The sequence below is a fragment of the Triturus cristatus genome, chromosome 3_2 (genome assembly GCF_964204655.1).
Source record: "Triturus cristatus chromosome 3_2, aTriCri1.1, whole genome shotgun sequence".
NCBI classification, from domain to species: domain Eukaryota; kingdom Metazoa; phylum Chordata; class Amphibia; order Caudata; family Salamandridae; genus Triturus; species Triturus cristatus.
Window position 1 is genome coordinate 733,147,436 of NC_140584.1, and position 1,056,258 is coordinate 734,203,693.

At 45.2% G+C, this 1,056,258-nt stretch overlaps 2 protein-coding genes across 6 annotated transcripts in view; both read left to right on the top strand.

Moving 5' to 3' along the window:
- Nucleotides 1-73,470: 73,470 nt before the first annotated feature.
- On the top strand, nt 73,471-845,636 carry STAT4 (signal transducer and activator of transcription 4). Its single transcript, XM_085648785.1, has 24 exons — nt 73,471-73,584; nt 79,092-79,222; nt 105,399-105,543; nt 223,837-223,935; nt 236,250-236,342; nt 236,449-236,527; nt 323,897-323,976; nt 347,521-347,672; nt 391,036-391,194; nt 425,514-425,606; nt 446,266-446,325; nt 457,129-457,149; nt 460,075-460,165; nt 469,383-469,427; nt 473,807-473,890; nt 488,134-488,232; nt 507,663-507,798; nt 565,531-565,583; nt 614,921-615,015; nt 622,403-622,539; nt 686,255-686,446; nt 688,288-688,348; nt 693,681-693,813; nt 844,774-845,636. Exons 2-24 carry the CDS (start codon nt 79,095-79,097, stop codon nt 844,798-844,800), a joined length of 2,262 nt encoding a protein of 753 aa, XP_085504911.1. The 5' UTR covers nt 73,471-73,584; nt 79,092-79,094; the 3' UTR covers nt 844,801-845,636.
- Nucleotides 845,637-1,021,515: 175,879 nt separating this feature from the next.
- Nucleotides 1,021,516-1,056,258, top strand: part of STAT1 (signal transducer and activator of transcription 1) — a 543,237-nt gene continuing 508,494 nt past the window's right edge. For 4 of the 5 annotated variants that reach the window (XR_014979978.1, XM_085648786.1, XM_085648787.1 and 1 more), the window contains exons 1-2: nt 1,021,516-1,021,639; nt 1,041,551-1,041,679. Coding sequence is in view for 4 of the 5 variants with exons in the window: in XM_085648786.1 (XP_085504912.1) it covers nt 1,041,552-1,041,679 (128 nt within the window). In the remaining variant the exon portion in view is untranslated. The remainder of the gene's footprint in view (nt 1,021,640-1,041,550; nt 1,041,680-1,056,258) is intronic. The other variant, XM_085648789.1, reaches the window with a different exon arrangement.

Consider the following 1,056,258-nt stretch of genomic DNA (forward strand, 5'->3'; position numbering starts at 1 on the left):
AATCCATGCCGCGAGTGGTTCGAGGGCGAGGCAAACAGGAGAGGAGAGAGAGAGGGCATCCCTGTCTGGTACCCCGACTCAGAGTGAATTTGTCTGACTTCTTGTTATTGACCACAACCTGCGCTTGGGGCTCAAATATAAAATAAGCACCCAATGGATGAATTCCGGGCCAAATGCCATTTTCACAAGAACTGCAAATAGGTAGGGCCATTCAATGGTGTCAAACGCCATGGTTGCGTCCAATGATACGATCATGGCGTCTTCTCGGATTGTAGCTGCTCTCCCCAGCACCCCATGTAGTCTACGCAGGTTCAGTGCAGTGTTGCGGTGCGACATAAAACCTGACTGATCAGGATGGACTAGACCTCCAATTACTTTGACCAGACGGTTTGCAAGGAGTTTGGCCAGGATTTTGGGCTCTGCGTTGACAAGGGAGATCGGTCTGTACGAGGCTTTGGGTTTACCCTCTTTGTGTATAGTGACCAATGTGGCCACTCTTTGATCCGGTGGCAGTGCCCCCAACTCCTTGCTCTCTTCGAACATGGGTTTTAGGTATGAGGCTAATTTGTCGGGTTTAAGTTTGTACAGTTCAATGGGTAGGCCATTTGGGCCTAGGGCCTTCCCGGAGTGCAGTGATCTAATAGCCAGCGCTATTTCATCATTTATTAAAGCACTGTCAAAGAAGTGCTGGTCTTCCTCCAACAGGGCTGGGCGCGCAATGTCACACAGTAGATCATGTGAATCCTCTTCCATGTACTAGTTGTATACAGGGATGTATGACGTTACAACGCATGCTATTACAACGCCTACCTTTACAACGCATTTTTTACAACGCAAACACTACTACAACGCAATACTTTACAACGGATACTGTTACAACGCCAAACATATTAAAGTACTTAAAAGTGCTTTTACAACGAAAACCATTACTACGCATACCATTACAACGCAAAATAAATATATTTTTTATTAAAAAGTTCAATAAAATCTGGCACGGGATGCAGGGAAATTAGGGGTTTTAGGGTGGGGAAGTGTATTAAAATGTGGAGCAAAACTGAACGTAAATCTACTGAAATGCTTTACCAAATTACTGCGCGAGTATTAAAATTAATACTCGAGTATTAAAATTAATACTAGAGCATTAAAATTAATACTCCTGTTTGTTACAAAAATTCCGTTTTAACACATTTAAAAATTTTACACAAATAACGACTAATCAAACAACAGTTCTTATACATTTAAATCAAGATTATATCCAAAAAAAAATAAACGGATGAAAACAGAAGACACATACACATAGTCGCCATTTTATCCATCTCAATTCTAAAACTTGTCCTACAACACTTTCTATGAAAACAATAGCAAAAGACATGTTCCAAAATGGATGCCAAAACGGAGCAAACAAATGAAAACTATACATCTGTTAATGATTTTTTAAATTATCATTTTCCACAGCAAAATAAAATATACTAAAAAACACAACGAACGCTGTTTTTAAAAAAATTAATAGTGACACTGACTAAAACTTATAAATACCAGGAAGACACCATTTTGCAATCAGTTGATTATCAACTACCAGAGAGACCAGACGTAAAAACCTGACCCTCTGACACCTAGACTGTGACCTCGACTGAGAGAACACTGCAATCCTTTGGAGAAGCATTGTTACTTTCCAACTACTAGTAAGTCACTAATATATTTTAACACCTTGTTTTGTCCTAAATCATGTCTTATTTCCATACAAAATATGCTTTAAAAATATTTTTATTAATTTATAAAATGTACTGTTTCAATTTTTTTTTCTCTGAAGAAACTTTAATATACACCAACTTAAAACATCTACTTGTTTTTCCTGAAACAGAAAGTTGTTTTTCTATCAAAAGCAAGATATCGTTTGCCTAATTTTCCTTCACCTCAACGTAATCGACTCACCTTTGCTATTGTGAAGGTAAATGATTTAATATTTTTTTTTAAATTCTTTTAATTTAAAAATATATTTTTAACATTAGCAAAAGTGTTCTATGGTATAGGGGTTAATATTATTTATTTTAAACATTCACGCTGCATCAGAAACGAAATTGTGCGATGGTGCAGGGGTAACAATTACTAATATGACTGCACTTAGGTACAGCAGTAGAGAAAGCGTTTGATGGTACAGGGGTAACTATTACTATTCTAAGTCCCGGAAGGTGCAGCAGTAGAGAAATTGAGTGATGGTGTAGGGGTATCCATTACTACTCTAAGTTCATAATGTATTGAAAGTATAGTATATTTTGGTGTACCAATTATTTTTCAATCTCAAGTGTGATGCAGCACCATGGAAAATATGATATGTTATGTAGTTACAGTGAATTAAAATATCAGATTTACAAAAATTTTGTCACATTTTTTTTTTTAACCAACGTTGTCAAAGTTGTTTTAACTTTTACATTTTTTTTTCATTTTCACAGACAAACGGTTGCAACTTTGTGGATAAAAACAGTAAAACAAATAACTCAAACCTCCAGCCAGCAGTCCAATTCCACAGCAGCAGCCAAACCAAGAAAAGAATCAGCTAAAGAAAAAGGTATTTTAAATTTACACTGTTATAAATCCAACAATGTAATAGTCATACCTATTACTATTGTAACTCCAGGAAGGTGCAGCAGTAGGAAAAGTGTTGGATGGTGTAGGGGTACAATTTACTATTCTAACTCCAGGAAGGTGCAGCAGTAGGGAAAGTGTTGGATGGTGTAGGGGTGCAATTTACTATTCTAACTCCAGGAAGGTGCAGCAGTAGGGAAAGTGTTGGATGGTGTAGGGGTACAATTTACTATTCTTACTCCAGGAAGGTGCAGCAGTAGGGAAAGTGTTGGATGGTGTAGGGGTACAATTTACTAATCTAACTCCAGGAAGGTGCACCAGTAGGGAAAGTGTTGGATGGTGTAGGGGTACAATTTACTAATCTAACTGCAGGAAGGTGCAGCAGTAGGGAAAGTGTTGGATGGTGTAGGGGTGCAATTTACTATTCTAACTCCAGGAAGGTGCAGCAGTAGGGAAAGTGTTGGATGGTGTAGGGGTACAATTTACTATTCTAACTCCAGGAAGGTGCAGCAGTAGGGAAAGTGTTGGATGGTGTAGGGGTATAATTTACTATTCTAACTCCAGGAAGGTGCAGCAGTAGGGAACGTGTTGGATGGTGTAGGGGTATAATTTACTATTCTAACTCCAGGAAGGTGCAGCAGTAGGAAAATTGTTATGTAGTAATAGTTAAATGCAATGTCATAATTTCAAAAATTTAATAAAAATTTGCATTTGTCACCAACGTTGTGAAAGTGTTTAGTTTTTTCATTTTTTTTTTTTTTTTTCCAGACAATTGTTTGCAACTTTGTTGAAAAATTGTGTTCAACACATAACTGAAAACTCCAGCCAGCAGGCCAATACCACAGCAGAAGCCTCACCAAGGAAAGAAATCCAAAAAAAACAAGGTATTTTTAAACAACACTGTTATAAAACCATCAATATGTTAGTCAAACCATTTACTTATTAATTTTAATAAGATCCCAAAATGCATAAAATATTGGTTGTAATTGGATTAACTTATTTTTCTAACTCCAGGAAGGTGCAACAGTAGGGAAAGTGTTGGATGGTGTAGGGGTACAATTTACTATTCTAACTCCAGGAAGGTGCAGCAGTAGGGAAAGTGTTGGATGGTGTAGGGGTGCAATTTACTATTCTAACTCCAGGAAGGTGCAGCAGTAGGGAAAGTGTTGGATGGTGTAGGGGTACAATTTACTATTCTAACTCCAGGAAGGTGCAGCAGTAGGGAAAGTGTTGGATGGTGTAGGGGTGCAATTTACTATTCTAACTCCAGGAAGGTGCAGCAGTAGGGAAAGTGTTGGATGGTGTAGGGGTACAATTTACTATTCTAACTCCAGGAAGGTGCAGCAGTAGGGAAAGTGTTGGATGGTGTAGGGGTGCAATTTAGTATTCTAACTCCAGGAAGGTGCAGCAGTAGGGAAAGTGTTGGATGGTGTAGGGGTACAATTTACTATTCTAACTCCAGGAAGGTGCAGCAGTAGGGAAAATGTTGGATGGTGTAGGGGTGCAATTTACTATTCTAACTCCTGGAAGGTACAGCAGTAGGGAAAGTGTTGGATGGTGTAGGGGTATAATTTACTATTCTTACTCCAGGAAGGTGCAGCAGTAGGGAAAGTGTTGGATGGTGTAGGGGTACAATTTACTATTCTAACTCCAGGAAGGTAGAGCAGTAGGGAAAGTGTTGGATGGTGTAGGGGTGCAATTTACTATTCTAACTCCAGGAAGGTGCAGCAGTAGGGAAAGTGTTGGATGGTGTAGGGGTACAATTTACTATTCTAACTCCAGGAAAGTACAGCAGTAGGGAAAGTGTTGGATGGTGTAGGGGTGAAATTTACTATTCTAACTCCAGGAAGGTGCAGCAGTAGGGAAAGTGTTGGATGGTGTAGGGGTACAATTTACTATTCTATCTCCAGAAAGGATGCAGCAGTAGGGAAAGTGTTAGATGGTGTAGGGGTAACATTAGAGGTATTGTATTTACTTTTACATCCTAATTTGTTTTTCTTCTCTTCTCTTTTCAGATAATGTCTAGTCTTGAAGCAGCTAAATACATTAAATCGAGGAAAGGAAAAAATGTATTAAACCATGGAGGATACATATATAGTAAGGAAAGAATAAGTTTTCCTAGAAATCATTGGAGGTGTGTGCAATACTACACTACCCATTGCAGTGGCAGAGCGGTTACACTTGATAATTTAGTTGTGAAAACAACAGAACATAACCACTCTGCCTCTGCAATGGAGGTAGAAATAAGAGAAACTGTTAATGAAATGAAAGCTATTGCAAGCACCTCCAATGATTCTACAGGATCCATTTTAAGAGAGGTTGCACAGCATGTCCCCAGTCATGTTGCTAGTAACATGCCTATAATTCCTAATTTGAGACGAATTATTCAAAGACAAAAGCAGGCAAGTAACATCCAATTATCTACACCACATACTTTTTCAGATATTAGAATTCCACATGATCTTTCTATTTCTTTTTCTGATGAACCTTTCCTTTTGCATGACAACCAAAACCCTCAGAAACGAATTTTAATTTTTAGTACCCCACGTAACCTTGCAAAGTTAGAAAATAGTGAAATTTGGATGATGGATGGGACGTTTAAAAGTACACCCCATCCTTTCACTCAAATTTACACCATACATGCCAAAATTAACAATAATGTAATTCCCTTAGTATATAGTTTGCTACCTGATAAGACTTCTGCAACATACTCTGAACTTTTATCAGTTATTAAAAGTAAAACATCTCAAAGTCCTAGGAAAATAATAATTGATTTTGAATTGAGCATGATCAATGTGATCAATAAAACGTACACGGATACCCAAATTCAGGGATGTTTTTTCCATTTTTCCCAGGCTTTTTGGCGTAAATTACAAAAAACATCCCTAGTTGCAGAATATTCTCGTGATAGCAAACTACAGTTTGAACTAAAAAAATTAACAGCACTTTGTTTTGTTCGTCCCGATAGTGTGGACGAGTACTACACTGCTATTATAGAATCTGTTTATTATACAAGTAATGAAGAGAAATTGGCACCCATCCTAAATTATTTCGAGGACACATGGATTGGGCACCTAAGCAGATCGGGTCGCAGGAGGAAGCCACGATTCCATGTGGAGTGGTGGAACTGCTACACGAGCTGTTTAGAGAGAGAAGCAAAAACAAACAATGCCATTGAGGGATGGCATAACTCCTTCAACCATACAATTGGCAAACCTCATCCAAATTTCTACTCTTTCTTGGAAACTTTGAAGAAGGAGCAAAGTTTTCAAGAAATGAGACTTGCCCAAACACTTGCAGGTAGTCTAAACCCACGAGTTACTGTCAAAACTAAGGAAATGTCAGAGAGACTATTGGCTATATTACAACAATTTACGTTGTGTGTGGCTCTAGACTACCTGGAAAATCTTTCTAACATTCTTTCTTTCTAAAACTAGTTATGTACTTACTTTCTTGCTTTGCTTCAAATTTAAATATCCTTTAATTACAATTGGCATACAAATATTTTTCAAACATTTTTTCAAATTTAAATGTCGGGTCTCCTAATTAATGTTTTTTTTTTCCAATCTTCATTTTTTCCTAAACAACCAATGTTTCCTAATCAACTTTTCCATATTATTCGACCAACTTTTCAAAAATCAAACGCAAGTAAATAATTTTTAGAAAATTTCCTAAGTAACTACCACCCTTAAAATCCACAAAAAATTCAACTATTCAAAATTTCATAAGTCAATCCATTTACCAAAATGCACATTGCTGCATAAAAACCATATTAATAACAATCTTTTTTCACAAAAATTATGAATACGCATTTTTTTTTTTTTTTAAATGAAGATATTAATCATTTCTAATGGTTCCGAAGTTATGAAATAAACATTTATAATAGTAACTTAAATTACTTTTACAGTTACTTTCATTTTTTAATGAACCAATACATTTTCGCGACCCGACATAGGCATACATTAATGACATGAACGTGGACATGTTTTTAAACATTTTAAACATCAATTAGTTATTCCGCAACCTCTCCTTATTCTTTTTTTACTATATATGTATGTTTTTTTAACGTTATATCTATAAATAAATGTGAAAAAGTTTCCTACCTGGACGCAGATCAGCTTCCTGCTGCTTCCTCCTCCGATGCTCTTCAAAATGGCGCCTTACGTCTACGTTCACGTCATGACGTCATTGCGTGCATCAATGTTAAAAAAGGACTATTTTATTTACTTTTTCTGTAAATAAATGTTTATAAATATAAATAAATTATGTATATGTTTTGTAATAAATGTACATTATGTTATAAAAAACAATAAAACTTAAATGTTTTTTCTATGTTTTTTCTAATAAAGAAATATTTAATAAACCTTATTTGTTTACTGTTATTTATTTATAAAACTGTTATTTAAACATGTAAAATGTTAATTATAATTTGTAAATTTACTAAATGTGTTCCTTACCTCGACTCTATTTTCTGTTTCCTTTCAAACTTGCTTTTTCTTCTCTTTTCGCTCCTTCTTTTCTTGTTCCGCGGGTTGTATATTCTTAAGCTGCCAAAATAAATGAAGGACAATTTAGCACATAGACTTCAATGCAAAAGCGTGGGAATTTTTTTAAAGTAAGTTCTATATTCTTATTTCTATTTTTTTTGTATTAATTTTATGTTAAATTCATTTTTAATAACTCTATGATTATTTTAGATATATTTTAATTTTTTAAAAACATTTTTTATATTTCATATTTTAATACTCCAAAAGTACTTTTTCTTTTTTAAAATACTTTTTTTCATTAATTTAATTTTAATTTTGTTATGTAAAAATACTCAAGTATTAATTATTCATAATACTACTCATTTTTCTTATTTTAATACTCCAAAAGTACTTTTTTTAAAAAAATACTTTTTTTCATTAATTTATTTTTAATTTTGTTGTTTATAAATACTCAAGTATTAATTTTTCATAATAATACTCATTTTTTATTATTTGTTTATGTTTTTTTTTAAGTTTAAAAAACTCTTTCAGATTTTAAAATTACTCAAGTATTAATCTTTTTTAATACTAATCATATATATTTTTTTCAAAAGAAATGCACTAATTTATACACAATAATTTTTTTTAGAATATAGTATTTAATATTATTTATTAAATATTAATTAATTATTTTTAACATACTCCAAAGGTACTTTTTATTTTTTTTTATATTTTATTATATAATTTTCATTTTTATTAAGAAAGATAAAAATACTCAAGTATTAAACTCTCATAATACTACTCATTTTTAATTTCTTTTTAAAAATACTCTTTCATATTTTAAAAGTACTCCAGTATTACTAATTAATACTCAATAATTACTCTTTCATATTTTTAAATTATAGTTTTTAATATAAATATTAAAATATTTTTTTTATTTTTTTATTAAATACTCAATAATTACTCTTTCATATTTATCTATTATAGTATTTATTATAAATAATAAAATATTAATTAATTTTTTTGCAAACATCATAAATAAAAAGATTTATAAAAAATGCGTTGTAATGGTATATGCGTTGTAAAAGTACTTACCATATAACAGCATGCGTTGTAAATGCATGCGTTGTAAAAGTTTTTTAAAAAATGCGTTGTAATGGTATATGCGTTGTAAAAGTACTTGCCATATAACAGCATGCGTTGTAAATGCATGCGTTGTAAAAGTTTTTGCGTTGTAAAAAATGCGTTGTAATAGCATTACGTTGTAACAGTTGCGTTGTAAAGGTTGTTTCCCGTATACAGTGTCTTGAAGTGGGTGGCAAAGCAATTTGCGATATCTTACGGGTTGGTAGTGGTTTTGTTGTCTGTACCTATTAGTTCTGGTACCAATCGACTCGCCCATTCCTTTCTGTCGAGCCAGGCGATTATTTTCTCTGCTTTGTCCCCCAGGTAGTATATTCTACCCAGCTTTTCCATCCCAAGACTCTTGGCCCTGTCAGTTACTAGAGCTTTATATTAATCTTGTTTGAGGTGTAGTGTAGGGATTTTCTCTTGTGTGACCTCCGCTTCTAATTCGTCCTCCAGTCTACCGATTTCTACCTCCATTAAGACAATCTCTTTCTGCCTATATTTCTTCATGCCAGCAATTAGTGACAGTGCTTGTCTCCGAATTACGGGTTTGAACACCTCCCACAGGGTCTGGGAGGAGTCTACTGAACCCTCATTTTCTTGGAAGTAGGCGTCAATAGCTGTTAATAATGCTTTTCGGATTCCTGGGTCTCAGAGATATCACGGGTTGATGGGGGCAACTCTCCCCACCCTTGCCTGGCCGAGGACTATCCGGACCCAAACCGGGGAGTGATCAGAGATTCCCCTTGCTAAGTGTTTGACCTCGTGGATGTAGGAAGCTTGCGAAGTGAGGACCGGGACATGATCAATATGGGAGAGGCTATGATGGGCCCCGGAGTGGAAAGTATGTTGGATTTTCTCTGGGTGGTATGACCTCCACCCATCAACCAGCCCTAGTGCTTCCAAAAAGTCGGGGAGCCATCTGTTAGAGGACCCAAGTTCACGTGGTGGATGTCTGTCTAAAGTGCCTGAGGCCACTGAGTTGAAGTCCCTCCCGATCACCCGGAGACCCTCTGGCAACGAGAGTAGGAGAGTGCCTAGATCCTTAAATGTAGTGTTCTGGAGGCCAGGTGAAATGTAAACTGACATAAGTGTTAGCATGTAGCCCTCCCAGGAACCTGTGACTCCTATATATTTGCCTCTGTCGTCTGTCCAGGTTGAACTCACGGCTAAAGGAAAGGAGTTTCTCACCATTATGCCTACTCCCCGTGTGCTGGTTGTGAACCCTGCATGTGCAAGCAACTTGTAGCCCCACCTGCTGAGTGCCTTACAGGACTTTGTATGTATGTATGTGTCTTGTAAAGCGCACTGCTGCCCTGAGGCGTTGTGGCGCTGTAGACCGCTGGGGAACCCGTCCTGGCTATCCATGTGAGATGGTCCCTCCAGGGTATCTCCAAGGTGAAACCAGGCATCCCCAGCGAATGTGGGGGGCTGTTGTGGAGATGAGGCAAGCTAATGCCCAGAGTTGCCGAGTGTGATCCCTGGTTAGAATAGGCACCAAAGCGAGAATTATCGAGTCCGCTGGCCCTGGTCCACGACCCTTCCACGTCGGGAATTGAACCCTGGTCCCAGGCCGTCCTCTGCTTCCGGGTCTGCTGCCTCTAACCAGTGAGCCACACCACTCCACTTTCCCACTAGGTGTGTTTCCCGAAGCATAATAACATCAGGGGCGTGTCGCTTAATGTATTGCAGTATGACACTACGTTTGACTTTATCTCTAAGCCCATTGATGTTCGAGCTCAATATTTTAGCACTTTTGTCCCATAGTGTACTCATTGGACCCAAAGTAATTTCCAAGTTTCTCTGTGTGAATGTCAGCATGTTTCGTCTATGTAACTCCGATAACGTATAACAATTGGACAGTCCCAACCCAACACCACCCCTCCCTGTCCCCTGCCCCGCTTTCCGTTGAAAGAAAAAATGCAAACAATAAAAGAAGATCCCCCATGAATGTTGCCCAAATAACTTGTTAGCTGTTAGAGGGTTTGTGGGGTGGCACCGCTTTAGGCCCCCCAGAGCCCAGCTCCAGCCCTCTCTAGGAAAGAGGCTTTATTGCATATTATTGGGCCCAGGTGCCCACCCTACTTGGTAGCCACTACCCCTCTATAAAGAGCAAATGACATACATTACGAAGAGTTGCAAAGAGTCCCAGAGTCTGTTGCCAGGCGAGAGGAGTTCATTCTCCACCGGTCGTAGAGGCAGCCGGACTCATGGATCTCGATCTCCAGAATCGCAGGCTTCTCTTGTCAGGTTTTGCTCTGCCGTCTTGGGAGCCTGAAGGACTCACCTGGGAATCCCTACAGCTACTCGTGATCACTGGCCTTGTCCTCCGCGCAACCCCTTTATCCAGCTACGCTTGCACATCCGACAGGGTCGTGAAGAACCATGATTTCCCATTTGCCATAACCTTAAGTTTTGCTGGAAAAAACATCATGTACTTGATGCCCTTGTCCCTGAGAGCCCGCTTCACCCCGTCGAAGGAGCGGCGTTCTTGTTGGACCTTGAGGGTAAAGTCTGGAAAGAACCGGATAGTTACGTTTTCGTACCTGAGATCTCCATGTAGGCGGGCCACCTGTAGTATTGCATCACGATCTCTGTAGTTGAGGATTTTAGCTATGATTGTCCTGGGAGCTGCCCCCGGTTTTGGCGGGGGGATCGGGGCCCTATGCGACCGTTCCACATTGAAGAAGGCGGAGAGTCGTTTAGGTTTAAGATGGTTCAGTATTAGATCTTTGAGGAAAAGGTCCACACTCGGTCCCTCTGCCCCTTCTGGAACCCCGACCACTCAAACGTTGTTGCGGCGGGCCCGCCCTTCCTGGTCCTCCATCTTAAGAGCCACCTGACGATGCTGGTGGTCCAATTGTTGGACTCTTTCTTTCAGTTTCCGAGTTTTGTTTTGTAGCTCTGTGACATTGACTTCTGTCTGCATTACCAATCTGACGTTTTGTTCATGTCGGCCCTGAGCAGGTTCATTTCAATGGAGACTTTATCAATCTTTGTTTCCAGTGTAGCGTCCAGCACTTGGTTTGCCGCCATTATGGAGCTTAGTGATGGTTCGGGGTCGCCTGTTGGGCCACCCGTGGCTCCATCTTCTGGCATTGGTTGCTTGGGAACTGCATATTTATCCAGTTTATTAGTTTGCACAGGTTGACCTCCCTTGGGCTTCATCGCGGCAGGAGGCCTGCTGACCGTGTATCAGGAGCACTTGATGGTAAGTAGATTTTACACTGGAGCAACGCACAAGCTTGGTGAGCCGAGTGGACTTCCGGCCGTCGCACAGCATCAACTGTAGTATAGCAGCCGCTGTCTTTTAAACTCCCCTTATATAGCAGCCACTGAGGGTGTCTGTACCTATTGAGGTATCACCAGGCCCAGTAGTATCCGGGGAGTCTCGCCGTGAGGGTATTGTCCACTCGCCTCCAGGTGCCAACTGTATCCCGGCTAGAGGGGATTCAGTACCTCCGAAGCTTCCGACGAACTACTAGAGCAGGCACAGCTCACGGCACTCCCCCTGTCCGGCAGCCATCAAATTTCCACTCAATCCCAGAGGGGCCACCTATGTGTAGTTACCATAGATAGCGCTGGGTGCCAGGCTGCTGCGGGCGCCACCCACGCCCCAATATTTGCAGCCAGGCCCCAAGGCGGTGCAACCCCAAAACTAGTTTACCACTGGTATGCGCCTAGCCGAGGAATCCGCCCAGCGGTGAAGGGGGCAAAGGTCTCTATTCAGTGTCCAGTGGCAATAAGAGCGTGAGGGCCCTGGGGCAAGGCCACATCACCTGCGAACACAGGGAGGGCCCGCCGCTCCAACAGCACATTGCCGGGAAGAGATGTCATTAGCGCCACAAGCTTGCCCCCGCTACTGTCTTGGCCTGACCAGTACGTGATTAGTTCCTGGGAGGGGGTCTTCAGCCGACTTTGACGGCGTGTACAGACCGTGAGATCTCGGTAGGTGACACCGGCTGAGGTAGTGCGCAACACCCGACACCACCGGCTTCTGTTGCAAGTCTCTGCCACTAAGGGTGTATTATGTGCTGTTGGCCACCCGGTCTCAGGTCTCTTGTGCAGTTCCCGCCCTGTGGGTGTTGGACAGGCTGTACACGCGCCTGTTCTTGCTTGCCAAATTATATGCTCCCGTTTATAGATTCATATTTTCCTCAGCTGCTGGGGGTGTATGCTTTCCGTCCAGTAAAGCATTAAAGTTCTCATGTCTACTGCATCAAAAGCCTTTTGGTGCCCATTGTGTCTCTGATGAGCTGAAAAACAAAGACGGGAGGGGGAGGGGGGAAGGGTAGGTAGGGTGCATTGAAGATGCGCCCTTCACTGCAACAATAGTAACTTAGGGATGTGGCTCAATTAACAAAGCTGACGTCTTTGGTCCTAGGGACCTGGGTTCCACCCACAGCATAGGCTCTATAAAAATATGCTGGTATTATTAAATAAATGTAACAAATATCATTATTTACAGCCTTGTGGGACTCTTGCCTGGCCACGCCCCTAGACTCCTGGGATTTTTTTATGTTTTCTTACGGAGTTTTATATATCGTGAACTTGACCCAAAGGTATCGGGTATAAGAGCACTGTACACGAGCACCAGTTGCGTTACATGAGGACGCATTCATTTTTGTTAGGCACAGGGAGATTAAGTGATTTACTCAGAATCACAGAATATTCAGCATCATTGCCAAGACTCAAACCTGGTTTCCCAGATTTACGTCGACCGCCCTACCCGTTAGGCCAACTCCTCTCCCTTATTGTTTATTAAGCGCATTGTAAAAGGCATGTTGGCTGTGAGACATTTGTAGGATCAAAACAAGCGAGGTAGGAGGGTGTGCATAGAACAGATGCCCTCCAAAGTCTCTGATGAGCAGGAAACTAAATTGGGAGGGTGGGGGAGCACATTGAACATGTGCCCTCCCTTGCAACAAGAATAACACAAGTTAGGAATGTGGCTCAATAAACAGAGCTGCCGACTTTGGTACTGGTGACCTGGGTTCGAGCCTCGGTGTAGGCTTTATAAAAAATATGCGGCTGGTAAACAATGGTTGAACCTAGACAGTTACAGGATCAGTGATCATCAAAAGAAAAAAAGCAGGGAACGCAATAAGGGGGGAGTGCATGGCCAGAAAAGAAATGCTGTGTATGTTAGCTGGGAAGCGAAATCCCTACCTGCAGCTGCTGATAGGAGAAAGTCAATTAAGAAAATAGTGCTAGCAGAATGTAATTAAAGCACACTGAGTAACAGCACACTAAAAGGTCCAGTCCTCATGGGAGGTTACAAATGCAGACAAGGCAGTACTAAGGAGGGCCTACTAAGCCTATTCATGAATCAAACGCAACTATTTAGAAAGGACAGTAACAGGAGCCAGTTTAAAATATGGGCGGGAAATGGGCAAAGCTTCTATTACATTCCTCAATCCAGAATGTCTCGAAGAGACAGCGCAATCGCTGCCTAGGCGAGACCTAAAAATTACCCAGTATTTTAGAAAGGTTATCTGGGGAGATTATACAACAACTGTCTTTCAGAAAACAGGGTCCCGGATTCATGGAAAGGGGCAATCATGCATCTCATTTACAACAAAGGGCCATATGCCAACCCGGACACCTACTGCATGATTGCTTGTCGAATTGGTATCTTGGGCAACGAAATTGAATCTAATACATGGAAATCAAACAGTTTTTCTGAACAGTATTTAGTACTTCTGACAGTTTGACAGCCCCAGCAATGCTTACGATAAATTATTCAAGGAAAAAACAGCCTTATTCACGTGCTTTGTAGATCTGACCAAAGCATTCAACCTCGTCAATAGACGTCACCAGTGGCAAAAACTTGCAGAATGGAATATCCCACCAAATCTGCTAAGAGGAATACAACTCTTGTATTCAGAAAATTGGGCCTGGGCCACCCTTGGATGGAATACTGGGTTAACATCCAGAATCCAGATAGAGGGAGACATAAAACGAGGGTGTGTCCTGGCAGATGTTGTTTAATTTATACCTAGCAGACTTGAGCCCCCAACTTGACACCTTCCACTCCTACCTGCCAAAATTAGGTCAACAATGTATAAAAGTATCATTATACACTAATGATATTGTCCTACTGTCCTACTGTCCTTTCCATGCATGCCGGTTCCACACAGTCTCAACAACACGAGTCTTAACCACGCATATGCCTTTACCATGCATGCCTTTACAACAAATTCTGCGTTAAGGCATATACGGTAAAGATATATCTGTGGTTACGACTTGACAGGTAAGTCCTACTCCCCCAGACCTCTGCCCACATCCTAAAACTACCCCCCTCCCTCTTGAAAACCAACCCCCTCCCTCGAGCCCTTAATCTTTCCTGCCTTCAGCCCTAAATACTACCCCACACTCCCCAAAGCCCTAAAAACTACCAACCCCCTGAGCCCTAAAAACTACCCTGCCCTCCACTTAGCCCTAAAAACTACTCTGACGCCCCCAAGCCCTATAAACTACCCTTCACCCCAGCTCTAAAACGTATTACAATCCCTGCCCCCCCCTTGAGCCCTAAAACTGTCTCCAAGACCCCGCCCTGACACCTAATACTCCCCCTCCTAAAAACAAACTACTCCCGCAGCCCTGAAAACTACCCCGACTCCCATCCCTGAGAACTACCCCTAACCCATACAAACTAATCCCACACCCTCAAAACCAGGACCCCAGCCTCAGCCCCACTTACCTCCCCATGTTGTGTCCTCTCCTGATCCTTCCTGCTTCCTCCAGCCAGCAGCTAGACCACACACTGCCTTAACCACACATATGCGCTGGTAAGGCATATGCGTAGTTAAGGCAAGTGTGGTAGCGCTTGCGAAGTTGGGATATGCGCGGCTCTGCCCGCGTTGTTCGGACTGTTTCCCCCCAATACTGCATGACAAACAAATTTATTATAAACCTCGCGAAAAAAAAGGTAGTTGTCTCCAGTAATAGTGGAAAAAGACTTGACATTGTGGGGAAACCCTGTGGCCAGAATTGGGAGCTATAAGTATTTAGGCATCACCTACACTTGAACACACTGAAAACAAGTGTGGCTTCACAAATCGCAGCGCTACAGACTTTAACAACAAAATTACAAAACCCCACTTGGCAGCCTCTGGTAACAGCAGTAAAAGAAAATTTCTCCCATCCCAGACATAGGCCTCAAAACCTTCCCTGGGAAATGTGTAAATTTCTTGTGGATAGCCCAAGGTAAAGTCTACCGTCTCATCTTTCTATTACCACAAAGTGCCTCAAAGGTGCAAATTAGATAGGAATTTGGCCTTACAAGAAGAGGAATCGGCACACGAGGGGGCTCTCCTCAAACACGCTTCCTCACTGAAGCAGGCAAAAAGAATTAAGATGGCTGCTATGGCAAGAAACTGCTTTAAAAACTTCTCAGAACACAATAGCTGGTTACCAAAAATTATAAAACATTTGAAAGCGGAACAGCTGTGGAACACTAACCCATTGCACCAGCTGTTTAAACTTGTGCTGAATAAACAGATTAAATGGATCTCCTGGTTGGAAGATAATGTTAGATTTAGGTTACAAAGCACGCATGGATGAGCATCAATGCCTGCAGGGCACCGAACGCACATCTTACATGAATGCCATTCTCAGAAATCATTTTAAAATTAAAGTGGGTTCAAGCCAGAATTGGTCTCTTGCCATCAATTGACGCTCTACCAAAATGGCATCCACCAATGGAGAACAAGGCCTGCAGGTGATGTCAATACCCATGGGGAGACTTACCGCATATATGTTTGGGGAACAGCCTTTACAAAGAGGTTTTTACCTCGATGTGCCTTTACCACGCATTTCTTAGCAAGCATATTTTTACCGCGAATTTGCATTTGAAACACATGCCAATACCATGCATTTAACATAAGTTGAAGGGGTGGGAGGTCTACCCTCACAAATACATTATTTTTAAATCTAAAACAATGCATGGTATTGGCATGCGCTGGAAATGCTTATTCACGGTAAAAACACGCGTGCCTAAAAAATGTGTGGCAAAGGCATTCGAAGTAATTGCCTGCGTGTTTCCGTCGTACAAACTATATGTTATGGATCTGTACTGTCTTGGCGCAAATTGTATCTTCGAAATATTTTCAATTTAAACGGCATCAGAACTTTCCATCAAGCTGTATTGTTCTGTATGAAAGGTTCTTCGCCACAAATTTGGGGTGCTTTGCTAAATTTCTCTCAAAAACAGGACCAGTTAATAAAACAGGATAAAATGGAACCTGAGGAAAATGAACTGCCCAGGGATTACACATAATCCCATCTCAAGAAGCTTCGATTGTGTAGGAAAGTCCTCACTTTTTAAACTGGCCAATATAGTGGTAATGCTGACGTATCTATCTGAGGGCCTAAGGGTGTGAATTGATTAAATCAATCCTGTCTCAATGAATTTCATGCAAATTTGCTCAAACTGCCCAACTGTTGCTGATTGGCCATATGACAAGTGAAGACTGGCCAACCCTCTTTGGCAGCAAGCCCCTTGGCTGATTTGCAGCTGTTTCGCGTATTTCTAGGCCGTTGTCCACACGGTTATTCAAGCAGCCTACGGACATTGTATCTTTTGCTTCCAAGACCACTATCACATCTCTTGAACTTGGACAATATGCGAAAAGTGCCAGTGCCTAACTGTTAGAGTAAGAACTGATGCAACGCATAGTCGCAGTTGCTGCGATTTAAGGGAGGAATGGTTTTAAATTGATTGTTAAAGCTTTACAAGTTTGGATTAGCCATGTTGATGTTTATTCTTAACTGGGAATGTTGCAGTCACACTTTATCAGCTTGTGGGCTGGAACTCTCAAATTGTCGCTGAACTGCCCTCTTGCTTCTAGCTGTGCCTGCATTTTATGCTGATCTTTCGCACTTTAGATCCTTGTTTTTTAACAAGGCACTTGAGTTTAAATCAATCTTTTAATGTACTGATAAATATTAGAGGTTTTTTATTGGTAATTGCAAGGGTTTTAATTAACCGCGTAAACAAAGATTATTTAATGATAAACATACATGGCGTGAAAAAAAAACTGCACAGATTTAAGACAATATACTGTACATTTTAAAAAGATTGATAAAGGAAAGCATGTCATTTGATCTTTAAGAGTCTGTAAAAAGATGAGCGCCGGTCTGCGTAGCCTGAAATTATGCAATTATACAGTTGGTAGTAAAAACAACCTAGTATACTTTACATAACATTTGCACAAGAAGGTAAAGTGCATTAGAGTCTGCTGCGAAACTTGGTCCTAATGGCAGGGTGAGCAGCTATCATTCCTGAAACATCCCAATGGAAAACGAAACAAAATACAAATGGGGCCCTTTCCAAACCTCTGAGGTAGAGGCCTCTCCCACTGACTATGGGTGCACAGCAGGCGCGTTCCAGCCCTTGAAGTAGTCTGTAAAAGAAGACAATGTATATTAATTGCCTTGATATTCTCCCTGAGGCCCCTTTGGCTACATCTGGCATTCAGAAAGGCGCATTTTAACCAAGATTCATCATATCTTGTTGTACATTCAGGAATTACCAACTCAGTTGAATAAAATACCTTTTCAACATAGGATAACAATTGAATCAATATTCCTCGATCACCATTTAGGCACTCTCTAATCACCTGTTTGTTAAATATGGCTCCTGGGTTACACCATATTGATAGGCCTAATAATATTGGTTTTAGTTTAATAAGATCTTCAATATAGATTAGTGCCAGTTTCCAATGACAGGCAAAGTGGGGGCAGCTTGGGGGTTGTGATAGAAGTTTCCTGCAGAAGAGACTTTCCTCTAGCTGTATACTATCGACATGAATTTAGCCCCAGGCTTCTGCGCCACACATAGCTTATGGAACATATTGTGTTTTATAAATATCTAAAAACAAGCAGCCACCGTCTTTCCGCCTATCATGGGGATCAAGTTTAAAAGTCCACCAATTGAGTGAATTTCACCCACCTGGCCGATATATTTGAATGCCACAGGCCGGCTGTCTCAAACTTGACCCCCATGTCTGGAAAACTTGTCACTGTAGATAACATATTAGAGTTGACATATACAGGACTCAATCTGCACCTCTTAGATCCACAAGGTATTAGATGTTATTTAGAGTAGTTGATATCCATATCTCAGTCCTGCATTAATCTTGAAAAACCCTGGAGTAAATATGACAGACTTATTGGCATATGGTCCACCAGTACACACCATAGACATGCAACAGCACCGGTACCTTAAGTTTGGCAATCTACAATACATCTTGTCCACAAGAGGTCAGATATTATCACAGATCATTGATGGAGAGGATATATAAATTGAGAGCTAAAATGCATCCTTGGTGGATCCTCTATCCAGGCCAAATTGCTCGGTACATTCCCCATCTGGTCTAAATCGACCCTTGCAGTTAGGCTTTGATGAAAGGTAGACAGAAAGTTAACCAGGACTGGGTCCGTGCCTTTCATGGTAGGTATCAACTGTAACTTGAACCTATTTATGCAGTCGAAATCACTTGGCAAGTCCATTAAGGCCAAGTACCATGGGCAGTGTCTAGCCACAACATATTTGCCAATCCAGCGATCAATTCAAGGTTTATACACCTGTGAACTGCACCAAGGTGCTCCCTGAACTCATATTGACAGAAACCAAGAACATTCTTATCATTTGCCCATGCTCTAATCCAGTTAATGACTACTCTCCCCAGCACCTTAGAGGTGAAACCCATAAGGGAGATTGGTTGATAACACCTCTATCAGATCAATCTCCTGTCTTAAAATAGGTACAACTATAGAAGTGGACCATGAGGCTGGAGGAGATGCGTAATTCAGTTGATTAAAAATATTTGTTAATAGCAGTGCCCAATTGCCCATGTTGTACTTGAATAGGCCGTTTGGTACCCCATCTGGGCCAGGAGCTTTTTTAGAGAGGCACTTCCTTAGGACTGTCAGTCACCACTTCAACTAAGTCAATGTCCAAGCTACTACTTGATGCTCCATCAGCCTCCTAAAAGACCTGAGTGGCCTCTCTACTACTTAGTTGATATACTCCGGTGAAATGCTGAACCCACTCGTCAGTTGTTATATGTGTACTAACTGGTGTCATTTTTCTACATTAATCTCCTAGGTGACTAATCATTAGCCAGAAAAAACTATGATCTTTCTTTTCTTTTAGCTTACATTATAAGGGCAAGGTTCCCCATTCTGATGTCATTTATCATTTTCTTTAGGGTACATTTATATTGTGCCCTACATCTCCTTATAAATTCAGTTTTCCTTGGTTTAGGACCCAGGGCTGATCTTAAATGTTGGTTTGCTAAGGAACAAGCGGAGTCAAACCCTTCAGTGTTCTGAGAATCATAACGGGGAGTTAGTTTCATAAGCAATATTTTTGTCTTCCTGCGAATCTCAGTAAAACTATCCTCCTTTCCCTCTAAGGCAAATCTGAAATGCCCAATACCTATCCTTAATGAACTTTTCCAAGAGGAGTGCTGAATATGGTTTCCCTGACAGATATTATCTTTAGGTCACATACGGATCTTAGAGCCAGGAGTAGGTACAAAGTGTACAATGGGGAGATCAAGAGACCAAGGGGCTGATTACGATTACAGTGGCGGGTACACTGCAATCTTGTGGCCATTTTCCCACCCGCCATAATAGGATGGCGGGCGGGATCGCGGTGGTCGGGAATTCTGACTGCCAGAAATCCAACGGGCTCGTAGAGCCCACCTGCAAGGTGCAGGCCCTCAGCACGTAATGCATGCCAGCGGTGCCTAGCAGGCAGCACCGGTCAGATTAGGATGTTGGTTCCACACCAGCCTTTCCATGGCGGTTTACCCGCCATGGAAAGGCTGGTGGGGACGGCCTTTGGGGGCCAGTTGCAGGCCCCCCTCGTGCAGGGGCAGTTGGTTTGTGCACTTGGGGAAATGCAAAACCTGCATTTTTTCCATTGCTGTGGGCGCTGCAGCCAGCAGCACCTGCTGCAATGGAAATATGGCACTTGCGACTGCCGTGGTGGCGGCCGCATCGTAATGCTATATGTGGGACCGCCACCTTATAAGCAGGAGATCCCCATCCCTGGCACTATGGCAGACGGACAGAAGTCCGTCCGCCATCGTAATCAGCCGCTCAGTACCAGTGTGGTTTGACAGCAATTAAATATATTTTAATACATTCAGTTGTAACATCCTGAGAAAGGGTGTAAACGATGTGCAGACAGAATATCGAGTTTAAAATATCGAGTTGCACAAATATCGAGTCAGAAATATCGTGGTTCAGAAATATCGACAGCAAGAATATCGTGGCCTAGAAAATTGACTTAAGGTAAGTCATATCGATTTTAAAAATATCGTTGTTTAATATCTTTTGCAAAAATATAGTTGTTAAAATATTGTTTTTTTAATTAGTGTTATGTATTTTAGTATATGTTTTAAATGTATGTGATGTATTTTTGTATAAGAATTGTTTGTATTTTTATTAGATTATTTGATTATTTTGTATTTATTAATATTTGTTTGAGATATTATAGTGTTAAATGTGTAAGATAACTTATTATTAATTAACTAATAATGTGTTGTTAATTAATAATAATTATTTAATTTGTAATTAATTATAGTAATTGTCTAAAAAAGTTTAGGTGTGTGTTTTGGTGTCTATAGGTGTAAAGGGTGGGAAGTAATTTATTTTTAATTAATGAATTAATAATTGGTTGTTAATGTAATTAATTATGGTAATTGTGTAATTAATTATAGGTGTGTGTCTTTGTGTTTATAGGTGTAAAGGGTGGGAAGTAATTTATTTTTTATTGATGAATTAATAGTTGGTTGTTAATTAATTATACTTAAGGCCCCCTGTTTTCTGTTTTTTTCTGTTTTATACCGACAAATACAGACAGAAACCCATGTATTTTCTAGTCTTTATTTAACTTTAAATAGGGATCAATATGGAAATTCAGTTGTTTTTAAGTGATTCTAAATGATTACCAGGCCTATAGCTGCACAGATTGAGCGGTAAAGGGAATAAAAAAGAAAGCTATTTTAGTAATGAGGTTTAAACAGCAGCAGATATGCCCATGGTTGATACAAAAATGTCCATGTTTTCATAAAAGTTTATTGATTTATCCTCTGTCGGTGTTCATATAATTGAATCCTGTCAGGTTTCAGCTATAATTCTTCACAACACCCAAAATAAATATAGATAAATGGAGCTATAATTGACAAAAAATAAATATGGATAAATACAGAGGAAAATTAAAACAAAAATACTATAAAACTTGGAGCCCTAATTAAATTTTATTAATTGGCACTTAATTATGGTAATTGTGTAATTACATTTAGGTGTGTGCTGTGGGGTTTATAGTAGTTTATTTGTTTGTTATTAACAATTATTTGTTAATTGATATCAATTAAATTAGTTAAAATGTATTATGGCAATTGTGTAATTAATTGTATGTGTGTGTTGTGTTTATGGGGTAATGAATGGGAATTAATTTATGTTTAATTAATATACAGTTGTTAACTAATGTTCATTATTTGATATTTATTTTTGGGTAATTGTCTATTTTTGTGTGTGTTGTTTTTACTTTTAAAGGTGTAAAGTGTAATTTAGGTGTGTGTTGTGGACATTATAGTGTTAAAGTGTGTGTAGTTAATGTTTATTAGTTTTCTTTAATAATATTTTTTGAAATGATTATTAATTATGTTAATTATGGAAGTAAATTTAATTTTTATAATGTTGAAGTGTGTTGGTATTGGTGTGGTGTTATAGGATAGGAAATAAAATAAATACATGTATGTATTAATTCATGTTTTTGTTTCTAAATAATTTCTAGTTTAAAATGTATATGTATATTCTTTTTAAATTTTATATAATATTTGTAGGTGTTTGTTATATGTAATATATTATGTTTTCCTTTTATATATTTAATATATTTTATTTAATTGTTTAAAATTTTATTTATTAATTGTTTAGATTTTTTTTTTAACTGTTTCATTGTGACTAGTAATTTTTGCCTCTCCAACACTTTCCCTACTGTTGCACTCATTGGAGTTGGAATAGTAATTTTTATCCCTCTGCTATCCAACACTTTCTCTACTGTTGTACACACTGGAGTGGGAATAGAACATTTTAACACTCTGCTATCCAACACTTTCCTTACTGTGGCACTCACTGGAGTGGGAATATTACATTTTACCCCTCTGGTATCCAACACTTTCCCTACTGTTGCAGTCGGCGAACTGGTAATAACATTTTTTACCCCTCAGCTATCCAACACTTTCCCTATTGTTGCACTTACTGGAGGGGGAATAGTACATTTTACCCCTCTGCTATCCAACACTTTCCTTACTGTTGCACTGACTGGAGTGGGAATAGTGGATTTTACCCCTCCGCTATCCAACACTTTACCTACTGTTGCGCTGACTGGAGTGGCAATAGTAAATTTTACCGCTCCGCTATCCAACACTTTCCCTACTGTTGCACTCACTGGAGTTGGAATAGTACATTTTACCCCTCCGCTATCCAACACCTTCCCTACTGTTGCGCTCACTGGAGTGTCAATAGTAAATTTTACCCCTCCACCATCCAACACCTTCCCTACTGTTGTGCTCACTGGAGTGGCAATAGTAAATTTTACCCCTCCGCTATCCAACACTTTCCCTACTGTTGCACTCACTGGAGTTGGAATAGTAATTTTTACCCCTCCACTATCCAACACTTTCCCTACTGTTGCAGTTACCGGAGTGGGAATAAAAATGTTCATTCCAAAGAGAGGGGACAATGGGCTTTTGGTAAGGTCCAGCATACATGCCCTAGACTGTCAAAAGGAAGAAGGGTACGAAGTTCCTTGCTGCCTTAAAACTCTTGGTCAGAGATCTAGTTATAGTTACTTGAGGCAGGTTGACCTGTCAGTTGAGTAGTGGGAGGAGAGGAATTCCTCCTTTCGGAACTAGTGCCCTCGCACACCCAGCAAGCTAGGTGTCATGCTTCATCATATGGGCCTGCTCCTCGTCGGGTCGGCGCTGCAATACCCGACGGGAACCCATAAAGGGGCTCTTTATCGTAGATCTTTTGTTCCTTGCTGTTTGGTGCCGTGGGTGTGAGGGGCCTAGTGTGTTTGGATGTAGTAGTGAGTAGGATGATTAAAACAGGCCAGAGGTCCTATGGAACCAACTTTATTCTAGCAGGGCCCCTGCCTGATTAAAAAGGGAGGGAGAGGTGACTATCTGACTATAATGGGTCACGATAAGGGCGCTCTACTCCTGGTGGGTCAACATGTTTCTCGCCTAGCTGTCTGGGATATCAGTGGCGATTTTTCAGGACCTTAATGTGAAACTTATCTACAACCAGTGGTACGGTGAGAACCTACCTACCACTTAGTGGATCAGTGGGAAATGTGCCCACGAGTTCAATGGGCAACCTGCAGGTGAGATACAAAATTTCAAAAACAAGATAGGTCTTAAATACAATTGTGAACATATACTAGTATTCTGCTCTCATACTTAGGTGAAGATCACTAGTGACTGCTCTGGTGAGCAGAAGTGCCTGTTTGATAATACACAATGTATGTGCATACCAAGTGGTGTAAATCATATCAATCATGTGACTCAAGCTAAAAATGTGGCACAAGTTAAAAACATGGTGCGGGTTAAAAACAGTGAAGAATTTGCTGAGTGTGTGTCCTCAGTTGTAACAGTAAGTCCACAGTCATAGAACTCACCTAATCGCTATTTTGTAAGTGCCTCATCAATTCCAGCGGGCTCTGGACACATTGGAGATATGTGTCTAGAAAATGTAAAAAGGGTAAGCATTTCAGTGAGGCTTGTCATAAAACCTTCCTTCAAAAGGCCTCTAAAAAGACCCTTGATACAGAGGCCAGACAGTGGTGCTGAGCATGGAGAGGTGGTGTGGCTGGTAGAGCACCCGTCCTGCTTTTGTAGAGAAATGGTCCCTATCGCGGTTCCGGTTTCCAGAAAAAACGGCCACAACTCCCACAAGTCGTCAGGGGACCCAAGCATGTATGGGTTGTCTCCCTGGAGCTATAGAGTTGTGGTCATAATTACGGAGCCGTGGTTGGATATAAAGGTACCTTTTTCTCACTTTGTAGGTACAGAGTCACTCATTAGCAGACTCGAACAAACATAGCCCCCGCCGCTTACCTCTGCTGTCGCTGATACTCGGAAGAGTCTTAGAGAGTGTTCCATTGACTCACCTGGTTCAAGCAGAAACCGAGTGGTAGACCTACCTCGCACCGCTGGACCCGGGATGGTAGTTAGCTCTGAGAACGGGTCCTTCTTATACCTGCCGGTGTTCCTGCAGGTGCGGGGCGTGAGAAGCCAAATGGTTTCAGCTGTGTACTGGGCGTGTCACAAGACGTTCAAGGACCGTCAGGAGAGATGGGGTAAAGCGTCGGCCATCTTAGAGTGTTGTGCTATTGACCAAGAGAGATGCGTGGCGGTTAGTATTCAGTCCAGGCTAATTATTTTCAAGGATAGCCACTCGATATGCATACTGCATATGTTTCTATTGTTCTGTGTGGATAGCAAGCTAGTCATACAGGATGCCGGTTCGACGTTTTCTGTGGCGTTATGAGAAGGCAGAGTGTAGTGAATTTACACGTCAGCCATCTTGGAGTGGTGCGACTGCCTATTACCAAGTGGGTTGTTTTTTTATTAAAGCAGAAATAGGTGGATTTACACGTTGGCAATCTTGGAGGGGTGCCACTGCCTATTACCAAGAGGGTTGTTTTTATTATTAAAGTGGAAATAGGTAGCAGAGTGTTAAGGGCTCGCGGTTATTTTGGGCAGGTCATGGGAGTTAATGAATTACCCGTTTTTAACAGATGAGAGTGTTTTTAATTGAAAGGAGTCAGTGAGTTTATTATTACATACTCCATTAGCCATGTGGAACAGAGAAGAGTTACCGTATGGTAGTGTGGTATGGTTCTTGTGCAATACATGAGAAAATGCTCCCTGGGTGTGACTCATATCACCACATAGTCCTAGGTGTTAGTCCCTGCCATTAGTTAGCTGTTGGCAAGGGAACCCAAGGAATCTCATCATTCAGTCCCTGCTGATAAGTATTAAGTTGGTGCACCCATCTTTGTTCAATCCTAAAAAGGGCCCCCTGTGTTGTCTGGGGGTGGGCTTCTAAGACTATCCACCGTAGACTGTCAGGGGAGTGTTTGAGATCTTTGCAATGAGAGTATAGTTTTGTGGTTGTACGTTGGCATCAAATGTTACTCTTGTGTTCTGTGATTCGAGTTTTGACCATCCTTATAGTCATGTCTATATACATCATATCACAGGGGCACCTCATCAAGTACACGCATTGAGTGGTATTACAGTTGGTGTGTTTCATGATTTTCCATGTAAAGGAGTCCGAAAGGGTTATCTCTTTTGTGGGTTTGGTCTGGGGGACATACCGCACAGGAGCCACAAGGGTAGTGGCCCTGGACTGGAGGAAGGTCCCAAAGTGATCTCTGTTTATTTGGTCTTATTGTTTTTGGTCTTGTATGTATTAGCATGTCTTTCACGTTTTTTGTTCTTTTGAAGGAAAGTCGGGGTTTGGGAATTTGTAGAGACCCTGTGTTCAGAATTCCCCAATGCTTGTTGATGACACCCTTTATCCGGTTGGAATCCGGTGTATAGGAGGTGCCATCTAAGGACGTATCGCTCTCCTCATTATACGGAAGTCCTGTCGGCGTAAATAATATCTACAAACCAAGGTTACATCAAACCTGCTATCTTTTCGCCATTTATGTGAAACATACTCACCATTTAATTAATATTTGGTGTCTGGAAAAGTCCCCTATCAAGCTGAGATCTAATCATCTCCATGGATCTTCTTCCATGCAACACATAAAAGAAAAGCTATTTACTCATTGATTGATCCATTATCAGTAGGTGGATGAATATACAATAAGGTATTCATCTATCTGAAACATTTTAACCTTCTGGAACTCCGGCAATTACCTCTTGGAGTACAGGAATTGTGGCTTTTTTCCTGACGAAGGCATCATTTACGCCGAAACGTATACAGTTGTGCCACAGCATTGTTTACTTCTCACCCTTGTGTATATATAAATTCATTTTAATGATTGTAATGATTTTACCACATGTTTCTGCATAATAAAATTGTGTTTTATTTATGGATGTACAAACTGATAATAATTAAAAACAACAATACTTTCCATATTTGTTTCATTGTTTGAGTTGTTCTGACTATTAGATATAGAATTAGTATATGTCACTATTCATGAGAATTGCCTAGGTTGTTACTTTCCAATATAGGAGGTGACGCAGGTCAGTATGTCAGTAGGCTCTTTAGGAGTGACTTCTAATAGGGCCTCTCGAGGATTGTTCCTGGCTCTTTACATTGATTGTGCCACCTGTCTTTGAGGGTACTGTCTCTTTATTAAGTTATTTGCTAAGGATTCAGCCTCCGTCTTGTAGTCACTGGTAGAACTACAGTTTCGCCTAATGCGAAGAAATTGACCAAATGGTAAATTATCTTTCAGGGCTCGTGGATGGTGGCAGCTGTATAAAAGCAAACAATTACGATCAGTTGGTTTCTTATATATGGTGGTGCTTAGCTGACCGTCAGTGAGTCTGATGTTTAGGTCCAAGAAATGTATGCTGGTGGATCAAATAGTGTGGGTGAATTTCAGGAATTCATTCTGGGTATTTATCCACTGACAAAATTCATTGCACGTGGCCATGTCTCCTTTCCATAGAATGAGTATGTCGTCTATAAACCTCTTCCACAGTCTCACATTTTCTGCATAGGGATTACTAGGGTTTAAGATGACACTCTCTTCAAATGCTGCCAAGTAAAGGCAGGCCACACTAGGGGTAAACGTACTCCCCACAGAAGTCCCCTGAGACTGGTGGAAGAGTTGGGTTTTATACTCGAAAAAGTTTTCTGTTAATGCCAAAGTGGCGCTTTCCACTATAAATGACACTGGAGTGGGAGATGTCCATGTTACCTTCTCTAGTGCTGTTTCAATGACTGTCAATGTGGCTTGTTGGGGAATGTTAGTGTAGAGTTGTTCCACATCTAGTGTTACCAATAAGTTGATTTCTTCTGTGTTTCTGGTGTCTCCTAATATGCGTTGAATATCTGTAGTATCTCGCACGTAGGAGGGAGTAGATTTCACCAGTGGCTGGAGGAAGTGATTGCAGAATTTTGAAAGAGGCTATAATATAGAGCCTCTGCCTGAGACTATGGGCCTCCCCGGAACTGGTGTTGTCCCCTTATGAATTTTAGGCAGTGTATAGAAATACGGTGTTCTCTGATTTTTTGTTGTGAGGAAATCCGCCTCATTTTTGCTGATCCAGCCGTTGGCTTCAGCTTCAAATACCATACTGGAGATTTTTGTTGTTAGTCTGGGGGTGGGGTTCACGGTGATCGGTGTATAATACCTTGTGTTGTCAAGTTGGCGTTTGCACTCAATGTCATAATCAGTGGTAGATTGAATCACTGTTGCCCCACACTTATCAGCCTGTTTGATAGTGATACTTGTATCTTCTGATAGTGACTTGGCAGCTGCCAGTTCACTTTTGGAGAGGTTATGGAAGGGAATTTGCCCTGTCTCTTGTCTGAAGTCTTTCAATACTGCCTGTTCAAAAGTCAACACCTCCACAGGAATCATACTACTATTGGGGGTGAAAGTAGAAGGGTTTTGTAGTCCTGTGTCTTGTTCAATAGGTTTTGGTCTATCCTAAAAGAAGGCTTTAAGGACGATTTTCCTGAAGAAGTTTTGTATTTCACATTGATCCTGAAATGTGTCCTTTCTAGGTGTGGGGACCTTTCTCTAGTACTGATTTTTCAGTTTCAGTGAGGGATCTGTGTGAAAGATTCACTACTAAAGTCTTCTGTCCTGAGTTTTGCTCCTCATCTCCATTGGATTGGGGGGTTGGTCTTGCCATTGTACTTGTTTCTGTGCGCCTCTTCTGCGCCCTCTTCCTCTGCCCCAGCCCCTGCCTAAAAAAAGGATGGTTACCAGTGGGGAAGAACTGTGGTTGGCCTTGCGGGTACATGGGAAATGGCCAAAAGGGGTGGGGCGGACCGTGGTAGTTAGGTGTGTTATAGTTCGGGAAGTTTGGGCGATTAGACCTTCTGGGGTTGTTGTTTCCCCAACTCCCAGTACTGGAGTCACTGCCAGAGGTGCCCCTCCTACTATTGGCATCTGTACCTTCATCTGAAGAATAGCTGTTCTTAGCTGATTTGTAATCCGCCTTCAAATATGGATACACCTTTTCTGTTCTGAATTTCTGAATATCCTTCTGCAACTTATTGACTTTTTGTTTCATTAGATAGTCTTTATTCTCTGCAATCTCGTTGTTTAGTTCAGGTAGCTTAGATTTGTACGAAGTTATCTGAATTGTGGTTTTTAATGCTCCATCTGCACTCTGGATCCTAATCAGAAGGGCATCTGCAATCCTTTTTGCGGTGTTAATAGTCAGGATGAGCCAGTCCCTAGTGCACTTCCATGCCACTTGGGACCACTCCTTCTTGAATACCGCATCTTCCAGGTAGAGCCTGGGGAAGTTATTAACTATAAGATCATTTGGGACGATGTTTGCCCGCAAATACTCAACATCATAGCCCCGTGGAGAGTTATCTTCAACCATTCTCTTTTCATCATCATTAAGGATGTCCAGTCTTCAGACTGGCTACCTGACGCTGAACTATTCTCTGTTCCTAGAATAGAAGGGGTAGTCCTAAGGATCTCTTCAGCCATCTCTTCACCAAAGCTGAGTCCTTGGTTTTGCTCCTTTGTAGTGGAGACAACCAAAAAGATTATGTATCTAGCTGGTCCAGAGGATGCTAGTAACACCTTTGGTATCCAATTCAAATTGCCCCACGGGTGACCCAGTGCATACAATTATTCCAAAGAGAAGGGACAATGGGCTTTTGGTAAGGTCCAGCGTACATGCCCTAGACTGTCAAAAGGAAGAAGAGTACGAAATCCGCCTTAAAGCCTTCTTTCAGGATAGACCAAAACCTATTGAACAAGACACAGGACTACAAAACCCTTCTACTTTCACCCCCAATAGAAGTATGATTCCTGTGGAGGTGTTGACTTTTGAACAGGCAGTATTGAAAGACCTCAGACAAGAGACAGGGCAAAATCCCTTCAATAAGCTCTCCAAAAGTGAACTGGCAGCTGCCAAGTCACTATCAGAAGATACAAGTATCACTATCAAACAGGCTGATAAGGGTGGGGCAACCGTGATTCAATCTACCACTGATTATGGCCCTGAGTGCAAACGCCAACTTGACAACACATGGTATTACACACCCATCACTGTGAACCCCACCCCCAGACTAAAAACAAAAATCTCCAGTATGGTATTTGAAGCTGAAGCCAACGGCTGGATCAGCAAAAAGGAGGCGGATTTCCTCACAACAAAAAATCCGAGAACACCGTATTTCTATACTGCCTAAAATTCATAAGGGGACCACACCAGTTCCGGGGAGGCCTATAGTCTCAGGCAGAGGCTCTATATTAGAGCCTCTTTCAAAATTCTGCGATCACTTCATCCAGCCACTGGTGAAATCTACTCCCTCCTACGTGCGAGATACTACAGATATTCTACGCATATTAGGAGACGCCAGAAACACAGATGAAATCAACTTATTGGTAACACTAGATGTGGAACAACTCTACACTAACATTCCCCAACAAGCCACATTGACAGTCATTGAAACAGCACTAGAGAAGGTAACATGGGCATCTCCCACTCCAGAGTCATTCATAGTGGAATGCCCCACTTTGGCATTAACAGAAAACTTTTTCGAGTACAAAACCCAACTCTTCCACCAGTCTCAGGGGACTTCTATGGGGAGTACCTTTGCCCCTAGTGTGACCTGCCTTTACATGGCAGCATTTGAAGAGAGTGTCATCTTATACCCTAGTAATCCCTATGCAGAAAATCTGAGACTGTGGAAGCGGTTTATAGATGACATACTCATTCTGTGGAAAGGAGACATGAGCACGTGCAATGAATTTTGACGGTGGATAAATACCCAGAATGAATTCCTGAAATTCACCCACACTATTTCATCCACCAGCATACCTTTTTTGGACCTGAACATCAGAATCACTTGCGGTCAGCTAAGCACCACCATATATAAGAAACCAACTGATCATAATAGGTTGCTTTTATACAGCAGCCACCATCTACGAGCCCTGAAAGATAATTTACCATTTGGGCAATTTCTTCGCATTAGGCGAAACTGTAGTTCTACCAGTGACAACAAGACGGAGGCCGAATCCTTAGCAAAGAACTTAATAAAGAGACAGTACCCACAAAGTCAGGTGGCACAATCAATTAAAAGAGCCACAAACAATCCTCGAGAGGCCCTATTAGAAGTCACTCCTAAAGAGCCTACTGACATACTGACCTGCGTCACCTCATATACCCCGGATTCCAAGCGGATAAATGGTATCATCAACAACATTGGGGAATTCTGAACACAGGGTCTCTACAAATTCCCAAACCCCGATTTGCCTTCAAAAGAACAAAAAACCTGAAAGACATGCTAATACATACAAGACCAAAAACAATAAGACCAAATGAACAGAGATCACTTTGGGACCTTCCGCCAATCCAGGGCCACTACACTTGTGGCTCCTGTGCGGTATGTCCCCAGATCAAACCCACAAAAGAGATAACCCTTTCGGACTCCTTTACATGGAAAATCATGAAACACACCAACTGTAATACCACTCAATGTGTGTACTTGATGATGTGCCCCTGTGATATGATGTATATAGGCATGACTATGATGATGGTCAAAACTCGAATCACAGAACACAAGAGTAACATTCGATGCCAACGTACAACCACGAAAGTATACACGCATTGCAAAGAACTCAAACACTCCCCTGACAGTCTACGGTGGATAGTCTTAGAAACCCACCCCCAGACAACACAGGGGGCCCTTTTTAGGATTGAACAAAGATGAGTACACCGACTTAATAGTGATCCGCAGGGACTGAATGATGAGATACCTTGGAGTTCCTTTGCCAACAATTAACTAATGGCAGGGACTAACACCTAGGACTATGTGGTGATATGAGTCACACCCAGGGAGCATTTTCTCAGGTATTGCACAAGAACCATGCCACACTACCATACGGTAACTCTTCTCTGTTCCACATGCCTAATGGAGTATGTAAAAATAAACTCACTGACTCCTTTCAATTAAAAACACTCTCACCTGTTAAAACGGGTAATTCATTAACTCCCATGACCTACCCCAAATAATCGCGAACCCTTAACACTCTGCTACCTATTTCCGCTTTAATAATAAAACAACCCTCTTGGTAATAGGCAGTCGCACCACTCCAAGATGGCCGACGTGTAAATCCACTACACTCTGCCTTCTCATAACGCCGCAGAAAACATCGAACCGGCATCATATATGACTAGCTTGCTATCCACACTGAACAATAGAAACTTAAGCATATCGAGTGGCTATCCTTGAAAATAATTAGCCTGTACTGAATACTAACCGCCAAGCATCTCTCTTGGTCAATAGCACAACACTCTAAGATGGCCGACGCTTTACCCCATCTCTCCCGGCGGTCCTTGAACGTCATGTGACATGCCCAGTACACAGCTGAAACCATTTGGCTTCCCACGCCCCGCACCTACAGGAACACCGGCATGTATTAGAAGGACCCGTTCTAACAGCTAACTTCCATCCCGGGTCCAGCGGTGCGGGGTAGGTCTACCACTCGGTTTCTACTTGAACCAGGTGAGTCAATGGAACACTCTTTAAGACTCCTCCGAGTATCAGCAACGTCAGAGGTAAGCGGTAGGGGCTATGTTTGTTCGAGTCTGCTAATGAGTGACTCTGTCCCTACCTAGTGAGAAAAAGGTAAATTTATAACCAACCACGGCTCTGTAATTATGACCACAACTCCATAGCTCCAGGGAGACAACCCATACATGCTTGGGTCCCCTGACGACCTGTGGGAGTTGTGCCAGTTTTTTCTGGAAACCGGAACCGCGATAGGGACCATTTCTCTACAAAAGCAGGACGGGTGCTCTACCAGCTGCACCACCCCTCCATGCTCAGCATCACTGTCTGGCCTCTGTATCATGGGGCATTTTAGAGGCCTTTTGAAGGAAGGTTTCATGACAAGCCTCACTGAAATGCTTACCCCTTTTTACATTTTCTTGACACATATCTCCAATGTGTCCAGAGCCCACTGGAATTGATGAGGCACATACTAAATAGCGATTAGGTGAGTTCTATGACTGTGGACTCACTGTTACAACTGAGCACACACACTCAGCCAATTCTTCACTATTTTTAACCAGCACCATGTTTTTAACTTGTGCCACGTTTTTAGCTTGAGTCACATGATTGATATGATTAACACCACTTGGTATGCACATACAATGTGTATGATCAAACAGGCACTTCTGCTCACCAGATCAGTCACTAGTGATCTTCACCTAAGTATGACAGCAGAATACTAGCATATGTTCACAATTGTATTTAAGACCTATCTTGTTTTTGAAATTTTGTATCTCCCATGCAGGTTGCCCGTTGAACTCACTGGCACATTTCCCGCTGATCCACTAAGTGGTAGGTAGGTTCTCATCATACCACTGGTTGTAGATAAGTTTCACATTAAGCTCCTGAAGAATCGCCACTGATCCCCCAGACATATAGGCGAGAAACATGTTGACCCACCAGGAGTAGAGCACCCTTATCGTGACCCATTATAGTCAGATAGTCGCCTCACCCCCCTTTTTAATTAGGCAGGGACCCTGCTAGAATAAAGTTGTTTCTATAGGACCCCTGACCTGTTTTAATCATCCTACTCACCACTACATCCAAACACACTAGAGCCCTCACACCCACAGTACCAAATGGCAAGGAACAAAATATCTCTGATAAAGAGCCCCCTTATGGGTGCCCGTCGGGTATTGCAGCGCCGACCCGACGAGGAGCAGGCCCATATGATGAAGCATGACACCTAGCTTGCTGGGTGTGTGAGGGCACTAGTTCCTAAAGGAGGAATTCCCATCCTCCCACTATTCAACTGACAGGTCAACCTACCTCAAGTGACTATAACTAGGTCTCTGACCAAGACTTTTAAGGCACCAAGGAACTTTGTACCCTTCTTCCTTTTGACAGAATAAAAATGTTTACCCCTCACGTATCCAACACTTTCCCTACTGTTGCACTTACTGGAGTGGGAATAGTACATTTTACCCATCTGCTATCCAACACTTTCCTTACTGTTGCACTGACTGGAGTGGGAATAGTAAATTTTATCCCTCCGCTATCCAACACCTTCCCTACTGTTGCACTCACTGGAGTGGGAATAGTACATTTACCCCTCCGCTATCCAACACTTTCCCTACTGTTGTACTCACTGGAGTTGGAACAGTCATTTTTACCCCTCCACTATCCAACACTTTACCTACTGTTAACTCACTGCAGTGGGAATAATAATTTTTACCCCTCTGCTATCCAACACTTTCCCTACTCTTGCAGTTAGCGGAGTGGGTATACAAATGTTTACCCCTCAGCTATCCAACACTTTCCCTACTGTTGCACTCACTGGAGTGGGAATAATAATTTTTACCCCTCCACTATCCAGCACTTTCCCTACTGTTGCACTGACTGTATTGTGAAATGTAAGTTTAAATATTTAAATATTTTAATTTATTATAGATTTTTGTTTTTTTATATTTTAAATCATTTCTATATATTTAATTTTTTTGTATAATTTAAAACTTTTAACATAAATTATAAATGATAGTTTATTAATTGTTTTAAAGTAAATATATATGTTTAAATAATTATATTTGTGTGTTTATCTTTTTTTAAGTTTATTTGTTATATTGTATTGAAATTTATATTAAATTTATATTATTTTGTTTAAATTAAATTTAATATAATAAATATTGTATTTTATCTTTAGATACAAATCGATATTTTATACATCTATATTATTTACTTTGATATTTTTTAGTCTATATTTTTGTGCTTACCTGTTTAACCCCTTGCATGCTCATGACGGAACCACGCCGTCATGAGCACGGGCGGCGTGTGCTCATGACGGCGTGGATCCGTCATGCTGCGGCCGTTGGCGGACGCTCCTCCCACGCGGCACTGATTCCCCGCCTGTGCGGGCGAAATAGAGAGTGGGCGGAGTCGTGACGGAACCACGCCGTCATGAGTACAGCTCGCCCGTGACTCATGACGGCGTGGTTCCGTCATGAGCATGGCGGCGCCACGCTCACCCCGCACCCCCAGAGCCACGGCGGAATTCGCGCCGCAGCGAAGGGGTTAAGTATAGGAGTCAATATTTTGTTGTCTGTTTTTTTTACTCTATTTTTTTTACATCGATATTTATTACATTGATGTTGTGTCAGTGAGCCAATCTAAACATTCAGCACAGAGTTAAAATTCCCACATAAGATTATGTTTACGTCCACAACCGTAAATAATTTTTTTTTCTTTTTTGGTTTAATAAGCTTTTTTGAGTAAATAACAATTTTAGAAAAATAGGCCTTCAATTTACACACTAACTATGATATATTAGAAAGGGAAAATAGGCAACAAAACAGAGTAGACAGCAATTTTCATATTGACAATATCATAGGGAGGGAGGAAGGGGGAAAAAGGGGAATAGAATACAAATTTACAATTGAAGATCGTGTAACAATAATACAACTACTGAAGGAATAATCAAATAATTAGAACATCTTAAATGCAATTCAATAGTGAAGAAACCTTAGTTAAATAGTTAGTTAATAGTGACCAAAATAAATCCATATTTATAAATGGTTTGCCAGAGGAGGCAAAAGCGATATCCAGTCTGTGATAGTGACAAACATTGTTCCACCAGGACTTCACGGAAAGTTTAGTTGAACATTTCCAGGTTAGTGAAATTTGCTGAAAGACTAAAGCTGACATCAAATCAAATAAACCTTTTTCTTGTAAAGATAATCCCAACAATTCTGATAAACTTCCTGTAAAAAGAATAGTATTTGATAGATGAGTATGCAAGTTAAAAATAGCTGAGATGTGCGACCAAATATTCTTCCAAAAGGAAGGTACAGCAGGACAGGAAAACAGGAGGTGTAGCAAATCAGCTAAAGGAAAATCACAGGACCAACAAGCCTTATTATCAGTGTGTGTAAGATTAGCTATGGACAAGGGAGTCAAATATAATCTATGGTAAAGAAAGAACATGGATTGAGTGGTGGATGCAGATCTAGAGATCTTCAAAGACCTACCCCATAACTTGTCCCAGAAGCAGTCCCCACACATTCCAAACACGTACCACCCCCAAAATGCCTTGCTGCAATCCTTACCCAAAATGACATTTCCCCATGTCCGTGCATGGAACGCTGATTCAGCAGACATTGCAATACTCATGAGGAATAGCAGGAGGACAACGATGACACGAGCAGACAACATGCGCAAGAACCTGGGAATGACAGACACACAAGAAGTCAGCTAAAAGATTTTTTTCCGCATACATGGTCATATACTAAACATGAACAATGTTGTCCCCATGCTAATTTAAAAGAAAGTGTCTTTGCTAAAATATGTGGAATGACATCATCACTCGAGTGACACATCAGAACATACATCTAAGTCACTTAGCATACAGTCAGCTGGACACACACATTGCAACACATGCCACCCAAGGCTACAAGCGTGCACACTCAGACCTAGTGACTCACCATTATAAGAAGAAGTTGCGTATGAGCTGACTCCGGATATCTTCCTCCTCCTCCTCCTCCTCACTTGCCTCGTGACCAAGCCCTTCATCCTCCACGGATAGATGTCCCTGCTCATCCTGCTCCAGGATGAGTGCCACTGCCTTCTCCACTGCCATGTTGTGCAGCATGCAGCACACGAGGAAGATTTTGCAGACCTTCGCTGGTGCATATGGCAGGGACCCGCCTGTCTTGTGAAGGCACCGGAATCGGCTCTTCAGGAGGCCAAACGTCCTCTCAATCACTCGCCTGGTCTGCCCGTGTGCATTGTTATACCGGTGATCTGCAGCTGATCTTGGGTTGCGGAGAGGCGTCATCAGCCATGGCATGTTGGGATAGCCAGAGTCCCCTACATGGAAACATCATGTAAATAAGTGGGTCAGGAGATGCAGTAAGAGCCAAAGATACCGCAACACACAGGACAAACAGAGTATACCCACCAACAAGACATGCTCGTTCGTTGTGCAGCCGCAGCATCATTTGTGGCACCCTGCTACGCCTCATGATGTAGGCATCGTGTGCTGACCCTGGAAAACGTGCACAGACATGGGAAACCAGCATGTTAGCAAGACACACCACAAGGGCATTTATAGAGTGGCAATGTTTACGGTTGCGATGGGCTACCTCCTGTGCCGGTGGTGGTACCAAATCCACATGTGTCCCATCAATGGGCCCAATGACATGGGGCATCCCTCCCAGGGCATTGAAATCACACTTGATACCTGTGAACTCCTCAGGAGTAGGAAAATGGATGAATTCATCAAGGTGCTCCAACATGGCTGCCAAAACATCACGCAGGACACGGCTGAACATTGTCTGTGACTTGCCACCAACATCAGCTATGGTGAATTGAAACGTACCTGTGGCAAAAAAATGTAGGGCTGCCATCACCTTCATCTTGGGGGTCAGCGCAGTAGGATACCTGTGTCGCGATTGGAGGTGTGGTGCCAGCTTGGCGGTCAAGTCCTCAATCAACTGTTGTGTGAATCTATAACGTCGGATGCAGGCACGTTCCCTCATGGCACCCAAGTCTGGCATTGGTCGGGGGACAGGCGGTGCCCTGCAGAAAATTGTATTGAATAACGAACATTGAGAGCATAACAACATCAATGTCAATGTACAGAGCACATGCTAAACTGCTACTACACATCAGCTAAATACAGAGTCTGGTCTGTGCAATACATCCAGGACACGTATGCCAGCTTGGTGATACTCCTACGAAAAGCCAGATACACCCGTTGATTGGCAAGTCTACATGACATGCCCTGAAACGAGCTGGGGGCCAGTCTGAGTGAACAGCCAGAGACATCACAAGAGTGACATACATCCACATAGCTGAATTTAAAGGATGTCATCTCATACAGACAGCTGACGGCAAGCTAGACGCACAGGTCACATGGAATGTCAAATGCACAGATCAAACACATTGCGATGAAGGGGTACACGTGAAAACAGAAAACACAGACATTGAGACGACGCAGATATGTCCTCATGTGAAAATATGATGTCCGATGCATACAGACCCTGCTTACGTGGGAATCCACATGTGGCATGGTGTGCGTAGATGTGTGCCATGCCCATCTCCACGCAGACACATGTTGGATGCAGCAACAGCAGATGTAGTTGACAGAACACTAACAGCAAGCTCATGGGAACAAATGACACACACATGACTTAGTCACATCGGGGCCCGCTGATCGTGAAATATCAGTTGTTAGTGTCCCTGTCCCTGCCATCAGGGGGCAGTTGCGGGTGGTGGTGACTGTGCAATACCAGTGATGCTGTGCTTGACACGTTTGTACTACAGGCACACATGTGCAAAGTGTGAAGGGGAAGTGTGCCACATCGTGCCCCATCACACATGACATGTGTACACAGGTCATCACACATCAATTGTGCAACTACATGAGGAGACATGTGCAATATCACTGCCTGACACACCTAGGCCCTGCACATGAAAGTCTGCAATGACAATGACTTGATGTACAGCCTTGTGCGAGTCGGAGACCTCCATTCCTTTCGTGTGAGCCTCCTATCACCAGTGTAAGCGTGTGAAATGCACCGTACACATGCTCTGAGAGCGTGTGTACGGCCCGTATCACTATAGTAGTGGTACACGCTCTCAGAGCGTGTGTACGGTCCGTATCACTATAGTAGTGGTGCAGTAGGAGTACGCGTGGTACGGACCGTACACACGCTCTCAGAGCGTGTGTACGGTCCGTACCATTATAGTAGTGGTGCCGTAGGAGTACGCGTGGTACGGACCGTACACATGTCGTGTGTACGGTCCGTATCACTATAGTAGTGGTGCCGTACGAGTACGCGCGGTACGACCGTACACACATCGTGTGTACGGTCCGTATCACTATAGTAGTGGTGCCGTAGGAGTACGCGTGGTACGGACCATACACACATGCGTACTCCTACGGCACCACTACTATAGTGATACGCACCGTACCCACGCTATGAATGTGTGAGTACGGTGCGTATCACTATTGTAGTGGTGCCGTACGTGTACGTGTGAAACGCACCGTACATGTTTTTTGGAATCAAAAATTACATAGGGGACACGTATTAGGCCCAAAATGCATGCTGGTTGTCATGGATACAGAGATTTCAGTTGCAATGTGGCCATCATGTGGGCTTGAAAAGTCAGTTGGCCCAAAAATTACAATGTTTCAAAGTGGTGTTTGCCTTGCTATGATGCTCAAAATTTGAACCATGCAAATTTGTATCATTGGTGTATGTTTAAAGGGATTGGAGGAAACATAGGATGCAAATGAGTCTGACCAATCACTCTGTACTCCTGTAAATGAAAGCCCCAGCAAGGCAGATATAAGTCAGCCAGAACCCATGAGAGGGCACTTGCCTGTACTACTTTCCTGTCGACCACACTGCTGCTGTCTGTGCTTCCTCTGGCACCATGTCGCGGACTGGGGAGAGGGCCCAGCCATTCACACTTGAGAAGAAAGAGGAATTGCTGGATGTCCTCCTCCCACAGTACCCCAGCCTGTATGGGAGACCAGGGGTGCAGGTGAGTGCTGACTCCACTACCTTTGACTGTGCACCTTTTCTGTGACTGTCACTTCTGGCATTGTGTCCAGGTGTGACAGACATGCAATGTGGTTTAGAGTGGGTCCCAGGGTGGGGTAAAGGCTTATGTCTCTCATGCAGAGCATGATGTAGTTCCTGTGTGCACTCCTCACTTGCATTGTGCTTACTGTGACATTCACTGCATAGTGCATGACACATTCAGCCTGGCAAATCCTTGGTGACATTTTAGGTGATTCGATGGTCCCCCCGGTGTGACAGGTGACTGTACCCACAGATGTGTATGAGTTGAGTGGAGCTGTGGTGAGAGTGTCCAAGTGATGTGTAAGCCCTCCTGGACATTGATGTGTGTGTAGGTTCCTTGTCATGTGGGTGAGTGTCTATGTGAAGTGTTGTACCACAGCTGCATGGAGGAGGCAACAGCTCTACCCATCTGATGTGAGAAGTAAGCTGTGCTGTGTGTCTGACTTGCTGAGCTAGCCCAACACCTGTGACACCCCACAGGTAAGTGGCACATGTGCAGAGTGAGGTTTGTATCCGCTGTTGCCAGTGGCAGGTGATTGATCTGTGCCTGTGTGTGTCTGTGTACTCTGCTGAGGTTGCGTCAGTGGCCTGGGGCATGTAACTGCTTTGAGGTGCTGTCCATCAGCCTGGTGTTGCATGTGATGCACAGTGTGTGCCATGATCAGGGAGTGTGTCGCACCCCTCCTGCCACCTGTGTACTTTCAATGCCATGTAGTGCATTGGGGCTTCCACAGAGGCCAATGTCTATATGAGAAAGATGCTATTCCTTGGCAGCATCCTATGCCCTGTTCAACATATCAAAGATGTTCAAATGTGTGTCTCTGTGACATGGAACAGGTGTAGTGATGTTGTCTCACTTTGTCATCCTCACAGGTAACTGCCTACGAGAAGGGGGGGATCTGGAAGGAGATCGTCAGGGCCGTGAGATCGGCGGGGGGTCGCAGTCAGTGCCTAGCCCAAGTCCGAAAACGATGGCAGGACATCCGGTGCTGGACCCGGCGGATCGCCTGGGTCCAGCTGGGGCTCTCACCTCCACGCTCCCACGGCGGGCGCCGACACCTGACCACCCACATGATGCGTGTCCTGGCGGTGTTCTTCCCTGACCTGGATAGGCAGTTACAGGAGAGACAGCAGCAAGGAGGGGGTAGGTACATTTCTGTTTGTTGTGTTGTGTGTCCCCAGCTTTTGGAAGTGCTCTGTAGCCTGGATACACTGCCAGGGTTAATATATGTGCAGTGCATATTCTGTTACCCACAGTCAACCGGTGCTCTTATTCGTCCCTTCCCCTCCTTGACATGTGTCCCCTGGGGTGTGTGTAATCACAATTGCACATGGTCATCTAGGCTGCCAGTTAATCCAATTGCACATTGCTTTCTGCATCATGTGGGAGGGTGGTCTGTGACATGTGTTGGTACCTTGCCTGTGCCCTGTCCTGTTCACTCTGTTGGGGGTCCATATTTGTTGGCACTGATGATGAGTCTCAACATGGGAGTGTGAGGTTTCAAATGAACACACTTGCAGCATGCATGTCAATGTTGTGGCCTCAGACATGATGTGCATGAGTGGGAGATATGCATAGTGCCAGGATGGTTGCTCATGTTACAGTCAGATCATACAAGGAGCAGTGTGCCCACTACAGTCCCCTGAGACACCCTTTCCTCGTAATCATGTGTGTCATCCAACACTGTGTCCATTCTCAGTGTGTTCAGCATATGTTTGCCTCTGTGGCATTGTTCCCTGGCCTCATTTGTATTTATCCAAAGTGTGCTACATGTGTCCACTGGACAGGGAGACCCCATTTGGCTTGTGCATACTCACACTGGGCAGTGCCTGTGTGTCTATTCACAACTATCTGTCGATGGTTGTTTGTCACAAATATGTGTTGGCAGCCTCACGAGGTGATGTGGAGTACATTTGGGAATTCTTGCAGCACATTTATGTAAACCCTGATTAAGAGGTGTCACTTCTTGATCTGTCTCAATCACATTGTCTCAGATATGGGGGATTTGTGCGGGCGAGGCCTACATGGCCAAACCATATGTCTCCTTGTGTGATAATTGGCTGGACAGACACTCAACGAGCAGTGACCCAGTGATGTTGTGCAGGGTTTAATGTTTGTACTTTGCAGCATGTGTCAATTGTTTAAATACATGATTCCTGCTCATACATTTTTTGCACCAGTGTGTGGTCCAGATGCTACGTAGTTTGGTGTTTGTGTGCTGACATGTGTGTGGACATTCTGGCTTGCCATGAGGGTGTCTCCTCAGTGCAGGTATGCCTTTTTATGACACAATTGCAGGCCCATTAGCTTATGCATTGTCCTGGGTTTGGACATGTGTGCCACTCCACATGACAGGCAGTGGGTCAGATGTGTTGCCAACTGTGTTATCAGGTAACGGATGGCCATGTGACAACTGACATAATTCAAGTTGTTAGTCAAAAGGTATTGTACCTTGGCACTCACAACACTTGTCAACAGGTCTTCATGTTTTTAATGCTTTAGTTTGATGTTTTGTTGTTAAGAACAATAATGTGCCTGCATGACAGATGTCTCCCAAGGAAGGGCACAACAAACCACCTTTACACTTTCAGTGAACACGCTGGCACATTTTAAAAGAAGGCACTGTTTTTCAGATTATACATATATATGTTCCCCCAGTGTTGTGGAATTTGGGTAAGTCCTTGGTTGTTGGTGATACCAACTTACGAGTGTCAAGTCATCAAGACCTCCGTGGGCCCATGTATATGTACTTTCTGCAACACCATTTCTTTCTAACAGTGGCTTCTTTAAAGAAGGCTACCAGCTTCTTCAATGACTGGGTAAATGTAGTTTTGCGTGCACCTCCTTGGGAGCCATCTTTTATGGAGGCACATGTGTGTTCTGTTCACAAAATGGCACATTCCAACATTCTGACCATGTCGATTGTGTAAAGTATTGTGATTCCCAAGGGACCGACATTTTTTCGTTTTGTGTTCCAAAGTACTTACAGGTCTCGGAGTGTGGGGACACCTTTGGTATTGAGGTGTGTTACTTTGACTTGAGTGCACCACTACTGTTTGTTTCAGGGTAAACAAGAGGTGGCATGACTTCATTGTATTGCTGTGCTCACCTGTTCCCAGACACTAGCTCCTCAGTGTATTTCTCATTCAAGTTTTGGGCTGGTGTGTCCTATTTTTCCTTGTGTCCAAGTGGCATGGTGGGTCTACCAACTGGGGAGTACAGGGCTTACATATGTGCGGAGTAATCTAGCTGTTACTCATGATGCATTGCCTGATATGCACTGTGACCTATTGGTTTTGTACTCATGTGTCAGATGTATACAGGTGACTGATGTTTTTCTGTATCTTCACCTTGCCCACAGCATCATCATTGGAAACCGAGGGAGACACCTGCACGGACCTGGATAAGGGACCTAACACCAGTGCCACCAGTGCTGGCGAGTCTGCGGGAGCCAGTGGCACGGAGGGCGAGGGGAGTCAGTCGGAGGACCTGTCTGGTGGCGATTCCAACTACGATGCAGACGGGTCCGAGGCTGACCTCATTGAGGGGGCGGAGGCTGCTACAACACCTGGCAGCAGCCCAACATCTGTCCCCGCCTCCTCCATTCCCATCACCGTCCTCCCAGTTGCTCCGGTCCCTTCTGTCCGTGCCGGGCCCCACCATGTCTCCTTCGGAACAGGCACCGCACCCCCTGCCCCGTCACCCCTGCTACCCTCAGTGCAGAGTCTGTGGACATACTGCGGCAGTTGCAGGTTGGGCAGGCATCGGTGCTGACTGTCCTCCATGGCCACACCACACTGCTGACACAGATGGTGTCTTTCATGGAGGGCATGTCAGCAACGATGTCTGAACAACGCAGGTTTCTGCGGTCCATGGACTCTTCCCTGACAGCAGCAGTGACTCTCCTGCAGCGCTTTGTCCCCCCCTACCCCAGCCCCCTCCACACTTTCTCTCCGATACCTGTCCCATGCACACCCAGACATTACCCAAGCACGCACCCCGCCAGACACAGGCAGCACACCACCAAGTAAGGGCAAGCGCACACCTCCTGGCACGCACACTCAGGGGGATGTAGGCACACCCGCTGGGTCTGGGGCAAAAAGACATACACACAGCCACAGTCTGAGTCCGCATGCCTCACAACCCAGTCCCTCCAAAAGCACTCCCATTGGCTCCCCTGCCAAACTGACACCCAAAGAGGTCGACATGGGTGAGCTGCCCATCACCCCCACTGTGACACAACCCCGCAAGCGGGCAAGGAAGTCCCCGGGCAGGGTAGTTGAGTCCCTCCCTGTCCACCCCCTCCCCCAAGAGCGCAGGGTAGTTGAGACCCCATCCCTCGGCCACCCCCCCTCCTTTGGCCCTGGGGTTTCTTCCGGTGCAGGGGTTACCCTGGACTCCCTGGCAGCAGTGTGCAGCATCGAGCTCACCTCCACCTTTGGCGCTGCCCCACCCCCTGTGGTGGAGACGTCCACCCCTGCACCCACCACACCTACCCTTCCCCCTCCTGTCCCTGTGGTGCCTGGTCCTTCCCCACATGATGCCCCCCCCCCCGGTCAACGAAACTGAGGGTTCCACTGTGCAGGCAAGCTAGGGGAGACGCGTGCCCATGTGTCCCCCCAAGGACTTCTATTATGGACTGGCCATTGGCCTTTGTATATATTGTGATTTCATAATTTCTTTTTTATGCTGAATAAAGCATTTTATTTTTACTTTGAACAGTATTGCAATTCAGGTACTGATGTTGGTGCTGAGGCTCCAGGAGTTGGTGTTGTGGTAATTATTTTATGTGTTATGGTTCTGAGAAATGTTCTAGTCTGATGGTCATGAGGTGGACCATGGTATCTGCATGCCATCACAAGGTCTCTGCAAATAATCATTGGTAGTGTGTGTTATTTTGGTTTGGAGACATTGTCCCAAGGAGTGTTCCTTCCTCTGTGGCACCTGACATCTTCCCTGCAAAGAGTTGCACAATTGTTGTGCTGACCTGTGTCTACATTTCATTTGTTGGTGACGGATCCCTTCAACTATGGCCATGCCTGCTCAGCAATGTCTCCGGCTGCATCGTCTGTGCCATCCTTGCTAGTCACTGTACTTGTGTATTGAGTATGTTGAAATGCCTTCATGGAGAAATTCTCCCTTTTCAGCACTATGCATGTGTGTACTCCCGGCCTAGCACACATATGGTACTTGTTCTGCAGGGTATTTGGGCACCTGACTCACAATTGTGGGCATTGTATCTGTGGGAACTCCACCCTATTCCTTCCATGAGAGACAACGTCTTGGTGGCTGGCCCAGCACCTGTACATTCCTATCAGTCCTGGGATGTGTGTGACTGTGTGTGTTCCCTTTGGCTCTCTTAGTTTAGTAGGCAGTGACATGACTATACAGTCTTGTGGCATGATCTCAGTGTGTGTATTGTTCTGCATCCGCCAGGGGTGGGTATGCATGTGTTATTTGTCCTCACACCCACATGTGGTGTGTCATGCAGTGGGGGAAAGACATCCATCCTCCTGGGAGTGGGACACTGCTGTCAGTGATGTGTTGTTATGGCACTATCATCATTGTCCAAAGTTAGGGATGCGTACATACACCCATGGAGTTGTGGTCATCTGATAATAATGTACACCCCCCATGTCTCTGTTCACTGCTGGGAGTCGTCTGCATCCACCCTATTATTGCAGGCCACTGCTGGTAGTCATTTACACCCACCCCTCACATGCCTGTCCACTGCTGGTAGTGATATGCACCCACCCCCATGTCTCTGTCCACTGCTGGGAGTCCTCTGCACCCACCCATATATGTCTGTCCACTGCTGGGAGTCCTCTGCACCCACCCCTCACATGTCTGTCCACTGCTGGAAGTGATATGCACCCACTCCTCATATTGCAGGCCACTGCTGGTAGTCATATACACCCACCCCTCACATGTCTGTCCACTGCTGGGAGTGATATGCACCCACCCCCATGTCTCTGTCCACTGCTGGGAGTCCTCTGCACCCACCCCCATGTCTCTGTCCACTGCTGGGAGTTCTCTGCACCCACCCATATATGTCTGTCCACTGCTGGTAGTCATATACACCCACCCCTCACATGTCTGTCCACTGCTGGGAGTGATATGCACCCACCCCCATGTCTCTGTCCACTGCTGGGAGTCCTCTGCACCCACCCTCATGTCTCTGTCCACTGCTGGGAGTCCTCTGCACCCACCCATATATGTCTGTCCACTGCTGGGAGTCATATACACCCACCCCTCACATGTCTGTCCACTGCTGGGAGTGATATGCACCCACCCCCATGTCTCTGTCCACTGCTGGGAGTCCTCTGCACCCACCCCCATGTCTCTGTCCACTGCTGGTAGGGATATGCACCCACCCCCATGTCTCTGTCCACTACTGGGAGTCCTCTGCACCCACCTCCATGTCTCTGTCCACTGCTGGGAGTCCTCTGCACCCACCCAAATATATCTGCCCACTGCTGGGAATCCTATGCAGCCACCCAGCCACCCACCCACCCCCTTGGTGCAGTACACTGCTGTCCTGGGCCTACACACACACCAATATAAAGGTAATATGCTGCACCAGGCCGTAGGCCAACATTCGTGGCGTGTGTACGCCTTGTATCCCAAATGTACTGGTGGCGTAGGGGTACGTGTGATACAGACCGTACCCCCGCATTCATAGGGTGTGTACGGTCCGTACCACGCGTACCCCTATGGCCCCAATCCAATAGTGATACGGCCCGTACCCACGCTATGTATGTGTGGGTGCGGTCCGTATCACTATAGTAGTGGTGCCGTAGGGGTACGCGTGGTACGGACCTACACACGCCCTCAGAGCGTGTGTATGGTCCGTACCACACGTACCCCTACGGCACCACTACAATGGTGATACGGATCGTACCACGCGTACCCCTACGGCACCACTACAATGGTGATACGGACCGTACACACGCTCTGAGAGTGTGTGCACGGTCCGTAACACGCGTACCCCTACGGCACCACTACAATAGGGATACGGACCGTACACACGCTCTGAGAGCATGTGTACGGTCCGTACCACGCGTACCCCTACGGCACCACTACTATAGTGATACGGGCCGTACACACGCTCTGACAGCGTGTGTACCGTCTGTACCATGCGTACCCCCACGGCACCACTAATATAGTGCTACGGACCATACCCACACTATGGATGTGTGAGTACGGTGCGTATCACTATTGTAGTGTTGCTGTAGGGGTACGCGTACACGTCCACTTCCGTTGTTGCGGGACGCAGGGATTGGTGGACACGCCCCCCGGAGAGACCAGACCCTGGAGGTAATGTATGTCCTCAATATTGTAGGTTTTAATTTGGGTAGGGGGTATGTTTCCTGCCCCTCACCCCCCCCTTGGTCTCACCTTCTGCGGCATGTGCGTCGGGTTCGGTGCACCAGGTCGTAGGCTAAGAGGGCTGGGATGACACGTAGGATGGGGTCCATGGATGTCCGTCGCGTACCGGGGCTTCGTTGTCGCGTCGGACTCAGTTTTCCGGCATTTTTTGGCTGCCGTAAAAAAATAGCTGTGCGGAGTGACGTAGGGACGAATCGTACTTGCTGGTCAGTAAAACGCTGCCTGACTCCGTACGGACTTCGCGTACGCGCTGTCCAGGATCAGACTCGTAGGTATTTTTTAGCCGTACGGTGTTTTGTATGAATCATACGGAAATGCTATTTCTGTACGAATCATACTTGCTGGATTGTACGGTGGATTTCCCGTGTACGAGTAGTACGGAGAATACGCTCCATACGACGAATCGTACCCGGGTTTTACAGGATTGGAATCGGCACCTTAGTAGGGAAATAGGACGATAATTCTTATAATAATAATTGACCATCTTTATAAATTAGACATATTGTAGCTTCTAAAAGGTGCCATCTGCCTTACCAGTAGTATGAAAGTATTGAAAGAGCTGTAGGAGTTTTGGAAGACTTAAAGACTGAGATAGGTCTTGGGTGGATAGATCAGATTCTAGACGTGCGAAGTCTAGGTCTACATGAGAAGGGGTGGAACATGACTAAGATAGGTGTCAATGAAAGAGGTAGGTGAAGGGGACTCTGGAGTATATAGAGTTTTATAAAATTTCATAAATTCATCTAAAATGTTCTGATCTTTTAATAGAAGTTTTCCATCCAATGAGTGAATAGACTCTACCAAAATATGTTACTTCCAAAATTTGAGATAGTTAGCCAGAAGTTTGTCACCTTTATTTCGTCCACCATAATACCGAGCACTAGTATGAAGAAGAATAGATGAATCATTATCCGTAGTTGTTCTGTTAAAGTCGAGCTTTGCACAAACAAGCTCCTGTATGGCAGAATCAGACGAAGTATAAAATTGGTGTTCTAGGCGTTTGATATCGCTAGCAAAATTTTATGCTGATTTAGTAAGTGTTTCTTTTTCCTGAAAACAAAGTCTATAATAAAGCCACTTGCAGTAGCCTTAAAAGCATCTCATATCAATGAAGGTGAAGCATCTGGAGCTGCATTTAGAGAAAAGAATTCCTCCGCGAAGGAAATGAAAGAGGAAGAAACCAGTGGATCCTGCAAAAGAGAATTATTAAACTTCTACCTAGAGGACTTTGGAGGTGAGCGGAGCAAATCAAAATCAGCAACAACCGGTACATGATCACAAATGACAATTGGTTTGATTGAGGAGGAAATAAGGTTCTGTGTCAAGGCTTTAGGAAGGAAGATGTAATCTAATCAGGTCAGGGTGCCATGTGGTGGAGAGAAAAAAGACAATTCTGTAGTATCTGGGTTACAGAGTCTCCAAGCATAAACAAGATGTGTCTGAGATATTGTGCTTTGGAATTGTTTATGAGTCTTGTGAGGGATGAAACAAACTTGGGATTGTCGATCAATAACTTGGTTACAATCATCTCCGAGTATAACAAATTTGTTATTATATTGAATACACTTTTTTGTAATATTGGGCCAGAAAGAATAATCCAGTTGAGTTGGAACATAAAAGTTAAACAATGTTAAAGATATATTGTTAATGAACAGCATAACTAATAACCATCTACCTTCCAAATCAGTTTCCTGAGATATAACAGAGCATTTCAAGCGTTTATGACATAAAATAATTACCCCAATTTTTCTTAGTGGTCGTAGGAGACACTAAGACTAAACCAACCCAATTCCGTTTGAGTTTCAAAGCCTCTGTCTCCGTCAAGTGGGTATCTTGCAAAAAAACTAAGTCAGGATTGTATGAGGCTAAATGGGATTGTATTGTCTGCAACTTTATAAGGTTAAGAAAACCTTTCACATTCCAAGATAGGTTGGGGGCTGTGGCCAGCGGTGAGTATGGGTCAGGAGAGGTGTGTGAGGGGTGGAAGACTGATAACAGTTGCAAGCCACGAGAAAAGGGTCATTCTGCCCCAGTTGCTCAGTGGAGTCCTGTTTAATGCCCCCGACCAAGCAGAAACTACCTGCGGTCCCCAACTAGACACCAGCGGCAGCTCCTCCGTTGGAGCAGAGGAGCATCGCCCCAATGGAAAGAGCTAGGAAATTCAAGCATGAAAAATAAAATAACACAAAATTGCTATCATTTTATGTTTTGTTCTTGAGGCTGTCAGACAAAATGACTGAGCGTCTGAGCCAGTAGGGTGGGGCGGAGCAATCCTGATGACAACAGCTCCCAGCTGCAGCAGGGGGAAGGAGTGGTGGGCACTGCAAGTGTACATGTGGGTTTGAAGGCTGTCCCAGCCTGGCCAAACTGACATGTGCACTTAGCAGCCTCCAACCATAGCTGCGCTGCACAGCCGGATGGAGTGTAGACACAGACTCCCAGTCCCTGTCTGAGCAGTAAATCGGCCCGCTCACTCCAATCCCTGTGCTTCTCTGTCAGGTTGTCAGTAGCACAAGAATATAAGTAACGCCACTAACCTTTCTCTTGTGATCAGCAGAGACGATGTTAGTTGATAATCCCCCCAATTCCCTTGAACGCAACCCCCAGCAGAGGATACTAAAATAGATCACCAGTAGTAAATGAAATCAGGAACTGGAAGAATAAACTTCTCTAATCCAATTGTGGTGAACTAAAAATATGGTAAGTAAAGCAACATAAATAGTTCCACGATCACACCGCCTAGAGCTCCTATTCTGCAAGCTCTAAATCCATGGTGTATACTCCTGCAATTTTATACTCTGGCATTGCGGAGTAAGTGTCAAGAAAAATAACAAGTTCCAACCACAATACGTAGCAACACACTGCACGCTTGTGCTGAAAAGGAGATTTCAGTTAAAAAATAAAGGCAAAACTACTTGAAATAAATAGCACAACCATCCGGTAATGCTTGCAGAACTTTAGTCTGCCCTCGTAATCAAAATACAGGAAGATCGGGGCAGCCAACATTACTAACGCCAAAGAACAGGCAAATGTCGCGGTGCTGAAGAAACGCTCACCGGCGCGTCTTCAGCAATTTGCAGGGTAAAGGAAGAAATGAAACACCGAGTTGTGGGAACAAAGAAAGCGCTCCGGCGTTACTTTTGTGAGTACCTCGGCTCAGACAAACAGGAAACAATAAAGGGTACAGGAAGGAAGCACACTGGCTTTCCTTCCGAAATACCTGTACCACCGACGAACTGTTCCAGGGAAATCCAAAGATCGGTTAAGTCGAGCAGGCAAAAAACGGTCCTCGGAAAGGTCAGGAAACGCTGAAAAGGCTTCACGCTGGAATCCGGCGGGGAGCACCATCCGCCATCTTGATTTTCTACCACAACGATTGTCAAGCACCTTCCTCATGCAGAGGAGGTGCTTATATACGGCCTGCCCTTCGCCTCTTTTTGACTCGTCCCATTGTCCGCAGGGAACTGTAGTTCAGAGGGCCTTTTCTTCATCTAAGCCCGGGAGCTGGCTTATAAATGTTGCGGTGTATAGCCTGTTTGACTGTCCTCAGGCAGGTGATCGCTACAGTACCCCCTCTCAAGGACTGTCGACTCGGCGGTGGTCCAGGTTTACCAGGGTGTACTACATGGAATTGTTCGACTAACTCAGGGCAATGGCGATTGTCTTCAGGTTACCAGGTTCTGTCTTCTACCCCAAACCCTTTCCAGTCCACTAGGTATTGAATCTGACCCCTTACCAGCCGGGAATCAAGGATTTCCTGTACCGCATACTCTTCCTGACCATCTATGTCTATGGGGAGAGGTCTCTCTGGTAGTCTTATGCTGGCAGGACAAGGTTGGAGTAGGGACACGTGGAAGACAGGATGGATCTGCCACGAATGAAGTTGTGATAACCTCATGGCTACAGGGTTGATAACCTCCTCGATACTGTAGGGGCCTACGTATTTTGGTTTTAGTTTATTGATACCCCTCAGATGCAGGTTTTTTGTGGAAAGCCATACCTTATCTCCCACTTGGTAATTGGGTTCATTTTTTCTTTTCTTATCTGCAAAGTGTTTTTGTGCAGATTGAGCCGTGGAAAGACTTAGTTTGGCATCTATCACCACAGCCCTGAGATGAGCATGATGTTCGTGTATGCTGGGTAATGGGGATTGGACAGGCCATTCAAATGGGAGCATGTTAGGATGATGACCATAGATACAAAAAAGAGGAGAAGAGCCTAGTGTGGCATGTGTAGCATTGTTATAGGCGAACTCTGCCATCCATAACAATGTAGACCAGTTTAGGGTGTTTTGCATGATGAAACAGCGAAGGTACTGTTCTAATGTCTGATTCAGACATTCCATTTTACCATCCATTTGCGGATGGTAGCTAGAGGAGAGTCGAGCCTCAATATTCATAGTTTTGCAGAAGGCTTTCCAAAAGCGAGAAGTGAATTGAGTACCCCGATCGGTGATCAGAACGCAAGGAATTCCATGGGCTCTGACTACGTGCTGGAGAAAAACCAAGGCTAGCTCCGAGGACGTGGGTAGACCTACTAAAGGAATAAAATGTCCCATCTTTGTTAGATGATCAACTATCATCAATACTACGGTCTTTCCTTCACAGGGGGTCATTTCCACAATGAAATTCATCGATATGGTATGCCAAGGTCATGAAGGAGTAGGCAAGGATCGGAGTAGATCCGTAGGTTTAGCATGACAGGCCTTCCCCTGTATGCATACTGAACAGTTCTTGATATATTCCTGGACGCCATTTCGTAAAACGGTCCACCAAAACGAGCGTTCCACACAAGCAATAGTCTTGTATATTCCCATGTATCCTCCCAATACTGAGTCATGAGCCCATGTCAGTACTTGTTGTTGCAGTGTCTCGTGTGGAATATACAGCGCGTGATAATGGTAGGCTAAGTCCTCTGCTTCTGAGCGGTGTTCTGGTTCTTCTTGAATTCAGGCTTGTATATCCAGGTTCGCCAGAGACACTCGCACATCCTCCAGAAAGTCCTGGGAGGTGAGTAGAGCTATGGTTTGCTTCGGAAGGTCTGCTTCAGTTAGGATAAAAGGCGGTTCTGGTTGGTTTATCGAGGTTTCATTTTCCGATTCTTTCATACGGGAAAGGGCGTCTGCTTTCCCGTTTTGTGGTCCTGGTCAGTACTTTATTACAAAGTCATAATCGGAAAAGAACGGAGTCCAACGCAATTGACGGGGTGTCAGGGCTTTCGCGGTTTTTAGGAACAGCAGGTTTCTATGGTCCGTGTAGATCTTCACAGTATGCAATGCTCCCAAAAGATAGTGTTGCCATTCTTCGCAAGCCCTCTTTATCGCCAGTAACTCCTTGTCGGAGATGGTGTAATTGACTTCACTGGGGGTGAGTTTCCTTGAGTAATATGCTACAGGGTGTAGTTGTCCATTTTCGGGATGTCGTTGGGATAACACTCCTCCCACAGCATATTGCGAGGCATCTGTTTCTGGGACAAAAGGGAGTTGCGGATCAGGATGGCGCAGGATGGGACCCTGAGTGAACTTACCTTTTAACAGTTGAAAAGACCGAGCAACCTCTTCTCCCCACACGAAAGGGACATTCTTTCGTAGTAAACTGGAGATGGGATGTATCATTTTTGATAAATCCTTGATAAATCGCCGATAGTAATTGGCAAAGCCGAGGAAGCTTTGTACTGATTTAATGTTCTGGGGGGTATTCCATTGGGTGATCGCATCGACCTTGCTCGTGTCCATCTGAAAACCCTGGGCATTAATGATATAACCTAAAAAGGCAACTTCTTGGACATGGAAAAGGCATTTCTCGAGCTTGGCATATAACGAATGCTGTTGGAGCCTATCCAAAACTGCTTTTACGTGAGCTACGTGTTCCATGAGTGTAGATGAAGAAATTAAAATATCATCAATATAGTCTACACAGAAAGTTTCCAAGTAGCCGCGCAGTTCCTCGTCCATAAAAAACTGAAAGGCCGCTGGGGCGTTGCAAAGCCCAAAAGGCATTACACTATACTCAAAGAGACCGAACTTTGTTCTGAAGGCAGTCTTCTATTCATCGCCCTTCTGAACTCGTACTAAATGATAGGCTCCTCTGAGGTCGAGCTTGGTGAAATATCGAGCACCCTTTAATTGGTCCAGAAGCACTGGTATCAATGGTAGCTGGTAGCGGTTTTTTATGGTCACCCGGTTTATGGCTCGATAGTCAACACACTTTCTCAGTTCTTCACAATCTTTCTTTGGAATGAAGAAAAGAGGGGAGGACGCTGGCGAAGAGGCGTGTCTAATGAACCCGGATACAAGATTTTCTTCGAGGTATGTCTTCAAGTATTGCGTCTCTGGTTCCGTCAAGGCATACACCCTGCTGCATGGTATGTTAGCTCCTGGCATCAACTCGATATGACAATCATACACCCGATGGGGTGGTAACTGATTTGCCTTTTGTTTGTCAAAAAGGGGTTGGTATTCCCTGTAGGTGTCAGGCAGGACTGTAGAACAGCAATAACGTTCTTGGACACAGGCCGTTGCCAGATACATAGAGGGTGTTCTTTCGCTGTCCACATGATGTTTATCCCCTTTTTTGCAATGTTCTTTGCAGTAGTCAGAAACCATGGTAACTGTGCGGGCCGCCCAACTGACCACGGGATTATGTAGTGTTAGCCAAGGCATTCCAAGGATGAGACAGAACTGTGGAGCATCGATAAGGTCAAATTGGATATACTCATGGTGATCAAGGCCAAACTTCATCAGAAGGGAAAGAGTGCGGTACGTCACAGGAGCAGAAGACAGGGCAGTCCCATCCACTGCTTTCACAAGTTCAGGGGTTTCTTTCTTTTCGCAAGCGATCCCTATCTTCAGGGCGAACTCTTGGTGGATGTAATTACCTGTTGCTCCGAAATCTAGCAGGGCACCCACCTCCAATATGTCCTTTGATGTGATCCACAGGGATACACTGACGTTCAAGTGTGCTATGGCAGGTTGCAAGGTGTTTGCAAGAACCGACGAGATCGTTGTACGTTGTTTACCCAAATCAGAGACCTCATCCAGACTCGGGCTCCTCAGTTTTTCGCCGGTTCTCCTTGTCTCATGGTTGCTTGTACCCGTGGAACGGAGGTTCTTCCTGGGAGAGGAGTTCGAGCACGGCATTCTCTAATGAAATGACCTCCTATCCCACATTACAAACACAGTTTCATCTTCCTTCGTTTGTCCTTCTCCTCAGGGGTAAGGGGACCCCGAATCCCTCCAATTTGCATAGGTTCGGGTCCTTCTATGGATTTGGGGTGTTTCTCTACTGAGCTTTTTGGTCTTGTATATAAAAATCGGGCGTCTCCTCTGTTCTTATCCCCTTTTCTTTCCTGGAGTCTGTGGTTAAGTTGAACAGTTAAATCTATTAACTCCTCGCATGTCTGTGGTAACTGAATGACCTGGGAAAGGACGTCTTTAAGTTCTCCTCGTAGTCCCTGGTAAAACAGGGTGATTCTTTTTTTGGAGGGCCAATCGGTTTCAACCACCAGTCGGTTAAACGTCATGATGTACGTCAACAGATCTTGGGACCCTTGTCGTAAGGTGAGTAGTTCCCGGTCCAAAGTCATCATGTGTGATTTTCTATCGAATAGTTTCCTCATTTCTAGTCAAAAATCCGCAAAATGGTGCAAAACGGGATCGCTCCTTTCCATCAGTGGGATGGTCCAGCTGGCTGCGTTACCACCCATGTAAGACATCATGAAAGCCTCTTAGCTGCTTCATCTTGAAACACAGCTGGTTTACATAAAAAATGAAGCCGGCATTGGTTCATGAAGGTCTCAAACTTTTTTGGATCCCCATAGAAACGTTCTGGGTGTGCCAAGGGTATGCCTGTGTTCTGTATCACATGAACTGTGGGAACAGCGTCTGTTGTCGTAGGGGGAAAAGGAGTAGCAGCAAAAAAACCACCTCCTTGAGTGACAGGGGTAAGGGGTGTGTAATATGTGCAGGAGGAGGTAAGGTAGCTGGTCTGATGTAAGAACCCTCCCCATGACCCGTGCGGGAGAGGCCTGCGACCTCTCTATGCAATGTGCCCATCTCCCTCTGTAAATTCTGGTTTTCTAAACGAGAGGTTTGAGCCTCCTGTTGTAGAGCAGTCAGGCTCTCCAACAATGAGGCTAACACCACGTTGGTATCCATCGTCCGGGCTAGGCGTAAAACTTGGGCTTGACAATCTGTCAGGTTGTCAGTAGCACAAGAATATAAGTAACGCCACTAACCTTTCTCTTGTGACCAGCAGAGACGATGGTAGTTGATAATCCCCCCAATTCCCTTGAATGCAACCCCCAGCAGAGGAAGTAATCCTGCTGCGTGAGATTGTGCCCAGGGGAAGAAGGGAAAGGGACAAAATAACAAACTTGCTGCAAGCGCTCTTGTTTCCTCAAGGTCTGGTCTAGGCAACTGTACGGCACCCGTATGGATGTGACACTGCAGAACAAGAGAAAGAAAAGCACAACAAATATATGGGAGCTCACACTAATGTCAGACAGGTTTTAACTAATAACCTCTGCACCCACTCACCAGAATCTCAGCAGCTATGATACTAAAATAGATCACCAGTAGTAAATGAAATCAGAAACTGGAAGAATGAACTTCTCTAATCCAAATGTGGTGAACTAAAAATATGGTAAGTAAAGCAACATAAATAGTTCCACGATCAAACCGCCTAGAGTTCCTATTCTGCAAGCTCTATTTGTAAAAATCCACGGTGTATACTCCTGCAATTTTATACTCTGGCATTGCGGAGTAAGTGTCAAGAAAAATAACAAGTTCCAACCACAATACGTAGCAACACACTGCATGCCTGTGCTGAAAGGGAAATTTCAGTTAAAAAATTAAGGCAAAACTACTTGAAATACTTTAGTCTGCCCAGGAAGATCGGGGCGGCCAACAGTACTAAAGCCAAAGAACAGGCAAATGTCGCGGTGCTGAAGAAACGTGCACCGGCGCGTCTTCAGCAATTTGCAGGGTAAAGGAAGAAATGAAACACAGAGTCACGGTAACAAAGAAAGCGCTCCGGCATTTCTTTTGTGAGTACCGCGGCACAGACAAACAGGAAACAATAAAGGGCACAGGAAGGAAGCGCACCGGCTTTCCTTCTGAAATACCTGTACCACCGACAAACTGTTCCAGGGAAATCCAAAGATCGGTTAAGTCGAGCAGGCAAAAAACAGTCCTCGGAAAGGTCAGGAAACGCTGAAAAGGCTTCACGCTGGAATCCGGCGGGGAGCACCATCCGCCATCTTGATTTTCTATCACAACGATTGTCAAGCACCTTCCTCATGCGGAGGAGGTGCTTATATATGGCCTGCCCTTTGCCTCTTTTTGACTCGCCCCACTGTCTGCTGGGAACTGTAGTTCAGAGGGCCTTTTCTTAATCTAAGCCCGGGAGCTGGCTTATAAATGTTGCGGAGAATAGCCTGTTTGACTGTCCTCAGGCAGGTGTTCGCTACATTCTCTCATGCTGGTAAGAATATAGCAAAAACCAAAGGAAATGATGGACGGAGTGTTGAACATTGCAAGCACTCACCCCTAGTCAACTGATCTGGGTTTAATCCATCACCGTTCTTTAGCCCACTCTGCCACCCCAGTTCAGACATGGCCATATGCAAATCAGTCTGACCCTGTGCCTCATGGGAACAGTCCAGCCCGAACTGCCAAGCCATGTCTTCCCTGGACCGGAAACAAGCTTCCTAGGACCGGTTTCTGGCATTTCAGCCGTCTTCAGCCAGGCTTGCTTGAATCCAGTGGCAAAGTGAGCAAGGGACTCACGTCTGAGCATACCCTGCCAACTTATGGCGAACAAAGCAAAAACCAAAGGAAATGATGGACAGAGTGTTGAACATTGCAAGCACTCACCCCCAGTCAACTGATCTGGGTTTAATCCATCACCGTTCTTTAGCCCACTCTGCCACCCCAGTTCAGACATGGCCATATGCAAATCAGTCTGACCCTGTGCCTCATGGGAACAGTCCAGCCCGAACTGCCAAGCCATGTCTTCCCTGGACCGGAAACAAGCTTCCTAGGACCGGTTTCTGGCATTTCAGCCGTCTTCAGCCAGGCTTGCTTGAATCCAGTGGCAAAGTGAGCAAGGAACTCACGTCTGAGCATACCCTGCCAACTTATGGCGAACAAAGCAAAAACCAAAGGAAATGATGGACGGAGTGTTGAACATTGCAAGCACTCACCCCCAGTCAACTGATCTGGGTTTAATCCATCACCGTTCTTTAGCCCACTCTGCCACCCCAGTTCAGACATGGCCATATGCAAATCAGTCTGACCCTGTGCCTCATGGGAACAGTCCAGCCCGAACTGCCAAGCCATGTCTTCCCTGGTACAGGAAGGAAGCGCACCGGCTTTCCTTCTGAAATACCTGTACCACCGACAAACTGTTCCAGGGAAATCCAAAGATCGGTTAAGTCGAGCAGGCAAAAAACGGTCCTCGGAAAGGTCAGGAAACGCTGAAAAGGCTTCACGCTGGAATCCGGCGGGGAGCACCATCTGCCATCTTGATTTTCTATCACAACGATTGTCAAGCACCTTCCTCATGCGGAGGAGGTGCTTATATATGGCCTGCCCTTTGCCTCTTTTTGACTCGCCCCACTGTCTGCTGGGAACTGTAGTTCAGAGGGCCTTTTCTTAATCTAAGCCTGGGAGCTGGTTTATAAATGTTGCGGAGAATAGCCTGTTTGACTGTCCTCAGGCAGGTGTTCGCTACATTCTCTCATGCTGGTAAGAATATAACCAGCACAAAAAAAGCTTCTGGATTGGCGCTTGGGAGTCTTGGCACCTGACTGTGCACCGCCATGGACTGCCGGGAGTTGGGACAGGAGGCTGTCAGAAGGTAAGTGATCGTTAGTTTGTATTCTCCTCCGCTGGCCAATAATGATTCAGAGCAATGCCATACAGGATTATCATCCATTTTAAAAACACATTTTTTTTTATTTTCTTTATTGCGATTTTGAGGTTCACAACACATAGTAAAACAGTTCTATTTTACAAACAATTCTGCATAAGAATCCTCACAGTCTCTGTCCAGCAACAGTTAGTCCAATTAAGGTTACCTTTGAAGTGTGTACCGAACCGGCAATATGCATGAACACTATCAGTAACAATCATACGAACTTTCAACTGAACATCCCCCTCCTACCCACCCCCATCCATTTTAAAAACACATATTTATACCTCGTCTGAAGTCGAAAGTCAAAACGTTAAAGTAATAATGTAGAAAATTTCGTCAGCCACACCACAAACAGAATTACATATTCAATTAATCTTTATGCTCAGTTATGTTTTTTAGTCACACATTTCTTGTTCGGAAAAGATGCATGCATTCTCGTTGAAAACCACTTAATAGCAGTGGCACAACCCCGTTTGCAGCCACTTATTTGAAGATTTCACCCCAGAATCAAGGCGCTTGCAAGATCTATATACATCTTTGAAGAAATAAATTAACTGTCACTGGGAAACACCCAGAGCTCAATGAATTCAAGCGAAGGCAGAGATAATTATCTTAAAACGGGCCCTTCATGCGTAAAGAGCATTCCGAACTCCTAAAATGCACAAAGGTAGTTGAAGCGGAAATCACCACACCTACTGATTATTTTTTCTTTCCTTTTTTGTGAATGGAAGGGGGTGGAGGGGGTGTGTGCCTGTGTGCCTCTGCGCGTGTGGGTTTGTGTGTGTTTGCGTGTGTGTGTCTGTCTGTCTCTGTGGTGATCAGCTCAGTCCTCATAGCATGGGTTAGTTAACCTTGTTAGAACCAGACAAACACTATCTTTGTGAAGACCGGTGCATTTTGAGGACCCTTTTCCATAGTGTGTTTCGGTATTTTCAAGTGAGTGTATCAAAAAAGTAAAGGTGCAGTTCAATTTGCCTCAGTCTGCTTTATAACCTACCCTACTATCAAAGCATTTCTAGTAATTACACACCTCATTACAGTCAGTGCTTAATTTGAGCTGGTGGCCCAGGGGGCAACGCCAATCGATGGTGGGTCCCCAAGACAGGTACGGGCCGGTTCGGACCAGTGAATTTCCATGGGCGGCATGCCCACGATAGATGATTGTCCGGTAGGCCGTGGGGTTGAGGGGGGGGGGCGCCTGGGCAGTCGCGGGGGCAGCCTGGTGAGGATAAAGGGGGAGTGCATACTACACAGTTATCTGTTTTTTCCCTCACCTGGCTGCCCACGACGACCTTGTCGCTGTGCTCGCGCCCTGGACCTTGCTGCTGCTGCGGGGGAACGCGGTGGTGAAGCTGCCTTTTTCTTTGGATTCCTCTATCGGCCTACTGGGAAGCAGTATCTATCTGTACCATGACGTGATCTAGTTTGTTGTGTCGTGGGCCCTAGGCCCACATGCTGAGCAATGATGGCACACTAACACAATAGTAGGGTACTGGCAACTGGCCACGAGCACGTGCAATCGGGCCCCTTTATTAGCCGGGTCACGTCACTCGTGACGCCGGTGATGGATGGGTGTGGGATGTGTGTGTGTCCACTCCCATAGGGGAGTGGCTACTAAATCAGTGCCTGTCAAGACACTAGAACGTGTCTCGCAGGACACAACATTCCTCCCAAATTTTAATAAAAACAAAAGTTCCCTAGTCCAACCTGCAGAGAGAAATAACAAGAAAATATACACCACAGGATCCATCAGCTTCTCGGGTCGGGCATCCCGAAGACAACAGACCAGGGTTGGTGACTCCAAAGGTAGCAGGACAATCTCGGCAGGCCTTCATCATTTAACCTGTGTGATTCAGGACACGAATGCTTGCTCGAAGATGTCCGCGGCACTCTAGTGACGTGTCTGTGGAATCATGCCCTTTGGCCCCAGCTGGCTTCCTTTCGCTGCCCTTGAGGATGGTATGTGGTGATGAACGACTGTTCATTAACTGGGTGCGTCAAGATCATGGTTGGAGTCCATGGTGAAAGTTCACGGGATTATTTCTGTATACCCGTAAGTCTCTATAAGGCTATCTTGCTGTGTCCGGTGACCTGTCGGGGGGAAACAATTTCGTTTCCAGCTCTCCCGCCTGGGGAGGCCCTTTTTCGGGCTTGCCACGGGACCGCTGATAGGCTGCAATTGGGGCTGCGTATGTGCCGGCTGGGGGCAGCGGCAAACCACCGGGGAGCCAGTAGCCAGTCTCTCGCACAAACCTCAAGGGTGTATGGATCTTGGTCAGGACATGCTCTCGCTGCCGTCTTCAGGTGCAGACCAGGTTAGCAGACAACCTCTGAGTCTTCTTGCTGTCTAAGTTGGTGCTGGTGTAGGACTCCACTCCATGTGTATTCAAGATGGTTTTGTGTGACGCACTTGATTGAGGACTGGCGTGATGGCATGGCCAGTCATGTGGTGAATCTGGACGATGGCTGGTGATGACTTGCTTTGATGATTGCAGGCTTTCAGTCTGAAGTCGATCACCTGAGGCAGGGGCGGCCAGGTGCCTCCACGTTCTCTGGGAAGCACTTGCATTTGTGTACTTGGGCTTCTTGGGCTGTCGGGACCTTGATGACGGAGGGTGATGAACACGTTGTGAAACATGAGGCATGAGACTCGGTTCGCGCAGGCTGTGCGGCTTACCCTCGGCCTCCCGCGGTGCGGTTGCCAGTTCCTTTTCGGGTTGTCCCCCTCTTCCCTTGTTATCGCTGTATCAGGACTCACTCCTGTTGTAGCTTGGGTTTCTTCATCGTACAGCCCTGCCAATCACGACTTCCCCTTCTGACCTCAATTGGTTGTCCGATCCTTGTGCTCTTGTGCGTGGGGCTTCTTGGGTCTCTTTGCTGAGAACTTACAGTCTCTCCCCTTCATTTGGAGCCTCTCAGTTCAATGAAGGGGCACTGCAGGCCATAATATTCTCTCCTCCTTGCAGTGCAGGTTAACTTCTGAAATTCTAGCTTGTAAGGGGCTGCATACACTGTTCATGCCAGGGGACATGGCCTTCATTTGTGTTTATTATTCATTCTGCTGTGGGCAGAGTGACTGCTGAGTGGGGCCCTATTCGTTGTGAATGTGTCTTATTGATTGAGGCATTGCCGGATTAAGCCCTTGACTGCCTGTCTTTCTCCTGCTTAGTGTGGCTGCGGGACTCATGCAGCTAACCTATTTGTGTGGCAGAGTTGAGGTGGCACTAGCAGTGCTCTTTTCACATTCACCTTCGATGCTTGTGCAGAGCACACGTCACCAGGCAGTCCTTCATTTTCGAATCTGTGACATGGTTACTATGTTCGGCTACAGTACCACCGATCGCCACTAGGTGGTAGTGTAACGTTTCGCATTACAGACCCCGGCAGTCTTTGCTTGAACTGCAGGCCACTGCTGACACAGAAGATGCTGGTACTGGTCCTTGTGGTGTGTTGGTGCGACCCAGCAGCTAGGTGATGCTGCAATCACTTTCCTGGTGCCACGGCCGCTTCACTGTCTCTGTGGGACAGTCTTCTCAGGCCGCAGCACTTCCCAAAACTGGCCGATGTCTCCTCACAAGGTAAGAGGGTATAGGGATGGGGTCTGTAGTTTGCACTCTTTATTTTCCGTTTTGGGTGGCAGAGTGCTGCAGCTATAGCGCGATGTGCTGCTCTTGCCCAGTAGGCACTTCTCACGCGCATCAGCTTTTCAGCAAGCCATGTTGCTCTCACGCCAGTCTTCCGGCCTCAGTGCAGTGCGGCAGTCAATAGTGTGGTGGCGCTGTGGCACTCACCGTGCCCCGTTGCAGCTAGTGGGGCAGCCTTGTCGTCAGAAGGGCCATGCGGCGGGACACCTCTTGCAAGGCCACAATACGTCTTCAGGGTAGCAGATTTGTACTAGGGCATGAAAGGTTGAAGACTGTGTTGCATTTGCTTTGTTTCAGGCTCCTCACGCTGGTAACACTGCTTTTTCCCCTCTGGTTAGGCCTCCCGCTTCCCCACTTTGTGCTCAGGGGTTGCTCTCATGCGGTTCGCGTACATGGCCGGGCCGCATCATTCGGGTCCCATTGTGGCTGCTCTAAGCATTGAGGTGCTGGGCATTTATTAGGTCTCGCTGAGCCCCAGCGCTTGCGCTGGCTCGAAGAGACATTTTGTATGTGGGCTCCAAAAAGTGCTACCAAGCCAGCCTAGAGGTACAGTGCATGTGCGCGGGCGCGCGCGCCGCGCTTACTTTCACTTTTGCGACCGCACGGCCGCTTTGATCGCGATCACGGCCAACTCGCGATCGGCCGCCAGGTTTGTTTACATTTGCTGAACCGTGCTCATCCCCTCCCCTACCCCCTCCCTTACCCCCTCCCTTCTCCGACCTACTTCCTCGTTAGTCTCATGCCTCACTATGCTGTAGCAGGCAGTGGGCGCGGCCCCAGCTGCCAGCTTTGTTTACTTTTGCAGAGCCGTGCTCAATCGCGGCACCCGCGCTTTACTTTAACATGGTTAAATGTAAAGCACCGGTGCCGCGATTGCTGCAATAGTAAAGAAATAGAAAAAAACATCTATTTCTTTACATTTGCTACAATCGCGGCACCCGCGCTTTACTTTAACTATGTTAAAAGTAAAGCGCGTGTGCCGCAATTGTAGTAAAAGTAAAGAAATTGATTTTTTTCCTATTTCATTACTTTTGTGCAATCGCGGCACCGGCGCTTTACATTTAACCATGTTTAAGGTAAAGCGCGTGTGCCGCGACATTTCATCCACCATTTTCTTTAACTTTTCTTTTTTCTTCTCCCTCAAACGAAGCCTCCTCACCAGCCACACTGCGCCCCTGCACGCACCCTGCCAATGCTTGTTCCATTTGTGCTTAGTTGCTTCGGGGGTTGGGGCCTGAAGTGTTACTGGTGTCACTTAATGCATGCTGGCAGCCCCCTACTGTGCTCTGCCGCAGGACGGGTGAGGTCGTGAAACCCACCGAACCTTGCGGGTCGCGAATACTGCACCAGTTTCGGAAGACCGGATCAGCCCACTGCACTGCATAACCAAAGCTCCAGGGCTGGCGAGCACTTTAGCCATTTTCTCTCAAATAAACATTTTACAGGTGGGTGGCTACTGCGGTCTAGGGACATAGGATGTTATTGTATTTCTTATTGAAAAATATCGTGCTACTGTCAACCAGATTGTAAAGCTTCCTATTGGTTTAATTCAGGTACAAAATTAACACAATCTGTGCGCTAATGTTTCATTTGTAGGAAATGATCCGCAACAGGGCCAGATCATGTATTCAAGATTTTCAGGAGACCATCACGAGTTGGCTGTAAACACATTAGGTCGGTATCTGTGCAGTGTGTCTCCTACATGAACAACCACATTTCCTTAAAACACTAACATTGTGTGTCAGGATGTGAACTACAAAAATATCGTAGGTGCAATATGAAGTGCCAGATATGGTGAAGCGAAGTAAAGATTTACTATTCTTATCTCCAAACCCATGGACCTTGTAGGTATGTGTTGGTATGGTACCTATAATTGAAGTTACGTGTCACAAGGATACTCTGGTTATGATGTTTTTGTTGCATATATTTAGGAGGTGTTTTCCCCACAGTACACCATACAAAGTTAGGCACTATACCCAAATTCCCTACAAGTTGCGACTATAGCACTAGAAACTGTACTTCATCCTATTCTAGGCACTGTAATTTAAATGACAAACATTAGTTATTTTATAGTGGTTACAACCACAGAAGGGTGGAAGGCTGAGGATGATGTCAAGAACCTAACATTTGGCAGAGGCGAGCACTCAGCTCACTGAGCTATCCTTTGGCCTAGCAGTCTGACATACCACATCTATTATTTTCATACCCATTCCCAGTTACACCGGCATGTTCCTTAAACATTAAAAATCTGTGTATATTCTCATGCACGGGAAAGAATAGTAATATGAAAATCTAGAAACGTAACCATTTAAAAACGTGTAAACAAAACTATAAATGCATTATTTAAAAAGTGCACAGCAGTAGAGCGCTGCTCCGCCGAAGAGTGCCTTTACTATACAAGAGGAAGTCACAACCAATTAAAATTTAGGCACAGAGCTCGTGGCACATGATCTGGTCTTTATGCTGGATCAAAATTGGAGCGGAGGCCGACCTTTTCTTTTCCTCCACAGGCCAGATCATCTTCATCAAAAACAGATCACGGCATCTCCATTAGAAGCGGCGCCAACAGCTGCCACTGAATTATACAGCACCCAACACGGCGCAAATCGCAGCTACTGGCTCGATAGAGTGCTCTGTGTAGAGCCAAGAGTAACTACTACCTTAAAACAGTTCCCAGCGCAGCGCCAGGAGCAGCCAGTGCCTTGAATCAGTCTCCAGTATAATGCAAGGACAAACCACTGTGTTGAAATAGCACACAATTTGGCGCCAGTAGCAGCCCCAGGCTCGACACAGTAGCCCCCCCAATATAGCACAGAGAGCAACCACTACTTTACAACCGCATCAAATACATGGGTATGTGCAGCCTTCTTATCAAAAAAAAGCATTGGCATAGCCAATAGGTCTCTCCTTTGGGACCTTATGAGTATTTCGCCATGCAGCACACAATCATGGGCGTACAACATATAATGTTATTTTACTTGCCGCTGGTGTACAGCCACACCCAGCCAAGGATAGGATTCCGTGCTATTTAATGAAATATAATAACGTCTCTTTAAAATTCTTTAATAAAGATGCTTTGACACGAATAGGCACATTATAGCACTCAGAGAAGTACTTATTAAAGTGTTTGTTTTGTACAACTGGAAGTGCTTTCATACGCGATAATGAAGACAAGCATAGGCATAGCCAATAGGTCTCGCCTTTGGGACCTTATAAGTGTTTAGCCATGCAACACTTGATGTTGTTGCACCAAGGAAATTGTGCTACATAACTAAATACTTATAAGGTCCCAAATGCGAGACCTATTGCCTATGGTCTGGTGAATCAGGTGCAGATCTGAATAAGGGGTGCTAGGTTTATCCCATTTGCTACATGCTTAGGCCAGGATAGCAAGAATGAGACCTGTTGGTGAACATGGTACTAAGCATAATACAGAATCGCCATTTGATCATTTTTCTATTGCAGTATTTGTCAGTTTCGTCAATTTGTCTAGGGGTGTGCACAATTTCCTAATTTGTGCAATTACACAAGAGTTCAGAAAAATTATGCCTTATCATGCAAAATGAAAACCTGGCATTTGGCACTATTTTATCGTGAAATGCATCATGGCATGCATAAAGCATTGGCATAGCCAATAGGTCTCGCTTTTGGGACCTTATGAGTGTTTAGTTATGCAGCACAATATCCTTGGTGCAGCTACATCAACTGTTGCATGGCTAAGCACTTATAAGGTCCCAAAGGCGAGACCTATTGGCTATGCCAATGCTTGTTATAAGAGTTCTTCCACTGCCGGCGTGCATGGCATCTGGGCCTCACTCACTGTCTGTGTCGCGCTAGTGTGTTAGAGCAGATTGCTTGCGGGAGGGGCAGGGGTTTTCGCTGCAGCTATGATACTCTTCTCCCCTCACTACCCCGGGTTGACCCGCCACATGGGGTGAGGAAGCGCTGCTGCTTACTGTGTCTGTGGCTGCAGGTCCGGCTCGCCTTACATGCCTCGTCCTCTTCTGCCGTCTTTCATCGCACCCAGCATCCGTGTTTTCGTGGTGGCTGGACATGTGGGGCAGTGGCTGTGGGGGGAGTCACTCCTTGGTATGGCAGCACTTTCCCTCTGCTTCTCTCGCAGGCCTAGCGTGTGCACACCGGCGACAGTAGGGGCATGCCTTACAGGCATACCGGTGCAGGGTGCCTTGTGCAACATTTCTCCTCAGGACATGACAGAGAGCCAACCGGTATACACGCGGGGTCGATCCCATCCTCGTCGCCATTGTTGTGTCGTGGGCCCTAGGCCCACATGCTGAGCAATGATGGCACACTAACACAATAGTAGGGTACTGGCAACTGGCCACGAGCACGTGCACTCGGGCCCCTTTATTAGCCGGGTCACGTCACTCGTGACGCCGGTGATGGATGGGTGTGGGGTGTGTGTGTGTCCACTCCCATAGGGGAGTGGCTACTAAAACAGTGCCTGTCAAGACACTAGAACGTGTCTCGCAGGACACAACATAGTTTTACATGCTCAGTCACTGCTGAAAAGGCCTCTCTGGAGGGCTTCAGCAGCGGCGACTGCCAAAAACGAAGAAAACCTTTCACACCCTCATCGTTTGGAGGTATCACCGGTTGCCGCCGTCGTAGACCTTGACAGAGGCGGCTGGTGCAGGAACAGAAGTGGGGAGGGTCCGGGAGGTGTGCGCGCAGCTCTACAGCTGAGTGCGGAATTGATACATGGCTTTCTCGGGGGCAGAGCAATGTTTTTGCTTGTTTGGCTGTGCTTTGGAACGCTTCATTCTTTTGTATTACTAAGAATAATTGTATGGACAATTTACTTTGAAAGGGCAGTAGGTGGTGCTATTTTATAAATATTGAAACTCTTTTCAGGCAACAGCAGATTGCCATTCTGTATCCTCGAGAGAGCCGTGAATTATTTTCTCTCGGAACGTTAGATTGGTGTCTGTCCTTTATTGAAGGGGATAGAAGCTCGGCCCAAGCATGGGCTATATTTAATGATTGTGGTGATTATCTTCACCCTGTTTAGACTGTTAATCACAACACAAACAGTGTACTTTGTTGAAGGGAACAGAAATGAGAAATTCGTTGATACCCAAAGGTCAAACTAGAGACGGTATCGAACTAAATGCACCTGACACATATGCTGGCAGCCCAGGGCTTAACTTGTGCCGGTGCTTTCTGGTGCTTAGCACCGGCACTTATCTATCAGGGTCGGGTCTACACCACGCGTCGGCACTTCCATGACAAACGAAATATAATCACCTCATTCCCTGCAGCGCACCTGACGCAGACTGTATTGTTCGCCTCATGAGTCCTCACTGCTGGCTCAGGCAGGGCTAGCTACAAATTTCTTCACTCACCGCGCAGTCACTAAAGCCACATGACGTCGAGACTGGGTCTCATGATTTAATTTGTTCAATCAACAGTCAGCTGACTGGCGCACTGAACTAGGGCCCGGGTGTGGCACGCTTTGAATTCTTCTTAATTCTTTGTTTTTTTTTTAAATAATTTTTATTAATAACAAAAAGCATTGGTTCAGGTATTACACAGAAATCAGTGGCAAGGCAGTACAAAATCAATATAATGCTTCGCAACTTATGCAAAGTCAAAGGATACATAGTACTTCTCTCACCGGATACCATAGCAGCTACTACAGTGATTACATCTTTACATGGTCAATAAACATTTGAAAACAGATGTGTGGTACATGTACTGAGTCGTACTAGTGGTGACTGCCCGGTGAGAGGGTTCCCACAGTCCCATCCAGTGTGTCCATCAATATTCGCCTCTCCCTCCTCAATTCCATTGTGGGAGAAATGCAAATATCACCCCTATATTTATTCCACTTTCCCCATTTGTGGTCCCACGTTTTGGGGCAGCCTCGCCCCCTGAACACCGATTTTTCGGCCACCATGGCATACTCAATGTCAGTTGCTCAATCCCTTACCCGTGGCAGTACGTCAGCCCCCCACTTCTGGTCAATGTTGCGTTTGGCTATGGTCCACCCCATGGTCGCCCATGATTGTTCCGTCAGTGTAAGATCTGTTGCCTCCCTAGTATTAAGGAGGCATAGTTTGGGGGAAGGTTGAATGGGTTTGCCACAAGCCCTGGTGAGTTGCCGGGTGACATCCGTCCAATATTTTTAAATGTGGGGGCAGTCCCAGATTATGTGTGTGAATGTACCAGTCTGGTTGCATTGTCCTAGACAGAGCGGGTGGCACGCTTTGAATTGTGTTTGATTCTGACGTGCGCGGCCGATGTGGTGGTGTGTGCAGCCTGGCCAGCCGCCCTGCACTGCAGTCCCCTCACTTCTGGTGCAGTCGTGAATGCAGTCTGAGTCCTGGACTGCGGTCGCAGCGCTGCTCAGATCGGACGGTGCTGGGATTTCTTGCAACTGGCTGAGTAAGTGTCTCTATTAGCAGTTTGCAAAGTAGGCCGTGCCGCCAGTCTCCGCTTTTCCAGGCCATCTGTAATGCAACTGATTCTCGTGTAAAGCGCTCCGAAACCTTCTGGTCAAGTTTGCGCTATACACTGCAAAAGAAATGAATAGAAGAAGATTGCCTAACAGACCCCAACCAACTATATAAACAGGAAGGGAAACCAACTAATGTAATAAATCATTGTCGAGTTTCGCCAACTGCTGAGTATTGGCATAACATGAAACCCCGGTTTCACACAGTGTTGTTGATAACACTTTTGGCTGGTAATCTGCAGATCCGTGACATTACCCTCCCACCAATATTTGTGGTTTTATTTTCCAATGATGCTTTCCAGTGCAGTATCTTAAAGTGCCAGTGTAATTCTTCTGAAAGCCAGTATAATCCCCAGTAGCGCAAAGTTGCACATTTGCATTCCGTGGCCGAGTGTTGCCGCACGTTAAAAGAGCTGTTCCAGGAGGCGGTTTCCCCTACAGCCTCCTAGAGTAAGAAAATCGCGACGTTCTGCTTTGCCTAAAAAAACTGCATGATTTTTGGTTGACCAAGCTGAGGTAGTTTGGGAGAGTAGGCAGCCAGATTACTAGACAAAACAAACAGTATGAGTCACTGTGGCCCGTGGTTAAGGTCCCCGACTCTTGCTCCAAAGGTTATGTGGTGGAATCCTGGTGTATCAATGTTTTGAGGTATCTTAGGTAAAATGACAGACCCTTGTTCTTTCTCTGATAAATGTTGGAAAATATTTTAAGGAGTTTTCGCAAGTTCTCTATTTATTGAAAAACGCGGGCTCGTTTGTAGTCCCCTTACTGAGGAGCGCAGAATCGAAATGTTCTCTTTTGGCTGCTCATTGATGTGTCCCTCTGCAGTAAATTACCTACTAAGAGCTATTTTCTTAAATGGGTGTGAAGCTCGCCCTTAATGGGATGTCGAAGGCACCGTCAGTTCGATATTTTGATATCTCAAGAAAGCAGGCTTCACTTATAGTTCCGATAACAGGCTCCTGTTTTTCTAGCTGCAGGCTTTGCAGGATTAGAAGTGTGCACCCTCTTCTCATGCACAAGTACCATAGTCAGTAATTTTTGCATCCAGTCCGGTGGCACTGGCCACCAGTTGGGATTAGTGGAGCCGGCGTCGTCAATGTTGTGCTGGTTTGAGCCTGTGGTCGGTTTTCTCGCCTTTATTGCAATGTCCATGTTAGTTAAGTTAAGGTCTCTGACTCTTACTCTAAAGGTCATGAGTTCAAAGCATTTTATGAACATTTCAAACTAAATGGTTACTTATCAAAGAAAACGACTTCCTCTCTTAAGAGTAATTTAGCAGATTACTGAAATCCCTAAATTGTTTCTACAACTACTACTGAAACTTAAATTGCAAGCCTGTGGAATTTTCAGAACAAAGGATTCGCTTGTTGAGGTGTTTTTGTAACGTAGAATACCCTAGACTGTTTTTAAGTCTGTAGAAAAGCATATTTTCGAACTACTTGTTTTTAGGAAAAAAAGTAGGAATAAGATTTTCATTTTGCGAGACCACCTCTGAAGGCAGGCTGGCCACCATGAATTTCTCTGGAAAAAACATGGAAAACCTTGGTTTGCCACGCCACTTATAGGTGTCAGGAAATTTTTAGAACAGAAACACATATTTCTTTATCTTGGAAAATGCAGAGTCGATTGAGGCCTGGTGGTTATTAAACAACTACGAGACCATATAGTTGATACCATTTAGAGTGATTTATGGTTAACTCCTTTACATAACAGCTCAGCAACTATTCAATGTAATTTCTTACCACTAAGAAAATCCTGCTCCACTGTCAGTCTATCAGCATTGCATATTTACACATAAAGAATCTTAGCTTTATGTGTTGTCAGTTAATTTTTTAATTCAGCGGTGGTCGAAACTTGCACTGCATGAGTCAAAGACATTTGTGAGGCGTTTTGTCATGGCCAGTTCACTGGAACTATACAATGCCGCACCTATTTTCTTATAACCATGGATTTGCCACATAATCCATCATCGCCGGCATATTCTGCAGATTTAAGTAACTAAAGAAATAGTTGTTTCTAGCTCAAACAGATCAAAAGTTACTAAATATGCAATGACATGGGTTCACGTGCAGTGGGAGGCCCTTTGCAAAGGTTTACTGGTCATGTTTTTGTTCCCTTTCCCAGTACTTATTTAGTTGTTAAACAGGTGCTAAGGAGGGGAAATCTTTGCCCAGTGTTTCCATGCGGAAAAGTACAAAATGACGAAGTAATAGTATCCCAAATTGTGCAACATTATGCATCATAATGTGCTTTTCTTGCTGCATAGTTTAGTCAGCGCTGCCGCATAATTTGGTGCCCCCCTACCACATAATTCTAGGGGCCCTGGACATAGCAGATAGTTCATAACTAGGATTAGAGTCAAACATTATTTGCCATATACCTTGTACCACTACTGGGCTTAAACAGCCGCTCCCTCAAATAAACGAACTCTCAGAGGAATGGGCCACACAGTGCAAAGAGTTATATGGGCATCACACATGGCAAGACGTTGGATACTTAGAGGAGCTATAGCACAATGGTGTGTCTTTTGCCTCTGGTGGCACAAGGTTTCACAGGACAAGGATTTGAATCCTGCCAATGCTGTCAAAGTAACCTATGGTGGTAATTTCCCATAAATCAGTATAAGATCGGGTGTGTAATTTCAGGTTAACATAAGAATGTTTATTTACTTACCAATTATCACATGGTTATGTTTAATTTTTAGGACTAATCATTGTAAATCACTGAGCATATTCTAATTTGGAACATCATCGGTAAGTGCTGACAAGTCCAACTGATGAGAAGTCTCTAAGCCATTTGTATTTATTAGTGCTATCTGATGAGGAGTGATGATCACATTTGGCCCATACACCAACTCCGTGCGACATGGGGTACGTTTTTAAAACTAAGCAGACAACACACAAGTGGTCATCCTGCTGACCTCTGCACCCAATGTTGTCTTGCAAAAAGTTGCAAAGGTTTTTAAGCAGAATTTGGGGGCTATCAGAGGGGGAATCAACATAGTCTGAGTTCATCCAAAGCCGAGTTCCTTTCCATGACATGGGATAAAAATCTCTGGGATTATTCGATTAGCGCTTTATTATAGACACTAACATCACTCCGTGCATTCGGCCCTCTCACTCTTAACTCAATCCCTTAAGGAAGGTCGACATTCACTACTGCCAGATAATCAATTTATTGTTGCCTGAGCGGTTATACTTACTAGCCCTCAAAAGAAGGGGGTAAGACACTTTTCTGTGGTGGTCAGCCAATTGTGGACCACCAGAACAGATAATTTTGGAATATCCAATGGGTCATGAATGTTTAAAACTTTAAAAATGCATTTAGTTGTGGACCTCTCTCTGGCGGTTGTAGAGCGGGTGGGTAGTCACTCTGGAATGGAGTATACAGCCTTCTATAATAATGGGTTCTTAGACATAATTCACATATATATATGTTAGAACAAGCATTATTAGGAGAAGGGTATTTACTAATGCCAGGTTGCATCAGAGTTCAGATTCATTGGGTCACGTCAGAGCCCTTGCTCAATCTGCTGTCCTACAGGGACACTTATAAGTGTCAATTCCAGAAATCTGCTCAGACCTCTCCTATGCAGAGGCCAGGTCACTCATGAACACAGAGGGCAACAGCTCTTAACTTGAGGTCTGTCAAGCACTGGGGGAGAGTGATGCTTAGTCAGCGGGGTCCACAACGCTACTTTCTAAATAGCAATGCAACCTCCTTTACTGTGGGATAGCGACACCCCACATAGGCAATAAAAAGGATAAGAAGGTGATGAGAAGAGGCTTGCAGCAGTGTTGCATGTGGCTTAACGTGAAGTAGATACAGCGGATGCACATTACTAATGACATGTATTCTATCCCCTATCAGGTTTCCATTAGGTCACATGGCTTACGCCTGTGCATGGATCCTCAGTAATTTTATATTTGTGTGGTGTGCAAGGTCAACATGCCCAGAACCAGCTTAGCAGACGGGCAACAAAAGCGAGTCTTCAGTTTCGCTGGGGAGGCAAGAGGCAATCACAGTTTGGGTGATCTACGCCAGTTCATCAAGAAGGTTGCAGGCAAGGGGCTACAGCTGCTTGCAGTCATCATTCATCACATTGCTGCAACGATTGGCAATGTTGAAAGGAGAATATTATTTGAGAACTTTAGGAGGGAAATGTCATGATTGGCTAAGAGATGTCCTGGCTTGGCCATTGTGGGGTCCCATGTCCTCCTAGGGGATAGTCAGGAGGCCGTCTGGTCTCAACGGACTAAATTAGTCAGGCATCTTAAACAACGAAAAGGTGCTTAACATCATACAGCCAAAGACAATTCCTTGTGGTTGCTCCCAGGTGAGTTGTTCTTCGCATAGATAGGGTTCAATTGTCAATCCATGGCAACAAATGGTCTGTAAAGAATTTGGTGGCATTTAATTTATGGCAACAGAATTTGAGGGGAGACCGGGTCAGTCGAGAAACCTTAATTAGTAGGTCAGGCACCTCAATGGCCGGATGAAGCAGCTTCCTAGTACTCCACGGTTAAAAACGATCCCCCATGGGTGTATCAGGGGGGACACATTGTTCCACCAGGATGAAGTCCATCCCTCAGGCAGCAGCCACGTTCTTTGTGGAGAATCTTGTGGCATTTTTTTTATCCCAACACTAATACATCGGTCTTGGGTGGGTGGAGGAGGCCTGGCTGGTCGGGGAACCAACCAGGCCTGTGGTGGGGAAGGAGTCATGTTTGGTCACAAAACAGGTGGACAACCTAGGCATCAGTAATTGAAGTGCAGGCGAATTCTGAATTAGGAAGCCTTGGGTTAAAACCAGGGCTGGGGTTGCCGTGGAGGTGGAGGGAAGGGTATGGGACTCTTGCTACAGCGATTGTCCCTAGCTTCTCACTGTACTCCATTACATGGCCTCAGGAGTATGTCGGGGGATGGCATCTGCGCCAGGGGACCAAGGTATGGCCCGGTTGCCCAGGCCCTTCCCAATGGGTGCCAGGGGGGATACCTTCTTGGGTTGGCTCTGGCACGGTATGTTGGGGTCCAGTTTTCATGCTGGCCCACGCTCCCTCTATTTTGAGGGGGCAGGTGAGTTTGCCTTGTGATATGCATTTTGTGGTATGGGGACCACGATCCCAAATCATTTGGAATAGTCAATGCCATGGTGCCTGGGGGGTGGCCATCCATGACTCTTTTTGAGGATCTGTCGCTAGGAGATCACATGTATTGGTTGCTCTAGTCAAAGGATTCTTAATGTAAATATTGTAAATGTCATGTGAAAGTTTGGATATTTGAATAATTCTGTTGATATAAATGTCGTGTTTATGTTGATTGTAATAAATAAGGCCTGAGAATAGTATGTTCTCTAACGCAGTGATGGTGTCTGCGAGTCTCTGTCTCCCTTAAGGTAATCCCCATCTGGGGGGAGGGATGATTTGGGTAATTCTTGGGCCAGTCCCCCACCTGTGCTTTCCGGTGCTGGCACCGGCACCTAATTGTCAACACCACACTTAGGGCAGTCTGCCACAAGGTGGCGCTGCTCATGGAATTTAAAGGTGAGCAGTATAACAGTTCTTTAGTAAAACAATATACATTAAAAAATTGCTCATACCTGCCTCCCCAGCCATTCCTTTAGCTTTGGGGACCTGGAATAATCTGAACTGTCTCATTTACACCGAGAGAGATGGATAGTAGTAGTTTTTGCAGTGATGACAGGGGCGATGGGTGGTGCACGCTGCAGTGGTGTCCTGGTCAGAGCCCCGGCACTTAATATTTTACAAATTAAGCACTGATCACAGTTAATGGCCGGTCCTCGTAATAATAGTTATGTTTTGTCTCTGCTTGAACCACACAAAAACAAACCTGCTGGCATTGTCAGTGCTTACATGAGCCTCTCCCACACAGGAGAACCTGGCAGGCAGGTACCGCAGAGAGTGCGAGGTCTGTAGGCTGCGGTGATGTCAGAAGAGAGAGGGATCGTATTTGCTTCCTCTTGCCTACGTATAGGAAAGTTATGAGTGGGTGTAAACATCTACACATGCACCGAGCCAATGACTGTGCATTTGACAAGAGCCGAGGAGGGAATGAAGCCAGGGCGCAAGTAGGGTCACATCTTAGCTGATTACAACAGCGATTTCAGCACACACGTTTTTCAGAAGCAAGTAAGTTTATTACTTTTAAAGTTGTCTGTTATCCGTGGACCGTCGCAGTTGCAACGCGACAAGGCACGCATCTCAATAAAGATGGAATGAGACAGGGATGGAATGAGACAGGCTGCGAGGCTGTGCCCTGATTTGCATGATTTCTTTGCTACACATCGTTTCGCTTCTGGCCGCGTTCTCGGCGCTGTCCTGCTCATTGTTTCATTCGGATATTTCAGACGGTGGTTTAGTTCGGCTGTAAATGCGCTTGCAGATTAGACCCGGATATATGCTGCGGTAACGCGTGCCGCACTCCAAGGCGGCGCACCATGACACTGAAAGTGACTTGCCCCTGAGAAAGGGTTCATTGTTCATTGCGTGGTTTTAACCCATTGTGCTCTGGTCTAAAATGTGCTTTGGCTGAGATAGTGCGCAAACTGGCCTGGTTATCAAACAGAGCGTCTTAAAACACTTGGGAAACGAAACTCCTCCTGTGGTGAGTTGAATCAGTCACCACTGACACGGCTCTAGTGCTGAGCGGCACTAAACCCCGAACAATCCAAAGAGTTATCCTGTTTGCGCAGACATAGTTATCCTTAACCTATGGTCCCAAAACAAAGCGTACAGTAAAATCAACACAGTGCAATCGTCTCTTACAGCTCCTTCTATGTTTGAAGTTGTCCATTTCTTTATTTCATATCAGCACTACCTGACGGATCCCAAACATGCTTTTATCTGGGGAGCATTTTTCATCTAAAGAAAATCTCTGGCGTGCCATTCACTCTATCCTGTGAATGAGTGCAGCCATTGCTATGCAAGTGAATGATTTCCTGAAACTGTTTTAGCTTTGTGGACCTATTGGCAACAGTAAGCAAGCATTGACAAAGCCAATAGTTCTGGCGTTGGTCGCTAGACTTTTGGCATTCTAATGTTTAGTTTGTTATGGTTTTTGCAAAACTTTATTGTTGGGGAAGCTAGCGGGCCCTCATCAATCTAAAAAAAGCATTGCATAAAAGCAGACATATTTTAGTGTCAATGCACACATTACTATACTAGTCTCTGCAAGGTAAAGGAACTACTTCTTTGTGTGTTAATGTGCTTTGTTAAAGAGCATAATATTGTCTCTCAAGTGAAGTTACCCAGTGGCTGAAGCGAACTGACCCCCAGCCTCATTCTGTATGTTGAAGAGGATGTAAGAAAAATGTAAATGACACAATAGCAGACCAATGACTGAAGAGGGCTGGCTGAAAGCCACTATAATTGAGTATTTTACAAACATAATTTTAGTAAAATCAAAAGGTGTTGGCTAACGTCGGACCTAAAAATGTGAATGGTACCAAATCAATGCTAAAGGATTATTGACTGTTGTAGTTGTATGACTTTTGCCTCAGAGCATTTTGGAGGCCAGGCTGGTGAGGTTAACATGCTCCCTTACACTCCTCTGGATAAGGTAGTTCACTGTCGATTTCATCAACTGCTCTGATGTTCTGCTATTAACTCCATCCTATGTAATAAATTGTAGTATCTGACAGACGTCATTGGTTATTGGACCCTAGTCTTGTTTCCTGTGCATACTACTATATGCTACAAGCCTTGTTAAGTCATTGCGTTGGATAGCTTGCCTCCTCATTGGATCTGGTGCTACACATCTAACCTATTTGGGGCCAATTTTAGAGTTGTCGATTAAGACCGGATTTTGATTCCACAATGTATTTTCAATGTGTGAAAGCTGCTCTTTAGAGAACAACCCATTTTGATTGCTTACAGTATGCAATCTACCAGGAAAAACATGCAAACTCGTAATAATTGGACATGTATAGGCTACCAGATTCCTTTACACTCTTTTCAAACATTTGGTTTTGGTAGACGGCTGTAAGGTTGCTCTTCCTTTTGGACCACTCCCCAGTGGGACTGTTCATAACACACACACTGATGGAACTCGGGTGACATCAGTAAGTAAAATCTGGGATTCTCCAAAATCCTAATTATGCTGTTAATAAAATAGTTTAGACTGAATAATAATGGCATGTTTGATGTAAACAACTTGAGTAAAATTGTCCTTACAAGACAGATTTGTATTATTTAACTTCAGGTAATGCTTTCAGAAACCTTTCCAACTCATCAAATTAATGAAATTGTCAATTTCAATCACAGTGATCTCCAATGCAGTGGACAGGAATGCAACACTAATTTCTTTAAGGTTAAACTAGAGCATCCAAACATAAAGTACTGAATGAATGAATGCAGTGGCGGCTCCTCCGCTATGGTGGAGGAGCGTTGCCCCACTGCTTTGAGCAGTGTAAAGGAAATGAAATATAAAATGATAATAACTTCCAGTTATTACCATTTAATGTTTCCTTCCCTTGCGGGCGGGCGGGTGGGCGGGGCTGCTCTGCTCACGGAGCAGGGCTGAAGAGGAGGGGTTTGCCCACTGCTAAGTGTGCAATGACTGTTTGGTCGACCCTCTCGGACTACCCAAACCAGTCATGAGCACTTTCCCGTTCTCCATGCAGGCTGCATTACAGCCTGCACGGAGAACAAGCCCAGGCCCCTATTCCCTGGTTGAGCGTCGAACCAGGACGCTCAGAACCAAACACTATGCTGCATTGCAGTGATGTGATTGGTCAGGGTTGCCTGGGCGTTTACCAATCACATTGCTGCATTGCAGTGATGTGATTGGTCAGGGGAGCCTGGCTTCCTGTCCCACGAGGAGAGCAGGAGCAAGGAGCAGAGACGCGGTGGCAAGACCAGCGGCATTGTAAGTGTGTAATTATTTTTGTTTTTCATTCCGCTAACTCGTGCCTGCCCTGGACCCGTCCACCACTGAATGAATGAATGAAGTAATGAAGTTTACATTTGGCCCAGCCATACATGGGCTCTACTTCATTTGTAAATCAGCATATGAAGGAATATACATTTTCTGATATTTTACTATTAGACATCAACGGCCGTCATTTCCACTGCATATCATGTTAATAGCTGACCACCCCCATTGTATTTGACTGGGAACCCTTAAACTGATATTTCCCCAGTAATTCGTAATTTTCCACAGACTTTCACACAGAGATTTCAGTTGTTTTCAGCATCCAAAATCTCCGCGTGAAATTAAAAAACTTCCAATTCACAAGGGGTCAGTAACTGCTGTGGCCGCATCCTTCGGAATTAAGAGGTCTACTTATGGGTGCCAATATACTACTACTACTGGGAGTTCACAAATGTACCTAGTACTATAGCTGGAAAACTGTACCCGCCGAAGGTTTCCAGGCATACTACTGTGACTGTCATGTCACATTTCGAGTGGGCCTTGTACATAGTGTAATAAGAAAGCCCTTCCCCTACAATCCCAGAAAATCTGGGAGCGATCCTGGGCATGTTTTGTTTCACCATGGTGAAAAAGGGTCTGATTTTAAATAGTAAATGCCTGCAAACGTACCTGCTTAAGGATGTTCACAAACATATCAGGACTTGAAACCTCCACGTGCCCCTCTTTGCATGGGATTTAATATTGCAGATTTCTCCACACTTGTGGTGGATAAATCTGTAGTGAGTAAATCCATTCACCCCTGCCAAAAATCCTGCTGTGAAATTGTGGCACGTGTGAATGAGGCATTTGCAGCTGTAAACATACATTGATCGTTGATAATAGCTTCGTGAATAGACCTTTTATTTTTTATCTTTTGATTTCTTCTTTTGATTTTTTCAATTATTCTGCTATCTAGTACTGATATTTATATTCTCTACATTAAACCTTATTTTTGATTTTTGATTTCTGTATCTTAACTGTATTGCTGAATAGTTGTCGCCTCCTGCTGTCACATTTCAGACAGGATAGATTCTGTGTTTGGCAGGGTTTACAAGGGGTACTTTTGGGGTTCCCCTGTTGTGTTATCGTAGCCTTGGTAGAGATGGGCAAGCCACTGAAATCTATAGCCAGGCTCGAACCTGAAGCCTGGCTCAGCTCGAGGTTCTGTTGGAACCTCGGGCCCATAACGAACCGAGCTTTTCTGTGGCTTCTGCCTGTCTTCCTCCTTCTGCCCAGGATGTGGTGTTTCGGCCAGAGCTGCAGACTGTGGAACTACGGAATCAGGTTTGAGTCTCTGGATTGGATCAATCTGGGCAAATCACTTAATCACCCCCTTCCTGTAAACATTGCATATGACCTAATGTAACTGGTGCTCATGTAAAGTACTCCAGTACCTTTAGGTCGAGTTTGTGCTATATTTCAAAAGCTGCAGAAAAATACACTGAGACTTAACATAAAGAAAGATAAATACCCATTTCATGGCTGGTTTGTCTAAAATGAAACCAGAAAACTTGGATAAATCTCATCTTCCCGCTTAAATTGTATGATCTGAGGCAAAAAAAAATATTTCACCAAAACTCTTTTTTCTTCATTATCGTATATGAAAGCACTTTAAAGTATGTGCGCTCAGCCTACCAGTTTTACAAAACTTTCACTTTTAATAAGTACTTCTCACTGGAGTGCTTTAATGTGCCCTATTGATGTCAAAGCTTTCATGTGTTAAAGAAATGCACTTTTTTGAATTTGGAAGAGAGTTTATCATATTTTACGTGATGTTTGTTGTATGATTTGCATAGAATTTTTTTTTCAGGACTCGGTTCTTGCACGGGCTCGAAGATCCGAGCCAGACCCTTGGTTCGGCTCTCCCTGTTAAATTGTTGGCTGGCACACCTCTAAGCCTTGGAAGGTATTATTGTCACTGTTCACTCTTCCCATTACCTTAATTCGGGTGAAGTCTGTGTATTTCCTGTAACATAATTATTGAATTTCAGGAAATCATGACATAGCACACGGTGACTAAACTTGGGAGGAAAACTCGAGGGTAAATTAAAGAAGAGTGGTATTCAGCAATCCTGGCAATTATATTAGTTTTATGCAGTTAGAATCTACTGAATGGACCCAACCTTGGGGCAAAAGGATCAAAAGTTAGCTTTTTTCGATCATTTTTTTGGTTAAAAAAAAAAAAAGACAATTCAGAGGAATCTTTGCAAATATTTTTAATCGGTTTATGGGAATAACGCAACCGGAAAAAGAAATGCAATTTTTTTGTGTGTGTGTTTCATTTATTATATCAAGAAATTGGACAAATGTTGTGCGCACCTACCGTAGTGATTACTTGTCACTTAAAAATAAGTTGGATATCAAACTTCGAAGTACTAAGTAAGTATATTTTCGTCGTCTTCATTTTAAAATATTTTCAAAGGCACTTACTTTGAATTTTTCTGCGGTTATGGGCACCCTGGCCAAAAAACTACCAATATACTTATATTCCAATTCACATAGCCAGGAAAGTAATCAACTTACTTACATTCATGGTCATAAAATGCGGTTACAACTTTACTTTTAATACCCTGTTATTGGCTTAAGAACTTGTAGCCCAATTATGTCTGATTGGTAGACGTTGTCTGGCATTTTAATGATAAGCTTCAGAGGCAATATCCTGCAAAGGTATTAGCAGCATTATTTTGTCATCAATTAACCAGTGGCTTTATCTCTGTCTTTTTAGAATATGGCTCAATGGAGTCAGGTTCAACAGTTGGACCCCAAGTTTCTGGAGCAGGTAGATCAGTTTTATGATGACAGCTTTCCCATGGATGTTCGAGACCTTCTTGCCGAATGGATAGAGAAACAAGACTGGTAAGATGGAGTTCTTTTGAGTTTAAAAGATCTTTATTAGAGAAATAAAGGTGTCATTACATAAGAAAAAAACCAAAACATAACACCAATATAGCGGGGCAAGTAAACATTTCTATGGAGATAAACATGAAATTGAAAGATAACAAATAATTGAGGCTATAGAACAAAAAGCAGTACTGGAAATAATAAACAATAAACCGGATTTTAGAGAATGCAAAGGAACAAAAAAAAGGTCAATCAGGGAGGCTTGGAAACCTCCTGCTGAGAGGGAGGCAAATGAGATGGGCGTTTAGCACAAGCGTCAAGGTACAAAGTCACAGGTTGCCAAAGATCATGCCGCTTTTTAGCCAAACTGAGAGGATGGATAAAAACGGTATCTAACCTGTGATTGTGGCATACATTATACCACCATGCTTTAAAAGAGATATTAGCAAAGTTTTTCCAATTTACAGTGATTTGCTGGAATGCAACAGCAAGCAACAAGTCAACAATCTGTACTTTAAAATCAACATCTGCCCAGCAAGAAGAGAGGCTCCCTAAAAAGACATTAACAAAGGAAAAGGGAAATGTAGTGTGGAAGATGGCATTGATCTGAGCCCATACTTGTTTCCAAAATTGTTCACCGCAGTACATAAAAAAAGCATGTGAAAAAGAGTGCCCTTAGGTGTCGAGCAGGACCAACAATGATCAGGGGTTAAAGGAAATCTCTTATTCAACATATGGGGTGAAAAAAGAAGTCTATTATAGATAAAAAAGAGGGTTTGCGTAAGGGATGCAGCCCTGGAAGATTTGCGAAGTTTGGTCCACACCCTATCCCAAAGAGAGGTGGGCCAAGAGACATCAAGATCAGACTCCCATTGCTCCTCGACCATGGATTTTGGCCTGGGGGTGAGAGTCTTGTGAAGTGAGTGGTAAATGAAGGAAGCAGTATTATGAGTGTGAAGTAAGGAGTGAAGGCGCAGAGTAGGGTTGGGAGGATCGGGTTGGATAGGGGAATTGGAAAGTTTGGTATAGGTAGACATTACTGCACTCTTAAGCGCGAGGTACTTACGGGCAAAGGTGGGGGGGAGATTGAAAGTATGGCAAAGAACGGAGAAAGATAAGAAGTCAGATCCAGAGAAGAGGTGTGATACCCAGATCAATCCTTTTTGTCTCCAGGATTTCCAATAGAAAGGCTTGTGATTAATGAGGATGCTATTATTATACCAAATAGTGGTGTTGAGAAAGTCGGCTACAGAGGAAGGAGGGCTCGGGGAAGTAGAAAGAAGAAGCTTGGTGGTAAATTTGTGGATGGGAGTGGAAGTGAGCTGGGGTTTACGGGAAAATAAAAGATACTCAGCGAAAGTAAAGGGGGACAGAGAAAGGCGCTCAACAACAAGCCATAAAGGGGAGGATTCAGCAGGGTCTCGCAGCCAAAGGGAAGCTTGTCGTAGAAGGAAAGCTTTGTGATAGATGGGAAAGTCTGGAAAATTGACCCCACCCTCTGATTTGGAGAGTCGCAATCTATACAGGGACATACGTGCTTTTTTGCCAGACCAGAGGAAGGAAGAAAGAATAGTGTTGATTTTCCTAAAAAATTTGTCTGGAATAGGGACTGGGATATTGGAAATAGTGTATAGAACTATCGGGGAAAGCATCATTTTAATCATGTCAAGGCGACCCCACCAGGAAAGATAAAGCGGGTGCCACCGGGAAGTAAGGTCAGACAATCTCTGGATGCATTTGCTAAGGCATAACGAGACAGTGTCGGGAAGGGAGGGGGTAATGTGCAAACCAAGATATTTGATGTGTGAGGTACTCCAAGTGAAGTTGGACACAGCAAAATCGGGTTTGAAAGTAAATTTTGTAAGAGGTAAAATTTCGCATTTGTCGTTATTCAACTTATAACCAGAAATTTGGGAGTATTCATGGACTTCAACTAGAAATGCAGGAATGGAGGTGGCAGGGTTAGAGACAAAGAGGAGGATGTCATCGGCATAGGCAGCAAGTTTAATATTCGTTTGAGAAAATTGGAAACCGTGCAAACTAGGATTTTGACGGAGTTTTGAGAGGAAGGGTTCTAAGGCCAGATTGAATAGGAAAGGGGAAAGGGGACAGCCCTGGCGAACTCCTCTACCTAGGGTGAAGAAAGAAGAAACCAGGCCATTAGCACAGATCGCCGCTCTGGGATTTGAATAAAGGAAAGAAACCAAGGAAATAAAGTTGGGGCCAAACCCAAACCATCTGAGGGCGGAAAAAAGAAAAGTCCACTCTACCCTGTCAAACGCTTTTTCTGCGTCCAGAGCAATTGCTGATAACGAATCCTGAAAACGTGAGGACTTGGACAGGACATTGAACAAAAGTCTAGTATTGTCTGTGATGAAACGGCCCTTAACAAATCCGGATTGTTCCGGGCCCAATAATTCGGGAAGAAAGGGGTCTAGTCTTATAGCAAGGGACTTAGCGTATATCTTATAATCAATGTTAACTAGAGAAATTGGTCTGTCATTTTTGCAATATTGGGTGTCTTTTCCCTCTTTGGGTATTATGCATATGTGGGCGTCTGAAAAAGTACCAGAGGAAGTGCCGCTAAGGACAAAAGAATCAATAAGGGAATGTAATCTGGGAAGTAATACTTTAGAAAATTGCAAATAAAATTCAACTGTAAATCCGTCCGAACCCGGGGCTTTATCCTTCTTAAGTGACTGAAGTGCAATGTGTAGTTCAGAACTGGAAATGGGCATTTCAAGAGTGGATAGGTCCACAGGAAAATTGGGGGGAGTCTGAATGCTGGAGAAGAAGGTAGCGAGGGATTGGGGATTGGGGTGAGTTTCAGATGAATAAAGCTTGGCATAAAAGCGGGAAAATTCTTCTAAAATATCAATATCCGTGTGCCTTAGAACAGAATTGTCATCAAAAACAGATTCAATATTCAATTTATGTTGCTTAACTTTTAAATAATTGGCTAAAACCTTGCCCGCTCTGTTCTTACCCCCATAAAATTTTGAGCTAGATTTCAACAGGAATAACGAAGCATCTTCAGTGGATTGTTTGTTAAATTGCACCTTAGCTTCAACAAGGTTAGTCAAACTTTCCTGCGAGTGAGAGGTATAAAAAGCGTGCTCCAATTTTTTGATTGTAAGGAGGAGATCGCAAGTACGCTTGCGAGCGATTTTACGCTTTTTAGCCACAAAATCAATGATGAAACCTCTAGCTGCAGCTTTATAAGCGTCCCAAATAACATGCTTGGGCAAATTGGGGGTATCATTGATGGCAAAAAATTCTGTGGTAAATTCAACAAAGGAGGATGTGAAAATGGGATCAAGAAGGAGAGTGTTGTTAAAGCGCCAACGCTTTGGCCCAGTGGACTTGGGTAGGACATCAATGTTGGCTAAAACAGGGGCATGATCAGAAAGTAGAATGGGGCCAATATCAGCGTGAGTGAGGGACTGAGATATATGATGGGAAAGAAAAATGTAATCAATACGGGATTGTGAATGGTGAGAAGGGGAGTAAAAGGTGAATTCTTTAGCAGTAGGATTGCACAGACGCCAAGCATCAACAAGTTTGTGCTGGGATACTGCCTGAACAAACAATTTGTGAGACTTATTAGGGACATAGGAGGCTTTGGAATGCCGATCTAAAAAGGGGTCATGAGGTAAGTTGCAATCTCCCGCCATAATGAAATTGTCATCAACGTACTCGGAAGTACGAGAAGCCATTGTGCGCCAAAATGCGGGGTCACCACCAGTAGGTGCATAAATGTTGAAAAGGGAAATGGGAATACCCTTCGAGGAAAGTTTAACATACACCCATCTACCTTCGGGATCTGACTCGGAAGACAGGAGAGATTGTGGGAGAGATTTACGAACTAGCACAGCCACACCATTCCTTTTACCATCCCCAGGAGCAGAGAAAACATCACCAACCCAACCTCTCTTAAGCTTAGCAGCTTCCACGTCAGATAAATGCGTTTCTTGCAGAAAGGCAATGTCTACATTCAACTTGGCTAAATGAGAAAGAATTTTTTGCCTCTTGATGGGAGAGTGAAGACCTTTAACGTTCCAGGATAAAATGCGTACTGACATTAAAGATTATTAAAAGAATAGTGCAGAGAAGGAATAGAACACTGAGAGAAAGCCTCGTGAAAGACAAAAAACGCAGAAGAAAGAAAGAGAGAAAAAGAGTAAAGAAAAAATAGGGTGGACGGGAACAAGAAAAGTAAGAGAAGACTGAGAGATACCATAAAGATGAAGGAAAACCAAGGTGTTACGAAGATCAATGAGCTGATAAGATGAAGTCCGGAGATAATATGAGTAAAGGTCCAGTGAAAGAGAGAAAAGAGCCTGCACAAAAAGACCAATAAAGAAACAGGATAAGAGAGGGAACGGTCAAAGGGAGAAAAAAGTAAATATAAGTCAGAGAGGAAGTGAGATGACAAGGGAGCAGAGTGTATGATGAGAAGGAAGCACGACCGAGGGAGCCAATAGAAGATGAGGAGAAAAAAGTAAAGTAAGAGAGAAGAGAAAAGAGGTCGTAAAAAAGGTATTGACACCAATAAACCTACAAAAACAAACATTCCCAAAAAGGTAAAAGGAATACTTACAAAGGATAGATCAGGGGAGATACAGTCAGGAACAGGAACAAAACAAGATGGACGTGAAGATGAGAGAAGGGAGGTAGAGCCAACTGGAGAAGGCAAGGCACTCGGGGTCGATGGGACGTCCGAGCGGAGGAACAAGGCGGAACGCAGGACAATAAGCTATGGGGAAGGAAAGATAGCAAAGTTAGGCGAGAACAGACTACAGAAACACAAAATAATCAATGGATAGAATGGAACAAGAAACAGTAACGCGAACAACAAATAATTCAATAAACAGCAACAAGTCATCAGGAGAATGCATGCGCCTGAGAACATTTGAGTTTAGAAAAAATCAACAAGCAAGCACATCTGTGATGTGATACAACTTCAGAGAAAGTCACGGTGGGTGAGAAGAGGGAAGTTCAGAGAGCTCCATATTGGTCTGGCCACAAGAATTCAGGAAACTCCGGAGTCGTGTAGGTTCTTCATACGTCGTAGTTTTATTATTATAGGTGACTTTGAATAAGCAGGGATGGAAGAGACCATACCTGGCACCAATGGAACGAAGCTCAGGTCTCATGTCCAAGAAGGCCTTACGGCGAGTTGCAGTGGCTCTGGCATAATCTTGCGCAAAAAATAAGGTGGAGCCCGACCATGTGAGACGAGGAAAGGCTCTAGCTGCGGAGAGAACTTTCAGTAGATCTATGTATTCCAGGAAATACATTATTACGCCTCTGGGCTTTGCTTGTGCAGAAGGAGAAGAAGGAACTCGGCCAAGCCTGTGGGCACGCTGAATATTTAGTGTGGTGTCCTCTGGCAAGTGCAAAAGCTTGGGGAGAAAGGACTTGAAAAAATTGATAGAGTCATTCCCTTCGCAACCTTCCACCAGGCCATAAAGGCGAAGATTGTTGCGTCTGTTTCGGTTTTCCAAGTCCTCCACCTGTTTCTGGAGAGAGGAGACTTGCGCATGTAGATGGGTAACCTTGGCAGCAGAGTCTCGAAGGGAGGACACATCACGCTCCACTGACGACACCCTTTCATCCATCATAGTCCAACTGTCAGTAAGAACCTGCAGTTTGGCGTTGGTTTCCTCCATGAAAGGACGCAGGGCCCGTATCTCATCAAGGAGTAACTCCATCGAGATAGTAGAGGAAGACTTGGGAGGCGAAGGTGGGTCTTTTTTCAGCCTCATAGGCATGATTTTCGCGGAAGGCTGTGAGGAGGAATCCATATGCGTCGTCATCTCAGTGGCGGAAAGGGACTGAGAAGCCTCCAGATGGGCCAGTTCTGTAAAGAGCTTGGAGTTCTTAATATAATTACGTTTATGGATTTTGGTGGGACACTCAGCCATCAAAGCGAGTATAAAGTACCAGGTCACTAGGAGCAACAATACAGCTGGAAGCAGAGCAGGCCTTTCGCAGGATTCCAAGAGCGCAAAAGTAAGGAGGAGGCAGATAAAAGGAATTGACGGGTAGAAATGCCAGGCCAAGGACCAAAAGATACAGGAACTTGAAAAGAGCAAAATGAGTTCTTAAAATGGCTGCCAAGCTTGAGGAGGGTAGGAAATAACCATTTAGTCACATAAGAGCCATAATTTGATAAAAGAGTCACCTGAAAAACATGCCAGAGTATGTCATCCGCGTCGTTAGCAAAGCTGGAGGATTATGCATTCATCCAGGCACCGGAGCGCCAATGCGCGGTGAAGCGCGCTCCTGAAGAGAATCTAATCATGCAAAAAACAAAATGGCGGCCGCGGCCGTTGCCGAGCCGCGACCGAAACTGCAAGGATCAGCAGCGCTAGAAACAATACCGCCTCAGCGGCTGGAATGGACTCAGGGCACTCCTGACATCTTTAAATAACGATGGCTTCCCTGCAAGGTTTGCGTCGGACACGCGAACCGCCAGTGCACTCCGTCTCGATCGGAGCCCTCACACCGGCGCTGCCATTCTCTCCGGGCGCTAGCCACGCCCCCCCGTAAGATGGAGTTCTGAACTTCTTCTTTTAAAGAGCCACCAACCACAGTCTAAACAGCTGAAGAGCATTCATTGGCATGTCTTCTGCTGCATAGACCCCTCACCAAGCTCAGGTCCCTGCTGTGTTCAAACTGCTTGTTGTACTTATTTATGAGAATCTTCATGGATGAGTCTAATTATCAGGATGTTTTAATGTAGTGAGGACTATAGGATGAAACCAATTTTGTTTTGCAGTCCACTGAAAAAGTTCTCCAGTCGTAGAACTTAACTCCTTTATTCATCCTTTCAAGATGTGTCACTTGCACACATGCATGCCGAAGAACCCAGCATAAAGACTTACAGGAAAAATAACAATTTTACTTATCTTGTGGACCAAGACCCAGGTCACAACGTGACTCATCTGTCAGGATTATCCTGCATAGTCAAATCACAGATCAGCAGACCTTCTGGTTCTGTTAGACCTCCTCTCACGGTCAAAGAGAGAAAAGATGTGTTATCCACTTTTATTCCTTCAGTGCCTTCCAAACTTCTGACCAACAGACACATTCCTCTGCTTTGTGAAATACACATTCTTCACAGTTTATAGGTGGTTTGGTGAAGAGGAAATGCCAGACTCCGGAATGTTTTCCTGTACAGACATTTTCCATTCAATTGGCTGATTCAACAGTGACATTGCTAAATAATAATGGTGCTATACATTTTGCTGATTTTAAAATTTCCTTTACTGACAAAAAAGCAAAGACTCTTCATATGGCTGGTAAGATGGTATGTCCTGCCAGGCAAGATAATCCTGAAAAATATTTAACCTGATTTGCCCACCCTCCATAATCGGATGATGGTTCAGATCTGGAAGACCACACACAATGACACATCTGAACGTTAGCTTTGCGCATACACTATCACTTATTTAAAGCATGTAAATTCAACATCAGCCGTGCGTGCCTTTTCAATATTTTAGGAACGAGATAAATGAGTTTCCTTCTGTCTCTTCATTGAAGGACTCTTTTTGACTTCGACATCATGGGATCGGGGAGGATGCCAAATACGTCCCATGGGTCTCTCTGTGAATACGGGTCGGTCTAGAGCGAAGAGAAGGCCAAGCAGATTTATGAGTCATTTTTGCATAAAAATATTATCAGGAGTACCTTTTCCATCAAAATAATAATCTTTCATTCAGGTTGAAATCCCGCGGTTATGATATATGTCCCATTAGCAGTTACAGGCTGCAGATCTGGGATTCTAATTCAAGATTCCCATTTGAGAAAAATGCATAATCCTTGGCAAATCTGTTAATTTCCATCCGCTATCCTTTCACTTCCCTTGCAGGTATGCCAAAATAAAAAATGCTAAAGAAAAATGCCTGAACACTTCACCAAGTGCTAAATAATCACACTCTAGGAAGACCAATAGGTGTTATATCAACGTGCCAACATGTACAAGCAGCATGTGTGCATACCTGCGTTTTCACCAATGCTTGTTTTTTGAGTTTTCACCTTTCAGTTTTCTGGTGTCTCACGTAGAACTGGGGACCTCTGTATGTAGACTCTCATGATATTATAAGAACGGAAGAAAGGTGTACATTCTTGTGGATTTTCTTGTCAAAGTTACTCAACAGACGGACATGTGTTGAAGGAGCATTAAACAGTTCTGTTCAGCCGACAATTCAGATCAGCAGTTTAATTTGTGTTCTGGGTTTCCATTATATGTGATTAGATGGACACTTCTAGAAATCAGAACCTCTTAACTCTGAAAGAACACAAGATGAAAAATTCATATTTGGTCCCCAAGGGAAGAAACGCACCAGTAGCCAGTGGCAGCTCCTTCACAATGGCGAGGAGCATCGCCCCACTCTCTGGCACAGAGCCAGCAAACGAAAACTAAAACAATGATCGTTTTATTTTTATTTTGCTGGCTCTGAGCCAGCTTGCACAGGGAGGGGCAGGGCATGGGGAGGAGTAGTGCTTGTGCACTCCCTAAGTACGCATGTGTTTGGCCGGCTGTCTCAGGCCGACCAAAACACACATGCGCACTTAGTTTTCTCCAGCCCAGCTTCATTCAGCAGTTAGGCTGGAGAAACCCCACAGACTACCTGACCTGAGCGCAGTGTGTTTCCTGCCGGCTCAGGCCAATCCCCGCGCTGCTCTGCAGTAAGGGGATTGGATGGGAGTCTGTTCCAGGGGCTGCTGTGTCTAGGAAGAGGCTGGCAGACGCGACGCCGGAGGCGGCCGGCGCCATCAGGTATGTTTTTAAAATGATTATTATTAACCCGTCTTACACCACCCCTGCTCGCCCTCTGCGATTTCCAGCTTATGCTGTGTGTTGCTCGACAGGCTTGTAGCAGGCTATTCTTGCAAAGTGGGGACCTGGATCATTCCTCCTCTTGTTCCTCCTGATCCAGAGCCCCTTTCCCAGAGAAGAAGACGAGGATGGAGAGGATAGTCTGCTGTTTTTGAAAACCCTGGCTACTCTGAAAGAGAACGAACAGCATGAAGCTTCTCATTGATGTGGAGCTGGAAGCCCTGCAAGACTATTATTTTCTGAAAGTCTGAAAAACCTGTACTTTGGCATCCCTCGCTGCTTAGCCCAAAATTTACAGTGGATGCGTGAAGAAATCTTTAGCATCTTTAATTCGTTCTTATAGTTTCGCTTTTTTTGATTACGCTAATGATGTGCACCTAATAGTCAGGCTGGATAGTATGATTGACCACATTAATGCAAATTCCTAAAAAGCATGATGGCTGTGGCTGAGTGGATAAAGTTGAATACATTTGAACTGAACTCTGATCAAACTGAGGAGTTAGTCGTGGGCAATAAGCTCACCAACAGGACCAACAGCAGGCGCCCTCTCCAGCGGAAACAGTGAGAAACCTGGGAGTTTCTCTTTACTCTCACCTCACTTTGCTCCCCAGATCACCACTTGCAGCAACTTGCTTTGTGGTTTTAAATCCCATGAGAAAATCCTATATCTGTAGCCATCTAATTGTATGAAAACAGCAGTGCTAGCCATCATTTTGTACTGGTTAAACTACAGAAATTCTCTCAATGTGGGACCACCTAAATATCTTTTAGCTTGATTTCTTTCTTTTTTTTCTTCTTAATTTCAGAGTATTTTCTTATTTTTTTTTTTATAAACAGATACATTAGCATTTCTGTCACGAGGTTAGCCAAACGTAGTTTGCATTGGAGTGATTACAGGTACTTGAGATATATGTTTAGCTAATTCCCTCTACATTGACTTGCTGGGGAATTAGGCAAAGGATGATAGAAAGAAAGAAGCAGGAGAGAAAGGGGTGAAAGGAGGAAACAAGAGAGGTTCTGTAGCAATGAGTCTAATTGGGTTTATATCCATGTGACAAGGCCGACACCTCATTAGTTAACCTGTGGCAGGGTTGGTAGTCCAACAAGGCCCCCCGATGCCTCTTCGGCCCATTGTGGCAACGTTTCAAATGGTTCAGAATATGAATAAGACTAACCATCAGGGAAGAATCAGTTAGTCAACATCACACAAAATTACATTGTTGACGAGTCCGGGAACAGGTGATTTTCCAATGTCTTTGCCTGACACTCTGTGCATTCTATGAGTCAATCCCCATCTATCTACTTGAAAAATAATTTTACAAAACACATTCCCTGTTAAAGATCCAAAGCAGCAATTTATCTGGAAATTCTCGATATTTATAAGACTAGTACTGGAGGAAAATCTTTTTCTATTAACACAGCCAAATCTTAGATTCACTTTCAGTTCCAGGTAAAGGAAGAAGCAAATTATACAACATTTAGGAACTTCTTAAACTATGTGTAGATCCTCAGTGTAAATAAAACTGTTACCTGACTCTCGCAGTTCATGATTTACTTTACTCCATGATTTACTTCCTCCCTGTTGTGTTTGATCTTTCCTTTATTTTCCGTCTTGATTCTTCCACCAGGGCAGGATTGTCCCACAGGGTCATTACACTTTGCAAGTCAGCTATTATTCATTCATAGTTCTGACTGAGGAGAATTTTGAAGTCACCCCTGATGATCACAAAAGCTGGTATATTTGGAATGAAACTTTACCTGGCTTCCTGGCTCATATTGAAGAATTCATGGATTACCAGTGGTGGTTGCCTACTGTGTAGTTATAGCAAAAACTGCTAAATGCATTTACACCAAATCTGGCAGGAAGCTAGATCTTGGCTTGGCACACAGATTGTGCTTTTTGTGGTTTGACGAAAACCGATCAGTACTTTTTGAGAAATTAAAGTAAAAAAAAATATGGATATCTGGACAGTTTTGTTCGAGGGACTTTCTCCAATAAAAAAAATAAAGCATTCTGATTGACCCTGGGAGTTTTTTTTCCTTGTGCCAACTCGCTCATGTGGGATTGATACTCATGCAGGAGCGAGCGCTCTGATTGACTGCCAGCAGCATGAGAAAAATGCTGCTGGCAGTCATTACAGGACTCAGGAACTTAGTACTCTGTCCTGAACATGTAAAAAATATATAATAATTATATGGCTCAAGGAGGAGGGCGCGCACCCGGTCTCTCCTTATTCAATAATTTTGGCTCTTGGAGTGGGCTCCCCTGGGCCCCTAAATGCTTGGGAGGGGCCTGTGCGCCCCCTTCCATTAATAAAACAAAATAATAAAGCAGCCCCATCTACTAATATTTTTTCATGATCCCTCTGAAGTGCTACAGGATCACTGCCATTTTTGCTGATTTATTTTGGCTGTGGCCTACGTCTGTGTCCCACCCCCCCCATGTATCTGAGGTGGTCAGGGTATCCCTATCCTCTATATATATAGCAATTTTACTTCTATTTTCTACACGAAACACAAAGCTATGTTAATTTAAGTTCACATCTGTTAGTAAATTAGATTTTTGCATATGCCAGTTAGTTATCCCACGTGTAGTGTCTAAATAAAGGTGCATTTATTGATTAGTACAATCATTCAAACAATTAGTAAATTAGAGTTATGAGGTCATTGACTTTGAAGGGGGTACAACATTTTTTGTATTCTCCCCTACTCCATCATTAGCAACCCTGGGGATTAGGGTCCCCAGGGGCTATTAAAGGCTCAGAGAGGGGGCACGTGGCCCCCCTCCCCTTAAAATATACTTTGGTCCCCGGGGGAAGAGGTCCACAGGACCAAATACATTGCGTGCCCCCACATAATAATGAATTTGGGCCCTGATGGATGGGGTCCCGGGGCCAAAAACTGCTCAGGAAGGGGGACTATGTGCCCCTTCCAATAATTATTGAATTGGCCCCCTGGGGATGTGGCCCGGGGCCAAAAATGGCTGTAGGATGGGGGCAGTGCATCCCTCCCGATAATTATTAAGTTGGGCCCCGTGGCATGGGGACCACGGGACCCAAAACGGCTCTGGAGCAGCATTTTGTTATTTGTGACTTTTAAACGCTATCCAGCGGTATTTCGGTAAAACTTTCGCTAAAAAGGAGAGCAAGGAAATGGGGCGGTAATTAGACATACAGGTGGGGTCGGCTCCAGGTTTTTTCAGAAGAGGGACCAAGGTGGTTTCTTTAAAAGCTGTAGGGACATGGCCAGATGAAAGAGAGTCATTGAGGAGGGTGAGGGCAGGATCTGGGAGAACAGAGAGGCAATTTTTTTGCATGTTAGGAGGACAGCTGTCAGTGGGGGCTCCTAATTTAACCTTGGCTATGAGCTCCTGGAAGGTCTCTATGCTAATGGTAGGAAAACTATCAATTGTACATTTGTTTTTATAAAGAGCGGGAGGAATCGTGTTGAAGTGTTTGGGGATACTAGCTTTAATGGTCGAGAATTTTGTCAATGAAATAATCATTAAGTGAGTCGCACAAAGTTTGAGTGGGGGTAGCCTTGGGGAGGACTCTGGCTGGGTTAGTCAATTCGTTCATGATAGTGAAGATTTCTTTGGAGCTTTTGTTCGAATTGAGGATGCGTGAGGAAAAGTGGGTAGCTTTGGCCGAATGAATGGCCTTGATGTATTCTTTCCGCGCTGTGACATACTAGAGCTTCATTTCTGGGGCATAGTTCGTCGCCACTGCCGCTCTAGCTGGTGTAGGGTCAATTTGTGAGACTTAAGTTCTGTAGGGAACCATCTCTGGGTGTCTACACGCCGGGCAAGTTTAACTTTCTTAAGGGGGGCATGCGTATTAATGGCTTCAAGCAGCCAGCTAGAGAGATTCGCTTCAGATATGTTGATGTCAGGGTGAGGTGATGGAGCTGTGTTAGTCAGTATGTCAAGAAATTCTTTCCTATCTAAGACATTCCCATTTCCTGGCCAGTCCACAAGCGACCGTTGGAGATTTCCTGATGGTAGTGAGAGCTAACGTAAATTTAATTAAGTAATGGTCAGACCATAAGCAGGGGGGCGTGATGGGGGCAGTTATAGTCAAGCTGTTAGTCCAGATTTGATCAAGGATGTGCCCTTTTTGATGGGTGGGCGAGGAGACCAGTTGAGTGAAGTTCAGGTTGGTGAGGAGGTCGGTCAGTTCAGTAGTGTGTGGACCTTCATGAGGGTCATTGAACCAGTAATTGAAGTCGCCCACGAGAAGTACTTTGGCGTGGTCAACGACAAGGCGATCTGATCACTCAAAGATAGGGGAAATTATGGCATATGGTGCGGGGGCCTATAGACTAGTGCACAGACAAAGGTGTCGCAGGAAGATTCCAATTTGATTACTAGGTTCTCTGACTCAGGGAGGTTAAGACAGGTCAGGGCATTGACTTTGAATTTGGCGTGTATAATTGCTGCGACCCCCCCTCCAGGTTTGCCGGGGAGGCGGTTGGCATGAATGATGTATTATATGCACACAAGTTGGTCGCACACTGCTCGTCACACCAGCAAGTTGCCCCAAAGGACTGTGGTGAATGTAGTGGCGACGGCGGGTACGCCTATGCCACGATGTGTAAAAAGAAAAAAGTATGTGTTGCATTTAGCCATCCCTGGACACGTGTTTCGAGGTAGTTGCCTCTCGTCAGCAGGGAGCAGGACAATGTAAAGGGGTGCCGAGTGGACTGCCAAAATGTAATTAAAACAGGTCAAATACCTCTCATGGCGCGCAGGTGCAGAACCAGGGCTCGTCAGCCCGATAGCTCACGGGAGCCGTAATATATGCACACAAGTTGGTCGCACACTGCTCGTCACACCAGCAAGTTGCCCCAAAGGACTGTGGTGAATGTAGTGGCGACGGCGGGTACGCCTATGCCACGATGTGTAAAAAGAAAAAAGTATGTGTTGCATTTAGCCATCCCTGGACACGTGTTTCGAGGTAGTTGCCTCTCGTCAGCAGGGAGCAGGACAATGTAAAGGGGTGCCGAGTGGACTGCCAAAATGTAATTAAAACAGGTCAAATACCTCTCATGGCGCGCAGGTGCAGAACCAGGGCTCGTCAGCCCGATAGCTCACGGGAGCCGTAATATATGCACACAAGTTGGTCGCACACTGCTCGTCACACCAGCAAGTTGCCCCAAAGGACTGTGGTGAATGTAGTGGCGACGGCGGGTACGCCTATGCCACGATGTGTAAAAAGAAAAAAGTATGTGTTGCATTTAGCCATCCCTGGACACGTGTTTCGAGGTAGTTGCCTCTCGTCAGCAGGGAGCAGGACAATGTAAAGGGGTGCCGAGTGGACTGCCAAAATGTAATTAAAACAGGTCAAATACCTCTCATGGCGCGCAGGTGCAGAACCTGGGCTCGTCAGCCCGATAGCTCACGGGAGCCGTAATATATGCACACAAGTTGGTCGCACACTGCTCGTCACACCAGCAAGTTGCCCCAAAGGACTGTGGTGAATGTAGTGGCGACGGCGGGTACGCCTATGCCACGATGTGTAAAAAGAAAAAAGTATGTGTTGCATTTAGCCATCCCTGGACACGTGTTTCGAGGTAGTCCACTCGGCACCCCTTTACATTGTCCTGCTCCCTGCTGACGAGAGGCAACTACCTCGAAACACGTGTCCAGGGATGGCTAAATGCAACACATACTGTTTTCTTTTTACACATCGTGGCATAGGCGTACCCGCCGTCGCCACTACATTCACCACAGTCCTTTGGGGCAACTTGCTGGTGTGACGAGCAGTGTGCGACCAACTTGTGTTCAAATGAATGATGTATTAGTCTGGGGGAAGCGCTGCCAGTATGTCAGGGGAGGAGTCAATTGTCAACCAGGTTTCAGTCAGTAGTAGACTATCTGGTTTGTCCGTGACTAGAAGAAGAAAGATGTATAATTGGTGCTTGACAAGGGAGCGGGTATTGAGGTAAAAGATAACTAGGGGAGGGAGGCTGGGTTGGACCAGGCTTAGTGGGGTTTGCGTGGTAGGGTTAAGTTGTCGTCGTAGTTCTGGAAATGAGCTACGTGCAGTGTAGATTTCCAACTTAGTGGTAAGACTACATATTTCGGGGGGGAGGCTGGGATGGGTGGAGTGCAGCTTATTGAGGGAATCAGAGGAGTAAATGAGGGGACGAGCATAGTGGCTGGCCCCTGGTCCCGGAAGGGCGCGGATGAGCTTGCCTTTGGCGCGCCTTTGGTGCGCCGCTGACATGCCCGCTGCGCGCTTCCGCTCTGCGTGCTGCATAAATCTCCTGTCCCCGCCCCGAGTTCCGCCCCCACTCAGCGTGATTGGCTGCAAGGAGGGGAGTGAGCGGGATTAGCTGGGGACTCGGAGCAGCCGCCCTGTGCGCCGCGTGAAATTAAAAAAATACAGGTAAATTCGTACATCAATTCACACACAATTTTTAAAAAGGCTTTAAAACAATTTTCCAGTCTTTGCAATGAGCGTGCCTGCGCAGCGTTCTAGTGGTAGCGAGTAATGCCTAAGGGAAGTTTCCCGCGCTACAGTTGCTTAAATCTCCTGTCCCCGCCCCGAGTTCCGCCCCTACTCAGCGGATCTGCAAATCTTGCCTTATGGAGGTTTTGGTGTTCGCCATAGAGAGGAGTATGTTATCCACATAAAGCGAGATCACATCCTCCCAATCCAGATCCCATCTCAGCCTCCAAATTAAAGCGTCTGTCCGGAACCACCTAGCCAGTGGCTCGATTGCCACTTCCAAAAGCAAGTTGAACAGCGAGCAACCCTGTCGGGTGCCTCTGCCCGGGTGTAATTCATATGACGTCGCTCCATTAAACCAAACCCTAGCCAACAGCTATTCATACATTAACTTTATTCATGCCATGAAGGACGGGGCAAAGCTCAGGACCGCCCATAGCTTTGGCCATTCTACACAATCATAGGCCTTCTCGAGATCTAGGGTTAGGAGTACAGCCGGCTCCTACAATTTAGGTGTGTCAGATATTCTAAGAGTCTCCTCAGATTGTGCCTTGTTGCTCTGTGCGGCATGAAACCGGATTGATTGGGTTCAATCAGCATGTCCACCACCCCTATTAGGTGGTTAGCCATGACTTTGGCCCAGTGCCGGTAATTGTAGGTGGGTGGGACACACTCACAACCATGCATTCAAACATGCACACACACCCATCCATTCACAACACTAATTACTAAATATTCAAACACACGCACCAAACATTAATTAAAAATAAAATCACACTTACTCTGCTTTGGAGATCCCAGGAGGCTTGGGATTGCTGCCTTCCCTCAATGGCCGACCCTACATTGTCATAGAGTGGGATGGGGTCAATTAGACTACTGATCCCACCCCACTCTGTGATGAAGTGTCATTGATTGACTCCCGACTCTGGGCGCTTCAGGGCTTAAAACTGAAGCACCCATGTGTGAGGCAATGGGTGACGCTACCCCTTGTCACTGAGGGGAAGGACCTCAAGGCAAGGACCTTTGCTGAGCTGAGGAGGTTACGCCCACAGGAGCTGTGACATTCCCAGCCCAGCAAAGTTCAGCTCAGGCAGCTAGGAGCTTGCACATTTAGCTCATGTCTAGCTCCTGGCTGCCTGACCTGAAAATGAATAGTGTCTGCCTGGCCGACCTTTGCTCACCCTGACAAACACTGTTTGTGAGAGGCAAAAGGTGAGGGGCATGGCCCCTCAGCCCCAATGGACAGGCTGCGGCCGCTTTGGTCATGACCTTAGTTTCAACGTTTAGGAAGTCAGCCTATATGAGGCACACTCATCCCTTGGTTTCCCCTCCTAATAAATGAGCGCTATTGTGGCATGCTCCCAGCCCCTGGGTAGTACCCTTTCTTTCATTGCCAGTGCCTCCTTAAGTGGCCCCATAAGTTTAGATATCACATATTTATAATACTCAACCCCGAATCCACGAGGACCCTGGGTTTTCCGACTATGCAATTAGGTTATCGTCTAGGAGATCTCCATTTCTGTGATCTTTGCCTCCAAGGTAAGTCTCGCCTCAGCTCCCAGTTGGTGTCCTGCTAAGTCTTTGATCCACACAGTCTTTTCAGTCTATTCAGATGGGTGGCTAATGCTTGAGCTATGCCATTCGCTGTGGTTTACAGGTCCCATCTGGTCTATACACTATGTAGGCCTGGGCGGTAAATTCCGTTCCACTTGCGGAATTTGTGGAATTTGGGTAATTTCACGTTCCGCAGAGAACGCGGAAATGCCCAAATTTCTGCGTTCCGGGGCTTCATGGAATTTTTTGCTTGTTCGCGTTCTCAAAATACATGTTCGCAAAATATTTCCCCCGAGCACGCAAACAGCGGTCACGAACAGGAAAAAAGCAACGCAATCAAGCAATTCCGCGTGTTCACGGAATTTCTGTGTGCTCGCGGAGATTTTTACTGTTTTGCGGAGCTTTGCGTAACGCAAATTCCGCCCACCCCTAACTCTATGTACCCTCCTCTGTTCTTCACCTCTGTGGGCCAACCAGGCCAGCAGTTTCCCAACCTTGTTGCCCACTTCATAAAAGTAAACCTGCTCAATCCGGAAGAATTTTCTCACCTCGTGAGTGGCCAGGACCCTATTTTTCTGCCGGAGGATGTCCATATGTCTTGCACTATCTTCGGTGGGGGTGGCTATGTAGTCTGCCTCCTCGCATACCGGTGCTCTTCCAATTCCCACAGGACTTTCTCACCTTCTTTCTGTTTTCCAGTTATATGGGCTATCAAATGACCTCTCATTATAGATTTGTATGCCTCCCACAGGGTTGTATATGTACTTTCAGTACAAAAATGTAAGCTATCGCCTTACCCATGATTCCTCTAAAGGATAATTGCATGCATTCTTCTGTTTTCTATGCGCACTCTTCTTCCTTTAAATATCTTCTTCTTTTTTAGTTATTTCTTTATATATTTGTTTTTTAAAGAAAAGCATTCATATAAACAAAGTATATATGACCCGATGTCAAAGTACGGAACAAGTTCATGTAGCATTCATCTATAAAAGAAAAAAAAATATCAACATGTGATAATATATCAATTGAATTGGTTAGTAGTCTACAAAAGAAGGGTATAAATAACAAATATTGAATTCATAAATTACAAAAGATAATTATAATGTTTAAATCCGTTGCAAAATAATGAATCCATAAATACTTACAAGGATAACAGCTCATTATTTGTAATGCAATATATCTAAATGACTAAATTCCACCAAAATATTCCCAACAAAACCTATGGTGACCTCCACTTTTCTTTTTATATAAATGCCAACTGGGGTGATTTATTCAGATAATCAGTCACAGGTTGCCAAATTCTGTCTCTTTTAATATCAAGCTGCAATGCTTTAATGTTTTGTGTATCCAATCTATGATTGTTGCAAATTGTATTCCACCAGGCTTTATATGAAATGTTATCTGCTGATTTCGAATTTGATGCAATAACTTGAATGGCTTTAGTGAACTAAACTTCTATTAATTTCGTGAAGAATCTTTGATGTTTACAATAATCATGACAGCCACCTAAAATTATGTTTGTATATGATAAAGGAATATTCAAACCAAAAATATCTAAAACTATTTGCCAAACCTGTGCCCAAAACTAATGTACTGTAGAAAAATAAACAACATATTCATAAAAGTACCAATCGACGTCTGACATGACAAACGTATGTCTTATTGAAGACCTTTCATCCTAAAAGTTGACAGAGCAGGAAATATAGCTGTTCAAGAAAAAAACCAATGTCTGAGTTGTTCTTGTGGAACTTTGGACCAAATCCTATTCCGCAATTCTAGGGACAAACCACAACCTAAACCATTTTCTAATTTTATTCCGATTTTAGATTTCTCCCTTGTGTAGGCAGTCAACATCAAAAGTTTATAAATACTTCATGACCTATTACCAACAAACATTTTGTTACTTGATCAGTGCTAAAGTGCATGTGCTCTCTCTTGTAAACTTGGTAAAATTGGTCTACACCTGTTTGCCATTATTTAAATACCTGTAAGTCCCTTGTACAGTGGTATCTCATATACCTAGGGCCTGTAAATTAAATGCTATCTGTGGGCCTGCAGCGCTGCTTGTGCCACCCACCGAAGTAGCCTTTCAAACCTATCTCAGGCCTCTGCATTGCCTGCCTGTGCAGTTTACTGCTGCAGTTACGTAGCATTTAAAGTGGTTGCCACGTCTGAAACTCCCCTTTTACTGTATATCAGTCACCCCTAAAGTAGGCCCTAGCTAGCCCTATGGGCAGGGTGCTGTGTATGTAAAAGGTAGGACATGTGCCTTTACTGTGTGGCATGTCCTGGTAGTGACAAACAGCCTATTTGGTTTCTCACTGCTGTGAGGCTGCCCTCTCATAGGTTTGCATTGGGAATTCCCTGATATGTGCTTCAGTGGTAATTTCTGATATGATAGGGGTAGCGTGGCCCTGTTTGGTATGTTTGGAATAGTAGTAATAAATCCTGATTATTGGTGAAAGCGGATTTCTTATTACTATTTTAGAAGTGGACATTTCTGTGTGCTTATCCCTCTTTGTGCCCTGCCTGGTTGTGTATTCACTGTAGACAGTCACAAGGGAGTCTGCATTTAGAGTGGTGGGAGGAGTTTTCCTTGCACCTGAAGACGCCTGGTTTGAATTTAGAGTAGCGGGAGGAGTTGCATTTGCGCCTGAATAGGGCTATGCTTGACTTTCACAATGCTGTTTCCACCCCCCTGTGGTGTGTCTGGAGCCATGGCGTGGGATTGAATGGGGCTGTTGTGCACTTCTAAAAAGTGGTTGAAGTGCCCCCATAATAAACTTCCACTGCCATCCCCACGCACTGATGAGCTCTTGGAGATGTACCTGTGCGCCACAGAGAAGTACTGAGACCTGAGAGGATTGTGGCAGCTTTCACAGCAACCCCAGAATTTAGTTTTTTATCTCTACTGATGAAGGATAATAGCCAGAAACACATAGATCTAGAGATTGAATGCACTAACCTGCAGCAACTTTGGTGAAACACTTCAACAAAAATTCAAGTAAGCATTTAAACTGAACTGCATTTACCAGGATCCTAAGGGGTGAACTGCGCTAGGAGGTGAAGCAGTGTGCTCCCATCTCCCTTCTGTTTAAAAAGGCTCCCTTGAGCCACTGAGCTGACAAGCTCTTGGAGATGCACCTGTGCACCAGGGAGAGGTACAGAGACCTGAGAGGATTGTGGCAGCTTTCTCAGGAACACCAGAATTTCGTTTTTTATCTCTACTGATGAAGGATAATATCCAGAAACACATGTGTCTAGAGATTGACAGCACTAACCTGCACCAACGTTGGTGAAACACTTCTACACAAATTCAAGTAAGCATTTAAACTGAACTGCATTTACCAGGATGCTAAGGGGTAAACTGTGCTGGGAGGTGAAGCAGTGTGCTCCCATCCCCTTCGATTTAATTTATAACTTCTTATAAATGTAACTTCCCATTGGGACCAGATAGGAAAGTAAAGTTTAGTATGCCTGAACTCAGAATGTAAAGAGGCATATTTTAGTAATGGTGATCTTTACATTCTGTGTTTGAACATATCACTTTTAGAAAGTAGGTATTTTCTTGCTTAGCCAGCCTGTGTGCCTCTGCTAAGATGTGTTTTGACTGTCTACCTTTGGAGTGACAGGCTGGGGATGTGCAGTGGCTCCAGAGAGTCTGGTGAGTCAGGGCTGGGCTAAATAGACCTGGGCTGCATTTAGAGTGGTGGGAGGAGATTTACTTGCACCTGAATGGACCTGGTCTGCTGCAGACAATGCTGTCTACGCCTCCTGCTGGGAAGCTGGGCCAGAGAGGACCAAACTGGTTTGGACTAAGCACAGACACTTTCTGCCTAAGTGGACAAAGGAATTTGGAGTATAAATATTGAGGCCCAGACCCCAGAACTTTAGAACTCTTTTGGAACCAAGTAGACTGCCAAGAAGAGATGGAGAAGCTGTGAGGCAGGACTAACACTTTGCTGTGTGCTTTGATGTGTTGACCTGCAGTGGCTGCTTCTGTCTTGGGCAGTGAAAGGACTGGACTGAACTTTCTGCAACTTACTCTTTGTGAGTTTCTCCAAGAGCTTGAGGTAGAGCTTGCCCCCTGTTCAAGAAGTCTCATGAACAGCAAAGACTTCAAGTTCATCTGTTACCAGCACCGCATCACTTTGCACCACAGCCCTGGTCTCACCAATGTCGCTGGACACCCGTCACAGAGCCGCTGCCTGCACCGCGACCTGAGGGCACCGCACGCCGCACCACTGCACTTTTCACTGCAGCCCTGACGCATGCCGACGCCGTCGCTCCCGACTTCAACCGCATGGAGTTTGATCTACAATGCGTGTAACTTCAAGGGCCCAACAACTCCTGCACCGACCTCCGGAACCGATGCCTACGGACTACTGCCCTTCGGTGCTCATTGAGGGGTCGCCAATGCCCTACAATTCTAAAGGTACTGTTTTGCGGGTCTTCCCGACACCGTAGCTGGCCAGCGACGCCACGGTCAGCCATAACTGTTTGGATTTGTTATTCACGATGCCATGATAGCCCCAGATGGAGCTATTGACCTCAAGGAACTGTATTTCAAGTCTATTTTGATTACTGAAGATTTCTGAGAACTGTGTGGTGGATTTCTTTTTATCGTTTTTGGTCTTGTTTTGGATATATACAAATATTGGATATTTTTCTAAACTGGGGTGGTGTCCTTTCGAAGTGTCTTCATTGTATTACTGTTGGTTATGTGCAAATGCTTTACACACTGCCTCTAAGATAAGCCTGACTGCTTGTGCCAAGCTACCAAGGGGGTGAGCAGGGGTTATTTTAGGAGTGTAACTCCCTTATCCTGACTAGAAGGAAGGGTCCCTACTTGGACAAAGGTGCAAACCCTTGCCAACTAGAGACCCCCATTTCTAACACAGAAGTAGTAACCTACTGACCTATTTACATTATATGCACTTTGTTATCTTCATAGTACATGGTCTTAGCAGCAGGCATTTTAACCATCTGCACTACCTTAGGACGAGTCAAAACTTCCACTAGACAAACCTTTGTTCTCTTTCCAGGGATAAGATTAATCACCAAAGTTATCTTGACATTTAATTGAAGCCTAAAAATTGCTGAAGGCCAGAAACACAGCAGCAACTGCTTTTAAAATGATAATATACTTGTAAAAATGACGCCCCCAGAGCGCAGCCACCTGCCAGCTGTCCTAACACCACATGTCCCCAGGCGTTGCCAGGCAACCCACACTGCAGCGAGGTCCCCAGCAAAACCTGGAAGCAGCTTCAACCGGCCGTTGTCCCAGCAACAACCCAGAAATGCCAAGAGGAGTGCCTGGTGTGGGGAGGTGTAAGGCGCTCCACATGTGACTGGGAAGGAGCCGAGCCCTCACCGCACTAACTACCCAGGCCCGGCAGGCCGACACCCGGTTGACTCCCACCCCTAGACCCGGTGAGAAGTTCCCCGTGTGGCAGGTGTGAGTTTGCTGGGGGCCTTGTTGAGGGTTCAGCAAGATTGTCAGCAGCTGCAGAGGGGCATGTGAGCTCATCTGCCCCCCTCCCCCATTGTGGAGTTCGGTTGGGGCACTTGGTAGTTGCCGCACTTGCTGTGTAAAAGCAGCAGGTGGCCTGATAACTTGCTGGAGCAGCATTGCCCCACAATGGTGTGCTTGGGGGTGGCTGTTGAGAGAGTGGTAATCTAGTTACTTTTCCCTCACTATCCGCATTTCTGGAAGGAGTGGTGGCTGGGTGACAGCTGCACTGCCCGAATGTGGGCAGCTGCCTCGATCTCTTGATCTCGGGGGGTGGACCGGGTGAGGTCTTACCCCTTTGCTTGGGGATTATCAAGCCCCCCTTGGCTGGCAGCAGCTGCACCACCTGATCTTTGGCAGCTGCTCCTCCCTAAAGTTTACAAATGCGGGAGACCGAGTGAGGTCTCCCACCCTCCCCACAGTGTGGGCGATGTGTATTAAAAGCACGGAAGTGCTGTGCTCTATTCATTATGATGACAGGTTGTGACCTTGTAAGGTCACGTGCATACACAAACCGTTCATGGAATGTTTGGTCAATTGTCTAGGGGCCAAGTGAGTTGTGACCTGTGCTACCTATGAGTAATCACTCAGGGCACTATATGTTATGTGTATGTACCATGATGTGTGGCAACCCATGTGTTTTTTCTTCCTGACTTACCTGCTGCATTTAGTGCCCTGATATGGATGTATGACGTTTTTGCTGCCTTCTACTGTCCAGAATAACAAGTACTATTTCAGGAACTGCAGGATATATGCTCAGTGATGGGGGTTTTGTAACATGTGCAACCTATAAGATTTTACTGTATTGCCCTAACTTTTAATGTTATGGCAAATGCCTGGATGGCAAAGTGATTTTATAATCTATGTGACATCATGACAATTGCCTAGTTGACAAAGTGATTTATGTAATTATGGTCTAATGTGTTTTATGTACAATGCAAAGGATATGTTTATATAACTTTATGTGGAGTCTCTTTGTGTGCCTAGTGTGTCACTGGTGTGTGTGTGTTGCGCAAACGCTTTACACATTGCCTTTGGGATAAGCCTGACTGCTCTTCTAAGCTACCAAGAGGGTAAGCAGGGGTTATTTTATGTGTGTAACTACCTTACCCTGACTAGAGTGGTGGGTTCTGCCTGGCTTAGGTGTATACCCCAGCCAACCAGAAACCCCAATTCTAACAAGGGGAGAGGAGTTGGCCTAACGGCTAGGGCGGTCGACCTTGAATCTGGGGAACTGGGTTCGAGTCTCGGCAATGACGCTGAACATCCTGTGATTCTGGGCAAATCACTTAATCTCCTCGTGACTAACAAAAAAAAAATGGATGTATCTTAATGTAATGCAACTGGTGCTATGTAAAGCGCCCTGATACCCAGTTCGGGTCAAGTTCGCACTATATAAAACTCTCCAAAATCAAAATAAACCCCCATTAAATTTAGGCTTTCTTTAGAAAATTTAAGAAAATCCAGGTCTTTTTATTTTTCCACACAATCCTAGACAATATACCATCCATTTTGAAAAAGAAGGGCAATCCTAATCGGTAAAATAACCAGAAAAAAGTAAAAAATGGGAAGATACATCATCTTTATTGTGTCTGAGCAACCCCACCAAGTAATACATAAAGGAATCCATCTCTCCACTAGACCATAAATTCTAGATCTTAACTCCGCTCAATTAAATTGCATAGTGCTATGGATGCAACTGGTGAACCAAATACCCTAACATTTGCTTTTATTTCCATTCTAACTTAGTCCTGCTTTTGAAAAGTTTGTTAAAAACAGAATTTGTTGAGTAGTTACCCCTCCAATTAGTTAACATTCATATTATAACCTGAAACTTCAGAAAATGTAGATAACTCCAGTAAGAAGGCTGTCAGGGATGTTAGTGCTTTAGAAATATATAATAAAATATCAGCTGTGAATTTAATCTGGTTAGTTTTAGAAGAATATCCATAGACCAAATGTTTTTTGTCCTATAGATTTTCAAGAAAGGGCTACAAAGAAAGTATAAATACCAAAGGAGATAAAGGGCAGCCTTGAAATTTTCCTCTTTTTGATAGAAAGAATGGAGGTATCACTCCATTAACAGATGTTAGAGGGGATAAATATAATAATGATATATAAGCAAGTATACTAGGACCACCATACCACACCACTCAAGTACCCTCTGCATGAAAACCCAATTGACCATACCACTCAAGTTCCCTTTGCATGACAACCCAATTGACTCGATCAAAAGCCTTTTCATAATCAAATGTTAAAACTGCAGCCCTAAAAGAATCCCATATAGCAGTGACTGTGGGATTTCCCTTGGAGGTCAAATCAAAATACTCTGTACTGAAATTTTCAAATTTGAACAGCAAAGAGTTGTTAAAATGCCATATATTGAGTTTCCACATAGTTGGTAAAATATGTTACACGAATATAGCCGGAACATGATCCGATATAAATATTCATCCAAGCTCCCCATGTACTAATGTCATAACCTGATCCATACTGTGGAGAAAAACATAAACTCCCTGCAATCAAGTTTAAATATTATCCAAGCAACCAATAGAGCCCTTTGCAAATATTTTTTTTAAAGGTTTTTGACCAAAGTTAAAACATATCTGTAATAAAGAAAATTCTATCCATAACTCGATCCATATTTTAATTACCTTCTCCCCCTATTAAACCAAATGTAGCATTCATGTCTTGTAGATAGGTGTGAAGATCTAGGCACTCCTTGTCTGTGCTGGCAGTTGCCTTTGAAACATCTTGTGAGAAGAATACTTTATGGCTTCTACTTTGTATCTGTTTCTTCTCTAACTGCCAATAGTATTGTCATAAAATCAGTGAGCTGTAGAAAATATGTTGCGTCTCTAGGCTTGACATTGAACTCGATCATACTAAACTCAACCATATGAGCTCATTGGATGTTGATTCACAATGAGCTTGAGATCCCTAACATTGTTGGACGTGAGAAAATATAATATATCAAAACCCTAAGAGCTTTTCGGGATACCATATATGCACAAATTGTTCGTTATTTTTCCTATTCCCTCAATTTTCCATGAGTTATTTCAGAGAATCTTTTTGTATAGCCATATCTTTAAACGTTTCTATATTGTCTTCAGTCGATTATTCTATGCTGTGCCTCATACAGTCTGGCATCTAGATTAGACCACTTTTCTTCCACTCTCTGTAAAATGTTGTTTGTATCAACAATAAAAGGTTTTAGGGTTTTTATTTTCCCCAGTAAGTCTTTCAAAGTTAACAGTATAGGAGACTTTGAAAGTGATTCCTTTTAGGCCATTTGGCAGGGCCTATCGTATCTATTTTAGGAGTAGCCCCGGAAGCATTGTTGATGACTGTAACCTCAGCACTTGCAGCACCTCTCTCCATCATATTATCCACAATAGTAAAGCTTTCACAAAAAGAAGAGCCATTATTTACAGTACAGTACTGCTGATGGGGAGATTGGAGTCTGCTTCACCAAACATTTTTTCTGTCAGCTAAAAAATTCCAGAGTAATTGAGTAAGTAAGGAACAGAACAACACAAAACTTAAAGGAAAAGCTTTGTTATTTGAACCTATGTGATCTACAACATTTGCACATATATCAACATTATGTGTGCATCTGTACCACTAAAAGTGTTATAAAAAGTATTATGTAATTGGTGTTGGTCAGCATGTGCCAGGTATGGGTTGATCATTTTTAAAAGAGGTTAGCTCAGGTATTTTGCTTAATTTCATATTGTATTACACCTATTGAAGATTGAATTACCATATTTTAAAATAAGTTTCCAATGCAATATAACCAACCAGCCATAACTTCACTTTCAAAAGGGATGCAGCTTCCAATAGTGAATCGAAAGCAGCAATTTTGCTACAGAATTTACTGCTTGAAGTGGACGGACAACTGGGCCGAGTAACCCAAGAAAATAATTTGGTCTTGAGGCACAGGCTGAATAGAATTCGGCTCCTTCTTAAGGTAAGATTACATTCAATGATACATAGGACACAATCACCCATTTTTGCTTCTGCTGTAATATCAAAATATAAAACATTTTTAAAAATATGTATCAAGTAATTATCAATCCCACATGATTCTGTAAACTTTTTTTTTACAATTATTTGTATTTCATTCGACAAAAAATTGAAATAAACTCATTGTTCAGATTTGCAATAAACTGATAGTCAACACAAGTGAATTAGCACCATCAGAAATATTATTTCACCACATTCTTTAGCACACATTGGCAAGGTTAATATGTTTACGTTAAATGTACTGCCACCTGAAAATAAAGGCATGCACAAATGCACACAAGGTATTTGGGCTGTGTCTCTATGCATCTTTTTCTTTTTTTATCTCTTCACTCTCTGTCCTGTGTGTGTTTCTCCAGCTTGTGCTGCCTATTTTTTTAATAAATCAAAGACAGGCTTCCACCTGTTTCTCTACATAATGTACTTTTCATGCTATCAAACCAGCAAAACAATCAAGAATGCCGCAAACTTCTCAATTGCCTCCTCAAGAGTACAAAATAGGCAAGGTACTGGCAAGGTATTATAGCCAAGAAACATTTCACAAATCTTCCCCTTGCCTCTTCTTAATCTGTTTCCTCTATAGATCTCTTAAAGAGTGCACTTCCTCATATCAATCATACAGCCTTAGTGCTATCAGTTTGGCTAGGCATGTGTCCTCTCTGCATTTCCCCCATTTGCGACCAGGACACAATGGGCCAAAAGGTCACCCCCAGTTTGCTGTTGCCACTGGCTTGGATTAACCATTCTGGCTACCAGTACCAGTTGAAATATCAATTTCATATCCGAGAGAATGATTTTATCCCACTCGTCAATTATTGTATCTAGTGTGGTTACAGTTGGTTTTGCAAGAATTGGAAACCCCACCATGCGTTTACTGATGCTTGAAATTCCTCCAATATGTTTCCAATACTAGGCATGAAAACCATATATGCAGGGCTGACTGTCCTTCCAGCATCCCATCCAACACATGTCAGTTAACTCCAGGAATATTTTATGTAGTTTCATTAAATTAAATAGTTTTTCCCAGTTTAATTAGAAACAACCCTATCATGGCTGTTAGTGGTGGTTATTTGATTATATCACAATGTTGATCTTCTATATATCTTTCCAGAACATATTCATTGATATTGGTGTTTTCTCCCTCTCTAGACATCCCTCCCACCTCTCCATAAATCTCCCTCTTCTTCTGTTGTTCTTCACTTTTTATTTTTTTAAGCTTGAGGTGCTGGTGCCATGCAGCACCACAACGTACGGGAATAAAAAAAATAGGCCACAGACATAGGAGGCACAAACATTACATAGATACATTGCACATATGGTCTATGAGCATTTGGGCATGCCTGTGTTTGCATGAGTTAGCACAGTAAAGACAATACTATTTGTTGTCCCAATACGTATACCATTTATTGTGCAGAAGACCGGTGGCACGCAAAAAGCCTAATAGAGACAAAACTCACCTTTAAATACTATAGAAATAAAAATCGGGTACCCCTCCTTCTTTTGTGCATATATAGGTTATACATTCTGTCTCAAAGGTACACAGAAGATATATTCTAAACAACCAAGAGTGGCAATAACTGTACACTTAGGCATACCACTTAAGTGGGCTGTATTACACTGTGGTAACATCCAGTGGATGCAACTGCACCTGTTGCTGTAGGGCTTCTTGTGTCAGTTTATGGTATTGCACGCTTGTTCTGCTAATAACACACTGACACCCAGTAAAACCTGATGTGCTAATGTGCTAAACCAAAGAGACGACAGATGTAGGTAACAGTGCTGTGGAATAATGGGGCAGGTGTTGAGGAGCTTCTGTTTTTCTCACCCAGGAGCATTTTGAATCATGTATCAGGGCAAGGAATCTTCTGTGAGTGTGGGTGACTTCTCTCCATACATAGTTCTTCTTAAGGTGTCTGCTTTGACAAGGCAAGCAAGTGGTTCCTCAAGGTTGATGTTGGAAGATCTGGCATATACCTACTGTCCTCACTTTTGTTTAAACCTGCATTCATGGAACGTGCCTTGCTGTAATTGTCTTAGCTTCATGTGCATTTGAAATTGGCATAATGATAAATTGCACTTTTTATATTTGAAATGCATCTGTCAACTTTATGAGGTATTCAGTAATATGTTACAATTCTTTTTGGTTAACTCATAATTTCTTATAAAAAAACCTATATCTTTTGTACACAAATACTTATATTTATATTGGAAATACATGCAGATTGGACATGGTATTTTTTTGCAGAGCGTGAGAAAAGTAGGGAATCAACATCAGACACTGGATCCATCAAATTGACCAACCAATATGAGCATAGCAAAGACACACAGGTCCCATCTGGGTTCAACGCAATCCAAAACAGCCTCTTGGATAAGTTCACCTTATTGTTCCTGTGCATCACACAGGAGCTGGAGTTTGTGAGGACAATGAAGGAAAAAAGGAGGGAGAGACAGGCCTTGTCAGGGAATATCTATCAGTCGTTACTTCAGCAACTTTTTCTTCGGAAGTCATTGCATCGCGGTAAGTACATCGGGAAGTTTTGCATTGCTGTATTTCTCACCAGGAGCCTTTCTTTCACATGTAAGTATTACTTTAGCCACCCCACTAACATGCACACACACATACATATACGTTTTAATTGTACAGTATGAGTAAGTCAGATCGAGCCAGACTCAGTGAGAGTAAGAGTGACTGCAAGTGAGTGAGTTAGAATAAATGAGTGGTAGAAATTGTGAGAATCAATGTGAGTAAGAATGAGTGAGAGTGACAAAGTGGGAACAAAAATTAGTGAGGGAAAGACTAAGTGCAACTGTTGTGTGAGTAAGAACGTATGATTGAGTCAGAGTATGATTGAGTTAGAGAGTGAATTAGTGTAAGAGTCAATTTGAGGGAGAGTGAATGTTAATGAGTGAGATTGTGTGAGTCAGAGTTATTGATAATAGGTGAGAGGATTGAGAAGTAGGGAGTGAGAGTAAGAGTGAGTTCAAGAGAGTGAGTGACAATCAATTAGTGAGTGTGATGGAGCAGGGGAAAATGTAAAATTTTTGTACCCCCTTCAAAGTTAATGACCTCATAACCTTAAAATTACAAATTGTTTGAATGAATGTACTAATCAATCAATGCACCTTTAATTAGACACTACACGCGGGAAAACTAACTGGCATATGCAAAATCTAATTTACTTACAGATGTGAAATTAAATTAACATAGGTTTGTGTTTCATGTAGAAAATAGAAGTAAAATTGCATGTATTTTATTTGTAGTTAAATATTGTGGCAAAGAATGCAGATGGTATGTAAAACGGCTTTAAATGTCGCCTATGCTAGGTAACACCTAACAGGGGTCATTAGAATGGTGGGTGGTAAACAGAAGGGCTTATTTTCTATGTCTAATTTCTGCTATGTTATTTTCACATTAGTTCCGTTCAGGCCTGCTAGGCCTCCCTGAGAAAATGGCCGCTGCCGAGAGATGTGATCACGTGTAACCAAGATGGCCTCTGCGCACGAGCAGAATGGAAGTTACAGTCACGAGTGTGGCCTATGCCTGGAGTGAGAGATGTCGAAGCCGCACTGGCCTAGGGCAAGAGTGGATGCCAAGATTCTCTGTACAAAAGCATGGGAACGGATGAAAAACTTGGACTGCAGCATTTATTAATAATAGCAGTTGTTACAAATGTTGGAAAATGACAAGTCACGAGGATATGCATGAATATGTAATTTGCAGAACCGGTTTAGGCTAGGAGGACAAGGAAGTGACCGTTACCACCCCTCCAATGGACCAATAGAAATGAATACAGCCCCTAAAAAGTTTCAATTCTGGGTATAGCAAGTTAGTGAAAGGGTATAAAATTGGTGCTTATGATGACGTTGTGCCACTTGCTTATTTTTTCTATTCAGCACGACACGCTGTCTGTTGAGACGATTTTTCTCCCAGATGCTGAAAAGACTTTGACAGATTCTGAACTTTGAACTTTGATGGGGAAAAGGAACGAGACCGTCGCGGGATTCTATCCTGGGAGGGAATACGTCCGAGGAGGTTAGAGGTACAGTCAGTCAGTTTGGGTACCTATTCTGTTATCTGCGGTTCATGCTCTGGTGAACCATTCTCATCATCACCCTAAGGCCAAGGGTAATGAGTATTTTCTGTTTCTATTTGAATCTTTTCTTGAAACACTTATGAAACTAATGATTATAATGTTGTCTAATAAATTTTACTTATTCAATTTATTCAATGAATCTAGATAAAATGTCATGTTAACTCAAACTGAGTCTGTGGTTATTAGAATTAAAGTTATGATCTATAAAAGTTAAAGGTCTAATTGTGATTGAGCTGGACTTAATCGCTTTCAAGTGATTCTTACTAATTGGTCCATCTACCCAAATTTAACGGAGTACCTTGATGTTTAATCCAGAAAATTCTAGAGTTAAATGTATATAATGTATATAGTTAATATTTAGGGGAAATTAATATTAAGGTACCCCGGGTGTCTTGCAGCTCGCCAGCTTGTCACTTATCCAGAAAACTGAGTGAATGTGTGTTTTCGGTGTTATGGGCACCACCAATGAATAAGTGGTGTGAGAGTTTTCCTGGGTTGGGTGACGTTTGTAAAGGGTTTGTTTTAGCCGCGCTGCATCAAGTGCAAGTTAGGGAAAATAAATAGGTGAGAGTGAATGTGTGAGTGTAAGTGAGGATATGGTGTTATGCTTGTGAGTCTGCTGATTGCCCTGGCATCATGAAAGTAATTTCTATCTTATAGGCACCCATGACAAAATACTAGCGCTGACAATCCTTAGCATGACAGGCACCTATGACATTATTCTGTCAGACTGGAAGTTATTCTTAGCAGAATGTTTAAATACTGGTACTGGCCTACTGGAGGTATTTAGAACAGAGGTAGTTCCCGGTATAATGGTGAAATGCTGGTACAGGCATACAAGAAGTTATTTTTAGCATATAGGGCTCGTGTGGAAATATGCTGGAGCTCGCATACTTGAGGAAATACTTGGCATGGGAGCAACCATGGCAAAATGCTAGCACTGGGACATTGGCGGGTAATTATGTGCATATGAGAGCGGGACAACCATGACTCATGAAAAAAGGCTGGCCCTGACATACTGAGTTAAGTTTTGACATAAGGGTCAACCATGGTATACGGATGGCATTAATGCCAAAGTTCTGGCTCTGGTACATTGTATATCATTTTTGGCCTACGAAGGCACCGATGACAAAATGCCGGCCCCTGCAAAAAGAACTATTGATGGACAGAATGCAGAACAATGTCATACATTCACCCCAGTACAGAGATCTGGGCCTAAATTAATCATTTTTTTGTTCACCATGCTATTTCAGTTTGGACCCAGCCATATGCAAATCAGTCTTGACCCTGTGCCCTATGGGAACAGTCCAGCCCGAACTGCCAGGCCAGGTCCTCCCTGGACTGGAAACAAGCATCCTAGGACTGGCACAATGAAGGTCGTTTTTGACATATGGAGGCCACCCTCATCATATTTTGAAAAAATTGGGTCTACTCCTCTGAGGTGTCTGGTTTCATTGGCTTGGCACACCCAAAAGGATATGAATATTTATGGAGAGTTCCTTCAGAGGCAATGGATTTTCAACAAATGTATATGAAATTTGAGCTTCAAAATTCACTATTTGATCCCATTTCTTTCAAAAGTTCCTCTGGGGCAGGATACTCCGAACCTTATTAGGAGACGTCTGACTCACTTTCTCCACACGCTTGTTACAATATAAAGCTAGTATTACATCTCATAAGGTTGAAACGTCATATTAGCACCATAATATAGGTCAAATCTAAACTAGACATGTGTACTTGTGGTGTTATATAAATTGTGCGTTATTGTGGAGCTTATTTTGATGACATCATGGTTAAGGTCATGTGGCATGACCCCCTTGGAAGATTCAGGGTCAAAGGTCATATGATGTCTCTACCAGTGATGTCATTAAGGTCAAAGGGCATGTGATGTCACTTTCACTGCCCCAGGCATTTTGGTGAATTGACATCCATGAATGACACATCTTCATACATACCTCACTTGGCCTCCAGTCATGCTCATCGTCCTTCAGTAACTCACCTTTATCTGCCTGTGCCCAGTTGTGACATCGCTAAATGTTGTGCTACCTCCAGCACCATTGAAAAACATATTTACCTATTAGTGCTTGTAACTCCCTCTCTACCCAATCTCTTCTTTCACAACTATAACGTTTAGGAGCTCAGCCTATAAACACACGCATTTACTGGGAGTATACTTTAATAGCTTATGGCCTGATTCCCAAAGGTAACTCACACTTTTTTGAGTAAATTACACTTTTGAGTAAGATTACTACTTTTAGCTATTCACAGTAGCTGAATGTAAGTTACTAATAAAAAACAGTCATAAGTCCCGCACCTTACATTGCCAACCACTGGCACCTCAGCGATCTTCCTAGAAAATAATGGAGGTACAAAACTAAAGTAAAACCTCATGTTAATATTAAATTAAATTACATACAATTGTTAAAAATATAAATAAATATAATTTTATGTTAGAAAATATAGAAATATTGTACACATTCATTTTTTAATTACAAAATATCTTAATACCCTAATTTAAATGTAAACATTTATGTAACAAGAATTTTATTAAAATATAACTAAATTAATTTTCCCTTGAGTTAGCTTTGTGAGGCAGACATCTGGGAGCAGCAGCCCATTTTCTCTTTTGCTGTCATTATAATGACATCAATGCATGTACACTTTAGTTCCAGAATCCCATATTGATAGTAAGAACCTTCTGGCCTGGTTGAAGGGGCTCCTGATGCTGGCAGCGTTATCTAATTACCAAGCATCTCAGCCTTACGTCACAAGTGTAGATATGCCAAGAGCCCGATTTGAGCACTCCCAGCACACGCAGCACTCCAGCAGTCCGTGACTACATAGTTTTTACTGAAGTTTCAGAAAACCTTAATAACTAAACCAGAGGGGTAAAGGCCAAGATAGGCAAAGTGGTTTGCCCAGGATGAACAGAAGTGAGTCCTTCTTTTCTTGGAGTTTGACCAGTGCACCTCAGGTGCAGATTCTTGTCCAGTTTTGATGGCGATGCCAGTAGTCAGTAAGACAAATGACAGAATCTACACTTCTGCTTGGAGATTTGCATCTTTCTGTTTGGTGGGAGCGTTTGTGCAGAAGAAAGATGTGGTAACTTTCAGACCTTCCCCACTGTTCAGGTCCTCTATCCTGTGTACACCCTCACGGTGCATGACAGTCTCGTCAGATATAGTGCCCAGGCCTAAAGAGATAAAGCCCTTGTCTGTGCTTATTTGAATTGAGAGACAAGAATGCAGTGGTTAAATTTAGGCTGACACTGCAGTTGTTTTACTCAGATATTATGATGTTTATAAACTGTATGCATTGATATAGTAGGGAGCTGCTAGTGCAGAGATGTCATATTTTACTTAGTAAAGGGACTACACCTCGATTTTGTAGTGTGGTGTTGGTCCGAACGTTTCATTCTCAGGAGAAAAGTGTGACCTGTACATTTAAAAGAGTCTGAACCCTCAAGCGGAATTGAAAGGTACACAGTAGAAGATTGGATAAGAGATTGAAAGTAAATCAGAGCAGGACAAAGAGAGAGGAAGGGATACCCGTTGATTGGGAAGTGCAAGAAAGTGAGAGGAAACAAGTGGGGGATCAAAGAGTAAAGAGAGTTGTAGGAGAAAAGGCAAAAAGACTACCAAGGGACAGAGAATGAGAGGGGAGTAAAAGGAGAAAGTGAAAGGGAGAACCTAGATAATTAGACAACGAAAAAGGGACAAATGAGAAAGGAGTAAGGAAAGAAGCATTTGCATCTTAATGTGGTGGAGAAAGAGACAGGGAAATAAGAGAACAGAGGAGACAAAAAATACATATGATTCTCAGAGAGAGGTGAAAAGATAGTGCAAGATTGACACAGATAAGGTACACTGATTGTGTCACCAAAAGAGAAAACATATTGTGATCTCCAGGTCACAAATTTGAATCCCAGCTCAGTAAACACAGCCTCCCATAATTCTAAGGTCAGTAACATGTGCAATAATAACACAGTCAACATAGAAAGTGTAAAATGAAGGACTATCTAAAAAAGTTACTATAATTGATGGCCATATGTGAGAGAAGGGTAGTAGAGAATCCCAGAGAATTAAATTTGGATCAAGAGACAGTGTGAGCATGAAACCTCTAAGTCAAGACACCTGCTTAACATATCTGCACAAATCTTTCCTTTGCGAACACAAAGTGGAGACAGGCAAGCTGGTACATGGATGACCAATGGCTCTCCATACGCTACAGCAAACATCTAGAACGCTGATGAGGACACTCTCGACACCAACAACAGGAACACCTACTAATAAGCCTAGAGGACTTCCAGAAGAGAATTAGATTCACAAAATGGTCAGTACTCACTGAGCAGATTCAAAACAGCTCCAAACACTCCAACAAAATCATTGCGACTGTGAAGGAATTCACATCCCGTGCTGCCACTCCATAACCGTCACCTCTTAACAGGAACTCTGCGCCCACCTCTTCCAATACTGCAACAAAAACAGCATCATCTACAACTATTTCACACTCCAACTGGACCTACCCACTCTCTGCACCCTCCATTCTGACAAAAATAACACACTGGATGCCGCCCTGACCAGCAGGCCCATCATCACCCCTCTGGAACATGCAACTAACATTTGCCCCATCCACCTAAGACGACCCCTCAATTCCCTGCTTCATCTTCACCAAAGGTCTCAACTCCATCTGCAAGTCCATCCCTCCACCCCTCGACTGCCTCACCACAGCCAACTTCCCAGGTATTCAGAAACAAGACATTCTTATCACTCGAAGGAGCCGGGTTACATGTTCTAGATCTACTCTGGAACCCCAGGCCGATTACTCTTTTTGTCAGAATGAAAGCGTGAAGGGGAGGAAAATCATTAGCCAACAATCATTACAGTTCCAATGGACAATGGATCCAAAGAATCATGGACTTCCAATTAGATCTAGTTAGTTTATTACAAAGCCAAGAACAGTTGGACATACAAGCACCTCAAGATGAGGTTGTAGAAATACATTGGAACTTATACAAAGCCAAACCTACGGGTGAAGTTAAGTCAGTGCAACATGCACAGAATAATCAGTTCAAGAATCAGGATACAGAAAATAATCGCACCAATGTCGAGATTCCTCTTCATTGGAGGTTTATGGATATAAAGCATTAGTCTGTCCCTACACTACCACTAGCGTGACATCACAACTTAGCATTTCCCAAGGCAAGATCCATAAAGCTGTCAGTGCGTGAAGTCTTCCTAAGAAGTATCTTCACATTTAGATGGGTCAAGCAGTATAAAGCTACAGAGCTCGTTCTAAGATACTCTCTCTCAAGGCGAGGCAGAAGTCCCTGGACGCTGTCCCTAACTTTGATACTTCCCTTTGCAGGTAGTATCTCAAGATGCATTGCGGCATCACACCATCCACTCAAGCCACCTCCGTGTAGGTAACTTTATATATGGCAGTGATGCTACCAGGCCTCTGGGAGATTACCTTGATTCCTAGGCTTACCCCAATGAAAAAGTACAATAGTTCTTTATGATCAGTATCAACGTTCAATGTATTCTCTCCTCCCGAAGCCTACATCCTAAAAAAATACATTATTCTAGCTAACAAGTATGAATTCTTCACCTGCAACAGAAACGTGAGAAAGAACAAATCCAGCATGCACATGAATTCACTCGTACGTCTAATGCGAGAGCTTCAAGGGGAAAGATATATTTCAGACCTAGAGAAATCGATCAACATAAGAAATAGCAGAAAGCCTCACGAAGTTACACATAAAATAAACTTCATTACTGAGCACATCTAAATTATCACGTTACCTAAGCATATCAATCGTGTGAGTACTTGTCAGTGACATGTATGAATTCTGCACATTAATGTTTCCGACTAACCACACGTAGTTGCAATGTTAATTTCTCCACATTTACATTGAAAATATCCCTAGCACATCACCTTTCGCGTTATTACAGTTCACGTTCTATGGCCTAAGTGAATACAAAAAAGGATTATATGTAGGTGCAGAAAACCCATGATTATGATGCACCCCTACAAATGAAATAAAATGTTTGCTTTAAAACACTCCTGAAGAAACCTTGAGTGGACCAGAAGACTCTGGCAAACTACCAACACATCTCAATCCTCCCATACTCTGCAAACATTCTTGAGAAATCTGTCAACAAGTGAAAGGCTGACTACCACTTCTTGGACCCCTTCCTGTCTGATTTCAGGCCTAACCACAGCACCGAGACATCCCTCATGGCCTCCTCTGATGAAATTTGCCTAATTATCGACAAGGGGGATACAACATCGCTGTTCCTCCTTGACCTCTTCGCCACCTACCACACCATCTCCTACCACATACTCATCCAATGCCTCTACGAAACTGGAATTCATGGACCGTCACTCCTTGATTCAGCTCCTTCCTCTCAGGACTCACTGAATTAGTTTGCCTCACGCCATATTCTCCCTCTGCCTTCAACCTGATCTGTGTCATTCCCCATGGCTCCTCGCATAGCCCGTGCTCTTTAATGTTTACATGCTCCCGCTCACCACCAGAATCTGAACCCACAAACTCAGCATCATCTTTCACAAATGATGTTCAGCTCATCTTCTCCCTCTCTGAAGAAACCTCCAACACCCAGACAAAATCCATCAACTACATGTCCGACGTCGCTAAATGGATGAGGACTATTGCAAAATGGATTCTGCACATTTATTACACCCCCATTTTTTGCTTTTTTTTTTTGATGAACCGATTTTGGATATTTTGCTGTAGGTGTGTCTCACTACATGTATCTCACCAACTGCCAGTGCACTCCTTTTAAAATAAAGTCGTTGTGATGATGCTATGGTAAGGGACACTTGGTTGGTTACATGTGCACACGTGTATACACACATGTGCACACATGTGTGGGCCACACATGTGAGACTACCATCACGGGCAGCCAGGTAGCCTGGTGCAGAGAGGACTCTACAGGGTTATATATTGACCTGGGGTAGGCCTTTTAATGTTAGTTGCCACTCCTTGGTGAAAGTTTTACCGTTTTGTCTGCAGTGACACTGTATTATACATATAGGAGTAATCTGCATTAGAGTGTAGTTTTGCTTCCCTTAGGCCTACAAAATCCAATGAGGTATGAAACTGGGGTTGAAAGCGTGCACTTAGTTTACATAAACACTTTATGAGTTATCCAGAATTGTCATATTTCTGTGGCTCTGCTCAGAATCAGAGCCCAGGCCTTTTGTCACCCCGCTGGGCTAAGTTAATTACATTTCTCCCCAGCAGAGGAAGCAAAGGCCGTCACACACAAGGAGCAATTAACAGTGCTTCCCTCACCTCCTGAGGAGGAAGGGGTGTGGAAGAATTTCTGCATCTGTTAATTGTAATTGTAATTGTAATGGTATTTGTAGAGCGCGATTGCTGCCCATGGGCGTCCAAGCGCTAAGCTGACCAGAAGTGACGGAGGAGGTGCTATGGTACAGTGGGTTTGTCAAACAGCCATGTTTTTAAGTTTTTGCGGAATGATAGAAGATTTGAGTTGGACCGGAGTGGGAGGGGAAGGTCGTTCCAGAGCCTGGCGGTATTCAGCGAGAACATTCTTCCCCCTGCTCTGGCTCGCTTTACTCTGGGAATGACGGCAAGGAAGGCCTCCTTTGATCGTAGGTTCCGGTTGGGATGGTAGGGGTTAACAAGATTTCTGTTGATCGCTGGGCTTGTGTTCCAGAAAGTGCGGTGCGCCAGGCACAGTGCTTTGAAGGCTATCCTCTGCCTCACTGGCAGCCAGTGGAGAATTTTTAGGGCAGGTTTAGCAGACTGAGTGCGCGGGATTTCTAGCAAGGAACGAGCTGCACAGTTCTGGACAACCTGCAGTTTTCGAAGTGTAAACTCAGGTGCCCCCATGTATAGGGCATTGTTCGAGTCAAGGCGAGACTGGATTAGCCCTTGGACCGCAACCTTTTTGGCTTCTAGTGGCAGCAGTGGAAGAACCTTCCTCAAGGTTCTTAGAAGGCCAAAGCATGTGGCAGATAGTTTAGTGGCCTGGGTGGAGAAGGAGAGTTTGCTGTCCAACCATACTCCCAGGCTCTTCACGCTTTCCTTTGGGGTGGGGGGGGGACCCAGTGCATTAGGCCACAGGGAGGTGAATGGAACTGGAGAAGGTGGGCCTAGGAGCATGAGTTCCGTCTTATCTCCATTTAATTTAAGGGAGGAGTTGGTCATCCAACCCTTTATGTCCTCTAGGCAGTGTAGCAGATCGGCAGGGGAGCACTTACTGTTCTCGGTGGCCAGCGAGACCACCAGCTGGGTGTCGTCGGCGTATGACACGATTTTGATGCCATGTGGTTCGACGACACTTGCCAGCGGCCTCATGTAGACGTTGAACAGCACAGGGCTCAGGGAAGAGCCCTGTGGTACTCCGCAGCTCAGGGGTTTGCTTGAGGATACTGTTACACCGTCGAAGATCTGAAACGACCTCCCAGACAGAAAGGATTCCAGCCACCTTAAAGCGTCACCTGAAACTCCGATGTTATGGAGACGGTCCAGCAAGGTGGAGTAGCTGACCGTATCGAATGCGGCGCTTAGATCAAGGAGGATCACTGCCACTGATCCTCCTTGGTCCAGAATCCTTCTAGTATCTTCGGTGACTGCTAACAAGGCGGTTTCTGTCCCGTGTTGAGGTCTAAAACCTGTCTGAGATGTGTGTAACAGCGAGTGATCCTCCAGGTACTGCACCAGCTGGGCATTTATGTGCTTCTCTAGCACCTTGCTCGTCCAAGGAAGGAGTGAGATGGGACGGTAACTTGACAGATCGTTTGGGTCTAGGCTCGGTTTCTTTAGCAGTGCCCGTACCATGGCCTGCTTCCAGGCAGTGGGGACAGAGCATGCAGAGATGGACGAGTTCAAGAGATCCAAGATTACAGGCAGGATGGTTTTACTTGCCTGCATCAGGATATCTGGAGGGGCAGGGTCACGGGGAGATCCCGACTTGACCGCACGGGCCACTTTGCCTAAAGTGTCGAGGTCAAGGGGGAGAAAGTGCTCGAGCGACGGCTGGCCTGGACGGGGGGGTGGTCTGAGGCGAGATGGTTTGAATGCTTCCGGGGGGGTAGCTGCAGGTGGAAAGGTGGAATAAATTTTTGAAACTTTGTTATGGAAAAAATCTGCAAGCTCGTTACATTGCTTCTGGGATTTGATAGGGGGGGGAGCCGTGGTGGCGCTAGAGCATTGTTTTATAATTTGGAAGATTTCCTTAGGTTTGGACTTCGCTTCCATTATTTTCTCTGAAAAGTAGGTAGCCTGGGCTGCTCTAATCCCTTCTTTATATACCTTGATGGCCTCTTAATTACCTGTCACACAATACCAACTCAGGCCCACTGAACAAAGGAGGAAGCCCAGACAACTGGAGCCAACATGAGTGTTTTCCATTGACGTTTAGGTGGGAAAGGCCCTGGCCGTGATCTGAGCGAGGGGTGGAGCTGATGCCCTGAGAGCAGATCTGACCAATAACTTCTGGATGACACCAACTTGAACTGTCCCACCATGCTGTGCAGGACAGTTAAGACATGGGTAGAGAGGTGATGTGGCATCCTAGGATGGGCCAGGGGGTATGGCTTCTAGAACTTTTGACCCTATTTTAGCTACTCTTGCACAAGGGAGAATAAGGACTGTTAGTGTTTTTTCGGCTGGATCCTGAGACTGCGAGAGCCATGGACATCTGGAAAGGCAAACCCCATGATGCCCAAAAGGACTCTGTCCCATTTGTCTCCCAAGGCCCAGTGAGCCTGCCCCCTTCCACCCTCGGAGGGCCAGTTGGGAAAAAGATCTGGATGTCTGCACCCAGAGACAAAGACCAGGTGGAAAGCTGGAACAGGGTGCCAGTAGAATCAACTCCCTGCAAGTTACCCCTCTTTGTAGGCAACGAGGCCTACTGAAACTGTCCCTGGTGGCTAGAGATCAACTTTAAAAAAACACCTGGTTATCCGCGGGTCTGACTGGCTTTAAAAAGCGCAGAGAAATTAGAACACAAGCAAAGCACTCTTAATCGTGCCTAGTGAGAATCCTTAAATAAGGACGGAATCCCATCACCCACCAAGGTGGCATGCTTCATCATCTGGGATTTCTCCTCTTGGCTACAACACCTAGTGTAGCCAAGGGCTTACAACCCCCTCACTATGAGGGGGGAGCTCAGGGATGTTTTCAGATACTACTCTTGTATAGGATGTACTAAAATCCAGCAGATGTAAAGTATAGTGGTACAAGAGTGATGGGCGCAGTGCAAAAAGGTGAAGTGTGTAATAAAACTAACTACCAAGAGAAAAAAGGAAGGTTAATAGTTAACTCTTGGGGTCAGGCTTAAAAACAGTGCATGTGCAGTTTGAAAATAATAACTGCATCTGTCCAAAAACAGGTCTACATGTTTCGGCCAATATGACCACAAAGGTGTCGTGGCCTTCCTCAGGACCTTGATGTTAAATGCTACTGCGTTTTTATTAACTGTATACTGTCATTCACTAGAATACTCTCACTAGTGTGAAGCACGGCCCAGTATTCAAATTAAGGAAAGTACTGGGTAACTGATGAACTCGCAAGTGGAGAGTCTAGCATACTGCTTACGAACGAGTCACTGTTATGTTCTCAGAGGGTCAGAGTAGTGAAAGTCTAATTCTTAAAGGTGTACGTAACAGCTTCTACAGAGACGTGTGATGATTAAATACATCTCGGTAGTCCAGAGCTGAATGTGAATACATAAAATACCTCAGTCCGCCGCACGCGGCATATGCTCTATTACTACAATGCGGTACAAAAGGGGGTGGTGATGGATGAAGCATCAGAACCAATCAAACACTCACACCCAGTCAACAGATCTGGGTTTGATCCATCACCGTTCTTTAGCCCACTCTGCCACCCCAGTTCAGACATGGCCATATGCAAATCAGTCTGACCCTGTGCCTCATTGGAACAGTCCAGCCCGAACTGCCAAGCCATGCCCTCCCTGGACCGGAAACAAGCTTCCTAGGACCAGTTTCTGGCATTTCAGCCGTCTTCAGCCAGGCTTACTTGAATCCAGTGGCAAAGTGAGCAAGGGACTCACGTCTGAGCATACCCTGCCAACTTATGGCGAACAAAGCGGTACAAAAGGGGGTGGTGATGGACGGAGCATCAGAACCAATCAAACACTCACACCCAGTCAACAGATCTGGGTTTGATCCATCACCGTTCTTTAGCCCACTCTGCCACCCCAGTTCAGACATGGCCATATGCAAATCAGTCTTACGCTTTATTACTGCAATGCGTCGTGAGTGTAAACACGCTTATGGTCTTAACGCTATGCTTGGAAAAACTTGACAGTATTGCTCTTTCATTGTGTGGCGATATTAAACTCTTTAGTCAAGTCTATAGCGCAACTTTCAGTTTGACACACTGATTTGCAAAAATACAAAGATCTCATACCTGTGTGGTTCACTCACCTATCCTGGGCTGGTGAAAGCTGCGACCGGAGGTAGCCAGCGGTAGGTAAGGGATGGTCTTATATACAGATTGCCATTACCGCTCTTAGTGCCAATATCGGCAACAGTACTCAGCTATCATGCAGCAAAATACATCAATAAACCACACAACACCTTGTTAGTGGAGAAAATTGCTGCAGGTTTATTTGCATAACAAATATGCCAACATGGTGGGTTATCTTACGGGCGATCCCAGGGCAGGCCAACCCTTATGCCGCCTGCCCGCCTGATGAGCCAAATTACACCTTGGCCATCGCCAATCGGTGCTTACCACTTATTGGGAGGGGCCACCCCCTTACTCACGCCCCAAAAGGTGGGCGGAGCGTTCCAGGAAGCCCCCGGTTGCTCAGACCCACAACCGCCCGTAGGACTAACGGGGCGCAGTAGTTCTTCCAGGTGACAACGCTAAGACATCCCTGGGTATCCTTGGCTTAGCACCCTTGTTGTGCTGCTGCATATAGTACCAATCGGTATCTTGCAGAGTCTGGATCGCCCTGTAACTCCTCCACAGCTCTGGGAGTGGCCACCGTCACAACCATGGCCCCCCCACCAAGGCAGATATTCCTACTTACATCCTGATGCTTCCAAGGCCTCCCCCAGGTCTAGTAAGAATAAGTCCATGTCCAACCCTGAGAGGTGCACCCCATCCACCTCCCAGCATCCCGTGGACTTAGCATGGAGTAAACCATGTCTGAGAAAGCCAAATCCCCTTTGCTCCGTGAATTTACGCATGGCACTGTTTACTTTCCTACATGATATCTCAATGGCGTCCTCAGATCGAGCTCCTTGCCAAACTGCCCATGGTGTAATTTCTGACCACCACAGTTCACATGGCCCCAGTTGATTACTCAATTGACACATGGTGTCTCTCATATCTTGGAGCAGTACTCTCCTACCCAGTGCAGTCGGGTCATTCCCTCCCAAATGTATGACCAGCATGTGAGGTGGAGCAACCCCACCCCCAAGTCTCTGCTGCAGCTTCCTCATCAGTTCGCTCCAACACATCCCTGGGTAACCCAACCACGTTATCTCAGTGGCGGAGAAGCCATGCCGCCATAAAGAGATGCTGTGTTTGAAAAACATTTATTGTAAATGAAAAACACACTGCTAGTCTACAATTGCACATCACAACACATCACTGCAACATCACGTGGCAACTCGGGCCAAAGCTGTATGTCTTTATACACATCAATGCACGTTGGGGCAGTGGGCCTGAAAGCCCTCTCGCCACACCCTCCCGGCTAAGGCCTTATATATCGCTTGTAGCATTGAGACTCCCAGCGCCCTACTTGCTTTATTCTCTCTGGTGGCTTCCCTGAAAGGAAGGCTGTGGTTGCTGCCCCGATCCTGAAGGCGTGGCTACTGAACCTCTTGCCCCCCTCTGTCTGCCCAGACAATCGTAAGCATGCCTGCATAATGTGGTCTACTTGGAACTTGGAACTTTGTAACCGGAGACCCGTCCTCGTGCACAAGGAGGTACCCCGCAAACCCCAGGCAAATAAGCCTTGACCCATAGCAAAGGACAATACCTGGCATCTCCCAACCCCTGTAACAGGACCACTCTCCCTTGCCCTGCTTGATCAGTTTTAGACTGCCTCACCACTATCCCGAGACAAGACATAGTATGAATTTTTGTACTCTGAGCTCCAGAGAAGACCCTTCATCCTCCCATGCTCCCATGATTGCACAAAATTTTTCCACACAAGTCCTGTATCGCGTCACCGTCCTTGGTGCCAGAGACCGCTCCCCCAAATCTCTCATCCGTTGCTCCACTTCAGAAGGAGCCATAAGTGTTGTGGGAAAGGGGTCATTCCTTCTCTCGCTCTTGGCCACACCTCCTGGAAACGGCGCCACTGAAAACGAGAGAGAGCGTCAACAGCCACGTTCTGCACCCCTTGAATGTGCAGAGCCCTGCAGTCAACATTGTTCTTTAGGCATGCCCTCACCAGCTCTCTCAACAAGCACAACACCAAGGGGCAGCTAGCTGACTGTGAGTTGATAGCTTGGACAACCGCTAGGTTGTCGGACCAGAACAGGACCCTCTTCCCTGCCAGCACCCCCGGCCAAAGGTGGAAAGCAATTACTATGGGGAAGAGTTCCAACACAGTGATCTTGGAAGTTATCTTTCTCTTGTGCCAAGCGTTCGGCCACCTCTCAGCACACCATTCCCTGTCCAGGATCGCACCGAACCCCTTCCTTCCGGACGCGTCAGTGAACAACGACAGCTCCGCGCTGTTGCCCCAGGGTGTGCGCCAGATGACAGACCCATTAAAGTTGTCCAAGAAGTCCGCCCACATTAGTAGATCCTCTCTCATGCCTCTGCTCAGTTTCACCATGTGGTGCTTCTTTTTTACCGAAGCCGTGGCTCTGGCTATCCTGCGCACAAAGACCCTCCCAGCAGGAATTACCCTGGCAGCAAAGTTGAATTTCCCAAGGAGGCTCTGAATGAAAGCCAGCGGAGCGAATCTGCTGTCCTAGATCCCGAACTTTGTCTGGCGGCAGCCTGGATTTGCCTAAAACCATGTTCAGTTCAATCCCTAGGAACGTAAGTACCTGCGCAGGGCCCTCGGTCTTCCCTGGAGCTAGGGGGACCCCGAGATACTTCGCGAGGGTCTGAAAATCAGAGAGTGCCGCCTTGGATTCCTGCGTGCCATCCCGCCCAATGAAAAGGAAACCATCCAAGTAGTGGGAAACCCCTGCCACCCCAAAGGTTTCCTGTAGCGCCCACTGCAAGAAGGAACTGAATGCCTCAAAGAAGGCACAGGACACCGCGTACCCCATGGGCATGCATTTGTCAAAAAATTACCAGCCATCTAGCCTAAAACCCAGCAGGTGTTGGCTGCTTGGGTGCACTGGTAGCAAGCGGAACGCCGACTCAATGTCCGCCTTTGCTAACCAGGCCCCCTTGCAGCCCTCCTGACTAGGTCCAGAGCCACATCCAGAGTACAGTATGACACTGAGCAAGCACCCTCTTGGAGCCCATGGTTGACTGAGTCCCCCTCCGGGTAGGATAGCTGATGAATATGTCTGTAGGCCCCCGGTTCCTTCTTAGGTACCAACCCCAGCGGGGAAACAACAAAGTTGTCCAGTGGTGGCTCCCTGAATGGCCCCGCTACCCTCCCCAGTTCTAGCTCCTTCCTGACTTTAGCCTGCACTACTGACGGAAGGTCCCTGGCTGACTTGAGGTTGTCCGCCTCCGTGCAAGACATGGGGCCCACATAAGGGATCACGAAACCTTCTGAGAACCCACCCAGCAATAGCGCCCCGTCTACTTTGTTGGGATACCGTCTGAGAAAGGGGAGGATGTTGCTCAAGATCACTGGTGACAGCCCTTTGCATGTGGGGGGAGCTGGCGTGCTGGGTAATGCCAGGGGATGACTACGTTTAAGAGAAATGGCAAGAGCGGTTGGGATGCTGCGGGGCGGGTCATGTGTTGGAAGGGTAGGTGTTTCTGCTTCAGTCAGTACTACCTCAACTGTCCTGTTTACCAATGTCTGAGGGTTTCTTATCCTGCTTGGACAGACATGAAGTCGAGGGGTGTCGGCCCCCGCATTTGCTGCACACATGCTGGAACTTACACTTGATCCCCCATGAGCATGCCCCACAGTTAAAGAGATTGCAAGTCCCCGGAGACACCCTCTTAAACCCCCCTCTGTGGCCCCCCTATGCGCCCCTCAAAAGGGCTGCTTGAAAGGCCTTGTGCTTGTCTGTGAGTACCCTTGACCTGTATGTGCCCCCCCTTGTGCCTTAGGCTGTATAACTGTGGTCTGCGCCCTGCGGGATCCCATATGGTCCATCCACAACTGAACCTCTTTTTGGTCCCACTCCATCTCCGGGCATACTGCCATCTTCTTCCTAAATTCGCAGTCGTAATTCAGCCACCCTGACCCCTCCCCACTTCTGTGCTTCTGTATGTATCAGTCTTTGGTATAGCACAAGCGCCTGCTCTTGCTCTGGGAATTTTTCCAGGATCACTGACTGGAAAATGGAGAAGGCAGATAACCAGCTGTCAATAGACTTCTCCGGCCATGCCTGGAACCTGATTTTCTTGTCCTCATCTTTCCCCCAACCCTCCAGGCGTCTTGGCCATGTTGGCCAAGCAGGAGCAGGGAAAAAATGTCTAGGAATTCACGCCTCCATATGAATTCTTTAACAGCAAGTGACACTTCCCAGGACAAGGAGCTGTGGCCTGACAAGAGTGGCGCGTGAGAGACCGGCTTGTGCCCTGTTAGCGACGGCGGAGACTGTACTGCCAGTGCATTAGCTGTTGCACCCGGCTGGGATGCCGTGGAAGGAGCAACTGGGGGAATGCTGTGTACGGCCTGGGTGTTGGTGGCCACTGGCCCCGCTGCCGACGAGCCCCCACCTCGACATGTTGGCTCCCACTAATCCCCGCTGCCGGTCCTACATTTGGGGCAGTCAGAGTCTGGTTAACTAGCCCAAGGACACCAACTGACCCAGCAGCTACCGCCTCTTTCCTAGTACCTTGTAAATCAGTCCCAGTCTGAATTCCTAACACGGGTGCCCCCCCGGGGGGGACAATTCTTGTACATGAGTGCTTTTCCCTTGGAGAGCCCACACATTCGCTGCCGCTGCTAACCCTCCCCCCAGATTGTTTGCAGTGGCGGCTCCAGCAGTTGCGCCCGCCCCCGCGAGACCAGATCTGACCTCTTCCATGAAGCTCCTTAAAGTGTCAGTGAGCTTACCCAAATACTCAGTAGTTGCGAAGTTCACTTGAGGCGTGCCACCGGCCAGGGGGGGGCTAGTCCTTGAGTCACAGGCAGGGGAACGGGCAGCGGGGCACTTCGGGGAGTGGCCACTGCTCGGCTCTTCGGTGGCGGCACATCCGCCGGGTAATCTTTAACTGTTGCCCTGCGAATCCGCTTGGACCGGGAAGGGCCTGCTTCTTCGCTAGGCTCCTGCTCTGTGTTTGACCCCCCACAGATGACCCCAGAGTCTTCCGGGTTGCTCGCCTTCAATAGGTCAGCAGCCCAGGCCAATCCCTTGGTCTTGGCGAGTTCGATGATGGCTGCTAGCTGTGCGTCTTGGGGAGTGCCTTGCTGTGTTTCCTCTACTTGGGACGTCAGCGTGAAAAGCGAAGGGGATCCCTGGCTATTCATCACTCCTGATCTGGCCGACTCAATCTGGAAGAAAAACAGCTGTGAGCTACAACCTAGACCATCGAGAACAGGCACTCCCTATATCCCTATATACCTATATCCTCCAGTTGTCCCTTCTGCGACACTCTGACCTGCGCCTGTACTTACTATGCGTGAATCTGAGCTAATGTGCTTGAAAGATGTTGTTCGCAGGGTACTTCAATGAATTCTGTAGTGGAGATGAAGCAGAAGTTAGGTTAGCTTGCCCCCCACACCGTTTTCTTGGACCCTGTCATTCGCCGTGCACAATTACCCCTGTTGTCCCTTATGCTCTTGCAAACCTCCCTAATGTCGCTAGCGAGTTTAATCGCAGCAGCTCACTGGGTCCTTGGTGAGATCTGTGGTGGAACAGAAGTAAAATTAAATTAATTTTCACCCCCCACACCCTGGGCTGCCCCTGCACATCTGCCTCCCATCACGGGAGGCGTGGAGGGTGGGCTGCCCCTGGCCAACTCATTTCACATAGCCTGGGCGAGGGAACTCCTCTCTCCCCCAACCCGTCATGCCCTGATTAAGGCGCAGCTTATGTTACCAGGATATCCCATACCTATGTCCTGAGCTTGTTCCCTGTCGGGGGAGTAGGGGTTAAGGGGGCGAGGTTGATCAAACGTTTGTCCAAGTCACCCTTCTGTTCTTGACCTGCTAGGGAGACAAAATTAGTTAGGAACGGGACCCTGTGTGTGTAAACCCACGGCAGGCTAAGCCCGGTACAGCGGCGTCCGTTTGAAACTCTTCCCCCCGCACTCTGTCTGCTGCGACCATCTTGTTGGCCTGCTGTTGCCCGTGCCCCAATCTGCCCTCGTGCCTTTGCTTACCACGCAACCCTACCTGAGAAAGCGGGCCGCGTGTCCCTGTAGACTGGTTGTCATGTTGTAATTCCTCGCGATCCTGTAAGACAAATAATAGGTTAAGCAGCCGCAGATCCCGTAGCCTCCTTGCTACTAGCCCCTGCATGCGGCAGCTGAGTAAAGACGCGTAGATGTTTTTTTTTTTGCTTCCCCCAAGGTCATTAGCACTGGCCTGTGCCCCACCTCCCTTGTACCTGGCACAAGAGATAAGTGCTGCCCAGAACCCACACAACGCAAGGTCACTGGACATTACAACCCGCTAGGCCCGGTGTAAAGTATCTGCCCCTGGTACAACAGCAGAAACACGCTAACAACAACGCGCAAAACACACCAAGCTACCCCCGACTGTGCCCTATCCCAGTTCAGCGTATAGCTACGACATGCCCCATGGCTGTGGTAAAAAACGCAATGAAGGACTAACATCGCGGCAGGGGTGGGGGGGCCCAAACCCTGTCTCTGTACAAGCCGCGCAGCGGTCCTCTCGCGCCACCAGACAGCTGGCACACCTAACTCATGCCCCCCCTCGAACAACCATACCCCAAGCATGCAGGATGCCCAGATAGGAGAAACAATACTCAAGAGCCCTGTTAACTGCCCGAGCTGTGCCGCGGGAGCCACCCCGCACTCCGAGGCCTGACCCACAGATGCCGCCACAGGGCACACCACTCCTCACCCCTTGGCTTCGCCAGACACACCCAGCCGCACCACGCCTGCGTCGACCTCGCGAGGCTGGAGGCACCAAACCGGGGAAGGTGCTCCAAGCTGCCGCTCCAATGGCTTGTAGTACACTTATAAATAAAGCCTGTTACAATTGAAGACCAAATAGACAACCCCCCGGGAACAAGACGAAGGGGGCCTTGGTAAATTAAGTACGCCATTGCCCCTCAAGGTAATGCCAACCTACCGCCAACACCGGGACTCGAACCGTGTCAACCACCCTGGCCGCGGAAGGCCATTGAGGTGGAGGAGTTGCCCTGCCCAGTCCGAGGGGACCCAGAGACGCATAAGGAGACGGCATGGATCTGACCGGATGGCATCGCCGGCATGCCTGTTCAAGGAGGGGGGGCGCGAACATGCAGATGATGTCGCCGCTACCCCTCCTCCCCCCACCCCCCCGAGACCCATAGCGAGCCATGCACTCCCAAGGGACAGATGTTGTTGCATATTTATATAGCGCTAACTCGACCCGAAGGTATTGGAGCGCTTTACATAGCACCGTATTTACATTACGCATTCAGTGTGTCCACATTCAGTCAGTCGGTCCGCCTGGAACTTGAGGCCCCGCTAAATTCCCTGCCCCGGAGGAAGTGGGGGGCGATGGCGACAGGCGGGTCACTACCAGCCCTGGCCCAAGGCTCGCCTCCATGCAAGTAAGGCCTGCCCGCGCCCGCTTACACGTGCAGGGCCGGCCCCTCCGACTAGAGCCCAGACATTGCCTCAGATTACAAAGACCTGCAAGTGAGGCAGTCGAGCTCCCGAAGAATCCCCCTCCCTCCCCCTACACGAGGGCATGCACGCCCGCTGCGGTGAGGCCAGCGTGACTGCCGCTTTCGGAACCACTCCAGGCCCCCGTACGCCTTTTCTGGCCCCCAGTCACCCGGAGTCAAATCCGCTAACCCCACGGAGACCAGGGCACAGATGCGAGGAGCGAGTCACCACCTCAATTCAATTGTTATCAGGGGCGAACTAACCTCGTGGTCCTCAAAGTCGATGTCAGGGCAGGAGTCGCAGGCGAGACGGGCAGCGGTCAAGAGACTGCCCAGTGGGCGGGGGATAGTATATGTACCCCTGTCCCCCTCCCACTACCGGAAATGGCCAGCCGGAAGTCCCCCTGGTCCCACGCCCAGGGAGCGTAGTCGGCAGACTCCTGTGCCTTCCTGTGGCACTAAGGCGGCCGCCCTGTTGGAGGGTCCCCTACGTGGCCCCCCGGGCAGCCTTGGCATAACCGGTGTTGGTAATTATCCTAATTTCTTGGCCCATTTTGATGACCTCACGAGTCAGGAACTGCTCGCGGGCCCGTAAAGACTACTTGCGGGCCCGTAGGCTCATGGGAGTTGTAGTTCAAGGAATACATGTTTTCGTATTCAGCAATTAACTCCCAGCGTGTGTATTTATCGATAGGACGGTAATATGTAGTGCTAACATTGATACTAGAAAGCCTGACAGATCGTGTTGTGAGGAGTCCAATCTATCTATATGGCTCGGAAGATATTGATCATTCAGAATATAGAAGCCAGACTCACTCTCAAGCCTTGACTCCACACTCCAGTGGCTTAGCTAGTCCTTTGGCCTCCTGTGGCGGTCCCTGCGTTTGCCGTTCGTGGCTGCATGGCTTACAGGGGCAGGGGCTAGTGAGATCCCACAATTACCAACCACGACGGATGTAGAGTGGGGGTGCTGGCGATTGCCGCCCCAAAACAGCAGAGAAGAGCGGGAGGAGTCTGCCGCCCCCAAAACTTGTGCTGCCCGAGGCAGACTGCCTCCCCTTGCTATGCCACTGCCACACTCACATATATAAACACCTCAAATACCTTATGTGGTTCCCCATACACAAATGTGCCCTCTTCAAACATCGCACACATACATGTAAAGCACTACACCTACAGGATTCTGCATACCTGAACAACCGCATTAGCTTCCACAAGCCCACAATACTCCTCCACTCAGCCCATCTCATGCTTGCCCATGTCCCCTGCATCCATAGAGCCAGAACTGGTGGCCGTACCTTTTCTTACATGGCTTCAAATTCCTGGAACAACCTCCCCCTACACATCAGTGCTGCCAGCTCAATCTTGGAATTTGGCAAGAAACTGAAAATCTATAGGCCACAGTGAGGGCAGCTATCCCCTTCTTATGGCAATAGGATCACCTCCCGGACGGCACGTGTGCCTTTCAAATGCACATAACATAACATGAACTTCTGTATTGTAAAGTTTTGTGCAGATTCGTCAAACAGACAAAGTTATTAGGAAAATAAACAAGCATTGGCATAGCCAATAGGTCTCGCCTTTGGGACATTATAAGTGTTTAGCCATGCAACAGTTGATGTTGCACCAAGATATTGTGCTGCATAATTAAATACTTATAAGGTCCCAAAGGCTAGACCGATTGGCTATGCCAATGCTTGTTTGCACTAGGAGGAGGTGTACCAGCTGGGTGTGAAAAACTACTGGGTATCGTTGTGCAAATGCATAGGTACAACTTTGTGACCGTTCACACCTTTCCAATGACAACCTCTGTCCACCCCCTGATATATAACTATGTTTCCTCCCCTAAATTGGCAGATTTCCAGTGATTTTAAATTCTATCAGCTGACATAAAGATCGACAGACTTGGATTCTGTAATTTGAAATAAAACATTTACAATCTCTGGACTACGTTTTCAAAGCCATTTGCACATCTTATTTGAACTCAAGTACCAAATGGCCAGTTTTAGACGTCTAAATCCCCTCTTTGGGCTCACAAAATGTGGAGGTACATTTGTGATATGATTTACTCACATATATGTATGTGGCTGCGTGGTCACTCGAGCAACACCAAAACAATTCCCATATAGGTTATATGGAAAATCTGCTGCAACTCTCGCGTTTAGTGGCAACTCTTTTTAATCCCCCTTATTTGACAAAAAAACGTTTACAATCCTGCAAGCTTCAAACATGTTCCGCATTAATTTTTTCCCCGGTTACTATTGTTGGGCCACAAACATCACAACTTTAACCACTACAGTTCTTACAGGGCACCGTGGAGGCATATCCCGATGGTGAGCATGGGCACTCAACCAGGGACGTCACATACAATAAACCAGAGGATTGAGAATGGTGAAAGAGGGATAGGTAAGAGACGTTACCTGCAAAGCGGATCTTGACGAGGTCCAAGGGGTGCAGTACCAGTGTGGACACCAAGCCCCCGCTGAGGCTGGCCAGCATATTCTCATAGCGGACATATCTGAAAAGAGAAAAGGCACTCAGTAGCCAGGATGGCGGACTTCAGCACAGACATTTCTTGTGTCTTGATCTCTAGAAAGAGGGGGGTTTAAGGCTGCACGAGGGTAAAAGCGCTTTGATCTGTAACAAAGGTGTGAGCAACTCAGAACGGGGTGACTATTTAAACGAATGCGAAACCATGATGTGTTGACGCAGCCCGGCAGATAGCATGAGATCAGCAATGAACCACTTTCTTGGAATTGTGACAGTGAAAACAGGTATATGTGGTAAAGCTTCAGACAATACGGGCATGCTGCCAGGTGTACGAGATTTTTACTGGCACCGTGGGGAGGGAGGTTACAGAGTACACATTTAGGAACATTGTGCTCTGAGACTATACACCAATGCAGCTCACAGAAGGGCGCACGTTGCATCAGTCGCCTGACTGTCTTCTTTCATTATAAAGTTAAGCAATTTAGACCGAGCCTCAAAGCAGACGGCATGTGGCACCCGTGTACAAAGGTGTGAGCAACTCGGAACTGGGTGACTATTTAAACGAAAGCGAAACCGCGTCTGCCTTTGTGGAATTTAAACAAGTGGGAGGGGTGAGGGGAGTACGGCCGAGACTGCACCTTAATTCACACGGGGCACCGTTCTTTTAAATGCCCCCACTGCAGCTGCACTTTGGAATCACCGGATGGACGATTGTCCCGACCGTTGCCTCTTGAATCTCGCCCTTCACGATGCGAGCGTGTACGCTAACCACAAAGAGGGCGCTGCCTCTCTGACTCCCCAGCCGCCAGGTCCTCGCAGGTTTACAACCCCCCAGGCTAACACGCATGCTGCACTCGGCACATCAGCACATCAGCCCGAGCGTTACCTGGGGGGTTGTTTCCTCTCCTGCGTTTGGCGGCAGCCTGCAGGTGGTTCCTCTGTCAGCTGGGAGGCTCTCGTCGCGCTCAGGGATCCCAGCGCGGCTCCTGGTAGAAGAGCTCCCACGTTACTAGGCAACGCCTCGAAGGCTCTCCTCTCTCAGCGCGGTGAAGTTGACACAAAGCCTCCGGGCAGCCCACCAGGCGCACTCACTCTCCCGGGCCAGTGGCAGTGAAATCAACACACTCACAGAGTACACATTTAGGAACATTGTGCTCTGAGACTATACACCAATGCAGCTCACAGAAGGGCGCACGTTGCATCAGTCGCCTGACTGACTTCTTTCATTATAAAGTTAAGCAATTTCGACCGAACCTCAAAGCAAGCGGCGTGTGGCACCCGTGTACAAAGGTGTGAGCAACTTGAAACGGGGTGACTATTTAAACGAAAGCGAAACCGCATCTGCCTTTGTGGAAGTTAAACAAGTGGGAGGGGTGAGGGGAGTGCGGCCGAGATCAGGGACGCGCAGCGTTTACCTTGCGGGAGCGAGCGCGATAATTGCTAACAGATGGCGCCGCTCGCTCCCGCAAGGGAATCGCCAAACGAACCCGCGTAGCAATTCAAAGCAATGTAAAGCATGCACGTTTTTGGGCAAAAAAGTGAATCGATTTCAAGAGGTCCCCTCCTACGCAAAATGGCTTGACAATGTGAAAGGGAGCACCAGCGACCAAGGGAAGAAATGAGAGAATCACTCAAAGAGTGAAGGAGAGAGTGAGAGGAAGTGGAAATAAGACCCGGAGACACAGATAGAATGAAAAAAAAAGTATTATAAAGTGCACTGATATATAATAGTGTTTTCTGGTGCTGTGAATTATCAGCCTATGTCCTTCGGAAAAAACGACAGAAACTAAAGATGCTAGATGTTGTTTTTCATTTTTTTTATTTGACTAGATCAGAAACATTACAATCATCAATCATAATTCATAAGAATGTACAATGGGAAATAAATAGTTATACATAAATAGCGAACATTAAAAGTTATACTTTCCTTCAAGACAGGGCAGATTTAGTTATCGGTAAAATGCAGGAATTAAAAAAAAACAGAAATTCATTACTCAGATTCCCTAAAAATGTGCATATAAATTAGAATAGAAACATTTTCATTTCATTTCTATTACTTCTTTCAGGTAGAGTACAGTGCAAAATAAAAAAAATACTAAGAAGATGGAAATTCATCGCTAAAAAAGCCATTATCATAATAAAGTGCATATAAATTAGATAAGATAAATTACAATGATTAATTGCAAATATTCATCCTAATCATTTTACTCAGCCATTCTTGATAAACTGAAACCCTACAGGTTCGCCACATTTTCAAAATCAGAGAGCGGGCATTAATAAAAAACAATTGCCAAGAACCTATGTCCTGATTTCGGTACATTCAGAGATTGCCCATTATTTACAAAAAAAAAAAAAAAAGTACCATGGCTGGATCTAAATCAATTGGTGCCCCCGTAGCCAAATTCAAGACAGACGCTAACTGAAACCAAAAGGGCCTTAACCTAGGGCAAGGATAAAAAAAACGTGTAGCCAGCCGCATGCTAGATGTTGTTGAGGGGTATGGTGCCCCAGAACAAGTGTTAGAACACCTAAGTGAGACAGAGAGAGATAGGGTGAAGAAAGGCCTCTAGGCATTGAGGGATGGTGGCACCCGAAATAAATTAGGAGAGAGCCTCAGAAGAGAACACTTGAATGAAAAACCCAGAGAGATGCTAAAGAAGGGCATAAGCAGTCTGGGGTTGCTTATGCTTCTGTCTCGAGGAAATTCAGGCTGGAACGTTCCTATTGGGGCACAGATATTACAGATTTGCATATGGCTGCTCCCAGTCTAGAGTAGCATAGTCAGCTAAAAAATGATGGTCTGGCATGCTGTGGCCTAGATTAATGTAAGCTTTCCACACATCATCTTTTTATTTTCTCCAGTACGGCAGGTATTTCAAGAGGTGGGTCCTGTGCACACTGTGCCATAGAAAACATGCTAAAACTAGTCTGGGCTTGTTTGTGTTCCCTCTGGAGGCGACCTGGTTTAGCAATGCGTTCTCGACTGTTCCTGTTGAAGCAAGACTAGTGTTAACTTGAATATGGCTTGGTCTCTGTGTCATTGTGGGCAAAATAATCATGCCCTGGAACTGGACTTTGTCCCAGGTTATTAACAGTGACTGAGATTAATTCAACCACAGCTCCCATCACCTTTTTGTTTTCTTAAATGGTGAACAAGCCCAGAGAGAGGATATAAAAGACAAGCAGTAGCTGTATTAGCCTTTTAATGTGTGCATTTCAAAAAGCAACACTCTGCCGCTGGTGAGACTCTTACCCTGCATGAAGATAAATGGTAGAGTCTGCTTTAGCCTGATCACAGACAATTATAGTTATGCATGACGGCCAGCGGCCGTAAGGAAAGATGAAGCGGTGCACAAACAAGCAGAGGCAGGCAAACAACAAGAAACAGCTTTAACAAAAAAAAATTGTTTCTAGCTCAAACGGATCAAAAGTTACAACAAATATGGCTACTCAGGTTTCCTTGCATCTGAAGGCTTTTTGCAAAGGTCGACTGGCCATCTTTCAGTTGCTAATTAAATAAAACTATTTACCTTGCGCTTGCTGCATCGCCAACTCGGCGATGCAGCGAGCGCAAGGTAAATAGTTTTATTTAGTTATTTACTTACTTTACTCCTGGCCCTCGTATGTCCAACTCCACTACCCCCCCACCCTGCCCCTCCCTGCCTCGCCTCACTGCCCCTCAGCACTCTCTGCGAGCCGCCACTGTGTTAATAGTCCAGTTGCCATGTGCTTTGGACTGAGTTTGTTTCTGAAAGGCCCTGGTGCAGAGCCATCAAACCAACAGCGATAGATGGCGTTATGAGGCAGCTGAATAAGTTGGTGCATTCCTCTGTAGGTAACTTGGTATGGGTAGAGTGGCACATTTGGATTTGCGTATGAAGACACAGAGTTTTTTCGGGGGACGGAGTTTAATTGTCCTTCAGGGACATAGAACTGTATTTACTTTGGACGAAACTTGAGTTGGCCAAGCCTTTGAATATACATTAAGCATCAAGAGTGGGGGGGGAGCAGAAAAAGGGTTGGTGAGGGCCACTCTCCCTTTTTAGGTCGAGCTTAGAGCAGCACATGCGCTGCTGCTCGACTTTTAGTAAGGGGCTTTTCAAAGTGCTACCCACAAGCTTTTCCTGGCATAAAGCTTGCGTGCACGTTCTCTTGCATGCCACCATCTGCCTTTCTCATCTCTTCCTCCGCATCACTGGCCTAATTACTTTCACTTTCGCGGCCACACACACGTGTGGTTCCCTCAGCATTTCATGTATGTGTATGCTTTTAGGGTTCACCGACACCACTTCACTCAAGGGTTTGTTTGTTATGTTATGTTAATGAGATTTATAAAAGCGCACGAATACCCACGAGTGTCTTGGCGCTGGGAACTCCAATCAACATGCTCTGCACCTAATACTGAAAAAGCCAGGGGGCATATTAACAAGCCAGGCGATAAAATTATCGCCGCTTTAGCAGCAGAAAACTGCCGCTAAAACGGCGATAATGGGCTTGATAATATTCCGATTGAAGCCCATGTTAGATGTCCTTCACATTTAACATGGGCTTCAATTGGAATTCCATAGAGCATATTATCAAGCCCATTATCGCCGTTTTAGCGGCAGTTTTCTGCCGCTAAAGCGGCGATAATTTTATCGCCTGGCTTGATAATATGCCCCCAAGTTTTTAATTTTTTCCTAAAACCAGTTAAAGAACTGCATTCCTAAGTTCCAGTGGAATAGAATTCCAGAGTTTAGATGTGCCGTAATGGAAACTACGGCCACCCCAATGGGCAGTACGAATTCTAGGCACCTACAGCAGTCTTTCCCCCATCGACCGAAGATGCCTGGTCGGTTGGTACCATACGAAAAGATTCTGAAGAAAAGAAGGGCCTGTATGATTCAAGGCTTTATAGACAAGACATAGTGCCTTGAATTTGATGCGCTGAAGTACAGGGAGCCAGTGCAAATTGCGGATTTCATTAGATACCGTTATATGCATAGGAATATTGAGCAATAAACGTGCGGCAGAATTTTGAATCCTTTGAAGCTTCTTTAGGCACTGTTTCTGGGCATTCAGGTATAGCCCATTGCAGTTGTCTAGTTTAGATTGAATAAGTGATGTGACTATTGTTTTCCTAGTATCCACCGGGATGTACGAAAATATCTTCCTTATTTTCTTTAGAAGAAAATATGATGCGGAGACTACGGCATTAGTCTGTTGACAGAGTGTTAATCTATTGTCGATCAGTACACCCAGATTCTTTACCTTCGCAGCTGGTTTGGGAGGTATACCCATCTCCGCCGGCCACCACAGATTGCTCCAGGTTGGCTGCATGTTGCCAAAAATCAAGACTTCCGTTTTATCGGAATTAAGTTTGAGGCAATGTGTACTCATCCATTTGTTAATAGTACTCATGCAGTTTTGAAACTGCTGAAAAGGGGAGATTTGATGTTTGTATGCAGCTACCACAATCTGGGTGTCATCGGCATATGCCGTCAGACTAAATCCGAATTCCCGGATCAATGGGGCCAGTTCAGAGACATAGATGTTAAACAAAGAGAGGCTCAACGAACTGCCCTGAGGGACCCCACAAGGCAAAATGTAAGAGGCCGAGTTGAATCCGTCAAGAGACACCGTGGATCTCCGGTCCTTTAAGAATGAGGACAGCAGTGCCAGGGCCGCTTCACCCACTCCCAGCTTCTCCAACTGATGTTCCAGAAGAGTGTGATCAACTGTATCAAAAGCGGCAGATAGATCAAGGAGCACAAGAGCAGCTGTGCCTCCTCCATCCATCACCGCTCTGATCTCTTCGGTTGCTTTAATAAGCGCTGTTTCCGTACTGTGTTCCTTACGAAAACCGAACTGGGAATGGTCCAGCAAATAATTCTCATTAATAAATTGAGACAGTTGAATGTTCATAATTGTATCCACTATCTTAGCTGGCATGGGTAGTCTGGCGATAGGTCGATAATTAATGGGGTTGGTGGCATCTAAAATAGGCTTTTTTAATAAAGGAAGGATAGACGTTTCCTTCCACTTAGTTGGAAAGATGCCAGAATCTAATATCGAGTTAAAAATTTCCGCAAGCCCAGAATTCACCAGATCTACTAATCCTTTGAGAAGTGCTGGTGAGCATGGGTCCAAAGGAGATCCTGACCTGGCTTCATTTATATGTTTTCCTACTACTTCTGCAGAGACCGGAGAAGATCTGAAAAAAGTGCAATTGTTAAGGTCTGGACCAAGCACCTGTGAAAGACAAGGGCCGGATCCATCCTTAAAGATTTTGAAGATATCCAAAACCTTGGATTTAAAAGTTGCCGCAATGTCATTACAGAATTTTTGATTGACCTTCTTTCCTGTATTATTGGAAATGGTAAGTTTATTGATAACCGAAAATAGTTCCTTTGAGGAACTATTAGCTGACTCAATCTGTTTAGTGAAATAATTACTCTTTTCTAGTATTTTTTGTAATTCATTAAGGCTGTCTTATAAGCTTGCTTTCCCGACTCACAATAGTTTATTCGCCAAAGCCGTTCCAATCGGCGACAGTTCTGTTTTTCCTTCCGAAGTGATTCAGAAAACCAAGGAGCAGATGGGGTGGTCCTATTTCCGGACATTATTTTAGTATGTACCGAGGCATTAACTGCCTCAGAAATCCAATTCGTGTAATTGGTAACAGCTATGTCCACATGGCCTTGAAATTGAGGACACGAGGCTTCTAAGTGGGTACGAAGGATTATTTTGTCCACTTTATTCCATACTTTACAGGTAGAGACGGGTGGCTTATTAATGCTAGCCTGTCCGCTCATGATGCATGGAAGACTAAACTTGATAAGTAAGTGGTCAGACCATAACAGAGGGAGGATTTCTTTCACTGTAAGCCCATGGGCTGAGGAAAAAAACACCATCCAGCATGTGACCGGCCTCATGAGTGGATGATTGCACTAGTTGGATTAGCCCTAGCGCTCCTAAGGCATCTGAAAGCATCACTGTCTCTCTATTATCAAAATCTTCCAGATGGAAGTTAAAGTCCCCAAGGATGGTAAAGTCCTTATTTAAGAAAATAGGTTCAAGCAGGGTGTCAAGATTGGTTAAAAAGGCACTTCTCGTACCTGGTGGTCGGTACAATAAGATGCCTTTGAAGGTCAATTTAGGACTAGGTACAAATGTAAATTGGAGAGCCTCATAGAAAGGAGTAGACACAGGATAGTAGGTGACTAAAAAATGTTCTCTAAAAATAATAGTCACTCCACCACCTCGTTTTAATGGCCTGTCCACTCTAATCGCTCTGAAACCCGCAGGAGTGGCAGTGATAAAATCAGGATCTGAAGCAGCATCAGCCCAAGTTTCTGTAATGAAAAGAATGTCCAAACCCAAGTTTTCTATAGTGTGAGCTATTTCGTATCTATGCTTCACCAGTGATCTAGCATTAACAAGACCACCATAAAGCAAGGATCTATCATGGAAGACATGATTCTTTGAACTCTGGGGCGATTGCAAGGCAGAGCTCTTTTGCACTTGCGGAAGTGAAAAACCGCATGCGCAGCTAGCAGTGCTAACCCCAGGACCTACCACACAACAATTTTCCCTCGTTTTGTGAAGAGAATGTAGCTCTCTAATAGAGTATCTGATGGTTTGGGAGCGCAATTGACCAAGCTTTTGGGCACCAGGTGCGGTCCAGGCGCGGACGGGAGCAGACGGGCTTGTCGCACCATCGGGGTATTTAAATAAGATATATCTGGCGGACAACTAGACAGTGTCCTCCCCGAAAGTGTATAATGGACGTGACTGTAAACTGAAGGGTCCGCCCTCCGCACAATCGGCATGTCAGCCACGGCGGACCGGGGCGGCCCTGAAGCAGAAACAAACGAGCAGAATGTGCAAAAGGCGGTAATAGCAGCGAAACAAGTAAGATTGAAACAATACAAGAACTACATTAAGCTAAAAAACATGTGCGCAATAAAAAGACAAGTTCTTTAAAAAGTTGACATCAAAACTGGCATGAGTAGAGCTGTAAAGGTGCAGGGCGCTAGCAGGGCTTATTTAAGTCCGCTGCGCGCCTGCACCATCGGGGTATTTAAATAATATATATCTGGCGGACAACTAGACAGTGTCCTCCCCGGAAGTGTATACTGGACGTGACTGGAAACTGAAGGGTCCGCGCTCCGCACAATCGGCACGTCAGCCGCGGCGGAACGGACGGCCCTTTGTTCATGCATTTTTAGCACGGAACTCAGTTCAGGGACGCTCTGCTTTGTGTGATTTGCTTTTAATGTAGGCGTAAGCTTTTTGGGACCCACTAACAGCATTAATGAAATCGAACCCTTCCCTAAAGTGTTACCTCAGACTGAGCACTTTCCATTTAGCATGGCACACAAATCATCTGCTCAGATTAAGTTCTGCCTCAATCGAAAAATCTTCTATTGAACCTTTTTCTACAACGGCATCTTCCATGGAACATCATCCGCCCTTCCGCTAGATTTATAACCCTGAAGTGTGTGAGTATCTGTCACAAGTACTCTCATCCTCCTCTAGTCCAGATTACTTGTCTAGGTAGAGCCGGAGGGCTGGTGGGGGTGGCATAGTCTTCCCAAAAGCTAAAGCACGTGTATCAAATAAATGTTTTATTAGGTTGTCTCCCGGTGTAAGCTTTGTGAAATTCTACCCATACACCCCTCAGTTACCACAGCTAGCAAGACATTACATGTGTTTTTTCTTAAATACATCATTTTCTTGTATAACCAGTAACACATTCTCATAAACTAATGCATGCAAGCAATTTGCACTAACGTGCCTACTTGTCAATTTTACTTACACCACCTGAATTATCGTAGGCTCTCTACACTCATGCTTTACCACAGCTAGCAAGACATTACATGTGTTTTTTTTTCAATACACAAAACCTTTTTGTTGCATTCGGATTTAAACATGCTCATTTGACGGGTTTTGTTTTTAGGTCTCGCTGAGGCCAGTGCATGCGCTGGCTCGGAGAGACATTTTGTAGTTGGGATTTTTAAAGTGCTACCTGTGGCCTAAAGCTTGAGTGCACGTGAGCGTGCACGCGCGCAGCCGGCAATCACTGCTGCGTGCGCACCACTCGCGTGCTTGCCACACAGCGCTCCCGTCCAAGCGATCGCGATCACTTTTGCTTTGATCGCGATCGCTATTACTTTCGTTTTCACGGCCGCGTGGCTGTTACTTTTACGGCCGCGTGGCCGAATGCTTGTTGAAAATGCTGGCCTGCCTCGGGATATCTTGTGATCTGTGATAATGGTGCTTCCCAGGCGCCGGTCTCCATTCACACCAAGGTGGGGCCTTGAGACTGTTGCATTGTGAGCCCTGCAAAAGACTCTAGCGCTCTGCGTGTAATCACACATTTGTAGCGCTAAACTGGCAACATTTTGATGAGTAAGCATTGTGACTGTGGCCATCCACTACGTAAGAAGTCACTGAAGCATTTATTCTTTTTAGTGTCTGCTGTGAATTAGTTTGTTTTGCTGTTATTGTCGACGGCCTGCTGTGCCCTCGGCGGGTGACAGCTCTCTCTGTCCCCTGGGCATACACGAGGAATGTTGACAGAGACAAACTGGAAATGCATCCCGCAGACATGTTTTCTTTGGAGAAAAGATCTCGGCTGAGTGCTCCGGTGCCCCCTCCCCGTCCGTGGGAGCTGCCCTTTCTTCCTTTGTGGACTGCACTCTCTGTGAACTTTAGCAGGGTTTTCTCAGTTGCTCTGCTTGACCCCTTTCAAACTGCTGACCTAGGGTGTGTCATAAAAAATGCGTTTTCCATCCCCCAGTTAAAATCTGCACAAAACCCCGGCATATTTTTGTTTATTTGAGTAATCCTCCCAGGGATTTTGTTATCATGTGCATACCTCAGGCATTTCACTGCATTAACATTTTCTCGTGTGGTGTCGCTGCTCCATGAATTTCAAAACTAAGAATACCATTTTTCTTTTCTCCAAGAAATGTCTTAATGTCAGCCCGCTCTTGAGTTCACAACACTCGCAGTGCACTAAACCGTCAAGGTTTTAGAAAGTGTTTTGTTGTTTTGTGACCTAAAATAAGACTCATTTAGTGCCAAGGACACAGCTGCGAATGTTGTTCGACCCACATTCATTATTTAAGTACCGTATTCAACTATCACTTAGTATGTCACTCGGGTTCGGTCCCAAAAGAAAGCCAGACCTCTTCTCTGTCTTTAACTTGACTAGATATTTCAGACTCTAGAGCTGCTTTTAAAATAAAACACACTTTTCCAACGCAATTACTTAATTTACTTGTTGGCCTCGTTAAAAAATTGAATATTCATCCCAGAAACTGGGTCTTCAATACTGAGAACTGAAATGCAAATTCCCAGAACCCTAAATGATGAAAAAGGAACTACCAAACAGTTTCGACTTTGGAACAGGTTCCAGCTGCAGACCTGCATCAGGCCGTGCTATTAAGCTCTTTTCTTGACCCCCAGTGCTGTTTATTTTTCCAATGGCAATTATTAGTTTGCACTTTTGCCCACTTTTCCGAGGCCTTTACCAAACCGCTTGTGTAAAATGTAGCAATCACATAAAATGGGGGCAACAACTTTTAGTGATGTTTGCTTCGCATGTTTTTACACAGAAGTGTATATCTACACTCATTCCTTTGCATGCTTGCCTTAATCCCTATTGTATTTCTGCACATTGGCCACACCTCATTTTCAAAGATCACAACCTCTCCTTAAAGAGTCATACCCCTGAGACCTTACAGCCTAAGCTCCTTTAGCTCATCTATCAATACTGCCAAGGATTTCAGCAGATTCACATAACTCCTAATAACTTTATTTTACCTCGTAGAAACTGCATTAAATGCATGGAATGGTGTCCTTATGAGCACAAGACTAATTCCACTGACCAACAATAACTACTGAAAAAGACACCACTAACCTTAGGCTTCGGAGCAGCATGCTTCCCCAGCTCAAAGTGCTTCAGCGCCTACCCGGGGATAGTAAGCACAATACAATACAATCGCGTGCAAAAGTGCACCGGGTGTGAATGCCATGTGCACCGGTATCTTTTTTGAGACTTCAATTTACACTGATCAGAGGGCTCCCTCCGTTAGTTTCGTAGCCAGCATTGACCGAACAGACAGGTATTTTGAGATGCTTCTTTGTGTTACTTGCCCCCTGCAGTTGTGATTGCACAAGAATCAAAACATGCGGGGCAATTTGAAGAGTGTCTAGTAGAACTTTTTCTGAATCTGAGGATCCGTGTAGGTGCTTTTCTTTATATACATTTCTGAACATATCAGGAGCCAGTTCAGGCGAATCATATTCAATTCTAAAGCAGGCTAGGGCAGGTCTGTATTTTAACCAAATGTGCTTCATATTTGGCCTGTGCAGCAACCGGCAGCTCTGTCTCCTGCCTTCCAGAAGAGCTTTGATATTTCAAAACCATAATGTGTTTATAAAGCAGGCACACCCAGATCTTGGAGGGGGAAACAGCTCTGCACAGTTTTTCATTCCATTAGTGCTGCGGTTGTTATGAAAGAAAACTTTAGGCACCTGCAGAGGCAGGAAAATGGCACAACATGTTGGGTCTCGCGCAGCCGCGAAGAGGAGGTTTATTGGCAGATGACCTATTTGTCTATTGCTTCACCATGGAAATGTTTAGCCATGTTTGGGGAGGGATGAGTGCACGTTTAGAGGTGATTATTTAGGATTAGTGTGTGTTTTTGGGTGAAACATAATCTTTTTATTTAAAAATTTTAAAAACAAAAAACGTTAACGGGTCATAGGCCACTAAGATAAGTTAATAGTTCTGTATAAACGGAAGAGGGTCCAATTCCTTAACTAGGGCTATTCCCTGATTGATGTATGGCTCTAAAACTGTGGCATTTACACATGTGTAGGTTACATTGTATTTACAAAGGCATAAAAACAGTCATATGGCTTTCAAAATAGTGTGCAGTGAAGATTAAATTTAATTTACACAGGGATTATTTTCCCACACGGTCAGCTACATTTTATGTATATATCCATAGCCTATGAGTTTGTGCTGCAGGGAAGGTACAATTGTGTAGGACAGTTGACTAAATTATGTGGCAAAACAGAATGGTTTGGAGTTATATTGTACATTTTGGGACAGTATCAATTAATTATTTTGTCATTTGTATACATGTTCACAAAGGGCAAAGACTTCACCTCATTAGTCTCAGGTAGAGATGTAAATTCAGCAAGCCACTGTAAGGTGACCTGTTAATATTTGCAAAATGCCTGCTACTACTCAGCAACTCACACTGCAGAGTTTTTAGTACATATTGCTCTTTTTGATCTGCAGCTAGTTTTTTGTTAAAATTTGCAAGTTATGGAGCAGATGGTGGTATGTGGAATGTGCAGCAAATCTACAACTATGCGAAAACGTTGCAACTGTAGAATCTCATAATTCCAGAGGTCCTGTTCACATCCATATGCAGGCTTAGGGATCTTTTTAAATTCCCAAAATTCATAACTTTATTAAATCTAGTCGATTTAAAAGACAATAATGTACGGCAGTCATACGATCTGTCTGACAGTGATTAAACCTTTAATGGTATTTTCCCATGGTATTTTGTCAGCTTTCCTGCCCAAACAGGTGTTAACAAACGACTACGACTGTCAGAAACGACAGATGTAAATGTGTGCTATTTAATAAAATGAACATTTGTCTCCTCGCACTGTGTGCGTTTTCTTAACACATGATGTGAAAGAAGCATGTTAAGGATTAAGATATAAGGCAAATATTTTTATTTAATTTAGGAAATGTTTATTTTCAACTGTAAAGTATTTTTATTTGTTTTTATTGCACATGTATTTAACTTTACAAATACTTTTTATTTGAACTTTGATATATTTCACTTTATTATGTTCTCTCGCCCTATGACCTCGTCAATCTATGAAAATTGGAGAATTTAGAGAACTTTTTTGTTGGTCTATTTAGGTGTTCTGCAAATGTTCAGAAATAAACTAATGAGATATGCGATAAATGAACTTATGAGATATGCATTTTGAATAGTCACGAGATTACATCTGAGTGATTGTCACTTTTTCATGTTATTCCCTTGACCACTCCTCTGACAAATGCTTGTGGGTGCCCACGATTATATTTTAGGCCTAAACATATGAGGACATAATTTCAAACACATGTGCGCACACTAACACATACTTGCTTACCATACAGTAAGATAAGTACAAGTATTTCACCACTTTAAGTAATAAATGAACTTAAACCAAGAAAATCCTTCACAATTCGTCCTTTATTTCTTCAAGAATGATAAGTTCATTGGACCAAAAATTGGAATTTGACCTTGGTTCTGTTCTTACTACTGTACTAGTTTATTGGGTGGAAAGAGTCTACGCTGCTCCTGTGGTCATGCATCCCTTTTCTGGTCAGGCAATGGGCTTTTGTAGTCAGAGCTCATCAAAAACACTGACTTTACTTTTGACCCGGTGGAATGAAAGAATTCAGTTTTAATACTGGTTGAATTAAATACGTTGTCAGTCGTTATTAAAAAAAAATCATGAAGGTGGATATGTATTGCTTTCTGCAAATTGGAATATGAATAGACAAATAGGGAGCCGAGTTGATGACCTCGCTTGACACAGTTGCACGAAACGCTGACTAAAGAGAAACTATGATGTCATAGGCCAGGCATCAGGTTACGCACTGTTGTGATATTAGGTATTTGCAGTTCACTTGGCACTGCCCAGTCAAATCTGTGTCATCTCTGTGTGTGGTCATGCCTAGTATTCATCACTAACCATTAATGATGTTCTATGTATTGCAGATTGTGTGATTTGTAAGTATTTATAGTACCAAAATATTCATGAAAAACAGGCCCCACAAATATGAATATGGTTAGTAAATAATTTGACAGATTAAGAAAATCGTCTGACCATAACAGAAATACAAAGGCAAAGGAATGTTTTTTTTTTGGGGGCAGTATCAGTGAAGGCTGCAATTAGACATTTTTATCTTCTAATGGACAATTCACTGGAAAATTGCCCACAACCTTGACCACAACGTTGGCCACAACGTTGAACTACATGTCAGGTTGCCTACTTTGAGTAATAGTGACGATGTTGTAAGATTCAATGACATTTAATTTTATTTATTTAGATCTCTTACCAGATCAGCAATTGCACAAAATTCCATCAATTTACACAACATTTTTCTATAAAAATATTTTTAAAATCTCATTTAGAACATGAATAAGTCAGATTAAAAAAATTGTACGATTTATAACAAACAAAGTAATTCAGTGGACATTTATAACAAGCATTGGCATAGCCAATAGGTCTCGCTTTTGGGACCTTATAAGTATTTAGTTATGCAACTGTTGCATAGTTAAACACTTATAAGGTCCCAAAAGCGAGACCTATTGGCTATGCCAATGCTTGTTTAAATTCGGATTATAATAACTTTTGTTTATTAAGTCTGCGTGCTAAGCTTTTGATGTTTGCATTTGATTCTGGTGTGCTGTTGAAAGTAAAAGGGCACTTTGTCACCTAAAATAAACTTTTGTGAAAGCGCATACAGTACATCTTGCTGTTCGCCTTGCTTTGTACTGGTAAACCTTCCAGTTTGTAGCTTTTGTCAAGATTTCGTTTTTTGCTTTCTGGCCAAAACGCGATCAATCGACGGGAGCTCTTTTAAAAAAAATAGAAAGTGGTATTGTAATGTCCTTTGTTTAGGGTTTCTTTTTTTCGTGCAATTATGGGGGGGGGGTTTATGCCAAAACGGTAAAGTTTGTTGTTGTATTCGGATTTAAACACGCTCATCCGATGGGTTTTTGTTTTTGGCACTTCCTTTGTAGTGTTGTTGCGAGGTGTCTTCAGCGGCATGGGAAGGCTCTACGTCCACAATGCTGCTCCCCCTGCCTTTAGATTTAACTATTGTAAATAGGCCTGTAATTCTTGTTTTGCTCATGCATTCATGAGCTCTGTCTCCTCCCACCAGCTCTCACTGCTGGAACTGGCTCTCTGAACGCGCACATCTCTTGGGAGGGCTAGGATTACCGTTGGCTGATTTACTGTTTTTTAGGTCGAGCCTAGAGCAGCGCGTGAGCTATTGCTCGACTTTTAGTAAGGGGCTTTTCAAAGTGCTACCCACAAGCTTTTCCTGGCATAAAGCTTGCGTGCACATTTGCGTGCAAGCCGCCATCCGCCTTTCTTATCTCTTCCTCCGCATCGCTGGCCTAATTACTTTCACTTTCGTGGCCACACACACGTGTGGTTTCCTCAGTATGTTTACAGAGAGCCCTCGCTCTCTACCTCCCCGTCTTTCTCTTCCTTATCCGCCCCCACCCTCTTCCGACTTGATTTTGCTTCTGCCTCCCTATTCCTAGCCCCCCTTCTCTTTTACATGATCGCGATCAGTTTCGCTTTCAGGGGCGGCCGCGTCACTTTTGCTTGCTCAAAAATGCAGCAGGTCAAAAAGAAAACTATTCGGCATTGTCTCAAAACTGCATCCAGTAGGTGGCAAAACAGCACCGTCAACGTATTTCCCGCAGACATATTCAGTTAAAAGGGGTTATGCAGACTTGCCCAGTGTTTGAAAATTTGTTGTATAATTGATTTATGCATCTGGCGAGATTTCAAAGATGCATAAGCATAGCTGAATAAAAACTCTTCACAGAACACAGCAGCTGACTCTTTCAAGACCTCTCCTTTCTTGCCTTAACTAAACTCGCAGTGTAACTCTTACTGAAGCACAAATTGCGGTGGTGATGCGGGCTACACACACGCTCTACGATAAATCCGCAACATTCCGCTTTATGACTGCTGCACCTGGACTAATTGAGTTAAAGCTACCTGAGCGACAGCGGGATTTCGAAAATGTAAGAACATTCAGGCACACGGTTTTTGGATAATTCGACAGAACCGTAAATCTGTTGAATTGTATGCTGCATGCATGATTTTTAAGCCTCTCTTTGCAAGTGGCTGATTGAAAATATTTTTCCTCACTTAAACCCGCCAATTGGTTAGTTTTGATGTGCAAACATTCACAGACACACAAATGCACCAATATGTGGAGGCTATTTGTACTTTGTCTCATACCCCTGTGCCATGTTTTTGTAGCACTACAAGCTTAGGGACTGCAACATGCGCAAGCACGCATTAGCACATTAAAGCCAGATCCGAGCTGCGCTGGAAGAGCGCCACACTTGTTTGAGACGCGGAGACTTCTGAAAGCTTCTCTCTCTCTCTCTCTTCCCCTCTCTCTCCCACTTTCACTCTGTCTCTACCTCTCTGCCTCTCTCTCACCACCTCTCGCTCTCTGTTTCTCTCTCTCCCCTTTCTTTCTCTGTCTCTCCCCGTTCGCTCTTTCTCCTTCTCCCCCTTTCTCTCTCCCCTCTCTCTCCCCCTCTCTCTTTCCCTCTCTTTCTACCTCTCTGCCTCTCTCTCTCCCCCTCTCTCGCCGACTCTGTTTCTCTCTCTCTCTCTCTACCTCTCTCGCCCTTTCTCTCTCGATCTCCTTCTCTTTCTCTTTCCCCCTCCTTCTCGCTCTCCCCTCTCTATCACTCTGTCTCTCTCTCTCTCTACCCCTCTCTCTCTCCCCTCTTTTCCTCTCTCTCTCTCTGTCTCCCTCTCTGTTTCTCTCCACTTCTCTCTCTCGCTCCCTCTCTCTCCGCTCTCTCCCCTCTCTCCCCGTCTCTCGCTCCTTCTCTTTCTACCTCTCTGCCTCTCTCTCTCTCCCTCTCCGCCTCTCTCCCTCTCCTCCTCTCCCTCCCGCCTCTCTTTCTCTCTCCCTCCTTGGGGTTTCAGTGGCTTTGTGGGCGCAGTACTATGGTTGATGAGCTTGGTACACAGCAAGTGGAAGTGAAATTGGACCCGAACAGCCACCTAAGACTGGCAGTGTGGCAGCCTGGGGGTCATGGGCCCTAGTGCAAGTAATGAATCTAAGCCCCCAGCTGCTATTAAAATGCTGCCATAAATGAGGTGCAGCACCCAACACACCCCTGTACCCCGGTGTCACTGCACCTTCTCCATTTTTGTCACCTTTTCCTGACCTCCTCCCCGTTCTTTCACCCTCTTCTGTTGTTTAATCCCTTCCTCTCCTTTATTGTTTCCTCAGCCGCTATTCAGTCTAAAAAGTAAACACAGCTAAGCCTCCAACAGGCACTGGGACTACAAAAACAAGCATTTGGCATAGCCAATAGGTCTCGCCTTTGGGGCCTTATAAGTATTTAGTTATGCAGCACAATATCCTTGGTGCAACAACATCAACTGTTGCATGGCTAAACACTTATAAGGTCCCAAAGGCAAGACCTATTGGCTATGCCAATGCTTGTTCTGGGTGGCATTTGGCTGAGACGTTGCCATGGTTTACTGAACTTTTGCGTTGTTGACAGCTGCAATTCAGGCTGAAAGGGGTAGACAGGTTCACTCCTGGACGAGCAAGGACCTCAAAGGTTCTGTAGGAAGTTTAGTTAGTTAGAGGTTAATAGTGGTACTAAAGAGGGAGAGGAGTTTAAAGGTTGCAGCTAAGCAGCTCTGGAGCAACTTCATTTTTACTAAGTTAGGTTGTTATGGGGGGAGGGATATCTAGAGATTAACATAGGTGATCAACCTTGTATAGTGAGGTTATAGTTTTGTTAGGCAAAGGGGCAAGTTGTTTGTAATGTGCACCTGTTTCAATAAAGCAGCCTTTTTCACACAAACCTGGTGTCAGTGGTCTGTCCGGCTCCCCCTCTTCCCCAATACTTTCCTTTCATTCAGAGTATGCGTTCTTCTCTCTTTTGTTTGTTATTGCTTTATGTTGTTCTTTTGTGTCTACTGCTTTTATTTAATAAATACCATCTTGCAGATCCGACAAATTTTCCCTGGTTCTTGAATGTGCTATGTGATCTTCATAATGGAAATCTGGCTACTATCAGCTACTCCTGATATGAAGAGCTGGCAAATTATAATGAACAGTTTCTTCCTATTTACTTTGCTATGTTTGCTGAAAACTCAATTCACTTAATTTGAACTTATAAATAAAATCATTTCATATTTTTTGTTTCTGGTTGTTTCGCAGATACATATCAGTTTGATTAAATATCCATGTTTATATACAAGTGCCAGTAGGGAACAATACCCAGGGCCATGTTGGTCATTTTGTCATCCTGGCATTTCCTCAATTGGCTGCAAATTAAGGGGACTGCTTTCAGTTAGGCTGCCATGACCCAACCATGCTCCTATGGCCCGTTCTAGTTGTGGTCTCCGGCAGTGTCGGCTAGTTTGAAAATGTGTGCCGCAGCGCATTTTGGTTTCCATTCAATAACACAAGACTTAATGTGGGTGGTAGAAGTTTCGCTGACAACGGGCATCTTCTCATTATGTATATTTCCGCTTATGAATTGTTAAAGGAAAATAAGGCAACAGTGCCAATAAGGCAGATGGTTTAAAAATAGTCAATAGTATCAGTTATTCTGTTTTTGGGCTCACCACTGACAAGCAACCACACCCTCTCTCGTCGCGCTCAGGGATCCCAGCGCGGCTCCTGGTAGAAGAGCTCCCACGTTACTAGGCAACGCCTCGAAGGCTCTCCTCTCTCAGCGCGGTGAGGTTGACACGAAGCCTCCGGGCAGCCCACCAGGCGCTCTCACTCTCCCGGGCCAGCGGCAGTGAAATCAACACACTCGCAGAGTACACATTTAGGAACATTGTGCTCTGAGACTGTACACCAATGCAGCTCACAGAAGGGCGCACGTTGCATCAGTCGCCTGACTGACTTCTTTCATTATAAAGTTAAGCAATTTCGACCGAACCTCAAAGCAGGCGGCGTGTGGCACCCGTGTACAAAGGTGTGAGCAACTTGAAACGGGGTGACTATTTAAACGAAAGCGAAACCGCATCTGCCTTTGTGGAAGTTAAACAAGTGGGAGGGGTGAGGGGAGTGCGGCCGAGAGCAGGGACGCGCAGCGTTTACCTTGCGGGAGCGAGCGCGATAATTGTTAACAGATGGCGCCACTCGCTCCTGCAAGGGAATCGCTAAACGAACACGCGTAGCAATTCAAAGCAATGCAAAGCGTGCACGTTTTTGGGCAAAAAAGTGAATCGATTTCAAGAGGTCCTCTCCTACGCAACGCATGCGCGCTGCGTAGGCGAGACCTATAAATGGCTTGACAATGTGAAAGGGAGCACCAGCGACCAAGGGAAGAAGTGAGAGAATCCCTAAAAGAGTGAAGGAGAGAGTGAGAGGAAGTGGAAATAAGACCCGGAGACACAGATAGAATGAAAAAAAAAGTATTATAAAGTGCACTGATATATAATAGTGTTTTCTGGTGCTGTGAATTATCAGCCTATGTCCTTCGGAAAAAACGACAGAAACTAAAGATGCTAGATGTTGTTTTTCATTTTTTTCATTTGACTAGATCAGAAACATTACAATCATAATTCATATGAATGTACAATGGGAAATAAATAGTTATACATAAATAGCAAACATTAAAAGTTATACTTTCCTTCAAGACAGGGCAGCTTTTGTTATAGGTAAAATGCAGGAATTAAAAAAAACCAGAAATTCATTACTCAGATTCCCTAAAAATGTGCATATAAATTAGAATAGAAACATTTCATTTCATTTCTATTACTTCTTGCAGGTAGAGTACAGTGCAAAATAAAAAAAATACTAAGAAGATGGAAATTCATCGCTAAAAAATCCATTAACATAATAAAGTGCATATAAATTAGATAAAATACATTACAATGATTAATTGCAAATATTCATCCTAATCATTTTACTCAGCCATTCTTGATAAACTGGAACCCTACAGGTTCGCCACATTTGCAAAATCAGAGAGCGGGCATTAATAAAAACAATTGCCAAGAACCTATGTCCTGATTTCGGTACATTCAGAGATTGCCCATTATTTACAAAAAAAAAAAAAAGGTCCATGGATGGATCTAAATCAATTGGTGCCCCCGTAGCCAAATTCAAGACAGACGCTAACTGAAACCAAAAGGGCCTTAACCTAGGGCAAGGATAAAAAAACGTGTAGCCAGCCGCATGCTAGATGTCGTTGAGGGGTATGGTGCCCCAGAACAAGTGTTAGAACACCTAAGTGAGACAGAGAGAGATAGGGTGAAGAAAGGCCTCTAGGCATTGAGGGATGGTGGCACCCGACATAAATTAGGAGAGAGCCGCAGAAGAGAACACTTGAAGGAAAAACCCAGAGAGATGCTAAAGAAGGGCATAAGCAGTCTGGGGTTGCTTATGTTTCTGTCTCGAGGAAATTCAGGCTGGAGCGTTCCTATTGGGGCACAGATATTACAGATTTGCATATGGCTGCTCCCAGTCTAGAGTAGCATAGTCAGCTAAAAAATGATGGCCTGGCATGCTGTGGCCTAGATTAATGTAAGCTTTCCACACATCATCTTTTTATTTTCTCCAGTACGGCAGGTATTTCAAGAGGTGGGTCCTGTGCACACGGTGCCATAGAAAACATGCTAAAACTAGTCTGGGCTTGTTTGTGTTCCCTCTGGAGGCGACCTGGCTTAGCAATGCGTTCTCGACTGTTCCTATTGAAGCAAGACTAGTGTTAATTTGAATATGGCTTGATCTCTGTGTCATTGTGGGCAAAATAATGATGCCCTGGAACTGGACTTTGTCCCAGGTTATTAACAGTGACTGAGATTAATTCAACCACAGCACCCATCACCTTTTTGTTTTCTTAAATGGTGAACAAGCCCAGAGAGAGGATATAAAAGACAAGCAGTAGCTGTATTAGCCTTTTAATGTGTGCATTTCAAAAAGCAACATTCTGCCGCTGGGGAGACTCTTACCCTGCATGAAGATAAATGGTAGAGTCTGCTTTTGCCTGATCACAGAAAATTATAGTTATGCATGACGGCCAGCGGCCGTAAAGAAAGATGAAGCGGTGCACAAACAAGCAGAGGCAGGCAAACAACAAGAAACAGCTTTAACAAAAAAAAATTGTTTCTAGCTCAAACGGATCAAAAGTTACAACAAATATGGCTACTCAGGTTTCCTTGCATCTGAAGGCTTTTTGCAAAGGTCGACTGGCCATCTTTCAGTTGCTAATTAAATAAAACTATTTACCTTGCGCTTGCTGCATCGCCAACTCGGCGATGCAGCGAGCGCAAGGTAAATAGTTTTATTTAGTAATTTACTTACTTTACTCCTGGCCCTCGTATGTCCAATTCCACTACCCCCCCACCCTGCCCCTCCCTGCCCCGCCTCACTGCCCCTCAGCACTCTCTGCGAGCCGCCACTGTGTTAATAGTCCAGTTGCCATGTGCTTTGGACTGAGTTTGTTTCCGAAAGGCCCTGGTGCAGAGCCCTCAAACCAACAGCGATAGATGGCGTTATGAGGCAGCTGAATAAGCTGATGCATTCCTCTGTAGGTAACTTGGTATGGGTAGAGTGGCACATTTGGATTTGCGTATGAAGACACAGAGTTTTTTCGGGGGGCGGAGTTTAATTGTCCTTCAGGGACATAGAACTGTATTTACTTTGGACGAAACTTGAGTTGGCCAAGCCTTTGAATATACATTAAGCATCAAGAGTGGGGGGGAGCAGAAAAAGGGTTGGTGAGGGCCACTCTCCCTTTTTAGGTCGAGCTTAGAGCAGCACATGCGCTGCTGCTCGACTTTTAGTAAGGGGCTTTTCAAAGTGCTACCCACAAGCTTTTCCTGGCATAAAGCTTGCGTGCACGTTCTCTTGCATTCCACCATCTGCCTTTCTTATCTCTTCCTCCGCATCACTGGCCTAATTACTTTCACTTTCGCGGCCACACACACGTGTGGTTCCCTCAGCATTTCATGTATGTGTATGCTTTTAGGGTTCACCGACACCACTTCATTCAAGGGTTTGTTTGTTATGTTATGTTAATGAGATTTATAAAAGCGCACGAATACCCATTAGTGTCTTGGCGCTGGGAACTCCAATCAACATACTCTGCACCTAATACTGAAAAAGCCAGGGGGCATATTAACAAGCCAGGCGATAAAATTATCGCCGCTTTAGCGGCAGAAAACTGCCGCCAAAACGGCAATAATGGGCTTGATAATATGCTCTATGGATTTCTAATTGAAACCCATGTTAGATGTCCTTCACATTTAACATGGGCTTCAATTGGAATTCCATAGAGCATATTATCAAGCCCATTATCGCCGTTTTAGCGGCAGTTTTCGGCCGCTAAAGCGGCAATAATTTTATCGCCTGGCTTGATAATATGCCCCCAAGTTTTTAATTTTTTCCTAAAACCAGTTAAAGAATTGCATTCCTAAGTTCCAGTGGAATAGAATTCCAGAGTTTAGATGTGCCGTAATGGAAACTACGGCCACCCCAATGGGCAGTACGAATTCTAGGCACCTACAGCAGTCTTTCCCCCATCGACCGAAGATGCCTGGTCGGTTTGTACCATACGAAAAGATTCTGAAGAAAAGAAGGGCCTGTATGATTCAAGGCTTTATAGACAAGACATAGTGCCTTGAATTTGATGCGCTGAAGTACAGGGAGCCAGTGCAAATTGCGGATTTCATTAGATACCGTTGTATGCATAGGAATATTGAGCTTCTTTAGGCACTGTTTCTGGGCATTCAGGTATAGCCCATTGCAGTTGTCTAGTTTAGATTGAATAAGTGATGTGACTATTGTTTTCCTAGTATCCACCGGGATGTACGAAAATATCTTCCTTATTTTCTTTAGAAGAAAATATGATGCGGAGACTACGGCATTAGTCTGTTGACAGAGTGTTAATCTATTGTCGATCAGTACACCCAGATTCTTTACTTTCGCAGTTGGTTTGGGAGGTATACCCATCTCCGCCGGCCACCACAGATTGCTCCAGGTTGGCTGCATGTTGCCAAAAATCAAGACTTCCGTTTTATCGGAATTAAGTTTGAGGCAATGTGTACTCATCCATTTGTTAATAGTACTCATGCAGTTTTGAAACTGCTGAAAAGGGGAGATTTGATGTTTGTATGCAGCTACCACAATCTGGGTGTCATCGGCATATGCCGTCAGACTAAATCCGAATTCCCGGATCAATGGGGCCAGTTCAGAGACATAGATGTTAAACAAAGAGGGCCTCAACGAACTGCCCTGAGGGACCCCACAAGGCAAAATGTAAGAGGCCGAGTTGAATCCGTCAAGAGACACCGTAGATCTCCGGTCCTTTAAGAATGAGGACAGCAGTGCCAGGGCTGCTTCACCCACTCCCAGCTTCTCCAACTGATGTTCCAGAAGAGTGTGATCAACTGTATCAAAAGCGGCAGATAGATCAAGGAGCACAAGAGCAGCTGTGCCTCCTCCATCCATCACCGCTCTGATCTCTACGGTTGCTTTAATAAGCGCTGTTTCCGTACTGTGTTCCTTACGAAAACCGAACTGGGAATGGTCCAGCAAATAATTCTCATTAATAAATTGAGACAGTTGAATGTACATAATTGTATCCACTATCTTAGCTGGCATGGGTAGTCTGGCGATAGATCGATAATTAATGGGGTTGGTGGCATCTAAAGTAGGCTTTTTTAATAAAGGAAGGATAGACGTTTCCTTCCACTTAGTTGGAAAGATGCCAGAATCTAATATCGAGTTAAAAATTTCCGCAAGCCCAGAATTCACCAGATCTACTAATCCTTTGAGAAGTGCTGGTGAGCATGGGTCCAAAGGAGATCCTGACCTGGCTTCATTTATATGTTTTCCTACTACTTCTGCAGAGACCGGAGAAAATCAGAAAAAAGTGCAATTGTTAAGGTCTGGACCAAGCACCTGTGAAAGACAAGGGCCGGATCCATCCTTAAAGATTTTGAAGATATCCAAAACCTTGGATTTAAAAGTTGCCGCAATGTCATTACAGAATTTTTGAATGACCTTCTTTCCTGTATTATTGGGAATGGTAAGTTTATTGATATCCGAAAATAGTTCCTTTGAGGAACTATTAGCTGACTCAATCTGTTTAGTGAAATAATTACTCTTTTCTAGTATTTTTTGTAATTCATTAAGGCTGTCTTATAAGCTTGCTTTCCCGACTCACAATAGTTTATTCGCCAAAGCCGTTCCAATCGGCGACAGTTCTGTTTTTCCTTCCGAAGTGATTCAGAAAACCAAGGGGCAGATGGGGTGGTCCTATTTCCGGACATTATTTTAGTAGGTACCGAGGCATTAACTGCCTCAGAAATCCAATTCGTGTAATTGGTAACAGCTGAGTCCACATGGCCTTGAAATTGAGGACACGAGGCTTCTAAGTGGGTACGAAGGATTATTTTGTCCACTTTATTCCATACTTTACAGGTAGAGACGGGTGGCTTATTAATGCTAGCCTGTCCGCTCATGATGCATGGAAGACTAAACTTGATAAGTAAGTGGTCAGACCATAACAGAGGGAGGATTTCTTTCACTGTAAGCCCATGGGCTGAGGAAAAAACACCATCCAGCGTGTGACCGGCCTCATGAGTGGATGATTGCACTAGTTGGATTAGCCCTAGCGCTCCTAAGGCATCTGAAAGCATCACCGTCTCTCTATTATCAAAATCTTCCAGATGGAAGTTAAAGTCCCCAAGGATGGTAAAGTCCTTATTTAAGAAAATAGGTTCAAGCAGGGTGTCAAGATTGGTTAAAAAGGCACTTCTCGTACCTGGTGGTCGTTACAATAAGATGCCTTTGAAGGTCAATTTAGGACTAAGTACAAATGTAAATTGGAGAGCCTCATAGAAAGGAGTAGACACAGGATAGTAGGTGGCTAAAAAATGTTCTCTAAAAATAATAGTCACTCCACTACCTCGTTTTAATGGCCTGTCCACTCTAATCGCTCTGAAACCCGCAGGAGTGGCAGTGATAAAATCAGGATCTGAAGCAGCATCGGCCCAAGTTTCTGTAATGAAAAGAATGTCCAAACCCAAGTTTTCTATAGTGTGAGCTATTTCGTATCTATGCTTCACCAGTGATCTAGCATTAACAAGACCACCATAAAGCAAGGATCTATCATGGAAGACATGATTCTTTGAACTCTGGGGCGATTGCAAGGCAGAGCTCTTTTGCACTTGTGGAAGTGAAAAACCGCATGCGCAGCTAGCAGTGCTAACCCCAGGACCTACCACACAACAATTTTCCCTCGTTTTGTGAAGAGAATGTAGCTCTCTAATAGAGTATCTGATGGTTTGGGAGCGCAATTGACCAAGCTTTTGGGCACCAGGTGCGGTCCAGGCGCGGACGGGAGCAGACGGGCTTGTCGCACCATCGGGGTATTTAAATAAGATATATCTGGCGGACAACTAGACAGTGTCCTCCCCGAAAGTGTATAATGGACGTGACTGTAAACTGAAGGGTCCGCCCTCCGCACAATCGGCATGTCAGCCACGGCGGACCGGGGCGGCCCTGAAGCAGAAACAAACGAGCAGAATGTGCAAAAGGCGGTAATAGCAGCGAAACAAGTAAGATTGAAACAATACAAGAACTACATTAAGCTAAAAAACATGTGCGCAATAAAAAGACAAGTTCTTTAAAAAGTTGACATCAAAACTGGCATGAGTAGAGCTGTAAAGGTGCAGGGCGCTAGCAGGGCTTATTTAAGTCCGCTGCGCGCCTGCACCATCGGGGTATTTAAATAATATATATCTGGCGGACAACTAGACAGTGTCCTCCCCGGAAGTGTATACTGGACGTGACTGGAAACTGAAGGGTCCGCGCTCCGCACAATCGGCACGTCAGCCGCGGCGGAACGGACGGCCCTTTGTTCATGCATTATTAGCACGGAACTCAGTTCAGGGACGCTCTGCTTTGTGTGATTTGCTTTTAATGTAGGCGTAAGCTTTTTGGGACCCACTAACAGCATTAATGAAATCGAACCCTTCCCTAAAGTGTTACCTCAGACTGAGCACTTTCCATTTAGCATGGCACACAAATCATCTGCTCAGATTAAGTTCTGCCTCAATCGAAAAATCTTCTATTGAACCTTTTTCTACAACGGCATCTTCCATGGAACATCATCCGCCCTTCCGCTAGATTTATAACCCTGAAGTGTGTGAGTATCTGTCACAAGTACTCTCATCCTCCTCTAGTCCAGATTACTTGTCTAGGTAGAGCCGGAGGGCTGGTGGGGGTGGCATAGTCTTCCCAAAAGCTAAAGCACGTGTATCAAATAAATGTTTTATTAGGTTGTCTCCCGGTGTAAGCTTTGTGAAATTCTACCCATACACCCCTCAGTTACCACAGCTAGCAAGACATTACATGTGTTTTTTCTTAAATACATCATTTTCTTGTATAACCGGTAACACATTCTCATAAACTAATGCATGCAAGCAATTTGCACTAACGTGCCTACTTGTCAATTTTACTTACACCACCTGAATTATCGTAGGCTCTCTACACTCATGCTTTACCACAGCTAGCAAGACATTACATGTGTTTTTTTTTCAATACACAAAACCTTTTTGTTGCATTCGGATTTAAACATGCTCATTTGACGGGTTTTGTTTTTAGGTCTCGCTGAGGCCAGTGCATGCGCTGGCTCGGAGAGACATTTTGTAGTTGGGATTTTTAAAGAGCTACCTGTGGCCTAAAGCTTGAGTGCACGTGAGCGTGCACGCGCGCAGCCGGCAATCACTGCTGCGTGCGCACCACTCGCGTGCTTGCCACACAGCGCTCCCGTCCAAGCGATCGCGATCACTTTTGCTTTGATCGCGATCGCTATTACTTTCGTTTTCACGGCCGCGTGGCTGTTACTTTTACGGCCGCGTGGCCGAATGCTTGTTGAAAATGCTGGCCTGCCTCGGGATATCTTGTGATCTGTGATAATGGTGCTTCCCAGGCGCCGGTCTCCATTCACACCAAGGTGGGGCCTTGAGACTGTTGCATTGTGAGCCCTGCAAAAGACTCTAGCGCTCTGCGTGTAATCACACATTTGTAGCGCTAAACTGGCAACATTTTGATGAGTAAGCATTGTGACTGTGGCCATCCACTACGTAAGAAGTCACTGAAGCATTTATTCTTTTTAGTGTCTGCTGTGAATTAGTTTGTTTTGCTGTTATTGTCGACGGCCTGCTGTGCCCTCGGCGGGTGACAGCTCTCTCTGTCCCCTGGGCATACACGAGGAATGTTGACAGAGACAAACTGGAAATGCATCCCGCAGACATGTTTTCTTTGGAGAAAAGATCTCGGCTGAGTGCTCCGGTGCCCCCTCCCCGTCCGTGGGAGCTGCCCTTTCTTCCTTTGTGGACTGCACTCTCTGTGAACTTTAGCAGGGTTTTCTCAGTTGCTCTGCTTGACCCCTTTCAAACTGCTGACCTAGGGTGTGTCATAAAAAATGCGTTTTCCATCCCCCAGTTAAAATCTGCACAAAACCCCGGCATATTTTTGTTTATTTGAGTAATCCTCCCAGGGATTTTGTTATCATGTGCATACCTCAGGCATTTCACTGCATTAACATTTTCTCGTGTGGTGTCGCTGCTCCATGAATTTCAAAACTAAGAATACCATTTTTCTTTTCTCCAAGAAATGTCTTAATGTCAGCCCGCTCTTGAGTTCACAACACTCGCAGTGCACTAAACCGTCAAGGTTTTAGAAAGTGTTTTGTTGTTTTGTGACCTAAAATAAGACTCATTTAGTGCCAAGGACACAGCTGCGAATGTTGTTCGACCCACATTCATTATTTAAGTACCGTATTCAACTATCACTTAGTATGTCACTCGGGTTCGGTCCCAAAAGAAAGCCAGACCTCTTCTCTGTCTTTAACTTGACTAGATATTTCAGACTCTAGAGCTGCTTTTAAAATAAAACACACTTTTCCAACGCAATTACTTAATTTACTTGTTGGCCTCGTTAAAAAATTGAATATTCATCCCAGAAACTGGGTCTTCAATACTGAGAACTGAAATGCAAATTCCCAGAACCCTAAATGATGAAAAAGGAACTACCAAACAGTTTCGACTTTGGAACAGGTTCCAGCTGCAGACCTGCATCAGGCCGTGCTATTAAGCTCTTTTCTTGACCCCCAGTGCTGTTTATTTTTCCAATGGCAATTATTAGTTTGCACTTTTGCCCACTTTTCCGAGGCCTTTACCAAACCGCTTGTGTAAAATGTAGCAATCACATAAAATGGGGGCAACAACTTTTAGTGATGTTTGCTTCGCATGTTTTTACACAGAAGTGTATATCTACACTCATTCCTTTGCATGCTTGCCTTAATCCCTATTGTATTTCTGCACATTGGCCACACCTCATTTTCAAAGATCACAACCTCTCCTTAAAGAGTCATACCCCTGAGACCTTACAGCCTAAGCTCCTTTAGCTCATCTATCAATACTGCCAAGGATTTCAGCAGATTCACATAACTCCTAATAACTTTATTTTACCTCGTAGAAACTGCATTAAATGCATGGAATGGTGTCCTTATGAGCACAAGACTAATTCCACTGACCAACAATAACTACTGAAAAAGACACCACTAACCTTAGGCTTCGGAGCAGCATGCTTCCCCAGCTCAAAGTGCTTCAGCGCCTACCCGGGGATAGTAAGCACAATACAATACAATCGCGTGCAAAAGTGCACCGGGTGTGAATGCCATGTGCACCGGTATCTTTTTTGAGACTTCAATTTACACTGATCAGAGGGCTCCCTCCGTTAGTTTCGTAGCCAGCATTGACCGAACAGACAGGTATTTTGAGATGCTTCTTTGTGTTACTTGCCCCCTGCAGTTGTGATTGCACAAGAATCAAAACATGCGGGGCAATTTGAAGAGTGTCTAGTAGAACTTTTTCTGAATCTGAGGATCCGTGTAGGTGCTTTTCTTTATATACATTTCTGAACATATCAGGAGCCAGTTCAGGCGAATCATATTCAATTCTAAAGCAGGCTAGGGCAGGTCTGTATTTTAACCAAATGTACTTCATATTTGGCCTCTGCAGCAACCGGCAGCTCTGTCTCCTGCCTTCCAGAAGAGCTTTGATATTTCAAAACCATAATGTGTTTATAAAGCAGGCACACCCAGATCTTGGAGGGGGAAACAGCTCTGCACAGTTTTTCATTCCATTAGTGCTGCGGTTGTTATGAAAGAAAACTTTAGGCACCTGCAGAGGCAGGAAAATGGCACAACATGTTGGGTCTCGCGCAGCCGCGAAGAGGAGGTTTATTGGCAGATGACCTATTTGTCTATTGCTTCACCATGGAAATGTTTAGCCATGTTTGGGGAGGGATGAGTGCACGTTTAGAGGTGATTATTTAGGATTAGTGTGTGTTTTTGGGTGAAACATAATCTTTTTATTTAAAAATTTTAAAAACAAAAAACGTTAACGGGTCATAGGCCACTAAGATAAGTTAATAGTTCTGTATAAACGGAAGAGGGTCCAATTCCTTAACTAGGGCTATTCCCTGATTGATGTATGGCTCTAAAACTGTGGCATTTACACATGTGTAGGTTACATTGTATTTACAAAGGCATAAAAACAGTCATATGGCTTTCAAAATAGTGTGCAGTGAAGATTAAATTTAATTTACACAGGGATTATTTTCCCACACGGTCAGCTACATTTTATGTATATATCCATAGCCTATGAGTTTGTGCTGCAGGGAAGGTACAATTGTGTAGGACAGTTGACTAAATTATGTGGCAAAACAGAATGGTTTGGAGTTATATTGTACATTTTGGGACAGTATCAATTAATTATTTTGTCATTTGTATACATGTTCACAAAGGGCAAAGACTTCACCTCATTAGTCTCAGGTAGAGATGTAAATTCAGCAAGCCACTGTAAGGTGACCTGTTAATATTTGCAAAATGCCTGCTACTACTCAGCAACTCACACTGCAGAGTTTTTAGTACATATTGCTCTTTTTGATCTGCAGCTAGTTTTTTGTTAAAATTTGCAAGTTATGGAGCAGATGGTGGTATGTGGAATGTGCAGCAAATCTACAACTATGCGAAAACGTTGCAACTGTAGAATCTCATAATTCCAGAGGTCCTGTTCACATCCATATGCAGGCTTAGGGATCTTTTTAAATTCCCAAAATTCATAACTTTATTAAATCTAGTCGATTTAAAAGACAATAATGTACGGCAGTCATACGATCTGTCTGACAGTGATTAAACCTTTAATGGTATTTTCCCATGGTATTTTGTCAGCTTTCCTGCCCAAACAGGTGTTAACAAACGACTACGACTGTCAGAAACGACAGATGTAAATGTGTGCTATTTAAAAAAATGAACATTTGTCTCCTCGCACTGTGTGCGTTTTCTTAACACATGATGTGAAAGAAGCATGTTAAGGATTAAGATATAAGGCAAATATTTTTATTTAATTTAGGAAATGTTTATTTTCAACTGTAAAGTATTTTTATTTGTTTTTATTGCACATGTATTTAACTTTACAAATACTTTTTATTTGAACTTTGATATATTTCACTTTATTATGTTCTCTCGCCCTATGACCTCGTCAATCTATGAAAATTGGAGAATTTAGAGAACTTTTTTGTTGGTCTATTTAGGTGTTCTGCAAATGTTCAGAAATAAACTAATGAGATATGCGATAAATGAACTTATGAGATATGCATTTTGAATAGTCACGAGATTACATCTGAGTGATTGTCACTTTTTCATGTTATTCCCTTGACCACTCCTCTGACAAATGCTTGTGGGTGCCCACGATTATATTTTAGGCCTAAACATATGAGGACATAATTTCAAACACATGTGCGCACACTAACACATACTTGCTTACCATACAGTAAGATAAGTACAAGTATTTCACCACTTTAAGTAATAAATGAACTTAAACCAAGAAAATCCTTCACAATTCGTCCTTTATTTCTTCAAGAATGATAAGTTCATTGGACCAAAAATTGGAATTTGACCTTGGTTCTGTTCTTACTACTGTACTAGTTTATTGGGTGGAAAGAGTCTACGCTGCTCCTGTGGTCATGCATCCCTTTTCTGGTCAGGCAATGGGCTTTTGTAGTCAGAGCTCATCAAAAACACTGACTTTACTTTTGACCCGGTGGAATGAAAGAATTCAGTTTTAATACTGGTTGAATTAAATACGTTGTCAGTCGTTATTAAAAAAAAATCATGAAGGTGGATATGTATTGCTTTCTGCAAATTGGAATATGAATAGACAAATAGGGAGCCGAGTTGATGACCTCGCTTGACACAGTTGCACGAAACGCTGACTAAAGAGAAACTATGATGTCATAGGCCAGGCATCAGGTTACGCACTGTTGTGATATTAGGTATTTGCAGTTCACTTGGCACTGCCCAGTCAAATCTGTGTCATCTCTGTGTGTGGTCATGCCTAGTATTCATCACTAACCATTAATGATGTTCTATGTATTGCAGATTGTGTGATTTGTAAGTATTTATAGTACCAAAATATTCATGAAAAACAGGCCCCACAAATATGAATATGGTTAGTAAATAATTTGACAGATTAAGAAAATCGTCTGACCATAACAGAAATACAAAGGCAAAGGAATGTTTTTTTTTTGGGGGCAGTATCAGTGAAGGCTGCAATTAGACATTTTTATCTTCTAATGGACAATTCACTGGAAAATTGCCCACAACCTTGACCACAACGTTGGCCACAACGTTGAACTACATGTCAGGTTGCCTACTTTGAGTAATAGTGACGATGTTGTAAGATTCAATGACATTTAATTTTATTTATTTAGATCTCTTACCAGATCAGCAATTGCACAAAATTCCATCAATTTACACAACATTTTTCTATAAAAATATTTTTAAAATCTCATTTAGAACATGAATAAGTCAGATTAAAAAAATTGTACGATTTATAACAAACAAAGTAATTCAGTGGACATTTATAACAAGCATTGGCATAGCCAATAGGTCTCGCTTTTGGGACCTTATAAGTATTTAGTTATGCAACTGTTGCATAGTTAAACACTTATAAGGTCCCAAAAGCGAGACCTATTGGCTATGCCAATGCTTGTTTAAATTCGGATTATAATAACTTTTGTTTATTAAGTCTGCGTGCTAAGCTTTTGATGTTTGCATTTGATTCTGGTGTGCTGTTGAAAGTAAAAGGGCACTTTGTCACCTAAAATAAACTTTTGTGAAAGCGCATACAGTACATCTTGCTGTTCGCCTTGCTTTGTACTGGTAAACCTTCCAGTTTGTAGCTTTTGTCAAGATTTCGTTTTTTGCTTTCTGGCCAAAACGCGATCAATCGACGGGAGCTCTTTTAAAAAAAATAGAAAGTGGTATTGTAATGTCCTTTGTTTAGGCTTTCTTTTTTTCGTGCAATTATGGGGGGGGGGTTTATGCCAAAACGGTAAAGTTTGTTGTTGTATTCGGATTTAAACACGCTCATCCGATGGGTTTTTGTTTTTGGCACTTCCTTTGTAGTGTTGTTGCGAGGTGTCTTCAGCGGCATGGGAAGGCTCTACGTCCACAATGCTGCTCCCCCTGCCTTTAGATTTAACTATTGTAAATAGGCCTGTAATTCTTGTTTTGCTCATGCATTCATGAGCTCTGTCTCCTCCCACCAGCTCTCACTGCTGGAACTGGCTCTCTGAACGCGCACATCTCTTGGGAGGGCTAGGATTACCGTTGGCTGATTTACTGTTTTTTAGGTCGAGCCTAGAGCAGCGCGTGAGCTATTGCTCGACTTTTAGTAAGGGGCTTTTCAAAGTGCTACCCACAAGCTTTTCCTGGCATAAAGCTTGCGTGCACATTTGCGTGCAAGCCGCCATCCGCCTTTCTTATCTCTTCCTCCGCATCGCTGGCCTAATTACTTTCACTTTCGTGGCCACACACACGTGTGGTTTCCTCAGTATGTTTACAGAGAGCCCTCGCTCTCTACCTCCCCGTCTTTCTCTTCCTTATCCGCCCCCACCCTCTTCCGACTTGATTTTGCTTCTGCCTCCCTATTCCTAGCCCCCCTTCTCTTTTACATGATCGCGATCAGTTTCGCTTTCAGGGGCGGCCGCGTCACTTTTGCTTGCTCAAAAATGCAGCAGGTCAAAAAGAAAACTATTCGGCATTGTCTCAAAACTGCATCCAGTAGGTGGCAAAACAGCACCGTCAACGTATTTCCCGCAGACATATTCAGTTAAAAGGGGTTATGCAGACTTGCCCAGTGTTTGAAAATTTGTTGTATAATTGATTTATGCATCTGGCGAGATTTCAAAGATGCATAAGCATAGCTGAATAAAAACTCTCCACAGAACACAGCAGCTGACTCTTTCAAGACCTCTCCTTTCTTGCCTTAACTAAACTCGCAGTGTAACTCTTACTGAAGCACAAATTGCGGTGGTGATGCGGGCTACACACACGCTCTACGATAAATCCGCAACATTCCGCTTTATGACTGCTGCACCTGGACTAATTGAGTTAAAGCTACCTGAGCGACAGCGGGATTTCGAAAATGTAAGAACATTCAGGCACACGGTTTTTGGATAATTCGACAGAACCGTAAATCTGTTGAATTGTATGCTGCATGCATGATTTTTAAGCCTCTCTTTGCAAGTGGCTGATTGAAAATATTTTTCCTCACTTAAACCCGCCAATTGGTTAGTTTTGATGTGCAAACATTCACAGACACACAAATGCACCAATATGTGGAGGCTATTTGTACTTTGTCTCATACCCCTGTGCCATGTTTTTGTAGCACTACAAGCTTAGGGACTGCAACATGCGCAAGCACGCATTAGCACATTAAAGCCAGATCCGAGCTGCGCTGGAAGAGCGCCACACTTGTTTGAGACGCGGAGACTTCTGGAAGCTTCTCTCTCTCTCTCTCTTCCCCTCTCTCTCCCACTTTCACTCTGTCTCTACCTCTCTGCCTCTCTCTCACCACCTCTCGCTCTCTGTTTCTCTCTCTCCCCTTTCTTTCTCTGTCTCTCCCCGTTCGCTCTTTCTCCTTCTCCCCCTTTCTCTCTCCCCTCTCTCTCCCCCTCTCTCTTTCCCTCTCTTTCTACCTCTCTGCCTCTCTCTCTCCCCCTCTCTCGCCGACTCTGTTTCTCTCTCTCTCTCTCTACCTCTCTCGCCCTTTCTCTCTCGATCTCCTTCTCTTTCTCTTTCCCCCTCCTTCTCGCTCTCCCCTCTCTATCACTCTGTCTCTCTCTCTCTCTACCCCTCTCTCTCTCCCCTCTTTTCCTCTCTCTCTCTCTGTCTCCCTCTCTGTTTCTCTCCACTTCTCTCTCTCGCTCCCTCTCTCTCCGCTCTCTCCCCTCTCTCCCCGTCTCTCGCTCCTTCTCTTTCTACCTCTCTGCCTCTCTCTCTCTCCCTCTCCGCCTCTCTCCCTCTCCTCCTCTCCCTCCCGCCTCTCTTTCTCTCTCCCTCCTTGCCTTGGGGTTTCAGTGGCTTTGTGGGCGCAGTACTATGGTTGATGAGCTTGGTACACAGCAAGTGGAAGTGAAATTGGACCCGAACAGCCACCTAAGACTGGCAGTGTGGCAGCCTGGGGGTCATGGGCCCTAGTGCAAGTAATGAATCTAAGCCCCCAGCTGCTATTAAAATGCTGCCATAAATGAGGTGCAGCACCCAACACACCCCTGTACCCCGGTGTCACTGCACCTTCTCCATTTTTGTCACCTTTTCCTGACCTCCTCCACGTTCTTTCACCCTCTTCTGTTGTTTAATCCCTTCCTCTCCTTTATTGTTTCCTCAGCCGCTATTCAGTCTAAAAAGTAAACACAGCTAAGCCTCCAACAGGCACTGGGACTACAAAAACAAGCATTTGGCATAGCCAATAGGTCTCGCCTTTGGGGCCTTATAAGTATTTAGTTATGCAGCACAATATCCTTGGTGCAACAACATCAACTGTTGCATGGCTAAACACTTATAAGGTCCCAAAGGCAAGACCTATTGGCTATGCCAATGCTTGTTCTGGGTGGCATTTGGCTGAGACGTTGCCATGGTTTACTGAACTTTTGCGTTGTTGACAGCTGCAATTCAGGCTGAAAGGGGTAGACAGGTTCACTCCTGGACGAGCAAGGACCTCAAAGGTTCTGTAGGAAGTTTAGTTAGTTAGAGGTTAATAGTGGTACTAAAGAGGGAGAGGAGTTTAAAGGTTGCAGCTAAGCAGCTCTGGAGCAACTTCATTTTTACTAAGTTAGGTTGTTATGGGGGGAGGGATATCTAGAGATTAACATAGGTGATCAGCCTTGTATAGTGAGGTTATAGTTTTGTTAGGCAAAGGGGCAAGTTGTTTGTAATGTGCACCTGTTTCAATAAAGCAGCCTTTTTCACACAAACCTGGTGTCAGTGGTCTGTCCGGCTCCCCCTCTTCCCTAATACTTTCCTTTCATTCAGAGTATGCGTTCTTCTCTCTTTTGTTTGTTATTGCTTTATGTTGTTCTTTTGTGTCTACTGCTTTTATTTAATAAATACCATCTTGCAGATCCGACAAATTTTCCCTGGTTCTTGAATGTGCTATGTGATCTTCATAATGGAAATCTGGCTACTATCAGCTACTCCTGATATGAAGAGCTGGCAAATTATAATGAACAGTTTCTTCCTATTTACTTTGCTATGTTTGCTGAAAACTCAATTCACTTAATTTGAACTTATAAATAAAATCATTTCATATTTTTTGTTTCTGGTTGTTTCGCAGATACATATCAGTTTGATTAAATATCCATGTTTATATACAAGTGCCAGTAGGGAACAATACCCAGGGCCATGTTGGTCATTTTGTCATCCTGGCATTTCCTCAATTGGCTGCAAATTAAGGGGACTGCTTTCAGTTAGGCTGCCATGACCCAACCATGCTCCTATGGCCCGTTCTAGTTGTGGTCTCCGGCAGTGTCGGCTAGTTTGAAAATGTGTGCCGCAGCGCATTTTGGTTTCCATTCAATAACACAAGACTTAATGTGGGTGGTAGAAGTTTCGCTGACAACGGGCATCTTCTCATTATGTATATTTCCGCTTATGAATTGTTAAAGGAAAATAAGGCAACAGTGCCAATAAGGCAGATGGTTTAAAAATAGTCAATAGTATCAGTTATTCTTTTTTGGGCTCACCACTGACAAGCAACCAACCTGTGGATCTGGCTTGTTTTTGCGAAGATTTTCCTTTTGGTCATTTCAGTCCAGTCATTGCTCCCTCACTGGTGATTTGAATATACTTGCCAGTAATGTTTCCTAAAGAGTCTTACAGAAGAATGGGCAGGAGACCCACTTTCAAAGAATACTATTCATGAAGATAATTTTTTGACCTTTTTATCTGTTAAAACTTATGGGCCCAGTAATAATGGGCTATTTTGTCTGTAAAGGGGCACTATCTGCAACCACCTTTTACTGAGTGTGACTACCGTCGTCCTGTTGGGCTGTGGAGGAGTGCTAGTGAAACCATTTAACTTGACAAGGATCGCCCTTTTAACTGTCTGTACCTGGGAGATGTCTACTAACCTCTACCTCATTTTTATAAATTGGTCTGTAAGTCCCCTGCAACCAGGCCCTTCCCCCGTCCATGTGGTACATAGATCGTTGCATATGTACACCTTTTTAGGTCTATAGAAGATGTGTGATGTGACGCATATGGCCATAGTCACTGGGATCCATTTTGTGATTGCTACATCCAAGTGATACTTAGAGTCACTGGAATTGTGTTGCAGGGAGGACCAAGTTATGTGACAGGGTTTACTAAATTATGCACCAAGAAAAGGCGAATTATGCAGCGTAATACTACACATTTTGTGATAGTATTACCGTAATATTATATCATTTGTATACATGTTAAGACTATGTGGGCAAATTATTGACCTCATTAGTACCTGTCTGACACCCAAATACAGCAAAAAGCAACAGAAAGATGGGCATTCAACACTTGCCAGGTGTCTTCCATTTTGCATGGGTTTATTTGCCACTGGGTGGATACATCTAGGATTCACGCTAATGTAGGCAAGACCCAATATTTTGATAGGCACGTGCCTGACAAATGGCTACACCCAAAAGCCATTGATTGTAGAGGATTATTTGAAATATGGAAAAGAGGTCCGTGCCTGTTGATCAATTGCAATAAAAAGTAATAATTCCTTAGATTCAAAGATATTTTTGTGCTTTGTAAGCCAAGTATGCCGTTTTAATTATTTATTCCAATGGTACAATCACGTAAAGGACAGTCTTCCACTTTGCATCAACATGTGTTGTCTCGTCTTTAGTAACTTTTTATCCATTTGAGCTAGAAACAGATTTTTTTAAATCAAAATCATCTGTAGATTATGCAGCAAAGTATGGATTATGTGACAACTGCCACATATTATATATAACATTTTGAGGGAAATGAGGGGCTGAGAAGGACCCATGCCTGCCTCTAAATTAACTCTACAACACCAAAAATGGAGAGGTGTCCTTATGGTAAGAGTATATGGGGGGGGAATTACCAGTCGCTATTCCACTGCTCCTAGTTGGATACTGCTGATTTATCTTTTACTGAACCTGGCTATTCCAAGAATTGGACGAGGTGGGCTCACTCACATGATGTGACATGCTTCATCATAGGCCACCTCGTCCCGACCTGGTAAGATGGTACTACCAGGGTGGACTTGACCTCGACCTGGAATATCCCGAGGGAGTTCTTAGATACTAATCTTTTTTCTGGAAAACTTTGGTCTAGTTATTCCATTAAAATACCTCAGGTTATGCCACAAAAGTATTCTTTCATTAAGGTGGTACCCTTGGCATGATTAAATAATATGCCGTAAGGTATTGGCAGGGTATGTAGGTGGATACTATGTTCCTTGGATTAAACCAACATGTTTCTGCCCTTTTAAGACCCTTCAACGGTCTTGGGCATTCATCAGGGTTGGGCCCTGACGTTGCATCTAAGTGAGGGTAAGGAATTTTGTTAGTAAAAGCAGAGGGGACCTACCTCTCTGAAAGTAAGCACCTGATTTTTATCTATCAAAATAAAAATAAGAAGGAGATATTACATCAGCTTTTGGTCTACCTGGCATGTAACTGGCATTTACATCTGGATCTTTTATTGTTCTTTTATGATTACCGCACCTCCTATTTGTGGTTTGGCATCCAAATAGTAACAGCGTTTAAAATAAAAAGCATCTATATTGCAGTAGCGGCCCGTCCCCTGTCAAAGTGGAGCGGTGGGCCAGGATGGAGGAGGGCTGTGGGGTGGCGGGGAGATCGGGGGACAAAACAAAAATAATAATAAATACAAAAACTTACCTTAACACCAATGCCGCTGTCTTCCTCTGCATCGCGCTCTTCCTCATTCTTGGCACAGGCTCCCAGAATACATTGCGGCCTATCCAGATGCTGCATGAAAGCAGCGTCGGGATTGGCCTGAGCGCTGGCAACTTGTGCTCCCAGGCAGACTGGGAGCCTGTGCCTGTCTCTCCAGCCCCAGCAACGCAGCTGGGGATGGAGAGAGCTTCACCGTGCATGAGGGGTTTGGCCGGCCTGAAGTGGCCAGCAAAACACCTCATGCGCAGTGAAAGGAGTGCCCACCCCTCCCCCACCAGCAGTGTCATTCCCTGGACCCACCCCTAAGACTCATTGCAGGTCCAGGGGATTAAAATAAAATGATAATAATACAGGTTTAAAACCCGCTTTATTTTTGGTGGTGGTGGAGCGGCTGCCACTGCTATGCTGTATATTAACACATCACCAACGTGGCACTCGTGAGATCTTTGTCCTTCAATCAAAATTCAATAAAGTTGTACACAATATTTTTTTTCAAGTGCTTATAATCCATTTAATCACGAAATTTATATTTCATTCCGGTGATGCATCGAACATTTCTTTTCCCAATGCATTTCGGCAATATGCCTTCTTCTGGGGAATATCTAAGGAATTAATATATAATGAGGCTATAAATATGGTGTCATTGGAAGAAATAAAGAAACATATATACATATAAACAGTTCGTAACGTTCCTTAAACGGTTTATATTGTTCGTCACGGGTGATTTCTTAGTGGTTGTTATACAGTGACGGTGGATGATAGCAGAAAAAGCTAAATGTATCGGGTTCGATGGTGGTGCTAAAAGGGTGAAAATGTATTAGCAAATAAAAACGAGAAGCATTCATGCGTTTGTTGTGAGCTGAGTTAAGACTGAACGGTGAATGTGTTTCTATAGTAAATAGGCGGGAAAACTCTGCTCGCTCGGTAGTTTTAAGCTCTTAATGTGGGGGCACCAGGTTGTGTGTTAGTTGTATCATGCCTCCCCGGGTATTTAAAAGTCGATGCTAGTTATCTGGATGTACTTACTTAGGTGTCTCGTGGTGTCTACTGTGTTCGGTGCGCCATCATTGTCGGGTGTCTGCCGATGTGTAAACGCTCCGTGGAGTGCCGGTGTGTTTGTGGGTTAGGGTCATGAAAATAAACATGGGACTAATTGTTAGTGCATAGATAGTGAGAACAGACTATGCCTGCTACGTGATTCTCAGTCAACACGAACAAAAACATTTATATGGGTGATATAATCAATGCAAATTAAATCAATACAAGAAAAATTGTACAATCAGAGGTAACATGTAAATTCCATGCGGTCATTCATCCCATCAGGTTTCATTGAATGTAGTGTCCGAATCCAGTGATTTTCGCGCTGTAATAAAGTTTTGTGGTTGTCTCTGCCTTCAGTTTTTACGATAATTTCCAAAATGTTAAACTTGAGTTGGCTGATTTGATGTCCAGCTTCTATGAAGTGACTTGGAACTGTTGGTTTGAGATTCCGAGTTCTAATGTTGCTTTTGTGTTCATTTATACGTGTTTTGATTTTTCTTTCGGTTTGCCCCACGTATATTTTGCCACATGGGCATTTGAGTTGATATATGATGTTGGACGTGTCGCAGGGGGCAGTTACTTTGAGTTTAATGATGTATCCTTTCATGGGATGTGTGATGGAAGAACCAGGGATGATATTGTGGCAGTTGTTGCAATTCCAGCAGGCTATGGTACCTTTGTATTGGATGTTAGGGTTTTGATCCGTGGGAGTTTTTATGATTTCACCCAAATTTTTGGCTCTGGTATATGCAAAGATCGGTTCTTGATCAAAGATTCTGTTAAAGTCTGGTTCCAATTTTAATATGGGCCAGTGCCTTTTGATGATGTGTTTAAAGCTTCTGCTCATGGTGGAATATTTAGATACTATCGTGGTACGATTGTCAGTGGGTTTTTTTGTGGGTAACAGTGCTGTGCTTCTGCTGATCTTGTTACTTTTGCTTTCTGCTTGCTGCAAAATGGTTTCTGGGTATCCTCTTGATCGGAAGCGTTTCAACATTTCATTAATGCGTGTTGTCCTTACATTAGGATCTGATACAATTCTTGTAATTCTCAGTATTTGTGTGAATGGCATGTTGTTTTTCAAAGAGTTGAGGTGAAAGCTGTCGTAGGACAGCATGTTATTTTTATCCGTTGGTTTTCTGAAAAGGTCTGTTTGGAATCCTTCATTGGTTTGTATGATTTTCATGTCCAAGAAATTGATTATGTTTGATTGTATCTCTGAAGTGAATTGAATTCTTTGATCTATTGAGTTCAGTTCATCCACAAGTTTGGAAAGAGTGGATGTCGGTCCATTCCATAGGATGAAAATGTCGTCTATGAACCTTACAAACATTTTGAGATGTGTTTGCCATTCTGGATTGGTTAGAATGTGTTTGTTTTCAAACATTCCCATGAAGATGTTCGCGTACGTGGGCGCGGCACAATTGCCCATAGAAGTACCCGTCTTCTGCAAAAACCAGTTGTTCTTCCATTTGAAATAACTGTGTTGTAGTGTAAAAAACATTAGTACCATCAAAAAGATTTGTAGATCCGAATTGTATTCACTTAGTAGGAGTGATTGTTCTACCGCTTCCAAGCCCATAAGGTGTGGGATAGATGTATATAGAGATTTCACGTCGATCGTGCACATCAGGATGGTTTCATTTTCGTTTTTCATGATTTTGTTAAATTTATTGAGAAAATCCGTAGTGTCCTTGATGTATGTTGGTAGTTTGACAACACTCGGTTGAAGATATTTGTCCAAAAATTTCCCCACTGGTTCATGGAGGCTGTTTCTGGTAGACACTATCGGCCGGAAAGGCGGTTGTTCCAAGCTTTTGTGTATTTTTGGCTCCATGTATATGGTGGGACTTTTTAGGTTCGGTTGAATTAGGTATTTTTTAACTTTGTCATTGATAGTGCCTAACTCATATGCTTTTTGGACGATGTTTTTAAGAACTTCATGAATTTGTTCTGTAGGGTTGAAATCCAATTTCATGTAGGTGTATTCATCCGATAAGTGAATTTCTACTTGTTTTTCATAGTAGCTAGTTGAAAGGATTACTAATGCTCCTCCCTTGTCGGCTTTTTGGCAGGTAATGCTTGTTCTGTTAGCTATAGATCTTAATATTCCCCATTCCTTTTGTGTAAGGTTCTTGAATTTGTGTTGTTTTTGACAATTTAGTTTTTGAAGATCTTGTTTCACTAAAGTTTCAAATGTATCCAAGCTTTTATGACTAATGGGTGCCATATAGGTGCTTTTTGTTTTTAAGCCTCTTAAGGGATCTTCTGATGTTGAGGTGGTGGGTTCCACGATATTTTCAAAATAGTTCCTCAATCGGAGTTTTCTCATCAATTTGAAGAAACTAATGTCTAGTTCCAAGCTGTTGGTATGTGATGTCGGTACAAAGGATGTACCTTTTTGTAGTATCTTTGTTTCTACATCGGATAGATGGTAATCAGAGATGTTAATAACTAGGTCGTTCTGTGACCCCCTTTCTTCTGTTTGTTCTGTTTTGCTGTCGTCGTGCGTGTTTGAGGAAGTTCTTTAGTTTTTTCTTGTTCTTTGGCTCCTCCTGGGTCTTCTCCGTCGATGGTACCTACTTCTAAAAAAGAAACCGATGTATTCGTTTCTTCTGAGACGGTTGTTGAGGTGTTTTTTGGTGGTGGGTTACTTCGCTGATTTGAGATGTCACTTTCTGATGAAGATGTGTCGGTGTTAGGGTTATATGGTTTATTTTGCCTTCGTTTGGCGTATATATCTGCAATATAGGGTGTGCAACCAAACGTATCTAATTCCCACGCTTCACGTTCAGAGAAGTGACACCCAGGAGCACGGTAATAAAACCTAAAAACAATTTTGACGACATTTTGATACAACCATTTCAGTAGTGCACGTATTAACTTACTCGATTACTCGTGAGATAAAAACACGCGCATACACACACACACACACAAACACACACACACACATACACACACGTGACAAAGACACAATTGAGAAAGTACAAGGGACACATGCTTGTTTATCCCTGTGGACCTCTACTTAATGCTTGCAGGCACTTTGCCTCATGGTCGGTTGAGGGTGGCAACTCCTATAGTCACATACTGAAACATTGTAAATTAATATTAAAGACAGGTTTTGACACAATTTAGACATATCATGATACCTGTATCCTGTTAGAATCATATGGCTGTAGTTTTGCTGAATGCCATAGAGGGGCTTCACAGGGAAGTAGGATTTATAAAAAAAAAATTACTTCATCAAGGTGTAATGTCGCTTTGATCCAACCCGTCCTGTACCAACAGCCGTCTAGTCAGCAGGTGTTATAAATTCATTAAATACGCGTGCATGAGTCATGCTCCCAATTCTCCCAGACGGCTGTTGGTATGGGACGGGTAGGATCAAAGTGGACATTTCTCCTTGTGTAAGTTTATTTATTTTTCTTTTTTAAACCCTACTTCCCCAGGAAGCCACTCTATGGCACTAAGCAAAACTACGGCCATATGATGCTAATAGGATACAGGTATGGTGATATGTCGCTCAGTGGACCAGAACCTGACTAATGGTACATATTGTTGTGATATCCATTGACAATATTGTGACAGCATAACGCAAAATGCTAATAAAAATATGTTTAAAAAAATTCAGTGGCTCCTGAAACTGATTGGGAGGGAGGAAAAAAAAGGTAAAGGAGAGGGAATGAGAGTCACCAAATGAAAGGCAGAAATCGTGAGCAAGCTCAGGAAGGAACCCCCTCTGCATTGGTAGCAAAATCAGTTTAATCAATAAGGCTTAGGATACGGTTGATCAATGAATGTGAGAAACAGTTACCCTCCTTTTCTGTTCCTGTCAAACATGGCATTAAGAACACACTTGATGCAGCAGTTCTGTTGATTCCTGTTCACGTTAATCAGTTAGTACATTTACAGGCTGTCCCTCTTTGTCAACAAGAGGTGCAAGAGAGGATTATTCCTTGAAGCCAAGGTGAACAATGAGCAACATGAAGAGCAGGAAAGGAGCACATGAGGGAGAGAGCAAGAAAACGCATGCACCTCAATGGAGTGCTAAAAGCAACAAAAAAAATCAAAACATCGTTTTTCTAAATGAGATCTGTAGAACGGTACGAGTCGTCGATTCAAAAGGAAGGTAAAGGAGCGATGTTCCAGGTGAATAACAAATACCTGAAGAGGAAGAAAAGCTATTGAAATAGAAGCAGGGTAACAAGAGTGATTGGTAAGCCAAGAATCCTGATCAAGGGGCTGACCCAAAACTCACTTTGACTTTGCATGTACTTATATGTGTACATTTTAATGTACTAGAAATAATAGGACTAAAACAAAAGACAGCTAAAGCTGTCTATAAGGGAGACGTAAAGGGTCTCTGAGAGTTTGCAGATGGTGTCTTTTGTATTTTTTCAAGAGGAATGCAAACAGACATTGAAACAACTGTGCTTTGGGCCGGGGGGTGGACACAGCACAGACATTAAAACGCTCTATATATGTGAAAAAGGCCGCATTTTTGAAGACAGGTGCACTTCACAAACATGTTCCTTGGCCTTTGCTGTACAAAACTAAACCTCGCTATACATTTGTTCAGCTACCATGCCTTCTGCCCCCACCCCTAAGGTTTCCCCTTTTTCCTTTCCTTGCAACAATTTACAAACCCCCACTCAGTCCTTAACTGTTGCACTTTAACCCTGTGACCTCACTTACCTCCCAAAACATCTACCTAACTAAGCATTTCCTGTGTCAACTTCCCCTTATTGCCTGCTCGTGGAGTAACTTGTTCCCAACCATAAACTTAACCTGTAAACATTTTAAAACTATTTTCCACATGCCACTCAGAAACGTACTTACCTGCCTCTGACTTCTCTGACCCCCCCACCTAGAGCTTCCTAGGATACCTTGTAATGTTCAATAGTATCCTAGGAAGCCCCAGTAGTAAGGTAGTGTGTCACCGTCTCTCTCTCGTCTGCCTCGAAAGGCCCGTTGCAAAACAAAGCTGAAACTCTCACATCTGCACAAGATATGTAACATCCCATTGGTAGCACTTTGTCTGCACTTATTCGACTTTCACTGAATACTGAGCCACTGAACATTCCTCAGAGTGTACCGGTAGTACAAGGTAAGCAGACTTTATGTCCTTTGCCCTCAAGGCCCCTGATCCTACCCTCTACCCCAGTCCTCTGGTTACGTCTACTGACCAATATGATCCTGATGTCTTTTCTTCCGCTATCAACCCTAATTGCTGCCCCCTTCGGCCATGACTATTGTTGCTTCCATCGAAATTGCCCCGGTTCCTTTTTGGGGCTTAACTCCTATTGGCGAGATTATCCCAAACTTGTATGCGCCTCCGGGGCTGGGCATTCCCCATGCCCCTCTGTACTTCCTTACATCCTTCGTCTTGCGTGTACTCACTGACTGTAAGTTGTCCACCCCCTGTCTTACTGAGGCCCCTTGTACCCAGCTGGACCCCTCCTTTAACCCTACGCCTAAAAAGGCAGCATCTTCCTGTTAGAGATAGTATGCCAGCCATTGCTCTACGCATGGCTGTTTGATGGTTGCACGAGTCTTTTCCCTATAGTGCCCTGTGCTCCTCTTCCCCCCATCCCCTGTTTTATGCCCCCTTCTTTATGCTGAGTCCTTTGTACTCCCTTGTGCATGATCCCTTTATTAAAATTGCCAAAGGGCCCCTGTACTCCCCCCTGGGTTCCGTCAGCGTAACCTCCCCATACCCCTCTGGCGGGTGCTTCTGAAAACAAACAAGGGGGGCGGTATACCCCCCAACCTGAATTCCCCCCTTTACTTGCTGATACCAGTCCATGTCTATCTTCTGGCTACTTTCCGCATTCCTAGCTTGCCAACTCAAGACGCCCGCCGACCCCTTCCCTATGGTCCTGGCTACCTTAGGTCTTTGACAATTCCACTTCTCCCACCTCTGCACCCTCTTTCCTCCTAAGCTCCCTGTAGTGCAACCTCAACGTCGCTACAAACTCACTTCTCCAAATCTTTCCTTTCTCCTCCCCCCTGGTTTAAGGTCCTCAGTGCTCTACCCCGTGTCTCTCTTTGTGTTTTCGTCTGGACCTTACCAGCCGCTGTCGCTCTCCCCTCGTCCTGTCGACATTTTACCCCCTCCTTTTTGTTCCCTCCCGTCCTCATTTGCATTCCAGTACCTGCCCCTGATAATTTTACCTCAGAACCACAACCATTGAAACACCAGGATTTGAACAAATAACCTTTAGTAAGAGCCAGAGACCCTAACTACTAGGCCCCAGTGACTCCTTCTGTCACCGCTGACCGTTGCGAAGCCTTACAATAACATTCCCTTTCTTGCCCTTACCTGGCGTCAAGGTCGGCGTCCACCCTGGATCGCGCCACCTAACCAGTCGTCCCTGGATTCCATCACGCTGTCCTGCGCCAGCCACTTTCTTTCTTTTCCACCTGAAATGGACTACGCAAATTGTTACTATGCCCCCTCTTTCCTTTCCCCTTCCTCCTGCAGCTAAAGTGCTCCTCCAATTTTTAATTTGTATATCTCTGGTAAAACCGCCCTTCTGATCCTGGGCTCTTGCCCAGCATCTCCTGCCGCTGTCCCCGTGTCCGCATCGATCCTTTCGAAGTTGATTTGCCACCTCAACTCCTCTGCTCGCCATTTCATTACGTCCTGCCCATCCCTCGATGTTCCGGCTGTCCGCTTCTCACATTGCCATCTCTTCCTCTCGGTCCCGTGGACTTACCCGAGACCCTTACTTCCCACGCCTGCTGTCCTGTAATTTAAACGGAAGGTCTGGCAAACCAGGGTTATTGACCCCACCCCTTTCTACACCACCCCCCTGTGCGCCATCTCACTGTCTTTCCCCCGCTGCCTACTCTCATGGGCTGTGGTCGATCCCCTTGCACCCCTCCCCCACGCCTCAGCCCCACAGTGGCCGATCCCCCCTGACCACTCACACCCCCACCCATATCCTATGGGTTTAACCCCCCGTGGCCTCAGGCGCTCCACCGCCCCATCATTGTGCCCCCACGCCCCCCCTACCAAACCTGCTCTTTATCCCTCCCTGTCTCCCAGGGACTTACCTTACCCCCTCACTTGCGAACCCACCTGTCCCCCCCAGCCTTCCTGCTCTAATGCCGGCTGTGCTCCCCCCCCTCATTGCTTCTGGGGACCCTCCTGACCCAGCTAACGCTGTGGGGCCTCTCCCCCCACCCATCAGGGATTTTTCCGGTGTCTCCCCCCCTCAGCTGAAGCTTTGGCGCCAGCAGGGTGGGGGGGTCCTCCACCAGCTGCCTTCTCTATACCCCCCAACCCGCTCCCTTCACGGAATTGAGCTAGGGACGCCGTGCGGCACCCCGCGCCCCACTACGCGGTATTTACGCATGCGGCCGCACCGCTCACCCCTCTTCACCGCCCCACATTGCCTCAGCAATTACGCTTTAATAGGCTGTACGACACACGCATGGCCACTTTGCAGAGCGGCCACACGTACTCACCGATTTGCCGGCACCTTCCTCCCCTGGAACACGGAGTGAACGGGATACGCCCTCTGGAACAGGGGGCTCCCGGATCTGGACCGCTGAGCCAAGCCGGGATATTGTAATTTATAAAGGTCGGTATAAGGATCAAAGCCAGTGGTAGAAGTAGGCGGGATCGGAACTGCACGGCGTGACCCTACTTTTTAGATTTAACCCAGTCCGTTCCCCTACGGCAGGAATGGTCCGCATCTAAAAAGTATTGCGTGATCGTTCAGCCCTGTGTGATGCACATTGAGGAAGGCCTCTCAAGTCGCCACGACCTCCTCCCCTTCCCCTCTGTGTCTGAGGCCAGGAGCCTGCCCAACAACACTGTAGGAGAAGGGTTTCACTGTAGGAACAATCAATCAGCAGCGAAAACGGTATCCTCTGGTGCCCCTGGTGCTACAGTGTGATTTACAACTCATTTCGTGACTAGCCCCCCTGCCTGCCCCCACTGTGACCAATACAATGGTCACATAGGATGCATAGGCAGCCCCACCCTTGACCTCATCTGCCCTTTATTTTGGGGCTCACCCAGACTGACAACGCCACAAGGAAGAGCACTCCAGTGTAGAATTCCTGGCAGACTGTGCCCAAACCTTGACGCTTTTAAAAATAAGCATTTGCAACGCAATAGGTCTCACATTTGCAAAATTTTAAGCTATTGGCATTGTAAATGCCAATGCCTTTTATTTGTCTGTTTTCAAAACCAACACAGATAAAAGGTTTGTCATTTACAATGCCAATAGCTTTTCCACTGTAAATGCTTGTTTATGTTTGTGAAGAGCAAACTTTGACAAACTTGTATACCGAGCGCTGTTTAGTAAATTTGCAGTTAAAAAAGCACATACAAAGAAAATCACAGTATACAAGTAAAAACAGCAAACAAAGCAAGAACTTACAATGTACAGAGAACACGAGGTGTTCCCATGCAAATTATTATGATCTCTATCCCACTGCACCGACCCTTATAAACCTACTCATGAAGCAATGTACAAAATCTGCCCTGAAAAAACAATCACAGACACGTGATCAGCGGTTATTGAACTGAACTGCTTCACTGCACTTCTATTAATTACAAATAGTTTCACATTCCCCTACTAGACCATAGAAGGCCTCGCTAGGCCTTAGAAGCCCTAGTCTCTTAGCACCAGCAGGTGGACCCATCCGGTGGCCAGTGTGGGTTAACCTTGAAGCCCTGTCCACCACAATCCATACTGAAGTTCACCTCCAGTCTTGTAGACCGGCCCACAAAGCAGCACACCCTAGATAAACAGAGACTTTGTCACTGAGGTCAAAGGACCCTTGAGGCCAGTCCTCCTCACCCAGTTGTGCCTCCATTGGCTTTGTTATAGCAGTAGTAGTGAAACTCACCAGGGATGGACAATGCAGGATATGCACGCACACCAAACCAAGGGGCATATTTACGAGGACTTTGCATCATGTTTGCACCTTGGGACATGGTAAATCCACGACGCATATCTCTAAGTCATAATTATGAAGCCACTCATAGCCACTTTTCATGGCTTTGAATAGTTTCATAAATATGGAGTAATGCGACACAGCGCAAATCGCCGCTTTGCCTTCCTCTGCACAAGGGACGCGTTGTGGTGGGTGTTCCCATGCAACTCCCATGGATTTTGATGCATTCCTAGATTTACAAGGGCTTGTAAACCTGGGAATGTATCGAAATTTTACGCCTCCCCAAGGGGGGCACAACAAGGAGAAATGTCTTTATTTTTCCCTGTTTTTTTCTCTTTCTATATGTGCAGCACACATAGAAAGAGGAAAAAGCCTCTCAGCATTGTTTTTGTGTAGGAAGGTGCCGCTTCCTGTACAAAAACAATCCTGCATGCAACAGGGTGCCTGCATTGGCTCTAGGCTTAAGAAACAGCACCAGTGCAGGGGGAAAAGACAGAAAAGAAATGGACGGTATTGGATAAATACGGTGCATTCCTGCCCTTTCCCTGTGACGTAGGGCAGCACAGCAAAACAAATTGCTGCGCTGCCCTGCGCCACCATTCCCGTATATATGCCTCTAAGTTCACAAACTTCACGGTCTCTCTGCTTCTTGCACAATCACCTTTAACATGTGCTGCCTGCTTTGGGGCCACTGCAATTATGCGACAATGGAGTACAAAATTATGTTGCAGTGTTGACTAAATTATGCAGCAAAGAAAGGCTGCAGCGTAATGCGTGGTACATTTTCGGATACTTTATTATTCTGACTATTTTACACATACTAACAGTCTCTGCAAAGCTTTTGCCTATTTAATACCAGTTTAACCCCTTCGCTGCGGCGGGAATTCCGCCGCAGCGCTGGGGGGGGTTGGGGGGCAGCGCGGTGGCGCTGTGCTCATGACGGAGCCACTCCGTCATGAGCCACGGTTGAGCTGTGCTCATGACGGAGTGGTTCCGTCATGACTCCGCCCAGTTGCATTGTCCCCCCGCACAGGCGGGGAAACAGCGCCGCGTGGGCGGAGCGGCCGCCAACGGTCGCGGCATGACGGAACCACTCCGTCATGAGCACACGGCAACCATGGCTCATGACGGAATGGCTCCGTCATGAGCAGGGGAGGGGTTAAAATACAAGTGCAGCAGTGACAATGGTGACCAGTCAACCTTTCTAAAGGGCCTTCTACTTCACAGCATCACAAGTCACGTGTTTTAATCCGTTTGAGCTGCAAACAATTTTTTTGCTAAAAACATCAGATTATGCAACGGATGATGTATTATGTGGCAAATATGGCAGAGCTATAATTATGTGTAAAACTTTTGCAAACTAGGATGTTTTGTCATTTTAGTTTGAACTTCCTCATGCAGTCTCTGTTGGGTGGTATTTCTAGACACCTACAGTGCTTGTGGAGAGACAAAAGATGAAGTTGGCTAATAGTGACTGCAGAGGATATTAGTCTGAAGGGGAGAAAATAACTGATTGAGATAATCAGAGGTCCACTACCTATTTCTGACTCAACAACTGCTTGAGTCTCATAATTTCAGAATTGATACATTTGCAAGTCTCATTGCTAACTAACTTGAGTAGTAATTTCACAAACTACTAATATAATAATTGTTTCTCTTTCATCTGATATTGCTAAAAGCATCTGCAAAACCAACAAGTCTGGGTTGTTTTAGGTGTATATATTAATTGTTGAGTGCTATTTCTAGATACAATAACAGGAAACCAGGAGGCAACTAATGCTGGCTTCATGACATATTGCGTGAAGCACATAACAAATGTAGGACTACAATTTTGCATTGACCGAGGGGCTCAGAATGATGTAATCAACAGTGCTTCGCAACATGTCAGGCCTCCTGTCATAGAATTTAAACCCAAATTTTATGTTCAGAAATGGTTAGAAAAAGGGAGGAGTACTGATGAAAGAAACTGCATTGCTCGTAGACAAATGGTGTCTGGTTCCACATCTAAGCGTATTTGGGACATTCTGTGATGGGAAACGAATCCCACATTGTAAATGTATTTTAATATCATTGACTCAAATATTAAACCTCAAATAAACGTGTATCCATTGATTGTATTAAATAACGTTATAAGCTGTAACTGGACAGTGAAATGCCAAACATACTAAAAATTGGTATGTTTTCCTATTTTTAGCCACACCTCTGACTCCGCCCACTGAACAAATCCTCTGTTATTCCCGCCCAGAGTTCCCCTACTTTTTTTCTCCCACTTCGACCACTGATCAAACCCACGACCTCGGCCACATTACACCGCCGAGCCAACCAATTAAACATTTTATGAACTCCCTGCCTACCCCAAGCTTCAACCGGCTGCTGTGTCACCTTACAAAATTGGTGACACTGCAAAAAATGTCCAGTTATAAACCCCCGCTCCCCCAACCCACAAAGGTAGCCCAAAGAGGGCTGCACCACTGCCTGGCCCAAAAACCCCGGGGGGGAGGGGAGGCAGCTACCCTGCGGTCGGCCGCCCCCCGTCCCAAAGCCCCATTGTCAAATTATTTTGGCAAACGTATTTGAGGACGTGAAGCATGATTTAGAGAATGGCATTTTTACCATTGCCAAATTAGGGTGATGAAGGACATTTTGTCCGGCACCCTGACTGACAGAGGACAGTCGTATTTAGAGATAAAAGAGGCGCAGAGCCCAGAGGTGATCTCTGCATATGTACAAAAGCTACCGCCACGCTGTCTCCTGTAAACCGTCTGAAAGTCGCGCACCGGCATTTTTTGTTATTCTGAAATCTAATGCAGGAGTTTGTTTCTCCAAAGAATATGGCCTCTTCCCCACAATCTGGGAGTTCCGAAAAAAAGGACATCAGACCTTCTGCGCTAAGTAGGGTTTGATGCCCCTACTTTCACAGCCCCTCCACCACTGGGCTATCGGAATGCGTTTTCCGACGTCAGGAGCCCGTGGGAGCACTGCGCTCAGAAAATGGACTCACAATAGACCCGGGTGGACCAAGGATTTGGTGGACAGGGTACTCCGTCACCTCTAAATCAGGCCCTAGGTGTCCACCTTTCCCCTGCAGTCCATATTTCACCCTCCCATGTTCACAGCCATAAAACAGCGACCCTAGGAAGTGTTTCTGCTAACGAAGTCAATTGTCAGGCCCCCAATCCCTGCGCCGCTCTGACATGCATGATTGAGTGTGTACCTCCTAACCTCAGGCCCCCTTGCCACTTCTGCCACACAGTACCTCTACCTCAACCCTACTGACACTCTTAAAAGTGCTACTTTGAGCAAAATCCTCATTTAAAAAAAAAAATCATAATTAATCAATGAAAAAAAGACAAATAAAGAAATGGTCACAATTACACAAAAGGGTTACTCAAGCATAAATCATAAATTTTGCTGAAATGTTTGCATAATGTGTTCGTGAGAAATGTACGACTTTCCGTGCGTGCTGTATCTATTTCCCCATCATATGTGGCTCAGCCACCCACAAACCCATGCTGCCCCTCACTTACTGGCATGCAAACTTGTCGCTGACCAACTTACAAAGTATTGCTCCTTTTAACAAAACCACAAGGTGCGATTTTTTTCATGTGCGCCAGACATATTCTTGCCTTCACCTATAACACACATATACATAGACTGACCTCTTCAAACGTCTTTATACTTGCCTAGTTAAAGTATCTGTTTAACAGTGCACGTCACTGGACAGACAAAGATGGGGGTAGGGCACAGAGTCACTAAATGTAACCACTGACTTTAGGGCTCCATGTGACAGTGAATGGTGGACAGCATACAGATGTCCATAGGGCAGACCGATCCTTGCCTCAGGTATTGTGAGTTATAGCTTAAAGACTGAACAGCCTGCACTCCAGAACCCACCTTCATGCGTCGAGAAAGTGGCAATATCAGAGAACAGGTCCTTGCTCTACAGTGTTCAATATGTGAAATTCCAGTGCACCTTTGTCTATATATTAAGGCAGCCATAAAGTCCTCACAAAGCACCTGTGTATAAAACACCAATATGTACTTGTATTGTGGCACTAGGACCTCCACAGAGCTCTACAGTACAACTTTACACCCATTTGCAATGTGCACATGTGTACCAGTACTAAGATGTAGTGGACACTCTCAGAATGCAACAGTGTCTGTAACTACATCATCTACCACTATCCGAACACTGAAATATCAAACATCTAACGTCGGCTGTCATGCAGATCTATCCCATTCATGAATTCTCCACTGAACACAACATGCTCCCTGTTTTTTAGGCCGAAGCCTACCAGACAGCCTAGCGGTCTGGTTTGCTAAACACTTCTTGTGAGAATCCTAAAAGCTTCCCTGGGAATGCATTCCACCCATTGCTTACAATTAACTTCGTGGTTTGTAACTCACAGCTGCTTGATGTCTATTTGCTTTTTTTATGTATTAGGCTGACCAGCTTGAGTTTGTCCCTTCCTTGGAGCATCAACTATTTGCTGTATTCTTCTGAATGCTCACTTTCAGTAAACCGGCCTTTAAATCTTGTTCTTTTCTTGTCACATTTGCAGTGCATTCCAAGACAGAGGTCAAATGCCAGGCTTTCTCTTCCGAGGGAGTTGGTGTTTACTTCTATTTTTCTGACTTCAAAGTGTGAGACTTTATGTGACAATATTGCCGTGAAAGGAAAAGCTTTCGTCTAACACACAACAAAAATTAAATGTCTTTAAGTTAACTGTGCTTTTATTTCGATATTTCATAATATATTGGAATTTGGAATGTACAAATGAAGCACATTTTTTTAGTTCTGAAGTGTGGTAGAAACAAATATATGAATACAATCAAAACACAACAATACACTAGATGATGACATTTTCAAGCATTATCATATGTGCACAGTAAAACTGTATGTCTGTGCAAAAGTAATGATCATTTCAATTGAAAATGTGATGTCTGTAATAGCAGTGCTCTACCATTCCATGCATACTCAACACTACGTCACTCCACACTATGCCACTCCTCTCTACACCAATCCACTGTACAACACTCTATGCTACTCAACTCTACGCCACTCTATGCCATGCCACGCCACTCCACTCTATGACACGCCTCTCTATAACACACCATGTCATTTCACTGCACAACAGTCCACAACACACCACTCCACTACATACCACTCCACACTATGACATGCCCCTCCACTTTAAGACACTCTACACCATGCTACTCTACAACACCCCTATCTGCTCCATGACATGCCCCTCCACTTCACTCTTTGCCACTTCACTCTACGCCCCTCCACCCCACTTCAATATACCCCACTCCACTGCAATCTGCCTCACTCCAGTACAATCTACCCCAATCTACTCCACTCAATCTATTCCACTCCACTCCATACTGCCCCATTCCACTCAATCTACCCTAGTCCACTCTAGTCTACCTCATACCACTCCAACCTACCCCACGCCATTCCAATCTACCCCACTCCAAACAATCTATCCCAATCTACTCCTCTCCAATCTACTCCACTCTAATCTACCCCACCCGCTCCAATATGCCCCACTCCACTTCACTACAATCTACTCCACTCCAATCTACCCACTCCACCACAATCTATCCCACTCCACTCCATCCCAATCTACCCCACTCCACCCCAATCTACACCACTCAACTCCACCCCAATCTATTCCACTTGCCTTTAATCTACCCCACTCCAATGAACCCAGTCTACCTCACTCCACTCCAATATACCCCATTACATTCTACCAGTCTTCCCCACTCCACTCTACCCCAATCTATCCACTCCTATCTACCTTACTATACCCCACTCTACTCCAGTCTACCCCACTCCACTGCAGTCTAACCCATTCCACACCAAACCTACTCCACTCAAATCTATCCCAATCTATCTCCCTCCACTTCAGTCCACCTCAGTCTACCACAATCCACTCTACCCCAGTCAACCGTAATCCATTCCACACCTATATACCCCACTCAACTCCTCCCGACCCCACTCCACCCCAATCCACTCCACCCCAATCTAACCCACTCCACTCCGATCTATTCCACTATATTCCACTCTACCCCACTCCATTCCTATCTGCTCAACTCTACCCCACTCCAGTCTCCCCACAGACTCCACCCTAGTTTATCCCACTCCAATCTATTCCACTCTACTCTAATGTACCATACTCCACCCCACTCCACTCCACCTCAATCACTCCTCTCTACCTCACTCCTATCCAGTCTGCCCTAATTTTCCCTACTCCAATCCACAGTACCCAACTCCACACCAATCTACCCCACTCCACTTCAATCTACTCCACTCTACCCCATCCACTCTATTCCAATCCATCGCAATCCACTTTACCCCAATCCACCTCACTCCATTCTACCCCAATCCACCACACTCCACTCTACAGCAAGCCACCTCACTCCACTCTATTCCACTCTGCCCCAATCTGTTCCACTCTCCCCTAACCTACCCAACTCCACTCCAATCTACCCCACTCCACATCAAAGTACCCCACCAACCAACTTTTAGCCATGCCAAATAGCAGCCACACTGGTGTACAACATGGCAAAAAAACATTGCCAAAGTCAATAGACCTCACATAGCCATGACCTTTTAGCTTTGCCAATGCTTTTTTTAACTGAGGTTGCGGCAGGGAAGGGTATTTAATGAGGTTGGGTCGGTGGGCTGTCAGGATGCCAGATATATTTTGCATACGTTGTGTTTTATGGCGGGGTAGGAACAAACCAGGCCTATGGGAGTGGGCTGCAGGACACAGGAATAATACATTTTAGGGTCAAGCCTGAGAAAGCATGCACTAGCGCATTCATCTTGCTTGCAAGACACTGTTGTTAACAAAACAAGCATTGGCATAGCCAATAGGTCTCGCCTTTGGGACCTTATAAGTGTTTAACAATGCAACAGTTAATGTTGGTGCACCAAAGATATTGTGCTTCATAACTAAATACTTATAAGGTCCCAAAAGCGAGACCTATTGGCTATGCCAATGCTTGTTTTAGGTGATCTTGGCACCTGCCATAAACTGAAGAACTTGGACTTACACATTCGTTTTTTTTCACTCAAGCTCCACAAAAACTGCTGTCAAGCCTGGACTAAAGGCACCTTCACACATGAGGCTTTACGCGTTTTCCAACCCAGGTGTGTCTAAAGTAGTTTTGCTCCCTACAAGGACACAGGGGCAGATACTGCAGGCAACTGTTTCAATGAGGTACAGCCTTCCATCTCACAAGCATCATGTACATGTTTCTCGGGGAAACACCCACGTTGACACCATTGGGCATGTTTTCCCGTTTACTACATAAACGTTAATCTCAATAAAAAGCTGTCATTTAAGAAAACTATCTTCGTCTCTCGACTTCTTTTTTAACCTTTATTTATAATTTTACCATGAACAAGTAACAAAATTTGCATTGTCAACAATGGGTCGCGTGTAGATAAGTCTCTCAACTTTTTAGCGGGTTCTGGATAATAACTTCACTTTAAAATTATATATACCTTAGAATTCTTTACAGCGTCGTAATTCATCAAGGCAAGCCTAACATCATTCCATTCCTCTCTGCGTCTCACTTACGAGAGACACTGTCTTTAACAAAAAGGGCTTAGAGCCCGCCCATTGTTTACCATCTGTTGGCTTGCGTGGCACTCTTATTTACATCCTCGTAATTCTTCAAGGAAGGCCTAACATCATTTCTGTTCCTTTCTGTGGAGCAGGGACCAAACACTGATTGATTCAACTTAATCAGTGCCCGGCCGCGGCACCCTGGTTCTGTTTAATTTTTAGTGCCCTGCAAACAGAAGGCGTGTGTGTGACTGGCAAAAACGTGCCCAGCAAGACAAACAAAATTGCAAATATGTGTTTTCTATAGATACCTTTCTTTTATTTCACCAAGTCTTCTTTTCTCACTTTGTACTCATGTTGTCTTTTGTTTTTGGTCGTGAGCACTGTTCTCGAAAGATGAGTATTTCTCTTATTGCGAAGTGACATTGCTTCTTTGTTATGTGTAATTTCTGAAATGATGCTTTAACACATAATCGTGCAGTACAACCCAGTCTACACCACTCCAATCCTGCCCACTCCAATCCACCCTACCTCACCCCAATCCACCCCACTCAATCCAATTCAATCCACCTCACTCCAATGCAAACGACTCACCCAATCCCCCATACTCCAATCCTCCCAACCCTCCCCACCCCACCCCACTCCAAAACAATCTTCCCCACGCCAATCCTAAACAATCTTCCCCACTCCAATTCAAAACAATCTGCCCCACTCCAATTCAAAACAATCTGCCCCGCTCCGATCTGTCCCATTCCAATCCAAAACAATATCCCTCACTCGATCCAAAACAATATGCCCCACTACAACCCAAAAATCTGCCCCACTCCACTGCAAAACAATCTTCCCCTCTCCAATCTGCCCGACTTTAATCTACCCTGTCCAGTCTGTCCGATTCCAATCTAAAACAAGCTGCCTACTCCAATTCGATCCACTCTAATCTGCACTAACCCAATCCAAAATAATGTACCCCACTCCAGTCCACCCCACTCCAATCCAAAACAGTCTGCCCACTCTATTCTGCCCCACTCCAATATGCCCCATTCCAATCTAAAACAATTTGCCCCACTCCAAAAAAATGTGCTCCACTCCAGCCAACCCCACTTCAATCCAAATAAATCTGCCCCACTCCAATCTGTCCCTCTCCAACCCAAAATAATTCGCCCACTCCAATAAAATCCACGCCACCCCCTGCATATATTTTTCTTGCAGCATCATTAGTGCAGATTCCCCGAGAAGGCCAAAACTGGTCTTGGGTTGTTTATGGTCTGGTTCAGAGAGGACCTGACCTGGTAGCTCAGGCTAAATTGCTCTTATTGGAGCAGTGTCAAGATTGATTTGCATATGGCTTGGTCCAAACTGAGGTGGCATGGTGGGCAAAAGAACCATTAGCTGGAATGCTACCCCGAGTCATTGCCAGTGGTTAGACTTATTGCAAGCATTTTTCTCATCACCTTTTGTTTGGCAGATAAACATGACTATCTGTGGACTTGGATACAACTGATTTATATGAGCTTTAGTGATTTGGCAACAAGCAATACCTTCAAAATCTTACATTATATGAAGGATATATTTAAAGGACTACAATTCCACAACTTCACTTATGCAACCACTGTGAGGAAATCCTATGTCTGGGTGGGATTGAAGAGCATGCATTTACCAAGCGTGCTGTCTTGCAGGCCAGTCATTAAAGGAAGTGCCAGTGTACCATCTATTCTGCTCTTCAGATAATGATTGGCTGCAAGTTTATGAGGACACAATGTTAAGTCCATGTATGTGGATGTGTGATACACTTAAGTCTATGTGTACTTTTATTGTGGTTTTTGGATGTGCAAGGTCAGAGGCACACTGTAGTAGTGATAAATAACACTATACAGGCAACAGTAGTGGATTTTGATTTAATAGCTACCGTCTGCCTTCCTTTTAATCATTTAACACTGTGAGATTCATACTGTGAATCTGATTACCACTGGTCCCATTCCAAGCTATGCTCCTTCATGTCATTGCACTCTGCCATACTTTAAAAAAACAGTGTGTTGCCTCTTGCCCTTTGTGGTTCCGCACCTTGGGCACAAATATTTGGACCCTTTGTAGTATGAGTGGTTTAGAGTCTGGCTTGAGTTAGACAATGGATTTTAACAAAAAACAACCTCCTCTTGTGCAAGCAGGACCTGATGCTGAGCAAGAACCTTCTCAGCTTACTGTGTTCATTTTTCTGAAAATGCCAATTTCTGCAACTCCTCATTTTAGTTCCCACATCATATCGGTGTGGAACTCTTCCCGTTCTGTCTCGTCCCTCAGTGACAACAAGGCTGTTCCAATTGCTTGACTCCATTGACAAGGACCTGCCATTCTCTGCTTGGCAGGGATCTACATTTGCATGTGTTTGATCTTTATGGTGTTGTGCATGAGGGTATAAACTGCAGTACAAGAGCTACCAAGTTTCTTTCTACATTTCTTTCACGCCTTATTTGAATGGTGGAAGAGACTGACGTATGACGGAACTTCATTCTCTCGGATACGTCTTTCTTCATTGGTTAAATATGGCAGCTTGCTTCCTCATGCGCACTCCTTTTGTCACCTTTGCATGGATAGTGGAGCTCCTAGATTCGTGTCTCTGCTAATGTTACTAGTAATATCATCAGTAAAGCTGAACTTGGCGGTGGTAATTAGTGGCCCACTTGCCTCTGGAGTTGTCTTCTGTGTTTGCAGGGCCTGTTCTAGCATCCCTGTGTCGTATGCTTCTCGGAGGGTAGGGTGTGCCTAAGACGGTGCTTCTTGCGTGTTTGCCTCATATCTATGTACCTTCTCTGCTGGTAATTGCCTTACAACAGCTTAGCTGAGCTCTTGGAGGCTCTCATGCACTCCTACGAGTCTAAAAACAGGCATCCTGTACACATTGATATATTAAGGTGCGAGGTGTAGGGGTTGGGTCCACCAGGCAATGCAAGATTTGGCTCTTTGATCGCAGTGCAGCCGAGTTACCATTGCTACTGAGTTACCCTCTTTTCTTTGCACAAAATTATAGGTACTCTTCCTTTCGAATTAAAGAACTACAGGTACTCCTTTCCTGACAGTACCTGGCCATTTAAACCACTCTTTGTGAAGCTACTATGTGCGTCACTGTGCATTATGTCTCATTTTGATGTATTCATGAAGGTGTCTTGGAGGTGTGTGTTTGTGCGGGCTTGTCTCAAATGCCCTGGTTATTTACAGCTCACGTCTTCTCTTTACCTATATTTTCTTTGGAAGCTGTTGTGTTTTTTCGATTCCTGTAACCGTTTCTTTGAGTTTTTCCACAGATTTGAGTAAATTCACTGTTTTGTGATTACTTATCTCTCTGTTTCTTCCATTCACTCAATCAAACAGGGGCTGGTAAAGAGCAAATAATCACCAGTTAGGGCGTAAAAAGGTGCAGGGGAGGTGGCTCCATTGTGTGCTGGGGTCATTCGAAAAGTCAGGTCTTGAGGTCCTTCCTGAACTGGGGCAGTGTAGGAGATTGTCAGATGTGGAGGGGGAGGGTGTTCCAGGCTTTGTCTGCGAGGTAGGAGAAGGACTTTCCTCCTATTCTAGTCTTGCTGATACATGGGACAGTGGTCAGAGAGAACTGGGCTGATAGAAGGGGTCTTTTTGGTGGGTGGAAGGAGAAACGGCTGTTCAGGTATGCAGGCCTGATTTTGTGAAGGGCCTTTTATGGGTGGGTGAGGAGTTTGAAGGTTACTCTACATTTGACTGAAAGCCAGTGGAGATTGCCAAGGTGGTGGGAGATGTGGCTGCGAATGGGGATGTCAAGGATCAGTCTGGCTGCGGCATTTTGGACAGTCTGGAGTTTGCGGAGGAGTTTCTTGTTGAATCCGGCATAGAAAGCGTTGCCGTAGTCCAGTCTGCTGCTGATGAGTGTGTGTGATAGTTTTTCTGGTTTTGGTTGGGATCCATCTGAAAGTCTTTCGACGCATGCTGAGGGTATTGAAGCAGGTCGAGGAGACTGCGTTGATCTGGCATTTCATTTTGAGCGATGAGTCTAGTAGGACGGAGGTTTTGTGTGTGGTCCATTGAGGTTGGGGAATTTCCGAGGGCCGAGAGCCACCAGGAGTAATTTTTTGTGGAGGGAGTGGTGCCAAGGATGAGGACTTCTGTCTTTTCTGGGTTAAGTTTCAGGCAGTTGTTATTCACCAGATGGCGACGGCTTTCATCCATTCTTGGAAGTTGTATCTGGTGATGTTGGGTTTGTTGTTGAGGAAGAGGATTAGCCGGGTGTCGTCGGCATAGGAGATGATCTAGACTAGCCTGTGGTTCCTGACGATGGTTGCCAGGGGGGGGGCAGGTAAACGTTAAAGGTGGTGGGGCTGAGGGTGGACCCCTGGGGCACTTCACAGTTGGTCTCTGTTGGTTTCGAGAGGTCGGCTGACCCGCTGAGTTCTGCCGGTGAAGAAGGAGCAGATCCAGTTGAGGGCCTTGCCGTGGATGCCGGCGTCATGGAATCTGGTGGCTAGAGTGTGGTGTCGAATGCAGCTGAGAGGTCCAGGAGGATGAGGGCTGCCATTTCACCCTGGTCAAGGAGGGAGCGGATGTCATCGGTGGGGGCGAGTAGGGCAGTCTCGGCGCTGTGGTTGCTTCGGAATCTGGATTGGGAAATGTCCAGGACATTGTTAGCTTCGATTAAGTTTGTTAACTGGGTGTTGACAGCCTTTTTGATGACCTTGGCTGTGAAGGGAGATAGGCCTGAAGTTCTTCGGTCCGTTGGGTCTGTGGAGGGTTTCTTCAGGAGGGGGTGGACTTTGGGGTGTTTCCAGTCGTCAGGGAATGTGGCGGTCTCAAAGGAGCAATTGATCATCCAACGTAGTTCGGGTGCGATGGCTGAGGCTGCTCTGTGGAAGATGTGATGTGGGCAGGGGTCTGAAGGTGTTCTGGAGTGGATGCTTTTCATGGTCTTCAAGGTGTTTTCTGTTGTGAGCAGGATCCAATGAGTAGGGTCTGTTGGGTGGCGTCGTATGAGGGGGTAGCTGGAGCGGTGAGGTGGTCTTTGTTATCGAAGTTGTCGTAGATCATCTTAATCTTGTGGCGGAAGAAGGTGCTGAGTCTGTTGCCGAGGTCTTGGGAGGGTAGGACGTCTGTTGTTTTGCTGCAGGGTTTGGCGAGTTCCTCGATAATGGTGATGAGGCTTTTTGGTGTTTTGTGCATTGGTGAGGATTCTGTCTTGGAGGGAGTTCTTCCTTGTGGATTTGATGAATTGGTGGTGTGCGGTGGTGGCTGCTTTGTAGGCTGTGCCTGTTTCCGGGGTTTTGGTTTTCCTCCATGTCTTTTCGAGTCATCTGCAGGAGTGTCTGGATTCTTGGAGTGCAGGGGTGAACCAGCTTGCTTTCTTGCTGTGTCTTGTGGTGGCTTTTATGGGGGGGGCAAGTGTGACGGTGCAGTCTGTGAACCAGTGGTGGAGATTGCGTGCTGCGTTGTTTGCCTCTGATGTAGTCGGTTGTGGGGTGCTGACGAGGGCAGAGGTGATCTGGTCTTTGGTGATTTTATTCCAGCTTCTATGGGGGAGGCAGTGGGCGTGCTTGTGTACGGTGGATTTTATGAAGGAGAAGTGGATGCAGTGGTGATCTGTCCAGAGGAGTTCCGTGGTCTGACTGTAAGAAACACTGTTTCCTTCGGTGCAGACAGTGTTTAGTGTGCATCCCGCTGTGTGCATGGGGGCAGTGACTAGTTGTTTCAGTCCTATGTTGGTGAGGTTCTCTAGGAGGGAGGCAGTGTTTGAGTCGTCATGGTTGTCCAGGTGGTAGTTTAGGTCTCCGAGCACAATATATTCTGTGGATGTGAGGGCGTGGGGTGTCATGAGGTCCTTAATGGGAGAGCAGGGGCCTGTAGATGAGGGTTCCGCCGAGAGTCATTTTGGTGTTGGTCTGGATCTGGAAGTGGGGGTGCTCCATGAGGGTCTTTGTGTTGTCTGGGTGGGTGGTCATGTGGAGGGTGTTTTTGTGGACGACAGCGATGCCTCCTCCTGGACGGATGGGGTGATCCTTGCGCAAGATCTTGCATCTGTCAGGAATGGTGGTGCGATGTCGGGTGTAGAGTTGGCGTTGGTCTAGGTTTCCGCAAGGAAGGCAACATCGGGTGAGTAGGTGTTGAGGAGGTCCCAGATTCCTATGGCAGGTTTGTGTAGGGAACGTACGTTGAGGATGATGCAGTTGAGCGGTTTGTGAGCGTTGATGTCTGGTAGATTGGGAGATGCTGCTGGGGTACGGAGGTGGGTGAAGGTATGGCGGTAGTGTAGACAGGAGTTGGGGCTGTGGGTGTTGTTTGGCATTGAGAGCTGGTAGTTGTTGTTGCGTCTGGGGTTGAGATTGTGGAGGGGTCTGGAGTTGTAGCGGTGGCAGGTCAGAAGGCCAGGGTCCCTGGTGCTGGTCGCGGTCGGGTCGCAGAGGGCGCCGATGGGCTTGCCTTTGGTGTGCCAGTGGCGCTCCGCTCAGCGGCCGCAATTAAGTAGGGATCAGGGAGGGCAGATCAGCTGGGAGATGGGACCTGGAAGCACACACTGCAGGGGGGAGGGACCACGGAGGCAGCAGCTACGGGGTAAAACGAGGGAGAAATGAAGAGAAAAGTGACAGAAGAGCAACGAAGGAAAGAGAAAGAAAGAGAAGTAAAGGAATGAGAAAAAGAGTCCACAAAAGGAAAGAGGCAAGAGAGGCAGACGCAGAGGCAGAACAGCAGAAGAGCAGAGTGCTCTCCCACTGAACCATAAGGGATGAGGCGCAGGCAGGATCCTGCAGGTGGAGGAACCATTACTTTACTGGTTGCTCAGTTCCATACCAGATGCTCATACTGTAAGATGACACTCTTCTTTATCACAAAGGGCCTATTCAGAGCTTGGCGGATGGCATACATCGTCAAGCCACAGGTTATAATGTACCGCCAATTCAGCATCCGCCATTCTTCAGATGGATCATCCCATCCACCAAATTCTAAATAAGACCCACGGCTATGTGTTAAAGGTTTTAGGGCTAGATGTACTTGTGGTATGGTTTCCACAATGTGGAATACTTCACAAATGAATGAATGGAAAGATATTTATAGAGCACACAGCTACTCCTGGAAATGTCAAGGTGCTGTAATGCATAGCAACCATAGCTGCAATGTCCCAGCACCAGGTTAATAATATTAATATTAATTCTAGTAAAAGCCATATGATTTATCACTCAACTATCCGCTTTGAAGATATCTTAGAAATTCAACCATTTTTCTCAAACATCAAGTTATGAGTTTTGTAAATTTACACATTTTTGTCTCAAACACGCACTTTTTAATTTTGCTGTACGTAAATTAGTTCACCTCAGCAGAAACTAGTTCAAGAGAGCTACCTCCAAGTAGATGGAGAGCTACCAGTAGCTCAAAAGCTACTCGTTGGAGAAGACTGATGTATAGGGTACTCCTACTATTTTTATTTATTGTATTTATTTAAATAGTTTTTTTATAGCGCAAACATGACCCTTGTGGGTATCAGAGCGCTTTACAGAATTACAGCATGCTGAGTAGTAAAAGCAGTAATGTCAGATTCACTACAGCTTCACTAATAGTCGACTATCATGGTTCCGTCATTAAAAGCAACATAATGTCATAGTTTATCCAATGCAAATACCAGACAGAGTTGAGAAGCAGGGGGGTAAAGTCGGTATTGCTCAGAAGAGCACATTAAGTAGCCAGAGATAATTAGTCATGTGGGCGAGTGATTAGATTTGACTCATGTGATCTACGGGACAAATGTGTCCATTGGGAATTCTTTGACTTCTTTCCTGACTAAAATGATCAAGGGTTTAGTTCTGATTTCAGGAGGTAAAGAGTTCCAGATTCTTGGAGCAATCCCAGAGAGGGCACGGTTGTAGGTTTTCTTCTTGTGGATGCTCTGATCTTTAAGAAGAAAGGTGCTTGAGCTCCTAGATGCTTCTGGAACCCCCAGAGAGTTCGAGGTTCTGGACCAGATAGTTAGGGGTATTGTGGTGGAGGACTTTATGGGTCATGCAGGGAATATTTAGCTGAATTCTTGCTTTGTATGGGAGCCAGTTGAGGGATTTAAGATCTTGGGTGACGTGGTTGTATCTTTTTGAGCCAGTGATGAGTCTAGCAGCAGAGTTGAGCGAGGCCCTTATGGGAGCAAGTTTGGATCTGAATAGTGCAGATAGGGTTGTACTACCATAATCCAACCTGGGAATCAGTAAGGCTTGTACAGCATGTTTGAAGTTGTTAGTAACATGTGCTCCCATATCTAGGTGGGTTGGTGCTCTGACAAGAATCCCCTACTGGATGATCTAACTCCACAATACCTGAAGGTAAGTGTTTGCAGTGCCATGTCTTGAACATCCCTCCTCGCAGAGTGTAAACAGAAACCAGCTGGGCTGAGACTCCAGCTAGTGGCCTCGCAATGAGAGCAGAGTACGCCTCTGATTTGAACACGAAAATGTGTGTGTATTTATCCAAGCTTCCATGTCGAGGCTTTTGCCAGGCTGACACTGTCTATTGTTTTGTGTGCCATGTTACCTCATGGACGAATAACAAACAACAATATTTGCACAATCTGTGTTGGGGCCTTGTTCAATGTGTGTCCAGGCCTTGTACTAAATGTTCAAGGTGTTGCGATAGTGTACTTATGAAGTGGAATTGTAAGGAATGAGGTTTCAGAGAAACTAAACCTGCACTGTCATGCAAGCAAATGTGTGTCAAAAGTCATCAGGTAGGAAAGAAGGCAACTTAAGCGTGTGCATGTAAAAATGGCAGTGTTTCTTCCCGGGCCTAACATAGCCATGTGACATCCTAAGAAAAGATTCGGGAACATGAGTCGCAAATTGCGCTCCAACTTTGTAAAGCGCTTACTACCCCCGATGAGACTTTAAATTTGACCAAATCCATTCTGTTTTTGTGAACTGGTGTGCTAATAGATCGGTTCTTAAAACCTGATTCGTAATGGGTCACAATCTGAATTGCCTGATGAATACTAATTTGGTAGGTCACAAATTGCAACCCACAATGAATCGCAGCCATCACTAGGATGGTGGCCTGCTGACGTCACCAGATAGCCTTATCTGTGATTGCTTTTAAATAACGCAATGTTTTTTTTTTGTAAATGAAAACTGTTTCCCTAATGAAAACAAGAAGAGTTTAAAGTAAATAAACTTGTACTAACATTTTTAAGGGTAGGCAGTGGTTCATGGGACCGCTGCATACTCATATATATTTTTTTTTTCAACATTCACAAAGGGGAAGGGGTACCTTGCGATCTCTTCCCATTTCCAAATGCCTTTCCACTTCCTTTAAGGGGCCCTATTACTTAAGTGCCTCAGAGGGCACAACAGGTGTTTGCGCCCGCTTTGGTATCACAAAAGGGGCTGCAGGCGCTTTTGTTGCCCCTTCTGTAATACCGATAGTGCTGGCGCAGATAAAGTGCCAGCGCTATCTACAGGGAGCGTTCCCTCATTTGCATGAGGGAATCCCTTTGCCTCTGCGCCTGGCCATACTACAGAAGGCATAGAAGCTCTCGGAAGGCTGACTGGCAGTGTGCCATCTAAAAGGTGGCGCACTGGCAGTGCGCCCCTGAAAGCCGCCCTCTGGCAGGGGTAAAGGGAGTCCTATGGACCCCATAGTTATCCCCTCGTAGGCTTGCATGGGTATCTCTAATCCCCTTTGAAAGTGCAGGCGGGCTGCCGTCTGCACTGTGAAAACATGGAGTCAGCCCATTCCATGTAATAGAGCACACTTTCCCTATTTGTGCCTGGCGCTTCTGTTTTAAGGTGTGCCGGACAGAAACAGGGAAAGTGCGCCCATTACACAATAGGGCCCCAGGAGTCTAAAGCATTAACACATTCTACAGCCGTTTATTTGGAAGGAACGCATTAAACACTCCCAATTTGTGATTCCGTAACTTGCTACAGATTCGTAGTTTAGGTTTCTTACATAAATAAAATGACTTCAATGAATCGGGTGGTTTACCAATGCACTAAGGCTTGGTACATCTGACCCCAGATTATTAACTACATCATTATTGCACGAAAAATGGTAAACACACGCAGACCTCGTGGTGAGCAACTTGGTTCTGCTTCTGTTCATTTGTGACTCGAAATCACTTTGGTATTTCTTTCCCTGCACGATGTCCTGTGGTTTGGTAGTCTAACCTGTATTATGAACTTTAAAGCCACAAATAGGTTGTCAGTTCGAGAACTGTGGCTGCTATGACTGGTGGTGGCACGGCATTGCTTTTTTTTCAGTTAACTGATGCCTCTGAGAACGAAGACATGAAACTTTGAAAACTGCAGACTCTCTATTTGTGTAGTCTGACAAGAAGATGCGGTGATTGCAATAGCTGGTGATTTCTCGATTGACAATACAGCCTTATTTAGGGTCATTTAGGCTTGCGCGTCGGTGCTTTTATCAGACTGGCCCGAGATATCTTGAAATTAACTTCACCCAATAACAAAGGTAATAGAATGTTGTGCTCAAATTTCACTGCCAGATTATATAAATATCCCACGCTACAAGCGTGGAGGAGTTGGTGCCCTTGTTTAGGTCTCGCCTAGGCAGCGCGCATGCGCTGCTCTAGGAAAGGACCTTTAGAAATTGGTCAGCTCTTTTCCAGCGCTTGTGCTGGCATCCACCTTGCGGGAGCGAGCAGCGGCGTGTCGGGGCCATTTGTTTTCAATTAGTGGCTGCGCGTGCCGCTACTTGCTCCCGCAAGCACGAGTGCTTGAAAAGAGCTTACCCTCCCCCACCCTACCTCACCTCTTCTCCAGATAGTTTTTTTTGTCCTGTCTACAAACGTTCGCTCCTGGCGGCCCCCTACACTCTGCAGGTCCGTCTCACTTAGCTTGTGCTTATGCTTTTGCCAGCTAGCTCGTTAGCAGCTTTCCTATCGCTGCTTTTAAAATCCCCGTATTTTTTTCTCGCTGCTCTTGCGGCTTCATTTCGCTCGCCCTATGTGTGCTACTTCACCTACTCCCACCCTTACCCCCCCAACACCCCAACCATTTTGTTCCAGCCATTGAGAGGACTCACAATTGGGCTGAGGCCAGCAGTGCGAACACAGGAGACACACTGCCAATATATTAACAAGCTAGCTCGTTAGCAGCTTTCCTATCGCTGCTTTTAAAATATCCGTATTTTTTTCTCTCTCCTCTTACGGCCTAATTTCGCTCGCCCCATGTCTGCTCCTTCACCTACTCCCACCCTTACCCCCCAACACCCCAACCATTTTGTTCCAGCCGTTGACAGGACTCAAAATTGGGCTAAAGCCAGCTGTGCGAACACAGGACACACACTGCCGATACATTAACAAACTAGCTCGTTTGCAGCTTTCCTATCGCTGCTTTTAAAATCCCGGTATTTTTTTCTCGCTCCTCTTGCGGCTTCATTTTGCTCGCCCCATGTCTGCTCCTTCACCTACTCCCACCCTTACCCTGCCCAACACCCCAACCGTTTTGTTCAAGCCATTGACAAGACTCACAATTGGGCTGAGGCCCGCAGTGCGAACACAGGACACACACTGCCAATACATTAACGCTAATGCTGGCAGGGCTGGCTCTTTAAAGTATTTGCTTGCAGCTTGTGGAACGCCCGGCACCAAAGCGCTTACACACATCTGACCACACCTCTTTGGCGCTACAAAAACGAACCTCATGCTTTTTGCGAGCGCGCGCATTAGCTCAGCTGTTCCAAATAATCTCTGCACTCATTACTGTGCTCGTTTATATGATACAAAACACTGCCAATACATTAACACTAATGCTGGCAGGGTTGGCAGGGCTGGCTCTTTATTAAGTATTTGCTCGCAGCTTGTGGAACGCCTGGCACCAAAGCGCTTACATACATCTGCGCACACCTCTTTGACGCTACAAAAACTAACCTGGTGCAATTTGTAGTAGCAGGCAATTCATTACTTTGTAGCACTGTTTAGAAACATACATATGTATGCTATAAAAACATTAGCATCGCCAATAAGTCTCACTTTTGGGACATTACAAGTATTTAGTTATGCAGCACAATATCCTTAAAGCAACAACATCAACTGTTGCATTGCTAAACACTTATAAAGTCCCAAAGGAGAGACCTAATGGCTATGCCAATGCTTGTTTTTATAGATCTAGCAGCCAAGCATTGGAATGCAAGCCCCCTTAATCTGACTGAGGCCTTCTTCCAGCCATCTCCGTTTCAGGAAGTTGTTTGAAAGGCACCTATTCTAATCGGCGGTGACCACAGCAATCCCATCCACAGATCCACCAGGGCACCTTTTTGAGTAGCAGTTTGAGCTCAATAAAATGACATTACATTTTCCTTTTTTTAATAAATTCATTTTGGTTTTTTCATCCTCGCGCTTCATTTTCCTATCATGTTTTTCTGAAAGCAAATAGTAACTCATTAGGTACAATTATTGTAATTTACCTTGGGATCAGTGCTTAATTTGTAAAATATTAAGTGCCGGGGCTCTGACCAGGACACCACTGCAGCGTGCACCACCCATCGCCCCTGTCATCACTGCAAAAACGACTACTATCCATCTCTCTCGGTGTAAATGAGACAGTTCAGATTATTCCGGGTCCCCAAAGCTAAAAGAATGGCGGAGGAGGCAGGTATGAGCAATTTTTTAATGTATATTGTTTTACTAAAGAACTGTTATACTGCTCACCTTTAAATTCCATGAGCAGCGCCACCTTGTGGCAGACCTAAAAGTGGTGTTGACAATTAGGTGCCGGTGCCAGCACCGGAAAGCACAGGTGGGGGACTGGCCCAAGAATTACCCAAATCATCCCTTCCCCCAAATGGGGATTACCTTAATGGAGACAGAGACTCGCAGACACCATCACTGCGTTAGAGAACATACTATTCTCAGGCCTTATTTATTACAATCAACATAAACACGACATTTATATCAACAGAATTATTCAAATATCCAAACTTTCACATGACATTTACAATATTAACATTAAGAATCCTTTGACTAGAGCAACCAATACATGTGATCTCCTAGCAACAGATCCTCAAAAAGAGTCATGGATGGCCACCCCCCAGGCACCATGGCATTCACTATTCCAAATGATTTGGGATCGTGGTCCCCATACCGCAAAATGCATATCACAAGGCAAACTCACATGCCCCCTCAAAATAGAGGGAGCTGGGGCCAGCATGAAAACTGGACCCCCAACATACCGTGCCAGAGCCAACCCAAGAAGGTATCCCCCCTGGCACCCATTGGAAAGGGCCTGGGCAACCGGGCCATACCTTGGTCCCCTGGCGCAGATGCCATCCCCCGACATACTCCTGAGGCCATGTAATGGAGTACAGTGAGAAGCTAGGGACAATCGCTGTAGCAAGAGTCCCATACCCTTCCCTCCACCTCCACGGCAACCCCAGCCCTGGTTTTAACCCAAGACTTCCTAATTCAGAATTCGCCTGCACTTCAATTACTGATGCCTAGGTTGTCCACCTGTTTTGTGACCAAACATGACTCCTTCCCCACCACAGGCCTGGTTGGTTCCCCGACCAGCCAGGCCTCCTCCACCCACCCAAGACCAATGTATCAGTGTTGGGATAAAGAAATGCCACAAGATTCTCCACAAAGAACGTGGCTGCTGCCTGAGGGATGGACTTCATCCTGGTGGAACAATGTGTCCCCCCTGATACACCCATGGGGGATCATTTTTAACCGTGGAGTACTAGGAAGCTGCTTCATCCAGCCATTGAGGCGCCTGACCTACTAATTAAGGTTTCTCGACTGACCCGGTCTCCCCTCAAATTCTGTTTCCATAAATTAAATGCCACCAAATTCTTTACAGACCATTTGTTGCCATGGATTGACAATTGAACCCTATCTATGCGAAGAACAACTCACCTGGGAGCAACCACAAGGAATTGTCTTTGGCTGTATGATGTTAAGCACCTTTTCCTTGTTTAAGATGCCTGACTAATTTAGTTCGTTGAGACCAGACGGCCTCCTGACTATCCCCTAGGAGGACATGGGACCCCACAATGGCCAAGCCCGGACATCTCTTAGCCAATCATGACATTTCCCTCCTAAAGTTCTCAAATAATATTCTCCTTTCAACATTGCCAATCGTTGCAGCAATGTGATGAATGATGACTGCAAGCGGCTGTAGCCCCTTGCCTGCAACCTTCTTGATGAACTGGCGTAGATCACCCAAGCTGTGATTGCCTCTTGCCGCCCCAGCGAAACTGAAGACTCGCTTTTGTTGCCTGTCTGCTAAGCTGGTTCTGGGCAAGTTGACCTTGCACACCACACAAATATAAAATGACTGAGGATCCATGCACTGGCGTAAGCCATGTGACCTAATGGAAACCTGATAGGGTATAGAATACATGTCATTAGTAATGTGCATCCGCTGTATCTACTTCACGTTAAGCCACATGTAACACTGCTGCAAGCCTCTTCTCATCACCTTCTTATCCTTTTTATTGCCTATGTGGGGTGTCGCTATCCCACAGTAAAGGAGGTTGCATTGGTATTTAGAAAGTAGCGTTGTGGACCCCGCTGACTAAGCATCGCTCTCCCCCAGTGCTTGATAGACCTCAAGTTAAGAGCTGTTGCCCTCTGTGTTCATGAGTGACCTGGCCTCTGCATAGGAGAGGTCTGAGCAGATTTCTGGAATTGACACTTATAAGTGTCCCTGTAGGACAGCAGATTGAGCAAGGGCTCTGACGTGACCCAATGAATCTGAACTCTGATGCAACCTGGCATTAGTAAATACCCTTCTCCTAATAATGCTTGTTCTAACATATATATATGTGAATTATGTCTAAGAACCCATTATTATAGAAGGCTGTATACTCCATTCCAGAGTGACTACCCACCCGCTCTACCACCGCCAGAGAGAGGTCCACAACTAAATGCATTTTTAAAGTTTTAAACATTCATGACCCATTGGATATTCCAAAATTATCTGTTCTGGAGGTCCACAATTAGCTGACCACCACAGAAAAGTGTCTTACCCCCTTCTTTTGAGGGCTAGTAAGTATAACCGCTCAGGCAACAATAAATTGATTATCTGGCAGTAGTGAATGTCGACCTTCCTTAAGGGATTGAGTTAAGAGTGAGAGGGCCGAATGCACGGAGTGACGTTAGTGTCTATAATAAAGCGCTAATCGAATAATCCCAGAGATTTTTATCCCATGTCATGGAAAGGAACTCGGCTTTGGATGAACTCAGGCTATGTTGATTCCCCCTCTTATAACCCCCAAATTCTGCTTAAATACCTTTGCAACATTTTGCAAGACAACATTGGGTGGAGAGGTCAGCAGGATGACCACTTGTGTGTTGTCTGCTTAGTTTTGAAAACTTACCCCATGTCGCACGGAGTTGGTGTATGGGCCAAATTTGATCATCACTCCTCATCAGATAGCACTAATAAATACAAATGGCTTAGAGACTTCTCATCAGTTGGACTTGTCAGCACTTACCGATGATGGGGCCTATGCATCAACAATGCCATTTGCGATTCCTTATTAGCGAAAAATAAGGAATCGCTAATAAGGAATAGCAAAAGGCTATGCATGTAGGAATCGCTATTCAAATAGCGATTCCTTAATATTCCTTATTACCGAATCGGTAATACCGAATCGGTAATAAGGAATACCTACCCATTCATTCCTATGGGCTTGGAGGCCCATAGGAATGAATGTAAAGCCAGTCTGTATTAGCGAATCGGTATTACCGAATCGCTAATAGCGGGAGCACTTTCAAGGGTGCCAGGGTGTCAAAAGGACACCCTGTTGCACCCCTGAAAATGATATGTGCACATATGTTGCACACACACATGCTCTAAGGGCATGTGTGTGCGCAACATGAAACTTTGAAAAATGCACAAAAGTGCATTTTTCAAAGTTTTTGCAAATTACCATGCAGTTCATCTTCATGGTAATTTGCTCCCCCTATTAGCGAAATCGCTAATTTTTTAACTTTGATGCATTGCATTTAAGGAATCTCACTTTGGGATTCCTTAAATGCAATCGCTATTTAAGGAATCGGTATTTAAGGAATCCCTATTTAAAGAATCGTTATTTAAGGATTCCTTAAATAGCGATTTCTGCTTTTGGGTTGATGCATTGGGATTGGGTATTTTTTCCTTAATACCGGGAGCTATTACCGAATCGGTATTTTACCGACTGGATTTTGGGTTGATGCATGAGGCTGGATGTTCCAAACTAGAATATGCTCAGTGATTTACAATGATTAGTCCTAAAAATTAAACATAAGCATGTGATAATTGGTAAGTAAATGAACATTCTTATGTTAACCTGAAATTACACACCCGATCTTATACTGATTTATGGGAAATTACCACCATAGGTTACTTTGACAGCATTGGCAGGATTCAAATCCTTGTCCTGTGAAAGCTTGTGCCACCAGAGGCAAAAGACACACCATTGTGCTATAGCTCCTCTAAGTATCCAACGTCTTGCCGTGTGGGATGCCCATATAACTCTTTGCATTGTGTGGCCCATTCCTCTGAGAGTTCGTTTATTTGAGGGAGCGGCTGTTTAAGCCCAGTAGTGGTACAATGTATATGGCAAATAATGTTTGACTCTAATCCTAGTTATGAACTATCTGCTATGTCCAGGGCCCCTTGAATTATGTGGTAGGGGGGCACCAAATTATGCGGCAGCGCTGACTAAACTATGCAGCAAGAAAAGCACATTATGATGCATAATGTTGCACAATTTGGGATACTATTACTTCGTCATTTTGTACTTTTCCGCATGGAAACACTGGGCAAAGATTTCCCCTCCTTAGCACCTGTTTAACAACTAAATAAATACTGGGAAAGGGAACAAAAACATGACCAGTAAACCTTTGCAAAGGGCCTCCCACTGCACGTGAACCCATGTCATTGCATATTTAGTAACTTTTGATCTTTTCGAGCTAGAAACAACTATTTCTTTAGTTACTTAAATCTGCAGATTATGCAGAAGATGATGGATTATGTGGCAAATCCATCGTTATAAGAAAATAGGTGCGGCATTGTATAGTTCCAGTGAACTGGCCATGACAAAACGCCTCACAAATGTCTTTGACTCATGCAGTGCAAGTTTCGACCATTGCTTAATTAAAAAATTAACTGACAACACATAAAGCTAAGATTCTTTATGTGTAAATATGCAATGCTGATAGATTGACAGTGGAGCAGGATTTTCTTAGTGGTAAGAAATTACATTGAATATTTGCTGAGCTGTTATGTAAAGGAGTTAACCATAAATCACTCTAAATGGTATCAACTATATGGTCTCGTAGTTGTTTAATAACCACCAGGCCTCAATCGACTCTGCATTTTCCAAGATAAAGAAATATGTGTTTCTGTTCTAAAAATTTCCTGACACCTATAAGTGGTGTGGCAAACCAAGGTTTTCCATGTTTTTTCCAGAGAAATTCATGGTGGCCAGCCTGCCTTCAGAGGTGGTCTCGCAAAATGAAAATCTTATTCCTACTTATTTTCCTAAAAACAAGTAGTTCGAAAATATGCTTTTCTACAGACTTAAAAACAGTCTAGGGTATTCTACGTTACAAAAACACCTCAACAAGCGAATCCTTTGTTCTGAAAATTCCACAGGCTTGCAATTTAAATTTCAGTTGTAGTTGTAGAAACAATTTAGGGATTTCTGTAATCTGCTAAATTACTCTTAAGAGAGGAAGTTGTTTTCTTTGATAAGTGACCATTTAGTTTGAAATGTTCATAAAATGCTTTGAACTCATGACCTTTAGAGTAAGAGTCAGAGACCTTAACTTAACTAACATGGACATTGCAATAAAGGCGAGAAAACCGACCACAGGCTCAAACCAGCACAACATTGACGACGCCGGCTCCACTAATCCCAACTGGTGGCCAGTGCCACCGGACTGGATGCAAAAATTACTGACTATGGTACTTGTGCATGAGAAGAGGGTGCACACTTCTAATCCTGCAAAGCCTGCAGCTAGAAAAACAGGAGCCTGTTATCGGTACTATAAGTGAAGCCTGCTTTCTTGAGATATCAAAATATCGAACTGACGGTGCCTTCGACATCCCATTAAGGGCGAGCTTCACACCCATTTAAGAAAATAGCTTTTAGTAGGTAATTTACTGCAGAGGGACACATCAATGAGCAGCCAAAAGAGAACATTTCGATTCTGCGATCCTCAGTAAGGGGACTACAAACGAGCCCGCGTTTTTCAATAAATAGAGAACTTGTGAAAACTCCTTAAAATATTTTCCAACCTTTATCAGGGAAAGAACAAGTGTCTGTCATTTTACCTAAGATACCTCAAAACATTGATACACCAGGATTCCACCACATAACCTTTGGAGCAAGAGTCGGGGACCTTAACCACGGGCCACAGTGACTCATACTGTTTGTTTTGTCTAGTAATCTGGCTGCCTACTCTCCCAAACTACCTCAGCTTGGTCAACCAAAAATCATGCAGTTTTTTTAGGCAAAGCAGAACGTCGCGATTTTCTTACTCTAGGAGGCTGTAGGGGAAACCGCCTCCTGGAACAGCTCTTTTAACGTGCGGCAACACTCGGCCACGGAATGCAAATGTGCAACTTTGCGCTACTGGGGATTATACTGGCTTTCAGAAGAATTACACTGGCACTTCAAGATACTGCACTGGAAAGCATCATTGGAAAATAAAACCACGAATATTGGTGGAAGGGTAATGTCACGGATCTGCAGATTACCAGCCAAAAGTGTTATCAACAACACTGTGCGAAACCGGGGTTTCATGTTATGCCAATACTCAGCAGTTGGCGAAACTCGACAATGATTTATTACATTTGTTGGTTTCCCTTCCTGTTTATATAGTTGGTTGGGGTCTGTTAGGCAATCTTCTTCTATTCATTTCTTTTGCAGTGTATAGCGCAAACTTGACCAGAAGGTTTCGGAGCGCTTTACACGAGCACTAGTTGCATTACAGATGGCCTGGAAAAGCGGAGACTGGCGGCAGTGCCTACTTTGCAAACCGTTAATAGAGACTCTTACTCAGCCAGCTGCAAGAAATCCCGCCACCGTCCGATCTGAGCAGCGCTGCGGCCGCAGTCCAGGACTCAGACTGCATTCACGACTGCACCAGAAGTGAGGGGACTGCAGTGCAGGGCGGCTGGCCAGGCTGCACACACCACCACATCGGCCGCGCACGTCAGAATCAAACACAATTCAAAGCGTGCCACCCGCTCTGTCTAGGACAATGCAACCAGACTGGTACATTCACACACATAATCTGGGACTGCCCCCACATTTAAAAATATTGGACGGATGTCACCCGGCAACTCACCAGGGCTTGTGGCAAACCCATTCAACCTTCCCCCAAACTATGCCTCCTTAATACTAGGGAGGCAACAGATCTTCCACTGACGGAACAATCATGGGCGACCATGGGGTGGACCATAGCCAAACGCAACATTGCCCAGAAGTGGGGGGCTGACGTACTGCCACGGGTAAGGGATTGGGCAACCGACATTGAGTATGCCATGGTGGCCGAAAAAACGGTGTTCAAGGGGCGAGGCTGCCCCAAAACGTGGGACCACAAATGGGGAAAGTGGAATAAATATAGGGGTGATATTTGCATTTCTCCCACAATGGAATTGAGGAGGGCGAGGCGAATATTGATGGACACACCGGATGGGACTGTGGGGACCCTCTCACCGGGCAGTCACCACTAGTACGACTCAGTACATGTACCACACATCTGTTTTCAAATGTTTATTGACCATGTAAAGATGTAATCACTGTAATAGCTGCTATGGTATCCAGGGAAAGAAGTACTATGTATCCTTTGACTCTGCATAAGTTGCGAAGCATTATATTGATTTTGTCCTGCCTTGCCACTGATTTCTGTGTAATGCCTGAACCAATGCTTTTTGTTATTAATAAAAATTATTAAAAAAAAAAAAAAAAAGAATTAAGAAGAATTCAAAGCGTGCCACACCCGGGCCCTAGTTCAGTGCGCCAGTCTGCTGACTGTTGATTGAACAAATTAAATCATGAGACCCAGTCTCGACGTCATGTGGCTTTAGTGACTGCGCGGTGAGTGAAGAAATTTGTAGCTAGCCCTGCCTGAGCCAGCAGTGAGGACTCATGAGGCGAACAATACAGTCTGCGTCAGGTGCGCTGCAGGGAATGAGGTGATTATATTTCGTTTGTCATGGAAGTGCCGACGCGTGGTGTAGACCCGGCCCTGATAGATAAGTGCCGGTGCTAAGCACCAGAAAGCACCGGCACAAGTTAAGCCCTGCTTGGGATCCAAAGAAAGATGGTCATAAATCTCACAGCGTGCTCCAGCAGCAGTTCCCCAGCAGTTCAAATCGGCCACCCGCAGTGGCACCTAGGAAACAGCTAATTAGTTCCAATCCTGAACGGCCCAGGAGTGGGTCATTTTGATTAAATAAAGAAGCCATCCAATTGGCATATAACACACCACAACTGCCACCGTGCAGTGCGGGTCACAAAATCTGCTGTGCCACCCAGGAATCTAACCACTCCATGTCTGCCCTGATCTTCCAACCACTGGATCAGTTTTAAAAATACAAGGAGCCTGGCGATTAATTGACATCGCACCATAGCAGCCACTGCAAGGTCCAAGTGACGTCATTCCCTTAGGGAAATCAAAGCAGCCTACATCGCATTACAAACAAAAGCAGGGCTGGTCGTCAGTACAATCGAGGTGGGCTAGAAAACAGACCACAACCTCATAATGAACTAGAGGAGGGCCAGTAACCAGGATGATTGACAAATTCTCTTCAGGAAGTAAATGCATTAGAAGTCCCAGACACTGGACACTAGGCCGAGAAAGACCAAAACAGGGACTGCAGTAAAGGAACCACAGGTGTCCTTTGGGTTCAAATGAACAACAATCAGCCATCCCAGGCCAATGCTGCTGGTTCATTCTGGAAACAGGTTGACAAACAATGCAGCAAGGGTGAACAGTCCTTTTATGGTCCCACATTTTACAAGATGGCGGCCAGCACAGCCCTTACATCATCTACTATAGGTGCCGAAAGTTTTACAAACGCATGAGATATGACAGACACAGTTCCATGGACCCTTGTTCTTAGTCTTCCAGAGGCAGTATTCTACCAGAACATTGTGCCACAAAAATATCATAGCAAAAATGTCTACTACCACCAAAGTCCTCTGACATCAACTACTCCCCCCCCCAGACTGAAACCCTTCATTCTCTAAGAAGCTTTAGAATAATTATTCAACATGGCTGAGCCAATGTCCTTCTGTTTAGAGTCCCAGACATGTAGCTGTCTCCACTGAAGAGTGACGTCATAATGCTGGACACCTCATTAAAGGTGTATAGAAGTTCAACATAACAAACCTATAGTGGCTGTCAAGACTCTCATGCATTCTCTTTAGTAATTGGTGCATCATCTCATCACAGATGGCACACTATTTTACCTTGCCACCAAAATAAATTATGCCAAGTACCATTGGTCGAACACTTCAGAAATTAGCTCAAGATTCTGCCCACTAAGTGATACCACATCAACCTGTGACGTTCAGGTTACCAAACTTTTAGAAAGGCCCACCACGTCTCCCCTCGGATCCCCCCTATTTCATTCAAGCACACCGTTCTGGCCTGCCCTTACCCTACCTACCCCTTCAGGCTACCCTTCAGGCTACCCTTATGCTAAGTCCTCTACCTTCCTATTCCCTTTTCTGTGATAATATATCCCCACCCATTGTAGAGAGCCTGTTTTATCCTATCCAGGATTCACCCTCTATAATTCTAAATTCATGCCAAACTCCAACAATGTGCTGAAGTAAGATGCATGTTATTGTGTGAAGGTGTGCGGTGCGGAAGCCAGTGATCACTCACCTCGGCTTGGCGGTGGCTGGCCGGGACATCGAGACTGGAGCACGTACCTCCGAGACAATACGCGTGCAACCAGGCGGACTATGGTAGCCCGATAGTGAAGTTGGATCTGGCAGCGGCGTGAGCTCACAGCCGCAGCGTAAGTGAGACACAGCGGGAACCGTAACTGCGGCTGGAGCTCCTTCCTTCACTGCGGTGCGGTAAATACGAGGGAGTGTTGCTAGGTCTCCACTCCGTACAGTGGGGCTGATTTACAAGCCCCTTGCGCCACTTTTGCGTCACTTTTCTCATGTTAAAAGTTATGCAAATTTTGCGTCACTTTTCCCATGTTAAAAGTGACGCAAAAGTGGCGCAAGGGGCTTGTAAATCAGCCCCACTGTATGCAGGGGCTGTGTGAATAGCGCGTTATGGCGGCTGTCCAGTGACACGGGAAACTGCTGGATGCAGCGTTGAAGTGCATTGCGTAGTGTAAAGAACTGCCAAGTAAGGTCAGGGAGACTCTGCATATGCGACAAAGCTTTCTTGGGGACCAGCATGAATAGCGTTGCTGGGGTTGCATAAACATTATTGTGTGGGAAGCTTATGAGGGAGTGGAGGCAGATAGTCATCAACAATGCAGTTTACACAGCAGCGAGGGAATTGGCCGCACTGCAGACAGATACTGAATTGACCTAGTGGTCGTGCTGAGCTCTGTTACCTGAAGTCTGGGTGGAACTGGGACCCACAAAGGAGGCCCGCACTGCCAACGAGAGGGGCTGGGAGTCCATGGAGACGGGCCAACCACATTCCTCCTCACTAGAGGGCACCCTCTCTACAGCCAAGTTGCCGTAGCGCGGAGAGCGAGCACCAGATGCTGTGAAATCCGTGACCCAAACTGGTCTGTGGGCTCATTGCCATTGACCTTTGTAGGTCCCCCTGATGTTTTTACCTTCCCCATTGCCGGTAGCCCTGTCTTTGACCTTTTGCCAGCTTCTAGCTCAACTCCCTTCCCCCACCTCTCTCTATGCTCCTTGGGACTTATTTTTGTTTTATCTCTTCCCTATGTAACCAATGTTATTCGATGTTTACTGATGTTATACTATGAATCCGACAGCGGAGCACTAGCAACATGGCCGACGCCTGGTGGAGCTACCTAAGTAGCTATAGAGGAAATTGGCTGTCGTTCTCCCCCTCGGCCATCACCTACCCTCCGGACTTAGCACTGTTTCTCGTCTCCCCGCTTCGTCACATTTCTTCCCACGCCGTCCAGATAAAACTGAAAAACTTTTAAAAAAATTAAAGAAAAATCTTGAAACTCTACCGTTCAGTGGAGACCTAGCAACATGGCCGACGTCTGGTGGAGCTACCCTGGTAGCTACAGAGGAGATAGGCTGTGGATCTCCCCCTCGACCTTAACCTACCCCCGGACCTGGGCACTGTTTCTCGTCTCACTGCTTATATGCTCCAAAGGACTCGTTTCTATGTTATTTACTGTTCCAGAAACCGATGTAATTATGTATCTCGTTTTTTTTCTCTGTTATGCTATGCTCTAGTAACTGATGTAACTATGTAACACTGCTCTTTTCTAACCCCATCCTCATGTAAAGCGATCTGATACCTCCGGGTCAAGCCAGCACTATATAAAACTCTTCAAATAAAAAAATTAATTGTGTGAAGTCTTGTAGGCATCTTCTTTGAGATTTTCTTTTTACCGGCTGGAGCAGAAGGTGCAAAATAAAGTGACTGATGGAATGTGACATGTATACTTGAGTTCAACAAGCTTGATGGTTCTCAGTTTAAGGCCTTTCGTTATGACTTATAGAAATGGCAAAGATATACCAGGTATTATCAGTAGGAAGGTGTCTGAAGAAGTAGTTGAAATGTACATTGGTCTGGCCATGCAGTAATGCAGGACATGGGAAGTGATTCAAAGTATAGCAACATAGACTAGATTACATCTTCTCCCTTTAATTGAACTCTTTGGGTTCCGCATGAAATTATGCAATGATCCTTAGTTCTTTGAACCTCTTCTAATGGCCTCTAAATATTTAATTTTTATCTGGACATGTGACATTTTAGTTAATCTGATCATGCACCTGGTATTTTTTTTAACTATGACTACGACTCTATTCTGATTTATCCTTTTTAATCAAGTGATTGCCTCTAGGGCTGGACTGCCCCTGCTGCCACTCTAGCAGTTCTGTGGTAAGCTTAGGGGCTGCTTTCAGAGAAGGATCGGCTTCTATAACTTATCCATGAACCACTAGCCCCATTCTTGTCGCATCCTTTCCAGTGTGAGTCTGGTTTGAGCATTATTGCCAGAGCTGATTTGGTTTTCAGTCCAGCTCTGATTGCCCCCTCAAATGGCGCATCAAATTTATTTTTCATGCTACTCAACTTTACTTTGCTAGTTCTTCTTAATCCCTTTAAAGATCTTCTGGAAGCTTTTCTTTTCCATAGTCACTTTAATTGGAAATCATATTAACTTGGCATAGATGAAAAGATCATATTTAAAATTCTATCATTTAGAATCCCTCCTTTCCTACCTTAATTTGTTAAGCTAAACTGCTAATTGCTTAAATGCGAGACCTATTGCACTGCAAATTTTTGTTAAAACAGAGTTTAACTAAAAACTGTGGCCACTCTTCAAGACAATTAATATGTGAAAGATGATGTTTATCTGTTACACAAATATGAAATATATCATTTTTATTCTGTTCGAATTATGAGTACACTATCTATAGGCTGCGATCAGAAATGTTTTGTATGATTACATATTGTATTTTTGTATGTTTTGTATGATTAGGTTATATTACAATTTACTGTAATGTATTATATTACTTTACCAGACGGCTCGTGCATCAAAAAGAATTAAAAAGGTAGAAAATGTATATAATTGGTCCTTATGTTTCTGCACTTCGTTTTTTCACTGCATTACATGGTCATTTGTTCTTCTTCGGGACATATTAACATCTTCTATTTTTCTTAAATAAAAGCGGTATTTTTTACGCCAGAAATTACCGCCTGTGATGGGATTGGGATGCGTGCTTTCCGGGGGTGCGGGGTTTGTGGGTAGGGGTACAGAGCCTTCCAAAGCAGGCTCGCTCTCCGCTACCAGCAGCAAGAGCAGGGAGGGGTTGGCGGCGACCCACATGGCGCTGTTACAGTGCAGTGAAGTGGAAAATGGGCTTCCAGGCCCCTTTGTACTGAGGTGAAGGTACAGCCCTCCTCCCTCTCCCCTCCACAGGGTTAAGCAAACTCAATCAACGTATGGATGCTGGTCTTTTACCCCAAAATGGAGATGGGTATTGGGGGTAAAAACTCAGGACTGGACCCTCCCCCATCCCCAGCACTAGCGCTCTCTCCACCTCACACCAGCTCCCTCCAGACCCCCAGCACTGGCCTCTTATACCAGCCCCCTCCGGACCCCAGCACTGGCCTCTTACACCAGCCCCCTCAGGACTGGACCCCCAGAACTAGCCTCTTACACCAGTCCCCTCCGGACCCCAGCACTGGCCTCTTACACCACCCCCCTCCCGACCCCAGCACTGGCCTCTTACACCAGCCCCCACCAGACCGGATACCAAGCGCTGGCCTCTTACACCAGTCAGCCCCTGCCTCGACTCTCCGTCGGGGGAACCCACGTTTGGTTTTCATTTTTCTTTCCTTTTGTTTTTTTGCTCTGTGAATTGTTGTCCGGGGCTTAATGGGGAGTTAAGAGGGAAAAGGTGACTACAATTGCTTCCCTGATCGTTTGAAGGAGTTGTGTAACAACAACAACAAAAACCACCTCACATCCTGCCCAAGTCCTCGACACTGGATAAAAGGAGGCAGGGGCTTCGTTGAGCGCACAGAGCTGTGGCTGAAGGCTTTGTGTGTTTAAGAGCAGGCCCTCCTGAGTGTGTGTGTACCAGAGCATCACAACCGTGGTGTTACATATAAACACACACACACCGTGCTAGCATTGTGCTTCAGACTGATGTGTATGCACACAGTGGTACATTCTGAGTTAATGCATATTATAAAGAAACTGAGGTCTGTCCTTTCTACAAAAGTAACGTCCCTCCGACCTCCACGTTTGTTTACATGCTCTAGAAAACAAGCGTGGCCGCAAAAGTGAAAGCGGCTCACGCGGCAAAATATATAGCTAGAGAACTAGTGTTTATATAAAGCGCTGCAAAAGCAGAATGAAAAAAAACCCATAGTGCCTACTGGCTAATAAAGGAGACCGTGTGACGCCGCAAGTAAACGATCGAGTCCGGATTGGCCGTCCAAGAAGGAGACAGGGCGGTTAACAAAGAAGCCTCATTCACAATCACGACCCAGCGTTTAGCATAAACGGTGATGCCAGCCAATCAAAATGATGGGCGTGGCTTCAAGTACCCTTCTGAAATGTTATCAATTACTATACGCCTCGCAGAGCGAGGAGCGCATGCGCACTCCAACGCTAGGCGAGACCTAAAAAGTCTGGGGGTAAACCCACTGGAAAAGCCATTAAGCTAGCAATGACTCAAGGAAGGTGTCTGCAAAGAATCTGCAAAGTGGCGGTAAAGGATCGGAAAGGGATCTGCAAAGGGAACTGTTTGGCATCTGGAAAGAGATCTGTCTAAAGGTCCAAGGGGAACCGCATATTTTACAATGTGAAAAGTCCATTGGGTGACACCTCCCTCAATCAAACCATCAGCGGTCCATTGTAATACACAAATCATCAAGTAACAGACTGCAGCATTGCTGGTTTGCCCAGACTGAACATGGGAACACGTCTTTCCCTCAAACACACGTAGATGGCAACTTTTGGAAACAGTTAATTCAGTTAGAGCTCTGTTTCTTCTTGCACCTTCGTCAAGGTCCTTTTCTCAGGCTCCTGTTCCCCCTATCTCTAGTACAGAAATGTATTTGTTCTAAACTAACAATGCATGTGAATACCTGCAAGTAATGTCAAGTTAGCAGAAAAATGAAATCAGCTTTATGCAGCATGGTGAAATACAGGCCTACTTTGGACACGTTTAAACATTAACTTCAATGGTGCACATTTAGAATTCATGTGCACGTTTAGACATACAGGAATATACATTCTAAGGCATTAGGCTACACACTACATGTAATATTCACTAAGTCATCATAATATTTAATGATATGACTGTGAACTCAAAGTGAGCAAGGATCAGCTTCTGGGTAACACCCTTCATCAGCCAGGCTAGCTTGTATCCAGTGGCAAAGTGAGCAAGGGACCCACGTCTGGGCATACCCTGCCAACTTAGGGCGAACAAAGCAAACACAAGGAGATGATCGACGGAACGCTGAAATGTTTCAGACACTCACCCCCAGTCACAGATCTGGGTTGACTCCATCATCATTCTTTAGCTCACTTTGCCACCTCAGTTCAGACACAGCTTTATGCAAATCCATCTTTTCCCTGTGCCTCATGGGCACAGTCAAGCCCGAACTGCCAAGTCAGGTCTTCCCTGAACCTGAAACAAGCATCCTGGGACCGGTTTCTAGGTAACACCCTTCATCAGCCAGGCTAGCTTGAATCCAGTGACAAAGTGAGCAAGGGACCCATGCCTGGGCATACCCTGCCAACTTAGGGTGAACAAAGCAAACACAAGGAGATGATCGACGGAACACTGAAACTTTTCAGACACTCACCCCCAGTCACAGATATGGGTTGAATCCATCATCATTCTTTAGCTCACTTCGCCACCTCAGTTCAGACACGGCTATATGAAAATCAGTCTTTTCCCTGTGCCTCATGGGAACAGTACAGCACGAACTGCCAAGCCAGGTCTTCCCTGAACCGGAAACAAGCATCCTGGGACTGGTTTCCGGGAACACCCTTCATCAGCCAGGCTAGCTTGAATCCAGTGGCAAAGTGAGCAACGACCCACTTCTGGACTTACCCTGCCAACTTAGGGCGAACAAAGCAAACACAAGGAGATGATCCACGTAGCGCTGAAACTTTTCAGACACTCACCCCCAGTCACAGATACAGGTTGAATTCATCATCATTCTTTAGCTCACTTTGCCACCTCAGTTCAGACCCAGCTATATGAAAATCAGTCTTGACCCTGTGCCTCATGAGAACAGTCCAGCCCGAACTGCCAAGCCAGGTCTTCCCTGAACTGGAAACAAGCATCCTGGGACCAGTTTCTGGGTAACACCCTTCATCAGCTAGGCTAGATTGTATCCAGTGGTAAAGTGAGCAAGGACCAGTATCTGGGTAACACCCTTCATCAACCAGGCTAGCTTGTATCCAGTGGCAAAGTGAGCAAGGGACCCACGTCTGGGCATACCCTGCCAACTTAGGGCGAACAAAGCAAACACAAGGAGATGATCGACGGAACGCTGAAATGTTTCAGACACTCACCCCCAGTCACAGATACAGGTTGAATCCATCATCATTCTTTAGCTCACTTTGCTACCTCAGTTCAGACCCAGCTATATGCAAATCAGTCTTGACCTTGTGCCTCATGAGAACAGTCCAGCCCGAACTGCCAAGCCAGGTCTTCCCTGAACCGGAAACAAGCATCCTGGGACCAGTTTCTGGGTAACACCCTTCATCAGCTAGGCAAGCTTGTATCCAGTGGTAAAGTGAGCAAGGACCAGTTTCTGGGTAACACCCTTCATCAGCCAGGCTAGCTTGTATCCAGTGGCAAAGTGAGCAAGGGACCCACGTTTGGGCATACCCTGCCAACTTAGGGCAAACAAGGCAAACACAAGGAGATGATCGACGGAACGCTGAAATGTTTCAGACACTCACCCCCAGTCACAGATACAGGTTGAATCCATCATCATTCTTTAGCTCACTTTGCCCCCTTGTTCAGACCCAGCTATATGCAAATCAGTCTTGACCCTGTGCCTCATGAGAACAGTCCAGCCCGAACTGCCAAGCCAGGTCTTCCCTGAACCGGAAACAAGCATTCTGGGACCAGTTTCTGGGTAACACCCTTCATCAGCTAGGCTAGCTTGTATCCAGTGGTAAAGTGAGCAAGGACCAGTTTCTGGGTAACACCCTTCATCAGCCAGGCTAGCTTGTATCCAGTGGCAAAGTGAGCAAGGGACCCACGTCTGGGCATACCCTGCCAACTTAGGGCGAACAAAGCAAACACAAGGAGATGATTGACGGAACGCTGAAATGTTTCAGACACTCACCCCCAGTCACAGATCTGGGTTGAATCCATCATCATTCTTTAGCTTACTGCGCCACCTCAGTTCAGACACGGCTTTATGCAAATCAGTCTTTTCCCTGTGCCTCATGGGAACAGTACAGCCCGAACTGCCAAGCCAGGTCTTCCCTGAACCGGAAACAAGCATCCTGGGACTGGTTTCTGGGTAACACCCTTCATCAGCCAGGCTAGCTTGAATCCAGTGGCAAAGTGAGCATGCCATCAGCCTATGGTGACTTCTGATGGGTCATTTCTGCTCATTGTGACAAGAAACCACTCATATTGGCAGCTGATTGCTCAAGGTCCTAGGGTGTTGTTCTGTGGTTACACTGGTGAAGATAGCTCTAATCTCTGGGTTCATGCCTCAGATATTGGAATAATCTATTAGGATGTAAGTAAAGCCATGATGCCACTTTCCACATGAGCCAGTATGAAAAGCACACGTTGACTTGGCAGTTTCTACATTTCTTCAGCATGTAAAACACCATTGCCAGATCATCATGCAGGACTCCAAATTGCCCACAAACGTTTAGCCTCTCGGCACATCAGAAACAAGGTTTCCCTGGTATGTTAAGCGCCACCACAATGCAAATACCCTCAGTGGCCTGGTTTGTACAACACTGCAGGGATTCATGCCAACATCCACGTTGTATTAGTTTGTAGAGCATCATTGTCATGCAAGCAGTCACAATAGACAGGCATGTACATCCTCCATCATTCACTGGAAGAGCAGAGGTTTTGTTCCTCGAGTGAATTGGGGAGGCTGGTAGAAAGCAGGCTGACCAGCCAGGCATGGGCACTGGCAATATAATGTGGCTAGCAAGGGACAGTAGGCGCCTTTAGTTCTGGATCATTGCCGCCCATCCAGTCTGAAACTAGCCTTTGTGTCTCTAACCCACGTGGGAAAAACCACAGCAGCCAGATAGCCAATCTGGCACCGTTGGTAAGTCTGCATTTGATCAGTAATTGTCAATATTTGTCTGCTCCATTGTGGACAGATATTCTGCTAGGGTTTAGTTCTTACCAAGTGACTCACAACTTTCTTTATATGTTCTCACTTATACACCCTTGCCAAGTTTCAATGCATATAACCTTCTCTCAGTCATCTTTGTGTCCATCTACCTTGTGCGCGTCCTCCCACTCTATGCTTATTACTAATCTCATATAGACTACATTACAGAGCATTTAATGACGTGCGACCCACTTTTTGGTTCTAAAGCCACCTGCTGATGAATGCTGTTTCGTAAGGTTATTTCCCATGTCCTGCAGATGTGATGAGTCAGCAGCTCAAACTCCATGCGATGTTTGTTTTACTTTCATTCGCGCAGTTAAGTACGTCAATGTCTGTGATCTAACTTAAGGGGATTTCGACTCATACCCGTTTAACAAGGAGGTTCACTGAAAATGCCCAAAATGCAAATCTCCTGTATGAAAACATGACGTTTGTCAACTAACAAAGAAACCGCGCTGCTTCATTGTGCACCACATGACATTTGCTGGTGCTGACACAAAGGAAGAGGTTTTCACCTTCAGGTGTAGAAAGCAGATTGGGAAAGCCCCTCTTTGCTGCTCTGAAGGGCTCCCTCTTTGCTGCTCTGAAGGGCTGCTAGTACCCGCAAGATGCGGCGTGCTCGTGATGCGGCAGTGGCAGCTAAGCTGCTGCCTAGCAGGGCCTCTTTTTTGATGCTGTTTCAGTTTTTGAAAAGTAATCGCCAGTTCAACACTTCAAGAAGCTGGAAATTACAAAAAAGAAATATGTTAAGGGTTAACTTTGCAATTTTGTACACTCCAGAATCGAATCATAATCTATAGTTGCTCATTATTTATCCTCCATGTGCACACACAAACAATATTGTACAGACATATGAGACTGAGCTATAACATCGCAAAAGTACAATATCGCCGCTATATGTTACTCTTTCCTTGAGGAATTATAATTTTTTTTGTCTAAACAATTGTAATCTTTGACTAAGGTTTACCAGATTTTTAGTAGCCTCTCAGGAAGCACATGTAGGAACATGTATAAAGTGAACATTGTACACGAATTTCCTAGCTTAAAAGATGTTTTTATAGAGCTATGATTTACTCCTGAAACTTTACTTTAGGTGTTTAACTACATTGAAGCCTTGTTTTTACTTTAAATATATATACGCAACTTGTGTTTTACGCTTAATACAGAATATTTTCTTTTTTAACACTCAACATAAGTGTTTTTATTAGTCAGCTCAGCGAAACCCATTTTATTAATTTAAGGAAGATGAAATAAAAAGGTGTTTCAGTTATGATGGAAAACGTTGTCCCGCCGAAAGCACATAGGTCTTTGCTCAAAGCACCATACTGGCACTTATACCAAAACTAAATAGCATGAATGTCATGTAAATTAAGTTGACTAATCCATGGAATGTTCTTTGTTTAGCCCAATTTTGGGAAAACATTTCTTTTTACTTTCAATATAGCAGCACAATTTAGGAACAGCCTCACGGCAGAATTAGCATTTAGCTACTTTTCTTGGTAATGGCAAAAACATCCTTTTCAGATTGTTTCTTTCCCTTCACTGGGGCAGATTTACAAGCCCCTTGCGCCTCATTTACGCCGCTGTTGCGTCACTTTTGTGACGCAGCGGCGGCGCAAATCCTGCGCCATGGTGCGGGCTACTTACAACGTGACGCATCTGGGAGATGCATCACGTTGTAAAGCCCTGCACCAGAAGTAGGCGTTCCTGCGTGGGGGGGGGGGGCAGTCCGTCGCAGGAACGCCTCCTAAAGGTGGCTGAGTGAAATCTACAAGATTTCACTCAGTCACTTTTAGGCCCATGCTGCGTCAAAACCCTGTGCCTGCCTGAAGCAGGCATAAGGATTGACGCAGCATTCACAAGATAGGGCCCCCCACAGCATTGCTATAGCTGCGTCGCGCTTGCGACGCAACTCCAGCAATGCGCCACTTTTACGGCACAGATGCGTCACGCATCTGTGCCATTTTTGCCCCATGGTGCGTCGCATTGTAAATGCGGCGCATCCATGGTGGCGGAGCTGTGGTGCACAATAACTGGCGCATCCCTGCTGATATGCAGGGATGCGCCAGTTATTGTAAATATGCCCCACTGTTTTTACCTCTTGTGATGGCAGCTTGCAGACCCTATTGTCTGTTGTAATGTTGTGTCTCAGGACAGCCTCCTGTTTGTTTGAATGCGGACGACGGATGTGAGAACATCAGTTTGCCTAGTTTGCATCCCCGATGTCTTCAAATCTATCGACACAGCCACTTTAAACAGCTTAAGTCATTGCCGAGTAGTATGCAACTAAACAGTGTTCAATCAGAATATTGACAGAAAAATATTGTGGGGCTAAAATATTGAGGCTTAATTATCTAGGACCAAAATACCAGGAAGGTAAGTGGATATAGGTAAGTATAACCTCACGTATATGTAGGTTAAAGATCTACATGTATCTTTAAGGCAGGTAGATGTATAGTTAATGGTAAATCCTCGCTTACCTTTTATGCATTTACGTTCGCAGTATTTTGGTCCTCAATATTTAGACCTCGAAATTTTGGCACCAGGATATTTTTGTCCTTGATATCATGACTGTTAGAAATGGAGGTCTCTAGTTGGCGGAGATAGGTACCTTGGTTCTAATAGGGCCCTTGCTTCTAGTCAGGGTAAGGGGGATACACTCCTAAAATAACCCATGCTCACGAGCAGACATGCTTATCTCTGAGGCAGTGTATAAAGCATTTGTAAACACATACAGTAATACTGTGATAACACAAAAAATGGACACCACACCAGTTTAGAAAAATAAGTAATCTTTATCTAAACCAAAACAAGACCAAACAACAAAAATCCACAATACAGTATTATAAATAAGGCTTTCAAATGGTAGAAATAGTTCAGTTCAATGCAAGTTGTAAATGCAACACTTTTCTCAAAAGTACCTTAGATGCGTCACGCAAAGCAAACAAAACGGCCACAGGGAAGGTGATGCGCCTGTTCCTTACACTCAGAGGAGGTGATGTGTCTGTTCCTTACTGCAGCGCAGGAGAGGTGATGCGTTGATTCCTTACTGCGTGGGGAGTTGAAGCGTCTCTTTCTTACTGCGGCCCCCAATGATGCAACAGTCTTGGCGCCTAGATGCGATGCGTCGATCCGGTACGATGCGTGGTCTCGTGCAGCCGCACAGCAGCTTGTGTCGGAATCGGTGCAGCGATCTCGGACTTCGGAGATTGTTACACCCGATGCGTCGTACGGTGATTTCTCGAGCCGCGGCAGGCGCTGCAACGGTTTCTACGGCGATGCGTCAGAAAACAAGTGCGGATGCAACACGCTTCTTCTGTGTTGCGTCAATTTTACAGCTCCCAGCGATAAACAGTCTCCAGAGGCCCTAAACAGCAGCAGGCACCTCTTTGCAGGTTGGAATTCCCAGCAAGGAAATTCAGGGGAGCTGGGGGTGAAGTCTTTGTGTCCCTGAGACTTCAGAAAAACAGACAAGCTCAGTTTCAAGCCCTTGGAGATCTTCCTCAAGATGACCAAGCAAACAGCAAAGTCCTTTTCTCCTTTCCTTGGCAGCAAGCAGCCACTGCATGCCAACCCCAGACAGCAAACAGCACAGGGGCAGTATTCCTCCTCAGCTTATCCGGCTCTTCTCCTTGGCAAAGTTCCTCTTGATTTCCCAGAAGTGATCTGAAAGCCTGGGTCTAGGCCCCTCTTTTTATACACCCCAATCCTTTGTTCTCTGAAGGCAGAGAGTGTCTGTACCCAGCCAGAACCAGTTCTGTGGGCACTTCTCAAGTGCACAACAACATCCGTTGTCAGTGTGAGCCCTGGGTGCAGTCACACCACGCGTGTGGGGGAGCCGTCATTGTGGAAGGCAGGCACAGCCCTATTCAGGTGAAGGTACTACTCCTCCCCCCACTCCAAATGCAGACCAGGCCAATTCAGCCTAGCCCTGACTCATCAGACGTCTGGAGCCGCTGCCCCTCTCCAGCCCCTGTCATCCAAAAGGCAGACATGCAATACACAAACCTAGCAGAGGCACACTAGATGGTTAGGCAAGACAATACCTACTTTCTAAAAGTAGTATTTTCAATCACAGAATGTAAAAATCACCCTCACTAAAAGATGCACTTTAACATTCTGAGTTCAGGCATACTAAACTTTACTTTTCAATCTTGTTCCCAGGATCAGTTATGTTTATAAGATGTTATAAACTACCCGTTCTGTACTATGGGAACAGATAGCCTTGCAATAGTGAAAAACGAAATTGGCAGTATTTCACTATCAGGACATGCCACACACATCAGGGCATGTCCTACCTTTCACATACAATGCAGCCTGCCCACTGGGTACCTTAGGCCTACCTTAGCGGTGACTAATATGTAGGAAATGGAAGGTTTAGGGACTGGTAAGTGGGTACACTTGCCAAGTCGACATGGCAGTACTAGGCTGCACACAGGCTCTGCAATTGCAGGCCAGAGTTACATTTTACAGGCTGCTTCTGTGGGTGGCACAATCAGTGCTGCAAGTCCACTAGCAGCATTTGATTTACAGACCCTGGGCACGCATAGTGCACCGTACTTGGGTCTGACAAGTAAATCAAATAGCCAATCATGGAAACACTAATCCAAAACACAATTTACAAAAGAGAGGATATGCACTTTTGCACTGATCAGCAGTGGTAAAGTGCCGAGAGTCATAAAACCACCAACAACAGGTCAGAAAAAATACAGGAGGAAGGCAAAAAATTCTGGGATGACCCTGCAAAAAGGGCCACGTCCAACAATGACATACAGCCTAATCAGATGGAGATAATGGGGCCCACCTACCCACTTGAGGCATTTATAAATATGTAGCCTCTTACAAATGAGAATGTGATCTGAGTGGGCTTTGGAGAGCCCAGCTTTCTAGCCCTTCCACTAGAACTGGCCTTGACACTGTGGCAGTCCATCACTGGTACCTGCTGCTGCATGGCACTCTACTGTGTCATGCAAATTGCATCCATGTATACCTGTGGTGTGAACTGCACTTGTGTCCCATGCTTAGGGCCAGCCTGGCCGCACTGGGCATCAGGCGTTGTTAGGCTGGGGTGCTGCCTTTTGTCACTGGAGACCTCTTTTGTAGCAGTGCAGCTGTTTTAAAAGCACTGCAGAGTTATTTGTCTATCCAACAGTTTTCAGGCAACAATAAAAGTGTCACAATAACTCTGGTGATTAATGTACCTGCTGGAGGGAGATTGGAGTTTTGTCTTGTGGCACCTTTGTCTCATCTAAGATAGTGCAGAGGATTAATATGCCTGCTGCAAAGAGCATGTACTATGCAGATCACAGAACCGTATTTTATGTGCATAGCTCAGTGGGTTACTGCTTTTGTCACAGAGATCCTTTTGTTAATATTCAGTTAATAAATTACAATAGTAATCTAGGTTAGATAGTTATGTGTTCTTGTCCCAGTGTTTCATTATCCTAATTTTCCTTAAAAGGGTTTGTCTGGGTAGAAATACATTCTTATTAGTAAAGTGAACCCAAACACTGTGTTATGTTCTGAATCCTGATTTTCTGCTTCCGCAGGCAAAGCACTCTTAAAAAAATCCTACCAGAATGGATGACATGTGAATCCTACACCTTGTAGTCCCCTTTCTTATGTAACATTTTCAATACTCTGTATGTGTTTGTGATGTAAAATGCTCAGACACCCTACACTTGTATGAGAGATGCTTCAAAGCAAGTGAATTACATGTCAGATGGGGGTATGGAGAGATGAGAGACAATGTTGAAGGGTGATAGTGAGGGAATTATTGAAGAGCGCCAATAAAGTTTAGCGTAACCTTGTGCACTGTAAAGTCATCATTTACTATACTTTAAAAACAAATACAATTGAATATATAATTAAAAATGTGTTGTAGAATGCACCATTTTTGTTATTTTGTTTCAAAATGTTCTAGGGGGGAGAACACCCTCACAACCCCTTTAGTGGTCAGGCTTGCGTGCTGAGCCTGATCGATATGCACCGAATGGGGTTGGTCTGACACAATTTGCATGGGCTGCTTTGGGTTCCTAGGCCCTGTCCGTGCTACTGCATGCGACGCTCAGTGTGCCCCACTCTCTTCAAGTTCTTCCTTCCTCTCTCTTACTGTGTATTAAAAACATAGAACTATCAACACCCATTCTACCTTCGCCTATGCCACTGATCACTGCCACAGGGGCACATTACTATGCCTTTGGTGGGATATTGGTCAGGTGGGAAGCAGCAGAGGGGCACAAGGCTGACCAGGTGACTCAGATTTCCTTGTACAGTACCTTTTTTCACTATCTCTCCCAGCAAATTTGAGTAAATTTAGCACGTGTCCCAGTTTTTAGAGAGGATCTATCGCACAAAGAGGGAGGCAGGTTACTTAGCAGCCTCAGCAGAAAGCAATTTGATTAACACAGATGCTACTAGGTGCAGATGCTGCATTGCATTACCCATAGTGCCTCACTGCCTGTGCTCTTCATGTTAGTGAGTGCTGTCAATAATTGCGTCCCTCGGTGAATGTACATTGTAGTCCTTCTTCTACGTTTGTGGAATGTCCCAGTTTTTGGGTTTCAAAAATCTGATCACCCTAAATGCTAAATGAGGGCGAATGAATATGGAATTAGGTGTTTTTAAGCAGAACAGGGAGATGTATTTTTTGTATTCTAGACCTTTATTAAGTATTAACAAATGAAATGATGTGTGTTATATATTATATGTATATTGAGCTATAGAAAGTGGACATGTGAATTACGTATATGGCATATAGATGATTAAAAACAAAATCGAATCTTGGTACACAAGCTGCATATAAATTGGAATGCAAAAATGAGTAAATGACGATTCATTGGTGAAAGATAAAGGTTGCCTGGGAACTGTTTTCTAAATACAATCATTTTTAATGACCTATATGACACGTTCAATAATTCACTCCAATGAGTTACTTTTCTGAACACACTAATGGCCAAAACCTACTTTCAGCCTTCTTACAACTTTGTTTACGTTCAAACTCATTCCAAATTCTTCTTTATTCTTCTTTCAATTGTCATCTCTCTTCGTAAATGTCGTCCTTACAGGGGTCATTACTTTCTTTTCACAGGGAAAGTATCAGTGTAACCCTATGCACATGGCGGTGGTGGTGTCCAATTGCTTAAGAGAAGAGAGAAGGGTAGTTGCTGCGGCAAGTACACCGACCCAGGTATTCCATTAATAGTTTACCATTCTTTGTCATTTTACTTAGCAGATATTTTGATGAATATTAATTAGTGCAGCGCTGTGGAGAGTGCAGAGATAGAATGTGGAAAATCAAAGGAGCAATCCATGTGTTTTTTACTCCATTGTAAATGGTGCACAAATGCACTGAAGTTTCAACATCTTTTGTTTGCTAAATTGTGTTTTGTAGACAAACATCATATTTTTATTTAGATGGGGTGCTCAACTGCCTCATGTAAGAAAACTCATTATTTCATGAATTAAAACTATGGTGACCTGCATAGGGCAGGAAGGCTCACTATTATGCCCGGATCACCGTAATGCCAGATACGAAGTCTCCATCTCTAGGAAGAGCATCAGATGCCACTAGTAGTTCCAGATGCCATATATTCCCAACGAAACAAACTCTCTGCCAGGGAGGGCCACCGTACTAAGCACGCTTAATGCACAGGCACACAAAGGAACATACAAACACAGAGTATGGCACGCTATTGTACACATACACATACTGACACACCAGTGTATGCATTTGTACACACCCCAAACCCATCCTCCCAAGTAAAGTGAGGCACTCACCTGTCTCTGCCCCTGGAGGTCACATAGACTGACACTTGAGCCTGAATGGCAGCTGCTGGGATTGTCCTCTGAGGGCCTGGGCTTACACATACAGTGTGGTGACAGTGCAGGGGTCTGAAGCATGACCAGTTCCCGTGTTGCCCTGTCATTGTTGGCTGCACTCCCAAGGGTTTGGCGGTGTGTGGCCTTGAAGCATGCATAGGCCAGGAGACAGCACCAGCCAAGCCTTTCCCTCTGAATAATATACTCTGCTACTTATTGGGGAGCTGCTGGAGAAACCAGTAGTGTGAGTAGCTCTCATAGAGCATGAAAAGCAGCACTTGTCAAAAAGTGTCACTCATTTCACCATGGAACGGTATGTACATCTGTATATGCTCAACTATATAGTTGGCGGGATCGGCAGATGAGCTCATCAGTGCTGCATTCCACTGCTTTTTAATTGCCTCTTGATAAATATTGGTTCTTCTCACCCATGGCTGTGTTGAGGCAACCTTCAAGTACCTACAGGAACATGAATGTGGAGCTCTATCTTCATTTCCCTCTGGGAAGCATCAATTCTGATTATTGCACCCCGTGTGGGCAGGGGGCCAGCTGTCTGAATTATATCACTCCTGGGATGAGTGAAACATCAGTCCCTGGCTCCTCTAAATCATCAGGAGAAGATGCTCCCCAGATTTTAAAGGAATCTTTTAGAACTCATCCTTCTTGACTTCATTGTCCATCAATGCATCTGGTGCTACTCCAAGAAATCACAGAATCAGTGCTGAAGAATTTGGTTGTTCCTCTCCCACAGTCAAAATGTAGGATCAGGAACGAGAGGAGGAGAGAGCAAACCACAGATTCCTGTTCTGTTTCTGATGTCCACATTCAAGCCCAGATTATTTTCCTCCGGAAGGGCACTGCAGAAGTGTTTGATATTCATGTAGGGTGAGAAGGCCCCCTTCCCCTCTTATCAGCAATATTGCCGACAGTGTTCTTTAATCATTGCTTTCATGAGCATATGAGGTTGATGAGAACCTCTCCTGAATCCTACACCTAGAGCTAATGCGTTTCAGCAGCCAGAACTCCCTGGTGGGGTTGATACACAATATGCATTTGGCTCTGGAAGATGAACAGGTCAGCAATGTTGGTGACATGTTTCAACAAATTCGTATGTTACCGCGACCCCCTGAATGCAAATGAACTCAGGTGTGAAGAACTGTCTGTGGCGTGAATACCTGGGCTCCCCAAATAAGGCTTCTTTGCCACGGTTTTTATCAAAACAGTACAGCCTTTCTAAAAAGGAACTGCATCCTCCTCAGTAACTGGCTTTGGATCTCTTCCTATCACACTGTGCAGGATTCTGTTCCATCACTTTAGAAGAGTCACCATAACTGATGAAGTGGAAAGCAAGGGAAGGGCCCTCTCTTAGGTCTGCTGGCCTGAACCTGGTAACACATGCAGGCATGTATGCTGTGTATTCATTGTAGAGTCTGGTCAACAACTCAAGGCTGTGTCATTGGCTGCATACACTGGAGGTGACTGCTCTGACCTTTTTCAGGAATGGAGAGTCTAGACAGATCTTTCTATAATGTGCCTGGTGGCGTTCACAGGCTTTCGGGCTTTCCTACAGTTACCATAGTTATTGCAAGGTATGATGTTCATCACAGCGTTTGAAACGTGGCTAAAGAGCAATTTAGGCCCCATCCAAAGGATTTCAGTAAGAGACCATTTAAGGACTTGAGACATGCTCAGGTTTGTAAGGATAAATCATAAGCAAGCAAAAAGATCAGGCGTTTTTCACACAGGTGACAGTATATATATCACCCGCCTCTTTCCAGCAACACACACTTCCGGAACAGTATTGTGTTATTTGCATGTCATCTAGAACACACAACTGTATATACTCAACTATATAGTTGGTTGGCATTGGCAGGGGAGTTCATCAGAGCTGCATTCCACTGCTTTTTATTTGCCTCTTAATAAATATTGTATTTTCTGACCCATGGCTGTGTTGAGGCAACCTTAAAGTACCTCCAGGACTATGAATAGGGAGCTCTAAATTCATACCCCTCTGGGAAGCATCAATTCTGATTATGGTACCCTATCCCTCAGAATATGCCAGTGTGGGGAGGGAGACGGCTCTCTGAATTATATCACTCCTGGGAGTAGTGAAACATCAGTCCCTGACTCCTCTAAATCACCAGAAGGAGATGTTCACCAGATTTTAAAGGAATCCTTTAGAACTCAGTCCTTATTAACTTCATCATCCATCAATGCATCTGGTGCTACTCCAAGAAATCACAGAATCAGTGCTGAATAATTTAGTTGTTCCACTCCCACAGGCAGAATGTAGGACCAGGCTATAGTCTTCTGTCTCCCTATTTCATACATTTTTAGGTGACTGCCGATTAATGGTCAACAATATACAACTCAATCTTCATATGAAGATGAATCATTTCAAGAGGAAGACCTTACAGATGATCATGCAGTTTTTCTTTCTAGGAAAATGATGCCAGTTCACTTGTCATTTACATTTACAGTGGTTTCCCCATTATGGAGATACATTGTAGATTAAGGTTCTGTTTTTTGCCTTAAATTCACTGAAGCTATGCCTTACTCAGGACTTGACACCATTGGTAGGAATGCTCTTAAATTATTAACTCATTCACCCTCCATCTTAGGCCAAGACGGCCAAGAACACAGAGGCATGGTGTCTATTACTTAGAAAGAATTCAATTCTCATTAATCACCAAAAGTCCCACCTTAGGGAGTTTATTAGGGTCACCTTCAGAATACACATGGGAAGAATCTTCTTTCGTGAGGCAAGTGTCTTCAGATTATGGGAACCTCTGACAGCCTCTTCAGGGTATGAGCTTTATCAGCCTACAGGCCTCCTGAATGTTTGTGGGACTTTAGGCTTACCTGCACTTGGGTCCCCGACACCTTCGTAACCTTTATCCTTGGAATCTGTCATTACCCCAAATTTAATATGTTAATCCCCAGGATTTAGTAAATCTTAAACAAATTATGCAGTGTTGGCTTCAACCCACAAATCTAACTCACTCAATGAATGCCTCTCTTATTCCCAGCTCTGGGGAATAGCCCAGTTCAAGGATGTTCTCTCCCCTCGGAGCTCCTCCATTCCTCTAATGTGAGGAGCCAGGTAGTGGCACTGCTGGCACTACTATTTCTTACAGCAGATATTCCCATGAGGAGGTAGTCGATTCACAGTAGAAGGTTGTCATCAGGACTTCTAACAAAGTAATGTGTCATACCTCATCACAAAAGTGTAGCAAGCATGCTGTGTGCCTTAAACCAAGCAAACACATTGGGTCCCTCTGCACAAGTTACATAGGAAAAACAGCCAAAATTACAGTGTAGTGGCCCTCATACCCATGTACCCTGGTTCCGTTGCACCTACTGCAACACTCATAGCTACACCCATGCCACAAGGGCTCCTGGCTATAACCTGGTTTTCCACAGTGGGAATTAGGCAGAGCATTGTTTGTTAACTTGGTCATCAAACCACATTTGAGGTGTTTGTAGCGTCTTCCCCAGCCCTGGAGCATGCACATATATTATGCCACATAGAAGATATGGTTAAGCATTCATTTATACTCTAGCAGTCACTTACACACTGCGCATAACATCATATTTCCAATAAGCACATTCCACCACCTCCCCCCATAACATGTAGTCCTGTTTAGGATCTACCCCAAAACCATGAGGGTCATAGTGCATACAACATCAATATGCTACATCTCTCCCTTTGTTCAATAAAAAGTGGCAGCCATTATTAAAAATCGCATCTTATCAATTAGTCAGTGGGGCACTCGCACTTGTCTGCCGGCTCAGGTGATCCGAGGTGATTGTGGTCCACCCTGATCGGGCAATGATGACACAGGCTCAGCTGCTGGAGCCGGACCTCTGGGCGGAGTTGCCTCAATCATGATTTCAGGAGTCAACAAGTGTTGAGGTAGGTGTTTAAAGTGTGATGTGTCCCAAGGGATGGATTTTCCAGGACGATGTGCTGTCACCAAGTGTCCCTTGCAAGCCACAATCTGCAAAGGGTCAACAGCAAAAGGAGTGTTTATTTGCTGAATTTGTCTGTGCTTTACCAATACCCAGTCTCCTTTGTCAAAGATTGTCTCCTGAGCATGGCGGCGCTGATCTGCATATGTTTTCATTTTTCTTGGCTGAGTCGCATCAGTGTCTTGAACTTTGATAGTATTCACAGGTCGATCTGGTATCCATTGAGATAGTTTTGTTCTGATGTCTCTTCCAAATAGCAAGGTGGCTGGACTCTCAGTTGTGTAGTGTGGAGTTGATCGGTAGGCCCAGAGGGCATGGCACATGGCTTGGTTCAGATCGATTATCTCCTTAGCGCTCATTGAATGACCCTCTTGAGGGTGCCCATGACTATCTACACCATTGGCTTGAGGCCAGAGAAGTTTACTCTTTTGGTGTTTGATGTTGAGTTGGACAAGACATTCTTTGAAATCCTTGTTATGAAAGGGCAGGCCATCATCAATTTGAGGATCTCGAGGATACCCCAAGTTGCAAAGATGTCATCAAGCCGTTCTATAAATTTGTCATGGCTTGTCGAAAACAGGGTTTCCACCAAAGGAAAACGTGAATATTTGTCAATGACTACCAAATGCCCAAGGAAGTCAACTGCAACTCTCTCCCAGGCATGGGCAGGAAGGTCAGACATTGTCGCTTGGTGCTGCGTCACTTTGGGGGACAAACAATTGCAAATGTGGCATACTTCAGCTCCTTATCAACTTGCTCATCTAGCTGAGGGAACCACACTTGATCTCTTAAGACTCTTTAGTGGCTACAATACCATGATGTCCTTTATGAACCAGCTTGATGCCCTGCTGCCTTAAGCTCTCAGGTATGATGATGCTTGAGCCTCCTAATATTATGCCTTCTTGGGTAACTGCTAACTCTTCCTGTCCATATTTGAACTTTAGGAGCCCAAAATCATCCGCAAGGAGCTGGGTTCTTTTTCTCCATGATTGCATCGTAATGAGTTAGTTGATGTTGGTCATGTCTTTGCCTGTGTTGATGGCAGCAATGATTTGTTTCACAGACAGAGCCACTGGTGTCACAGTCCTGGATGTCGAACTGTGACAATGTGTCGGCACTCATGAAATGTAAACTATTGGGTTTCAATCCTTCCCAGGTTTGTGCACATTCTAATAGTTGTACTCTTGCAATCTTAACCCCCACCTCTCTATGCCAGGGGGCATCTTAGACTTTGGGTTTCCGAAGATGGTGAGCAACGCCTGGTGGTCCGTGATGACAGTGAATCTTTTTCCATAGAGGAATACATGAAAATGTTTGCGGCCCACACCACAGCCATACTCTCCTTCTCCGGTTGAGAGTAGGCACGTTCTAGTTTCAGACAGGCTTCCACTAGCATAGGCCATAATGTGTCTGTGAGCATTCGAGTGACCATTGTGTTGAGGAAGAATCACCCCACCAGACTTGTATCAACTGTTATTTCAGTATGTAACTTGGAGTCGAAGTAGGCCATTTCAGGCTATTCTCAATTGCACGTTTTTCGTTCTTTGAAACTCTGATCACATTTAATACGACTGAAACGAAACATTTCTCTTTGTCAAGTCTATTAAGGGGGCACCCACTGTACCAAACTTGCAAATGTATCTAAAACAATAACTGCCCATGCCTAGAAAGGATTGCAGCATGGTAACATCCTGGGGGTAGGGGGTAAGTGGATGACAGTGCTTGCACCTTGCTGAGGTCTGGAGTCATTCCCCCATAAGAGAATATGTGCCCAAAAACCTTTAGTTTGGTTTCGTGCAACTGACACTTTGCTGCATTCAGAGTGAGACCTGCACCATTAAGTAACTGGCACTCTTAGGTAGGGGGTTTGCTGTGCTCTATCTATCTTCTCCCAAAAACAAATATGTCACCACTGGAATTGAAAACATGTGTTATAGGTTGGATTACTCTGAAAATACCAGAAATATTTCCTGATATGAAATAAATATCATGAAATATCTCAGCAGCCGATGAAACTCCAAAACTCAGTCTCTTATATCTAACCAAACCATCATGAGTCAAAAAAGTAGTAATATGCCTGCAGTTTTCCTCCAACTCGAGTTGATGGTATCCTTTAGTCAGGTCAAGACAGGAAAATACTTTGAGTCTGTTCAATTGCATGATCAGGTCTGCTATGTGTGGACCTGGGTGTCTCTTGCTCTCAATTGCTTTGTTTGGTTGGAGAATTTCAACTCAAAAGTGCACTGCTCGGCTACTGTCCTTTTTCAGTACAACTACTAAGGGCAAAAGGTGTGGGGCCTGTTAAGCGATCGATAATGTCATGTTTTAAAATTGTTTGCAACAATTTCTCTACAGCTTCTTGTAGATGAAAAGCAACTCTGTGGTGCCGCTGAGCAATATGAAGCTTCACTATCATTTTCTTGAGTTTTTCCAGGCCACAGAATAGCAACGGGAATCGGCTTGTGATCTGAGGTTGAACACAGATGTTGTAGTTGAGGGATATCGACCCCATGTCAGCAGCTGTGGCAAAAATGAGCAAGCATGCACTATACGAGGTCCCTTTGTAGAACATGAATAGTGGCCTGCACGGATGTCTTTTTGTGTCACATTGTCGCTGTGAACATCCCTTGGCTTTGTAAAGGTTTAGAGGAGGTCCAGGTATATACCTTTGTGCTGGTCAGTGAGGCAGAGCACAGGGGATAGGCTGTTAAATTTTTCCACTGGCATGATATTCATCAATGCACCACTGTCTATGATGAAGGTTATCAGGTGACCGTTCACTTTCAATGTGATTTTGAGACAGTGTCCAAGAAGTTTGTAGCTTTGTTTAGTGAGTTTTCCTTCAACTGTGATGTTCTTTACAGGCAGCGAGCCCCACATGTTCACGCAGTCCTTTGGTAGATATCATCAGCACACACAGCTCAACACACATTTATGAAATGGGTCTCATTCCCATAACCTCTTCAGACTTGTCCTAGGACTGGACATTTACCTTCATGGGGAAACGAAAATCCACATCGGAAGCATATTTTTTATTTTTTCGATGACGTTGACTTACGTGCATCTTGTTTATGCTTGTGCTGGCTTTTCATGGTCAATGCTGATTCATTGTGTGCTGTTCCTGCTTCCATGACAGCAACTTGTCGATCGGATTGTTCTTCTGCTCTCACAGCCATCAGCATTTTCTCTAGACTGTGTGTTTCTCATAACATGCGCCTTCTAAAAGAAATTCCAAAGGCAGCCATCGATGATTGGGAGCCGCATGGATTCTTCGTTGGTGAAGTTACAGTACCTGCAATTCATCAAGTCTTTCAACAAACTCATCTACTGTTTCACAACCTTTTATTGTGCTTGGTTGAAGATGTTCCTTTCATTATCAACATTCAGCATTGGATTGAACTTTGCTTCAAGCTCTTTTACCTTTTGGTACGATCTTGCATCAGTATGTGAAACTTTCTTTAGCACTTTTTCACTCCATCACCTGCAAGGTTTATTAAATATTCAATGATTCTCTTGTCATCTTTTTCCTCTAGTGCATCTACAAAGTCATCCAATGTTTTGATCCACGCAGCCCACCTGACACCCATGTGCTGCTTCTTAGAAGTGTTGAAAGGCAATGGTGGCTTCAGGAACACAGCTGCATTGTATTTGCAAGTGGTGTTCAGGCGATCATGATGCAGCATCTCTGTTGATCAATCAATCAATCAATCAATCAATCAATCAGGGGATTGTAAGCACGCTACTCACCCGTGAGGGTGTCAAAGCGCTGGGGGGATTGTGGGAGGAGGAGGGGGTTGCAGATCTGCTTAGCTGAAGAGCCAGGTCTTGAGGGTCTTTCTGAAGGTGTTCAGGGAGGGGGGGGCGCCTGATGTCTGCCGGTAGATCATTCCATGTCTTGGCTGCAATGTGGGAGAAGGATCTTCCACCTGCTCTGGCTCTGTGGATGCACGGGGTTTCGGCCAGAGCGAGGTTGGTGGATTGCAGGTTTCTTTTGGGTACATGGAAGTTGATTCTGTCGTTGAGGTATTTTGGCCCGTTGTTGTGTAGGCATTTGTAGGAGTGGGTGAGGATCTTGAAGGTGACTCTTTTCTCCACGGGGAGCCAGTGAAGTCTCGATAGGTGTTGGCTGATGTGTTCGTGCCAGGGGATGTCTAGGCCGAGTCTGGTGGCGGCGTTCTGTATTGTCTGGAGTCTGTGGAGTAGGGATTTGTTGATGCCGGCGTAGAGGGCTTTTCCATAGTCCAGTCTGTGGTGATGAGTGCTTGGGTGACTGTCATTCTTGACTATGGGGGGGATCCATTTGAAGGTCTTGCAGAGGATACGGAGTGTGTTTAAAAAGCTGGAGATGACGGCATTGACCTGTCGGTTCATGGTGAGTGATGGGTCGAGTACAATGCCAAGGATTGTGGCGTGGTCCGTGGGGGTAGGTGGGCTTCAGAGGGCGGTCGGCCACCAGGTGTTGTCCCATGCCGAGGGGGTGGTTCCGAGGACGAGGACTTCTGTCTTCTTGCTGTTGAGCTTCAGGCAGCTGTTGGTCATCCAGACTGAGACATCTTGCATTCCTTTCTGGAAGTTGAGTTTGGCATTGGTGGGGTCTTTGGTGAGAGAGAGGATGAGCTGGGTGTCATCGGCGTAGGATACGATGTTGAGGCCGTGTTGTTGGACGATGGCAGCGAGGGGGGCCATGTAGATGTTGAAGAGGGTCGGGCTCAGAGAAGAACCCTGTGGGACTCCGCAGGTGATTTTCGTGGGTTCGGAGAGGAAGGGTGGCAGTCTGATTCTTTTTGGCTTCTTTCGGTGAGGAATGATCGGATCCAGTCCAGGGCTGTTCCTTGTATGCCGGCGTTGTGTAGTCTTGCGACTAGTGTGCGGTGGGAGACAGTGTCGAAGGCTGCTGATAGGTCGAGTAGGATGAGGGCTACGGAGTGGCCTTGGTCCAGGAGGGTGCGGATGTCGTCTCTGATGGTGAGTAGGGCAGTCTCGGTGTTGTGGTTACTTCGGAATCTGGATTGGGATGGGTCGAGGATGGCGTTCTCTTCGATGAATCGTGTCAATTCCCTGTTGACTGCTGTCTCTGCAACTTTGGCTGCGAAGGGATGGAGCGAGATGGGCTGGTAGTTCTTGAGGTCAGTGGGGTCCGCTGTGGGTTTCTTCAGCAGGGGCTTGACTTCAGCACGTTTCCAGTCATCTGGGAAGGTGCCTGTTTTGAAGGTGGTGTTGTTGGTGCGTTGTAGTTTGGGTGCGATGGCTGTCGCGGCTCTGTGGTAGATGTGAGGAGGGCAGGGGTCAGTCGGGGCCCGAGTGGATGCTTTTTATGGTTGAGGCGGTGTCTTCGGTCATGATCGTTGTCCAGTTGGAGATGGTGGGATGGCTGGTGTCTCTAGGGAGCGGGGATCCGGCTGTGGCGTCTGGTGGGTGGTCGTTGAAGTCGCCGTAGAGGTTTTTGATTTTGAGGTGGAAGTAGGTTCCAAGTTTGTCACAGAGGTCTTGGGATGGGGTGATGTCTGTGGATTTGCTGCATGGGTTGGTGAATTCTTGAATGACACTGAAGAGTTCCTTGGAGTTGATCAATGGCGAGGATTTTGTCGTGGATACAATTCCTCTTGGTGGTTCTGATTTGGTTGTGGTAGTCCGTCAAGGCGTCCTTGCGTGTGGAGTAGTTTTCGGTTGTCTTGGTGTTTCTCCAATACTTCTCCAGGCGTCTGCTGGTGCACCTGGCTTCCTGGAGATCACCACGTGAGTGGTTTTGGCAGGTGTTTTGAATATGCTCTTCTGCAGGGCCTTTGATTTCTTCTGCAGCTGTTTATGGGCTGGAGCAGGGCTTTGACTCCACATGGCCCGATCGCAGACTTCATTGCATCGATTCTAGGCACATGTGGCCTGCATAAGCAGTTTGCGGTACCGTTTAATACTCTCAGGGAGAGCAGTCTTGTTTTTCACGGGCACGTATCCCCTCCTCGTTGCCAGCTGTACTGTCTATCCAGCCCTGGGGCATGCAAATAGATTACGCCACATGGAAGGTGCAGTTAAGCATTACTTTATTCTCCAGCATTCACCCTCACACTTGCTATAAACACACCCTAACAACTACCCCATATCACATAGTTCCTGTTCATGGTCTACCCCAGAACCACGAGGGTCCTAGTGCGTACAATATTAATATGCTACAGTATTGACAATGTAAGGTGGGCCAACTGACCAGAGTATGTGAGCCCTGGCAGGAATTTCTCCTGTTCCTGCACAAGGTGTCTTAGGAGTTTGGACAATGTTTATGGTCAGACAAGGAGATCTGTTTGTTAGGAGCACAAATACCGTTCTGCCTTCCTTTCTCTTCCTAATCGTGGAGGAAGAAGGGGACTTGGGAGTGGACATCAAGACCTCCCCATGACCTCCTGTTCTATTATATGCTCTCTTCTCTCACCACTAGTTCTCTGGCTATTAGTTTATATTCATAGTGAAAGAGAAAAAGTTATTCTACTGGAAATCTCACCTTTCTTCTTAGGATGCTACTCACAGTTAATATTCCCTTAATTTTCTAGGCAGAGTGGCAGTCGCGGCTGCTACCTAGAAGCAGCAGTGGGGCAGGGTGGGGGGGAAGGGACAGGAGCAGGGGCATAACACAGGCCCCCGCGGTGCAGGGGGGCCTGAGCTGCAGGAGGCCCCCGAGCTGCAGGGGGCCCCCTCAGCACTGTACTCAGGCCTGATAGCTCCGGATTAATTCCAGAGTGGGCGTAACACAGGCCCCCACAGCCCCCGTGGTGCGGGGGGGGGGCCCGAGCTGCAGAGGCCCCCCTCAGCACTGTACTCAGGCCTGACAGCTCCTCTGTGTACCTTGCACGGGGGCCCCTTCAATTTTCGTTCCGCCACTGGGCAGAAGGGGATCAGTTTTAAGAAAACAAAAAACACTTACCTCCCAGCAGGCCGGCTGGCCAGCCGTCGCTGCCTCTCCTCTGTCCTCTTCCTGGCTTCTTGGGGAAAAAAGGAAGCAGGAAGCTCCAGCGCTTCCACGCTCCCCACAGCCAATCACAACGCTGCAATGCAGGGTTGTGATTGGTCTGAGCGCCATGACACGGTGCTCAGCCAGGGGCTGGAGGGTTGGGCATGTTCTCCACGCAGGCTGTAATGCAGCCTGCATGGATAAAATGCTATGTGCCCATTACTGTTTTGGGTGGCCCGAGAGATCCAGCCAAGCACTCGTGCTCACAAAAGGAGCGCAAACCACTCCTCCCCTGCACCACAAAGACGCCGCAATGGAAATAAATAAAATGCTAATAACCGCAACTTATTATCATTTTATTTTTCCTTTTTTTACACTGCATAAAGCAGTAGAGCGAATCTCCTCCGCCTTAGCAGAGGAGCCGCCACTGCAGAGTGGCGTCAAAATGACACTTCACCCAGGGCGGCCAAAAACCGTACACCAGTCCTGGAGGTGAATCTGCCAGTCGGTAATGAACAACAGAAAGGGCGGTGGGCTGGGAGTCAGTAGAAATATTCAAGAGGCCTAGGAGCAAGAAGAGGGTCTGTACACTTGGCAGCATCCTGAGTTGATGGGTTAGGCTGACCGTTGGCAATGGATGGCATGGTGGTAGTAAAGAAACAGTGTGTAGAGTGCAGCATTTGTTTACGAATTGACATGTTGCACTCATTTGAGGACATTACCAAACTTTCCATTCAAGATGTTCTGTCGACATATCGATCTTTTTTTCACAGGGCCCATTTGAAAAATCATTGCAAAGCACTCTGGTTACAGAGAGGCTGAGAACTGTGGAGCACAAAGTGACAGCGATCAAAAACAGCGCACAGGTATGCATATTGACACAAGAGAGACGATTTTAGTGTTTGTGCTTGACAAAATGTAAATTGGCACCAGAATAAGTTGTTCTAATATATCACTACTCTTTACACAAAGATAACTGAGCAAGATGTCAAATATCTGGAAAACCTGCAAGATGAATTTGATTTCCGGTATAAAACACTACAAAGCAGAGGTACTTGTACACCTTTTTAATGACTACTACATTAGTTTTCAAAATATGAATGTAATGAAATATTGTTACTGGTTCTGCAAATTTCGTAAGGTTCTGGTAAAAAGCAACAAGTTTAGAAGTGTTTTATAGTCTCACCTACATACAACTAGTTGTCTGGCTAGAGTTATTTTCATCACACAGTCCATAGCATACAGCAAAAAACACATACATACAGAAATTAGCTTTTGTACAGCTCCTAGCAGCCATTGGCAATTGCAGTTAGTAGGCATGTGGCATTGGCTAAGAGGGTTGTCCATCAGCTTTGCTACCCACCCACAGCATTTCAGAGATGGAAACATCAGAAAAGTAGTTTCGCACTTACAGTCTTTTATTTTACCCTTCAAGCCACTGCGATCTTTCTACTTACTCCATCTTACCCTGAGCCTCCGGCTTGTCCATTGCTCCCCGGTGCTCTCCACCCCCGCCTATGTACGGCTCTTCAATGTTTGCACTTACACACTCTTTATGTTTAATTTTTACCTTACTGTTGTAAAATGTCTGCCAGTGTGTACCAATGCATGCTTGTGCATGTATCATGACATGTGCACATGCAAATATTACAGTGCACAAGGGCCCACATCAGCCATTTTGAAATTGATAAAAAAAAGGCATTATAGGCTGGCTTGTGCCCATACATTGTGACACATGCACACACATGCATTTTCACACAAAGGTGTCCATCTTGGTTGTTTTGCTTTGCTGTTACAACATGGCCAACGTCCATTTTAGAACGGTTAGTAAAAATAAACAAGCAAAGGCAATAGGTTGGCACTCATCTGTAAAGGCCCAACCCATTAGCTTTGACAATACTTGTGTACAACAATTTTGGGTGAAATATTTTGCAGATAATAGGTTTAATTGAAAAAATGAAATCCGAGTTTTGCTGTAGAAACTGTAATTTTTTTTGCAAAAACAGGTAAATTTAAGCAGAGACTCTTCTTCATGATTGCTTGAAACAATTTATAATTCCTCATTAATATGAAGGGGAAAATGCTGGATATCTATAGGAATTTGGGCTACTGTTTGGGGTGCGGGGGGGTGAAACTCTGCTCAAGCAGCAACCGCAGTACTTGTCAGGGTTAAACACATGCAAAACCTAAAGTATCCTATGCTCAACCCTCTGGTAGCTTGGCACAAAGCAGTCAGGCTTAACTTAGAGGCAATGTGTAAAGTATTTATGCAGCACTTCAAACAGTAATAAAGTGAATACAGAACACAAGAAAATTCCCACACTAATTTAGAAACATTAAGTAAAATTTCTGAAATGATTTTACACCAAAATGACAAACATCTAATAAGTAGAACCAGAGATATGCAATTCTAAAGATTTAGGTGAAAATAGTTCTTTGAAGCACATAGCACCAACTATGGTTATCTGGTTGCACTGGGACAAAGTCACAAGTTCAGGCCAACAGCAATGGAGCATGTTAGGACAACTGAACAAAGTATCTTAAATCCTGTCTGCATCACGCAGTGGTGAGTCTGATGAGTTGCAGACAACGATGAAAGGTACTGCTTCAAGGATTCATCGCACAGCGGCGGTTGCAGTGAGCCTATTGACTAGGCTTGCGATGCGAGGTCCTGCATCATCATCAAGGATGCTGCCAAAGTTTTTGTACCATTGTACGAACCTTTCCTATGAGCTCAGAGAAAAACGCTAGAAAGAAGTATGAGAAAATGTTCACAAAAAGACATTTTATTAATTATTTCACAGATAAAACTATTCAGGGTCCTGAGGAGAACCCAAAAGCAATGAGAGGTTCGAAACGCGTCGACTGCTACACTTGGGGAGTTTCACAGTTGAAATAATTCTCTATAGTAGGCATTTAAAAAAACAAACTTTGGAGGCCTATATTAACAATGTTTTATATAACCCTCAAGATGGAATATAAACAAGAGGTTAATTTTCCAAACAACTCTAATAATTGTAACCTCATTGTAATGTTAAATATCAGACTATTTCTAAGTGAGATCACTTTTAAGTTCTGTGCTATATATTTTTTGTATATGTTGTGCTGAATTATGTTTGTATGATGTTTTAATGCCCTTACATTTGAATGTAGTCTGAAAGATATGGTAAAGTGCATATGAAGTATTTGCATAATAATCAAAAAATAATTGAAAATAAAAATATGGACCAAGGTAATTCAATAACTTGATGTTCATCAAACAGCAAATTTAATAATTTCAGTTTGGGTAATTGTTAATACATAACCTTTCTAAAAGTGGCATTTTCAGAATTGTGAGTTAAAATCCCACTTTTCCATTAAAGATTGTTTTAAAATACAATTCTTTTGATAGCAAACTCAATATTTCTACCTGCTCCCAGTTGTAAGTTAGCACCTCCTAAATGTGATAAGGCAACCCAATGTTATCCTTTAGGAGAAGTAGGCCTTGCAGTAGTGAAACTTGAATGTAATGGTTTTTCACTACCAGGACATGTAAAAGTTAAAAATACATGTTCAACTTTATCACATACATTGCATCCTACCCTATGGGCTGTTTAGGGCCTACCCTAGGAGTGAGATTTATGTATTAAAAAGAAAGGTTTAGGCCTGGCAAAAGGTTTAGTTTGCCAGGTGGAAATGGCAGTTTCAACTGCACCTACAGGCTGTAATAGCAGGCCTGAGACATGTCTAAAAGGCTACCATAGTGGGTGGCACAATAAGTGCTACACTTCTACCAGTAGTTTTTAATTTACAGGCTCTGAGTACATTTAGTACCACTGTACTAAGGATTTACATGCAAAGTAAATGTGCCAATTGGGTGTAAGTCAATTTTACCATGTTTTAGAGAGTGAACACACACACTTGAGCACTGGCTAGCAGTGGTAAAGTGCACAGAGTCCTATGATCAACAAAAACAAGATCAGCAAACATGGAGGAGTAAGGCAAAACATTTTGAGGAAGACCACCCTAACGGTGACAGGTCTAACAATTTCACTCAGTGCTGCCGAGAATGATACATTTGAAGATTCTTAGTTTCCATGCAGCTCACCTGTGAAGTTAGAACTTAACAGATTGTCTTTACACTTAATAATGCCCTTGTGGAAATTTAGGTTTTTGCCTATAACATACTTATATATTAGGGAATCGCCATATCCATATAGGTCAAGATGTTCAGCAAAACCTAATAGCACCTTGCTTTTCTATTCACTTTATTGGTTTTTGTGCTTTTTGGTGTTAAACACAAGTGGAACATTTGTTGGTGTATTAATATCTTTGTGCATGTGAATCTGTCCACCACCATGAACAAACTGAGAACCTGATTTAGGGTTGGGCAGGTGGCCGGCGGTGTGTCATGGTGGCGGAGGAGATAATGTCTGGTACCCTGATGGACTACCATCCACCAAATTGTGAGATCATCGCTGACACTGTCCTTTCATAAGAGCCACTGTCATGGCAGCTTCTGTGAAGACAAGTAGAGTTTGAGTTTGGTAAGCACACACCATTTTTCAGGCAGCAACTCACTAAACATTTTAGTTTTTCATACTCCCAAAGCAACAGTTTCGTTTTTTAAAGCAACATATCAATAAGCCTGACAACCTGGTAGCTGAATCCCTCAGTCTGGGGACATTTGTTTTTTTCCATTTAGAAACACCAGGTGTTCCCTGGTGGTTCCAAACAGAAAAATAAAATGAGGCTATCCTCTCCAAATAGGACAGGCGGTCTGATGCTCTTATACCGACAGCACATATTCAGGCCTTTGTGTAAATTTCCAACAGAAGATCCAGCAGTTGGACAGCCCTCGGAAAGCTGACACCGGGGAAAGTGAGTTGAAGGTGAAATCATTTGTTATGAACTGTGTCGTTGCGGGATACCAGCAGCCCACAAGGGTACTATGCAAAAGACTTCCAGTGCCATAATGCTTAATGATACTCACTTGAGTTAAAAATGAAATGAAAGAGGGAATTTTACTAGAAACCTTGAGTGCTGGTCGTCTATACTGCAGTCACCTTATGAATAAGGGTGTGAAGCCCGAAACGCGCCAAGAGTGAATTGGCTGCGCTGTGAGTCACCGGAGACCTTTCCCTGATCTTAATTTTGCCTCCTGTGGGTGCCTCTCGCCTAGGGGCAAACTTTTTCTTCTCATTAATATGGCATTGCTGGGTCGTGAGACTGCACCACCACGGAATTCAGCGGGTCCGCTGCTGTTGGACTGTGGCAGTGTTGCGGACAAGGGGGTGATTGCCAGCACTGGGGAAAGTGAGTTTGAAGGTGAAATCATTTGTTATGAACTGTGTCGTTGCGGGATACCAGCAGCCCACGAGGGTACTATGCAAAAGACTTCCATCCCATTATGCTTAGTGATGCTCTCCTGAGTCAAAAATGAAATAAAAGAGGGAATTTTACTTGTAACCTTGAGTGCTGGTTGTCCATACTGCAGTCACCTTATGAGTAAGGACGTGAAACCCGAAACGCGTCAAGAGTGAATTGGCTGCACTGTGAGTCACCGGAGACATTTACCTGATCTTAATTTTGCCTCTTGTGGGTGCGTCCCGCCTAGGGTCAAACTTTTCCTTTATATATAAATAGTTATAGTTTGAACCTAGTTTCCATAGGAAAAGCATTTTTTGATTTGCTAATAACTTTGGCGTCGTTTGACGAATCTTCCTGAAATTCTCCAAAAAGGAAGTCTATCCAGGTTAGCTCCTAACATGAAAGTTTAGGGGTGATTCGTCAAGCGGGGGCTGAGTAAAAAGGGGATCACAAAAGTTGTTTTCTCCATGTTAATTTCCATAGGACATTTTGCGACGAACTACATCTTGAACTGCTGAACAGAATTACCCCAAATTTGGCAGAAAGGTAGAGCTTGGTTCAGAAAGCGACCTTTTTTTTAAATGGTGTAAATCCGTTCAGTAGTTTTTGAGAAATTCAAAAAATAAGAGTCAAATAATCAATTTCCCATAGGAAACTTTGTGCAGGGCTACAGCCGAAACTACTGAACGGAATTACTCCGAATTCGGCAGAAAGGTAGTGATTGGGTCAGAAAGCGACCTTTTTAAAAATGGTGTAAATACGTTCACTAGTTGCTGAGAAATTAGAAAAATTAAAGTTTCAATATCTGGGCGGAGACTAAGTCGCGTGCCCGAGCTTCACTGTGATTGGCTGCTAGCACTCCAAACCAGGAAGTGTTGGCAGCCATCTTGTGGCTCGGTAGAAGCGAGTCACCCAAAAATGGAGAAACAAAGGTATAAAACAAGAGAAGGGGCAGGGTAGAAAAACCCTGACCCACTAGGTCTGCTCAGGGTGCCCCAGGGCCCAAAAAATCATTAAAAAATAAATAAAAAAATGTGCAAAAACTTCACACTGGGGTCGCAGGTGTTCACGTTTTATTTTAATGAGGCCCTTGGGTGGTCTAGGATGCGGGGGTATTTCTTAAAAAATAATAGCAGGGGCTCGCAGGGTTGCGGGGGTCCTAAAACGGGTTTTCTCCATGGAATTTCCATACAAAACTTTATAGAAGACTACAGGTGAAACTGCTGAACAGAATTACACCAAATTTGGCAGGGAGAAAGGTGATGGTCCAGAAAGCACACTTTTGTTTAAATGGTGTAAATCCGTTCAGTAGTTTTTTAGAAATATCACATTTTACAGATATCGAAATTTGAGAATTCTGACATGTGATTGGCTGAGGGGCTGCAAGCACCAGCTTGTGGCTTATTGGCTGTGAATGGTTGAAACCAGGAAGTGTTGGCAGCCATTTTGTGATTTACTCCGTCAGCTTGCATCTCTCCTTGTAGAAGCCATCGGGTCCGCAGTTTTACCTGTGCGAGGAAACACTGGCATCTGTGTCTGTGTGAGATATGCCTTTCACGCTGCCTCTCCTCATATCACTAGGTCGCGGGTATGCCTTTTAGAAGCCCATCTGTCGGCTCGGAGCTCTGTGAGTCAGTCTGTCGGCACGACCCTCTACACTTCCCAAAGACTACCTAAACACCACTGTACTGTCGTAAACTCTAAAACACTACCTCAGCACGATCCCCTACACTACCCAAACACCAGTGCACTACCCTAAACCCTAAAATACTACCCCCAGCATGACCCCCTACACTACCCAAACACCACTGTACTACCCTAAAGCATGAAACAGTAGCAGTCCGTCGGCTTGCAGCTGTGCGTCTGCGAGCCGCCGAGTCCCTAGCTGTACATGTGCGAGTCAGTCCGTTAGGTGATAGGTGTGTTTTTGCTAGCAGGGCTGTTGGCCCGTTGGTGTCCCTTTGCGAGTTAGACCGGAGCTCTCCCTCTGCGAGCCAGCACGCTGGTGTGCATTTGGGAGCCGATGGCCCGCAGCTATCACTCTGCAAACCGATATTGGGAATATAAGGTGGCTCTAAAAAGAGCCCTTGTGTTTAATAGTTGGAGCTACATATAAGTGCGGATGCACAGCTTCAGGTTATTCAGAAAAACTCGATTTCCCTGATCTGTGAAGTGTACTCCATCACTTCTGTAGATATCAGCCATATGAAAACATATGTTGTTGTTGTAGATCGACCCCATTCTATGGTCTCTGAGGTATGCAGACACAGCTTTGTTGAGATTCTTCCTAGATTTTTCAATCTGAGGACAAAATTGGTTTGACCATTTCCACTTCTGTCTTTGGCATATATTGGAATATACAAAAACAGGGGCAAAAGCAACATCAATTGTCGAAAGGTGTCCTTCATTAGCATTTCCAAACCTACCCCAGTCAATTTGCCTAGGTCGTTTCCACCACAGTGCACAATCATGAGATCAGGGTGTTGGAGATGCAAACAGGTTTTAACCAAAGGCAACAATTGGTGCCACTTCAATCCTCTCTGTCCAAACCATTTAATGTCCACATTTTGTAAACCTTGGTTTAAGTCAATACGTCTCTGTTCTGCATACCTCTTGCACCAGAAAACATAGCTATGTCCTACGATCCACACTAGCATTTTGACGGTATGGCTGGGAGGAAAGGATAGATGTCTGTAGCTCATGCAGTCCGTTCGTAGAATAAGAGATATGTTTAAAGATGGGGAACTAGTTTTTTTTGCCATACAAAACGATACCTGATTGGGAGATGAAAAGCATTGTTTTTTAAAAGTAGGGTGCACATTTGTTTTGTGGAAAAGCATCTTTGTGATTGGTTAAGAAAAAGCAGTTTAAACGTGGAGTACATATCATAGGATAAAATTTGCTCAACTCAACCACACCTGCTACTTGCATTTGGAAGGCACTGTTCGAACACCTGCACTTGCTGTTAAATGTTCGAGAAAATGTTGCAAAAAAATATTGTTAGGTTTAAAAAAATTGATGAACTTTTAACCTGCATGTGTTGTAGAATGTTCTAGAAAGTGTGTTGATAGAATACATTGCACTTCTGACTTCTATGTGTCCTTGAATATTAAAAAAAACTGTTTATATGGAAAATTTAAAACAATAGAGAGAAGTTTTGAAACCTAAAAGAATGAAGGAAGTATTCTAATTTGTTCATTACATGTATTTATGTGTGGAGCAACAAAATTACAGACACAACAACACCAGGAAGAGGAAGAAGCAGGGAGTGGGGGGACGGGGGAGATGGGCACAATGACACAGATGCACAATTAAGTACAGCACAACTATAGACAAAACATGGCCAAAATGAAACACACCAACAAGGAGCACAAGTCACACAACCCGCCAACATCACACCACTGAACAAGCATAGAAGTGAAAACCACACTGCCTGAAAGGGAGAAGGGTGAACAAAAGCTCATATGAAGGGCCATCTCACACACAATACACCACACACACATAGGAAGCAGAGTACACCAACATCCAACACAATGTTGTCCAAACACAAACATTCGCACAATCGAACACAAGAAACAAATGCACTCGCCTGTGGCGGATAAGCGTCCAAAAGCATCAGTACGAAACAGATACATGAGAACGCATAAGTACAAACCCACATTCCGGATGGGGTAGCAATTCACGTATGGCAGGCAGACAGAGAGTCAGTGACACACACATTGGCATATAAATGAAGACACAACACATTTGAAGACAAGTGAAAATGTGGAATCTTTATAAAAAAAAGTACGTGTCAGTACAGCCAATATGCAGAGAAATGCAGCAGCATGCCTGAATAAGGAACGTAGGAAAACGTCCATGTTCACCTGGGGGTAGTCCATCACCAACACACGTCAGTGTCAGGCAGTGTTGGTTGCCTGCGCCTCGGACATGATTTGACGCCAATGCAGCCATGTCCACTGTTGTTTTGGGACATGTGACCAGATGTACAACGTGCAATGATGCGGGGGGACACGTGCAATGTGGCACATCGAGTCGTGGTTGCAGGTACCTTGTCACTCGTCCATGAACGCAAGTGCAGCTGCGTAAGCCACTATCTCTAATGAGTGATGGTTGGCCACAATATTTGACATGTCGTCGACGTAATCCATCAGCTGACAGGGACAGATGTGCTGACTCCAACCACTATAACCAATGTGCACCAAAGCAAAATCAGGAAGTGGGTCAATTTGCTCACTGCATACTACGGCACGTGCAATCTCCCAGGCCCAGTTCCCAACATGCATGCCAAACATCCATGCATGCCATAAAGGGGCATTACCATGACACTCCTGGTCGTGGGCCAACAGGGGGAGCACACACCCGTCGTAATCCATGTCAGCTACCCACTCGTTGGAGAGGCACACGTCCATGCACCACTCGGATAGGAACATTCCACATTGCAATACAGGTTGAACTTAGGTGACATCCGCAATGCGGAAGCTCGGCTGGTAAGTGGTCCGCAGTACTGCCAAAGGCAGTGCACCCAGGACATGCAGCAGACGTGCAAGATATAGGTGGACGTGAATGGAGTCGACCATGTGTTCGGGATGCTCTGCCATTGCGTCAGTGGCTCTGCTTGTAGCTGCACTGGCCTGCCATGTGCCAGTCTTGTGGATGAAATGGCACAGCTTGGTGCAATGAGCCGGGTCTGTGTGCAATGGGTGGAGGGCAGGGTTGTGGTGGGAGTACGTGTGAAGGCCATTTCACGCATGCTAACTATGACGAAGTACTTTTGAGTGTGGGATGTGTACTCTTTGTTCTCAAATCGGGCAGTGCGTACTGTGGGAGACGGATGCAAATATTATCATATCTGTCAGGGGGGGCTGGCCACTTGCAAGTTCCTTCTCGGAGCAGCGGATGTGCTAGCGCAAGATAGCTCAGACAGAGAATCTTTCATCCCTACAGTAACTTCTCCAGCTGCAATCATACAGGATGAGTACAAAGGCCTGTCATGGGTGTTGTGGGATGTCTGCGACCTCATGGGTATCCGTGTATCATGCTCATTGACTCTATGGCACCTGTGGGTGTTTCGGTGTGGCTCTTGGCTGTGTTCCCTGTCATGCTGCAGATAGTTGTCCTGCTTAACACCAGCAGAAAGAAGGTATAAAATCCCTGGTGCTAACGCGGCTTATCGCCGGAATTTGATTCGCATCGCAGTTGTTGTGAAAGTTGTTATGTGTTTTTTTTCGTGTACAGAAAAATAAACGAACTGGGCAGTGTATCCCGTCAAGATCCAGCACCTGACCTACTATTCCCAATCAATATAAATACAATGACATTTCTTCATTGATTTTGTGTGTACACTGTAAGTGCACCCATTACCACAGTGCAATTCAATACAGGATTTTAGTATTTAGAATAAATCGCAAAGGTGCACCTTGTGTCATTTTGCACGGGAATGCCTACTCTGCATTACATTATCAGCACTTTAATGCAAGTAAAGTTGAGATAAATCTAAGACACTATTCAGAAGCTGGTGCAAACTGCAGACATCACCAGTATTGCCGTGATAACTGCCCCAAAATTTAACACCATGGTGGACACCACGAAATAACAGTAATAAGAACGAGAAAGAGTCACACAGCACTTAAGTAACAACCAAAAACATTAATTATTTTTTTTTAACTTTATTTTTTCGTAAACGTATATATAAAGGATAAACTAAATTTAACAAACTGAACACAAAACAACAAGGCGGAAGACTCCTGTCAGGACCATGAATGTCGACGACACAGCCTGGAAAATAAAGCACAAAATAAGGACGTGTGTAATGTGCATATCAAAGGAGTGAGACACAGAGAAGGAAAAAAAAGCCGGAGAGAAAAAGAGAGGGAAGGAAAGAAAGGGAGTGAGAAAGGGAGAAGGGAGATAGAGAAAGAGAAGGAAAGGAAGGAAGAGAGTGAGAGAGAGAGTGAAGAGAGGGAAGTGAGAGAGAGAGACAGAGAGAGAGAGAGAGAGAGAGAGAGAGAGGGAGATATACTGCCGCCCCTGCGCATCAATGACCAAATAATTACCTGCTGCCACCGGAGTGTCTACCAGTGGGCACTCCACGTGCCCGTCAAAGCTCCGCTGCCCGGCAGATCTCACAGATGTCGCTGAGTCCTGAGTCATGAATGGCGGCGACCACATCAGCTTCTCCGCGGCCCGGCAGATGTCACACATGTCGCTGAGTCCTGAGTCATCAATGGTGGAGACCACATCAGCTTTTGGTGTCGCTAACCCTGTGCAACGCAAGTCAGCGCCACGTGGTGGTAGGCCGCTGACAGCCATACAACTTAGGGTGCGACTAACCCTGTGCAACTCAAGTCCGTGCCACGTGGTGGTAGGCCACTGACGGCCACATCAGCTTCGGGTGGCACTAACCCTGTGCAACTCAAGTCCGCGCCACGTAGTGGTAGGCGCCTGACGGCCATACAGCTCTGGGTGCGACTAACCCTCTGTGCAACTTTTCATGGACTCTTTATAATTGAGACCCGTGGAGCATCCGCCATCCAGTCACCACCGGCAATAAAGGATGTGATGTTGTCGATCCATTATATTTACGTGGTCACATGGCCTGTGACGCATGTGCCGGATGGGTGTGGTGTGTGTGCAAACCTGCTCTCAGGGAGTGGCCGTGACATGTTGACAACTAGACCACTGACCTGAACACCAACAGCGAGTACGCCTGCGACAGGTAGGTATGTGAGGGGTGTGAAAACGTGTTTTCTCAATGGATTTTCTATAGGAAACTTTAGACAAGGCTACAGGTCAAACTGCTGAACGGAATTACGCCAAATTTGTCAGGGAGAAAGGTCATGGTCCAGAAAGCGAGCTTTCTCGCATCGAGTGAAAATATAAAAGAAAGGTCTCGGGGGCAATTTAATATACTGGAGCTCTGTTTCTGCGAGATAACTCTTTCACGCTCCCTCTGCCCAACATCACCACTTCGCAGCTTCGCCGTTAGAAGCATCCGCGGCTCGCAGCTTTCTACCTTTGCGAGCTAGTACGCTACTGTGCCTGTACCTCTGCGAGCTACTACGCTGCTGTTCCTTTGGGAGAGGACGGTTCATAGTACTGCGTCTGTGAATCGAGGTGAAGGGGCCGCAGTTGTCCCTCTGCGAGCCTGGGTGTGAACTGTTCATAACTCACACTATATAAGCATTGAAAAACCATTTTGTGATTCAGCTGGCATCTGTCCGAGGCATTTCTGAAAACATATCATTGTTCTTTCTGTAAGAGATACCCCTTTCACGCTGCCTCTCCCCACATCAGCAGGTAACGCACCCTCTTCCCACATTACCAACATACCCCAACAACCTTCTTGGGCCCGGAAGTGTCCCTGTGCGGTTGGACAAACAAGAATCTTAGTCATGTATAGGTTTACATATAAAACATTTTATTTAAAGAAAACAACAACGAATAAAACTGAAGGGAGTCTGGTGCTGTGGTCGCTGCCATGAAGTTGGGGTCACTGCCATTCAGGACTCAGGACACAGTTCCACATGTGGGATTGGCTTGTGTTGAACAGGGTTAGTGGCACCACGTGTCGCCGGCTTGTGTTGAACAGGGTTAGTGGCACCACGTGTCGCCGGCCTTGCATATGGAAATATGCCTCACTGATCAAAGGGAGTCTGGTGCTGTGGTCGCTGCCAAGGACTTGGGGTAGCTGCCATTCAGGACTCAGGACACAGTTCCGCATGTGGGATCGGCTTGTGTTGAACAGGGTTAGTGGCACCATGTGTCGCGCCTTACGTTGTACAGGGTTAGTGGCACCACGTGTCGCCGGCCTTGCATATGGAAATATGCCAAACTGATCAAAGGAAGTATGGTGCTGTGGTCGCTGACACGGACTTGGGGTCACTGCCATTCAGGACTCTGGACACAGTTCCACATGTGGGATCGGCTTGTCTTGAACAGGGTTAGTGGCACCACGTGTCGCCAGCTTCTGTTGAACAGGGTTAGTGGCACCACGTGTCACGGCTTGTGTTAAATTCTGCCTCAATAAGGCCACGTGGTGATGACTTGTGGTGCAGTGAGTTAGAAGTACCTTTGGTGCGGAGCGTGTACGTACCCTGCGATGATGCATGGTCCTTTGGGGCCGTACTCGGACCAATGTCTTTTGAATTCTGCCTCAATAAGGCCACGTGGCATTGACTTGTGGTGCACTGAGTTAGTGGCACCTGAAGCACTTAGCGTGTGTGCACCCTGTGATAATGCGTCGTCTGAGCAGGCTGCACTGGGAGAAATGTCTTTTGCCTACTGAATTCTGCCCTAATAAGTCCACGTGGCGATGACTTATGGTGCAGTGAGATAGTGGCACCTGAAGCACTCAGCGTGTGCGCACCCTACGATGATGCGTGGTCCATGCGGGTCACACTGGTAGCAATGTCTTTACATGCATTGAAAGAATCTTCATAGCAGTCAAAATCTCCAAGTAATTCCATTTCAGTCCGCCAAGGTTTGAAGAGTTGCAGAAGAGCTAAATAGAAAAACTCTCTCTTATCTGGAGTATCAGAACTTAATTTCCTGTGATTAATCAAATTTCCTTTGGCATTCTTTACGAAACATCCATCAGATCCAATTACAACATATTTCTCTTCATTTATTTTTTCTGTAACATTTTTTCTAAAACTATAATGTTGCAGTATTTCATATAGACATATGTTTTCCAGGTATGGACTTCTATTTGGATAGTATGCGAGGAACAGCAATTGAGTTATCTGCAACATATTGTTTGCCCATATTTGCATTCCACATCTACAAAATTACTGGATTGTAATTATTAATGTACTTCGATTCTTCTGTTGTTTTTATATTATAAGTATTTTTGGGTGATTTTCGAGTGATAGTATGCCTCACTGCTGAAATAAAACTGTTCACTCTTCCTTGCGATGACTTATGGTGCACTGAGTTAGTAGTACCTTTGGCGCTCAGCGTGTACGTACCCTGTGATGATGCGTGGTCCGGGAGGGCCGCACTCAGACCAATGTCTTTTGTCTATTGAATTCTGCCTCAATAAGGCCACGTGGCGATGACTTATGGTGCACTGAGTTAGTAGTAACTTTGGCGCTCAGCGTGTACATACCCTGCGATGATGCGTGGTCCGGGGGGGCCACACTCGGACCAATGTCTTTTGTCTATTGAATTCTGCCTCAATTCGATTTTCCAGTGATAGTATGCCTTACTGCTGACATAAAACTGTTCACTCTTCCTTGCGATGACTCATGGTGCACTGAGTTAGTAGTACCTTTGGCGCTCAGCATGTGCGCAGCCTGCGATGATGCGTGGTCCGAGCAGGCCGCACTGGGAGCAATGTGTCTTGCTTACTGAACTGCGTCATCTGCAATCGCCACTCCATCTGAATTGTGAGCCCTGCTGTCTGCAGTGTAGATTGAAGGCAGTAGTCTATACAGACATACGTCTGCGGTTCTGTGCCGCTGGGTTCGCAGGGGGCCTGTGTCGAGGAGGCCCGTGGTCATGGCGGCAGCCACGTGGCAGGGTGAGAGCCGCTGCTCTGGCAGACGCTTTGGCTTTCCCACAAGTGAACCACGCCCAGAGACCCAGCCTATTTATTCATATTCCTACGCTGGAGTGCCGTATGTTAGACCAGCCCACTCCGCTTACGCTTCCGGGGGGGACAACACAGCTACATGACCGAGATCTTCCCCATTGCCTGAGGTAACATGGTTGCGTCCACTGTGCACAACACTACAAGTATCAGTAGTATATGTCCACACTGAGAGGTTTGTGCTTTGCATAGTGAGATCTGACCAGCACATCACCGCTACACTTGGTATTGTGTGCATTATCATTGATGGGTGAATTGCCTCCTTCACACATACTTGGTTCCCACATCTCCCAACATTCAGCTTTTGCGCCGCTGAGGGGCCACGGCATTTTGGGAAGGTCCGTTGTCCTGTTTTGTGCCGCCTCGGTGGTAGAAGGGGGTGTGGTCCGGGGGGGAGGTCCTGTGGTGGTGGCGGTGGGTGTTGGGTGTCGGAGCTGCATGATCAGTAGCTGTATCATGTGTTGGTCTTTAGATATGGCTGTGAGTTGGGTCCAATTCACGCTGTAGGTAGTCGACCTCCTTACACCAGTTAAAGGCTGATGTTAATTTCTTACTGCTAACTCAGCTTATTGCCTGCTTTTTGAATCACATTGCAGATTTAGCTGGTCATTGAAAATATGGGGAAGTGGTGTTTTAGTTTTTTGTTTCCACGGGAACGCCTACTTTGCATATCATTAGCGTTAGTTGTGGCTCTCATTTGTGGCGACTTTTTGGGCGGAAGGTATTGATGGAAAAGTGGTGAGATTTGCAGTTTTGACCAGGTTGAGAATGGGATGATAATTTAAAAACACAGAAAAAAAAGATAGGTTTAATGAACATTATAATTAGAAATTAGCATTTAAAAAACCTTTGAAATTCACTGAAAGAAACCATAGGTTTCAGGCACATTATAGTTAGAAATTAGCATTTAAAAAACTTACAAATTCACTGAATTCACTGAATATGTATATATGTATATATATATTCACTGAAAAAAACATAGGTTTCAGGGAAGTTATAGTTAGTTGGACATTTCACTCATACAAAACCATAGAAATTCCCCCGTTCTAGTTAGTTGAGATAAGTATAACTCGCGCCCCGCAATGCACTGCTGATGGCGTCACATATTACATCATCCATGGCATGGTCAGTGACATCACTGATGACATCAATGATGACATCTCAAATGACATCACTGATGACATCATCCACGTGAAAATCGGATGCACGTCATCACACCCTAATATAGCCCTTGATACACCCACTCTAAAATACAGAGTATCATTTTCGAAACCATCAACACACCAATACCAGTTATTACATATCCACTCACTAATTCCTAGCTCTACACACACATCCACTCATTTACCCATACAGTCACTCATACATACAGTCAGCCATCAATACAGCATTATCATATGCACTCACATATCTATACAGATATCTATACAGATACTCACACACCTGGTCAGTCATGTAAATAATCAATCCCACTTTCATTTACTCACCTGTACAGTTATACACACACCACCTCACTTATTTAAACATATACTGACACATACTTACACTCTAATACAATAACTAATACAAGCACACACTGATCCATACAGCCACTCTCACAATCACTCACTCTCACATATAGTCATTTACACACTCCAACACTCACATATACTGCCGTTTCACATATGCAGTTACTCACACATGTACCACTGAGGCATCCATTCACTCACCAACACACCCATACACACACTCACCCATCCATACAGCTCTTCACAGATGCACTCTTGAACCTTTACACCTAGTGAATCATCCACTCACACATTTATGGACAGTTAAACCCAACCCCACCTATCCACACAGACACTCAGGCACCCATAGAGATACTCAAACAACTAATCAATAACCCATATAGATCCTCATTTAGGTACTCACCAACCCATGGAACCGCTTACACACCAACTGACAAACTAAACTGTGTGAATGTCTGTATTAGTCACTAACACATGCATTCAGTAAGACAAAATTAATCACTCACTTATACAGTCAGTCACACACCTACTAAATCATCCGTCCTGACTCTTATACCCCCATTCATTCTTCAATACACCTTGGCATATATATAAAACATATTTACATTTTATAGAAACACATAGTCACTGGATGATGTCATCAGTGATGTCATTTGAGATGTCATCAGTGATGTCACTGGCCATGTCATGAATGATGTAATAAGTGACATCATCAGCAGTGCATTGCGGGGGTGCGAGGTATAGTTAGCTCAACTAACTATAACGGGGTAATTTCTATGGTTTTGTATGAGTGAAATGTCCAACTAACAATAACGTCCCTGAAACCTATGGTTTTTTCAGTGAATATATATATACATATATACTTATATACATATATATATATATATATATATATATATATATATACATATATATATATATATTTTGTTTGTTTATGAATGTTATATTCTTCCTTCAAATGAGGTAGAAATAAAATACTTCTCTTCTAAATAAAAGTGAAATGGTAGTAGGACTGACGCATATTGAGGGGCCACATGCTAGATTTGATATTTAGCAATTCTATCTACCTGAAAGTCAATCAACCCAATCCATTAATAAGGACCGATCACCATCTTATTAGGTTTTAAATAACTTTGGCTAGTAACAGTTGCCATTGAAGAAAAGATGCAATTCGGTCGGTACAGCCCTGGAAATGATCAATCAGGAGAATTTAGGGAACTGTCTCTAACTCCCGGATCTGAAGAAAGTCGCTTACATTGACGAGGCAAACTTTGAGCTATCTCTTATACATTTCATCAGGTGGCCACGCTCACATGTCCCAAGAAAAGGCAGACTAAAAATCAAGTAGCTTGGTACAATGAATAGCTTAGATGGGAAAAATTACATTATGAGAGACTGGAAAGAAGATGACTTAGGCCCAAGTCTTCCCAGGTTAGAGGAGCTTATAAAACAGCCCTAATCAACAGCTGAGAGAAGGATGTAGAACTTTTAATATGCTAAGGATTTAGCAATTAGCCAATTTGGCCAGGGACATTTTTAAATCCCTTCTCAGGATTTATGTGAGTCTCTTGCGAGTTACTCCGATGCGAAGATATGAAAATATATAAGGAGTTTACTCCCCAATTAGAGCCGGTACTCGAGACAGTAAATTATAACCGGCTTTCTTTGAATGCCCCAGGTCTAACAGTAAGGTTTGACCTGATCACTCAGGCAGAGTTACTTAAGACACTAATGAAAGTAAAGTCAGAGTCACTGGAGGATCCTTGTCCTATACATGTATTTACCTTTCTGTCCTCAGTACTGGTGCCAAAAGCTTAGAAGTTAGCATTTGTTCCTGCCACCCTAATGAAACCTAATGCAGATCCAACAGATTTTGCAAAGTTTCACCCTAATTCACTCCTTCCTTTCCTTAGTAATATCATGGAGAAACTTACTGTCATTAACTCTGTCAGGATCACTCTGGATGAAGGCAGACCGGTGATGCTGGTTTCATTAGACTTGCCGGCTGCTTTTCACACAGTTTCCCACTCAGTACTCACACAGAGATGTAGGACATTGGAGAGCATGCACAGGTGCTAGCCTGGTTTAGAGATTTTCTGAAAGACAAAACTCATGTTGTCTCTATCTGTGTGTACCTGGGACAGTAGTTTAGCCTCGGGAGTCATAGTTTATCCCTACGCTCTTCAATATTTATGTGGCCCCATTAGCTAAGATCGTGGTTCTCTGCAGGTTTGAAATCCTGTTGTATACTGATGATGCTCAATTATTGATTTTGATGGGGCAGGATGTCAACGCCACCAAAATTAGGTTTTCTAATTGTATGAGAAAAGTGGCTTCTTGCATGAAAGATAATTGTTTACAGCTGAAGGGAGGTAAGATGGAAATTTTACTGTTTGGCAAGGCGCAGTAACTTTGATCAGAGGACAGGTGGCCTGTAGAGCTTGGTACTAACCCCTTACCCCAAGAAAATGGTAAACAGTCTGAGCGTTTTGATGGCTGACAGTCTTTCAATGATGGACCAAGTAACCTCTATCTGTTGTATCTGCTTTAGCATCTTTTGACAGCTCAGGAGATTGTTCATATGGCGTACTCTTAGTTCAAGGAAAACTATATTTTAGGTTCCTAACTAGTGGTTTTGACTATGGAAACTCACTCCTGGTAGCTGTAAATGAGCCCTCTTGTCAAGCCTACAGGTGGTGCAAAATACAGCAGTCCGCATGGTCTATAATCTCTCCCCTGGTTCCCCCTCTGAACCATTGTTAAGAGCCTTTCACTGCCTTTCTATCACAAAGTGCAGCTTGTTTAGACTCCTTTGCCGAACTCACAGAGCTTTGTATGGAAATGGCCCAGCCTATCTGCAGTCAAGACTCTTGTTCTACCACCTGATCAGGAATTTGAGGTTTACAGACAAGGCACTGGTAACTCCCCGGCGCATTAGTACTAATCCGAATGAGGGCCGTTCTTTCTCATGTCTGATCCCTTACCATTGTAACAAGTTAACATTTCAATCCGCTCTTTTCATAATTTTGTGCTATTTAGGAAAATGCTGAAAACCTGGGTATTTTAAAGCTTTAGCAATCCCTAACTACTGGGACTGAAGCATTAGCGCCGGGATTCTCCTGAGGGAGTGAGTTGAAGCGCCATTCAAAAATCAATAACAATGAGTTGTGTGCCATTTGATGTTGTGAGAGTGGATCATGCTGGCTAGAGGGAACAGGTATGCAGTGAAGAGGGTCGGGCTCACAAAAGATTCTTTGCAAAAGTCCACAGATGAGGTCGCAGGCAACCAAGATGTATGATGCTAGGCTGACTGGCTGGGTCCTTCCAGCCAGGAAGAAGCGGATCCATTGGAGTGTGTGTAGGCATTGGATGATGATGTGGTCGACGACTGTGTCAAACACTGTGGAGAGGTCCAGGAGGATGAGGGCCGCCATGTCCCCTACATCCAGAGTCATGCGGATGTCATTTGTGGCAGCGATGAGGGCAGTCTTGTTGCTGTGGCTAGGTCTGAAACCAGACAGAGTAGTACCAAGGAGTTGATGATCACCGAGGTATTCTGTGAGGCATTTTTTTATGATTTCCTCTAAGACCTTGCCCTGGAATTGTAGCAGGGAGATAGATATGTGATTGGCAAGCATTAAAAGGCCAGCAGACAGTTTCTTCAGTAATAGGAGGACAGTTGCATGTTTCCAAGCATCTGGAAAGGTCGTGGAAGAGGTTGAGGCATTTAGAATGGGTGTGAGCATGGTGCTGATAGGTTGCAGTCCTCTGGAGTAGTCATGCCAGGGCAGAGGTCTGATGGGGACCCAGAGTAAATGGACTTCATGTTCGCACTGAGGTTGTCTGAAGGATTGGGAGAGATTGGTGCAGAGGATCTGCAATGTTGTGATTGAGTTGGAGGCGGCCAAAGGTGGGGTGAAATCCTTCACAATAGTGAAGTATTCTTTGCTTCTCTTGGTGCTGGCATCGACGTAGTCTGCCAGCCATGGTACCTTTGGTGGTTCGGATCATTTGGTGGTGGCGTCTCAGGGAGGATTTGAATGAACTGCTGTCCGCATTGTCCAGGCTCTTTCTCCATTTGCGCTCCAGTTGTGTGCAGTGGCATTTCATCAGTCTGAGTTCTTCCATATACCAACTGCCCTGGGGTCTATATCTTGTTGCATTTCTGTATGTGAGGGAGGTCGGCGCAGGAGATGATCAAATTGTTCAAAGTCTTAATGGCTTTAAGGGGGCTGTTACTGTGTTCGTGTTGGTGGGTGTTGAGAGCAGTGTTCCAGTCCTTCTCAGTGATGATGTTCCAGTTTTGGCAGGCTAGCATGGCAATGGTGTATGTGCGTTGGACCAGGACGGGGATGTAAAGCTTGATGAGGGTGTAGTCTGTTCCCGAGACTGGTTTAGGCTTATCGACTGAGATGTTTTTGAAAGTGTTGAAAATAGTGTTGAGGAGGTGTCTGGCAATAAGGGTAGGACCCTTTACTCATTTAGTGAAGCCCATGCTTCCAAGGTCTTTGATGAGGGCTTTTGAATTGAGCTTGCCGTGGTCTTCTAGGTGTAAATTAAGGTCTCTGGGTAGGATGTATTTGTTAGCATCGAAGGCGAGCGGTGCAACAACCTCCACGATCGTTTGAAGTTGGTGATTAGTTCTGGTGGTCTGTAGATGAGCGTGCAGGTTAGGATGAAGTTGGCTGTGATGTGGAGCTTGAACAACAGACGGTCCATGTTTGAGGATCACATGTCCATGGAGGTGGTGCAGCTCACAGCACTCTTGTGGATGATGGCGATTCAGCCTCAGGGCTTATGAAATTTGTTGCACCCAGCGATCTTATAGCCGGGGCGGGGTGGCTGTGATGATGTTAGGTTAGAATGCAGGGTTCTGACAAGTTTAAAGTAGGTCAGAACAAGTTAATGTCGGCTGCCAAAGGCATGCCCATCTGCGCGCTTCAGTCTCCTAGACTTGGAGATAATTGCCATGAAGGGCAGACTAATCACACAAGTATAACATACGACAGATAGGAATATTCTGTTATCTTTCAACAGTTTTCATCAGAAATCCTGTGGTGAGAAACTCCTTTTTGGACAGTTTTGCGTTTCTGGAGGAATTGCTCTAATGTGGGCGACTTTAAGATGGAATCACAGAAGCTTTGCAAGAAACTGAAAGTAAAGAACTACCCACATAGAGTAATTCATCAGGCACAACAGTGAGCCCTAAAATACAACAGGGATGCCTTCTTGGAGAATAGAGAGAAACCATACATTGACAGGACAATTTGTGTCACGACACTCAGCACAGCATCTAATCAGGTGAAATGATTGTCACAAGGAACTGGCGGATTCTCAATTCCAATGGCTTAAACTTGACAAACGCCCATGTTCTCTTTTAAAAAGAGTGCAAGTATCAGATATATGCTGGTACACATTAGACCACAATAACGTGGTTCCAGCCACGGACCCAGGATGTGGGCTCTTCGGCCACTGGTAGGCCACACGGCACGTGGATCATGTGGCGCCTGTTCCTCAATGAAGTACTCTAAATTAGAGAATGTGGGTCTGAGCTACCTTTGGATTAAAAACAAACACACAAACTGGAATTCAGATAATTTTATCTGTCTGATCCGGTGCCCATGTAATCTCATTTACATAGGAATGACGACCCGGAAAGTGAGGATCAGAATATTGAAACATAAAAGTAATGTGAGGTGCAAAAAAGCCATAACAAAACTCACAACACACTTAGCTGAAATGAACCATAACATTGAAGACATACATTGGACAGTATTAGACAAACCCACAATACCTTGAAACATCATAGATATTAAGAACTTTCTATTAAAGCTGGAACAGAGATGGAACCATCTTATGGGCAAGACTAGTGCCCCTCCCAATTAAAGACATCTTATTGGCCAGACTAGTGCCCCTCCCAATTAAATAATTAAATCCAGGGTGGAAGTCCCTTGAACTCAAAATCAGATGTAGAATTTGCAACTTTAAATCTTAATCTTTAAATATTTAATTCTGAATCTCTGCTCTGGTTTGTTGTTGTCTCGGCATGCTACAGCCCCGTCAGAATCTTTTAAAACAAATAGGGCTGCGCAATGGGGTCCGTACAGTTAAAGAAGCGGCTTTGGTTCTTTTTTCCTGCACCTTACAGTCAGACTTGGCCAGATTTGGGAGATACATGGCCGAGCTGCATCTTAGGCTTATTGAAGAAGAGGGTCCAGGCTAAACAGAAGGCCATTTTGTCTGCTAAAAAAATCAGTCTCCAGCAATTAGTTTGTGATGATGCCCTTTTTAAATGTCAACCTTAATAGATATTTCAAATTTGCAATAAGGTTGAACTGGTAATCTCTCACCTTTTTAATGTATGTAACATATTATTATTTTATTGGTCAAGATAATGCCGCACGTGAGCTCATTTTGTATGAATTTTTTAAAACAATTGTGATCTTAATTTTTTTATGTATGTAAGTCATATTGCAAATGGTTTTAAGTAACTATGCAATAAAAATAAAATTCATTCATTCATTCAGAGATGGAACCATCGGACCCGTAGCCGCGAGGTTGGTCTAAACAATGATATCCCGTGGCATCAACACAATAGCCTGTAAGGGCCTAATGCTATTTGAGTGCACTACTAGTACCATGATTAAGTGGGCATAGCTACCCTAATCCACATCTGAATATAGATTAGAAGAAGACTACATAAGTAGCCTACTGAGATGATCTAACAAGGAGGATGCCCCCAATATATAGGGTGTGAGGGTATGTCCTTGTTGTATTAATTCATTTTATTTTATCTTGTGACTCTCTTGATGATTAGAAAAAGAATTAGAGGAGGGAAGGAGTTAATCAGTGGCTCACTTCCCACTTGATCTACCATGCATAGAAAAAAATCACTTTCCACAACACTTTGTGATTTAGGGGATGTTGGGGACTTTTTGCACCTTTTTATGTCTCTCGCTCACATGAGGGATAGAGCCCCATACTCTGCTTTGGTCAGTATGTCACGAGACGCTCTGATCATGTGTCCCAGGAATAACTTCACCCGGCAGCAGACACAACATGATCCACCAGCTAAGACGCTGGCTGATCCACGGTGATTAACAGCAAGAGTCTTGGATGGGATATGAGAGGTATGAAACACAGCACTGAAGTGGGTTTGTTGGTCCTGTACGAGTGTCACCGGGGCTGTTTTAGAACATGGCAGGGATACCTGGACCACTTTTGCCAACAAAGTTAGCATTCTAGTCCAAATCCGAGCATGTGACTGTACCTATGTGCTACCTGAAGTGGGACACGGCTGACTGAAGTCAGTTGGACACAATAAAAGGAGATGTGTGCAAAGGTTTTTCCACCTACACGGTGGCAGCAAGTGGCATTATTAATTGGCGTTTCTGCCTTGAAGACATGAGTACCATGGGTATTTAATAGTGGGGATGGGTTTTTGAAGCTGTGGTCGAGCTATACTCGGCGAGTGAAAATGGATGAGAGTACAGGAGCGATTCGCATATTTTTGGGAACTTTAAGCAGAAATATGCTTGGGGCAGAGAGTTTATTGACACCCTAGAGTTTGTGGATGTGTTAATGTTTGTGTTTGTTCCATTCAAACAGAGTGTGACTACAGGTAGACGCTCTCGCTTGCACTCCTATTTCAGATATAGTCATGGTGAAACTTGGTAAGCGATACATCATGGGTCCTCACCTCTGTTTTTATTGCACTTTAGTGTGGGGTGTTGTTTACTAGTGGTGGAGGTTTGCCAATGAAGATGGGTTATCATGGTCTGGAAAAGAGACCACGTTTAAACTGTTTCGGTTACATGCAGGTGTTGTTCTGTGGGGAACAATACCAACGACCTTTATGGAAAAACACATTGTGTTGTATTTATCTGTGTTTTTCTGCCATTACAGGTAATCCATGTGTGTGTACATAGAAAGTGCCAAGTAAGGTAGTATAACTTGAATGAATATATCCTCATAACTAAATTTAGTTTTTTTAAAGGGTAATCAAGCGAATGGGTTCACCAATCCTGAGGGAGGTCGAACGACCCTGTGACGGTAATAGCTAACGGCCGAAACATGTCGACAATATGAGCAGTAAGGAGACATGTAGAGGCACTAATTACCCTCCGGGAGTCCATGAATAAAGATATTTTAGGGCATCCAGGGCTGACTTTAGTGCTGGTGGTGCCCTGTGCGACAATGTTTGTTGGCGCCCTCCCAGTGACCACCTCCACCACGAATTCTCTCACTAGCACCCTTTAACAGTGACCAAGTCTCCATAACCACACTCTCTCAGATGCATTGAATTAGTTATACAGCGCCACTCATACCAGCGTAGGGTGTCCGAGCACTTTGCATCACACGCACATTACACAGAGACAATCAATCATACGTGTGTAAATCAGTGTATAGGAAATGTTACACAAGCCAAAGGACTAAAAGTGTAGGAGTCACATGTCATCCATACTGGTAGGCAGTATAGTTTAAGAGTGCTTGGTGTGGAGAAGCACAAACTCAGAGTCGAAAAAGAAACTGTTGCAGGGATTCTGCTTATACACAGAACTATGCGTAGAACCCCAGGACCTCAGTGAATTGTGGTGTACCAGAAACTCACCTCAGAACCCAGAACCCAGTATCCGGCTAGCATAAGTGTCCCATTCGTTATCCGAGATTTAGCTCGGCGGTCCCAATGAAAAGACAACCCAGAACAAGCGACTCAGTATACTCTCAGGAATGGTGGGAATCGGAAATACCTGTTCGTATATTATTCTCACATCAGTCCACAACAATAATCAACAGAGACACGGTGTAAATAAAAAGAGTTTATTTTTATAGACCACGTGTCCTAAGATGCAGTACTTTGGCTAATACAAGCAGACAAATGATTAAAATCAAAACCATCAACATAGTTACAATACCATAGAATATAAAAGGGGTGATCATATTATAATGACAGTGGATACTACCACCTTCCCTTTACTAAGAAGCTAATATTATTATTATGCTAATAGAAGGTCTCTTAGGCTTGAATAGGGGACCCCATACCTCAAAGATCAGCTTAGTGAAATCACATCACAGGAGCATCAGGAGTCTTCTCGCAGGAAGGCTCGTCTTCGGTCTGAATAATAAACATGATGTCTGTGATATTAAATGCACCAACTTTCAGGTTTTTGCAGCTGCGCGTGTGTTATGGCTAAATAGTGGGTCGATCAACCTAGAGTGGAAAACATGCATTGTGTAATAATCCAGACTGTTTGTCACACCATGTACAGACCAAGGTCGCTGCGCAGAGCTTGGGATGGTAACAACAGATTGCTCTCGTGTGAAGCAAGTCTCGATTCAGCAGTTTGTTTAAGAAATAACTTGTAAACGCAGTGCCGTGCGCAAAAGCAGCAAGATGGCTTTCTAACCTCTAACGTGGTTATGCTAACTTAACAATGTATGTACGTATTCAGGGAGAACTCACTACATGCCCCCTTGATCGAAGCACTATTTAATAGGCAAGAAAATAGAGGACGCAGAGTTCAGTTTCGACAGAGCAGAACAAGGCGTAACCAATCCAAAGTTTCAGAATGTGCTAAAGTCTGAAACGACAAAAAAATAAACAGGGGTTTTCGTAAAAAAAATGCAAGTAAAAAAAACCTCAAAACAACCATCAGGAAGAGAAAAAAAGGAGAAAGAAAAAATAAATGCTGCGCCAGGTTGCTGTCCAGTAGCACAGGCGCAAAGGACGACAGTTCAGTTAATCCATGAATGTATAGGCAGCATACGTGGCAACTGCTGCCAACAAAAAATCGTTTGCAGGGCCACTGAAAGTCTCAGCCATCCAATCCATCAAAGAAAAGGAACATACGTGTTCTTCAACCATCGGAGCCTCTAGCACAATCAGAGGGCAACCGGAATGTTCCTCCAAATAGCTCATAGCCAAGAAGTCGTAGGCAGCCGTTGAGATGTCCCAATTACCCAGGATACCATGCGCCGCACCACAGGCCATAATCCGGACACCAGAACAGGCCAACTCGTGAGACACTAAGGGCCTCATCAGTCGATCGAAATCCGGCACCGGAGACACCAGGTTGGTCAAGCACAAATCCAGAGGCCATTCAAAGGAACAATCCAGGCAGTGAAATACAGGTTGCACGCAGGTGAAGTAGGAATACCTGAAGGATAAGCCATAAGCTAGGCTCAGAGTCGCCAATGGCAGAGTACCATAAAAGTCAAGCATCCTATCACGAAGAAGATGCAGACGGGACAGGTGCTCGTGTGGCACAGAAAGAGCAGCCATTCCGTAGTATAAAAAGTAAAAGCAGCACACCTGCCACCAGCGCCAGAAGCAGCGGAACACCTCCAAAGATGCTTGAGAAAATCGAATGAAAAAATGTCGGAATCACACCAAAAACAGTTTGGAAAGAGGTCACGAGGCCTGAGCCTACAAGTTTAAAAAAATGAGCCAGGCCGGTCGTGGACGAGGCATTGAAAATTGTTTGGATCAAAGCTCCAAAATGAAGTGGGAGGTCAGTATTCAAAAGCGCCTGTACCTCAGTGCGCGTATTAGCAACGTGAAGGACAAATGTTTCACGAGAGGAAGTCAATGGCACCTCTTTTTGGGACAATAGAGCTCTTATTCTGCTCAACTTGTTGAACTCTGCTTTCAAGGTTGGAATCGAAGGCCAGATGGAAACATCCAGCCTCCCATGCGGGGGTGGAAAGAGAACATTATTGCAGCAGACAACTTTCTGCGATACAGTGACTATGTATGGGATTCCCACTAACATCCCGCAGCAAGCTTCATTATTCAAAATTAAATAACTACCGTTTGCAAGCAGCGTGAAAGAAGGCGTAATCACAGGCACTGGGACACCTCGTAGGACGCAGGCCAAATTCGGGGCTTGTACATTGCATGCACCGTGTAATTGAATGTGCCTACATACCAAGGAATGATCTGGTGTCGTGGTACATTCCTCACCCTTCAGATAAACCTCAGTTCCGTCCCTAGTACATCTATACGTAAAGGGGAGGGACCAAACCTCATGTATGAAAGCGGTGCCCAGCTGTTCGTATCTACCCAGAGCATAATGTTTCATACAAGACGTAAACTTGAAAAGCGCGAACGGCAGAGTTATCAATCCGTGTATAAGCCACGTGGCTGAATTGATTTCCGCCACAGAGAAAGGTAACGGTTCTAATTTTTCAATATGTAACAATGAATATGTAGCATCTTTCATGGACATAAATCGCTGCTTGTCAGTAAGGTTAAAGGGAAGGAATAACAATGTAGTGTTCAGATAGTCCCAAGGGACCCTCCCTGCCCTTAACGTCTGCAATGTCCATGCAAACTGCATAACAGAACGCAACTGGTCTTGACCATGATATAATACAGACATATCATCATGCACAATATCAACAACTGACGAAACAATATTATCTAATGTATAAATTCTGGAAGAGAGAGTGCTAATGCTATTATCTATAACGGCTAAAACCTTTTCCATGTTTGCTTGGTCAATAGCTCTCAATCTGGAAGCCGCCTCAATCTGCGACAACTTCCACACTTCGTTGTAAATAGCATACGCCCACCTTTTGGTTCTGCCACCCACAGGACCTTTAACAAAATCATTCAAATCTATTTTGTCATGTAACTTTGATAAATGAACTTTGACAGAAGCCAAGGTGGAGTGTCGCAGCCAGGATTGACATAACTTTCCCACAGAGTATGTAGTTACAGTATGTGACGACTCAAACCGAGGGTCCACACGTTCCTGAATATACCCCGGTTTCAGCCCCAGAAAGCGACGTTGACAGGTGTCCGAACTGCTTTGCCAAACCAACCAACCGTCACTATTTAATTTCGAAATATTGAAAGATGTATTTGAAACTAATGATTGCAAAGCAGGAAGGGACAGATCCGTGTGGTTATCCCAATTGGGGTAAGCGCCCAGATCCGGCACAGAAGGTGACTTTAATTGTTTAGAAGTGGCCAATCCAAAACAGGTGGTTTGGAAGATGGATGAATTTAAAAACAGTATATGATTTGGTATAAGACAGGCACGATGTAGAGCCTCTGTACCCTGAACCTGCCACGGTTTGGAACCCCAAACCGACTTAAGATCAATAGTAGCCTTCCATAGATCATAACCTTTGATTGACAACTCGTCCATAAAGGACTTGGAATAAAGTAACTTTGTGTGTGTCAGTCGAACCTTTGCGGCAGACTCAGGCAGCACCTTAAAATAAAATGCTGCCGGGTTGGATACACTGAAATCGGTAAAATAAGTATACTTATCAACTGGGGTATGTGAACTTCCGAAAGAGGGAGTAGGACAGTGTTCCCATTGGGTAAAATTTACAAAATTTCTAAATGTATTCGCTTTATGCAGGAAGTGATTGCCATAATGTTGAAAACAATACTGTTCCGCATAATTAGCCGCATTTTCATATAAATCCTCAGCATCAAAAGCGGCATAATACTTCAAATCAGAAAACAGTGATTCAATGGCGTGTACATCCCAATCATCAGAACGTATGTTCTGCCTAACCACATCACCCATCGAAATACGAAATACATTAGGAACATTAATGACCTCTGTAGGCCCATGAATTTGGAATTTAACAGCATCCCACGCGATTCCATCCAAGACGGGCCAGGCAGTAATATTCACAAAAGTCTGGTCCCTCTTCATGATGTGGGACGAGGAGTGGGGGGCCAAAGTTCCATTGATAAGTCTAATTGTCGATCTTTCTTTGAGATAGTGGCCATCCACCAAACGGAAAAAAACTATCACAAATCCAATTGACATAAACAAAAAAATAGTAAAAAGCATCAACCAGATGTATGTCCAAGGGGCAATCAGGAAATGTCTCTTAAACCAGCTGAAAAAAACAGCAATGTTCGATGGGGGAGTTGAGGGCAATGAGTTAGTGTCAAAGGAGAAACGGGACTGGCCAAGTGCTGTAGATTGTAAAACAGGCGAGGGACCCCGTGTAGGATAAGCATACTCAGTCTCTTCGGGCAAACCACCAGCCGGTGGTATCAACAAGGGATCAGTAACGGATTGCATCTCGATGGCAACATCAGGCAAGGTGGTAGAAGCAAGAGTCAACAATGAATTTCTTTGCATCGTCTGGCACGAAACTGCTGGAGTCATACTAAGAAGTATCGGCCACTCGCTGAAGTTTGACATTGTCAATAGAGATGTACCTGTTTTCTTTGCGACCAGGAAGTGGAGGTAAAATGACTGTTCTTGTACCCTGCACTCCAAGCACTGGAACTGGTGCACGATAAGAGGGGCCGAACTCCTTCTTGTTCTCCACCTTCTCACGGACCAGGTCTCCAACTCGGGGTAGCCAGCCGACTACCGGAACCTGAACTTCAGCTTCAGATGTGGAGGGCAAGTGTTCCTTCGATAGAGTGTCTCTGGCTTCTTGTAGAGTCTGCAAAACAGCACAGTGATCATCTACGTCAAAGGGTGCGGTCGACGCCGCCATGTCTAGACCATCAAGGTCTGGGACAAACATTCGGATTCCGAAGAGCATCATGTACGGGGTCCGCCCACCCAGAGACCTTCTAGGGAGATTATTAAGTGCACGTTGGACGTTATACAAATGGGCTAGCCAGTTCCGGCCTGTGCCTAAAACACGTGCTGTCAATGATTGCTTTAAGTCACGGTTCATTCGTTCCACCACACTATTACCCTCAGGTCGGTAGGGGGACGAAAATTTGACTAGGACCCCCAAATTTCTCATAGCCTCCTTGTAAGCCTTAGAGGCGAACGCAGGGCCCTGATCAGAATGAAAGGTACCACACGCAAAAGTTCCCACAAAGACACGCAAATCCCTGATGACAGTCCGCGAGTCAGCTCTCCTTTGTGGCCATACCCATAGAAAACGTGTGCACGAATCCACTGCAACCAAGATGTACTTGTACGCAGTATCAGAAGAAAAAGGACCGCAGTGATCCAAATAAACACAACCAAATGGTTTATTAGATATGTACAACTGTGTTTGTGGTGGGCGCGCAACAGTAGAAGGTTTAATCTGTTGGCAAATGTCACAATCAAGAACATAAGCGCGTGCTTGTTTATATAAACCAAACCACCAGTAACGTTGTTGTAGCAGAGATATTGTAGCTGACACACCGGCGTGGGCTGACGCCAACCCCTCGTGCGCAGCTAGGATCAGTGCTGGTCTGCAGTCCGCGTTGGGAATAATTCTGTCACCAACGTCGTTAATCCTCACTAATGGGACGTTATCAGGACTTAAACGATAAACATAACGAGAAGGAAAACCCTTCGGGTAATCACTTCCCTTCTCTGTAGCAGCAATAGCTGCCAAGATGTCATCATCAATCTTACTTTTGGATCTTGTAACCGCTGCCACTAAGTATGTAGCCACTGCTGTTTTTGCTGCCTCGTCAGCTAAGCTGTTGCCGACAGCATGGACACCAAGTCTCTGGTGACCAAGAGTGTGAATAACATTCACGAGAGGGAGACATTCTTTAAAGTCTGCCACTCGAACCCAAAGCGTTTTATGCTTAATTGTGCTACCTTTCGTGTCTCGATAATCATTCTGAGACCAGAAGTGTAAATTGTCATTGTAGGACTGGACACAGTAGAAGGAGTCACTCACTATAAGAGTAGTGACTCGGGGATCAGCAAACTCAAGTGCAAGCACTAGAGCCCGAAGCTCCGCTAATTGCGCGGTACAATCACCCAATGACTGCGTATGCACTGCATCAGATTGGAATTCACCATTTACGAATGTACCTACGACAATTGCGCAAGCCGCTGAATAAGCGTGCTTCGATCCAATTGCGGGCTGCGCAGACCCGTCAGTGTATATGACACAATGGTATTCTTCGAGCGGGCGCAAAGACAGAGGTGCCGGGTGAACGAATTCATACTGCAAGAACTCTTGAGTCTGTAATGAGGCATCAAAGATGTAAGTGACATCTGGTGACGTCAGTGTTGTGGCCCATTGTATCCACCGTGGATGCAAAGCTTTAGAATTTGGTACACTTGCCTTTGTCACTGCTTCTAAGGCAGGATAGGGTGTTACAACCAGAATCTGTTTCCCATGCGACAGTGCGTGTTCTTTAAGGATCGCCATCTGCACAGCAGTCAGAACTTTTTCGACCGCGGAAAAACGTAATTCAGCAGAGGTGTACAAGTGGGATTTGTACGCAATGGGGACTGTATCACCCTCATTAAACGTCAAATACGTGAAACCCACGGCGCCTGGCACTATTCTTATTACCAGGTTAGTGCGGTTATCACGTGTCAGCAAATATTGTGAAGCAAGAAGGTCAGCCTGTAAAGACTGTAAAATTTTAGAATGTTCCAGCTGCCAGCTAGACTTCGAAAATGTGGGTTGTACCAAGGCGTAAAGCGGCTTGATACGCTGGGCATAATCAGGAATGTACGTACGGCCGAAATTCAGAAAGCCCAGCAGAGATTGTAATTTCTTTAGTGTCGTCGGTGCACTCAAGCATGCGCACTTCTCCAGAAAGTGGGGAGCTAACCCCTTCCCTTCATTATTGAGCTCGTAGCCCAAAAACAACACTGTATATTCCGCGATGTGAGACTTCGCAAAATTGAATTTGTAGCCATAGTCAGCAAAACTCACTATAATATTGTCGACTCGAGACAGATGCGGCATCAGCTCATCATCCGTGAGGTAGATATCGTCAACATAGGAGTATGCGTCGGGGTCTATTCTTTCTAAGAGAGAAACCACGCGAGCGGAAAAGACGCCAGGGCTATTTTTGTAGCCCATGGCTAATCTCGTAAACTGTTTTTGTTTGCCGCCCGAAGTAAACGCTGTCCACTGGCTACTCAGTGTGGACAGGTTGTGGCTAAAAAAGCCATTGGAAATGTCAAGTGTCGTTTTAAACCTTTTACGCACGAGACTGTCGACAAGAGCCGAGCTATGTGTATTTTGTACCGCGCAGGTCCGGCACTGGGAGTTTAGGTGCCGGTAATCCAAAACTAAACGGTACGAGCCGTCAGGCTTCGTTACAGTGAATAAAGGGTTATTCATAGGGGACACACAAGTTTCAATAACACCCTGATATTCCAATTGTTCAAGGATCGCCGCGACGTGGTGTCTAGCTTCACGACGCATGGGATATTGGGGTTGAGGCTGGGGCATAGACCGCAATGGAATCTCATGGCAGGGGGACAACCGGTCCCATCCCACCTGAGTACGATACACCGCTGGCGCAAGCGCCAGCGCCCACTCCTCAGCGTACACTTCAGCCTGATCCTTAGGCACTGTGTGCGCAAAGGACGGGAGGATTACCTCCTCCCCTCTAGGAGCTTCCAAAATGAAGGCTGGGGGCCAATCTGCCTCCGCTAGGAGGATATCATAGGTGGTGGTCAGATTATCCCAAAAGATCCCTTTTATAGTACGTTGTATGTCACCCTCAATTAATAAGACTATTTCATAAAGTCTGTCAGGGGGAGCCACTCTGGTGTCAGCTGTTTCAACAGTAACCGATATATCAGTTGCTGTCACCGCCAGAAATGGACGCAGAGCTTGACGGACTATGGTAATTTCCGCCGCGCTGTCCAGTAGCGTCAGCGCCCATGTCCGGTTCCGAAGCCGTGTCCGCACTATCTGAGGCATACCTCGCCGTCAGAGCCGCCACTTTCTTCTTCTGAAACGGGGGTCTTTGTCGAGCAAATTCGTCCTGCTTGCCTTTACCCTCAGTCTGTCGGGGTTGGTCACGCTGTTGTGGAGCACCCCGACCTTTGCCACCGCCTCCGCCACCGGACTGTGTAGCCGATGTTTCCTGTGAAGAACGAGGAGAACGCTGTTCAGAAACCTGAAATCTATCAGGAGACTTAATAGTAGCACGATCTCGCAGATCATAAGTGCATTCACTACTTGACTGTACGGGAGAGGCAGGCCGAGAGCCCTGTTTCTGCTGCTGCTTTCCCTGTTGTTTAGACCGCCAATTTTGTTTCGGAAAATTTGGCCGGTCATCCTTACCAGAAGTTTCTGCCTTACCCTGCTGCTTAAAATCGGGAGTTTTGATCACAGGCTTAACTCCTAAAGAGCTACGACCTAAATCTCGGTATGCACCAGAGATTATTTTCGCAAATTCCTGCGGCTTGTCCTCTTCAGCAACTTTCTTCAGTTCATTACGAACCTGAAAGTGCAACGCATCACCCTTAAGGTTTCCCATTATCATGGTAGCCACCAGGCCAAAATCTCCGAGGAGCCGCATCCCTAATTCTATCGCAGACTCCGCTCCATGGTTCTCTTGAACACGTTTAATAACGGAGGGCAGCTGCAACATAGACGGAGTGCCAAAGCACTGCGCGTACGTTGCAGCAAAAACCTTACCCCAGGAAACACAATCATCCATATGGGGAACTAAGTCTTTAGGCAAACTAATGGTGAGGATCCTGTGTTTCTCCACAGGAGTTGTATGCGGATAAACCGCCTCTATTTGGTCGAATTTTTCAGCAAGCCAAAAGGGGTAATCATCCCTTGTGAGGGGGCGCTTGCCCATAACAGAATTAACCATAACAGGGCTTATGACCACCGCGTGACGATCATTAGGTTGTCCCGCACCAGCAGGCGCCCCCGCCTGCACAGTGCGCGACACATACTGCACCAACGCCCTATATACTGATATAAGGGCAGTGTGTAGTACACGCAACTCAGCCACCGTCACCGTGAGGTAACGGGGGTGAGGCGTAAATCCGGCTAGTACCGGCCAAGTGGCCCCCGCAATTGATAAAGGGCCCATTCTCGGCGGTATAACCACATGGGGGAGGGCGCCATTAAACCAAATCTGATGTTGCCAAGCAGATATTGGTATTTCCTGTGTCCTATACGGCGCATAGTTAGCTGGCACGGCAGTGGCAGTGTAAGAATGAAAGGTATCGTCGTCCCCACTGACTGCCGGAATCGTCACCCAAGAGTAGAATAACTCAAAAGGATGAGCCGCATCGGCTCCCACCACAAAGATGACGTCCATGCCCGCGTCCGGCACCCCATATTGCGTCAAATGACGTTTCAGTGCCGCACGGCTATGCGCCGCAATATCAACCGACATTAGGACAAGCTACACTTCAAGTATTCAGTAGCACAAGGGTTCAATAACCTTTTTAATGATCAAGCTTGAAGGAACCTATATCAATAGAACTAGGTAGGTTTAAATCCGTCAGACTTGTTATCCGGAAACAAGAATGAGGGTGCTGTGGACTAAATGTAAGCACTACTAAGGCGTTTCAACTCATAGACCAAACGTTAGGTGCGCCATGTTGCAGGGATTCTGCTTATACACAGAACTATGCGTAGAACCCCAGCACCTCAGTGAATTGTGGTGTACCAGAAACTCACCTCAGAACCCAGAACCCAGTATCCGGCTAGCATAAGTGTCCCATTCGTTATCCGAGATTTAGCTCGGCGGTCCCAATGAAAAGACAACCCAGAACAAGCGACTCAGTATACTCTCAGGAATGGTGGGAATCGGAAATACCTGTTCGTATATTATTCTCACATCAGTCCACAACAATAATCAACAGAGACACGGTGTAAATAAAAAGAGTTTATTTTTATAGACCACGTGTCCTAAGATGCAGTACTTTGGCTAATACAAGCAGACAAATGATTAAAATCAAAACCATCAACATAGTTACAATACCATAGAATATAAAAGGGGTGATCATATTATAATGACAGTGGATACTACCACCTTCCCTTTACTAAGAAGCTAATATTATTATTATGCTAATAGAAGGTCTCTTAGGCTTGAATAGGGGACCCCATACCTCAAAGATCAGCTTAGTGAAATCACATCACAGGAGCATCAGGAGTCTTCTCGCAGGAAGGCTCGTCTTCGGTCTGAATAATAAACATGATGTCTGTGATATTAAAAGCACCAACTTTCAGGTTTTTGCAGCTGCGCGTGTGTTATGGCTAAATAGTGGGTCGATCAACCTAGAGTGGAAAACATGCATTGTGTAATAATCCAGACTGTTTGTCACACCATGTACAGACCAAGGTCGCTGCGCAGAGCTTGGGATGGTAACAACAGATTGCTCTCGTGTGAAGCAAGTCTCGATTCAGCAGTTTGTTTAAGAAATAACATGTAAACGCAGTGCCGTGCGCAAAAGCAGCAAGATGGCGTTCTAACCTCTAACGTGGTTATGCTAACTTAACAATGTATGTACGTATTCAGGGAGAACTCACTACAAAACAGCATAGTTGGGAGTTTTCTTAAATATTAAGAATCGATTTCTAGCCAAATTAACCCTTTTTGCAACATTAATCAATGTTCTAATAATGTATACTTTGCAGTGTGTATGCAGTTCTAGGATGAAAGTTAATAGCTCACTATTCTATATTAGGACTTTAAGTTATAAATTGCAAGTAACATGCTGATTTGTTTACATCATACGCACTCTGTAATCTACTTGGTACACGTTCTTTGCAGCAGGCATATTAACCCTCTGCACTAACTTCACCTAAGTCAAAACCTCAACTATACAAAATGCTGATCTCTCTCCAGGAAGATAATTAATCACACAAGTTATCTTGACATTTATGTGAGGCCTGGTAATTGCCGGGGTAAAGAAACGCTGCAGCAGGTGCTTCAAAAGCATAATAAACCTTCAAACATGGCGCCCCAGGAAGCCGGCACCCGGTGCGGTGGCACAGGTCGCACCGCCCTAAAGCCGGCCCTGAGGACATCGATGAGATAGTTTTATCATCCATCTTTTTGTTCTGCTGCATGGATCTCATAATATTCATTTGTATTATCTCCCTCAACTCCTTTGCTCCATCCCAGGCATTGGTCTGCGCAGGAATATTGTAGCAGCCCTATGATGAAGCATGCCACTATTAGTGGAGAGGGCAATTTTTTAAAAAACCTTGTGTTTTTCCTATGCGTGGTTTCTAGTCTTTCAGAATATTCACATTTCCTCCTTTTCATCTTTTTGTGGATAAACGTGATTGTATGTAGGGAGGATGGAAAAGGAGTTGTAACTCTCTCCCCTTTCATGTGTGTTACAATATCTTAACACTGCCCAGGACATCACACCTACAAAAGAGACAAGACACGTGTTGTTCAATTTCTTAAATTGTTCGACTTAAATAGGCTGCTGTTGACAGCCACTGGGAAATTCTATCCACCTGTGCTCTCAGATGTTCTTGCATCCACTACACCTAATATCTTTTAATTTCCAAAAAACTGTGGTTCTTTAAATTGATTAGTAGATCTTGTCCAATTTTAAACCAAATTACAGAATGAAGTGGTTGTAAAGGTGGAGCAATAAGAACTGAATACATATGAATACATATTCATTCTGAAATGCTCCTTTGAAAGACCACTATGGTCTACACACTCTTTTTATGTCTGCATGCCACAGGCAATGGGGAATTAAAGGATACAGGAAGCATTTAAAGTCAATAAACAGAGAAGAGCCAACAAGCAATCCAGTTGGTACACTGAGGACCTTCATGATACCAAGAGACACTGTAAACATCTAGAGAGAAAGTGGAGAGTTAGCCATGAAGCTACCGATGGTCCACGTTCAAAGCAGCCCTTGCGCAATACCACCAGCAACTAAGGAACATCAGGAAACAAGCATTTGCAATGCAATCGGTCTTACATTAGAGAAAGTTAGAGCAATTGGTGCGGTAAATAATAATGTTTTCCACTTATGTTTTTTTTGTCTGCAGTGGAGTGATTATTTAGAAAATGAGAGTTAGAGCTATTGGTGTTGTAAATGCAAACATTTTTTACTTATGTGTTGTGGAGTGGATGTATATGGTATGCAGTGGAATTATGTGGATAGTAATTATGTGGTATTTAGTGTATTGGAATTGTGCGGAGTGGGATTGTGTGTCATGGAGAGTAATTATGTGGTATGGTATTTTGTGTTGAGGAGTGTTATGTAATGGAGTTTAATTGTGTTTCGTGCTGTTGAATTTTGTGGTGTGATGTAGAATTATGTGGTGTGGGTTGTGTGTATGTGGTGTGTTATGTGATTGTGTTGTTGATGTGTATTATGTGGTTTCATGTTTAATTATATGGCATGGAATGGAAACATTCTGAGTTGATTTTGTGGAACTATGTGGCACTGAATGAAATTCTGGTGACTCGAATTATGTGGCATTGTGTGGAGCTTGTTTATATGGATTGTTGCTATGTGGTATAGATGGGTTTTATGTGAGGTGTATTTATGTGAGCGAGAGTTAGGCTGGGTGAAGAAAAAGAGTGAAGAGATACAAGAGGAGAGAGGGCGAGAGAAAAGAGAGAGGAGGAGGGGAAGTGACATGCCCGGTGCATCCTGGGAGAGGGTCTGTCCTGTACTTAGTGAAGCTCACAAGTGACAGGCCGACTTTATTTTAACTGTGTTCTAAGTCCAGTGAGGGAGATGGAAAGAAAGCGCTGCATGGATAAAATACAACACTACAGGGGATATATTGATGTACCGAAAACGTTTCTCAGACCAAGGACCGAAATGCTTTGAACCTACGCCTCAAGGGAAGACCGAACTACCTCTGATCACCTGGTTCTTAAAAACTAAGCTCCTCAAACTGGCAACTGACTGCATTTTTATCCTCTCAAAGGGTAGAGGAATGTCCACTAGAGATGCAATTCTCTAGCTCAGTCATCTCAGTTGATCATAATGCCCTATATTCTTTAGACTCCTTACGAAATCACTAAACAATTAAATAAATGTCTCGGGTACTATTAATGAAATATTTTTTTTATATCAACAAACTGCAAAAATGTTTGTAAAATTAACTTTAAATGCAGTGCTAGAATTAGCAAAGTGCATGTGAACTAATAACAAAAACTTTCTTATTTTCTAAACGAGTTTGCTTTGACTGATAGCTGTGCTGTAAACTGTGGGCTGTTATGACCCAATTTCCACGCAGCATGACTTTTTATAAAATAATAAAAATATAGCAAAGTATATGAATAACATTTCCATGAAGAACTCTGACCCGCCTTGGACAGCCCACGCTCTGCCAAATTAAGAGCACAGGAAAGAAACAAAGGTATTTTGCTGTAATTTAACCCAGGGTCAAGTTATGGGAACGAGCGCAAGCAGTTGCAAAGAAAGCTTTTACAGGAGGAAGTTATTGCACTGGCTACCGCTGGAATGCAACTGTTACCGAGGAGCTTCAGTAAGGTTTCCTTCCACAGCCGAGCGTGGGCACACAGCTGCCGTCGTTTGCTGCTGTCCTGTGTGGTGACTCCGGTGACCTCCACCATGATTGCAGCTCTGCGTAGGTGCTGTTAGCACTGGAACAGTGGCAGCCGCGTCTGAACGTACGCGCTTCAGAAAAATGCTTAAGAGGTGCTTTCCCTTAGGGCCGAAAAAAACAAACTAATAGTTTTACAAAATGATGCCCCCTCCCGCTCAGAATGTGATGAGGCCCCTACATGCAGGGTTTGGGGCTCCTAAATGATCGACCCTCCCCTACACCGCCCTGGCCACAGCTCGCAAACTGTGTGTGCGATAATAAATGGGCATTTACTCAAACTTATCTGCATGTTGTGGCTGTGCAGTTTTCAATAGGTGACTTACAATTTATTTATGTATTTATTCCACCATGTGTCGCAGAGGTGGTGTGATTGTAAAAAAAGAAGAAAAAGAAACACTTTTCCTCGTTCTTGGCCTCCTCCCAAGGAAATTCTAGCGCCCTGTGAATGGTAACCGCAGGGGAGTCGGGCAGTGAGAGGACTGCCAGCGGCGGCTCCTGCATTAGGGCGGAGGAGCGCCGCCCCACTGCTTTTTCGCAGTGCGAGGAGCAGAAAATAAAATTATATTTAAATACCATTTTATTTTCTGCTTCTCACGCTGCGAGAAAGTAGAAGGCAGAGGTATGCCTGGTTGGGGGCAGGCGAGAGGATATGCCTGGTTGGGGGCGGTTTGGGGAGGAGTGGCTTGGACCACTCTGAGTACACTGACTGTTTGGTTGGCCCCAGCAGTCATGGGCACTCTACATTTTCTCTATGTCGGCCGCATGCAGCCTACATAGAGAAAATGGCCTCCCAACAGGTGCACGGCTGGGCGCTGTCCGGGACTCCGCACCAATCACAACGCTGCTATTGCAGCGTTGTGATTGGTTTAGGGGAGGGAGCATGCCTGTTCCTGTTCAGGAGCAGGAACCTAGTCCAGGAGCCGATGCGGCGCGGCACCCGCTCAGGTAAGGTTTATTTAAATTTTACCCCCGCGGTAACTCCCCCCCTCCCGCGAGTATTGCGAGCCGCGACTGCAGGACTCACTCCACCCGAGGAACCGAAATAGAGGGAACGTGCCCTTGTACTTAGACCTGGTGCTACTGAGTTTTAGTTTTGAAGCATTTACATGACACTCTGTGGGATATGCATTGGAATCAGTCATAGAAGGGCGACTTGAAGCCTGGCAGTCGGTCTGTGCGCCTGGGCTAAAGCAGTAGTCGGATGTAGCCTGGGCTGTTTGCGCTCATGATAGAACCTTGGTGATAGTTCCCAACTGTCTAACTCGATACAATTTAAAGAAAAAAGGTGCTAATGGTGACTTTACTCACCCAAAAGTGCGTAGTGCGAGACAGCATTTGGCGAAATGTTCGAACGAAGGGAGAAGGATAACCTGAACTGTTGCTGCTGTCCATCATGTCTGGAGGCATCACAACAGTGCCAACGCGGTCACGTAGGGAAAGCGGGTAACTTGTCAGAGGCCACCGAACTGCTGACAATAGGCGCACGGGTGCAATTGTTAAGGTGAGAGCGTTGCATTTTTCAGCTGTTGAACAAAACAAAAAGGATTTTAAAAGTTGATTGAGGCAAGCGCAGTTAAATCTTTAGCGCGTTGTGGCGCATTGAAAAGAAAAGAATATTAAATGGTAAAGGGCGACATTGCGCACTTAAAAAAAAGGCAATTGTTTATTAACCTTAATATGGGGAGCCACACCTAAAAAAAGGTGCCCAGACCCAAGCAAACTCATCGCCAACCTGCCCATCACTGATCCACCTGACCACATGGAAGACCCTCACCAATGAAGAAATGGCCACCATGATGAAGCGTATCATAGAGAAATTATCCTTTGGACTTTATTTCAGGAATCATAAAAGGATGAACTGTTTATATCGAAAAACACCCAAGTCTCACTCGTTCAAACCCACATCATTCATGTAAGGGAAATATAACCATATACCCAAGGCTGACACTACGGACAACGTATTTATAAAAAAATATATCAATTTAATAATGACAATATAATAAAAAAATATACACTGGTCTTGGAGTGTATAGACCATCAATTATACGGATTTATCAAATAACATATAGAATTAATTCGAAGTAAAGTGCATATTGTGGACACAATCAAGAAAATACATTCTTGTTAAAAACAAAATACAAGTTAAAAAAGAGAGTACATTCAACAGACAGAAAGATATGTCATTAAAACTATACACATCCGTGATTACTTAATGTTTCTGGCTGATACCCGGTACTGTAACGTTGATAAGTACTCAATGGTCCCAGTCTCTTCACGGATTGTGTTTCTCTTAAAGGGTGTCGACGCGTTTCGATGGGAACTTTATAATAACATCTTTATCAAGACTGAAATTTTAACTCTCAAAAAAAGACTGGTTTTAACTGGAACGGTTTAAAAACACCTCTTATTGATAGTAGGTGGATGCAATGGCATCAAAGGGCATGAAGTTGTAGTGGAAGTTTGGGGCAGATACCTCCGTCCTCCTCACTAATGTCCGGTCAAAAATTGAAAGATATATCTTGGTAAATCCCTTTAATGGCCCGAGCCTGGATTATTGGCCTGAAGCTTGCCTGAGTCGAAGGCGCGCTGGTCACTGGCCTAATTATTGCAACCATTCTTCCTAATAGGAGCTGTTGTATATTGGTTGAGCTTGTGAATTTCCTGTTCCAACCTTGATAGTCCCTTTTCTAGTTAGGGTTTTACGGTGTGCGGGAGCGTCACGTCAATGGTCCGGTATCTTCCATGTACGAATAATGAAGATGAAGACCATCCACTCTGGGGCCCAATGGACCCCAGCCCCCATGACATCTATAACATTGGCGCATCAACAGTCAGCAGAACACGCACCGCATCCTGCACGCCTCCATCATCACTCCCAGTTTCCTAGAAGCATGAAAACATGCAGCAGTCATTGCATTTCTCAAGAAACCATCAGCAGAATCCAGCCAGCTGACAAACTTCCATCCTATTTCCCTGCTTCCCAACCCAGCAAAAGGGATTGAAAAGGCAAACAACAACAACTCACAAGCCACCTCGAGCCCCACCAACTACCGGTCAGCAAACAATCAGGCTTCAGAAAGAATCATAGCCAGAAACTGCACTCATCGCTACCACCAACAACATCAGGGGCATTCTAGAGGAAGAAGAAACAGTGGCCCTTATCCTGATTGATTTCTCCACGGCTTTCAACACGGTTTCCTACCGCACACTCATTAGAAAGCTCCACGAGACTGGCATCCAAGGACCAGCACTCAACTAGATCTTGTCCTTCCTTACGGGATGAACCCAAAGCGGCAGACTGATTCCTTTCACATCAGACTCCAAAAACCTACCATGCGGAGCCCCCAGGGATCATCTCTTAGCCCGACCATGGTCAGCATCTACATGGCACCACCCGCCAACATCATCAGATCTCAAGGCATCACCATCATCTTCAATACAGATGATGCTTAACTGATCCTCTGCCTGACAGACAAGACACCCACCACCAAGACCAACTTCACCAACTACATGTCCTTGGTAGAGAGCTGGATGAGAACCTAGTGCCTGAAACTCAACTTTGGCATTACAGAAGTTGTTGTCTTTGGTAACAGGTTCTCGCCGTGTGATGCCACTTGGTAGGCAACAGAACTAGGACCCACACCAGTGCCCACCGACCACACCAGAAATCTGGATATTGACCTGGACAATAAGGTCAACATGACCGCACAACTCAACGTAGTGAGCTCTGTCTGCTTCCAGATTCTGGGGATGCTGTGAAAAATCTTCAAGTGGCTACCACAGAAAAACAAACGAACTCTCATGCAAGCATTCTTCACAAGAAGACTTGACTATGGCAATTCACTGTATACCGTTATCTTGGAACAGCTCCTGAACAGACTACAGACAATTCAAAATGCCAATACTAGACTTGTACTCAACCTTCCTCACTGCACCCATATCTCACCTCACAGCTTCACTGGCTCCCCATCCACAAATGCAGTCAGTTCAATCTCCTTATGGACACGTACAAAGCTCTACACGACATTGGCCTTGCATACCACAAAAGTCTCACACACTTTCACAAACCAGCCAGACACTTACGCTCATCCTCACTCTGAGTAGCATATGCCCCCCATCAACTAAAGAAAAACAGGAGGTTGCTACTTCTACTACATTGCTCCCACAACATTGCATGACCTTCAGTGCTTAATTTGAGACAGTGATTTCCGGTGCTCAGCACCGGCACTCACTCATCAACACCGGCTCTTTTCCCGAGCATCAGTAAGAACACATTTACATTCATTTATGGAAGGCACAGGGAGATAAAGTGATTTGCCCAGAATCATAGGATGTTGAGCTGACCCTGAGACTCAAACCTGGTTCCCCAGCTACGAAGTCCGCAGCTCTGACTATTAAGCCACACCCTCGCCCCACTTTCATGGTTAGTTGTTGGTTTTCTTTTAGGCGGCGCTAACCGGAGAAATGGGCTGGTGCAAGCTGCCTCCTGACGAGAGCCCCAGGACTCTGACGACCACTGACGACCTCCCACAACATATTAGAGCATCCTCCACGCAACTTGAGTTCAGCAAATCGATGGAGACCTGGCTCTTTGAATACCACTGCGAGGGCCTCACATCCATAAACTTGCTCATTACCTGGATACCCTCACGGGTGATTTCAGCACTCGACAAAATGAAATAACATAGTTGCTGGAATATACGTAGTAGGGACAGGACCTGGGTTGTTGGAGAGGTTGTTAGAGTTATTTGGCAAAACTCAAAGGGGGATTAGGGTGACAGGGTTCATGTAAGGGGATGTCAGGGAGAATGAGATGCATACCAGTGAAAAGAGAAGGAGTTTGACAGCAAAAGGTTTAATGGAAATTCAATGCAATTTTTGGGGTGAAAGGGCATGCTTATCAGAAGTGGGTGTAAAAATAGAATATCAATGGACCTCCTAAAAGGCAAGTAGCATGGGCATGCACACCAGGCACAGAACCGCAAGGGCAAAGGCCTGTGCTGTAATGGCTGGAGTTGAAGGGCATGCATACTAAGGGCATTCGAGCCAATGGTGGATTGAAAGCCTACATGAATCTCTTATATAGGAGTTCAAAACAGACCAGCAGAATTTCATTTAAGAACTTTGTTCAGATGTGATTCCTATAGGTACACTTTCAATCGTATTCCACTTCAAAGTCCCCTGACGACCCAGCTCCACATATCTAGTCCCCCCTTCAAATGCCTGACTCCACCACTTGCACTTTAAAGCAACAGACAGTAGACCACATGGTAACGGAAAGCAGGTAGGAAAGAAAAAGCAGAATACGAAATAAACAAAGGTCAAGTGAAGAATGCAAACACAGAAACAGATTCTCAAAACAAGAACTGTATTAGTGTTAAGAATCACCCTGAGTACGTGCGAAAAGGTAGATACGTTGACAGAATAGTTCACACTGTGGGCTGTGGAAGGACAATGTTACCAGGCTCAATGGAGTGTGCATAGGTTGGGACAAAGGGAGTCCCAGCTCTGAAGGTAGATTGTGACATCTTTGGCATCTGGGAAGATGAGGGCTAGGGGTTTTTCCAAGTAATTCTCGGCGTACTGTCCAATCCAAAATGATGGTAACCAGTAGCTTCCCTGATGCCAGTCAGCCATACCATAATTGCATGTGGGATCCTCTTCCCGTTCACAGGTACCTGAGCAAGGACACAACGAAGAGATCAGCAACTGCACTTTGCTTGGCAACTGTGTGTGTTGGTAGGCTTCTCGCTACTTGCTCCAGTTCACTTGGTCCGCATCCCTCACTCCTTGAGTCCAGTCTCTCTATTTGCCTTGGGGCCACATTGAGAGATTTAACCCCCTTATGTGTTTCAAGGTAGACAGAATGCTCGGCAGACTCCAGGGATTGTTTTTTATGTTTTAAATAAAAGATAATACAGGTGGGACCAGCCCTGTTAGACCTGGCACCTTGGCGTGAGTTTCCCGTCCTTTTTTTTGTCGCTGTGCCTCATGTGATTTTATGGTGTTGGCCGCTCAGAGCGCTGTGCCACTGCCAACCAGTGTCGCGGTGCGAGTGCTCCCTTGTAAATTGTATATGTTGGTTGGATTCCATGATTGGATTGTTTGATTTACTATCAGACCCCAGTAAAGTGCGCCAGATACGCCAGGGCATGTAAATGCAAACACCGCTGGTGGGCTTGCAGCACGGGTTGTGCCTCCCACAGAAGCGGCCGGTAAAATACGTCTAAGGTCTGCCATCGCAGAACCTGCGTGCAGTCTGGTACTGACATGCTGACTGGCAAGTGCCCACACTTGCCGGTCCCTGAAACCTTCCCTTAGCTACATGTTAGTCACCCCTCTGGTAGGCCCACGGGCAGGGTGCGTTGTGAGCCTAAGGTAGGACAAGCCTAGATGCGTGGCATGTCCTAGTAGTGAATTACCGCCATCTTGTTGTTCACTACTGCAAGGCTACCCTGTTCTCATAGGCCAGTATGGGCGGCTTGTATTGTTACATCCTATGATCCTAACCGACCCAGGGAACATGGTAGAAGATCGAGTTTAGTATGCCTGAACTCAGAATAATAAGGTACATCTTTTCGCAAGGTTTATTTTAATATTCCGGGTTTGCAAATGCCGCTTTTAGAAAGTTGGCCTTTGCTTGCCTAAACATTTCAGCCCACCTCTGCGTGATGTGTATCTGATGTCTGGCTGGTGTGAGTGACAGGGCTGGGGGAACCCAGATGGGCAGGGCTAGGTAGCCTGGTGGTGAATAGGACGATCGACAGGTAGATGGGTGGGAGGAGTACTCCTAGGCTCTGAATAGGACAGTGCTCTGCCACCTCGATGCCGGCTCCGCCCCCTGTGGAGCGTCTGAGGACTCTGCCCTGCACTCTGAAAGAAGAAGCCTGCATCGCGTAAACAAAGTGCTCAGAAACCGGACTGAACTAGGCAAGGGCCCCCCTGGCCTGGGAGAACAAAAGATTTGCTGTATAAATGGAGGAGCTCTGCTCCTAAGAAACTAGATCCGCTTTTGACCAAGAAGAATCTCTGCCTGAGGAGGAGGCACCGGGAAAGCTGTAGGAGGAAGACTGTCCCTATCCTGGGGGATTGGCCTGCAGTGGTGACCTTGCTGCCAAAGGGGGAGAAGAGAAACTGTTGCTGAAGACTTTTGCTTTACTTTTACTTTCAAGACTTGTGCTTTTCCAAAACGATCTCCAAGGGCTTGGAACTGAGCTTGCCCCCTGAACTGAGCCCCAGGACCATTGGGCTCTACCTGATCTTCACTCGCCTGCCGCTGGACTGTGGTGTCCTTTCCCTCGCCGGAGCTGTGACCCTCGTGCCCCAGTCCCTCCCTGAGCCGTGACCAGGACTGCTTAGCCGCCCCCGCCTTGGGAAGAGCCTCGCTCGATCGGAGCCGCTCCCCCTATGCTGTGCTGGGCTGCCCCTGTCACCTCGCTCGTTGGAGGCTCGCTGTGCACCTTCACCCTCCCGCCGGAATCGGCGTTTGTGAGCATCTCCAAGCCTCGGACGGCCCGGACGTATCTGGGTGCCCGGCTGCCCCGCTTTGTTCACCCGCCACCTGCAACACCCTGCTCTTGTTGTGAGCCTGAAGATCAGACCCCCATCGTGAAGTGTGGGAGCCCCGGACGCCGCCTCGCTCTTCTGTCGAAGAGCCGCTGAAATCCCGCACCCGCCTTTGCGTCAAGAAACAAGGTACTGTACTTACAAACTCGACCGCGAGCTCGCATCGGATCCAGGGTCCGCAACGTTCTGATTTCCCTGTCATCTGCCGCGTGCTTCCTGGGCGCTGCCTCAGCACGAAGTGCGCTGAGGCCTACAGTTACCTTGTGCCCGCCTAAAGAACTTTCCGTAACAAAGAGAACTTTACCGTATTTCCAAGAATTGTGGCCCCATCAGTTTAACGTTACTGGGCCTTGTATTGAATCTGCTGAATCTACATAAAAGCTTATTTTTATACTTCCCGATTGGTGTCCGTTTGTGGTGCATACAAGGGGTTACTGTATGTGTAATTGCATTTGCTTAACCGTGTACGCCTGAGACTTAGCCTAGACTGCTCGCGCCACGCACCTAGAGGGTGAGCAGGGGTTATTCTGGGGAGTCATCCTTCGCCCTGACAAGAAGTAAAGGGTCCCTGCTTGTTGTGGGTTCACACCTGCGTCAACCAGAGCCCCCTCATTTCTAACATTGGTGGCAGCGGTGAGGATTTACGGATTTGCATTTGTGGTTTGCGTATAGTGAATCACTGATCACCACGTAGTGAGAGCAGACCAGTAACACAGCCACAAGACTAGCAGTTGTTTTTGTTTTGCCAAGAATCTCCGTTGTTAGAGCCATGCCTGGTTCACTTCCCGCCGGAAGGGCAGCTTCTATAATCTCTGGATTTGAGGACATAGATTGGGAAGAAAGCGCACTTGAGGGCTATACAAATGAAGAATTGAAAGGTTTTTGCTCCAAGTTCAGAATTGCCCAAACTGGATTGAAAAACAAGACCCAACGAGTGAAGGCGCTGAGGGCCTGGTATGAGTCAAAGGCACCAGAGAATCAGGTGGAAATGGTTCCACCAGAAAGTGTCCATGAGTTTGGCAGAGGCCTGTCACCAGAAGAGTTGGCAGACAGGGCAGCAACCCGGGCACACGAAGTAGAGATGGCAAAACTTCATGGGCAGATGGATATGGAAAAACAAAGATTAGCCATGGAAGAAAAGAAACTACAATTAGAGCATGACATGAAGCTGAGGGAGCTGGAGCTGAAAGCAAAAAGTTTGGAGCTTAATCCCTCTGGTGGCAGCACACCGCCAGTACTGGCGGAACCAAGAGTTTATATTCCCAAGGATGTAGTGAAGGAGTTCTTCAAGAATGACGACATCGGGCAGTGGTTCAGAGCCTACGAGGTAGCCATGTCTTCCCACCGGGTCCCTGAGAAAGATTGGGGAGCGGGGTTGTGGGGACGGTTCCTGAGTGAAGAGCGGGACACACTGTTAGATTTACCTGCTGATGTTCATAATTCTTATGCCCATATGAAGGAAGCATTGATGACTAGGTATGGGTTGACCCCTGAGTTATATAGACAGAGGTTTAGGGGTTGCACTAAGATTCCCAATAGTACGTATGTGGAGTATGTGACTTTCTTTTGCAGAGCGCTGGATGGTTGGGTAAAGGGTAGTAAGGTGAATGATTATCAAGGGCTTCTTGATTTAATGGCATGGGAGCACTTGTCCAGTAATTGTTTTCCTGAGCTACGCCAGCACCTGATAGATAGTAGGCTGACTAACCCGAGGAAGCTTGCTGAGGAGGCGGACCGCTGGGTCAGTACCAGGGTCCACAAGGGTACCGTGGGAGATTCCGCCAAAGGAGGGCAGGGTCGCCAGCAGAAGAGTGGGGGGGACAGGGGTAAGCAGAAGCATGTCCTAAAAGGGCCCCAAAATAGTCCCCAAGGGAACCAAGGGAAGGGTTCTCAGCCTCCCCCACCCCAGAAACCGACCGGGGCCCCGACAGGTCCTCCTGTTCAGAAGGGGCCCGTCAGATGTTACAGGTGTAACAATTTGGGGCATTTTGCCTCTGATGTAAAGTGTCCATTGTTTGGTAAACCAGCCCCCACTGGTGCTCCACCCCGGCAGGTGACTAGTGTAGCCTTGGGGGAGGAGAGGGATGTCCAAGGTGGGTGGGGTCCCGCAGAGATGTCCCTGGTCTCGCTAGGAGACCGTGAAGTGGTCCCTCCAACCCAGCTGCCTGAGAACACTAAGAAGTACAGGCAGTGGGTGACCATAAATGGCCATAGAGTGGAAGCTCTTAGAGATACAGGAGCCAGTGTGACAGCTGTCAGGTGTCACCTGGTGTCTCAAGAGCAGGTGGTCCCCAATGCATTCTACCCCGTGGTTGCCGCTGACAACACAGAGAGACACTGCAAGGTGGCTCAGGTTCCCTTTGAGTGGGGAGGGGTCTCTGGTACTCTTCAGGTAGCTGTGAGGCCCGCCATGCCTGTAGACTGTTTGTTAGGGAACGATTTGGAGAGCTCACCTTGGGCTAAGGTGGAGCGGAGTGCTCACCTGGAGATGTTGGGTATGCCGGATTGGGCGTGTGTCACCACTCGGTCCATGGCAGCCAGTAGAGGGACTCAAGAGGTCCTGGAGCCTGAGAGGGAGGCCCAGGAACCGGCCTCAGAGAGAAGGAGCAAGGGGCGCGGGGAGGCGGCCCCTGAAGTTCCCACGGTCCAGGAGGAAGCAGACCTCGAGGGGGATGCCCTGGAGCCTACAGGGGAGCAGATAGCTGAACTGGGAGACCTGCCGGAGCTGACCCATTGGCAGCAGGAAGGGGGTCCCACCAGGGAGGACTTTTGTAAGGCACAGAAGGAGTGCCCTTCTCTCGTGGGTATGCGGCAGAAGGCTGCAGACCAGGCCGCAGGTGATCAGTCAGGATCACATTTCGTTTACTGGGAGAACGACCTCCTATATACCGAGCCTAAGGTTGCTGAGCCTGGGTCAGCCCGTGCGCTGGTGGTACCCCAGGACTTCAGAGCCTTCCTACTGGGGCTGGCTCACGATATGCCATTGGCAGGGCATTTGGGGCAGGACAAGACCTTTGAAAGGCTTGTCACCCACTTTTATTGGCCTCAAATGCGCAGGAGTTCAGATACTCACTGCAGGACATGCCAGACTTGCCAGGCAAGTGGAAAGAGTGGAAGGAAGCAGAAGGCTCCACTCCAGCCATTCCCTGTGGTCGGTACCCCATTCCAGCGAGTGGGGATTGACATTGTAGGGCCACTGGACCCCAGGACAGCGATGGGCAATAGGTTCATCCTGGTCCTGGTGGACCATGCCACCCGGTACCCGGAAGCCATTCCTCTGAGGACAGTGACGGCCCCCGTGGTGGGACGGGCACTGATGGGAATTTTCTCCCGAGTGGGATTCCCTCTAGAGGTGGTGTCTGACCGAGGTACCAATTTCATGTCCAAGTACATGAAGTCTCTTTGGCAAGAGTGTGGTGTAACCTATAAGTTCACCACACCTTACCACCCCCAAGGAAACGGGTTGGTTGAGAGATTCAACCGAACCCTCAAAGGCATGATAATGGGCCTAGAAGGACCCATGAGGTGTAAGTGGGACGTCCTCTTTCCATGCCTTCTCTTCGCTTACCGTGAGGTGCCACAGAAGTCTCTGGGGTTCAGTCCCTTTGAGCTTCTGTATGGTCACCCAGTCAGAGGACCTCTAAGTCTGGTCAAGGAAGGCTGGGAGCAATCTCCCAGGAAACCTCCCCAGAATGTATATAGTTACATGCTGGCCTTCAGGAATCAGACTAGGCGATTCAGGCAACTTGCTGAGGCAAATCTGGAAGCCAGCCAGGAGGAGATGAAGCGGTGGTACGACCAGAATGCCACTCTGGTAGAGCTTCAGCCTGGACAGAAAGTATGGGTCTTGGCCCCCGTGGAGCTGTGTGCGCTCCAGGATAAGTGGACCGGTCCCTTTGAGGTGGTGGAGCGCAAGAGTCCTGTTACCTACGTGGTGGACCTGAAGTCTCCTAGGAACCCCTTCAGGGTCCTACATGTCAACCGCCTCAAGCCCCACTTGGAGAGGTCCCAAGTGGGCATGCTCTTGGCAACAGATGCTGGAATGGAAGAGGAGACAGAACCTCTTCCTGACCTCCTGTCAGCCAAGGAGCAAGATGGGTCAGTGGATGGTGTCATCCTCTCTTCCACCTGACCCCTGAGCAACAGAATGATTGTCGCCAGTTGCTGGGACAATTTTCTGACCTGTTTTCCCTGGTCCCTGGTGTCACTGATTGGTGCGTCCATGATGTGGACACTGGGGATAGTCCACCTGTGCGGCACAAGGCCTACAGGGTGACTGACAGGGTGAGGACATGCATCAAGGAGGAGGTCTCCAAGATGTTTGCACTCGGGGTAATTGAGTCTTCTAGCAGGCCTTGGGCCAGCCCCGTGGTCTTGGTCCCAAAGGCTGCAGCGCCGGGAGCCACACCCGAACTCCGGTTCTGTGTGGACTACAGAGGACTCAATTCGGTCACTAGGACCGACGCACACCCCATCCCCAGAGCTGATGAGCTCATCGATCGGCTAGGGGCTGCCAACTACCTCAGCACGTTTGATTTAACGTCTGGGTATTGGCAGATCGCCTTGACCGAGGGGGTCAAAGAGAGGTCAGCATTTTCCACCCCAGATGGGCACTACCAGTTCCGGGTTATGCCATTTGGGATGAAGAATGCCCCTGCCACCTTCCAGAGATTGGTCAACCAGGTGTTGGCTGGGCTGGATTCGTTCAGTACAGCCTACCTGGATGACATCGCAGTGTTCAGCTCCACTTGGGAGGAACACTTGCGTCACCTCTGGGAAGTGTTGATGGCGCTGCGCAAGGCAGGCCTCACGATCAAGGCGAGTAAGTGCCAGATCGGGCAGGGTTCCGTGGTGTACTTGGGACACCAAGTTGGGAGTGGCCAGGTGGCACCCCTTCAGCCCAAGATAGAAACCATCCTGAATTGGGAGGCGCCCAAAACCCAGACGGAGGTGAGAGCCTTCCTAGGTCTCACCGGGTACTACAGGAGGTTTGTCAAGGGGTATGGCAACATGGTTGCCCCCTTGACAGCGCTGACTTCGAAGAAGCAGCCCAGGAAAGTGATTTGGACTGACACCTGTCAGAAAGCTTTTGAGGCCTTGAAAACTGCTATGTGCACGGCGCCCGTGCTCTTGGCTCCCAACTTCTCCAAAGAGTTTATCGTTCAGACAGACGCTTCAGAGCATGGTGTGGGGGCTGTTCTTTCACAGATTAATGAGGAGGGCCTAGATCAACCCGTAGCCTTTCTTAGCAGGAGGTTACTTCCACGGGAACAGAGGTGGAGTGCTATTGAGCGTGAGGCATTTGCTGTGGTCTGGGCGCTGAAGAAGCTAAGACCCTACTTGTTTGGGTCTCACTTCCGGGTTCAGACGGACCACAGGCCCCTCAGATGGTTGATGCATATGAGGGGTGAGAATCCAAAGCTGTTGAGGTGGTCCATTTCCCTACAGGGTATGGATTTCACGGTGGAACATCGCCCTGGTACAGATCACGCCAATGCTGACGGTCTGTCCAGATTTTTCCGCCTTAGTGATGAGGAACTCCCTGGGGTAGGGTAGTTCTCCCCACTTTTCAGCTGGAGGGGACACGTGTTAGACCTGGCACCTTGGCGTGAGTCTCCCGTCCTTTTTTTTGTCGCTGTGCCTCATGTGATTTTATGGTGTTGGCCGCTCAGAGCGCTGTGCCACTGCCAACCAGTGTCGCGGTGCGAGTGCTCCCTTGTAAATTGTATATGTTGGTTGGATTCCATGATTGGATTGTTTGATTTACTATCAGACCCCAGTAAAGTGCGCCAGGAGCGCCAGGGCATGTAAATGCAAACACCGCTGGTGGGCTTGCAGCACGGGTTGTGCCTCCCACAGAAGCGGCCGGTAAAATACGTCTAAGGTCTGCCATCGCAGAACCTGCGTGCAGTCTGGTACTGACATGCTGACTGGCAAGTGCCCACACTTGCCGGTCCCTGAAACCTTCCCTTAGCTACATGTTAGTCACCCCTCTAGTAGGCCCACAGGCAGGGTGCGTTGTGAGCCTAAGGTAGGACATGCCTAGATGCGTGGCATGTCCTAGTAGTGAATTACCGCCATCTTGTTGTTCACTACTGCAAGGCTACCCTGTTCTCATAGGCCAGTATGGGCGGCTTGGATTGTTACATCCTATGATCCTAACCGACCCAGGGAACATGGTAGAAGATCGAGTTTAGTATGCCTGAACTCGGAATAATAAGGTACATCTTTTCGCAAGGTTTATTTTAATATTCCGGGTTTGCAAATGCCGCTTTTAGAAAGTTGGCCTTTGCTTGCCTAAACATTTCAGCCCGCCTCTGCGTGATGTGTATCTGATGTCTGGCTGGTGTGAGTGACAGGGCTGGGGGAACCCAGATGGGCAGGGCTAGGTAGCCTGGTGGTGAATAGGACGATCGACAGGTAGATGGGTGGGAGGAGTACTCCTAGGCTCTGAATAGGACAGTGCTCTGCCACCTCGATGCCGGCTCCGCCCCCTGTGGAGCGTCTGAGGACTCTGCCCTGCACTCTGAAAGAAGAAGCCTGCATCGCGTAAACAAAGTGCTCAGAAACCGGACTGAACTAGGGAAGGGCCCCCCTGGCCTGGGAGAACAAAAGATTTGCTGTATAAATGGAGGAGCCCTGCTCCTAAGAAACTAGATCCGCTTTTGACCAAGAAGAATCTCTGCCTGAGGAGGAGGCACTGGGAAAGCTGTAGGAGGAAGACTGTCCCTATCCTGGGGGATTGGCCTGCAGTGGTGACCTTGCTGCCAAAGGGGGAGAAGAGAAACTGTTGCTGAAGACTTTTGCTTTACTTTTACTTTCAAGACTTGTGCTTTTCCAAAACGATCTCCAAGGGCTTGGAACTGAGCTTGCCCCCTGAACTGAGCCCCAGGACCATTGGGCTCTACCTGATCTTCACTCGCCTGCCGCTGGACTGTGGTGTCCTTTCCCTCGCCGGAGCTGTGACCCTCGTGCCCCAGTCCCTCCCTGAACCGTGACCAGGACTGCTTAGCCGCCCCCGCCTTGGGAAGAGCCTCGCTCGATCGGAGCCGCTCCCCCTACGCTGTGCTGGGCTGCCCCTGTCACCTCGCTCGTTGGAGGCTCGCTGTGCACCTTCACCGTCCCGCCGGAATCGGCGTTTGTGAGCATCTCCAAGCCTCGGACGGCCCGGACGTATCTGCGTGCCCGGCTGCCCCGCTTTGTTCACCCGCCACCTGCAACACCGTGGTCTTGTCGTGAGCCTGAAGATCAGACCCCCATCGTGAAGTGTGGGAGCCCCGGACGCCGCCTCGCTCTTCTGTCGAAGAGCCGCTGAAATCCCGCACCCGCCTTTGCGTCAAGAAACAAGGTACTGTACTTACGAACTCGACCGCGAGCTCGCATCGGATCCAGGGTCCGCAACGTTCTGATTTCCCTGTCATCTGCCGCGTGGTTCCTGGGCGCTGCCTCAGCACGAAGTGCGCTGAGGCCTACAGTTACCTTGTGCCCGCCTAAAGAACTTTCCGTAACAAAGAGAACTTTACCGTATTTCCAAGAATTGTGGCCCCATCAGTTTAACGTTACTGGGCCTTGTATTGAATCTGCTGAATCTACATAAAAGCTTATTTTTATACTTCCTGATTGGTGTCCGTTTGTGGTGCATACAAGGGGTTACTGTATGTGTAATTGCATTTGCTTAACCGTGTACGCCTGAGACTTAGCCTAGACTGCTCGCTCCACGCACCTAGAGGGTGAGCAGGGGTTATTCTGGGGAGTCATCCTTCGCCCTGACAAGAAGTAAAGGGTCCCTGCTTGTTGTGGGTTCACACCTGCGTCAACCAGAGCCCCCTCATTTCTAACAAGCCCATACTGGCATCTGGCCACACCACCGACCCCTAGAGCCCAAAAAGTCTTTCTGGCTCCTCCTCACCAGGCAGATTGGCAGGTTTGCACCAAATCTGCCCTCCCCAGGAAGGCAGAAAAAAGGTGGGGATGGCTAGCTTCTTCTAGCAACAGACTAAATCCACCACCCCTTGAGCTGCAACAGTCTTTATGCCCCCACCCCCGGGGAGATTTACCCTAAACTTCCCTCTCTGGATTGGAAAGCAGAAAGTGTACTAGATGGCAGGGGCTGTTTAGAAAGGGAGTTTGTGCTAGCTTCTTGTGCTCCCGGGCCACTTTGGTAATATTGAAGGGAATGCAGATGCTTGCTCGACCCCTTCTGCAATATGGATAATACCACACACATCTGGCCCTGGTGTGGCCACGAAGAGGAATTTCCTCATTTGTGTATGGGCTTGGCGTCATACTAGCAAGGGAACACGTTGCCTTTGGGCCTTCGCCATATTACAAATGCAGGTGTTTCCCTTCAAAGAAATGCCAGTATGCATCCAGTGAAATATGGAGTCACAGTTTTCGTTTGCTGTCCTATCCTGTCTTACACTAATGCACTCAGTGTAGGCATAAACTCTCTGAGTTTCTGCTTGTGTTTTTTGTTGTTGTAATTGAACACACCGCCTCATCCCAGTGATCATTAGAAAAGGTTAGGAAAAGGGATGGGGTGCATATCCCCCACCACTCCCAAATGTCAACTCAATACCCACCTCCTAGTGGCAGCCAGGCTGGCACTAGCACAATTCTGGAAGCAGCAGGTCGCCCTCTCTTCTATCAGTCTGGGGTGGCAAAGCATGGAACATTTGCATGCTGGAAAAACTGACAGCAATAGTCCGTAACTGAGTAGATGGGTTTGGAAACTTTTTCAGCTGGCTTGAATCCAGTGGCATTGCGAGCACGGGACCCCCCAGCTGGGCATAACCTTCCCACTTAGGGCAACTATAGAAAGAAAAAAAGATGATGGACGGAATGCTGAAAATTGTCAAACATTCATCGCCAGTTACAGATCTGGGTTAAATCCATTGTTTTTTTTGCTCACCATGCCAACCCAGTTTGGACCCAGCCTTCTCCTACATTGCTCCCACAACATTGGATGACCTTCAGGGCTTAATTTGAGACAGTGATTTCCGGTGCTCTGCATCGGCAGCCTTGACCCTGCTCCCAAGGGGGTGAATGTGTTGCTAAGCCACTGGATTAAAGCTAGCCTGCCTGATGAGGGGTGATACCCCGAAACCGGTCCCAGGATGCTTGTTTTCCGGTTCAGGGAGGACCTTGCCTGGCAGTTCAGGCTGGACTGTTCCCATGGGGAGCAGGGTCAAGACTGATTTGCATATGGCTGGGTCCAAACTGGAGTGGCATGGTGAGTAAACAAAACAATGGATATAACCCAGATCTGTGACTGGGGTGAATGTGTGACACTGTTAAGCATTCCATTCATCATCTTTTTGTGTTGCTGTACAGTACCAGTACCAACCATGTGCATTTCTGAGACCTAGAGACCCAGGACTGTTATAGCTTGTATGGACCCCAGCATATATTCATACTCAGAAAGCTGTGCAAAAATCAAAATATTCATACTCAGAAAGCTGTGCAAAAATCAAAATATTCATACACAACCTATTTCGTCTCTCTTTCCATATTTCTGCCCGGGGTCGGCTGGCAACCTGGAAGATTAACAACCGTGTGCATTTCTGAAATCTAGAGACAAAGAAATGTGTGGATCCTCACACATTTTCTTCTCCAAAATGAGCTGCAATCATCAAAATATGCCTAAAGACACCAATTTCCTTTCTTTTTCCAAGGGGATGGCTGCCACATATTGGCTCAAGTTTAGCCAGCACCGAGGGAGCACTACCTATCCTGAGCATATCTGAAACATGAAGCTGCATAGAAATCCAAGGCTTTCATGGATTTTACCATGTAGCCTGCCCACAAAACCCTGTGCACATTAAAGAATCGGTCAAAAACAGTATTTCCATATATTTATGTGACAGAAATGTCCAGAGTCTTAGCACCTGGTTCTCCTGAATTTCTTCCAATAAAAATGGTAGCCTCATCTATGGGTGGAACCAACACATGTCATTGGAACATACCAAAGCTATAACCATGTGAAGGTCACATTGACTTCACTTGGACCAAGTCCTGTTGAACGTGTTAGGCAATGACGTAATGTTTTTATATGGAGAAGTGTGTCAATCTGGGGGGTCTGAATGTTGTCAGACCCTGCAGATTCTAGAACTTTCCCTTAGAGAAACGTGAGAAAATTCTATGATTTTCGCCAAACTGATGGTTGCAGAGCATCCTTGGTAAGGGAAAGTAGTATGGTACAATCACACCACTTCACCCTGGACTCCCCTTGCTGTTTAGTTTTCAGAAATGTCAGGGGTGGCAGGATTCCTTGGATGTAGGCTGACGCTGGGCCGAAATTCCACAGTTACCCACATTTACAAAACGGTTAAAGTTCAAAGGAAAAATCTTGATGTTTCCATGTTGCAAATTGGGGCCATTCCAGTAGAGGAGAATAGGCCCACTCACACAAGGGGGTAATATGTTTATAGGGTGAAGGGTGGGAATGCTGGAGATAGGACTTTTGGCAATCCCTGCAAAATCAGGAACTTTGCTTCACAGAAACACAACAAAATTCTGTGATTTTGGCCAACGCTTGACATGTGCCAGACACTTCGCACAAGAGAAAGAAGTCGGATCCTTGCAAGCCAGTCTCATTCTAGACTCCATACGGTGCAAAGTTTTCAGAAGTGTCTAGGGTTGATAGGTTTCCCTGGATGACGACCGACCCCGGTCGCAAAATTTGCAATTACTCACATCACCAAAATAATTGAAACTGAACTGAACAATCTAGATATTTCTAGGTTGCATTTTGGGGGCTTTCCAGTCGCAGGCGATAGAACCAACCACACAAGTTGGGTACCGGGAGAAATTTCAGAATGCTAGGTAGTAGGACTGTTATCAATTCTCAAAGATTCAAATTTGCCTCAAAGATTCAGGCTGTCACGGTCATGGAGATCTCTCAACGCGAGACAGTGTTAAGTCCAAGGAATTGCTTGCAGCTACACGCCGTACGAAGGTTGTCTATACGAAGAACTGAACCAGCAGCCAGAATAGTGACGATCCGTTAAGTCCAAGGAATTGCTTGCAGCTACACGCCGTACGAAGGTGGTCTATACGAAGAACTGAACCAGCAGCCAGAATAGTGACGATCCGTCCATTGCTTGCATACAGAATTCCATTGCGTTACTGGCATAGACATCACAAGGTGTTCTTGCAAGGTTTTGCCCCTGACAAAGGGACCACCGTCCCGAAATGCATTGGGCCTCATCACACTTTCCTTTTATGGAATCGAATGCACATGTTGCATTGAATTGATTGTAAAATTTATCGTTTGTAATATGTTTGTCTAATTTGAAATGTATGATTTAATTGTGTTACAAATACACACCTGAAAGCATAGAGTAAAAATAAGAGTAAAAATAAATACACTCTTGAACAAAACGATAAAAAACTGGTCAAATTCAATTCACCCAAATCGCTGACACATTGTCATTAAAGCTGTGCACGCTCCAGTCCAAGTCTCCTCTGGGACTTGGCCTTTCCATATTGTTATTCCATATGCCAGGCAGGCATCAAAGGAGCGCAGCCCGCTGATCAGCATACTTTGATTAACTGGATTATCATTATCACACAATGCGCAATCCATTCATCATTTCTTCAATCTCATTGACCATTTCATGTGAATTTTAAGGTTCCTTTCTTGATGCTGATTCTGATCGTACTGTAAACCAAACACTGTGTGCATTTTGGGAGACCTGAGCATTTAATTCAACAAACCTGACCAACCTCAGACTAAAATGCTACTTACTATTCTAAAGTGCCTAATTGTTTCCCAGTGGAGTCTGGCCCTCAGCACTCAGTTGGACACAACCTTTATGCAGTCTTTTCACAGCTAGGACTCATCACTATAAAAGCAACTCAATCCATCATCTGGCACAATCACCACAAATATCTGCTTAAACTTGTCTATGGTCGTACTTCTTCACCACCAATGACAAAAAAGACCCAAGAAAGATAATGGAACTACCCTAACTTCAGAGCTGTTCAGTCAAAGCTGGGGGCATTCTACAATCAACCCAAAATGGAAGGACAACAGTTCTACCACTGTCTGTCTGAAGCCTTCAAAAATGTAATCCCCTCAACACCTCTTCATGCAAGATAGATTGGCTGGATCTATCAAGGCGTTAACACCCTTAAAACACGAGAACAGAAAATAGATTCTATGAAAGACAAAGTAAAAACATAACCCTAACAAGAAGCTTCAATAAAGGGACATCCAACAATATCCAGATCTTGCATCACAAAAGACAAAAGACTCCACAAGTCTGTTGCATCTCCTCAGGAGCATATCCATCTAAGCACCTACACAAAGCCATCTCTGATTTCTATAACCCACCAAGCCTTCTGTCAGGAACCCTGACTTGCAAGCCCTCGGTGGCACACTAGCACACACTCTACATCCTCAAAGTCAAAGACCAGGAAAACTATCTCATGACTAAGTCAGTCAGCAAACTTCCCCCTTAGGGCCCCACCACTCATGCTACTGCCAATAACTGACAGAATCCTCATTCATGCCACAATTGCTCATCAATTTCAAGTAACCTATGAAGGACAGCGATACTACTGATTTGGAAGGAGAGCTGTGCAGGTATTATCACTAACAATTCATCTGTCAGCCATGTACCCCAATGATCTGAAGACCTCCTATGTCAAATCAATCCCAAAAAACAAGGCCTAGCCCCAACAGACCCTTCCAGCTTCCAACCAATGTTGGATATACAATTCTAGGGCAATGACATTGAAAAATCATCACTTACCCAGATCTCCACTTTCTTCACAGTAAACCACCTTCTGTTAGTCCATCAAACCATGCTCTGCATATAATAAGAAACTCATTCTTCTTTGATAGCTACCTGGAATTATATGAAGACCACCTGTGGCACAAATGAAGTAACTAGATTATTGCTACTGAACCCATCATGTGTCTTTCACCTACACATCACTAAACACTACTATAGAGATAGAATAATATTGGTATTCAAGGTACCATCTTGGACTGGATGTTCGTCCTGTCTCTCACAGTAATACAACATCATTTCATGTCTCCCTTTTTCTATGGGCCCTTTCCACTCCAGCTCTCACCCCCACAACGTTCTAGTTTTTCTCCACTCCTCTTGAATGCATACTCCGGCTCACAGCTAATTCCACTCAAATCTTTCCACTTAGGTGCCGATTCCGATCGGGTAAAATAATTTCCCGTACGACTCGTATCCGTATATTTTTACGTACGGATCGTACAAGTCCCGTCCCACCGGTGAAGTACGATTCCTACGTGAAAAATACATACGAATCGCTTCGGGAAAAGGTCTACGAGACGTACCCGGACAGTTTTACATACAAATCGTAAAATTGAAGTCCGAGCGCACAAGTACGATCCGTACCGCCCTTCCGAATATACAAACGTATGTAAAACGTCCCGTACGGAGCGAACTCTGTACCACTCGTATCCCGGGTAAACTTGTGCCCGGGATACGAGTCGTACAGCCCCCCCCCCGCGTATGTCCGCACGTCCCCCCGTATGTTAGCACCGTACCCCCGTATGTCAGCACCATACCCTGCCATGTCCCCACGTACCCCAGCCCCATACTTGTACGCACCGTACCCCAGCACCGTACCCAAGCCCCGTACTTGGACGCACCGTACCCCAGCACTGTACCCCAGCCCTGTACTTGGTGGCACCGTACACCAGCACCGTACTTGTACACACCGTTCGCCAGCCCCGTACTTGGATGCACCATACCCCAGCACCGTACCCCAGCCCCGTACATGGACGCACCGTACCCCAGCACCGTACCCCAGCCCCGTACTTGGACGCACCGTACCCCAGCACCGTACCCCAGCCCTGTACTTGGACGCACCGTACCCCAGCACCGTACCCCAGCCCCGTACTTGAACACACCGTACCCCAGCACCGTAACCCAGCCCCGTACTTGGACGCACCATACCCCAGCACCGTCCCCCAGCCCCGTACTTGGACGCACCGTACCCCAGCACCATACTTGTATGCACCGTACCCCAGCACTGTCCCCCAGCATCGCATATGTATGGACCTTACAACAACATTGCGTATGCGAGCACGGTACAACAACATCGCGTATGGACGCACCTTACATACGCGAAAACGACTCGTACTGAACCAGGACACTGTAAAATAGCACAAGGAGGGTCAATACGACTCGCACAACACCACAAAACACGTCTACAGTCCAAAAAACATCTAAATGACTGACCTGGCACATCCAAACAGGTAAACAAAGGCCCAAACTCACAACCACCTCTTATAACACACCCACCAAAAATTCAAACTCAGGCCCACCCACAAATGGACCAATAAAAAGGGCCCACACACACAAACCATGAGCCTTTGCAACAGACTCACTGCAGCTACAGAGCACACCCCAACAACTGCACCCATACACCTTAACATATACACCTTCACACACACTCCTTCACACAAACCCCCTCTCCATATTCCCACACACACCTTCACATTCACACCCACACACCCACAACCATCCACACCCTCACCCCACACCATGCCCACAGACAAGAATCCAAAGTTCACAAGGGAGGAGCTGGACATCCTTGTCAACGAAGTCATCAGAGTCGAGCCACAGCTCTTTGGAACATTGGTCAGACAGACCAGCATAGCCGAAAAATCACGCCTGTGGCAGAGGATCGTCGATAGGGTGAATGCTGTTGCGACCATCAGAAGGAGCAGGAATGAATGCCAAGCCAGGTGGTACGATCTGCGGCAGGAAGTCAAGCGCAAAATGAATGAGGACTACGCCCAGAGCAACATCACTGGAGATGGTCTGCCCTGCAGACCGGTACATTACCATCCCTGGGAGGAGAAGGTGATGGCCCTGCTTCCGCCGGTGGGAGTACACGGAGTCGAAGGAGTTGCAGAGACTGGTGAGTACACAAACAACTTACGTAACATGGGGGTAATGGCATCCACACCCCAACTACCCCCAAGCCCTCACCGGACACCACCACACTCAAAAACAACGCTCATACCACTAACATGTGTATGCCCCATCCACAAAGCAATGCCATGCCATGTCCCAGGCTACACGAAGCACAAGCCCAAGACTGGATGTCCGGGATGCTGGGAGGGTGGGGCTCACAAAACACATTGTTCAACTCTGAATCAGACTGCATTGCCCTCAGCCCATATGGCCCAGGTACATACCCATGCACCATGCTCAATGCACAGGGACTGGCAAAGTACTGACAAGGTAGCTGACACTTGGCCCTGCTGTAGCCAGCACAAGGCCATCCTGTGACCACTGTAAACTCAAACCCCAACACCACAAGCTCAGATATCTAGGACAGGAACTCACACTCACTGTCATGCCAGCATGCACCATGAGGGGACAGATACATCACCTGGGAGACCCACAGCCATATCACACTACACCCACCAGCAGGCCCTGTCACACACATCCCTTACACAAGCACACACCCCCGGGGCAGGCAATGGATTTACCCACTCTCACAATGGACATGTGACACAACAAGATCAATCCATAGCCAAAGAAGCATCCAAGCCAAAAATCTACATGTCAAACACTCAGGAGAACATATCAATCTGTCCCCCGCAACATACCCATCCACAAGTGAATAGTGAGGGGAATGCTAGGCACATACAACTGTGCCAACTTGAATATGTATGAAACATGGATGTCGCATGAAACAGCATTAACATTGTCTCTCTCTCACACACAGGGCAACGTCATGGATCTCCCCCCAACAATGGGGGTGAAGAATCACAGTCCCAGGCTCGGGAGGAACCTGATCCCACTGCCAGCGACGCCTCTCAACACTCCGCGGATGACCCCAACCCACCTGGACCCTCTGGTGTCCAAGCCCCTGCAGCACCTGCCTCAGGTACATCTGTGCCATCCACCACCCCCATTCCTGCCACATCCCATGTGACACCCAGGAGCCCTGCCCGCACTGAACAACTGAGCCTGTCGGACCTGACAAGGTTCGCCGGGCACCCAGGAGGAGGCAGACAACCCCGCAACTGCCATCCCTCAGGGGTCCCGTAGACCCGATGTGCCCACAACGGCAGGCCAGGCTCGTGTGGGCAGGGGTGGTGGAGTGGAGGCAGGCGGAGGCGAGAACCTGACCAGCCAGCTGAAGGGACCGGTATGTCACACATACGCAACATCATGGACGCATACCGGCGTGACACCAGGGCCATCAGCCAGGTAGTGGAGAACCTCACAGAGATTAAGAACCAGCAGGCCGAGCAACACGCCAGTCAACAACAACACCAAGGACGGATGTAGGCAAGACTGGCTGAGCTCATGGCGGTGCAAACGGACATAAGCCGTTCACTCTGTCAGATCGCCACCAGGCGAAGACCAACACCAGCCACAGGGAGGGAGGAGGAGGAGGATTCGTCCGACGGAGCGTCCCAAACATCGTCAAGGCCTGCATCTGAGGGTCCCGCGAGGAAGGTGGGTCGTCCACGGAAAAGACCGTGAGAGGCAGCGGACCATCCACATCTCCCAGGTCACCTGGCCTGGCACCTGGCCTTCATGCGCAACAGCAGCACCTCATCCACTGACATTCTCCGCCACATTGACTTGCTGGTCACAGTCTGACCAATGATGACAAACACTGTGTTCTGGACTCTGATGACTTCAAATGCAAAGGATCCCATCTTCCCCTGTGAACTTTGGATTCTAGGCACACTGTATAGCACCTATTTTCACCCACAATAGACGCCCCCCACCGAGAATAAAACTAAATTTCTTTAATTAGCTGTTGTAGTCATTTTGCATGAGTCCACAACATATGTGTGGGGAAATGTCAAACTATGCCTGAGTGTTGAACTAACTCCAGCCATCCATACCCTGGGATCTGAGTCTGGTACAGGACACACTTGGGTCACAATGTATCATCCAATACAGACATGGAGCACAATACTCACCCGTGATGGCCTCAAGCTGCTGAGGGGGAGCTTGCAATACTGTGCGGACAGACCAATTTGGAAGAGCATCATTAAGGTGTAGAGGTCATGGCTCATGTGGAGGTGCCCGGGGAGGGAGTCCCAGGTATGTGTAGCCAGGTGGGAGAACTATGTCCTGCATGCTGGAGTTCGGTGGATGTGAAGAATGTTGGCCAGGGCAAGGTTGGATGCGTGGAGTTGGCCCAACGGGGTCTTGGATGACAGACGTTCAAGGTTGGTTTGGGGTCTGGGGTTGTGGACTGCCTCCTGAGTGTGGGTGAGGAGTCTGAAGGTCATCCTGCAGCAGACAGTGATCCATTGCAGCTATCTCAGGTGGACGGTGATGTGGCTGGGGCGCGGGATGTTGAAGCTGAGGTGTGCAGATGCACCCTGGATGTGGACAAGTTTTCCGGGAGTTTGGCTGTACTTGCTCCGTAGAGCTGTAGTTGACATGGCTGGTGTCGTGGACCTGGGGGACGGTCTGTCTTGCCTTGGAGTGGATCTATCTGTGGGTCATGTGCATCATGCGGAGGGTGTTGCAGCATGAGGTACAGATACTGGTGAATTGCATGGCAATTGTGATCGACGAGTCCATGATGCACACCATCTTGTGTGCGTGGCCACTGGGTGCTGGTGCAGTGCCCTGGCGGGTGGGACACAAGGAGTTGACCCAGCTGTAAGGGGACAATCCTCAGATGATTACCTCAGTCCTGTACAAGTCCAGCCTCAGGTGGCTGATGTTCAACCATTCATCAACGGACCTCATGCCTTCTTGAAGGTTGGAACTGGCAATGGCTGTGTCTTTGGTGAGGGTGAGGAGCAGCTGGCTGTCAATGGCATACGAGATGATGATGAGGTGGTGTGCGCATGTGATGGTGGAGAGGGGGGTCATGGACACATTGAAGATTGACACGGTGAGAGATGAGCCCTGGGCCATGTGCCAGATGACGCCACTGTACTACATGCTGAAGGCTTGAGTCCCACTCCCATGGCCTTGCTGGTGAGCTACTTGGTGATTTCATCCTGGTCCATCCCCTGGATACCAGTGTTGGAGATGTGTGAGCTGACAGTGTGTGAGCACATCGTGCATAATGCTGTGGAGAGGTCAAGGGGGGTGGCCTCACCATTGTTGAGCAGGGCAAAGTTGTCGGTGTTGGTGGCAATGATGATGGTTGCAGTGGGGTGATTACTGTGGAAGACGGTCTTGTGCAGGCTGCCTGGAGCTCTTTGCGTGGAGGAAGTTTGTCAGTTGCTCGTTGACTGTCTTCCTGATGACATTTGCTGGCTAGGGAAGCACGTTGAGGTTCCTTGAGAGCCAGCGTTCCTGCCGTCCATTGTCTAAGAAGGGCCTGGGTCACTGCATGCCTCTATCTACCATGGAATGTGGCTAACTCCAAAGATACATACATGACGGGCTGGATGGGGGCTACAAGGATGGGGAATGATGTGGTTGAGATGTTGTGTGGGAAGGGGCCTGATGGAGATCCCCAGGGGATGTTGCACATGAGCCGGGTGTTGTATCTGCTGATGATGGAAGTCCAAAACCTGAGGGTGGTTGGTCACGTGTATAATAGTGCGTTCTGCCTCTGTGTGCCAAGGCTTACGTGTATGTCCATGAGCTTGCAGTGGTAGAAAGTTGCAAGGGATTGGCTCACCCTTGCAAGGGTGGGGTGTCTTTTGGATGGAGAGCTGATGTCAGTGCACTCACGATGCTGAGCTCCTTGATGTCGTGCTGTTTTCTGTCCTCGTCCCCATCTGAAGGATCTCCAATTGTCCTTGCTGATGATATGGTGATGGCTGTATGTGCCGTTTTCCAGGGTTGTAAGGCCACTGATGGTTATTTGTGTTGCAAGCTGTGTACAAGAGTCCTGCAAGACGTCTATGAGTCCAGTAGGTCTGCCTTGTCCCAGGTGGCTTAATTGTTGATGTGCCTCACAGGAAAGTCCGTCAACGTGGCTAGATTGTTGGATCAGTTGCTGATCCAGTGTGTGAGGTTTCAGGGTGTGGCGGTGGTGTTGGTTCCAGTGTCCGACACAGCATGTCTGTGTTGACTTACATCAAGCATCTTTGGGGGATTGGTAGCGGGGTGTGTGGCAGTGTGTTGCCCGTCGGAGACGTGGATGCTAATGTGGATGGACCAATGATGGATGCTGGTGTTGTTCTCATCCAGCCAGAAGTTCCTGGCCCACAGCCACATGTATCCTGTGGATGTGAGGGCGTGCGTGACGATGAACGTGTTGATGGCTTTGCGGAATTGTGGATGTAGGCATGGAGATCTGTAAATGAGTGTTACTCTGATGGTTTGCAGGGGGTTTGTGCCAAACCGGATTTGTGACCCTGAGTGCATACTTGGGAATAGATATCAATTCATCCTCCGGGATTGTTAGTGCCGTCCCTGCGGGTGCTCTTGTATCCGTCTGAGATGGCAATGAAGAAGTTGTGTGCTGAGGATGCTTTCATCCAGGTCACTGTCATGATGGTGATGTGTGGGCCTGTTGTGTTGAGGAGGTAACAGAGTCCAATGGTGTGCTGTTGGACGGAGCCGGTGTGGAGTAGGAAGGACATGACCTGGTTGGTGTGACAGGGCCTGGAAGGCGGGGCAGTGCTGTGTAGGCAGTTGGAGTTGCACACTCAGCATGCGAAGGTGTGGTGTGTGCGCTTAGGGTATGCCTGAGAGCAGGCGGTTGATTTTCGCTTGGACATTGCTTGGAGGGTGGCTGCAACCAGAGACTGTTGTGTGATGTGGGTCATGCAAGGACATGAGGGTCGTACAATGTGCACGTTGCATGCGCTGACGGTCCTGCCTTTGGCACCGCCTGGCCGCTACAGTGGCACAGACAAGCTGATGACAGCCTAATGAATGGGTGGAGGGAGGAAGGGAGGAGCATCTTGGAGGCGTGTGGGTTGCAGAATCAGGGAACTTGGTGGGCCCTTGCCGCAGGGCCCGCAGCAGCAGGCGGCATGTACTGGAAACTAGGCCAAAAGTAGCATACAAAGACAAGGATGTCAGAAAGGACAACTGCAACAGGTGCATGTAAAGGAAGGAGTATCAGGTTACTCATAGCTCATCCAGAGAAAATGGATGAACAATCACCAAAGATGACTGACACAGGATCAGGAAACAGAAGGCCGAGCTGCGCACAGGAGACACACCCTCAGCAGGCGTTGACAGCCTGTTGGTGGGAGCAACCTGCCCAAATACATACACAACCATGGACTTCATGCACAATAGTGATTATTATCCATGAAGAACTGCATGCATGTTGCCGAACTACACATACACTCATATGCACAATCTTTGACAACTATGCCTTGCTATGATGCTCAAAATTTGAACCATGCAAATTCGTGTCATTGGTGTATGTTTAAAGGGATTGGAGGAAATGTAGGATGCAAATGAGTCTGACCATTCACTCTGTACTCCTGTAAATGAAAGCCCCCAGCAAGACAGATATAAGTCAGCCAGAACCCATGAGAGGGCACTTGCCTGCACTACTTTCCTGTCGACCACACTGCTGCTGTCTGTGCTTCCTCTGGCACCATGGAGAATGAGGCCTTGCTGAATGTCCTCCTCCCACAGTACCCCAGCCTGGTTGGGAGACCAGGGGAGCAGGTGAGTGCTGACCCCACTACCTTTGACTGTGTACCTGTTTCGTGGCTGTCACTTCTGGCATTGTGTCCAGGTGTGACAGACATGCAATGAGGCTTAGAGTGGGTCCCAGAGGGGGGAAAGGCTTATGTCTGTCATGCAGAGCATCAGTAATTCCTGTGTGCACTCCTCACTTGCATTGTGCTTACTGTGACATTCACTGCATAGTGCATGACACATTCAGCCTGGCAAATCCTTGGTGGCATTTTTTGGTTATTGTCCTGAGGTGATTCAGTGGTCCCCCCGGTGTGACAGGTGACTGTACCCACAGATGTGTATGAGTTGAGGGGAGCTGTGGTGAGAGTGTCCAAGTGATGTGTAAGCCCTCCTGGACATTGATGTGTGTGAAGGTTCCTTGTCATGTGGGTGAGTGTCTATGTGAAGTGTTGCACCACAGCTGCATGGAGGAGGCAACAGCTCTACCCATCTGATGTGAGGAGTAAGCCGTGCTGTGTGTCTGACTTGCTGAGCTAGCCCGACACCTGTGACACCCCACAGGCATGTGGCACATGTGCAGAGTGAGATATGTATCCGCTGTTGCCAATGGCAGGTGATTGATCTGTGCCTGTGTGTGTCTGTGTACTCTGCTGAGGTTGCGTCAGTGGGCTGGGGCATGTAACTGCTTTGAGGTGCTGTCCATCAGCCTGGTGTTGCATGTGATGCACAGTGTGTGCCATGATCAGGGAGTGTGTCGCACCACTCCTGCCACCTGTGTAGTTTCAATGCCATGTAATGCATTGGGGCTTCCACAGAGGCCAATGTCGATATGAGTAAGATGGGATTCCTTGGCAGCATCCTATGCCCTGTTCAACATATCATCGATGTTCAAATGTGTGTCTCTGTGACATGGAGCAGGTGTAGTGATGTTGTCTCACTTTGTCATCCTCACAGGTAACTGCCTACGAGAAGGGGGGGATCTGGAAGCGGATCGTCAGGGCCGTGAGAGTGGCGGGGGGTCGCAGTCGGCACCTAGCCCAAGTCAGAAAAAGGTGACAGGACATACGGTGCTGGACCCGGCGGATCGCCTGGGTCCAGCTAGGGCTCTCACCTCCACGCCCCTACGGCGGGCGCCGACGCCTGACCACCCACATGATGCGTGTCCTGGCGGTGATCTTCCCTGACCTGGATAGGCAGTTACAGGAGGGACAGCAACAAGGAGGGGGTAGGTACCTGTCTGTTTGTTGTGTTGTGTGTCCCCAGCTTTTGGAAGTGCTCTGTAGCCTGGATACACTGCCAGGGTTTATATGTGCAGTGCATATTCTGTTCCCCAAAGTCAACCGGTGCTCTTATTCGTCCCTTCCCCTGCTTGACATGTGTCCCCTGGTCTGTGTGTAATCACAATTGCACATGGTCATCTAGCCTGCCAGTTGATCCAAGGGCACATTGCTTTCAGCATCATGTGGCAGGGTGGTCTGTGACATGTGTTGTTACCTTGCCTGTGCCCTGTCCTGTTCACTCTGTTGGGGGTCCATATTTGTTGGCACTGATGATGAGTCTCAACATGGGAGTGTGAGGTTTCAAATGAACACCCTTGCAGCATGCATGACCAATGTTGTGGCCTCAGACATGATGTGCATGAGTGGGAGATATGCATAGTGCCAGGACGGTTGCTCATGTTACAGTCAGATCATTCCAGGTACAAGGAGCAGTGTGCCCACTACAGTCCCCTGAGACACCCTTTCCTCGTAATCATGTGTGTCATCCAACACTGTGTCCATTCTCAGTGTGTTCAGTATATGTTTGCCTCTGTGGCATTGTTCCCTGGCCTCATTTGTATTTATCCAAAGTGTGCTACATGTGTCCACTGGACAGGGAGACCCCATTTGGCTTGTGCATACTCACACTGGGTGTCTATGCACAACCATCTGTCGATGGTTGTTAGTCAAAAATATGTGTTGGCAGCCTCACAAGGTGATGTGGAGTACATTTGGGAAGTCTTGCTGCACATTTTAGTAAGGCCTGATTAAAAGGTGTCACTTCTTGATCTGTCTCAATCACATTGTCTCAGGTATGGGGGATTGGTGCGGGCGAGGCCTACATGGCTAGACCTTATGTCTCCTTGCCAGGTCTGACCTGTGTGTGATAATTGGCTGGACAGAGACTCAACGTGCAGTGTCCCAGTGATGTTGTGCAGGGTTTAATGTTTGTGCTTTGCAGCATGTGTCAATTGTTTAGATACATGATTCCTGCTCATTCATTTTTTGCACCAGTGTGTGGTCCAGATGCTACGTAGTTTGGTCTTTGTGTGCTGACATCTGTGTGGCCATTCTGGCTTGCCATGGGGGTGTCTCCTCAGTGCAGGTATGGCTTTTTACAACACAATAACAGGCCCATTAGCTCATGCATTGTCCTGGGTTTGGACATGTGTGCCACTCCACATGACAGGCAGTGGGTAGGATGTGTTGGAAACTGTGTCATCAGGTAACGGATGGCCATGTGACAACTGACATGATTCAAGTTGTTAGTCACAAGGTATTGTACCTTGGCACTCACAACACTTGTCAACAGGTCTTCATGTTTTCTATGCTTTAGTTTGATGTTTTGTTGTTAAGAACAATAATGTGCCTGCATGACAGATGTCTCCCAAGGAAGTGCACACCAAACCACCTTTACACTTTCAGGGAACACACTGGCACAATTTTAAAGAAGGCACTGTTCTAATGAGACTGTTTTTCAGATTATACATATACATGTTCCCCCAGTGTTGTGGAAATTGGGTAGGTCCTTGGTTGTTGGTGATACCAACTTACGAGTGTCAAGTCATCAAGCCCTCCGTGGGCCCATGTATTTGTACTTTCTGCAACAACATTTCTTTCTAACAGTGGCTTCTTTAAAGAAGGCTGCCAGCTTCTTCAATGACTGGGTAAATGTAGTTTTGTGTGCACCTCCTTGGGAGCCATTTGTTATGAAGGCACATGTGTGTTCTGTTCACAAAATGGCACATTCCCACATTCTGACCATGTCGATTGTGTCAAGTATTGCGATTCCCAAGGGAGCAACTTTTTTTCGTTTTGTGTTCCAAAATACTTACAGGTCTCTGAGTGTGGGGACACCTTTGGTATTGAGGTGTGTTACTTTGCCTTGGGTGCACCACTACTGTTTCTTTCAGGGTAAACAAGAGGTGGCATGACTTCATTGTATTGCTGTGCTCACCTGTTCCCAGACACTAGCTCCTCAGTGTTTTCTTATTCAAGGTTTGGGCTGGTGTGTCCTATTGTTCCTTGTGTCCAAGTGCCATGGTGGGTCTACCAACTGGGGAGTACAGGTCTTACATATGTGCGGAGAAATCTAGCTGTTACTCATGATGCATTGCCTGATATGCACTGTGACCTAATGTTTTTGTACTCACTCATGTGTCAGATGTATACAGGTGACTGATGTTTTTCTGTATCTTCACCTTGCCCACAGCATCATCATTGGAAACCGAGGGAGACACCGGCACGGACCTGGATGAGGGACCCAGCACCAGTGCCACCAGTGCTGGCGAGTCTGCGGGAGCCAGTGGCACGGAGGGCGAGGGGAGTCAGTCACAGGACCTGTCTGGTGGCGAATCCAACTACGATGCAGACGGGTCCAAGGCTGACTTCATCGAGGGGGCGGAGGCTGCTACAACACCTGGCAGCAGCCCAACATCTGTCCCCGCCTCCTCCATTCCCAGCACCGCCCTCCACTTTGCTCCGGTCCCTTCTGTCCGTGCAGGGCACCACCATGTCTCCTTCGGGACAGGCACCGCACCCCCTGCCCCTGTCACCCCTACTGCCCTCAGTGCAGAGTCTGTGGACATACTGCGGCAGTTGCAGGTTGGGCAGGCATCGGTGCTGACTGTCCTCCATGGCCACACCACACTGCTAACACAGATGGTGTCGTTCATGGAGGGCATGTCAGCATCGATGTCTGAACAACACAGGTTTCTGCGGTCCATGGACTCTTCACTGACAGCAGCAGTGAGTCTCCTGCAGTGCTTCGTCCCCCCCTACCCCAGCCCCATCCACACTTCCCTCTCCCATACCTGTCCCATGCACACCCAGACATTCCCAAGCACGCACCCCACCAGACACAGGCAGTACACCACCAAGTAAGGGCAAGCGCACACCTCCTGTCACGCACACTCAGGGGGATGTAGGCACACCCACTAGGTCTGGGGCAAAAAGACATACACGCAGTCACAGTCTGAGTCCGCAGGCCTCACAACCCAGTCCCTCCAAAAGCACTCCCCTTGGCGCCCCTGCCAAACTGACACCCGAAGACCTGACCATCACCCCCCCTGTGACACCACCCCGCAAGCGGGCGAGAAGGTCCCCGAGCAGGGTAGTCAAATCCCCCCCTGTCCACCTTCTCCCCCACGAGTGCTGCACCCCATCCCTCGGCCACCCCCCCTCCGTTGGCCCTGGGGTTTCTTCTGGTGCAGGGTTTACCCTGGACGCCCTGGCAGCAGTGTGCAGGGACGTGCTAACATCCACCTTTGCTGCTGCCCCACCCCCTGCGTTGGAGACGTCCACCCCTGCACCCACCACACCTGCCCTTCCCCCTCCTGTCCCTGCGGTGCCTGGTCCTTCCCCACATGATGCCCCCCCCCCCCCGGTTGGGCCAACCTGAGGGTTCCAATGTGCAGGCAAGCTAGGGGAGACGCGTGCCCATGTGTCCCTCCCAAGGACTTCTATTGTGGACTGGCCATTGGCCTTTGTATATAGTGTCATTTAATAATATTTGTTTTTATGCTGAATAAAGCATTTTATTTTTACTTTGCACACTATTGCATTTCAGGTATTGATGTTGGTGCTGAGGCTCCAGGAGTTGGTGTTGTGGTAATGTGTTATGGTTCTAAGAAATGTTCTAGTCTGATCGTCATGAGGTGGACCATGGTATCTGCGTGCCATCACAAGGTCTCTGCAAAGAATCATTGTTAGTTTGTGTTATTTTGGTTTAGAGACATTGTCCCAAGGAGTGTTCCTTCCTCTGTGGCACCTGACATCTTCCCTGAAAAGAGTTGCACAATTGTTGTGCTGACCTGTGTCTACATTTCCTTTGTTGGTGACGGATCCCTTCAACTATGGCCATGCCTGCTCAGCAATGTCTCCGGCTGCATCGTCTGTGCCATCCTTGCTAGTCACTGTACTTGTGTATTGAGTATGTCAAAATGCCTTCATGGAGAAATTCTCCCTTTTCAGCACTGTGCATGTGTGTACTCCTGGCCTAGCACACATATGGTACTTTTTCTGCAGGGTATTTGGGCACCTGACTCACAATTGTGGGCATTGTATCTGTGGGAACTCCACCCCAGTCCTTCCATGAGAGACAACATCTTGGTGGCTGGCCCAGCACCTGAACATTCCTATCAGTCCTGGGATGTGCGTGACAGTGTGTGTTCCCTTTGGCTCTCTTAGTTTAGTAGGCAGTGACATGACTATACAGTCTTGTGGCATGATCTCAGTGTGTGTATTGTGCTGCATCCGCCAGGGGTGGGTATGCATGTGTTATTTGTCCTCACACCCACATGTGGTGTGTCATGCAGTGGGGGAGTGACATCCATCCTCCTGGGAGTGGGACGCTGCTGTCAGTGATGTGTTGTTATGGCACTATCAACATTGTCCACAGTTAGGGATGCGTACATACACCCATGGAGTTGTGGTCATCTGATAATGATGTACACCCCCCCATGTCGCTGTCCACTGCTGGGAGTCCTTTGCACCCACCCCTCACATGTCTGTCCACTGCTGGGAGTGATATGCACCCACCCCTCATATTGCAGGCCACTGCTGGGAGTCATCTGCACCCACCCCCATGTCTCTGTCCACTGCTGGGAGTCCTCTGCACCCTCCCCTCACATGTCTGTCCACTGCTGGGAGTGATATGCACCCACCCCTCATATTGCAGGCCACTGCTGGGAGTCCTCTGCACCCACCCCTCACATGTCTGTCCACTGCTGGGAGTGATATGCACCCACCCCATGTCTCTGTCCACTGCTGGGAGTCCTCTGCACCCACCTCTCACATGTCTGTCCACTGCTGGGAGTGATATGCACCCACCCCCATGTCTGTCTACTGCTGGGAGTCCTCTGTACCCACCCCTCACATGTCTGTCCACTGCTGGGAGTGATATGCACCCACCCCTCATATGTCTGTTCACTGCTGGGAGTCCTCTGCACCCACCCCTCATATGTCTGTCCACTGCTGGGAGTGATATGCACCCACCCCTCATATGTCTGTCCACTGCTGGGAGTCCTCTGTACCCACCCCTCACATGTCTGTCCACTGCTGGGAGTGATATGCACCCACCCCTCATATTGCAGGCCACTGCTGGGAGTCCTCTGCACCCACCCCTCACATGTCTGTCCACTGCTGGGAGTGATATGCACCCACCCCCATGTCTCTGTCCACTGCTGGGAGTCCTCTGCACCCACCCCTCACATGTCTGTCCACTGCTGGGAGTGATATGCACCCACCCCTCATATTGCAGGCCACTGCTGGAAGTCCTCTGCACCCACCCCTCATATGTCTGTCCACTGCTGGGAGTGATATGCACCCACCCCTCATATTGCAGGCCACTGCTGGGAGTCCTCTGCACCCACCCCTCATATGTCTGTCAACTGCTGGGAGTTATATGCACCCACCCCCATGTCTCTGTCCACTGCTGGGAGTCCTCTGCACCCACCCCTCACATGTCTGTCCACTGCTGGGAGTCCTCTGCACCCACCCCTCACATGTCTGTCCACTGCTGGGAGTGATATGCACCCACCCCTCATATTGCAGGCCACTGCTGGGAGTCCTCTGCACCCACCCCTCATATGTCTATCCACTGCTGGGAGTCCTCTGCACCCACCCCTCATATGTCTGTCTACTGCTGGGAGTGATATGCACCCACCCCTCATATTGCAGGCCACTGCTGGGAGTCCTCTGCACCCACCCCTCATATGTCTGTCCACTGCTGGGAGTGATATGCACCCACCCCCATGTCTCTGTCCACTGCTGGGAGTCCTCTGCACCCACCCCTCACATGTCTGTCCACTGCTGGGAGTCCTCTGCACCCACCTCTCACATGTCTGTCCACTGCTGGGAGTGATATGCACCCACCCCTCATATGTCTGGCCACTGCTGGGAGTCCTCTGCACCCAAACCTCACATGTCTGTCCACTGCTGGGAGTCCTCTGCACCCACCCCTCACATGTCTGTCCACTGCTGGGAGTGATATGCACCCACCCTCATGTCTCTGTCCACTGCTGGGAGTCCTCTGCACCCACCCCTCACATGTCTGTCCACTGCTGGGAGTGATATGCACACACCCCTCATATGTCTGTCCAGTGCTGGGAGTCCTCTGCACCCACCCCTCACATGTCTGTCCACTGCTGGGAGTGATATGCACCCACCCCCATGTCTCTGTCCACTGCTGGGAGTCCTCTGTACCCACCCCTCACATGTCTGTCCACCGCCGGGAGTCCTCTGCACCCACCCCTTATATGTCTGTCCACTGCTGGGAGTGATATGCACCCACCCCTCATATTGCAGGCCACTGCTGGGAGTGATATGCACCCACCCCTCATATGTCTGTCCACTGCTGGGAGTCCTCTGTACCCACCCCTCACATGTCTGTCCACTGCTGGGAGTGATATGCACCCACCCCCATGTCTCTGTCCACTGCTGGGAGTCCTCTGCACCCACCCCTCACATGTCTGTCCACTGCTGGGAATCCTATGCAGCCACCCACCAACCCCCTTGGTGCAGTACACTGCTGTCCTGGGCCTACACACACACCAATATAAAGGTAATATGCTGCACCAGGCCATAGGCCAACATTCGTGGCGTGTGTACGCCTTGTATCCCAAATGTACTGGTGCCGTAGGGGTACGTGTGATACGGACCGTACCCCCGCATTCATGGGGTGTGTACGGTCCATACCACGCGTACCCCTACGGCACAAATACGATGGTAATACGGCCCGTACCCACGCTATGTATGCGTGGGTGCGGTCCGTATCACTATAGTAGTGATGCCGTAGGGGTACGCGTGGTACAGCCCATTCACACGCCCTGAGAGCGTGTGTACGGTCCGTTCCACGCGTACCCCTACGGCACCACTACAATGGTGATACGGACCGTGCACAGGTTCTGAGGGCGTGTGTACGGTCCGTACCACGCGTACCCCTACGGCACCACTACAATGGTGATACGGACCGTACATACACTCTGAGGGCGTGTGTACGGTCCGTACCACGCGTACCCCTACGGCACTACTCCAATGGTGTTACGGACCGTACACACGCTGTGAGGGCGTGTGAACGGTCCGTACCACGCGTACCCCTACGGCCCCACTACAATGGTGATACGGACCGTACACACGCTCGGAGGGCGTAGGTGGTATGTTTCCTGCCCGTCACCCCCCCTTGGCCCCTGGGTGTTTTTCTCACCTTCTACGGCATGTGCGTCGGGTTCGGTGCACGAGGTCGTAGGATGACACGTAGGATGGGGCCCATGGCTGTCCATCGCGTACCGGGGCTCTGTTTTCGCGTCTGACTCAGTTTTCTGGCTTTTTTTGGCTGCCGTAAAAAAATAGCTGTGCGGAGTGACATAGGGACGAATCGTACTTGCTGGTCCGTAAAACGCTGCCTGACTCCGTACGGACGTCGCGTACGCGCTGTCCAGGATCGGACTCGTAGGGATTTTTTAGCCGTACGGTGTTTTGTACGAATGGTACGGAAATGGTTTTTCTGTACGAATCGTACTTGTTGGATTGTACGGTGGATTTCCCGGGTACGAGTCGTATGGAGAATACGCTCCATACGACGAATCGTACCCGGGTTTTACAGGATCGGAATCGGCACCTTAATGTACTACAACCACAGAGAAAACACCAAGATCATCATAAATCTCAGAACTGTTTTGTAATTGCTTAGACCAGTTCTTCAAAGCAGTGGATCAATGGATGTGACTCGACCATCATCAACTCAGCTCATCAAAACCAGAGGCCAGTCAGTGAAATAATTATTTATTTAGACCATGGTCTTTAAACAGTACCATAAAAACATTGTAAAATCTAATATATGATAAAAATTGTTAAAAAAACATATAATCAATGAACATACAGCAATATAAAAGGAAAGCAGTTTGATAAAAAAAGGTCTCAGACCACCCACTGGGTCTCTTACAAATTATCCGATGGCCCTTTTAAAATCAACCGTATTGCATTTAAAAATCTACCAATTGTGCATACAACATTTAAAAATCTCACATTTACTAACAAGCTTAGAGCTTGCTCCTGATTAGTGATTCCATAGGTGATAAAAATAGGTTTTAAGAATGCTTTCTGCTCACCTAGGAACCATAAGTCAGCTAATAAAATATGTGCCCCGTTACATTTTGCCTTCAACCCACATGTTCATATACCCTGCTCATCTCTCATTGCTGCTTTTATCTTCCTATCTGCATGACATGGGTTTATCCAGACCCTAAATTTTAACACAGCATTCCTAAGCTTGGGATTTGGCAAAGACTGGAAAAATTCACCAGAGGTTCTCACTTGTCGAAAATGGGCAAAGCGTTGCTTCTTTACCATCTGACTTCGAAAAGTATGGGCTACATGTATGATCGCTTGATTTTGCGAGTTCCTAATCGTGACTTTTTTCGACTTGCAATTAGGAAGTCGCAAAAAGTGATGTACTAATGTGTCTCAGGCACATTTAGCAATTCCAAATGGGGTCGCAACTGACGTAACTCATCAATATTCTTGAAGTAGGTTGCAATTTGCGACCCATTGGGATTGCTAAGCATAGAGGGATGGTGGCCTGCTTGGGACAGCAGACCACTATGCCTTTGTTTGCTTTTAAATAAAGCATAGTTTTTTTTATGTGTAGCCTCTTATCCTAGAGGAAAAATGGGATGTGTTTAAAAAATAAGAAGCATTTGCAATGTAATCGGTCTCGCCTTTGGGACCTTATATGTATTTTGCTATGCATCTACTGTTCTTTAACATGGAGAGAAAGTAAGCACCAAACTGCATGACATGCCTAGTATGGAAACACATGGAGAGAAATATTGCCTTTCAGCGGGAAATGGTATAGTCCAAAGCTCAATTTTTAATATAAAATCAGGGCCTTCGGTGGTCATATCACTGAAAATAAAAAAAATTAAAAAACATTATTGTCTGCAGGTGCTCGTGGAAGACAATTTCTATGGACTGGAATCTGGAGAATGCTAAAGTGATTCTAGTATTTTACTGACCTCTGCTGGTCATTTTCTATCAAGAAAGTTAAATAGAGGCAGTTGAAGAAGCAGAAAGCAATTTTGGTATTTTACTGACCTCTACTGGTCGTTTTCGATTAAGACAGTTAAATAGAGGCAGTTGAAAAATAAAACAAGCATTTGCAATGCCATCAGTCTCGCCTTTGGGACCTTATATGCATTTAGCTATGCAGCACATTAGCCTGGGTGCTGAAACATCTACTGTTCTTTAACATGGCATGATCCGGGAAATTGGGCCACTTTTTTAAGGAGTGCCTAATTGTGATCCCAATACGACCCTGTTGTTAGTCCACTCAGAAAACTGTGGTGAGTGAATGCACCTTATTCAGAAATGTCTGCGTATCCTGCAGGACACAAATTCCAATCCCAATAAGACAGCTCAATGGGGAATGCATATGAGACATACTGACTACAGATTCTAGGCACAAGAATAGACCTGTAGGTTAATGCACTTACTACAGAGATCTGTGTGTTAATTGTTTCTCACACTTATCTTTTCTAGTATGATAGCTCTAACCCTGCAATGCACTGATAAAAGCAGAACATTCTTTGACCAGCGATTAAAACGTGTTTGAATGTAAACAATGATTATCTAAGAAATCAACTATGTTTCTCAACTAAGGGGTCCATTACGATGGCGGGCGGATCGCAAGGGAGCCATGGACCGACCGCCGAAGTTGCGGCGATCCCGCCATGTGAAATGTCGATGATGCGCCTGCCACACTGGCAGGCGCATCCTGGCCCTTTAACATTGCAGGTGGATCTGCTGGCTGCAGATCCGCTCGCAATGTTAAAGGACTGTGCACAGCATTATCATGCACTATATGGCAGGCAGCACGTGGTGCCTACCATGTAGTGCATGGCAATGAGGGGGGTACCTATGTGCACCCCCCACCCCCCAACACCCTTGGGGCCTGCAACGGGCCCCCAACAGACGGAAACGCCCACCATGGAAATGCGAATCACCGTCTGCATCACAATATGGATGGCGGTGTCTTGCAGACACCGCCACCATATTGTGCACGTTTTCCACCCGGTCGATGGGTCGACAGGCAAAAAAGCGGCGGACGGTCTTTCCGTCCGCCGCGGACCCCCAGCGTCCTAATATGGCTGGGGGTCAATTGGGCATGGATGGCGGGCAGATCGCCCCTGCCGGGACGGCAGTGGCTTCCGCCGGCCCGGTGAGGATGATCCGCCCCCATCCTAATGGGCCCCTAGGTGTGTAGTTAGATAAATTATTTATTTTTGTTACTTATAGGAGAAAATACAACAAAATATTTACACAGTACTGTTTAGTCAGGCTTCTGGCTGGTGTTTGTTGTATGATTTAACATAGCAAATTTTGTCAGGCCCTGGCTCGGGCATTGGCTCTAAGATCCAAACCTCGTCTGTCTCTGTTAATTTGTTGCTGCGTCCACCTCTACTCTAAATGAAGCTAAAATAAATATGGCCTTTCTGAATCAGTCATGCGGAGAATCTCAAGATTTTCTAACCACGCAGTGTTTTAGGAAGAATCCTCGTATGCGATTTCTAGATCATGTCAATTTTTGTCCATTATCAATGGCATTAGAAGATGCCTTTCTGACCAACTATGAAAACCGAAACAACGGGGAAAAATAAACCATTCGTTAGAGATGCAACTCTCCTCCTACACTGCCCTGTGACTGCAGCCCCTTCAGAACTGACATTAACTTATTGGCTGATTGAAGTCCATATCTTAAAATAAAGTAATATGATTGACTTAAGAGCCTCAGCCTCCTGATCCTTGTGCCTTGCCTGTGACCTCAACTTTATTTTCCCTAGAGTTAGCTCTTTAGGGCCTGTCCTGACGAACTTCCCGAACCCCCCCCCCACTAAAACATGATGCCAACACGTGCAACTTCACACCCAAAACGGCCCCTAATCGCTTGCCCAGTTTCACATGGTTCTCCCTTAACTCAATGCGCTGCCAACATATGGGATGTGACATGCTCGTAAAAACTCTACAGAACAGTATGCTTTCATTTAAAACACTTGTACCTGAATCCTAACCCCAGCGCTCACCGATTTTTTAAACTCCCCCACTGGGTTTGGGGTCGTGGTACAGCGCCTGCACGGCCTGGTAGACCAACTGCAGGTTGTGTTTGGCCTCCATGGCAGCACTTTGGGCGTACACCGGGCAAGACGGCTCTTCACATGCGGCTCCTTCTTAGGTGCACGCCTCCTCCTATTCCCCGCTTTGCCGTCCGTTGAAGGCTCGCGTTGTTGCTAGCCCCAGGCGCGAGGATCTCTCCGCAAATGAAATTAGCAACCTAGTAAAAGCCCTATTCTGCATCACACTGAACCCACTGGCGGGGTTTCTTGGTTTTTTCCGGACACTGCTAGGGGGGTCTCTCCATCATCCAGTTCTGCGTCCGTGTTTCACTTTAAATTACAGGGGGCAGAACAATCCCACAACTAGATGACTGAGTAACTCCAGCTGGGTATCATACTCAAACACACTTATAATCAAGCTGCCTAGGCCCGCCCCACACCAACAACCACAGGGGAATAACCGTTTTCATAAATGAATACTACGAACAATGAGCCTGGGCTGCTAGCTGATCCCGCAACTCCTTGTACTTTGTCCTAGTCACTGTTACTTACTCTTTGATCATTTCTACAGGCTGTTGCTGTGTGCTGGAAACAGGCAGAAATAAAGCCTCTAAAATTCTGCAGTAACTGCCCAGGACCTATTTAGAATTAAACGTGTAATACTTTTTATGAATGCCTTTAAACACAATCAAAAACAAATCTCCAGCTTTCAGAAAACCTATCTCCTACCCCCAAAAATACTGAGAAACTGGAATACAATTTACCTCGTCTCTAGAACTTGCGGAGTATCTACACCTCAGATGAGAGTTTAGTGCAACATTCCCACCGCCCTCACAATGGTCAACAACCCAACACCCTACTCCCCAGTCACATCTTTGCAGTTTCTTGACCTCTACTTCTATGGTAACTCTTGGTCAAATCTGCCTCGCCGCTCCCCGGAGTACCACGCAACTTTACGGTTTTAAAGCATCCCCTCGTTCTTCAGAGTTGTCCAGGCAAACTCCGAAAACTTCACACCACTACACCAAGACTCACACTTCGCCACACAAACTCAGCGGCCGTCCAAAAACTGTAAATATGTATTATATAAAACAACCTCTGACATGAGTGAGTCACAGCCGACACTTTACTTACAGCCAGTGCTTTAAAATGGGCCAGTACTGTCCGGTACGGCATACCAGTACTTTTTTTTATTTTGAGAGAGAATGTACCTGCACGTCTCAAGAGAAACGCAATACTTTTAATTGGAGAGAACCGGCACTTCTCAGAAACGAGCAGGTACTCTGGTATAGAGTACCTGCACTTCTATTTTTCCACTTGAAGTACTGCGGCAAGCTCAACCTAGCCCCTCCTTACAGCCCTTAACATAGTCCCCACTTACAGAACTCTCACTCAGCACACCAAAAACCATGTACGGAAACTTCCACTGCTAACCCCCCCAGCTCCTTTTACCTTTCGCCGACGGTGCTCCTACTTGCGGTGCTGGACCCAGGCTCGGTTTCATTGCAGGCGGTGGCGGAGTTGGAGGCAGCGGCAGGGTCCATGTTCTGGGAAGCCATGATTAGATCGGAACTCACTAGAGCAGAGCAAATTCGGGTGAGCTGATCTCTGTTGTGTTTCTGTCTCTGAGATGTCTACCCCTCCTTAGCTATCGCCTTCTCTCCGATTCCGACATCTCTCTCTCCTAGTCCCATGCAGCAGGCACGTCACTTCCCCTCCTTGCCCGACTGACAGGAAGTATGGGTAGGCGTGCGGGTGAGACGCCACTAAGAAGCCGTCAAGTGACAGGAAGTTAAACTGGTAGCCATCTTTGAACACCTCATAAGACAATAATAAGGTGAGGAAAAAAGGTTCATCTTTTGTTTAACTATGTTTTTCCATCAATGCCCAGCGATGTTCTATCAGACTACTGGAGCGTTATTTGCCCACTTTTCCAACCGGAAATAAAGTTGAAATATTCCTGATTCAGAGAGGTCGGGCGGCAACTGGTTAATCATTTGTTTAAATTATGGTTTTCTATCAAAGCCCAGTGATGTTCTATCAGACTACTGGAGCGTTCCTTGCACACTTTTTCAACCAGAAATAAATGAAGTGATTTCCTGCAATGCGTGTGGGTGACAAGCACGACGGGGGGCGGGTGGAGGGGGTGGAGGGCCCGGCGAGAAGGCATTGGACTGCGGGAGAAGGGGGAGGGGAGGGTGAGAAAAGTAGACTGTGCAGTGAAGGGGCCAGTAGCCATGGAACGACACAAATGACAACATGCTCGTCATAAGGCAGGACTAACAAGGCTAGAACCAGTGGGAAGGCAGCATTTACGACCTAAGCCTATCAAAAAGATGGGCAGAGAGTGGGCGGAGCTTCCATGAAACTTCCCTGCTATAGTGTATGCTGCATGCCTTGCAAAGTGAGCAGCGCATGCGCTGCAACGCTAGGCGAGACCTAAAAAAGAGATCCCCGATAAACAACAAACCCCAAAAAAATGCATTCATACCAGTAAAGGGGCCAATAGCTATAGGCGTGCCCAACAGAGAAAAATTAGGGACATAAAACACACTTACCCAATAGCAAGTGGGACATTTTGAAAGACACACTCAAAAACAAATAGGAAAATGGAGGCGGGGACTCCCCCACTAAAGCATATACTGCCTGTCTCAACGAGACAGCGCATGCGCTGCCTAGGCGAGACCTAAAAAAAGAAAGACTTTCAGCAGAAAGCAATTCTGATATTTTACTGACCTCTACTGGTCGTTTTCTATCAAGACAGTTAAATAGAGGCAGTTGAACAAGCAGAAAACAATTCTGGTATTTTACTGACCTCTACTGGTCGTTTTCTATTAAGACAGTGAAATAGAGGCAGTTGAACAGAAAATAAAGTCCCTAAGCGGAAGCAGACAAGTCCTAGGGCTGATCTCCAGAGCCCACAAAGTACATACGCATATAAGTATATACTAAAGAATATACAAGAGGTTTCAGTTTAATTTTTTGAGAGTAGGCAACCATTCACAAACGGAAAGGGGGTTTGTGACTGGCTTACCACCTACTTGGAGTAGGGAGTAAACTGCAAATGTTTTGCAACCGCATTCCGGTTGCAAAACATTCATACATCCCCCTGCGACTTGCTATTAGGAAGGGACAAACTTGACACACCCCTTACTAATACCTACTCCCAAACCCTATTTTGTGAGTCCGTCATAGGTTAACGACTCGCAAAATAGGGGTAGTACATTTAAAAAGGCTATTTAGCGGTCTCAAATGGCCCGATACTTTGTTTGCGACCAGTTTGTACAAGTGGCCCCAAGTCCCTCAGTAATCACATCAACGGAAGTATGAACTTTGAAGTGATTGTGGACTCCAAACTGTTGCGTATATCAAAAGCGCCTATTTTGCCACGAAAACCAAATGTCCCCATCTTGGTTTTGCATACAAAGTTCAAACCTCCATCAATTTGGTTCTGACACGTCTTGATGCAGGCACTGCCTGCACCTTTGAACACCACTCTGCTATGAGGAGAATCGAAAATGCAGTCACTGAACAACTCCTGAATCTATGCATTTGTGGCCACTTCTCAGCAACTATACAAGCCCTCTAATAGTGGCCTAAGACAATTGTTTTGCTCTTTCAGGCTGTCTGCTTCACCCACCTGGCCACTCGCAATACTGTATTTACTTTCTTCTTCTAAACTGTGACAATATGCCTGAAGATGGGCGCACAGCTTCACTCAGCCTTTTCCATCACCAATTCACCCTTCAGAAAATGTGCATTGGTACCACCTTCTTTGAAGTACAGACTGCCAGGTTCTGGAACCCGCTACTGCAAGGATAAGGATCATGACCACCTAGAACCCAGAACATCATTAAAGACATAATGATGACTGATCCTAGCTCAAGTGACGTCATAGGAGACTGGTACCCTCAAGGTTCCCCTAACCATTTATCTTAAACTTCACCAATGACTTCAAGGCATACGCACAGGACTAAGAATGCCTTGTGATTTGAGCATGCCTCTAAACGTAATGCTCAATGGCTAAACATTCACATTGTGTCGATTCTGTAAGTCTGTTTCATACAAACTGTTCACCGACACCTGGATAGCCACTTACCCACCCAGCTAAATTTGCATGTATATACAATAGCTCCTCTGTCTCAAATCTCTCTAGTCCACTCCCAGACTAGGTGCAGCCACACGTGTGTTGCTACATGTTTGGCCTGCCTCTCAAGCAGGCAGTTAGTTGAATATTTGGACAGGTTTCTGCCCATTCTGTCACAGAAATGTGTGAGGAGTGCCTTGGAAACCATATTGTACCCAAGGTGAAAGTGGAATATATGGTGTATGTATCCCATACTGCCCTGGGGTGACTGTAGTGTATTGAGGGATGTTGAGCGAGAGTTGATTCCCAATGAAGTGTTAAAGGACACCCTGGAACCTGATTATCTACTATTCACAACAGAGTATTGGATAATTCTAAGATGGCAAGTATACACAGTTACAACTGTATGGTCTTACATCACTTCACTTTACTTCATTCCTATGAACAACAAGTTTTCCCCCAGACATTTGGAGGTCTTCTCCAAATCTCACACATAGTAGCAAAAGTCTTCCTTCATGGACCACTGCATAAACCTGCACTCTATTAGCCATGCACAAAAGGATTAGCCCTTGACCACTGGAAGCGAAGGAGGGCCTCGTGTTGCTTTCGGGCATTACATCCATCATGTGGATCTCAACAGCACTTTTCAGTAATATGCCCCATAGACAAACCATCCAATATGATACATGCGACAGAATACCTTCCACACACCCAACACAGCACAGATATGACACCACGTGTGAAAGACAACATTGTTGAACAAACACACAGAGGGGTCGAAGGACAGAGAAGACCATATCACACTAAGCTCTCATCAGCACTTCCCAGTGCCCACCATGATAAGCTACACCCTACGGAACATATTAGTTGCACCTCCAAGCATATATCTGGCACAGCCTAGACATGTTAGGTAGTTGCCTCTCAGGGTACCCAATAGCCACCGGACGTTAGCATGCTTTCCAAATTCTGGAACATGTATAAACAGTTGGTGAGCAAGCCTCAGCTATTTCACTTCTAAATTGTACACACACAACCCAATGAGGAAGGCAGAGCCACTAACACATAACAAGCTAAATCATTCTCCAGTTTGTCATCGAAACCTCACAATCACGTGGAAAGTCACTAGAACGTCTACATCATTATGTGGCCATATCAGCTGCAGAATGTCTAATATCATAGGCAGTAACATAGCATGCTATAACCACACTTGGAGTCCCCAAAATACCAATGTTATTTTTAAAATGTTTTGCTAGTGTTAAAATCCAAGACTGAAGCTGAGCTGAAATTGTGGTATGCTTAATCAGAATCTGAACAACACTAATTGGTTGTGCCATCTTGTGCTCAGAATTCTTGTCAATTTTGGAAGGTCAGCAGTTCCTTTCACTGTGAGCTGCCCCCCTGACTCTCGTGGTACCCCACGAGTGCATAACACCACTCGTTTTGTTCCCTGTTATACCAGAAAAATCCAATCCGCCTCCTTCAGTCATAGCGCCAATTTGCCGAATGTTATGCTGACGCACTTGCTCCATGAGGCACTTTTCGTATGTTCATCTGTCTGCTGCCACCCATGGATAACTCCCCATACCTGATTCATGACACACATTTCTGTACCACGCTTTGCTCAGGAACCTCGTCACCTTTCTGTTTTTTAGGACCCAACCCTTGACTTTACAGCTCTTGATCAAAGAAAACATTGTTCTTATTACTAAACGATATGAAATAAATATATTTAGCAATGAAGAATCGTATTCTTATTCTCGCACTTTGAAACGGATACAATCCCCCTTAGAAATACTTAACCCCAAGAAGTCTGTGTACCCCCAGATCCTGGGTTGCCTTGTTTTGCATTAGTGGATGAACGGTTTGAACCGTGCATCCAGTTTACTTCTAAATCCTTTCGTAATTGGCTTTAACCAAAACGGAAAATAAATCAATAACAATGCACTACATTGCTGATGTGAATCCATTATTATATATAAGAAATGCGCAATTTAATGAAAACCACACGATTCTTTTTATTGCAGCCATTAGCATTCGAATGCGTCGGTCAGTTTTTATTGTGGGTTTTCTGTTAGAAATGTATTAGTGCTAATCCATTGTTGGAACATGATTTGCAATTCACTTTATTTACGCCCAATGTACATTTAATGCCTGGTTTACTTTTACGTTCCAATTATATTCCTCCCTGATAATACAGGACTGCACTGTAACAAAAGTATCACGAAGATTGAACTTCAGCGGGAGATCGGACCCCGGTCCTTTTGCACTGAACGAAATTCAATGTTACCTTTTAGCCTTTTAGATATGTTGTGTAACATATTTACATTACAAGTGCTTCCACCTCATAAGTAAGTTCTAAAACAGTTTAAGCACATTCATTAATGGGAGCATTCAGTCAATATGGGAAGGAATTGTTAAGAGCAGACTGGCATTTATAGGTTGCAATGTGTTGGAAATGCTTCTTTCTGCAGGTTCACCCCAAACTTTTGCTGAATTTGTTTTGTTGGCTTTAGGACTCTGGGCATTTTACCACTGCTATCCAACAGTGTCGGCCGTCTCAGATCAGGGGTGGTGAGCGAGATGGGGGGATGGTGGTGAAAAAAAAGAAGAAAAAAACAAGTACCTCCTCGCCACTTCCTCGCCGCGTCTCTCGTCCGTTGTCCCTCCTTTTGCCGGAACAGGAAGCACACCCAGGCTCCCCTAAGCCAAAGACAACAATGAAATGCAGCATTGTAATTGGTCTGAGTGCGATTCGGTGATCAGACTGGCAGCAGGAGCCTGGGCATGTTCTCCACCCAGGCTGCAATACAGCCTGGGTGGAGAACATGCAAAGTGTGCATGCATGTTTGGCTGGCCCGAGACGGCCGGCCAAACATGCATACGCACTTACAGAGTGTGCTCACCACTCCCCTGCTCCTCTGTTATCGGAGGAGCCCCATCCCGCCCAGCAAAGCTGCCGCTGCAAGACAAAATAAAATGATAATAACACCAAGTTATTATCATTTTATTTTTCCTTTATTTCACTCCTGCAAAGCTGTGGGGCAACGCTCCTCCACCATAGCAGAGTCACCACTGCTAACCAGTACTAAAGTGCATGTGCTCTCTACTTAAATAAGGTAACATTGGCTTATCCACAATTGACATTTAATTTACTGGTAAGTCCCTTGTAATGTGCACTACCTGTGCCCAGGTCCGGTAAATTAAATGCTACTAGTGGGCCTGCAGTACTGATCGTGCCACCTACTTAAGTAGCCCTGCTAACATGTCTCAGGACTGCCAGTGCAGCCTGGAAAAATAATCTTTTGCCAGGCCCAAATCTTTCTTTCTAATATATATAAGTAACCCCTAGGGTAGGCCCTGGACAGCCCAGGGGCAGGATGCAGTGTATTTACAAAAGTAGGACATGTGCTTTTGAGTACTACATGTCCTGGTAGTGAAAATCTCCTACATTTGTTTGTCACCACTGAAAGGCCTATCGTTCCCATAGGATAATATTGTGATCACCTTTATACATTTTATAAGTGTAATTTCCAAATGGGAAGAGATTGAACCCCCAAGTTTGGTGTTTCTAGAATCACAATTTAAAATCATAACCTATGGTGAAGTCGGATTTTAAATTGCGATTCTGAAAATGTCACTTTTAGAAAGCTGCCATTTCTTTACTTAAGTCATTTGGTGCCTGCTGCCTGTCTCTGAATACATGTCTGGGGCAGGTGACAGCTGAACTTTGTGCACCCCCTCTATACAGCAATACAACATGGGAGCTTAGGTGTGACTTGATGGGCCATCCACATCCTGTTGGGATATCCTGGGCAGGATGGGAAGGAGGAGCTGGACACAGCCTCATACTTACACCTGAATAGGCTGTGAACTTTCCCCACACAAAGGAACCCTTAACCCCCTGTAGTGAGTCTGAGGCTAGGGCAGGAAGGGAGTACCTCTGTGTACTTCAAAGCCCTCCATTTCAAAAGCATCACTAGGTATATGAACTGGACTTCTGACCCTACCACTTCAGTACACTTCTAGACCTGTGCATACTTTGGAAGAAGGACTGCTGTGCTCCTGGAATAGTGCTGCTTTGCTGGACAGCTGCTGAAGGAGTGCTGCTTTGCTGGACAGCTGCTCTCGAAGAATTGCTTTTTTGCTGTGCTGACCTGCTGCGCTTTTTGTCTGGGTGAGAAGGACTGGACCCAAATCACTTGAACACAGAACCAGAGTGGCTCCAAGGGCTTGCTGGCTTGCCTCTTGATGGAAATCTCAGGGAAATAAAGGACTTCCAACTTACTTGCTACAGCACCTGGACTCTGCAAACTGTAAGTCTGCCCTGCCAAGTGATGCCAACCCAGTCCTGGACCCTTGGAAGTGGGCTTAAAGTGCTGGTCCAGCAGAATACACGCATCACCATTGATGCAAAGGACTCAGAACTGCCGCATCTCCTCTACAGCAGGCGCATGGCAGCCTTTGCGAGGATCGACTCTGAAGCATCTCGGATTGTGCATCACATGAACTCCATTCTCAACGCATCCTCGCTGTTGCGCAGCTCGGAACTGATGCATCACCTTCCTTGGTGGATCTACGACAACACATTGCCTCGCCTGCGCCCTGCGTCTCTTCTTTGAAGACCCCACAACCAAGGTACATTACAGAGGGCCACGGCTGGTCCCTGTATCTGACCCGTGCTCCTCCACTGTAGGACTGAACGTCTGGATTTGACCCGGTCTAGTGCAACCAGATAGCCCCTGTTGGTGCTTTATGCTTTTAGGCACTACATTTCAGTTAATAACTCGGGTTCTACTTATTGAGTTTTTGTCATTGTACTCTTGTTGTGTTCATTAAATTAAGTTATATTTTTCTAACCAGGTATTGTATCTTTTTGTATTGAATTGTCACTGTTTTATTGTTTGAAGTGTTGCACAAATACTTTACACATTGCCTCTTAAGGTAAGCCTGACTGCTCTGTGCCGCTAAGCTACCACAGGTTAATTTAGGTTGTGTATCTGATTTACTCTGACTAGGATTGTGGTTTCTACTTGGACAGTGTGCATACCTATGCCAACCGGAAACCCAATTTCTAACACAATGAAGCTATAAAGCATACATGCATTTTATTTCTGTTAAAATGACTTGAAAACACGATGTGCTTGTCAATAACTCTTCTTTCTGTTACAGACAACAGTGACAACAACCCCGTCCACAATGAAGTTCTTCATTTGCAGGGAATGCTCAATGCTTTAGATCACAAGAGAAAGGCAAGTAGAGAGCTTCTTTCATATATGTGTATTCTCTTACCTTTCAGCTGTCCCTGGTGCTACACAAACACCTTATTTTCTGCTTGTATCATGCCTGATGCGCTTATGAAAAAAGACGAAATGATTTGTTATCATGACAGCAGCAATTATTTATGTTGCAGAAACAGACGCCTATTCTGTGGTACACATCCGGAAGGTGTATTTCTTCTATTTATCACAAAAAGAGGTCCTCGGAGATTTAATGTCCCGGTTAAAAAATTGCTCTGCTTGAAATTCTTGAACGAATTGCTCTCAGGCACAGCACACTCCATCAGCTTTCTGCTTACTGTGCATCTACAGAGAGGAACGAACCATATGCAAGTTATTCTTGGCTCAACTCCTAGAAGAGATAGTACGGCCTGATGTGCTATGTGACATCTGCTCTGTACAGGAGCATTTACACGTCATGGAAAGTTTTAGATTTTAAACCTAACATTCGGTGGCCTCATGAGTGAAGTACAGCGCGAGTCCTACGGCACAGCAAGCTACGGGAACCATATCTGGGTATATCCATCACACTTAGGGCATCTCACTGCGAAACCCAAAAAAGTGAGGGATTTCAGACACCAGCAATTACTTGATCTATATGCCTCTACTGGCAGAGACCAACCAGATGCATTTAGGTCTTGGGCCCCCTGCCTAAAACGGCCATTTCAGCCAAGCTGCTAGGTCATGTCCCCTCAGCATGGAAAAAAAGCAGGGCCGGATTGGCCGTAACAGGCCCAGAGTGTTACCCCGGTGGGCTGCCAGGGTGGGGGCTGGTGTTGGCCCCCAGGGGCCGTTTTTGTTACCGGGGACCGGCAATATCGGCCCCCAGTAACAAAATCAGCCGTAACCGGCCCAAGCAAACAGCTCGGCCGCATCCTCCCTTCCCACCCCAGGGGGGCCGGGCGAGCAGTTTGCCAGGGCTGGTTCTGGTTCCGGCACGGCCGGACTGGCCGTAGCGGGCACCGGGCAATCCCCCGGTGCGCCGCACGGGCGGGGGCCGGTTTTGGGCCCCTGGGTGCCGTTTTTGTTACAGGGCCGTTTTTGCAGCATAGCTGCAAAATCGGCCTTGTAACAAAATCGGCCGAAAACCGGCCCTCGCAAAGAGCTCGGTGGCACCCCCAAGCCCCGGGGGCCGGCAGAGCACTTTGCCAGGGCCGGTTTTGTTTCCCAGTCCGGCCCTGGGTTCCGGTTCCCAGTCCGCCCCTGAACACAAGCAACCACAAACATGTTTTGGTCCCGTTGCTGACTACCTTAGACATTATTAGTGGCATGGAGGGTAATCTTGTGTTAAAAATGTTTCTAGTTAGCGCCCCGAAGGAAGCAATAAACAAAATGCTTTTCAACGTTTCCATATTATGCTGGCAGTCAAATTTAAATTTTGAGGTTTTCTCTATCATCAGGCATCCAACTCAATGATCCCAGCAAACATCTCAGGCACATTGTTTGCTCAAATATAGCAGACGAACAATTTGCCTTTTAAAACAAAAGGAAAAAAGAAATGGAACTGCCACTGGCAGGTTTTCTTTAAATGGCATGCAGGCTTCTTCATTAGAGGGGTCACCACCTCAACTATTAACCTGTCCCAAACAATCACTGAAGTTAGTGAATGGTTGTCAACCCCAAGAATAGGACTTCTTGAGCCAGGTCCATTGTTTTAAAAAGATCTAACTTGACCAAGACGTTCAAGAAGTTAATAAAAGATAACAATGTAAAAAGAAGATATGGGGGGTGGGTTACAAGCTCCAATGAGAAATGTCTGAAAAAAATGCTATTCTGATATACTTTAATTATCCTATTATTTACACAAGACAATTATCATACAATAATTCTTATACTCTTTAAATACTAAACGTTTAAAATTTATTCTGCACAAAACTATATCTTACAATTCGGTTTTTCTTTATTTACTAGAAAATAATGTACACTTCTAAACAGTAATAATGTAACTGACTATACTGAAGTCAATAGTAATTCTTTCCATATCTATATATAGAACTAAATAATAGAATGTGTTTCGACCTTTCTTCACTACCCCGTAACCCCCAACTACACGTACACGTACTGCAGGTTATTGCATCATTCAGCAGCAGGGTTTTCACAGACACATCCTCAGTACAGCAAATAGACCCCGAGCTCAGGAGCAGTGTGGCTCTCCTCGGTACCTAGCGTGTGATTTGTTAAGGTTAATCACCGAGTACCTTTTACTATAAAGTTCCAACTTGTTTCAATACATCACAGAATTCCCATTTTTTCCGAAAGCCTTATCAAGGTTTAAGTATAGACATAAAGATTATTATTATTATTATCTGTATTCTTCATGTTACTCAATCTAAACATTGTTGTTTGACAAAATGTAATGTAGAAATATATCGAAAGACAAAAATATAATATCACAAATATACCATTTACCATGATGTAATGTTCCTATACTTGTAATAGGAACAACCAAAATATTGTGTCAGAAATATTGTGGAAGAGAATATCGACCAGAAACAGATAGGAATATCTAAATATATTTTTTAAACAAATATCGACTTTAAAGTAATTTATTTAAAATTGTTAATTTGTTAAAAATTATGTAATGTTAAATACACAGTTGTAATCATTTATTTAATTTACAAATATTAATACTAAAACGTAACAATCAACTTCAGAATAAATAAAATCAAACAAATCCTTTAAACAATAAAAACTGAATTATAGATAATTAATTTTCAATAAAATTAAGAATAACACTTAATCTAAAAATGTATATTCAATAACTTTCCACCCTATTCCTCTACAAACCCAACAACTATAAAAATAAAACAATTACTAGCAAAAGTGTAAAAAATAAAATACAGATTATAATTTGCAAATTAAACTTAAATACATAAAAAAAGCAATTAAATGATTAAACAATTAAAAATATCAATCAATTAAATATTGTATTGTACAATAAACACATAACAAGCATTTAAATTAATCATAATTTATTAAACTTCCCAGCTTTTCACATACAAACCCAAAAATATAAATTACTAGTGTTCATTTTAAAATTTAAATTCACAAATAAAGAAATAAAAAATAATAGTTAAACAATTTACATAATTATTAATAAATCAAATAGTTAACAATAAAATAACTAACATTAAATTAAATTAAAAATAATGTAAATAAGTTCCCACCTTATTAACACAGAGATGAGAGGTTTGATTGCGTGGGCAGGCCCGATCCTGAGGGCCTCTTCGGGTAAGGGGAGACAGAAGACCAGCTTGAAGTATGGTAGCCCCCCCCCCCGGTATACCAGTGGGGCCCTATTGACTACCAGCCAACACACAGCAGCAAGTCCTGGACAATAACCTTTGGTGTCCACTGGGCATGGACACTGGGGGCCCCAGGGGCATGATTTACAGCATGGGAAGGACCTGGTGTTCGCTGGCCGGCGCATAGAGTCCGGAGATAGTGGTCATGCCAGAATAAGGATCTGGGGAGTCACTCTCTTGCTGATATTCCATGCACCTCCAGACCCCAGTTAAAAAATTCCGAACCTATAGACTGTGATCCTTGCACAGAGATGGGGCCCTCTACAACCCCCACCACCTTCTTGACTCCGCAATGGAGAAACACTGAGACAGCTAGCTAGCCCATGGCTGGATGGGCCTAGCAGGGTCTTACAGCCGGGAGTCGAGGCCACCACTAGAAGAAAGCCCTGGTGCAGTGGGGCCCTCTGTGGACCGAGAGCTCCCACGGGTGGGAGTGTCCCAGGAGGCTGAGTCTCGGGTCCGGAACGTGCCCCTAACACAGGATCCAACCAGACAACCCCCAAGGGATGGTAGCTGCGACATGGAAGGTGAGAGATAATGGTGCCCTGTGGGAGTCCAGAGGGGCTTCCACTACAATCGTCTCATGCACTTTGCAGTTTGAACCATGGGCAAGGATAAAACAGCCCGTACTCATGCCTCCAGTATAATCACTCAATACACAACTCCAAAGCACCTCACCCAATGGATTACAGACCAGTCAGGGGCGCCGGAGGCTGGTGACCCACCGGGAGAGACAGTCAAGCCCTCTCAGGCTGAGCTACTAGCAGCCATTCAGGGATCCCCGTCAGCACTGGAGCACCGAATAGAGGGAGAGTCTATCGATGTGCATCTTCTTCGAGCTGACCTGAGCAAGGTGGCTGACAAAGTCACAACTGCAGAAACTAACATCACTGATCTTGAGAGGGAAGTGAAGGTCCTACAGAAACAGATTGCACTGAGGGTCTTTCTCAGTGGAATAATAACAGGGTCCTGGTATTCCCAGAAATAGCCAAATTGCTCAATTACAGGGACAGGGACTGCATACTTTGGGAGGCCAGGGAGCAAACAGTCCCCTGCTATGGTGAAAGCACCATTGCAATATATCCGGACTCCACTATGCAAGTCCAGGAACACTGAAACACCCTTTCAGGAGTCAAACAAAAATTACATTCCCTGCAGTTGAAGTATATGTTACTATACCTGGCAAAACTGAAGGTCACATTCCAAGACAAAGCACACTTCTGCGACAACCCAGAAGAGGTCTGGGAATGGCTGGAACTGCGAAAGGTAGAAGTGCTCCTGGTAGAATTCTTTGTGCCCCGTGACGTTTGTTGGACAGGGAAAATCCAAACTGTTCTCCTTCGGGCCCCCGGAGCGTGACTTTTGGGGAAGACGGAACCATGCTCTTGAACACTATACCCTCACAGGAGAAGGATTTGAATAATGATGTGCAACAGTCTATGGACAATCTGGGGGAGAGGCTCCCATCCTTGACAGCGTTGACGGCTCCGGACTCACTGGTCGCTGTGGCAGTAGCACAGAACATTGACTGACTGCAGATCAGTGGGTTTGCTTTAGGGCTATGGGGGAAGGTGGGACCAGCAGTCAAAATAAAGTGGTCCTGACTTAGCACAGTGGGAAGGCATGAACACAATGCTACAAAAGTCGATTACCTGTGACAGCTACATGAGAGTATCCCAGATCGGGGAAGCTATATGGCAACAGATCCACTTACAGGGCTGTTGAAATGCCGGATGCCCCCTGGGCCTGTGAGACAGGTTTGGGGTAGGATCATTTGTGTGGTTCATGATTGGAGCACGGTTGGCTGGGAGCTATGTTCTCCATAGAAGTTAGCCATTCCCCGTTGCATAGGCTGAGTGATGCTGCGATTCCTGGCGCACTCTTAAGGTGAGCATTTATCATATGATGGTTAGTCTATAGCTGTCTGTGGGAGGGTTCATGGGATTGGGTTTGTTTGTTTGTTTAATTTGTTTTGGTACACAGCAGATGCCGGATTTCTTAACACAACAGAGGTGGGACACTACCTCTGTTTACGAGAAGACAATGGTGAGGGGGGACTTATGGATCTTAACCTGGACGGTCAGGGGCACTGGTACATACATAAAACACTACAGGGTTCTAACTTTCCTGAAGCAGCACAGGATCAACATAGCGTGCTTGCAGGAAAACCATCTTACTTAATCAGGTGCCCAATGCTTGGCCAAAAAATGTCACGGTCAACTCTCCCACTCATAATACTTCTCGTATGCAAGGGGCACATTAATCTGGATGGCCCTGGGGATCCTGTTCTCCCTAACTTATTCTGAGGCTGACGTAGGGGGGAGGTTTGTCTTACTACAGGACAAGGTGGATGGCCTACATTGACACTGCTAAACACCGATGGCCCAGGGTTCTTCAACGCCATGCAAGACTTGTTGGTGCAGGCCACTGTGGGCCTCCGACACTATGGCTGGGTGATTTCAATTGTTTATTAGATACAGTCCTAGATAGATCACCCAGAGGAATGGCACAAAACCTAACATGAAGGAGGCATTTAGAGGGGTGACACACAACCTTGAACTACTAAATGTGTGGAGGATGCCCCGCCTACCCATTTTGTGTATACATAACACTCACTAACCCACAACACCCACAGCCTCCTCAACAGGGTTTTTGTCTCCGGGCTCCCTTGCCCAGAAGATGTTACAATGACACACCTCGCCAGATTTTTGTCTGACCTCTCTCCAGTTAGCTGTAGGATATCATGGGGGGAGGCGAGACGTGGGCCCACAACGTGACAAATACTGGCTGACATACAGGAAGACCCAGATGGGCAGGAGGCCTTTTTGGGAGCGATCACAGGTTACATGGACACTAGCTGGGGATCCACGACACACAAGTCCACAGAGTGGGAGGCCCTTAAGGCAGTAGTGAGGGGTGCATGCATTGGCCTCACCTACGGGGCACACAAGCATTCAGAACTCCTCTGAGAAGAGGCTGAACTTGCACGGTCCCAGGCGTCAAACCTGACTCAACATAAAGTATAGGAGAGGGAATGTCGCACCCACTGCTGGATCGCAGATATATGTACCGGCTTGATAAATACACCATGCGTCAATATAGACAAAGACTACACCGGGAAGTGGACAAGTCAGGCAAATTACTGGCCTGGAGACTGTCCCTCCACTTGTGATGCATTTATAGGCACATGAGGGCCAGAGAGTTACATCTCGGGTGGAAATTGCACACACTTTCAAGAAGCACCTACAGTGCGTGTATACAACCAACCCTGCTGTAGTAGCCCAGTCATATGTTACCTTCCTTCAGGTGTTGGACATCCCTTAGCTCCCCCCTCTTGCAGTGGAAGCATTAGAGACCCGCTAGACCTAGAGAAGCTTTGGACAGTTCCGATAGAGCTCCCGCGCAGGCAATGGACTCCCTCCTGAGTTCGAGCAGACATTCTCGGCCCTGCTGACACAGAGGCTCCTGGAGCTACTCTGGGAGGCCAAAGACAAGGGAATAATGCCACCATCAACGTGGACATGAAGACACTATGTAAGACGCTTGCATTGCGCTTGATTCCCAATATGACTAGTCTAGTGTATGAAAACCAGTGTGGCTTCATCCCTGGGCGTAGCACTGGCATGAACCTCAGACGACAACCACATCATGTATGAAGTGCAGGATCTTGATGAAGGGATGACTCTGGTCCCAGCCAACCTCGAAAAAAGGATTCAACAGTGTGGACTGGAGCTACCTACTCAAGGTCCTCCAGGTCACGGGGCTTGGCCCTCAGTTCTGCGGCTGGAATTGCCTACTCTACTCTTGGCCAAGCGTGAAGGTCATGATGTGGAGAGTACACTCCGAAATGTGGACATTGGAATGCAGCACGAGGCAGGGTTGTCCTCTGTCACAACTCTGATTTGCGCTCACAATTGAGCCGTTGGCAATCTGGTCACATGAGGAGATGCGCGACCGGGGCAGACTAGTGGGAGAGGCCCGACACATCATCTGACTTTATGCTGCTGACACCCTGTTCTATTTATCCTCTCCACGGACTTCTGATCCACTCATACAACAATTGCTAGAGAGCTGTCATGGTCTTTCTGGGTTGCGCCTTAACATGAGAAAATTTAATTATTCCCAATTGCATCATTAGTAGGTGCGCCGGATGGACTGCTGGCGCCCTGGGCCTGCGCTGGGAAATAGATCATTTTAGATACTTAGGCGTCGAAGTGGCGGACTCAGTGGCCAGTCAGCTAAGCCTAAACATTGACAGGATACTCTCAGAACTTCCATCACATTCTGGAAAACCTTTTTTTATTTTATTTAAATCAGCATTGATAATTTCATTCTTACATTCATAGAACATTAGTAATTACATAAACGATACACAAAAAATAGAGCAATCAGACCCAATTAATTATTGGGGCCCATAATGCTAACCCAAATTTCTTTTTTCTTCTACCTTTAAGTTTATACAAAGCAATTTCCAAATTGTACAAAGATAGTAATTTAGCCTTCCAAATAGAAAAAGACGGTGAATCCGGACTGAGCCATTGGGAGGTGATACATAAGCGGAAGACAGCCATACATAAAAGCAGAAACCCCTTCTCAGGAGTTGAGCGCTTTCTAATATTTACCCCAAACTCATATCCAAATAACACTAATTGAGGTCTAATGTCGACCGACACTCCGAGAACTAAGTTCAGAAAACATTTAACCTCTTTCAACAAGGGGGCTAATACAGGACAATCATAGAACATATGCACCAGATCAGCTGCCCTCACGGCGCATCTAGGACAGACATCCCCCGATTAGTTCCCCATTTAGCTATCTTCGCTGGGGAATAGTATAAATCAAACATAGGCTTATAGCATTGGCTTTTGAAGCTGCCTGATAAAAGAACAGCATCAGCTAGGCTCAATACCAGCTGTAAATCAACACCTACTATCCCCACCCTTCTATCCCAGCGTTGCTCGAAATATACAAGGTCGTCCTGTTGGGTTGCAATTATAATTTTGGAAAGTTGAGAAAGCTTACATCTCCCCTTTATAGCTTCCAATATCAGATTCTTTTCCAGACTAATCTGCCCTCTTAAATTAAGTTTATCTAAAAAACTTCGAATTTCGAGATGTTTAAAAAAATCCGAACGTTGCAACCCAAACTTCTCTTGAAGTTCACAAAAAGACATCAATTGATTATTTAGGAAAAGGTCCCCAATAGTTCTAATCCCCTGAGTATTCCATCTCCGAATAGTTGAGTCACAGAAAATTAAAGGGAGTTTCCCTATTATTCCTAGAGTCATATAACGATTATATTCCTTTAAAGGAAAGTGTTTGCGATCTTTGCACCAAACTGCAGCTGCAGCCCCAAAAATCTTAAAGCGAGTTCTTTTGTAGTAACTTGGCTCGAAAAACTTAGAAAATAAATACCTGGCCTCAGGCCCCATAATGAGTTCATATATAGATGGAAAAACAGCTGGATCTTTATACGACTGAGTTCCAAAAAACAATATCCCCATATGCTGGAGCATCGCAGCCCAATAATAGTACCGAAATTGGGGGATATTCAGTCCCCCCCTTGCTCTTGGTAAATTAAGTCTTTTAAAAGCTCACCTTGTCCTCTTATATCCCCATATAAAATGAGGACACATTCTTTCTATCCTCTAAAGATTGAGTTGGGTAGCAAGAGTGGAATCGTGCGAAATAAATAAAGACATTTCGGAAAAACAACCATCTTAATAACATTGCACCTGCCGTATAAAGATAAGTGCAAATAATCCAGGTTTTCTAGCATTTTATTAGACGAAGTTAGAATTGGGTCAAAGTTTAAATTAACAATAGTTTGTACCTTCGAAGCAATTTTAATACCCAAATAGGAAACCTTAATGATGGGATGCCTAGCCATCCCATCAGGGGAGGTAAGGCTGCCCTGGTTCTGCTCGACCTATCGGCAGCCTTTGATATGGTCCATCATGACTTACTGATGGACCGTTTGTTGGCATGCGGGGTTCAAGGGAAAGCTTGGAAGCTCCTAAAATCATTCCTATCTGGGCGTTCACAAGCAGTCGCGCTGGATAAAGCTCACTCCAAATCTTTTACCCTTCCCTGCGGAGTGCCACAGGGGTCTTCGCTTAGCCCCCTACTTTTCAATGTGTGCGTCTCATCACTTGCCTCACTGATCAGCTCCTTTGGTTTTAAGCTGATATTCTACGCTGATGACACACAGATCGCCATATCGCTGCTGCCAGGCCAGGGAACTGAACTAGATAATCAATTCCACAACTGTATGGAAGCTTTGGGGAGGTGGATGACACGAAACTGCCTTAAATTAAATTCAGGCAATATGGAGGTCATCCTTTCTGGGAATGGCGCCAATTTTTGGACCCCTAATCTGTGGCCAGTAACACTGGGCACTCTTCCCACACCATCAAGGGAGGTAAAAACGTAGGCATCATGATAGATGACAAGCTCAATTTGGGAGATCAGAGCAATTCAATGTCATCTACCACCTTCCATGTGCTTAGGATGATTAAAATTCTCCCCTTTTTACCGGCTGACAGCCAGCGAACAGTGGTCACGGCGATCGTCCTGTCTAGGCTCGATTATTGTAATGGCCTCTATCTGAGCCTACAGGTACGCTTTATGAACAAACTCTAATTGCTGCAAAACTCAGCAGCAAGTTTGCTGTCAGGCACACCCAAATTTGCGTTCATCTCCAAGGAAACTAGTAAACTTCACTGGTTGCCAGTCAGGAAACGGGTGCGCTTTAAAGCCTTGTGTACAGTTTTCAAGGCTCTTCAAGGCATAGGCCCTGAGTTTCTGAAACAGAATATTCAATGGTACCGGCCTAAAAGGACCCTGCGCTCCATGGAAGCCAAGTTGGTTAGTGTACCAGTTACAAGAAAAGTCTCCTGGGGCGGAAGAGGCTTTGTCGTGCGTGCCACAAAAGCTTGGAATGATCTTCCTTTCTATCTGAGAAACAGCACACACCTCCTGACATTTAGGAAGAGTCTAAAGACCTTGCTTTTTAACCTGTAATAGCAGTTTACCATTTATTTACTCAGGGGATAATTAACCAGCGCCAGGACACCTCTGGGTAATCGCTGTGCTATATAAGTTCCCATAACATAACATCTCTAAGATGGTGCTGCTGCCCAGATGTTTATATGTGCTACAGAACTCACTATGCCCCCTCCTGGCGTAGGTTTTCAAACAATTCGATTCACTGCTGGTTTCACTATTATGGGCGACTCTCAAAATGACCTATGAAGAGGTAGGACTGGAGGCCCGAGACTTAATTTGTATTACTACGCTGCGCACCAGAGGATACTTGGGAAAAGTGCTTGTTGGCGGGGAGAGCAGAAGCCGAGCGCCTGCCTGAACTCCTCATGGAGGGAGAAGGACAACCTCTGACAGTCCCGCAGATAGTGTGAGTCACGGCATCCATCTGGCAAGGTTTTGTTCAAAAAGATTTGAAGAGGGCTTCCATTGGGAATCGCCAATATGTATAGTCAAACTTCTCCGTCAACTAATTGAGGAAGTGTCATTTCAGGATTAGAGCAACGGGGCTGCAACACACTAGGCAATCTTTACCCCGTGGAAACCTTTATATCCTTTGAGGAAGCTTGCACCACTTTCACATTAGGGGAGGGCATTTCCTGCACCATGCTGGACTGACCGAAATAGCTAGGAGCACTTGGCTCACGTTCCCGGAGGCCCCTGCAACAACACACATACCTTGGATCCTTTTAACCTGTGGGGCACGACACCACTTAATCACATTATTATACAAAGCCATGAGGACAGACAGAGGTGGTTGAGTGCCACGTTCCAGGACTGAATGGGATTGTGACCTGGGAGGACGTCTGAGGAAGGTGCACTGGTCGTGCATCAATTCCCTTACCCACTGGGTGTCTTGAAATACTCAATTCAAATGAATTGTTTTCAATTTCCTACACCAGACGCACCTTATCCCCAGAGGCCTCCATAGGATATCCGGATCTCGGTCTGACTACTGTCTGAGATGTCGAGACGAAAATGTAGGTTTCTTATACCTAGCCTGTGTATGCAGGAGGTGTATAACTATTAGGAGAAGGTGGTGGTGGTGGCCATTTCAATTGACCTCTCGCCATTCTGCTGCCTATTAGAAAATGTCTGACACCCGAAAGGGAAAACTATGGCATACAAAATTCTGTAATTGGTGCTAGTGCTTGCAAGGTCCTAGGCCGCTATCTCATGGAAAGGCACAAGAGTACACTGCTGGCACAGAGACATTAAAGACCACCGCCTCGCATTCCACGTACCTGCCAGACAACTCCGCTCCACCCAACTCACCCTAGCGTCCGTTCCCAGGATCCACAGGAACAGAACCGGAGGAAGTTGGTTCTCCCACCTCACCGCCAAGACCTGGAACACCCTGCCTCTCCACCTCAGGAAATCCACATCACTGACCCAATTCAAGAAGACCCTTAAGACCTGGTTCTTTGAATGATCCTCCACCCAGTGCGACCAGCAGCCCCTTACCCCCAGCGCCTTGAGACCCTCACAGGTGAGTAGCTGTGCTATACATGCTCCTGAGTGATTGATTGATTGGTGCGCCAAAGGCAAGCTCATCTGCGCCTGTCTGCGACCGGCCCACGCTCCGCGCCAGCCCCCCTGGTCCGGGGAGCACAGGTATTCAGATATAAATGTGTTATGATGGTCTGTTTTTAAAGAATCTTAATCTTAACATCAATACTTATTCACGTCTCTGTATCAGCCCTGATTCTCAGCCCCAGAAGCTCCACAAAGCTTGCCCAAGGTGTGGGACTACAATCCCAAAGCTTCTGTTTCACACCTTAGAGATGGCGAGAATTCAATCGGCAAAATTGGGGAATGACACATGTATTTCTACCTGGAAATGTGCCCTGATGAATGTCAGATCGCTGATGAAATATAGCACAGAGACTGCTTTATTCATAGAAGGCGAAGACATTAAGATAGCTTTCATTACGGAATCCTGGACGGACAATGCCTCTGGTCCGGACATAATCAACTCGACTCCGCCTAATTTTGTTTGCTTCACTCTGAACAGGCCAAAGGGAAGAGGGGGCGGACTTGCTGTGATCTACCACTCTTCCATTATCTCCTCGTGTAGCCCAGGAGAGGTGGAAGGCTGCGAGGCGTTAGACTTCTCCTTCTGCTTATCTCCCCATTATACCTTCCAAGGCTCACTTGTCTATAGACCACCAGGCTCCAGAGCCCACTTCATTGAGAAGCTGGGCAAAATTATGGAAACAGGGATTATGGCGTGCTCTTATACCATGTTAGGGGACTTTAATTTCCATTTGGAAACTACATCAGATCCAGACACAGCCAAATTGCTAGACTTGATGAAGTGTAGTAATTTAGAGCAACAGGTGACAGAGGCGACTCATAAGGCAGGACACATACTGGATGGCATTTTTACTAACAATCCACATTTACGAATGACGGATATTATTCCGTTACCATGGTCGGACCACAAAGCTGTGGTATTTAATCTTAATATTCCCGAGCGCCAGCTGCAAAAACCAGTTAAAAAAAGAAAACTGGAGAAAAGAGCGTGGAATAAAGTAGTGGCCGAGGATTTGCGTGACATACTTAATAAGACCATAATTACGCCGCCCGCAAACTTAGATAAGGCTACATGTTCCTACAGTTGCTTGCTAGAAACAGCAGGGAACAAGCTGGCTCCTATAAAAACGTTATTTCCCACTAGAAGGCAACCCTCTGCTCCTTGGTACACACAGGAACTCAGGGAAAATAAATTGAATTGTAAACATCTGGAGAGAAGATGGAGAACGGAGTACAAGGATAGCGATAAGGAGGAATATAAACGAGGTCTCGCCACATATAAACAGCAGATCCATCAGGCTAAGCTTCTATTTTATTCCATGAAGATCAATAGAGCTACTAACTCTGCTAGGGAATTATTTAATACAGTTACCAGTCTGGCCAATCTAGTGGCTATTACAATTACACCTAGTCAGGCGCTCTGTGAAACTCTGGCCAGTTTCTTTTATGCAAAAGTGAATACCATCTTTTCCGCTTTCACCAATGTCATTCCAAAAACCATGGCGGACCAAGCAGATAACCTGTATCTAGATAAGAAAGGGTCATTGGATAATTTTGCTCAGCTTACTACTACAGAAACTGCTAACCTCCTGATGCAGGTGAAATCTGGCTCCCCTTTGGATCCATGTCCGATAGCGATTTTAAAGTTAGCAGCAGAGCCTGTCGCTCGAGTCTTGACACCCATTTTCAATGCGATGTATAGAGAAGGCTATTACCCATTGGACTGGAAAAAAAACCTCCATTCTGCCCTTATTAAAGAAATCGAACCTCGACATTAATGAGCCTAGTAATTTCAGACCAGTATCCAGACTTCCGATACCGGCGAAAATTGTCGAGAGACATATAAATACGCAGCTTAGCCAATTTCTGGAATTCACACAAGCTCTCAACCAAACGCAGTATGGCTTTCGAGGAGGCCACAGTACTGAAGCGGCACTTTTGAAAGCCATCGAAGAGGTTCGGACTATTTTAGATCAAGGTGGCAAGGCGGCTCTGATTATGCTAGATCTCTCTGCAGCATTCGACACGGTCCATCACGATTTGTTGATGGACCGGCTGCAGGAGATTGGTATTCGGGAGGCAGCAGGGAGACTCTTAGGATCGTTCCTGTCGAACCGGAGTCAGCAGGTGGCGCTGGGGGAATTTGTATCAGACCCTTTTTCATTGCCATGTGGGGTCCCGCAGGGGTCCTCACTGAGTCCGAAATTATTTAATATATATGTATCCTCGCTGGCGTCTCTTATTCGGTCATTTGGGGTTTAGTTTGACTACGTATGCGGATGATACGCAAATTGTGGTGTCTCTTCTTCCGTCTGAGGCAAAAGGCACGGCTCACCGTTTTAAAGAGTGTATGAACGCCGTAGGGTTTTGGATGGCCCAAAACTGCCTTAAATTAAACTCTAGCAAGACGGAGGTGTTATGTTTTGGCAATGATCCCAATTTCTGGACACCGGAATGGTGGCCAGAGACCCAGGGCCCCCTCCCCACCCCGAACAGGAAGGTTAAAAACCTAGGTGTATGGGTGGACCAGAAGCTCAATTTTAAAGACCAGATAAATGCAGTGACCTCTGCCACGTCTTTTGTGCTCAGGTCCTGCAATTAAATTCTGTCATTTTTACCCACAGAATGCCGAAAAACAGTAATCCCCTCACTCACCATGTCGAGGCTGGACTACTGCAATAGTCTGTATTTTAACATTCAGGAAGGATTATTGCAGAGGTTGCAGCTCCTGCAGAATGCTGCTGCCAGACTGGTGTTGGGCATTCCAAAATACGCCCCAATAGCGAAAGAGATACGTAAACTGCACTGGCTGCCAGTTAGGAAGCGTACCCGTTCAAGGCGTTGTGTCTCGTTGATAAGGCACTTTATGGAGCAGGACAGGCCTACCTAAAAGAGCGGCTGTATTGGTACACTCCAAATAGACCATTACGTTCATCTGATGCCAAACTGGTCTATGTGCCGTTTGTAAAAAAAGCCACTTGGAGTGGCAAAAGCTTTGTAGTCAATGCAGCTAGAGCCTGGAATCAGCTTCCTCTGCATTTGAGAGGTATGTCAACCTCCTGGCTTTTCGAAAAGCCTCAAAAACTTGGTTGTTTGCGGACTAGCATGACTCTGGTCTCATTCCTTAAGGAAGTCTCACATAGCGCCAGGACACCTACGGGTAACAGAGCGCTCAATAAATGATATAACATAACATTGATTGATTGATTGATTGAAAGAATGGGCCTTAGTGGAAGAAATCCATATTAGACTGAGCAGAAGAGATGACATGTGGACAAGGATCTTGAAGTCTGTAGGAAACTAGGTGACAGGCTGCCGAAACCTGCTGAGCCTGATAGTACTTCCGATTCAGACACCAGGCGCCTGATTACGAGTCTGGTGGTCCAAGTTGGTGCGTTGGTGGTAATCCATCCACTGCTGCCCTGCGAACTGACCGCCCCATTAAGACTTGGGCGGTCGGACTGCCCTGGGACTGCTGATGCTGCCAGGGAACCGCCGTTCCCTGGAGGTTGTGTGTCAGTCAGAGGTCACAATATGCTTGGCGGGACTCCCACGGTCCCACCAAGCATATTATGAGTTTCCTCTCCACCAGCGGTGACATGAAGGTTCCTCCTCCATGTCAACCCTGACAGAGAGGAAACAAAGGGAGCCCTATAGGGCCCCCTGTGCCTCCTTTGCTTGTACATGCACAAGGGAGGCATAACATGTGGCCCTCTGTGTGCATGCACTGTGCCACTAGAATTAAGCTATCCTGCAATCAAGCTATCCTGGCTGAAGAGGGGTGAAACCCCGAAACCGGTCCCAGGAAGATTGTTTCCGGTCCAGGGAGGACCTGGCTTGGCAGTTCGGGCTAGACTGTTCCCATGAGGCTCCGGGTCAAGACTGATTTGCATATGGCCAGGTCTAAACTGGGGTGGCATGGTGAGCAAAAGAATGATGGATTTAACCCAGATCTGTTGACTGGGTGTGAATGTTTTGATTTGTTCTGCATTCCGTCCATCAATTGTGTGTCTTTTGCTTTCTCGCCCTAAGTGCGCTGGGCATGCCCAGACGTGGCATATGGCCAGGTCTAAACTGGGGTGGCATGGTGAGCAAAAGAATGATGGATTTTGACTGGGGTGAATGTTTTGATTTGTTCTGCATTCCGTCTATAAATTGTGTGTCTTTTGCTTTCTCGCCCTAAGTGCGCCAGGTATGCCCAGATGTGGGTCCCGGGCTCACTGTGCCACTGGAATCAAGCTATCCTGGCTGAAGAGCGGTGAAACCCCGAAACTGGTCCTAGGATGCTTGTTTCCGGTCCAGGGCGGACCTGGCTTGGCAGTTCGGGCTAGACTGTTCCCATGAGGCACCGGGTCAAGACTGATTTGCATATGGCCAGGTCTAAACTGGGGTGGCATGGTGAGCAAAAGAATGATGGTTTTAACCCAGATCTTTTGACTAGGGGTGAATGTTTTGATTTGTTTTGCATTCCGTCCATCAATTGTGTGTCTTTTGCTTTCTCGCCCTAAGTGCGCCGGGTATGCCCAGACGTGGGTCCCGGGCTCACTGTGCCACTGGAATCAAGCTAGCCTGGCTGAAGAGGGATAAAACCCTGAAACCGGTCCTAGGATGCTTGTTTCCGGTCCAGGGAGGACCTGGCTTGGCAGTTCGGGCTGGACTATTTCCATGAGGCACAGGGTCAAGACTGATTTGCATATGCCCAGGTCTAAACTGGGGTGGCATGGTGAGCAAAAGAATGATGGATTTAACCCAGATCTTTTGACTGGGGGTGAATGTTTTGATTTGTTCTGCGTTCCGTCTATAAACTGTGTGTCTTTTGCTTTCTCGCCCTAAGTGCGCCAGGTATGCCCAGATGTGGGTACCGGGCTCACTGTGCCACTGGAATCAAGCTATCCTGGCTGAAGAGAGGTGAAACCCCAAAACCGGTCCTAGGATGCTTTTTTCCGGTCCAGGGAGGACCTGACTTGGCAGTTCGGATGGGGACTGTTCCCATGAGGCACAGGGTCAAGACTGATTTGCATATGACCAGGTCTAAACTGGGGTGGCATGGTGAGCAAAAGAATGATGGATTTAACCCAGATCTTTTGACTGGGGGTGAATGTTTTGATTTGTTCTGCATTCCGTCCATCAATTGTGTGTCTTTTGCTTTCTCGCCCTAAGTGCGCCGGGTATGCCCAGATGTGGGTCCCGGGCTCACTGTGCCACTGGAATCAAGCTATCCTGGCTGAAGATGGGTGAAACCGGTACTAGGATGCTTGTTTCCGGTCCGGGGAGGACCTGGCTTGGCAGTTCGGGCTGGACTGTTCCCTTAAGGAACAGGGTCAAGACTGATTTGCATATGGCCAGGTCTAAACTGGGGTGGCATGGCGAGCAAAAGAATGATGGTTTTAACCCAGATCTTTTGACTGGGGGTGAATGTGTTGATTTGTTCTGCATTCTGTCCATCAATTGTGTGTCTTATGCTTTCTCGCCCTAAGTGCGCCGGGTATGCCCAGACGTGGGTCCCGGGCTCACTGTGCCACTGGAATCAAGCTATCCTGGCTGAAGAGGGATGAATCCCTGAAACCGGTCCTAGGATGCTTGTTTCCGGTCCAGGGAGGACCTGGCTTGGCAGTTCGGGCTGGACTATTCCCATGAGGCACAGGGTCAAGACTGATTTGCATATGCCGAGGTCTAAACTGGGGTGGCATGGTGAGCAATAGAATGATGGATTTAACCCAGATCTTTTGACTGCGGGTGAATGATTTGATTTGTTCTGCATTCCGTCCATCAATTGTGTGTCTTTTGCAAGAGTTCCTGCATGGCATGGACTTTTCAGTCCATGCCGTGGAGGAATCTTGTGAGGCGTTCCAATTGCGATGCCTTATTTTAAAGACACTATGGCCTTTGAAAGAGGCACCGCCTTGGGAATGCACCGCTGACCGCCCACCAGACTACAAATAACTTGTAATCTGGCGGACTGGCGGCGACGAGTCTCGGTGGTGCTAGGGAACGGCAGTGGAGTACCGCCCATCCTTGCACTGCCGAAGCTCATAATCAGGTCCTATGTCAGATGATGGGGAGGCCGACACACGAGGTGGGGGACAGAGGTGAGACTTATAACAGTGCCACAACTATGCGGAAGGTGATCATGTGGCTGGGGAACATAGAACTGAAGAGGCAGCGATAGATAACATGTTTGATGTTCATCCACGGACATATTTCCTCCTCTTTTGCCCTATTATGAATATTGATTGTTCTGAAAATCTATACACTTCTCTATGTTTGTTTATTAAAAAAGTAAAAAATAAAGGTTATAGAAAAAAAGTTCCCACCCTATTCCCCTACAAACCCAACAATCTCCTACTAAATTATAAATTACTAATTAAATTAAAAAAGTAAATTGCACATTTAAAATGACAAACTATATTTGAAAAAATTAAGAACAATTAAACTAATATTACTAGCAATTAAAATTAATATACTAATCAATATATATTAAATTAATAAAGAAACAATATTTATTACAACAATATTAAAGTAAACAATATTTAATACAATTATATTCTTTAAAACGATCTTATATACCAAAAAACACAATATGTTGTACCTCATATATTCTGTTCCACGATATTTTGGTCATCACAATATTTTTGACACAATATTTATATCATACGATATTTTTAATATGATATTTTGGTCATTCACTCTAAACCTAAGTTGTACAGAATTTGTTGTCTTTGCCACTGAATAGCACCAATAGAAGAGTGGTTTTGGTCGGTAACCACCCAGCCTAATTGCCTGAATTCAGAATATATGCCCAGTGTCTGAGGACGATTAAGCTGGAAATTCTGAAAATATTGATCCTTGATTCGATTTGTCCTTAGAAATTGTTTCCAGCTTATGTGTGATATACTTATAGAGTGTCTAAAGTGCAAGCAAAGCTTGGGATTTGGAAATCATTATCTCGTTCGGTGCAGGCTGAAGGCTATGTGTTTGGTAATACTTTTTTCCTCAATAGTCTGTGCTTTGGGCAAAGCTATCAATGGTGCAGCAAGTGAAGTGAACCAGAGCAGAGTGAGTGCGGATTTCACACCAATTATTGTTGTTTTTAGTACCTATTTATGGTAGGTAAGGCCATTTTCCTTGCTTGCATTGGAACCCATGACCCCCTTGCAAGGCTATAGGTCTGTGCAATGGTTTCAATATAGAAAAGGCCAACTGCTAGTATTCCTGGACTGTGTTCTCAGTAGGACTTAACAGGGATACTTATTTACATCTTTTTTTAATTACTTTTTCTCTGTTTGATTGAGTTTGTTGGATTTATTAATTTGATAGCGGTTGATTTCTATATTATGAGTTCCATGAAGTGGTATAAATGACATCTCAAGATTGATATAATCTTAAACACTAGCAATCCAATTCATAAATGCATTTTCAGTCATACATTTGTGGCAAACCAAAAATATCTCCATTTACACCTACCTACAATTCAGAAAAAGGTTTCCTGGTAGGTATTAATGGATTTAGTGCTGCAGATTTCTCTACCAGGAGTGCAGATATATCTGCAGAAGTAAGTCCAACTTGATGGGTGGGAAGACAATTTTACAAAGCATAATTTGCCTTTTAATTGTGTGAGTGTGCACAAACTTGTACATTTGAAGAATTTACAAATACCAATCTGACACCTTCTCACCATAGAAATGGTTGAAAAATTAATTCTATCCAAGGTGAATGTATCACTTGGTGTGTTTCAGACCGAGGCTACTGGGCCACAACCATAGTGGTAGGGATTATTTTCCCCTGGTGTCCTGGGGACCATCCTAATATGGCTCTGCAAACTGGGCCAAGTACAACATGTTCTCACTTGACTATCAGGGTGGCAAGGGCGAGCAGTCAAATGATTTTTACTGAGATAGTGTTGGGGGCAGAGACTTCAAGCTCAAACAATCAAACAACAGACTCAATAACTCACTGTCCAGCACTGTGCCAGTGTCATTAAAAAGAAAGGATTTTCATGTCATAGCAAAACAAAATACATACACCTTAATTGTGGTTCAGCTTCAGGGTTTTGCAATCCCATCCATTGGTTTTCGTTAACCTTCATGCTATCTACAGAGACCTATCCCAATTCTTAGGGTGTCCTCAATAGATTTGGTGACTTCACTGAGGTAAATGGTCTCAGGAAATTATTTTCACAGGTGAGAGTTCACTTAGCAATGGGTAACCCGTAGATTAGTTCATTCAGTTCTCGAGAAAAAGAGTTCACACCGGCAAATTTTAGCTTCCTAATTGCGGTCAAAACGCAGTATCTCAGTCTTTCAGTTTCAGGGTCCATGAGACCTGTTCAGCGGAAAGGGGGCCTGGTGCAGCATGGGATGGTGCACTCATTGAGATTGCACTACTGGCTTCTTCTTATGTGGCTCTGGACTGTGGATGGTGGTCTTGTTCCTTATTCAGGCCACTAGAAACAAATGGCACGGCAGGCATGGATAGTGGGTACTTGTCGTCTGCAGTTGTGACCTCCGGGCAGTGGGGAAGCTCCTCTGCTACGGCAGTGTCATTCGTCCTGGCAGTGGCACACCGCCCATAGATGCAGTGGCAGTCCAAGTCCCTCCGGTCATGTCACAGGGGTGCTAGACCGCATACTCTTGTTCAGGCTTGCAGTTACTTCATGCTGGTCAAGGCTTGAACCATGCAAGGAGGCAGGGTGGCCCTTCACACCTTGTTTAGGTGTCGGTTGTGCACCCAGGGTCACTCAGCCCTTCTGGATGCTCTACACACTCGGATCACAGCAGGGGTTCTCCTCCTGAATGGTTTCCCCTTCTACAGTGGGAAGCATTTTCCCACTTTCTCCAAGCAGGTAGACTGCCTTCTAGTCTCCAGTCAGATCTACAGCTTCATCAGCAAGTTGCACACATTTGAGGTGATGTGTCCTTACCTGTGGAAGACTTGGAAGCCTAACTATCATGCAGACTTGATCTCTGGTCTCACAGCAGCTTTTTGAGTACTCTGTGGAGCAGTCCCTTCCTTTGTCAAGAAGAACTTAGAACTGAAACCAAGTGGGAGTGTTTGGATTCCACTTTCACACTCCTTTTCCTGACAGAGGATTCTGATTTACTGTCTAAAGTTCTGGAACCAATTTGAGGTGATATATTTTCAATGTTATTCAGTGCAGACACAGCCTTACTACAAGGTGATAGCTCTCACAGTAGGTAGTGATGATGCTGGTTCCAAGTGGGAGTATGCCAAAACATGAGCACAATGACATGTGAAGTCTCTGCACCTGACTGTCATCAGGGAAGCACAATAGGCTATTCTCTCCCTTAACAAGCAAATCTACTGATCCACACTCAGTCCCCCACCATCCACCAGATGGCAGAGCTCAGGAAGAACTAATGAGAAATATCTTTATAGAAGACTGCCAGAATGTGTAAGAGTATTCCTGTTACTATCCTCCCTCACATCGGTGTCAGACTCTCCATCCTCTAGATTTAGGAATGCGAATAATACTGTCCACTGTCTGGTGAGCTACTGGCTGGGGAGCTACAGCCCATCCTCCATCTTGCAAGATCAATCCAGTATGGGTGGGTTTTAGACTACGTGCATTTTTTTGTGTCTTGATTTGTAATTGCCCAGTTGGTCTTTAAATACTCTCTTGTGACCTCTTTGCATGTTCAATCCCAGTAATATGCCTGGAAACATGGGATTTGTACAGGTTTTCAGGCATACTTATGAGATGTTTGTGAATTGAAAAAATTGTGAAATCTTCACTCATGATTTTACTTTTTTTTCATGAATTGGGCCCCAAATTTGATATTTTTAGACATTGTTCAGCCTTTACTTGTAGACAAACAAAAAATCTGATGGTTTCTTTTATTATGTACCGTGTACCCTATTGTAAATAGAAATATGCAGGCCCCTACTTCTGATTTTCCTACACCTCTACTCATCCAATTAACATACTGTATCTAATAAAAGAGTAGCTGAGCTACTACATATGACATTAAAACATGTACTTGGAATAATAGCGGAATTAACAATCACAAAAAGGGGAAAATATTATATTTTTGTGATTTAAGCATGCTGCTATTGTCCTACTTGAGAAACTAATTTGGAAGACAAAAAGGTTAGAAAATGTAAAAGAAGCTGTTAAAACTATCAGGGTTTTATATGTCAAAGGAAGTTGTAGAACAGAGAAGGCTTATCGTCAAAGTACTGCAGAATAGGAAGAAACTGCTGCCTTTCAAATATAACTACATACATTCTTGTCTACAAACAGGTTTTGAAAATGTATGCCCTGCAGGAGATTCTAACATTTCACCAACATTTCTTAACAAATGTTGATCTTGAAAAAATGATATATCTATGACATAGCCTTAAAAATAAGAAATAGAGAGATGGAGTAACTGTTGAAACTTGAAAAACATATTTGGTTGGTAGATATTTTTAGAATTATCAATTCATCCACACGATAATAGGCTTTTTATTCTTCCTTTCTCTAAACTGTTAATAGAATTTTTTTACTTTTTGGTCAATATCTTTAGCCTTCTCTAAAATGTAACACTCAGTCTGACTATACATCAGTGGAACATACTAAAGAGGTTAATGTGGAAACAGCAGGATACGGGCAGTGTAGATTAGAACTTGTAAGGCTGCAAAAAATAGACAGCGAGCCTGATTTAGAACTCGACGGACGAGTTACTCTGTCACAACTGTGGGGGATATTCCACCTGCTGGAATAAAAATCCCATTACATCCTATTAAATGTATATTTCGGCGGACGGGATATCCGTTACTGTTGTGGAGGAGTAACCTATCTGGAGAGTTCTAAATCAGGCCCAGAGACATTTAAGATTAGTCTTTTTATTGTTGAACATCAATGCATTTGAGAAATTAATACATTTCGATGTGGACAATCTTGGGACAGAGAGCCTTGGTTCATTTGAGGATAAATACTTGATTTGGAAAGCAATGAAAATTGGTATGAGCAGTAAATGATTTGGTGCATCTTTCAATAAAAAGAAGGAAAGGTTACAGGAACAAGACAAACTAAATCTTTGAAACAATGGGAAGATGAGCAGAAGTTTCATACAAAGGGTGATCAATATAAAAAGCAAGTAACAAAGTGTTAACAGGGTCAATACTGATTTGCATATGGCTGGGTCTGAACTGGGGTGGGGAAGTGAGCTAAAGAACGATGATGGATTCAACCCAGATCTGTGACTGGGGGTGAGTGTCTGAAATGTTTTAGCACTCCTTCCATCATCTCCTTATGTTTGCTTCATACTATGAACATTTACACCATGTTTCTGATATAAAAGACTGTTAATGAATTTGTATGAATTTTGGATTTACACTGTACATATAAATCGATCAATTTATGAATAGCTTTATTGTTTATAAAAAATGTACAATTATACCTTCAGGATAACACACAGATAATTATGTCAATACAAGCAGCACTGGCGATACCAGCTAATGATCCAGTACAGGAATCCGCTTTGCTGATCATGTACTTGCAAACTGTGCTTTGAGTCATGTAGTTTTTTTTCTGTAACTTACATGTTAGATCCCTGTCCTGTTGTGTCACATGCACTATATGCATAATTATTTCTTACAGCTTTTCCTTTTAAATTTTTCGACTTCTACAGGAAGTGCTCACCAAACTGGCACAGATAATTAACGAGGTGGATGTTTTGATGGAGGGCCTGCTAACTGAAGAGCTCAAAGACTGGAAACGGCGGCAGCAAATTGCCTGCATAGGTGGACCACTTCACACTGGACTGGATCAGTTCCAAAACTGGTATGAAGAGAAGTTCAGTTTCGTTTAGTTTACTAACAATGTGTACAATCCAGGACTTTGGATATTTCACTCTTGATGAATATTGTAGGAAGGGCCAGCATCAGACTTACTGTAGGAGAGACAATGCTAACTAGCCTGCCTATTTATTTGGCCATATGTGAAAGAAAACATACACATCTTATACACTTCTGTTGTATTTGTGTCTGAAGCAGTGTTCAACATGGGCAATCAGTCAACATACCAATTCGGAACAGATTTAAAAAGAAAGGTTCATGATACCTTAAACAATACTGAATTCTCAGTCCCAATTGGGTAATGAATATTGAGTACAGGGAATCCTTCCCTAGGCTTTTTAGTTTTATCCACGGACATTTTAAATGTTCTTTAATTTAATCAGACCAGGACCTACTAAAAGGATCACTGGGGACGAGGGGATGATGAGGTGCATTCTTTTAAAAGTCACCGGTGTCACTGCAGTTTAGTGCTCACATCTCCACAGTAAATGTTCATTCGGTTTTCAGCATTTGTTATTGTTTAGGTAACAGTACTTTTTTTAATGGTTGTATTAAAACTGTCTGACAAGCTCAGTCTGTTTTTTAACAACTAAATTGCTGGCCGCAAAGTCATACAATGAAGTAATGGTTCTGTTTTGCAAATACAGGATGGAAAACACTTATATTTTTTATATGCTTAAATGACATATCATCATCATGTAATCTTTATTTCAATCACTTAAGATCATGAAAGACATTTACAATAGAAACACTCAACCCAGCCATTGGAAGTTGGCAATCTTAATTAGATATAAAATATATAAAAAAGCGTACATTATTCTGTTAAAAAGATACTAAAATTCATATTAGTTAAAAAAAAAGCATAAAACTGATTTCCAATAAGGGTCCATACTACTAACTAGTTTAAAACCTAAGGAAGTATAATCATTAATAAGCACAATTATTCAGAATGAGTAAATGGCAAGTATATACAAATTCATGCAGCAGTGTATATTAAGTCGAGATATATAAAAGGAAAAAAGAGAACTCCAGCATGGTACAAAGAGCAAACCACCATCTATGCAATAGGGTGCTAGCAACAAAATATTAACCTGTCTGTTCCTATATCTTTTATCTTCTAGTACAACCATTGTTTTTCATGGGCTTATTCACCTTTAACATTTTATCACGAATTAGCCACATCCAACTTAGGAATTAGCAACTGCTAATACACACAGTACTTCTGTATTGGTTAATAACATTCTCATGACAATAGCTCTACTCCGAACACCCATATTTCTACTTTGTGGCTGCAACCATTTTCTCCGTGGTGCCCGATACGCTGGGCAAACAAATAAAATATGCGGATACGTCTCCTCACCATCTAAATACAGTCATTTTCTATATGCCATTTACATGTGAATGCATTTACAGGTAATTAACCTACCCGGAATTGAAAGTATAGGCGTCTGTCCCTGGGTTAGGTGATGGTATCCCAAAAATACTGTTAGAGAGGACGGGGCTTAAACTCTAAACATTTGCCTGTCAGGGAAGTGAACTCTGGGGTAAGTAGACTGTTCCTCTCCACCATGGTCCGATAAAGACCTTCCAATTCTTTTTTTGAAGGGAATTGTTGACCCTCTGGGTCATCCCACAGGTGTCGGACTCCCATACCAATCAGCTTTGTTTTAATATTTTGCAACAACTTAATTTTACATGAAGTGTCAGCCACCCATAAATGACATATCACAAAGGTCCATTTCTCGCAGACACACTTTTCATCAACCATTAACCTCAGGGCGGGACTGGGAACCAAAAGCAGCCCTGGCAATTTTGTTGGACCGGCTCCTAGGGGAGGGGGTTGGGGCAGGGATGCGGTTGTGTCAAGCATGGTTGCTTAACAAAACTGGCCCCCAGCACAGCTGCTCTTGTTACTGGGGGCCATTAGCAAAACGTACCCCCGCCACTCCAAAACCGGTCCCCACCCCTCCTGGGCAAACACCGGATGCCCGCTACGGCCATTTAGGTCCTGATTACCTTGCTGGCAACATGGATGTAATTTAGGGGTCACCAGAGGTTGCAACTGCAACCCCTGGCGCTGCTCTTGTGACCCCTGGCCTAAAAGGGGCAGAGGAGGTACCAGGAGCAGGAGCATTTGACTGCAAAAGGCTCCAGAGGCTCTGTGGCAGCATGCCTTGAAATTGTTAACGATTGCAACTTCCAACTCGTACAATTCGGCCTGATCAGCTGAAATGTAGCCCAGCAACACAGGCCCCAATTAGCAGCAACCAGGGCCTGGAGGCCTTCAGTATTGGCCAGATTTAACAGCACAGGAGAAGTTGTGTCTAAATTCAGGCCACCTTTGCTGTTCTGATATGCAACCTGCTGAGATGGCAGTCATTTTTGAAGAGTCATAATAAGTGCTTTTATTTCACATTTTATATTCATATCAGCACACTTTTAGTTTTACTGCAGCAGTATTACGTTTTTAAAGCATCCTAATTCAGGCATTTTCCCTCTGTTTTCATTCCAGATTGTGTGAGAGAGAAAGTTAATTTTCACAGACCAGCATGGCTTGAGGGAGGGCCTGCAGATTAAGTTTGATGTGTGTGTATTGAGCAGTTAGTGTCATACATCTGAGGTTTGAATTAGATATGTTGCTACAATCTTTGCATCACAGCTCAGATTGGAGATTGTCAAGCAATTAGCTAAGCAAATAAACTGAGTTGTGCATTTCTCTGCTTCATGGCCGCACTGGTGCGAATTTATTTCTCTAAACCTAAACTCTAGCCAGAATCAATCACACTGGGGCGAGGTTGCTGCAGCCAATCACAGATATGGGCTGAGCTTTCACCCTTATTGAAGTCTTCTGTTGTTGCCCAGGTAACTGGGCTGGCCTTCAATGGCTAACTTAGTGCCTCACTTGTGGTATACTGGTCAGTACCACGTGCCCAACTCTGCCTCGGGTTTCTCAAGCTACCCTTAGGCACATGTATTTCAAAATTGTATGCAGAGCTGTTTGAAGCAAAGAAGCCACATGAGGTGGTATGGATCCGGCAGTGACAGTCCACTTTCATGATTCTCCTGAAGTGAGACAAACTTCTGCTACCCTTGGTATTTTGGTGAATCTATGCCCATGGCTGGTAGACAGTTAAATAGTGTGCCTTTGGAGATACTTTCACTTATGTATAAAAAGGCGGTGTTTACCTTATATTATATGATATTTGATTCCATTGTACAATGTTGCCAATTAGTGGCTGGTTTAATTATTACATTGCTGGATTTACACAGAAACCATGTTTCAGTGGTAGTAGACATATAATATATTAGATTTAAGAGGATGAATCATTTCAAGTATGGAAAAGAGATAGATGTAATTAGCAATGAATGTTACTTTTTTAACTGGCTTTTTAACTATGTGGTATTAGCAAGAGTTACATTTACACAATGCTAGAATTTGAATGAATGAATAAATAAATTAATTTATTAACTGTTCGATTAATTACAATCATTACAGTAAAAAAAGATAAAAAACTGAATTTCCTCTCCCCCCTGCCTCCTCCTCTCCCCATCAATATCGTTGTCCTTATAATCAGCCTTTGGCCCTTAGCTCATTTGTGCAGGTTCTCAAAGTTACTTGTAATTGCATGTCAAGTAAAATGAATAAAACAAATAAATACTGGGACTTTAAAGTCTAGTTTAGTTAGTTAAACTTTATGTTTTGAATAACAAGATGGACCCCCTTAGTGCCTGGCCGGGGACCATCCTATTGACTTCAACATGTTATGAAATTTAGCATACTAGTAATGAGAAGTAGTCAGTTAGTCTGTCACAGAAGTGGTATCACCTTGCAATCCTGATTGAGTGCATGAATTTCCCCAGTCTTGCTAGGTTTCTTGTCGTTGATTCAACAAAGCACAGGGCCAGAGCCTCTCTACAGGTCCTTACTCCATTTGCCATAAGTATTGAGCTAAGAAGGTGCCAATGCTCTTATTCAGTTTGGGACAACAGCACAGGAGGTGCAGCCAGAATTCTTTGTAGAGGGAACATAGCCTGCACTCAAAGTTTTCCCCCTTGCGTGCCCATTCTGGGTTGAAATCCGTAATGAGTCTCATGTAGAGAATTATTCTGTGGACTTGTATCGTTGATGCCTCATGTTGACAGGTTTGAGCTTTTTCCAAAATGTATGATTTATCCATTGGCTCTGTGATCGACCTAGGGCGGAGGGTTTTGATGTCTTGAGCAAACGATTTCCAGAACTGTTTCTTCACCACTATCTTTCAGTCGAAAAAAGGAATTTCTGGTAGTTGTAAACCTGCTTCCTCTATCCTCAGGGTGTTTATGGCCTGGCCCAGGCTGGTATGCCATGCTGAACCTTCCACCTCGAAAACTGACCTCAGCTGGTATCTGAGTTAGTCTGCTGGTGCCCTCAGGATCCTGAGGTATAGCTTTTTCAAGTCCGCTTGGCATGACAGGGCCGGGCTCCTGAGGCCGATCTCCAGTCTCAGCCTTGAATTCCTTGCTGACCGCAGAATAAGCAGCACTGAATGATATGCTTTGGCTTGGGTTGTATTTAAGAACTTCTCCAGTGCTCCAGGAAAAGCCATATGACCGTAATAGATGGCAGGTAGCAATTTTGCTTTTAGAACGAACAGTACTGGCTCAGCTGATGGACTTAGCAGATGTTGGCTCAATTGTCTTAATTGGTGAATGAAATTGTTGGCCTTGGTGTTAAGATGTTTTCGGTGTATATTTGAGTTGGCCCTTTCTGAGAGCCAGACACCAAGGTAATTGGAGGCTTCTACTGTTCCAATTTGCAGTTTGCCCAGAAGCCAATGGGCTTGCCTTTTGTGCTGATGTTTCACAAACACCACTACTCTGGCCTTCCACTGATTTACCAGTTGATAGTTGTCCTGGTTGAAGCAAGCCCGCTCATGCAGGGCTCTCTGAAGGCCCACTCTAGCATGGTCTACTATTATTGTGTCGGCTGCGTACTGTAGTAACTCCAACCTTACCCTGCCCAGCCTTGGGGATACTAGGCTGGCGTCTTGCAGAGCAGCCCCCAGGTCTGCAGTGTAAAGGTTAAACTGGAGCGGGGGCCAGCACACAGCCCTGTTTGAGTCCGTTATCTGTCAGAATTTTTAGGTCACTGTGTTGGCGCTTGTTTTAACCCAAACCCAGGGATTTTCATATAGCGACTTTATTGCTTTTAGCATTTTGGGTGGAATCCCCCAACTGTTTGGTTTCCACCAAACCTTCTGCGGTCCACTCTATCAAAAGCTGTGCTGTAATCGATGAGCAGCAGAACAATGGGAAATCTTTTTCTTCACCACCTGTGTTGATAAGAGATCCAACGCTATAATGTTGTCCATGGTTGAGGAGTGTGACCTGAATCCTTAAGGAAATGATGCCCATTTCTTGTGCCATTGACTCCAGATCGTTCATGAGAAGACGAACGTAGGCCTTCCCTTCAAGGTCGAGCAGAGCGATGAGCCTATCGTCTGATGGCTTCTTGAAGATGGGGAGCAGTATGGATCCCATCCAGGAGTCCGGCATCCTTGCTGTTGAAAAGATGTTGTTGAAAAGCGGAGTTAAATTTGCTACCCAGAAATCCGGCGCTGTTTTGAAAACTGGTGCTGGTAATCCATTTGGCCCTGGTGCACCATCATTTCTCATTTTCGTGATGGTCCTGATAAACCCATCAGCTTTTATTGGTGTGCCTGGTAACCTGCGGTGCTCCTCTTCCTGTCTTTTCAATTCTGGGTGACCTTTATCAAGAGGGACAATCAGGTGCTGATGTTTTGTGTTGTTTATCCTGCGATGCCCCACTCCCTGATTGATCACTTCTGTAGGGCCTTTGTCAGAAAAGACATTCGAGTATTGTTGTGCTACGTGGTTTGACCAATCACACTACCTAATTTACTGGATTCTATTAGGAAAAATGGGCATAGCTATTTTCTGCATAGGAACAATGGGTATTTAACTTGTCTTATGTATGTTCCCTGAGATATATTTTCATGATTCCTGTCAGGGAATGGTAATAACTATTTTGCATATGAGGGATTATGTGTGTTAAGGGGACAGTGAATATTTTTTCCACTGTATTCTAATGGTTAATAATAAATGAAAATAGCTAAGTGTTATATGGTGATTATGAGTTTTAAATGGCTGTTACATGTTTCTATATGGGGAATGGCGTTTGCATGTATCTGGCACTGTATTTCCATGATTTCTGTAAGGAAACAGTAATTATATATTTTAAGCATTGGCTATAATAGGCGAAAGGGTGGTTGCATACATTTGCCACTATGTTGTAATGTTTCCTGTTGAGAATTTGGGAATAGCTAATTTTTACATGAGGGAGTACTGGTAGTAACTGGCTGTTCCATATCCCAGATCAGTGTTTTAATTTATTCATCTAGGAAAAAGGGGGCTATAGCGATTTTCTACATGGCAGATTATGGGTGTTAAATGGCTGTTACATATACCGAGCACTGTGTTATCATGATTCCTTTAAGGATATGATAATGGAAAGATTCTGAATAAGGTATTATGGACATTAAAGGGGTGTGGAATACCAATACCACAGCAGTCTAATCGTTCCTGTTTGTAAAATGGGAATAGCTAATTTTTACGAGGGGAATTACAGGTCGTAAATAGCTGTTCTGCACCCTGAGCACTGTGTTTTATTTATTGCTCTGGGGATAATGGGAATAGTGAATCTGTACATGGGGGATGATGGCCATTAAGTGCACATTAAACACATTTGGTACTATATGCTACTCATTTCTGTTACAGAAATGAAAGCACGTTTTTCTGTGTGGAACGTTATGAGTTTTAAATGGCCACTGAACATAGCTGGTACTTTATTATCTATAGGGGATAATTGCGTTGTGTGTCTACATATTCTTAACCCGTGCGTGGCCCAATGTGATTTCTGGATTATCGAGCGAGTGGCTGGGAGTGTTAACATGTGTCGTGGGGCTTCAAGGTTGGAACTGGTACATGGATATAAGTGGATTAAATGGCCTAAGCATTCTTTTTTTTTGTCTTTATGCTGCCAGGCAAAGGCTATGTAAAATGGGAGGGAGGCACCACATGCCATATGCATTAGGTTTGCCAAGTCTGGATGCGAGGGGTGATGCAACCCAAGCCACTTTGGACACTGTGGTGTAATCATAGGACTGGATTTTGCTTTTGAAAGTGTTGACATACTATTCCAATTTAAGAATCGGGCACATATACCATCCGTTCTCCTTGTAGAAGAACACTCAAAATCCAGTTTACACATGCATTCTATAGCTTTCAACCACAACAGAGGGGAGGGTGGAACAGAATTTAGCCAGTTTTTGCAAATCTCCCTTTTGGCGAGTAGCATCAGGTAAAATAACAGACTCCTCTGAAAGGGGTCAAGGGGTAATTTGATGGAATATCCAAGCCAAATGAGATAAGGGTGGGGCTTGCTTCAATTGTAACAGACAGAACTGCTGATGTAATAGTACTCAAGGTATCCCAAAAGACGGAGAGAAAGGGGCAGGGTACAAACATATGCACGTTATTGGCCTCAAGTCAACCGCACCTACAACAAGGGAACTTGATTTGTTTGCAAACCTCGCGATCTTCTGAGTAGTCCAATAAATCCTGTGAAGGGTGATGAAATGGATTCTCTTTAGTGTAGCAGATGTAATCATACTATATAGAAGTTTTAAGATTACTTGCCATCGGTACTGCAACTCCGTCTCCGGCATGGGTCCCTCCCAAATCTGGTGCGCAACCATAAGCTTTTTCTCCTCAGCATCAAGGAGCTAACAGTACCAGATGGACACCTCTTTTTTTATAGGCTGCGTATCCTGCATTCTCATCTCAAAGTCCTGAGATCCTCTGATGTCCTGCCTCTCAGCCGCATACCAAGAGGTCAGATGTAGATATTTGAATCTGCAGCGATTCTCCTCAGTCATCGCAACTAATACCTTCCATAGTAACAACCCTTGAATTGCCAGAAGTTGCCTCCAGAGTGTGATACCACTTAACCTGTCTAATAAGCACTCCGGAGTACCTGGGGAATCTCATACATGGGCACAATCTGAGAAATCTTTCATTCCAAAGGCCTGCCTGAATCTAAACCAAAGTTTCAGGGCCAACCTTAAAACCTTTAGTTGGACTTTTAAAAAGTATTTTGGGGCCCCAAACTTGTAAAGGAACCTAGCTATTCCCAAGTTGCTAGTCATCACATTCAACAACATGCCACAGGTCGAGGTGTACAGATAGGCCAAAAGCATCCTGTGGTTCTTAAATTGAAAAGCATTGCAGTATATTCTAAGATCAGGCAATGCTGAGCCCCCTTTTCCTAATCTCCACCTTAACTTTTTCCAAGAGAGTTCAATAGCATTGGAGGCCCGAATAAAAGTTATCTTCCCTTGAAATTTTGCTATACGTTTTTTAGGGGATGAAAGGGGGATACTGTTGAACAGATGTGTCAGCTTTGGCAGATAAACATTTTAACTAAGTTGACACACCCATATATTGTTAGAGGTAAATTCCTTCATTTAGCCAATAGTTGATCAATACTTTTTGTCGTGTGGTTCCTTTAGAAAATATACAGGATCGGCGCGTTTAGACAACATACACTGTAGGATTGGTGTCAGCCGAACTCTGATCACCCCTACCGGGAATGTTAGCCTTTCTGTATCAGCTAGCTCACAGTGCCACTATAATCTCTTTTTACCAAGGAGAGGATAGTTTCTGGCAACCTCAGAACATGACAGCCCTGATCCCTCAGGACTGTGGAAACAATCTCCTACCTTTCGCTCAGTCACTCGTGCTCACTTAGTTTGTCTCAGAGAGGTACACCGAATAAACCAAGCTGGGCGTTTTCAATAATCATTTATTGAACAGTTGTTATTCTGGTGTTGAATAGATGTACTGCAACAACCGTTAGACAGTATAAGAAATAAATGATTAACAGTACTATGAAAGTAAAAGGATGGTAGAGTCCTACCATCTTACTAAAATCATGAATACATTAAGGTATATAGAACACATGATGAAATATGCGTACTCCTACGATGCCTCCCTATCTAGATGTACCTAAGTGTACCTAGCATTGGTGTAGGTGTTAAGCAAATAATTCTTCCAAGATCTAGTCAACCTCATTACCTTAAGTGTGACTGTGGGACCCCATCCTGGTCTCGAGCTGGACACCCTGTGAGGGATGTTAGACCACTGCGAACTGGAGCGTCTGCATGCAGGAACCTCAGCGTCTCTAGTCAGTGTGTCGTCCGGAAAGTCTCGGTCTCCTCTAGCTATCTTAGCAAGATTTGATGTATATATACCCATAGGTTTCCCCAGGAGTCCTACCGTGCTTGGTTACTGTGTCGGCCTAAGGATGACGTCGGGCTTGAACTTTGTACATAGATTTTATACAGGAGATGGTAATCTTGCTGTGCTTTCAAGAACCCTCAAGCATAATCTATGAGATTTCGACCTAGGGAAAACCCGCGTCCTGAATGCAGTGTAATATCTAGGTAAAAGGAGGGGGCGTGGCTTGGTGAGCCACGATGGTGGACGCACCTTGAGAGTGCTCCCTGATCCCCCCGCCATCCGCTCGTAATCCACCCGTCCAGATGGCCATCCAGCCCTGAGAATCATCGCCGCTCCAACGCTGCATCCCTAGTTGTGCCCCTGGCTGCGAAGAAACCTGTGGGTCACCGCCACGCCGCATTCGGCCGGCCGGAGCTCACACCTAAAATGGCGGCCTCTCCGCTCTAAGCCACATCACCTGCTGCCGCCAAACTCTGCTGCCTGGTCTCCTGTCCGGGTAACTGGGAGAACGGAGGGACCCCCCTGGGGTCGGAGGGCCTGGAGGTGGGCCGCTGAATCTGGGGCACCGCCCGTGTCCTCCTCCCTGCATCGCCAGCTGTGATCCGGTGCGGGTGGCCGCGGAGGCCTTACCCTGCCCGTCGGTGCTAGGGAAGACGTACCCGGCGCGGAGCTGCCCCTCTGCCTGCACCTGCTGTGGACATCCATTGCTGCTCCCCGGCACCCCGGCGGCGCTGCCGCAATATCGACCGCCACTACGGGCGGCTGGGGTCTGACGACGGTCGGCTCCAGATTGCTGTGGAGTGGCCTGTGTGACAGAGGGCCCAGGGATCGATGGACTCAGCGACTGGTTAATCCCGGCGACGGAGGGGGTCCTGGGTCAGCTGAGGGGGCCCCCCATGCGCGCGGGCTACCTGCTGTAGTGTGAGGCCCGGCCCCGGGTGGTGCTGTTTGGCATCTGCACGCCGTGGCTCCTCATCTTCTGTGCCCCGCGGCCCTTGTTCCGGCCACCTGAGCCCTGGCTCTGCTTACTGTTGGCGTGCTTAGGCTGACTCTGGACTCCAGGTTGGGGAAGCCTGGAGGGATGGTGTTGGCAGCGTCCATCGAGCGGCGAGAGGAACCCAGTGAAGACCCTTCCGCCACCCCCTGCTCCCCAGCCCACCTTTGCGTTGCTTGGAGAGGTCCCGGGGCTACTGATGTGGCAATCCCCCAGACTGGCCTTGAAGATCCGGCCCCGCCAGCTCCACCTCCAGAGGCGGCAGTACCAGGAAGTGGGTGTTCAGCCATTTCCATCGAACAGCATGAGGAACTGAGTGATGGTCTCCCTCACCGCCCCCCTGGCCTGAATTTGCGGTACCTGGTAGGGATCGTGGTCCCATTCATACCGAGACCTGCCACAGACCTCGGATCGGCCTCCCACTGCAACATCTCAGGGTGGAGAGAGGGTCCCGGGGGGGGTGGAGCCAGCCGCAAACACCGAGCAGCGTGAGACCTAGAGGGACGCCTCCTTAACCGTCCCCCCGGCTTCTGCCCTGCTCACGCGGCATACGCTGTGGTCTTTGGGCCCCAAATGCAGAGGCTCTGCTGCTGTCTTGGAACCGGATCTTCGTGCCATTACCATCGGGGCGCAGTCTCGCCCGGTGGGTGGAACTGGCTGCACATATTGAGCGGCAGAGGGCCTCGGGTGACCTCCTCCTCCACCCCCAGTTGCCTTTCTGCTCTTGTGCTTTCCAGGGCTGTCCACCGCCCCCATGCTACGTTAACCTTTTGAGACACCTCTCGGGGCCCCCTGCCCTGTTGGGGGGGCACCATGGGCTGAGACAAACCAGCCAAGACTCCGGCCACCCAGTCCAAAATGGACCGTTTCACCACTAATGAAAATGGGCCGACCGATGGAACCGCGGACAGGGATGCCCCGCCGGCGGCGGACCTGTCTACCATCCTTCAGGCTATCCACACCTCGCAATCCTCCGTGGAGGGCGAGATCGCGGAAGTCCGGGTGGACATGACCCTCATCTGGCAAGACCTCCGAAACGCCATGGCCCGGATCAAAGAGACCGAATCCCGAATTTCCATAGTGGAGGATGACGTCCAACAACTTAAGGGGCAAGTCGCGGGTCTCCAGTCACACACCCAGGAGCTGCACCGGCTGGCCGAAGATGCAGAAAACAGATCTCGTTGCAACAACCTTCGCCTGGTGGGCTTTCCGGAGGGGGCGGAACAGGGCCGCACCGCGGACTTCATAGAGAAGTGGTTGAAATCTTGGGTCCCTGAAGGCTCCCTCTCCCAGTGGTTCGTGATCGAGCAGACTCACCGCTCCCTTGCTCCAAAGCCACCAATGGGAGCGGCAGCAGTCCAGTCATGATGCGGATTCTCAACTTTAAGGACCGCGACTCTGTCCTGGCTGAAGCCCGCAAACAGCAGCGTATCAGATATGACAATCACACGATCATGATTTTTCCGGACTACACTCGTGAGGTCCAGGGTCAGCGCCGCTCGTTTGGCGAAGTCAAGCAAAAGCTACATTCCCTTAACATTCAATATAGGCACCTCTTCCCGGCACGCCTGCGAGTGGTGTTCTCGAACAAGACCCTATTCTTTGACTCTCCTGAGGAGGCTTGGACTTGGGCTACGGAGGAGCGTTCCCTTCGGACCAACGACCGTAATCCATCGCAGGTGGTGCGGATGGTGGATCCGCCCGCCTAGAGAATCCTGCACCCCGGCCTCAGCGCAACCGCTCACATAGGTGCAGGGGACAGAGGCGAGCCCGCTCAGACTCCCCGTTGGGCCCCTCTCGGCAGCCTACACTGCCCCCTGGTGAACCTCTGGTTGTGAGGCGATCTGGCTCCTCCGGCCGGCTGAACCATGGGGATGCCTCGCCTCGCCCTTCATTGCTGGACCTCCCAGACACAGATCTTTCACATAGCCCAATGCTTCTTAGGGACCCAGCTTGAACTCGTCTCTGCCTGCCGGGCCTGGCTCCGCAGCCACAGCTGGAGGCGGCGTATCGGCTCATCATTGCTTTCACTCCCGACGGACTTGATTATGTACATCCTACTATGAGGAGGGGTCCTCCACACTTCTCCATTCCCAAGTGTTCTAGTTTGGTCTCTTGTTAATTCTTCCTTTTTTAGGGCGACAGATGCTTCTGTTCCTGAAGTATAGGGTGGAGGGTGGGGGTCGGGTTAGGGTAGGGGGACCGTTGTCCCAAGTTCTATTTTTGTTATTTGTTGCTTCTTTGTTTTGTCTCACCAGCACTCACATGACGCCCTACTCCACTCCCTGTGGGACACGATGATTCTTCTCTGTACACACAACCACGCCTCCTGGCGATCCAGCTCCTGGCCGGGCTTCCCTGTAAGACTTTACCCCGCCACTGAGACCGTCTGCCACTATGTCTGACTCACCGCTCCTGGGCGCTTCCCTGCACGTCATGTCCTGGAATGTCAATGGCCTCCTGGACCGCTTCAAGCGCATGGCGATATTGCGATACGCGCAACGCTTTGGGGCGGACATCCTTCTGTTACAGGAGACACACTTGATGGGTAATCAATCGCCCTTTTTAGCGTGATATGGGTACGACAAGGTTTGGCATTCGGGCTTCACCCGGGGTTCCCGTGGAATAGCGATCCTGGTGAAATGTTATCTTCCTTTTGTGGCGGCGCAAGTCATCCACGACATCCAGGGCACCTTTGTGGCCCAGTCTGGCACTCTGAATAGTGACCCCCTCAACCTGGTATCCCTCTACTCTCCCCCATAAATGCTGACAACGGCCCTAGCCAACTCCGCCGCCCTCATGGCTTCTCTGCCCTTGGGCTCTACTTTCCTCGGGGGCGACTTCAATGCGGTCTCCTCCCCTAACTTGGACACGACAGGTCCCTTGTCCCATAGTAGACTTGCGCATGCGAGACAGTTGACGAATTGGTCTGAATCACTGGGTCTTTGCGACGCATGACGCACTTGGCATCCATGCTCCAAGCAATTCACACATACCTCAGCAGCTCATCACACGCAGGCACGTATCAATGCGATTTTCGTTCCCTCGACCGATTGTCTCACGATCCAAGATGTTTCCATCCTCCCTCGAGGTATATCTTATCACTCCCCGGTGATACTTACTATGGGCCCCCCTCCCGTCTCAATGCATCAGACGTGGAAGTTAAACGCTTGGTTCCTTCAGGATAGGGAGTTCCGGTAGGTGGTGGGACAGGAACTCAAATATTATTTTCAGACCTATGAGGGATCTGTATCTTCACCAGGCACCCTGTGGGAGGCTAGCAATACCACGATTAGGGGAGTCGCCAAGGGCCAGCTCAAGCTCCAGCGGCAGGCGCAATTGGAGCAAATTACCTCCCAAGAGGCACAGGCTCTACGCTTTGAACAATCCTCCGCTCAGAATCCAGACGCCTCTGAAGTGAGGCTTCTTGCTCATATTCGTGCGGAGCTTCGACAGCTTTCACTAGACACGGGTAAGCTCCTCGGGCGCTCATCCGTTGTCAGGGTGTATGGCTGGGGCGACAAAAATGGCTCACTTCTCCACAGACTAGCCACCTACCCTAGGACTAACCGTATAATCCCCGAAATCATAACTCAGGAGGGATCGGTGTGCCGCTCCCCAGCGGAGATGGCCCGCGCCTTTGCCTCATACTATCACCAACCATATGCAGCTAAAACTCCAACCCTCTCTCTCTCTGGCTTGTTGGGGGTTGGGAACGGCTACCTACCTCGCCTGAACTCCATTGTGCAGGAGGACCTGGACCGCCCCATCATCCAAGAAGAAATTGGGGAGGCGATCACCCTCACCTCCTCTGGCAAGACGCCAGGCCTGCATGGCCTCCCCCAGGAATACAGTGCTCTATATCATGAAACCCTCGTTCCTTACCTTGCAAGTCTGTTCCGGGAGGCGGCTGAAAAGGTTCCCTCCCTCCAAAGATGGATATGGCCACCATAGTGGTCCTTCCCAAATCCCAGCCACCCTCGCCACGGTTTACGGACTACCATCCCATCTCCCTTATCAACACGGAACTGAAGCTGTTTGCCACGGTCCTTGCACAGCGGCTCAAACCCCACTTATCTGCGTTGGTTCACTCTGACCAATGTGGGTTCATGCCCTCACGTGGTACCCAACACTGTCTCCGGAGGCTGCATTTGGCCCTGGCTCACCGTCACTTGATTACCCCCTATCTAGCGATCCTCCTTGTAGACTTTGAGAAAGCCTTCGACTCAGTGGATGGGGGTTTCTGGCGGATGTCCTTGCCGTAATGGGCTTTGGACCTTGCTTTCGGGGTCTAGTCTGCGTTCTATATGCCCGCCCAAGGGCATGTGTCCTGGTGAATGGGGCCCTATCGGAACCCTTCTCGGTCTGCAGGGGAACGAGGCAGGGATGTCCTCTTTCCCCCCTGCTATTTGCTCTGGTGATGGAACCCTTGGCAGCCCTGATACGCTCAAGCGGACACGTGCGGGGTTGGGAGTGGCCCAACACAGAGACGGACAAGATCGCCCTTTATGCGGACGATGTCCTCATTTACTTAGCTGACCCTGCACGGTCAGGTCCTCACTGTCTCTGTACCCTGCATTCCTTTGAGCAGGTCTCTGGCCTCCGGCTGAACCCCGACAAGTCGGTCCTGGTCCCTCTCCACATGTCTAGAGAACATTTTGATTGGCAGTCCAACATACCGCTCCGCCACCAATCGTTCAAATACCTGGGGATATGGGTGACCCTACTCCCTGAACTCAGCTGGGCCCTCAATGTTATTCTCCTAGTGAAGAAGGCTAAGGCAGAACTTCAGAAGTGGCGAGCGCTGCCCCTGAACCCCATGGAGAGAGTCGCACTCTTTAAAATTATGATTCTTCCCAGGTTCCTTTACGTTCCTGCCAAATTGCAGATGGTACAGCTATACCATCTACATGCAGCCGACCTGACCCCTGCGCGCCTTCATCGAGCAGGACTTCGCCCGACCCCCGCCTGCACTAGGTGCGGCCATGAGCAGTTGACTTCTTCCATATGGTATGGGTCTGTCCACGCTTGACGCGGTTCTCGGGGTACATTGAGGAGGAACTCACCAAAATACTAGGGTGAGAAATCCCACATGATCCAAAACACACGATTCTAGGCATCACAGACAGGCTAGACGGGTCTAGAAACGAGAAATTGTTTTTTACTACGGCAATGGTGGTGGCTAAAAGAGATATAGCAGCCTCCTGGAAGTGCCCTGACCCCCCAAGCGTTGGGCGATGGCGAAACGGGGTGTACTAGTGTGCCACGCAAGAAAAAAACATGTATTAGGTACGTGGGTGTCCTAAGAAATACCGAAGGGTCTGGGGGAAGTGGTTGGGGGGAATGGTTTAGTCTCACCGGGAATGTTCAAATGTATATTGCTTTGTATCCATCCTTCGCTGTAAAATGGGTTAATCTTAACGTTGACCATATTCCTGTGTGATCATGGTGTTGTGATGAATGGCTGGTGTTTTCTGTCACATCAATAAAAATGTGTTTATCAAAAAAAATATCTAGGTAAAAGGTCAGTCCCTGTAAGCTGTGACAAGTGAAATGAAGAGAGAGAATATAGGTGAAGGGTAACGAGTTTACCGAGGTCTATATTATAGTACCTATATGGAATATAACACTGTGATCTCCCAGGTATACAGAGCGCGGAGTCAGGAGCGAGCATTGGTAAATATTTTATGGACCTGTTGATATGGGGCAGTGTATAGGTCGTGTGGGGTCCAAGACAGGGAAATAAATTCACTACAAAAGTGATAAGAGGGCTCTTTGGGTGTCAGTCCAGCCACAATGTCACGGGGAGGGTTATCTCTTTGAACTTCTCCCAGGCGAGGGGTTTCTGTGGTCTTTGGTCGGATTCTCCTTCTTGCCGGGATGCCAGAAGAGGGGAATGTGCCCCGTACCCTCAAATAGAAAATAACAGAGGTCAGAAACACTAGGTTTGGGTCGGTTGTCCACCGCCACCGTCACCCACAACTAGGGTTGTGCTTCTTCAAAAGAGGGGGTGTGTAGGTGGTGAGGAAAAGGGTCTTAGGGAGTCTTAGCTATAAGGGCTTCTCACAACCCCATCCTCCACCAGCCCACAGTGAAGTAATTAAAGAGTGGTACTTGCCTAGGGACACAGCCCTCCTGGGTCTTGGCTGTGGGAGTCTTGCCGCCCTCCTCCTCTCCGGGCCGGTTCTTCTGATGGTGGGATTTCTGCCTTCTCACCGTCGTCTTCTTCCTGCAGCAGGGGTCCTGGCCAGCCTCCACAATTGTGGTTCTCGGGCGCACCGAAGAACAAACCTCCCTTGCCCTCTGCGTCTTCCTTCCCCACTACTTGTTCCTCCTCTCGTCGGGCCATCGCTTCCTTGTGCGGGAGAACTAGACTGCCTAGTTCCTGTTCTGGGTGTCTGACCGCGGGTGCCATCTTGGAGTTCCCACCCGCGAAGGACGCGGGACTACACTGCCTTCTTTCCAAGCATGGACGTTCGGGCCATGTCTCTGATGGGTAACATGAGAAGAAGTCCACATTTCCTTGAGCCCGACCGGTGGCATGGATGGCCTGAAAAGAAAAAAGCTGTAAGGATAGGAACCATCGGAGTATCTTGGGGTTTGTGTCCTTGTGAGTGGCAAGCCAGGTGAGGGGGGCATGATCAGTAACCAAAAAGAAAGAGCGACCCAACAAATAATACTGTAGGGCCTCCATAGCCCATTTAATGGCCAGACATTCTTTTTCCATTATTGAGTAGTGGGTTTCTCGTTGGAACAACTTACAGCTGAGATATAGGATCGGCCTTAAGTCACCCTGTTGGTCAGGTTGGTACAGGACAGGACAGCCCCTAAACCATGGTCAGAGTCGTCCGTTTGTAAGACAAAGGGTTTCCCGAAATCAGGACACATCAGTATAGGGGCCTGGCATAGTAGAGTTCTAACCGGTTGTTAGGGTATCGGTGTGACAGCAAGTCAGTCAGGGGGCAGACTAGGGAGGAGAAGTCAGGAATAAAGTGTTGGTAATATCCTACCAGGCCAAGGAATGTACGTACGTTCTTTTTATTGGCTGGCTTGGGTATGTTTTGTATTGCTTCTAGTTTGGTGGGTTGTGGCCGTAGTGTCCCTGTTTGAATGGAGTATGCCAGGTATTCTATATGGTCGGTTTCCAGAGTGGTCTTTTTGGGATTGAGCGTCAGACCTGACTGGTGGACAGAAGAGAAGACACACCATAGGTGTTGTAAGTGTGTCTCCCAGTCAGTGCTGTATACGACTATATCATCCAGATAGGCCACTGCGTATCGTTGATGAGCTCGTAGAATGATATCCATCAATCTCTGGAAAGTTGTGGGGGCTCTGTGTAGTCCAACGGGCATGACCTTAAAATGGTACAGGCCGGGAGGAGTGGAGAAGGTCGTTTTCTCCCTGGCAGCTGGATGGAGAGGAATCTGCCAGTATCCCTTTGTCAGGTCGATGGTGGACATTACACGAGCCCCTCCAAGTCCCTCTATGAGCTCATCAACTCTCGGCATAGGATAACTGTCGAATTTGGAGTGAGCGTTTAGCTGGCGAAAGTCGATGCAAATCCGGAGGCTACTGTCCGGTTTGGGCACCAACACCACCGGGGAACACCAGTTGCTCTGTGAGGGTTCTATGATATCTGCCCTTAACATTGTGTCCACTTCTTGCTCTACAGCCTAGTGCCTGGTGGCTAGTATGCAGTAAGGTTTTAGCTTTCTGACAGTCCCTGCTTCTGTTTTTATATTGTGATACACTAAGGTGGTTCTCCCTGGGTTACTGGAACAGAGCCCTGGGAAATGGTCCAACAGACTATACAGCTGCTGTTTTTGGTGGCTGTTAAGAGTCTCTCCTGTGTTGGGCCATTCTACAGGCGTTGAACATGAGGGTTGGACGGATATCTCTTGGGTCTTCGTGCAGGTGATGTGGTTTACCGAAGCCACAGGGTTTCTGTTCTGAGGGGTTGGGGGCTCCTCCCATTTCTTCAACAAGTTAATGTGGTAGACCTGTCCCTGGGGTCCGGTTCTGCGTACAGCCACTCTATAGGTGACAAGGGTTACCTGACTGATAACGATGTAGGGACCTTGCCAGGTCGCTAACAGATTCATTTCCGATGACGGTAACAGTATGAGTACCCTATCTCCCACTGTCAGTTGTCTGACTTGAGTGCCTCTGTCATAATGCTTCTTCTGTTTTTGTTGGGCCTTCTCAAGGTTTTGGTGGACCTCTTCCCAGAGAGTCACAAGGTTTTTCTTTAGGGCGGTTGAGTAGGTTAACAAAGGTTACCCCTCCTCCTCCTCTTCAGTCCACTGTTCAACTGTCATGTCTACAAGAGTACGAGGTCTACGTTCGAAGACTAGCTCGAATGGACTGAACCCTGTTGATGCTTGCTCATGGGTTCGTATGGCGAACAATACTAAAGGGAGTTTACGGTCCCAATCCCTCCCTGAATCTGTGATGCATTTCCTGAATATGGTCTTTATGGTCCTGTTATAACGTTCCACCAAGCCATCCGTCTGGGGGTGGTAAACGGCTGTTCGGAGTTGGTGAATACCCAGTAAGGTACAGACTTCTTTCATCAACCGGGACATGAAGGGTGTCCCCTGGTCGGTTAAGATCCCTGATGGAAAACCATCCCTTGAAAAGAAAGAGACCATGGCTTGAGCAACATCTATGATGGTAATGCTTGTTAGGGTATCGCCTCAGGGTATCGGGTGGCATAATCCACTAAAACCAGTATATATTGGTGGCCTCCAGATGAGGGCAGAAGGGGACCTACCAAGTCCATTCCCACCCGTTTGAAAGGGACATCAATGATAGGCAAGGGGTAAAAGGGGCCTTTTTATCTGTTGAAGGGTTTACTAATTGACACCTAGGACAAGAGGCACACAACCTGGCGACTTCCCTGTAGACCCCAGGCCAATAGAATATCTCTAAAAAATAGCGAAGGGTGTGGTCCTGTCCGTAGGGTCACCTCCAACCTGGCTGTGTGCTATGTGTAAAGCCTGATCCCTGAACGGGAGGAGAACCAGTAGTTGCTCTTTCTTAGAATCAGGAGTCCCACTGACTCTATAAAGGTGTCCCTTCTTAATAAGAAAGTACGGTCCTATCTTATGGGGGTCTTCTTCGTGGGCTTGGTTCCACGCATGGGCCAGGGTGCTGTCATCGGTTGAGCCGTCCTGAAGCTACAGACCGGCCATTCGCTCTCTTCTGAGGAGGAAAGAAGACAAGTGACAGTGGGGTACAAGGATCTTGCTTAAGCCACCCGCTCCTTCCTTTTTTCCGACCTGGACTTTGGGATTTTGTGCTCACTCCGTGGGAACTTGGAGGCAGAAAAGGGCGCTTCTTGCAACCATTCTGTCTCAGGTTTTTTTTTGCACACGCTTGCCAAGTACTCATCAAATCGGGGAAGATCCGTTCCTAGTATGACCTTTTCCGGGAGAGCCGGGACTATGCCCACCTGTCGTACTTGGGCCTCCCCTTCTATTTCCATCAAGACATGGCCACGGGGTATAGACATACATCCCCATAGACACAGGATACCTGTATTTAGGCCTCGTTTTTGATGTGGCTAATGGGAACCAGCGTAGGTTTCAAATAAAAGGGATCAGGGGGGCGTTTTCCGCTCACAAAAGTGAGTGGGAGGTCCAGACTGGCAAAGCGCCCCAACAATGAGACTCTCAAGAAGAAAGTTACCAGTAGTTCCTCAGAGGAAAGAGAAGAGTGGAGGTGAATCGATAAGAGAGCCTAAAAGGACTGCATGTACATTATGTGTAAAGTGGGTAATCCTTTTGTTGGATATTAATGCCCTCACACACCCTTTCAGGTGTCATGCTTCATCATCTGGGCTGCTCCTCGTCGGGCCGGCGGTGCAATGCCTAACGGGCTCCCTAAAAGGGGCACTTTATCGGAGTTCTTTTAATCCAACAGCCGTCTGGTGAAGTGCGGGTATGTGGGCCTGATTATTGTAGATACAAAAAGTGATTTAAAACAGGGTCGAAAGTACCAGTATGGGAAATCAATTTATTCTAAAGGTCTCCTTCCCTGATTAAAAAGTGTGTGTGGCACTCGGTAGAGTGTAATGTCTCTAATTAGAGTGCATGGGATTGGTGGTCAACATGTTTCTCGCTCTGAGCTCGTGCGCTCGCGATTCGTCAAGACCTATAAAACTATCTACAATGATAAGAGGGGACTATACAAGATATTGGTCTCCTAGTCACAGTGAGTCATGTGAACAAAATTTTAAGAATACCTGTCATGGTCTGGTGCTACCTGTAAAAAAGGACGGTAGATTAAGTTGATCATGGTTGAGACATATATAGCCACAGGTAAAAGAAAAAACATATCAAACAAAAAGGCTTTCAAGGTGATTCATCTCCATCATAGTTAAAAGGGAACAGTGGTGACTGCTGGTGCTTGAGCGTCAGAAAACTGCTCCTAAACGGTGGTGTACCATCAAGGTGAACTATAGTGACTATACACCTATGTGGAAAATTTAAAAACAATAAAAGCGGCAGAAAACATCGTTGGACTCACCCTATTCAGTAGGACTGCGGACCACAACAGTGCTTGGTGGACTCAGCGTGAGGCGAAGGACCTCTAAAAGTAGGTCTAAACTAAAGGGTAATAACGAACTTAAATGATGTAGTAATCACAGCTGATACATTTGGGGACATAAGGAACAGTTAAGATCCAGACATTCACTGACTAATTAACCCCACGGACAGGCTGTGATCCGGAGGGACGTGAAATGAATATCAGGTAAAGTCTCATATGAATGAAGGCTGTGGACTAGCGTGCCTAGGGTCTCATGTGTGTCAGCGATATCCCAAGTATACGTAACAGGCGTGGTGTTCCTTGCTAGTGGACCAAGTAAATGCAGAGTTACGATTAAGGGTGGGGAGTCAACCAAACCGCCGTTGTTTCACAAGGGGTAGACAGCCTGGCGTTAGCGGGGGATCCGTAAGCTCGCGCTAACAGTAAGTAATTATTACAAGGTCTATGCAGGAAAAAGGGGTGGTTTCAGGGTTAGAAACACGAAGACACGAAAAACGTGTACTGTACTTACGTCTGCCCCGCTCACGCTCTGTCTCTGGACCTACCCGAGCCACCGAGTCTGGGAGGTGGCGACCTGGATGCTGTGTGGGGATTAAGTGCATCCGGTCACGTCACGTGAATAGGTCACATGATCGGAACCGATTCACTGTCAAGTAGCGAGAGGGTGTTTCAAAACGGGAATTGTATATCAGTAAAATATATAGATGCGCCGTGCAATCAGTCGACCTGAGGGTGTCAGAAATATATAGATATAAATTAATTTCAATCCTTATAAGGAAAGAAAGACAACAGTGTCGGCCATCTTGGATTGGGAAGCGCGGTATTTAATAAAGTTAATCTGCATTGTCACAATTGGAAGAAGGGTGAAGGCAGGATGTAAGGACAACCTCAATAGGATGTAACGACGGGTTGTGGTTGGTAACATGAACTCTGCCAAATCATAAAAAAGCAAATCATTTCAGCAAGTATTCTTTAGTCTTAAGCAGAGATGAATGTCATGATAAAGGAAGGCAAAGATTGATATATCTGCCAAGAACATGCCAAGTTAAAGCTTGAGGGCTCCCCAGGGAATATCATCATTGAGCCCAATGACATTAGAAGACAGACGGTGTATCCATCTCTGTTCCTTCTTAAAAAGACTGTGTTGGGACAAATGGGGGTTGGCTTCTAGAATCAGCCATTTGACAGAGTCTGGGGAGTGTTGTTTCTCTAGGAAATGGGCACTGATCTTGGTGTTCTGTTTATGGCACCGAAAATTGCTGCGGTGTTCAGAGATTCGCAATTTTATCGGTCTGGTCGTCATCCCTATGTAGTACAGGTTGCAGGGACATGTAAGGAGATATATGCAATTGTTAGTGTTGCAGTTTGTATGTGACCTCAATTCCCAGGTGAAAGTAGTATTGAGGGTGACAGTTTTATGTACGGATGTGAACGTACAGGCGGTACACATACCACACGGAAAGTGTCCTTTTACTGCAGGTAATTGCCAAAGTGTGCTCTGTGTGGGTTTGATTTTGGATCTAGGTCTGGTTTGTATCACCAAATCTTTAATATTTTTGGTGCGTCTGTATGCAAACCTAGGTGGTTCAAGGTTCATTTTCCCAGTATTAAGGATATTCCAATGTTTCTTTAAAACCTTAGTTACTTGATTGGTGTTAGGTGAGAAAGTTGTGACACAGGTAAGGATGTCAGAAACAGTTGTGGTGTTCTCTCTGGGTTCCAAAAGGGCTTCTCTGTTGTTATTCCTCGCCCGTTTTTTGGACTTAGTGATACTTTGCAGTGGGTATTGTCTTTCTCTTAATTTACGGGAAAGAATTTCTGCTTCACTTTTGAAAGTATCAATAGTGCTGCAGTTTCTCCTCAATCTAAGAAACTGCCCAAAAGGCATATTCTCCTTGAGAGCTCTCGGGTGATGACTGGTAAAATGCAGCAGGCTATTGCGATCAGTGCTTTTCTTGTAGAGAGTCGTAGAAAGAATACCCTCGGTCAACATGATGGTTAAATCGAGGAATGCGATCTGTGAGGGGGATGCTGTGATTGTGAAGTTAAGGTGGGGATTCAAAAGGTTGAGCCATGTATAGAATGCTTCATAGCTCCTAGAATCTCCTGACCAAAAAATCAAAATATCATCTATGAATCGTCTCCATAGTAGAATGTTGTGACGGTATGGATTCGTATCACAGAAAATATGTATCCCCTCAAACCAGGCCATGTATAAACAGGCCAGACTCGGAGCAAAGGTACTTCCCATGGAAGTACCTTGGGTCTGATGGTATAATTGGCCTTTGAACTCGAAAAAGTTTTCTGTCAGGGCTAAGGTGGCACATTCAATGATGAAGGACACTGGGGTTGGCGATTCCCAAGGTTCACCTCCAAGTACTTCCTCAATCACTTCAAGAGTTGCCCTTTGTGGAATGTTAGTATATAGGGCTTCAACATCTAGAGTGATGAGGAAGTTGATGTTGTGGGTATCCTCGGTTTGGTCCAGTAGGCGTAAAACGTCCGTCGTGTCTTGTATGTATGACGGTGTGCGTTTTACTAGAGGTTGCAGGAAATGATCGCAAAACTGCGATAAGGGTTCAAGAACTGAGTTAATGCCCGATACTATGGGGCGTCCAGGTACTGGAGTGACCCCCTTGTGAATCTTTGGTAGAACATAGAAATAGGGGGTCCTCGGTTCTTTTTGGATTAAGAAGGAAGCCTCCTTCTCACTTAACCAACCGTTGCTCTCTGCTGAGTCAACCAGACCAGTAATAGTTGTTTTTAGACGTTGAGTGGGGTTGTTCGGAATCGGGGTATAGTACTTCCTATTGCCCAATTGACACAAACACTCGTTGTCATAATCAGTAGTTGTCATTATGACAGTGGCCCCACCTTTGTCGGCCTGTTTGATAGTAATGGCCGGGTCGTCGGCCAGCGTTGTAATAGCGAGCCTCTCTGCTCTGCTGAGGTTGTTGAATTGCTTATGTGTAGGAATGGTTTTAATATCCTTAAGTACTGCCTGCTCATATGTAAGTACTTCATTTGGTATCATCCCTGAGTGGGGAGTAAAGGTTGAGGGGTTGCGTAAACCTGAGTCATTGTCCGGTATGTAGTCTTTGCCCTCAAAGAAAAATCTCAACCGGATCTTGCGGAAGAATTGATGTAATTCGCAAGTTTGGGTGAAAAGGTCTACCCTGGGGGTGGGGACAAATCCTAGTCCTTTCTGGAGGACAGTGTCCTCTGTGACTGTCAATTGTCTGGATGACAAATTGACAACTAAGTTTGTTTCCTGGTGTGACTCCTGGTTTCCACTCCCCGTTGTGGTGGTTCTTCCCATTGTACTCTTTTCTCTTGTGGGGCCGGATGCACTTAATCCCCACACAGCATCCAGGTCGCCACCTCCCAGACTCGGTGGCTCGGGTAGGTCCAGAGACAGAGCGTGAGCGGGGCAGACGTAAGTACAGTACACGTTTTTCGTGTCTTCGTGTTTCTAACCCTGAAACCACCCCTTTTTCCTGCATAGACCTTGTAATAATTACTTACTGTTAGCGCGAGCTTACGGATCCCCCGCTAACGCCAGGCTGTCTACCCCTTGTGAAACAACGGCGGTTTGGTTGACTCCCCACCCTTAATCGTAACTCTGCATTTACTTGGTCCACTAGCAAGGAACACCACGCCTGTTACGTATACTTGGGATATCGCTGACACACATGAGACCCTAGGCACGCTAGTCGACAGCCTTCATTCATATGAGACTTTACCTGATATTCATTTCACGTCCCTCCGGATCACAGCCTGTCCGTGGGGTTAATTAGTCAGTGAATGTCTGGATTTTGACTGTTCCTTATGTCCCCAAATGTATCAGCTGTGATTACTACATCATTTAAGTTCGTTATTACCCTTTAGTTTAGACCTACTTTTAGAGGTCCTTCGCCTCACGCTGAGTCCACCAAGCACTGTTGTGGTCCGCAGTCCTACTGAATAGGGTGAATCCAACGATGTTTTCTGCCGCTTTTATTGTTTTTAAATTTTCCACATAGGTGTATAGTCACTATAGTTCACCTTGATGGTACACCACCGTTTAGGAGCAGTTTCTGACGCTCAAGCACCAGCAGTCACCACTGTTCCCTTTTAACTATGATGGAGATGAATCACCTTGAAAGCCTTTTTGTTTGATATGTTTTTTCTTTTACCTGTGGCTATATATGTCTCAACCATGATCAACTTAATCTACCGTCCTTTTTTACAGGTAGCACCAGACCATGACAGGTATTCTTAAAATTTTGTTCACATGACTCACTGTGACTAGGAGACCAATATCTTGTATAGTCCCCTCTTATCATTGTAGATAGTTTTATAGGTCCTGACGAATCGCGAGCGCACGAGCTCAGAGCGAGAAACATGTTGACCACCAATCCCATGCACTCTAATTAGAGACATTACACTCTACCGAGTGCCACACACACTTTTTAATCAGGGAAGGAGACCTTTAGAATAAATTGATTTCCCATACTGGTACTTTCGACCCTGTTTTAAATCACTTTTTGTATCTACAATAATCAGGCCCACATACCCGCACTTCACCAGACGGCTGTTGGATTAAAAGAACTCCGATAAAGTGCCCCTTTTAGGGAGCCCGTTAGGCATTGCACCGCCGGCCCGACGAGGAGCAGCCCAGATGATGAAGCATGACACCTGAAAGGGTGTGTGAGGGCATTAATATCCAACAAAAGGATTACCCACTTTACACATAATGTACATGCAGTCCTTTTAGGCTCTCTTATCGATTCACCTCCACTCTTCTCTTTCCTCTGAGGAACTACTGGTAACTTTCTTCTTGAGAGTCTCATTGTTGGGGCGCTTTGCCAGTCTGGACCTCCCACTCACTTTTGTGAGCGGAAAACGCCCCCCTGATCCCTTTTATTTGAAACCTATGTTCTGCACGGCTTAAACCCCCGTGGGATTTTCTTATTGGTGGGTGAGATTTGCTCTATCCCCCGACTTATCTTATCTTTTCCTCTCCTCCCTGGGAGAGCTCTACGGTTACCCATTGTGTAACTGTTTTTTACATCCCATTCTCCTACCTACCCGTCCATCCATGGAGGGACAGGGTTTGAGCTATGGAGATGATCAAGCAGCAGAAATTCTCCGGACCCCGTCCATTCTGGGTCTCGACCACGAACTGGCCACTGGCAGCCAATCAGCTGAGTGGCAATCACTCTCAGATATGAAAAGAGAATGGGTACGCATCACACTACATGGTGCCCTTATGACAGAGTACTTCAGGGCCAACATCTCTCCTAATGGCCTCGTAGTGAAGAATTTTCCCAGAATTTTCTGGGAGGATGGGCAATTTAAAGTCGAATGGTCTCAGATATCGTGGAAGTGCACAAGGGACCTGCTCATTCTGATTGTGAACACTGCGAAGAGATTGGCAGACGAGTTACTTACACGCATCCAGACGATGGAAAGTAATCTCAAACAAAACAATCCTGGCTCCCAGTATAAATCGAAATTAACTGAGCTCAACAATGAGATAGCCGAACATAGAGAATACTTAATGAAACAGAAAGTTACAAAGCTCCAAAAAGACATCAAACGCTTTGACAAGGAAAAAGTCTACCCCTACCTTAAAGCAGACTATGTCCCGCCTAATACCAACTACTCATCAGACATTGATTCGGATTCCTCAAGGAGAGGATCCTCTACCAACAGTGACTCTAGTACTGAGAATATGAGACCTAATCAGGCTAGAGGGAAGAAAGGTAGACGTGGATATAATTACTTTCCACCAACACCCTATCAGGGACCAGCTTTCTGGCAATACCCTATGTACCCACAGGGCCCCCCTCAATTTGGCCCTCATGGTTTACCTCAATTTGCACCTCAGGGCATGAACCAGCCCTCACCTTTTTTAGGCAGAGGTTGGGGCAGAGGGCGAGGGCGAAGAAGAGAAAAGAGTACAATGGGAAGAACCACCACAACGGGGAGTGGAAACCAGGAGTCACACCAGGAAACAAACTTAGTTGTCAATTTGTCATCCAGACAATTGACAGTCACAGAGGACACTGTCCTCCAGAAAGGACTAGGATTTGTCCCCACCCCCAGGGTAGACCTTTTCACCCAAACTTGCGAATTACATCAATTCTTCCGCAAGATCCGGTTGAGATTTTTCTTTGAGGGCAAAGACTACATACCGGACAATGACTCAGGTTTACGCAACCCCTCAACCTTTACTCCCCACTCAGGGATGATACCAAATGAAGTACTTACATATGAGCAGGCAGTACTTAAGGATATTAAAACCATTCCTACACATAAGCAATTCAACAACCTCAGCAGAGCAGAGAGGCTCGCTATTACAACGCTGGCCGACGACCCGACCATTACCATCAAACAGGCCGACAAAGGTGGGGCCACTGTCATAATGACAACTACTGATTATGACAACGAGTGTTTGCGTCAATTGGGCAATAGGAAGTACTATACGCCGATTCCGAACAACCCCACTCAACGTCTAAAAACAACTATTACTGGTCTGGTTGACTCAGCAGAGAGCAACGGTTGGTTAAGTGAGAAGGAGGCTTCCTTCTTAATCCAAAAAGAACCGAGGACCCCCTATTTCTATGTTCTACCAAAGATTCACAAGGGGGTCACTCCAGTACCTGGACGCCCCATAGTATCGGGCATTAACTCAGTTCTTGAACCCTTATCGCAGTTTTGCGATCATTTCCTGCAACCTCTAGTAAAACGCACACCGTCATACATACAAGACACGACGGACGTTTTACGCCTACTGGACCAAACCGAGGATACCCACAACATCAACTTCCTCATCACTCTAGATGTTGAAGCCCTATATACTAACATTCCACAAAGGGCAACTCTTGAAGTGATTGAGGAAGTACTTGGAGGTGAACCTTGGGAATCGCCAACCCCAGTGTCCTTCATCATTGAATGTGCCACCTTAGCCCTGACAGAAAACTTTTTCGAGTTCAAAGGCCAATTATACCATCAGACCCAAGGTACTTCCATGGGAAGTACCTTTGCTCCGAGTCTGGCCTGTTTATACATGGCCTGGTTTGAGGGGATACATATTTTCTGTGATACGAATCCATACCGTCACAACATTCTACTATGGAGACGATTCATAGATGATATTTTGATTTTTTGGTCAGGAGATTCTAGGAGCTATGAAGCATTCTATACATGGCTCAACCTTTTGAATCCCCACCTTAACTTCACAATCACAGCATCCCCCTCACAGATCGCATTCCTCGATTTAACCATCATGTTGACCGAGGGTATTCTTTCTACGACTCTCTACAAGAAAAGCACTGATCGCAATAGCCTGCTGCATTTTACCAGTCATCACCCGAGAGCTCTCAAGGAGAATTTGCCTTTTGGGCAGTTTCTTAGATTGAGGAGAAACTGCAGCGCTATTGATACTTTCAAAAGTGAAGCAGAAATTCTTTCCCGTAAATTAAGAGAAAGACAATACCCACTGCAAAGTATCACTAAGTCCAAAAAACGGGCGAGGAATAACAACAGAGAAGCCCTTTTGGAACCCAGAGAGAACACCACAACTGTTTCTGACATCCTTACCTGTGTCACAACTTTCTCACCTAACACCAATCAAGTAACTAAGGTTTTAAAGAAACATTGGAATATCCTTAATACTGGGAAAATGAACCTTGAACCACCTAGGTTTGCATACAGACGCACCAAAAATATTAAAGATTTGGTGATACAAACCAGACCTAGATCCAAAATCAAACCCACACAGAGCACACTTTGGCAATTACCTGCAGTAAAAGGACACTTTCCGTGTGGTATGTGTACCGCCTGTACGTTCACATCCGTACATAAAACTGTCACCCTCAATACTACTTTCACCTGGGAATTGAGGTCACATACAAACTGCAACACTAACAATTGCATATATCTCCTTACATGTCCCTGCAACCTGTACTACATAGGGATGACGACCAGACCGATAAAATTGCGAATCTCTGAACACCGCAGCAATTTTCGGTGCCATAAACAGAACACCAAGATCAGTGCCCATTTCCTAGAGAAACAACACTCCCCAGACTCTGTCAAATGGCTGATTCTAGAAGCCAACCCCCATTTGTCCCAACACAGTCTTTTTAAGAAGGAACAGAGATGGATACACCGTCTGTCTTCTAATGTCATTGGGCTCAATGATGATATTCCCTGGGGAGCCCTCAAGCTTTAACTTGGCATGTTCTTGGCAGATATATCAATCTTTGCCTTCCTTTATCATGACATTCATCTCTGCTTAAGACTAAAGAATACTTGCTGAAATGATTTGCTTTTTTATGATTTGGCAGAGTTCATGTTACCAACCACAACCCGTCGTTACATCCTATTGAGGTTGTCCTTACATCCTGCCTTCACCCTTCTTCCAATTGTGACAATGCAGATTAACTTTATTAAATACCGCGCTTCCCAATCCAAGATGGCCGACACTGTTGTCTTTCTTTCCTTATAAGGATTGAAATTAATTTATATCTATATATTTCTGACACCCTCAGGTCGACTGATTGCACGGCGCATCTATATATTTTACTGATATACAATTCCCGTTTTGAAACACCCTCTCGCTACTTGACAGTGAATCGGTTCCGATCATGTGACCTATTCACGTGACGTGACCGGATGCACTTAATCCCCACACAGCATCCAGGTCGCCACCTCCCAGACTCGGTGGCTCGGGTAGGTCCAGAGACAGAGCGTGAGCGGGGCAGACGTAAGTACAGTACACGTTTTTCGTGTCTTCGTGTTTCTAACCCTGAAACCACCCCTTTTTCCTGCATAGACCTTGTAATAATTACTTACTGTTAGCGCGAGCTTACGGATCCCCCGCTAACGGCAGGCTGTCTACCCCTTGTGAAACAACGGCGGTTTGGTTGACTCCCCACCCTTAATCGTAACTCTGCATTTACTTGGTCCACTAGCAAGGAACACCACGCCTGTTACGTATACTTGGGATATCGCTGACACACATGAGACCCTAGGCACGCTAGTCGACAGCCTTCATTCATATGAGACTTTACCTGATATTCATTTCACGTCCCTCCGGATCACAGCCTGTCCATGGGGTTAATTAGTCAGTGAATGTCTGGATCATGACTGTTCCTTATGTCCCCAAATGTATCAGCTGTGATTACTACATCATTTAAGTTCGTTATTACCCTTTAGTTTAGACCTACTTTTAGAGGTCCTTCGCCTCACGCTGAGTCCACCAAGCACTGTTGTGGTCCGCAGTCCTACTGAATAGGGTGAGTCCAACGATGTTTTCTGCCGCTTTTATTGTTTTTAAATTTTCCACATAGGTGTATAGTCACTATAGTTCACCTTGATGGTACACCACCGTTTAGGAGCAGTTTTCTGACGCTCAAGCACCAGCAGTCACCACTGTTCCCTTTTAACTATGATGGAGATGAATCACCTTGAAAGCCTTTTTGTTTGATATGTTTTTTCTTTTACCTGTGGCTATATATGTCTCAACCATGATCAACTTAATCTACCGTCCTTTTTTACAGGTAGCACCAGACCATGACAAGTATTCTTAAAATTTTGTTCACATGACTCACTGTGACTAGGAGACCAATATCTTGTATAGTCCCCTCTTATCATTGTAGATAGTTTTATAGGTCCTGACGAATCGCGAGCGCACGAGCTCAGAGCGAGAAACATGTTGACCACCAATCCCATGCACTCTAATTAGAGACATTACACTCTACCGAGTGCCACACACACTTTTTAATCAGGGAAGGAGACCTTTAGAATAAATTGATTTCCCATACTGGTACTTTCGACCCTGTTTTAAATCACTTTTTGTATCTACAATAATCAGGCCCACATACCCGCACTTCACCAGACGGCTGTTGGATTAAAAGAACTCCGATAAAGTGCCCCTTTTAGGGAGCCCGTTAGGCATTGCACCGCCGGCCCGACGAGGAGCAGCCCAGATGATGAAGCATGACACCTGAAAGGGTGTGTGAGGGCATTAATATCCAACAAAAGGATTACCCACTTTACACATAATGTACATGCAGTCCTTTTAGGCTCTCTTATCGATTCACCTCCACTCTTCTCTTTCCTCTGAGGAACTACTGGTAACTTTCTTCTTGAGAGTCTAATGGGAACCAGCTCCGGGGATATTACCGTGTGGTGACACCCGGTGTCTAACAGGGTGTCAACAGACCGGCTGCTAAGACGGATGGTCTTCCTATATCTGGGCTCTGTTCGCCCTGTAGCAAGTACTCTCCCTAGGGTTAACCCAACCTCCATAGGTTCCACAGTCTCACTTTTCACTGGGCAGTGTCTTGCTATATGCCCCCACTCTAAACACTTTAAACACTGAGGGCCTGCAGTCGAGTGTAAAGGCTGTGTAGGTGGGTTTGTCATCCCTCTTCCTAAGCCAGCACTTCTACTCTCACTCTGTCTAATGGGTGCTTTATGGGGTGTTAGAGGTGCTCTTACATGTTGGGCCCTGGGCTAACTCTGCCACCGTTTGCACAGTTAAATAGGGGTATTGTTTTAGCCAGGACCTGGTGTTAGCAGGGAGAGCCTCTAGGTATTGTTCCAAATAAACCTTTTCTGTGACTTCCTCTATAGTGGAGAGGCTGGGTTGTAGCCATATTTCTCCCAGGTCTCTGACGCGATAATATAGGGCTCTGGGGTTGTCGTAGGCCACCCACCTCTCCTTGCGGAACTTTGCCCAGTAGTATTCTGTGTCATACCGCTGCCTTTCGAGAATGGTTTTCTTTATCTCCGGTTAGGGCATGAGGCCGGCGGGGTTAGCAGCCTGATAGGCGGCTTGCAGTTCCCCAGACAGGAGGGGGGCTATATACTGACCCCATCGCTCAGGAGGCCAGCTGGCGGTTGTGGCTACCCTCTCATAATTAACAAAAAAATAATCAGAGTCTTCCCCATCTTGGTACTTCTGAAGCACCAAGCTGGGAATGTTAGGGTGAACCCTGGCCGTGGATATAACATCTGGAGCCGTAGGATGGCTGTGTCCTGGATTTTCTGGTTGGTAGTCAACAGGGTTGCTTAGTCCTTCAGGGCAGTTTGGAAGGCTTCTCTCTCTTTCTTGGCTGCCTGGTTTTGGCGCTCGATGACTAACAGTAGGTATCTCTGTCCTTCGGCTAACTGGGTGATCATGGCTTCCATGGTGATGGGTTGGGTCATATTGGTCTTAAATGACACAATCCCACTTCTGACACCACTGTGATCTCCCAGGTGTACAGAGCACGGAGTCAGGAGCGGGGATTGGTGAATGTTTTATTGACCTATTGACCTGTTGATGTGGGGCAGTGTATAGGTCGTGTGGGGTCCAAGACAGGGGAATAAATTCACTACAAAAGTGATAAGAGGGCTCTTTGGGTGTCAGTCCACCCACGATGCCACAGGGAGGGAGTCGCACAGGGCTTGCGATGGTGGGATGTCGTTGGTGTTGGAACTTCTCCCAGGGGAGGGGGTTTCTGTGGTCTTTGGTCGGCTTCTCCTTCTGGCCGGGAATCCAGAAGAGGGGAATGTGACCCTTACCCACAAAGAGAAAATAACAGAGGTCAGAAACACTGGGTTTAGGTCAGTTTGTCCACCGCCACCATCACCCACAACTAGGGTTGTGCTTCTAAAAAAGGGGGGTGTAGGTGGCGAGGAAAAGGGTCTTAGGGAGTCTTAGCTATAAGGGCTTCTCACAGCCCCGTCCTCCACCAGCCCACAGTGAAGTAATTAAAGAGCGGTACTTGCCTAGGGCCACGGCCCTCCTATGGTCGTCGCTGTGGGAGTCTTGCCTCCCTCCTCCTCTCCGGGCCAACTGGACTCTTGAGCATTGCCACTGGGCAGTTCTTCTGATGGTGGGATTTCTGCCTTCTCGCCGTCGTCTTCTTCCTGCAGCAGGGGTCCTGTCCAGCCTCCACAATCGCGGTCCTCGGGAGCGCCGAAGAACGAACCTCTGTTGCCCTCTGCATCTTCCTCCCCCACTACTTATTCCTCCTCTCGTTGGGCCGTCGCTTCTGTGTGCGGGAGAACTAGACTGCCTAGTTCCTGCACCATCTTGGAGTTCCCGCCCGCGAAGGACGAGGGACTACAAACACCCACTCCTCTTCCAAATGGACGACCTAGTTTTAAATTCTACACGTACTACTAGGTGTTCTAGATGTTGTATGCAAATATACAAAAACATTAGTATGTTATTATGTTAAAAACATTCATTAAAATTTTGTTAAAAAAGAAAGTATTTAGAAATTGACAGAGAGGCTATTGACCTTAATATGTCCGTAAGTATAGTTCGAACTACTACAAGCATTTTGAAAGCCATATATGCGTAAAAGGAATGTCAATTCTGATATATAGTTTCAGTTTTCTGCTTTGTTTTCAAAAACTGAATTTCTTCCCAGCACACGACCGGCCAAATGAGTCAAATGTTTATGTATCCTGGCTGGTAGACGCAACATTCTCGTTGCTTGCTTCCGCAGTTGGCGGTCCCTATACCACCTCGCAGATTATGTCTATTGAGCACAGATGACCTTCCGTACTGTCCACAGCCAGTGCTGGGGCAGCTTGTGCAGCCAGTGCAAGGCCTGGGTGTCAGAGGAGGAGCCGGTGTCCATACCAACAGGAGCAGATGCTTCCTGTGGTGGCTCTAGGAATGCCGCCATCAACATGGGAATAATCTGGGGTCACTGCAAAACATGGGCAGTTATTGGGTCCAGTAAAGCGTCAATGTCCAGTCGCGCACATAATGGGAGTGTCAGACAGAGATCCAACACGCATTCTTCTCCCCAAAACAGGCATCGGAGGACAGGTAAGATGCAGTCCATCCAGACTGGTCTAAACGACAAGAACCAAGAAGCACTTAGTTACCTTAGGCGAGGTGTGCCTAGAAGTTGTACCATGCGATCACAGTATTTTCTCTCCAGCAGTACTGTTTCCATCTCTTTGGTGATTGGGACGTCCATTGTGTAGCAAAAACACGACAATCAGGATACCTGCTATTAGAAACAGGATCAGCGGTAGTCCTCCAAAAATGCTTCATAATACGGAGTGTATAAAGTTTGGAATAACCCCGACGACCGTCTGAAAGGTGCTTAACAGTCCAGAACCTAAGGGCCCGATTCACAGAACTAACTTAAGACAAAATCCTAAACTTACTACCATTTTGGTATTCACAGAATGCACTTACTGCTTTTGGTATTCACATAATGCACTTACTACTTTTGGTATTCACAGAATGGATTTACGACTACTAACTTTACGTCCGCACTCGGGCTGGAAATTCCGGCCTGGAGGCGGAGCTTCCGGGCCGAAGGCGGAGATTCCGGCCCAGAGGTGGAGATTTTGGCCATGGCTAAATCTCCGCCACTGGCCGGAATCCCCACCTCCGGCCCGGAAGCTCCGCCTCCGGCCCGGAAGCTCCGCCTCCGGGCCGGAAGCTCCGCATCCGGGCCGGAATCTCAGGACAAGTACAGGCTTTCTGTATGATGGCCCAAATTCTTTTTTGTCCGCAATTTTCTCTCTGACCAGATCCACGGCTTTAGGGAACCAGACAGGTCTTGCCGTGTCACTTTTTGCTTCTCCAGTGGAGTTCTTCTTTAGATTGACATTACTCTGGTATGCCCTGGTTTCGTTCAGGTCCTGTAAAACAGCCAAACGTTTATGGATGTCAAATGGTTTTTTATCCGCCACTGTGTCTTCACAATCAAGTTCAGGTACCCACATTCTCGTCCCAAATAGGACCTATAAGGAGCCACTCCCCCCCCCGAGAGCATCTTGGCTAATTATTTAACTTCCCTCTGGACTCCATACAGATGTTTTACCCAATTGCCACCCAAGCCTAATACTCTAGCTGTTAAAGATTGCTTTAAGTCCCAGTTTTTCCTCTCCACAACCAAATTTCCCTCGGGATGGTATGGAAAGGAGTACTGCAATGCTACACCCAGACTTCCCATAGCTTCCTTGTAAGCCCTAGAGCTAAATGCGGGGCCACGGTCAGAATGAAGTGTGCAGATTGCGTGTGCCTATAAAGACTCACAAATCTTTCATAACAGTTCGAGTGTCAGCTGAGCATTGGGGCCACACCCATAGGAACCTAGAGCAGGAATCCACTGCAACCATGATATACTTGAAAGCTCCATCAGGTTGTAAGAGGCCGCAGTGGTACAAATAAACACACGCTAGTGGCTTGTCTGATATTAGTAATGGTGTCTGCACTGGATGTGTTACTGTGGAACCTTTCATCTGCTGGCAGACGTCACATTTCAAGACGTAGTCTTTAGTCTGCCTTCTTACTCCTGGCCACCAGTAGCGTTGTCTCAATAGAGAAACCGTAGCAGAAACTCCTGCATATGCAGACTCTATACCCTCGTGTGCTGCTAGAATTAATCCTAACCTTCGATCCATATTTGGTATTACTCTATCCCCCACTCCAGGAATCTGAGCAAATGAAACATTGTTTGCATCTAATTTGTAGGAGTACTTGAGTGGAAACTTTTTCGGCACTGCTGAGTTGTTGCGTGTGCAAATAATTGCAACCATTATTTCACGTCTATTCTTGTTTTTGAACGATCGCAGCTACGGAAGCCGAGCGTACAGCCCCCTTTGTGGCCTCGTCGGCTAATGAATTCCCTTCAACGTTAATGCCATCATGTTGATGACTCAGTGTGTGAATCACGTGAGCCCTTGGTAGTTCGTTTTTCAACTCCATCACCTGTTCCCACAGCATTTTGTGCTTAATTGTGAAAACCTTTTGCATCTTTAAACCCATTCTGTCCCCAGTGATGTAGATATTCATTGTATGACAGTACACAGTAAAAGGAATCACACACATTTAGTGTGGGGAATTCTCGATCCACATTTACCAGTGCCAGTATCAGTGCATTTAGTTCTGCCAGCTGTACCATGCAGTCTCCGAGAGACTAGTTTTTGTGCAGTTCGGATGAAACTTTCCATCCTGCATCTGTCCATTAACAATAGCACACGCAGCGCTGTATTGCTGTTTACTCCCTATGGCCAGTTGCGCAGAACCATCAGTATAAATAATGTATCCATACTGATCTAGAGGCATTATTTCATTCAGTTGATGATATTCTTGTTCGTATTGCTGAAATGCTTGTGTTTTTAAGTTTGGGTTGTACCTGTATTCTACATTGGTTGCAGTGAGAGAATTAGCCCAGTGTATCCATCTTGGATGTAAGGCTTTAGTGTTGGCAACTATTCGGATCACCAGGTTGCGTACGTTTACGCGTGTCTGTAAGTGTTTTGAAGCTATTGTGTCAGCTTGTAAGGAACAAAGCGTATCTGTGTGTTCCTGTGTCCATTTTCTAACTGAAACATCAGGTTTTATTAAATCATAGAAAGGTTTTACTATTTCTGCTTAATCCAAAATGTATGTTCTGCCAAAATTCAAGAATCCCAGGATTGATTGTAAGTTTTTTAATAATTTTGGAGTTTGGAGCAGCGCACACTTTTCTAAAAAGTTAGCTGCCAGGCTTTTTCCTTCACTCGATAGCTCATATCCTAGAAAAAGGACATTAAGGTGGGCAATCTTAGATTTTTGTAAAGTTGAATTTGTAACCCTCAGAGGAGATCCCAAAATTATGGTATTCACTCTGTTCAAGTGTTTCTCCAGGTCATCGTCCGTTAGATAAATATCATCCATATAGGACAATGTTTCTTCATCCAGTTTCTGAAGTAATTCACTTACTCTGGCTGAAAACAACCTCGGGCTGCTCTTATACCCCTGGGGGAGTCAACAAAATTGCCACTGTGACCCTAGCGCTGAGAATGCTGTCACGTATCTGCTCTCAGGCGCTATATTTTGGCAAAAGAATCCATTTGAGATATCTATTGTTGTTTTGTATTTTTTCCGCACAATGTTATTCATCAAACTGTGTGCATTTTGAACAGCAAACGTCTTAGTCCAAGTTTTTGAATGTCTATAATCTAAAACTATCACCTCTCACCCCAATATTTGATAATCCAGAGTTTCGCCCTGGTGCGGACGCCCAGACCTTTCGCGCCTGGCGCTCCTCCTCTTGCAGGTCCTTGGGTCATCTTTTTGATTTTGATGGCATAATCACATTTCAGCAGCTCAAGGAACATTACGGCCTCCCGGAATCAGAGCGCATGCCGTATTTGCAAGTCAGACATTGGGCACTCCACCAACAGGTTAGACCTCAGGCGCAGCGTCTCCTGACCCCTTATGAAAAATGGCTGGTGACACGCACATCCAATAGGAAAATAATCTCTGACCTCTACAAAATGCTCTTGGACACTACCACACACACATATAACGCAGGCCGGGCTCGGTGGGAGAAGGACTTGGGCAGATCCTTAAGCCACAAAGAATGGGAAGGCATATATCATAGAGCACGGCAATCTGCCTACCACATGGGACTTACAGAGACTCTGACCAAAATTGCCACTTACTGGTATTATACACCAGAGCGCTTGCATCGCTTTGACTCTCGCCGGAGTGCGTTGTGTTGGAGGGGCTGCGGAGGAGTGGGCACCCTGGAACATGTTCTCTGGAGTTGTCCCTGTATACAACCATATTGGTCCCAAGTTTTGGACGAAATAGACCTACACTGTGAGACAGAGCTTCCGCGCTTCCCCGCGTACATTCTTCTGGGCTTGCCCAACCCGCTGACATACCCACTCAAATCCCGGAGGGGCAGGCTGATTGCCATCGCCTTGGGCGCAGCGACACAAAACATACTGGTACACTGGCGCTCAGCCCAGCTCCCAACACACTCTGGATGGCTTCAGAGACTCTGGGTGGTGTTGGGTATGGAGAAACTTACTCTCACATTAGCTGGTAGAGGATCTGACTTCCCAGAGTTATGGAGGCCCTTTCTCACCCTATTGGTATCTGAGTTTCGTGAGTTGACCTGTCCCCGCTATCTTCGGTTACTGCGCCTAGCAGACACGCAGATCCCAAACACCACTTCCCAGAATCGCCGCAAGCGGCGGCGCTGATCCCTAGATGCTGTCCTCACCTATTCAGTTGAAGTGGACGAGGGAAAGGGAGGGGGAGGTATCATTTGGGTTTGTCTAATTATCCTATGTGTTTTTTTTTTCTTTTTTTTTATTCTTCTTATTTGGACTCATTTTACGTCTATTGCCCGTAGTACTGACAAGCTCGGCAACCTAGTTGCCTCATTGGTATTGTGCCTCTGGAGTTGAGGGTGTTTTTTGTTCCATGTTTGCTTGAAATCAATAAACAGATTTAAACCATATAATCTAAAACTAAACGATATGAATTATCTGGTTTTGATACAGGAATCAAAGGGTTATACATTTGAGAGATGCAAGTTTCAATCACCCCCTGATATTCAAGATGATCTAAGATCTCCCTGACTTGTTTTTTAGCTTCTTTGTTTATAGGATACTGCCTTTGTGCAGTTGGAGTGTTTTTAGTGGAATAATGTGGTGCGTTGAATCCTCATCCCATCCAACATGGTTTTTGTATAATGCTGGAGCCTTGGCTACCGCCTACTCACGAGCATATGTATATTCTAAGTGTTTTGGAACATGGTCGGAAAATGCTGTTAAAATTACTGTTTCTCCCCTAGGGCAATCCATGACGAATACTGGCAGCCAATCTTGTTCAGCTAACAATGTCATAGCCAAACGTTAGGTTCTCCCAAAAGAGACCTCTAACTGTCCTACATTTGTCCCCCTCCATCTGGAACGTTATTTCATACAATTTATGTGGAACACTTACCCTAGTATCCAGTGTTTCCACCGTGATATAATCATTCAAGTCTGCTGTCACTAGAAATTCCATCGGGTTCTGATGAGCTATTGTTACTTCTGCCGCACTGTCTAGCATCGTCAGAGCCCATTCCCTGTTCAGTAGTCGAGGCCTCAGAATTCTGGGCATGCCTTATTTTTAGACCTACAACCTTCTTCTTTTTGAACTGTGGTTTTGGTTTGTTTTTTTCTTCTTTTTTGGAAGTATATTCTTGAGCGTTCTGCTTGTCTCTGGACTTTGTACGCTCTTCTTGTCTGTCTAACCGTCCTTCCCTCTAGGAGTTTTTCTTGGAACCCTGAAATAAACGAGAGGAACGTGTATCAGTATCCTGATACCTGTCAGGTTTCCTAATGTTATCCCTATTTATCCCTATTCCTAAGGTAATACCTCCTTTCGGAGGGCTCCTTTGGAGGAGACCTACCTCTGGACTGAGATCTGTTTTCTTTAACATTTTGTTTCTTGCTATTGTCCCACTTCTTTTTAGAAGAAGTAGGTGTCTGCTTGAAAGTCTCCTTTCCGGAGCTCCCCACGAGTTGTGGTTTTAACGCTTTCCCACCCAAACTGTCCCAGCCTAATTCTGCATACGCAGTTTCAATTATTATGGGTAGTTCCTGCTTCTGTTGTAAAGGACTGAACTCCCTTAGGCGTTGGCGGATGGCCACTGATGCTGCTTCCCCTTTAATATTTGCTAGTATTATCACTGATACCTGGGCATAGTTGCCTAGTAAGTTCATTCCTAAGTTTAGAGCAGGTTCTGCTCTGTACTCATTTTGTATTTATCTTAATACATCTGGTACTACTGCTAATGACGAAATACCATGAGTTCTGGTATATATGCAGCGTAAACTGTACCCCACAAGGTACATTCCTCTAGTTGTGGTGTGATCCCCATGGGCAAGCAGATTTTTAGTATTCTGTGTTTTTCATAAGGGCTAGTATTCCGTAATACTGCTTCTAGCTGTGTTATTTTCTGAGCTATCCAGAATAGCATTTGTTCATGTTTTGCGGACATTTTGCCCATTACTGCGTGTTACGTTTGTGGTGTAATTTCAGTTGTTGTATTTTGAAATTGAGCTGCATTTGTTGTTGCCATTGCTGGCTGACTATAGATGTCCTCATGACTTATTGCGTGATGTTTCTGTAAAGTTTTATTAATTCTTTGTGAAATATGAGTAAGTCTGGTCCTGGCGTTGTTTCAATGTCAGGATGTGGTGAATAGGTTGCTAATATTGGCCATGTCGCTCCTTCTCTTCTGAGCAGACCGAGTCCTACTCTTCTTCTTATGTGGGGTAGGGCGCCTTTAAACCAGGTTCCTGGTACATGAGCGGAACCTCTATGTCCTCAAACTGACAATATTCCGCTGGTGCATCACCTTCTGTATAGAAGTGAAATATTTTTGTTCTTGTATTTGCTGCTGGGAATGTAACCCATGAATAACATACCTCCGTTCTGTATGGTTTGTGTGCCTCAATCACGAAAGCTACTATGGCACCCCTGCTGTTACACCATATGCAAGTAGTGTCAGGGTGATTGTGTTTCTAAAATTCTCTGCATTCGGAATTGCATCTGCATTTTCTTCTTCATCTGAGAGGTGCAAATCATGCACAACTCCTCCCGTGTTATCCACGTCTTCTGTCATTGTTTATAGGAAGAAGTTTTTTCCAAGTAAACTACGATAAGGTGTTTTTGCACAATTTTAGGAAAACTGTGTCCTTCAAGCTTAATTAACCAGCAGCCAATAAATAGGATGTTTGCCTACTCAGCTGTGGCGGAATTTAGCCTGGCCACTCCAGACGTCTCTGGTATTTTGTAAATAGGGATTTCTGAGAATAGCACGACTGAACTACTCAGATTCTTCTGTTAAAAAAGTAGCCAACCAATGTTGGCAGCGCCATGTTGTGTAGTTCCTATTGAAAATATATAGGATCTGCACAGCGATCCCAGGACCACGAAGACAATCTGGCGTACTCGAGCAGACCCTATCATGGCTGATTGTGCCGTAGTGATCAACATTTCACCATTAAGTGGCATTACAGGAAGTGTGGAACACATATCAGTTTGACATGTGTGGCTATAATCTAATACGGTCATTGTGGACCATGGAAATTAAAAGGCATGATTGGATACTTAAAAACAGAGACTTACCCACAGAAAAAGAGAAAGAATCACACTACACCAATGTGGATTATTTATGACCTACGTGGTCAGAATTATCACCGGTGTTAAGGTCTACGAACCACCTTGCCTCCTTACAACCCTGAAGAAGTCATGGGTTTTACAACCCACTGATGAAACCACGTGTTGGCTGGCTTGTTGAGCAACAACATTAAAAAGTGAACAAGATAATCCCTTCATGTTTGGTGTATTTGGAATTGGGGTGAAAATTCCTAGCTTATGGTGAAGTCGGATTTTTAATCACAATTTTTAAAATGTCACTTTTAGAAAGTTGCCATTTTCCTGCTTTGGCCCTTTAGTGCCTGTAGACTGTAACCTGAGTCACATGACTGGGTGTAGCTGCCAGTTGAGCTTTGTGTATGTAATAGAGAGCTTAGGTGTGCTTGGATTGGTCATCACTGGCCAGATGGGAGGGAGACGCTGGGCACAGCCACACTTACACTTGAATAGGCTGTGTCCTGCCTCCACACAAACGGCTGCATACCCCGTGTAGTTAGTCTGGAGCAAGGACAGGGGAGGCAAGTTGTCTGAGGAATTCAAAGGGAAACCTCTAGAAGTTTCTCCCCCACTTCAAAGGCACCACTGGGTATAAATATTGGACCGCAGACACCTACACTTCAGTACACTTCTGAACCTGTAGATACTGTGCCAGGAAGGACTGTTCTGCTGGACTGCTGCTCTGAAGGAACTGCTGCCCTGATGTGCTGACCTGCTGCCCCCTTGCCTGGGTGAAGGACTGGACCTGCTTCTCTTGAACCCAAAGTGACTCCAAGGGCTAGTTGGCTAGCCTCCTTAGCTGAAGCCTCAGGGACACAAAAGGCTTCCACCCAACTTGCACCTAGACTCTGCCATCTGTGAGTTCAGGTGCAAGTTGGGTGCCAAGAGGTGCCACCCCAGTCATGGAAGTGGGCTTAAGGTGCTCTACCAGCCTCTGTGGATCCAGCAGAACTGATGCATCTCCTCTGCTGGACTGCACAACCAGAGCAGAACCAACGCATTGCTGCTGCTGCCGGTATTGGGCTAATCGCAAGGACCCGCATTGCCTCCATAGTCCCCGGAAACCAACGCATCGCCCCAAACATGCAACATATCGACTGCACAGGAACTCACAGCCCTCATCGACGCCAGCCTCAACGATGATGTAAGACTCCGCATCACAGCCCGACAGCTCGTCGGAACCAATGCATTGCCCCATCTGCTCACCACATCCTCGAAGCCCGACTTCGCATCACAACCCCTCTTCAACATGATCCTCAATGACGACAAGGGACCTTGCATCGCAGCCTCGCAGAACTAACATATCGTTTTGAATGTGTGACGCATCTTTAACGTGGATCCTGGCAACTCTCCATAACCAGGATTTAAGGTACTTTTATCAGTGTGCCTAACTGTTCCCTGCAGCTGGCCCATGCTCCTTTGTGGTCAGCCTGAACTTGTGCCTTTGTCCCGGTCACGCACGACTAGATATCCTCAGTTGGCGCTTTGTGCTTTTTGCTGCTATTTTTCCTGAAATCTTCAAAACTGAATATGTCCACTTCCATTATTTGGATTTTTCTTGTTTTGGTCGTGCTGTATTATAGTAGCGTGCACAAAGGCAAAGTAGCAGTCAAGCGGCGCACTAACAGTGTGCTACAAAAAGGTTGTGCACTGTTAGTGCACCCCCTGATGGCGACTCTAGGGAGATGATCAAGGCCATCCTATAGACTCCCCAGACATCCCCTTGCAGGCCAGCACATTCAACATAATAGGGCACACTTTCCCTGTTTGCACACGGCGCACCTGTTTGAAGGTGCGCTGTGGCGCAAACAGGGATAGTGTGCCCTATATGTAATAGAACAATGGGTGTGAACCCAGCCTACCTATTTACAATGTAGTTGAAAGCACACCTCTTTGTGCTACCTAACCACCCTGATCAAGTAATTGAGAATTGTTTTTAGAGTGTAATTCGCTGTAATTCTTTATGCGTTCACTTTGCTCCGTGTTTTTGATGAGATTGCTTGAATAAATACAACAAATACAATAATGGTGATAAGTAATCTTTAATTAAGCATTGGCAGCGCAAGTTATTTTAAATGTCCTTGTGCTGGTTGAAGTGAGCTATACAAACACTCTCACTCACTCACTCACTAATATGCATGGAAGACTGTTGTTGAAAGACTCATTGTGATCTTATGGATGGACCAGGGGAACGATCATCAAGTTAGGAAGTGTCCAAGTAAAATTGGTAAAAACAAATCACCACAGCCCAGTCACCTCTCTTGCTGAAAACTAATTGCAGGACGTTGATGTCATCTAGACCGAAGGCCTCTTGAAGTTCCAGGTAAGCTCTTAATGGTGTGCAAAATTCAATCTATGGAAATGACCCAAAACTTCAGGTTACATCAACATCTCGTGTGCCTGGTGAAGCAACATGTTCAGTCGTTGGGCTTTAACGCAAGTCACATGATGCCTGGGCCAAGAATGTTCTCAATGTATTGTTCAACCAGAGTGTAGTATACAAAATAACCAGATCATGTATTAAATCTGAACACCATGTCGCACACCTTTCTGCAGCTTTACTCTGCTGGCCGAGAGTCTGTTTCAAGTGAGGCGGCAGCTGGAAAAGTTAGAGGAGCTGCAGAACAAGATCACCTACGAAGGGGACCCCATCCCACTGCAGAGGCCCCTGCTGGAGGACCGCGCCCACTTCCTGATCTTCACCCTCTTCCGAAGGTAACCCCAGAAGGATGACTTGGTTTCCGTTTTATTATCTGCATGGCACTCAGAATTAGGGTAAAACGCCAAAGCTATTCGTTTTAGTTACCTGGTTTTTATTGCAGCACTACTGGGCCTGGTTAGGGGCTGCCCATTATTTGGTTTGGTGATATGATGCCCCGAAATACCTGATTCTGGCTTGAAATGAGGAATAGAAATACCATTTAAGTAATAATACATAATATTAGAACATGCAGATCCAGGATTACCAGGTCCATTTCTACATTTCAGACCCTAAAAACCAACTCTATCCAATACCATTACCACCTGTGCACAGTTGGAGGTACATAGAATTGGGGGAAATGCTGCAGATCAGAGGGCTGGGGTGGGAACATCCAAGGAAAGCATGAAAATTCTCCGAACAGTGGCATTAAGTTTAGGTATATTGGCGCCACGTGGAATATTTGCACACAATATCTTGATGTAACCAATTATTTGACTGTGCTAAAAGGTGGGGAGAACCACCCAACTCCCCAGGACAAACCTCAGCCTTTAAGAACAAATAACACTCCTTAGCACACGTATATCAATTTTTGTGGTAACTTAGGTACGTAATGTGTTCAGTCAGTACAAACATAAATAATGGACAAGAAATAGTTCTTCTTTCTTCTATAGCGCTTGATCCAATACATGCAAGTCTTCACAAGTTGTCCTCTACAGCCAACACGTGTTTCGTCGCAACCGGGAGGTCGTCCCGTGACTTTCTCAAGGCTGTATGATTATAAAAACACAGAAAAACCAATGTCTGTTTAGGGAAACTAACCCTTTCAAAATTCAAAAGATTATGCTACACGAGACGGTCATCGGTGCCTCATGCAAATGGTGGGAAAGAAGTGAACCACTTCCAATATGGATTAAATCATACAGAAAGTACCACTGTGTGAAAACAGTGAGTCTATGACTCAAAACCAGATGGAGAGACCTAGTCTAAGTGCGTGACGGTTCGGAATAGATTTCTGGTGTGCGTAGTCTTAGATGCTATCGTTGTGTGTGTGATTACACTAAGAGCAAAATAAAAGTAAGGATTGAGGGTATAGATAGTAATGTGTTGGGCGTGCAAATAAATAATAAGAGTGATACAGGGTGTATATGGTTGGATGGTAGTTATAAGTCTTAAAAACCTCATAAATACCTAATTGGTGTGAAGAATATATTCTGTAAGAAATAAGGGAAAATGAAGACAACATATAAGTAACCCTGAGTATTAGCTAATTAGATGTTAGTGATATACAAGCACCGGTAGTTATATTTGATTGAATACCTACTATTTATGTGGTGATAATTCCGACCCACAAAGGGTTTCTGGGGTGGTGGCATCACTGTTCAATATGTTAAATAGGTACATAAGTCTTCGTGTTAAATTGTTCCCAGAGCTGAAAGAAAAGGTAATTGATTTGTCGACTAAGTTTATTAGGGATACCTCTGAATGAGTGCACTTTGATGGACCATTTAATAGTGCTGGAAAGTGGTTATGCTTATGGCAATAGACTCAAAATAGGAATCAGCCAATATGTCATAATTTGTTTCATGCTGTAGAGAATAAAAATAATAATAATACGTAGTTGTAATATGTGCAGTATGCATTGGGCGTCTGAGTTCTTTTTTTTTTTTTCTTTTTTTTTTAGTCCTCATTCACCAACTGCAAGCAAAATTTACATTCAAGCCCCAATTCGACCTAGGCTCCCTGGGCTAATGTTTTTGCCTATGCATTAGACCAACCAGGCCAGCTTCTTTCGTACGAGGCTCGGTGTAATCATTGGACCAATGAGATCTTAAACCAACCTCAGTTCCTTGCCCCAAAGGATCAGTGGTGACCAAATGTTATTATCCTGATTGTCCAGCATACCCTGATCAAGTCTTGCTATACCCAATGCTGCGCCCAACCAACTCTCATAGGACGGTGGTCTAGGATCCTTCCATAGGTTACAGATCTCTCTACGGGCAATCAATATCAAACTAAAAAATAATCCCACTTGCTTCATAGAGAGCTGCCTCATAAGATCGTTGTCCAGCCCAAAGATTACTCGAGCTAAATTGATATGCAGTTTAGTTTCAAAAACACCTTCCATGGAACTTTCCAAATTATGCCAAAAATCCCTCACCCGTGTACAATCATAGAAGATATGCATATCATCAGCCTCAACCAAGTCACATCTAGGACACCTAGGAGGAGGGGAAGAAACAAATTTTGCTATCTTCTTGGGCGTATAATACAGCCTATTGATCACATAAAAATTGGTTTTTTTTTAGAGATGCTGGCTTAACAAACTTATATCGAATTCGGAGAGAAAGAGGATATAAATTGGCTGATAGATTTCCCAGTAACGTAGAGCTCCATACCGAATGAAGGGGAAGAAGCTCTATATCCTCAGCGTCTAATAAGCTCCTATACCACAGTCCAACCTCCTTCCTTCTTGGGTTTACGTTCTGAAGTATAGTCTCGATCTCCCAATTCCTCCAGTAAGCTCCTTCTCCGATGAAAACCAAGAACATAATTGCAAATATTTGAATCTCGACAAAGAATCCCCTATTTTGGATCTAAGAACCTCCCAAGGAAGGACTCCATCGGGCGAGATGAGATCAGACCAAATCATTATTCCAGCATTTCTAATTGGAGACGCCAAACTATCTTTCAAACATACTGGCAATCCCGGAGAGTCCCAAATTGGGGCAAAGTCAGAATAATATTTTATCCCCCATTTCTCCTTAACTTTAAGCCACACTTTGAGTGCAGATTTTAAGACCTTTAGACGGACTTTCTTAAAGAACCTGGGCGCCCCGAACTTATATAAAAAGCCAAGGCCCCCACCCTCCAAGCCAGCCATCACACTCAGGATCTTTCCCCAATTGGTACCTACAGGACTAGAGAGCAAGGAACGTATATTTTTAAACTGAAAGGCCAAAGAGTAAAAAAAAAATTCTGGAAGAGCTAAACCACCCTTTAACAATCTTCGTTTTAGCTTCTTCCAGGATAGTCTAGAATTTTTATTAGACCATATAAAACTGCCGATTTTACTTTGGATTTTTCCCAACAGTTTATCTGGGAACTCAAGAGGGATTGTACTGAATAAGTAAGTTAATTTAGGCAGTATTACCATCTTAACCAGATTCACACGTCCATATATAGTGAGAGGTAAGTTCTGCCATCTGGAAAAAAGATGATCAATTTCCCTGGCCACTCTCCTCAAGTTTATCGTTGGAACACTACCTAAATCCTGCACTATAGTTATCCCCAGGTATCTAAACTCCTTACTACTCTTTTCAAGCCTATTCTCAACGTCCCAACACATAACCTCAGTCTTGGATGAGTTGACCAGATACCCAGAGTACTGACCAAATTCCTTCAAAATAGCTTCTACCTTGGGAAGCACCTCCACTGGATTGTTGGTATAGACCATCAAATCATCCACATTTATAGTCTAAGGCTTGAAAGGGGGTGATTTGTGTATCTCGTCGCAATGTTTGTGCAAGAGGCTCGATATAGATATCGAACAATAGAGGAGAAATGGGACACCCCTGTCGAGTCCCTCTTTTTATACTAAAACTCGATGTCAAAAAACCATTTAAAAGAATAACTGCAGAGGCTCCCTCATAGCACTTAATAAGGGTTTGTATGAATATAGCACCAAAACCCATAATTTTTAATGTTTCCCATAGATAGGCCCAATTAACGCGGTCGAACGCCTTGGCTGCGTCATAAGCCGTCACAGCCAAGGGCTCTGACATTGCCAATGCCAAATCTATACTTCCAATTAACTGTAAGGTTTGCTCTTGGATAAACCTACCCGGGATGAACCCCTTTTGGTCGACATTAATCAATCGGGGAACTATCCTGACCAATCTCCCCGCCAAGATGCTGGTAAAGATCTTATAGTCCGCATTAAGCAGGGAGATTGGCCTATAGGAATCTGCCTTAAGAGGATCCTTTCCTGGCTTCATTACAAGTACTAATGTAGCCTCTTTCCATGAGGGAGGGACCCTACCTTCAAACTTGTAGATATTATTAAAAAGTTCTAGTAACCTAGGGTCTAGCTCCTCCTGAAGTACCTTATAAATTTCTCCAGGTAGAGCATCCGTCCCAGCTGCCTTATTAATCTTGATTTTCTTAATATAAAGATTAATTTCCTCTACTGTAATGGGATAATCTAACATGTTGCGCTCATCTACTTTCAATGTTGGCAAGGCCTTAGTTTTTAACCACTCTCGAATACTGCTAGGACTAGAAGATGTTTCCTCACTATAAAGATTAGAAAACACAGAGAGGAGACACATTTGCATATCTTCTTGTCTACAAGATGTTTCCCCTGTCTCATTTAAAATCAATTTATTAATATTATTTTTTACTCTGTCCGCCTTTACCTTCCATGCCAGAATAGCACCAGCCTTTTCTCCATATTCATAATTGTCCATATTATGGACCAGCCATTGGTCTTTTATTTTTTGATCTAACTTGCCTCTATATTGTGATCGGAGAAGCTCCAGATCGCTAAGGGTTTGTGCCAAGTTGTCAGCTTGACAACTCAACCTTATTCTTTCCAAATTAGATATTTCTTTTTCCAGATTTTTGAAAACTAGCGCCTCTTCTTTATTCTTGGCAAAGATCAAACTGTGTAACATACCTCGGATATGGGCCTTAAACGCATCCCATACATAGTCTAATGACGTCGAGCCCATATTATCCGAAAAAAAGTTAATAGTAGATGTTTTGACGGCAGAGATTACTTCCTGGTTAGATAGGATTGCCCTTTTTAAGGTCCACCTAGGCGTGGAGATGATCTTAAACTTATTTCCTAGGTATGAGAATGCTATAGGGGCATGGTCAGATAAAATACATGGAAGGATTACAATGTCCTCTAAATTTTCCAGCCCCAATCTATCCATAAGAATATAGTCAATCCTAGAGGAGTGATTATGTTTTTTGCTGAAAAAGGTAAAACCTGGTTCTCCCTCCTTTTTTGCCTTCCAAACATCTATCAATCCCAGCTCATGCATCATATTAGTCTTTGCCCTGCGCATACACGGGGCAGCCACATAGTGACTACAATTCGACCTATCCTGTACGAGATTGAGAAGAACATTAAAATCTCTTACGATTACGACTGGAATAGTAACAGCTACCAATTTGGACTGTACTTTGAGCAGACAGGCCGGGTCATCAACGTTGGGGCCATAATAAGATGTTATAACAATTTCAGTGCCCCTAATATCCGCTGATACCAAGATCCATCTACCAGATTCATCTGTTTGTACAGACCGTATGAAACCACCAGCTCCTACTCTAAATAGGACAGCTACTCCCTTATTTTGTGCTGTCTGCTCAGGGCAACAAAAAGAATCAACCCATCTATATTTTCCAAAAACAACCTTGCACTCGAGTTTACTCAGGTGAGTCTCTTGTAAGAGACACACTTGGGCTGAAGATTGCTCCAGGAAAGACATTATCAGCCTTTGTCTACGTGGGCGCCGTAGTCCATTGACATTCCACGAGATAAACCTTATCTCAGCGGTCATCATATCCGTCTTTCATCACCCCCTCCTTGACTTGCCATCCCCAGGAGCCCTCGTTCTTTAAAAGATAAGAAAAGATGAAAAGAAGACTTATTTTTAATTTTTTTTCCCACTGCAAATCCACCCATGCATTCCTTCTCCCCCCCACCCATCCGTGAAAACCTCTCACCCACTACTCCCTGGGGAACCCTCCCTATTCCTCTGGGCTTAAGCCCTTAGCGGGGTCACCTGGTATGTGGCTTAACCAATTATAGATTAATCAGAAAAAACAGCAAAAAATACTCATAAAAAACTATAATTTCAGCTTTATCTTATACATATATCAATCCCTCTTTTTTTTTTATTATTAATCCGAGTTTGTCCTCTCCCCTCCGCTCCTTCTACACTCTATCCGGTCAAAAATGTAATCAATAATTAGAATAAATTTCCAAATCTTTATTTCTCACTCTCGTTGCTACTCCCACCTCCTTTACCGATCTTATCTATTAGGGTATCAACTTCCTCTATTTGACTTAAATTATACATGCGGTTATTCCACATGATTCGTAAAGAAGCAGGAAATTTCAGCTGTGTCTTGGCTCCCAAGGAATTCAAGGTGATCATCCTCTCACCCAATTCCCACTGCCTTTGAGCGGTGATATGAGAAACATCGGAGCGAATAAGAAATGAAAATGAGCTGGATGAAGAAGCATACTTCACATGGCCGATTTTTAGGGCCAAAGACAATATTTTCTCCTTAATGGCGAACGTGAGAAAGATTACCAAGATCTTCCTTGGATGCTCTTTTCCAGGTTTCCGCCAGAATGGCTCACGATGGACCCTTTGGAAATCGGCCATCAAATCCAAATTTTCTCCTGGCAGATCTTTTAAGATTAGTTTTTAAAAGAGAAACTACAAAGGTCTTTATATCACTTCCTTCCATATCCTCAGGGACATTCAGAATTTTCTAATTATTTTTCCTAGAGTGATTTTCAAGGTGCTCAATATCAACCTTCAACTCTCTATATTGTTGGACCAACTTATCCAGCACTGCAGAGGAGGAGCACAAAGCCTCCTTGATCTTAGGGATTTCTGCCTGAAGAGCGTCCGTCCTAAGTGTAACTTCCTCCACTTTCTGAGCAAGTAATTCACGCGAGGCCTGAATAGCTACCTGGTTGGTCTCAGAGATTGTAAATCTCCTACCTATATCTTCGTTAAGACCTAACAGGATTTCAGCTAATGACACAGGTGCCAATGTTAATGGAGCAGGGGAACTAGTCGATTGGGGGCCCGATATGCTAGATTTTGAAGCCCTTTCTCTGCCCACTAAAGGGGCTCCATCGTCTTCTCCTCGAACAACTTCCTGAACATCCGCCAGGTCTTCTAACGCTGAGAAACTGTTTATTAACTCCACTGAAGAGTGTACTATTAACTGCTGATCTTGAGGTACGGACTCCAGCCCTTCTATGACTACGGGGGAGCTCAGGGAGGGTTGTTCAACAATGCTAGGAAGGGCAGTTATCGGAACAATAGGAACAGCCATATCAATATTCATATCGTTATTTTTATCTCGCCCCTGATCCAATACGGTAGTAGAAAGGACCTTATAGTAAGATTTCAATGAGGGCGTTATCTTCACTCCGGCGCCCCCTCGAGCCCTTTTCCTGCCTCTTCCTTTTCCCGGAGGCGTAGCAGCCACGGTCTGACTTTCCTTCCTGGAAATTGCCTTAATTTTTGTTATGGGAGGAGAGATTATAGGGGACTTGGTTGTCACAGAGACAGTACTCAAATCCTTATTGCGCAGAGTATACCTGCTGACCGCCAGCTCCAAAGTAAGTATCCCACCACTGCTACCGCCTCTGCCGCTGCCTCTGCTGCTTCTGGCACTGCTCAGACCTCCACTGGCTTGCTTCTCCATGCAGCTCACCTGATTCTGACAGCGATGATTAGTTCCAGTACCAGCTGCAAAACATGCCCCTAATTCACCAAAGGAAAGTTGGGGTCCAACCTCCGCACTCCACTCCCACTCCTGGGCCAGTACCGCCTCACTACGATTTATCAGAGGGGGAGACAAACCCAAATCAGGGCTTTCCAAGCTGCGCACAGCCCTCCTTATCCCACCTTCGATGGCACCGGCACCAGCACTTGAACTGGAGAGCCTCCTCAGCTGACAGAAGGCTGCCTGGGCCCCCGCTGGGGACCCCTCCGCCTCCACTGCCTTGCCGCTCCGATAACGCGGAACCACGGAGGCTCCGACACCACTCCCTCTGCAACGTCGCAGACCATCGAGTCGGCGCCCGGCTAGCCAGAACGCCGAGGAAGGAAAGAAAACCACAGGAAAGGTACCGTAGCTAAAAATTTATTCAGAACCGCAGAGATTTATACAAAAGAAGGCTTCAAATAAAAAAGATTAGCCATCTACAGAGTATTATTAGCGCCACACACCAGGAGCTCCGCTACGGCTGTTAGGTTCCGGCCGCCATGTTCCCCCGCCAATGAATCCGGGCGTCTGATTTCTTAGACGGAATCTATTTATGTAATTGCTTCCCTTGATAACTATTACAATAAAGTTAAAGTAGCGTGCAATATCCCTGATAACATTTGCTCTCTAAAGCGGATAATTTTTAAGGTGGGAGCGGAGCAAATGCAGTGCTTTGAGTATCCCCCTAAAATGCTCTACTTAATTCAAAATGTATTAAGCTGATTCGAAAAAGGCTGTATGTGCTAGGGTGGTGAGTTAATAGTATCAACTTTAGAAAAATAATATAATTAAAAGTATGCTGAATGAAAGCTGAATGATCCTGTAAAAATCATCACAGCACAGCAAAATCAACTGTTTCAATTTAAGTAATTAAGTTCTGGTCTTCTTATTCAAAGTATCCCTACGTTAGCGAGGACTACATCCCCGTTCTTATCTCGTCGTGTTGTAAATATTCACATCCCAGACGCCACCGCTGAGTCTGGATGCAGAGTACGCTTCCAAATCTCCGGTTGTGGTGTTTGTTTAAATACCGGAAGTAGGAGGCTAATGCTCCCGTATTCGGGAAAATGGCCATAATCAGTGAGAAAGGACTAATTATTCTCTTTGTCTTTGGTGGCCATCTTAAGATGTGTTAGAATTAATGTAAATCAATACGGTAAAGGCTAAATTAGTGTGCAAGGACAATTCAATATTTAATTCATTGTCCAAAATTATTTGATCTTTGTATGAAGTCATACTGAGTATTATTGTACTCGTTTGTACGTATTTCATAATTATAAAAAAATAGAAATATAGATTTTTTTTCTCTCTCCATTTAATTCAGTACAAAATAATTTTAGTCGACAAATCAATTACCTTTTCTTTCAGCTCTGGGAAGAATTTAACACGAAGACCTATATACCTATTTAACATATTGAACAATGATGCCACCACCCCAGAAACCCTTTGTGGGTCGGAATTATCACCACATAAATAGTAGGTATTCAATCAAATATAACTACCGGTGTTTGTACATCACTAACATCTAATTAGCTAATACGCAGGGTTACTTATATGTTGTCTTCATTTTTCCTTATTTCTTACAGAATATAGTCTTCACACCAATTAGGTATTTATGAGGTTTTTTAAGACTTATAATTACCATCCAACCATATACACCCTGTATCACTCTTATTATTTCTTTCTTTCTTTGCATGCCCAATACATTACTATCTATACCCTCAATCCTTACTTTTATTTTGCTCTTATTGTAATCACACACACAACAATAGCATCTAAGACTACGCACACCGGAAATCTATTCCGAACCGTCACGCACTTAGACTAGGTCTCTCCATCTGGTTTTGAGTCATAGACTCACCGTTTTCACACAGTGGTACTTTCTGTATGATTTTATCCGTATTGGAAGTGGTTCACTACTTTCCCACCATTTGCATGAGGCACCGATGACCGTCTCGTGTAGCATAATCTTTTGAATTTTGAAAGGGTTAGTTTCCCTAAACAGACATTGGCTTTTCTGTGTTTTTATAATCATACAGCCTTGAGAAAGTCGCGGGACGACCTCCCGGTTGCGACGAAACACGTGTTGGCTGTAGAGAACAACTTGTGAAGACTTGCATGTATTAAATCAAGCGATATAGAAGAAAGAAGAACTATTTCTTGTCCATTATTTATGTTTGTACTGACTGAACACATTACGTACCTAAGTTACCCCAAAAATCCAAGGAAAGCATGTTTGAGAATTGGGAGACCTTTATCCTCTGTGGTGCTCGAGAAGAAGGATGGGGCCAGGCTGTAATTTTACCCTAGTCCTCGACAGCCACAAATTTAATAGGTGCAGATTTGAACCTGGCAAAATCGGATTTGATGCTTCTGGACTCCATAATTTAAGGAAGCACCAGACCACTTGTAGTATGGTAATGACTCCCTAGAGATGTCATAGGTACATGAAACCTCGTGACATGTTCATTGATTTTATTACGGATATTCAACTTGCTAGATATCTGTCGAAATCCCCAGCACATTTTGCAACTAATAATGCTAGTGATGTGGCATCATCTTGCTGATTAATACTAGTGCTGCAATTTATGGTGAACACTACAATATATTTGTTTCAAAATCAATGTCTAGGCTTTTCTCAATATCTTCAGACTTGCTTACAGTAACATCTCAAAGGTAGTTTTCACTTCTGACAACCAGGGCCGGCTTTAGGGCAGTTCGGCTGTACTGGGCGCTGTCCTGTAGAGGGGGGGCGCTGTGACCTCAGGGGTGCACTGTGTCTAGCTATATCTTATAATAGGAGAGATGAAGGGCACTTTAGCAGGTGGTAGGGAGAGAATGCAAGGAGACGGACGTGGGGGCCCCAAAAGTGATTGTCACACCGGGCGCCACCAGCGCTAAAGCCGGCCCTGTTGACAACAACTGATACCTAACATCATCAGATTTGCAGAATATCACATCCCACATAAAACCTTCTATAGCATCAGCTGCACTGACCACACTTTCACCAACTGCACAACCATAGCATTGGTCATACCTTGAGAATAGTACTTGAGTGCAGGATTACACCATAAGGCTCAAAACTTTCTTTGTTATCTAGGACTTCCAGGGTCAGCACACAGCACAAGTGTAGTGCAGACATGTGGGTGCGATACCACAATATTGATTGCGAGATATTAACTTCACAATATTGTCAAGATAAGAGCAGTGCAATTGAAATAGTAAATCTACATTACCCTATGTATACCCATATTGAAGATATTGTGCAAACCAAAATCGTCTAGTCTGTCTTGTTTCAGGCCAATATTCTTCTCCAGTATTTTGACATACAGCCCACACATGCCCTACAAGATCTTTCATGAAACTCCTGTCGCTCGTGCACCAGAGAGAACTAGCAATCTTTCAAAGCCAAAAGTGGAAACTGTCCCAACATCTTTAGGGTCCTCATGTCTAGACTACTTTGTTTCCCTTACTGTTCTCAAAGGTCCTTACTGGCAAATTGAAGCAGGCATGTTTTTCTGAGCAGCACTCCAAGCAGCCAATATCAATGGTGGGAATTGTATTCAGGATTTTGGATGCTGACTATCCTAGAGAGCTTGGTAGTGCTCTGCGCCAACCAGCTTTTCTTGCATGTGTGTTTCTCTTGCAGACACTGAAATCTCATTCACAACGATCTTCTGTAGGTACATCAGCGTGTCCTTGGTCACCTTCTTTCAGCCTTTCCCACTCACCCACAGCATCCATTCAGTCTGCACCACACTCCTTATAAGCAAACACACAGACACAGTTGCTGTCTTGCTTGTTACCCCACGAGTGAGAGATTTCGTATGGCAGTTTGGGTCTGGTGCCCCCCTCCATTATCGGCACTTTGGGGGCCCACCTACAACTCCTTTCAGTGATTATCTTTGTTTCCCCTTTCTCCCTGATGAAACTGGTGGGAGTTGATCCACTATGAATGTCCATGGGTTTTACTGGATAATCTGGTGCCATCCCACTTCAGCAGTTGCAGTGTACTTTGGGTCAACTAAATATTGATGTAAATTTGGAATATGTTTACCCCAGAATCATATGTGCTAGCCTTACTGCCATTGATCCAACCTTTCAATCACTACAATGAAGTATTCACCCCTGCTTCACACTTTGTTACAGAAGGAACTCAATACTACATCATCAGTTCAACATCAATATATTAATAAGGCTCTGATCAGAAAGCCTCACTTTCTGATCAGAGGCTCAATAATGTATTGGTTTTAATCTGATGTTAGAGTGCTCTCTGCCCTCTGCGAGTAAACTTCCCAAAACTATAGCTTCCCAATACTCTTTTCCTATATGAAACAACTATGGTCCAAAGCCTGCAGCCATTTATATAGTCATCTATGGCACCACTAATGTGATGTGTAGGAACCTCCACCTTTGGGAGTTGAGATCAAGGGTTTATTAAACCCACTACTCATTACTGAATCCTGGCCCTCTCAGGGCCTCGATGTCCATTCTCGTTATCTTCTCCACAAGAGCCATCTTCTCCTCCAGGGTCCGTTGAACTCTTGTTTTCCTCTCAAACTCACCTTTCTCTCCTCCAGCTCCAGCCCCATGGAAGCCAGCTGAGAATGGAAAGGCTTCCTTGCATGCATTCTGCTGGCGGCCGGCCCTCTGCTTCTCTTCCTCTTCCATCTTCTCCTTTTGCTCGGTTTCCACCACTGAAATCCCTCCCTGGAAGGGCTGGACACCGCCCAAGCCAGAAGTGAATGTTCCCGCTCTGAACCATTCACCATATGCAGAATCTGGAAACCTCTTCCTCGCACATTTCTCTGCAGCTCATCCTTAAGCGTGAGAAGACAAAGATTACCAGATGAAACTGCAGTTTGTCGAAATTCATAAATCACAAAATAAAATCAAACTTCCCACGCTTTCCTTTGATAAGGAAGGTTATGTCTGCACTGCTAAGGCTGTTTAGTGGATGTTAGACACACTCAATGTTAAATTCTATGGCTGAATTTTATAATGATTCACAGTCCAGATGGCTGCGGTCAGCAGGTTTCTTTTTGGATGCCTGGGATCTTCTTTAAGAAAACTATGTTCGAGGGTATTTGTAACAGCACTATTAGACAACTATAGAGTTTACAAATAACTTAAAGATGTAAACCAGTTCAAAGTAATAGGACTTTACTAAGGACACTTCTTCAGGAATGTTTCAAATATGATCCAGGGTTCAGAATGGAAATAAAAGCATTAGGAAACAGTCCCTTTGTACAAGCTTCTACTAGGATGCAGCCGTGCTTTGAGATGATTAAATGAAGGGGAAGCAGAGGATCACAGAGATATAGCAAACAGGTCAGAAGAGTTGTGAGCAGTCAGATACAATGATTTGATGCACGCTGCTTTTTCTCATTTTGGACTTTATAGAAAATCGAGAACGAGTTCTCAAAGTTTTGCCAACATCCACATGCCTCAATGAGAAGTCTGCAATGCTCTGCCATCTTGGCAACCTTATTTATTATTTTCCCTAAAGACAGCACGACGAAGACATGTTTTAAAGAACAGTTTCAGATTTAAAAAAATTTGGGGAAGAACCAGCGCTGACCACGAAAGAATGAGGGCCATACATGGGATTTGGGGGGCAAGATTTCTTCACAAGTTTATAAGACATCTGCTGTACTTGAAGTCTGCGAAATAATGCTACTGAAGCGATACATGATCAGACTGTCGATAATAAGTGAAAGCTTCCACATTCCAAAATCTTTGTAGGGGAACCTCTAAGGGGTTCATTTTAGGGTTAGCTGTGGAGCATCTGCCGCTGATACTGTGTCTTCCAAACCCAAGTTTCCCATACCTCATTTAGATGTGGGTGACTGTAAAAAGCCCAAATTACACGAGATTCACATAGTCCCGACAAGAGATAACGTCCTTCACTATCTAGCTTCCTGGTGACATTAGCTTATATTCTTGTACCAATTAAAAGAGACATTGAACCTAACATCAAAACCCAAAGTGCTACAAATATCAGTAAATATCAGTAACAGTAATCATTCTAGAAATTGATTGAATGTGCAGTTTTTTTTTATTTCGTCTTGATGTAGTTATCAATAAAAAAAAAACGAAAAAACATTAAAACGTTTTTTTTACAGGCATAGACTTAAAATACTATTTCATATGTTCTCACTTTTTAACTTTTGTGATTTCAAAGTTTGCTCCATTTTGACATGGAAACCCATTACAAATCCAGTCCTTGTTCTAGATGAGTTAGTTTACTTTCTAACCAATGCAGGCACATTTCAAGCTGCCCCCGGCTTCAAAAGAGAATGAGTGACGGGAGGCTTGCACACGGTAATTGCAATAGTTGTCAGGCCAGTTGGTCAGGGCCTATTGACCTCACGGGTACTGGGCACCTCTTGTGGCAGCTAATGCCTGTTATCTATGGATATGAGGACTGAGTACCACTGCACAGGCTCACTGAAACACCAAGGACATCTTTTTGTGCTTTGGCTTTCAATGGGTGGTGAGAGCGAGCAGTCAAGGCTTACATTTGGAGAATAATGTAGGCTTAGGAACTCCAGTAACAGTAACTACAATTCTTTCTACTGCTCCCTAATGCTGTGTTCAGTAGCCTTAAACCAGGGACCATGTCAGTCTGGTCCAGGAGTCTCCAACCTTTTCTGTGATGGGAGCCATTTATGTGAATGAAGATCGTCCCGAGCTACTAATACTATTAGTGTTGTAATTGTGACTACATCAGACATGATTACTTTAGTAGCCACCAAACGCATGATGCGAGCAGTAATCACCTCAGTTCATCAAGAATGGTTGCCTACACTAATATAAAAAGGCTTTGTCGATATGGGTAATACATAAAAGCCATAGCTGCAATGCCTCAGCACCAAGGCCATCATATTACTAAATCTCCTCAACGCTGCATGATTTTTCTCTCTGATTTCAGCTTTAACTATATTTTGGCAATTCAACCATTATTGTCCAACTATCAGCTAATATGTTCTGAGAATGCATGTATTTTCATCTCAGATATACGCTTTGCGAATATGGTATACATTAATTAATTAAATGAACCAAACAAAAACTTCTAATTTATTAATTTATTTGACTGAGCCGCACACAGGTGAGAGACTTATGGGAAGCTGGAGAGCTACCAGTAGCTCACGAGCTACTTGTAGGGGAAGCCTGGTCTGGTCAAATTGTTTTTCAATACATAATAATCCACATTTGTAAAGCGCAAACAATCACCCGTAAGGGTCTCTAGGTGCTGTCGGGAAGATTAAGCAAGCTAATGCCCAGAGTCACATGGTGCTGGACTAATCTGCCGCCGGCGCCAGGGATCGAACTGTGATCCCCAGATTCCGGAGTCAGTCGTCTTGGCCGCGGCGCCACACCTCTTCCCTAGTGTACATAGTGTGCAGCTCTTCTCTATCATTCACCTTAGGTTCTTTAACAATATTTGCTTGGTCCTTATGGCTACATAAGATTAATGTAACCTGAGTCAAATTAAGAATACCTTTGGAATTCTCTCTGCTTACTCAAAGTTATAGTATATCACTTAAGCATATGTATGGAGAAATCTGGTATGTTTATAGACCAACACATTATAGGATAATTTTTAAAAAAATGATTTCCCTATCTAAAATACATTGCTGTTGCAGGACAGGTTTTGGTGATCCTATTTTTGAAATGATAAAATGTAAAATATTTAGTAGATAAATTCTGAGCAAGTACATGCATGGGTAAACTATGAGGGCTAGATTCAGAATCGAGGGTGAAATGCAGCAAAACGCATCGTGTGAATTTTGTCACCTGTGGTCAAACTGCACAGTAGTGCTCACATACGGGCATTTCATGTGCATCTTGTTCAACGTGTTAAGTGAAGAAGATGGATACAAATTAAAAATATAAAAAGAGCCCATTGTGCAGTTGGACTTTGTGTATGTTACATTTTGCTCACTGACAAGATGCAATGGTCTACCCAGTGAAAACACTTTCTGAACAACGTCATGGCATTTCAATGTAAATACATTTTCTTCACCTCTTCAAAGAACACTTCATTGGATACATTAGAAGCCCCTCACCTTTCTTTGACGTCATTGCCACCCTCCCCTCTAACATATAAATGAGGTTTGATTCTAATCTTGACCACTGACACTGTACAGCTCTCTATTGCCACAGGCTAGGTTCAAGTTCTACAAATACCAACAGGAAATCTACCAGGATAAAATGTTAGGATATACATGTAAAACACACAGTAATAACTCTGGTAAACACAGATTCCACATGTTAGGCTTTATTTTGTGAGGAGGAATTCAAGAAAAGTTAATTATGTCATCTATTAAATACTGCATGCCAGGGTAGCTGTATTACCCCGTGCTGTAATTTCATATTATAAACAGAGAAGGGGATAGGGTGTTAATGTTTTGTGGAAAGAGACAGAGGGTCCATTTATTTGGTCCATTTTCCTGCAGTCATAAGCTCTGTGTTTGCTCCTGCACTATGATTACATCACATAGAGTGGATATCAAAATAGAGAAACAAGATCATGCGCATATATTATTAATGCACAAGGACCAACCCCCTCACCTGGTATGCCAATACCCTGCCATTTATATCCTTGTTGATCATGCTTTGGCAGTCATTTAGAACCTGGTGGACAGTCAACAGATCAGCCAAGGGGTTTAACCTGTTAATTAAAAAAAAAGTCAATGGCAATATGAATACTGATACATTCATGCCTAAAAATGAAATTGCATCTTTATTGACGGACTCGCCTATTGTAAATTCCACGTCAACCCCGACTCAGAAATACAGATTACAGGTGGGGTGGCACGTAGCTAGCTGACAAATGCGCAAACAGGAAATCCCACATCGATCCCACAGATAGGCACAGAGACACCACTATTGTCCAGGGAGATTGGCCCCAATAAAGGACACATGGCCAGAGGGTAGCGCACGTTCCCAAAACACCACATAGTCAGATGCCACATGATGTTAGGAACACTTAGCCGATCAAGACACAGCACACAGAGTACATGCAGTGATCACGCACTCCCCATGCCAGATATCTGGACACGTTACCCACTGGTCGTATTGTGTCCACGCAAGGTCGAGGCCTACCTGGATTCCTCATCCAATACCTTAATGGCTCCAAAGACAGAGGTATACATTCCTTAACAAAAAAGGATCGCTGAAACATTTTCTTACATTCAATTAACTGTATTAAAGTCTATGTTAGACTAATTGTAAATAGAGACAGTCTTCGGACCCTATACCTGTGACTGTGCTCCCAGCCGCATTGTTTAATTAAATTAACTGTTCTTGTTTTGCCAAATGGCTCTTGTCTCTTGTTTTTCAAGGTATTTTCTGCAAATCCTTAGCTTGCGCCACACAGTCAGAGAACAGTCAGCCATATTTAGAGATTCCCACCTGCTGGCTGAGCTATATATGTTTTGGGGCAGCCAGAGCCACAGTACTGACCTCAAAGCAGTGTCGGCTTACCGAGTGGCAACCATGTTATAAGAACTGTCTTTGTATTAAGAAAATAAACTCTGAAAGCAGCAGCATGTTTTCTCAATAGAAATCACAAATGGCCTGATGCACAGAAAGCTTTCATGCTACATTTGGGGAGCCATTGTACATCTTTCTTGCTTGCATTCATTGGGGCTCGGGCTGGGAAAACGAATGATGGTAATCTTGCCCTCAGTAGGGAGGGACAGCCATCATTGCGACTTGACTGCCTGATCAGAGGTTTACACAAGCAGGGTCAGTGGAGGCTCCACAGGTGTAAACACTTCCAAATCTAAATAGAGCGTCCGAATGGCATATTGGGTTGGGTGGTAGCACTGCTGAGTTGTGTTGTCTCACTGTGCAAAACTGTTAAAGCCCATAGCTTTCATTTCTGCTCCTGGTGCCTTGAAGCTGCCAGCATGTGCATTGTACTGCTTATGAAAACACTAAACATTATCAGATAAACAGCAAAGCAACGTCTTTTAGAGAATAAGACATGCTGGAGGTAGTTTAGGCATGTCACGGGTAGTGGAACAGGGATGCAACCCTTTACCTTTGTATGTAACAAATACACAGATTTGCATTTATCAAAACACAAAATTTACACCCCCCCACAAACACACAGACACACACACCCACACCAGACTTTGGAAGCACCACATAAATGTTGACAACTTGGCCATTAACAATTGTCTTATTGCTGCTAGAATCCCCTTTATTTTAAAATCTATGTCTCAGGCCTCCACCTCCATAAGGAATCATTTGCAGTCAATCTGCAATCCAACCAATCCATTCTGTGTCATAATGACTAGTCCCCTTCCCAAGATGCTTTTGACGATTTGGCCTCTTTTTCTGTGAGAAGAATGAGGCCATTTATGATTGTGTCCTGTTTCTTCCGGTTTCATGCAGAATTATTACAAGCGTTCTCTCTTTTTGACACTCTTCTCACAGTTCTCCTGTTGCTTAAGGAAGAGACGGAGTTTTCTTTCTCCTTACTTACCTCCCTAGATGATGTAAGGCCAGTCAGGACTCTAAAATTGTTTCCTATGCTCATTACCCCTGTGCTCACTTTCATCTTTAAAACCTGCTTTTACTTTTCATCTTTTTATACCTGCTTTTACTTTTCATCTTTTACCTTCCAAACATCGGACTCCCCAAATGATGAATGTCCAGTCAGGACTCTAAAACCATTACCTAAAGTCATTACACCTATTTTTACTTTCAACTTCAACTTTCATCTTTTGGCATTGTCTCTAGTGGATAGAAGAAAAGGATTGTCGAGCCTCTGTAGTGAGGCCATGGGATTAACTGTGGACATTGCTAAATTAGCATAAATTAGTATATGCTTGGCCGCCATTCTGCCGCTTTGTGCAGATGACACTACATGGTTCTGTTCTCGTAAATACTCTTCTAGCGCTTTTCCACATGAGAACTGTCTGCCTTTCACACATCTAGCTGTACACCGTGCTCTTCGTCTGCACAGCGTGTTGAAGGTCGAAAAACAATGTATGCTGTTGATTCACTTTGGTCAGTCCCACGCCCATAGACATAACATGGAACACAGCTGTACTACTGAAACTCGGGAGCTTTTTAATATGGCATTACATGCATGAGGAGGCACTTGGAGAAAACCTTTCCAACAAGAAGAGCTTTGTTTTTTCTGAGATGTAATTCATTGCATCTAATCTTGGAGGTATAGGGTCCCCTTGACAAAGCCTAGAGGTCTTCTTTTATTATAATAAACTAGCTCATAGCATGGGGAGGGTGGTAAGGTGCTGTAGTTCTGTTTCCACTGTCATTAAAATATGGTTTCACCTTTTGTGCTTTATGGAATTGTAACAATGGTGATTATATTGTTCTTATGCATTTTGCTGATAGTATTGGCTTGTGTACTACATTATAGAGCACGTTAGTTAAAATAATTTTTTTAAACTATACCGTGTCTCTGTTTACTCATGTTGAGGACAAGTATGGGTGTTTGAACGAAAGCGTGTTCTTGTTTCCCACTACTCCTGGGAGGAACGAAGTCGCTTGTTCTAGGTTGTCTAATCATTGGTAGCTTCGCTGTAGTACGGAGAACGAATGAGACACTATTGCTAGTCGGATTGGGGTTCTAGGTACTAAGGTGGGTTTTTTGGTACACCACAATACACCGAGGTCCTTGTTTCCTGTGCATAGTTCTGTGTATGAGCAGGTTCCCTGCAACATGGCGCACCTAACATTTGGTCTGGTACTTATTTACTAGGCACTTTAGTAGTACTTGTGCTTGTCAATACCCTTGCTTCTGTTTTCCGGAAAACAGCTGTGACGGCATAACCTACCTATATTGATGTTTTTATAGGTTTTTCAAGCTTGATATTGTTAAAAGGTTTCATCATTCATGCTACACTTTTGCGCTGCCACGCATTAAGTTGTTATCCTTTCTTAGTCCTTATGGATGATGACGATATTGCGGCACATAGCCGCGCTCCACTCCATCGTCATTTGAACACATATGGAGTGCCTAATACGGGTATCGCACTTATTTTTGTGATTGGAGCTGATCCAGCTTACCACTTTGAGGTGTTTTACTCTTGGGTAACCTTTCCGGCAGTGAATGGAGATGATACCTTGTTCCATGTATACACACCACATCCACGTTATCTAGCAGTCACAGTAGACGAACTGCGTGTCTTGCACACCTCCTTAATCGAGGTGCATAGGGCTCTAGTACAATACATTTCCCGCAATCTCCAGGTGGGAGCACCTGGGTTTGCGGCGCTACCAGCTGGACCTTGCGGACTGACTATTAGTCCCGTCATGGTTAATTCGGTTATGGGCAAGCGTCCACAGAATAAGGATGATTTACCTTACTGGCTTGCTGAGAAATTTGACCAGCTGGAAGCAGTATTTCCAAATACCACTCCTGTGGAAAAACACAGAATCTTAACAATTAGTTTGCAGAAAGACTTAATACCAGAGGTAACCGATTGTGAAAATTGGGGTAAAGTGTTCGTGGCAGTATATGCAAATTTTTTTGGCACGCCTTCTATGACTGTGCTGCCCTCCGTGATTAAGCGTGTTCAAGATGAGCACGGCCCGGAGGCGGTGGTTGAGTTAGGAATGAGGCTAGTCGGAGTGTTTGACATAGTTGCTGATCTAATCCTTGCGAACGTCAAGGGAGATGCAGTTAACCTTCAGGTGTCTAATGCTTTGCGTCTTGTTCCAGACGAGGAGAAACCCCGCGAATTACCTAAAATTATTGCAGATGCTTATAAGACCATTGGACGCAATAGTTTGGGTATTAAGCCTTTTGCTAGAATACCAGCACAACAGCAAACTCAGGCGGCGCAGTCTACTAAAGACGACCGTCCTATTGTTCCTAAAAGAATTGGAAAAATAAAAAGCAGGGGAAGCAACAACAGAAACAAGGGTCACATGCAGCGTCATCGGTACCCGAGTCTTCTGAGCGCACTTATGATTTGCACGACCGCGCAAGACTTAGGTCTCCTGACAGGTTTCAGGTTCCTGATCGGCGTTCTCCTCGTTCTTCACAGGAAACATCGGGCTCGCAGGCCGATGGCGGGGAACGTCAGGAGCGTGGCAGAGGTCGAGTTGCCCCGCAAGGACGTGAGCAACCTCATCAGACTGATGGAAAAGGAAGCAAGACGATTTTCCTCGTCAGCGCCCACTGTTTCAGAAAAAGAAAGTTGCTGCTTTAACAACAAGATATGTCACAGAAGGTGAGAACCCGGCTCCGGAACCTAAAATGGGAAGTAACGCTGCTAGACAGCGCAGCAGAGGGTACAATAGTGCGGCAAGCACTGCGTCCATTTCTGGAGGCGACAGCAAATGAGACTTTCATCACAGTTGAAACGGCTGACACCTGAGTGGCTCCAACTGACAGATTATATGATATAGTTTTTTGATCGAAGGTGACATACAATGGGTAATTAAAGGAATTTTTTCTTCTTATGATATTTTGTTGGCAGAGGCAGATTGCCCCCCGCCTTTTTTTCTGGCCGCTCCTCAGGGGGAGGAGGTAATCCTCCCTAGTTTTTCACACAACGTCTCCAAGGAGCAAGCAGTGGCTTTTGCAGAAGAGTGGACTTTGGTGCTTGCACCGGCTCTGTACCGTATTCAGGTGGGCTGGGATAAAGACTCTCCCCCGCATGAGATACCATTGCAGTCTATGCCACAGCCACAACCCCAATATCCACTCCGGCTGGAGGCAAAATCTTGAGTTTCTGAGATTCTAGATCAATTAGAGTATCAAGGAGTGATTGAGACATGTGTGTCACCGATGAATGTAACCCACTTTTTACAGTAACCAAACCCGATGGGTCATACCGCTTAGTTTTGGATTACCGGCATTTGAACTCTCATTGCTGCACCTTTGCGGTTCAGAATACCCATAGCTCTGCTCTAGTAGACAGTCTTGTACGTAAAAAATATAAAACTACACTTGACATTTCCAACGGCTTTTTCAGTCATAATCTGTCACCCACAAGCAGTCAATGGACCGCTTTTACAGCCGGTGGAAAAGAAAAACAATTCCGGCGTTTGGGCATGGGCTATAAAAACAGCCCGGACGTATTCGCCGCCCGTGTCGTTTCATTGTTAGACGGCATAGACCCCGATGCGTACTCGTACGTTGCTGATATTTATCTCACGGATGACGAATTATGGCCGCATCTTTGTCGCATGGACCGCATCATTGTTTTACTGCGGACTATGACTATAAGTTTAACTTTGCAAAATTACATATTGCAGAGTACACCGTGTTGTTCCTAGGCTACGAGCTCAATAATGAAGGTAGAGGCTTATCGTCTCATTTCTTGGAGAAATGCGCACGTTTGCGACCTTTTACAACCCTGAAAAAATTACAGTCTTTGCTGGGATTTTTGAACTTCGGTCGAACTTACATTCCCGAATATGCCCAGCGTATCAAGCCACTGTATGTTTTGATACAAACTAACTTTTCAAAAGCCTGCTGGCTTCCGGAACATTCAACTATCCTGCAATCTATGCAGTCTGATCTCCTTGAATCTAAATACTTGTGACGCGTGATAACCACACAAACCTGGTGATACGAATAGTGCCAGGCTCAGTGGGTTTCACTTACTTGACATTTAATGAAGGTGACACAGTACCTATTGCTTACAAATCACATTTGTACACTTCGGCCGAACTGCGTTTTTCAACTGTTGAAAAAGTCTTGACAGCGGTCCAGATGGCGATCCTGAAGGAACGCGCACTGGCACGGGGGAAATCCATGTTGGTTGTGACACCATATACTGCTCTTGAAGCAGTGACAAAAGCGTACCGAACTCAAAGGCTTTGCATCCACGTTGGATACAGTGGGCTACTTCATTGAGCTCTCCTGATGTCACGTTTATCTTCGACTCCTCGCTGCAAACTCAGGAGTTTTTACAGTATGAATTTGTTCATCCTCCTCCTCTGTCAATACGCCCGCTTGAGTAGTACCCTTGTATCATTTACACTGACCGTTCAGCGCAACCGGCAACCGGATCAAAGCATTTGTATTCAGCAGCATGCGCTATTGTGGCAGGTACCATAGTGAACGGAGAGTTCAAGTCCATTGTTGTGCACACGCAGGCACTAGGTAACTGTACCGCCCAGTTAGCGGAACTGCGCGCTCTGGTTCTTGCACTAGAGTTTGCTAATCCTAATGTGACTACTTTAATTGTAAGTGACTCTTACTACTGTGTTCAGTCTTTCAATGACAACTTATTCTTTTGGTCTCAGAATGGCTATCGTGATTCTAAAGGCAGCGCAATTAAGCATAAAATGCTTTGGGTTCGAGTCACAGATCTTAAAGAACGTCTGCCTCTCACACATGTGATTCATACTCTTGGCCACCAGCCCGTAGGAGTACACATGGTCGGCAATAGTTTGGCTGATGAAGCAGCTAAAACAGCAGTAGCCACATGTTCAGTTGCAGCAGTTACAAGATCCATGAGTAAGAATGATAATGACATTTTGGCAGCGATAGCTGCTACTGAGAAGTGAGGTAATTACCCACATGGTTTCCCTTAAAAAAACTCTTATCATTTAAGTCCCGATAAAGTTCCTTATGTGAGAATTCATGACGTTGGTGACAGGTTGATTCCCAACGCGGACCGCAGACTTTCTCTAATAACAGCCGCACACGAAGGAATGGCTTCAGCCCATGCTGGCATTTCTGCGACTGTCTCTATCTTACAGCAGCATTACTGGTGATGTGCTTTATATAAAAAAAACATAATTATGTGCTTTCTTGTGACATTTGTCAGCAGATTAAACCTTCAACGGTGACACACCACCACAAACACAGCTGTGCATATCTAATAAACCTTTCAGATGTGTTTACCTAGATCACTGCGGTCCATTTTCTTCAGATACTGCCTATAAATACATCTTAGTTGCAGTTGATTCGTGCACACGTTTTCTTTGGGTATGGCCACAACGCAGTGCTGATGCACGAACTGTCATCAGGGATTTGCGTGTCTTTGTGGGAATTTTTGCATGTGGCACCTTTCAGTCAGACCAGGGTCCCGCATTCGCCTCTAAGGCGTACAAGGATGCCATGAGGTATTTGGGGGTGCAGGTCAAATTTTTGTCTCCATACAGGCCTGAGGGCACCTCAGTTGTGGAGCGAATGAACTGTGATTTAAAGCAATCCTTGACAGCTAGAGTTTTAGGTACTAGCAGGAACTGGTTCGCCCATTTGTATAGCGTACAACATGCACTAAATAATCTCCCTAGAAGACTTCTGGGTGGGCGGACCCCATATGAAATGCTCTTTGGCATGAAAATGTTTGTGCCAGACCTTGATGGTCTAGACATGGCGGTGGCTGCAGCATCCTTTGACGTAGATAATCATTCTGCTCTGTTACAGAAACTACAAGAGACTCGTGACAGTCTTGCAAAGGAACATATACCCTATGCCACTGATGCTGTGCTGCAGATTCCGGTAGTCGGCAGGGTACCCAAAGTCGGAGACCTGGTCCGAGAGAAGGTGGAGAACAAAAAAGAGTGTGGCCCCTCGTATTGTGCACTTGTCCCAGTGCTTGGCGTTAAGGGTACTCGTACAGTCATTTTACCACCACTTCCTGGTCGCAAAGACAACAGATACAGCTCAGTGGACAATGTCAAGCTACAACGTCTGGCCGATCCTCAATAGTATGATACCAGCTGCTTCCTGTCCAGCAATCTCCAGGAATCCAGTTTTGGCCACTTCAAACAACACCCAGCGTGACACTGCCGTAGAGATGGACTCTGTTACTAATCCCTTGCTAAACCCCCCGGCTTCCAGTCCAAATTAAGAAACTGAATATGCGTATCCAACTACAGAGTTATTGCCTGGTTTATAATTGGATACCCTTAACCAGTCGCGTTTTTCTTTTGACTCAAACTCCATATCATCAATAGCCCCAACCAAATTCTTTGTCAACTGGTTTAAACAGACTTATTTGGTTCCGCCTTGGACATACATCCGGTTGGTGCTCATCGCCATTTATTTGTTCATGTGAATTAGATTTGTGACTTTTTTTTCCTTCTGATCAATGGTCACTACCTATCTGAACGCTCTGCTGTAAAACTGGTTGGTGGAACTTTGGCTCCGCACTCTTCTTCTCACATCATGAAAAGAGAACAGACTTTTGTCAACATCTCGGCCTGGCCAGTTGCGGATGGAATAGTTTGGGATGCAGTGAAGTTCCAAATTCATGGCCCTACCGAGGTGGTTAATGTTCCAAATTTACTTTGTGTTTCTATGGGAGATGTAGTGAAACACAACATACGCTCTGATGATTGGGACGTACAAGCCGTACGTCTTGTTTTGTTTTGTTTTCAGATTTGAAGTATTATGCTGCATTTGATGGTGAAGATTTATATTTGAATACTGCCAATTATGCTGATTTGTTTTGCTACCAACATTATGGACATCATTATCTGCATAAAGCTAATACATTTAGAAATGTTTTTAATTACACACAGTGGGAACATTAACCGGCTCCTTTGGAAGGCAGCACAAAAACACTTTTGAAGAAATTTACTTATTTTACTGATTTCAATAAATCCAAACCAGAGTCATTCTATTGTAGATTAAATACTTCGTCCAATTCTAAAGTAATGCTCACCCACACTAAATTAGTGTATCCCAAATCCTTTATTGATAAATTGTCGGTGGGTGGCTATGAACAGTGGAAAGGTACAGTAGATCTTAAATCTGTCTAGATCCTGGCAGGTGCAGGGCATAGTAGCTTTACATCGCGCGTGCCTCATCCCAACTCAGATTCTGTTTTTAAATAATTTGATCTATCAGACTACTAGTTTAGGATTGGCTACATCAAAGCAAATGAATGCCCCTACAATTCCTGCTCTGGCTACATATCAGAACTGGAGCAGTCATACCTATTTTGCCATTGAAGATTTGCAATCGTTGTTTACAAATGATATCTTTAATATTTCTAGTCTAGATCCCCTAGGTTGGTTGGTTTGGCAGACAAGTTCAGATTCTTGCCAACTCTGTTTTCAAGACAAGGCCCCTGGATATACACAGGATAGACCTGATCCACGTTTTTCTAGCACCCATTCGGTTACAACCTATTCGGTGGGTAAGTTATGTCAGAATTGGTTACAACACTCAACACTAACATCAGAAAAACAACATTTGTCGTTGTTGTCAGGTGCCATTGACTTGACAGATTTTATAAAAGGGCCTGCTGGTCCTAGATCAAAAAGATTTATTTATGCAACTTGCAATGAAATCTGGAAGCTATCAAAATTGAAGCTGCTTCTCGTCTAAGGGAAATAGACCAGGCTAATTTAGAGAAAGTACTTGCAGTTGTTGATAATAGTATTAACACTTTCTTCCCGCATTTACACATTGGATAATATTGTTTCCCCTTTTGTTGATATTGTACATGATGAAGTGTCTGTTTTGTATCATGGTCAAAATCAATTGCGTTCAATTATGCAGCTTGTATGGACTATGCAGACTCTGAAGATGGGGAAGGTTCCATGGGATTATTTGAACGCGCCATCTTTATTTTTACCTTTTAACTTGACAGATAAACAGCAGTTTATGTCCATGAAGGATGCTACATACACTCTTTTACATATTGAAAAGTTGAACCCTTTACCATTCTCTGTGGCCGAACCTGACTCAGCTGTCTGGCTCATCCATGGGGTAATAACCCTGCTGTTTTCTTTGTTTAAATGTAGTTCATGTATGAAACATTATCCCCTAGGCCGCCTCGAACCCTTAGGTAGTGCATTCCTTTGTGAGGTGTGGTCGTTACCATTCACATACAGATGCCTACGGGATGACAAAGAGGTTTATCTTACTAGGGAATCATGTGATTCATCGCCAGATCATTCTCTTGTTTGCAAAAATATACAGTTGCATGGCGTTTGTAACCTTACGGCCCCAAATCTGGCATGTGTTTTGAAGGGAATCCAGTGCCAGCTATTACACCAACTTTTACTCTACTTGCAAACAGTAGTTATCTGCTTTTAAATAATGAGAAATGCTGCGGCATGCTTACCGGCATCCCTTACATTGTGACAGTCTCACAACGTGTGGTTTGCTGTAAAAATGTACTTTTTCCACCCCCACACGGGAGGCTCGACATCTCAATTTGGCCTTCCATTCTGACCTTGAAGGCAGAGTTCAATAAATTGAGCAGAATAAGAGCACTATTATCCGAAAAAGAAGTTGCGCTCGCATCTACCCATGAGACATTCGTCCTTCACGTGGCAAACAGCAGGACAGAGGTGCAAGCCCTTCTTAATACTGACCTCCCACTGCATTTCGGTGCCTTGATTCATACCATTTTCAATGCCTCTCATACTACAGGCTCGGCCCATTTATTTAAACTTGTGGGCTCTGGCCTTGTGACTTCTTTCCAAACTATATTTGGTGTTATACTGGCATTTATTCATTCTATTTTTTCCAGCGTCTTCGGTGGGTTGCCACTATTACTTGCCTTAGCTGCTGGAGTTCTGCTGTTGATTTGCCTGCTGGAAATGGTTGCTCCTCCTGTGGCCCTACACAGCCCAGACCGGCTGCTGATGCTTCGTAGCCATATGCTTGAATGCTACGGTACTCTGCCCCTGGCCACACTCAGCGTGGTTTATGGGTTATCCTTTCGTTTCGCATACTACACTTGTGTGCAACCAGTCTTCACCTGCTTGGAATGTTCATTTGAATGGGCATTGGATCTTTGCCTCTCCAATAAGGTATCCCCTGCACCGGATTTCGACCTGCTAATGAGTCCCTTAGTGGCCCATGAGCAAGAATTTTCCAGTGTTGGGATTATGGCCTACGCGGCTGCGCTTGGAGTTTTGGGGCAATGGGATATCTGTGCAGCGGCACAGGATTTCCTACAACGGAGTTATATCGAGCATCAAGCAAGTTGTCCAGTAATGGTGCTAGAGGCACCCATTGTTGAGGAACATGTATGTTCATTCTGTTTACATGCCTGGATGGCGTCTCTTTTTTCTGACGATTACAATGACTTCCTCTTGGAGGCTGTTGCAACTTACTGCTCATACACCTTGATGGATTAACTTGGCTGGCATCCATCATCTGCCGGATATTTTTTTATATATTTGTTGCTTTTTTACAAATTGATTTTTTTCTCCCTCAGACACTTGTGCAAAATTACAAATTAACTCTCTTTGCCTAAATTTGAATTAACATCCATATAGATGCTCTTGATTCTTGCTCGCACTTCTTGAAATCTGTATTCACCAAAGACCACTGACCGTTGGCCTGACCAGGAGAGGGTGTAGTGAGGCAATGGGATTAACTGCGGACATTGCTAAATTAGCATAAGTTAGTATATGCTTGGCCGCCATTCTGCCACTTTGTGCACACAACACTACATGGCTCTGTTCTCGTAAATACTCTGCTTGCGCTTTTTCACATGAGAACTGTCTGCCTTTCACACATTTAGCTGTACACCGCGCTCTTCGTCTGCACAGCGTGTTCAAGGTCGAAAAACAATGTATGCTATTGATTCAGTTTGGTCAGTCCCACGCCCATAGACAAAATATGCAACACAGCTGCACTACTGATACTCGGGTGCTTTTTAATATGGCATTACATGCATGTGGAGGCACTTGGAGAAAACCTTTCCAACGAAGAAGAGCTATGTTTGTCCTGAGATGTAAATCATTGCATCTAATCTTGGAGGTCTGAGGTCCCCCTGACAAAGCCTAGAGGTCTTCTATTATTATAATAAACTAGCTCATAGCACGGGGAGGGTGGTAAGGCGCTGTAGTCCTGTTTCCACTGTCTTTATAATATGGTTTCCCCTTTTGTGCTTTATGGAATTGTAACAATGCTGATTATTTTGTTCTTTTGCATTTTGCTGCTAGTATTGACTTGTGTACTGCATTATAGAGCATGTTAGTTAAAATAAACATTTTAAACTATACAGTGTCTCTGTTTACTCACGTTGTGGACAAGTTTGGGTGTTTGAACAAAAGAGTGCTCTTGTTTCCCACTACTCCTGAGAGGAACGAAATCGCTTGTTCTAGGTTGTCTAATCATTGGTAGCTTCGCTGTAGTACGGAGAACGAATGAGACACTATTGCTAGTTGGATTGGGGTTCTAGGTACTGAGGTGGGTTTTTTGGTACACCACAATACACCGAGGTCCTGGTTTCCTGCGCATAGTTCTGTATATGAGCAGAATCCCTGCAATACCCCTTTTAAAGAAGTTAGGGCAGAAGTTAACTAGAGGCTCATCTTTTGTTTGCCAGTAGTCACTAAAATTGGTGAGAAGTTATAGCTCACCAACTTTCTAAATATCCTGAAGGATGCCAATTACTAGATGCTCGCAGACTAGTTTAAGGCCTAATTTGGGCACAGATACTGCCCTTGTGGCTGCATTGAAAAATGTCAGGTAAAATTACAATTGTGTTTCGACCTGAGTCATTCTCCTTTGCAATTCTGTTATCCTGTTATCTCCAAATAAGGGTAGTAATGAAAAAATGCTATTTATTCAATGCCACTTTAAAGCTTGGTTGTTAATGCTAACATCATCTCTAGATTGAACTATGCCAATGCTTGATACCGTGGCCTTCGTAAGTCAGCTATTTGCAAGCTTCAAAGCATTGAGAACATGGGACCTTAGGTTTGATGAATTTCAGGAATTTAGATAGGTTATCTGAGGCTTGCCATAAGATGAACGAGTTGCCAGTTTCTAGAAGACTCCATTATAAGGCGCTGTGTTTTGCCCACACAGCCTATAATGAAATGTGATCCATGCTGTTTATATTTGCTTCTGAGACTGAGCGATCCCTTCAATCTGGCTCTTTCTCCAGCTGTCAGTCACCCAATTTAGAAAGGCTTGGCAGAAGTGAGGGATTCCTTCTTTTTTGCTGTTTCTGGTATTTGGAATACACTCTGTCTTGACATACAACAAAATAGTGGACCATCTTATGCTTAGGAAAGCTTTTATAATTAATCTATTTTGTTGATTACCCTCATATCTTTTGTGATATTGTGAGTCAGTATACGGCCAAGATGCCTTAGGACTTATAAGTGACAACTCAACTCAGCTCATATCTTGCATGTATAGATTATCAATACATTTAGTAGATTCTTTCTGGCATTACATTTAGGGCTGGTGGCAATTTTAGAAGACATTGAGCAGAAATGATGGACTGTGGCTGTTGTCACCTGGTTAGGGAGAGTTGGCATTTGAGGGATAGCTGAGATGTCTGGCCGCTGACCTATGGATAGACTGAGAGATAGCCAGGCAGAATGTATGACAGTATTCTACATGCGTTTAGGGTGCCTGCATTTAGAACGCTGTCTTTAGTACGAACGTGTCTTTAGGGCACATTTGTTCAGCACACAAGTTGTTTTAACGGCTTGCCTTAGGGGGTGCTGGATGTTGGAATAGCTAATTTACTATTCCAACTCCAGTCTGTGCATCAGTAGGGAAGATGTTGGACTTTAAATCCAACACCATTCCGCCAATGCGCCCCCCTAAAAGCAAGTCATTGTTAAGACTTTTGTGCTGAACGAATGCCTGCTAATGCCCCATTCATTCTATTTTTGGCACTGTGTTGGCACATTGTGATTACGGCTTTGTCTGAAAGGACGTTTCCCAGCCAAGCTATGTGAAGCCTGAACATATGACTTATGTCTACCTGAGGCATACTTCTTCTGCATAAGACAAGAACCTCCATGATCAGTTTCTCAGAGTGTATTGTCAGAAAGTGTTAGAATTTGTTTTAATGTATGTCTTGTTTGGTTTTTCTCCATGGTGGTGTCTTTGGCAGCAAAATGCTTGTAAAGCCTCATTCTGCTGTCAAACTTGGCCTGTGTCTGTCAAACGTAGCATAGGTTTGATATTGTGTATAATACGTTAGCAATGCAAAAGCATTCCAAAAAGAACACTCATTTGTGCACTACTTGTTGCAATGACAAACTGGCAACCATGTTGTCTGCTTCGTGTCTCCTCTGCCCTGTTTAAGGTTGCCCTTTTCTCTTCATTGGCTACGCTAATTGATAATATTAGTTTGGGGATTTGGGAACAACCATTATAGAAAATATAGTCATTCATCTCGCAGGACATTTTGACAAAATTCATAACAAATTATGAATTTGATAATGCATATTGCCCCTACTAGATTTAAAAAAAACATTGCTATTTTAATAGATATGACACTTTGTGCAGGGGGCTTCAGAAAAGACTTAAAGCATGGTCATTGTTATAACATATGCTAGTAGAAAGCATTAGTTCTGTTTTTGTTGGAGTGACCAATCAATTTGCAGGACATTGATGAGCAGCCTCACATTCTATGTCTCTGTAACTGGAAGAAATACTTGTATCCTTTGAATGGAAAAATATTGTTCTTTGAAAGTTATTTAGAGACAAATACCTTTGTTGCCCCTGTTTTAGACCTGATGGCTGCATGGATGTAGCTCATGCATCACATATGAGAACTACTTACTGTGGGGTGCTGACAACAGCTGTTTTATTTTCATCTAAAATAGCGCAGATTCATGGCAAATAGTTTGCGGGCAGTAATATTGCCAACTGATTGTCAATCAGTCATTCAGGATCAGAATGAATGAGAGGTGCATTAAGAATCAAACCTTTGACTTTTGAGTCAGACACCCAAAATCAAGTATATTAACCATTAAGCTCAATAGTTTGGTACCTGTACATGTATGAGACCTCAAACAAGTATATGTTTTAATGTCCCAATGAGCACACTGAAAACATATATTTGTTAAACAATCCAGCAGGAGAGGCTCTAAAGATGGAATGAAAAATATTTTTTTGAGCTCATTATCATTTCAAAGAAGGCAATTTAGAAGAACTGGCAAAAAGTGTCATTCTCTTGACATAGCTATGTGAAATATAGGTCTAATGTGTTTGTATTGAAATCTGTTTAAGTTGTCAAATCACTCATTCCCCTTTTTAAAGATCTCTCTCTCAGTAGAGTATGAATATTGTCATAACATATTTGCTGATAAGATTTGACCAATATGTGTAAACTGTTAAATGTATTGCTTTATTTTCTTGTTTTGGGTCTAAAAATGCCTCCATCCCGTTGTTAGCACTGCATCCACTGATCGTTATTTTAGCCCCCCCCCACACAGAAGTTGAGGTTTAGTTGCACCACTTATGTCTATCTGTACATCAAACACCTTTGGAACTTGTAAAAGATGGACTGGACACACTGTAAATAAACACTTGGGCAGTGAATTTGATGATTTGTTCTTGCTGGTAACACCATTTGGTTTGGTTTGGGATAAGACAAAATAGAAGCAAATCCTCTTCTCAACATTTATAAATCAGAAGCGTGAAGTAGGCTAGTCTTCCTTCTTCTGTACTTCATGGGTACTGTTTATGGAGGTATTTATGTAACGCAGTGCTTGCATAATAACAACAGTGCACTACACATAGCAATGAGAAGACATAGACGCTATGATGGGAGGGAGGAAACAATGGTTGAATTCATGTATAAGAATAACAGATGGGCAGTCCTTGGTCATGTGTACTTTGCATAACCAAATGCTGTAAACTGTTGTATCAGTTTCCCATTACCTTTTTGTGTTTGTTCGCATAATGTGCATGTACTTACTTGTGGCACTGATATAGTGTCATTTTGACACCACCTTTATACGTCTCAAATGCATGACCTCAACTTGCACTTAGTACATGTTTGAAGTGCATTCACTGTAGAATCCGAGATCTCATACATAATATGGTGTGCCTTAACAGTATTAAATGCAATAATCTTTGAAGATTTGATGAATAATCTATTCTCATATATTTACGATGTGATTAGTTTAGAAAAGATAAGGAATTTATGTAATGTGTGCGCTACTGTTTCAAGAATATTTCATATAAAATGTAGTTTAAGCCATACTTACATTAAAAGATTTACTGTATGCTACATGCAATATGTATTTATTGTACTGACAAGTTATATTAATTTCTGTTAAACGTGCACAAGCATATTAAATGTGCACCATTGGTTTAATAATTTAAACTTGCCCTCTCTAGGCCTCTTTTCCATTCTGCATAGAATACTGTTTTCGATTGCTGTTTACATGACTTTTCCCTTGCAGGTATATTCACACGCATTGTTAGTTTGAGAATAGGCACTGTATTAGCAATAGAGAGAGAGCCTGAGAAGAAGACCTTGACAAAACAACATGGAGAGCCAGAGAGTTAATTAAAGGGTCCTATTCCGCAATGTTACAACAGTGTGGAACCCATGATGATGGGAACAGATGGATGGTACTGAAGTGATTTTAGTGTGAATAACTGGAGTCTGCACTGTCTGATGCTAGTGCCATTTTTCCTTGGACTTTGAGAGGTTTACACCTCCATGCTTATTCCCTTTAATAGTTGCAGAGTGTGGCTTAGGCTAAACACTCAAATTACTCCTGACCCAACAAGACTATTGACGAAGCTTCTGCAATGCTGACACCTTCCTTTTACTTCCCATACTTTCTTGTATTTTACTATTTTTCTGCATTCCTATGAATTTTGAGATTCGTTAGACTAATGAACTATCATCTTTTGGGCTTTAACTTAGATGGTTCTAGATTTACTCATTTGTAGGAAGGGGGACCGGAAACTATTCTCTGAGCACTAGATCTTAATGTTGATCTTTTGTATTATTGTGACTGAATTTCTTGTTTAATTTAATACTGGTACGCCTCAAATTCTTTAGGAGGTTGGGTTTCCCAGTTGTTATTTTGTATCCTTGTAGCATGATGCTGATATTTGTGTACCTTAACTTGTTTTCAAATTTGTAATAAACCTTCTTAACTTTAGTCACTGATTCCTTGTCTTTATTGTGTAGCCAAATAGGTTGCACAGTTAATTGGAATTGAGTGATGCAATGTTAACTGCCATTACCTCTCAGCCGGAAAGAAAGGTCAATCGGAGGACGAATGGTAAGGGGGTTGGCCCAAAACGCTGCATCAGCACAAATTACCACAACACATTTCATACTTTTAATCATATTCCAAATTTTCTTGGGCCCTTCAAATGTAATTCTCTGAATGTTCTCATTCTTTAACATAACAATCTGTATTGCTTAGTGTACAACAGATTGATTCCTCTAGACGAATCTGCACTATAGAAAAACTTTAAATCAATTTAATATATCCCACCCATTATGTCTGTGAACCCAAGTTCAATAAGAAGTAAATTATCCTTTTAAGTTCTGGAGTTTGACCATGCAGGTGTCAAAAAGACATATTGTAACAATATGCACAGAGTTGGCCCCTTTCAACCAGGGGGTTCTTTGACTAGCCTCTTTCAGCCATTAGCGTGAAACTTTGTCTATCATATCTTGCTCAGCCCATTGAAGTATCTCTCCCTTTTATTTGGTTCTAATGTGCTAGCGCTTCATGCGCTATCACATTAAATAGAGAACATAATAGTTGTGGCAGCTGGGATTGCAATTCTCACATTCCTTCTCGAGAGACACATCATTTATCTATCAGTCCAATGAGTGACTAGTGCATTGTCCTGGGTAAGTAGAACTAAACAAGAACTACTAAATCTCTTTAATGGACATTCACCACCTAAATACATTAAGTGACCGGATCTTTCACATGGCTATGACTTTAGTTAAGGGGGATAATACCAATTCAGCTCCATACAGAAACATCGTCACGATGATGGATTACAGAACTTAGCTTGTTTTTTTCCTTAGCTCAGTACAGAGAGGACAAAGAAAACAATGCTTATATGTTAAAAATGAACAATGTTGGGTAAATAGTATTGTACAGCTTGTTTTATTTAAATCTAAATTTTCTTTCAAAACAGCTCCTTTATAGTAGAAAGGCAACCCTCCATGTCAACACAATCTCAGCGCCCGATGGTGCTCAAAACTGGAGTGCAATTCAATGCAAAACTAAGGTAAGGGAGCCCACTTTTGCTGGATGCTATGCTGCTTCTTGGAATAGACATGTGTATGTACAGTTGTATGTGGTATTGGTATAGCTTGAACCTAGCCAGCTTTGCAGGGTGAAATGCATACTTTTCCCATTTTGTGTTGCTTAACTGTTGGACTTGGTCCTTTCTGCAGGGACATCCCCAAACATAGTGCCTTCATTCCTCATATTTTACTGAACCCGATTTTGTTGGCTTTAGGACTCTGCACACTTTATCACTAGCAACCAGTGCCAAAAGGCTTGTGTTCTCTCCTAAAAACATGGTAGAATTGACTTATGCCCAATTGGTACATATAAGTTGTCCTGTAGGTCTCTAGTAAAGTGATAATGCCTGTACCCTGGGTCTGTAAATGAAATGCTACTAGTGTGCCTGCAGCAATGATTGTGCAACTCACTTAAGTAGCCCTTTAAACAGGTCTCAGGCATGCCATTGCAGCTTGTGTGTGCAGTTTTAAGCTGCCACTTCGCTCTGGCAAGATAAACCTGTTGCCAGGCTCAAACCTTCCTTTTTAATACAAATAAGTCGCCCCTAGGGTACAGACTAAGCAGCCCACAGGGCAGGGTGCAATGTATTTAATAAATAGGACATGTAAGTTTAAGTTGTACATGTCCTGGAAGTAAAACTCACTTAAATTATTTTTTCACTACTGCTAGGCTTGCCTTTCCAATTGGATAACATTGGATTTACCTCATTACATTCAATAAACTGTAACTTCCAAATGAGGCAGGTACCCAATTTATGTTTGGTGTCTTTGGAATTGTAATGAAAAACCCTCTCTTATGGTAAAGTCAGATTTTAAATTACAATTTTGAAAATGCCACTTCTAAATTCATACTGGCAAAGTGTTAAGGGAGCCTTGTAGGCAGTAACATAAACAAGTCCAGTGGCAGAAAAGCCAAAAACCCTTGGAGCAAACGAGCTGGAGCAGCTGCTCCATCGCTAGAAAACAGAATATCTGGTCCATTTATATGAAGCCCTGATGATAGTCCCAGTACTATTCGCCTGGGACTTGAAACGCGTTGGCATTTTGGGAGGCATTTAGTTAATTCTGAATGCGGCGAGAGTTGAAGGAAATTATTGGATAAAGGATTGATATACTTTTCAGATACTCTTTTGACACTGGAGTTGGAATAACACATGTGGTTCATAACATTGGATATTTTCATGTTTATTACAAAATTTTGTATATGATGTAAATTTTCCTAAAAAGTGTTTTGCATCAGATTAATGTATGAATTCATTTGCTGCTTTTGTCATGTTGCAAGCTGTTGCCAATAATTTTTTCACAGTGGCTAAGTCCATTTTTGTCTTTAAATGTATGTTAATGTGAATTGTATATACGTGTAAGTTCATGTGTGAATTTGATAAGTCTGTGTTTCTTTTTCAGTCCAAAAAATTGTTTTGATCAATTTTTAAATTAATAAGAAACAGGAATGGTCTAATAAAAATTCCATTCGGACAGATAAAAGAGTTGACTGTTCGTTACTCCATGAGTAGTAGAAGTATACGGTAGTACGAAGCCGGGTTCATCGTTTTGTGTTCTGAACTTCTAAAAAGTTGGCATTTTCCTGCCTTAGCCATTTAGTGTCTGCACCCTATCTCTGGGTCACATGACTGGGTGTAGTTGACAGTTGACAGCCACACACAATAGGAAGATTAGATGTACCTGGATGGGCCATTACTGGTAGGATGGGAAGGTGGAGATGAGCACAGCCCTACTTAAATTTGAATAGGCTGTGTCCTGACTCCACACAAAGGGCTGCATACTCCCTGTATTTAGTCTGGAGCGTGGGCAGGAATGGCAGTAAGCCTGTGGACTTCAAAGAGAAACATCTAGTACCTTCTCCTCACTTCAAGGGAAGGCCCAGGCATAAATATTGGGTCTCAGGCGGCAACTCTTCAGTACACGTCTGGACCTGTGGATACTCTATCAGGAAGAAGGATGGCTAGACTGCCACTCTGCTGGATTGCTGTTTTGAAGGACTGTTGTCCTGCAGTATTGATTGGCTTCCTGCCGCCCTCTTTTTAATCCAGGACCCCAGAGTGACTTCAGGGGCTAGTTGACTGGCCTCCTGACTCAGGGACAGAAGGCTCCAACAATCTATGAACCTAGAACCTGGACTCTGCCAGCTGTGAGCCCTGTTGTGTTAAGTGGTGCCACCCCAGCCCAGAACACTTGGAAGTGGGCCTGAACGTGCTCTGCCAGTCCATCTGTGGGCCCAGTAGAACTGATGCATCTCCTATGCTGCGAGCCACAATCCTAAGCACAACTGACGCATCGTCTTTGTTGTGAAGGTTCTCTCAGCGCAAGAACTCAGCATTTACCATTCAAACCTGCATTAGAACCACCGCCTGTGCTAAGTTTTACCAATACAAGCCCTTGCATCTTAAATCTCATGATGGCAACATAGGTTCCTGCAGTGCAGCCTCACATCTCCTCGGAACTCACGCGTTGCCTCGATTAAGCTATGTATCCTCGAAGCCGGACTTCATCTGCAGGATCCTCGACAATGATGGAGGACCTCCCATCACAACTTTGCAGCTCCTCAAAACTGATGCATCACCTCGGCTGCGTGATGCATCCTCCGTATCGCACTTCCAACTCTCCTCAATCAGGATTTCTTGTACTCTTGTTCAGCGGGCCTAACTCTGTCCCTGTAGTTGGCCAGCGCTCCATCACGGTCAGCCTGAACTTATGACTTTGTCCCAGTCCAGCACGACCAGATATACACAGTTGGTGCTTTGTGCACTATTTTCACTGAAATCTTTAAAACTGCATAGCTCCAGTTCAACGGATTGGATGTTTGTCATTTTGGTCTTGTTTTATTTATTTAAGATTAATATATTTTTATACATCTGGTGTGGGATCCTTTTGGGGTGTGTTCTTACTGTGCTACTCTTTAAAGTGCCGTACACATACTTTAGACATTGCCTCTAAGTAAAACCTGACTTTTTCTGTGGCAAGCTACCAGGGGTGAGCACAGGTTTATTTAGGGCTTGCTTGTAACTTCACCCTGACAAAATACAGACTGTCTTATGGCCCTGAACAACTTAAGGCACTTTGGCTGGTCTGCTTGGAAGGCTGGCAAACACTGCTTTAGACCCAGTGGTAAGCCCACGTATCTGTTCCTGTTGCACTTTTTCAGCTAAGTTACGTGATTTCTGGGGCCTTTATCTACTGTACCAGGGGTATGTTGGGAATTAGAGCACCACTATTTTAGATTATCTTTCTCCTCTTGTTGTCAGGTGTGCCAATTTTACTCTGCTCTGTGACCTTAATATTCATTTAGAGGAACCTAGGTGTACCTAGGGTGCCACACTTACAGAGGATTGGAATGTGTTAGACTTGGCTCTCTGTATTTCAACCCCCACTCACGAGGCTGGCTACCTCTTGGATCTTATTTTGTCCAACATTGAGGATCTCCTCGCTGCGGCATCTATATTGCTTCCTTGGTCAGACCACCTGGCAGTACCATTTACTATCAGGACGCGGTCACTGCTGTTATATTCCATAAAAGTACCCCAATATAGGCTTGGGTAACATCCCATCCTTTCACCTCTATTCATCCCTACACTACATATATAACGGGCTGCTAGGACTAACCCTTTACCTAGTTATGGTACTTCTTACAGAACGTGGGGTTTTCCCTGACCAAAGAGCCTCATACATTATGCAGGAGGATCCTTGGATTCTTGGAATCACAGCAGGGCTACCATCTCCTGCATAACAACAATGTATAAGGTTCATTCCCGATGACATTCTTAGACCGACAGTGGCACAGCAAGGTAAAACCCATGGGGATACCTCCGGGTATATAAACATCACATCTTGCTGAGATAGAGGGAGGAGATCAGGACTTTCATGCCGACACACTGACACAAGACACTGAAGCCCCTGCATACAGATACTCCAGCTTGCATTAGTCTGACATCCCTTGCGGGGTGTGCAACCCGAAACCAGGACGGGGTCCCACAGTTTCTCACTTCAGGTAATGGGGGTTGACTCTATCCTAGAGGGATTCTTGGCTTAATACCTACATACATGCTAGGTACACTCAGGTACATCAAGTTAGGGTTGCATCGTAGGAGTACGCATTTTATTATCATGTATTTTATGCACTTACCTGTATTCATGGTTATAGCAAAATGGCAGAACTCTACCACCCTTTTGCTTTCCTAGTATTTCCAATCATCTATATCTGTTACTGTCTAATGATTGTTTCAGCACACCTCTTTTACACTAGAATAACGAGTGTTCAATAAATACTGATTGAAAACGGCCCTACTGTTTATTCTGTGTATCTCTCTGAGACTAAGCGAACACAAGTGACTGAGTGAAAAGTAGTACGCTGTTTCCACGGTCCTGAGAGATCAGGGTTGTTATGTTCGATAGTTTCCACAAACTATTTTCTCCTTGGTAAGAGGAGTTTCTAGTGGCACTTAGAGCTAGCCGGTATACAGGCTAACATACTCAGTGGGGGTGCTCAGAATAAGTCTGGCACCAATCTTACAGTGTATGTTGTCTAAACACGCAGATCCTGTATATGATTTATAATTTTATTTATTTATTTATTTATTTATTTCTGGTATTTGTAGAGCGCAGCATTCATCCCAAGGGATATCAAGGCGCTAAAAAAGAAAAGGCTGCTGAGGTTTATGCAGGAGGGGTTAGTATTTGGGAAAGAGGTGTGTTTTGAGTTTTTTTCGGAATGAAAGAAGGTTTACGGTATGTCTCAGATCAATCGGTAGTTCATTCCATCGTTTGGCCGCCAGGTGGGAGAAGGCCCGTCCTCCTGTCCTTGTTCTATAGATGCGCTTAGGTTTTGCTAGGGCTGAGTTAGTGGATCGCAAGTTCCTGTTTGGAGTATAAAATTCAATTTTCCCTTGCAAGATTGTAGGGCCTGTTTTGTGGAGGGCTTTGTGCGCATGACAAAGTAGTTTGAATGTGGCACGCTGGCGCATCGGAAGCCAATGGAGTTGTTTTAGGCATGCTGATGCCGAGTCACGTTTGCCTTTGTTGCATACCAGTTTAGCAGCCTGGTTTTGCAGAACCTGTAGGCGGGAGAATAGCTGCTCTTTCATTCCTTCGAATAGAGCATTGCCATAGTCCAGGCGGCTGACTAGGAGGGCCTGGGTAATCGTACGACGACAGTCGAGTGGGATCCAGGTGAAAATCTTAGCGAGGAGTTTCAGGATTGCAAATCCCTTACCCCACAGTGTGCGCACATGATCTTTCATAGATAGTGCGTCATCCATCATAATGCCTAGATTTCTGGCGTATTGTTTCGGGGTCGGGGCTATTCCCAGTGACGGTGGCCACCATGAATCGTTCCACGATAGTTTGGCTCCTCCGAACAGCAGGATCTCAGATTTTCCGGCATTGAGCTTGAGGCAGTGGTTGCGCATCCAATCTGCCATTTCGGAGAGGCAACTGTGGAGTTTATTTTTGGTAGTTTCTGATCTTTCCGATCTTTCATCCATGGTCACCATCAGCTGCGTATCGTCGGCATATGAGCAGATGCCGATGCCCCACTTTCTTCCGATGTCGGCCAGAGATGATACGTAGGCATTGAAGAGAGTGGGGCTTAAGGAGGCCCCCTGTGGGACTCCACAGCCAATGGGACGGGGTTCCGAATGGAATTGGCCCATGTGCACTGCTTGGGTGCGGTTGCTCAGGAAGGATTCAATCCATTGCAACGCAGTGTCTTGTATTCCTTTGCTCCGAAGAATGTTCAGTAGGCATTTGTGCGACACCGTGTCGAACGCTGCCGACAGGTCTAGCAGTATTAGAGCCACCGAGCCCCCTTGGTCGGTGATGCATCTGACACTGTCCGACACTGCCAGCAGCGTCGCCTCGGTGCTGTTGTTGGATCTGAATCCGGTTTGGGTGGGGTCCAAGAGCGAGTTGTCCTCCAGATATTTGGATAACTGTGAGTTAACCATTTTTTCCAATGCTTTGGAGAGGTAGGGGAGTTGTGAAATAGGCCTATAGTTCTCAGGGTTGAGAATATCGGAACCAGCTTTCTTCAAAAGGGGGGTTACAGATGCGTGCTTCCAGCAGTCTGGAAAGGACGCGGAGGCGAGGGACTGATTGAATAATTTGGTGATGAGTGGGCATAGAGTCGGTGCAATTTCAGAGAATACAAAGTGCGGGCAGGGATCTGCGGGAGAGCCAGATTTTATTGCTCTAAGGACTGTTAACACTTCTTCTTCAGAGAGTGGTTGGAAGTTGGATAGACGAGGGGAGTTGCCCAAGTCTAGGCGATCGTTGTCATAGTCGGATGCAGATGGGCATACGTCATCACAAGGGGGGACGGGATGGGAAGGGGTGAAGGTTGAATAAATTTTATTAATTTTATCGGAGAAGAAGGTGCTAATCCGTTCGCATGCTTCTGTGGAAGGGGTGAGAGTTTGCGAGGTGCAGGATGGGTTACTGAGCTCTTTCACGATTTTAAATAACTCTTTTGCAGAGTTATGGTTTTCGTTGATTCGTTGCACAAAAAATGCCTTTTTTGCCTCTCGGATAGCAAGGATATATTGTTTCCTTTTGGCAGTATAGTTGGCTCTGGTTAGAGGGTCTTTCGCTTGTCTCCATTGATGTTCTGTTTTTTGGCATTCCCTTTTAAGACTCTTGAGGGCGGGGGTGTACCATTTTTCGTTAATGGTTGTTTTTTTTCTAACTTCTCGTAAGGGTGCTATTTTGTCCAATGTTTGGTGAATTCTGGTTTCTATCCGGATGACATTATTACCGATGGGTTCATTGTCTGGTAGGGAGACGTCTGTCTCGTAAAAATGATTTTGAAAGTTGGAGTTATTGATTAATTTCCAAGCTCTCTTAGAGATGAGGGGGGTGGATCTGGTCTTAACGGGTTTGCCAGGAAGTTCAAATGAAAATGAAAGCATGAAATGGTCGGTCCATGACAGAGGGAGAGTTTCCTTAAGGGTGGTCGATTCGATGTTCGTAAAAAAGAGATCCAGGGTGTGCCCAGCTATGTGCGTAGGGCCATCGACTAATTGTTTCAGTTGGAGGATTTCCATGTCATATTTGAGCTGTGCGACTCCAGGAGCATTAGGGTTTTCGTAGTGGACATTGAAATCTCCAATAATCAGGTAGTTTTTGTGCTTTAAGCACAAAGGGAGTACTTGATTCAGGAGTTTAGCGCTGAGTGTGATTTGTTGTCCTGGTGGATTATAGACAACTGCGCCCGCTAACATAACATAATTCTCGATGAGAATTTTAAATAGTAATAGCTCATGTTCAGGATCCGCATTAGTTGTATCCGTTAGACAAGTTAGGTGGTCCCTGAAAATTACGGCGACTCCGCCTCCTTTCTTCTTACTTTGTCTGTTTTGTGTTATTATTTTATAGTTGGGGGGGAGGGCGTTGGCTAGGTCTGGAGCACTGACATCGGATAGCCACGTTTCTGTGACAAAAACTAAATCTGGCGTTTTTGAGGATAAAATGTCCCATATGTCTAATGCATGCTTGGGTAGTGATCTGGCATTAAAATATAGACATTTCAATTCATGCTGGGGATTAGTAGGGATTATATGAGTATCCGTTGAGAGTTGACCCAAGCTGGTCCATTGACATGAACGGCATGAGATGGGTCCGTAGGATATGCCTGGGCCGGTTTGGATGCAGTTTGTTGTTTCGATAGGTTTATGCAGGGCAAGTAATTCGCTACGGTTGTAGCGAATGGTGGCTACCTCAGGTGCGCTGGAACCTACAGGGGATATGGCCCCTGGTCCCGGTCGGTCGCGGACGGGCGCAGACGGGCTTGCCTTAGGCGCGCCTTCGGCGCGCAAAAGTCGCGCCCGCTGCGCACGTCCGCTGCGCTTCCTGGCAAGACACATGCTTTATGTTGGCGGGTCAGGAGGTTGGAGGGGCGTGTCCAGCCGAGGGGGCGTGTCTCGCCTCTCCCTCGGGAATGGCGGGGATCGTTGCAGCGAGTAGCGCTGTTTGAGAAAGCCAAGTGATGCAGGTAAGTGAGATAAAAACACAGTATTACAAGTACAGGTTTTAAAAAGTGAATAGCCCTGCTCCCGGCTTTCCGCCTCAGGAGCCAATCTTTAGTGCGACGCTGTAGAGCGGCGCGCTCTATTTGTAGGTATGGCGGGGGGCGTGTCCAGCCGAGGGGGCGTGTCTCGCCTCTCCCTCGGGAATGGCGGGGATCGTTGCAGCGAGTAGCGCTGTTTGAGAAAGCCAAGTGATGCAGGTAAGTGAGATAAAAACACAGTATTACAAGTACAGGTTTTAAAAAGTGAATAGCCCTGCTCCCGGCTTTCCGCCTCAGGAGCCAATCTTTAGTGCGACGCTGTAGAGCGGCGCGCTCTATTTGTAGGTATGGCGGGGGGCGTGTCCAGCCGAGGGGGCGTGTCTCGCCTCTCCCTCGGGAATGGCGGGGATCGTTGCAGCGAGTAGCGCTGTTTGAGAAAGCCAAGTGATGCAGGTAAGTGAGATAAAAACACAGTATTACAAGTACAGGTTTTAAAAAGTGAATAGCCCTGCTCCCGGCTTTCCGCCTCAGGAGCCAATCTTTAGTGCGACGCTGTAGAGCGGCGCGCTCTATTTGTAGGTATGGCGGGGGGCGTGTCCAGCCGAGGGGGCGTGTCTCGCCTCTCCCTCGGGAATGGCGGGGATCGTTGCAGCGAGTAGCGCTGTTTGAGAAAGCCAAGTGATGCAGGTAAGTGAGATAAAAACACAGTATTACAAGTACAGGTTTTAAAAAGTGAATAGCCCTGCTCCCGGCTTTCCGCCTCAGGAGCCAATCTTTAGTGCGACGCTGTAGAGCGGCGCGCTCTATTTGTAGGTATGGCGGGGGGCGTGTCCAGCCGAGGGGGCGTGTCTCGCCTCTCCCTCGGGAATGGCGGGGATCGTTGCAGCGAGTAGCGCTGTTTGAGAAAGCCAAGTGATGCAGGTAAGTGAGATAAAAACACAGTATTACAAGTACAGGTTTTAAAAAGTGAATAGCCCTGCTCCCGGCTTTCCGCCTCAGGAGCCAATCTTTAGTGCGACGCTGTAGAGCGGCGCGCTCTATTTGTAGGTATGGCGGGGGGCGTGTCCAGCCGAGGGGGCGTGTCTCGCCTCTCCCTCGGGAATGGCGGGGATCGTTGCAGCGAGTAGCGCTGTTTGAGAAAGCCAAGTGATGCAGGTAAGTGAGATAAAAACACAGTATTACAAGTACAGGTTTTAAAAAGTGAATAGCCCTGCTCCCGGCTTTCCGCCTCAGGAGCCAATCTTTAGTGCTCTTTAGTATCTTTATAAGAACTACACAACACTGTCATTCACAGGACCTCCCAAACCAGTAACCAAGTCTAGGAGCAACACCTCGTCCATGCATTGATTTATAAAAACTTGACAGTATAATGAACATACCTTCAATTCTAGAAATACAAATATCTAGCTAATTTACCAAATGAACCACTTTTGAAACTCAGAGAGTTAGCTTGTCCCTTACTTGACTTACAGATACTTGAAATTTGTAAGACAATGTGAAACTGCGTTTATACATCCAAATGTGACTCTTCGCAGTGCTGGCAGTGAGGGAGATCCATTCGAATCCTGGATTCAGCAGCTATTATTATGGGAGATCTAGGATCCCGGTTGCCCCTCTTAAAATGTGCTGACTTTGACCCAGTGTCGACACGGAGACCTTCAGCAGCACCTGATCTTTGCTTGCTTTGTGTTCAGCACATCAGCTTGCTGAGCGTGAGGTCCCTTTTTTCCCAATGCAAGAACATCCAACACAAGGGCATCACGCAAAGTGCCAGCAACACTACCTTTGCTCCGGTCTCATTCCGCCTGGAAGCGAGCTGGACCATGATACTTTGACGCCATTGCCATGCAGATAAAGACACTCAGCTTGCCATTTCACAATACAGGAAAGATAAATTGTGATTTGGGGGCAGGGTTTTGAGTTTTCTAGCCTTCACATGTGAGAGGTGTGCATGCACTGTAAGAAGTGGAATGCGTCTGTCTACAAGAGAAATTATGCTAATAACCATTATATGGTGCCCTTATGTTCATTCACCCAGGTGCTCGTCCCAAAATTGAATTTGGTTCGTTTTTCTATAGCCCTGATGAAGTCTGCTGTTTTTGTAACAGCAACAGACGAAACACGTGTTGGCAAAGGGCAGATGATGAATTAATATTTCAACTGTTGAATCCGCATCCTCAACTTTTTAATTTCTTTAGGCCCGGAGAATCTCTTCCAGTCTTTGTTACTACCCACATTGGAAACCTTGTTAGCAACCTTGCAATAATGACAGATTGAAAATAATAGTAAGGTTCCAAACTAAGCTTTGCAGTTTACATGCAGCTCATTGATGCTAGCTCATAACTCACTGAGCTATTTTACAAGGGTTTTAACTTGTGAACTAGAGGTCACACCAGGAGTTCTGCAATAAAACCTGCATCCCACTGAGACATCTACATAAAATGCAATTCTGTGGCCTGCCTGTAACATGCTGTGCTCTGAAGCAGCCACATTAACCCTCTAAGCCAGTGCTTCCCAAACCTTTTAGAACCAAGAACCTCTTTTTAGTATGACTAACATCTGCACTCCAAATAGCTCTAATGAAGCTGGTGAGTTAAAAAAAAATGTTTATGTAATAAAGCATTTGTGGTAGTCCATTGTTATTTTTTGACAGTACAATTTCCATTTTAATGGGCAATACATTTTCACAGAAGTAGTTTTATAGATGAAACTATACTTGGAAATCGAGTTTCAGTAAATATTTATTATTTGTGCATCACCAAGTAAAGTGTCTTGAATTGTTCGGATCCTAATAAAGTCTTTGTTTCCATCACACTTCAGAATTACAAAAAAAGTGCTTCATTTTGCTTTTTTTTTAACTGCTGATTTTGTGTTCTTCATTTACAATTTGTTTGTTAGGCGAAAACACATCCTTCAGCCTTCCATTCGTACATCATGTGCCCCAGCGGACTGTCACATAATTAGCTTTATATGGCATTCGCTGACTGCAAAGTGAAAGGAGTTCGTAAACACCAGTGTTAAAAATGTAAGCAGCAGAAGACAGCCTGACAAACGTACAAGATAAATGCATAACGGCCTCTTGGGTGACCCATCAAAAAATCGGCTCTCGACCCACTCACAATTTGGGAAACACTGCTGTATGCTATTTTATGATGAGTCAAATCGCATACAGATCTCTACAGCAAGGTACTAACTATCAGAGTTTTCTTTCAGTTCTCATACCACAACATTCACTGGGGACACAAAGATCTAGCAGAGAACCTCATATGTTATTTTAAAACGCAGCCTATTTGAGATCCTTAAGTAAGCCAGATGGCATTCGCTATCACATTTGTTCTTGTTGCCAATATGTTTGTGGCCGAGTTTTTTTTTAAAATAAATGTGCACTGTCAGATTCAGCTTCTGGTGTCTCTATGCCCTTTAGGAAACCACCCACTTACCTCTCATTTGTTGGATCCGGAGTATGTTATTTCCCCATTTCTAGCACTGGCTCTTTCAGTATATTACTTCAATGTGACATATGTTTATGATATTTGTCGAATTTACAAAATAACCTTGTTCCATGCTGTGCTGCTGTGCTGTATGCTGGTATTTGTAAAGAATACGCTCAGCAATACGTTGTCTCTTTTGGGAAGAGGGGGCAGGACAGACCACTGACTCCTGGGATGTATGAAAAAGGGCGCTTTATTGAAACAGGTGCACATTACAACGTGGGCCTTTGCTTTACAACACTATAGCCTCACTATACATCTTTACTCACCCTCAATAAACGACCCCACCCCTAAATTAAGTCCTCCCTCCCAATAACATCTTCAAACTTGAATAACACACTTGCATTAGAGCTGTTCAACTGAGAGTGGGACCTCTAAATACCGTTCCCTTTTCCCACCTCAACCACCCTTTGAACCTCATTGAAATCCTATCTAATTTTTAACTTCCTATGTCGTCCAGGCGTGAACTTCCTACCTGTTCTTCTTCAGTCTGAACTGCCGCTGACTAACAAAAAACTTCTGTAAATCATGGCAACTTCTTAGCCAACTGCTAGTGCATCTGAAGTAAGCGACAACCAAACACATAGCTCCCCTTGTGCACCTGTACCAATGGAAATGACCAAACACGAGGGAACTAATAAAACTAAACAAATGTGTTAGTTTGAATCTCTAACGAAAGGGAGCCCAGCCCAGGCAATTTGGTTAGACCAGCCCCGGTTAGGGGGGGTGGGTGAGAGCAAGTGTGGTGCACTGCTGTTTTTGTTGCTAGGGCCTATATTACAGCACTGCTGCAAAACAGCAAAAACAACCCCCATCCCTCCAGCCTCCTAGGGAAATGCCCGATGCCTGGCACTGTCAGTATGGCCCTGCAGAGAGGCGGTTTGTATGGTACATGTGTCACCTCAAGGAGCATGGTGTTTTGAGTACTGTAGTGCACAATACACTGCTTTCAGCTTTGTATGCTGTTGAATGCGGAGCTGGTGAGGTTGTCATGTGTTCTTGCATTTCGGTTGCATTGTTTCACGTACACTAAAGCTGTCTGGTTAGAAAGAACTGGAAAGTTCTAGCCTTGGCAACACCACAGAGGCAAAGTCACTGGCTCGACTTTCTTGGCTGACAAAGGTATGGAATCATCTTTGATATTGCTAACTGAGTGATAACGACTTATGGGCCCGTCATTGGAGTTACGCTTCCGATTTTTATATAGAGGTTGGTGTGGATAAGTGAGCTGACAAAAATCCCCCAACGCTTCCGCATCACATCTGACATGGAAGAAGCCAACCATTTCTGTCTAAACTGCGTACAATGATATGGATGTGTCTCTACAAACTCCCAGGTTCTTGCACAAGCATTGCATTTGTTACTTTCAGGATCTCTATAGTATGTTAATCTGTATTGGTAAATGTGCAGCCCTTCCACGCCATGTCTAATGTTATGTTATGTAAAGGGCTATGCTGCTCTTTGGAGCTAATTCAGTGTGATGTAAAAACTAATAATATATCAAAATACATTTAATTTCAGGCTTTCACACATTTACATAACCAATGCGAAGAGGTAACCACCAAAGGCTGTCTTCAAACTTCAAGAGTTTACAGCTTTACGTTTCATGATAACCAGATTGTCAACCTAAGTGTCAATGGCAATATTTGTTAACTCTAGACCAGAGCAAAAGAGCCATCAGGCGGCAGATGTTGATGTTCAAAATGCTCAATGACAGAATCAAATCCTGCAGTCCCCCTCAGATGATCTGAATGGATCCTGATGAGAACAGGGAAAGTACAACACATTCGCCCCCACCTACAAGAAAGAATCGATCCACCCCAGTCTGACTAGTTAATCTCCAATTCTTCCAGTGCAGCAAGCTAGGACAATTACTTGACGCTGTGTCTTGCTACTGAGAGCATTGACTGAGCCAGGGCACTCATACCATCTTTATCAACAGGGCCGGCTTTAGCATTGGTGGTGCCTAGTCGACAATGTTTGTCCAGTGACTCGTCATTTCCTAGAGGCATTTTTCGTGCCCCTACATGAAGACCTGCAGGTGATTAAGAGAGACCTCTCTTCTGACCTACGCAAAGTCAGACGTGATCTAGATGAACTAGGGGAGAGAGTCGCTGCTTTGGAGGACAAAGAAGCTAGTCGTGATGAGGAAATCGAAGGGCTACAAAACGATGTGCTTCTTCTCCAAGATCGACAGATCAACCTCCAGGCCCAAGTCGAAGACCTAGAAAATAGGTCTAGGCTGAACAATATTCACGTCTGGGGGTTCCAACTGATGCAGAGCGCACAGATCTTGAAGAATATGTGGGAACCCTGTTCGGCTACGGGCCTCAGTGGATTCAGAGATAAAGCAAATCAGTACCACTGGGTGGTACCACCAAGACCTGCAAAAAGTTCCCCCAGCGGACATTTTGGAATGCGTACACAACTTTCAGACAAAGGAGTGTATTCTGCGTAAAGCCCGTGATGTCCATCCACTCCAATTCAGAGGGAATGCACCTCTACTGTATCAGGACTTAGTGGCTATTACACTACAGAAATATTGCAATTTTCCCCTGGTTACGGCCCACCTGATGAGCACCTGTATTTCCTACACCTGGGGTCCTCCATTTCAGATCATATTCTGCCTCAAAGGCAGGCTACACCAGATACGATCCCTCATTGAGACCTACTGATTCCTTGGCATTTAAGATTTCTCTCATGAGGATCGTCCACCTAGCCCTAGATTAAACAGTGCGACACCGACCTTGTTGAAAATTATACAAAGAGGCCTCTGGGACTAAAGCACAGGAGAGGAGGCCTATGCTAAACATGCTATCTGGAGATACCGCCAAGGTTGATGAATCTTGAAGCTGGGGACAACTAGTTCAATTACTTACCCTTTGGCGGGAGGGATTGAGGGCAGCGGCCGAGGGGTTCCTGCTATTTCAAACTGCCCAGTGGCCTCTTCCATGACGGGACACTTTCCCTCATTGAAACTGTTCTCTGGTGCTGGCGATGCCCGCTGGGACCATGATCCATATGTTGTTACCATGATCAATGGACAGATCTCATTGTTTACTGAATGTTGTATTTTTCTCCTCCTTCTAGCACGGTCAATACTAGGCTTCTCAAGTTGTCTCGCACTGGGTCATTGTACTGAACAGCAGTTTTCTGTTGCATGCCTATTATGCCAGATGATAGAGCCCTCTCAGCACCTTACCTTCAGATTTAGATTTACTGGAGCTAAAGATTATTAGCCTCAAAATCCGGGGTCTTAACAATCCCATTATAATGTCAGCTATCCTTTCTCTCCTTGAGTAATCGGGCAGCGATGTCTGTTTCCTTCAGGAGACCCATTTGGTTACTATAGATGTCCATAGAATGTAGTTCTGCTGGTTCCCGCGCCAGCTATGGTGCTCAGGTCCAGCTAAAAAATATGGGTAACCAGTCTCTCCTCATGGGGATTTCAAGGGGAAATCGTAGCCACTATTTCAGAAGTCAATGGGTGCCTCCTCGTGATTCGAAACAGGGTGGGTATCTTTCACTTTTTCCTAGTGAATGTATATGCCCCTAATGAGAAACAGAAAAGCTTCCTCACACACTCCTTGGCCTCCGTGCTCCAGATCCCTGATGCAGCTATTGTGAAGGGAGTGACATGAATTTAGTTATGGACACTGACCTGGATTGTTAAAGCCAGCACTCCGACCAGGCAGGGGCCTTCTGACCACAGGCATGCGTTGGATGGCAGAATGTGAGCTACATGACGTGTGACGTTGACGTCCAACTACCATGGACTTCAAGTATTATTCTGCTGCCCATAAGATGTGGGCACATATTGTTAATTTTTTGACAAACCCTAGACCTTATCTGTGACACCTCTATTGATCCACATGCTCCTCCTCCCAATTCTCTGATATTCCGGTTGCTTCTTTTTCCATCTCGGCACTCCCACTGGTCATTGCAGGATACTATGCTTCAATACCAGACCACGGTCAAAGGGATTCAAAAGGTGATCACGTCTTATCTCCCAGCTAACGATGCTGGGAAGACCTCCCTAGCCTCTGTTTGCGAAACCTTAAAGCTGGTAGTTAGGTGACAGTTTATCACTATCTCTGCGGCTGAGAATTGTTGGTGCTGAGACAAACGGCAAAGTCTTGAGAAAATGGTCACTGAACTAGAAGCAATATATAAGTGGACGAGGGCCCCTAGGGTGTGGAGGGAGATACAGAAAGCCCGGCTCCTGCTTAAGTGCCTTGACTTGGTTATGGCGGAATGCGCTATGGTATGCACCAAACATACATTTTACCTAAGAAGCAATCACTGCAGGCACATACTGGCCCGTCGTCTTCACAGCAAAATCCACACTGTACGACGATCCACCCCGGACTCACTATGGAGACCAGCAATGATGAGGCAATTGCTTCGGCCTTTCAACCCTTCTACGCTTCTCCCTATGCTACCATGGATGGCCCTGGTGCCTTCAGGTTTTTATCTATTTATTTTATTTTGAAGGTTTTGTATAGCGCGAACAAGACCCTTGCGGGTATCAGAGCGCTTTACAAGGTAATTGTAGGTGATGGACATAAACAAAGAAATCATATAAGGTGTACTAATACATAAGTGGAAACTATTTTGATGCAGTTACAGGATGGCAGATATATACGCGACTGTGTAACAAAACAAAAAAAAAAATCGAGTTAGTTGATAAAACATATACATAAGAATAATATAATTTACAGGCTCGCAAATATATAAGGGACTGTGAAGAGTTCAAGTGAATTCGGCCATGAGAATCGCTTTCACTTCTTTTTTTTAAAAAGCCGCAAATGGGTTTTGTCTCGTTTCTACGGGCAAGGCATTCCAAATCCTGGGAGCCATTCCTGAAAAGGTACGGTTGTAAGTTTTCTTCTTAGTAAATCGTTGAGGTTTCAGTAGAAGATTGGAGGAGCTCCTAGTGGTTCTGTTACCACCCGATAGTTCCAATTTCTCCGCTAGGTATTTCGGGGTATTGTGATGCAATGCTTTGTGTGTCATACAGGCGATTTTCAGGTGGATTCTGGCCTCAAAAGGTAGCCAGTTGAGGGCACGAAGATCAGGGCAAATGTGACAATTCCTTATAGAGCCTGTGATGAGTCTGGCGGCTGCATTGATTGAAGCTCTTAGAGGGGCCGCAGAGAGCGACACTCCCATAATCCACTCTGGGGGTTACTAGAGCTTGAACTGCCTGTCTGAAGTCATTTTGCAGGTATGAAGGGATTCATTTGTCTCAGGCTGCTCATCTGGAAATTTGCTCCTTTAGTTGCTGCGCTGATGTGTTTCTGCATATTTAGCTTACTGTCCAGAGTAATTCCTAGCGATTTTGAAGAGTCAATAATAAGAGGTTGGCCGTCGAGTGCTATTAGATGCTTCATCCTCTCGCGTATGATGGTAGTTAGGTTGGGGGGAGCCATTAGGAGAAATTCGGTTTTGAGTGTGCTGAGTTTTAAGTGGTTTTTGGCCAGCTAGGTCTGCGTTTTTTGTAGCGTTGAGTTGAGGGATTTGATGTCTTCCAGAGAGTGGAGCTTAATGTAGAGTTGAGTGTCATCCGCGTACATGTGGTAGTGGATGTTTGAGGAGTAAAGAATCTCTGTGAGTGGTTCCATAAACAGATTGAAGAGTGTCGGGGAGAGGGAAGATCCCTGGGGTACTCCTAAATAGACTGGGGTGGACTTAGATAGAGATTGATTGATCTTGAATCTTTGAGTTCTATTTTGAAGGAAGGAATTGAACCAGTTTAGAACCGTTCCCGATAGTCCCATTATGTGTTTCAAGAGGTCTAGTAAATTGTCGTGTTTGACTGTGTCAAAGGCTGAGGATAGGTCAAGTAGGATTAGTAAACAGGCTTCGTTTTAGTCTAATATTTTTTGTGCGTCATCTATTATGTGTGTCATGGCTGATTCGGTACTGTGACCTGTTCGAAAACCAGATTGGAATTGGTCGAGCAGGTTGAATTGATCTATATGGTTGCTAAGCTGCGAGTGGTTTCTAGTAGTTTGGCCAGGGTAGGGATGTTGGATATTGGACGATAGTTATTCAGGTCTGACGGGTCCGATAGGGGATACCTGACCAGCCTTGAGTATGTCTGGGATGGTTCCTTCCAGCAGGGAGGTGTTTATAATTCTGGTCCATAGAGGCACTAAACTTAGAATGAAGGCTTTTAGGTAGTTTGCTGGGAGCGGGTCTGTGAAGTGATTGGATGGATTCAGGGCCATGAGCGTATTTAGAATAGTTTCTTTGCTGTAAAAGTTGAAGGAGGCCCAGGAGGCGTTGTTTTTAAGGTCGAGTTTTGTGGAACCGCTAAACGGGGCCAAAAGCGGGATCAGTGAGGAGATCAAATGGGGGGCAGTATGGGATAATAGATCAGTGAGTAGGTCTATCTTTATGTTTTCAGTCTTTGTTGTGAAGAAGGAGGCAAATTCCTCGCAGTTGGGGAGTAAATCTGGGTTAACTTGGGGGGAATGACAGACACCCTTAGATTGAGATTTGATTATTTCAAATAGCTGCTTTATGTTACTCTGCCCCAGGCAGGAGTTCCATTTGGTGGGACGTGGGTGTTCCCACACATCGAGCCATGGATTAGGGCCCATTACCATATTTACATAGGAGTGGGTCAAAATGCTACGCCTTTCCAGGGGAGGTGTAACGAGGAGAAATATCTGTATTCTGCACCACATATAAAAAGAGGAAGTAGCCTCAAAGATTGTTTGTGTGCAGGAAGGTGTCCCTTCCTGCATAAAACGCAATCCTGCCTGCAACACAGTGGTATCTTGTTTTCATTGCGTGAAAAAATGATAAAAACAGTCCTTAAAGATTCATCTATTGTGCCAGGAGAATGGACTTGAATGACTTTATCATCTCTACTTGCTGTTTTCAGTTCCCTGCCTCCCATTAACTTTTAGTGCACTGAAGCATCCTTTGGTTGCAATAGGGCTGCACAAAAGCAATAAAATATATGTATTTTTGAGATTCAGCGGACTGTGTTTTACATATTACTCTGCAGTCACGATACACGTTGTCTACAGAGTCTGGGATATCCAGCGCAAGCTTTACACTAGGTCCACTAAATCAATACAAAATTGAGTGGTCAGCGGTCAAAAGCTAGCCAAGTTTATAGTCCACAGAACCGCCATTTATTGCAGAAGGTCAAGTATAATTTTGTGTTCATCTATATACTTCATGCTAAATTGCAGCCATGTATAAAAATGTAAAATACCTGCAAAAGACACTTTATTTCAAATACATCACTCATCTAAGACACTGAGATCACTTCAGGCAGAATATGCATATCCTCTTATAGTACAAGTTCATGATCAATAGCATCTCTATAATACAACCTTGTTAGCTCTAGTTCGGCATGCCCGGCATTTCCCACGTAAGAAAGTGTGTATTTTATAGGATGGCGTTGTCAATCAGAGTTGAAGGCAAATCTCAGAACTCAAATTATTTGAAACTGAATAGAACCCAGCTCAAACACTTTCCTGGTCGAATCCTACCTACACCTGTGTAGTACCCAAAGGGCTTCATTTAAAAAAGATATTTACATGGAACCTGACCAATGATCTACTTGTATGAGTAATATGATCATGCTTGTGGTAAAGCATTATGATACAACTTGCTCTATGGACACTGTTTGCTCAATATGCCGTAAAATGGAACACGCAAAAGTGGATGGGAGGTATATTTGCAATCTATCTAACCACTGACGATCGCTTGGGGTAGTGTCCCAACCCATCTTTCTATTGCCCACCATTCCATCTCAGTTTGAACCCTGCCTTATGAAAATCAGCCTCGAATCTGTTCCTCATGGGAACAGTCCAGCCTAAACTATTAGGCCCGGTCCTCACCAAACACAAGCAAACTAGCATCTGTTTCACACTGATAAGGGCTCATCAGCCAGGTATGCCCAGACGTAGGTCTCATGCTTACTGAAACCTAGCTAAACCTGGCTGATGAGCTCTTATCCGTACGAAATCGGTCCTAGGTTGCTTGTGTTCTGGTTCGGTGAGGACCTGGTTTGGCAGTTCAGGCTGGGATAATCCCACGAGTAGCTGGGTCAAGGCTGATTTGCATGTGGCTTGATCCAAATGCTCTCCATGCCACTGGAATCAAGCTATACTGGCTGAAGAGGGGTGAAACCCCGAAACCAGTCCTAGGATGCTTGTTTCCAGTCCAGGGAGGACCTGGCTTGGCAGTTCGGGCTGGACTGTTCCCATGACGCACTGATTTGCATATGGCTGGGTTCAAACTGGAATGGCATGGTGACCACACAAAACGATGGATTTAGGCCCAGATCTTTGTACTGGGGTGAATGTATGACATTGTTCTGCATTCTGTCCATCAATTGTTGTTTTTGCATAACCCTACAATTCATTCTGGTTCTGATAAATTGATCTCATGTTCACCTTGCTGCTCCTGACTGTCTGAAAAGACCTGATCCATTCAACACAACACAAGAGACCCCGAAACGGTTATGGAATGAAGCACACACTGAAGAATGTCCTCTGTACTCTCAAATGTAATTAACCGATTTAGCTAAATCACGTAAAAATAATTGCCAAAGTGATAATCCCACATAGACAGACCATTTCTTTTACCTCCAGAAGAGTCCGTTCATTTCCTCTAAATTGCCTAATCCCAGGCCTTATTTTTCCATGTTGTTTTGTCATTGTTTTGTCACTTGTTTCAGCTCCAAAGCATGGTTTCGAACCAGGTAGGTAATTAAGGGCGGCTTTCCATTTTCCCTCACCTACACATACCTTGGCGACGGCTTCCTTAAGCTTCCCTGCAGCGTCTCTTCTTTATATCGCTCTCAAACTAATGCTAAAAACTGAACTGGAGTTCAAATTAAGGCTATTCTTCAGTTTGTGTCTTCAAACTGTAAAGGCCGGAAATCGGTTCGATGCTTCTGAAAGTTATAAACTGTCATCCAAGTGCTGTGTACCACCAGGATGAAGCAGGACAGTGAGCAACATTTGGAACAGTGTACTCTCTTTTAATATTGCATTTGATGTCACCCGTTTTCTTCTTAATGAATGTGTATGTTATCTGTATGTTAGCCACTGTATTATCATATATCTGATGTATCAATTCACAGTCTCCTTGTAATTTCAGACTTCTGATCAAATTACCCGAACTGAATTATCAGCTAAGAGTAAAAGCAACCATTGACAAGTAAGTTCTGTGTTAACCAATGCAGCAATTAAATGCTCTGCTTTTTATATTGAATAATCAAAATTCCCTAAAAAAAGAGTTAAGAGAATATAAAGTTTATTAAAGACACGAGGTTAGTATTATGCATTAACACCTAAATACTGCCCTTTTATCAGCTACATTAACGGTAAAACCATGAAGTCCAATTATGAGAGAGATAGTCCAGAAATGACCTTGTTTACAGAGACGTGCTGAATGCTACAGTTTCTATATTCTTTATGGGATTCAACCCAAAACAAAATGGATGTTTCTTCCCATGATATCTCACCACCCATGAGATGCTTCATGCTCAATCATTTTCTGTTTATTCCTGGGGTAAGGGTGTTGATCACCTGAGTCTAAAGAAGGAATGCATTATCCTGAATAATCTCTACTACCTACAAGCCCCTTCCATTGCTGTGGTTGATAGCACATAGTCGTCACTCCGGCTGCATCCCATGTGCAGGCTACTAGCACATTAGTTGAAAGGAGTGTTGCTCTCACCAATGGCACATTATAGACCTGTGAGAAATGTGTTCTGTCCATTTAATCCCTCAGGATTTTTTGAGTATTAGACTACCTGGTTTATAGACTTCTGCCGGGTGTGAATCTCACTACCTGAGTCTCATTCACTGTAAACTCTGTGAAAATAGACTTTGACTACCAGCTGCTAGTGTCTTCCTTTTAAAACAAGTTCCGCTGCTGCATATTTGAGGTACGAAATTCTGGGCTGGTTGCACATGAGCTCGTATGCACACATGTGGGCTGAACATATGAGACAGCCATATAGCTTAACCCTGTGTCTCTGCACATGTGGCACAAGTGGCCTGTCACAGAAGGGGCCCTTCAGGGATTGCTGCTGACCTGGGCAAGCCTCATAATATGAGCGGGCATTAATAGTGTGAGTATGTGCATCTGTAGTGATTACTAAAAAGACTGTGCACATTTGGTGCTTGAGGATTTGTCATATTTCTGTGACTCAGCTTCTATTGAGATTCCAAAGCTTTGTTTACCCTGCTGATCAGGTTAATGACATGTTTTTTAAAGATAATTTATGGGGGTTAGTTCTATATTTCAATCTGGTAATTAACATTAATTGTATGTGCACGTTCATTTCAGCATGTATGTAATTATTTACCAAGATATCAACTGGTTAACTAAACAATCAGATTTGGCAAAAAGACGTGCCTGCAGGGGCGATGATGACCAGGTGGTGGGTAAGGTCGAATTTAGTAGTCTCTGTAACAAAGCATTACTTTATCCTTTTTTTACATCAATTGATCTGTCACAGATGTTACAGGTCTTAATGACTCTAATATGAGGCGTAAAATTAAAACATAGGTTTCACTTTGTAAACGCATCATCTGTGTGTCCACGAAAATGATGTCCAAGAAAATGTATTGGTTAGCAATTTATGGCTACCCTGTAAATTGTAAATTAATTATTGTATATTAGCCATTTCACACTAAGAGGGTCGATTCTAGTTTATTTTATTGTATGGAAATTGTAGTGTAAAGTGGCTTTCCTGATATAAGTGCATTAATATAATATAATAGTTCGAGCTGCTAAAACAATATTTGAGCACTAAACCGGTCGTGGACAACTTAATCTAGGAATTAATCTCAAATTTCAGTTTTACGGTGAATTTCTTATTGTTCCTACTGATTAATTGCATTTTTTTTAAAAATGTGTTAGCTTATACTTGAGTGTGTTTTTTTAACTATATATTTACAATGATTGTTATGATAATGACTCAAAAAAATTAATTATTACTACGTCTAACTAAGTGGCAAACTACACTCAATTTACACTGGTACTAAACACATTTTCAATTTCTACTTTACAAACATAATGTAAACATTACAAAACAAAGGTTAAAACTGTAAACCATATTTAATTGTAACACGTAGACAACCATCAAACGAATATTTGTCAGAGGAGCAGCATACAAACGAGTACAGATCTGGAATGTGGCTGGCAGATATAGTGTTTTTTTGGACTGTCTGTCTCATTTTGTAATTCCATTGTTTTACATTTAAATTAGCTTCTGAAAGCGAAGAATAAAAGATTAAATGCAAAATGATAGCCTACCATCTTGGAATAAAATCATGTATCTACCAGTGGGTTCTCCGCCTTCCTTAGAATGTTCACATTTGACATCAAGTTGTCACAGCTAAAGCACAATTTATTTAACAGGAATTGCCTGAAGTAATCTTGTAAAACATCTTTGTAGCAATATATGTGTCTCACGTTATTTTGTTGTAGATGCGGATCATTTACAACAATCAAACACACAGGGCCCATTTGAGAAAGCGAACTGCACTCGTAATAGAGGTGGCTGGTAACCTTGAAATTGGTGGGGTGAGCAAAGTGATCCACCGCTTCACAAAAAACTAAATTCTACAACCCTCCCTCCAAAAACGGAAAGTAATACAATTCCTTCCTCCAAAAACCCAAATAACAGTCCCTCCCCAATCCAAAAATTAAACATATTTTAATTACATGCATTACACATTTAATATATGAAAAATAAAAAAGTAGATTGTACTTACGCATGGCTATGACTCAACCTCCTCAGTGTTCTTCTTCAGTCCGTGGCAGGAAGAGGTCTCTTAATCAATCCAGACGCTGCTCTCATGCTGTTAACCAGCATGAGAGCAGCAAATTTCAAAAACACAAACCCACTGCCTGTAACTGATAATAAACAAGGCTTATCGTCTAGGATGAAAAGAGGGACAATTGCAAATTCCTGTCCCCAAAAGACAGTGTGCATGGGGAGGGGTGGAGAACAGCAAAGAACACTGGATAACTGGTGCAAATAAGGCCAAGATAATAGGGTATGTATTCCAATTTTATTTAACCTTTATTTTCCCAAGTCGCAAAATATTAAATATGCAGTTAAAAAGCATTTCATAAATACTCTAACAAACACAAGAATATGATAACAAATAATCAAATTAATGAAACCTAGGCACAACAATCACACTATGAACCCACACATGCCCACAGCAGAATCATTCTAGCTCACTCACACCCACTCATTGCTCAATGGCGGTCCACTACATCAAATACGATAATCCTCTGGGATAAATCATAAACACTGCTTCATATACATTTGAGCATAGAGAGTTGTATGAATCTTGCTTCTGGTTTAGTAGTCACTCTATAAGCTTGTTTGTCAAGATGCATCACATTGACATATTATTTTGTGGATACTTTAGATTCCTAAGAGAAAAACTACAGAAAAATATTTATGTCAACAGGAAACATTGGGATCAGTGGACTCTAGCGCGGGCCACACCTTCTTCAGGGCGCACAACAGGATGAACAGGAAGTTGAAAGTGCCTGGGGGACCTACCAAGCAAAAAGTGACCTGGATTAAGACATCTCCCCCGTGATGGGCAAAACTGCACACTGAGGCCCAAGGGGCAGAGATAAACCTCTCAAGAGATAAAAACAAGATGAAGTCATACAAGGGAGGGAGAAGATACACCTTACATCCCCAATGAGATAATGCATTCTCTCTTAAAAAGTGTGTTATATATATAAGAGAAAGGAAAAAATTGATATAAGAAAATAGAAGTGAGTGCACCTTGAACAACCGTAAACATTAACAACCTCAGAGTGATAGGTGAGATGAACACAGCTACCTATACTGATGTCAGTACCCTGCGGGACTAGATGACAAATGAGGAATGGGTCAAATTATTGAACTTGAAAAAGAAATCCAAGAGAACTGAATCTCATGCTAATTTTATGTTGGGATATTGCAAGGGAGTCACTATCCCCGTTTGCTTAAGGGTGAGAAACATACCAGGCCTATTTGTGGAAATAAGGCAATTCCTGGAGAAGTAGGCCCTTATTTTTTAACATATGTTCCAGGAAGAGGGAGTTTGTCATCTAGTCCTGCAGGGTACTGACATCAGTGGAGGCAGCTGTGTTTATCTCACCTATCACTCTGAGGGTGTTAATGTTTAAGGGTGTTCAAGGTACACTCACTTCTATTTAATTATCTCACGTTTTCTTTTTACTTTTATATATAACACACTTTTTAAGAGAGAATGCATTATGCATTGGGGATGTAAGGTGTATCGTCTCCCTCCCTTGCACAACTCCATCTCGTTGTTATCTCTTGAGAACTTTTTCCCTGCCACTTGGGCCTTAGTGTTCAGTTTTGCCCATCACTGGGAAGATGTCTTAATCCAGTTCACTTTTTGCCTAACTTTAAATATTTGAAGACAGGCACTATTCCCGTTGGCTTAAGGGTGAGAAAAATACCAGGCCTACTTGTGGAAATAAGGCAATTCCTGGAGAAGTGGGCCCTTATTTTTTAACAGATGTTCCAGGGACTGGATGATTCTCATCATTGAGACAGCCAGGGAAGTGGTTAACATACTCAACAAAGAAATACAAGAACTAGAGGACAAACTTAAACAAAATAACAATATCGATGAGAGCAAGAAACAATTGGAGAAGATCAATATTGAACTGAATTCATTTTGTGAGTACCTCCTAAAGCGATAAACGGAGAAACTTAGAAAGGATATACGTTTGTTCTCCCAAGAGAGGGCCTACCCCTATTTCACACAGAACTTTTATACCGCCAATAGTGATAACCCATCGGGACAAGCAGAATCAGGTTGGAGCAACAGGAGAATTGTCACCTTCTCCGATACCACTCCGATTCCAGGCACTTTCAACCTCCTGTTCATCCTGTTTTGCCCCCTGAAGAAGGTGTGACCCACTGGTGGGTCGTTCACCGAAACACGCGTTGGCGCTGGAGTCCACTCAGCACAATGTCTCCTGATGACATAAATATTTATCTCTACCTTTTCTCTTAGGAATCTAAAGTATCCACAAAAGAACTCAAACAAAGAAAGGTAGTGGGGGAAATCCGCCCAGAGTAGTGTACAAGTTTCTCCAATTCAAATATTCCAATAAGTGTTAATGCTTCAAGGTTACCTCACAACGACCACCCCACGCCGTAAAAATGTAGACCTAAGTCCACATATAATACAAATATTAACAATCTGCAACCTGGCGTAAAGGTAGAAGCACATATAAAGTCTAAGTCTCAATCCTTAATATTTTATACTTGCTTCATTCCAAGATCTTAAAGCATACATCCATATTTCAATCTTCTTGACACTTGTTGTCTAAGCCACAAACCATGCCAACCCGTGTTTCGCCTATACGGCTGCAAGCCATAGACTTCATCAGGGCTAGAACAAGAGCAAAGCAACTAGATTACAATATGTTACTCCAGTCTCTTGCACAGATAGTACAGTAGGTCCTTCACCCAAAGCGTCTCTGCCAATGGTGGGCATATGGTGTGATATAAAGTATAAGAGTTTCATGTGTCAGACTATATAAGGGGCATTCGGTGTGACTCATTATAAGAGAAAAAAGGAAAATAAGAATCAAATAAACTCACCACTAATGTGCATACATGCTCTTTTAGTAATACGCATTATGGAATTTCCATATAAATATATATTAGTCTGAGAAGGATAGCCAAAAGCCAGCATTACCACACCACATAGTGCTCATAACAATGCTTCATACACTTACCAAAAAAAGACTTATCATAGTAACTATACTCATAAAATTAAAGTAGGGTCACAATTATTCAAAAGAATCCTAAGAGAGTAAAAAAACAGGTTCATCAAACCATGAGCAATTAACAAAAAACTGTCCACAGTGAGAAAGAACCAATTGCGCACAGCCAAGTCAAAACTATCATATCATACATCCACATCTTTCTAATGGTACAGTCATAGGACGTCAGGCCCTCGCATGAGAGACACGCAGTACCTGGCAAACCTAAGCGTCAATAGCGATGGGGCCATCTTTAATTCCGTATAGCAGGGCTGCACTTAATGTTAAAGCAGCAGGCTAAACTTAATATACATTACAGGAAGCAAGGGGCCATTTCATGCAGTCGTAGTGTTATTTAAAAGTGAGAGCCAAATATATCTACAAACAAGGGTAAAGATAGAATACATCTAGTATATCTTGGGTTCTAGCAGTAAGCATCTCATTGGCAAGCAATACCTTATAATCCAAGTCCAATACAAGAAATCATTCCAAGCGTAAAAGGTCCGTCATTAGCAGAATCATTAATTCAGAAAGAGGTCGCAATAGACCACATATCCTGACAAAAGAACAAAGCAAGTGGTATCTAACATTAACACCACATTGTATCAGGCTGCCAATGTAGACAATTAAATCTATGGACCGATTACACAATAAATAAACACCGCAATATCCTAAATAGTATCAGTTATAAAAGCTATATCTTAATTATGAAAATCACTTAATTCGTAACGTATAAACTAAACCTAACCCTTAAAATATCCAATTTAAACTCAGTACCTTAATCCGGCATTACGATAAGAGAAAGCGTTCCTTGTATCCTCTGCGGTGTGTAGCACCGGCACCATCTCGAAATGTCTTTTTATAGCCAAATCATGTAAAAACTAAAGACGATAAAAAATAAGTCACCTAAGCCTGACGCAAAATCTATTCCGCAAGTAAATAAACATACGCCATCTTAGACGTATGCTCCAAGAGCGTGTATTCACTCTCTCTCTTGCTTCCGGATTTGCCTCTCCCCCTACTCCCTCTCTTGGTCTTCCTCGCATGTCCTCTCTCTGCCTGGTGTTGTTTTCCTTGTTTCTAATACGTATACGTTGGACCTCTCGTAAAAAACTATTACCCTTTTCTGCATTCGGTGCTCCCTCTGCTATTCCCTCATCTCCTGTTCCAGATATATTACTGGATGAGGCTGTACTGACTACACTGAGTAAAGAAGATCTACTCTTGCCATGTTGTAAGTCCTGTCTGACTAAATTGTCAATTTCTTGGCGAAGGTATAGACTCTACCGTTACAGTAGTCTATTTCATCCCGCTTTTGTTTCCGAGCTTTCTTTTCTTTAATCTCCTCCTTTTTAAGTATTTTTCTCGTTACGGTATTTTGATAATATTGAGACTTTTACGAATTAGTTGTCAGTTGCTTAGTTGATAATTTTTTTGCGACCTTTCCTCAAATTATTGTTGTTCTTGTTTCGGACATGGATATATAGTGACTAATGTTTATACGTCTAAGATGGCGCATGTTTATTTACTTACGGAATAGGTTTTGCGTCAGGCGACTTATTTTTTACCGTCTTAAGTTTTTACATGATTTGGATATAAAAAGGCATTCCAAGATGGCACCGGTGCTACACTACGCGGAGGATACAAGGAACGCTTTCTCTTATTGTAATGCCGGATTAAGGTACTGAGTTAATATTGGATATTTTAAGGGTTAGATTTAGTTTATACGTTACGAATTAAGTGATTTTCGTAATTAAGATATAGCTTTTAGAACTGATACTATTTAGGATATTACGTTTTTTATATATTGTGTAATCGGTCCATAGATTTAATTGTCTACATTGGCAGCCTGATGCAATGTGGTGTTAATGCTAGATACCGTTTGCTTTGTTCTTTTGTCGGGATATGTGGTCTATTGCGACCTCTTTCTGAATTCATGATTGTGCTAACGACGGACCTTATACGCTTAGAATGATTTCTTGTATTGGACTTAGATTTTAAGGTATTGCTCGTCAATGAGATGCTTACTGCTAGAACCCGAGATATACTAGATGTATACTATCTTTAACTTTGTTTGTAGATATATTTGGCTCTCGCTTTTAAATAACACTACGTCTGCATGAAATGGCCTCTTGCTTCCTGTAATGTATGATAAGTTTAGTCTGCTGCTTTAACATTAAGTGTAGCCCTGCTATACATAATGATAGATGGTCACATTGCTATTGACGCTTAGGTTTGCCAGGTAGTGCGTGCCTCTCATGCGAGGACCTGACGTTCTATGACTGCACCATTAGAAAGATGTGGATGTATGATATGATAATTTTGATCTGGCTGTGCGCAATTGGTTCTTTCTCACTGTGGACAGTTTTTCGTTATTTGCTCATTGTTTGATGAACCTGTTTTTTACTCTCTTAGGGTTCTTTTGGATAATTGCGACCCTACTTTAATTTTATGAGTATAGTTACTATGATAAGTCTTTTTTTGGTAAGTGTATGAAGCATTTGTTATGAGTACTGTGGTGTGGTAATGCTGAATTTTGGCTATCTTTCTCAGACTAATATATATTTATATGGCAATTCGATAATGCTTATTACTAAAAGAGCATGTATGCACATTAGTGGTGAGTTTCTTTGATTCTTATTTTCCTTTTTTCTCTTATAATGAGTCACACCGAATTAAAAAGTTGCCCCTTCTATGGTCTGACTCATGACACTCTTATACTTTATATCACACCGTAGTCCCACCATTGGCAGAGGTGCTGTGTGCCCGATTCACTGAACTAACTTAAGACAAAATCCTAAACTTACTACCATTTACTAATTTTGGTATTCACAGAAGGCGCTTACTCATTTTGGTATTCACAGAAGGCACTTACTCATCAATGAGTAAGTGCCTTCAGTGAATACCAAAATAAGTAAGTGCCTTCTGTGAATACCAAAATGGTAGTAAGTTTAGGATTTATCTTAAGTTAGTTCTGTGAATCGGGCCCTATGGGTGAAGGACTTACTGTACTATCTGTCCAAGAGACTGGAGTAACATATTGTAATCTAGTTGCTATGCTCTTTTTCTAGCCCTGATGAACTCTATGGCTTACAGCCGTATAGACAAAACACATGTTGACATGGTTTGTGGCTTGCACAACAGGTGTAAAGAAGATTGAAATCTGGATGTATGCTTTAAGATCTTGGAATAAAGCAAGAAAAAAATATTAAGGATTCAGACTTGAATTTTATATGTGCTTCTACCTTTGTGTCTTCTGCTCAGGTTTCCGATTGTTAATATCCACAAAAGAATATGTCAATGTGAGGCATCTTGACACACAAGCTTATAGTGTGACTACTAAACGAGAAGCAAGATTCATACAACTCTCTATGCTCAAATGTATATGAAGCAGTGTTTATGATTTATCCCACGGGATTATCGTATTTGATGTAGTGGACCGCCATCGAGCCATGAGTGGGTGTGAGTCAGGTAGTATGATTCTGCTGTGAGTATGTGTGGGTTTATGTTGTGATTGCTGTGCCTAGGTATTATTAATATGATTATTTGTTATCATATTCTTGTGTTTGTTATAGTATTTATGAAATGATTTTTAACTGCATAGTTTATATTTTTCAACTTGAAAAAAAAAGGGTTAAATACAATTGGAATACATACCCTACTATCTTGGCCTTATTTGCACCAGTTACTCAGTGTTCTTTGCTGTTCCTCCCCCCCATGCCCACTGTCTTTTGATCTTTGGGGACAGGAATTTGCACTAGTACCTCTTTTCATCCTAGACGATAAGCGTATTTATCATCAGTTACAGGCAGTGGGTTTGTGTTTTTGAAAATGGCAGTTTTCCCCTGTTTCCCCTGCCTAAGCATCAGTTCAGGGGCCCCCTCCTGTGTGATTGTTCAGCATGAGAGGAGCGCCATGATTGGATGGAGCGGGTTGCACCAACGCTCCTTTAGGCCCTGGAGGCCTATGCTTGCTCTCCCGCCAGTCTTCTAAGACAGGTGAGTGGAAAGCTGTAAACTGCACATGTCAATTTGGCCGGCATAAGACAGCTGGCCAAACTGACATGCATACTTTGCATTGTCGGCCAGTCCTCCATACTGCTAATTGGAAGCAGAGGACACAGCCCAATTTCTCCTGGCTCAGGAGCAGGCCAGCGGCTGCTGCGGGAAGTGCTAAGTGTTTAAAATAAAATGGCAATGAAATAATTTCACTGCCATCTTATTTGTTTTACACAGCGCGACTATCAGCGGATGGGGAGTGGTCACTGCTCCCCTGCCATAGGAAGAAACCGCAGCTGACTCGTAAAGGTACTTTATGAATACACACAGCAGAATTTATGCAAGCTATTCAAATTAGATACATTGCACTATTAAATCCTTTTACTCGCAATCTTGTAATATTCTGTGAAATAATACACGAGCAAGGGGTGGTAATATTGTGTGTCATAAATCCCACGTTAGTGATCGTTTCAAGGCACGTTATGCCTTGAGAGTTTTTGAATCCCACAAAAACTTGCGGTGATTCATAAACTTCCCTCCAATACTTTCCCACCCTGCAAATGGTACGAGCTTTTCTTATGCAAGGACTGCAGTAAATTCTATTCCAAGATTGCAAGGGGAACAGAGTATCCCAAATGTGTTTTCTCATGGAAATATATTTTCAACGTAGAGAGGAGAAACATAAAAAATGTGCAATTGCATAGAGAAGCTGGAATTCCCCAAGGGGAACTGTACTAGACGACAGTTCCGCGATACGTGAATACCACCTTCATAAAATGTTCTTTGGCTTTCCCAGGAGTATGCCTAAAAAGCTGTAACGTGCTGCTTTACAGGCCTTGTTCTTAAAATGTTGGAGTATGTGAACCTCTGCATAGGATTACCTCTATAATCTACAGGTATTGTTTATGAATCAAGCCCAAACTTATCTCAGTTGTAAACTAATGCAATACTTTATCAAAGCACAAAGATCGAAAGTCTAAGCACATGCATTTAATTTCTTTAACCCTCACCCCTTACCTACTTTTTTGTATCTATGTGCTGTGAGCATACGCATTGAAATATTGTGCATATGTGAAATTGGTTTAAATCTGGGTCAAACGTAGTTGTGTTAATACTGATGAAAAACACTTGCGCTATGGCGTTGATGTGCATTAATTGAGTTCTTAATGTTCTTGATTTCTTATTTCAGGGATACATCATTAAACCTCAGGTAAGAAGAATGTTATCACCCAAACCCAGAAATCGCCTCAAATCTCATCTATTCCCCTTTCTATTCCTCATTGCATCAAAACTGTTGACATACACACTGTTGCAACATGCTAGCCTTTTATCCTGTGTAATTAATTGTTTCTATCAGTTGTGCTATTCCAGCAAACTAAATATTCGAGCTCCTGAATCGACAATCTAAATTATATTTGTATACTAATCAAAACATATTAAATGTAATGCCATCATGCAATAGAGCAAAGTTGTGACTCGGAAAAAATGATTACTCATATAAATATACTACGGTAAGGAAATTCACGTTGCCAGTCTGAAATACTTAAAAACATATACAGTCATTCAAGTAAACATGTCACAGCAAATCCTTCAGCAACACTGGTGTAGATCTTTGAGTTTAAGATTTTGACAATAGTTTATTAGACGCTATGGAAAAGAGGGCCAATCTACTTGCTACCTGGGCTTGACACATATGCTCCAGTACTCGTCTGTATTGTGTACACATGCTTAGATGCACAGAGTGTAATATGCAATTTATTACGATTGTTGTGTGTGGAGTGGGCCTAGACTGCTATTTATTACCATAGTTGAGTGTGACGGGAAGCTTTCTCCTCCCTTAACACTGGCAATAAATAACAGATTACCCCTGCAGATCTGTATATATGTTTTATTCCATGCTGTTTGTTCATGTGTACTAGTTAGATAAAAGATATTTAACCAGAAATGGGTTATAAAGTGATTTTAAATGTCCATGCAGTGGACTTCTGATCATTAGTAAAGTTTTTGTCCTGTACAAAGGCATCGTAACATGTAATCATGCAATCTGTGCGGTAGTAATCAGTATTCTCTCATGCCAGTTATGGTTCATGGTGTTCGCAAATTATGGTTTCGTAGGGGACCATAACTGGCACATTTTAAGGGGGTGGGGGCAGGTTTTGATTTGCCATCGTAATATCAATGTTATTGTGTTTTTTGTGAAATTTATTTTTTCACTCAGATATTTTCATTGAATGTCTGAGGTTTTAACCTGGGTTCCAGGTCCTGGATCCAACCACCCAAATGCCCCTGCGTTTGTAAACAGGGCCTGTGATTAGCCCAGGGGTCTCCGGACCTTTCTATGATAGGAGCTACTTATGTTTAATAAAAATCATGGAGAGCTACTAATATTATTAGTGTGGTAATAGTGATCAAATCAGACAAGATTATATTAGTGGACACCCCATGCAAGATGGTCTGCAATGAGCGCCTCAGCGCATCAGGCAAAGTTGCCAGTAGTAATGCAAAATTTGCTTTATCAATTTGGAATGTCTCTACATGGCTAATACATGACAGCCATAGTTGAAATGTCCCTGGGACCAAGGTAATATCTCTCCCCAGTGCAACACTCAAGTATTAGCTTTAGATATATTTTGGAAACTGAACCATTTTTCTGCAAACATTAGCTCATGAGTTCTGCAAATATGCACATTAGTGTCTCAAATACACATTTTTAATTTTAGGATTAATATAATAATTCAACTAAACAAAAGCTAATTTATTAGGCTGGGCCGCACACAGGAGATCTGCTATAGGTAGCTGGTGAGCTACCCGTACCTCACAAGCTAATTGTTGAAGAAGCCTGCCTTAGGCCTTCCCTGTGCCTACCCTTACCTTGCATCTCAGTAACTGTATGCCTGGCTATAGGAAGAGTTCCTGAACCCATCCACAAGCCTGATGACATATTCTCCTTTTCCTTTAATTTGTAAATTCACTAAAACTCTCTAATTGAGGAAAATAGTGCCCACTTCTGGAATGAAAATGATGGCTGTGTTATCTTGATTATTTACGATTTTGTGAGTTTTCCATCCACTTAATTCATTCTCTCCAGTTTGTAGCAATGTTCCCCTATCACCAAGTACCTTTGAATGCCCACCCTTGTGGGCTATAACTAGCCATCTTGTCTCCTCTTTTCTCTGTAAAATTGTTTTTTTAAGGCAAGAAACCCGTTGGTTTGGACAAATTCATAAATTGCAAGATGTCAGGAATTAAAAATATAAATCAAGCCATTTACAAGCTAATCATATTTCATAAAAAACTAAAATGTGGTTGACAGAACATCGCTAGCATCAAACTCACGACATTAACTGCCAAAATATCTCAACATTTTTATTCTTCGATGCCCGACTAAAATCATTTTCGAATACTTATAAACTCAAAAATTACTGAACAGTTTTATGCCCAATGACTAAAAGATTTTTCACCTGCCCAAATCTTTATGAAATTTGTCAACTTTCCAATTTTTGGGTACCACAGTTATAGGCAAACAACAATATGCAGTCTTCAATGAAAAGTGTGACTGAAACACAACTATAGAGTTGCAATTTCCAAATCTGTAATATAGTTATAAAGTATATATGCAGAGTAAGCCTATTTTTTACAATTGTTAAGTGTGGAAAGGGGGCATGTCTTACCAGAGGTGAAGCTTCAAGTGGGTCATGATGCCCATCTCCTCACTCAACAACAGTAATAAAAAGAAGACCTGTCAACAACCAATAAATAGAGGCATTATCACAAATGTTCTCTAAAATGGTGAACATAACATTTACAATAAATAGCAAAATTGTTATATCCCAGAATATGAACTTGATAGTCAGAAGTCAGGCAATTATAAAGCGAGGTCTTTTGGCTAAATTTTATGGATGGACATCAGCATACCTAACTACAATTCAAAACTATCATGAGTACCACCACCTGTGACTAAGAGACTGAATATATATGCACCCCTTTTGCCACCAATGCATGCAAAAAGATGGTGGAAAACTCATCCCCTTCATAGATCCAATTCAATTTCTGGCATGGTAAACACCCCTCTGACAAAAGAGGCCTCCAAGAAATTTGAATCATCGTGCTCTAACTGCTTATAACTTTCTTGCAGTCGTAGATTTTTCCTCTGTGGAACACACATAAAAGTGATGAACATGGAAGAGTCTGCAAATGGGAGCCTTTCAGCAGAGTTCCAACATCTGGTATGTAGGTACACATGGTATATGTTTTACAAATTAGCTTATTGCTCGAATACAGGCGCAATAATATTCTTTGGTTCAGATTATTCAACAAGAGCTGTTGTAATGTAGAGAATCATAACAAGGTGAAGCGACTTGTGGACAGTTAGGAGTAATCAGACACCCACTCTTAATAAAATGCCCCAAACCAGAAAGGTTTTCTTAGAGAGATATACTCTTTTCCAAGATTTCTTGAAAGAGCAGTAAAACAAATATAAACCTTTTCGACAATCGAGAATAAAAGGTGATCCCTCTTAAGCATCTCTTAGATTAACATAATAGATGAAAATTATTGACTGAAATTGCCAATTCTATTTAGTAGTCTACTATGTGTCCCTTAACTTCTGAAAACTAATCTGACTTACAACTGTGATATTGCTAACAATTTGTGAGCTTTATGAAGTAAAAAACCTGAAATGTTTACTTAAAATATGCTGGTTTAGCGAAAATGTTACAGGTAGGTTTCAATGGCAACTTACCCTTTACGGAAGCAGAGGGACCGGCAATGTGTAAAAGAAGGGCTGGGATACCCCTGCAGGCTTTACAATGTGTGACTGCATCACCCCTTCCCAAGAGGAGGACTCAGGCAGTGCACTGATGTGATTGCTCCTTCATAGTTGCACACTTAATCTGCTCTGGTGTCCATGTCTGTAATATGGAGCTGGCACAAGGGCAAAGGTGTTCGGTTATTTGCATGGAATATAGTCCATATGCAAACAAGGAACCTCCCCCTTGAGATTGCGCTGGTGCAATTAATTTTGCAGATGGGGCCATGCAACAACTGAAGCCCCTTCTATACTCCAAGGCACTTACTCCCAATTTGCCCCAGGGCACAAGTTCCAAAGAGAGAGCAGAAAGTGATTGAGTTAGCCTTTCGCTTCAAAGAGGATTTAAGTACTAATTGTTGCTCTTGCGGAAGAAAACATTTACAATATTGCAATGGAAATGGTTACTGATTGCACTACATATTTATCAATATGATTATACTTTTGTGAGTGCCTCTACAGAGTTTACCTCACTAGAATAACTGTCTTTGTATACGAATGATGTTTTTGTCAAATTACAGTATTGCTTATAGATAGGAATATCGCCCACCCTATGGCACGTTACACCAGATTCCAAGAAAAGCTTACACAATGATCAATCTGTAAAAATGTTATTAACATGTTGGACTATATTGATGTAAAAGTATGTGAAACAAAACATAAACAGTGGTAGTTACATATGAGGGTTTGATAGGTAGATGTAGTACATTGGAACATTTATACTAATTCAATTCATAGTTACCAACAACTGTGGTATTAAAGGAAATAAGTTGCAGTCAAGACTACACTCTTAAGTCAATGTGCCAAAGATGAGTAATATTCATAGACAGATATCATAGTTTGCAAGATGTGGTGAAAGAACCATAAAAACAAACCTGATCCTAAATGGAAAACTAGAATGAAACACACATTAAAATAAAGCATGTAATCCATGTATGATCCCTGTGTTGATGCACCGTCTGTTGCACTCCTGCCCTTGCAATGTAATTGTAATACATTTTAACAAAAATGGATTAGGGGTAATCTATGTTGTAGTCCAAAAACAGTCTCTTGTAATGAATTTTCTTATTTCAAAAATTATATTGTTTTTATGCAATGCAAGTTTTCTTAAATATTTTTATTTTATTTACAATCGAGAATTATTCAGTTGTAGTTTTGCCACTCAGAAAATGCTGGTTTAGATTACATTACTTTTCACACTGTTATGTATCTCATTTCTATCAAAGCCATGCCAATACCAACAAATGTTTGTGACATCTGTCACTTTCTCAAGTCTAAAGTTAAACAAACTAAAAAGGCAAAATGTCAATATTAAAACAATACTTTATTGATTCTTGAATTTGAAGGTTTCAAATTTTGTTACTTAACTCATTGTCACTTGATCTTCCAACAACCCCAATCTGTAATGGCTCTACAACTGCATATGCATGTTGATGCAACCTACTCCTCAAAGCATTAGACTTTCAATAAGTATATAAATATAAACATAATTGTCATCGTCCACATTAGTCTAAAATACCATCTAGCAATTCACCACAGTTTGTATGCTGATTCTCATTCCCGATCTTCAAAACAAACAACTTACTTTCCTTCGGTAAATCTGTGAGAAACATAGGTTAGTTATAGATTCCTTACCTAAGAATTACCCCCAGGCGTCAGACTGGATCCAGAAAGTTTTTCATCAGCAGTACCCCTGAGCGTCAGAAGGTGGCGTTGGTCGACTCCGCGTCCATCGTCAGCGTCGTGGTCACCGGGATGACATCTCGGTAGCTACATTTACGCCGCCCTCGTGCGCTGACGTCAGTTCTGTACATGACTTTCCACGCAAGAAGCACAGAGCCATGCAAGACCCTGACCACTGGTGCACAAAACTAGGGCCCTGAAAGGATGTCCTTAACCCTAGAAGTCAGGTCGCAGAACGGGGAGGAGGGGTGGGGCAGTAAGGAATCTATAACTAACCTATGTTTCTTACAGATACATCATTACCAAAGGTAAGTAACTTGTTCATCTGAAAGAAACAGTTAGTTATAGATTCCTTACCTTAGAATAGATACCCCAGCAACACCAACCCCGGTGGTGGGTCTTCGAACTAAGTTCACACCAGAAAGTCCTGGAGAACAGAATGGCCAATGAAGCCATCTCTCCGGACTTGGCTGTCCAGGCAGTAGTGTTTAGTGAACGTGTGCAATGATGCCCATGTAGCTGCCTGACAGATGTCTTTTAGGGGGATTCCGTCCCAAAGCAGTGGTAGCTGCCTTTGCCCTGGTGGAATGGGCACGCAGCCCCACTGGAGGTTCCTTCTTTGCCAAAGAGTAGCAGACTTTGATGCACATAACGACCCACCTGGAGATGTTTTGTTTGTGCATGGCCCGACCTTTCTTAGCGCCCACGTAACCGACAAAAAGCTGGTCATCCACCCAGAATTGTTTGGTGCGATCCAAGTAGAAGGAAAGCGCACGTTTTGGATCCAGGCGGTGGAGCCTCTCTTTCTCTTTTGAAGGGTGCGGAGGCAGAAAGAATGTGGGCAAAGTGATGGTTTGGCCAGCGTGGAAAGAAGTAACCACCTTGGGAAGGAAGGAAGGTCTAGTTCTCAGGACGACCTTGTCCGGATGGATAGCCAGAAAGGGAAGCTTGGAAGAAAGAGCTTGTAGCTCACTCAACCTTCGTGCAGAGGTGATGGCCACTAGAAAGGCAATTTTCAAAGTGAGAAGCCTGAGAGGACAGTTATGTAGCGGCTCCAAGGGAGCGCACATGAGTTAAGTAAGAACCAAGTTCAAGTCCACTGAGGCATTACGAAGGTAACAGGAGGAATAAGATGAGTAATGCCCTTAAGGAATCTATTTACAACAGGGGACTTAAAAAGAGAACACTGATCAGGGAGCCTAAGGAAGGCTGAAATGGCCTTTAGAGCCCTTTAGAGTGACCCCAGCAGGGCCCTGCTGTGCCCAAGAATGGAGGAACAAGCGAACTTCAGAAAGAGGGGCGGCAAGGGGATCTACAGCCTTTGCTGTGCACCATGCCACAAATTTGTTCCATCTGCAGGCGTATACCGTCTTAGTGGAGGGAAGCCTGGCTGCCAAGATAACATTGCAGACTTTGGGAGGCAGGTCAAAAGATGTCAACTGCCGCCGCTCAATCTCCACGCAAGGAGGTGGAGGCTGGACAGGTTTGGGTGGAGGACCATCCCCTGCTGTTGCGACAGAAGATCCTCCCGAACAGGCAGTCTGATCGGAGGATCGATGGCCATGTTCGGCAGCTTGGGATTCCAGACTCTTCGTGCCCAACCGTAGCCACAAGAATGACTTGGGCCCGGTCGTGCTTGATCTTTTTCAGCACTCTAGGCAGAAGTGGTATAGGCGGAAAGGCGTATAGAAGACCGTAACTCCACTCACGACGAAAAGCATTGCGAGTGCCACCTTTGAAATTCCAATGAGTAGAACTGCTGACATTGTGCATTCTCTTCAGTGGCAAATAGATCTAACTAAGGCTCTCCCCACTGCTGAAAGAGACCTTGCACCACCTCCGAGTGAAGACGCCATTCGTGATCCATCATGCACCTGAGGTTGAGTTCGTCCTCCTTGGCATTCAGAGAACCTGCCAGGTGTTGAACCACCATGGATGAATATATACGTTTACAATGCGGATTTTACACTGCAATACAATCACAGCACAGTCGTTACAACGACCGCGTTGTTACCACGCAATACCATTACTACGCAAGTCATTACATTGACTTGCAGTAGACGGCACCGTAACATTAGAAATGTATAATTTACTATTCCAACTCCAGCCTACGTAACAGTAGGGAAGGTGTTGGAACAGTAAACTATACTATTCCTTATGTTAGAGCACCATCTACTGCAAGTCAATGTAATGACTTGCGTAGTAATGGCACTGTGTGGTAACAACGCGGTCGTTGTAACCACCGTGTTGTGATTGTTTGCGGAGTAAAATATGCAATGTAAAGGTTGTTTCCCACCAGGGATATGCCCTGATGTTCCAGCCATGTCCAGCAGCGGAGGGTCTCCTGACATAGGGTCCACAACCCCACCCTACCTTGTTTGTTGCAGTACCACATTGCAGTGGTGTTGTCTGTGAACACCTGCACTACTCTTCCCCGGACAGAGAGAAGGAATGCCTTGAGTGCAAGATGAATTGCCCGAAGCTCCAAAAGGTTGATGTGGAGCCCGGACTCAGCCGGAGACCAGAGGCATCTGATCTCCGCCTCCCCCATGTGGCTGCCTCATCCCAGGAGTGATGCATCGGTCACCACTGTGAACTCTGGTTGAGGATGGGAGAGGGATCTGCCTTCGACCCAATCCTGGTTCGTAAGCCACCACTGCACTTGGTGTGCAGTACCCTCCAAGATCTGGACACAATCGGACAGATTCCCTTGATGTCGGACACACTGGAACTTCAGGTCCCACTGCAGAGCCCGCATATGCCATCTGGCATGATCCCCCAGAAGGATGCAGGTGGCCATCAGACCCAGCAGCCTGAGGGTCATCCTGACCAAAACCCAGGATAGAGGCTGAAAGATTGGAATCATAGCCCGCATTCGCTGTTTGGGAGGATAAACCCTAAACTGTGTAGTGTCCAGAACCGCTCCGATAAAAAGGAGCTTCTGAGAAGGGGTCAGGTGTGACTTTGGCACGTTGATGGAGAACGCCAGCGAATGCAGGAGGTCGGCCGTAGTCTGGAGGTGGGAGACGACAGCCTGAAGCGAGCCTGCCTTCAACAGCCAGTCATCGAGATAGGGGAAGACTGGAACCCCTGGTCTGCACAGGTCAGCTGCGACCACCGCCATCACTTCTGTGAACACCTGAGGGGCGCTGGTAAGGCCAAAGGGAAGCATGCTAAACTGAAAATGCTTGAGGCCTACCGTGAACCATAGGTAATGCCTGTGGGCCGGCAGGACGGGGAAGTGGAAATAGACGTCCTGCAAGTCCAACGCTACCATTCAGTCTCCAGGGTCAAGGGAAGACAATACCTGAGCGAGTGTCAACATTTTGAACTTCTCCTTCCGGAGGAAGCGGTTGACGTTCCTGAGATCCAAGATAGGATGCTGACCTTTGTCCTTCTTGGCCACCAGAAAGTAGTGGGAATAGCAACCACGACCTACTTCAGGGGCAGGATTGCGCTCGATGGCTCCCTTGGCCAAGAGTGCCAAAACTTCCTGTTGGAGAAGGGCCAGGTGATCCTCCGTCATGCGATGGTACTGAGGTGGAATGGATGGAGGGGTAGTCTCGAAGGGGAGGGAGTAGCCCTTTCAGACTATTTGCAAAACCCACCTGTCCGATGTGATGGTGCACCAATGGGGGAGGTGATGGCAGCTCCTCCCGCCCACTGGCATTTTGTGGCCCTGAAAGGTCAGACGGGGAGGGTTTGGAGGCTGCTGCTGAGGGGCTGTGGTGGATTGGCCTGCCCGCTAGCCCCCAGAACCACAGCGGTGGTCCCCACATCCCCGGCTGCGCTGGGGCTGAACAGCTTGTGCGGGCCTGTGGCTCTGGGCAGGACATAGCTGGGCACCCCTTACGTAGCCACGTAAGGGGCGAAAGGCAGACTGCGCAGGACGGGTGATGGAGAGGCCCAAGGACCTGGCCGTAGCCCGAGAGTCCTTAAAGCGCTCTAGCGCGTAGTCTGCCTTGTCGCCATCAAAGGGCATGTCCATAAGGGTGGATTGGACATCCCTGGAAAAAACAGTTGAACGCAAGCAGGCGTAGCGTCGAAGGGTTACTGACGTGGAAATCGTCCTGCCAAGTGCGTCGGCGGTTTTCAGCCCACAAAGGATGGTAAACTTCTCTGCATCTCTCCTTTCAGCAACCGCTCAAGAGTGCACCGCCCGGGCCTCTTCCAGGAATAGGTGACGTTACAACGCATGCCATTACATTGCATGCCGTTGCAACGCAAACTTTTACTCCGACTTTCTGTCGGGGGGCGCTGTAAGTTGGAAAAGATTAATTTTCTATTCCAACTCCAGTGAGTGCAACAGTAGGGAAGGTGTTGGAGTTAAATCCAACACCTTCTACCCACTGCTGCACACTTTTTGCATTGCAATGACATGTTATGTAATGGCATGCGTTGTAATAGTTTTGTTGTAAAGGCTGTCTCTCCTCCTCCGGGCACTGAGGCAGCACTTGTGCAACCGTGTCCCACACGGAGTGGGTGTAACGGCACAATAGACATACGGTGTTTACCAACCGCAGTCCCAAGCTGGAGGAAGAAAACATCTTCATCCCAAGATGATCCAGCTTTTTGGATTCCCTGTCCAGAGGAGCAGTAGGGAATGCGCCCACTGCGACAATGCTTCTTCAACTTATTTTTGTGCTTCGACTTACCTGACCCCAAGTGCGAAGACTTCGACAAAGAATGGTGTTGGCTCCGCGAGCGGTCCATCGACCTCCTCCACTACCTGGACCTCGCGCCGTGCGGAGCCGACTGCCGGGCCTCGAGTAGCTGTCGGGACCACTCCTGCAAAGACTTGAGGGTCGTGGTCGCACTCCAAGCAGTAGAGGCACAAGCGGTACGGATCCGTCACTGACATGAGTCAGTTACAGGAACCGCAAGCCTTAAAGCCGGGCATCCCGCATGCATCAGGAGTCGATGGACTCAAACAACAACAAAGTCAACAAAAGTCAAGAATAGGTTCAGTCTGGCGCGGAAAAAGAAAGAACTGACATCAGCGCGCAAGGGCGGCATCTATGTAGCTACCGCAACGTCATTCCATCGACCACGACGATGAACGCGGAGTTGACCGACGGCACTTTCTGACGCGCAAGGGGATTGCTGCCGAAAACCTTTCTGGATCCAGTCTGACGCCTGGGGGTAATACAAAGGTAAGGAATCTATAACTAACTGTTTCTTTCAGATATTACATTTAATAGTATTTGAACTTGTATTCAAATACAGTTACCATCATTTAACAATTCAGTGGTATAACTTTATAATTCCTTTCAATTTATATGGTCATTTGAATATACAAAAATAATTGTTAATCATACATCCAAAAGTCAAGAACATTAACGTTTTCTATATATGGTTCCAATAATTCTTTCACAATTCATAGCCGTCATTTTTATATTCTCAATTTATGTCTTCAATATCTCACTCCTGCTTGTTCAGTAGCTTATCACTCAGTCCTATGTCTAACCCTCACAATCACGTCATTGTATATGTAACTTGAATAGCTAATACTTAATAACTAATATTTTAGGCTCTAAAATAGCTCTAATCCAGTTAATAAAACAAAGCACCCAAAAGTAACTGAAAGGCAGCAGCGGCTGACACAGGTAAGCGCGGTTGGGCACCGGCAGTGCATAATTTGAGCCGGGGCTTTCCGGTGCTAAGCACCGGCACTTAATTGGTTTCTGGTGCTCAGCACCGGCACCTAATTGTCAACACCTTACATAGAACAGTCTACCACATGATAGCGTTGCTCATATAATTTAGAGATGAGCAGAGAACAACGGTTGTTTAGGAATACAATTCAAATTCAATATACATTAAAATGGCAAATGTCTGCCTCCCCAGCCATTCCTTTAACTTTGGGGGCCTGGAATAATCTGAACTGTCGCATTTACATGTGAGAGGGATGATTAGTAGTTGTTTTGGCAGCAATGACAAAGGCGATGGGTGGTGCAAGCTGCAGTGGCCTCCCGGTCAGAGCCCTGGCACTTAATATTTTACAAATTAAGCACTGGGCACTGGGGTGAGGCAGGATGCGGCAGGGGGAAGTCGACGAATCACAGAATAGGTATTATTCATTTAAATATACCTTTTCCATCGCCTGTCGACCTCGCCCACCTCCCATCCCGCCCCCATCCCGGCCCGCCGCCTCACCGCGTTTACCTGTGCCAGCCGCTGCTGCTTGAAAGGCGATATTCTCCTCCCTTCACAAAACACTAAATAAATGTCAGTATGCAGAGCAAGGAACATGTACTTTGAAAGGTAGGAAGCTAACTAAACTTCATCACTTGTTTTAAATATAAATATTTTTAAATGTTTTTGTGGAAAGGTCAACGGGAAAGGTAAGTTATAATTTAGTAACTGAAACAAGATAGTGGTCGTAACCCTTTTATAAAGCCTTGTGAGAGGTATGACATGTTCCTCCCGGAAAGACCTTACAAGTAGCTGTAATACTGCATTTCCAGTACTGTCACCACCCCATATAATTTCCCCAGTTAAATAATGGTACAATTTCACAGCTGGGCATGTCGTAAAAATACGGCAATAATTGGGAACCAAGTGCAGTAAATATGATTCCCATTTTAATTCCCCATCTCCATCCACAACTCAGAATACTGTTGTATTTACACAATACCCTTTGTATAAGTATTTCCACCATCCTTGTTGTCTGGGTCTATCTGCGAAATGGCGATAATGTAAAGTACTGCCCTTTCGTTTTAAAGTGGGCAACCCTATTTAAGAATTGAGACACAACAATGAAGCAGACAGACATAACTTGCACTTCGAAGATTCAGTGGCCATGTTGTACCTGTCCTGTGGTAAACAGAGAAGCATGATTTTCACTTTTTCAGTACCACATTTATAATACATTCAAATATGTGTCTTTGTCTACATTATGTGTAAAATTATTTTGTGTATTCATTTTAATTTATATTCTTCTATTCTTCTAGAAAACCAAAGAAAACAAGTCGAGTGCTGGAAAACAGGGAAATGAGGTATGAGTTTTCTCAGTTTTGCTCTCATTCTTCATGCTCTGTCAACCTTGAAATTTCTTTTCGTTGTAATTTATAGTCTACATACAGACACAAGAAGTAAACAATTAAGAAATACCTCATGACGCATACTGTGACATAATATTTATGAGACGCAGGCTTCTAAGGCAGAGTACCCGATGTTGGTGAGTAATTTTCTCAACAGCCATGTAAGATAAGGGATACTTGTATATGGACAAATTTACCTATACAATATGGCAGCTCATTATGCCCCCACCAGATCCCTCTCCTCAATGTCTAACCATCAAATAATCTATCGATCATTTGAGAGAGATTGAACACAAAAGAAAATCCTTTGGCATTCAATGACCTATGGCCTGATGCAAAAAAGTGCAGAATATACAACTGACTCTGAACTTATTTTTATGTTTTATTTTTATTTCACAAACATTCTTAGAAGCGGGTCTCTAGAGCTACACCATTCGTAGGTTTCAAAGTATCTAATAGAGAATGTCATTCGACATGTCTTGTGGGCTCCTTTTCTTGCAAGGCACAATGAAACCCACTGTGCAAATGCACATTTTTTTCTCAGTGAGGAAACATTTATCCTTGCAGAGAACATCCTTCTCTTACACTACCACCAAACGTTGTGTTGACTTGTTCCTTTTCCCACCCTGGAAGGGAGTTCTTCGAGCCATTGGTTGGAGTATCTTTACAACCAATTCCAAGGTAGAGAAGGAGAGGTCAGATCAACATCAGGTCAATGTATTTGATTGTGGGCATTCAAAAATGTACTCAGAAAACCCCACCTTGTGATGCTTACTTCCCATCCCTTGAGTTAGATTTACTACTGCTCATTTTTAGGTCTCGCTGAGTCAGCGCATGCGCTGCTTTGCGAGACATTTAGTCAGTGTGGCTTTTGGAAATGCTTCCAAAGGCTGTTGCCGGCCACCAGCTTTCGGTTACGCGCACAAGCGCGCGCGCCTCGCTCCACCTCTGCAATCAACGCAGCTGCGCGCGCATCCCTCGCGTGCTGAGCACAGAGCGCGTCATCGCGATCGTGATCACTTTGGAGAAGACAGTCAATTATTTACGCTTTAATACTTTTTTTATGCCATTTTGCATTCCTTAATACTGTGAAACTCATTTTACTGAAAATGTTCAACAAGGAGCAAAATTATTAATTTTGCGTGCAGGTCGCCTAAAACTGATGCGATGAAAGCATCGGGGTGCGTTTCTGTGGCCACACGTTACAAAAGCAGAATCCATGTGTGCTGTAAAATGGACTATTTCCCATTGATCACTTTAGACGGGCCGACCCCCTGTTTCCTAAAGCAATTTTTCTTCAGCAGAGACAGGCCTCCCTGCCGTTTAATTGGCTCTGTCAATCATATTCTATTATTAGAAATAAAATTGCCTTTGTCAGGCTGAATGTATTTCTGCAAGCGATGACTGGTGTGAATTCGATCAGTCGAACCTGTATAATGAGTCTCTCAATCCCATCGGGCTTGATATGCCTGGAACAGTTGCAGACGTGTTTTTCCTACTGCTTATCGATAATTTCACTCGAAGCCCGTCTAACTCCCCTTAGCTTATGAGACCCTTCTGGCTCGTGTAACGCATAACAATCGTCTTCTGGACACCGGTCCTTCCTTGCATGACCACTGCGCCGCTGTTCTGCAGCCCAGACTGCTGGAATTGAGATGCCATACCCCGTGTTTTCCAATTTAGTGAACGTAATGGCTTTTCTCTGTAGCTCATTGCAGGGTTTACTCCTTTACCAGCTGCCACCGAGCTGTCCCAAATGTATACATACCTCAGTTCATATGTAGGCGGGCGCACTGAATGGTAATTGTGCTAATATTCAGGAAAACAATGTACTTTATCCCTCGTGATAGACCGAAGTCAGGGTTGTCTTATTAGGTAATAGCGCATGTAGTTTTTGGTATCTATAACATCTCTATATAACCCGTTTGCCATCATCTATCATCAGCCTCTTTCCATGTTGTTTCAAAATTACAATACATATCACATCCAGGTTTTCATTTCCTTCAAACGGATGTGCACATTTTTCAAACCTGTTTTGAGGTGAAATCGAGAGGCACCATAATCTATCACAGAAAAATAGTCGCTAATGGCTTTAGATTGTTTGCGTTCACTGTTGACGGATGCCATCTTGTTTCTGTGGCTGCAGTGGTAGTGCTTTGCGGGAAAATCTGTAGCCATATGTCTGTCACTTTTTCAAGTCCCACCTGCTTGAGCATGCACTAGCGTATGCTCTCGCTTGCGAGGGATATTGTGTTTAACAAGCGACATGTAGCTTGCCCATAGCTTAGCAAATGAGTGATGGTGGGCTTCACTGTCATTATTTGCTGCCTTCTAATCTGGCAGCACGAGCCGGTTTCACTTCTCGGCTTGACTACAGAACAAGAACTGGTTGCTTCATCTGGATTATGGTCCTTCTGCTGCTTGTGCTATGATTCAGGTCCTATTTTTTATTTGTTTTCTTTCTTCTGTCCGTGTTGCTTCTTCCCTTCCCACCCCCATCTGTGCTGCTACTTCCCCTCTCTGTCTGTGCTGCTTCTTCCCCTACCCGTCTGTGCTGCTTCTTCCTCTACCCGTCTGTGCTGCTTCTTCCTCCCGCCCGTCCCTATTATATCTTTCTCTCCCACTCCCGTCTGTTACTTCTTCTGCTCTCACCCCCATCTTTGTTGCTTCTTCCTCTCCCACCTCTGTCTGTGTTGGTTTCTCCCCTTAAGGCTGTGTTGCTTATTCCCTTCCCACCCCCTGCCATTTCTGGCAGTGTTGCTTTTTCCCCATTTTTCTCAATTCGCCACCACCTCCCCCCTTAACCCCTTCCTGCCAGTTTTGCTATACCCTGCTACCCCCTCATTGTCCATCTTGCGTATTCTCCCTACCACCACCAACCGCCTTAAGAAAACAAGCATTTGCAATGCAATAGGTCTCGCATTTACTAGAGTTTGAGCTATCGGCATTGTAGATTACATGACCTTTTATTAATGTGTTGGTTTTTGATACAAATAAATAAGAGGCATTGTAATTTACATTGCCAATAGCATAAACTCTCGCAAATGCGACACAATATCCTTGGTGCAACAACATCAACTGTTGCATGGCTAAACACTTAAAAGGTCTCAAAGGCGAGACCTATTGGCTATGCCAATGCTTGTTCCAAATTTGTGGTGGAGTAGTCCATTTATGCCTAATAGGAATCCTTTGGTGAATGCCTAGCAGGCATAAATGGGATATTTTCAGCTATAAATATATGCTTACATCCGAAAATACCTCTGTGAATTAAGCCCCTAAACACTGGAATGTCCTCAGCCCAAATCTGATGTCCGAACCAAACTGCATATCCGTCTGGACAAATCCTCCTGCTAAAGTGTTGCTCTCTTCCTACATCAAGATCCCTGAAGTAGCCAAAATCAGACAAGTAGTGCCTTATACAATTCTTCAAACCAAAAATATATATAAAAACCTACATTTTAATGTGGTTTTAGCTTAAAAGAATATTGAGTTCTGTTTGAATTACCAGGAAAGAAGCAGAAGGACTTTCTACAACCTGTGCTGACTAAAGAGCAGTTACTTTAATGGAATTCCTCAGATCTTTTTTAAGAAGCAAAATATACATTTATTTAGCAGTACAAACAGTCCCTAGAAGGAATCAGACAAAATATATACAATGTAAGTGATTTACAGAGGGAATGATTGTCCTTGCTTCTCTTAATTCAAGATTGACTAGATCCTATGGAAAAATGTCACTGACAAATCAATGTATTATAGCAAATATTACTATAGTGTCATAGATGTGCTACTAGCTTTTGTACCTGACAGAGAGATGGGAAGTAAAACAGATGGAATGGAAAAAGAGACAAGTATTTTAGATCGCGGAGGGTAGCGCAGTCTTGAGCACAACTCAACGAGGTTGGGTACGGTGTAAATGTTTATGCTTTTTAGCAAACAAGAGTGGAAGGAAGGATATTAATGTAATCGCTTAGTTTAAAGAAAAGAGGGGTAAACAACATCACAGTGTATTAAAGTTCTAGCTAACTTTTAGACCATGTCGTTGTTTCTGGAAGCAGTAAATAATAGTCACCCGTTGGCTGATGGCCGAGTTGCAACGAGAATCAATAGATCAAAGTTTGTTGACGTAAAATGGCTTGCAGTTTGTGGTGACTCACTAAATGTCTTAATCATCTTTAATTCGACACTCAACCTCAGAGCTTTCTGATTTGCTCATCTGGTCTCTGAAAAGAAGACCTGAATACTTAAGTGTCATATGGTTCAAAATGGTGCCGTTAAAGTGAGTGTACATATATTATTTGGATAGCATTAATTCACATTTGCAATATTTTCCTCAGGGTCCTCATTTTGTGACTGATGAACTTCACTCTATCAGTTTCGAAACACAAGTTCAACTCTATGGATTGACCATAGATCTAGAAGTAAGTGCCCTTTAATCATCATGTGTTTGAAGGCACATATGCAACTTTTCAGAAGTACCTGAATGATGCTTTTTTGAAACAAATGAATGTATGAACATAGTGCTAAGTTTATCAATGATATTACCAATGATGCATTTCTGCATTTATTTGAAGCATGATGTTGTCACCCATATGTATAGGAAGTCAGTGTGAAGGTTCAAGTTAAATGACTGTTTAGAGTCTTGATGTATGAGAGTTTGTCTGAAAACCTGACTCATTTCACCATTTGTTTAAATCCTTCCTGTGGTAAATCAAAGCATCCCTTTACACACAACATAAGTTGGTAGCTCCACGTTTGGGAACACCCTACAATCTTCACTATTTCAAAATGAGAAGCAGAAAAGGGTGCCCTCATTCTCTGTAGTAGAAATACACCGGTACACAAAATCAGAGTCTTGAAAATCTTGTTTCCCTGAAATTAAATCTGTTGAAAAAAGAAGAAAGCGGTCAAAAAGGTAAAGACTGATGAATGCGACTGGCCGGTCTAGGATCTAAAACTATAGAAAAACTATTTAATCACAGTGACAGTCATTTAAAGTCCTCTCAGTATCACATAGGATGATTATAAGAAAAGATTTCTTTCTAACATTGACATCAATATCAATCCATTATATGCACCTCCATAGGTTTGGACGTCTTGCGATACCATGCACTGGTATGACTAGCCTTTAATATAGCACTGTCCACAAGCTCCCTCTGTAAAACTTGGATTATGTACAAAATTGCCTCTGAGAAGTAACCCAATGAAGTTCCATAAAACAAACGGAACATTATTTCAAGAAATGACAATGAAGAAGTTATCTGGGAAATACACTATGACGCAGCTATGGCAGTAATTAAGTACAACTTAATCTCTCATACAGACACCTTCAAGACATTAGTAAACCAAAAGAAGACAGACCTAGAGTCCCAACTCCAATAAGTAGGGTCTCAACACAAAAACGACCACTCCCAGTGACATACAGAGAAAACATAGAGGTGAATTAGAACAGCTATTGTTGGAAGACATCGTCCACAAATCAGGAATATTACCAAAAAGGTAACATAGCTGACAAGATTTTAGCATATAAACTCAGAAAAATCCAGACGAGCAACCACATTCACACCACCAAAGACTATAAGGGTGCCCAACACCAATATACTAAATAGATTGCAGAGCTTTCCACATCTTCTATTAAAATACTCCTACTCCCAGATCTTAAACTCCAAACTCCAAGATGATTACCTAAGAGCTTTCTCCTTCTTATCAATACTATTTAATAGGCCCAAACACTGTAGCTCTGTTCTTAGAACGTCCAACCTTCACAGGGTGGCCTCGGCATGCAAGAAAGGTCACCTGCCGAAATCTCCAACTCACTGTCTTGCCGTTAGCAGACAAAACACAGTATGCCTGATATTGGTACAAAAGAAGTGCTTTATTCATAATATTATGGCAAGCTGCCACAGACCCAATGAGTTTCGGCTCCTGCCCATGAGCCTTGATCACGGATTAGTGTTACCATCCAAACCACAGATTTATAGTAAACATGTAATTCAAGTAATGAACATAAAAAACATACTGTTATGTCCCACATAGTCTTTCTTCTGTTCTGTACATTTTATTGTTCATTGTTATAATAAAACAGTTTATCCATGTATACAGGGAGCTTGATCTATCTTTGGCAAGGAATTTAGGGCGAAATTATTGTAAGAAAATAATTATCTCAATAGAAGCAAAAAATAAATAAGTACATTCTATTGATTCATGATGCTACTTATTTAAGCACTAATATATTTCAAATTGATTTTAAGAAACATACTTTCACCAGTTTGCCTCCACTATTGCACTCTATTTTTGACCATCTTGCCCTAGTGGGCTTTTGTTCATACAACAAAAAATAGATTACATATGTACATTGTCTCTTATGTCAATAAAGCTCTAGTGGGCATCCAATCATTTATCCAAAGCACGTTACATGTGTACCATCGTCATTTTCATGGAAAAGCTTCCTAAACCTTAAATCTTTTCTATATAAAAATATAAGAGTATTGTTTAATTTGCATTACATATTTATGCATTATCTCCTATGTGAATCAAGCCCTAGTGGACATTCCATCATTCATGGAGTGTACATTGCATGTGTACCATCCTCATTTTCACAGAAAAGCTTCCTTAGCTGAAAACAAGCCATAAATCATTTCTATATAGAGAGAATTATAAGAAAAGAAAGAAATTGGGTATTCATTTCAAATTAAAAGTTAAAAAATAAAAGAAAGCCTGGAAACTGCACAATGCAGACAGATCTGTTTTTTGTTGGAAAGGAAATAGGAAACGGACAAGATATTCTACAATCTTAACATTCATGTGTCTAAATGTACGGCTAGATCTTCGCTCATGTGAAGACCCTTTGGTTTCAAAGTCTCTAAGTTGATTAAATACTCTGATTCTAGCCTACATAACATCAGACATCGGTCCACTTCTCTCTGTTGTTTAATCATTCTGTCATGATCAAAGGTCATCGGTGTCCTGTCACTTCTTTGGTTGGTCTGGAAGTGAAGCGCCGCTGGATTTTTCTGATCTTAATTTGTGATAGCCCTTAGATACTCTAAGATACGTTTTCTTACATGAAATATAGTACTGCTCACGTATCTTCATGGACAGAGACACTCTGTACAGTACACTGCAAAATCTATGTTGCACCTAATTTAGTGTCGTATTTGATATGGTTTTTCCTGGAAGGGAACACTATATGTAGTTCTGGATGGACTATATTTACAGGCCTTGCAGTTTCTAGAAGGGAAAGAACCAGAGGGTTCGGTGCCAAGCCATGTTTTAACATTCTCTGGCTGGAAGTGACTATGCACCAGCATATCTCTCATATTTCTGCTTCTTCTATATGTAATGCTTGGTGCTTCACCCACATACTCTCTAATCGTGGGTTCATTCCTTAAGACTTCCCAGTTTCTAGTTAGGATCACAGCCACTTTCTTCAATTCTTTATTAAAGGTTGTGAGCACGCAAACTTTTTTAGGGATAGTTTTGGCTTTTTTAGGGATAGTCTCGGCAAACTTCTTCCTTTCTTGTGCCTGTTTCATACAGCAATCTCTTTCTATCCTTATATTTAGTCCTGGTTATTGCTGTGTTTAGGACTTTCATAGGATAGCTTCTAGCTTTACATCTCCTCACCATCTCTTCCTGTGCTTCAGCCTTATCAGCTCCCCATAGCGGATATTCCACTTTATGTGCCCTGGGTGACTGCTAAGTGTGTGTAGGACAGTATTTCCTGCTGTTTCTTTCTTGAATAATGAGGTTACTAGTTTTTCACCTTGCACCTCTATATGTATAACTAGAAAGTCAATTGTGGCTTCACTGTGAGGGATCGTAAAGGCCAAATTTAAGTTGTTCTTATTAATGCATTCTATAAACTCACATAGGTCTTCATCTGATCCCTCTCAAATTAAAAACAAATTGTCTATGTAATGTAACCAGATATTTACACACTTGAAAAACATATCCATTTTGGGATCCATGGACACCTGTTCCTCCCACCAGCCCATCACCAGATTGGCATAGCTCGATGCAAAAGAGGTGCCCATTGCTGTCCCTTACAGCTGTCTAAACATAGAAATTCAGCAGTTACAGTTATGGTTAGCTCAAGTAACTATAACTCACGCCCCTTCCATGCAGTTTTTTTCCACAATAATTTTACTGCTAAAGTTACATTGATATTATGAATGATATTATCAAAGATGTCATGAGTGATGTAATATGTGAGGTAATTAGAAGTGCAAGGAGAGGGTTTGAGTTATAGTTACCGTAGGGCAAAAGTTATAATTACTTAAGCTAGTCATAACTATAACTGCTGAATTTCTATAGTTTTGTGCAAGTAAAATGTGACCCTAACTTTAATGTCCCTGTAACCTTTAGTTTTTTAAGAGAATTTATATGGTATTTTTAATTCCATTTCCTAACTATAACGTTCCTGTAACTTTAGTTTTTTCAGTGATTTTTTTTTTATATTAAGTAACTTTAATTATTTTAAGTTAATCCAACCACCACTGTGCATGGCCTTCAGCCATGTGCGCCGGCCTTTGGCCAACCCCTTATAAGCACCCAACCCTGTGCCGCGCACGGCCTTTACGGCCAGGCCATGCGGCCAAAACCCCATTAACCAGGGATCTCAGTGCCACGCACCGCCTTTGGGAAAAAAAGAAAAGGGAGCAGGGTATGTCACCCTAGATCTGGTGCTGGGGTCTCCCAGGTACCCTGCCAGGGCCAAAAAGTATTTTTATGTAAAATGTTGCTGCAAAATTCGCTATGGATTTGAGAATTTATTGCAAAGTTTTTTTTAAAAGCAACCGGGGTCTTCCACGTAGGTTTTAAGATTAGGCCCTCGATGAGCCAGATCCCGGGGGCATGAGGGTGTTTTATAAAACAAGGTGGGGGCACACGGGGCCCCCCTCCTAGGGCTCTTTTCAGCCCAGGGACCAACACGTCCCCTGGGCTTTATGTAAATGTGGGAGGGGGGCCGTGGGAACCCCCCTCCATTCAGCTCATTAAGCCCTGGGTACCACCATCTCCCCAGGGCTTTACAAACATTTTGGAGGGGGCCATGCAGACCCCCCTCCTGGGGCTTATGCCCCGGGGATCACTACCTCCCTGGGCTAAATTTTAAAATACGCAGGAGGGCTGCGTGGATCCCCGTGCCTATGGTGGTGGTCCCCATAGCCTATAGAAAAAAATACCGGGAGGGGGCGCCATGCCGATTTTAGTCCTGTGAACCCCATGGCCCAGCCAAGTCTACCTGGGTGCCCTGGCCCCACCCAGGGCACCCAGTGTACTTTTGGGGGACCGTGTGAAAACCTCAATGCCCCTGCGGTCCCAGCTGGCTCCCCGCCTCCTGTAGGTGCCGGCATTGATCCTTCATGCAGAGAGCTGCTAAATATACAGCTCCTTGTGTGCAGGAGTAAGGTTTCTTATGTTTCAGGCATACAGATGAAAACTACGCTCCCAGCAAGCGGGAGGAGTTTGACAGCTCCCACTTGCTGGAAGCGGAATTAGTGTTCTCTCTCACTTGGCGGGAGCTGTCACAGCTCCCGTCAAGCAAAAACAATCAGCCATCTCCCAAAACAGCCATCTCCCGAGGGTGGGCAACTCGGGAGATAGCAGGAGCCGGCTCTAGTGGTGGTGGTCCCCAGGGCCATTAATGGCTCCAGAAGGGGGACAACGTGGACGCCCCTCCTTTAATTGGCATGGGCTGGCCCCAGGGAAGTGGAGTTCCCCAGGGCCATATATCGCCTGGGAGGGGGACCGTGCAATCTCCCTTCCTGTTCTAAATATGTACCTGACCCTGCGAAGGTGGTGGTCCCCAGGGCCCCATGCGCCCCCTCCATCTTTTATGAAATACCCTCATGCACCCAGGACCTGGCCCACCCGGGGCTAAAGTGAAAACAAGTGCACGGGATATATATATTTACATCCAGCCAAAGAAGTCACTAGTTTGCGGGTCCCGTTAACAAATACCCGATTGCTCCTAAATGCATCAGGCTGTTTGTTGAATAACTGTGAAACAAAAGCACGCTAACACCTGCATTGGAGTGAGATCAGTTGGGTAAGTGGACTGTTTGAATATATAGAATATATATATATTCACTGAAAAAAAACACAGGTTTCAGGAACGTTATAGTTAGTTGAACATTTTGCTCGTACAAAACCAGTGAAATTCTGACGTTATAGTTAGTTCAGCTAACTATAACTCGTGCCCCCGCAGTGCCCTGCTGATGATGTCACATATTATATCACTCATGACATGGTCAGTGACATCAGTCAGTGACATCACTGATGACATCTCAAATGACATCACTGATGACATCATCCAGTGACTGTGTGTTTCTGTAAAGTTTAAATATGTTTAATATATATAGGCCAAGGTGTATTGAAGAATGAGTGGGTGTATGAGTGTCTGACTGGATGAGGTGCATGACTGACTCTACAAGTGAGTGATTAAATGTATCTTACTGAATGCATGGGTTAGTGACTAAACTGTGTGAATGTCTGTATCTGTCTGTCTGTTGGTGCGTAAGTGGCTGCATGGGTTTGTGAATAACTAAATGAGTGTCTATATGGGTTATTGATTGGTTGTCTGAGTATCTGTATGGGTATTGTGTGGGTGGGGGTGTGACTCTGTGCATAGAAATGTTAGTGGGTGATTCATTGGGTGTATGGATTCAAGAGTGCATCTGTGATGGACTGTATGGGTGGGTGAGTGTGTGTATGGGTGTGTTGGTGAGTGAATGGATGTCTCAGTGGTACATGTGTGAGTAACTACATATGTGAAAGGCAATATATGTAAGTGTTGGAGTATATAAATGACTATAAGTGAGAGTGAGTGATTGTGAGAGTGGCTGTATGGAGTGTGTGCTTGTATCAGTGATTGTATAAGAGCGTAAGTATTTGTTAGTATCTGTATGAGTAAGTGAGTTGGTGTGTGTATAGCTGTATAGGTGAGTAAATGGGAGTGTGATTAATTCTTTGCATGACTGACTAGGTGTGTGAGTTACTCTATGGATGAGTGGCAGTGTGTGAGTGTCTATATAGGTGTATGAGTGCATATGATAGTCCTGTACTGATGAGTGACCGAAAGTATGAGTGACTGTATGGGTGAGTGAGTGAATGGGTGTGTAGACCTAAGAATCAGTGAGTGGGTATGTAGTTATTGGTGTTGGAGTGTCTATGGTTTTGAGAATGGCAGTCTGTAATTTAGAGTGGGTGTATCAATGGTTATATTAGGGTGTAAGAAGAGGCATCAAATTATCGCATGGATGATGTCATCAGTTATGTCACTTGAGATGTCATCAGTGATGTCATCAGTGATGTCACTGACCACGACATGAGTGATGTAATATGTGACGTCATCAGCAGTGCATTGCGGGGGCGCAAGTTATAGTTAGCTGGACAAACTATAACGTCCGAATTTCACTGGTTTTGGATGAGTGAAATGTCCAACTAACTATAGCGTCCCTGAAACCTGTGGTTTTTTCAGTGAATTTCTAAGGTTTTTTAAATGCAAATTTTTAACTATCACATCTCTCAAACCTGTGGTTATTTCAGTGAATTTCTAAGGTTTTTTTAAATGCTAATTTCTAACTATAACGTCCCTGAAACCTATGGTTTTTTCAGTGAATTTCAAAGGTTTTTTAACCTGCCTACAGAGGTAGGACATGTGCAGAAAGAGGAAGAAAGGCGCAGAAAGAAGCAACAGAAATGCAGAAAGAGGCAACAGAAGTCCAGAAAGACGAAGAAAGGTGCAGAAAGAAGCAAGAGATGTGTGCAAAGAACCGACAGAGGAGCAGAAAGAGGCCTTGTTGCAAAGTCATCCTGTGCCCCCAACTTTTTGCTGATGGGTACTGGTGGTAACTGACTCTGACTAACCAAGCCTAGAGCAAGTGCTATGCTAAAAGACACTTAGAATACAGTGAAAACACCTACATACACTAGGGAATACTATGCGTTGGGGTACCTCTGTGATTGGCATGACTTCCTCTGTAAGGCCCTAGTACATAATAGGGCAGTGGGATTGAAACTACCTCTAAGTCTGAGGTGCAGAAATACGCTTCTTTAAGTAGTAGTCACATTTGCAGAGTGGTGTAGAAAGGGTGCTGGGCCTCTGACCACTGTCCAGGAATTCCGTTGCATAGGACTTAAACAAGGTCCCAAGAGGGCTTCCTCGCCCCCAAAGTCCCTCCGGAGTAAATTTGACTTCATCCCCCATCCCGTAGTCTGCCAGGAGGGGCGTTTGCAGAGTGTTGGAAAAAGTAGGGCATTTCCTCCTTAGACGTCTTAGCAATCCCACTGTGTGGGACTTACTGCAGGTAGCAAGAGGGGTAGTTGGCCACCAACGAAAACCTTGGGGACCCACTACCCCTCCTATTACCTCCAGTAAGTCCCACACAGCAGGATTGCTAAATTCTCATAGCAGGCCGCGCCCCCTTAGCCCACCACTCTGCTAACGCGCTCCCAGGTGCGCTCTTGGATGGGGATTGAAGTCTTCTTCACTGCTGGGGGTCCTTTAGGGGCCAACTAGCCTATGACTTACCTCCAGTAAGCCCCACACATTGGGATTGCTGAGAGGTGAACAAAGGCCTTGCCCCCTTTCCCCACCACTCTGCAAACGCGCCTGCTGGCACGTTTTAAGTTGGGGTATTAAGTCCCCTTCATTCCTGAGGGTCCCTGGGGGCCAACTAGTCCACCAGGTACCTCCAGTATATGCCACAGAGCTGCGTTGCAGATAGGTGGTCCGAGGTCACGCCCCCTTTCTACACCACTCTGCAAACGCAGCTCCTGGCACACTGCTGCTCGGGGGATGAAGTCCACTTGTGTCCTGAGCTCCTCAGGACACAAGAGGACCTCATTGCCCCACCACCAGTGCGCCGAGAGGCGCGTTTGCAAAGTGGCGAAAAAGGGGCGTGGCCTCAGACCACCTTTCTTCAATGCAGCTCTGTGGTGCACACTGGAGGTACCTGGTGGGCTAGTTGGCCCCCAGGTACACTCAGTAATGAAGGGGACTTAATCACCCCTACTTAGAACGCGCCAGAGGGCGCGTTTGCAGAGTGCTGCAGGGAGGGGGCGGGTCCTCCAGCAAGATGCCAGCTTTTTTTTTATTTTATTTTTTTAGAAGGGAGCTGTGTGGCTCCCCTTCTTTTACAATATTTGGGGCCCGGGGGACCCAATTCCCCAGGGCCTGACCCCTTTTAATCCATTTTAAAAAAAAGAAATCGGGAAGGAGCCCGCGTGGCCCCCCTCCCGAGGCCAATTTAGGCCCCAGGGACCCCATCCCCCGGGGCATGGCCTTTTATTTTTATTTTTTTTAAATGTATTTTTCGAAGGGGGCAACGTGGTCCCACTCCTATGGCCAATTATGGCCCCGGGGACCCCATCCCCCGGGGCCTGGCCTCACCATTGGGGACCGTGGGGGGCGCCCCAATGCCCCCACGGTCCCGCCGGCTCGCCGGCTCGCCGGCTCACCGCCTCCTGTGGGTGCCTGCATTGCTTTTGAGCAAGGGGAGCTGCTGACATGCAGCTCCCCTTGCTCAAAAGCAATCCTGCTTTGCTTCATTGAAGCGAGAGCAGGTTTTCCTGCCTGCCTGCCTGCCTGCCTCTAATCGTCCGTAATCCGTAGTTTACTATCCCCACCTTGCCCCTCCCCCTCCCCCTCCCCCGCCCCTGCCCCACGTCAGCGCCTGGCAGCACTCCCACCACGGGCCGCTACTGCTGTATACCATAAAGGCTCTTTAGGAGCATGTTGCCGCTCAAGTGCTCCTTGTACATTGGGTACCTGGAGCTTGGATAAATACGCGGCGCACCCTGCTACGAAGGAGCACCATCCCAGGATGCGTGGGCCACGCAGTCTGTTATCGAGCAGGCCAATTTCGTGGGGCAGCAACGGATTCAGCATGTCCACCGGCACACCGAGGCCCATCTGGGGGCCTTTAATGTTATAGCAGCAACATCGCGCTCTCCATTGGGAGATAAAGGACACTACAAGGTCCATAATGCTTAGGAGCATGTTGCCACTCAAGTGCTCCTTGTACGTTGGGTACCTGGAGCTTGGATAAATGCGCAGCACATCCTGCTGCGAAGGAGCACCTCCCCAGGATGCGGGCGCCACGTGGTCCGTTATCGAGCAGGCCAATTTTGTGGGGTAGCAACGGATTCAGCATGTCCACCGGCACACCGAGGCCCATCTGGGGGCCTTTAATGTTATAGCAGCAACATCGCGCGCTCCATTGGGAGATAAAGGCCACTACAAGGACCATAATGCTCTGCTAGTCGCAGCAGAGCATCCCATTCAGGGCATGCATTGGAGCATTTAAATGATGAGAGCGGTGTTGTATGCGCCTTCAATTGCCAAAGCCTCTGAAGAGAAGTGGGGACACTTCGAAACGCGTCAGGCATCCATGGCATTTTGAACTGCTTAAAGTTATTTTTGTACTGGTGGACAGTATACTATAAAAGCTCTTTAGGAGCATGTTGCCGCTCGAGTGCTCCTTGTATATTGGGTACCTGGAGCTTGGAAAAATACGCTGCTCACCCTGCCGCGAAGGAGCACCACCCCAGGATGCGGGGGCCACGCGGTCTGTTATCAAGCAGGCCGAGATACATATACAGTTTTCTCAACAATAATTTAATTGGAAATGTTGCAATGATAGTATCAATGATGTCATAAAAGGTGTAATGTTTCATGTAATATGCACTATAATTAGCAGTGCATGGCGATGCTGCGAGTTAAAGTTACCTTAGGGCACAACTATAACTGGTCAATTTCTGTGGTTTTTAGAGTTTAGCATGTTACATTGTTACTGAACATTTTGTTACATTATTACTAAAAAAGGTGACTGTTCCAAAGCCCACTCTAACTGTATGTAATGTACTGTAAACACAGTGCTTAATTTGTAAAATATTAAGTGCAGGTGCTAAACGTTTTGTAGGAGGCCACACCCACTTCCCCAGCTCCACCCACTTCTTACACTGGCTCCACCCACTTACTATCTTGGCTCCACATCCATCCTCAACTGGTACTGCTGAAGACATGCGAGGCAGACAGGCATGCATCCGAACAGGAGGCGGTGGAAGGGGCAGGTAGGTATATTATTTGGCCATTCACAAGGGATATAAATTCAATAGCCCTGGCCCTGTCAAGTAAGTGCCAATGCTTAGCACCGGAAACCACCTGCACAAATTTGAACACTGTTCAAAAATGCTGAGAGGCCTGAAGTCTTTCTTTCTACTCTAAGTATACAGCTTGCACTCTCCATAAAGCACTGACCTGTGATCTCTTGCTCAGCATTCAATTCCATTATGCTTAGCACCGGCACTTAATTGACAGGGCCGGGTCTACAGTCTGACTCTGATTCTACATGCATCTGCTGCGCTGCGCGCACGAGGCACATCGTGCCCGTCACATTTTTCAATTTAATGTACTGTACACTTGCTAGCTGTGCTACTACGTAACTCCTCAAGGATCGTGCAGCCGCATTGTGTGTTTCACATCACATCTCTAGTCCCGAGTGAGTCAGCCGTTGCCGGCGGTTAACAGTGCTGCCGTGTGGGACACTTAACCTGCCCTGAGCCGCGCCCCCAGATTGAGGAGATTCACATGATCATCATTATTCATATAACTGTTAATGGCGGCACCGCACTGTGCGCCGCGGCAGCCTTAGCCACTTGCGTGTGGTGGGCGGGCCTGTCTGCCTCGCATGTCTTCAGCAGTACCAGTTGAGGATGGATGTGGAGCCAATATAGTAAGTGGGTGGAGCCAGTGTAAGAAGTGGGTGGAGCTGGGGAAGTGGGAGTGGTCTCCTACAAAACGTTTAGCACCTGCACTTAATATTTTACAAATTAAGCACTGTTCTCATGGAGAGCTTCAAACCAGAAAAATGAAAAATGCAGTTCGCTAAATATATACAAAGTGGAAATCAAACCAAAAGGATGTTACAGAAGGTATGCTTCAGGTAGGGGCAAAAAAAAGAAGAGGAAGGAAAGTCATTGAGTAAAAAAGAAAACAAATGAGATTGACAACAATTGGCTGATACAAAACCCACTGTACATATTGGTATTGTACACAGTAAGTCTTTCGACAGTAAGCGGCGCTACAATCATGAGCAATGGGCCAACCCAAAGCCAACTCTAAGTATATATCATGTCTTGGTAACAGGTCTTGCCAACAGGCTGCTAAAGCTTTGTGTAGCCAATCATAACAAGCATTAGCAATGCCAATAGGTCTGGTTTTAAAAGAATGTTGTATAGTAATGTGAAGAATTACAAGTAGATGAAATGGGAATGGATATGTATTTGTTTGAAAGGAAAGAACTTTAGAATAATATTGGTATAGGTTAAAAGTTCAGATAACAGTTGCACTATCAACACAGACCTAAAACATCCATGTAGATTAATGACTGCTCTCGGCTCATCTGTGCTGCTGCTAGAGAAAAACACCATAAACTATCTAGTTATCGAAGAGACTTTAAGAACATTCCAATGACCTGAATTTGCCTGTGAAAGTTCAACCTCAGGCTGCTGGATAAATAAACAATCTGATCACAGCTGTGTGGAGGACAAGCACTTTCATGTGGAAGCATACAACTTCTGCCCAGTCAAAACGTACTTCTGGCTCCCAACTTGTGGGCAGAGCAAAAACCCTCTCATGCTGGTTCTCACGTAATTTTCTGGCTCCAGCTGCCCTGTCAAACCAGACCATAAGAACCAGTCATGGGCTGTATTCAACAAACATTTCTACTGTGGCACCTGGCAATTTTACCAGGGAGGGGACATGGGGGAGGCATACAGACATGCATACACCTCACTCACTCCCATTCATTCACACATGCACACACACCCATTCACAACACTCACTAACAAATACACATATTCATACATCCAGGCAAGCATGCACCAAACAAACAAAAAACACATAAAACTTACCTCAACAGCAGCTCTCCAGCATGGAAGCCTCGGAGGTCCCAAGAGGGTTGGTACTGCTGCCCCTGGTCATCCAATGAGGGAAGGCAGCAGTCCGAATCTCGTCACAGAGTGGGAAGGGGTCAGTAAGACTGCTGACCCCACCCCACTCTGGGATGAGGTGTCACTGATTGACACTCGGCCCGTGGCACTTCAGGGCTTAAAATGGAAGCGTTGAGGTCAAAGGTAATCAGTGACGTTCCCCTTCATCACGAGGCAGAGGGCCACGAGGCACTTTTGCCAGATTGAGGAGGTTACAGCCACAGGGCTGTGAAATTCTCAGCCTGGCAAAGTTCAGCTCAGGCAGCCAGGAGCCTGCAAATTTAGCACATGTCTACCTCCTGGTTCTCTGACCTGAACCAGAAAAGTGTCTGTCAGGCTAACATTTACTCAGTCTGACAGACACACACTTTTTGCCTGGGAAAAGTGAGGGGCATGGCCTTTCAGCCCATATGAACAGGCCGTTGGTGATTTCTAGGCGCAATGTGTTGTAGAGGAGTTCCAATCTTTCAGAGAAACTGAAAGTACGACCTAAAGCCTTGATCACAATATCACTACTTCATGTAGGAGAGGAAGCTATTTAAATAAAAAATAGGACATATAAGTAGCATTAAGTTATCAAAAAGCAAAATATTGATTCAAAGTGAATGGACTAGTAATTAAGGAATTTAAATTCTCTGGACCTTGAACTGAGCAACTTTTATTAGTTCTGGCACATGCATCTCAATACTCGAGCTGATGTTTCAGCAAAGTTACAAGTTTAGAGAAAGTGGCTGTTAAAATTGAAAGGCTTGCAATACGTCCCTGAAATATGTATTTTCTGCTATTCATTCTGTTCGCAATGTATAACTGCTGCCATTATTGTATCATAATGGCAGCTGTTATGTTACACTTTATTTAGAACTGGTTGGCTGTCCCCTACTCTTTTAATGCAATCGATTTATCGATGCATCCAAATCCAAGGTAAATATTTCAATCTTAAACAATCAATCATAAAATGATCTCCATTGCACACCTTAGAAGAACTCACTAAAAAGAGGACTACAATGTCAAAACCTAGTATTAACAATCAAAACGGCTGAAAAATGACTTTGAACAAAGGAATAAGCGGATCTACTGCACAGCCTAGGTTGATTGAAAAGCAACAATTACATTAACACAGACTAGACAAATATTTTTTTAAGACCGCCAATTTCATTCTATTTGTTGAGTTTTTTAAGCTCCTTCAAATTCCCTCTCAATGTATGAAATCATTTGAGGAATAATGAGACAGAAATGTGTGCATCTTACTTTGTACAGTATCACGTTTGTTTTGCCATGGTTTCATGGCACATACACTGCACTCTGTTGTACTGCAGTGGGACATAATTGGGTGTTTTGTTTCTCCCAAAGAGTTACGTGTGCCAATAAGTGGATTTTATAGCTTCACCCTGCTTCCTTTCAGTAAAATTGCACCCAGGGGAACTTTAGACCAACCATCTACTCCAGCACAAGTGCCCATTTATGAAGTCAATGCCCTAGGCAATTGTCAGACACAAGATACATGTTTGATTAGTTACACTAGTAATGGGGTGATGTTTTGAATAGTTTCCTTATGGGTTTGAAAATTATAATAAGAGTTGTTTGTGTTGGTATTAGCACATTGGGCAAATAAAATAATGCTTCACTGGGCTATGTGCTAAAAATTCATGTGTGTTTTTTTTTCCAGACAAGCTCGCTTCCTCTCGTGATTATTTCCAATGTCAGCCAGTTTCCAAGTGCATGGGCCTCCATCTTGTGGTACAACCTTTGCACCAGTGATCCACAGGTAGGCCTACGTCTCCTATAGTCATTACCATATTTGAGATCCACTGTAGATTTTTTATCTCCTATTTGTCTGAATGTTGTCCAGGTAGGCACATTTCCTCATAGCTAGAAGATTTAGAAATGTGTTATTATTTGGTTAATAGAGAGGCTCTATCATTTCTTTCAGTTTCTATATTTCATAACTCACTATGACATAGCAACAGTTGATAACAAATCTGGTTACCTACTGTTGTGATGTCATAAAGCCTTTTAGGCCAGGCTGAAAGGATTCCCTGAAAGCATGCCAACGCAGCCCCGATTGTGACTGAAAGCAGAAAGCACAGCTGCAGGAGGAAGAAGGAATGCATGGAGGGTGGTGTATACTGGTCAAAGATGCCAGGTAAGGATTTCTTTTTTTTATCTTTGGGACATGGATGCATACCAGAGGCCATGTAATGTATGAACCCACCATTACCCCTCTGCCACTACACAGTACTTTAAAGCAGGGACAGATGATTTTGGGGGCCATACATAACATAAAATTATAGATGGGTAAAAAGTGAATTACGAGAATGTTTTTCCCATTGGGGTTCTGAATGGAATCATAGACAACTAGCACTTTGCTCTCAATGTCTATTTGATGTAACTCAGAACTAGTCGGTGAAAAACAACCCTGTAATTCCCTGTTGCCCATCTATAATTCCATCTTTTGTGTTCAGACTGACCCTGTTTGTCTGGTGAAGATGTTGTACGATTTCAATTCTGGCTAAATATTGCTAAAATTCAAGCTTAGCTCACCCTTCCAATTCTGAGTTTTGTACGCATGCCTTCAGTTATATGGTTCCTATGAATTTAGTAGGACTGCATGGCAGAATAAAAAAACTTCATAATACAGAGACTGAGTCTTCTTATATCATTAGTAAATGTTGGTTCGGCTAGCTCACAGTACCGCATCTAAACTGCTAAACCTCCAAAGTTGTAGATGTTGTTGGTAACTTCTAACATGACCACTCTCATTCCCAAGGAATTTGTGCAAACAGAACTAACCCTTTCAATTGACACTTTTGCATGCCCAAGGTGTCACGAAGAAAAGACACAATAATACATTTTCAAATATTCATTGTAAAGATCTAATCCTTGTGAATAAAACATGACCTGCGATTATTAGACAGATGAAACACATCATTGTTAAAACCATTATTAGAATGATAAAAAAAAAAAAAAATTCAACCATGTTAATTGTTTCTAATGTTACTCCTATCTATCACTAATTCCACTACACTAGCGAGAGCATGTTGGGAGTACCCTTCTGCCAGACCCTGTTGGAATTATCTAAACCAATACCTTGTCGTAATGTCTTAGGAAGCCAGCCTCAGTGCATTACCTATTGCACCCCGTCTGAGTGTACGGGCCTGCACACTCCTGCTTGTGCAGCTATCTTTCTTCTTAGAATGAAGGTTGGGACCTACAGAGCTGAATCTCAGTCACAGCTCATAGCAGCTTCCATGATATCTCTGGCGTGAAGTGCCTCTTACAAAGTTCAACACGGACAGTTTAAATAATAAAAAAATGTCCTTAACTCATTCTGCTAGAGATGCAAAATAACATCTTTAGTTAGCCTGGAGAAAAAGAGTTGTCTCCTACGAGCGCACAATAAAGCAAGAACATCGCGTTCTAGCATGTGTGTTCCTGTAACTAACAGTGCAGACTACAGAGCAACAATATTTGCCAAAAATAAAGTTTCTTGTGTTAGTGAAAAACATGTTCAAATCACCATGTTACAAAGATGCCAAAACAAAAAGGGAAAAACTAAAATGGAAGCTAAATATAATCTCTATAACACCCTCCCCACGGTCGGAGAGTATGACTACATTACAAAAGCAATAGCAACAGGTTTATGTAAAAAAAATAATGCGTTTCATATAAACAATTTTACAGCACATGCAGACTCAAAGGTGATAAAGAATGCCAATAAAAAAAAATGTATACTGCAAAAAATGAGAAAGAACAAATTCTAAAAATGCCATTTAATGAGTCTAACAGGTTTCCTAAATGTAGGACGGCATCTCTGCAGACACACCGAAAGAGGTCTAAAGAGCAAGATCCAGGTGATGAAGATAGGCATCGCCAGCCCATTCATAGATGCTGATGGTGACGGTGCCAGGAGTGCAGCATCAGAAGTGTGCCCAGATGGCAGGAAACCTGAAGTTGAAGGAGCATCTGCCATTCGCGAAAGCGGCTCATACTAGGCATCTTGCAGCAAAGGAAGCAGCGTCACTTTACAACACAGCTTATGCGACCGCAAAGGATGCTCAAGCAGATTTATATCTCGAAACTGAAACAGTTGCGTAGCACTCGAATGAGCACCATAGACAGTGAAACATAGGCTGCACCCTCTGAAACCATACGGCCGGAAGGTCAGAGTCCAGTGTTCCTTCAGTAACAGTAATATCGACTCTCCAAAATACTGTATCATGTGTTCACGGCACAGAAGGACATGTGGCAGTCACTTTTCCAAAAGGCTTCGTTGTGGGACATCTATTGAGAAGCAACAAAAATAGAACTAATGCTGCAACAAGGAACAATAATACCACTGGAATGCGTCCAAAACCGCTTGAGAATAAGGAATGCAAAAAAGACGGTATAATTCCAAGCAGAGTCTGGAATGTAGTAACAAGTCCAGACCCAATCACTTTAATAAAGTGTGCCACTCCACTGAGGTTAGAAGCATTGAAATATGGTGTAGAAGGTGAACAAAATGCTGTGGCGATTGAGTTTGTAAAAGTGTTTGCACTTATGATGAGGAACGTGCTACTTGGCGATCAGAAGTTTCCTGGACAGATGCAAGAGCCACATCTTTTATAAACAATAAGGCATTCAGTCTGCTTAATCAGTCAAAGCTTAGTTCAGCTACGGAGACCTTGAGCCAGAAAGTAACTTCCTCAGTAGAATGTGTAGGAGGATATAAACATGCATACATCAAGTCACCACCGTGGAAAAAGTGACCACTTCATGGACACTTAGTTTCATCCCGCAACAACTTTGATCATTTCAAATGAAATAGCTCCCATTAGGGTAATTTCTCAGCAAACCAAAGAGTGATTCAAAGAAGTTCCACGTTCACGTAGACTAACAAACCCCCCTCTGTGCTTGTGTGTATGCATCTGTCCTGAAAAGGGAGGAACCAAGCTTTGTGTAAAAATTGTGCATCTATGTTCTCGTATCTGCCTACTTGAAAATGCCTAAGACATGATGTGAAATGAAACGTTAAAATGGAAAGAAAAATTAAACCATAAATAAGCCAGAGGGCAAATGGGATTTCAGCAACCGAAAAAGTAATCTTTCTAAATGTTCAATATTAAGCATAATGTAAGTGGCTTCCTTTTTATTCATTATTTTTTGCATGCATGCATGTCAAATTATAAGGCAAAAACAACTCAATTGCATTCTAATAGTTCCATGGCACTCTATTTGATTTTAAAACCTGCTAAGTCCAACTCAATTGCAAAATCAATCATAACTGACTCTGGCAATGTTGAAGCATGGACATTTCATTTTCTATGATATTGATTGCAGATGAAAAACATTATTCAGTGAATAAATATGAGTTGACAATGTGGTCATCCCATTATCAACAAGAAGTAAAGCTTTTTCAAAATTTTCCTGATGACTTTGTCTCAACCGTTCAGCAGCTTCTTTTTGAGAAATGTTCTAAATGTCATTGTTACTGGCATATATAAAACTTTTAGAATGAGAAGATCTGTGACCCAATTGAAAATCCTGTAAATCAGTATTATCTGAAAGGAGGGATAAGTGGTCTTTAACTGCTGACAAGGTTCCACGTTCTAACCATTGCTGGCATAACTTCCCTACACTATAGGTAGTGACGACCCCAGAGTGTTGTGATTGAATATACCGAGGGTCTGGCCTACTTGCCTTCAACCCAAGGGAAGATTTGAAAAAACAAACATTGCACCAATTGATATTAACTGGCCACAAAACCCACCCATCTGAATCAGAAAGTGAGGAACTGCACCATTTCATTAAGCTGCTCTACTGTGAAATGTGCAAACTGTTGCCAGTTACCAAACCTCGCGATAGAGGGGAATTCTTGGTGTATTTGAATGCTAAGCATTGGCAAGACATGTAGTCAGTTGCACCGTTTTGTTTAAACACAATCATTTAATGAGGGATCAGACAAGGCCCAAATAAAGCATCGTGCCTTGGACCTGCCAGTAACGTGTTCCCCAAACAGATTTCAGCTCAATATTATTTTTCCAATACACATAACCCTGTAGGGCTATGAATGAATGAATGAATTAAAGAGCATTTGTAGAGTGCACAGCAACTCAGAAAGAGTGTCCTGGCGCTGAAAAGACTCTATCAGACCCACTGCTGCCCCCTGGGGCGGGAGACCGGGAGTTAGTTACGGAAAAGCCAGGGTCTAAGCATTTTCCTGAAAACAGTTACGTCGGACACCTTCCTAGTAGGTTCCAGGCTCGGGCTCCATGCAACCGAAAGGAACGCCACCGGAGCGGGCGCGGTGTATCCTGGGGATTGATGCCAGGTTCCGTGTGGAGGACCTCAGGGTCGTGCGTGACTTTCCTTCTGAGATACTCCACCCCGTTTCCCTGCATGGCCTTCAAGAAGAGTACCAAGGCCTTAAAACTGATCCTTTTTTTTTTTTACAGGAAGCCAGTGTAAGGCCTTGAGGTGAGGAGAGATATGAGTCCTAGGCTTGAGCAAAAGGACAACTCTTGCGGCTGCATTCTGGACCACCAGTAAGCAGTTAAGCAAATATTCAGGGAGGCCCAGGTACAGGAGGGTTGACGTAGTCCAGTCTGGAAATGATAAATGCATGGACTACGGTTTTCCTATGTTCAAGAGGCAGGAGGGGGAGAAATTTTCCAAGCATCCGTAAAAGCCCAAAACAGTAGCTGCAACAAACTGGACCTGAGATCTCATCGAGAGGGTGCTGTCCATCATGATGCCCAAATTTAGAGCAGAGGGAGGAGGTGACATATCCGATGGCCACCAGAGTCTCCACTGAGCCACGGGTGGGTAGCCAAAGAAGATGACTTCAGATTTCTCAGGATTCCATTTTTACTGGTCCTTCCTCAACCATGAGAACACCTTCGATAGACAGGAGTTAATCTTTTCACCTTCATAGTCAGCTCCCTTGTCGCAGGTAAACAGGAGCTGCGTGTCATTCGCGTAAGAGATCATTTTAGCGCCGCAGGCTTCTGCCAGTGGAGCCAGGGAGGCCATATGTAGGTGGAAAAGAGTGGGACTCAGTATCGAATCCTGAGGAACTCCGACTTTCATGCCGGGGACTGGGGCCGCGAAGTGGGGGGTTCAGACTTTCTGGCATCTATCCTCCAGGAAGGAGGAGAACCACTTCAGAACGGTGCAGCCTATACCACAGTCCTGTAGCCTGTTCAGAGTGCGGTATGGTATCAAAGGCTGCAGAAAGGTCTAATAAAATCAGAATGCCTTTCCCCCCCAATCCAGCTTCTCCTTAATAAGCTCAGAAATTTTGAGTAGGGCAGTCTCTGTACTATAGTTGATTCTGAAACCTGACTGGCTCTGGTGTAGGAGATTATTTTTTTCAGCGTAATCAGAGATCACTGAATTTATATATTTCGCAAGTCCCTTGGAGAAAAATGTTAATAGTGAGATTGGTCTGTAATTTGCTGACACACTGTGGGGTCTAAAGAGGGCTTCTTAAGTAACGGGAGAATTTGTGCACTTTTCCAAATACTAGGCATGTAGCCGGTCGTAAGGAAGGAATTAAGTACCTTGTTTGCCACAGGGTTAACAGAGGTGGCCACCGAGGCCAACAGATTAGCAGGGCAGGGGTAAGAAGGGGACCCTGACTTCAGATTCTTGATGATACCCAGGGATACTACTGGATGAAGCAGAGGAAACTGTACGAGTGTCTGGCCGTCGGTAGGTTGCTCCTCCGGTGATAAATTGTCCGCGTGCTCATAGTCCACAGGGGACTCCCTAGAGAAGGAGTCCTAAATAGTCATGATTTTGTCATGAAAGAAAGACGCAAGTTGGTTTGTCCATTCAAGAGAGAGGGGTAGAGCCCTGGCAACAGGAAACTGGGCAGAGAAGGCTTTCATGATTTTAAAAATGTCCTTGCTTTTGTTGCAGGATGTCTCTATTTTAGCTTTCAGATAGCTTTTTTTGGCATCCCAGATTTTAGAGTAATGGGCTTTTTAAGGCCTGTTTGTACTAAAGTTTATTGTCCGAATTAAAGTTTTTACATCACTTCCTTTCAAGGTGTTTGCAGGCACTTTTGCTCAGTCTCAATAACTCATTAAACCAGGGGGCCTAAAGTCTGGCTTTCTTGGGGGTAGGAGTGGGCATGGGGGCAAGTGCATGAGCGCATTGCTGCACCCAGGTCTCGAGATGTAGAGCATCTCTCTCAGGTTCGTCACATAGCAGCGGAGGGTAGGTTTCCAGCGCCTCACTCAAAGTAGATGGAATGACCCGAAGGAAAGGTCTTTGAGTGTTTACCCACATTGTAACGGGGGTCTGACGGCCCCTTTCCAACCTGACCACCCTGAAACTAATAAGGTAGTGATCCGACCACACTAAAGGAAGGGGCAGATCCACCTAGAGCTCTGAATTGGAAAATATTTGGTCGAGGGTGTGGCCCTTAAAGTGTGTAGGGTGGGAGACATAAGGGAGCAGGTTAAAAACAGCAAGGGACTCGGTCAGGAAGATGACCTCGGGCTCAGTGGGTTTGCCCAAATGGATAATAAGGTCATCCTGTTTTGAAGATTAAGGGCCTAATTACGAGTATGGCAGTCCTAGGACTTTCGAACTGCCGTGGCGGTCTGACCACCACCACCCCTGCAGGTCCGGCTGCCTTATTTGGAATGTGGCAGTCGGACCTCCAGAGGACGCCGCCTCTGCCGGGATCCAGGATCCTGCGGCGGTGGTGGTATGTGAAGGGGCAGGAATATGCTGCTGGTGCTGGTGCCAGAACTGCCAAGTATTATCCGAGTTTTATTTCCATTGCCCATTTCATGGCAGTGAACCCACCATGAAAAGGGTGGTGGACATGCAAGTAAGGGGGCCTAACAGGGCCACTGGGAAAATTTGCCCTTGGAGGTGTGTGCGGGGGGGGCACTTGTTCTGCCCTCCTATTCTTGCACCTATGTTCCTGTACTGTGTGACATGCAGGACATGGTGCATGCCACACCATGCAGGAATTTGCGAAGGCACAGTCATGGTGGAGGTCTGCATGTTAGGCTCTCCTATGAGCCTAATAGACCGCCACCATAACACCAATGCCGCACCGCTGATCATGAATTCAACTCAGTATCCGGCGGGCAGCTGTACCATGGGCGTGGTGGGCGTGGTGGGCCTCCTGTGAGTGCAGCAGTCACGGTCTCACAGGAGGACCGCCAAACTCGTAATCAGCCCCTAAATGTTTTTTTTTTTATAATTTTTTTTTAATCCTCATTCACCTCAGTTGACAAACAACAGGGTGTCGTTACCGTTACTCGGTTTTAAGGAGACGTAGGCAATCAAGATGGACCAGGAGGAGACGCCCTGCCTACCGGTAAACAACAGTCCCAGAGAATGTCACTGGCCCCCTTTTTTAGAAGGGGGTGGTCTCACTCTCCTCCACTTTAGATGCAACCGAGGACTGTTTATGTTGGCCTATTAGAAGTGGATTCTGAGGAAGGGGCCCAACGCAGCCAGAGAGTTTTCAAAGAGGGCTAATCATAGGATCCAAAATTATTTTGAACGTGACAGCATAACAGCTCCAACACCTAAATTATAATCTCCCAAAACAAACTAGCGCTGAGACCAGCTTTATAAACAATGCCATAGTGCTTTCTATTTGCTCTTCTGCAATCTACCCAAATCAATCTTAGATGTTTTGAATAAAGAGGACAGCCACTTTGAATGTGTGGGGATTCCAAGCTGTGGGAACCCATCCGATTAGGTGTTCATACGGGGCAGGACCCTTGGTGGCTGTGTGACTACAGGGCTACCCTGAGTGTAGCGGTCCCACATGATGTTTACCCTCTCCTAAATTAGGATGGAGTGATTTCAATGGCGGAATGACATTATAATAAGGAGCAGCTATCTGCCCTTAACATATAATAGTGTAGGGAATTTCTTTCTTTTTTCCCTAATTTCACAGGGGGCACAAGCCCTGATGAATGTCCGTGCACCCTTTACGGGGCATTAAGGACAGAAACATGTTGGCAATAGGGTCCTAGGACCATAATAACCCTAGAAAACCCTTATCTTTATCATATTTTTAACATCAGTGCCAAACCCAAGAATAAAGGGATACTGGGGTTTGACGCCGATTTTTAATCTTTATACCCCCTGGCCAAAAAAACATCTCATCAAGTGCTCCCTGAAATATTGGTCGAGCCCACCCTGACCGTTAGACGTCGGGGTGTCCCAATGATGAAGCATGACACCACTAGGGTGTGTGAGGGAAAATAATAACAAAAGGACTTGCTTCCTTCCCCACGCCTAGGTGGTGTTATTTTCTTCAAATAGGGCATACAAACACTTGTACTGATAGCAAAAAAGCTCTTCTTTTGCCTACTGGTCCACTTTGGGAGTACCTATAGTGATATAGTGTTAAAACACGGGAGGGTGTACTCCCTCATCGAGTTCCTCTCGGTCCCTTAACCTAACTAGGGACCTTTCCTTATATAGGTTTGTGTATTGTGTGGTGCAACTTCTACCCATCTCTTACAAATTTCCCTCCTAGCTAGCAGGATTGCGTAAAAAAGAAACCCCGTAGCAGGGCCCGTTACCTCGCTAGATATGCCAAAGATGATCAGGGCAAGAGAAATTTGGATTGGGAATCCCAAAATATCAGCTATAGTTGCCCCTACTTTTCCACAATATTCTGTTATCACTGGGCATTCTTTAGATATCAGAGGCACTTTCTAAATCACACTTCTTGCAGCTAACTGGGAGTCCCTTCAATATTTTAAACAATCTTAATGGATATAAGTAGGCCCTGTGGGTAGTGAAATAGTGATTCCTCCTGAGCCAAGCAGGTTTTACAGCTGAGAACAGGATGTTAAAGGAACTTTGCCACAAGTCTTCCCATTGTTCATCTGGCATAGAGGCTCCCCACAGTTCTTCAGCTAATTTAAACTCTCCATTAATAGCTTCCTCTATGGACCAATAAAAAAAGGAAACCTCTTCCTTTCCCACCGGTCTTATCACTAGTTGCTCCTCAAGGGCATTTCCTGTGCCTATGGTTTTTTTTTAGGTTCTGGGCCCAGCTCTGCAACTGTAGATATTTAAGCCTAGACATGCTCTCCTCTAGCCTATTGTGGAGTGATGACCATGATGTAAGTGAACCGTCAGATGCCAGATCCCCCCACACCTTTAATCCCACTGTTCTAAGTGGTGTAGCTAATTTACCTTTCAGGCAATCCGGAACCCCTGAAGAATCCCACAAGGTGGCCCAACTAGAAAAGTAATTAAGATCAGTGCATTGCTTAATTCTTGCCCATGCTCGAACCACCCTCAATAGAAATTTCAACCTGATCTTTTTGAAGAACCTCTGATCTCTATATTTAAAGAGGAATCCCTCCTGTGACAGACCCACACCCTTTAGCATAGCAGAGAACATGACCCCCACCCCTGAATGATCTGGGGTTTTCAGCAGCATTCTTGAGTGCAACAACTGAAAAGCCAAGGCATAGTACTGCAAGAAAGGGGGTGCAAGACCCCCTTTCTCCCTCCTACGCCTTAGCTTCTGCCAGGCTATCCTCGTGGCCCTATAAGCCCAAACGAAGGAGTTGATTGCTTGTTGAAGCTTATCTATCGCCAGTTTTTCAAAATGTAAAGGAATAGTGTTAAAAAGAAAAGTGATTTTTGGTAGTATGACCATTTTGATCAGATTAATCCTCCCTAGAATGGTCAATGGGCCCAAGATTTCATTAATTTCTGGCATTCCCTAGAAACATTTACCAGGTTATTCCCTGAGATCTTATCTATGTCCTGAACAATCCTGACACCTAAGTACCTTATGTCACTCTTGGTCTGGTACCAGCACTCCGGTAGGTCCACGACATGATTTCTATTTTTTTCGGCATTAACTTCGTAACCGGAAACCTGCCCAAAATCCTGTGCCACCCTAATGACCTGAGGAAAAGACATCTCCAAATCAGAAGAGAGGATCAGAACGTCGTTGGCATACAGAGCTACCTTCCTCTCCCATGCCCCAAACTTGAATGGTAAAATGCCAGTCTCTTCTCTTAAACGCTGAGCAAAAGGCTCAATGTATAGGTCAAAGAGGAGTGAGGAGTGAGGAAAGGGGGCAGCCCTGCCTGGTACTCCTGGTGATCTTAAAAGGGTTGGACAGTTTGCCATTTACCAGGAGGTTCGACGAAAGGATCTCAGTATATGAGCTGAATAACTCGACAGAATTTTCCACCGAAATTACATTTTTCCATTACTGCCGAGAGATATACCCAATTAAGCCTGTCAAAGGCCTTGGTGGCGTCTAATTTCATAGCTGCAAGAGGAAGCGAAAAGGTGGAAGCCAAGTCTATTGCACCGACGAAATCATAAGTAAGATCAGCTAGTCTCCTGCCTCTCACAAAGCCCTTCTGATCGGGATGAAGGAGATCGCCCACCATTGCTTCCAGCCTGTCTGCCAGGATCCTTGCAAAGATTTTGTAATCTGCATTCAGCAGCGAGATGGGTCTATAAGACCCACAGTTTGCTGGATTTTTTCTGCTTTCAAGATCAATTAAATAGTGGCTTCTCCCCATGAATCCGGGAGCATGGCACCCTCAGATAGTATCCCGTTAAAGAGTGCTGTCAAAGTTGGGATTATTGCCTGACCCAAAAATCTGTACAATTCAGCTTGGAGCCCATTGGGCCCTGCAGCCTTTCCTCCCTTACAGGCAGATATAGCCTTCCTGACCTCTTGCTGGGAAATATCTAACTCCAGATCTTCTCGCTGAGAGGAATTTAGGGGGGTAAGCTTACTTCCACTCAACCACTCCATGGCCGTGGTTCTATCCACTACGCTATATTCTTCGTATAACTCCTGAAAGAAAGCGAAAAAGGCAGCCCCAATCTCTTTGTCTGTGGATAACACTGTAGTTCCTATCCTCGCTATCAATTTGATTTATCAAATTTCGTGTCTTAGCAGACTTGATTTTCACACCAGAAGCTTGCCAGCCCCCTCTCCATACTCAAAATGGGCAAGCTTACTGGCCTCCCATCTTTTTGTGATCCTCATCTGGATAATAGTATTCAACTGATCCTTTAGACTACATAATTTAACCAGATATTCTTGGCGCTTGGCAGGGACAGTCTCACTATTCAAACTCAGCTCAATTCCCTTCATCTCGATCTCCATATGAGCCACCACCTCTTTGTAATGTCTATTTTTATCGCACACCCTGCTTGTGACAGAGCCTCTTCAAAAAGCCTTCCATGCATCCTACACCACCGAGATCTCAGCCGAACCGATATTCATATTCAGAAAACACCCTGGTTCATGAAATAAATACTTAGTTTCAGAATCATCGAGGAGTAAAGAGCGATCAAACGTCCACACCCTTTATTGTACTTTTCCTGCCAAAAGTAAGTCCATCCATACAGCTGCATGATCTGATAAGTGGGGAGTCAAATAGCCAATTTCCTTAACCTTGCCCCTGAGGTCTTGGCTGACCAAAATGTAGTCAATCCTTGACTTATGGCCATATTTGCTGTTATAAAAAGAGACTCCTGGCTGGGAACCCGACCTTTCTCTCCAGATATCACAAGGTCCAGTCTGTGCCATTGGAGATACGTCCGAGACTTGGACAACACGTTAGCTCTTCTGCGAGGGGACTTGTACAGCTTGGGGTTAAACACTATGTTGAAATCCCCTGCCATGATAACTGGGTCTGGAAATTCCAAAAGATTTGAAAAAATTGTTTTCAGAGAGGAGGGGTCATCTTGGTTGGGGCCATAATAGTCCACCACCGTCAGCAAGAAACCTTGAATGGATAATTTAGCAATGAGCCACCTACCACATGGGTCTATCGTTGAATCTAGGATACGAGCGTTTATTTGCCTTTTGATTAAAATAGCTACACCCCTGATATTTGCACTCTGATTGGAACTAATCAGATGTTCGACCCAGTTTAAATTTTTGAAAATTCCAGACATTTCTTCTTTTAAGAGGTGGGTTTCCTGAAGGATAATGAACTGCGCAGGAGAGTCTTTTAGATACTGCAGAATTCTAGCCCTCCTGGTTTTCACTCGCAGACCATTAACGTTCCAGGGTAAAAACTGGATGTTGCTCATGGAGGTTTAAACACCAAAACCGTGGGTGTAAGTCTCCCAAAGAACTGATCCCTGACCAAACATGACAAAATCAAGCTAAAAGGCGAATGAGAATTTTTTTTGTTTTTTAAACAATGATCCCCACCCCGTGCTTCCCCCACTTCCCTCCAACCCCACCTCCCTCTAACCCCCCTTGGAGTACCCTTCCCCCATTTACCTGGACTGATAGTCCAGATTCTGCCCACGGGGCAACCTGCTTTGTCCCTACATAGTCAAGTGCTAAAACAAGACAAGAGGCTAGGACCCTAAGACCCTACCTCCAACAGCACTCTAAATGTAACCTCATAAGCTTGAGTTAATTAATAAACCAGTGTTTCTTGCTTATCTCTCTGGCATCTAATATCACAGGGAACTCAAGACCTCAGGTAGGTTTAGATCCACCCTCAAAGACCCCGGGGAACCTAATGAGAGTAATATGTATGATGCTCAGTAACAAATCTATTTTGTAACTTTGCCAAGGCTGTCCAAAAGCTCATCTGCCTCTTGCACCGATGTTATGTTATATATCTTATTGTTATGCATGACTTTCAAGTGTGCAGGGAATTTTAGCTGGGCAACGGCACCAAGTTTCCTAAATCGTCCAACTTCCTGACCAGCTCCCATTGCCTGTCCAGAGTGACTCGGGTTAGGTCAGAGCGGATTTCATAGGCAAAGTCTCTGGGTTTCAGAGACTTTTGCTTTAAGGCACCATTAAGACTCTTTTACTTCAAGGAGAAACTGAGGAAATTTATGAGAATCTTCCTAGGCTTTGTCCGATTAGGATGTTTCCTGAAGGGACCCTCTGTATGTCCTTCTTCAGGTCCTCCTCAGATTCTTCGATCGGAACTGATTCCTTAATAAGGGTTGCAATGAAGGACTTAAGATCCCCCCCTCTCCCTTCCGGAACATTCAAAAGACGCAGATTATTTCTACGCGAGTTGTTTTCTAACATCTCGAGCCTGTCCCGGAGTACCACCTCTTCTCTCTTGAGCAGTGCAATATCTGTTCTGGCGGCTCCCAAGTCTTCTCTAAATAATTCTCCCACTGAACTTTCCAACAGCACTGTCCTGGAATTTAGGAGATCGATTTTCTTCTCTAACGATTCGCAGAAAAGCCGGATCACCCCTTGGTTTGCCACGGAAACAGAAAAGCCCTTCCTAATAGCTACTGAATGGGGAAGAGAAGAGGGCCTCAAGAGACGCCACTGAGGACCCCACAATTCCATGTTCCTCAAAGACTTACCCAGCTCTGTATGTCATTATCTGCCATACTTTAACAGGCTGGGGTTTTCTCTCCCAGAGAGACACAGTTTATATCCAAAGCCTTAATTTGGGTTGTTCCAGAAGTTGCAGATACAGTTTCAGTTGAAGGTTGTGTAGGTGGAAGAGGGCTACTTGCCGTTTTCATTCTCTCCAAAAAAAAAGGGCTTAACTCCAGCTCCCCTTTCGAGCACTTCCTTAGGGTCTCCCCTTGTTTGACCACGTCCAACACTAATGGTTGCACTTTAAAGTATGACCGCAGAGAAAGCATAATCTTGACTCTCGAATCTAGAGGGTTTCTTATAACTCTGCCTGCTTTAATGCTTCTGCCCTTGACCTCGCAATACTGAAAAGAAGAACAGGTACTATCAACGACTGTACCTGAGGTGGCACTCCCCTTCCCCTGAATTACACTGACACTTATATCAGTTTTTCCATCCCGGGGCTGTTTACTGATTTTCCCTTCAGACTTCGCTTTTACCGACCCCTGCGCCCCTCCGCCTCGTTTCTTGCCTCTCCTAATACTTTTTGTTGTAGGCACTGTGTTGTTAACAAGGGTAAAGCTTGGATTGTCTTCCCCCTCCTGACCATCCAGTACCTGCTTCGATGATTTTTGCTGTGACTGTGGCTGTGTGGAGAGTAGCACTAGTTTACTGCTCTCAGGTGCATTGGCAGAGGCTGCAGTGGGATGCCCCCCTCGTGCCCCCCTACACCTGTTCTTGTTCTTGTTGTTGTTGTTGTTGTCGCGGCTGTGCGAGGCATGGAGAGAGTCCACTGTCCTCGATGCAAAAGCACGCCCGACTGCTTCTGAAGAGCAGCCCTCTTCAGTGTGGAAGAAAGTCGTCCTGTGCTGCCTCTGCCAGTATTGGCCCGGGGGAGCCCACGAGCCGCTGCTCTGCGACCCCTCCTCAGCTCCAGGGCGGCAGCAGACCAACGCTGCAAGTCGTTGAACGTGCCAACGCACATCCCCCTGAAAAAAAAGAAGCAGTCCTTGGCCCCCACGAAAGAAAAGGAAGAGGCAAGTGGAAACCGCTAAAATCTGCTGACGAGGGAAAAATGATTCGCAGGTCTCAGCCTCGCTTATACATCAGGCGCGGGACAGAGGTGCCTCCGGCGGCAAGCGGCAGCTTAGCTAGTGGCCGCCATGTTCTCCCCCTAGATCACTCTCCCTAAATGTTATGTATGTATTTATTTGGGACTACAATGTATTGTACAGGTGGGTGTTTAACATTTCAATAGGAAGTTGGAGTTTACATTTTTTTTTTCAGAAAGCCTCTTTTGGTTTATTATAAACCAATTGCTTTTACGTAGATTTCCTTATTTTTCGGGCTTCCCGGAGCGGTTCATTTAAAAAATATGTATTTTTATTTAGTTTTTTTTATGGAACTTACAGACTTTGGATTGGTTCGAGGAATTTCGATTAGATTGTTGCTAGTTTTCCATTTAAACCCTTTTTGTATTTGCTTTCTTCATTTTTCATTTTGTTGTGTTTGGTAAATTTTATATCGTAATATTTATGTTATGTTTGTTATTATTATGTGGTCTAGTTTGCATTATGTGTTGTATTTATTTAATGTTATGGATTACATTTGAATTGGTTAGTTGGCTACTATTATAAATAAATATATATATGTATATACATATATATGTATATAATATTGATGTTTTATTAGATCAATGATTAATAATTTTTCTATTTTTATGTTTTCACTGATGTAATAAAATATTTATATTATTATTAAAAAGACATATTTAGTATGTTGTATTAGACTATGTTGTAAGATTTTGAGGTTTTTGGTAGGTTAATGTTTATTTTAGGAGATTTATTTTAGGAGATAAATTTGGCTATTATTTCTAAGTATTTCACTCCTTTGCTATTTGTGAATATTTAGCTTTGTTCTTTTTGTGATGCTTCAATAAATGTGTATGGTGTAGGTTGAGTACTGCCTAGCGTGGATTGAAAAGCATTAGTGCCATCCTTCCATTGCGTTTGGTTTGACTTACTGTGCCATGGTGCTGTCATAGAGATTCCACCATGGTATATGGAATTTTGCTTGCCATCTGTACCCTGACCGATGTAGTCTGCCTACCCATGTGTCTTCAGATGGACCACGAGGGGACTACATTTGTCTTCATTTAGTTGATAGAAAGGACTTTCTGTTAGTAAGTTATAGTCGTTTACTACCTCTGTGACAGAGACATAGGCTAGTGCTATCATTGTTTTCACTTTGAAGGCGAATTGACTGTTAGTGGTACTACACTTAGGGCCTGATTTTGAGTTTGAATCCGGCTCCGCACCGCCAAACCCGTGGTCAGGCCGCCTGCCAAATTATGAGTGTTTCTCATGCTCGGGGTGTATTCTTTTTACACTCCCATGGCGCCTCAGAAAATGGGCACCGCAATGGGAACGCCAAAACAGTTCCTGCACGGCATGGACTTAAAAGTCCATGCCGTGCAGGAACTGGAGGGCATATACACAGGGGGCAGCACATCTTGTGCCCCCTTGCATGCAACTCCATGCACAGGGGACCCTTTGTTTCCTCTCCACCACAGTTTTCATGGAAGAGGAACAGCCATAAAAACCATGACAGAAAGGAAACATGCAATATGCTTGGCAGGACAGTGGCAGTCCTGCCAAGCATATTGCTGCCTCTACACTGCCACACTACTGCCAGGGAACAGCGGTTCCCTGGTGGCTGCAGTGTGGCAATGGCGGTCCAGCTTCCCTAATTTTAATAGGGTGGTTGGAAGACCTCCACCGCTGCTCCCCTGCAAGTCTGGAGGTCTGTGGCTGTAATGCAGACTGGGTGGAGAACATGCAAAGTGCTATGAATGTTTGGCCGGCCTTAGATGGCCGGCATAACATTCATGCGCACTTGGAGCAGGCAAACCGCTCCTCCCCCTGCTCCTGTGTGAGTAGCCCAGCCCCACCCCACCCGCAAAGTTACAGCAGCAGGAAAACATAAAATGATAATAATACAGAAGTATTATAATCTTATGTTTCCTTTATTTCACTTAGCGGAGGAGTCGCCACTGGTGATTAGGTAAAGTAAAATGTAAATAGTATTGTAAGGACATTATTTATTATAAATTGTTTTATTTATTATGTACTAAAAAGTATATAAAATCTGCATAAATAAAAACATGTATGTGTTGCGAATACGTATGTAAAAGAAATTGTTTCATTTTTGTAAAAATGTTTAGAAATATGAATGTTTAAAAAAATACATTACACGTATTATTTTTTTTAAAAAGTGTAATAAATGTTGTACTAAAGTAATACAAGTTTTTATTTTGGGTTTAAAAAAGTAAATTTGTGTTTAAATAAATGTAAACATATATATTAAATTGAATATGAAAAACTAAATACATTTCAATATAAAAACCATAATTTGTCATTCACTCCAGAGCAAAAAACCCGAAAAAATATATATTTAGGGGTGCCATTTTGAATACTAATGACTGTACATCTACTACTCACACTGAATATGTAACATATTAGGGTAATGGTTGTGGACACTAAAGGGGTCACGCTTACTATTACAACTCTAACATAAATCATTTTGGGGAAGGTGTTAGGCACTACTTACTCGTACTTACTGTTCCAACTCAAACGTCATTTGCGAAACATGTTGGACACTAAAGGGGTCACACTTACTAATCCAAGACCATTCTAAACTAATTTGAGGAAGGTTTTGGACACTAAAACCTTCATATTTACTATTCCAACTCCATCTAAACCAATTTGGGGAATAAGTCAGACACTAAAGGAGTAGCATTTACTAATCCCACCACAATCTAAACCAATTTGGGAAGGTGTTGGACACTAAAGAGGTCGCATCTACTATTCGCACAGCAACCTAAACCAATTTGGGGAAGGAAGGCACCAAAATCTTCGTATTTACGATTCCAACTCAATCTAAAGCAATTTAAGGAAGATGTTGGACACTAAATGGGCCACATTTAGTGATCTAACTCAAATCTAATTTGGTGAGGTGATTGGACACTAAAGGGGTCAAATTTATTATTCTCACACCAACATGAAACCATTTTGGGTAAGGCGTTAGAAACCAAGGGCCTTATTACAACTTTGGTGGTCCTCCAGCACTGCAGCCACCGCGCTGTCCGCTGGAGGACTCCCAAAGCTGTGGTGTGCCTGCCTGCTGGAATACAAGTTTAATCCTGGTCAGGCGGGCTTTACTGCGGTGGTCTCACGATGGTGTGCTGTTAGGCTCATAGGAGAGCCTAACATGCAGCCCGCTGCTGTGATAGTGCTTGCAGCATGTTATTGCATAGTGTGTCATGCATGCCACACCGTGCAGGAACTGGGGTGCAATTCTAGGGAGGCACATGCACCCACAAGCCCAGGAGCAGCACGAGGGCCCTGTTACGGCCCACTTTGTTGCCTCTCCTCCACCCTTTTCATGGTGGGCTCACTGCTATGAAAGGGGCAGTGGACAGGTAACACGTAATATGCTTGGCGGTACCACAGCAGCACCACCAGCATATTGCAGCTTCCTGACTGCTGCACGACTGCCGCAGAATCCTGGATGCCCGGCGGACACAGCGGTCCTGTGGCGGTCTGACCGCTCAACTCGAATACTTAGGGAATCAGTAGATAGATAGAGTGTCTACCAGAAAGAACCTTACTGAAAATAGTACCTCACTGGCAGTCGGACCGACATAGGACTGCTGCTACCATCAGGGATCCATGATCTCTGGCAGTCTTACACCGGTCTGAGGCCCGCAATATATTGCCGCTGTAGCACTGCCAAGCATATTACTAGTTTCCTCACTGCTACAGTTTGCATGGTTTTGAGCCTGCCATGAAAAGTGTGGTAGTGAGGAAACTAGGGGGGCCCTACAGAGCCCCCAGTTGCCTCTTGGCCAAGGTATGCATGTGGGGGGCACGTGATGTGCCCTCCTATCTGTATGCACCCCCTGTTCCAACACAGCATGGACTTCAGAGGCCATGCGGTGCTGGAACTCGCTGTGGCGGTCTCACAGTGCTGCTTTTCTAAGGCTCACATACGAGCCGTTGAAAGGCAACAGCATTGGACAGAGCCCGTAGGACCGCCCAACCTGTACTCAAATCGGAATACACCTGGCAGCCAGACTACGGGTTTGGCGGTTTTGGAGCAGGGTTTTGGCCTGGTGGCCCTCTCCAAGACTGGCAAACTCGTAATCAGACCCTAAGTATTGGTCCATAAATGCTCAGTAGACACGGCGGAGGAATTTGGTCTCTGTGTTCAACAACTAAATAAAATCTGTGACTTTAGCAGTGCTCTTGCAAAGAGAAAGGATTCAAATGCTATAGAAGGCTGAGATTCGCTTGACCCAAAAGCTCATCTTCCTTAGCACGTGTCTTGCAATGGCTGTTATTAGTGAAGAGGCAGATTTTCATTTCTACTGTTGCTTAAATTCCACCTTAGGCCTAATATGTTACATTTCATAATTGCCTTTGACCATCTTAAAGTTTAGATTCATGCCATGCTCAATTTTTATTTGCTTTTCACAATTTATAATGGCCTAAATACAATATGTAAATACCTCTATTTGCTTTTCACAATTTATAATGGCCTAATGGCCTAAATACAATATGTAAATACCTCTCCAACACACATGATAGAGGCATATTTGCTTTGTTGGAAATACATGCACCCTATTGAGCAGGGTGAGCAATGCCAAAATCGCATGGGTGAAATGAGTAGGGCCTTAAACACTGAGCAACTTCATAATTCAGAAAATCATTTAATTTCTCTTGAAGAGGAACATGTACTTGGCATTTTCAATCAGTTGGCATTAAAGGTATTTTTGCTACATCAGATCTGCTTTTGTGACAGCTGTCAATTTTCTACAGAACTTGGCATTCTTGAATAATCCTCCGGCTGCCCCACTGAGTCAGCTCCTTGAAGTTCTGAGCTGGCAGTTCTCATCCTATGTTGGCCGTGGGCTCAATGCTGATCAGCTGAACATGCTTGCGGAGAAGCTGCTAGGTAAGAAAGATTTTAAATTATTCTATGTAAAAAGGAATTGTTTAAACTAAATGCCCTCTTTGTGGTTTTGTTCTGCTCGCGTAAAACCAAACTTTATTGGACAAAACACAAGCAATGTATATAGATTGCATAATGTCCATTTCTGGACACCACATGTAAATCCTTCAGATACTTCTACGTTATTCGATTGACAGACCAAGAGAAGTGGGAGGATTTAAAGCAGTGAGGGAAGTGCGGTTGCTATAGGTCCTCTAATACCAAAGATCAAGCAAATACTTACACAAAAGTACCATAATTTGGCCCTGATTTGTATATAACAGAATTTGTTTACATTCTTTTACATAAATTGGCCAAGAAGGGGGACCTGGGAAGTGAGGGAGGGGGACTGTTAGACCTGACAACCTGGGGTGGGGGTCCACCAAATCTTTTGCCTTCACCAGTCCTGTTTCACTGAATTTGTTTTGTTGGCTTTAGGACATTGCTACCCAGTGCTAAAGTAATTGTGCTCTACCTTAAACATGGTAAAATTGGCTTACACATGATTGGCATATTTAATTTACTTATAAATCCCTACTAAAGTGTTACACTATAGGCCCAGGGATGGTAAATTAAATGCTACAAGTTGGACTACAGCCCTTATTGGCTTATTGTGCCACCCACTAAGGTAGCCCCTTAAAACATGTCAGAGGCCTGCCCTTGCACTAGGCCTGCATAGGGTTCACAGAGTTCCACTACGCAGAACTCCACAAAGTGACCAAAAACCTCTGCAGCACTGGGTGTTTGTCCCGCACTGTAAAAACGGCATGAACGGCACCATGCATAGTGCAAGAAGGCATAGATTCTTTCTGCTGCTCAAGTAGATGTTCTCCTCTGGCGGCCGCTTCCTCAACGCGAACGGAATGTTTCTCAACATAAGCAGTAGTGACCATCTGCGACCGCCTGCGTTGAGACATCTTACCAGAGGTCGTCTGGAGTAAGATTTTCCTCGCTTGCGCTCGCCAACTTAACGTTGACAAGCATGAGCAAGGAAAAAACTTAGCTCTGTAGAGTTTTTTGGAACTCCGTGCTCTACGAAGTGGAATTTCACACCCAGGCCTACCTGCCGAATCGACTTGACAAAATAAACCTTTTTACCAAGCCTAAAACTACTTTTGTAATACAAATGTCACCCCTAGGGTAGGAACTAATGGCCCATATGGCAGGGTGTGTTGTATTTAAAAAGTTGGACATGTATTTTTAAGTCTTACATATCCTGGTAGTGAAAAACTCACAAAAATTTTTTTCCACTACTGTGAGGCCTACCTCTCCCATAGGATAACATTGGCTTATCTTATTACTCTTAATAAAGGATAACTTCTTTTTGAGAGCAGGTAGAAATTTCATATTTGCTGTTTTATGCATTGTAACTGAAAATCCTCTTTAATGGTAAAGTTGGATTTTAAGTAACATTTCTGAAAATGCCACTTTTAGAAAGTCTGCATTTTCTTGTCCTAAAATGTTGGTGCCTGCAGTCTGTTTCCTGGGTTACATGACTAGGCATAGTTGGCCTTTGTGTATTCCTTCCTGACAGTATCACAAAAGGGGACTGATAGGCCATCCTGATTAGATGGGAGGGGCTGAACTGCCACCTTTCACACTTGCTCTTCAATGACACTGCCTCCCCTTAACACAACGAACTTCACACTAGCCTTTTGTGGCCCCAGACACAGCGGAATCAGGGCATGGAGGCATGAAATTCCAGACACTTCTGTGGGAGGACAATTCCTGACATTTATTCTACTTCAAAGCTGGCACTAGGTGTAAGACTAAAACCCTCAGGCCCACTGTTCGGGGCACTGCTGGACCTGTGGATACTACAGAAGAAAATCTGCCATGCTGCCAAAGGACTGCCCTGCTGCTTGAGACCTGCCCTGTTGTCTGAGAAGGACGACTGGACCTACTTCATCCCAGGCTACGTGAGTGACTCAAAGGGCTAATTAGCTGGCATCCTGTTCTTAGCTTCAGGGATACAACAAGCTCCATCAAGCACGTGAAGCTTTGATTAACCTAATTATTTGCGCTACAGCAACCGGCAACACGAGGTCTGCACTTTGTGCTACAGCATAGACAGCCCTTGGTGACCGCCAATGTGAATTTTACAGCTGGACTTTGAGAAGGTAACTTTTTCAGCAGCACTAACCTCATCTCTGTAACTGGAGCACACTCCGTCGTGGTCGGCCTGAACATTTGACTTTAAGCCGGCCTTGCACAACCAGATAACCACAAGTGACGCTTTGCGCTTTGTGCTTTGTGCTTATAGGCGCAATACTTATTTTACATCTTTGAAATCAGTGGCGTAGCTAGCCAGCGGCGGCCCCTGCATTTGCCGCCCACGGCACCTGCATTGAAAAGTGGGTGGGGGGAGGCTGGCGAGATTTGTTACAAGTTTGCCGTACCTCGACTGCCACAATTTAAAACGGGGGAGGGCGATTGCCGCCCCCTAGACGGCAGGTGTAAAGGGAAGAGGCTGCCCCCTTCAAAACTCTTGCGGCCTGGGGCAGCCCACCCCCCTACCCACCCCACTTGCTACGCCATTGTTTGAAATTACATATCCCAGATTTACCGACTAGATTTTTGTTGTTTTGGTATCAAATAATTTAATAAATAATTAAATAGATGGCCTTTGAAGGGTTTTCTGGGTCGGGCGGGTGATGTTTTGGGAACTTGCAGAAGATGATGCAATGTGATACAATGGATCTGTTTTTTCTTTTAGTTTCCTCAATAAATGTGGCGTGTGCCGTGGTGGAGTGGGGGGGGTCAAACTCTGTCTTGGGTTTTTCTTTATCTTTCATATATACTAATACATTTTTTTTTCTTTAAACTAAAAATAATAATTTAATACATTTTTCTAAAATGGTGTGGAATTTCTTTTGTGTTTTGTTTTCAGTTTATCACAGTTTCAGTGCTGCATCAATTCTAAACTCATTGCCTCTAAGTTAAGTCTGACTGCGTTTGTGCCACGCTACCAGAAGGTTAAGCACAGTTAAATTTAGTGACTGTTTGTGATTCACCCTGACAAGGATTATGCCTGTTGCTTCAGAATGGTTCACAGCCCCCTGAACCAAGAACCCAAATTCTTACCGGGATGATTTATTTACCATTTTTCATACGTGTATTAGAGCTATGATACAAAATGACTAGTTGGAATCTCCTCTTATTCACAGCCACTTACACACATACCCACATATAAATGAATGACAGAGGTACCCCTATGACCCCTTCCTGCTTAGGTATGTGGATAGCCATGAAATGGTGGAGAGGCAATTTGACAGCAATGGCTGTCTGTGAATCAATAGAGCCAATAGATCGAATTATAATGTAATTGGCAAAGCCAGGAGACACTGCTATGGTGGAACCCTTGTTTCCAATCCCTATTGATGTAGCTGCACCAATTGAAAACTAAACCCAGACCAATGGCTTACCCTTTTAAACCTAATGTTCTGCCCATCAGTTCATACTGTATGAGAAGTTTCACTTTCAGCAGGAGCTCTGATGTCTCAGGTGAAAGTGGAATCTAACCATGCTCCATATGTTTCGAACTAGCTTCCACAGCAGGAGCGGATAACAGGTAAACATCGTTGTCCTCTGGCCCAAACCAATACAGGATGCTTCAGAGATTTCTGGAGGGGAATTAACCACATTATGAGTAACCATCAACTTTCCCTAGTGGCTCACAGTGCATAATTCTGGCTGAGACTTTTGCCTTGGCCACCAAATCAGAGGCAGGCATTTTGAACCTTGTCTTTTGAGAGCAAGTACAGTTCTAATACAGACCAACCTGAGTTCATGATAAAGGGAATTGGGAAGGGTATGTGGGGGCGATAGTGGGGTTAGGCTCACTTTATTGTAGAACTATATAAAAGGGCTGGGTTAAGGGAACAAAGCTCTAAAGCCATTGAGGTCATGGGTTTATTGGCTGAATGTGGCTAGAGGATCCTCAAGTAAGTTACTAACATTTTATTCAGATTTTAGCAACAGTATTTAGACACGTAGAAGTAACACTCAAATCTAACAGGTCCCCCAACAGTAGCCAGTAATTATTTTTTCAGTTTGGATAAAGTTACAGAAGCCATTGTATATCTTGGCTTATTGTCATAATGAAAAAAATGCTGCAGCTCCTATAAAGGCGAGTAAGACAGGAACACTGTTCGGGCAAGAGAGATCTTTACCAAGTTTAAGACAATGAGCAAGGGCTCATGCAGGGAGACTCCATGAAGCAATCACCAACAAGGGGAGGTAGCAGGCCATTGCAGGGCAGAATTTCAGGTCTGTGAGGCTGCGTATGGGCCCTGGGACCACAGCCTAAAACTATGACATTGATGTGTGAAGACTCCTGGCCCAGTATCACAGGGTTAGCTAGTAAACTTGGTACTTTGTAATTGCCTCCCAGAAGATACAGAGCATATGAATCAGAAAATTTAAGCTTAAAAAGACTCATAGATGGCTGTCATGTGGGGGCAAAGGGACATATCAGTTTGGGTTCAGTGACTAGGTCCTAGAAAGTATGAAGTCCAAAATATGACGTTACAATGCAAACAATTACAACGCATGCTTTTACAACGCAGTTTTCACATCGCAACTACCATTACATCGCATGATTATACAAAACATGCCTTTACAACGCATTTAAAAAAAATGCTATTACAAAGCATTCCATTACAACGCATACCATTACAACGCATAATAATTTTAGGGCAACAGTAGGGTAAGTGTTGGATAGTGTACCTATTGCATTGCAAATGCTTGTTTGTTTATTTATCAGCTGCATGAGCTTGAACTTTTGGAGGCACACACAACATTGTAATGCTATTAAAGATGCTACACGTACATCCCACGGCAGCGGATTGACTGACAGTACACGGAGAGGAGGAGCAAGTGGCGAAGGAGGCGAAGGGAGAAGCAAGAGGTGCAGAGCTTGGCGTGGAGCTCGGAGCTGGATTGTGTTGCGAACGGCCTCCCGAAGGGCTTTTTCCCGCCTTCTACCTTTTCTCCCGGCTCCTGGCTTTTCTCGTTCTGATCGCGTCCTGTTGTGCCGGCGCTTAGGTGGGGCGGTACCGGCAGGAGCGGCCATTAACGGCCATTGACGGTGCCGCTGCCGCTGCAGTGCTGCTGGTGCGGCGCTGCGGGATTGGAGTGGAGGGACTTTAAGGGACGTGACCTGTGATACGACCATTTCAAGCGGTGGTGGAACGGCTGCTGTTGTGGTGCTAAGACGGTGGAAGAGGAGCCCTGGCCGGCGGTATTGCTGGTGCAGAGTATCAGAGGAGCCCTGGCCTGTTGCCTGCTGCTTGGTTCATTGTAACACCAAGGATATACTAAGAGCAGAGCCAAGCCTAGGAGTGGAGTGTAGTGGAGGGAGGTGTTTTACATCTACCGTCTCCGTGACCTGCTCTTATTCCTGCTCCTGTTACCGGCATCCAAGGTCTAAACAGTAAGTCGCCGAGCCGCCGAAGTCTGAAAATAAATCTGTAAACCTGTAAAATCAATGAAAAATGAGTTAAAGGGGCAAGTGCCAATAGACTTTGGCCCTGTTGAAGCAACCCTTGCCCCTTGTACTACTCCACATGCTCAGTTTACAGCCCTACCCGGAGACTGGTCTCTAATCAATTAATGAATTAGTTATTTATTTATTTAATACATATCAGTAGTACCGGTGGATTGGAAAAAATCAGTCTATCGAGATAGTGCCAATGGAAAAAAATAAACACGAGGAAAATAAATCCCCACAGTTGGAAATAAAAAGATTAAAGAGTGAGAGTATCAATCGGGATGAAACGAATAGAGATTTGTTAAAAATCTGGAAGGTTATAAAATTATCACAAGATTTGGGAACCGAAAAGAAGCAGTTACACAATTATCAACAATCACGGTCTCAAACTGTTAGTAATCATAATGGAAGGTTTATTGAGCATGCTCAAGGTGATAAAAGCCTGCAACAAAGGGAACTAAATAATCCAGATCAAAAGGATGGAGCGATGCAGGTAATATTTACGCCGGAATATAAATCTAGGGGTAACAATGATATTCTGAATCGTGGAAACATATTCAAATTGTGTAACGCAGTACCCGCATTGAAGAAAATCAAATGTACAGATATAGAATCAATTGATTTTTTCACAATTAAGAACAATAATCAAGAATCAACATTAGTAACTTGGACATCATCTACTGCCGCTAGTCTTATTATGCAAGAACATAAACTTTTTCAGGATTGGGGAATAAAAATAACAACTCGCCCTCAACCTTCCTACCCTAGCCCCTTTCATCAAAATTACAAAATTATAATCAAATAAGAACTGAGAATAATAAGAAGTACTCAATATTAAAAAACCCCATAGGAATGACCAATGGGCATCTTTTAAAATCATTAGAAGAAAAAAAAGGAGACCCACTACTTGACACTGTCATATTAGGTTGGTTAACAGCTGTTCTCCACAATGTCAGGCAGGACTGACACCTACTAACTGAAGTACCTTTAAGAGGGCCAACAATCATGAACAAAAGGGTCAGATTATGTTCTTCGAATATAAATGGGGTTCAAGCAAAGATTCAAAATAATCAACTAGATACCTTGGGTAGTTTTCAAATCATTTGTTTACAAGAGACGTGGGCTTTAGTCCCTTTTAGATTAGAAGGGTATAAAGGCTATTACTCATGAGGAGAACAAGTAACTATGGCAGACCATGTGGGGGTTTGGCCACTTTTATATCAACCGGTCTAAAAATAGAAAGTGAAATGGACGTTCAAAGTCAAAAGGATTATTTAATTGTTAAAATACGATACAAGGAACAAAATGTAACTAAAACTCTTGTAATAATTAACATATACATTCATCCTGATATTAAGACACGAAGATCAATGGCGAGCAATCTGATAATTATGATATTGCAGTTACTGGATAATGATATCCAACCAGAGCTCATTATTACTGGAGATTATAACATGAATATGCTATGGTCTTACGTTAGAGATGTTGATATACAACAGCAAAATTACTTATGGTCAATTCCAAGTTTGTCATTAACAACGGTTACGAAGGAACAAAAGAATGAAAAAATAGCCAAGACTTTTGTAAAAGAATTAGAAACTATAGGCCTCAGAGTGCTAAATGGTCGATTTCCTCAAGATTCACCACCTGCATGGACTTTCCAAGCTGGGGATCATAGGTCTAGAATAGATTACACCATAGCATCGTTGAATCTATTCCATAAAATTTTCTCTTAACAGATAGAGAGAACAGATATAAGCGACCACGACCAACAATTAATTGAGCTAAACCTAAATGGCCTAAGATTCGAAAACTATATGACACTTCCGGGATAAATAGCGACAGTAAACTATAAGAAACTTTATTGGTCAGATAGCACCAAAGATTCTATTACAAACACTGCACAGGCAATTGCTGATTTTTACTTTGAAGGAGATTACTCGAACACTGTTGAAAAATGGTCTCTCTTCACCAAGGAATTAATTACCAGTCAATCTAAAAAATATGCTAATAAAGGTCAATGGAGAAATAAACCAGCATGCTCAATGGTGACAAATTTGTTTGAAAGCCATCAATTAAAAAGAGAACGTAACAGAATCTTGAGACTGGTAAAAAAGTTTCCAGTTAATTTAGTTTATAGAGTGAAACTTAAAAGGATAAATAAAGAAGTTAGGAAAATGGTCTGGTAGAACAAAATGCAAGAAAAGCAATTGTTGTGGGCGAAAGCTCTATATGCTTGCAAAAGGAGTAATTGAAGAGACTTCTGGATTTTAGAAAACAAACTGAGTAGATCCAGTAGCAAATCTACTTCATCAACAGTGACTGAATCTGAATGGGTATCGTTTATAGATATGCATTTGAATCCTACCCCAAATATGCTTAGAATCTTACTGATAGGATTATAAATGGAATAAGAGAAGAAAAGAATAACAACTCAATAGATATAACAGAAAACCAAGTATGTAAATTAATAAAGAATCAGAGATCCAATGGTGCCCCTGGCCCTAATGGGATTCCCGCAGCATTGTATAAGAAGGAAGCTTCATACTGGTCGAGCTATTTAACACCAGTTTTTAACCACGCTCTCCAATCAAGAATAGTTCCGGATTCATGGAAGGGTTCTATTATTTCACCTATATACAAAAGTAGGGACTGGTCCCTCCCATCCAATTATAGACTAATCACGCTCCAAGATATTGAAGCTAAATTATTTCCATCGGTTCTACTTAAGGATTTAATTGATTGGGCTAGTGAAAATCATTTAATTCCAACAAACCAATCGGATTTTGTACAAAGGCAAGGTACAACAACAAATGTGATAACACTGGGAATCTTAATGGAAAAATATAAAATTAAAAAACAGCCATTATACTGTGTGGAATAGATTCTGCATTAATAAATAATGCTATTACAAATACATTTAAACATCTATTTCGACCTCCACCTAATGTATCACCTGCTCAGATAAGGCTAGAATTTGGCTTTTGTAATCAACAATATGCAAGAATGGGTCACTACATTAAGACCTGGAGACAAATTAAAACTAATATTAATAATCCAATGTGCACATTCTTGTGGAAAGAAATGGAACAAAATAAAAAACTGTCCTTCCATAAATATTTACAAAAAGTACGTGAAGATTTGTCAGTTGCTGAAATCTGGGAAATGTCCTTAACAGCACAAAGTTTTAAGAAAATAATTAATAAATCAGTTAAACATCTGTCCCTTTTAAAAGATAAAGAACTGTTTATTAAGAGATCCCATGCATGGATGTTGGTCCAGGAATATACAAGTCTTAAGGTCCAACCATACCTAGAAATACCATGGTCTGCAGAAACTAAAAACACTTTTATTAAAGCACGATTTGGCAACTTACCTGGCTTAAAACATGCAGTGCCCTGGTTGAGACCATCTAAGCCAACTATGTGCAGATTATGCAATCTATGTAATGAAAGTATTCTACATCTTGTTTGTGTATGTACAGTAATGATGGTGGAAAGAAAAAGATATTTGAAAAACTGCTTCATTCACAGAGGTGTTCGTACCTGCAGACACGCCATGGTAGTCTGTTTTAGACCAATGGATATTCAAATGATTTCCAATTTTACTAAATTTTTAATACTTGCTAAAAAGAAGTTGAATGCCTGTGAGTTGGCCACAGGAAATCTGGAAGTCTAAAATAGCTAAGGACAAAACGTAGGACTAAATTTATGATCTCATGCATAAGTTATATAAATATTAATTGATACTATTTATAATAAGTTCTGGAAAGATGACGGTCTGATGTAATGTTTATATATTGTATTTATGTCTAAGAAAACTTTTTAACTTTTATAATTCTTTAAAAAAAAATTAACTATATTTCTAATTGGTGCGTTTTCGCAGAGAATGTAGTAATTATAAGATTTTTATTAATTATGCAAATAAAATTTACCTTACCTTATTAAAGTGTCTTAGATAACTAGATAAAGTATGTTGTTTTTCTCTGGCAGCACCCCAGGTTGGAGGAGGGCAGTCACTGAACTAGATGGTTTTTAGATCTGGCTTAATAGTTTAACTGTTACCTGACCTTTTCACCTACACCAATATTACTCTACAGTTCTTTGCTTCCACTCAATTACGTATTAATTCCCATACTTCATATGCTATTTACTTTTAATGCTTCACATTACCATACAACATTCTTTTAAAGGCAGACCTGTTGGCATTGCCAATGCTTATTTTAGCATGGGTTTCCCTAAGCGCTTGTGATACCTGCACTTTTAATTCCCCTAGTCCTTGTGGTCTCATTAGTGTTGAGGCACATCATCAATAGTTTTAATGTGATAATATGTTTCTATGTGTGAGTTAAAATCGATTGCTTACATTTCCAACTTAGGGCTTGATTACGATGTGGGTCGGAAACCAAACCTCCCGACTCCTTTTGAGATTCAGTTTCAACCGACTCGCGGTCGGCGGTCCTGACTGACTGATAATGATGCTTCCGAACACCGTTCGGAAGGACTCTCATTGACTTCAATGGGAGCCTGTGTTCCGACTGAAATCACAGGCTGCTATTGGGAAAATGGGTGTCTGCAGAAAACCTTGCACCCTGTGGCAGGCACCCCATGGTGCCTGCCACAGGGTGCAAGGTTTTCACCCAAAGTCAGTTTCCGACAGCCTTTTCGTGCCAGACAGACCGAGTCAGAAAGGCTGTCGGAATCCGACATCGGTATTCGGTCAGTCGGAAATGCGGTCTGTAGAGCTGTACGAATCAGCTCAGACCGACTCGGACTCTCTGAATGCCGGTTGGAACCGATTCGGAATGACCGAAGGGTTCCCCTGCATCGTAATCGGTCGGTCTGAATTGTTTCCGACCGAGTCGGGCAGATGGTTTCCGAGATGGTCTAGAAGATTCTGAAGATTCCGACCCGACCGACATCATAATCAGGTCCTTAGTTCTAGTTGTGATTTATTGTGATGTAATCAAGTACCCAACAGTTCCTGCTCACCAGAACCTTAAGTCAGAAGGGCTAAAAGGAACCATAGAGACTTCTGCGGAATTCAAAACTTAATGAACGGGGAGGGGGATAGAGGTTAGCTTCTTGCAATCCTATTATTTTCGTATACACAATCTCCCAACTCTCCCCTGCTCGTTCTTCATTTACAGCCCACACCACCAGGAGCAGACTGGGAACCCAAAGCTGCCCTGGCAATGTTGACAGACCAGCCCTCATGCTGCTTTTGTTACTGGGGCTGATATAGCAGCCTCACTGCAAAACCGGCCCCCAGTATTGAAAACAGCCCTCAGCGCTGCTAACTCAGCCCCCCATCCTTCCAACCTCCCAGGTAGATGCCCAATGCCCGCTACGGCCCGTCTGGCCCTGCCCACCACATGGGGTAGGAAAGAGAGAAGGTAGGGCACACTTTGGTCTCTATGTGTGACAGAATGTGAGGCTCTATGTATGTGGCAGTTTCTATTATATATTTATTTATTTATTTATTTTATGCAATTTTTAAAGCGCGCAACTACCCGTAAGGGTGTCTCGGCGCTATCGATTGCAGAACTCACTTCTTGCGATGAGGGGGAATTAGGCAGAGAACAGCCATGTTTTAAGGCTCTTTCTGAACTTGAGCAGCGTAGGGGCCGTTTTGATGTGGAGTGGTAGTGTATTCCACAGCTTGGCAGTAGCGATAATAAAACATTTATCTCCCCAGCTGGCCTTTCTTGTCCGTGGGACTTTCAACAAGTAGGCTGAGGACGATCGTAAGGTCCTAGGTTGTTCCGCTGGGCAGAGGGCTTTTTTTAGGAACTGTGGTCCGGGGTTATTCAGAGTTTTGTAGGCTATACACAGAGCCTTAAATTTGATTCGGCTCCTAATAGGGAGCCAGTGTAGCTCTTTGATATAAGGAGACGTAGGGGTGAATTTGGGGATGTGTAGTATGGTTCTGGCCGCGGCGTTTTGCACCGTCTGGAGTTTATTGAGTACCCTTTCCTGAGCGTTCAGAAAAAGGGAGTTACAATAATCGGTTCTTGAGAACACTAAGGTGCTGATAAGTGTTTTGGCCGCGGACTGTGGTAAGTAAGGGAGTAGTTTTTTTATTTTTTTTAGGGTATAGAAGGCAGATGATACCACAGCGTTGGCATGATGGAGGAAAGTCAACTTATTGTCAAAAATGACTCCCAAATTGCGGACCTTGACTACCGGTTGGGGGGGGGAACCCAACTGAGATGGCCACCACTGAGGGGACCATGCCGGCTGCAAGCTCCCGAATGTCATCACCTCAGTTTTGTCAGAGTTTAGTTTGAGGCAATTTGATGACATCCAGGAGCTTATCGCCTTCATTCCCTCTTGGAAGTTGGCTGCGACAGATGTTCCATTATTGTGCACCGATAATACTAGTTGAGTATCATCGGCGTACGTTGTAAGGGCAATTCCATGCGATTTTATCACCCTCGCCAAGTCCGATACATAGATATTAAAAAGCGTCGGGCTTAGCGAGGAGCCTTGTGGGACTCCGCATGGGAGGGAGAAGGTCTGGGAGGTGAAATTACCCATCTTGACTGTCTGAGGGCGGTTGGCCAAGAATGAAGCAATAAGATCTTTGGCCTTGCCTCTTATTCCTAAAGCCGAGACACGGTCGATCAGAGTGACATGATCGACCGTGTCAAATGCAGCGGAAAGGTCCAGAAGTATTAGGACCGCCGCTCCACCCCTGTCCATCGTTGCTCTGATTTCATCTGCAGCTTTAAGCAATGCTGTCTCCGTTCCGTGTCCCTGTCTGAAGCCAAACTGGGTGTCATCAAGTAGATCGTTGTCATTGATGAATTTCGAAAGCTGGATGTTCATTGTTTTTTCGAAAATCTTGGCTGGGAAGGGGAGACAGGCAATAGGTCTATAACTAGCGGGGAGAAGAGGGTCCAGAGTTGGCTTTTTTAGAAGAGGCTTAATAATAGCCTCCTTCCAAACCGATGGATAGATGCCTGTTGAAAACATAGCATTACAGATAGTAGACAACACGGGAGAAATCGCTTCTGGGATGAGATTCAGGACAGCAGGGGGACATGGGTCGAGGGGGGATCCAGATTTGGTGCTGGCTACCAGATGTTGAATGTGTTCCTGATTGATGGTGTCGAAAGATGAAAAGATGGGAGGAGTATTGCTGGGAAGTGCCACAGGGGAGGGGGAAGGGGAGGAATGAGAGAAGGTGAGGAAAATGGAACTAACCTTCTCCTCAAAGAAGCTGGCCAGAGCGTCCGATAGAGACTGAGAGCCTTCTAGGCGCGCGGCGGGGGGATTGGACAAGGTTGTAACCACCTGAAATAGTTCTCCTACCGAGTTTTTCGCCTGGTTGATTTGTGACGTATAGTAGCGACTTTTTTCAGAAACTATGAGTCTTTTGTAGTTGGAAAGGGCGTTTTTATAGGTCATTTTGTCTGCAGGGCTGTAGTGGCGGCGCCACTGCCTTTCAAGGTTCCTGCAATACTGTCTCTGGATCCTAAGGGGCTCTGTAAACCACTGAGCTGATGGTATTTTCCTGTTGCGGTGGGAAATTTTGATCGGGGCTAGTTTGTTACAGGCCGTGTTTAGGTTTGTCAAGTAATTAAAAGACGCTATAGTAGGGTCCTGTTCGTTAGGGATATGACCTTCCTGCAACAACTCTGTTAAGTGAGCTAGATTGATGTTTTTCCAATCTCTGTAAGAAAATTGAGAGGAGGTTGTAGTAGGAGGTTTGGTAGGATTAATTTCACCAGAGAAACAGATCGCTGCATGGTCTGTCCAGATCAGGGGGATTACTTGGGTAACGGTTATAAAGGGACTGTTGGTGAATAGACCATCTAGTGTGTGGCCTGCTTGGTGCGTGGGAGATTTTATCAATTGCAGCAGGCCGGCAGCTGCTAAGTCTGTAGTTAGCCGCGTGGTATCGTGGTCGTTGAAGGCTTCTAAGTGAAAATTAAAATCACCTAGTATGGTGAAGTGAGGGGAGCCTGCAGCTGCTTCAATCATATTGCCTATGTTGGCTAGAAACTTGGATCTTGACCCAGGAGGGCGATAGATTAGCATGCCCTTAAACGATGACTTGGCCGAGAGGCCTAGTGTGAAAAAGAAAGCCTCGTATTCAGGGCAATTAGATTGCGTCGTTGTGAGCTTAAACTCGTTTTTATAGATTATTGCTATGCCTCCACCTTTTTTATTCTTAGTCCTGTCTAGTCTGCATACATTGTAGTTGATAGGGGTGGCAGCTCTGAAGTCTGGGCCGGAGGCTTCATCCCCCCATGTCTCTGTAATGAATAAGAGATCCAGTTTATGCGTGTCAATCAAGTCGGCAATTTCTAGCTTGTGTTTGGGGAGGGATCTGGCATTTATTAGCGCTGCTTGAACCAGTAGTGGGACAGTTGTAGCGGGTTTGAGGGTTTCCTTTCTGCATATAGGACATTGGTATGGGCCTAGAATGGGATTGGTATACCCTAGATGTGGTAGAGCATGAGGAAAGTCAGCTACGTGCCTGAGGTCAAGTAGTTCGGCAGAGGTGTAGGTGATTCTCACTGAATTGGTAGCTGATCGTGGGACTGGAGCAGCAGGGGAGGTAGCCCTTGGCCCGTCCTCGGCGCGGACGAGCGCAGACGAGCTTGCCTTATGCGCGCCTTCGTCGCGCATTCGTCGCGCCCGCTGCGCTCGTCCGCTGCGCTTCCTGTGGGGACACATGATTTATGGCACAGAGGGTCCAGGGGGGCGTGATGGGGCGTGGCTACGGAGGTGGGCGTGTCCTAGCAACCGGCCAATCACGCCGCTTCTGCAGGGAAGTTGACCCTACGTCAGCAAACACTCTGCTGAGGAGGAGGGATTCAAATACGGCGCAGATTAAAACAATTCAGTACAGTTTTTTAAAGTAAAGTAGTATTAAAATGGGCTCTCAGTGCCCTGCTCCCGGCTGTGCCTCAAGAGCTGTGAATAGTGCAATCAAACGCGGCGCTCGTGATCAGCGCGGGTTATGTCCGAGGGGGCGTGGCTACGGAGGTGGGCGTGTCCTAGCAACCGGCCAATCACGCCGCTTCTGCAGGGAAGTTGACCCTACGTCAGCAAACACTCTGCTGGGGAGGAGGGATTCAAATACGGCGCAGATTAAAACAATTCAGTACAGTTTTTTAAAGTAAAGTAGTATTAAAATGGGCTCTCAGTGCCCTGCTCCCGGCTGTGCCTCAAGAGCTGTGAATAGTGCAATGTTCTTTGTTTGTGGCAATCTCTATGGCTCTGAGTAGCATGCTGCTAGGTCTCTGGTTTGAGCTTCCCCAGCACCTACCTTTAGTCTGTAAAGTAAGAGTTTGTGCAGTGGCATAGCCAGTGTGTCATGGTTCCTATTGCAAGGAAAGGGAATGCCCCCCCCCCTGCTCACTGTTTGAAGTCTGAAATACAGCAATATTCAGGGTTCAGTGGGCCACTCAGGCCTCTGGGCTCCAGTGCCACTTTACCCTTTGCATCAATGGAAGCTATGCCCCTGAGCTTGTGACTTTTGGACTACATTTTCAGGTAAGTGGGGGGACTATTTAACTGAACACAGAACCAAACTTACATCAGGGAGAAGAAAGACAGTGCTCAAGCCATTCTCAGAAAGAGAAAGCGGTCAGCAAATATAGCCTCTTTAAGGCTCTCATCAGAACTATAGCGAATCCAAATTAGTCAAAGAAAAATTCCCATGAATGTGTAGACTCATAGGTAAAGGCAGACTCCAATAAAATAATTAATATTTATATAAGACATTTATCAGGGTACAGTTTCCATCTATTAACAGATCCACATTGCTCCTTTATCTTGGCTTACACCATGCACTGATATCCCAATATTGTCAGTCTTTCAGAGCTCTCCTGTTGTGTGTCTATTCTAATCTGTCCTATGCACAGCTATCCCATCACTATTACAAGAGAGTTCACACAATGTGTCAGACCTGAGCCCTAAATTGCTATCCCGATGTGTGGGGACAATCCGCGGTTAGATTTGCACCTTGCACTATCCTCCTAAAAATCAGACATCCTAAGTCCTCGAAACATGCAACTCTATCTTACCATGACATGCACCGCTATCACTGTAATGAGGTATTTGCAGAGCTCCTACAATGAACTTCTATTAGTAGGTACACTAGTGTACTGGGGTTCCACTAAGTTCTCATAATGTCAAACTGTGTACACTGAAATCCCAGTACTGAGACTGAGGCAACTTTTGTCCCCAGTGGTGTAGTCTGGTTGTCACGGGGTAGCCTACCTTTAGAAAACATTCAGTACAACAAGGGACCACTACATCACAAGCACTACAATATTTTTTTCTCTACAACGCTGTAAATTACAATGAGATAAGTAACAAAGCATTACATTTACAATGCAATTAAGAGTTTAAAGGATGTGTGGTTTCTTTTGTGGTTGGCGGTGTTTAGAGGTGTTTTCATGGTTAGGGGCACTAAGGGGCTTTTAGGGATCAGGGATGGTAGTGGTAAGGGGTAGTGCAGGTTTTTATGGCTTAGAGATGGCTATGGTAATGAAACTACAACATAACAAATAAAATGAATACTTCTTTAAAAAATATATATGTATAAATATATATATGTGTATGTGTGCTCATGTGTATATAAATATATTGTAAAAATGGCGGTATAGGAGATTTGCCACCAGTAAAAATGATACGTAATAAATAAATGTATACACACATAGACATATACACACACACACGTCTATACATATATATTATATATATATATTTATACTGATATATTCATATATATCTGTGTTCGTGTATTTGAATAAATGCGCTGTGTGTGTTTTAATGTGTTGTGGTATGCTCTATAGTTGTAAAAGTCACAGAAGTTAAAGTGTATTCGCTTTAGTGGGAGGTGTTGTATGTGTATTGCGTGGTATTTGGTAGGGTGGTAAGTGGCTTGCAATATTCATGGGCCCTAATACAAGCAAGAACAAAATGATCTCCAGGATCAGTATTAAAACAAAAATTACAATTTGGGTACGGTGGGCCTCTGTATCACTGTACATGTTGTACTAATGATAGCTTTGCCCTTGCTTATGGGTGTCCAGGTTGCCCATTCTACCTTCCTTTTCTTCTTTCCTCCCTATCTCCATCCGCCTCTCATATCCTTTCTTCCTTTTACACTCTCCTACACTTCTCCATTATCTGTCTCTTTCTTCCCCGTTCCGTCTGTCACTGTCCCTTATCGTATTCCTCCTTTGTTCCCGACATGCTTATTTCTACTTTCGTTCTTTATCTAGACCTTACCTCTTACCATGGTTTCTATTTCACTTTGATGTTTAACTATTCCTACACTGTTCACGTTTTCCTTTAGTGCTCTTGCTTTATTTGATCCCTTTCTTCTACTCCATTTCTCCCTTACCATCTTCTCCTTCTGTAACTGCATCCAAACATTAAGCCAGGCCCCAGGCAACCACTCTGTTTGAAACATTCTGATAGGGCAGTCTCTAAAATACCTGTAGCTGGTTCAGGGCCGAATGGGTCTCCTCCCACCTCTCCACCCATGGTGCTGCTGCAGCCACTGCATCACAGGCAGCTATGCACGTTATTAACCTACACATAGGAGATATTGTTTTCTTTCCATTTTCCTTATTTTTGCTTATCCTGCTTTCATCAATTTCCCCTTGTTTCTTCATTCATATATTTTCATTCCTTTGCTCCAGCTCTATCAATTTCTGTTTTACGTCTCCTGTGTTATTATCCTTGTTCTATATACTGTATTTGCATTTGCATCTCAGCCTTTGTGTGTCTTAAGTGTTTTTATTTTTATGTTTTCACCTTTTCTGTCCCTCTTTACTAGCTCTGCCCATCTCCTGCACTTACTTTAGTCTCTTCTTCTTCTCCCCTTTTCTTTAGGTCTGTTGTGCTTCTCTTGCACTTCACTCTTTCTCAGTCTTTTGCTTGCTGTTTTCTTATTTACATTTTTCTATCCTTTCTTCTTCTACCCCTTTTTTTAGATCTCGTTTCTAGACGGCGTGCATGCGCTGACTCGAACCGAGACATGCTGTATCTCCTTCTGAACGTACAGCCGTCCAATAGCTTCTCATTTGCTGGCACCATTCTTGTTCCATTTTTCATTCTCCCTATTTGCAAGGGCATACATATGTCATACCTCTTCCTGTATATAGCCCTCCCCAAGCACACGCAGTGGACCTTGCAGGGCAATGTTTTGAGACTCCTTTTTCATTTTTTTTAATGGGTTACCAGTCGTGTGGTTAGGAGCAAACTATTACAGCAGCATTTGATACCAGATCTTCATCCTTGAGGGTCAGTGGTGCGCACCTCTTGTTAACTCTATGGGGTCCATTGGGATAACGGGTGGATCGCCACCGTCCATATGACGGCGGCGATCCGCCCGCCAAAAATCTCCACCCGCTGTAAATTTCCCCCCGCCACATTACCATGGCGGGGGAGACCCCGGCGGACGGGAAGACCGTCTGCCGGTTTTCCGCCGGTAGGCAATCTGCCCGGGCGGAAAAGCAGTTTATATGGTGGCAGTGTCTGGTAGACACCGCCATCCATATTACTATGCAGGCGGGGTCCTGCCGCCACGGAAAGCCAGGCGGTTTCTGCCATTGGGGGCCTGTAGCAGGCCCCCAGGGATTCTGGGGTGTGGGGGGTGCAAATGGGGGGTACCATAGGTACCCCCCTGCAGTTCCATGCACAACATGGCAGGCACCGCGCAGTGCCTGCCACGTTGTGCATGGAAGTGTACGACATTCTTGACATTGTGGCGGGCAGTGCTGAGAGCACCGTCTGCCGCAATGTCAAGTATGCAGGATGCGCCCATCAGTGTGGCGGGCGCATCCTAATGCCACCAACGGGACTCCCGCACCGATGGAGGCCGGTCCCATTCCCCGAGAGGATGGCGGGCGGACAAAGTCCACCCGCCATCCTAATGACCCCCTATATTGGGTGGCTACAAAAAGTCCAAAACATTTTATGGGCAATCATAGGAGACTAGACGTAACATGCCATTGCAAGGATGTCACTGTTGGTCTTTGTAACAGCCACAGCACATATTGTCAAGATGCCTTGCCAGACATATTAAGACCCTGATTACAAATGTGGTGGTCTTCCTGCCAGCTGCGCCTCTCCACTTTGTTGGTAATTGTTCGCAAATAGAAATACACCATATTTATCATGGTCTGTGAAACTGTGGATGAAAAGGGCTTCTTCCTGCTTTATATCAGGTTACATATAGATAGATAACTTAGTAGCAGTCATGGTTGTAGAGGAGTCTCTTGGTGCTGATTTTTTATTCTTTATTATTACCTAATAAAGTGTAGATTGTATTATATAGTAATTGTATTTATATAGCGCTTACTACCCCTGATGAAAAGCATGTGTTGTCACGCTGCTTTGTGATCAGTAATGACAGTATTGTTCAAATTTGGTAAAAGCACTTACATAATGAGTTCAGCACATATGAAGTCCTGGATCATGACCAACATAACAATAAAGGTCATATTTTCTCTGCTTGGGATGGCGCGTGAAAAGTAGCTGAAAGGTAACGTTGAAGTACTCAGCAGATAAAACAAAAATCTCATTTGTTCGATGCCTTGCATGCGATGCTGGTAGGTTTTATATGGGACAGGGGAAGAAGGCAAGGAGCACTTTGCAAGTTGCAGCGGCCGGTAGATAAGGGGGTTTGAGAGCACTAACCTTTGAACACTACTATTTGGCGGTGCAGATACTGTGGCCCACGAGCTAGCTGGCAGGAAGGTAGACAGTCAAAGTGGGCAGGATGCCGGCGCCAGAACGCAGGTAATGATAGGAGAAGAGTACTCCCAAGGGCGGGGATTTCTCGAGAGGAAAACAATCTAGTCTGAACAGCTTGTGAAAGTTATCGGAAGGGCTAATGCCTTATGATGTGGCTGATGAAATATGTTCAGACAATAAGGATAAGCCTTATAGTGCAATTCCGGTAACTCACCGGGAGGGAAGGCCTGACGATGTGGTGAGGCCGGTGTAAATACCATAGGGGATCGGTTCTGGGATGGGGCGATTGGGGGGGTTTATCTCAGCTGCAAGACGAGTGTGAGTTACCTCTGGGGCATTTCTTGGCTCACCGTAAGTTAGTAGAGGTGCTGGGCCACCTATGGAATATCACTGACACTGAACCAGAACAACACCCACTAGCGCACTCTCTACACATTTTGGGGAGCGGCAACCGACTGATCACCTGGTTTGCAAAAGCTCAAGCGCACGTGACTATTGACCCTCTGCTGGTGACACATAGAAGCTGGGAGAGGAACATACGTTGGGATTTGTCACCCAAAGAGTGAAAAAAGGCCATGCAATATCCACGTAAATGACCCTGTAACACCAAATTTCAATACATCCAGCACAATATATTGCATAGGGCTTATCTTACATCTGCAATACTACACAAAGGGGTCGATTCCGATCCTGTATTTTTTTTTCCCGTACGACTTGTATCCGTAATTTTTCCCGTACGAATCATACAAGTCCCGTCCCACCCGTGAAGTACGATTTGTACGGGAAAAATACATACGGATCGGCCCGATCCATACGAATTAGATGGGGAAAAGTTGTACGAGACGGACCCGGACACTCTTCTGTACGAATCAAAAAAATACAGTCCGGCCGTACAAGTACGATCCGGATCGGCTTTCCGATTTAGGATTCGTACGGAAAACGTCCTGTACACGGGGAATGACTTTACCCGCTACAAAGCAAACTTTGTACGACTCGTATCCCGGGAAAAGTAGTTCCCGGGGTGCGAGTCGTACAGGCCCCCCCATGCATATGTACGCACCTCACAACAACATCGTGTATGTACGCACCTCACAACAACATTGCGTATGTACACACCTTACAACCACATCATCGCATATGTACGGTGCGTAACCCAACATCGCGTATGTATGCACCTCACAACCACATCATCGCGTATGTACGGTGCATACCCCAACATCGCGTATGTATGCACCCCACAACAACATCATCGCGTATGTACGGTGCGTACCCCAACATCGCGTATGTACGCACCTCACAACAACATTATCGCGTATGTACGGTGCGTACCCCAACATCGCGTATGTACGCACCCCACAACAACATCATCGCGTATGTACACACCTAACAACAACATCATCGTGTATGTACGGTGCGTACCCCAACATCGCGTATGTACGCACCTCACAACAACATCGCATATGTATGCACCGTACATAGGCAATGTAAAACAGCACAAGGAGGGTCTATTCGACTCGCACAACACCACAAAACAGGTCTACAGTGCACAAAACATGGAAATGACTGACCTGGCCACATCCAAACAGGCAAACAGAGGGGCAAACTCACAACCACCCCTCATAACACACCCACCAAAAATTCAAACTGAGACCCACCCACAAATGGACCAATAAAAAGGGCCCACACACACAAACCATGAGCCTTTGCAACAGACTCACTGCAGCTAGAGAGCACACACCAACAGCTGCACCCATCCACTTTAACATATACACCTTCACACAACTTCCTTCACACATACCCCCTCTTCACATTCCGACCCACACCTTCACATTCAGACCCACACACCCACAACCATCCACACCCTCACCCCACACCATGCCACAGACAAGAATCCAAAGTTCTCAAGGGAGAAGCTGGAGATCCTTGTCAATGAAGTCATCAGAGTCGAGCCACAGCTGTTTGGAACATTGGTCAGACAGACCAATATAGCCGAAAAATCACGCCTGTGCCAGAGGAGCGTCGATAGGGTGAATGCTGTTGCACCCATCAGAAGGACCTGGACTGAATGCCAAGCCAGGTGGTACGATCTGCGGAGGGCGGTCAAGCGAAAAATGAATGACGACTACACCCAGAGCAACATCACTGGAGGTGGTGGGCCCCGCAGACCAGTGCATTTCCATCCCTGGGAGGAGAAGGTGATGGCCCTGCTTCCGCCGGTGGGAGTACATGGACTTCAAGGACTCCCAGAGCCTGGTGAGTACACAAACAACTTACGTAACATGGGGGTAATGGCATCCACACCCCAACTACACAAATTGCACGCAACTTCCCCCAAACCCTCACCGGCCAGAACCACAGTCAAAAACAACGCTAATGCCAATAACATGTGTATGTTCTATTGAGAAAGCAAGGCCATGCTATGTCCCATGCTACACGAAGCATCAACCCAAGAATGGATGTCTGGTATGCTGGGAGGGTGGGTGTCACAAAACACATTTTTGAACTCCAAATCAGACACAATTGCCCTCATCCCATATGGCCCAGGTACATACCCATCCACCATGCGCAATGCACAGGGATTGGGAAAGTACTGACAAGATAGCTGACACTTGGCCCGGGTGTAGGCAGCACAAGGCCCTCCAGTGACCAGTGCAAACACAAACACCAAGACAACAAGGTCAGATATCTAGCACAGGAATTCACACTCACTGTCATGGCAGCATGCTCCATGGGGGGACAGCTACATCACCTGGGAGCCCCAGTGCCAAATCACACTACACCCACCAGCAGGCCCTGTCACACACACCCCTTACACAAGCAGACACCCCCAGGACAGGCAATGGATTTACCCACTGTCACAATGGACATGTAACACAACAACACCAATACATAGCCGAAGAAGCATCCAAGCCAAAACTCTACATGTCAAAGACTCAGGAGAACATATCAATCTGTCCCCCGCAACATACCCATCCACAAGTGAACATTGAGGAGAATGCTAGGCACATACAACTACCTGGAGGAACAGTGCCAACTTGAATGTGTATGAAACATGGATGTTGCATGAAACAGCATTAACATTGTCTGTCTCTCACACACAGGGCAACGTGATGAATCTCCCCCCAACAATGGGGGTGAAGAATCACAGTCCCAGGCTCGGGAGGAACCTGATCCCACCGGCAGCGACGCCTCTCAACACTCCACGGATGACCCCGACCACCTGGACCCTCTGCTGTCCAAGCCCCTGCAGCACCTGGTTCAGGAACATCTGTGCCAAACACCACCCCCATTCCTGCCACATCCCAGGAGACACAAGGAGCCCTGCCCGCAGTGAACAACTGAGCCAGTCTGACCAGGAGGGACAAGGTGCGCCGGGCACCCAGGAGGAGGCAGACAACACCGCCACTGCCATCCCTCAGGGGTCCCGTAGACCCGATGTGCCCACAACGGCAGCCCAGGCTCGTGTGGGCAGTGGTGGTGGGAGTGGAGGCAGGCGGAGGGGAGAACCTGACCAGCCAGCAAAAGGGACCGGTATGCCACACATAGACAACATCATGGACGCATACCGGCGTGACACCAGGGAGTTCAGCAAGGTAGTGGTGACCCTCACAGAGATGAAGAACCAGCAGGCCGAGCAACACGCCAGTCAACAAGAACACCAAGGACGGATGGAGGCAAGACTGGTTGAGCTCCTGGCGGTGCAAAGGGACATAAGCCATTCACTCCGTCGGATCGCCGACAACATGGGCAACCCTCCCTGTGCCACCAGGCGAAGACCACCACCAGCCACAGGAAGGGAGGAGGAGGAGGATTCGTCCGACGGAGTGTCCCAAGCAGCGTCAAGGCCTGCATCTGAGAGTCCCCGGAGGAAGGTGGGTCGTCCACGGAAAAGACCGTGAGAGGCAGCAGACCATCCACATCTCCCAGGTCACCTGGCGTGGCACCTGGCCTCCATGTGCGACAGCATCACCTCATTGACTGACATCATCTGCCAAATGGACTTGCTGGTCACAGTCTGACCAATGATGCCAAACACTGTGGCCTGGACTCTGATGACTTCAAATGCCAAGGATCCCATCTCCCCCTGTGAACTTTGGATTCTATGGTCCCTGTATTGCACCTTATTCTGTGCACAAATCACGCCCCAGACCTATAATAAAAAATTTTATAATTGTAATTTTATGTTGCAGTCATTTAGCAGTCCACAACATACATGTGGGGATATGTCAACGTATGCCTGAGTGTGGAACTATCTCCAGCCATCCATACACTTGGATCTGAGTCCGGTCGAGGACACACATGGGTCACAATGTATCACCAAATACAGACATGGAGCCCAATACTCACCCGTGATGGCCTCAAGCTGCTGAGGGGGGGCTTGCAATACTGCTCAGACAGACCAATTTGGCAGAGTATCATGAAGGTGTAGAGGTCATGGGTCATGTTGAGGTGCCCGGGGAGGGAGTCCCAGGTCTGTTTGGCGAGGTGGGAGAACTATCTCCTGCATGCAGTTTTTCTGTGGATGTGATGAATGGTGGCCAGGGCAAGGTGGGCTGCACGGAGTTGGGCCAACGGGATGTTGGATGACAGACGTCCAAGGTTGGGTTTGGGTCTGGGGTTGTGGACTGCCTCCTGAGTGTGGTTGAGGAGTCTGAAGGTGATCCTGCAGCAGACAGTGAACCATTGTAGCTATCTCCGGTGGACGGTGATGTGGCTGGGGCGGGGGATGTTGAAGATAAGGTGTGCGGATGCACCCTGGATGTGGACAATTTCTCCTGCAGTTTTGCTGTTGTTCCTCCATAGAGGGCGGTGCTATAGTTGACCCGGCTGGTGTTGTGGACCTGGGGGACGGTCTGTCTTGCCTTGGAGTGGATCTATCTGTGGATCATTTGCAGCATGCGGAGGGTGTTGCAGCATGAGGTACAGATGGTGTTGAGTTGCATGGTAATTGTGAGCGATGAGTCCATGATGAACACCAGCTTGCGTGCGTGACCACTGGGTGCTAGTGCTGTGCCCAGGCCAGTGGGACACAAGGAGTTGACCCAGCCATAAGGGGACAATCCTCACATGATGACCTCAGTCCTGTCCAAGTCCAGCCTCAGGTGGCTGATGTTCAGCCATTCGTCAATGGATCTCATGCGTTCTTGAACGTTGGATCTGGCAATGGCTGGGTCTTTGGTGAGGTTGAGGAGCAGCTGGGTGTCAATGGCATACGAGATGAAGATGTGGTTGTGTGCGCATGTGATGGTGGAGAGGGGTGTCATGGAGACATTGAAGATCGTCACGCTGAGAGATTAGCCCTGGGGCATGGGCCACATGACACCAGTATACTACATGCTGCAGGGTGGAGGCCGACTCCCTGGGCCTTGCTGGTGAGCTACTTGTTGATTTAATCCTGGGCCCTCCTCTGGATACCAGTGTAGGAGATGTGTGAGCTGACAGTGTGGTAGCACATAGTGTAGAATGCCGTTGAGAGGTCAAGGGGGGTGGTCTCACCATTGTTGAGCAGGGCAAAGTTGTTGTTGCTGGTGGCAATGATGACGGTTGCAGTGGTGTGATTACTGTGGAAGATGTTCTGGTGCCGGTTGCCTGGAGCTGTTTGCGTGGAGGAAGTTTGTCAGTTGCTCGTTGAGTGTCTTCCTGATGACATTTGCTGGGTAGGGAAGCAGGGTGATGTTCCAGGAGATCCTGCAGTACTGCCGTCCGTTGTTGAAGAAGGGCCTGGGTCTCTGCATGCCTCCAGCTCCCATGGAATTTGGTAAACTCAAAGGAGACATTCATGACGTGCTGGACGTGGGCTTCAAGGATGGGGAATGATGTGGTTGAGATGTTGTGTGGGAAAGGGCCTGATGGAGAGCCAGAGTGCATGGTGCACATGAGCCAGGTGGTGTATTTGCTGCTGACGGGAGTCCAGAACCTGAGGGGGGTTTATCCCGCAGATAATAGTGCTGTCTGCCTCTGTGTGCCAAGGCTGTCGTGTATGTCCATGAGCTTGCAGTGGTAGAAAGTTGCAAGGGATTTGATGTGCCAAGCAAGGGTGGGGTGTCTTTTGGATGGAGAGCTGCTGTCAGTTCACTCACAATGCTGATAAGCTCCTTGATGTCGTGTGTTTTGGTGCCTCGGCCCTATCTGAAGGATCTCCACTTGTCCTTGCTGATGATATGGTGATGGCTGTGTGTGGCGTTTTTCAGGGCTGTAAGTAACTGATGGTTCTTTGTGTTGCAAGGTTTGCACAAGAGTCCGGCTAGATCTGTATGAGTCCAGTAGGTCTGCCTTGTCCCAGGTGGCTTAACTGTTGTTGTGCTTCACAGGAAAGTCCGTCAATGTGGCAAGATTGTTGGATCAGTTGCTGATCCAGTGTGTGAGGTTGCAGGGTGTGGCGGGGGTGTTGGTCCCACACAGCTTGTCTGTGGTGACTTATATCAAGCATCTTTGGGGGATCGGTAGCGGGGTGTGGGGCAGTGTGTTGCTTGTCGGAGAATTGGATGCAAATGTTGATGGACCAATGATGGATGGTGGTGTGGTTCGCCTACAGCAAGAAGTTACTGGCTCCCATCCACATGTAGCCTGTGGAGGTGAGGGCGTGCGTGCAGATGTACGTGTTGATGGCTTTGCAGAATTGTGGATGTAGGCCTGGAGATCTGTAGATGAGTGTTACTCTGAGGGTTGCCGGTGCGAAACCGGATTTGTGACTCTGAGGGTGTACTTGTGAATAAATTGCAATTCATCCTCCGGGATTATTGGTGCCGTCCCTGCGGGTGATCTTGTATCCATCAGAGATGGCAATGAAGAAGTTGTGTGCAGAGGATGCTTTTATCCAGGTTACTGTCATGAAGGTGATGTGTGGGGCTGTTGTGTTGAGGAGGTAACAGAGTCCAATGGCGTGCTGGTGGACGGAGCGGGTGTGGAGTAGAAGGTAGGGGTGGGCGAAATTTGCGGAAGCGACTTTCGCAAATTATCGCGAAAATGTTAATAATCTCCGCAAACAAGCGGAAATATCGCGAAGATGCGGAAGTTTTTTTCCGGCATGTTCGCGAGATTTTCTGCATGGTTGCGGGTCGCCAACTTACCCATGTGGTTGCTTGCGGGCGCGGCCATCTTGTTTTCAGTTGTCTCGTGGTGCATGATCGCGAGAAAAAAGACGTGATCGCGCGACGCATGACGTCACTGCGGACGCGAACTGTCGCGAGACAGCGCAAATGGCTAAAACAATACAACATCTCATGGAGAACGCGACCGGATTGGGAAAACTTGTTGGCGAACGCGGGGATTCAGGTAAGGCGATCGCACGCGCGTGAGAATGTATTATTTTACAGCGCGAGCAAGAACCAAATTATCGCAAAGCTGCGGAATGCGGAAATTTTGACATTTCCGCGCTCTCCGCGGAACGCGGAAATGCCAAATTATCGCAAATTCCGCGAACGGAACGGAAATTTTGCCCAGGCCTAGTAGAAGGCACATGACCTGATTTTTCTGACAGGGTCTGGTAGGCGGGGCAGCGCTGTGTGGGCAGTTGCATACTCAGCATGCGAAGGTGTCGTGTGTGCGCTTAGGGGTTGCCTGATAGCAGGCGGTTGATTGTCTGGTGGACATTGCTTGGAGGGTGGCTGCAGCATGAGCCTGTTTTGTGACGTGGGTCATGCAAGGACCAGAGGGTCGTGCACTGTGCACGTTGCAGGCGCAGACGGTCCTGACTTTGGCACGGCGTTGGCGCAACAGTGGCTCAGACAAGCTGCTGGCTGCATTAAGAATGGGTGGAGGGGGGAAGGGAGGAGCATTTTGGAGGCATGTGGGTTGCAGAATCAGGGCACTCGGTGGGGCGGTGCCGCAGGTGAGGCAGCAGCAGGCGGAAGGGGTGAGAAACTAGGCAAAAAGTAGCACACAAAGACAAGGACGTCAGAAAGGCACAGTGCAACAGGTGTATGTAAAGGAAGGAGTGTCAGGTTACTCATGGGTCACTCCGAGAAAATGGATGAACAATCACCAAAAATGACGGCCACAGGCTCAAGCAACAAAATGCGGAGCTGCGCACAGGAGACACACCGTCAGCAGGCGTTGACGTCCCGTTGTGGGGAGCAACCTGCACAAATACATACACAACCAGGTACTTCATGCACAATAGAGATTATTAGCCATGAAGAACTGCATGCATGTTGCCGAAGTACACATACACTCATATGCTCAATCTTTGACAATTATGCTATAGATGACGCATGCAAACTGGCAAGAGATCTGCAGTGACAGAGATGAGGCACTTTGGATTGTGCTGAACACCTTTATTACACAAACTCACACAAAGGGAAATGCATCCATATGAACAGACTCACAGGTCAGTTGACAGAACATGTGGGACATACGCTGGACCCCCCCTTCACAACACGGATGTTGTAAATCCCAATGAACTGGCACACAAGTTAAGGAGATGAGCCAAACACATCCTGCTACACACGGAGAGGCTGCAATTCACCATAGAGCCTGTTGTTGTGATGTCCCACACTATGTCCACCCGTAGGATCCGCAATGTTTCAGAGGCAAGGTTTACGCACATTGATGCCTTCATCAGACTTCACACTCCACTATATATGACTGTCAAGAAGGGTGACTAGCATGTCATGGGAGTGATGCTACATGTTATATGCTCCATGGTGAGAAGACATGTATGCATAGTACCACAACATGCACAGAAGCAGTCCCCACACATTCCCAACCCGTACCACCACCAAAAAGCCTTGCTGCAATCCTTACCCAAACTGACATTTTCACATGTCCGTGCATGGAATGCTGATTCAGCACACGTTGCAATCCTCATGAGGAATAGCAGGAGGACAAAGATGACACGAGCAGACAACAGGCGCAAAAACCTGGGCATGACAGACACACAAGAAGTCACCTACAACAAATCTCGCCGCACACATGGTCAGTTACGAAACATGAACAATGTTGGACACATGCAAATTTCAAAGAAAGTCTCTCTGCAAAACTGTGTGGCATGACATCATCACTCGAGTGACACATCAGTACACACATCAAAGTCACTTTGCATTCAGTCAGCTGGACACACACATTGCAACACATGCCACTCAATGCTACAAGCTTGCACACTTATACCCAGTGACTCACCATTATGAGAAGAAGTTGCGCATGAGCTGACTCCGGATATCATCCTCCTTCTCCTCATCACTTGCCTCGTGACCAAGCCCTGGATCCTCCAAGGGTGGATGTTGCTGCTCATCAGGATCAAGGATGAGTGGCACTGCCTTCTCAACAGCCATGTTGTGCAGCATGCAGCACACAATGAAGATTTTGCAGACCTTCTCTGGTGCATATGGGAGGAACCCGCCTGTCTTGTCAAGGCACCGGAATCGGCTCTTCAGGAGGCCAAACGTCCTCTCAATCACTCGCCTGGTCTGCCCGTATGCATTGTTGTACCGGTGATCTGCAGCTGTTCTTGGGTTGCAGAGAGGTGTCATTAGCCATGACATGTTGGGATATCCAGAGTCCCCTACATGGAAACATCATGTAAATAAGTGTGTCAGGAGATGCCGTAAGAGCCAAAGATACCGCAACACACAGGACAAACAGAGTATAACCACCAACAAGACATGCTCGTTCGTTGTGCAGCCGCAGCATCATTTGTGGCACCCTACTATGCCTCATGATGTAGGCATCGTGTGCTGATCCTGGAAAACGTGCACAGACATGGGAAATTAGCATGTTAGCAAGACACACCACAAGGGCATTTATTGAGTGGTAATGTTTACGGTTGCGATAGGCTTGCTCCTGTGCCTGTGGTGGTACCAAAGCCACATGTGTCCCATCAATGGACTCAATGACATGGGGCATCCCTCCCAGGGCATAGAAATCACCCTTGACATCTGTCAACTCCTCAGGAGTAGGAAATTTGATGAATTCATCAAGGTGCTCCAACATGGCTGCCAAAACATCACGCAGGACACGGCTGATCATTGTCTGTGACATCCCACCAACATCAGCTATGGTCAATTGAAACGTACCTGTGGCAAAAAGTGTAGGGCTGTCATCACCTTCATCTTGGGGGTCAGTGCAGTAGGATACCTGTGTCGCGGTTGGAGGTGTGGTGCCAGCTTGTCGGTCAAGTCCTCAATCAACTGTCGAGTGAATCTGTAATGTCGGATGCAGGCACATTCCCTCATGGCAGCCAAGTCTGGCATTGGTCTTGGGACAGGCGGTGCCCTGCAGGACATTGTTAGGAATAATGAAGATCAATGTCAATGAACATAGCACATGCTAAACATCAGGTAACTATGGAGTCTGGTGTGTGCAATACATCCAGAACACATATGCCAGCTTGCTGGCACTCCTACGAAGAGCCAGATACACCTGTTGATTGTCAAGTCTACATGACATGCCCTGAAATGAGCTGGGTGCAAGTCTGAGTGAACAGCCAGAGATATCACCGGAGTGACACACATCCACATAGCTGCATTGGAAGGATGTCATCTCATCCAGACAGTTGACTGCAAGGCACACGCACAGGTCACATGGAAAGTCAAATGTACATATGAAACACATTGCGATGAAGGGGTACACGCGACAACAAAAAAACGCAGCCACTGAGACGACGCAGACATGTATGCCTGGGAAAATATGATGTCCGATGCACACAGACCCTACAGCCGTGGGAATCCACATGTGGCATGGTGTGCGTAGATGTGTGCCATGCCCATCTCCACACAGACTCATGTTCGATACACCAACAGCAGATGCAGTTGACGGAACACTAACAGCAAGCTCATGGGAACACATGACACACACCTGACATAGTCAAATAAGGGCACGCTGATCGTGACATGTCATTTGATAGAGTGTCCCTGTCCCTGGCATCAGGAGACAGGTGCGGGTGTTGATGACTGTGCCATCCCACTGCTGCTGTGCATGACACAGTTGGACTACAGACACACATGTAGCAAGTGGCAAGGTGATGTGTGCCACATAGTGCCCCATCACACATGACGTGTACACAGGTCATCACACATCAATTGTGCAACTAGATGAGATGACCTGTGCAATATCACTGGCTGACACACCTAGGGCCTGCACATGAAAGTATGCAATGACATGTACTTGATGGACATCCTTGTGCGACTCGTAGCCCTCCATTCCTGGTGTGTGTACGCATCGTATCACTGGTCTACTGGTGCCGTAGGGGTACGTGTAAAACGCACCGTACCCACTCATTCATTGCGTGTGTACGGTCCGTATCACTGTTCTACTGGTGCCGTAGGGCTACGTGTGAAACGCACAGTACCCACGCATTCATTGCGTGTGTACGGTCCGTATCACTATTCTACTGGTGTCGTAGGGGTACGTGTGAAACGCACCGTACCCACGCATTCATTGCGTGTGTAAGCATCGTATCACTATTCTACTGGTGCCGTAGGGGTACGTGTGAAACGCACCGTACCCACGCATTCATTGCGTGTGTAAGCATCGTATCACTATTCTACTGGTGCCGTAGGGGTACGTGTGAAACGCACCGTACCCAAGCATTCATTGCGTGTGTACGGTCCGTATCACTGTTCTACTGGTGCCGTAGGGGTACGTGTGAAACGCACCGTACCCACGCATTCATTGCGTGTGTACGGTCCGTATCACTATTCTACAGGTGCCGTAGGGGTACGTGTGAAACACACCGTACCCACGCATTCATTGCATATGTACACATCGTATCACTGTTCTACTGGTGCCGTAGGGGTACGTGTAAAACGCACCGTACCCACTCATTCATTGCGTGTGTACGGTCCGTATCACTGTTCTACTGGTGCCGTAGGGCTACGTGTGAAACGCACAGTACCCACGCATTCATTGCGTGTGTACGGTCCATATCACTGTTCTACTGGTGCCGTAGGGGTATGTGTGAAACGCACCGTACCCACGCATCCATTGCGTGTGTACGGTCCGTATCACTGTTCTACTGGTGCCGTAGGGGTACGTGTGAAACGCACCATTCCCACGCATTCATTGCGTGTTTACGCATCATATCACTGTTCTACTGGTGCCGTAGGGGTACATGTGCAACGCACTGTACATGTCCACTTCCGTTGTTGCGGTACGCAGGGGTTGCTGGACACGGCCCCCCAAGTGACCAGACCCTGGTGGTAATGTATGGGCTCCATATTATAGGTTTTGATTTGGATATGGGGCATGTTTCCTGCCCCTCACCCCCACCCTGGCCCCTGGGTGTTGTTCTCACCTTCTGCGGCGTGTGCGTTGGGTCCGGTGCACCAGGTCGTAGGCTAAGAGGACCGGGATGACATGTACAATGGGGTTCATGGCATGTACGTCGCGTACCGGGGCTCCGTTGCGTAACGGTTCGCGTAGGACTCTGCTTTTCCGGCTGTGTTTGGCTCCCGTAAGAAAAGAGCCGTACGGAGTGACGTAGGGACGAATCGTACTTGTTGGGCCGGAAACCGCTGCTTAAATACGTCCGGACGTCGCGTACAAGCTGTTCCGGATCAGAATCGTTGTTTTTTTTTTACCCGTACGGTCTTATGTACGATTCGTACGGAAAAAGGCTTTCTGTACGAATCGTACTTCCTAGGTTGTAAGAAAAGTTTACCGGGTACGAGTTGTACGGAGAAAATGCTCCGTACAACGATTCGTACAGCCTTTTTCCAGGATCGGAATCGACCCCTATATTTTTGTAAACGACATTCAACACTTCGATATTTTTGCAACCGATATTACTTACCTGACAATCGATATTCTTGTCCACGATATTTTTGCTATCGATATTTCTTTCCCACGATATTTTTACGTTGATATTTATGTATATCGAAATTTCTACATCGATATTCTAGCTCTGTACCTTAATTACACAGCACTCTGCCCTATGGGCTACCTAAGGCCCACCTTAGGGGTGACTTATATGTAATGAAAGAGGAGTGTAAGGCTAGGCAAGGTGTTTTAAATGCCAAGTCGACATGGCAGTGTGACACTGCATTCAGGCTGCAATGGCAGGCCTGGGATATGCTTTAGAGGGCCACTTGAGTGGGTGGCACAATAAGTGCTTCAGGTCCACTGGTAGCATTTAATTCCCAGGCCATGGGTTTATGTTCTACCACTCTACAAGTCAATGTTAATACGTTAATGTTAGATACGGTCAATGTTAAATACGGTTAGCATTTTATGTTTTGACCTAAGGTGTTTGCATGTACTGTAATAATATTAATGCTGCTACATAATAGATATTTTTTTTTATAGCAGAATATCGATGACATTGTTGACTAGGACTGAGCACTTTCCTAATATTATGGCTGCGATGAGTAAACTAAGATGGTACTTTCAGATAGACTGTGTTATTAAGACTAGTATTGAATATTTCTGTATGGGATAGAATGATTTTTTCATCGATAAATACTGTAGGATTTGGTTTTTTATAACTGCATTTAGTCCCTTTAAATGGGTTTTGATGCTGCTAGGGAGATAAAGACGAGTTCAGTTTACTTGATTTTATATTTGGTGCAGGGAGATAAGCTTATTAAACTGATTTTGAGATTATTTTACTTGACATGAACTTGCTCGCTGGATGAATGTGTATGAATTATTTGTATTACCTACTTCATTTGCTCAAATAAAAAAAAACAAGCATTAGGAATGCAATTGGTCTCTCATTTCTCTGAGTTAGAACTATTGGCGATATTTTTTACCTATGTGTTATGGAGTGTATGTAGTGGTGTGTAGCGGAATTATGTGGGTTGGATTGTATTAGTTAGTTGGGTTATTGTGTGGCGTGGAATTGTGTGGCGTGGAGTGGATTTGTGTAATGGAATTAATGGCATGGAGTGCTGTGGAATTATGTGGGTAATAATTATGCGGTATTGAGTGTACTGGAATTATGTGGAGTGGGATTGTGTGTCAAGGAGTGCAATTATATGGAATGGTATTTTGTATCGTTAAGTGGTATGTAGTGAAGTTTAATTATGTGGTGTGCTGTTGAATTTTGTGGCATGATATGGAATTGTGTCGCGTGGTGTATTTAATTGCGTTGTTGAGTTGTATTGTGTGATTTGGTGTTGAATTATATGGTGCGGATTGGAAATGTGTGAAGTTAAATTGTGTGGCATGGAACTGTGCAGCTAGGTTTACCTCTTTGGTGAAGAAAAATAAAAAATGTGTAGGAGCTAAGCTCCAGATCTGTATGTTTGGGTGTTACAAAAAAGAAGAAATAGAGTTAGATTATTGACATTGTAAATATAAATGTTTCTTACCTATTTGTTATGAAGTGGAGTGGATGTATGTGGTGGGTAGTGGATTTATGTGGGTTGGATTGGAATTGTTAGTTGTGGCATTATGTGGTGTGGAATTGTGTGCTGTGGAGTGGATTTGTGTAGTGGAATTATGTGGCATGGTGGGCAGTTGTATTATGTGGTTAGTAAGTATGTGTTTTTATGTGTATTGAAATTATGTCATGGAGTGTAATTATGTGGAATGGTATTTTGTATGTGTAGTGTTATGTAATGGAGTTTAATTCTGTAGTGTGCTGTTGAATTTTGAAGTATGCAGTTAAATTATGTGTTGTGAATTGGATATATGTGGTGTGCAGTGGAATTGTGTTGCTGAGTGGAATTGTGTTGCTTGGTGTTGAATTATGTGATGTGGAATGGATTTGTGTGGAGTTGAATAGTGTGGCATGGAACAGTGTGGCGTTCAGTGAAATGATGTTGAGTGGAATTATGTGGCAGGGGGGTGTATTTATACAGATTGTTGTTATGTGGCATAGAGTGGATTTATGTGGGGTGTATTTATGTGGTATTGAGTAGCGTTTAATTAGCTGGAGTTGAATTATGTGGTGTTGATTGGTATTATGTGGAGTGAAATTATGCTGCATGGTGTGGAATTGTGTGGCGCTGAATTGTGTATTATGGAGTTGTGTGACATTGTGTTGAATTATGTGTAGTTGAATGCTTCTAGGGACACAATTAGCCTATTTGTTAATTTTGGGGTTTCAAAACAGGGTCTTAAGCTGTCTGTTCAGACACTAAACCAATGGTTTATGTCCACTATTAGTCTAGCCTATAGGGAGTCTGGTGAGCCCCCTGGAGCAATGGTGGAAGGTAATTCTACGAAATGGATGTCCACTTTGTGGGCTTTAGCACAAGGGGCATCCTTGGTGGACACCTTCGGGTATAATGCGATTTACAAATACCATCCTATCCTATCCTATATCTGTTGTAAATTCACTTGGGCGGTCTCTTCCACATTTGCGAAACACTACAGAGTGTTATAGGAGACACATTTCCTTAATATCTTTGGATCAAAGTTTTGTAGTCTATGCTGAATAGTGACAAACTGATTTACAAATAAATCTTTTTGGCTTGCATACCTGTTGTCCTGGTCCTGTATTGCTTTCTATATTTCACTGAGTAATTGGCAAAGGCAGCACAATGAGGTGATATTTCATTATCTTACCGGTAAATGCATTACTCAGAGTGCTTACTTTGCCTGAATTAATTACACCTCTTCTCCTGCCCTTTCGAACCAAGCCTACTATATAGCTAAGGCTTGAGTCAAAAGAAAAGAGGAGGTGATGAGTGTGAGAGGAACTTAAGTATATTACTTTTTTGTTGACGGAGTGTGACTCTGCGGCTCGATGTCTCTTAATGAGTAATTAATTCGGGCAAAGGAAGCAGTCTGTGTAATGCATTTACCAGTAAGTAAATGAAACATTTGCATTGTGCTGGATGGGTCTGGGCGCACAGGACCCAATTGAAAATTGAAAGGCAAGCACTGTCCATGCACAACCGCATTAAGTTTGAACTTTCAGGAATAGAATATTATGATGGTGAATGTGTCCAGATCATTTTAAAATCCCCTTCGGTGTAGACATAAGGTGCAAAAGGGACAATAGTCAGTGGTATATCAGGAAAAAAAGGTAAGTGTGTAGTGGGATATACAACAAGGAGGAAGAACACACTTGTCAGCCTGTGCAAGGACTTGGAGAAAATAAATAACAAATGTCACGTTGAGAGGACGAATAGAAAAAGACCCACACAAGCAGTACTTAATTTTGGGAAATTACACTTATTTTTCTGCATCAGACATTTACCACGAGCAAGAGAAAAAAATACATAAAAGTGAAATGACGGACGTATAGAAAGATGGAAAAAAACGGCACAAAGGAAGAAAGCAGGGACCAACAAGAGTGAGAAAAAAAGGACAGGTAGTGTCTGGTAGTGGATTAAAGAGGCATGAGGTGTATTTAAGACTATGCAGCCTTGGTATTTGGTGCAATGACATTTTGTTGTACTGACTACGGGTTCCTTAGCATCACTTCGAAATAGTAAACCTTGTGCGTATGCCATAAATTAGAGAAGCAAATACATGTTATTTACACTCTTTGCCAAATTGCCTCTCACACGCAAAAAAAACCAGAGGACGTTGTAGGCATGATAAGGCAAGCATGCACTGTCACTGTATAGAAACAAAGAACCTAGATTACAATGTACACCTAATCACACAGAGGAAAGAGACAATGTAATTATGACTTTGTTCAATATGAAAAACACTGCTGTCCTTTTTAAGGAGGAAAGAAAAACAAATATAATTCCGACTGTTGCTTTCTGTTGGTGTGGCAAAATATGGCATTGTGATTATTTTTCACATCTCCGGCAGTCAGGGCGAAACCATCAAGGTGTTAAAGACTGAAGCCAGAGGGGTTGAAGAAAATGGAGGGAGCACTAAGAATGAAGTCACACTCTGTCGGATATAGTCTTTTCAGTATCTTTATTCTTCTTTTGTAAAACAGATGACAGGACAACAGCCAACGCGTTTCGTTCCTTTCAAAGAACTTCATCAGGGCGAAATATTATATGCAAAAGGATCCAAATGTATAAACGGCATCTAGTAGTAGGCAGTCCCACAGTAAGGATGAAGTAATGGTAGACTCCGGCCAAAGTAATCCCAAAAGACTTCCTTGTAGCGGCGGCAAGTTTGCCCGGCAGTTGAATGGCGCTTGAGAAGTTTGTGAAAGCCATAATAAGTCCATTTGTCAACATCCTGGTGCTGTGCAACAGCGGATGCCCGATCCCTTTTTTATGGGGGAGGAGAGTGCGATTGAGAGTGCAGCCCAAGTGTTACACAAAAACTGTAAGATTTTGTGCATGATACCACCGTAAATATACCACCACTGCCTGAGTCCACTGCCCTGGCAGCTCTGAGGTCTTTGGAGGGAGAATACGAGCAACTATACATCAAAACACTTTAAAGATGCCCTTGATGCGCAATGAAAAGTGATAAAGCATTAGATAAATAGACACACTCAAGTGTCTTAGAGGCAAAAGAAAGGGAGGGACATAGAAAGACTGCTAGAGAAATAAAACCAGATAAAAAGACCAGATGAAATGACAAAAAGGAAGAGTAAAAAACATAGAAGACGTAGAGAAATACAGGTTGAGACGGGAACATTACAGCAAACACTTGAGGGAAGTGCTCCTTTACATAGAAGTGCAACTGTGAGCCCCAAAGAGCATACATTAAATTAAATTTGTGAGCGGCTCCTATTTGAAGAAGTGCCTTTCTTTTAGCAACACGGCGTCCGTTCTCTGTTTTCTAATATAATTGCAACCTTCTTTCGACTGATGTCCAATTCCAGGATCAAGCCAGCAGGTGGCAGAAGATGCAAGCATGTGATTCTTCTGTTGTTGATTATCGTGGTAACGTTTGTAGCTGAGCATTTAGCGAGAACACTTTTAGGGGCCGATTCCGATCGGGGTCGGAAAGCACTCCAACCAAGCCGGATCCGGAGTGTTTTCCGACCGGGCCGGAGTCCTGCATTCTGACCGAGCGAGTACGATGCGGCCGTATGCTGCCGGACTCGGTTCAGTCGGACTCACATAGAAGTCAATGGGAGTCGGTCGTATGACGCGTACATGGGCTCCCATTGACTGATTGGGTATGTCGCGGACAAGTGCGCCCCCTACAGTGGGTACGCGTCGGTGCCATCCGCACCGTACATGCCTGTGTTGGGGTGACCCATGGGTTTCCCCCTGTGTCCGAGTCGTAGGGCTGCGGGTGACAGGGGGTCCGACGTGGACCCCCAAAGGCAACCACCCGGACAATTTGCGAGCCGGACACTCCGACTCGCACAGGCTGTCCGACGCTTGCATCGTACTGCCTCGTCGTGAATCGCATCCATTGCACGCCACGGTTAGCTTACGACCAAGACGTACGGAGCGGTTCGGACCCGGAAACGACTCGGTCGGTGAATTTCATGCAGCTCGCATCGTACTTGCTCGCTCGTACAGCTGTACGAGTCGGCCGGAAAACACGCATACGGCTCGTAGTTTTTTCGTCCGGATCACTTTCGGTGCCCTTCCGACCCGGATCGGAATCGGCCCCTGAATGTTGAATTTTCAAGTAGCCGTACACAAGATCTGTACTTGCCATATAAACAGCAATGAACTAAGATACAGTGCAGCATGCCGTGCTGATATACAGAAGGAAACAAAAGCGGGCGGCCGCTATATTTAAAATGAAAGCAACGCATTAACTAGATAGGGAACATGGCCCAAGAAAAAAGATAGCGACGGTAGCGACGTGCAGGGGCACGGAAGACACTAGGTCATACATATACCAATTTCCCCCTTTCACTCAGTCAATGCCTCCTTTTACAACGCAACCTCCTTTCTTCGGTCAACCGCCTTTTTTAGGAGCAGGCCGCGGACGAAACAGAGGCAGAAGGAGAGGACAGCCGCAGGTACATTGGGAGATGGATCCACAACAACCCAATACCCGCAGCAGGAAAGGGCAACCACTACCAGGGACGAGCTCGGATACAATGTTTTCTAATATAATTGCAACCTTCTTTCGACTGATGTCCAATTCCAGGATCAAGCCAGCAGGTGGCAAAAGATGCAAGCATGTGATTCTTCTGTTGTTGATTATCGTGGTAACGTTTGTAGCTGAGCATTTAGCGAGAACACTTTTAGGGGCCGATTCCGATCGGGGTCGGAAAGCACTCCAACCAAGCCGGATCCGGAGTGTTTTCCGACCGGGCCGGAGTCCTGCAGTCTGACCGAGCGAGTACGATGCGGCCGTATGCTGCCGGACCCGGTTCAGTCGGACTCACATAGAAGTCAATGGGAGTCGGTCGTATGACGCGTACATGGGCTCCCATTGACTGATTGGGTATGTCGCAGACAAGTGCGCCCCCTACAGTGGGTACGCGTCTGTGCCATCCGCACCGTACATGCCTGTGTTGGGGTGACCCATGGTTTCCCCCTGTGTCCGAGTCGTAGGGCTGCGGGTGACAGGGGGTCCGACGTGGACCCCCAAAGGCAACCACCCGGACGATTTGCGAGCCGGACACTCCGACTCGCACAGGCTGTCCGACGCTTGCATCGTACTGCCTCGGTCGTGAATCGCATCCATTGCACGCCACGGTTAGCTTACGACCAAGACGTACGGAGCGGTTCGGACCCGGAAACGACTCGGTCGGTGAATTTCAAGCAGCTCGCATCGTACTTGCTCGCTCGTACAGCTGTACGAGTCGGCTGGAAAACACGCATACGGCTCGTAGTTTTTTCGTCCGGATCACTTTCGGTGCCCTTCCGACCCGGATCGGAATCGGCCCCTGAATGTTGAATTTTCAAGTAGCCGTACACAAGATCTGTACTTGCCATATAAACAGCAATGAACTAAGATACAGTGCAGCATGCCGTGCTGATATACAGAAGGAAACAAAAGCGGGCGGCCGCTATATTTAAAATGAAGGCAACGCATTAACTAGATAGGGAACATGGCCCAAGAAAAAAGATAGCGACGGTAGCGACGTGCAGGGGCACGGAAGACACTAGGTCATACATATACCAATTTCCCCCTTTCACTCAGTCAATGCCTCCTTTTACAACGCAACCTCCTTTCTTCGGTCAACCGCCTTTTTTAGGAGCAGGCCGCGGACGAAACAGAGGCAGAAGGAGAGGACAGCCGCAGGTACTTTGGGAGATGGATCCACAACCACCCAATACCCGCAGCAGGAAAGGGCAACCACTACCAGGGACGAGCTCGGATACAACGAGCTAGTTGTAAACTTGAGCACAAGAACCCTTACACCCAATGAACAACTGGTCCTCAACAAAGGCCTGGGCTATGTTCCGACCAATGTTGGAGACTTATTCCAACTACGATGTGAAATGGCCAAATTTTTCAGAAAAATCCGTCTACATTTCTTCTTTAAAGATAAGGAACTGACGGCCTCTCCAGAGGATTTTTCTGAAAAAAATACGGGCCTCAAAACACGTCCACTTTTAACCCTCCAGCCCATCTGACACCTGACCGAGTTAAAGTGTTCGAACAAGCAGTGATTCATGATATCAATTCTATCAGCACTAAAAAAGACAAAGTCTATCACAATCTTTCTCAGAATGAGAAACAAGCTTTAACGGCTCTAGCAAATGATGAGACTATAACTATAAAACCCGCCGACAAAGGCGGAGCAATCTTTATTCTGGACACTGAGGCATACCGCACTGAGTGTTTGAGACAACGCAATGACCGGACAGCATACAGACCACTCTCTGAAGATCCGACCCCCAGATTAACAAGAGAGATACAAACTCTTGTAGATGATGCCAAAGCTGCAGGTTGGATTACTGGAACCTCTTTCCACTTTTGTTAATTTTTTTCTAAAACCTCTAGTTAAGGAAATGCCCAGCTACCTTCAAGACACAAAGGATGTCATCCGATTACTTCCTGATATCAGTTATGATACAGAGACAGACCTCTTGGTTAGCTTCGATGTGGAATCTTTATATACCTCCATCCCACAAATGGAAACTTTAGAAGCCATCGAGAGTCTTCTAGATGTGAGAAATTTGGACACTATTACACCGGTCCATTTCATAATGGAATTCAAAAGGATGGCCATGATGGAGAACTTCTTTCAATTCGAGGAGACTATATATCTACAAGTCTCGGGTACATCTATGGGCAGCATTTTTGCGCCGAGTCTGGCCAACCTGTATGTCCACCTCTTCGAGCAGAACAATGTGCTTACTCAGACCAACCCATTCAGAGACCAAATAAAAAATTTGGAAAAGATACATTGATGACATTCTGGTTGTCTGGCAGGGACCTGTAGCCTCTCTGCTAGATTTTCATGCTTGGCTCAATACAAAGAACGAATTTTTACGCTTTACAGTTGACAAAAACCGCCTGCCTTTTCTAGACATAGCGATATGTCCGTATAAGGGCAAACTTGGCAGTGAACTATACAAGAAACCCCTATCTAAGAACTCTCTCCTCAGTTTCAACAGTCATCACCCTCGATCTCTTCGAGAGAATCTACCCGTAGGACAGTTCCTGCGTATTCGCAGAAACTGTTCCAACGTAACCACCTTCAACCAGTATGCAGAGGAACTCTCTAATCAACTGAGAGACAGACAATACCCCAAACGCCTGGTGAGACAGGCTTGGAAAAGAGCCTCAAATAATAACCGGGGAGCCCTTTTGGAACCCCCGGTGCCGAAGCCTCCGTTGTCCAGAATGACCTTTGTAAATACATTCAGTACGTGGTCGAACCAGGTACAAAAAACGGTGCGAAAACACTGGTGGATATTGAATGTAGGGAATGAGGTTATTCCACCACCTTTATTCTCCTTTAAAAGGGGCACCAACCTCAAAGATAGCCTCGTACATACTAGACCCAGAACAAAATCTTCCATCACTACTAATACCCTATGGGATTTACCGCCAAGACAAGGCCATTTTCCATGCGGCCAGTGTTCAGCATGTCCACAGACCCAGCCCACTAAAACAGTTGATATAGGTACAGACACACCCTGGATTTTAAAAAAACATACCAACTGCAACACTGAAAGAGTCATCTATCTGATTACCTGTCCTTGTTCTTTGCGTTATGTAGGCATGACTACACGCAAGATCAAGACACGTATTAACGAACATAAAAGCACAATTAGGCGGAATAAAGAGGCTACCAAACTAACCAACCATTTTCTGTCACTCAGACACAAACCAGAAGACTTGAGGTGGTTAGTCTTAGAACAACCTTTTATTCCCACACACGTGACCGATATTAAAAAACTCTTGTTCATTAAAGAACAGAAGTGGGTGTTTAAATTCAAGAGTGACCAACTGGGCTTGAATGATGATATCCCGTGGTCATCTCTCTAAACAACAGGATCTAGGCACCATATCCGTATGCAGAAAGACTCTATTTGGTTCCCTCAAGAAATAATCGGACGTGGGTGGATTGCCCAAATGAGTTCCTCACCCACATATCTGATTTAGCACCCTAGCCAGGCTAGTTAGCCTTTAGGCGTGAACCAGTAGGGCACTTTTATATTTACATGTCCGGGTCTCATCTTTATGATTCTGCAAATTAGGAACATAATAATTGTTTTTTTATATATACACCCACATGACTCTAACACATTCGATCTTGTGTTACTTTTCCAGTGGTGTTACAAGCTGTTCTCCTTTAATCGGCAAGGCCGTTCAATACGGTATCTACGCATGAGTTTGCGTTTGGTACTACAAATCCCAGCATTCCTTTGACACACGACATCGCATGCTGTATTTTGTACACTGCCGCGTTCCGTAGCGGTTAACACAGAAGTACGCCTGTATACAGAAGAGATATATGGACACTCCTCCTTTCCGTCAGATACCTCCCCGTCCAGCTCAGTTGTCAGAGCGGGGTACCGACGGAGAGGTAAGGGTTTCTTCCATTAGCTCCTTAACTTCTGTCACTTGCGATCACTCCACGCTGCGTTAACGATGTCAGGAAATTCCTTCGGGTTTCCCTACACACGAGTTAGACTTAGTTTGGTTTTGTTGTAATCATGGCAACTTGCACGTAGCATTGTAATCGCTGTTTGGTGCTCTTATAGCATACCAGACGCTCTCGTGTGTGACTGGACGTAGATGAGAGCTAGCCGATTCCTTTCGAACTCTCACTAACTGTTGATTTTCAAACCTTTTAATATCGGACCCTAGTACCCCAACATTGTACATAAGATATCAACACGGGCCATTCTCTCTTTTTGCTCGCAATATCACACACTGCAGCGCCTATAGAGTGATATTCCCGGTGTTTTTAAATATAGACTCTGCCTTGTTTTTACACCATGTAGTCAAGTACTTTCGTTGGTAAATTCCTGTATCCCCTGTGGATTAAAACCGCTATGTCCACTGGGGTAATACTGTTGTTTGGAATTTCCATTTGTAGAGCGGTGCCTCATGTCCTGAGCGGATCCCAGGTGAGGCGAGGTGCGTACCCGCAGTTTTCCGGGTAAGTGCACATACTGATTGTTGAATTAACTATCGCTATGTAATACACTTATAAGTATTGATATGATCTCGTTAAAACAAAATAATTATTTTTAAACATTGTTCTGGGATTAACACTGATATTGCACAAGATCAAGTGAGGTTTTCCCACCATCGTTTTTGTCTGACTCTTTGTTTGGTTTTGACCAGGTTTCTTTTACCAAGTATTACCTGTAACAGTTCAACCGGGACACACAGGACCAATCAGGTTGTATTAGTTACCAACCTAGTTATCACTGGATTTGTTTATTATTCTTTACACATTCATTGCAGTAGCGTCAACATGGTCCTGATGAGAGCTTGGACTCTTATGTCCAGAAGCCGAAACATGTAGACCGACATCCTGACAGTTATTTGCTAAGCTGTCGATGCACTGTTTTTAGAGTGGCACCAAGACAGCACCAGAATAAAATTTATAGTGTCTTGTTAGCCATTTTTAACTGCACTGTTCTTACTACTTTTTGCACTGCAACCATCACCCCACCGACTGCAATGTCGTTTGCATTCACGCCTGGGACTACCGTGGAACCACCACAATCATTATAGTGGTTGGTATTTATGGTACTGTCCATAGTTCCCAGATGATGAAAAACCACCTTTGGTGGGTGATGGGAACTTGACCCTTTTGGGAGGCTTCACACGACTACTTTGGTTTTCTTCACTTCTTTTGTCACATCGGTGTTATTTTTCACATTGAACATTAGACCCACAGTATTGTTTGTATATTATTACTAGGTCATACATGCCAAGATTTCAGAATAGCAAAGTGGCAGATTTTTTAGAAAAAATCGGGAGAATGGGGCCTTCAATCGGGTTACTGTCACGTATGGGCTTTGGAAGTGTGCTGCTGCAGGATCGGACATTTGTAACACAAATGCACGTCTTTTTCTTACCTTTCAAAAGCATGGAGCACAATGGCAGGCAGAGAGAGGGTGATGCAAGTGTTGTGCACTGGCCTGGCAGGTTGCTGGCAGTGCATATCCCCCCCGTGTGTCAGCCCGGCTGAAACAGCTTCCCGGGCACACACACAGCCGCACCCGAGTACTTCACTGGTCTTTAAAAGACAATTTGCTTGTTAATGAGGCTTTGTTGGTTTTTCACCCCTTCTAGAGCCCCTGCATCGCCACTCTGACTATTGCTGGAAGAATTAGCACGTTACACAATACCAAGCCCTGTCAGCGGAAACCCCGAGGAATCGGGTTTCTGGATGCTTGAATCGGGAGGTGGGACACTAGCCTTGAAATCGGTAGTCTCCCGCCTGAATCGGGAGGGTTGGCATGTCTGCGCTAGGTGGCCGTGTACTGCAGGGAAGGGCAGCAGTAGAAAATAAGAAAATAAAGGCACGCACATAGGATGCATGGAGAGAGGAGTTGGCCTAACGGCTAGGGAGCTCGACCTCGAACCTGGGGAACTGGGTTCGAGTCTCGGTAATGACGCTGAACATCCTGTGATTCTGGGCAAATCACTTAATCTCCCCGTGCCTAACAAAAAATGAATGTGTGTCCTCATGTAACTTAACTGGTGCTATGTAAAGCGCTCTGATACCTGATTGGATTCGGGTCAAGTTTGCGCTATATAAAACTCTGCAAAAAAAAAAAAATATGTCCCTGCTTGCTCCCGCGGCAATACTCCATTGGAATGAACTTGCCAGAAAAGGTGGGACATGCACTCCCGAGTAGCCATTTGCAGGCTACCATTTTTAAAGAACACACACGAAAGCCAATTATGGGAAGAGTCAGCCCCCACAAAGTACAGACAACAGATCGTCTACCTGCACAAGCGCTGTTTAGACTCGACCTAAAAAGAGATGTGACACCGTTCTCACTTAGGTGATACTCCAGGTGAGCATTCTTTTGGAGGTCTGCTATTTCTAGTGAATCTTTGGTTTTACCTGAATTCAATAGAAGCTGGTACCTAGAAGAATATTATTTTTGGAGCAGCTTTCCATTGCCTAAGTAACTATTTTCCTAAGTATCTATGATCCGGACATGCACACAAGCGCATTAACATCAAACAAGTTGTGAATGTGTTATACAGTACCCATTTGAAAATGTAGAACTGTGTATTAGGACAATAGCACTTCAAAATGCAGGGACTGAGTCCATCTACACCATCCAAAACATCTGGCTCAACTCCGATCTAGCTCACAGTGCCTCACCTGTACCCCTAACCCTTCTGGGCTAGCAGGTGATTTTGGCAACCTCGAACATGACACACTGATCCCCAAGGGACTCGTGGAAACATCTTACCCCTTTTGTTGTTTACTCATGCATGCCCTTCATATACATAAGAAAGATATGAAGGAAGTTGTCAATACATTTACTGAAATAATCATAATCTTACATAGAAAGAGTGGGCTCTGATTATTTGGCATATAAAACAAAGCAAAGTAACCAGCATTGTGAACATAGTGAAAAGAATAAACAGTGCAATCATGACAGTCCAATTTCTGTATAGTTATAGATCACCTATCATTATCCCTACTCTGAAAGCAAAGTGGGAGTACCCTCTGCCCAATCAATTAGTTTAGCCCGAGTCCCCATACCTGGATGACTTAGTCTGGAGTTGGATTGGCAATCCCTCTCTGCAAGATCAGGATAGAAGACCAGTTTTAGCAGAGCTGCATGTCAAACACGGCATTTGTTCCAGGACTGTCGTGGCTAGGGTGCCCCCTCTGAACCATTACATGACAGTGCAGTGTTTATATAACAAAACTAGTGTTAGAGGTACAGCTCTGATGCAATGATGTGTCTAAATGTTAGAAGCTATCTCCGAGCGGGCAACTAAAAGCACTTGGATGTCTTCTTCTGTTCCTTAGCCTTGAACAAAGTGTATAGATTAGGCTTTCTAAAAATAAGCAGAATGTGCAGTGTTTCTTAGAACTGTATTGTGAAAATAAAATCTGTAAAAACTAATGTAGCTTAAACGAAGTCTGCTAAAATATGTAAAATATAACTATAAAATGGAGAATCAAAGTAGGTCCGAGAGGCCCTCACTAAAAATACACGCATGGCACATGCAGTGCAATCCCACCTTTAGAGCATCACCTGTTCGAAATGCTGAGGGCTTGGGAGGGAACAGTAACTGAGGCAGCACAGCTAGAGCTTCCGCTGAACCGACTGTTTCAATCAAATGAAATTGATGTTGAGGAGAAATAGCCTAACAAGAGAAAGATTACTTGCCAATGAACCTTAATAAGGAACACTGTGCATGCGTGACTGAGTTATGATTACAAGGTTCATTGCATTGAAGAAGGCATAGGATGAGTGTGCAGTGACGGGGGTGATGGTGAGGATAAAGGTAAAACCAAGAGAAAGAAGAAGTGACGAGGGACAGAGAAATGAGATCCAGTGGCTAACGTGTAACTACACTCTTCAGAAGACCTATGTCTTCACAGCTGCTTTTTCCCACTTGACCAAATTGTCTGATCCTGGACAATTATATTTCCCAGTGCTTTAGTTTTCAGATCTGGCAATTTGTGAATTTTGGAGTAGCTGGAAATGGTTCAGCACATATTGCATGCTGTGCATTTTTAAAAAACACTAAAGGGAGAGAATTTGGATAGATAAGATAAAAGTCAGGGCAAGCAGTGGAAGGGTGAAGAGGGAGTAGAAAAATGAAGGCACAGGGCAAATAGGAGTGGGAAGATTTAAGAAATACAAAATTATTAACCATCTTCACCTTGACCCTTCTGCTCCAGTCCAGCCTCATTTCTTCTGAATGTACAGTGAGACTGGGAACAATCAATCACACCAGCCACTGTCTGGATATTAGGTTGATACTACTCCAACTCTACTAACTTTTCAGAGCACCTGATCTGTCAGGAAATATCCTAAGTTTCCTGTGGGTCAGACCATATCTTTAATAGATTAGGAGGGCACACCCACCTGCTTTATCACTCTGCCAGAAGGTAATGTAAAGTGTGTTTGGTCTTTGTGATCCCAGACTCGGAAATCCTTAGGCCAGTGAATTAATTTTACATGGCCAGCCTCTTCACCTTTTTTAATTATCTTAGCTTACAGCTGTCTGTAGACAAAGTGAACTTTACTCAGATGTTTAACTTCCTTGTTACTAATAACTTAGATATTGTCCTACTTAAAAATATGTAACTGAGTCAAAATGGTGCGTGGTTAGAATGACTTCATAAAACGAACCAGCAACTTTTGGCTCATCGCCTTACCCAGTCAAGTAGTTATGCCAACCGTTTATGTTTCTGGCTGTGTCTAAACTTACTAATATAGGTTTTCAAAAGCATTGACTCGCAATGCTTTTGAAAATGCTTTAAATATGATTCTGGGCTTATTTGAGTGCTTGGTGTTCAGATGAAGCAGATCAAAATAGAGGTAAGGCAAATAAACTGGAACACAAGACTAGATGCAACTAATCAAGGTGAAAGAGAAAGAAGCAGTCAGATGGATAGGATATACATGTGTGTAAATGCAACACAATTACTTTCAAAATGGCTTATCAGTACTGTACACCACTAACAACTGTATATGTGTGTGTACGGCTGTAGGATGCTGGCTCTGTATACACTATACCACAATGACGTATGGCATTCACAGAGTCCAGGGAATCCCCAAAGGTATAGCAGAGGCTAAATTAAGTAAGCACTAACAAGTCTCTTTGTGGTAGCGTGGGCGAGCAGTTAGGCTTATCCAGGGAGTGTGTTAAGCATTTATTGTATTCACTCAATCAAGAACTAATTGCACACACTCAGAGACAGAATCCAGACCAATTAGGTAAGCATAAAAAAGGTATACTTATGTTTTATTTTAGAAGCAATCAGGACTTGGCACAGGTAAATAAAAAACACTATCAAATACAAGACTATTCAAGGAAATGCAGTTGAAAGTTGCAAATGTTACAGGCTTGTATATGCTTTGGAAACAGTTTAAATTACACAGTAATTACTTTTATATTACGTTTTAGTTACTTTTTGATTACTTTGAATAATGGGTTGGTATGCCTAGATACAACACCTTAGGATCTCACAATACAAGGTAAGTAAAACGTTTCATACATTTACTGGTTAGTTCTCTTTTCTCCATACAAACATCAGCTCAACACAGACATTTTAGGCCCACGATCTCTTAACATGAGTTCCTATGGGAGAAAAGTGCTTCAGGTAAGTTCACGACTTACGAATTGAGTTTTCGGGGTTCAGGACCAGCGGCACTGGAGCGGCCGGGTGCAGGGGCCCGCTGTTAGCCAATGGGGCAAAGGCGGCCTTTGGTTAAGGACTGCTGTTGAGCAGGCCACTCGGATGTGGTAGCAAAGCACCTGGGGTTAAGGTCAGTACTGCAGGGGCCAACGGCCAACACAGGAACTGCACCACCAGCATTGGGGCGGCAAGGTGCAGGGTGCAAAAAGGACGTCTGGGTCCTTGTGTGTTTCAATGGAGACCTTCGGTTGTGCGAAGTTGCTGCAGGCTCGGGCAGGGAGACTTCCTGAAGGCGACCACCAGCTGGAGAGGAAAGTTGGGATCTTGAGTGATGACTGGACACAGTCAGTTGGGCCACCCGAGGCCATGGGGCGTCAGGTGCAGGGGTGTCTTCTGGTGTTGGGTTTTCTTTCCAGCTCCAGTCAAGGTCGGGGCGACCCTTCTGGTTGTGGCTGCAGGCATCGTCGGGAAGCTTGAGGGAGGTCAGAGATCACCAGATCCCAGGTCAGGATCGCTGGGGAGACCTCCTTGGGTTGTTGGGCCACTTGAAATTGGGCCGTGGGCTTCTGGTGCAGAGTGGTGCAGAATCACGGAGTCGCCGGAATCTGGATTCTGAGGGTGAGTCTTTGCTTGAGCAAATCTGGTGCTTACAGCAGACAGAGGAATATATTCTCAAGGACTTATCGCCGAGTTTTCGGCACTTTATCGCAGCCAAAGTGGCGATAAATGTATCGCCCCATTCATAAGCCGGTGTTAACAGCCGATATCACTAGTTTTCCTGCAATAGCAGCCGCAAAAAACATCGCCACAGATGACACCTGCAACTAGCTCTAATGAGATGCAGAGTAGGCGTTCCCGTGCAAAAAGCCGCGACAACACCACTTCGCAACATTCTCAATGTCTAACCAGATTGGCGATAAGATCCCAAAACAGGCGATAAGGCGCGTTAGCAGCAGAGATTTAACACCTGCTCTTACCTGGTGTAAAATCGGACGACAACCTGCACCATGAAAGGGAGCCCAGCCCAGAGCCACACCTGAAGAACAACAGATGCCATAGAGCTACTGATCATGCAGCTCGGACACGCAAGAGGGCCGCGACATCCACCACCGCCCACTCTCTCTCTTTCTCTCTCTCGCTGTCCTTTGATGGGTGCATGACAGCAAGAGAGAGAAAGAGAGAAAGAAAGAAAGGGAGAGAGAGAGTGACAGGAAGAGAGGGAGAGAGAGAAAGAGAAAGAGAGAGAGAGAGAGATAAAGAAAGGGAGAAAGAAGGGGAGAGAGAGAGTGAGTGAAAGGAAGAGAGGGAGAGAGAAAGGTGAGAGAGAAAGAGAAAGAGAGAGAGAGAAAGAGAGAGTGAAAGAAAGGGAGAAAGAAAGGGAGAGAGAGTGAAAGGTAGACAGGGAGAGAGAAAGAGAGAGAAAGAGAGAGAGAAAGAAAGGGAGAAAGAAAGGGAGAGAGAGAGTGAAAGGAAGAGAGGTAGAGAGAAAGAGAGAAAGAAAGAGAAAGAGAGAGAGAATGAGAGAGAGGAAGAAAGGGAGAAAGGAAGGGAGAAAGAGAGAGACGGAGAGAGAGTGCCAACACTGCGGACCCTGGCCTTACGGCTCACCTGCTGCCACCGGTGTGTCTCCAACCACGTGCCGGTATACACTGCAGTCCACCAGGTCCCTTACTTGAAACAGAGTCCAGATTTATGAATGGCAGAGTTCACATAATTGCACACGCCATCATCGCTTACCCGCCCCTGCGCACACAGGCTGCTGCACCCTAGCCCCTCCCGCCGCCCAGCGGTGATTGCCCGCCCCTGCGCACACAGGCCTCACTGCTCACCTTCTGCCACCGGCGTGTCTCCAAGAGGGCCCACCACGTGCCGGTGCAAGTTCCAAGCCCGGGGCCCGCAACCTTGGCAGCCTCCACATCATGCAGCCCTGCCCCGCGGGCCACAAGGTTACACACTTGATTCTGGGTCTTGATTTCGAAATGGCAGAGAACATATGCACAGTGCACACGGCATCATCGCAGGTTGCACACCCGCTCAGCTCTATAAATGCCACTAACTGTGAACTGCGAGGCCAAGACACGTGGCGGTCGGCCCGCACAGCCCGCTGGCTCAGGCCTACAGTGCGGTCCAGCAGGGCACACACAAATCCTTACCAGTCCGGACCGCCAGGACGGTACATCATTGCAGGCTGCACACCCGCTCAGCACTTAAGGTGCCCCTACCTCAGTACACCGAAAGTCACCGTCCCATGGACGTAGGCCTGTGCCGGCCACAGTATATTCGGTGCCACCAGGTCTGTGCAAAGCAAATCATGGGCCCTTTATGAGTGAGTCTTGTGGTGTGGATGCCATAATGTCACCTCCGGCAGTGGGGAATGTGATGTGGTAGTGCCCTAGTCACTCATGAATAAATAATAACCACACGCCTACACCCAGATAGAGAGTGGAAATGGCGGCCAACACGTGCGCCCGACCCTTTTTATTGGCAGGGTCACATGTCCTGTGACGCATGTGCTGGATGGGTGTGGCGTGGGTGTGAACCAGCCATGAGGGAGTGGCTGTGGCATGCTGACAACTAGACCTGTAATCAGCAGATCACTACAGGAAAGACCTGGGACATGTAGAGTTGTCACCCCCCCGTGAGCGTAAGGGGAGTGGTCTGGCCTGGCATATGCCAGTCCAGTGTAGAGGTGTGAACAATGACCCCGGTGCACTGGGCGTGGTTCTGTCTTGGCCTGGACAAGGAAGTAACTAATGCGTGTGTCTCTGTTGTAGTGTCGGCGCCACCCGGACTGCAATCAGTAATGTTGCACCCTGTGACTCAAGTCCCACAATATAAGCAACATGGACGTAAGGGGGACTCACTGACCCTACATCCATCCATACTTCCACACTTGAATGATCATAGACATGACACATCTGTGTGAAAATGAATGTTTAATGCACATTCAGTGGAGTGTTGTAGCTGGAGCAGTACAGGGCCATGCAAACCCCACTTTACATTGTTGGCCCGTGGAGGACTCCTAAATGCCTTCTGTGAATACCGAAAGTCTTAAAATTAGGATTTTTCTCATTTTAGTAGTAGTATAGTTAGGACTCCTAACTTTAGGACTCCTAAATGCCTTCTGTGAATACCGAAGGTCTTAAAATAAGGATTTTTCTCAATTTAGTAGTAGTAAAGTTAGGACTCCTAACTTTAGGACTCCTAAATGCCTTCTGTGAATACCGAAAGCCTTAAAATTAGGATTTTTCTCAGTTTAGTAGTAGTATAGTTAGGACTCCTAAGTTTAGGACTCCTAAACTGAGAAAAATCCTAATTTTAAGACTTTCGGTATTCACAGAAGGCATTTAGGAGTCCTAAACGTAGGACTCCTAGCTTCTGTGAATACCGAAATGAGTAAGTGTCTTCTGTGAATACCAAAATGAGTAAGTACCTTCTGTGAATACGAAAATGGTAGTAAGTTTAGGATTTTGTCTTAAGTTAGTTCTGTGAATCGGGCCCACAGTGTTGGAAAGCCATGTGTTGTTCGTGGGGGTCCTGGGGGGCAGCCGTGATGGTGGATGCTGCCTACTGTGTGGTCGGTGCAGGGGGTGGGGTCTTATCGATGCAGCTGGGCTGCCCTGCTCCTGGAGGTGAGTTGACGTAGCTGTTAATGAACTCTTGGAGAGCGTCGGTGTCGAAGGTGTGGAGGTCCTCTTCGTCATCAGAGAAGAGAGGGTCGGTCTGCTCAGCAGGAGGTGTTGGTTTTCCCTCTGCAATGGGAAGGGGAGATGCAGTGTAACATTGTGTTCACCTGTATGTTGACGCATTGTACATGTTTACATACAGACTGCATGACAATGTACATTGTGACTGTTGGACTTGGCCCTTTTTGCAGGGTCATCCCTGAACTTTTTGCCTTCCTCCTATATTTTGTCTGACCTGTTGTTGGCTGTTTTATGACTCTGGGCACTTTACCACTGCTGATCAGTGCTAAAGTGCATATGCTCTCCCTATTGTAAACTGATGTATGAATTAGTGATTCCATGATTGGTTGGTTTGGTTTACCTGTCAGACCCTAGTACAGTGCACCAGGAGTGTCCAGGGCTGGTAATCCAAATACTGCTGGTGGGCTTGCAGCACTGGTTGTGCCACCCACAGAAGCAGCCTGTAAACGTGTGTCTAAGGCCTGCCATTGCAGAGCCTGCATGCAGTCTGGTACTGTCATGCTGACTGGGCAAGTGCACCCACTTGACAGTCCTTAAACCTTCCCTTTTCTTCATATCAGACAACCCTATGGTAGGCGCAAGGGCAGGGTGCATTGTAAGTATAAGGTAGGACATGCCCTGGTGTGTGTGTCATGTTCCATTTCTGTTTTTCACTATTGCGAAGTTACCTGTTCTCCATAGGCCAGAATGGGCAGTTTGATTATTACATCTTATAATCCTAACTGACTCAGGAAACATGGTAAAAATTTGAATTTAGTATGCCTGAACTCCGAATGATAAAATACATCTTTTAGTAAAGTTGGTTTTAATATTCTGTGTTTGAGAATACCACTTTTAGAAAGTAGGCATTTTCCTGTCTAACCATCCAAACCGCCTCTGCTAGGCTGTGTATTCCTTGTCTGGAGTTTGAATGGCAGGGGCTGGGGGATTCCAGGAGACAGGGCGAGTCAGCACAGGGCTGAATAGAGAGATCTGCATCTAGATGGGTGGGAGGAGTTGCACCTGGGACCTGAATAGGGCTGTGCCTTCCCTCCACAATGCTGGCTCCACCTCCTGTGGTGCGTCTGATGTCTCTGCTCTGCACTCTGAAAGGAAAGAAGGAGTTATGTAAACAAAGTGAGAAACCTTTGCTGAGGAGTGGAACCAGAAGAAACTGAGGAGAGACTATCCCTAAGCTGAAGCGTTGCTTGGAGGATTGGCCTGCAGTGGTTGCCTGACTGCCAAAGAAAGGAGAAAGGACTTTGTGTGCATTTTCATTCAACTTGTGAAGGATCTCAAAGGGCTTGGAAAAGAGATTGCCTACTGCTGAAGTCTCAGGGACAACAGACTTCACCCACCAGCTCCCCAAGAGTTCTCTTGAAGCGCCTGCAGTTGTGCTGGACTTTTTGAGGACTTGCGTGTCGCAAGGGGCTGGAAGCGCGACTCAAGAACAAGAAGCGTGTCACCGAACTGCCGCTTCACAACACGAAGCGCCTCGCATCGCCGGAGAAGACGATCGACGTCGCAGCAGGCGCCGCCGCATCTCCGGGAAGCGGGTCGCAGAAGAATTGTGGAGTCAATGCAGGTCCACCGAAGCGCCTCACATCGCCAGGAGAAGAGGATCGACGTCGCCGCAGACGCCGCCGCATCACTGGGTAGCGTCTCGCAGGGCCTGTCGCGGCTCATCGCAGGAGACAAGGATCGACGTTGCATCAGACGCCGTCGCATCTCCGAGCAGTGTGTCAAAGGGCCTGTCGCAGCTCATCGCCAGAGAAGAGGATCAACGTCACCACAGACGCCGCCGCATAACCGGGAAGAGTGTCGCAGGGCCTGTCGCGGCTCACATCGTTGTAGAAGCAACTCGCATCGCCAGGGGAGAGGATCGACGTCACCGCAGATGCCGCCGCATCACTGGGAAGTGTGTCGCAGGGCCTGTCGCGGCTCGCATCGTCAGGAAACATCTCGCATCACCGGAGAAGTGGATCGACGTCGCGTCAGGCGCCGCCGCATCCCCGGGAACCGTGTTGTATCAAGAAGAAAGCGCCATCTTTGTTTCTTTGCACCAGATCTTCAACGCATCACCGTCCTTGCAACACTTTAGTTGTCTTGCGTTACGCATCTTAAGGTACATTGAACTCTGAGTGTCGCATTTACCATCCTAAGAGAACTAAGCTAAATTCTACCATTTTAAACTAACCGTATTGTGGATTTTTTTCGTTTATGGCCTTGTGATAAACCTATATAAAGAATACTTATGTTTTATATAAAACTTGTGTGGTGTCCATCTGTAGTGTTGACACTTGATTACTGTATGTGTTCACAAATGCTTTACACACTGCCTCTGAGATAAGCCTGTCTGCTTGTGCCAAGCTACCAAGGGGGTGAACAGGGGTTATTTTAGGAGTGTAGCCCTTTACCCTGACTAGACGCAAGGGTCCCTATTTGTCACAGGTACCTACCTATGCAAACTAGAGACCCCCAAATCTAACAGTGACTGTTTGGGAGGAGCTGCCTATTTGATAAGGGTCAGTGGACATTTCGACAACATCACGGATGTGTGTTTGTAATTGTATTGACTCACATTTCCCTGCTATGCCAAATGTGATTGGCCAGTTTCTACAGACAAGCAGCACCAGTTGTGTCCCCTGTTCTGTTGTGGACGTGTTGCGGTTTGTACCACATTGTTGTCAATGTTGATGTGCTCTGCATGTTCTGTTTGTGTGTGCTGCATTTTGGGAGAATCAACCCTACAGCTCTGATTTTGCTGCCCCTTATCCCTTTCATGAGGTGTGCCTTTGACTTCTGTGCTTATACAGTGCTGAGATGTTGCATACTTGGGTACATTGGTCTCTTGGTGGGAGTTGGGTGTCTGGGGAATGGTTTGTCCGCAGATGTGTTGTTGACATCAGGGGTTGTTTGTGCATGTGGATGTGTCAGAGTGTGACCTGCTCCTTTACGGTTGTGGTCCACACTCAGCCACCTCAGTGTTGTTGCGTGCAACATTTCATGGTATATTGACTGCAGCAATGCTATTCATCATGTAGTGTCACTTGCATTGTCAGTGTTGCTCACAGACACGTCACATTGCTGGGTTTGACACATGTGCATGGGTTGGTTGTGAGATTGGTGGTGTGTGGGAAGGGCCCCCTTTGGGCACATAGTTGACGGGGGCCTACTTGCTGTTTCTAGGTGTGCTGCAGTGTGCCAAGGGGATCAGGGACATGCTCCAGAGTCATTGTGGGTGTGCAGTGTGCTCTACTTAATTGTGCATGTGTGCCATTGTGCCCATCTCCCCCTGTCCCCCCAGTCCCTGGTCGTTACTCACCCTGTTGCTGTTGTGTCAGGTCATGTTGAGCAGTGTCCCGTCTCCCAGCTCCTGCCACTGTCTCCCCACTGATGACTGTGGACACCATTTCCTCCATCTCATCCAGCTCCTCCTGTGGTGCTGGACTCCCACCTCCAGTGTGCATTGATGCCTTCTGGTTGTTCGCAAGTTTCTGCTTGGTTTTGTGCTTCACATCATTCCAGCGCCTCTTGACCTCTTCCATTGTCCTCCTCAGTACTCCGACTGCATTCACCTTGACTGCCATATCCCATTTTTTTTGCCAATGACACAGTGGAGGTGACGAACAGTAGTTGATGGTGTTTAATTTTTTTTTAAAACAAACTTTATTGCAAGTTTATTACGACAAGACAATATACATTACAACGATTACTGCAGGATGGGCCGTACCTGAACAAACCGCTCTCTCCAGGGCCCTTGTCAAGCCCCCCTGATCAAATTCCGGTATATCGATAGCCCTCTACCATCTCCACCATAAGACAGGGTCTTTCCTAGAACTCTCCATGTTTCTATCCCGTCCTGCACCTGCGATATCAAGGCCCCCGGGAGGAGCACCCCTCCCCCTATCCCAAAACCCCCCTGCTGCTCTGCCAGCCCTCCCCTACGGCAACAGTGTCAGGTTAGGCACGGCCTATAATCCCATCCAGAGCATCCGGGTCAACAGTGTCCTACTAGGCCTCGCTGCAAGCCTCCTCAATAAATAACAAATTAACTAAACCCCCTCTGCCCACCCCCAGCCCCTCAAACTCCCCCCCCCACTGCCAGACATGTCGCTCCCTCCGCTATCTTCCAGTATCACTGATGAGCCCCTCTGATTGGTCTACTGGTAACGTACTGCCAGGTGGCGAATGAACAGAAGTAGCCACTCAAAACCCGCTATCCCCCAACCCCACAGCCCGCTCGGGGAGGGCAGATCAGCCATGCGTGTGCCCTAGTGGATTCGTGAAGGAGATCAGTCCGGGTCAGTAACCAACGCCCTAAGCAGGTCCACCAACGCCACCCACGCCCTGGCTGCAATCAGCATTTTATCATTATCAGCTCTCTGGGCCATTTGGAGCCTGAGAGTCCCCTCGCAGCCAGCCCACTTTAGTTGATGGTGTTTAATCACCTACGTTATCAGGATCCTGTTTTCCTGCAGACTGAACCGCGTCTTCCTCTTCTTCTTGTCCTTGCCTTTCCCTGACCCCGAGGTCCCGGCCTGGGCTTCTGGGGTTCTGGTTGTCCTCTGTACTTGCTCCAGCTACCTCCATTGTGCTTCGCAGGTGTTTTGATTTTGTTTATATATTTCTTTTCTACTTTTATAGTGACTTTTCCCGCCTGACGGGTGTGAATTGCAGGCCTGGCGCAGCTTAACGCTGATTTTTTTTATCGCGGTTGGGCCCATCGCAACTTTTTTCACGTTTGGGTTTAGATTTTTATCGCCATCTCGGTGACTTTATCGCGGACATTTGACATGTTATCGGGAGACTATCACATGTTACCGCCGTGTTGTGAATAGGACGTTAACACAGAGTTATTTTCTCGCGATAGACAGCGATATGAGACATTGCGTTTCCCGATATTGGCGATGATTATCGCACGTTCTTGGGAATATATGGTTGTAGATTGGGCACAGGCAGGTAGGGCTGGGGCCAAAGCAGCTGGTGTCCGCTTCTTCTTCCTGGATCAGCACGGCTCTTCGGTCCTTCTTCTTTCTTCCTTGAATCTGAGAAGGCAAGGTTCAGGGTTGCCCCTAAGTACTAGATTTAGGGACGTTAAAGGGGTGTGCAGGTCAGGACCAAAAGTTCCCTTCCTTGGGGTGGGTACACCCCCTATTATGACACCCTCCAGTGGGAGGGGGCATGAGCCTATCCCCAATTGGCTGGGTCCCCTCATCTTCAAAATGGAGGGGACTGAGATGTGTGCTTCACCTTGCCTCCCACACCTCAGGGTTGGGGTTGATAAAGGTCGGCACACCTCTCTTCCTGGCTTGGTTTTCCTGCTGATTCTCCTGCCCAAATGGGCTTTGTTTCTGAACCGAGAGAAAGGAGGCTAGACAGGTTTCTGGACCCCTGGATAGAGACCCAGGGTTCCAGAAACCTGTCTAGTGGTGGTAAATGGCCTGCAGCCATTCATGAACCACACCTAGGTTGGTTGATTTTCAGGGGGCATCTCTGAGATGCCCACTGAGTGCATTTTACATTAAATCCAATACTAGCATCAGTGTGGGTTTAATGTGGTGTGAAGTTTGCTACTAAACTTCCCAGTTTTTAGTAAAGCCATTATGGAGCTGTGAAGTTTGTAATGACCAACTACCTGACCATATACTCTTTATGGCTTTACTACACTTACACTGTCTAAGAATGGGCTCATGCCACTGTATCCTCACCTTAGGGATTGTGCACCCTGCTAGAGGGGTGACTTACCTAGGCAGTGGGTTACAGGCATGGCACACAAGAACGTCTGCCATGTCGACTCACTTTTCTCTGCACCAAAACAAGCAGCCTCCAATGGCAGTGGGTGGGTGTTAAAGTACAGGACCTCTGAGAGTGGCACAATAGGTGCTGCAGCCCTTAAAGGCCTTCCCTGGTCACTGTGCCTTTGGTACCCATGGTTTCTTTTACAAGGGGCCGAGATGTGGCCAGAGATGTGCCAATTGTGGATACAAAGGTACAGTCTTGGGAAAGAACACAGGCCCTGGGAACCTGATTGGCAGGGACCTAAGGCACATCAAATCTGGTTGCATCAGATGTCAGGCAACATGTGGGGGGTAATCATGCCAAAAAAGGTGCACTTTCCTACAACGGCATTAACACAATCATGAATGTTGCCTGCTTGTAGAAAGCAGTGCCACATAAGACCTTACGTACATGCAAACAAATGAAATGCATGCACTCACAAATACCAGAGAATTATACTGTTTGGGAAACATGGCAATACATTCGAGTTAATAATCTGCTGTCATTTAATTCTAGGGCAGCAAGTAAGCTACAATGAGGCTCCGGTTTCCTGGGGCAGGTTTTGCAAGGTAAGCTCAATACTGTAAATGTTGCACCTCCCACTGTTCCTTGTGCGTTATGTTATGTTAATAAAATTTCTAAAGCGCAACTGTTACCCTAGGATGTCCTGGCGCTGAGCACTGCCTAAGTGGTTGCTGTGGTGAGAATGACTATCCAGTGAAATAACAGGTTTTCAACCCTTTCCTAAAGGAGAGGAGCTCAGTTGCATTTCTTAGGTGAAATGGTAATTTATTCCATTCTTTTGTGGCACATACGATAAACCTCCTACCACCCTAGCTAACTTTTTTAACTGGGGGGAACAGTCACTAGTTTAGCTTCTGTAGATGGCAGAGTTCTTCTGGGAACATAACATTTGAGCCGTTGGTTCAAGTAGTCGGGCTGGTTCCATTTAGGGCTTTAAAGACTGCGCAGAGGGCTTTAAACTGCACCCACTGTTTTACTGGGAGCCCGTGGAGATGTCTCAGTCCTTCCTTGACCGACACAAACCTGGGTGTACCCGTCAACAGCCTGGCTGCTGCATTTTGCACGATTTGGAGCCTATTCAGATGTCTCTTTTGGATGTTCGAGTAGAGGCCATTACAGTAGTCCAATCGAGACAAAATGAGCACCGTGACCACTGTCCTGAGGCTGTCTTCTGACAGAGGAAACTTTAGTTTCCTCGGAATTCTGAGGCGAAAGAAGCTTGCAGAGACAACCCCACTTATATGGTCCCCGAGAGTAAGTCTGTTGTCAACGATGACCCCCAAGTTCACTTTTATGGCAGTGACTGGGAGAGTTCCCAATTCTTCCGGCCACCAGTCAGGCGTCCAGAGGTTCAAGTTGTTTCCAAATATAATAACCTCTGTTTTTCCTGAATTGAGTTTGACATGTGCTGACATCCACCCCGAGATAGCTTCCATACAGTCGTGAGATCGTATTCCTGTTTCGCCTTCTTGGCCGCACTGGAGGGATATCACTATTTGCATGTCATCGGCATAGGATGTCAATTGAAACCCGAAAGTTCTTATCAGGGCTGCCAATGGGGACACATATACATTGAAAAGTGTCGGGCTGAGGGACGATCCCTGCGGAACTCCACAAGGAAGAGAGAAAGGGTTGGACCTATCTTTGTCCAAGTCCACCGTTTGAGTCCTGTCGGTAAGAAAGGATTTCAGGAGGTTCTCGGCATTGCCTTGTACCCCACCTTCTGATAGACGGTCCATCAAGACCTCATGATGGACCGTATCAAAGGCTACCGAGAGATCCAACATGATAAATATCATGGTGCCTCCCTGATCCAGGGCTTCTCTTATCTCCTCTGTAGATTTTATCAGGGCCAACTCTGTGCTATGGTCAGCACGGATGCCGTATTGAGTTGGATCCAGTACACTGTGGTCTGGAGTAACCTGCTAAGTTGTGTATTCACTGATTTCTCTAACATTTTAGCCGGAACAGGAAGGCGTGAGATGGGTCTATAATAATTCGGGTCCTTCGGATCAAGGTTATGTTTTTTAAGCAATGGAAGAATAGAGGCAATTTTCCATATTTTGGGGAACTGACCCGAATTAAGAATGGCATTAAACAGAAGGGTGAGGGCCTGCCCAATAATGTTCGGGATTATGTCTGGATGTGTGAAAGTGTTAGGTAGCTCCTAATAAGTTGTTTGCTCACAAATTTAAGAAAGCACTTTCAGACCTTCCTCTAGCTCCTAACCATCTCATAGACTGCAGTCTATATGCATATCATCACTTTCACTCCGCTTTTTTACCTTTTTAGGTCTCGGCTAGACAGTACTTGTGCTGTCTCTTCGAGACATGTTGTATATACTTTGTGGGCTTTAGCCTGCCCAAAGGCTGCCCATTTGCTGGACCGATTGTCGCTATCATATTCTTTCTCCCCATTTGTCCATGGCATGCATGCATCATGCCTCTTCTTGCATTTATCCCTCCCCGAGAACATGCACCAATTACTACTATCCATCCACTGCTCCCATGTTAGGAACTGTTTAGGAACTTCTTTTTTCTTTCACAGGAACACTCTTGTTTTCTGCCGCTCCGAGCTCTGTTTCTGTAAACAAGCCTGTAAATATTGTTCTTATCTCGACACATTTGCTGTGCATTCAAAGACCGAGAACGCGTCAGCCTAATTTGACATGTTTCAGGAAACAACTGAAATCTTGGCTCGTTTGCGCCACAATATTAATCTAGGCTTTGCTTAATCTGTTGTTTTTTATATTCTTCCTTTGTTGTTTATCTTGCATATGCCAGTGCCAAGACGCCCTTCGGCATTCGTTTGCGCTTTATAAATAATATCAATGTCAGACACTGTTTTCCGAGGGTGCCTTTTTGAGCGCCCAAGTTTTCAGTTGCTCCAAGCTCCATTTCTGTAAACAAGCCTGTAAATCTTGTTATCTCATCACATATGCTGTGCATTCAAAGACTGAGATCACATGTAAGATGCTGTTTTCCGAGGGTGCCTGTTTACTTTTCTTTCTCTTTATTTAAAGTGAGAGGATTTTTTTTTAATGTCCCAGTGTTAGTCAGTGTAATCCCAAGATTTTAAAAATGCTTTTTTACTTCATTCTCACTTTTTTTCAACTCATAATTTTTATTATTTTTCTTAACGACAATGTATCACATATTATCAGGCAGTACTGTACATTGTACATTTAGTAGTATTACTGCATATGTTATTGAAAGTACAACATTACAACTCCTTTCATATATTTCACTATAAAACCTTCAATGAGACAATTCCCATATTTGGGAATGCAAAAATCTGTGATTTATATTATTATTCTTAGAACTAAGAACGATTCGGAGCAGTGCACTCAACTTGGCCCCCCTCCCACCCATGAAGAGAACTTTCCCATTAACTCCTGCTGGTAGATGCTTTTCTGTGCGGTCTTTACATTACACTTGAATACAGGCCGCTGTGGGACTTAAATGAACAGTAGGGAGGGGGGGGGGGCGGAGGGGAGACCAGGAGGATTAGTAATGGATTGGGAGGGAGGAAGGGTCAAATGAGGGTAGACAAGGAAACATAAGAGAACCACAGTGACATAATTCCCGTTCATATCACTACCCATTCAAGTGTATTAACCCTTCACATATCGGTAGTGCAGACCCCCACAGCCTTAGTCAACAGAAACATTACTTTTGAATTGTTCCAATAGTTGAAACCAGTCCAGCGATATTGTTTTTTTGCAAAGCCCCCTATATTCCTCCCTTCACCTTCCAGCTGGGCCCATCGTATCACTTCCTCCCCCCAACATCCTCCCCTCGGAGATGTCCGTAAGCAGTCTTTTAGCCAGTATCAGAGAGAGGTCTGTGAACCGGCGCAACACTTTTGCTTTCCGTGGCAGGGGGATTGTCCTAGCAAGCAGGTTTCTAGCATTGTCCAATTGGGTCGTTCAGAGAGTTGTGTTAAACTATCAGTGACCTCACTCCAGTACTCTTGCAATGCCGAGCAGGACCATAACATATGTGTTGAATCGGCTCCGGGCAGGCGGCAACGAGGGCAGTTAGAGAAAGCTTGTGGGTACATTGCATTGACCTTATCTGGTGTCAAGTATGCGCTATGCAACAGGGCCAGTTGTATGAACTTGAATCGCACATTTCGGGATACCCGTTTTGGATATTCAAGGATTATTGCCCATTCCTTGACTGTGAGCGCACGATTAATATCCACCTCCCATTTTTGACGAAGGGGTGAAAGTGAAATCTCCAAATGTTCTCTAAGTCCGCTATAGAGCCATCTGACCAAATGTCTCCCGTGTCCCATTATGTGCAAAGCTTGTAATAAGTGGAATGTTGGGGGCTCGCACTGATCAACCAGCCAATACTTACGAACTAAATGTAAAATGCTTGTGTGAGTCAAAAATAGCGGATTGGGTACTCCATATGTTCGTACCATTTCTGTTTGGGGCATTAGTTGCCCATCAGTGAATAAGGAGCCCACCTTCTACCCAAGGTGCTAACCTATGCGTAGTTAATGGGCTGTGCGATGTTGGGAGGCCACATCTGGGTATGTTCGGAGCATATGGAATGGGTACTTTTGTGTACTTCAACTCGTGTTTGCAGTAATGAAGTGCTACTTGGAGCAACACAGGGATATCTTTCGGTCTTCCAGGCTCTGGAGAAATCAGTGTCTGCAGTGTTCCAATCCGCAATTGTGCGGACGTACATCCAATTTCAGATAAATTATGCCTGCCAGCCAATATGCTATCCACTGCAATTGGCTAACTATGTTGTATGCCTTGAAATCTGGGGCTCCCATACCCCCTTTTGCTGTGGGCAGCTGCAATTTGGCGAGGCTAATTGTATGACGCCCAGTCCCCCATATCAATGTTATTAATAAGGAGTTTAACATTTTAAAAACCCATGCCGGGACTATTATAGGGAGATTATAGGGAGGTAGCATCACCGTTTTCCGTTTTCCCTATTGCTATTCGCCCTGCTGTGGACAGTGGTAATTTAATCCAGAAGGCCACTTGCGATTTTAATGCATTAATGGCACGTTCGGCTCTGAGTTTCTCAGATTCAAAGCATAGGACAGTTAAAGGATGTGTATCATAAAAGAAATACGCTACGGACTTTGATGCATTCAATTGAAGTCCTGACAGTAGACCAAATTGATGCAACAGCGTCGCCACTGCAGTTAGGTCTGCCCCCAGATCTCTGAAATATAGCAACATATCGTCAGCATATAACGACACTGAGGTACTTCATTCTCACTTATTTGTAATTTTATATCCTTACTACTATCTAGCTCTCAAATAATTGTAATATCTAAAGATATCCTGGTCAACTGATATCAAATTAGTTCGATTTTTTATGCTTCCCAAACTGACAAAATCAGCTAGGGTTCATTATATCAAATATATAAGCTCACCACATGCCAAGATAGCGACCAAAACAACAGTCTAAGATATCTCTGGGCACTGCTAACAAAACTGTAGCGGGACAAACAATCACTTTCCCTTTAAAAATGGCGCTCAAACAGAACGCTGTCCAAACATCGGACGCATCAGAATACAATGATTCAACCCTTGATGGGTAAGACAGCATACCACACCCATTTCCTATTAGCCAACTGGACACTCAGCCCTCCCTTTACAAGAAATTTGTTTTAACTGCCCTATTATACGCTGCGATTTCAACACATAACTTTTCGTGGCATAATGACTGCTCACAGCGTTATATGCGCTGCGCACAGGGCCGGCTTTAGCGCTTGTGAAGCCCTGTGCGACAATGTTTGTTGGCGTCTCCCCCATGACCACCTCTGCCACAGATCCCTCACTGCCACCCTTTAACAGTGCCCCTCAAGCCTCCATAACCACTGTCTCTCAGATTCATTTAGTTTTATAGCACCACTCATACCAGTGTAAGGTGTCAGAGCACTTTACATCGCACACACATTGCATAGAGACAATCATATGTGTGTAAATCACTGTATAGGAAATGTTACATCAGACAGGACTACAAGGTGTGGGAGCCACATGTCATCCATACTGGTAGGCAATATAGTTTGAGTCCTTATTCTGGAAAAGCAAAAATCCGCAATTTAAAACGTAATACCATTGTTAGGAGTTCTCTTTAATAATATGAATTGTTTTCTACCCAAATGAACCATTTGAGCAAGATTAGGATGATGAAAGACTGGGTAAAAAAAACATATAGCTATACCATATACCTTGTGGTTTGCATGCAGATCTTGGATGACAGTTAATAGCTCAATGTTCTATATTAGGATTTTGACTTATAAACTACAAGTAACAAAAGAATCTCTCTCACAGAAGCAGTAACTTACTGACCTATTTACATTATATGCACTTTGTGATCTGCATGGTACACGTTCTTAGCAGCAAGCATTTTAACCCACTGTAGCTACCTTACCATGAGTCAAAACCTGCACAAGAGAAACATCCGGTCTCTTTCCAGGAAGACAATGAATCACCGGAGTTATCTTGACATTTTACTTGATGCCTGACAATTGCTGGAGGCCAGGAACACAGCAGCAGGTGCTTTTAAAATGAAAATGTACTTACAAAAATGACACCCCCACCCCAAGTCAGCGCCCGGTGCGATGGCACCGCCCTACTGCCGGCCCTGGCTGCGCGCAACTAATTAGCCTGCCTTAACTGCCAGATTCAGTGTGATGCCTTTATAGTATGCACTGCAACCAAAATACATAGGGCCTGATTACGACTATGGCGGTAGCCACGGTGGCGGTGTGGGCATATGTATGTATATGTATATTTGTGTGCGTTGTATTTGTTTGTTTCATTACAAGAGCCTAGCAGATAGGTAAAACTGTAAGGCCAGGCCCACTCTTGTCACTTGTCATAGTAAACAGAGCAGACCTATTACATCTGACATAGGTATACATCTCCCCAATTAATCAAACAGACTTATAACCTTTATTTGTGGCTTGTCTCCATAACCAATTCAAGCCTACTGTATGGAGCATAACCTTTCTCGAGGCATCCATCAGTCATACGGCAATAAAACTAGAAATATGAAATAATTTTGCACACAAATATAGACCCTCTACTAAGGGGACCCAGCAAGGATTTCTCATTACGGGCCAAATTGTCCTCCCACAGGGTTTGTTTAAGGGGTAGTTAACACAAAACCTGTTGCTACTATAACACCCTTCCAGCATCCATATAACATAGTGACTTTAGCACGTTATAACAACTTTAATAAGTTTTTTGCAACAAATACGTCAGGCCTTCTGCCTTTGTTGTAGCTTTTCATATTTTCACAATTAACAGATTAAACTTTTCTCAACAAACTAAACAGCCTTTAGCATTGTTTACTGGCTTATCACCTTGAGCAACTCAGGTCTACTGTATGGAGCAAACGTTTTCCAAAAAGGAAAAAAGTGCGCTGCAAGAACCCTTTTTTAACGGAACCCAAACACTGTCTGCCCTTTGAACAGCTTTTCGAGAAGAGCAACAACATGTGGGTCGAGGCTGAACCTCTCTCTTAGCGCTGCTTCATGAGCTGTTTCTGTGGTGGTCTGATGTCAAGTGACAGCTGAGGTATCAATCCAGGTCTAAAAACAAAAACAGATCAAACCTGTCTCTTCTCGATTGAGAAGGACTGTGGTGATTGATGCTCCTTATTTTAGCCAGTCAGTTTCTGGTTCCTGCGAGACAGCGGACAGTGTGGTGGAAGGCATTGCTTGAAAGGTATGTCTTTTATCAATTGTAATGGAGGTGCACTTATTTACACTACTGGTCGAAAATAAATCCTCTGAAAACTGTTGTGGCTTTTCATAAGAAGGCCTTTTTCTATTGGGCATTTACCAATTTTGATTTCCATACTCCACTGCGGACCCCAGAAAGTCTGCTTCTTTGGTCTTGGTCTATTGTTCACTTCCATCTGGCTCTAAAAAGATCAGCCAATGTTTCTAAGCTTCTTTTTGCGACACACATTAGAGCTGTTTTCTTGTCAAGGATTTCAACCCCTGTGTATGTGCAGTCAGCTTCCAGGATTGCATTATGGAATATTTGAGGAATTTGGAATCATTTCCTCATGCCTTTCTCCGATTTGGGCCAAGCAAGGATACAAGATACATCAAAATGGAATCTTAATCTCATCAGAGCGTGCTGGTGACAAAATTCAGAGTCTCACGCCAACAAAGCTAGAAATATGTTTTGGCATGACGTCAGGAGGTCTATGCATAGAGACTCAGAATGACCAACCTATTCCTTTTTTTGTGTATGCTTGCACATCTTAGCTGGTTAAAATCTCAACCTGTAGTTGAGCCCAAGATGGTGGCAAAGTACTGGTTAGTGTGAAGAACACATTGATTACTATTAGTCTCGTAATGCGGTGGGATTAAGCTGCTCTCAGTTCTGGCTGCTTGACAGTCACATTGTGTCTTTTTTTATCAAGAAGACGTTATGAAAATTGGGAGAGGTCATAAGTGTCACATCTCACAGTGTTTCAGTGGCTCAAAGCCTGACTAGATATTTCCAAGACATTCAAATAAATAAATATGGAATCTTCTTTATCCCCTGCTGTCACACACCTTCTCTCCTCATTTAATAACTGTTCCTTAATTTCCCACTCCCACTGATTCCAGTAGGTCTCGTGCCAAGATAAGCCATGAAATTAGAGTCTCATGCTTCCTGATGAATCAGACACTGCTACAATCCAGGTGCACGGTATACCGGTGGCACGCAGTCATAGACTAACTACATATTGTGAAATATTGCAAAATACTGTTTCTCTCTCATACAAATGTATGGGCCTGGATACTCTGTAATCAGTACTGCAAAATCAATGCTAGCTAAAACGAGAACTAAATCTTGTATTCAAACATCCAGATTCCAGCTCACCAGTTCTTTAATGTAATATATAGTATACTTTCTGACAATCTCTGTATTTCGGACTCTCTATGGCTGGTTGAAACTCTGTGACGTCATAGATACAAATACAAACAGACAGCTATCATATGTGCAGGAATGACCTATTGTACACTTTTCTATATGTAAAACTACTTTCTGTTTTTTGTAAAAAAGTCTGTGATCAAAACGATTCTCAATATAATAAGTTCATAAGCTGTAATATATTTAACGCACATTAATTAGTACTGCATGTTTCCTCCCCACAATAAGCAATCACATCCCATACAACTGTCAGAATAAATGCAGAGTTAGAGTTCATAATCCTTAGAAGAATGACTCAAACAATTGTGCTCAATATCAAAATCTAGATCCATGGTCCCAGGTTTGGTTTCAGAATATCCAATACGTCATTGATAACTCCATACAGTAGTGCTCAGGTTCCAGTTTGACAAAATGAGTTCTGGCTCCAGCAATTAAACATCTTGATTGCATTAGCCAGGAACACTTTGAACTGAGCAACGTAGACACCATGGTTCTGGGACACATAGGTTCTCGTGTCTTCACCTGTGCATCGTGCGGGCGAAGCAGACGTGAAGCCTCACTCTGCATGCTCGCTGACCGCCACTGCTACCAAAGACTCAAGTACACCAGAAGTTCGAAGGAGCGTGTCACTGCACATGCACAGTGTACACAAGTGAGCGTGGACTACTGATCATGACACTTCCACAGAAATCATCACACAGCACTTCCTATCTATATGCACCAACCCACTCTGACCTTCATCAAAGAATGAGTCATAGGAGTCACAAGAACAGGATTAGCCTGTGCTGCTTTTACCAGGCCCATGTAAATCAATTGAACATGCAATTTCTATTTGTCTACTCTTACTTGATTGAAGAAGAAAGCTGCTACAACTGATTGTTATGTAGGACAATACTTGATGCCACATCATTGTTTTTTAACTTCTTTTTTTAGATGAGCGGTTGCTTGTCTGTCGACGGCTCAGCAAGAATCGGATGTTCATGATTGATGTTATATGTTTGGTATTTTTTTTTAGATATTATTTTGTTGCATTTTAAATTTGATTTTCGAAGTACACGCTTTTTCTGATTTTAGGTTCTAGTTGTTGTTGCCTGTCAAGAGCATCCTATAGGCTAACTATCCAAGTAGGCTACTCTTCTGAAATCCTTCAGAAAAATTGTTTAAAAGGCCTACCCAACCACCCTCCACCCATCTATGCAAATATTCACATGAAGGCATTTGACAAATGCACTCTTAGAGACAAACATTATCCTCATTTACAACTTCCTCATCAGAGCCCAGTACAGTCACCTCTCCTTTATTTAGATACTTCTGGACATCTCTGCTGCCATTCATGCAGGTTGCCATAACATCTTGGAACAGTTTGTAGAATCTTCAATAGATATAGAGGTTTTAGTTAGTGAAACACCAGAACAAAGTGTATCCTCTGTCATAAATTTACAATCTATTCTTGACTTAGATGTTGCCCTAGATGTTGAAACAGTGAAATCCCCGTCCCCTGCCTCCCCTCGTAGGCCCAGAGCAGTCAGAGCTTGTAGAAAATCTCAGCCCAAAAGTAGCGGACCTCGTTTAAGTCGGAAAAAACCTATCCCTGCAGCAAAGAGCCTGAATAAGGAAGAAGTTAATGGGCTATATGAGAAAAAAGAGTCTGAGAATGAGCTATCTTTAAAAATAGCTAGTATAATCGATTCCAAGATCAAGTGTATTGTCACACCACTGGTGGCTAAAATTGATCTGCTTACAGCTGAGGTATCAAGACTTAGTACTCTCATAAACAAGCCAGTGGAAGAACTGGGTAGTACTTCAACCCCGGTGAAAAGTAGACCTGCACCAAACATAGTGCCCCCTAGAGGTGGAGAAAGGGCTGTAGAAACAAGGGCAACATATCCTCCTCCCTTACAATCTATCATAGACAAGAACGCCCAGATCACAGCTAATGAATGTCCCCAAATTAGATCCATTGCTCCATATAAAGAGAGAGACCAATTTCAATGTATTGTTGAGGCCTCTCCACTTGTACTAGTTCTCGCTAATGTACCTATTTTGTTGCCTGGCAAAGTGGAATCCACATCCTCACTGATTAGTAAATCGCTGCACTGGTTGACTAATAATATGAGGATGTGTCCAGGGGGTGAACAACAATTAGCAGGGGAAATTATTATGGCAAGAAGAGTACCATGGCTAGGGCTCAACCCGAAAAGATTTGTGGGAGACTGTATTGTTCTTAATTTCTCACATCCAGCTGTCCTCCCCAATGTCCTGGCCAATATATTTCCCCCTCAACGAAGATACACTGCTATTGTTCCATTAACCTTGGAATATTTTTATTGTACAAGAGGTAGTAAAACCAATGTATCAAGACCAAGGCCGAGGCGGATCCCCGACCTCAATAAAGGGGGTAGGTGTGATTCAAATAGTAACTGGAACATCAGCCTGGAAAATAGGTTTGGGGTCTTGTCAGACCTAAATGATTGCGATTGACTCGACAGGGACAAAAGATTAGAGAATAAGAATAAAAATAAGTCTGATAGCTTGGGTGCTCATATGATACAGAGTCCAGTTGTATCAAACGACATTTTTACCCCCCTATTAGAAAGGAGGGAAGCATCAAATTTAATCGAGAAACTTTCTGTGATAATTGATCTGGATAAACTGACAGACTCATGCCCTTTAAATTGTGATAATCTAGGATCTAAGGTATTATTGGCAGAGCCATTTGGTAGACCCTGTAATTACATTGACCATGAGGATAAGACTGTAGGGGGGACCCAAAGCCCACTAATAGAAAAAGTGCCTTTTAGTTCTTTAGCAGTTGAGTTAGGGTTGACCTTTCTCTCTTGGAACCTTGCAGGAATTGGCAATAAGCTACAGTCCATCGAATGGTGTAGCTTTATTGATCAGTTTGATATCATCCTATTCCAGGAATCTTGGTCATTGGCCCCAGTCTACCGGCAGGGGTTTCTTAACTTTCAAACTCCTGCTATTAAAAAATCTAAAGGCCGACCATCAGGGGGCCTAATAATTTGGATCCGCCAATCACTATGTTGTAAAATCAAACAACAGAACTTTTCATCAAATGATATCTTGGCGGTGAATATTATTTGGCCTACTGGCCAGGAACTGGCAATTTTTAACACTTACGCTAGAGGGACGGTTGGAGGATCTCTATCTGATGTTATCTCCGCCCTTGACCAACAGCTTCTAGCACTTCCATCTAAGTGGTCTATAATTGTGGGAGGAGATTTCAACACGACATTTGAGCCACTTGGATCTGAGGACCATTTTCTCACTGCTGAGGAGGACAGCAGGTGGGGTGTTCCTCAGTTGGACCTTCCCGCAGTTAAGAGATGGTCAGCAGTAGCCATCCAACTTAAAGCCCTATGTCTAGAGAGAGGACTTAGAGCAGTAAACGGGCGTACTTTGTCCGACCGCCTGGGAGCAAGCACATTCGATACTGGTAGGTCCTCTAGCCGTATAGATTACTTCTTACTGGATATTAGAGTTTGGCATAGGCTGATCGATATGATAATACTTTCCAGGGTGGAAAGCGATCATAATCCCCTTTGCATGAAATTCACAGCTCCTAATGGGCCCAGAGAAGTCAAATTGGGTAAGGAGAAATCCACTCTGGATATTGTCGTATCGAACAACATGCGCCACATTAAATGGGGCAGATTTATTGAAAAGCCAGAGAAGTTGGAGGACCTTAAAAAAGTGGCAATCGAGGAAGTGGCCAAATTAAATATCGACTCTGCAAATCAAAACTTCCCCCAAATTATGCTTGAGGCCCATACTCTCTTTTTCATTAAACTCGAAAGGTTTTTTATGAAAACCATTAAGACAGAAAAGGCTACCAAAATAAAGCTACCCGAGGCAGGATGGTACAATAAGGCTTGTAAAGTTGCCCGCCATAACCTGAGTGTAGAACTTAGATCCAGGAATATCGAAGGTGTGAGAAATGCTAGGAAGGTATATAGGCACACACAGTTAGTGGCTAAGAAACAGTGGGATGAGGAGCATTGGAACGACCTGAAACTTGCTTGTCTGGCTAAGGATCAAAAACAATTTTGGGCTATAGTCAAGTGTGATAGAGGTGGGATTGCTCCATCGCCCCAAAATAATGTTGCCAAACATCAATGGGTCGATTTCTTCAGACCACAATATGCCTCTAACCCATCTGAGAGAGAGTTCTCACTTCCCCCCACCGTTTATTATCAAACGCAGCTGTTTTCGATTAAAGATGTCAGTTTAGCACTAGATTGTGTAACTAGGGGCAGAGCTCCGGGGATGGACGGTATACCAGCAGACGTGTTTTTAACTGATAGATTAACTTGGTGTCAGTATTTTCAATGGCTAGCTAATTCTGTGGCTATGGGTGCACCTATTCCCCCTTCATGGAAAGGTGCGGAAATAATTCCGGTTTTTAAAAAGGGCGACAAATCATTGCCTAATAACTATAGACCTATTAGTCTTATAGACTCAGCTCAAAAACTCATAGGTCGATTAGTGCAAAACAAATTGCAATCATGGGTAGAAGATAATGATATTTTATCCCCGTATCAGGCTGGTTTTCGCCCTTGTACCAGCTCTGTTGACCAGGTTTTTTATTTCATAGCACTTTACTGGAGGAACGTAAAATTGACCAATGGGTCCCTCTATGCGGACTTTATAGACCTGAAATCAGCTTTCGATTTAGTGCCACGCCCAAAACTTTGGCGGGTTCTCGCTGAAGCACGGATGGCGCCGGAACTATTAACGTTACTCATCCGCTTGCATGAGAACAACTATGCACGCATTAGATGGGGGACTCAGGGGGAAGTGACTGACCCATTCCCTGTCGAGCGTGGCGTCCGACAGGGGTGTGTTTTGGCACCTACATTGTTCTCCTTGTACATTAATGGTATTGTAGATTATCTTAGTCGTTCCCCTACGGATGCCCCAGTATTGGCAGGGGCTCGCGTGCCAGTCCTCATGTTCGCGGACGACACTTTGATAGTCTCGCGAACACCAAGTGGGCTCCAGAAGGCATTAAACATGTTTGGAGATTTTTGTCAATCACGTGGCCTTGCGATAAATACCTCCAAAACTAAGTTTATGTCTTTAAACCAGCTGAAAAGTTTTAGAGGTGTAATCAATTTAAATGGCACGCCGTTGGAACAAGTTGAGGCTTTTACGTATTTAGGAATATCCCTCCAGAGCAACATGAGTTGGAAAAATCATATCGACATGACTGCCCTAAAATTTCATCAGCTGGCGGGTGCAATCGCCTCTAAACACAAATCTTCTATGACCAAGCCTATCACCCCTGTCCTAGAAATTTACAATATGAAAATCATTAGTGCTTCCTTGTATGGCTCGGAACTTTGGGGTTTTGCCAACCTGAATCAATTAAGATTGGCAGAAAACAAGTTTTTACGCTGCCTAGTTGGAGCTCCTCAAAGTACCCCGATGATTCCGCTTGCATATGAGCTAGGCAGGAAAAACATAGAGGATCTAGCGCGGTTGCGTCCACTCCTATATTGGCGACGGATCATGACAACCCCTGAATTAGTCCATTATTCTATTGCCCTGAAGGATATAATTAGGGCGGATCGCTTTCATTCTATCCCATGGCTCAAGGAAATTAGGGAATTGTTAATAAAACTGGGATTAGAACATTTATGGAATGACTTGGATGGGTCAAGTTTCCCATCTAAGTCTATTCTTAAAATTTTTTATTGGGATATGACCCTGACGTCTGTTTTTGACTCTGGTCAAAATACCAAGCTAACGGGTCGTTTTCTTGAAATTAAATCTATTCCCTTCTGCGAGGCTTATTGGGACATTATAGAAAGGGCCTCCGATAGAAAACTATATTTCCAGTTTAGAATTGGGTCCCTTCCTGTAAAAGCATTTACTCAAAGATGGTCTTCCTCTCAGGACAATAAATGTCATCATTGCAGAGACATGATTGAGGATATAGGCCATCTGTTGTTTGTATGTCCCCTGTATATTAATCCACGTCATAGGTGGTTAAAACCAGTATGTTTAAACTTGGGGACACGCAGGTATATGGAGGCACTAAGAATACTTGAATCTGATTGTACCCCCTGTTTGGCTATTGCCGTTGCAAAATTTTTAGGGTGGGCATGGATAATTCGTTCCCGCACCCTAAAATCTTTAGAAGGTGGCCAATGAATTTTTGACACAAATTATGTACGACCAATTTTATACTGAGATTTTGGTTTTTTTTTAACTGTTTTATTAATTACTAGTGATATTTTTATTCTTCTTTTACAACTTTTGTAATTCGCCAGCATTATGGTTTAATGAGCTTTTATAACATATACATTGTATTTTTATCTTGTAGTATTTATAACACTTGTTAGGATGTAACTTGCTTTTATGACATGCTGTCGAATAAAGCTTTGAAATTTGAATTTGAATCTTCAATAGGGTCAGAGTCAAATAATGGATGCCAGAAAGGAGTGCATTGTCACAATCAAGTTAGGAGAGGACTAGTGAACCTAGAGAGCAGGCACTGGTGGGAAAGAGAAGTAGGCTAATCAATCTGTTGAGTGCAGAGTGCTCTATGTGCAGGATTCACGTTTAACCACAATCAAACATAAAGATTCCTCCTGATTTTTAAACAGTTCAGGAAATGCATAATCAGTTGTGTCCCTCCAAATAAGAACAGACACAGCCTCAAGGTACCACTTCACCTAAACTGGAAGTTAGAAGTGCATGCAACAAGCGGTCAGCACCCTCTAATGGCGGGCCAATAAATACACCCCTTCAAGGAAGATAGGAGCCACACATATACATTCATGTAGTGGGTTGGAAAAGCAGAGTTTCTATAAATGACAAATCAGAGTGCAGTTGTGGAGAGTTTACTTAAAACTCAAGTTTGAGATTTATGGAACAACTAGCGCCCAAGCAACCCTGCCTTACATCAATTTCACACAGGCGTTTATACATTTGTTGGTACATTGGCTAACATGGAAAAAGCAGAATCATTTTCAAACGTGACATTACATGCAAGACCCACACAACCCCCGAATAATGTTTGGCAAATATAAGAATGAAAGGGTAGTTCCATGCAGAGAGCCTATTTTTCAGTTGTGCCGTAGAACATTGACACAAACAGTTACACAAGCCCAGAAGAAAACTACATAAGAAGTGTATTGTTCAGGGTTTTTATATACAAAAATATCCAGCTCAGGACGTTTTTTAAATTATTTGTGATAGAGTACACATGGGCTCACAGAAGATAAAGTTTACTGAGAAAGCTGGACAACATGTTAGGGTGTTTGTGATATTTGACACACTATATCTTTCACAGTAATACAAAATAGAGACATTGAATAATATGGATTCTATGCCTGCGCCTGTTAACACATTGTTCGTGCTCAATCATCCCTAGTGTTCAACCATTTGTTAAAATTTATTCTACTTCTATTGCCATTATTTTCTCTATTTTGCCTCCTCCTTTCATAATAGAATTATTTTCAGGTATATTCTTTACTATACATTTTTCGATACAGCTTTGAAGGGATGAGGGTACAAGATGCATAAATATAGAACATATCATCAGAAAGCCTATTATGATCAAAGCAATTTTTAACAGCCACCAACCCCAATTTCAAATGGAGATCCAATGTCATCCCACAATGTCCTCTCTGTTTTCTCATGTACAATTTCATGTACATTCTCTACAGCCTTATACACACATGGGATGTTATCCAGAATATAGGTACAACAGTCTGTTTTAATCATCCTACAAACTACGCCCCTTTCTGCCAAAATTATGTCTAAAATCATTCTATTTTGTAGAACCACGGTCCTCATAGCCACCATTTCTACAGCCCGGTTTTCTAAGGCTTCAGAGGTTTTGTTTATGCTTGCTTCCAATGATCTACCTAATTGCTTTATTTGTCTAGATTTAAGGGCTACTCCCAACATCAGTATTATTCCCTTCCCAGTGTCATTAACCCCTTGTGCTGCAATATCTGTTTGGTCTACTCGTCTTTTCTCTCTAGCTACAGAATCGTATTTTGTCAATGTAAATTTCTGTAAACGTCTTTTGGTTAACGCCGAATAGTAGAAAATACACATCCTATATAGCAGGAACCACCACAATCTTTGGGTAAATGCGATCTTTTGGTAAATGTATATGCGGTTTCCCCACATAAATAGTGTTGGACTTGGCCCTTTTTCCCTGAATTTTTTTTCGTTTTTGTAGTGTTAAGGTGCAGGTGCTCCCTTCACCCAAGATGGCTGCCACAGGCCCCTGCTACTGCAGAGTGGCCTGTTCTAGTAGCACGCTAGCTGCCAGGAGCTGGCTGGAACCCCACAACAATGTTGCGACACCAGCCCGCCTTTTTGTCCCATAGGTAGAGTGGGGAAGCTCCTGGAATGTGCTGGAACCTTCTAGAAGGGAGGTGTGGTTTTCTTTTGCCGCCTTGGCTAGAGGTCACCTGACCTAGGGCTACTTAAGAGAGGGAGGGAAACTTTTGTGGGGAGTTGGCCATTGGGGTGAAGCAGAGCTGGAAGAATCCACCAGGAGTGTAGGCGGTAGGGCCTAGCCAGGGACTTATGCCTCTGAGAGTGACAGGATCTAGGTGCTGCCTCTTAAGTGAGTGAGGGACCCTGTGAAACCCACTGATCTTGCCCAGTAGTAGGAGGACCCAGAGAACCTCTGCCCAGCCTGACTAGGAAGGACCTAGTCGCCTTCTCCATCCCTACCCCCCTGCAACAGAACCCCTTAAGGGCGCCAGATACGCCGTGTCGTGAGGCCCGTGGAGAAGCCCTGGGCCCCATCGCTGCCGTCGCAGCTGTGAGGAGAAGTGCGCGAGGTCGAGAACGAGTGCCCCCATCATCGCGGGAACGGACGCCTTCCAGCGCAGAGATCGAGGTAAGCCCGAAGGCTGGGATCGCCCCCGGTGCGCCCCCTGCTGGTTGGGAGCCACACCGCACCCTGGGCCCGGGTCCCCTCTCCGTGGGAGTTCCCCCTGTCATCGCGACGGAGAGACCCCGCCGAGGGATCCCTTCCTAGTACCCCCGTGTCTGCCCTGAAGCGCGGTGCCTACGAACTGCACCGGAGCAAGAGACTCGCTCCGCAAGTCCCGTGTGCTCCCTGCGGACAGCCCCGTGTTAGACACTGACTGCACCCGAGCACGAGTAGCGCTCTGTGATTCATAGGCCATATTGAAGTGTTAGGTGCTATTGATTCCGAGTAGCGCTCTGTGATTTATATGCCATATTGAAGTGTTACGTGCTATTGATTCCGAGTAGCGCTCTGTGATTCATATGCCATATTGAAGTGTTACGTGCTATTGATTCCGAGTAGCGCTCTGTGATTCATAGGCCATATTGAAGTGTTACGTGCTATTGATTCCGAGTAGCGCTCCGTTATTCATATGCCATACTGAAGTGTTACGTGCTATTGATTCCGAGTAGCGCTCTGTTATTTATATGCCCTATTGAAGTGTTAGGTGCTATTGAGTACGAGTAGCGCTCTATTATTCATATGCCCTACTGAAATGTTACGCGCTATTGATTACGAGTAGCGCTCTGTTATTCATGTTTCCTACTGCAGTGCTAGGTGCCAGAAGTTACGAGTAGCGCTCTGCTGCTCCTGTTCTACCTTGAAGTGCTAAATGTCCTTAGTTGCGAGTAGCTCTCCATGCTAGATGCCCCGTTCTGAGGTCGTCACCGGTTAGCGTGCACAACGCGACAGGAAGGTGAAGAGCACGTGTACAGCTACATGTTTGGTAGTTGTGCCCCAGGCAGTACTGTTATCTCATGAAATGCATATATGATATGAACAGCCTTTATAGCTCCTGACTGATATGTACATCGCTAGCTATTGTATTATCAGCATATGAAATGTACTGCTACCTCATGAACTGCATCTAACGTGATCTACTTGGATAAACTTGAGTATTTACATAACTCCTACAGTGTGGCGTCACTTATTGTGTGTGTTCCTCGTCGCATGTGAGGTGCGTGTTGTATGGTTGCTTTACACACAGACCTTTGGTGGCCCGACCGCTCGTGTCACGTTACCGCCCCATAGGGCCTGGAGACCCCAGGTCTTACAAATAGTATATCTGCTTCCCTATATACATTGGATACCCCAAAGAGGAGATGTTACTTATATCAAAGTACTGCTCACAATCACTGTTATATAACTTCCACCCTTCCTTCAACTATTAAACAGAGGCTCCCTGTGAGCCTCCTTCTCAGCTTTAAAGTTACCTGTAAAGGAGGAGCTGTATCATTCCAGATCAAGTCTAGAGACTTGTGATGATGTGTTGTATTTATTATTAATTGTTCCTTATCTCCTGACATTGCCCATTCCATACACCCTGATGGTATGGTTGTTTGCTTGGGATATTCTGCTAGTATTTTTATTGTGGGCGTCCTAACCTTTCTTTGCTCTGTCCTAAAGGTAAGAGTCCTAAATAGGAACCAAAAGCCATAGCATGATGTATTAAATAGTAAAGGCATATGTAGTAGATGGGAAAATCTTTTAACCTCAGACATAATTTGCATACATATCCAACAGTTTTAGACATTAAATTCTTTATGGTATGTATTCATCATTTTTACTACCAGAGTCTGTCGCATGCTGGATGACCACGAACTGCCTCCAGCTTAAAGCTAATAAGTCTGAAGTGTTGGTGGTGGGGAAGGACAAGGGGCTCTGGAGTACGCAGTGGTGGCCAGTATCCTTGGGCTGTGCCCCAACCCCTAAGTCGGCGGTGAAGAATCTAGGGATCTGGCTTGACTCCACTCTTGGATTTCAAGATCATCCTAAAAAGATTGCTGGCACCTGCTTTGGACTCCTACGGGGTCTGAGGCCTATATTAGGGTTCTTTGACCCAGCCACATGTCAGCTGATAGTCCAGGCGACTATTTTGTCGAGACTTGATATTGTCAACTCCTTATTGTTAGGTGCCAATAAGGCGGAAGTGAACCACCTTCAACGAGTCCAGAACGCAGCCGCCCGAGTTCTGCTCAGACTACCTAGAACATGTTCTGCGTCGGGCGCTCTACGCTGCCTTCACTGGCTTCCCATCTTCAAGAGGATCGAATTTAAGACACTGTGTTTAGCCTTTAAAATTTTAAAACTCTCCACCCCTGAGATCCTATTCAATTTGCTGGTCCCCTATGTCCCCACCCACCAGCTACGCATTGCTGAGCAAATCCTGGCCACTGTTCCCCGAGTGAAACACATCAGGGAGGGGGCAGGTCCTTCCGCTATCTGTCCGCTAAGTTATGGAACTCCCTCCCTGTGCTGTTTCGTCATTTAGACTGCCTGTCATCCTTCCACAAGACCATCAAAACCCACCTGTTTCCTACAGTCTAGCTCTGGCTCTCTTCGGATACTGCTATCAGGGCCAGGACGCACCTTCGCTGGGGCAGCTGTGCGCTATACAAGAGGATATAACATAACATAACATAACAGATGATCATGGTATTCCTTAATATGATGTTTGTATAAATCCAAGTCATAGTCTGTTTTTGCTCTTTTTGGTGTTCTTATAGCACACATTTCATGTATTATTACTCAGCTGAATGTAGTTCTCGTTAGCAGTATTAGAATTATTATTCCACATAATGGCCCAGAAAGCAGTTGTTTCTTCCATGCATTTCCTACCCGAGGTCCAGATGTTTCCATTATCATCTTTTGTGTCACTAGGCTTCCAGAGGTTACCTGCACTTGTGAGTCTGCAAATCCCGTAGAAATCTACAGTTGTTTGGATTTGGAAGGCAAGCAAGGTCTCAATTAATAACGTGGTTTATCACTATGTAATGCATGCAGCAAATCTGACCTTTCATCGGACTGTTCTTCAATTGTGGGCGTAGGGGATCTTTCACATCCGAGGTATGGATCCAGTTCTTGTATTCCGAACACTAAACCCCGAGTTTGTGACAAGCAGAACTTGGACAGGACCCTTTCACCTCTGCTGCAAGCAGTTAGTTCAATGAAAATATCTTCACCACAACCCACTCACCAGGTATCAGGTCATGGCCTTTATCTGTCAGGGGCTGGGGAGGGCCTCTTTCACCTTTCACTAAAGAACATGCAGTCTTTTGGTTAATTCAATACTATAGTCTCTCATTAGATATTTTTTAGTCGCACAGTGGCAGCATGTTGAGGGACACCCTGTACATACATACATCTACCATTAACAATCAGATGGGTGCAAAAATGGGCCAAAGATATTGATAAAAAACTATGCCAATGCTTACAAGGTTGCACTCGCATACACAAATTAAATCACATCACTATTATCAAATTCGCCCGTCATGAACTCTCCATTAACCCTAAGTCAGAAATACGTGATCAGGCAGGCTCTGCAACCTAGGCTTATGGAAACTGATTGCCAGGTCACAGGTGGGGTGGCATGTAGCCAGCAGACAAACGCGTGAACATCAAACTCAGGTCTATCCCCCAGATAAGCGCAGCTACACCACAATGGTCCAGGGAAATTGGCTGTAATAAAGCATGCATGGGGAGAGGAGTGCGCGCATTCCCAAAACACCATAAAGTCAAATGCCACATGGAGTTAGGGACATGCAGCCAGTAAAGACACAGCACACACAGTACACACATTGTACTGGCTCACATTGTGTCCACGCAAGACCAAGGCCCACCGACATTTGTTATCAGGGATCTTTTATTCATGACTCAACAGATAAGGCCTGCATTCTCTTACCAAGCAAGGATCGCCGGATGTACGTTGCTGACACCCAAAACTGTATAAAACTTGCTCTCATTGATTGTACTTTGAGACAATCCTCAGAACTGTTTCTGTAAACACCACTACCAGCCAAAGTGTTTAATTAACTTAGCTTGCTTTCTGCAAATATTTGAGCTATTTTGTCCTTCAGAATACCATTTCTCTTTTCTACTGCCCCAGCTGCCTTCGGGTGGTATACACAATGAAACTTCTGTTTCATGGCCAAGGCTTAGGTCACTTGTTCCATAATCTTATTAGCAAAATGTGGCCCTGTGTCCAACGACAATAACCTAGGCAACCCACACCTTGGAAACTATTTCTTTAGTAAACACTTGGCTACTGGTAGCACATCATTCCTATTCGTCGGGTATGCTTCCACTTGGCCTAAGAAAAGACAGACTACCACTAACACACACCAATAATCATTAGTCTGAGGCATTTCTAAAAACGTCCATCTGGAGATGTTCAAAAGATGCCTCGGGTGGAGCAAAATGTCCTGGAGGTGTTGATTTTCCTTTCCCTGCGTTATGCTAAATACATGTCATTCAGGTTTTATAAACACTTTCTGCTGCTTTTCTGACTTTGCCATTGTTCCCCTATTTAGAAAACAATGGGAACATAGGATATGTTTCAAAATGTGCTGGGAAATGTACAATATAAGTCATAGACTAAACAACAGCATTGTCCTCCTTTCACAGACCTCCATTTCCCTAATTTAATTTTTACATAGTCTGTATTTTATTTAATTCTGGTGACTGGCCATTTTTGACTTCTATCCCATCTTCTGTCTTACTTGCTTCCTCTATTATATTATTGTCTAGCTTTATTGTCTTTTGTATCTCTTCCATATACTGAGGTGGGCACATTTCTCCCATAAGGATATTCTCTATAATGTGATCCTTTGATTATTGTGGGGCAGAAGGTTGTACTGTAAAATATCATTCCTCTTGTAAAGCGTCTACCTGAGCACATTCTAAAGTATCCATCTTTCTTTATTTCCACACTAATTCCACATTACAATGTCTTGTAAGCTTAGTTTGAGTTTCCCTAATCAGTCGCTCTCCAGCATAATCTTCCAATTTTTTTAAAATTGGAAGTCATATTTTCTTCCTACCTTTTTGTGAAAGTCTTCCCCTAAGGTAACATAACTCGTCAAAATCCAAAGTACCATTCACTTGAAATTGCAGGGTAGGGTATAGATATATCCCTGTTTCAAAACCCTTCTTAGTCATAATTTCCCATGGCTGGGTGTCTTGAGGGGACGATGGCTGATCTTGATCAGGATTTGAATTTTTCATGCACAAGTTACCCATCTTTTCTTTTAAAACAAAGCCTTCAAGAAGGATAACTTATTGTTTCATTCACCAGGTTCAACAAATTTCATTCACCAGGTTGTGAATGTCACATTGCTTTCAACATAATTTTGATTTGTACACACCAATCATCATCCAACATTTATATTGAAGTCTTACCAGGTCTCAAAGACTGTACTTGATGTTTCCATAAAAACGTACTTTGGGTATTAACCCATGCCAGTCCTATGTGTAGGGATCATCCATCAGGGTCTTCTTGTGGCGTCAACTCTGAGAAATGAAATTCCCTTTGAAGGTGTACACTCCGAGACCAGTGCGGGGCCTCGACTTCTCCTTGCCCGTGGCTCACCAACTCCAGCTGGACTGCCCCTGTTGAATCTCAGCGGGTGCCTCCAATTGTAAAAGTAGAATTTCTATAAATGACAAACAGAGTATCAGAGTACAGTTGTGGAGTGTTTATTTAAAACTCAAGTTTGAGAGTTACGGAACAACCTGAACATTTTTAAACGTGATATTGCATACAAGGCTCAAACAACCTCTGAATAATGTTTGACAGAGTTAAGAAAGAGAGCAAGGTTAGTCCCACCCGGAGAGCCCATTTATCAGTTGTGCCAAGGAATTTTGACACAAAAAGAAGAAAACAATATAAGCCCAGAAGAAAACACAGTAAGAAATGTACAGTTCAGCCTTATCTTATACAAAGATGTCCCGCTCAAGAGGTTAGTTTAAACATTTGCATCAGAGTACACGTGGGCTCACAGAAGATAAAAGTTTACTGAGGAATCTCGAAAATATGCAATGGTGTTCATGACTGTTAGCGCATTATATCTTTCACAGTTCTACAAAGTAGAGACATTACACAATATGGATTCTAGACATCTGCACCTGCTAACACAGTGTTTGTTCTCAGTGTTACATCTCCTCTGGCCCTTCTGCCAGCTATACATATTCTCTGTGGATAGTGTATTGGGATAAACACAACCTCTGGATTCACTATCTTTTCACTGAAATGGGTTCCTCAGGCTATTATGGTCTGGCAGCCTCTTAAGAAAGTGGTTACTCCCAGGCTTAGAGGACTCAAAGGACATAATCTTAATCTTAGCCTGTTGGGTAAAGTGAGCAAGTGACACTCCCTTTGCCACTCTCAGGACCCCAAACAATGATTCTATCTGTAGACAGCAGGTATTTTAGGTGATAACTGAAGTCTCTTCTTGAAAGACTGACCACTTCTTGAAGCAACTTCAGACTCCAGATTAGTCACAGGTACTCAAGAGATGTGACTAGAAGTGAAGCATGATGGAAGAGAAAAAATGGATGCAGTAAAAAAAGAAACATTCCACCATGCCAGGTCAATCAATAGGATGAACAGCGGAGTGAAGCTTGAAGAAAGGAGGATATGAAAGAAAATCAGTGAGTCCAAAGAGCCTGCAATAGGCAAACAAGCATAGTTGCCAGTCACAATGGGTCTTGACTAAAGTGCTAAAAACAAAGCAGTGGTGCTTTAAATGGTGTCAAAAATGCAAAACTCTCCCACCAGCTAGGTGAAAGATAAAACTCTGCTTCTCCTTATTAGCTCCAAGTTTACTAGGGTGTCTCTTTAAAAAATGTTTAACTAGATGAGGAGCATGTACTGATTATACTCATTGCCAACATAATATTTCTTTCAATCCTTTCCAATCAATAAGGAATTGTAATATCCCTCTAAAAATGTGGAAGTTACAGATTTCCTGCACTTCATATTCAGCTTGTCCATCAAGCATATCAGCTGGTGGTTTTCTAGAAAAGGAATTTCCTGGCCTTTTCGTAAAAATGCCTTAATACAGAAACATTTAAAGAAGAATGCATTCTTGAAGAAGAAGGCAGCTTAAGTCTGACATTGACAGGATTTATGATCCTAGTTATGCTAAATGGGCCATACTACTTTTGACTGAGTTTTGACTTATGAATAGAAGTTGATAGATTGGCTAGGACAACCATACCTTGTCACCTAATTTGCAGCTGATTATCTAAGTTCAATGACATGAATATTTTGTCTCAATTCACAATTGCGTGGGGCTGGCGAGCCGGTCCCTTAGATGCGTGCACTTTTTCGTGAAATAATCCGTTTCTTATCTTGATTCTACTTGTTGGAAACGGCCCTTTTTGCAGGGTTATCCCCAAACTTTTTGCTTCTTCCTCCTTTATTTTTTCTGACCCGTGGTTGTTGGCAATAAGACTCTGGGCACTTTACCACTGCTGATCAGTGCTAAAGTGCATATGCTCGCTGTATAAATTGTTATATTGATTGGTTATCCATGATTGGTATATTTGTTTCACCTGTTAGCCCCTAGTAAAGTGCACTGCGTGTGCCAGGGCTGGTGATTCAAATGCTACTAGTGGGCAGCAGCACTGATTGTGCCACCCACAGGAGTAGCGTTAAAATGATGTCTTAGGCCTGCTTGCAGTGCCTATGTGCAGTCCAGGACTGCCATGTCGACCTGGCCAGTGTACCCACTGACCAGGCCTTATCCTTCCCTTTCTGTACATGTCAGGCATCCCTATGGTGGCCCTAGGTACCCCCCTGGGCTGGGTGCAGTGTATCTGAAAGGTAGGGCATGTACTGAGGTGTGTAACATGCCCTGGTAGTGAATTACAGCCATTTTCGTTCTTCACTGCTGAGAGGCTATCTTGCCCATAGGATAGAATGGGGAAGGCTGTTTACATGCCTATCTTCCCATAAGGGCAAGATATAAAATCCAAGTTTGGTATCTCTGTGTTCAGAATTTAATTATACATCTTTTTAGCAAGATGGTTTTTAAATTCACTGTGTGAGAATAGCACTTTTTAGAAAGTAGCTATTCTCCTGTTTAACCTTCCTGTGTGCCTGTGTGCTGGTTGGCTGACTGGTGTCATGTGATGGGCTAGGTGGCTCCAGGAGCCTGGATGAGTCAGCAGCAGGGTGAATAAGGAGATCTGCTTTAGATGGGTGGGAGGAGTAGTCCCTGGGTTTGAATAGGGCTGCCCCTGCCAGCACAAAGCTGGCTCCACCCCCTGCTGGCCAGGCTGAGGACTCTGCCTCTGCTGGCACAAAGAAGGCTCCACCTCCTGCTGAGCGTCTAACGACCCTGCCCCTCACTCTGAAAGGAACCAGGTGCTCCAGAGCAGAGCACACCCAGGAACCGGTTTGAACAGGGGAATCCCCCCACTGGAACAAAGAGAGACAAAGACTTGGAGGGGTATAAGAAGAGGACCCCAGGCACCTAAACTTTAGATCACTTTGGAACTAAGAAGAAACCTCTGCCAAGGAGAAAGCTGAAAAGGACTGAAGAGGAGAAGACTGCCTGCTTGCTGTTTTGCTTTGCTGCCAAGGAGAGGGGAAGGACTTTGCTGTGTCCCCTTCTTTTGATTCTGATCTCCAAGGGCCTGAGAAGAGCTGGCTCCCTGTTAAGAAGTCCCAGGAACAAAAGGACTTCACCACCAGCTCCCCTGGAACTCTGCTGAAGGAGTTCTGACCTGCCTTGGAGTGCTTGCCCAGTCTTGGGGCCTCAGGAGGTCGTTTTTGCTGTGTTTGGGAGCTGGGAAGCAGAAGTGTGAAAAAGAGCAACTTGTACCCAACGCATCATCCGATTGCGTGTCGCAAGAACGAGAGTGCGTGGAAAATTTCATTGCGGCACCATCGCAACACGCAGGGTCCCCGCATCGCCGAGGGCGTCGAGCATCGTCCCGAAGCGTGAAGATTCCTGACACTGCGAGGGTCGTCGCAGAACCAGTTTGCGAGCCGCACCACTGCCGGTGCGTGAAAGTCTCCAGTCATCGGGTGCGTCGACGCAGAGTCCCGTTCCGTGGCGCACCGAGAGTTGCGGCGCCGGAAGTCAACGCTGCGCCGCGCATCGTGCCACATCGAAGCGTGTCGCATCGAACCTGTGCATGAAGCTTCCCCCTAAGAAACCTACGCAACGAAAGCCAAAGTCATCGCATCCTCCCCCTACAGATCGGAGCTGGCGCATCCACCTCTGCTGCGTGAAGCAGGGCTGCTGCAAAGCCTCCCCAGGATCTCAGGAGTATCGCATCACCTTTGCCATCTTCCTTGTTATAGCTTTTGGGAACCTTATCGCAACTACAGGTACTGTTGGGCACGAAAGTGTCGCATTTTGTGCATTGAGAGTCGCATTGTGCAGGACACTGACTTTTACATCCTGGAGTACTTTCTGCAAGCTCTTGAACTATCTTTAAAGTAACCTTTTGAATTATATGTTGGTTTGTCTGTAGTATTTGGTCTTGTGAAGTTTTTAGTAAAGATTCCTTATTTTTCTAAAACTGGTGTGGAGTAAATCTGTGGTGTTTTCACTGTGTTACTGTGAGTGTTGGTACAAATACTTTACACATTGCCTTTGATAGCCTAGACTGCTCAGGCCAAGCTACCTAGAGGGTGAGCAGGGGTTATCTTAACAGTGTATCCCCCTTTCCCTGCCTGACTAGAAGCAAGGGTCCCTACTTGGACAGAGGTACCTACCCTGCCACCTAGAGACCCCCAGATCTAACATTGGTGGTCAGCGGTGAGGACTGAACTTGTATTTGTACTTGACCCACAGTAATTGGTGTACATCACTAGGAGTGCAGACCAATAGACAACCACATACTGTATTTTTCTATTTTTGAGTAACTCTTCAAGAGCATCATGTCTCAGGTGGCAACAAGTGAGAGGGCAGAATTGGAGTTTTCCATTGAGGATCTGTATTCGTACGAAGTTGAGGAGCTCAAGCAATTCTGCAAAGACCTTGGTTGCCCTGTGAAAAGCGGATCTAGAAAGGATGTGCTACAAAGATTCTTGAAGGCCTGTTGGGAGGCCCAAGGGGAAGATGATGCAGATGAAGAGAATGGTTTTGTTCCCCCAGATCTGCCCGTGATCGGACCAGTCTCAAGGGCTGGCAGCTCCCATTCCAGTAGGAGTCTCACTCCAGAGGAGTTGGAGGAAAATCAAAGGGTTAGAGATCATGAGTTCGAAGTCATGAGGCTTGAGTTGAAGCTGATGGAAATAGAAACCCAGAACAAAGTAGAAGAGAGCAAGAAGATGTATGCCTTGGAAGAATTGAAATTGACCTTGGCACATGAATTAAGAATGAGGGAGCTTGATATGGAGCTCGAGAGGCTTGAGGCCATGAGTGTCTCAGCTGAAGAAGAATGGTTAGCTCAAGAAGTGAGCTTTGCTGAGTTGGAGGTGGAGTCCAGCTCAGATGGTGGCAGCAAGATTGTAATATCCAGTGCTGAGGGAGAGGTACAAACACCCAGAGATGTGGCGCCTACCTTGAGGGAGGGGGTTGACATACACCAGGGGGTTCAGGTTTATGATGTAGTTCCAGTGGAGTGCAGTGTCCCTGAAGTAGATTGGGGAACTGGCACAGGGGACCATATTCCTAGTGGTGGGAGGGACACTCTACTGACCCTAGATGAGAGGTACAGGGAGAGGGGTTCCCCCATGGTAGAAACCTTGGTGTGTGAGTGTGAAGACCGCCCAGAAGAGTGTGAGTTGTGTGACAGAGACAGTCAGGTACTGTCTTGCCAATCTCAGGAGAGTGGTGTGGGGTACTTGTGTGAGGCACTGGAGGGTGAGGCAAACGGTAGCTTGGTTAACAACTGTGGGGGGCTGTGTGATTCATTTGTTGGAGAGCATATTTTAAGTCCCTGTTTTCCAGAGCTATGCCAACACCCGGTGGAGTGTGAGTTCTCTGGTTCCAGAGAGCTTGGGTTGGAGGCAGACCTTTGGTTGGATGTCAAAAGGTCTGGAGAGGCATTGGGGAGTGATCCCAAAAGGAGTGGCCGGATATCTTCCAGACCTGTGAGGTGGAAGAGGTTCAGTGTAGCCCAGTTAGGTCCCAGTGTAGTGGGAGGGGTGTAGGGGCTCATGTCCTGTCTCAGTGGAGAAGGGGTGAGTGTGGGACTGTGGGTCCCAAGGTGCCCGAAACCCAGTCTCAGGGCCTGGTGGGTTCCTTAAGGGAACACCAGGTTGGGGGCCTAGACAGTGCTAGTAGGCCATTTGAGGAGGATCTCCTAGTGTCAGGAGAACCTGGAGCCTCTGTAAACAGAGCTCCAGTGGTTCTGGTGTCTGGCGGTACCGCTCCAGTTGGGAGGGTGCAGAAGTCCAGACTGAGGGGTAAGGGGGGTATGTGTTCCCCAGTGGGAGAACCAGTGGGTCAGGGACCAGCCAGAAGGGCTGAGTCCCCTAGGAGTGACCATGGTGACACTCCTTCTGTCCTGGGGGAGCTTCGCGCACTGACAGGTGGACAGGGCCCGGGAGATCTGCGCCAGGCAGACTGTCACGAGACACATGAGTCATGTGTCACCCTCGGGGAGATACTGTGTGAGTCCCCAGAAGTCCTGGCATGCCAGGCAGGTGTGCAACCGCAGGGTTTAGTCCCTGGGTTGGGAGGCCAGGTTCAGGATCTGCCTGACCTGGAGGGAAGGACATCTGTAAGCTGTGTCCTGACCGGTTTGGCTTCCAGGGGTACCACTCCAGTGGGGAGGGTGCAGCACTCTGGAAGGGGGTGCAGAGGGAGGGAGTCCTCGCCTCTGACCCCGGTTCACCTGGAGGGTTTAGACCCTAGGTTGGAGGTCCAGGTCCGGGGTGTCCCCCCTGACCTGGAATCCCAGTTGCAGGATAGAACCCCTGAACTGGAGGGCGAATGGTGCAGGACACCTGCCACAGGTGCTCTGACTATTCTAGAAGGGGGTACCGCTCCAGGTGGGAGGGTACAGAGCCCCAAGGAAGAGGAGGACCGGGTATGGAACAGCCCACCCCAGCCTCCTGTCCAGCCACCGGATACAGGCCCGGGGCTGGTGGGTCAGTGCCAGGTTGTCAGACCCGACCTGACGGGAAAGGAAGTGGACAAAGGGTGCCGAGCACCTGGGGCTGCTGCCCCCCACCTTCTGACGCCACAGGGGTTTGAGGGCCCTGAGAGGAATAAGGCCTGGGTCTCATCCCTGACCACTGTCAGTGGTCACTGCGGCTTGCTGTCTGTCTGTTGGGACACACCTGTGAGCAAGTTAAGGCTAGGTGCTGCACAGGTGGTGTCCACAGGTGAAGAGAAGGGTTCCACATGGGTTGGCTTGGTGGACCCTGGGAGTATGGATGGAGAGATCCAACCGGGTTCAGGAAGGCGTAGAACAGGAATAGTGCCCTGCTGTTTGGGCCAGTTTCCGTGTTCTATCGCCCTAAGCAGGGAATTCCATCGAGGTATCGCTTGGTCTACCCAGGCTTTAGGCTGGAAGGGGGTTGTGTTGGAAACGGCCCTTTTTGCAGGGTTATCCCCAAACTTTTTGCTTCTTCCTCCTTTATTTTTTCTGACCCGTGGTTGTTGGCAATAAGACTCTGGGCACTTTACCACTGCTGATCAGTGCTAAAGTGCATATGCTCGCTGTATAAATTGTTACATTGATTGGTTATCCATGATTGGTATATTTGTTTCACCTGTTAGCCCCTAGTAAAGTGCACTGCGTGTGCCAGGGCTGGTGATTCAAATGCTACTAGTGGGCTGCAGCACTGATTCTGCCACCCACAGGAGTAGCGCTAAAATGATGTCTTAGGCCTGCTTGCAGTGCCTATGTGCAGTCCAGGACTGCCATGTCGACCTGGCCAGTGTACCCACTGACCAGGCCTTATCCTTCCCTTTCTGTACATGTCAGCCATCCCTATGGTGGCCCTAGGTACCCCCTGGGCTGGGTGCAGTGTATCTGAAAGGTAGGGCATGTACTGAGGTGTGTAACATGCCCTGGTAGTGAATTACAGCCATTTTCGTTTTTCACTGCTGAGAGGATATCTTGCCCATAGGATAGAATGGGGAAGGCTGTTTACATGCCTATCTTCCCATAAGGGCAAGATAGAAAATACAAGTTTGGTATCTCTGTGTTCAGAATTTAATTATACATCTTTTTAGCAAGATGGTTTTTAAATTCACTGTGTGAGAATAGCACTTTTTAGAAAGTAGCTATTCTCCTGTTTAACCTTCCTGTGTACCTGTGTGCTGGTTGGCTGACTGGTGTCATGTGATGGGCTAGGTGGCTCCAGGAGCCTGGATGAGTCAGCAGCAGGGTGAATAGGGAGATCTGCTTTAGATGGGTGGGAGGAGTAGTCCCTGGGTTTGAATAGGGCTGCCCCTGCCAGCACAAAGCTGGCTCCACCCCCTGCTGGCCAGGCTGAGGACTCTGCCTCTGCTGGCACAAAGAAGGCTCCACCTCCTGCTGAGCGTCTAACGACCCTGCCCCTCACTCTGAAAGGAACCAGGTGCTCCAGAGCAGAGCACACCCAGGAACCGGTTTGAACAGGGGAATCCCCCCACTGGAACAAAGAGAGACAAAGACTTGGAGGGGTATAAGAAGAGGACCCCAGGCACCTAAACTTTAGATCACTTTGGAACTAAGAAGAAACCTCTGCCAAGGAGAAAGCTGAAAAGGACTGAAGAGGAGAAGACTGCCTGCTTGCTGTTTTGCTTTGCTGCCAAGGAGAGGGGAAGGACTTTGCTGTGTCCCCTTCTTTTGATTCTGATCTCCAAGGGCCTGAGAAGAGCTGGCTCCCTGTTAAGAAGTCCCAGGAACAAAAGGACTTCACCACCAGCTCCCCTGGAACTCTGCTGAAGGAGTTCTGACCTGCCTTGGAGTGCTTGCCCAGTCTTGGGGCCTCAGGAGGTCGTTTTTGCTGTGTTTGGGAGCTGGGAAGCAGAAGCGTGAAAAAGAGCAACTGGTACCCAACGCATCATCCGATTGCGTGTCGCAAGAACGAGAGTGCGTGGAAAATTTCATCGCGGCACCATCGCAACACGCAGGGTCCCCGCATCGCCGAGTGCGTCGAGCATCGTCCCGAAGCGTGAAGATTCCTGACACTGCGAGGGTCGTCGCAGAACCAGTTTGCGAGCCGCACCACTGCCGGTGCGTGAAAGTCTCCAGTCATCGGGTGCGTTGACGCAGAGTCCCGTTCCGTGGCGCACCGAGAGTTGCGGCGCCGGAAGTCAACGCTGCGCCGCGCATCGTGCCACATCGAAGCGTGTCGCATCGAACCTGTGCGTGAAGCTTCCCCCTAAGAAACCTACGCAACGAAAGCCAAAGTCATCGCATCCTCCCCCTACAGATCGGAGCTGGCGCATCCACCTCTGCTGCGTGAAGCAGGGCTGCTGCAAAGCCTCCCCAGGATCTCAGGAGTATCGCATCACCTTTGCCATCTTCCTTGTTATAGCTTTTGGGAACCTTATCGCAACTACAGGTACTGTTGGGCACGAAAGTGTCGCATTTTGTGCATTGAGAGTCGCATTGTGCAGGACACTGACTTTTACATCCTGGAGTACTTTCTGCAAGCTCTTGAACTATCTTTAAAGTAACCTTTTGAATTATATGTTGGTTTGTCTGTAGTATTTGGTCTTGTGAAGTTTTTAGTAAAGATTCCTTATTTTTCTAAAACTGGTGTGGAGTAAATCTGTGGTGTTTTCACTGTGTTACTGTGAGTGTTGGTACAAATACTTTACACATTGCCTTTGATAGCCTAGACTGCTCAGGCCAAGCTACCTAGAGGGTGAGCAGGGGTTATCTTAACAGTGTATCCCCCTTTCCCTGCCTGACTAGAAGCAAGGGTCCCTACTTGGACAGAGGTACCTACCCTGCCACCTAGAGACCCCCAGATCTAACACTACTCTTCTCAAACAAAAAGTTCAAATGCTTATTGATTTTGAATCATTCCGTGAATTTATTCATTCATTTTCCAAGAAAAATTCATTAAAGATGTAAGTTATTCATTTTTAGCAAAACGAAAGAATTGTTTTGTTTGATACCCAATGCATTTCGGGTCATAGAACGGACCCTTCCTCAGGGGTCTACAACAAAGATGAAATACAAAAAAACAGATCAGGCTGATACTTCCTTATGTTGCAATAAACAGAATAATGTATTCACGACTATTTAAATATGCCCAAAACAATAAATGCATGTGCCCCTAGTTGCACTTTCTGAAATGCGTACAAACGAGAATGTTACATCACATTAAATGCTGTGTAAATGAACTCCCTTGGATCCCATTACATTCACGCTGCGTAACCAACAAAACACTTATTATTGTACTTCATGGCGTGTTAAAACAAATTTTAGAACATAACGCTGATTGGCTCCATGATTTCTCTAATCACTTACTTCAAAAGTGTAAACTTCAGCGATGGACTCACCTGGCAATCTGTTGAACGAAAACCTTACTTCCGTGTACACCAATTCAAAAAGCTCATGATGAGCCAATCATCATTCTCCTTCTTACGTTCACTCAGTGTGTGATGTGAGAGACTGGCGCTGACAACCACCCTTCTCACGTGATAATTTTAACCAATCGTCATGCGGAGAGAGATCGCTCCCTCTACATGTGACGCGAGAAGTTTCTTAGCAACGTCACTATGCTTGCATGCAAGTTTCCCGTATCTCCCCGTGCACATTTCATTGTAAAACTCTGACTGATGGAAAATAAACCTAAGATTGCATTCTACATCATATCGGGCAACATAAAACATCGAGTGCTTACCCTTTTAAACAGTCACATAGTTCTCAATAATACTTAAACAGTGTAGTGCATCCAAATCCATTTGTTATGTGGTTCTCAACAAAGCCAGAACAAATACGAAGAAAATCATAATGTCTTTTTTATAGAAAACATGCAAGTTCTACACGGTCATTCATACCATGCGGTTGCATGGAATGTAACTTTCTGACCCAGAAAAATTCAGCTCTTATTAGTTGTTTGCGCGGATCCATATTGCAACGTTGTTGAATAGCTTCCAAAATTGTGAATCTTAATTGTGCAATTTGGTGGCCAGCTTCCTGCCAATGCATGGCAACTGTTGACTTCACATTCCTCATTTTAATATTACTTTTATGCTCCGTCATTCTTATTTTTACCTTGCGTTCTGTCTGACCTACGTATAGTCTACCACATGGGTATTTAATGGCGTATACGACGTTCTTAGTATCACATGTACTAGAATGTAATAGAGGAATCTTAGTGCCTTTGGTTGGATGCGCTATTTCATTGCCTAGCATTACCTTGTTGTAATGGATGCAGTTCTCACATTTCCGCATGCCTTTGAATACGTGTTTTTCTCTCTTTTTTTTAATGATTAGATATTCTTTAATGTTCTTCGGTCTTTGAAAAGCAAATTTAATTTTTTCATCAAACAAAGGTTTCAAATCCGGTTCCAAATTGATCAATGCCCACTGCTTCTTGATGATGTTCCTTATTTTGTTTGCTTGAGTAGAATGTTTCATAACACAAACTGTTGGTGTCTTTTCACTGGAGGTTTTGGCTATTAATAAAGTTTCTCTATCCAAATTTCACACTTTGGTAATGGATTCCTCAATGATATTCCCAGCTATTGAAACAATTGGAATATGTCAGTAAAAGAGAAATTTATCAAAGGCTGCATGCCACTACGTTAATACACTATTATAAAATTAAACGTATTCCGATGGGTTTATGAATTGCATTGAAACCTATGTTATGCAGAAACAACAAAGCCTTTTTAGAAAAATTGTGTCAAATTCAAAATAAGTGCTCACTGGATCTTATCCTATTGATTGTAGAAGAATTATCGAACACTTTGAAAACATTAGCGGAAGAACTCTCAGGAATCAAGAAAGAACTGGATAAACATGAAGAATTTAAAGAGACACTAGATGACATCAATCTGAAACTTGAAAGGTATGCTAAAGAGGTATATGAATGAAAAATTAAAAAGTATCATCGAGATCCTATTGATTATAAGTTGGAAGAAGTGTATACATGGGTGGAAGTCTATAACCAGAGGAAATGGCAACAACCTAGAACCAACAATAGTTCTTCGCAGGAAAGCGTTGCTACCGACTCAGATGTAGCACGCAACAGAATACCCGTGGCAAGCACTTCAAATGAACAAGCTAGAAGTGTCGCCGTCAATAAAACACAGAAAGCGTTTTTTTTATCCACAAGCCCAGCGGCCAACAATGATCCACAACAAGGTAAACAAGGAGGGGGCAAAGAAACAGAAGATGAAAGAGAAACACGGATCACGAGGAGCAAACCCAAGACAGTTTAGTGTTGAATATCTCTAGTAAACAACTGACTAGCGCACAAATGACATTGTTAAATAAAGGTACTTCATTTGTCCCAGTGTATAAAAGCAATTTACAGGAAACGGAAATAGCTATCTTTACATTTTTACGATTGCTCAGATTTAAATATTTTTTCAGTGTTATACAACCGGCGACCGAAATTGAAGGAACGAGAGAAGCTAAAGAATTCAGAGCCAAAAGCACATTTTGCGCACCAATGTCGCATAAGACCATTGATGCGTTTGAAAGAGTGATCCAAACCAAAATCAGTAAAATCTATTTCAATTGTGGGACTCACTGTAACTTCTCAAAAAAAGAATGGAGTACTTTGCAAGGACTGGTGGATAACACAGACCTGACATTTCAAAAAGCTGACAAGGGAGGAGCTCTCATTGTGCGACTATGAGACTAGTGTTGTAGATCAACCACAAGATGAAGGGACACACATGAAATTGGAGAATGACCCCACACATGCCTTCCAAATGACTCTGAAAGTAATCTTAGACCTTGCTCTTGAAATGAAATGGATCAGTGAAAAAACATATAAATATCTGGACACTAAATATCCTCGACGACCACAATTTTATATGCTCCCTAAAGTACATAAAAACGCAAAGAAACCACCATTTAGGCCCATAGTTTCAGCTTGTGGCTCTATATCTGAACCCATTGGTAAATATTTAGATTGGTTCCTGCAACCTTTGGTACAAAAATGGGAAACGTACATAAAGGATACGACAGCATTCCTTCACATGTTAAAAACAGTAGAAACAGAGAACACACAAGATTGGTGGCTGTGTACAGTTAATGTCACTGCTCTGTACACATTGATTCCTCACAAAGAAGGCTTGGAAGCTCTTGAATGGTTTTTGTTAAGAAACGACATGTAAGAAGTGAATAAAGTTTTTTTGCTAGAATTGATGCATTTTGCATTATATCATAGCTACTTCCAATGGCAAAACATGTTTTTTGGGCAATGGAACATCTATGGGATTCGCAGGAGCACCATCATATGCGAATATTTTTATGTCTAAATTTGAGTCAGAACACATTTTACAAAATCCAGAATGGAGTGAAGGACTGATACTATTCAAAAGATATATCGATGATGTATTCATCATTTAGAGAGGAGATCAGAAGGTACTACAAAACAATATCTCTCTTCTTAACACATGTCATGAACGTATTAAATTCACTCATCAAATAGACAAACGGCAAATCGCATTTCTGGATGTCCTAGTATCAATTGAGAACAACACCATAAAAATTAATGTATATATCAAAGCAACGGATTGTAACAGTGGTTTGCATTTCAAAAGTTTCCACCAAGAATCCCTCAAAAAGCACTTGCCTTTGTCACAGTTCATTAGATTAAGACGCATCACTTCCAATCCGACAGATGCTCTAACAATGATTCATAATCATGCCTTAAAATACACGAAGAGGGGATACCCAAGGAATATCATTGAGGAATCCATTACCAAAGTGGGAAATATGGATAGAGAAACTTTATTAACAGCCAAAACCTCCAGTGAAAAGACACCAACAGTTTGGGCCCGATTCACAGAACAAACTTAAGACAAAATCCTAAACTTAGTACCATTTTGGTATTCACAGAATGCACTTACTACTTCTGGTATTCACAGAATGAACTTACTACTTTTGCGATTCACAGAATAAACTTACTACTTTTGCGATTCACAGAATGGATTTACGACTACTAACTTTACGTCCGCACTCGGGCCGGAAATTCCGGCCCGGAGGCGGAGCTTCTGGCCCGGAGGTGGAGCTTTCGGCCCAGAGGTGGAGATTTTGGCCATGGCTAAATCTCCGCCACTGGCCGGAATCCTCACCTCCGGCCCAGAAGCTCCGCCTCTGGCCCGGAAGCCCCGCCTCCAGGCCGGAAGCTCCGCCTCCGGCCCAGAAATTCCGGCCCGAGTGCGGACGTAAAGTTAGTAGTCGTAAATCCATTCTGTGAATACCAAAAGTAGTAAGTTTATTCTGTGAATCGCAAAAGTAGTAAGTTAATTCTGTGAATACCAGAAGTAGTAAGTGCATTCTGTGAATACCAAAATGGTACTAAGTTTAGGATTTTGTCTTAAGTTAATTCTGTGAATCGGGCCCTTTGTGTTTTGAAACATTCTGCTCAAGCAAACAAAATAAGGAACATCATCAAGAAACCGTTGGCATTGATCAATTTGTAACCGGATTTGAAACCTTTGTTTGATGAAAAAATTACATTTGCTTTTCAAAGACCAAAGAACGTTAAAGAATATCTATGCATTAAAAAAAAGAGAGAAAAACACGTATTCAAAGGCATGCGGAAATGTGAGAACTGCATCCATTGCAACAACGTAATGCTAGGCAATGAAATAGCTCATCCAACCAAAGGCACTAAGATTCCTCTATTAGGTTCTAGTACATGTGATACGAAGAACGTTGTATACCCCATTAAATGCCCATGTGGTAGACTATACGTAGATCAGACAGAACGCAAGGTAAAAATAAGAATGTTGGAGCATAAAAGTAATATCAAAATAAGGAATGTGCAGTCAACAGTTGCCATGCATTGGCAGGAAGCTGGCCACCAAATTGCACAATTAAGATTCACAATTTTGGAAGCTATTCAACAACGGTGCGATATGGATCCGCGCAAACAATTATTAAGAGCTGAATTTTTCTTGATCAGAAAGTTACATTCCATACAACCGCATGGTATGAATGACCGTGTAGAACTTGCATGTTTTCTTTAAAAAAGACATTATGATTTTCTTCATATTTGTACTGGCTTTGTTGAGAACCTCATAACATATGGATTTGGATGCACTACACTGTTTAAGTATTATTGAGAACTATGTGACTGTTTAACAGGTTAGGCACTCGATGTTTTATGTTGCCCGATATGATGTAGAATGCAATCTAAGGTTTATTTTCCATCAGTCAGAGTTTTCCAATGAAATGTGCACAGGGGTGAGACAGGAAACTTTCACGCAAGCATAGAGACGTTGCTAAGAAACTGCTCGCGTCACATGTAGAGGGAGCGATCTCTCTCCCCATGACGATTGGTTAAAATTATCACGTGAGAAGGGTGGTTGTCAGCGCCACTCTCTCACATCACATGCTGAGTGAACGTAAGAAGGAGAATGATGATTGGCTCATCATGAGCTTTTTGAATTGGTGTACACGGAAGTAAGGATTTCGTTCAACAGATTGCCAGGCGAGTCTGGCACTGAAGTTTACGCTTTTGAAGTAAGTGATTAGAGAAATCATGTAGCCAATCAGCGTTATGTTCTAAAATTTGTTTTAACGCGCCATGAAGTACAATAATAAGTGTTTTGTCGGTTACGCAGCGTGAATGTCATGGGATCCAAGGGAGTTCATTTACACAGCATTTAATGTGATGTAACAATCTCGTTTGTACGCATTTCAGATAGCACAACTAGGGGCACATGCATTTATTGTTTTGGGCATATTGAAATAGTCGTAAATGCATTATTCTGTTTATTGCAACATAAGGAAGTATCAGGCTGATCTGTTTTTCTGTATTTCTTCTTTGTTATAGACCACTGAGGAAGGGTCCGTTCTATGACCCGAAATGCATTGGGTATCAAAAAAAGCAATTCTTTTGTTTTGCTAAAAATGAATAACTTACATCTTTAATTAATTTTTCTTGGAAAATGAATGAATAAATTCACGGAATGATTCAAAATCATTAAGCATTTGAACTTTTTGTTTGAGAAGAGTAGAATGAAGATAAAAAATGGATTGTTTCACGAAAAGTGCACACATCTAAGGGACCAGCTCGCCAGCCCCCCGCAGTTGTGAATATTTTGGCAGTGCCAGACACAGTGTAACAGATGGAGTAGCACAATAATAAGTGATTGAAAACTTGGTATTAATTTAGAAATTGTGAGTGCACTTAGAAAACAGAACTGTGAATATTTTGTCTCAATCTCAGTTTTTTTTAGATTCTTTAGAAGAATTTCTTAGATATGAGTGACATTTTACAAAACATCTTGGACTGCAGGAACAGGATCCCGAATATCAGAATTCTCTGGAAAATGCATAAGAGCAAAAAATAGGAAAATTTTGTTGAACTATGAACTGAATTATTGTAAAAATAAAAACCTGCATAAGGAAGTAAGGACCTCCAATCATACTGAGAAGCAGAGATATAATATCTTAAACATGTTTTTAGAGTTCTCTTCAGTCTTTCAGTCTGCCCATTTGACCATTTGATTGTGAATGATGTCCAGAAGTTAAAGCTCTGTGGATTCCAAGTCTTTTACAAAGTGACATCCAAAATTTGGAAAGGTATTGAGATCTCCAATCAGAAATTATCTTAAGTGGAAAACGATGAAGCCTAAATAATAAGAATAAAGTTTTACCATTTTCTACACAGATGAAATTTTTGGCGAAGCTATAAAAAAGGGAGCTATCTATGTAAATGAATCATCTGGTATCATTATAGTGGTACAAACTTCTCAACTTCAAAAGTACACAATAACATTTGTAGATATTATCTCTCATGGTCTGGTTGGCCAATCAGAGTTTAAAAGAAGACCAGCCTTCATCTGGATTTCTGTTTTACTCTGAGCACAATTCTCATAAGAGCTTAAATACTCATCCTCATCACATTGGAGACTAGGCCACCAGAATTTCCTCTTTAGTAGCCCCTTTGTGGTTTTTCATTCCTCTATGGCCAGGGAATTACGAATCATGACGTAGTTGAAGAATCAATTCTTCAATATTCTAAGAGGATATATATAACCTCTTCTTGTCTAAGCTTAGCTTGTCTTTAGAACTAATAAAGGTATGATACTTGTGAGATTTGTATTGATTGAGAGTTTTAGTTTCACAATGGATTTGTTTTAAGAAAGTGATAGTGGGCGTTGCTGCAGACTTGGAGGGAGAATCATTTCTTTGGTTCCAAATTCCTTTAGTTTCCAAGTTAATATGTGACTGAAAATTGCTGCAAAAAGGCCCACTGAGCTTGACTGTTGCGGCATTCAGCCTGTTGACCTGCATATACTAATGATCAGTATGAACCAATACCTTAAATTGAGACCCTAGGTGTAAACGTCTCAGCTCTAGGAAGGATTCTTTAATTGCTAGCAGCTCTTCTGCCAGCACTGAATAATTATGTTCAGAAGGTGTGCATTTTCTGGAGAAAAAATCTATTAGATGTTCCAACTTATAAAGACCATCTTGCATTAGTAAAGCTCCAATGGCTACACCAGATGCATCAGCTTCCAAGACAAACGGTTTGGATGAATCTGGTTGTTGAAGTATAGTAGCCTTCATGAATTCTTCTTTTAGCTTGTTAAAGGCCTGCATTACCTCTTGGTTACAATGCAGGTTTTTACCCTTTTTAAGAAGATGGGTGTAACAATTTCTGAAAAGTTCCAGGTAAATTTGCGATAATAATTCGGAAAACACAGAAAGGATTGACTTTCTTTTACCAAGTTTGGAAAAGGTCATTGTGAGATTGCTTTCATCTTATGTTTAGACACACTTTTTGTGGAAACTACATATCCCAGAAATTCTACAGAATCATCAAAGACGCAATTCTTAAGTTTGTTCAACAAGTTATTTTCCCTTAAGAGCTTTAAACCATCTTAAACATGCTTTAACATGCTTTTGGATTCTTGGAAAATAGTTCATGAAACATTGAAAGACATAACACAATATTTGGAATGCCCAAACGGGATTCTGAAGGCAGTCTTCCATTCATCAACAGCTTTGACCCTGATAATTTTGCAGGGATTCTGTTTTGAAACAGAGCTGTGCCTTGGGAGAACAGGACGTCAGAATGTAGGGAATGAATGAGTCTCCCTACCACATTAGCACTTGAAGGCCAAAATCCGACTAACTGACAGTGCCTCATTTGGACTCCTAGCCTTCCAGAGTAGCTGGTGATTTTGGCAAACCGAGAACACATCACCTTTCATTCTCACTCATGCATGTCCATAGTAAACAGAAGAAAGACACAAAGGAACTTCACAATATATTTATTGAAACTATTGTAGTCTAATTTGAAGCAGTTTTGCTGTGATTAGTATCAAGAAACTCCTTCAACTTATGAGGGGGTCCATCAAATTTATGTCTGCCAGACCCACTAATGGTGGATCAAGAGTATCTTGCTGTAGAGGTGCCAGTGACAATTAAGGAAGGCATTTTAATTAGTCAAGGCCAGGACTTGTAAAGTTAAATTATTCACTGCTGACAAACGTTCTTGACCCTTTGTCGCTTCACAACCTGACAATGGCAGGTCTCTTAGGGGACGGATGAAGTCTCTTCTTGTTCCAGAGAAAGGGCTGACCATTTGCAGAAGCAACCGCATACTAAAAATATATTATAGGTAGTCAAGACAATGCACAATGGTAAGAACAAAATGGAAGCAGTAAAAAATAAAAACTTCCACCAATGAGGCCAATCAACAGGATGAGAAGATCAAATTTGAAGAAAGAAGTAGGATAGAAAGGAAAAACAGCAAGTCCAAAGAGTGAGCAACAGGCAAACAAGCATAATTGAAAAGTGAGTTAGAATTGGGCTAGTCACCTTTATATGGTCCAAAACAGGAAGAAAACCAGTGAAAAGAAACAAGAAATGTTAAGCTGCCATCTTACGTCAGGCAATTAAACAAATAGTGAAGAAAATATGGTATGGACTACTAAATTTTAAAGCCCTATCTTCCATGCCTGAAGAGTTATCGAGCAAAACCAAAGGAGATGATGGACGGAGCGCTTGAGCAATGCAAACACTCACCCCCAGTCAATCGATCTGGGTTTAATCCATCATCATTCTTTAGCTCACGCCGCAACCCCAGTTCAGACATGGCCATATGCAAAGCAGTCTGACCCTGTGCCTCATGGGAACAGTCCAGCCCGAACTGCCAAGCCATGTCTTCCCTGGACCAGAAACAAGCATCCTGAGACCGGTTTCGTGTTCATAACCCTCATCAGCCAGGCTATCTTGAATCCAGTGGCAAAGTGAGCAAGGGACCCACGTGTGGGCCTACCCTGCCAACTTAGGGGGAACAAAGCAAAACCAAAGGAGATGATGGACGGAGCGCTTGAGCAATGCAAACACTCACCCCCAGTCAATCGATCTGAAGAGTTATCGAGACAATGGAGACAACAACAACCCCATGGCTACTAAAATGCTCCTGCCAGGAAGCAACTTTGCCCAGAACACACACTGTGCAAAGTAGTGCAGCCTCAAACCAGAAAGACGCTGCATGGCAAAGCAATGGTGCCTTCAGTGATGTATAAAATGCTGAACTATCCTCCCTTGTTACCATGCACATTGCCAGGAATGGGGCTAGTACCCATCCTGGAAATAGATAGGGGATTTCCTCGTGCCTCGCCAGATCCTTAGGCCTAATGGCTCTACAAGATGGCCCAGTATGAATTTCCACTCACTGCACTCTTCCTAGGGTCCACAGTGCCATGTCACCAGTGGTTCCAGTACAATTTTGCTCACAAAAAATGGGTAAGGGATTGTACTGTCCCAGGAAATAACCTTACAGTGGTCTGTGATGGGAATTTTTTACACCTATCTGAATTCCTCATGAGACCCTCTTTTAAGGCACGTCTTTCTATCACGGCACATCTCCAGAGGAACCAGATGCCATCTTCCTAAGTGGTTTCCTACCTCTGCAGGCCCCACACATTGTATCATACACTCTCCCAGAGCATTCTACTATGGAAATCCAGAGGTGATATGCTTGGCTTGGGCAAAATGAATGCAAAGAGCTATCTCTAGAAGCTCGCTTTTGTGGTAGAACACACAAAATAAACATTAAGAGTGCGTAGTAAAGGGTAATTGAAATATAATGCCCACAGTATGAAACCAAGGGGCATATTATCAAGTACGTTGCTAAAATTATCGCCGCTTTAGCGGCAGAAAACTGCAGCTAAAGCGGCGATAATGGGCTTGATAATATGGCGCAGAGAATTCCAATAGAAGCCCATGTTGACACCAGAACATGGGCTTCTCTGGGAATTCTCACAGGCATTTTAACGCCATTTCTTGATAATATGGCACAAAAATCTATACTCCAAACAGTTTAAATGAGCCACATAAACATGACTTTACTACAAAGACTCCTACCTTATTTGCAAAGTGTGAGACAATGCATGCAACCAGAAAATACTAGGGCATATACTAGCCATTGGAATAGAACCCCTCATTCAAAAGAGGAAGAGAGGCAGTCAAAACTGCCAGGCAAATTGACAGACTCCAATGCTACTAATGGAAAGAAACAGGACCCTTACACTGAACTGTTCTTCACAGTAAGTGGTGCAGCTGGTATGTAGCTGCCTTACTTCTGAACTGTACGTGTAGGTTGCACCTTTCAACTCATGGAAGACCTAAGTAGTCTCTGTTGCTTACTAGACAGGCCGAGTGCCTTTGTGTTTCCTTTATTAAGCTTTTTATGGGGCTGATGGTCAAGAGTATCCAACACTGTGCCCCGATACAGTAAAATAGCTCACTGAATTCATACACCTATTGCTAGGCTAGACTAGGATCTTTCCATGGGAAAACATGATGAAAATACCAGCCTGGTGTTTGAAAAACGAAACTGTATTTACAAAAAATAAATTATAGTGCTGCTTGGGAGGAAAATGTTTTTTGTTCTTTTTACAGACAATGACTAGTTTTGTTTGGAAAATGCCAAGCTGAAGTTTGCATGCAAAATATGTGTATAACGCGCTGCCTTGTGGACCTTTGTTGACTATATCACTTCCTTAGTCACAAAGGGTACTTGCTTCTATTGTGTTATTTCATTACTAATATGTGTAAGTATTTCATCATCAGTTTTAAACACAATTATTCATAATCACTATTTCTGTCTGAGCCCTGAAACTGTAAGAATGGTGTAACCTAAGAGACATTAGTGCTGTCTGAACCCGTTAAGTCTCGGTAACGTGTGCGATATCAAAGTCAACCCCTCTGATCTCCGTTTAATCAATGATAGCCATTAGCTGAGATCGCAAGATTTGTTTAACTCTCCATTTTTCCACTCTGCCCTTTCAAGTATATTTTCTCTCATGAGTTGTAACTGAGACTCTGCAGGATGGAAAAATATGTAAGGAAGCAGAAAATTGAAAGGAAAAAAGAGGATTTCCGCATCTTGAAAAATTATAATAGGCTGTGTTAAATTTCATGCCTGGATTATTTCAGCTGCACCTAAAACTCATTCATGCAACCAGCTAGGTCAATGGCTATCGTCCAAAACTAGTCACATCATACACTCGTGACATCCCAGTCTACTCATAAACCCAACCTATTTGACCCAAACAACCCTACACCACTTCCAGACTCCAACCCTTTGCATTTCACTCGCCGCTTCACTGGAACGCTCACACAGTAACTTGAGGCCATCACCCAACCGGCACACTTTAAACGTAAGCCTCAGAACTATCTCTGTAGCGTCCTCCCCAGCCCGGGAGCATGCAAATGAACACACCACACACAGAGCTCTGTCACAGATGTCTTCATTCCTCAGCACACGTTCGCACTCTGCACTTTGATTACATCATAACCGTTAATAATCACACCTTAACACCTCCCAGCAAGTTACATAAATACTCTGTTGAGTCCGCCCAGAACTGTAGGGGTCCTAACGCACAAAGTCTTACAGCACTACATCCCCTCGTTTGTTAAATAAAAAGTACAAACAACAGTCACAATATATTTCTTAAATAAGTCATTGATGCGCTTGCACTAGTTGGCCAGATTGAGTGGTATGAGGTGGTTGATATGCACTCTGTGCACCAATGGGATTGCCTTATTCATAATTGCAGGAGCTGACGAATGTCGAGGTAGGTGCTCGAAGTGTGACAAGTCCTGTGCGATGGACTTTCTGGGACGATACGCCGTCACCATGTGTCCTTTGCACGTCACAACCCTCAGAGTATCGACAGCAAACGGAGTATCCTTTTTCTGCTTTGGTTTCTGCTTGACCAGGACCCCATCAACTTTATCGAAGACTGTTTACCGAGCTGTTCAGCACAGATTAGCAAATGTTTTCATTTTGCACTTTCGAAAAAAGTGTCTGTGACTTGAACCTTATCAAAATTCAAAGATCGGTCTACAGTCCACTGTGGCATATTGGTTCTGATGGCTCTCCCAAATAGCAAGGTGGCAGGACTCTCACCAGTTGTGGAGTGAGGAGTTGAACAATAAGCACAGATGGCTTGACACAGGGCCTGGTTTAACTCGATCCTCTCCATCTATGCTCATTGAATTGCCCTTTTGAGGGTACCCATGAATTTTCCTGCAACACCATTGGCTAGGGGCCACAGAGGTGTACTCCTCTATTAAAGGAAAGCTTGAATACTCCTCAATGAATACCATAAGATGATGTTCATTTCCTAAGGGCCCTAAGAAATCAACTACAACTCTTTTCCAAACCTGGGCAGGAAGATCTGATATTGTCAATGGATTCTGCGTCACTTTGGGAGAAAGGCAGTTGCAAAGATACACTCTTTTAGTTCCTTCTCTACTCGCTCGTCTAGGTGCAGGAACCACTTGAGGCTTTTTCGGTGGCTACAATGCCACAATGTCTTTCATGAACTAGTACAATGACTTGCTGTTTAGGCTCTCAGGTATGATAATATTCAAACCTCTCAATACAACACCTTCCCTGGCCATGGACAGTTCATCCTGTACACTTTTGAATTTTTGAAAATCAACATTGTCAGTAAAAGGTCGAGCAATCTTCTTCCATGATTGAGTTGAAATGATGTCTTTGAAGATAAGCACTTTTTTATAGGCATCAGTAGCACCAATAATCTGCTAATGTTTAGGGCTGCTGGCGTGCTGGATCTCACAATGATGTCAATGTACTCCTCAGTCATTTTGGATGTCGAACTGTGATGATGTAGCTCTACTCGTAAGCAGCAGGGTTCTGATCTTTACCCGGCTTGTACAATTGCATAGTCGTACTCTTGCAGTTGCAACCCCCACCTCTCAATGCGAGGAGGCATCTTGGCTTTCAGGTTTCCAAAAATAGTGAGCAACTTTTTGGTCTGTAATGATAGTGAAATGTTTTCTGTATAGAAACACATGAAAATGTTCACGGGCCGACACTACAGCCAGTCTCTTCTTCTCCGGCTGAGAATAGGCACTTTCTTTGTCTGACATGCTTCGACTTACATAGGCCACAATGTGTCTCTGAGCACTCGGATGATTTTGTTGAGCAAGGATTGTCCCCAGTCCCACCAGGCTCATGTCTAATGTGATCTGAGTATGTAACTTGGGGTCAAAATAGGCCATGTTGTTGCATTCTCAATCGCATGTTTTATTCTTTTGAAGCTTTGTTTACATTCAGCAGACCACTGGTAGGAGACATTTCATTTTGTCAAGTCTCTCAATGGGGAACTCACAATAGCAAAGTAATAAAGAACCCGTTATTTGTAAAGCGCAAACTAATCATCCCTAAGGCTCGCTGGAGGCCATCGGGGAGATTAAGCGTGCTATTGCCAAGAGTTACGTGGTACTAGGCTGTGCTGCCGATCGAACCGTGATCCCCGTGCTCCGTAGTCAGCCACCCTGACCGCTGCACCACATTCAAGTCATGAATGTACCTTGAGAAATCACTAGTCAAGCTAAAGAAGGATCACAGCATGTTGACATCTTGTGGGGTATATAAGTAGCTGACAAAGCTTACACTTTATCTGGGTCAGAAGGCATTTCTGCATCAGAGAATATGTGCCCAAATATTTTAAGTTTAGTCTTGTGAAACTCACACTTTGCTGCATTCAGAGTGAGACCACTATCAGCAAGTAACTAGCACACTTATGTAAGAACCTTAGCATGCTCCTTTTAGGTTGCTCCAAATACCAGTATGTCATCATTGTAATTAAAAGTATGCGTGACAGGTTGAATTATTCGATGTTTAGCATCCTGAAATATTTATGCAGCTGACAGCACTCCAAAACTCAACCTTTTGTATCTGAACAGACCAACTTGAGCTGAAAAAGTTGTGATGTACCTACAGTTCTGTTACAACTTGAGTTGATGGTATACCATGTTCAGGTCAAGATGGGAGAAAACTGCATGAGCATGTCCGCTAAGTGTGGACTAGGATGTCTTTCCCTCTCGATTGCTTTGTTGGCTTGGCGCATATCAACACAGACATGCACTTCACCTCTACTGTCCTTTTTTGGCATCAACACTATGGGTGAAACCCAAGGAGTAGAACCGGTGGAGTGCTCAATGATGTCATGCTTCAACAGCATTTCTAGTTCTTTCTCAACTGCTTCTTGCAGGTGAAATGCAACTCTGCGGTGCCGCTGGGCAATAGGGTGAATGTCTTCATTAATGTGAAGTCACACTCTCATTGTCTTGAGCCTCCCTAGGCCACGAACCAACGACAGAAACTGACACACAATTTCAGATTGAGTGTGGAAGTTGTAATTGAGAGATATCAGTTACATGTCAGCCGCAGTGGCTAAGCTGAGTAGGCACGCACTGGACGGTGTTCCTTGAAGAATGTGAATTGGCACTTGAATTGATACTGCTTTATGTTACATTGTCGCTGTGGAATGACCCTTGAATCTCAAATGGTTTAGAAGCAGCCCACATGAATACCATCATGTTTGATGGGTTGAGGCGTGGCACAGGAGACAGGCTTTTGAACTTTTCGACTGGCATGATGTTAATTGATTTACCACTGTCTATGATAGATTTCATGGGGTAACTGTTGACCTTTATTGTAATCTTGGGGAATTGTCCAAATGAATTTGGTTGTTTTGTTTGGTGATTTGCCTTAGTCTTGCAGACAGCCATACCTACACGTGCCTGTTGTTCCTTGGTCAATACCATCATCGCATATCCATCTTATTCACTGGCACTTGATAATGACATTGAAGAGACTTTGTAGGATGAACTCAACAGCGATAGACTTTGTCTGGTTTCAACTTGTTGTAACTTATGTTACTTTTTGACTTCGTAGGCATGGCAAGAATGCTTCTGAAACCTTCTGTCATCCATTTTCTTTTCTCGCTGTGATGCAGTTGGTTTCTCTTTCGCTTTACAAACCATTATGAAGTGGGTTTCTTACCCACAACCTTTGCCATTCTGTCCTATGACTGCATTTTTACCTTCAGGGGTAAGTGAAAACCCACATCGGAAACACAACTTTTTCTTCTTTGGAGATGTCGACTTGCATATATCGTGCTTGTTTTTCATGACCAACTCAAATTCATTTGTCACTATTCCAGCTTCCATATCAGCAGCTTGTCAATCTGCTCTTTCATCGGCCCTTGCAGACCTTAAAACTTTCTCTAAACTGAGCATCTCTCTCAACATGCATCTTCTGAAAGAGTCTGAAAATACATCAACAAATTCATCCATCATTTCACCAGCTTGCTCTCTCGCTTAACTGAAAATGTACCTTCATATTCAACATTTTGCATCGGATTGAACTAGGTACCCAAAACAGTACGATATTGCATCAGTCTGCGAGATTTTCTTCAGCACTTCTTTTACTCCGTCAACAACAAGGTTATTTAAATACTTAATGCTTTTTTATCATCGACTTCTTTTAGGGCATCTATTAAATCATCCAATGTCTCAATCCATTCAGTCCACCTGGTGCCAATATTCTGCTTCTTGGCAGAGTCACAAGGAGCTGGCGATTTCAGAAACACAGCTGAATCGTACTTTGCGCTCTTTTTTACCACTCTTGGGAGCATATGCTGTTCAGATGACTGCAGCTGTTCTCCTGGACCTGCAACTTCTGCAAGCACTGGCTGTGTGCTCGCACTTGGGTCATCATGCCTGATCTGAGGTCATAGATTGTCATCTTATTTCTTGATGGTGGGTAACAGTTCCATTTCTTGCACTTGTTCATTGTTACTTTTAGCTTTTTGCATCGTACCTACTTGTCACTGCCTTTAGTGTTTTGCTTTGTTTCGATGACGGCTCTGTTATGATGTGGTGCAGTATCTCTTCTTTTGGCCTTATCAGTGGGTGTCAAGCAGGCTTTCAAAGATGCTCCTTTGTAGGGTTTTCAATTTCTTAAATGACCGTGTCTGGGCTGGAGTTGAGCTTTGACTCCACACAGCCAACTTCAAACTGTTTCTCATTGATTTCGGCACATGTGGCATGCACAAGCAGTTTCCTGTATTGTTGCAAACTCTCATGGAGAGCAGTCTTGTTTCTTCGGAGCATGTCCCCTCATTGCCAGTTGTAGGGTCCTCCCCAGCCGAGGAGCATGCAAATGAACATTCTATAAACAGAGCTCTATAACAGATGTCTTTATTCCTCAGCATATGATCACACACTGCACTCTGATTGTGTCATAACCGTTAACAACGACACCTTAACACCTTCCAGCAAGCTACATGATTCCTCTGTTGAGTCTGCCCACAAAGGTCCTAGGGCAGATAGTATTACAACACTACAATCTCCACATATTTAAAGATCCCCAATGGGTAGTTCAACAAGTACATCAACACCAGCAAATCTGAGACCTTCAGCATGAAGTGTGTATACTATCATCGTCCAATATGTGCTGTCTACTTAGCTCAGAATTGCCCTACTAACATCCCCCTTTGGAATGTCTGGTCAAGGTCTTCACAAATACAATAATACAAATAAATGCATCAATATCTTTAGGATAGTGGCAAATGATAGGTGTGTGATAACATTTCCATCTGATTTCGCTTTAAAATCTCTCTTTCATTAGAAATCAGCGCTGCCTTATCTCCTGTAAGGTGGCATCGGTGATCATACTTGTCACACAACAGTGTGCTTCTCCTTGAAAATGACACGATAAATATTTAACGATAGTTGTTTGTTTTTGATGCTATTAACAGGAACATTTGCCTGGGAAGAGCTTTTCTTTTTGGACGTGGCTGGAAGCAATTCTAGAGTTCATAAAGAAGCACCTTCTTCCTCTCTGGATTGATGGGTGAGTGAAAATAATACTGGTATGTACTAATTACATCCTCTTTCTGTGTGTGTATTTTCCAACCCAGACCGATAGAATTATATTGTCCTTTTAATTTATCTTTTTACTTTACGTAATGAGGCTGCCACACACCACATGCACAGTAATTTCGATTGTCTGTTGATAGCATTTATAGCCAAACTGCAGACTGCAAAAAATTTGTCTTGATCAAATAATTATATTTTATGCATAATAAAATGCGACCCTAATAAAGTTGCAAAACAATAGACGATTTTTGTGAATGAACAATACCTATATTTTCCTTTGAAAAATATCTCTCAAAAATTCATAATAATTTTTCTAAGAATGTGTTTTTGTGTGATTGTGTACCCTGGAATGTTAAAGTTTTGGCTTGAAAGCTGGGAGGCTTGCTAATAGAAACTCCTAAAAAGAAAATTACTGTATTCTTATGTGTATGGAACGCCACCTACAGGATTAAATCACGTATCATACTTCAAGAGTCTGCCCAGATATCTGCTCCTTTCAAGTCATAAACAGAAAATTAGCTTTTTTATGCATAATAGCGCTTCACATTGAAACTGAAAAGGCCCCTTTCAGGTAATATGATATTATGGTAAAAACAAAATGTCAATTTTGTGAAGCGTGGTAGGATTGTATTGCACTGCGCTCCGTTGTTATAAAGTTAGAAATTGAAAATGTAAAATTTATGATGCATACCACAACCTGTTTTTTGAACTTATAAAGGAAAATATCAGTTTCGTGATGCACACTAACGCTGCGTGTGTTGACACTGAAATTGGCAGCTCTCCAACGAAATATGAGGGTGGCTGACGTTAGGAAACGAACACAAAATAAAAGACAGCAAGCACATCTTTGTTTTTATTATGACTTGATGGGAGTAGCTCTGCACCAAAAACTTAGGAAAACAAAACACATGTCATAACAAGCAATTTAAGAGGATAATGCGCATATTTAAACATGGAACTTCAGAGCTTGCTCTGTAGCAGAATTCTTAAGTTTAAGTTTATTTTGGATATATGTATCCATAAAACATTTAATATAGTCTTATAGCCCGCAGTAGTGGGCTACACCAGCTTTTAAAGGCCCGCTCCAGCGTTTAACAAGGAGCAGGACTGGCCCAGCTAAGACGGGCTGTAAGACTATTAGAACATTCTGCCACTAGAGGGCAGAATGTTCCAACGAATAAAACAAAGGCCTCTCGAAGCCCGAGGGGATTTAAATCCCCTCAAGCTCTGAGAGGCCTTTGTGAAAACATTGGAATGTTGCTTTGCGGGCCTTTACCAGCCCGTAGAAGCACGGAGCACTCTCCAATGTTCTAATGACCATGAAATACAGCAGCAAATGACAATCTCATTAAAATATAGAATCCTTCCAAGTGAATCCCATTTCTTTGTACTGCATCAAATATTAAAAGCACATTAAGTGCTATGAATAAAATCTAATGACCACTAAAATCGTAAATACATTAGAAATAAATGAATATCCAGAGCTAATTTTCCAGAAGCGAAATATAAAACGTGAAACATCAAATACTACCAGTGTTGAAGTATTCGATTTTAAAATATGCCATAAATGTAAATATTTGCATATATCCAAATTCTTTAAATGGAGAATAGTTCACTTCGATCACGGTCTACAATATAGGGACAGAGCAGTACTAAATGCAATTCTGGTTCTTCCATCGAAGGACAACACACATAATAGTTTGAGAAGTGTCCAATGACCATTTAGAAGTAAATGCCGCCGTAAAACATCTCCCCTGAATTTCTCAGACTCTTAGCTACCTGTAGGTCAGGGTCTGATGTAGATCTTGGCGGACAGGTTACTCCGTCACAACGGTGACGGATATCCTGTTACCCCGAAATATAAATGCCATTACCTGGCTCAATGGAATGACCTGGTTACTTACTGATGCACAAGTAATCTTTTGGTCCCACAAACATTGGTTACCTAGCCCGACTAATGAATTCCCCCAATATGGTTGCCATTACCCGTGTGTGTCTAAAAGAAGGAACTTCCTGTGCAGCACTAACTGTAATAACCAAGCCAAAATAAAAATTAATGTAGAAGAAAATCTACAAACACATAGACCTTGAAACTTTGGGAGGGAGGGGTTCAGGACTGTTATGAAGAAGAACTGGACTTAGAGTAATGAAGATTACCGGTAAGCAACTGGATCATGAATCCCCCCATCCGTCTTACTCATCCCGTCCTAACACATGAGAAGATATCCAAGCAGACATATGATTGATTTGATTTTTTTTTATCCTTTACAAAACAGATCAACACTAAAGTCAATGCAGCAATTAAATAGCCTTTAGGGAGAGCTGATATGGGGACAAGATAAGGGGGCATGTTGCATTGGCTAAATTAAAGGCCCTTGCATATTTTGAATTATTTTATTTGACATCCCAGCTTCAGTGGTTGTTGTTGTGGCTGGTCACACATACCATAGCGGAGACGTCATATTCATTTGATGTGATTGATACAGGATGGCAAAATCTTTAGCTAACTGCTAGTTTGCTTCCTAGGGTTGTTGAGAGTTGCTCTGCACTACAGGAAGGCATTTAAAAGCAAAACACTGACGGAAGTCCAATATGCCCCTTCTGTCCCTCTAAAGGTTCTTCCCAAATTCAAGAGTTATTTCAACAGTAATAACCCAATGCATTTGGATGAAGCAGGTGTATATACAATAGGTGATCTGTTTGATAATGGTCAGCTTCTCCTATTTGACTCTATTAGGAATCATTTTGGGTTGCCCCGGGGGCAATTTCTTACATACAATAGCCTCACCAAAGTGTTTAGAATGATTTGTAATATTACGGATACTGAGTCTGCCGCCATGAATTATATTCAAGCCATTTATACGATGAGAGAGGGGAGAGGTCTTGTCACTTGGATATACAGGGCCCTGCTGAACATTATGAGTGATCCCATGTCACAAATTAGAGATGAACACTGGTTGATTGATTGATAAATGGAATTATGATCTGGGCAGAAAAATACCAATATCGGATCAGTGGGACAAATTATTGGCCAAATTGGGTGAAATAAGTGAAGATGACACACACCCCCGAACATCTTTGGGCAACCTACACCTAGTAATAGTGTATGAGCCACTGTTTCACTTTATATACGAGGAGGAAAAGTGTTAATAACAATTTTGGAGGTAACATGTTTTTTGCTTTGTGTGTGTATGGCGTGTATTTTTATTTCTACATGCTGCATTATCTATCTGGCCCACACCTCCATAATCTATCTGTGATGAGTGTATATGTGAATCGCTTTGACTGCCTGGTCAACTATACATGGATAACAGCCCTGTGTTTTGTTTTCCAGTTTGTTTGTTTCTCTTTCATTTTGTAACAAACTTTCACTGATATTACATGTAGCGGGTAAATTCCACATATTGTTACCATGTTGTATGTCAAAAAAATGTATGCAGCTGTATTACTTTTATTAAAATATTAATAAAACAATGTTACAATTTAAAATAACTAAATCAATGCAGCCCACGTGACTTTATTTCTGAGTATTTCAAGGGTACCTAAGCTTCATGTACCGAAGCTAATAAATGTGCACCAAAGTCTGCAAAAAATCTTGACGAATTCCCACCATCACAGTTACTTGAGCACCGACGTCCTGGGAATATGGCCTCCAAAATAGAAGGAGGTGATTCACCATTGGGTAAAGAGGAATACGACTGCAGGGAAGTACTCTTCCCGACTTGTGAGCAACAGCTAAGCTTTTTCTAGGAGAATGGAGAGCTGAAATCTGAGCTTCCCTTTCCATTGTTCCATCAGGGAGAGTTGACCAAGAGCTGTCTGAAACAGAGTTCCAATCAATTGGAGGCTTTGAGATGGCGTAAGATGAGATTTTTTTTGTAATTGAGGCGGAATCCATAGCTCTGAAGAAGTCTGCACACCTTGTGAACATCTTGTTGTGCGTTAGTAAAAGGAGATGCTATTAGCCAATCGTCCAGGTATGGGACTACCTGATTAACTTTAGCATACCAGATCCTTGGAATGGTCATGCCTTGGTGGGGAGAGGAGGAGTGAGGCTGAAGAATGCTGATACCGGGACATTTTGGCAAAAGAGGCCAACCTTACCTCGGGCTATGCCCTGAAAGGGCTGATTGTTGACTTTAGAAGAACCTGGACCAAAGCCCTCTTGTAACTGAAGACTTGGATACTAGGTTTGTAATTGTGTCATCAATTTCTTGTTTTCTACCGACTTCTTCTTCATGTCTTTCAATTGTTGTCTACAGATCCACCATATTGAAGTTTCATTAGGGTGCACAGCTAAGATGCATCAGTCTTCTAGGAGCGCATTCAAATATCACTACATGTGCAATTGCTGCCCTTGAAGCAACCACGGAGGCACATTATCAAAAGAAACATCGAACAAAAAGCTGACCTGCTGCTCCATCATGTCAAGCATGGAAAAATAGCTCAATCCTCATTGTATTTTATCTGCCAATGTCTGAAAGTCCTTTAGAAGTGACTGAACAGTATAGGTCTATAGGAATTAACCCTAATTAAAAAATTAGATGTTGCATAGGCCCTTTTTAGGTTTCGCCTGGCGTTAGCAGCGCACAGCGCTGCCCTCGCCATGCGAGGGCTTTTTGTATTCAATTCAAAATGTGCACCCGTATGGAGGGACAAAGATGGCGTTGGGCTGTCCACATGCGCATGCACATGTTGAATCGATTACGGACGCGCTTGTTTTAATTAGCAGGGCACTGGATTGCTTTCACAGAATAATGCAATGCACCCGCCAGTCAACAGTTTTGCTAAAAAAAAACACACAGTCTTCTCTGTCGTTCTGGGAAAATACGATACTAAGTTGCAGATAGGAAATTATGTTTCAAACGCTTCACCAGTTTTCTAATTTTGGCCTCACTGAAATAACACTCCACAGACCCGGTCTGTTCATCACTCTGACCTCGTCTCCGATATTACAGCGCGGCTCCTGCAGCTGACAGCAATGCCCGGCAATCTGCAGACGGGAGACGGGTTCAAACCCGCAGACTCTCTGCTAATGGATGAAGAGGCCAATGCACAAGGCTGAACTGTGTAATGGAGCCGTTACAGGTCACGTGACGACCTCTGTTGTGCTTGCGTACCATTCTAGCATTCTTTATTAGTGAGAATCTAACCGGCATTGCATTAGGAAAAAGGGTTAGAGATAACGTTAATGCACACCCTCGGTTATTCTTAGGTCTGGTGTTTGTTATTCAAGAACTTTTGCATTTACAAAAATTACTTCAATTATATATTTCCCCTCTATACAGGGCTTTAAGTGGGCCGGGTCCTGCCGGTATTTCTAACAAGCATCGAAAATGCAATAGGTCTCACCTTTGATTAAGTTAAAGCCATTTGCTTTGCTAATGGTATTGTATAGCAAATCAAATGGCTTTAACTTAATAAAGGCGAGACCTATTGCATTTTTAATGCTTGTTTACAAACCCTTTCATTTTTTCTGTCTAATGGATCAGCTGCCAAAGTGTCCTGTGAAGTCACTGTGCCTTGATAGGAATGTCCTAGCATCAATCTGTCAACTTAAATAGATGATGGAAATTCTTCTGAATAAAATGTCCAAGGGGTACCGTTTATAAATAAATCCTAGACTGCCTGTCAGCCATCTTCCACTTGTGTGTTATTACGTGCCAAACAGCACTATGCAGGGGTAGAGAGCCCAGGGTTTGCTGACCTTTCCCATAGCTGCGGAGTGGGATGCTCTATCATCTAGTCTGCAAGCCCATAGTGAAGACCGCCTGAACTAGTGTGCCTAATGCTTCATCAGTCGTGGTATAACCTCCCTACTCACATATATGTCTCCCCCTTTTTTTCTCTCACTGTTCATCCTGATGCTGCAGTACTGATTTTCCTCAAGTCTGGTAGACAATATAAGATGCTTTATAGACACATAGCAGCCATGTGGACATTATGAGTAAACTCAGTTGATTATGCAAACAAGAGTAAACGCTGATAACCACTGATTTTTTACAATTAATGTAAACATAAAAAAAACTGAATTCACAACAGATAGAACTGAAACCAGGAAAGCTTTTTAATGATTGCACTTCTCATAAGCATGGAACTAGGATTTCATTTTGGGCTTTCTTTGTATCATGTGTCTTGTATACTAGTGTTAGTCCTACAAACGCTCTAGGGACCTTTTCTAGAGTCAAGGGACCCTTTTCCTGTTCCCCTCATGTGTTCCATTTGGGCAAAAGTATTGCATTGCATTGTATTAGTATTTGTATACCGCTTTCAGTTGTTGTGCACTAAATCAGGTCGGTGTTCAAATGTTGTTTCAGTACCTTCTGTTATCATCAGTGCTGTATGTTCATGTAAATTGCTCTATGGCAGAGCATCGCATATTTAAAAATGTCTTTCATGTGATTCTGAACTAAGACGTTTAACTTAGTAGCCTGCCACATGTCAGTGTGGTGCATTTGAAAGAAGTGTATTTTTTTTTACGTCTAAGGCTTGCCCACGGCTAGACTGGAACAGAAACCACCCCTGGCAATTTCGCTCGACCAGCCGGTGGGGCTGGGGCTCTGAAGGCGGGGGTTGTGCTGGTGTCAAGCACCGCTGCCGCATTTGTTACAGGGGGCCGATATTGCAGCCCTGCTGCAAAACCGGTCCACAGTAACAAAACTGGCCCCCATGGCTCAAAACCCGTCCCCCACCCTCCTGGTCCACTGGGAAAAAGCCTTACATAGTGGGTGTTTGTCAAGTTCCGGTGGGACGGGGAGTTTGTTTTTTCACCATCTGATTGTGCTGGGAAGCAGGTCCTAAGTGGAGGGAGACTGGTGCCTCCTCCCTCTGCCAAGGTTAAGATAAAGGCTGAAGGCCTCCTTTAGACATGTAGGGAAGCCTCACTTTACCTCTGACTTTACCATACTGCCATCATACTCTGGGACTAAGGAAACAGTCACTGACTGGAAGAATTTGGGAAACACAGATGCACATTGTCCCAAGAAAGTGACTTTCTACTATTGAATGGAAATACTCGGAATACAAAAGAGTTTTTCAGGAGGAGCTTGATATTAGGTCTATCTGTCTCTGATGGATAATTGAAGATGGGGAAGGATTATGAGCTAGATTAAACAATATTCTCTTACAGAATGAGCATATCTTTTTTTGGGCGCAATCAGGTCCCTACCATAACATATAATTAATTACTTTATCTCTTTGCAGTCTCACCTGACACATTTATTTCAGTGGAATAATGTATTGCCAAATGTAGCCAATAAAACAGAAAAATACAAACATGCAAGAACATAGACACACGTGAAAGTAGATTGGCTGTACTGTCACAGTGGTAAAAGAAGTAACCCTTCTGTACGCTACTGCAGGTATATCATGGGATTTGTGAGTAAGGAGAAGGAGCGGGTGATGCTGAAGAACAAAGTGCCGGGGACGTTCTTACTCCGCTTCAGTGAAAGTTGCATTGGAGGCGTTACATTTACCTGGGTTTATCGATCGGAAAATGGCAAGTTGAATTTTCTTCTTAAAGGCATATGGAGTTTGACATACTTAAGTATTGCTCATATTGTTGAAGCCTGTAAATGTTTTCTTCTATATGAAATTCCAAATGATTAAAATTACTATTTTAACAATATTGTTCTATACCAGCAATGAATGGTATTCTGCGAATTCACCATTGAATTTGTCCAGTAGGTAAATCCACTGAAACCTGACTAAACACATTTTCGCAAAGAAGGGCATTCACCAGGTTGGGTTTCTCTCCCTGGTGAATGACACTCATTAAGAAGAATATGAGGTAACTAGTTTGATGGAAAAAAGTTGTTGGAACCGGTTACACCTGGTTTGCTTTTCACTAGTTTATCATCACACAACCACATGGGGGATCTGTTTCACACAGTCATTACAAATTGAAGAACATTATATTGACGTGTATTCTTGTTCACTGTTACAGCTGCTGTAAACGTCTTATGGTTTGTGTCAAGGATTCCTTTTCATGGTCTGGCTTGATAGTGCAGCTGTGGCCAGACAATTATGTGACAATCACGAGGAGAGGGGCTTTGGCCCATCCCCCTGTTGGGAGCCAGGAGTACATGTTATGATTGGGCAGAAGTTGTGTGCTTCCACACAAAAAGTGCTAGCCCTTCACTCAGCCGTGATTAATTTGTATATTTATCCAACTGGCTGAGCTTGAACTTTCAGAAGCACACACATGCCCTTGTAATGTGGTAAATGTTTCTTGAATAAATCGATTTTTGGTGTTTGTCTTTCTCTGGCAGCAGTACAGATGGTAGAAGAGCAGTATTTACCCTACATGGAGTTTAGATCTAGCTTGACCTTTTAACCTCCACCAATATTATTCAACAGTTGTTTCCTTCCACACACATACATAACTTCACATTACCATACAATGTTCCTTTAACGTCAAACCTTTGCCAATGTTTGTTTCCGATTGCTTATTAGTTATCCTACTGAATTTTGCACATTGCAGGGATAAGCAAGCTAATATGTGATAATGTTTACGTAAAGGTCACTTCCAATGGCTTGTTTTGTGTGGTTATCAGTTAGGTGACCTCTGAAACATGAATATTTTGGATAATGTATGAAAGAATGCTTTGGAATTGCCTGAAATGGAAGAATGACGCAGTGCTCTGACTTATCAGCTCATGTTATGATTGTCCAAATAGGTGCACTCACAAGTATTTTATTGGTTTTTTAAAATGTGACGTGTTGGCAAAGGGTAGATTGTTGATTAGTTTAGGTCTGCTCTTTCTCGCCTAGGCCTCAAAACGTTTAGTTAGTTTGTCTCAAATGAGAAGTTGTTGTGTTGATGGGGCCGGATTCTTGCCTACCTGGTTATCTTCAAGGATCCTCTCAGGTCGCCAGGATCTTTTTATCTGCTAAATAGTGTAGAGGGGAGGGAATACAATTATCAGAACATAATCACCAAAATTTGATTTCATTTGGAAAGGACCACTGACTCCGAATCTAAAATTTATAGGACTTTATTACAACCAGAAATAGCTGAACATACAGACACCTCAATACAAGGTGTTGAAGGTAAATGGGCACTAATACAAAAGCAAGCCTACGCAGGATTCTCATGCGACTCGAAACAAAGAGAATCACTGACTCCAAAATCATCAAGAAAGCAATGGTTAAGTCAATATCCAAATTAGGAATCATTAGTCTGAAAAGGAAAAGCGTTAGTCTATCCCTACACTAACTCTAAGGTGACATCCCTACTTAACATTCCCCATACCAGGCAAGAGGATCAAAAGGTGTCAGAAGTGAAGACTTCCTAAGAAGTACATTCACTTAGTAAGAGCTCGATCTAAGATGCTCTTTTCAGCTTCCCGTCTAAACCTCAACTACTCAACCCAAGGGGCACTGTCCCTAATACAAAACCCCAAAATCATAGAACACGCCCTTCGGCACACCTCTTCAGCCAGGTCTTCTCCCAGTAGTTTTCCTACAAGCTCATCTGGCATCCAACGACGGTTAGCTTGACCTTGGTTCCCAGGCACCTTCTCCGCTGAAAGTATCATCCTCACATTCCAGTGTACTCCCCTGTTGGCTTCTCGCAGCATCCTAACTCCTAAAACAAAGACCTAGTCTCACTAACGAGCTAAATGTCCTTGCACCTGCAACAGAAACATGGGAACGAACAACATTTCACGTCTCCAAGATTTTAAGTCTCCCTGCAACCCTAAGCCTTTACCAAGGGAAATAATTTTCGGCCTACAACGTTAGCTAACATAAGAAAATTAACAGGCCCTTCTCTTTAAACGTATATGCGATCAGGCCTTTACAATTTAAACACACTATTAAATCACACTGTAAGCATTAGTTCGCTATCCTCATATACGTGAGTAAGCAACTTACACTTGTAACTTTAACATGGCACACGTTTAACCTAATACATTGCATTGCACAAAAACTAATCATTATGCATTTACTAAATACATTCACAATAACTTGCAACGTTACTCTTCACGAAAAGCATTATTACATTTCTAATCACCTCTATGTTAAACGATTACAGCAATACATTTCTATGACACTACTTAACACACATTTGATTAATATGCGGGTGCTGACTAACGGTGAATATGATGCACCCCTACAAATTTCAGAATCACATGACGCTCTATCAGTGTTGACAGTTGATGCTTGAAAGATACATGAAATGTCATCAGTGAAGGACTGAAAAATGAGCCTGCTGCCCTTATTTAGTGTCATAAGTGCGACCATGTGCAGATTGAAAACTGAGGGCAAGATGGAAGATTTGACTGGATGACGTTCGAAAGTGGCATTGTGCAGTTTAACTCTGATTTATGACAGAGGAAAAATAGGAAACATTGGAATGTTTTCCTATAGCCCAGAGAGACATCATCATGGGTACAGGTTTTTCAACTGTGATTACTCTTTCTGATGGTCAGCACCATCATTTCCGATCCATGACGGACTCCTGATTGGTCACTGGGAGGTCAAAGTGCACTGCAAAGTCAATGTTCAAAGTTTTCTAGTACGTTCGAGAGCAGTGGGACACAAAACATTGTTTAATAGCAGACTAGGAATTGGGTGTGAAGTAATGTTTTTAAGTAGTCAAGTAACGTATGAAATGCCATCCAGTTGCTCTGCAAATTGTAATGAGTTGGCACATCGCTTGTCAACCCTGCTGTGAAACGTACAAAGAATGAGGAAGTAAGGAGGTTGCATACAAGAAAATATCAGGTACGAGAAGAAGCTCATGAACCCTGAAAGCAGCAGATGAGGGAATTAGAACATATTTATTGAATAGTGACCCCTAGTAAACTACACATTCTAGTAGGGGACGCTAGGTGGCGCGCTGGCGTATGGTTGCCTCTGAGTAAGGCTCCCTGCAGTCCGGCGACATTATCCGCTTAAACTATCCTTTTGCGGTGGCTGAGGGAGCTGAAACTGCACACAGCGGTGGTGTGGAAGGTCTGCTGCTACCAGGCGAAGTTTGGATGCAATCGGTGCCGTGCTCGAGTCGGTAGCGGCTCGGACAGCTCGGCCGGGTCGCGCGACTGGAGACTGTGGAGCGCATTGTCGGCGACGGCGGCTGGGACAGAGCGCGGCTGCAATAACGGCTGAGGGCCGAGAGAGCGCGGAAGGAGACGACTGGCCCCAGAGACGAGTGCGTGGCTGCCGCTGCGGGCTCAATTGCGGTACTGTGGGCTGTGAGCGGCGGAGGAGCCCTCTCTCACCCTCCCACACACTTGGGGGGACCTGCGATGCTCCCGGAGACTGACGCTGGGAGATAGCGCGAGGAGTCACCGGGGTGACGGGAGTGTGGTGTGCGGAAACGTCCCCTTATCGTCACTCGATCCAGACCTTGGACTAATTGGGGCTCCTGGACCACGTTTTTCGTCGAGTGTGGAGCTGGGTAGATCAGACCGACTGTGGCCCGGGCATGCGGACGGGAGCTGCGGCCTGGTGAGAACTGTCCGGGGATCCTCCTTCCCAGTGGCGCTTGTTGGGTATCGGGCGCTGTGTAGGAGTGCTGGGGGATACCGCTGGTGCCCCCAGGCTGGGAGTCGGATGGGCCGCCGTTGCAGTGTTGGCGGTTGGGGGCCACATACGCCGGCTCTGGCGACGGCGCCGCTGGGCGTACGGCAGGCCTACGGATTGTCGGCAGGATTGACGAGGCGGGTGCTGCTGAGAGGCTGGTGCCTGCGGTGCGGCTAGCCCTGCTGGCTTGAGACGATTTGCGGTGTGGACCTGCACACGGTGAGAGTTACCACATTGCCTGCCAACAGCCATGGGCAAGACGGAGGCGCGACAGGCTAAGCTCACCTTTGACTCCGGAAAGAAGGCCGCAAAGACCGGGGAAGCAGGGCCTGCCCCGGCTACTGCGGATGGAGGACCAAGGAACCCTGCGACTGCCGAGGCCAGTCTACACGAGGTGCTGCAAGAGATGCGCCAAGGGTTTGCAACGATAGCGGACAAGGTGGACCGCATATCGTCCCGTATGGATGCGGTGGTGCAAAAGTTGGACGCACATGAGGAGCGCCTTAATGGGGCCGAACAACGTATATCAGATGCAGAGGACACTGCCACGCGGCATACTTCGCAGCTTTCCAGAATGGACAACCTACTACGAGTGATAGCCTCTAAGAATGAGGATTTGGAAGCGAGAAGCCGGCGCAATAATGTCCGCATCGTAGGCATTCCTGAGACGACCAATACAGGCAAGATGGAGGACTATGTGGAGAGGATGTTACTGGCAGCGATTGGGTCGGAGGCTTTATCTCCCCACTTTATTGTGGAACGCGCGCATCGCGCTCTAGGCCCTCGGCCGAAGCCGGGTGCGACCCCCAGGCCCATTATAGCTCGATTGCTCAATTATCGGGACCGAGATGCGGCACTCAGGGCGGCGCGCGGGACGCGCTCCTTATCCTATGAGGGCAATTCTTTCACGCTGTTCCCGGATTTCACGCCGATGGTCCAGGAGGAACGCAGGAAATTTATAGCCGTGAAGGCCAAACTCCGGCAGCTACAATTGGATTATGCGTTGCTCTATCCAGCCCGGCTGCGAGTTACGTACCAGGGCAAACAGCAGTTTTTCACGAATCCGCAACAGGTGGAGGAATTCCTCAAACACTACAAGCGAACTGCCAGATCTGGGGCGGTGGCAGAGGCGGAGAGGTCGCCGCAGCACGGAGAGGAGATGGACGGTGAACAGTGAGTGGGATTAATAAAGGCTGTGCGTTGCTAACCTGGGGTTGCAGGAACACTAGCTGAGGGAGCACTACTTGTGGAATCTGATGGCCATAAGGGGCACACTGGTTTGAAGGGCTGCATAAGATGTCCATGCTGCAATGGGAAGGGGCTGTGGTGCCGATTACTGAACGGCCTGAGGGGTTGGCTTTGGCTCAGTGGGTACAACTGCAGTTCCGCCTCTATGGGACATATCAGATGTTGTGTGGAAGTGCACTCTCTCAGCTGCTGCTGGACATGACGCTGGACACCCCCCTCTGGGTCATTGAGGCAGGCTGCAAGTCCTTTGTTAGTCTGAGACGGCTGAGGGGGGAACTGCGGTGCCACCTAGACGCAATCCCTGACGGGAAATACCCTAGCTTCTATGGGGTGGTTTTGTAATGCTACGGTTTTCGGTTTTTGGGGTGTTTGTGGGAGGGGCGGGGGGGATTATTTGCTGGCAAGTTGGGGAGTGCTTCAGTGGGTGGGGGGCGGATGGGAGGTTGTTCTGGCATGGGTGGGGGAGCGGGGGCGGGGGGGGCGGGAGGGGGGGTTGGGTTGGGGTTGAGAGTTGATTTCAAGCACAAAGCATGGATGTTGTGGGAGGAGGAGTGTGTACTGTTTCTTCTGGGAGGCCCGAGGCTATGGTTGCTGGGATGTATGTTGATCATTGAGCTACTGCTGATGCGAAGACTATCACTAGGGGACAAATGGATGCTAGGGAAGTGGGGACTCGCTGTAAGATGGCTGACATGAGGAGGGGGGTACGGCTCACGGTTCTCTCCTGGAATGTCCGTGGATTGAATGATGCTAGAAAATGTAGACAGGTGTTGGCCTATTTAGAGCAGCATCAGGTGCATATTGCATTACTGCAGGAAACACATCTTAGTCCCAGACCACATTATACACTGGCGGGTCGGTGGGCGGCAGTACGCAGCTTTTCGTCGTACTCAGGGTATGCCAGGGGAGTTGCGATTTTAATAAAAAAAACGATACCCTTTGTGAAGATGGGGGAACAGGTGGATGTTGAGGGGAGATTTGTGGTGTTATGGGGTAGGCTGGGCACCGACACGGTCACGATAGTCAACTGCTATGGTCCCAATGTGGATACGCCATCCTTCTTCACACATCTATGGGGAAAGATAATAGACACTGGCTCTATGCATATCATATGGGGCGGAGATTTCAATGTGGCTTTAGTTCCTGGGGTGGACAGATCAGACAATAGTCCGCAATATCATCCGAAGGCCCGAGATGCTCTAGCGGGAATAGTAGAGGAGGGGGGATTGGTAGACAGCTGGAGGTTTGTACATGGTGGACTCCGGGAGGGCACGCATTTTACGGCACATGCTAACACGTGGGCCCGACTGGACTATTGTTTTTTGTCTCGGAGCATAGCGTCGGATTTGGGAAGGGTAGCGCACTTGCCGCGTTCGTATTCGGATCATTGCCCGGTTCTGGCCCAGATAACGGTCCCGGGATACGGGAGCGCTAGAGCCCGATGGCGCATGCACCCTACGGCACTGGTAGATGCGTTGTTTAAGACAGAGTTGGGAGAGGAGATCGCGGAGTTCTTTCCTCGCAATAAGGGGTCAGTAGAAAGTGTGGACACCATCTGGGAGGCATTTAAGGTGACGATTAGGGGATTTTACATATCCAAAAGCTTCGGGGTCCTACGAAACATACGAGGGACACTAGCTAGACTGGAGGGAGAGCTTCGGGACCTAGAGTCTCGGATGACCAGGGAACCGATGGGCCCCGTTCAGACAGAATTCAGGGAACGGCTGACGCAGTTTGAACAGGAAGCGGACCGGGAGGCTAAGTATCGGGGTAAATACTGGCAGGCCCGTAGATATTGCGAAGGTGAGCGGCCGGGACGCGCGTTGGCGGAGGTTACGAGGCCGCCGCGAGGTATGACTCATGTATTGGAACTGCATGCGCGCGATGGGACCACGCGGCGGGATACGAAAGGTATTTTGGAACTTTTCACTCAGCACTATACCGAGCTCTATACAGCCCGCGAGGTGGGGGATGTTGCATGGGGGGATTTTCTGGATGAGGTGGCGCTGTGCTGGCTAAGTGACGAACATAGGGAGTTCCTTGGTGCGCCGTTTGAATTAGATGAAATCCGGGAGGCAATCATGTCCCTCGCCAATGGCAAAGCGAGTGGCTTGGATGGGTTGCCAGTGGAATTTTATAAGTGCTACATTGAAATAATGGCCCCAGTCCTTAAGGAGGTGTATGAGGAGTCTTTGGAGGTGGGCATGTTGCCGCGGTCGATGAGGGAAGTGTTGATTACGTCGCTGTTAAAGCCGGGCAAGGATCCTGCTGATTGTGATGCATATAGACCACTGTCTTTGATTAATTGTGACGCTAAGATATTGGCGAAAGTACTGGCCAATCGGCTGTCATTATTGATGACTAAGATAGCCCTTCCGGACCAGTCCGGTTTTGTGCCTGGGAGGTCCACTGCTAACAATCTCCGTACCCTCTTTTCACTGATGCATACCATAGCGCCGGATAAGCCGGTGGCTGCCATATTTCTTGACGCCACTAAAGCGTTCGACTCTGTGGAGTGGAACTATCTCTTTGCGATCTTGTATAGGATGGGGTTTCCCAAGATATTTGTAGCATGGGTACGGTTGCTGTACACTGATCCGACGGCACGGATCCTTATTAATGGGGAGATGTCGAACCTGATTTCCTTGACCAGAGGTACTAGACAGGGCTGTCCATTATCCCCGCTGCTATTCGCTATCGCAATTGAGCCGTTGGCGTGTCGTATCCGGCAGCTGCACAAGGGCAGCGCCTTTCATTGTGAGCAGCGTCAAATAGATGTGTCACTCTATGCAGATGACCTGACGTTATACGTGGTGGATCCACAGACCAATCTTAATTCGTTACTGAGAGAATTTTTGGTGTTTGGCCGGATGTCTGGTATACAGATTAATTGGAAGAAGTCGCAGTTCTTCCCCCTGACTCCTGCGGTGCCCCGGTTTGCACTGGACTATCCGATCGAATGGTGCGATGAGGACTTACGTTATTTAGGGATTCAGGTATCGAGGCTTCAGGAGGAGACGGTGCGTCTAAATTACGGAACTGCCATTGCCAAGTTAACGGATGATGTGACTAGATGGATTTCTTTGCCATTTACTATGGCGGGAAGAGCCTCACTCATTAAGATGGTGGTGCTGCCTCGATTTCTATATTTGTTCCAAAATGTTCCGTACTATCCGGGTGCATATTTCTTCCGACGACTCCGCTCAGAGCTGATACGACTGTTTTGGGCCGGGAGGCAGCCGAGACTGGCGTGGTCGATTGTAACCCAACCATATGATAGAGGTGGCTTCGATGTCCCCGATTTTTTAACATACTACCTGAGTGCTCAAGCTCAGTATGCCTATCATTGGTTTGTACCCACTCCATTCATGCCGCAAGTGGCTGTGGAGGACTGGATAGTTAGGCCGCTGCCGCTGCGCGGCATTATTCACGGCCCGGTTAGAGCGATTGAGACACCGGCTACTACGGTGACTTGTACGATAGATGCGTGGCAGCGTATTCTATGTAAGGTGGCGCTTCAGCTCTTATATGCACCGACCCTGCCACTGGTGTATCACCCGGAGTTGTCCTTATTGCAGGAAAGAGGGTTCCAGGGGATGTGCGCTCGGCGGCGGGTCTGTAGCTGGGGTGATTTATTCCTGAATGGGCGGTTCAAAACGAGAGACCAGTGGTTTCAAGGGGATCCGCCTACTCCGCTGGAAGTGTTTTATTATCTTCGACTGCGGCAGGGGCTTCAGGTTATTTTACCACAGTTCCCAGAGGAACCCGATGTGGTTCAGCCTCTGAGAGTCTTACTTACGTCCGCGGATGGCAGACACCTAGTATCGAACCTCTATCGTAGTATTAGAGAGCACAGTGGTGGCGGAGCGAGCAGAGCGCTTGGCCAGTGGAATGCGGATTTGGGGAGAGACATTACAGCGGCGCAGTGGAAATATTGCTGTGCACAGACCGCGCAGATATCGGCTAGTTGTAGACTGCGTATTATTCACTATAAGTTTCTGCAGCGTTTGTACTGCACGCCGGTGCGGAAGCTACGGTTTCGTCTTGCGGATAACGACAGATGCGAGCGGTGCCGCGCGGAAGGAGCTGGGTTTTTACATCTGGCGTGGTTGTGCCCGGCGGTGTCTGAATATTGGGCGCAGGTACACACGGCGCTGATGGCGATGCTGGGAGCCAAGATCGACTGTGATCCCCTGGTGATGCTCCTGGGGTATACGATGGATATAGCCAGGGCACATCGGAAATTTGGGAATATAGCTCTGCTGATGGCGAAACGACGGGTGGCGTGCAGATGGGGTAGAGGCCGCGCACCGAAATTTAAGGAATGGATAGCGGACTTATTGTATTGTCAGGAACAGAATACAATATATGCAGACACGCAACCATTGAGTAGTAGGGCCGTGGATATATGGGACCCGCTCAGAGCATATCTGGAGGCACAGACAATGGCTGAGAATGCTGGATCTCCTGAGGCGAGTAACGCTGGATCCGCTGCAGCTTCGGAGAGTTAGCACCCATGGGCGGGGGTTGTCCCGTGCGGCTGGATAAGGATGGGCGGGCGCTAGGCAGCGGGGTGAGAAATGATGTTGTCACAAAAGGGTGATATAGGCGTGCAGGAGCGACCGCCTGGACGAGAGGGGTGCGCCTATTTCAAACATCTGACCTTGTAGTGGTAGTACTTTATAGTGGGGTGGCCACTCTCACACCATAGCCATGAGGACCTTGGTTAACCGGAACATATGCGCGGACGCTTTGTGATCTTGAGTGCAATACATCGCCTCCGAGCCTCCGGGATGTCGGACAAATGGCTGTGGATATACAAGATGACAGCGAATATAAGTGGTTAATTGTAGCCGGCCCGAGGGGTTGTAGGCGCGATGATGTACAATTGTTTTGCAATCATAATAAAGGTTTTTGAAACTTAAAAAAAAAAAAAACTACACATTCTAGTAATGTCCTAATTAATGCCTTGACAAAGTGGTGATAGTGACTGTGGATTCCAGACATGATGAGCTGATACAGATAAGAAACAGTGAGAAAAGGGCAGTCAAAAGGAATCCAAGTTGTTAGAAATTGGGTTTCTGGTTGGCAGAGGTATGCACCCTGTCCAAACGGGAACCACAATCCTAGTCAGGGTAAGTCACACACACCCTAAATTCACCTCTGCTCATCCTCTGGTATCTTGGCACAAAACTATTAGGCTTAACTTAAGAGGCAATGTGCAAAGTATTTGTGCAACACTTCAAATATTAAAACAGTGAAAATACCCCAAAAAGACTTCACATCAGTTTAGAAAAATAGCTTATGTATTTATGAACAAAGCAAGAACAAAAAGACAAACATCCAATAAATATAACCAGAGTTATGAATTTTTTAAATAATAAATTAAAATATAGTGCTTAAAGTGCCAGCCTGGGAACATCTGGTTGCGCTTGGCCAGGGTAAATCCAAAAGTTCAGGCTGACCACGATGATGGACGGGCCAGATCCAGGGACTAGATTTGGCCAGCTGAAAAGTACCAGGGATGCGATGTCGATGGAGTTGAGATGAGAGAAGCAAAGAGGCGATGTATCAGTGTCGAACCACTGGATTGCAGGTGATGCGTCCTTGTCATGACACGCAAATTGCAGATGCGTTGTCGTTAAGCCACAGGATGTAGGTGATCCGTTGGGAACTAGAGGCGATGCACTTCACAGTCGACGATACAAGGTCTGCAGTTCCTGCTGCAATGCATCGACTTCGAGGGAGATGCGCCGGTTCCGATCGGTCCAACATTGTCGATGCGTGGATTTTTAGCATTTACAGCACTTTGTACCCACTTCCAAGAGCTTAGGACTGGCTTGACACCACTTGGCAGGGCAAGACTTGCAGCAAGCAAAGTCCAGGTGCTGTTGCAGATGGATGAGAAGTTTTTGATGTCTCTGAGATTTAGAGCAGTGGGCAAGCCAGCATGTCCTTGGAGTCACTCTGGGTTCAAGTGAGATGGGTCCAGTGCTTCCTCAGCAGTGCAGAGAGTAGCAGACAGCAGGGCAGCATAGCAGTAAAGCAGTTCTTCCAGAGCAACAGCCCAGCAGAGTGGCAGTCCTTTTAGTAGCAATGCAGTCCTTCATTCTGGCAGAGTTCTTAACAGGGCCAGTAGTGTCTAATTTGGTATGGGCAAAGACCCAGTACTTATACCCAGTTGTGCCTTTGAAGTGGAGGTGTCTTCAAAGAGGGCCTTTGAAGTGCACAGAGGTCCTCCCTCCCAGCTCCGGCTTCAGACTCACTACAGAGGGGGGTATGCACCCCTTTGTGTGGGGGCAGGACACAGCCTATTCAGGTGTAATTTCAGCTCCTACTTTCCATCCTGCCCATGATGGCCCATCAGGATGTGGATGGCCACTAGCTCACACCTAAGCTCCCTTTCTGTGTGGCTGTCTAGAGGGAATGCACAAAGTCCAGCTGTCACCCACCCCAGACGTGTACTGGAGACAGACTGTAAGCACACAGGGCTAAGAGCAGGAAAATGCCATATTTCTAAAAGTCTGGAGAACAGCGAGGGGTGAGGTCTATTTACTGTCAGCAAGGCTAGGCCACCGCAAATATATAAAACACGCAAGTGCCAGTGCTGACTCTATTCAACAAATACAATGATTTCAGTTTGTGGTCACAAAACTTAATTATTGTGAACACCATTTATTTTCATCATTATTTATACAAAGCTTTGAAAAGATTTACTTTCTGTATAGAACTGTCAGTAACAGAGGAACAACATACATAACCATGAAATACATCAGATAACATTCATGTCCCACATCAAATAACAAACATTATTACATTACCACAAAAATGAAGTTAAAATACAATACAATGCCAAACATGTAAAAAATAGATGACCTAGTTCTGAAGTTCGAACTAGCCAAAGGGTCAGTTAATGAGAAACCAATAAAAACCCTAAATCTTTGGCTTACAACCTAGGATTGGAAATAGAGACTTCACTTTAATTGTAGGACCAGCTGAGAGATCTGACCACTAATTTATTTGAACTCAAAGATACCCTACAAGCCTAAATTTCCTTTTTAGTTAACACATTCCCTTGTGCAATTGTGCTGCCGACGTGTTTCAAACCCGACATCAATAAGGGATTCTCCTCAGGACCCAGATCTTCAAGACACTGAGTTTTAGGTACCTGATTTCATCCTGCTCAAATTCTCTTCTTTTTTGTTTTCTTTGCAGTTGTTGGTGGAATCCGAAAAGTCCCCTTAGTATTATGCTTAATGTTACTGTGTTGAATGCCTTCACTTCAGACCCGTTTTTATAGTGTTACAGTCCAAGACATGGCATGAATTACCAGAGAACTTCACCAAACAGTATTTGCCAAAATGAAACAATGACTTGTCCGACAAAGATTGTGGCAAAGACTTTGAAGTACCACAATTCTCTAAAACTATAACACTGCAGATGATTTGTGGTGTCCTGATTTTCAAATGCTACCACAGAACTATTTAGAGATGGATAAAGGCTCACTCATGTTTATACAAGCACAAACCAGACAGTAAAATGGATTGCGGAATTAAGTTTGATTAGCACAGATATTCTACCAAATTTGCTGCTCAAATACATTCCTTTTGGTAAGCCTGCAGCCTTACAGGAAAATGACACTATGAACTTAAGTGTTGGTTATTCCTCCAGCCTTCAAATTCATTTGAACAAAGTCAATGCGACTATCAAACCATGGTGCACTGTACAACTACGGTGCACACCTAAACTGTCAGACCACATCCATTTTGCATGTTCATCTATCATCCATTATTACTCATCTATCATCCTCCAATCCACATTCATCATCCCTCATCTATCCTTCACCATTTCTCATCCATTATCCCTGCTCGTTATTCCTCATCAATCATCCATCTTCCATCATCCACCATTCCCTTTCTTATATCCCTCATACATAATGTCTCCTCACCCATTCATCATTCCTCAACCATCATTCCTCATTCATCTATCCTTTCTCATCTGTGATTCATCATCCCTAATTCCGCATTCCTCCTCCATTATCCATCGTCCCACATCCATCATTCCCTATTCTTTATAGCTCACTCATCTCTCACCCTCATGCCTCAACTCTCATTGGGACATTGGAATGTTCGGAGCTCCATAGAAGACAATTGAGAGCTCAGGACTTTTAATGGATGGTAGAGGCCTGGAGCTCCAATATTCCAATGGTGTCCTTCACAGCTATGGCTGTGAACAAAGGCCTCAAGGAACCCCATGGAATTGTATTTGTTGGAGCATTCTGCCCTCTAGTGTGGCGGAATGATCTAATAGCCTTATAGCCATCGGTCGCTGGGCTATACTGGCATTAAAGTCCTGCTCCCTTGTTAAAAGCTCTCGCCTTCGGCTCGGGCCTTTAACACTGGAGCAGGCCTTTAATGGCCGGTATAGCACGCTATAAGGCTATATTGATCATACTTCATTCCTGATTCCTCCTTCCTCTAGTGATAAGAGAATGTGCTAAACAACCAAAATAACCCCTTCAAACCTACCCAGCATTTTTTTCAATACCCTTAAATTCTCCTGAACAGACTTACACCAAATCACGAAAAAGCACAATTCCTAAGCAAAGTTCTTCTTTCAAGCCAAGTTTAGTGTAAATGCCTTCAGTATTTTTTGCTGTAGCTACGAGCAATATTTCAAGTGAGAGCTAAAGTGGACAACACATTTCTTTGACCTTCACTCACTTTTCCCCCTGCACAGAACTGCCTGGAAAGCTGTATGGCTAGACCCTAGCTGTATATGCCAAGAGAGTACTAAAGTTTGTGCAGATCCTTCTATGAGGGCCAAAGTTATAGACAAATCACAACATGTGTTTTCAGTTGACTCTGCAGCTGAAGTGGAACACATGCCTGCCACTGTGTCATAAATATACATAGAGAATGAATAACTGGTAAGTATAATATGGCCCAATATTGTCCTTTAGGGGTTCTTGAGGGGTTCTGGTGACATCGTAAACCTTGAGTGTTTTATAACTGTCATCAGAACCGGGTATTATATATAGTGCCCCTTATGTGTTTTTTAGGTCTCGCTGAGACAGCGAAAGCTGTCTCTTTGAGACATTTTGTAAGTGGATTTTTGAAAGTGCTTCCCCTGGCATAGAGCTACAGTGCACGAGGCGTGCACGCGCGCAAAGCAGCCATATGGCTTCACGTCGCTCTCCCTCGTAGCCCCTCTCCGCCCCCTTCCCTGCTGCTATTTCACACCAGTTTATCTCACTTCGCCACGACGCCCGCTTCATGGGATGTGGCGATTTACGGCGCCCGCTTCATTCTACAATGCGACGACAATGATACGCAGTTATCAGCGAAACGCATCTCTTCCTTGTGAGGCACATGAAACCAAAACCATAATTCGATGACTGAAGTTATTCACTATGTGCTCTGTGCAGAACTGAGCTGTGAGCCTCCCTTTGTTGTTCCACCCCCTCCCCGGCATCTCTCCCATTCTCTCTCCCTCGTAGCCCCTCTCCGCCCCCTTCCCTGCTGCTATTTCACACCAGTTTATCTCACTTCGCCACGACGCCCGCTTCATGGGATGTGGCGATTTACGGCGCCCGCTTCATTCTACAATGCGACGACAATGATACGCAGTTATCAGCGAAACACATCTCTTCCTTGTGAAGCACATGAGACCGAAACCATAATTCGATGACAGAAGTTATTCACTATGAGCTCTGCGCAGAACTGAGCTGTGAGCCTCCCTCTGTTGTTCCACCCCCTCCCCGGCATCTCTCCCATTCTCTCTCCCTCGTAGCCCCTCTCCGCCCCCTTCCCTGCTGCTATTTCACACCAGTTTATCTCACTTCGCCACGACGCCCGCTTCATGGGATGTGGCGATTTACGGCGCCCGCTTCATTCTACAATGCGACGACAATGATACGCAGTTATCAGCGAAACACATCTCTTCCTTGTGAGGCACATGAGACCAAAACCATAATTCGATGACAGAAGTTATTCACTATGTGCTCTGCGCAGAACTGAGCTGTGAGCCTCCCTTTGTTGTTCCACCCCCTCCCCGGCGTCTCTCCCATTCTCGCCCTCGTCATGGGCTCATCTGCCGGTAATTTCACCCCTCACAGAGTCAACAGACTTTTTCTGCTGCTTAAAGGCCCTTTGGGGAGGGTGACGATTAACACACTGGATGCAGAACGGCCAATAAGGTCGTCCTCTTTCAGCTTCCATAGATGTGTTGCCAATAATGGGATTTGTTTTAGGACTGCTGGGGGCAACGCAAATAAAGGCGGGCACATATTACAAAGCACTTCCTCCAACAAGAATCCAGGTATGTTGACTTTAACAGCGGTTGTACAGCGCCACGAAGCTGCGGGTGCAAGCGCTAGATGAAAAATATGTCAGTTACTTGCCCATCGCCTATAGGAAAAAGCCTTGGTTCTCAGACGGGACAGCGTCTGCCAGAGGGCTGCGGTACCACGGGCTTCAGCACCCACCGCCCGCTCTTCCTGGCCCGATTCTTGACACTAGCCCCTGCTCTGCGCTACCTGGCACGAGTCTTGGCACTAGCCGAGCCCTGCGCTTCCTGGCCCGAGTCTTGGCACTTGCCTGAGCTCAGCGCTTCCTGACCGGAGTCTTGGCACTTGGCGGGGCCGTCGTGCCTGAGAGAGGCACGGCTGTCCCACCCTGACTCCTGTGGCGACCAGGCTGTCCTGGGAGTAAACAGACTTGCTGCAGCTTCAGAGAAGCCGCTGGTAAAGATGCAAGAACCCAGGAAAGAAGGGCCACACTGGCTGACACTGACAGGAGTGTGCCTGAGGTGGGAAGAAAATACCTTTATTACAAATATGTAACAAACCAAAACCATAGACGACACCCTGGCCCGATCGCCAGGTCTAAAGTGTCACCATTCTACGCTAAACTTCACCCCGGCCCTAAAAACATCTCTGCTCACAGGAGTGACGGCCACACCTGCAGCCCCCCAGCGAACCACGCCCTGCCTCTCCATGGCCTACATTCACCCTCTCAGCAGGGGTGTGGCTATCAGTGGTGCAGCAGGCGCAGTGGCACCGGACACCAAAGGCCCGAGGGGTCTCTGAACCCCAGTGACTGCTGTACTCGACTGCCCCAGCTGTGAGTGTGGTTTGAACCAGGGCCCTTGGCCCCTTCTCTCTTGACCGGGCCTGCCACTTGTGCAGAGCGCACCACCCCACCAGCCCTAACCTGCTATGCCCCTGCTCTCCAGACCTTAGATGTCGCCTGCGCACAGAAGGCCCAACCCCAGCAGCCCTTACTGTCCAGCTCTCATCTGACCCCTCTTGGGGTTCTGACCTCTGACCTACAGGCCGCAAGGCACCGTCAGGCCGGCTGGTTTAATAATTCAACTTGTAGTTAGATTAGTGTCCAGGTAATCCACCATCTGAGACACACTGTAGATTTCAACGAAGCACACATGTTACTGGTTTAAATGGATCACCGGTTGCTCGGTCAGCTCACCGAATATTAGATACTTCCAGGCGCTTTGTAGAACTTCCCTGACCTTTTGAGCCCTGAATGCAGGTTACAAAGAGGTGTTAAATACTCAGATATTGCGAGTTGGAGCGGCGCTTCGGTGTTAAATTGGAAACAAAAAAAATGGACTTTAAATATATTGCAAACAAAATGGAAGTAAGATTAAAGCTCCTAACTGCTTACTCAGCCTACTGGGCTAGCGCTCAGAAGTGGCCTCGAAGGCGAAATTGAAGCACTACACAAAACATGTCAAATAAACTAACAAATATTACATGACGTTTTACAAATGTTATGGAAAGCTCTACTGAACCACAAACCAGGCCCTGCGCTGTCAATCACACTTCAGGTGTGACGTCACCACTTCCAAAGCAGATCCACGTACTGTTTACTTCAGATTCCTGCACACATTTTTAGACAACGCCATGGACATCTACCACTTTTTGTGATACCTACTTTTACAAATAAGCACTGTGTATGGAGAGAATAAATTACCATTGCACTGGTAGGGAGGAGTACTGTAAATTTTCATATTTATCTTATTAATTTCCTTTATATGGGACAATTTCCCTTTGTGAAGCACTCTGTTCCTGCGACACTGCATGAAACCACGAGTGGCAAAGAAGATAATTATCGCTTTTTAATGGCATCACTTAAACATTTTGTTTTGTCACTGCTTTTTTGCAATATTGTTCCGTGTCAGCAAAAAAAAACAAGCATTTGCAACGCAATAGGTCTCGCAGTTACACGAGTTTAAGCTATTGGCATTGTAAATGACGAAGCCTTTTATTTATGTTTTTAAAACGAAAATAAAAATAAAAGGCATTGTTATTTGCAATGTCAATAGCTCAAACTCACGTGAATGCGAGACCTATTGCATTGCAAATGCTTGTTATATTATCCATTTATTTTGAGTCCATTAGTATGAACAAGTTGCATTCTTCCTAGTGCACCAAAACAATAGGCACTGATTCGTATTCAGATGTTTAATCTTTGTTTAACTTTCTTGAATAAATGAGAAATGGTGAGGGTCAGAGGATTTAGGCAATTCTATTGCTGCAGAATGTATGGCATAAATATGAATATAGTGCATTTACCACAAAATTTGTAAAAAAATTACACATTTCACCCATAAATGTGTTTTTATCTTAAATGGATGAAAATAGTAGTGACAGAGAAGATGTTGCATAATTAGCAGTTTTTGCCACATATTTTAGGTAAGCTTGCCGCATAATTTGGTTCTTCATGCCTCAAATTCCTAGTAAGCCCTTACAATGATAAAGCTATGCAGAGTGGCTTAAGTACTGCCATTATGGTGATGATAGTCATTTTTCACAGGCACCTGTGAAGTATTTCCCATATTTCAAACTTCCATATATGTTGTCGAGTGAAAGCACCAAAACATGTAATTTATATATTTATGCTATGAAGTGAAAATAACTGTGGCCCACAACACGTATTTAGAGCTGTACTTAAACTGTACTAATAAACGTGTGTTCACACATTTATTTCTACAATGGAACGGTCAACATTAAGTTTATTACCACAGTATAGAAAAACACTTTTAAATGCCTCACTGATTGCATGTAACCATTAACTTATTTTATACAGGGAAACAACTCTCTTCATAGTCAAATTATCTCTTCAGCATGATTCAACCTTGCTTCCCAAATGTAACGCCCTTGCATCTTGGTTTTGGTTATGTGCATTTTATTAAAACAAATACACATCAAAAATTCCATGGCATGCATTATAAAAATGCAGATGCACAGAGTATGAAAAGTACGGTTTCACCATTGTTGAGGGAGAGAAGGGGCATCACATCTCACTAAAGGTACCTCTCTCCACCCAGAAATGGTAATAAATAGCATAGTACACTCTGGCCGAAGGTCTATAGTTTGTAAATGTCACCAGAAACATGAGTTTGAAGGTCTATAGTTTGTAAATGTCACCAGAAACAAGAGTTTGAACGATATTACACATGTATTCTTTTCTATGACATGTTTATTTTTGGGTAGTTACCCTGAAAAAGCTGCTTTCTCCTAAGAGCAGCTATCAGTGTGCACAGACTGGAATTAACATGTATAGGTTTTATCTTTCTTGAATAAATTGTTGATAAAACAATAGGTAAAGATGGGGGGGTCAACAGATGTATATGGTTCTGTGGATGCAGTGTCTACTGCATAATTATAAATTGCCACAACTTGTCACATAAATTACAACATTTTCTGATTTCATTAAAACTGTTTGCTTAAATGGATGAAAATAATATTGTCAGAGAATGTGGCACATAATTTCAAGTTTTGCTGCACAATTTAGATTACTTTGACACATAATTTGGTCCGCCGTGCTGCATAATTCTGTTAGCACTGACAATGTTAAAGCTCTAACTAGTGTTTTAGGAGTGGTCATTATGATGAAGAATTCTGTATTTCACAGGCAACCGTGAAATATGTCCCATATTTCACAGTTCCCTGTGATGTAAATCTATCTTAGTGTATCTATCTATTCATGAAATAACTGCAGGTAACGTGAATTTATTCCAGATGGATAGAGCATTTGTAGGTGTAATCATACAACACTCAAAAATACTTGTGCCTCCGTATCAAAGGAGACAGTAATATACATCCACAACAGGAAGGGTGAGGGCTACATGCAAGTTTCATTTTAAAATTTGCTTGTGTGTACTAAATACAGTTAGCTTGTTACAGTCCTGCTCAACAACCAGCAGATGGCACACTCTGCTTGGACCATTTTAAAATCAAGCTGTAGCTTGCTACTAATGGAGTGAGACGCACGCCGCTAGAGCTCCGGGCCGCCGACGACATTATTAGCCTTAAATAGCGTTGCAACGGCTCCAGAAGTGCCTGGGTTGGACGCGCACGGGTGGAGGACTGATCGGGGCAACTGATCGAAGGCTTGGTGACCGCCCGAAGTTGCTGATAGCGGAGTCCTGCACTACAGAGCACAGCGGGCCCGGCTCCCAACGGCTTGCCCGCCATTTTGGCTGCCCTGGTCCCGCGCTCCCTGCTCCCGGTGGCATCCAGGGTAGGAGGAGAGTCCACACCGCCTGCGAGGGGTGAGGCTTCGCCCCGGGGAGTCCCTGCTGCCGCTGATCCCCTGCTGCCCCAGTCGAGACGCCTCAACGCGACAGGCTGGGAGAGACGACCGCCATCTTCCCCACCCGGGTCGTGTAAGCCCATGCCGGAGACTCCTGGGGGCACCGAGGCGCACCCACGGATCAGAGTAGCGCCATCAGGAAGAGGCTGCAGCCCAGAGGGGGCCCGAGTCGGGGGACCCTCAACAACACCGCCTTGTAAGCGGGGAGGACGCGGACTGACAGGAGCCCGCCGCCATCTTGCAGCTCCGGTGTGCCACGCTTCAGCCTGAGCGGGTGAGGCCTTGCGGTGGGGCCCGCGGCGGGGGGGAGTGTATGCCGAGGAGTGGCGTCTTGAATACCTGAGCCCCCGCCAACCGCCATTAGCCTGCCACTCCTTTCGAATCCCGCACGGCTGGAAGGAACCGCCTACGCCCTCCCAGCACGAAGAGCCACGCAGGACCTGGGCCTGGCACCCCTGCTCCGTGCCGGCGGGGCCGCCTTCTTGCGGCGCTGCCGGGACCTCCCTGCACGCCTGAGACTATCCAGATGCGGCGACTGGGAGGAGTAATCACTGAGGACCTGAGGGGGTCCTGAAGACCTGGGCCCCTGCCAGCCGCCACTGCCTGCTGCTATTCTTGAGCCCTGTACTACTGGCAGAGAACCCCTGCACCTCCCCCCCGGGGCCCAGACCCCTCCATTACACGCTGACACGGCCGCCTCCCTGCAACCCTTCTGGGGCCCTCCACACACCTGTGGCCGTGCCGGTGCGGAGGCTGGGGGGGGAGTTGACAACGAGGAGCGGCGTGTGTCCTGAGGGCCTGTGCCACCTCCGATACCACGGTGAGAGGAGCGGATTGCGCCGGTGGGCGGAGGCCCATTCCCCAAGAGACGGCCGCCATCTTAGATACAGCTGGGCCCCCTGGAATCTGCATCGGAGGCCCCCCGGGCAGCTGGCATGAGGCCCAGCGCACTGTAGGCACCACGGCCGAGCAGGAGACAACGGGAGGGAGCCTAGACCTGCGGGACTGCTGACACATCCTATTGGTGGTAAGAGGTGGCAGCGCTGGCATTGGGGAGACAGACTGTGGCCGCCATGGCAATGTATGAGTGACCTGCAAGCTGGATAGCGCTGACCAGCCACCGTCAGAGAGATCCTGAAGCGTAGACTTAGAGGGACCGAGCCTGCCGACCCCCCCTCAGGCCTTGCTCGGCTTATGCTGATCAGTCACCGGCGGAGTTGACCCGAAACATAATCAGATGTGCGGGTGGGGGTGGGCGTTGAAGACACCGCTGGGGGGACCCTTTTGAACTTGGCGCCTCCTGGGACGTCGTCTGTCTGTGGTCCTCCTGGGACGTGGTATTTCCCCCGGCGGTGGCGCCCTCCTGCCCTGCTACCCTGCCCCGCCGGAGTGGTTGCATGACCCGGACTACTGCACCTCTGGGCACCTCAGCGCTGTACCCCTGGCTGCCTGTGAGCGAGTTTGTGGCCCTTTTTGCACTAGTTTGCCTTCTCTGCACCCCCCTCGAGTGACAAGGCCGAATCTACTGGAGGTGTGGGGTCGGTTGCGTTGGAGGTACCCCTGGGAAGACTGTTGGTTGCCTGGAGGCCCTGAGCTGCTCGGTGGGCTGGAGCCTTGTGTCGCACTTCCTCGGGCTGTGGGGCGCTTAAGCATTCTCGCTCTGTTTTCACGGTACTGGCCCTCACGGGCCCCCTGGAGTGTGGCGTCCTGATCTTCTGGTCTGACTGCTGCAGCTTCCCCAACGTCCTTGGGGCCCGCAGCCGGGAAATCCGAGTGCCGCTGTGAGTGGGCGACTGGTGGCGGGCCAGCCACCTTTCCGGCACACTACTGGACTAACTACCAGCGCTCTTGGAACATGACTCGCACCAAGCCAGGGAGGGAGCCCCAAGCGGCTCCCAAGGACGCTACAGTTATGGATCTGTGGAGAAAACCAGGTTCGGCCCCGGCGGTCACTGCGTCATCAGGAGCTGGAAACCCCTCTGAGCCGGTCACGCAATCTTTCATGGCACTGTTTATGCAAGAGCTCAAATCAGATCACTACGTACGGAAGTACAAGCATGTGTCAAGGAGCTCCGGAGAGACGTGGGGGAGCTGGGAGGGCGAGTAGACGACTTGGAGAAGACACTAGACGCTCGCACGGAGGACCAGGAGCATCTATGGCAGCGGCTCGCAACATTGGAAGAACAGCATGTTGAACTACAGATTAAACAGGAGGATTTGGAAAATAGGGGGCGCCGGAACAACATACACATACGAGGTGTTCCAATCGGGGCGGAAGGTGTGGACATAATGTCGTTCGTGGCTGACCTGCTCCATGACATTGGAGGAGATGACGACGCTTCGCCACCAACCCTGGACCGTGCGCATAGGGTTTCAGGACCGCCTGGGCTCATCCCTGATATTTTGACCCGGGTCCACTTTTTCGTTGAAAAGGAAGCCATTCTCAAGGCGGCTAGAGACAAGCCTGAGATATTGTGTAGAGGCAAGCCCATTCAGCTGTTCCAGGACTTGGCCCCCACGACCCTTCGGCGCCGGAGGAACTTCCGACCCATTACTGACAAGCTCCGTGAACTTAACATCCGGTATCAATGGGGCCACCCCTTTGCCCTCATGTTCCAATGGGAGTCCAAGCGCCGCGTGCTGAGATCCTACAGCGAGGCGGCTCAATTGCTTCAAATTCCGGACACTCCGCCAGCCAGCCCTTCGCGCCAGCCCGCCAAACTCCGAGTCCCGCTGAAACCTCAATGGTCCACGGTACGCCGTCCTAGGCACCCTTCTTCCCCTGACGGTAGCAGATCATCACGGGATAAGCAAGACATCATACAGCATATAAAATCCCTAGAGGGAGGTCCGTCGCCATCAGGATCACAGGCGTCTGCCCCCAAATGATTCGCCTCAACGCTGGTTGACTTGCCTGCCGCCTGTCCCATAATTAGGGATGCGCCCTGCCTGGTTGGCCTGCAGTTGTCTCGGGCCCCCTCCCCAACGCCCCGGATGCCCCATTACCAGGCGCATTATCTACATCTCTGGGGCGGCGGCCTGGAGCTGCTCTCCGATGATCCGGATTCACTGTCAACGCGATGACCGACCCCCACTCCTATTTCTGGGAGAGTGACATCTCCGGGACAGCTTGTGCCGTTGTGCCTGGCTACTCTCTTGACTGGAATAGGCTTTGTTGGCCACGTTGGCCGTTGCAGTGCTTCAGTTATATTCTCCGTTCCCACCCTTTTCCTCCTCTTCCCCTTCCCTATACACCCACTCGGCAGGGGGGTATGCTGACACGTGGAAGAGCCGCAAGGCGGCAGCTGCGCCCGACGATACGTGACGATGACCACAGTACCTTGTTGGAAGATTATCTCTCTTAATGTGAAAGGGCTCAACTCTCCCAACAAAAGACGCCAAATATGGCGGTATTTACTACTGCAGAACCCCGATATAATTTTCTTGCAAGAGACCCACCTCCTTAAGGCTGACATAACTCGCATGTCTCACCCACGTTTCCCCCATCAGTTCTGGTCCTCAGCAGCCACTAAGACAGCGGGTGTAGCTATTCTTTGCAGGGCGGGCATCTCCCAGGGAGATACAAAAGTGATTCGGGACACTGAGGGTAGGATTCTGAGGGTAGAGATCAGGAGAGGGCACCGCACACTTACTCTCTGTAACATATGTGCCCCCAATCAGGGTCAGGACGCCTTCTTGCGCAGGATATTTAGGGAACACCTTGAGCTGGTAAACTCGGACCTCATACTAGGAGGGGACTTCAATTTGGTATGGGACGCGGAACAGGATCGCTGTGGGGGCGCCTTTCATGGGGTGGGGGCTATGTCCGCAGCAGTGAAAAAATCCCTCACTGCTCTAAACCTGGTGGATGTCTGGCGTTATCACTCCCCTGGAATGCGGGATTACTCTTACTACTCCCATGCTCACCGCTCCTACTCTCGCATTGACTTTCTCTTTGTGTCCCACTCTTTGATCAAAGATACCCTTTCGGTGTCCCACTCCAGTATTTCGATCTCTGATCATGCACACGTAGAGTTACTTTTACATGAGCGTCTCTCCCGCCTGATACGGCCAAATAGATGGCGGTTCCCGGCCCATATTCTTAGAGATCCGGTAGATAGGGAGGAACTTCAGGCTGCTATCTCAGCGTATTTCGAAACTAATGACTTACCTGAGACCTCCCTCCCTGTCTTATGGGATGCCTTCAAAGCTACGATACGAGGTACCCTTACGGCTATAGCCATCGCTAGGGCGCGGGAAGCCCGGTTGTATGAGAATAAGCTCAGGCGCGAAATCAAGACGCTCGAGAAGATGGATCAGGAGCGCCCTTTGGCGGCACATAAAAGGCGTCTAGCTGTCCTTAGAGGCCAGCTTCGTGTGCATAGAACAAATAAGGCTGAACATGCTCTACTTGCGCTACGACAGCGCTATTATGATGGGGGGACAAGATAGGCACTGTCCTAGCGCGTCGCTTGAGAATGCGGGCGGCCAAAGCTCACATTGCAAAACTACAGATGGTAGACGGGTCATGGGCCATCACAGAATCGGCTAACCTTCAAACGTTCCATGACTATTATGCGTCTCTCTACACTAGTGATCCACCCTAACCGAATCTGATATCGTCCGCCCTGGATGCATGTGTCTGGGAGCCTCTGAGCGAGCAACATTCTAAGCTTCTGGAAGAGTCTATTACTCTGGAAGAAATAGTTAGTGCTCTGAAAGACCTTCCATTAGGTAAAACACCTGGCCCCGACGGGCTCCCGGTCTCGTTTTATCGCGCCTTTCTGCCGCAACTGCAACCATATCTCTTACGCCTCTTCAACTCGTTCACAAAGTCAGTCGGGCCTTCTCCGGACATGGCAATGGCCGAAATTGCCCTCATCCCAAAACCTGGGAAGGACCACGCCCTCTGCTCCTCCTACCGTCCTATTGGACTGCTAAATACGGATCTTAAGCTATACACCAAAATACTTGCTAAACGGCTCAGCGTTCACTTGCCCAATCTCATTGATCCGGACCAGGTGGTGTTTATCCACCAGCGTCAGGGGGCTGACAATGTGCGCCGAGTAGCCCATCTTGTCGGGAAGGCCAAGCACTGGGGAATACCGGCCTGCCTGCTCTCGCTAGACGCTGAAAAAGCATTTGATCGGGTGGACTGGACATTTCTTCGTGCAGTTCTATGGAAAGTGGGTCTGGGTCCTTTGATGGCAGCGCGTATTATGGCTCCCTATATCTCGCCGCTGGCCAGAGTACGAGTTAATGGTCAGCTTACGCAGCCTCTCTCCATCTGCAGGGGCACTCGGCAGGGTTGTCCCCTGTCGCCCCTGCTGTTTGCCCTTGTGGTGGAACCTCTCACCATTATGGTGCGCCGGTCCCTTGATATTCGTGGTATTTCTCTTGGGGGCGTCGAACATAAGATTGCCCTCTTCGCAGACGATTTACTTCTTACTCTATCCGATCCATTGCGCTCGCTTCCGGCGGTGCACACGCTGCTCTAAACCTATGAGCAAGCCTCAGGGCTTAATATTAACCACACAAAATCATGGGTTCTTAATATTACGGTCCCGGACGAGGAGATTACGACTCTGCAGATTCGTTCCTTATCAATGGGCGACCAGGTCTGTGAGGTATCTCGGTCTCAACCTAACGCCGGACTTAGCTACCTGGACGCAAGCTAATTGGCAGGAATATAAAAACTCAGTTCTTGCTGATTTACGCATGTGGAAAGCCCTGCCGCTCTCTTGGTTAGGCCGCCTCAACACAGTTAAAATGTCTATACTACCGAAGATCCTCTACCTTTTTCAAACCTTACCGACGCCCATCCCAGAACACCAAATCCAGGGACTGCAACGCGAACTGACCACATTGATATGGGGCGGTAAGAAACCACGTTTTTCTAGTAAAATCTTAAAGCTCCCCTGAGATAGGGGCGGACTCGCTTGCCCCAACCTGATAGAATATTATTGGGCATCTCACCTCCGCTTTATTCTGGAGTGGGGAGCATGGGAGAGCGAAAAGGTGTGGTTTCATATGGATCGGGCGGTCACTTGTCGCCCGCTTTGTGATCATGCTTGGCTGCCTCGGGAGGTGCGTCATCGCAGCGCCTACATGGCAGTCCCTACTAAAATGGTCCTTGGGATTTGGGACAAAGTGGCAGCCCGCAGGGGCCTTACCACTTTTCCATCCCCTCACACTCCAATTGCTCACAACCCGCAGTTCCCCCCTGCGTGTCGCCCACCTTATTTTGCGAATTGGACAGAAACCGGTTGTAGAACGATACAGGATTTATTTATGGGAGGCGATCTTAAAACCTTTGCTCAATGCAAACAAGAATTTGGCTTAACAGAGAAGGACAGATTCCAATATATCCAGCTCCGGCACTGGATACAGGGCTTCTCCTTAGCGCAGGCGGCTACGTGGCCTCTCACGCCGTTCGAGCGGTTGGCACGTACCTTCGGCACCTATAAGGGGCTAATTTCTCACATATACCAAGTGCTCCAGCGCACACAGCGTCTGGATCCTCATCCATATCAGCAGCGGTGGCAGTCCCTCTCCGGTTCTGGCGTAACCCCTTCTCAGTGGGCGCGGCTCTGGGGACACATCCCCAGATCTTTTCATAGCATCCCCCAGCAGGAGTCTGCCTACAAAGTCATGACTCAATGGTATTATACCCCGCTCGACTCCAAAAAATTTTCCCTAATGCGTCCCCCCAATGTTGGCGCTGTACTCAAGCATTGGGAGACTTCATACACATTTGGTGGACGTGCCCTCTCCTGACTGCCTATTGGAAAGAGGTCCTTAGCCATATTAAAAGGGTGCTAGGATATCCACTGCCTGAGGATCCGCTCACAATGATTCTGGGTCTTAGGCCAGTGACCCTGCGAGCTATGACGAGCCGCGATCGACACCTTAGCCTCCATATGCTGAGTGCTGCAAAACAAACTGTTGCCCTTTATTTGAAGAAAGCAGAAGCGCCTTCCATAAACGTGTGGTTCACCCACTTATGGCATGTTGTGGCAATGGAGTTGCTCACGGCGCGTCTTCAATTCCGGGATACTAAATTCCGGAAGCTCTGGAAGCCTTTGATTGACCACTTGGGGCGACTGAAAAACGTTAGACTACAACCACCAAGACTCCGAGCCTTACAGTTGTTTGACGATGTAGTATACCCCACCGATCCAGGGGGCTTTTGGAACCCTACAGACTGTTTATATCACATCTAGGTAACAGCGCACGGCGAGATCACCTCGCATCTTTTAACCAAAATACGAAGCTGCTCTTGACTCTGTCTACTGTTTATTGCCGCACATTGCTAGTTTGCACTATTTGTTTTAAAGCATTTTTAAACGACTGTGTATTTTTTAATTGGGGAAGATTTGCACATTGGGATAGACTGCTTACCTGCTGCTAAAGCGTGGGTTCGTTTTGCTTGTCGCGGTCCCCAGTCCATCACGGCTAACAGTGCCGATTGAACGGAGGGACTGACGCGACTCCGCCCACCTCTCGCCCTTCATTTCCTGTTCCAGGGTATTTTAGGAAGATGGCTTGCCGGCCACGCTGCATCTAGGTAACAGCGCACGGCGAGATCACCTCGCATCTTTTAACCAAAATACGAAGCTGCTCTTGACTCTGTCTACTGTTTATTGCCGCACATTGCTAGTTTGCACTATTTGTTTTCAAGCATTTTTAAACGACTGTTAACTGTTTAAACGAAAATAATATCTGCCCCCCTGGTGGATATGTTACTCCAGTTATGGAACTCTTCGCTGGACACGGGCATCTTTCCGGATATTTGGAAACATGCGACTCTTCTGCCATTAAGAAAGAAACCAAATGGTGACCCGGACGATCTCAGCAATCTTAGACCCATTTCTCTACTTTCCGCCCCAGGTAAAATGCTGGAGAAATTAGTGCCGCGACAACTGACCAATTTCATCGAGCATAGAAGGGCCCTGCATGACACACAATCGGGTTTTAGGGCCGGCTTCAGTACGGAGACCGCGCTCCTCGAGGTTGCAGAGTCAGTAAGATGGTCGCTGGACTCGGGAGCATCGGCTTTGCTGGTGCGCCTGGATCTGTCTGCGGCTTTTGATACCGTGGACCATTCCATATTGATCCAGAGATTACAAGACGCGGGCTTTGGGGGAATGGTTTTGACCTGGCTGACATCATATTTGAGTGGACGTACTCAGAGGATCGCCCTCAAGCCACATGAGTCCTATCCGAAACAGCTCTGGTGTGGCGTCCCACAGGGCTCTGCCCTGAGCCCCTTACTCTTCAACCTCTACCTCGCTCCCCTCTTTTCTTTGATTGCCAACTGGGGAGTAAAAGCGATTTCCTATGCCGACGACACCCAGTTGTTCTTTTTTTTTAAAGAGCGGACGGCAGAGGCTTTTAAGAATTTTAAAGGCTGCTTACGCGATATAGCGTTATGGATGAATTCAAACAAATTAAAACTTAACGCGGTGAAGACCGAAGTTCTGTTCTTCGGACAGGGATGTGTCCCTGATGCAGAGCTGTGGTGGCCGGCAGAAATGGGTCCACCACCCTCCCCCGCTAAATGCATCCAAAATTTAGGGGTGAGATGGGAGACAGATCTCTCCTTCCTAGCTCAAATACAGCAAGTCTCAGCAACCTGTTTCAGCAAATTAAAAAACTTACGGAAAATTCTGCATTGTTTACCAGAAGACTGCCGTAAAATAGTAGTTCATGCAACAGTCACCTCGAGGCTGGACTATGCAAATGGCCTGTACCTTGGCCTTCCTAAATATGCGATTCATTGCCTCCAGATGATACAGAATGCGGCTGCGAGACTGGTTTGCCGTCTGCCTTTGCGATACCATGTCTCTCCGCACCTTCTGAAACTCCACTGGCTTCCAGTGGAGAAGAGAATCGTATTTAAGGCCATGACCCTGGCATACAGGGCTTTGAATGGAAAATGCCCGAGCTATCTGAAAGATAGACTGCGCCCCTACAAGCAGTTCCGTGCGCTACGTTCAAACTCCCATAACCTGCTACATTCCTTCCGCTTCAGGAAATCTCGCCTGGGTGGCAGAACCTTCACGGTCAGAGCAGCCACACTGTGGAACTCCTTGCCAGGCCACCTTCGTCAGGCTAACACGGAACTGGGTTTCCGTAAGGCCCTGAAGACCTGGCTGTTCAAGTTAGATTAACATATACGAGGTGGCTCTCTACCCTTTACGTTGTTATGTTTCCTGCTGCTATAGCGCCGGGACGCCCCTGCTTGGGGCAGCTGTCACGCTTTATAAGCTTCTGTATTATTATTATTATTATTATTATATCACATATCACTCTCAGACACTCTTCCTGACTTGGGAAGCCTTGCTTCCGACGCTCAAACCATGGTCACCGCCCTTCGCCTTACCACACATGCTGCCAGAGATAATACTGGTTTACCCAGAGCGGCGCTCTCTGGTAATGCGGGGGGTCTAGATAACGATAGTAGGGAGTTACAAACTTCCCCCCCGCCGTATTTGTTTACCCCTCCCCACTATTCCCATCTTGCCCTCCCCCCCCTCCTCATTGGTTGGTTCCTTTTTGTTAATCTTCTATTCATGATGTACAGCGGATGGCTATAACAACGTCACAGCGATGCAGCGCAGATGTGCTCAACTGTCCACCTCAGGATTGCCTTCGGCTGTCCACTGGTTGTTGTATCATGTAATGCATTGCGTGTCATTTATAAATGCTAATAAAAACGTCATGAAACAAAACAAAACAAAGCAACAGTTTCCAAAGGACAATGACACAAGCCAATGAAAAATGTGGGCGAGGCTTCAAGTTCATACCTGAATACAGCATGCCTCGCAGAGCAGCGCATGCACTACCCAGGCTCGACTTAAAAGAAAAGAAAGATGAGACTACATGTGACAATTCCGGACCCAACCACTAGATGGCAGAATAATGCATAGCATGTGAATCCAGAAAATTCTTCAAACTGCTGAACTACCAATAAGTAACCATTTTGTTCCTCACTATAAAACTTCCACCGTTGTTTGATTGACCACCCCGTATTTTTGATGAAGTAGGGTTCTCTCTCTTAATTGCTAATTAAATTTTAATTTAAATTAAACCTTTCGTTAAAAAAAAAAAAAAAATCAAGCTGTAGTACCAGCAGTCATAAATTGTCAACATTTTATGGTCATGTTTCGGTGTCGCCTTTCAAATAGCCCCGGTGTAATAACAAACAAGCATTTACAATGCAATAGGTCTCGCAATAGCAAGATTTTGAGCTATTGGCATTGTAAATGGCAATGCCGTTTATAATGAAAAAAGACATTCTCATTTACATTACCAATAGTTCAAACTTTTGCAAAAGCGATACCTATTGTATTGTAGATTGCGGTGTCCGTGAAGCGGGCGACGCGCTCACTATTAAAGTTTAAAATAAAACAGAGCACGGTGTCCTTGAAGCGGGCGCTGCACTCACTATTAAAGCTTAAAAAAAATGAAACCAAGCGCGGTGTCCATGAGGTGAGTGCTGAGCTCAGTATTAAAATTTTAAAAAAATTAAAAAGAAACAGCGCGGTGTCCCTGAAGAGGGCGCAGTACTCAACATCAAAGATAAAAAACAAATTTGAAACTAAGCACGGTGTCCCTAAAGCGGGTGAGGCACTCAGCATGCAAGTTAAAAAAGAAAAAGTCACAACTGAGCGTGGTGTGCCTAAAGCGGACGCCACGCTTAGCATTCAGGTTATAGCGGCAAAGCGCTCTATAAGAAAAGCGACCGCCATTGTCCTCTGTTGGCACACTGCAAATTCAATAAGCCGCCGCCATTGTTCCCATCAGTGTCAATAAATAAAATAGTGCTTATCGACTTATAATACAGACCGTGTAACAAGCCAGGTAAAAGGTCCAGTTGGTAAAGACCACGGAGGTAACCAATGAAGGCAAGGGGGTACCAAGGAGGGACTAACAATCCTATTTACGAATTAGAAGCCAGCATTTACGAAGGACAATGACACCAGCCAATTACAAATATGGGCGGAGAGTGGGCAGGGCTTCCAGTGCATGCTTCAATACAGCATGCCTCGCAGAGCTAGCAGTGCATGCGCGCTGCCGCTAGGCTCGACCTAAAAACTACACTATGGGGGCGGCCACTGGAATTATGCAGCAGGGGAAAACAAAATTACGCGCCAGGATTGAATAAATTATGCCGCCAGAAAAGGAAAGTTATATGGTGTAATGTGGCACATTTGGAAAAGTGTAACTTGATTGTTTTGTCTTATTTTTTACACATATTAACACTGTCTGGGCAAATACTTCACTTCATCAGTAACAGTTTAAGATCCCGATACAGCTCTAAGTAATTAAATGTTGACCAGCCAACTTTGCCAAGAATCTTCCACTACATGGCAACACGTTGCTTTGTTAGAGAAACTTGTGATCCATTTGATCTAAACACAATTTTTGGTTAAAATATGCAGATTGCGCAGCAGATGGTGGATTGTGTGGGAAACATGGCAAACGATAACTGTACGCAAAAAACGGAAATGCTGCAGGATTTCATAATTATAGTGGCTCAGACTGTGGGGCTCATTTCCAGTTCAAGGGTAAAACAATGGGACAATACCACTCCCATCATTATTAACACGCAGGCTGCGGTAATACCCACAATCAATATTAAGGCATTATTTTTCCTGTTCGGGGCTAGGTGCAGCATCCGGAGCTCTGCACATCAATTATTGCATGTTTTGCTTCTTTCCAATTTCCTCCATTTACATTTCACGGATGTTTTTTTCCTGGTGAAACTCGATCGGAGGAAAATCTCAGATTTTCTTATTTTCCCGTAAAATTCGGAATCCAGTGTCGTGTGCCAATTCCCAGTGGTGCCCAAATCGGGAGACCGCAGGCCTTAGAACTCAGGATGAGCACACGCGAAAAGAAATTTCACAGCAGTGGCAGTTAGGTGCTACCCAACTGCCAGATAACATAACATAGTACTTTGTTGACAATGCCAGTAGTAAGAAGTGCAGATCAAATGCCTAACACAACTCCATGACATGGCATAACATAACAAATACCACACTAGTGCTATAAAGCTCTGTACAAAATCTATCATACAATAACATAAAGAAACATTATATAATGTAATTTGCATGACATATTTTCACTTTTGCAGCAAATTGATTTTCAGCATGAAGGTGAAATTTGCATTGTGTTGCCTGTCTAATTTTCAAAACAGAGGTATAACGCCGCACATGGACTCGTGTGAGTGTTCCAATAACAGGAAGCAGAAGTATCACAGAGTTTGTCACGCACAAGTTCATTAGTGAAGACCTTCACGTCTGTCACATCTGTGGGCTGTGTTAAAGCGTGGCGCATCTGCCAGTCATTCTCAGTAAAACGACAATGTGCACACAGCTAGAAGCCACTAGAGACCACGCAAAATGTAGGGGCGTGGTCTGCCATCTCCGTGCTCTTAAAGTAAAAAAAAAATGAAACCCAGCGCTGTGTCCCTGAAGCGGGCACTGCGCTCAGTATTAAAGCTGGAAATAAAAATGAAACCGAGCGCGGTGTCCCTAAAGCGGGGGCCACGCTCAATATCAAAGTAAAAACAAAAAAATGAAACTGAGCACAGAGTCACTGAAGCCGGTGCTGCGCTCAGCATGCAAATGGCAGTGGCATAGCGCTCTATGAGAAAAGTGGCCACCATGGTCCTGTGCAGCGCTGAAAACACAAAAAGAAGCTGCCATTGTCCCCATCAGTGTCCTCAAACAAAACAGTGCTCATCCACTAGATAAAGCCGACCATGTAATAAGCCAGGTAAATGGTCCAGTCGTTACAGGCGGTACCACATGGAGACAAGACGGTACCAAGGAGGGACTAACAAGCCTCATAATCAATCGGAAGCCATCATTAAAGAAGGACAATGGCACAAAGCCAATGACAAATGTGGGCAGAGAGTGGGCGGGGCTGCTAGTGCATACCCTAATACAGCATGCCTCGCAGAGCGAGCAGCGCATGCACGCTGCCGCTAGGCTCGACGCAATATCAATTCTATCAACTGTTGCAAATGCCCAGGCACAACTGACATGCTGCAGTAAAATTACCACATTGCATCAAATGAAGGGATGTAGGGTCTGATTTATTAAAGTTTTCCTGGATTAACAATCGTTAAATAGTTTTAAGCCACAAAGGGATGTTCATCCTAAGGGATGTTCATCTTAAAACTAGAACGTAGAAGCTCATGCAAGTGGTACAATATGTTGGTAAGTGAACTTAAATTAAATTTAAAGAAAAACAAACAATATATATATATCTGATTCACTTTACTCAATGTTGTCTTTTATACCAGCTATTGACTCAAATTCCTTCCAGATAGCTGTGCATTTGAAAAACTCTAATAAGATCCGACAGACATGTTTTACAGTTGCCTTCATTGCTGCAAATGTGTCTGATCAATTGTCTTTAGATGATGTCAAGTTTTATATAACTGGAACTTGACCCAATGGTATCGGGTATCAGAGCGCTTTACACGAGCATCAATTGCGTTACATGAGGACACATTCATTTTTGTTGGGCACGGGGAGATTAAGTGATTTGCCCAGAATCACAGGATGTTGCGCATCCTTGCTGAGACTCGAACCCGGTTCCCCAGATTTGAGGTCGATCGCCCTTGCCATTAGGCCTACTCCTCTCCCAAGTTGAATTCATTATCTATGACATGACATTCAGGATACGCATATATGAGCATCTGTTGGCTGCTTGCTGAGACCTGTTATGATGTTCCTATCATGAATGCAGAGCATCTCATCCAGAAAAGGGAGATGAGCGCTGAGCTCAGGATTCGTGTTGGTGAATTTGATGGCAGGATGGATAGTGTCGATAAGCATAGCAAATATTTTGTCTGTTCTATGCAGTAGATTCCATATTAGAAATATATCAATGCTTCTCTGTGACACAAGGGGTCTCATGGTGGAAGCAGCGAGTATGAGGTCCTCTTGTTTGTCTATGGAGATGTAGGAATAAGACCAAGCGACCAAATGCCCTGGAGGTATTGTTAAGATTTATAGAAAGCAAGAAAGCAACAATCTGATATTTGAATTAATCTACCAGAATCAATATTTTGCAAGTTTTTGTGCTCAATTATCGCTACATTGAATTGTTTGCTAATGATGGTTTGAAACATTGTGCACAATCTTCCTTCATTTAAAAGTTATGTCTGTTCCCTCAGGGCCTGCAAGTAATATTTCAGCAATTCCTGAAATATAAATCACAGGCCTTCGCAATCTCTTCAAGAGCCTTAGCACAGCATGCCCATGAAAAGACATTGACAGCTTGACCTCTGTGTGTGTCTGTGCAGGGGCTGCAGTACCCTGCATTTGCAAGGGACGCCCCCATGCCAGGCTGCAGTTTATGAGGCTGCACCCTTGCATAGGAGGACCCCAAGAGAACCCATCTGTGCCCATTCCAAAAAGATGGTTTGAGGGGTTAAATCTGGACCACTTCCCCAAGGGCATACTTTCTGCATACCCCCCAAGGCCTACTTTCCCATAAACATTCTTCAGTGATATGGACTATGCATACGGGCAAAGAGACCCTCTTGTTTGCATGAAACTATATCCCATACAATGAAAAGACATCCCCTTTTCAATGTGTGTCTGTTGCAGTTAAGCCACCGACCTACTGGTTTGCCCCCTATGTGCAGAGCAAACTGTCCAGAGGGCACATGTAGCAGAATCTCGCCCCTAAGCTCATAATCAATCTCGTTAGCATGTGTTCCTATTTGGGTATATGCTGTAGCAGAGACCTAGCTCCAAAGAGCGACAACGTTCTTTTCAACAACACGTAGTACACTATTTAACACATTAAAATAGAAGACGCTGCACTTTGAACAGAATGGAGCTCAATGTCTCAGACACCCGAATGCCACGAAAAAGGCTGAGGGGGCAGCAGGCATTTTGGATAGTATTAGAAAGCACAAGATAGCAGTTGTTTTTTACATGGTCGTGTTACTTCTGGGTACAGCTGGAAACACATTGAGATGATCGGATTTGCCTAGAGTCAGTTTTTGATGAAGTGCAGCAGCCAGGATTAGAAGCCTGGTTTACATGCTCTCAAGTCAGCAATTAATCCACAAGACACTATCTTCACCCAAGTTCAATTAGGAACAAAGATAAATAACATGCATATTTGTATGTTATTCAAACAATCACGATGGTAAATTAATAGATATTTTAAGGGATTGTTACTGGCATTTAAGTATGATGACTAAATGAGTTGTGTTCTTGTGAGTACATGATGATTTGAGTGATATATTTTTCACCACTAAGCAGTTTCCCAAATAACAGTTTAGAAATTGAAATTTGAGAAGATGGCAGCTAACACAGGAGTGCACAGTTTATAAAGTGATGGGGTAGTCACTAACACTGGCTCTTAATTACATCTAGGGGCATTGCTGAGCAAGAAAAATGGAGGATGCCTAATTCATTGGCCCACATCACTCAAACTCCTGGGGTTTCGTGGCATTGTTAGTCCCTAGAAAACATAGGTAGCGGGGCCGCGGCACCGTTTTGATGTAGAAGCAGCCAGGAGACCACCTTAAATGAGGACTCTAGCCTCCGAGAAGTTTGTCTTGAACACACAAGGAGGCCTCCACAGCAAGTGCAAGAACTGAGGCCAATATTCATATGAAGAAACTATAATAGCAAGAAAAAGCTAGGGGTGCCCTGTGTGCTGCTATAAAGGAAACAAGTGTCGTAATGAAGAGAGGACATTGCATGGCAAGATAGAGTCTTAATTCCCATCTCTTCTGGCCCCATCTGAGGAAACGAAATACCACATAAAGATTCTAAACAACGTACCAACTAAGTTAAGGATAGGGAGCGAGGAGGACGTTAAAGGAGATAAAGAAGGGAAAGGGAGGTAGGATAAAGTACAGGAGTCTACAGAACTGGAGGCTAAATTATAACAACAAGGGTGAGCAAGCAGTGCCGAGTGGACTCTCCCCCTACTCCACTAGGGCTACAAACTGGATAGAAACTATAAGGTGAACACTCAAACATGCAAAACAGTGCAGAGTCCACACATCCAAGAAATCTGACCTCAATCTGGCTAAAAGAAGTGATTAGAACTCTTGATACCCACCACAGACTCAATCCCATGGTCAGAAGGAGAAAGCCAGTCAGGTAACAGCATATGTGAGATTACAGACCTGACCACAAGTAGGAATAGTTAAGAGGTCCGAACAAGACCAACATCCCAGAAAGCCGCACCCTGAGGCACCCTCCCAACCCCTGTTAGAGATAGCCCAGTCAATAAGGAGCGGGACCTGCTTTCAGCTCAAACATAATCCCAACACCAAATTGTAATATGAGAGGGATCAGAGGGAAGGAGTTGAATATCAAAAAGCTCCTACCACAGGACATTATCGACGAGATGGGCCATGATAAAGGTGGCATGAACAAGGGTGTATCAGTGATGAGTCCAGATCACCAGGGGGAAGCAGACCAGTCCATCCCCAAAGATGTCTCTGCTGCAAGCCTTGTAGTAAATCAAGGAGAGGACGGAGGCTGTAAATAACGACTTACAATAGGGGTTTGAAGGAGATGCTGAAGGATATCAATGATCTAGAGGACAGAGAGCATGAGCTGGGAACCAATCTGGATTAGCAGGTCACCGACTGGCAAAATCTTTAAAGGTGCGTGCTGATTCTTTTTTTTAATAAATATTTTTATTGAGAAATTCAAACACAAAACAACGTACATTGGCATTGTGTACAGCAGCATTACAACCGTTTGAGTGTGCATCGAGATTCAGAAAACATCTTCACAAAACATTGGCACATTAGTGGCATCAGGTAGTAACATAGCCATATATCATCAAACGATGGATAAGCCATATAGTCTCAGTCGCTCAATTCCGATTCTGAGGTTCCACGCGGGGGTTCACATATGTTTCCTCTGTATGCATTCCACCCTCCCCATACCTGGGTCCACTTTTTGGGGCAGCCTCTGTGAATGTATACTGTTTTTTCGACAACCATTGTGGTATCCATGTCTCGGCACCATTGGGCGCGGGTAGGGCTCTGCCTAGAACCCCATCTTTGGGCTATATTGCGCTTCGCCAACAGGAGTCCCAGTGTCACCCAGAGTTGCGCCACGTGGCTAAGGTTGGTAGGCTGAACAAAACCCATGGACCCTATTACAGCTCCATATACCGGCCGCACAGCCATTCCATTCAATGAGTCCAATCAATTAAATATTCTTATTTTAATTCTTTTATGTACTCTTTGGTTAATCCAATGCTTTTCTCTGCCGTTTTCTTTCCATTATCTTCAATTCATTATACTCATTTAGATCCAATAGGAGATAAATCACCCACACACAGGAGGCAAGATGGTTTCCACATGTCACGTGTTTTACTGATTTACCCAATGCATTTCGGGACGTATCCCTTCGTCAGGGGTATCTACAATATACAAATTAATCAATGTCAACATCGTCATTGCAATTCAATCACTGTAATACATTTCATGTAGTTGAAATGAAGGTGCAAAGTTCGTGCTCAATACATTGACCCACGCACTCAAACCAAATCTGTTGAAAAGAACACCAAGCCCTCTGTAACAATGCTCACTCCAAGCCTCCCAAATTCAATTAACCTTCGCCTATTTCGTAGATATCCCGCCCTGCGTTTAACAAACACCCTTCCCTTTTGAAACAAAAAGTGCTTCAAAATGCCTAACTGAATACCGTTGTTCAGCGCTTACCGTGACATACTCAAAACATTCTTCAGGAGTGAAAAAGCTGCGGATACACGCTTACTGCCGATTGCACATTTACACAGCCGTGCTCGCTCCATTTACTAAGTGCTCGCGCTCACATCTTTCACTCTGTAATGAAAAAAACTTTTCCCTCGCGATTGGTTTTTAAACTAATCGCTGCGCGCTAATTCTTGTCAGGTGCTCAATCAAAATGCAAATGACTTGACAAATGGCTACCGGTTTAGTTGAAAAAATGTGAAAGCAAACATTCTTTAGCCAATGAAGACTCCATTGCCCAGAATCCCGTGTAACGTACGTTTTCACACCTTAGTTCCTCGTCACCTGACCCCGTTACTAATACTGTATGTTCTCAAATACAAAAATGAATTCTGCACCAGTACATCACATCCATGAAAAGTACTAATCATTGTATTACAAAATGCTCGTGTAGTTGCTAATTTTGGACAATTAAAAATTCACAATAATATGTTAACATTGCACATCCTTCGATCGTGACAGAAAAGACTCCTGTGTGTGTCTGCTCCATTTCAGTTCTTTCCTTGAGAACAATAAGTCATTCATTTTTTAGTCGTAATCAAAATCTCTTCCAGGGTGCAATCTCGCAGGTAGGACGGTAATCAATACAATGCAAACATGAGTAGCGGGATGCACACCTAATTATTTGACCTCGAAAATTAATCTCAAACTTGACATATTGTACTGTGTAGGCGTGCATGCCTGATAAGCGCTCCGTCCAATTGCGCCTGCAAAATGAACAAAACCCATGGACCCTATTACAGCTCCATATACCGGCCGCACAGCCATTCCATTCAATGAGTCCAATCAATTAAATATTCTTATTTTAATTCTTTTATGTACTCTTTGGTTAATCCAATGCTTTTCTCTGCCGTTTTCTTTCCATTATCTTCAATTCATTATACTCATTTAGATCCAATAGGAGATAAATCACCCACACACAGGAGGCAAGATGGTTTCCACATGTCACGTGTTTTATTGATTTACCCAATGCATTTCGGGACGTATCCCTTCGTCAGGGGTATCTACAATATACAAATTAATCAATGTCAACATCGTCATTGCAATTCAATCACTGTAATACATTTCATGTAGTTGAAATGAAGGTGCAAAGTTCGTGCTCAATACATTGACCCACGCACTCAAACCAAATCTGTTGAAAAGAACACCAAGCCCTCTGTAACAATGCTCACTCCAAGCCTCCCAAATTCAATTAACCTTCGCCTATTTCGTAGATATCCCGCCCTGCGTTTAACAAACACCCTTCCCTTTTGAAACAAAAAGTGCTTCAAAATGCCTAACTGAATACCGTTGTTCAGCGCTTACCGTGACATACTCAAAACATTCTTCAGGAGTGAAAAAGCTGCGGATACACGCTTACTGCCGATTGCACATTTACACAGCCGTGCTCGCTCCATTTACTAAGTGCTCGCGCTCACATCTTTCACTCTGTAATGAAAAAAACTTTTCCCTCGCGATTGGTTTTTAAACTAATCGCTGCGCGCTAATTCTTGTCAGGTGCTCAATCAAAATGCAAATGACTTGACAAATGGCTACCGGTTTAGTTGAAAAAATGTGAAAGCAAACATTCTTTAGCCAATGAAGACTCCATTGCCCAGAATCCCGTGTAACATACGTTTTCATACCTTAGTTCCTCGTCACCTGACCCCGTTACTAATACTGTATGTTCTCAAATACAAAAATGAATTCTGCACCAGTACATCACATCCATGAAAAGTACTAATCATTGTATTACAAAATGCTCGTATAGTTGCTAATTTTGGACAATTAAAAATTCACAATAATATGTTAACATTGCACATCCTTCGATCGTGACAGAAAAGACTCCTGTGTGTGTCTGCTCCATTTCAGTTCTTTCCTTGAGAACAATAAGTCATTCATTTTTTAGTCGTAATCAAAATCTCTTCCAGGGTGCAAACTCGCAGGTAGGACGGTAATCAATACAATACAAACATGAGTAGCGGGATGCACACCTAATTATTTGACCTCGAAAATTAATCTCAAACTTGACATATTGTACTGTGTAGGCGTGCATGCCTGATAAGCGCTCCGTCCAATTGCGCCTGCAAAATGAACAAAACCCATGGACCCTATTACAGCTCCATATACCGGCCGCACAGCCATTCCATTCAATGAGTCCAATCAATTAAATATTCTTATTTTAATTCTTTTATGTACTCTTTTATGAAATGTATTACAGTGATTGAATTGTAATGACGATGTTGACATTGATTAATTTGTATATTGTAGATACCCCTGACGAAGGGATACGTCCCGAAATGCATTGGGTAAATCAATAAAACACGTGACATGTGGAAACCATCTTGCCTCCTGTGTGTGGGTGATTTATCTCCTATTGGATCTAAATGAGTATAATGAATTGAAGATAATGGAAAGAAAACGGCAGAGAAAAGCATTGGATTAACCAAAGAGTACATAAAAGAATTAAAATAAGAATATTTAATTGATTGGACTCATTGAATGGAATGGCTGTGCGGCCGGTATATGGAGCTGTAATAGGGTCCATGGGTTTTGTTCATTTTGCAGGCGCAATTGGACGGAGCGCTTATCAGGCATGCACGCCTACACAGTACAATATGTCAAGTTTGAGATTAATTTTCGAGGTCAAATAATTAGGTGTGCATCCCGCTACTCATGTTTGCATTGTATTGATTACCGTCCTACCTGCGAGTTTGCACCCTGGAAGAGATTTTGATTACGACTAAAAAATGAATGACTTATTGTTCTCAAGGAAAGAACTGAAATGGAGCAGACACACAGAGGAGTCTTTTCTGTCACGATCGAAGGATGTGCAATGTTAACATATTATTGTGAATTTTTAATTGTCCAAAATTAGCAACTATACGAGCATTTTGTAATACAATGATTAGTACTTTTCATGGATGTGATGTACTGGTGCAGAATTCATTTTTGTATTTGAGAACATACAGTATTAGTAACGGGGTCAGGTGACGAGGAACTAAGGTATGAAAACGTACGTTACACGGGATTCTGGGCAATGGAGTCTTCATTGGCTAAAGAATGTTTGCTTTCACATTTTTTCAACTAAACCGGTAGCCATTTGTCAAGTCATTTGCATTTTGATTGAGCACCTGACAAGAATTAGCGCGCAGCGATTAGTTTAAAAACCAATCGCGAGGGAAAAGTTTTTTTCATTACAGAGTGAAAGATGTGAGCGCGAGCACTTAGTAAATGGAGCGAGCACGGCTGTGTAAATGTGCAATCGGCAGTAAGCGTGTATCCGCAGCTTTTTCACTCCTGAAGAATGATTTGAGTATGTCACGGTAAGCGCTGAACAACGGTATTCAGTTAGGCATTTTGAAGCACTTTTTGTTTCAAAAGGGAAGGGTGTTTGTTAAACGCAGGGCGGGATATCTACGAAATAGGCGAAGGTTAATTGAATTTGGGAGGCTTGGAGTGAGCATTGTTACAGAGGGCTTGGTGTTCTTTTCAACAGATTTGGTTTGAGTGCGTGGGTCAATGTATTGAGCACGAACTTTGCACCTTCATTTCAACTACATGAAATGTATTACAGTGATTGAATTGCAATGACGATGTTGACATTCATTAATTTGTATATTGTAGATACCCCTGACGAAGGGATACGTCCCGAAATGCATTGGGTAAATCAATAAAACACATGACATGTGGAAACCATCTTGCCTCCTGTGTGTGGGTGATTTATCTCCTATTGGATCTAAATGAGTATAATGAATTGAAGATAATGGAAAGAAAACGGCAGAGAAAAGCATTGGATTAACCAAAGAGTACATAAAAGAATTAAAATAAGAATATTTAATCGATTGGACTCATTGAATGGAATGGCTGTGCGGCCGGTATATGGAGCTGTAATAGGGTCCATGGGTTTTGTTCATTTTGCAGGCGCAATTGGACGGAGCGCTTATCAGGCATGCACGCCTACACAGTACAATATGTCAAGTTTAAGGTTGGTAGGCTTCCATACATTGAGGAGACACCTCCTTGGTTCCGGAAGCGTCGGAACTTTTGTCACCTGGGAGAGTGTGCGCATTATCGCCTTCCAGTATTGGGCAATTATGGGGCACTCCCAGAGGGTATGGAAAAGACTACCGTCCATACCACACTGCCTGAGACATAGCGGGGAGTCGGCCCGTTTAAGTTTATATAAGAGTGTGCGGGTGTAGTACGTGCGGTGCAGAATTTTTAATTGTACCAGCCTCAATTTGGACAATATCGCCACCTCCTTAGGGGAGGAAAGCGCCACCTGCCAGTCCGTCTCGTCAAATTCCCCCAGCTCTGTCTCCCATCTAGCCTTAAGGGCTGAAAATGGGTCCGGCTGGTTGTTTATCACCTTCCGGTATGTCAGGGACGTCGCTCTCTTAGTCAGATGCTCCGTGAGGAGCCGGTCTTCCAACGGCGAGGACTCCGCCAGCCGGGTCCCGGGCGGGACCGCCGCCCGGAGTGCGTGTCGGATTTGTAGGTATCGGAATCGTTCAGTGTCTGCCAGGTCATAGTCCGCTTGTAATTGGGCAAATGTGACAAGGTCACCTTTTTTTCCAGAGATCGCCGACCCTTGATATGCCAATCAGATCCCACTGTAGAAACCCCTTAGTAGTGCGCAGCACCCCCAACTGTTTTGCTTCCCACAGTGGCGTGGCCTGGGTTATCTTCCCAGCGCAACCAAGAGCACGTTGCGCCTCAAACCATATCTGCAGTGTATGTGCCGTGGGGCCCGTGAGGCAGCAGCTCCTCGTGTGGTTGTAGAGCGCTCCCATGACCCCCCCGGCCCCCAGCAGTTGTCGGTCCATACGGTACGCCGGGTCATCCCCTGGCACATGAAGCCACTGATTTATTACCATAAGCTGAGATGCCCAATAGTATAGCTTCATATTAGGGAGGGCGATACCCCCGTTGTACCAGCCTCTGGTCAGCTTATGGAGCGCTATCCGTGGCGCCTTATCTTCCCACAATAGACTAGTCACCTCTGCGTTTATGGCGGTAAAGTATGTAGGTGCGACCGGGAAGGGTGTGTTCTGAAGCAGGTAGAGAAATCTAGGGAGAGCCATCATTTTAAAGAGGGCGGCCCTTCCCAGTAGTGTCAGGGGTAGAGAACGCCAGTGTTTGACATCGCTACGAAACCGAATCAGGGGTTTCGCCAGGTTTTCGGCAACAAATTTCGCCCTGTCTGCTGTCACATAGATTCCTAAGTATTTGAATCCGTCTTCTACCACTCGGATTTCACACCCCCGCGGGAGCCGCGGCGGGGAGCCCCGAAGCACATACAAATAGTATTTTTCCCAGTTTATATTATAGCCGGACACCCACCCATACGACGCACAGATGTCCAGCAGACAGTGTATCAAGCGCGCCGGCGAGGCTAAGTACAGCAGGACGTCATCAGCATACAGAGAGATGCGGTCCTCCCATCCCATAGTCCACTTTAGGCCACGGATCACCGGGTCCTGCCGCACCCAGGCCGCGAGCGGCTCCAATGCCAGAGCAAATAGGAGCGGGGAAAGGGGGCAACCCTGTCGTGTCCCCCGCCCCAACGGAAAGGCGTCCGAGATATGTCCATTCACGACAACCTGTGCCAGCGGCTTGGTATACAGAAGCTGGATCCACGCGCATAGCTTGGGGCCAAAGCCCAAGTGGCGAAGAACGGCAAAGAGGAACGGCCACTCCACCAGTTCGAATGCCATCCGAGCGTCCAGTGAGAGGATGGCCGCGTCCTCTTCTATCGATGAGCGGTGCGCGAGGACCCCGTGCAACCGCCGTATGTTCAGGGCGGTATTGCGATTAGGCATAAACCCGGACTGGTCCGGGTGTATCAAGGCAGTAAGGTGGGGCTGCAGCCTTGTCGCCAAGACCTTTGCCAGAATCTTTGCCTCGGCGTTCAGCAGTGAGATTGGGCGATAGGAGGCGCACTTGTGCGGTGGTTTGTTAGGCTTGGGGATAGCCACTATAGTAGCCATTCTCTGGTCCCGGGGTAGAATCCCTTTCTTCAGACTATCCGCATACATATCCAAAAGGTGTGGGACGATGTGAGTAGTGGCTTTCTTATAGAATTCCACCAGGATTCCATTGGGCCCCAGTGCCTTCCCAGTGCGGAGGGCGGCTATTGCAAGTGTGAGCTCCCCCGCAGTCAGGTCTACCTCTAAGGCCGCCACCTCGGACTGAGCCAGCACCGGCATAGCAATGTCTCTAAGGAAAGCCAGATTGTCCACAACGGTGGACGAGGCCTCCGGTGTGTAAATCTTTTTGTAGTGGCCGACAGGGCCTCCGCGATTTGCCGCGGCTCCGACGTGAAATCCCCCGTTTCCAACTGGATCCGCGCCACCCACCTTGCTGCACGTTCCCTTTTCTCAAGCCAGGCTAACAGTCTACCCGCCTTATCCCCTAGTTCGTAGATCGTATGCTGCGCTGTGATTTGTCTAGCCCGTGCCGCCTCCCAAAGATAGGACTTATATTCTTGCTGCGCCATGAGTACTCTATGTGTGGTGTCGTCATCCGCCTGTGCGGCATGGTCGGCCTCTGCCTCAGTCACCCCCTGTTCAAGCATGAGTACCGCTAGCCATTGGGTTTTCTTGTGGTCAGCTACCATCGAAATCGCCTGTCCGCGAAGGACAGTTTTGTACGCCTCCCACAACGTCGTCGGACTTGTCACCGAGTCCTTGTTTTCTGCGAAATACTGTTTGGTTGTCACCTGAAGGGCTTTACTAATTTTGGGTACTTTGAGATAGCCTGGGTGAATTGGGAATACCCTACGTCTCTGTGGGACGAAGGTTGCAAATGTAATGAGTACTGGAGAGTGGTCTGAGATGCCTCTGGGCAAGTGTGCGACTTCCGTCATTCCTCTCAACCCTGTGGCCGGTGCAAAAATGTAGTCTATGCGAGAGTGTTATGGACCCCCGAGTGAAATGTGTATTGCCTTTCCTCCGGACTGCAAGTTCTCCAGGTGTCTATGAGGCCAAGTGCCTCCGTAAATTCACGCAGTTTGGGAGTGGCACTTCCGTGGTCTCTGGTGGACGACCTGTCCATTGACGGATCCATCGTCGCATTAAAGTCCCCACCTATAATTAGCTCCCCGTGTGGTAGCGACAGCAGGAACTCTCCCAACGCCCGGAAAGTATCCTGATGGAGTGTCTGGGGGATGTACACCGTCACTTAGTTATACATTTTCCCTTCCCATTGGCAGGTCAGTGCCGCAAAGCGACCCTGGTCCTCTCTACGGGAGTCAGCAATGATCAGGGGGAAGCGCTTGTTAACCAGTATGCCCACCCCGCGGGAACCTGACGTGAATTCAGAGTGTACCACCATTTTAAACCCCCATCTGTCCAGTGCCTTCGTAGTCGTGCCCACCAAGTGCGTTTCCTGCAAGAGTGCCACTGCTGGCCCCTTGCGCTTGAGGTATTGTAGGACCAGCCCCCGTTTAATTTTATCTCCCAATCCATTCACATTCCAGGACAAGATGCTGAACAAGGGGCTGGGTGGTTGCGTATTCCCCACAATTGAGCTAGTAGTTGCCTCCAAGGTGGGTTTTTGCTTTTTCCCCGTCATGTAGGGTAGTAGAAAAGTGTCTGAACCTGTACACTCCTCCCCCGGTCTATAACAGGCCTATCTTGCAGAAATCGCCAATGTGTAGTTGCAATACTGATAACATAACATAAAACAACTTTTCCGTGATACCTCCATCCCCCCACCACCCTCCCTGCCTCCCTGCCCAGCAGATTTTGAACTACCCGCCACCCCAACTTAGCAGAGTGCTTAGATCCCATAACTTGGTACTTGCGTGTGGGGGAGGAGCTGCTCCCTGCCCGTCGCCCTCTCCCTGCACCACATGTATGTCTATGCGAGAAACCAGTTATTGAGGACAGCAAAGTCCAAGCATGCAGCGCCCCTGTAGTGGCCGTGCCTCCTGCGACCGCGGGGCCCAATCGGTACTCCACTCCACATTACTCTCCAAAGTCCAGTCGCTCCCCTTCTGCTTCAGTCCAGTGGTGTGCGCTCCCTGTCATCTGAGCCAGCGTCTTCCACAGTCCCGGGGGACCCAGAATGGTTTCGACGATCACGCCCCGCGCGGCCTGTATCTTTCGCCGGGCGCCACCCCTCCAGCCACTCCATGGCCTCCGTCGGCGTGGTGAAGAACCATGTTCGTCCCTCCGCTTCCACCCGTAGCTTTGCCGGATAGAGCATCGCATACTTGAGTTCACGAGTGCGCAACTCCTTCTTGACTGCCAGGAAGTCGCGACGCTGCTTCATCACTGCTGTGGTATAGTCCTGATAGAGGGTTACCGTGCAGTTGTCCACCTTCAACGGGGAGGGCGGTACGCACCGCCTGCAGGATTGCATCTCTGTCCCGGAAATTAAAGATGCGCGCCAGGATCGGGCGCGGGGGAGCCCCCGGTTTTGGCCGTCCTCCGGGCACCCGATGCGCTCTTTCCAGGGAGAAACATTTTGACAGCCCACGTGGCTGCAGCTGGTCCGTGATAAGTTTTTCTACAAAGAGGTCCAACGCCGGCCCCCGTTCGCTCTCCGGCACACCCACGACACGTACATTGTTCCTTCTGGACCTGCCTTCCTGGTCATCAAGCTTTTCCAACAGCTGCTTTTGGACAAGTTCCAGCGTCTGTATCTTTTTTTTAATTTCCGCCACATCGCTGTTAAGGGTCGCCGCAGCCGATTCCACCTCCGACAGTCTCGTATTCATTTTAGTAAAATCGGCTCTCAGCAACGTTATGTCTGTGGAAATCGTCCCTATTGAGACCTGCATCTGGGTCAGCGTGGCCATGACGTCCCGGAGGGTGATCTCCTTAAATTTGTCGGGGGGGGGAGAGCCCGCCTGGTCCTTCTGGTATGCAAACTTCTCGAGTGTGGCTTGTGTCCCTCCACGGTGCCCCCTACCTCCCATAGTGGCCAGTGCGGGTGGGATCTACTCCTGGCGGTCTGGGTCTACAGGAGAATGGGGGGAAGATTGCAGCGGTGATCCGGCGGTCACCGCCGCCTGCCACGGGATCGTCCACGTGCGGCCTGTCGGTTTCACCGGGGTCCCGCCGCTATCCCAGAGCAATCGAGACCCACCGCAGGTCTCCCGCTTGGCTCCGGTCTGCTGCCAGGACCCGTGCTGCCCAGTCCGCACCGCGGATGCCTCCTATACCAGCCCACCGCGTTCCAATCACAGGATACCGCTGCAGAGGCTCATCGAGGCTCCAGGGAAGTCCCAGCACCCCTCCGGGTCCGCCGCCGACGGTGAAGTCGCCGCCACACACGTGTGTCAGCTTTCCGTTCCCGCGGTACACCCTGTTACTTCAGTCCGCCCCAGGCAGGACTCCGGCCCCGAGAGGGGGGGATGGGGGGCCAATGACGCCCCAGAGCTCCGGGGCACCGCTCCCAAGCGGCAGCGTCCGCCGTCTTCTTCCGTACGGGACACCACTGCCAGTCCCCAGGCCGCGCGGCCAGAGCCCCTCCTCCGCTCCAGAAGCGGCACCGAACGATGCGGGGACCCCCCCGAGGGGACGTGCGGGTCTCCCAGAGCGCCACAGCGAGCCCAGCTTCAGGGCGCTTTACCTCGCGTCCACGGCAGCCACCAGGGTCTTGTTTCCGGCGTCAGGAGTCCGAGGCTGATAGGCTTAGGCCACGCCCATCCAGGCTCGCCAGGGCCGGCAGGTCGCCACCCGAGGCCCCGGCGCCGCTCTCCTCCTATGCCGCACACACGTTGTCGGGCGGCCCCCCGCCAATACGTCCGCTGCCAGGCGCGTGCCTTTCCCGGCCGGTGCCTCAGGCACTCAGGGGATGCCGCTGAGAGTATTTCACCGGTTTCGACCAGGATCAGTGTCAGGATGATTGCGGGATCGGGCGTTAGGCACCGGAGCCGCACTAGGCTGCGGCCATCTTCTTCGGCTGCAAGCCACGCCCCCCGGTGCGTGCTGATTCTTGAGGAACATTTCTCCAGAGGAAATTTGAGGACTTGGAAAATCACACTAGGAAAAACAACATAGGTATCCATTGAAAATAGCCCACAGTGGCTTGCAGGGATATATCGTTGACCTCTTTGATGCAATATTGGAAAGAACAGAAAGAGAGTGATGAGAATAGACAGAGTGTACAGTGTGCTCCCATTGTCATGAGCAGGAGCCCCATTTCCAAATGTTCTTGTAGTGGTTTATTTTTGTATGGCCAAAGGGGATATAATTTCCCAGGCATGTAAGAGGGTGCTGATCTCCTCAAATGGGATGCAGTTACAACTTTTCCAAGACCTCAACCCCATCACTCTTATGAAGCAAAAAGCCTTCAAGCCTGTTTGACATGTAAAGACAGCAGGTACCGCTGGGTCCACTTTTTCAAAGTGATTTTTCAGTGGGAGGGCCGACAGTAGGGCTTTACATCCCTTAAGAAAGCTCAAGTGAACTTGGTGCTTGAGGCTGAAGAGGAGAATGACTTGTCCCCTGTAGTACCATAAGAGATGACAACTAAGAAAGAGAAATGGGGGCGGGTCCCAAGCGGACACAAGGAAAGCTATCCTGACATAATTGGAATCACAACCAGCAAGGAGAGAGTGATCCAACATCTCAGCAGAGTCAGCAGAGTCGCTAAATAGAGTGACCAGTTCAACTGAGTGGGAACAGAAAAGGAAGGCTGTCGCATAAATGAGAAACAAGATATGAGACACCCTAATGGAGAGGAGCGTACTGGAATCAACAAGACAAACAAATATGATCAGGTGGATGAGCAGGGCTGGACTGAGAAGACAAAGCAGCCTTGGCAATTGTATTGCATCGTCCGGGGGCGGTCAGTGGGTGGGTGAGTGTGCGAGTGTGAAGCTTTTGTTACTGGGGGCCCAAATTGCAGCACTGCGCAAAACCCGCCCACAGTAGCAAAAACGGTCCCACCCGCTCCAAAACCGGCCCCCAACCTTCCAGCCCCTCTGGGAAACGCCTGATGCCTGCTACGAGGCCAGAGTTAAGATTAAGCTCTTGAATCAAATCGACATATAGCGGGGAACCTGACAGAGATGCCCCCACTTCAATTTGTTGTTCACCCTCTCCTTTGAGTCCCTTCTGAAGAAGATGAAAGAACACCCACCACTAAAAGGTGTCACTTTCTAACAAAACACTTACAAACATTTGATCTTTGCCGATGATATCCTTTTGTCATTGACCTTAACAAAATAGTCTAAAAGGAACTTGATTCAGATTCTGGAAGAGTACTGTGAAATAGTGCGCCTCTAAATAAACCTATAAAAATCTGAGGTCCCCTTTAGGTGGCCAATGGATAACACTGAATATGTATGCACCCTGCTTTCACAATCTCCACTTATGCCTCAGGGGAAACTTCACAGCCCTCTTTAGAGATGGCAACACTACACTTAGGTCTTGTCAAAACCATACATTACCACAGGATTTGACAAATCATAGTGCTTAAGATGCCATTTCTCCCAACTTTTGTCTATCTAGGTGCTTTACTTTCATTCACAAGAGAAGAGATCTCCTGGCTCCAAGATGTATATCATTTCATTCATTGGGGATGGAAAAACCTTGACTCAGCCGGGCAACATGTACAATACATGCGAAGATGAGGGGGTTAGAATACCTCACCCGCAAAGCTAGTAACTGGCCTTCCAATTAGGATAGATGGTGAAATGGCAGCAAGGGGAGACCGACAAGTTATGATGCTTCATTTACCATAACTTAGTGACTCTCCCAGAGGGAAAGTACAGTGGGTCCCCAAAGGCCAGTAAGACAAAATATTATACATATATCCTTCATCACAAAAACTATCTTAGAGATGTGGTACTGTCTAGTCAAAAAGGTGGAACTAACCACACGTCCTTTGGCATTAACACCACTGTTTCACAGCTTCAACTCTTCACCAGGGATGAGAGCTCTCAATTTTCATACCAGGAGAGCTTAGGCATGCTTCAAGTTCCGGAAACTTTATGGTAAGGGTTTTAGAACGTGTGATGACATTAAGAAAGTGTATGGCATTCCTGGACCAATACACTCAACACAAGCACTCGCGGATCGGGATCAGATTATGCTCAGAGATGTTGGGCTGCTCACAGTACACGCTGCAGCGTCAGGAGGGTGCAGGCTCACTTTCTGAAGTGGCGCGGTTGCTCTCCAAAACAATTGGAGCAGATTCTGACTCACAGTGATGCGGTAAATCAAGTTTCCCTTTTGGCAGGGAATTCAGTCCTTCAGATCTCAACTAGAGTCCCGTGAGGGGTTGTTGTCCTCCTCTGCGTCCTCCTGGTCCACGGGGGTCAGTCAGGGCAGATCTTTCGGTGTGACTAGACCCACTGGTCACAGCCTCACTCTAGTCCCAAACCACAGCCTGAAGTCTTTGATGTTTTGATCCTGACAGCTCTTCCTGGCACATCGGGTAGCTGCGGTACCTTCCGGACGCAACATAGACTCCTCAGGTGCTATCACCCACCCCATGGCGGCCCCTCCGGATTTTGGGGTTGATGCTCAGGCGTTCACAAGTCCTGGCATACTGGTCACACAACTTCTTCACTGATGGCCCCCTCTGGCATGCGGGGTCACTGCAACAAGGCCATGTGGGCTTGGCACCCTCTGCACAGTTCTCGATACTTGGCTCAGTCAATGGTGGCCCTCTCCTGGCAGACGGAGATTGCCAAAAACAGCCTTGCACATGGGCTATGGCCCGATCAGTGAATAGCGAAATTCTCACACCTCACATAGGGAGTCCTACCGGTAGAGCTCCCCACTGGACTTCACTCCTTCCAATGCTCTCCTCTTTCTCACAGGGCACACTGGTCTTGGCAAGCAGGCAGACACAGGTGGTCTAGGCTCCGGGGCAGGTGGTCTTGGTTTCCCTACGTGATGTCCCCTCATCCAGCAGGGAGATTAGCAGGCTTTGGCCCCCAGACCTGGTCACAATCAGAAGTCTTGCACAGCCTCCCCTTCTCACATAGCCTATCTGGCTGCTTGACAGATGACACATTTTTGGGGTCTCAACCTCCCCTTCTTATAGTCTTTTTCCTGACACTAAATGTGATTTAGGGTGTTGGTCTTTGAACTTTTATGTTGGGGATCTGCTTCTTTTGAAGCGGGCACTTCTCCCTGTCTTCTTTCTTCATGAAAGATGTCTATCACAGCAGGCATGACTCTGAAGCTTATTGTTCACAACACAACTCATGGGAGTGATCAAAGTAAACACCTGGATGTCAGCCACAGTGATATGTGTCTCAAAAGCTTAAGCGTAGACCCCCAACCCCACTCCTTCCTAATGATCCCTTTATCAGCCTCATCTCCCTTTGTGAGATGTGCCCAGGACCCTTAATTCTGATTTATCACTGAATCAAAGAGGAGTCTTCATGCTTCTTGTATTGTACTTCACATATGCACACATACACCCAGCACATGCTTTCGCTGTGCACGCACTGGATACCTCTACATCTCTCACGTAATATATTCCTCACAGGCAATACATGTACTAACCAAACATGCACTGCTCCATCCTTGTACTGTACCCTTCCCAGGCTCTCGTACAACTAACGCAGAGTCAATACTCCTAAGTTGTGGAATTCTTAAACAGGTAAGTGAGCCAGTAGTTCTCGCTGCAGTGACACAGGGTAAAAGCTTCTATTCACTACTACTGATCACTAAACGGTGTGCTGCTACCACCACACCACCTCGTGTAGTTAAATTCCTGGTGAAGGTGGTGGCCTTCCACCACTGTGTGGGTAGCGCTTTGGGCATCCCTCCAGGTCCAACAAGACCGCAATCCGTGAGACAGGCCAATGTCATGGTTCACACACATGATCCTTGTTTGCCAATTATAATCCCATTAGGGATCCAGACAACAGTACAGTTCAGCACTCAGGGCCGGAGTACACATCTTTACCATGAAGAGGACTTTTCCATCCTAACAGAGGCCATAGAAGATGCCGTTCAACTCTCTGCTCAAAGTTGGTAATAACTAGTAACTTAACCCAGCTTCAATTAATTAGGTAGCATAGAATGATCCTCCACGCATGGTCTGTGAGTTTTCCAACGGTCAATCTATCAATCAGGATTTATAAAGTGCGTCTAATCAACTGTTAGGGGTAATGATGTATGTATATTTGTTAGATATCAGAATGGTACAACACGCAGTATTCTTGTAATTGTATACGTACCGTGCCGCCCATGCCGCAATGACATGTTATCTCTTGAATGTGTATGCGCGTGAGGCAGTTTTCTGTCGGCGAGTTCGGTGTGCATTTAACGACAGATGCACTCTGATCTTCATCGAGGAGAGACGCACTCCAGTGTTGTCTGGATTGCTACTATCAATAAACTTATTTCAACATATTAGATTTCGTATGGATCTGTATTCTACATTTGGCGATGTCTGAGGAACTTTCCCATGCATATTCCGGATTTTCACCATTTTTGTGCAACTCGGCAAAGGAAAGTAGTGTCTGAAAAACATCTGTACCTCCGGAGTTGATTTTCTTCATCCTCCACGGCATTGGGAAAGTTCGAATTTACCTTGTTTTCTTAGATCTCCACTTTTCCTTTGGTTGCAGCTCTTATACTCCGATACCGCTGCCTGCATCATTTGAAGGATGCTGACATTCCTCAAACGCCGATGTCAGCTCGCCACAGACGCTTGGCGGCCATCTTGGATTGGGCAACCCAGTGTAATTATTTACTTCCTCGTTTGCCTCCGCAGCCGAATGGCTGAAGCAACGAGTGAATCATCCTTGCTTTTAGCCTTTTGTGCTCATTTTGGCAGCAAGTTTTCAAGGATTCTACACGTATTTGAAACTCATGGTAAGACTATTGATTAAATTATTATTTTGACTGCAAGTTCTCTGACGGTCTATTAGAACATTCTTATTTAAAGTGCGCAAGTCCGCACACAGACGGATGACCCCTCCTTTTTTTCGCACTACCACTATGGGACTGATCCACTCTGAAAAGTTAGTGGACTGAATGATACCCTCTGATACCAACTTATCAAGCAATATCTTGAGCTCAATGGTATAGATGTGGGTTTATGGCAGATGGGAATGGCATTTGGTTTTAATGTTCAAATTTTTTAATCTTGCTAATACTATTGCTAAAAACTTCAGGGAATTCAGTTAACATCTCTTATACATCTGTGTCTTCAGATTCAGAAATCAAAGAAATAGAAAAATCATTTAGTTGTACAGGATTATCTGATCCGGGTACAAACTTAAGGCCCATTTTGGCCAAGTCTTGCCACCCCACTATATTTTTCCCTTTAATGGCCATGTAAACTTTGATCCAAACATTCCTGCTCAAGCACGTTACATTTTCAAAGAAGAAACCGAGCACATCAATCTCTTTATCTCCATTGACTTTTGTGCCCCAATGATCTCTAAAAAATCGATCAGAAATGACCCTGAGTCTACCATCATCTCTAGTACAAGATCACCTAAAGTAACTTCACAAAAAGGACCTTTAACTTTAACAGCGTGAACATTTGGTACTTCAACATCAACAGTCAAGAGTAGCTTTTGAAAGTCATCCTGCACACATACATCATGCTTACTAGAACTTGCACCATTACAATCATTAGTCTGAATAGTGCTGACACGAACAACACCCTTGCCCCTACAGACTGATAGAAAGTGACCTGTCTTATTACATTTTGCACATCTTTTACCCAATGCAGGGCTCAACGGGCTGTTACCAAGATGTGATCTAGAACCACATCTATAACATATTGTATTTGGTTTCTTTTGAAACGATTTAAAACTTTTGTTTTTAAAAGAAACAGCGTTAATTGAATCTTCTTGAACTAAATTAACAGAAGAAAAATTGTCAACAGAAATGCATTTTGAGGAAATTATAGCTCTTTAAATCATTTTAGCCATGCCAATGACTTCTGCGAGGGAAGGGTCTCTGCAGCATAAAATACATTCCTGGATATTTTTGTAGTGACAGCTATAGACAAATTGATCCCTCAAATAATTATTGTTAGAAATGGGATTTCTGGTTGGTTAAGGCGTGCGCCAAAGCCAGGCAGCAACCACCACTCTAGTCAGGGCAAGGAAGTTACACACCAAAGATAACCCCTGCTCACCCCCTTGGTAGCTTGGCACAAGCAGTCAGGCTTATCCCGGAGGCAATGTGTAAAGCATTTGCGCACGCACACAGCAACAACATCCCAGGCACACCACAAAAGGAACTCCACACAAGGTTATATCAAAAATAGCCTTTGTATTATCATAACACATTTAGTAAGCACATATTATACATGGTGCCGCCTGGCACTAGGTCATATTTAAAAGGGATTATTTACACCTGACAGGGCCAACTGGACCACTGTCAGTACCATCACAAAGTGAACTTAGTAAATGTAGAACTTAGCATAAACATAGAACACAACCAGTAACTACTGGTAATCACTGTACTTAGCATCGGCCTGTAACATAAACTACATTATGCACAGCATCACATCAGGCGCGAATTACATTCTGCGCCAACCTCACCATCATAAACACATGAGGCGATCATCTCACAAGTCTAAACGCATTAGACCCTGACCTCCTAAGTATAACTACATTAGGAAATAAATCTCACTAGCATAAACCATAATATGCGAGCCAACGTCATAATCATAAAACACATTTAGAGGTATCAGCACAGGTGCGTAAATCTTTCTACAGGAATCACATTTCCTAGCACCCAAAATCACAGTAGGGCCTGGTGCCCTATAAACCTAACAATCCCCCTGGCCAACTGGCCATCCCAAAGGGGGGCTCAAATGCCCTATGTCCAAAGAGTCAGGGCTGCTGCCTATGCAGCGAAAGTCAAGGGTGCGCCACTGCGCAAACCTAAATGTGGCAGCTGCCCACTACTTGCTGGGCAGCTGGGAAAGTGTGGGGCAAAGGAGTGCATCTCACTCCTGACTTCACAAGACCCCCAAAAGAACTGTGTGCCTATACGGTGCAGCTGCCCACTACTTGCTGGGCAGCTGTAAAAGTAAAAATGCGGCATGGGCTCTCACTGGCCCTTGAAATAACCGTGCCCAACGTTGGAGCCATCTGGCTCTAGGAAGAAGCATGTCCCCAAGCACTGGGGAAAGAACACTGGCACCCTTGGAGCGCACTGGCTCCGTAAATAATTAGCACGGCGTGGGAGCCGTCGGGCTCGGGAAACAACTGTGGGAGTACGGACCCGTCAGGCCCCCACTGGGGCCCTCTACTCAAATATGGCCACGCCGGAGCCATCGAGGCTTTGGAATAAATATGCTCAGCGTTGGAGCGGCCCACTGCACTCACGGGGCCACTCTGACTCGGTGCCTCGCACGGGCGCTGAAAACGAAACCTGCTCCCTCGAGGAGCGGGAGAGAAATGCGGCCATGTCCCCTGCCCAGCCCTAACTCACCGGGCTCCGGCGCAGGGGATTCCTCTGTTCGGGCGGCCGCCACCGCGGGACTCTTTTCTTGGGAAGGGGAGCCACGCCTCACCCGGTCCCCCATCTCGGGACCGGGGCTTAAGGTAGGGAGCACTCGTGGCTCTGGGCAAAACTCCTTTTCCGGAGCTCCCCCCGGCTAATGGGAGCCCCGCAACGCTCGAGCTGCTTCCTGCTTCCGCCGGCCCAGCCGCAGGCCCTGCCTATGTCGCAGGCAGCCTTGCCTGATTTCTGGGCGGCCACGGCTGGGTGGCAGCAGCGGCAATCTCGGGCGGCAAATGAAGGGTAGCCTCCCTCGGCGCTCAAAGTAAAAAGCGGGGTGGGCACCCGCTCTGCAACGATAAAAAGGCACGCAAAGACGCAGGGTGGCACCTGTGAAAAGTGAAAATGAGCGGGGTGGGCACCCGCAAGAGCCCATAAGGAGGGGGGAATCCCTACAAGGGGGGTTACCTCGGCAAGGGCTGCAGCTTCGCGCTGCTCGGCCCCCAGGCTCCAAGGTGGTATCAACCTTGGTAAAAGAAAAAAGGAGGCAATAGGTCCAAGAAGTCCTGGGCATCAAAGATGGAGCAAAACAGCTCCCAGCAAAGGCAAGTCCTCCAGGCATCCAGGGGCATGGCAGGGCCCAGGGAGGCAAGCCTTCTCCTGGGCCCCAGCAGCAGCACGCTCTGGTAGTTTCAAGTCCAAAAACAAGAACATTTTCATGGGGTCACAGCCCCTTCTTTTATACAGCACTTTCCTTAGTTCTACAACTGTAGGGCATGGGGAGAACCAGATACAACTGGTTCAGGAGCACTTTGTTTTGCTCAGCTCCCCTCTCTATTCACAAGACAGGCCAGGGACATCAGACGCACCACTGGAGGTGGAGCCAGCATTGTGGAGGGAAGGCCCAGCCCTATTCAGGTCCCAGGTGCAACTCTTCCCTCCCATCTACATGCAGATCTTTCCATTCACCACCGGGCAGACTCACCCTGGCTCCTGGAATTCCCCAGCCCTCTCAGCTCCAGTCAATCACAAGCCAGACATGCACTCCACATCAGGCAGGCAGACACACAGTACACAGAAATGCCAACTTCTAGAAGTGGCACGTCTCCACCAGTCACCATAAATCTGCGCACACCATTGCGCAGCATTTATTTTCACGAGTTCGCACATACTAAACTCGACCCTGCACTCCACTCACATCAGGAATTACCATGGACACACATATCCCCCATGCATTCCTATGGGAGGGCAGGCCACTCTCACCACACGCACTCAGAGAGTGCACGCACTTTACACTGGGCCACAGTGCTAAAGTGCCCAGAGGCCTAAAACCACTACCACCATGTCAGAGCTTAAGGCAAAAAGTTCAGGGGTGAACCTGCCAAAAAGGGCAGAGTCCAACAATTATCAAGTGCAGCTCCAAAGTTGCAATTAGCTGCAAGATTTCTCAGAGCAGATATATACTCCTCGACAGATTCTTTAGGGTCTTGCTTTCTCTTCATGAAATTAAACTGGCAGGTATTAGTGGTTCAGAATCTTTTACCCTGTTAGATCTCCGATCAGCGTATCATCAAATTCCCCTGGCTTCAAAATCCACTCATTTGAGTACGTTTGTAACACCCTTTGGTGCATACAAATTTTTAAGATTACCGTTTGGCTTGGCCTCTGTGGCCAGAGTATTTCAAAAATTCATTGACCACATACTACAGGGAATTGATGGTTCACAGGCATACCAAGACGATGTATTGATTAATTCTAAAACCAAATCTGAACACATGCTCATTTTTAAAAAGGTTTTAACACTAATTGTTTGTTCAATCACTTGACTACCTTGGTTATACCATTTCGAGGTCAGGAATCAAAACTAAATTTTCACTTACGCCATCACACAAGTTCCCAATCCTACAGACAAGGACACTTTAAGGTCATTTTTATGAATGACAGAATATTATTCTAGATTCATCGCTGGTTATGCTCAGATATTTCAACCCCTACGCGAGTTGCTTAAAAAACTCTATCTTTTGTTGGAATGACGCTGCTGAATTAGCCTTTATCAAAATCAAAAGGTTTATTATTGATGCCCCTGCACTTTCTTCATTTTCTCCTGGTCAGAGATGTTTTATTTCTGTTGATGCTAGTCAACACGGACTGGGTGCAGTATTATGTCAATGAGTTAATGACAAAGAACATACAATTGAGTTTTCTTCTCGATCCTTAAGTGTTGCTGAAACCAATTACAGCACCATAGAAAGGGAGGCCTTAGCTTGCTCATGGGCTGTGGAAAAATGTTAAAGCTTCAAATGGGGCACCTCTTTTGACATATACACAGACCATAAGCCTCTATTACGTTTTTTAAATGGTAATGGTAAAGTAAAGGCCTCCACAAGATTGGTTCGCATTTTCTCTCGCTTACATGAATATAATTTTATTATAAAGTACATTCCAGGTGGATATAACGTAAGAGCGGACTGTTTATCCAGGCTACCATTGAATGACAACACCACAGAGAGTACATTTGATGAGGTGGAATGTGTAGTGGCCAACATGGAGGACTTGTTTGCTTCAGGAGCATGTATTTCTAACAAGGACTGGCTTGATGCTTATGACAAAGACAATGTTTTACTGTCTGCAAAGAACATGGTAGTGAATGGCTGGCCCAAAATACGTTCATTACCTGCTCCTTTGAAATCCTTTGCTCAAGTATCAGATGAACTATCCATAGTGGATAATATTCTCATGTGGGGAGACATATGCATACCTCCGGTCTTTCTCCGCTTTAAACTTTTCCAAATGGCTCATGTAGGACATTTAGGAATTGGATGTACCTGTAGGAAGTTAAAGGAACACTATTGGTGGCCTGGTCCGGACAAAGAGGTTTCTCAATGGATCAATGATTGTCAGACATGTCTGGTTTCGGACAAACATTGGAAAACTGTCAAAACACCCTTATATAATGTACCCATTTCAAATGAAACCTGGTCAAAACTGGCTCTTGATTTTGCTTGTCCCTTTGACCTGCTACCTAATGATAAAAGATACATCATGGTGCTAATAGACTACTTTTGTAAGTGGGTAGAGTTCGAATTCACAAACACTCCTGACACTGGGTCAGTAATCAAATTTCTGTCCAGGGTATTCAATTCTGAAGAATTTCCCAAAGAATTAGTAACCATAATGGCACGCATTTCCCGTCAGGCAAGATGAAGGACTTCCTTACACATCATGATGTAAAACATTTCAGGGTAGCTTTATACTCGCCTTCATCCAATGGCCTTATTGAAAGGATAAACAGATTCATCAAAGAAGGAATTCGATTTATCTTGTAACTTACCTGTTGATGATTTCGTAAACAAGCATTTGCAATGCAATATGTCTCGTATTTACGCGAGTTTAAGCTATTGGCATTGTAAATGACAATGCCTTTTATGTTTTAAAAATTAAAACCAAAATAAAAGGCATTGTCATTTGCAATGTTAATAGCTCAAACTTGCGTAAATGTAAGACCTATTGCATTGCAAATGCTTGTTACTAAGAATGACACCTCTCCATATATTATGTGGTTTATTGTGTATAAAGAACCCCCTGCTTCCGAAGGTTTACCAGGCTGCTCACCTGCATACTTGGGGCGGACCGGCCGATCCCGGAACAAGGATAGACGAGCCTCAACTTATCTAAAGCAGCCTTCTATCGTCCGGGTCCAAGTCCCTACGGGGGGAGGGGCGCTGTAGCCAGAGAGAACAGTAGGAGGCGGCAGGTAAGAGGTTGTGTTTGATTTAAGCTGTTGCAGAGAAGGTTTCAGTTACAGTTGGATGGGGGAGGGTGACAAACATCTACCAGTAGAAGACGGGGAGCGCAGCAGGATGGATCGAGGTTCCGTTAGATTCAGGGAAGAGAAGGGCTAACCGGGGCAGGAGGATATACTGCCCCTCAAAATAAGTTACCAATATTCTTTGGATTAATCACCATACCACAAGGGTTGCTACTACACCATTTAAAAAAGAAAAAAACCCTCGAACTCTTCACATCCTGTCACCCCCGAACTACCACTAGAATGATGAATACCTTCATCGTCCTGGTTTCAAACATGTGAGATATCTCCCTGCTATGTCGCCCCCCAGCCCAGCATTCCCCTGAGGCTTTGTGCGCTCTCTAAGGGAGTCTGCAGGCCGACCTGCCAGCGCTACTGTACCCTCCGCTGTACCAACCTGGCCCTCCAACGTGAGGGCCAGGTTACAGCCTGTCCACTAGGAAACCGTTGCGCGTAAAAGAAGCGGTCTCTGGGGACACGAGACCTCCACGTCGCCTAATCCAGTCAGGGTGAGGGAGCCCGGGGGCACAACGAGACCTAGCGGATCTCCATAGCAGGTCTGCCTGGCTCCCTCCACCACCCCAGGACTTCCATCTGCGGCCTCAAGCCCAGACGTTCACACACACCTTGTCCCTTTCAGCACTTCCCAAGTCATCTTAGTACCTGCGCAATTAAAGTTATCGCCTCCCCCGTTTTTATACAAAAATTAAAGTTCGAAACTCTGTGATTGAATTAAATCACAAGCGTGAACGACCGTTGATGCGTGTGTTACATTATATCGCTTTGAAGATACAATAACCTTTTCGACCCCCAGTAAGACATCCAGAATTTAATTTGTATTTCGTATTTAGTTTACCTTGCACATAGAAATAAATTGAGCCCCCTCCATCAAATAATGTGAGTTATCAAGTAGCCCACCCATAACAAAACACCTCTTCAACCTGCACACTTGCATCATTTCAGATTTATTTTCACCAAAATGTTACCGCAAGAAGTCATTCCTCAACAAGGTGAGTTCCGTTACGAAAACCTTTTTAACTGGATGTCATATTCCGTCTAACCACTTACATGTAACTGCTCCTCTCTTCTGCAAACTTTGCTCTGCCGCCCCCAGTTAAGCAGAGTCAGTGCTAGGTACTCACCAGGTATGTAGTTGTCCCCCTGTTGTTCGTCAGACAGTTCATGCCAGCTACAAGCGGAGGGCTGCGGGCTACACTGCTTCACCAGGAAGGCTCTGGGCATGGCTGGGCCGCCGGGCTGGAGGCTGGTAACAGGTAAGCGGGGCAATAGTTCGCTTTTTACCTGGCGGCACCTCACTTCCTCGGCTCACCGGTCTCTTCTTCCCCGCCCAGGGCAAAAGCAGCAGTTTGCAGTACTCTAGCGCCTTGGCACACCTCTGGCCCAGGTCTCGGCGCACTGTCCTTCGAGGTCCCATGAAAACTCGAGAAGAACAGAAAATTTCCCTGAGGTGGGATAGTCGCCGCACACCAGGAAACCTAGCAGGGAGCATGCGTGCAGCAAATATAACGGTGTCAACAAGCTGTTTCTTCCTTACCTGCTCAACCGGTTGGGGCGGCTCAGGTTTCTCCCTAGCCCATCCTTAGGCACGACATGATTCAACAGGCATTTGCAAAGCAATAGGACTCACATTTACGCAAGACCTATTGCATTGGAAACGGGAGTGCGGGCGAGCACGAGAAGGCACGACTGGTAGTGCGCGGGAGTGGTGCGGGGGCCTCAAGAAGTCACAGACTGTGGGAGGGGGGAGGGATGGGAAGAAAATAGTGTTCGGAGTAAAGGGGCCAGTAACCATGGAAGGATACAAATGATGACATGGCCATCATGGGGAGGGACTAACAAGCCTAAAACCAATCAGAAGGCAGCATTTAGGACCCAAGCCAATGAAAAAGATGGGCGGCGAGTGGGTGGAGCTTCCACAAAGCTTCCACGCTATACTGAATACTGCATTACTCGCAAAGCGAGCAGCGCATGCGCTGCAACGCTAGGCTCGACCTAAAAAGGAAGTTTGGTCATATCTAACCACTCCTCATTCCACCACACAAATTTCTCCGTTTAGGTTGCTTAGAAAAAGAGATCCCAAAGGCAACATATGCCCTGATTGGCTGAAAGAATTAAAAGAACAGAATGTTCCATGTATTGCTTGGAATGATGAACACATTTTGAGAGAAAATGTTTCATGTCAACAAATGGTACATAAACGTAACTTTGATTCCAAATATACAAGTATAGGTCCTGATTTTCAAATTAGTGATTGGGTAATAGTTAAGAAACCCAACAGAGTCATGAAAGGTGCTTCTAAATTTTCAGACCCTGTTCAAGTCTTGAAAATAGCCAAAGGCTCTCTCTTTCTGGATAAGAAGGGGTGGTGGAGTAAAATAGTTGTGATCAAAGTGTCTCAAGAACAGGCAGCTAAGATTTTGGTCACTAAAAATTCTAATGATCCAGATACTGACTTTGACTCTTACTTGATGTTAGGTACCATGGCTATCAATGAAGCAAATGCTAGTCACTCTCCTAGGGGCATATGTATCAAACGATTTTTTAATCGCAAACGCTGCGATTCGCAAAATAACAGCGTTTGCGATTAAAAAATCGGTAATCGGGATGTATGAGGCAAATCCCATCGCAAAATTAAGGAATTGCTAATTTAGCGATATCTTAATTTTGCGTAAGCATTTAAGAAATCGCAAATTGCGATTTCTTAAATGATATGTAAAAAGCACCCAAGTTGTGCGAATTATCCTTAAGAAATCGCAAATTACCACCAACTTCCAGTTGGTGGTAATTTGCGATTTCCTTTCAAAAAGCACTTTTTTGAATGTCACAAAGTGCCACGTGGCGCTCATACATGCCCTTAGGGCATGTATGTGCGCCATATGCACACACATGCTAATTTCAGGGGTGCATCAGGGTGTCATCATGACACCCTTGCACCTTTGAAATTATTCTCAAATTGCGATTAGCAAATTGCGATTCGCTATTTGAGAATTACTTCCCATTCATTCCTATGGGTCTCCTGGCCCATAGGAATGAATGGGCAGGTATTCCTTAATTGCGATTTCGCAATTTGCTAATCGCAATTAAGGAATTTTAAGAAATCGCAAAAAGTTTGCAATTTTTTAAATACATCCCGTTTTGCAATTCTCAAATAGCGATTCTTTAAAAATCGCTATTTGAGAATCGCAAATGGTGATGTTGATACATATGCCCCCTAATTCTGTTCAGCTCAGGGGTTCCAGTTCTGTCTCAATGCAGGCTGAACATATAGGAGATACTTCTATGCACATGAATGTTTCTCCTTGTTTAGGTACCTTGGATGAGCAAGCATCTCTGGTAAATTCAAAGTCTTCTCGCAATTGTTCTTTGCCTTCAAAATTTAAGGATTTTTACATGTATTCAATTTTTTTTTGCAAAGAAGGGGTATGATGTAATGATGTATGTATATTTGTTAGATATTGGAACGGTACGATACATAGTATTCTTGTAATCGTATACGTACCGTGCCGCCTGTGCCGCAATAACATATTATCTCTTGAATGTGTATGCGTGTGAGGCAGTTTCTTGTCGGTGAGTTCGGAGTGCATTTAACGACAGATGCACTCTGAACTCCTGTGTTGTCTGGATTGCTGCTATCAATAAACTTATTTCACCATGTTGGATTTCGCATGGATCTGTACTTTACAATAGGGTATCCAAGCACTTGCAGGCCCCGGAGGCTTATTCCAACAGCCAGGTCTTGAGGGCCATTTGGAATTCCGGAAGTGAGGTGATGGTCTTAACGTGCGGGAGGAGGCTGTTCCAAGTCTTTGCTGTGATGTGGCAGAAGGAGCGTCCTCCACTTTTGCTTCAGTAGCTGCAGGGAGTATGGACAAGTGAAAAGGAAGTCTAGTGTAGTTTTCTCAATGGATGGTGGAAGTTCAGGCAGTGCTCAACCGTCTCTTCTCTCCCCATTCCAGAACCCTCTCCCCAGAGCCTAGCTTCATTATAACATAGCAACAGTATCCCAGGGCAATACAATACTGGTACATGACATAAACTAATGCAATACTAGGATATAACAGTTAATGCAGGTGGGTCCTTGGTTGTGTAGAGCTTTGTGTGCGTGACTCAGCAGCTTGAATTGGCATCTCTTCTGTACGGGGAGCGAATGGAGTTTGCTGAAGTGGGGTGTGATGTGGGTTCGTCAGAGAATGTCGAGGATGTGGCTGGCTGTGGTATTCTGATTGGTCAGAAGTCTCTGTAGAAGGTGTGCGGCGATTCCTACATAGAGACCATTGCCGTAAGCTAGTCAGCTGGTGATGGGGACTTGTTTCATGGTGCGTCTCGTGTTTAGGGGTAGCCTCTTGTCCTCATCACTGTGGGCATCCTAAGACCAGACACTCTACATCCTTTGGCCATCACTCGATGCCAGAGCAGCACTATGTCACATCACCATGCCAATTGTGGCATGTGACCATTTCGAAATTAACTGCAAGAAGGGTGAAGACAGACTTCCTTCTGCCACCCACAACACCTCATGCTGTTTTTTCAATATATTTTTATTCCTGTTATTCAGCAGAAACATATTCAATGAATCATCTGAAATGAATAAACAGTTTATTGAAATGTTAGTAAGAGTTTTATTTGTAATTATGATAATTATATATGTGTAAAATGAAATACATCTGTTCGGGGATGGAATACTTCAAAAACACAATTCCCATGTCAAAGGCTTGATTATGCCCTGCATGTCTACCATTTGTCAGGTCATCAGGCCTGGCGTGAGATTTACAGTGACATATGATTTTCTTTTAAATGTTCTTTCGTGCTCTCTTTTATTTCCCCTGCAGGTGAAGAAAGGTTTCATTCAGTAACACCGTACAATAAAGTCAGTTTGAACGCCCTGCCATTCGCGGATATCATACGGGATTATAAAGTCATTGAGGCCGAAAATGCTCCTCTGAACCCCTTGAAATATTTGTACCCAGATATCCCTAAAGATAAAGCCTTTGCCAAACATTACAACAGCAAGTCAAATGAAGGTTGGACACGATTTTATTTTGGTATACTTAAAAATGTTAAATGCCCAGGTAGAAACAGATTCCAAAAGACTAAGAAAAGGTTTCCTATTTTTTGATGAAAGAGTTGTTAAATATTCGCTTTATTCTTCTTGTGAGCTATCACTCTCTTAATCGTTCCACATACTTGCAATTGGAGCTATTACCATTTTATAATGTTTCCAAATTATGTATAAGCCCCCTGCCTGTGCCCCGCCCGCCAAGACACTCCAGTAGACTAAAAATGCCTTTATCCTTGAGTTTTGTTAGGTTTCCATGTGCGCAAAAATATGACCTTCAGCAGACATGTGATTTTATTGTTCATTATTGTGCCATCGCTGCTTATGAGGAAGCATTTTATGAAGTTTCTGAGACTCCTCACTACTTACCAGCATTCACTGTGTTTGCCAGTGTTCCAGCACTACGCCAGCGCGCTGCTCCACTCTACCCCAACTCTAAGGGTCTGCTTGCACAGGCAAGGTGTGCACACCCCACATATGGACCTGCACATTGTACCACTCCGGTGCGCACTAGAGTTCATTGTTCTCGCCACGGTAACGTCCCACCTTCCCTCATTCCTCAAGATTAACTAGCAAGCCAGATTTTCAAAAGGATTAAAATGAAGTAACGTGGAATAACGGTGGGAGGTGGTGTGCAGCAAACAACACGTACATGCAGCAGAACCTTGGAATGTTGAGAGCTTCATTGAAGGCTGTGAAGGTCTAAGGACAGTGAAGGTCTAAGGGCAAAGAAGAACTGTTACAGACCTTCCGTGGCAACCTTTCAATGAATGTCCTTCTGTCCCTCGCGTTTTAATTTATAGCATGTTACCCCAAGTGGGTTAAATGTCGTAATACTAAAGATACGGTGGGGAGAGGGCAATGATCGTGTCAGTCATATTGCATACCCTATTTTGAGAGAATTTAATGTCAACCTTTCAGTGTTAAAGGTTTTTCTAATGTGAAGTATAGGTAAATATGTAAATATGTTTGCTGTAACAAAAGTATCCTAACATGGAATGAATTCCAGGCTTTTTTACAACTGAACTGTAGTGAGAAAATAAATCCTCCAATTTCCATAATATACGTAAAAATAGCTCTCAGGATAATCACAAAATCACCAATTTAGGTTATGCATATCCAAAGAACAGTACATGCAGGCAGACGACAGTGGTGATCATGGCATGGCACTAGTGCAAGGATGATTAGACAAAAAAAAACACTGTCTCTGAAGGTTCTGTCACATGAACCATTAAATGGGTTCAATGGTAGCGCCCCCTGACGTTGGTGGTGGGCCTTGGTACAGGTTTAACATTTGCAAAAATATTCTAATGTGCTAAATCAAGACCAAATTAAAGTCAAACACAGGAAAAATAGGTAAACAATTATACAATTTTACGCAGATCTGGTGTCAGGCTGCATGACCCTCCACAACGTAAACACATATATACCACGCATTGGGTCTCTGTTTTAGAAGCATGGGAAATGTGAGTGAAAGTTACATTTGCCTTTTTGGCAGTATTACCTGCAAGTGGTTTAAAAGCACTCGACAGCTGCTAGCAAATATCAAGAAATGTGGCTTCATATTTAATGAGTTACCCATTTGTAATGCATAAAAAAACAAAAAATTGCGCCTCAAAAGGCAGTGAAGATCTAACATGCAAATTGGTAATCCTATCAAAAGATACCCGGAGACAATTACTGACCCTCAAGAAGAGTCTTTCAAATATACATACTGTGAGCAAGGGTTGATCTTTATGGTTGTGTGATAAAATTGTAAGCATTTGGAAGTTTGCTTTGAGCTGCATTTGTTCTTTTTCTTTGCAGTTTCTAGCCTTCCAGTTCAGAAACATTATGTGGCCGCAGCATTTATGCCGTTCTCCAAAATGTGAGTAGTTCTGTATGCAGGCATAGGGTTCTTTTCTTTCTCATCCACTGAATGTGTTACCTTAGTCTTGCATCATCAGGAGCCAGACGAGTAAATTATCAAACACAAATATTTTGCCAAGTTTTCATTTAGACCACGTGAGTGCTTGAGTGTGATGGAGCAGGGTTTAGGAGCCATCGAGTGTATCATCTTGTACAGCGCTGAACTTTAAGGAAACATGTATGAATAAAATACATTTAATTAAAACATCAGCAGAATGTACATTACCATAGCAAATTAGTTTTTCCTTTCCCAGACTGGTGAAGTTGTATGGTGTGATTGTTTGAATATATTGATTGATTATTACCTTGCCAAGAGTAGTTATTTTGAGATATTGATCACTGTACCCTGGCTCTTGGCTTTGAGGGGTCACTTTCGTGTTTTTACAATTGTTTGGTCAAAACTGTGTAGTAGTCTTTTAATGTTGTCTTCCTAACACAAGGTTAAAATAAATGAATATATTGAGGGAGTTATGGGCTCTGTATTTGGAGCCAGGCGCGAGGAGGAAGCTGCACCCCACAGTTACGCTTATTAACCCGGATATTGGGACCGAATATTTTAGAAGCGGATATCGTTTTGAATTTGGAGTGCAACCTTTACAAGGGCCTGCCCCTCACGTCACATGACAGTGTGACCTGGAATTATCGTCACACTCGATAACACATTACAAGACAGTGTTCAGCCGTGAACAAGTCGCATGTACGATTTTACGAAGGCGATGAAACACGTGTTGGCTTGGGAACTACTGTGAAAACGAAAATATTAAAGTGAAGAAAAACACAAGAAAGAAACAAAGAATTGATTCATTATGTTGCATGTACAATTTACATACTAACCTTGTAAACTAAAATTCTGCGTGTGCTTGGATTTATTCAATAATGACCTTTTGTTGCTTCTGCCACAATAACTAAGGGAGGCTGGTGGTTCTCTCCAACCCTTGAGCACCGTAACTAGTTCGAACCCCACAGATACCAGGTGAACTTACCATAAGCGCCTATTATCTATTAACAATACCACTGTCCAGAACGTAAACTGGTTGTTACAGTTATGATAAGGCATAAAAGAATAGAATGCAGATCCTTTAGTCATTGCTAAACAGGTTACAAGTGCTGACTGGAGTTTTCTCTTACGGAAAACAATTTAAGTTAAGACAAATGTAGGAAGGGCATATAATGAACCTTCTCCTTTTTAGCAAACAGCAAACCAATAGTCTGGAAAACTGAGTGAAAGTAAAACCTCTGTGGGCCGAATCCTTCTTAAATAGATCATGCCACCGCTCTCACCTCAATTCATTTCACAGTAGGTGCATGCAAGGTGCTTGTTGTGTGCACGTTCTTAATGGTGCTGCAGCTAATTGTTTCTGCTATTGAAAACACATATTAATAATATGCACAATTTTACATTTAATTAAAGCCTCTTTAAAAAGGAGGTTACCACACTTGACTGTTATAGGCCTACACATAAATCAAATACTGGACTAAGTTAGCCTAACAGTCAATGCCCTATTAAACAAAAAATAATGTATTAACACAGAAGGGCCTGTTTTTCACATTGAATAGTTTTATCCTCTGTGCTGCAGATGTTGCAACTTCAGAAGACTACTGTTAGTTAGTAAATAGACACCTATTTTGTATTAGACAACTGATAGTGAGGTTCTCATTGGGAAGAGACAATTACCACAGGGAAAATGATTCATGGGAAGACGTTTTGGAACAAGAAAACAACATTGAAACCTTTCCTTAGACTAATGTCTCAAAGTCTGTTCTGCTCTGGTGAGAGCATGGGGAGTGAGCCTGTTCCCAGGAATTTGCTGATATTCTATTAGTTGATGAGGAATACAAAAGAAAAAAATGTTGCAACTTAGAATTTGTGTGTTAATATTAGTGAGTTTTCCAGGACTATAGCGGAACATTCTGACTAGAGACTTGTCTCTGATCTCCAAGACTTCTCTACATGAGAGGGTACTCAGCCTAATTCGATATGTCTGCTGAAATATGACTGAGAATACATTTCCAGTCTGAGTTGCAAAAGGTTTATGCTTACGCATTGATCTTTCTCTCATCAGAACGCATTGTGGGTTTCTAAACTGACACCTTTCTTCTATTAACCCAAATATTATTTAGAATAGGGTAAATCATTTATGAAACATGCTTGTCGTATAATTACAATTTTAACTGTGAATTTGACAAACATTCTGCTTTATTTCATAATCAAATATTGATTGATGGGTTATATTAACTTCTGATGCTGAAATCTAAGATTAATGTCTAATAAATAAATAGATGAAAACTTAAAAGATCTGAAAAGAAAACCCTAACACTAACTCTCTTTATTGACTCAACAATATTATTTTAACAATCTATTGCTTATGTAAATGACTGCTCCTCATTTCTCTTCTTCAGCGTAAAAGGTCCATACGAACAGAGGCAGGGGTTATTTCATGATTATACAAGGAGATTGAGATACAGAAAACCCCACTTCATCATAGGTATGGATGGTGTTATGTGTGACCGAAGGAGATAGATCTCCTGAAGTCCCATTCCTCCCACTCATTCCTCAATCAGCGGCTTTGACTAACAATAGCCTGTCTTAATAAGTGGTGAGGGGGAGCAGAGAATGGTAGGGAGAGTGACACATGAGCCGGACATCGGAATTAGCCAGTTCAGTCACGTGGGTTTCCAGAAAGAGTCTTCATTCTGAGACTACACACTGAATTAAAACGGAGCTTAAGGTTAATTTGGAAACTATGTTGATAATGGCACAATTGATTAAAGACATTTGAACAACTCATCAACTTCAAGGGGAATGATGCATTGATGAGCCCTCGCACCAACTCGAAACTGGCTGGTAAACCCCAGGATGCCGAGAAGTGGTAAGGTCATGTCATTTTGATGAAAAAGATTACACAAAGCAAACACAAGGCGATGATGGATGGAGTACTGAAACTTTTCAGACACTCATCCCCAGTCACAGATCTGGGTTGAATCCATCATCGTTCTTTAGCTCACTTCACCACCCCAGGTCAGAACCACCCATATCCAAATCAGTCTTGACCCTGTTCTTCATGGGAACTGTCCATCCCGAAATGCCGAGCCAGGTCTTCCCTGGACCAGAAACAAGCCTCCTGGGACTAGTTTCGGGGTAGCACTACCCATTAGCAAAGCTTGCGTGAATCCAGTGGCAAAGTGAGCAAGGGACCCACTTCTGGGCATACCCTGCCAACTTAAGGCAAACTTTGAGGTGGGTGTCTGAAAAGTGTCAGCACTCCATCCATCATCTCCTTCTGTATGCTTTGTTCACCCAAAGTTGGCAGGGTATGCTCAGACGTGGGTCCCTAGCTCACGTTGCCACTGGATTCAAGCTAGCCTGGCTGATGAGGGGTGTTACCCAAAAAACGGTTCCAGGATGCTTGTTTCCGGTTGAGTGAAGACATGGCTTGGCAGTTTGGGCTAGACTGTGCCCATGAGGAACAGGGTCAAGACGGATTTGCATATGGCTGGGTCTTAACTGGGGAGGCGAAGTGAGCTAAAGAACGATGATGGATTCAACCTAGATTTGTGACGGGGCGGAGGGTAAGTGTCTGAAAAGTTTAAGTGCTCCGTCCATCATCTCTGACTAACCAAGGGAACCAAAGGGAGCACAATTAAATAATAAGCTAACAAACTACATACATTTACAAGTTGTTGACAGGAACCTTACTATAAGGCTGAAGAGTTTAAATAATCACACCGCTATAGTGAACCTGGAGTTGGATATCCCACCACATAAGTTAGACTTCAAACTGGTTAGCGTACTTGTCTTTTCCATTCTATTCCCCATGTCCTAGTGCACCAAATTATTCTGCCTCCTTTCCTTGAAAATTCATGTGAATTGACAAGGCAAGTGCAGGTTTGTCTGCTTCTTGTCTCACACTGTATATTTCCTACCCTGTGTCTTGACAGATAGCTCACATTTGCACTCAGTATTAATTTCTCCTTCAATTTGGAAAATAAATCTTTGGCAAAAATGCAGACCAGCATTCTGCAAAGCTCTACATTCTTTAATGCTGGTGCCAGCATTCAGGTTGACCACTCCTGAAAATCTTGCAAAAAATCACCTAGGGCCAGATGTACGAACCTACCAATTTGCGAGTCGCAAATTTGCTTCGTTTTGCGACTCGCAGTTTGGGACTTGCAAATTGGAATGTACAACATCGTCTCAGACACTGTTTGTGATTCCTAATGGGGTTGCAAATTGCATGCCTCATTAATATTCATGAGGCAGGTGCAATTTGCGACCCCATTAGGAATGGCTAGCAGTCCCATGGATGGTGGGCTGCTGGGGTCAGCAGACCACCATGTCTGTGACTACTTTTTAAGTAAAACAGTTTTTCTAAATGCAGCCTGTTTTCCTTGCAGTTGCAAAACAATGGTACATTTCATTGTGACTCGCTATTAGGAAGAGATGCCCCTTCTTAATAGTGACAGTCGCAAACTCTATTTTGCGAGTCAGTGACTCGCAAAATAGCGTTTGTTCATGCCAGGAACTTTTTTTGCAATCGCAAACGGGCCGATTTCCGGTTTGCGACCGCAAAAAATGGTCAAACATCTGGCCCGAGGAAATAAGAAACACTCTGGATAGCACTTCCCTTTGCTTTATTTCCAGAGCAAGAAAAAAGTTTTTCTAACATGTTTCAACCCAGGGCAGTTTTGCCCTGGGTTGAAACATGAATATGTTAGGAATGCATAGTCCATTCTTGATAACTATGATCTTATAAAGAGTCCTTCTTCTGTTTTAATTAGCCATGGAATGTTGGGGTTTGTAGTGATCCCATATCCTTTTTTACAGATAATGTTTAATTTATTACAACTCTTATGTCAATCAAAATTGTTTGAAAAAAATGAATCTAAGAAAAAATCCATATAAAAAAGTGCTTAGGGTTCAGATAACCATTCAGATTAAATTTCTTTCATTTCCCCCCCTCTGTGTGTAACTGTATATATAATTAATGAATAATCGTTTGCTTGTAATAGGTTCCACTTTTAAGACATCCTCATAACAATTTTCACAAATTACTAATTTAGTAATTCGTGATCACACACACACACACACATATACATATAGTGCTGCCTTCTATAACGAAACTCACCAAAATATGCACAGTTTGTGTATGGTCAATGGCCCAATTGGAAATTCTGTATATTCACTTTGCCATTGCCATATCAATTTGTGACTGGTTCAAGACTCACACTGGCTATCATAAGCCATTAGTGATTCTACGATTTCAACACAATTTCTATTCATGTCTTTACAGTAATTCTTCATGTTCAATATCCAGCCCAGAAGATTCCTTACCTTCTTGTTCACTTTTGGATCTCCTGCCTATGTCTCCACGTGACTATGCTGTGCTGAGAGAAAAACTAAGTCCTTCAGATATTGAAACAGCGGTATGTTGAGGATTCAGCAAATTTTTCAGTTCACTTATCCTTCAAAAGTAATTAATGACTGTAAAACGTGACAGAGTGGTACTATCTGAAAGACGTAATCATTTTAAAAGAAACAAGGTGTTAAGAGAGACTGTTTTTGCATGGAAATGCATATTGCTAAATACCTAGGTACCTCAAATTTGAGTCGGGAAGTTGTGACGTTCACATAGAAAGTGTTGTGCCTTTTGTGTAGGGACACTGTTTTTGGCAATGCAGCATTTCTTGAGTTTCTTGCTCATAATTCTATAGCCACATAAAATCGAATCACGAAACCTAATACATCTTGATCTGATATTTTAAATGAGCATTCAATTTCTATGTCCATTACCACAAATTATGCTCCAACTCTACTCTTTTTACTTCTCAAGACTACCAACATTTTATATTTTGGGATATTGCCCAGCAGTAATTTCTCATTACAAAATCTTTAACACATTCCTAATATTCGTTCTTAAATTGGCCAATTTACCACAAAATATATATACGGCCCATGAAGTTTTCTCTTAGTTCCAATCTGTACTCCCACAGGTATTTCTTCTGCAGTATTATGCATCACAGTAAAATACTAATTTGATTTGACTTTTCATTCGATTATAATGTAGACATCTTTAAAAATTCTTATTTATATTGCATATCAGAAAGTTTAATTTCCATCCTTTGCTCTTCAAAATTGAACTTTCACATGACTTAGACATTCTGGATATCCTTTTGGATCCCAAATGTTGCCTTTTTACCCAATTCAGCATTTTCTTTTAAAGTTGATAGAAGATATTGTAATGGAATACTTGGCAAATCCCTTCTGGCACAATCATCTGTAGAGTCACCTACTTAATTAATTAAATAATTTAATTTTCCTCCATGTTGGATGAATGTTGTGATCATAAGCATAATATATATTTCTCGAAAGAAAACATCGTTTCCTTTTCAAAGGTCAGTAGTTGCAAAGTTCAAAGTATTAACAAAAAAAAACTATTACTGTGTCAGTAGTGGCAAAGTTCAAAGTATTAACACAGAACCAATTACAGTGTGTCCTTCAAATGGTCAAATGGATTATTTCTATTATGCTAAGACATGCTTCTGTACAATAATGTTTTGTGAATTAATATGAGTTCACCACAACTTGTGAAACTAAAAAGAACTACAGAGCTTATTGGAAAACATATAGATGCATACTGTTACAATCATTCTTTTTCACCCATGACTAATTCAGAAAGATCTCCTAAAAGAGTTCTCTTTTAAAAATGCGCTCAAACTGCACTTTGTTTTTAGGGAGTCATGTCTCTTTCCGTAAAAAGAGAGTCTGCCATTTCTACAGTAAAACTGAGGTGGAAGCTCAAGCATGTCTGAACTGGGGTGGCAGAGTGGGCTAAAGAACGGTGATGGATCAAACCCAGATCTGTTGACTGGGGGTGAGTGTTTGATTGGTTCTGATGCTCCGTCCATCACCACCCCCATTTTGTACCGCTGTGGAAGCTCGAGCAGCCAGCACTTCAGGCTTCTGATTTTATGAGTTCAAAAACAATCATTCAGAAAATGATAGTCAGTGTGTTTTGTTGCATTTCACTTTGTACAGTAATTCTCTTTCTTTAAGAATGGTGTGCCTGAGTTAGCATTCTAAGTTGCAGATATTAAAAGGTAAAGTCTCACAACATGAGGGACAGGGAATTTGAACCAGAACTCTGTCTTCCTCCATTTAGTGGCCTGTAGTGCTCATGGGCTCCCACAGGGATAGGCTCTCGGGCCTGGTGGATTTCACAGTGCAGTGCAGCGTAACACTACAGCCGCTGCCCACCATAGTGTTACACTGCATCTGCACTAACACTAGTCTTACAGGCGGTGCCATTTCACCAAAAACAGTCCCGACTCTCGCCTGGGTCAACTCACAGCGGGTGGGCTGGGTCCATTTTCCTGGCAGCAGGCAGCTGCCACTAGCATACTGTCATTGGTAGCTGAGCGCTTCTATGCTACCAAATGAGACTCTCAATGGTAGTAGCGTAGCACTCATCTACCCATGATAGTCCGACCTCAGTCCACAGGCAGCACTGTCATTGGTAGCCAAGCGCTGCCAATGAGAGCTGCCTCATGGTGTCCCGAGATGGACCAATCATGGTCCGACCTGCCCCATTCCAGCACCCCGTATAGTGCGCACTGCGCAGGCTCGCACATCAGAAAGAAGGAGGACTTCCAGAAATTAGCAGCGTCTTTGTCGCCTCCTCTGGCTCATAGCGCTTTTTGAATCCCGGCGACCTGCCTCCAATCCTGGCAGCTGTAGTCTGTATGTCATAGTTTGCTGCCTCAGGCATTTATTGGGCAATTTATATATCCTGCGCAGCACTGTAAATGCCAAGAAGCAGTAAAAAACGAGGGAAAGTAAGCACTCAGAAAAATGGGGGAAAAGGAAAGAAAACAGATAAAACCCTGAAGCAAAAGCATGAGAAAGCACGCATAATATTGTGGGGAATGGAAGGAGAAAGCAGAAAAAATATGCGGCAAAGGAGAGGAAGGACAAAGTAAAACGGAGAAACCCCTCAGAAAAATGGGGGAGAGGAAGAAAGCAGTAAAAAAAACGAGGCAAAAGCAGGAGAAGGCAGTGGGTTTATATTTTGTGCCACCATGTGCGGTTATATGATTGTCTGGTGATGTGGATCCCATCCAGTGCCAAGGCAAGTGCTGTGGTAAGTGTTTTGGGTGCAATCTGGTGCTGTGGGTGCAATCTAGAGCTGTGGCAACTGCTGCGCATGCATGTGTGTGTGTGTATATATATGTATGTGTATATATATACATATACATATATATATATGTGTGTGTATATATATATTATCTACTGGCGGTCGCCAGTAGATAGTTATAGTTAGGACCGTGTTTTCATAGGAAATCTGAAAATTCTATTTTGAATAACTTTGGCGCCGGTTGACGAATCCTCGCGAATTTTTCAAAATAGGTGGGGCGCTCCGCCCCGCTCCTACCCTGAAAGTCTCGGGGTGATTAGTCAAGCGGGGGCCGAGAAAAAAGGGGGGTCCCAAAACGCGTTTTCCCCATGCATTTTTCCATAGGGACCTTTAGTCCAAGGTACAGCCCGAACGGCTGAACAGAATTACTTGAAATTTGGCAGAGAGGTAGTCCTCAGGTCAGGGATGTGCCTTTTGAATATCTGGAGTCAATCTGTTCAGTAGTTCCTGAGAAAATTTCAGTTAATATATATATATCTATAGGCGCGCACCGTGCGCGTACGGTAAGCATACCATACGCGCACGCTGCCATACGCTTCTGATTGGTGGTTACATGACAGTAAACATTCCAGTCGGTCGAAATCAGGAAGTGTCGGCCGCCATTTTGTTTGTTTTCAGTGCGAGAGTGAAAAAGGAAGGTGGCGAACGTGAAAAGGGGGCAGGGTAGAGAGTTCCTGACCCCCTAGCCTTTGTCAGGGGGTCCCTGAAGGACCCCGAAGGCAGAAAAAAACATTTAATTATTTTTTTTTTTTAAATCGCGGGGGCGCACGGTGAAAAACTAAAAAAGCATTTAAAAAACCGTACAAATTCACTGAAAAAACCATAGGTTTCACACACGTTATAGTTAGGAATTAGCATTTAAAAAACCTTGCAAATTCACTTAAAAAACCATAGGTTTCACACATGTTATAGTTAGGTGGATATTTCACTCGTAAAAAACCAATGAAATTCCCCCGTTATAGTTAGTTCAGATAACTATAACTCGCGCGACCGCCACTCTATCACAAGGAAGATGTCATCAGTGATGTCAAGAGTGATGCCACTGACCATGTCATGAGTGATGTAATATGTGACGTCATGAGCAGAGGATTGCGGGCACGCGAGTTATAGTTATCTGAACTAACTATAACGGGGGAATTTCATTGGTTTTTTACGAGTGAAATATCCACCTAACTATAACATGTGTGAAACCTATGGTTTTTTAAGTGAATATATATATATATATATATATATATATATATATATACACACTCACACATATATATATTACCTACTGGCAGTCGCCAGTAGGTAGTTATAGTTAGGACCTATTTTCCATAGGAAATCCGCAACATTCTATTTGGAATAACGTTGGTGTCGATTGATGAATCTTCGCGAAAGTTTCCAAACTTTTGGCCAGCTCCGGTCCGCTCTTATCCTGAAAATTTCACGGTGATTCGTCATGCGGGGGCTGAGAAAAAATGGGGGTCCCAAAACGCGTTTTCCCCATGCATTTTCCCATAGGACCTGTTGACGCAGCTACAGCCCGAAGTGCTGAACGGAATTACACCAAATTTGGCAAAGAGGTAGTCCTCAGTTCAGACTCGTGCCTTTTGCTTAAATGGTGTAAATCCATTCAGTAGTTCCTGAGAAAATCAAAAGTAAAATCACATATATATCTGGGCGGAGCCTAACCACACATCTCATCGTGAGATCTGATTGGCTGTCAGCACTTCATCCAAGAAGTGTTGGCAGCCATCTTGGGACCAATATACATGATAGCACCTCATTAAAAAGCATTGCAGTTAATAGAAGGTTTTAAGACTTTAGTTACATTATAAATCATTTGTTGATGGTACCATACTCATTTTAGGAATTGTGGTGTGTTCTAAGGTGATTTTACCATGTGAAAAAGCCTTCTGCTGTGATATCATGAATCATGTTTGAGAGAAAACTATTTTCTCATGCTTTTCCCACAGAGGTTTGGAAGGTGATCTATAAGCTAAACTGAGAGCATATTTTCTGTAAATTCACATTATCTTTCTCAATCATGTGAGAATGAAGTCTGACATTCTCAGTAAAACATGTACATCCAACAAGGGCAAAGACTGTCATTTGATTCCTTTGTGTTCTACTGCAGCTTCCCAGAGTGTGCTAAAGAACAACTAGAGCGCTAACAGTCCTACTTATGACAAACGTATGGCACACCTGAAGCCATCTTGGTTGGAATAAAGTGGTAACTCTTAAAACATTAATTTAAAAAGGAACAAAATGAGGGGGTTCATTTTGCCATAGAAAGTATGATTAGTGCTGCAGAAAGAAAAATTAGGGCACATTTTGAGTGACTACTCAAATCCTCTTCTATTTCATAAAAACATTCTGACATGCAGACTGAAACATGCACTTTCAATACCAGCAGCAGACTTCCCTGGTGAGCAGTAGCTTTACTACAGTGATCTAATGAGCAACTAGAGTGCTAACATTCTGAATTTATGGCAAATGTGTGACACATCTGAATGCCTTCTTGATGGAATCAAATTAAAACACTGAAAGTATTTCCTACTGAGGAGACTGTAGTAAATGAGGAAATTAGGAAACATCATAACAAATAAGTCTCCCAAAATGGCCACCAGAGACAAAAGAGCCCAAATGTAGCCCAAATATCACCCAGATGTAGCCCAAGTATAGCCCAATGACAGAATGTCCCAGAGTGTTCTAACGAACAACTAGAGCGCTAACAGTCTTACTTATGACAAAAGTATGGCACACCTGAAGCCATCTTGATTGGAAAAAAGTGGTAACACTTAAAACATTTAATTTACAAAGGAACAAAATGAGGGGGTTCATTTTGCCATAGAAATTATGATTAGTTCTGCAGAAAGAAAAATTAGGGCACATTTTGACTTCTCAAATCCTCTTCTATTTCAAAAACAAATTCTGACATGCAGACTGAAACAAGCACTTTGAATACCAGCAGCAGACTTCCCTGGTGAGCAGTAGTTTTACTACAGTGATCTAATGAGCAACTAGAGTGCTAACATTCCGAATTTATGGCAAATGTGTGACACATCTGAATGCCTTCTTGATGGAACCAAAATAAAAAACTGAAAGTATTCCCACTGAGGAGACTGCAGTAAATGAGGAAATTAGGAAACTTCATAACAAATAAATCTCCCAAGATGGCCACCAGAGACAAAAGAGCCCAAATGTAGCCCAAATATCACCCAGATGTAGCCCAAATATAGACCAATGACAGAATGTCCCACAGTGTTCTTAAGAACAACTAGAGCGCTTACTGTCTTACTTATGACAAAAGTATGGCACACCTGAAGCCATCTTGATTGGAATAAACTGGTAACACTTAAAACATTTAATTTAAAAAGGACCACAATGAGGGGGTTCATTTTGCCATAGAAATTACGATTAGTGCTGAAGAAAGAAAAATTAGGGCACATTTTGAGTGACTTCTCAAATCCTCTTCTATTTCATTAAAAACTTCTGATATGCAGACTGAAACATGCAATTTTAATACCAGCAGCAGACTTCCGTGGTGAGCAGTAGCTTTACTACAGTGATCTAATGAGCAACTAGAGTGCTAACATTCAGAATTTATGGCATGTGTCTGACATATCTGAATACCTTCTTGATGGAATCAAAGTAAAAAACTGAAAGCATTTCCTACTGAGGAGACTGCAGTAAATGAGGAAATTAGGAAACTTCATAACAAATAAATCTCCCAAGATGGCCACCAGAGACAAAAGAGCCCAAATGTAGCCCAAATATCACCCAGATGTAGCCCAAATATAGACCAATGACAGAATGTCCCACAGTGTTCTTAAGAACAACTAGAGCGCTTACTGTCTTACTTATGACAAAAGTATGGCACACCTGAAGCCATCTTGATTGGAATAAACTGGTAACACTTAAAACATTTAATTTAAAAAGGACCACAATGAGGGGGTTCATTTTGCCATAGAAATTACGATTAGTGCTGAAGAAAGAAAAATTAGGGCACATTTTGAGTGACTTCTCAAATCCTCTTCTATTTCATTAAAAACTTCTGATATGCAGACTGAAACATGCAATTTTAATACCAGCAGCAGACTTCCGTGGTGAGCAGTAGCTTTACTACAGTGATCTAATGAGCAACTAGAGTGCTAACATTCAGAATTTATGGCATGTGTCTGACATATCTGAATACCTTCTTGATGGAATCAAAGTAAAAAACTGAAAGCATTTCCTACTGAGGAGACTGCAGTAAATGAGGAAATTAGGAAACTTCATAACAAATAAATCTCCCAAGATGGCCACCAGAGACAAAAGAGCCCAAATGCAGCACAAATATCACCCAGATATAGCCCACATGTAGCTCAATGACAGAAGTGTGCACAACACTTATTTTTTGTGTATTTGCAGTTTTATATAGTGCAGACTTGTCAGGTATTGGAGTTCTTTACATGAGCATCGGTTACATCAAACAAGATCAAATTCATTTTGGTTGTAGACATGGGGAGATTAAGTGATTTGACCAGAATCACAGAATGTTGAGCTGAAGCAGAAACTCCAACCTGGTTCCCCAGTTGCAAAGTCTGCAGCTCTGGAAGTAAAACCACATCCTCTCCCCTAGGTGCAACATTTAATCAAGTGGTCAACTGGATAAAAAAACATAAGGATTACAAATAATTTAAAAGTTCTTTGTCGCTATTTGAAAACTCAGAAAATATGTCCTCATTTTAGTTTTTTAGAGTACTAACCATAATTTTGATGCAAATAAGACCCTCTCATATATGTAAGTTCTAAAGGAAATACTCTAGGTATTACAGTTTTGATTACATCAAGATGATGTCAGGCTTTCCACACTTTTGTAATAAATATAGAATGTTAGCAATCTAGTTGTTCATTGGGATACTGTTCAGAGGCAGAGGCCAGGGGCACGGACTCTGAAAATTGAAGGCAGGTAGGAGAGTGCAGAGGCAACAATTTGACCACACTGGGCAGGCAGGAAGGGCAGTGGCAGCACAACAGACTATGGAGGGCAGTGGAAAGGGGGGCAGGGGCAACAAACCAACAATACAGGACTGGCAAGAGAGGCTGTGCCAATATAATAGACCATTGTGGGCAGAAGGAAGAGGCAGTGGTTGTACAACCATACATGCCAACAGACCCGTTCCAGCCAGGAAACGTCCAATGTTTTTAAGCTCAAATGAGCTTTATTTGATCTGTCTCCTGTCTACAATCTCCTCTTTTTCAATGTAAGTCAAAGGGGAAAATCAATACCCCAGTTTTTTTTCAAAATCTCCCTCTTACCAAGTTCAAAATGTTCGCAAGTATGGTACATTGGATCATGGTAGGCAGGAGGAATTGGGGTAGGTACATGGACTCGGATAACAGAGGACAGGAGGGACATGGAGAGGTGCACCAAACTGACCCTACAGGGCAGGCATCAGGGTTTGCAGCAGCACAATACACCACACAGCGCATGCGGGACGGGAGTGCAGCACAACAATCCATAGAAAGCAATAGGGAGGGGACAGGACCATGCACATGGACGACAGAGAACAGAGGGGAAAGAGGCAATGGTAGCTAGCTGACCATAATGGACATACAGGAGAGAAAGCTGCAGCATAACAGACCATAAAGGGCAGGAGGGACGGATCAGGGGCATTACAATGGAACGGACAAGCCAGGAGAGAGGGAATAGGGGTCTGCACATGGAAACAGAGGGCTGGGGGCAAGGGGGCAGGGCAGGAGCAGCAAGATGACCATGGAGGTCAGGCAGGATGGGCACTAGAAACAAGACACACCATGGAGAGCAACAATGAGACTATGATGGCATACACACATACCATGGAGGGAAGGTGGGAGGGGGTCAGGGGCAGCTAGCTGACCACACAGGGAAGGTGGGAGGGGCCATGGCAGCACAGAAGACCATGCATGGCAAGCACGAGGGTTAGTGGCAGCACAATGGCTATGATGGGCAAGAAGGAGGGTGCAGGGGCATGCACAAAGGACCATGGAGGATACAAGGGAGGGTCAGGACCTGGGCACAGACAAGAGAGTTCAGGGGACGGGGCCTCACAACAGACCGCGCGGGGCAGGCAGGAGGAGCAGTTGCAGCACAACAGACCAGGACCAGGGAGGGCAGAAGGGTGTGGCAGTAAAATGGACCATGGAGGACAGGAGGAAGGGGATTGGGGCATGGCAAGTGGACAGGCAGGGTGGAGGTGGCAGGGACAGGCTACAGTCATCTGACAATGCTAGGCAGGTGGAAGGGGAGTGGCAGCTCAACAGAACACTCAGAGTAGATAGGAGTGGCAGGTCCAAGGAACATGGTGGGCAAAAAGGATGGAGCAGGGGCATACACATCGGAGGGCAGGGGGAAGGAGAATAGGGGCAGCAAGCTAAGCACAGAGGCTAAGCAGGAGGTCAATGATGGGCCATAGAATTGGGCAATGGAGGGCAGGAGGAGTGGACTGGTACATCATGCTAAATGGAGGGCAGTGGCAGCACATCAGACCATGCATGACAGGAGGGAGGAGGCTAGTCCATGGATTCAGACAACAGAGGATAGGGAGGAGGTGGATGGGGCAGCAAGCTAACTGTTCAGAGAAGTTGGGTATTAGGAACTTCATTGTTTTTAAAATGTGTGTCTGTGCGAACTACTTAATATATGAACAAGTATGCAGCATAATCTCACTTTTATTCAGGAAGAAGAGGACGTTTGTTACTGTGACTCCGGGCTCACTCGGCAGAAACACCCCCTGACCCTCCACCCCCCATCGCAAAATGTAATGCCCGTGAAAAGGGTAGGTGGACGCAGTGTTATATAGAACATAGTCCTGAGAGCACGATTGAAAATGAAAACTAGATATAGTATATGGTATAAACTATGCACCAAAAAGTGTGATATAAGATGAACCAGGGCGTGAAATATAATATGCAATACATTGTGCTCAATGACAGATTCATTGGAGAGCGCGAGATAGCACAGGCACTAGCGCGTGCTATGCGATATGCGCCTTGGAGTGTAATATGCACAGGGCAGTGTTGTGTAACTTAACTAGTCTCTAAAGTTGTAATATAAAATATGTGCTGGGGAGTGTAACGTTGCATATGCACTGTGACAAAGATATGGATCCCAGATTGTAATATGTATGGCATAGAGCTGTGCGTTATAACATAGGCATCGAGGAAGGCACGTTAGATGGGGCAATATAACCCGTGCAAAGCCAAGTGTGGCATGACATATTCACGGGGTGGTGTTACAGTGCACATGGGCTAGAGAGTGTCATAGCATACGCACTAGCTGGTGGAATACAACACAGAGGTGTGAGGTACTCGGCGGGCACTGGTGGGTGTAACACAGCATTGGGCTCAGCCAGGAGCACGCTGTGACTCTCAAGTGAGGTTCGTCTCCTTTCCAGAGAGTAAAATAAAAAGTATTACACATCCGGTGGTGGATGTGTATTTTATTAACCGTGAGGGTTTTTTTTTGCATAGTTTGGTCGAATTTTTGTCGAATCCCCTTTGAATGGCTTGGTGTGCGTGTATATTAAATGTGCCCGTCAATAGCTACCCATTTTTGTATAAATAAACGACAACAGTGTCTACTTGGAGAGTACCCACCGGTGGGGGCGCCGGGATTAGGCACGGTAGGGCGTCAGACACGTCAGAGCTTCACTAGCGGTGTAAATACATTCCATGTGGATTCATTCTATGCATAGTCGCCTTTTAATGAATATCACGCACATCGTCATGGTGATAGGTACATACGGTTTGTCCAGCAGGTCCTAGGTGTTTCTATAAATATATATATTTTTAAAATAATAAAAAACAAAGGCCGGCCCCGGGGGATGGGGTCCCCGGGGCCATAAGTGGCCTGAGGAGGGGGGCAACGCAGCCCCCTCCTAAAGAATAAAAAAAAAAAAGGCCATGACCTGGGGGTTGGGGTCCCCGGGGCCGATTAAGGCCTTGGGAGGGCCAAATTTATTTTTTTCAACAAAAAAAATTAGGGTGCACGCCCTGGGGGATGGGGTCCCCAGGGCCAGTAAATTAGAAAAAGAAGGGGGGCCACACAGCCCTCCTTCTTAAAAAAATAAAATAAATAAAAGACCGGCATCGCGCCGGAGGCCACGCCCCCTCCTTGCTGCACTCAGCAAACGCACCCCCTGGCCAGTTGTAAGTTGAGAAATTAATTCCCCTTCAATACTGAGGGTCCCTGAGGGCCAACTAGCCCAACAGGTATCTCCAGTATGCGCCAGGGAGCTGCGTTGCAGACAGGTGTTCTGAGGCCACGCCCCTTTATACACCTCTATGCAACGCAGCTCTGTGGCGCTTACTGGAGGTACCTAGTGGGCTAGTTTGACCCTAGGGACCCTTAGGACTCAAGGGGACTTAATCTCTCAACTTAGAACAGCCACAGGGCACGTTTACACAGTGGTGAAGGGAGGGGACGGGGCATGAGGTGACGTGTACAAACATGCCCTGTGGCGCGTTTTAAGTTGGGGAAATAATTCCCTTTCAATCCTGAGGGACCCTGGGGGCCAACTAGCCCACCAGGTGCTTCCAGTAAGCGCCTTTGCTCTGCGTTGCAGAGAGGTGGTGCAGGCCGTGCCCCTTTTTACACCTCTCTGCAATGGCGCTTACTGAACGTACCTAGTGGGCTATTTTGCCCCTAGGGATCCTCAGGATTCAAGGGGACTTAATCTCCCAACTTAAAAAACGGCCACAGGGCGTGTTTACACAGTGGGGAAGGGAGGGGACGGGGCCTGAGGTGACGTGTGCAAACAAGCCCTGTGGCACGTTTTAAGAGGTAGTTTTAATCCCCTGCCCTATTATATACTAGGGGCTTACAGAGGAGGTCATGCTGCTCACTGAGGGCCCCTGGGGGCTAACTAGCCCACCAGGTGCTTCCAGTAAGCGCCACTGAGCTGCGTTGCAGAGAGGTGGGCCAGGCCGTGCCACTTTTTACACCTCTCTGCAACGCAGCTCTGTGGCGCTTACTGGAGGTACCTAGTGGGCTAGTTGGACCCTAGGGACCCTCAGGATTCAAATGAACTTAATCTCCCAACCAAAAACGGCCACAGGGCGTGTTTACACAGTGGTGAAGGGAGGGGACGGGGCCTGAGTTAACGTGTGCAAACAAGCCCTGTGGCGCGTTTTAAGTTAGGGAAATAATTCTCCTTCAATCCTGGGGGACCCTGGGGGCCAACTAGCCCACCAGGTGCTCCCAGTAAGCGCCACTGCACTGCGTTGCAGAGAGGTGGTCTAGGCCGTGCCCCTTTTTACATCTCTCTGTAACGCAGCTCTGTGGCGCTTACTGGAGGTACCTAGTGGTCTAGTTGGACCCTAGGGACCCTCAGGATTCAAGGGGACTTAATTTCCCAACTTAAAACGGCCACAGGGCGTGTTTACACAGTGGGGAAGTGAGGGGACGGGGCCTGAGGTGACGTGTGCAAACACGCCCTGTGGCACGTTTTAAGAGGTAGTTTTAATCCCCTGCCCTATTATATACTAGGGGCTTACAGAGGAAGTCATGCTGCTCACAGAGGGACCCCAACGCATAGTGTTCCCTAGTGTATGTAGGTGTTTTTACTGTATTCTGAGTGTCTTTTAACATAGCACTGGCTCTAGGACTGGTTAGTCAGACTCAGTTACCACCAGTATCCGTCTGAAAAGGTTGAGGGTACAGGATGATTTTGCAACAAGGCTTCTTTCTGCTCTTCTGTTTGTTCTTTCTGCATGTTATCCTTCTTCCTGCACTTTTCTTCGTCTTTGAGGACTTCTGTTGCTTCTTTCTGCATTTCTTTTTTTTCTTTCTGTGCGTTTTTTCTTCTTTCATCACATGTCCTATCTCTGTAGGCATAGTTAGAAATTAGTATTTAAAAAACCTTTGAAATTCACTGAAAAAACCATAGGTTTCAGGCACGTTATAGTTAGGAATTAGCATTTAAAAAAACCTTAGAAATTCACTGAAAAAACCATAGGTTTCAGGGGCGTTATAGTTAGCTGGACTTTTCACTCGTATAATGTTATTGATTGTAACTCGTGAATAAATCTATAACGAATTACACCTAACGTGAGTGCTGGCCCTAATTTACTGTAAAAAGTAAGGAGCTGGAAATATAGCGGTCTGCCACCGCTGGACCAGGCACCCGCTCATGAGTGCGGTAACAGGCAAGACAACGGAGCAGCGATATATATAAATATATATATATATATATAAATATATATATATATATATATATATATATATATATGTCAAGACAGCGTCCTGCTGTCGAAACGCGTCATGCCGAGCACTTGCTGTGAGAAATGTAGCTGTTCGTGGATGTAATAAACCTGCACATTTAACCTTAAAAGGCACGTTGTGGTCCGTACCTGCTTAATGCTGAGAGAAGCGTGTCAGGATTGTGTATCTTCATATATATATATATATACTATTCCCATGTCTTTACCCCCGGTATTCCAAGGAAAAAACAAGAGCGATACACCTGGAGACTGCATAATAATTTTATTGTGCACCAAGACAACACGTTTCGGCGTAAGCCTTTATCGAGTGATTTGGTGTGTGCAAATTTCCTCTTAGAAATACAGGCAAATGTTCATAGAAACAAAAAGCATACTTCTGTTAATTCATCTTAGTTTCTTTTGCTGCAGTAAATTGAACTGCTATTGGAATGACATCAGTTAAAAACACATTCAATACATATAAGTATGAGTATTAATTATCATATTTTCAGTACCGTCTCACAGACAATTCATTGTTTGCGCTGCAATTCTAGATCAATAAAGTTATTTCAATCTCAAGTAACAGCCATCAGTTCCCCGCTGCCCTGCTTTTTGCGTTAATAGACAATAATAAAGTTAATTCATCTTAGTTTCTTTTGCTGCAGTAAATTGAACTGCTATTGGAATGACATCAGTTAAAAACACATTCAATACATATAAGTATGAGTATTAATTATCATATTTTCAGTACCGTCTCACAGACAATTCATTGTTTGCGCTGCAATTCTAGATCAATAAAGTTATTTCAATCTCAAGTAACAGCCATCAGTTCCCCGCTGCCCTGCTTTTTGCGTTAATAGACAATAATAAAGTTCATTCAAACCATACAATTCGACTAATGACATTTTTGGACGTACTGGCAGATTAACACAGGATTGGGATTTGCAGGGACACGCAGCCTGCTTGTGATGATAGACAGCAATAAAATGTTGCTTTTAGACTTGTGGGCAGGATTCAGAAAATCCTGCAATACCACATACCGCTGTTCTTCATCACCTTCCAATAGTGAGTACTACACTCAATGGGTCACTTCTTGGGTCATTCCATTATCCCCAATGGTCGGGACGTGCACCATGTCCCTGAAGAGTCACCAGTGTGTGATCCGACTTGTGATTGAAATGACGTGTGAGAAAGTGTGTGAAAGAACCCCAAAATAAATAAATGTGAGAAAGTAATCTCAAAATGAATAAATGTGAGGAGGTAATCGACTCAGGGAAGTGTCCATTTACGGCAACTAACACCTCATCCTGTAATTAGGAATAATTAGGAGTATGCATGTCTACATTAATTAGTGATGCCTTAACGCCCTTTATCTATGGGTTGCAATAGGGTGGGTGATAAAATTGCTCTACAGCAATTAAATCCCGTATAGTTTAATTTTATGGGCAGATCCTGAAGTTACCTCACATTAAAATAGGTGAAATTAGTTAACATCTTTCTGAATGGAAGCCATAGAGGCTATCTGCTGGTAATTCTAACATCCTATGTGGATTGCCAGTTCCACTCCACTGTTCACCCCATTCGGAGTTTTGGTATTGAGATCAATAATGTATCTCGACTCTAAGATGCAGAGATCTTTCTCTCTGTCCCCTCCTCTCTCATGTGGCAGAACCCTATCTATCTCGAAAAACTGCAGTAAACTGTTGTTACTGTTATGCTTCTCAGCAAAATGCCTAACTGTGGGATATTTAAAATCACGGTTGGTTATGGCACGTAGGTGTTACAGAATTCTGATTTTTAACTGCAGTTTCGTACTGCCTACATATTTGAGACCACACGGACACTCCAAGATATAGATAACATATTCACTGGTACATGTGATCAATTTCGCAATGGTCTTTGTGATCCCCAAATATGTAGTGTACGTCCTGCAGCTTTTACTTTTCTTGCATGCTTTGCAGGAGTTACATGTTGAATTTGGATTAAACTTAGAAAAATGCCATGGATATGATGGAGGCTCTACAATGGCAGGAGAGGAAGTTGGCGTACAAGCCATAATAAAGAGGAAATATCCTAAATCTACTTTTGCTCACTGTGCTGCACATAAACTTCATTTGGTTGTTAGTGACCTGAATGCTGTTTCTGATATATGGAATTATATATGCACAGTGAAAGTCATAAAGAAGATTTCATATTCCCAATGTGAGGGAAACATAATGGACAGCAAAATACAAGAGCATTAGCATTTTTAGCTCAAACTTTGAAGAAAGTTTTAAGCAATTAAGCTTACTGCTTACTACAGTATCAGGGATAACATGTCAGGATGCATATCAATTGCAATGTTCCTCAAGCACATTGAGCTTTCTCTTTTGCTTGTCCATAATTTCAGATTACTCTTCAAGATTGGAATATGTAAGCTGGGCTCTCCAAGCTGTTCAGCTTGATATCCTCAAGGTGTGTAATCACGTGCAAGACCTTCTGACTGTGTTCCGTGATTAAAGACAAAAATCAGAAGAGCAATTTAAGAAAATGTTTTCAAATGTTCAAACAATGGCAGAAGAATTGAACATCAAACTGTTTGCTCCCAGACAATATGGCCGGCAAGTATTTTGTTCTAATTTTGGTTTCTCTTCTATGGAAGAATACTATCATCAGTCTATCTATGTGCCATACATGGACTCTGTCATCGCATCAATAGAAAGTCGTTTTGGCAATGAAAACAAGAAAAATTTGAGTCTGTTCTCACTTTATCCAAAACACATGGCAGCAATGGCACTTGAGCAATACAAATGCCTTATTGCAAACATCAGAGAAATTTATGACATTGAAAACCTGGAAGCCAAAGCACTCTCATGGTTTGAGATCTGGTCAATGAAGGATGAGCAGTTTGACAATGGATTTCTGGATTTCCAAAATCATGCAGGTTTATTTAAATCAGTCAAGCGAGCAATTCTCATTGCTTTCACATTACCAGTGACCATTTGTACAGTGGAAAGGTCTTTCAGTACAATGAGAAGGGTGAAAACCTGGTTGAGGTCGACAATAGCCGATGATCGCTTATTGGTTTTATGCTTGATGAGCATGCATCGAGCTAAAATTTATGAATACAAACAACAGATGATTGAAAAAGGAATTGATAAATTTACACAAGACTACAGACATCTACAGTTCCTTTTTTGAGAAAAAGTAATTGATAATTTTGTACAAGAATACAGACATTTACAGTTCTTATTTGAGATCACTAAACGGTGAACAAAAACTGTATAAAACTACTCATTGAAAAATGCGATTGTTAAATTTCCGCAAGAGTGTAGATGTTTGCAGTTCCTAACTTGTAACAGCTATCATGGTTAAGTTTATATGTTTTATTTTCCAACTTGGATGAAAATAGTTGTTATTTTATCTATATTTATATATTTATTTGTATTTTTTTTATTATATTTTAGTTAATACATGTTCAAAATAAATACATTTGTCATATGTTTTAATTGACATTTGTTTGTGCACGTTAACACCAAATACAGATTCTATATGCTTTTTTTATAATTTAGTAGTGCATCGATCATGTGGGTAAGAATAATGTGGTGCATTCAATAGTGGTGACATAAAAACAGATTAGAGGGCGTGGCCAAGATGGCAAAGTAAACGGACTTGCTTTTTCAGCGTTACATCTGCACTGTGGGGGACGGCGACTCAACAGAGGCTAAGCACCCAGAGAGCCCAGAGTCGCGACATGCTTATTAAGCCTTGGTTTGGCAGAGCTCAGAGCGGCCTACAGAGGACGAGGTTATTAGTGCTGTTAGATACCTGTGGTTGAGAGGCTGAATGATCTTTGCATTCCAGCTTGGATGCCTGGTTCACGAGGGCTAGATCCTATGGGTCAGTGAGCAGCCCAGAGAGAAATAGGCGGGACCGAGAGGTGATGGCTGCCTGCACACAGAAGTTTGAGGGCACCTGATTTCACTCTGGTGGATGCCTTAGGAGGTTCTTTGGGGATTCCCACGCACCATCGGGATTCAGTGCTCTTCCGACGCACAGGTGCGGAACCATGGCCTCCACCAAAGACAAAAAAGACAGATCCATCAAGTATATGCTTATTAAAGACGCAACAGACTCACAAATTGAGAAAGCACTCCTAGAGGACACTAAACAGCTGGATGGTGACGGGGGCATGGAGAGCTCTGTGACACGCAAGTTTCTGGAAGCACTATTCGCAAAGCTGTGGGAGGATCTTCAGACAGCTAAAAAAGACCTCACTATGGAACTCAGGGAGGCACTCCGAGACATCGACGAGGTGGGAGAAAGAGTGGCAACCTTGGAGGAGGGCTCCTTAACTAGATATGATGAACTTGAAGTCCTACAACAGGAGATCATTCGCCTACAAGACCAGCAGTTAGATCTCCAGGCCCATGCTGAGAACTTTGAAAACAGGTCGCAAAGATACTACATTTGCATAGGGGGAGCCCCTACGTGCACAGAGGGATCGGATCTGGAGGGCTATGTCCAAGCCTTATTTAGAAACGTCCTGGGAGACAACACCTGAGTTCCAGGGGAGGCTGGTGAAATTTGAAACTGGTGTGGCGTATGCAGAACTAATCAACATATGCGAGCGAGCGCAGCAAGCGAGCCCGACAACAATCAGGGGAGTGCGGGGGCTTCTCCCCCTTGAAGATTTTTTTTATAAATTGGCATCTTTTTGGTGCGATTTTCAGCACTATTTCTGTGATAAATGGACTAAAAAGTCAGTTCTTCTAGGCATTAATAAAAGAAAACTCATACATTATTTCATGAATTTCTGAGTTGCCAAGCAAGTCTGACTTCTGAAGAGGGCTAGGGTACTACGCAAGACTGCTTTGGCTCTACCCTTTCCAATAGAAAACACTAGTTAGCGATGTGAACAAGTTCAATGGACAAATCTGGGGTCTACTCTAGGGAGAGTCCCTCTCCTGAGAAAGAAATTTAAAAAAGATTGCAAATGGTGCATTTTAAAGCAAATGAATGCAGCAATAAAGCAAGGCTTATTAAGCAGTGGGAACATATAGTCTTGAAATATTAAACACATTAAAAACTTCCCCAGGCCACTAAAGTAGAGCAGCACGCACCATGATAACAAACCCCCCATCTCCCACAATCACCCACCCACAAGTTTACAATATTGTACCTCCCCCACCCTTCTCTGACAATCTGCCTTAACACCCCCAAAAACATTCACAACCAAAAGCACCCAGGTTAGAGGGGTGGGAGGAGAAGGAAGTTGAGAAGATTTAAAGTTTGGGATTTCAGTATTTCATAGTGCTGCTAATTAGGGGCGTGTGTTGTGCATGTAGAGGTTAGCTAGTGGTATTTAATGTCAGACGTTTTCCGTTTTGTGGCTTTGTGCGAAAATTAGAATAACCTTTTTGCAGCTTCCTACTTGAAAGCTAATGAGCTGTCCCCACTTCATGGTAGACCCTGTTGATTCGTACTAGATCCTACATTGTGGCATTTCTTTATTCCCTGGGTAGCACTTCCCCAGCTTCCAGATGAACCCCACGGACCCCAAAGTAAAGGATCTATGGATTTCTTTGGGTCACGCATTCACAACTACTGCCTGGACTCCATACGTCATTTACTGATGTGTCTGTGGATCGTCTTGGTTGCACCTTTTGCACTTTTGAGGGATCAGCATAGACCCATTCAATGAAGTGTATCTGTGGTTTTCCTTTTGCTTTATATCTTCACTGTTTCTATGAGAACCCACAAACTATTTCCTACAGTGGCAGTAGGTTTCCTTGGGTTTCACCTTCAACACTTCTAGGTAAGCCCTATCTACTCTCTACTGGCATGCTTGTGGATTTACTCGGGTTACACCTTCACAGTTTCTCCACTGTGCAGTGGGAAAATGTCAGAGAACCTGCAGGTGGCTTGAGCAGTTACAATAATAAACCTGGTAATCTGGGACCGGTATTCCCACACCAACCAGAGTTTTGGGTTCAAGAAAACTGGCTCACTTTGAATCAGCTGCAGTGGCATTGACCACCATTCTGTCCGACTTATAATGATGACCTTAGTGTCTGTCTGAGGCTTGCCATATTGAGAACTGAAGCAGAATGCAGAGTCACGATATAGGTGGGGTGCTGGAGGCAAATCCAGAGCAGGACGCAGGATGCAATAAAAAAATGTTTTGGTGACCAGCTTCTCTGCTAGGAGCACAGTACAATTAGTCGAGGGTAGGCTCCTTTTCTGGAACCTCCCATGAAACACAATCACCCATGACTACATGCAAATTAACCCTGATCTTCTTTGCCGCACAGACAGTACCACTCAAGCAGGACCATCACCCTGGAACCATCTGCTTAGCCAAACTTCATGGCCAGGAGACTGGAACATACAAACGCACAAACACATCTAAAATGGCCGGTACCAGTAACTTTATTTTTTGCAATGCTCAGTAAAGAAATGCCCTACACTGCTAAGATGTCAATTTTAAAGCTTATTGCTGCAGCCATTTCTGAGCCATTCAAAAATATAGTTTGATGTATTCTATACAATCCATGTTACCCCATCAAGACCAGCTCCTGAAATCCTCCCCTTTAGAAAAAATACTCAACACTCACCCTCCTGCAAGACGCCTAAAGACACTACACATATGAGACCACCTACAAGCACCCTTGTACAGACATTACTTAGCCCAACTACACAGGCTTTTTTGCTTCACCTTACTGCATTATATATCATCTTGATACAAAATTGCCCCTTTTAATGGCCTTGAAGAACATCCTATACCTCTCTTCCTCACCCTTCTTTTATATCCCCCGCCTTACTTTGCAACCGGTATTGTTCAATGTAAAGTGCTTTAATTCTGGTGAAGTGGCTCTATAGAAACACAATGTAAATAAAATAAATGTTAAACACACAAGATGATGGACGGAATGTTGCACATTGGCAAAACATTCACCCACAGTCACAGATCTGGGTTTAATCCATCGTTATTTTGCTCACCACGCCACCCCAGTTCAGACATGGCCATATGCAACTCAGTCTTGACCCTGTGCCTCATGGGAATAGTCCAGCCCGAACTGCCAAGCCATGTCTTCCCTGGACCGGAATCAAGCATCCTAGGACCGGTTTCGGGGTTTCACCCCTCTTCAGCCAGGATAGCTTGACTCCAGTGGCGTAGTGAGCACGGGACCCACGTCTGGGCATACCCTTCCCACATAGGGCGAACAGCAAACACACAAGATGATGGACGAAATGTTGCACATTGGCAAAACATTCACCCCCAGTCACAAATCTGGGTTTAATCCATCGTTATTTTGCTCACCACGCCACCCCAGTTCAGACATGGCCATATGCAAATTAGTCTTGACCCTGTGCCTCATGGGAACAGTCCAGCCCGAACTGCCAAGCCATGTCTTCCCTGGACCGGAATCAAGCATCCTAGGACCGGTTTCGGGGTTTCACCCCTCTTCAGCCAGGATAGCTTGACTCCAGTGGCGTAGTGAGCACGGGACCCACGTCTGGGCATACCCTTCCCACATAGGGTGAACAGCAAAACACACAAGATGATGGACGGAATGTAGCACATTGGCAAAACATTCACCCCCAGTCACAGATCTGGGTTTAATCCATCGTTATTTTGCTCACCACGCCACCCCAGTTCAGACATGAGCAAAAAAACGATGGATTTAGGCCCAGATCTCTGTACCGGGGTGAATGTATGACACTGTTCTGTATTCTGTCCATCAACTGTTGTTTTTGCATTTGTCACCCCGAGTGGGACGGGTATGCTCAGACGTGAGTCCCGTGGTCTCCATGCCACTGGAATCAAGCTATCCTGGCTGAAGAGGGGTGAAACCCCGAAACCGGTCCTAGGATGCTTGTTTCCAGTCCAGGGAGGACCTGGCTTGGCAGTTCGGGCAGGACTGTTCCCATGAGGCACAGTGTCAAGACTGATTTGCATATGGCTGGGTTCAAACTGGAATGGCATGGTGAGCAAAAAAACGATGGATTTAGGCCCAGATTTCTGTACTGGGGTGAATGTATGACATTGTTCTGCATTCTGTCCATCAACTGTTGATCTGGCAATAAAATAAATGTTAACACCATAATGTTTTCTGAAGCAATCTTCATATGCACATCAAATTTTCCAGCGGCAAATTTTGATAAAAAAATGTGACATTTTAAGAACATTGTGGGGGGATTAAAACGTGGTTAATCTTATTCCTTGTGTTTAAAATATTCGTCGAAGTCCCCCCTTTCCACGAGCTGGGGAGCCTTAAGATGAAACTCCCGTGGCACATTCACAGCAAATACGGACAGCAAATCCAAGAAAAGCCAGCTGACTGCTAGAGAATAGCTCCAACCTGTGTTTGCATTCCATGTGGGTAGGCCGCTCCAGAACTGTTTATATGTACTGCCTAAAGACAAACAATGCTGTGAATTCCAACTGCTGGGAACCAGATGAGTAGGTATGCGACAAGCTGTAATCGGTTCAAGAAACTGCAGGAGCATGTTTTTTGAGGAGGAGAAAATCACAGAGCCTGGTGGGCCAGAGAGTCAGGGAATGAACGCATGGTCCCTTTTCGAATTTCGAGCCGTGCTTTATTAATGGGAAAGTTTTGTGATTGCAAAAATAAAATATACTCGATTTTAAGGGGAAGCCTGCGAACATGAATAATTTAATCGTCAGTGCATGAAGGTGCACCCGAGTTGAATTTTAGACAAAATGTCTGTAACTATTTTAGAAGCATGTTTTATTAAGGCTTGTAACATGTCGGTCTCCCAATATTTGGACAGTCGGGGCTCACAATACGAGCGGGGGTGAAGGCGCGGGGAGATTTGTCACACGGGGGAGGTGTTGCGCGGGGGGTCGCGCGAGGGGGGGTTTGAAAATAAAGTATAATTAAACAAAAAAAGTGAAAACTTACCTGACCGCCGGACCGTGCCTCCTCTGCTGTGAGTTCCTGTGCCGGGGTCCAACGCCGCGATGGGGCCTTCGTGAGTGGCTGGTGCACTGTGGCAACCCTCTCAGCCAAACCAGACGCTGCTGCGGCAGCGCCAGGATTGGCTAGGGCATGGACTGTCCCCGCCCATAGGAGAGTGGGGGCTGCGGCCACTGGCCAGTAGCAGCCCTCGCCCTCGCTCGCTCTCATAATGCAGTCACTGCAGGCTACACTAGTGTGCATGTTCGGGTTGGTCACAAAAATGACCATCCCAAACCTGAACATCCGCACTGGGCCTGCCCTGCTGCTGCTGTCACTCAGTCTGTGTCTAACCCAACCCTCTAGTGCTGCCCCACCCCCTTCAGCAACGCGTCCTCCTCCTGACTGACTCCGGCCGGCCGGCGGCCGGTGAAGACGTTAATCTTCCTCCGTGTCCATGGTTAGTGGGGCAACGCCCCAATGGACGCACCGCCCCTGTTGAGTTCTGGTTTGTGTCAACAATTTTACAGAAAAAGAGGCAATCCTCAAAGCGGCCAGATCGAATCAGAAGGTTCAGTTTTGCAGCCATTCCCTCCAACTTTCTCAAGACCTAGCAGCATCCACTTTTCTGAAATGGAAGGAATTTCGCCCGATCACTGGTCACCTACGTTCACAGAGTGCTTCTTACTTCTGGGGCTATCCATTTCACCTTATTTTTCAACTGAATGGCAAATTCTACCAACTACGCTCCCTGTCAGAGGTGTACAAAACCCTTGGGATCGCTCCTCCCGATTCTGTCTCCATGCTCCCCTCACAGGATGGTGGATCTCGGGGGGAAGTGATCGCGGGACTCGGAGGGGACTGAGGCCTGCACCCTATCGGCCGGACCTGGCAGCTATGGCAAAAGATAGGTCAGAGGTACTGCGCTCCCTCTCCGGTGGAGACAAAGAAGAGTCTGACCACCCCTTATAAGGTACTGTGCATGTAGTGAGGGGCTGATGATCCTGGGGTGCGGGCGGAGGCATTGACTCATCTTGATCTATGACAGCTTGCTCTGCCCTGGTAACCCCCAGGTATCCAGACTTCCCGGTCATGAAGAACTTTCTGGACTACTTGTTTATCTTTTTTTTTTATTGTTTGTTGAGGGGTTTGGCTATAGTTACAGGGCTTCCCTTCCGACTGTCTATTCATGGGCCTAGAGAACTTACTGTGCATCTCTCCGACTCGCCCCTCTGTATCCAGCCCTCATGCATGGAGCAGCTAGTAGCTTTGGCCCTCCACTTTCGATTGCATAGCCTCTGCCAATATTCATACTATGGAGGTCAAATTAGTCAGTCTTAACGTAAAACTCCTTAATAACCCCATAACTCTCTTTTTTAGAACACTCACTAGGGGATATTTGTTTGCTTCAGGAAACACACTTGCTAGCAAAGGACACCCATAAAATGCAGAATGCAAAATATTAAATTCCCACATCAGTTTTGGTCGGCGGAGAGGGGGAAGAGAGGGGCGATGGCAGTGCTATTCTCCAATCGCTTTCAGGGGACAATCATAGGCACTTGCTTTGAGATTAAGGGGCGCTTATTGGCTATCCGGGTACAACTAGGCACACTTCGCTTCACGATAGCCTCCCTATATGCCCCCAATGAAGGTCAGGAGAAATTTATTATGGAAGCACTTGCAGGAACCCTTTAGACCCCAGATCCGGCTATCTTTGTGAGTGGTGACTTTAACCTGGTTATGGACGGGGGCATGACTGTTCAGGGTAACGGACGGGTCAGACGGGGGCCTTCACCCCTGAGGACTGAAATGGCTAGCTGATTGCGGACTACGTGATGTATGGCGTCTTCTACATGCTGAAAACCGTGACTACACGTTTTACTCCACAGCACATAAAACCTATGCTCGCCTAGATCATTTCCTGGCCTCTCCCTCAGCTTGGGCAAAAATCACAGACTCTACCATTGAACCCGCTCACTTTCCGACCATGCACCTATCACACTCACCTTCACAACTCATGCGCCTCCATCACAGTGTCCACCCTGGAGCCTGCGCAAGACACTGTTGCACTCCCCTGATGTTGTATCGTCAATCAGACAAACAATGACAATAACGACTCAGACGGAGTCCCCCCCTCCTCGGAATGGGAGGCCATCAAAATGGTTGTCAGGGTTGCTCTTATAGCGAAGGCTGCCCATGACAATAACATTCGGAGGGGTAAGAGGGAGGGGCTTGGAAACTTGGTTCTAGAACTTTAGTCCATCCATAAACGCACGGGATCCCCTCGAATTTGGCACAAACTGGAACAGGCGCGACTTCAACTCAAGCGCCTTGATTTGGACAAAGCGGAATACACAATGCTTCGCCTCAAACACAAATTCCACGTTGGAACCAATAAAGGAGGTCGGATGTTAGCTCACTGCCTTCGCAGCAATCAGCAAGCAAATGTAGTCAAGGCTATTCCCACACGATCGGGCCAGATGACTTCTAACGCCCTGGATATTGCAGCAGAATTCCGTTGTTTTATGCTAATCTGTACAAGGGAGATCTTGGGGCAGCTCCGGCCCCTCAGCTCTATATCGAGTCTGCTGCGATCACCCCGCTTCCCTCCCTGGAATCTGAGGCAGTTGATCAACCCATTAAAATAGTAGAAGTGATCTCTGCGATAGCGAGGCTTAAGCCTATGAAGTCTCCGGGCCCGGATGGGTTCAGTTCAATTTACTACAAGACGTTTTGCCCTGAACTAGCTCCCCTACTGACCCGCCTTTTTAAGACCTTCTCAGAAACCAGAACGCTGACTGAATCTATGCTACAGGCCACTATATCGTTAATCCAGAAGTCTGGGAAAGACCTACAGTGTCTCGACAGTGTGGCGACAACACCAAGCGTATGTGCCATCTCATTGATAAGGTCCAGCACTACCGCGAGGAGGCCCTCCTACTGGCTATAGACGCAGAGAAGGTGTTCGATAGAGTGCACTGGCCTTACCTATTTGCGACTCTTAAGTCCTTTGGGATGGGAAAGCGTTTTATGAACTGGATACACAGTATTTACAGCGCACCCAGCACCACCGTCCGGGCTAATGGCGTGAGTTTGGATGGGTTCTGTGTGGAGTGGGGCACAAGACAGGGTGGTCCGCTTTCCCCGCTGCTCTTCGCTTTATACATGGAACCCCTCGCTCAAAGGTTGAGACATGACCCCAACACAGTGGGCATAAAGTTTGGAGCTGACCATCACTTGATTAGCCTCTACGCGGACAACATTATATTCTCAGTTGCCCGGCTCCTCTCCTCCCTCCCTGCTATTATCACCGAGTTGGACGTGTTCGGGTCTGTATTAGGCTTCAAGATAAACCTGCTGAAGTCGCAAATCTTAAATCTTACCATCCAACCAGATACGGAGCCAACCATACAAACACGTTACGCCTTCCAATGGGTAGAAGCAGATCTCCCATACATAGGAATAGTGCTGGCATGGAACCTCCTGAAAACAGCATGCACCAAATATTCTAATCTCTGTTCGCGAGGACCTAGACCGAAGGCGGCGCCTGCCTTTGTCATGGCTAAGCAGGATAGCTGCAGTCAAGATGAATGTGCTACCCCAGGCCCTTTTCCTTTTCCAGATGCTACCTCTTTCCCCTCCCCCAGGGGAATTGAGACAACTTCAACGTGACATAGATAGTTTCATATGGGGAGGGATGAAACCTAGACTTCAGAAACAACTGCTGCAACACAATTGAGATATATGATGGAATAGAACCGCCCCGTGACAGAGAAGCACTGGTTCTTTATGGACCAGATGGTGGCGGGCTTACACATTTGGAGGGAGACCTGGCTCCCCCCACCCCATAGATCCTGGGGACTCTATACATCCTCGGTTACTAGCTTTACATTACAAATTTGGGACAAGGTGGCGAGCACGGCTGGTCTCTCGTCGTTCCCTTCCTGGATTACCCCATTATTCGCAAATCCGAAATTCCCTCCTGGGTCATCACTGCGTGTTGCTAAACGCTGGCTGGAGCAGGGCTGGTTCTAGGATTTTCAGGGCCCTGGGCAAAAGGGAATGTGGAAGGCCCTTGAAATTTACATAAGTGACACCTTCTGGGCTCGGGGAAGCTGCTTTGTGCAGACTCCACCTGGGCCTCAGCTCCTCCTCTCAGCCACCCTATAGCACCTCTTTTACAGCCCATTTCGGACTGAAGGCGTGAGAATTGCTTGGGGACTGAGAGTTAAACCTGTGTGGGCTAAAGTGCTGACAATGGGCGTTCTGCGGAGTCTCTGAATGGGCAGCCCGAGAGGTATCACCCTCCCCTAGGCCTTCCCACACCATCGTTAGAGGCCCAAGGAGCGGGGCCCCCTCCCATGAGCCCAATTGTAAAGAGACTCATTTCTTTCACTTTGATCGGCAGTGGTACACGAGGACTGGTGGGGTGTTGCCATTGTGTGGGGCCCCATCCTGGTAAGCTGAGTGTAAGGCCCTGGGCAGCTGCCCACACTGCCCATGCCTAGCACCGGCCCTGGGCTGGAGGGTGGCTGTAAGAGGATCGGCTGCCTCTTCGACCACACTGGCCTTATCCCTTTTGACCAATTAAAACTACAATATGCCCTTGAGCAGACCGACAGGTTCACTCATACCCAACTCTCGCACTGGCTGCTCAGCCCAGACACCCACTCTAAAGCAAATAGACCCATGACCCCCTTTGAAAAATGGCTGTTCCTTAAGACTGACGACAAGAAACTTACCTCAGAAATGTATCGCTTTCTGATGAAAGCACGTTCTATACACAGGACGCTGGGTCAACTTCGATGGGAAGCAGAGCTTGGGCGCAGTCTGTCTGACTGGGGGGACATATGCTATGGGGCCCACCACACAGCATATAACACAGGCCACACTGAAACAGCCTATAAAATTAGCTCATATTGGTATTACACCCTGGCACGTGTCCAGAAATGGAATACGCTCTGAGATGGTCTGTGTTGGAGGGGCTGTGGCAGCCACGGGACACTAATACATCTCCTATGGAACTGTCCCAAGCTTACAAGATACTGGGAGTTAATCTTGAATGACATAGACAGCGCGTTCAGAACGGAGCTGCCGTGATTTCCCGCCTACATTCTCATAGTACTCCCCAATGCTCTCACTTACCCGCTCCAGTCCATAAGGGGGCGACATATAGCTATGGCACTCAATGCTGCGCATAGGCTACTCCCGGCGAATTGGGGCTCAGACAAACTTCTTGATCATAGGCAATGGCTTCACCAACTATGGACGTTGCTGGGTATGAAAAGACTCTCTATGGCGGCCTATGCGGACCCCGTGCTCTATACGAAAATCTGGTCCCGGTTTAACACCATCCTATCCTAAGAGTTTAGGGAACTGACCTGCCCCACATACTTGCATATTTTAAAACTACTATCGCCTGAACAGGGAGCAGTTGAGGCACTATAATCACAATGCTGCTGACCAATGCCAATTTTTCTAGCGATATTACATATTTTCTATTGCCTAGTTGGAAGGGATAAGGGTGGGGGGAGGGAGGGGGTTTCTTGTTTTTCCACCTGTTATGTTACACCTGTTTTTCTTTGATTTTTCAATGGAAATGTAAAATCCAAAATGCACTCAGCCATGCCATACCAAAGCCATGTATTTTTTTCTAGCCAAACCTGACAAGTCCAGCACTAATAGTTCACATGGTTGATCTTCACCCTCTGTCCCCCATTTGCCCCCGGCCCGGTCTGGGCTGTAGGCGACTAGCTGTGTATTCTACCCTCCGCTTGCAATGAATCATCCTCTACCTGTTAATATGTACTTGATTAACACGGCCTGCCCGAAAGAGGGTTGTGGGTGGCGTACTGTGTATGTGATTCAATCAATCAATCACGTCATTTGTATAGCGCACTACTCACCCGGCAGGGTCTCAAGGCGCTGGGGGAGGGGAAAGTTACTGCTCGAACAGCCAGGTCTTGAGCTGCTTCCTGAAGGCGAGATGGTCTTGGGTTCGCCGAAGGTTGGTGGGGAGGGAGTTCCACGTCTTGGCTGCCAGGTAGGAGAAGGATCATCCTCCGGCGGTGGCTCTGCGGATGCGTGGTACGGTGGCGAGTGCGTGGCCGGTCGATCGTAGCTGGCGGGATGGGCGTGTAGAAGGTCATGCGGTCGTTGAGGTACTTGGGGCCCAGGTCGTGGAGAGCCTTGTGTGCGTGGGTGAGGAGTCTGAACGTGATTCTCTTGCTGACGGGGAGCCAGTGCAGGTCCCTCAGGTGACCGGTGATGTGGCTGTGTCGGGGGATGTCGAGGATGAGTCGGGCGGAGGCGTTCTGGATGCGTTGGAGTCTTTTTTGGAGTTTCGCTGTGGTTCCGGCGTAGAGGGTGTTCCCGTAGTCCAGTCGGCTGGTGACGAGTGCCTGGGTGACGGTCTTCCTGGTTTCCGTGGGGATCCATCTGAAGATCTTGCGGAGCATGAGCAGGGTGTTGTAGCACGAGGATGAGACGGCGTTGACTTGTCTGGTCATTGACAGGGAGGAGTCCAGGATGAAGCCCAGGTTGCGTGCGTGGTCCGTCGGTTTGGGAGCGGTGCCCGTTTTTCATCCCTTCGTGTAGGTTGGCTCTGGCGGTGGTGGGGTCGCTGGTGAGGGAGAGGATGAGCTGGGTGTCGTCGGCGTAGGAGATGATGCTGAGGTTGTGCTGGCGTGCGATGGCTGCGAGGGGGCTCATGTAGACGTTGAAGAGGGTTGGGCTGAGTGAGGATCCTTGTGGTACGCCGCAGATGACTTCGGTGGCCTCGGATCTGAACGGAGGGAGGCGACTCTCTGGGTTCTTCCGGTGAGGAACGAGATGATCCATTCCAGCGCTTTTTCTCGAATTCCGATGTTGCTGAGACGCTTCACTAGAGTTCGGTGGCAGACGGTGTCGAATGCCGCAGAGAGGTCCAGGAGGATGAGGGCCGCTGTTTCCCCGTTGTCGATGGGGTGCGATGGTGCGATGGTGGCGTCGGCTTTGTTGAAGACGTGGTGTGGGCACGGGTCGGTTGGTGATCCGGAGTGGATGGAGTTCATCGTGCGGGTGGTGTCTTCGGTGCTGATCGGGGTCCAGTTGCAGAGGGTGGTGGTGGCGGGCGTTGGTTCGGTGGTAGGGTGCGTGGTCTGTGCGTCGAAGCTGTTGTGTATGTCGGCGATCTTGCGGTGGAAGAACGAGGCGAGTGAGTTGCAGAGGTCTTGCGAGGGAGTGATGTCGTTGTTTCCGGAGCTGGGGTTGGAGAACTCTTTGACGATGCTGAAGAGTTCCTTGTTGTCGTGGGTGTTGTTGTCCAGTCGTTCTTTGAGTGCCGTCTTCTTGGTGGCGCGGATCAGCCGATGGTGTTTGCGGATGGCGTGCTTGAGGGCGGTCCTGTTGTCCGTGGTGTGGTCGAGCCGCCAGGCTTTCTCGAGGGTGCGGCAGTTCTTCTTGGATTCCTTGAGTTCGTCGGTGAACCAGGGGGTTTTCTTGCTGCCGTGTTTGCTGGGAGGGTTCTTTAGTGGTGCGAGGTCATCAGCGCAGGCAGTCAGCCACTTGGTGAGGTTGCTGGCTGCTTCGCAGTGATCTTGCTCCAGCATCGGCGGGGGACCTGTTGCGGGTGGTGGTGAGTCGTGTTTTTTTTTAAGCTGAAGTGGACGCAGCTGTGGTCGGTCCAGTGGAGTCCGGTGGCGTGGTTGAAGGAGATGTGCTTGCTGGATGAGAAGAGTGGGTCAAGCGTGTGGCCGGCGTAGTGGGTGGGGGTGTTCACTAGTTGCTTGAGTCCGAGGTTGGCGAGGTTGTCCAGCAGGGCGGTGGTGTTTCTGTCGTTGTTGTTCTCCAGGTGAAAGTTGAGGTCTCCTAGGAGGATGTAGTTGGCGGAGGGTAGGGCGTGCGGGCTGATGAAGTCTGCGATGTCTTCGCTGAATTGTGTGCGTGGTCCCGGTGGTCTGTAGTGAGGGTGCCGCGGAGGGTGGTCTTGGGGTCAGTGTATATCTGGAAGTGCAGGTGTTCGGCGGCGGTGAAGGTTTCGTCGGAGTTGGTTGAGATGCGGATGGTGTTCTTGTGTACGATGGCGATGCCTCCTCCCGTCTGGTTGACGCGGTCCTTCTGGGTGATCTTGTATCCGTCCGGGATGGCTATGGCGATGTCGGGCGCTGAGGAGGCATTCATCCAGGTTTCGGTGAGGAAGGCGACGTCCGGTGCTGTCGTGTCGAGCAGGTCCCAGAGTTCCACGGCGTGCCTGTGGATGGAGCGGGTGTTGAGCAGGATGCACTTCAGGTGGTTGCTGCTGGTGCAGGGCTTGGCGGTGGCCGTGCAGGTCCGGTAGCAGGAGAAACGGCAGGCTTGGCAGGCAAAGGGTCCGTGGGTGCGTCTCGGGGTGGCTTGGTAGCAGCCAGGGTTCCGGCCAGTGTTGAGTGCGTTGAGTGTTGCGGCGTCGTAGGTCCGTCGGGTCGTCTTGCTTCGGCGGGCGCCAGGGGTCCTGGCTCTGGGCGCGGTCCAGGCGCGGACGGGCGCAGACGGGCTTACCTTTGGCGCACCTTCGGTGCTCAATCGGTGCTCCCGCTGCGCGCGTCCGCTGCGCGGTCGCTCAGGGGGCATCATAAGTAAGGAGCCGGGAGGGGGAGCAGCTGGGTGGCGGGAGCGGGGCGGCAAATGGAGTCGCAGGGGGGCGGGGCCTCAGGGAGGCAGCGGCGGGAAATCCAAGGGTCTGCGGGCAGCGGGGATCCCAGGAGCTGCGGACGGCGCTCGAGGGAAACTGCAGGCAGGAGGCGGCAAGGCAAGGCAGGCAGGAGCGGCAGCAGAGGGTGGAGCGACCAAGCCCTGAGGAGAGCTGAGCGGTCACAAGCTGAGGTCCCCTACGGTCCCCTTAAGTAAGGAGCCGGGAGGGAGGAGCAGCTGGGTGGCGGGAGCGGGGCGGCGAATGGAGTCGCAGGGGGGCGGGGCCGCAGGGAGGCAGCGGCGGGAAATCCAAGGGTCTGCGGGCAGCGGGGATCCCAGGAGCTGCAGGCGGCGCTCGAGGGAAACTGCAGGCAGGAGGCGGCAAGGCAAGGCAGGCAGGAGCGGCAGCAGAGGGTGGAGCGACCAAGCCCTGAGGAGAGCTGAGCTATGCGTTGATAATAAAAAAGATTTGAGCCTAAAAACAGATTAGAAATTGCTAATCAGACAATAACATCTTGATCCTACTATTAAGCCTTTGCATCAGGTTTCTTAAGACTTTGCATGCCTGCGCTTTTTAGGTCTCGCCTAGGCAGCGTGCATGCGCTGTCTCTCTGAGTCATCAACTAATCTGTATTAGGGGTGAAACTCCGCCTTTCGCCGGGGAATTTCTCCCGCCGCTTGCCACTGGTTGATTCTGTTATTGTTCTTCTTATCTGTCTTAAGGTTGGCTTTTGTTTCGATACGTCGCTTCCATTTTGCCTCTGTTTTGCAAGAAGCAGCACGGACCAACTACAGTTTTATTGCGCTGCAACTGTATGTATGTCATGTTTAGGGACTACTTGTTTTTCTTTCAGGGCGGCTCGCACAACTTAATTTGCCCTTCCTCGGTGCCCCTCTCCATATGGGAACGGAGCCCGTGAGTGAGAGATGGCCCTTGGGTGTGCATTATGCAGGACAATATCACCGGAGCATGATTAGGGTGACGCCTTTCCTTTGTTTTGAACGCTGCGGCGTGCTCCTTGAAACTCTTTTTGCCCCTACCTCTTCCCATTAAGCCCTACCGCAACTTGCAACTGGACTAGGTAGGCGCTATAAACAGAACCAACAAATTAATAGATACATTTATTTGCTGAATTGCCTCGTGGATGCAAGGTGCTCAACCATCTCTCCTACCGATGCAATTCCTGTGGGAGTGACGGAGAGCGCATCAGTCTATCAGTGAGTGAAAGTCAGCCTTAGAGAGTTAATCTTCCCTACACGGGTAAGGCTCCTTGTCAAGATATTAGCAAAGAACAATGCATTCATTACCAGAGCAAACAGACTAAGAGGTTTTGCCAAAGCGGCTGAGATGCAGGGCGGTTCATAATGACCTCTTATGATGCTTACAGAAGTCAGCTGGCCACCTTAGAGGGGAGTTCAGAGCCAACCTCTTGCCGGCCTTTCAGCCGCTCGCACTAGTCCATGGATTGCTGTAGCAATTATATGTCTGTTGAGTATGTTTGGGAAAAATTGGTGGGCTTTAAAATACGTCTCTTGCATAATACCGAAAGTTAGGATGCACTGAATTTAAGTTTATATAGCGCTTTCTACCCCTGACGAGGCGGTAATATTTCACGCAGATTTTACCAATTTTTTCTGACGTCAAATAATGTTGATCAAATCTTTTGATTTTTGCTTCACAGCGCCTCACATCTGGAGTCTCTCTTCTGGGGCCCCTTGCTTCCAGCCTCACAATATCCCCCTGCCACGCATAGCTTATTTCCCTCATCGGGCCATAAATCTTCACAGGGTGCCCATTTGCTTTGCTCTCACGTCATCTCTCCCGTTGTCTGTGTGTTGCAAATGCTTGTTATTTAAAATGCAGAGAGTACGTTTTTATTTTTAATTTACCCAGGAGAATTCCTACAGCCTTTTTCATTTAAACTGAACCTCTCCATTTACCTTTTAAACTGCAATAGGTCTCGCATTTGTGAGAATGTGAGCCATTGGCATTGTAAATGACAATGCCTTTTATGTAAGTATTGGTTTTGAAAACATAAATAAAAGGCATTGCCAATTACAATGCCCATAGCTTAAACTCGCACAAATGTGAGACCTACTGCATTGCAAATGCTTGTTTACATTTGGCCTGGAGCTGCTCCTGCCTGCAGCTCTACTTTTTAATTTGCCAACTGCTAGACATCTGTTTATAGATTTTGAAGCAAGCCACTAGAAAGGCCCTGTATGAGGTTTCTGACTGGGTCCTGCAAATTCCCTTGACATCGCTGCTATCATGTATCCAGTTGTAATATTTCTTAATATATGGTGTATCCTGTCTTCCTAAAGTCTTCTTTTAAAATGCTTAACTGTGTGGTCAGTTTCACTTTGCCCCCACTTTCATCTGTACATCAACTGCTTAAACAAATTTATGTAACCAGCTTGTCTTCCTGCTTTACACTGTAGTAGGATGGTTGGGAGCAAGTGATTTTATATAGTGATTTGAACTACAGGGCAGACCAAACCCATGTGAGGGCCTTGAAATAAGAGCTGCTCTAATGTGAAAACACAAAATTGGAGCGAGGTCTCTTGGAGAAATCGCTGTACACCAGAAATTCCTTTGTTAATGGGGACAAACAACCCCTGACCTCATTTGCATGGCATCTAATTTCTACATAGACAGTACCACTTCCATGAGATTTTTCATCCAAGATCCAGAGGATCTGTGAACCACTTCATCTTCAAGGCATACCTTTGCAACATTTTGCATCTCCTGATAATACAGATCTTTCCCATGGTCCTGCTCCAGAGGAAAAGGGCAAATTTACATATCCTCCCTGCGTCACAGACCCGTCATCACGCTAACTCATTCATACACGCACTCATTGGTGGAGCCCATAACACCAACACTCATACATCTCTTTTTTTTTTTTTTTTTTGTCCTCATTTTGCAATACATGTGTCAGGTTTTGATATAGGAGACCAGTGCTACCATTACGAATTCCTAAGGCAACAACTCAGAGTTTCATCAACAAAGAGTTTTCCTTGCAACTGGAAACCTGTTTATCACCTCGACACCTCGGGGGAGACCGATAGCCCTTAATCGTTTGGGGTATTGCCAGAAGTAAAATCATTGGACTCGATTTTGGTCACAAGAATTGTGAAAACACTCCCATATTTCACAGACCCGTCATCACACTAACTCATTCATACACGCATTCATTGGTGGGGCCCATAACACCAACACTCATACATCTCACTCGAATCTGTACACAGGAGAAAAAGAAGCGCTGGACATGTGGGGTACCTTGTTACCTATTGGAGGAAAAATCTTTTAACATCATATACATTATATACATTAGTACTTATATAATCCTAACTTTAACATCAAGGCACTCCACCACTTGGTCGATGGACCAATTAGTTGGACTGGTTGATGGTGATTTAGAACCAGCTAAAACACATTTAAAGCTTCGGAACCCTTCGATTAATCAATACCTTATTGAAAGAATCACTGACTCATTTCGTTAATCAATGCTTGGTTTATCTAATTAATTCGCTTTCATTGGCATAGTCAGAATTTCAGTCAAATCAGAATCTTAATGAATATCTTAGATACAAATTTACATAACAATTATATTTACCTAAATTTTGATACTGGTGACCATTTCCAGAAGAACCTGTCAACCCACTGCATAAATGAAAATCCTTTCAGGTGAAATTGTCCAGTCAAACTCAGGTTAAGACCCAAATAAGTCTGGGAACGTTCTTTCACTCAGCACGACACAGTCCCAAAGATAGCCAAGGGACCAGGCAATCGCGCTCGCAAATCGACCCTCCTCACCATCAGTCACCAACGGAAATTTGGAACAAGCTTTTTTTTTCTTCTACTAAATATCCCCCTTTTACATTCTTTTTCCCCTTACTTCTAAAACAATGTGCAACATTTTCTAAAGCAGAAGTGTCCTGATTGGCTAAACCTTCTGAATTTGCAAGAAGTGGTGATATTCCCAAGTCCAGTTGTTTCCCATAGGACAGAGTATGACATCTTTCAGAATTACATTCTTTCACGGGTTCACAGGCGAAAGTTCCAAAGTAACAACATGTACAGGTCTCTATTGTGTTTTCAGTCATTCACACTAGCTGGGTCTGGCAATTCTCCACGTTCCTATCCTTGACAAGTAACACGTAGTCTTCTGGTTAGAGGTCGCCGGGAGATCTTCAGAGCCATCCGAGTCTGCGCAGTAGGCATCGCGCTCAATTGACGGTGGCCACTTCCTAACTCCATTTTGAATACCATGGCCTAGTAGGCCCGAATGCCAACTTAAGCAAAAACAAACATAAAAGTAATTAGTATACGGAAATTAAGAATCTAATGTTTAAACCCACTAACTCTAATATATATTAGTATTTGCCTAGCTTATAGCAACATTTAAAGCAATAATACTCACCATTCCGCAACACTAGGAGCACAAAACGATTACAAAAGCAACATGAATCATGCAATTTTCTATTTCACCACATCCTAAGGTTAGTTTGCGTACCACAGTTAATCATTAGAATTATTAGCCATGCAATTAGCATTTTAGTCCCATGTGTATCTTGTGTTTATCAAGGTGAATATGTTGGTTAATCATAACACTCCAAACGGTTAATACAGGTTAATATTTAGAATGATTACGTAATTAGTAATTCTCATGCAAATAGAGAAGGTATACAAAATGTTGGTTTACCTGTTCCACCAATCCCCCCTTTGGTGATTTTTAACATCACCACTAATCCCACTAAATATCATAAAAAGTTTGTGGAAATACATTCTCAGTTCTCTTACTTAATTCAGTTACATCATTGTTTCTCCCATCTCATCCTCTCTTGTTTTCTTATACATGTTTTCTTTCCATTCTTCCAATTCTATATCTCATACTTCTCTTTCCCTCGTTTCCTTCACTTTTCTTTTCGCAACTTCTCTTTTTATTCTATTTTGTAATTTTCTTCTTTTTATGCATACACATCCTAGTCTCAAAATCAATATGAGTATTACCACACAGGTCACTGGCATTAGAATCTTACCTACAAATAAACTACCTAATTTTGTTAATAAACCTTTTATAGTAGAAAACCCTTTACCAAGTTTTTCCCAAACACTTTCAACCTCCAATGGAACAATTTCCTCATGCAAATCAGTTATATTCTTAAGAAATTTCTTTAAATTTTGACTCTCGTCAGGAATGTAAGTGCAACAGTGTTGTACCTTCAGCATTCCACAGACTCCTCCCTCTTTTGCTAAAATAATATCAAGGTCAAGTCGATTTTGCATGATCATGGCCCTCATAGCAACCATTTCGGTATTTACTAGTAAGAACCCTCCAGCAGTGCTTGTCGATAAGCGATCCACTACTGTTGACAATTTTCTTATTTTATGTGCATTCAGAGATATTCCAACGGCTGGTATCAGTGCTCCAAAAATATCCCCTACAATTTCTGACCAACTTTCCCTCTTTCTACGTGTTAGTTGCCTACCTATTTCGTGCACACCGTCTTCTCCCCTTCCCACATGAAATATTTTTAGGAAGACCAGGCCTAGGTAGCATGTACCATACCAATGGTCCGGTAACCGATAATAAGCCCTGTTCCCACAGATGAAATATATTCCAGGGAATACCGGATCTTTCCCTCCTTTAAATCCCCATTCTCCCATGATTCTATATACATCATGGCATTCACTTGCACCTACAAAATAGTTATCATAAACAGTTTTATTTCTTCTGATACACAATTTCCCTCTCTGAGGCCAATCCAAAGCCATTGTGGGATTTGTTTCTCCCTTTAAATGGTTTTCTTTCTCAACATCCCAAACTGTTGTCTCCCTCTTTTCCCCAGGTACCTTTCTTTGCATCTTAATTCTCGTCTCTTCTACCATGTCCTAGAAGGTCTTCTCTTCTTTTCTCAGACTACAAGTAAGATTATTCCTAAACACTTCTTCTAAAGTTAACTTTCTAAGAAAAATTCACCTAAAGTTTTACCAGGAATCACATTATTTAGTTTGGGAACTACAGGTACCTGTGAGAAAACATTATCTACATCAGAGTAATAATATTCTAATTTCCCTGTTTTATAGAACAAACTTGCTAGGACACTACATGTTATTCCATATGTCACAGGAAGGTGGTGATAGGTAACACCTTCTGACACCGATGCAGGTAACTGCATACAAACATAGCAATCTCTATCGTCCATAGTCTACCAGTTTAATTACATGAGTATCATAAACCTTTTCTCTATTTGTCTTATTTTCAGTGTGATTCTCTACCCTTTCGAATGTTACTCTAAACGAAATTATTATAGCTAATATGATCCATAGAAGCATTAGTAATCCTATACAACAACAACACACCTTGCACCATCTTCGGAGAAACCCACATATAGGTTTTCTACCTTCTGTGTTTGCCATTTCAGAAATGATCAGTGTCTTTTGACATAGCCTCTTTTATTCACAACTAAAATTTTGTCTAAACCCAAGGCTCTAAGCGCCTACTTGGTTCCTTCGGTTATGTGTCTCATCCGGTATTTAAATTTCTCTGCATCTTTCTTTTGTCACTTCAGTCTGGCATTTGATCGTCTTGGTCCTCGTTTCCACAGCCTTGGTTCAGAACTTCCTGAATATCCGTCTCTTCCTGAGTATCCTTTAGATAAGATAACTCTCAGGATTCTCAGGATTTCCGAATCTTCTTCTTCTTCAACCACTTCCGGTACAATCACTCCTAGACTTTCTTGGCTGTCTGCTTCCTCTTGTATATCAGGAAGTGCCACATACGTCCATTTCGGTGACTTATACTTCTGGTTGGGTTTCTTGATTCACTTTTCTTTCTTCAAATGTGTCTGCTCAGTGTCTTCTGATTTCTCTTGACTAGACACTTCATTCACTTGTTCTGCTCTAGATGATTTCACTCTCGTCAGTCAGTACCTCAATCTTTTTATTTTGTTTGGCCAAATTTCCTCTTTTGACTGTTGTTTCAACCTATTCCCCTTTCCTCCTCACTCGGTTTTCCAAGCTCTCTTCCTCAAAACTCGTCCTTCTTGGCCTTCTTCTTCACTCTCTTCAGATTCTGTATCGGTTTGGCTTTTACCTTCTTTGGATTTTCCCCTCAAGACCTCAGGTTCCCTATCTACAGTTTTCCCTCCTCGTGTTTCTTCCACGCAATCTTCCTGCTGACTAACTGTCCCTTCGTCTACCTGGATGTGTGTTTTCCCTACGCCTCCTCGGGGGTCTTCCGCAACAATCTTACCCTCACTCTCTGTATCTAATTCCTCATCTTCTAGTTCTATGACCTCAGGTGGAATTTCTCTTGTGCTTGTATGTGGGGCTTCTTTAGCAAGAATTTCATTGTCAGTTTCCTCAATGTTTTCTTTTACCTTTTCTTGTATTCCCACCTGTTCAGTATCTGATTCGGAGCTAGTATCAGAAATTTCCAGTCGTCTCCTTAATGGTAGATTCTCTGACTCCGCAACTTGACTCAGCTCCAATTCTCCCCTTCTTGGAGTTTCTCTTGTTCTTGTTTCTTCTGATTCTGACTCAGAGCTGGTATCAGACTCTCCTAAATATTCTTCTTCAGGTCTATTTATGGGACTCGGGATTCGGAGAGTATGACTCGCATGAATCCAATTCTTTACTCTGGCACATTTCACAGCCGTCGTTGTGGTCAGAATCACTTGACGTGGTTTCCCCCAACGTGGGACCAGACAATTTCTCCTTCAATGCACTTTGATCCGCATCCAGTCCCCAGGACTCAAATCATGAGCCGGCTTCTTTTTAAGGGTGATTGCATCCGATCCAACCTGATGAAACACAGAATGAACGGAATCAGCCAACCCCTTGCAACAATCCAACACGAAGTCATCAGATATAGGGAGCAGTTTGTTGACAGGAATGAAAACATGTCTCATCGCTCTACCCATAACAATTTCAAGGGGACTCAGGCCAGTATTCCCCTCAGGAATCGATCTAATAGTCATGAGCACTAGAGGCAAGACATCAGGCCATTTTAAACCTGTGGCCAAACACATTTTTCCTCAATCTGTTTTTAATGGTGCTATTCATCTGTTCCACTACTCCAGAAGCCTCTGGACGATAGGCACAATGTAGTTTCTGTTGTACATTCAATGCTTCACAAATCAATTTTATGATTTCATTCTGAAAATGCTTTCCTCTATCTGATTCAATCATTACTGGGAAACCAAACCTAGGACTGAACTCTCTCAATAGGAGTTTCGTTACGGTAAGGTTGGGTACGCTTCCACCCAGCGTGAAAACAGACAAACAACTACTAGAACATACCTTAGCCGATTACATGGGGGCATTTCAATTAAATCAATCTGCATTCTGGTGAAAATACCTCCCTCCCGTCCTATTGTTCCCAATCTTACCACTGTTTTCCTTCCTGGATTGTATTGTTGACATATAAGACATCTTTGACAAAGGCTCTCAGCTACAAGTCGGAACTTGGCAATATACCTGGTCTGTTTGAAAAGTCTGATCATGGCATCCCTGCCTGCATGTGCCTGTCCATGGTACATCCGTGCCATGGTAGAGATCATGCTATCAGGCGTTACTGGTCTTCCATCGCGTTAAACCCAAACTCTGTCTGCCTCTCGTGGTGCACATCCTGATTTTATCCACTGTTTCTTTTCCTCTTCTCATGCCTCTTCCTGTAACTGCCTAACCTCTTCCCAAGTACTTACAGTGTTAGTAGGGGACATGAGTTCATTTCCTTTTCCCGATTCCGATTTACTGAGTTCTGGTTGCACGCACAATATTGCGCTATGTCATTCGCAAATTTGTTACCCGCTGACACACTCGACGTCAAGAGCCCTCTTTGGGACCAAATCTGCCCAAAGTCATGCACCACTCCAAATCCATACTGACTATCACAGCGACTCTCAGATTCATTCCCAATTTACATGCTCTGGTCAATGCAAACAATTCAGCAATCTGAGCTGATCTCACTCCTTTCAGACAAGACGCTTCTAATACAGTCGCTACAGTACATACTGCGTATGCTGAACTCAAAATTCCTTCTTCAGTTCTTAGACATGACCCATCCACAAACATCACAAAAGCACTTTCTTTCAGGGGCACATCTTTTATGTCCGCACGCGGCTTAGTGCAAAAATTAAGCACTTCCAAACAATCATGATCCACGTCATCCTTCACTTCCACATTCACAGCATCAGGTAGCAATGTTGAGGGGTTTATATTCAGACACCTCACAAGGCTCACATTCGTAGCACCCGGAATGACTTTCTCATATTTAGTTAGACGACTATGCGTCATGAACTGTGTGCGGCTCCTTGTTAAAAGGATTGCAACATCATGGGGTACAAACAGTCTAACAGGATATCCCATCACAATTCCTTCACTCTGTTCCAAACTCTTACAGGTAGCAGTCACTGCTTTCAAACACCCAGGCAATGCCACAGCTACAGGATCTAACACAGCTGAAAAGTATGCAATTGGCCCTCTCAATTTTCCGTGTTTCTGTACTAACACAGAAAGTGCACATCCATCTCTCTCATTGCAATAGAGCTCAAACTCCTTTTCATAGTCAGGCATTCCAAGAACCGGGGCTTCACACGAGCTATCTCTCAATTGTTTAAAAGCCTTCATCTCCTCTTTGTTCAGTTCAAGGGGTCTTTCACATCACTTTTTGTCAAGCGTACCAGAGGTTTTGCAATCAGCGAGAAGTTGCTGATCCACTGACGACAAAATCCCACCATTCCAAGAAACATTCTCACCTCTCTTTGAGTCATTGGTGCCCTCATTCCCTTTATTATTCTGATCCTGTCTGCAGTCACTTTGCTCAGACCTTTCTCAATCTTATGACCTAAATATTGTACTTCTTTTTTACAAAATTTTATTTTTGATGGGGATACCTTAAGTCCTCTATCCGCCAAATGATTCAATAATGCAACTGTGTCCACCACACATGCCTCTCGTGTCCTCGATGCCACCAATAGGTCATCGATGTACTGCACTAGTACTGAATTTTCGGGCATTTTTAAATCTTCCAGGGGCTACTTTAGAATCGGATTAAATATCGATGGACTTTCTGTATACCCCTGTGGAATTCTGCATCGTGGGGAATCTGATATAGGATCACTGAAGGATTAGGTACAATGGGACAGCAAGGTACAACAATTTTATTCACTTTTCTCAAATCTTGCACTATTCTGAAAGTTCCGTTAGGCTTTTTCAAACCCATGATTGGTGAATTACATGAACTACTCATTATCTCTCCCAAAATTCCCTGTTCAATCATTTTGTCTATTACAGGAGTCACTCCTGCAATTATTTCTGGTGTCAATTTATATTGGGGAATATTCGGGTAGCTTACTCCTTCTTTTACAGTTATCTTTACAGGGTCTACTCTTTTCATCAATCCCATATCTTCTCCCGTGAAATACCATACCTCGGGTTTCACTGTTTTCTACAATTCCAGAGGCAATTCCTCTGGGTCAAATACAACAAATGCCTCAGTAATTGTGGGTTCCAGATTGGCCATTGTCATTCTATACAGTACATCCTCATCAGGAGTTTCAAAGGCTATGCCATTGGGAGTACAGAAAATCGTACAGTTCATTTTACATAACAAATCTCTCCCTAGCAAATTGACAGGGCTAGTATCACACACGACAAATCGATGCATGTCAGTAAATTTCTCTATTTTAACTTTAGCAGGTTCAGTAAGATACGTTTTTATCTGTCTATTTGAGACTCCAACTACTTGGATTGTGTCACCCGTGAGAAGAAGGTTTTTGACGTCAGCTGATCTAACAGTTGATCGAGTAGCACCAGTATCCACTAGGAAAGTAATATTTTCATCATTTACCTTTCCATCCACAAAAGGACCTGTCTGGTCTACCTCTAGAGTTGCGCCAAGTACGCACTCCTCTTCCTCTCCTCGGCACCGTAAATAACTCTCTTCTGACTCACTCTCATCGCGCTGCAGCCAGTACTGCGAGACAGCACTAGCGCGTGGTAGCTTTGTTACCTGTTCCTCGGTGTAGAATCCTGTCTTATTACTGTATCTCTGAGGGTTTACTTTCTGTGGAAAAGGTGGCTTTGGCACCTGACACTGTTGGGCAACAACCTGCTGCCGTCGCTGCGGTTGACAACTCACCTCAATCTGCACCTGTGGATTCAATGATGCATTATTGCCATTAGCACTCTGGGGCAATTTATACTCGGATTTCCAATGCCCTAATTTTCCTCAATTATGACATGGCCATTTCTTTTTCGTTTCCTCTAAGCTAATTTGTCCCTTTCCTTTTCCAATATGAGGTTTTTGTCTCACTTGGCCCATGCCATTTGCTTGTTCAATCAGCTGGGCTTTTTGTCTCTCCGCTACTTTAACCTGTGCCCACATGGCCTTGTCTTTCAGTTTGCGTTGTTTTGCTTCAATTTCGTCACTAAAATATTTCACATGTCGTAACACCTTATCTATCTTTTTGTTTTGCCAATCCACTGTATGCTGTTTAATCATTTTGCTTACTTCAGGTCTCAAACCATAAACAAATCAATATACAAAATGACTTAAATCCTTCTCCCTCAATTTCTCATCACCACTGTATTCCTTAAAGGCTAGCAGTAACCTTTCATAATAGGCATGGACAGATTCGTTAACTTCTTGGTGAGTTCTATCAATTTTTACCCACTCAGTCTCTTTTGGTTGCACTTTATTTTTCAAAAAAGTAATTACCTGTTTGTACTTTCCCATTACCTCTGGATCAGGGGCTTCCGTCTTAGGATCCCTAGGATACTCTTGAGTGGGCCCACCTACTGTAATTTTACATTCTGCCCACAGATCTGCCGGCACAATTATATCAAACAGACCATTCAAATCTATCCACAACACTTTTGATAATTTAACAAACCTTTCCACTTGTCGATACCACTCCGCAGGCTTTTCTCTAAGCCTTGGTAAATCATTGGTAAATGACAAAATGTCCTGTCTAGTCCAGGGAACATGCACATAACACCTCCTGGGATCTCCCTCATGGGGCATTCTGTTACTACCGTCTCCTTTTCTCTTACCCGGAATGCTGAAAACGTCTTATCTGTTGCATCATCTTTCTTTCGAAACCACCTACTTTTCCATCTATCTACATCACACCATTTTCTTAACAAGGCAATCAATTCTTTAATTTGAGTCAGTCTTCCTGCATTATTCAAATTTTCAATATCCTTTTCAGAGAAATCTACTCTATATGGCTTCTGTAATGACCTTATTTTCTCAAAGTCAATGCCCATTTCACTCGCTGTTTCTTCAAGTTTCTCATGCAAACTCCTTGCTCTCCAAGTTATACTTTTACAAGGAAACATTAGCTCTTCATCCTGATATGCTTTTAATTTTTCAGTTGGAATAGTCCCTACTATTAATTCCGCCAATGTTATTTTTAATTTTGCCACATCTAAAGGTTGAGGTTCTGTATCTTTTCGCTGTAATCTCCTTAACCAATCGCTTAACTCATCAGAAGTGGGACCTACAGGGATTGTTTCATTTCTTATTCGCTCCATACTTCTTTCTGGGGTTTCTGATGCCGATTCTGTTGTCATCAGCGTCTTACTTGCTGGACTTTGATTTATCATCAGATTTTTAGGAGTACTTAAACCTGATGTTCCTACCAATTTTCCCCATGCATTTCCTCCAGAATCACTTTTTCCTGTCTCGATTTGTTTATTACTATTGTAAGGAACTGTTAGACAGTTCTCACTATCTTTCTGTTTATCAAAGACAGGAATCACTGGCCGTATACTTACAGGTATGGTTACAGCTTCCATGTTTTTGGTTAAATCTCAGTCAATTCCAGAGTAGTTCTAGCCAGTTCAGCTGAGTTTTCATTTTCAGTCCTGACAGGTGGTGCTATTTCAGAGTCTCTAAATGGATTATTTTTCCCTAAATCAGGTGGCATTTGCTCAAAATTTTTATTTCGCAGTGTTTCTTTTACTGGTGCACTCGGCGTCAGCAACGTAAAATTTGGTTGATACAGGGGAGGATTTTCATAGAACATGTCCTCTAGCACATCATCCTCCGACTCATTCACACCATACTTATAACCTTCTGACCCTGTATTGTTTCTCTACTCTATACACTTCCTGCCACTAGTCTCCTCAGTATTTATCAATGGAAACGTGACGTCAGTCATGTTTGCCCTCTGCTATCTCCTCATTCTGTCATCGTGACTTTCCTGCCCACACGGTCTACCAAACATGTAATTATACCTTCTGCCACTCCGATGCTGTTTTCTTTCATACATCTCTTCTTCCCATTCCGTTAAAGCTTCAAACTGAGTAGGTCTAGGTCTCGGTTCTAACCTCATCATTCTTTCTCTTAAATTCCTTAATACAGCTAAACTTAACGAACCACTTTCTGGAAATGCTAGAACTCCATCTTCTTTTGTATACTTTGCCCAATTATCTAGCCAAATACATGTATGGTACCCATATTTCGCTACCATAAAGGATGCAGGCGATTTCGGTGGAGGAAGTATCTGTCCTTCCCTAGTCGCAATTGACTTATCCTTTTTAAATAGGCTTTCAATTTTCCCAAACCATGGCGTTTTCTCTTTTTCAGGTGGATCGTAATACATAATTTTTACTTATCCTTAATCCTGAATCACTAGACTTCTCAATTCACTTTTCTACGACTATTCCGTTTGCTGTCCAATCCCAGCACGACTCACACTAACGCACCAATCCTGTGCGTCTACGTTACTTCTGAAGTCCTCCAATCCCAGCTCGACTCACACCAACGCACCAATCCTGTGCGTCTACGTCACACTGGCAATTCTCCACTGCTAGCGCGGCTCATACCAACGCACCAATCCGTGAAAGCTTTGTCTCTCTATGGCTGGCCGATCCCAGCGCGGTCTATCTGACGTCAGCTTGTCTCGCTACTCCTGCTTCTGCTGACCCCTCCTTTACAAATTTTATCTGCAAACTTTTCTTACGTTTTCTTCAATCAAAATCTGTTAGTAACAACATAAAAACACCACCATTGCCTGTTTCGCTAAACCAAAGAGGATAGTTTTATTCATTTACACAAGAATTCTGTATTTCCAGTAGGCAGCGCTTACCTCTACACTACCACAGAATTATTTCGTTTCGCAGATGAAGTAGCACTTCCCTCTACCTTACCTTTCTAACATGCAAAAAGGCTAACCGTTTCTCTGGGGATAAAACACATGTGGAGACTACACTGCTCCTGAGAATTAAGGCCAGAGTTTCATGAGAGAACCTGTTGCTATTGCACTCATGCACATTCACACAGAAATGTCCCTAACGATAACACACGACGATGTTGCCAACTATAAACCAGACAATACACCGTGTGACTTCACTTGCCACACGTTTTCCCCGTGTACCTACAGGGCATCCAACTTCCTACGTCCCGGGAGTCTTCAAAAACAACATAAAACGCAACACGACTCAACATAGAATGTTAGTACATAAATCAATAATCTATCATCAATAATCACCAAACCAATGCAATAAAACCATAACTCTGCTACCAGAAAAACTGCTCCAGCGGAAAAAGGGCAAACTTACATATCCCCCCTGCGTCACAGACCCGTCATCACACTAACTCATTCATACACGCATTCATTGGTGGGGCCCATAACACCAACACTCATACGTCTCACTCGAATCTGTACACAGGAGAAAAAGAAGCACTGAACATGTGGGGTACCTTGTTACCTATTGGAGGAAAAATCTTTTTACATCATATACATTATATACATTAGTACCTATAGAATCCTAACTTTAACATCAAGGCACTCCACCACTTGGTCGATGGACCAATTAGTTAGACTGGTTGATGGTGATTTAGAACCAGCTAAAACGCATTTAAAGCTTCGGAACCCTTCGATTAATCAATACCTTATTGAAAGAATCACTGACTTATTTTGTTAATCAATGCTTGGTTTATCTAATGAATGCGCTTTCATTGGCATAGTCAGAATTTCAGTCAAATCAGAATCTTAATGAATATCTTAGATACAAATTTACATAACAATAATATATACCTAAATTTTGATGCTGGTGACCATTTCCAGAAGAACCCGTCAACCCACTGCATAAATCAAAATCCTTTCCGGTGAAATTGTCCAGTCAAACTCAGGTTAAGACCCAAAGAAGTCCCGGAACGTTCTTTCACTCAGCACCACACAGTCCCAAAGATAGCCAAGGGACCAGGCAATCGCGCTAGCAAATCGACCCTCCTCACCATCAGTCACCAACGGAAATTTGGAACGAGCTTTTTCTTCTACTAAATATCCCCCTTTTATTTTCTTTTTCCCCTTACTTCTAAAACAATGTGCAACATTTTCTAAAGCAGAAGTGTTCTGATTGGCTAAACCTTCCGAATTTGCAAGAAGCGGTGATATTCCCAAGTCCAGTTGTTTCCCATGGGACAGAGTATGACATCTTTCAGAATTACATTCTTTCACGGTTTCACAGGCGAAAGTTCCGAAGTAACAACATGTAGACCTCCGAGTACAGGTCTCTATTGTCTTTTCAGTCATTCACACTAGCTGGGTCTTTCAATCCTCCACGTTCCTATCCTTGACAAGGAACACGTAGTCTTGTGGTTAGTCACCGGGAGATCTTCAGAGCCATCCGAGTCTGCGCAGTAGGCATCGCGCTCAAATGACGGTGGCCACCTCCGAACTCCATTTTGAATACCACGGCCTACTAGGCCTGAATGCCAACTTAAGCAAAAACAAATATAAAAGTAATTTGTATACGGAAATGAAGAATCTAATGTTTAAACCCACACAAAACCCACATTTCACCACATCCTAAGATTAGTTTGCGTACCACAGTTAATCATTAGAATTATTAGCCATGCAATTAGCATTTTAGTCACACATGTATCTTGTGTTTATCAAGGTGTATATGTTGGTTAATCATAACACTCCAAATGGTTAATACAGGTAAATGATTACGTAATTAGTAATTCTCATGCAAATAGAGAAGGTATACAAAATGTTGCTTTACCTTCTCCACCAGTCCTAAAACATATTTTTAAGCTACGCTTTCCTGTTTTTTCTTAGTTATTACTCCCCCGTTTTGTTGTTTTCGATCCTCTCTGCAGACTGCCCCTACTACATGTGGTTTTCTGCTTGCGCACTACTTTTTTTCCTTTGGATGATGGCTTGTTAAAGGAGGCATCACTTCTCTGTCAGGAAAGCCGCATTTACCTTTTGCACTGAGCCTCACAGATGCTGCATTTACATTTTGTACTGAGCCTTTTTTTCATCATAATGCGCACGATGTCCATGCCTCAGGCAAGCTGAACAACAGAGGACGCTCCCCGTTGTTGTCCATGTTGTTACAGTGGAGTTGTGCATCAGGCAAGTTGGATGCCTCTTGAAGTACACAGGTTCTGGAAATTTTTGTTTTCGTTTCTACATTGTGTTTTTTGTGAGATGACGTGCTTTCGTTTTTGCTGAAGGCTGTGCCATCTCTCATAGTTCAGGCCGGGTTTGGATCTGCTTGAGGACACTCTTAGCATTTGTCGAGCTCCTTGCAGAGCTCTTGCCATCCCCAGTGTACCTAGCTTCTCCTCGGAACAAGGGGGCAGAGCTCCACCATGAGGTGAGGCTTTGTTCATGGTTTTCAGTGCATGTTTCACAAGAAGTGAAATTGCGCCCTGACTCTGACTGCCTTCCATGGTTGAGCGCCCTCTATTGTCTCCAAGCTTTAAGCCCTATGCTGTCTACCAGCAGGTAGCCAACTTTCCAGCCTGCAAACAGGATTTTTCTACAATGTTCCTCTCTTTGAAGTTTACTTCTTCAATGCCTTATACTAAATATTTTGAGTAAATCTCTGAAAATGTGTCTGTCCCAAAAGTCCTTCAAACAGCATGAAAACTGATTTCCCCTCAATCAGCAATAGTTTTCTGGAACATAGGAATTGCGAGGGATGCCCAGATCCTTCCTCCAGATCTTCTGTAATCCTGTTTGTCTGTAACCCCGCACGAAGGGTTTAGAAATAATCTTTAGGCAGCATCAGTGCTGCATGATTACATTAACTAAATCCTGGTTTCCCCCGCTTAACAAACGGATGCGTTTATATGAAAATCTCTAGGATTCTTTGACTTAGTTTCATTTTCTGCTCTGCCTTTCTTCCTCACTTTCTCTTCTCACCCGTCAAGCCTCTCCCTGTCCCTCCTGCGCAGTCCTCTCCCTCTCTCTGCAGGTACAGCCTGCTGTCTTTCCTCCCCCCTCTTTCTGCATCCGCTGGGTGTGGGATGGCAGTCACCGCCAGAGACGTCTTACTACTTCTTCAGACATGCACCGACTGTCTACCTGAGCCCTTACTGCTGCTGTCTTTCCCACACCCTCCCCGCCTATTCCTCAACTGCCCCCTCAATCTGTCTGTAGTCGCCACGCCCCTCCCCCCCAAACACCAGGGATCAGCTTACTGTAGGACTGTGTGTCACTGACAAATATCTTACTACATCTTCTTGCATGCCCTTACTGTCTCCTTATCCGACCTCTCCCTGTTCTCTCTTCCACAGCACTCTCTCTGTTCGACTGTCTCGCATAACCCAGCAGGGACCAGGATGCGGATTGTGGGGGCACTTTCACAGTTGTGCTGTCTCTCCTTATCTTTTTTTCAGTTTCTCGTTTCCTCTCATCTCCTGCTGTAACCCCTCCTCCTCTCCCAGGGATCAGCTTGGGTGTCACTGCTAGAGATTTCTTACTGCAGCTCCAGACATGTGCAGTGTGTCTCCTGCAATCTCTTCCTCCTGGCTCTGTCTCTTCCTGGTTTTCCGTTGCCTCTCTCTGCTCTCTCCCCCCTATTACATTACCGAAGGTCAGATGCTACGCAACTTTTGTATTTATTTATTTTTTACTTACCTTGAAAAGTGCATTGGTAAATACTTATAAGGTCCCAAAGTAACTGCAATACACACCAAAACATATGGGTAAATACGTTTTCATGTACATCGCCAATAGCTCTAACACTCGCAAATGCAAGACATATTGCATTGCAAATGATTGTTTTCTCTAGAATTACATTTAATTATCTCCAAAACTGTGATTATTAAATATTGTTTCAAAATAAAACAAACATACATTTTATTTTTTAGTATACCCAATACCTTTTAATAAAATATATTGTAATTTTTTTTTAATGTAAGCTACAAATAAAGTAATACAGAATTTATATTCAAGATATTGACACAAACTGACGCAGTGCCTCCATAAGGGCAGAGGAGCATAGCCCTCCCTGCTGCCAGCATATCAAACATGCAAAATAAAATTATGTTATTACCGTTTTATTATTCATTTCAGCGGGCCAACCCGAGCAAAGTGTTGGGCGGGGCCAGCACTTCTGACTGGCGGCGGGGGAAGAGAAATGGTGCACACCTAAAGTTTAAAGTGCGTATTTCACTTTGGCCGGCTGTCTTGCAACAGCCAGCCTTACATGCATACATTAAACCTCTCCCTCTGACCTGTCTTAGATAGCTGGGTAGAGAGCAGGTACAGGACTCCAGTGCCCGTAGGAGCGCTGAACCAGCCTGCTCCAACCAATCCTATCGCTTCTGTCATGTTGGTTAACAGCATGAGAAAAGTGTCTAAATTGGTCAGGGGAGCTGGTTCAGCCTTTTTTTGATGGACTGCGGGATCGGAGAGGCGTAGGTGAGTACGTTTTTATTTTTTGTTTTGTGTACTGTTTATGTATTTTGACAAACTACCTGGCAGTGTGAGAAAGTCGCACTGCCTTCAGCTCCAACTCCAGAGCTCTTACTCGTGGCCCGTTATAGACACTATTCGTAATGGACCATAATTGACCGCTTTGGGATCGGCCTAAGGCTATTCCCTCCAACTCCTTTCTTCCTTTGTCACGGCCATACTTCCATCGCCTCTCCCTCCTCTACCTCTCCAACAGGAGCAGGTCCCCCCCCCCCCAAAAAAAGTAACAGAATTCACGTGGGGACAGCTAAGAAGTAGCAGCAACACAGAGCTGCCCCGAATTTACTATCGGCTCTGGCACTGACGCAACAGGCCATGGTTATGTTGTGAGTAAATGAAATGCTCCAGCAGACGGCTGTTGCACCTCCGAATTCATGTGCTACTATTTCGGCCCAGATTTCTTTCCCTCTTCCTCATTCCTCCGCTGTTCGCTGTGCTGTACACTGCCTTCCACTTCACTCCGTCATCAACTTATTTCCGCTCACATTTCCTGGAGTGCCCGCCAGATCTCTCCACAACTTCCTGGTGCAGTCAGCCGCCACTGCACTCAACACAATTATACTTTATGGGTGGGAGAGGGTAAAATGAGCCTTATATAAAATAATGTAACTAAAAATAAAGTTATGTTACAATTTAAGGGGAGACGAGGGGGTGGAGAGAGCCTGAGGGGAGAGCGGAGAGTGAGGAGGTGTGGGGCAGGTTGTAAGAGGGAGCGAGGAATGGCCAGAGAGGGAGAATGATGACACGTGAGGTGGAGGGAGAGAAGTGGGTGAAAAGCGAGGGAGGGAATTGAGGCGGACAAAAATCACTGGAAAATAAAAGGGGGCCAGGTAGGAAAGAAGGAGGGGGGTCGTATTTGAAAGGGGGAGCGGGATAAGGAGGCTAAAAAGCAAAGGGTAAAGCATAGAGGTGAGGGAAGAAGGTGTGAGGGGCAGGGAGCTGAGAGAAGCACGGAAGTTAAGTGAAGCAATGAAGATAAGGATCAAAGAGCAGTGGGAGAAGTAAGATGAAGGCGTAATAAGAAATTGGAGGGGCAAAAGAGGCATGGAGAAACAGAGAAAGTAAGTTCAAGGAAGCAAACGAAGGAAGAGAGGCGAGAACGGCTTAAATGCAGTCATGGGAGAGAAGGAAGAAACTAAGAAAGAGGGAAGTAGATAAGCAGAGTGAGTGGAGAGATGGTGGAAAATAAGGGGGGAGAGGCAGAGTGTGGGAAGGGAGAAAAGTGGGGAGGGAGAGATACGACAGGAACTGGAGGTGAGATGGAGTAATGAGTGATGAGAGAAACTGCACGGGAAAGAGACGAGGGATGTGGAGACGGTGAAAGGAGGGAGGAAAGAAGCGATGGAGAAGAATGGAGTGCTGAGGCAGAGAAACAAGTAACAGGTGAAAAGCCAGAGTGTGAAATGGCAAACTACAGGAGAGAGAATGACTCTGAGAAAGAGAAAAACAGAAGCAGGGGACGCAAGAGAGAGTAGGACGTAATTAACTGGGATAATTAAGTTCTGATTTTGCAGCCATTTTTCTCCTAATTCAATTATCCCCATACATATTGTGTATACATATTTATGCGTTTTCAGACGTCTCTGAGGCTCTCTTCGCCATATGTCTCTGTTGGAATAGATCATGTCGAAGAGTGGAGCGGAAGACCAGCGGATCCCACAGCAACAGCGCCGCCTACAGGAAGACCAGTGCCATCTGACGAGGAGCCTCCAGACGGCCTCATTCACATTAGGGACATGGCCCCACACGAGTCCCCACCCTTGCAGGGTCCCAATGTTCTTGTGCTTGTTAATTCTGTACTGGAAGCCCCGGCTAATTTTTCAGTTTCTTCGTTGTTCATTTGGGAGGGGGAGGCGAATAACGCAATAGCCAGCTCCAAAGGGCCAGTGTCCTGCACCTGGAATTGCTGGGTGCAGGAGCACCAGGTTCAGGGTGCGAACATACGCACTATATAGCCACGGAGGCTCTGTGGCTGGCAGTGAGTGAAGTCCGTGTCACCCTCTCTTGAACTGCGGAGGGGTGAGGGAGGTGTGTTATACAATGCTCCCTCCCCAACCCAGGATCTTGTCCTGCCCATGTTTACCTCACACCCCCCTCCCCACCCCCGCCACGCTCCAATTTGCATCTGCTTGGAGCAGGTGAGGAATGGGAGTGTTAAACACCCTGCAATGGTGGTTGTGTGGGGGGGGGCGCTGCAGACTGCATAAAAGGCCAGGGGAATCCTGGGTGTGCAGGTTAATCTCCAACCCAGGCACTTTAACGCATGACCCGTGTCCCCTGTTAAATCCTGGGGAGTCACCTGCTGGTATCGCCCTCAAAGTTAACAAGGACGTCTTAATGAGGCCCTTATTTTGGCAGAATGCAATATTGCGTCTGTTATAATAAACCTTGTAAAGTTGATATTGGATTTAAACTAGTTCAGTTTCATGTTTTGCCCAGGACTCAACTCTCCTTGCCCTCAGTGAAATCTACCTTGATCACGCTGCAACGTGTCTAAGATACGGATTGTCAAGGGTTTCTTTTTCCTTAGGATGCAGCCAAATTTACAAATTGTGAGTTGGGTAACAGTAACGCCTGATACCTCAGTGAGTGTTATCCAACACTATTGGATCGGAATAGTGGAGAGATAGCTTTGTGTCCACTTAGCTTTTCATCCTTCTGAGTTCGATACAATGAGTACCACTGAGTTGTGTAACAGTAAACATCTGATATTCAGTGCCAAGATACACTTGAGTGTATGTGCGCTTTACAAATGCACGTTATGTTAGTGTGTCGGACCATGCACTTGAGTGTGACCCCGTGACATGTTAGCTGGGTCTGCTTTCAGAACGAAGGTGGTGGGAAGTTAAACATAAAGTAAGAAAGCGCACTCTGCTTTTCGTTGTGTACATTGGAGACGAACGTGTAAAAGACCAAATGATAAGAATCACACACTGAAAGTAAAAAGCAGCAGGGGGAGGGGATAGAGGAGGGAGCCTGGGCCTGTTTCCCTTGCGGGAGCGAGCAAGTTAATTACAAACATATGGTTTGAAAGCTCGCTCCCGCAAGGGAATCGCCAAACGTGCACACGTTGCCATTCAAAGCAATGCAACACGTACACTTTTTTGCCCGCAAAGCTGTGCCGATTACTAACGGTCTTTTTCCTAGACAGCGCATGCGCACTGCGTAGGCGAGGCCTAAAAAAGCAAGAAGCTGCATGAGCTACGAGTAGGACAATAATTGTGAACTACTAATACATTTGACACAGCCCTAGTTATATCTTGTATCTTTATCCCCAAAGAAAGAAAAACAGCGTAATCACAAATTTGAATAATAGTGAACTACGAATGAATTGCACACAACCCTAGTTACACCTTTATGTTCATCTCCAGGAATAGAAAACAAGTGAAATCACACACCTGAACATGGACAACTCATGAATGATAATCTACTGGTACTCTCCAAAAATCATATCCATACCTATCACCCAAAAACAACTCAGTAAAAATACAAGGCAGTTCACCATTACATGTTTTTTGTGGAATTTCGTTTAGGATAGTTTACTACACTTAGGGCACTGCTGCCCACAACTCGGGGTGTATACCATGATTGATGCTTATCTAAGACTCTGCTGCACGTATGACACGATTCATAGGCACATGCTGCCAGGAGGAGTGTACTGTCTCCCTTTGCAATAGCCAGTTAAAAGCATGTATACATTGCGAGAGAGTGTACTGTAGCATTAAATGAGTGCATACTTGTGAACATTAATCTTTATAAATGGAGGGCTTAAAATTGCGAAAATGTGGCCATTTGAGTGTAAGTGCATGTATGATATTTAGCTGTTGTGACCATTTTTGCTCCGCAGAGTGTCAAAACATCAGTTAGATGTACACTGAATTTTTAGAAATTGAAAAACAGTGGATCAAGATTCGTAAAAAATGTATCACTAGAAAGAATTTACAAAAGGCTAATTTCTATTTGTGTGTATGCAACGAAAAAACTCAAAATCGCTCTCCCCTTCAATAGTTAATATAGCCATTATCTTAAGGGATCGCACACTGCATATTTAAACATTATACATTTTATTTCACAGTTATTCCAACTAATCTGCAATCCAATCTAAACTATGGGCCATGATTTCGGATGGGCACATTCAACAAAAGGATGCTTATGCTGTGCACTTATCACTTAGTAAGAACTTTGAAGAATCTACCAGACACGCTACAGCATTGTGTATATTTTTGGAAACAAGTGCTCTTTTGGCGTAGCGTCTGAATTACTTTATCGCATGCGGTCGCGATGGTGCAAGAATATATTCGCACACTGGCAATGTCTTACTGTAAAACGGAAGTGGAACAACAGCTTTCAGGGAAAGAGAAAACACCTCTGCTGTGGCTTCTTTGAGCGCACGAGATGTGTCCCGTGCCCTACCCTCTTCTTCTCCTGCTGCCCCCCAATCCCCCTTGTGGTCCACCATCCCAGCTGCTGATAGTGCCAGAAGGCGACACAGAAAGAACAGACACTGCAACTTGCCATACATGTCTAACCACCTTTCATTGCACAGCAGTGTTTGTTAAAATGTTTAAATCTGAGTTTGCATTTATGTGTCTAATATATATATATATATATATATATATATATAGATAGATAGATAGATAGATAGATAGATAGATAGATAGATAGATAGATAGATAGATAGATAGATAGATAGATAGATAGATAGATAGATAGATAGATAGATAGATAGATAGATAGATAGATAGATAGATAGATAGATAGATAGATAGATAGATATATTATCTACTGACGGTCGCCAGTAGATAGTTATAGTTAGGACCTATTTTCCATAGGAAATCCACAACATTCTATTGGGAATATCTTTGGCGCCGGTTGACGAATCCTCGCGAAATTCTCAAAACTTTTGGCCAGCTCCGCTCCGCTCCTACCCTGAAAGTTTCGTGGTGATTCGTCAAGCGGGGGCCGAGAAAAAAGGGGGGTCCCAAAACGCGTTTTCCCCATGCAATATCCCATAGGATCTGTTGTCGCAGCTACAGCCCGAACCGCTGAACGGAATGACACCAAATTTGGCAAAGAGATAGTCCTCAGTTTGGACTCGTGCCTTTTGCATATTTGGTGTGAATCTGTTCAGTAGTTCCTGAGAAAATTAGGGTAAAAAAGCTAGTGATATCTATGGCCGCGGAGGATCCGCGGACCCTACCCGCACCGTACGCGAACCCTCCCCGAACCGAGCGCGCACCCTCCCGATCTCACGCTGAATGCTAATTGGCTGTCGAGCGTCTCTCTACATTCGAAACCAGGAACTGTTGGCGGCCATTTTGTGCCTCGGTAGAAGCGAGGATGAAGAAGCAAGGGGAATAAGTGCGTAAAACATATAAAGGGCGCAGAGTGGAAATACTCTGACCCTCTAGAGGTGCTTAGGGGGTCCCAGAAGGAACCCCTGGGGCCCCCCTTTTTAAAAAAAAAAAAGCGGCGAAATGCGCGCACGGTGCGCGCATCCTATCGCGTTGGATGCATGGATCCTCTCGCGGTGGGTGCGCGGATCCAAAAACATGGAAAAAAAATATATAAAATGAAGTTTTGCACATATAGTTAAAAAAATATTTTGAAAAATATAAAAAAATATGTTTGAAGAACCCATTAAGTTCAAATAATATTTTTTAATTTTTAAAAGTATTAATTGAAAAAATAAGTTTAAAAAATGGTGATAAAAAAGTATTTAAAAAAAATGTAATTAATGAAATGACACACTGAATTTGAAAAATATAGAAATCCAATCAAAATCATTAAACATGATATCTTCAGAGATAAGTTATAGATAGGAATTAGCATTTAAAAAACCTTTGAAATTCACTGAAAAAAACATAGGTTTCAGGCCTGATATAGTTAGGAATTAGCATTTATAAAACCTTAGAAATTCACTGAAAAAAACCATAGGTTTCATGCACGTTATAGTTAGGAATTGGCATTTAAAAAACCTTTGAAATTCACTGAAAAAACCAAAGGTTTCAGGGGCGTTATAATTAGGAATTGGCATTTAAAAAACCTTAGAAATTCACTGAAAAAACCATAGGTTTCAGGGGCGTTATAGTTAGCTGGACATTTCCCTCGTACAAAACCCTAGAAATTCCCCTGTTATAGTTAGTTCAGCTAACTATAACTCGCGCCCCCGCAATGCACTGCTGATGGCGTCACATATTACATCACTCATGACATGGTCAGTGACATCACTGATGACATCTCAAATGACATCACTGATGACGTCATCCATGTGATAAATTAGTGCATCTTCTCACACCCTAATATAACCTTTGATACACCGACTCAAAATTTCAGACGGCCATTTTGACAACCATAGATACTCCAATACCAATAACTACTCACCCACTCATTGACTTTTAGGTCTACTTACATCTCCACTCACTCACCTGTACAGTCACTCATACTTACAGTCACTCTGTGCCTTTATACACCTATATAGACACTCACACACCGCCAATCATCCATTGAGGTACTGACACATCTAGTCAGTCATGCAAATAATTAATTACAGTAAAATGTACTCACCTATACAGTTAAAAACACTCAAGTTCACTTAATCATAAAAATACTAACAAATTCTGTGTCTTCCTGCAGAATAAAACAAACAGCACATGACACAGATTTCCTTGCACTATGGCGCATACAGCCACTCCCAAAATCACACACTCTCCCATATAGATAGTTATATACTCTTACACACATATACAATGCGTTTCACATATGTAGTTACTGACACATGTACAACTGAGATATACATTCAATCACTAACACACCCATACATACACTCACCCAACCATACAGTCCATCAAAGATGCACTCTTAAAAACATGCACCCACTGAATCACCCACTCACACATCTAGTCACAGAGTCACACACACCCTACCCACACAAACACTCAGGCACCCATACAGATACTCAGACAACCAATCAATAACCCATATAGACACTCATATAGCTATTCACAAAACCATGCAGCCACTTATACACCAACACACAGACACATACAGACATTCACACAGTTTAGTCACTAGTCTGCAGTAAGATAAATTTAATGACTCACTTATAGACTCAGTTACGCACCTAGAAAATCATCCATTCACACACTTGTACACCCCCTTATTTTTCAACAGTCCTTTCCCTATATATATTAAACATAATAAAACTGTTCAGAAGCACATACTCAATGGATGATGTCATCAGTGATGTCATTTGAGATGTCATCAGTGAAGTCATCAGTGATGTCACTGACCATGTCATGAGTGATGTAATATGTGACGTCATCAGCAGTGCATTGCGGGGGCGCGAGTTATAGTTAGCTGAACTAACTATAACAGGGGAATTTCAAGGGTTTTGTACGAGGGAAATGTCCAGCTAACTATAACGCCCCTGAAACCTATGGTTTTTTCAGTGAATTTCTAAGGTTTTTTAAATGCCAATTCCTAACTAGAACGCCCCTGAAACCTTTGGTTTTTTCAGTGAATATATATATATATATATATATGGTAGAAAGGTTTCCCGAACGCGTCAGCTCCACTCCTGTCGGGGCCGGTGCGAGTTCCCGGGTTCGGGTCCCGGTATATATTAATGAAAACTCCTCAAGGCTGTATCCAAAAAGAATACTCGCACTCCAAGGCTCGGTCATTCAAAGATAGATTTATTGGCAACGCGTTTCGAGCAGACGCTCTTCTTCACTAGCCACCATTGTAAATCACTCTACCACTATTTATCGTGTGTAATAAACATAAAAAGAGGACTGAATGTTGCTCGTCACCCGAGCATGGCAATAGAAAGTAAACTTTACAAACCCCTCACAGTGAGAAAGGAAAAAACACAATTCTCATTACATCAATTGCAAGTGCACAATTTAAAAAAATATATTTTTTAAATAATGATTTTAAGAGAGTGTTATTGCCCAGTGGCATTAACAAATACCAGTTCATTTACTCTCAAAAATCAGGTCAAGTGGCCTTTTACAACTGTCCTATTGAACATATCAGAGTGAAAAAACAAATTAAATTGAATATTTGTACAGAGTTATGAACACAGTCTAACAGGAGGTAGGGAAAATCAAGTAGCAGATACAGAAAGTTTCATATCGACACAAAAAATATAATAATAATGATAATGATGTTCCAGCTACATTATAAAACATCATATATGAACAAAAAGCTCCTCATCCTCATTGAGGCCAAAAGGGTTCTTGGACTCGAGCAAAATGATATATTGTGACTCCAGAATTCTCAAACATTTCTCACGATCTCCCCCTCTGGGGTTTGCTGGCACCCTGTCAATTCCAAAGAATGAAAAACAATTAACATCCTTGTTATGATGCTTCAACCAGTGCCTAGCAGTTGAATAGTTCAAATCTACATTCTTAATCGCTCTAAGGTGTTCAAGAATTCGCTTTTTCACGGGAAAAATTGTACTCCCCACATATAATTTAGCACATGGACATTTGATGGCATACACGCAAAAATCAGAATTGCAATTCATAAATTTCTCGATCATACCAGTTTTCCCTGTTGGTAAGGGGTAGGATTTCACATTCTTGCTGGTACTACACGCCTTACATTTTCCACACTTGAAAAAACCATTCTGCTGTTGTATCCATGTCAACTTCTTACTTGTTCCTAAGTAACTTTTCACAAGCATGTCCCTTAAAGAACGTGCTTTGCGATAAGTTATCTGAGGATACGCATTGACACTTGTACCCACAATTGGGTCACCTTTGACCAAATGCCAGTATTTATTCAGCGTGTCATTTACAGCCTTTGCTGCCACATTAAAAGTAGTAATCATCCTGATGTTATTTACCCCTTTGTCAGGCAGAGGTCTTTTGATCAGTAATGTAGCTCTACTCTGTTTAGATACTTTATCCTTAGCACCCAAAAGAACATCCTCCGGGTATCCCCTCTCTCGAAATCTTTGTAACATGATCTCCTGTTCTTTTTCGAAACTACTCATCGAGCTGCAATTTCGTCTAGCCCTTAGTAGTTCCCCATAGGGGATACTCCACTTAAGTTTTGGGGGATGGTGGCTCCTGGCATGTAGGATGCTGTTGCCAGCTGAGGACTTCCTGTATAGGCTAGTAGTTAAAGCCCCATCCTCAATCCTAACTCGTACATCCAAAAAATCCATCTCATCCTGCGCAACTTTATGTGTGAAACGAAGATTAACATTATTGCTGTTGAACACCTGGAATAGCATATCAAGGTTTGATCTTGATCCCCCCCAGATTAGAAAGATATCATCAATGAATCTGGTGTAGAAAACAATATCTTTTGTCAAGTATTCATTAGCATCCGTCCACACAAGTTGCTCCTCCCACCACCCCATCATCATGCAGGCATAGCTCGGCGCGAAGCAGCTTCCCATCGCCGTGCCAACCTCTTGCTTAAACCATTGATCTTCAAACAGGAAAAAGTTATTATTCAAACAGAATACCAGCATATCAAGAAGCATATTAGTTTGATCATATAAAAAAATAGACCTGTCCCTGAAAAAATGTTTGCACGCCTGTACTCCATCAGTATGCTTAATGCAGGTATACAACGATACCACATCCACCATTACAAGCCAAAAATTCTCTTGCCACAATATACCCTCAATTTGATTAATGAAATCTGTGCTGTCCCTACAGTATGAGGGGAGGGTCAGTACGTAGGGGGAAAGAAAGGTATCAAGGAAAGTTGAAGTATTTTCGAGAAGACTGCCTTTAGCCGAAACTATTGGTCTGCCTGGGGGAACAACCGGGTTCTTGTGGACCTTTGGTAACATATAAAAACAGGATGCCACCGGATGCTTCACAAAGAGAAATTTATATTCACTCTCTTCTAAAAGGCCTTTCTTCCTCCATTCCCCCAATTTGTTATAGTAAGTATTCATTGCCCGGGTGTAGTCTTCCCTGCTCGATTTGACATAATTACCAGAAAGGATCAATTGTAAATGAGCCTCTTGTTTATACAACTTGATGTCCCATAGGACAACATTGCCCCCTTTATCCGAAGGCTTAATTATAAACCCCGGATCATTATTCAAGGTACCCAGTGCCTGTCTTTGTTCGGGTGATAAGTTGTGAGCGTGTCTGTTTTTAGTCGTATCCCAGATACGCATCAGATCCCTCACCACTACCTCGTGAAAAGTGTCGAGGGAATCATGCGGGGTTTTAGGGTTGAAGGTCGACTTAGGCTTAAATTTCGTGGAAACTTTCCCTGTTAATTCCAACCCCATCTGTTCCAACAGAACCCGTTCATCAACAGTTGATTCACCACAAAGCTCCATTACAGATGCCATACCCTCAATATCTCCCAGACATAGATTCTTAGAAATCAGGACACTCGTATCAGTTTCACTGGTATCCGATTCAACCGTACGTCTATTCATTTTCTGCATGAACATCTTGAGCAATTTCAACTTGCGAACAAAGAGAAACACATCAATTCGAGTTCTAGCATAATCAAAATTTGCCATTGGACAAAAAGTCAAACCGAGTTCAAGCAGAGACTCTTCTGCCTTAGTTAAAACATGGGAAGATAAGTTCAAAACTGTCAAGTTTTTCTCACCCATTACTTCTGCTTGGATTGCCGTGTTTGTCTCCCATGTGGCATTATTTCCTTGGCGCTTCCTTCCACCTCTCCTTGTTTTCTTCCTTTTGCGGTTCCGCCTCTTCCTCTCCCTTTTCCTCGTACTGACTCTGGGGGTCGAGATCTCAATGTCATGTTTGTTTGTAAAAAACGATATTCTTCAAAGGGTTTGAAAGTGGGTGCTGATTCATCAACTGCAGTCGCATATATATATATGTATATGAAGAAAACACAGTCCTGAGGCAGTCTTCTCTTGCAAAATCAGGTACAGATCACAACGTATCAAAGAATTATACGTGCTTTAATGCAAAGTCCCACAGCATGACGCGTTTCGACTAGGTCACCCCAGTCTTGATCACATGACTTGCCAGAAACCACAATGTGATTAAATAGTCACTTCCTGAGAGTAAAGTCCCTCCCATTGCTCACTAGAGCCCAACAACAGACTATATCCTGAGTCTTTTTTCTGAATTGAGTTTTTAACCGGGCATTGAATCCCTATACAAGTATAAAGATATACAAATATATATACAACTATGTACATTCAGGCAGTAATATTAATTACAACTTGTAGGCACTATAGAGAGTATGTATGTATATTTTTCATATATTTTTTTCTTCATATGACTTATCTTATCAGCAAAGTACTTAATTCAAATTAGTACTTCTATTTCATCCTAATGATGCTGCTTTCTGCCAATTGACTATATCTAGTAATGCCTATACATATTTGCATATATGCCAAACAAAAAACTCCCGTACAATAGTTATCATAAAGGGTCAGAATGTTTGAAAAGCTAATGGAGCGTCTAATAGTGACTGTGCAAAAAATACATAAAAAGTGCTAGTGCAAACACAGTGATATGATACATGTAAACTATTATTTCATATTTACATAAAAGTTATCATAATAAATAATATTTGTTAAATGTGCTGAGCCTATATATTATATTAATTTATTAAAGTACAATGTGCATAAATGTAAATTTACCGAACTTTATATGTCTTTGATGCATAGTGCATTTTATAAGCCCTTTCCAAAAGGTCAATATCATTATCTGGGTTATTTAATTAATTAATTAATTCTTGGAGATTGGATAACCAATGAATCCCATATTTGTAATGGATAAAATGTAGCAGCTCTAACATGATTTGATAGTGCAAAATGCAGATATCGAGTGCAAAATATCACATGTAATACAGTACAATGATTTATAGAGGATTCTATGTGCAAATACGCAATAGTGCAAAAAAGAACAGTGATGTCTAATCACATATTCAGTTTTTCACAGTATATAGAGAGAGATATGGAGAGAGATAAGTGCAACAATCGCAATAAATAAGATTAAAGAATAACTATACTTAATATAGTTATACAATGTCTACAACAGTTCCAACATTAAAAACCCTTTAAGACACCTTGTTTAAAACCAATAAGAACTTAAAAAACCAAGGTAAAATCAGGGATAAAAACCAATCTATAGTCTATCAAATAACTTGTAAAATTTATCAGAAAGATATATATAGTAGTTCTATATTGGTCACTCGTTAAGATGTAAGAGACAAATAGTAAATTCAATACCCTTAGTAATTACATCGGTAGGGGGAGTCACAACGCATTTAAAGAGAGTAGTTTATAAAAAATTATGTAAATCCTCCCCCGTATTCAAACCGTTGGACATCTTAGTGTCTAATTGCAGGATGTACCGTGATTCTAGTTGCCTCAGTTTTTTATCTCTATTGCCTCCTCTTATTGACTGTAATACTGTGTCAATTACAAAATAACTAATATCATTTAGATTACTGTTATGTGCCAATTTAAAATGTCTAGCAACTGGATAACTGGGGGTCAGAGTTTACTATAGCTCGTAGATGTTGTAAAATACGTAGATATACTTGCAGTTTAGTGCTACCTACGTATTGTAGGTGACAAGAACATTCCAATACGTAGACTGCAAGTTCAGTTTTACATGTAAACTTTCCATTGATTTTAATAGGAATGTTTGCAAAGGCATCAGAAAACTCAGTTTTATTTACCCCAAATTTGCAAGCTCTACACGAGCTGCACTTAAAAAATCCTTTCCTGTTAGACAGCTAGTGTGTAGATGTTGTCACTTCCGGACTAGTTTTAACCAATGCGTCCCTCATGGATGGTGCCCTCCTAAAAGTAATAGAAGGCTGGTCTGGTAGTATAGGAGACAGAGTGATATCAGTTTTAAGTATTGGCCAGTTTTTTTTAACAATATTTCTGATTTGTTTTTCCTGTCGACTATATGTAGTTATTAGTCTGACTGCATCATCACTTTTTTGTTTTCTTTCCTCTTTTTTTTCCTTGTTTGCTCCATTTTCTAACCCTCCATCCAATATACGGGATACACTCCCGGCACCAACATCAGTCTTATCCAATATGCTGCTAGATTTATTGGCCTTGCTCAATGCAATTTGTAACTCTTTTAGTTTATATCATCGCATTAAAAATCTTTGCAGTGAATCTGATTGACACTGTTCAAGATCGCTATCCGAATTACAGATTCGCCTAATCCTTAAAAATTCACCATACGGAATACTTTTTATCAGGTGGCGGGGTGACAACTATTGGCATGAAGTATCGAGTTCCCTGCAGTACTCTTTCTGTGGAGTTTTGTTTGAATACTATTGTTATCAATGTATATTTCCACATTAAGGAACTCAACTCTTTCCCTATTTATGGTGGCAGTGAACTCTAGATTTAATTCATTTTCATTGATAACATTGACAAATTCTAGTACTGATTCCTTTGTCCCTCTCCAAATCACACATACATCGTCAATAAAACGCCACCATTTTACCACATGATTGTCAAACATTTCCTTATGGGTATGTTTGAGGACATGCTCCTCCCACCAGCCGACGTGCAAACACGCCTAGCTGGGAGAGAAGCATGCCCCCATAGCCACCCCGCGTAACTGTTGATATATTTCCTTATTAAATAAAAATAAATTGTTCAATAGGCACATCTCAATCATTTTTAGTAGCATAGCATTCTGTCTATAAAATTGAATACTTCTCTCAGCTAAAAAACATTTAACCGCATTAAGGCCATCTGTGTGATGTATACTAGTATAGAGAGAACAAATGTCCATCACTATAAAAAGATAGTCCTCCTTCCAATTAACCTCCTGTATTTTAGTAAGGAAATGGCCCGTATCCTTAATATATGAGGCAAGGTTTTCCACAATATCATGTAGGAAAAAATCCACATATTTAGACATGGCTTCAAATAAGCTTTTTTGCGCAGAAATGATAGGTCTTCCAGGTACTGGTTTTATCAATTTATGTACTTTGGGAATAAAGTATAGAGTTGGAGTAATGGGAAAATCATTTCTGAGAAAATCATATTCACTTTTACTCAGTAGCCCATCCCTTTTCCACGTAGCTAGTTCTTTGAAAACCATGTCTTTAATAGTTCTTAACTCTTGAAATGAGGCTTTTCTATAGCACCGCTGATCACTTAGGTGTTTTTCTGCTTCCTTCATATATGCCTCACGTGGCCAAAGAACAATGTTTCCTCCCTTATCAGCCTTGTTGACAATTATATTGCTATTGTTGTTGATTTTTTTCATAAGTTTAGAGTATTGTATTTCAGAATAACCTCTTTTCCTTTGTTGCCTTATCACATTAAGATTCAATTTCTTGAGGTCATCTATAACCATATCACTAAACGTATCTATAGCATCCTTGGGCATTAGGGGGATGAATGTTGAAGGAGGACGAAAAGGGCTGCTACCTGCACTTGTACTGACAATGCCCATTTCATGCATTACTTCTTGGGTATTGGTAATATCAACATTATCAACCAAAGTATTTATGCATCTCAGTGTTGTAAAGTCAGAAGCTTGAAGTGATTTACTAGGTTGATTAGAAGTCATAATAGTAGTAGCCCTTTCTTCTACTCTTGCCTGTCTAAAATGTTTTTTTAATTTGAGTTTCCGTATAAACTTAAAGACATCAATGCGTGTTTGTACATATTTAAAACCATTATTTGGACAAAATGACAGGCCCAATGAGAGCTTTATTTAATTCAATTTCAGTAAGGTTTATCATAGTATTATTGCAGCATGTTGACTCTGTCACTATTGAGGCTACTGTTTCCCTCTCCCTCTCCTGCCTCTGTTGTTGCCTCTTCCTCTTCCTCCTTTGTTTGCGGCACTTATTTCTCCTATGTCGTTTTTCTTCTGTTGTCTCGGTCGCAGTGTTTGGTGCCGATCTTCTATTATAAACCCCAATTCCTCTGATGGGGTAAAATTCATCATTGCCTGTGCCTGCTGTACTGGCAGTCCCTCAGTATCTGAACCTGTGCTGCTTGCCAGTGAGCTTATGTCCGTCTCCGTATCCGACAAAGGAATATGAATGGGATTGGAGGGAGAGGTTTCAGGTTGTTTGGTGCCCAGTGCTTGCTTTTTAACTGTATCAAACTTTCTTGAAAATGTGAAAACGCGACCCATCTCGTAGCCTTTTTTATCACGAGCAAATTTAAATATTTTACGGGTTTTGATCACTTCTTCATGTTTTTTGAGACGCGTTTTAATTTCTCCTCTAGTTTTTATGATGAAATCATGTTGATCGGAAGCATCCAATTGTTGATTGAGTGATTCAATTTGTTTCAAAATTTCAATCCTGTCAATCTCCGCATATTTAATGAGTATTGCAACCATTATTATTATTATTATTATTATATATGAATTTATTAAGCGCGCAGCTACCCATGGGTTTCCCGGCGCTAGTCAGACAAGAGTATTTAAGAGACCGATTACAGAGAAAACAGCCAGGTCTTTACTCCTTTGCGGAATTTAAGATAACACGTTTCAGACCGTAAGGGAATGGGAAGCGAATTCCAGAGCGAGGGCGCCAGATAAGAAAAAGAGCGACCACCAACTCTAACAAGCTTAAAACGGGGAACAGAGAATTTACATTGAGTAGAAGATCTAAGAATGCGAGAGGGACAGTATTGATGGACTAAGGTGGATAGATAGTGAGGGGCTTTACCAGCTTTAATACGGTGCATGAAGCATAAAGCTTTAAATTTAGACCTAGATTCTATGCGCAGCCAGTGCAGGCTGCGCAAGGAAGAAGAAACAGAAGAGGTTCTAGGCAAATTGCAGAGTAAGCGGGCAGCCATGTTCTGAACCACTTGAAGCTTACGGGAAACCTCCTTACAGGCACCCAGAAGTAGAACATTACCGTAGTCCAGGCGCGATGTCACCAAGGCCTGGACCACTGACTTCTGGGTGTCGGGGGGAAGCATCCATATGATCTTCCTCAGCCACCTGATGATGGTGGTACAGGTGGCTGCTACTTTAACCACATGTTGCCTCATGGATAACTGACTATCAAAAAGGACCCCGAGATTACGTGCTGCTGTTGCTGGCACCGGTAGTGGTCCCATTTGCTGAGGCCAATGTTGTGGGCCCCAGAGAGCGGAATCCGGACCGAACAGGAGCAGCTCCGTTTTGTCGCCGTTCAATTTCAGTTTGTTAGTCAGCATCCAGTTGGCGATATCAGCAAGACCAGAACAAAGAGAGGAGGAGGAAGAGTGCTGATTCGAAGAGAGAGAGAAAATAATCTGGGTATCGTCTGCATAGGAAAAAATAGATAGTCCCGACTGTTCAGCAAGAAAAGCAAGGGGTCTTACATAAAGGTTAAAAAACAAAGGACTAAGAATCGAACCTTGGGGAACACCATAAGGGGAGTTATGAACAGTGGACACCGCAGAAGAAGAAAAAACTTGAAAAGTGCGGTCAGAAAGAAAATTAGAAATCCAAGCAAGTGCGGTACCGTCAATCCCAACAGACCTCAAAGCAGAAAGAAGGATGGTATGGGAGACGGTGTCAAACGCGGCACTCAAATCCAAAAGGATGAGTGCCACCGTCTCCCCTCTGTCTACATGACGTCTGACTGTCTCGGAAACTCCTAGGAGGGTGGACTCCGTAGAAAAGCCCGCCCGAAAACCAGATTGGGAGGGATGAAGAACATTAGCTGATTCGATGTGAGTGGTTAGGTAGCGGTTAACATGCTTCTCCAATATCTTCGAGAGGCAAGGAAGCAAGGAGATAGGGCGAAAGTTGGCTGGGTTACTGGGATCCGCGTTAGCTTTCTTTAGGAGCGGGACCACCATCGCATGTTTCCAGGCATTGGGAACAATTGCCTCCATAAGAGAGGCATTCAAAAGAGCCAGGATACAGTCAAGTGAGGTATCAGCAAGGGTACACAGGATCTGCGGAGGCATAGGATCCAAAGGAGAGCCAGATTTAATCTCTGCCAGCAGTTTCTGAAAAGTGGGCATAGAAATGAGTTCCCACTTAACTAGTGGAGGAAATGAAGACCGTACAGGGCTATCCTGATGAGGTGGAAGGACATGGTTCGGTGTAGCGGGACTGGATGAAGCAGCTGATGTTCATGGATGCCTCTAAATTATTAGTTGCCCATTCTTTTAGCATGAGGGGGTTGGGGTTCTCAAAAGATGGTGCTATAAGTACCCTTAACCCCCGAGGCACTCTTCCTGCTTCTCTGTATTTTTCTAAGGATTTTCTTTCCCACCACTTTGTTAATTCTGTGCGCAGTAGCACTTCCAATTTTTTTAACATGGTTTTGACATCATTGTTGTTTCCTAAGTTAATGTCCTTATCAGGGCTTGTTTCAATATTGTCTGGTAAATTTGAAAATAAGGCTTCAGCTACAGCCTCACGGTCCCGTAGCTCGTCCGCTGTGGTTGCCATAGTGGCGTCTTCGTTTTGCAAATAAAATGTTATGCACGCTTGAACGTTAGGATAAACGTAGGTTTATTCCGCTGTTCTTCTCGTTACCGATACTGTCTCCTCACTCTCACTGCCGAATAGATGCAAACAACCAGCTTACCGCTCTCAAAGCCTCACATTTATAGATATATATCTATGCACACATACAAAGTCAGATCTAAACATTTTAAGAGATGGATGGATGGATGGATGGATGGATGGATGGATGGATGGATGGATGGATGGATGGATGGATGGATGGATGGATGGATGGACGGCGTTTTTACTGCTGTTTTTCCCTTCAATAAATTGGAAACGAAAATATCATTCTGGAGGGCTGCATAAACCTTTGTAGGAAGCCTATCCAGTTTTATCTGTGGCACAATATGTGCCCCCCCCCACCCTCCACATTCCCTTCTAGAGACAACACTGCACCCCTGTCAAAATGGCTTTGTGTTTTATTATGTGTGGTGAGGCATAGAAATGTTGTTCTCCTGAAGCTGTGCATCTGTGATAGAGCATGCTGCTGGGTAAAATCCATTGTGGCTTTCTGAATGGTGTGATTGGAGGTTCCACCAGGTGCACATCCACAACTGAGGCAACGCCCATGTCTAGTGTGCTGGCAACGTAGTAGTCAGAGACTGATCAGTACAGTGACCATCTTAGCATGTCCCTGCCCAACATGGACAGAGCATTTGACAGGGATTGTTTTACACATGTGCTGCTTTCAAGCTTTACAGGATATATCAATCCCTTTCAGGGCAGTTGTACAGCTTTTCGGAAGAGAGAATGCCTCTGCAGGGCAGAACTGTTTGTCGTCTTTTTTAAAGCATTTAAGGGCAGTTTCATATATGCTAATTACAAGAATTCGATATGGGAGGATGCTTGCAGGGTTGATGACATAATATTCAATGGCTGACAAATTAGCGCGTCATAGATTTGTCTTTGTCCTTGCAAAGTAACATTTGTCTAGAAATACTGAAAATCCCCAGTAAGTACTACTGAGGTCTAGGGGACTTAACCTCTTCGGTGCCCATGACGAGCTGGACTCGTCATGGGCCGCGGTTGCGCTGTGCCCATGACGAGTCCAGCTCGTCATAAACCCCGCCCGCTAATGTAACGGCCGGCACAGGGCGGGGAAAGGGGCGGGCACTGAAGGGGTTAATCGTAAAAGTAGAGTAAGGTCAGTCAGTTAAATAACAATGCTTTAGTTGGGGGCGGAGCTTGCCTGGCCTAAAGATGGCCACTGCATGATCGAGCTTCTCCGGCCACCGACACTATCCGGCAGGAATTAGTAGCTTGGTAGATTGCACTTCCCGACGGGGGTGCTGGTCAGATGTCGCCCACTACTTGGTGCCTCTGTTGTTGTGCCTCAACGGAGAATTGCCCCGATAGATCCTGAGCTTCGCGCCGAGACGCCAGTTGCACCAACGGGTGGCCTGGTGGCATGGTCGGCGTGAGTAGCGTCTCCTGCAGACTGGATCCGGCACGCCTCTAGTGCAGAGTCTGTCGAGAGCCGGGCCCTGTCACTCGGGACCAATGTTGCCAGATTGGGCTATTTCCCGCACAATTGGGCGACTTTTTTCCCAGTTGTGCGGGAAAAACCCATGCCTGCCGGGGGGCTACTTTTTGGGCTAGAATTGAAAGGGTGTGCACAATTTCACTGGCCTGGGCGGGCGCCGACCACGAGGAGGCATGCATCATCATGACGGCATAGGCGTACGTGATGTTGTGCAGTCTAGAACGCTAACTTGTTACTCTACGTAGTGCACAGTGCACTCACTCTTATTTTGCACATGCGTGCTGCACCGCCGCACGCGCCACCCAGAGGGGTCACCTAGCTTTGTTGTTAACTTGTGTGTGTGCGGGCACTGCGGGCCAATGTGGGAGTCCCCCAGGGCCGTCAATCCAGTAGCGCGCGAAAACGCTACCAATGACGGCCCTGGGTATAATTTTTTGGCCAGCCCCTGCGGTTCTCTATAATGCTGGGACTGAGTGACATCACGGGATCTTACTTTCACGTTTCGGCGCGGCGGCAGTGCTTGGCTCAACGGTGGATGGCTGGACGGGACGCATGAACGCAGCACAGCAGCAGGCCGCCCGGCGGCGTCCGCAGTTGCTGAGTCCGGACTTCGAAGCCGGACCTCAGGTGAGTGAGTCAGAGGCGCAACTAGAGCCAAATTATGGGGGTGGAGGGGTGTAAGAAAAAATTTCGAGGGGGGGCTGAGTCTTTAAGCAATAGACAGAGTGGAGATTGGGGCAGGGAATTAAGGGCGCGTGCATTTGTAGGTAGGGTGACCAACCACCGTCCGTAATTTGGACCTCTCCGGGGCAACGTGTAAACCCCAGCGACACTGTCGGAGGCCGTGATTGCCCGTCAGCTGAAGGAGCAGACGGCGGCTCCCGCCCGCTGGAGGGAAAGACAGGCTGTGGGGCAGCCGAGAGAGAGACTGGGTACAGAATCCAGTTAATTCAAAGAAGCTGGTGAAACAAGTTGAAAAGAAGGGGCTAGAGTTCTTTCAGTCTCATCATTTTAGAAAAGTGCAGTTTCAATATTATATTCAAGGAAGCCATGGTTGCTGCATTTTTATTTTATGCAACTAACAACCATTAACAAAGCAAATGGTTCTGGCTTGTTGTAGGTGTAACCTTACTTGTTGTGATATATATCTGGATGCAATGACAGAAGAGGCAAAATACCAGTCCGGCGACACACAATGCTAAGCACAGATTTTTAGCTTAGTTGTTTTAAGCAACACCATTAATTACATCAGACCCCCAGTTTTTTCATCCCGCTTAAAGCCCAGGAAACACCATGTCACAATCACCACATGGCCTGGCACTGTGCATCATGCATGACTCATGACTTCCACTTTTTCAGATTGCCTATGTGCAGGTGCATAGTGAACCCTCCCCCACCCCACCCCTTGCTTTAGGAAGACAGCAAGGGCGAAATTATTGATGGGCCTCTTCTGTCTGCAACTCTGCAGACAAAGGCTCAGCTCATAATTAAGAGGAAAAGGTGGGCAAGTGAGTAAGGGATGGGTGGATGGCTGGATGGATTAGTGAAAGGGTGAATGGGTGAATGAAAGGGTGAATAGATGGATAATGAGCGAAAGGGTGGATGGATGAGTGAAAGGGTGGCTGATCGGTGAGTGAATGGGTGGATGGATGAGTGGATGGATGAGTGATAGGGTCAATGGATGGATTCATGAGTGGATGAGTTGAAGTATGGGTGGATCGAAGAAAGGAAGGATGGCTAAGTGAAAGGGTCAATGAAGAGAGAAAGGGAGGATGAATGGATGACTGAAAAGGGGACTGGGTGGTAGGATGAGTAACTGGGTGGATGGATGATTAAGTGAAAGGATGGCTGGATGGGTGAGTGGATAAATGGCTGGATGGATGAGTAGATGGTTGGGTGGAAGAGTGGATGGATGAGTGTACGGATGGATAGGGTGAGAGGGTGGATGAATGGGTGAAAGTGTGGATGGAGGGATGGATGAGTGAAATGATGGATGGAAAGATACGTATGTTTTCAAATGGATGAATATGTTTGGATATAGATGGAATAACTTATACACTATTACGCGACCTCCTTTGATGTGTCTGTAAAACGTACCTTTTGTCCCGAAGTTTTGTCCTGAATTTTGACCTCCCGTCCTGAATTTTTGGCCTGAATTTTGACCCTTTGTCCTGAATTTTTACACTCACCGTCCTGAATTTTCAACCATGCCTGTTGGTCACCCTATTTGTAGGAAGTGATGAATATTGATAGATGCCAGGAAGTTGACGTAGGTAAAGAGTGTTTTAACACCCAAACCAAAACTGACCACATCGGTTGTTCATAGGCCAGCCCAGCTTCGAAAACGGTCGTGCAGGGGCCACCCAACCTCGCACGCACCTGCTGGCAGCACCGCGTGCGTCTGTTTACCACGGTCCTGGCATGGATCTAATACTCCGTGTTTCACCACGTTGCTGATGCCAAGGCGCGCACTGACGCACACTGTTTGCCGCTCGAACTGTAGCTGATTTCAGGGGGGGGCTGAATCTTTAAGCAATAGGCAGAGTGGAGCTGCAGGGGCTCTTAGAAGTCACAGTGAGAACTGGTCTTAAAAATTAATAGCATTAAGGCAGGTGCCCAGTTAACACCCTCCCACCATCTGTATATTGAATAGAATGTATATTTGTCGTTAAAATTGTTTCTGATGACAATTTGTGCATAATTGGAGACTTGCAAATTTGGGCTGGTTTTTGGGCTGAAACTGGTCTGATTGGGCTTATTTTGGGCTTATATTTGAGCGGCTTTGGGCTTGGGACGGGTCTAAAAATCTGGCAACACTGCTCGGGTCTCCCTGCCAGAGGCTCGCAAACTCTGAGGATTGTTGCGAAGGGGTAAGTTGGGGGCTTGCGCATGCAAGGTGAGCTCTGACCCCCATTTGTTTGGGATTCGTGGACCGGCCTGACTATCGGCGGCGCTACCGGTTCTTCAGGTGCATCGCCATTTTACCCTTGCACCACAAGCTAAGGGGACCCTGTTTTTTGCTGCCTGGCGCTGTTCTCCTCTGCCTGCCCTCAGTGCAGGGGGGCTCCCTTACTGACAGAAAATTATTCTATAGTTTCAGAAGGGTTAGCAAAGTTGCTGAATTTTTTAAAATTGAAAAACAGTGAATCAAGACTCGTAAAAAATGTTTCACTAGAAAGAATTTACAAAAGGCTAATATCTATTTGTGTGTATGCAACGAAAAAAATCAAAATCGCTCTCCCCTTCAATAGTTAATATAGCCATTATCTTAAGGGATCGCACACTGCATACTTTAACATTATACATTTTATTTCACAGTTATTCCAACTAATCTGCAATCCAATCTAAACTATGGGCCATGATTTCGGATGGGCACATTCAACAAAAGGATGCTTATGCTGTGCACTTATCACTTAGTAAGAACTTTGAAGAATCTACCAGACACGCTACAGCATTGTTTGGAAACAAGTGCTCTTTTGGCGTAGCGTCTGAATTACTTTATCGCATGCGGTCGCGATGGTGCAAGAATATTTTCGCACATTGTCAGTGTCTTACTGTAAAACGGAAGTGGAACAACAGCTTTCAGGGAAAGAGAAAACACCGCTGCTGTGGCTTCATTGAGGGCGCGAGATGTGTCCCGTGCCCTACCCTCTTCTTCTCCTGCTGCCCCTCAGTCCCCCTTGTGGTCCACCATCCCAGCTGCTGATAGTGCCAGAAGGCGACACAGAAAGAACAGACACTGAAACTTGCCATAAATGTCTAACCACCTTTCATTGCACAGCAGTGTTTGTTAAAATGTTTAAGTTTGCATTTATGTGTCTATTTTATATATATATATATATATATATATATATATATATATGCAAACATACAAAGTCAGATCTAAACATTTTAAGAGATGGATGGATGGATGGATGGCATCGGCGTTTTTACTGCTGTTTTTCCCTTCAATAAATTTGGAAACGAAAATATCGTTCTGGAGGGCTGCATAAACCTTTGTAGGAAGCTTATCCAGTTTTACCTGTGGCACAATATGTGCCCCCCTACCCCTCACATTCCCTTCTAGAGACGTCACTGCACCCCTGTCAAAATGGCTTTGTGTTTTATTATGTGTGGTGAGGCATAGAAATGTTGTTCTCCTGAAGCTGTGCATCTGTGATAGAGCATGCTGCTGGGTAAAATCCATTGTGGCTTTCTGAATGGTGTGATTGGAGGTTCCACCAGGTGCACATCCACATCCGAGGCAACGCCCATGTCTAGTGTGCTGGCAACGTAGTAGTCAGAGACTGATCAGTACAGTGACCATCTTAGCATGTCCCTGCCCAACATGGACAGAGCATTTGACAGGGATTGTTTTACACATGTGCTGCTTTCAAGTTCTACAGGATATATCAATCCCTTTCAGTTTCAGGGCAGTTGTACAGCTTTTCGGAAGAGAGAAGGCCTCTGCAGGACAGGACTTTTTGTTGTCTTTTTTAAAGCATTTAAGGGCAGATTCATATCTGCTAATTACAAGAATTCGATATACGAGGATGCTTGCAGGGCTGATTTATGACATAATATTCAAGGGCTGACAAATTAGCGCGTCATAGATTTGCCTTTGTCCTTGCAAAGTAACATTTGTCTAGAAATAGTGAAAATCCCTAGTAAGTACCACTGAGGTCTGGGGGACTTCATCATAAAAGTAGAGTAAGGTCAGTCAGTTAAATAACAATGCTTTAGTTGGGGGCGGAGCTTGCCTGGCCTAAAGATGGGCGCTCCATGATCGAGCTTCTCCGGCCAAAGGCACTATCCGGCAGGAATTAGTAGCTTGGTAGATTGCACTTCCCGACAAGGGTGCTGGTTAGATGTCGCCCACTACTTGGTGCCTCTGTTGCTGTGCCTCAACGGAGAATTGCCCTGATAGATCCTGAGCATTGCGCCAAGACGCCTTGCACCAAAGCGCGGCCTGATGGCGTGGCCGGCGTGAGTAGTGTCCCCTGCGGACTGGATCCCTCGTGCCTCTGGTGCAGAGTCTGTCGAGAAACAGGCCCTGTCGCTCGGGACTCCCTGCCGGAGGCTCTCAAACTCTGCAGATTGTTGCGAAGGGGCAAGCTGGGGGCTCGCTCATGCAAGGTGAGCTCTGACCCCCATTTGTTTGGGATTTGTGGACCGGCCTGACTATCGGCGGCGCTACCAGTTCTTCAGGTGCATCGCCATTTTGCCCTCGCACCACAAGCTAAGGGGACCCTGTTTTTTTCTGCCTGGCGCTGTTCTCCTCTGCGTGCCCTCAGTGCAGAGGGGCTCCCTCACTGACACCACCTGGGCGTGAAGCCTCTGCTTTGACCGGCTTTGCACTTCCCGCTCTGCACGATGGCCCCTCCTGCTTCACGGTGGGGGAGCGGAGTTCATACTCGACAGACACCCAGTGCTGCTGGCAGATCTATATTCTTGCAGGTAGCTCCTGCTGACACTTGTCCTGGCACGCCCTTGTCCTGGCGCGAAACAACCTGGAGGCGGCGTGCACGATCACTAGCCCAGTGAGGATCATTGACTGGATTTGGAACACAAGCGTATATAGGCCTGGGGGCGCCGAGATGGGCAAGCGAGACAAAATGCAGCTGAAGATCAACTTTGAACAGTGTAAGTCCAGACGCTGTGAGGACGCTGTGGAATCTGCGATATTGGAGCCTGAAAACCCGCAGAGGATCCTATCGGAAACATCAAACAGATAATAGCATCCATGCAGCAGAGTTTGTCGGCGATTGATGCTAAGATCGATACTTTGGCCTATAGAATGGACAGAATGTCTGAACGGTTTGACAAGCATTCAGAACGTTTGGATATGGCAGAGCAGCGTATCACGGAAACTGAGGAGGCCCAACCTGACTCCAACACTGCCCAGAAACATTTGGAAAAAGCCCTGGTTGCCTTGCAAGACAGAGCTGAAGATTTGGAATCCAGATCACGGCGCAGTAATCTGCGAATCACGGGCCTGTCTGAATCTACTGCAACTGGCAACATGGAGACCTTTGTCGAAAAATTGCTTAGAACTCTGCTGGGTGCTGATATTTTCCCCCCTGTGTTTGTCGTGGAGAGGGCACACCACTCGTTGGGTGCTAGACCTCCGCCTGGTGCCCCTCCGCGGCCTATTATTGCAAAACTTTTGAACTACCACGACAAGGGTGCCGCGTTACAGAGGGTGAGAGAACTGGGCAACTTGCAGTATGAGGGGTCTTCTCTCTCATTGATCCCGGACTTTACTTTTAAGGTTCAAGTGGCCAGGAGACAATTCACACCACTGAAACGCAAACTACGTGACCGGAACATTGAATACGCTATGTTTTACCCGGCACGTCTCAGGGTGTTATTTGATGGAAAAGTAAAGATATTTTCAAACCGACAGTCCCTTCAGAAAGCTCTCAAAGACTGCTACAAAGTTGGCAAGCAGGGGAAGGGTCAGAATGAAAGCACTCGCGCAGATGATGCAACTGGTAGCCTAGATGACAATGATTGATGAAGAGATGGAAAAGCTGGTCCCGTCCATATCTCTCCTTGTCCTAAGCTCCAATTGTTATTGTAATATGATGAGTGCTCAGAGGTTTTTCTAAGAGTTTTGCTGTTACACTGGGCTGTTTAATGAGTGGATTTCCCTGAAGCGGACCGGGAGCTGGGGGAGTGCAGGACTACACTCCCCAGCGTTCCCCGCGGCTTCCAGCGCCATCGCGCAGCCGGCAATGTTTGTTTTGTGCCAGGAGGCGCCTTAAAACCTCCCGCAGCGCGGGATGCCCTGTTGCTGCCTGTTCTGCCCCTCGCTGGTGGCCAAAGACCGCAAAAGGGAAACTGAAGCAGACCGGGAGCTGGGGGAGCGCAGGACCACACTCCTCAGTGTGCTCCGCGGCTTCCAGCGCCGTCGCGCAGCCGCCAACGTTTGTTTTGCGCTAGGCTACTAACATCCACAGAACAGGACTGGTTGTGGCCAATGGACACTTGCTGAATTTGATTCGAACTGAGCGTTCAAGGTACTGGGTCCGAAACAATGATTGATACCGCTTTTTATTATTAACTTGTTTCCCTGTTATTCGCTATTATTCTGAAGACTGTATCAGATTATACTGTATTGATCGACTGGTGGGGAGGAAACTATGAGAAAGCGCACAGGGCAGGGCGTGGTAGGGACACTAGACGCATTCCTGTTAAGTTCAGAGTCAGCTTTAAATCATGAAATCGGCCTAACTGAGCGTAGACTTTCATTAGATCCAAGCTGTGCCCCCTGCCGTGTGAGTGTAAATGCCCCCTCTGAAAACCTCTATCCCGCGCGTAACTCTCCCTTACCGAGAGACCATTACATATCGGCATCTCACTCAGAGACTGTTGACTTCATTGAAGTATCTGATAGTACTACGAGACCGAATGTAGTCACTAGGGGCCAGAAAGTTAACATCAGTCAAGGGACAAACTCAGCACCCCCTTCTAAGAAAAGAAAGACCCAGGCTGCTACTAAGAAACATTTCCCACCTTCTAAGACCACGGGACATAAACATAAGGCTGTGGAGAACCTATTTTAAGTCAGGAGGATGATAATATGGAGTTCTGGAAGAAGTTAGAAACAGTAGTATCAGCCCTCTTGAATCCACTCATGCTTAAATTATCTGCTCTGGAGGCAAGTGTAGCAAAACTGGAAAACCGGGTGGGTAGTCTCCCTCAAGCCCCACAAGTGACTTGTCAATGTATTACAATGGGCGCCTCAACAAGTAGATCCGTGGGTCTAAACCACAAGGAGATTAGTAACCCGGGGGATGGGGCCGTGCTCCGGCAGTACCAACAAGATTCCTCCAATATAACCAATGCTCCAGCTGGGTCTGGGCCACTCCACCCAAGAGAACCACTTTCCATCAATAACCAACCACAGCCTGTACAGGGCTCGAATGGAAGCAGTGAGCGGTCGCTAAACACACAAAAAGAAACTCTCCCCGCTAGGGATTTTTATAAACAGGGTGCCCAGACTTTAAGTGACTCAAGACATCGGAACTAAACTAGGGGTAACCTGGCTGACCGCAGTAATTTGCACCTTCCTCCTGAAGTAACCCCATACACGATCATACTGGCCAATGTTCCCTCCCTCTCATCGGGGAAGCTGGAGCACTGGTCAACACTTAGGAAAAAGTACTTACACCTACTAAGTGCCAGAACAGGTATTACAAACCCACTATTCACAGAGTTCAAGATGGCTCGGCGAATTGGCTGGGTTGGTAATTCTAAAAAGACCCTAGATGGAGATTGTGTAGTCCTAACTTTTAGGACTCCAGCTCTGGGCAGAACCATACTAGGTAAGGGGGGGGGGGGCGATTGGCAATTCAGTACCACGGGGATAAACATCTTACCCCTGGGCTTTTTCTACCAACCATATAGATCCCCACAGTTTATGCTAGAGGACGACAGATCAAGCGGGTTAAGGCAAATTAGGTATGCTATCCCAGTCAACAATCGCTATGATATCTTTAACACTCTAGAGGATATCGATTGACTGGCATTACGAGGCAGTAACTCAAATTAGGACGAGGGCCTATCTAGCTCTTGCGGTGATGTAACCCCCTTCAAAGGAAGCTCCCTCGTGTTAGAGGAACTAGTGCCTAAGCCACCGCCTAATACATTAGAGTTGGAACTGTACGAGAGAGCACTTAGTACCAGCAGCACAGCTGAAGTATGTGTGACTGTGGAGCAGATAAGTGAAGGTAACTATTGTACCCCCTCAAAAGGTATAGAAACAGATACCATGGAAGCGCCGCAACTAAATGTTTGCGGTGATCCCATCTTTCCGAGTAGCCTGTTTGGGGTAGCTTCAACAGGCCGTCCATCGGTTAGGTTACTACAAATTATGTCATGGAATGTTGCAGGGCCCAAAAATAAATTGCATAATCCAGTATGGTTTAAGTGTATTCAGCACTGCACATTAATTCTCTTACACGAAACATGGTTGACAGAAGACTTTTTTATTTATGGTTTTAAAACAATTTTTTCTAAAGCGATACCGTCTAAGGCTGGGAGAGCAAGTGGAGGCCTGGCAGTATTAATTTCTGTGTCTGCACCCCTGACCCTAAAGAAAACCTATACAAATTCACAGCACTTCCAGTTTTTACTGTCAAAGGAAAGCAGAATATTGTATTTATTGATTTCTACAACAATATGTTTGATAACACAATACAAGAGATAATTATAAAACTGGAGGTAGAGTTGGACAAATTTCTGAATGAGTTGGGGGGTGAAAATATATTAATCTGGGCAGGGGATTTTATTAGTGAATTATGTGAATATATTATAGGGGGCCAATGTGGCTATGAAGACGCACTTGGAGATCATATTCCACATTTCCCTCACAATCTCTATGGTGAAACAATCAATCATGGTATAAATTGTAAATTTGATACTTGTATAGCGCACTACTCACCCGCAAGGGTCTCAAGGCACTTGTACGAATACCGCTGTGGAACCCATCCTGGCTTTCCCTGTGAGGCGTCCACTCCTGGGCACCCCCAAGGTGGAGGCCAGGCATCCTTTAGCGTTGTGGGGGCAGTTGTGGAGATTAAGCAAGCTATTGCCCAGAGCTCCAGAGTGGGACTCCATGATTGGAATAGGCACCGAGGCGAGAATTATCAGGTCCGTGGAATTTTTTGAGCCCAAGACCCGCCGAGGCAGGGAATTGAACCCTGGTCCCGGGCTAGACCTCTGCATCGGGGTCTGCCGCTCTAATCATTGAGCCACACTTCGTTGAACATATTGGTATGAATAAACAACTTAGAAATCATGGAGCCAGGTTCTTATGAGGGAGCTCATGTTAAACATACATATGAGGGGGCTAGGTCGTCTTCATGTATTACCCACTTTATAATATCTAGGAACTGTAGGTCCCTGGTTGATAAATGTTATATCCAACCTTGTTTGCTTAGTGACCATCACCCCCTTTTGCTAATATTAAACTCCAAACGATATCATAGAGCGAAGACAACTGCAACTTGCAACTAACATCAAAACGCAAGGTGAAAATGGGATATCAATAAAGTGGACAGGTGTCGACCCCACAGTTTTTGTGGATAATGTAATCCGAAAAAATAACCATCACATAAAAACATGCATGGACAAATCATCTACTAACATTGAAATAGTTTCGGCTTTCCAAAATATCTCTGATGACATTTCTAAGGATTTGAAAGTTAAAAATAAGAAAAACAGCGATGATTGTCCACGTTGGTTTAACCATCACTGCTCTAGATTAAATAGGGACTTGAAGGAAGAACTAAAAGGCAAACCTAGGAATAGAGAAACAATCTGTAGTCTTTGGAAGAACTATAAGCAAGCTTTAAAGCTGAGAAAAACTGAAATTAGGGAGAATGCTTGGGATAACTTGATCCAAGCAGCTGAGACTAAGAACTCTAGCCTCTTCTGGAAAACTATAGACCAACCTCTGTTTAAAGATGTATCATCTGCAAAGGTTGATACATTAGTTGTGCCAGAAGATTGGTTAACCCATTTTGAGAATATCTTCAATCCCTCACAACAGTCTGCAGAAATAGACGAAAATCGCTCCATCACCATAATATATACTCCAAAGATAGAAATAATTACCATAGAAGAGATAAAAATAGCTTTAAAAAATAGCGCAAGTGGAAAGGCTGCAGGACCGGATGGGGTCCCCATTGACGTTTTTAAGCATAATGTAGATCTCTGGTCCCCTATTCTAGTTAGCCTGTTTAATGCTATCACTAATGGGGTGTTACCAGTAACTTGGGCTGAAAGTGTGATTGTCCCTATTTTTCAAAAAGGCGACAGAGGTAGCGCAAAATGCTACCGACCAATATCCCTTCTTGATTACACCTCTAAACTAATGGGCAGAGTTTTACTAGCCAGGTTGGAATGTTGGGCAAAAGACAAAAACATCTTAACCAATGCCCAGTACGGCTTTAGAAGGGGTATTGGAACGGTTGAGCAGTGCGTCAACCTCGAGCTGCTTATAGGGAAACTCACACTTGCCAAAGAAGGTTTACTACATCTCTGTTTTGTCGACCTCTCTAGTGCGTTCGACCTGGTAAACCACTCTAAGTTATCACAAACATTAGCAGAGATGGGCGCCCTGTGTGATTATAAATTTCCTATCTCAGATACATGCCCATTTAACCTCGTAAATACGCTATGGCCAGAAGGGGGAATGCACAAGCACTTTAGAGTAACTAGAGGAATTAGACAAGGCTGTGTCCTTGCCCCCCTTTTATTTTCTCTTTATATTAACATTATTGACATTTTATTACAGAGTTTGAAAGCTGATGCCCCTGTTGTTGGTAAACGTGTCACCCCAGTTTTATTATATGCAGATGATGCAGTCCTAATATCTAGGACTGATAACGGCCTCCAACTCTTGATAGATAATTTCACAGTCTTCATGATCAAAAAAAAACTAAAAATACATTTGAGTAAAACACTTGTCATGACATGTGGGAAAATTAAATAATGTTGGGGGAACACCCATCGAAAGGACATCTACTTTTTCCTATTTGGGGTTCCTTTTTAATAGCAAAGGACCATGGTCTGTACATGTAAATTCTTGTAAATTAAAGTTTGTGAGATCAAGCGAGGCTATTTTTAGATTCTCCCAAAAAAAAGGCAATAAGCCGATACGTGAGATCTTAAAGCTATATGGGAGCAAGTGCATCACAGGGGTTTGCTATGGTGGAGCAATATGGGGCACAGCAGATATCTCCCCATTACAAACCCTTGAGAATAAATTTCTAAGAAGGGTATTATCGGTCCCAAACTCAACAGCTATTTATATAGCCCACAAGGAGCTTGATGCACCATATATGAGCGATTTGATCAATGTGGGTGCCCTCTCACTGTGGCATTGAATTTGGACAAAAGACAAAGCACACTTTACTAAAGATATAATCCTGGATTGCCTTAAATTAGATTACTAAAATTTACGATGAAATGTTTTTATTGTAGTATGCTTTTATGGTTATATTTCTATAGACTGAATAAAGCTTGTTTGAACTTGAACTTGAGTGGATTTTCTCCTTAGGTACTGTATAGTGGGATGTTATTCCTTCGTTGCATGGGCTGCTGAGTGAGAGGTGGGCTGATTGGCGCTCTGGTACTGGGAAGCCATACGATACAGGAACTGTTTATGTCTCCTAATAGTTGCTATACTCTTGCAGCGGAAACTTTATAATTGCTATTTGGTGGCGAGGCGGGGTGGTGGACTAGTGTGGTATTGCTGGGTAATATCTGCCCCAATGCGTTACATGCTGTTTTCCTTTGCATTTACAGGGGTTTATAGTTGTATATGCGTGGTATTTTTTCAGTTATATATTGTTTCTTTTGTGACTGGGAGGGTTGATGTCCGCCTTTGCCTAGTTGGGGTGAGCACGGCATGGGAGTGGGGAGGGGTTGGGGATTTTCTGTTACTCATTTTTATGCAGATCACATGCGTTATTGTGTCCATGATGAGCGGGGCTACATATGAGGTATCACAGGGTAGCAACATCAATTGCAAGAATTTCCTGCATGGCACGGCATCACACAGGGCAGGGTCATATTAAGCGTTTGAGCCTCATGACATGGAATGTCAGGGGCCTCAATGATCATAGGAAGGTGCGCAAAATCCTAGCGTACTTGAAGTGGAAGGAGGTCAACATTGCTTTGCTTCAGGAGACACATCTGCACCCTAGATGTGCGTTGCTCACAGGTAGTAGATTAATAGGCCCATTCCACGCTGCGGGTTTTACTTCACACTCCAGGGGTGTGTTGACATGGGTTAATCCCAAATCTGGGCTCCAACTTGAACACTGTGAGACCGACCAAGCTGGTAGATATGTCATATCCAGGTGTTATGGCAAGGAGCTGAATTTCCTCTTTGTTAACTCCTATGGCCCCAATTATGATGACCCACAGTTTTATCAGTCCATACTCACACTCCTCAGGGACCGCAACCCATTGTCGATGTTTTGGGGAGGTGATTTCAATTGTGTTTTAGATCCAGCGCTTGATCGCTCGAAAGGCCCTCCCAGGCCTCCGTCTGCTTCTACCAAGGCCATTGCTGACATAGCCTTAGAAATGCAACTGGTGGATGTATGGAGAGCTAGGTCTTGCGAGAGGGGCGGGATCACACATTATTCGGTGCATCACGATATTCACACACGCATAGACTACTGGCTCATCTCACAGGCTCTAATGACTAAGATTCAGGACTGTTCAGTCCTTGCTCACTCTTTTTCGGACCATTCACCCATTTTTACTAGTGATCAATGTGCCCTCGAGAGGTCCGCCCCCCTTTTTGTGGAGATTTCCGCCATACTCACTACTTGACGCAGTTTTTAAATCCAAGCTAGCTGATGCTATCACAGAATTTTGCAATCAATAAAACAAAACAAAAAACAGTGTTCTTAGAAATGTGTTCATACTTTTGTTTTAGAATCATCTTATTCATTTTTGTTAGTAATATGGCAAATGGCATCATTTAAGCATTGACCAGTGGTCACCAGCCTGGCAGGTCAGGCCTTTCTTCTCCTGGCGCATTCTAGCTCACCATGATTGGGTATCACTGCCTGTCTTGTGAGCCTCTCTGTGCCTTCAGTACATTCAGTGCTGTGGTGGATGCACTATAGGCACTGATGAATGCCAAGTATGCACAATTTTTCTCCGCCTGTTTTGCATGTATATTTTGTTTCAATGATACAAACTCGCAAACGGGAAGTTTAATTGTTATTGATATATTTTTAAGCACAACAAATGCCCGAAGGCGTCTTGGCGCTGACATCAGAACAGGTAGATAGCACCGAACAAGCCGACCTTAAAAAGAGGCTGAAAACTGCCAGATTTTAAGTTGCTTTCTAAAACTAGCTAAATTCGACTGAATTCTAAGTTCCAGGGGGAGTGAGTTCCATAACTTGCATGTGGAGTACACAAAGCTGCTGCGTCCCTTTGGTTTAGTTCGGTATTGCCAGAGTTCTGGATGCCGCGAAGCGCAGGTGTCTTCTAGTTATGTACCACTTAAAAGTTTTCTGCAGAGGTTTTGGGTCAATCCCACACAGGGATTTATGGGCCATACAAAGTGCCTTAAAGGCCCCCCATTTCTTAATTCGGAGTAAGTGAAGATCAACTAATGCTTGTGACACTGAACACAACTTAGGTTTCTTCTTCAGGAGATGGGCAGCAGCGTTTGGTAAAAGCTGGAGTTTATTAAGAGTGCATAATTGAAGACCCTGGTACAGAGAGCATTGCAGTAGTCCAGCCTGGACAAAACGAATGCAAAGACAACAGACTTTTGTCATTCAAAAGGAATGAACAGAAGAATCTCAGTTTTGTCGGAATTTAACTTAAGACAATTAAGCCTCATCCATTTGGCCACCACACACACATACAATTGTTGAAACTCTCAGCGACCTCCTCGACATCACTCTGAATGGGCAAAATAATGTGTGTGTTGTCTGCATATGCAATAGTGGAGAAGCCAAAGGATTTAATAAGTTTCACTAAGGGGGCAGCTTAAATATTAAACAACATAGGGATCAGAGATGAGTCCTGGGGAACGCCATAAGGTAACGATATGGGGTTTGACATGAAGTCCCCAAGACAAACTGACTGTTCCCTGTTAGAGAGAAAAGAGACTAAAAGGTCTAAAGCTGAACCACCAATCCCGATGTGGGTTAAACGATCTCTGAGGAAATCATGAACAATAAAATCAATGGCTTTCACCTGCAGAGATTTTTCTCCATTCAAGTCAATGTAATTATTTAATTTCCCAGCCCGCAAGCTGTGATGGTCCCAGGCAGGGAAATCAAATGATGTCACTGACCTGACAGCCCAGTGTTGGACGGGCTGCCAGCTCAAGGATTTTCACTCGCAGGGCCAGCTGTGCCCCCTTCGCAGAAAACCCAGTGCTTCACCAACTCTAAATGGGGCAAGGGAAATGCAAGGCTGGCGGTGGGGCATGCACAATTTCCACACCTAAAGGCGGTCCTGAGTTGTTAGACTTTTATTCACGTCATTATGAATAGTTTAATGATTTGCTTCAGATATTCCAGGTCACTGAACTGGGCCTACTACTTATAAAATGACCACCATCTGACATTTTTAAGTCTCTGCTTCTGCAGAAAAGCATGCATGAGCTAAATTGTGCCCAGTGCTTAACTTGCAAAAAAAGTGCGTCAGGAGCCTATTGCAGCTTGTACCACATATTCCCCCTGCCATGCTGCCAATGATAGTAACAACAAAACTACTAATATTTACACTCCTACAAGTATGACAATTCGGGTATTTCGGGCCCCCAAAGATATAATAATGGCTTGGGCGGCAGGTAATATTCATTTTTAATGTATATTGAGATAATAAGAAACTGTTGTTTTGGTCATGTCTATAATTAGCAGGACATCGCCCCCTTGTGGCAGACTGTCACAGGCCTCGATGCTGACAATTAAGTGCTGAGCACCGGAAACCACCGGCTCAAATTAAGCACTCATTGTTCCTTTGGAAACCCGTGCCTGAACCATAATTTCCCAGCAATAGCTAAGGAATTGAATATACACTGGTTCTACTCTAGGAAATACCTCATTTCAGTTATTAATGAGTATGAATTACTTGAGTGAACACCTCCAGTATACAATTTCTTAGGTGCAAATATGCTAATAGACTACACATTCATAAAAATGGCAGACAAGAACAAGTAAGAGAATTTTCCAATTCAATGACGGATTGAGAGTGATCTGATGCTTTTTCAAGAGATAGAAAAAGCAAATTAGGAGATAAAACATAATTTTCATTCAAACACTGAGGTGCTTGAAGCAGAGTAGCATGGATAAAACAACCAGAGGTGTGATTCTTGTTGAGAAGACTGTTTCCACAGGATGTGCCAGCACAGAAAAGGGAGTGTGTTTGGAAGTTTGATACCCGCAGTTCTACCACTGGTTTTAAGAGAAAAGCACCCAGAGAACAGAAATAAATGGTGTGATGCTATAAAGATTCCCTGTTTCAATAATAACCGTGCAGATAAGATGAGTGGTGTGCAACAGGCTATTGAATCGGAATAGCACTTAACAGCAATTGTGAAAATGTTGACAGCATACTCAAGTGACAAGTCAAAAAGAAATGCTGAAGAGAAAATTGAATATTTACTGAGAAAGAGAAAATGTAAGGGATGCAAATGCTTCACCACATGTTGAACATTGGTGTTTGTCCAAGCACATTCTCTTCCATCATTATTTGCTCAATTTGCAGTTACAGATAATGAACAACCCCCTGCAAATGAATCTATGCACCTCATTGAATGGGACAGTCAACTCAGAACTGCTAAGCCAATTCGCAGGGATTCATTCTGTATTTCACTCACTCTAGCATAGGAATTCAATCTTCACCACATGTTTGAGGTCCAACTGTACAAACACAGCTTCCCTTTGGAAGAGGAATGTGACATAGCACTCCAAGCTGACCTTTCCCTTTTGATGTTGCTTAAATAGCATGTAGCTCGTCACTGTCTGGGATGGCACAGTGAGTAGAGAATCTGGAATACAATTGGCCAAAGTAATTACAAGTGATGAAGACTAATTCAAGCATTCTTATTTTTTCTCAGTGAGTCGCCTTGCGAGGTAAAGCTATGCCAGGTTTGGGCCATATAGCTCATTGTATAAGAGGATCTTAGTTTGCACCAGACAAATTACAAGGCTTAATAAAGTGGAAAATCATTTGTGATTGATTACTTGTGTTGCAATTTGGAGTGAGCATGGTCTAGCAGTTTGGGCTGCAATGTCTCTTACCAGGCTAGGCAAAGACTGAGTTTAAGGTCTGGCTGTTGAGACAGCTTTAGCTGTTTTGTCAGACTATTGTTTTCCAAAAGATGCATTCATAATATACATATATAGAGAACTTTTTTTTGGCAGAAGGCTTCATCCATTGGTCTGTTGAAATGTCATTCCTACCATAGCAACAGTCAGCATAGGGCAGGGAAAAACCTACTTTACCTATTAACTCCCTTCACTTTGGAAGACTGTACAAATCTAGATCACATGGTACACAGCCACATAAAATAGTTTATATCGCTTCATTGACAAAGCTCTTTCAAAGAGTAGTTTTTAGATTTTAATAGCCTCTTGTTAATGTTGTACTCCTAGGTGAGTAGGAGTTAGGAAAATGTGTTTTAATTTTTTCATTAAAACACAAAGGGGTCGATTCCGATCCTGTTTTTTTTTTCCCGTACGACTCGTATCCGTATTTTTTTACGTACGAATCGTACAAGTCCCGTACAAACGGCGAAGTACGATTCGTACGTGAAAAATACATACGAATCGCCTCGGAAAAAGTCTACGAGACGTCTTCCGGACAGTTTTACATACAAATCGTAAAACTGAAGTCCGAGCGCGCAAGTACGATCCGTACCGTAACACAAGTGCATGGAATTGGCTCCGTACGGAGCAAACTTTGTACGAGCCCTACCCCGAGTACACTTGTGCCCGGGGTGTGAGTCGTACGGCCCCCCCCCAGCCTCCCACCCCTCCCGCGTATGTCCGCACCGTACCCCCCACCCCCCGTATGTACGGCCCGTACCCCCACCCCCATATGTACGGACCGTACCCCCCACCCCTCGTATGTACGGCGCGTACCCCCTACCCTCCGTATGTACGGCGCGTACCCCCCACCCCCATATGTATGGCGCGTACCCCCACCCGCGTATGTCCGCAACATACCCCAGGCTTACCCCCACCCGCGTATGTCCGCACCGTACCCCAGGCGTACCCCTCCACCCGCGTATGTTCGCACCGTACCCCAGGCGTACCCCCACCCGCGTATGTTCGCACCGTACCCTAGGCGTACCCCAATCCTCGCGTATGTACGGGGTACGTTACGAACATACGCGGGTGGGGGGTACGCGCCAGACATAAGGGGGTGGGGGTACGGGCCGTACATATTCCATGTTGGGGTACGCACCGTACATGATGACACGTACGATGTGGGTGATGGCATGTACGTCGCGTAGCGGGCCCCCTTTTCCTTGTGCATCGCAGCGTACTTAGCTTTTCCGGCACTTTTTGGCTCCCGTAAAAATATAGCCGTGCGGAGTGCTGTAGGTACGAATCGTACTTGCTGGTCCGTAAAACGCTGCCTGACTCCGTGCGGACGTCGCATACGCGCTGTCCAGGATCGGAATTGTATGTATGTTTTTAGCCGTACGGTGTTTTTTACGATTCGTACGGAAATGGTATTTCTGTACGAATCGTACTTGCTGGTTTGTACGGTGGAATTCCCGGGTACGAATCGTACGGAGAAAACGCTCCGTACGACCAGTTGTACCCGGGTTTTACAGAATCGGAATCGGCACCATAAAATTTATTTTTATCAATTAAAAATTGTTTATCTTAAAAATCCCTATTACTTTCTCCAGCAGACACCCAGACAGTTACTAATATACATTTTTCGATCAGAAATTGGGTTGTAAGAGTCTTTACCCCCTCAACCGAGGGGTGGAGATTCTTAAGTCTACATTTAGGCAGAGATGTCTAAATGGAAAACGTGAATTCCATACATGAGGAGATTTACACCTAGTTGTTGGTCTAGATCTACACCTGTGGAGATCTGCACATACAAACTTACCCTTGTAAATATTTCCCAAAACTCTCATAAGCTACAGGCGCATAGTTTCAGAGTCACTCACAAGACACAGTTAAGCAAGGAGTGCAAAATCATACAAAAGGCTATTTAGTTACTGATCACCAACTAACACTCGTGACTAAAAACTATGTAAGTGCAAAACAAAAAGCAAGAAGCTCCGTGAGCTATTAGTAGGCCGCTAATTGTGACCTGGGAATGAATTGCACACATCCCCAGGGATAGAAAACGAGCGCAATCATACATTTGATTATAGACAACTCTTCATTCTTCAATGGTAATCCAATGGGACTCTCCAAAAATCAAGTTCAGGCAATAAAGTCATGGCCATTAGCCACCAAAGAACACGTCAGTAAAAATACAGGGCAGTTCACCATTATAGTTTGTTTGGGGGACTTTTGTTTGAAATGGTTTCCCACCCTTAGTGGCACAGCTTCCTATAACTTTGGGTGTACTACGATTGATAAACCAGTCTAAAACTCTGCTGCACGTATGTAAAGGCTTCTGAACACATCCTGCCAAAAGGAGTGCAATGACTTCTGTTGCAGTCTCCAGTTAAAAGCTTCTGTGCATTGTGAGACAGTGCACCATAGCATCAAGGAAAATGAGACCATACATGAGAGCATGGAGCTTTGCAAATGAGGGCTAAAATGTTTATACTATCCCAAACAAAAAAGTCCCAGCTTCCATTTGGAGTGTAGATGCATGGATAATATTCAGCTGCTGTTCCACAGAGTATCAAAAAGTTAGGTGAACACTGTTTTTGGACAACGTTTAATTCAAGTATGTTAAGAAATTTACACCAAGTTTGAATATACAGAGATTCGACTTAATATAATTCTATAGTTTCATAAGAGTTAGCAAAGTTACTGAAGTTTTAGCAGTCAAAAAACAGTAGATCCAGATTTGCAAAGAATGTATTACTAGAAATACTACAAAAGATTAATGTTTCTTTTTTAGTATGAAACAAAAAACTCAAAATTGCTCCCACATCCAATAGATAAAATGGTCATTATCTTAAAGGATCGCAAACCTCATACTTTAAAATTGTGCATTTTATTTCACAGTTATTTCAACTAATCCGCAACCCTATGAAATCTATGGACCATGATTTCAGATGGGCACATTCAACAAAAGGGTGCTTATGCTGTGCACGTTAATTTCGCAAACAGCGGTGTGTAGATTCATGGAAAACATGTGCCCTTTTGGGGTTGGTCTGAAGTTATTTATCACATCCGGCCGCGATGATGCAAAAAACTTGGCACACTCCTCCTAATGTCTTTATTGTAAAACGAAAGCGCAACAACAGCTTTCAGAGAAAGAGAAAACACTCCTGCAGTGGCTTCTTCGAGAGCGCAGGATGTGGCCTGTGCGCCAGCTTTGCTTCTCCGAGCAAACCCCTCTCCCCACTTCAAAGCTGCTGAAAGTACCAGGAAGCGGCACAGAAATAAACAGGCACTGCGACCCTGTGACACACATTTATTCATTCAATCACCTTTATTTTACAAAGCAGTGTTGTATGTTAAAATGTTTCATATATATATATATATATATATATATTCACTGAAAAAACCATAGGTTTCACACACGTTATAGTTAGGAATTAGCATTTAAAAAACCTTAGAAATTCAGTGAAAAAACCATAGGTTTCACACATGTTATAGTTAGCTGGACATTTTACTCGTAAAAAACCAATGAAATTGCCCCGTTATAGTTAGTTCAGCTAACTATAACTCGCGCGCCCGCAATGCACTGCTGATGACGTCACATATTACATCACTCATGACATGGTCAGTGACATCACTCATGACATCACTGATGACATCTCAAATGACATCACTGATGACATCACTGATGACATCATCCAGTGAATGTGTGTTTTTCTGAAAATTAAATATGTTTTATATATGTATATCTCAAGGTCGATGGAAGAATAAATGGGTATATAAGTGTCTAAATGGATGATTTGTTTTTGAAAAATTGATTGTGTAACTGACTGATTAAGTGTATCTCTCACTTTGTGTATAAGTGGCTGCATGGGTTGGTGAGTAGCTACATGGGTGTCTATATAGGTTATTAGTTGTTTTTTTGAGTATCAGTCTGAGTGTCTGTATGGTTCGGTGGGGGGTATTACGTAGTGCATAGGTGCATGAATGAGTGACTCACTGTTTGTATGTGTTGAAGACAGCATGTGTGCAGGACTGTATGGGTGGATGAGTGTGTGTATGGGTGTGTTAGTGAGTGAATGACTGTCTCAATAGTGTCTTCAGGAGTAACTACATATGTTTTAAACTAGTATATGTGACTATTGGTGTATATATGTGAGTATATGTGAGAGGGAGAGATTGAAAGAGTTCCTGTATGAATAAGTATGTGTTTCTATAAGTGATTGTTTAAAAGACTAAGTATGTGTAAGTTTCCGTAGAAGTAAGTGTGGTGGTGTGTGTATAACTGTATATGCAGGTGAATGTATGTTTGATTCTTTATTAGCATGAGTGACTATGTGTGTGAGTAACTCTATGGATGAGTGGCATTATGTAACAGGATGTATAGGTGTATGAGTACATATGATGAGTGAGTACATGTATGAGTGACTGTATAGGACTGTTGGTGAATGAGTGGATGTGTATGTGGATCTTAGAATTACTGAAGAGGTTGTTGTAACTGGTATTGGTATGTCCATTGTTTTGAAATTTTTAGTCTCTATTTTTGAATGTGTGTATCAAAGCTTATATTAAGGTGAGAGGAGGTCTGCCACTCTATCACAAGGATGATGTCATCAGTGATGTCATCAGTGATGTCATTTGAGATGTCATCAGTGATGTCATGAGTGATGTCACTGACCATGTCATGAGTGATGTAATATGTGACGTCATCAGCAGTGCATTGCGGGCGCGCGAGTTATAGTTAGCTGAACTAACTATAACGGGGCAATTTCATTGGTTTTTTACGAGTAAAATGTCCAGCTAACTATAACATGTGTGAAACCTATGGTTTTTTCACTGAATTTCTAAGGTTTTTTAAATGCTAATTCCTAACTATAACGTGTGTGAAACCTATGGTTTTTTCAGTGAATTTCTAAGGTTTTTTAAATGCTAATTCCTAACTATAACGTGTGTGAAACCCATGGTTTTTTCAGTGAATTTGCAAGGTTTTTTAAATGCTAATTCCTAACTATAACGTGTGTGAAACCCATGGTTTTTTCAGTGAATTTGCAAGGTTTTTTAAATGCTATTTTTTTTTTTATTCTTCATTTTTTTCAAACATATTTTTAATTTAATTTTCTTACCTTTTATAAAGACTATGCTTAAATTTTTAAAATCCTTAAATATTTTTTTTATATATATTTTTTAAAATAAACATGTAAAATTTATTTCCAGATTTTTTTTTTTTTTTTTTTTTTTATAGTACGCGTACCGTAAGCTCACGGTAAGCGTACGGTTTACGCAACGTCCGTAATCTATCTACGCTGCTTGCGTATAGTTACGTACTTTGCGTAGCCGCGCGTACTGCGCGTGGGACGCGTGCGCGCTTACGCCACACGCGCACGTTACGCGGAAGTGTCGGGGAGTGACTGTTATGCGCATGCGCGCAAGCGCGTGTCTTTTTTACGCGCATGCGTACTTTTTACCGTAAGCGTACCGTAAGCGTACCGTAAGCGTACGGTAGGTCATGTGATCATGAAACACAACTTTTGATTGGTTGAAACTACTTTCAGTTCTAGAACTCTCCTACACCACACCCATTCCCCTCATTTCTGCTTGTGATCCCTTTGGAGAAGGAGCTGGTTTGTCTTTGGGATACGATGGCAGAACAGCAGAGCTCTTCTGAGAGTGAGGCTAGCACCAGCAGCACTGTCTTGAGGCAGAGAGCGAGGAAAGTAAAGCCTTCTTATGTTTGGGATTATTTTACTTTTCCTGAAGGCCAGCAAAAGGTGAATGCACCCTTAGTTACTTGCAGGCTGTGTAAGCGTGTACTTTCTAGAGGTAATCCTGACAGGAAGTATTCCTTTGGGAATCACACCATGAAGAGACACCTCCAGGATGTACACAGAAGGACACATGGTCATCTTTTTGGAGGTAACTCTTCAGAAAGACGAGCCAGTACATCCACAGCAGCTCAGCCTGGACCATCATCTGCAGAGCTTACTCCTTCTTCTGCAGGTCAGGTGAGCCCTTCATCTGTGGGGGGAGAATCTCCTTTTGCTGGCCCTCTGGAAATGAACCTTCGATTTCGGAAGGTTGATATTCATTGCACATTTTGTAAAGGTCTAATTTGTCATAGGGAGACCAGTGTTTCCCTAGTGAACAACAAAATAGATCAGCACATTTGTAGCTTTGAATGATTTTCCCATGCTTCCTTTCCTCTGTCCCTGCATGAACACAACGGTTCTTTTAAGAGCCAACCTTATCTTTCATCTTTTTTTTACATGTTTTTAAAAACTTTTTTTTATTTTTTTTTTACCGTACGCGTACGGTAAGCGTACCTTTTTTTTATTTTTTAAAAAAAACACTAAAAATCATTTATCACATTACAAGGTCCTTGAGAGACTACAATTATTATTATTGACTTACCATACTCACTCAAAAAAATATTTATTCATTTGTTTTTTTAAAAAATAGTTTTTAAAATGGTTGTAGTTTCCGAAAATTTTCTATATCGATCTGAAAAAAAAGAAAAAAGTATTAATATTTTTAAACCATTTTATAATACAGTACACATATTTACATTTTTTACCAAAAAATATTTTTGCCTTATTTTTGCTGTTTTCAGAATATATTGCATTTCACTATAAATTGTGAAAGCAATTGCATTCATCATTTTACAGCGGGCAAAAAAAAATAACAATCTCAAAGATTGTATTAAAAAAGCCCAGAATCTCTTCTCACTTAAACTTATCATTACAGAAATGCATATTATTCTAAAAAAATATCATCTAAAAACAATACTTATTTCTTTAAAATACCGTCTGATATGTTTGTTTCAGAAGTATAATCACAATATTATATCTCAAATAACTCCAAAATACATCTGATTTTATTTCCTTTAGGCCAAATAGTATTTTTTTTTTTTTCCTGGAATAAATTTCCAAGGGAAATCCATTAAAATTCTAAAGTTTAATCTGTCCAGATCTCACCGATTCTCTGTAACATTTTGGTTCACGAAAATTTTTTGAATAATTTATTTAGTCCACAATAGAATTGCTTACTTTTCCACATGGCCAAATAGTAATTTTTTAAATCATTTTTGAAATATTTTCCAATGGCAGTCCAATAGCATTCCAAAATTTAAAATGTGCAGAAGTTACCGATTATCTCTAAATTATTGGTTTTTCAAAATTGCATTAAAAATTAAAAAAGTCCACATTACAATTGGTTATCTTTCCTTTAGGCCAAATGATAATTTAAAAAATATTTTTTCTACAAAATTGCAATGGTAATCCAGTAAAATGGTAAAATTATTTTGTCCAGATCTTGCCAAGTCTCTCTAAAATTTAGGTTTCAGGAAGATTAGATAGGAATTTGCTAAATCAAAAGGCAAACGTTGTTTGAAAATCAATTGGGAATCATTACACAGTGTCCAGCCTTTTTCACATTTTAGATAAACTGTGTAATGTCCAGAAGTAACAGTAGGTCCATCATGGAAAATTATTGCAACAGTTACAAAAGTTTTTCCTGAAATTGATAATTGCTGTCCTGTAAACTTCTTTATTAAAGTATCCAATTTTGATCCATCAGCTCTACATCGTTGCATCATTAAAATTACATACTGTCCGTATTCCCTTAAAATTAATGTTGATAACATGTAAGAATTACACTCACCACATTTCATGCTATGATTAGCATCTTTAACTAATTTTGCAAAAGTGACTGTTTTACTCTCTGGCAATGTCAAATAAATAAACCTTTCATTATCAACAATAGAGCCACATATATTATAACAATTATCACAACTATGTTCCCATTTATAAGAGAGACCAAAAAAAATGTCAATGGGAACTCCTTCTTCTTCCACTACCTGAAGAAAATACATCAAAAATTCGTGTGCATCTTGCTGTTCATTTTGAGAAAACTGTGTTCGTCCTGAACATACATCTAAAAGTTTTCTAATATCAGTAGCACTTTCTATTTGAGTTTTATCTTTACTCAGCTTTTGAAAAAGGAGACTGAGCTCTGAACAGAATCTTTTTCCCTGATTTACTATTATCTGCTCTTGCAAACTTTCCAGATAAAATGCAACATTCAGCACTACATTAGCGTAGCAGTTGACACCAGAGCTATTTTCAAAATGACATCCTACAACCTGTTCTTCATTGTCCTTTTTCTTTTTGTTTGCAATTACATCACTCCTCTTTTTTTTCCTCTTCTCTATATCTTCATTACAGATATTCTCATTTCTCCTTTTACGAGAAACTACACGTTTCTCCAACACAGGATACTGACCTAAATGAGGAGCATAGCTTCTTCTTAATCTATTATACTCCTTTACACAGTTTGTATCAGCACTAACTTTTGAGTCATCAAAGTCTATCATGAATAAACCTGATAATGTTTTGACTCGTGACAAAGCTACATATGCCATACCTTCTTTGAACACAGTTGAACCAATGTTCACAAATGCACAATCTACAGTCAATCCTTGAGACTTGTGGATAGTTACAGCATATGCTAGTGAAAACGGAAACTGCTTCCTACGTACATATAAGTCTTTCACAAGCATGAAACGAACTGAACAACGACAAATGTCTTTAACTTCTTCTATCTGATCAAATTTTATTTTTAAACATTCAATTCCATCTTTTTTCTGATAATTAATAAAACCCACAACTCTTCCCATCGCTCCATTCACTAAGCCTTTCTCAACATCCAAATTTCTCCTTAAAAACACTCTACAGTTCATGCAAACATATAGATTTTTTTCTAATCCTGCTGTTTTGGAGATGTTCTTCTCTAGTGAGTCCAATTTATTTTTCAGTTTGCCTGTTACTGTGACAGTAATTCTTCCATCCTCAATTTTGTCCACTGCTTCCAATTTCCTGATGTCTTCCTTTTCCAATTTCAAAAGCTCCTCATTAAATATTGAGCATTCACGTAGAGTTGGCATTAAGCAGATGACACTTTTGTTTTCTGCAATATTCTTGTATATTTTCTCTGCAACTATTTCTTCCTTTGGAAATAAATTATGTAGCAGCCGACTCTGTAATGCTTTTTTCCCAACTTCTGTGAGTAGACCAATCCTGATATCTTTCAGAATACTTCCATATTCTTCATCGTTTGCTTGCCTCATATTAGTTGTAAGTTCCTTGTACTCAAAGAAGGACCAAATATTTGTATTTCCAATGCTTCCCAATGACTTCTTCGTGTCTTCATGTGTCACAGTATTAAACACTGGTTGTCCTTTAACTGGAGTAAGTTGCAAAAGATCCCCAAAAACTATGACGTGTTTTCCACCAAATAACACGTCATAGTCTGTCTTCAAAATTTGCTGCATTCTTAAATGCACAAAGGCAAGCATTAAGTTTGATACCATGCTCACCTCATCAATAATGAGAACTTGCATCTTCTTCAATACTCTTGAAACTTCCAAGGATGCTTCTCCAGTTAGCTTGTTGAATTGTATTTTGTTCTCATGCTCCACTGGTAACATTAGCAAACGATGTAAGGTGATTCCTTTTATGTTATATGCTGCTAACCCAGTTGGAGCAGTAACCACACAAGACAAAGTAGAATCCGTTTTTTGCTTTAGGTAGCTTCTGATGACTTTAATTAGGAAACTTTTTCCAGTGCCAGCTTGTCCGCTTACATACATCCTGATTGGATGAAATGATGTGCATGAGCACTCTTTTTTGATATGTAGAAATCCGTGATCAATTTTGTTTTTGATCTCTTCATAAATTTGTTGCTGCTCTTGATTCAGTTGTCTTTCCAAATTTTCTAAGTCTATAAATTCTTCTTGAGCTTGATTCATAGCCGTTTCCACTTCATTCATGGCTATTGATGCTTCATTTTCAATGATTGGTTGTCCTAGGGGATCTTGACTGTATGTTCCTGAACTTTGGCTGTCCTGAGAACTGTCTCTAGCTATTTCTGCTGCAATTGTAGTTTCCTGTTCAATTTCTTCATTTAACATTTGCAGATAAGTTGAGAATGTACTGCATTGTATGCTGTCTTTGCAAGCATTAAAAGAATCTTCATAGCTCTGGAATTCTCCCAGTAGTTCATCCTCTGTACGCCATGGTTTAAACAACTGTAAAAGAGCCAAGTAGTAAAATTCTTTCTTGTCGGTAGTGTCGCAACTCAGCTTCCGGTGATTTATCAAACTTCCTTTGGTTTGCTTCACCAAACATCCTTCTTCACCAACAACTTTATATTTTCCACTGTTGATGTCTTCTGCAGCTTTCCGTGAATAAATGTAGTTCTGTAACACTTCATAGAGACACATGTTCTCCAGATGATGACTTCTCTTGGGATAATATGTGTCCAACATGTTTGTTTTCAATATATCTGTACTTTCTGGGTCATTCTCAGCCAAATATTCAATTTCTCCAACAGATTTCAGTACCCGATTTCTCATTGTTGCAAGGCCTAAACTTGCCCAAATTATTCTTCTTGACTTCGAGTAGAGACTTGCAGAAGATAACCTATCTGAACATTCGTAGGATCCAATTTCTCGATGCGATAACATCTTCAAACTGAAACTGTACAGCTTCTTACTGACAGTCTTCTCGTGAGAAATCTCTTCCCACATTTCCTTCAATTCTGTTTTTTCTGATTTCGTAATGTAAGACGTTACATATCGAGCAACAGCAATGGAATTGTCAGCAACATACTGTATATCCATGTTAGCGTTCCACATGGATAAAATGACTGGGTTGTAGTCATTTATATTTTTTGATTCTTCTTTTCTTTTAAGGTTGTAGGTATTCTTAGGTGATTTTCTTGTGATAGTATGTCTCACAGCTGACATAAAACTGTTGACTCTTCCATTTGAAAGAACAGGTCTAGGAAATCCAAATCGACATTTAGTGTAGTATTTTTCTTTGCTCTTGTATTTCCGTCGACAGTATTTTCCACACCGATGACTTTGGAAACGTAGAACTTGCTCCTTTAACTTGTTCTCTTCTGTGCTTTTAGGTATAGCACATGTTGCATATTCTTCAATGTAAGATAACACTGCTTCATCAGTATCTGTTCCAAACTTTGGGGCATCCTTGATCCACAGCAGCATATGAATATGAGGAGCACCTCTTGCCTGGTACTCTTTTCTCCAAAAGAAATCCACTACTTCTCCAAGGGGTGGATTTTTTTTATTGCAGATGAAGGATATCATAGCCTCAAATCTATGATTGAAATATCTGCAAACATTAACCGGATCCAATGAGCACAGTTCTCCTGCTGTCTTGTATTCGATGTTTTTAATGTTTGAATTGGCCTCTCGTAGAAAATCCAGTAAATCATCCCAAGCGTACTCGGCACAGCTTAGGGTAAGGAACCATGTTGGTGTTCCTAAATTGCGTAACATGCATTTTAGTTCACCATGGCGTCGGTACCAATATTCATTTGTCCCACGCTGACAAGCCATCAGATTGATCAGTTGTGTTTCCAAATGATCATCTCGGTGCTGCACTTTCTCCATAAAATCCTTAGCAGACACATTTTGTAAATGTACTCCACTTTTTAAAATGTGATTTACTGCATAAGACAGTGCAGACAAGTCGCTTTCAAATAAAAGATGGAACAAATAAGGAATACTTTGTCGAAATCTGGGATCTTCAGCATATAGTCTTGTAGTTCGATACTCTGAAGCTGGAATCTGTTCTGGACGTTCATCGTATCGTCCTCCTTTTCCTTTAGGAAACAGCTGGGGAAAACATCGAGCTTCCAAGCTCTCCTCCCATACACTCACGGGATTTCCTTTTGCTTTCTTCATCTGAAAGAGATCAATATTGTCTCCCATAACTTCTTTCGAATGGAGAGGATGTATGCTAAAATGTTCATAAATTTCTTCTTCCTTTGACTTGTCCACTTTTTCAATTTGTCCAGTTGGTGTTTCTGTGTCTCCTTGTAAATCTTCTTCTTCTTCTTCTTCTTCTATATAAATTGATTCATACCATTTGTTATTTTTTTTCAAATACAAATTTGCTCTTTGTACTTTCCGCACATCTACCAGCTCCTGCCAAATCTTCTCATTCTTTGTAGGTACACCATTAACCAGAATAATTAATGGTTCAGTTTCCAAAGTATCCGCATCAATAGTTTCCATATTTTTTTTCAAATCCAAGGGCAAATACACCACTCTACCTTTTAAACCTCTCAGTAAATCTGAAGGAGGTAATTTACCAGTTTTGGGCTCCATACGTACTATGGTCTGGAACGGATGAACACATTGAATGAGTATAGACTCATATGTATTTAATTCAGAAAGTTCAGCAGGAATAGCATCCAATTCTAAATTATTATGTACAGCTCTGGTCGGCATTCTATTTTCCTCTAACTTGTTATAACAGTATTTACAAATACGCTGATCTTCACCCAATTCAAAACAATTTTCTAGAAATATATATGTGGCAAAATCCTTCCACTTATAATTATCTTCATTTTCACTCTTTCTGTAGAGATCAACATTCCTAGTTTGTTTTCTATAATGAGTTCTGCGGCAACAAATACAAGTAAAATTTGGTCTTTCATTAGAGACTATTGCAAATTTTGTTATGTGATCATTAAATGTGTTACTTACAGAGGGTTCTACATTGTCTTCCACTTCTGCCTCATTTACTGTGTCCTTCTCTGCACTGTTTTGTTCAGGACCAAAGTAACAAAACTGAATTTCATCAACAACCTTCTCTACATCTGATACCGTTCCTCGGAACAGAGCCCTATTCAATTCATTTAACTTTATTGCTGGACTTTTGGCAAAATACAACCGTCTCACAAACTTTCTCATTTCAGTATGATGAACAGCCAGCATCCTAAAATGATGGAAAACACTATTGCACACTTTTCTAGATAGACAAGCAAGAGAATGACCCTGCAAACCAGTATTCTCTCTCACTCTGCATGGATCCAGACTTTGAAGCACCTTAATCTTTTGTTTTACACTTTTTTTACTATATTCTCTTAGAAACTCTCGAAATCTGTCAATAGATTCCTGACGCACAGTGCAAATACTACTACAATTCCAAGTGTACACTGGGGCTTTAGGACGTCTCCCCATTGCCTCATCTGCCATCACTTGTACCTCATCTCTTGGAACCATTATCTCCTTCTCCATTATGCAACCATTTTTTACTTCGTATGAACGACCTCTGGTGTCAACTGCATGCAGCAAACTATTACTTTGAAAATAGCTCTCTTCATTAAAAAAAGGTTCACTACTTGAACTATGCATCCACTTTCCTAAAAACACTTTACAAAAGTTTGTTCTGTTCACTACTCTTTTGCTTTTGCTTTGTGATTTCAGTACATTAACCATTTTATCTAATGTACGCATCCTATTCAAAATTAATATGAATAGTTTCCTTTTTAATTCTAATGCTTTTGCTGCAATGGCTTCAATTTCTTTTTTTCTCTTGTAATATTTAGCCTTTTGCTTATATTTCTTTATATCCTTTATCAAATTGGACATAACTCTTCTCTGAAACATTTTTCTACGTATCTCTTTAAATGCTGTTTTTCTGTTTATGTTAAACTTTTCAATTGCAGAAGGTATATTTGCATTAACTAAATTCTCAATTTTTTGCTGTTCTCTATGTTTTGTTACATTTTTCCGAGAACAGACATTTTGTACATTTTTCTTTGTTTTGAATATTTTGTTTAGAAATTGTTTTTTTTGCTTACCAGAAGATTTTTTCTTTTTCCCAACATCAGCATCTTCTACTAACTTTGGTCCTCCAGTTGTCTTCAAATATAGTTTTTTTTTTAGCGTTTTTTGAACTCGAGATTTTGTAGGCATCTTAAATTTTGTTCACTGTTCTTCAGCAATACCTGAAAAAAACTAAAAAAAAAATCTGTTATTGTATTTAAATATATTACTACATTTCTTTTCACAATAGTCACAAAACGAAATTTCTTTGCCAATTTGAATGCACACAAACTGCTCTTTTTTTTGGGCAAGTGAAAATCTCTTTTACAAACTGTCACATTATGAAACCACTTTTCAGATTTTTTAAAAAGCCCATGTCCACAGTGCTACACTCCACCAAGGGCAACCAGCCTTAGTGATGCTGAATGTATTTGCATTACAGACTTAAACCTGAAAACCCCACTGGCTTGTAAATACTGTGCATGACTATACACGGCAAGGACATGGGTGTGTGCTAAGCCTCTGCTTCTTCCCCCAATAATTCGCTCCCCCTTTCCATCTAATGCAACTGTGAATTCACCAGAGCAAGACGCAATAAATCTCTGCCTATAATTCTTCTATGCACACAGAGTCATGTTTTCACATTAGTCCCAAAACGAAATTTCTTTGCCAATTTGAAAGCACACTTACTGCTCTTTTTTTTTCGGGCCAAGTGAAAATCTCTTTTTACAATTTGAAATCACTTTTACAGACTGACACATTATGAAACCACTATTTTTGATTTATTTAATTGCACGTGTCCAAGCTGTTTTTTTTTCAGACCACCACCATGTGCATTCTCTGTGACTGCCTACACTCCACCAAGGGCAACCAGCCTTAGTGATGCTGAATGTATTTGCATTACAGACTTAAACCTGAAAACCCCACTGGCTTGTAAATACTGTGCATGACTATACACGGCAAGGACATGGGTGTGTGCTAAGCCTCTGCTTCTTCCCCCAAAAATTTGCTCCCCCTTTCCATCTAATGCAACTGTGAAATCACCAGAGCAAGACGCAATAAATCTCTGCCTATAATTCTTCTATGCACACAGAGTCATGTTTTCACATTAGTGCCAAAACGAAATTTCTTTGCCAATTTCAAAGCACACTTACTGCTCTTTTTTTTTCGGGCCAAGTGAAAATCTCTTTTTACAATTTGAAATCACTTTTACAGACTGACACATTATGAAACCACTATTTTTGATTTATTTAATTGCACGTGTCCAAGCTGTTTTTTTTTCAGACCACCACCATGTGCATTCTCTGTGACTGCCTACACTCCACCAAGGGCAACCAACCTTAGTGATGCTGAATGTATTTGCATTACAGACTTAAACCTGAAAACCCCACTGGCTTGTAAATACTGTGCATGACTATACACGGCAAGGACATGGGTGTGTGCTAAGCCTCTGCTTCTTCCCCCAATAATTCGCTCTCCCTTTCCATCTAATGCAACTGTGAAATCACCAGAGCAAGACGCAATAAATCTCTGCCTATAATTCTTCTATGCACACAGAGTCATGTTTTCACATTAGTCCCAAAACGAAATTTCTTTGCCAATTTCAAAGCACACTTACTGCTCTTTTTTTTTCGGGCCAAGTGAAAATCTCTTTTTACAATTTGAAATCACTTTTACAGACTGACACATTATGAAACCACTATTTTTGATTTATTTAATTGCACGTGTCCAAGCTGTTTTTTTTTTCAGACCACCACCATGTGCATTCTCTGTGACTGCCTACACTCCACCAAGGGCAATCAGCCTTAGTGATGCTGAATGTATTTGCATTACAGACTTAAACCTGAAAACCCCACTGGCTTGTAAATACTGTGCATGACTATACACGGCAAGGACATGGGTGTGTGCTAAGCCTCTGCTTCTTCCCCCAATAATTCGCTCCCCCTTTCCATCTAATGCAACTGTGAAATCACCAGAGCAAGACGCAATAAATCTCTGCCTATAATTCTTCTATGCACACAGAGTCATGTTTTCACATTAGTGCCAAAACGAAATTTCTTTGCCAATTTGAAAGCACACTTACTGCTCTTTTTTTTTCGGGCCAAGTGAAAATCTCTTTTTACAATTTGAAATCACTTTTACAGACTGACACATTATGAAACCACTATTTTTGATTTATTTAATTGCACGTGTCCAAGCTGTTTTTTTTTCAGACCACCACCATGTGCATTCTCTGTGACTGCCTACACTCCACCAAGGGCAACCAGCCTTAGTGATGCTGAATGTATTTGCATTACAGACTTAAACCTGAAAACCCCACTGGCTTGTAAATACTGTGCATGACTATACACGGCAAGGACATGGGTGTGTGCTAAGCCTCTGCTTCTTCCCCCAAAAATTCGCTCCCCCTTTCCATCTAATGCAACTGTGAAATCACCAGAGCAAGACGCAATAAATCTCTGCCTATAATTCTTCTATGCACACAGAGTCATGTTTTCACATTAGTCCCAAAACGAAATTTCTTTGCCAATTTCAAAGCACACTTACTGCTCTTTTTTTTTCGGGCCAAGTGAAAATCTCTTTTTACAATTTGAAATCACTTTTACAGACTGACACATTATGAAACCACTATTTTTGATTTATTTAATTGCACGTGTCCAAGCTGTTTTTTTTTCAGACCACCACCATGTGCATTCTCTGTGACTGCCTACACTCCACCAAGGGCAACCAGCCTTAGTGATGCTGAATGTATTTGCATTACAGACTTAAACCTGAAAACCCCACTGGCTTGTAAATACTGTGCATGACTATACACGGCAAGGACATGGGTGTGTGCTAAGCCTCTGCTTCTTCCCCCAAAAATTCGCTCCCCCTTTCCATCTAATGCAACTGTGAAATCACCAGAGCAAGACGCAATAAATCTCTGCCTATAATTCTTCTATGCACACAGAGTCATGTTTTCACATTAGTGCCAAAACGAAATTTCTTTGCCAATTTCAAAGCACACTTACTGCTCTTTTTTTTTCGGGCCAAGTGAAAATCTCTTTTTACAATTTGAAATCACATTTACAGACTGACACATTATGAAACCACTATTTTTGATTTATTTAATTGCACGTGTCCAAGCTGTTTTTTTTTCAGACCACCACCATGTGCATTCTCTGTGACTGCCTACACTCCAGCAAGGGCAACCAGCCTTAGTGATGCTGAATGTATTTGCATTACACACTTAAACCTGAAAACCCCACTGGCTTGTAAATACTGTGCATGACTATACACGGCAAGGACATGGGTGTGTGCTAAGCCTCTGCTTCTTCCCCCAATAATTCGCTCCCCCTTTCCATCTAATGCAACTGTGAAATCACCAGAGCAAGACGCAATAAATCTCTGCCTATAATTCTTCTATGCACACAGAGTCATGTTTTCACATTAGTCCCAAAACGAAATTTCTTTGCCAATTTGAAAGCACACTTACTGCTCTTTTTTTTTTCGGGGCAAGTGTAAATCACTTTTACACACTGACACATTATGAAACCACCATGTGTAACTACAACAAAAACAATTCCCATTTCTATTATTCATTTCTTAAGTTACCACATACATCCCCTCTCAAACTGTAAACTCACCTTTAAAATTAGTTAGTTGTGAAAGAAATGTGACACTCAAACAGCAGATTATCAGAGCCAGGATCTCTGTTGTGTTCACCTCTCTCCTCTCAGCAGAACCAGATAATGGCAAACTTTCCCTCTATTTTTCCACACATATACATGTAAGTTTCAAATCTCAGTGCTTCCCCCTTTTTTTCACATGTATTCACACATTTCTATTGGTTGAAAACGAACCCTTTTCCAAAAGTACCCTTCCCCCAACTTGACTTCTGCCTAGTACCCTTCCCCCAACTTGACTTCTGCCTGCTACCATAGCAACAGCTCATGGAACACTGCTGTGTGCAGTTAGGTCAGAAGTTCGACACACAATGTTTCAATTCCACAGAGCAAGAGTGCTTGACTTTTCAAACCTAACAGCAAATCCATAGTACTGTTCTTTGGTTACACATTTTTTTGTACCAATACAAAACATGCTTCTATTAATTTTCACATACAGCCTAGTTTTTATTCTGGAATGGTATGAAACAGCCAATCAGTTCTTTTTGTTTTAAAAAAATATGTATGCCTCCATTTCCAAACTGTCTTTCTTTTCATATTGCCATTCTACTGAAAGACACCTCCTGAGTGCATCCAGTTCTCCTTTGAAGATGTTCACAGTGTGGATTGTAGGGCACAGCTATGTCTTCTGGAGTGAAAAGTTTGCAGAGAAAACAGATATGGTGAGAGACCTTGCTTTGCCAAATGTAGACATTAAATGGATTGGTCAGAGAGGGTTAAAGTGGCACCAATTGATGCCATTGGTGAAATCCTTCATTCAAATCCAACACCCTGACCTCATAATAGTGCACTCTGGTGGCAATGACCTAGGCACTTTGACTGGGGTAGGTCTGGAAATGCTTATGAAGGACACCTTTGCACAACTGTTTACACTTTTCCCTAAAACTGCCTTTGTGTTTTCCAACATATGCCAAAGGCAAAAATGGAACTGGTCCAATCATTTCTGTCCACAGATTGACAAAGCAAGAAAGCACGTCAACAAATCTGTTTCTGCTTTCCTCCGTGACTATGGTATGGGTGCCATTTACCACAACAACTTGCGTTATGACATGCAAGACATTTATAGAGGAGATGGTGTGCACTTCAATGATGAAGGGAACAGAGTCTTCCTCTTGAACCTTAGACTCTGCATCGGTACTTACTTGTAGGTACCACTAAAAAAATGACTTCATAAACACAACAGCTCTTTTTAGAGCTCCCTAATTTCTAAACTCTTAATTCGTCATTTCATTTATTCATTTTTATTTTTTTTACCGTACGCTTACCGTAAGCTTACCGTACGCGTACCCCGTGATTTTTTTTAAAATCAATAAATGTTTTTTTTGTACTTTTCTGTCCTTCTTTGACCCCCTTACAATTGTTAGGGGGTCTGTAACTCTCCTCATTGCCCCCTTTCCTTGTTTTCACTCTTTTTTTTCAGAGTGAAATACACAAAATGGCGGCCGCCGCTTCCTGGTTTCGGCCGATTCGAATGTTTACTAAGATCTAAGAGCCAATCAGAATCGCGCTCGCGCACGCCACCGTACGCTTACCGTAAGCGTACCCCGTGATTTTTTTTAAAATCAATAAATGTTTTTTTTGTACTTTTCTGTCCTTCTTTGACCCCCTTACAATTGTTAGGGGGTCTGTAACTCTCCTCATTGCCCCCTTTCCTTGTTTTCACTCTTTTTTTTCAGAGTGAAATACACAAAATGGCGGCCGCCGCTTCCTGGTTTCGGCCGATTCGAATGTTTACTAAGATCTAAGAGCCAATCAGAATCGCGCTCGCGCACGCCACCGTACGCTTACCGTAAGCGTACCCCGTGATTTTTTTTAAAATCAATAAATGTTTTTTTTGTACTTTTCTGTCCTTCTTTGACCCCCTTACAATTGTTAGGGGGTCTGTAACTCTCCTCATTGCCCCCTTTCCTTGTTTTCACTCTTTTTTTTCAGAGTGAAATACACAAAATGGCGGCCGCCGCTTCCTGGTTTCGGCCGATTCGAATGTTTACTAAGATCTAAGAGCCAATCAGAATCGCGCTCGCGCACGCCACCGTACGCTTACCGTAAGCGTACGGTAAGCGTACCGTAAGCGGGCTCAGATATATATATTGATTTAAAGGCTATTTTCTCAGAATCTACTGAACAGATTTACACCAAACCTACAAAAGGCACTTCCTTGACCTAGGGACTACCTCTCTGCCAAATTTCGAGTAATTCTGTTCAGCCGTTCGGGCTGTAGCTCGTTCTAAAGGTCCTATGGAAGATTGCATGGGAAAAACGCGTTTTGGGACCCCCCTTTTATCTCAGCCCCCGCTTGACGGATCCCCCCGAGACTTTCAGGGTAGGAGCGGAGCGTAGCGCCCCACCCATTTTGAGAAATTCGCGAGGATTCGTCGACCGGCGCCAAAGTTATTCAAAATAGAATGTTGAGGTTTTCCTATGGAAACGTGGTCCTAACTATAACTACCTACTGGCGACCGCCAGTAGGTAATATATATATATTTTTTTTTTTTTTTTTCACACGGTTGCCTGTCAATCCCCCTTCCGCTTGAAGAAGGCAAGTGCAATTCTGTGAGTTTATTGTGCTATCACCTTGTCGCCATGACGCGTTTCGACCGGAAACAAACGGCCTTGATCACATGACAGCGCATGGGCGGCAGTGTCCCCTTTTAAAGTGCAAAGTGCAACATAATAGAAATGGAAAACATACTGCAAGTTATCACGATCACATTGATTACAGCATAAATATATATATATATAAAAATCACCTCGGAACATCCCAGGAAGGAGCTGAGGTAGAACTTTTTTTAAAATAGTTCTGTGAAGAGTCATCAAATTATCCCAAAGTTATTAGCAAAACTAAAACGCTCTTCCCATGGAAACTTAAACCGAACTAGAAGTACACAGTGACCAACGCGGTGGGTGGGTGGCTGTCTGCTGGGGGTTGGGCTCAGAGCCTGGCTGCTGCCCAGGCCCAGCGGCCAACCTGCGGCCTCGAAAGCCTGAAGGTCGAAGGCCATGGGTGGTGGAGGGTTGGGTGCCCATAGGCTGTTGGGCTAGGCTCCGCCTCCAGGCCTTTCATCCATTCCCCTACAGCACATGGTCAAAAGGTATGCTCAGTGAGGGATTACAAATACTGAAATTCACAGAAAAACCAAAGGTTAAAGTCACATTATAGTTAGGTCTGGTAATAATATCTAATTTTACGTTTAAAAAAACCTCAGAAATTCACAGAAATAATAAAGCTTAAAGTAACGTTATGGTTAAGTAACACACTAAGATTTGAGTTTACATTGCAAATACCTCAAAATTCACTGAAAAACCAAAGGTTAAAGTAATGTTATAGTAACACCTTGTAACAATATAAAAACTAGTGTTTACATTTTTTTTAAAAAGCCTAAACTTTCCCAGTTATAGTCTACTGAGCTAACTAAAAAGCGCCTCCCGCTGTGTCCATTCCTGTGAAGTCACATATCAGGAGCAGCGGGGTGCTGCGGTGCGAGGTACTGCTTCGGACTGTGTTGCGCTGTATCGGGTCTGCTGGAGCCACCGCTCAGGAGTTGATAGGTGCTGCGATTTGAGGCTCAGCGATGGTCTGCGCCACACTGCATCAGTCTGTGAAACCTTCATTTGCACAGGGAGGAGTTTACTCTCACTCCAGCTAAGAATCCAGCACACAGATGTTCAGGACTCACTCCCACAGAGGCCAGCAGAGAGGAGCAGATCAGATCAAGTTGGGTCTGGTCAGCTGGGAAGTAGGAGAGACTTCTGGAAGTTTGTAATGTCCCTGTAGCTCAAACAGGAGGTGAGCCAACTGACCCTTGGAGTCACTTCTAGAGATCCTGGGATCAAGGCAAGCAGGTCCAGTCTTTATTCGTCAGAAAGCAAGGCACTCCTTTTTCTGAATCTTCCACAGGTCTAGCAGTGTTCTGATGAGAGGTTCTGAAGGTGCCACGTTTATATCCAGAGCCAGCCTGTGTGTGGGAGTCACTGTATGTGTCTACACCTAAGCTGGTCCTGGTTTGTTCTTACCCTGGGTGTAGCTCCAGACTGTCTAGTGTAACAAAGGGCATGCAGGCCCAGGTGTCAGCTGCATTTGCCTGCAACAGAGACAGCAGCTTCAAAAATCAGGTAGTCAGTGAGCACAGCGCCCAGGCTATGCTTTGAAGCTCATGAACGGCTGTGTACAACCCCCAGGCCATCCTGCTCTGTAGAAGAACACCCTTCCCCACACTCAAAGCCCTTATGTGCCTAGTCTGGAAGGCAGACACATGACACCACATGATAGCCTTTTCAGTTATAGGACACAGGACACTGGCAAAAAGGCACATTTGATTTAGGCAGGAAAATATCATCTTTCTAAAACTTGTCCCATTCAATCCAGTGGCGCCATGAAAGAGGCTTACAGTTGCCCCAGTCAATTCAAGGGAGCTAGAAACAATACTTTAGAGTTATGGAGTTAAAAACATTGTCACTGTGCACATCTCTACTTGTCCTATTTAGCACAATGCTACCAGAAACAGGATTTAGGGCTGTGGCGTTAAAAAATTGGTTCTGTGCACACTTTACTTGCCCAGTTTAGTACCAATGTACTAGAAACCAGATGGATAGTAACAGAAGTGCATACATCATAATATTTGAAAATTATGATGCAGTTAGGATGGAGAAGGTCTCCTGCATGGCTCAGAAGAGCATGCGTTCCTGCCTCGAAATCACCATTAGTCTTGACTCAGTACATCAACAACTTTAATGACCTGATCACCACCTGTGCCTATATCCTGTCCCCTCGCAGACAAAGCCAACTAGCAAGAACACAAACCCAGGCCAGATAGTACACAGAAGAACTCAGAAGAACCAAAAGGCACTGCAAGAAAGGGAGGTGGAGGGCAAGCCAAAAAGAATCAAACATGTTCAATCCCACCTTGAGGGGTTACCACCAGCAAATCTGTGAAACCAAGAGAAAGGCCTTAGCCGGACACATCAGCAGCAGATCCGACAGTAGCAAAGACATTTTCACAATCATCAAGAATTTTGCCAAACTCACAGCAACTGCCAACAACACCAGCCCAACTCAAGAACTGTACAACAACCTTTCTGACTTTTTCAGCAGCAAATTCTAGCCACATACGCCAACTGTGACTCACAAACATCCCTAGCAGCCTTGGAGCAAGTCTACCGATATTGAAAAAAGCAAACACTCTGAGCTATTTCCACAGATTAAACTGCAACAATTATGAAAACTATCTATTATGGGGCCCTGTCAAATTTGTGCCCCCACCACGCCTTTAACAAGATTTCCACCCCAATCGGCAAAGCTCTCGCCGTCACCCTCAACCCGTCCATCAACACAACCTCCTTCCTGGAACCTTGGAGGCTCGCAGCCATCAATACACTCCTGAAGAAGCCCTATGCAGACCCAGCCAAGTTCGCAAACTACCAACCAATTTCCCTCCCACCATAACCAGCCAAGATCCTAGAAAAGCCCATCATCAGACACCTCGCCAACCACTTCTCCAACCACCAGCTTCTCAAGATCATCAGCTCCGCAAGACCACGCAATCATGATTCAGACCAAACCACGGTATGGAGATAGCCGTCATCACAGTGCAGCAATAGACGATATTCAGATGGTCCTTGACAGGGGAGAAATCGTAACCCTAATCCTACTTGTTCTCTTTGTGCCCTTAAACAGAGTCTCATGTTCCATCCTGATCAAATGACAACACAAGAGTGGAATCCAAGGTCCCGCCCCTCATATGGATTTGCACATTCCTCACAGGAAGTACCCAAACAGTCAACATGCCGCCTTACTCTTCAGAAGTCCAAGAACTAATATCCGGAGTCCCACATGGCTCCTCGCTCATCCCGACTCCTCTGGCATGTATAACTTGAGTACATCAATCAATCAATCAATCAATCAAGGACATTTATAGAGCGCACTACTTACCCGTTGGGTCTCAAGGCGCTTAGGGGGGGGGGGTGCCGTTACTGCTCGAACAGCCAGGTCTTGAGCTTCTTCCTGAAGGAGAGGTGGTCTTGGGTCAGGCGCAGGTCGGCCGGGAGGGAGTTCCAGGTCTTGGCGGCCAGGTAGGAGAAGGACCTTCCTCCTGTTGTCGCTCTACGGATGCGTGGGACGGTGGTGAGGGCGCGGCTGGCTGAACGGAGGTGGCGTTTGGGAGCGTAGAAGTTGATTCGGCTGTTGAGGTAGCTCGGGCCTTGGTCGTGTAGGGCTTTGTGTGCGTGGGTGAGGAGACGGAAGGTGATTCTTTTGTTGACGGGGAGCCAATGCAGTTCTCTCAGGTGTCCGGAGATGTGGCTGTTTCGTGGGATGTTGAGGATGAGTCTGGCTGAGGCGTTCTGGATCCGCTGGAGTCTCTTCTGGAGCTTGGCGGTGGTTCCGGCGTAGAGGGCGTTGCCGTAGTCCAGTCGGCTGGTGACGAGGGCCTGGGTGACGGTCTTCCTGGTCTCCGTGGGGATCCACCAGAAGATCTTCCGTAGCATGCGCAGGATGTTGAAGCACGCCGAGGAGACGGCGTTGACTTGTCTGGTCATGGAGAGGGAGGAGTCCAGGATGAAGCCCAGGTTGCGTGCGTGGTTTGTCGGTTTGGGTGCGGTGCCCAGGGCGGGGGGCCACCAGGAGTCGTCCCAGGCAGTGGGTGTGGAGCCCAGGATGAGGACCTCCGTCTTGTCTGAGTTCAGTTTCAGGCGGCTGGTCGTCATCCACTCGGCTACCTCCTTCATCCCTTCGTGCAGGTTGGCTCTGGCGGCGGCGGGGTCGTTGGTCAGGGAGAGGATCAGCTGGGTGTCGTCGGTGTAGGAGATTATGTTGAGGTTGTGTTGGTGTGCGATGGCCGCGAGGGGGCTCATGTAGACATTGAAGAGGGTAGGGCTCAGCGAGGATCCTTGAGGGACGCCGCAGATGACTTCGGTGGCCTCTGACTTGTACGGTGGCAGGCGGACTCTCTGTGTTCTTCCGTCGAGGAAGGAGACGATCCATTCCAGTGCCTTCTCCTGGACTCCGACGTTGCTGAGGCGTTGCACTAGGGTGCGGTGGCAGACAGTGTCGAAGGCCGCGGAGAGGTCTAGGAGGATGAGGGCCGCTGTTTCTCCGTTGTCCATCAGGGCTCGGATGTCGTCGGTGGCGGCGATGAGGGCGGTCTCGGTGCTGTGGTTGGCTCGGAAGCCGGACTGCGAGGGGTCGAGGGATCCGTTCGTCTCGAGGAAGGCGGCCAGCTGTTTGTTGACGGTCTTCTCGATGACTTTGGCTGGAAACGGGAGTAGCGAGATGGGGCGGTAGTTCTTGAGTTCGGTGGGGTCTGCTGTAGGTTTCTTGAGTAGAGCGCTGAGTTCGGCGTGCTTCCAGCTCTCGGGGAAGGTGGCGGTGTCGAAGGAGGTGTTGATAATGTCCCGCAGGTGGGGTGCGATGACAGCGTCGGCCTTGTTGAAGACGTGGTGAGGGCAGGGGTCAGTCGGAGATCCGGAGTGGACGGAGTTCATCATGCGGATGGTGTCTTCGGTGCTGATCGGAGTCCAGGCGCGGAGGGTGGTGGTGGGGGGCGTAGGTGCGGTCGTGACGTGCGTTGGATGGGTGCTGAAGCTGTTGTGTATGTCCGCGATCTTGTTGTGGAAGTAGGAGGCGAGGGAGTTGCAGAGGTCTTGCGAAGGGGTGATGTCGTTGTTTCCGGCGTTGGGGTTGGAGAGCTCTTTCACGATGTTGAAGAGTTCCTTGCAGTTGTGTGCGTTGTTGTCCAGCCGGTCCTTGAATGCAGTTTTCTTGGCGGCGCGGATCAGTTGGTGGTGCTTCCGGGTGGCGAGTTTGAGGGCGGTCACGTTGTCTGGTGTAGGTTCCTTTCTCCAGACTTTCTCGAGGGCTCGGCAGTTCTTCTTGGAGCTCTTGAGTTCGTCGGTGAACCATGGGGCTTTCTTGCTGCCGGGTCTGCTGGGCGGGGTCCTCAGAGGGGCGAGTTCGTCCGCGCAGTTGCTGATCCACTTCGTGAGGTTGTCGGCGGCCTGGCTGGGGTTCGCTGAGCTGGCAGGAGGGTGCTGGCTCAGGGAAGCGGCGAGCTGGTCGGCTGTGATCTTGTTCCAGTTTCTTCTAGCAGCCTGTTGCTGGTGGTGGTGGATCGTCGTTCTTCTGAAGGTGAAGTGGACGCAGCTGTGGTCCGTCCAGTGGAGTTCTGTGGCGTGGCTGAAGGCGATGTCTTTGCTGGATGAGAAGACGGCGTCGAGTGTGTGTCCGGCGAGGTGGGTGGGGGTGTTCACCAGTTGCTTGAGTCCAAGGTTGGCGAGGTTGTCGAGCAGGGTGCTGGTGTTGTGGTCGTTGTTGTTCTCCAGGTGGAAGTTGAGGTCCCCCAGGAGGATGTAGTCAGTGGAGGGGAGGGCATGCGGGCTGACGAAGTCGGCGATGTCCTCGCTGAATTGAGTGCGTGGTCCCGGGGGTCGGTAGATCAGGGTGCCTCTGAGGGTGGTCTTCGGGTCGGTGTGGATCTGGAAGTGCAGGTGTTCGGCGGTTGTGAGGGTGTTGTCGGTGCTAGTCGTGATTCGGATGGTGTTCTTGTGGATGATGGCGATGCCTCCTCCCATCTGGTTGGCGGTGCGGTCCCTCCGGGTGATCTTGTAGCCCTCTGGGATGGCGATGGCGATGTCGGGCGCTGAAGAGGCGTTCATCCAGGTCTCCGTGATGAAGGCAACGTCAGGGGATGTGGCGTCTAGGAGGTTCCAGAGTTCGATGGCGTGTCTGTGGACGGAGCGGGTGTTGAGCAGGATGCATGGCATGGCATGGCATCAACATACTCACCTACACTGACGACCTGCAAATTATACTGTCCCTTTCAAACCACTCAGCACATGAAACAGCTTCAACACATGACTGAAGTGGCCACCAGGATGAAGTCCAATTGCCTCAAGCTGAATACAGACAAGACCAAAGTGGTGATGTTTGGAAAGAATGCCTCACTTTGAGACTCTGTTGAAAACACTGTTGCAATGGCATGCTTCCACGCCCTGATATTTTTTAGAAAGATCTACAAATGGCTACCAAACAATATCGGGAACACCATCACCCAAGCCCTCATCGACAGCAGGCTGGATTACAGGAACACACTCTACACAGGAATCACCAAGCCACTCACCAAAAGACTACAGACCATCCAAATCACACCTGCCAGACAGGTCCTCAAACTCCAACACCTGTTTCCCATCACACCTTGCCTGAGGGAAGATCCCCTGGCTCCATATACACAAGTGTGCACAGTTCACGTTTTTAACCCATACATACAAAGCACTATACAACAAAGGCCCAGCTTACCTGACCAGCCGTGTACATTTCCACCAACCTCCCAGGCACTCAGCCAGACACTGACCAGCTCATGTCCCATGCATATACAAAGCAGGTCAGGGGGTCAAGCAATAATCACTCCTAAAGCATAGAATGACCACCCACACCACATTAGAGCCTGGTACTCTCTTCTTGAATTCTGCAACAAGTTGGTTTCACACACCTGCAAACGCTCCAGGATTCCATCGTGGGTGATAGGGCACTATTAAACTACACATAATATAGCAACATAACATAATATGACAATCATACATGAGCGCTGCAAACACTTGTGTGATAAGGATTGAAACCTAGAGCTGAGGTTTGTGGCCTAGAGGGGCACACCAAATGACTACAGACAACTTCCTGCGCAGTAGAGGACTTACAGAGGTGGCTGTAAAATTATACATAATTGCAAGATAGGAGCTGTCTAGCTGTCGCCCACTACAAAGAGTGAAATACTGGCCTGTCCCACATTTTTCTAAATGGGTCAATACCCTAGAACTGGGTCTATCACTTATCCATGTGAGACATGGATGCTGCATGTGTGTATTTTACTCATGTGTGAAGGATGCGTGTTGAGGGTGTAGGTCACCTGTGGCCACACCAGGTTCCATTTTTATGCTTCCTGTGTTCAAGTGATACCTAAAATGGAAGATTGGAGGGTGAGCCCAAACAGCAGATGTGGGCTTCCCCTCAAGAACACACCAGGGATCGTCTGTAATGGATAAGACAGACAAGTGTTATGGAGAGGAGACAGAGAGTCCCTGTGAAGCTACAGTTTCCTCTACCTTTTCCAAGCCTGTTGTCCTCTGGGAGGTGCTTATGTCACAGGTTAGCTAAGTGGGGCAGCCTCCCTTGAATTTGTTATTGTGATTTGCTCATGAAAGGGAACTCAAAGCTCCATCCTTAGCTTCATGCTCACACTTCATGACAAAGACTTTGGCTGCATCAGTCTCAGTGGAATAATCTAAAGGGCAAAACTCTCCAGAATTGGACTCAGGAGTGATAGGCGGAATACTTAATTGCTGTTCTAATTTTGTAAAAAGATGAGGCAGAAATTTCCAGCTAGCGTGCCAAGATTATTTTCCTCAATAGAGGATCCCTACACCGATCGTGACCAAGAAACCTTTTGAGCTTCTGGCTTTTGGGTAATCACTTCCAACTTCCCATGTCAGTTTCAGAACCATAACCTACAGACTTTGAGACAAGACTGCCAGGAGGGGTTTCATGGACCCTGCTTCAATGGAGAGAGCTGACAGACTGTTCTGAGGGGCAGTGAAAGTGGTCATCAATTAGGAACACTGATCAGAAGGAAAGGGGCCCTGGAGAAGCTGATGTGAGAACAGCCAAAAACATGCATTGAAGTCTCCAGGAAGGTCCTGCACCATTCCACAGTGGTATGGCCTAGGGATCTTGAACTAACCATGCAGGGGAACCGAACTGCGTACCTCTGTGTATTGAGGGTACAGAGAAAATCACAGCCAGCCAGGTTACTCAACTAAAAATCACCATGGAACCACATAACCTTAAAAGAAGCTCTAACCACAATCTGTGGTCCCCCAAGTTAAGAATTAGGAGCACAGGTGTAGAATCTAGCCTGCCAGGGGTCCTCTATCAAGGTTCTCGCCAGGACAACAAAGGATGGATACCTAGTTTGTTTGGGTGGTGTGTTCAGGCCTGCGGCAAGAATCTAATCAGCCCCAAGCACTGCAACTTCACAGTATCCTCCACCAATAGTGTTGAGCGGACGCTGCCTCCTCTCACCTTGCATCTGTGCCAGGGGATACTGCTCATGCACCAGCCAGTCAGACCATGGCAGGATCACTGCCTCCTGCACTCTGTGTGTGTGCACCACAGAAAACAGAATGCTGCTCCAGACAGACACTAGTGCAATCTGTAATGAAAAGAATGCATATCAAATACAGAAAGGATACTGTGTGTGATTGCACCCAGAGAGGGGATGGAACAATAACAATAGTTGAGGGAGCTTCTGTAACTCAAATAAATTGTGTTTCCAGGCTTCCCCCCCCCCACAGTAGCATGCATTAATCTATTTTCCAGAATTGATCAAGTGCCAAGGCGCATTACCACTAAAGACTGCCGCTCTGTCATTATTGTTTCTTATTAGTATCAATGATGAATGCACACTGTTGTTTCTGGTCAGTAATTACGTTGTGTGTAGAGTAGCAAAAAATGACTTTATTTTTATAAAGTAAAGCATTGGCGAGAAAGTAATATATTAATTGTTGTGGAATGTCTGTTACGTTATGAGTCTCTAACCTACACCACCGCTCTGAGTAAGCCTACAGAATAGCTACTCTGAAGATCAACTGCTAAAGGGGTGTACTTTGGGTTGGGTTTTAGGCTCAACAGTGAGGTAAAGAGCCACTTTACCAATGATAAAAAAAACTCTGATTGTCACAATCTGAGCCCAGTAATCCCTTTCTGCCCTGAGACTCCTAAAAACGTTCCCACAGATTAATGTACTGATTATTTGTACAGTTTTTGCCTGGCTGAAGAGAAATACACTTGCAGAGGGAGGTACTGAGGTGCATCGCTCATAATCCCAACCCCCTAATATAACTCTGTAAAAAAAATTGTTGTCCAGAGATTTTCATTTCTGATTTGTGTTTTTGGATCATTAGAGTAGACATTGCTGATACGGGCTGAAATAGTCTGTACGACATTTGTTGTAAATGGCGGATGTGTTGCAGTGATGATGTAATATTTCAGGAACCATGAGACCTATATGCTTCATTTTGGTATAAAAATATAGGATTTGAGGGTCAAGTAGTCTTCTAACTCCTCGGAGCAGCCCTTCCGCCATTTCCCAAAATGTTGGCTTTAATAGAGGAAGAAGAGACAAAAAAAATATGAAACACATAGTAATGTTATTAAATCCTTTTTATGTATACAGCAAACAATGTCTATGATCTGAATTGTGAAAAAAAAATATTTTTATCAATCCTTTTTAGACACATTTTCATAGTTCACTTTATTTATTTGTTGTTTGTTTCTTCAATCACTCTTGGTACATTTGCAGAATGTGGAACATTTGAGAAGAGCATATCGACAGGGACATCTTTTTGTAGCACAGGTTTTGCAAGTACATGTACGAATACGTTTTGTGGGTAGAGGCTTTAGAAATTTCGTAGGTTATAGTACCCCATCAATATCTTCCCAACCCAATGCACACGGATCTATCTCTACATATACATGATCCAAAACATTTACACATCTTCTGATCAAGCAGAACGCTCTTTTAATGTGCCCGAGCACAGAATATGATGTCAGTGGAAGGTCACTTATTGGGACTGATTTCTTGAACTCACTGTACCAAAGATTGTCATATGTGTGACAGTCAGAACTCATTTTCCACACACGCACAAGGTATTTTTCTATGTTTTTGAAGTCACATTCTTCTTCTGTCTCAGCAAATTCTTTTAGAAACTTCACAGGTTCAGTAGTTAAAGCTCCAAGCTTTGTTTCGATTTTGCTCATAGTGTCATCACCGGTACAAATATGTGCCTTGATAAGAACACTGCATCTCTGAGTCAAGTTTCTTGTACATAATATGAAGCAGGATTAAGTGTCTTTTCTTGCTTGTTCCATAACATGTCCATTACTCTGGCTGTCCTTGACTTATGAATACTGCTACAAATCTAAGTAGCACATTAAAACAAGCATTTACAATGCAATAGGTCTCGCATTTACGCGAGTTTGAGCTATTTGGCATTGTAAATGACAATGCCTTTTATTTATGTTTTACAAACAAAAACATAAAGAAAAGGCATTGTCATTTACAATGCCAATAGCTCAAACTCGCGTAAATGCGAGACCTATTGCACTGCAAATGCTTGTTGCTGTCTGTAGACACTATGAATAAATGCCGTTGTACAGTGTGAACTGCTTTTAGAGTCCTGCATTTTGCGAAAGTAAAAGAAAAGGTGAAAGGGGATTGCTTACAGGTTAGTGGATGTGTGCAGGGCAATGGTGAAGTGAAGGAGATGCCTGGAAGTATGTGCAGGAGAGAGCCAGTGGAAAGAAACTGCTGTGTGAGATATGCAGGCGGAGGGTTTTAGAAAGATGGGGAGAGAAAAGGGGCATAAAGTGTTCTAATAGAGAAACCGTAAAGGAAAGAGGTGTGAAGTGAAGACCGGGAACGATTAAGACTCCGAAGACCTCTACTCCTTACACAGACCTCAGTAATGTTTAATTCACACACTCAAACTTCAAAATTCAAAAATGTGTAATTCTAATTAGTCACAATAAAATCATTGTTAAATATTTATCTTATACAGTTAATAAGCATTGACAAAGCCAATAGATCCAGCGTATTTTAAGCCTATGTCAGTTGTTGTTAATTATATGTCCGGAGGTAATAACAGAAAGCTCACAGAGACAAAATAAATACTCGTCAGATGGCTGCAATGGGAAGCACAGGTTTTTAATGTACACCTTTAAAGTCATGCTCTTAATTACTTAGGTCAGACCTATAGGAAAGGATTCCGAGTTTTGCTTCATAAGACCCGATCTTTTTAGGTACCCCCCTCCACCCACACACTTTTTTAATTTAATTAAAGCCGTGCCCACAGTGCCCCAAACTACACGTTTACGGACACAAAATCAGGACTGCCTCTCTGCCAGCTGAAATGTGTGTACAGATAAACAACCGGGCTGGAAGACAGCACAAGGCAGCACACCTCTAGTTCGAAAGAAGCGGGCAGGGGACCACGCCTGGCTGTTTACCACCACAACGAATGGCGCTCTGTAATATTACCCACTGGACTACCCATGCTGCAACATTATAAATTACTCTAAAATTAGCTGTAATGCCGAGTTTAAAGCAGTGAGGGTGAGGTAAACGCCCGAAGATTGAACCTCGATGAGTAAGTAATCTGTCAGGAAGGCGATGGTGAACCCAGCATTTAAAAGTAATGAGTGGAGCCAGAAAACACACTTTACTAGCTAATGCCGGTGGGAAAAGGGGTCGGCAGGGGATGAAAAGTTACACCCTCTCCTGCCGGTTTCTAGGTCCTCTATCTATTAATTTGCCCAGCCCATTTTCTCCCGTAGAGATAATGCTTGGTAGGGAAGGCGGTGGATTATTCAAATGTGGCAAACACACGAGTCATATCGTATTTTCTACAGATGAAAAAAAAAATATCAACTCTGAGTCCTGGCCATACAGACTACACTTCTGAGATTAACGTGTAATGCAAAAAAAAAGCAAGCAATTGAAAAACAATCAACCTAATGTATTATTTTTAAGAGGCTAGTTTACTGGTACCTGACGCCCGAAATAATCGTGCAGAAACTTCCCATGTTGCTAATCAAACAGTTGGCAAGTACATTAACCGCACCTTCTACTAGTAACCAATGCGTGCACTGTTCCTCCGACTTTGTACATTTTTTTTTAAAACCAAAAGCACCATTTGCACTTTTAAGTAGATTCTACTTGGTACTGGAATTGCAACTTGTGAGTGAGGAACGGCATTTTTCATTTTGTGCTTCTTGAAACAGCTTTGCTGTATTTGATTTTCTGGGTGGGTCTGTAGCCAGCCTTCCACTGTGGGCTGAAAAAGGTTAAGAAAGAAACTACAAAATATGTGTGCCTGTCTGCTTTAAACTGTTCAGAACCATCAAATCAGCTTGAGTTGAGCTCTTCTATAATATGCACACATTTTCTCTGATCTACATTTTGACTGTAAGCAGGTTTCTAAACATACACCGCAGCAGTTTCTAAGCACACAAACTGTAGTCGCAGGGCTTTAAAGCGCGTAGGAGTCGAGCTGCGAAGCAGAAGAACTAAGGGGGACCTTGGAAGCATGCATACAAATCTGCACTTCTACGCAGGTTACAGGAAGATTACTGCCAACACTCTGTGTAACCGAGTATCAGTAACACAAAGCACACAAAGGCTGGTTTAAAACATGCAGTTTACAAACGCAGTGGGGGTTTTAAGAGCACATCAACTGCAGCAAAGCATTCTAAGCCGGCAGTACACGAGCCACAGCCATCTCAAGAACTGCAACCAAGCTCAGAAACGGTAACCGAGCTTGGTAAACAAGCGCTCACAGAGGGCTTGGGGGCCGAGGAACTTCAGTAGGGAGACTGCGAGGAAGTGACTGGGAATCTTTGGAGGGCGTGACCGGTGGCATAGGGAGCTGAACCAAGAGCAGCTGTCGGCGATTCGGCGTGAGGCAGGACTAACAAGCATTGGACGCGCGAGACGCGATGGTGGGGGGGGGGCGGGGAGAGAAGCGTCAGTGTGAAATAGCAGCAGGGAAGGGGGTGGAGAGGGGCTACGAGGGAGAGCGACGTAAAGCCATATGGCTGCTTTGCGCGCGTGCCCGCCTCGTGCACTGTAGCTCTATGCCAGGGGAAGCACTTTAAAAACCCACATACAAAATATCTCAAAGAGACAGCTTTCGCTGTCTCAGCGAGACCTAAACATCTGTGTCATTTGACAGTACAATGACTCAACAGCCCACTCAACATGTGGCACAATACGGTCAGCTTCCTCCAATTTGCTGTTAAGTTCTTGAACACTATGGCCCGTAACTTTTGAATATACCTCTGCAGGCACCAACTCATTGACAATCATTGTTATGTTATGTTATGTTATGTTAAAGGCACTTGTTAAGCGTGCGTTCACCAGACGGTTTCATGGCGCTGGAGTCATAGAGGAGGCTGCAACAACGAGAAAATTAGCCTAGTCATACGCCTGGGAGAACAGCCAGGTCTTAAGCTGTTTCCTGAACTGTGCATAAGAAGTCACAGACCTCAGCTCCACAGGAAGCGAGTTCCAAAATTGCGGGGCCAAGACCACGAATCTTACTCCCCCGTACTTCTTGTGGTTGAATGATGGAGTAGCCAGCAAATTCAAATGGGAAGAATGTAGGTCCCAAGAAGGGGTATAGCGCTGAATCCTAGAAGAGATAAATGCTGGGCTGCTACCTGAGAGGGCTTTGAAGATGGTACACCTCAGCTTGAAGGCGCAGCGTTTAGCCACAGGAAGCCAATGTAGACGCTTCATCAGCGGTCTGACGTGGTGCCATTTGGGCTGGCAAAAAATGAACCTGGCCGCTTGGTTCTGCACCAGCTGCAAGCAATGTAATTGATATGCTCGGATACCAACATACAGTGAATTGGCGTAATCAACACAGGAGATTACCAGAGCTAGGATGACCAGGGTCAGGGCTTCAGTGGTCAGGAATCTACTGATCTTCCAGATTTTTCGCAATTGAAAGAAACAAACAGAGATCACTGATCCAATTTGGGCTTTCATAGACAAATTGTTAATGATCACAATACCCAGACTCTTGGTAGAGCCTGCTGGGAGTGGGGGATTTCCCAGCAATGGAGGACAAAAGCTGGAGTTCCACGGGTTGGCTGGCCCACCCCTAAGGATCAGCTCGGTTTTGTCAGGATTCAGTTTTAGTTGATTGTTATTCATCCAATCGCTGATAAAATTCATAGTGGATTGAAAGTTAGATACAGAAACTGCAGATGAATTGATGTCAAATATCAACTGAAGGTCGTCACCATAGATAAAGGTTCCAACCCTTCTTTCTCTCAGAGAGCAGATCAAGGGTAGTCAGTACCATTTGAAAAGAAGGGGTGAAAGGGAGGAGCCCTGAGGTACCCCACAGGTCAATTTCATTTTATTAGAGGAGAAGCTGGCAAGGCGAACCGATTGAAATCGATTGCTGAGAAAAAACGAGAGCCTCTTCAGCGCCAGACCCTGGAACCCAGCATTGCTGACACTGTCAATCAGGAGATCATGATCGACCGTGTCAAACGATGCTGATAAATCAAGGAGAACCAAGGCCTGGGTGATACCCTTGTCAGCCCCCCTTCTAAGCTCGTCCATGACTGTGAGAATAACTGACACCGTTGAGTGTGCTGGTCTAAAACCTGCCTGATGAGAGTCAAGAAAGTGAGGGTGTTCAATGAAGGAGCTGAGGCAGTTTGCTACATGAGCATCTAGGATTTTGCCAAAGTAGGGCAGCAAGGAAATGGGATGATAGTTGCTAAGGACCAAAGGGTCAGAGCTAGGTTTCTTTAAAATTGGAACAATTTCTGCACTTTTGAATGTATTAGGGATTATACCCAGCTTGAGAGATTTGTTCAGGAGTGAAAGAGGGGGATCCGGGCAAAAAAAGAAAAGCTTCCAGTAGAATGTGAGGGGGACAACCATCAGTAGGGGAACCGGAACCAACTTTTTTAAGCAGATCTAAGAATACCACCGTTGAGATCAGAGGAATTTGATCAAGTAGAAGTGGGTTTTTGCGTGTGAGCGGAGAAAACATAGATGATGTATGGGTGGGGATGCTGGCCCTAATAGTGGCAATTTTCTCAATAAAATAGGTGTTGAGAGAGTGACATAAGGATTGCGAAGGGACAGGTTTCGCCATGACTCTATCTGGTTTGGCAAGTTCGTCAACTATAGAGAAAATATCCTTGGACTTGTTTGCCGAATTTAGGATTTTCATGGAGAAGTAATCTGCCTTAGTCTGAAGAATAGCGTTTTTATATTCTTTGAGCTGGGTTAAGAATATAACCTTTTTATTTGAAGAATAGTGGCACCTCCAACTACGTTCTGCTTGCCTTAAAGCAAGTTTTTTTGATTTTAAGTTGTCGGAGAACCAACGTTGGGCATCATGGGGTCTCTTGATCATGGTTTTCTTGAGAGAAGCAATACTATTACTAGCAGATTCAAGCCATGTCTTAATGCTGTCTGCCTGCTTGTGAAGTGGCTCCTGTGATATCGGGGCCGTAGCAGTTAATTATGAACAAAAATCGCCAATATTTGCGTGACTCCAGTTTCTAGCCATATGATTTTCTATTCATGGGGGTTTGTTTAAGAGAACACTGGAGAGAGTAAATATAATAAAATGATGGTCCGACCAAGTACTAGGAGAAATCAATAATTTAGAGATTTTCAGATTAGAATGTTCCACTTGCAATATATGGAAATTCAGTGTTCACTGAAGCATCAGCAATGTTTGTTACGTGTCTGACCAGACATTTCCTTGGAGTTTTTCTGTGATCTCTGGATCGTATGTTCCAGTTTCATATCTGGAGCCACAGCAACTAACCTTCCCTCTGTGTTTTTCACCACAAAATGTCTTTGGTTGAATTTTCTGCAGAGGTAAGGTTTTTCCACCTCTATCTTCTTCACTCTGTCCAAATACCAGGACCCATATCTAAGGTATTTTATGCAATTGAATTTGAGAAACACAGTAATCAGTGAATCCACAGTCTTCATGTGCAGCCCCCAATCACTTTCCCGATCAGCATGTACCAAGTTTTTCACTAGAGCTATCATGTGTAAAACACTTTCCCAGTACTTGCAAAGTTCTGATTTTTCTTCACATTCTTTGACAAACTCTATGAACTTGGTTGGAGAGTATTTACCATTGCCTGACTTTGCATTATATCTTTTGAATGAAGTGCACTCTGTGCCTTGTTCACTTCTGACATAATATATGCAAAACATAATTTGTCATTCTCGTTCCAGAAAGCATTCCAACACAATGTTTCTATAGCCACAGGTAAGATGAGCATACCTTGTAACGAAAAATATAATGAGTTCCGCTAAGTACTGACTGGACAGTTTTTCTTCCAAAGATATCAGCCTCAATAAGTGCATCGTCTATGCCGCATCCACTGCAATAGGTTGTGTGACACAACCACACATTAATTTTCCACGAGTTCCTTAACAACGCAGGTGGAACAACAAATGCGTCTGAACCACGCATTCCATTTACAATGCAAGTCATTGCAATGACTTGCAGTAGGGGGGGTGCTGGACTTTGGAATGGTATAATTTATTATTCCAACTCCAGTAACTGTATCAGTACGGAAAGTGTTGGATTTTAAAGTCTAACGCTGCTTGACCTAACGCATGTCGTTATAACAACTTGCGTTGTTCAGACACATTTGTTATTCTGCCTGAGTTGGAAAGGCAACACGTTGTTCGGCGGTCGTTGTATTTGCTGTTTCCCACAGAGATTTATTTATTTATTTAGAAAGTTTTATAAAGCGCGAACATGACCCTTGCGGGTATCAGAGCACTAACTTCCTGCACACCGCAACGCAAATTTTGTCATGTGGAAAACACCCATCATTGGATAAAGATCATCAAATTCTACTGGAATGCTCATAAAAATGTCAGTTACAATACAGAAAACACATTCAACGCTGAAAATTGACAGGAGAAGTTGGTCGTCAAACTGAGCACGCATATTTTGGTAACTTTTTGGAGCTGTGTATACTGTTGTGCAGTTTGTGACTGGAGATGGTATTACTGTAAAAGCCCAACCTTCTTCAGTGGACGGTATTCTGGGATATCAGAGCGTGAATTCCAGCACACGGAGGAACTGGCTTTTCTTCATTATTCTGTCCCCACCAAATAAGCAATATGATAAATTCAATTAAATCAGCTCTGCAGACAGCAGCATCAGGTAGAAGAAGATCCATGCCCTCGGTCACTTTGAAACTTTCTGATAGACTGGGAGGTGTTGATGGCTTGTAGTGATTTTGCTCACGTTCGCAAGGCAGTTGGGTTATAAGTTTGCAGCTTCGTTTATTTATGCCTACAGCTGACACAGCTTGTTTTCCAGCTGATACTTCATTCCAGACAAAGAAGAGTTGTCTTCAAAATCTGAATTATCAAGAGCAGCAACTGTAAATCCTTTCCTGGTAAAGTGACTTCGAAATCACAAGATTTTACAGCATGCGGTGCTAACAAGTTCCTGCACCATACTATGTCATTATAACTTGTTGATACACCAATCCTAATAATTGAAGTGATTAGCTCTCTACTTTTGCACTTGTCATAGATTGTGTGAGCAGTCATCATGTGTAGCAGAGTTTTCTTTTTGCCGTGATGTAATTAATAAAACATGATTTGGAATAGACAGTACATTTGCACAGCATGGGATTGTCTTCCACTTCTTCGCTTATAACATCAAAGTCGTTATCAATGTTGTCAGCTTCTGTTCCGAACTCAAGAACTTTTTTTTGTAACAGTTTTGCTTTGCTGACATTAAACAATGATGTAAAAAATTGAGTTATCAGGCATAGAAAAGACCTACGCATGTAGGCCTTTATAATAGGCTAGACTACCCACAATATCTCCTGATTTTACAAAGCCAAAATAAGCCGGCAGTTTAGCGATGGTAGGTGGGTCCTGGACCCTTGGAAGTGGGCCTAGTGTGCTCATTCCTGTTGTTAGACTGGCAAAAACAAATTCTGTCATCGCACATTCTTACCAGAACATTTTTAATTATTTTGGATCAATACAGTTTCATAAATGTTGACCATTATTTCTCTGATCTCACTGAGTGTGAACCTGTGACCAGCACTCAAGAGTGGCTTCAAAACTTAATTTGTTTTGCTTAAGAGTGCAAACTTAACTGAAGACTGGCAGTTACGTTGCTGCTGGGAGCTCCTTTTACATTCATACTTTCGAATGCATGCATGCATGCAGTTCGGTGGGCATACATATCAGCGGCAAATACATTCACCTTGCTCTTTAGATCAGCTACTCGGCTGAAAACCTCATCTTGGTAGAAACTAGCTGCAGATAAAAAGATGTTTGCCCTTTGAGACTCACATTCGCTGTACTTTTTTCTTTCATCAATCCCTTTGGTCCTTATTCTGGCTAAAACACAGATAACACATGGAAGATCCTCTGCTTTTTGATCAGTTGTTGGAGGTGGACGAGGGTTAGCCATCGATCTTATAAGTGGATTGGCATTGGGTTTGGTTGTCGTCACTTTCTCGGAAGACCTGGGTTCTTGTTGTGATTCACTGGTTTCTGCTATTTTTCCACCTTGTATATGTCTAACTTATTTTCTGTTCCACGACTCTCGGCTCTGTAGTGAACTAAAGGTTTATCAGAGAGGTAGGACCCTTGATGTAAGTGTGACTACAAGGCAACCCCCGCAGCCACAATATCCCATGAAAAAAGAGGCCCAACACTGACGGGTTGGACCTACGAAAAAGGACACAAAAAAGGCAAGTACACACTTGATCCCCGGATGCAGTCAGGTACTTGTATCTAGTCTGTATAAATGTGACAGCTCTTTGAGCTTACACACCAGGGAGGTGAGATTAATCACCCTGATTAAAGCCCCGAACCCCTTAGGGACATAGAGTAGGGCTGAAACATATTGGTTTAGGGTCATAGGACCATTGTATCCTTAACACCCGACTTATTTATTTTAATTTTTAACATCCCCAACTACTCCATCAATAAAGGGATACCTTGGAGTAGGCTGGAGGATTTTTAATCTTTATACCCCTGGTCGTCTTCTTTTAATTGCTCCCTGGAATATGGTTGAGCCCACCCTGACCTTTAGGAGTCAGGGTGAACCCGATGATGAAGCATGACGCTATTAGAGTGTGTGAGGGTTATTTAAAGATGAGGAACCCTCTCCTTCCCCGCCGTTAGTAAGGCAGAGCTCCACCTGAAGAAACTAGTGCCCCGCATGTTAGACATATACGAGGTGGGATACCTTTTTGTTTATGTTTAATAATCTGGGTGGACGTATCCCCTCCTGTACCCCTTCCATAATAAGGTGGAAGAACCTCTGTATCCTCCTGACTTGAGAAAGGGATCACCTCCTCTTTCCTCTGGTCCATGATATATAATTTCTGCTATTTTTTGACACATTTTTTCCAGGCTTTTTTCCATTGTAAACAACATGTAGCACTTCTTGTTACAATAATAAAATATGTGAGCCTCTTCACCCATCAGTTTAAATCTTTTGTGAACTTCGCCTTGCCGTATTTTCCTCTCGAACTCTCCTTTCCAGCTGCGGTTGATGTAAGCTTTTCTTTCCGATTAGTTTGGCATATGACACATTTTTCTTTGTTGAAGGAGGCCTCAAATTTTGTAGTTAGCAACACTCTGTCAGGAGGTAACAATCCTCTGCTACAACCTGATTCGCTCTTGTTTATAAATTTGGATAATTGGAAACCTGAAAGAAAAACAATATTTAAATAATTAGTCAATATGATGGCTAAAACACATCATTTTAGAGCTGCCATTTTGGGAAATGGCAGAAGGGTTGCGCTGAGGAGTTATTTTCTGCCTCTGTAAGACTACTTGACCCCCAAAACCTATGTTTTGACACCAAACTTAAGTATATAGGTCTCATGGTTCCTGAAATATTACATCATCACTGCAACACATCCGTGATTTTAAAAAATGTTGTCCCGAAAACAATTCGGCCTGGATTAGCAATATCTACCCAACCGAAATTACTTCTCTAATGATAGAAAAACACAGATCAAAAATAAAAGTCTCTGGACAACAGTTTTTTTGTAGAGGTAGATAAAGAGGCCAGGACTATCAGTTGCTCTGGGCTGTCTAGACTGCCTTTCTGGCCTGCCGCTTCCTGTCCCTGCTGTGGTGGAGTATGATGCTGTGGTACAGTATGATAGAGCAAAAGCAATAGAGCCACAACCAGGATCTCCTCGCTGGGCAGCCTCTGTAGGGCGCTCCTCAAAACGTTTTGTGATGGCGGTGCTGCCCTACTGATGCTCACAGGGACTACGGATGTGGCAGAAATAACTAGGAGGTGGGAGGTAAGTCGGTTTGGCACCAGTGGGCACCAGGCCACTGACAAGAATTTCGGGAAGGAATCACAGAATTCCCATGTCAGCCTGTGCTCTCCCACACTTAGCCAGCAGCACCGCCAACACGTTTCACACAGTCAGTAACCTTCGTGGTGAAACATGCCTCACCCACCACAGCTTCTCTTGTTGCCCGGCTCTTATAGCTTTGTCCATCATTATGCATCACATATGCCAAAAAGTCTATTTTGGGGGCATGTGCCCTGGCCTCTGGTAAACCTAGTGAGTTTATTTTGATGTTATGAAATGTGTAGTATTTAGCTGATAAATTCCTTGATTAAACAGTATCTCTATAGACATCCTCAAACCATTAAGTTTTAAAGGGTTCCAATTTGTCTGAATTTCAGTCACGTTTCATCTTACTTACCTTTTTCCTTTGATGGTTATAGTTTGCATTAAAATATGTGCCACAGAAAGGTGCATTTCCATGAAGTTCAACTCCTTCCACAGGATCAGTGCATCTCAATAGTTTAGTCTGAACAACACTCACTTTGTGTCTGAAATTAGACACGTTTCTCTTCCTTATATTGGTGTAGCAGATGTGAGTATTTGTGTGTATGTCAGTGTAAGCTTTATCATGCTGTAATTGCAATGGTGAGGTGTCCTCATTGTTAGGAATCAATGCTTGCTTGTGCTTTGCACTTTCATTTGTGAAATGTTATGATTATTTACTCGCATCTTTTTTTAGGAGGGCATGGCCTGATGGGGGAATGATGCGGACAATAGCTGAATTGGCTCCGCTCAAACACAACATTCACCTGCAATTACAGCCCTATCGGTGGACCCCTTGGAAGGAATCTGGGTTGAAAGGCACTCAGCACTTACCAGACACGATATCACAGTTCTTTGGCGCAGTGCGGACAGATTGTCTGATTGCCATCTTGTAGCTGCAGGGGAAGGTCAATGTGGGGCAGCAGAGTGATGTCCTATAATCTCTGCAAAGAAAGAAGAGGAGATGGGGAAAGTAAGTGGGAATACCTCATGTACTTACTGATAATCATCATTATCAATAGTCCGAAACATCCTCGTCATTACTACTGAGGTGGATGCCACCTTATTACATGGAAAAAAAATCAGGAAGTAGGACTTCTCAGGCATAGAAAAGACCCTAGCATGTGGGTCTTTATAATAGGCTAGACTACACACAATATCTCCTGATTTTACAAAGCCAAAATAGGCCAGCAGTTTAGCAAGTGGGTGAGTCCTGGACCCTTGGAAGTGGGCCTAAGGTCTTTGCCAGCGGAACCAACTTATCTTCTCTGCTGAGCGATGCATCCCAGAGCAGAACTGACGCATCTCCTCAGCTGAGCGGCGCATTCCCAAACAGAACCAACACATTGCTGTAGATTGGACCAGTCGCAAAGGGCTTGCATCACTGCATCTGGGACTGGTGCATCACTTTCAGAACTGACAATGCACAGTGCTTTTCCTGGCGCAAGCTCCTCTTATCCCTCATCGACTGCAGCTTTGACAACCATGGCGAAACTCTTCATCGCAGCATCACCGCTCATCGAAACTGACGCATCGTCCCTGCTGCACCTCGCATTTTTGACACCAGACTTCATCTCACAAGCTCCGTCGACAGAATCCTCAATGCCGACGCACAAGGACCTTGCACTGCAGCCTCATCACATCTCAAAACCGACACATCACCTCTTCTGCAAGACTCATCTTCAATGCGAATCCACACAGAGCTCTGCAACCAGGATTTAAGGTACTTTGTTCAGCGGGCCTAACTGGGTCCTTGTAGCTGGCCCGCACTCCATCGCAGTCCGCATGAACTTATGACTTTGTCCCAGTCCAGCATGACCACATATCTCTAACAGCGCATTTTGCTTCTTAGCGCAATTTTTACTTAAAACTTTGAAATTCAATATCTCAGTTCTACTTATTGGACTTTTGTTGTTTTGGTTTTGTTTTATTCATTAGACTAAGCTCTATCTCTCTAACCTGCCGTGCAGTGTGTGGTGTTTTCACTGTTTCCTGTTTGAAGTATTGCACAAATACTTTACACAGTGCCTTTAAAGTTAAGCCTAACTGCTCTGTGCCAAGCTACCAGATGGTGAGCACGGGTTAATTTAGCGTTGGCCTGCCTGTTACCCTGACTAGGATTGTGGTTGCTGCTTAACCAGGGATCATACCCCAGTCAACCAACAACCCAATTTCAAACACTTATTTGTTCCACGCTCATCTGAAATAACTTAAAAAGAGGAAATGTCTAATGCGCATGGACAGAGATATGCCACTGTTCTCCTGCACATTAATTCACAAAGAAATACTGTGATTCACTGCTGCGTCCGGGCTTTCCAAAAGATGCTGAATACAGAGAGAAAAGCGGTTCCTTCATACCCACTATTTTCCCGCTTAACAAAGGTAAGGTAAGTTACCTGCCTCGTCTGCTAACTCGCAACAGCCCAAATTAGCAGGCCTTCTCTCTAGAGTACTCCGGGATACCAATAGTTCCCCCAAGAGTTTCCATTATGTGTTGTGCTGCACAATCCCGCTGTTCCAGGCACCCCCCACATTCTAATGCAGCAAGGCCGTCGGAGGTCAAAGCCCAGCAGGGACCTAATGCTAAATCCTAGTCTCAGTCATGAGACAGGAAAAATGGAGGAATTGTGGGTATCGATGCTCATATGGGGAGGTGGGTTCTATGCCTGACAACTCCTATTTCCTAATTTGTTGTCTCTGTCATCAGGTGGAATCCACCTCAATAGTAATGACTAGGATGACGATGTAGGACTTAGGGATAATGCATATTTATCACGAAACCAGGGTAGAAGGTCAGTAGTGTTGAGATCAAGCACTGGTGAATGGGTACAAAGACGGGAGTGGTCTTGGCCTGTCCGAGTCACAGGAGCATCGCAGCCATGCTGGAAACTCAGAAGTGGATGGGACACACCGGAGAAATATAGCAGGTGTATTGCAAATGTACCATTTGTGAGGCTTACACCAGCCATGTACTCACATCATCATCCCACCGCCCATTCCACTGTGGGCATCTGCTCTCTCTCTCTTTTACTCTTTAGGGTACTGGCCCAATTACTCCTCTCACTTTCTATCACAGCCCCACTCTTTACGGCCATTATGAGTATTACCAGTGTCCAGTGCAGCTCATCACTGCTTTAAAATGGTGCCCAGCATAGTTTTCTCTCCATCTCTTCCAGGCTGTCCTCCTTTTTGGGTGGTGTGATTGTTTGAGCGGGCTCCCCGGGGAAGAGCAATGCATGGCCCGTGTAGATTAGGACCCTGCTCTCACATCACGCTCCGGTAATCCACATCAAAAGGCAAGGAAATGGGGATATCATGGCCACTCTCTCAGCAGGCACTGAACACACTGGATCATAGGAGGGCTCCGCATGGACCGCATGGCCAGTGAGCGTAGAAGTCAAAACAGCAGTTAGATGCCACACGGAATCAGTCTCTTGTGGAAAAGGTGAAGTACACAAAACCATGTGTGACCTAAAATTGTAAGTGGGATGGTAGGGGGAAGGGAAGTGCCTACCATACAAAGGAACTGAAGCAGGGGACGAAACATGCACCACAGGGACCAGCAAGAGTTAATTTTGACATTTTGCGCCATTGCTGTGTCTGAGGCACTACCGGGCAGCCCACAGAAGTGGCATGGAAGGACAAGAAGAGAGCCTGTTTGATGCAAAGAGGCACGCTACACTTTACAGATGTACGCAGAATGGCAACCACAACTTGATTGACAACATAAAGAGATTTACTTTTGTTGTCTCAAAGATTTGGCTGTGTATAAAACCATTCAATTTCCTCACCACCCTCCTTAGTGCTGTTTACATCCCGGTCTTCACTTTAACCTGCAAGAATTGAATAAGCTTTTTTCCATTTGTTGGTCCTGTTATCTACCTGGACCTTGTTCCAATATGATATCTGTACCTTTTGGTGTGGAATCGCTGGTAATTCACATTTGTAGCTTTCCTGATGAAGGCGTTTGGGTCGCCTAAACACGCATAGACTCGATTCCACTAAGATCTATCCACCCCCCCCCCCCCCCTCTGTTCTTTTTTGTCTCAGAACGGACACATTCATTGGGGAAATCATTCTTCCTTTCTTGGCTGACTAAATGAATGAAATACTTACCCTTGTCAACCATGCTGTCATTCATTTTGATGCAGTTGTGACTTTATCTTAAAATGTTTTCATAATTGCAACAATTATATTTAAAGTATCAAATAATATCAGGTGATCTGTTGACATAATCTCTGATCGTGTTGCCTTTACCCAATGAGAGACATTTGGATTATAAAGCATGCTGTTTTTAATCTGTCATGTAATTATACAGAAATAGTATATCATAGATTTGTAAATATGTTGTAAGAATAAAATGTATTTTATGAGTCATGTCTCGTTGCACACTTAGCCTTTTTTGAGTATCATTTAGCAATTATCAGATATATTGTTAGCCACATAGTTGCCATGGGGATGGTTTTGACGCAAAGAGGAAGCCAGAGAGTGTCAGGACAAGGCAGAGTTCACCAGCAGAGAAATTATACTGGCCTGGAGAACAGTAGACGTTAGAGACCAACCATCCATTCCAGTGAAGCTAGAGATGTGGCAACATCGAGAGGTAGAAGGACATGCTCTTTTCAAAGGGAGCTAAAGGAAACATGGGTGGCAAACAACTACACTTTTTTAGGTCATCCCCAGAATGCGCAGCTTCTCCCCTTATTGAGTCATTTCTCAGGATTTTTTGCAGAATTTTCTCTAAGAATGATGCAAAGGCATGCCTTTATAAAATGAAAGAGGACATCAATTCTCTGGGTCACACAGTGGACAAGTAGATAAAAGCACTGAAGACCATAATTTCCAGGGTAGTAGAATTTTGCCTCTAGAGAAGAAGTGTGAAGAGATTCTAACCAAGCAAGAAGATCATTGAGAACAGGTAGTTTTGCAATAATATCCAGATCAGGGGCCTGCCACAGAGTGTAAGACATACAAACATTCACGCACATATCATTACACTGGTTGCGAGACGAAGACTTCAAGGCATGACAGGACAATAAATGTTTGATGGTGAGATCACTATTCAAAAGGGAGTAAATAGAAAGCCCCGGAATAGATAGAACAAGCATTTGCAATGCAATAGGTCTCGCATTTACACAGGTTTAAGCTATTGGCATTGTAAATCACAATGCCTTTGATTTATGTTTTAAAAATGAAATCAAAAATAAAAGGCATTGTCATTTGCAATGTCAATAGCTCAAACTCGCGTAAATGCGAGACCTATTGCATTGCAAATGCTTGTTTTACTTTTCTCTGACTTAACATGACTGAGCATTTTATAGCTTTTTTTTGTTGAGTGAGGTGTGAGGGCAGAATAGAATACAGAGTGTCTTAATCCAGAGTGGATCCAAACGCACCTGTAGTTGGTTACCTTAGCTTTGATCTATGGTTATAGAGTCATGTTGGCTTTCATTTAAAAAAGCCATTTTTCTTTTATTTCACAAAAGAAGCAATCGTGAAAGTGTAACACTACCTTGGAAATATCTCCCTTTTCTCCCAAATAAAAGTGCCACTTGATGCTAAGTTGCATTCAGCTAAATTGACTGCCTCTTGTGTTGACTCCCTAACACAACTGGGAGCACAAGTGACATCACACATCCTTTGACTAGCGATGACATCATGGTGTTAACCCTTTCTTGAACCCTGCAGCAGCCTCCTATTTGCTCCAAAGAGGCTAGGGAAAGGCCAAAAGTGCACAGAAAACATGGCTTCCTTCTGGGTTTACTCTCTGTTCCTGCTGCCTCCTTCGTGATCCGTGGTCCCAAGGTAGCACAGCAGTGCCCGGGGGACCAGGAGGCAAGCTGCTTCTCCTGACCGGCATCCAGTACTAGATGTCTTTATGGCACTGAATGAGAGTTTCAAGGAAGCTGAGTTCTGTAGATACTTTCATATCTAAATTAGCTCATTCACTTTGAAAGTGACAACACACAGGATATTTAGCAAGAATCGTCTAAAAGGGGCAAGATACATGTAAAAACTAAGGGAGATGTTGAGGAACAATGGGGGCAAAACCCCAAAGTGCAAGCTTCCTTTTCAGACTAAAAAGGGACATACTTACTTCAACGTCTAAGAGATAAAATATATTTTTGGCTTTTAGTTGGAGACAATTCAATAATCGCAAAAAGGGATCTAAACGGACAGCTCGAAAAAAAAGCATTGGCATAGCCAATAGGTCTCGCTTTTGGGACCTTATAAGTATTTAGTTATGCAGCACAATATCCTTGGTGCAACAACATCAACTGTTGCATGGCTAAACACTTATAATGACCCAAAGGCGAGACCTATTGGCTATGCCAATGCTTGTTTTACAAGTTGTGAACTGCCTTGATTTTCAAATGTGGGCCACTTTTTTCCGATTCAATAATGGGGGCCACTTTTATTTTGCTACCCGGGACATTTTACTGTCCCTGTCCAGCCCTGAGGTCAAGAAAATGCCTTAAAATAATCTAGGTACCAACACTAGATGTCCACCTTTAACACCAACCTGTAATGGAACGAAGGCAATCAGCCAGAAACTAAAAACTGAAGAGAAAAAAATGATTTTTTTTTTCCTTTTTAAATATGACGAATGCTCTGTGGACAAGCAACTCAGATTTGTCTAGTAGATGGTCATTTGGGCTCTCACACCAACTTTCACTCTACACACACACATGTACAGACAGTCCAGTACAGCTTCATCTGTTAATCTGGTAATGCAGATAATCACAACACAACTCTGCCAATTCTAGGATTAGTCAAGAATATGTCAACAATTAAAATCTTCAAGCTGGAATCAGCAAAGGCTGTTTCTGTACTAGGCGGTTCTAAAGTTCATAAACTTGTACTTAAAATCCTCGTTACTGGTGAAGAGATTAAACACACAAGTGCAGATTCAACAATAGTGTATTCGTAGATTGCGCCCCAGCGCACCGGATACAGCCAAAAGTCCATGTTGTAAACTCTACCTGACCCAAAAGAATTACCACCAACAATTTCTACCTACCATTCCATCCTACTCAGTACATTACATCATATGCCCATAATTTATATAGAGAATACATTTACAGAGCAACGTATTAACCACCTAATTCACAAAGAAATGTAAACATCTACACTCACGGATTTAGACCTATGTTTTGGGGTACATTTTCCGAGTTATGCAGTTCTTGGAGATTTAGAGGAGTTCCTATGGGAAGTTGCAACAGCTGCAGATTCCAAGAAAGACTTCTGAAAAACGTAATACGCCAATGCAAAGACATTTATTTATGCATGCTTAATTGCATAGAGTATACAAGAATGCATGCATTAGTGCAGTTGAACGTTTTTACAGTTTTTTTCTCTACTTGGAAATTAGTTTTCCTATGCAGAAACCCCTTGCATTACTTCAAAAGAATTTTTGGATCCTCTATTCTCGTTCTCACGCTGGAAAGTAATTTACTCCTGCTCTCAATAGGAGTAAATCCCCGAATGCCTATAGGCAGAGAAAAAGATGAATACTGACAGCGTGCCCAAACTTTCTAAGACACCCCAACCCTAAAAGTGCACTCCTCACCTCTGGTTCCAGATGTACTCACAAGTAACATGACCCAAAATTGGGTAAGTGAGTGAAGAGATTTTTGTTTAAACTCACGTTTTGTGAATATTAATCAATTTGCACTCGTAAGTAGTGGCATTTGAACGTGCTAGTGTTCTTACGAGCAAATGTCTTTGTGAACTGGTGGTCTCTGTAGTCAGTCTATCCAACACTGTTTAATTAAACTGCATTCATTGTACCTAACTGTTCGTGCGTGGTTACCTCAGGAAACAAAAGGGCCCAGAGTTAATTAAAGTATCTTTGAACTGCCGTCTAAGTTCCAACCATTAAATGCCTATTAATGAGTTTTCTCTGACTTAACAACTGAAAAAATATGACATCAGCGCCTGCAGCTGTCTCAACAAAAACAACTCAATAAAGGGGGCCAATGTTAGTGTGCCAGGGATTAACTTTGACAATACAGTAATCTATTCATTCTTTAAATATTCCACCGAAGCTGCACGTTTCACTGTCATTAATCGACTGTTGTGCAACAACGTAATTGCAATTATATATGTCAAATCATTGGGTCTTCCTTTGGCCTCAATGTAGCCAGTAACAGCATGACACCTCCAGTGATCCAATAACTGGTAAAAGGTTAGTGTTTTGTTATTTTTCTATTTCCCCCTCCCCCCCACATTAACCACCCTATCCCTCCCCCTCCCCCGCACCGCCATACCCGATCCGTGCCAGCCACCACAGCCTAATGGCACCTTTATTCCGGCTTTTGTTAGGGGCGAAGTTGGAATCTGATAAGCCCCTTCCTCGCCTAAAAATTGCTGCTCGGAACAAAGGCAGGCAACTGCAGACCTGTTGAAAGTGTCCTGGTATTAGAGAATTACACTGGTTCGAATTTAGGGAGAAGTAGGAAAGAAACGTGGCACTCCGCTGAACGTGGTTAGCTTTGCAGCAGGGTAGACCGCATGTACCCTCTGAAAATTGTGGCTAGACGGCGCTTTCAGAGTGCTCAGAGTGCTGTACCATCCGTGTGTGTTGTGATAGCACTAAAGCTGTACTTCCACGCTTACTTTATTTTAAGCTGCAATTCCAGCTGAATGTAATAAGAAAGCTACACTTCTCTTGCTACTTCAAGCTCGGCGCATTTTTATCTGAAAATTGTGGCTTCCTCGATGTCACGGTTACAGATTTAGTATTCGGACAACATTTCCAATCGCTTCCCTTCAGAAAACAAGCTGTCGCCATTGTGCTAAAAAGATAGTGCTTACCTAATAAATAAAGAACACTGGATGACGCCGCAGGCAAAAGATCCAGCCCGGGTGGGCGGGGCCAAAGGAGACAGTGAATGAACAAATAAGCCTCATTTTCAATCGGAGGCTAGCGTTCAGCATAAAGGATGATGACAGCCAATGAGAATCATGGGCGGGGCTTCCACTCACTTCGGAAATCTGCTTGATGACAATATATCTCGTGGAACGAGTAGCGCATGCGCGCTCCAGCGCTAGGCGAGACCTAAAAATGAATATGGGTTAACTGAGCAGAGAGATTCAATTACTTCCATGTAGGACAGTGGGTAATGTCGGCAATTGCAAGATGTGTGGTGGCAAGAGATTGCTCAACTTCCAAGACATGGATGCTAAAGGGGTCCACACCAAGCATCTACTGTCCACTATATAGAAACTGATACAATTGAGTCAGCAGGGAAGACACCAAGTCAAAAGTCCTAGGTAAAGAACTTTCAGAGGACGGTGGTCACCGAATTCACTACAGGGCACGCAGAACTATCTGTAATGCCAAGGGGAGAGAAACATTATGCAAAATAACAATAAATTGGTACCATACCCCAGCAAAAAAACATTAATCGGACAGGACAAGCCTTATTTCTGCAAAAGGTGCTGTGAAGCAGAAGGCACATTAGATCATTTACTATGGGATTGTAGTAGATTTGTTACCCTCACAAAGGCTAAATTCAATATACCGATCCCACAGGGCCTGGGCGTAAAATTATTGGAGTTTTCGTACCCTGGGGAGAGATCACTGAGGGCTGTAAAGGGGAAGTAAGTGGCAATGACTTTAGGGATTGCTCTCCAAGCGATTCTGGCACTATGGGGGGAGAAAGGTTTTCCCCATATCAACACAGTACATTTAGAATATGGGACTCTCTTTCTGTGGAGAAGAGTACAGCCTCATTGCAGGATAAAATTCCTGGCTTACCTCACAACTGCGACCTGGTTCGGGATCATCAAAACTCTGCGGAAAATCTTTCCGCTCAACCCCCTCCAGTGCGCAAACAAGCAGCCCTAGTGCTAATTTCATCCAGGCTTGATTATTGTAATGCGCTTTACTTCGATAATAATAGGATGGCACAAACAAAGCTGCAAATTGTGCAAAATGTAGCGGCAAGACTGACCTTATACATCTCCAAACATCAGTCAGTCTCTAGAGGATTATTCGAACTTCACTGTGAAAAAGCGCATTATGTTTAAAGCAATGTGTATTGTTCACAAAGCCCCGTTGTGAGACCGGCCTCGTGGCGTGGGCCCTCCCGACCAGCAAGTGACACTACAACCACGCCGAACCTCGTGGGCACGGCCTCCCGGCTTCCGTGGACCAACATCCCGAGGGCCGACCAGATCCCCAACACGCATGCCCGGCCGAGGGAGAACGAAACCCCCCCCCCAAACCAGACCGTGAGGCGCCGACCCTGTCACACCTCTGGTCTCTTCCCCGAGGGAGGTTTCGATCAACCACCAGGCCCCCGGTGAGCGGGCGCCTCTCCTGCTGGGCGTCTGGAGTCCCTCCCGGACACACCTGAACAGATCAAGGGGCCGAGCGACAGGAAACCCCGACACACCGCCCCCCAGGCACCAGACCCCTCTCCGCGAGGACTCCGGACTTCAAAGAGGAGGGGGAGTATAACAAGGGGTGCTGAAGGGACGAGAGGCAGAGAAGACCTGGACTGACGAGAGCCTGCGGACTTGGTCGCGGCTCGATCGCTCCCCGAACAGAAGAACGCTAACCGAACTCCGAACCACCTGAGCCCTGCGGACGCTGTCGCGGCTCCCCGAACTCCGAACCATCTGAGCCCTGCTGACGCTGTCGCGGCTCCCCGAACTCTGAACCATCTGAGCCCTGCTGACGCTGTCGCGGCTCCCCGAACTCTGAACCATCTGAGCCCTGCTGACGCTGTCGCGGCTCCCCGAACTCTGAACCATCTGAGCCCTGCTGACGCCGTCGCGGCTCCCTGAACTAAGACCCTCCGGTGCCTGCTGAGTGACTCGCGGCCCGCTCCTCCAAAAGAATCGGCAGAGATCGCCGAGAGAAGCAACATCCCCTCAGCTCGAGGATTGAGAGCTGGGCGCCGGATACCTCGCAGAGACACTGATTGAAAGACTGTCCCGCTACCCCTTTCCCCTCCATCATAAGATCGCTGCCGCTTGTGGCATTAATTCTGCACCTGCCTGCCGGATCATAAAGATCCCTGATAACCACCGATAAAAGCTTATTATCTTACAACGATTTACTGTGTGGTGTCCCTCTATCCGAAGAAGAGAGAAACGTAGCGTGTGCGATCCTAGGTGCGAGACCCTTCCAGGAAGGGCCTCCCTGCTCTTGCTCGGCCTAACTCTGGGAAAGGTGGGCCTCAGGGTGGTCAGGAACACATTCCGCAGCCTCCCCGGGGAACGCCTTCCAACATTTGGTGGCAGGCGACGGGATCCGAGCCAACACCTAGAGATCGTGCAGTAGACGGCTTACGCACTACCAAGAAGAATGGAAGGAGAAACTTCCCTAGGTGCCGCAGGCACCAACCCGAGCACGGCATTCCAAAAAGACCAGTTAGAATCTTATACGCACCGAGAACTGAAACAATTTTGCAAAGACTTTGGAATCGCTACCACCGGACTAAGCACGAAAGAGGACTTCCAGGGGGCATTAAAAACCTGGGTCGAGGCAGAAACTCCCCGGACACAAACAGAAGGAGAACCTCCCAACGAACCACGAAGCAACCCGGGGAGGAACGGCGCCCCCGAGAGGGGCCTATCCCCAGAGGAACTAGCGGACCGAGAAAGAGATCGCAACCACAAACTGGAACTAGCAAAATTAAAAATCGAAGGAGAGCTAAAGCTGGCTGAGAAAAAACTGGCGGTGGAACAGTTACGCCTACAAGGAGAACTAGAGGAAAAGAAACGACAGAGAGAACACGACGAGAAAAAACTCCAACTAGAGCACGAACGTAGCCTAAAAGAAATCGAGCTCAAGGCTAAGAAGGCGGAGGCCCGACCCTCGGAAACCCAACCCATCTCCTCCACCGTGGAACCAAAGGTCCACATCCCCAAAGATGTGGTAAAAGAATACTATAAGAACGACGATATTCAGCAATGGTTCAAGGCCTACGAAGTCGCCATGACCTCCCACCGAGTCCCGCAGAAGGACTGGGGGGCCGGGCTGTGGGGCCGGTTCCTGAGCGAGGGTAGAGATACCCTGCTGGACCTGCCCTCCACCGTGATGAACTCCTACAGTCACATGAAAGAGGCTCTAGTAGCCAGATATGGGCTCACCCCTGAAATGTACCGGCAACGGTTTAGAGACTGCAAAAAGATACCCGGTACCACCTGGGTGGAGTACTTGAACTTCTACAGCCGGGCCTTGGACGGATGGATCAAGGGCAGCAAGGTCTCCACCTTCGAGGAGCTGTTCGACCTAATCGCATGGGAACACTTGTCCGCGAATTGCTTCGTAGAGCTGCGCCAGCACCTCCTGGACAGCAAACTCACAGACCCTCGAAAACTGGCCGTCGAGGCTGACCGATGGGTGAACACCCGGGCCTCCCGGGGCCCCGTGGGGGACTACGGTCGCCACAGTCAGGGACCCCCCCGCCAGAGGGGCGGAGGGAATCAAGGCCGGCAAAGGGAGCTTCCGGGGGGATCCCCGCTCAGCCCTCCCAGAGGACAATCTCCGCCCTTTCCAGCTCCACCTCCGGCCAGCACCGGACGACCAGGGAGGCCGGGGCCCCGAGTGAGGATCACCTGCTTCCGCTGCCAACAGACCGGACACTATGCCAGCGACCCCCAGGGTCCCCTGTACCAGCGGTCCGCCACAACAACCCCGCCGACTCGACAGATGGCCTCCGTAGCCCTGGGGGAAGAGATAGAAGACTCCGAAGAATGGGAACCAGCCGCCATGGCCTTGGTCTCCCTAGGGGATCGAGAGATGGTCCCCGGAACGTCCCTGCCCGCCAACACGAAGAAGTACCGACAGCAGGTGATGGTCAACGGTCACCGCATCGAGGGCCTCCGGGATACGGGGGCGAGTGTCACGGCGGTTCATTGTCACCTGATCTCCGAGGATCAGATCCTGCCTGGCGCCTTTTGCCCCGTCATCTCCTCAGACAATTCCGAGAGCCTCTGTCGGATGGCCCTAGTCCCCTTCGAATGGGGGGGAGTCACCGGCAAGTTAAAGGTGGCGGTCCGAACCTCCCAGCCCGTGGACTGCCTCCTGGGCAACGACCTTGAGAACTCCCCGTGGGGACAAGTGGAACGAAGAGCCCACCTCGAGATGATGGGCCTCCCCGAGTGGGTATGCGCCACCACGCGCTCAATGACTCTCCGGGCGCCTCCCTCCGAGGGGGAAGAGCCCATGCCGCTAGACACCGCCACCACCCCCGAGATCCAGAATACACCACCAGAGGCCAACGACCCCCTTCTGGACGAGCCGACCGCTCCCGACGAAGGGTCAGTGCCTCCCGACCCCGAAACCCTGACCCACCTCGAGGACCTGCCAGAACTGGCCCAGTGGCCCTGCGAAGGGGGCCCCTCCCGTGAAGAATTCTGCCAAGAACAATCCACCTGCCCGTCCCTCATCGGACCCCGACAACAGGCCGAGGCCCAAGCAGCAGGTGACCAGACTGGCACCCACTGGGTATACTGGGAGGACGGCCTCCTGTACAGCGAACAGAAGTCGGCCGAGTTGGGATCGGCCCGGGTACTAGTGGTACCCCTACGCTTCCGAAGTCTCCTCCTGGGCCTGGCCCATGATGTACCCCTGGCCGGATACTTAGGCCAAGATAAGACCTACCAACGGCTCGTCACCCACTTCTATTGGCCCAAGCGAGCAAATGTGGAGGCCCACTGCAAGTCCTGCCCCACGTGCCAGGCCAGCGGAAAGAGTGGGGGCAAGCGCAAGGCTCCGCTACAGCCCTTCCCCGTCGTCAGTACCCCTTTTGAGCGGGTAGGAATCGACATTGTGGGACCGCTGGACCCCAAGACCGCCCAGGGCCACCGGTTCATCCTCGTCCTAGTGGATCATGCCACCCGTTACCCCGAGGCCATCCCTCTCCGCACCGTGACGGCCCCCGTGGTGGGCCGGGCCTTGATGGGGATCTTCTCCCGCATGGGGTTACCCCGCGAAGTCGTGAGTGACCGGGGTACGAACTTTATCTCCCGTTATATGAAATCCCTCTGGCAGCAGTGCGGAGTATCGTACAAATTCACCACCCCGTACCACCCCCAAGGAAACGGACTAGTCGAGCACTTTAACAAAACGCTGAAAGGAATGATCATGGGCCTCGATGAACCCCTACGCCGGAGGTGGGACGTCCTCCTCCCATGTCTCCTGTTCGCCTACCGGGATGTTCCCCAAAAATCCCTGGGATTCAGCCCATTCGAACTATTATATGGACACCCCGTCCGAGGACCCCTGAGCCTGGTCAAGGAGGGGTGGGAAACAACCCCCCGGGGAACCCCTCCGGACGTGTTCCGATACATCTTGGCGCTCCGCAACCAGACCCGAAAATTCAGGGAACTCGCAGAAGCAAACCTCGAGGCCAGTCAGGAAGAAATGAAGCGCTGGTATGACCAGAATGCTACGCTGGTCGAGTTTCAGCCGGGCCAACAAGTCTGGGTCATGGCCCCGGTGAGACCCTGCGCTCTCCAAGATAAATGGACTGGGCCCTTCAAGGTGGTCGAGCGGAAGAGCCAAGTCACATATCTCATCGATGTGCAGTCCCCGCGGAACCCCCTCCGGGTTCTCCACGTGAACCGCCTCAAGCCCCACTTTGTACGGACCGAATTAAGTCTACTCCTGGCCACCGACGATGGGGCCGAAGAAGACACCGAGCCCCTTCCAGACCCCCTGGGGGCGGAGGAAACCGATGGATCCGTGGAGGGAGTGAGACTGTCGACCGCCCTCACAGCCCAACAGACCGACGACTGCCGCCAGCTACTAGGGCAGTTCGCGGATCTCTTCTCCCTGACCCCCGGGGTCGCCAGCTGGTGTGTCCACGACGTGGAAACCGGAGACAGCCCGCCAGTGAGACATCGGGCCTACCGGGTCCCTGATCGGGTCCGGACCTGCATCCAGACCGAGGTGGCAAAGATGTTAGACCTCGGGGTGATTGAACCCTCCGACAGCCCCTGGGCCAGCCCGGTAGTCCTGGTTCCGAAAGCGACTACCCCGGGTGTTGCCCCCGAGCTGAGGTTTTGCGTGGACTACCGAGGCCTCAATGCAGTCACCCGAGCAGACGCTCACCCTATCCCCCGTGCCGACGAACTCATTGACCGCCTTGGGGCCGCCCGCTACCTCAGCACCTTCGACCTGACCAGTGGGTACTGGCAGATTGCCCTCACCGAGGGAGCCAAGGAGCGCTCCGCCTTCTCCACCCCGGATGGGCACTACCGCTTTAGGGTGATGCCGTTCGGAATGAAAAATGCCCCGGCCACCTTCCAGCGGCTGGTGAACAGGGTCCTGTCCGGACTAGAGGGGTTCAGCGCAGCATACCTCGATGACATAGCGGTCTTCAGCTCCCAATGGGCCGAGCACCTCCAGCACCTCCGTCAAGTCCTGCTGGCTCTGCGCCGAGCCGGCCTCACCGTCAAAGCTAGCAAATGTAAAATTGGGCACGGCTCCGTAACCTATCTGGGGCACCAGGTGGGGAGTGGGCAGGTCACCCCCCTCCAGCCGAAGATCGACGCCATCTTGTCCTGGGAACCCCCTGCAACCCAAACGGAAGTCCGAGCCTTCCTGGGCCTCACCAGCTACTACCGAAGGTTTATTAAAAACTATGGCAGCATCGCAGGCCCTCTCACAGAACTAACCTCCAAAAAACACCCCAAGAAAATACACTGGACTCCCTCCTGCCAGAAGGCGTTCGACACCCTAAAGGCCGCAATGTGCGCGGCTCCAGTGCTCAAAGCACCCGACTACGCCCAGGAGTTTGTGGTCCAGACGGACGCCTCGGAACACGGCATCGGGGCAGTCCTCTCACAGTACGACGACAAAGGCATAGATCAGCCCATAGCCTTCATCAGCCGAAGGTTACTGCCCCGGGAACAGCGGTGGAGCACAATTGAACGAGAGACGTTCGCAGTAGTCTGGGCCCTCAAAAAGCTACGGCCCTACCTGTTCGGAACACACTTCCGAGTGCAAACAGATCATTGACCCCTGCGGTGGTTGATGCAGATGCGAGGGGAAAACCCCAAGCTGCTACGCTGGTCCATCTCTCTCCAGGGGATGGATTTCACTGTGGAACATCGCCCCGGGACTGACCACGCCAACGCGGACGGCCTGTCCCGATTCTTCCGCTTCAGCGAGGAGAACTCCCAAGTGGATGGGTAGTTCTCCCCGCCTTTCAGCTGGGGGGGGCACGTGTGAGACCGGCCTCGTGGCGTGGGCCCTCCCGACCAGCAAGTGACACTACAACCACGCCGAACCTCGTGGGCACGGCCTCCCGGCTTCCGTGGACCAACATCCCGAGGGCCGACCAGATCCCCAACACGCATGCCCGGCCGAGGGAGAACGAAACCCCCCCCCCAAACCGAACCGAGAGGCGCCGACCCTGTCACACCTCTGGTCTCTTCCCCGAGGGAGGTTTCGATCGACCACCAGGCCCCCGGTGAGCGGGCGCCTCTCCTGCTGGGCGTCTGGAGTCCCTCCCGGACACACCTGAACAGATCAAGGGGCCGAGCGACAGGAAACCCCGACACACCGCCCCCCAGGCACCAGACCCCTCTCCGCGAGGACTCCGGACTTCAAAGAGGAGGGGGAGTATAACAAGGGGTGCTGAAGGGACGAGAGGCAGAGAAGACCTGGACTGACGAGAGCCTGCAGACTTGGTCGCGGCTCGATCGCTCCCCGAACAGAAGAACGCTAACCGAACTCCGAACCACCTGAGCCCTGCGGACGCTGTCGCGGCTCCCCGAACTCCGAACCATCTGAGCCCTGCTGACGCTGTCGCGGCTCCCCGAACTCTGAACCATCTGAGCCCTGCTGACGCTGTCGCGGCTCCCCGAACTCTGAACCATCTGAGCCCTGCTGACGCTGTCGCGGCTCCCCGAACTCTGAACCATCTGAGCCCTGCTGACGCCGTCGCGGCTCCCTGAACTAAGACCCTCCGGTGCCTGCTGAGTGACTCGCGGCCCGCTCCTCCAAAAGAATCGGCAGAGATCGCCGAGAGAAGCAACATCCCCTCAGCTCGAGGATTGAGAGCTGGGCGCCGGATACCTCGCAGAGACACTGATTGAAAGACTGTCCCGCTACCCCTTTCCCCTCCATCATAAGATCGCTGCCGCTTGTGGCATTAATTCTGCACCTGCCTGCCGGATCATAAAGATCCCTGATAACCACCGATAAAAGCTTATTATCTTACAACGATTTACTGTGTGGTGTCCCTCTATCCGAAGAAGAGAGAAACGTAGCGTGTGCGATCCTAGGTGCGAGACCCTTCCAGGAAGGGCCTCCCTGCTCTTGCTCGGCCTAACTCTGGGAAAGGTGGGCCTCAGGGTGGTCAGGAACACATTCCGCAGCCTCCCCGGGGAACGCCTTCCAACATTTGGTGGCAGGCGACGGGATCCGAGCCAACACCTAGAGATCGTGCAGTAGACGGCTTACGCACTACCAAGAAGAATGGAAGGAGAAACTTCCCTAGGTGCCGCAGGCACCAACCCGAGCACGGCATTCCAAAAAGACCAGTTAGAATCTTATACGCACCGAGAACTGAAACAATTTTGCAAAGACTTTGGAATCGCTACCACCGGACTAAGCACGAAAGAGGACTTCCAGGGGGCATTAAAAACCTGGGTCGAGGCAGAAACTCCCCGGACACAAACAGAAGGAGAACCTCCCAACGAACCACGAAGCAACCCGGGGAGGAACGGCGCCCCCGAGAGGGGCCTATCCCCAGAGGAACTAGCGGACCGAGAAAGAGATCGCAACCACAAACTGGAACTAGCAAAATTAAAAATCGAAGGAGAGCTAAAGCTGGCTGAGAAAAAACTGGCGGTGGAACAGTTACGCCTACAAGGAGAACTAGAGGAAAAGAAACGACAGAGAGAACACGACGAGAAAAAACTCCAACTAGAGCACGAACGTAGCCTAAAAGAAATCGAGCTCAAGGCTAAGAAGGCGGAGGCCCGACCCTCGGAAACCCAACCCATCTCCTCCACCGTGGAACCAAAGGTCCACATCCCCAAAGATGTGGTAAAAGAATACTATAAGAACGACGATATTCAGCAATGGTTCAAGGCCTACGAAGTCGCCATGACCTCCCACCGAGTCCCGCAGAAGGACTGGGGGGCCGGGCTGTGGGGCCGGTTCCTGAGCGAGGGTAGAGATACCCTGCTGGACCTGCCCTCCACCGTGATGAACTCCTACAGTCACATGAAAGAGGCTCTAGTAGCCAGATATGGGCTCACCCCTGAAATGTACCGGCAACGGTTTAGAGACTGCAAAAAGATACCCGGTACCACCTGGGTGGAGTACTTGAACTTCTACAGCCGGGCCTTGGACGGATGGATCAAGGGCAGCAAGGTCTCCACCTTCGAGGAGCTGTTCGACCTAATCGCATGGGAACACTTGTCCGCGAATTGCTTCGTAGAGCTGCGCCAGCACCTCCTGGACAGCAAACTCACAGACCCTCGAAAACTGGCCGTCGAGGCTGACCGATGGGTGAACACCCGGGCCTCCCGGGGCCCCGTGGGGGACTACGGTCGCCACAGTCAGGGACCCCCCCGCCAGAGGGGCGGAGGGAATCAAGGCCGGCAAAGGGAGCTTCCGGGGGGATCCCCGCTCAGCCCTCCCAGAGGACAATCTCCGCCCTTTCCAGCTCCACCTCCGGCCAGCACCGGACGACCAGGGAGGCCGGGGCCCCGAGTGAGGATCACCTGCTTCCGCTGCCAACAGACCGGACACTATGCCAGCGACCCCCAGGGTCCCCTGTACCAGCGGTCCGCCACAACAACCCCGCCGACTCGACAGATGGCCTCCGTAGCCCTGGGGGAAGAGATAGAAGACTCCGAAGAATGGGAACCAGCCGCCATGGCCTTGGTCTCCCTAGGGGATCGAGAGATGGTCCCCGGAACGTCCCTGCCCGCCAACACGAAGAAGTACCGACAGCAGGTGATGGTCAACGGTCACCGCATCGAGGGCCTCCGGGACACGGGGGCGAGTGTCACGGCGGTTCATTGTCACCTGATCTCCGAGGATCAGATCCTGCCTGGCGCCTTTTGCCCCGTCATCTCCTCAGACAATTCCGAGAGCCTCTGTCGGATGGCCCTAGTCCCCTTCGAATGGGGGGGAGTCACCGGCAAGTTAAAGGTGGCGGTCCGAACCTCCCAGCCCGTGGACTGCCTCCTGGGCAACGACCTTGAGAACTCCCCGTGGGGACAAGTGGAACGAAGAGCCCACCTCGAGATGATGGGCCTCCCCGAGTGGGTATGCGCCACCACGCGCTCAATGACTCTCCGGGCGCCTCCCTCCGAGGGGGAAGAGCCCATGCCGCTAGACACCGCCACCACCCCCGAGATCCAGAATACACCACCAGAGGCCAACGACCCCCTTCTGGACGAGCCGACCGCTCCCGACGAAGGGTCAGTGCCTCCCGACCCCGAAACCCTGACCCACCTCGAGGACCTGCCAGAACTGGCCCAGTGGCCCTGCGAAGGGGGCCCCTCCCGTGAAGAATTCTGCCAAGAACAATCCACCTGCCCGTCCCTCATCGGACCCCGACAACAGGCCGAGGCCCAAGCAGCAGGCGACCAGACTGGCACCCACTGGGTATACTGGGAGGACGGCCTCCTGTACAGCGAACAGAAGTCGGCCGAGTTGGGATCGGCCCGGGTACTAGTGGTACCCCTACGCTTCCGAAGTCTCCTCCTGGGCCTGGCCCATGATGTACCCCTGGCCGGATACTTAGGCCAAGATAAGACCTACCAACGGCTCGTCACCCACTTCTATTGGCCCAAGCGAGCAAATGTGGAGGCCCACTGCAAGTCCTGCCCCACGTGCCAGGCCAGCGGAAAGAGTGGGGGCAAGCGCAAGGCTCCGCTACAGCCCTTCCCCGTCGTCAGTACCCCTTTTGAGCGGGTAGGAATCGACATTGTGGGACCGCTGGACCCCAAGACCGCCCAGGGCCACCGGTTCATCCTCGTCCTAGTGGATCATGCCACCCGTTACCCCGAGGCCATCCCTCTCCGCACCGTGACGGCCCCCGTGGTGGGCCGGGCCTTGATGGGGATCTTCTCCCGCATGGGGTTCCCCCGCGAAGTCGTGAGTGACCGGGGTACGAACTTTATCTCCCGTTATATGAAATCCCTCTGGCAGCAGTGCGGAGTATCGTACAAATTCACCACCCCGTACCACCCCCAAGGAAACGGACTAGTCGAGCACTTTAACAAAACGCTGAAAGGAATGATCATGGGCCTCGATGAACCCCTACGCCGGAGGTGGGACGTCCTCCTCCCATGTCTCCTGTTCGCCTACCGGGATGTTCCCCAAAAATCCCTGGGATTCAGCCCATTCGAACTATTATATGGACACCCCGTCCGAGGACCCCTGAGCCTGGTCAAGGAGGGGTGGGAAACAACCCCCCGGGGAACCCCTCCGGACGTGTTCCGATACATCTTGGCGCTCCGCAACCAGACCCGAAAATTCAGGGAACTCGCAGAAGCAAACCTCGAGGCCAGTCAGGAAGAAATGAAGCGCTGGTATGACCAGAATGCTACGCTGGTCGAGTTTCAGCCGGGCCAACAAGTCTGGGTCATGGCCCCGGTGAGACCCTGCGCTCTCCAAGATAAATGGACTGGGCCCTTCAAGGTGGTCGAGCGGAAGAGCCAAGTCACATATCTCATCGATGTGCAGTCCCCGCGGAACCCCCTCCGGGTTCTCCACGTGAACCGCCTCAAGCCCCACTTTGTACGGACCGAATTAAGTCTACTCCTGGCCACCGACGATGGGGCCGAAGAAGACACCGAGCCCCTTCCAGACCCCCTGGGGGCGGAGGAAACCGATGGATCCGTGGAGGGAGTGAGACTGTCGACCGCCCTCACAGCCCAACAGACCGACGACTGCCGCCAGCTACTAGGGCAGTTCGCGGATCTCTTCTCCCTGACCCCCGGGGTCGCCAGCTGGTGTGTCCACGACGTGGAAACCGGAGACAGCCCGCCAGTGAGACATCGGGCCTACCGGGTCCCTGATCGGGTCCGGACCTGCATCCAGACCGAGGTGGCAAAGATGTTAGACCTCGGGGTGATTGAACCCTCCGACAGCCCCTGGGCCAGCCCGGTAGTCCTGGTTCCGAAAGCGACTACCCCGGGTGTTGCCCCCGAGCTGAGGTTTTGCGTGGACTACCGAGGCCTCAATGCAGTCACCCGAGCAGACGCTCACCCTATCCCCCGTGCCGACGAACTCATTGACCGCCTTGGGGCCGCCCGCTACCTCAGCACCTTCGACCTGACCAGTGGGTACTGGCAGATTGCCCTCACCGAGGGAGCCAAGGAGCGCTCCGCCTTCTCCACCCCGGATGGGCACTACCGCTTTAGGGTGATGCCGTTCGGAATGAAAAATGCCCCGGCCACCTTCCAGCGGCTGGTGAACAGGGTCCTGTCCGGACTAGAGGGGTTCAGCGCAGCATACCTCGATGACATAGCGGTCTTCAGCTCCCAATGGGCCGAGCACCTCCAGCACCTCCGTCAAGTCCTGCTGGCTCTGCGCCGAGCCGGCCTCACCGTCAAAGCTAGCAAATGTAAAATTGGGCACGGCTCCGTAACCTATCTGGGGCACCAGGTGGGGAGTGGGCAGGTCACCCCCCTCCAGCCGAAGATCGACGCCATCTTGTCCTGGGAACACCCTGCAACCCAAACGGAAGTCCGAGCCTTCCTGGGCCTCACCGGCTACTACCGAAGGTTTATTAAAAACTATGGCAGCATCGCAGGCCCTCTCACAGAACTAACCTCCAAAAAACACCCCAAGAAAATACACTGGACTCCCTCCTGCCAGAAGGCGTTCGACACCCTAAAGGCCGCAATGTGCGCGGCTCCAGTGCTCAAAGCACCCGACTACGCCCAGGAGTTTGTGGTCCAGACGGACGCCTCGGAACACGGCATCGGGGCAGTCCTCTCACAGTACGACGACAAAGGCATAGATCAGCCCATAGCCTTCATCAGCCGAAGGTTACTGCCCCGGGAACAGCGGTGGAGCACAATTGAACGAGAGACGTTCGCAGTAGTCTGGGCCCTCAAAAAGCTACGGCCCTACCTGTTCGGAACACACTTCCGAGTGCAAACAGATCATTGACCCCTGCGGTGGTTGATGCAGATGCGAGGGGAAAACCCCAAGCTGCTACGCTGGTCCATCTCTCTCCAGGGGATGGATTTCACTGTGGAACATCGCCCCGGGACTGACCACGCCAACGCGGACGGCCTGTCCCGATTCTTCCGCTTCAGCGAGGAGAACTCCCAAGTGGATGGGTAGTTCTCCCCGCCTTTCAGCTGGGGGGGGCACGTGTGAGACCGGCCTCGTGGCGTGGGCCCTCCCGACCAGCAAGTGACACTACAACCACGCCGAACCTCGTGGGCACGGCCTCCCGGCTTCCGTGGACCAACATCCCGAGGGCCGACCAGATCCCCAACACGCATGCCCGGCCGAGGGAGAACGAAACCCCCCCCCCAAACCGAACCGAGAGGCGCCGACCCTGTCACACCTCTGGTCTCTTCCCCGAGGGAGGTTTCGATCGACCACCAGGCCCCCGGTGAGCGGGCGCCTCTCCTGCTGGGCGTCTGGAGTCCCTCCCGGACACACCTGAACAGATCAAGGGGCCGAGCGACAGGAAACCCCGACACACCGCCCCCCAGGCACCAGACCCCTCTCCGCGAGGACTCCGGACTTCAAAGAGGAGGGGGAGTATAACAAGGGGTGCTGAAGGGACGAGAGGCAGAGAAGACCTGGACTGACGAGAGCCTGCGGACTTGGTCGCGGCTCGATCGCTCCCCGAACAGAAGAACGCTAACCGAACTCCGAACCACCTGAGCCCTGCGGACGCTGTCGCGGCTCCCCGAACTCCGAACCATCTGAGCCCTGCTGACGCTGTCGCGGCTCCCCGAACTCTGAACCATCTGAGCCCTGCTGACGCTGTCGCGGCTCCCCGAACTCTGAACCATCTGAGCCCTGCTGACGCTGTCGCGGCTCCCCGAACTCTGAACCATCTGAGCCCTGCTGACGCCGTCGCGGCTCCCTGAACTAAGACCCTCCGGTGCCTGCTGAGTGACTCGCGGCCCGCTCCTCCAAAAGAATCGGCAGAGATCGCCGAGAGAAGCAACATCCCCTCAGCTCGAGGATTGAGAGCTGGGCGCCGGATACCTCGCAGAGACACTGATTGAAAGACTGTCCCGCTACCCCTTTCCCCTCCATCATAAGATCGCTGCCGCTTGTGGCATTAATTCTGCACCTGCCTGCCGGATCATAAAGATCCCTGATAACCACCGATAAAAGCTTATTATCTTACAACGATTTACTGTGTGGTGTCCCTCTATCCGAAGAAGAGAGAAACGTAGCGTGTGCGATCCTAGGTGCGAGACCCTTCCAGGAAGGGCCTCCCTGCTCTTGCTCGGCCTAACTCTGGGAAAGGTGGGCCTCAGGGTGGTCAGGAACACATTCCGCAGCCTCCCCGGGGAACGCCTTCCAACACCTGTATAATGCAAATCCTGGAGGAATCAAAACCACATTTCAATGGTACACCCCAATCAGAAATCTTCTCTCAGCAGAGCATAACTTGGCTGTGGTCCCCTGATTTCGTAAAACAAGATGGGGAGGCCGAGCCTTTTTGGTGGCGGCAGCTAAGCTTTGAAACTCACTTTCTTGTCAGCTTACCTGCCTGAAGATGCATACTCCTTTCAGGAAGGCCTTAAAAACCTGTCTTTTTACCCTTTAAGGAGGTTAGAATTAACTGAGTAATTTAGAGCCAGCTAATTGTCGAGTTGCATATCAGGACTAACTGTTGGCGCTATTTGTGCGCTCTTATAAATCCCTCTCCTTTCATTCCATTTAATCTTATCGCTTATTTCAAGGAGCTCACATGCATGAAATATTTCAAGGTACAACTTATAAATCAATGAGAGAGCTCCAAGATGTAGAGGAGGAAGATATATTGTGGATTGTGGCTCTGAATGGGTGCCATAAACTGAGTTTTTTTCTATACAAGGGGTTTGAGAGGATTGCCACTGTGTGGCTAGACTCTAAGGGGCATATGTATCAAACGATTTTGTATTCGCAAATGCTGCGATTCGCAAAAAAACAGCGTTTGCGAATACAAAATCGCAAAACACGATGTATGAGCCATTTTCGCATCGCATTATTAAGGAATCGCTAATTTTGCGATTCCTTAATTTTGCGTAAGCATTTAAGGAATCGCAAATTGCGATTCCTTAAATGCTATGTAACAAGCACCCAAGTTGTGAGATTTCTCCTTAAGAAATCGCAAATTACCACCAACTTCAAGTTGGTGGTAATTTGCGATTTCTTTGAAAAATGCACTTTTTGGCATTTTTCCAAGTGCCATGTGGCGCATATACACGCCCTTAGGGCATGTATGTGCGCCATATGCGCACACATGCTCATTTCAGGGGTGCATCAGGGTGTCCTTATGACACCCTTGAAATTATTCTTAATTTGCGATTCTCTAATTGCGAATCGCAAATTGAGAATGACTTCCCATTCATTCCTATGGGCCTCCTGGCCCATAGGAATGAATGGGAAGGTATTCCTTAATTGCAATTTCGCAATTTGCTAATCGCAATTAAAGAATAACCAGAAATCGCAAAATATTTGCGAATTTTTAAATACATCCCGTTTTGCGATTCTCAAATAACGATTCTCAAAAAATCGCTATTTGAGAATCGCAATAACGGATTTTGATACATATGCCCCCAGCTCACTTGCAGTACTTGTCTTGGAAACTGCAAAATCGTGTTTTTAATATTTAAAATTTAAACTCGAAATCCTACCTCTTCGTCAGCAATAAGTGTTACACGTATTAAAAAACAAATGAACAGTGTTAATCCGAAATCGCATGCTGGGTGTCTTTCTCCATGACTAAGTCCATGATCACAATGTCGCAATTTTAATTTGGGTGCTTTTATAGGCTATGTGCGCGTGCCTGCAATTCAGGTGTTTTTGCAGGTGGTGTTTTCTTGGTTCCTCCTTTAGACGGATAACTGTGCATGTATTAGCTGGGCTTAACCTCCCATGTCTTCTAGTGAAGGCTGTGTAATCACCACCTTTGGGCCACATCTGCTCAGTGTAGTTTGCTGTGGTGTGAAATGCCTAGTCATTCACTCCACGGCCAGCTTAGGGGTTCCAAAAGTTTACATTTATTTTGCTTGTGCGTGTGCCTTTGCTCGCTCAGACCCCTTAACTATTCACGTTTGCAAAATGCAAAACATTTTCACAGGGAACTCTCCCTTCCTGTGTGATTTCCCCAAAGACATTTTAGGACGTTTGAGAGGGAGCTTGTCGGTTAAGAGTTTCCCTAGATGAGCTTGACCCACCACGGCAACATGATTTTATGTTGAGGTTCATAAAATTAAGTGGTCATCTGCGAGGCATCGAGAAACAAAATCAAGCCATTGAGGAAGTTGGATATATTTTTTCTGGTCTTGACCTTTTAATTCAATAAAGCTAACATAATCGTATAAGACTGAAAACTGTTTATGTGACATGCATCCAATTAAACAGATTTACAGAAAAGGAATACGGCTTTAAGAAGCAGAAATAATTAAGCTTGTGAAGCGCTCAATGCAGTATCTTGCCATGAGAATACATGATTTACTAACAGAACCTCTTTCGATGAAGTCAATTGATCGTGAATATTTATCCTGAACATTTGTCATATGTGTCTGTTTTCTCTTCTTCTTTCCAGCTCAGTTCTCCGTACACACCAGAGTGAAAAAGTGGAGTGCAGAAATCCGAAATATTAAAAGAGAAGCTTAATATCTGTACAAATACGAAGCTTTCATCAGAATCGTTGTTATATCAACCTCATATTACAATATAATTCTACCAGATGTATGCTGTGAACTGTATGTGCATGAAGAGGTACTTTCCAAAATCCTCTGTGAGGCAATGGATTGTGTGGGGGAGGGAGGAAGAACTGGGGGAGGGAGGAAGAACTAAAAAAGGGTATTCAAGTTGGAATTTTATTCTAAGTTTATAGCGGTATTTAAAAATGTTGTCAGCATGTTCCATCATGCATATTTCAACAGAAGAAAGGGAATCATTAGAATGACTACATTTTGTAGATTTCTGTCACAAGCAAAGTTTAAAAACACTCCTCCAGCAGGAGAGGCCGGTTTGTGTGTGGGAGCCGCTTGATGTTGATTTAAGATAGCAGAAACAGAGAGAGCACTGTAGTTTTTAAAAGTATATTTTCAATATAATGCATACCTAAATTGTTTTTATCGGTAAAAAAAAGTACCTATAGCTAAGATCTGTGTAACTCTGTGTAACCTATGATGTGTGTTCTTCAGAGACCGTTTAAAGGAACCTTCCGATTCCTAAATGGGTAGGACATTCCAGCATTCCTTTAAATGTTTAGAAATTAGTCAAGCGTTTGTAAGACGTTTCAGAAAGCTACGTCTGTAAGCTAGACGTGTCATGTTGTCAAAGAAGAATACATATCCTGAAATTCTGCCTAAAAACTTTCTAGATCTAACTAAATCAAAGTTTAATACCGATGTATATATTTTTATATCTGTCCCTAGTTTAATAAAAACTGGTTTTGCAGATTACGTATTTCTTTAAATGTTATTAAATGTAGTTCATACTTGTTGTAAACTTTCCAAAAACATTAATGAAGGGATCATGGTTGCCTTGTTGCATTTAGGAGCAGACCGGCCTTTAGGGCAACCAGGCAGGGCCAGATGGGCGTGTCTGACAGATCAGTGTATGGGCTCTTTTTTAGGTCGAGCCTGGGCACTGCATGCGCTGTCCTGCGAGGCATGCTGTATTCGACTATGGACTTGAAGCCCCGCCCACTCTCTGCCCATATTTGTCATTGGCTTGTGTTATTGTCCTTCATAAATGCTGGCTTCTGATTCGTTAATAGGCTTTTTAGTCCCTCCTTAGTACCGCCTTTGCTTCATTTGTAACCTCCCATCAGGACTGGCCCTTTTACTTCCAGGTATGTCTTATTTAGTCTGTAAGCACTATTTTCTTTAATGAGTTTCTCCTACTGCAGGCACGACATGCTTTCCTGAAACATTCAGCGCGCCATGCACGCTTTCACTTTCCAAGCGGCCGCTTCTTTGAAATGAAATAGGTCTTGCATTTACAAGAGTAAATGACAATGCCTTTTATTTATGAGTTAATTATCAAAACAGGTAAATAAAAGGCATTGTCATTTACAATGCCAATAGCTTGAAACTCTCGCAAATGCAAGACCTATTGCATTGCAAATGTTTGTTTTTAGTAGTTTGTGGACCGGTATTATGGCCTTGTGGGCGAGTTTATAATGTTAATTTCCCTGATATTATCCACAAGCACTGCCTGTAGCAAGCATAAATGCATACAATCTCCCATATCTTGCAAACTACCCATTCTGCTTGGCTTTACACATCAAAATTGCTGAAATTTGCAAATGTGGGCCATTTGTTCCCTATCTGGTGCTACAGTATGGGTCCACTCTTATTTTGGTGCCTGGGCCTCTTTTTGACCCAGTCCTACCCTGATTGCATTAGTCCTTAATTCTCATTTCACATTCACTGCACTTCTTCTCCGGAAGTCATAACGAGTCAATAGTATTATCTTTGTTGAAAGAACCAAGAGTATAAGTGACCCTGTGGAAACGTGTAATATTTGACTTTAGCATAAGCGACAGTCATTTTTGCTGTGGTGTCCATTTCGTTTCCTTCGTAATTCTTCTGTCCTCTGCTGCTCATCTTTTCACTCTGCCTCTGTTATCTATTTTAGTTGACTTCCTGACTCAGCTAAAGCAATGTACGTGCTGAGGGTTTTTAGCTGTCAGTGCACCTGGTTTCAGATGTTAACTGTCGCCCATTTACTGCTGCCATAAGCATTCCTGCTCCCCCTCCCACTTTGCTGACCAAGTAGTTATTCATCTGCCCTTGTTTGCTGATAACTATTTCTAAAACTTGTTCTTCCTGTTTCTGTTCACATGTATAAAAGGGACGATGGTTTGTGAATCCAGTTTACTACCTCCTGCAGCACTTGATTGTTGTGTGGATGTGGTCCCACTCATGAGTGATTAATAAACTTGTTATTTATTCCAACCCCAGTGCCGATCTCTATTTTGTTGGTCTTTGGACCCGTGGACAAGAGGGTGACCCTGCACCCCACCTTTAGGCGCATTTCCACAGCCCAATATAATTATATTTCAGCTTTAGGGCTTGTGCATCATACCGCTTAGAAATGCCAAACGTGATCTGATTTGCAATGGGTTCCTGGTTGTCCTTTCTCAGTGTGAGTGGAAGGAAGTTGGATGTAGGATAGCCTATGTAGGGAGATGACTGAAAACGTTTTTCTCCATGAGTATGGAGTAGGTCTGGAGTAAGCCACGAGTAAGTCAACAATAGATCATGCCTACACACTGGGAAATAAAGCCCACAATTTCTAGAAGTACTTGCTTGGTATGGAGACAGGTGGGTTAGAGCACATATATGGTTCCCGTTGTCACAAAAGATTTCCCTGTTATGAAGGGTTATATTATTTTGAATTTGTGCTCTTTTACCTATAAGACTCACTTTAAACAAGGCTGCTACATTTTTTTAAATAGTTGCTCTCCCTCTTCCATAAGTAACCTGAAGTGACTTCTCACTTACTCCATTGTGGTAACTCCTGCCTTTCAGCAACAAATGAAGTTAATATTCCCTCCAGAGGTGCACATAATCAAACAAAAGGACTGCGTCTTATTAATACAAAAAAGTTATTTTTGACTTTGAACTTCAGTAATCTGTAGATATATTTCAAGCGCACAAGAAAAATTAAAAAATAGACATAGTAAACAAAGAAATTTTAAAAAAAGCATTTGAAAAGCAAAGTATTGGCCCACCAGCCCTGGTACTGAGTGTGCTTCTTTTTATGCAGCTATACACAGGTGGTAAGGCAAAATACTATCATTCACAGTGCAAGAAAGCCAATGGCTGAAATGGGCTGACCGCAATTCCCCATGCTGAAGGCTGTGGTGGGCAGAAGGTAAATGTAAAAGATAACTGGACACATCAATGAATGCAGAGGGCTGACTCAAAGCTAGCGGAGATATGGATATATGTATTTTTTATTTATGTTTTTTTTTATAACATAAGGGTAGTGAGTCAGATCAACTTGTTCTAGGCCAAACCTGCAAATCTGCCTTTCTACAAAATCATTACTGAAGCAGAGCCTATGCTCATTTGCTCTGGCTCTCCTCTATTCTGGTGCTTTCTACTTGTTTTTTTACACAATCTCCAGGGGAAACTGCAGTTAGCCGAATGAATGAGCAAATGGAGAAGACAGCATCGCTGAGCTTCAGCAGATATGTCAAGAATGAATCCCTCAAAAGTATTCTCACTAAGCGTGAAAGCAAAAAATATTAATTAATGATACATGTTACATTAGATGAAATAGTAGCTAGTCTAATGGTGATTCAGTCTGGCTGTAGTACCACAGTAAGAAGTGACATGATAGTTTATCTGAGAAGCAGAAATAGATCCTTCTTCAGGACACACACGCCCTCATTCTAACTTGCCTATTCTATATTGGATGCATTATTGCTGCCCCAAAATAGAGATTTTCTGATGGAGACTCTAGCCCCAGATTCCCCTCCTTTTTAATTTTCCCAGGGGTCAGACTGGATCCGAAAACCTTTCAGTGGTACCACTGCGTGCCTGTGGGTGGTGCTGTGGGGCTCCACACTCACACTGTTCCACTCCGGAAATGACGTGTGGAGGCTATATAAGAGCCACTCTTCCTATTTGGCTGAGTTCCCTCATCTTCAAGATGGAGGAGACTGATATGTGTGCTTCACCTCACCTGCCCCACCTGAGGGCTGGGGTTTGCGAAGATAGGCACACCTCTCTTCCTATCTTGGATTTGCTACTGATTCTCCTGCCCAAAGTGGGGGCCAGAACCGGTGGGAGCCTGTTGCTGGGAGCAGCAAAAGGCGGGGATAGCGTCCAAAGGCAGCAGGCCTTTGAAGCTTTCCCTATTGTGGACCCTGCCCATCCTGGGGGAGGAGGCATGCCACCTCTGCCCAGGAAGGGCTTTGTTTCTGGACCCAGAGAGTGGAGGCTACCTACCCAGGGGTCCAGAAACTTGTCTGGTGGTGGCAAATGGCATGCAGCCATTCAGGAACCACACCAGGGTTGGCTGATTTTCATTTTACATTAAATCCCACACTGGCATCAGTGTGGGTTTAATGTGCTAAGAGGTTTGCTACCAAACTTTCCAGTTTTTAGTAAAGCCATTGTGGAGCTGTGGAGTTTGTACTGACCAACTCCCAGACCATATACTCGTTATGGCTCCACTACATTACAATGTCTAAGAATGGACTTAGACACCGTAGGGGTACAGGGCTAATGCCTCTGCACCCTCACCTTAGGACTAGTGCGCTCTGCTAGAGGGGTGACTTACCTAGGCTTAAGGCAGTGGATTACAGGCATGGCACGCAGGGATGTGTGCCATGTCGACTTTTCACTTTTCTCTGCACCAAAACATGCAGCCTGCAGTGGCAGTGTGTGTATGTTAAGGTGCTGGGCTTCTAAGGGTGGCACAATAGGTGCAGCACCTTTTACCGGCCTTCCCTGGTCTCAGTGCCCTTGGTACTCATGGTACCTTTTACAAGGGGCTTACCTGTGACCAGTGATGTGCCAATTGTGGATACAAAGGTACAGCCTTGGGAAAGAAAACATGCCCTGGAACCAGATTGCCAGGGACCGAGGGAACATCAAGTCAGGTTGCATCAGATGTCAGGCAAAAAGTGGGGGATAAGCATGCAAAAAGGGGCACTCCCCTACAGCTGTGCTCCCTTTTGGTATCATCAGTTCCCCCTCGATTGTTCATGAATGATGGCGGTGGTGGCAGCACACCTTCAGGGCTGCCCGTCTTCCCCTACCTAGTTGAATGGCTGTTGAAGGCGGGCTCACCCCAGGCAGTTGTCAACCACCTCCAGACTACAGCAAACCGCCTGTCATTTTTGAGGTTCACTATAACATGCCACAGTCACACCTGACTCCTTCTCAGATGCTTCCCTTGATCAGAGAAATTTTGGACACGGTTCAGTTTCTTTTCTTTCTTTGGAGAAAAAGAGTCCACAACATTCAGGCTATTATCCTGATCTTTCAGCCTTGGTCCTGGATTTCAGTGTGATCAACTTTAAATTGCTGGAATTGATGGCCTACTGCATCCTGCTGGTCAGGCATGCCAGGTGGCATATGCAGCCTCTGCAATGGGATCTGAAGAGTCAGTGGGCCCAACATCAATGGGACCCCGCCGACCACAAGCAGATGTCAGAAAATGATTTGCAGTGGTGGTTACTGGACCGCAATTGGGTCAGCAGCAAACCCTCTCCCTTCCGCACCCAGAGTTGTCAGTGGTGACCAAATGCATTGCTTCTGGGTTGGGGTGGCCATCAGGGAGAGGCGGATATCAGAGGCATCTGGTTTCCGGGGGAGTCCGAGCTCCATACCAACCTTCTAGAGCTGAGGGTCAACCACTTGCCGTTAAAAGTTATCTTTCCATTCAACAAGGGGAGGCTGGTACAGATACTCAAGGACAATACTACTACCATGTGACATTGCAACAAGCAGGTTGGGGTGGGGTAACGGACCTTGTGCTAGGAGCCCTGTGCCTCTGGAAATTGCTGGACCACTACAAAATTTTCCTGGTGGTGAACCCCCTGGAAGGGTCATTGAATTCCAGGGTGGACAAGCTCAGATGTCGGCCCCTAGTGGATCACAAGTGGCAGAGAACCCTGGCTAGATCTGTTCGCCACCGCAGAGAGTCAGCGCTTCTGCGCATTGGAGTTTCCAAGGCATCTCCTGCTCAGAAACTCCTTCTGCTTCAAGTGGAACTTGGGACTGACCATGCCCAAATCACCCTAGTGGCCCCAGATTGTTCATGGATTATGGTATCCAGAACTCCTGGGTTTGAGAATATGCCCTCTGATCAGGCTGGCACTCCTGAAGGATCTGCTGTTGCAGCAGCAGGGCAGGATTCTACACCCAGGCCTTTACAATCTCCACCTTTATGCTTGGAGATTGAGTCATGACTGGTGAACCACATGCAACCTTCCTCCAGAAGTGGTTGATGTCATCCTGGCAGCGAGGCGTCCCTGAACAAAAACTGTATATGAATGTTGTTGGAACAAATTTGTGACTTGGTTAAGTGCTCAGCAGATTGACCTCCGCCCCCCAGGAAAAGTTGTCTAATGTTTTGTTATTTGTTTTATCCCTGGCCTGGCAAGTTTTTGTTCTGGGCCCAGATAAAGAATATCTTTCAGCTCTTTTTGGCTTTATTGTGGGTGCCGGGTTAGGCCTAATTTTTTGAATCCCCAGCTGTTCTGCACTTTTCTGCACTTTTTGAAAAGTTAACATTTGTTCCTTAGTCCTTAGTCGTGCCACAGTGGGACCTTAACTTAGTCCTTACGTTTCTGGTATGCACTTCCTTCGAGCTACTTCACAGCTGCTCCTTGTGCTTCTCACCCCATAAAAAGTGTTCCTCATCGCTATAACATCAGCGCAGTGTTTGAGTGAGCTTTGGGCTCTCTGTGTCAACCCGTCATGCACCACCTTCTTCTCAGACAAGCTGGTTTTGCAGACACAGGCATCTTTCTTGCCTAAGGTTGTTACGCCCTTCCATGTTATCAAAACATCACCTTGCCAGCCTTCTATGTTCCGCTTTACCCATCTAAGGAGAAGAAAAGTCTCAATCACCTGGACCCCAAGAGAGCGCTGAGCTTGTAGACAGACCATACCAAAGAACACCATGTGGACAATCAACTCTTTGTCGGGTTCTCTGGAGCAAAAAAGGGTATGGCTGTGCAGAAGAGAACCATATCCCACCGAATTATTCTCTGCATTAAGATGTGCTATACATTGGCTAAAAAACAGCCTCCGGAAGGATTGCGTTCTCAATCTACTAGGATCCAAGCTACTATCACTGCATTGGTACATGGAATTCTACTCCTGGACATTTGCCAGGCAGCTACTTGGACGTCCCCCGTATATCACAAAGCATCGTTGTGTGGACAGTTAGGTTCACTATGTGAGAAGTTGGCCTACTGATCCTAGCTTGAGCTGTAGCAAGGGTGTGCTATCCACACACTGCTCTAAGTTCAGTAGAACTTGTTGATACCAAGCTTGACTTTATATGTACCTTGAGTACCTTTAGTGGTTTTCAGTTAGTAATTCAAATAGAGATTTTCTGGTAAAACAATGGCAAGCTGGAATATCACTGCTGCCACCAATGTGAGAAGTTGGCCTGGCATATGCTGGTCACTAGTTAAAGTGGCCACCTTGCACCAGTCCAATTCGACTCTTATGGTAGATAGGTTTAAGACAACCTTTTAAAGAAAGCTATCCTAGTGGTAGCTGTGGAGAGCAGCCTTCAGGCTAAGTCTCAGAGGAATGTAAAGCAGCTTGTTTTACCTTATAATCTCTTGAATCACTAAATGAAAGGACACCACACAGATATATATATATATATATAAAATATATATGTATTTATTACTAGACACACTCTACTAATCTCTTTATGAGATTAGAAGTCAAGGACATATGCACAAATCAATGTTTCACAACAAATTAAGCACTTATGTGGCTGGGGCCCTAGGGGCGTACCAGACCATATACTAAAAAAGAGGTATAAGAAGAACGACTTGAGAAGGGAGAAGGCCTAAGGTCTTCAGAAGCGCTGGGGCCTCACTAATCCACCCAAGGCAGGTAAGTAATGGACCCACGGGAGACGCATGCAGTGTGAGAACACAGCCGCGGATCTCAATAGACTTCATTGGAGCAAGTCACGGTTGGAATTTTAAAGTTTTAGGATACTTCGGGAGAGTCTACAAGCAAGTCACTTACAGGGTAAGTAGTTCTAGAGCCAACACACACAGGAGCACCGGAGTACTTGAGCTACCTCACCCAGGGAAGCCAGGTGCATAGGAGTCTTTTGGTGTCATGTTGCGGCGTCGTTTTCAATGGGAGCCAGAGAAGACTTGCTGCTTGTGAAGACAGAAGAAGTGTCCGGTGGAATCCAAGACTGGATTCGGAAGAAGGAAGACCTGAAAGCAGAGGAGACAGTGTTCAAAGTCACTTGCCAGTGACCCGGGGCCAGGAAGCTGGATGCCCACAGCAGTCGGATGATTTCAGGTGATCACGGGTGTCTTGACTCTTCAGCCATGAGGTCCAGCAGGTGTCGACAACAACCAGGAGCTGGATTTGGAGTGCCCCATAAAGTCTACAGCTTACTGAGGTGTCAGCAACCGGATTGGAGCCAACAAGCCGTGGCAACAGCAAGTCTTGTGGAAAGTGAAGAAAGTCAGCGGGGCAGACCAGCAAGGGCTGAGGGACTCACCCAGCAAGGGTAAGTCAGGGCAGGCCTGGAGCAACCAGGGGCGCCCTTTGGTTCTGAGGAAATATCTTCAGGGGACCCACAAGCCAACTGGCAAGGGATCGCGAAGACGCCTTGGGAGGATTCGCTTCACAGGAGCTCATGGTCACTCGGGACGAGGTAGGCCTCTGATCTTTGATGGAAATCCTGCTAGAGGCTTAGACCACACATGCACAAGTTCGTAGAACGTCGTGAAGGGGTTGCACTCGACAATAGTGCACGGTACCCGGGTATTGCAGTTCCTCGTCACTCGTGGGGTCCACTGGCCTCAGCTTTGCTGGGGACTCACGATGGCTGTCGAGAAGTCAGGAAATCCACTTCTGGGGCTGCAGGGACTTCGGACTCCGGCGGGAGCAGGAAAGTTTGCGGCCGTTGATTCAAAGTTTTGGTGCCTGCCTTGCAGGAGAGTCACTCCTTGACTCCAAGGGAGATTCTTCAGTCTTCCAAAGGTAGTGGAACGTCGAAGGTCCAGGATTCTTCTTCAGAGCATCGTCCAGGAATATCTAGTTTCCAATGGCAAGGGTTCCCTAACTTATACTAAAAGAAAGGGAGGGACTAGCTCTATGACCACTCCTCTGGGAGGGTCAGGGTAGTGGGTGGTTACACCCACTTCCCTTTGTCCAGTTTCACGCCAGAGCAGGGGCTGGTAGCCCCTGAACCGGTTTGAGCTGGCATATGCACAGAGGAGCCTACTGCTCCCCCAGTGCAGGACTTCAAAGCACTCTAGGAGTGCACCCACCCAGCCCCAATACACTAAATCCTGTCTGGAAGGTGATTACACCTCCCTGAGACAGGATGCCTATTGTTGGGCCTCCTCCACTGTGAGTTTCGGTCAGCAGCAGGAGGGCAGCCCAGTGTCTGTGCTGGTGGCATCCATTTTGTGATGCCAGGGCTCTTCAGGATTCTACCGTGTTTCCACAGTAGGTACATGTCTTCCCCTCTAGAAGGGTGGGATCATACTCCCACACCAGTTACTGGTGTGGGGGTATGATTCCAAAGCGTTTGACACCAAACACGACATGTTTTGATGCAGCCATCCCAAAGTTAGCATTTACCGCTAGGTTATAATGCACTTCAGAGTACATGGTTTAACCGCATCCACAAACAGCTACAGAGAATAGACTCTGAGGGCTGCAAAGGGGACCTGCCCAGGCAGAGGCACCCCCTCACATGGAAACCAAGCACCCTGCCCTCAGGATTGATAGGGCCTGCCTTAGGGGTGACTGATAGGTTTATATGTGTGTGTAAGGTGAGATATAGGAACCTATACCTCAGTGAGGAATGCTAACACTACCTCACCAAGGCTGCAGTAGCAGGCCGGTGGTGTCAGATTTAGTCTGCTTCCCAGGGGTGGCATAATACAAGCTGCAGCCCCTGGTAGGCCTGTGAAGTACCTATGCCCTTGGTACCTAAAGTACCATATACTAGGGGCTCATAAGGTACCACAGTATACAATCACTAGTGCATCTAATATGCACTCCACGTTGTTTAGAGAGAACAGAGAGGCTGGGGCCCTGATTAGCAGGGACCCAGCCAGACTATAGCCAGAAACCAGAGTAAACATCAGAAAAAAAGTGGGGGCAACATAAGTGCAGATCCTACTCTCCTACACACTGTGAGCGGCATTTTGCTCACTTGGTTCTGTAGGACATCCTAGTTTGAGTCCATCCACGTACCTACCTCCAAATAGGTAATGGTTTTTTATATCTATTCAAAAGGTGAGGAATCTGCAGCAAGCAGTCTTTATCAGAACAAGTTACTTATCTTAGGTTACACTCTTTCTGGTAGAGATTGTATTAAACTGCAGATTCCTTAAAGACACTCCCATCCTCAGCGTTCTGAGATTGGACTCTCTGCATTGATAAGTTTCCATGTCTAGGAATCTGTACACTGGTTACGCTAATTTGATTTTGGGGCTCTGCGTCTGGGGTCACTGGCACCCGGGAGTTGTGCCTAGGCAGGCTCTGCCTGTCATTTTCTGAGTAGAACAGCTTCAGTGTGGAGCCAAATGGCGCCTCCTACCGGCAGAGGTACTGCTGAAACGTTTCCAGATTTAGTCTCATGCCAGTAATATTCAAAAGGTGACGAATTTGCAGTTAGATAAAGTCCCTACCTTGAATGAGTGTTATCAAAGTAACTTGTTCACCAGGGCATGGGCAGCTTCTGAAGGCGAGCATCGGGGCTCAGCCCTCACTGTTTTTTAGGTCTTGCCTAGGTAGCGCATGCGCTGTCTCGTCGAGAGATGCTGTAAACAGTATAGCGGGGGAAGATCCGCCCACTTTCCGCCTATCTTTTTCATTGGTTGAAATTCTAAATGCTGCAATCTGATAGGTTTTGGGCAACTTAATCCCGCCTCCTGATGGCCATGTCGTCATTGTTGTCCTGCCACGGCTATCGGCCCCTTTACTTTGAAACCAGTTTTGTTCCCCTGCCTCCCCCCGTTCCTTCCCGCAGTCCGTGACTTCTCAGACCACCATCATCCCTCAGCCCCCTTCCGTTCGTGCCTTTTTTAAAGCACGTACCTCCGTGTAAAATGCAAATGGTCTCATGTAAATACGAGTCCTATTGCATTTTAAATGCTTGTTTGTTGTGTGATTGGTGGGTGAATTAGCACTTGTTTTTCGTTACAGGGCATGCGCTGCTTGTTTCTCTCGCATGCGCGCGTAGGCACTAGCAAGCGCTACTCAGTTGTGAACATGAGTGCCGGGCGCTGTCTGTGGCCTCCTTTGAGTGAAGGGCTGTGTGTGACTTGGCATAGTGCATTGCAAATGCTTCTTTTTAAAATAATGGTAGCAGTAGTGAGCAGCACGGCGGCCTTTGAGGACAGAGCTGCATCCAAGCGCCGATTGAAGAGGCTGCCACGACCGCTCCTGAGGAGCCCCCAGGAAGCTCGCCTGCTGAGCCGCACCGCTCCGTTCCCCGCACACCATGCCCCGTGGCAGACTTTAACCATGGCAGTGAGGCCCTGCCTGCTGCTGCTGCTCTGGGCTTGAGGGATTTGAGGACTGTATGTGACATGCAACCCGTGCACTGGACCACATCTCCTGCCGTGGCCGCTGCTGCAACTTTGGATTTTGGCTTCGTACTTGCAGGGACCTATGAGACCAGCACGCACTACGAGCCCGGGGCCATCGGGCTGCTGTTTCAAATCATCATGGCGTTCCTGTACATGGTGCAGCCCAACCCCTTCCCACAGGGTGAGTGTGATCGGAGGGCTGCGGTTTGGGATGGGGCTTTAAATGTAGTAACTGCTCCCTGCAGCATAAGCAACTCCTCTGAGGTTAATGCACACCGTGTTCATTGCTGCCTGTTTCACCACTGCAGGTGTTAACACATCGTATCTCAATACACGCAGCGTGTGTTAGCTATCCGACTCTCACCACACACTGACTGTCTCACCACAGCTGCATAGTAATTCACATCTCACCGCATACCGCCTGTCTCATCACAGCTGTTTAGTGCTGTATGTCTCACCATTGCTGCATGTTCTACGAAGTACTGCATGTCTCACCACACACTATCATATCACTAGTCACACAATGTGTATATGAACACACACTGCATACCTACCACAGATTGTCTCACGACACTGCATGTCTCAAACAGACTTGCCTTTTTACTACACACAGTCATATTACACACTTCATGTCTCACCGCATCTTGGACATGCGCTTCACATCAAGTGTCAGACCCCACCCCCCCTCCCTCCCCAAAGGGTAGTTTAGTTATTTTAATTGGAGCAAGCATGTGGAGGGCGGATGGGGAGGCGAGTGTATTGTGCACTTTTGTGACTGCCAATTTTTCTCAGTCCATAGGCTATGAATAAGTGGTGGGGACGGCTGGTACATTTGCACCAGTCTGTTAGGGTCCAGGTGGGAGCGTCCAGTGTATTCTTTTGTCTGTAGTGATGGTACGGGCTCTGGTGCTGGGCCTTGGCTAAGTAGGGTTCTTGGCAGGGTGTCTGTCAATGAGTTGTGTACATACAGCGAGATGTCCACATCTTCAAAATTGACTAGACTATTTTGGATGTTGTGTCTGTGTGTGCCCCCCTCCTTGCTAGTCGCTGCCTTACTCTGCAGACCGTGTGTATGTATTGGTGTTGCTGGCAGGCGGCTGTAGTGAACCTGAAAAATAGGCGCACATCACCAGTGGCCTTGAAACACTGACACTTGGCACCTCCTCACACTGCCGCCAGAGTCCAACCTTTGCCACAGGTCTGTGTACACAGCAAACTCGCTCTGCAACAACTGCGCATTTGGAAAGCTGACACAGTATGTTTTTGAAGGCGTCTTGGACTAGCGACTAGGGGCCATATGTATGAAAGCAAACATTATTCGCAAATGCTGCGAATCGCAAAAAGCAGCGTTTGCGACTGATTTTTCGCTAAACCACATGTATGACACACATCTTAAGAGAAAATTAAGAAATCGCTAAATTATCGATTTCTTAGTCTGCGAAACAAGAAATTTCTTAAATTGCGATTTCCTAACATTGCGAAATTCGCAAGAAGGATATCGCAAAATAAGGAATCGCTGACACATGTAAGAAAAAATCGCAAATTGCGGATTCACAAAATTCGCAAATTAAGAAATCGCTATTAACACCAATTGCATGCAGGTGGTAAACTGGTGCAAGGTACTTAAACCACCCCACAATGCAACAGACCCACCCACAATGGCAGGAATGTTCGTGATAGCCAGGAGGCTGCGTATTCGGGCTCTTGCACAGAGGCGAATGAGACAGGAGCGTATATTCATGCTGCACATCACTCTGTTCCAGCACACTGAAGAGGACATCTATGACAAGTACAGACTGCACCCACATACCATAACGGACCTGATTGAGGAGCTGAAACCGTACTTGGAACACCCTACACGCAGGACAAAACAATTCCCACACATGTGCAGGTCCTGTGTTCCCTGCACCTCCTTGCGTCAGGGAGTTTTCAACGGGTAATAGCGGAGGTTGGTGGGGTGTCACAGAGTGCACTTTCGCGCTTCTTCCATGCCTTCCTAGATGCAATGCTACAGAGGCTCTCACATCACATTTACTTCCCCACCACCCAACAGGCACTACAGCAAACAAAACTGGACTTCTACCAGATTGCACGTTTCCCCCACGTCATTGGCTGCATCGATGGGACCCATATGGCCATCACACCCCCATCAGCAACTGAATATGTCTACAGAAATCGGAAATGCTACCATTCCCTCAACATACAGATTGTGTGCAACGCAAAATATATCATCACTGACATCGTACCCAAATACCCCGGCAGTACACATGACTCCTTCATCTTTAGACACAGCGGAATACACAGATGTCTGAGTGCTGGAGAGTTTGGGGAGGGGTACCTGCTAGGTAAATACATGGCACACATCAATACATACACTACATCACTTGAGGGAGGGACATTGACTTACCTATTGTGTTTGTCCATGCAGGTGACAGTGCCTATGCAGTGCGCGACTTCATCCTGACCCCATATCTGGATCCTGCAAATTCAAGTGAGAGGAGCTACAACAGGGCACACAGATCTACACGCTGCGTCATTGAGCGTACCTTTGGAATCCTGAAGAGCCGCTTCAGGTGCCTGCATAAAAGCGGAGGCGCACTGCAATACTGCCCTGAGAGCTGCTGTAAAATCGTGGCAAGCTGTGCAATGCTACATAACATGGCAATGAGGAAAGGCACCACAATTGATGTGACCGATACAGACACATCGGATGACGAGCGCCCTGCTCCCCCTGCCAGACCTGCAGCAGGAGTTGGGGCAGCTGCTGGACGCCAGAGACGGACTGAGATCACATAAAACTACTTCTAGGTGAGTAATGATGAAAAGAGACCAAAAAGCTTGATAATGTGTTAAGTGTTTATTCACACTTCACATTGAAGAAATTCTAGCTGTCCCCAGCACATGTTGTGCACACAGTGCAGGTAAGGCACAAGTAATTGTGCAAACACCATTTTCGGGTTCATGCACCGGTGTTGCAGTGAGTGTCCCCGCACATGTTCACCTCCTTCGGTGACGTCCAGGCTGAGTGCCCCCCATGGTGTTCCCTTGGCCTGCACCCTGTCTGGCACTGCGGCGTCTTTCCCCTGGCAAGGTGGGAGTGAGGCTGCTCCGACTTGAGGTGTCCTCACTCTCGGCAGAAGCCATGAGTGCGCTGCCACCAGCATTGGCTGTCTGCAGCTTCTCCACAGCAGTGGTCACCTGCGCAAGTCCTCGGGCAATATCCTGGCAGCAGTGTGCCATCTCGACCTGCATTGTTACGCTTCTGCGTGTGAGGGTGCTGGTGGTGGTGCAGAGGCGGTTCACGGCCTTTGTGTAATTGTGTAGGCGTGCATTGGCACGTCGGCCAGCCCTGTCATTGGCGGCTTGGGTGTGCCTCAAAGTGTCACAGAGCTCATGGATCGCCCCTGCCATGGCCACGAAACCCTCCCCCATGTTCTTCTGTTCCTTGTGTATGCGGCATAGCTGCCGATTAATTGACCGCAGTGCTTTGCTTTGCAGGCGCTGTTCCTGCAGCATGCTCTGTTCCAGGCCTGAGAACACGGACCCTTCTGCTTCAGTCGCAGTGCTGCTCCTGGGCCTTGATCTGGATGTCTCCTGTGGTCTACTCCTTGGCGTTTGTGTGTCATGTATGGGCATGTGTGACACACCCTGACTCCCCTCTCTCCTGTCGGTTTCATCCCCTGTGGCAGGTAATTCGTCCTTAAAGGGAGGCAGTGGGGGCACATGTGCGTGCTTCCTGCGCTGGATTGGCTGCTGCTCAGTGTCATCGCTCGAGTCCGCAGGGTGTGCAGGCTCCTCTCCCTCTGCGCTGTCTTCTTGTGCCATGCCATGTGCTGTGGATATAAAGGGGACTACATGAGTTTGTGTTATTGTCTGCATGTGGCAATCAATAAAGTTCCTACAGTTTTTTTGGCTAACCTCTGACACTGTATCATTCACTTATCCCCAACCCACATGTTGCATTTAATTTCCTTAGTCTCATGGACACACAGTCAGACACAGTACTACGAGTCCCATGATGCATTGCTGGGTGTGCTTTGAGACCTGGCCTGGATTGACATTTTGGGAGTTTACTATGCGCATTTGGGGCAGTGTGCATGGGATGGGGAGGAGTGCAGATTACTTTTGCATGCATCTTACCTTGACTGCTGGATGCAGGGTCGGAGCTGTCTATGTCAGCCACACCACCAACGCTCTCAGGCAGGAGAGTAGACTCCACAAGCTCCTCATGGGGTGTTGGCTGCTCTGCAGTGGATGGTCCTCCTCCAGTCTGATTTGCGTCCTTCAGTCTGGCTGCCACCCTCTCCTTGGACCTCTGGCGCATGTCGTACCACCGCTTGCGCAGCTCTTCGATGGTACGTGTGGTGACTCCCACTGCATTCACCTTATTCTGTATTTCCAGCCAGATTTTCCTCTTCCTCGCCTCTGGGACACGCACTGCCTTCTTGCCGAAGAGGAGCTCATGGCTGCAGACCATCTCCTCAATGAGGACCTCCTGCTCCTTTTCAGAGAACTTATGTTTTCTCTTCCTTTTCTCTGCATCCTTGCCCTGCTGTTGTTTGGTGGAATCCATTGCTGGTTGCACTCTCCTGGGATGCCTCCTCACACTTCCCAAGCAGCCTCTGGGTGTGGCTCAGGTGAGCAGGTGCAGGAAATCACTCCAGTTTCCTGTTTGTGATGTCATCAGGCTGCACCTGGATAGCAGATTCCCGTTTTTGCGATTTCTTAATTAGCGAATTTCACTATTAACAAATCGCAAAACGGGTGTCTGGGAATAATTTCCGATTTTTAAGAAATCGCAATCGATTTGCGAGTAATTATTTACATCCTGTTTAGCGAATCTCAATTTGCGAATCGCAAAATATCGCAAATTAGGATTCGCTAAACGGGAGTTTGATACATATGCCCCCAGGTCTCAGAATACCACCCTCATAGTTTGCTGCTCTAAATTGATGGCATCTTTTTAGCAAACGCCTACCTGGGGGTGGGGGTGCAGGGTGTCTTCTAATATACTACATTAAAATCCCATTACCTAAAGGCTAAAAGAAACAAGGCACCCCCTGTGGCCCAGTAGAGCTAACCGCAGCTATTTAGCATATTTTATCTGTAGAACAAAAACATTTATGTTACATTAATGTTTAAATACTTTACCAAAGAAAACACAGTAACGCTTGCAGTTAAAATCAAAAAGTCTTCATAATACTAAAGCACTCAGTCATTTATTAAAAAGTACTATGTCTAACATTCTGTATTATTACTATAATATATTAATAAAACGAAAAATTCACAAAATACATTAAGATGGCGAGGCCGATTGGCATGGCCAATGCTTGTTCTGACTTCTTTTTTGGTTTATATTTCGTCCACAATCAGGAACAAATGAAACAAAAGATGCCTATACCGTGCTGTGCTGGTCCGGGCACGGCGGGCAGTGCAAAACAAGTACACCACTATTGGTAGAAGTACGAGTCCAGACTAGACAAGAATCCAGGCATTTTAAATGGGCGGCAAGGGAGATCAAGCAGTCCGCCACCACTGCAACAAGCGCCCAATCCGCCACCATTGCAACAGGCGCACAATCCGCCGCCACTGAAACAAGCGCTCAATCCGCCTCCACTGCAACAAGCGCACAATCCCTCGCCACTGCAACAAGCACTCAATCCGCCGTCACTGCAACAAGCACTCAATCCTCCGCCACTGCAACAAGCGCTCAATCTGCCGCCACTGCAACAAGCGTACAATCCAAACGCTCAATCCACCGTCACTGCAACAAGCACTCAATCTGCCACCACTGCAACAAGTGTACAATCCAAGCGCTCAATCCGCCACCACCGCAACAAGAACTCAATCCGCCGCCACTGCAACAAGTGTACAATCTAAGCACTCAATCAGCCACCATTGCAACAGGCGCACAATCCGCCGCTACTGCAACAAGCACTCAATCCGCCGCCACTGAAGTAAGCGCTCAATCCGCCGCCACTGAAACAAGCGCTTAATCCGCTGGCACTGCAACAAACGCTCGCATCCATTCCAGATATAGTTTGTTCACTGCAAGAGGTTTTCAAACAAGAAGAAAAGTCAAATGTTATCTCCCAAGTAAAAGAAAAGTTCTAATGTTTCACTTAATCCTCTGCCCTTCAGAATATCCCTTTTAACGAACAAATCAGCACAAATGACTGTTGTTACCAAATTTTGAGCTTTTAAGAACTGCTATTTCCTTCCCTGATTAAAGGCTACACTGCTCATAACTAAAACCAAAGAGGTTTGCCTTTTACATTTGTACAGGCAAGTGTTGCTGCCAATGGCATATGATCTTACTGTTTATTTATGTAATTCCAGAAACAGGTGATTTGCAGTCAAACTCGAAGTGACTGAAAACAGGCACATAATACATGTAGGTGTACTTCGCTCGCCCTCTCTGAAAACACTAGCACTGATAATACTCCGCATTAACATTAAAAAACAAGCTGAAACTCGCCACTATTATAGTTGTATTTTTACAGCAGTTTCATATAGTGCCAAAAGTGTCGCATAATGAACACTTCAGAGCGCTTTGTTTTGCTAATGCAAATAAATAAATGATATTAAAATCCGCATTGTATCTTTGACAAACCTTTTATTGATCCAACTAGGGCATGCGATTGATTTCATTGTCCCCTTTTAGCTAAAAAAATGTATATTGCTCCTCAGCAGTATGGATTTTGACATCTGCCGCTCTGTGGCCTCCATCAGCGTGAGTTAATCTCCGCCTTTGGAGACAAAATGCTCAAGACACCATTTGTCTGTGGGCGCGTTCTCCAAAACCAGGGTTTGCATGGACTAAATTACCAATATATTATAAACTATATCTACTTCTGCAACCATAGCAGTCGCCCGAGGTCACAACTGCGACTACAGACTTGTCCTCTGCAACCCCAGACACTTCCTTTCCGACCCCTGGACTCAGAGGTGGCAAAACCATTGCCTAAAACACAAGGCACATCTTGTTTTCTAACCATTTTTATTATACTAATAGTGCATAATAGTTTATTATTCACTGTTAGTGTTATAACAAAAACGAAGCACGAGGAGATGGGATAGGGCACACGCTGGCAAATGAGGTAAGCTGAAATGAAATGTTTTGCATATATGTAGAGTGTGTCTGAGAGTGTGTTTGTTAGAGAGAGGTTGTGTATTTATGACTGTGGGGGTCTGTATATGTGAGGAAAATGTGAGTGTCAATGAATGTGAGTGAAAGAGTGAGAGAGAAGGTGACTGTAAAAGTGAGTGTAAATGAGTGACTATGAGTGAATGTAACTGAGCGTGAGGGAGAATGTGCTGTTATGCTTAGGAGTCTGCAGTTGGCCCTAGCATACTAAAGATAGGTTTCAAATTACAGAAGCACCCATTGAAAAACATGGCATACTGGAGGAAATTCTTAGATGACAGTCACAAAATACTGGTGATAACATACTAGAAGCAATACTTGGTAGAAAGGGCACACATAGTAAAAATGCTGGCACTGGCAAACTGGAAGTAATATGTGGCATCGGAGCAAGCAAAAAAAAAATGCTGTTTCTGGTATACGGGAGGAAATTCTTGTCGTAGGAGAGGACAACAGTGGCAAATGGCAGGGGAGCAACCTTGACAAAATGCTGGCTCAGACTTTTTTTACATAAGTTCCATTTATGGCATATTCACTGCACTAATAGCACCATTTTCACACTAGTCTATTGTATGTAAATTTTGGCATAAGGGGGCATCCATAGCATGTGGGAGGGGCACCAGTGAAAAAATGCTGGACTTGGAAAAATTGAGGTAAATCTTGACCATTTGGGGTACCCATAGGACATTTTGAAAATAAAGGAGTTAATTCATGGAGAGCGTCGGGATTCAATGCTTCATACACCAAAAAAAACTTAAATATTTAATGTGTGTCCGTTCAAAGCCTATGTCTTTTTTAGCAAATGTATGTGAGCATTTAGCTTTAAAATGCACTATTTGATCCCATTTTCTTCACTTCGCTTACTTCAACTCAGTGCAGTGCAAGCATTGCACCCTACCCCTTTCAAAGATCTCCAGCCGCCACTTCACCTGCAAGGAGGCCAATGTAGTTTGGGGAATTTGGGGAAAGAGAAGGGACACCATTCAAGCCCCGTAGACCATAAAGCAATGTGTCAAATGAATCACTGAATCAAGTCTGCTCTGAATTTTCCAATCAAATGCGTGGGCCTTCTGGGGCGCTTGTCTTTTCCAGCAGATACCAGAGGATGTGACTAAAATTGCTGCCTACAACTGTTGTTAGACAATGGAGAAAGTGAGAGTGGAGAAAATCTTTTACACAACCAATCACTTAACCTTCACCATTGTCGAAAGAAGCACCTACACATTATGAAATGCTAGTACTGGCCAAATATTTATAATGTATAAGTCTGTCTTGAGTTAACAAATATTCATCTTTATGTCTTTAATAATATAGTACAGAATGCAAGGAATGCACTGTTGATGTTCAGTGGCTGAGACTTCAAAATGGATTGAGCATTTCTAGTCAATTTGCCAAAATACTACGCTCAGATGATGTGCTTTCTTGTATCGATTTACACATAGAAAACGAATGTGTCCTCGAACGAACTTCTGTCCTAAAACGACATCAGAATTTTGAATCATTCCTATTTTTAATACAGGAAACAATGTCATTCAATTTAGAGCGATTCCAATCTGGAGCCTTCAGTCCTCAATAAAGGCAGCTTGAAAACCAGGGATCAAAGTTCATATGTGGGAGTTACATGGGATTGTTTAAGATTATGGTTACAGCCAGCAAAATCATACAGTTTGCATTCTTTTTGTAATAAAATAACCTAAAACCTATGGTGTGAGTCCTTCATAGACTGTCAAGGGGAGCCTTCCCTATAGATTAGAGGAAATCCCAGCCTATATTCAACTTATAGAATTCGATCAGCCGTTTGAAACCCACTCCTGCAGGTACCTTGTTTAGGCAAGCTGTGTTGTCAAAGGTGGATAAATGCCTTATCTAGGAACTTTCTCTGTTCAAATCAAAGGAAAATGATTATTATTTCCACTCTTAACCTAACAAGCCAACAGGGATAAGGCCAAGGGGTCTTACTTTTGCCAAGTACATGGAGAATTTTATATAAATGCTTAAGGGAGAAGGGAGCGACATATATGGGCTTACGCATGTTGACATTCTTATAACAGAAGCACTGGGTTCACCGTTAAGTATATTTTTATTGTTACCTGTAATGCGATACATGTGAAAATGTACGCACATACATATAAACTGAGCAAAAATAAAACCTAAATATGTACAAATACGTAAGAAAGATATTCAGGAATTGTCGTGTTGTATGTAGCGGTCTAGTTTCTCAGAGCATATCCCGGGCCCGGAAGGACCCTCACACAATGTATCACTCTCTGGCCAGGCGTGGCCAGAGAGCATAAATAAAGGGGCCTTTACAACAGTGATCGAGAGTATTGCATATTAATTGTAGTCGTATTAATAGCGTGCACACGTCATTATAATATCCATTAGCTCCTGCTGTCCCGGCAAAGAACAGAAAAGGAAAAAAGCACGAGCGCATTGCTAGCGCTGTGCTTAATAACACTACGGCATTACAACTAACAAGCCCTAGTCAATGCAAGCAACAGAGGGCTGAAGAGCCAGGAATAAAATATTGCAACACAAGAGCAAGTATATGCTAGTAGCAAATGGCAGCAAACCACTGGCTGATACACACTCCAGGCCAGTTAAATACCAACAACAGCCCCCAATAAAGCCAGGAACAGCACCAGAGACTGGCAGTAACCTCCAGAACCATACCGTGACTTCACCAAAAAAAACTAGAGGGCAATAGAAAGGACAGCAGAATAAGCTCCAGCCATGGTTGACCAAGCAGCAGCAGTGCCACCTCAACAGTCAGTTGCCCCTGCTGCTCCACCACCTCATTTGCATTCGCAAGTCAGTGCACTTACTCCGTTCAGTGAATTAATTGACCCCGCAATGGCCTCACCCAGATGGAAGGTGTGGATAGGACGTCTCGACATCTACTTTATAGCCACCAGAGAAACTGATGGGGCAGTAAAAAGATCACGCCTGTTGCACTTTGCGGGGGACGAAATATAGAAGCTGTTTGCACATCTACCGAATACAGGGCCACAGACGGACTACGACGCAGTGGTCAGGGCATTAAATGCCCATTTTGACCTCCAGCTCAACCCGGATTACGAGCGTTTCAAACTCCGACAAGCTCGACAGAGAGAAGGGGAATCAATGGACACATTTCACACTCGCCTCCGGGAGTTAGCCAGCACGTGCACTGAGGATGACCAGGTGAAGGAAGTACGAGCGCAACTCATCCAAGGATGCCGCAACAAGACTTTGCGGACTCTCATCCTTCGACAACCTCGCATATCTCTTGAAGATATACTGATCCTAGCTCGATCACATGAGCTTTCAGATGTCCGGACATCTGCAATGGAAGCCGCCCTCCACTCAACAACTGAACAAGCAGTAACTATCAAGACAGAGCGAGTAGGTGCTGTTCGCGTGATAACTCGCGGTGGACGAGGAAGGTGGCCCAACAGGAATTCGCGACATTAGCAGTGCGGATATTGTGGGAAGGAGGAACACCAACAAGACAACTGCCCGGCAAGAAGAAAAACCTGCACGAAATGGGGCATTCCCAACCACTTCACGAGTGTGTGCCGAGGAGGGGCTAGGTACAGAGGGACCTTAGGGCGTAAACCACCATCCAGACAAGTGAAGCAACTGTCACTGGATGCACCCGCCAATCCTAAAACAACAATTCCAACAGCACACCGTCGACACTACCTGGAAGATTCATCATCAGAGGGCGAAGAGGAATGCCACTTTGTATCATTCGTAAACGATCTCAAGCGAAAACGTCGCCCACAACCAACATGTGCCATCAAGATAGCCGGGATACCTGTCACAGCCCTCATCGACACAGGGGCATCAGTGAATGTTATAGGATACCAGCACTATCAAACGTTAAAACCAAAGCCGGCACTAACGCCATCCAAAGTAAAGATTCTCACATATGGAAGCCAGACTCCATTTCCCCTGAGAGGAAAGATGTCGGTACAGGTCCAATCAGAAGACCAGGAGGTCACCACAACATTCCATATAGTTGAAAGGGAAGCAGACATACTAATTGGGAGTCACACTGCTGAAGATCTATGTCTAGTCAAGTTCGCCAACGCAGTGAAAACTCTTCAAACCGAAGATATCTTGGAGTTATTCCCACAGCTGTTCAAAGGACTAGGGAACATAAAAAGACCACCCATAAAGTTACATACTGACACTGCGGTGAAACCAGTCGCTCTACGACATCAAAGAATACCATTCCACCTGAGGCCATTGGTAGAACAGGAGCTGGTGAAGCTCGAGCAGCAAGGTGTTATAGAAAAGGTAACGGGTCCGACCCCGTGGGTGTCTCCCATGGTTATCACCAAGAAGCCCCGACAACCAGGGAAGATCAGAATATGCATTGACATGAGGATGCCTAATCAAGCGATTAAAAGAGAGAGACATCTGACGCCTACAGTCGACGATATATTAGTGGACCTTAACGGGTCACAGTGGTTTTCTAAGCTGGACCTAAACGCTGGATACCACCAGCTGAAATCAGACAAAGAAAGCAGATACATCACCACGTTTTCAACACACCTGGGCCTAAGAAGGTATAAAAGACTACATTTCGGGATATCCTCAGCAGCTGAGATATTCCAGAACGTGGTGAAGGAAGTCCTGTCGGGACTGCAAGGCGTCATCAATGTCAGTGATGACATTTTAATTCACTCAGCAACACTTGAGGACCACCATCGTCGGCTCAGAGCAACCTTGAAACGTCTGGCGGAGCATGGAGTGACCCTCCACAAAGAGAAATGCCAATTTTTCAAAAGGTCCTTTGAATTCTTCGGATGTCTTCAGTCAAGACGGAGTGAAGGTGGACCCCAAGAAATCGCAGGCGATTCAGCTCGCCCCAACGCCCACCCCAGCCTCAGAAGTCAGAAGCTTCATGGGCATGGCGACTTACTGCGAGAGGTTCATCCCGAACCTTGCCACGATTGCAGAACCACTACGTAATTTGAAGAAAAAAGACTCTGCCTGGCAATGGACTCGAGTGGAAGACGAGGCATTCCAGAAAGTAAAGTCAGCACTGTTAGTTAGCACGACCATGGCGTATTTCGATACAACTCGGCCGACAGAATTGATAGTGGATGCCAGCCCAGTGGGGTTAGGAGCTGTATTAACTCAAGAGACGGAGCCAGGGACCTGGGCTCCACTGGCGTTTGCTGGCAAAGCACTAACAGCGACCGAGGCTCGCTACTCCCAAATAGAACGAGAAGCGCTTGCCATAAAGTGGGACTGCAACAATTTTCACTTGTATGTCAGCGGACATCCGTTTAGAGTAGTGACGGACCATCAACCACTACTCCAGCTCTTCAAAGGGACTGCGCCTCATCCTCCGCCCAGAATCGAGCGGTGGGCGATACAACTTCAACACTATCAATTGGAACTGGTATACCGCCCCGGGGCCAAGAACCCGGCTGACTTTTTGTCACGTCATCCAGCACAGCCCGCAGAGGCGGGTTCTGATCAGGAGTGGAAAACAGAAGAGTTTGTCAACATGATCTCCCAGTGGTCATGCCCACAAGCAATCTCAAGAGACGAAATCAAGTCCCACATGGCATCAGACAAGGTCATCAAAAGAGTGATAGACGCAATACAGAAAGGATCCTTGGATGGTTTCCTCCAGGACATCCAAGGATGGAATGAAACAGACAGGTCCCTACTGGGGAAGATATGGAGAATCCGGGATGAAGTGAGCATCGCTGAATGCGGCATCTTGCTGAGGGGATCACACGTCCTCATCCCTCAAGGCCTACAAGAACGCATGACTGTACTAGTGCATGAAGGTCATCAAGGTACAGGAAGGATGAAATCCCGGATAAGAGAGAAGCTGTGGTTCCCGGGACTCGAGGAAACTGTAGATAATGTAGTCAGAAACTGCAGAGCATGCCAACTCACGGGAAGCGCAGAAGCACCAACTCCAGTGATAACTGAAGATCCTGCCCCAGCACCCTGGTCATGGGTGAGCCTTGACTTCGGGAGTTTCCCTGACGGGAGGGTCACAGCAGTGCTAGTCGACAGCTACACAAAATATCCGTGCGTTGAAATCCTGCCATCCACAGCATTTAACCATCTGGAACCAGTATTGACAAAAATCTTTGCATTGTTTGGTCTACCGCATGTGATCAAGACCGACAACGGACCCACGTTCCAAGGCAACGAATTCAAAGAATTCCTCACCCGGTTGAGGATAAGACATCACCGCATCACACAACAGTGGCCACAAGCCAATGGAGAAGTCGTGCGTTTTATGCGAACAATAAATAAGATTCTACGCATAGCAGTAGCTGAGCACACTGACCTCGAAGTCGAGTTGCAGATGTTTCTACGAGAATACCGCAGCACACCTCACTGTATAACGCAGAGGTCTCCATGGTCGTTGATGCTGGCAGGGCCCAGACAAGATAACTTCCAAGTGACTGATAACTGGGAGCCCGAGCCATATAACCCCTCAGGCACCCAAACTCGAAGAACAACAAATAATGACAAAGCAAGCTATCGAAGGCGGGCAAAAGCTCGAGCATTGATGCCAGGATGTACGGTCCTTATAAGGAATCGTAGAAGTGGAGGAAAGTTCCGCACTCCATATGAGGTAAGACTGTGGACTGTGCGGACAGTCCAAGGGACAGCCGTGACTGTTGAACGGAACGGAGAAGTGATAACCAGAAACATCTCATGGTTTAAGAAAGTACCCGGGCCAAATGTCGAACAACAAGGCCCCAAACAGTCATCAGGCTCCGACACCACATTTGGATATACAGAACCCGTTCTCACCGATGACATTCCTGGGAGTCAAGTTCCATCTGCACCTGAGGTGGAGTGCAACCCTTGAATCGTGATCAGTGGGGAAGAAACATTCAGTCCTACCAGAGGGTCGAATAATCACCAACATCGTTATAACCTCAGGCCGAACCCTCGACCGAACCACAGACTGGCTGAGTTTGCATGGTAACATGGTTCTAGCATAAAGTAGAAAAGAACTGATTTGGGATGGGATGTAGCGGTCTAGTTTCTCATAGCATATCCCGGGCCCGGAAGAACCCTCACACAATGTATCACTCTCTGGCCATGCGTGGCCAGAGAGCATAAATAAAGGGGCCGGGGTCGCTCGTGACCTTCCGGCTCACAACAGTGATCAAGAGTATTGTATATTAATTGTAGTCGTATTAATAGCGTGCACACGTCCTTATAATATCCAGGCTGCACCTACCTGGACCGCGATATTGTACATTAAAAGCTGTTTGCTCACTTATTCTAATGCTCAATTCACACACATACAAGGATTCTGGTACTGTTGCTGAACATTGTGCACCGGTTCTGAGTGTATGAAAAGGCAGGCTCGAGGCGTGGCCCACCGTCATGGGCATGTGGACGCAATCTTCTTAGGCTCCGCTCTCCACTGCACTTATCTGTCGCATGCAGGCATGTAAGAGACCCAAAATGTGTCAAAACCGGGAGGACTAGCAGTGGGGGCTTTGAGAGCGGCTCCTACGACTGCGACTACCCATCCGAATTAACAGCGGCCTCAACAAAGAGGAGACTTGGACGCTATCTGTGACCCATCGATGATCGCCGAGGTGCTGGGGGGGTCACTGAAGCCGCCCACAGAGGCTGGAGAGCACCGCGCGACTGCCTGACTCCAGCATGGCACCAACCAAGAGAGTGATCTGAGGGCTCCCGAGGAGGTGAGACACAGGAGCCCGGACGGGCTGAGGTCTGCCTGACTCATCCTATTGACTGGTGGTGGCCCATAACACAGCGCTGGGACGCTCAAGCTCCACATGTCTATACGAGTGCTGTGAGATGGCTCAAGCTCCGACCCTAAGGGGAGACAACGCGCTTGCTCCCTCGTGACTGCAAGGTGATCTCAGATATATGATTGGGGCGTGTGGGAGTGATCCTACTGACATCAGGAGATCCCAGAGTGTCTGCCTCGGTGGCTGCACGCGGGGTCTCCCTAGTTCACTCCTTTTGGGCTTTTAGAGTAAGAATTACCCTGCATTTGTTGTTGGAGACTCTTGCCTGGGGGTTGGTGGCAAGAGGGCCAGATGCACCATCCAAGAATCTATGTCTCATTAGTCTCGCTCCTTGAGAGGCGAGAAGGGGCCGCTGTGAGAATAGCTCTGTGGCTCTAGCTTTTGTGGCTACTGCTCCCTGGCTTCTCCAAGAGGGATGGACCCACGTCCAACCGGCATAAGATGAGACTCTTCTGGACAGGGGGTCGCTCCGCTCTGGGTGGTCCATCGTCAGCTACTTGGATCCCCGTGGGCTAAACCTGGTTGGCATACCTCTGAGATACATACACGCAGGGAGATTGGATTGTCCTCTTCAGCAGTTTCTATGCCCCCAAAGAGAGCCCAAGCGAACAGAGTTGCTAGCTATTTTTTCCAGCCGGTGGGGGCCTCCTGGGCAAGCACGGGTGTCGGTATGGCCCTGACTAAGGTTGACCTACTGGCATCACTTAGAGATTTCAAAAAGGAGCTGCGAGAGGAATTGAAGGCCGAACTAGACACTCTGAGGAGCAACTTCAACACACATCTATCCTCTCTCTAAGCAGATGTGGATTCAATATGGGCAAGATCTGTAGACCTTGAAATGAAACACCTAGACCTCGAGCGGCGACTTGCCCCACTGGAGACGAAAACAGATCAACTACGCTCCCAGCTAGACAATACGTTACTCAAATGTGAAGATTTAGAGACTATTCATATAAGGGGCCTGGCGGAGGGAGCAGAGGGCATGACATTAAGGCCTTCATCGTTGGCATGTTTTCGAACATCTTCGGAGATCGCGATCCTGAGGTATGATTGGAGAGGGTCCACAGAGTGGGACCGCAAAAACCTGGGGAAAACGCCTGAGCCAGGGATGTTTTTGCCAAGCTACATTCCTTCAAGGTGAAGGAGAAGATTCTCCAGGAAGCCTGCAAACAAGAACCAATATCGTTCCAGGTTGCTTCTTGCACCCTGTTTCAGGAAGTGGCTCCTACTACCCTGGCACGGCGGATGCACCTTAAACCAGTCACTGATTGTCTTTGCAAAAGCAATACCACATATAGATGGACATATCCCTTTGTCATATCCTTTGAATTTCAAAACAAATCATAACACTTCACTGAGGTGGAAGGAGCAGCTGCGCTGTTGGGGATAAACATCTCCACCACGCGGGAGGAGAATGGCGCACAGAAAGTTACGACAGCGAATTTGACTCGCAACAGAACAGGTGGACAATGGCAGTACCAACACAAGGGTTGACGCACTGGAAATGAGAGGATGTCTGTACTACCTTTTAGCCCTGCAACACTGCGGGGATACTTGAACAAAGGATAAAAAAAGAAGGCACCCGAACTGAATATGGAGCGACTACACAAACACCTCCTGGTCTTCTATGTTACATTAAGGGACCTCGCTGGTTCAACAAGGGCGGTATACTACCTCCACTGCGTTATCCCCTTAGCCTCTGTTTTCGACTTCATTGGAGCCTGCACCAAACAGCCTTCTCGTTGATGACTTGCAGCATGATCGTGGAACTGGACCGCATACCCCAGTTTCATGTATCGACAGGTAAGGGTTATGTTAACTGAGGGGCAGGAGCTCCCAAGATTTTTTCCCCTTTTTCTTGTTCCCTTTAAAATGCATACTCAGAGCTGATGTATGGTTTGTGGGGCATGACTGGGGATTCAAAGGGGGGGGGGCTGGTGGATTACAGATGTATGTGGGATGCCACACTCATGAGACACATGATTTGGAATATTTGATGTACTGGAAAGTTATTTGATCTCATGGCGGTAACTAGGTAAGTGGAATCTTAAGAACCTCAACTCCTCACACAAACAAGGTACATTTTGGAAATATATCATGGGCCATTGGTTTGGGATAGCAGCCCTACAAGAAACCCATTTAAAACACACTGAGGAGCATAGACTACGACATAAGTCCTATCCCCTGATTTACAAATCGTCTGTAACCTCTAAACACAATGGGGTGGCCTTATTGTTTCACTCTGCTATTAAATTTCAGGCAGTGGAAGTTAAATTCGACCAAGAGGGTAAGATGATTATGGTCAAAGGGCTTCTACATAGATGCAAATGCAATATAGCCACAATTTATGCCCCGAATGCAAATCAGAAAGGGTTCCTCCTCTCATTACTTCACCAATTGGGGGGTCTTGCAGGGGTGAGATAGTTCCCCTGGGTGATTTTAATCTTATTTGGGACCCAGCACTGTATAGTACCCATCCCCAGAGGGCACATACCAGAGTCTTCCCTCAACAAGTGAAGCAAGCGATTACGCAGTTGGGGCTGGTGGATGGCTGCCGTACGTTCAATCCCACTACTAAAGACCACACTTTCTTTTCTCATACACATAAAACATATTCCCGAATAGACCATATTTTTATGAGCCAGGCATTACATTCAACCATTATAACCACAGAAGTCCACTCATTCTCCATAGCAGACCATTCCATGCTTGAAATTACACTAGGTAGGCAGGGACTGAAAGCGCCTTTTTGCAGATGGTTTTTTCCAGGTCCCCTGACCCGGGACTGTACATTTCAAGATGAGCGTAGGTGAACGATTAGAGAGCACTTTCGTACGAATCATATCTAAGATACGTACATAGAAAAAGAAAGCAGCCGGGTCACAGGAGACTGCACCACCAGAGTCAGTCACTAGCAGTATGTGATATTGCCCACCTCAAACGTTCTGCTGCCTGTAGAACGTAAATAAATACTTGGAAATGAATTGAATGAGAGGCAATATAATAGCACAGATGAGTCAAATACAACACAGAACAGATCACATAGAGATGTTTTATATCTTCCGTCTTTTATTGTTCTTGTTGTACTTCGTAAAAAACAGCCAGCCAACGCGTTTCGCCCAAACATGGGCTTCTTCAGGGCTGAAATGGCATATAATACAAAACCGTTCTTTAAAAACAAACAAAGTGAACAAAACAGACAATCATTTTAAAATACCAAATGTACATGAATGATGAACTGAGAGGAAGAAGTGAAAAAACCAACCATCTTGACCATGTGGTTGTAGTAATAAACCACTTTTCAGGAACATGTGTGTTGTCAGAAAAAGAACCTTATACGAAAGTATCACACCAGTGTGAAAGAAAGATGCTTGAAAAATAAGTGACCCCAGATCAACACAATTCAAGAAATAACGTGAATACACCCTTGTGAAAACAAAGCAAATATGGAGGAAAAGCGTAAAAAAAAATTCTTTTAATACACAATCAAACTTGAATGAAAGAAAGTAGAGAAAATAGAAAGAAAAATAAATGTCTGTAGCCTGAAGTAAGCATGGCTACAACACAAATGCGATAGTTACTAAAGCTTACCAAAATTATTATGAGTGTAGGATATTCCTTTTGATGAAATAATCAGCAAGCAAAAGAACATCAGAACCGTCAAGCTGTATTGGACAGAAAAGCCTTTCCTTAATGGGTAACCAGAACTAAAATTCCAAGAAAGGCACGAATTGTGAAGCCAATTTAAGCAAAATGAACATACCTAACGTGTAACGACAATAAGACTCAAAGACCCAAGAGTAAACGATCTCTGTCTGTGTGAGGTCTGATCTGTAAGAAAAACAGTCTCAGATCAATGGTCGTTCTCTCACAAATCATGGAACATTAAGCAGCTATAAATTGTGCATTCCGCCCTTCATGTTATCCAATAAATTGTCCTAAGGTGTACCAGTCACTCTGTTCGAATATCCTAAACCCATTTTTTCACAGAAAAATCATTTAAAAACAGAAAAAAGCAAAGCAAAAGAAAAGAGATCAACGAAAAGCTGCCCGCCACTGAGGTCGGGCTTCACAACAAACGACGCTAGTCAGAAACAACTTCTAACATGTATAAAACTTAACAAAGACAACACATTCACATCCAAAGAAAAAACTGTCATGCTGAGGTAACTGAATCACCAATGAACGAACACTGAATGGAACAATCACCAAAATGAGAAGAGCATCCAGCAACACCCAACAAATGGCCCCCGTCTACTGTGTTGGCTTCCATACCACACAAAAATTCTTAACCAATAACGGGGAATACGTAAAATACAATCACTGCAAGGTAAAGCCACATATCTGTAGAATCGACCAGTCAAGGCCACATAGTATTCACAACTCGGCAACCCGTTCGGAGTAAAACAAAGGGTTGTCTGAACCAAAATTCAATACGCACAACCTGCATAATTACTCACTGAATGGTGGTATTAGCCACATCCAAGGTAGAGTGTCCGGAGCCGTCCCCGTACGCCGCGTCCCGTACCAAGACTGGTGAATAGTAAAAGGAGTACTTTGCCGCAGAGGGGCTTTTTAAAGCATCGACCGTCACTAGACCGCCAACCAGGAAGTAATTGTGACAAAAGCACTTCCGGGATCAAAAGGCGTAAAAAAACAAAAAAAAAAACTAGAACGAGAAACAAAGTCGCTAGCGAAACTATGCTTCCGGTTACATGCCCGTGATGAAAATTAATCTCCAGACACTAGTTCTGCACTAGATTTAAAAACTCCTAAGTCGCAAGGCAAACCATGCTGCCGGTTAGATGCTCGTAATACAAGTATTGACCACCGTCTGTCAAATCAACATCGGATTAGCAAGCGCCAGATAGGGGGTACAAAATATTAAATACCCAAAACTTTATTGACACAAAACAACACAATTCCAAGCCCGCATTAGAAGTTGGGCGCCATATATCAGTCACCAGTAGATTCAAGAACGCCAAGTGAAAGATGCGAAGTGTTGAATACATATAACTTTATTAAAGCGACACACAAATGTCATCTAACGTACAGATGACATGAGATTTTTTTTAAAACAATTAAGTTAATAAGACTAAACGCATAAAGACGTTGAGATACCACATAGTCACACATCCCTCAATCCTTAATAGGTGTGAGTAGCAAAATGAGCGTCTTACTATAAGTAGTACTGTGTATTGAAATACATGTAACTTTAATAAAAACGACACAAGAGTGTCATCTGAAAACCAATGACAAGGGATTTTTTTTTAAAAGTTGAGTAAGTAATTAAGCTATACTCATGAAGTGGCGAAATACCACATGCACACACATTCCTCATTCCTCACTGAGTGTTAGCAGCACAAAAAAGCGTCTTGTTATGAGTAGTGCTGTCAAAACAGAAGCAAAGCACGAACTACCCGCCACCCAAAAGAAGAGAAAGAGTAACCAGTCTTAATAAGGTATACGTGAAAGGAGAGGAGACACAGGGAACAAATCGGCAGATACATCGCATTTTAGGCATTGTCAATAATAGTGTTTTTAAAATAAGAGATAATACAATATTTCAAATTTTTGTAGAATGATTAGGAGCAGGAACCACTGTTGTGTAATGATTCTCAAACATTGAATACAGCAAAGCCTAATACATATGTGCTAAGAATAATCATTTCAGAAAATTATAAAGTCTGCCATGATGTCTGCATCAGAGATAAACAAACAAAAGGATATAACCTGAAGACACAGTACACACAAGAAATGCAGTACAATGTAGCAATAGACCAAGGTTTCAAAAAGAAACACAACACAGGTTAACATTGTCAAAAAAGGAACCTTCGAGCAATTGTCACGCCCTGATCAGCATTTATGTATATAGAAATAACACAAGGAGACCCTACGTTAAATTGTTTATGGCCATGCGTTATTCAGAGAAAGTAATGTAATTCCCTATCAGCATTAAGGCCCTCAGTTGAAGAACGCAAAGTACAAATCCATCTGGCCTCCAGTTGTCTTAAACTGTGTGCCCTATCTCCACCCCTGCTATTGCTGGTAACAGTGTCAATACCATGGAATTTGAACCGAGCCCGGTCCACACCCACTGTACATTCATGCGAGACTAGGGCATATGAAAGGTCCCCATTTAAGACAGCTCTCCGATGTTCCTGTATTCGAATCTTAAGTTGTCTGGTCGTGCTGCCTACATAGATTTTACCACAGCCACAAATAATGACATAGACAACATAAGTAGTGAGACAATTGATAAAGTGTGCAATCCTGTGTTTAGCGTTGCTATTGTAACTAAATGTTAGTGTTTTATTGCATCCCAAGTGGCAGATGTTGCATGTACTGCATACATAAAATCCAATAGGTTTGCTCAACCATGATTGTGGTTTGGTAACCCCCTGTAGAGTATAGCTAGGGCATAATACATCTCTAATGGTTCTGCTGCGTCTAAATGTCATGGATGGTTTTTCAGTAAGCATGTTACCAATTCCTGGTGTCCCCTTGAGAAGCGCCCAATGTTTACCCAAGGACTTAAACACCTCATGGTTTAAAGTTGAGTAGGTAGTAATGAACGACAATCTCTGAGAATTTTGATCAATTTTCTTTTTATGGCAATTTAGCATAGATTCTCTCTTGATGTTCTGCACTTTACTGACTGCGGTCTCAAGTAACTGTGCATGATATCCTCTCCTTTTCAGTCTATCTATAGTTTTGCTTGAGTGTTCAGCAAACTTACCATCTTCACTACAATTTCTGCGAATCCGCAAAAATTCCCCATACGGGATAGCTTTCTTTGTAGAAGGAGGATGCGAACTGGTGAAATGTAAAATGCTGTTGACCGCTGTTTCTTTCCTATGTAAGGTGCTATGAATGGTGTTCCCTTTGACATACAATTCCAGATCTAAGAACTGGGTTCTCGTTTGGGACATTTCCAGAGTGAATATGACATTTAAAGAGTTATCATTAAGGAAGTTGTGATATTCCTTAAGTTCAGTCCCTGTACCAGTCCAAATGATAATAATATCATCGATGTAGCGACCCCAGAATTGGATATGTTTAGTCCAATCTGTCGCAGCTGCAGACCATGCATGGGTACGCTCCACCCACCCCATGAATAGGTTCGCGTATGATGGCGCAAATTTCGAACCCATAGCAGTACCCTGCTCTTGTTTGTACCAAGTGGTATTAAACATGAAGAAATTATTATCAAGGATTAGATCTATCATCCCTAAAATCATCAGATTGTGATCAAATAGACTGGCGTGTCTGGAAGAAAGATAAGAATCTACGGCTAATTCACCAAACTCACGTTTGATGCACGTATATAGTGATTCCACATCCAATGTGGCAAACCACATGTTGTCATCTCAATCCAGATCTGAAAGTTTGTTTAAAAGATCAGTGCTGTCCCTAATGTATGAGGGCAAGTTAATGACTAATGGCTGTAAGAATGTATCCACAAACTTAGCCAGTGCCTCTGTCATGGAGCCAATGCCCGAGATAATTGGTCGTCCCGGTGGAAATGGCATGTTCTTGTGCACCTTGGGAAGCAAATAAATACAAGGGTATCTAGGGTTACTTATAGATAGAAACCTATATTCTGTATCTGATATGAGACCCAAACCCTTCCAATGGGTTAGTTGCGTATTGATCTTAATGGTAGCAGCAATACAAGGGTTAAGAGTAAGCTTTGTATAGTGTGTAGTGTTATTCAGCTGTCTTTCAACCTCCTTCTCATAGTCAGTCCTATTCATGATGACAACGTTGCCTCCCTTATCAGCCTCACGTATGATAATGTTGTCATTCTTACGTAGATTCTGCATAGCTGTTCTCTCTGATGGAGTAAGATTGTCTTGTAAGTGTTTCTTATAACTACTGCCATGTTTGTCTTCCAAATTATATAACTCTTTAGTGACCTGCTCATAAAAAACATCTAAAGAGCTTAAGTGTGCACCCTGAGGCATAAATTTGCTGGAGTTATGAAGACCACTATCACATGTATAATCTTGAGCAATGTTCAAACTAGCCAGTACATGTTCGTAGGAGGAATCATTATCAGAATCTAGTGATAATAGTGTGGCTACACTTTTAACATGTGAGACAGTTACATCGGTGCATAAAGCAGGTACAGGCACGGTAGACCGTTCATAGTTGTTTAAAGAAAAATGACATTTAAGTTTGGCAAGCCTTACAAACTTGAATAGATCGACATGCAAGTCCGTAAACAAACCCCCATACACGGGACAAAATCCAAGACCTTTATTCAGAACATTGATTTCATGTACATTCAAATTATAGTCAGAGAGATTAATGACCAAATTGTCGACTTTGGAAGTTGGGGCAGAATTATGTAACATGCCATTGTCATTTGCAGTTTCCAATGAATGTGTTCCGCTACCCCGAATGTCTAACTCTACCGTTTGTTCATTTGGTTTTTTTGAAATCTTGTCAAAACACGATCCTTTCCTGCCGTTTTTTCTCCTACCCCCTCTCCTGGTTTGTCTCTTGGTTTTTTGTTCCCAATTCGAAAGCGAAGAACCTCCTCTAAAAAAGTAGACGAACAGGCTCCTGGGGCGTTCACTTCCGTAACATCTGCCCTACCTGCGTCCTCAATAGAGGAGGCATCCGAGCTTAAGCTGATACTAGATATGCTACCAGTATTAGAAGGAGCTACTGTTTTTTCTTTGGGAACTTGTATATTGTCAAACTTTGGGGCAAATGTGAAGATACGACCAAGATCATAATCTCGGTCATCTCGCATGATCTTATTAAGTTTCCTATTCTTGACAGCAATTTGATGACTAGTAATCTGTTCCTTAAGAATGGCATAATTCTTTGCTGTAGCTTCTGTTAAATTAAGCTGTTTGATCTCTTCTTCTAATGTTTTGATCTCAGCCTGGAGTTTAAGGCATTTTCTCTCAGCGTGTGTGATCAATATTTTCATCATATTAAAAGATGAATTATGTAAATTGTCCTCCCAGTCAAGTAGGAGGTCTGGGTCAAGATCATCAAAATTTGGGAATGTAAGTATTCTTAGTCCTCTAGGGACCTTTTTATTCTCAAGATATCTTTTGAGTGTTACCCCGTCCCACCATTTGGAAAGCTCACTTTTCTTAAGCCTTTCAAGCTTCTGGAACTTATTTTTGAGACCTTCTTTTTTGTTGAGTGTTACATTGGAAATGGTTTGTTTGATCTCACTATTCGGTTTAAATAGATCTTTGGCTAATTCCTCTCTATCATCGTCAAAATTCATTATGAGAGAGAAAGCTTAGGTAGTATTTGCCCCAAAGTTTGACAATATACAAGTTCCCAAAGAAAAAACAGTAGCTCCTTCTAATACTGGTAGCATATCTAGTATCAGCTTAAGCTCGGATGCCTCCTCTATTGAGGACGCAGGTAGGGCAGATGTTACGGAAGTGAACGCCCCAGGAGCCTGTTTGTCTACTTTTTTAGAGGAGGTTCTTCGCTTTCGAATTGGGAACAAAAAACCAAGAGACAAACCAGGAGAGGGGGTAGGAGAAAAAACGGCAGGAAAGGATCATGTTTTGACAAGATTTCAAAAAAACCAAATGAACAAACGGTAGAGTTAGACATTCGGGGTAGCGGAACACATTCATTGGAAACTGCAAATGACAATGGCATGTTACATAATTCTGCCCCAACTTCCAAAGTCGACAATTTGGTCATTAATCTCTCTGACTATAATTTGAATGTACATGAAATCAATGTTCTGAATAAAGGTCTTGGATTTTGTCCCGTGTATGGGGGTTTGTTTACGGACTTGCATGTCGATCTATTCAAGTTTGTAAGGCTTGCCAAACTTAAATGTCATTTTTCTTTAAACAACTATGAACGGTCTACCGTGCCTGTACCTGCTTTATGCACCGATGTAACTGTCTCACATGTTAAAAGTGTAGCCACACTATTATCACTAGATTCTGATAATGATTCCTCCTACGAACATGTACTGGCTAGTTTGAACATTGCTCAAGATTATACATGTGATAGTGGTCTTCATAACTCCAGCAAATTTATGCCTCAGGGTGCACACTTAAGCTCTTTAGATGTTTTTTATGAGCAGGTCACTAAAGAGTTATATAATTTGGAAGACAAACATGGCAGTAGTTATAAGAAACACTTACAAGACAATCTTACTCCATCAGAGAGAACAGCTATGCAGAATCTACGTAAGAATGACAACATTATCATACGTGAGGCTGATAAGGGAGGCAACGTTGTCATCATGAATAGGACTGACTATGAGAAGGAGGTTGAAAGACAGCTGAATAACACTACACACTATACAAAGCTTACTCTTAACCCTTGTATTGCTGCTACCATTAAGATCAATACGCAACTAACCCATTGGAAGGATTTGGGTCTCATATCAGATACATAATACAGGTTTCTATCTTTAAGTAACCCTAGATACCCTTGTATTTATTTGCTTCCCAAGGTGCACAAGAACATGCCATTTCCACCGGGACGACCAATTATCTCGGGCATTGGCTCCATGACAGAGGCACTGGCTAAGTTTGTGGATACATTCTTACAGCCATTAGTCATTAACTTGCCCTCATACATTAGGGACAGCACTGATTTTTTAAACAAACTTTCGGATCTGGATTGGGATGACAACATGTGGTTTGCCACATTGGATGTGGAATCACTATATACGTGCATCAAACGTGAGTTTGGTGAATTAGCCGTAGATTCTTATCTTTCTTCCAGACATGCCAGTCTATTTGATCACAATCTGATGATTTTAGGGATGATAGATCTAATCCTTGATAATAATTTCTTCATGTTTAATACCACTTGGTACAAACAAGAGCAGGGTACTGCTATGGGTTCGAAATTTGCGCCATCATACGCGAACCTATTCATGGGGTGGGTGGAGCGTACCCATGCATGGTCTGCAGCTGCGACAGATTGGACTAAACATATCCAATTCTGGGGTCGCTACATCGATGATATTATTATCATTTGGACTGGTACAGGGACTGAACTTAAGGAATATCACAACTTCCTTAATGATAACTCTTTAAATGTCATATTCACTCTGGAAATGTCCCAAACGAGAATCCAGTTCTTAGATCTGGAATTGTATGTCAAAGGGAACACCATTCATAGCACCTTACATAGGAAAGAAACAGCGGTCAACAGCATTTTACATTTCACCAGTTCGCATCCTCCTTCTACAAAGAAAGCTATCCCGTATGGGGAATTTTTGCGGATTCGCAGAAATTGTAGTGAAGATGGTAAGTTTGCTGAACACTCAAGCAAAACTATAGATAGACTGAAAAGGAGAGGATATCATGCACAGTTACTTGAGACCGCAGTCAGTAAAGTGCAGAACATCAAGAGAGAATCTATGCTAAATTGCCATAAAAAGAAAATTGATCAAAATTCTCAGAGATTGTCGTTCATTACTACCTACTCAACTTTAAACCATGAGGTGTTTAAGTCCTTGGGTAAACATTGGGCGCTTCTCAAGGGGACACCAGGAATTGGTAACATGCTTACTGAAAAACCATCCATGACATTTAGACGCAGCAGAACCATTAGAGATGTATTATGCCCTAGCTATACTCTACAGGGGGTTACCAAACCACAATCATGGTTGAGCAAACCTATTGGATTTTATGTATGCAGTACATGCAACATCTGCCACTTGGGATGCAATAAAACACTAACATTTAGTTACAATAGCAACGCTAAACACAGGATTGCACACTTTATCAATTGTCTCACTACTTATGTTGTCTATGTCATTATTTGTGGCTGTGGTAAAATCTATGTAGGCAGCACGACCAGACAACTTAAGATTCGAATACAGGAACATCGGAGAGCTGTCTTAAATGGGGACCTTTCATATGCCCTAGTCTCGCATGAATGTACAGTGGGTGTGGACCGGGCTCGGTTCAAATTCCATGGTATTGACACTGTTACCAGCAATAGCAGGGGTGGAGATAGGGCACTCAGTTTAAGACAACTGGAGGCCAGATGGATTTGTACTTTGCGTTCTTCAACTGAGGGCCTTAATGCTGATAGGGAATTACATTACTTTCTCTGAATAATGCATGGCCATAAACAATTTAACGTAGGGTCTCCTTGTGTTATTTCTATATACATAAATGCTGATCTGGGCGTGACAATTGCTCGAAGGTTCCTTTTTTGACAATGTTAACCTGTGTTGTGTTTCTTTTTGAAACCTTGGTCTATTGCTACATTGTACTGCATTTCTTGTGTGTACTGTGTCTTCAGGTTATATCCTTTTGTTTGTTTATCTCTGATGCAGACATCATGGCAGACTTTATAATTTTCTGAAATGATTATTCTTAGCACACATGTATTAGGCTTTGCTGTATTCAATGTTTGAGAATCATTACACAACAGTGGTTCCTGCTCCTAATCATTCTACAAAAATGTGAAATATTGTATTATCTCTTATTTTAAAAACACTATTATTGACAATGCCTAAAATGCGATGTATCTGCCGATTTGTTCCCTGTGTCTCCTCTCCTTTCACGTATACCTTATTAAGACTGGTTACTCTTTCTCTTCTTTTGGGTGGCGGGTAGTTCGTGCTTTGCTTCTGTTTTGACAGCACTACTCATAACAAGACGCTTTTTTGTGCTGCTAACACTCAGTGAGGAATGAGGAATGTGTGTGCATGTGGTATTTCGCCACTTCATGAGTATAGCTTAATTACTTACTCAACTTTTTAAAAAAAATCCCTTGTCATTGGTTTTCAGATGACACTCTTGTGTCGTTTTTATTAAAGTTACATGTATTTCAATACACAGTACTACTTATAGTAAGACGCTCATTTTGCTACTCATACCTATTAAGGATTGAGGGATGTGTGACTATGTGGTATCTCAACGTCTTTATGCGTTTAGTCTTATTAACTTAATTGTTTTTAAAAAAATCTCATGTCATCTGTACGTTAGATGACATTTGTGTGTCGCTTTAATAAAGTTATATGTATTCAACACTTCGCATCTTTCACTTGGCGTTCTTGAATCTACTGGTGACTGATATATGGCGCCCAACTTCTAATGCGGGCTTGGAATTGTGTTGTTTTGTGTCAATAAAGTTTTGGGTATTTAATATTTTGTACCCCCTATCTGGCGCTTGCTAATCCGATGTTGATTTGACAGACGGTGGTCAATACTTGTATTACGAGCATCTAACCGGCAGCATGGTTTGCCTTGCGACTTAGGAGTTTTTAAATCTAGTGCAGAACTAGTGTCTGGTGATTAATTTTCATCACGGGCATGTAACCGGAAGCATAGTTTCGCTAGCGACTTTGTTTCTCGTTCTAGTTTTTTTTTTTTGTTTTTTTACACCTTTTGATCCCGGAAGTGCTTTTGTCACAATTACTTCCTGGTTGGCGGTCTAGTGACGGTCGATGCTTTAAAAAGCCCCTCTGCGGCAAAGTACTCCTTTTACTATTCACCAGTCTTGGTACGGGACGCGGCGTACGGGGACGGCTCCGGACACTCTACCTTGGATGTGGCTAATACCACCATTCAGTGAGTAATTATGCAGGTTGTGCGTATTGAATTTTGGTTCAGACAACCCTTTGTTTTACTCCGAACGGGTTGCCGAGTTGTGAATACTATGTGGCCTTGACTGGTCGATTCTACAGATATGTGGCTTTACCTTGCAGTGATTGTATTTTACGTATTCCCCGTTATTGGTTAAGAATTTTTGTGTGGTATGGAAGCCAACACAGTAGACGGGGGCCATTTGTTGGGTGTTGCTGGATGCTCTTCTCATTTTGGTGATTGTTCCATTCAGTGTTCGTTCATTGGTGATTCAGTTACCTCAGCATGACAGTTTTTTCTTTGGATGTGAATGTGTTGTCTTTGTTAAGTTTTATACATGTTAGAAGTTGTTTCTGACTAGCGTCGTTTGTTGTGAAGCCCGACCTCAGTGGCGGGCAGCTTTTCGTTGATCTCTTTTCTTTTGCTTTGCTTTTTTCTGTTTTTAAATGATTTTTCTGTGAAAAAATGGGTTTAGGATATTCGAACAGAGTGACTGGTACACCTTAGGACAATTTATTGGATAACATGAAGGGCGGAATGCACAATTTATAGCTGCTTAATGTTCCATGATTTGTGAGAGAACGACCATTGATCTGAGACTGTTTTTCTTACAGATCAGACCTCACACAGACAGAGATCGTTTACTCTTGGGTCTTTGAGTCTTATTGTCGTTACACGTTAGGTATGTTCATTTTGCTTAAATTGGCTTCACAATTCGTGCCTTTCTTGGAATTTTAGTTCTGGTTACCCATTAAGGAAAGGCTTTTCTGTCCAATACAGCTTGACGGTTCTGATGTTCTTTTGCTTGCTGATTATTTCATCAAAAGGAATATCCTACACTCATAATAATTTTGGTAAGCTTTAGTAACTATCGCATTTGTGTTGTAGCCATGCTTACTTCAGGCTACAGACATTTATTTTTCTTTCTATTTTCTCTACTTTCTTTCATTCAAGTTTGATTGTGTATTAAAATAATTTTTTTTACGCTTTTCCTCCATATTTGCTTTGTTTTCACAAGGGTGTATTCACGTTATTTCTTGAATTGTGTTGATCTGGGGTCACTTATTTTTCAAGCATCTTTCTTTCACACTGGTGTGATACTTTCGTATAAGGTTCTTTTTCTGACAACACACATGTTCCTGAAAAGTGGTTTATTACTACAACCACATGGTCAAGATGGTTGGTTTTTTCACTTCTTCCTCTCAGTTCATCATTCATGTACATTTGGTATTTTAGAATGATTGTCTGTTTTGTTCACTTTGTTTGTTTTTAAAGAACGGTTTTGTATTATATGCCATTTCAGCCCTGAAGAAGCCCATGTTTGGGCGAAACGCGTTGGCTGGCTGTTTTTTACGAAGTACAACAAGAACAATAAAAGACGGAAGATATAAAACATCTCTATGTGATCTGTTCTGTGTTGTATTTGACTCATCTGTGCTATTATATTGCCTCTCATTCAATTCATTTCCACATATCTAAGATACTAATTTTGCCACACACTGGGACGCCTTCAAGGCAGTAAATTACAATACAAATTCTCTTCATTTCGATTAAAAAAAACATAAAAGATACAGCCACACAAATCATAGTTAATAAATTCAGGGCTGCAAGGCAATATTCAGATGTCTGATAAAACAATTTAAGGATAAAAATGGCTGTGATTGGCATGATAATAGCAACATAAAAAGAGCATAAATGATACAATTCTCAGGTAGATCATAATTTTGATGTCTCCAGCAATTCGAAGCAGGGTAATAGACCCACATATCTAAAGTGCAAGTGCATTCACGTATTTTGTGTGGGACAGACCCCAAGTTTACAACCCAAACATAGGGCAACAATTCATAAAAGCCCCTTTTTTTCTTTAAAATCGCCATTGCTCGTAATCAAACAGAAATGACGAAGTTAAAATGCATAAAATAATACTAGAAAGACAACTATTTACAGTATAGAATAGTAGCAACATTGGTAATTAATCTTGAATAAACGGGTCTTCACATTTTTTTTTCCTTTTAGCTCTCGGGACCAGACAGCGCCCTCCTTCTAATCGCCCAAAAGTGGCCTAGAAATTTCGCAGTTGCACAAGCAAAATATGCGCAAGGCCTCTTTAGAGTTTCAAGTCCCGAGTTGTCTGCACATTGGAGCAGGCCATTTTCTCCCTGGTTTCGCATAGGCTGTGCAAGCAAAAAGAACATGGCTTATTGATTCATGTGAGCAAGGACAGCAGGGGCAGCCCTTAGGTTGAGATTTTGTTGATCAGCCAGAGATTTGTAAAAGCATTGATTGGTAAGCTGCCGTGCCTGAATTGGATATACAATTTCCTATCGGCTGGGACCTTGATGATATCAAAGTAGCTTTCTAAAAGACGATTGGTTTTCAGGTCTATGAAAGCATCTGTTAGGCTGCCCTGTTGGATTTTCAAGCATGTGTTCTGCTGAACCCATGCCCAATAAATTAGCTTGAACTGGCCTCTAGTGTAGGTTGGTGGGCAGCCGGTATCGTGTTTTGGCAAACCGATGCCTGACCGAATACTATCTGCATGTTTGATCCAGCCAATCATTTTAGTGATATCCAGAGCAGAAACCTCACTGAAAGCTGCAGCATACGGTGCCACATCAAGAGTGGTGACCAATCTATGCCAAAACAACAGTGGGCGGAGCCTTGCAAGATCATTGATGGGCTTAATACCCAAATCAAGTTAAAGTGGAAGGAAAGGGGTACTTTGAGGAAGGGATACCAAGTTTCTATGGAACTTGTTCTCAACTGCAAAAAGATTGCTTACGTTTGCTGTACCCCACAACTCTGCCCCATATAGAGCACTGCTCACAGCCTTGCAGCTATACAATTTAAGAGCAGGTGCTACTGGCTTTGTATATGAAAGGCAATGCTCCTGCCTCAGAGCCCCAGTTAACTGGGAACATTTGAGAGATGCCTTCTTAAGATGGATCTTCCAGGCCATTCCCTCCGACAGCTTAATACCCAGGTAGTCGACTGAGCTAGCCCTCTCAAGCAGAGCATTGTCCAGGAGCAGATTTCCCTTAAAGGACTTGTGGGGATTCAGCAGCATTAGCTTGGTTTTGGTGGTGTTAATTACCAAACCCCTCCCATCACAAAAACCCTTGAATTGGTTCAATAATTTTTGGAGGCCCATAAGAGTTTTAGAGACTAAGAGGGTGTGATCTGCGAATACTAGTGTGGAGATTTTGTAGTTCACCAAAGAGGGGGCATCGGCTGAAATGGAGCACAGGAGGTCAGCTACTTGATTAATGTACAAATAGAAAAGGGTTGGAGCTAAAACACAGCCCTGGCAGACCCCCCGCTGAATCTTGATGGGCTCAGAAGTTTGGCCCTGTTTTCCCCATCTCACACGGGCGAAATTCTCTTCATGCAACCGGATTAGGAGTTCCAGAATTCCCAAGGGCATTCCCATGTCCCTGAGCACCCGCCACAGTAGATCCCTGGGAACAAGGTCGAAGGCAGTTTTTAAGTCTATAAAAGCTAGATATAGAATACCCTTGCCCAACACAACTACTTTCCAATACAGCATGACAAGACGAAAAACTTGATCGGTAGTGCCAGTCTTCCGGCGAAAACCCGCTTGGAGAGAGGATGTGATTCTCATCCATCCAATCCTGGATCTTAACTAGGAGAGAGCGGCAGAAGACCTTTTGGGCACAATCGATCAAGCTGTTCGGGCGGTAGTTGGAGGGCTTCGACCTGTGAACTTTCTTGAAAATGGGGATGACTTCGGCCCCTTTCCACAAATCTGGAATCATCCCCCCGCCAGCGATATCATTGGCCAGTGTTGTGAAGTATGTTGCCCAGTTTCCCCTATCTGAGCGAAAGAGTTCACCAGGCATACCATCAGGGCCCAGGGCTTTTGCAGGTAAGATTGCATCTAAGGAGGACAAGATTTCCTCTCTGGTGAACGAGAGGCTACCTACTGGCTGACCTATATCAAGAAGCATCTGAGCTCTGTCTTCGGTATTAGTAATAGAGTACAGAGCACTGAAATGTTTATGCCACTCCGTAGTAGGGATGTTATTGGCCAAAGGGGGGATCTTTCAAAATTGCCCTTGGACAAAAGTGATCAAAACATCCTGCTATCTGGGTGCAGGATAGCCTCCCCAAGTTCTTCCCATCTCCTTTCATCTCACTCTCTCTTGGCTTTGGTTTGTGCCTGTTTATAGTGTGTCCTAACTTCACGTGACATGGGAATATCCCTGTTTGAGATGGCTACAGACAAGCTCCTTCTCAATACCCTGCTCTCCGCTGTTAAACCACAGATTTGTCCCCAATAATTTTCCCCTGTTTAGATCTGTTCTTATGAATGTAAACATAAAAGGATCTGGCCAAGTGTTCAAAGAACTCTGTATGTAAAACGCTACAGCTAGCCTGTGTAGTCAGTTCATCGGTCGCTAGTAACAGAGTCTCCAAGTGCGTTTCTATGTCATTTTTCATTAGTTTGATCTTTTAATTATCTGCCTTAATTGCGGGCCATTTGAGCTGGGGTTTATCATTTGAAGGGATTACCTCCTTGGTGCTCAGTAGGATAGAAGCGGCCATCCCCTTTTCACCCCGTGGATGTTCAGCAGTCAGGCTAAGGAGATTATTGTCACTATCACAGGACGGGATGATAGCCATGTCTTGTACTAAAGGCCATAGGATAACATCCACACGTAAGTAATCTATACGACTCGACACATTTGGCCCAATAAAGGTCATCCCCCCCTCCTTTGTCGAAGCTGGTTCTCCCATTGGTGGCCCTTAGCCTATATTCCAAGGTTATAGCATTCAGTTGCAGAGCTGCTTGCAACCACTTTTTTTTATAGGGGAGCTCTATAGGCGGTACCAGCCACAGTTTGTCCTCCTCATTCACCTCATAGGAGTGAGCCCAATCAAGTGGCTCATATGTAACATTAAAGTCTCTGCCAACTATTAGAGGGTGTCTGTCATGCCTGGTCTCCAGCATCTTATCCAGGATATGAAGAGTTGGGAACTACCTCCTCTAGAACTTCTGGCATAGACATTATAAATGTCGATGCACTTTCCCAGGCCACTATTTAGTCTAATCCCAAGGATGTCTGTGCTATTGGTGACCAGCTCCTTGATGTCACAGTTAATTGAGATGTTAATTAAAATGAGCAGCCCACCTGACGGCCGGCCAGGTTTTGATGGAATTACCCGTCTATGAAATGTCATGAACCCGGGAATTAATGTGGGGGTCAGGCTCCATGTTTCCTGCAATAGGCAGATCTCATGTTGGTTGATGAGCTCGAGTCAATGGGGGCAATCGGGCTTCCCCCTTATGCCTGCCACATTCCAGAACACTATTTTCAACTTCCTGCTGCTTGGCATCGGAAAGGGAATCTGGGAAGGGAGTAGGGCAGTTGGTTCAGTCGCCTTAGTTGAAAGATAGCTAGATGTGTCTATGTCTCTAGCCTGCAAACGGTCTCTCTTCAATGGCATTATAGCTGTAGCTGAAGCAGGCTGTAGATTAAATTCATGGTCTCAAACCCTTGGAAGGGGCCCTCCTGATGGGTGTATGATGTAGGGGGAGTAAAGATGCAATCTACACTGAAAATGTGCAGGGGTTCCTTGATAAATTCTAGGGGTAGTCAGTCGTTCTGGGACAAAGTCGAGAGTGGGGAGTTCCTGTGGGACAATGGGGCAACTTTAGCCTGTTCAGTCATTCTAGGGATGTTTAGCTTAAGCCGGATGTTTGTGGCAGGAGGTGGGTAAGTTCTGACTTCCAGGGCAACTAAGTTGTGCACCAAATGTTCACTAGCTAGAGTAAGCTCTATTGCATCAACAGAGCTATCTCTGAGGTTGCATCTTTTTGCCTGCACAATATCGTCCCGTATCATAGATCTGCATCCACTGGTGTGCCTCAACCAGTGTATAACTTTGTTTTTTAAGGCTTCACCGTTCTCATGTTTGTAGCTATTGCAGTCAACCTTAGGAATATTGGTCATGTAGATGGTTGTAGGCAAGGGAGCAGTATGTATGGGATGAAGTGGTTGGCAAGGTGAAAGCACCCTACTACAACCTGTGTTTGATCTCTGTGATACTCTCTCTGTCAGTAATCCATGCCCCACCGGGTCCCGTGGTGTACCCCTATATATCCACCTTGGTCCCTCCTGATACCTGCCATGTGCGGTTGTTAAGGTGCTAAAAGCCCTATCATTGCAGCCAAAAGGGCCAAACTGAGGGACAGAATTGATGTTCAAAGCATTATGGCCGGTTTGCATGCAAGGGAGGTGTCAGAGCCCATCCTTGAGTTTGTGTGACTGTTTTGAGTGGGCACTGATGGGGGGGACTCGGAACTACTACGTTCTCTTTAATTTATGGTACAATTTTGACATTAACCCCTTCCCCGCTCATGACGGAACCACTCCGTCATGAGCCACGGTTGCGCTGTGCTCATGACGGAGTGGTTCCGTCATGCTGCGGCCGTTGGCGGCCGCTCCGCCCACGCGGCGCTAATTCCCCACCTGTGCGGGCAATTAGCGCAGTGGGCGGAGACGTGACGGAACCACTCCGTCATGAGCACAGCTCAACCGTGGCTCGTGACGGAGTGGTTCCGTCACGAGCACAGCGGACCCGCAACTGCCCCCAAACCCCCCCAGCGCCGCGGCGGAATTCCTGCCGCGGCGAAGGGGTTAAGACAGTCAAAGTCTTTTAGGGCTACTATTTACCTCTGAAGGTCTAGATTAGTGGGTGAGAGTTCACTAGCAGCCGTTCTTCCGCCCTGGGAGAAGCTCATGTTCAGCCCATTATCTATTATGCTTGAATGCTCTGAGTCAATATATACATCGTTTGTAACAGATTGCTCTGCAAGAGGTGCAAAGCGAATATTCAGGGGGAGGTCAGGTAGCATAGCACATTCAGGCATGCAGGCTTCACTTATAGAGCTCAGAAGGCTACAGGGGGGCTCTTTTGGTGCTTCCGGGACTGTCATTGGGTGGGTCTTGCTAGCCACTTTCTTAAATAAACTTGGTATGTTCCCATATCCTGTGTTAGTAGGCCCAGCAGAGGTGTATGGGTAAGAGGCCATATTGGTGGGGGCGGGGGTGTCGGTAGATGGTGCAGGTGTCGTAAGCAGTCGCTCACAATCTGCGGTAATATTCTCAATGCAATCAAGCACATTCACCTCATGCACCCCTTCGCTCCCGAGTTCTTGACTTGAGTTCTGGGACCGTTTCTTGGTTCTTTTCTTCACTGCTCCTCCCGGCCCACCCTCTGTCACGTTTTTTTCCCCCCATATCAATCAGTCAGCAAGTCAATACTGCAGGAGAAGTTAAAAGAAATATGGCGATGAAGATGTGGGACAATAAGCAGGTTGAGAGTGCAATGCTATATAGTCCCTTAGCAAAAAGACAACCCAAGTCCTCGAAATAAAGGTTTCAGGGGGGTGGCCCAGCCCCGCCTCCTCCGGGCACTGACGGGCGCAGGACGGGCCCGCCCTTGGCCCGGGCTTTACCCTGGTGCGTCCCGTGCCGCGGGATGACAAAGGCGCTTTTATGCACTGCGGCGGGTCCTCCCTCTTGGGAGACTGGTGCCTTGTGGCTTGGGGGCCTGGAGCCCCCTTCTAGAGCAGTGGCAGCAGTACGGCATCCCGCGCCACGGGATGACAAAGGTGCTCTTATGCGCTGCGGCGGCTCCTCCCTCCTGGGAGACTGGTGCCCGGTGGCTTGTTGGACCTGGAGTCCCCTTCTGGAGCAGTGGCAACAGTACAGTGTCCCGTGCCGCGAGATGACAAAGGCGCTTTTATGCGCTGCAGCGGTTCCTCCCTCCTGGGAGAGTGGTGCTCGGTGGCTTGTGGGGCCTGGAGTTCCCTTCCGCATCAGTGGCAACAGTACGGCGTACTTCAAGGCAGTAATCCAAGGGAAGTATAAAGCTCTTACGGCCACCCTCATGAGGCAAAAAACTGAGGAGTGTTTAAACACTAGAAGCTAGCTACTACGGCTTGAAAGATCACATAAAGACTTAGGGGCAATCTAACAGCTATATATTCCAATAGAGCAGAATTAACACTCTCACGTCTCAAACAAACTGTATACGAGAAGGGTAACAAGGTGGCCTCTCATTTAGCCCGACAACTGAGGGTGAAGCAGTAAAAGGAATATATAGGTTCTATCTGCGACATGGCAGGGACTTTGACTCATACAGAGGGTGACAAGGCAGAGGCTTTTAGGGGGTTCTACAAGGCTTTACATTCCAAAGGTACAGTGACCACTTCCTCACCCATGGAGTACTTGACAGAATCTGCGCTCCCTTGGATCTCAAAGGCCCAACAGGATCATTTAGATTAACCCATTAGGGCAGAAGAACTGCAGCTGGCAATTGACTCTTTAAAAAACATAAATCCCTGGGCTGGACGGGCTCACTGCCCAGTTCTATAAAACCTTTAACTCGGACTTGAACCCCCCCCCCCCCACCATCTGACCGCTCTATTTAATTAATTCTCAGAGACTCATGCAGTCACTTCCTCCATGGGTGAAGCACAAATTACGGTGATCCCCAAATCGGGGAAGAACCCTAGTATGTGCTCCTCATATCGGCCAATTGCTTTTCTCAATTTGGATGCGAAACTATATAACAAGAGATTGGCTAATCGATTAGAAGAGGTAATGTTAGACCTGATACACCCTGATCAATCAGGATTCATTCAGGGGAGACAAACCTATGAAAATCTACGGCGAGTGCTCCATTTGATTGAAAAGGTGGAGAGGCGGAAAATACCTGCAGTGATGTTAGCGCTAGATGCCAAAAAAGCATCTGACCGGGTAGATTGGTCCTTCCTCTTTTCTACTCTACAACACTTTGGATTTGGTGATAAATTTATTGCGATGATCAAAGCTAACTACGCTAACCCTCATTTGAGAGTTATGGTGAATGGAACGGTTGCTGCCCTGTTTCATCTGGAAGTGGGTACGCGACAGGGGTGTCCTCTCGCCCCCTTCTTTTTGCCTTGAGTATTGAACCCTTAGCGACTAAAATAAGAATATCCCCGCTTATACAGGGGATTCCCTTTGGGTCGATCAACCATAAGATTTCCCTGTTTGCAGATGATACTCCTGACTCTTACCTCTCCACAGAACTCATTTTTAGCTTTACGGGAAGAGCTACAGAAATTCGAACTGCTGGCAGGCTTTCAGTAAATTTGGATAAATCCTTTCTTCTTAATCTGACACTCCCAGTAGAGTAGATGAGAGACCTGGCTTCCAATACACCCTTTCGGTTAGCACATAAGGAGAATACCTATTTGGGTATAAAGATTACACCTCGGGTCGAGGATCTGTACAAGCCTAACTACCCACCCCTCCTTCGCCAACAACAGCACGACCTGAAGAGATGGAGCCTATTGTTCTTGACGTGATCAGGTAGATGACGATATTGCCACAAGTACTTTATGTCTTCCAGGGCCTTCCCATCGAGGTGGGGAAACAATTTTTGACTTCTCTGTGTTCTCAACTCACATCTTTTATTTGGCAAAAACATAGACCCCATCTTTCTAACAAACTATTAACGTTTCCTAAAAATGAGGGAGGACTCGCGCTCCCGAACTTTTTATTGTAATGTAGGTCGGCACAACTTAGGGTAATTTCGGAGTGGTGGATGAGAGAGTCAGACAAACATTGGCTCCATAAGGACAGGGCAATGACTGGTAGAACAATCTGGGATGTCATCTGGAAACCTAGAGACTCTAGACTCCCCAATGCCTATATAAGCATGCCTACCAGAACTACTTTAAAGGTATGGGATGAAGTGCTTCACCAGAATAAACTCACGACTTTCCCGTCCCTACATACCCCCTTTCACTTCAATAAGGCCATTCCACCAGCCCTTACACAAGGTCCCTTTGATCTATGGAAGGAGGGTGTCTTACTATATCTGATTTGTTTCATGGATGGGATGTACTTACGTATGAAAATTGCTGCAGAGATTTTCAACTTCTCAACAGTGAGAGGTTTCATTAGACTCAATTGGGTCACTGGGGGGTGACACAGCCTGAGTACAGGCAAGCAGCCACCAGGGAGCTACTCCCCATCGAGATATGTATACATCACCTGGGGGCATCTAAATGGAATATCTCTTTTTTGTATTCTCTTCTTAACACAGTGCCTACCACTCATATTCCAAGGTGTAGAAGCTTCTGGGATCAGACCTTAGGGAGCACTATTACTACAATACAATGGAACAAGCTATTCAGCGACATCCCTTAGTACAACTGATCATTAGGTCTACGAGAGACTCACTATAAACTTCTCAATGATTGGTATCTCTACCCCGCAAAGCTCTAAAAGATATATCCAGATACGACTGACCGATGTTGGAGAGGTTGTGGGCTTTTAGGAGACTTCAGACATATATGGTGGGATTGTCCTTTGATCAGATCTTACTGGAATGAGATCTTGGCCCAGATGAAGGGTGTTTTCGGATACCCCCCGCCCTTGACGCCTGATTTTGTTTTACTGGGACTTCGTGACCCGTCTCTAAAATATCAAGCTATGGGAGACAGAACCATAATGTGGCTCTGCCTGCGGGCAGCCAAGATGGCTTAGGTTGCTGACTGGAAGGAACCGCTGTCCCCACCTCTCCCCCCCCCATCCCCCTCTCTCTCTCAGTGGCACGTTTGATTGTGGCAGACCTTAATCATAGAATATCTGACCGACATACTTACGAAATCCCGAAAGGGGTTTGACTATATATGGGGCCCTCTGGTGAGATATGTTTTAGTGGGGTTGCCGCTATTATCGTGTCACCCGCGTGCCCGGGCCCTCCACCTGTTCCAGACTTAGGCCCCCCGTTGATTGACCCCTTGCCCCACACCAATTTCGACTTCTGCTGTTGTATTTCCTTTTTTTTACGTATGCGGTATCTCAGTGGACTTTACTGATGCTCTGTGTGTGCCTGTTTTATTCAATTTGCTGATTTTGTATTGTTTGCAAGCTGAAGTTTTCTAAAAGGAAAATGTTCAATTTAGCAATGCAATGGTGTAATTTATTAAACAATTAAGCTGTGATTTCTGTAGTGACCATTGTTGCTGATACTGTTCACCATAATGGCACAAGCTTAATATATGGTTCAAAAGTCGCTCTGCTATTCTGCTCTATGTATGTTGATGGAATCAATAAATACAATTTGAGAAAAAGCAGGCTCCAAATGTCCTGTTCTTTGTGTTGTCAACGACTGCAGTGCAGATGTACATTTGTTGTATGTTATTAAAGCGTAATGAACACAGATACCCTATACAAAAGCTCTCAGGCTACTCCAATTGCTTCCTATGTCTAAACCCACTCTGGGCAACAACTCTATACAGACTTCTTGATCTCCAAGATTCGACCGATTCAAACACTTGACACACCACTTTTATATGGCCAATGACTTAATTGTATCCCAGGAAGGAATTTGGGGGGGTGGGGGTTGTTTGGAAATTTCTGTTTCTTATTGTTAAACTGCCTGTGGTTGTAGGCATTCAGCTGTGTATTAATGAATGGTGCTGTGGCATGAAATAAAGAGAATTGATAGAAAAGCAAAAGCTACTAAGATGAGGGTGAGGCTAGAGGAGTGGGCAATGGACAGCTCAGAGCCGAAAGCGGAATGAAGAGGGCAGGGGAGAACGTGCCGGATGGAGCAGGCTTCCTTCACAAACACAAAACTGGTGAAGCACGAATAGCAGCACTGCATACTCCCACTCATGGATTACATGACATCAAGGATGGAAGCCTACTTCACACACACAGGTGTGCCTTAGTGTCTGTACGTGTGTTGCCTGTATGCCTGGGTATGTATGTATGTGTACGCTATGTGTAAAGAGTCAGAGACAAAGATGCGGCCAGTGAACGATTGGAGAGGTAGCTGGGTTCCAAATACAGAAGTATACTCTTGACTTGTGATGTAAGTTTCCTTAAAGCAGAGCATCTTCAGGTCTGTCTTAAATTGGAATATGGTTAGGGTTGTCCTAATGGATGCAGTGATATTTCAGATCCTGGGTAGAAAGATAGAACATTTCTGTTGTTTTGCTTTTTTCATTTTTGCACTTCTTCTCCAGAATGATGTTGTCCTTGTTGCAAGTGTGCAAGGGTGCTGAGCTTGTCAACCAGGTAGGAAGGGGTTGTCAGTTGTGATTTCTTTCTAGATGATGCCGCCAGTCTTGAAGATCATGCGGGTTGTCAGGGGAGGCAGTTCACATCCATTTGGTTGACGGTAATTTAGTGATATTTCTACAGCCCTTTGGTGAGGCGTGCTCTGGAGTGTAAGATGCTATATGGAGGAGCCATTATGGAGGCTGAGAGGCCATGAAGGAGGTTTTTGCCACCTTCCAGATGCAAGAGTACTGGGTCTTCAAATGCAGTCCTAAAATTGTATTCAGGGAGGAACAAATTCATATTCTTTAATAGAGAGATCTTGTATAGAGGAATGTTATATGAACATTATTGGAAAAGGAAAACTGAGAAACCACGTTGGAGGAAACAAAATCATGGGAAAACTGAGATGGTGAGAGTCAGGTTGCATCACTTTCTGTGACATGCCACCCTTAGGTCTGCCTTTGTGTACTATAAGGCCTGAACTTTCGACACAACTGGCTTCATTCAAACTGCTGAGGTCAATACACGTGTAATTATCCCAATCTTTTGTGAGCCAGAACAATTGACAAAAACATATTAGTGCATCTATGGGTTCTAGGATATCTTGTTGTGGAGTTCTTCAATCAGTTTGCCCAGTTTCCCAGAATAATCTGCTGAGCATTTCTAAATTTGCATTTAGTCGATGAAACACTTGCTTAACCTTTAAGTTGTGTGCAAAATTTGTGATTGTTAGACATGGCTTCTTTTGGTGTTGTTTCCCCTGTCTTTTTGCCTCTGACCTGTTTTTGACTGTGTGCTGCATTTCGTTTTTGTTGGTTTTAGGACCCTGGGCACTTTACCACTGCTGACCAATGCTAAAGTGCAAGTGGTCCCTATCTAAAATGTACCGGTATTTGGTTTCTCCATGGCTGGCCTATTTTATTTACTAGTAAGCCCTAGTACAGTGCACCATGTGTGCACAGGGCCTGTAAATCAAATGCTACTAGTGGGCCTGCAGCACTGATAATGACACCCAAAGGAGAAGCCTTGCAAACATGTCTTAGGCCTTGTAACATCTTAGAAGTGTATCTGCCACTTGGGAACAGATAGAAAATTAGAGTTTGGTGTCTCTGGACTCACAAATTAAAAATACGTCTTTTGGTGAAATTGTTTTTTAAATAGCAAGTCAGAAAATCCCACTTTTTTTAAAGTTGGCATTTTCTTACTTTAACCATTCTGTGCCTCTGCCTGCCTCTTAATACACGGCTGGGTCAGTATGACTGTTGGGCTGTTTGTGCAGTCACTCTAAACAGCCACACAAAGGGAGCTGAGGTGTGCCCTGCATATCCAGATGGCCCATCACAAGGCTGATGGGATTTCCAGAGCAAGAGTGGTGGGAGGAGTTGACACTGACACCTGAATAGGGCTGTGCCTATCCTCACAGAAAGCTGTCTTCACCCCCCTGTAGTGTGTCTGGAGTCAGAGCCGAGAGAGGCAGGGTCTTGTGCGCTACAAAGACATTCCTTTAAAGTTTGCCTACTTCAAAGGCTGAAATGAGTATTGGAACTCTTAGACCACATACTCTGAACACTTCTAGGTTGAGGACACTCTGCCAGGAAGAAGAGCTGGATTGCTGTCAGGAGAGACTGCCACTTTGCATTTTGTTGTGCAGTGCTGGCCTGCTGCTGCTGCTTCTGTCCTGGGAGTGAACGGACTAAACTTGGCTTTCTACATCCTGCTTCCAAAGTTCTCCAAGGGCTTGATTTCAGCTTACCTCCTGTTAAGAAGTCTCAGAGCCATCAAAGACTTCACCTGCAATCACCTGGGCTCTGCTGCTGTGAGTCCTACTCTGCCAAGAGGTGTCAAATCCAGTTCCTGGGCCCTTGGAAGTGAGTTCTCAAGATACAAAGAAGTCCATGCATCGACTCCAAGCATTGTTCGGAATAGGCGCAGCACTGCCACAACTGGATGCATCGCTGCTGCCTGCAGCGGAATGTGGTTCCCGCTGAATGCTATGACTGTGGCTTACAATGCAGGCCCTAGATTTTTGTTGCAGCACCTCTGAAGAACCGCTGCTGCGTGAGTCTCGAGCACTGCATCACCAAAATCCATGATGCTTTGACCCAGACTTGGACGCAGCGCCGGCTTTCATGCTGTCAAATCAACGCAGCACGACTTGACTTTTGACGCCATTATAAACAACGGGGAGACCCAAAAACAATCCATAGAACCTGGGTAGTATATGTTAAAAGAAACTGATGGTCCAAGCGGAGAACACCAATTCTTCAAGAGAGTGACTTTTTTTCCAAACCCAACAAAATTCAAAAAACAACAATACATGCCACTAGGAATTGATTTCAATCTTTTAATATATATTATTAGCAATTTGTTATTCAATTGGTACATTTAAGCTTGAAAGTGAAAATTAATAAAACACATCGAGCAGTTGCTCCAAGGGAATAGGTAGCAGATTAAATGCTTGTGAATTAGATGAAGGTTGAAGAAGGTAAGAATACAAAGAAAAATTAAATACACTGATATAGATTTTCATAAGTTTAGAACCTGTCTGGGAATTATTGACACATTTCATGTAATCCACAGTGAGTTATTGACTCCAAATATTTGATATCTAAACATAGGATATAGCTCCAGTACGGGTTAGTATGATAGGAATGTAGACGTTTCAGCCTCGGGTATAGGGTGAAGGCCAATTGCACTTGACTTTCAACGCTTCATTGATGCATTGTCCCTGGGCGCCATTTTCTTCATAGACGCCGCACCACAGTAAGGAACTGAAGCCACATGTTCGAAAATGGTACGTCACCTCCCCAGCGACAGTAAGAAACCAATGCACCACCTCCCCTTCCTAGCAATAAGAAACCGACACCTGTAGCAGTAAGGAACTGACGCATCACCTGCTTTTTCAGAACCTCAGCTCCCCAGCATCTTGCATCATCTGATTTTTGACGCATTTCAGGTACTTTATCCTGATCAAGCACAACCATTGATTTTTAAGAACAGAACTTTATTTAATCTTTGAAAATTCCTATCTTGACTTGTGTATGTTAGATCTTTCTCGTTTTGGTCTTGTTTTATTCAGATAAATAGTGACTATGTTTCTAAACTGGTGTGGAGCCCTTTTGTAGTGTTTTCACAGTGTGTGTGTGTGTGTGTGTGTGTGCGTGTGTGTGTGTGTGTGTGTGTGAGTGTGTTGTCTATGTACACAAATACTTTACTCATTGCCTCTGAGATAAGCCTGGCTGCTTTGTGCCAAGCTACCAAGGGGTTGAGCAGGGGTTATCTTAGGTGTGTAACTTACTTAGTCTGACTAGAGTGAGGGTTCCTACTTGGACTTGGTGCAAATCACTGCGAACTATAGACCCATTTCTAACAGTTTTCATACCTAGTCTTTCCTCAAACACATTTTTGTAATTGTCCACGCCACTCACTTTTTCTTCAACTAACAATTCGATTCCAAACAACTTTATTCAGCAATTTGCCATCAAAGTTCATAAAACATCAATGTACAATTATTTTAAAATCAAGAAAATAAATAGTAATGGATAAAATGTAAGTAAAAGTATGTAAAAAACAGACACAATGCAAATAATTGATTAAAACGTTGAGTATTAAAAACTTGGAAAAGAAAAAAGCCAGAAAGCTTGCAGGAGAGGTACCAATTGATAATTCTTCGAGTTTTACAATACCGCTTGAAGTACTTTTTGCCTAATCCTTCACAACCCTAGATTCTCTAGCCCCTATGTTGCGACAGAGCGGTAACATTCGTATCTTAAGCTCCGATAGGTGGGGCAAAAAAATAAAACATGCTCAATTGCTTCATTTTGATTACTACAGAATGGGCACTGCGCATTTCTTGACTTGGGTTCTTGCCTCCAACTAGCTGTAAAAAAAAGAGAGCGGCAGAGTCCCATATCTAAATTGCAGGTAGAGCTTCCTGGCAGTTATAGGTTTTATTTCTTCCAGGAACTGCTCTGTCTCAAAACCATCCTTCAGCATTAAAAGAGTCGATGTCAAGGGATCCCTTATGGACTGGCTTTGCAAAAAGCCCATTTTGTATTGCCAGTACACTCTCTTGATTTGATCTTTTGAAATCATACAGGTCTCCACAGGAGTATGCCACAGTCGCTCTAGCCCATTATTTGTAAGGGTTAGCCTCACATGCCAAAACCACGGACAATCACCAGCACCTGGCAGACCAAGTACCTTCGCAAGACCCAACTGATAGGGACTCAACTTGGGCGTTGCCCAGATCCTACTGCAAAGCAAAATGGGCCTTACACTGGCTCTGTCAGACATAGTTTTTAGCCCCAAGTTCAACCTTAGGGAGAGGGCAGTCAGTTGCTGCATAAAGCGATTTTCAACTGCAACTAAAGAGGACATCTCCCTATGACCCCAGGGCTCAACACCATACAGGGCTGATCCTAGTGCCTGATAGTTACAGACTTGGAATGCAGGGGAAATAGAGCAAAATTGAGAGGGCTCATGCATCTTCAATATACCCCTGAAGTTTGTTCTAATTTGAAACTACACTTTGCGATAGGGGTTTGCCAGTTAAAGTGTTTGGTTAAAGTAACACCCAAAAAAATGAAAAGTGTGGACTCCCTTCAAGGGAGACCCTCTCAGCATGGGATTTGAGTGAGTGGAGTGGCAAGGATTAAAAACCATGTATTTTGTCTAGGCCTCTTAACCTGCAGAAACAGTCAAATATTTCAAGCATTCTTTGCAGGCCCATGGGGGAATTTGAAAAGGAGCAGCGTATCATCAGCAAATATCAGGGCTGGCACCCTCACGTTTGCCAGGCGGGGTGCGGCGGACTTGCAAAGGTCCACATATGCTATCAGGTCATTGATGAATAGTGAAAATAAAGTGGGCGCGAGGATGCACCCCTGCCTAGCCCCTCTGTTTACTCTGAATGGATTTGTCATTTCCTCCATCTGCCCACATCTGACTTGTGCAAAGTTGTCATCATGGAGACTCCTGATTATATTCAGTAGATAATGTGGAACCCCTTTGTCGGCCAGAATTTGCCATATCTTAGAGTGCGAAATAAGGTCGAAGGCTGATTTAAGATCAACAAACACCATTTAAAGACCCCAGGCCTCTGGATGAACAAGTTTCCAATACAACAGTTGGATGCAGAGCACCTGATCTATTGTGCTGGTGCATTCTCTGAAGCCAACTTGTAGAGGAGTTAGTATATCCGAAGCCATCATCCCGTCTTGCACTCTCTTCAGGATAACCGTAGCAAAAAGCTTTTGGGTACTATCAATTAAACTTATGGGCTTATCATTAGAGGGAAGATCGCAGGCTCCCTTCTTGAAAACAGAAATGATCCCACCAATGGCCCAAGAAGGGGGGAATGGGGGCCTCTTTCAATATACAATTAAACATTAGAACAAAATTAGGAGTCCAAACATCAATCCCAACCAAGAATAGGTCCCCTGGGAATTTATCTAATCCCGGTGCTTTCTGTAGAACAATGTTATTAATCGCTTTTCTAATTTCCTAGGGGCTGACACCTATATCTTCCATTTGACCGCTTAATGGGGCAGATAGAACTGAAGTACATTCTAGGCCAGTATCACTAGATGCCTGCTCAAGGACTTCATTCTGTTCTGCAGGGGAATACAATTTGGAAAAATTGACAACCCAGGATGACATGATATGATTTTCAAAGGGAGAAAACCCTTCGGTTGTGCCAGTGAAGACAATATTCCAAATGGAGTGAGAGTCACCTCTTTTGATGTTGCTAACAGACCCTCCCACTTCCTGATTTCCCACTCTCTCTTTGCTTCCTGTTTAGCTTTTTTATAGGCCATTCTAGCATCGTGTATTTTGATAGCACCTGTTACAGCCCCTCCTGCATCATTGCACCATTCATTGTACCAGGTGGGGGCTCAGCATCTCCTGACTGAATGACTGATTTCCACAAAAAAGTTCTGTCTCAATTTTTGAAACATTTGAATGTGGATTTTAATGAGGCTGGTCAGAACCTCCCTCTTCCCCAAAGACAGGTTTAATAATGGCATAATTTCCCCTATCCCATCAGTAACCATTTTATTAACTTGTGCAACCGATTCCCTTGATTATGACAGCATGCTCCATATAACCCTGCGTCTATTGGTAGACAGGACAAGTCTTCTATCAAAGGATCCGACTCGACAAAATTTGGCTGAGCAGCAGGGACTAAAATCCTCAGTTCTAGGAATAGCGCATTGTTGTCTCTGTCCTGGCGGGGTATGACAACCATATATATGCACTTGGGCCATAGCTGTATATCAAGCAAAAAATAGTCTATAAGACTTGTGCTCTGTGGATGGTTAAACGTGTGGGTGCCATCTTTTTCGGACTGAAACCTCCCATTGCAGGGTCTTAAACCCTGGTGAGTTTACTGAGTTGTAAAGCCAAAGGGGACCACTTTTTTATGGGAGGAATGTCCAGCTCTGGCATAGACCAGAGTTGGTCTTCTTCAGTTAAATGTAACTTAAAATGGGCAATAAATGGCTCAGGATGGCAGTTAAAATCACCCACCATGCTCATAACCGCTTCTGTAGGAAGTGCGGCCAAATGAGTGAACAATATCGCAATTACTCCTGATTCTAGTTTATTTCCAAAGCGGCTACAATAAACATTATAAATGTAACTTGTTGCATTACCTGGGAAAGTCAAGCAAATGCCCATCAGATATGGGGAACCTGGGTTGAGTTCCTTGATATTACACATTACAGTAGTTTTAAGCCAGATTGTGACCCAACCAGCTGGTCTACCTCTCGCTGATGAAAAGGCCTCCTTTCTATACTAAGTAAACCCTGAGCGATACAAAGGGCTTAGCGACCAAGGGGCATATCATCAAGCGGCAGCGATATTTATTGCTGGCCGCAATTAGCGTGTAAAATTTTAACACCGACTATCGCCGAAATCTATCCCCCGGTTAGCGCACTATTACCAACGCGCAACACCGAGGTGATAGAAATCCAGGCAAAAGCAGCGGGAAGAGTCAAAATCGCCGGAATTCCAGCAATAGAAAACCACGTTAGGGAAAACCTTGTAGATAGGGAGACGTGGACTTAGCATAACAATCCACCTCCCATTATAGATATGGCTTAGTAAGAAAAATAGCAGGCGTTACATACCGGGGAAATACCCGATTAGCGCTGATTTTAATATCGCTATGCGTGTTTGCGATACACTTGTAAATAGAGAGAAGCTGGGTTAGCGATAATATCCCATGTTGTTTCACGGGACACGCCTCCCTTACATCTCATTAGCGATGCAAGGCGATGCGATGTTGAAGCCAGCGCTAATCCCATTAAACATGCGTTAGCGTGCTCTTGTAAATAAAGCGATATTTTTATCGTCGCATTTCGTCCGAAAACAGACGCAAAAGCGGCAATAAAAATATCGCTAGCCCTTGATAATATACCCCCAAGGTTCTTGAAATAAGTATATGTCAAAGGCATCTATAAAGGCGCACCACTCTGGGCAGGACAGTTTAAGCAAAATCCCTGCTATATTCCAGGATATCAATTTGTCAAATCAGAACAGTGTGAACTTTATCCAAGCACCACTCTCGCTATCAACGACGCAAGATGAGCCTGACCCAACCCCATCAAGTCCATCTATTTCTGTCAAAGCATTAAAACGATTATGGGTCAGAGTTGAAGCAACATCACCTGATCCATGACATGCTGAGGGGGGTGCCTTCTCTTTGACAATTACTGTCCCGTGAGGCATGAGGACCAGGCTTGTAGAAATAACCCAAGGGCAGTAATACAATGTTACTATTGCCTAACTGACTACTCATGTTACTATTGCCTAACTGACTACTCATGTGCCTAAAGAGTAAACTCTGAACCAGGAAGGGTGATCTAAAGTTGACAATGATACAGACCCCTTACCGATCCAGGGGACCCTCACCTATCCAGCCCACCCTCCTTGTCAGGAATGATATTATTTGCCATTGGAAGCGGAAAATTTCTATAACGTCCCAGCCAATTCAGTGTCTTGTTGAACAGTTCATCCTGGGACACCCTTTGATTCAATCGCAGAGAGGGTAGTCTGGAGAGGATTGCCACATAAGGGCACGAGGCTGGGGGTAGGTTGATCACTGGCTGCGTTGCCAGTGTTACATGACATCTCAAGCCAATACTACCCGATTCCTGGGTTCTATGGGTAGGATGTACCTCTGGTTCGAAATGGCTGTTTGGCTTGGAAATACGTTGATCACATGTTTGCTTGGAGTTCATAGTGTTAGAACCTGAATTTGGAAAATCACAAGCAGGGCTTAGTGTCAATGCCACCGTTGGGCAGGGTCAATGCCAGGGTGGATTATTGCTATGTAGTCCTTGACCCTCCTTCTCACCAGGGCTTGCAACAAATTACATGATGGGGCCTTGAACAGGTAGTTCCCATAATTGTTTAAGGTCCAGCAGTGTACATTCAATAGCATCCTACCGAGTTAAGACTGAGAACAAATCTTCTAGCAGAAAATACTTTCCCTTATCTAGACAGCCCTCAATCAGACTCCTTGCACCAGCGGATTTAAAAAAGTCCCCTGCACTTTACTCCAGTAATAATGGATTTGATTGAACAGACTGACGCTGAAGCTGCAGTGCACCGCAAGAGGGAGAAATTAGTCTGGGCAACATTGCCTATTGTACGGTGCTTGGCGGAGAACTTTAGGCGCTTAACCACTGCAGGAAGATGTGGAGTATCCGCTGAGCAAAACACCACAGAAGGGTTTAATACTGGTGAGAGCAACAATGAGTGTACTGGTGTGCTCATGGGAGGGACAGGTGGTGAATAAGGGGCAGGAGATTTGCTTTTGAGGCCCGCCATATTAGAGGAACCAAAAGAAAGTCTTAAGGCATATTCTAACGGCACTTTATCGCAGCCAAAGTCGCGATAAATTTATCGCCCCATTCACAAGCTGGTGTTAATAGTCCATACTACCAGTTCACCTGCGATAGCAACCGCAAAAAACATCGCCACAGATGACCCCGGCAACTATCGCTAATGAGATGCAGAGTAGGTATTCCCGAGCAAAAAGGTGCGACAACCCCACACCTCAACATTCTCAACGACCAGTCACATCGGCAATAAGATCCCAAAACAGGTGATAAGGCGCGTTAGCAGCAGGAAATTAACACCTGCTCTGACCTGGTGAAAAGCCGGACGACAACCTGCAGCATTAAGAGAGCCCAGCCCAGAGCCACACCTGAAGAACAACAGATGCCATGGAGCTACTCATCATGCAGCTCGGAGCCCCAATAGGGCCACAACACGCACCGCCACCACCCCCAGGACCACCACCCCCCCGGACCCACCCCCCCCCCCCAGACCACCACAGAGGCAGCACAGACAAAGACAGCAGACCTTCAGTAAACGCACCAGCCTCACAGACTTAACACCAGAGTATGTCATTGCCCACTACAGGCTCAAAAGGACAACCATCATCCACATCCTGAACATCATTGCCCACAGGCTGACGGTACCAACACAGAGGACAACCAACATCCCTCCGCAGACAAAGCTGCTGGCTGTGCTGCACCTGTTGGCCTCTGGGACATTCCAACCAACAACCACCAGAGTCGGAGGAGTCTCACAGCCAGCCGTATCCAAGTTCCTCAAACCTGTCCTGGGTGCCATCATCAGCTTGGTACCCCAGTACCTACACTTCCCCCACACTGCGGAGGAACAGCTGGAGACCAAGCAAGGATTCTACGCTATAGCTGGACGTGTTGGGGCAATTGACTGCACATATGTCCTACTTGTGCCCCCTGCCAACACTGCACACAATTACCGCAACAGAAAGCACACGGATTCCATCAATGTGCAAGCAATAGTGGACCACCGGGGACTCTTCACCAATATCGTCGCCAACTACCCAGGCAGTGTGCATGATTCCTACATCTTCCGACAGTCCATCATCAACTGGCACTTCCAAGATGACAGTTACGGAAATGCAGTGCTCGTTGGTAAGTGCCAAATGAACACACCACACACCTCCAATCCACAATCATGCAACTCACAACTCAATGCACACGTTACAAACCCACATACAACATGCCAAACAACATGCCCACCCACCAGACACGATAGCACAACTTACTGTGGCAACCTGGGCTAGCCATGTACATGAGCCACCAACGTCATGGCACATCAGCCACACACCAGCAGAATGTGGAGTTAGGTGGCAACCAAGCATGTGCGAAGGAGGCAAGTGACCCATGAATGAGAATGCACACATTGCCAAGTGAGGCGTGGATGTGCTGGACAGACTGCAGTATGCAGACCACAGACATATCCATGTCGACATATAATGCTGGTGTTAGTAGTGTTGTGGACAGTGGACGCAACCATGTCACCCCAGCCAGTGGGGAAGATCATGGAAATGTAGCTTTTTACGTCCCCCCTGTAAGCGTGTGCGCAGTGGGCTTGCCTGGCGTATGCCAGGATAGCGTAGGAGTGTGAATAAAAAGCACGTCGCCCTGGGCGTGGTTCTCTTCTGGAATGGCCAACGTGTCTGCCATGGCGGCGCCTCTCACCCCGCCACGAGGCCGATGCCATGTGCGGCGGTGTCTGCGATCCGGTGCGCCTGCCGCAGCCCGGGCCGCTGCTCCCCGAACCATCTCGTCTGCCCCTGCGCATCCAGGCCTCACTGCTCACCTGCCGACACCGGCGTGTCTCCAAGAGTGCCCACCACGTGCCTGTGCTAGCTCCAATTCAGAGGCCCACGATCTTGGCAGCCTCCTCAGACCATCGCGGCCTCCGCGAGCAAGGCCCAAAGTACTCCTTTCTCATTGACGCACTCCACCGGCATACACAGCGGACAAGTAGGTTACACATTGGGAACTGAGTCTTGATTACACGATGGCAGAGTACATATTTCTGGCATCGTTTAAATCCCTATACTCCGTTCGATGTGGTGCCACCAACTCTGTGCACAGCATTCCGACCACACGTGTCTGTGGGCCCTTGCGGACGTCTGCCTTAGACCCACACACTGGTCCAGCAGGCCTCAGACAACTCCAATCCAGTCTGTCCCAGGCAGGACACGGCATCATCGCAGGGTGCGCACCTGCTCAGCTCTGGTGGCTCCACCTCCATCAACCAGGAATCTTCTCCACATGCTATTTCAACACCATGTGTTAGAGATCCAGGAGGAGCTGGCTGCACAGAGGTTGCCCCATGCTGACCACTGCCTCCGGTACACACTGCGGTCGAGTAGGACAATCAATTGGAACTGAGTCTTGATTTGTTTATTGCGGAGTTTATATCATTGTACAGGCATCATCGCAGACTACATCCCTTTCCAGCTCTGGTGCTACTGACTCTGTGCCACAGGAGTCATGGACACTCTCCCATTGAACGTAGTTGGCGTCTGAGTCTATGGCCTGGGGGTTGTCTTCATCATGTAGCTGATACTGACATAGTGGGAAAAAGGAGACTGTAGCATTCAACGTATCCATAATGCCTATTTCTGCTTGCTTCTGCCCTCTGCATCATGCCCTGGATGGACACCTTCCACTGTCCCCGTAACACTCTGCGACATTCTCCTTGGACATCAACGTGGACCCGCTCAGCTCTCGTGGCCCTATTTCAGTGCACCGCAAGTCACCGTTCCTTACGGGTGTGCCTGTGCCGGCCGCAGTGCATCCGGGGCCACTAACTCTGTGCAACTAAAGTCATGAACCCTTGCTGTCTGTACTTTGAACTTCTGATTATCTGATCACTGTTGTAGTTGTTGCCAGCACCAACCAACCCCTGAGGGGTGGCTTACACTCCCCAACACCCATCCAGCACAGGCGTCACTGGACGTGTGACCCTGGCAATAAAAGGTGCCGGGCGCACGTGCCCGTAGCCAGTTCTGCAAATTATCTCAGTGTGTCCATGTGGTCATTATGTATGCATGAGGGCCCCTGGCCATACCACATTACATTGTGCTGTGTACAGCGTGCGCAACCTTGTCACCTCAGGCAGTGGGGTAGACCTGGGACATGTGGCTGTGTCGGACCCCCCTCTGAGCGTAAGTGAGTGGACCGCTGTACGACAGTACGGCGTACGGGTGTGGTCATTCGACACGTGGCTCTGGGTGTGGTTGAGTTTAGGCCTTGACAAAGAAGTAGCTGATGCGTGTGTCTCTGGTGTAGTGTCTGTGCCACCCGTCACGCAATGTGCAATGTTGCTATGTTACATGCCCACGGAGTGCGGTCTCAGCTGAGGGGTACATGAGGGTGCGCAAGCCCGCCCGGGGTCCGGGATCATACATACCAACTGTTGTGTGTGTCGCTATTTCCTCAGCATAAGCCAAAGGTCTACCCTCAACCGCAGGGCAAGTTCAACCAGGCATGAACTCTGCATCTGTGTCCTCCCCAGTCCTTACCATAGGCCTACACACACGTGGCCACCCACCTTCAGCGCACAACATCACTGTGTCATTGTCAGGCTTGTGGACATGCGCAGACGGGCATGACAATGGTGTGCCGTAGGGGTGCAAGTGATGCAACCGCGCTGCGCACACTAGTGAATAGGCTTGGGGGAAGGGAGGAGCAGCAGTGAGGCTACGTAATACACATTGATGCCGCTCATGTGCAACAAGCAGTACATGTCATGAAGGAATCACAAAGTCACACATATCACACATCAATGAACTGGTGAGCCTGCCAACACATCATGCAGAACCAAATATTGACTCATGTCTCTCTGCACTGTCACAGGTGACCAAGGATATGCACTCTACGCTTGGATGATGACACCCCTCCTAGCCCCGAACACACAGGCACAGAGGCAGTACAATGTGGCCCACAAACGCACTAGGGGCCTCGTGGAACGCACATTTGGCGTGTTGAAGTCACATTTCAGGTGCCTGGACGTCACAGGTGGAAGGCTCCTGTACAGCCCAGACATCATGTGCAAGATGATCGTCGCATGTTGTGTGTTGCACGACATATGTGTATGCAGCAAGGCACCATGGATACCAGTTCCAGAAGCACCAGGCGATAATGATGAAGATGAGGCAGGTGGACCACACCCCACTGCAGCCGCAGCAGGAATAGCCCGCAGAGAGACCATCATTGCAAATTTCTTCAGATGAGCACGCCACATTGTGACAGTCCATGGCAATCATGGGACAGTACAAAATATCCACAGACACAGCATGTTCAAATAAATGCATTCCAAAATGACACTCCCTAAGTGCATGTCACTCATCTGTACAGGCACATCACTCAGAGAAGTGTGAGTGCGACATGTATTGCTAACGATTTTATGATTTGTTTATGGATGGTGGGTGTGTCACCTCTGTGCAGAGAGGCTGTTTGTGGTGTCACATATTCGAACTGCCACTTCTGTGTGACACATTTAGTAGGGTATCTGTTAGAATCGGGGTTCTCTGGTTGGCACAGGTAGGTACTTGTGACAAGCAGGGAACCTTTCCTCTAGTCAGGGTAAGGGGTTACACTACTAAAACAACCCCTGCTCACCCTCTAGGTAGCTTGGCGCGAGCAGACAAGGCTTATCTCAGAGCGTTATAGGTTAAGCATTTGTGAACACATACAGTAACCAAGTGACAACACTACAAATGGACACCACACAGGTATTTATATTAAAAATAAGGATTCTTTAAATAGGATTATCACAAGACCATTAAACGATTAAAAATGCACAATACGGTTGCTTAGTTGGTAGAAGATTGCTTAGTTTCTCTTAAGTTCTTAAATGCGACACATTAAGTCAATGTACCTTAGATGCGACACACAGGGCAACAAAAGTGTTGCAGCGATGCAGATGCGTTGAAGTTCTTGGTGCAAAAGAAATAAAGACGGGATCTTCCAGATGCGTTACGCTTCTCCGATGTTGCGAGAAGGCTCGACTCGATGCGTCAGCTACAGCGGCGTCACCTTTGGCGGGATGCGACGACAGCGGCCTTGGCAGCGGCACTCTTCTCCGACGTTGCGAGACGCTTCTGCTAGATACGATGCTGCAGCGGCGACACCCCTTCTGCGAGATGCGATGACAGCGGCTCCGACGGCGGCACGCTTCTCCGTGGATGCGAGGCGCTTTTCTGGATGCGGTGCAATGCGACAACTACGATGGCTGCGATGGCGACACGCTTTCGTCCTCGATGCGAGACTCTTCTCTCGATGCGGTGCAATGCGACAGCTATGATGGCTGCGATGGCGACACGCTTCTTCGGCGTTGCGAGACACTTCCGGAATGATGCGAGACGCTTCCGCTCGATGCGATGCTGCAGCGGCGACACTCTCTGCGAGATGCGACGGCAACAGCTCCGACGGCGGCACGCTTCTCTTCCTTGCGTCGCGCTTCCAGCAGTCCCTCAGAAGGCCCAACAACAGCAGCAGGCACTTCCAAAAGACTCTGGGGAGCTGGGGGTGAAGTCCACTGGTCCTGGGACTTCGTTCAGGGGGCAAGCTCAGTTCAAGCCCTTGGAGATCTTTTCAAAGCACAAGTTGAAGCAAAGTCTTTAGTAGTCTTTCTCCTCTCCTTCAGCAGCAAGGCAACCACTGCAGGCCAATCCCCCAGGTCAGGGACAGTACTCCTCCTACAGCTTTCCCAGTTCCTTCTCCTCTGGCAGAGGTTCTTCTTGTTTCAGCAGGATCTAATTTCTTGGGAGCAGGGTCCCAATACTTATACCCCTAATTCCTTTGTTCCTCTGGGGTAGAGGGGCCCTTGCCCAGTCCAAACCAGTTCTTGAGCACTCTGTTGACATGACTCTGCCTTTCTATTCAGGATGCAGGGCAGAGACATCAGCCGCTCCACAGGGGGTGGAGCCAGCATTGTGGTAGCAGAGCACAACCCTATTCAGAGCCCAGGTGCACTCCTCCTACCCATCTGGCTGCCAATCTTCCTATTCACCACCAGGCTACCTAGCCCTGCCCCTCTGGGTTTCCCCAGCCCTGTCACTCACACAACCAGACAGGCTGATACACATCATAGCAGAGGCGGGCTGAAATGGTCAGGCAAGCAAATACCAACTTTCTAAAAGTGGTATTTGCAAACACAGAATATTAAAATAAACTTTACTAAAAGATGTATTTTATTATTCTGAGTTCAGGCATACTAAACTCGAATTTCTACCATGTTCCCTGGGTCTGTTAGGATCATAGGATGTAACAATTCTAACAGCCCATTCTGGCCTATGGAGAACAGGTTGCCTTACAATAGTGAAAAACGAAAATGGCTGTAATTCACTATTAGGACATGCCACACACATCAGGGCTTGTTCTACCTTATGCTTACAATGCACCCTGCCCTTGGGCCTACCATAGGGGTGACTAATATGAAGTTAAGGGAAGGTTTAGGGACTGGCAAGTGTGTGCACTTGCCCAGTCAGCATGACAGTACCAGACTGCACGCAGGTTCTGCAATAGCAGACCTTAGATACATTTTACCAGGCCGCTTCTGTGGGTGGCACAACCAGTGCTGCAAGCCCACCAGCAGCATTTGTATTTACAAGCCCTGGCACTCCAGGTGCACTTTACTGGGGTCTGACAGTAAACCAAATAAGCCAATCATGGAATCCAACCAACATATACATTTTAAATAGGGAGCACTTGCACTGTGGCACTGGTTGGCAGTGGCACAGTGCTCTGAGCAGCTAACACCAGCAAACACATGAGGCACAGCGACAAAAAGTGGAAGGGAGACTCACGCCAAGGTGCCAGGTCTAACACATGTCCCCTCCAGCTGAAAAGTGGGGAGAACTACCCTACCCCAGGGAGTTCCTCATCACTAAGGCGGAAAAATCTGGACAGACCGTCAGCATTGGCGTGATCTGTACCAGGGCGATGTTCCACCGTGAAATTCATACCCTGTAGGGAAATGGACCACCTCAACAGCTTTGGATTCTGACCCCTCATATGCATCAACCATCTGAGGGGCCTGTGGTCTGTCTGAACCCGGAAGTGAGACCCAAACAGGTAGCTTCTTCAGCGCCCAGACCACAGCAAATGCCTCACGCTCAATAGCACTCCATCTCTGTTCCCGTGGTAGTAACCTCCTGCTAATAAAGGCTACAGGTTGATCTAGGCCCTCTTCATTAATCTGTGAAAGAACAGCCCCCCCATCATGCTCTGAAGCGTCTGTCTGAACGATAAACTCTTTGGAGAAGTTGGGAGCCAAAAGCACGGGCGCCGTGCACATAGCAGCTTTCAGGGCCACAAAAGATTTCTGACAAGTGTCAGTCCAAATCACATTCCTGGGCTGCTTCCTTGAAGTCAGCGCGGTCAAGGGGGCAACAATGTTGCCATACCCCTTAACAAACCTCCTGTAGTACCCGGTGAGACCTAGGAAGGCTCTCACCTCTGTCTGGGTTTTGGGTGACTCGCAATTCAGGATGGTTTCTATCTTGGGTTGAAGGGGTGCCACCTGGCCACTCCCCACTTGGTGCCCCAAGTACACCACTGAACCCTGCCCGATCTGGCACTTACTCACCTTGATCGTGGGGCCTGCCCTCCGCAGCGCCATCAACACTTCCCAGAGGTGGCGCAGGTGTTCCTCTCACGTGGAGCTGAACACTGCGATTTCATCCAGGTAGGCTGCACTGAACGAATCCAGCCTAACCAACCCCTGGTTGACCAACCTCTGGAAGGTGGCAGGGGCATTTTTCATCCCAAAAGGCATAACCCGGAACTGGTAATGCCCATCAGGGGTGGAAAATGCTGACCTCTCTTTGGTCCCATCGGTCAAGGCGATCTGCCAGTACCCAGACGTTAAATCAAACGTGCTGAGATAGTTGGCAGCCCCTAGCCAATCTATGAGCTCATCAGCTCTGGGGATGGGGTGTGCGTCAGTCCTGGTGACCGAATTGAGTCCTCTGTAGTCCAAACAGAACCGGAGTTCGGGTGTGGCTCCCGGCGCTGCAGCCTTTGGGACCAAGACCACTGGGCTGACCCAAGGACTGCTTGAGGACTCAATTACCCCAAGGGCAAACATCTTGGAGACCTCCTCCTTGATGCAAGCCCTTACCCTGTCAGTCACCCTGTAGGCCTTGTACCTCACAGGTGTACTATCTCTAGTGTCCACATCATGGACATACCAATCAGTGACACCGGGAACCAGGGAAAACAGATCAGAAAATTGTCACAGCAGCTGGCGACAATCATTCTGTTGCTCAGGGGTCAGGGCGGAAGAGAGGATGACACCATCCACTGACCCATCTTGCTCCTTGACTGACAGGAGGTCAGGAAGAGGCTCGGTCTCCTCCTCCATACCAGCATCTGTCGCTAAGAGCATGCCCACTTGGGACCTCTCCAAGTGGGGCTTGAGGCGGTTGACATGGAGGACCCTTAAGGGGTTCCTTGGAGACCGCAAGTCCACCAAGTAGGTAACCGGACTTTTGCACTCCACCACCTCAAAGGGACCGGTCCACTTATCCTGGAGCGCACAGGGTTCCACGGGGGCCAAGACCCATACCTTCTGTCCAGGCTGAAGCTCTACCAGAGTGGCATTCCGGTCGTACCACTGCTTCATCTCCTCCTGGCTGGCTTCCAGGTTTGCCTCAGCAAGTTCCCTGAAACGCCTAGTCTGGTTTCTGAAGGCCAGCATGTAGCTATATACATTCTGGGGAGGTTTCCTGGGAGATTGCTCCCAGCCTTCCTTGACCAGACTTAGAGGTCCCCTCACTGGGTGTCCGTACAGAAGCTCAAAGGGACTGAACCCTAGAGACTTCTGTGGCACCTCTCTGTAAGCAAAGAGAAGGCATGATAAGAGGACGTCCCACTTACGCCTCATGGGTCCTTCCAAGCCCATTATCATGCCTTTGAGGGTTTGGTTGAATCTCTCAACCAACCCGTTTCCTTGGGGGTGGTAAGGTGTGGTGAACTTGTAGGTTACACCACACTCTTGCCAAAGGGATTTCATATACTTAGATATGAAATTGGTACCTCGGTCAGACACCACCTCTAGAGGGAATCCCACTCGGGAGAAAATTCCCATCAGCGCACGTCCCACCACGGGGGCCGTCACTGTCCTCAGAGGGATGGCTTCCGGTTACCGGGTGGCATGGTCCACCAGGACCAGGATAAACCTATTGCCCATCGCTGTCCTGGGGTCCACTGGCCCTACAATGTCAATCCCCACTCGCTGGAATGGGGTACCGACCACAGGGAATGGTTGGAGTGGAGCCTTCTGCTTCCTTCCACTCTTCCCACTTGCCTGGCTAGTTTGGCATGTTCCGCAGTGAGTGTCTGAACTACTGCGCATTTGGGGCCAAAAGAAGTGGGTGACAAGCCTTTCAAAGGTCTTGTCCTGCCCCAAATGTCCTGCTAAGGGTACATCGTGAGCCAGCCCCAGTAGGAAGGCTCTGAAGCGCTGGGGTACCACCAGCACACGGGCTGACCCAGGCTCAGCAACCTTAGGCTCAGAATACAGGAGGTCGTTCTCCCAGTAAATGAAATGTGTTCCGGACTGATCACCGTTGGCCTGGTCTGCAGCCTGCTGCCGCATACCCACAAGAGAAGGGCATTCTTTCTGCTCCCTGCAGAACTCTTCCCTGGAGGGTCCTCCTTCTTGCTGCCAATGGGTCAGCTCAGGCAGGTCCCCCAGTTCAGCTATCTGTTCCCCTGTAGGTTCCAGAGCATCCCCCTCAAGGTCTGCTTCCTCCTGGACCGTGGGAACTTCAGGAGCCGGTTTCCCGCGCCCCCTGCTCCTTCTCTCTAAGGCCGGTCCCTGGGCCTCCCTCTCAGGCTCCAGGACCTCTTGAGTACCTCTACTGGCTGCCATGGACCGTATGGTGACACACGCCCAATCCGGCATACCCAACATCTCCAGGTGAGCACTCCGCTCCACCTTAGCCCAAGGTGAGCTCTCCAAGTCGTTCCCTAACAGACAGTCTACAGGCATGGTGGGCCTCACAGCTACCTGAAGAGTACCAGAGACCCCCCCCCACTGAAAGGGAACCTGAGCCACTGGGCAGTGACTCTCGGTGTTGTCGGCGGCAACAACCGGATAGAATGCTCCTGGGACAACCTGCTCCTGAGACACCAGGTGGCGCTTGACAGCCGTCACACTGGCTCCTGTGTCTCTGAGAGCTTCAACCCTATGGCCATTTATGGTCACCCACTGCCTGTATTTTTTAGTGTTCTCAGGCAGCTGGGTTTGGGGGACCACTTCACAGTCTCCTAATGAGACAAGGGACATCTCTGTGGGACCCCACCCACCTTCGACACCCATCTCCTCCCCCAGGGCTACACTAGTCACCTGCCAGGAGGGAGCACCAGTGGGTGCTGGTTTACCAAACAATGGACACTTCACATCAGAGGCAAAATGCCTCATGTTACCACACTTGTAACATTTGATGGGCCCCTTCTGAACAGGTGTACCTGTCGGGCCCCAGTCGGTTTCTGTGGTGGGGGAGGCTGAGAACCTTTCCCTTGGTTCCCTTGGGGATTACTTTGGGGCCTCTTCTGGAACTCCCTCTGTTTACCCTTGTCCCCCCCACTCTTCTGCTGGGGACCCTGCCCACCTTTGGCAGAATCTCCCACTTGACCCTTGTGGATTCTGGTACTGACCTAGCGGTCCGCCTCCTCAGCAAGCTTCCTAGGGTTAGTCAGCCTACTATCAATCAGGTGCTGGCGTAGCTCAGGAAAACAATTACTGGACAAGTGCTCCCATGCCATTAAATCCAGAAGCCCTTGAAAATCATTAACCTTGCTACCCTTCACCCAACCATCAAGTGCTCTGCAAAAAAAAGTCACACACTCAACATACGTACTGTTTGGAATCTTGGTGCAACCCCTGAACCTTTGCCTATACAACTCAGGGGTCAACCCATACCTAGACATCAAAGCAGCCTTCATATGGGGATAGGAATTATAATCATCTGTAGGTAAATCCAGCAGTGTATCCCGCCCCTCACTAAGGAACCATCCCCACAACCCCGCTCCCCAATCTTTCTCAGGGACCCGGTGGGAAGACATGGCTACCTCATAGGCCTTAAACCACTGCCCCATATCATCATTTTTGAAAAATTCTTTCACTACATCTTTGGGTATGTATACTCTTGGTTCCGCCTGCACTGACGGTGTGCTGCCACCAGAGGGGGCTTTTTCTAAATTCTGGGCTTTCAGCTCCATCTCCCTCAAAACTTTTTCATGTTCATATTGCAGCTTCTTTTCTTCCAGGGCTAACTTCCTACTTTGCATTTCAAATTCTAACTGCCCACTTAACTTGAACTTGGCCAGCTCCAATTCATGCATCCCACACTCTTTTCTATCTGCCAGCTCCTCTGGAGATAGACTGTGGTTAGAAACACTGCTACCAGCAGGGGAAGGAGTTCTCCTTCCACCTAGACCTTCTGGCCCATCTAACTGTTCCTCTGCATTATCATCATCAATGGCATTCCTTGCTTCTACCCAGGCCCTCAGCGCCTTGTAGAGCTCTGCCTTGTTTTTACATCCAGTTGTAGAAACTTTAAACTTTTTGCAAAAGGCTTTCAGCTGCTTGGCAGTGTAGTTTTCCAATTTCTCTTCTTCCCATTCCAACTCAGTATTCACAGAGACTATGGATGCTGCTTTCTCCACCATGGTTAAGTTTGGCAGTACTCAAAAATAGAAAGTCACAAAAAGAAATCTACCAACAAGTATTGGTTGCGTTTAAGGTCTGCACTCACTAAGTAGTGTTCACCAATCACTGCACATGAGTCACAAATGCAAGTCCAGAATCCTCACCGCTGACCACCAATGTTAGAATCCGGGTTCTCTGGTTGGCACAGGTAGGTACTTATGACAAGCAGGGAACCTTTCCTCTAGTCAGGGTAAGGGGTTACACTACTAAAACAACCCCTGCTCACCCTCTAGGTAGCTTGGCGCGAGCAGACAAGGCTTATCTCAGAGCGTTATAGGTTAAGCATTTGTGAACACATACAGTAACCAAGTGACAACACTACAAATGGACACCACACAGGTATTTATATTAAAAATAAGGATTCTTTATATAGGATTATCACAAGACCATTAAACGATTAAAAATACACAATACGGTTGCTTAGTTGGTAGAAGATTGCTTAGTTTCTCTTAAGTTCTTAAATGCGACACTTTAAGTCAATGTACCTTAGATGCGACACGCAGGGCAACGAAAGTGTTGCAGCGATGCAGATGCGTTGATGTTCTTGGTGCAAAAGAAATAAAGACGGGATCTTCCAGATGCGTTACGCTTCTCCGATGTTGCGAGAAGGCTCGACTCGATGCGTCAGCTACAGCAGTGTCACCTTTGGCGGGATGCGACGACAGCGGCCTTGGCAGCGGCACTCTTCTCCGACGTTGAATGATGCGAGACGCTTCCGCTCGATGCGATGCTGCAGCGGCGACACTCTCTGCGAGATGCGACGGCAACAGCTCCGACGGCGGCACGCTTCTCTTCCTTGCGTCGCGCTTCCAGCAGTCCCACAGAAGGCCCAACAACAGCAGCAGACACTTCCAAAAGACTCTGGGGAGCTGGGGGTGAAGTCCACTGGTCCTGGGACTTCGTTCAGGGGGCAAGCTCAGTTCAAGCCCTTGGAGATCTTTTCAAAGCACAAGTTGAAGCAAAGTCTTTAGTAGTCTTTCTCCTCTCCTTCAGCAGCAAGGCAACCACTGCAGGCCAATCCCCCAGGTCAGGGACAGTACTCCTCCTACAGCTTTCCCAGTTCCTTCTCCTCTGGCAGAGGTTCTTCTTGTTTCAGCAGGATCTAATTTCTTTGGAGCAGGGTCCCAATACTTATACCCCTAATTCCTTTGTTCCTCTGGGGTAGAGGGGCCCTTGCCCAGTCCAAACCAGTTCTTGAGCACTCTGTTGACATGACTCTGCCTTTCTATTCAGGGTGCAGGGCAGAGACATCAGCCGCTCCACATGGGGTGGAGCCAGCATTGTGGTAGCAGAGCACAACCCTATTCAGAGCCCAGGTGCACTCCTCCCACCCATCTGGCTGCCAATCTTCCTATTCACCACCAGACTACCTAGCCCTGCCCCTCTGGGTTTCCCCAGCCCTGTCACTCACACAACCAGACAGGCAGATACACATCATAGCAGAGGCGGGCTGAAATGGTCAGGCAAGCAAATACCAACTTTCTAAAAGTGGTATTTGCAAACACAGAATATTAAAATAAACTTTACTAAAAGATGTATTTTATTATTCTGAGTTCAGGCATACTAAACTCGAATTTCTACCATGTTCCCTGGGTCTGTTAGGATCATAGGATGTAACAATTCTAACAGCCCATTCTGGCCTATGGAGAACAGGTAGCCTTACATTAGTGAAAAACGAAAATGGCTGTAATTCACTATTAGGACATGCCACACACATCAGGGCTTGTCCTACCTTATGCTTACAATGCACCCTGCCCTTGGGCCTACCATAGGGGTGACTAATATGAAGTTAAGGGAAGGTTTAGGGACTGGCAAGTGTGTGCACTTGCCCAGTCAGCATGACAGTACCAAACTGCACGCAGGTTCTGCAATGGCAGACCTTAGATACATTTTACCAGGCCGCTTCTGTGGGTGGCACAACCAGTGCTGCAAGCCCACCAGCAGCATTTGTATTTACAAGCCCTGGCACTCCTGGTGCACTTTACTGGGGTCTGACAGTAAACCAAATAAGCCAATCATGGAATCCAACAAAAATATACATTTTAAATAGGGAGCACTTGCACTGTGGCACTGGTTGGCAGTGGTACAGTGCTCTGAGCAGCTAACACCAGCAAACACATGAGGCACAGCGACAAAAAGTGGAAGGGAGACTCACGCCAAGGTGCCAGGTCTAACAGTATCCAACTCTTCGGCCTTTCACATGTGTCCAAGATCATTCCAATTTAGATGCCTTTTGTGACCTACAGGTCACAACAGGGCTTCTTTTGGGGTCAGTTATGTACCACCATGATGCAGGGATGCCCCCTGTGACTCAAGTCTCACAACATGGGCAACATGTACGTAGACTGGAGTCACTGCCCCTACATTTGTCCACGCTGTCATAATTGGATTGATCATGGGCATGACACGTCTGTGTGCAGGAGGGGTTGCTTGTCCCTCTGCAATGTGAAGGGGAGATGCGGTTTCACAGTGTGCTCCATGTATGTGTCTGCATTGGCACAGTTTACATGCAGACTGCATGTCAATGTACATTGTGACTGTGAGGAGATGCCTATGTGATGCTGAACAATGGTCATTTGTTCTACGTCACGGATGTGGGGTTGTGCTCGTACATTATCATCTCACCGTTTTTGTACTCTGCTTTTATGGTGCATTTTCCCGCATGACGTGTGGGAATTGCAGGCCTATGGCTGCCTCAGGAAGCGACCCCATCAACATCTCTGCACAACCGCTCCAGTTTCGAAGCACTATAAATAGCGTGACCCTGTTCCGCCACTCTGGACTCTTGCAACCTCGATCAGGGGGTTTTGGACTCATTGTCCTAGGGTCGCGTCAAGCGAGAGAAGAGCTGCTGGGATATTTTTCTTCCGGTCCTTCTCGATTAAATGGATGATGCGCTGCAGGTTGTCATGGGTTTGCCGTCCCTTAATGAATCCCGACTGGTCCGGGTCAATAAGGCTTGGGAGCATCGATTCGAGGTGAGTAGCCAGGATTTGGGAATAAATCTTGGCATCCAGATTCAGTAAAGCTATTGGGCGGTAAGAGGAACAGACTGTAGGGTCTTTCCCCGGCTTGGGGATTACCGCCACAAGCGCCTCTCCCACGGAGGGGGTGACCTGCTGTGTAGAGGCGATGACGTTGAATAAAGTAGTTAAAAAGTGGACTAATTCCAGAGCGAAGGTGCGATAGAAGTGGGCCGTGAACCCGTCCGGCCCCGGTGCTTTTTGTAGTTTAAGTACATCAATCGCCTTTTGCACCTCCTCATGGGTAATGGGTGCGGCCAGGTCCTCACTAGTGTCGTGAGGGACCTGTGGAAATACAAGGATTCCAGGTACCCCTTTTGGTCCTGCTCCCGTGGGTATTCTGATGTATAGAGAGTACGGTAGAACTCTTCAAAAGTTTGTGCCTTCCCCTCCTCCAACTTATGTGGGGCGCCCGTGTAATCTATTATGAGTTTTATACATTCCCTTTCTTGTTTAGCCATGAGCTGGCGGGCAAGTAGAGACCCCACTTTGTTTCCTCCCTCATATCCCCTAGCCTGGAGATGTAAGATGTTTTTTTCCGCCCGTTCGTATATATGGCTTGCAGCTTCCCTTTAAGAGCAGCATCTTTCCTAAACGTCGGGACTGAGGGGTTAGTCTTGTGCACCTGTTCTGCGGCCAGAAGTTCTTTTTCTATCATGAGGCGCTCCTCTCGCTGCTGCGTTTTCAGAGTAGTGGCCAATTCAATGCACTTGCCCGGGACTACTGCCTTGAGTGCGTCCCAGGTGTTGGCATGCAAGGTGATCTCAGGATCATTCTGCTCAATAAAATCTTTAATGGATTGCCAGAACTCATCGTGCAACAGTCGATCCCTGCAGAGGAAGTTGGGAAAGTACCAGAGCATGTGGTATCCCTTCTTTGTTGCCACTTGGTAGACCTAGTTCGGGGGGAGGCTCAGGTGAGACCGGGGTTCCCAGGTGAGAACATTATGGCTTGGGGTCTTCTGCCTCGGATATCCTGGGATCCATCCTACTGTGGGGCTGTAAACTGAGCTAACCCCTACTACATGTGACTCACAGGGTAATGATAGCGAGCTTCCAAGGAGTCTGAGCGAGGTAATGTGGAAAGTAGGGACTCAGAACTCAAGCAAACAAACAATATTCACAAAAAGTGAATGACTAACCTAGTTTTTGTCTTTTAAGAAAAAGAAGCACTTAACTCATAACTCAGTACTATACATAATGGATATGCAGCACTATGGGGAAGGTATTCTACGGATGTTATGGGGGTTACTGCACAGACAAACAAGCTTTAGGCTTAAGCACGGCTCACTCACCTGAAAAGGAGGAACTTCCCCAAGTTCTGACCCATAGGTTAGTCTGTAAGCTTTGACTGAGCAGTTGTCTTAACCAAGCTGCAACAATCTCAACAAAGCCTCATCCAAGCCTCTTAGTTAAGTTCCCAGAGAATGCTTTGTTCAGATATCTTCATTACATGAAGTGGACCGCACTCAGGATTTCCAAGCGCGGTGTGCAGTCTTGAACCACACAGTGGAACACATTGCCAAAAAACTGAATACGATCTCTCTTTCTTTTCTAAAGAAACTCAAACCATTTCTTCAAGAAGGCAAGTTCAGAACTGCTGTTCAAGCCCTCCTACTGCTGGATCTGGATCCTGGTAATGCCCTACTCCATGGCCTCTGATGTGCCACACTGAACCCGTTAGGGGCATTCTACATGCTGCAACACATTTTTATCAAGGACCTGAAGAAATATCATGACATCACCCCCATACTGATTGAACTTAGTTCACTCCCCTTGCTAGCCCACACTGTCTTCAAAACAAGATGCATCATTTACAAAGCTTTACAAAGCTATCATAGCCAGAACTCCAGCTTTTCTTGCAGACAAGCTTACAATCTCTAATGGATATCGGCATAAACGCAGACAGGACACCATCAAACTGCAGACCTAGAAGTGTAAAAAAGAATAAGCAAGACAGCAGGCCTTTTCGATCTATACACCCAAGATCTGGGACAACACCCCAATAGCCATCAGGGCTGCCCCAACATCCATCCAGTTTAGGAAAGAGTTGAAGGCTCACCTCTTTAAATAACACTACACCACAGTGCAGTAACCATCCTCAACTCAGCTCCATCTGCTCTTATTCGGTGCCTTTATGCTTGTCATTGACCATGTACAGCACTTCACTGCCTTTTTGGTAGGTTCACACAATAGAAATATCATATACATGCATACATACCTATCACCTTGGTTACACAAACACACTCAACACACGGATATCAATGTAGGATCTGGGCACAACATGTAAGCAGAATGTTATATGAGCAGCACTGCAGCAGTCTCACTTTAAACAGGTATAAAGACCTGCCCGGCGCTTTGAATTAAAATAATTTATGGTGCCACCACCTCTCACAGCACTTTTCATAATGGCACAGTCAGTAGCCTTGTATCTGCTAGAGAGTACACGTTTAGTGCCAGTCCTGAACAGGCCCTGGGTCTCATGATCAGTTTCGGGCCAGGCTTCAGCGCACATGAGGGATATAAAATGTGTTAGTGTCAACACAAAATCAGGATATCAGTTTCACATGCAGTGAGTTTACTTGGGGCAGGGCTGCACATCGGTTTACCATACATGAGATAATCCTATCTAACAGAAGGACCTTCCAGATCCTCCCAGATCCAAACTCCACCATAGGAGTAGTCCAGTCAGCGGATCAACAAAAGCAGCAGGGAGGGGCGTGGCTTGGCGCCAACAGCAATGGCTGCCTAACCGAGTAGCTCCGCCGGAGCCGAGGCGAAAATCCCCTCAATTCTCCGTTAATACTCCTGCAAGACGTGATCCAACCTGTGCCGGACACTTGAGGAGGCAGAACGGACCCGAAACCTGCAAAATCGCGTTCAAAATCGTTGCCGTGGGACGCGCTGAGCCCCAGAGGGCGCGGCGCCGGCAGCGTGTGAGGAGAGGCGTGGCCGGTGAAAGACCGAGGCGGTGTCCAGCCTCCGTGTTGCACATCTCGACACGGGTGGAGACTGCTCGGTTGATCGGCCCCCGCCCTTCTCTGGGGCGATCAAGTATAGGCCGGCGGGCGGCCGTCTAAGCTCCGGGAAGCACCGTCATCTGTGGCGGGACAGAGGAGCGGCGACGTTCCTCGCATCGCTGGACGAGGCCCGGCAATTGTAGGAGACGGGAGCAGAAAGAGATCGGAAGGGAGAGAGGCTGTGGCCCTTCCAACAACTGGTGAGCCTTCCCCCTAGCCACACGCCCCGGAGTCGGGCGGCCTTTCGTGGGAGAGACTCGGTGTACGAGGCGGCACCGGCTGGGCGAGAGGCGCGGCACGCGCTCGGCGGGCTGCTTGGGCCCACCTTACCGCGCCTCCCGCGTTGTTGTGGGGCTCCCGCACTGCGGCTGGGTATATTCCCTTCCCCCCCAGGGTGATTAAGCGCACGTGTATTTGCCGGAATCCAGACAGGGCCGCAAGGCATAGCCCAGGGGGCGGCATCGATTGTGGTGGAAAGGCAGTAGATCCTCTGGATGGTTCCCTGCTGAGGCTGGAGCTGGAGGGGTGCTACTGAACTACCCCTGGGGCAAGAACAGATGGGAGTGGACCCCTCACATGCTGTATAGATCCTTGCTGACTTCCTATCCGGGAACTGAAAGTGCACAGAGAAGAGCAAGGCTGGAGGTGCGAGACGCACGCAGACCACCTAGACGGGGGGGCCCAGCCATCCACCAGCGGTGGGGAAGCTACAGCTAGAGGCGGGCGACAAGGGTGAAAACTGTTGCAACGCACCGTGTTGAGTGCACGAGACGCATCTGGAGCGGCCGAGGTGTGTGATGTTCCACCCTTCCATTGGACGGAGAAACAACGAGTCAATGGATTACGGCCTGTGATCGTGAGTCCTCCCCACCACCGGGGTTCGGTGAGCGCCAGAGGGAATAGCTGGTCTCATACGCCCATAACCAAGTTGCTGGACGGTGCTGACACCCGGGCCCTAAGTCCGGATACCTCTGGCTGTCGAGGTGGGGACTGCATTGCCGACTACATGGCCTGTGGTTTAGACAGCGGAAGGCGGAGTCCGGTAGACGAGATCAAGGTGGTTACAATCGCCTTAGCGGAGACTAAGGTCTCAGGAGGAAGGGTGCCCTCTGGAGGGGTGCACATACAACCTGCGGACCGCCATCATGAAACCCAAGAATGCCCCAATAGTGCAATCTAATAAATTGGATAAATATGCAGTCCCGAAACGGTGCCAGAGGAAGAAGGGATGCAGGGGGACCAGCCGGGTGAAACGGAGCCATCTCTCCAGTCTATAATGGCAGCCATCAAGGGGCTGGGAACCACCCTCGAAACAAAAATGGACAAAATGTCCATTGAAATGAATTTGATGAGAGCCGACATGAGCAAAACGGCGGATAAAGTCAAAGCGAACGAGACCAGCGTATTGGAACTCCAGACAACTACCAAAAAACTTGAAGAGTGACTCAATACCCTGACTCACCAACACCGCCAAATGGCCCTGAAGTTGAGGATCAGGAACTGCGGGCCCGCCGCAGTAATATTAGCGTGGTAGTGGTCCCGGAGGGACTGGAGGGACCGAGTGTCGACCTCTTTCTTGAAGACCTAATCCTTAAATCACCTCAAACCGAAACGGCTCTCCGCGTTCTTCACGGTGGAGAGGGCACACCGAGCACCAATCCCCAAGCCCAAGCCAGGCGCGGCCCCCAGGACAATTATTGCAAAGATCCTAAACTACAGAGACCGTGACGCTATACTCCAGGCAGCACGGGTCCAGGGAGACCTACACTATGACAACGCCAATATCCAGTTCTTCCCAGACTTCACTCTCAAGGTCCAGCAAGAACGACGATCCTTCGAAGGGGTGAAGGCGGTTCTCCGACAACGTGGACTTAAATATATGATGTTCTTGCCAGCGAGGCTAAAAATAATCACGGATGGAAAGTCGCTCTTCTTCACCACCCTACTTGAAGTACAGGACTGGTTGGATGGGAAAGCGGCGCAAAAGAAGACATCTGGGGCTGGGAGGGAATGGAAAGAGTCCAATACCCGCGGACCGGGATCGCCCGGGGAACGGTCCGACACAGAAAGGTGCAACTTGCGCTCCTGGAGATCAAGGTCCAGCAGTCAGGGTCTGCCAGCGGCACAGAGAGACTGATGGAACATGGGTTCCAGAACTGAAGCCGGGCACAATGCCATCAAACCGTAATGTATAAATTGCCTTATTGCTAGAATATGGGGTGGCGGACATTGGGGCCTGATTGAACTGAAAGACGGCCCTTTAAAGTTGAAGGGACTTTTTGCAACGCTGGGAATGCACCTGAATATTAGCCTGAACCTAAAACTGTTAAATGCAATGTGCAAGAATACATTCCAGGGTTGCATAACATGATTTTTTTTTTTTTTTTTTTTTTTTTTTAAAACCTTTATTTCGGTAGATGCACAATACACAGCGTCTGCCTACAACCCCTCGGGGCCGGCTGCTATGACATTCGTAAACATAGAACAATAATGTCAGGATAAGAAAAGGTTTAATTTTATGGTGTAGTCAAGTACGATGTAGTGAACATCGAAAGGAGTCGAAGCTAATCACTGACCAGGAGAGACATCACTGTTCAAGGAGCACCCAGAAGGAGGCGTTATATAGGAAGGCATTGGTAAGAAAGCAGGTGGCCACCATCCAGGAACTAAGAGCATACACTATATCACAGAATGATAGAACTCAAGAAACTCCCTACTAACACTGAGCCCCGACTCCGAAGAAACAAGGAAACATAGAAGAGAAAGAAACCAAAGAGGCAGAGAGACCGAAAGAGAAAGAGGGCCATAGAGACGAAGAAGACATAGAACACATCCCGTCCCCCCACCCTGCATACCAGCGGAAGGCCACGGCCCACCCCCCCCCAATAGGCATGCCTGTCGCCCCAGATGAACCCCAAGTAGGAAAGAGAGTCTGGAGAGTGGGAAATAACCCCCCAACCTCCGACTCCCAGAGAAAGCAGGAGGAGGAATTTTCACATACTCCCGGTCACCACAGCCCCTTAAGCGTCCCCCACCCTGTATATCATCAGCACTACTGAAATAGCAAGCAAGACGGCAGGTGGGGAGACTCCATTCCAAATGTGCGAGTAGAGCAAACAATTAGCAGTCCCGTCCTAGTCCCCGCCCGCCAATACGTACAGCAAACTAAAGGGAATCGCCCAGCCCCGGCCCGATCCTAAGCGGCCCCACAGATCCACCCCCGCAAGAAACAGTAGCAAATTACACACATGCGGCACAACCGATACATAAACAGATATTCTAGTCCGGGTCAGGCCAGGCAGTCAGGCAGGATCACCAAGGGTGGCAACTTCAACCCTGGCCTGAACGCGGAGACCCCACCAAACATGGCCGCCGCTGGGAGTGTACCTCAGGCAGAACAAAGGAGCAAGATGGCCGCTCCCGGCAACGATGACGCAGAGGGGGAAGAAGCGAGAGTTCCCAGTCAGAGACCATCACCACATCGATAGTGACAAACACAGTTTTCCCCACAGAACGGCTCACACTCCGGCGATGTTGAGGCAGACATGGCAACACTTGCAGAGGCAGAGTCTCGGCTTGGAAAGTGGAAGGGAGCTTTGTATCTGCAACTTTGTCCTTGAAAGAACTCTCGACACCGTTACCAGGGAGAGGACGTTCCACAGTATCCCCCTGTCGCCAATTTGTATCCGCCTCGAAGGGAATGAGAGGCCTTGGGGGGTCAGACAACCGCTGTAGCTCCCTGGGTGGCATAGCGGTATCAAACTTCCGCTCCAGTTCTCGAGTGCGTTGGCACCATATCGCCCGCAAGTCCCCCAGGGCTAGAAGGATATCACCATAGGTTAGGTCTGCCCCCTGCTTCAGCATGCCGACAGTATGTAGAGGCGCCACCGGGACACCCTCCAGCTCGACAGCAGGCAGGGAAGCTTGCGTCAGGGATATGGCGGCTTCCGCCTATCCGGCGAGGTAGACCGGCACCGGTACCAGTTTTGCCGTTAGCCCACCTCGGAGGGGTGAGGGCGACACCACGGGATGGAGGGACAGTAGTTACGGCAAGAGGGGTTACTGCTCGCTAGACGGGGCTCCCACGATGGGAGAGCCCTCGGCTGTGTTGCAATGCGGGTGGTGGGCGCCCTCGAACGGACACCGCTCTGACCGCTGGCGGGAGGACAGAGGAAAATACACCAGCCAGGACCCAATCGTACCGGAATTCTCTCCGTCGCGAAGAAGGCTCCGCCGGGCCGCCCACTCCACGTCCAGTCACATTTCCCCAGTCGCCGGTCCAGCCCCAGGTCGTCTCACCGTACGTGATAAGCGGTGTCCGGTGGCGGTGGTCGGGCCAGATTGCGTGGGCAAAGTCCAAAGTCGGCAAACTCTATGAATCCTCGACCAAAAAAGCCGGCGGGAACATCGGAGGAATGCGGAAAGTATCAGCGCATCCGTGGTGACAATTGCTCGCGCCGTAGGCAGGATTAAAGATCAGGATGTCATGCAAACAGCAGACGGGCTGCGGAGCCGGGAGCTCAGACGTCCTGTCCGTCCGCCATCTTGGCTCCTCCTCCCGTTGCATAACATGATTGCTTCGTATGCTGGGCCACTATCCTTGGATCTCGTACTTGACACATTTTTGAGCAATACAGGGGGAGAACCTCAGGCGGCCGGAGTTGGCTCTAGCCCACTTCCCGACGTCACAGTTGACGAGTTCCTAGGGCGATAGGCACTCTGCTAGTTGGGGATGTGGGCAGTTTCAAACCTAGGTGGCAGGGTAGCAGGGAGGGGTGTTGGGACAGGGGAGATTGGAATGTTGTGGGTTTTATTGTTGGTGGTTGGGGGGAGGGAACGGGGGGAGTTTCCATTGTGGTCATGCAATTTACAGTCTTTAGCAAGGGGGTCATGTCACAGGCGTCATGGGTTGTTCAGAGAATTCTACTATCGTAATTGGTATGCACTGGGATAAAAGTCTCAAACTCATGAGTTGGAACGTCAATGGGTTGGGTTACAAAATAAAAAGGAGTATAGTACTACAACAACTCAAGAGACACTTGCCAGAGGCTGCACTGCTCCAGGAGACACATCTAATTGGTAACTCCTGCAAAGCGCTTAATAGATGGGGTTATGTAATGGCGGCACACGCTGGCTTCACATCAGGGTCCCGAGGGGTGGGTATCCTTCTCAGGCGCACCTTTCCCTTCAGTATACAACACACGTGGGCCGGCCCATTGGGACGCTTTGCAGCGATCTCGGGGAGGTGGGAGGGGCGCACACTCACGTTAGTGGCAGCTTACATCCCCCCAGGTCTCCAGGTACAATCTTATAAGGATTTTGGTACACTTCTGCTCTCCCTGCCTGAGGGACATCTCGTGATTGGGGGAGATTTCAACTCAGTTGCATCCGGGGTGTTGGATAGACACCCACCGCGAGACATCAGGGCAGGACAAAAATGGCTCCCCAACTTTCTTGAGGCGTTTGGCCTCATTGACCTTTGGAGGCGGCGCCACCCCACTCTACAGGAATACACGTTTTTTTTGGGATCGCACCATACCCTCTCGAGGATTGACTACGTACTCACGCCCCTTCAAGATGATGTAACCACGCGTGAAATCAAGCATTTAGCGAGGGGTGTCTCGACCACTCCCCCATATGGGTCCACCTCACTATAGGAAAGAGGAAAGTCGGCTGTGTCGCACCGATAAATCCCTGGTACCTAAACGATCAAGATACCAAATCCACGCTGGTGCGTGCAATTGACCAATACTTCTTAGACAACGAAGGTACAGTGAACTCCCCCACTACTCTGTGGGAAGCGTTTAAGACGGTTCTACGGGGACACGCCATATCAGCCATGGCGGGAAGGCGCGAAGACAAAGAAAAGCAATTGGTTGAGATTGAACGAGACCTCCTCCGCCTTGAGGAGAGGGCGGGGCACGACGCGGACCCAGCCATGTCTCACCAACTGCAAATGAAAGCGGCAGAGTATAAAGCAATTGCAACTGACGCTGCGAAAACCCTTGCGAGAGACAGAGACGGGCGGCTATATGACCAGGGTGACAAATCGGGTAAAATGATAGCCTGGTTGGAAAAAAAGAGAGGGCGCAAAGAGTGGTATCGGAACTAAAAAGTAGTACGGGGGGGGGTTCTCACTGAACCTCACGATATAGCCAGAGAGTTCGCGACGCACTTCGAGAAAGTGAACCAGAGGGGCTCGGAACTCACGGAAGAAGACTCTTCTGACTTCTTAGCAGATATTCATCTACCTGTCCTCTCTGGGCACAATCGTGAAGCCTTAGAGAATGCTCTCACAAATGACGAGTTAGTCAAAGCGATAAGAGATCTCCGCACGGGCAAGGCGCTGGGCCCCAATGGCCTCCCCACTGAATTATACAAGCTTAAGCCAGATAAAGTGGCGCCCTACCTGAAAAGTATGTACGAGGACAGCAGAAAAATGGGGAAACTGCCAAGAGACCAACGTGTAGCTACGCTGGTTACCATTCCCAAGGACGGGAAGCCAAAAGACGAATGCGCTTTGTACAGACCGATCTCCCTGTTAAACGCAGAACCCAAGATACTCGCCAAGCTCCTGGCCAATAGACTTCGGCTGGTTATATCTAAGCTGGTACATCTAGACCAATCGGGCTTTATGCCTCACCGAAATACGGCCCTTAATCTGTGCCGTCTCCATGGAGTGCTGGGGCGTTGTTCCAGTATCCAGGAAGACGCGATAGTGGTCTCATTGGACGCAACTATGGCCTTTGATACTTTGGAATGGGCAGTCCTTAAAAAGATGGGCTTCGGCCCTAATTTTATAGGGTGGGTGCAGCTTCTATATGTGGAGCCATTGGCCCAAGTGGCGGTCAACAACAAAATCTCGGACGTGTTCACACTGGGAAGGGGGACCAGACAGGGGTGTCCACTCTCGCCACTTTTATTCGCACTCTCCCTTGAACCACTCACAGCCTGGATATGAAGGGATGCTTCAATCCGGGGACTTCGATGGACCGAAGGATGGGAGGCCCGGATCTCATTATATGCCGATGACATCCTTCTCTATCTTGCTTCCTCTCCGCGATCACTGAGGGCGGTGTTAGACATCTTTGCCAGTTTTGGAAGAAACTCGGGCTTTCAAATTAACTGGAGCAAATCGTTGCTGTATGTCCTCCATGGGAAGGCCCCATCCTTGCCTGGGAACTGCCCAATCCAGACAGCGGCCGAGGGATTCAAATACCTCGGTGTATTCGTCATCACAGATGCCAGGATATGGTATGAGCGGAACCTCCTACCGCCCTTGCAGCGGCTCAGACGGGACACCAACACGTGGAAAACACTACCCCTGTCTCTTCTTGGGCGGGCAGCGCTTTTCAAAATGATGGCATTGCCCAGCTTTCTATACGCCCTTCAGAACTACCCTGACCCAGTCCCACACGTTTTCTTTATAGATGTTGAAGCACTGCAAAGGGACTTACTATGGGACGGGAAACCGCGCATAGCACTCCGGAAGTTAACTCTTGGATGGTATGGCGGGGGTATTGCCCTGCCTGACATCAAAAAATCCTATTGGGTGGCGCAATTATCCGCCATAAACCAATGCATGTACGAAAGCGGGGACGACCCGGTCCACTGTATGGATAGATGGCTGCTACCGGGAGGAGACTTTACGAGAGCACTCTACTCTAGCCGGCTAAGTTTCCGCTTACTGGACCTACCAGACACACGGAATAATTATGGCATGTGGTTAACCGTAACCTGGGATGGGCCAACAGACTCATGCTCGCGACTCCCCTCTGGGACTTTGAACAGCTGGGAACACTAGGGCGTACTAAAGGGTTCGACAAGTGGGACCTCATAGGTATCTCTCATATCAGGGACCTCTGGGGGAAAAATGGGGTGGTGTCCTTCACCTCGCTACAACAAATGCACGAGATGGCTGACTCGGAATATTTTAGGTACGCGCAAGCCAGACACTCCCTTCAGGCTAACATTCCGGCTGGAATGTCACTACCAGAATCCTCTCCTCTCGAGGATAGATTGCTTGACGGACACTTGCCAGACAGAAGCATATCTCTCACATACAAAAAACTTGTTCACCATACTCCAGACCCTTTGCGAGCACTTAGGGAGAAATGGGGGAGGGACGGTCTGGAAATTGACAATGAGGAGTGGCAAGAAGCACTCTCCTCCCCTAGAGAAGTCGCCATTTCGACAAAATTGAGGTTGATACAACTAAAAATAGTACACAGGGTTTACCTCTCGGGCGGCAGCTAGTACTCATGGGTAGAAGTGAAGATGGGATGTGTAAGAGGCGGTGCGGACTGGAGGGTACCTTCCTGCACGTAATCTGGGAGTGTCCGCTGATTCAGAAATACTGGAGAAAAATCCTCGAATGCATGAGTGTGGTCTGGGGGGTTACCCTTCGGCTGGAGGTTAAAAGATGCCTTTTGAATATCTGGGAGCCCACAGACTTGAATGTAAAAGGGAGGCTCTGGGTGACACTTGGGCAGATGGTCGCCAAGCAAAATATAGCGCGACTCTGGGGGGCTGCAGCACCACCGACGGTGAAGGGGTGGAAGGAGGATATGGATTGGTGCATGGCAAGGGAGAAAACAGTGTACGTTGCCACTGGATGTCCCCGGAAATGGATAGCAAGCTGGACTAAGTGGAATAAGTATCGGGGAGGAGTGTGCGAACCCCCTAATGTTCCTTCCCTTGACGAACAACTGATGATCTGAAACCAGCTGCATGTTACATTGTTGTAAATTTCGATAACATGATGCGCAATACCACTGCTTGTTAACGACACGGTACCCTGTAATGTGAAACTGATTATGTGTATGACATGATCCCCCTTTTTTTTTTTTTGATGTTCAATAAAAAGATTTAATAAAAAACAAAAAAAAGCAGCAGGAAAGTCCATCTGTATTCCATGCTTCATTTCGGCTTTGTGTTCCACAGTGAAATCTAAAATGAGATGGACCATCTCAGAAACTTGGTATTCTTACCCCTTAATTCCATTCCATGAACCACTTGAGTAGGTAGTAATCTATCTGGAACACAAAATTAGTACCATGCAGGCAAGGTCCGAACCTCCTCAAGACCCACACTATCACATAGCGCTCCTTCTCAATGGCAGCCCAGTTTAGTTTCGTTGTTAGCCCTCCATGATGAATAAATGCCACTGGGCCTTCTCTAGGCTTGTCGTGGAGTTAAGGCAGGACAGTTTAAACTCCCTTGTATGCCAACTCCCTTGTATGAGGTGTCAGTCTCACAATAAAAGGCTGACAATAGTTGAGTGCCTTCAGCCCAGGTTGCATTGTGCTGCATTCAAGCCACATTCCACAGCTGTATAACATTCTTAGGCTAACTTGTGGATGTTAGGGCTGGTCCCCTAGTTGTCCATTAAGTTCATGTAATAACCTGTGAGCCTTAAAAAGTCTCTTGCTCCATCACAGACTAAATGTTGGGATCCACTGGGTGGATCTTCCTGTTGCAAATGTTATGCCCAAGGTAGGAGGTGTTTGGCTTGGTGGTCAGTTTCACACCCTTTATCCTGGTCAACACCTGTTCTAGGTGCTTCTGCTTCAGGTGGTCCTAACATGAATGGATGAAGATAGCAGTGTGTTCTAGGTAGGCATAAAGAACTCTTGTAGCATTGATAAAACATAGTTCATCAAGCACAGAAAAGTGGCAGGAGTATTATTGAGGCAAAATGTTATGACCTTAAAGTCGATTAGCCAATTGCCACTGGTCAGAAAGGTGCTAAAGAAATGAGCAGCAGTCATGTTTTTCATCATGTTGTACGCTTGGGGATTATGGCATTCATAGGTCTTGGTCACTGCACTGAGAGCCCAATAGTCCATGCTATCACTGACCATGTCATGGGTGCTGTAATATGTGACGTCATCAGCAGTGCAATGCGGGGGTGCGAGTTATAGTTAGCTCACCTAACTATAACGGCTGAATTTCACAGGTTTCGTACGAGTGAAATGTCAGCCTAACTATAACGTTACTGTAACCTGTGTTTTTTCTGTGAATTTCTAAGATTTTTTAAATGCTAATTCCTAACTATAACGTCCCTGAAACCTGTGTTTTTTTCAGTAAATTTCTAAGGTTTTTTAAATGCAAACTTCTAACTATAACGTCCCATCCCTGAAAACTGTGGTTTTTTCAGTGAATTTCTAAGATTTTTAAATGCTAATTTCTAACTATAACGTTCCTGTAACCTGTGTTTTTTTCAGTGAATTTCTAAGGTTTTTTAACTAGCAGTCACGTTTGCAGAGTGATGGAGAAAAGGGTCTGGGCCTCCAACCAGCCATCAGGAATTACGCTGCGTAGGACTTACAAGAGGTACCAGGAGGGCCTCTTGGCCCCCAAGGTCCCACTGGAGTAAAGTGGACTTCATCCTCCAACCTGTAGTGCTCCAGGAGGCATGTCTGCAGAGTGGTGGAGAAAGGAGGCGTGGCCTCTGAAGACCTCTCAGCATCCTACTGTGTGGGACTTACTGGAGGTAACAAGAGAGGTAGTTGGCCCCAAGGATGTTCTTGTGGGCCATCTACCCCTCCTGTTACCTCCAGTAAGTACCACACAGCAGGATTACTGAGTTCTGATACCATCCCTTTCGCCACCAGTCTGCAAACGCACCTCCTGGTGCGCTCTTGGTTGAGGGATGATGTTTCCTTCGCTGATGGGGGTTCTTAGGGGCCAACTAGCCTGCCTGTTGACTCCAGTAAGCCCCACACAGTGGGATTGCTGAGAAGTGGACATAGGCCATGGCCCCTTTCTCTACCACTCTGCAAACGCACCTCCTGGCACACTCTTGGTTGGGGGATGAAGTCCCCAGGGCATGGCCATTTCTATTTTTTTTAAATATATATATTTAAAGGAGGGGGGCCACGCTGCCCCCCTCTTTAGGCCAATTACAGCCCCGGGGACCCCATCCCCTGGGGCCAGGCCTTAACTTTTTTTCTCTTTAAAATAGAGAGGGGGGCCTGCGTGCCCCCCTACCCAGGCCAATATTGCCTGGTGGACCCCTTCCCCTGGGGCATGGCCACATCGTTGTGGATCACAGGGGGAGCCACAAGACCCCCGCAGTCCCTGCCGGCTACCCGCCTCCTGTGGGAGACCACATTGCTTTTGGGCACAGGGAGGTGCTAACATGCAGCTCCCTCTGCCCAAAAGCAATTCTGCTTTGCTTCATGGAAACGAGAGCATTTTTCATGCACTCGCTTCCATAAAGCGAAGCAGAGTTTGCTATGGCATGGCGAGAATAGTGCTCCTGCCATGCCATAGCAAACTGCAATGTCCCAGGGTTGGACACCCCGGGACACTTCTTTAGCCGGCCTTGGGTGGTGGCGGTCCCAAGGGCCATGGAGAGCTCCTGGAGTAGGGCTGCGCGGCCCCCCTCCCATCTTCTCTGTAGCCCCCAGTGGCTGGCAAAACCCAGGGCCAGTGAGGGCAGGAGCCCCCCATGCATGTTGTTATGTAGCCCTGGGCAGGTGGTGGTGCCTGGGTCAGCGGGGGCACGTGGCCCCCCTCACTTTATTGTGAATAGCCCCAGGGAGGTGGCGGCCCCCAGGGCTTCGTGGGAGAGGCAGGAACCCCGACATGCATTTATTTTATAAAGAAAGCCCCGGAGAGGTGGCGGTCCACGAGGTTGCAGGGCCTGCGAAGGCACCAGCACCTCATTTTAACAGTGCCCCCGGGACCTGGCCCACCCGGGGGCTTTAAGGAAACAAAGGGTGGGAGGTCACGCTTCGTTTTTTAAACAAAATTCCAGCCGGATTCGCGGATCTACCACGAATCCTGTCGAACATTTTGTAATTTTGATGGGAAAGATGTTGGCTTAGAGGGCAAGGGTGATTCTACCCTGACCCCTTTTCCTAATTTTTAACTTTTTTTTTACCTTTTTCCTTGTGACTCGGTTCAACCGAGTCACAAGGTGGCTGCCAACACTTACTAGTTGGAACTGTTGGCAGCCATTCAGATCGCAGGCTTGAGATCGGAAGGGTTTGCGGATCCTCCACGGCCATATTTGTATATCTGAGGAATGTTTACATTTCTCAGAAACTAGTGAACGGATTTACACCATTTGACAAAAAGAGTGCTTTCTGAACCAAGAGCTACCTTTTTGTCCAATTTGGTGTGATTCCTTTCAGCAGTTCGGGCTGTAGCCATGTCTAAAGTTTCCTATGGAAATTAACATTGAAATAAAGCATTGTGGGACCCCCCTTTTTCTCGGCCCCCGCTCGATGGATCATCTCCAAACTTTCAACACAACTGCTGAAGTGAGTGGGCCATTAGTTTTGCGAATTTCATGATGATTCGGCAAACGGCGCTAAAGATATTGGCAAAAGAAAAAACACTCTTTGATAGAAACAAGGTCCTAGCTATAACTACCTACTGCCAATAGGAATGTGTGTGTCTATATGTATATATATATATTACCTACTGGCGGTCGCCAGTAGGTAGTTATAGTTAGGACCACGTTTCCATAGGAAATCCGCAACATTCTATTTTGAATAACTTTGGCGCCGGTTGACGAATCCTCGCGAATTTTTCAAAATAGGTGGGGCGCTACGCTCCACTCCTACCCTGAAAGTCTTGGGGGGATTCGTCAAGCGGGGTCAGAGATAAAAGGGGGGGTCCCAAAACGTGTTTTTCCCATGCATTTTTCCATAGGACCTTTAGACACAGCTACAGCCCGAACGGCTGAACAGAATTACTTGAAATTTGGCACAGAGGTAGTCCTCAAGTCAAGGAAGTGCCTTTTGTACGTTTGGTGTCAATCTGTTCAGTAGATTCTGAGAAAATAGCCTTTAAATCAATATATATATCTGATCCAGCTTACGGTGCGCTTACGGTGCGCTTACCGTACGCGTACGGTGACGTGCGCGAGCGCGATTCTGATTGGCCCTTAGATCCTAGTAAACATTCGAATCGGTCGAAACCAGGAAGCGGCGGCCGCCATTTTCTCTCTCGCACTCTGACAGGGGGTGGAAAAACAAAGCCCAAAAACATGTAAAGGGGCTGTTTAGACAGCTCCCAAGCACCTAGCCATGTCCATGGAGTCCCCAACGACCCCCCAAGGGAAAAAAGGCAATTTTAATTTTTTCGAAAATTTCGCCGATTACGCTTACCGTACTCGTACGGTAAAAAATTTAAAAAAAAAAATAAAAAAATATCCACACTCTCCCCACCCCGTGTGCAAAAGATGCCCGAAGGGCACCTTTTGTGCATGGCTTATTAGAGTAAAAACTAACACATATTTTAAATATCACAGCGATGTTCATCATATTTCCACCATGTGCGCACGGTGCGCGAAGCGCATCGTGCGTTCATGGCCCATGTAGCGTAACGTGGGCACGCGGTGCGCGAAGCGCACCGCGTGCTCACTGTGCGCGCACGGTGCGCGAAGCGCACCGTGCGCGCACGGAACGAACTGCGTTAAGTGGGCGCGCACGCCACAAATGGCGTAAAGTAACTTAGCATTTAAAAAACCGTACAAATTCACTGAAAAAACCATAGGTTTCACACACGTTATAGTTAGGAATTAGCATTTAAAAAACCTTGCAAATTCACTGAAAAAACCATAGGTTTCACACATGTTATAGTTAGCTGGACATTTTACTGATAAAAAACCAATGAAATTCCCCCGTTATAGTTACTGTAGGCAACTATAACTCACGCGACCGTAATCCTCTGCTGATGACATATGTGTCGTTATGAAAAAAAAATATTTGTAATATATGTATAGCTAAAATTTAATGGAAGAAGACATGGGCAAATAAGTGTCTAAATACAGTATTAGCATCAGCAGAGGATTGCGGTCGCGTGAGTTATAGTTGCCTACAGTAACTATAACGGGGGAATTTCATTGGTTTTTTATCAGTAAAATGTCCAGCTAACTATAACATGTGTGAAACCTATGGTTTTTTCAGTGAATATATATATATATAGCAGTTTGCATTGAAGAATGAGTGGATATATAAATATAAATATCTGGATGGAGGATTTAGTAGCAGTGTGATTGACTGTTTACTTGACTAATTTATAGTGTCTCACTAAATATATTGGATAGTGACTAAACTGTGTGAATATCTGTATCACTTTGTCAGTTGTTGTGTAAACTGCTGCACCAGTTGATTACTAGCTACGTGAAAGTCTATATTATTTATTGATTAGTTAACTGAGTATTTGTATGGGAGAGTGAATGTGTGTGTGGTTCGGTGGGGGGTGTGTGACTGCCCAAACATGTGTGAATAGGTGATTCAGTAGGTATATGAAGTTAAAACTACATGTTATAACAGTTGTTTGGGTGAGTGAATATCTTTATGGGTGTGGTGATGAGCCAATGTATGTCTCAATGGTACATGTCCAACAAACTAGAAAAATAAAAGCCTGTGTATGTGTCAGTTGTTGTATATAAATAAGTATACATAAGACTCCGTGATTGTATGAGTGACTGTATGGATAACTGTATACTTGTAATAGTGTTTTTATAACACACTAAGTATGAGTTATTATCTATATGAATAGATCAAGTGGTGGGGGCGTGGCCAGCCGGGCAACATGGCGGACGTGACTTGCTAGTGCTTTGTCCTCTGATCCCCTACAATCCGTAATATTTCTCCTGGAGGTGCCATCTGCAACACCGCTACCCGAGGATAATTGTCGGAGGGCGGGCGGCGTCTGCGGAGAGCTACGCTGGGCAATTTCGCTGGCTGGAAGTGCAGTATCGTGAAAGAAAAGCGCGCGGCCCTGCTGACGATCGGGCTACGCGTGGACATTTTGTGGCAGGAAATGGCGGCCAGCTACGAAGCCGCCTTGCACTGAATACGGAGTCTCCGTCGTCGGTGTGCCTAGGCAGTGGAAATGCCTCCATGAAACTAAACTGTTGGTGCCCTGCTGTACAGTTCCCCTGCGACTACTGCGGCAAGTGAAGAGGTACGGTTGCAGCTGGGGGCGCCCACGAGGGGCAATGGAGGCAGGGCAGCGCGGACAGGTCCCTTTGTAGGCGCTGCACGCCACGAAAGCTAATAGGAGCTGCGGGCGCGCCACCCGGGACTTCAGAAGCTGCAGACTGTGCAGGGCCAGCGGCTGTGTGGAGTGGACATTCTACAGTGTAGCAGCGCCAAGGTGGGAAGAAAGCCTACGTGACGGGCTGCAACACGGCCTGAGGCAATGCGGGGAACTTTATGGCTCAGGCCGCCACTAGGGGCATAGACATAGTGGACGCTCCCTGAGTTGAAATTTGTTGCCTTGCTGCGGTGTCCATCGCACTTGTCGCTGGTGGGCCGAGACGGGTGAAGCAGTAACGGCGAGCGCCTGACAGTGCCGGGGGCTGCAGACAGAGGAAATTCCCCGGTATTGTGGACACTGTGTTGTGCCCTTGTGCGCGCCCATATACTGCGCGCGAGTGCAAGCGCTGTGGATACCTTCCCTGTGAACCCCTGGTACAGTAGCTGGGGGGCAGTGCGGTGTGAGAAGACCGGACAGCGCCGCGGCAGCCATAGGAAGCGGAGTTCCGGAACTGCTAGAGGCCCCCACAGGGCAGAGAGGAACACGATCGGCAATCCTACGCAGTCTTCTATGGGAGCTCTGACCCGGTAAACTGCAGGATCTGTGGATTGCCCCGAAGTTCGGCATCTGTGGAGCGTAGGGTGACCTTGCTTTGAGGCACCACAGCGTGCAGTTGCGCGACGGAAGGTGCGGTCGCCCCTGGTGGGAACATCGGAGGAGCTGCTGACTTTCAGGCAGTGTGACAGAGCGGCAAGAGAACTGGTTGAGCCTCCTGCGGCCTGGACGGTAAGACTGGGAGTCCCCGGCGACGGGCAGCTAGGTCAGATTGGTGAGGAAGCTGGTGGGGAAGTGCGGGCGGTGCTACTGATGATAAGCCTGTGGGATGCTTGGCTGGAGCTGTCGGGCCTGCACTGGGGTTTGGGAATCACACAAGCGGCGCATTATCTAAGGAGCATAAGCAAGTGCTATTGCTTGATTGAGACTGTTGCAGTGCCTCTCTCTTCCATCTCTAAGGCGCTACCGTTGTCCCACTGCCTGCTAGAGACCTGATGCTGGCTCAGCTACCCTGATCTGCAGCGCCCACGCCATCGGGACGGAGCAAGTCACCACTTCTGGTGGGCGAGATACATCCTTCTCCTGGTGAACTGAGCTGACACAGGTTATACCCAGGCCCCAAGGATTGGTGGTTCAGATACAGCACACGAGTGGCGCGGAGCGTAATAGACGAATGCCCACAGCGCAACAACTGGTGATGGGCCGGATTCGGGCCAAGGCACAACAAGGTTGTTTGCGGACCGCCAGCCCTGACCCAGCAAAGGGAATCGTGGGAGAGATGCCAGAGCCAGCGACCACAGCCCTGGAGGCCAAAATGGACTCAGTTCTTGCAGCGGTGGAGCGGATAGGTGCAGCATTGGATCACACTAGGACCTCCCTGGAAAACCAGAATTGACAAAGTTACCTCGGACTTAACCTTGCTCCATGTGGATTACCGGAAACTGACTGATAGAGTCACAACACACAACCAAACCCTGAAGGAGCTTCAGCCCGTGGTGACAAGTCATGCAACCGCATTGCAGGATCTGATAGATCGTGTCAACACACTGGAAGACCGGGCAGACGATGCGGAAGGACGCTCACGCCATAATAATATCCGCGTGGTGGGCCTGCAGGAAGGCGAGGAAGGTAGGCACCCAGAACAATTCACGGAACGATGGCTGCGAGATCTGCTACCTCCGGGAACCTTGTCCGCACAGTTTGTGGTGGAACGGGCTCACCGTATCCCGGCACAGAGGCCGTAGCCGGGTGTCAGACCGCGTCCATTCATATTTAAGCAACTAAATTACAGGGATAGGGACGCGGTGCAGGTGAGCGGCACTCCAGTTATGTTTTTCCCCGACTACACTGCTCGCGTACAGAGGCGTCGGAGCAACTACATGGCTGTTAAACGACAACTCCGGGCCCTGGAGCTCCCCTACTCTCTGCTGTTCGCTGCCCGGCTACGAGTGGTCACAAAAGCCGGGGTCCGTTTTTTTTATTCTCCTGAGGAGGCATGGGACTGGCTAGAGGAGTCGGGATTGTGGATGGGCGTGCGGCCCTCGGATCCGGGCGGCGACAATATGTCCAATGGGAGACCGAGGAGGCGGCGGAGGAGGGGTCAGCTGAAGGCAGTCAGCCCGGGGGCCTCGGCTCCCACCCTAGACAATATGAGGAAGGAACGGCGAGACGTGTTGGAGGGAGTTGCGACCCTTGGATCCTCGCAGCTCCGTGAATGGTCCGATAGTAATGGACAAGCTATGTTGGTGAGCAGTGGCTCTTCGTCACCGTCCACAGCAAGTTCGGAAGAGCTTAGTCTGCTGGTGGTCACCCCGCAAACTGCGGATGATATTATAGGATGAAGCGACGGAATGATGTACTTTAATGTGAGCTGCCCATACAAGTAGAATGCTATTCCCTGTACTGCATAATAGGATTGGCGGGTGGTGACTCATTGGGGTTACATGTCGCATGTCTCACACATTATGTCGATCTCTGGGTGGGAAGCAGGCTGCTGGGGGAATGCATGGCTTCTCCAGAGGTTACATACATAGCTGCCTGGATTGACAGACCCGCGAGCTGCTGGCCCTCACGGGGCGGTTCGGGAGTTTCACTAGTTGGCACACTAAACACACGGGCAGTAAAGGGGAAGGCTATCACATACCATCATTCTCACGCAACCCCATAGGTAACACTTTACCTAAGTTTAGGATTTGACCGAGTCACAGAAGTTTGGACGGCCATTGCGAAATGACCGCCCCAGATGTTCAGTTGTTCATGGTTTATTTTATGTTGTTGTTTCTGATGCAGCAGTCCGACACACTCGCGCAGCCCCCTAACCCCCGCGTCCCACGGGACGCCCCACCCAACGCCATGCCCCTGGTATCCCAGTTGATCACTACAAGCAGAAATGGCAAGAGTTGATATAATCACTTGGAATATCCGTGGCATGTACACACCTAGGCGTCGTTACTCCATATTTGCATATCTACTGCGTCATTCAGCCGCAATTGCCCTGCTGCAAGAAACGCACATGAATCAGCCGGAGCTTGATAGGCTGCGTGGGCGTTGGAGGGGGCAGGTCTATGGCACAACTTATTCGGCACATGCGTGGGGCACGCTAATTTGAGTGCGGGCAGGTACCCCATTCGTTTGTGAGGAAGCCCCGATGTTCGCTACACTCTAGTGAAAGGGACACTTAATGGCCAGCAGGTGCTTCTGGGCTCCATATATGCCCCAAATACCGATCAATCTTCGTTCCTGCCACGACTATCTGTAGCACTGACTCCGTACGTTGGGTTGCCCTGGCTGCTGGGTGGGGACTTCAACGCGGTCCTAGATGTGCACATGGATAGGTCTTTCCTGACGCTTCGGGCAACGACTGCAACCTCTAATGCGCAGGTGCTAGCAGACTGGTTGTCCCGGTGGGCGGTATTGGACATATGGCGGGTACTGCACCCCACGGACCGCATTTACTCCTATTATTCCGCAACTCACGGTTTGCATGTGAGATTGGACCGGGTGGTGGGCTCGCAGTCTCTGGTCCCCTTAGTTGAGGTAGCGGAATACCTAGGTAGGACGCACTCCGATCATAATCCGTTATGGCTCAGACTGAACTGGGACCCTGGACGCCCCCCATACCCACCTGACGCCTCCAACCTGCTGCACTGGAGGACCCAGAATTCCGTGCATCACTGGGATCAGCTGCCCTGGAATACTTTGAGCACAATGAGGGGACGGCGAGGTCCGCACTTGTGGAGTGGGATGCCCACAAAATAGCTATTGGGGGGCACTGTCTTGGGGCAACATGGAATCTGCGTAAACAACTGTCCATGGCGCTCACGAAGTTGGAAGCGCAGCTGCTCCAATACGAAAGGGAGGGAGAAGGCGGGGGTGGGCAGTCAAGACAATTAGAGGACCTCAGGGCTCAACATGCGGAGCTTATGGAAAGGTTGCGTTGCCATAATTATGCTGCCCACACAGCTCGCACGCACGCTAAAGCAGACAGAGCGGGCAGACTTCTGACCTGGCTGCTGAAACAGGAGAGTATTCTCTGGTATACACCCAAAGAGAGATACACAGGGTGATGACGGATCATTACGCACAACTGTACCAATCCAGGGGGCGATGCTCTGGACCTGACCTGGAGAGGTTTTACGCGTCGATTCAGCCTCCGACGGCCTTCAGGACACATCAGGAAGCCCTTAATGGTCCCCTCACCCTGGAGGAAATCGGAGAGGCGATTGGATCCATGGCGTCCGGGAAGACGCCGGGTCCCGATGGCCTACCTGCAGAGTACTATAAAGCTTACCTAGATGTTCTGATGCAGCGTTTGCACACCCTCTACTCCACAGCCATGATGGATAATGAGTTGTCATCGTCAATGCGAGAGGCTTATCTGGTGTCCCTCCTCAAGCCAGACAGGGACCCTGTAAACCTAGGGTCATACAGACCCTTGGCGCTCCTGAACGCAGATTATAAGATATTTGCTAAGCTGTTAGCGGAACGCCTGGCGCTGGTGGTCCCCGAATTGGTCCATACTGACCAAAATGGGTTTGTACCCAAGCGTAGCACGTCGTTCAACCTGCGGAGGTTCTTCAGAGTGGCGGCCGATAGCGGGAAGGAGTGGCCCAGGGCGGGGTGCCTGGTACTAGACCTAGAAAAGGCTTTTGACTGCTTGGAGTGGAGATACCTTGCGGCAGTGTTGCTGCGATATGATTTGGGTTGGGAGTTCCTACAAATGGTGGGTCTGTTATACAAGAATCCCACGGTCCAGGTGAGGCTAGGGCCATACATCTCCGACACCATCCCGATCGGCAGGGGAACCAGGCAGGGCTGCCCGATATCGCCCCTCCTGTTCGCGCTGGCAGTCGAGCCCCTGGCAGCGGCGCTGCGGACCACATTGGGAGTTGGAATACCCCTAGGGGATGCAACGCACCAAGTCTCGCTATATGCGGACAACCTTTTAGTCTTCGTAAGAGATGTAGGAGCTATTCCAGCTCTGCTAGAACATATCTTATGTGACTTTGCTGCCCTCTCTGGGCTCCGTGTGAACGTTAATAAATCCTGTTTATATGTGTTCCGGGGGATATTCGGGATCTGGGCTATGTTCTGGCTGGCACGCAGGTGCAGTGGAAGTCTGATACGTTCCGCTATCTGGGAATACAGATATACCGACAACCAGCGGACCTCTTTGATGGCAATCTGGGTCGTGCGGTCACAGCCATTAAGTCGCAAATGGCTTTCTGGAAGACGCTCCCACTCACAGGCAGGGTAGCGTTATCCAAGATGGTGATCCTGCCGCGCCTCCTATATTACTTCACTAACCTGCCATTGTATGTCCCGGCGGCAATTTTTTAACAAAATTGCTGCACACCTTAGAGACTTCCTCTGGGGAAATGCACGACATAGGATATCATTAGCGAAGCTGTACTTGCCTGCGGACCAGGGGGGCCTAGCTGCACCCTGTTTCGAACACTACTAATTAGCTGCGCAGCTGCAGTGGATAGCTAGATGGCTCGCAGATAGAGGACGGGAGGACACAGCGACTACAGCACCCCCCTCTCTCTGGACTGTATCACTGGGCTTTTTCATCCGGCGGTTAAGAGGCCCACACCGACTCCCCTCCTTTTAGTGGTAGCTTATAAATGCTTCCACAGCTGCTTGTATGTTACTAAGGACCTGGTCCCTTACGCGCCCGCTATACCGCTGATGGGCTCCCCCAGCGGGCCTGGGGTGCTCACGTCCCTGGAGCTTCGGGAGTGGCACGAAGCTGATATACAGAGTCTGGGAGATCTGTACCGGGATGGCACGCTATTGCCATTTGAGTCCCTTACTGAAGAGCTAGGGCTCCCACCGGGGCATTTCTTAAGGCACCGCTCCTTGATCGCTACACTGACCTCTAGATGGGGGGACATGCAGGAAGAGCCGGGTCAACACCTCACCATGCAGTATCTCCACGTAATGGGTCGAGGCCGGCACTTAGTCCGGTGGTTTGCGGCATCCCTCCGCACGCATGCGGCAATCAAATTGGACTCACTTCGGAGCCGATGGGAGGAAGACCTGGAGAGGCAGCTGGAAGATAGGGAGTGGGAAAAGATATTGCAGAGTCCTAAACGTATTCCTCGAAACATGCGGTTCCGTCAAATCCAATTGTTCATAGTTCACAGGGCGTATCTCACCCCCGAAAAGATCAACAGGTACTTTTGCCGTGAAGACGCGGCCTGCCCCCGCTGTGCAGAGGTGGAGGTTGGCCTAGTGCACATGTTGTGGGGCTGGCACACACTACATGCCTACTGGCGTGCCATTGCTGAGACACTGTGCGCGTGCACGAGCCGTAGCATACCTTTTGAGTGGCCTACCTACCTATTACATCAATTACGTAGGACCCCGGCCACAAAAGTCACTTCCCGCTTCCTCGACCTGGGGCTGGTAGTTGCCAAGCGCCTCTTAACAAAGAGATGGAAAGCGCAATCCCCGCCACACCTGAGAGCATGGAGGTATTCCCTCATAGCATGGGCTAAAGCAGAAGGAATAGCCATAACGCGGGAGGAGACAATGGGGCTGCGCAAGACCCCAATGGCAGCACAATGGGAGGGTCTGCTTCAGGGTTTTATGCGCATAGGGGACACAGCCTAGAGCAGCAGCCTGCTGTTGTGGGGGGCACTCTAGCAACTTGAAATAGGCGACATGTTAGGTGCACCCTCTTCACACCACGCAGGGGCATTTACACTGGCCATTGAGTTTAAAAGGGTTGAAACTAGGTGTGTTGGATGACGTTGCAGCCTCGCAGGGAGTTGCGGGACAGGGATGGGAGAGAGGAGGGGGTGGAGGAGGCAGACGTAGTGACTGTAAAGGGGAAGGCAGGGAGAACTAGGTGAAGCATGCGTACGTAGAATTCGGACTTAACTGCTGTGGTTGGGGGGTTTCAGTTATTGTTTGTTTACTGTATAACATCTGTGCGTTTACATGAGATGTATGCTCTGTAACACTTTACATAAGATATCCACGGAATCACACCACGTTTGTACGTTGGAATTTACCCCTGCTGACGCAATACTTATGATGTAGCTCAATCGAGATCGGAGGCTATAAAGTCACTTGGATGCGGAATGGTTATTCTCAGCTCGTAAGTGGGAACGGAGCGTCACTATCAGACGACTTTATTTGTGGTTGTGATGAAATGCTGGCAATTATCTCGCACATGTATGTGAATGATGTGGGTAATAAGCAATAAAACAGATTTAAACAAAAAATTAATAGATCAAGTGGTGTTTTTATAAGTGTATAGCTAAGTAAAAGTAAGTATGATCCATTGATTGCATAAGTGAGTAGGATGACTTCATAAGTGATTAGGATGTGTGCTGGTGTGTAATGTCGATATAGGTGTTTAAGTATATTTGATAGTGTTCTATTGATCATTGACAGCATGTATGAGCGAATCTATAGGTAAGTGATTAGATGTGTGTACAGATCTAGGAATCACTGAGTGGGTGTTTAGAAACTTGTATTGGTGTGTCAATGGTTTTAAATCTGGCACTCTGTATTTTACAGTGAGTGATGAAAGGTTATACTAGTGTATGATGATGTGTATCTGATTGTCACGTGGATGATGTCATCAGTGATGTCATCAGTGATGTCATTTGAGATGTCATCAGTGATGTCACTGACCATGTCATGAATGATGTAATATGTGACATCATCAGCAGTGGATTGCGGGCGCGCGAGATGTAGTTAGTACAGCTAACTATATCGGAGGAATTTCAATGGTTTTGTCCGAGTGAAATGTCCAGCTAACTATAACACCCCTAAAACCTATTGTTTTTTTCAGTGAATATATATATATATATATATATATATATATATATATATATGTGTATATATATATATATATATACACATATATATATACACACACACAAAAAAGGTTTCCCTAATGAGGACGCCTCACACGGAGAGTTAAATCACCTCGTTAATTGCAGACTGCAAAAGTGTACAGTTCCATCACAGCTCCCTCGTACAGCCAAACGTGTTAAGGAATTTTCCTTTCTTGTTCACTGGCACAACCGGAAAAACAACAGCAGCTATGAGGAAGCTTCATAAATGCTCTCAAGTCCCGCCCATGTGGGCGTATGCGAATTGCCTCCTGGTACATGCAGTTCCCCATTAGATCAATCCCCAGTGGGTGCTCTTGTGTCTGTGAGTGATAGAAATAAATACTACCCAAGTAGGTTGGTGCCAATAAGAAACCACATAACTTTTGCCATTCCAATGTCTCGCAATGTGTGGGTCTCCGTTCATTACGCACCTCGTGGTTGCGAGATACTGATCTGCACCATTTGCAAAGAAAACATATTATTGGTAGCAAGGCTGATATCAACAGGCCAAAACAATGTCCTTTGTTGTGCCCTTTGTGAACAAATTAAAGCTTCCACCATGGCTCGTCCACCGCAGACACAACTGTTGATTTCCAACAAGCCTTTCGGCTGCATTTATTTGTACCACTGTGGTTCTCCTATTTCAGATTCTATGTTTAATCTTATCTAAGTTGCAGTTGATTCTTGCTTCAGGTTCCTCTGGGTTTGGACACAGCGTTCGGCTGATGCTAGCACTGTTATTAAAGATCTGCAAGTCTTTATCATATCATATGAATGCACTACATTCTACTAAGACCAGGGCACAGCTTTCACTTCAAAAGCGTATTGGGATATTATGGCTTCCCTGGGTGTAGAGGTGCATTATCCTTCTCCATATCGGCCAGATGGCAGCTATGTAGTGGAGAGGATGAACCATGACTTAAAGCAATCCTTAACAGCTAGAGTATTAGACACAGCATGGAGTTGGATCCATCACCTACATGGAGTACATCGAGTACTTAACAATCCCCCTAAAAGATCTCTCTGTGGCTGGACCGCATACAAGGTCCTTTTTGGCATCAAAATGTACATTCCAGACATTGATGGTCCAGGCATTGTGGCGGTCAACATACCCTTTGACGTAAATGATCGTTATGTTGTCTTACAGGATCTACAAAACTTCTGTGACAACCAGTCCAACGAAAAGTTGAAGACAACTGCCTCTGCTGGAATTAAGGAGAAACTAGAACCTTCTGGATGGATCCCACAAGTTGGAGATCGTGTTTGGGAAAAAGTTTCAGTGAAAAAGGATTTTGGCTCATCATACCGAGCACCGGTGCCAGTCGGTGGCATTCAAGGTACAAAAACTGTATTGCTGCCACTGCTTCCTGGTTCTAAATACAATCGTTTTGTCTCCATTGATTACATCAAGTTACATCATGTGGCTGATTCTAAACAGTAGGCCACGAGAAGTCCTTGGTAGTTCCCTAATTCTTCTCGCTACCATACAGGAAATTCCTCTGCAGCTAGTGAGCACCACTGAAACTGTTTCTCCTCGGCTAGGGAAGGGTGGAAAATAAACTTCAGTTGATTCCCAATACCGCTATAACTTCCAGCCACACGACTGAAGGGAGTAGTGTACTTACCACTGCGTCTACTGCAGCTGATATTGTTTCTATCGATCCACCTCTTTTGGATTTTTCTGGTCCTGTTACTAAAACTTTGGCACCAGTTTTTCAATGAATGTCTTCTGGTTATTATGTGGGTCCAGATGATTTTTCTTAAGACTCTTTTGACAATGCTTTTTATTAATGACCTTTACCTTTCTGAAGGCTCTGCCACAGAACTGATCGGTGAGGTGTTGACGCCTCATTCATCTTCACATAAGATTAAAAGAGAGTTGTTCCTTGTGAATATTTCAGCTGTTCTAGCAACTGATGAGATAAAGTACCTTATGATATATTCGGTCCTACAGAAATTCTGCAGATTCCTTATGTATTTAGGGTTTCTATAGGTGATGTAATTGTAACTAGGTTACATTCTGATGATTAGGATGTTGAAACTGTAAACTCCATGCTCTCTGATTCTACTGGTTTTTAAAAAAAAAAATATTTGTTTTTATTTTACAACAAATAACAATCGGTACAGGTTCATAAAATCATATTTCGTCATCATTGCCGTTACACACATGTATACGGTTACAGTATTTCTTTAACTTCCTGTGTCCTTTGCTGTTTACCAGAAAAAACAAGGTATAACTTATAATCAGCGTCACAGTCTTCTCATTTAATCTCCAATTATTTGCCAACATCACACATTGTGTCCTCTTGAGGGGGCTCACATATATTGTCACGGTAGGTGTTCCATTTTCCCCATATGCAGGCCCATTTTTTGGGGCATCCCCTATGTACATATACTGTTTTCTCAGTCACCAATATTGTGTCCATATCTTGGCACCATTTTTGCAGGATTGGGGTCTGCCCGGATCCCCAGTTAAGAGCTATATTCCTTTTTGCCAGGGCCAGGCCGAGTGTTACCCAGTCCTGGTCCGAATGATTGAAGTCTGTTGGTTCCCAAATATAAATAAGGCAGCGTTTTGGTTCCGGGAGGACTTCTATCCCTGTGACCTGTGACATGGTAGTCATAATTGCTGCCCAGTATGACTTGATGTTTGGACATTCCTAGATAGTGTGTATGAACGTCCCCAGGAGGCCGCATTGTCTCAGGCAAAGCGGTGTGTCAGTGTTTTCCAATTTATGTAGTAGTGTATGTGTGTAGTATGTTCTGTGTAAGATTTTCAATTGTAGCAGTCTAAGCCTCGAGGGGATTGCTACCTCCCTTGGAGATGCCAATGCTTCCTGCCAGTCTGCCTCATCCATGGGTCCCAACTCCGTCTCCCATCGTTCCTTAAGGGCTATCGTGGGATTCTGTTGGTTGTTTACTATTTTCCAGTACACAAGGGAAATAGCTTTCTTGTGCAAATGATCTGTGAGAATTCTATCCTCTAGTGGCGAGGCTTCTGGCAGCGGTGTGCCTCGCGGCAGAGCCTTTTGTAGTGCGTGTTTCACCTGTACATATCGAAACCTCTCTGTCTGTGCTAGTCCATATGTGCCCTGTAGTTGGTCAAATGGGATGATTTCCCCTTTTTTCCAAAGATCCCCTACCTTTATAATGCCTATTAGAGCCCATTGCCGGAAACCTTTTGTATTGCTCAGTTTGCCTAATCGTCGTGTGTCCCATATAAGTGTAGCCTGAGTAATTGCCCCTTCCCATCCCAGTGCACGCTGTGCCTCAAACCAAATTTTGACCGTGTGGGCCATCGGGCCTGTAAGCGTGGGTCGTTGTTTCTTATTATATAATATCCCCATGATACACTCATGCTCAAGTAAATGCCTGTCCATGCGAAATGCCGAGTCCTCCTGTGGTACATTGGTTTATAACCATAAGCTGTGCAGCCCAATAATATTGTTGTTTAATATTAGGAAGGGCAATTCCTCTGTCGTACCACCCCCTCATTAGCTTTTGTATGGCTATTCAACTCGTTTTGCCATCCCACAATAGTTTAGTCACTTCTGCATTGATCACCGTGAAGTATGTGGGCTCTACCAGGAACGGCGTATTTTGGAGGGCATAGAGAAATCAAGGGAGCGCCATCATTTTAAAAAGGGCCGCCCGTCCAAGTAGTGTTAACGGCAAGGAGCGCCAGTGTTTGACATCATTTTGGAGCCTTATGAGCGGTTTTGTGAGATTTTCGATTATGAAGCGCTTACGTGCATGAGCGATATAAATACCAAGGTATTTGAATCCTTCAGTCGCGACTTGAATGGTGCAGTGTCGGGGGAGTTTCGGCACGCGACCATGTAACACGTAGAGAAGGGATTTTGTCCAATTTATCGTGTAACCTAAGGCACGTCCATATGCCGCGCAGATATCCAGTAGGCAATTTATGGAGCGTGCAGGGGTATCCAAATAAAGAAGGGTACCATCCTCGTACAGCGAGATACGATCTTCCCATCTCATTGCCCACCGTAGCCCCCGGATGACCAAATATTGTCGGATCCATAATGCCAGGGGCTCTAATACTAGTGCAAAAAGTAATTGTGACAGAGGGCAGCCCTGCCTTGTTCCCCTCCCCAATGGGAAGTCTGTTGAGATACGACCATTAACTACCACCTGGGCCAAAGGTTTCGTGTACAGGAGTTCTACCCACGCACAAAATTTTGGACCAAACCCCAGGTACCGAGGCACCGCAAAAAGGAAGGGCCATTCCACCAAGTCGAATGCCATATGAACATCCAGTGAGAGAATCACCGCACCTTCTTCAATCGTGTCTTTATGTGCCATCACACCATGTAATCTGCGCAGGTTGAGTGCTGTATTCCAATTTGGCATGAATCCCAACTGATCCGGGTGAATTAAAGTCAGGAGGTGTGCCTGGAGTCATGTGGCTAGTGCTTTGACTAATATTTTCACCTCCGCGTTTATGAGGGAGATCGGTCTGTAGGATTCACAGTCCTCCGGGGGCTTGCCTGGTTTGGGGATTGCAACTATTGTTGCCAGGTGCTGGTCCCTAGGCAGTTCCCCTCTCTGTAGTCTATGTGTAAACATACGGAGCATATGTGGCATGAGTTGTGTTGCAGCATTTTTTATAAAGTTCAACTGGTAACCCATTAGGCTCCAGTGCCTTCCCCGAGTGCAAGGCTCCAACCGCTCGCTGAAATTCATTAATAGTAAGTTCAGCTTCTAGCTCTAGGGCGTCATCAGGCTCAAGTGATGGCATTTGTATGTCTTTGAGGAATTCTATATTTTTCTCAACCGTGCCCTTTGCAATGGGCGTGTATACCTGTTGGAAATGTGTCGCTAGTGCCTCAACTATTTTTTGCAGATCTGTTGTGAGTTCACCCATCTGTGGCCTGAGCTCCGCCACCCATCTGCCCGCCCTTTCTTTTTTATCAAGCCATGCCAGCAGTTTTCCTGCCTTATCTCCCATCTCGTATATGGTATTTTGAGTATTTGTATTTTTGGTTTTCGCTTCTTCCCAAGCGTATGCTCTGTATTCTTGTTGGGCTAATTGCAACCTATGTGTCGCAAGTTCTCCTGCGTTTCCCGCATATTCGGCCTCCACCCGAGACACTGCCTGTTCCAGAGACTCAACCTGGTGTTGTGTCTCACGCTTATGGTTAGTAATTAGAGATATGGCCTGCCCCCTTATCACCATTTTGTAGGCTTCCCATAGGGTCACCGGGGATGACACTGTGTGTTCGTTTTCACTAAAATATTGGTTTGTGGCCTTGAGCAGTCCTTTCCCAATTTTTTTTTTTTTGTTGAGGTAGTCAGGGTGCAATGGGAATATGCGTTGACTACCCGGGGAGTGTGAGATGTATGTGAGTAAAATCGTTGAGTGGTCAGTAATGCCTCTCGGGAGGTGCGTGATCTACCCCACCCTTTCAACACCAGTTGTCAACGTTAGTATGTAGTCAATTCTGGAGAGACTACCATGCACTCCTGGGAGAAACGTGTACTCCCTCGCTGTCGGGTGCCTGGCCCTCCAAATGTCTATGAGGCCCGTCAATTCATTGAACTCTGACAGTCTGTAACGGCCTGTTGGTGTCCCTTGGGGGTTGTCTATCTATGGATGTGTCCATCGTGGTGTTAAAGTCCCCTCCCAAGATGAGTTCTCCCTCCGGGAGTGATAGGAGAAATTTACCCAGGGCTGGTAGTGCAGGGGGAATATATATCGATACCAGATTGTAGGAGCGTCCTTCCCACTGGCAGGCTATGGCCGCAAAGCGTCCTTGGTCGTCAGTCCAAGATCCCTGTAGTATCAGTGGGAAGCGTTTATTAAGTAAAATTCCCACTCCCCGTGACCCGGAAGAGAAGTCTGAGTGTACTGCCATCCTGTAGCCCCATCTGTCTAGTGCCTTGCATGCAGAGCCGCCAGGTGCGTTTCCTGTATAAGAGCTATCGCAGGTCCTTTACGTTTTAGGTATTGAAGGACCAGGATACTTTTTATTTTGTCCCCCTGTCCATTTACATTCCATGAGATTATCGTAAAGGGTGGGTGTGTCAGGTGTAGTCACCCGTGTTAGGACCCTTCGCCTATGTTGTAACCTTTAATTGTGCCGTAATTCTCGTGGGATTGAGTGTGTGTCAAATCTGAGCGTAGTTTTCTTCACACATGTGTGCATACTGTGTTGGTGTTCAGTAAAGTTGCAACAAAAAATAAACAATAACCCTGTGAACCAACCACTTTCCCCCCCCCTCCCTGCCTCCCTGCAGTGGGGATTTAGAACTACTCGCCACCCCAACTTAGCAGAGCGCTTCCGTCCCATAACTATATACTTGCGTCGAGGGTGGAGACTCTTTGCGACCATCTGGCACATGTCCCTTGCATTGCCCCCAATGTGTGGAGACATTCGGGTGTGTTCATATTAGAGACCCGTCGTACATCCGAAGCATGTGGAGACCTTGCATATTCTTCCAATGTCATCATTGCATTATTGCGTTACGAATCTGTACGTGATTGTAGGGGGTGTCTGTGTTTAATTATCCGCTGTGTTCTTGTTCTTTAGTAGCTTTCAGTTCTAATCAGAGTCTGCATCTTTGTTCTGTTGTGTGTAGCGCACTGATTCTTTTCGCTGAGCTGATGCCGGCACCTCCAACGCCGAAGGCTGTTGCTGTCTTCTTCGATCTTGTTGTTTCACGCCCGAGGCCGGTCTCCAACCCTCCAGCCAGTTCTGTGCTTCCTCTGGGTTCGAGAAAAAACAACTCTTCCCTTTCACCTCGACCCTAAGTTTTGCGGGAAAGAGCATAGCGTATTTCAATTCTCAATTGCACAGTTCTTTCTTAATGTCTTGAAAGCTTTTACGTTGGTTGGTAACTGCCGCAGTGTAATCGGGTTACAGGGACACCGTGGTATTTTCCACCTGCAGCGGGGGAGCCACACGTGCCATTTGTAAAATTGTGTCCCTGTCGCAATAGTTGAAGATACGGGCCAGTATAGGCCTGGGGGGTGCCCCTGGTTTGGGTCTACCCCCTGGAACTCTGTGTGCTCTTTCCACGGAGAAGAAGCTGGAAAGACCTCGTGGTTGTAGCTGCTTCGTTATTAGATCTTCCACTAATAAATCCAGTGCAGGCCCCCTGACACTCTCCGGCACCCCAACCAGGTGGATGTTGTTGCGCCGTGAGCGCCCTTCTTGGTCGTCGAGCTTGGTAACTAGCTGCTGGGTCCATCGCTGCAGTTGGTCTACCTGTTTCCGTAATACAGCTGCATCCATAGAGAGACCAGCTGTCGTGGTTTCAATGTCCGCGAGTCTGGTATTCATTTAGGAAAAGTCAGCACGTAGAAACGTTACGTCTGTGGATATTGTGCCTATTGACATTTGTACCTGTTGTAGAGTGGCCATTATGTCTTGCAGCGTAATCTCTTTTGGCTTATCAGTCAGTGATCCAGTTGTGGTTGCTGGCGCTGGAGAGTCGGGTTGACTCAGTTGCTCCTTGCTGAAAACATATTTGTCCAGTCTATTTGTCTGGATCGTGCGCTGTCCACGTCCGCTCATGTCGCCGTTTTCTCCACTGCCCTTAGGCGTGGTCATTCACGGGGGGAGAGCACAGTAATCGCCATTGCCTGACCACAGGAATCTCTTCCACGCTCGGCCTTCCGGTTTTCTTATGCCCTCCCTCCTTTAGCAGTTATGTGGTGCTTCTGCGTCCCTCGTGGTCTGGGACCGTCGCGCACTCGTATGGGTGATCACCCAGTCAGTACGTCTAGGACTGGGGCGGTTGGAAGTATGTGGAAGGGCGGAATGTGCTGGTGATGTCACCTTTACACACGCCAGCGACATATACGCTCTGCCCGGATCAGATCCCACCCAGCTCGTTAGCGGCCTCGATGCGTGATGCTGGCTTCTAAGTGCCGCGTGTGCAGTTGCAATGCAATGGGGGGTCCACCCACACTGCTCTCAATCTATCTCAGGTATCCTCCCTACTCCCAGGGTCCAGGGAGCGGGGCTCGTGTGTTGCTGAACGCTGCTAGGAGAGTCTGTGTGCACCTGCAGTCTGTCATTCGGTATGGGAGACAGACTGCACTGTTATTTGGCAGCTTCTCTTGATCACGGAAAGTCCCCCAGCCGCAGCGCCTCACTTCTTCGCGATGCGCCTCATTAAGACTTTCCAGGGCTGTGGCGTATGTGTCGACGGTCGCAGGGGCCGATCGGTTCCCAGTCCGTCCCAGTGCAAAAAATGGAGCCCGGAGTATTCCTCCGCTTCTATGCTCGAAGTGGATCATCTGATGCACGGCAGCAGCGTCACAGTTCTCTTGTGGATCACCTCATCGGGTATCTATATTTCTCAGGGGTGTGTCTCGCATCTACCGCGTTCCAGGATAGCTCGCCTTCCTTTTTCTCGGGCCGCCACTCTTAGGTGTTCTTCGCCTGGGTCCGTTTCCGGACCCAGATGGACTCCAGATGGAGGTCACGGTGTTTAATTACGCCGATGACCTCCAGCTAATCTTTAATCTTTCTAATTCCTCTTCATCTGCTTCTAATGTTCGGACAGTAATGACATTTATCCAGGACTGGATGAACTGCAACCACCTCAAACTCAATCCGGACAAGACTGAGTTAGTCCTGACCGGAGGTGGTTGCAGTCCATGGGCCCCTCCTCACTGGCCCCTGTCACTTGGTGTTCCCCCTCTTCCTGTCCCTAAGGTCAAAACTCTCGGGATTTTTCTAAACTCACAACTTTCTATCCATTCACAAGTTGGTTCAGTGGTCTCTGCTTGTTTCTTTTCATTAAGACTAATTAGGAAAGTATCTCGTTTTTTTTCCCTTTCTGCGTTAAAAATCATTGTGTTGGCCATGGTACTATCACGAATTGATTATGGCAATATCATCTACAATGGAGCCCCTGCCTATGCGACCCATCGCTTGCAGCTCATTCAGAACCAAACGGCTCGTTTGATTCATGGCTTACCCAAATACCACCGAGCCACTCCCCTGCTTAAAGCTTTGCATTGGCTCCCAGTGAGAGAGCGTGCTCTTTTTAAACTCGGCTGCCTCACCTTCCAGGCTAGATCGGGAACAGCCCCCAAGTTTATACGCTCTGCCATAAAATCGTATCTTCCAGGCCGCGAACTCCGCTCTGCCCACATGGCTCTTCTGACCATTCCTCGTTTCAAGAAACAGAAATCTGGCGGAGCGAAGTTCGCTGTTCTCGCCCCGCTTTTTTGGAATTCTCTTCCTGCCGCTCTCCGTACTTCTCCTTCCTACATACTATTTCGGAAGGATCTTAAAACCTTGTTATTCGAGCTAGCCTACAATGTCTAGCCTTCTACCGCCGACTGCTACTGCATCACTTAAAGCGCCATGAAACCGCATGGTATAAGTGCGCTTAATAAATGCTTTTAAATTCAAATAAATTCAAATTCAAGCTACGTCAGTCCCTGGCTTCTTTGCAGGGCCCAGGCCACAGTCACGTTACAGGGTGCCACCAGAAAGTTATGTCACCTACAAGTTTCGTTCCTGCACCGGATGGTGTAGAACAGTGTCTGGATTTATTGCTACAATTTTCCTCTTTGTAGCCGCCGGATAAATGACGGGATATTTCGGGTTTAGCGCCTCCGGTCGCGGAGCTCGCTCAGACTGCAGGCATCTTCGTTGGCTGCTCAATTCTACTGTTTTTGAATCAGAGGATCTATATTTAAATTCTGCTAACTATGGTGAAATGTTCTGTTACCATAATTATGGACATCACTATTTACATTGAGCTAATGTATAACATACACTTTTTAATTACACACAATAGGAACATTGCCTCACTCAAAAACCTACAAGGATAAATAGGCGTATTTTTCTGGATACAACACATTAGACCCAAAAGTATATTTTATTAAACTTGTCCCTCCACCACCAAAGAAATATATGCTTACACAAACTGAGATAATATATATTGATTCCTTTGCCACACAATCAGCTGTAAAAGGTTGTTATTATTAGAAGGATACCATTGACATGAAATCCATTTGGGACACCAAACCTAGGCAAGTTCAGGTTACAGACACCTTAGGTCAAGTCTGCTTAATTCCAACACAAAGGATTTTTCTGAATGATACAGTTCAGCAGATTATGTGTCTGGGACTCGCAAAAATTAAAGATATGAATGCACCAAACATTGCCTCTATTGCCCGATTTGACAATTGGCAACATTTGACAAATTACACTGAGGAACAAGTCAATAGTATGTTGCAGATTGGTACACCGGGGTTTAAGGCAAGCAGACCTAACCTCCATTATTCCCACTCTCAGCATTCAGGTATTGTTACCACCTATTCGGTAGGGATATGGTGTCAACAATGGTTGGAACATTCCAACACTGTCTGCAGTGTCTTTCTCTCCTTTAGGAAGACATGGACCTATCTGAATTTCTATTTGGTACTAAGTCTCTGTGTTCCAAAAGAATTATTCATGCCACATATATTGTAATTTGGACTTTATCACAAATGGAAACTGCCGCACGTTTGAGACAGATTGATCAAGATAATTTGGATAAAGTGCTTGCTGTTGTGTTATATTCCATATAGGTACCCTATATAGGCACAGGTAACATTGCAACCTTTTACCTATAGTCTTCCCTACATTACATACATAAAAGTTCTTAGGGACTGACCTTTTACATAGATACGACACTGCATTCAGTTCGAATCTCATACATTATGCATGAGTTTTCTTGGAAGTGCAGCAAACTACCATCTCTTCTATAATATCTCTGTATAAAGTTCAGGCCTGACGTCATCCTTTAGGCCGACACAGTAACACAGTAAGGTAGGACCCCTGGGGAGACCTATGGGTATATATACATCATGTCTTGCTTAGATAGACAGAGGAGACCAAGACTTGCTGGCTGACACACTGACCAGAGTCGCTGATGTTCCTGCATGCAGACACTCCAGCTCGCAGTGGTCTAATATCCCTCGCGGGGTGTCCAACTCGAGACCAGGATGGGGTCCCATATTCTCTCATTCTCAGGTAATGGGGTTGACTAGATCCTAGAGGCATTCTTGGCATAACGCCTACATAGATGCAAATACATTTAGGTACATCTATTTAGGGAGGCATCGCAGGAGTACGTACTTTTTATCATGTGTTTTATATACTTGTATATATTCATGACTACTGTAAAATGGGAGAACTGTACCCTTTACTTTCGTAGTACTGCTAATCATATATATCTGCTACTGTCTAATGATTGCTACAGCTCATCTATTCTATTCTGTTTTGATAAACCTAGATGGGTCCAAGAGGTAGTATGCTCAGAACAGAGAGGGACCACTAGGGGAGTAGCCATCATTATTAAAAGTAATAACGGAATAAGATTAGTTAAATATGAATCTGATTGTTCAGGCAGGTGGTTAGTGGCAACTCTGCTAATTCAAGGTAGGCCATTGGTCTGTGCTGTATATTATGGGCAGAATAATGATAATCCAGAAGCCTTGATTAAGATGGAATACTGTTCACTAGAGACAACAGCCCCTATTGTACTGGGAGGAGATTTTAATCTATTTATGAATAAAGGATTAGATAGGACCTCTAAAGTTAAGTATATTAATCCACCAAGAACGTTCTCCAAATTAAAAAGTATGATGAAGGAATTCAATTTAATTGACATTTGGCATACCAAGATGAGGGAGATTAGGGAGTTCACCTTTTACAGTTAAAAGTATAAGCATCAGTCCCATATAGATTGCTTTTTATTAGATCAAGAACTATGTGGAGAGGTAGTTGAGGTAGCTCATATTCCCGCGATACTGTCAGATCATTCCGCAGTAGCCATGGCTTTGAGGATGCATCACAAAGAGGGGCAGAGAAGATGGACTTTAGACAGGACCATACTACTAGATGAGGATGTGGTTCATGATTTGAGGGAAAAATCTGAGATTTACTTTCATGCTAATAAAGGATCGGCAGAAAATCAAATAGTCTGGGATGCCTATAAGACATATATAAGAGGGGTTTTAAGATCTATAATGGTGGGGAAAAGAAGGGTGGCGAAGCAAAAAGATGAGTACAGAATCAAAGAGATTAAGGAAAAAGAAGGAGAATTACAGAAGGCTTCAATGGAAGATATAGATAGTGTGCAATTTCTGAGTAAAGAGTTAGAGAAGTTACAAGTAGCTTTCCAGGCACAGATAGATAAGAAAATACTTGATAAATGGAAAGCTAGTAGGTTTCAACAATTTGCTTATGGAGATAAATGGAGTTCCTTATTAGTCTGGAAGACCAAGGCAGATAGAGCCAGGAATACAATTCAGGAGCTAATCAGTAGGAGATCAGGGGAAGATTGCATACTAATGCTGACATATGCGGAGAGGCCTGTAGTTTTATGAGTGATTTATATAGTGAAGATATTCAACCGGGCCGAGAGGATATAAAAGAGTGGCTAGGATTGACGACACTCGCACAGTTAACTAACGAACAGCAGAATGTCTTAGAGGGAGACATCACGGATGGAGAGATAAGAGCCCAGTGTAAGAAAGTGGTAAAGGGAAAGGCAGGCGGGCCTGATGGTCTCTCTGCTGAGGTTTTTCTTTGTATTATAGATATAATAATTCCAGTTCTAAAAAATCTATTTAATTTGATATATATGGATGGGGAAAGGCCACATTAACTTTGATTTTAAAACCAAAAAAGGACCTGCAGAGAGTGGACTCCTACAGACCAATTTCCCTATTGAATACGGTTTACAAGATCTTTTCCGGAGATATAGCATCCCGGGTAGCCAAGGTCATAAAAGAGGTTATTCACCCCAATCAAAGAGGTTTTATTCCTGGGAGACAGCTTAACGAATTAACATTTCAAGTCAAGTCAAGTCAAGTCAAGTCAAAAGATACTTTATTTCGGCCTTACAAGACCTTAAAAGCACATATAGCACATATAAAACAATTACAAATGCATTACAATTTATCAATGTAAAAATGTATGTATACTCATGAAAAAATATAAGAACATCTAAAAAGTTAAAAAGATAAAATATTGAATAGCTTGGTAGGCATTAAGTATCTCGATCATAAAATGCAAAGTCAAGTGTATTAAGAAATAAACCGAATTAAAATGCGGTGTCCGGAGTCTTGGAAAGTGCAGAGGGTGGGCAGTTTAAACTTGTACATTCTTTAAAACTGCACAGCGAGCACACCACATTGAGAACAATTAAGGGAGACAGAATAAACAATTGGCATGCCAGTATCATATTTCAGGATTCTGTAGACCTGTAGGGAATGGAAAGTTCCAAGGTTCCTACAAAGCATTCTTAACCAACGAGCCCTTATAGCCTTGTAGGTGGGCAGAAAAACAACAGATGCAAGTCGGTCTCCATGCAATTTTTGCAAGACGGACAATCTTTCGTCGGACTACCCCCCCACTTATAGGTAACAGCACATAAGGGGAGTACGGCATACCTGAACTGCATGTAAAGTTTTTTAGCTAGGGAGGGCTGTATGTCATCAATGCTAGGTTCTAGGAGGTATAGGAATTTGACATCTAGAAAGGATGTAGTAAGTGTGCCTGTCCTGGGGCCCCTCTGGAGTAAATTGAGATGGTGATCCTTAAAGTTTTTTATCAGAACTTTTCTTGGTGTTACCGAAGAGCTTTCTTCCAGGCTATCCCATAAGTCTCCCATTCCAATGGCTACAAAGGAGTTCTTAATATAGGTGAGCCAGGAAATTTTGCTTGCCCCCCTGAGATTGGCCACCTCCCTCAATTCCTACTTGTACGTGGATAACTCTGGGGTACTCCATAGGCGGCGCCAGTAAAGTAGGGGTCTGAGCGCTACCTCCTGTGCCATTGGGCTCACACCCTGGTGCATTCGGAGCGCAGTTAAAGGGGTACTATTGGGAAGACCCAACAGCTGTCTAAGGAATGAATTTTCGATCCTTACAAGTTGTTCGGGTGGCCTATGGCCCCATAATTTAGCGCCATACAGGGCAGCCCCTCTAACTTGCACCTTATAGATTTCCAACACCGGCCCCAGCATCTTACGTACACACTTTGCATCAGCTTGAGATAAACCTTCCTGATTTGATCACCCCACTCCATTTTCTCATTGAGGGTTAGGCCCAAATAGTCACAGGCAGAGACTTTCTCTAAAAATTCCCTGGCTAGTTGTGGATTGGGACGCTTTGAGTGGCCTGCATTGAACACCATATATTTTGTTTTCCGGGTGTTTATTTCCAGGCCCCTCTTCTTGCAGAATAGAAGAAAAATATCCAGTGCCCTTTGAATACCCATCGGTGATTTTGACAGCTGGAGGGTTTCATCTGCGAACATCAAGGCAGGTACCTTGCGGCCCACTAGTTTTGGAGCGTCTATGTCCCCTCCCGCTGCCAATGCTCCCACTAGGCCATTTATAAAGAGACAAAAAAGGGTTGGGGTTAGAACACACCCCTGTCTCACACCTCTCTCTATGGGTATATGATCAGTGAGATCTCCATTCTTCCCAAATCTAATTTGGGCGTAGTTGTTCGCATGCAATCTTTTCAGGATCTCGCATAAGTACGAAGGCACCCCTAAATCAGATAGGATAGCCCATAATTTTTCTCTAGGGATTAGATCAAAGGCCTATTTCAAGTCCACAAATATCATGTAGAGGCTGCCACCCTCCAAAATTACTGTTTTCCAGTGCAGTAATTGCAACCTGAAAACTTGGTCAATTGTGGATGTTTTTGTACGAAAACCGGCCTGATAGGGGGTAAGAATGGAACACTCCTCCATCCAGTTCTGCAATCGCTCCAGGAGCACTCGGGCAAAGATTTTTTGTGCAACATCAATGAGGCTAATGGGCCGATAGTTTGGGGTGATGGAGGGGTGAGCCCTTCTTGAAAATAGGGATAATTTCAGCCCCTAGCCATGTTATGGGGATCTCCATTCCCTGTAGTATAGCGTTAAATATGCTCCAGAGATAGGGGGCCAAAACACTACATTCATTGCGGTAGAGATCACCAGGGATCTTATCTAGCCCCGGGGCCTTAGCAGGTATTACTTGGGCAATTGCAGCCGTTACCACTTTTAGAAAATTGCCGGGTTTGCGAGCTAACTAGGTGTGTGAGGGAGGTGGAGGTTTCGGCTTGCTCAGGAGGGCCCTCTTCCCTAGAGTAAAGTGACTGAAAGTGTGCCCTCCAGACCTCGGCGCCCAAGTTTGTTTTGAAAGCATGTTTATCCTCCTTTGTGTCTAAGCTCATTAATTTCCAAAAGGTCCTCATGTCCCTCCTGTTTAGAGCATCTCTCAAGCTATCCCACTTTTCTATTTCCCACTCCTTTTTAGCTTGTTTAATTTCATGTTTGTATAGTATCCTATTTCCCTTTATCACCAACTTATCATTACTTTTAATAGCTGTCAACAGGTTTGTCTTAGCCTTACGGCATTTGCCATTGTACCAGGGATGTCTAGGAGCACTGCCTGCCTTTACTTGTATTATTTTTACAAAGCTGTCCGCCAGAGCCACCACTAATCCTTGGTGATTTTCTGCTATTTTATTGAGGGCGCGAACAGAATCTCCGGACTCACTTAGTTGGATTGCAACCTCCAAATAAGGCAAAATTGTTTGGTAGAGTGAGGATAATCTGTCTTAGGATTCACATAGGGTGCCCCATCTTACTCTCCTCCTGCAACTAGTTAGGATTGGCCCTGATGTTTTCAGTGTTTGGTCCTTAGAGGCTTCTCCAATATATGGAGAGTCCAATTCTAGGATCAGAGTATTTGATCACTATCGAATCTAGAAACAATCTTAAAAGTGACCAACCAATGCCAAGATTTAGTATTCACCATAATATAATCTAAGATCGAAGGGGAACCCAGTCTGTTATAGGTGAAATTTGCCGGACTGTCAGAGTTAGAACGCCCATTGCACGTCCTTAGCGAATAATTCAGGGTGAGCGTGTTCAACATTTCAGTTGATGGGGGTGGTAGATATGGTTGAGGCTCAGAATTTACCCCTAACCATAGTAGCTATGGATGCAGCCAAAGCTTTTGACCTCGTGCATTGGGCTTATCTCTGGGAGTCCTTACTTAGTTTTGGCTTTCCGCAGAATATAGTTAGGGCAGTGCAAAATTTGTACTATGGCCCTAAGGCTAAGATGTTAGTAAACGGGGAGTTGTCAGATGGGTTCAATATTTTCAGGGGGACAAGACAAGGTTGTCCCCTGTCCCCACTTTTTAATTTGTATATAGAGCCACTAGCTAACTTGATAAGAGCAAACTCCACCATTCTTCCTTTCAAATCATATGGTTTTGACGTCAAATTAGCATTATATGCAGACGATTTGATGCTGTTTACAAGTAACCCACAAGACGCAATCCCCAATCTGATGAGGAAGGCGGAGTCATTTGGTCAGGTCTCTGGGTATAAAGTGAATGCAGGAAAAACTGAGATAATGGATTGGAACCAGGATCTGCCGAGTTATGGGGTAAAAACACAAATACGGTACCTTGGGGTTTTAATTACACAGAAGATGGAGGATATTACAAAAATGAACTGGAACAAAGTCAGCCAGGAAGTAGCAGGGTTGCTGTTAAAATGGGTGAAGTTACCTTTAAATATCTATGGTCGAGTAAACCAAGTAAAAATTATTATCCTTCCAAAAATCACTTTCCTCTTCAACACTATTCCGCTAGTCTTTCAGAAGGAACATATAGCTAAACTCCAGGGGAGAATAGAAGTTATATTTGAGCGTCAAAGGGTCCCAGGATAGCCTAGAAGAAGTTGAGGAGAAGGCTAGAGGTTGGGGGATTGGCACTTTCAGACTTACTCGCCTATTGCTATGCCTTCCATTTTAAGAATGTGCGCATGCTTGCCAATAAGACAGATAAGTCATTGATTGGCTTACTTTTTGAAGCATTGTTAGTGGATCTGCCGCAAAATCGACTGCATTTTCTTTTTAAATATGGAGACCCTAAGTTTTGTTAAAAAGTGCGGCTAAAGATTCTGAAGTCCACATTAAACACGTGGATGTGTGTAAGGAAAACACTGAGGGTTCCATATTTTTCATCTTGGGCTCCGATCTGGGATTCCCCGGGCACCCCGGAATGTCTGAGGGATCAACTTAGTCAGCCCTTGAAATCCGGGGGCATCTGTTATTGGGCAGACCTTAAGGAGGGCGCCAACTTAATGAGCTGGGAAGCTTTGAATAATCTGACAAAGGGGCAGCTAACGAGGTTTAAATACTACCAATTGAGCTCCTGCTGGGTGACACAAGACTGGGCTGAGGAGTCAAAATTCAATCAGGTGATGAGAACTGACCAGTGGAAAAAGGAAATGTCTTTCTGGTATCGGGCCTTCCTGGAAACAGATATGGAAATTGAGCGGAAATCTCAAAACTGTGGAGTAAAGAGCTTGATGAGAGAGATCTGAAGCAAATGTGGTGCGATTCATATAGTATCTTACGAAAAGTAGTAAAACCAGCATCACTTAAAGTAACCATCTATTTACCACCTATAGAATTTATTGGTCTCCTGCGAAGCTGTCCAAGGTTTCCAATAATATATATAATTGCCCAAGATGTAGGCTGGTAGCGGCAGATGATGTGCATTTATTCATGCTATGTCCAAAAATATCATCTTATTGGAACCCAGAAGGGAGAAATCATCGGGACACTGATTAAAGTAAGCCCTTGCCTAGTTTTCTTTGGGTTAAACTCGGATGGAAGAAGTACAGATCTCAGTAGTTAACTCAAAGCGGTTCTATGTAATCTTGTTGGCAAGGCGTGAGATCTGTAGACTATGGAAATCAGAAAGTCCTCTGTGTTTTACTGAGTGCCTTTGAAATATGATATACACCAGTGAGTCTGATTTGGCATGCGATCCAAGAAGTAAGGAAAAAATCTGGGCTTGGTTGGTAAGGTGGAGAGAGAAGACAATTTGAGTCCTATGATTAAGCCACTCTTGCTGTTGGCCATGGTATCTCCCTTATCTCTTCCGGCGGTCCCAGTATGTAAAGGAGATGGAAGTGGAAGCAGCAGTGTACATGTGGGTCGTTACTCTTTTCTCCCCTCTTGGGTCAATGGTCTGGTTCCCCCCTTGCAAGACCTAGAGGGATTAGACCACACCCTAGCAAGAATGTTGGCAGAATGAGGACAACAACAAAAAAACGAAATACATTCTTATTGACAAAATGTCGTGTATGTTATTCTGCGTGAGACAAACTAAGGGACATATCATCAAGCCCCGGAGATAAAATTATCGCCGCTTTAGCGTCCGTTTTTGGACGGAAAGCGGCGATAATTTTATCGCCTAATCAGCAAGGTCACGCTATCGCGTGAATCCTTGCATTATAGCCCTTTCCCCCAACGCCCATCTTTTCATCTCTAATGAGATGCAAAGTGGGCGTTCCTGCCCTGACATAACTGGAGAAATGTCGCTAAGCGACATTTCTCCAATTATCAATGGGCACGCTAACCTGCAGAGCGACAAGCAAAGTAGCGATAACCTCTGTTATCGCTACTTTCCTTACGCCTGCTTCAAAACTGACTTAGCCATGATATCCTATGTAAGGTGGATATCATGGCTAAGTATGCCTTGCCCTATCAGCAAACCTTGTGCGATTATCGCTGAATTTCCAGCGATAATCGCACAATTGGCAGCTTGCGCTCTGAATCTTATCGCTTTGGAGATAGCGTTGCTGATAGCACGCTATCTCCGCGATAAAATTCAGAGTTGGCCGGCAATAATTATCCTCGCGCTAAGAGCGCTGAGTGATAATTATCACATTGCCTTGATGATATTCCCCTAAGTGAGCTAAAGTGACTGAGCGAAAGGTAGTATATTGTTTCCACGATTCTGCGGGATCAAGGATGTCATGTTTTGAGGTTGCCAAGAACTATTCTCTCCCTGATAAGAGGAGATTCTAGTGGCACTGTGAGCTCGTTGATACAGACAGGCTAATACATCTGGTGGGGGTGCACGGAACCAGTCTGCCACCAATCCCACAGTTTATGTTATCCTAACACGCAGATCCTGTATAGGGTATATAGGAACTTCATGACAGTTGTTGATAATAATATTAATACGCTGTCTTCTCACATTTATAATTTGAATAACATTGTGTCATCTGTTATTGATATCATGCAAAGTGACATACCTTCATTGTATCATGGGCAAAGTCAGCTTAGATCTATCATGCAGTTTAGCTGGACACTTCAATTTTTAAGAATGATTAAGTCCCATGGCGTTACCTTAATTTGACTCAGCTGTTCTTGCTTTTCAATCTGATATGTAAACAACAGCCCGTGGCTAAAAAAAGATGCACACATGCTCCATGCTACATCTTAAAAAACTAGAACAGTTCCCATTCACAATAGCAGAAACATCTTCCACTGTTTGGTTAATACATGGCCTGATATTGCCAATTTCAACATTTCAGTTCACAGCTTGCATGAAACCTTTCCCTGTCGGTACATATGAACCCATAGGAGGCAGTTTCATTCAAGATTTATGGTCACTCCCATTTTCCTATTATTGTGAATGAGCCAACAAAGAATTCTTTCTTACTGGAAAGGGATGCCACTCTTCTGTTGGACGCTCATTTGTTTGCAAACACGTTACCATCCATGGAGCTTGTAATGCGCCGGTAGCAACTTTGGCCTGTTATCTAAAAAGAAAAACCAGCCCCATCAATTCTCCCCCTCATTGCAGTCTTTTCAAATGGAAGCTATTTAATGTTAAGTGATCAGGATTGTTGCGGAATGAAGGCAGGAATACCATATATTTTATCAGTTTCCCAGATAGTGAGATGCCGTAATAATGTGCTCTCCCCTCCCTCTCCAAGGGATATAGATAGCTCATTGTGGCCTTCAATTCCAACTTTAAAGGCAGATTTTAAAAAGCTAAGCAGAATCAAAGCACTATTGTTTCAAAAAGGTGTAGCATTAACATCTGCTAGAGAAACCTTTGAATTACAAGTTGCAAGGACATCCAGTGAAATACAGTGCTTTCACTAATCTTTCACTGCATTTTGGCGAGTTAGTCCACCTAATATTTAATGCATTCAATATCACCGGATAGCTGACTTTTTCAAGTTATTGGAACTGACTTAGTTAGTTAATTCCAGAAAATCTTTTGGAATAATACCAACTTTTATTCATTCCCTATTTTCCAGTGTATTTAGAGGTATACTGTTGATGTTATTAATCATTTGCAGCATTTTGGTTTTATTTTTGCTTTTCCGCAATGGATGTTCCATTTTGAAGCCCACCGGAACTGCCACTGGTCCAGTTCTGCTGCAAGCGCATGCAGCAAATATTCCAAATCTCCATGCTCCAGGAACTGGACACTGACAGGTCATTGTCATTCTGATCCGCCTGGTTTACCTGCATACAACCCCTGTTTTATTGCCTTTGGTGCCCCTTCAAGTGGGTACTGGATCTTTACCTAGCTCTGCGGATGATGCAACCTCTTGATAGATCCTATAAAGACCCATGCTCAGATTTACCCCGTGAACTCACGGCTGCTTCAGGAGGCACAATATGAGCCACTCCCTTTACCGGAGATGAGTGCTTCGGCACATGGAATATCAAACTTGGGCTCTAATAACACAGATGCGGGTTGCCGGACTACCTCCTCAGCATCGGCTGATAACGAGGATCATTTCTGTTCTCTGGACCTTCTGAACTGGGAGATTGCGGAATCATTGTCTGCGGATAAGGAATCCATCCTGGATTCATTATCTATTGAACTTGTGGAAGAAATCCTGGGTGCCTCCTGCTCACCTTAATTTGGCCAAATATTTGAAATTGGCAAGTTTTATTATTTTTATTAAGATTATCTATCTATCTATATATCTATATATACTGTACTGCATACTACATCTAGCGGCATAAGAAGTTGTGCATTCTACAGCATATCATAGCATTGTATAAAATGGAACATACATTGCAGTGGCATACATACAGTCTATAAGTAGGCATTTTTAGCTACATATAGAACTATTAGATCACTGTGTAAGATTTTAAATGCTGTATGTCATTTTGGATTTTTACATTGCTTTTTCTGTGTTTAAATTTTAGCATTTGGGAGCATATTTATATATTTATATATTTATTGGCTTATTTTAAAGGCGCTCAAATTTGCACTGTAACTGGATCATTTATGCTGCTATTAGAAATGTTTCAGTGATTATGCATTTGCACTTTAAATATGTACAAGTTTGCACTGAAATTGATTAATCTATGCTGCTATTAATAACTTTTTAGTTACTGTGCATTTGCACTTTGACTCTATGATGTCTTTTCCTTCATCAATCCCTTTAAATGTTGTTTTTTTGTTATGCAACGCGTCATGTGATAAAGACCCGAGTGGGGGTCGAAACGCGTAATGGCGGACTTGTTGGGCACAAAATAAACATCACTTGATTGGCACCAAGAACCTGGGGTCCGCTCTTCGTCCTTTTGTCCGTGAGAGGCTACTGTTGGCGGAGAACTTTGCCTATACTAGTACAGAGTTGCTTCAGCGGTACAAGCGGAACCCCTCCCCCGGTTGGGCACAGCAGCAGGAAGCAGCCAGTTACGGTCACCTGGAACTGATTTTCGGAACTCCAGCAAGGAGCAAGCGGCGGGAGCCCCTGGTTGCTGCATATTGGCCTGCCTTATACGCGGAAGTCGGTGTAACCCGTGTCGGATGACCGGATTGAGCGCCAGGCATTCTGTCAAGGTAGGACCTGGCAGATATGCCAGTGGGGGAGTGTGCACGGCGCTAAGTTTGGACACTGTTTCAGGAAACTAGCGTCCGTTTTCAATCGTGCATTTATTCAAAGCCACAACCATTTAGCAACAATGTCTGCCGACGCGTTGCGTAACCGTGAAGAGGCGGCTACTACCATGTTTAACGACTCCCCGGCTGGGGGGTCAAGAGCTGATGAACACACAAGTACTACACCATTGGGAAGTCCCAATACCAGAGACATGTTTAAAAAACTGGAAAAAATTAATGCGCTCTGAACAGTCCAAGTGGTGGGAGCACAAATCCATCTCCCGCTACTTGGAGGTCGGAAGAGTTCCGAGAGGGTTGCGGATCACCTTAGCACCCAGTTATGAGAACCCCGCCCCTGCAATGCTTACAGAATGGGCTAAATGTAATTTAGAGTCGTCCAGTAAGCTTATGGTGATAATGGTGAAATATGCAGAAAGTGACCGCGCTAAGCTGCAAGCACCGGTTGAATCATTGGAGGCGGAAATCGAAAAATTGGAAAAAACGGAACATGTCAAGAAACTCAGGGATGACATGCATGCTCGTTTGTGCAAGGGTGAAGACATTATTAAGAGAAGGAAGGCCTTTAAATTTGAAAGGGACAAGGCGGATTACCAAAATGGGCAGGTTTTCACGTTTGCCCGAAGGTATGATGCAGTCAAGGCAAGAGGCAACCGTCCCTTCCAAAGAAAAACAAGCGAGGTAACTGCAGCGTCCACCTCGTCTCAGATTTGAGTTCGGCTGCTGAAAGCGAACCAGAAGGGGAAACAACAAGGGCGCATGGACTGGGGTTTACCAAACTGTCCCTGGCTCAGGAAGTAGACTGCCTGTGTCAAGACTGAAGGGACACACTGAGACCCCGGGGACCGCCTGGCAGCAAAACCAAAGACACAACTACAAACGCAGTCAAAGAAGAAAATGCCACAAAAGAAGGCAAATCAGTTGGCAAACAATCCATGAGGGGCAGATGGAATCGATTCCAGAATCAGAATCAAGCACAAGCATCGACGCAATAGTGAATTTGACCAATATGCAATTGACATCGGCAGAAAAACGGATTCTGGGGTTAGGACTATCCTACAGTCCACCATGTAACTTCAACTATGGGGATGTGCGCATGGACACATTTAGATTTGTGAGAAAATTAAAACGTAACAAATTTCATATGCTGCAACCTAATAATAAAAATAATAAAACTTCCAGCACTGTTGGAGCCAATACCATCCCCTCACTGTTGACGGCTGGAGATTATAGTTTATTCCAAGATGCTTGGGCCCTACAGAACGAACACCAGAGCGGTATGCCTGCCATGGATCAAGAGGCTTTGGAAAACAGAGGGACAAGCTTTACGCCTTTCAAACCCAAATCTGTGTTCCAGCCAATTATTCTGCACAACAACCTAGATGTATACCATGATCTAGTCACCAGGGATTTGAAAAAAACTGTATACAGTAACTAACAAAGTCCACCATGGGATTGATAAACAAAACCTGTGTTATAAACAGTTAATGAAAAAACTACAGTCCGATAATAACATCATCGTAAGACAAGCGGACAAGGGCGGCCATGTTGTCCTATGGCCGCGCCAACTCTACATGGAGGAAGCAGGACAACAATTGGCTGAACCTGCATGCTACAGAAAGAGCAATATCCACGCAGTAAAAGCAGCATGGAATGAACACTACCATAAATTACTGGCCTGGAAGAGTGGGGGGTTGATTACAGATGATGAATATCGATTCTTTGAAAAGGAACATCCGGTCATCCCCACCCTATACTTCATCCCTAAGATTCACAAATGCATCAGTAAACCGCCTGGAAGACCAATAATTTCTGCCATTGACAGTATAATGGAGAATACCTCCAAATACATGGATTATTTTTGCAGGACTGGGTCAAGGGTCTGGCATTCTATGTGCAGGACACATCAGACTTTCTGCGCAAAATTCAACATGTGGTGTGGAGTTCGGATACTTTTTTAATAACTCTTGATGTAACATCACTCTACACCTCTATTCGGCACTGTGATGGTCTAAAAGCTGTGGAACATTATCTAAATCTGCGTCCAATGAATCTCTCCATGCATAACAAAATGTTAATCTCAATGATATCGGCATGTTTGGAACAAAACTTTTTTTTATTCAACAACCAGATCTACCAGCAGATCAGGGGAGTCACGATGGGGGCCTGCTTCTCCCCCAGCTATGCATGTTTGCATATGGGGCTATGGGAGGAGCAGGTCCTGATGGAACAACACAACGCGAGAATGGAACAAAATGCAATTGTATATCTACGATATATTGATGATTTGTTTTTAATTTGGAGAGGTACTGAGTTGAGTGCTAATGAATTTGTGGACACACTAAATAACAATTGCCTTAACCTCCAATTCATATCGACCATTAGTGCCATATCTGTCTGTTTCTTAGATGTTGAGGTCTATATGGACAATGACCTTTTGGCCACCAAATTGTTTAGAAAGCCTACTGCAGTCAATACGGTCCTGCACGGTGAAGAGTCATCATCCGCCTCACCTGATACGCAGCATCCCATATGGTGAGATGCTGCATATCAGGCGGATCTGCAGTACGGATCTTGAATGTGAGGCTGCACAGGAGGCTAGCAGGGCAAGATTTTCGGCTAGAGGTTATTCTCCCAGTGTCATAGACAGGGCTATCAAAAAAACAGGAGCCTGTCTAGAAGGGAGGCACTCACACCCAGACTCAAGCAGACAGCAGAGAGCATGATTACCACAGGAATTCAACCTAGGGTTATATTAACGTTTAACAGTCAACATCAGGAACTAAGAAAAATCTTTTACCGTGATTGGATTCTGGTACAAGGAGATCCGGTTATTGGTATGTTTGTTCCAGCTAAACCAGCACTAACGTTTAGAAAATCAACATCAATGAGTAATACCCTAGTGAGCAGCAGCCCGGAAGTGCTTGCTCCAACTACTTGGATGGCACTATGCAAGAGGTTCAGAAAGTGTCCAAGCTGCAAGGCTTGTAAATTTGGATGCAATAAAACACACTATGACAGCCCTTTTAAATCAGACCCGGTCATGATCAACAAGAAATTGACCTGCAAAACTGAGTTTGCAGTATATGTGCTGGAGTGTCCTTGTGGGTTGAGGTACATTGGGAGTACCAAACTGCCAGCCCATAAACGGATACTCCAGCACATAAGGGCAATCAATGGCAAGGATCAACCGTATCCAGTTGCGAGGCATTTTGAAGAAAAGCATGAAAGTAACCCTATATATCTCCAATATTTTGTAATTGATACTGTACTACCGCTTAAACGAGGTGGAAATCGGGAGGCAAAGTTGCACCTCCTAGAAACTCGTTATATATTGGAGCTCGACACTAAGGGCCGATTCCAATCCAGTAAAAAGACCCTACGAATCGTCGTACGGAGCGTTTTCTCCATACGACTCGTACCCGGTAAACTGTCCGTACAACCCAGGAAGTACGATTCGTACAGAAAGCCGATTTCCGTACGAATCGTACAAAAGACCGTACGGGTAAAAAAAACGTACGAATCATCTCCGGAACAGCCTGTACGCGCCGTCCGTACGGATGTAAGCAGCATTTTACGGCCCAGCAAGTACGATCCGTCCCTACGGCACTCCGTACGGCTCCTTTTGTACGGGAGCCAAAAACAGCCGTAAAAGCTGATTGCCCAGGGGTACGAGTCGTACAGGCCCCCCCAATCCCCCCGTATGTACGCACCGTACCCCCACCCCCCGTATGTACGCACCGTACCCCCACCCCCATATGTACGCACCGTACCCCCACCCGCGTATGTACGCACCGTACTCCCACCCCCTGTATGTACGCACCGTACCCCCACCCCCCGTATGTACGCACCGAACTCCCACCCCCGTATGTACGCACTGTACCCCCACCCCCCCATATGTACGCACCGTACCCCCAGCGCATGCGTACATACGGGGGTGGGAGTACGGTGCGTACATACGGGGGTGGGGGTACGGTGCGTACATACAGGGGGGGAGTGCCTGTACGTCTCGTACCCCATGAAAAACTTTTCCCGGGCTACGAGTCGTACAAACTTCGCTTTGTAGCGGGTAGAGACATTCCCCGTGTACGGGCCGTTTTCCGAACGATTCGTAAATCGGATAGCTGTTCCGGATCGTACTTGCACGCTCGGACTGTCATTTTACGAATCGTACAGAAAAGTGTCCGGGTACGTCTCGTACAACTTTTCCCGTTACGAAAAAAATACGGATTCGAGCCGTACGGAAATAGTTTTTCACGGATCGGAATCGGCACCTTAGTTTCCATCAGGGTTAAATGCCAGCGAGGATTTTTAGACTTGTCTCTGAGTATTATAAATCTTTGATTGAAAAGTGGGACTCGCTTAGTCTTGTCTAGGAGAATCAGCTGCTATGAATATATATTTTTGAAATTAAATTAAATGAATGGTATAGCCGGATCTTTTCAAATATATATAGGAAATTTAGATAATGATTGTTTATACAATTCTTTTTTAAGTCTTCACTTTGTTTATAATATTTCTTTGCACTAATTAGCCAAAAAAATTAAATCGACTAGGTGACTATAATGCAGGGTATTTTAATGACTGATGGCCCACTTGGGCTGTACTGCATACTACATCTAGCGGCATAAGAAGTTGTGCATTCTACAGCATATCATAGCATTGTATAAATAGAACATACATTGCAGTGGCATACATACAGTATATAAGTAGGCATCTTTAGCTACATATAGATCTATTAGATCACTGTGTAAGATTTTAAATGCCGTAAGTCATTTCGGATTTTAACATTGCTTTTTCTGTGTTAAGATTTTAGCATTTGTGAGCATATTTATATATTTATTGGCTTATTTTAAAGGCGCTCAAATTTGCACTGTAACTGAATAATTTATGCTGCTATTAGAAATGTTTCAGTGATTATGCATTTGCACTTTAAATAGGTACAAGTTTGCACTGAAATTGATTAATCTATGCTGCTATTAGTAACTTTTTAGTTACTATGCATTTGCACTTTGACTCTATGATGTAATTTCCTGCTTCAATCACTTTAAATGTCGTTTTTCTGTTATGCAACGCGTCATGTGATCAAGACCTGAATGGGGGTCGAAACGCGTAATGGCGGACTTGTTGGGCACAAAATAAACATCACTCGATTGGCACCAAGAACTTGGGGTCCGCTCTTCGCCCTTTTGTCCGTGAGAGGCTACTGTTGGCGGCGAACTTTGCTTATATATATATTTATATATATATATATATATATATATGTATATATATATATATATATATACATATACAATGCTTATTAGCAAAGCATTGAATTTGCTTTCGTTGTGCTTCTGCCTCTTATTCTTTTGTTAGTCGCTAAGTTAGTTTGCCGACCAAGGAGGGGGTATAGTAAGTTCACTTTAGGGCCCACTTTGGTTCTCCCTTATTTTAGCCTACCTGTTTTAGGCCGCTTTTGCTTTGCACAGCCACAGGTATTTTAGAAATACGCTGTACATTATTATTATTCACTTCTTCTTCTTGGGAGTCAGTCTGAACATTTCGTACTAGGTCGAACAACACGGTGCCCTGTTTTTTAGTACTTCATTAGCAACATCGACTTACATTTAGACACAACACAGAGACATAGCTGCTGTTTTTTAACATGCACTTATTATCATATAAACTGAGACTTGCTTTTTGAAAAACAGAGAGTAGGATTCTATCAGAGGACAAAGGTACTGGAACAGGTGCACCAGCCTTGCGCAACCTGAGATGAGGACCACCTAACTACGTAAGCCAGGTATTGGGTTTGTTTCTAACCCCAGAGATCACTGATATATCCCTGTGCTCACGTAGTGAGGGTAGGCTTAGGCAGATATCTCATTGGCCATGATAGGTCTTTCTATTGTATACAGTTTTCTAGTAATGTTGATTACTTTGCTCAGTTGTATATGTAATAGAGCACAATAGTTTCAATAAATATTGTACACTTTCCTTTTCTTTTGATTATTATGGACAAGCATATGTAAGAAAATGAAAGGTGATGATCTGTTTCCACGGTTCCCTGCAGGACTAGAGTGTTCTGTTGCAAATTCACCTCTTACTCTGGGAAAATTAGGAGGACAGGTAAGACACTGTGACCTAGTCGGATTTGGGCCTATAGGTACTGATGTGATATGGTGACTCATTCCCTACATTCTGATATCCTGTGGTCCCAGGGAAAGATCTGTTTCCAAACAGAATCCCTGCAACAAAACTGGTCTTAGAGGAAGCCTGGAAGTTCTTAAGAACCTCTCAGTGGGACAACTAATATTGTTATATGCCATCCATGGTGTCAGCCAGCAATTGACTCAAGTAATAGACAAACTGGATGGCTTCCACTCTGCTCTGTCTGCCTTACAGAAAGCAGTGCTGTCTCTCAGTACCTCAGCTGACACCGGTACACCCCTGCCCCTGTTCCTGCTTCTGCTTCCATTCCCCTGACACTATACAACACCAGGCCCCATCCAAAGCCCTGAGCCTCTTCCAAAGCTAGCTCCAATTTGTCTTGTAACCCCATCCCTCCACCTCCTTAAGCTATTCCACCTGTCCCATCCAAACCCAAAACCCATAAAAAATGTCTCACATACTCACAAACACTCACATACTCCAAACATCACCATTCCTATCACCCTCTCTCTTCAGAACCTCCTAGCCATGACCCTGCCTTATAAAAAATCCACAAAACACAAACACATACCAAGAAGGAGATGCACATAATGACATCTCCAGACGAATGTACATATCCCTGCAGGGGACATTGTTAAACATGGTAGGAAGGGAAGCCCCATGCCTGGGAAGGATTTGGTATTTGATTGACGGTGACAAGTAACAATTTGCTTCAAACTCACCCATGGACTTTGACTTCTTTTTATCATTTTGTTTTTGTATATGTATTACACCCAAAGGAGGAAGATATGGTGTTCCTTTCTCTTTTGTTAATATAAAAATATAATGTTAAAATGAATGTGTCTGTAGTTTACTCAAAAATATATTATATTTTAAAACTGTCTAATAATGCTATTTTCCCTCGACCAAAGGTGATGTAGATGAACCTCCATGTTTCCATCAATAAAAATGAAACTCTAAATATGGTGGATAGAGTAGAGACTTTTCGTCGCTCCATCTGTTATGTTTGGAGTATAACTCTGTCAACAAATGAAGGAATGAGCGATGGAGGACGTTTGACGGACTTTTGTCTGTCAACCCGCCATACTCTAAATCAGCCAGACAGATGAGTAAAGAGAACGGTTTTTTGACGGACCATATGCATACGCCAAACTCTAAATCAGGCCATTATGAACAGTTGTAGACTACTTGTGAAGAGATATGGGATGAAATATCATTAAAGTATATCTCACATGCACTATAATAGTTTTATTCGCTATGTTGATAATAATTATTATGGTAATTCTTACTGATTTGAAGCAGAATAGTACATGAGAAGTAAGGAGTTCATTATATATTACAAATACTTGCATGTATGTAATAATTCTGGGTTTCAGGGCACCTGTAGATGAGAAATCCCTGCAAACAAGTGTGGTTGCTCTTGTGGTTAGGTGAATAATAATCAAAGTATGTCAGGAATTTATTTGAAAGCGCAGATTCAAGAGACTTCTCCCTACCTACGCTGACCGAAGAAGCGAGTGAGATCCTTGAGGCTGACCTCACGAAAGAGGAATTATGGGGAGCCTTGGGACTTCTCCATACAGGGAAGGCAGCGGGTCCAAATGGACTCCCTGTTGAGATCTACAAATGTCAGGCATCCACAATAATACCATTGCTACGAGACATGTTGTTGGAGGCGCAAGAACAGGGGCAGCTGCCGCCAGATCAGCGGACGGCCACAGTGGTGGTGATACACAAGGAACGGAAGCCATCGGACCAGTGCGCCTCATATCGCCCAATTTCTTTGATCATTGTAGAGCAGAAAGTGCTAGCTAAGGTTCTAGCGAACAGGCTGGTGCCGGTCATTTCGGAGATTATACATGTAGACCAATCGGGCTTCATGCCAAGTGGAAGCACTCACCACAATCTCCGGAGGTTGTACGGAGTGCTCCATATGACACGGGACCCCGCTTTTCAGCAGACGGCATTGATGGCGTTGGACGCATCAATGGCGTTTGATAGTAAAGAGTGGTCCTACTTGTTCATGGTATTGAGCAGGTTGGGCTTCGGTCCTAACTTTTGTAGCTGGGTGAGGCTGTTGTACAGGGAACTGCAGGCCCGAGTGCGAGTTAATGGAACACTGTCCAGACCCTTTCAGCTGCGGAGAGGCACTAGACAGGGTTGTCCTCTGTCCCCTTTGATGGGCGCACTTGCACTGGAGCCACTAGTGCATTGGATTCGGAGGGCCCCAATAATCTGGGGCATTGATGTGCCTGCGGGGGTGGGAGGAGCGAATTTCACTTTATGTGGATGATATCCTCCTGTACCTAGCAAGACCGTACCACTCCTTGGCCATAGTCCTTCATATTTTTGAGTTGTTTGGGAGTTACTCAGGATATTCAATCAATTGGACCAAATCAGTGGTTTTCCCGGTATCGGGCCCTCTGCCGAGGATACCGATATGATGTGTGGACCCAGTGGTGGGAGAGGGATTTAAGTACTTGGGCATATATATTGTGAGAGACCAAAGGACGTTCCTGAAGAAGAACCTCGAACCCCAGATAGATCGGCTGAGTGCCGACGTATGCCACTGACGTACTCTCCCATTGTCTCTAATGGGTAGAGCGGCCCTTTTTAAAATGATGGCCCTGTTGTGCCTTTTATATGCCCTCCAAAATACCTCCTGTCGAGTTCCCCTGGCAGTTTTTCAAAGGATAGCCCAGGAAGTTAGAACACTTCTGTGGCAGGGTGGCTCTCCCAGAATAGCACTCCATATACTATAAAAGGGAGTGTACGATGGAGGCCTAGCGTCCCAGACATTCAACTCTACTACTGGGCCTCGCAATTGCTTGTCATAAGTGACGGGGTGTACGCAGATGTGCATAAACCGGCCTATAGAGTGTACAGAGCCAGTATGCCAAGTGGAAACTGCAAATCACTCTTGTACTCCCGGAAAGCTCGACCGGAATGGCCGTCACACACTAGGGCGATAGTGGGGTGCTGGAGGGAGGCAAATAGATTCCTGGGCAGGACTGAGAAATTGACTAGTCGGACTCCATTGTGGTTAGGGGACACATTGAAAGAAGTAACCGCCCTTATGGGCTTTAGAGGGTGGAAACTGATAGGAATCGAGGGGAGGGGAGCGGCTCCTATTGCTTTTGAGGATTTACAGCAGGAATGCAATTTAAATCAGACACAAAGATATCACTACCTAAGATTGATGCACGCCTTGCGGTGACACATTCAACATGGTACCCCCGTTCCAGACCACTCCCCCCTTTAAGATAGATTATTACTAGACCCCAACCCTGAAAAAGCAACATCCGCGATACATCGCAAATTAATAAATAATGTGCCAGGCCCCCTGGTTACCCTGGGTGCGTCATGGACTGATGACCTTGGGAGCATAGACGATGAAGATCGGCCAGAGGCAATACAAAACCCAAGAGAGATTGCAATCCGGACAAGATTTAGACTGGTGCAATGTAAGATTCTGCACCGCACCTTTTATCCACGTACACACCTATATAAGTGGGGTAAAGCATACACAGCTCTTTGTGTTAGGGGTTGTCAGCGGAAGGGGACTTTCTCCCATATCCTATGGGAATGCCAGGAGATTGCCCGATTTTGGCAGAAGGTCACAGAAGTAATGTCTAGGGTATCTGGAGTGACGGTCCCAAAGGATGCCTAATGGCTCCTCCTGACGATTAAGGGAGACCTTGACCGGCCCAGACAAATGGGAATATGGTTAGTCCTAGCAGCGGGAATTGCTAAAAGGAACATTGCTAGGAGGTGGGGAGCGCCTTCACCACCGTTGCTGAGAGAGTGGGAGATGGATCTGGACAGGTGCCAACGTGCCGAGGAAACAGTGTCAAAAGTAGGGTTTGTGTCAAAAAGTGGGCGAAAATATGGCAATCATGGCGCCAATACAGAGAAACGTTGGTTGAGGAGTAGGATGGGTAGGCTATGTCTCGATATAAGAGTGGAGGGGGACTGTTGGACGGGGTATTTTGCCTTCTGCCTGTGGATGTCGTCTGTGGCCAAGCTGTGTCTTTAAAGCTACTGAAGGTATATGTCTCCTTGGCTATCCCTCATGCAATAGCTGTGATGTCAGATCTGTACCATGTAAGATTGTTTGTGATTGATGTAAAGTATGGACTTTTTTGTTTAAACAATGTTAATAAAAAGATTTATTTTCAAAAAAGTTATACAATAATAGTGTGTCTAATAGAGCACAAGATTCCTTAAAAAACACGTTTTTATTGGTATATGAATATTGTTCATAACCCCTGCTGCTGGTGTCTGTTGTAGCAAGAAGGATAAAGAAGAGAAGCGGGAAGAAGTGAGAGCCAAGAGAGTGGGTGTCACCTCCAAAAGGCAGGTGATCTAAGTGATATGAGAACAATCATTCACTGCCTCTGACCCCTCCCCTCCCCCCGGGAAATGCCAAATGAGTTAAATGGCCAGTATGGCCGTGTAAAGATAATGTAGTAGGTAGATGACACAGTTACCCTAAGCTGTACATCTCGTACTACTGTGCTGTGACAATAAACGTTGTTGAATGTCTCTTGTTTAACCATCACCTGATCTTGTATGTCTTCATTATCAACCTATGCTTGCTTCTTGTCTCCTAGACACGTAGGTGATTTTGTGGTAGCTGGTTGTCTTCATTCCAGTGGTATAAAAGGGGAATGTCTTTATAAATATTGGGAGCTTAGCCTATATGTCCAGATCATATTCCCAAAAACCGTTTTCCAACACACACCATTCACCTTAGACAATTACATATTTTCCGATACAGTCTGACCTATCCTCTTACCCAATGGATTTGCTTGGGGTCTGAATAATGATATTCTGCAATGCTAGATTACTCTGTTTAAAAAGTCTCTCATGAATGTAGAGCCAAATTGCACCTCATCATCCTATATTATGATCTTGGAAATAAGTCTTTAAATAATATGTTCTCTTAAAAATTTAATTATCCCATCTATTGTCAACTCCGTACATTGTATTCCAAACCACTTTGTCTGATAATCAGATTCCTTAGCTCTAGGTCATATTATCTCAACAGGTCCTAGAAAATATAGTGCTAATTTCTCCCGTGGTCTACTGGGTGTTTCCAAAGAGTTGAATTGTGGTTCTCTATCAGCTTTGGTTATGTCACTGTTAGTGGAGGTGTAACACATTTTCACTATGTCTTCAACATCACAATCATCTATATTGGGCCACCACAAACTCTGCCTTGGTGTTTAGTTGTGCTTCTCCTGTGATGCCCCTTCTGGGCTCTCCTTATTATTTGTGTTCTCATTCTTCACTCAAGAGATCTTTACTTTGTAAAATCTCTTTTCTTCTTCACTCCAAATACTTATATCTTTCCCACTATTAGTAATCTGCCTCCTTTCCTGCTTCCATAGCTAATTCGTTTTCAAGTAACACGAATAGTCTAAATGTATCACAGACTCCTCAATCATGTTATCAATTTCTTCCTTACTTGAAAGCCTAAACATGCAGTCTGCCAACACATTTTTAGTCATTTCACATGCTGAGCTGTATGGCTAAAACCCATAACACAATATTATTAATCTTGTTATGTTGTGTGTCACATTGAGTGTAACATTTCCATCTAAATCTCTTCCACGTTTGGAAGTATTAACTAGTGGTCTATGATCAGTCTTGGTAGAACCCACACAAAGTACTTACATATTCCATTACCTGTCTTTCAGTTACCAAATATGACAATTCTACACTTTTCAATCTCCTTGAAGCAAATCCTATAATTTTCTCTTAACCGTCAACTTTCTCCATCAATACTGCACCTAACCCATGATTGCTGGCATCCAAATTAAAACATTTCTTACACTGGCTCTCAAAATGCTCTAATATGGGTGCCTTTACTATGTTTGATTTTATTCTGCTGAATGCTTGATAACATCAATAATTATACTAAAATTGCACATTTGTATCATAATCCCCTTAATTCAGGGGTGTCCAATAAGTAGCTCGGGAGCTACTGGTAACTCACCAGTACCTTCAAAGTAGCTCTCTGAGGTGAAGTCAAGCCCAGTATCATTTCAGAGAGTAGGTGCCTATTAAGGAAGGAAGCACTGATCATCTCAAGACCCTAAGAGTGCCAGCCAGCCAAACTTATCACAGTAGCTTATACTAACACTCAAACACACACTGTGCCAGCTTATAGGACCTGCTACATGACAGTCTGTATCCAATCTCAATATAATTAAGCCACAAGAAGATTGACCATGTTGTAGTCCCTCCTTTATCAGTCACAACATGTGTGTGAACAGTGCACCATCAAAAAAGTATGGCAGCAGTAGCCTGAGCTGTAATCAGTGTTGACCCACCAAAGTGCAGGACTGCATGAGTCAGAGTTAAAATGTGTCAGTTAGATGCATGATCAGCTCAAGACCTGAGGAGAACAGGGTATGATCCAGACCAGAGAAAATTAAGAGGTTCATCAATGTTTATGTGTGTAACTATAATAAACACTATTACTTTCTGAAACTATGCCTGGTGCCTAGAACCGCCAAATATATATGCTAGCCCCATCATAAGAGTGTTATATTTGGCATAATTGTGTCCATTCCTGCCATAATAGTGCCAGTGGCATAAAATTGGTCATCCTTGACTATTTTAGTATTTTTGGTCTAGTTGTGGAATGCTGGCAGCCATCATAGACCTACTCTTAGCATGACTGGCCTATATGTACTTATTCCTGGCATATTAATGGTCATGACTGATATTTGGTCTTATCCCTGATCCTTCTGGTTTCCATCCTTGGCACAACTCTGGCCCTAGTATAATGGTGGGCATTACTGGCATAATCCAGGCATCCGTGGTGCTATGGCGAGTGTCCATTATGACATAATGGGGTAACCCACAATTGTCCACGGACCTGGGTAATGATTGGTATAGGAAACAACGGTCCTAGACTTCTTTAAAGCTACAATTCAGTCATGAAAAACATTCATTAGTATAAGGGCATCCGGTACATATAGAATTAGCATTGTATCATTAATGTACCACTAAATAATAAACAGTCACTATTGGAGCGATATTGTGTGCCTTTGTGTCTTTTGAGGATATACTTGTTTGCATGGTAAAGAAAAGGGTGGTACATTAATGATACAATGCTAATTCTATATGTACCGGATGACCTTTGACTAATGAATGTTTTTTCATAACTGAATTGTAACTTTAAAGAAGTCTAGGACCATTGTTTCCTATACCAATCGTTACCCAGGTCCGTGGACAATTGTGGGTTACCCCATTATGTCATAATGGATGCTCGCCATAGCACCACGGATGCCTGGATTATGCCAGTAATTCCCACCATTATACTAGGGCCACAGTTGTGCCAAGGCTGGAAACCAGAAGGATAAGGGATAAGACCACATATCAGTCATGGCCATTAATAAGCCAGGAATAGGACCATTGTTTCCTATACCAATGGTGAACATCCATGGCATATGACTGTAATACCTGGGAATTCAAAATAGTCTGTCCATATGAGGCATTTGTACATGGGAGTACATGATGATACTGACAAGCTAATGTATTGAGACTATGCATTTCTCAAAAACTGAAAACTGATATTTTAAATGCAGTTTTAGTTTTTAAAAATTGGGTTTCTTCTGGAAAATTGAGTTTGTTTGTCCACAGTGGAAAGTAGTATTAGATAGAAAAATGTGCATTTTCAAAAACTGGTGAATGATAATTCAAGCTGAGCTGGGGAGACGTACTGCTGTGGTTATGTCCTTTGTGCCACTGGGCATGTCAAGATTTGAATGTTACTTCATAAGTCAAGAGGAGGCATTTAATATTGAAGAACTTTTTCCCAGCATTTCTGCTGGTAACCGCACTTGGTACACTTGGGTGGTAACTACTGAAAATCTTGCTTTGGGTGGTCATAGTGTAGTCACTATTTTACAGGTATAAAATTTGCCAGTGGCTCAGGAAGACTTGCCTTGAGCAGAAGTAGCACTCACTACAGAAAAGGTTGGAGACCCCTGCACTAAGTAGTTCCTCACAGTCTCTTTCGTATCTAGTGCATACGGGTGCATAAACCTCCTCCAGATGCGCTGTAAATGCTTCCGCTATATCTGTACTCGTTGTTTTCAGTACCCCTTTTTTGTCACGCACCTCAGTCACCCACGATCGTTCCCTATTGCGCTTTTCAAACCACACTAGGAGTCTTGATGCTTTGTCGCCGACATTATATAAGCGATGCTGAGTTGCCAGGGCATATGCTCTTGCTTCATTTTCAGCCAGAGCTCGTAAGTCGCACTGACGCAACACCAGTATGTGGGGCAGGTCACTAGTGTTGTCATTTGACGCCTCTGCCTCCATCTAAATTATCTCCTGCTATAACAACCTGATTTGTATAGTATCTTCCTTCTTTTTGTCTCCAATTAGTGCTTGTGTTTGCCCCCTCAACACTGTCGTGTAGGCCTCCCATAAAGTAATGTGTGAGTCTACTGTCCCCTTGTTTTCCCGAAAGTATAGCTCCAAGCTCTCTCGGATTTTGTTTCTTAGTGCCGGATCTCGCAGGTGCCAGGGGTCGATCCTCTGGAATGCTGCCCTGTCTAGGAGCAGGCCCCTAATGGTAACCCCCACCGGGAAGTGATCCGAGATGCCCCTTGCCATTTGTCTTGGGTTTGTAAACTCTCCCACTCTATCATTCCATGTGAAGAGGTGATCTAGCCTAGAGAAGGATCCATGCCATGCGGAGTAATATGTATATTGCTTTGCAGACGGGTTATACACCCGCCACATATCTACCCCGCTTATGGCCTCCAGGAAGCCCGACAGGTCATGCTCTCCCTTCTGGCCCACTCGGGTCGATGGTACTTCCATTCCCTCCGGTACACACACCACCCGAATGTTGTTGCGCCGAGCTCTTCCCTCCTGGTCTTCAAGTCAGGCAAAGATTTTGGTTTGATTCCTATTAAGTGCTGAGACCTGCTCCTACAGGCATTTGGTTTTGGACTGTAGGCCCCCAATACCTGCCTCCGCTGTGGATACCTTCTCAGACATTTTCTGGAGGTCAAACGGAGCAGATTTACCTCCTCAGTTACAGAGTCCAGCTTAGGCTCCAGGGTTCCTTAATTGCCTTCATAATATCTTTCAGGGAGGGGTTTGGGGACTGATCTTTGTGCCCGGGTGGTATTTCACCTCCCGTTGCACCTCTCTCTCAGCCCACCGCCACAGTGTACTTATCTATGTGGTTGGCCTGCCCAGGCCCCACCACCTTATTGCAGCCCTTAGCCACTGGCCTGAGTATGCAGTGTTAGCGCCAGTGTCTGAGGCCACTGCGCAGTGTCTCTCTTCCCTGTGGGCGCAACCTCGGATCCCAGGCGTTCCACAGCTTTCACCTCTCAAGCCGAAAGTGGCCCACAGTCTCAGTCGCTCCAGGGGGGCAGGGGGATTTCACCTAGCCCCCTCCTAGCAGAGTCTCACCCTGTATGGCCAGGTGCTCACGCATACTGTTGAGAATCCGACCCCTCACCCACTAGCTAACCGTCGGTCGTGAATCTCCGTGGGCTGTGTCTCTACCAGCCACCTATAAGGTAGTTCTCCTCCTGCACCTGCAATGAGGGGGGGAGCGTATCACAGCTCCCAGTCCAGTCTCCATCAACCCAGCTGGCTGGCCCCTTGTCCTGCTTTGTCCCTGAAGCGCTTGATACCTCAGCTGTCTGTCTCCTTACTGGCTCAGTCTCCGGCAGCCGGATCCAGGGCATGTCTCGATCTCGCACGCTCCCATTGTGGAGGTCGGTCCATCTGCTGCAGGCTCCACTCAATTATTGGTGTCTCAGCGTTGGGCACTCCGCGTTCATTATGTGTCAGGGCATTTAATGGACACTCACTGTGCGCCCGCAGGGTGCCTTGGTGTCTCGGGTCTTTCTTCGATGTTTCCCCACTCCCCGCGTTATGCTGGCGGCGCCATCTTGCTCCCGCCGGCCGCTCCTCCGTTTCACCACTTATCTGGTGTCCTGCACCAATTTAAGCGGCCTTTGCAAGTTGCAGGACAGCCACCTCGTATTCCGGTGGCTTCCTATCCTTGGTTGCTGCCTAAATGCTGGATTGTGTCGGATTTATCGGGCTCGTACGCTGGTGGCTAGTGCAGATCTCTTACAGAGCGGCCATCTTCAGCGGCTGCTGGCCACGCCCTCCCCTATTATATAATTTGTGGTACTTCATTTACCAGCTTTTGGGAAAATACAAACTCATAACCTGTCAATCACACTTTGTTCAAGTCCTGCTCAAGTTATGCATCAGGGCCTGCTTGCAGATATTTTACAGATAGTTTCCCAGTTGTGAGAAGAGTTTAGCACGACGGAGCATATGAAAAACAATAATAATATTATGTTAACTTAGCCATTGCCCTTGAATCAGTATTCATCCAGAGCATTCTAAACATATAAATTCAAGTATATGGCTGAAAGTTAAAGCAATGTCATACTTGGGTTAAAAGAAAATGTGAGTCTTCCAGCATGGCTTACCCGGCAAACTGATGCCAAAGGGTGAGAAGTATGTGTTTCTAAAGGCACTGGGAAATTGATGGGGCCTCAGAAAGATTATCCAGGTGCCCAGAGTTTATTGCAGGAGGCAAACAGAGGCATAACAAGAGAGAGAGACAGAGTGAGATAAAGAGAGATAGAGAGAAAAAGAAAAAGAAAGACAGTTGTGGGACTGGTTTGAACATTTTTTGCCTGGATGCTTTTGGATCCCCGCTTAGGGCTGTACCTATGAATTCTTATAAAAAGAGTCACAATCTAACTGTTAGCATGGAGATGTACTGTCAGCTGCAGATCCCTTTGTATATAGGTAAAGATTGTGCATGAATTTGTGACTGGAATAGACTTGCCTACAGACCTTTCAGATGTGTGACAGATGTGAGTTGATGCCACTGCTCTACTGGCCTGTCAGCGAGGAAAGAACCATGTAACTAAATCTGCCTTCAGATGCCAATTTCTCTATGTTTTCTTCCTTTAAGAGTTTTTATATGACAAAACACACAAAGTTGTATTCAGTTTCCATTGTGATGCCTTTCCTGGTCAAGACACATTGTGTGTTGCAAGATGAAGTACAGCTAGCCTCAGAAATGCTACTTCTCCTCAAATATTGATCGCTTTTAAGTAACCCCATCTCCCAACTTAACCAAATTTGGTTATGTCCTTAATCAGCGGGAAAAAAACGTATGCAGGGTCATAAAATGTTTCTTAAAAGCCCGCCACTGGTTCTACCAAGTTTCTGGGTTGCTTTAATCCAGGCTTCCTAGTCTTGATTCCACTGCATTCATATTTTATACCAGCCTACGCTTGCTGTCTCTATCGCACTGCTGGTACTTTTTCATGCCTGCTTTCTACATATGCCATTGTATTCATATCTTACTCAATCATTTTCCCATTTCTGTATTTATTTCCCTTGCAATATGTCGGACTCTGATGATGGAAAACAAGTGTAGGCAAAGCCAAAAGGTCCAGCATTGGCAAGCTTGCAGGTTTTTTTAAAACTAGTATTATTATTATTTGCAAGCCTATTCGATGTGTTAAAAAGCATTCAGCAAAAATTTGCATAATAAAAAAATTAAGTGGGCTGAATCATTGCTTCATATTGGTGTGGTGGCTGAAAGCAAAATGTAAATGACACTTGAACAGACTACTGCATGAGAAGGGCTGACCGAAAGCCCCTCTATGTATGTTTGTGTTCATGTGCTTTCATTATGATTTTAAATTAGGTTATCAATAAATCTAAAGCTTTCTCTAGGCCATTCCTAATAAGTACCTGCCAGGTCTGCTGCCCGGAACCCCACCATCCAGTGCAGTAAATGAGGGGTATCCCACTGGATCCCGTTCTCACATATTTCTGAGCTGGGTCTGGAATCAGGTCGACCCAGTGAAATATGTTATATTGGTCCTGGTGTCATTTTCCTACACCAGAGACATATTTCAGAAGCAATCACATATTGTCTGCTTTCTGTTCAGAGCAGCAACCTGCAGACTGTAAGGGGGCTTTCATAATTCCTTTTCCAGCTGAGCCCAAAACAAAACCTGATCTAACAGGTCATCTACCCTCCTTATGTTCTGAGTATCATCCTGGCTGGGAGCCATCAGGAGCTTAACACCTAGATGCCAATGCAATGGAAGGAAACAAAGGCACACAACTTATCACTTCACAAGTACTTTACAGAAACTATGATTTGGAGGCAGGTTTCTAACTGTGTTCAGCCCCCCTCTCCCATTTAAGAGATGTGCATGTAAGAAGGCTAAATGTATGAGTAAATATACAATTAACTATTTAAATGGCACATACTAATGTCTTTTTTATTCTTTTTTAGTGTTACTCATCCCAGTGTAAGGAATTAGAGCCCTTTACATCACACACCAAGAGATATTAAATCATACAAGTACAGGAAATGTTACGTAAGACACTGATTGTAAGGGTGTAGGAGTCCAAATGTTTTTGAAACAATTTTTATTGGCTTTTTGTTTTATATTGCTTTACATGAATGTAGGTATAACAGTTGGATTAAGCAGTACAGTTGTACAGTGCATTTCCCTGGACCCCTCAAGGGTGGGGGAATATAGTAAGGTAACAGGCTTGGCTATTGAACCCTCTGTGGTGATCTTGCGGTATAGTAGTGGGCCTTAATGCCTTTCCGGTAAGGAGCTATTCTTCTGAAAAAGCGCCCGGTTCTTTAAACTACCGACATGTGTGGCTAACTGGGGATTGGAACTTGGTGTAAATGGGCCTGGGCAGACTAGAATCACCCCCTTGGGCGCCTAAATATAGGAGCGATCGTGTCATTACATGCCTTAATGAGAGGGGGTATGGGGAAATGGGACTCCTCAGGAGTGTGGCTCAATCGAGTGTGGACGCTTTATAGGTTGCTCTGTACTCCTGGGGGTGCTGCCGGGTCATGTTTCTTGACGGGGCCTGGAAGTGACTGCATCCGCATGAGCGTGTGGGGGGGCTCAGGCTGTGTATTCTGACTTGGGTTTTCTAGTGCAGTCCGTAGTGATGGTGGCTGTTGAGTGTTGGCCATGTGGTGGCGGAGTTGATACAGTATTGTAGCCCATTCCATTAAGATGTGCTTTCTACGCACTCCCCGTGCCTCCTCCCGGCTGATTGTGTTTTCTTCTGCCGAGCCCAACTTTCTGACCGCTCGCACCCAGGCCGCTAGTGGGGTTCCCTCCAGGGTTCTCTAATGCATTGTTATCCCTCTCTTCACCAGTAGGAGGGCTAGGGAAACGAAAAGTGTTTGTACTTTCAGGGCTTTACGTTTGCGGAAGATCCCTATCCCGTTGGCTTCCCAGGTGTTGATGTCAGTGAGCCCTGTTAACTCCTGCAGTGTCTCATGTATTGTATTCCAATAGGACTGTATTGTGGGGCATAGCCAAAACATGTGCTTGAATGTCGCATCTTGGGAGTGGCATCTTGGGCATACAAATTGTGTGCCTGGGTAGAAGCGCTGGAGCCGTGCCGGAGTGAGATAGGTGCGATGTAGTATGGAGAATTGTATATTTTTTAAGCGGGCGTTCTGAGACACTTTCTTTGGATATTCCCGGGCGCGCTCCTCTTCCTTGTCATGTAGTGGACTGCCTATCTCCGCCTTCTATTTTTGTTGCAAAGGGGTGAGTGCGGTGGGGGTCTCAAATTGCTTTGTAAAGCTATGTTATTAAGTGTCGCCTCAACCCCATGTGAAGAATTCTGTGGAGTACTGGGTGTGTTGCCGGTTCCCCCTCGGAAAGATCCCAGATGCGGCAGCTGGTGAGGAATATTTGTCTGTGCAGTAAGAACTGCCCTAGCGGGAGGCCCGTTTCGTCTGAGAGCAGATCGAATGGTGGGAACTGACCCTAGGTAAACAGGGATCTCACCGCCAGGACTGCGTGTTCTGTCCAAACTTGCATTGCCCAGGCGGAGTAGAATCCTTCGCTTCTGGGCAGGCCGGCCAGTGGGTATAGGGGGTAAATAGGGGAGTCTCACCAGAGATGCAGTGAAGATGCAGCATACATGTATGTGCTACCTTCACCTGCACAGAATGGGTCGCCTTAGGGTGGGTGCCTGGGAGGAGCAGGCGGCACAGGGCTAGTACTGACATGGGCCCTCGCACCGAGGTGGTCTCTGCCAGGTGATGCCCCGCCGTCCAGCGAAATAGCCACTGGGTTTGTGCCGCAAGAAAATAGGCCTCAAATGATGGTGCTCCCAATCCCCCTTGATCTATTGGAAGCTGCAATTTTGTGAGGTCAACTTTCTGGCGTCCGCCACCCCATATAAGGGAGCTCAATAGGTGTAACCAGCTCTCAGAAGAAGGAACGTGGGGGAACCACAGGGGTATTGGCAAAGTAGTAAAGGAATTGCGTCACTAAAATAATTTTGGCCAAGGCTACTTTACCTATGGGAGCTAAAGGGGTTTACACGAGGGACTGGCAGCCCTCTTACACAGTGTAGCACGCACCAGTAAGACAAACTGTTTTTTTACAAAACTCGCAACTTTATTCAAAGTTATTTGTACCTTTTGCTGTGCAATTGCCTATTTTTTCCATTTATCCAAGTGTTAACTGCCACCTCCTGACACTTGCACCCAGCCCGCTTAAACATGGCTTCTTTTGACAGTATAGCCAGCATGACAGATAATCGAGCAGCAACTAAAGCATATACTGCCGAACAAGCAACTGAAATTTATGCATTGATCAAAGCCACCGAATCTTTCGACACCCACCAAGGATCAACCATACAACAGTTACGACATCTAGAGTTTATCATGCGACGTGAATTGAATCAACGGCTTCATGCTTCTACTCTTATTCAGTATCATAAACATCAATGAATTCCTAGAGGCTTGAGACTGGCCATCAAACCTTTACTTTTAGTGTTGGTGTATGTGTCATCATATTTCTTTTTTCATATGCTTAGGAGGTTGCGGTGAGTTGCAGAAGTGGAGTGTACTGGCACTTTACGAGGTTGCCAGTAAGTGTCATTTTTGATCAGTTGCACTACAACGTCACGGGGTGTAGGTGTTTCTCTGCATTGACTCAGTGACTGACCACAGGTTTCTATCGTGTATTATATTTATGGACATGTTGGCTTGACCTTGAAATTCACTTTGGCTTCTTGGTGCTTTTGATTGGACCTCTATGGTTGTTCTGTACCTTTTCTGTACTCTCTCTGTATTTACCGCCATTTATTTGTAGTTCGGATCACTAAGTGGGTCTACTCTTTTTATTGCAGCACAGTTGGGTGTCGCTGGACAAGATGTCTTTATTTGTTGTTATATCATTGTTTCAACAACCATAACACCACAAAATGTTATGTTTTTACTTACAGTGGCCCCTGAGGAAGGGACTTAAGGTCCCGAAATGCATTGGGCCGAAGATCATCAATCGCCATCTCCGTCAAGATATTAAAATATTGTTATGATTGTGTAATTACTTTGGCTGTATGAGTTATCATGATGCAATGATCACTGTACTGAATTCAATGAGATATTGAGAAAATCCTTTATTTCCTAAAATGGAATGAATATTCATGGTGATATCATGTTTTGAATACTGTTTTTTGTCATATCATGTATGAAAGCTTGAACTACTTTTTGGCAGGAATTTGGTTGAAGTTAGTTTACCACCAATCAGCTGTGCACACGGTTCGCTTCAGGCTACTTCCCTTGAACAACCCCACACATTCATATTTTCACGAGGGACTGGCAGCCCTCTTACACTGTGTAACACGCACCAGTAAGAGAAACTTTTTTTCACAAAACTCACAACTTTATTCAGAGTTATTTGTACCTTTTGGTGTGCATTTGCCTATTTTTTCCATTTATCCAAGTGTTAACTGCCACCTCCTGACACTTGCACCCAGCCCCGCTTAAACATGGCTTCTTTTGACAGTATAGCCAGCACGACAGATAACAGAGCAGCAACTAAAGCATATACCGCCGAACAAGCAACTGAAATGTATGCATTGATCAAAGCCACCAAATCTTTCGACGCCCGCCAAGGATCAATCATACAACAGTTACGACATCTAGAGTTTATAATGCGACGTGAATTGAATCAACGGCTTCATGCTTCTACCCTCATTCAGTATCATAAACATCAACGAATTCCTACAGGCTTGAGACTGGCCATCAAACCTTTACTTTTACTGTTGGTGTATGTCTCCTCATATTTCTTTTCATGTGCTTAGGCGGTTGCGGTGAGTGGCAGAAGCGGAGTGTACTGGCACTTTACGAGGTTGCCAGTAAGTGTCATTTTTGATCAGTTGCACTACAACATCACGGGGTGTAGGTGTTTCTCTGCATTGACTCAGTGACAGACCACAGGTTTCTATCGTGTATTATATTTATGGACATGTTGGCTTGACCTTGAAATTCACTTTGGCTTCTTGGTGCTTTTGATTGGACCTCTATGGTTGTTCTGTACCTTTTCTGTACTCTCTCTGTATTTACCCCCATATGCAGTTCGGATCACTAAGTGGGTCTACTCTTTTTATTGCAGCACAGTTGGGTGTCGCTGGACAAGATGGCTTTATTTGTTGTTATATCATTGTTTCAACAACCATAACACCACAAAATGTGTATGTTTTTACTTACAGTGGCCCCTGAGGAAGGGACTTGAGGTCCCGAAATGCATTGGGCCGAAGATCATCAATCGCCATCTCCGTCAAGATATTAAAATAATGTTATGATTGTGTAATTACTTTGGATGTATGAGTTATCATGATGCAATGATCACTGTACTGAATTCAATGAGATATTGAGAAAATCCTTTATTTTCTAAAATGGAATGAATATTCATGGTGATATCATGTTTCGAATACTGTTTTTTGTCATATCGTGTGTGAAAGCTTGAAATACTTTTTTGCAGAAATTTGGTTAAAGTTAGCTTACCACCGATCAGCTGTGCACACGGTTCACTTCAGGCTACTTCACTTGAACAACCTCACACAAATGACAATCTGCCATGTGGTGGCATTGGTTGTCTGATTTACAGAGCTGTTTACTAATTCAATACACATTATAATGACTAATACCTGCTGTCCAAGCCATTCTTGTAGCTTTGGGGGCCGTGTATAATCTAGGTGATCACACTTGTAGTAGTGTGATGGTTTGTTCTTGTGTTAGCACTACCATTGGCAGAACTGGCAGGAACAAACTGCAGTAGCCTCCAGCTGAGGGCCCGGGTACTTATTTTTTACAAATTAAACACTGATATTATTAACTCCTCCAATTTGCTAGGCACACAAACCATCTCACCAGCAGATGTCTTAACCCATAAGGTATTTTAAAGTGCAGCCTTGTGAAAACAATTAATTACGCAGGACAGATTTACTGTCACATCTGTCCTTATTGCCAGATGTCTTTGCCACCTTATATTAAAAAATAAATGCACATACACCTAAATACACTCCGACTTCCACCATGGTTTCCATATGGCACGTAGCAACTGCAGCCTTAGGTTGGAAAGGCAAAATTACCCAGGCTATCCCGCTGCTTGAGTCTTGTCAACTAGGTATGCTCTCACAACACCCAGGGTTTGACAAATGGGACTTAATTGGCCTTTCTAAAGTGGGTGACCTATGGATAAAGGGGGTGGTTATCCCGTTTGGTGACTTACAAATTCAATATCAACTTCAGGCTTTTGGATGATTATCTCCCAGAAAAAGCGGTTTCATTAACGTATCGGAAAAATTCTGAATAGCTTGTCTGACTCCCTGGGTAAAATACGTGCAAAATGGACTGACGAGGTGGGAGAGCTTGATGATGAGGACTGGAGGGTGGCCTTGGCATCACCCGGGGAGGTGGCTATCTGTTCCTGCTTCAAGCTCATACAGCTCAAAATATTCCACAGAGCATCAGTTTGGCACTTGTTAAGATGGGCCTTTCCTGTCCCCGTGGCTGTGGGCAAACGGGAAATGTTTTACATCAATGGTGGGAATGCCCCAGCCTTCAGATATCTTGGGGAAGTGTTGTGCCAGCCATGTCACAAATATGTCATGTAACGATTGAAGCCTCCCCACGTCTTTGCCTATTTGGGAGGCTACGGACTTAACAAGGTTTGAACGGATCTGGGTCACATTAGGTTGCATGGTAGCAAAACGTAATATTGCCAGAACATGGAAGGGTGGGGTTGAATTGCGACATACCGTTTTGGAATCAGACATGGATTGGTGTATGCAATCCTGATTGTAATGCTATTGAGCGATATATAATGTTAATAAACATATTTTACAAAAAAAATGGATTGGTGTATGCAAGCGGAGAGGGCGGTGTATGAAAGCAGGGGATGCCCTGGTAAATGGACTAAAATATGGGGCCCCTGGAACGAGAGTAGAGGTTTTATCTGTACCCCATTTAATGATGCGTTTTCTGATACTGTAGAGAATGAAACACCATAAGTTTCTTATGTTGCATGGGCTGATGATACAATTGACTTGACTTTGATCCAATGTATTGTTTTGCTTTGATTACAACATCTATTTTCCTCAGTAACTTTTCTACGTCTCGGAACTGCACCGTTTTTGTTTTTTGTTATTTTATGTTTATTTCCTCAATAAAAAGATTTTTTTTTTTAAATAATAATAAAGCTGACAGACTCCGTTTTTATAATTCTGCCCCTTCTATCTCCACACCCTTTCCCTTGCCACATCTTGACCCTCAATTTTAGGGCTCTGCGAGTCATTTTTTTTCTAATTCCAGCTCTGTCACATCTGCAAAAATTAGGCTTTGGAACAACACATAAGAGAACTTATTAATGGTTGAAGGGTGAACAAGTCTCAGGGCTGCTTCCTTTTACTGACACGTTGGCACTGAACTCTGCTGGAAGTGTTTTGAAACGATGCTCCTCATTCCGAATTGCAACTTTCACTCTCGATTTCCTCCTAACGCTTTAACCACCAGGAGCTTTTCTCATAAACCACGTGGTCGGCTCTTACGAGTCTGGCATGCCCGCCCTCCTGTCACTGTTTGCAGTCCTTTAACAGAGACGATACGCCAATCAGAGCAGCCAGCGCGTGCACTTTCTTGCTGGGGGGGTGGACAGAAGAAATATAACCCTGATTTTTCCATACGACACATTTTATGATATAAAACAAGCAAGGCAAAATTATTATTTGTTTCCAGATCTAAAGTAGCTTGCATCCAGAAATGTAGATGTTCACCTATGATTGGGAATTTGTGGCTGCGTCGCGGTATAATACTTTACGGTGGGTTTTCGCGCGCAGCGCAGATTTTGCGCATCATCTAAGTGCCGTGATATGCATCAAGCGTTTTGCGGGACGGTGAAAGGAGTGAGCGCGAGAGAAAGAGAGTGCTGTACCAATGCTACAATTGACGGGGTGCGATTTGGTTAGATGTCTATGCAAGTTCATAGTGCCTTATTTGGACGGTCACGCCATCATTTTAATCAGAAAATTGCTGATTTTCTGCCCCCCCCCCCCCCTATATTCCTTAAGTGCAGTATACTTCAACCAATGAAATGTTCACGCAGGACCCTTTCAGTGTTAGGGTTAGGGGCCCCTCCTGCAACGGTAAAGGCTGAGAACGATACAATTTGGTAACACTGATGAACTGTGCGCACAAAGGGGGCGGGGCGAGTGAGCGTGGGGTGGGGTCAAGGGCGCGATTAAATCACTATTCTCGGTCTTTCATCTTCAGGTAAATTACATATAAAATAAAGCACAGCTACAGCTAAAATGAAAAATACATGCAAGTTAAGGCAATCTTTGGGAAACCCCTGTTAGTTCATGCACTGCAGAAGTCTGAGTCTGTAATGAATGAGCCGCAGACCTAAATACTGATTGATGCAGTTGAGAATATTGTTTTATATATGTGCTACGTGTTCCCAATCTGACAGGAAACACTGAATAGTAAGTAATTATTTTAAACTTGCATTGCAAACAATATAAGATAGGCTGCTACAAAATTCCGAAAAAGGTTTAAGATTTCAAAAGTGCTTCCAAGTTCCAAAATATAGATTTTAGTCATGCCCAGACTCTACATAGTGCAGTTCTGTATAATTATCCTTTAAAAGCACACACGTCACAGTTCAGGTTTAACTCCCTTGATATTACTCAAAAAGAATAAAGCTGTGTCATCAGGAACCTTAAAGTGATACCCACAATTAAAGCCAGTACTGGCTTCCAAGCACCCTTTACATAAGCAGATTAACCAGTTGTGTATATCAGGCGCGCAACACCCATTGGACTCAAAGGGCTTCAGCTCCCCCCCCCCCCGTCGTGTGTGGCAGCCCGGGATGAGACACCTTCCCGGGCAAAAAAGCAGCCGCACCCGAGCACTTCACAGGTCTTTAAAAGACCATTTGCATGTTAATGAGGCCTTGCTGTTGTTTCACCCCTTCTAAGAGCCCCTGCAGCTCCACTCTGCCTATTGCTTAAAGTTCAGCCCCCCCCCCAAAATTTTTGCTCAGCCCCCCCCCGAAATTTGGCTCTATTTGCGCCTCTGGTGTATATTAACATTTCTTTCAGGCAAGCAGGCACCCTGGCAATCAAGCTTGTTTAGCTGTCTGCACCTCCTTCGGTTTCAAAGCACAGGAGAATCGGCCTTACATTTTGTAATGTTTGCCCGATACCTGGCAGGAGCTGTGCTGTAAAGATACCCTCGTACTCTTTGTATGTTGCAAGGTTACCTTTATTTAAATCTCTATCACCGGGATCGCCGGAGGGGTGCTCTGTTATCTCCGGAGTCAGTGCGCCAATGATGGAACATGGCCACCGCCGGAATTCCGTTGACGTCACACGCAGTGTGCGTCAACGAACCAGACCGCTACACCACATCTCCCCCCTTTTAACAACAACCCCAATGAAATTGTACAGTCTTACTTGCTGTCCATAACGAAATCTCCAAACCTCTTGGGCAGGTTGACTCTCCTGCCACACCGTGTCCGACTACTGAGACCACCAGTACTCGGAGTGGAAACCTCATGTCCCAGATTGGGTGCTTCCCCACCGTCCATGAGTCCTGCTTTCATCCCTCCTTCCAGATCTATTCTCTCTTGGGTGCTGAACGCCTGTTCTCTCCTCTCCTCTCTCGCTCCTTGCGATGTTCTCGGTGGTGGACTGCTCCCCACCTCCTTGGGACTCTCCGGGTTTCCTTCTTTCTTTGGCCAAGTGTTAGCTGCCAAGGTGTTAGCTGTCTCTTCCATGGTATTGCTCAAACCTGCTGGAGTACATCTTGCCATACGATCTTGTGACCATATTCTCCCATCGCTGAGGAGAGCTGACCTGGAATATGGTTCCATCACTTGAAGAGGGGGTGTGAATTTACTATCTCCTTTCTTCCTCTGTGTGGGTAGCTTGATTCTCACCCATTCGCCCTTCTCGAGTGTGACATCTTTGGTGTTGTGCTTAGCATCGTAGTGCTTTGTGTACACTGTCTGGGCTTTCTCTAAGTTCTTGCTTACCACTGCTGGAGACCAGTGGCTTTTCACCGTGAGCCGTTTCCATGCAACATTATCCTTCGTGAATGGTTCCCTTCCCCTCAGGATTCTGAATGGACTGTACCCAGTGGTGGTAGGTGTTATCCGATAGGCCCACATCAGTCGTTTCAGTTCTTTCTCCCAGTTTATGCCTTGGCTGATCGCCGCCTGAACAGATCCCATGATCACCCGGTTAAATATCTCCGCTGATCCATTTCCCGCCGGGTGATATATTGGCGTATGTCATACAGCAATGCCGTTCCTTTCCATGAAAGTTTCCCATTTTGTTGATGTGAATTGCGGGCCATTGTCACTCAAGATCCCTTTGGGGATCCCTTCTCTTATAAAGACGTCTGTTAAGAATGCCAGTACTGTTTCGGTTTCGGTGTTGTCAGCCACGTCGATCTCCGGCCACTTGGAGTATCGATCTATGACAACCGTGATATATTTCTGAGTGCCTTGCGCATCTTGTATGGGTCCCAGGATGTCTATAGAAATCTCTTCCCATGGGTTTTCCGGACAGTCGTACCTTCCTAGGGGCGGGCGTAATAATTTCTGGGTCTTGTCCACATTGCTGCACTGTTCGCACGCCCTTACATATCTCTCTATCATCATGTCCATCCCGGGCCACCAGTAGTCTTCTTTTGCTCTCCATTTTGTTTTTACGATCCCCAAGTGTCCTTCGTGCGTGATGTATACGATACGGTTTCTCAGGGAGTAAGGAGGGATGACTTTGGTGCCCCTGAACAAGTACCATGGTTTGTCCCCTATTGACAGCTCTTCTCAGATTTCCCAGTACTGTTTCAATTCTTTCTCCAACAACCTCTTGTCCGGCCATCCGTTAGTCACATACGCTTTTACTGCACTTAGTTTCGCGTCCTGGTCGTATTCGGTTTCCCACTCCTGGGCGCTTATGGCTTTTTCTGGGTCTCCTGTGAGAGCAACTGCGTACTCCTCCCGTCCTCCTTCTTCTTGGTCCTCCGCATCTTCTTTGGATGCAGCCCTACTCAAGAAGTCAGCTACTTTGTTTTTGTGTCCGGGTAGGTACTCCACGTCATACACATAATCCAGGAGCCTCAGTGTAATTTTGACAATCCGTGGTGTAGCATGCTCGTGCCCGCTTGATGGAAGGACCTTTACCAAGGGTTTATGGTCTGTGCGCAGACGGAACTTTCCACCCCACAGGAACTGCCAGAATCTCTCCATTGCCCACACTGCCGCTAGCATCTCCTTCTCTATGACACAAAATTTTTGTTCGTTGGGGGCCAATGCTCTGGAAGCGAAGCTTATCGTGGTGATTACTCCTTCTGTGGACTGTTGCGTGAGCACCGCCCCTAGTCCTCGGTCGTTAGCGTCAGTGGTTAACATGGTCTGCGCATCTGGGTCGAACCCGTGTATAGGCACTGCCTCACTGATATTGCGTTTCATGTCCTCGAACTCCTGTTGATCCCTTTCCGTCCATTGGAACGTAGATTTGTCCTTCAGTAGTAATCGCATATTATGGGTCTTGGATGCAAAGTGTGGAACGAATTTACTATAAAACTCCGCCATCCCCAGGAAAGTTCTGATGTCCTCCCTGTTCTTGGGTGGCGGGGCGTCCCTGATCGCTGCGACGTTGGATGCCTTCGGTTCGATACCATGTTGACTTATCTCGTGTCCTAAATACGTGACCTTGTTCACTCCAAACTTACATTTGTCCCATTGGGCGGTGAGTCAGTTGTGCATCAATATGGTTAGTGCCTCCTTTAACTTCCTGTTGTGGTCCGCTTTGGATGTTCCCATCACCAATATGTCATCCTGGAAATATTGGATGCCTTCTTTCTTGTGGAACAACCGGTGCATCAGTTTTTGAAATACAGCAGCCGCTGAGGCTAATCCGAAGGGCATCCTTAAGAATTTGTAGCATCCGAATGGTGTGATAAACGATGTAAGGTGGTTGCAGGATCGATGTAAGGCAATCTGGTGGTACGCTGATGTCAGATCGATGGTGGAGAACCATTTTGCTCCCTGGGTTTTTGCTAGCATTTCATTGATCCTGGGAAGTGGGACCTTGTCCACCACGATGTTTTTGTTAAGTTCTCTTAGATCAACACACAACCTCACCTTCCCATTGGGTTTCTGCGCTACCACCAAGGGCGCCAACCATTCCGCATTGTCGATCGCCTCTATCACTCCATTATCTTCCAGTCTCTGCAACTCTTCCTGTACCGCTGTCCTGGTCCGGAATGGGATGTTACGTGCTTTGTGGGACACCGGTTGTGCCCCCTCTTTCAGATGAATTCTATGCGTGAACTTTGCCATGCGACCGATGGAGTCTCTGAAGACTTCCGGAAACTCTTCTTTCCATCGCTGTGCTTCATATTCTGGTCCCTCTTCCGTCATGAGGACTTGCGTGTGTCCTCCTGGGTTCAACTTCATTCCCAGGGCTCCTTGATCTTTCTAGTACCAAAGGTCCCTTTTCGGCCACATATAGTTTACCATCGCATGTTCTGCCCTTGAACTCAAAGGACAAAGGGCAAAATCCCACCATGGGGATGGGCTCTCCAGTGAATGTCACCGGGTGAATGTCTGTGGGCCTTAGGTGATAACTTGTTCTCGTTACAAACTCCTTCTCCCATATTTTTCTCTGGATAATCGTGTAGGGTGACCCCGAATCTGCTACCATGGTCACTTGTACTCCTCCAATCGTCATCTCACATTTTGGCTTCTTGTCTGTGGTACACTCTATGCCTAGGACCTGCTCTTCCACTATCAAGATTCCGTCTTCATCTTCCTCGTCCTCTTCTTCGTCCTCCTTGTGCAGCTCTTGTGCCACATACTTTACTTCGCTTCTAGGGGTCTTCCTCCTGCACACTTTCTCATAGTGTCCTAGTAGTCCACAGTATGAGCATTTGGCCCCAAGTGCGGGGCAACCCTTGTCGTTGGCGGCATGAGTGCCGCTGCCGCATCTATAGCAGGTATTCCTACTCCAATTCCGTTGTCCTTGTGGTCTCGGGGTTCTTGTATTGTACTTTTTGTAGTTCCGCGCTCCTTGCTGTCCTGGTGGTTGTTTATTGTCATGTGTCTTCCTGTCCGCTACTTTGCACACTGCTAGCCCTTGACTGCTTTCATGCTTGGCAGCTTCCGCGCACCTCTTGGTCAACTCCGCCTTTTTTACTAAGGCCACTACTTCCTTCAATGGTGCATCACCATTGATCCACAGCTTCTCTTGTATGAAGGAATTCACCGTGTGCATAATAATTTGATCTCTTATCAATTCTTCCTGTAAGGTTCCAAATTTGCACGTTATGGCTAATTTTTGTAACGCCGCCACATATTCATCGACCGATTCCCCTTTTTCTTGCTTCCTGTGGTAGAAATTATACCGATCTATCGCTGTGCATACCACAGGGCGGTAGTGGGCGTCAAGGTCTTCTAGTGTGTGCTGGAACACGTCTACATCCGTTGCTAGTCTTTCCTTTTTCACCAGGTTTTGGTATACTCTTTGTCCCGCTGGGCCCAAATGATGGAGAAGAATTTTCTTCCGCCGGGCACTCGAGAACTCTGCTTCTCCCTCCTCTTCTAGCGCCGAGAGGTAGTTCAGGAAGTACTGTTTCCAGTCCTCCCACGGCATCTCGGGTTCGCCCACTTTTGCAAGGAATGGCACTGGGTTCGTCAATGAGAATGTCTGAGCACACATATTCTCCCGGTTAGTGGCACGTTTCCTGGTAGTGGTTGGGTTGTCTGGGAGCTCTGCAACCTGGGCGTCCCTAAGACGCACGTCGTCCTCCTGGCTGGATTCCCCGCTCTCCGCATGGCTGTCACTTAGCTGTGCCAGGTGTAGTGACCTGAGGGCAGGGCACTAGGACCCTGCAAGACACTAGGTGGACACGAAGGGAACCGGACACCACATCCGGTCAGGGGATGTGGGAGGGATTGCAGAGTAAGGGAGCGAGGTGGGCAGACGTGCGTGGGCACGGCGACAACAACATAGACTCCAATAAAGTATTCACTCCTCCTTACCTGTCTCCTGTGAGTCTGTTACGAAGCGACACGACATCTGGCGACTGAAGGCGGGATCCGAAGGACAGAAGTGGATTAGAACGTCTGTTTCCTGGAGAAGAAGCGCGACGGAACCAGGAGCCCACTCTGGTCCGCTGGCCAACTCAGGAAACACTCGTGCGTGGTGGAGTGACGGGGAAAGAAGAGCGGAGCCAGGAGCCCACCCTGGTCCGAGCAGTGCAGCCAGAAAACAGCGCGACGCGGGAGCCCACCCCGACCGACACATCGGTAAGCGCGCTGTGCATAGTGAGGAAATAAAGAGGGAAGCGGCAAGCAAATAAGCTCCTGCACCCAAGAGCACTCCGATTAAACTAACGCTGAGAGAAGGAAGGCGCGCGTTAGTTTGAACAAACTATCGCGAGACTACGGCAGCCATTTTAGAGTCAGGCATCCCGGGCCAATCAGAAGCAAGAAACGAGCGGCGGCCATTTTTAAAAGTCAGGCGAAGGGAGAAAGAGAGAAAAGACACCTCGCAAGACTACGGCGGCCATTTTAGAGTCAGGCAAGGGAGCCAATGAGAAGCCAGGCATAAGAGGCGGCCATTTTGAAGTCAGGCGGCCATTGAAATACATTGAAAAAAACAAGAAAAAGTGGAATAAAGGCGCAAATAAAGGAAATAAAGCACAAGGAACAAAGAAATAAGAAGAAAAATAAAGAAATAAAAGGGAAAGGAACAAAGAAAGAAATAAAAGGAATAAAGAAATAAATAAAAGAAAATGAATGACAACGAGGAGAAGCAGAGCACGCAAGCCATTTTCCGCAGGCCGTTACCATTTAGCCTATCGGAGCCACAAGCGGGCATTAGGTGGGAAAGATGGGTCAGGAAATTCGAGCGCTACATGAGTGCCACAGACGTCCCGGATAGCAAGCAACTGCACCTACTACTGAATCTCGCAGGGGATGAAATAGAAGATCTCTTATTAACATTCCCTACTGACCAGACTGCGGACTACAAGGGAGTGATGCAATGTCTCACACAAAAGTTCGACCCCCAACGAAATGTCGATTTTGAAAGATATACATTCAACACGGCATGCCAGCAGGGAGAAGAGAGCTTGGACGACTTTGCAACGAGACTAAGGAAGCTGGTCGCATATTGCGAGTTTGACAAGTTCGACAATGAGCAAGCAATAAGACTGCGCATCATCGAAGGGTGTAAATCGGTGGAGTTCCGAGCACGAGTTCTGAAAGAACCGACGACGTTGGAGAAGATATTGACGATGGCTCGCACAGAAGCACGGGCCACGGAGCAAGCGAAGCAGATGGAGATGGGGAAAGAGAAGAAAGCGGAGCTAGCACATCGCGTCACTGGGAACTTCAAGAAGAAAGAATTCCAGGCGCCGGTCCTACAAAAGAGAGGCGAACAAACGTGCTATCGATGTGGCCTAGAGTTCCCGCATGTAGGCGCCTGCCCAGCAATGGGTCAGAAGTGCAGGAAGTGCAACAGGGACAATCACTTCTCAAGCACGTGCATGACCAGACAATTCAGAAGTGAAAGAGGCAGAACGATGAGGCCACGGATGACAAGCAACAGATACGCACGACACATGGACACGGCAAATCGCAGCTCCTCCGACGAGTCAGAAGAGACGGCAGCATCTGTGAGGGAAGCGAGACTATATCTGATGTCAGACGCCCCAAGAGAGGACAGAGAGACAGAACATGTGCATCTCGTAGAAAAAGAACAAATAAAGAAAACGGCCACTGTGGACATCGGCGTAGGAAACCACAAAGCAAAGTTTGTGCTTGACAGTGGAGCAACCTGCAACATCATGTGCATGTCAGAATATCAAAAAATGATAGTGAAACCACGGCTATCACCATCAACTGTGGACGTGTTCACGTGGGGTTCCAAACGGCCGGTAGAAAACATGGGAAAATTTACAGAGACTCTGACATACAAAGGCAAATCATACCAAGATGAAATACATGTGCTTAAGGGTGACATCCCAGCACCATGCCTGCTCAGCAACGTGACGGCCCAGGTGATGGGGCTACTGGCAATGACATACCACATGTCAGAAACGGAAAACATCTTACTAGAATACCCAGCCATATTGAAGGGTCTTGGCAAACTAAAAGGAAAACAGATAACATTACACATAAATGAAGCGATCAAGCCAGTGGCCCAGCATCACAGACGAGTACCAATTCACCTACAACCACAAGTTGAGGAGGAAATAACAAGCCTACTGGCACAGGATATAATTGAACCTGCTGAAGGACCGACGCCCTGGGTGTCCCCGATTGTGGCAGTCCCAAAGAAGAACACCTCAAAGATCCGCATCTGTGTGGACATGAGGATCCCGAATACCGCAATCGCAAGAGAACGTCACCCGGGGCCACACCTAAATGACATGATCAGCTGCCTCACTGGGGCTTGCCGGTTCTCAAAGCTGGACCTGTGCAAAGGGTACCATCAGTTAGAACTGGACCACCAGTCCAGGTACATCACAACATTTTCCACACACATGGGTCTGTTCAGATACAAGCGACTGAGTTTTGGAATATCGTCAGCAGCGGAGATATTCCAGGAGACAATAAGGCAAGTGATAAGACCGGTACGGAACAGCCTGAACTACAGCGATGACATTTTGGTATTTGGAAAAACAGACAAAGAACATGATGCAGCTTTGCGTCAAGTGTGCACACAACTGGAGCGAGCGGGCCTCACGCTAAATGGAGAGAAGTGCGAGTTGGGAAGAGGGGAACTAGTGTTCTTCGGGCACATCTTCTCCAAACGAGGGATGAGGCCAGACCCAAGCAAAGTTGAAACACTGAAAAATGCAAACCACCCGACAGATGTTGCAGAAGTACGGTCGTTTCTAGGTCTCGCCAGCTATTGTGCGCGGTACATACAGGACTTCGCCACGGTGAGCACACCACTAAGAGAACTGACAAAACAAGGACAGAAGTTCATCTGGTCTCAGGAATGCGACAGGGCATTTGAAGAAATAAGAGAAGCGGTGGTGACTGTGGAACACCTGGCCTACTTTGACACACTACTGTGCACTGAACTGACTGTTGATGCCAGCCCAGTAGGACTAGGAGCGATACTAGCGCAGCATCTGCCAGGGAGAGATTCACAAAGGAAAATTGTTGCGTATGCGAGTAAGAGTTTAACGGACATTGAAAGAGCATATTCGCAACCAGAAAAAGAGAGCCTAGCAGTGGTCTGGGCGTGTGAACATTACCACATGTTTATCTACGGGAAGTCATTCACCATCATAACTGACCACCAGGCGCTAGTGACGATCTATGGCAGCCCGTCAGCCAAAATGCCGCCCAGGATTGAACGCTGGGGCATAAGGTTGATGGATTATGACTTCACAATTGTGCACAAGCCAGGGAAAGAGCACAACCCAGCAGATTACATGTCGAGGCACCCACTACCGAAAGCCCATGAGACGACATCGATGGCAGAGGAGTACCTCAATTTTATACTGAAACAAAACACCCCGGCACCAATAACACTAACAGAACTGGCAATTGAGACGAAGAAAGACGCCACGATGCAAATGGCTTTAGAAGTAACAAGAAAGCAGCGATGGAGGCATGTCAACAATAATTGTGCCTGGGAAACAGGAGTATGCAAGGAAGAAGTGCTAGCTCTCAAGAAGATTAATGAGGAACTGTCAGAGACAGCCACAGGGATAATGATGAGAGGAACAAGAATAGTGATACCAAGATCACTCAGGAGGCAACTGGTAAACCTGGCTCATGAGTCACACCGAGGCATAGTAGCCACGAAGAAGTTGATAAGAGAGAAAGTATGGTTCCCTGGCCTAGACAACATGGTAGAAGACACCATAACGACCTGCCACCTATGTCAAGCAACAGGATCACCAGCTAGGAATGAACCACTACAAATGTCGGAACTTCCGAGAGCGGTGTGGACAACACTAGCGGCTGATTTCTTTGGGCCCCTAGAAACAGGCAACTACCTGCTTGTGGTCATAGATGAATATTCACGGTTCCCAATAGTACGACAGGTCCCGTCGACATCAGCAACAGCAACACTACCGATACTGGATGACATCTTTGCAGCATGGGGTTCACCAGAAACACTAAAAACAGACAATGGTCCTCCATTCTCAGGGGAAGACTTCCGCAGATTCATGGCCTACCTAGGGATAAACCACAGGAAGATAACTCCTCTGTGGCCTCAAGCGAATGGAATGGTGGAGAGGTTCATGGGAAACATCAAAAAGGCAGTTCAAAGAGCAAAACTGGCGCAAATTTCACTTGGCCAAGCTCTATGCCAGGTTCTGCGTGATTACAGAAACACACCGCATAACTCCACAGGAAGATGCCCAGCAGAGCTAGTACTGGGGCGAACAAGCAGAACAAGGTTACCGCAAATTGAGGCAACAATGACACCGGATCACAGCAGCATTGCAGAAAGAGACAAAGAGGAGAAGAACAAAATGAAAAGATATGCAGATGCCAAGCGACATGCCAGAGTGTCAGACCTAAAGGAAGGAGACACGGTGATAGTACGTCAGCGGCAACAAAGGAAATCAGACAGCACGTTCTCCAAAGACCCGCTAACAGTAACGAAAGTAAAGGGACCGATGATCACGGCAGAATCAGCACATCAGCGGATAACACGAAACAGTTCACATTTCAAAGAACTAAAAGAGGAAAAAAGAGAGGACCAGGATAAGGACACAGTAGAACAAGAAGAGCAAGAGCATAACAATGGTGAGGGGCCAGCAGAAGAGCAACAGACGGAAGCAAGCCAGAAAAGAGCATGCAGACGTCCAAAAAGACTAATAGAAGAAATGTGATGATGGGAGGCACACCGACAAGTGCCCGGGCAGACTTTGCATCTATCTCTATCTACACATCTCTATGTTTCATTTTTCTCGTCACTTCTTTGTGACAAAAGGGGGAGATGTAGTGACCTGAGGGCAGGGCACTAGGACCCTGCAAGACACTAGGTGGACACGAAGGGAACCGGACACCACATCCGGTCAGGGGATGTGGGAGGGATTGCAGAGTAAGGGAGCGAGGTGGGCAGACGTGCGTGGGCACGGCGACAACAACATAGACTCCAATAAAGTATTCACTCCTCCTTACCTGTCTCCTGTGAGTCTGTTACGAAGCGACACGACACCAGGGTACAGGACACCCCTGCTGGGGATGAATGGCTGATGAGCCCTCTCTTTCCCATGGGCGGCGTGGGGATATTGGCCGGGGACCTCTGCATGCAGGGTGGCTGACTCCTGGAGAGGTGGACGGGAGGTGTCCCTGGGCCTGCTCAGGTGTAGCGTGACGGGGCTGTGGCGCACTCACCGCTGCTCTGCCGCGCTCCCGGTGACTTGCTCCTTGGTTAGGCAATGCTGGGGTCGTGCCCTCACACGTGGGTGTTGAATGGGGTGCAGATCGCCTCTTCACCACCTCGTCGCCATTGTAATGTTTGCCCGATACCTGGCAGGAGCTGTGCTGTAAAGATTCCCTCGTACTCTTTGTATGTTGCAAGGTTAACTTTATTTAAATCTCTATCACCGGGATCGCCGGGGCGGTGCTCTGTTATCTCCGGAGTCAGCGCGCCAATGATGGAACATGGCCGCCGCCAGAATTCCATTGACATCACACGCAGTGTGCGTCAACGAACTAGACCGCTACACCACACATTTCACTTGAAGCATTTCAACTCTCGGACTTAATTGTCACGGGCGGTTATCTTTTCACAAACAGAAGGAGAACTGTTTCATTTAAATTTAAAAGTATGGGCACGTTGTGCCCCTCAGATCCCGCCCACTCCAACCACTGAGGGCAGATAAGGGTTGGAAAAAATATTACAAGTTATATTAATTTAGAATACATTGTGCTCTTATTAGCTGCGGGGGCTACTTGGGATTCTGTATGAGCACATGTGTGTATTGACTTGTTTGCCATTTGCAATAACAGGAGGAGTCTGGGTGTTGCTAGCAGGGATGTTTTGATTGTTGCCAATCATGGTGCATGACAGCAGCTTCGACTTTGCACTGAGCCCAGCTTCAGTTTCTAGTAGCTGTATCTCTGTCCCAAACAAGGAATAGTTATTTGTGCTTGTATAGCTTTTGGCACCATCTTGTTCTTTTTTGGTCCAATAAGAGCTCTACCCCCATCTCTATCTTACAGGTTTCAAATTTAAATGCAGCCTTCCAATCCTATGCAGATAACTTCACTGAACTCCTGCTAAGACCCCCTGCTGATCATCTGCAAGAAACTCCCAGGCCTGCTTACAGGCACTACTTAAAAAAAAAATCATCTTTAATCAAGTTTTATCAAATCGCTCAAAATTCAATCATCACGGTTGTAAGGTTCCATCAATGTTCCATCATTGGATGGAAGCAGATTTGTACAATAATTTTTGTAGTAATAGGCAAGATCACATACATGCCAACATTTTAGAACAGGAAAGTGGGTGATTTTGGAGGAAAAAATCCAGAGAATGTATTTTCCCTGTTGACTTTTATTGAAGTAGAGGCAATTTTTTTTCCTTCAAAAATTGGTACTCTTCTTCATGAATCAGGTCTATTAGCAAGTATAAAACTGTTAGAACCGGCGGTCTCTAGTTGGCAGAGGTATACACATCTGACAAATAGGGACCCACCTTCTCTAGTCAGGGCAAGGGGATTACACACTCAGATAACCCCTGCTCACCCCCTTGGTAGCTTGGCAGAGCAGACAGGCTTATCTCAGAGGCAGTGTGTTAAGCATTTATGACAACATACAGTAATAAAGTGAATACACTACAAATGGACACAACACAGGAGTTATTATAAAAATAACGGGCCCGATTCACAGAACTAACTTAAGACAAAATCCTAAACTTACTACCATTTTGGTATTCACAGAAGGCACTTACTCATTTTGGTATTCACAGAAGGCACTTACTCATTTCGGTATTCACAGAAGTTAGGAGTCCTATCTTTAAGACTCCTAAATGCCTTCTGTGAATACCGAAAGTCTTAAAATTAGGATTTTTCTCAGTTTAGTAGTAGTATAGTTAGGACTCCTAAGGACTGCCAGGTATAACAAAAACCAATTGCAAAGTGCCAGTACTTAAGCAAATGCTTCTGTGTTTAAAAGACAAAAGGGGTCTGAGATAGTGTTTTAAACTATAATAATCGTTAAATACTTTCCATCGTGTAGTGTTGCATCTGATTGTTATGTGCACTACATTGAACTCATAACGAAAAATCCCCAAAAAGTAAACGTGAGCAACCAAGACTCTCACCCCCCAACTGCGACATGCAGCGGCTGCAAAGGAGAGTGGGAGACTCGAGGCCAAAAGTCAGCATTAGTGCAGAAACCTGGGAAGTACTCCAATGATCCGATATATCAAAAAGGAGGCAAAAGCCACTGGAGCGCCCAGGTGGATTATAAGGGAGTATAAGAGGGAATGGGTAGCGTGGTAACAAGCTGGATTGAGTAAAGCCACAAGCACAAGCACTTTAGAACTGTTTAGCAGTGGTAAAGTGTACAGAGTACTAAGGCCAACAAAAATAATTTCTGCAAAAAGAGTGCGGAGGAGGGCAAAAAGTTTGGGAATGACCCTGCAGACCCAGACTTGTGTGCCCATATATTGGCAACTGGTGCATTGATCATATAGATGCTAGAATTCACTAAATACTTTAAACATGCATGATTCTGGTTCTATTGATTAGATTTTCTTTTGGTTTTGAGTCATTTTATTTATTAAACATTTCTCTAAAGAGAGAAAAAGAAAAAGTAAGACAGTTGTGGGACTGGTTTGAACATTTTTTTGCCTGGATGCTTTTGGATCCCCGCTTAGGGCTGTACCTATGAAATCTTATAAAAAGAGTCACAATCTAACTGTTAGCATGGAGATGTACTGTCAGCTGCATATCCCTTTGTATTTAGGTAAAGATTGTGCATGAATTTGTGACTGGAATAGACTTGCCTACAGACCTTTCAGATGTGTGACAGATGTGAGTTGATGCCACTGCCCTACTGGCCTGTCAGCGAGGAAAGAACCATGTAACTAAATCTGCCTTAAGATGCCAATTTCTCTATGTTTTCTTCCTTTAAGAGTTTTTATATGACCAAACACACAAAGTTGTATTCAGTTTCCATTGTGATGCCTTTCCTGGTCAAGACACATTGTGTGTTGCAAGATGAAGTACAGCTAGCCTCAGAAATGCTACTTCTCCTCAAATATTGATCCCTTTCAACTAACCCCATCTCCCAAATTAACCAAATTTGGTTATGTCCTTAATCAGCTGAAAAAAAATGTATGCAGGGTCATAAAATGTTTCTTAAAAGCCCACCACTGGTTCTACCAAGTTTCTAGGTTGCTTTAATCCAGGCTTCCTAGTCTTGATTCCACTGCATTCATATTTTATACCAGCCTACGCTTGCTGTCTCTATCGCACTGCTGGTACTTTTTCATGCCTGCTTTCTACATATGCCATTGTATTCATATCTTACTCAATCATTTTCCCATTTCTGCATTTATTTCCCTTGCAATATGTCGGACTCTGATGATGGAAAACAAGTGTAGGCAAAGCCAAAAGGTCCAGCATTGGCAAGCTTGCAGGTTTTTTTAAAACTATTATTATTATTTGCAAGCCTATTCGATGTGTTAAAACGCATTCAGCAAAAATATGCATAATAAAAAAATTAAGTGGGCTGAATCATTGCCTCATATTGGTGTGGTGGCTGAAAGCAAAATGTAAATGACACTTGAACAGACTACTGCATGAGAAGGGCTGACCGAAAGCCCCTCTATGTATGTTTGTGTTCATGTGCTTTCATTATGATTTTAAATTAGGTTATCAATAAATCTAAAGCTTTCTCTAGGCCATTCCTAATAAGTACCTGCCAGGTCTGCTGCCCAGAACCCCACGATCCAGTGCAGGAAATGAGGGGTATCCCACTGGATCCCGTTCTCGCATATTTCTGAGCTGGGTCTGGAATCAGGTCGACCCAGTGAAATATGTTATATTGGTCCTGGTGTCATTTTCCTACAACGGAGACATATTTCAGACGCAACCACATATTGTCTGCTTTCTGTTCAGAGCAGCAACCTGCAGACTGTAAGGGGGCTTTCATAATTCCTTTTCCAGCTGAGCCCAAAACAAAACCTGATCTAACAGGTCATCAACCCTCCTTATGTTCTGAGTATCATCCTGGCTGGGAGCCATCAGGAGCTTAACACCTAGATGCCAATGCAATGGAAGGAAACAAAGGCACACAACTTATCACTTCACAAGTACTTTACAGAAACTATGATTTGGAGGCAGGTTTCTAACTGTGTTCAGCCCCCCTCCCCCATTTAAGAGATGTGCATGTAAGAAGGCTAAATGTATGAGTAAATATACAATTAACTATTTAAATGGCACATACTAATGTATTTGTTATTCTTTTTTAGTGTTTCTCATCCCAGTGTAAGGAATTAGAGCCCTTTACATCACACACCAAGAGATAATAAATCATACAAGTACAGGAAATGTTACGTAAAACACTGATTGTAAGGGTGTAGGAGTCCAAATGTTTTTTAAACAATTTTTATTGGCTTTTTTTATATTGCTTTACATGAATGTAGGTATAACAGTTGGATTAAGCAGTACAGTTGTACAGTGCATTTCCCTGGAACCCTCAAGGGTGGGGAATATAGTAAGGTAACAGGCTTGGCTATTGAACCCTCTGTGGTGATCTTGCGGTACAGTAGTGGGCCTTAATGCCTTTCCGGTAAGGAGCTATTCTTCTGAAAAAGCGCCCGGTCCTTTAAACTACCGGCATGTGTGGCTAACTGGGGATTGGAACTTGGTGTAAATGGGCCTGGGCAGACTAGAATCACCCCCTTGGGCGCCTAAATATAGGAGCGATCGTGTCATTACATGCCTTTATGAGAGGGGGTATGGGGAAATGGGACTCCTCAGGAGTGTGGCTCAATCGAGTGTGGACGCTTTATAGGTTGCTCTGTACTCCTGGGGGTGCTGCCGGGTCATGTTTCTTGACGGGGCCTGGAAGTGACTGCATCCGCATGAGCGTGTGGGGGGGCTCAGGCTGTGTATTCTGACTTGGGTTTTCTAGTGCAGTCGGTAGTGATGGTGGCTGTTGAGTGTTGGCCATGTGGTGGCGGAGTTGATACAGTATTGTAGCCCATTCCATTAAGATGTGCTTTCTACGCACTCCCCGTGCCTCCTCCCGGCTGATTGTGTTTTCTTCTGCCGAGCCCAACTTTCCGACCGCTCCCACCCAGGCCGCTAGTGGGGTTCCCTCCAGGGTTCTCTAATGCATTGTTATCCCTCTCTTCACCAGTAGGAGGGCTAGGGAAACGAAAAGTGTTTGTACTTTCAGGGCTTTACGTCTGCGGAAGATCCCTATCCCGTTGGCTTCCCAGGTGTTGATGTCAGTGAGCCCTGTTAACTCCTGCAGTGTCTCATGTATTGTATTCCAGTAGGACTGTATTGTGGGGCATGGCCAAAACATGTGCTTGAATGTCGCATCTTGGGAGTGGCATCTTGGGCATACAAATTGTGTGCCTGGGTAGAAGCGCTGGAGCCGTGCTGGAGTGAGATAGGTGCAATGTAGTATGGAGAATTGTATATTTTTTAAGCGGGCGTTCTGAGACACTTTCTTTGGATATTCCAGGGCGCGCTCCTCTTCCTTGTCATGTAGTGGACTGCCTATCTCCGCCTTCCATTTTTGTTGCAAAGGGGTGAGTGCGGCGGCGGTTTCAGATTGCTTTGTAAAGCTATGTTATTAAGTGTCGCCTCAGCACCATGTGAAGAATTCTGTGGAGTACTGGGTGTGTTGCCGGTACCCCCTCGGAAAGATCCCAGATGCGGCAGCTGGTGAGGAATATTTGTCTGTGCAGTAAGAACTGCCCTAGCGGGAGGCCCGTTTCGTCTGTGAGCAGATCGAATGGTGGGAACTGACCCTGGGTAAACAGGGATCTCACCACGAGGACTGCGTGTTCTATCCAAACTTGCATTGCCCAGGCGGAGTAGAATCCTTCGCTTCTGGGCAGGCCGGCCAGTGGGTATAGGGGGTAAATAGGGGAGTCTCACCAGAGATGCAGTGAAGATGCAGCATACATGTACGTGCTACCTTCACCTGCACAGAATGGGTCGCCTTAGGTTGGGTGCCTGGGAGGAGCAGGCGGCACAGGGCTGGTACTGACATGGGCCCTCGCACCGAGGTGGTCTCTGCCAGGTGATGCCCCGCCGTCCAGCGAGATAGCCACTGGGTTTGTGCCGCAAGAAAATAGGCCTCAAATGATGGTGCTCCCAATCCCCCTTGATCTATTGGAAGCTGCAATTTTGTAAGGTCAACTTTCTGGCGTCCGCCACCCCATATAAGGGAGCTCAATAGGTGTATCCAGCTCTCAGAAGAAGGAACGTGGGGGAACCACAGGGGTATTGGCAAAGTAGTAAAGGAATTGCGTCACTAAAATAATTTTGGCCAAGGCTACTTTACCTATGGGAGCTAAAGGGGTTTACACGAGGGACTGGCAGCCCTCTTACACAGTGTAGCACGCACCAGTAAGACAAACTGTTTTTTTACAAAACTCGCATTTTTATTCAAAGTTATTTGTACCTTTTGCTGTGCAATTGCCTATTTTTTCCATTTATCCAAGTGTTAACTGCCACCTCCTGACACTTGCACCCAGCCCCGCTTAAACATGGCTTCTTTTGACAGTATAGCCAGCATGACAGATAATCGAGCAGCAACTAAAGCATATACTGCCGAACAAGCAACTGAAATGTATGCATTGATCAAAGCCACCAAATCTTTCGACACCCACCAAGGATCAACCATACAACAGTTACGACATCTAGAGTTTATCATGCGACGTGAATTGAATCAACGGCTTCATGCTTCTACTCTTATTCAGTATCATAAACATCAATGAACTCCTAGAGGCTTGAGACTTGCCATCAAACCTCTACTTTTAGTGTTGGTGTATGTGTCATCATATTTCTTTTTTCATATGCTTAGGAGGTTGTGGTGAGTGGCAGAAGCGGAGTGTACTGGCACTTTACGAGGTTGCCAGTAAGTGTAATTTTTTTGCATTTGCACTACAACGTCACGGGGGGTAGTTGTTTCTCTGCATTGACTCAGTGACTGACCACAGGTTTCTATTGTGTATTATATTTATGGACATGTTGGCTTGACCTTGAAATTCACTTTGGCTTCTTGGTGCTTTTGATTGGACCTCTATGGTTGTTCTGTACCTTTTCTGTACTCTCTCTGTATTTACCGCCATTTATATGTAGTTCGTATCACTAAGTGGGTCTACTCTTTTTATTGCAGCACAGTTGGATGTCGCTGGACAAGAATGCTTTATTTGTTGTTATATCATTGTTCCAACAACCATAACACCACAAAATGTGTATGGTTTTACTTACAGTGGCCCCTGAGGAAGGGACTTAAGGTCCCGAAATACATTGGGCCGAAGATCATCAATCGCCATCTCCATCAAGATATTAAAATAATGTTATGATTGTGTAATTACTTTGGATGTACGAGTTATCATGATGCAATGATCACTGTACTGAATTCAATGAGATATTGAGAAAATCCTTTATTTCCTAAAATGGAATGAATATTCATGGTGATATCATGTTTCGAATACTGTTTTTTGTCACTTCATGTATGAAAACTTGAAATACTTTTTGGCAGGAATTTGGTTGAAGTTAGTTTACCACCAATCAGCTGTGGACACGGTTCCCTTCAGGGTACTTCCCTTGAACAACCCCACACATTCATGTTTTCACGAGGGACTGGCAGCCCTCTTACACTGTGTAACACGCACCAGTAAGAGAAACTTTTTTTCACAAAACTCACAACTTTATTCAGAGTTATTTGTACCTTTTGCTGTGCATTTGCCTATTTTTTCCATTTATCCAAGTGTTAACTGCCACCTCCTGACACTTGCACCCAGCCCCGCTTAAACATGGCTTCTTTTGACAGTATAGCCAGCACGACAGATAATAGAGCAGCAACTAAAGCATATACCGCCGAACAAGCAACTGAAATGTATGCATTGATCAAAGCCACCAAATCTTTCGACGCCCAACAAGGATCAACCATACAACAGTTACGACATCTAGAGTTTATCATGCGATATGAATTGAATCAACGGCTTCATGCTTCTACTCTCATTCAGTATCATAAACATCAACGAATTCCTAGAGGCTTGAGACTGGCCATCAAACCTTTACTTTTACTGTTGGTGTATGTGTCCTAATATCTCTTTTCATATGCTTAGGACGTTGCGGTGAGTTGCAGAAGTGGAGTGTACTGGCACTTTACGAGGTTGCCAGTAAGTGTAATTTTTGATCAATTGCACTACAACGTCACGAGGTGTAGTTGTTTCTCTGCATTGACTCAGTGACTGACCACATGTTTCTATTGTGTATTATATTTATGGACACGTTGGTTTGACCTTGAAATTCACTTTGGCTTCTTGGTGCTTTTGATTGGACCTCTATGGTTGTTCTGTACCTTTTCTGTACTCTCTCTGTATTTACCACCATTTATATGTAGTGTGGATCACTACGTGGGTCTACTCTTTTTATTGCAGCACAGTTGGGTTGTCGCTGGACAAGATGGCTTGATTTGTTGTTGTATCATTGTTCCAACAACCATAACACCACAAAATGTGTATGTTTTTTCTTTCAGTGGCCCCTGAGGAAGGGACTTAAAGTCCCAAAATGCATTGGGCCGAAGGTCATCAATCGCCATCTCCATCAAGATATTGTTATGTTATGATTGTGTAATTACTTTTGATGTACGAGTTATCATGATGCAATGATCACTGTACTGAATTCAATGAGATATTGAGAAAATCCTTTATTTCCTGAAATGGAATGAATATTCATGGTGATATCATGTTTCGAATACTGTTTTTTGTCATATCGTGTATGAAAGCTTGAAATACTTTTTTGCAGAAATTGGGTTAAAGTTAGCTTACCACCGATCAGCTGTGCACACGGTTCACTTCAGGCTACTTCACTTGAACAACCTCACACAAATGACAATCTACCATGTGGTGGTGTTGGTTGTCTGATTTACAGAGCTGTTTACTAATTCAATACACATTATAATGACTAATACCTGCTGTCCAAGCCATTCTTGTAGCTTTGGGGGCCGTGTATAATCTAGGTGATCAAACTTGTAGTAGTGTGATGGTTTGTTCTTGTGTTAGCACTGCCATTGGCAGAACTGGCAGGAACAAACTGCAGTAGCCTCCAGATGAGGACCCGAGTACTTATTTTTTACAAATTAAACACTGATATTATTAACTCCTCCAATTTGCTAGGCACACAAACCATCTCTACAGCAGATGTCTTAACCCATAAGGTATTTTAAAGTGCAGCCTTGTGAAAATAATTAATTAAGCAGGACAGATTTACTGTCACATCTGTCCTTGTTGCCAGATGGCTTTGCCACGTTATATTAAAAAATAAATGCACATACACCTAAATACACTCCAACTTCCACCACGGTTTCCATATGGCACGTAGCAACTGCAGCCTTAGGTTGGAAAGGCAAAATTACCCAGGCTATCCCGCTGCTTGAGTCCTGTCAACTAGGCATGCTCTCACAACACCCAAGGTTTGACAAATGGGACTTAATTGGCCTTTCGAAAGTGGGTGACCTATGGATAAAGGGAGTGGTTATCCCGTTTGGTGACTTACAAATTCAATATCAACTTCAGGCGGGGGAAACTTTCCGATACCTCCAGGTACGAAGTGCTCTTCATAAAGCACTACCCAAAGGCTCTGATCTGCCAGCCTCCTCCCCATTGGAAAATAGACTATTGGATGATTATCTCCCAGAAAAAGCGGTTTCATTAACGTATCGGAAAAATTCTGAATAGCTTGTCTGACTCCCTGGGTAAAATACGAGCAAAATGGACTGACGAGGTGGGAGAGCTTGACGATGAGGACTGGAGGGTGGTCTTGGAGGTGGCTATCTGTTCCTGCTTCAAGCTCATACAGCTCAAAATATTCCGCAGAGCATCAGTTCGGCACTTGTTAAGATGGGCCTTTTAGCCTCCCCGGCCTGTCCCTGTGGCTGTGGGCAAACGGGAAATGTTTTACATCAATGGTTGGAATGCCCCAGCCTTCAGATATCTTGGGGAAGTGTTGTGCCAACCATGTTACAAATATGTCATAAAACGATTGAAGCCTCCCCACGTCTTTGCCTTTTAAATATTTGGGAGGCTACGGACTTAACAAGGTTTGGACGAATCTGGGTCACATTAGGTTGCATGGTAGCAAAACGTAATATTGCCAGAACATGGAAGGGTGGGGTTGAATTGCGACATACCGATTGGGAATCAGACATGGATTGGTGTATGCAAGCGGAGATGGGCGGTGTATGAAAGCAGGGGATGCCCTGGTAAATGGACTAAAATATGGGGCCCCTGGAACGAGAGTAGAGGTTTTATCTGTACCCCATTTAATGATGCGTTTTCTGATACTGTAGAGAATGAAACACCATAAGTTTCTTATGTTGCATGGGCTGATGATACAATTGACTTGACTTTGATCCAATGTATTGTTTTGCTTTGATTACAACATCTATTTTCCTCAGTAACTTTTCTACGTCTCGGAACTGCACCGTTTTTGTTTTTTGTTATTTTATGTTTATTTCCTCAATAAAAAGTTTTTTTTTTTTTTAAATAATAATAAAGCTGACAGACTCCGTTTTTATAATTCTGCCCCTTCTATCTCCACACCCTTTCCCTTGCCACATCTTGACCCTCAATTTTAGGGCTCTGCGAGTCATTTTTTTCTAATTCCAGCTCTGTCACATCTGCAAAAATTAGGCTTTGGAACAACACATAAGAGAACTTATTAATGGTTGAAGGGTGAACAAGTCTCAGGGCTGCTTCCTTTTGCTGACACGTTGGCACTGAACTCTGCTGGAAGTGTTTTGAAACGATGCTCCTCATTCCGAATTGCAACTTTCACTCTCGATTTCCTCCTAACGCTTTAACCACCAGGAGCTTTTCTCATAAACCACGTGGTCGGCTCTTACGAGTCTGGCATGCCCGCCCTCCTGTCACTGTTTGCAGTCCTTTAACAGAGACGATACGCCAATCAGAGCAGCCAGCGCGTGCACTTTCTTGCTGGGGGGGTGGACAGAAGAAATATAACCCTGATTTTTCCATACGACACATTTTATGATATAAAACAAGCAAGGCAAAATTATTATTTGTTTCCAGATCTAAAGTAGCTTGCATCGAGAAATGTAGATGTTCACCTATGATTGGGAATTTGTGGCTGCGTCGCGGTATAATACTTTACGGTGGGTTTTCGCGCGCAGCGCAGATTTTGCGCATCATCTAAGTGCCGTGATATGCATCAAGCGTTTTGCGGGACGGTGAAAGGAGTGAGCGCGAGAGAAAGAGAGTGCTGTACCAATGCTACAATTGACGGGGTGCGATTTGGTTAGATGTCTATGCAAGTTCATAGTGCCTTATTTGGACGGTCACACCATCATTTTAATCAGATAATTGCTGATTTTCTACCCCCCCCCCCCCCCCCTATATTCCTTAAGTGCAGTATACTTCAACCAATGAAATGTTCACGCAGGACCCTTTCAGTGTTAGGGTTAGGGGCCCCTCCTGCAACGGTAAAGGCTGAGAACGATACAATTTGGTAACACTGATGAACTGCGCGCACAAAGGGGGCGGGGCGAGTGAGCGTGGGGTGGGGTCAAGGGCGCGATTAAAAACTATTCTCGGTCTTTCATCTTCAGGTAAATTACATATAAAATAAAGCACAGCTACAGCTAAAATGAAAAATACATGCAAGTTAAGGCAATCTTTGGGAAACCCCTGTTAGTTCATGCACTGCAGAAGTCTGAGTCTGTAATGAATGAGCCGCAGACCTAAATACTGATTGATGTAGTTGAGAATATTGTTTTATATATGTGCTACGTGTTCCCAATCTGACAGGAAACACTGAATAGTAAGTCATTATTTTAAACTTGCATTGCACACAATATAAGATAGGCTGCTACAAAATTCCGAAAAAGGTTTAAGATTTAAAAAGTGCTTCCAAGTTCCAAAATATAGATTTCAGTCATTTTTAGTCATGATTTTAGTCATAGTGCAGGTATGTATAGTTATCCTTTAAAAGCACACACGTCACAGTTCAGTTTTAACTCCCTTGATATTACTCAAAAAGAATAAAGCTGTGTCATCAGGAACCTTAAAGTGATACCCACAATTAAAGCCAGTACTGGCTTCCCAGCACCCTTTACATAAGCAGATTAACCAGTTGTGTATATTAACATTTCTTTCAGGCAAGCAGGCACCCTGGCAATCAAGCTTGTTTAGCTGTCTGCACCACCTTCGGTTTCAAAGCACAGGAGAATCTGCCTTACATTTCACTTGAAGCATTTCAACTCTCGGACTTAATTGTCACAGGCGGTTATCTTTTCACAAACAGAAGGAGAACTGTTTCATTTAAATTTAAAAGTATGGGCACATTGTGCCCCTCAGATCCCGCCCACTCCAACCACTGAGGGCAGATAAGGGTTGGAAAAAATATTACAAGTTATATTAATTTAGAATACATTGTGCTCTTATTAGCTGCTGGGGCTACTTGGGATTCTGTATGAGCACATGTGTGTATTGACTTGTTTGCCATTTGCAATAACAGGAGGAGTCTGGGTGTTGCTAGCAGGGATGCTTTGATTGTTGCATCAAAATAGCCAATCATGGTGCATGACAGCAGCTTCGACTTTGCACTGAGCCCAGCTTCAGTTTCTAATAGCTGTATCTCTGTCCCAAACAAGGAATAGTTATTTGTGCTTGTATAGCTTTTGGCACCTTCTTGTTCTTTTTTGGTCCAATAAGAGCTCTACCCCCATCTCTATCTTACAGGTTTCAAATTTAAATGCAGCCTTCCAATCCTATGCAGATAACTCCACTGAACTCCTGCTAAGACCCCCTGCTGATCATCTGCAAGAAACTCCCAGGCCTTCCTACAGGCACTACTTACAAAAAAAAAAAATCATCTTTAATCAAGTTTTATCAAATCGCTCAAAATTCAATCATCACGGTTGTAAGGTTCCATCAATGTTCCATCATTGGATGGAAGCAGATTTGTACAATCATTTTTGTTTTAATAGGCAAGATCACATATATGCCAACATTTTAGAATAGGAAAGTGGGTGATTTTGGAGAAAAAAATCTGGAGAATGTATTTTCCCTGTTGACTTTTATTGAAGTAGAGGCAATTTCAGGCTGGAGACAGACAAATTAAAGCCATTTTTTTCCTTCAAAAATTGGTACTCTTCTTCATGAATCAGGTCTATTGCCATGTATAAAACCAATTGCAAAGTGCCAGCACTTAAGCAAATGCTTCTGTGTATAAAAGACCAAAGGGGTCTGAGATAGTGTTTTAAACTATAATAATCGTTAAATACTTCACCCTTTCCATTGTGTAGTGTTGCATCTGATTGGTATGTGCACTACATTGAACTCATAGGGAAAAATCCCCAAAAAGTAAACGTGAGCAACCAAGACTCTCACCCCCCAACTGCGACATGCAGCGGCTGCAAAGGAGAGTGGGAGACTCGAGGCCAAAAGTCAGCATTAGTGCAGACACCTGGGAAGTACTCCAATGATCCGATATATCAAAAAGGAGGCAAAAGCCACTGGAGCGCCCAGGTGGATTATAAGGGAGTATAAGAGGGAATGGGTAGCGAGGTATCAAGCTGGATTGAGTAAGGCCACAAGCACAAGCACTTTAGAACTGGTTAGCAGTGGTAAAGTGTACAGAGTACTAAGGCCAACAAAAATCATTTTTGCAAAAAGAGTGCGGAGGAGGGCAAAAAGTTTGGGAATGACCCTGCAGACCCAGACTTGTGTGCCCATATATTGGCAACTGGTGCATTGATCATATAGATGCTAGAATTCACTAAGGGCCATATGTAGGTAAATTACATTTACCGATTCTTAAATACCGAATTTTACCGATTCGGTATTTATGAATCGGTAAATGTAATGTAGGTAAATAATTACCGATTCGGTATATGTCGGTATTTTAGAATCGGTATTTACCGATTTGGTAATGGCAACTGGCTTCCAATTCATTCCTATGGACCTGGAGGTAATGGGGGAGGCATCATCATGGGTGGCAGGGTGTCACATTGACACCCTGTTGCACCCCTGATTCGTCCATATGTGCACATGAGGCGCACATACATGCCCTAAGGGCATGTATGTCTGCCACATTGCACACTTCAAATGGAAAAAAAATGCTTTTTTACAGGTATTCGTCATTTACCATCAACTTTTAGTTGGTGGTAAATAACGAATCCCCACACCAACGACACACTCCCCCTACATATCATTTCAGGATTCGGTATTTACCGATTCGGTAAATTACCGAATCCTGAAATATGCCCCCTACATACCAAAAGCCTAAATACCGGTCGGTAACGGGATATTTATCGAAAATCGGCCGTTACCGACCGGTATTAGGCTTCCTACATATGGCCCTAAATACTTTAAAAATGCATGACTATGGTTCTATTGATTAGATTTTGTTTTGGTTTTGAGTCATTTTATATATTAAACATTTCTCTATTTTTCTAAATTGGTGTGCAATTTTTCTTGTGTTTTGTATTCTCTTTATAACTGTTTGTACAGCAAAAATACTTTACACAGTGCCTTCAAGTTAAACCTAACTACTTTTGTGCCAAGCTACCAGAGGGTTAGGCACAGATTAGTTAAGTGACTTTTGTGAGTCACCCTGACAGGGATTGTGATTTTTGCTTGAGAAGGGTTTCACTCCTTCACATAATAACCCAATTTCTTCCAACAAGTTACTAAAATACAATTGCAACAATGTGGATGTTAACAATCTACATTAAAGACAAACACAGTTCAGACCAACCAGGGGAAATCTAATTATGGTGGCAGACTTTTGCAAGGACCTCAATGGGCTGAAAGGTTGTGGAGGAAGGGCCGATAGCATTAGATTTTATCTGGAGGTGTTTGGGTCAGACCCTTTCATGTACGGTATGTAAGGCATAGAAACTTGAGGGAAGCTCTTACGTGAACTGAGAACAATCAGAGGCTTCTGAGTTGGAAAGCAACAGAACAGGTGTGAGCCTTTCTCCATATTTTTGGTATGCTGGCAGTCCTACATGCTATAGTCTAAAATGCCAATTGAATAGTACACCAACTACTTAGGGACAAATTTTAGTAACTATAAAAACATTTTATAGGGGAATATCAGCTGGTAGAATGCTCACAGCTCAATCATTTCTAGTGAGACTGACTCTAATACAGCCTTAGAACCTGAGGTAGCGGCCTCTACCACCCATCAAAGGCACTCTCCAGTATTAAAGGACCAAGCTGAAGGTGAGGGCCTTTAACAAGGGAGCAGGCCTTTAATATTGCCTTATAGCATGCCGTAGCGGGCTATACTGGCTATTTAAGGCCCGCTCCAGCGCTAAATGCCCAGGCCGAATGTGATGGACCTAAACAAGGGAGCAGGACTTTAATAGCCAGTATAGTCCATCTACGAAGGGTTATAAGGCTATTAGAACATTCTGCCACAAGAGGGCAGAATGTTCTAACAAATAAAACAAAGGTCTCTCGGAGTTCGAGGGTGTTTAAATCCCCTCGAGCTCAGAGAGGCCTTTGAGAAAACAACATTGGAATGTTGCTTTGCTGGCCTTTACCGGCCCGTAGAAGCACAGAGCACTCCATTGTCTTCAATGGTGTGCTCCACATTCCAGTGTTCTAATAACTAGTAGTGCCCGCTACAGAGAGCTCTAAGGCTATGTAAACATTCCGCCACCAGTGGGCAGAATGTTCTAATTTGTAAAACAAAGGCCTCACGGAGCCCACCGGGGTTGAAATCCCCTTGGCTGCATGAGGCCGTTGTTCATAGCAGCAACTGTGAACAAACATTGGAATGTTGCTGCTCCATGCTTCTATCAGCCATTAGAAGCATGGAGCACTACATGGTCTTCAATGGAGCGCTAAACATTCCAATAGACTAAAATGTGGCTCTATAATAGGCTGGGCTACTACAGGGTTTACCTGACAACCGTCTTGCCTCGTAGTTCACTAACGGTTAAAGTTTAAAAACTATCACTTTTCTTATGGACTTTACAGTGCAGTTCTGTAATGTAACGTATTAATATCAAAGCTTCCTGGAATGCACTTCTTTGAATTTTGAAGATAATGTATCATATTTATTGTTACGTCTGTGGCATGATTTACCTAGCAAATATTTCCAGGGCTCGGTTCGTGCAGGACCCTTAGAGCCGATTCAGACCCTCTCTCTGTTAACTTGTTGGCTTGGCCAACTCTATGCCAGACCTAATAATAACAATAATAATAAAATAACCGAAGAACAACACGTTCAAGCTGTTGCGTAAGACGGTGTAGCTGCAGCGGACGCCAAATGTCATTGTCCCGGGTTTCTGACATTTTGACACGGCTGTTGCGGCGTCAGGAATGCACATTACAAGCACACACTAGATGGCTGATTTAGGCGTGTCTTCGCCTAAGCGCTCTGTGATTGGCTACATAGGTTCGATGACGTCCTCTCTGAATCTGTCTTCCTGGGTAGTACTTTCGGTTTCAGTACCAGAAGGAGCGTTGTTGCCGTCAGTGAGAGACTGCTCGAGAAGAGTCGTGAACGCTGCTTGCTGCAGTGCCAGAAGAGAGTACCGTCGAAAACAATTTTCTCCAGGTCAGTATGCCCGCCCATCTCCCTTAGGACCCACTTCCGAGAACGTCCGGTCTTATTTGGAAGGGTGGATACACGGGTTGCTTCCAATATCAAGCACTGTAAACTTCACAGTAACTTCGGGTATCCTGCTGGCGTCCTCACATTGAAAGCAGTTTATGTATAGGTTTAGAGCGTCCTGACTTTGTTCTCTTTCTCGAATCTCGTCTGCTAAGCTGACACCTTCCTGGAGCCAAAGTTTAGTGTATAATTGGTGCAGAGCATTTTTTTCAACAACATTTGCAGTTGCAATGGGTGCCAAATGTGTATTTTCCCCACTCTAGTGTTGCACATGTAGTTTTTGCACAATTGGGCTGTGCACGTTTTGCAATAAGTAGCTTAGGCCTTAATTTTGCATTGTGCAGAACGTATGTTGCTTTTAGAATAAAAAACACGTTCTCATCTATTACCCTGGAGTGTACTCTATGTCTCCAAAAAGTAGTGAGAAATATACCTTAAACCTATTTCAAATTAAGCCCTGCAAATTAAGAGAAAAAATACGCATAGAAAAATACGGCCGTACAGGTGAGCCAGCTTGGTATAGGTATATGTGTCATTCTGAACAACTGAAAGTGCGAAGACAAAAACTACTTTAAAAGGTCCTGAATTACGACATTATTTGTATACGCGACATCTTGATCTATGTCCTGACTTGCGTAAGCAGGCTGTGAAATACGTTTTTTGCCTAACTTTTCGCACGCGTCCAAATAAAATGCACGTTATGCCTGCTAGCATTCGAAGAAGGTAATGAATCATGGTTGAGTTGCGCTCATATATTTGTTTCTAGTTTGAGTTGGTCCTTCTTTGAATAAACTCCACCGCTTGATTGTCTGAGTCCACCTTGCCTGCATGTAGAATCAGAAAAACATAAATATTGAGCTATAAATTAGAACTTGATAGGCAACGGAATTGTCATTGTATGATAACAGAACATTTTTATTCAGCGGTAGTATTTACTTTAGTAGGTTACAGTGTTAATGTCAAATACTGCTGGCAGCTGGTGAAGAAAAGGTGCAAAATCCTGTGTTATTAAACATTTATTTACCTTTTTTCCCCCGAGTCTTCTCTAGATACATCGTTAATGTCCACATTACTTATCAGCTAGCACACATTGATGGTCACGTGATGTTTCCAATCAATGAACAGTAGACTGTTGTCCCACATTTTTTTTAATATCAAAGACAAATATTGTCTGTTTAACATAAATCCGGCAGACTTTCTATAGGTAAAAATGTGCCTCTTGATGCTCAGAAAGGGCTAGAGTACATAAGAAGCAACAGGAGTCAGAAGTGGAAGAAAAAAATGTAGGTGGTATGAGCGGCTGTCTGGAAGTATTCTGGATTGAGTACAATGAGAAGGGGGGAGTGCAAGTCTACGATGTAAGGGGATATAGGGTAGATGACCTGATGCTCTTTTCCGATAACTGACAAAGTGCATCCTTGACGTCATGAGCCTTCAGTTCCTTTCTGAATGCAATGATTTTATTAAAAGCCTGATGTGAAGAAGGAATTGTTCCAGATTCGGTGTGCATAAATCAAAAGTGATTACTTCTCTTTTTTCTTTCTTGAATATCTTGAGTTTGACTCTGACAATGTCTAAGCGTCTTATAGCGTACTGGTCTCCTGAGGTTCTTAGTTTTTCGGGCATATAGGCTGTTGAGCAAGTAGGGTACTGGCTTCAACAAGCAGGTTTTAAGGTAACGCGGACATAGAAGGCAGCCAGTGGAAGTCCATCCCTGGTGAGTAAAATGATCATAGTTCTTACAGCTTTTGATGAGTAGTGGGGCAGTGTGCAGGACAAAACTGACCTGTTTCTTTTTGTTTCTAAAAATGTGAAATTGCATGGAGCGCACCATTCGTAGACTCTTAAACACTGAACTGTAAATTAGAAAGACATTCTTAAAATTAAGTCCCTGGGAGATGATTTAATTCAAGCCACTGTTGTGAGCTATGTAGAAGTGCAGACAAAGAAAATGTATGATTTAATTGATGTAACAGTAAAATACACTTAAATCCTGGTTTAAGAGACACTTCAGCTGAGTGCTGGTTAAAAAAAACAAGGCTAGAAGGGTAAACAAGCATTTACAATGCAATGGTCTCGGCATTGGTAAAGTTAGAGCTATTGGCATTGCTCATGACATTATTTTTGTTTATGTTTTTGTTTTTAAAACATTTAAAGAAACGGCATTGTCATGAGCAATGCCAATAGCTCTAACTTTAACAATGCCGAGACCGTTGCATTGTAAATGCTTGTTGTGCCCTGGCACAGGGAACCGTTTCTTTCTGGGCTGCAGTGACAGCACATCGATGTGAGCTGCTCACTTCTTACTAGAGGAGAAGTTACGGCAGGACGTCATGCCAGGTGAGGTCCTAGGGGAGGGAAATCCTTTAAAGAGTCATTTTCTCTCTGGATTTTTCCCTTCTCTTTTTGAAACTCAGGAGCAGCAGCGTTGCCGTGGTGTCACCAGAGCTTTAAGTGGAAGCTTTTTCAATATTCTATACAAGCCATGCTACTTATTTATCTCATGCAACTAACAAAAGCCAATAGTCCTGCCTTGTTGTAGGTATGATGCTACGTGTTGTTTCATATCTGGATGCAACGACAGAAACAGCAAAATACAAGTTGGGGGGCACACTATGCGAAACACAGACTTTTAGCTTGTGTTTTAAGCCACGCCCTTAATTACATTAGCCACACCCCTTTGAGAGACCCCTCCCCCTTTTTCATCCCACGTAAAGCCCCGAGTATACCTGTGAGTGCGAGCTGAGAGTTCCCTGTAGGAAAGGAGAACGTTAATGAGCGTGAGCATATCCTGTAGGTCCGGAGTACTTTAAAGAGTGTGAGCATATCCTGTAGGAAAGGACAAACTGCATGTGCTGCCGCTGCGTACAGGATACGGAGCGTGGGCCGTAAATATGTTGTGGGAGAAACCACAACGAGCTGACATGGGAAACATCACTTTGTTAAATCTGCGCATATAAACAGCGCGAGGACGTTATAAACAAAGAGGGGAGAATGTGGCGTAACGGCCAGAGCTACCACAGTTGGAACCGGATTCGATGCTCTGCAACATCCTGCGTTTTTGGGCAGATCACTTCATCTACCTTTGCCTACCAATAAAACAACTTGCCCTTGTGTAATCTAACTGTTGCTAATTTAAAGCGCTTCAATAACTTTAGGTCGAGTTCGCGCTATAAAAAGAGCAAGCATAAATAAACACAGACAATCAGCAACACACTCACACGCTTGTAAACCTGGCACACGCTTTGAGTGAAAGGACACACCCAGGGCTCTGTGCCACGCCCACAGGCGTGTGACTGATTTGTCAAACACACAAGAACCAATGGAGCACAGGAGGAGCCAGGCCCAGTCACAAACATAATAAACTGAAGTGACACGCCCCCAGCCGAGAAAACACAAGCACACCTACGCCTCACAATATACAAGATTCAGAACTCAGAGGCGCCTACAGGGCTGCAGACAGAAATCACACCCGGGATCTCCGACACCCTAACAGGATAGGCCCACGCAGATCTACAGGGGGCGCCCACAAACAGACACGGATGCAGAGAGGCGCACACAGACCGCTCGCTGCCAGAGAGGTGTGACGCGCCCACCTATGTGTGTACAAGCGAATGCACAATCTAAGCAAGAACAGCCATGCACAATACCAGCTGCTCTAATGGGGTCATTCGAGGACAGGCGCAGGGTGAGCAGGCGCCACGGACCCGCCGCTCACGGATGACCCAGATCCAACGGTATTATTGGTTGTATGTGCCCGCCCCCTCTTTGGAGACCTGGCTCACCAGCCCAGCCGGGTCTAGAAGGTTCTCGGCAATATTTGTATTTCCCGCCCACCTGTCGCGCTGCCCCTGGCACCCTCGGATCTCCGCCCTTTCCAGAAAGCTCGAGTTGTTGCATGTCAACAATAAACACACGGTTCAGGGCTGCCAGCCCGACCAACGCTTCGCCCCTGGACAACTTCACATCTATATGTATGCATCAACAGGCCACAGCGTGGCGTCGTTGCACAAGCCCTCACTGAAGCGGACCCTCGGCGCGGGGAGCAGATTCTGCGTCACTGCGTGTGGCCCGCAGTGCCGCACTTTTATCCACCTCGGAAGGATGAAAGGCTGCGCTGCGACTGGAATCTATGTCCACAAGCTCGACGAGTGGGCACCCTACTGCACTAAGACACCAGGCTGACGTGAGCAGACATAGGCACCCAGACCCTTCTTAAAATGCATGTATTTATTATAAGAAGGAAGGCAACCATTCTTTAAGCCCTTAAAATGTCAGCGAATTAATATAGTACAATACGCCAGAGCCGTTGAAAATATCGCAGGGCTGGGGCAGAGTCAGTGTAATGGGCAGGTCCCAGTTTCCTATGTTAGTGTGGTAGCTCAGCGGGTTAACGCGGCTCCTTCTCGTAACTGCATAAGGTCGCATGTTCACACCCTGTTTTAGATTGGTCTTACTACTGCAGTACACGAGGGACTATACTAGTTAGCCCCCGCATTAGAAAAATGTTACCGCAAACCGAGTATCCTACCAACATTTAAAGGTAGCGTCGTCCAATGACTGCAGCTTCAAAGAGCCTAGAAACGATGTTATTTAAAGTGTTTGGCCATATAGCATCCCGTACACACAGATAGCACAGTGAGCTGCACACCTTTCATGAGATCAGTGAGTTGCTGAAGAACTCTGAACTTGCTGCACCGGACTGGGAATAAATAACCCGCAAACAGGTAAATAAATCCAGCCACAGCAGTTCACTGTGCCTAACACCCCAGACAATGAATACTCCGATGCAGAGCTATGCGGGGCCGGGGTATAAACTCTCATTAGCTATCTCGGTTGGTTAATGCCCTTGCCACGGCTGCCTGCCTCTACGCAGCGACAGGTTCTGCGGTACTTTGCGCTCTTATTCCCCACAAGTCACTTACCTCGGAGAGGCCGGTCTCCAGCGGGAGGTGCACGCTGGGGGTCCGGGCATAGGGGAAGACGCTGCCCGAAAAGCCAGGGAGGAGGTTGGTGTCAAAGAGCCCCTCGCCGAAGCGCTGGTCGAAAAGGCGGCTGGGAAAGAGGGGGCCCGGGAACCAGGGGCGCCTCATCCAGGGGTGGCTGATGGTGATGTCCATGGCGTCTGGTGCGAGGGTCACGGAGGTATTCCGGTATCAGAGCGGGAGCTTCTCTAGCGCTGCCTGCAGTCCTTGTCCGCCAGGCGCCTCCGCTCTTCCTTATATACCCGCGCCGCGGCGCCCTGGAAGGAGCCAGAAGTTTACAGAAGAGGACCGATGCCAGCGGAGGGCAGATCATTCCAGGCGTGGAGCCCCGGGCTAATCCGTCACCAGGGAGAAGAGGTGGGCGGGGACAGGAGGGCCACCAGGAGAGGGGGGAAGAGAAGCAGCGACAGAGGGAAAGAGGGAGAAGCAGCGAGAGAGGGAACGAGGAGATCAGGTGAGGGAGCAACGCCGGGACACCACCGCCTTTCTCCGAGGCACAGCAGAAAATGCCTCGGAGAAACGCCACGTCCTTTTCGGATTTGGGGGCGTGTTTTGCTGTTGTCTCCTCCCTGAGACTTCTCGCAAAAAACACGCCCCCCGATCCGAAAAGGACGGGGCTTCAACGGAGTGACTGGACCTCTTCTCCAGTGGCTGGCCAGCATTTTAGAGGCCAGCCAATGGAGAACAGGAGAGAAGAGGGGCGGGTGCAAGCCCCTCTTCTCAAAGTCATTAAATCTCGGAGCGAGACTGCGCAAGCGCAGCCTTCGCAGCCGAGACCTAAAAAGGGTTTCACACATATATACACAGACCATTCAGAACATTGTTTTAGCGCGATCAAGTAAACAGCAGTATGAAGAAAGCAAATTGTCCTGGAATCAAGTTTCTCTTCTGGAAAAGATTTCCAAACCAGTATTAATACTGTGAACGTTATAAAATATCTGTTTATGGTACATGCTAATAGATTACTTTGTAGTACATTGAACACCTGTATACACTGTTAGAACATTAAGCCTGCCACTGGATGCGTGAATAGGTTGATAATCTATTTAAGCAGATGTTGAATCAATAGTGACGAATATCAGTTAAGAGCTATGTAAGTGGGCACTAGATAACCAGCAAAACATCTCTGCTATTTGACCAGGAGCTGCAAAACACATGAAGAATCTCAAATACTTAACTGCATGGTTGCTAATTAAAATAAGGGTCAATGTGGTTTAATTTGCTGCAGGATAAATCGAGAATATCTACTGTTTAACTGGCTACCTAAAAAACTAGTAAATATCAACGTTATTTAGCTGGCCGAGAGATACATAGGCAAAAGGCATCAGGACAGTTTATATGCCGGGATCCAGACCCCAAAGTGTGATCGATTAGACGTGTGTGCATGACCAGTCCGAGAAGGATTATCATGAGAAAGGGCTGAACGACAGGCTATCAATGGGTGGGTCAATAACTATAGTAGCAGCCCGTAAGCATTGCAGGTCTCCCCCTCCCAATGAGCCTAGGCTCCAAATGGGTGTCTTGCTTATCTCTGGGAGCCCTTGCCCCTCCTGGAATGTTGCCGGGATGTAATTTGGTTCCCTGTCTAATGGGGATGTAGTTAGTGCATTTCCTCTTCCTGTATCATCTCATTCCTCTATACCAAAAGCCAGGGCCTCTGTTAATGTATCTGCAATTGCAGCACCGTACGTGGTTATCTGCAGGTTTCCTGAGTGCCCTACAAGACTTCAAATCTCGAATTGGACAGACAGCACATACAAAGATGACCTTGTGGCATAAAGGTGGACAAGATGCATTAAACAGACATCAGTTAAGATGTACGGGGTGTGTGGAGAAGTTTGATGGAGAAGAGCAGTAACGTAACAATCAAAGAGTCTGTCCGTGTTGTTTGGACTGTCTTTCCTCTTTCTATTAGATAGAAAACAGAATGTTTCTTAAAATAACCCTCGCCCACCAGGATTTCCCTTGGTAGCATGCTTAATCATAGGGTTCTTCCCGTCCTACTGCGGAACGGGGTGTGCTGCGCCAGACGAATGTGTGGGAGCACTGTTGATCATATACTATGAAAAGTTAGGAGTTATAAGAGTGGGACGGTCTTATCTAATGACAAACTAGAGTTAAAAATACCTGGCTAAATAGGAAAAAATTATTTATTCTGACTTCTAGCTGGTATGGTAAAAGGGGGAATTGAAAGACATACGTTTATTTGTATGTATTTCAAAAGTCTACATGTTTAAGCCACTACCCCAAGGCTTTTCGTCCGGACCAACAAATGATCCCTAGTACCACTCCTATTGGTGAACAACTCTCATGTGAGTATCCTTAATGAGAAGAAATAAATATATACACAATGCAATACCCAATCAGTAATGTTTCTTTTAAATAAGTATTTTGCCACCATTTGGCCTCATGAGCTCAGGCAGGGCAAGAAATGCTTATAGTCAGACTTTCCTAAAAACTAGACACTGCACGCCCGGTGGTTGTTCTAGTGGGGTGATGGCGCACTAAGGCAGTACGCAAATATTATAGGGTGAACTTAGGCGTAAGTGCGGTGCAAAAGGGTAGGGAGAACCACCCCTCTCCCTAGAGTGTGGTAAACCACAGACCGAGAACTCCAAGGTCCCCATACACGCTAATGATACATAGAATTAAGTTAGTACAGTAATGAGTGTAGGAAAGAAAGAAACCCTGTTCATCCACTGCACTGTGTGGTTCCAGGATTTATTGTCCTTGCTGTGCGTTCCTTGGTGTAGAGTCTTAGTCTAGTCAACACGTTTCATCGCTACCATGAAGTACACTGCGACTTCTTCAGGGCTGAGAAATATATAAGATACACAATTGTATCAAGACAAATAACGCCATTGGCAGAGACCCATCGTAACATGTAAAATAAGAGAAAAGTAGCACCGTACACATGATTTCTTAACACATGTGGAAACCAAAGTTGTTATAAACATAATGTCTAACGCGTCAAAGCTTTTTTTATATAAAAGATTCTTTACCAAATGAGGAACAAAACTGTGTTTGGAAAGCACTAGTGAAATTGTGTGACTTATTGTGACAGCATTAATGTGGATGTATGGTATTGAGGCAAACTAAACAGCATTAATGCCCTGCAGCATGGTAACTTTCATTAATTAAAATGCTTGAAAAGACATTGCCAGCTACTCTGTGCTGACAAAAGTCTGGAGCCGCTCATCGCCTCCAGGCCAAAAGTGACATACCGAAATCTCCGGAATCTGTTGAGTCCCAGCTACCCCAGATTTAAGACAAATGCACATTAGCTCACACCACACATATTGGGTTTCTTCAAATGTGGACAATGTACCGCGTGCAGATGGGCCGCGGACAGGAATAGGGATTTCACTGCCCCAAATGGCCATACCTATAAAATAGGCTCAGACATCAGTTGTTACACCAAGTTTGTTATCTATGCGATCGAGTGCAAATGCAAACGTCAATACATTGGAAGTACTATCAGGGCACTGAAGGATCGCATTGGAGAGCACATGAGTGCAGTGAAACAGGCTGACGTCAGATATCCAGTAGCAACACACATCGCTGAATGTCCAGCACAGGACAGCCACAGGGCCTTCTTCTACGGGTTTGATACCATACCTAGAGATGCTAGGGCAGGCAATAGAGAGCTGACACTCAGAAGGAGGGAGACAACTTGGATCCTGCGCCTCAAATGCTTGGAACTGGGTCTCAATACCGATCATGAATAGCAGTATTTCTTGGATGACTGATGTGTGTGTTCCCTCATTAGTGTTGCAAGCTGCGTGTATTCTGGACATATGATTCTCTTTTCCTCATGTTCTCCTCTCACAACACTTGATCCATACATTGATAAGGATTCTATGTTTGAACCTAGTAAATGAGGTGCACCCTCTCAGAGCTTGATTACGTACCCAGCATGGGGATAGGACTGTGTCTGTAGGTCCTGTCCCTGATTGGGATGTGTTATGCTACTCGCTGCTTTTCCATACTACTATACTGTGTGCCTGTCGCACCATAGTTTGCTGGAATCTCCTTTAGTTTGGAACACAATGCAACATTTTTCTTGAACATGGTTAAAAGTCGGGTGTGACTGTCTCAATGTTGCCACTAGTTTAGGACTTGATACTCCTAGTTTTTGTTCTCTCCCCATATAGTTATACTTATATTATGGATGACCGGCTTTTACGTAATAATTATCCTTCACAGCATCTTGGAACAAATTGGTTCATTATTAGACCATACAGTCCAAAGCGATCAAGTTGATATTTATCTATTCCTCATAATCACTTAGGGGAACTAGCTTCTATAACTGTTCACTCTATTCAGAGTGACAATGAAACACACGCTCAATATGGTCGCCATCCGATCGAGTAATAGCACCTTGACACGCACAGATGGACAATAGCTTTCTCTACTGAGAGATACGATAGGCTACCATAGGTGCCTTATTAGAATGCACAAAACGTAATAATCACCCACCACTAATGACTACGAATACTTCGGTTAATGGGCAATCATGTCTAGGTCTGCTTGGACAAACATAGGCGCGGTGGGCAGTCCAAGATGGCCGATGAGCCACCTTCATTACAGCCTCCAATTAACAGAGCACCAATTTCATCCTTTGTCCTCTCTCTATTTTGCCTACTTTTCCTACTTAAGGAGAGGAGATCATTCAGCTGGTGAACGCCGTCCCTTTCACACGCGGAAGACTTCACCAGCTGCTTCACCGGTAAGAGATTCCTTTGAGGGCCCGTACACTCATGGCCACAACCTCCTTTTCGGTTGGGTGGTTCAAGCCAATCATTGCTATGGAGTACTCCCTACATAGGAGTTTCTTCTCAGTAACTTGACCTATTTGTTCTCGATTCCACTCTAGGATCGGGTGACCAGCGGCAGCACAATCAAAGCTGGCTGACAGCCATAACCATACGAATAGGGTCCCACAATAATTAGTAGCTGCATATTCTGAATACTTGTCTGCATCACAGAATATAGGCATGTGCAATTAACATTACTATGTTAAAACGTTTTTTGAGCCCTAGTTTCCCTGCCATAATACCGACCTTTGATTATTACTTTGCGCCTTATCCCTGTAAAATCTGCTTCATGAGGAAACTTTAATTAAATGGAATTCTGGTCTCTGTTACCCTTGAGACCATCTACTACTATTTACCTTTGGGACGGAAGTACAACCAACAATAAGGTTGGTTTTATTACTATCCATCCATGCATTATGTGTGTTCATGTCATGGTTATATTCTGGGGTACTAATCTCTCTGATTCAACCCTTTGCCCTTCTTTCCTATAGGACCATAATCATAGAAATTTAGGTAACTCTATCCCTTTTTTTAGGTCTCGCCTACGCAGCGCGCATGCGTTGCATAGGAAAGAGACCTCTTGAAATCGATTCAGCTTTGCAGGCAAAAACGTGCACGCGTTGCATTGCTTTCAATGCAACGCGTGCACGTCTGGCAATTTTCCTTGCGGGAGCGAGCGGCTCCATATGTTAGCAATTATTGCGCTCGCTCCCGCAAGGGAAACGCTGCCTGCTCTTGGCCGCACTCTTTCCCCCCCCCCCCCTACTTGCGCAAGGCGTGTGCGCTTGTTCTTCTTGGAGTCCTTAGAAAACAATTGGTGATGGCACCTCGTACCTGTATACTTCGTCTAAGCCCAGGAAGCGTTTCTTACTCCCTACTTTATTTAGAGGTGCAAACACATTACACCGAACTGTCACCCACGGGTGGCTATTGTATAATATGAAAACAGCAGTGTTGGGGTGGGAAATGCAGCCACATCTAGTGCAGGTTTCACGTGAGAATCATAAAAAATAAACAAATAAATGTTGCTAAACATCTCAATCACATGTTTTAGTAACTCCCTCGCTGGTTTAATATTGGACGTGGCAAACGACAATCCAGACTTTTCAAAGTTCGTTTAAAGCTCTGGTACGCCACGTTTAATTGGCTGAAATCTTGGCACGGCGCACCCCCTTGGTACAGTCCGTGCTTCCCTATGCCATACATCCAGGCAAAGCCCCTCGCTGGCATTTTCAATAAACGGCGGTAATTAAGACACAGCAGTTTAATCACTACCGTCGCACCCCAGACACAAATTCACATATCATCCACAAGCAGAGCCAAAGCTTCCCAACACCAGCCAGGCGCCATTTGCCACAGCCCCTCTTCGGCAATGGCCACCACTAGCCCTGAGCCGTTCAGCACATCCTCGTCAGATACTGTTCCCACTTGACCCTCCGCGTGGAGCTAGTAGTATGCCAGGTGAGCCAGGCATAGATACGCATCTCCTGCAGGCACCACAAGAACAGGCTCCTCCCTGGTAGGCCTCCCGATGAGTACATGGCGTGGGTGCGGAGGTGGGTGAATGGATCTCTGTTCACGGATATCAGGAGGACGGAGAGCATCGCCTGCTGAGGAATTCTACTTCTGGCTTTCAGTGCTGGCTGCAGTGAGTGGATTTGTGTCCAATGAGATTTCCTTTACCTTAAAATAGAATATTCAAGCTGTACGTCATCAAACGATTCAAATAAACTTGTTTGTCCACAGTGGCAGGAAGGCCTGATAAGTGTCGTGCTCGTTGGGAGCCCAGTAGCCTCGAGGAACAGAGTAGAGGGGCCTAGGGAGCCTGATGAACAAAGAACACTATCTGAGGGGACTTAGGGCAACAGTTCAGGACAGAAGGCGCACAGGAGCCCCAGCCCAGCATACCTGCAAAGAGGGCGCCCTAATGAAAGTCTAGGAAAGCATTTTGCTTTTTATGTTGGTGTATATATTGAAATCAAGGTTACATTCACCAAATGAGGTCTGTAGATGGCGAAGAATGACATCTAAGGCACAGAATACCGAGTCGTAAAGGCCCATAGGGAGTTCAAGATCTGCTGTATCTGGGGGCCAAAGTACAAGTGCTTAGCACCCATTTGATGCGAGCTGGGAACATCTCAAGGGTTGAACGGTTCCCGAGGATTACAGTACGGAAGACAAGAGGTCATAGCAATGTAGAGTTAGCTGGGTGTTTTGTCGACTATACAGCACATAGAGGGACTGCTCATTACTCCTCACATCCTGCCCCCCCCACCTACCCTCCGCCGCTCATTCATTGCACCTCCGGCTCCACCCCTCCCAGCTTTATTTAATTTTATTTTTACTAGTTCATGGAAGTGTGGGATTCATTGTCTCTCGTGCCCACTTTTCGTTCACTACTATAACTACATGCTCCTCTCTTTCACCCGCGTCATCCGTTCCTGTCGCACCCCTCCCTGGTTCCAATTGTATTTTGTTAGTTTCCCTTAGAAAAAGAAAAACAAGCATTGGCATAGCCAATAGGTCTCGCCTTTGGGACCTTATAAGTGTTTAGCCATGCAACAGTTGCGTAACTAAATACTTATAAGGTCCCAAAAGCAAGACCTATTGGCTATTGAAAGTGAAAGTGATCGCGATCAAACATCAAAGCGGCCGTGCGGCCGAAAGTGAAAGTAATCGCGGTAAAACGCGGCGCGCCCGCGCACTGTAGCTCTAGGCTGGCCTGGTAGCACTTTTTGGAGCCCTCTCAATAAGTCTCGCCATACCAGCACATGCGCTGGGTCAGGCGAGACCTAAAAAAGATGAGTGCCCAGCAGGTGCTAAATGCTACTGAGCAACTCAAGCCGTTTCATTTTGTACTCCAGCCGAGTTATTTTTCTTATTTAATATTACTGCTGTCGACCCTGTTTGAACTGGAACTTAAACTTAAAAATAAAAAGCCAACATGGCTGTTGGTGCACCAGGACGTGTGCGCATGCATCTTTATATCTCAGCACATTTTCACTCATTGGTTGCCGTCATGGAGTTATTTTTTGTTTGTGGAAATCTGTTCCAAGATTGCAGTGGGTGCATCATGTCGTGATGATGCTCTAGCAGCGATGTTTTTTCTTTTTAAGAATGCTTTAGAAATAAGCATTAGCAAAGTAATAATAGCCTAGCACTCCTATATAAACTGATACCTGTTGGTTCTACTAGTACATCTTTTAACATATTGATTTTATTGTTAGGATATTTTTGTTATACATAACCCAGTGCTAATAAAGCAAACAATGCTTATGCTATATTATCAAGAATTTATACCAGCATTAACCGGCGTCTGGATTATTTCAATGTGTTGATGGAACCCGAGCCGTGTCTTTGTTCCCTCCAGATGTGCTTGGGCCATGTGAGTCTGCTGGAGCGCACAGGTGCGTGGATGGGTTTTCTGCTGGCAAGTCAGTGTTGCAGATTTTGTCTCAGTAGTTCTGAAAGTCAATGTGCCATATAAATGTCACTGTGAATTTTGTGATAGCCTTCACTTGTTAACAATATCTATTCATTTTAATATTTAACTTTGACAGAGCATAACAGAGCTGTTGTGTTATTGTCAGAATCAAGTAACATTTTTGTAAGGCAGGTTGTGAGTTCTGGAATGACTCATTGAAAAGGCAAGCACTCACATAGTGAAATGGAAAAAAGCAATTTGAGTATAAAGTAAGAAGATTAAATAACCAAAATACTTTTAGTTATGTAAGTAGGTCAGTTTTTATCTGCTTTTATATGTGTTTTATTTGTAAACAATATTAAACTATTTATAAAATACATACTGAAAGCCAGATGAAAAGAATGAACCTTGAGACTCATTGTAGAGAAGCAGAGAGGCATCTGATAAATACAGTAGAGGAACCAGAAAGACGTTGGAGCCTGTGGTGTCCACTTGAGCATCTTACAGATGCCATGAAGAACCAGATCACAGTAGAGGACAGAGGGACCCCTGGGGACTTGAGTAGAGTGCATGAGAGCCCCCCCTCCTGAAGTCCCTTGAGAGGCACCCTCCCCCTCCTGAAGCCCCTTTGCTCCTCTCTTCTCTTTTGCTATGTCCCCCCTCTTGTTCCCATCTGACAGATTTCCTCTACCTTCTCCTTGCTCCATCCTTTCTTCCTCCCCTTTCCCCTTCACAACGCCCCTTCCTCCTCCTCTCGTTACTTTGCTCCTCCCCTACTCTCATTTCCTCCCCTACTCTCCTTTCTCATCCTTGTGTTTCTATTTCCTGTTTCACCTCTGACTCCTTCCTCGCACCACCCTTTAGCTGCTGACACTCCCCACATCCTCTTGTTCCATTCCGAACACTCCTTGCCCTTCATCCCCTTCCCCCATCGTCCTCTCCATCCCCTTCTTTCTCTGTGCCTACTTTCCCTCCCTCTCATGTCTCGTTTCAACTCCCCCTTCTCCAGCCTCTCCCTCTCTTACCCACTTGATCCCACTCTGTCCCCTTCTTTAGTTCCCCCTTCCTCCCTAGGCTCCTCTCCCTCTTAGCTCTCTTGCTGCTAAAGCTGCCTTCACTTACTTTCTTTTACCCACCCTTCTCCTCCTTCCTTCCCAACCCTCCCCGCTTTCTTCTCAATGCCAAACTTCCCAATCTTCATCTCACAGTCCACTTTTCTCCCACTCCCTCACTCCTCCCATCATCCATGCCTATATACTCTTATCTTCCTCCCATAGTCCATCTTTCTTTTACTCCCTCATCCCATACTCTTTTCTCTGGCTATGTCCTTATTTTTAGTTCTTCTTTTCTCAGCTTAACTTGTAAGATGTACATAGCATCGATTCTGTGGTTTGAAACTGCCACCGTATGTAGTATTTATCGATCTCTTACTAGAACAGGAAATTCCCTCTGGCATTTTATATATGCTGATGATATTTGCCATGCTGGGGAACCCATAAGACCATTCCCAGTCGAACAAAGACGTTGGACAGGGTTGACCCCTAGCGCCGCTGTTAATTTTCATTGGATACGAACGGGGGAGTCAAAAGTATGGAGCCTTGTGCCAATGAAGTCTCCAATGTTGGAGGTGTGAGGCTTCCGGCTCTTGTCTGCTGAGATACTCTTCTTGTGTCTAAAACCCCAGTAGGCCATCAGCCCCTATTAAGCAAATTTGGTGAATTTTGCTCCTTCAAAAGTCTATCAGTTAATTAGGTATTGGTTTTGATTTAAAATGTGAAAAGCAAATAAGCTGGTCCAGAACTATTGTATTACACCATTTACACAAATTTAATAAAGCTCTTGGGTTGTACTTGAATCACCAAATACAACACAAAGGCTTAAGTAAGATTTACGACGCCACACAAGGGGTGATTTGTGTCACCTTGCATGACTTTGTAAAGAAATGTAACACAACGCAGTTGCTTGTGCTGCCTTACATTTTGTAGTGGTAGGGGTTCCATGGGTGGAGTAAGTGCGTTCCCGTGCATTCACCCATGGAATTTAACACAATCCCAGATTTATTGAAACCTGGGATTGCGTCAAAATGGTACACCAGCCAGACCAAGGCATATCAAAGAGAAATATGTTTATTTCTCTTATTACTAACTCTTCCTATGCATTCTGCATCATGCACAAAAGAGAAAATAGCCATTTAGGATTGTTTATGTGCAGGAAGGTATGCCTTTTTGGACAAAATTAATCCAGCCTGTAAAACGGGCATCTTTGCACCATGGTGCCATTCACATTCACTGGCGTCCGCTTTTGAATTGGCTTTAAAACCATTCAAAGATGTCTGCAGCGTCTACGTGGGATGCGGTGGACTAGGTGGCAGCCGGAGCCTGATGGCACCGTTTGTCCTTAAAAAAAAAAAAACAAGCATTGGCATAGCCAGTAGGTCTCGCTTTTGGGACCTTATAAGTGTTTAGTTATGCAGCACAATAACCTTGGTGCAACAACATCAACTGTGTCATGGCTAAGCACTTATAAGGTCCCAAATGCGAGACCTATTGGCTATGCCAATGCTTGTTTTCAATACTTGCATGGACTTTGGCCTGGTGACATTAAGGGGGGGATAGGCCCATAAATTCACACTTGCACCATGCACAAGTCACCATTGTAAGTAATGAAAGTTACCATGCCCCAGGGCATTAATGCTGTTTAATTTGTCACAATACCATACAACCACATTAATGCTGTCACAATGATAAGTCACACAATTTCACTAGTGATTTCCAAAAACAGTTTTGTTCCTCATGTGACAAAGAATCTTTTTATATAAAAAAGCTTTGATGCGTTAGACATTATGTTTATACCAACTTGGGTCTCCACATGTGTTAAGAAATCATGTGTACCGTGCTGCTTTTTTCTTATTTTACATGTCACAATGGGTTTCTGCCAATGACGTTAATTGTCTTATACCCACTTTGATACAATTGTGTATCTTTTATATTTCTTAGCCATGAAGAAGTCGCTGTGTACTTCACGGTAGCGGCGAAACACGTGTTGGCTAGGCTAAGACTCTGTACCGAGGAACGCACAACAAGGACAATAAATCCTGGAACCACACAGAGCAGTGGATGAACAGTGTTTCTTTCTTTCCTACACTCCTTACTGTACTAACTTAATTCTATGTACCACTACCGTGTGCAGGTAACTTTGGAGTTTTTCCTCAAAACTACTCCCTTGCCAGTGAAGATAGCCTGCTCGCGGCTCTGTCGATTAGGCAGTAAGTACAAGGTTATTGACTGAGAAAATGAAGGGTGGCACTCCTTTTTGTGATCAGCTGCATATGTCTTCTGGCGTTTTGCTATAAAAACCTGGGAAGACCTCTGGAAGACAGACGCAGGACTGGCAACAGCAGAAAGCTTGGCAAAAAAATGCCAGTCCTTTCTTCTGAGAACCAAAATTTAGAAGTACAGGCAACAAACTGGGTTTCTCTTTGGAATTTACCTACCAATTGTGCTTCTTAATACAGGATACTCTGCCAACGTCGTGCAGGCCAGAAGACTTACAGATTATATATTTGTAGACACCAGCCCAGAATTAGAAAGAAAGCCTAGGGGACTCTAACCTTTTGGTTAAAAGGTTAGGCACACCTTTAACAAACCGATCCAAAGCTCAGAAACAAACCTCTACAGAAACCAGCTTGATAAAGCTTGAAACTGACCTAAAAAGCTATTTGAATTGGTCAAACTTCAGTCGAATAGTTATCTCAGTCCTACCCCCACTGGATCAAGTCTGTAACCAAAATGCGAGGATTTTGCCTCCTCCTTCCTGAAAAAGACAAAAAAAAAATGGAAATTGAGCTAATCACATCAATGAAGCACCTTCTGAAATCTTCACATCCCAGCCTCTCCCCACTGTGGATCGCAGAGCCCCCACCTCTCTCATGGCTTTCCCCCAAAAATAACGCTGTGTGGAACTCATTTAAATTTTATGAAGAAAATTACATTCTCAAAATTCTCCTAGCTCTGAAACCCTCAAACCACTTCAACGTCCCTTTGCCGTCGAATTTCTTTAATGATTTCAAATTGTCCTTTTTACTATTCTGGACCAAGATAGGAAATGCTTCATCACGTCAAGGCACTATCCTAGATTCCTTACAGTCCGGTCTGGTAACTCCTATTCTGAAGAAACCCATGGCAGGTCATACGGACCAAAACTACTTACACCCTATCACTAACATTCTGACCCCGGCTGATTTCCTCGAGCAATGTGTTCACATCCAACTAGGCAACAACATAGAACAATTCCAATTGTCAGACCAGTTCCAATCGGACTTCTGCCAAGGCCACATCACTGAATCGACTCTATAGAAGGTGATGCGCTAAAAATCCTGGATCAAAATTAATCCTGCCTCCTAATTCTCCTTGACTTATTGTCAGTTTTTGACATGGTTTAACATGACATCTCCATGGCATTTTGGAACGGAGAATGTGGCTATCAGTGGTCCTTCCTTAATTGGTTCACCTCCTTCCTCCACAACAGATCGGAAAGAATCAAGGTTAACACTGGTTACAATTCTTCATCTTTCATACTGAGGATTCCACAGGGATCAACGCTCTCACCCACCCTTTATAACATATTAATGGAGCTACTAACAGAAATCCTGAAGCTATCCATCATCCACTATCACATGTATGCTGACGCCACCCAATTGTATTTGAAAATCTCTTCCCCTGAAGATATACAATTTCTTAACACTACTCTCCCAAAAACCCAAAACTGGCTTACGTGCAACCACTTCAAACTAAGCTCAAAAAATTGTATTCATCTCCCACCCAAGCAGTCCTTGGATATTGTTGGATAGATGAATTAACTAACAGCTCTTATTTGCCTTCCACACATTATAGATTCCACAACATTCCTTGGAATAATCCTCAACAAGAACCCGCACATGCAGGAGCACACTAATTCTACCACTAAAGGAGCCAACTTCCAAATGATCATCCTAAGGAAAATTAAACCCTTCTTGACCCTCTCCAGCTTTAAATCAGTGGTTCAAACCAAAGTCCAAGTGCTACTAATGAAGAAGTTCTTGCTCTGACGCTCATGTAATTTTGTATCCTACCACATTTGACCACATTTGCTATACCCATGTAAAGTATTGAGCTTCAATGATCATGAATATGTTGTGGGCGGCTTGGCCCCTATGGTGGCCTCCTGCCTCATTTTGGGACCCACCAGATCCTGTTTAGCTCTTTAATGTGTTGTTTGTTTTACTGTTTCTTCCTTCCTGATCACTGAAAAGTGTTGTGCTATCCCCTTGGGACATGTTTGTGCTATATAAAACTTTATAAATACATAAAGCAGATACATAGTAGATGTCATAGTAGAACATAGCACAGTGTTATCAAGGCACTTTTGTAGTTAAGCGCACACACTATCCTACTACTGTCCAATTTTCAGGGAACAGACTGAGATTACAGTATGCCTTGTGTTCAATGGCCATGCTGCAACCACTGTAGCTGGCGTAAGAAGAGATTGTTTTAAAGCAGCAAGAAATCCATACTCTGTCAAATAAAATATGTAAAAAGATTCTTTCATAGCCCCAGTAAAGTCTGTCTCACAGAAAACATTGTTTATGCAGTCTGTGCATGAAATATAGCTGCGCCAATATATTAGAAGTGAGTACACTAGGCATATTACTGAGAGTGTGGGAAATGATTCTCACTCTGTCCCGGTCTCCTACTGATATCCACTCCTGTTCTGTCACAGTCCATAATATACTTTTCACTCGCAATCATAACACATAAAAATACCACTCCCGTGCCATTCAGGCCCTTTTGTGAATATCCACACCAAGATGCAGATTAACCCACAGGTACAGGTCTGTATTGTCAACAAAGCTTTTCCAGTGCCTTAAAAGATGACTTCATCGTAGTAGCTCTGGGAGGACTCAAAGGGAAGATAGGCCCCTGTGCTTAGAGGGGTTGCTGAGAAATTCTCACTCTAGCAAGTAGAAAAACCCAGGAGGTGATAGACATCAGATGTCTTCCCAGCCTAACCTTTCCACTTTGTGGGAGGCTACTAGAGTCAATATGTGAGGATAATCACTCAACGTGAATGTGTTTGTATAGCAATTGGGATCATGTCAGGAAAGTCCAACTGGGACTCGTCTCCGCTATGAGATTACTTTCATATCCTGCTCAAATTATTATTCTGTAATATCAGTTTTCCTGTAATGAATGCTATGGTACACAATGCAACTGAGTTTACCAGAAATTGTTTTCAAAACAAATTAGAAGAGTAGAATACAAGGGTGCAGAACTTATCCCATCTGATAAAAGCCAGTTGCATTAAATGCCACATTTCTCCCCTAAGAAAAGTTCTCTTAGAGATTGGAATTTTACAGCACATAGATTGGAATTTTATGGCCCATATGTGATTGTGGCTTATCTCACAAAGTTACAGAGTTTGTAGTATGTGATATAAGCAGCACAATTCATTAACAAAGTTTAAAGCTCTCCAACCAATTTTGAATAAGACTGTCTGTGGTCTTTTATTCTTAACATTATTAAACTGCTTCTTGGTTTTAAATGTAGAGGCAGATGTAAACTTTGGATACTTCATGTATTTTCCTTTGCAGAATGACTCAGTGGTGCGAGTTGCAACAACTTGACGACAAATTCCTGGAACAAATCCACCAGCTTTATGATGATAACTTTCCTATGGAGATCCGGCAATATCTGGCACAGTGGCTTGAAAGTCAGGACTGGTAAGATACATTTTTCAGTAATATTCTTTTAAATATCTGTATTGTAGGATTTTTTTTACCTGCTTTATTAGTGGTGCACTGCTTAGTAAATCTAGTTTGCACGTAGGAGCGTGTATTATTTAGCAGTGTATCCAATAACGTCCATACGGTTGCACTTGCTCGTCTTGTCAATAATCTGTTAGTAGAAATAAATATTCTAAATTAGCCAGTGTTATTTAATGCTCTTTTCCTTTTACATAAGGTTTTGGACATGTGTATGTAAAACATATAAAGATGCTAGTGAGAGACAAATGTATTTGACGGTCACAAGCAAGACTTGTCTGTCAGTTATGGGGTCTCCCAACCTGTTCTTTTATGTGCCTCATGCACAAATAGTAAATTGCTCTTTATTTGGAAACTGATTGATTGGATTTTGATTGGTTAAAATTGTTGAATTGTTTTTTATTTCATTGTTTTACTCGTCATTCTTTTTATGCACTTTTTCAAATATCTTCATCAATTTTTATGTCCAAACATTTGAGCCCTATTCAAAACGGTGCAAAAACCCACTACATCGTACATTAATTTTACTGCCACAGACATTGCACAGCAGTATTCACAGTCCATCATCCTACTATTCCTATTATAGAGTAGTTTATTTCGCCTCCACCTAAAGTTAAGACTGCTCCCCTAACACACATTTTCTCACATAATTGGATATAGCTCACTAATGATTTGGCCGCAATGATTCTTAAAAAAAAAAAACTCTTTTGTGGATGGCTAGCACTATTTCTAAAGTAGACTAGTGTGGGTTTCTGGTGTGGGAGGATTTTCATGTAATGCCTGATGACTAGAGTTTGTTTGTGTAATGGCACCTATAATATGTAGTGATGCAAAAGGTGTGGGAGACAGGACACGTAACCTTATAAGGCATATGTGTATGGATTCAGATGTGTGTGAATGCAGTGTAACCTTTCTGGGATGTATGTGCGTGTTGGAGAAGACTGCTTATATAATGTGTTGCTGCAAACTGAGAGTTAATGAGAACTAGCTGCTTTAGTCCATGCTCCCTAGCTACTTAGACAGTTCCATAAACAGGTCCCCCGTACCCCCCAAAACAATTACTGTCTGATCACCAGTGGGGTTTCTCAGCGTGGTGTGCAAGGGGGAGGTGGGAGAGGAAGGAACTGTCAGGATTTCAAAACAGAGACAGGCAAGAAAGGGCTTAAATGGAGGCTTAAATAGTATGATCATTTGAAAGAAGAGGCATCATACCATAATTCCCAGAGGGAATTACCAAGTTACCTGATATACACACAGCCTGGGTTGAAGGCTACGGAAGACAATTCAGTGGCACATTAGAACTAGACCACTATCCATTGCAATGGTGACACTTCCTAGTGTGGGAATACTTGTGTGTCATCAGCAGAACATATTTAACACCGCTGCAAACATGTCTCTGTGAGCAGCAACATCTTGTGTTGGCATTGGCTCTCCTCTCCTGTACAGTTCATCCACTCAGCTTAGCACCACAACACCTTTGTGTTCTTCCTTATTAGGTTCCCCGTCGGGCTCTTCCATAACCTCTTGCTTGTATATGACCTGTTCTTTTTGCCTCTGGAGGATAGTGCTAGTATCTTGGTCAACGTAGGATCTTAACACCATGCTCTGTCTTTTGGAGGAGGGTAAGATTATTAACCATATCCTAAACGGTCTTGTGCAACTTCTGTCTGGTTGTTAGCTCTTCTAGTTACCACCCGTACCCAAATCACACACCATCTGCCATCTACTCAAACCAGCAGTCTGGAATCCAACATGGACTTGTACTACTTTAGCGCTCAGGCACAGTCTTCCCACCACTGGCTTTTTCCTATGCACTTCCTTGCTCACACTGCCCCAGAACTCGATCATGCGGTGCCCTGTCCTCTACCGATGGCGGTGTTTCTTGTCCCCAAACGACTGTGGGTGCAGATCGAGATTGTGGCGTGCATGGTGTGGCTGTGAAACGAGCTCAGATGCTGTTGAGCATCTCTTCACTCCCACTATGCCGCTTATTGGACACCCCTCCTTCCCCATCACCCAGGACCCTGGTATTCACTCTAGAATGTGCCAACAGCACTTCACAACCATGGCTCAATTTAACCTGACAGCATTTTTATTAAGCTACAGCAGGTGACACAAGGTAATGATGCTGACTTTCTAGACGCATTCACAAACTATCAATTACGTGCTGCAACCCGCGCTAAACATCCCACATTCCAAGATACCCGCCTACGTTTCAAGTGCTTGAAGCGACTCTCTCTACCCAATCTCCCCGCAAGTTAATAACGCGACTATATTCAGGGATGCAGAACTCCACGCAATCAAAATCTCATCTAGCGGTTACGCATGGGACACTGACATATCTGCCCCTCTTACAGATGAACAGTGGCACTACTGCTGCAGCCAAACCCGCACGCTCTCCCCCAACCTATAGACTTCGACATTGTCCATTTCAAATACATCCACTGTCTTTATCGTACTCCTGAGCGACTCTTCATGATGAGCTTGATCTCAGATACACGCTGCACCATACCCAACGTCAAATTCCTGCATCTTGCCTGGAATTGCCCTGGCATGTCAGATTACAAGGTCGAACTATTGGCAACGTTCAAGGATATTACCATTCTTGAACGCACTCCCCTAGTTGTGCTGTTGGGCTATGTTGAGTAGGTGCTTCCACATATTAACAGCGCTCCTTTTACTACTTGCCAAGCGCAGGGTTGCGATGAGATGGGGGCGCCACATATTTCCACTTGCGTCTGACTTGCTCAAAGATGCAACGTACTGTCAGGAACAACTTGCTGCCTTTTGGGAACTCTCGGCGCTCTCGGTCTAAAGATATTTGGGGGCCCTTTAATTATACCTTTGAGCTCGATCGGACACAGCAGACGAGCGACCTGGAGTTACAGATGCTTCGGTTTTGGCATCTGTAGATTATGACTGTACTGGCATCTGGCCAGTAAATTCCCTATACCACTGCATGATACAGAACTATGCAATATCCCTCCTCAACTGCGCATAATTTAACATGCATCCACTGAGTGACCGGTTTTTTATGTTCCTTGTTCCCCCCCCACCTTGATTTTCTTCTTCTATTAGCAGTAGAACAGTAGTACACGGACTGCTGTACCTATTCCAGAGGCATATGTTCTTTTGTACTATTGTCATTGCTAAATCTTGGTGATTGCTGTAATCTCCGTATTTCCGCACTGTTTGAAATGCAATAAAAAGATTTATTTAAAAAAAAAATGCGATTCTATGTTCCAACAAGTCTTCTGATAAAAATGGCTCCTCACTTTTGTGGGTTGCCTAATGCCCGCAACAGGAAATGGGCCGAAATGCAATATAGGTGCATCACATTTTTCCATTGAAAAATGACCCGTATTTCCAATGTGGGTAGCTGTGGATTTTGGGTCCTAGGTCAGGCAGCAGCTGGAGAAACCTCAAAAACATTAACATTTTGAAAACTAGAAACCTACGGGATTCCAAGGTGGGGTAACTTGCGTAACTCTCACCAGATTTTTTTAAACTCTGAATCTCTTGGAAACCTGACTAGCAAAACACATTTTCCTCTGTGATGAAAAGTTCTGAAATCTGTGAGGAGCCCAAAATGCCCTGCACAGCATTCCCCAAGTCTTCTGTTAAAAATGGTACCTCCCTTGTGTGGGTTGGCCTAGTGCCCACAAAGGGAAAGGGCCCAACATGCAACATGGACACATCACATTTTTACACTTAAAACCTTTTTGGAAAAGTGGGTAGCTGTGGATTTTGGCCCTAGCTCTGCTGACACCTAGGGAAACATAGCAAACCTGCTTATTTTTTAATACTATACACCTGGGGAAATCCAGAGTGGAGTGACTTGCGTGCCTTTTACCAGGCGTTATTATCCAGAAGCCCTTGCCAACCAAAAACTTTGACTAAAAACACACATTTTCCTAACATTTCTGTGCAGGAAACCTCTGTAATCTGTGGGGATCCACAAATGTTGTACCAGCCAGAGATACCACACCGCTGCCAATAACAATGGTACCCCACTTGTGTGGGTAGGCCAAGAGACCACCTCACAAAAGGCCTAAAGCGCTACATAGGGAGAGATTAACAGTAAGGATAACTGCTGTACTGGGCCTCCATTTGTGAAAAATAGACACCTAGGGGATTCCATAGGAGTGTGACTGGTGTGAGTCCCACAGATTTTCTTACCCACGATGACCTTCAAACCTAACACTTTGTCTACAATCATGCATTTTGCTTATATTTATGTGATGGAAACTTCCGTAACTCCACAGCTTTTCTACCACCCAGCATTTCCCCACTTGACATATTTGGAACACCACCCCACTTGTATGGCTTGGCATAGTACCTGCGACAGGAATGGATCAAACCAAAGGCCGTTCTACTGTGTGACTTCTATTGATCCTGGGTTGATGCTTATCCTATCAGTAGCCCCAGCCACACAAGTGGGAAGTGTTTGTATCTGAACTAATGGGGGAACACTGGGTAGTAAGTATTTTTGGGATTCTTCCTGATTCTAAAAGTTTCAATCACAGAAATGTAAGGAAAATGTGTGATTTGAGGCAAAGTTTGAGGTCTGCAGGGCATTGTGGGTAGGACAAGGTCATGGAATCCAAGCAAAGCACACCATCCTGAACTTCCCTAGGTGTCTAGTTATGAGAAATGTGTGGGCTTGATATGTTTTTCTAGGAGGCGGTGGAGCTAGGCCCCAGTTACCGCAGCTGCTCCCATTGCCAAATCAGGTTAGTTTGACAAGAAATGTTGATGTTTCCACATTACGTTTTGTGACTTTTCCTGTTGTGGACACTGAGCCCCCCCATACAAGAAGGGTTGTTTTTTTTATCTGAATGCTGGGCAGTAGGAATTTTGGGGCTTCCTGTGTATTCTTGAAGCTTACACCACAGAAATGCAAGTGAAATTTGTGATTTTTAGGCAGAGTTTGAGGTCTCCGAGCATTGCGGAAAATAAAACGTCATAGGATCCATGCAAGGCATATCACACTGGACTCCCCAGGTTAGGCTGCCATCTCCTTTTGTCTGTTTTGGCACCATTTTGAAAGTCCTGGTGTTTAGTGGGTTTTCTTCTCCCCCCCTCCCCCCACCAGAGGGTAGATTGGGGGGGAAATACCGGGGTGGAGGCGCAAAAAAACTTTTGGGCCCCATTGTTGGTTACAGCACACCCCTTAAAAAAAAAAACATTGCATAAATGCAATCCCTGGTGTGTAGTTGACTTCCCGCCCCACCGGTGGAGAGGTGATTGTGGGTAATCAGGCCCCTAAGGGGTCAGAAAGAATGTCTGTGCCCTTTCTGGGGTGGGAGTATGACCGAGCCCATCGTAGACAGACCCCATCCCTATATTGTTTTTTTTTTTTTTTTTTACAAATCCCTGGTGTCTAACAGGCTTTCTGATGCCCTACGGACGGCAAATTGGGGGTAATCTTCCTCATCTGCAACCGAGGTGCCAGAAAGACATTCAACATATTTCTTTGGGATACAGGCATGGGCATGGTCATGATGGCCAGCCTCATCAATATTTTTTGTTGTTGTAATATTCCCTGCTGTGTAGTGGGCTTTCCTACTCCCATCTGTCTGCTAGGGGACTGAATTCTTTATGGGGGTGAAAGGAGCACAAGGCCCTTGCCCTAGGGGCAGTTCCTCCAAAATCCCTGATAGTCACTTGGGCTGCTTAAGAAGCTCTTCCCGAGTAGCCTGAGGTAATACCTAAATAAAAGAATCCCTCCCCAGTGTCGGTCAGCGGCCAACAGATGCACTGGGGAGGGAATGCAAGTGTCAGCCACCCGCACTTAAGAGGTTAAGGTACAGACTGAGCATGTTTGTACATAGCTTTTAACATTAGAAAATCATTTTTGCCATCATAAATATCTTCTTACTCCTCACAAAGTCTTCGCAATTCCAAGATTCCCATCCACCTTACAATTATGAAGCAATTCAAAGCCTCTGTCTTAATGGGTCTGATGGTAAATGCACAGCTTTTTTATGTTCCAGCAAGCCATCTTTTTCATGTCTACTCTTTAGTAACTTTAACAGGATTTCTTTATCTGTTGCCTGATTTTCTAAAGTACCTTAGTACACCCCCCATGAATAGTAAGACGCATGTCTCTCAAAAATTGAAGGATGTTCCACATTAGTATGTTGCAAAATCAGGGCACTTGATAAAACGTTCCCAATTATTGTTAACCCGGAACTGATAAATTGTGATGACACGTTCTCATCAAATTAAAACTTAATTGAATATTTAAATGATTTAAATATATGTATTTTACAAATATTTTTTAAAGTAAATGTAAACACATTCCAACTGCACCGCATCTTAATACTTGGTTCATTTTCACTAAATGTTATTCAGTTATTTAATACTTTTAAATTAATTAAACTTTTTTAATCATTTTAAATGTTAATTTTTGTAAAATAAGTAAATTTTTAAAAATGAAATTACATACAAGTTTTTAATGCTAGAACTATATATAAACTTTAAAGTCCAAATAATTAAATGTTATGTTTTTATTTTGAGAATTATTAATTGTTTGATACAAGTTATATACAGACATACATACATACAGGGTTTGGGGATCGATATAAGATCTGCCAGCATGAGCGGATTTAAACCTCGACCCCGGGCAATCCCAGTCACAGCTTACGACAATATAGATATTTTTCATGAAATGATCATCCGTGATTTAGTTCAACTAAGAACAAAGAGGGTGGAACATACTGACAATTTAACACCAGAATTGAGGAAGGCATTACAATTCCTCATAGAGCAGACTGAGATGGGGGGGGGGGGAGGTGATTTGCTCATCAAATGATCTACTGAAAAAAAATAAACCAATATCTCTGTTTTATTTTATCTATCGCAATGTGTAAATATGATCTTAACAATTGTATCTATAAGTGTTTCACTATTGAAATATTGAGCAAAACATATCATAGAACAATGATATAAAAATACACAAATGTATTAGCTTTTTACATAAAGCGCCACCCGAAACTCTGAATTTCTCACTATCTATTCATACTTGCACATATGGAGCTTTATGCAGTACAATTTTATATCTCTTTATTATCTTCCTTTATACACGTTTACCCTTTCTATGTAGTTGTGTAGCTATATATTTATTACTTTATTCCTGCAGTAGAAAAAAGAAATCCACTCCCTCCAATGCACCACTCTGTCTCATCCTATACCACTCCCAATATATCCTCTACCCCCACTCTCTGACTCATCTTGAACATTATTCTACTACTATGATCTCCATAAGATCCTTTCTTGACTCTTACCGCCTCTATTCCTCCATGACCCACTTCAAACCCATTACTTGGTCACCAAAATAACACATCCTAGACTGTTCACTCCTTTGACTCATCACAAACCTCATTTTACTTTTATGAGCTTCCGAATAACCCTTTCTAGACTCTTTCCTCCTAGATCCCTCCTTTCACTTAACACAAACCTCATTTTATTACTCTAATCCAAATGGCACTATCTAGACTCTTCCCTCCTTTATCCTATTTAATCAAACTAACACTCACATGTCCGCCACTCAAATTAACAATGTGTATTTCCGTATAATAATCCACCACTAATGCTTTGGGTTCCTGAGTAGCGTCCTACTCGCCGGAAAGCATTTCAACACCTCACCAGAGGTTGTAAGCTGTATATAAATGTAGTTGCATAGATCAGACTAAAACCAATGAGACCTGCACTTCAGCACTTTGTACTATTTCCAACAATTGGAGAAGGCAGTCATTAAAGGGACAATTCTAAGATGACTGCTCAACCCATACAGTTATGTTTCTCATAAGTTAACAAAACTTTACTAACCAAACCAAATGCTAATTTAATTATGAATATATCCGGTCCGCTAGCTGAATTTGGAACTATGTTCTTGGCATATATATGTAATGCAGTATACTTGGGCACCTGGTCACACATCTATTTAACATTACTCTGTAGATGTTCACATATGCCAAGAAGTGTTATATTTACTACAGACGCAGCCCATATACCTAAGGAGGATAGGGTAAACACTAGTAATGAAGAAAGACATCTCACTCAACATGAATATTGTAAATACTTTATTGGCAAATACATTCTCTGTATTTAATGACTTTTGTACTGGATACAGGTCTCTGTTGACATTCATTTGCTTGTGATTGACAATCCTATAGTTTCAGTATCCCTGTTGTTAGATGAAACCTAGAGGGAAACCTGAAGAAGAGACATTAGGGCAGAGAGTTTTAAAACATTTGAATGCAACCAATCGCACTTCAGGCCCGCTTCCTGAGGTAAACACTGCTTTGTAATCAGTAGACCTAGGATAGGTTCATGCTGCAAAGGAAAACATGCTTACCTATAAAAGTAGTTTTCCAGCTCGAGTTTAATTATGATTCATGACTCTAACCCCTTTTTGCAGATGAGGAGTCGTGCACAAATCACAACTTTTTTAGGTCTTGCTAGAGCCAGCGCATGCGCTGCTCTGCGAGACATTTAGTAGGGGCTTTTAAAAAGTGCTGCCACAAGCTGCTTTGGCTGGCCTAGCGCTTGCATTCGCGTGAGGGTGCACGCCCGTCGCCGCCAGCTTGCAGCGCCCGAGGCGCCATCTGGAGCGCGATCACTTTAACTTCTGCACTTTCACTTTCTCGCGTGCACTCAACTCCCGGTCGCGGCTGCACGTTTTGCTTGTTGTGCGGCCAATGCTTGTTAAGAACAAGCTGCACCGGCGTAACTCAGGTCACCGGGGAGCCTAGTGCACTTACTACCTGTCACTGCATGGCCGACCAGCAGTCGCCATTCCTTGGAATATTTATCTTTCACCAAGAATTCCATGGGCTTCAGTTGACCACAATGCCGTATAAAGCTCAGCTGTCACTCCACTACAGGTACCGCCCCTCGGGTTCATTCCACATCAGTACCTCAATTTTCTGCTCCTGTCGCTGCCCTGCTTGTGTTACTTAGGCTGCAGCACACAGATCAGCAGCTTTCGGCCTACTGCGGTTCCTGGATTACAGCACGGAGCATGCCGTTATTTCTGCTACCACAGCCCCACTTGCAGCACGCCAGCTGCAACACACAACACAGCGTCCCTCGGCGGCTTACGGGTTACGGCTTGAAGTGCACACAGCTCGTCTGTTCGTCTTCTGTGTGACTGCACATCGCATCACTTCCGGTACCACCAGATAAGATTTCCACTGCTCTCCTTCTGTCACTACAGCTCCCCTGACATGCCGCTTTCTTTCAGACTCTGCTATTTTACCTCCTGAATGTCACTGCCCCTCTCCCCTGTACAATCTACTTCTCTTGCCACTCCGCCTCTTCTCTTAGCCAGTGCCTTTCCCTCTACTCTCATGCAAGCGTAATTTCACTCACCTGTGCTTCTCATGTCTCTTCCTTATATGATCAGCCTCTGTGCCTCCTTCATGTACCTATACTTCTCTCCTTCACGCCATCCCTGGCCCCATCACTACACATCACCTGCGCAGTCTACTTTCCTTATCATAGTAAGCCTTGCTTTAACTCTGCACTGCTCAGCTTCACACTGTACCCCTCCCTTTCACACTGTACCGCTTGTCTCTTACACTACCGCTTATCTTTCCACTTTACCTCCCCAATGCCACTACACCTATCAACCATCATAGCGTTACTCTTCCTGTGCCACTGACATTATCTATTTATTACTCTGCCCCGTGCCACCTCAATGTGACTTCACCTCACCTCCACAATCTACTTCCCTTCACACTGCACATCTCTCTCTCCTCATCACACAGTACTTACGTCTCGCCATGCCACTGAGTCTCTAACCACGTGTTTGTACCACTGCACGTCACATAGCACCTTCGCCTCTCCCAGTTGTGCTGCGCCTGCTCCAATACGGCAAACTGCTTCACTAAACACTACTACAGCAGTGCTGGCCGCAGTGTCACTGGCAGCAGGTAGACGCCCCCACCTACTGCGCAACAGAAGCACTTGTCACTGACCTGTCATCGGTCACTCTATCTAATATAGACTCTCTCCTGGCTGTGCTGGCGGAATCAATTAGAGGCAGATGGAAGCGGTCGTATGTGTTTAGTTTTAAATGATAACATTAAAAACAAGCCTTTGACAGCCAGCTTGTCTCTTCATTTAAAAGCAATGCAGCCTCCCTCGTTAGCTAATGTTTTTTTGCTGATGCCGTTTGCGCATTGGCAAAAACAAAAATGCTTTCGTTCTGATGTTGAAATGCATCAGCAAAGAAAGAAAGAAAAAAATGCAGTGATGTGTATGCATCCACATGCGTCACCAAGCATGCATGCAGTTATGGCACGAGGCATCCACCATTTTGTTTTTTATTTAAACTGCTGCTCAAAGATAACTAGTGTTTATCTTGTTCTTCTCTTCCTGTCAGTTACTTCTTTTACACTATTTATTCCACTTGCTGTATGGATCAGAAATAAGCTATCTAGTCTAGAACCAACTGCCAAGCACAGTTTTATTATTTTTGTTGCTTGTAGAGAACACCGATTTTCTTTTCTACAAAAGAAGTCTCGGTCTATGCTGCAGTAAACTAGCCACCGAGGGTAAGGTTACACCCTGAAAACCAACTGACAGCCAACTTTAGGATCTTGGTTACAAAAAATACACCTATGTCACATTTTATCATGTGAGAAAATGTGCACCTTTTGATCTTGCATGTGCCAAAAACATTCAGAAGGCATGTACCTGACGGCTGAGGCACGGGTGTTATCAAAACACTTCGAGGAGAGTTAGCCCACAATCAGGACATGTTTCCGGCCCCCCACTACTGCAGTTAAGAAGTGAAGTAGCCTTTATAACCTAGTTTGACTGGCCGACCTAGTCTGATGCCAGCTGCCCTCTTTTTTTTTTCCTTTCCTTCTCTAGACCCTTAAACCCCAGAACTGGTTCATGCTGTTCATGAATGCATTAAAATCGGAACCTCCTGAGGCTTGAGCCGGGAGTAGAAGCGGAAGCGCTGACGAATTTTTAAAAATTGAAACTGTTGTGTTTTAACCCACCTCCGCTGCACTCATCCCCTCCTGAGCACCTCGCGCTGTACAAACCCCCGGGAGGACAGCTGATCAATACGCTGCCACCGGAGAGGGTTTGTTTACTCTCGACGCCATTGACCTTGGCCACGCCCACCGGACAGGCCACGCCTCCTTACTCGCTCAGACGCTATAAAAGCGCGCTAAAGTCTAGCGCCGTTAGCATTAAAATCGGAACCTCCTGAGGCTTGAGCCGGGAGTAGAAGCGGAAGCGCTGACGAATTTTTAAAAATTGAAACTGTTGTGTTTTAACCCACCTCCGCTGCACTCATCCCCTCCTGAGCACCTCGCGCTGTACAAACCCCCGGGAGGACAGCTGATCAATACGCTGCCACCGGAGAGGGTTTGTTTACTCTCGACGCCATTGACCTTGGCCACGCCCACCGGACAGGCCACGCCTCCTTACTCGCTCAGACGCTATAAAAGCGCGCTAAAGTCTAGCGCCGTTAGCATTAAAATCGGAACCTCCTGAGGCTTGAGCCGGGAGTAGAAGCGGAAGCGCTGACGAATTTTTAAAAATTGAAACTGTTGTGTTTTAACCCACCTCCGCTGCACTCATCCCCTCCTGAGCACCTCGCGCTGTACAAACCCCCGGGAGGACAGCTGATCAATACGCTGCCACCGGAGAGGGTTTGTTTACTCTCGACGCCATTGACCTTGGCCACGCCCACCGGACAGGCCACGCCTCCTTACTCGCTCAGACGCTATAAAAGCGCGCTAAAGTCTAGCGCCGTTAGCATTAAAATCGGAACCTCCTGAGGCTTGAGCCGGGAGTAGAAGCGGAAGCGCTGACGAATTTTTAAAAATTGAAACTGTTGTGTTTTAACCCACCTCCGCTGCACTCATCCCCTCCTGAGCACCTCGCGCTGTACAAACCCCCGGGAGGACAGCTGATCAATACGCTGCCACCGGAGAGGGTTTGTTTACTCTCGACGCCATTGACCTTGGCCACGCCCACCGGACAGGCCACGCCTCCTTACTCGCTCAGACGCTATAAAAGCGCGCTAAAGTCTAGCGTCGTTAGCATTAAAATCGGAACCTCCTGAGGCTTGAGCCGGGAGTAGAAGCGGAAGCGCTGACGAATTTTTAAAAATTGAAACTGTTGTGTTTTAACCCACCTCCGCTGCACTCATCCCCTCCTGAGCACCTCGCGCTGTACAAACCCCCGGGAGGACAGCTGATCAATACGCTGCCACCGGAGAGGGTTTGTTTACTCTCGACGCCATTGACCTTGGCCACGCCCACCGGACAGGCCACGCCTCCTTACTCGCTCAGACGCTATAAAAGCGCGCTAAAGTCTAGCGCCGTTAGCATTAAAATCGGAACCTCCTGAGGCTTGAGCCGGGAGTAGAAGCGGAAGCGCTGACGAATTTTTAAAAATTGAAACTGTTGTGTTTTAACCCACCTCCGCTGCACTCATCCCCTCCTGAGCACCTCGCGCTGTACAAACCCCCGGGAGGACAGCTGATCAATACGCTGCCACCGGAGAGGGTTTGTTTACTCTCGACGCCATTGACCTTGGCCACGCCCACCGGACAGGCCACGCCTCCTTACTCGCTCAGACGCTATAAAAGCGCGCTAAAGTCTAGCGCCGTTAGCATTAAAATCGGAACCTCCTGAGGCTTGAGCCGGGAGTAGAAGCGGAAGCGCTGACGAATTTTTAAAAATTGAAACTGTTGTGTTTTAACCCACCTCCGCTGCACTCATCCCCTCCTGAGCACCTCGCGCTGTACAAACCCCCGGGAGGACAGCTGATCAATACGCTGCCACCGGAGAGGGTTTGTTTACTCTCGACGCCATTGACCTTGGCCACGCCCACCGGACAGGCCACGCCTCCTTACTCGCTCAGACGCTATAAAAGTGCGCTAAAGTCTAGCGCCGTTAGCATTAAAATCGGAACCTCCTGAGGCTTGAGCCGGGAGTAGAAGCGGAAGCGCTGACGAATTTTTAAAAATTGAAACTGTTGTGTTTTAACCCACCTCCGCTGCACTCATCCCCTCCTGAGCACCTCGCGCTGTACAAACCCCCGGGAGGACAGCTGATCAATACGCTGCCACCGGAGAGGGTTTGTTTACTCTCGACGCCATTGACCTTGGCCACGCCCACCGGACAGGTCACACCCCCCCCCCCACGTATACATCCTGACTACAGCCTATAAAAATGTGTCTCTTCAGGAAGCGCAGCGGACGAGCGCAGCGGGCGCGACGAATGCGCGCCGAAGGCGCGCATAAGGCAAGCTCGTCTGCGCTCGTCCGCGCCGAGTCCGGGCCAGGGGCCATACCTCCTACCACCCAGGCAATCCAGACCCTGGCCTACAGCTCGGCTGCCCTCCATGATTTGAGACCTACGGAACATGACTGTCGAAGGTATGCTCTTGATACCACACCCCTCCCTGCCAACTGTCCAAAATGCACTGCACCCCTCTCCACAAGGCACAGAAAACTCCCACGCCACGAATACCGTATGCTTCTCTTAAACTGCCGATCCCTCCCCAAACACAGGCTGGAAATATCCCTTTTACTAGAAGAACGTAAGCCAGACGCACTGTTTCTCACAGAAACATGGTTAACGTCTGACTCTGACCCCGACGTGGTTGCCGCCCTTCCCGCCGGCTACCAAATCACTCGTCAAGATCGCCCAGATGGCAGAGGGGGAGGACTTGCAATTATAGTAAAAGATCAATATCGCTGCCGGCCCATAACGGAAAACATTCCAGACTGTGAAAACTTAGCTTTTGCGCTGGAGTTTTCCCCCAACCACTGTCTCTCGGGCACCTTGATATACCGCCCACCCGGCCCGCCAAAACTTTTTCACAGCAGTCTTCCAGCAACGATAGCACCCCGTATCTGCGCTGCTGCCAACTTCGTCGTGATAGGCGACCTCAATCTACACTTTGACTCTCCAGCAGATGCAACGGCCACTATCTTAACTGACGACCTGGCCGCACTACAACTCAGTCAACGAGTGAACACTCCCACCCACACAAAGGGACACCTGTTGGACCCAGTGTTCAGCAATTGCGCAGAACTTTTAACCGACCCCCCTCTTCCCCTCCCATGGACCGATCACTCCTTGGTGCCCTTCACCTGGTTCACTGAGAAACCCATTCCCACCACCCCCTCGATTAGATACGCGAGATCGTGGGCGCGGATACAAGTAGACCATTGGACAAGTAAACTAGTGGAAAACCCTCCCTTAAATAATGAAGACCCTTGTCTGGCAAACGAGGAATACGAAAACTGGATTCTGCACTCTCTTGAGACCATTCTCCCTCTCAAGAAATCCTCGGCTAAACGTCCCCTTAAAACAGCCCCATGGTATACGGAAACCCTTAGAGATAAAAAACGACACTGCCGGAAAGCAGAAAGAAAATGGCGTGCGACCTACGCCACGGAAGACAAAACCCGATATCGGGAAGAAATAAAAACTTACAAAGAGCAGATAAAAACTGCCCAAACAGAATACTTCTCGAACAAAATCCTTAAT

What these genes read in the sequence shown, in the direction of transcription:
- STAT4 (XM_085648785.1), top strand. Translation starts at nt 79,095, where the DNA reads ATGGCTCAATGGAGTCAGGTTCAACAGTTGGACCCCAAGTTTCTGGAG. An exon ending in CGATCAAAAACAGCGCACAG is followed by an intron (nt 236,343 to 236,448) that starts GTATGCATATTG and finishes CTTTACACAAAG; the next exon opens with ATAACTGAGCAAGATGTCAA. An exon ending in CTTCAGATATTGAAACAGCG is followed by an intron (nt 693,814 to 844,773) that starts GTATGTTGAGGA and finishes TCTTCTTTCCAG; the next exon opens with CTCAGTTCTCCGTACACACC.